Here is a 1,153,433-nt window from a genome sequence, read left to right on the forward strand (position 1 = left end):
TATTATCAACCTCAATTCCGCTTGCTGCACGTAGTCGTTACCGACTCCAAGTCTGTATTATGCTAATCTTCCATCAGAAACATGATCCTTGATCCCAAAAACTGAATTAATCGCTTATTAGCTCTAAGCACCAGTCTTGTCGACTCGTGCCATCGAAGCATTTTGATACTCGCCCAAGACAGGCGAAAATCCTCTAAACTCCTAAACTCGTCCACAGCAGCAGATGCTCCGTTTTCCGGGCAAATAAAATAATACCCCGGTAATTTTCACCAAGCCAAGTCAGCAGCCGTCCATCTTTTGGAAGTTTAACCGAAAGGTAGATAGCAGTTTACGATAAGATTATAGACATCGTTGGCGATACGTGTTGCCAAAGTAGCCGGAGCACATTACCGAGCCTATAAAAAATCAATATCGATAGCGCATAATGACCATCATCATGACCGTCGTTTTGGTTTTGGTCGTCTTGTGGTTGTTTGTTTGGCCTGAGGCTGAGATCGTTGCGTTTAGAAGTCATGTTTCGAATATGACCGGAAGACGAAGGCTATGTTTTGTCGTTTTGCAGGCAGGTGCCGATCAATAGGGAGTTGTTTCTGAAGTAGCTGAATGTTTGTATTTTATGTGCTATGAATAGACTCAAATTTATTCTAGAGGTCTCCATTTCCAGTAGAATTGCTGATTTCGAGAGCTTCCGTGTATAACAATGGAGTGTTATATTACTAAAAAAAACAAAGTCAACAAATCAAACAAACGTTGAACGGAGAAAAACTTTTTTACATATATTGAGATCTGTTGTTTGCATTTTATTTGTCCTCAGTGCATCTTACCAAAAATCGTTTGGAAAATATTTAACAACAAATTGCGACAAGGATTACACAAAACTTGTTGCATAAGCGTAACTTTAGGTTAAATCTAAGGTTCGGGCTTAACCCATCCGATCCAAAGAAATTTTATTCATTGTCCATACTTAACCAATAAGTTTTAAGTTTATAGGGGAGCTAAGAACCCCCTAGCTCTATCCTAGTTACGTTAATGAGCTGTTGCTCTATAAATTTAATTAAAATGTGAGCATTTGTAATGGAAAACTTGAAATCCTTTTTTTTTTTTCAATAAAAAATACACAAATGTCCGTTACTTTTTTTTTCTAGGAAGCATTTTTAATAATAAAATCTTATTTTTGCATGAACAAGTGATTAACTATTGCTTTAGTAGAGATTGAACTATCAGGGCATTTCCAAAAATCCTTTCTTCGATTCTTAAAACATCAAAATTTAAAAGGGGACGGACCTGGTGTAGGGGTTAGAACACACGCCTTTCACGCTGAGGACCTGGGATTGAATCCCATCCCCGAGATAGTCACTAAAAATTTCAGTAGTGATGACTTCTTTCGGAAGGGAAGTAAAGCCGTTGGTCCCAAGATGAACTAGCCCAGGGCTAAAAATGTCGTTAATAAAGAAAAAAAAAATCAAAATTTAAAGAATTCACGAAGATCAACCACGTGGTTTTATCGGATTGGACGGCTGCTTTGGCACATAATAGTGTTTTGGATAGAGCATCTTTAAGGTGTGATTTTCTTCCTGTTCATGTTTTTTTCAATATTTTTCAAAAAATTCTTACTATACATAATTATATGAAAGCTGTGCTTGAAAATTCTCTTATTCTTCAACAATCTCAATTGTGGTGTAAAATCTTTATTGATTTTTCTCGATGAAAAAGGCCGATAGCAATAAACTTGTCGTTACGTGACCTCAGGGCCGCATTTACGGGGGGGCCGAGGGGGGCATGGCCCCGGGACCCCACAAATCTTGACAAATTTATTTATAGTTGAATTTTTACAAATACTTAGAATCAATGAAATTGTACAAAATTTTTGAAATCGTGTGATTTGAAAGATTATTTTTTTAAACAAATCCGGGATAATGAGAAATATATATATGCAAATAAACTTAAATAAAATTACTAAAATCATATAAGACCATTTAGAATGGGTTTTTCTTAATTTCAAGAGAAATGAAAACTCTAAGTAATATTCAAAAAAGATTTGGATAAACAAGTAGAGCGTCATCCTTTTGCTTAAATTTCTAACGTTCTGTAACGTGACTTTTCCAACTGTAACGTAAGCTTTCTCAACACAATTCAAGACTAGATTCGAATGCATAAGTACAGATCAAGTTATAGGACTTCATTATTTAAATATTTTTTTTTGAAAGTGACTCTATCGATCACACTGCAGGGCTGGTAGTGTTTAAGTGCCTTGAATATAGGAACTTTAGAAACCTCTAGCTTAATAAAAGAGACCAGAACGGAACCAATAAGAGACCGAAAATGTACCAAACACGGAACAGAAATACAAAACGTAACCTAAAAGAATCAGAATTTAGTGAGAACTTAAGTATTTTTCCAAAGATTTAGATATTATTGCGAAGGTTTCTCCAAGAGTACATCAAGTGAAAATTTCCCGTGGAATTCCTTCAAGAATTTTCCTAAGAAAACCCTCCAATTGTTTTGTTTCGGATATCTTAAGAATACAACCTAGATTTTTTAGGAATAACCTTAGAATTAAATAAGAGATTTCATCAGTAATTTCTCCAAAAATTCTTTTAGATATTTTACAAGAAAGTCCTTAGTCCTTCAGGATTTTATCCGGTGATTCTTACAACGATTTCCTAATGGTACATCCTTCAAGATTTACGTTTAGAACATCTTCAAACAATCTTTGTAAAACCTTTTAAAGTAACAACTGTAGAATTCAGTTGAAAGATTAGTGAAAAAATATCTAAGTAGTACTAGTAAATTATTTTCAGAAAAATCATGCAGAACGCATAATGCTCAAAACGGACCAATAAACCGTATGATGCGTCAGTATAATGTACATTGCGAATTCATTGGCATTACTATGTCCAAAGAGCAGCTTAAAACACAACTAAAGAACAATAGAAGTAATCCATAGCATGTAAGAAAGTATTGTAATTATTGTATGTAGTCGAAATAAATAAATAAATAAATAAAGTAGTATTCAACCTTGTACCAGTCAGTGGAATCGAGTAACTGACACTGAAGAAGGCTCCAAGTAGTAGTCAAAAAACGCGTATCTTTCAATGATAATATAAAAGGTACAAGGTACTCAAATGTACTTTTTTGATACTCAATTGAAATTTTGCTGAGAGGGTTCGAATACATTAAAAAGAGAAAACCTAAAATATAAATAAAATATTAAAAAAAAAATTTTAGGTACATTAACTTAAATTTAAAATTGGTTGATGTTTATCATGGATTAAAAACATTTTTTAACGTTATAGAATGGTTTGATTTCAAGTAATGAAAAACTTGGCCTAGAACATTAAAAATATATAGTCTATTCTAAAGCATTAAAATTATTTTCTGGAAAGAGGGCCTCCACAAGACAATGGCCCCCGGGCCCCCACATATGTAAATCCGGCTCTGCGTGACCTACTACACTTTTTCAGACGTATCGACGTGTTATTTTCGGACGTATCGAACTGATTTTAACTTAATCCTCTTATCTGACAGAATAAGCCAGTGGTCATCCTAATTTTGTCAAAATGTTTTGTACGAAGTTCTTAGCATTCACAAAAATTAAAACATAATTTTAGATTTCTTTGACGTCTGTAAAACTCGCTACACTAAATTTTGATATCTTACTTCAAAATAGAGTAGGTAAAGCTATATTTTGCTGTAATTAAAACTTCTGTGATAATTGCAATTCAGCGTAGTTCTCAGAAAAGCTTGTGGAAAAGGTGATCACATATTCAAAAATGTGTGTATGGGTTGTAGCATATACACGGTGCTCCAATTACCGTTATTATCAAATAAAATATACCATTCCAACGGCAGTCAGTAGTTGATTCCTGACGTTGTTCTGCACCACTGGGCCGATTTTGAAAAAAATCTTTAGTCAGAATTTTGAGTTACGCCCTTTTGAAGTTTATATGATAGAAATCACATAAAATATGCCATTTTTACTTGTTTAAACAAAGAGATTATACAAAAATATGTAGTTTTTATTTTTTTATCTGGTTTAAGATATTGAAAAAGACATTTTCCTAAAAAAATCTAGACCGACATTTGAAAAGGGCCAATGTTTTGTTTAGTTATTACTTATCAACCAATACACGAACAATTGTGTCTAACAATCTAACGCCCGATAGTGATTTTAGGAAATTGTCCAAAGCATTCAAATATGAATGAATGATTCTTGGACAGGATATGCAGATACACCCTTTTGAAGTGTATGAAAAGAATATTGCATGGTGAATTCTGTTTCATCTATAATCATCGGTTAGTTGCATACATAATCATTACACCTTTGCGGTTGTTCTTATTTCATTAAATTTAGTAAGTTGCATAAAATTTACACGTACACATATTGTCTAGATTGACATTATGAAAGGGTCAAAGTATAATTGAAATATATACACATCAATATAGCTGAACATCAAAGTTGATCGCAACATTCGAACATAACATATCTGTATCTACATAATTCTATATTCTATTAAATTCTTTTCTATTCTAATCTGTTCTATTCTATTCAATTCTACTCAAATTTATTCTATTTTGATCCACCCTACTTGTTCTTATACATATTTTTACAAATGCCAATTTTGTAATCAACAACTGCACGCAAAAGAATTGAACGGTACACTTTCGATGTTTGTTCGACTTTATAGCGCTGACAGGTCTGTGAAACAACTCTATGCACAGACTCGGACGCCAGCTCATTATGTCAGCCTAGTCCTCGACCAGTCGCATTGCAGAAGTCTTTTACATGAAACTTGGTGATATGATATTTCGAAGATTTTGTCAGACTCTGCTCTTCCCAGCCCTCGACAAACTTGTTAAAATTACCTTTAAAACAAGGATCTAGCTCAAATGAAAAGCATTTAATACAAAATGCTTCAGTTCCTTAAAATACATAAAAACTATCATACATAAGCTGAAAACCTTATTTGGACTTATTGTGAAATAATAATTCAAATGTTCATGAGAAGCACGCATTAGGAGTCAGAATCTGTGCATAGCAATTTTTTACAGAGCTGGGAGAGCTAATAAGTTGTTGATTAATACAGTGTCCATTTGTAAAAATATGTATAAGAACAAGTAGGGTGGATCAGAGTAGAATAAATTTAAGTAGAGTAAAATTGAATAGAATAGAACAGATTAGAATAGAAAATAATTAAATAAAATGGAATAGAATACAGATGTATAATATAGATACAGATAAGTGATGTTCGAGTGTTTCAGTCAACATTGATACAGTCATTGTTCAGCTATATTGAAATGTGTATATTTCAATTATACTTTAGTCTTTTTTCAATGTCAGTATAGACAAAATGTGTACGTGTAAATCGTTCATATATTACGTAACGAGGGGGTTCGGTGTTACGGTTCATACATTTTCCATACAAAAGCTGTAACGTGGGGGAGGAAAGGGGGTCTCAAATTGGAAAATTCTGCGTTACATTATATATGAATCATTCCTTCTATGCAACTTGCTAAATTGAATGAAATAAGAACAACCACAAAAGTGTAATGATTATGTATGCACCTAGCTAACCGTTGATTATAGGAGAAGCAGAATCCACCATATTCCATATTTTTTCCATACATTTCAAAAGGGCGTATCTGCATATCCTGTCCAAGAATTTTTCATACAAATTTGAATGCTTTGGACAATTTCCTATAATCACTATCGGGCGTTAGATTGTTAGACATAATTGTTTATGTATTGGTTGATAAGTAATAACTAAACAAATCATTGGCCCTTTTGAAATGTTGGTCTATATTTTTTTAAGGAAAATGTGTTTTTCAATATCTAAAACCAGATAAAAAATCAAAATTACATATTTTTGTATAATCTCTTTGTTTAAACAAGTAAAAATGGCATATTCAATGTGATTTCTATCATATAAACTTCAAAAGGGCGTAACTCAAAACTCTGACTAAGGATTATTTTCGAAATCGGCCCAGAGGTGCAGAACAACGTCAGGAATCAACTGCTGACTGCCGTTTGAATGGTATATTTTATTTGATAATAACGGTAATTGAAGCACCGTGATATATTTTCGTAGGATTTAAAAAATCTCCCTATAAGAATTAATAATTCATCATTGTTCAGAAATAATCGATTTTTTGTATAAGTTACAAACGTCTTCAGCCATCTCCAATAATTAAGAAATAATCCACAGGTCCCTCATGTCAGACAGATTTTTTTTCTTGATACATACATTCTTTTAAAAATGATTGATATTCACAAAACAAATCCGAGCATTTCAAGTCATCTTCACACTATTCCGTATGTCCTCATTATTCTGTTTCTATATTGGCAAATATTTACATGACAATGTAAAACATTTACTCCTATTCACTCGCAGTTCTGAAACACTTTTTGGCTGTTCTCCAACGGTGTCATTTTGATTGATAATATTTTGTGGTTTATATGCTTCCACCAATGATTCAGAAATAACATCTAAATCAGGGTTTCTCAACCGGTGGTCCGCAGACCTCTAGGGGGCCGTGACGACTTTTCAGGGGGTCCGCGAAACCATTGTATAAATATTTCATTTATCACAGCTGGAATTGTTCATTTTTTATGTACACAATTACTGATTTCAAGTTTGAAAACGAACCTTATCTTGTTCCTAGACAGGCATTGCAGAATTCGCTCTCATCCGATTATGAAGCACGATCGAAGCAAAGAAGAAAAGAAGAAGAAAAACATCCCATCTGTTGCGGTCCACGATCGGCAATGTATCGCAAGTTGTAACAAGTCTGATAAATAGAAGCAGCGAACGAGAGCCCCAAAGAGAGAGAGAGCGATGATAAAATCCATTTCTTTCGCTTGTTTACCGTTGGGGGCAGGTATTTTACTTTACTGGTATGATAAACAATCACTCAAATTCCGATAGCAACAGTGTCTCCCAGGTTTGGAGCTTGTTTAGAGAGGTTTTATCACGCACTGCTTTCCCCTCGATCTGATCAAAAATGTAGCAGTATATAATAACCAGTCTCTCATAAGATAATTACAGAGAGCGATACGTGAGAGATTATCTCAATTTTCTCATGATTCAATCCCTGTTCCTAGAGGTATCCATAGGAAATTCGTGACATAATTTTAGCTTAATCATTGGCAGGTTTTTCCAGCTTTCTGTTGATTTTGGCAAGATTCTTCTCAGAAGTTTATTATCGAAATCTTAGAGAGATTTCTGGATTTTTGGATGGCTTCCATAAACTTTCATGCCGAAACCTTCCATTTCAGGGGCCCACGGAATGTTTGTAGAACTTCAAAAGGGGTCGCAGATGCAAAATGGTTGAGAACCACTGATCTAAATTTTCCTTATCGCAGTCCCAACTTCCCTAAATATTCTGCTAGAATCCACCAATGATCAAGAAAGTATCTCAGTATCACATAATATACTTTCCAAAAGTCCCAACCAAGGCTCTAGTAATTAAACTTGGAACATATCATGAATAAGTTTCGCTCTGAAACAATTTCTTGAAGTATTTCAGGACCAATATCAAAAAGGACTTTTCGAGAAATATTTAGAAAAATTCTTTGAAAAGAAGGATCCAATAACTTCCCATGTTCATAAGAAATTTCCATGTTGCTAACAATTCTAAAGGAATTCAATTGTCTAATGAGTAGAAGAGACCTGATTTATTGGAGGAGTGAAATCTGATGGTGGTAGTTTATAGGACTACCTGTTAATTTTTTTATTTTTGCTTTTGAATTTTCCAAATCTATGTTTCATTCATAGGTCATAGGGATAGAGGGAGGTATTGGCCAAAACCACACAGAGCCACGAGAGGAGCCATTGGGGAAGGGGGATCTGAAAAGTAAAAAAAATGACCACGTGGTTTATGGACGACCCCCTTTGAAATTCGATCAAAACATGCCGTAGTAAAAAGTATTTGAAATTTCTTATTCTCTTTGAAAATCTGTGACGAATTCTTTTGTAGTTTCCTGAAATTTCTTTTTAATTTGAATACAAATGGAATAAGCTCATGAATCTCATTCCATGAGAAATTCTGGTAGTAGAAATATTCATTTGAAACATCCAACAATTCCTTAAAGAGAATCTTTTCTCATTCTCTCACTCATTTCATTTTTTTTTTCTAAGCACTACCTGAAGAATTCTTAAGGATTCAATATATTTTATTCTAATTATTTCTCGAAGATTTGCTACAAGGTTATTTTTATGGATTTCCTACATCTTAAATTCATCAAGGTTTATTTTTTATTATCATTCAAAAAGGTTTCATGCTAGCATTTCTTCTGGACTTTTTCAATCATTAACTTCTTTCAAGAGTTCTTTTTTTTCTAGATGTTATGTTTTAGTTTTCTTTGTGAAAACCGAAAATACCCTAAATCATTTGACCCCAAACTATTTGAAGGCACGACCCACCTTGGTGCTAAGCGTCTTTTTTGCGACTCACTCGGGGAAAATAAAAAAAACGATGAGTATTGTAGGTTATTGGTCATATTGTCACACACTTACCCAAATAGTCATATTGTACTTTAATTCGCGTTGCGTGCCAATAAAAAGCTATTATAGAACTAACAATTCTGAAGATACAATAGCTCTATATGCATTCGCTCATAAGACCGGTAGTCCTCTACGGGCATGAAACGTGAACTATGCTCGAGGAGGACTTGCAAGCTTTTGGGGTTTTCGAACGCCGAGTGCTAAGGACGATCTTCGGCGGCGTGTGGCGGCGAAGGATGAACCACGAGCTCGCTCAACTCTACGGTGAACCCAGTATCGTGAAGGTAGCTAAAGCTGGAAGGATACGCTGGGCAGGGCATGTTGCAAGAATGCCGGACAACAACCCTGTAAAGATGGTGTTCGCTACGAATCCGGTCGGAACAAGAAGACGTGGGGAGCAGCGAGCTAGGTGGATATGCGATACCCAAGTAACCAGTAAGCACGATAATGCGGCACGGTAACAGCATTATATGCGCATATAGGGCAATCATTTGATGCATGTCAGTTTTATATACGCATATAATGCTATTATAATGCCAGAAAAGGCGAAATAGCGTGCCATTATAGTGCCAAGATATAACCGTGCTTCTCTGCACCACTAATGCTGATATAAGACCACGTGAGAAACGTCAGTTGTTTTCGCCAGGTTTTTAGGGCGAATATTTTGTACTTTCGCGTACGCAGCCAGAGAGCTTTCGCGTATGCGGCCAAGCAACTGGTACACGAGGTAAATAAATGAATAAATGAAAACGGAAACCTCTAATAGTATGCAAAAAATGTAATAAATTGATACAGATAGTACTTCTCCGTATCAGACATATTCATTTTGGTAGTTTTCATCCTTTTGAGGACTTGCAATTGCCACATTTTGATCCTCGTTATGATGATGAAATTCCTCATTTTGCGTCTCGAACCTGTGACACCCGTATTGTTGAGTTGTTGTCCTGCTCCTTTGGTCCTACGGCCACATAAGATGAATAGTATTGGAAAGAAAAGTGACCAATTTAAACCATCACTTTTCCCCGTCCCCGTGCATTTGTAGTAGTGAGAAGATTTATGATTGACTCCCTCTTACCACTATATGCAAACACAAAGCACGTGGTATATCTGTCAAAACACTGGATGGCATTTAAACATGCCCTGTATTCGAATATAAAGCCAATATAGTGCTTATTTAATGCCTGTATGCATCAGGCTTAGAAGCATTAATGATGCTGTAATAGGGTTTGTATACAGCGGAAGTGCTGTTATAAGGTGTGTAAGCATTTGTGGTGCTATTATAATGCATGTACGCATCTATGATGCTGATTAAGGGCTTATTATTAGTGCATATGGTTACTTGGGTACTAATCGACCACCTTATTAGATACCGTGCACAAATCACGTAACGCTGGAAGGTGACTGAACAAGAAGCTAAGCTTTATGCCTTAAACAGAAATTTGAAGTTTTTTATACCAAAAGCGTCTCTGAAAGGGGAGGAGTCGAAAATTTACAGTTTTAGCGTTACGTAATAAATATACGCTTCTTTACATCCATAACAGCTTTATTGCTCTCTCTAGCTGAAGCAAGCGACACCGAAGAACAAAACAGTATTCTGCAATTTCATTGCTTTTGATGTCTTGGTAAATTAGTCGTTGATCAAAAACTCATTAACAAGTATTAAGACAATTGAGCTCTTAAACGATAAAAATTCACATTGTCTTTTTTTTTTTTGTTGAATCTCGTTACAAAAGACCATTGTGCAATTTTATGGATTTCCAAAGCCGAACTAAATTAGAACTAAAAGCGCTCTTTTTATACCAAACGAGCTCAAAACAGGCGTATGATCCCAAAACTAATCGGGAATTGTCGTGCGCACCTCTCTGTTAGGCGACGAAACCCACTTGAACCGGATGACGTGATGCTCAAGCCGGACTAGTGAATGACCGCACAAAAAATCAATTTCCACCTCTTTGGATACTGCGTTCTCCAAATTGTTCAATTCAGTTCGAGGAAGACAAATTGGTTCCGGGGAAACCTTCAAATTGATTTCCCTCATTCACTGTGATTGAGTACCTATTTTGAATGGGTAGGGAAAAAAGTGCTTTCAATTCAATCAATGCTCAGTTTTCGTGCTGGGTCAGTTGACAGCCACCTTTTAGCCACGGTTTGTTAGCGCGAAATGAGCAGAACTAATCAGATGAAGTGGAAGCTTTACTGCTGATCAGCAGTATATAATTTCCCATTAAACTGAAACCTTACGAAGACTTTTTTACGTTAATTTTCTACGAAGTTCGTAAACTGAGTTAATACGATTCAATGAGCAATTTTGCAAAATTTTGTTAAGTTTAACAAGTTTAATGTGTTTTGTTTTCAACTTTAGCTGTGTATCCTGGTTGAAACGTGCTAAGTCTGCTAAATCTATGATGCATTTATGATACGCCCAACCTCCAGAAAATGTTTACCCAATACCGCCACCTTTTGTCCCATCGGCCAAACATAGTCATTTTAGTATTGGGAAATTGTTTTCTCGCGACTATAATTTTGATAGAGATTTGCTCTACGTTGTGTTACTCTTGTTCTATGTTTGTGTTGCGTCTGTTAGTCTGTGTATCGTTATTTTGTACTTATTGTCCATGAATCTATGCTGAAATGATAATAGTCCTCACAAATCAATCCAAAATTGCTCTAATATATATATATAAAACTAATGTGTGCTCATTTAACAGTCTTAAGGACAACAGAATGATTTGCCAAACCGATTTTAAGTAGCATTGGACAAACAGACTGGTGCTTTTTTTATTTTGTATGATCTGGTAAATATGCGAAATCTTTATCGCACTCGAGGGAACCTTATCTCTGCCGACCAGTCATAACCGATGTGAAAAATGATACCACTTAACTTTAGAACACATTCCAAACCGTCATTTGATCGCCCGCTCGACACCTTTTGCTTGAACGATGCCGGTTGATAATGACTTCATTCCCGCAGACTGTCACCGCCTGAAAGAGATTCGCGCTTACTCGAAGAAACGACAGAACCGCACAATTATTAATTTTCAACACCTCCAGCGCAAATCCTAACTTATTGTTACGGTCAAAATGATAGAAGCGGTGGCCACGGCGGTTGCTCACAGGATCACTTTCTTACGACTAATGGCCAGACTTGCCGGCAACTTCTTCTTCTTGGAATTACGTCTCTACTCGGATAGAGAGCCTATTTCTCAGCAGTGTTCTTATAAGCACTTCCATAGTTATCAACTGAGAGCTTTCTTTGCAAATTGACAAAGATAACCCATACTCTGGGAAGTCAAGATTATTTTCTTTACAAAAAATGCTCAACTAGTGGGATTCGAACCCACGACCCTACGCTTGGTCTTACTGAATGGCGGCGTGTTTACCACTGCGGCTATCTTTGGCCCCAACTTATTGGAGGACGTCAATTAGCATCCATTTCGCAGTTGGTTGGGCAGGTTATTTCGACCACTGCAGAGGATAAACGGGTGCAAATTGGTTGCAATATTTCGCCGGTCATCGGTGGCGAATTCCTGCCGTCAAACGAAAGGGGCCCCCAACACTTTTCTGCGGGTTGTGGACCTCAGTGGGGTAAAACAAAACGTCCGATAATGAATCGGGGTCCATTTCTCATGGCACCCTTGGGCCATTACTGGCGAGGTGCTGCTGCTGCTGATCAGTCGGAAGGGAAGTTGTTTTGAAATTGAGATTCGGCTTAAGCCAAAAATATTTTGTCATTAATTAATGGTTGTGATCGTAGCAGAAGTTTGAAACTGGGGGTTACGATTTCTGTGTGCATTGACCTGTTTGCAAGTTATTGTCATGGATTTCTACTTCACTTTACGAATACTCCAAATTCCATTGGCAATCACCTAGTTACGATCAGAATTCAGATTAAGATCTGTTTATCTCAAATCGACAACCCATATAACCGATTGTTGTGTAGAGTTGTCAATTATAATTCGTACGTTGCAGGGCTGGGAATGGTAACAGTAGTAGGCTTGAATATCCCGAAACTCACGTAGCTCTTCTGACTACAGTAGTTTAAAATCGTGAATCTAATCGAGTAGCCCATGGTGTTGAATATAATTTAATTTATATGGACCAATGCACGTGTTCACTAATTTGACGTTTGAGCGGTGCCGAATTCATTGATTTCCATGGTCACATAAATAACACGGCTCTGCTAAAACCTCAAATAGTGAACCCGTGCATAGGTCCATTGTCTGCCGTGAAGAAGCCTATGTTGGGTGAAGGAGATCGTAGCAAGCTGCGACGGCGAACGGTTGTGTTTTTCAAATTCGGTACGTTTTCATTTCGCGGGTGGATAATAAATTCGGCAGGTCATTTGAAAGAGAGAAATTTTGAGATACATATGGGGATTTTTTTTATTTCCGTACGGGTTTGGGCCGAAAGGTCTCAGATTTTCATTAAACTTTTTCCACAGGCAGGGCTTATCAATATATGAATAAAAAAAATTGAGAAAAATTCAGGGTCGCCTATTTTCCCGGAAACCTCAGTTGGAAATTTTTTGTTTTCCTCCGACACTACTTACTTTGAAACATCATAACTCAAGAACGAAGCATCATAGAAACAAAGTTTTTTTTTCTGAAAATGAAAGCAAATTTTCACAGGAATAAAAATATATTAACTGGAAAAAATATTCCACAAAATTTTCCACCGTTAAGGAAATTTGTGAAGAAAAGCCGGAAAAACTATGCACCACCTCGTGGAAAATTTTCAAAAAAATATTTTTGAGAAGATAATTTTATAAGCTTTAATCGCTAAAATTTTTCAAATGTACTTTTTTTTCGTTTTTGAGTTATAGCCAATTTTGTAAAAAATGTGCAAATGTGCCATTTTGAGCCTTTTAAAATCATAACTCAAGAAAGAAGCATCGTAGAAACAAAGATTATTTTTAGGAAAATGAAAGCAAATTTTCTCAGGATTAAAAAAAAATATTAACTGGAAACAGTTTTCCACAACATTTTCCACCGTTGAGAAAATTCGTAAAGAAAAGCCGGAAAAACTATGTTCCAATTAGTGGAAAACTTTCAAAAATATATTTTTGGCTAGAGATGCTAGTATTAGAAAGTCAGCAGAAAAAATAGATAGTATTAAGATGAAAATGTAAGTTATATACTGAATAACTGAATAAAGAAAATTAAAAAAAATAATAATAATCTTATTTGTTCCATAGAAAAGAGAAAATCCCTCTTCAGTGTAATGAAAAATTGAGGCAGAAACAGTTTTTTTTCAGTTTTTCTTAGCGGTGTAATTTTTCATGAAAAATATCATCCATTCCGACTTATACTTCATTAAAAAAAATCCCATATCTTTTTTTCAGATGTTTTAGAAAATTTGCAATTGCTTTGATAAAAAATCTTTGTTTTCATGAAATTATCTTCTCAAAAATATTTTTTTGAAAATTTTTCACGAGTTGGAGCATAGTTTTTCCGGTTTTCTTTACGAATTTTCTCAACGGTGGAAATTTTTGTGGAAAACTTTTTCCAGTTAATATTTTTTTTTATTCCTGAGAAAATTTGCTTTCATTTTCAGAAAAAAAACTTTGTTTCTACGATGCTTCGTTCTTGAGTTATAATTTTTCAAAGTAGTGTCAGAGGAAAACAAAAAAATTCCAACTGAGTTTTCTGGGAAAATAAGCGACCCTGAATTTTTCTCATTTTTTTTTATTCTTATATTGATGAGCCCTGCCTATGGAAAATGTTTCATGAAAATCTGAGACCCTTCGGCCCACTTTGTACGGAAATAAAAAAAAAATCCCCTTATATTTTTTTCTGGTAGTTTAGTGGTTTGATTAATAAAATTTCCTATTTGCGAGATGAACGTGACAGTGCTAGTGTATAAATAACGAGTTGATCGAAAAGATTATAGAAATTTTAGCATTCGTTTTGCAAGCATGGTGTTATTTTTGCTTTCTACGATTGTTGTTTTTGTATATATGAAAAAGTGAACAGTAACAAAATGGTCCCCTGAACGATTAGTAAAATTGAAACACATCGGCAATGAAAAAAAATCCTCTAGAGTTACGTAAGGAGTGTTCATTTTATAAAGTGGACACTTTGTATATGCTACATCTTTTTTTATTTTTTGATAAAATCGTAATCGGTTTTCTGTGTATCGTTCAATTAATATTCTTTAATGCTATGAAAATATAAGATCTTAGAAAATACTTTTGGTTGAAGAGCTCAATAGGTTTTCCAAAAACTCCTAAGCAAAGCTGTTCGTCAAAGTTTAATTTTATCTTTCGCAAAACAAAAATCCTAATTTTTATGAACAAATTGAACGTTTGTATCCTATACAATTCTACTAAAGGTTTAGCTTTAAAAAATCAATTATACTCCACCATTATCTGACATTAGACAACTTAAGTGGTTTACCCATTTATGGCCAAATTTGCTGATACACCATCCTTTCACTGCCAGCAAAAGAGAAAAGTAAAAAGCGTGTTCAAAACTAGTTTGGATTACTAAAGAAACTACCGTTTTGATTCATATTACGGACACTTAAGGCCTCAGTGAAGCATAACTCACAAAAAAGTAAGTAAAATAAATCACTAAGTATGATTCTTCCGCGTTATCGAACCTTTAAGCCCCTTAACTTTCGAATGGTGAGTGAAGATTTTGATTCCGAAACATGAATAATTTTAAGTAAATAGAAATGTGTGGAATTTACATGATTCTTATTCCGGACGCTTCCCTACTTTTGCCTCATATTCCGGACACTGCGATTCGAATTCCGGACAGGTAAAACAAGTCATGGATAGAAAAGTCAAATCATCAAATGAAATCGTTAATCCACTAGAGAGACGCCTGAGGAAGTTGGGTATCATAAATTTTCATGGATATCTATGGAAAATGCTTGTGTAAACGAGCCTTGTAAGTGAGAACTTTTGAACAGCGAAAATTGAAACATTTCGTGTGAAATGTTTCCCATACAAAGTAGAGTGTCCGGAATTTGAAGCTGTCCGTAATATGAATCAAAACGGTATATTTCTATAAACGAGAGCTAAATCGTCAGTTTCAACCACAGTCTTGAGCATAAATTTCACTGTTTATGGTAGTTTTACCAAAAAGTCTCATACTTTTAAAATCATGTACGCATATTTATCGATCTACAGCAAATTGTAAACGGTTTTCTCCGAATTTTTCAATTGGTAGTCTCAGAATAACATATTATGAAAATAATATGTGGAAAATAAAATCGATTTTATTACAGCAGTGTTGTCTATCTTGATAATTGTCGATGTATTTTGATGGGTCTTCTAAAAATAAAGCAATTGTGTTTCTATTGTGCTTTAAATGTGACGTGGGGACTTAAAAAGTGACTCTATGAAGGCGTAAGCTATTTTTCATATGAATACTATATTAGCACTTCCATCAGGACGTACTTTTAACCAAAATACTCTACTCATATCAGTTCCCTTTGAATTTAAAATACTTAAAAAAATAACCGGTGAAAAAATATTTTATGATATCTGTAAAATTGTTGCTTCAAAAAGAACTTGATATTTTTCAGCATGCTTCTGATTTATGATGCTGTTGAAGAACAAGCCTCACTTGAAAAAAATAAATAAATTGTCCAATTTTCCAGCCAATTTCTAACAATAAGTAATTTTGAAAACCTCCAAAACTGGACCGTTCTTAATGTCGTTTCATATTCGTGTGAAATTTGATTATTTTGGGGATTTGTTATAATCACAACATTGCATTTTCATTGCTAAAATAAAAAGATGCAGCATGCACACGGTGCCCACTTCACGAAATGAACAGTCCTCAGAGACCTTTAATTAAAATAGAGACTTTTAAGATTGTTATCATCTTTATTATCGAGATTTTCAGCCTTTGGCAGTTTCGTCTCCGCGATTTGTTTGGAGAGGGATTCCACGGAGGCATGCAAGTCGATTCTGATCGACCATTTCAAAAATATCTGAAACTTTGCACAGTTTTTCAGTTCCATCTAAATCGTCATTTTCCGATATCAAATCTTCAAGTTGAGTCACGACTAACTTTTCAAAAGGGTGTATGTGAAAATGGTTCAAAAATATTCAAAAAGCTGCACAGCAAAAACGGTTCGTTCGATTGTTAGACAACTAAGGAAACAAAGTTAGACAATTAAATAAAGATTCCAAAAGAAATACACACAGTAAAAAAAAAAATTTTTGCATTAAAAAACATCATTTTTGTCACAAAAACTCAAATATCTCAAAACCCTATCGAAATACCAACGTAATATTTTGAGGGAAAACGGTCCATTATATTAGCTATCTACCATAAAAATTTGATGATGGTAAGCCAATAAACAAAAAAGTTATGACATTTCAAATTTTTCACAAATTTGACACTTAGTGAATTTTTTTTTTTTTTTTATTATTAACCCTCTAATACCCAACCCCGCCTTTAGACGGGGTACACTTTGGATTTTTGTGTATTTTTTCGTAGCTCGGAAATCAAAATGATTTTATTTTTGGCTTAAACCTTGACTCATAACACGCATATGAGAAAAGTTTTTTATGACTTTTGAAACTTTTTTGTATATTTGAAAATTGCTTGAAAAATTGTATTCTTATATAACCTACAAATGCCTGGCCTTGGTGGTATTAAAATAATTCCAAACCTGTGTTTCCGTTAATTACACGGAAAATTAAAATATTTTCAGAAAAATATTTGAAATTTATCATTTTCAAAAGTACCGTGAAAACTTGAATTTTTATTGTTGCCAAAAATCAGTAACTAGAAGAGGCTTCAAGAAAAAAATAAAAAAGGATAGGGATGTTCAAAAATAAAAATTATAAAAATCAAAAACCAAAATTCATAGATTTGCGAATAAAAATAAATCATTGCCCAAAACGTATTTAGAACAATTTTAGATAACTAAAAATGATATTTAGATCGAAAATAAAAATTTGGGTATAGAGGGTTAATTTTTTTTAGGACCGCAGTTTGTTGCTGAATTTTTTGTTAAGGGTACCACATGAGGTTAACAAGTTGTTTTCATGATATTTTATTTAATTATTCATAACTATTATGGCATCTATTAGAAAGTTAGACGCGATCCAGTGTTGTGATCTGAAGTCTTGATAGTGTCATATTTTTTATTGTACGTAACTGAAGAAAAATTCTCTCAATAGTGTTGAAACCTTTTGATAAAAGAAACCTATAAGAAATCTAATATTGAAGACAAAAGCTACAAAAAAAGTTTTCTATACAGGTATACGACTAGTTTACCTGCAAAAAGTTTACCTCGTAGAGAACAAGGCGGGTCTATACCCAGGTGATCTAGTATTCGTAAAGCAGGTCGGTTTTCTCGGCGCTGGTTTTCTCCACAAAGTTAAAATCTGATTACACCTGGGTATAGACCCGCCTTGGTAGAGAAAAGACTTTGTTAATCATATTTGGGAGAAAGCGAGTAACTTCAACAACATCAAAAACATGATAGGTACATACCATGAACATACTCACGAAAAAGCTAAAAATATACTACCACTATGGTTATAAAAGATTTAATTGTAATATTTTTCTTCAGTCAAGCAAATGACACCAAACTAGTCAGTAAAAACTTAAAAGTGATTTTGTTTATTAAAATCTAACGAGCAACATGAGTAGTCGCTTTCTCAACTGTTGCAGGCCGTTTGCAGAAAAAAATTGTTCGAAAGAGCTACGAAATCTCACCGAAAGCACCATAGATAAACTGAAAGCGGCTGGTTATGCTCCAATGTCTACATTGAATACAAATCTACGCATTTGTACGTCCTGCCGTTTAAACGTTGACAAACGGGCAATCTGTACATCATCGGTGGATCAGGTTGCAGGAAGTTCGAAAACAACAACAACTGAGGAATTACTAGATGCACCGACAACAACTGAGGAGTTACCAGAAGTACCAAGTGCAGATAGTCTTGCCACGGTACCATCAGCAACATCTGTTTCAACAAATCAATCAGAAGATGAGTGCATCCAGAAGGTCAAAATCGAACGCTTCAACGAAGGGATAGCTGGAATAAAAGTGACTCCGATTAAATGGACGAAGATGGGTTACGTCAATTATCCCGAGAAAAGATACCGTGAAATCAACGAAGCTGTACGAAGAAACCTCTTCAAATTAGGACCTGAGGATGTGGAAAATACAGACTACGATGAGGTAATTATGAATATGAAGGAAAGGTTCTCGAATCTAGCCACGACAAGGAAAGAAAAATTATTGATTTTGTCGATGCTGCCAAGCTCGTGGTCTATTCAAGACGCCATTGATGAGTTCAAAACCTGTGCACAACACACGAAAACCTGTGTGTGCACAACACACGAAAATATTAACCTAATCTTACATAGTTTGAAAACAATCAATTTATCAAAGGATATTAAAATGTTAACTGGTAGTCTTTTGTGTGAAAATACAACATCAAATTGCTATCTACGATCTTGTTCGGATTGTCCAGATTCTTCATCATTGGAAAATACTTTATTCGCGGAGTTTGAAGAAAATTATATTGATCAGTTATCATTTGAGCAATGGGTGACCACGGATAGGTGTGACCTAGAAACTATTGTAAAACCTGTAGATGAGTTTGTGTCATTTTTTTTGCTTGAAATTAGAAAGTTTAATTCCTCACGACTTTATTAAAACAGAGCAATCCCGCTTTTTAAAAAGTACGAAAAATACATTACAAGATGGTGAATTTTTAGTCATTTGTGATTTTTCTGAAAACTATAGCTTTGTATTGCAAGATGAAGTGCAGTCCCATCACTGGAACGTACAACAAGCTACAATTCATCCATTCGTTATTTATTTCAATGGAAGTACGCAAATTGAACATTTTAGTTTTATTGTAATTTCCGAAGATTTAAGACACGACTCAGTATCTGTAAATTTGTTCATTGCCAAAATGATTAACTTTTTACGCGTTGATAAGGATAAAGAAATGACATGTTTGAAAGGATAAGAAATGACATGTTTGAAATGTCATAACTTTTTTGTTTATTTGTTTACCATCACCAAATTTTTATGGTAGATAGCTAATATAATGGACCGTTTTCCCTCAAAAAATTACGTTGGTATTCCGATAGGGTTTTGAGATATTTGAGTTTTTGTGACAAAAATGATGTTTTTTAATGCAAAAAAAAAAAAATTTTTACTGTGTGTATTTTTTTTTTGGAATCTTTATTTAGTTGTCTAACTTTGTTTCTTTAGTTGTCTAACAATCGAACGAACCGTTTTTGCTGTGCAGCTTTTTGAATATTTTTGAACCATTTTCACATACACCCTTTTGAAAAGTTAGTCGTGACTCAACTTGAAGATTTGATATCGGAAAATGACGATTTAGATGGAACTGGAAAATTGTGCAAAGTTTCAGCTCAATAGAAAAAAATGAATTAAAAAATTTACCAAATTTTGGTGCTGTTGCTTGGAATCACTCTGGAGACTTGCATAAAATAGAGACCAAATTTCTAAAAAGAAGCCTGCTACTGGACCTAAATATTCTAATACTTTTCTGATCATATAAAAATATTGAAAATATGTTTTGGTATGTCGATAAAATTTCATACTCGAAAGGATTCTCATTGAACAGCTCAAATTGCATATTTATAGCGGCACAGCCAATTTATTTGTGAGAACTTTCTGGCAAATGATGGTTGCTCTGGGTATTGACGCAAATACCCTTTGTCCTGAATTACCCTGTTTGTGATCGAAACTTCCTGAGGAGTCCAGGTTTTTTCCTGGTTGAATAAAATTCCCTGAAAATTCTAGGTTTTTCAGGATTTTCCAGGTAGTAGACACCCTGTGCAATTGTGTTTCATTATTATACATATTTACGAAAACAATAAACCTTGGAAGAATAGCCAATGTTCAGAAGAAGGGAAAATATGCTACGAAAACAAACAAACAAATATTATCAATTTTGTTTGTGCATAGAAAGAAAATTACTCTAGTACAAACCACCCTTTGAAAATACAATTAGAAAGAACAGCCAATTTTAAAAGAAGGCAAAATAACTATGAAAACATAAAAATGTTTAATTTTTTCACAGCTTTGGCCAACTTTGCTAATAAAATATAGTATGACTAATGTTATCTAACAGTAGATTATGTCAAACAGTTAAGAAATTGTTAAACAACTTTTAAACAGCGTTTTCTCCTTAAGATTTTGGTCGGGTATATTCATGAACCACCCGTCGATTTATTTTGAATTTTCTCTCCTTTCCCCCTCGTGGTCTTTTGTTCATACCAACGTACAGATGTTTAGATATGAATTTATCGTAAATTTGAGAAGTCTCGAGGACCAATTTATTAGAGTTACAAAATTAACACATCTGTAATTTTATGATATAATATACAATTTTATTTTGTCTTTTGAATGCCGTCAAAAGGTATGTTTTATGTTTGCCCCAATCAGAGATATTCTCAATCCAAGTAGGCATGTTTTTGAGAGTAAAACAACAATAACTCCCAAACGGAAGGAGATAGAGAGTTTCTTCACATACCAAATTACGCATTTTTCAAAGCTCTAAAAGAGCCAGAAAAACAGTTTTGTTCGGACCATCCTATGTCGCTGTAGGAAAAAAGCTCTAAATCGGTCAATTTAAGAGATACAAAAAAAACTTTTTTGACAAAGTTTGTGACCGCTCACTTTTAGGTCACAATAAAATATTTGTTGGTAAGGCCAGTTAGAGGTTTAGTCCCAATATATTGTTATTTATGTCATGTGCCGTTTTAAAACAATTAACTGTCTAAGTGTGGAATAAATATCTGTCTCCACTTTTATTAGTGTTTGAGTAATGTTTATCTCGCAATTAGTAGTGTTTTGGTTGATGTCTTCCACAAAACTATTTATTTCGTTTGTAACCTTACTTCGACCGTAGATTAGATTTATATATTTATTTATTTATTTATTTATTTATTTGTTTATTTATTTATTTATTTATTTATTCATTTATCCTTTTTTATTAGATAACTTTGATTGAATATTTACATTATTAGTTACATAATTTATTTATTTACTCAGATTGTTTATTTACACCAAATTTATTTATATATTTATTTAGAATATTATTTACATATTACTAGATCTATTATATTGTCAAGATTATCAAATTTCGCGGAAACAAGTATTAGGGTCTTCGAATTTTGTTAAGGCAAAGCATGCAGCCAATTTTGTCGGAGTAGGTGTGTAATTTAGTATAGGACATCAACCAAACTCCTTTTAGTGTGTAAGTCTTCGCCGACCGACTGTTATCGTTCGTCCTTCTTCGTGTCCACGTTCGTCATCGTCATCATCGTCTAGACCTTGACCGTGAGTTATGCAATATGATCATAGGCTACTCCAACTAGGGTGGGCTCTTGTTTAATTTTACCGTCCGGAGGAGTGAAATTAGTGTGTCGGTCCGCGGGATAGAACGCTACATTAGCTATCCTTAGTAGTTCCGTATTAGATAACCGATAACCGTTACGCTGAAACGTGTTAAAACTTACAAACTATTGAAAACGTATATATCACAGCTAAAATACCTTAAATTAAAAATACGTTAAATTGCTAATACGGGCCATTGTTAAGTAAAACCACCTACGACTAGAAAATTAAGTGCACCATTTAGTGAAAAAACGTTAATTCTAGTCGCGTTAGTCTAACTTTGGCAAAACCGTTTTAGTAATTGAATCAAGCGAGCTGGTGGTTTGAACAATAGAACTGCAGTGAAAAATTAAGAGTGGTGAGCGGACAGAATAAGAAAAGGTATTGTGCTAAGACTGTGTCTGTCCTGCTCAAAGTGTGGTGCAAGCTCGCTTGATTAAACCACTCAAAAGTTGCGCGCGCGATTTGGTACCACTCCCCGGGCATGGAACAATGGCCTTCGCTATAATGGCCCATACGACACACGAACTGTGGTTCCCTTGTCAAGTGTGGGGACAGTGAAAGAAAGTAAAGAAGAGTCCATGGGAGAAGAAAAGTGAAGAGAGTAGAAGCAGAAAAGAACGAGAAGAAGAGTGGTCATCGATGGAGTTCCTGACCGCATGTTCTTGAATGTCCTGCATGTCGACCAACGAACGGCCGCACCGGTGAGCTCACAAAAATGAAAAACAATAAATTGTAAATTGAAATTTAAACACCCTCTTTCAAAAGTTTTGAATTAAATATGTACGGCCACTAAACCTTAACTGCATCTTCTTAGTTAATCTTTAAAGAAAAATCTTGTTTTCCGCCATTTTGTATTGTATTTGTCCGCCTTGCCACCAAATATCAGTTGAGAAAATAAACCGGGAGCACCATATGGAACGACCCTGAAAAAGTGTGTTGTTAATCCCTGTTTCATTAAATTTCCCTGTGACAGGGGTTCCCACCACGCTTTCTATAAGTATCAAGTTGCTTGAAATTGAGTTGTCTACAGCTTTGCTGAAGCATGTATAATATAATTTCTACAAATAAGAAAGTTAGTTACATAATTTCTATGAAAATGTGGTCCACCCTAATTTCCAATAACACCAAATAAAGGGCCTTACTAATACAAACAACTTTGTAGAAGACCGTTTTTGTCCAATGTTTCATTCTAAAGCTTAAAATGCATCTTTCCGCGTAAAACTGATTCCTGGACTACTATGCATTGGTACCTCGCGTACCTGCAGGAATAAAATAGACCCCTTTATGCGGTCCTTAGAAGGCGAGTACGACCGCTGCCCAAGCCACGACGTCAAGATCATCATAGGAGATTTGAACGATCAGGTTGGCCAGGAGGAGGAGTTCAGACCGACGATTGGAAAGTTCAGTGCCCACCGGCTGACGAACGAGAACGGCCTACGACTGATAGATTTTGCCGCCTCCAAGAATATGGCCATTCGTAGCACCTATTTCCAGCACAGCCTCCCGTAACGGTACACCTGGAGATCACCTCAGCAGACAGAATCGCAAATCGACCACGTTTTTAACGATGGACGACATTACCGACGTCAGATCCAATCGAGGCGCTAACATTGACTCCGACCACTACCTGTAGATGGTGAAACTGCGCCCAAAACTATCCATCATCAACGATGTACGGTACCGATGCCCGCCTCGGTACAATCTAGCACGACTGAAACAACCGGATGTCGCCAATGCGTACGCGCAGCATCTTGAGGCAACGATGCTGGATGACGGCGAGCTCGATAGGGCCCCTCTTGAGGACTGCTGGAGGACAGTCAAAGCAGCCATTGACGACGCTGCCGAAAGCATTGTCGGATATGTAGAACGGAGGTCAAGAAACAATTGGTTCGACGAAGAGTGCCAGGAGGTTTTAGAGGAAAAGAATGCAGCGCGGGCTGCAATGCTGCAGCATGGTACGTGGCAAAACGTGGAACGATACAGACTGAAGCGGAAACAGTAAACCCGTCTATTCTGGATCAAAAAGCGCCGCCTGGAAGAGGTGGAATGCCAAGAGATGAAGTTCTCAAGAAACGCGGAAGTTCTATCAGAAGCTCAACACATCCAGCAAAGGCTTCGTGCCGCGACTCTTTTGGAAATAGACTCAAATTGCAAAACACAGCAGTGAAAAAGGAGTAAAGAGTTTAACTTTGACCAAGAGGATGTCTATTTCTCTAACAGAGCCGTTAGAGTCACGCTGTCTGGTAACATTTCTCCACAGAAAACTCATCGTTTATCCGTTCGTCGAAATCCATACCTCGCAAATTCCTTTTCACTCAACTTAAACAACGGCCGAAAAATATCTGGATCATTATTATTACACTGAAAAGGTGTTAACTAATGCTGTATAAATTACAATCAACATCATAAACCGCGCACGTTATCGCTGGACAAATCTTTTCACTGCTTCGCTTCGTCTTCCATCACTCAGCCAGAGCCGATTGGAGGCTGTCTGCTTACAGATTTCGGAATTTGTTAGTTAAATCTCCCCTCTGTAACCTTTCCCCAACATAGATCTCTACAGTCTCGTTCGAATATTTTGAATCTCATTGAACCGATTTTCACGTAGAGTTATTTTCAAATCAATGTTCTCAAAACGTTTGACCAAGCCTGTGGCTGATTGGGAACCCCCTCCTCAAAAAAGGGGCGGGATCCAGCGAGCCTCGTGCGCTCAAATTTTTAGCGCGAATGCGTCCGCCCATCAAGCGTGCGCTTGGCTTCTTCGGTGCGTTGGGCAGTTAGGTATCACCATTCGAAACACATTTCGGGACGGACGAAACGACGATGGATTGACCGCATTGATTATGGCTTCGGGGCATTTATTCACCGCTGCCGAACTGCTTGAGCTATCTATCTATCTATCGCCCCGGACCGGGTGTTTGTTTTTTGATCTTTGTAGGAATGGAAAACAAATAAATGTCGGCTGTCAAATAGCTTTCCAACTTCAGCGAAGGCAGAGCTGCCCAGCAGTTCGAAAGGTAGTGGTTTCGGGGACGATCGATGATCGGTGAATGATATGCCAGAAAGCGGTCAGTATTTTTGAGATAGGGAGGGCGGTGAAGTTTTAATCTATGACTCGAAAAACATGGTCCCGAGCAGTGTGCGCTTGCTCGAGGTAAGCGATGACTCATGCACTTTATTATAGATCGGGGAAAAGCTACAGAAAAAAGGTGCTAGAAACAAAACGGTCACAAAAAACAACGGCAACCAATTTGGGCCCTCTAAATAGTGTGAAATTTTTATTTAGAAAAATTACCTATTTAACAGGAATGACTGATGATGAGCTGCTGCTGTTCCCTTTGGTCTGATTCTCCAGACCAAGCGTGGCCCAGAAGCAGATCGAGCAAAGTCATTGAGTCTGGTTAGGATGATTCTCGCGAGAGGTGGCGCAGTTCATCACCATGATGATGGTAATGATGAACGGTGTTCAAATTTGGGACTGTTTCTGAGATTGTTCCATGATTCGTCAAGAAACTATTCACATTTGAATCTTGTTTTAGAAAACCGTCCAAGTAATTCCATTTCAACCATGAACCTGCATCATGCAGCGAAACAATAGATTTCAATGCGTGATTAAGCAGCGAAAACAGCTTTTTGGAAGGTCTGTTTCTCGCTCATTAATTGCTGCTGCTGCTGCTGGATGGAGGTGATGAAGCTTCTTCTCGTTTAAGTGACGAACCAATGACGATGGTGGATGAAATTAGTTTCACCCAACGCAACGATAGACTGGATGAGTGTACAGAAATCGGGCGATAATCAACCAGGGATCGTGGTAATGATCCTAGCTCGGATGGATTTGGGATGAATCAAGTTCGGGAGAGTTTTAAACTCCGAGGCCGCATTTTTGGAAAGCATTTTTGCTTTAGCTCAGGCCTGTACGGGTTAAATGATGTGAAGTCTCATTGCGAATCATTTCTTTCAAATTTATCAATGGGTACTCCAATAATTCCACAGTATACTGACAATATACTACTACAGTATAAAACCATAGTATACAATCACAATATACTTATTATGGTATACTTATTACAGTATACTACCACACTATATAACCACAGCATGCTACAGTAATACCTCGATATAACATAACCTCGATATAACGTAACCTCTTTATAACGTAACTCGATATAACGTAACTTTTACCTCGATATAACGTAACTTGTTTTTTGACTCCCATGTATTTTTCCATTTTCATTAAAACATAAATTATAAAGTACCATAAACATTCTCCAAGATTCAAACCCCAACCAATATTAAATCAGAGCAATTCAAGCACTGAATACAGTCATACATCGATATCGAGTGAGATATAAGCTCAATGTGGAAACCAACATTTTGTCATTGCTGTACATTTGTATACATCATTCTTCTTTATTTTTGTTGCATTTACGCTCCCACTGGAACCAAGCCTGCTACATATTTCAATTTTCTATGTAAACTTTGATAATTATTCATTTAGACTTTGCATTCAAAAAGACTAAATCAAACTCGGATTGGACTTGTGTGTTGATGGACCACGCTGCCATCGCCAAACCATTTAACGTATATTTGATATATTCTTTTTTTTTCTAAAAATGCGTTAGGAAATATTTAGCTAGTGCTTTAGGAGTTCCTACAGATATTCTTTAAATGATTTCTTAAAAAAATGATGTTTCTCCTGGAATTTCGTCACGGATTTTAACTAGAATCATTCCGAGAATATCTCCAGAGATTCCTCGAATAATTTCTCCACGGACTCATCTTAAACCCTTCTAATAGTCATGTATCAAACTTGACCCAGACAACCAGAAGTCGCATAAGAATTAACGCAAAAACTCATGTAATTGTACAAATAACATCACACCCGCACAAAACGGCGACAAAAATCGTTTGAGTGACGAATTTCCTCGCATAAAACGCTATTTTCTGAGTTCATCAGTGCATTTTGTTTCGTCCCGTAAACTCGTACAAAGTAAGTCGGATCAATCACACATCACACAAATTAAGTCGCATAAGAGTTCAAATTAGTTCGCAATGAAATCTACACAATCGCATTGCATACTATATTTCATCATATAAAACATGCACATATATCGCCTCCACTTTTGTACGTATAAGGCCTTTTCGCGACATCTTATACGTGAAACTTTGCACATATAAACATCGCATAACGTTAAAGGTGATTTCGTTACACGTACATTCTGGTTGTCTGGGGAAACATTTTGCTTTAATTATTCCGATAGCGATCCCCAAAAATTCCACCAGTTTGCCTCGTGATATTCATGTATAATAGGGTGCCAATGGAATGTATGGGAAAAATTTTGTCATCGAATTTCAAAAAATAGTAGTGCTCAAAAGTTTTGTCTCCTCGAAAAAAGTCCCTATGCAAAATTTGAGCTCAATCGGACTTCATTAAGTGGACCCCCAAAGCGGTCAAAGTTTGGCTTTTTTGACCCATGAAGAATCTCCAAAGGGGGGGGGGGGGGGTACATGAAATTTCCGAAATCGAAATTTTTTTTTGATGCCAGATGCCTTAGAAATGCATGAAACGTCGAGATCTGGTGTTATTTGGAAATTGGGGGAGTAAATTGAATTTGAAATGAACGATTTGAATTCAATTGCTGAGAAATTCAAGGCAATAGTATTGAAACATATCCTATATCATTGTTGGTCACTGAAAGCATATTACATGTGATATTTCATTAGGGTGGTTCATTTACTTTCCAATAAGGTGGTCCTTTTTGCAAAAAAAAATAAAAAAAAAATAAAAAATAGAATTTTAATTGAATATTGAAGACAATAGTATTGGAACATCTCTCACATTATCGTAAGCCATTTTCTACGTTTAATATGTGGTGTGCTTTTAGGGTGGTTCACTTATTTTCCATAAGGGTGGGCCTTTCTGTCGAAAAATCATAATTTGAATGGGATATTAAAAACAATAGTATTTTATCACCTCTTTCTCCATCGTAGGGCATTTCCTTCATTAGATTCGTGATATTTTATTAGGGTGGCTCACTTATTTTCCATTGGTGTTTTTTAGAAAATTTAAAAAAAATCAAGAGATTTTGAATTTGATTCTTTTTTTTAGCACAATAGTATTTTAACACCTCTTTTATAATTGTAGGCCATTGTCTTCATTTTTGTTTAGAGAGGCTTCAAATTCCTCTGAATTCATGTACGTCTAGTTCCATTTGATATGCGACATCATCGTAGGACACTGTTAACATATTTCATTATTGATTTCTTTTGGACCTTTGAAATTTAATTCGGAATATTCTTAGAAATTTCCTTTACAATTTTCTTTGGAATTTCTACAGAGTTTTCTTGAGAATTTCCTTACAAATTTGCTTTGGATATTCCATAGAAAATTCCTTAGATATTTTCTACGAAATTTCCTTTTAACTTCCTTTTTGCATTTGAATTTGCTTCGGGATTTGCATTGGAATTTTCTTTGGAATTTCGTTAGAAATTCCCTTTTGAATATGCTTTGGATATTTTTCAGAATTGTCGTCGGAATGTCCTTTGGAATGTGCTACAGAATTTCTTTTAGAATTTTATTCAGTTTTTTTTTTTCGGGATTTCCCTTATATTTTGAAAATTTTTCATTGGAATTTTCCACGGAATTTTCTTCGGAGTTTCCTTTGGATTTTTTTCGGAATTTCCTTTGGAATTTTCTACGCAATTTTCGTCAGAATTTCCTCTGAAATTCCGTTGGATTTTTTTTAGTTTCCTCCGGAATTAACTTTGGAGTTTCCGTCGAAATTTCCTTAGGAGTATCCTTTAAAATTCCTTTACAGTTTTCTTTGAGGCTACTTATCAAATTTTCTTCAGAATTTCTATTGGAATTTCTTCATTACTTCCTTCAAAATTATCTTTGAAATTTATTTCGGAATTTCGTTTGAAGTTTACTTCCAAATTTGTTATAGAGTTTCCTCGGAATTTCCTTTGGAATAACCTTTGGAATTTCCTATGGAGATTTCGGAATTTTATTTAGAAGTTTTGATTGGAATTTTTTACGGAATTTTCCTTTGGACTGTTCTACGTAATTTTCATTGGAATTTCCGTTGATTTTTCTCGGAATTTACTTTGGAATTTTCTTCGAATTGTTTTTTAGGAATTTTCCTAGGAGTATTCCTTTGTATTCTTCGGAACTTCATATCTCATTTACTTCAGAATTTCCTTTGGAATTTCTTTCACGTTCACTTCAGGAAGTTATTTTGGATTTCTTTGGAATTACTTTCGGAATTTCCTTCTTCAGTTCTTCAAAATTTTCTTCGGCGTTTCCTTTGGAATTTCCTTCGGATTTTCTTCTGGAATTGCCTTCGGAATTTACTTTAAAATTCGCTTCGGAAGTTCCTTTGAAATTTCTTATCGAATTTCCTTTGCAATTTCTTTTAGAGCTGGCTTCGGAATTTGATTTGGAATTTTCTGCGCTATTTTTGTCCGAGTTTTCTTTGGAATTTGCTTCGGAATATCCTTCAAAAATCCATTCGGATTTATTTTTATGGAATTTCCTTTAGAATTTGCTTTGGAATTTCTTTCGGGATTTGCTTTGGAATTTCTTTTGGAGCTACCTTTGGGATTTGATTTGGAACTTTCTACGATATTTTCGTCGAAATTTACTTTGCAATTTGCTTCGGAATTTCTTCTGGAGTTTCCTTCGGAATTCCTTTTGGAGCTTCATACTAAATTTGATTCGAAATCTCATTTGTAATTTCTTTTGAAGCTTTGAAATTATTTCGGAATTTTCTTTGGAATTTTCTTTGAAATTTTCTTCGGAATATCTACAGCATTATCTTGAAAATTTCCCTTGAAATTTGTTTTGGATTTTACCTTCGGAATTTCTCACGGAATTCTTTTTTAATCCCACTTGTACTTTCCTTCGGAGTTTCCTTTGGAATTCGGAAATTTCTATGGAATTTCTTTAGGAACTTCCTTCGGAATTTCTTTTGAAATTTTCATAGGAATTTATTTTGGAATTTCTTCCAAAATGTCCTTCCAAGTTTCCTTCGGATTATCATTTGGAACTACCTTCGAGTTTGTTTTGGAATTTCTTTTGCAGCCCCCTCGGAATTTCCTTAGGATTAAGTTCGGGATTTCATTTGGAATTTTCTTTGAAATTTTCTGAGGAATTTCCTGTGGAACTTCCTTCCAATTTTATATGGAATTTCCTTCTGAATTTTGTGCAGAGTTTTTAATATAATTTATAATTGCAGTTTTCTACGGAATTATCTTCGGCGTTTCCTTTGGAATTTTCTTCGGAAGTTTCTCTATAATTTTCGTTTCCTCTGGAATTTCTTCGGAATTTTCACTGGAATTTCCTTCGGTATTTCCTTCGGAATTGTCTCTGGTATTTCCTTCGGAATATCTTCTGGAATTTCCTTCGGAATTTCCTCTGGAATTTGCTTCGGAATTTCCTCTGGAATTTCCTTCGGAATTTGCTCTGGAATTTCTTTCGAATTTCCTTTGGAATTTCCTTCCGTATTTCCCCTAAAATTTTCTTCGAAATTATCTCTGGAATTTCCTTTGGAATTTCCTCTGAAATTTCTATTGGGATTTTCTCTGGAATTTCCTTCCGAATTTTCTCTGGAATTTCCTTCAGAATTTTTTCTAGAATTTCCTTCGGAATTTCCTCTGGAATTTCCTGAGAAATTTCGTCTGGAATTTTCTTCCGAATTTTCTCTGGAATTTCTTTCGGAATTTCTACTGGAATTTCCATCAGAATTTTCTTTGGAATTTCCTTCGGTATTTCCTCTAGAATTTCCTTCAGAATTTTCTCTGGAATATTCTTCGGAATTTGCAAAACTTAAGCTCAATGCTTGATCTCTGAGATGAGTGCATCTGAAATCACGATGTAGCAAGCGGATTTTGTATGAGACGAGGACTCCGAATTGGTTCAGCTTAGTGGAGTGTTGCATTCCGAATGAAAATCACGCAAAACTTTTCAAAAGGACCTATCTAACAACGAGAGGCTTTCTAGAAAACTCTTTTGTTGTTAACTAAGTTACCTTTACATTTTTCGTCAAACATTACGCAAATATTAAGTAGTAGTCCACACCATAATCTTTCGGTCTGTAGATATTAAGGTTGAAATTTTTACAATGACACCATAATTAAGGAAAGTGGACGAGACTTTTGCGAGAAATCATGGTTTCAAACTATATGAAAAAATGATGTACCCTAATGAAAAATGAGAGAAACTTCCTAATGAAATATGTTAACAGTGTCTTACGATGATGTCGCATATCAAGTGGAACTAGAGGCGCATGAATTCAGAGGCATTTAAAGCCCCTCTGAACAAAAATGAAGACAATGGCCTACGATTATAAAAGAGGTGTTAAAATACTATTGTGCTAAAAAAAGGATCAAATTCAAAATTTCTTGATTTTTTTTAAATTTTCGGCAAACACCAATGGAAAATAAGTGAGCCACCCTAATAAAATATCACGAATCTAATGAAGGAAATGCCCTACGATGGTGAAAGAGGTGATAAAATACTATTGTTTTTAATATCCCATTCAAATTATGATTTTTCGACAGAAAGGCCCACCCTAATGGAAAATAAGTGAACCACTCTAATAGAACACCACATGTTAAATGTAGAAAATGGCTTACGACAATGTGAGAGATGTTCCAATACTATTGTCTTCAATATTCAATTAAAATTCTATTTTTTATTTTTTTTTTTTATTTTTTTTTACAAAAAGGACCTCCTTAATGGAAAGTAAATGAACCACCCTAATGAAATATCACATGTAATATGCTTTCAGTGGCCAACAATGATATAGGATACGTTCAATACTATTGCCTTGAATTTCTCAGCAATTGAATTCAAATCGTTCATTTCAAATTCAATTCACTCCCCCAACTCAAAAATTTACTAAGTCCCAAAAGGTCGATTTTTTCAAAGAAAAAAATTTCCAAATAACACCAGATCTCGACGTTTCATGCATTTCTAAGACATCTGGCATCAAAAAAAAAAATTTCGATTTCGGAAATTTCATGTACACCCCCCCCCCCTCCTTTGGAGATTTTTCATGGGTCAAAAAAGCCACACTTTGACCGCTGTGGGGGTCCACTTAATGAAGTCCGATTGAGCTCAAATTTTGCATAGGGACTTTTTTCGAGGAGACAAAACTTCTGAGCACTACCATTTTTTGAAATTCGAAAAATCGATTTTCATTGGCACCCTAATGTATAAATACTTCTGAGTTTTTCCTCAGAAGTTATTCCAGGGATTCTACCAGATGTTTTTTTAAAGTGACTTCAGGGGTTCCTCCAAGAGTTTTTAGGGACATTAATCAGTAATGACTTAACGAAAAATCAGAAAAATATCATTGAATTCCACCAGTAAATTGTTCAAATATTCCTCCAGAAATTTATATAGAATAAGTCCAAGGAATTGTGATCATTTTGAATTTAATCAAGAATTTCACCAAATAAATTCTCCAAGATATACAGTCGATTTAACTATGAATTTCTCAAAACATTCCGCCTACGATACTTTTTTCCTCCGGAGTCTAGAGGTTCATAAATTATTCCAGCAATTTTTCATCATTTTTTTTTTCCAGCGGCCCTTTTGAAGGACAATCCAATAATATTCTTGGAATGCTTTAAAGTTACTCCAAATAATCGTAAAGGTTTTCGTCTAAAAACCTGAAAAACAATCTTCTCGAAATATCTCGAGCAATTTCATTATGAGTTTCTGCAGATTTTTTTTAAATTTTTATGCAAGAACCATTCTATGTACCACTTGAGTTTCTCCAAGGATTCTATGTGGAACGAAATTCTTCATTGATTCTATCAGGAATATCTTAAGAAAGATCTCAGTTTTTTAGTAGGTTCTCTAAGTAATTCTTAAAGTATTCGTCTAAGATTTTTTCTATGGATTTTTTTATTTCAAAAATATATTCTGGAATTCGTTCAAAAACTTATCAAATACCCCAGATCCCCAACAAAGTTCTTCTAGAATACTGCCGATATTCTCACCATCTGTATTGGTTCAGAAACTTTTCATGGAAAATCCTTCAAGAATAGTTCTTGTTTTTAATGGAGTTTTCTAATGTTCTCTTCGTGAAATCTCTTCTTCCTTTAGGAAATTTGTTCTAGAGTTCTAGATTATTCCTGGAATTAGTTAAGTTTGGAATTGATTAACCTTTAGATGTGTCTCCTCCAAAGGTTATGAGTAATTATCTTCAAATGCTCCCGTGTTCGATTTTCGCCCCCTTTGTGTATTTTTCGCCCCCCAAATTATGTTTTACAAATTTTCGCCCCCTTGAGCCTGAAAATCGCCCCCAGGGGGGCGAATTCGCCCACTTTGGGTATCACTGGTTTAAATTGTGGAATCACCGGTACGCTGAGAATTTTCAACCGCGTAGCATCCTTTTCAATTTCCACTATTCTAGAGCTACTTTGAAGCAATTATTTGTCACGACGTTTAAACGATTTATGTAAACCTAGATTAAATTTTATCATTGGGACTACCATAAGGTCTGTTGATAATAAATAAATAAATTACACCACAAAATATTTTTAGAGATTTCAGAAAGATTTCATTCATGAATTTCATTTAAGGACTCTGAGTGTTCAAGGATTCCTCCAAAGATTTTTCCGGACTACATTTTTTTAAAGGATTACTGCAATAGAGACGTAAAAATAAAAAAAATGAAAATAAGAAGAAAAAATATAAACACGGAAAAATATCGAAAAATGTAAGAGAGAGTGAAAATGCCTGCTAGGTCAATAACATTTTGATGAACTTTTTTTGATATTTAAACTATTTTTTCTTAATTTTATTATTTAGTAAATGTTAACCATTTTTATATTTTGCTGTTTTATCAATTCTTGCCAGATGTGTTGAAAGAATGATAATTACTTTAGAACCTGGCAATACTCAACATATACATTTTTTGGAGCAAACGCGTGATCTCCTTGCGAGATATGCTGGAAAAAATATTATTTCAATCACAAATTTTCCCTTCTTTCGATAAAAGACGATATTTTTCATGTATACTTCCAAAATAAGTATTTATATTGATCCGTTGACAAGTTTTGCCACAAATATTTTCTTTTAAAGATGTGTTGATCATTTGTGCTATGCTGTGAAAAGTTTTTTTTTGCGTTAGAGCCCTAAACATTTTAAACGAAAAATAATCTGCTCTCGTATATAGGCTTTTAAATCGCATTGATAGATCTTTGGATTAGAGCTTTTGATATTTAGCAAATAAAAAAAACCTTCCTTTTATCAAGTAATTTTCATCGAGTGTTACGTCCAGACTGGGACTGAGCTAGATTTGCAGCGAAATATTTTATGAGCGTTCCCTTGATGAATAACTGCGAACTTTTTTTTTGCCTATTTACTGTTTTCAAATATGTATATCGCAACAAGCTCGAAGACATTCTCACATTCTGTTCTGAGATGTAGAGACCCGTCACGAGTTTTATTTAGAAATGCTCTCTAATGTCACAACAATTTTTGTAATTCTTAGCTTGGAAAATCTCTGAACGAACACCACGCTATGGGCTCGGTGGTGTTGATCTCGGTAAAAGGTTAAAAATGCCGATTTTTATTTTAAGTCAATCATTATGCCAAACGACCATTATGCCAACTGACCATTATGCCAAACGGCCATTGTGCCAAACGACCATTATGCCAAACGACTTTATGCCAAACGGCTTTATGCCAAACGGGGTACAATCTAACACGTCAACATTTCCCTCCCATCCCCAAATTGACCTGCATTCGGACGCAGCTGGCGCCGTTATTTTTTAATAAAATAATGAGAGCACAGTTTTTGAGAACCACTGGTTCAGAAGTAAACAAGCCTCCGCGTACTCTGAATTTTTGGATCGTTTTTTTCCGTCGCGTTCGCAAGTAAAATTCGTGCGTCTGCATCCTGGGGAAACCCAAACCCGGTAGCAGTCAGGAGAAGCAGGATGCGGCCACCAGGACGTCTCAAAGGATCATAAACAGAAATGCTACAAAATCTGTCAATACTCTAACCTCAATCCCCAAAGACAGTATGGCAGAGTATGTGAACAAAACACTGACCCATCCTACCAGTGCTTCGAAAAGTCCAACCCGTGTTCGATCTCTGGACAGAATATCGGGTCAATCGATGGCATACGCCAACACTGATGCCTGTACAAGTGAATTGGACTTTACGGAAGGCGATGGTGATACCGTCGCATCACCATTCATATCTCCAAACCAATTTGAACCACTGAGTGACGATGATGAGGGTGAACTTCCGAGTGCAAGTGCGCAATCGAAGAAGCCTTCCAAAGTTAGATTGCCGCCGATTTTCATCATGGATTCCACAATCAGTGATATATTCAAGCTGCTGAAGAACTGTGCCACACCACAGAGTGAGGATTTCCTGTTAAAGCGCAACAAATCTTCGGTGCAACTCTTAACCAAATCAAAGGATGTGTTCGACAAAACCATATCGACATTAAAGAGTAAGAACGTTCCGTTCTTTACGCACGGTACGTCAGATAACGTCCCAGCTAAATTCGTTTTGTCAGGATTGCCACTCGCCGAACTATCGAAACTGAAAGACGAACTAACGAGAGTTAACATTAACCCAAGTGACGTCAAAGTTCTGTCGACCACGAAGACATCTCAAGATACGTATGCACTATACGTACTCTATTTTCCTCGCGGTTCCGTAAAGATACAGGATCTGAGGAAAACGAAAGCACTGTTCAATGTAGCTGTATCGTGGAGATTTTATGAGAAACGTGCAGACGACGCTGCGCAATGCTATCGCTGTCAGCGTTTTGGACATGGCTCTACAAATTGCAACCTTGCACCCAAATGTGTGAAATGTGGTGGAAAACATCTCACCGATGGATGCACACTCCCCAAGAAAGCCAATCTCAGCAGCAAACAAAACGATAGGTCTCTGTTAAAATGTGCGAATTGTGGTGCAAACCACACTGCCAATTTTCGTGGTTGTACAACTAGGAAAGCCTATCTGGAAAACCTTGAGAAGAGAAAGACAAAGCCTGTACAACGCCCGCCTCGTATGACGAACGATGATTTCCCATCCCTAGTCGGCCAAGGTACAGCCCTCCATAGAACTTCTCCTAATGCAAAAGGAAGAGCTACTTATGCGCAAATCTCTGCCAACACACCTCTCGCAACTTCTGCAAACCATTGCGATGAAAATCTATTCACGATTTCTGAATTTTTGTGTCTCGCCAGAGATATGTTTGCCCGGCTCAGTGGTTGCCGAACTAAGGAACAGCAATTCTTCGCTCTGTCTGAGCTGATGATTAAGTACTTATACCATGGGTGATTTAACCAAGCTTAATATTGTCAACTGGAACAGTAGGTCAATCCTACCAAAGAGAATTGAATTTTTCGATTTTCTAAACCAGCACCAAATTGATGTTGCTACCGTAACAGAAACTTGGCTATCACCTAAAAATTCGTTTCACCATCCTGAATATCACTGCATTCGTAGTGACAGGAGATCAAATAACAACGAGCGAGGTGGTGGTGTCCTTATTGCTATCAAAAAAGGCATAAAGTTTTCACAATTGGACCTCACTACAGGAGCAATAGAAACCGTCGGGATAGAAATCCAAAATGCAGCGCAACCGATCCACATTATTGCCGCATATTTTCCAGGTGGACACAGAGGTACAAGTTGGAACACGTTTAGAAGGGACATTAACAACTTAGTGAGACGCCCCGAGCCTTTCTTCGTTGCGGGCGACTTTAATGCACGTCATCGGCAATGGAACTGTTTGAGAGCGAACAAAGCTGGAAACATTTTGGCCTCCCGCGCATCTTCCTCTGATTTCTTCATTCATGCCCCAAGCGCGTTCACATATAATCCTCAAAACGGTCGCAGGCCGTCAACGCTAGATCTGGTTCTTTCCAATAACTTGGTTAATATGTCAACGGTGTCTGTTGTTAACGATTTATCATCGGATCACCTGCCGGGTCGTTTCGACATAGATCTAATCGCACCAGTAATCACTGTTACTTCCACATCACGATGTTACGCACGAGCTAACTGGCAACTGTACAAGCGATTGGTGAATGAGAAAATCGATCTAACTGCCGGTGTGATAAACAACCTCAATTGCTCCGCAGCGATAGACAACTCCATCCTACTTCTGACCACAACTCTCAAGGAAGCAGAAGCAATAGCAGTTCCAAATGTGCCAACGAAGATGTATAAGGATGTCAAGGTCTCAAGTTCTACTCGCCAGTTAATTCAGCTAAGAAACGTCCGTCGTCGACAATGGATTCGTACTCGTGATCCTCTAATGTTGATGATAGTTGAATCACTCAATAACCGGATTAGGGAGGAGTGCATGTCGGAAAGAAATCGTCAATTCTCTAGGACTATCTCCAATCTGGAAAACGGTGCAAAAGATGTCTGGAAAATCAGCAAAGCTCTTCGTAAAACTGTTAAATATAGTCCACCACTGCATCAAATTGACACCAACACTCTAATATCATCTCCTTCTGAAAAGGCAAACCTCCTCGCAGAATGCTTTGCTAGTACTCATCGTAACCCTTTACCAAGCGACGATCAAACAGCCATTGCTGTTGAGGAATCGTGTAATCTCATCGCTAATACGGCAACCGCGATCAACGATGTTCCAATGATTCGTCCCAGAGAGATCGAAAAAATCATTAAATCTATGAAACAGAAGAAAGCACCCGGAAAGGACAAAATCCGGAACGCACTTCTTAAGAATCTTCCTCGAAAAGGATTGGTTATGCTCACTAAAATCATCAACGCATGCTTGAGGAACTCCTACTTTCCAAAAGTTTGGAAACACGCAGTTGTCACTGCAATTCCTAAGCCAGGTAAGGACATAACTCTTCCTGCGAACTATCGTCCTATCAGTTTGCTGCCCAGCATGAGCAAAATACTTGAGCGAGTCATTTTGTCTCGAATCGAAGGACACCTCGAAGGTCACAACATCATTCCTGCGCAACAGTTTGGGTTCAAACGTGGTCACTCCACAAGTCATCAGCTAGTTCGTCTCACCCAGTTCATTAAAACTGCATTCACCAGTGGAAAGTCAGCTGGCATGGTACTTTTGGATGTGGAAAAAGCTTACGATTCCGTTTGGCAAGATGCAATTCTGCACAAAATGAGGACTGCCAACTTTCCAATGTACATCCTGAAGCTTCTACAATCTTTCCTTAAAGAGCGTAGCTTCCAAGTCATCGTCAAGGGAGAGCTGTCTCACGTTCAACAGATACCCTATGGTGTTCCACAAGGTGCTGTGCTGAGCCCGATTTTGTACAATATCTTCACGTCAGACATGGTGATGGTGAACGGAGTCGAATATTTCCTATTCGCTGACGACACTGGCTTTGTGGCTGTCGACAAAAAAGCAGAGGTGGTCATCGAAAAGCTACAGACAGCCCAAAAAGCTATTGAGGATTACCAACGGCAATGGAGAATTAGGATAAACCCGTCGAAAACTCAAGCTATCTTCTTCACTCGACGACGTAATCAACGTTTCCTACCACAAACGCAATTAACAGCAATGCACCATACTGTTCCTTGGTCGGATGAGGCCAAATACCTTGGCCTAGTGATGGATAAAAAGCTTAAGTTTGATAAGCATATTGCAAGCATATTGGGGAAATGTGACAAACTCATTAAAATGCTTTATCCTCTAATTTGCCGTCGATCACGACTCAACAGCGTGAATAAAATACTAATATATAAAATGATATTCCGGCCTATCATCACATACGGCTTTCCAGCTTGGCACAGCTGCGCTCAGTCTCGTCGCATGAAACTTCAAGTCAAGCAGAACAAGATCTTGAAAATGATGCTGGATTTACCATTCAACTGTTCATCTGATGAGCTACAAGAAGTATCACACACTGAACACTTGGGTTCATGGACCACAAAGCTGCTCCAAAAATTCTGGACTGGATGCACAATTTCGGAAAACGATTTGATCGTCAATTTGGTGCCATAATTTGTCTGTGATATAGTTTTAAGTAAATAATCCTTCCTCTTTCTGTCCCATCTCTAAAAGTAATGATTGCAGGTTTTTTGCTAGTATTTTCCTGCAGAGCTGCTCAAACGATATTGTATAAATTACGTCAAATGACAAACTGAATTATGAAATAGTTGTAAGGAAAACCAAAACTCTATTGTTAATCTAATGATCAGGGATTGAATCCTGAGAAAATTGAGAGAATCTCTCACGTATCGCTCTCTGTAACTATCATAACATGCTGCACATTATGAGAGACTGTTTATCGTATACTGCTACAAGTTTGATCAGATTGGGGGGATAGTAGTGCATGATAAAACCCCTCTAAACATGCTCCAAGCCTGGGGGACACTGTTGTTATTGGAAGTTCGTGGATTGTTTATCGTGCCAGTAAAGAAAAACACCTATCCCCAACGGTAAACAAGCGAGAAAAATGGATTTTATCATCGCTCTCTCGTTGGGGCTCTCGCTCGCTGCTTCCATTTATCGGACTTGTTACACCTTGCGATACAATGACGATCGTGGACCGCAACAGATGGGATGTTTTTCTTTGCTTGCTTTGATCGTGCTTCATTCTCAAATGAGAGCGAATTCTGCAACGCCTGCTAATGATACACTTTGTAAACTGACAAAACAACAAATATACATGAATTGAATTGAATTGAATAATGAGAGCACCAGTACTTACTCATTGAGGATGCTACTGATCCCGAGTAGCGTCTGTTGGTTCCCTGTGTAAGTACAGCTGTTCTTGCAATAACGGAGTAGCATCTGCAGGCGGTCAATAATGCTCATGCTCATGCTCAATACCAGTAAGGCAGCATCCATTTATTAAGTAACGCTAAAATTGAAAATTTTGGGCACCTCCCCCCCCCCCTAACGCTTTTTGTATAAAAATTTTCAAATTTTTGTATGAGTCGTAACGCTTAAGCCTATTCCCCCCCCTCCCCTAGAGCGTTACGTAATTTGTGGATGGCGCCCAATGAAATATTGTAAATGGAATACAGGTCGGACTCGATTGTCCGGGATTCAATTGTTCGTAATTTTAGACTCAATTATCCGGAGTATATCTTTTTATATTCTTGTTTTTCAGTTTTAATGCATAAATTTTATATAGTTTAGTATTGCAATATACAATATGAATGGTTTAGCAGTATTGGACGTAGGTACGGAAAGGGGGAGTTTGAAAAATATTTTTTGTGTATGCTGGTCAAAACATTTTTTTCTTGTCATGACCAGTGCTGTAAACATTCGACACTTTGCGCGACGTTCATTTTGTTGCCATGGTCAGCAGTCACAGCACGAGCTTTAGAATGAACGTCGACAAACACGAAAAAATGTCAATTGAATGCCGTCTGACACAATGCCATTTGCATAAATCATAAGTTTAGCAAAGAATTCAGACATCGGATCATAACAACATGAATAGCTTGATCTTGCCTGTTATGACGAATGTGACACACATACAGTGAAAGCAGAACAGAAACAAACAAAACCGTAATGTTTCCTAGCGAAACTGTCGTGGTCAGGGGCATTCAATCAACTTTTTTTTTCGACATTCGTTTGATCGCACGTGTTGTACTTGTTTAAGGGAAGCGCTGCCGAATATCAGCGAAAACATGTCGACTACGGTGATTGCTTACAATGCTACTGTACTTAATTAGTTTACTAATACCAAAGTACACTACTGCTATATTTTCTTAGTATACTAATATAGTATTTTTTACTTACTTACTTACTTATGGGTCCTGGGCACCCATTCTGGTGCATAGGGCCGACGTGAAAGATTCCCATCCTGGGCGATTACCAGCTATCGCCTTGACCTGCGGCCAGGTCAAATTGCCGTCGACTTCTTTGTTGAGGCTGCGCCGCCATGATCCTCTGGGTCTGCCTCTGCTGCGATGTCCTGCTGGATTCCATTCCAGCGCTTGTTTGCAGATTTCGTTTCCGCCCCGACGTAGAGTGTGGCCGACCCACCCCCACTTTCGTTGTCGAACTTCGGTTTGTATCGGTTGCTGGTGGCACCGACGATGGAGGTCAGCATTAGAAATCCAGTTGTGTGGCCACCATGCCCGAATTATATACCGCAGGCATCTGTTGATGAACACCTGCAGCCGTTGAGTGTTCTCCGCTGATACACACCACGTTTCACTGGCGTATAACAGCACAGATTTGACATTGGAATTGAATATTCGAATTTTGGTGCGTTGACTAATCTGACTGTTCTTCCAAATATTTCTTAAGCTCGCAAAAGCAGCCCTCGCCTTCTTGATCCGTGCACCTATGTCGATCTTTGTACCGCCGTCAGACGCCAGTTGGCTACCAAGATATTGGAAGTTTTCGACGTTCTCCACTGTTTGCCCGGCTACTGTGAAGCTGGAAGGGCCGGCCGTGTTTACATCCAACGATTTGGTCTTGTTGACATTGATGTTGAGACCTGCCGCTGAGGAGCGTTCGGCAAGATCGTCTAGCTTACTCTGCATATCAGAGCGCCGTTGAGCTAGTATAGCAATATCATCAGCCAAATCGAGATCATTTAAGCGCTCCATAGTAATAGGCTGCCACAGCAGCCCACGGTTTTGTTCACGGTCAATGGCGCCTATCAGGATCTCGTCAATTACGATGAGGAACAGTAATGGTGATAGTATACATCCTTGCCTCACTCCAGCTACAACCCGGATGGGTTCAGACAAGACCCCGTTGTGCAATACTCTGCACGTAAAGGCCTCGTACTGCGCTTCGATGAGGCCGATGATTTTCTCAGGAACACCCTTGCGTCTCAGGGCACCCCACATATTTTCGTGATTGAGTCGGTCGAAAGCTTTTTCGTAGTCAATGAATACCATATACAGGGACTCTTGGAATTCATTGACTTGCTCCAAGATGATACGGAGCGTGACAATATGGTCCACACAGGATCGTCCGGCACGAAATCCCGCTTGCTGTCGACGGAGAGTCGTATCGATCTTCTCCTGGATCCGGTTTAGGATCACTTTGCATAGAACTTTGAGAACAATACATAGCAACATGATGCCCCGCCAATTATCGCATACAGTGAGGTCACCCTTTTTGGGTACCTTCACTAACACGCCTTGCATCCAGTCGGCCGGAAAAGTCGCGGTGTCCCAGATATTGCGGAATAGTTAACGCGACTAATACGCCGAACCCTAGGCGGATCATGCTGAGGTGTTGGTGGCCGAGTTGACACTTGGAAAAGTTGTTCGAAGTGCTCAAACCAGCGTTTTAGCTGGTCAGTGGAGTCGGTTAACAGTTGTCCAGTCGTGTCTTCCACGGGCATCGTCGTATTCATCTTTGCCCCGCTAAGGCGTCGTGAGATATCGTAGAGGAGACGAATGTCGCCGGTTGCTGCAGCTTTCTCACCTTCGTCAGCAAGGGAGTCCGCCCACGCTCGTTTGTCCCGCCTACATGAGCGCTTAACTTCCCTTTCTAGAGCCGAGTATCGTTGACGGGAAAGTGCCTTGGCTCCTCTGGTTTTCGCCCGCTCTATCGCGGCTTTGGCTTCTCTCCGCTCCTCTATCTTCCTCCAGGTTTCATCGGTAATCCACTGTTTTCTCCGAGTGCGTAGCTCACCCAGATTATTTTCGCTGGTAGTGATGAAGGCATTCTTGATGGCGGTCCATTGCTCTTCTACGCTGCCACCTTCCGAAATATTAGCAGCACGAGTCTCCAGTTCTTCGACGAAGGACCTTTTCACTGTGGCATCTTCCAGTCGGCGTGTGTTAAATCGACGTCCGACTCTTTCCTCCTGTCGACGAATCCGCGCAATGCGCAGACGCACCTCGCCGATGAGGAGGTGATGGTCGGATGCGATGTCAGCGCTACGTTTATTCCGCACATCAAGAAGGCTCCGTTTCCACTTTCGACTGATACAGATGTGGTCAATTTGATTTTCGGTAAAGCCGTCACGGGAGACCCACGTGACCTTGTGAACCGGACGATGGGGGAAGAGCGATCCCCCGATCACCATGTCGTTATTGCCACAAAACTCTGCCAACAGTTCTCCGTTTTCGCTCATTTCTCCGAGACCATGGCGTCCCATGACAGGCTCATAGCTCGAGTTGTCGGATCCGATCTTCGCATTGAAGTCGCCCATGTAGATCTTGATATCACCCTTCGGAATCTTATCCACGACAACATTGAGTTGACTGTAAAAGTTCTCTTTGTCCTGCAATTCGGCAGCATCGGTTGGCGCATAACATTGGACTATGGTAAGGTTTCGGACCCGTGTTCTAAATCTGGCGACAATTATTCTCTCATTTATAGGCTCCCACTGCATAAGCGCGGCGAAAGCTTGGGCGCTGAGCAAAAAGCCAACCCCACGGTGCCGAGGAGCGTGTTCACCTCGCAGGCCAGAATATAGCAGAATCTGTCCCGATGGTATTCTGTGTTCTCCAAAGTTTGGCCAACGGACTTCGCTCAGTCCTAGGATCTCCAGCTTCATGCGACACGCCTCTTTGGCGAGTTGTGCCAGTTTACCCTGCTGGGCTAGGGTTAGTACGTTCCATGTTCCAATTCGTGTCCGTTGTTTCGCGCTAAAAGTCGTTGCCGTTAAATCAGTTCGTAATCTTTCTCTATCGGTTTCTTGAACATTTTTTGATGTTTCGGGGACAGTAGGTTGTTAGCCTAAGGTTCCCTATCCGCCGTGATGGGGCTGCCATCTTAGGTGTAGCTTCCGGGGATGAGCATTTCTTATTCAGCTGCTGGATGCCAGACAGACGCTGTTTGAGCCGCACCTCCTTGGTGAACAGACGCTCGGTGGACGTACCTCCTCAATCTAGCTGAAGTCAGAAGGACTACAGGACCCAGGCAACACTATCAGCTAAGCACGCAACTCTTAGCTGGCGGTCATTTGTCATCCGTCGACCCGTGGAAGCATGAGGTAGGAACTTGTGAGGACTCCGTCGACTCACCATTTTGCAGCCCATATATAGTATACAACCGCAATATACTGTCACTGTATACTTTATAAGAATACTTTATAAGTATAATTTTTAAGTATACTTTCAAAGTGTACTTTATTAGTATACTATCATAGTTTTACTTTACTACTATACTAACATAGTATTCTTTATTGGTATTCCACCATAGTTTACTTTATTGGTATACTATCATAGTATACCTTATTGGTATAGTATCATAGTATACTTTATTGGTATCCTACCATAGTATACTTTATAACTATATTGCCATAGTATACTTTATTAGAATATTTATTATTATCTTTATTATCGAGACTTTCAGCTGGAGGCTGGTTCGTCTCCATATTAGAATACTTGCTTAGTATACACCCACAGTATACTTGCTTAGTATTATAACTACAGTAAGTTTACTTCAGTGCTATTTTTGAGCGGGATTTTTTGTTAAAAATAACGACAGAGATCTTTTGGCGTCAACAGAAAGATTTCAACCTCTACCAAAAAGAGCGATAACATAATTTCTTGACAAAAAATCGCTTGAGCCACTATTTGTACACGTGTTCTAGAAGTTGCGCTAGTGCTCCAGTAGTAGAAGTTCTGGAATGATTCAAGGAATTTTAAACAAAATAGTTAATTTTTACATTGGTTTAAATTTTTTCCTTAAGAACAGCCACTAATATCTTTCGAATGAAGCATAGAGATCATCTCTGAAACTTTTCTTAATTAATATACAGTCAACTCTCCCTAACTCGATATTGAAGGGACTTTCGAGTTAAGGAGGTATTGAGCTATAGAACACAAAACCAGTGCAAATGCAATCCAAGGGACCATCGAGTTAGTCATGAAAACCAACATTCACTATGGTTCTCTTACTCAATATCGAGATACGGAATATCGAGTAAGGCAGAGTTAACTGTACATCCATTTTAAAAACTGCTTCCATCCGTTGATCCACTACTGGAACACAACGGCAACTACTGATGCAAGGGTGCAATTTTTTTTTTGGCAAATTTAATTATTTAAATGACTTTTCAATAAAACAAAAAACTAAAAACAGGCAAATCGACTAAATTAAAAGCAATCTATCCACCAAAAATAATGCATATCCTTTTTATCGAAAAATGTACGTTTTATTCCATAGTCCTATGTCCTTACGCCCCCTGGTATCTTCCAAGTGGTCTCGGACATTAAGGAAAACTAATATGTGTATCAGCCTTATGTAACTCCCCAAAATTATGCCAAGCATTTTGCCAGGGAACTATGAGTTACAGGGGATAGGCAAAATGATTGAGATAGGCAAAATTTTGCCAAAATTCAAATGCTTATAACTTTATGAAAAATGGATGAAATTGGATGCATCTGGAAGCAGTCGACGGCAAATTTGGTCCAGTTTTAGGAACTTCCTTGGCCATGCATATTGGCCACTGGACACCGGAGATGTTCCGGATTTTCTGAGGTCATGTCCAAATGTCATTTTTTCTGTCGCTTGTATTTTTGTGCGGTGTAAAGTTAGATAGATGTTTGCAATTTTCCTAGAAACTAGAACTAATAAAAAGTTGAATGCCACCGGACGCATTAAGATTGGTTGGAAATCTTCAGAAATATGACCATTTCCGTAAAACTGGTTCCGGAAAGCATGGTCAGTCATGTTTGTATATCCAATCATGTAAATATTATCCGGAGCTATATCCAAGCGGACACCAACCTTAAAAACGATGTTTCCTGCAGCGTATTCAGAACCATTAGATGCACAGACCACTCTATAGAACGTTCCAGGTGCCCTGGGGGAAGTGGTCAATTAGGAACATATCCGGAACCATATCAATATGGGCATCAAACTTCATTATTTTCAAAGGTTATGCTTTCCGAAGCATTTCCAGCATCACCGGCTGCCATAACCACTTTATAGTAGGTTCCAGGTGCCCCGGGGGATGTGGCCAATTCGGAACATGTCCGTTCATCTGTTTAGAATCACATTCTACCATAAACAGTAAGATCCATGTGACTTGGAAAATGGCGAGCATTTTCAGAACCACAAGATATAATAATCACTCTATAGTATATTCCAGGGGCTCCTGAGATGTGGCCAACTCGAAACATGACCTCATCCCCCAGGGCCCATGGAACCTACTATACAGTGGTCATATAAATAAGTTGCGCTGTAAATACTTCCATTAGCATCACCTTCGAAAATCTTTGTTTTTACCCATATTGATGTGTTTTCGGACATGTTTTGAATTTGCCACATCCCCGGGGCACCTGGAATCTACTATAAAGTGGTCATGGCAGCCGGTGGTGCTGGAAATGCTTCGGAAAGCATAACCTTTGAAAATCATAAAGTTTGATACCCATATTGATATGGTTCCAGATATGTTCCTAATTGACCACTTCCCCCAAGGCACCTGGAACCTTCTATAGAGTGGTCTGTGCATCTAATGGTTCTGAATACGCTGCAGGAAACATCATTTTTAAGGTTGGTGTCCGCTTGGATATAGCTCCGGATAATATTTACATGATTGGAAATACAAACATGACTGACCATGCTTTCCGGAACCAGTTTTACGGAAATGGTCATATTTCTGAAGATTTCCAACCAATCTTAATGCGTCCGATAGCATTCAACTTCCTATTAGTTCTAGTTTCTAGGAAAATTGCAAACATCTATCTAACTTTACACCACACAAAAATACAAGCGACAGAAAAAATGACATTTGGACATGACCTCAGAAAATCCGGAACATCTCCGGTGTCCAGTGGCCAATATGCATGGCCAAGGAAGTTCCTAAAACTGGACCAAATTTTCCGTCGACTGCTTCCAGATGCATCCAATTTCATCCATTTTTCATAAAGTTATAAGCATTTGAATTTGGGCAAAATTTTGCCTATCTCAATAATTTTGCCTATCCCCTGTATCTCAAAATGTATCTTTTCAAAAATGTTGAACAATACAATAGTCAAAGAGTTTCTACGGCAGTCCTGTTTACTCTGAGATTTCTCCAGAAAATACTCCAGACATTTTTTTCTGTTTGTGTTTAAGTGAATATCCTCCTCCAAGTACTTTTCAGGATTTTTTCCATAAATTGTTCAAAAAAATCCATAAATAAAAACTAGCAATTTGTCTTCATCTTCCAAAAATTTTTTGCAAAGATCCGTTCAAAAGATTTTGGAAATTGTAAATTTGGAAAAATAGATATTCGCCAAGGAATTTTACTAGTTGCACCTTCTGACAATTCTTGAAAGGCTCTCAACAGAAAGTTTCAACTTGGTCGTGCTCGAACTCCGAAACCTGTCATCAGATTTACAAAGAAAATTCTATAGGATTATCAATGCACGTATCGAGGGATCATTGTTCAAATATTCCCTCACACAATCCATCAATCTGTTTTAACATCCCCATAAAACCACGAAAACAATTTCAACCATTTCCACTCACATTATTCCCCAGCTAATGAGTGACAATTTATGACCTGCGCAGTCAAACAGTTCATTTATTTGCATCTTCAGTGGTCGAATCTTAGTTTTGCCAGCTGCAGCAACACCCAGTCGGTAACTCGAAAAAATCGACATGCGGTTCAGTTTTTGCAGAGCAGGTCCCAGTTTTTTTAACGTGTGGAACCTCTCTTCTCCAAATTACCATCACCATCAATCAATCTTTATTGCAAGGCAAACACGTTGCAGTGCAGTGCCGGGTTGCAAAGGCGATCAACAATCTGCTCAATTTTCTGCACACCCAGGGATCCCACCGAAATGGGATGGCAATGCGGCGGATTTTGGGACCGACCTAATTATCTCGTCGTTGTTTGCACTCAGAGCCTGTGGCGCGGAATTCTAGAGGACTGTAAGCGTCCACAAGCGCGTTATCCTTCCCGGGTTGGAGTCGATTGAAGACCGTGCACAGTGGTAGCGTTCATGTCACAAACTGGAAAATATGAGTGCGCAGTACTCTCGTACATCTGACTAACCTGAGTTACCTCAGGGATGTCAAAATCTTTGTTTGCGGATGACACAGGCCTTGCCACCAAAGGACGAAGCATAACGCAATAGGTGATTTCGCTATACGTACATTCTGGTTGTCTGAAAAGTTATCATCGGATGTTTTTCAAGGGAAATTTTTGGTCACTTTGTAAAACACATTGAACCACTGTGCGGTGACGGGGTGTGTGCGGTCATTAAAACAAAATTTAATACTTTATTTGCAATTTTTCATTTTGATTGATTTTAATGGGCAATCAGTTTATGCGCACGCCGGTTCTACTACTCCTTCGAGCCACAGGGTCATGGTTCCCACACCGGCCGACCTTTTTTTTTTATTTTGATGGGCTCTCCTATTTCATCTCGACTCTGGAATGGTTTCGGTTTTATGGTCATACCTACAGCGACCCGGTCGGTTATACCTGATTGTATATTGGCGGCCCAGATAACTTACCGGTAATTGCGCGGCTGTTAAAGAAGATCATACAGAGGGTCGTGGGGTCGAACCCCGCTTCGCAAAGAAATAAAGGATTGGCAAGCACTAAGCAAAGAAGCAGGCTCTGTTCCGGTTAGGACGTAACGCCAGAAATCAGAAGACAACATGGGCGAGGATTGATTGCAAGTGATTTCGCGAATCCTTCCCCATCGTGTTCTCCATCGAGATCTTGTAGTAGTGGCGCGTCCGGGGTCCGGGTGTCCCATGAGTTTGTGCAGCTCCATTAAAGAGCGATTGATTTAGTTGTTAAATTGCACCCGTTTTATGGTCAGTTTTGTGGCAGCTCGGCTGACATCCCCCCAGCAGGATGGCGATTGTGCTGGGGGCCTGTTTCAAACAAGTGAATTTTAGCACGTCTGGCGGAGAGTTACGGTTTGGTAACTTGATCGATTCGTTAAGATTTGAGAGATGTAAAAATGGTTTCAGACTCAAGGTGATAAAAATCATTTGGATGTTAAACGTAAAATTTTCTGTAGAATCAGTTGGGAGAACTTGAGCATAATAATTTTAGAGCATGTTATTCTTTTCTAAAAGTGAGATGGCATTAGCTAGTTTAGTACCAATGAGTTACATAGAATATCCAATGTTGAAACATTGGAACAAATGTCAAATAAAATAATCAGAAATTTCAGGCAAATATTGTTACAATCTTCTATTGCCACGATTAATGCGTTATATGTTTAGGTTAAGTTAGGTTAAGTATATTGAAAACGTTTTTTTTCTCTTATAAGCAGGTGAAATCAACTCACCTGTAAAAAATCTGAACTGCTACGGCAAATGAAATGTAATATGTTGTTAACAAAATGTTAATAAAATCTTAGATTTGTTTTACCAAATTAGGATGATAGTGTTGCCTAATAACACAGAATACCTAGATATAAGAAATAATGAATGTAATGTTTGGAATGATACTAATAAAGAAATTTAAAAAAAAGTAAGAGGTTGTTTCCGAGATACGACCGCCAAGTTGACGTTGGATAACGTAAGCTTCTTCTATTTCCTGATTTAGGACCGTCACGAACTTATGAAAGATTTACCTAGAAATCTAAAAATCTAATCAATTTTCAAACTAGGGAAAGTGTACCAGTTATGGATATAGTGGTTCCCTATTTGGCCATATGTGAAATTTTGATAGCTTTACATTTTAAATATTTTTAAATGTTTTAACATCAAGATATATCTTCAATATAACTACTACAATACACAAAAATTTCCAAAACTTGAAGACATTAAAGTAATCACGTATGGCGAAATAGGGAACCACTATGTCCATAACTGGTACACCTACCCTATTTGTTGCATGTCAATTCTGATCTATTATGGATATTGAGTGTTATTATTTGGTTGGTTCGGTTAACACTTCAACACCGATAGAACCGGTCGATGGAAGAAGAAGCATGGGCGGTAGCTTTTGCTCTCCAAATAAACAGAGAAAGAGTTTTGGGTGATCTGTTTGTAGTATGAAAATGATGTCCGTAATAGGGAATGCATCACAAAACTCGCAACAAATCAATGATGATGACTGCGATAATTGACAAGAAAATTATGAATGAAATGGATCACTTGGGAAATGCGACCGTTCCTTATGAATAATCCCAGAGATAATCATATTCTTTAGTCCTTACATTTAATAGATGGAAATAATATCCTTAGGGGCCATCCATTTATTACATAAAGGTTCATGGGGGGAGGGGGTTTCAGATTTCTCACGCGCCATACAATTTATATTTTAATTTATTTTTATTTCTATACAAAAATCAAAGGGGGCTGTGTACAAGACCCGATTGCATGACGTTAACTACGCTGCGTCCTCGGGAACAGCCTCAAATTGCCGTATTGTCAATTATTCGTAATTAATCAATTATTGTATGATGGAATGAGCTGAATTAAGAGATTATAGCAAGTATGTGGTAAACACATTAGGGAATATTATACAAATAACTCTTTAAAACACATTTGTTGGCTCTGAAAAGGGCCGATTGAATTGTTGAATTTGCGTAACACGGACACATTTTGACGGCGCACTGGTTTCAATCCTCCTCGCCCGATGAGATTTGCGATGCGCATGACGATGTGCGCTTCAACAAGCGGCTTTGGTCGATTTTCTTCAGCCATCTCGTACAACAGCTTGCCTCTGGTGGCGAGGAGCTGAGCAGGTTTGAAGGAGCTCTTACCAGCTCGAAAGCGAAAACAGAATGAAACCAGATTCAACGAAGGTGGGATGCTTTATACCCTTAGAATAGCAGATGATGCTCCTCCTTTCATTTTCTTCGTTTTCTTATCTGGGAAATAGGCTATATGAAACTGATGTCTAGGTAAGGGATGTACAGATTAGCATTATGCTGTTATTGCAACCCGACGGCACTGCAGCAGCATCATCGGAAACAGCTTCAAATTGCCGTATTGTCAATTATTCGTAATTAATCAATTATTGTATGGTGCTATGAGATGAATTAAGAGATTATAGCAAGTATGTGGTAAACACATTAGGGAATATTATACAAATAACTCTTTACAACACATTTGTTGGCTCCGGAAAGGGCCGATTGAATTGTTGAATTTGCGTAACACTGACACATTATGGCGGCTTTAGTCGATTTTCTTCAGCCATCTCGAACAAATTAAAGAATATTACACAATCAACTCTTTAAAACACATTTGTTGGCTCTGAAAAGGGCCGATTGAATTGTTGAATTTGCGTAACACATTCACACTTTGACGGCACACTGGTTGCAATCCTCCTCGCCCGATGAGATTTGCGGTGCGGATGACGATGTGCGCTTCAACAAGCGGCTTTGGTCGATTTTCTTCAGCCATCTCGTACAAATTAGGGAATATTACACGGACGGTGACGGCTGTGCCGCTCGATCTAATGAACCAGAATGACCGCGCTAGCCTCCCGCATGGCAATGACAGCGGAGCACTGGCTGGTAGCGACGATTTCTGGCCGAAAACGATTATGCTGGCTGGTGCACTCAAATGTGCCGCTTCAGTTGCTGCGGCTCCGAAATGCGTGATTCTTCGGTTCTAATGCGTGTTGTATTCGCGTCCTATTGAAAACTGAACTGAGGACGCGAATGACTCTCGAAATTTGCTTGCCGACCGTGTTCACAGTCTGACGGCAAAAAGAAGAATGAGGGAAGAAGCAGGGTGCGGTGCGTTTTTATAGTGGGAAGCGGAACCGAAAAATGTGCTTGAACGTGATTGGTTAGATAAGAAAGGGGTCAACGTTTTACGATATTTCAATAGTTTGTTGCTAATAATCAATAGTGTCCTCCATTTGAATCGACGCGTAGATAAATTTTCAATCGATTCATGGATAAATATTGAAAATCTATCGATAAATGACTGAGTTATTAGCGGTCAAAACCTGACCATTTTTCGTTACATGCTCAATTTTTCGTTTTTCTGAATTGTACTCCCATATTTTGCCGTAAGACGTTATCCAACGTCAAAAAAACAAATGCTTTAAAAAAAATTTAAATCAATGACGGATTTTGCCCCCTCAACCAATGCGCACATCCGAAATTTTGAGACGTTCTAAAGGCACTTACGTAGTTATTAGTTAGGAGCCATTTTGTCAAAGTTTGTAAACCGAGCAATGGATCCAATGCCTTTTGCCATCATATTTGTCGGAAAACCATGCAATATCCTGCATGGACCCAATTCAAATGTTTGATCCAAAAACACCCGTAGACTGGTAAAACAACAAACACATATATTTCCGAACGGAAAACTTGTTAACACGTTCATAGACACTGCAGCGCACTCTCAATCCCATCAAACCTGCATGCTGTGACGAGATGCCATAAAATCCTGATATAATCACACGGTTAGCAGTCTCCCACGGTATCAAACTGGATTAGTTCTGGCTGCGCTCATTGTGTGCCTGCTTATTTCCTCCGGGGCTTCCTAGTAGTAGCGCAGTTTTATGCAACGGTGGCAAAACGGCAGCGGAATTATCTGGCTGCGATGATTGCCCACAGTATGTCCCCGCTCCGAACCAAGGGTAGACAAACAGAAGTTGCAACAGTTGCCCGGTTGCACCATGCAGTAAAACGATTTTGCTCAAGTTTTATGAGTCCCCCGTCGTAAAACGGTACAACTTCCCATCCTGATCTCCGTATAGTTGTTAACTTTGATCAGATTGAATCAGATGTCCGCAAAAAATATGTAGTGCTCGACACGATCGGAGCTGTCATTGAGTTTTAATTCGATTTTACGATTGGAACAAATTAATAAAACATCCAACTTGATGATTGCAGTGGGAGTTGGTGGAATACTTTGTTCAGCCAGTTCGACCGGGATTACATGGTTTTGGCATCGACGAACATGGATCGATCTCTTATCTTGGGGTCACAAATTTTGAAATCACTTCGACTGTCCGAAGCTCCGAACACTCGCCGGTCACATTTTATACGACTGCGCCTAGACAAACAACGAGCAGACCCTAAATAAAGCCATTCGATAGCACCGAAAGCACATAAATTGGAAACGAAAGAAACATGTTTCTTCGCCTTGTTTTAGTATTTTATGGCCGAACATAAACAAAAGCTTAATCAAATCAACAGCCCAGCATCCCGGCTAATGCCAATATATCACACCTTCTTGTTTCGCTGCGTCGATGTCTCCGAACTCCTTTTGAACTGGCGGCGACCGAAAAGTGACCGAAATCAGAAAAACCTGTTAGCCGTTAAGGAATTTCACCCATCTTCGCTCTGCTGTCTCGCTCCAAATAATCCGTCCATTAGAGATCGGTTACGGTGATCACTTAAATAGGGAGGCTGCGTTTTCGTCTTCGTCCTCGTCTTCACTTGTCGCCACTCTCGAGCCGAAGAGAAGCTCCGATCATTTATAACACCATTAAAAGGCACAGTTTTCAACCAGAAACAATTTAATTCAAAATTTATTAGTGAATTAGATGTTTCTCCCGAGCAGGGTTCCCACTTTCGTCTCCTCGCAGGCTGCAGTTTAGACCGGTGCGTTATCGTCGGTTCAAGCAAATGTCGAAGGATCAGAAATCAAAATAAGAAAGAAATAAAGAGTGCACTTCGTTAAGTTCTAGCGAGCGGGTTATTTTTTAGTGTCGCCAGAGTAGGAACTGGTGAGCTCGTTTCATGCTTTTGTCAATGAATTAATTATGGTGGTTCACATAATTATTGGGACAAGGAAAGGGATACCTACTACGTTTATGTATATATTCAACAAACAATGAATAAAAGCGGCCTTCCTTAGCCGAGTGGTGAGAGTCCGCAGCTACAAAGCAAAGCCATGCTGAAGGCGTCTGGGTTCGATTCCCGTTCGGTCCAGGATCTTTTCGTAATGTAAATTTCCTTCACTTCCCTGGGTATAGAGTATCATCGTTCTTGCCACACGATTTACGAATGCGAAAAATGGCAACTTATGCAAAGCAAGCTCTCAGATGATAGCTAGAGAAGTGCTCATAAGAACACAAAGCTGAGAAGCAGGCTCTGTCCCAGTTAGTGCGTAATTCCAAGAAGAAGAAGAATATTTAAGCTGAATTAGTTTTAAATCAGTCAATTTTGCTTATCAGAGATTACTCTCTCTTTTAGACCAACTATTTCGTATTCCTTCGTTCACCACGATGACCAGATATGCAACGTTGATCGGTGTAATCTTCATGAACCACTTTGGTTGTCTGGCTATGTCTGGTAAACATTCCCGCAGCCAACGGTTCCAGAAACGGTCGAGCATGGCTTGAATGCGCTTCCAGTTGGTCCGCAATGCTGCACCTTCGTTTATTGATCAAACTGCTGGATGAACCGCGTCATCGAACTTAGCAAAAGAAAATGGTTCGGTGTCAGAACCTCGCTTTCCTGATTGTCAATTGGCAAATAAATCAAAAACGCGAGTTGACAATGGATTCTACCTCCAATTTAGCCGTCTGCAGGGTTTCTTCATCTGGATTCCTCGTTAAGGCCATGTCTGATAAACCAGACTTGACCGATCGCACCAGCCTCTCCCATACTCTTCTCATATGGGCGCATACGAAGGATTCAGTGTCCATTGAGTTTCCGTATTCGTGGAAACCTGCGCCATGTCTAAGTTTTAAGTCCAAATCTGCTGCTTCAATTCGCTCCCTGGAAGTTCGTCCCTTGAACTGAGTAGATCTCCTGCGGAGCACATCGTCGAAAGATGAAACTGCGTATCGTCATCTTGCAAGACTCCGTGGAAAGCATATGTGCGATTTCTAGATGGATAGCTCATGTACCTAGACAGGTGAAGAGTGCAACCCATCTTTTAACGCTACCACGCCCGAATTACACTGTGCTCGGCGCAAAATAGTCCAAAGCAGTGAACGTGAAAGTTTTCACATATGGTGTAACACAAGCCGCTGGTTATGTCCCCATAGGAGGTACTTGAGGTTTGGACGTGCAAATTTTTCACCAACCGCAGCTATTTATGACCTTCTCAGCCACTGTCCGTAACTCAGAAACACGGAATTCCTGTCGCACTTCATTTACCACGGTTTCATTTTTTGCGTGCTCGTTCTTCCGATGGAACCAGTCGATAACCAGCTGTGTAATATAGTTTTCCTTTGATAGAATCGCAGGGCTTCGTAAGGTACGCATTCGGCTGGTTTGATGCGTGATCTCATTCTCATGACTTCATCGGAATCTAAGAATGGTGATAGTTTGTACAAGGGACTGCACTTGCTAATTACTTCTTGTTGTACTGGCTGCTTCTGTTGATTTTGACGAAGAATTCGTAGTTCTTCTGGAAACCGGCTTATCTGAACTAGCTTAATTATAGCCGATTCTTATTTTCTTCGCTGATCGGAACTGCTACTCTGCATTGCTTCTGTTTGCTTTCAGAACCGTAGAACCATTGTTCGAGTACCATTGCGTAGAATGTACTGTAACGACGAGCTTGACTTATGTCCGGGATGGCCATACAGCAATCAGCCATGTCGGGGACGGACCTGGTGTAGTGGTTAGAACACTCGCCTCTCACGCCGAGGACCTGGGATCGAATCCCATCCCCGACATAGTCACTTATGACGTAAAAAGTTATAGTGACGACTTCCTTCGGAAGGGAAGTAAGCCGTTGGTCCCGAGATGAACTAGCCCAGGGCTAAAAATCTCGTTAATAAAGTCAAACCAACCAACCAATCAGCCTTGTTTTGGCTGCCACAGGTTCATACTCCCGATCTTGTCGCAAGTTCAAAGTTGTCTTCAATCTTGTGTCATTCAGGCCAATCAATATGATCAACATGCAATACCTGTAGCTTCCGATCGGTAGGCCAGTTAGGCAGGGATACTTCGACCTCCGCTCTTCTAAATCGATCGATGATGTGGCAGCTCTAGTCTACCAACGGTTAGTACTTTCCGCAACGTGTAACGCTTTGCAGTAGACGAACCCGATATATTCAGCTCAACTTGCAGGGATTCCTCTTCCACGCGCTTGACACCGTTGGTCCGCAGCATGCACAGAGGAGATGTCGGACCTTGGACGCCTTACTGTTCTGCCAGAGATCTATCCATCAACGTCGAATCGGAGACACCATCCAGAAGGAGCAGACCTGGTGTAGTGGTTAGAACCCATGCCTCTCATGCCGAGGACCTGGGCACTATGGGCGATCAGGTAGCCAATAATCGAAAAAATACTTGTTCTGATAGGTTTTTCTTATACATCATTCCATAGTAAACAGTTCTATTAAGATATTCCTGGAAAATCAGGGCAAGATATTTTATAGTTTAATTGATACAGTATGTCAAAGTTATAGTTTTTAAGAAAATAAAGAATTCAGTACAAAGACAAGGTACACATTGAATACAATATACTGCACAATCGTAATGATTTATACATATCTCTAAAATTTATTTCCAAGGATACTTTGAGATGTAAACTAAAGGATCGTGCACAAATTTGCACTTTTTCAATTTAGATCTGTTTGAATTTTTTAAATATTTTTAACAATTTTCTATTAAAAACAGCTAAAAAATAATTTAGTGAACAGCTGAATATCGCTAAATCATTCATATCACCATTTCTATGTGAGTTCTAATATTTATCATGGTTTGCCCAACGTTAATCGCTTAAATGGCTTATATGCATCATTAGCAACGAAACTTATTATTTCGCTATAGGCTTTATTCAAAAGTAAGTCTCGAAAACTTGTTTTTGAAAATGAAACATCAAATTTTTATCACAATACTCATACATACGACATGAAATTGAAAAAATATTTTTGGCCGCCAGTCTGAAGGAAACCGCCCATAGTGCTGGGATCGAATCCCATCCCCGAGATAGCCACTAAAAATTTCAGTGACGACTTCCTTTGGAAGGGAACTAAAGCCGTTGGTTTCGAGATAAACCAGCCCAGGGCTAAGAATCTCGTTAATAAAAATAGAAAAAAAAAACATCCAGAAAGACGAAAGTTTTGAAAAAGCGTCCATTAGCGTTAAGAACCACTGACAAGATCCGGAAAAGCAAACGATGAAAGCATGAAAGCAGCACAGATTTCGCATTGGAGTTGAATATTCGAATTTTGGAGCGTTGACTAATCTGACTGTTATTCCAGATATTTCTTAAACTCGCAAAAGCAGCCCTCACCTTCTTGATCCGTGCACCTATGTCGATCTTGGTACCGCCGACAGACGCCAATGGACTACCAAGATATTGGGACTTTTCGACATTCTCCACTGTTTGCCCGGCTACTGTAAAGCTGGAAGGGCTGGCCGTGTTTATATCCAACGATTTGGTCTTGTTTTGACGTTGATGTTGAGACCTGCCGCTGAGGAGCGTTTGGCAAGATCGTCGAGCTTACTCTGCATATCAGAATGCCATTGAGCTGGGATAGCAATATCATCAGCCAAATAGAGATCATTTAACTGCTCCACAGCAAAAGGCTGCCACAGCAGCCCCCGGTTTTGTTCACGGTCAATGGCGCCTACCAGGATCTCGTTAACTACGATGAGGAACAGTAGCGGTGACAGTATACATCCTTGCTTCACTCCAGCTACAACCCGGATAGGTTCAGACAAGACCCCGTTGTGCAATATTCAGCACGTATAAGCCTCGTACTGCCTCGGGGCCTTCCTTAGCCGAGTGGTTAAAGTCTGCGGCTACAAAGCAAAGCCATGCTGAAGGTGTCTGGGTTCAATTCCCGGTCGGTCCAGGATCTTTTCGTAATGGAAATTTCCTTGACTTCCCTGGGCATAGAGTATAATCGTACTTGCCACACGATATACGAATGCAAAATGACAACTTTGACAAAGAAAGCTCTCAGTTAATAACTGTGGAAGTGTTCATAAGAACACTAAGCTGAGAAGCAGGCACTGTCTCATTGGGGACGTTAATGCCAAGAAGAAGAATAAGCCTCGTACTGCGCTTCGATGAGGCCGATGTAGTCGTTGTCAATGAATACCATATACAGGGGCTCTTGGAATTCATTGACTTGCTCCAGGATGATACGGAGCGGGACAATATGGTCCACAAAGGATCGTCTGGCACGGAATCCCGCTTGCTACCGACGGAGAGTCGCATCGATCTCCTCCTGAATCCGGTTTAGGATCACTTTGCATATAACTTTAAGAACAGTACATAGCAACATGATGTCCCGCCAATTAACGCATACAGTGAGGTCACACTTTTTGGGTACCTTCAGACCTCACGTAACACGACTTGCATCCAGTCGGCCGGAAAAGTCGCAGTGTCTCAGATATTGCGGAATAGTTGATGCGGGATATGCTTTGAGCATCTTGACTGATATGCGACTTTGTTAGATGTCATACTGTTTCTATCAACTGCAGTGACAGAGCTTTGGTGTTGACGCTACTAATATGCCGAACCCTTGGCGGAGCGTGCTGAAGTGGCGCAGGTCAGAATATAGCAGAATCTGTCCCGATATTCTGTGTTCTCCAAAGTTTGGTTAACGGACTTCGCTCAGTCTTAGGATCTCGAGCTTCATGCGACGCGTCTTATTCTTATTTCTTTTTCAGTCTATTTGGTGAACAGACGCTCGGTGGACGCACCTCCTCAATCTAGCTGAAGTCAGAAGGACAACAGGGCCCAGGCTGCACTACCGGCTAAGCACGCAACTCTTAGCTGGCGGTCATTTGTCATCAGTTGACCCGTGGAAGCATGAAGTAGGAACTTGTGAGGACTCCGTCGACTCACCATTTTGCAACCCTTGCTTGTACAATGCCCAGTCCAATTTGAAGTTGGTTGGGAGTTTTTCGACCAATTCTTCCATCAGGATCGGATTTGCCAGACGTATTTGCTAATCTGTAGCAATTGCTTGTTAACAAAATGAACACAAAGACTACGGACAGCTCAGCAGAAATGTGCCCAATTTGTCTGGTCGGGGAGCTGGAGCTGCACGAACCTCAGCCAACAGAGTGCTGGTAATTGCTTCTGATCGACCAATCAGAATGTTCGACGTTTTTACAATGTTCGGCACGATCGACAGATTAAGAAGAAGACTGCAAAACGCTTTCTCCGCATCCCCTTTCAGACTACGCTGGAGCCGCATATGGTTCTCAGTTTCGTAGACGTCGCGTAGCTACTCCAAAAAGTCGCTGTCCTATCACTATTCACCGTGGGTGGTACTTAGACTGGCCCAGCTCAGTATGGGAGAAAAATAAAGTTGTATAATTCCACGGGGCACCCCCAGGAATTATTCCTTAAGGTTAAAGGAAGACTTCCTGAAAATTTCAACTCATTTGGTCGTTCCATGAGCTTGAATTGAAAGGATTCCCAGCTCAAACATATGGGAAACAGTACATCATCTACTGTTTGGTTCAGGAAAATTGTTGATCGCGTTCAATTCAACCCAGAATGTCAAACACACTACTTGATACCATAGCGAACAACATTGTAAAAGGTTGTATCATGATTAAAATTGATAAAGTTGGTGTTTTAACTATCTGAAGTACCACTGGTACTGAATGGCTGGTACCGAACTCGTGGGTCCGGGTTGCCAATGAAAATGTTTTATTATGGTTCGAATTTATAATTCTATGGACTTAAAACACATAGGGAAAGTGTACCAGTTATGGCCATAGTGGTTCCCTATTTGGCCATATGCAAAATATGGATAACTTTTACATTTTTAATCTTTCTGTATGTTTTAACATCAAGATTTATCCTTTATCTTACTGCTAAAACACAAAAGATTTTTCAAAATGTGAAGGCATTCAAGATATCACGTATGGCGAAATAGGGAACCACTATGGCCATAACTGGTACACCTACCCTATTTACAATATAAGGAAGCTATATTGCGAAAAATATGTGAGTCGAATGTCCTATGTTCCAGATGATTTCGTTATTTTGGGTTATTCAGAAAAGTTGTTCTGGAGGTGGAGCGCTATCTGATGGTACCTCATTTAATTCGGAATTCAACCGCTAGGTGGCACTGATGAGCATGAAACTTTTATTTTTGTTTTTTTAGATATCTCAGGAGCTTGTTCATTCAGAATGACGCCGTATTTGGCAAAGTTGTTCAGTAATTCAAGGGCTATCATTGCTCAAGCTGATTAATTCAAAGTTTTGCCACAAGGCGACGCTAGTGAGCTTTGAATGTTTTGTTTTGTGGATATTTCAGTATCCTGACCACTTAGAAAGATGGCGTATATGGTATATCATTATTTGAGAAAAGAAATTCGATACTTTTCCAGCCGGTGACGATAGTGAGCAAGCAATCATAGGATCTTGACCGCATCTATCTAAGTTGTCAGACTCCTGAGACATTTGCAAAATAAAAGTTTCATGCTCCCTAGCGCGGCTTGACGGCAGCATTTTAAATCAACTAGCTCCAACAGTGGTAGTGCTTGAGCTACTGAACAACTTGGCCGAAGACGCCATCTTTCTGAGGTTTCCTGAGAAATCCGTAAAACAAAAAAATCATGTACACTAGCACCACCTTACAGAAAAATCTCGAAATTCTTGGCTCAATGATATCCCCTGAACTACTGAACAATTTTGCCGAAGACGCCATCTATCAATGTGGTCAGAATACTGAGTTATCCGCAAAACAAAAGATTCATGCTCACTAACGCCACCTCGTGGAAAAAATCTTTGACTTAACTAGTGAAAAATGATAGCCCTTGAGCTACTGAACAACTTTGCCGAAGACGTCATCTTTCTAAGTGGTCAGGTTCCTAATATATTCGTGTTGTCCGTTGGCTAATGTTAGTGATTTTCCTCATTTTCCTCATTTCAGCCTTTGATCGCCATAAAAGCTATGGCGAAGATGATTTTTCTATATCTAATCTAGATCGCGAGTTAGTTCATGTTGAACATGAAAAAAAACAAGGGCGTTAAAAAAATTCGCGCAACGACCGTAAGATAAGGGGTCTATTATGTGAGTCCATGCATTTAAACAAGACGAATTATCTAGAATTATTCTTAAACTGATAGAAAAAAAATCTAGATAAAACTCGTAATAATATTGATATATGGTTTGCCTTGACAACATTTTCAAAATGCGATTGAAATATGAATGATTCTTTTATTTGTGAATGATTTTGGTGCTCTTGATCGTTTCAAGGACTACGAAAATGAAAAATATAAAAATTAATTCACTTCTGAGCTCTTTTTGGCACACTTTTATCGCTCTGTTGATACGTGTGCTATAGGGTGTACGTGCCATTCCCGGTTCATGCTGGAAAGCTTTTCGTTAGTAGTTTTCTTCCGACTGTGCCACTAAGTGTTGTATGCAAGCCCGTCGTTGAGTGTGGTGTTGCAGGGTAATTTGGCCACTTTATAAATTCAAACTAAAAGCTTGATGAAATTCTCCTTACAAATGATGGCTTATTAAAAATGATGAACTACACAGCGTTCTAAGATTTGAAAACTGCAAATATGCAGGTTTTGATCAGTACTGCTAATATACTCATCAGTACAAACATTATTTCATGACAGTAATTAGTAAGCATAGCATAGCATAGACTGACTGTACATGTCAATGGTTGCTACTCCGTGATTGATCGGAACTGGTAAGAATTGCACTACGATCCAAATGAATAAGGGATGGGAGTTTCCGCTTACTCTCGGAGTGCAATTTTAGCAGATCTAATTATTATTGATCAATAACGGCGCCGGCCAAGTCCTTACAGTCAGTTGGGATGGGGAAGGAATGTTAGGGTGTAATGATTGTTGCTTCTAGAGACCGAGAATACCTCTGCATCTCCACAATCACCACGAGAAGGGTGTTTATTAGTGAGGGAGGAAAAGATCTGGGAGTCACCTCTGGTCGATGATGCGATCCATGGACAAGGGGGAAATATACGATTTATATTTAAAGCTTGTTTTATATTTTTATCTCGAGAAGTTTTTGGTAGAAGCTTTAAAAAATACGTCAACATTCACAATGTCGAACAATTCAAAAGATAATTTTTAATAATGTCAAAAAGAGAAAAATATATGTAGGGAAAGTGTACCAGTTATGGCCATAGTGATTCCCTATTTGGCCATTTGTAAAATGTCGATGACTTTCACATTTTTAAACTTTTTGAATGTTTTAACATCAAGTTATATCCTATTTCTTACTGCTAAAACACACAAAACTTTTCAAAATATGGAGACATTCAAGTTATCACGTATGGCGAAATAGGAAACCACTATGGCCATAACTGGTACACCTACCCTATATTGAAATTGTATAAGAAAATAGCATGATGCCGACACTTTAAGTGACGAACCATACAAAGTTTGTTTTAATATTACTTAAAAGTTACGCTTTCAAGAAAAAATGTGTTGTCACAAGCATGAAACGAACTCACCTATCTGACGACGCAAAATCGAACCGTCCTGCTTGGGGTTCACGAAGCAGGAAAAAAATCTCCAGCGACGAAAACACGCGCGAAACCGTGAGCAAAATCTATCGGACGACGCAAAACCGAACTGTCCTGCTTGGGCTTCACGAAGCACTCATTATTTCATGACAGTAATTAGTTCTTGAAAAAGTCGCCCGAAGAATTATACAACTGTTCATTGTTCAGTTATTAAAAAAATAGAAGTTGCTCGAAATTCATGATGATTTTTTGTTTCATACCTTAACACACCGCTTTATACCATCCACCAGAATTTCTGAATATTTTGCTTCGACCTTCATTCACTTCATGAGACATTTCAAACAATGTGGAATTGTGACCCAATAAAACGGTTATACGACAACAAAGCATATAATTCTTACTATGCAGATACAGCATGTAATGTTTACTTTGCAGATACAGAAAAATGCAGAAAATATTGTTTATACATAGTTGTTAAAACAATATAATCAACCTTGAATTCTGGATCACATTTATAAGAATCCAAAAATGTTCATACGGTATTATTTGAAAAAGTTACTTAAAAATGCAATAAATTGAAAATTGACTATATTTTATCGCAAATGTTGATTTCTAGACCGCATTAAAATGTACTATATCCACGTTTCTCAACAGGGGTCCACGGACATCTTGGCTTAAAGTAAGCTTTTCATCAGTGTTTACGAAGGTTGAGAAACAGCGTACTATATCATCATATGATTGCTGGACCAGTCTGAAGCACAATCCACATGCGAGTGGAACGAAACCGCGCCGAGTGTCGGATTCACATGTCCAATCACATACGGAACCGCGTGACCGATCTGCGTGTAAAACAGCCCGTGGATAACCGAGTGGAGCATAAAGAAGACATTATTAAAAAATTTGAATAAATTAGAATAATCGAAGACGACGACGACTGCAACCCGGTCGATACCGTCAAATTGTTCGGATTGGGACCGGCAGTGATTGTGCGAATGGAAAGAAAATCGGTTGGATCCATCAGGGGCATCTGAAGAAGCAGCACGAGAAACTAAAGAGAGAAGGTGGCAGACTGTGGTGGAAATTGAATTAATTTCTGATTTTATACCTCTTAATCTGCACCGAACGGGTTGGACATGCATATGGGAATTCGGAGCCGCTGCCAGGTTCGGGTGATGACAGGCGATGGATCTAGCATTATTGCACGATAAAATATGTGCTATGTGGTCAAGCACACGGATTCGATTATGCTAAGTTTTGTGGTTTGGGTTTTGTGGCTTATTTATTAGTCGACAAACATTATTTTAGACTTGAAATATAGCCCAAGAAACTCAACAATTGTTCAAGTATGTCTTCTTGCGTATGTTGAATCGTTTAGTATCCTAAAGGTTAAGAAAAAAAGCTCTGCAGAGGATTCAAAATAAAGTTTATGGTTCGGAAGCTCTCTCTCTCTGGTATAGTACTAATGATTTATATAGAATATCCATTATTCAAACACTGGATTTTTTTTTTCAATAGAAGTATAAAACAATTTAGACATTTTTTTTTTGCTTTTTTCTTTTGCCACGATTAATTTGTTCCATATTTAGGTTGTAAGAGTTAAACTCTCTTGAAAAAAAATAAACGCAAATGAAATGTGATATGTTGTCAACGAAATATTAATGAAAGCTTGATTTAATTAAAGGATGATAGTATTGCTTAACACGGAATACCTAGATATAATAAATTAATGTAATGTTTTAGATGATACTAATAAAGGATATAAAAAAGAACCATTTGTGTAAAGAATCAGCGAGTTTTCTAACGTAAGGTATTGTGAACAATCTCCGGCGGAGTTCAGATAGTTTAATGAACTTTTAAATGCTCATGATTCGTATTATGAATTGTACAGCTGCTCAGTGTACTGAAAAAGTTAGTTTTTGCACACTACAGTACAAAACCTTAAACTCGCATGGTTGTCCAGTTTTCTTTGAATTAAAATCCCTATGTTCGTCTTTTTCTTTAAAGTTATTTCCACAAGAGTGTTCCAAAAGAAAGAAAAGTTTCTGCTTCATAAAATGATTCATTTCATCGTCAAACTAACCGATCGCGTGTGATTCTGTTCACTCAAGCAGCAAATTGTTTTCCTCTCGTGCTGTTTCACATATTCGAAATCGTTAGCATCGTCACCCCAATCACACATTCTGACCACTCATATGTTCCTACCTGAAACAGACTCCGAAAACCTTTGTCTCAGCCCATTCCGAGCATTTCGAATCCGAATTGGAATATAATGGATTCCACTTACCCAAGGAACAATTGGTAGCTTTTAAGATACTTACGTGCTTAATACAAGCTGCATAGTAGCACTCATTGCTGAACAAATTTTTAGTTGAATCATTAATTGAATAAAATTAGTTTCCGCTTATAAAAAAGCTGTTATTCCACTTGCAGTTTGTGTTTTGAATAAGAGCTGAATAAACCTCCGAAAATGCAAATATAGTAACTTTTGTTCTACAACACATAAGAAGTTTAACAATTGACTGATTAAAAGCTTCTATATGTTATAGCCATCATTTTAGTAGAATATTGAACATTTGATTAACAACAAATCGTACAAAAGTTTCAGTGTCTAATACTTAAAATGTTGACCAGCATGATTAGTAAAACTTATAAACAATGTGAATAACAGTATATGAGTATGCTCTTATTCAAGCAAAACATATTATGTCTTTTTATGTTATTTTCAAATGTTTCAAATGTAATGGACGTAATGACGACGTAATGGAACAACGAGAGTAAAGTTCGAATCACATTGGATTAAAAATATCAAAATTTAAATTTTCCAAATGTAGTGATCATCATCTGCGACGTTATTGATATCGGAAAAAGTTACTAATCATAACATTTTTAATGATAATCGAAGTATAAATAATAATTTGACAATAGTGGTTACCCAACTTACAGTCCAGTGTCACAAATAAACATATACATAGTTAATTATTGTTGAATGATGGTGACAGCTGAAAAAATGCCCTACAAAGAGCTGAGAAGATGGTATTTAGATCCAAATTTAAGTCAATGTTCAACATTTTTCATTGGAATCAATAATAGTAGAATCAACACTTATTAAACTTATGCAAAGCATATCTGCCGACCTGTCAAGATTGTTTTACTAATGAGTTGAACAAGTCATTTTTCCTTCTATTAAAGAGCCAATATTCCAACAAACAAATATAATTGTGTGAACAGATGTACAGGAGACGAACTAACGTTTTGGTTGCTTCGCACTTCAGCTGTTTACATGTTTAACATGAACATGATTAAAATGCTGAATTGGTATTTTATAAAATCCTAATACAACATAGATATATCATCCGAGCAGGTCATCCAAAAAAGTCCAAAATAACGATTACTAAACACATTGTTCAGCAACAAAGTAGCCTTACCAAAGAGGTCACACCATAGCCAAATTTAAAAAAAATGGACAAAATATCTAAAAATTGCGTTGTTTTCCTAATGTTATTATTATTTATTATTATTTATCTTTATTTGAGTGGCTTTTCGCCCTTGGCAAATTCGTCACTAACTTACTAATATATAAAAACATGTTGGATACAATAATAACTGATGCTTTCTCAATACAATATTCAATTATGTTTAGAAAATATTTGGAATCAGTCTTCTGACATAGTATTATTGATTGAAATATATTTTATATTTGTATAATGTTTAATAGATGGAAAAAGTACGACAAATAATTAAAATATTAACATAGTAGAAATATTATACATTTAATAAATGAATGTTAGTATAGTTAGATGAGCAATTCAATTAAAGTTTTAACAAGTTAAAACTTATTATGAAATTCGATTAATCATTTCAGACTGTTTTTACTTTGTGAATAAACTTTATTTTTGACCAGCATTGAAATAAATTTTCTCACTGTGCGCTATAAATAGTCGACTGAGTTCAGCTCGCATCAGTACTGAACAGCAGCAGAAGTTATGCGCTTATTCCGCTTATTCAGTTGTTGATCAGCATAGCATGTGTTGATTAGTTATTGTTGAATAGAAGCTCAAGCATGATCAATAATCAGCTACAAGAGGTTTATATTGAGCACTGGAAGGCTGGTATATGAATTCAAGGATGGCGCAAATGGCAAGGTATACCGCAGACGATGGGAAGGTCTCGAGTTTGAATCCAGTATTCAGGTAATTATTAAAAGTGTGTTTATTAATTCATGGTTAAGGTATACACTGCATTTGATGTATACAGTGTTAACTATTTTTAGTCATTTATTTGTTTTCAATCAATTTTGTGGCAGTTGAATAAAAGCTGAGATGAATGCTTATAAGGCGATTTTGAAGTTGTAGAATAAAGTCAATATACAACGACACGCTTTATAACTTCTCCAAATTTGTGTGAACAACGCCTGAACAAAGGCTTCACTTGAAAATAATTAAAATGTTGTTAAACATGATGCTGAATTAAATTGCAATAATGTATTTTGTTGAACTAGCGTTGTTAAATCATCAATCCTTATTAAGCTAAGTGAAACCTGAATAAACATCATTACAATATATGATTACAGTCACTTAATGATAAGAAGCTTAATAATTTCGCCAGATTTGCTTGAACATTGTGTGCGTAGCAGCTGCAAAGTAATATAATAAAGCAACTATTCAGTATGTAGTTGTGAAAAATTGCTTAATAAATGATTATAAAATAGGCAAATGTTTCTTGGGTAGTTTCCGCTCCTCATCCAAGCCACTGCCATTACTGATCCACCTAAAATTAATCCGAAGTGAGAAAACCGGCGACAAAAGACAAGAGTGCCAAGCTAATCTAAATCGGGATCAGACGGAGCCCCAAATTATTCCAATAAAATGCAACCCGAACGGCTCTTTCGCATGTTGCGCGCTGGAAATATTCAAATTGGTATCGTCGCTTCGCCGGATCGAAGTGAAATGCTTCAAATTCCTTTACTCCCTCGTGCCCGGAAAACATCTTAATTTGATTGTGAAAAATTTGTAACGAGTATGCTTTCGGGTTTTGTGGTAATGTGGGTCATTCTCACTCGGAGATCAACCTCCAATTGGAGCCTAATTGAGTCACAAACCGTGAACTCCATAAATCATCCCACGTGACTTTTAGTGTCGGCAGCACTTTTAGGCGGCGTTATAAGGTGTATTAAAAACTTCACTCATTGCTGTTGACGATTATGACCAGCCGTATTAATAAATGGGGGGCCCAGATAGCCGTAGCGGTAAACACGCAGCTTTTCAGTATGAGGTTCATGGGTTCACATTGGGCTTACCTTACAATGTACAAATGCAAGAATGACCATTTAGCAAAGATAATTCTCAGTTAAAAGCTGTGGAAGTACTCATAACCAAGAACACTAAGCTGAGAAGCAGACTTTGTACCAGGTGGAACATAACGTCATAAAAAAAGAAGAAGATTGATAAAGTGACCCGAAGTGAGAGATTCGAAAGGTGCTTAAATGAAAACTAAAGTACAAATAGGAATAGGAAACAGCCGGCAGAATTACCATCAACCCACTCTTTCACGCCGAAAAAGAAAACTGCTGGCTGCACGCAACGACTATGGTGATGGTCTTTTTTGGATAGGGGAAATGGGTTCGCGTGCGCGCGCTCGCTTCCAAGTGTCACATAGCTGGGCAAGAGAGCGGCAAGAACATGTGTCGTAAACTCTTCTCACCTGAACATTCAGCACCATAATTCATCACTCGAAGGTTGATGCCACTTGCCTCAGCTGCACTGAGAAAAGTTATAGGAAAGAAGTTTACTATAGCTTCAACTCTGTCTGAGTAATAGTAAACAGGAATGCATTTTACATGAATTTTAAGTGCATATTACCATACCATAACATTGAATGTAAAACTCTAAACATTTAGTTATTCATAACATGATAATGAGCTATCTACTCTTATTAAACGGCACTCTATAGGGTACATATCTACACGATGGGCTTTTCAGGTTTACTGCTGGTGGATTCTAACATAAGTTCCTTTCATTTATTTAGTTAACATCTAAACAGATAACACTGAATCTAAAGCAATATTGAAAAACAGGCACGAAAGTCCATCACCTTGTCGTAGCCCCGGAGGGATCCAAATGAACTAGAATATTAGCCTGAAACCGTCACACAATGTTGTACACCTTCCATCGTCGCTTTTATCAGTCTAGTGAGTTTCCCGGGAAAGCTGCTCTCGTCCATGATTTTCCATAGTTCACGGTCGATGCTATCGTATGCCGCCTTGAAATCGATGAACAGGTTATTATTATTATTATTATAATCTTTATTAAGAAGGTTTTCAGCCCAATGGCTGGTTCATCTCCGTATGAAGAGGTGATGAGTTGGGACCTGGTATTCACGACATTTACATGGAGGATTTGCCGTACAGTAAAAATCTGGTCCATTGCCGATCGGTCATCAATGAAGCCGGCTTGATAACTTCCCACGAATTCGATTTTCTACAGGTGACAGACGACGGAAGATGATCTGGGAATTTGGAATAGTGATCGCTCAAAAGTTCTCACAATCTAACTTGTCGACTTTCTTCTTAGATGGGGCATATTACCCCTCCCTTTCAAACCTCCGGTAGCTGTTCTGTTTCCCAGATTGTGCCTATCAGCCGATGCAGACAAATGGCCAGCCTCTCCGGGCCCATCTTTATGAGTTCCACTCCTATATCGTCTCTACCAGCAGTTTTATTGTTTTTTAGCTGGTGAATGGCACCTTTAACCTCCCTCAAAGTGGAGGCTGGTTTCTTCGCCCATAGTACTGACGAAGGCATTTCCTCCGTTTTCCCGTCCTTCATTACCAATGCTCTCAGCGCCCTTCAGGTGTTCGTCGAAGTGTTGCTTCCACCTTTCGATCACCATCCCTGCACATCTCAGCTCGCGTTATGAAGCCGTTGCTACAGCATGACCGCCTGCGTTGCATTCTTCTCCTCCAGAATCTGCCTACATTCCTCATCAAACCGATCGTTCCGTCAACTCCGTCTCACGTAACCGACGTTGTTCTCAGCTGCATTGTTGATGGCTGCTTTCACTGTTCTTCAGCAGTACTCAAAAGGGGCTTTATCCAGCTCACCCTCTTCCGATAACGCAGCCTCGAGGTGCTGCGCGCATGCAGCTGCGACATCCGGTTTCTTAAGCCGCTCTAGGTCATACCGGGGTGGCCGTCGGTACTGTACGTTGTTAGCGACGGAGAGTTTTTGGGCGCAGTTTCACCATCACCAGATAGTGGTCAGAAGTGGTGTACATCAATCAGAACGTGGTCGATTTGTGATTCTGTCTGCTGTGGCGATCTCCAGGTGTATCGGTATGGGAGGCTGACCTGAAAATAGGTGCTACGAATGTTCGTATTCTTGGACGAGGTGAAATAAATTAGTCGTAAGCCCGTTTTGTTCGCCGGCGAGCGCTGAACTTACCAATAATCTGTCTGAACTCCTCCTCCTTGCCAACCTGAGCGTTTAGATCTTCTAAGATGATTCTGACGTCGCGGCTTGGGCAGCTGTCGTACTCGCGTTCCAGCTTGCGCGTAAAAGGAATCTTTATCTTCATCAGTGCTTCTGGAGTGAGGGCTGTGCACGTGTATTATGCTGAAGTTGAAGAACCGGCCTTTGAGCCTCAACTTACACATTCTCTCATTGATCGGCCACCACTCGATCACGCGCCTTGGTTGCCTCTAAACTTTCGCGCCATTAATCCCATCCAACACACTTCCTGCAACGCTACGATGCCGAATCCGCGGTCCTTCAGCACATCGGCGAGTATGTGTGTGCTCCTGATGAATTTGAGAGATTTACAGTTCCACGTATCAACCTTACAATCGCTAGTCCACTGTGGTCTTCGCCGATTGTCCCGGTTCGTATTTTCTCGTTGATTATTCGTTGCTTGGTTTTTTCACAGCGGGCTTGCAGGGCCTGACACCAACCTCCTAGATTTCCAGAGGACCATTCATCCTAAATAAGAGTGTCCATTTCCCGGCCATTTTGCTTGTCACGGGATTAGGGACAAAATTCTAAGCTCTTTTTTTTTGAAACTGTACAAAAAAATTCAACATATACAATGCTTTTTCAATCAAATGAATACATAATTAACTTTTCAAGATAATATGGTTGGTATTCAGACAGACAGACTACATGATTTTTTGAAGTTATAAAGATACTTGAAGGACTCAATCAATTCTGGTTTTTTTTTATGCTATATTGATATTGATGTATCATTAAATTTAGGACGCACTAGTCCAATTCGAAACCAGTCTCAATTAAAAGAAAAAATTTTCGAATGTTTATGTGAGACTGATTTTGCTCTGGAATAAGAGCTCAATAAGTTAAGTAAATGAAGAATAAAAAAGCAGGTGAAATCAACTCACCTGTTAAAAGTCTGATCTGCTACCGCAAATGAAATGTAATATGTTGTTAACAAAATGTTAATAAAATCTTAAATTTGTTTTACCAAATTAGGATGATAGTGTTGTCTAATAACACAGAACACCTAGATATAAGAATACATTTCATTTCATGTTTGGAATGATAGTAATAAAGAAGTTAAAAAAAAAACAAAAATAAAAAAAAAGTTACTGTCAAAAGCTGACTACAAACGCAATGCGAAAACCTCTGCTGACACCTATAAAGATAGGTCGCCAATTGTAGAACAGTCTTATTTTTCACTAAATGTTGAATGCCCAAAAAACTCACGAGCTGTTCAACATTTGGCGAGAAATAAGACCGTTTAACAATTGGCGAATTATCCTACCGCTAGCAGAGTAAAAATGTTCTTTATTCAGCATTTCCTTGAACTTCTGACCCGGTTTTGTCAGCCCCCTTTCCCATAGAAAATTTGGTCTTATGTTTCATTATCGAAATTTTCTCTAAATCTTTTTCAATCCTGTTAAAGTTATTATGAATTTGCATAATTTAGTGAAGAAAGAATTCTGATAATTTGATTTCTTTTTGAAAGAAAACTTCTAAACGTTTTGAAAAAGGGTTGACAAAATCAGGCCATCATTGTACTAAAGAGCTTTATATCAATAATTATTTATCATTTTTTATGAGTAAGCTGAAAAATTTAATCTAAATTAAGCTTTGAAATTTATTACAAATGCATGCTAAATACCGATGGCGATTTTGAATTGATGTTCCGAAAATCGATTTTTCCTGTTCCGATTTATCGATTTTTTGAATCGATGTTAGGAGCACTCAAAATCGAGTGAATCGATTTCTTCATTCGATTTTTTGTTTCGATTCAAATTATGTAATTGATTAAATTTTTTAATGCGTTGGCATAGTTTTGAATCAGCCTTAAAGTGTTTAATAGATAGTTTTTAATTTCAAACGTTATTCAATGGGATTTATTTGGGTTTATTTTGAAAGCTTATTCTTGTAAATTTTCATATGGGCTTGACATTCGAATCAATTCAAAAACATCGATTCAAATGATTCGATTCAATCGTAGAATCGATTCGACTTATTCAATTTGAATCGATTCAAATTTGAATTGATGTTCAGGTCAAATCTGCCCAACGCTAATCCTTGCTGTAGTTCACTATTGTTTTCAATGTCGGACAAACGGCATTCGGTCAAATGACCCTTTCGGCCAATTGGCGTTCGGCCAAATGGCATTCGGTCAAATGGCATTCGGCCAAATGGCATTTGGCCAAATGGCTCAGAACCCTATTTTTCTTAGGAATTTCTCAGGAGGGTATTTCCTTTTTGGTTTACCTGGAGAAGTTCTTGCTAGATGCCAGGATGAATTCGGAAGTAATTCCTTCAAAAAATACAATAGATACAGTGACTCCACGCAGTTGAATCACCCACAATTTATGAATCAGCTGATTTCAAAAGACAAAATTATTATCAAACTTGTCACAAAACATCACAGAATTATTTTTACACATAGTTTCTTATCAGTAAAAATAATTCTGTGATGTTTTGTGACAAGTTTGATAATAATTTTGTCTTTTGAAGTCAGCTGATTCATAAATTGTGGGAGATTCAACTGCGTGGGGTGACTGTATATATTTTGAAGAAATATTGGAAGAACTGTATGAAATCCTTATAACTCGTTTAAAATGGCTAATTTGCAATGGCCAACCATCGAGTCTTTCAACCTATCTTTCAACGAGTTTTTTAAACCATTTAAAATAGCTTTTGAGCATCGAAAATATTCTGAGTTTTGTGGTTAAGCATTACACATGAAATATGAATTCTGTGGTAAATCAAGCAGATAAATTGTCATACATAATGCATGCAAACTGGCTGAAATAGTCAAATTTCGAATTTTTAACAGCCAAATCTCTAAAACGGTTCCGAGCATTTGACCGAATACCATTTGGCCGAATGCCGTTTGGCCGAATGCCGTTTGACCGAACGCCATTTGTCCGAAAGGGTATTTTGGCTCAATGACATTTTTCCGAATGCCGTTTGACCGAACGCCATTTGTCCGAAAGGGTCATTTGGCCGAATGCCATTTGGCCGAAATTGAAAATAATAGTAGACTACAGTTGGTATGCAATGAATTTCAAAGCTGAATTCCAAAGAACAGTTTATTCGTAAGGAAGGACAAATCATCATTGATATACAGCTTCTTAGGAATAGTCAATGCTGAAAGAAGAACATCCTAAATGTAAGCAAATATTCACTTCTCCACTAGTGGTATAGCTGCCAGGCCAGTATAGGTTTTTACATTGCGTTTGAAGTTAGCTGTTGACAGATACTAAAACGGTTTGCGACTTATTTGAAGCTACGATTTGCTTCAATCATTCTGATACTAAGTACCGTAATCCGGGGTAACATTGATCATTTTTTTGGATATTTCTTAAAAATTTCATTTGAAAATGCATATGTTGCAAGTTTTATATTTTTAAAACAAGTACTGGCACCCAATGCTCGTGTCTATATACTGTATTTCGTTATATGAAAGTTTAAAGCATGTTGAACAAAATGTTTTAAGTGCTTTTTTGATTTAGTTGATATGGGGTAACATTGATCACCCATGAAAACAACGTTCGGTAATATTGAAAATGTCATTACTTACTAAAATCATGGTCCCTGAAGCCAAATATGAAGGCCAAACTTTTACAAGTCATTTACATTTTCAGTTATTTCAAAATTAAAAACACCTTGAAATGTGAAATACGCCTAAATGTAGGCAATTTACAGAGAAATTTTCGCATTATTTATAGTTATTCGTAAATTATGCTTAACTGAACATATGTACGAAAATTTTAACAACGGAATCATGTTCAGCGATGTTATTTTTAGTAATAACTGCATTTATTCTGCCATATCGTTTCCAGAACTCATGTGCGACATGATTCTTTGAGCGTGTATCCATAATCATGAAAATCATTGTTTCAAAAAGTTGAAAAATTTACGCTTGAACACAACTCAATTTCTGCAAAAACCTTAACGTTTATTAGCTCATGAATAGTAGAAAGCGAATCACCATTCATGCACTGAAAATATTTCATCGATAAACGTTGAATTGAACTTTTAACGAGGAGGGTCATTGCGATCAATGTTGCCCCGCTGATCAATGTTACCCCGGATTACGGTACTAAGTAAATTAATTAATTTCTATCAACCACAAGTTTCTTCTTCTCACAATAAACGTATTATGAGCCTTGATACTAATAACTATGAAAAATATTCAAATATGAAAGAACAGCCTATGATCAAAGGAAGGAAAAATTTCTTATAAAAATTTAAGCTACTATAATGGAAATAATTGTTTTATCATTATAACCAGAAAGAACTGCCGATGATTTAAAGAAGGTGAAATTCTTAATTTAAATATTGCGTGTGCGTTTGAAATGCAAAAATCAAATGCGGAAACACCAAACGCGGTAAGATTTTCCACAAGCAACCCGATGCCAAAAATAACTTTTCCTTGCTAGGTTGACGGTGATATTAGTAATCGTTGCTAGGAGTCCATTGATTGTTTTGTTTTACCACATTTGGAGCTCATTCAGTTGTGATTTGCATCTCAAATGCAAACAGCAATATAAGATTAATTATTGCCAATAGTTATGAAACCAGTACAAGTTAAAAGAATAGCCTTTAAACAAAGAAGAAAAAATTTCTCGCCCTAGTACACCGTTGGGAGTTCAAAGACGAACCAACCATGATGTGTGAGTCTTGAAACACGTTCACAACTTCGTCCTGAATGAAAGGATAGTTTTAATTATTCCCTTGGAGCGACAAACTTGACGTCCCGCAACATCATAAAGATCAAGAAATTAACTAGCAGATCAGTAATTGTTCGTTTAGTTGAGGAATAGATTCTAGTGCACATTTTCAACGTGGAAAAATAAATACTCACACTTGTTACTTATTGGTTTTGTTAGCTACGACACCATCCAATATATGGAAAACATGGTGGGATAATACTTTGGGGTGACAAAATTATTTAGGTGTGAGTCTATTAGAGGGCAAAATCCTCAATATTGGGCCACACTTATAAATCCTACACATCAGCGTTGAAAAAAAAGATTATTATTTTGTTCGTAATTCGGCCAAATGGCATTCGGCCAAATGGAATTCGGCCAAACGGCATTCGGCCAAATGGCCGGACACTCTAAAAAACTAGATGTGCTATGATAATTTTGAAAACGGCAATGGATTCAGCAACCCTAAATTAAGTAAATAGCGTTTTTTTTTTGGTTTTTGAGACAAAAACGTGGTCCGCAGTGTTATCTTTGACGGAGTGTCAAAAGCTGAAAAGGTACTTTGGTCAGGACATGTTGTAGGAATGCAGGAAAACAACTAGCAAGAATTTTGTTTAGCTTCAAAGGGAACAATGAGGTTTGGAAGGCAGTTGATAACATGGACTGACAGGATGCCCCAGAATTGGGCGAGTGTAGAACGCCATCGACGAAAAAGGATGACAGCTGTGAATCTATTGTAATGGCGTGGATTCGTTGATGAGGTATTATTGTGAATTCAAATAAATATTATAACAGCTATGAATTAATGACGATAATATTGAGAAAATGTATGAAAAATATCACGTTTCTCCTTGCCTTATATAAATTTCATGATCGTTGAGTATCGTCTCTCCTATAAATATGTTACATTGCTCGATGGTAATACTAACTTAACCATATGAAGTTAGTGTGTTATTTTCCTCGATACTTAATATTTCCAATACAGTTCGTGTTTTCCAGTAGTAATTTTCTCCGTGCTAACACCCACTGCTAACAATCCACTCTCCAATCAGTGCAACCAAAATAAAACATCAACTGGACTGAACGAAGCGCATCCACAAACTAAAGGCAAATCCATCCATCCATTCAATTATGACCCACTCTCAACGGTACTTGAGGGACCAGTTGCCGTCCCAAAAAACAAAAACAAATCATCTCATTTGACCATTTGGTACGAGTAGAAAATGGTCATCCCCCATGTCCGCGTTTTCCGTCGTCATCATTGCCATCGTCACCAAACATTGAGCCCACAAAGCTGGAACCGAAACATACCCTCGACTCGAGCCTCGCTGGTTCGGTAGTGCAATTAAGTGCTCTCTAGTGGTCACTCATAAATGGCCCGATTCCGACGAGGTGGACAAAGTGAAACAAATTAATCCATTAGCGAGAGGGCTTGTTCGTTTTTTGGTCCAGTTGATGCCATCGGACCCCGATGTATTCCGGGAAGTGAGTTGACATGATCTTTCAGTTTTAGCGAATGGGAAATTAGATGCTAGGAGAGATATATGCTTCTTCTTCTTCTTCTTTGTTGAATGTGGGCAAATTACCACTGGAAGTTGGTGCAAAATATGGGGAGCTGAAACATGATCACATATTCCCTTCTCCGGGGACCAGCCTCAAATCTGTGCAGAGTTCGAGGGACCATAAAACCTCAACATGTAGGTATTCGCGTCGGCAGTTACCGCACCTTCGAGCGCGCCATCGTCAGCACACTGCAGAAGGTGTTAAAAAATTTAAATAGTGCAGATCGACTGGTGGTGAGTCTCTCAGCCGAACCCTTTCGGGACGGATGGCCCGTATGTTAACTGAGAATTCGGGTTGGATGATTCGTAACATCATTCATAACGTACGAAAATTCGTACGCTGAATGTGTGTAGAAATAAGTCGTCCTGAAAGGGTTAAGGGACCTCGTCGTCGTCGTTCGTCGTCGCAGACCTTGACGTCAGTCGACGAAGATTGATTTCAAGCGCAAGCACTGACTTGACGTTGATTTGGCTTCCATCAGTTTGGTTGGGCTTGCGGCTTTTCCTGGAATCGCTCATTTGTTCTGTTTGCAGATAGATCCGATTCCGAACATGATGTGGACTTGATCAAGAGGTAACGAATAATTAATCAGTGATTTTATGAGGGCCAGATTTAATTACCATCAGCAGAGGGTCAGCTCGGTACTCGACTATCTCGGGTCCTCAGACATCTCTGTTAACGGGGTGAGATTCCAGTTCCAGGGCCTGCGGTTTACGGTGAAAATGGTGGCAAACGGGAGAGAAGAATCGAAGTAGATGGTTGTGTTACAAAACATCTTCGAGATAAGCCTCGGCTATCACTTCGGACTAGTAGGGAGACGACAGCCGGACAAGACCAAAATGTAAGAAGGCACTCATCGCCTCGAGCGCACGATTTAAGATTATTAAACACTAATAGAATTTTTATTGGCTCATTAACGGCCAGCTTACTTCTCCATTCGACGAAAAACGAGCAAACCATCGAATAAACGCATTTGCTGGCTCACTGCGAGAAGGTGAAGATGTCCCTCGTACGATACGAAGACCATTCCGAACCTGGAAAATTCAGACAACTCCAAATGGCTCGAAACGAGACTGAAATTTATACCGGCCGTTCCGTTTCGACGTCGGAAGAATGGAGATGGGGTTGCTTACAACCAGAGAGCTAACCCGAGCTTAAGCTGAGTTTTAGGTTTATTTCTTAATTTTTAATAGGTTTCCCGAGATCAGACCGATGCCTGAGTGCGTTGCAGATGGGGCAAGCTGAGATGGAAAGGAGTGATCGTGGATTACGAAACGGTTTTGTGTTCTTATAAACAATAACATATATTGGATCAGATTAAAAGCTATTTTTGTGGTAAGGATGACAAGCAAGATATGGGAGATTGGCTTTGGACTTTCAATCTCTTTTAAATTTTAAACAGCCCTAATGTTTAGGTCTTTCAAGAATTCAATGTTTATACTTATGATTATAAACCCAAACAAGATTTAACACAAAAATTGTATAACATATTTCCATATACAGAACATGTAAGGTTTCACTATAGTATTTGTATAGAAATGTTATATTTTCTGCAAGAAAACTTTACAAACTTTTAACAATTTACAGCATACTGTAACTTTTTAAATAATTTTCAACAGATGAATAGCTTTTTAAGAGAAAACATTTTTATATTTGTACGACAACATAAATTGGCAGGTTGATTTACCGGCAATGGGAAATTCTCACCAAAAATTTGGCTATTGGCAGTTTAATTAAAATTTCTGAGTGTGTATATTCTTTTTACATGCAATGATGTTGGAGCGCTGACAATAATTCAATCACACTGAACTGGACAGACGCTGGTTTTTAGAGCAGATTGGAAGTCGGAGATTTTGTTGATCAGCTTATACTAGAGCAAATTTATTTATAATTCAATAATTTCACAACATATTATAAGTACTCACAAATCTCAGTGCTTCTTTCCGCTGGGTTTCAAACCGTATATCCAACTGGCCTATCACTAACTACTTAACTCTCATCACCGATCACATATCTTTAACATTCTCCCTGCTCAACTCTTTATAGGGTTATTACAACGTTTTCTATTGATATTATACAATATGTGTGAGGTCTTCATGCTGATTGTGTTGAAATTTGGCAGTCAGTTGGTGGTTGGGTGTACACACGTAGATCGCATTTATTTTGATAAGGACATTTTTAATAACTTGAACATTTTGCGTATTGCATTTTAAATGTTTTTTTATCAAAGGCAAAAAATTAAATACAGCAGAAATTCTTGATCATCCAAAAGCTCCAATGAATTTAGACAACCAAACAATAGGCGTGATGATATTTTTGCACGGTTTTACGAAGCTACTCAAAATTGAGTTCAATTCGCATCATATCAAATTCTTTAGACCTGTTCCCACGGATACGATCCGGTAGTGAATAATTACACGAAGAGAGGTACGTTCGAATTCACAGTTTATTTCTAACTGATTTGATACATAGTATTTCACCCTATATATAGTCCTTCACCCTATTGTACTTGCATAGAATATTCTCGATGTGCATTGTTGTATACAATAATGAGCTGTGTCTAAACTGTTATACAATTGACTGATTGAATATTTTCGAAGTGTCAAACAATGACACAATGCATGATAGATAAACAATCACAATGCAAATTCAATGTTTGGATCTGGAACGATCTGGATGGTGAGTAAATGTCCTAATCAATATTAATTGTCTTCTAATGATTTGTTTTGTTTCAGGTATTCTATGCGTGTATGTATCGGTATGATGTTGCCAGAATGGCATTGAATTTATGCAGTGTTTGTGGTCTCAACATGAGGCATGTTCGTCCACCGGTGTGGTGCGACATGATGCACCCCGGTGGCTTGTTGTTGGCCACAACAAGACCTATACATCATGTTTATAATTTCAATACATTCAGCAAAACTGCCCTTGAATGTGGTTCCTAATCTTTTTCGCAAAATATATGACACATACAGCGTTGTGAAAAACTCAAATTCTTATAACTCACTCCTGATATTTTTCATGCGTGAGTTGTCAACCACGCAACTCAGCAGTCAAACAATCATGGATGAGTTGGCTCATCTGTTTGGTTCATTGCCTCGTATTTTCACTGTTTTCTCACACAAAGCCATTATTTCTTGTAAGTATGGTAGAATTATAATAATCCTTTCTAACGTAAACAACAGCATTCAGTTTTCAAGAGTTTTTGACGGGTTCTATGACTGAATTATTTTTGATGGCTTGAGTGTGATTGAGTGTTTTGCATGAAAATATCAAGCGTGAGTTTTACGAAACAGATCTCTAAGAGCGGTTCCATTTCAATTCGAATGTCGGTTTACTTTTGTATTTTTTGATTTGGATGAAATTTTGCACATGCTTTCTTTATGCCCGAAAATGCCTTTTTGCATCATCGGCTCGCCATTTTGACTCTAGCCTTACTTTTGAGAAGGGCCTAAGAAAAAAATCCTTAATAATTTTCAAAAACTTATAACTTAGAAACGGTTTGTCCGATCAGTTTGGTGCCTTCCGCAAAGTTTTAGGTTATTATTGGGACTATCTGGAAAAAATATATACACTGTAAAAAAAATGTTGTAATATTTTATATATCGAAAATAAAGCTTAAAAATCAATTTTCTCAAAAATCGTATTTATGATTTTTTTTTATTTTTTTATATGTTAAAGTAGACAAAAAATGAAGTCTTTTGCACAGTGGGTCAAGATGGAGAAATCATGGACAAAAAAGTTATGATTTTTTGAAAATAGGTGAATTTTTGAAAATGGTCATAATAAACTTTTTAAATATTTTTCAACTCGATTTTATGAAAGTACGCAAAATTTACAATTATAAAAATACACATACTTACTTGATACTTGATGGGCTACAATTCGCTACGATGAATCTGCGCCGAATGGATGAGTCTTCTCCACTGGGCTCGGTCCTGGGCCAATCGCTTCCAGTCGCCCTGAACGTTAAGTGCCCTTAAGTCCTCCTCAACCGCAAAAAGTCATCGTGTGCGCGGCCTACCACGAAGTCGGCGGCCTCGTCCGGGTTCTCTGTTGAATATTATCTTTGCTTGTCGTTCTTCCGGCATACGGGCAACGTGACCAGCCCAACGCAGCCTGCCGTGTTTTATGCGCTTGACAATATCCACCTCTTTATACACTTGGTACAACTCGTGATTCATGCGACGCCGCCAGATGCCGTTTTCTAGTTTACCGCCGAGTATTGTTCGCAGCACTTTACGTTCAAACACCCCGAAAGCTCTCCGGTCGACTTCCTTCAATGTCCATGATTCATGGCCATAAAGGACAACCGGAAGGATCAGTGTCTTGTATAACGCGAGTTTTGTTTTCGTTTGCAGGCTACGGGACTTCAGCTGGTTACGGAGCCCGTAGAAAGCCCGACTCGCAGCTGCAATACGTCTTTTCACCTCGCGGGTAACATCATTATCGCATGTCACTAGTGTTCCAAGATACACAAATTCTTCCACCACTTCAAACTTATCACCACCTAGCACCATTTCGCTACCACTAACACGTCCGGACCCACGTTGACCACCAGCTATCATGTACTTCGTTTTTGTGGTGTTGATCGTGAGCCCGATTCTCGCTGTCTCCCTCTTGAAAGGCACGAACACCTCTTCCACTGCCCGACGGTCAATCCCGATGATGTCGATATCGTCCGCGAAGCCAAGGAGCATATGAGAACGTGTGATAATGGTACCGCTTCTCTGCACACCGGCTCTCCTGATAGCACCTTCGAGCGCTATGTTAAACAGCAAGTTAGAAAGAGCGTCACCCTGTTTCAATCCATCTAAGGTTACGAACGATGATGAAATCTCGTCCACCACCCGCACACTTGATTTTGATCCATCAAGCGTTGCACGAATCAGTCTAATCAGCTTCGCCGGAAAGCCATGTTCGGACATAATTTGCCACAACTCGTTTCTCTTCACTGAATCGTACGCTGCTTTGAAATCTACAAACAGATGATGAGTCTGCAAGTTGTACTCCCGGAATTTATCTAGGATTTGACGCAGGGTAAACATTTGATCCGTCGTTGATCGGCCCTCTCGAAAACCAGCTTGGTATTCGCCGACAAAGGACTCCTCATACGGTCTCAATCTGTTGAACAGAACTCCAGACATGATTTTGTACGCCGAATTAAGGAGTGTTATCCCTCGGTAATTGGCGCACTCCAGTCGATGCCCTTTCTTGTACAAAGGGGAAATGAGACCTTCCAACCAACTAGTAGGCATTTGTTCTTCCTCCCATATACACATATTTTGGATAAATATTATTGGTATTCCAACAATAAATTTTCTATGATGATTTTCTGCAACAAGCAATGAACGTAGCCTGAACAAGATTCATTACCATAAGGATAAATTTTCAAACACAATTTCACTGAATCAAAGATAGTATTCTCACAGAAAAATAACCGAAAGTTTTTACCGAAACTTGGGCGTGATTCACGCAGAATCCTTGGCATGATTATGAAAAAGACAGACTTTAACAAAATATTGAACCATTTTTTTTTTGTGATTCAAAATTAATAACGGTTCAAAATGAATGAGCAGACCTCTACAAAAGTATCGACCAAGATCTTCACTGGAGACTCTCTAGACATCTTTGATCCAAAGAATTCTTAAAAAAAAATCTCCACAGAAATCAACACAGAGATTTCTAAATAATAATAGTAGCAATAATTCGTAAAGTTCTGGCGTTATTGCACGAGCTTCCAAACGTTTCTATAAAGCGATTCCTCCAATGATTTCTTCAGAAGAAACACCAGGGACACTTTCAGAAACTTGTCTCATCTTGAGGTCTCATCAGCGATTCTCGTAAGGGGTCTTACCCAATATTCTGCGAGTGATTTCTCGAGGGATGTTTGAAGGAATTGTTCATAAGTATGCTCCAAAATATGCTTCACTGGACCATCGCTAATGCTTTCAATAATTTCCACTGGGATAGGCCTTGGACGATTCCAAAAATATCTGCACAGATTCGGACATGCAGAACCTCCACACATGAAAGCACTGCACTTGAAATACAGTGAACAGAGGGATCGTGCAGTTTATGTCGTCGCTGCAAAGGAGATGGCGTGAAGATCAGAGAGCTCTGGGCCGCGTTCGAAGTATTCTAGATCCTCCGCCGGGGTGTAGACCGAGTAGAACGAGCGTAACGTAGTATCGGTAATAAGTCATCGGACGTTAGGGACATCTTCCAACCGGAATTGCAAAACTGACCCCGGCACTTCGCCGACCAACGTCAAGTCGTAGTAGGCTAAGTCCACCGCCGGAGTTTAGCCGAGTAATTCGCGATACAGCACCGGCAAATGGTCGTCGAGACACCTGTGAACCGGAAGCTTTCTTCTACCGAAATCGCAGGACCAACCTCGGCATCTGTACGGATTGCATCGGTTCGGGAGATCTTCAGTCGTCTGAGAAATTTTCGTCGGAGTAGGATAGATCCACCGCTAGGGACTACTTTGAGTAGTACGTAACGTACCATTGGCTTGAGTTATAATGTATCGTTTTATAACGTAACGTAAGGGCCCATTCACAAATTTCATAACGCTAAAGGGGGTGTCTGATAGATGTTACACACACCAAAAAAATCTTAGATTTACACGTAACGTTATTTTAGTTTCAATCATGTAAAGCCATCTCTCATGTATTATTCAATGATAAAACCTATAAACACATCTATCATATACAACATTGTTACCAAATTCCTTAATATTGAACGCGAAACGCCTTCTCTCAAAGAATCTTGCTTGCAAAACGGCTCGATTTACATGATTTTCCCGCTGAAAATTCAATCATAAATAATGCACATGGAATGACACGCCGTCGATCCATCCATGTGCATTATTTTTGGCAGAATATTCAACGTGGAATCATGCAAACTGAGCGATCTTGTTTTCAATTCCACTCTCAAGATGCAAGAAAGCATGCAACATTGGCGAATGTTGGATGCAGGATCATGAAATGTTTCAGTTTCACTCAAGTTTGCAAGCATTCCTGAATGCAATGAGGCAGTTTACATTATTTCTCGATTACTTTTTCAAATCGACGTAAGTAATTTCCATACGGTTTAAAGAAAATTAATTCAGAAGAATCACAACCTGCCTTCTAAAACTGTTTTAAAATGAATCATCTTTTTGACATTTTTTCGCCGTGTACATAGCTTAAATTTTGCATACAATAAGCTCGCATTCAAAACCTAGAGAGTTCCTCTTATTTCCCACAAAAATTTTATTACAAAATGATAAGCCGATTTATTCAGTTACTTTCGACGTTTTTCTACCAGTGTAAAATCGACTCAAGTAGTGTTTTGTTTAGATTCGTGGTTAAGTCACTTTGTCTCTCCATACAGCGGTGCGGCGAAAGTAGTAGTTAGGTAGCGAAAGTTGAAAATCTTACTTTCGTCGTTTTGTAAATCCGGAAAGTAAACGTTTTAAAAGTGAAAAATCGAGTTGGTTTAGAGCAAAATGTGTAGAATTTCGTCTGTGAAACACGTAGAATCGATAAAGCAAGTTTATATACTTTTTTGGCTTGAGTCTGTTTGAATAAGTTTTCGAGATTTATCGTTTAATATCAAATGATAATTCGATTCACATGACAATCATGAAAGTTTACGTGCCATGTAAATTTAAGATTTTTTTGCTGTGCAGCTCATACGAAATTTGGAAAATGGTCATACAAATAGCGTTACGAGGGTGTGGGTGGGTGTCAAAAATGGTCATTTGTAGCGTTATGAAATTTGTGAATGAACCCTAAAGTATCACCGCTGGACCGACCTGGGCATCCAACTGGTCAACCCGGATAGCTCGAAAAGTAACAGCGGAGAAGATTTTGAAGCGAGGCCAGCCCAAGACTAGAGCCGCACAGAAAGCTGTGCAAAGCTCCGGCCAGATTTTCAACCGGCAATTTCCATTAAGCTCCAAAAGCGAACTAATAGATAGGAGTAGAGAAAGTGTTTTAGTGGTTAAGCACGCTTAATGTGAATCCCACACCGTGCCAACACACAACAGGTCAGGCTTTTGAAGCTTATTTGTACCCTACTATAAATAAACAGGGATAGCTCCGAAAACTCTAACTGCATTTCTTCCAGAGTTTCTTCCAGATATCATCGAAAAACTCCTACAGGACGTCCCACAATGGGTATTTGTTTAACGCTACTTATTACAGTATTTTCAGCAGATCCTACCAAAGTTCCTCCAATTGTCTCTAAATCTTCGATACGTTGATTTCAGGTGATTGCTTATACCTATTATCATTTTCATTTATTTAGTTAACATCTACACAGATAACACTGAATCAACAATTTCACACCACAATACTCGGTTCGTGGCCGCATCTCTTCATCCTCGGTTCTGCCCCACGCTCGCCAAATCGATACGCACTTGATCCGCCCACCTAGCTCGCTGCGCTCCACGCCTTCTTGTACCAACCGGATCCGAAGCGAATACCATTTTGCAGGGTTGCTGTTCGGCATTCTTTCAACATGCCCTGCCCATCGTATCCTTCCAGCTTTGGCCACCTTCTGGATACTGGGTTCGCCGTAGAGTTGGGCGAGCTCGTGGTTCATCCTCCGCCGCCACACACCGTTGTCCTACACGCCGCCAAAGATCGTCCTAAGCACCCGACGTTCGAAGACTCCAAGTGCTTGCAGGTCCTCCTCGAGCATCGTCCACGTTTCATGCCCGTAGAGGACTACCGGCCTTATGAGCATTTTGTACGTGGTACATTTTATTGCGGGTGTGAACCTTTTTTGACCGCAGCTTCTTCTGGAGGCCATAGTAGGCCCGACTTCCACTGATGATGCGCTTCCGTATTTCACGGCTAACGTTATTGTCAGCCGTCAGCAAGGATCCAAGGTAGACGAACTCGTCGACCACCTCGAACGTATCCCCGTCTATCGTAACACTGCTACCTAGGCAAGCCCTGTCGCGCTCGACCCCACCAGCTAGCAAGTACTTTGTCTTGGCCGCATTCACCACCAGTCCAACTTTTGCTGCCTCGCGTTTCAGGCGGGTGTACAGGTCTGCCACCTTTTCAAATGTTCGGCCGACGATGTCCATATCATCCGCGAAGCAAACAAATTGACTGGATCTCGTAAAAATCGTACCCCGGCTGTTAAGCCCGGCCCTCCGCATAACACCTTCTAGCGCAATATTGAACAATAGGCACGAAAGTCCATCACCTTGTCGTAGTCCCCGGTGAGATCCAAACGAACTGGAGTGTTCGCCTGAAACCTTCACACAATTTTGGACACCTTCCATCATCGCTCTTATCAGTCTCGTGAGCTTCCCGGGAAAGCCTATTACTGTGAGTTGAATGCCTATACCTATTCTTGTTGGTTAAGTATGTGATCATGAGATAAAGAATGATTTCCCATTGAAATTGGCTCACACGTTTACAACTGGCAGTTCTATTTAGAACTCCTCCAAGAGTTTTTTTTTTCAAAATGTCTCAATGTTTTTTTTTTTTCAATGATCTCTTGTGAGTTTTATACAAGAGTTTACTACGTAGTAGGGGTTTTCCTAGGAAACAAACAAATGATTATTCCTGAAGCTTTCTTATAAATTTTGCGAATGATAACTCGAGTTATTATTTCATAAATTTTTCAAAAATTTATCAAGAGTTTTTTTGAAATTACTACAGAAATTATTATACTACTATTCGTCCGATATTATCACGGGTTGAGTTTGACAACTTTCTTATAGAAGAACATAGAGAAAATGTTCCTAGTTTTCTTTGGGTTTGCAGAGATTCATTCAAAGATCAAGTATTAATGAAAACTTTCATAATCTGAGTGACAGCCGTAATTATTGCATTCCAGCATTCGCTAGTCCCGCACATTCTGCGTATACAAACCTATGCAGGTACTGCCTACAACAACCATTTGTAGACAAAAATTAGGTCAGTTCATTACCCCATGGTTTCTCTTATTCCGATCTGACACATTTGGTGTTAGCCAATGAGTTCATCTACCTTGAGTGAAGTTCTCTCATTCCTACTACCAAACTCAGAGCTTTTTCGCTTTACATGCCTCTGGACTCCGCTGATTGATGGAAGCATTCGACATCTTGTTGTGGCGGATGTTGACCACCACCACCTCAGTCTTATGGTGCGCTAGTCTCAGTATCCCAAACCTCATCCACTCTATCCTTCATAACTACGCCGATAAAGTGCACTGCTGTCAACTCTACTTCCATCGATTCACCATAGAACACTAGGGTGATATCGTCGGCGAAGACAATAATCTTAACACCCGTCGGAAGAGAAGCCTCAGTACATCATCGGTCACAGGATTGAAGTTTTAGGTATTCTCGCGGTAATGCGAACGATTTTCTGCCCCTTATAGTAGAATCCTACTATCAAATTGGTATTCTAAAAGCTTACACAACTGCACAGGTATCTAAATACGGCGAGGCACGAGGGCCAGCTTGAGCGGTTGAACGCACTCTTAACATCCAGAGTGACAACCGAGCAGTAACGGATGTCGCTATCTTTATGCTCGATTGCCACCTCATCTGTCTGAACGTCCAACTGAATAACGATCAGAGTTGATTGATGTTGCATTTAAAACTGACCCACAATTGAAAGGATAAACCCCTACATTTACGCCAGTCATGCGGGGTAAGACATAGGAAATAGATAGGGATACGGTTTCTTGTCGGTCTCTGCTTCTAGCGATACCTATAAACGAATAGTTTAAGTGGGATAGATTAAGAGTGGAAGTTAGAAGCAAGTGAATGATACAACTACAAATTGCGAGGAAAGAAACGGGCCTGAGATTGAAGATTGAAGATTAAGAAGCAGAAGTGGTAGCCAGGAGCCGTCCCACCAACAATGTTAATGATTTCTAAAATTATTTCTCCATAAAGTCCTGAAAAAAATATGTGGAGTTTTCGAAGGAAATAAAACAGAAATTGTTGAAAAGCTAGATCATATTATTGGTACTCTTGATTCACTTCGGCAGTGGGATTTTTAGAAAGCCACTGAACTTTTTGGACCATCCGGCCGGGAGAAACCTACATATCATGCCAAAGTGAATCATAGAGGTGCCCAAGTAGCTCTGCACCACACCAATTATTCCTCCGTTTGTTCCTAAACAAATTTATCCAAAAAATCATCTATAAAATCCACTGCAATAGCAGTAGATATCTTTTCACATGCATAATCAATGTTTCCAGTGAAGCTGAAATTGACATCAATCACATAATGGATCAAATGGACTCGATGATGTAGTCATCTACTGAATTAAGCGGCCTTTTCTAAGACTTGTTGACCACCACAATCTCAGTCTTGTAATTGACATGAGTCAGTTTCCGATACTTCATCCATTCCTGAAAATGAAGATAGAGTGTGCTGTGAGGCATAGATTGCACTGTGTTGGGAAGTGGCAATATAATTGATCGCAGCAAGCAGTCTGATGCATTGAGCATATTCTTTCTGTCACTTGCGAATCGACATTTGCCTGGATAGGTTGTGTATGCATCATGTGGAGGGTGATTCCTCTTCATCGATAATCCAAACTCCACAGCCACGTCCTTGCGAAAGCTGGGGAATGGGAAAGCATGATTGATTGAACACCTACTTAATAAAGATGCAGAGAACTCTACGACCTCTCATAGATGTTACAGGATGTTGTGGAATGTTGATGGAAAGGGTAGTGCCAAAGGATACGTTCGGTAGACGTTCTGGCCGACAAATGGTTGGTATTTACGCATTACGATTAAGCGCTGCTGATCAGATCAAACTCACCAAATTCCATTTTCGAAAATCCTCCGCAGTCTATCGCTCCTCTAAAAATGAACAATAGCTTGAGCCGTAACTTAGCACTTCCCATCAAAATGCACGCACTACAATTCTTAATCCATCCCGAACCGAGCATCCACGAATCACATTCAATTTTTCAATCAGCACGCACGGGTGATAAAAAACGAGTCACGCGAAACGAATTCAATTGATGGTGCCATCACAGAGCACTCTCGAGCAAAACGTAAACAAAACTCCAAATTGGCGATCCTACCAGTTTTCTGCTAATTTGCGGAAAGATACCTGGTTTTCCATATTCGTTTAATGGGAGTAATCACCCTTCAGCGTTGCAAGAGTGAAAATAGTGAGAAAAAAATACAAATGGAAGAATAAATTGATTTGTGTAGAATGAAATTCCCGGCTCCCCGTATGATGTTTGTTTTCTGCTTGTGTGAAAAAAGTGTGACGCAAGTTCCTGCATAATCTGACAAAGTGATCGAAAGCTTACGGTGGCTAGTGAAGTGAATAAAAAGCAGCAGGTTGAAATCGATCTTGTTGTTTTGCCTTGAGCAAATGTCAGATCGAAAAGCTTACAGCGCGTTGTTTGCGGTGGAGAAAGAAAAAGAAGATGGTCTCCCGGCAATGTCTGCTGCCGGAAAGTTCAAGCGAGTTGTTTGACGTGGAAGAAGATGGTCTCCCGGTAATGTCCGCTGCCGGAAAGTTCCAGCGAGTTGGTTGCCGTGGGGGAAGATGATCCCCGGCAATGTCCACTGCCGGAAAGTTTAATCCACGATCTTTTTCTTTTCCGCTCTAAATGCGGGCCGTGTTTACATAAAATGACATCCGGACCAACATCCAGTGAAGGAATGTTCACCGGATGAACATTGAGTAGATGAATGCGAAATCGTTTATTTTTTGCAAACACGGCCCGCAGTAAACGGTTTCATCCCGCTGGAAGTTGCAGCGTGACGTCATCGTAGATAAGTTCATATGGGATATTACATGGTGACAGTTGTTCTGTCAAACACACAAGACTGCGGTGGCGCTATCCATGTTTTTCATACAGGTCATTTTTGTTATAAAATGATCCGTTTCAGGACAAATCATCCGATTTGTACTAGGTCTGTTTTGTTTGGATGTTTTATTTTTTTGTTTTGCAAGGAGGTAAAGAAAACATGGCAAATTAAAAAACAATATAGAATGAGACCTTGGGTATAACTTGATGACAATGTACGCACGAACCAACAAAGGTTTTAATGCTGAGATGTTCACGGCATTGTTTTTATTACATGGTTTTTAAACTTTGAAAAAAAAAATCGTTAAAAAGAACGAAGATCATGGCCAGATTTTTTTTTATCAAGGATATACATATTTAATAAAGTTACAGTGCGTTGAATTCCCTCAAAGTTACATGAGACGAAAATGCATTTGAATGCATCAATATACTCTGCATTTCTACAGTTCGATTTTTACAAACTATGAAAATATTGAAAATGAGAGGTATGAGAGATTTTGTATATCCTGTTCCCTAGACAAGTCTGTAATATTATTTGTACACACTGAATAAAATTCGACGACTTTATTGTAAATGGATTACGGCACATAATAAACAGATTACAAAACAGTAAATATGGAAGTATAACCAGCCTGTAGGACAAAACATTGAGCAATTAATAGAGCTCTCAATCCAAAGCGGAGTGCATCTTAATTAGTAAAATTACGATCTGAGAAGAAAATTTCAGAACAAAATAAAAGTTCAACATAATTGCCTATAAAAAAAAACCTATTTTCAATCAAAAACCTCATGGAGAATTCATGAAAAAATCATAGTTATAGAGTTATTAGATAGAATATTTAAATGCTCTACGTGAGTTTACAGAATTTTCAGTGAAAAGAGTAATTTTAATGACTTATCTTCAAACTATTTTAAAAAAGAAAACCAATTAGGCATTTACGAGTTACGTGGAACGATTCACGGAGTTATTGAGCTTGCCAAAAATGTGCAACGCTTGATAATTTTACATAGTGTACAGTAAATAGGGATAACCAGTTCTAAAAAGAATATTGTAATTGTTTCTAACATTTTTTTGTTTGTTTATCATTAATTGAAAACTAACTTGAATTTCTTTAGAGCAGAGGGAGAATGTGAGGCATAGATTGCACTGTGTTGGGAAGTGGCAATATAATTGATCGCAGCAAGCAGTCTGATGCATTGAGCATATTCTTTCTGTCACTTGAGAATCGACACTTGCCTGGATAAGTTGTGTATGCATCATGTGGAGGGTGATTCCTCTTAATCGATAATCCAAACTCCACATGTGCTGCTGTCAGCTCTTTCTCCATAGATTCGTCACAGACCAGAAAGGTGATTTCATCGGTAATATAACAACCTCAGCAGTCTCAGTACGTCATCGTTAATATATCGCATTCCATAATACCAGACCCAGGATAGAACCTTGACTGAGTAAGTTCCTCAGTAATTTGAACGCTTTTCTGGCACTCCTCTTATACAGTCGACTCTTCACATCTCGATGTTCTACATCTCGATATCTCTCCCTGTGTCGATGATTACATAAGTCCCTTCAGTCTGCATACATTTTCACTCTCCATGTCTCGTGGTTTAGGGACAAAATGTCGAAAGACAAAACGTCGAAATGCAAAACGTCGAATGCCAAAACGTCGAATCCCAAAACGTCGAAAGGGACAAAACGTCGAAGGGACAAAATGTCGAATACAGTAATTTTTCTAACGAAGTTTCTTGGATACCTAGCGTTGCTAAGGAAAAAGTGGTTGCGATGCGAACAGTATTAGAAAAAGCCAAATTTACAATTTTCATCATAGTAAGCATGGAACAAATTCGGAGAAAAGTGTCAAAGAACTATTTATTTCAGATGAGAAAAGAAATACCTAATGCAGCCAGGCTTGATAGAAACTCCTCTGCGAGGCAAAGAGGAGGCGATTTTGCCGTTTTTCTGAGGAGAAAAAAATAAACTCAAAATTTTCAACACAGATCCTCAAGCGATTCGAGTGAGAGTGCAGATAAATGCGAGGATTTTTTCAGACACTCTCTCTCTCTCGTTGCGATGCTCACCATCACTCACACTTCAAACGAACTCTCGAGTCTGCCGCCCGAACAGACAGACCTCGGGGAGTTGTGAGAGCACCCTTTTTTGATGGAATTTAACTCGGCTTTTTTTTATGCTGCATTTTCCTCGCTCATTTTTCGTTGCCCCGCTGCTTAGCATTTTTTGGCTCCCTCGCAAAGAGGCACTGGCAGCACGCTGCTCTAGAGTATGTCACTGAACTCTGATGATGTTGAGGAGAATTATCAAGCCTGAATGCAGCAGTTGAACCAAAATGAAATTCAAGCCTGAGTATGAAAAACTTGAGAACCGAGCGTAGCACGCTGAATGAGAGGAATCCAAACGACAGTGTCGCTGTTTGGTGGTCGATTACAGGAATTTAGTGTTCGAAAAGTTGTTGGCTGTAATTTTCGTTACTGGCATCAACTGCTAGCATTTCAGAACGATGTAAACAGTCGTTACCCGATAAGTGAATTATTTATACTTTAAAAATTCATTCATTCTTTCGTCGAAAAATGCGTTTGATTGAATTGATCGATTTCCTTTTCTAAAACAGATATTCAGGGTTGCATAAATAAAAATCGGGATATCCGGCAAGTTTTTCAATATTTACTATTGGATTGACTTCTTTACCATGATTTATTATTTGTGATTAACACAGACAAACAGACATAACTAGAAAATTATCAATTCAAAACATAGTCAAGCGAACATTATCACCCAATGCTCAAAATACACGGTTTGCCCAAACAGTGACTAAGTGGGGACACTGCGCAAACGTCAAGCTCTAGCAAAAACGAGTCCTTTCAATGTTTGATTCAGCACTCCAATAAGAGACTCATTTTTTTTTACCAGGAGCTTGAAAATATCCTAAGCATTTCCAACCAGTTTTGGCTGTTTTCAATTGGATTTTTTACTATCCTTTCCAGATTTAGCTAAATATTACGATATCCCGGAAATAACATTGAAAAAAATAGTAGTTTACGCAACAAGCTACAGAATGATGATTTTTACAGCACGAGTCGTAACGACCAAGTTGGATAATTATGACGAGTGCTGTGAAACTCGAATTCTGCAACGAGTTGCAAATTTATATGTAATGATTCATTTCGCAACTCAAAACAGTTACGTAATGAAAAAGCGTTGCTTAATATTAATTACGCTAATTGCGCAATGACTATTACCGCACTGCATAATTCAATGCAGGAAAGTAGGCCGTTTCATGAAAAACCGTGATAAAAAACAGCCTAATACAATTTACAAAAAAAAATTCTGCCTTTACTATTTACAATATTGTTTAGTGTTCGAATTTCACGTTATCTTTGGATTGAGTTTTGCAGACATATGCATTATTTTTTTTTCATTTGGACGAATTTTTTCTTCGACATTTTGTCCTTCCGACGTTTTGGTATTTGACGTTTAGCATTCGACATTTTGTCATTCGACATTTTGTCTTACGACGTTTTGTCCTTTCGACATTTTGTCTTTCGACGTTTAGTCTTTTCGACGTTTTGGCATTCGACATTTTGTCTTTCGACGTTTTGTCACCCAACCATGTCTCGTTATCCTCCTTATCTCGATATCTCCATATCTCGATGTGTTTCTGTTGATTTTTTGTTCTCAATTTTCTCTCCGTATGTCGATATGACCAATATCGAAGGTTATTAGACCAAAGTTTTGGGATTCAAAGCAAATTAGGAGCGCAAAATGACGTCTGTTTGTGTATTAATTTCTTGGCAACGGAGTATTTTTTAATCTAGTATTCATCAAAAATTTGTTTTTTTTTTGTCTCGATCTCTCGCTATCTCGATGGTCCCTTCGACTGTGATATAGAATTCTAGCATTGAAATAGGTTTGTAGAAGTTTACACAGCTGCACCTTAAATCTAAGGCAGCGTAGTGCGTTGGCCATCGCTTACTAGCTTGTTATGTTGATAGGTCTATCACTCCCATACATCCGAGATTCTCTGATCGCGGTACTGAACATGTCTGAATCCGCATTGATTGTCACTTTAGAGGAAAGATTTGGTATACCATTGGCCATTGGGTCCCTGTGCCCGATACTTCCTCTTCATCTGCCGCATGTATGCGTATACGGCGCCGGAGGCCATGGGCCACGTGACTCTGGTACTTCTAATTAAACCACCCGCTTCTGGGGCGTCTTTAAACAGCACCTATTGTCTGGATTCGATTCCCGGTCGATTCAGGAGCTTTTTGTAATGTTTCCAATCCTTGATTTCCCTAGGCTCCCTATACTCTATCATCGTGGCTGCTACACGATGTATGAATTCGAAAATGGCAACTATGACAAAACTAGCTCCCAGTTAATAACTGTGGGTTTGCACTTAAAAAACTAAGCTGGGAAGAAGGCTTTGTCCTAGTGGAGACGTTACGCCAAGCAGAAGTAGAAGAATGTTTCCAAAACTATTCCTTTAAGATTCCATAACGCCATCTACGGCCGATCCCCGGCCATGGTCTACACACTCACCCCAAAATCGTAAAAGAAACCCATACTCATTTTCGCCTCCCTCACTCCGTGCTTACATGGCTACATGTTGAACAGCAATCGTTATCAGCATCTAAATAAATATAAAAACGCAAAAGCACCTCTTCAGCGTCCTTTCTTTGTTGGATCGGTTTTCCAGCCAGGTCCGATGCAGTTCCAGTCCCGGTCCGGTGCAGTGTGGGATGCTCTCTTTGCAACGCCGTCTTCTTCTTCTAGCTCATCTTAAACGCAATCGTTGTAGTCTTCGTCATTGGATGGCAGCGGGCACCCAAATGAGTTAAACACATTAGCTTCTTCAGGGAACCTAATTTAGGCGCAGGTAGGAATGACTCACATCTTCGGACGGTCCAGAAGAGTACTGCAGAGCTTGTCGCCCAAACCGAACGTGTGATATTAGGGAGGTGTTGAAATTTAACTTCTTAATTATTTATTTCAGATTCATCTGCTAGGTGGGAAGGCGGGAAGGTCCAAGATGTGGAGTGGTCCGAGGCGGAGTCTGTTGCGTACGAGTCCCAGGAATGCCACCATAAAAAAGGGGACCAGCTAAATCAACAAATTAAGAAATAAAACAGCAATAATCAGGCCTTGGGTCTCTGCATGCTTGTTTCTCTTTCTCGGGCCCTGGAGAGTCGCAGCTTTTTAACTCATTCGATTTGGTTCGTGTGTTGCTGCGTTGCACACAGGAATAGTTTAGGTCAATCATGGCCAAAATTTGGTTGTCCTCTAATTGGTCTTCTTATGCCCTAATGTTAAATGAAAAATGATAATAGCTTAACAAGGATTAATTTCGAAACATTGAAGGACACCAATCCTCATATCAGTAAGTAATTGTAAGTATAAAAAAAACTTATTGATTTCGTTTTTGTAGTACATTTATTGAAATATTGTTACAATAGATTAAAATAAACATGTTTGTATCAAATTGGTGAATTGACTAAATGAAATTATCCAACAGTTTCAGTTTCTGGTTAAAATCCTTATGAATGGAGAATTCGATAAAGTGATATTTTTCTCATTTTTCTAAATGGCAAAATCTCAGCCCTGCAGCGGTGATATTGCCATTTAAATAAATTCCGCTTTGCTTCAACTCATTCCTATCGATCACCTTTTATTCGACACTACGAAGTGATTTGAATCCCACTCTAGAATGTTTTATTTGGTCGATCATGAACGGTTGCGCAAGTCATGATTTTAGGTATTTGATTCGTGATTCCGAGCACTCAGCAACAAACCATAAACGCATGTGTTGCGTTACGGCAATCTGACACATGATATCATGAATCCAACTCATAGTGTATTTTCATTAGATAAAAACACACTGACATCATGATGTCATGAGTCATAATCTTTTTTTAGGTTTCTAATTTCTATCCGTGCAATGGTACATCACACTCAGCCACAAACAAATATGGCCACGAATTCGTTCTATTAACCCCTCTGTGCGTTCGGCTGCGCAGTGCCATGGACCCCAAATCGGGCAATAATTCACTGAAAACAAATAAATTTGCTGCTCCGCAGGTTGGCATTCGTGCTCGTGAGCTTTGGCTTCCCGAAAACATCATCAACCACAGATTATCTAGGAAATTGTTTGTCTTGCTGTCCGGGCAGCGATGAGTCCACGCCAACAGCCGCGAGCGAGAGAAACTTTTCATTACATTTTTATGCTAATTTCTAGCTAAATCAATTAATTAATGCCCAGCGAGCCTCGACACTTGGCCAGTATCGGGATTCGGGTGAAAGAGGCTCGCACATTCTAATCAATTAAGGCCAATATTTCAGTTAATGGTTTGCTGCTCCGAGGCTTGGGAGAAAATCGCGGGAATTTATGCTCAATGCTTTCGTAGCGACTCAAATCGATTGGTTCGTTTTTGCACCATGCTCGCGAGTGCGAGTCAGGAACTTGGTGAGCCTTCGAGGAAAGAGACAGAGACACCCAGTTAAGCCTTTTAAAAGTGGTAATTTTTCTGGCTCTTGGTCGGATCTGTCGAAGCAGCCTCGCGAGCTGGAGCTTTTATGATGATTCTGTTTTCATAAATTTATTGGCGGAATAAAATTTTACGATTTAATTTATGACCGCTGGCAGTGTTTAAATAAAATTAAACATTCTTCTCAGCGCGAATGAGCTTTACAGCACCATCTCGTCTCTCATTGAGGTAAAACGCCATCGGATCGAATCAACGGTTTATGGCGAGCGAGATGGCAACCGTACAAGCGAATGAGTGTTCGAATTCGATGACGGCGAAATTGGAATTTAAAGGTCGCTTGGTGATGTAAATTTTGGGCCGGAATGACTAAATTAGTTTGTATTTTGGTGCCAGCCAACGACTTTGCGATTAACTGTTTGACAATGTTTCGGCCGTGCAGATGGGAAGACCAAAATATTACCAGAGGGAGAGCGTTTCTGAACGAAACCTTATGTCCCTGCCGTTTTGTTTCATATACAGACTACTACATGAAGTTGTGCTCGGTTCTAAAAAAATATTATTCCATTGGTAATGTTCACATTTATTTTTTATTTATACACAGTCTTTTAACTATACGAAGCTTCATTTCAAACAACCATTTCAAGGTAATGAATGAATCTTCTTTATAGTCATGTGTTTCCAGTCTAAGTTTCATTTCCGTTCGTTTCTTAGATTTGCCTATGTTATCCTTGCGCTGGAAGTTGGTTGGTGTATTTTACCGAAGCAATACACCATGCTGTTGAAAAGTATATCACACATCTCCATTACATCTGAAGGTTATACATGATGGTTAGCATAACTAGTCCTATCACCTCTCAATACCGAAAAAAACGCAGGAAATGGTACTTGCATGACGAGTTCATGAAAGTGTATTTTAGAGAATGTCAACAAGTTCAAATGTTTAAAAAGTTTGTCTAATATTAATCACAAAATATTTATGACTTTATTCATAACTGACTTAAGAAAGGAGAAAAGTAATTCTAATTATATTACGATTCATGTATTTTTCTGCTAGTCTATACCAAAGGACTTAGTAAAAAAAGTTGTAGCATAACTGTTCTAATCATGATACACAACATGTTCCTTATTGGTTTTTCCTGTGTTGTTGATGATAAGATCTAGTCATTCAGATTGAAATAGATCTTGGAAGTCAAACCTTACAATTGGGATACTGTAAAATGTAGTGAAGATGATCATTTCTGTTGGGATGCTCGTATTGTCAATCAAATAGTTTTTAACCCGTAACCAATCGATAAATTTAAGAATTGAGAATTACAGAGTAGACCACATTAAACGCATAAATATTGATACTTGAAATTGAATTAATAGCTCTTTTTACAGACTGAACTTGTGGGTATGGAAATGATCAACTTCTCCTTATTATGGGGGGTCTGTAGCCTTGAGGTTACGCTTTCGCTTCATAAGCGGAAGGTCATGGGTTCGATTCCCAGCCCCTCCACAAAAAACCCGTCCAGCCACCAGGTGACGCCTCACGGAGGACCGTGCTTTGGGGAGCACATCCATCCTCCGTCAGTATCAGATGGTGACTGAGACAAACTGACCCTCTTCGCAGGCAGCTAGCCTCATTAATAGCAGAGCTCTCTCCTACCTGCTCGGTGTGAGAGTAAAAGAGTAGGAGAGAGTGAAACTAGATGTAAATATAGATAAGTTGAAAATAGATCTGTATCGATAAAGAAGCTACAGATCAACTGAGTCCGACACAGTAGGCCACGAGCACGCCTATATATAAAAAAAAACTTCTCCGTATTGGTCAACTACGTCACGAATTACGGTATCAAAATAGCCGTAGTGCATAGAGCATTTTCGAATGTGTCACACGATATACTAAGGTTTTGGTACCGGGAGTACCGGTACCGAAAGTACCGGTAATACCGACCATTTTTTGGTACCGAAATACCGGTACTGGAAAGCATTGAGTACCGGTATTTTCGGTACTGATGAATAATCTAATAATCGTTTGAATTAATAAATTTCTTCACAACAAATGATACGTAAGTTTGATAAAGTGAGTTCTTGGTGAACTTCTCAGGTCGACCAAGGAACGAATTACATAAAGACTTATTCTATTTATCATCTTTTCAACCTTAAGGATGGCACCCTCATTGTTTGCATCTTATTTTCGTTAAAAACATGTTTTTAGGACATTTAAATAAACACTAAGGGTTGAGTTTTTGAACGGAAATGAATCTGCAGATCTTATGTTTACCAACAGGATTATCGACTTATCGATTACTCAATGCAAATGGAGCTTTCTAGACAACTAAAGAAAGGTCTTAGGACATTGAAGCATTTTAAAGTGGAATAATACGTGTATTACGAGTTTCTTCAAAGCGAAATATTTGTTAACACTTCACGATGCACGGGCAACAATGGATCATTGACTTCAGGTAGTTTTTGCAAGTGCTCACCGCATCAAAACAAAGGCGCCACTGAATATGGGATTTAACATTGTGACAGCATTGCTGTTCTGTCAAACACACAAGGCTACGGTGGCGCTATCTATGCTTTCCATAGCGGCCGTATTCGTTATTTTAATGATCCATTCGAGCAACTTCCGGATGGACAAGAAAGAGCTTTCTCCGTGTCTGAAAGCTTTGTTGTAAAAATTCGTAAACGCGTGTCAGTGAACACGAACTTGAACTTGAACTTTGAACATGCTTTGCATTTTTAAATCCTACTTTATTAAAGCTAGGTGCTAATTTATTTTTATTTTCTTATAAAACGGTCTGTGGTTAAAGGAAAGATTTGATTAAATGTGGTCCACAACGTCAGACAGAACTTGAATTTCAACACATATTTTTGAGTATTTCATAAGTAATAAAGTTGGAACGGTTTACTCATTATTATTTTAAGCTCATTTCTTTAGTGATATATATTATATTAAGCATCGAAGCGTACTAATTCTACAATGGCTTGCTCAATTTTCACCAGCTAATAAAAACAATTCAATCTTGTCCCTCCCTTGCGACGCCTATCCACCTATTCTTTTCCATCATTTGCAAAAATCTTCGATAGACTCCCTTTACCTTTAAGTCGCATAACTGTTATAGCCATTACAAAATAATATAAAACTATCACGGTCAATACCTTCTCCTATGTTTAGTGTTATAATTCATAAAACTGAAGAATAAGCATCAGCAAACTTGTGTTTATTGACAAATTTGAAAAAGTTGCAAATCGAGTATTGTTTGATCCATTGAATCTGTTGCATGCTCCTTTGTGGGCGATCGACGGAATTCGGATCGTGTTCGGTTCACATAGTAACCGCACTATCGTTATCGATCATCCGTGTATATGTTTTACGTATTCATTTAAAATTATATCTTTATCGTTTACCAAAATGAATCATGTCCCATATCCAAACTCCCAGTGTTGTCTTGTGGAAGTGCAGAGGACTCCTCGGCTTCCATAAAGCAAGTAACACGTCAACATTTCCCTCCCATTCCCAAATTGACCTGCATTCGGACGCAGCCGGCCTTGGTATTGTTTGTTATAATAATGAGAGCACCAGTACTTACATATTGAAGATGCTACTGATCCTGAGTAGCATCTGTTGGTTCCCTGTGTAAGTACAGATGTTCTTGCAATGACGGAGTAGCAACTGCGGGCGGTCAATCATGCTCATGCTCATGCTCATGCTCAAATTTGAAAAAGTTGCAAATGTTTTATATTTTTTTGCAAAAAATCATCCAGTACCGGTATTTTACAGTTACAGTACCGTAGAACCGGTACTCGTCAAAATCGGTCCGTACTAGGAACCCTACGATATAGGGATGTAAAATGATTCGATTGACATTCCAGTGGTGTTTTCGTGGATCAGTTTGGAGCAGGAATGAAAAATATCATGCTCATTATACTCAATCCACTGACATTTATGTCATCAACATAGTAACCGCAACACAACGAATAAGATCGAACCAATGAAGAAGACACAAAAGTAGTCGTTGGTGTGTGAGATCTTTACAAGTCAACAAGTGTCAATTTTGGCAAAATGATGTTCAATAAAATTCATGTAAATAAACATTTATGCTTTGATACGGGGAATTAACAATCTGATGCTCTGACGCGCCTTGAATGTACTTAGTGCGAAAATTACAACTTCCCGAAGCAAAATGCAAAAAAGGCAAACTGGATCGGATGAACTTCATTTTTTTGTTGGTTTAGAATCAGCCGGTTGAAAAGTCTAACTGATAATCTTGTTGCAAACGCTTTTACATTCTGTAGTCAAGGTGCGGATAAAAACAAATAAAAATCAACGTAAATTGTATCCAACAAGTTCCAATACAGGCGAGCGTAAATTGATATTGTCTCTGCTTATAGATGAGTTATACTGCCGTGAATCGCAAGTCAGTCCCATCTGTAAAAAGTAGGCATTTAGAAAATGGGCTGTGAAGTTTCCAAACTTGTTTTTCATACGAATATTCAAAAAACTCCAGAGGATTTGAACATGTTGAAACTTGCAGGATTTGCTACTGACTACGATATCTTTTCGAGAAAAATATAAAGATGATCAAAACATGGTTCATTTTTGTGTTACAGGGTGCAAAAACCTGTAGTGGGACTGATATGCGGTTACTTTTCATGATGGGACAATTTGACTTGCTGTTTTTTTCCTATTTTTTCCGAACACATCATATTATCTTATCGGTGCAGCTGAAAGAGTATTGAAAGGGATGTTGAAAATTGATCTCAACTCAATTTTGTCGAAAATGCAGATGGGACTGACTTGCGATTCACGGCAGTATACCTCACTCAGGCACATAGGCACATAGTGTCCGTATTATGAATCAAAACAGTATTGGTTAGAAGAGAGACAATTCATGGAGAATGTGCGTGGATTATAGAGAGTTGAATAAAATTAAAGACAATTATAAATATTCAATCCCACATCGAAAACATTGTAGAGCAGGCGTTGGAAAATCTGACGATCATTGACACACGAGCCACAATCTTATCTTTTGATGTGCCCGCATTCCTACAACACGCATGACTTTTATCGTTCGTGGAAAATGATGAGTCACGAAAGAGACTTTGGTACCGTTGGGAACCGATCACTCTGTGTCACCACGTATTGCAGTCGCTGACACTCTCTCATTCTGATCAAGAAACATAAGCGCATATATTTCATTTTCTGTAAAATGTAAAACGCCTCAAGAATTAAAGTTTCCTCAATATGGTGATCTGCATAACGTATAGTACTTAACTGTCAAGTGATAACGGTAAGTATTATTTCAGTTTCTTCATATGAATTTTCTCAAAAACTTTTAACAACTCTGAAACAATTTAAAATCCTTTCATTTTTTTTTCATTTCAGAAAACAAGTCTCGTAAAAATGCTGCGAAGAAGCGTCTGCTGCGGCTTTATTCATGAACTGAAACAGGAAAACTCTGACGAGATTTGATACGTCTATCTGCAGAAACATTTCATTGGTGTATCCGCCGAATGCCAGCTCAAATTCGAATCTGTGGCGCTTCGTAAAATCAGTTCGGAACCAGTAATAACTCTCGATGATCTCAAAGCGCTTCAGGAGAACTTCAATAGAGTTCATCAACAAGACTGTAACGATTATTGGTCAGTTGCACGGAAAACAACGGTTCACTACACGAGGTGGTACTGTTGTTTTGCTGATAAACGATCAAAAAAAAAAACGATCAACTGATGGAACATACACTTCGTAGTTGCTACTCCGTGATCAATCAGGATAGTGATATTGCACAGAAAACCACTCAGATGAAGCTTGGGCTTTTAGCTTGTTTGCCATCTTCAATGTACAATAACACTACCCTTGATATTTCTCGATTGATAACGGCGCCGGCCACGTTCTTATGTCCACCGGGGAGAGGAAGGAAGTTAATTAGTTAGCCGTTGTTACTAGAAAACCGGAGAATCTCCTACATTTCCCACAGCTACCTTGGAAGTAGGAGTATTTTTTTTTTAGTGATGGATGAGGTATTCGACCGTATGGATACTACTGTAGTAAGCGGTTAAGTCGATATATTCAATTCTAGCGATAGATAGAACTGATGATCTTTGCGCCATAATGACGCAGAGAGATAGAGAAAGACACCTATTAGGAAGAGTATTACAAATATGTCAAAGAGACGGGCCTGGGATTGAACCCACGACCTTCTGCTTGCAAAGCAGAAGCGATAGCCATTAGACCACCAACCCCGTCACACGAGGTGGTACTGTTGTTTTGCTGATAGTCGATTTTTTTTTCGACCGTCAGTTTCTTGTACAGCACTCATGGACTCTGGAACTGGTCGCAAACTCAATGAGGACGATCAAACGATCTTCTATCAAACCGTTACGGAATGCAAAGCAAAGACTGGAGGAGATGGGAGGAACCAGGAAGTTAGTAGCTCAAAAACGCATCAAATGCTGAACGAACAAGATTATCATGATGAGCCTGATCTGGAAGACGAAGTAGCTGAAACAGTAGGGACTATGGAAATCGTTGATCCGGAGCAGTGTTGGCAGACTGATATTCAAATCTCAATCAATGAGCTCTCCCGCGCGAGGAAACTCATCACAAAATCACTCAATCACACTCAAGTTGTCAAAAATGATTCATTCATAAAACCCGTCAAAAGCTCGTGAAAACAGAATGTTGTTGTTTGTGTTAGAAAGGATTACTATAATTCTACCAGACTATCAAGAAGTCATTGCTTCGTATAAGAAAACTGTGGAAATACGAGACAATGAGTAAAAGAGATGAGCGATTCGTGATTTTTTTACTGTTGAGTTGCGTGAGTGACAACTCATGCATGAAAAATCTCAAGCGCGAGTTATGAGAATTTGAGTTTCTCACAACACTGCTCCGTAGTGATCGGACTTACATGATTGGTTTAAACTGTGCTTATTGATTATTTCTCCAAAACTGGTTTGAATTAATCGACCTATTGCGTTCATCGGTTCGTTTTTGTTTTCTTTCTTTGAACTTAAAATTAATTTCGGTAAATGAATCCTAAAATACTGACATCATGTATTTATCAAATGATTTCTGAATAAGGGATTAAAATATTTTTCAAAATATTCAAATTTGCGTTTTTATACAAATTCCGGTAAAATGGCTATACCTATGTAGTTCAGAAAAGATTCACATTCGGAGGCCACAACATCTGGTGACTACTTTTGATGGTGCGTTTGGCTATCTTTGTAGACTTGGTGATACATATGCAATAGATGTAATGAGTCATTGACTATCACGTCTTCTACCATATCGATTGGCAGTTTCCACATAAATCTTCTTAGATTTTCCATTTCCACGAATTGTGTACATCTGATGAAGCCCATCGTAAGCTTTGCTCAGAAATCCAGTATCTGTACGCCTCGCTACAGCCAATGCAGGAAAAACGTTGGTACCGTAATCCGGGGGATAATTGATCACTTTTTTACAACTTTTTGTTGTCTTGTCCTTCGGAATTCAAATATGATCAAATAAATTTCGTCAAAACCAGTACTCCGTTGATCTTTATCAGTTTATGTAATCTAATTTACGTGAAATAATATTTAACATATCATAAAAATAGTTTAAATATCAAAAAATTAAAATGACACACTGAGGCGAAATTAATCATCATATAACAGAGCAGGTTTAGAAATAAAAAAATTCCTTATTTACTAAATTTGGGTCTCCTAAATCTAAAAATGATGTCAAAATTCTTACAACTTGAGTTTTTGATCATTTTATTGCAAAATTAACTTTTGAAATCTGCCTTATACGCCTAAATGTAGGCAATTTCCTTTGAAATAGGCACATTATTAATAAGAATAAACGGTTTTATGAGCAAAAAACTATACTTGCTATGCTGTTTGATATCAAAAATGAGTTCAGTAGTTCATACTTAAGCTTACACAACATTTTAAACACTTAATGTTGACATGTAGGCATAGCACCAGTGGATTGTTTAGCACCGTCATTTCCAACTGTATTGCTTACAACTTCAAAAAGTGTGAATATTTCTATGCAAAACTGACCCTAATAAAAATGAAATAGTTTAAAATCATCATTAGACATCTATAAACTAGAAAGCATGGAATTTCTGTGGTGCCAACGAAACCTTCGGCATCCTTGGGAAGAAATATTTTTTGGTACCGACCTGATCAAATTCGCCCCAGTATTCAATTTGCCCCCGTCGGTACCGTCGTTGGGGGTGACAATGGGTCAAAAAGGGATATGTGCAATTTATTTTTTGAATAACTATCGCAATTTAACTCCAATAAACTTCAAAATTGGTGTGTATGAACTTTGATGGTACATTAACAACTGTTCAAAAAATTAAAGACAACTATTTATTCACAGCGGCTCCACAAGTGAATGAAAAATGACCCAATCTCACCCCATAGAGGGGGTGACATTGGGTCACTGTAATTGAAATTACTTGTTTTTGAGAATATGATTTCAAAACCATTCACAACTGAAAAATATTGATAAAAAACGATGCAAACAAGACAAAAAGATATCTAAGATGTTTCACAAGTGGTCGGGGTTCTGCTAAACCGCACCAAGTGCCATTTTTTCTCAAATTGAGTTTTTTACACCAGATGACTCAAATAATCATAACCCTTCTACCATAAAAATATCAAGTAATTTGAACAGTCCCTCGTAATCTTAGATCACAAATTTTCTTTGGAAGGACACGTAAAACTGAAATTTAGTTCAGCCAGAGCGAACCATAAACCAACGCACGTCATCAGAGGGAATTCATTTTTCAGATATAAAACTAGATTTTTCCTATTTTTTCAATTCAATTCAATTTCCTTACAATTTATCAATTTCAAGCAACTCATAGAAACAGAGGCCAGTAGAATTAAGCAGCAACTGACTAATTAAAATTTAATATTGTTTCGGTGGCGATGATCTATTTTCTTTGAAATTTTATCCAGCCACACCGCACTAAGTACTATTTTCCTGGAATTCACATTTTGACATGAAGTGAAGACATTAACATGCAATAAATAGTATCATTTGCTTGTTATATAGTATGTTAATCAAACAACATAGAAGCCGTAATGAAATAACAAATTAATTTAATCTGATACTGTGTGAACAACTGAGGTGGACTTGGTGCGCTTTAGTTGTTCTGAAAATTGCATTATCGCCATCAAACCCCGTCAGTCAGAGTGCACATAACTTGTTTCAAGTTTATCCCCATGCATTCAACAAGTGAAGATAACCTAGTGGCAGCACACTAGATTACCACTCAGAAGGCACGAGTTCGAGTCCCGATGAATCTTTTTTTCTGTTCTATCCGATGGTAATGGAAATCAAACAACTTTAAGATTATCTAGTTATTTTCATATTGCAGTAAAACATCAGCAGGTTAATGTACAGCTGAAATTATGGTCGTGCCTGGTGGACACTTCAAGCATTGAACTGTAAACTTGATCAGCAAAAATGCATCAAATGGGAGCAACTTGGTGCACTTTGGCAGAGCAAATTCATGGTTTTCTTCGATCATTAAAATCTATATATGAACACGTGAGGACCTTGATTCAATGCAAACGAATCCTTCCCTATCATAGTACATAAATACTTGTGACATGGATTCAAACAAGCATGGTGATGATAAATATAATTTGTCTACAATTTTACTAGTGTTATTGAAAACTATGAAACACATCCAGCCATACCGAACCAAGAACCATATTTTTCAATTTTTGTTCAGCCAGAGCGAACTGAGTGCTTCATATGTTTTAATAAAATCCAACTACATCGATAATTTATGATGATTAACTTGTATATTTAATTTCGGTTTACTTATTGGACACTGTTAATCGCATGTTAGCGATAAAAAAATTAAATTAATCGTCCGTGATAATCTAGTACACGATAAGACTTTGAAGTAAAATATCTCAGAATAAAGTTTTTGGCACTTGGTGCGGTTTAGCAGAACCCCGACCAAGTATGATAAACCCACTTAAAAGAAAGATTATACTGAAAATTGAAGAGCCATGAGAAAAAATATGTAAACCCAACATTTATCGTCAAGTTTACATCAATTTTCTTGGTGTTTCCCTCAAATTGTCTTCATCCCCATTACTATAAAGCCCATTCAGTTTCCCCAAAGGTGTACTGAAACAGTGATTATTTTAAACCTTCGCAAATAGTTAAATTTTGGTGCGACATTCCACGATCAACAAATTTCAGGCAGAAGTTGACGTCATAATCCCAGTATTTCAGCGATCCAACTCATTTGTACTTCCGTGAGATGTTTCTATAATATGAAAACACTGATAAATAATCAAATTTAGAAAAAAAACACCCTTTTGATAAAAATTTACGATGTTGCTGCGCACGAAACAAAGTTGCTGGTTTGAGAAGTTGTCAAAATGCGTTGTATTGTTATTCAATGCACGGAATACTCAAGTAGACTTGTTTGATGTTTCAGAGATGCTGTATTTAGAAAGAATAAACAAATCTTAATGAAAAAAGAGAACACCCGGCACCGTAAAATGTCAAAAAGTGGACTTGGAATTCCATTTACTATCGTTCTTGCTTGACCCTATCTCACCCCCATTTTCAATGTTTTAGACATCGTACCGAAAAAAATGTTTTTTTCGTGGGAAAATCAAACAGATTCCGGAAAATACCTGTGATGTGTAATGAAAAGACTTTCAACATTCTACTAATACAACGATAGAGGCTAGAGTACATGCGTGATACTTTGTACAGGAGAAATTAAATGTTGTAAATTTTATCTAGTTTCAACATGCAAGTTTATTGATGTAGTAAACAAAAACTACTATTTCTAAAAATGCATATTGTTATGAATTATGTGTAATAATATTTTCCCTAACATATGAATTATTAATTTTAGTAATATCAGCGTTATTAGCTGAAATATTTCACAAAACATATTTTTCCGTTTTGACCCAATCTCACCCCCTAGACCCATTGTCACCCCCATCGACGGTATTTAGTTCGTTTTGTCGCTCTCTGACAGCATTACATTTCAAGTATCCGCGGAAAGCGAACGTTGAAGTGTATAGGCCTCACCTGATCTATTCCATTTTTAAATAATGGTGAGCCATCAATATTGATTTTGATCGAAATACTTTCAGCATCGGTAGGGGTCTGAGAATGCATAACGTAGACAGTTTTCTGTGATTGATATTATACGATAGATTTAAGTTAAAATTGAGTTACGTATACTTAGCGGACAACGACGTTTCCCGCGAAGTGAAAAGACGTGTTGCGGCTGCGAATAGGGCCTTTTACGGACTACGTAACCAGCTTAGGTCCCGCAGCTTGCAAACCGAAACAAAATTCGCCCTGTATAAAACATTGATTCTTCCGGTGGCTCTCTACGGGCACGAAGCGTGGACGTTGAAAGAGTCAGACCGGAAAGCTCTCGGTGTTTTCGAGCGTAAAGTGCTGCAGACAATACTCGGTGGGAAACTCGAAAATGGTGTGTGGCGCAGACGCATGAATCACGAGTTGTATCAAGTGTACAAAGATGCGAATATTATCAATCGTGTAAAATACGGCAGACTTCAGTGGGCTGGTCACTTAGTGCGAATGTCGGAAGAAAGAATTGCGAAAATAATATTCAGCAGGGAACCAGGTAGAGGTCGGCGGCTTCGGGGAAGACCACGAATACGCTGGCTGTACGCAGTGGAAGAGGACCTGGCGACCCTAAACGTTCGGGGCAACTGGAGAAGTTTCGCCCAAGACCGACGAAGATGGAGCTCTACAATACGCCCGGCAATGGCGTGATGCTACGCTGTAGCCATCAAGGTAAGGTAGGTATACTTAGCGGACTTTCGTGGTGTATCTAACAAACGCCACGGGTCTTCTGGCAAGGCAAAAGCTTAAATGCAGTGTAAGATATTTTGTGTCCAGTTTTGGAGAAAAGATGTTAAATATGACTCGACACTGTTAAGAATTACATTTGTATCTTTTAAATCTTCATCTGTAGTAATCTTCAAAGGCAACCTACTTTTCCTCGTCGTCAACTTTTTCCAACTACTTCACCTGACTTCACCACATGGAACTTCAAACGAATCATGCACGTCGTATGTCTTTTTCCAAAACTCCAGTGAAGATACACTTGGTTCAAATTTAACTGTATTAGCTTTCGCTTTATTCGCAGCTTCTGTTGGACATTTATTTTACAATACCTCTCTGTTTTTCTTAAAAATTCTACTGTTAGAACCACTTTTTGTAAGCTTATTCAAGCAAATTTCGGGCAGCTTTTATCCAACTTTAAACAAACAAAAAATCATTCACCATCAATACGCTGACAAAGCGACCTTGGAATAAAAAATTTAATTGCATTGTAGATGCCAGTTAATGACCATCAAGCATGTTAATGGCTGGTAAAGAACAGATATCATATGTCATGCGAACCCGCTGCTAGTATACAGCGAAATTCAATGCTTGGTCCTGTCAGAAGCAGCCATTATCTCGAGAAATCTTTTGCCCGAAAATCCAACCAAGAATTGCTCTAGAAGTTTACCCGGAAAACCATTACCCGGAATGCAATTTACCGGAAAACCATTACCCGGAAGGACCATTTACCGGAAAATTATTTGTCCATTTCTCGACTTTTTTCATTAACGTCCTTTTAATCGTTTTACGGTCATTCAGGTCAGTATGTTGACTTAAAAATATTTAAAATGACAGAGGGTGTTCTTGCTTCAAAAAACATAAGCATCGAAGAGGAGTCTAAGATATCTTCATACTTGATCATGCCAATATGCACCATCTTCATATATTTGAATTTCATAGACAATTCACCCTTCTTTTAAAAATAAGCTGTTCTTTCAACTTATCTTTGCAGCTTGTCCTGGCTGAACTGGCTAAATTTGGCTACAACTATGTAGCTTTACTTATAACATGCGACCGTCGGTTCTCCAAGTGCCCAATAACAAATGTTAAATTTATGTGCTACTTTTCACCATTCAGCCATTCAGAGTTATGACATTCGGGGAAAAATGGCACAATCAAGCAAATTCAAAGGAAAAGTAGATCTATTGAGGTTCAATATTTCGGAATCCAAAGATGGACGTCACAATGGCTCTGCACTGTTTTGATTTTGCATGGGACTTTGACGTTTACTGGCCTTGTTGTTTACAAATTTCACAGAGGAGTGAAAGAGACCGAATGATTTTTGTTTAGAGCCCAATAGTGCCCTACTCTCGATCACTAAAGCACATTTAGGTGCCTATTTTATAAGTCGAGTCGATTACAATGACTGGACTGGAGTCACTGTCGACCAAAACATTCACTCGACACAACTCTGTCACTCGAGTATTTTAATGGTAGTCACTCTATGTGACTTAATTACTATGGAAGTCGACGGGTGACATCTGAAATAGGCATGCTTGCTTTGATGAACAGTGATTGCGGTGGAGTTACATGAAATTGCTCGATTAATAAAATAAACCCCTTAGTTTCAACTTGATTTTTTTTAGCTTTTCTCAAACTATAAAGCTAAAATGAGAATTGCACTGTTGTATGTCGCTTCCCTCGCAAGATCAGTGTTTCTTTATTTTGATACAGTATTAAAATTGGATTCTAAACTGTTTTATCTTTTTGTTTTAACCTTATTTGTTAGGCGATTGTTTCGACTTGTATTAACCTCCTTAATATTTGGCATCAAATATGTATAACAAAAATAATTCTTTTCATTATTTCTATCCTTGCCTGTATTGTTTAGTTTTATTGCCTTAATTTGAAGATATAGATTTCCGATCTATATCAGTCGATTCTTTTCTAATTAAATCTCAAATAAATTACATGGTAAATCAAATTTTGGTATCATAATATTCGTTCATAGCTTAAGGCCTACGTTGCGGCAAAGTGAAACTATTCAGAAAGATCAATCTGAGGTTGGTAGAATTGAATACCGCCGGTTCAAAATTATTTCTGGTTGGCAAATTTGTCGATGTTTCAGATCTAGAGTACTTACATACTTGTCAAACTATGAAGGGATGCAAAAATGGTCGGTTGACATAGGCTCTCAGCAATTAACTGTAGAAATGCTCCTAGAACAGCTGAGAAGCAGGCTTTGTCCCAGTTGAGTCGTAATGTCAGCGAGACGAACAACATATTTGGTCTATAGCTGTTTGGAGATGTCTTTTGAAAAAAGTATTATTATGAAAATTTATTGGCTTTTTTCGGTGAATACAATACCTATACTCAGAGTGAAAAGAAGTAACGCAAGTAATGAAATGACAAGATGGATAAAATCGCAAGCGAGCGACGAGAGAAATGGAAAGAAGTTGAAAATTTGTTTTAACAGAGGGCCTTAGTGTGAACAACAAGCCAATAAATTTTCATAATTATAAAGTCATGCGGTGATTAAACCTCATGGACCGATGCACGAGCTCATTATTTGACGTTTGAGCAGTGCCGTGTTATTTACGTGACCATGGAAACGCGTGAACTTGGCACCGCTCAAACGTCAAATTAGTGAACTCGTGCATTGGTCCATAGCGAAGTATGCACTTCAACAGAAAAGTAATCGCCTATCTCGATGCGTGGGAAATTTCTTGCAAGAAATGCTCAAGAAAAGCATTTTTCTTTGATCGCAGTACGCAGCTGAAAAGAAATGTAAATTCAAATGGAGATCACTGTAGAATTTTTCTTGACCATTTCTTGCGCAGAAATTTTTACTTTCCTTGAGCAGAACAGCATACCTAGCTTATAAATGTAGGATACAATTGGCAAAGGAATGTAACTTCAGTTCGAATATGATCAAATTTTGTAAAAAGTGTTTAATTTGTGCTGAGCGTTATTGAAAGGGGATAAAAATTGTATACAAATGTACTGTCATTAGGAAGTATTTCAAGAAGTTTATTTTATAGTTTCAATAAAAAAAAATCATGGTATTGAGCTATAAGTGACGCGAAACTTCTTGAAAAAACACTCCAGTAACAATGTTCTTATACAATTCAAAACAATAATATACATCATGTCGGCACAAAAAATCCTATTTTCGCTGTTACGTTTCACTATAATCTTCCGATTTGTCTTTTCCACTAATCCGTGCTGCATCGCTAAGTCTCAACCCAAATTGACCTTATCTGCTCGATCCGAGGCGAACCGAAATAGAGCCATCACCATAAAACGGTCCATAAGTGTCAACTCGGGGGAAAACGAATATGCCGATATGATTTTTTTGTTATCTCCATATACGGAATTTCTTTTTCTTCACTTTGGCATACATGGTCTCTATTCTCGTCGTCGTCGTGCATTCGGACATTGGGCGCGCGGTGACACGCGGTCCGAAATCTTTGATGATAATTTAATTTCACACACCCGACGCCCGTCTAATTCAGACACCCACAAGAGCTTTCATCCCTCGCTTGGTCCCTCGATTGCATTTGCTTAGGACAGTGGTTCTCAATAAACTCGCAAATGAAAAAATCGTTCTGAGAGGGTTATCTAAGAGATACTCAAAGTTCAAACCAGTTGGAGACGTCTGTCCGCAGAGTGTCAACCATTTAGCTCTCTGTTATTCTCCTCATTCGTTGTCGTTGTCTATACTTGTGCGGAGATAATCGTCCTCCGGATGACAAAAACCGAACACAAAAACGACGGCCCTCGGATGCTGGGACTCGGAGACTTGCGCGGGAGATGCGGAAAACTGGAATATTCATTATATTAAGTGTGAATGGATCGGAAATCTTCTGCCGACCGGAGATAACGAGTGTCGATCGCGCTGTGCCGAAGTGAGCTCGTCCCAAACAAATGTCCACTAATTCGGTGAATAAATTTGCGAATAATATGCACGCGGACGGCTTCGGTCGCGCGGTTCGGAGGACCGAAACTGCCACGAAATTTGCATAATTAAGTCGTTGCCGATTTATTTTCATATTGGTTTTGTGGTGTGATTTGGGTTGATTGGAGGAATTCCGAAACATTACCGAAATGATCCCCGCGCGCAGGGTACTAAACCGAATGCGAGAGGTACATATGGGGATCGTTGTTTTTGATGCAGCTGAAAGTTAGATTCAGAACGGCTGATGTTGACCGGTTATCCGCTGTTTGAAAGGTAATTTTCACGTTTGAAAACACATTGGTCGTTATGGTGTTAAGAGGCGTTGATCTCGAGATTAAAATGTGTATCGAATCCAGTCAGTTAAATGCGACGGAATGGGGGTTACGTTTTATAGAGCTTGTTTACTTTCATTTTTAACGTTACATATTTTATTCAATATAGTGGGACAAAAATCCAAAATCCCTTCTTTAGAGGGTCCAAGATACGACCGTTATCCTATCTTTTCAAATTTGTACAACGCGAATCGGACACCATTGATCTTGATTTCATCCTGTCCCCAAAGGAGCATGCAACAGAATACAAAAATCATACACCAGAATTTCCCAGATAGCCGTAGCGGTAAACGCGCAGCTATTCAGCAAGACCAAGCTGAGGGTCGTGGGTTTCGAATCCCACCGGTCGAGGATCTTTTCGAGTTGGAAATTTTCTCGACTTCCCAGGGCATAGAGTATCTTCGTACCTGCCACACGATATACGCATGCAAAAATGGTCATTGGCATAGTAAGCTCTCAGTTAATAACTGTGGAAGTGCTCATAAGAACACTAAGCTGAGAAGCAGGCTCTGTCCCAATAGGGACGTAACGCCAGAAAAAAGAAGAAGAATTTCAATTATTCCTTATGCCCATTTTATGATGGAATTAAAAAATCTACGACCTTTTTAATTCAAGATATAGCTTGTGTTAATTCTACATGTTGAATACTGATCCGGTTCCAGTTCGTGCAAGTGCTACATAGAAAAACATGGTCTAAATATATCTTCGCAACTACCAATCTTTATGCTTCATGTTCACCAGTATTGAAAGCAGCATTCTCGATAAATACATTCAGCAAAATCCCCTAGTTGATATCGAAATAACCACACCAAACAGCTTTATTAAATCATCACCGGTAATTTATTGGCTTCGGTATGCCAATTTGATATAATGGCGACCTTCAACGAGTCCCATCCAAGCCGAGATATCAGCTTTCCTTCCGTTGCTCCTTCTTAGGTTGATAGGAGAAAGTGACGCAGTTCGGTCATCTTACACTAATTCCGCATAATTTCCGTTTGCTTATTCAGTTTACGAAGAATATAATGATTTTTCAAAATATGTATTATTTGGGGTTATATGGGTAGTTTTTAGCATTATTTATCCATTTTTCTTTGAGTATAAAATACTGACCTAAGCTTAATAATCTTGTCAGCTTTAGGACTGCATGCTGTTCTGATGAAATTTCAAGAATTTATGCAATTTTCAATGGGTGCTCATTCTACACCATTGGTGAAACTGTCCCGACTACCCCTACCTCAACAAATACCAAGCATATACAAATAAAGCGGATTATCATGTCCTGCGATCTCGAAGTGCAGCCAACCACAGCAGGCCGAAACTGAAGAAAAACACGTATGAAGCTACAAGACAGCAGCCTATTGGTAAAAAGGTGTGAAAAATCAGCGCCAAGTGAGTCGTCGAACCTGTGTAAACTCACCGTGTAATGCCATTATTTATCTAGATTTATGAGTGCGCTCGCCCCAAAGTCCAGTCCAGAAGTGTGAGTATGAGTACCGTAGATTCGGGTGGGATTGATCAAATGATTTTATTTTTTACTAAAGCTAAGTAGGCTGTTTCGCTCAAGAAAAATGAAAAAAATCCTTGACTGAATGGGTCAAGAAACTTCCTTCAGGCAGCCCCCTTTGAAATGACATTTCTTCTCAACTGCGTTCTGCGATCAGAAAGATACGTTTTTCTGGACCATTTCTGGGAAGAAATTTTTCCACGCGATTCCAGATAGGCGATTCTTTTTCATGTCAGTAGCAAACGAGCCTCAAGAGAACATCAATATCAAAGTAAACTGTAGTACATACTTAAAACAAATTACGGATTACGGTGAAATTTCACCGTAATCTCAACAGCTGAATGATCGGTGAATCGTTCGGTGATTTTTCGAATCACAGTACTGTCACCCCACAGTTATGGATCAGCTAAGGGTCATTTTTCAGAACAAAATATGATTAAAAACATGGTGACACTGTACAAAACAAAATTACTTTCCTGACACTAAGAATATAGTTGTTTTTAAGAATACATCTCAAAATTCCCGATTATTTACGAAAAAGTGTCGAATTCGATAGAAATTCCAAACCATGTCCACCCCACAGATGTGGATCAGTGGGGGAGGAGGATCCCTATTATGGATCAAATCGACTCATATTATGGATCAAAGCACTATGACAGCAAATTACCTGCAGGGTAAACGAATGGTGTGATAGTGAAAGCATAGGATAACTGGGGGTAAATTGCGCCCTCTAAGGAAGGAAGCGTTTTAAGCTATGAAGAACATTATTATAAGCCTATTTTTAGTCATCATCTCATAGAAAAACATGTTTTCTATCAAATAGTAGAAACAGCCATCCGTTTTCTTTTTCCTGGGATTAATAAATCAATTTTTATAAAATGCTTGCTTATCTGCATTTTTATTTTTTGCGGGGTAAAACGCGCCACCTGATCTCGGCGTTGATCATTCGCGCGCACGCATGCGCAATCATGCTTGCAAATACGTTGCATACATAAGGGCGTTTGATCAGATGTTATTGTTCGATTATAGTATACATGCTGATTCGAAAAATGTGTATTTGTAAGGTTCAAATTGGCATGTAACTACAGCTTGGCATTACGTTTGCTGGAATTTGAATTCAAACGGTTGTTTTGGTGTTATGAAAAAGGAGTGGCCGTTTTGCCCCACGAGTTGATTAAAATTTAAGTCCTTCAATACGCTTTTTAAGGATAAATTCAACACTTTTTTCGCATGGAATACAACCTATGGGAGTGCACAAGTCGATTCTCGGTGATAGTTTCAAAAGTTTTGTTGTTTATCGGCTTGAAAAATGGCCTAGAAAATAATACAAAATTACTACGAAAACAGCGAAAAACGTTTTTTCGAGTTTTTCACGAATTTTGCCAGGAAAACACTTAAAAATATATATAGAGAAGCATTTTAATACATTTTCCAGTATCTCTGGTGAAAAACAGCGTCCCAAAACACGTCGTTTGTTCAAAACAAGGGTGGCGCATTTTACACCCAGTTCCCCTACGTTTTGGCTTTTGTTTCGGAATCGTCTTATCTTTGATTCATAACTGTGGTATGGGTTTCAATGCCCCACAGTTATGAATCAACGCTTCTGGAAACACGGTTGACATTTTATTTCCTACGAACGGAAAAAAAAATGTCAGAGCATGTTAAATTGATTGCGATGATGTACAGATTTATAGTTCACGTAGGTAAAATGTGTTCTGTGTAATTGCAACTCTATTTGACGAGATATTCCAGTTTTAATCCAACTCTGATCCATATCTGTGTGCTATCCATAACTGTGGGGTAACTGTACCTACTGTAAACATTACCGAACACTCCAGCATATTTTCACAAATTTACTGCGATTTTGTGCTACTCTTGTGGATAGTTTACAGTAAGGGTCGGTGTTTTTTTAGAAATGTACTGTAACTTCCATGTATTTTACCATACGGATATTGTACTTTTTCACGGTAGGGTGCAGAGCTATTTGGGCACTTCCATGATTTACTTTGGCATGGGGGGTTTTTCTCGGCCGAAATGTCTGAAACTTTGCACAAAGAAGCACTTCGATAAAAAGCATATTGTGGCCAAATATGAGATCGATAGCTTTCAAAAAACACCACTGCCGAAGTGAATCAAAAGTGCCAAGAACAGGATCCGGCTTCCTATTTCCGCGATTTTGGATTATCAACGACAATGTAGATTTTGGGTTTTTAAACAAAAGTTTATTAATAGACATTTTAATTACAAATTTTATTTTGTTCTTTTCATTCATCAATGAATAATCTCACCTCGGATTATTCTTATGTTGAACCTTTTATACTCTTAAAATTAGTGGTATTATGCACTTAAATGTGTTTAAAACATCTAGTTAATTAAAGGACATCATTGCATCTAAAACAATACAGTAAAAAGCGTTCAAAATATGTACGTACATTTTAAAACAGCAAAACAAAATTGAGTTGATCGTAATCGACCTAAAACTCACATCACCACTTGTAAAAATTTCGAGCCCGTCGTAGTTAATTGCTCAACGCCAATAACTGCCCCACCTACCGTTTTGATTCATATTACGGACACTTAAGGCCTCAGTGAAGTATAACTCACAAAAAAAACATGTAAAATAAATCACTTCGTATGATTCCTCTGCGTTATCGAACCTTCAAACCCCTTAACTTTCGAATGGTGAGTGAAGGTTTGAATTCCGAAACATGGATAATTTCAAATAAATAAAAATGTGTGGACTTAACATGATTCTTATTCCGGACGCTCCCTTACTTTTGCTTCATATTCCGGACACTTCGATTCGAATTCCGGACAGCTCAAATAAACCATAAATAGAAAAGACAAATCATCAAATGAAATCGTTAAACTACTAGAGAGACGTCTAAGGAAGTTGAGCATTATAAATTTTCATAGATATCTATGGAAAATGCTTGTTAAAACGGGCCTTGAAAGAGAGAACTTTTGAACGGCGAAAATTGAAATATTTCGTGTGAAATGTTTCTCATACAAAGTAGAGTGTCCGGAATTTGAAGCTGTCCGTAATGTGAATCAAAACGGTACAAACAAAAAAAAATGTTTGTCACATGGTGCCGCCGGGACACCGAAAACGTAGAATGATTCGGCGAGAATCGAAAAGGCTGATTTGATGTCATATTAAGAGGAATCACACACAGTTGATCCCCAAACAATCGCGCATTCATTTAAAGCAGTGCTTCCCAAACTTTTTCCACTTTCGCCCCCTTGAAGCCAACATTTATCTGGAATCGCCCCCCTGATATGTGATTTCAATATTTTATGTAATAAGGTGCTGTACGTCAAAAATGTCTTTGACTTGCATGTCCACAGAATCATGATACAGTACATTTAAGAATATTTTCTTAAATATTTGATATCCTAAAATTACTAGGAATGATTTAATATATTGCAATTTATAATAGCAATTTTAACAATATTTTGCGTGCATAGGCTACTGAATCAGTTTTGATACAAGTTCAGCCCAGTTTAAACTATTTGAATGTAATATATGCATAGGCGCCAACTTGTGATGTAGTTGGGGGATGATTCGTTAATGGCGATTACATTCTGATTTATCTTTTATTTATAAAATCACTGCAATAATTTTCAGAAATTGTGAATAATAAATGTTTGACGTTTCTGGGAACGATTTTTTTATTCAATCCAAAAACACTGATCCAATATATGAAAATTCAGAATGTTTTTCAACTCATATTGTGTGCGCAGAAGCTGTACCGTCAATGCAATATATAAAAAGGGTATTTTTTCTAACACCAAAAAATAATTTTCTCTAAAATGATTTGTACCATGAGAAATGATAATAAAAAGTGCAACCAAATCTTCTTTTTTTCTGTAAAAAAGCTGGATGCCAATGAAAGAAGTATTATCTTATTAACCTTAAAGTTCATGCGTAAAAACATCCTTATATAAAATATTGGGAATTTGCAAAAAGTTTTAAAACTTCTCAGATACATGTTCTGTACACCCAAAATATTTTGTGTTTTAAATATTATCTGTGACTAATAATCCGACCTTGAAAATCTCAAATAGTGACCATTCTTAAAACTCCCATGATATTAAAACCCTGAATGCATGTGTTTGACAATTATCAAGTGTATTCTATCATAATTTCAAAATGACCCTGATTGGAGGTCTGTCGATCCAAGGTAAAATATTCCTGGAATTAGTTAAGTTTGGAATTAATCAACATTCAGATGTGTCCCCTAAAACAGTTATGAGTAATTATTTTCAAATGCTCCCGTGTTAGCCTTTTCGCCCCCTTTCTGAATTTTTCGCCCCCCCAAATTCTATTTTACAAATTTTCGCCCCCTTGAGCCTGAAAATCGCCCCGAATTCGCCCACTTTGGGAATCACTGATTTAAAGCATGGAACCCCTCACATACCTAGTGGGCACACTTTTTTCGTCGCCATTCGATGGGAAGTCGTCTAAAGCCTGTTGAAGAATGAGACAAATATATCAGAAGCATGCTCATTTTAGAAACACTCAAAAACCTACATTGATCCACTGCACAATTCCATTCAACGGATTCTTGCGGTTAGCATTTTCTTCGCGGACTCTTTTCGATCCTCGAGATGGGTTTTTCAAGCGAATAATAGAAAGGGCTCGAATGAAATCTAGTACACTGAAAATATATATTGTTTTACATAACGAAATTATTCGTTTAAACTACGAAATTATTCGTTGTTTTCTGCAACGAAACAGTTTCTCGGAGCTGGAGCTGTTCCACTCAAACTGTCCAAGAACATGGACTGTTTTTTAAATGTTTCAATATCCGAAAAAAGTTCTAACTGAAAATGGTTTCTTAGCTCGATTACGTCCTTATTAAGTGCCTGGATATCATGAGTATTTCAAAAATCGAGTACCCGTTCTCCAAATATTCTGCGACATGATGAACGACAGTGTCGCAAATTTTTATGACTTCTGCGATTTTTGACTGGGGTAAGTCAACGTCACTAGAGAGCCGGCAAATGCTCAGGCCAATCAGCTTTCGGATTTCACCTAAATCGATTTTATCCGTCTTACTAAAAGGAACATCCTCTTCCTGCTCCTCAAATTCGAGTTCTTTACTTCGTTCTATGTCGCGTGTATCCTGAGGCGTTCCTATCGGATGCTTTTCGATTATATGTCGTTTGAGGGTAAAGAATTTCCCATAACGAGCATTACATTTAGCGAAAGTACAATCGTAAAATATATCCCAGGATCTGAAATGTTTGGTCCTTATATGGTCAGTTATATGACGATGCAACTCTGTCACATAACCCGGAACTATAGCCCGACAGTAACAATAGATGATTGACTAGAAAAACAAACAAATGGGCTTGAAATGCGTCGGAAAACACTGACCAGCCTATCGTCCTGATTCTTGAGTTGTTCCAGAATTTCTTCTAATTCCGCTGCTTTTCACGGCCACTCTTGTTTCCACAGAACTTTTTTATTACTGCCACTTTTTGTTTTGACAGATTCCTCGATTTCCAATATGGTGTCCTGCCGTTATTACGGTAAAAGAGCAGAAGCATTAACCTAAGAATGCTAATGTCGCTGCTGTTCGTGTTACCAACATCTAGTTTGCGTGAGTACCGGGCCTCAAAGTGTCAGATTGATTTTCAAAACCAAAACAACAACATGGTATTGAACAAACAATGAAAACCCATTATTTAAGATAATAATCATTAAAATCAGTTTTGTGACAACAACGCCACTAGCGTTCTACTACTTATATTTCTATTGGTAAAAGTCACAGTATAATCCTGATTTGCTACTGAAAAGGAATCGCTAAAGAAATTTCTCGCCGATTCCTTGCAGAAATTTTCTACAGCGACTCCCATTTGAATTGACATTTCTTTTCAACTGCGTACTGCGATCATAAAAAAGTGCATTCTTGATCGATTCCTTGCAGAAATTTGCCATGCATCAAGATAGGCCGAGAAATTACTTGTCAGCAGCGAATCAGGCTATACGGTGAAATATTTCCACTCACCGAACATTCTGTAGTTATTATACAGGTATACGTGATTTTTTTATGCGCCGCTGATAGTTCGGTAATTATTTACCAATATACGGTAAATTTCTAGATTTCACGGGAGAACCGGTTAAATGATCTTTTACAGATTTAGTTCGTTATTTTATTTCACCGTAATCTGTATTTTTTTTAAATTGTGTATCAAAGTAACATGTTTGTCTTAACTATTGACCTAAGACAAGACTAGCCAGTTCAAAGAGAGAAAATATAAAATAAAACTAATTGCCTGTTAAAAAAGACTACTTCTCATTGGTCATTTTGTCACACATCGTTGAGTTAAACTGCAACCGGGCACTTTATTAACAACCCAGCCGTGTTGCTAGTTTATAAATTAGAGTTTTCACAATTGTTCATGAAATCATTGTATCTTCAATCTACTTGTGATTGATGTTGGTTAGCCTGATGAGTCCCAACAAATCTTAGATAAATAAGAATATCTGATTGGAAGTAATATAAATTAAATTTTGCTCATTTATTTTCAAAATATTGCTAACTTTAAATATAAATTTAATCCATAAAACAGCATGCACCCACTAATTTAATGAATCGTACTTAAACACAAAATTATGACCCTCGTGATTGAAATTTATTCGCTAGATTTTTTTAAGTAAAAGCACTGCATGCCTCGGCGTCAGGGTAATCGGGTGAAAAAACAACAGGGCAGTCTCAGTTGAGCTATCAAGTCCTACCCTACACGGTAGTTTGCGAATATCTTTTAACCTTTCAGTCGTCGCGCAGTTTGTCATCGTCAAAACCACGACAAGCGAGGTTTTTCCAACTGGGTTGTACAAAATACAACAACGCGACGACTGAAAAAGTAAAGTCACCCATTTCCGCTAGAAGTACCTCTCCATATTTAATAAGTAAAAACGGATATACGTGGTTTCTGCTAATTGATGGGTATTTTTTACCCATTTTGTAAATTAGTAAAAATTAGCCCATCCTGTGAATGACACAAATAAAAAAAAATATCACTTCAGCACAAAAACAACGACCTTTGGAATAAAGTTGTCGAAAAACAAATGATTTTTTATTTCAAAGATCAATGTTTCAAATCCCAAAAAACTTCATTATTGTATTAATCAGTCCTCCATATCTATACAGGTCGGACTCGATTATCCGGGATACGATTATCCGGAATTTTAGACTCGATTATCCGGAATTTGTTTTTTAATGTTTTTGTTTTTCAATTTTTATGCATAAATCTGAGATAATTTGGTATTGCAATATACAATATGAATGGTTTTGCAGTTTTGAACGTATTTAAGAAAAGGGGGGTTTGAAGAAGTGGCTTTTCGTGTATGCTGGTCAATTTTTTTTCTTGTAATGACCCCTACTGTTCCTGGAAAAAATTTCTGGCTACACCACCGCATCATTTAAGTTCTTTTATCGAAGATTTCAATTATTTTCTTAGTGATTCGATTATCCGGAGTGAAAAAAAATCGATAATCCGGATAATCGAGTCCAACCTGTATATACAGAACAGGTCAAATAACATCTGCTGCAGCCTGCAGGATCAACGGAAAAATCTGGAATTATTTCTAAGTGATTATTATAAATAAATTTAAATAATTTCATATCATGCTTTACATACCGCTTCCTTAAAATTGTTTCCAAACATCCATCATCCAAAAAGTGTTTCTATGAAATTATAATCAATTAATTTATTAATTTATTAACAAATATTTGGATTCTCGGACTACGCACAGCACAGCTGCAGGCTGTAAAATTATTCCCATCTATATTTTACCCTTAAGTGGGTTTTGACACACCCATTTTTAATCGGCAGTAGCTTCATTAGGTAGGTATTTATTTACCCGCCCGTTTTGTATTTCTGAATTCAAACGTTTTTTAACAGATCTATATGCTTTTAAAAATGAGTTAATTTTTACACATAAATGAGTTTTTGTAAACAACCGTGTAGCTATTCACGAAATGTGTGCTGTGAAATAAATGAAAACCGAATTAAGTACCATACCATTTAATTCCACTAGAGTTTGTATAACAGATACGGGTATTTCGACCTCAACTGTATGGCCATTTTAAGTGTCGTGTACTAGACTCGACTGTGACGAGTGTGCATGATGAAAAAATGTTAGAAAATATGATTCATTTTAATACAGATTTAGAAAAAAAGTTTCGATTCTTATAATTTAATTTTAATAATATGGAAATACTGGAAACTACTTACGTGGATTTGAAAGTGTAATCGAGATTTGTTCAAAAATGTCAGTACCTTAGCAAATAAAGTTCACCGTAGTAATTGTTTTCCTACCTAAAGTTGTTCGGCATTGTCAACATTATAGAAATTCGTGATAACCGCTTAATTTCACCCAAAACTACGGTAAGTTCGTGCGTGCCTTGCGTTGTTGTCTCGCTGTGTGCAATGGTCCTCAGCGGGGGAGACAGCAGCTGAATGTTTCCCCAAAACTTCTGGCCGAGCTTCGTTTCCCCACGTATAGTTGTTGTGCATGCTTAATTTATTAAATTCCAGAAGCTGACCGCGCACGCTGTTTTTGGTGACTGCCAAAGAGCGTCCAATTTCCGAGTAACTGAACCGGGAGTGCGCTAAAAGGCTTCATCAGCGAAGGCTACCTTGTAAATCTTAAATGGGTATCAGGTATCAGAAGGCCGGCTCCAAAGGCACGTTCCCCACCAGTTGGGAGATTTGTGCCATCGCCATATTTGAGCCTATTTCATCATCTACCCGATGGGAGAGGAAAGGGAAGGGAAAGATGGGAGGAAATAGGAGTGGGGTCCCTTGAAGAGGGAAGATCGCATAAGCGAAATGAGAGCATGTAGCTCCATACCACAATGGGTTCGAACAGCGCCCTAAAAAGGGCACTGCAAAACGCATGAGCGTAAAGAGAGCCTATAGCTCATTACCACAGCGGGTTAAGAATAACAGGATGTCCTGAAGATTCAGGCTTCTGTATTCAGTTTCACTTAATAAGTGTTTACCAAGTAATTGGAATCGCATTTGCGCAAAAACTGGACAGTTACATATCAGGTGATACGAAGTTCCATAATCGGAGTCACAACTATCACACACAAATGAGTCAGCACGCTGAATATTTGCCATGTGATAGTTGAGTCGGCAGTGGCCTGTCAACGCTCTGACCAAGAGACTGCAATTCTGCTTTGACAGATTTGTTAAATACTTTGCCACCTTTGGAGATGGCTCAGTAATATACAATTTTGTTTGACGACACGACTCCAAACTATTCCAATATTGCTTGTGCTGAGTTGCCGCCCAAGAGTTTATCTGAAGCTTCACCCAGAACTTCGAAATTGGAATAGCCGGCTCAGGGCCAATGAAGTCATGCGATGCTCCATCGCGAGCTAGCTCATCAGCCAATTCATTTCCAGCGATGGAAGAATGGCCCGGTACCCATACAAGGTTTACAGAGTTGACTGAATTCAGTTCCTCAATTTGAGTTCGACATGCGATAACAAGCTTCGACCTTGAGTTGGCCGAAGCGAGAGCTTTTATAGCAGCCTGACTATCTGAACAGAAGTATATGACTTTACCCATTACGCGCTGTTGAAGTGCTGATTGCACTCCACACATAAGAGCAAATATTTCCGCCTGAAAAACGGTGCAGTTTCTACCAAGTGAGTAAAACTGATTCAGCCTTAGCTCACGAGAATATACTCCTGCACCAGCTCTACCTTCAAGAAGGGAGCCATCAGTGTAACATACTATATTGTTTGATATACTTCTTTCCAAATAGCCAGACGTCCACTCTTCCCGTAAAGGGAATTGTGTGGTAAATGTCCTGTAAGGAAAGTTACAAGCAATTGTGAGATCACTTGGAGCAAGGACAATTTTGTCCCAATTCACCAAAAGTGGAAACAACGAAGTGTGTGTAGATCTACGATTCACTGGATTTTTCTCCAGTAGATCCAGTACCCATAAACGGTAAGAGCAAGAAAGTGCTTCTTGTTTAAGATATATGTGTAGTGGCGCAACGTCGAAAAGGGCCTCGAGCGCTGCTGTGGGAGTTGTAGAGAACGCACCAGACATCGCCATCAAGCACATCCTTTGGAGATGGCCCAATTTTGATTGGATTGTTCTCACTTCGCCCTTTTGCCACCACACAAGACATCCATATGCCAATATTGGTCGAACAACTGTTGTGTAAATCCATTTGATATATTTGGGTTTGAGGCCCCAAGTTTTACCAAAGGTTCGCCGGCATTGACCGAAGGCCATACAAGCTTTTTTGACTCTGAAATCAATGTGAGCTGTCCATAAAAGTTTGGAATCTAGAATGACTCCGACATACTTTACTTGATCAGTCACATTAATCTCAGTGCCAAAAAGACGTAAAGGTCGAATTCCATCGCGGTTTCGTCTTTCCGAAAAAAGAACAATAGATGTTTTATTCGGGTTAACCGAAAGGCCATATTGGCGACACCAACTCTCGACTACCTGAAGAGCACTTTGCATCAGGTCGAATAGGGTGCTTATGCACATACCAACTATCAGAGTTAGATAGTCGTCGGCAAATCCATATGTTGGAAAACCGCAATTATTGAGTTGCCTCAATAGCGTATCTGCTACGAGATTCCACAAAAGTGGTGACAAGACTCCCCCTTGGGGGCATCCGCAAACACTCAATTTTCGAATCGCTGCTTGACGCAATGTCGAGAAGAGATGCCGGTTTTTGAGCATTTGATGAATCCAATTGGTAATCATTGTAGGTAGCCCATGGTTTCGTGCGGCTTCCAATATGGCATCGAAAGACACGTTATCAAAGGCACCCTCAATATCCAAGAAAACACCCAAGCACGATTGCTTCTGAGCGAATGCTTTCTCGATATCGTATACAACTTTGTGTAAAAGAGTCACAGTGGACTTTCCAGATTGGTAAGCATGTTGATTCTCATGAAGAGGCATGTTTGCCAAATAAACATCACGGATGTGATGATCGATAATGCGTTCCAGACATTTCAGAAGAAAAGAGGTCAGACTGATTGGTCTAAAACTCTTCGCTTCCTCATACGACGCACGTCCTCCTTTTGGGATAAACTTTACAGTAATATCACGCCAGGATTTGGGAATGTACCCGGTAGCAAAACTGCTTACAAGTAGCTTTTTCAAAACATGTTTGATAGACTCAAATCCCTTTTGGAGCAGAACAGGATAAATCCCATCCGCTCCTGGAGATTTGAAAGGGGCAAAACTATTAAGTGCCCATTGAATCGATTCAGTAGTTACGATACTGCGAGCCGAGGCCAGAGACTCGTAACTACATGAAAAGACATTTGGTTCATCCGTAGATGCTATGTCCACACATCCGGGGAAGTGTGTATTGAATAAACATTCTAAAACTTCTTCATCGGAAGAAGTAAAGTCACCATTAGGTAAGCGAATTTCGTTCACTTGGAAATCCTTAGATTTTGCAAGAATTTTGTTAAACCGACTGACTTCACTCAAACTGGAAACATTTGTACAAAGGTTTTTCCAGCCGGATCGTTCAGCAGAACGAAGAGCCTTCTTGTAAGCCTTGCGAGCTGACTTGAACGACTCTGATCCAGCTGAACGGCGTCTGTTCCAACTCCTTCTACATTGTTTCCTGAGTCTAGTCAGAACGGAATTCCACCATGGGGTCCCTCTTGTAGTCTTTACAGACCGCAGAGGACATGCTTCTTCAAAAGCTTCCATAATGTAGGATGTTGTAGTATCAACGGCATCATCCAGATCACTTGGATTTTCAATGGACGGAGAATATCCATGAAATTTGGTCGCAACCAATTCAATGTAGAGTTCCCAGTTTGTTGACCGGGGATTCCTAAAACGCAAAGTCTGCGCAGTTACATTTGAATGTTCAAAGAAGATGTAGCGATGATCAGATAATGATTCCTCATCGGATACATGCCAATTCGTCAACTCGTGACTGATTCTATTCGAGCAGAGCGTTATGTCTAACACTTCTTCTCTATTAGAAACCATGAAGGTTGGGCGATTGCCTATGTTAAGTAATCCAAGGTCTGTACTACTTAAGTATTCCATCAGACTGGAGCCTCTCAAATTGATATCCGAGCTGCCCCAGATGATGTGATGAGCATTGGCATCACTGCCCACAATCAGCGGAAGGCCTTTTGTTACGCAGTGTGCGACAACTCGTTTGAAGTCATCCGTTGGGGATGGTTCATCATGTGGTAAATATACCGAACAATAGACGTATTTCCTGTTGAGGTCACCAACAGAAACATCGATTGTGACAGCACATACATCTCTGGTAGTTAACTCAGAGATGAGTGTAGCAACGATTGCTTTATTAACGAGCACGCATGCGCGGGGCATGGAGCGCGAGTTTGCCATTTCAAGCTTGCTAAAAGTAGCAAAAACTGGGTCCACAAGGTTACCTAGATAGAAGTTCCCTCTACGAAAGTAGGGTTCTTGAACTAGCGCCACTTGGGCTGCACCATTTTGCATGAGTCTGCAAAGATTGATCGTTGCTGTTCTTTTATGCTGAAGATTGATCTGAGCTAACCTAACCGTAGCCACTACCCAAACTAGGCAGGATTAAGCTTTTTGCAATCTCAGCACGAAAAAGACCAGCAACGAAAAAACCAGATCGGTATCTATTTAAAGTCGCCAAAGGCGAAAGAGCACAGAATACACTGTGTAAAACGCATAATGCGAATCCATATAGGTGATAATTTAAATTAAATGTCAACATATTCATAATCCCACCCTTATTAAGCCTCAAGATAGAGACTGAAGAAGGGTAGCCGATTATCTCGGAGAAACACAAGGTCACCTGCACCATTGCTCCGGGTAGCACAGGAAGGACTCAATACTGTGGAGGGCGCCCTGGTACCCCACAGGCTCCGTTTGCGGTTAGGTTTTATTTAGACCCCCCTAACCATTCATTCTTAGGCACGGTACGCATCACACCATAAATTAGGGGTCACCTGTGAGGTGGACTTTTACCACCGGAACAGGCAATCCGTAGTGTTAATTCTTAGCCAGTTGAAACAACCGCTACCGACACTACACGGCTATCTAGGCTGCTCGGGAAAAGGAGGTTAATATTGATGATTAACTCCTGACGTGCCCAAGCAGCTCAAAACCATATGGAAACTACTTACGTCGATTTGAAAGTGTAATCGAGATTTGTTCAAAAATGTCAGTACCTTAGCAAATAAAGTTCACCGTAGTAATTGTTTTCCTACCTAAAGTTGTTCGGCATTGTCAACATTATAGAAATTCGTGATAACCGCTTAATTTCACCCAAAACTACGGTAAGTTCGTGCGTGCCTTGCGTTGTTGTCTCGCTGTGTGCAATGGTCCTCAGCGGGGGAGACAGCAGCTGAATGTTTCCCCAAAACTTCTGGCCGAGCTTCGTTTCCCCACGTATAGTTGTTGTGCATGCTTAATTTATTAAATTCCAGAAGCTGACCGCGCACGCTGTTTTTGGTGACTGCCAAAGAGCGTCCAATTTCCGAGTAACTGAACCGGGAGTGCGCTAAAAGGCTTCATCAGCGAAGGCTACCTTGTAAATCTTAAAGGGGTAAGAAGAAGACTGGTATTCATATCGATCGATGATTTAGTGGCTCCGTGTTCGAATCGGACTTTGGACTTCAGTAAAAATAATTGAGTGATAAATTGAACCGGGTGTGTTTGATTATGATATTCGTATGTTTCATGAGTGCGAACGAAATGTATTGTGTGTAAATTTCGAATAATATAATCTTTCAAAATGGATTAAACAACTGAATCCCCCTAGAAGTAATAACGCCTCTCTCAAACTTTAAGTGTCATTGAAAGGTTGGAGCAGCACAGCAATGAACACCCAAACTTTTGCACGATACATTATACTGAGAGGCGAATCCAAATTTTTGCACGATGACTTGAATGACTATTTCATTAATAATTTTGGCCATACTCTTCAAATAATATACAGTAATCTCTCCCTTACTCGATATTGAAGGGACCATCGAGTGAGAGAGGTATCGAGTTACAGAACACAAAACCAGTGCAACTGCGATCCAAGGGACCATCGAGTTAGCGATGAAAACCAACTTTTACTATGCTGCCCATAACTGCATATTTGTAACATTCGACAAAAGTAGGCATTGAGTGAATGGAATACCAAGTGTGCATTTTATGGCAGTATGAGAGGAAACTAAAATTTCTAAAAATTACCAGGAACTCAAAAGTGCTTATTTGAAGCTGATATTTTGTACAACTTATATCGCATACTAGGAGAATAGTCAGAAATAAATTCTGATAGAAATTTCATTGTTATTACATTTCGAGGCTCATTTATAATCTCAATGTGACTGTTATGCGGTTATAATTACCAATGTGACAAAACAACTTGGTATTTTTTTTCAAAATTTCTAGAACAATATCACAGATTTCAGTAAGTTGATCGAAAGTATTTATCATTTGATGACTCTCCCCGGTATTAACTCCAATTTGTCAAAAATGTCGAATGTGACTGTTATGCAGTTATGGGCAGTATGGTTCTCTAACTCGATATCGAGTAAGGGAGAGTTAACTGTAATATTACGGTTTGATTGGGGCCTTCCTTAGCCGAGTGGTTAGAGTCCGCGGCTACCAAGCAAAGCCATGCTGAAGGTGTCTGGGTTCGAATCCCGATCGGCCCAGGACCTTTTCGTAAAGAAAATTTTCTTGACTTTCCTGGGCATAGAGTATCACCGTACCTGCCACACGATATACGAATGCGAAAATGGCAACTTTGGTAAAGAAAGCTTTCAATTAAGGCTAAGTAGCCCGTTATTCGTTTTGGCAGCCATGTTGATATTGTAGCTCGCAATTTCAAAGTCATAGAACTCAGTCAACAAAAGTAATATTGATTCAGAAAAGTATCACTACTTGTGCTTACATGCAGAAAGTATGCTGATACTTTTTCAGCTATGTCAGTGCGAAACCAAGTGATATTCTTTAATTCGCAATCGTGAGATGAAATAGCCACAATCATCGATGCCCAGTACAAATTTCAATGATGACCTACTTCGCCTTAATAACTGTGGAAGTGCTCATAAGAACACTACGCTGAGAAGCAGGCTCTGTCCCAGTGAGGACGTAAATGACAAGAATAAGAAGTAGATTACGGTGTATATGACGTTCTAATTACATATTTTGGTCGATCCAATGCTGAGAAAATAAGCCAGTGTGTTTTTTGAGAAATGTCAAAAGTTATAGTAATAATTTAGTAAGTTTAGTGAATTCCAGAAAAAATATTTTTACCAACGTACCTAAGAAGTAAGAATAACTCATGGTCTTTCGATAGAACCATAGATAATTTAAACATTACGTGTGATTACAGAGATATGGGCAAAACACAAACGGGGTTGCGGTGAATAGGTGGAATAAAGTTAAGTATTTAGGAATCATGCCAGGTGCAAATTTAACTTTCGAAAATCACATTGAGAGCATTAAGCTAAATTTTACAAATACTTAAAAATACATATCCATCTATGTATCTATTCATTAGCAGAATACTGAAGGTTCTTCTCTAGAACAATTTTTATTGATCTTTAAGTAAATTTTCAGGCCGTTAAAAATAGTAAAAATAAATCTTCTAGGCTACCTCGATGGTCACTTGTCTCGCAGTTACACTAGTTTTGTGTTGTGTAATTAATACCTGCCTAAAAGATCCCTTCAATATCGAGTGATGGAAAGTTGACTGTATGTTTATTCTTTCAGAAATATTCCAACTATAACGAAATTTTTTGTTATAACAAAAATTGCTGCACGTTGCAAAACTCGATTTTATAGCACTAGTCGTTCGGTAGCTATACGACTCGTTGCACAAAACACTATTAAGGTGAAACAGTTTTGAATTCAACTTCCGAGATTGCACTTAAATTTCAAAGGCACTAAACTCGCGAAGGAAGCATCTAACAACAGATGTGTGCCCTACCAGAAAGCTAAAAATAAGAAGAACAGCAACATTTGTCTACTATTTCTCCAGTTTAGTGCCTTTGTAAGCTTGAGTAGGGGCAAAAGTCGGCCATCGTGATGGCCATCTTTGGATTCCGAGATGTTTCACCTTGAATGATTAGGTTTAGCTTTTCGAAAAGCATTTTTGTCTTACAAGAGGCCCGAAATGCAAAAGTAGCTAAATTTAATTTTAACAATTTAATATGAGAGTTTCTCTGATATAGTAAACATTGATATAAGATGTAAAGTTTACAAAAATCAAAATTTGACCTGTTGAGCAATCTATATTTTTGATTGAATGTGTTTTTGACAATTTGACAGTATTTGGTTAGTCCTTGAACTTTAATATTACTTACTTGGAAATTTATTGTTTTTGATTTTATATTGTTCATAAATTAAATTTCAAATTAAACTAAAAATTCTCTAGTGTTCGAATTGAGTACCATGTACCATTTAGTTGAAGCATTAGCTAAAATTATACACAATCCATCTATTGGTTGAACAATGAACTAATTTATGTCATGTGCTCAAAGCTCTACCAGTTTTTTTTTTTTTTGCTCAATAAAGCTTTGGCGTACATAACTTATTCAGCAAACTAATTCGAAGCTTTTCCTTCCGATGTTGCCACATCCCACCACTAGATGGCTTCCGTTCCATCGCCACTAAACGTCTGTTGAGAGGATTGCCCACTTCACTTCAACTGTGGGTGTGGCGCTATCACACACGACCGTACACGATATGAATGAAATTCACAACAGGGCCGATATTTTCGTTCTCTCCCATTCCAAACCGCACTTTGTTTACCCGTCTGTCCTTTTTTGGCTGCCGTTCTTCAGTGTCGTTGAACATTGAATAGGGAGTGTCTGTGGTGGTAATTCTGCACTCTCATTATCTCCTCAATGCTCCCGGCTTTTCAAATTTGTTATGTTCCGGAAAAGTACTGAAATCATTTTCTCGATTTGTCAAGTTTGTGAATAATTTTTCTTATTGTTTTTGATATTACCTCAAACATTGTAATTTTGATTTTATATGAAAATTTGGATTTCTTCTTCTTCTTGGCATTAACGTCCCTACAGGATCAGAGCCGGCTTTTCAGCTTAGTGTTCTTATGAGCACTCCCACAATTATTAACTGAGAGCTTTCTTTACCAAAGTTGCCACTTCGCATTCGTATATCGTGTACGATGATACTCTATGCCCAAGGAAGTCAAGGAAATTTTCATTACGAAAATTCATTGCTTTGTATCCGCGGACTTCAACCACTCGGCTCTCATCCACCAATTCGGTGCAAAACATACGCCGCTTTCGATTCTCGACGTCGTGTCGTGGCAGTCACCCGAGAGCAGCTCCTAATACGTCCCATCCTGTCGACGCCTCTGTGGTTGAGAGTTCCCACAGCTAGCGAATGAACTCCGTGAGTTACCGAATGATCACTCGTGAGCTCCATTACAATGAGTGAACGAACACGTATCGCGACTATCCCACGCGCTTCTACAGTTAACTCTACCTTACTCGATATTCCGTATCTCGATATCGAGTTAGAGAGTAGTAAAAGTTGATTTCTTGCGTAACATTACTAAAGGACCTATCTAACATTGAGAGGCTCTCTTTGTTTACTTTCTCTTTCATTAATAACTGAGTCACATTGATCTCTTCTGTTGCATTTTTTTTTGTATGAAACGCTAGTCAAGGAAATTGACTTTCGATCTATAGTGAAAAACTTCCCAAAATCTTTAGTATTCCACTGTTATAATCAAAAGAGAACGAGAGAGGGGAGAATCTCTCATTTGTACATAGGTCCTTTAGTAATGTTCCGCGAGATTTTCATGGCTACCTCGATGGTCCCTTGGATCGCATTTGCACTGGTTCTGTGTTCTATAACTCGATACCTCCCTAACTCGATGGTCCCTTCAATATCGAGTAAGGGAGAGTTGACTGTATAACATTCCGCGTGCTAATGGAACACGTGGCGATATAAATAAGCGATATCTTCGCCTTGTGGAGTTATTATTGTTTTAACCCGCCGTGTATACACAATGAGTAAAGTGAACAGTAATAGTAAATTGTGCAAAGTGAACAGCAGTGTGCATCCTTGAGTTCGTCACCCTCCTTTTAAAGAATCCGTAAGACTCACCAATGTAAAACAGCTCTTCAACTGAGAAATGGTCATGCAGTGAAACATACGGAAGTTAACACGAGCTAGAAGCGCGGGTGCATCGACCTCGCTATTGGCAACGAAAGTAGATTGTTGGATACTCCACTTCGTTGCAGTGAATCGATTTCTAGAAACAGGCAGAAAGGTTAGTGATTCTTCTGTAGCTCTTCACATTTCTTTTATCACCTTTCTTGAAAACAGGAAATATGAAGGATTGTTTCCACATATCAGGAAAGGCATTCTGCTCGAAAGACGTGTTAAATGTACGAATGACCTCATGAGTATGAACTTTTTAGTTTCCTGGATATCTATTCCGATAGCGTCAGTAGGAAGACGCGATGCAGCAGCACCAACTTCCTGTTGAAAAGCACTACTTGGTGAAAAAACAGATTCTTCCACTGAAGCAGATTAATTTTCATCGAGATAAACATTGTACGGAATGGACGGACTTCTTCGCTTTGAATTCACAAATCCTCAGAAATTTTTAGGTTCCCTACGAATACCAGCTTGAAAACGCGAAACGTGCAACTTATAAGGTAGTATTCATCCGATAATGCGAGTCAGAACCATTTCCGAAGGCTCATTGATTTTCGGCAGATCGATGTCTATGAAGCTTTCTTTATTTGGCATCACGGATCACGCAATTCTGAAGCTCGAAACAGCGTTTCAGTGGATTAGTAGGGTCGGTAGGCAGCTTCCAGACAATGCCGTATTCTTTGTTTTACTCTAGTAAGTGACGTGAGATACCTTTGAGGAGGTGTATATAACAGGTTGCTGCAGCTTTCTCATCTTTATAAAGACTGGAACGCGCAAAAATTGGTCAACTTCAAATTGATGTATTTCTATCGGAAATGCAGGAAAAAAAACCCTAAAATGCTGCATCTAAAAATTGAGTGCATGTAAATTGGTTGCTATGATGAGTTTTTACCTTTTGCCCTCCAGTTTTCAAAATGGCGTCCAGGTAAGATCGGCAGTGTTTCAAAATTTTGCTCGCACAGCAAGAGAATTCGACGTTCTCACATGAAACTTATGTGAAGGCAAATTTCAAACAGCTTCCGAGACAGGAGTTTTATGTCGCATCAGGAAAAGGGAAGGTGGTCGAAATTTTCAAAACTATGAAACTATCAAAATTTCCGAAACAATACCTCGTCCGGCATGCCGTTCAACCACTTTACGCCCACCACGATTTATCAGCTGTCGATCAATTGATCCTAATGAAATTTGGTAAGAAATAAACGCATACTATGCATCAGCCAGCAACGAAACATCAGCTTTACCTGGTTGAAAACAGCTAGGAGCGGTGGGAGGAAATAGAGTGGCAGCGTCTTATCGGAGACCTGACTGTAATTCGCTCAAAGCGCTACCTCTACATTTTTTACCCAAAAACATTTCCATTGCAGAGTGTGTGATACCTACTCTTCAATACCTCATCACACAACCTCGGAACCGCACATCTGCCAACGAGCTCCTTCTGTCCTCTGATTTCCCTCTGGTATCGAGCTCCTCCTAAGTGCCAAAGTCCCCCTAGCCTCGAGCTCCTCCTTATCAGTTGCAACATCCTCTTCTTGATCAACTGCACCTTAATCCAAGCTCCCCCTCGCTATTGAGTTCCTTCAGCTCTTTCGAGCTTGTCCTCCCACAAATCAGTACCCGCATCGCACCATCCTCGTCCTCATCTTGGTCTCCGACTCTTGGATCGTGCGTTCGGACTCCACCTCCCGTGAAGGGTCTACCTCATCAGCGAGATTCTGCCTACTCGTCCATGCCTTGTCTCGTCCTCCCTCGGTTCTGCTCGTGGTCCCTAGTCGAAAACGCCTCAGCGTTCTCCAGCACGTCCTTGGGCCTACAACCTGTTGAAAATAACTACTAAACAAACAGGGAGTCCGTTCTAACCTCAATTTACTGTCATTTGAAAAATGCTGCAGCAAATTTTTCAAATAAAAATAATCAATGAAGAGATGATCGCAGTAGGCCTAACGTCCCATTATGTGGATTATCCAGTCATTTTTGCATCTTCTCGCCGAATGCGACCAACAACGCTGCTGTGTTGGTTCCACCGCTGATGCGCGGAGTGCACGTTTTGAACACCACACCAACAACGTGGTGCCGCTCTGGTGTTTGCATATGGTTCGACCGTATCTCTATGGACAAAATAATAATCCTACGCGCGCACTCGCTTCACGAGAGAAGCAGCAACGGACGACGACACGGCGAGAGAGAGAGGAAAACCAGTCTCCGGAGCCGGAGCCAATACACACGCACGAAGCCAGACGGGACGGGTTGTTCTTTCCCAGCAGGGCCCGGTACGGCTTGCTGTTGTCGTCTGTATTGTTGCAATCAGCAGCAGTCAGGCAGTCGTACGGAAACTCTCCGACAAACGGGTTCACCACACATTGGTCGTTTGTCGTCGGTCGTCGCGCCGCGGTTCGTTGCCTGAGTCACCACGAGCAGCCACGGGACTAGGACACGGGGGTTTACACGGAAGGGTCACCTGCGTGTGTGGTGGGTTCTTTGCGCGAAGCAGCAGTACCAGGCGAGCGTTGTGTTCTTTGCACGGGGTCCCTTCTGTAGTGGCGGGTTCGTGGAGTGTGTTCCGTGGATGGGTTTGAAGTTTTGAATTGTACCGGGTCTGAGTGAGCAAATTGGCCAATTTTCGGGGACAGGGCAGTGTTGCGCTACTCGGTGGACCGCTCTGCGGAGGTCCTCGGTGCGAATTTCCAAGCGGAAAGTGCAGTTGTGATGGGGTTGAGTTGGTTTCCGAGCGAAACGAAAGAGTGAATCCTGAGTGAAGCAATCGCAGCAAGCGGAAGGTGAAATTTTCGAATTTGAATGTCATGGTGATTGAATTTTGGAAGTGCTCTGGAAATGGTCATCGCCTACTGATTTTCTGATTCGGGAGTGGAAGAAGTGGAAGGAATTTGCACACTCTCGCTTTCCAGTGTGACGGAGATTGCATTTTCTCTGTCTGTCTGTGAGAAGAACAAACGAAAACGTGAAGGAAAGATTCGACGGATCCGAATCAGCAGGAGTGCTATGCGTAGAGGCTGGGCTGATGCTGGAGCGGGCACAGTAGGGTGGGTCATTGTGATCAATCTGTAAGAATCTTAAATTACACCAACCAAATTTGTTCATTTGGACCCCCAGAAGCTGCCGTGAAAGTTTGAGTGGAATCCGTTTGTTCTAAACGAGCTTGAAACTTGTACGGAAAAAATCGACTAAATATAAAGAAAAGATTGTTACAACTACATTTATGGCTGACGGGATAAACAGTAGTCGATAAAATTTATTTCGTTAGTGTCATGAAATGGGATCTTCCTTATCCGAGTGGTTAGGTTCGGCGGCTACAAAGCAAAGCCATGCTAAAGATGTCTGGGTTTAATTCCCGGTCAGTTCTGGATATTTTCGTAAAGGTAATTTCCTTGACTTTCCTGGGCACAGAGTATCATCGTATCTGCCACACGATAATCGAATGCAAAAATGACAACTTTGGCAAAGAAAACTCTTGGCTAATAACTGTGAAAGTGCTCGTAAGAACACTAATCTGAGAAGCAGGCTTTGTCCTAGTGAGGCCGTAATGTCAAGAAGAAGAAGTGTCATGACCTTTTTCAATGGATAAGCATTTAGGGGCGGAATTAAAAGGTACAAGGTACTCTATCTACTTTAAATTTTCTCTGTAATAATAGTAGTTTTTTGCATAATATTTGTTTTGAAATGTACAGATATGGAGCATTTAATCAAGATTAAGTTTCATTCGACACGCGAATTTTGAAATTTCATTTTTTCATTGCTCAGTAATGCCTATTTTCTTTCCCAGAAAATTTTAAACCTTCTTTTCGTAAAGAAAGCGCAAAGTAAAGATGCTTATATCACATCATGAAATGATGTTTTTTCAATTGTTGAATAGTTAAAGAATAGTAGAATATACAGTTACAATTACAATTACTGCAGTTTCCATATTGGTGTAGAGTAAGTGGTAAAACAGATAGTGGTATATTAAAACAGTGACTATTCACCAACGCAACCGTGTAAATGATATGGCTACCAGGAAGATAATCCCATAAAAGCGACAACCGATCGCAAAGCTTTGAGCGCTTTACACGAAAAGGATCCACCTTTATATCCCTAGAGAAGCCCAAGTTCAAAGGCCGAAACGTTGGAATTAAAAAAAAGAAGCGTTTTGATTTCTCCATAAGACTGAAAAGCTTTTAATTTCTAAAATCAAACAACAGTCGCATTCTAATTGATACAATTTTAAGAAAAAAATCCATGACAAACAGATGGGACAACATTGTTGTAACCTGTGGCGAAGCTAGGATTTTCGGGGCCCGGTACGGAGTCAGATTCAGGAACCTTTCAAAATAGGAGACTGCCATGTTTCAGTTCCTCGTTTCAATAAGTATTTTTCGGAGAATTCGACAAGACATTTCTGAGCGTCTTTCTTGAAGTTTATGTGGGGTTTCCTTGTGACGTTACGTCAAAAAATGCTACATGTGTTTAATGATTTTCTTTAGAAATTTCATCAGAATGTTATTCAGATATTTGCTTAAAATTCCAGGGTTTCTACTGCACGAAAAAAGCCTGGAACACCTGGAATTATCAGGGAATTTTATTGAACCTAGAAAAAACTGGAATTCTCAGGAAATTTCGACAACAATCAGAGAATTTTTTTTGGCAGTAGTTCATGGTGGAATATGTTCAGGGCATTCGACTTCCTAAGATTTGATTGAATTTAATGGATAACATTTGATTAGTTGTGGATCCACGTATCCTCACACAGGATTTCTTAAATTATTCTAAAAAGAAAAACTGTAAAACTGATTTTGGGAAGGTAATATGGAATTCAAACCAATTTCAATTTAAAATGTCTATACAATTAATTTATAAACTTTATAGCAAGTCTCTCTTTAGAGATTTGGTCTCTGTTTAAATGCAAGTCTCTAAAAAGTAGATAAAGAAATGTCCCCAAAGTTCTGAAATGATCTTTATAGTCTCTTTTTCCCTTATCTTGATTAAAGTGAATTTTAATGCCAAATTATGCTGGGGTTCCAGAGAAATTGTTGCGAGACATTTTGAATATTTTTTTGAAAATATAACATTTCTCGAGAAGAAGCGTCAGGAATTATCCTAGTGGTTTCTCGAGAGATTTCATCTGGAATACTTTTTGGGACTCCTTCAGGGATATCTCCAGAAATTCTTCCAGAGATTCTTTTACCAATTCTCCCAGCGATTTTTCGAAAAATATGAGATTGAGAATGGAGAAAAAATTTCTCCACAATTTGCTGCAGGAAAATTCTCGAGCACTTCAATGTTACAATCTCTAGAAATTAGCTCAGAAATTACTTTGCATTTTTTTTTACAAAAACTATCTAAGGACTTTCTTCAGATATTATTCCATTATTCCTTTACGAAATTTCCAGTTTTCATTCTAGAAGATCTCCGAAGAAAATCTGCTTAAGTTAATTCCAGAGGGTTTGAAAAAAGGGTTCAGGGATTGTTTTTCAAGCAACCCAACAAGAATTTCTATGTCATTTCATCCACGGTTACTCCAAAAAAAAAAATATCAAGAAAATCTAATAAGAACTTTTTAAAGATTTCATCACATTCGACCCTGTGTTAAATCATTGAGTTTCACTTTCTCATTTTTTTCTAGGAATTTCAATAGGATTCCAACGAAAAATTACAACTGCAGTTCTTCCATATATTCCTTGAAAAAAAAAAACAATGAAAAAGACATGAAACCTACAAAAGTTTATTGAAGGTTCTATACTAATTTAATCTGCAACATTTTTCCAGTAAATCTTCCAACACATTTTAAAAGGGATTCTGTCCGATGTTTTCAAAGAAGTTCGTTCAGAAAATGGTGCAAGCAATTATGCAGAGTTTTGATCGATTCGTTTTCTTGTCAATCATCCTAACAATTAAACTAGAAACATCTCTGAAATTTCCTGGAGGGTCTGTGAGCTCTTTCAGTAACTCTTACTCATCAAGGGTGACTCAAAAACTTACACAAGTTTCATTAGAGGTTACTCTAAAAGTGGCTTCAGAAATACCTCTCGAATATTTTCGAACATTCTCTCAAATATCTGAAAAAAATCATTCACATTTCCATGCATAAATGCCTAGAAAAATTCCTGTAATAATACTTCTACAAATCTTTAAAAACATCCATGACAAATACTCAAGAATAACTGTAGAAATGTCTTCATAAATCTTCGAGTTTTTCCTGAAGATATCTTTAGATAAATTCCTGGTTAAAATCTTAAAGAAATTCTGAAAGCCAATTGTTAAGACATCCCTGGTTGAATTTCCGAAGATGATCTAAAAGGAAGTCTTGAATAATATCCTAGGATAATCGATGGAACCACCAAATAAAATCCTGGAGGGCATGGTGCTTTCTTGAAAAAGAGGTGAATGAATCTTCAAAGTAATTCCTAATGATATCTGAGTTAATTTCTGTGGTTATATTTGGAAAAACCCAGGTTGTGTTTTTGAAATATTCTCAACAAAATTCTTTGATGAATTTCTTATGAATATTCTCGAAGGGCTTCCATGGGAAAAAAATCTCTAAATGAGATCCTGCTGAAATTTAAGAGATGATTTGGAATTTTATTCGAAATTTATTCGGAAAATTATTCGGAATAATATCTGAATCTTTTCTTTTTTTTTTTGCATTAGCTGTCTCAAGTAAAAGTGGAAAGTGCGTGTTCTGTTTTCACTTTAAGGATGATAACTGATGAACTTGAAAATTCCGTTCAGTTCACAATGATGATCAAAGCTCTTACAAACGATGTAGAAATGATATAGTCTCATAATCAAATACAATTCAGTCGAATAATCCTTAGGCTTTGATATTGTTCCACCTTGAAATAGCTTCAACATGCATTTAACAAAATCTGGAAGCTTGAAACAGTATTGAATCAAAGTGATTTTGTGATTATTTTTTTATCTATCTGAAATTAGGAACATGGAATCTGAATTTCTTGAACATGGAATAATTTTTTAAAACTTGGAAATATCAGGGAATTGCATGTTTTTAAACGAGTAGACACCCTGAGTTCATTTGTTTGAGTAACCTTGAAAAATTCAACCATTATTTTGTAATGGTATCTTCAGATTTTTTTTTTTCCGATGAACCCTCAAAACACTTCACAAAGAATTTTTACAAGATTTCCCGAGGAATTTGTCCTTGGAAGTGCTGAGATATTTTCTCAGAAACAATTGGTGGGAATTCCTGAAAAAATCAGGTTGATATTCCTAAATGATGTCCTCTACATATCACTGATGAAGTCATGTGTTCTTACGTAAGAGAAGTTTTCAAAAGGTCTTCTTATCTACTCAAATATTGTTTGGAAAATTTACTAAACAAAACCCTGCTTAATTTCCCGCATAGTTTTCTAGGAAAAATCCCTGGGAAATCTCGAGTGGAAATCTTGGAGTAATTAAAAGAACAATTCCAGTAGCATTTTATGGATTTTTTATTTGAAAAAGGAAAAAAAACCGACGCAGGAACTATCGTAGGGTTTCTTGGAAAAATATAGAAACTATGGAATAAATTTTGGTGAAGAACTTCTTTATGATATGTGGTAAATTTCCTAGAAGTAGCTACTGGAAAAATCGGTGAATGAATCAGTGGTAAAACATGTGGAGTAAATCCTGGGACAATCGTAAGGGGTTTTTTTTTTGCAGGGTTATCTGCGTAAAAATTGCTGGAGGTAATAATGTTGCAGTGCTCTATAATTTTCTTGGCAAAATTTGGGAAGAAATTCATTAAAGTATCCCATGAAAAATTAAGTAAATCCCATGAAAAATTAAGTAGTGTAAAGGTATTCTAGAAAAAATCTCTGGAGAAATCACTAGAACACTTGAAAGCATTCCATGAAATTTGTTTCATAACTTGAGGAATAGTCGAACAACATTTGTTTAAATAAATTTGTTTTCAACCAAATTTCATTGGCTCATGAAGGACACCGAACTGCAACTGGGTACTGTACTTGCCTTTACCAACTTTCCAATCTTAAGTTTTACGTCCTGATCTAAACATGTTTTATTTTGGATAAAAAAAAATCGTGAAAAAAATACGGACTAAACATCTCATTACATCTCAAATTTTTGTAATTGAAATGATGAAAAAGCACATATTCTATCTTGTATTACTGATTAAAAATAATTTCCTTGATTATGGCCGAAACTCTGAGTTTCGGGTTCCAGGTTGAATAAAATTCGCTGATAATTTCAGGTTTTTTTCAGGTAGTAAACAGAGATTGTAGAGAAATCTGAAACTCTTAGAGAAATTATTGTTAAAAATATAGGTTGAGCTGCGGAAAACTTATGTGGGATATCGTTGAGGACAAATGGTAATGATTATAATTTCTGCTGTTCATGTTTCAAACAATAATTGACGATTTTTTGATAGACTGTTGAAGGAATCTGAACACTTTGGGAACTTTAGGAAGAACCTCCAAGGGAAAGAGAGAAAAACTGTTGATGAACTCTTTGAAAGTTTTCTTATAAGGATTATTTGCTTGGTGGTCAAGAAAACAATTTTGGTGATACATCTAGATTTTTTTTTGCATTATTTCTTGGAGAAATCATCAGTAATTCCAGAAAATCGTAAACAAATTTTCAAAGAACAACTGAATGAAATTTTAAACAAACAATTGTATTTATATGCACAAAGTACGCAGAGGGTCTTCCTAAAAAGCATGTTTGAAAGAATTTCTAAAGTAATCTGGTGGAGATATTTCAAGAAATTTTCTGGTAAGATCAGAAAGTCTAAAGAAACTTCAGGAAAAAAAGTCTGTTGAATAAGAAAACTAATTCTATGCTGTTTGCTACGACCGATTGGATTGTTTATGAAACCCTCTTTTGTGGCTTTTTTCGGTCAAACGTAGTGAAAGCGGGATATTTATTTAACTTGCAACATTTCGGCTCGTGGTGGGAGCCTTCCTCAGGGAGGTTAAATGTGTACAGCTACACATATAACCTCCCTGAGGAAGGCTCCCACCACGAGCCGAAACGTTGGAAGTTAAATAACTATCCCGCTTTCACTACGTTTGACCGAAAAAAGCCACAAAAGAGCGTTTATAAACTAATTCTATTAATGATTTTCCGTGCAAATCTCAGAAGGAACTCAGTTAAAACTGATAAAGAAATTTTTGGAGAATTCACTGAAAAAGTACAGGAATAATTCAAGATGAAATCTCCGTGCGCAATCTCAGAGGGATCTCTTAGAATGATTGAATATCTTAAAAGTTCGCTGAAGGAATTCTAGAAGGATTTTTTTACTGGATAAAACAAAGATTGAATGTTTTCCGTAAGGAAAAAGGAAACTTACAAACATCACATTACAAATCTATTCAAGTACGAAATTTGTGAAAGTCGTGAATATTGCGACCGATACTATTATAAAAAAAAAAGATTTGCTAGGCCCTCAATCGTTAGTTATGAGAATCTAAATTTTTCTCAAGACTGATTACCACTGGGCTTAACAAGGCCCCATGATGAATGAATTCATGTACGATTATCATGATTTCGCATCATGATTCCAAAAAATAAGCAAGATTCATTATCACCAATTTGATGAGAGCAATAGCTAATTTTATAAATTTGAATTACAATTTCAATTTAAATGGCTCTCGATTTCATGATCACAAATCATGCATATATGTATCACCAACAAATTAATCCGTAACGCATTTGTTGCGTTATAAGTAACAGAATCATGATATCATGATCTTAATCCATGGTGAATGTTCATAAAAAAAGCATACTGAAATTATGGAATCATGAGTCGTTTTCGTGATATCTGACAGCAATGATTCCTGTTCAAGGACACTGAAATTTGGTTTACTTCAGGTTCTTCTTTTTCTTCTTGGCATTACGTCCTCACTGGGACAGCGCCAGCTTCTCAGCTTATTGTTCAATGTGCACTTCCACAGTTATAAACTGAGAGCTTTCTTTGTTAAAGTTGCCATTTTCGCATCCATACATCGTGTGGCAGGTACGATGATGCTCTATGCCCAGGGAAGTCAAGGAAATTTCCATTACGAAAAGATCCTGGACCGATCGGGAGTCGAACCTAGATACCTTCAGCATGGCTTTGCTTTGTAGCCGCGGACTCTAACCACTCGGCTAAGGAAGGCCTCATACTAACTCAGGTTCTCAGGGTCCAAATGAACAAATTTGCGGGTGCAGTGATTTTTACGGCTCGATTTGTTTTTTCACACAAAAATGTGCTACTCTAATTCACAGGAAGAAGAACGAGGAGCAACATCTGTAAGTGTGTATGAGTGCGGTTATCTCCGTTCGTTCGTTCTGTGCTGCAAAGCGGGAGCAGGAAGATGAAAACAAAGTAGAACCCGCGCCGCGATTCTATCATCATCGGCTGCGTTGTCCTTGTCAGGATATTCGCCGAAGCGCATGGGAAGCAGTGTGTGAATGAATTCATATCAAACAGGGGAACGGGGAGCGAAGAAACCAAACAAAAAGTGAGAAAATGTGAATGATAAACGATTGTTATCGGGCAGTGAGTGAAATTTCAAGGCGAAGATTATCGATTTGCAACCGGGGCCCAGTGTCTATAGCTGTATTTCGTGCGAGTGTTTGTATGAGTTTGTGGTGGTGCGTGAGTTATTGAAGGCCCCCCGCCTTTGAGCAGGTGATAAGAGAACGCCTGCCACATTGCTCCTTTTGCTCCTCGGTTGAGGAGGAAGAGAAAGCGCTCTAGTTGCGTTAACAAGTGTTTTATATTGTGGCATCAGAAAATAATAATTCAAATTCAAAATGTGCGACAGTGAGTGTGCGGTCAGTTCCGCTACCGGGGCAGCCAACGGCACCAACGGTGGAACTCCCACAACCAATGGGCTGCTGGTAGAGGCCATCAACCCGGCGATTCACATGGCAAGTTCCCTGTCGGCACCATCGATGCAACAGCAGATTCAACTGCAGCAGCAACAACAACAGCAGAAGCAACAGAACGAATTTCTGTCGGCTCAGGATCTTGCCATGGAGAACCACTGGTTGCGGGAGAAACTGAAGGAGGTGACATCGGATCGGGATCGGTTGCTGTGCGAGGTGGCCAATCTGCGGCTGGAGCTGGATATGGCAGAACTCAAGCGACTTCCGGAAGACAGGTGGGTGATTAGCTATAAAGTTGTTAAGCAGTCATTATTCGAATGGTTTAAAGAGATATGTTATCATATATCTCAAACACAATACTAAGAATATTCCTCACAGGATTCCACTCGGAATTCTCACAAAAATTACATTCGAAATCCTCGCACGATTCCACTCGGAATCCTTGCAAGATTAAACTCGGAATCCTTGCAGGATTCTACTCAGAATACCCACAGGATTCATTTGGAATTTTGTGAGGATTCTTCTCCGAATCCTTCTAGGATTTCACTCGGAATCCTCCTAGGGTTCCCCTAGGAATCGAACTGAAGGAGAATTGTCTTAAATTTTTGACATAAGATTGTGCATAGTTGAATACTAGGAATGATTCAAATTATTTTTAAACGTAAAATTTTAAATTTCAAAAGAAGCCCCAGCGACCCATGGCTGAGTAATCTAATGAACAAACGTTCCCCAGTGTATGCCCACATGACACTCATCGTTGTCAAACTCGTCATCCAGCCAGCATAATAACGTGTCAAATTTCCCAACCTCACAAACCATCCGCCGACATTACTTACACTAACCATCTGGACGTAGACAACCCTTCAACTAAACGTCCAGTCGCTGGCTGTCCAAAAAAATGTTTGTCTACCATTCGCTACCGTTCCAAAACCGTCCTAAACTCTTCCGCAAATTCTCAATTTCTTCTTTGTGTTTTTTGGTAGGTCGCAGTGCCAAACCCGAGAAGCAGCCAAGAACAAACGGCGGCGTGAAACTCGTTATGCTTTGCGGTGGGACTCTTTCTTCGCTTGCTAATGATTCTCCCGACATCATAGTCCGTCCCGCGCGCTGCCACCACTTCACCATGCTTTCGATTTCAAGCAGCATGTTTTTCTATGTTTCTGTTTTTTTTTGTGCGATTCGTGTTTAGAGCTTAGATAGAAGGTACCGACCGAAAGTCACGCGTTGTGGCGAATTTGACTCAGTTTTTACGCTTCTCGTTAGCGGCCCATCGCTTTCCCGTATTTCTTATGGGTAGGGCAAAATAATTCAAAATGTACTTATGAGGTGGAATGGCTCAGTTTACAAGAGACAATTCCGAAGAAGTACCCTGGTGAACTTCGAATCAATTCCGAAAGAATTCGCTCTGGAGCTCAGATGAAATTCTTGTGGAGCTCCCGAGAATTTTTCTGGAAGAACTGCTGAAAAATTCCCGGTGGACCTCCAGAGGATCTTCGGAGGAATTGCGAAGGAATTCCTAGAGAAATTCCCAGAACAACTCTGGAGGATTTCCTGGAGAAAATCTGAAGGAAGTCTCAATGAAACTCCTAGAGGAACTCTGGAAGAATTTCTGGAGGAGCTGCCAAGGAATTGCTGGAATAACCATGAAGAATATCTAAAGGAATTTTTTGAAGTTGCTGCTCCGATGAACATCTTGGAGAAACTCTGAAGGAATTTCTGGAAAAACTCCGAAAGATATGTTGGAGGAACTGCGGAATATATTAAAAAAAACATCATAAGAAATATGGAGGGAATCCTGAAGACACTCTGAATTCTTAGAGAAATTCCGAAAGAATTCCTGGAGGATCTATTGAGGACATCCAAAGAAATTCACGGCAAGAATTTTGAACGAATTTCGGGAGGAATTTGTAGAGGAACTCCAAAGGAGGAGAAACTCTGAAGGAATTAAAAAAAAATCTAGAGGAACTTCGTATGATTCGGTGGGGGAACTCCGGAGCGAAGGAGGAACTTTAAGGTATTTTTTTGAGAAACGCCGGAGAAACCATTTTTTTCAATGAGGGAATGCCTGCAGGAGTGAAAAAAATCTTTTCTCCTAAAATTGAATTGTTGATCAAACCCAGAAGAATTGCTGAAGTAACTCCGGAAGATTTTATGGTAGAACTTCAGAGCAATGGTTGACCTTCAGAAAAAGTTCCGATGAATGAAATCGAGATGAATTGGTGGAGGACCTTAAAAAGAATTCCTGCAGGAACTCCAGGAAGATTCCAGGAAGAAATCCCCGGAGTTGCTTCTGGAAGAAATCCCCTGAGCAATTTCTGGAAGAAAGCCTGAAAGAACTTCTGGATGAAGAAGCCTGAAAGAACTTCTTGGAGGAATTGCTATTGGAAATCTACTGGAATTCCTGGAGAAAATCTCCGGAGGAGTTCTGGGAACCCCTGGGAGCAATTCTTGGAAAAACCTCTGGAAGAAATCACCTTAGAAGTTTCTGGAGGAATCCACGAAATAATTTCTGTTGGAAATACCCGGACCAATTCCTGGAGGGAATCCCCGGAGCAATTCTTGGAGGATATCCCCGGAATAATTTCTAGACGAAATCCCGAGAGGAATTTCTGAAGAAAATCCCCGGAAGAGTTCTAGAGAGAAATCCTTGAAGGGATTCTTGAAAAAAAAACCTCCGGAGAAAATCTTAGGTAGAAGTTTCGGAGGTAATCTCCAGAGCAATTTTTGGAAAAAATCCTGGAGGAAAACCCTGGAACAACTTTTGGACGACATCACGAGGAATTTCTTGAGAAAATCCGCGAAAGAGTTCATGGGATCTATCTCCGAGAGAATCATTGAAATCCCTGGAGGAATTTTAGAGAAAATATCCGGAGAAATTCCTGGGGCAAATCCTGGACAAAATCTAGAGATAAATATCTGAAGGAAATCCCCGAAAGAGTTCTAGAGCGAAAACCTCGAAGTGATTCTTAGAAAAAAATCTCCGGAGGAATTTCTGGAGAAAATTCTAGGCAAGTTTTCGGATAACTTCCTGGAGGAAAGCTCTGGAATAATTTTTGGACGAAATCTTGAGGTATTTCTAGAGAAAATTCACGAATTTTTTAAATCCCCCGAGGAATTTCTAGAGGAAATCTACGAAGAGATTCCTGGAGAAAATCTCCGGATAAATTCACTGTAAAAACCAGAAAGGTTTTTAAAGAAAATCCTGGAAGAATTTGTGGACGAATTTCTCAGAAAAATTCCTGGATAAAATCCACGGAGGAATTGCTATAAGAAATCCCCTGATGAATTTCTGGAAAAATCCCCGGAGCATTTCTTGAGGGATATATGAGGGATAATTCTGGGAATAAATCTGCAGAGGAATTTCTATACAAAATCTCCGGAGGGATTGCCGGTGGAAATCTCCAGAGAAACTTCTGGACGAAATCCCTGGAGGGATTCTTGGAGCAAATCCCCAGAGGGATTGCTGGAGGAAATCTCCAGAGGTGCTTCTAGAGAAAATCTTCAGAGCAATTTCTGGAGGAAATCACCGGAGCAATTCCTGGAGAAAATTCCCGAAGAAATTGGAGGAAATATCTGGACAAAAATCTTTCTGGCAATTTCTGGGTGAAATGTCCAGAGGATTTTCGGCATAAAATCCCCGAAGGAGTTTTCGGGGGATATCTCCGGATGAATTCCTCAAGGAAATATCCGGATAAATTCCTGGTGCAAATCCCCTGATAAATTCCTGGAGGAAATCTCCGGATATATTCTCCGAAAAAATCCTCCGGATTTCAGAAGAAAATTCTGAAGGAAATCCATAGAAGAATTTTTGGATGAAATCCCCAGAAGAATTCCTAGATAAAATCCCCGTAATAGTTCTTGGGGTATATCCCCGGGAGGTCCTTGAAATTCGTCCTTTGGGGAAAATCCTCGGAGTGATTTTTGGGAATAATTTCCGAAAGAATTTCTGTAGAAAAACCCCGGAGGAATTGCTGGTGGAATTCTCCAGAGAAATTCCTGGACGAACTCCCCGATGGAGTTCCTGAATAAAATCCCCGGAGGAGTTGTTGGGGGAAATCCCCGCAGAAATTCTTGGAAAAAACTCTTCGGAGAAATTTTTGGAGAAAATCTCCGGAGGAATTCCTAGAGCAAACTTCTAGGAGGAATTCCTGGGGTAAATCCCTGGCAGAATTTGTGGAGAAATTCCACAAAGAAATTCCTGAAGGCAATTTCCAGAATTCTCTGAAAATATTCCCGAATGAATCTCTGGAGAAAATGTCTGGAGGAATTTCTTAATTAAATCCACGGAGAAATTTGTGATGAAATACCTGTAGTGTTTCCGGGAGGGATTCCTGAACGAAATGCTCGGAGCCAAATCCTGAGGAAAATCCCAGGAGGAATTCCTGGAGTATATCCAAGTAGGAATTCCTGTTGAAAGTCCTGTAAGACACATCGGAGAAACTTCAGTAGAATTTCTGGAAATTTCTGTAGGAGGACTTTGCGGAGGAATCTTCAAATTTATTCCCGAAGAAATTCGTGAAGGAATGCTTGGACGAATTGCTGCAGGAATCTCTAAAGGATTTCTCGGATAAATCACCAGAGATAGGAGATTCTTGGATGTCCTCCGGGGATTTCTTCCAGGATTTGAACCAGAAATTCCTCGGATTTTTTTTAGCAAGATTTGCTCCGGAGTTTTCCATCAAGAACTCCTCCGGGGATTTTCTCCAGCAATTCCTCTGGGCATTTCTTACAGGAATTCCTCAACCTCCACAGACTTCCTCCTTGTCCAGGAATTCCTCAGAAGTTTTCCAAAAGCAATTCTTTCAAGGATTTTGTCCAGGAATTCCTCTGAGAATTTCATGTAGAAATTCCATCTGGCATTTCCTTCAGTAATTATTCCGGGAATTTCAAGGACTCCTCCCAAGATGTCCCCAAGAACTCCTCCGGGCATTATCTCCAGGATTTTTTCAGGGGAATTCCAGTAGCACTACCTCCTGAGATTTTGTTGAGGACTCCGAAATTCCCTCGGAGCTCAGCTTCAAAATTTCTTCGGGAATTTTTTTGGAGTTAATCTAGGTACTCTTTTGAAATTACTTCGGGAATACCTTAAGAGCTCCTCCGGAAATTCCTCAGAAGTTCCTTCAAAAACTCATTCGGAGTTTATCCCGGCGTTCCTCCAGGAATTGCATCGTACTTCCTTCAGGAATTTCCCTGCGAGTTGCTATAAGAATCCCACTGACAGTTCCACCAAGAATTGTACCGAAGTTCGACAGGGTGTCCCCAGTACCTTAAAAAACCTGGAAAACCTTGAATTATCAGGGAATTTTGTTAAACCTGAAAATCTCAGGGAACGATCTTTTCATGTATGTTGGGATTATATCTTGCACACCCCTAAACATAGCTAAATGCTTTCTCTTTGGTGTACGGCCACAGGATCGTTATGTGAGTGAGACGGTAAAAGAGCGTCTAAACGCAGTTTATAATCGAGCGTTGTAAAGAACGGTTACATTTAGATTACGTGAATATAAATGTGAAATTAAAACAACGCGTTGCAAAGTATTCGATATCCGAAGTTCTCATCCGTAAACGCGTATCCTTTCGGGAAAGTGCGATTAATAAGGAAATTTCCCACATGTATGTCATTTTATCGACTTCTGAAGAGATGATTTAGTTTTAGGAATAATATTTGATCAGTAATAAATGTCTTTTTTTTTTAATTATTCGAAATTTGAAAAACTGGATAACTGGTTTGGGAATGTAAGTTGTTCAACTTTCAATTTAATGCGTCGAAACAATCATATTACAATTGTGGGGCTGGTAACAGGTCTCTTTTTAGAGACTTAGTCTCTATTTTATTACAAGTCTCTATCCTTGATGAAAGGTCTCTGATGTCTTTATTTTTCAACCGAAATGGTCTTCAAAGTGTTTTTCTTTTTCCGTATCTTGCTTGCAGTGAATTCTGATGCAAAATTATGTAGGATCCAGAGAAACCTTCAGAGATTGTTACGAGACTATGCAACTAATTCTTTGAAATTTTCGTCATAGATATCTGAAGGAAAAGCTTCAGGAGTGAACCTAGTGATTTCTCCAGAAATGTCATCTGGAATTGTTCCAGGGATTCCTACAGGGATCTCTCCAGAAATTCTTCTAGAGATTCCTCTGCTTTACTCTACCATTTCTGTCGCTTCCTTTAGATATTTTTCCAATAATCTTTCAACCGAATTTTCCAGTTGTTACTCAAGGATTCCTAAAGATTTTTACAGATTTTTTTCCCAAGAAAAACCGCAAAGGCTAATTCCAGAGCTTTTGAAGAAAATTGTTCAGGTTTTTTTTTAAGGAACCTGACAAGAATTTCTACGTAATTTCATCCTGACTTAAAAACAAACACAAGTTTCATCAGAGATTACCTTAATTTTTGTTTTGAACATTTCACAAATTTCTGACATATTTCATTCACATTTGCTGGTGGAATACTTGGACAAATCTTTAAAAGAATTCTTATAGAAATCTCTTGAGAAACTACTGGGATATCCTTGGAAAAAAACCTCATTAAAATCTTAAAGAAATTATGTAGGAGAATTTTTAAGAAACCCCTAAAGGCATCTTTGGAGAAACTTCTGGTTGATTTTTTGAAAAAGTTCTAAACGGAAGTCTTAGGAAAATCGATGGAAGAATCACTGGATAAAATTCTGGAGGAGCTAAGGATTTCTTAAAAAATAACCGAAAGAATCTGTGAAGAAATTCCTGACGATCTCTAAGTTAACTTCTATGGTTATGTTTGGCAAAAATCAGGTTGTATTTTTGAGATATTCTAAACATTTTTATTTTACAAATTCCTTGGAAAAGTTCTAGAAGAATTCGGCGGACATAATTACTGCATGAGCTCCTGAAGAAATTTAAGAGGTAAGCTAAATTCAGGCTGCAAATTTCTCAAATAAAAAAAAACTAACTATCTATCATAGCCTGAGTAAATCTTCAGGGTCCCAGAAAGTATGTGCACGACTTCATCATACTGGTGAAGATATAAATCTGATTTTTACACATTTGATTACTATACCAGATAAGAGTAGATTGCGATTTTTTAATGAATAATTTAATTATCATAATTGGATTTCGGCTTTCAGTCACGAATTAAGCGTTGATTATTTTAAATCATTGCCAACGTTTCGATCCAGTTGCTGGGATCTTCTTCAGGGCCTGTTGTTTATTGTGTAAATTAAAAAAAAGTAGTGTCGTGTTAATTGGGTTGGACTAGCTTACTTCATCACCAGCACCCTATATTGGATGGTGTGTGGGTGGTACGGAACAAGAATTTTACACTAGAAAATTTGGCAAAATACAACACTGTGTCTGTTGTCTATTGCCGTCGGCAAAACACTGTGGGGTATGTATATTCGGTGTATTTTGGTTGGTGGTGTGTGTATGTGTTTGTGAAGTGTCAATATGATTCTGGTTATGTCTGCTGAAGAAGATCCCAACAACTGGATCGAAACGTTGGCAATGATTTAAAATAATCAACAATTCGTGACTGAAAGCCGAAATCCAATTATCATCATCAAAGTCCAGTCAATCTTTGTTAATTTAATTATCAATGTGTTGATTATCAGTCTTGCACAAATCGCGTTATTTTTAGCGACTTTGTTTAACAAAATTTGTTCTATGTCAGAAAGTGCGTATAATAAAAATCTGAAAAAAAAATTATCAATGACGATATGATAGTTGATCGGAATATTACTTATTCAAATTGAAATTTTAAACTTAAGAATGTAAAATTTGTATTGGAACTAAAAATCCGATTCTAGCCATGGTCGATTTGAAAACGGGCAAAAAACATATCCTTATATTTACGTAAAAACATGAATAAATGAAAAAATAAAGTTGCCCATCCAAGAGAACAGAGATGAACCTTTTGTATATATGAAATTTATTATTTTATAACTATTTGGAATGCCTGCAGAGTTATAACTTCGTGATGTTGTCTTATGTGGAGAAAAAATACGAGATTATTTGAATTTTACCATTTTTTTTAAGTGTTCTCCAACAAAGCCGAATAAAATTTCAAACAAAAATGTATGTGATACATCCTTGAACAATGTACTTCAACTCACCACAGTGAAAGATTTTGATAAAAACATATTTTACTACCGTCAAGCTACCATTCACCGTGCATTTAAAAAAGTTTGCACTTCAAAAAATTATATAACTTTTCCAAATAATTTGAAGCGTACTAGAATACCACTACGTAGCGTGAAATTGTATCATAATTCAAGGAAAAATCTAAAACTAGTGATGAAAATCAAAAACTTACTCAAAAATTATGTTTGAAAATTTCATGTTAAGGTCGCCTCGTACCGTTCTATGTCACCATTTACCGTGCACACTAGTGCAATATTCACCGTGCATATAGTTTTCGTCATGATTTATTTCGTATCTTGAAAAAACGTTGTTGATGGAGCAACTATGTTGCTAGCAGAGTTGCACAATATCGGTCATATCAGTTGATGGCTGATGGACAAAAACTATCAATATCAGTTGCGAACTATCAATATCACTTGGATCTGACAACCAACAGCTGTGATGCGACATCGCACTCTAGATCACAATCACAGCAGAATGAGTGATCACGTGGTAATTACCCACGCTATTAATGTTTTTCAGTGACCAACACACAGTTTCAATCCGTCTACAGCACTATCAAGAATATCGTACTGATAAATTGCCAATTTAGATGCTTAATTTAAGGCTAAACTTGGACCATCAGTGATATCCATAGTCTATCGCCATCAATGCACTGGTGATGGAGTAGAGAGCATGACGTTGATGTGATATGGAATGATCCGAATTGTATCGCAGTCGGCCTGTACAAATCAGCAAATTTCGCGCGTTGATAGTGACAGCATGCAACTCTGGTTGCTAGTTGTGTGCGCCCTTATTTTTAAGAGTATTCAAATCTTCATTTCTAATAAAAACCTTAAAAAGTTTAAAAATTGGCTAAATAATTATTTTTTCATTCAAATCGTTATAGGAGGTTTGACTGTATTGTCCAAGTAATTCCATATTCACTCAAAAACTAAATATGAAGTAGTTTAATCACGACATAACAATAAATCTAATATTACCGAAAAATGTCATGCCTTTCACACTAGTGCACGGTAATAGGAAACATATATATTGAAAACAGTCCATTCACCGTGCATTTTGGTTTCGACTGAGACACAATAAAAAATTCTAATTTGCATAAAATCTCATTGCTCATACGATGAAATACATCTTACTAATAGTATCCGCAGTGAAAACTACTTGAAATTTAGAAAAATTTAATACCATATCGTTAAATTGAAAAATGTGATTTCTTGGCGTTTCTACTAAGAGTGTTGAAAAATCTCATCATCAAACAGAATTCACATGATTTTGACTACATAAACAAGATTTTTCAAAATGCTTTGTGACAAAAACTATTTCATTTCATCAGTTTTATCTTATTTTGCTGACAATATAATATTTTGTGAAAATTGTATGAATATTCTGTATGAATTTGTATGTGTGCACGGTGAATGGAGGCCGCACGGTGACTGATGACTTAACGGTAGTTAGTTTTCAAAAAAAAAAAAAAATAAAATATAGGGTCTGTGCTGACCAGATAAGAATTGATTTTCTAGAATCATTTTTTTTATTCAAACGATTATTAATCAAATAAATTTGTTACAGATGCTGGTTGAAATAGCCTATAGAAAAATACAAAAATAAAAAAAAAATATTTCAGTGTTTGGAAAAGTACTATGATTTTTATTATCAAAGTCGTACCCATACTTTCTGGAACACCCTATACTTGAAATAATGTTTGATAAAAATCCTTGAGAAAATAATTGAAAAATTGCTCGTAATGTATTACGACTTGTAAGTTTTATTGTGAAATATTATCTCAAACATCTCTCAATCTATTTTTCTCATGTTTTTCACCCATTTAGACTGTATACAAAATGTTCTTGAACAATTAGATCTAGTCTAGTAACCTTTGATACGGAGAGAAAATCGGGACTTAAAATAAACAAGAAAATAGTATGCAGAATGAAGAAACCAAAGAAATCATTGACATAGGGAGAAATACCGAGATGTATAACAATCGGTACACGAACGCATTACCATTATGAATTATGGGTTCAAGACCAACCGATTACATAATTCTCGCGTTCAATATCATAAATGCGTAACATCAGTGATAGATTTCTCTTCATCAATTTTCTCTTTAGCTATTTACTAAACCGGACGGCTTTATTCGCATGCTATTTTTTACTCAGTATTAAATACTCATCTTCTTTCGTCGTACTACACCGTAAAATGTTACAAAAATCGTTTGAATTTCGTGTAATAATGCAAAGAGAAAATCGACGAGGAGAAATTAATCGCTGCAGATACGCCTGTATAATACTTAACGCAATCAATTTTTTAATATATATTTTTTTCACAATTTAACTTAATGTTGACTAACATATTTGTGTCATCCGGTATTGAATATATGTGTATTCTCCTAGGAGTAAAACTAGCTGACGACAAAAGTCATAATAAATAGTAATACAATAAGAATATTGTAAACTATTGTGATAGGTTACAAATTCCTTGTAAAACTTCGTTATTTCTCTGTTAAATACCTTCGAATATAAGTTGTCATTTCGAACCATCTTCCCCTACAGAGAATCGGGTCTTGTTCCTTCCCGATGAGTGCGGGCAAAATGTGCTGATTTAGTAATTAAATCCATTTTCAACTTTCAACCAGAAACTTCAACCGAACGACGAAGGCGAAGACGAAGACGGTTGTTCTTGTTCATCGAGGAGGTCACCCAGATCCACACGACTTGTTCGTTCGCCGTATCACGATGATGGAGGCTAAAAATATCTCCGTCCGTCCGTACAGCTGTACGTCCGGGAGGGGGGTTTCGATATTCTCGGATTGAATCTGGATGGGCTTTCGAATGGGATGAGCCGTTGCTGCTTGCTGTTCCTATCCCCCTATAAATGGGTGACAACTCGACACAATATGCACACTGACGATGACAACCGGCAGGAAAAGCGGCACTGCTTTAATTGTTTTGCGGCATCAGCCACAGAGCGAAGCGAGAATCAATCCGTTGACCTAGTTTTGGTTTTGTACCTTAAGTGGGTAATCGCAAAAAAAAAAAAACTGGAGCGAACACAACTGGGTTGCATCCCAGGAGGAAGTATACTATACTATAGGCAAGTCATGTCGAGTGCATCGGTGCGATTATCGTTGCTCTTTCGGAATGGGTAGTCATTGTTGAAGGCAAATGGGAGTTGAATGGCAAAAAATGAAGCAGTGAAAAATAGGCAAAATCGCTCATTGGTTTGCTTGATATCAGGTAAAATATGCATTCAGGATCATTTAAATTTAAGTATTTGAAATCATTTGGAGTCGAAAGTTACATTTTACTGTTCATTTTTTTAAGTTGTACTTGCTGAACGATTATACTTATTTGATTCTTGATGCATTAAATAAATACTTCATTCCTGAACTCGGTCCTGCGGTCCAATATAATTATGGACACGAATCAGATTTGTTTTATCTTTTCTGCAATAGCTATCTGATTTGCTGACTGCGGTATACAATTCCAATCTCGTCTCTCCGCCCACCACTAGACACTAGACAGGCCACCACAGCTCCAGTAGCCCGTATCGATTTCCTCTATTCCCATCCATCGCATCGTCCCAGGCAATGGGGCTATCCCATTGATTGAATTTGAATTGCAATTTCTCCACCCAGCTGAACAACCTCTTCTCGGTAGGAAAGTTCCCTCCCGGTGGTGGGTAATAATCACATTCCCAACGATCTTTCTCCAAGCTCGTATGTAATCGTTTGCAGTCAGCCACTTGAACAGCATTTTTCTTCGTCCCCTCGGTGAGGAAGAGTACTCCCTCGTATGATAACCTCTCACCCAACGCAGGGCGGGTGATGTTGCTGGGGCGTACGATGTTCTACTCAGGTATCTACACTTTCTAGAAAAAGTTTGGGGACACTCCCAAAAACATAATAAAGTGGTTTGTCCATATATCTGAATAAAACTCTCATAGGCTGATTCAAAATGCAATGAGTTGGTGTTTAGATCGAAACATTGTTTTAATGCATTCCAATAGTATTTTTAGGTGATTGTCCGTCCAATAGGCAAAATAACATAATTCGAAGAAGATTAGTTTGTTTTTTTTTTTCGTTCCCTTAAAATTGGGATGGGATGAAAGATGGCTTAAAAACTGTATGCTCGTTTTTCTCATAAACATATTTTTGTCACTTACACCTCTTTGCTTCTAACCTCCTAAATTGTGAAATCTTCTAAAATTTAAATTGAAAACATAGTTAATTATTATTATTATCTTTATTTAAGAGATTTTCAGCCCTAGGCTGGCTCATCTCAAACAAAGATATTATTTTTAGCATTGTATCGACCAATATTTTAATTTTGTGTGGTATTAAAAACCTCTGTGGCATCATCTTGTTGGTACCGTAATCCGGGGTATCATTGATCAGCGGGGTAACATTGATCGGAATGACTCATCTCGTAAAATGTTCGTATCATCATGTATTAATGGAACATTCTCAAACCATGAATGGTGCTTCCCTTTCTTACATTAATGAGCTAATGAAAGTGAAGATTTTTGAGAAAATTGCGTTTACTTTAAGCGTAAATTTGTCAACTTTTCGAAACAATGATTTTGATGGGTAAGAATCACACTACCGAAGATTCATGTCTCACATAAGCTCTGCAAACGATATTAGCAAGGAAAATGAGGTTCTTACAAAAAATGGCATCGCCGAAAACGATTCCGTTGTCAAAATTTTTATAAGTATGCTCAATCAGGCAATATTATTGAATTACTGTAAAGAATATAGAATTTCCTTAGGAAATTGCCTACCTTTAGGCGTATTCCGTGGTTCGGAGTATTTTTATTTTTAAAATAACTCAAAAAGTAAATGACTTGTAAGCGTTTGACCTTCATATTCGGCTTTGGGGGCCATGATTTCAGTAAGTAACGATATTTTCAATATTACCGAATGTTGTTTAAATAGGTGATCAATGTTACCCCATATCAGCATAATCAAAAAATCACTTAAAACATTTTTTAAAACATGCTTAAATCTTCCAAAAAACAAAATGCAGTATGTAGTCACGAGCTATGACTGGCAGTACTTGTTTTAAAAATATAAAATTTGCAACATTTGCATTTTCAAACGAAATATTTAAGAAATATTCAAAAAAATGATCAATGTTACCCCGGATTACGGTATTCAATATTTATGTTAAAAAATGTCGAAACATTAAGTAAAAAATCAGTAACAGAAAATAAAAAAATCTAACAGTCAAAATAATTACAAAGTAAGATCCACTCATTGTTATTCGGCTGTTTCTTTTTTTGGTATCCCCAAACATTTACACGTGAGTGTACCTACCCAATGTTTGGAGGTTGGCTGTTTCATTCGGTGTTTGGTGCGACAACGTCAACGACGAACATCGGTTCATCGTTCGAATGGCGTTTATTACCGTTAATGTCATTGCGAAAACCGTTTTCCGCGTCCGGCGTGTTCCGACGATCTTCTCTGGCGTCTTCCGTTTGCTCTCACTACAGTGTGGACAGACAGATAGGGGCTCTTTGCAATGTAGCGCTAGACTAAAGACGGTTGAACGTCTGATGGTTTCAATGCGGGATGCCTTATCTAGAAACTGGATGCACTCTTATGTTGGGAGGTCTTGTGCGGAAACACTTTTGCAAGTCATGTTAGGTGACTCCCGTATGATTGTGATCATTAATTTTACTTGGGCTGAATTTTACATAGCAACGAATGGAAAATGAAACAAAACTATTGCAATCCATAGCGGCTCTGCACTTTTGAGACTTTAGTGCACTGAAAGCTCCTCTAATAGTCTCAAAGATAGCGAGAGTGTTGTTGTTGTAACAGTTCTTACACACTAATTGATATAATTTATACTTCAAAGCTATCTTTCTAGATGGTCAAGTACATACTTTTTCAAATTCTTCTTAAAAGTTGTAATAAATTCACAGTTTTTACACTACTAGGCAAATTGTAATAAATGAGGGGTTCAATCGATAAAAACCTTCTTCTACCTATCTCAGATGCAAAATTTGAAGTAACTATACGGTCTACATTTCGGGTTTCGTACTGATGTATTACGTTATGCAATTCAAAATTGTAATGCCTCTCTTGGATACAAATAATTCTATGGATTACAATAGAGGTTTGATATTCATGTAAAGCATCGATTGAAACTGTATTGTGATTAAAGGATTTTTATAAAATTAGTTATTGGATGTAGAAATAGAAGCCGATATATGGCTTTAGGCAACTATTTTTAATTCAGCTGATTGACATGGGCTATATTTTAATAATCGGAAAGTTTTAAAATATTCAATTGGTGAAATTTTGATATTTTCCACTTTTTAGCCATTTTTCATACTAAATCCCATGAAAATCACGTTTTTGACGCATTTCAGCCCATACAAATGTATGGAAAAAATTTCACCGATAGAATATTTTAAAACCTTCCGATTATGAAAATATAGACCAAATACTGATCTCCAGCAAGATTGTTATAACCGTCTGGTTCAGACATAGCGTGGACACCTATACAGTCCCATTTCTTCCTCGTCTATAGAGCCTTTTGACCACTGTTTCCAATATCTAGGAATATTACGGTATGATCCATGCTTTATCTGTGTCTCATCATATATCCTCTCACAATTGATATGTGATAGATATTGGTTGATGGAGCACTCTATCCCAATAAGGCTTAACTCGTTTTATAAAGTCTATTACCCTATTTCCAAGGGCTCTAATAACTCTTTTCCATATGTTGAAATTCTTTGATGAAGCAATGCTCCGCAGATGCAGAGTAAATCCTCAGCAGTTTCATTTTCAGCTGGCCAAAAACGACATTCAGAGGATTGTTTTTTCCTATCTTTTTAAGATGATGCCTACTTGGACAGTGTTCGGTCATCAGGCCAATTATTACCCTAAGATTTCGTTTATTAAGATTCAGTATAGCCTAGGCTTTTGCTAGACAAGGTTTTATGAATCTTTACGCAACGGATACTTCCAAATCCGTTGCATTCCAATTGAATTCTACAGTGGACATTTTCCAGCTGTTTAGTTTCATCCTAAGAGAACATTGAGGAACACCACAGAATGGCTCGGGGACGACAAAGCTCGAGGCTGTACCCTGTCTTGCTAAGCTGTCCTCAGTGATGCCACATACACATATATATCTGTAATTACACAGATTTTTCCCGTTCTAGCCTACAGATATCTGTGATCACAGATTACTGATTATTTATATAAACAATCTTTTTTATAAGATATTTTATAAGATTAAGATTTTTGGACATAGTACGAGTTATGGATCGGATTTTAGAACATATATGAAATAAATGCCATTCTCTGTTTAGTTTATCTCAAATACTTACTATTTACAAGCAATCAGTTATCATCTTTTGAAGTGACAGGTGCGTTGAAAGATGTGAAGTTTGCTTGTTAGTAAAAATATATTGTTAACATTCCCAGATATGTTTACAAAAGCTTTTGTTAACCTAATTGGTTGGAATTTGAAATTTTAGTGCATCACAGATTATTTCCAAGATTTTTGGAGATTAACTGGAGATAAAAAAGATTTTTTCAACGAAAATCATAGAAGAAAGTCGAAAGATATGTTGCAACACTGGCTGTCGGCGATTTTATTCCCCTCAATACCTCAATGGCCTGGCAGCCAGTATAATGTTACTAGTGACAAATTGCTTCAGAGAAAGAATGCATTGCATACTTTGGTCGGCATGTAAATGTCTTCAAAACATTCAAAACTACTTGATTGTCCGAGAAAATACAAATCTTTGCTACAGAGTGCCATTCACATGATCTATATTGGTAATTACTTTTTATAAAAGCATATTATTTTAATGAAACGTTTCTAGGAAGGGAGTAGGATAGTTTTCTAAGCATGCCACGAATCGGTGCACAAGTTTTGACTAGATGTTTAATTTGTTTTTTTCATGATAGGTTACAATCGAGTATGATACCTAAATGTTTGAAACATTCAACTTCCTCATTCTCCTTGTTCTTAAACACGATCCCTGTATGCCTCTTAGTATCATACATTTAATGTTCATAACATGTAGTGATAGCAGATTGTTTTCTATGTATTCACTTACAATAAGAAGTTACAAGTTATATTATTTATTTATTTATTTACTTGGTGTTACACCAACTAGTTGGATAAAACCTCGTTAACGATGTTACGCCAATTTACTCGGTCCATGGCTGCGTCCCTTCAACTTTTATTTTGGCCCACGCTCCCCAGATTTTGTTGCATCTGAACAAGCCCCCTCGCTCGATGTGCTCCACGCCTTCTTGTACCAATTGGATTTGACGCGAACATCATCTTTGTAGGGTTGTTGTCCGGTAGTCTTGCAACATGCCCTGCCCAGCGCACCCTTCCGGCTTTCGCAACCTTCTGGATACTGGTTTCGCCGTAGAGCCTAGCGAGCTCGTGGTTCATTTCCGCCGCCACACACCACATTTGGTGTAGGGGTGAATCTTTCTCGATCGCAGCTTCTCCTGGAGCCCATAGTAGGCGCGAATTCCACTGATGGTGCGTCTCCGTATTTCACGACTGACATTGTAATCAGTAGTTAACAAGGATCCGAGGAAGACGAACTCATCAACCACCTCGTACTCGGTTCCGCCTATCAGCATGTACTTTGTTCTTGACGCATTCACGACCAAACCGGCTTTTGTCGCTTCACGTTTCAGGTAGATGTACATATCTACCACTGTTTCAAATGTTCTGCCGACAATATCCATATCATCCGCGAAGCAAACAAATTGGCTGGATCTTGTGAAAATCTTACCTCGCTTATTAAACACGGCTCTCCACATTACACCTTCAAGCGCGATGTTGAACAGCAGGTACGAAAGCTCATCATCCTGTCGAAGTCCCCGGCGGGTTTTGAACGAACTGGAGTGTTCGTCAGAAATCTTTACGCAGTTCTGCACACCGTCCATCGTCGCTCTAATCAGCCTTATGAGCTTCCCGGGAAAGCTGTTCTCGTCCATGATTCTCCATAGCTCTATGCGGTCGATACTGTCGTATGCCGCCTGAAAATCAATGGACTGATGAAACGTACGGATCTGATATTCCCGGAATTTTTGAAGGATTTGCCGTTCTGGTCTGGTCCATAGCATAGTCGAGCGACCGTTCAGGAACCGGCTTGATAACTTCCCACGAACTCATTTGCTATTGATGATAGATGACGAAAGATGATCTGGGACCCCTTGCTTCCACTCCTGCGGTAGCTGTTTTGTCTCCCAGATTCTAACTATCGGCCGATGCAGACAAGCGACCAACTTCTTCTGGCCCATCTCAATTAGTTCTGCTCCGATACCATCCTTTCCAGCTGCCTTGCTATTCTTGAGCTGTTGAACGTCATCCTTAACTTCCCTCAAAGTGGGACCTGGTTGATTGCTATTGTCCAACATTCCGACGTAGTAATTTCTTCCGTTGCCTTGAATCTCCGTGCTTGTCCTCTCAACGTCATTCAAGTGTTCATCGTAGTGCTGCTTTCACCTTTCAATCACCGCGCGTTCGTCCGACAAAATGTTCCCGTCTTTATTACTGCACATTTCGGCTCGCGGAACGAAGCCTCTGCGGGATGCGTTAAGTTTTTGATACAGCTTTCACGTTTCTTGAGTGCGGTGCCACAGCTCCATATCTTCGCATTCCGTCTCTCCTGGAGCAGACGGGTCTGCTGCTTCTACTTCTGTCTATAACGTTCCACGTTCGGCCGAGCATATTGCTGCAGCATTACTGCCCGCGCAGCGTTCATCTTCTCCAGAATCATTCTACAATCCTCGTCAAACCAGTCATTCCGTCGACTCCGTTCAACGTACCCAACAATGTTCTCGCCTGCCACGTTGATGATTTCATTGTACTCCAGCAGTCCTCGAGAGGGGTTTCGGCGAGTGAATCCTCTTCCGGCAACGTTAGTTCGAGATGCTGGGCGTATGCTGTGGCGACATCCAGTTGCTTCAGTCACTCATGGTCATACCGAGGTTGCCTTCGATACAGTAGGTTGTTAAATACGGAGAGTTTTGGGCGCAGCTTTACCATTACCAGGTAGTAGTCAGCAAACTATTTTGCTGAATAAAATTCGAACAATGTACTTTCGAGCATACTCCAGCTGAATAAACTGTTATTCAGCTACTAATGTTACTTGGGAATGTCCAGGACCGCGAAGAAATCCGACACTTGTGGAAAACGTTTTCTATTGAAAAACTCATTGGAAATGTAATGATGATTAACGAGTAAAAGAAAAACAATAATAACAAAAAGGGTCCAACATTTCCGGATACTTATGGTTTAAGAACTTTATACGCAAGTGTTGGATTGCTTTGCTGTTCTTCATCGTAAAAATAGATTAACTAGTTCATTTATTTGTGGCTCAATCACGTTTAACGCTTTACGGAGCCGAAGAAAAAAAAGTGTGGAAATTTTTCTTTGCCAAAGTAAGTTTTCCCATAGCAAATCTAATGTAATCTAACCTAACAATAAGTTTTCCCATAGTAAATTCCATATAAACTTCGAATGACTGGCGCAAAATTGTACAGTATGGCCCATAAAAAAAATATTTGAACGTGAATTAATCATCCGAAAGCATTATTTTCGTTGTTTTTGTGAGTGAATGTAATATCTGACTACTCTAGTATATTCTGACATAATCTCGCTATCGAGGACAATTTTTGTCATATTTTTCTATCTGTCTTAAATAATGTAATAAACCAAAACAAATTAAAGGATTTGTCCGCCTCAAGTTAGAAACAGCGTTTGGTTGTCGTATACTCTGGTGATAAACTTTTCACCTTCGAAAATCACACTTCATTGTTAAAAATATTAGTTATTTTGGTATCAGAGGATAAAGGAGTTCTAAGAGAACATTTTTCTCATAATCATAATGGAATATTTGGCCAGGGTCATAGTTTTGAGGGCATTTGCGTTTTATGGGTTTGATGTGCTTTTATTTTTGGGTAAAGTTTAATAAAAAATAAATACAGAGATCTATAACAGTTTTTTTTGAGGAAAAACTGTTTTCCTTCGGTTAGAGACATATTATATCAACTCTAGCTCATAGGTTTTAAGCTAAACAGAGCCGCTTATCACACTTATATGGAGGTTCAACCACGGCTCTCCAAATCGAACCATTTTTTAGAAAATATATTAAAGTCTCCATTGATTAAGGTATGAACCCATTCTATCATTTGATATGGACGAATGCTGGTGATAAGGCCTATGAAGAATTTCACCCCATTGTTGGTATTTCAGAAGCTTTCATCACATATTGAACTCGATAACTGCACGATAAAATTTGAAGGTATACTTCCAATTTCTCTAAACTAAGATAAAAGGAACAGATTAAATTCATGTAAATAGCAAAAACTGAGTCAGAACAGATTAAACAAAACAAATATTGAAAAAATTTTATGTTCCGTTCATATTTTCCTTATAAAAACTACCATAAAACATGATATGACGATTTTCGTATTTTTTATGGGCCATACTGTAGTTTGACCCGTATAGGCCTGAGTGAAAGCAAAAATACTAAAACCCTCACCGCTCAACGAATTCTTAACGGATCCAAATGATTTTTTATTAGTATACTGGCACACGTATCGAGTTTTCTAGAAGTGGCAAAAAGTACTCGGAAACATTCCTGTGGCCGGAGTTATTCCCGTGGGTCACTGGGTCAAGTCGGGTAAAAAAGAGCTATTTTTTTGTACCATGCCAAGTAACCTTTATTTATTTGCAATGACAATCATTCTATTTTGCATAAATCATTAAGATCTGGCATTCAACATGATAAATGAAGAGTTTTTCACCGTTTAAAATATACCGGATGTGGCCACTCGGACTTGATGCCCGGAAGAACCGGCAATAGATTTGTTGAATATTAAACCGTTTCAATTCTCGAAAAGTAAAAATCAAACATAATTGTTCACTAAAATGCGTTCCCATAAGCTTGGCATAGATGCTTATTAAGACACAAATTATCCACTTTATCGTAAATTTTAGGCCTTCCGGGGACTCAATAATAATCATTTGTTATGCAATTCAATCGTTTCTGAAAATGTTTACACTGATGTAATTTCCTTAAAATTCCTTGATATAATGGCCATATTAAAGCTGATTCCGGAAATTATCCGTGACTTGAAATTTGCCTACCTCCAGGGGCACAAACGCACAATACCCTTTTCACTCGTCCTGACCCCGTGACCCACCGGAATAACTCTAGCCGCAGGAATATTTCCGCGTTCCTCTGGCTACTTCTATAAATTAGATATGTGTGCCAATACACTAAAAACAAAAATTTGAATTCATTACGAATTCGATGAGCGGTGCCGGTTTTAGTATTTTTGCTTTCACTCAGGCCTATAGGGGTTAAATTGAATTGTAATTGACTGTTATTTCCAGGTAATTTCATTATATAATTCAGTGAAACATTTTAACCTCATTGCCATACAAAAACCGAGTGTTTGGAATATGGGTCAAAACGGTAGTTCAGATGTTCCAGCACAATTCAGTAAACAGCTACTCCATTTCCGAAAAAAATTAAAAAAATATCTGGCATCAATTAATACCTATGGCATGTACAAATGCCACCAAAAATAGATTGACCCAAAACCGTCAACTTAGAAAATAATTAACCTCCCACATAATGTCAATCACCGCAAAAAAAGAAATGGTTGACACACCTTCTCGTATTTATTATTCAGACCATGGAGGAGGCCCACTTCTTACGGATTTGCTGATGTAGCTCCTCTCTTGGCAGCACGTAACTCGTTAATAGACCAATCAACAAAGTTGTCTCATTGCCTGTCACCTTGCACAAAGTTGTAGTCGGTTCCCTAGGTCCAATCTCGGAACTCGAAACCGAACAAAAAACTTCAACTCCCGTTCCGTTCTGATAGAGTAGGAAAAAGCCCTCGACGAAAGCCCGTTGTTCGAGATAGGAGACAGAATCATGCTCCGGAATAAGCAACGACTCCGTCCATTCTTTTGCTAGGCTTTCTTTTTTTTCTGTTGCAACCGTCCTATATGAAAAAGCCTCTGGGAGCTTTTCCGTAATTAATTTTCTCTTTAAATTGTGCACCTACACGTCTCGGAAACCGGGAAAACAATGTCGACGACCGATGACAACTCAGCCGGCAGCGCCAACGGGGACTGATTCTTGTGTTCTCTGTGTTTTGTGCTGCTGCTGCTGCAACAGAGCGCAGTTCCTGAACAAAGCCTTAGGATGCAAAAAACGACAGTGAGAGAGAGCGAGGCTGGAATGGTGGGTAACAAGTACGGAGACAAAAAAAAAAAACAAGCAAAGCGCATTTCTGCCAACAAGAAGCGGTAATTTAGCTGGAGCTTTTTGCTACTTGGTATTCTGCCTTTGTCCTACTCGGAAAGAAAAGAATGCAAGTAGGTGCTTTGACTGCTCGAAGAGTTGTATTTGCTTTGGTTGGCTGGAGATAGGTAAAAATCTTAAGAAGGCTTTGGAAGTTTTCTTAGGTGTTAACAAGTAACATGCATTCCTCTTAAAAAGTCATCGATAAGGCTAGTAATGGAGTTTTGATTTAATAAAAATTATCACATTATGTAATCAGTTGGCAACCGCTCTTCGTGCGCGATACACGTATCTTTCCGAAGCTCCGTTTAATCAAGTTTTCGTGATTCCTATTGTGACAGAATTGTGTGTCTCGAGCATAATGTCTGCGCATAGGAAGAATACTTTAGTGGTCGATTTCAGTACCTTGCCAAAACGACCGATTTTGGAGCAGGTAGAGGAATTCCTCAAAAAACGTTTAATGCTCGACATGGCCGACGTGAAGAGCATCCAGCTACACCATCTCCAAAACTGCGTGTTCATTGAGATGAACAACGCAAGTGTAGCACCTCGGCTCCAAAAACTTCACCATTTACAACACTCCTTCATATACGAGGGAGTCGATTATTACGTCCCGGTCTACGTGGATGGCCCCAGTACCATCGTGAAGATTCACGATCTGCCTCCACAAATGCCCAACACGGTAATCACTAGCCACATGAAACAATACGGCAAGGTGATTTCTATTCAGAATGACGTTTGGAAGAACTTTTTCCCTGGCGTGCCGAACGGTGTTAGAGTTCTTCGGATGAGAATAGAAAAACCTTTGCCGTCATACATTGTTGTGGACAATCAGCGCAGCTACGTCAGCTATCCGAAAGACGAGGTAAAGCAACAACAACGCAAATCACCAAGCTCAACTGCAAAATCGCCACCGCAACCATGCAGCCGCAACAACGAGAACACAAACGACAACAACCAACTCGACGCACCACCGGTCCATCCCGCCGAGGATTCAAGTAACGATGACGATGATGACGACGACGACAACAACAGCAATAACGAACGTACGATTGAAACTACAGGGAAGAGACGGTTGTCAGCTGAGACTCGCTGCAGAACAACAGAAGATAACGAACCAAAGCGATCGTGCAGTCAGAGTAACCAGAAAGTCGATGGAAGAAATGATACCGAGTGGAAAATATACCAAACACGTTCGAAGAAAAAATGAATGAGATGTATGTTACATTATTTTTATAGACATGAATGCACCGAATGGTGTAAAATGTCTCTAATAAAAAAAAAAAAAAAAAAAAAACATTATGTAATAGAACATCCTAAGAGAGTAAAAAATCTTGTGAAGAGGGTGGTTCTCAATCAAGTTCATGAAGCCGTTAATTCAATAATAGCAAATTTTCAAATAGCTTCGGTGTACCCTTAGTCGAACTAGTGGCTTTTTGCCGACGTTTGCTGTAAATTGTTGCAAAATATTTTTGACATGTCAGGAGCTATTTATCTAAATGTCATTGATTTATAGCTAGTTAAAAAAATGATCGAATTAAAAAGTTTCGGTTACAATTTTGAGCTCCTTTGCACTTATAATGGTCCTATTGTACCTATAACAGTACTACTGAGAGAAACTTTTTTTTATTAAATACATAAATAAAGGAAGAGTTAAGAACTTTTAGAAATAGTACTACTTTAGGCACCTGTGTTCCAGCAACCCGTATAACATAAACCAGAATGTTATCAGCATAGGCGTAACTAGCCATCAGACTTGAGGGGGACCCTTTCTCGTTAGAGGTAGAGGCGTATAATGTTTACTTTACTTTATGAACCGATTATAGTGCCGCACTCGCACTTTCGGTTTGAACTAGAATTTAAGCAGAATTATAGAAGAAGATGAAGATCCAAATATTGGATTGGTTAAATTAAAGTGCAAGATCAATGTGAAATTTTAATTTGTTGAAGTCAAACAGCCAAAACAATTTCCGACAGGTCCCCCTGCCTAGACTTGTGCGCCGAAATATTTCTGATCAGCGGCAGCGGCGTAATCGGCGTGGAAATAAATGGACACCGATATGTTTAAAAATTGTCTTCTTTTTATCGGCCATGCGTTCCTACTGAAACAAAGTCTGCTGCTTAGCTTAGTTTTCTACAAGCACTTCTAAATGTATTGATAAATTGAGAGCTTTCTTAGCCAAAGTTGCAATTTTCGCATTCGTGTCCCGTGTGGCAGGTATGATAATAGCTTATGCCCAAGGAAAGCATGGAATTTTTTTATTATACGAAAACATACTGAACTGGACGGGAATCGAACTCAAATCCAACACACAAGATCATGATGAATATTGTCGCAAATAAAATAATTCTAGCGCATTAATATAAACTAAAATATATACGATCAATGTTAATACATCATCACAATTATTCAATTATTATGGAGATGAATCAGCTACGAGCTAAAAATCTCCCTAGAAAGCTTATAATAATAATATTAATAATAATATTCAAATAATACAGCGATTTAAATTATTGTCCCGTGTTCACTTATCTGGAATAATCTTTGAAGGATCTTGAAAACCTTGAAAATCTCCTGAAAAACAAACTTGGAGAAATTTATGGTGAAATCCTTGCAAGAAAACTCTTGGTAATAAATTCCTGAAATTCTTCCTATTTTTATAAAATTATTTTTGAAAAATGTATTCATTATTTCAATCTGTGCAATCTAAAGATAGTTCCTGGTCGAATCCTTGGGATAATAATGAAGAATCAAGAAAAATACTCGAAGAACCAAAAATGAACTCTCAAGAAATTACCCCAGAAAAATATGTAAGATTAAACGAAAAAAAAGTGTAGGAAGAATCTTTGGAAATTATTTGCTGGAATTTTAAGAGAAATCATCGAATGTTGAATGAATGAAGAAGTTCTCAAAGAAATTCTGAAAAAAAAACTCAAGAACTTTTAAAAATTTTTAGTAGCAATATAGGGGAACTTAGGTATTGTCGGCAGCCTAAGCAGCTGAACTTTTAAGAGGGCAATTTTACGCAACAATAGAGCACAACAATTTGCAGGAGACACCTGAACTACACTTGAGCACTCTTCATTTATTAATTATCATACAGAAAACACTATTTTATTTTCTTAATCTTCTATATTTTCTCACCAAAGTCACGAAGCCCTTGTTCTTTTATCGGCAATGCAATTACTATTGTCGGCAATAAAAATGTTCACTTCGGCAATCCAAAACTGCGCAAAAACAAGTTTATGTGTTGGTAACATTTCATATTTGTTGACAAATCCTGAAATAAAACGTCACTCCTTATGTTCGACTCGTTGAAAGGGCTAATGCAGAAAAATACAGACTACACTGAAAACAGAATTGCAGTTATAAATAAAATAGCAGAGAGTCAAATTGAATACACAACGCCACTAAATTTATGCAGACTAAGGCGCCGTCCGCAAATTACGTAACGCTCTATGGGGAGGGGAAGTAGGCTCAAACGTAACACAAAATTTATTTTTTTATGCAAAGACCGTTGGGGAGGGGAATGGTCGAAAATTGTACATTTTAACGTTATGTCATAAATGGACGCTGCCTTATTTCGTTTTCATTTATTTCATCGAATATTTTTTGTATTCAATCTCACTATGGCAGCATTTCGGCTGTAAAAATTGCCATGTCGTGGTTATAAACTTGCAGCAAATGCGAATCCAACCTAGAAGTTGCAGCGTGACATCATGGTTAATTGATTCATAATATTGTGCTCTGCAAGAAAAATCCACGGAACACGATTATCGGATTACTTGAATTTAAGATTTGCGTTTAAATGGGATACATTCATGCCCCTTTTCGCTACTCACACTACTGTTTATTAGGGTGCGGCTTATTTTTCACAAGCTCCCAAAACCAAAAATTATTTTACTCTTATGAATTCAAATCATACTAGAAGAAAAACCTCAAAGTTTGAGCCAAAAATTTTTAATATTATGGTATAGAGGGGGCGCAAGCGTCTTGAAGGTAAATTTTTAAGTTATGAAAAATGGCCTTAAGTGAAGTCACCATAACTTCGGTAATTTCTAAACAATTTTGAAACTTTCAGCACCCTTATTTTAAAAATAAATTTATGAAAACTTTGTAGCATATCAAATTTGTGTAAAATTAAAACTAGTTCCAATAAAAAGTAGTTCACTTCAAATGTTTCCTCATTTTACTAAAAAAAATATCTTTGTTTGACCATAACTTCATGAATACTCAACCGATTCCAAATCTTTTTGCATGGTTTAGAAGCTTACCTTATTTTATTCAGACTTTTCATACGCCACATTTCACTAAAAAAATGTTATTCAACAAAAACTGCACAAAAACATGATTTTTTAAAGAAAAGAGACAGTTTTTTTTCAGTTAAGTAATATTTTTAAAGCTGAAACTCCTCATTTGTTAAACCTTTGAAAAAAACATTTTTTAAATAATTTTGAAACAATAATATTTTTGCTCATGTTAAAAAATATATGCACTACTAGTGGTCCCGGCAAACTTCGTCTTGCCATCAATTAGGCTGTTTAAAAACGCTTTTGATCGTTCCATATAAAATGACAGTTTCGTTCGCGCTCGTTTTTTCAACTTTCCCGGCGAATATCCTGGAATTTTTATACACACGAACACGTCGGAACCCTTGACAAACAAAACTGAGGAAGAATCATTCAAATCCGTTGACCCGTTCGTAATCCATTTCGTGACATACAAACACCATTCCATTTTTATTTATATAGATTCAACTCGTAATTAAAACAACACACAAGCTTATAGAAAAAATGTGAATGTTTTGACGAAAAAACTTAAATAATCCAAAGAGATTCGATTTTTTCTTTAAAAAATCATGTTTTTGGGTAGTTTTTGTTACAAAACTAAGCCAAAACCATTTTTTTTAAATGTGTTGTATGAAAAGTATGGAAACAACTATTTTTTGCTTCAAAAACATGTTCAGTCGAAGCTCGTCATAACGACCACTTTTATAGCGACAAAAGCTCTCAACAGCGACATATTTCGGTCCCTTGAAAAAGATTTTAATGTTATCACTATTCTCTATAACGACATTTCTCTATTTCAACGGTTCTTTGCGATTGCATTATAATAAGCATCGACTTTACAAATATTTGAAATCGGTTGAGTATTTATGAAGTTATGGTCAAACGAATATGAATTTTTCAGTAAAATGAAGAAAAATTTCGAGAAAACTACTTTTAACAAAAACTGTTTCGACTTAAGACAAATCTGATGTTCAACAAAGTTTTCATAAATTTAATTTTGATTATAATGATGCCAAAAGTTTCAGAATTGGTTAGAAATAACCGAAGTTATGTTGACTTCACTGAAGGCTAAATCTTAATATTTTTGGCTCAAACTTTGAGGTTTCTGTTCTAATATGATTTGAATTCATAAGAGCACACGACTTTTTGGTTTTGAGAACTGTTGAAAAAAAGCTGCACCCTAGTGTCTATGCGCAAAAAAAATGCTAAAAGGTAACGCAAAATTGAAAATTCTACAGGCTTTTTTGTATGAAAAAATCAGAATTAGCCCTTTGCAAATCAATTCACTTATGATTTGACCCAAATACATTATCCTCTGATTGCCTGTACAACAACAGGAGTGTTGCCAAAATAGTTAACCTATTGAAAGACGTATATTGTATATGTTTCTCAGTATATTGAAGTTTATGCGCTACAATCTTCAGATAAGGAAAGTATTGAAAGGCTCAATTATTATCAATGCATGTTTTGTTGCCTAATTCCAATGAATTAATTAGTTGTGTTCGATTTTTTCAATGAATTTAAATTGTGAATAAAAAAACACACCGCAATTGACTAAGGTTTTCTGGCGGGAATACGGGAATAGGTTCCGTAATAAAAAGTGATTGCCGAGGAAAGCAAAGTGCATTAATTTTAATTTGTGATTTTAAGCATAAAAATTCAGTATTTTCAAGTGCTTTATAGACAAATCAAAAGTTCAATAGTGCATGAGTGATTGGTGCGTAGCTTTTGTGGTATTGGAGCGGAAAATTGGTCATTTCAAAGTGGTGAGTTTTTCTTAAGCTGTTTTTGATTTGTTTTATTTGGCAGCTCACAAATGACGATAATTTCGTAAGCATTTATTTCATTCAGTGATAAAACCTATGTTATATAATATTTTTGTGAAAGATGAGGTTTACATGGAAGATTATAGTTCAAGGAATATATTGAGTACATTGAAGGTAACTCTTGTTCCGTAGATAAATATTAGCAAGCACGATAAGTGAGTGCTGCCGAAAATACCCTCAGGGTGCCGAAGCCATCATTTACCCTAAGTGCTAATAAAAATTTGATTGAAAAATGTTCCGGAAATAGCTTTGGATGAACCTCTTCAGAAATTCAAGAAACAATCTTGTGAGCATTATTGTAAGTATTACTGAAGGAGTTCTGGGATGATAAGAGCGTATCTTAGAGGAAATCCCAATGGAAGTTTTAAGGCGAAGCTCTCTGAAACAACTCCTCGAGTATTACCTAAAGATGTTTATTGAAGTATCTTCAAAAATGTTTGAGAAGTTCTTAGAAAGGCTCTTGAACGAATCTGTAGGAAAGCTCTAAAAACAACGGATTTTAATAAATTTTCTGTTAAAAAAGAATAGGAAGGATACTTGGAAAAAGTTCAAGAGAAAGATATAGAACAGATTTTACGTTTTCGGCGAATTAATGTGGGGTATTTCGTGAATTAGGGTGTCATGGTCATTTTTGAACAATTTTACATGCGGTACTATAAATAATTTTTTTCTTATACATATTAAAGGTAAAGAGAACTACAATATGGAAAATCATGGCAAATTTAATAAGGGACTCGATTAAAGAATTTCGGAACAACCCTTAGAGGAATTTCATTTGAAAAAGTTTGAATGAACATTTGACGGAAGTCGAAGAAGTAGCTTTGGTGGTAATCAAGGGGAAGTCGATGGAGGAGACCCATGTAAAAAATTCTGGAGATTCGATTGAGAATGTTCTGAATACATTTCAAGAGTATTTCTTAGAGTATCGCCTACTCATAAATTTGTTGAAGAAATGTAGGTATCATATATCATGCAATCCTATAAGAATTACAAAACAAACCGTTGGCAGAATTCTAGTAAAAATTTATCTAATTTGTACTAAAGGTATTGTTGAAGTGTTTTTTAGATAATTGATAATTGGAATTCGTGCAGAAGCATATCATAAAATCCCGGCAGGATTTTTTTTAAGGTTTATAGAATAATTCCTACATTTTTTAAGAAATCAGTGGATTATCTGATCAGTGGATTGAATGACGGTTTTCAAAAGAGACTGCAGGAGAATCTCTAAAGTAATTTATGATTAATTTATTTATTTTAAAGAACTCCTGCAGATTCTCGAAAAAGAAAATCAAAAATATTCGGAAAGGAATCGAAAAAAAACTCAAACTGAAAGACGAGAATACTTGGAAAAAACTTTTCCGGCACTTCGGCACACACTTGCTTCAATTCTTGGAGGAACATATGGCTCCTATAAAGATTCCTTGGTAGTGTCTTGGAAGAACTGCTGGAGAGATTCCTAATGATATTTATTGAGGAATCGTCTGGGATTCGTAGAGTGGATAATTTCTGGTCTTATATGCATTCTGAAATAATATCTGATGGAATTCGTGCAGGACACTATGAAAGAGTTCAAGGAGGAATCCGTTTAGGTATTCCTGGATACATATCTGAAGGATTTCTGAAAGGATTCAAGATGAAGTTGATAGATATATTTCTAGAGAAAAACAAAGAGGAATTCTGGAGGAGCGTAGTGCTGATCGGGGTATGGCACGCCGCCGATACCCCATTCGTCGTCTGCGTGACGTAAAATAGGTCGCCGGCGGCGCAGAGGTCTACCCTTGTCCCTCTTCTCTATTTGCGCCAATGATTATCATCCATCATTCCATTACCTCGAATCTCATGACTCTTGGGTTATGCCATGGTTATATGCATTTGATGTCATGGATTTAGGGAAAACGATGCATTCGGAGGAAGTGTTTGGGGAAAAATGGTGAAAACTTTTTAACCTCGAACATTATATAGTGAACCGTCAATAAAGTTTACTCATAGCAGTAAAAAAAAAGGTGGATAACAACCATTCCTACATACCCTCATGTAAACTACATTAGATTTTTCAAGAGTGCTTAATATGTGCTAAGCCCGTTTTGATAAAGGCTTAGAAAAGAAATATATCGCTACATAAACTTGTTCAACTGTTCAACCTAACAGCAAAATACGGAATATTTCCTAATCAAAGCAATACTGCCGTTTTCAAGCCAAGCTTTTGAAATGTTTGACGAAAAACCAAACGGGATATTTTTTTGAAGATTTTCGAAAAAAAATATGCCATTTTTCTATTTTGGGCGTATGTTTGTTATTTATATGGAGGTTGTTCAAATAGTGAGTGATTTAAAATTTTAAAACTCTTTGTCAAGCGTGAATTCCAATTTTTAAAACTGCTATTATTTCGTACAATTTCATGTAGTTTGTCACTTTCCGACAGGGGCTCAGAAAGTTTGATCAGTTGTAGTTCTGCGGAGAAAATTTTAGCTCGATTTTAGCTCGGGAGCAAAACTAAAAAAAGGCCAATATTGAGCATTTTGTATGAAAATCGTCATGGACTGCTTTGATTCTGAACAACATTGTAACTTTGGAAGTCATTCGTAGCCTTCTTTACTTTATTCTTTCATTTTATTACTTCGGCCAAACGGCATTCAGACAAATTACATTCGACCAAATGACCCTTTCGGCCAAACGGCATTCCATCAAATGACCCGGAACTTTATCTATATATTAAAGCTTATAAGCCATCGCTGTGGCGTCAATTGACAGAAGACCTGGGATTTTATTTTGATAAAATCCAGCGTGATTTTTAACAACGCCTCATCTTACCAAACAGGGACATGGGGAAAATTACTAAAACGAGATCCAAAAATGTTCGTTACTGCTAAATTACACCTAATTATTGTATCAGCTACCTCTTTGTTACCTATATTTCACATAAAAAGGCAATTTTGTGATCCGAAACATTTTAATAAATATTCTCCATTTATGTTTTCGCCTGTGTGAAAAGCTACGCTAGAAATGCGCACAGTCATCAAACATCAATTTCGCAAAAACTGATGACGATGAATGAAACGGTAAACTTTAATTCCAGGTCTCCTGTCATTTGACCAGCTTCATACAATGGCTCATTATACGGATATTTACGCGATTCCGCTGGTGGTTCGGCCGGTGCTACGTCACCCGGATAAGTTTTCTTTCGTTTGTGATAAGTGTGATTCTAACGTGGAATTGTTGCAGTAATACACACAGTGTAAAGGTGATTTTTTAATCCAAAATCAATTTCAAAGTGTTAACGCACTGATAGATAGCTTTTTAAATTAAAACCGCATGAATCGCATCACTAACCAAGGTGAATCCTGATCATGTAGCTTTTGAACTCCTCCCTCTAACTAAAACTCCTTCCTGTGAAAACCATGGAGATGCAGAGGTGATCTCGGTCTCTAGTAACAATGGGTGTCACACTTACATTCCTTCCCTTCCTCGATGACCGTAAAGACGTGGTCGGAGCCGTTATTGACATAACTAAGTTTGGAGTTCCCGAAATTGTACATTGAGATGGTACGCTACTCCCAAGCTGCATCTGTTGGTTCCCTGTATAATTTTGATTATTCCGGTCAATCACGGCGTGGCAACTTCGAATTTTACGGTCATTAATGCTTATGCTTATGCAAAATCAAATGTAAAGTGTTACTCTTTTTGTCCATATTCAATGACGGCAAAGATGATTAATGCAGCCATGCCGTTGTGTTCTAAGAAAACACGAAATCAAGTACAGTGCGCATCGTACCTTCGTGCTGTGCGTACACGAATTCTCTATCCTCTTGGAAGTTTTCTTAAAAACTACCTAAAGCAATAAAACAGTAATTTTCAGTGCTACAAAAACAGTACTTTTGAGTACTATTTTTCCTACTATTGATCCCTTTACGATCCTTGTTTGGACCCGTGCCTTCGATTTTTCGTTGGACCCGTTGGCGAAAGCTAGCGGTGGTAATCCTTCTTGGACACCGTCTTGGGAAAAAAACCTCTCAGGAGGTCACGTCTTCTTCCGTTTATTAACTTAACATGGTATCAACAACAAACAAAAGGAAGGGTGAATCTCTGAATTCACAACTTTCTTCCAAATAAGTGGGATTTAAAACTGTCACTAAACGTGGCAAGAATGGAAGAAAAGACGTTTCTCCGGAATGCGAACTTTCTTCCAAGGGTGAAATGAATAATTGTATCGAAATGAGCAATCAGTTTGATGCTCTAGACAAATGTTCCGAACACCAAATCGAAGCAGCCTCTAGCCCAGGCTCTTTGATTCAAGTGAGGAAGTGCCGCCTATCGTGGTCAGTTTTCCGAATTTGGGGGATTTAGGCAGGAGATCTTGAACTCCATCAGGGGAATCAAGGTTTCCTTCCAAATCGCAAAGAAAGGAGACTGTCGCGTTTTGCCAGAAACTCTTAAAGATCGCGAACTTCTTCTCAAACATCTTTAAGAGAAGAAGCACACGTTTTTTACATATGACGACAAAACTGAACGTTTGTTCAAAGTTGTCTTGAAAGGTCTCTCAAGTGACTATAAATCACCTAAAGAGATCAAAAATGGATTTTTTTTTAATGCACTCCGTGCTCGTGGCCACTACTGTGCCGGACTCAGTTTGATCTGTAGCTGCTTTATCGATACAGATCTATTTTTAACTTATCTATATTTACATCTAGTTTCACTCTCTCCTACTCTTTTTACTCTCACACCGAGCAGGTAGGAGAGAGATCTGCTATTAGTGAGGCTAGTTACCTACGAAGAGGGTCAGTTTGTCTCAGTCACCATCTGATACTGACGGAGGATGGATGTGCTCCGTGAGGCGTCTTCTGGTGGCTGGACGGGTTTTTTTGTGGAGGGGCTGGGAATCGAACTCATGACCTTCCGCTTATGAAGCGGAAGCGTAACCTCAAGGCTACAGACCCCCCGTAATATGGAATAAATGAGTTACTTGGATTTTCCCCAGTCCAAGTAATCATTATGAAAAAGAGAACCCGATCTGGCATTGTTCGGAAAGGGTTTTCCCAAGAATATTATTTAGTTCACTTTAACAAAAAAGAACTAAATAATATTGAAGCTTTAGAAAAAGCAAAATTATGTTCGATGTCCGTGTGACATGGGAACATTTCCAGAAACCTGGAGGAAATTACCAGAACCCCACTCAGTGCCGTCGGTGCCAAAAGTGGGGTCATAGTACAAAAAATTGTCGCATGGATGCTAAATGCATGATTTGTGGAGGTTCTTCTCACGCCAAGGACGTCTGTCCAGTGAAGGAAGATACCACCAAGTTCATATGCTCTAATTGTGGGGCTAATCATAAGTCCAATTTTTGGAATTGTCCTTCACGCAAAAGAGTCATTCAGGCTCGTGCCAGGCAGATGAAAGATAATATGGTCGGCGTTTAGTCAGAGGGGACCAAGTACAAAACTTGGAAAAATTGGATTATTCTCTCATTAGATGCGAAATTACCTTACCTCCGATTCACCTTGGTCAGATTTTGAATATGCTGTAAACTGCGAGAGATATGTAACAAATCTACTTTGGATGATCAATAAAAATCGATAAAAGGTGCAGTCAGAGTGGACCAAGTACTTATTACCATATCAACGAAAATGATCAGCGCGCTGAGAAATGCGAGGAAATGAAAAACAATTCAAAAGATTTGTCAGATTTCTCGACATGGAATGATTCTTCTACTTATCCATCAATAGAAATTTATAAATATTAGTTAATTCGGTGCATTAGAATTTGATTTTTAATCATTTACCATATTTGGAAGGGTGGTCAGAAGTTGATCCATTTTTTGTGCAGACAGAGTGGACCATGTGTTGAAAAGCAATAAACTGATTGATTATTGCATTTTTTGAGTCAATTTCAGAGTCTGATAGAAGTTTATGGTACTTCTATGGTGTATGCATGGAATGTACTACAACCCGCATATGGGACCAGTATATTTTGGTCGGTACTCAAGGTTTTCACTTGGTCCACTCTGACTGAACACATATTTGAATATTTTTGGCATTCAGTACTCTGACCCTGCAAAACCTTAATTTTCAAGCTGGCACTGATTTCCGTATTGACGCTATGGATTATTGAAGAATTTACGATACTGATGTTGAAAGGTCTTGATAATCTGTTTTTTCTTAGAGATATGCACCCAGTTTGACCTTGCAAACATTGAATGATTGTTATTTTCCTAGAAATTGTTCAGTCATAGTGAACCAAGTACACATAGTCCACCAGAGGTTTGGATTATGATTTTTCATGATAACCACTTCACATTATATTGTTTAAAAGTAACACAAAGATTTGTAGAAATATTGAACCAAATTTTGAACGAGTTCAAAAATTACAGAGCGTTAGACTTATATCCATTTTTCTCAAAATATGAAAAATGTCACTAGGCCCCCTCTGACTTAACGCCGACCATATCCGTTACGGTAACGGTCGTTTCCGGAATTTGCCTGGTAGAGTATCGAACAATGCTCATTTTTTAGTTAACGATCGCTTGATTAGGAATCATACCCATCAGGAAGATCATAATCATGCTCATTCACAAACTAATTTTAATCCATCGGGTAGCCGTTCAAATCTTTCAATTTCGAATGTATCTACCCACGGTAAATCCTTTGCCGATATCGTAGCAGGTAATTTGAACTCTTCCTCTATTCGTACTATGAGTACTCATTTTTCTTGTTTCAAATCAAATGGAAACAAAACCCTGCCGCCACAGGTAACATCTACTCCGCCTCTTCGTCTACCGAAAATTCTAACGGAAAATCTTCAAATGTACCTACTTCAAGTGATATTTCTACCTCTGATTTTAATTTTCTAACTGAACAATTGAATCCAATGATTGATGCAATGTTCAAAGCCACCACTATGACTGAAGCAGTAAAAGTTGGTGTAAAATTTACGAATTAAATTGTTATTGGATTACGTTTTTCTAATGGATCCAAATAATAATTTAAATATTTTAAATTGGAATGCTCGTTCTCTGAATGGTAAAGAGGACGAGCTGTTTAATTTTTTTTTTTTTTTTTTTTTCCCGACCCGAGATGAGCCAGCCTCGGGCAAATCTCGTCAATAAAGATAATAATAATAATTTAATTTTCTTACGGTTAATAACGTGCATATAGGAGTTATTACCGAAACGTATTTAAAACCTGGATCTAAACTCAAAAGAGATCCTAACTTTTTTGTTTATCGTAATGATCGACTTGATGGGGCATGTGGGGGAGTTGCAATCATCATTCATAGGCGTATAAAACATCAACTGTTTTCATCATTTGAAACTAAAGTTTTTGAAACTTTAGGTGTTTCTGTTGAAACACAGTCTGGTAAATATTCTGTCAAAGCTGCCTATTTGTCTTTTCAACGCTCTGGACAGCAAGTTAATTTGCTCCAAACTGACTTGCGAAAATTGACTCGCAATAAGTCAAAATTTTTTGTCATTGGTGACTTTAATGCCAAACATCGGTCATGGAATAATTCTCAAAGTAATTCCAACGGAAAAGTTTTATTTAATGAGTGCTCTTCAGGATATTTCTCAATTCAATACCCTGATAGCCCTACATGTTTTTCCTCTTCTAGAAATCCATCTACGATTGATTTGGTCTTAACCGACTCTAGTCATCTTTGTAGCCAATTAGTTACTCATGCTGATTTTGATTCTGATCATGTCCCTGTTACATTTCAAATATCCCATGAAGCGATTCTCAATCCTATCAGCTCCACTTTCAATTAGTTTCGAGCCGACTGGAATATATATGAAACGTATGTTGACTCTAATCTTGATGTTAACATTTATTTAGAAACTAAACTTGATATTGACAATGCCCTTGAAACTTTAACAAATTCCATTGTTGAAGTCAGGAGCATTGCAATTCCAAAATGTGAAGTAAAATTTGAATCCGTGATTATAGACGATGATCTTAAACTCTTTATCCGTCTTAAAAACGTGAGGAGAAGGCAATTTCAACGCACTCGCGATCCTGCTATGAAAATTATATGGCAGGATTTGCAGAAAGAAATCAAAAAACGTTTTTCTCAATTAAGAAACAAAAATTTTGAAAATAAGATTTCTCAATGGAAACCTGGTTCTAAGCCCTTTTGGAAATTCTCTAAAATCCCAGAAGCCAATACCGGCATTGAAAGAGGAAAACAAATTATTACTAACTAATTACGAAAAAGCTCAAAAACTTGCTATGCAATTTGAAAGTGCGCACAATTTTTATTGGACTTACTAGTCCAATTGAAAATCAAGTTACTCAGGAGTTCGAAAATATTCTCAATCAAGAGAACGTTTTCGAAAATGCCTGGGAGACTGATTTGGAAGAAGTGAGAACTATTATTAAAAAATTCAAAAATATGAAAGCTCCTGGCGATGAGGAATTTTTAACATCCTCATCAAGAAACTTCCAGAAAGTAGCTTATCATTTTTAGTTGATATATTTAACAAATGTTTTCAATTAGCATATTTTCCTGACAAATTGAATAATGCTAAGGTTGTTCTAATTTTGAAACCAGACAAAAATCCTGCAGAAGCTTTTAGCTATCGTCCAATCAGTTTGCTTTCCTCCATCAGTAAACTTTTTGAAAAGGTTATTTTGAACAGAATGATGGCTCACATCAACGAAAATTCAATTTTTGCCAATGAACAGTTCGGATTCCGCCATGGACATTCGACCACTCATCAACTTTTACGTGTGACAAATTTGATCCGTTCCAACAAATCTGAAGGCTATTCTACTAGTCTTGCTCTTCTAGACATAGAAAAAGCATTCGACAGTGTTTGGCATGAAGGTTTGATTGAAAAATTAAAAAACTTTAATTTTCCAACATACATTGTTAGAATAATTCAAAGTTATCTGTCAAATCGTACACTTCAGGTTAATTATCAGAACTCAGATCTGAAAGACTTCCTGTAAGAGCTGGTGTTCCTCAAGGCAGCATTTTGGGACCAATATTATACAATATTTTCACATCTGACTTACCTGAGTTACCTCAGGGATGTCAAAAATCCTTGTTTGCTGATGACACAGGCCTCTCAGCCAAAGGACGAAGTCTGCGTGTCATCTGTAGTAGATTGCAAAAAAGTTTGGATATTTTTTCTTCATACTTGCAAAAATGGAAGATTTCTCCTAATGCTTCCAAAACTCAACTAATAATATTCCCACATAAACCAAAAGCTCTTTATTTGAAACCTTCAAGTAGACATGTTGTCACGATGAGAGGGGTTCCAATAAATTGGTCAGATGAAGTTAAGTATCTAGGGCTCATGCTAGATAAGAATTTAACTTTCAAAAATCACATTGAGGGCATCCAAGCCAAATGTAACAAATATCCCAAGGAACACACATGTTGTAATTGATGCATATTAACTCTTATATGACTAGATTTTGTCATATAAGAGTTAATATGCATCAATTATAACATGTGTGTTACTCGGGATGTGAAATGTCTCTATCCCCTTATTAATAGAAAATCAAAACTTTGTCTTAAGAACAAGCTTTTGATATTCAAACAAATTTTCAGGCCAGCCATGTTGTATGCTGTACCAATATGGACTAGTTGTTGTAATACCAGGAAGAAGACTCTGCAGAGAATTCAAAATAAAATTTTGAAAATGATTTCGAGGCTTCCTCCCTCACGGTGCCCCGACATACCGTTATTATGCAAAAAAATTGTCCATCAAATCTGAGCACAGGGCTCGATTCCTGAGGTCATTCTGCACCTCTGGGCCAATTTTTAAAAAAATCCCTAGGAGGAATCTCGAGAAATGTCGATTTGAAGTTTTTGATCAAAAATTTCAGTATAATCCATATTAAAATTTTTCAATAGCACTGAAAAAAGCTACAAAAATGCTAAAAAAGTTAGCCAAACTGTTCTCAACTAGTATAACATTGTTACCGTTGTTATAATTACAATTAAACAATAATAATGACTTAACTTACCAGAGTGGCTTAAGTATGCTTTTACATGGCGTAAACCAGTAAGCTTAGTTTAATAAAATAAAATCAATAAATAAATTTCATTATACTATTGATGTTACGTTCGATAAACGTGAAACATTCAATGCTGAATATAAATAATAAACAGCTTATTTTTCGACTTTCACACTAAATGACCAGCCCACCAAAGTCTGCCGTATTTATTTTGATTAATAAAAGTTTCTTCTTTGTTCATCTGGTACTACTCTTGATGTATACGTCTAGTTTTCCACTGAGTATTGCCCTCAGCACTTTACGTAAAAATATCCTGTTTAACATTCTCAGCCTCAACAGGATTCTAACTACACGGGAAACATGATTGTCATATGTCACAAGTGTGCGAAGATTGACAAAGTCTTTAACAACTTCAAACAAATCCCCATTAAGTACTACTCATTTTTATAGTTTGCACTAACGTAAGAACTACACGACATTCACGAGATGCGACGAATACAAGACATAACACTTATCGTTCTTACAAATCTAGACAAGACATAACACTTATCGTTCTTACAATAAGTACTACTTAAGTATCAACTTCACTAGGACTTGCACTCTATATACCTGCAACGATTTACTTCGTTTTTTTTTCGAGATTCATCGTCAATCTGTTTATTGATTTCTAGGTCGCGTTCGGCTCAGTAACAAAAATCTAGCTGTTGCAAATACAATCAAGTGTAAGAATTGTAGACGAGGAGCTTTTATTTGTAAATTACATGGAATGAAAAGAGATGAGTTTCCGAATTTACTGTTTAATATAACGTTTTGTCGCTTATACTCAGCGTAGACAATCGTCGCCGTCAAATAGAAAAAGTCGGCGACGAAACTAAAAGAAGCGTTGTCATCGTCACTCAACCAGCATCGGATGACGATTTGCCGCAGAGATCCAGTCACATAGGCTCGGCGCCATGACGAACAAATGCGATTTCTTCGTTCGGGAGCACCAAACCGACTAAAAATATGAATCGTGTCTTCGACAGATTATGAGTATTTTTTGCAAAAATAAACCAAAAACAAAACAACAGAACGCGTCTGGAATCGAACAAACGATCTTTCAATCGTCAACTCCACGCGCTTACCAACAGAACTATTGTAGAATCGCAATTATATGATACCTTTCGTTGTTTGGTGCGTAGCAACCGAATATACAGTAAACGCTTTCTTCATGTATGTAAGGGTAGCAAATGGAATGAAGAAACATTTGCTCGCTGACGATTATGGGTTAAAGTTAGTCGTGCGTTCTTTCGTCGATGACGAGACGACGACCTGCCAGTGTTGTTATACTGGATGACGATGATTTTTTTATTTCGTCGGTGACGAATCTGATGTTTGTCTGTCTTGCTTATATTCCTTGATTTTGAAGACAATTACTTTATTGGAATCGATCGTAGTTTAGTAAAGCAGGGTTTCACTATTTTAAAGATGGACAACTAAGATAAGCTTGTAATACGATTTACTCTACCCGAGCAGAAGAAAAAAACTTCTGAATACCAAACTAAGGTATTCCATACCAGTTAATTTCCAATACTTACTACCTGAACGAGGTATGATTGAGCCCTGCATAAGAGGTAAAATACATCAAATAATATTTCAAGCATTTTCTACGAATACCAAACTGATAATTAGATTAGGTATTGTAATACCTAAATAATACTAGATGGATTTTCATATAAAAGTGAAATTTATCAATAGTAGTTCAATACCTTCAGCAGACCTCAATAACTGTCTAATGAGGTATTTTTAATTGTTTTAAAGTTTTTTTTTTTGTCAATTCCATTATAATACTAAATTGAGGTATTGACAACTGAACAATACCTAATTTTGGTATGATACCTAAATATGGTATTAATAAGTTATTCGGGAGTTATTTGTCCCTCCTCGGGTACCCAAACATATGGTCGCATATAGGGAAAAAACAGGTTCAGATGTGTTGGTACTGAGGCAGTTCTTGATGGAAATGTAATTAAAGTTGTTGAAGAGCCATATAACATTTGTGACGTATGATAATAATGTTTCTCGTGCAGTAAAAACACGTGTTCTAGCTGCGAATATCTTCTTTTATGGATTACGTAACCTTAAGCTTAGGGACCCGCAACTTGCAAATGGAGACGACATTTCTACACTGTTGCTTGATAAAGGCTTATCTGACTTCAAAGATCCATTATTTCGTTAACAATACACCTCGCCACCGCCAATACACCTCGCGGTCCTTTATCGTGAACACTGAAAAGTGTTTCGAAAACTAAAGTAGTTTTTTTAATTATAATGCAAAGAGAGCAACGATTAATGCAAGCTTGCCTAAATGAAACATCATTGTCAATTTGCCCTGTATAAAACGCTTATTATTGGCTCTCTAAGCTCATTTTTTTTTTTTTGAGAACAGGAGCGAAAACTATTGAGCGAATAAAATAGGCAAACTTCAGTGAGCTGGTCATTTAGTACGAATGCCGGAAAAGCTGTAAATATTTCTAATTATAATAACGGTAACAATGTTATACTAGTTGAGAACAGTTTGGTCAACTTTTTTAGCATTTTTGTAGCTTTTTTCAGTGCTATTGAAAAATTTTAATATGGATTATACTGAAATTTTTAGTCAAAAACTTCAAATCGACATTTCTCGAGATTCCTCCTAGGGATTTTTTTAAAAATTGGCCCAGAGGTGCAGAATGACCTCAGGAATCGAGCCCTGTGCTCAGATTTGATGGACAATTTTTTTGCATAATAACGGTATGTCGGGGCACCGTGTCCCTGGTATAGTACCAATGAGTTACATAGAATATCCAATGTTGAAACATTGGAACAAATGTCAAATAAAATAATTAATAATTTCAGGCAAAAATCGTTACAATCTTCTAATGCCACGATTAATGCGTTATATGTTTGGGTTAAGTTAGGTTAAGTATATTAAAAACGTTTTTTTCTCTTATAAGCAGGTGAAATCAACTCACCTGTAAAAAAACTGAACTGCTACGGCAAATAAAATGTAATATGTTGTTAACAAAATGTTAATAAAATCTTAGATTTGTGTTACCAAATTAGGATGATAGTGTTGTCTAATAACACAAAACACCTAGATATAAGAAATGAATGTAATGTTTGGAATGATTCTAATAATGAAATTGAAAAAAAAAAAAACGAAATCAAGTACGAAATTATCTAAATAAACTCGATTCCGATTCCCAACAAAGTGCTGGTTTGTAGAAACCGTCGTCGGAAACACTTCAATGGTCGCGCTTTTGTAGTTCGTACAACTTATGCGGGAAAATTTCTTAGAAAACATCTTTTTTAAGACAAAGCATCAGTTTTAAGCGATATCAAATCGCGTGACATACGAAATCATTTTCGTAGAACGGATTTGGTGAGTTTGTTCCAAATACAGTTCAATGAAACTTGCAGAGGGTAGGGTCAATTTGTTTTCTCGTTTCAGAGAGCGAGCAGTGGCGCTTAAACCAAAGCTCTTGAGCTAGGACACAAAGTGGAAATACCTGTGCCACATCCCTAGAAGACACGTGCATGGAGTGACACTAAAGTTCTTAGCAATGTCACTCCCAACAATTTAAATCCGATTGTATCACTCGCTTATAGTTGATCCTAGACCAATCCCTTCCCTATCATCCAACTGCTTGACATCTATGAGGGCGTCAGTGAGTTGCTGGCTTCTATTTAAGATGGGCGTGGCCTGCAATGGGAATTTTCATGCCTTTTCATTTCTAACTTAGGATTGAATAGCTATTTCATCGAAACTAGTTTTTCACAAGTAAGTGCAATAAAAGTGGTAAAGTGAATAACATGACAGTTTTCAGTATTTAATCTATGAAATACTACGTTACCACGCAATGCAACGCAACGCAAAATATTATTCAAAACAAATAGTTAGCTTTGAAAACCATTCGTAGCATGTAAACATTATTTCGCTTAAGTTTTTATATTCGGCGTAGTGGCATTTAGCCAACTGACCTCTTCGGCCAGATGGCGTTCAGGAAAACGGTATTCGGTTAAATGGCCCAAAGGCCTGTGAACAAAAGGTTTCTCTATATATTTGTGTGAAATTCAAAACTATATCATGGCGATGAACGCCAATTGAAATTGGAAGTAAAACTGTTAGGATACGATCCTGTAACAAAGATCTTGCCTTCCTTGAGCTGTTCTCCATCATCCCAAGTTCGTCTTGATCTGTGTTCACATACGCAAAATTAATCACCTGCGATTTGGCGACGACGACAACGACAGTGGCGTCAAGTTGATGCTATTGTCCTTGAAGGTGTTCAATCGGTATCGGCCGTCCAGTTGCTGTATGGCAAAACTGCTCTAGGAGTGCCTCTCTTTGTTGTCACTCGGTACACTCTCCCGACAGCGACAGTGGAACGACTATGGCGTTCCTTCGCAGTATGTAGAAATAAATCGCTAAACTGCGGAACAACTTTTGCTCTGGCGCATATTCATACATACACAGCAAAAAGTAAATTAATAACGACCGATATAATTTGCGGTTATGTATTCATAATTCGATCAAATCTATGTTATAACCTTATTCCTCTCAAACCGTAATAGGATTCGATCAACGAAAATGCCAAGAAACCCATTTTGAATACCAACACAAAACCTATATTGTCAGCAGTCGTGCCCAAGCAGCACACATATTACATTTGAGTTAAACTAACTGATAAATGACCAAATCTGGTCATATAACAATTACTTTGACTCTAATGTAACATGATGTAACAAGTTTTTTTTTCAAATCTGTTGAAAAGATGTAATTATACATGCAACTGCTAAAATGACGTTGTAGTACAATTCTTTTCACTGTGTATGTGCAAAACCTATTTGATGGTGGTCTCCGTCTGCGGTTGATATCGGTATTAAATTTAAATTACTTTAATGGGCCCAGCTGTTCGCACTGTCACGCTAGCTTTGGAGGAGTGTTCACTGTCATTCCGTTGTCAGTGAAGGATGTTCAAGACTCGAATTGTATTCAAGCATCTCTCTGCTATTTGACTTTCAACAAGAGATATTGTTCCATTGAGAGTTTGGCAGTTTTTTGCTCAAATAATAAAGCTTCCTCGGATGGCAAATGCTTCTCATTACCACTGATATGGCAAACAAAAACGTCTAACAAGCACACCTGCTGATGGATGGCGTTCATTAGCGACTTATTTCGTTAGCTGTTTATTCCGAGCTGCGTTCGGTTACATCACCCTGCTGCCTTCGACCACCACCTCGCTTTGGAACGCCTCGTTGCTGCAGTTGATCAAGTCCGATTGCGAAAACTTTCCTATCGTGTTCCACAGCGCCAACCGGCGATTAAATCTATTAATTTGTAACCTTTTTGTTTCGATCCGTTCGGCTCTTGTCGAGGTGACCTTGGCGCAATCGTTCCCCACTATGGGCAGCTATTAAGATCCTAAAATACCCACGATCATCAATGAATCAAAATCGCGACGAAGACGACGTCTTTTTGCCACTTGGGCCTCTGCTGGAGATCGCAAGGCGATCTTCTTCAGCACCAACCGACATCAATGGAGGCGGTAGCAGACATTTGAATAATTAAATTGTCCATTTTTGGGTGGCCCACTACGAGAAAAGATCCCGGCTGGTCAGTCCCTTTCACAGGTGACTTTAAGGCGGGTGTGAGTTTGAATCACATTTCGAAATCCAATCTCGAACGAGTGACCAAAGTTGACGTTATTGGGTTTTACTTTCGTACTCAGAAACTCCGAACCAACGGTATTTCCACAAAAATTCCTGGCAATTCCGACGATTCAAGTAGAAAGGCAAACCAGAAGCAAGAGCTTGAAAAATATTGGTTTTTATCAAGCTTCTCTACCGAGTTAACCCTCGACTTCCGTTAATCATGCTCTATCTCTCTTAATGTAAAGAAGCACGTGGGCGTACTCGATCTGCATTCCTTCTCACGGAAAGCATCTCTTAGATTCCTACTTATGGTGTTTACTCTTCTTCACGGAGTTCTTCTCCCTTCTGGTCTTACTCCACGTGGTTCCCAGTCTCTTCTTCCGAAACATTTTGAGATAAAATATGTACCATATCAGAGGCTCTTGTCTCGGAAGCTGTAGACGTTATTCTACACCATGTCCCGGTCCCGGTTGTGTAACCATCGAGAGCCCATATAAATTCAGCCTTCTGCTCTCACGTCTTCTGGTTTCAGTCGCGAAGTCTGAATGGGTTGAGCTTTAGGCTTATACTGGGATGTGAGTACATCAGAGAAGGCTTGAACAATCCACTTTGCAGTGTTTTAGTCTTTCTTTCGAATATTTGTACAGCGTATTAATCTTTCAAAAAATAATTTCCACCATATAAATGGCCATTCCCTATAGAAAGTAATAAGAAAAGAACGAAATTCACTATTTTCTGAGATTATATAACTGCCAGCATCCCATCGTGGCATTATGTTCTTTTCAGTCGTCGAAGCTTGTCTCATTCTCAGGTTTCATCCCGCAAGAACATTTGCGCTTGCGAGCCTACGTACGAATGGAACTTCATTAGACGCTCCATTCACGGTTTCCCATCCATTGCAGTCTGAGATGACATAAGGTGAGTAACCGAAGAAGTGCAATGCTTGAATCTCACAACTTGCCTCCAGGCGAAGATAGATAGTACAAGTCATTGAAAAGTGGGTGGATTTAAGCTGCAATTTCAGTGCGATATCATTGCCTGTGCACCATAAAATGGGTGGAAATTTGAGATGGCCATCAACGGTGGAATCGAATCTCCGTTAGGCGGCCACGGTGTCGCGGCATGGCGTTTTTACATCGGTTCACCAAGAAGCAATTATGGTAGGCCTTCCATTTCGACTTACGTCACCAGTTGTTTTGCATTTCGGATGACTTCATGAGGTCCGGTTCGCCATCACGTCGATCTAGGTTGAACTTTTCCTCCTTTTGCTTACCAAATCATAGTAGTTATCTAATCTAAACAAGTTTTATGAAATGCACATGATATTCGATTTCGACTCGATTTCGATTCGATTTCGATTCGATTTCGATTTCGATTCGATTTCGATTCGATTTCGATTCGATTTCGATTCGATTTCGATTCGATTTCGATTCGATTTCGATTCGATTTCGATTCGATTTCGATTCGATTTCGATTCGATTTCGATTCGATTTCGATTCGATTTCGATTCGATTTCGATTCGATTTCGATTCGATTTCGATTCGATTTCGATTCGATTTCGATTCGATTTCGATTCGATTTCGATTCGATTTTCGATTCGATTTCGATTCGATTTCGATTCGATTTCGATTCGATTTCGATTCGATTTCGATTCGATTTCGATTCGATTTCGATTCGATTTCGATTCGATTTCGATTCGATTTCGATTCGATTTTCGATTCGATTTCGATTTCGATTTTCGATTCGATTTCGAATTCGATTTCGTCGATTCGTCGATTTCGATTCGATTTCGATTTCGATTCGATTTCGATTCGATTTCGATTCGATTTCGATTCGATTTCGATTCGATTTCGATTCGATTTCGATTCGATTCGATTCGATTCGATTTCGATTCGATTTCGATTCGATTTCGATTCGATTTCGATTCGATTTCGATTCGATTTCGATTCGATTTCGATTCGATTTCGATTCGATTTCGATTCGATTTCGATTCGATTTCGATTCGATTTCGATTCGATTTCGATTCGATTTCGATTCGATTTCGATTCGATTTCGATTCGATTTCGATTCGATTTCGATTCGATTTCGATTCGATTTCGATTCGATTTCGATTCGATTTCGATTCGATTTCGATCGATTTCGATTCGATTTCGATTCGATTTCGATTCGATTTCGATTCGATTTCGATTCGATTTCGATTCGATTTCGATTCGATTTCGATTCGATTTCGATTCGATTTCGATTCGATTTCGATTCGATTTCGATTCGATTTCGATTCGATTTCGATTCGATTTCGATTCGATTTCGATTCGATTTCGATTCGATTCGATTTCGATTCGATTTCGATTCGATTTCGATTCGATTTCGATTCGATTTTCGATTCGATTTCGATTCGATTTCGATTCGATTTCGATTCGATTTCGATTCGATTTCGATTCGATTTCGATTCGATTTCGATTCGATTTCGATTCGATTTCGATTCGATTTCGATTCGATTCGATTCGATTCGATTCGATTTCGATTCGATTTCGATTCGATTTCGATTCGATTTCGATTCGATTTCGATTCGATTTCGATTCGATTTCGATTCGATTTTCGATTCGATTTCGATTCGATTTCGATTCGATTTCGATTCGATTTCGCTTCGATTCGATTCGATTCGATTTCGATTCGATTTCGATTCGATTTCGATTCGATTTCGATTCGATTTCGATTCGATTTCGATTCGATTTCGATTCGATTTCGATTCGATTTCGATTCGATTCGATTTCGATTCGATTTCGATTCGATTTCGATTCGATTTCGATTCGATTTCGATTCGATTTCGATTCGATTTCGATTCGATTTCGATTCGATTTCGATTCGATTTCGATTCGATTTCGATTCGATTTCGATTCGATTTCGATTCGATTTCGATTCGATTTCGATTCGATTTCGATTCGATTTCGATTCGATTTCGATTCGATTTCGATTCGATTTCGATTCGATTTCGATTCGATTTCGATTCGATTTCGATTCGATTTCGATTCGATTTCGATTCGATTTCGATTCGATTTCGATTCGATTTCGATTCGATTTCGATTCGATTTCGATTCGATTTCGATTCGATTTCGATTCGATTTCGATTCGATTTCGATTCGATTTCGATTCGATTTCGATTCGATTTCGATTCGATTTCGATTCGATTTCGATTCGATTTCGATTCGATTTCGATTCGATTTCGATTCGATTTCGATTCGATTTCGATTCGATTTCGATTCGATTTCGATTCGATTTCGATTCGATTTCGATTCGATTTCGATTCGATTTCGATTCGATTTCGATTCGATTTCGATTCGATTTCGATTCGATTTCGATTCGATTTCGATTCGATTTCGATTCGATTTCGATTCGATTTCGATTCGATTTCGATTCGATTTCGATTCGATTTCGATTCGATTTCGATTCGATTTCGATTCGATTTCGATTCGATTTCGATTCGATTTCGATTCGATTTCGATTCGATTTCGATTCGATTTCGATTCGATTTCGATTCGATTTCGATTCGATTTCGATTCGATTTCGATTCGATTTCGATTCGATTTCGATTCGATTTCGATTCGATTTCGATTCGATTTCGATTCGATTTCGATTCGATTTCGATTCGATTCGATTCGATTCGATTTCGATTCGATTTCGATTCGATTTCGATTCGATTTCGATTCGATTTCGATTCGATTTCGATTCGATTTCGATTCGATTTCGATTCGATTCGATTTCGATTCGATTTCGATTCGATTTCGATTCGATTTCGATTCGATTTCGATTCGATTTCGATTCGATTTCGATTCGATTTCGATTCGATTTCGATTCGATTTCGATTCGATTTCGATTCGATTTCGATTCGATTTCGATTCGATTTCGATTCGATTTCGATTCGATTTCGATTCGATTTCGATTCGATTTCGATTCGATTTCGATTCGATTTCGATTCGATTTCGATTCGATTTCGATTCGATTTCGATTCGATTTCGATTCGATTTCGATTCGATTTCGATTCGATTTCGATTCGATTTCGATTCGATTTCGATTCGATTTCGATTCGATTTCGATTCGATTTCGATTCGATTTCGATTCGATTTCGATTCGATTTCGATTCGATTTCGATTCGATTTCGATTCGATTCGATTTCGATTCGATTTCGATTCGATTTCGATTCGATTTCGATTCGATTTCGATTCGATTTCGATTCGATTTCGATTCGATTTCGATTCGATTTCGATTCGATTTCGATTCGATTTCGATTCGATTTCGATTCGATTTCGATTCGATTTCGATTCGATTTCGATTCGATTTCGATTCGATTTCGATTCGATTTCGATTCGATTTCGATTCGATTTCGATTCGATTTCGATTCGATTTCGATTCGATTTCGATTCGATTTCGATTCGATTTCGATTCGATTTCGATTCGATTTCGATTCGATTTCGATTCGATTTCGATTCGATTTCGATTCGATTTCGATTCGATTTCGATTCGATTTCGATTCGATTTCGATTCGATTTCGATTCGATTTCGATTCGATTTCGATTCGATTTCGATTCGATTTCGATTCGATTTCGATTCGATTTCGATTCGATTTCGATTCGATTTCGATTCGATTTCGATTCGATTTCGATTCGATTTCGATTCGATTCGATTTCGATTCGATTTCGATTCGATTTCGATTCGATTTCGATTCGATTTCGATTCGATTTCGATTCGATTTCGATTCGATTTCGATTCGATTTCGATTCGATTTCGATTCGATTTCGATTCGATTTCGATTCGATTTCGATTCGATTTCGATTCGATTTCGATTCGATTTCGATTCGATTTCGATTCGATTTCGATTCGATTTCGATTCGATTTCGATTCGATTTCGATTCGATTTCGATTCGATTTCGATTCGATTTCGATTCGATTTCGATTCGATTTCGATTCGATTTCGATTCGATTTCGATTCGATTCGATTTCGATTCGATTTCGATTCGATTTCGATTCGATTTCGATTCGATTTCGATTCGATTTCGATTCGATTTCGATTCGATTTCGATTCGATTTCGATTCGATTTCGATTCGATTTCGATTCGATTTCGATTCGATTTCGATTCGATTCGATTTCGATTCGATTTCGATTCGATTTCGATTCGATTTCGATTCGATTCGATTCGATTCGATTTCGATTCGATTTCGATTCGATTTCGATTCGATTTCGATTCGATTTCGATTCGATTTCGATTCGATTTCGATTCGATTTCGATTCGATTTCGATTCGATTTCGATTCGATTTCGATTCGATTTCGATTCGATTTCGATTCGATTTCGATTCGATTTCGATTCGATTTCGATTCGATTTCGATTCGATTTCGATTCGATTCGATTCGATTTCGATTCGATTTCGATTCGATTTCGATTCGATTTCGATTCGATTTCGATTCGATTTCGATTCGATTTCGATTCGATTTCGATTCGATTTCGATTCGATTTCGATTCGATTTCGATTCGATTTCGATTCGATTTCGATTCGATTTCGATTCGATTTCGATTCGATTTCGATTCGATTTCGATTCGATTTCGATTCGATTTCGATTCGATTTCGATTCGATTTCGATTCGATTTCGATTCGATTTCGATTCGATTTCGATTCGATTTCGATTCGATTTCGATTCGATTTCGATTCGATTTCGATTCGATTTCGATTCGATTTCGATTCGATTTCGATTCGATTTCGATTCGATTTCGATTCGATTTCGATTCGATTTCGATTCGATTTCGATTCGATTTCGATTCGATTTCGATTCGATTTCGATTCGATTCGATTTCGATTCGATTTCGATTCGATTTCGATTCGATTTCGATTCGATTTCGATTCGATTTCGATTCGATTTCGATTCGATTTCGATTCGATTTCGATTCGATTTCGATTCGATTTCGATTCGATTTCGATTCGATTTCGATTCGATTTCGATTCGATTTCGATTCGATTTCGATTCGATTTCGATTCGATTTCGATTCGATTTCGATTCGATTTCGATTCGATTTCGATTCGATTTCGATTCGATTTCGATTCGATTTCGATTCGATTTCGATTCGATTTCGATTCGATTTCGATTCGATTTCGATTCGATTTCGATTCGATTTCGATTCGATTTCGATTCGATTTCGATTCGATTTCGATTCGATTTCGATTCGATTTCGATTCGATTTCGATTCGATTTCGATTCGATTTCGATTCGATTTCGATTCGATTTCGATTAGATTTCGATTCGATTTCGATTCGATTTCGATTCGATTTCGATTCGATTTCGATTCGATTTCGATTCGATTTCGATTCGATTTCGATTGGATTTGAAAATTCAAATTCAAAATTCGGAGACCGACTTCTTCCTTCATCGAAATAACAATGACTCATCATAATCATGGACAGTTGTTCAGTGATATCACTGCAGGCAATCGTCTGTGACCGCCCTTTTTCTACGCTATTAAGCGTCAAATATTGCGCTCAACTCGTCACGCTCGAGTTGGCCACCCGTTGCCACCTAAAACGGACTTTACAACTCTAACCATTTCTCGCCCTTCTTACTACTTCCCCAACCCCCCTCAATAGTACTTTGCGTGTACCCCACGTTGTAAAACCTAATCTAATAAACAGCCCGTTTTTGCATCATCAGTAGTGTAGTAGTCGGTCGTCATTCAGTCAAACGAATTGCTTCGAGTGAAAACTGAAAACTCGTTCACTCAAGAGAGATGGAAAAACAACCATACCAAATCGAGAGACTCTCGTCCGGCTCTGGCAGACAAGATCCATTCATGCGAGGGAGATGACGATCAACAGCCATAACGTCTCGAAGAGACGAGGCTGCTGGCTGGAGCAAAAACTAAGAGTTCATAAACATTCCATTCCCTTGTGGTTCGACCGAGCTTTGTTTGTTTTTCATGCTGGAAAATTTGTGAGCTTCAATTGCGCTGCCACTTTACAGAGCGATTGAAGTGGTTCGGGATGGTGCCGAAGCTGGCTTTCACCGCGCCTAACCACCACCATCACCCACCTCGGTTAACCAGCCTCCACTTCAGGTGAGTGAAAAACTAATTTTCACTCCGTTTTTTTTTTTCGAAAGTGCATTCAAAATTTCCGAGCGCGTGCTTGAGATGCTACTTATGGGATTCTTGATGGTGATTTTGCGCGGATTGGATACTTGATGGGGAATGGGCGGACGCTAATTGGAGATGATCACTTTGCGGAGATGCGTTGGTGGCAAAAAACGAAAGAAATCACATCGCGAGTCTATTAATAGGATCCAACAAACGCGTCAGTCAATCATTCTCCCTAGTAAGCATATGTGTAGCCAGAGGGAGTCCTTACCTCTTCCCTGGCCGATGAAAAATAAAACGTTTTTTTAAATATCATTGATAAAAATCTACCCAAAAATTCTTTAAAAGATTCGACAATCTCCTCAAAGAAAGCTACACATATTTTCCCTGGAATTTATAGTGCGATTCCACTTTATATTGCTCTACACATTTTTTCAGTGATTCTTGAAGGAATTTCTTAAATAACTACACCAAGAAATATATCATGAATCGATCCTGGGAGTATCTTCCAGGCTACTAGAACAGACGGCTTAAGCGCCACCACCGAAGAGGACCGTCTGTCGAGTTATGTTTGCCCGGCAAAAAACTCAACCTCAGGGCGGGTTTGTTTTATAAGAGTCCAAATAGCATGTTAGGAAACGATACAGAAAACTCAAAAGGTATGGTGGATCGAGATTTCTCAGATATAGAGGTCGCCTTAAGCAATTCTCAAAAAAAAATGGTTGATGCTGACCGTCGTCCTACCGACACACAAAAACACCACTCACGACGGGGCAGGCAATCATCAGATTCGTCACAGTGCGATGACGAAATAAAAAAAACATCGTCATCCAGTATAATAACTCTCGCAGGTCGTCTTCTCGTCATCGACGAAAGAATGCACGACGAACGTCAATCCAAAATTGTCAACGAACCACTTTGTCTTCATTCTGTTCATTCCCCTTTATCAAATGAAGGAAACGTTTATTGTATATTCGCTTGCTATGCACAAAACGACGAATGGCATCCTAGAATTGCTTGTATTGGCAATTTAACCCGTACTCCTCAAGCTTTAACAATAGCTCTGTTGGTAAGCGCGTGACGTTGGCGATTCAGAGCTCGTTTGTTCAATTCACAATGGACGTTTATTCAAATTTAATAACCTAGATTTTATTCATGTTTGTGTGTTCCTTTCCTCTTCATTCTTCATTCTACTTTCCCTTATGTATGTGCGGATTTTCTAAACTACTTCTATCGACATTTTCTTCTTCGAGCTCGATTAGTTGTGCGGAGTTAAACACATGCGCAGGGTATGTTTGTCTTTGGTTTTTACTCACGGACCCTTCTAGATGCTGCGATGAATGCCGCTGACAAAGCAGAACTGACGGATGAAGAATGAGACAGCAAAGAAGAACTCCAGATTTAGTGCATTGATGATAGTGGTATTGCGGCTATCACTCCAAATACGGCAACGAACTGCGACTTTTGGATTTACCAGATGATGAAGTGTCGCACGCCGGAAATCACATGCGTCGGTGACGCAGTTGATGACGGCGGGGATCTTCGGAGGTTTCACACGAGATCTCCCGACAGAATATGGGGTCAATCATTGGCTCATCTCGTCGTATCACCCACAGGTGAACAATACAGAGAGGGTTAACCCAGAGGTTACGACAGCGATATCGAGGCCTGGATAAAACAGCACAAAGACTGGGCGGAAAATCTTCAATCGATTGCGTTTGCGATTCGAAACGCTCGCTGCACATGAGTCCACCAAGTACACTCCGTTCTTTGTAGTGTTCGGCCGTGAGATGGTTTCGGATGGTGAAGACTACATCTGCGCGAAGCTAGCACCCAAGTACGAACTCGCGTAGTCAGGAAATTTTTAAGAAAACACTGCAGTGTGCACAGCTACGAGCTTGAGGACCTTCAAGGGAAACGGCTTGGCATCTTTAATGGTAATCATCTGAAGAAGATGCACCCAGCGTCTTAGACAACTTTTTGTTCAAGATTTTTTTAGAGAAAAAAACACGCCTACGGATTCATAAATCATCTAGTCACTAAGGTGACCAACGACTTTTTCAAAGCTGTGTAACGTGAGAGACTATGTTCAAAAATACCTTCGAGGAAAAGCCATATGTCACATAGCCGTAGTCGATTAAAGAGTGTCCCTGGGTGGTGATTTATCACTGAAGTAATAAGAATCATCAAGCATAGAAGGAACTGGGCGCCCAGACAACCAAAATGTACGTATAACGATATCACCTGGAGGCTTTGTATGTGCAAAATTTCACTTATAATATGTCGCGAAAAGGCCCTCTACGTACAAAAGTGGAGGCGATATGCGTGCATATATTATGTGATGAATACAATGCGAGTGTATACATATTCTACCGAACTAACCTGTGATTTTTTGCGATATAAGTCAATGATAACAAATGTTGATTTGACAGCTGCTACGGATTGATTCGACTTACTTTGTACGAGTGTACGGGACGAAACAAAATGTACACATGAACTCAGAAAAAAAGTGTTTTATGCGAGGAAACTCATCATTCTGACAAGTTTATCCACGGTGTTTTGCGTGTTAGTATGAATAAACGAGTTATAACCTGAACTTTCATGCGATTTCTGGTTGTCTGGGCAATGCTCTGATAAGGAGTAGTGGGGTATGAGATGAACCAGCCTAGGGCTGAAAGTCTCAATAATAAAAATAATAAAAATAAAAATAAAAAAAAAGTAGTGGCAATACGAAGACTACAGAGAGCCATAGCGATGACTTCCGCTCTTTAGTACTCAGTACTAAGTTAGTACTGATTTTTATGAAGCCTAGGAAGAGGCCCATGTTTGACCTCTGGCCTTAATTGACCATACGGTGGCTCCAAAGCATTCATCACTGTGATTGAGCGCCTGTAATGATGTCATCTCACATGGAAAATTCGATGGACATTGAGAACATAAGTTATGAACACTTCCCCTCGAAGCAACTAAGGCATTTCCATGAAAATCTCCACGAAAACACCTTCAAGGGTTAAGGAATCCAAGAATAAAGGGAGTTGAGACTACGAAACGTAATCCTCCCATATACATATTGTAAATATTAGATTAGTTTGTAAGTACGCGCCTAACGCCATACGGTGATTATATTATTAGTACTTTAAAATTAGATTAATTAGTAAATTGAGTTAACTCACGATTTTTATTAAAATTAGCCCATGTTTTCGTCCTTCAATTTGTCTCCCATTGTAGCTGCTTCTGATTATCGTTTATTTTTCCAGTTCTTCTTTACCGACATTGTTCGAATCCATTCTTCGATAGTGGTTTGTTATAGTTCATCTATCGTCATTTGAGTTATAAATAGACCTTAAGTCCATGTTTTTCGCCATTTTTGCCATCTATGCCTTTCGAAGCAGTTCTATGTTACATTTTTGTGATCAATCGTCATCTATCGCTAGAGCCGTTTCCAATTAGAATTCAAGCCCATGCCATGTTTAATGTTTTACACCGTAGTTGTACTACCTAAACAGAACCGTTCCCGAAACCCAAAAACATTTCGTTTTGCAAAACATCGCACAAAACAGTTACCGAACTTTCAGTAATATTTTTCGTCGTTTAAAGCTTGTTTCCGTCCAGTATAACTGTTTTTCTCGCCAGCTCGTTATTCACTTACACTTTTCTCCATATTTATTACATTTTGTTTTGTTTGTTTTGACGTTCGTGTTCAGTTTTGTTCCGTTAAGTTGGTAGCGCATAAGTGGGTGAGTAACAAGAGAGTGAGTGACGGCTCGTTCCCGGAGTGACCGATCGAGGAGTGATTCATTGTTTGTGATATTGTTCCGAATGAAATATTTATGATGAAGATTTTTAAATTTATGTTGTTTGTGTGTTGTGATATGTGTTCGGACTTAAGTCTAAAGTGGAAAGCGGCTGTGATCGTTTATTTCGGGTAAAATATCTGGAGGGATTTCAGAATCCTGGCTATATATATTTGCAGATTTTTTATGATTTTTGGTGATTACTTAAATGTTTTGATTCAGTTTTATGAGTATCAGCTACACATTAGTGGTCTGCGCATATTTGCCGAAGACACATCTCTTCTAGCTTATCTAGATTTATTTTTTTTAACTAAATTGTTTTAATCAGAGTCAGATAGCCTTCGATCTGCTGAACAACTTAGTCGAAAACGTTAACCATCTAGCTCATCACCACCTCGAGATATAGAAGAATATAAAAAAATGTTACTTGCGCATCCTAGCGGATGGATTCTAAATCTGGTTTGTCACCGCCACATAGCCCTGTAACTGCTGAAAATTTTTGCCGAAGACACTAATCGTCTTGCTTATCAGAATCTCGTGATATAGAATATTGTATAACATTTGTTTTTACTAGCGCCGCCTAGTGGATGAATTCCCAATAAGGTTCTTCACTGTTTGACAGTGCTTGATGTGCCTAAAAACATTGCCGAAGATATCAACCTTCCATCTTATCAGAACATCGAGATACAGAAGATTACAGATTTTTTTTTACTAATGCCACCTGACGGATGAATTATTTTGGCCTTTGAACTATTGAACAACTTCTATCTCATCGGGTTCTTGAGATATCCGTTGAATGGATAATATGGCCAATATTGGTACCAATCCGAAATCCGAAATAACTCCAGAACTAGACCTGTGCGCCGAAATATTTTTAATCGGTGGCGGCGTCAGGGCATTTTTGCACCGGCGGTGGCGGCGTCATCGGCGTCACGCCGTTGACCATTTTCGGCGGCGGCGTACATCGGCGTGGGGGAAATTTAAAAACTACCATTTTTTTCAAATGTTCGGACATTTTGGTAAGAAATCAAGATTTCGTTATAATAAATCTTCGGCTAGGTATTTTATATTTAAATAATTATTCATATGAAAAAAATACATTACCAAACCTTAATACTCAAACTTTTCGAGCTGCTGAATTAATAATTTTATTTTGTACATATTATGTTAAGGGTTTTTGTGTTGGTAGAATTTTACATGTTTTTTGATAGATGGCATTATCGCCTTATCTTTGATTCATTCACAGTGCCAGTTATGAATCACTGTTTCGAGCGGCCAGGATGTCTTCTACGTTGTATTGACTTTACTAGGCCGGATAACGAGAACAAGAAACGAATGGTTTTGGTACAACTAATAATTTATTACAACCGGTAGGGAACGGTAAATGTAGGGCCGTGCAAATATCGATATTATCGATAATATCGATTTTATCGGGCCTATATTATCGATACGATATCCGATATCTCATGACCCGATATTTTCAGATATCGATAAAACAATTGCCGATCCGATAATCAGAATTATTTTCATTAATTATATTGAAGAAATAAAACTGATTCAATGGAATTCTAGATGTCCTCTGAGAATTGCATGTCGTAAGTTGCAATTTTGCTTTTACACCCATCTTTTTAAAATTATCTGATATTGGTTCAATACCAATAATTTCAAATCCGATATATCGCCGATTCCGATATTGAATCAAAATTTTATCGCCGATACCGATAAATGCATATTTTGCACAGCCCTAGGTAAATGTTATACATACAAAATTAAAATTTCAAAACTTTATTTTCTTCGACGGAAAAAATGTATCAAATTCTATTATAACTGATAGCAAAGCACTATGAATTTGAAGCTAACATATGTTAAATGTGTTTAACATTATTTAAGAAGCATAAATGAGTATATATGTATGTATCTTGCCCAGTCCTCAAAATAAATGATGAATATTCATGTATTTCATCAAACATTGATTCATATTTGTGGGCTTTTTATAACTGTAGGGCATGTGTTCTTCAAACGATAGAGGGGATACCTAATAAAATTTAGGGGATAGGGATTACCTAATAAAATTTCATAGGGATTACCTTATAAAATTTCAAAACCATCCTGAAAGAATATTCGGAGAAGTTGTTGATAAAATTCCTGTTAGATTTTTTTCAATTCTGGGAGGATGCCAAAAGTCTGGAGGATTATCTGTCTGAGAACGAACAGTAGTAATTCTTACATGAATCTTTGAAGAAAATCTGGGATAAAGTTTAAACATATTTGTTGAAAAAAAAAAACATGGACGGAACCTGAAGAAATTATCGCTGGAATATGAAGGAATCTTCTAAGGAACCCATGTATTATTAACTAGAAAGATTTCATATGGAATTATTGGTAATTTGTATTTTGTGCAGGAATCCTCAAAGGTACAAGAACACGAATGTTCAAAAATAAAATCCACATGGAACACCCGAATTAATTCAAGAAAACTCTAGCCGGTATATATGGAGAAAACACCCACAGTCTCCCAAGAAAGAACTTGTGCAGAAGTCATCTGAGGAATCCCTGAAAATATTCCTGAGAAATTAGAGAAATGTGTTGAAAAATCCTTATAAAAATGCATAGAGGAATTCTTGAAATGAAGCTTGAATTTAAAAAATCTAGAAAGAATCTTTGGCAGCATTCCTCTAGAAATATGTTAGAGACCTACTTAGAGAATTTAAAAAATATATATAGAGGAAGTTTTACAGAATTTGTTGAAAAAAAACACAATAAGTTTGGGGAGATCTCCTAGTACCGGACACCTAAGCCACTTCGTAATTCAAAAATTAATTATTTTATGCGGTATTGGTGCCTATTTATGATAAATATTATCGTTTCTGTAGCGTACAGATATAAATTTGAAAATATGAGTATGAATTTTGACATTGCATTTTGATGATGTATTTTAGTACCGTAATCCCGGGTAACATTGATCAGTTTTTTGAATATTTATTGAAAATTTCATTTGAAAATGCAAATGTTGCAATTTTTAAACGAGTATTGCCACCTATAGCTAGTGACTGTATACTGTACTTTGTTTTTTGAAAGATTTAAACATGTTAAAAAAATGTTTTCAGCGATGTTTTCAATATAGATAATATGGGGTAAAATTATGTAAACAACGTTCGGTAATATTGAAAATGTCGTTACTTACTTATATCATGACTTCTGAAACCGAATATGAAGGTCAAACGCTTACAAGATATTTACTTTTTGAGTTATTTTAATATTAAAACACCTCGAACCGCAGAATACGCCTAAAAGCAGGCCATTTCCCAAGAAAATATTACATTCTCAACATTAATTCGTTATTGATGCCTGATTGAATATTCTTATGAATGTTTTGAGACTTACTTCGGCAAGGAGTATTTTCGCTACATACACGTTGCATTCCAATAATTTGTGCAAGAAAAACCCCTCCAAATCCAAAACGAATTATGCAGGTGCCCACAAACGATGTTTTCTCACGCATTTGGTAGGCAAAACGGATCGTTGAAGTAATTTCTGCAAGAATTTAAAAAAAAAGGTTCTTAAGGAATTCTAAAAAGAATTCTTACCATAATTTATAGTAATTTTCTTTAAAAATTCGGCTAGTTTCTTGAAAAAATCTTTGAAGAAATTAGCAGCGGAATTCCAAGACTGTTTACGAAGAAATCACTAGAGCAATCCGATAATTAATTCTGGAACAACCTTTGAACGGCTTAACATAGACAACGGTCAATACATGGTGCGGGCAGAGGAGGAATCCTAGATAGAATTCTAAATACCTGAAGAAATATTTGTTAGAATCCTTGGAAAAACTCATTGAAGTTTTTTTTGTAATTTTCTGAAGATTCTAAGAGGTGTCTTATTTCCACATAAATTCTTTGTAGAAGTTAAAGCATCCTTTATTCAAGTCATACTTTAAAAAATCTCTTGAGGAAAAAAAATGGAAAACTTTTGGCAGAATCAATGAAAAGATCCGTTTGAGTATTCCTTTTACTGATTTCTAGATGTATCACTAGAGGCACGTTTGGAGTATTGGAAGAGATTTAGGAGTTAAATGCATGCATTTTTGTTTAGTTGCGTGCATAAATTTATAAAGATATGTCTAAACAAAGTTTTGGAAAGTTTTTGAAGGAATTCCTAGATATTTTTTTGTGAAATGCATGGACAAATTCTAGGAATAATTTTTGGAACGTTTTCAAATCATATATGAAGAAATATCAAAAATAATACTTGAAGAAGATCCGAAAGCATTTCAGAAAAATATGCAGCAATCCTACGATGAGTTCCTTGAAGAGTTCACAGGGGAATCCTTTAAAAATTACTAATTCATGGTAGAACCTGGAAGACAAATTTTTGAAGCAATTAATGAAGTCACTTGAATCAATAAAAAGCATATCAGATAAATTCTGGAAGAGCATGAAATCTCTTAAGTTCATAAATATAGACTCATAGGTGACTAGTGTAACTTATACAGAAGTTTATGGACACATACTTTAACTTTATATTTGAAAACAATTCTGGAAACAATTCTGAACAAACTCACATTTATTGAGGAAATTCTGAAGATACTCCAAAAGATATTATCAGAAGAATTTCTGATTTTCGATGCAATCCATATTAAAATTCATGGAGAATATAATAAATAATTCCCTGAAGAACTTCTTGAAGAAATCCTTTGGCGCATCCTGGAATAATTCCTAAAGTAAGGTCCAAATATTTCCTAGGCCATTTTTTAAATTTATATTTTTCGAGCTGAAATATTAATCGGCGTGAAAATACAAAATCGGCGGCGGGACGCAAACCAGCGTATGGCGCGCCGCCGATATATCAATCGGCGTCGGCGTGACGTAAAATGAATCAGCGGCGGCGGCGTGGCGCGGCGGCGCACAGGTCTATCCGGAACCACCTGGACCATGTTCCCAATTTCTTTGGACAATAAACTTGTCTTTGGGTAAGTTCTGAAAATTTGAATAAATTGCATTGTGGCTAAAAGGAATAGCAGAAGCAACACTTATGAGAAAATCATTGTTGCTTTTTTGGAGTAACTTTTTGAGAAACCCTGGAAGAAATGAATCTCTGTAGGAATTTCATCTGATCTGAGCGGAAGTCTCAGATTCCTGGAGTAGTTTTTTGAGTAAATACTGAAAGAATCTAAAGAGGTGTGTCCGGAAGGATAGCTGGGGAAATTTTTTAAAGAATCTTCTGGAAAATTCTCAACAGATTTGTTAAGTATATGTGTAGTTATGTCACAAGCAATTATTAAATTTTCCATTTTTTTTCCTGAGATTCAATTGTAATTTTTTTTTTTGCGGTTTTATTCAGAAAATTTTCAAAGTTTTTCGAGGAATTCATCAATAGATGGCATTCTTTTAACCATATTAAATTTCTATAGATATTCTTCAAAAACACTCTATCAGGCCTTGTAATTAAGTTCCTCAAAAATTTAAACAAGTATCCAAGAACCGAGAAGTTAATCAGAGATTATTTCAAGAGCTCAAGAGAAGATATAAGATAGAAGATAGAAGATAGAAGATAGAAGATAGAAGATAGAAGATAGAAGATAGAAGATAGAAGATAGAAGATAGAAGATAGAAGATAGAAGATAGAAGATAGAAGATAGAAGATAGAAGATAGTAGCCTCACCCTAAATCCAGTGATAGCAATTTTTTAACAAAACTAAATAAATCGCAGGGGCTCAATGATATATTCTCAGAGATGAATCGGGGAATCATCAGAATGTATCCTAAAATATCATCAGGAGAAATATCAGAAATAATCATACAGGGAGCTCGAATTCTTGCTACGCCCATGCTCGTGGACCATCTGGACGAAGACGACGACGACGACAACGACGTCGATCCGGGTGCAATACATGGGGTGTGAGAACCATGCGTCGGACGATCGGCAAACAAATGATCCAATGCGTACTTCGTCGATGATGCTTTTCATAAAGACAACCGTCCCAAAAAAAGATGGATAAATATTGACTCGCTGCGGCGAACATCTCCTGATCCAAACGTCGACAACCCCATATGGTGCCGGGGAAGAACGCGATGGACGATGGTTGAGATCGATATCTTCGCTTTTTCATTGACGGGATCGAACAGACTTCTTACTTACACGACCGTCGGCGACGAAGACGACGGCCAATGGTAGCTGTTGACTTAGGGTATATGGGCGAGAAAGTGTGAACTCATAGATGAGGCACTTCCGGTTTGAATGTCGGTTTGAAGTGCGATATTTTTGGATTTGCTGGTCAAGGTCTGTGGGCGTGTGAAGGCCAATTAGATGAGGTCAGATTTAATGGTGTTCATCCGGGGAGATTAACTCGTTAGGTGGGAAAAACTAGGTGGTAGGTACTGGAGAGATGATTGTGTATCTTGAATGAAAGATCTTTCGAATTTATAGATCAGAATCGATAATCTCATCAAATAGGAATATGATATCATCATCCTAGTGTTCCTTTCCTAACGATGTTCGGGGAAGAATCTTTCCATGTAGCAATGGTAACAAATGCAATATTTTATTATTGAGATTTTCAGCCCTAGGCTCTTTTTAACGATAATCAATATTAGTTACTAAGCTATTACTAAAGCTTTTTTAACATTACATAGGTGTTGCATTTTTCCTCGAATGCTACTTAGCCTAGATTAGAAAGCAATTCCTCGCGTATACTTAGTGGACAAACTATTTGGGCCTTGCTTAGCCGAGTGGTTAGAGTCCGCGGCTACAAAGCAAAATCATGCTGAAGGTGTCTGGGTTCGATTTCCAATCAGTTCAGGATCTCTTCATAATGGACATACAGTTGTGTTCAGAATAATAGTAGTGAAAGCCGATTTTCATACAAAATGCTCAACTTTGGCATGCTGTAACTTTGTTTCCATATGAGCAATCGGCATGAAATTTTGGCAGTGAACTACAAATATGCTCAATTTCATTATCACGAAATTTGAAAAATTTCACACTACCGGCTAAAAAGTTAAGTACCAGGTGAAATCGCTCAAAATAATAGTAGTTTTAATAATTTAAATATCTGCTGTATTTTGAGTTTTAGAATTTTTCTTTATACATCGTTTCAACCATTTCCACCCAAGCTTTTAATGTATAGACAATACAATTTTTTACTAAATTGTTGCTGAACAAAAATTTACAAAAGAAAAACTACTATTATTTTGAGCGATTTCACCTGGTGCTTAACTTTTTAGCCGGTAGTGTGAAAATTTTCAAATTTTGTGATAATGAAATTGAGCATATTTGTAGTTCACTGCCAAAATTTCATGCCGATTGATCATATGGAAACAAAGTTACAGCATGCCAAAGTTGAGCATTTTGTATGAAAATCGGCTTTCACTACTATTATTCTGAACACAACTGTATTTTTTTGACTTCCCTCGGCATAGAGTATAATCGTACCTGCCACACGATATACGAATGCGGAAATGGCAACTTTGGCAAAGAAAGCTCTCAGTTAATAACTGTGAAAGTGCTCTTAAGAACACTAAGCTGAGAAGCGGGTTCTGTCCCAGTATGGACATAATGTCAAGAACAAGAAGACTGTAAATCTCGCTTTTTGAACATAGCAAATCAGTTTCAATACAGAAACCCATCCATTTAACATTTCGTTATATAATATTCCTTACTTTGGTCAAATCCATTACCATGTCCAAATAATATCCATTATATCGTCAATCTCCCATTCGCTTATGATATCATAATTTATATTGTGCCAAATTTGTATCTCTATCTCTCGCCCAAACTTGCAATCGCACCATCGTAATCGAATCCTAGTCCATAATGTGCCGGTTATTTGCGTGGATCTCAACCAAACAACAAGCGAGCCAAAGAGAGCTGGCTGGCCGACGGCCAATATCCAAACAAAGTCCATTCACTAACGAGCAAATGTTTATCGTATCGGACAAAATAAACTTTCTGCCAATCAAAACCGGTGTGGTTTCAATTTTGCATACCCCTCCAAGTGGTGGCACGTGCCTTACAGTGAGGAAAATTACGGGTTTTAGGGACGAGGCTGCAGATTTATTTGTGTTTTGCGAGAGATTTTTTTGGCGTTCATTCAATTCAATTTGGTTACATAACTGATATGGAGCGTTTCGATGGTAGCGGTCAAAGTTCAATCAGTTTGACCAATCTGTGAAACGATTACAATAGTGCCATAAATATACAATATCAGCACTCGCATCCACATTGTGTGTCATACTCCGGCTCTGAATAATCGAAAAGGATTCTGGAAACGTCGCATTAGAATTTTGGACGTATCGCAGAAGGATTCTGCACAAGTTTTGGATCAACTATGGAAGAACAATATTTCTTATTACGCTTCCAAAATAATCCCTAGTAAACTTTGGATTTATGTTGGAAGGATCAATAGAAACCCACATTCCCAAAACCAGATAGGCTTACAGAAGCTAGTGGTAACGTTCGTAGCGATAAAGCAAATCCATGCTGAAGATGTCTGGGTTCGGTACTTGGTCGGTCTAATATGTTTTCGTTATGGAAATTTCATCGACTTCCATAGACATAGGGTGCTTAGGACCATCTTTGGCGGAGTGCAGGAGAACGGTGTGTGGCGGCGGAGAATGAACCACGAGCTCGCTAGGCTCTACGGCGAACCCTGTATCCAGAAGGTTGCGAAAGCCGGACGGGTGCGCCGGGCAGGGCATGTTGCAAGACTACTGGACAGCAATCCTGCTTCACGTCGAATCCGGTTGGCACAAGAAGGCGGGGAGCACAGCGAGCGAGGTGGCTTGATCAGGTGCAACAAGATCTGGAGAGCGTGGGCCAAAATCGAAGTTGGAGGGACACAGTCATGGACCGAGTAAATTGGCGTAACATCGTAAACAAGGTTTTATCAATTAATGAAACACCAACTAAATAAATAAATAAATAAATAAAGACATAGAGTATCATCGTACCTGCCACATGATAGACGATTGTAAAATGACATCTTTGGCAAAGAAAGCTCTCAGTTAATAACTGTGGAAGAGCTTGATAAAAACTATGTCGAAAAGCAGCCTTTATCCCAGTAGAGACATCATGTCAAGAAAGAGAATAAGTTCCTTGATGAAGTTGGAGAACAATCCAATATTGTTTTTGAAAGAATCATTCCAAAAGAGTTTCGATTTTTACCCTGAATAATTTTCTAAGAGGGATTCTGAAGGAACTCATCTTTTTTGATTGAGCTTTTTCTTTGTTTTTATTTCTTCAATATTCCTAGTAATCATAACAGATGCTTATTTGGAAATTACTCTTGCCTGTTTGTCCGGAATTCTGGAATAAATTTCCCAGCGAATGCTTCCAAAATTATCCCCGTGGTTATTATAAACGAAATTTTGACTCTATGACACTACCCCGAACGCCACTACCCCGAATGCCATTACCCCGAACGCCATTACCCCAAAAGCCATCACCCCGAATGGGTCATTACCCCGAACGCCACTACCCCGAATGGGTCACTACCCCGAACGCCATTACCCCGAATGCATAACATTTTGAGACTAATTCTAATTGTGGGGAGAAAATTGTAAGATTCCTTATGAGTATTGAACAAGTTTGGCTTAACAATCAATTTTTCAAATATTAGTAGATAAAAAAGGAGCTAGATTTGTATAAAACAACTTTTACATACTAAGTTTTGCTTGGGCTCGTCCTCAATTTTTTTAGATGTCGACTACTAGCATTGAGATTTTATAAAAGATTTTGTTTCATAAACGATGGCAAAGGAAGATCACCCTATTATCGCTGCAAGGTTGCTCTTTAGAACCCGTTTAAACACAAACCTGATACACAATCGTTCACACATTCGTCCATGTTAGAAAATCCGCGGCTTCTGATCATCGTTACAGTAAATACTTTCGTTAGTATGTGGGATCTTTCAGCTGAATTTCAATAAGATAACCACAAAAATAGTAGTGTTTGATTCAATACAATGCATAGCTGATCCAACGAAAATTCATAAGAAAGAAGGGGAAATTTCTGGTGAAATGCTTGCCTCTTGAAGTAAAAGTGGCGCCAAAACAGGCAACTACGTTTTCAGTTCTGCGACCCGGATCGTTTTCGGATTTCTACTCCCGTATAGTACCCGAACGGGGAACTCGTTTTATGCTGTTGGACAAATGTTGCCTATGCTGTGGGCAAAACGATAAAACGGAACACAGCTAATCCTTGAAAAAGGCACAATACATGTGTCCGAAACGTCGGATGTAAGCAAAAATCCGTTTTTGAGTTTTATTTAAGACTGAAAGCCATAACCTCAAACATATGTAAATATACTTTTAGCAATTCATCTTAATTTCTTTATGGAATTCTTTCTATGTTTATTTCAAAACATCATCCAGCAGCTACTCCAGGATTACTTGAAACAAATCCCCAATGATCTCGGTAAGAACTCTTTTGGAGAGTTCTTCAGAGTTTGGTTCCGGAATTACTTTAAACGAAAAAAGTACCCCTTTTAGATACAACCATTTATGTATGTAGTCAAATTGCCACAAAAATAATTTTCCTAGAAATCTATTCAGCTTTTCTGCCATTATTGGATTTCATTGTTAGATTCATTCAAAAATGTTTCCATGATTCTTTCAAAAATCCAACAAGGATTCTCCAGGATTTTTTCCGAAAACATCTCTTAAGGCATCTTAAAACCTCCTCCGATGAATCCAAAGAAATTCTTCCAGATGTTTCTCTGCGAACATCTCTAGGAAATCATCAACGATGATATAAAAAATATTCAGAGAATTCCTTGTAGGATACCAATATTTTTCCAGAAAATTCTCTAATGGAGTTCTTCAGTCATTACTCTGAAGCGATTATAACAATTTCTACACAAGACCCTGTTTCAATCCCACTGAAGATTTGTCCTAGGAATTCCTCCAGCCATTCCTCCATTGATTTTTCCATAAGGTCATATACAAATTGCTGCTGGAATCATTTTAAAAAACTCCACCAGAAATTTCTTGAAGAATTCCCTTGAATTCCCTTTTCATGGCTTCCGCATTTATTCATATCACGGACCCTTGAGGTCCTAATGAACTATAACTCATCAAAAAGCATATCATATAATTAGTTCTAGATGAGTTATCAGCATTATCAAACCATTAAAACACTAAACTTACAAATGGTGGATAAATAGAATAACTGGGGGTAAAACGCGGCCTCTAAGGAAGGAAGCGTATTTAGCTATGAAGAACAATATTATAAGCCTTTTTTTATTCATTATCTCATAGACAAACATGTTTTTTTTAATCAAATCCATCCATTTTCTTTTTTTTTTTTTGGTGTTAGTAAATCAATTTTTACAAAATGCTTGCGTATCTGCATTTTTAACGACGCATTTCACACCCAGTCCCCCTGCTCATATTACGGACAGTTTGATTCAATCTCCGAATAACTCATGAGAATCATAATAAGAAAAGTCACATTATTATTTCAACTCATCAATTTTATGATGAGACGTCTAAAGCAGTTTGGCGTTCTCCATTTTCATAGATAACTATGGAAAATGTTTATTTAAATGAGTCTCCCAAGTGAAATTTTTGATTCGTAAATATTGAAACATTTCGTCTGAAATGTTTTCCATACATAATAGAATATCCGGAATTTGAATCAAAACTGTATGTCTTGAACTATTTTTCCACGGATAAATCCATAATTTCCTCTGTTTCTGTAATATGTTCCTTGGTTTCTGTAATATGTTTTCCGATACTTCTTCCAGAAATCTCAACGATACAGCTATCGATGATATTTTTTGTCTGTTCTGTTTTTTTGAATCCCTGAAATAATTTTAAAAACATTTTATGGAAAATGCTCTGCGGGATGGTTCAAAATTTCGACGAGACTTTTACCTGTAAAATATATCCGCAAGAATTTTCAAAAAGAGGGCTGAAAAATGTAATGAAAATCTAAAAGTTCTCTTGGAATCATTCGAAAAAAAGTCGAGAGTAAAGTCTTCGGTGGAGTGCTGGTAAAATCTCAACTTTCCATTTTAGAATCCTTCGGGGTAAATCTATTTAGGGTTAATTCGCCAATTGTTAAAAAGCTAAACTGCTCATTAATTGTCGATCTCGTCGTAAGAAATACGCGAACTGTTCAATAGTAAGTGAGATTCTTAGCCGTTCAACGATAGGTAAATTACCTTAGTTATGGTTAAACTATGGCTACCAAGCATATTTCTAGTATCATACAAACTTGATCTGTCACGCAGTCAAGATTTTTTTTGTCGGTTTTTGGACCAGTGTCCAGTTAATAATAATAGTTGTTGCAACAATATTTCATTATCGTATTTGATTTTTTTTTATTAATGTATCGTTTTTTGATTTCTTATTTCAGGTACAATTCATCATCATTATTCAAAGAAGGCTGTCAGGTGAATTACTCTCTGATGTTTTATAAGTTAACCCGACCAGTTGAGTACAACTTAATTATATCAAGATTTGTTACAAGTAACTATTTTAGTTGGAATGTTCCGCAAAAATATGTAGTTTTGGCAGTTTAACAACTTTGTAAAAGACACAAAAAATGACAAAAATGTTTGAAAAAAGTTATACTTAAATTTCGATTTTTAAGGGTAATATCAAGATAAATTTACATATCTTGTAATCTTATACATTATAATACAACCCAACCTTTTCTTACGACCGTTATCGGGGGGTCGTAAAAAATCAGGTTTATAATTATGTTTTTGAAAAATGCAACGTCTAGATGCGGAAATACTGATACGAGATTTTCGGCAAAGTTGAAGCATGGGTTGAGAACATTCCAAAATGGCCGTTAAAGTTTTCATATTTTGGTAATAAATGGCAACACTGCCCGATTGTTAAAAAAGAGCCAATTTTATGGGGGTGTGATATGCAAATATCAAAACATTTTAAAGATAACGATACCGAATGTTCACTTAAGTTGAAAGAAGTTATGTGTGCCATACAGTCGGCCGAATCACAAATGTTCATGTGGCTGGCAACACTGCTTAAGAAGAATAAAGAAAAGATCAGAACCATAAAACTTGAGCGGAATAGAAAAATAGAATGCTTAGCAACATAGCAATACTCTTCAACTGTAAGCAAGTTTTTTTTGTGAAAGGCATAAAATTTTGTCGTAGCTGGCAACACTGCTTAAGTGAAATTGCGCCACCAGGCAGTACAAGTGTGCATGCAACTTTTGTTTTGCGGATATCTCAGGATCCTGGCCACTTAGAAAGATGGCGTCTTAGGCAAAGTTGTTCAGTAGCTCAAGCGCTATCTTTATAAAAGCTATGCGATTCAAAATTTTGCCACAAGACGGCGCTAGTGAGCGTAAAATTTTTGTTTTGCGAATATCTCAGGATCCTGACCACGGAAGACATGGCGTCTCAACAAGTTTACCGAACACGCCATCTTTCTTAGTGGTCAGGATCCTGAGATAACCGCAAAACAAAAGTTTCATGCTCACTAGCGCCACCCGGTGGCGCTTGAACTACTGGACAACTTGGCCGAAGACGCCATCTTTCTAAGTGGTCAGGATCCGGAGATATCCGCAAAACAAATGTTCTATGCTTACTAACGCCGCCTGGTGGAAAAATTTTGAATCTCATAGCTTTTATAATAATAGCGCTTGAGCTACTGAACAACTTTGTCGAAGACGCCATCTCTCTAAGTGGTCAGGATCCTGAGATATCCACAAAACAAAATTTCGATCCTCACTTGCGCCACCTAGTAGCAGAAATCCGTAATTCAATTACCACCATACGTAAGCCCTTGAACTACTGAACTATTTTGCTGATTATCATGACCCTCTATTTTGAATACTTTATAAGATATTGATCATTTATGAAAACGGTCGTTAATCTGAATTTTGGTCGTAAAAAGTGGTCGTTAAAAGAACTGTCGGTAAAAAAACGGTCGTAAAAAGAGGTTGGAGTGTATATAGAAATTTGGTGTCTTCGACAAGATGTCTTGAATTAACATGTGCTACAACTTTGCTTAAAACACCAATCGTCTGTCTCAAACAGGTAAAAAAAGGTAAAAATCTCACTTTCAAGTGCTTTAATCACCTGGCCACTAGTATCAAAAGAAGCGCTTTTAAAAATCAAGACACTTCTCTGAACAAATTATTTCACTTAAACCAACGGTTCAGACGCTATTCTATATTGATCGTAAAATCGGAAAAAAAAATCACTGTGCAATTGTGTTATTTTCAACTTGAAAACATCAAATCAGTTTTTCGTCGCAGTATTTTTTTTATTTCGAAAATTTAGATTCCGTCGCATTTATCCGATATTTTACAGTCTAAAACACTTATCCTCCCGAATTTAAGCCAATCTTAAGAAATCGCGTTGAAGGTAATTTGGGCAGATGATGAATTAAACAATTGCAATTGACAATCAAAAAATCGCAACAGTGTTGTCAGATAACCGATTTTTAATTGATTTGTCAAAAATAATACCAAAGTAAGAGAGCGTGAAGTAAACTGAAATCTCTTGTAATTTCAAAACATATTTGAATGTATGTATCATTAAAATCTAAATTGTATTATTATTCAAAAATGTCACTCAATTTTTGGTAAAAAAATAGCAAATTTGGAATCATTGCCACCTCATGTTTGGTTAGAGTTGATCTGTTGTCTATCAATTTAACTACTGGATTGAAAAAATAAAACACATGTAAAACATTCACAATTTTTTAGAATATGACACTGTTTTGAACTTCTTCAAATGTGTTTAATTTGTTTAGTTCCACCCAGAATGCCTTATCTTTGCATCGAGCAATGAATTCATCGTCGAAATTCAAGATTGTTTAGGAATTAGGGTGGATCAATGTACTATGGTCCAGAAAGCAGTTTTACGCGAAAAGATGCATTTTGAGCTTTAGAATGAAACATTAGACGAAAACGGTCTTTTACAAAGTTGTTTGTATTAGTCAGGCCCATTGTATGGTGTTATTGAAAATTAGGGTAGACCACATTTTCATAGAAATGGTGTAACTAACTTTCTTATTTGTAGAAATTATATTATACAATGCTTCAGCAAAGTTGTAGACCATTCAATTTTAAGCAACTTTGCCAAAAAAAGGTTTTTTGTATCTCTTAAATTGACCGATTTAGAGCTTTTTTTCCTACGGCGACATAGAGTGGTCCGACCAAAACTGGTTTTCTGGCTCTAGCGTTTTCAATTCAAATATCTCATTAAAGTAGTCTATGAAACACTTTTAGAGCTTTGAAAAATACGTAATTTGGTGACTGAAGAAACTCGCTACCCGAGCAGGTGAAAAAAGCTCAGCAATAGCTAATTTTGATATGGACATCTAAAAGTGATATTAACTTGATAGATATAAGAGATAAAAGATCTGAAAATGATATCTAAAATTTACTCCTAGAATATCATTAGCATATCATATTTAGCTTTTGTAAGATCTAACCAATATCAGCGAGCTATTCATTTGATCTGCAAACATCAAATTTTGATATGGCTTAGAAGTTCCAGGAATAAAATTTAGATGTTATCTTCAGATCTTTTATCTCTTATGTCAATCAAATCAATATCTCAATTTGATGGTCAGAACTTCGCTTCTGCTCGGGTATCTCCTTCCGTTTGGGAGTTATTGTCGTTTTTCTCACAAAAACATGCCTATTTTGATTGTGAATATCTCTGATTGGGACAAACATAAAAAATATCTTTTGACGGCATTCAAAAGACAAAATAAAATTGTATATTATATCAAAAAATTACAGATGGGTTATTTTTGTAACTCTAATAAAAGGCCTACAAAAAACTTTGTAGAAGACTGTTTTTGTTTAATGTTTCATTCCAAAGCTCAAAATGCATCTTTCCATGAAAAACTGCTTTCTGGACCACTGTGCAATGCAATGGGACGAGGGTAGGTCCGATTGGCATATAAATTTGGTTTGTAGCATGTTTTAAGTGAATAAAATTTTGACCAAAATTTGGATGAAATCGCAGTTGGTCGATTACACGTTTGTTGATTTTTTTATGAACATATGGTATAAAATGATTACAGCTTTGGTTTAAAAAAAAACAAAACTACTTCTTTAATAGAAGTTTGTCTAGTATGCAGCCATGAGTGTAGCCTCAAGATAACTCATTCAACTTCCTGGATTGCCTCTTGAAATGGCCATTTATGTTTTGTACGAGACGCAACCAACTAGTCACGAGTGAGTTGACAAATTGCAGCGTGCATCGAGGTATTTTTTTTTCTGTTTCTAATTAGTCGAGTCTCGAGGAATTAAGATGCAATATTACATAGAGATAGATATAGACGTTTTACCTTTGCACAAGGTATATAAGCTAAAAACTCCGAAAAAATCATGTGATTTTACGTCTTTTGGATGCACATAAAAGAAGCGAGCCAAATAACGTGAATTTATGTCACATTTCAAACACCATAGCGTCTGATTCGGGAAATGCCGATCATAGTGCCATCGTTTTCGTGTCCATTAACGTGTATAATTACATTTTTTGTTCAATACATCTTCAAGGACATATTTTTGTGTCGTTTTATCATTTTCATCATGTGTCATTCAGTCATACTATGAATTACGTCCACAGTAATTTCCATTATTTTTAAAAGTGGGGGTAATTAGGAATCAAAAGCTTTATTTCGACCCAACAGAAGTGTAACGAAAATCGGTAAATCAAGTTATTTGTTCCGAGAGAATAAAGTTCAGTTGTCATTCCGAGAATAACCGGTGTTAAAATGTTTCAATCTGAGTGAAGACACACATTTCCACTTAACAACCTTCCGAATATGTTTTTTCGTTCCAATGATGTATTTTTAATTTATTGTATTAAAATTATTGCATTATGAGAGACTTCTTGAAGAATACTCGCTGTCCACTACGACTCCTCAAAAATTCACTGTAAATCTTATAAGACATCCAACAACAAAAATTGTCTCAAAGCTCCACAAGTTTCTGGCAAAAAATCATAGTTTTAGTTCGAATGGATTGACCGGGATGTCCAGTTTTTCAGAGGTCATTTGATTTTTAGGAAATGTTCTCCGGTTCGGAGTTATTCCGGTAATCAACTTACACCCAGCTAATTGGTATGAATCTGACTCCAATTCAATATGTTTTCAAAGTTTTGACTACGGTTGTCATGCGCGAGCCAAATTTGACAATGGTATTAATTTTGGCCTTGGGTATATTTAGGTTATTTATGAATTCTCCGTGGAACCGGCTTTATATGGATCTTTTTTTTTCTAAACTAGTAAATTTTGGCGTTATACTTCATCATTTTGAAAAACCTGATCAAACGAAAGCATTTTAAGAATATTTACCACCTAGAAATAGATGAATAGTTGACAATATTTCTTGAATTCGATTTTTCCCCACTGTCATCCAGGTGGTCAATAATCTTCAAATGAATCCCCACCATCTGTTCCATGGTAAAAATTCCACGAAAATCAACAAAAATTCTTGTATAAAGAGCTCTAGAGTTGTACCAGGCATTCTTCCACAAATAGTGTTAGGTTGCACTAAAGATGTTTATCCGCGAATCTCCAAAGAAAGCCCTTACAATAATTGGTTCAAGGTTATGCAACTCTTAGAATTTTACCTCACTAGCTAGCTATTCAATAGGAAAGTGAATATTATCACAGGAAGAGTGTCCTTTATGATACAATTCACTGTTCAAGAATGCTGCCCTCGGAATTATCAAGCCCTCCTAAATCTTCAGAGCGTTATTTATATCATTAAATCTCATCTTCACTACCACCTCAGCTTCACCACTAAAAGTACCCTTCGTCAAACCTGAAAAATAGCGCTGCACAAAGTTGGCCCTTTGGACCGATCCCATCGAGACCATCTATCGCTCTCGTTACCCTTTCCGACTATGGAGGAACATAACCGAGAATGAACACGGACCGGGACGGGGTAAACGTTATCACCAGGTTTTCCGCTACATGGAGCAATTAAAATTAATTGGAAATTCAAATTTTCTGGCGCGAACGTCTGCTGCGCCATGCAAGAGCTAGTACCGGTTTGTGTGAGGAGCATTTGTAAAAGTCTGGCAAAAGTTGGACTGGGATGTGTAGATCTGTGGAAGCAGTTACAGAAGACGACGACGACGACGACGCGATGCCGGCTCCGATGAAAAGTGTTCCACGAAAATATTCCGTCGACTTCGGTCCATCCAGTGTACTTCATAAATAGCTCCCTTGAGAGCGCCAAGTTGATAATTGCGCGCTTTTCAAAAATTAAACTCCACCATAGAGCGTGGTTTTGCTATAGCATAAAAGCATGTGAATATTTGAATAGGATACTTGTAAATTAGCTCTCCGGGATTCGGAACATCCCGTGGAAAGAGCAGCATCCTAATTTGGAATTGTCCCTTGGCGGTGGCAGCCGTGTACTGTTTCGGATTCTAACTTTTCATATGCAAAACGGCGGTGTCGTGATGGTTGCATGTTCCCATATTAGAGCATTAGTGAAATACCAGCGTACCCCTTTCTTCAGCGATACTCTCTGAACAAAGAGCGCTCTTGCTATACACGGTGCCCGCTAGGCCGTTATGATAATGATAAAAAAATTGTCCATTCGTCAGGTCATTCTGCACCTCTCAGCTGATTTGTTAAAAAAATAAATACACACATATTGAGCTGTACGATAATCCAATCCGCATGGTAGTTTAATTAATTAATTCATTACGTGTGGTAAAAATGGATAAACTATGAAAAACAATCCATGTGCTCAGGTGGGATTCGAACCCACGACTCTTGTATGCTGGACGAGTGCTTTACCAACTAAGCTACTAAGTCTTTTAACCTTGCTACCCTCTGACTTATTGGGTCACCAAGTGGCTCAGTAGTTTAGTTTATAAAGCACTCATCTAGTAAACAAGAGTAGTGTGTTCGAATCCCACCTGAGTACGTGGATTTTTTTAATCCCACTCCATCCATCTCTACAATGCGTAATAAGTTTATTAATTTAGGACACTAAGGTTTGTTCTATCAATTGCTAAGGTTAAAACTTTATTGAGATCCCTCCTAGGGATTTTTTTGAAAATTGACTCAGAGGTTCAAAATAATCTCAGGAATCGAGCCCCATACTTGATGATTTTTTTGTTAATAACAACGTTCTACCGGGACACCGTGCATACCGAGGGTGTGCGAGCAAGTGCAGGCAATAAGCGGTGCGAAGCATTTACACCTCATTCTCGCGTTCTTTCCCAAGAGGAGTTGGTTTGTTTTTGTTCGGCACTGCCTGGCTGCTGTTGATGAACATTGGACTTGCAACTTGCATGTGCGCAAAAGCGTGCCTCTATGCCTGTGCAGTGTGCATGCGACGATGACAGCGAAAAGTGCATTTCCGAACAACATCACGCTAAACATCGCCGGTACCACATTGTCAGGCACGCAGATAAAGAGTGAACTTTGTTCTCTGTTGTTTAGTTGTTGTCCTTTTGTGACTGGCTGCGAACCGCGAGGATCGGTGAGGTCGAGGGGGATCAGGGGGAGACATTTAAATAATGACTTTTTAAGCGCTGTTCGCGTACCACCTTTTGATCCCGCAGAGTTGATAAGAGACAATTCCGCTTAACAGTGGCAATTGTTGGCGGTGGAGAAATTATGCAAAAATGCAAATTGTGATTCGGAATCGAGTTGCGAGTGACCGACCCTAAGCGCGGGTGGAAGCGTGAAAGCGTGCTCAAGCAGGGCAAGCGGAGCGATCCAGTCTCGGGGGTGATGAACTTGTGAATGAGTCATTTATGTTAAAAACAGTTTATTTCCAATTGTTCTGAATCATGTTTTCTTTTTTCTCATTGGAAATGCAGATTGAATTTAATTTATACCGAAGTAGTTTGAATCATTCGATTTCGACATACTCTTTGGTATGATTGATTTGTTTTTTTTTTTGTTTGTTTGATACATAACGCTAACCATTATTATTTTTTCTCTCTGTTGTAAAATTTGCATAATTAAGTTTAGACCGCGACCAAACTAAGGCAGATAAAGATTCAAGGATTGCAAAATATTGTAAACAAAGTGCATACAATCAGGTCTCCTATAAGACGCTGCCGTACAGTGGGTGGCTGCCAACACAATATCTAAGCTGTCTTTCAATTGATTCGAGTGAAATTTGGTAGGTGATAAGTTCATGTTATACACAAACCGAAATACTGTTTCATCCGATTGAAAACAGCTGTGGAATTGTGGTGGGAGGAAAAAGGGTGGTAGCTTTTTTTTTGGATAGCTGACTATACCTAGCTCAGAAGTTTTAATTTCCTAGCGGAGCTAGAATTTGTCTAGTGGGACTTAGACCCCCTTAGCCTCCCACCACCATACCATAGTAACTCCTGTGGATTCTAGATTATTGTTTTAGACCATTCTAAAGTATACTAAATAGAGTAGGATGCTTTCGACTGTTACAAGTTGAGCCGGGGATTTTCTCAACGGCTTTCAGTCTCAACTGCATTCAGAACTACAAGATTTATTGTACGCCCAACTAAATGAATTGGCGATTTCGTTGACCGAAGGCTTCAATCAGGTTAGATCAAATCCAACCGTGCTATATATAAAGCGCAAAAATACTAAGGCAAACGTCTCTAGTAATATTGAAGACAGCCTTGCAGTTGAGGTTGAAATACGCGTATCTGTCAAAGGATATAAATTCTATTTGCAATTAAATGGTATAGCACAAAATTCGTTTTTTATTTACTTTAGGCTATTTCACTAAATAGTTTATAAATATAAAGTGGATCTTTCCATACCAACTGTGGAGGTTTATCCAGGCAATCTACAACAATTCACCCAGAAACTACCATGATAAATTTTTGTGAAAGTTTTTCAAATGTTATAGCATTTACATCCCCAGAAATTCTTTTAGAAGTTCTTTCAGAAATAAAACAAGATAGTTCATCGAAGCACGTAAACATTTAACTACGCGAAGACTTTAAGTATTTTCAGTATAGTTGTAGAGATTCCAATTTCATCAAAGTTACGCAGAAATTACTCTTGATGATTTGACTGGGATTCTGCCACACATTCCACAAATAATACTCCCAAAGATCCTTTTCCTAGGGTATATTTCTAGAGATTATAGTAGAAATACAGCTTGATATGCCTTCAGATCCAGAATAACCTCTGAGGACATCACCGCAGTTCTTCCAGGCATTTTCTCCTCCTCCGATTCTCAGATTATCCTGTAATTTAAATCCACGAATCCATCCAACATTGCTGATCGGAAAAAGTCCTCTGACCATAGCTCTTATCGAGACATCAACACATCGTTTGCTTTATGTCAAATTATTCATCCTTTGTAGCCCCTTGAACAGATTTATCTCATCCCTCAATAATTTCATTAATTGGTTTCCACCTCATAACCCGCTGCATCTCCACATTGATCGCTACACTGATAAAAATCCATACCTTAGATCTGTGTGTTTAAAATAATAAATCGATTCATGAACGTCAATATCGATTTGCAGTGGGTCTCTTGTAAGCTTCGTATTTGTTACACATTATTTTTTTTGTTTTGCTTAAAGGACTGATTCATTTCTTTCACATAAGATCATGTTTACTTACAGCTTTGCGTAATAAAAAAAAACTATAGGCTAAGGAGTGGTAGTCAAATGTATTTCGTTATTGCCCTAACGTTATTATTACATTTGTGTTAACATTAGATTGTCATGTGAAGCAAAATATGAGCGTCTAAAGTTTACATGATGGAAACCGACTGCTGGTTATCGATTTTATCATAACACTCTTATTGCGCAAACCAATCTGAATCTTAAGGGGAACGCTACATGATCTTCTTCTTCTTCTACTCGGCATTTACGTACGTAAGACGCTTTCTGCACGTAAGAGCTTTCTGTACCAAACTTGCCATTTTTGCATTAGTGTATCGTGTGGCAGGTACGATGATACTCAATGCCCGGGGAAGTTAAGGAAATTTCCATCATGAAAAGATCCTGGACAGACCGGGAATCGAACCCAGACACCTTCAGCATGGCTTTGCTTTGCTTTGTAGCCGCGGACTTTAACCACTCGGCTAAGGAAGGCCCCTTCTCGAACATCAGCAGTCAAATTGGCTTTAGGACATTTCGTCGAATGACATTTGGTCGAATTTATTTGGAACATTTATTTTGGTTGAATGACGTTTAGTTGAACGGAAATTTGTTTGAAAGCATATTTTCAAATGGTTTATTGAAAGATCATTTGATGATTATGCCAAAATCTAGGATTTCGATGATTATTTAAATGAAGTTTTTGAAAGTAGTTTTTTTGTACCATGCCCACACAGTTACGGATCACCCACAGTGACGGATCACTTTGGCGTGCAACATCGGATAACTCACTCAAAACGTAAACGTTGACGGAAAACATATTTTTCCCATGTTATATTATTTGTCTTCTACCATTTGTAATGTTAAGCGCAACAGCTAAATAACGGTGTATTTGACAAATGTTCAGTTGGTACCACACAGCTATCATTATATGGCCGTTTTCTGTAAGAAGTGCCATCAGCATTCATAAGCTACCACAGGTGATAAAATTCAAATGTTATAACATAAAACATGATCGTTCGCTTCGATTTAGTATGAATTCATTTTTGGCAAACATTTTTCTTGATTGTTGATTCTAAATACCGAATACTATCACTTCTAACTAGTGATCCATAATATGGACCAGGAAATGATTGTTTACCACGGTTATGGATCACTTCCAAAGAATGTAGATTTCTGCCCTTTTAAGCATTGGATTCGACATTTTCAGACAATAGCACTAAGGATAAAACTAATAAAACATCAAGGTTTGTAAATTTCGTTTTTCATCAGACAAAAATGGGTGGAAAACTCGGTGTGGAGCAAAAACAGTACATGTCGCAGTTACTGCAATGTAGTGTCACAAAAAATGACATTTTACCCTTTATTTCCAGCTCTAACACTGCTATTTTTTGCAGTAATATGTGTCACATAGTTAACTTTCACCAAAACATGCAATACAGATGCATTGAGTTGAAAATCTCTTGATTTTGCGTACTGATCCGTAATATGTCACAATTTGATCCATAATATGAAAATTGATCCATAATATGGTTTTCAGGAACCGACACAATTTTTAATTTTCATGCAATCCTATGTAACTATTACACTCTAAACAGTTTACTAACCGAAGTTCCAATTTGAAACGATTCAATTCATGCTTTGAAATTACAGTTTTAGGTTTTCCATGTCGTTTTATTGAATTCTATAGGTTGGAATCCACACTATTTGATCCATAACTGTGGGTCCATGGTACATTGACTGAAATATTTAGTTCTAGTGAATTTATTATTCTTTGAAAATATCTTCATTCTTCGACTACTCAACAAGCTTTTATTTTACTACTCATCATGTGAACATAATGTGTTTATTATTTATTACCGTAATCCGGGGTAACATTGATCATTTTTGTGAATGTTTCTTAAATTTTTCGTTTGAAAATGTAAATATTGCAAATTTTATATCTTTAAAACAAGTGCTGCCGCCCATAGCTCATGACTGTATACTGTATTTTGTTTTTCTAAAGATTTGAGCATGTTTAAAAATAACGTTTTCAGCGAATTTTTGATTTAGCTGATATGGGGTAACATTGATCATCTTTGTGAACAACGTTCGGTAATATTGAAAATATTGTTACTAACTTCAATCATGGCCCCTGAAGCCAAATATGAAGGCCAAACGCTTACAAGTCATTTACTTTTTGAGTTATTCTAAAATTAAAAACTCCTCGAACCACGGTATACGCCTAAAGGTAGGCAATTTCATAAGGGAATTCTCTATTCTTAATAGTAATTCGTCGTTGTTGCCCAATTAAGCATACTTATGAAAATTTTGACAACGGAATCGTTTTCGGCGATGCCATTTTTAGTAAGAATAGCATTTTCTTAGCCCATATCGTTTGCAGAATTTATGTGAGACATGAGTGTTCGTCAGTGTTATACCGTTTTGATTCATATTACGGACACTTAAGGCCTCAGTGAAGTGTTACCCATCGAAAAGCATATAAAATAAATCAGTTTGTATGATTCCTCCGCGTCATCGAGCCTTAAAACCCCTTAGCTTTCGAATGGTGGGTGAAGATTTTGATTCCGCAACATGAATAATTTAAAATAAATGAAAATGTTTAGACTTCCCATGATTCTTATTCCGGACGCTTCCTTACTTTTGCCTTGATTTCCGGACACTTTGATTCCAATTCCGGACAGCTCATGAAAATCATAAATAGAGAATTCAAATGATCGATTGAAATCGCTAAACCACTAAACTGACGTCTAAGGCAAATGGGCATTCTAGATTTTCATAGATATTTATGAAAAATGTTTATTAAAATAAACTTCGAAAGTGCGAACTTTTGAACGGCAAAAATTGAAACATTTCGTGTGAAATGTTTTCCATACAAAGAAGAGTGTCCGGAATTAAAAGCTGTCCGTAATATGAATCAAAACGGTACTTAACCATTGGAATCATTGTTTCGAAAAATTGACATATGTACACATAAGGTTAACACATTTTTTGCAAAAATCTTCACTTTTATTAGCTCATGAAAATAAGAAAGAGAAGCACCATTTAAGATTTGGAAATGTTTTTACGAGATGAGTCATTCCGATCAATGTTACCCCGCTGATCAATGATACCCTGGATTACGCCAGGAAAAATTCTTTAAGGAAAACCTTTATGACGAAGGGAACTCTAGGTGTCAGTAACTCTACTTATGGCCAATTGGCTTATTGTGACTTCCAGCTCAATAACTTTCCTCAAGCAAATATGTATATGGATTTGCTGGCAGTGTTGTTGACCTCGGGTAAAAAACAGAGTTTGTTGTAGAAGCTATGAATTATTAAAAATGAAAAATTGTGCTAATTCAATGTATCGGGTAAGTGACGACGAGTTGATTGAGGAGACAAAAGTCGGCTTGCTTCCATTTAAGATCAGCTCCTCTCGAATCGCAAAACATGCCTGAACGAGAAAGCAACATGAATCATTAAAACCCCAAGAGCTTGATCAATCTGTAGGCAGAGCGTCCATCATATTGAATACACAATGTTATTAATCGCATAGAGATTGTTGGTAAAATAGCTGATACTTTTTCGATTATTCAATACCTCTTGTATTAGCGACAAAATTCTACTCTCGAAATATTTTATGCTTTCTGTTGCAACTAAATCTTTTCGACCAAATGTCCATTTGACGAAATGTCTGTTCGATCAAATGTACTTTCGACCAAACGTCATCCGACTAAATGTCATTCGACCAAATGTCTTTCGACCAATGTCATAGATTCAGTCAAATTACGTGTTTGTCTGTTTACATTTATGCGCTGCTCAATCCTCCATAGATTCACACCTAGAGACTTTTTAAAATCTTTTTGGAAACGTTTTTTACAACGCTGCGAACATCTCTTGTCAGTGTGACTATTGTCGCCAGCCCCATTATCTTTGGCAGCTTTCCCATAAGAGCTGCAGGCGAATCTGTTCAGCAGCTCCAAATCAATCGTGTTTTGAGGCGTGATCATTTGAATTGATGACATCTCTGGCGAAATTGTTTGTTCCGTCTCGAAAATTTCGTCAGCGCGAAGCTGATAGAACAATGAATCATCTGAATGTTTTCATTGGTGTGTTCTGATAAAAAAATCTGTGTAATTAGCGTTTGAAATTTGGTTGCCGATAATAGTCGAATGGTGCCGAATCCGTAAGTCTCCCTACTGAGAGCCACCTGTTATATAGGACTGTTTGATCTCACCATCGGCTTCGGGCTCTACCCAATTTTGAATACCCCAATTGCATTAAGAAATGCCCCCCGACAAACGTGATCCACATTACACATACCAATTTTGTACGCACACTCTTCCACCACACATTGACCATATACTCTTTACGATAGTAAATACGGTTTATTGTAAATAGTACGTATAGATAAGAGATAGAAATCAATTATATTTTTGTACTCTTTAATGAATGTTCGAATCCTCTGAGCAGAATCTCAAATAGAGAAACTTTAAAGTAGATGGAGTACCGTGTACATTTTAATTCCGCTCCTAAATGCTTATCTTTGACAGATACGCGTATTTCGACTACCACTTGCAGTCTTCTTTAGTGTCAGTTACTCGTATCCACTTCATGCTATAGTAGGTGCCAGGTGTGGTAGCTGGGGATGCCTCACCACCGACGGCACACTAAAATCAGACCATGCACTGTAAGTGGTGTACCGAATGCACAGACATTACCCTTGGTCTCATACCCTTTTCTTTTGAGTTGACTTGGCACCGATCAAACGTCCAATTAGTGAATTCAGCCGGTTCACATTCGCACTTTTTTTACTTCTTACATACGACTTTTCCACAACTTTGCATTCAAGCGCCTTTCTAACCACATTAATATACATACCTTCATACGGCTCCACTTTGCTAAATGCCCCATGAGTCTTAATATGGACCCTCAACATAGGCTTTACAATACACATTTTCCATTTTCGGTTGATGTTTTAACGTCAAAGCTTCCATCAAGAGCAGCGTGATTGGTCAAAATCGGTCTGCTACAGTTAGTGGGACTCTTATGCATAGAAATTCCCCCAAATACTCGGTATTTCTAGGCATAATTGTCCCACTTTTAATTTCATAGCAAAATTCATATTTTTTCGTTCGAACCAACTCTTGGCTCTGAAGAACGCCCATTTTCTCATATTATCGTGACGAAATTTTTTAAAATTTATCATAAGCTCTCTCAATACGGAGCATAAATGTGCCAAAATCGCGGTTTATGGACAAAAGATCGAAAGACAATACGTCGACCTTCTGTCCTTTCGACATTTTGTCTTTCGACCTTTCGATCATTTCGTATTGAATCGTACAGATATGAGAATTATGTTATTTATTTTCTCCATTATAAGTAATAAAGTTTTCAACATCTTCCTTGGGCCGCATTTTTCAATGTTCACAAAATCGTCCCTGGGCCGCACTTTGGTGATCACTGTCTTAAAGCTTCATTGGTTTTGTTGCTACCATTGGATCTCGTCCAACTATAACTCGTACTGGTGAATTTGAGTCGGTCCTGAGCTAATCGCTGCCTGTTTTTCTAGATGTTAAATTCTTCAAAACGCCACTATACGTCCAAAGATGGTCAATGCATGGCCATATATTTGAAATACTGCAGAGTTCTACAAAAAATGTACGAAAATCTTGTTCTTGCAAGATCACTTCAACCACGGCCGCATATCTTCAAGAACGTCACATTTGGACGACAGCATCCAATCATTATGCAAACGTTCCGTCTCGACCAAACAGCTGCATAAATTTCGGTCTCTCGATCCATAGTCTGATAGATGACGCATTACCAGACACTGCAAGTGGTGCAAAGCAACATTGACTTTGACAGGCACGAGCGTAGAGCTCACGCACCCGGCTTGACACGGATTCCTCGTGATACGGTAGCAAATTCGGTTTCCCTGTTTCCCTAAAAACAAAGTTTCACAAATTAGTCAGTTGGCTCAAAACAGAGCGAAACCCGCCTTGTCCCACTGTCAACAAATCGTGAACCGCACACAGAGAAAATCCCCTTCTCGGTAAAAAAGGTAAACAAAACCTAATTCCATCACAACTCAGAATATAGAGCCATTAAATTTATGAGACTCTTACGGATCTTTTGACCATAACGCCATAAAGCCGACAGCCGCGGCGACGAAGATTGGCGCCTAAACCGCGCTTCATACGTCGCCGTGTCGAACTTCCTCGCTAACGTTTCGAACCATGATGGTGATTCCTGCACTGCAGCAGAACCCGAACAGAAGAAAAGTGCTGTAGAATACCAAATTGAGGTATTTTACCTCTTCTATCTCATACGTGTCTTATTCAGGTGGTAAGCATAGAAAACTATCTGGTACGAGAATACCCTAGCTTGGTATTCTGCTGCAATTTTCTTCTGCTCGGGTAAGAACGAGATATTCGTTCCTGCTCGGCACGTCAGTCAGCTCCGATATGGGTGTGTGCATTTTCCACGTGTGAGCTCGGTTGCATCATTCCTCTCCGCAGCCCATGGCCTTCATCCACCAGTTAGTGTCGTCGTCATTCGTGTGTATCGATTTTTATGGATTTTCTGTGCGTTGAATGCAACTGTGGACCATTACAGGGTAGATAGTTCTAGTATTCACCACCCTAGAATATAAACCGTTTCACGGTACAAAAAAAAAAGATGTGCCTACATCCTTAAATCCTAAAAAAATCGCTTAAAAAATAATAAAAATTATTATGTTTCAGCTCACTTACATCTTATTTGGTCATGGTGTTCCTAAATATGCTGCCTTCCATAAGACATGTAGATAACTGGTAGAAAAAACTGGCTCGAGAACGCGTCAATGGATTCAACTAAGTCTGTTACTGTTGCTGTCCAGGACTCCGACGTGTTTGGATGAAGACAAAGTTTGGGAAAACCTCTAGCATAATTGGCAAAATGACAGAAAACTAATATGTCATATGGTATGGAATGCTCCAATCAACGCTGATTGGCAAGAAAAAGAAGGGCAACGAGTTTGTTAAATCAAACCTCTGGTTTTGACCATTTGCTTATATATTTTCCTGCTTAACAAGGATCAAAAACTTTCGATCAACATGTTAACAGTATTCAAAAGACTTTTGATTAATTTGTAAATAAATAGTTTTCCTTAGAGTAACGAATATTGAGACACCTACCCTACGAGTGCAGCAAAAGGGTGTGATATTTCGTTCTAATCGCTCAGTGGCGACAATTGCAGGCAGGCAGAGAACCGTATGTTCAATGCAACTCATCGTACTGTTGCGATTCGATAACGGTGCAACAGCAACAGCAAAGTTTCCGCGCGAATTGATCTACGTGACAAACGTGGCTGTTCGTGAATGGAATTAAATTTTTCGCTTCAAACTTTAATCAACTCGAGGTTCTGACTTGTGTGAGGCACATTTGCGATACTGCAGTTGAGATGCTTTGCTGCAGCTGATGAAAAATATATCGACAACTCGGTTCGCTTATAGCTATTGAACTCACCTGCGAACATTTATAAACGAATTGAAGTCGAATCGAAATCGAATCGAAATCGAATCGAAATCGAATCGAAATCGAATCGAAATCGAATCGAAATCGAATCGAAATCGAATCGAAATCGAATCGAAATCGAATCGAAATCGAATCGAAATCGAATCGAAATCGAATCGAAATCGAATCGAAATCGAATCGAAATCGAATCGAAATCGAATCGAAATCGAATCGAAATCGAATCGAAATCGAATCGAAATCGAATCGAAATCGAATCGAAATCGAATCGAAATCGAATCGAAATCGAATCGAAATCGAATCGAAATCGAATCGAAATCGAATCGAAATCGAATCGAAATCGAATCGAAATCGAATCGAAATCGAATCGAAATCGAATCGAAATCGAATCGAAATCGAATCGAAATCGAATCGAAATCGAATCGAAATCGAATCGAAATCGAATCGAAATCGAATCGAAATCGAATCGAAATCGAATCGAAATCGAATCGAAATCGAATCGAAATCGAATCGAAATCGAATCGAAATCGAATCGAAATCGAATCGAAATCGAATCGAAATCGAATCGAAATCGAATCGAAATCGAATCGAAATCGAATCGAAATCGAATCGAAATCGAATCGAAATCGAATCGAAATCGAATCGAAATCGAATCGAAATCGAATCGAAATCGAATCGAAATCGAATCGAAATCGAATCGAAATCGAATCGAAATCGAATCGAAATCGAATCGAAATCGAATCGAAATCGAATCGAAATCGAATCGAAATCGAATCGAAATCGAATCGAAATCGAATCGAAATCGAATCGAAATCGAATCGAAATCGAATCGAAATCGAATCGAAATCGAATCGAAATCGAATCGAAATCGAATCGAAATCGAATCGAAATCGAATCGAAATCGAATCGAAATCGAATCGAAATCGAATCGAAATCGAATCGAAATCGAATCGAAATCGAATCGAAATCGAATCGAAATCGAATCGAAATCGAATCGAAATCGAATCGAAATCGAATCGAAATCGAATCGAAATCGAATCGAAATCGAATCGAAATCGAATCGAAATCGAATCGAAATCGAATCGAAATCGAATCGAAATCGAATCGAAATCGAATCGAAATCGAATCGAAATCGAATCGAAATCGAATCGAAATCGAATCGAAATCGAATCGAAATCGAATCGAAATCGAATCGAAATCGAATCGAAATCGAATCGAAATCGAATCGAAATCGAATCGAAATCGAATCGAAATCGAATCGAAATCGAATCGAAATCGAATCGAAATCGAATCGAAATCGAATCGAAATCGAATCGAAATCGAATCGAAATCGAAATCGAATCGAAATCGAATCGAAATCGAATCGAAATCGAATCGAAATCGAATCGAAATCGAATCGAAATCGAATCGAAATCGAATCGAAATCGAATCGAAATCGAATCGAAATCGAATCGAAATCGAATCGAAATCGAATCGAAATCGAATCGAAATCGAATCGAAATCGAATCGAAATCGAATCGAAATCGAATCGAAATCGAATCGAAATCGAATCGAAATCGAATCGAAATCGAATCGAAATCGAATCGAAATCGAATCGAAATCGAATCGAAATCGAATCGAAATCGAATCGAAATCGAATCGAAATCGAATCGAATCGAAATCGAATCGAAATCGAATCGAAATCGAATCGAAATCGAATCGAAATCGAATCGAAATCGAATCGAAATCGAATCGAAATCGAATCGAAATCGAATCGAAATCGAATCGAAATCGAATCGAAATCGAATCGAAATCGAATCGAAATCGAATCGAAATCGAATCGAAATCGAATTGAAATCGAATTGAAATCGAATCGAAATCGAATCGAAATCGAATCGAAATCGAATCGAAATCGAATCGAAATCGAATCGAAATCGAATCGAAATCGAATCGAAATCGAATCGAAATCGAAATCGAATCGAAATCGAATTGAAATTTTATTCAAAATTGAATTTAAGGATTTCGAAAAAAAATCATTCTTGTGATAAATATTCAATAAACTACAATTATCTTCATGTGTCATTGGAACAGGCGCTAGTACTCATTGACAACCGTAACATATCAGTTTCAAATCGCTCGTTCATTTATATTTCATTTCAGAAAAACTTAACCAATCAATTCCTGATTATACAATAGCAACTTGACTGTGCGCAAAAACTGCTTCAATGAGAGATCAAAAGAACTATTCGCCGCTGCCAGTCAATCGGTACTGTCCAATGCCTAGCCTCCGGCAAACAACTACAATGGCACCATCTAATCAAGTGTATTATATGCTTCTCTTGTTTGATTAAAACCGGTATCGAGTACAGTCAGTTTGGGGAAGCAAAATCTAGTTACCGACCAGAGAGACATCCAACTCAAAAAAATGTGCGACTTATTGAATCGATTCGGTCGGATTCCAAATCGAATTTGTTTGAGTTTACTGAAGCGATTGCTATCAGTTCGTCAGTGTTTGCTCACTTGCTGGCGGCCGAAATGCTATGTTTGTCCAAGTTTAAGAAAATCATTGGTCTTCAATCGACGGTCAGATCTGCTGAGTCAGAAGTTTGAGAGCAGCTTATTGGTCACTTCTCTTTTGGTTTTATGGCTTGTTTTGAGTTCTAGAGTGGAACAATATTTACTTCTTGATTGCTGCTATTTCTGCTTCCGGTGAAACCTCAAAACTGAAAGTGCAATAAAACGATTCCACAGGCGACAGATGATTATGATTCCAGAATCTAGCACGGCTTCATCGAAAAAGTCGACTTCTACGTGGGATTGTGAACTTCTCGTGCTTCCTCTCCCGTATAAGTTAGCAATAAAACCAAATTGCCATCGTCTATTGCTTTGACACGCGAGTCAAACAGTCAAATCACGTCGGAAAACGAAACGACAAACAAATTGAATTGAATGATACTGAGGTTTTATGGTTGGTAGGAGTGAGGAGCAATCCCAAGCAACATTTTGACAGCAGTTTGACGTTCGTATGGTTTTATCAATGTTTTATTACGGTCACAAGAATATTTAGATAGTAACATGACGCAGTTGCCAAAAGATGCTTCTTCTTTCTGGCGTTACGTTCCAACTGGGACAGAGCCTGCTTCTCAACGAATTTAATTCTACACCGGCGGGATTCGAACACACCGCTTACCAGATATTTGGTCTTTAGCTCCCTAGTAGACATTTTTAAACCCAAATTGATAGTTGGGATATAGTCGAATATAAAAATTGTGGAATTACATTTTTCGCAGTATTTCCCACCGTAAAGACACATTGTCGGATTCGACTGAATCTCGCCGAAGACTAACATGCCTTTAAGTGATACAACCCAGAGCAAAACACCATCGCAAACTGTTTACTTTAAACCTCGAGGTAATCTCCCACGGAGAAGTGCATTTCGCTTATGTTTTTCCAAGGAAAACTAATTCTGGGTTAGTTTACAGTAGAGTAACGCATCATTCCAGCAAAGTAGTTCGTAGACGTGCTGTTTGACGAAAACATAAATGTTCCACATTTGGTAAATGCCGGAGCTGCAACCACTTTTTCGTTCGCTGGAAGCCAGAAGGTGGTTCGTGCGAGAAAAGGTATCGGATTTCCGAGCTGTAGCCCCCGCACCCCCCGCGGTAAACTAAACTAAACAACCAAGTGAGGAAATTTTAAACTTCCTGAGCGGGAATACGTGGGATGGCTATGTTGCACTAATGCATTAGGTGGGGATTATTCGGTAAGCAGCTTTGTGGTTTCTCCATGATTGGTTGGAGGTTTTTTTTTGTATCGTTCCGGTAGGATGTAGTAGTTCCGATACTGAGACTATGTAGAAAGCATTTTATGCATTAGTTGGTGTATTGAAATACTACTCATTTACAGGACAAGCTATTATCCGATAGAGAGCTAGGGAACTTATATGGATTCAAATGGATGCTACTGGAGCTAAACTCAAGCTTAACCAATTACCAATATTTTTGTTAAATCATTAGCATTTTGAACAACATGACACAAATCGTTATTTCTTATTGTTATTGTACAATTTTCAATGGAATTATTATAACCTATTCGCTTAGAAAATAGAATTTTGTAAACTTAGAAAATGCAACCTTAATACCACAATATTTCACTTATTTCAACCAACTGTATTCTCTCGATGTTTTGATGTTTTTACAACCTGTGTTGTAAGTGTATGCGACACAGCTCAATATACGCAACATAAAAAAATAAGAAATGAGCAATATAATAAATAAGATTTCATAGCTCTTCAATGTAGCTTCCAAAAAATTATTAAAGTCTTCAAAAAGTTTCAAACCACCCCTTACCCGAAGTTCCCAAGGTTACATAAGACGTTCTAAAATATTCTCAGGGATTCATGATGGCTTCGACGTGCAGTAATACTATAGAAAGTCAAATTTTAACGCTAGAAACCACAAGGGTTTTCTTGAGAAAATCTTAAAACGCTTAAGAATTTTTGAACACACTGTGATGGTTTCTAGAACTTCTGAGAAACTTGAAAACCCCGATTGGAAATCCAGGAAATTGTTAGGAGCCTGGTTACCCCTGAAAACCTCTCCAAATTTTGATGGGAGATTCTTTGAAATCACCCACACGAATCCTTCTTGGAAACCTCTGGGAACATCTGTGTCCGCTTAAGGGGGGTGTAATTATTGATACGCCCTGAAAACCTCTTAGGTACTCCTTGGAGTCCCTTGAAGGACACTGGTAGCCTCTGGAAACCACTTACCAGTGTCCTTCGAAGGATTTCACTGAGCATAAAAGGAAACACTGGTTAAAAAAAACTCTTAAACCCCCTCACCTATAGCAGCCCCTTGTAATCCTTTCAAAAACCATTGCAACCCTCATGAAAACCGAAAAGCCATCCCCATGGCTTATACAATCTCTTGTAAGGACCCTGTGGAACGAAAATAACGAAGAACTTTCAGAAGATATATAATATGGTTTTCGATTTCCAAAATTCCAAATCATACATATTTCAAAATTGAAGTAAATGCTACTTCAAAATACCTACTACTACATTTTAGCTACTCCATAGATGCACCACAGACAAACAGAGGCAACACTCATATTATTTTCTTCATACAGCGAAGCAGCGTACAATTCTTCTATTCAGGCATTGAGCGCTATTTTTCGCGTTACGTCTGTTTGTATATGGATCCACGTTTATGTCAGTAATAGTCGATGCACAGGACTTTTTTTTCCAAGTATGGAACAATTTTACACATACATTTCAAGCATTGAGAGCAAACAATTAAACATTCAACAGCTTTAGTTGTTTGTAATAGGGCATTAAAAATAAATGGAATTGGTCTGAGTTTTAATAGGTTTTTTTTAATCATTTTAAGTGGTTGAACATAACTTACAACATAAATAAAAAAAATCATTTTTTTCTGGATAATAAAGACTTAAGTCCTATCACATTTTGTGTAATTTCATCACTAGGTCATAGTGAAGAGTCTTAGGGCTCTATTTTAAAAATCTAGCAGATTCTTGTGCATCATTTGCAGCCACTCAAATTAGTGTCACATAGAGTGACACTTATCGAACAATTTTTTTAACGAAAGTCAATCGATAAAATTACAAAGACTATTAATTGGAAGATTTATTTTTAAATCAATTGTTAACAAATTAATTCAATATTTCGCGAAATTCCCTTTTGTTAGATCTAAATTTTGGTGAAACTTTTACTGTTTCTCGAAACGAAACGAAATAGGAAAATAAAAAATTTCGCCTCATTCGAATCCCAGGAATTTCCGCGGTATTTCGTTTCACATAGATTTTGACGGAATCGTCCGAAATACTTTGTTTTGCTATTACACTTTTCATTTAATTAATAAAATTTCTAGCATAAGATAACGCTTCGCGAAGCATTCAAATTGACAGGGTCTTATGAAAATCTTATCCAGCTTCCAACACGACTTTTCTACCGTTGTTTATCTTTGCTATGTAAAACTTGTAATATAAGGGATTCAGTGAACCTCGTGGAAATCTGCGCCTTGAAGCAATTCTGTGCTGAAGGAAGGGTTCCATCCTTAGTTTTCTGATTCCCCTTAGTAAAACTGGTTTAACTCGAAACCGCTCTGAGTGTCCTCCCATTTTTTAAGCTCATTGGGATAAAAACATACTATAAAACCATCCCTTCAGAGTCTATATTGAAATAATTACCAATACCAATAAAGGCATTCAATGAGTCAAGTTTTTCACCCATTTGCCCTTGAAGTTTAGTATTATGCTATTACTGTTGAATAAGTTAATCAGCTGTAATACCTTCGAACATCGCTTTCAAAATAGACGATGAAAGTTTTCTCGAAAATGACATCACGCTTCTTTAAGCCAATGTGGTCCTGAGTCACATTGCTTGACTCAGGTACAGTATTGGACAAAACATATGAAACTTTATCTATTTTCCATACAAAATGATCAACTTTGAAGGATCATATCTCAGTTATTTGTGAGCCAATTTAAATGAAATTTTCACAGCACGTCAGATATAACATGAATTTTAACATATATTTTTGAGAAGTTTTCCCAATCACGAGTTCAAAAGTAATAACGGTTCAACTAAAGTGAAATTTTTACGGAAAATTATAAACGATTTATCTGAAAATAGGGAAGTTTTACACATAAACTGCCTTCAGCAGTCTTGTTCATATTACCTAAATCTACAACTTTGGTGAAGACATCATAATAATATTCCTTCAGCTCTTTAAGATGGATAAATTATAAAAAAAATGTGAAAAAAATCACTTTAGTCAAATTGTTATTGCTGTTGAACTCGTGATTGGAAAAATCTCTCAAAAATATATGTTCAAATTCAAGTTATATCTGACGCTGTAAAAATTTCATTCAAATTGGCCCACAAATAACTGAGATATGATCCTTCAAAATTGACCATTTTATATAGAAAATCGAAAAAGTTTCAAATATGTTGTCGAATACAGTAGCTCTCGAAGTAAAAATAATTTTCCCAAGGGACAACTTCTCCGGCGGAGGAACTATTTCAGAATCGCTATTCTGCGAACGTGAGTACAATCACAGATCAATTAAGATGTATCTGTGGACATTTCAGCGTCTAGTTTGACTTTGATGAGGAACTTAGACCGATAACTGCAAAGTTCAACTCCTATCGGTTGACAAACGAGATACGACTTATATGGCATGGCATTTCTGTCGAAATGCATACAAATCCGGAAAGATTTGTTCAAATTGTTAAAAACTATAATAATTTTTTCTCTATAGAGTTTTGTCAAATTTCCAGTAGTTTTGGGATTGAAATGTGGCTCCAGTGCTGCAAACATTCAATATTTCTTGCGATATTTAGCTTCCATGGTAAGCAGTCAGATTATTGTTCCACACTCATCCGCTACCGTTCCGTCTCAAAAACAGAACGAACGGTAGAAACACAAAAACTGTGGAATATATGTCGTCTGACACAATGACATTTTCATGTATTATGAATTTGGCATAGATTTCACAAAAGTTTACTCATGAACAACAAGAATATTTTAATCTTGCTTGTAATGCCGAATGTGACACACATACAGCAGCTCTTAAGGGGGCAGGATCCAACAGACTAGTACCGTATACGGAGAGTGTGGACGGCCTGTCCAACAACCAGTTTGGATTCAGAAAAGGTAAATCTACTCTGGACGCCATCCAGTCGGTCGTTCAAACAGCTGAGGTGGCAATCGAGCATAAAAGGAGCGGCATCCGTTACTGCGCGGTTGTCACTCTGGATGTGAAGAATGCGTTCAACAGCGCAAGCTGGGAAGCAATAGCACACGCGCTTCACCGCCTCAAGGTACCGGTGCAGTTGTGTAAGCTTCTAGAAAGCTATTTTGATGGTAGGATTCTACTGTATGACACAGAGGAGGGGCAGAAAAGCGTTCGAATTACCGCGGGAGTACCTCAAGGTTCAATCCTGGGCCCGCTGTTATGGAATGCGATGTACGATGACGTACTGAGGCTGCGCCTTCCGACGGGTGTTAAGATTGTTGGCTTCGCCGACGATATCACCCTAGTGGTCTATGGTGAATCGATGGAGGAAGTAGAGTTGACAGCAGCGCACTCTATTTCCCTGGTTGAGGAATGGATGAAGTCTAGGAAACTAGGACTGGCCCGTCACAAGACTGAGGTGGTGGTGGTCAACAACCGCAAGTCCGAGCAACGGGCGCTTATCTCGGTAGGTGATTGCACCATAGAGTCCAAGCGATCCCTTAGGCATCTTGGGGTAATGATCGATGACAAGCTGAGCTTCGCTAGCCACGTTGAATATGCCTGTAAAAGGGCATCTACGGCTATAGCGGCGCTTTCGAGGATGATGTCTAACAGCTCTGCTGTAATTGCCAGCAAACGCAAGCTGCTGGCAAGCGTGGCGTTATCCATACTAAGGTATGGAGGACCAATCTGGTCAAAAGCGCTTAGAACGAACAGAAACCTAAAGCGGTTGGAAAGCACGTACAGGATAATGTGCTTAAGAGTAGCAAGTGCATACCGGACGGTATCTAAAGAGGCCGTGTGCATCATAGCCGGGATGACGCCCATCGGGCTCATCATCAAGGAAGATGTTCAATGCTTCAACCAAAGGGGTACCAGAGGAGTCCGCGACACGTGTAAAGAGGAAACGCTCAGAAGCTGGCAGCAGGAATGGGATAACTCCACTAAGGGTAGATGGACCCATCGGCTAATACCAAATGTGTCAGATTGGTATGGTAGAAGCCATGGGGAAGTGAACTTCCACCTGACGCAGTTTCTGTCAGGACATGGTTGCTATAGACAGTACCTGCATAGGTTCGGGCACTCAGAATCTCCTGCGTGCCCCAATTGTGCTGGTGTAGAGGAAACAGCGGAGCATGTCGTGTTCGATTGCCCCCGTTTCATTGTTGTGAGAGGTCGCATGCTCACTACATGCGGAGGGGACACGTCCCCCGACAATATTATAGAGAGAATGTGTGCGGATGCCGAGTGCTGGAATGCAGTAACTACGGCTGTCACTCACATTATGTTAGAATTGCAGCGTCTATGGCGCGCCGACCAAGAGTTGGCTGCAGAGGATTAGCCCTGCCGAGGCTGGTCCCTTGTAACATTGTTTAAGTCGGCTAGGAGAAGCAGTTTGCCTAGGCTACTTCTGCTACACGTGTTGTGCTATATGCACTGGTCCCTTCCCGAAGAAATACCGTAAGGTGGTTCCGGGGAGATGAGGGTCTGAGTCCAAGGGTCATGTCGATGCACTGTTCACCACTTGAGCAATTCTAAATGAATTGCTCATGCACAGTGCATAGGCTGGTTTTAGCGGGTCGTCGTTGGTGCGTCATCCCCGCATTCCCTGAGTTATCTTCTCAGGGGATCTGTTTGCAGATTTCCCCCTTGTAAAAAACAAAAAAAAAAAGGGGGCAGGATCCGTCATTGATTTCGAAATTTTCAAAAGCAGTTTTTTCGTTCAAAAACAAGAAAATTTACAGGAAAATGTGTTCACTGTATTCTTTTCTCCAACCGAAACACAGTGAGCACATTTTCATCGAATAATTTTGAATTTTAAACAGACCAAACTATTTATTAAATTTAAACTATTTTTGAAGTTTCGATGATTACGATGACGGAGCGTTGAACGTTTATATGAAAAATGGTAGTTAAACGAAACCCTTTCGTTTTATGGGGACGCTATGGTGGTTATCTGCATTCCATTGTCAATTTTCTTTCGTACGTTTCTTTGACTGCTCGTGTTGTGAAAGCTGAAGGCGAAGACTATCGAATGTCAACTAAAACGTGTCGACTACCTGTAGTAACCGAATTTCGATCAACTCTACGCGTTCGAAGCGCTGAATTAAATTCCATCACGCGCAAACGGAATGAACTACCACTGCTTTTATGACTGAATATCTAGTCCTTTTCTCGACCGCAAGCCACCCAGATAGTCTCCTTTCTCTTTCTCGCACCTATCATTTGGATTCTTTTTCATTCATCTACCATTCCCTAATGCCCTTCACGGGAATCATTCGTATGCAGAATATATTGACACACACACAACTACAAACATTCGATGGGGTGGGACATTTCGCTTAAAGACGTTTCGCATAAGGAAGATTCGCATACGGACGTTTGGCATAATGGACATTTGGCAAAATGAGTCTTTAAAATGCTACCTATTCTTGTATAAAACCGCTTTATGCGAAACGTCCTTATGCGAAATGGGTCGCCCCCCTTGCATCTACCAAACTGTGCACGCTCAATGAATTTCAACAACTCTCGCATAACTTCTGATCGCGCCCTAAAAGTGTGTAGTTTGCAGTTACTGAATAACCGAATGGATTTACACGATATTTGACAAGGCAACGATGAAGAGTAGATCCTCTTCTAACTCTCAGTGATAATAATTTTTACCTTGGTCCATTAATTTGCTTAAAAACAATGAGCTACACACTCGATTAACAATGGCTTTTAGGGCGATATCATAAGTTGTTCGAGAACTTATATAGCTCATTCACTACACCACCTTGATGACTAACAACACTGGATGACACAAAGACTTTGAATGTTCACATAAAACAATGGGAAAACAGAAAAGAATTATATCCATGTTTATATTTGCTCTAAGTTAATAACCGTGGAAGTGCTCATAAGAACACTTAGCTAAAATACAGGCTCTGTCCCAGTGCGGACATTAATGCCAATAATCTCTTCTTCTTAACAACTACCGAAAAGCTAAACATTACATATAATTTGCAATTGGATTAGATGGACAAATTGATGTGAAGATTTGCGAAAAAGTTACACGTCTTCTCAGTGAGAATCGAACTCACGACTCCCCGATCTCTAGTTGGGGCGCGTTAACCACTACGCCATGAGAGGACTCATGAACGCAGAAGTTAACCTGAATTCGATTTCATGAGTCCTCTCATGGCGTAGTGGTTAACGCGCCCCAACTAGAGATCGGGGAGTCGTGAGTTCGATTCTCACTGAGAAGACGTGTAACTTTTTCGCAAATCTTCACATCAATTTGTCCATCTAATCCAATTGCAAATTATATGTAATGTTTAGCTTTTCGGTAGTTGTTAAACTTCCACTCGGTTGGTTGGCCGTAAACCACGATTCATAATTAAAACAAGTACTCTTCTTCTTATTTTTTAATGTTTATGTTTATGAAAATTGTAGCCCCTTTTTATTTTTCAAGAAAATTTCTGAAGAAACAAATCCATTTTGAGTAAATTTTGTTTAAAGCTAAATAACAGTTAAATAGAAATATGAATATCACTTTCTCATTCGTCGGCTTGATTCTGCAGGAACTTCATTTATTGGTTTGAATAATGAGTTTTCACTTGGAGATAACTGGCTTTAACTCTAATTTAAGTAATAAAACTATTTTTTCATAAAAAATGTGGTAAAAATGATATAAAATATTAAATTTACAACTTTTTTTGTTTAACTCATCCCAATGTGCATACTCTTCCCGCCAGAAGTATGGAAGTTGGTATTGCAACACCTCATGAGAGTTAAGTGATGATTTTACAACAGCAAGTTACGCGTACCGATGAGTCCAAACTTTTGAGGTTTTGCAACATTGAAAACGAGTGTTGCAATACTCGGTGAAACAATTCCATACTTTTGGCGGGTAGTGAAAACGATAACAATGACATGTATAGTGTTGGACAGAATAAAGTAAGCATTGGCTATATTTCCACACAAAATTGTCAAATTTGGAGGCTACGAGCTCGGTTTCTTTTGCTCTGATTGACCTGACATTTTTCCCGCATTTTAAAATAACTTAAAAGATGCTAAGCTGGAAACTTACAGCATTTCATTAACAAACTTTTTAGCTATCGCAATACTCAATTTTTTACAAAAATGATAAAATTTAGAATTAGAAATATATTTTGAATGGAACAATGTGCTCTTCTGCAAAAATGTTGAATATGTTACCACAAAAATGTCTGTAGAATACCTTTTTTCAGTAATTTGGACTGTTTAAAAAAAAAATAAAAAAATGTGCAATTTCCAAAATGCAAATGCAAAATGCAATAACTTGAAGGATTATGTGTGAAATATTTTCAATGTTGTACTCATATAAAAAAGTGCAAATTATGTACAGTACTGTAATTATGGAATGGTGGAAGCAGTACTACGACCAGCAAGCTGACTGCGTTGAAAACACAAGCAGTGGTGGTTGAGAGTACGAAGAAGACATATATCAAAGCTGTAGACAATAGAGAATAGAATATCCTGTAGTGTTACATTTCTCTGAATGTCGTTTCCTCGAACGCCAATTCCCCGAATGCCACTTTACCAAATATTCCGTTTCTCCGAAACGGAACTTGAATTTCAATAAATATTTTGCACGATTTTCCCAATCACGAGCTCGTAAGTAATAACGGATTGATTTAAGTGAAATTTTTGACGAAATATTATAAAGGATTTAAAATCGAAAAACGCTACATATAAACTGTCTTGAGCAAATTTGTTTATCTTTCCCAATCTACAACTTTACTGAAAATGCCATAGAGTTATTCAGTCAAATTATAAAGTTACCCTTATTTTTTAATTTTGTTGGAAAATTCATTTTAATAAAACCGTTATTGCTTTTGAACTCGTGATAGGCAAAATCAATCAAAAACATATGATGAAATTCGAGTTATGTCTAACATGCTGTGAAATTTTCATTCAAATTGGTCTATAAACAACTGAAATCTAAAGATACCCATTTTGTATGGAGAATCGATAAAGTTGCCAATTTATTGTCCAATACTGTGTTCTTTTCCTAACTGGCTTTCGCATTATGCAATAACATTTTGATCCAAAATATGTAAAATCAGAGCAGCAACTTATTTACAGATCAAATATGCTTCAAAACAAGGATAAAATCATGGTTGAATGGTCATAGCAGATTTTTTCAAAAGTGTAAACTATCTGGAAAGTTCTTTCTGATATTATTTATTTGTTTATTCCTAATCCCTCTACTACTGCCCACTAAAATACAGATTGAGGCAAACATGAAAAATATATTTTGAAGGCATTCAAAAGACAAAATAAAATTGTATATTAAATAAAAAAAAATTACAGATGTATTATTTTTGTGACTCTTATAACACACGGTGTCTTTTACATGTAACTTTATAACAAAAAAATCGGTATTTTTCAAATTTGGACCAATGAAAGACAAGACCTTTCTCTTTCATTTGCTGCTAAAATGAAAATAATCCATCGAGGGATCAAGTGCAATTCTTTTGTTTTTGAAAATTTTGTTGTTTGTAATATCATTTTAATTGCACCGTAAATTAATAAATTTTGTTGAGGTGAACTGTTGAAACGGATTTAGATGAAAATGTTCTAAAAATCTAGTGTCAATATCTAGACAGCTCAAGACCTAAAAATTTACAGGCCGAGGCCAAAATTTAAAATTTCAATTTGCCTCTCTTTTGCTTTCATCCATTGTTGAAATTTGCATTGCTTTTAAAACTAAGTATGTCAAACAACATGTTTTCAATTTTTATTGGTAACTCGAGAGCAATATTTATCTTTCTGTTCAAGAACAAGCGATCGAAAGACAAAAGTTTATTACAATTTGATGAGAACTTTTCATCTGCATCTAAAATTTTAGGAAGTCGTCACAAATCCTCTCTCAAAGACAACAACATTGAGCTACCCATTCTGTATCGGTTGTACTTGGTCAGCTTAAACCCTCTGACTGCTTTCCAAAACTTCAATCCCCACTTGAACTTGAAGCTAGTTCTTCAAGATCGACCAAATGTCGACACTTGCTATTCCACCACAACGATGACCATCCAGCAGCTAGCCAAAAGCATTGCAACTGTCGAGAGCTGTCCACTGGGCGATGATGATGCCGGGAATGGGGCGCCAGGTGTCTTTCGGTAGCACCCACGCAAAGCGGGCCGTTTCTTCGCGTTTGACGCATGACACTCTATAGCGACAGCAGGCAACATTATGGGCAGTTTCTATAGAGACTGGCGGCCAAAACTGTATTTACCGTCGTATGTCACATTTACTACGTTTATGCTACAAATATGATGTATTATTTTCAAAAAAAAAAAAACTTGTTTAGGAGACAAAGTTTTGAACAGGTCCTTGTATTTGCATTAAATTCTTTATTTTTATTGAGAACTCTTACTTTGGCAGAATGTCATTTTTTCGATTTTTGGCCACCTGATTGCCCATAGTGCGACTGGTGCGTTCGATGGACCAAGAAAACTAGGACACACACCACACTGGACAGTTTGAGGAAAGCGGGGAACTGGTCGGAACTGCGGAGGTGATCGACCACTTGATCGAGCCGAATGGTTTTTGTATGCACGCGCGCAGGTATCGGATTAATTTAATTGCTTTGCTGCTAGCGGGTGTAAGGCCTGGGCGGACGCCGAGTTTTTAGCTAAAAAGTGGTCACAGTTTGAATAGCCATCGAAAGCCATATGGGTGGTTAATATGGGAACCTTGAAAACAGTTCCAAATGGAGTGGCCAAGGCTGGAAAGTCCTCTTTTTATGTGAAGCGATATGTATTTGGATAATTGATTCTCAGAAAACTACAAGAGGACTTCAATTCTCGCGTAACTTTTCAAATAGGTCCTATCTAACATTGAGAGGGTCTCTTCGTTTACTTTCTCTTTAATCAATAACTGAGCCACAATCAACTCTACTGTTGCGTATGCGTATGACACGCTAGCTAAGGACTTTGTCTTTCGAGCTATAGTGAAAAACTTCTCAAAAGCTTTACTATTGCACCGTAATGATCGAAAGAGTGCGAGAGTGTTAAGAATCTCAACCCTACGCTGATTTATTTTATATCTGAGTCTTCGTCCATCCATCGTTGGTGAGCCCGTTTTACAATTTTATTTTGTACTTTCTAATCAATTTTTATTATTTCTGCCTACTGAATTTTCAAAAAAACGAATAAAAGGACAGACAGTCATTACCAGCTCAATGCAAACCGCTTAAGTATTCTTAATGCTTCTTTATTAATTGAAGACAATAATCCCTTATCTGACTCAGCTTCCGTTTAATCAGACACCACATAAAGGTCACCAGTTAGGAACATTGTTCCAAATAAATTGAATTCCAAAGCTGGCCCATCAATGAATTAAATTCCACTTTGCATTGTCATCAAAATGAAAAAGGCGTCCCGACGTGACGATAGCTCGTTCCCCTTCAAACATCCTCTTTATAGAAATTCAGTGGGAAGCACGCTTCTATTCCACGAACTTCATCATCGAGGACAATCTAAAATGACAACCCGGCTCATTCTAAACATATCAAACCGATCGGAAGCGGTCGGATCGTCGTTTGATACCTTCAATCATCGGTTGTCACAAGAGGGAAACGAGGCGGTAAGGCATCAGAACACGTGCCCAAGGGACGTAGAACGGGGGAGGGAATCGATACAAATCGATCCAAATTTGAATTGAAATGTGTGCTTGCCGCTGACTCGTGACCTGTCGGATTCCTATTCGGGCGTCGTCGTCGGAGCTCTTTTGTTCCGAAATACAAACATTCGGTGTAAAGGCGTCCATTGTGTCTGCGCTTTTGACTGCCACCGACGACAACGACGACAGCTCGGCAGTGGGGCTCTGTTTGATCTCCGACAATTGGGTTTTTCTGAATTAACTCCGCTACCAACATCCAACTGCAAATATTGGAAGTTTTGTTGATTTTAATGGGATTTTTCCTTCTTTGTCCTTCTCCTTTCAGGTACGCGGATCGATTTCGACTCCCCCCGGGAATGTGGAATCATATTCGACGGTGGCATAGTGGGGAAAAATGGACCCAAAACGGTATCTAATTCATGCGACTAAAAATCCAATCTCCCATATGCTCCTCACAATCTTTATCATAAATTGTACCTGACCCAAAGAAAAAAAGGTTTGTGTGGAAATTACTATGGAAAAATTTCGTATAATATTCCGGAATCGTTGGTACTGTAATGTAAGTATAAATTTATGATCTCATAGTCAACATAGATTCTTCAAACCATGGAAATCGAAGTTGCTGCAGAGAGCGATTTTATCCGATTATGGAGGAAAGATATATTGTTGTTGTTGTTGATTGAGAGGGACTTTAAAAAAGATGTATGAATCAATGAGATTGCTCTTGTTTAGCTCAGTGAACTTCTGCAATAACCTCAAACAAAATTTGCTCAAAATAATGTTGTTTCTTCAGTAAAGCTGAGACAAATGTTAATTCACTTGTATGTCACCACTCCCCCAGAAAATTCGAAACTATTGAAAGGAAAAATAAAACAAATTAATTTGTTTTCCTTCCCCCTATTAGCTTTTTTTTCAATGTTTTCAATGGTTTTGAACCCCGTAGAACGACGTTACCTTTTAACATTATTTTGTTACATTTTTAAAATAATTTTGAATGCAAAATTGTAAAACTGCACACTTTTGTTCATATCTTTTGACTCAATTGAACAATTCTCATTTTTTTTCTATTTTGTGCAGGGTATTAGCTACACCTCCAAATGCATCCACAAAGATTTAGATACCGGTAGCCAATTTGGACACAAGGCCAGCATAGTAGTGTATTCCAATTTTACAAGTCAAGCATGATTTTTCAAATCGGCGTATCTAACACTCGGATGGTTTCGAGAAAAATGCGATGCAAAATATTGTAAAGCATTTTAAATCCTGTTTAAAATGTTTTGCATTTTTTCTATTGCGATGTCTACTTTAAGTTGAAAAAAAGAACACTGTTTCTAACCACTATTAAACAAATCCGATTTGTTTTGAATTTAATTGAAAAACAGGTAAAATTAGAGAATAAACCCTTTTGCTTTGTGCTGCTCACATACACCATGGATGATTCGTCGATACCATACCTTGATTGATACATACACCTTGCTTGATGCGTCGGTTTGACAGTTCGTTTTGCACATCCGTCACGTCATATACACCAGTATTGTTTTGAAGTTGCACATACACCGGTTTGCAAATTCCCATAAAACTTATTAAACTTAGTCAATTCGTCAGTTTCAACTTTCAACGACAACGAATATTAGTTTCCGAATGTTTCCAATTTCAACTCGACTAAGAGGAGCACCGGACGGAGCCGTAAATAACAAAAGCAGGAGGAGAACAGTTCTTGTGCGAAATTTGGTGAGAAATATTGTCTTAAACCGAATATTGATGATGTTCCACATCAGTTTGCCGATCCGTCAGCTCGCTCAACTGTGGAAATCTAATTCTCTCGATTTCCAACATGTTTAGTGATTTGGAAACAGTATGACGTATCTGGTGTTCGAAATTTTATGTTTTGATTCTACATATAGGTCGCTTTACTATGAGCATATGTACGGTGTATGTGCTAGCATGAAAAATGTTGACAGTTGAGTCGCTTTGCAAACGAAGGGTGTATGTAGCCAAATTAAAAACACTGAGTAAAGTGCACATAGGGCATAATTTTAATTTATTTCTAAAAATCAAAAAATGGATGTAGGAATACTTTTATAGACACAATAGGTAGATTATGCGTTTGTCAAGCCCATGCAAAGCAAATCTCGATTTGTTTATTTTTGTAGATACGTCGGATTGAAAAGTTTGGCTTGAAGTGATTCTTAGTAATAGTTCAATTTATTTCGAATGAAGGTATATGGTAGTATGAATTAAGTCTTGCAAGCTCACGTGAAACATTTTTGAACTTGGTCATTAGAAATGTTCAGATACAAGAGACCGGAAGTCTTAGTATACGATCCAAGAGTTGATTTCCATACTGTGTCATAATAAATAATATTTACTCGACAAGAGATGACGATCAGGAGTCGTTCTGATCATTTTTAATACAGGTGACCATTTTGAGTCTAATTGCAGAATCCAGTTTTTGGACGCAAAAGTCCGAATTTTGTTATAAGTATAGAATTCAATCAATCTTTATTTTTGAAATTCCTGTTATAATGGGAGGGTCCTTGTGGAAATCCTCAATCCTTAAGATTCCTGAAAGGCTCCTGATGAAAACCCTGAAGGAAGCCAATGGAAATCCTGAATGTATTCTGCTAAGAATCCCATAGAACTTCTTACGAAATTCCTGGAAGCTGTTCTCTGCAAGGTTTCTGATGGAAGGTTTCTGATAAGAATCCTGGAAAAAGTGTGATGAGAATGCTGATTTCATATGAGATCTCTGCAATGTTCCTGATGGGAATATTAGAGAGTTTAGATAGGAATCGTAGAGCTATTTGATATGAATCCCAGAATGATAATGATGAAAATCAAAGAAAAATTATGTTTAAAATCCAGAAAGAATTCTGATGAAAATCCAAGATCAATTCTAATTATTATCCAGGAAGCATTCTATCCAGAATACTGGAAGGATTCCGATGAGAATCCTGAAGAGATTTCGGTAAGAACCCTGAAATGGTTTTGATTAGAATTCTCAAAGTCTTTTGATGCAAATCTTGGAATGATTTGGATAAGAATCCTGAAAAGGTTTGGATAAGAGTCCTGGAAGGATTCTGTTGCGGATACTGATGTGAATCGTGGGATGAATTCTGATAAGAATCCTAGAAAGACTGTGTTGATTCTGGAAGGACTCTGTTGAACATCCAAGAAGGAATCTGCGGAGAATCATGGAAACATTCTGCGGAGAATCTTGGATTGATTCTGAAGAAAACCGTGGAAGTATGCTGAAGAGAAATTTGGATGAGTTTCAATGAGAATCCTGGAACGTGAGTATACTGGAAGGATTTTTATGAGAATCCTGAGAGGATACTGATGATAACTTTGAAAAGATTCGGATGAGTATCGTGGTAAGATTTTTGATGCAAATCTCACCAAGGTTCTTACGAGCATTTCAAATGATTTCTGATTAGAATTCTGAGAGGATTCTGATAAGATTCCTGTTTTTTTTTAGATAACTAAAAATAAATACTTAACTTGAAACAAGTCTGATGTGAATTCTGAGAAGGTGCTGATAAAATAACTATGATGATTTGCAAGAATCTTTGAAGGATTCTGATGAGAATTTGAATTTTAAAAGGATTCTGATGAGAACTGAGAGGATTTTGTTGAGAATCATTGTATTTTATAAAGAATTTTTATAGAATTCTAATAAAATCAGTCTGATGTGAATTCTGATGATGGACGCTGATGAAATACCTAAGATGATTTTAAAAAGAATCCCTAAAGGATTCTGATAAGAATCCTGAAAGGATTTCAATGTGAATTTTAAAAGGATTCTGACGAGAGTTCTGAGAGGATTCCGATGAAAATTCTAAGAGAACCCTGTTAGACATTCTTAGAGAGTATTTATTAGAATCCTCGAATTAAAAACATTTTTGGAGAATTCTTTTGAAAAACAAGGAACGAGTCTGATGTGAAGTCTGGGAGGATGCGAACTAAATACCTCCGAATATTTTGAAGAGAATTCCTAAAGGATTCTGATGGGAATCCTGAGATGATTCTGATGCGAATCCTAAGAGTGTTGGCAGAAAGCATCGGTTACCCCCATTTAGCCATTCCATGAAAAACCGGTCTAGTGGGTCACCGAATTCCGTGAAAATTTGCTATTTTGTTCCTTATCCGAAATAAGGATACACGTGTTTTTGGATTTTTTGATTAGGGTGACCAGAAAAACCGCGACTTTGCAAACAAATTTATTTTATAACAAATCATTACTTTTGAACTGCTTGACCGATTTTCATTTCTTTTGGACGGAATTATTTTGACTTTCCAAGAAAAAAAATAAAATTAAAAAAAAATAACATTTTTGCTTGAAAGTTACGTTTCCTGTCAATGTTTCAGCGATGTATGTTTTTTAGTTTTTGGCACACACTGTAGGTCTCAGCGCATTACATATTTAATTTTTTTCTTAAATCATAACTTTTGAACAGCTAAACTGATTTCCAATCTTTTTTTATGGAATGAAAGCTTAAGATTTCAACTTTTAAGGAAAAATTAAAATCGGTCAAGCGGTTCAAAAATTATGATTTAAAACAATTATGATTTTGAAATGTCGCGATTTTTTGGTCATCCTATTTCGGAAATTGTGACCCAAATAAAAAAAACAAAAACACGTGTGTTCTTATTTAGGATAAGGAATAAAATAGCAAATTTTCACGGAATTCGGTATCCCACTAGATCGATTTTTCATGGAATGGCTGTATTATGACTCATAATTTATGAGTAGTTTGCCGAACCTCTTTGCCAATTAGTTAAGCCGGCATCACTGTCGAGTTTGACATTTATAGTTTATGTAAGAATAACAACAACAAGAATTAAGTATGTTTATTTTATTATAGTTTACAACAATATACGTCTGTGTCCGACACGTTCGAGTTTTTCCTCCCGTGATATTTTCCTAATTTTCCGGTAGTTTTTTCGAGTTCGTACGTGGTTCCGCTGCGCTCCTGTTCACTTCGTTCAATAGATTATCAGCCCAGTCGTTGTTTCGCGAAAAATAGTGGTATACTGTGGTATAGAGTCGGGAAATCGGATGAGAAAGTTCCGTCGCGTGTGTTGTTTTGTGCCAGCAGATTAGAGCAACAATGTAGGCACTCAATAAGTTTGTCCGGTTGAACAACTACAACTGGCAAACTTGGAAGTTCCGTATGGAGATGCTCCTTACGAGAGAGGATTTATAGTACGTCGTGGAAACTCTGAAGCCGGAAATGCTATCCAGTGGGAGAAGGACGATAAGAAGGCCCGAGCAACTATGGGACACTGTATAGAGAGGAACCAATACGGTTTGACAAAATCGACAGCGACTGATACATAGATGATCTGCTTGTCGGATGCTAGTCGTGGAGGAGGTAGCTAGAGTGTACGAGGAACTTCGCAAAAAGTTTAAAATTTGCTGGCTATGTGATGCGAAGTAATTTCTTGGGTTGGAGTTGCAAAAGGAAGACGACGGATTCTACAGCATGAGTGTCAAGGCTTACATTGAGAAGCTGATCGGAAAGCTAAGACTGAAAGATGCGAGAGTTGCAAAGCCGTCGATGGATCAAGGGTATGTGAAAGACAAGACAGCAAGCGAGAACCTGAAGGCTGTATCCCAGTACCCGATCATGGTTGGTGCTGTGATGTGATGTGATGTGATGTGATGCACGTCCTGATATTGCCGCAGCGGCCTCCATATTAGAAAGTAAGTTCAGTGCCCTAACAGAAATTGACTGGACTACAGAAGAACGTGTAGTGTGCTATCTCAAGGCAACAAAGGATTGGAAGTTGAAGTTGGGTTGCGAAGGCGGCAAGCTGTTGGAAGCATATATGTACTCTGACTGAGCAGGTGGTCCGGACACACGCAAGTCTACGACTGGCTTCGCAGTGTTCTACGCAGGAGGAACCGTGTCATGGGCTAGTAGGCGCCAAGATTGCGAGAGTTCATGGAGGCTGAGTATGTAGCATTGGGTGAGACTTAACAAAATGTGCTAGGGTTGCTTGTGTTTTGTCAGGTGGACAAGTAAGAGGACCAAGCATATCGAGACGAAGGAGAGTTTCACCAAGGATCTCTGCGATCGTGGTATAGTGAAACTACAATACAGTCCCACAGGTTATATGATGAAATGAAGTCAGATATTTTAACGAAAGCGCTTGGAAATGTAAAGCACGACCTCTTCAACGAACTACTAGGGTTTGTTAAGGGCTAAGGGTAAACCGTTGAGGAAGAGTATTGGCGGAAAGCAACGGTTACCAATATTATGAGTTTGCCTAACCCCTTTACCAATTAGTTAAGCCGGTATCACTGGCGAGTTTGACATTTATGTTTTATGTAAGAATAAAAACAACAAGAATTATGTATGTTTATGTTGTTTATAGTTAACAACAATTAACGTCTGTGTTAGGCACGTTTGATTTTTCCCTCTCGTGATATTTTCCTAATTTCCCGATAGTTTTTCCGAGTTCGTACGTGGTTCCGCTGCGCTCAGGTTCACTTCGTTTAACACTGACGAGAATCCTGAGAGAAGGCCTGATAGAATTTTGATTAGATCCCTGTGAAGAATCTGATGTGAATACTGCAAAGAATCCAATGCGAGCCCTACAATGATTCTGATGGGAATCCTGAGAGAAATATAACGTGAATCTTACGAAGATTCCTATGAGTATACTGAACGAGCTCTGATGTGAATTTTGAAAGGGTTCTGATAAGAGTTATATTAGGATTCTGATGAGAACTTTGAAGATAATCCTAAGAGAATCTGATGAGGTTCTTGATTTATAAAGATATTTTTTAAAGAATTCTTTTTACAAACTTGAGACGAGTCTGATGAGATTTCTTAGAGGACTCAAATAAATTTCCTTAGATGATTTTAAAGAGAATCTTCAAAGGAGTCTGATTAAAATCCTGAGAGGATTCTGTGTGAATCTTATCAGAATTCTGATAAAAAATCTGAGAGGATTTTGAAGAGAATTCTGAAAAAAAAAATGTTGGGAATACTGTGAGGAGTCTTATGCGAATCCGGCAATGATTTCGAGAAGATTGAGAGGGATTCTAAGTGAAGCCTGCGAAGATTCTTATGCTTCAATTTATTTTAAATTTTCGTTCAAACAATCTCACCATGGAGTGGAGGGGGGATTAAAAATCCTGAAAATTATCTTACGTAATTATAGACATTGTGTGAATCCTGGAAGAAATTCAATGACAATCTAGCAAGAATACTGATGAGATTTTTTAGAGGATTATGTGAGATTCCTGAGAGGATTCATCAGAAAATATCTTGGATTCTCATCCTTCTTCCCAAGATTCTCAATGGAATCAAAACTTCAAAAATTAATCATTGAAACTTTGTTAATAATCCTAAGCTTCAACCCAATGATCGAATGTATCTTAAATACTCAAATTTAGCTTCTGATAGTTCTACCTTCACAAAACCGTTGGATTTTATATTTCTAAAAAAAAGTTTGTTTATAGCAGCACTTTTGGGTGCTGCTGACATCAAACGTCACTTTTGCTGAGAAGTCAGCAAACGAACTTTAAACGAGATTAGTGCAGCTGAGTTATAACAATTCTTTCTTTCTTGAAAATATTTTTTTTGTAAAACAGTCTTGTACTCACGATCTCGGTGAATGAAACTGTCACTATGCGATTTGTTTTTCACGATACAGCTGATTTTTGAGATTCACAATCAGCTGCATGAATAAGGTTCCATTTTGAGTTCATTTCTCCCCACTGTGGTTCCAGATGATAATGCTCTTTCAATTGCGCAAAGGCAATGATTTGAGACTGACTGACACGTTTTTCGTGTCAAAGCGAATTCAACAATGAGACGAGAAAGGGATTTTGCATCGGTGACAGCCCAGAACTGATGCGACGAACCAGCAGTGATTCATGATCTGGTCTGGACCGTACTGCTGATGATGACGGATATCGGACCATGTGAGGGCATATGCAGCAAATCCCGGCACGAAAGAGTGAACACTGACAATGAAATTAACCTTTTGCTACAATTACTGCTCCCCTGCGATCCGTGCTGTCCCTGTCTCTCGTTCCGTGCATTGTTGAATGCTATTTTTTTGTTTTGTTTCTGGAGCAGAAGAGATTCGAAGTAAAACACGACCGTCAACTTTAATCATTTTTCACAGTTTGTTGAACACAACACCCACGCGGTTGTAGGACAAAAGGTCGAAGGACAGAAGGTCGAATGACAAAAGGTCGAAGGACAAAAGGTCGAATGGACAAAAGGTCGAAGGGACAAAAGGTCGAATGGACAAAAGGTCGAATGGACAAAACGTCGAATGGACAAAACGTCGAATGGGCAAAAGGTCGAATGGACAAAAGGTCGAATGGACAAAAGGTCGAATGGACGAAAGGTCCAAATTGTACCGTTGAAAGGATTATCGTACACTCAGTTGCTAACATTTTAATCACAAATTCCTCCCTTCTCATCTGAAGTTTTTCCTTCTTTTAAACGAAAGCTGTTCTTCAGAACTATCGTTTGAAGCAATAATTTGTATTAATGCTATTATTTCCAAACAAAAGATTTATTTTCTGAATGTCAGTTGTTATTATTTTGATACTCCAAAGCATAAAGTAATTATTATTAGCTTTTTATTTGATACATTTTCAATAGAGATTTGTCCTTCTTTGAAACATTGGCTGTTCTTCTGGAGTTATACATTATAGTGATTTTTTACTGTTGTAGACACTTGTATCGACGATTATTCCTTCTTTTATACATCGACTGTTCTTCATAGATTTCACTTTTACATCTTGCCTGTTTTTTTTTTCAAATGAAATGTTGCCTTCTTATAAATATCGGCTGTTCTTCATGCTTAACAGTGTTTATGAGCATTTCAATTGCATTTCTAACAAAGGAATTTCCTTCTTTTGAAGTTTTGCTGTTTTAGGGCTATGCATTAGAGTTTTATCTGACTGTTGGTTTCGTCTGATTTAAATTAGCATCAGGGAAAAATAATCATCTTTTTTCTGGAAATAGGTCCCAACTAGGGTAGAGTTTGCCTTTCTCAGATACACTAGCATTTACTGAGAGCTTTTCTGATAATTTGATTATTTTTGTATTTGTGCATCATGCTTTTTATTAGAAGATGATCTGCAACCCGTTAGAAGATAGTTCAAGGAATGCAGGTGTGATGTCGCACCACCGACGATCTGAAATCTACCCATGCTCTGAATGGAGGTTTACAGAAACACACACATTACTCTTGGACTCTATTTCAGAGGGCACTTTAACATATGCAGCAGAAAAAGCCTAGGCAAACTGCTTCTCCTAGCCGCCTTGAACAATGTTACAGGGAGCCAGCCTCCGCATAGCGAACCCTCTGCTCTGCAGTCAACTCATGGCGGCACGCCATAGATGCTATAATTCCAGTATAATCTGAATGACAGACGCAGTGCATTCCAGCACTCGGCATCCCAACACATAGCACATAGAGTGGCATGCACCTCGATGCACTTAGAGTTACATAATTACCAGGAGAACATAAATGAACTAACGAGTCCAAACCGCTTTTCAACGCATCAAAATCATAGTGTGCTGCGCTAGGTTCACAAAAATTCTGGAAGCGCGCGCTAGGGGAGATTCAACGCATGCGCTGCTCGGTGCTACGCTCGCCATCGGTATCCAAGTTGTAAAACAACTGCACGGTAACGAAGAGTCTCTACAGCTATTTTTACCTTATTATGCAAGTGTCTAGATGGTCTACATGATACGGTCGAAGACGCGCGATCCGGAAGCTCCAATCTCGATTCTCGTTTCAAAATTTTGTCTTTACATCTATTATTGTACTGTTTTTGAACACCGCGAGTGACGATGCACATGAGACGCATTGAGAAATTACCCTAAAAAAAGCGAGGAACACCAACATAGGTCTCAAACTGTACAGTGCACGGGTGAGCATGAAAGGAATGTGACTCTTGCACATAAGGCTACAGCACGTACACAGTAGCTCTGGATGCACTACGCCCTGAAAAGTCTAACACAATTTGACCCCGAAAAGATCGTTGTCCAGCTGAAAACTCCCTCAGTATGGTCTTTCTGAAAATATGCGAGTTTTCTTCGCGTCTGTTTTAGCTGTAGCGCTTGTGATAACTTGCTTTTTTATCTAAAGAGTATAGCTTTTGGTTCTTCCTAAATTGTTGTCCATTCGACCTTTTGTCCATTCGACCTTTTTTGTCATTCGACCTTTTATCCATTCGACCTTTTGTCCATTCGACCTTTTGTCCATTCGACCTTTTGTCCATTCGATCTTTTGTCCATTCGACCTTTTGTCCATTCGACCTTTTGTCCCTTCGACCTTTTGTCCATTCGACCTTCTGTCATTCGACCTTTTGTCATTCGACCTTTTGTCCTTCGACCTTTTGTCATAGATTCCACCCACGCTGCACAGCGCACTGTGATGGTATGTGTGGTGAGCAGCGATGGTGCGATGGACCATTGTTTGGCGGTAATCTCTTTGACAATGGAAGATAAGCCGCTCAAAAGAAGAGGGTAATTTTCAAAAAATCGTATATGGACATAGATTAAACGACTTTGATTGCCGAATTCATCAGAAGAGTGAGTCTTATTCATCTTATTTTTGGCTTAATGTTCTCTTTTAGCCAGCGCCTTCTCAGCTAATAATTTGTTTTTCTCTTTCAATGTTTCTGGCTCCAGAGGTTTTTTAAAATTTTTAGATTATTTCCAAAAGGGCCTAGAGTCACGGTTCAATTGATAAATTATATGCTCAAAAATTTTGTTTCTTAATTGCGGAAAAAGTTTTTTCAATTCTATTTTGCAGATCTTGCCATATCATTTGCATAGCAGGATCGCGAGTGCATTGAAATTGCTTTCTCATCACGTTTTTAAAACGGAACAAAATTTTAAGATCATCGTCTATAATCACGGATTTGAATATTACTTCACATTTGGGTATTGCAATTGTATTTGTAAAAGTGTCGAGAGAATGGTCAATATCAAGTTATGTTTGCAAAGAAATGTTAACATCAAGATTAATATCGATTTATGTTTCATAAATAATTAAAAGTGCAGCTGATAGGGTTGAGAATCGCTTCATGGGATATTTGAAATGTAACAGGGACATAATCAGAATCAAAATCAGCATGAGTAACCAGTTGGCTACAAAGGTGACTAGAGTCGGTTAAGACAAAACAATCGAAGAAGGGTTTCTAGAAGAGGAAAAACAAGTAGGACTATCAGGGTATTGAATTGAGAAATATCCTGAAGAGCACTCCTCAAATAAAATCCTGATGTTGGAATCGCTTTGCGGATTATTCCATGAGCGATGTTTTGTATTAAAGTTACCAATGACAAGAAAAATTTGACTTATTACGAGTCAATTTTCGTAAGTCCGTTTGGAGAACATTAACTTGCTGCCCAGAGCATTTAAAAGATATATAGCAAGCTGTGTTTCAACAGAAACACGTAAAGGTTCAAATACTTTAGTTTCAAATGACGAGAAAAGTTGATGTCTTATACGCATATGAATGATGATTGTATCTCCCCCACATGTCCCATCAAGTCGATCATTACGATAAACAAAAAAAAAGTTTGGATCTCTTTTGAGTTGGCTCCAGGCTTCAAAAAAGTTTCAATAATAATATTATTTTGATCCTCCACTGATACCATCAGAAGCTGAGAAATTCTAGAAAAAGCGTTAGATTGGGACCCAGCAGTTTATCGCAATTGAAGCAGACCCAGTTACACTTACGGTTTCACCAAAGATGATTAGAAGGACAAAGATAACCGACTCCCGTATTTTTAAGGAGACATGAAAAGCGCAGCTCTGGTGAGTCAAAAGCATACTAATACGTAACGTTCTCCTAGTGTCCACCAGATGACTAAGTGTTCGTTTATGACATTCACGCTCAAAAAAAGTTACACAACTAACACGGGGTTGTTCGATATTGTCAATCAGTTGCCCTGAAATGTAAGAAAAAGAATGAGAAATCAGCCAGGAGCCATTTTTTTAGCATATGTAAAAATAACACAAACTTTGTGTTGGTTCATAAGAGCCTGATTTTGTGTAAGTCGTTCTAAATTGTGAGTGACTCTTTTTAAGCATGTTTGTTTTGATTTCTTCCTCTTTTATCATCGTTTTTTAATTGCACGATGATTTAAAAGTAGCCGAAAATAATGTTCACGTGCTTTTCGCTCAACAGATGGCAGTAGTGTTTCTTGAACACCGTGTCGCCGGTAAAATATATGGCAAAATGAAGAGTCGTTTATCTTTTTCCTTTTAACCATCTTTGGTTTCACTGAAGGGAAGTTTCCGTTGACAATTTTTAAATGATTTATCCTTAAATTAGCTTATCTTGTCAAAACCTCAATTTTTTTTGAAGCTGTTCCTCCTAATCTGAATTTTTTGACAAAATTTTATAGTTGATGATAAAATCGTGATCGATGATTAGATCGATCCTATCAAATATTCTGAAACTCTGAAATATGTATCACAATATAGATCCCTACAAATTTTCAAAAGTCTGACAAATTTCCAACCTAAGGGATCCATACCTTTGCTTAACTTTCGCACAAATTACCTCTATGCTAAGGAAGGTTCTCAACAATTAAAATGGAATTCTCATGAAATTCAAATTAAACGAGCTCTGAAAGTGTAATTTAGGAAAGTTTTCTTTTCACCAACGAAACACTTTGTATAAGCACAAGCATCCAACCCCTTCGAAGGAATTTCTCGGATTTTGCACCCTCGAAAATTTTCATGAACAACACGCGCAACCAACCGCACAATAGTGAACAAATTGCCGTCTCAGAACACGCGCTACCGCTCTTAAGCGAGCGAAATTTTTCTTCCGCGAATCCGGAGAGAAGGTCGAAGGAATGCTGTTGTTTTCTCCAGTATGAATTTGCCTCTTCTTCTGGTTCGTCGTCGTTTCATCACGTAAGTATTGCCTCAGATGAAAACAATGCGAATTCTTGGCTCCAAATGCCAACCTGGAAAGGTATTACCTCATCAAAGAACGCTTTTCTCATGACGATGATGACGATGGCAACGTCTTAAAGTTGGGCAGCATCTTTACGAGCGTTCGATTAGCTCGAAGCCAAGTTGCTGGTTCGAGGGTAATCAATCATAAATTAATATCTCTCGCTGCTCCTGAAGAAGATAGGTAATGAGCAGGTTTCGTTTTGCCAAAATATAAATTGCGCGTAAAAATGGCATCATCCCGCTTATATGTTATCAGAAGCAATTTTGCGATATTATTGACTCGTTGCAGCTGCTCGTCTTGCATTGCGTCTGAGAGAAGTTGTTATGGCGGTTGTGGTTGCACATGTTGGGCCGGTCACCACCTCCCGGAACAAATGAAGTGGCTCCTTCTTCGGTGGCAGTAGCAGCTGCAATTGCCATTTCGTCCTTTTCTTGAATCATTCTGACGATGAAAGGGCATCCAGCATCGTCATCTTTGCTGCCACTGCCTTGCCACACAGAGTATGGATACGGAGCAATGCTGCACACAGAGAAATACATTATGAACCCCTACAAAATTGGAATATATTTGAATAGTATTAATTAACCGATTGTTCAGTTTGATGATGATGATGATGAAGATGAAATAGACGACATTTTCGCTTCTTTTGTCTTAACAAGTAATTAACACTCAATGGAAAGAATATTCTAAATCCGGAATGCAACCAAGTATTTTGATGTTTCGTAAAAGCTCTATTTTTCTGCGTGTATAAGTAGCTGCTCCAGGACCGGTTAATGTGTGTCAGGCCAATTTAGTCGAACAGGGATGCTGGGAAGCAACGTTGTAGAACCGATTACGTACTGTTGTAGGTACCAATTTACGCCAATGTGGGAAGTGAAGAGGTCATGCAACCTTCTGGTTTCATGATCAAGTGCCACTCGGCTGCCGATGAAATCTGGAATTGAATTTCACGTCCGTCTTGTTTCAGAAGAAAATCGATGCTTTTGAGAGTGTTATTCTAAGGAAAATGTTCAGAAGCGCATATTGAGGGTAAGAAAATTTAAACTTCCAACTGAAGTGATTCGTTAATCTATACATCATTAACCACCGAGTCTTCTCCAGCATTCGATGTCGTAAATCTCAAACGAAAATGAGCTTTCCGGTCATGCTGACTGTGTTTCTGATTCGTTACGGTGCTATTATCGTAAAACATCTGTATCGTTATCGTATGTGAGAATATTGAAAAAGTCAAAATGTCTATCCCTGCAGGGAAGCAATCGATAAAATGATTGTTCGCCCAACCTAAAATCAAGCATAACGACTGAAGAGACTCAATCAAATTCATAAGTAGCCCCGCAATTCTAACCCACATTGACCTGATTTGAAGCCGATCTACCGAACGACAGTCGGCGGCAGCAGTGGGCTGAAATGGGCACCAATCACCGCCATATCACGTCCGATCGTTATCTTTATGGATTTCGTTAGCGGCTCTCGGATGATGTGTTTGGGATACAACCCGAAAAAGGCAGCCATAATACCGTTAGCTGTGCGATGCTGGTGATGATGATGTAGGTTTGGATCAACAGGTTGGTGACGTCTACTGAACTGTATCAAAATTGAGATGAACTGAGATGGGCAGAAACAAAGAAAGCACACGAAACATAGTTTTCGTATATTATGAAAAAATCACGAACTCAGTAATAACATAGTTAATCACTAAACCAAATGTAGCAAATAAGGGAAATTTTGGTATGTTCTTGAAATTCTACAAAAAAGTCGCAGATTAGAATTTCCTAATTTTCCTTAAATATTTCACAAGAAAATTATTTCAAAAGAATGCTTTAAAAAATCATCTTTAAAAAAAATATTTCTAAATATTCTTCTAACGATAAATAAATTATATGTTGTCACGCGAATTTTCACAAAAATAACTTCAAAACATATCAAGAGTTATTTAGGATACTCAATGTATTCGTATAGCTATTCCATTGAAGGTAGATTGAAAAACTTCCATCTTATTTTATAGATTCTTCCTATGTCAATAATTTTATAATACCTAATACGTTTATATAAAGACCCTCTCAAATAAGAGTTTATGATAAAAAAATCAAAAGATAAATCGTTGAAATAATGGAAGAAGATCGAAGGCAAAAGGTCGAAAGGACAAAGCATTATTGCAATAATTATTCCAAGGGTTCTTTTAGAAATCATCAATTCATTACTCCAGGGAAGATATGTAAGTATTTCCGTTGGACTTCTGGAGTTTTTGCGCTACTTTAAGTATATATTCGTTATGTACATTTTTCAAGATTGTTTTTTAGAAAAATATTATTCAACGAGATATTTCCAAATTATTCCAATACCATTGGAAATTAGTCCACTGTCTAATGATTTATTTGACGAACAAGAAAATCTCTAAGAACAGAAAATTCTACCGGTGATTTCTACAGAATTTTCAATTACAAATTCATCACGAATTTCTTGATAATTCCTATAAGAATTCTCTCAGGATTTATTGCAGAAATTCCTTCATTATTTATTCTTCCAGCACAATCGAGCACGATCGCAGACTTCTCAATCAGACACTATTGGTATTGAAAAATAAGTTAAAGTATAGTTATTGGTTTGAAGTTGCTATGGAGGTTGTAGATTCATTAAAGTAAAGATAAAAGGATTACGGACAAAAGGTCGAAAGGACATAAGGTCTAAAACAATTTGCATGGTGAGAAATATTTCCTTCTTCCTTTCTTCTTTTTTTCCTTTTTGTCATAGATTTTTTTATGCTAAGTACTTCTCCTGCGATACCTTGACAGATTCCACTTGTGTCTGAACCAGGACTTTGTAAAAATCGAATGTACATCGGATGTATTCTCACTAGAGACAAGTATTTGATCCATATTTTCATAAACGGAAGGTTTGAGAATATTCTATAGGTAAAATTTTGAATGTTTTCACTTTATAATTACAGTCGACTCTCACCATCTTGATATCGAAGAGACCATCGAGATAGGGAGATATGGAGACAAAGAACATATTTTGTATGAATACTAGATTGAAAACCGCTCCGTTGTAAGGAAAGTTGGAAAAATAATAAAAAATCAGACGTCATTTCGTGTTCCTATATTAATCAGAATCGTGCAAATCTGGTATCCTTTGATATTAGGCATATCGAAATAAAGAGAGAAAATCGGGAATGAAAATCAGATCGAGATATGGAGATATCGCGACAAAGACTATATCAAGATAAGGAGAGGGAAATTTTATGCAGAACTAAGGGACTAAATAAATCAAAGACATAGGGAGAGATATTGATATGTAGAATATCGAAATGTTGAGAGTCGACAGTAGTTTCATATTGAAATCTATGGAAATCCCGTAATGTGATTCATTTCTGCTCATATAAAATGTATGAAAATCACCGATAGAATTTTTTAAAACCTTTCGATTATGAAAATATGGACCGAAAACTGATCTCTAGCGAGAAGTTATCCAATGTTCATTCAATTTTCATAATCTGCTGCTTCAGACATACCGTCAAACGGGGCTTTTTTTTGACATTATTTTCACATTCTTCAACTTTGAGGATTTGTAGCTCTAAGAATTATTGATAGATTTCAATAATTCTTGCATATATTTAAGTTTTATATGTTCATAATAAATGTGCAAAATATGAAGCAAATCCATCAAAAAATAAAAAAAAATTGCTTGTATAGCGACACTTTTAGAAAGCAATACTATTTGATAAAAAATGATTATTTTCGCATAAATTTTGAGCTGATTCTACAGATTATCGTCAATTATGATGGTCTTGGACGTTTCTCGTTGATAAACATAATTAAGAAAATTGTAAAGTGCGAAAAATACACATACCTATATAACTCTTTTCTGCAAAATATGATACTAATTGCTTTTATTTTTCAGTACTAAACTTCAAGTTTACATCCTTTTAAATTAAACTGTGCCCTACGCATGCTTGATTGTTTAAAGTTAATACAAACGAATGATGTAACTATCAAGTACTGTGACGATTGATAAGGTCTGAACAAGAATAATGTTTCACAAGATCGTAAATAATTTACTTTTGATAAAATTATGTTAGTTCCTAATAGTTTTGAGATGATGTAAGGGTAGTTTATTTTTAGCAGATGAAAGATACAATAGCTTTCTACTGCGGATTCATGTAAAATATGACTGAGAATTATGTTTCTAAGGATTATGTTGTGAGTTTACTATTTACAAGTATTGAAATGTGTAAGTTTCATAATTATTAACTTTTCCGAATCCATGGTTTATTTTTTTTGTGTTGTATGCAAACCAACACTTCAATATAAAATATAAGTCGTAAAATTAACACCTTTGATCAATATTTTTTGTAAAACAACATTTTTTGACATAAAATGATCCAAAATTTCCATGGAACATGGCGATTTGATGGTTTCGTGACGATCCTAATAACTTTCCACGATATGTGAACAATTTGAACACTGTTTACATGGCAAATGTTTTGTACCCTGTGAATATGTGGGCTTAGTAGCCTTGCGGTTAGTGGCGTCAGTTGTCTAGGCGTATTGTGCCACGAAGTGTGGGTTCGATTCCCGCTCCAGTCGTTGAAAACTTTTCGTCAAACGAAAAACTCATCACTGGGCTACTGGGTGTTTCGTGTTGTCCGTTGCCTAATGTCAGTGATCGTTCAGTCTGTGCAGCCTATGTGCTGAAGACGGTGTAAATTGTCTTTTTTTTATGTGTTCGGATTTTTTATAGAGCATACATGAGTTAATAAAAGTGCTGAAAATACAAAATGGCTCAGATTAATATTTTTGCTGCAAATAAATCTAAAACGTGAGTGTCCATAGAAGCCCCCGGAATCAAAAGAAGCCCCGTCTGACGGTACCGTGGATTCTTTTAGGAATTTTTTCATGGGTTTCTTAATGGATTATTCCAGAATATCCTAAATTAATTCTTGCATATAACAACTTTTACAAGAAAAAACCGAACTTAGTACTATACCATTTAATTCCACTAGAGTTTGTGTCCTTTGACAGATACGCGTATTACTAGACATTTCCCGGGACATTTCCCAGTGTCGTGTACTAGTCATTACCCGGGAAATCTTCCCGGTATTGGAAACTCTAATCTTGAAGATAAAAATATCGCAAGCCATGTTTCATAACTAACCCATCAGTAAATCCAGAAAACTGTTAATATGTGAGAAAAGCTTAAAATTGTTTTTTGTATATCCAGTAATTCATAAAATGTTGAAGACTGATTTGTCGCAAGAATCGGAATTTGATAATAAATCTCTGAACTGTTTAGTGGAATACCTATAAATAAATGGAAACCATGTTTAGCACTAAACATTTTATCCCACTAGACTTTGTATTCTTGGACAGATACGCATAGTTCGACCAGGGATGGGGTCAAATCTCTTTTGGTACTACACGAGACAGCACCTTAATTTTTTTCTACAGTGTTCAAAGTACCTTAATGCACAGGTACCGGATTTCCGCAAACGCACATGTATTACTGAGAAAAGAAAAAAAAACAGCAAAAATGTAATGTTTTAAAGTAGTAGTTTTCTTCAAATTACATTACAATTTTTCAATTAGTTTTTAAAGAGTTTGGACTTTGTTATAATATAATTACATTATTTTCTTCGTTATCCACACCATAAAATTGGATAAAATAAGTTTAAAGTAAATTTTACGTGAGCTGGTTTTTGCTTCAAACGCAAGATTATCAATTTTTAAGAGAAGGCTGGCAACACGAAGGCTGGCAACACTAGCCAAGTATAGATAACAAGTTGATAGCTCATTAATTCTTGTTAATTTTAGTTAGAAATGGTGTACTTAAAATGTTTTGCCACCGTGCCATTATTTGATAACGGTGATTAGTTTTGAGTGCAATTGAGAAAAATATTGTGAAGTGTTGATTATTGAAGTTAAGTGGAATTAATGTTGCTGACAATTAGTGTGCTTCAAACATGGCTGCTCGTAGCTCATCGGAGTTTACTCAAGGGAGTATTTTCCTATCAAGTATCAAGCTCATTAATTATTTCAACACGTTTAGGTAGGAGTGAATCAATTTAGAAAGAAATTTCTTTAGTAGTGGTGCAAGTATTGCAATGTTTGTTTGTTTTAGAACAACTGTAGAATCATTTTGAGTGCCTCGAAAGAGCCCGAGCAAACGAGTTGGTTTGGGGTTTGGTTTTTCCTCGATTTGCGCGTGATTAGTCGGGCAGAGTCTCGATAGGGCCCGAGCACACAAATCAGTTTGGTGTCTTCCCTTCATTTAGCGCGCGATTTGCCGGTAGTGCGGTACAAAGGTTCAAGCGCTCAAGTTCGCTTCCGAGCGTCCGGTGTGAGTTTGTTTTCTTGGTTTGCGCTCAGTTCGATTCCGAGCGATGTCTGTATGCTGTAAGTAGAGCTGAAAGTGGATTGTGGCTGCTCAACCAAGGATAAAGAATCAATTGATGAGCTCGTTTTATACTTTTATTTCAAATCTTTAACCTTTCAGTCGTCGCGCGATTCGCCACCGTCAAAAACATTGCGCCGCTGATGTGAACGAATAGCGAGATTTTGTTCAGCAGTGTTATACAAAATAAACAGCGCGACGACTGAAGTGTTATATTTGTATGACTGCACATTTAATCCTTACAACGCACAGTGGGACGAAATCAAATAAAGTGGGACATGTGACATTGTGCTGAAACTATTGGGTTTAGTGTTTTAACATGTTCTACATAGTTTCATAATTTATTGAGTACTTCATTTAAACAGTGAAAAAAAAATTCACTTAAGATGATATACACTGAGAAAATAAAACTTGTTTATTTATTGTCAAAATTGAAAACAGTCTAAGGAAGTATTGTAGGCGACATCATCCCATCAAAGTTTGTCGAAGACGAAAAAGCTTACACTGACGAAGTTAGGGAGTAAAAATGATGGGTACCCCCTAAAAACTCATATTTCGTCAATAACTTCTAAATTTGAATTTCTACATTTTTACAATGTTCTACAATGTTTATGGTGCTGTAAAAATACACTTTTTTGCTAAAAAAAACTGAAGCGCTAGCTTTTCAGAGATCTTTTTGATCCTTCGACCTTGACGCTTGCTCCTGGGCAGTGCGTCATGAAAGCCCGAGCAGTCGTCAGTTTTTTCCCCCACGGGTCGCGCGCCGTTTTTCTCTGAGTGCTTTTATATAGCCGAGCAAACGAATGAAGCTGAAAGTGGATTGTTGATGCTCAAGGATGACGGATCAATTGGTGAGCTCGTTTCATGCTACTATTTCTAATATATAAAATATGTATGACTGCACCTTTAATCGTTACAACGGTGAGACGTAAATATTACTTTTCAACACACTTTGAAAGGTTCGTCACTGTGAGTGTTGAAATAAACTCTGATTAATAAATTATTTATGTCTATTTTTTTTTTTCAAAACTCCTTTTTCTTTTTACCTTTATTAATGTAATTAAAAAACTTTGAATGGTTCGACACTACAAGACTTGTAGTGTAGTGTAGACTTGCGAAAGGTTCACTTTATTCAACAAACTTTGAAAGGTTCGTCACCTCAAGTGTCGGCATAATTTTTCTCTACATAGATATTGTGAAGTATGAAAATATTATATTTACATATAAGCATGTTTATATCTTACCAATAATTATTTATCATGGTCTAATCGCTTATCAAAGTGAATCCTGTGACCCAACGATCCTCCCCATTAACAAACATCCCTCCCAGTAACCTTTGTGGAGATGCAGAGGCAAACACGGTCTCCAAATAGCAAAGGTTACACACAAAAATTCCTTTCCCGAATTCCACCTGACTGCAAGGACGTGGCCGGCGCCGTTATTGACCATGTTTAAATAGAGGCACTGAATTATGCACACTGAAGAAGATTATGGCCAATTCCAGCCGAACTTCTTGTTGATTCTTTGTGCATTTTCACTGACTTCGATCAATCACGGAATAGCAACCATTGATATGTGTAGTCAGTCTAAGCTAAGCTAAGCTAAAAAACTGAAGCACTAGCTCCTCATTTTGAAGATTTACGAACGATTTTCTGATGTTTTGACATCAAATTGAAGTGTGCATATCTTGTGAAGCTGCAAGTAGTAGCAGCTTATTTTAGTATCATGCTGTTCCTCAACCTATACCCTTTAAAAATATACACAATTAATTGCGAGGTATAGCGGGGTTCATACCAGTTTGTTTATTGAAATTTGCATTTCCTATAAATAAATATACTTTTTTGTATTTTTTTATTTATATGGTATAATTTTTTAGTTTCGTTTTTATTTTACTATGAAACTTTTAATATTTGCCCATTTTTAACGATTATAAAATGTTATATTTTACAGTTTTAGTCGAAATTTGAACAGCATTAATTTATAAAGAAAATTTTATATTTCCGTGTATCTGACAACATTTTTATAAGGTTCTTCTTCTTGGCATTACGTCCTCTCTGGGACAGAGCCTGCTTCTCAGCTTAATGTTAACTGACAGCTTTCTTTGCCAAAGTTGTCATTTTCGCATTCGTATATCGTGTGGCAGGTACGATGATACACTATACCCAGAGAAGTCAAGGAAATTTCCATTACGAAAAGATCCTGGACCGACCGGGAATCGAACCCAGACACATACAACATGGCTTTGCTTTGTAGCCGCGGACTCCAACCACTCGGCTAAGGAAGGTCCCACAAGCTTGCACTAAAGAGATTGAAAGAGTAGAGATTGTGCTTTGCTTTGTGTCACACAAAAGCAAATTGTCTCCTGCACCTTTCTTTAGGTTTACTCGCAAAGAATGAGTGACGCACAATCAATTCCACTTCGAAACGCATGTTCCAGACATGTATGAGTTTTCAGACATTTCCTGATTTCGACTTCAACTGTAAGGCCGTTTTCAGTGTCTTGTACTAGAGTCGACTTCTCGAAGTCTTGGATTACTAAATTACTGAATTCGGTTTTGATTTTTTAAAAAGAAATTTTTAAAAATTTGATATGTCTTGGGATCAGTACCGTAGCTACGGGAGTGCATCTGATCCATGTCCCAGATTTCTTGGGGGGCAAAATCGTGTTCAAAATTCTTTCTATAAAATTACGGTAACCACCGAACTAACATGGAAACCATTTAACCCAAAATCCGGTACACAAGAGGCCTGATTTGACAATTTGTAGGAACCCATTGATCAACTATGTGCTATGAGTCCGTGTGCTTCAATTTCGATTTTATTTACGCAAAAATGTATTTTGAATCACCTTTGCTGCAAAAAATCACTATTCTGGGTGCATAGTTATTATCCATATATTATTCTGTAATCCAAAAAATATATACTTGAATTGAACTGATACCAATATTCATTTTTCTTTATGTCAACCTCCCCCCTTTAAAAAGTCAAAAAATTGGCAGGGGAGAATAAAAAATCCCTTATTTTCTGGATTTAGGTATTTAAATTTTTAAATAAAAAAAAAAAGGAAAAATTGCAATTCAGAAGACGATTAAAAAATGTGCAAGGATGAACGTTAAAATAGAATAAACATAAATCTCTTTCATTTATTTTTGTTTTGGTCCTTATTTATTTTTATGACCCCCCAACCTTCCTGCGTACCTTCCGAGCGGTCTCGGACATAAAAGAAATTTTTTATTTGTATCAGCTTTATTGCTTTTTTATCCCATAAATCAATGTTTACTTGTTTAATTGTGTAAAAAACTTGATCTAATTACAAAAATAATTGAAACATATGCGAGTATAGTTTTAGAACTTCTTTAAGAATTTATTGGCAAATTTCACTGAAAGTACCACGGAGAAGCTCAAGCTTTAATTATGATGTAAAAACCACATTTATCACTCCATCTAAAAAAAAAGTAGAACGAGATCTATTATTCAGAATACTTATTTGAGGATTTCCGAAAGGGTTATTGTTTAAATAGGTAGAGGAAAATCTGCAGAAACTAATCAACTTTCAAACTCATTTTTAATTTGAGCAATTCTTGCTGAAACCAGGCCGCAAATCGTTCGAATCCCAATTTTACTTTACTGATTGCTAATATGCATATGCTGAAACTAAAGAGCCCTCGTACGCAAGCTAGCTAAACAGTTTGTCAGGAAAACCGTTGTTTCACCATTAGTGCACCGCTTGATTCGAATTCTGAGACCATCTCAAGAAAGCTGAGGAAAAACTGAGTAAGATAGGCTACAACAATAAGGTGAGCAATGATATTTACCCAATGAATTGAACGATTTTTTAAATCATGTTCTACGATTTTGTCGTATATGGCGAGTACAATCAATAAGAGCATCATTTTTTCTACCATAAAGAAAACCACAAGTGCTTCCCAGGTCAATATCTAAAAATGGCTATATGTATAAGTATATGTTTGTTATTCAGATTTTCAAGTACCTATTTTGAAACTTTGTCAGCTAGCAAAATTTATCAAATTTTTGAGACATTGAAGTATCGAATCATACCATCTCGGATATTCCATCGTGCTTGCCACACGATATACATATGCAACTGGCACAAAAAGCTCTCAGTAAATAACTGTGGAAGTGCTGATAAGAAAACTAAGCTGAGAAGCAGGCACTGTTGCAGTTGGAACGTAACACCAGAAAAAAGAAGTCTACTGTGTTATAACACAATATTGCTTCATGTTCAGAGATGTCTAAGAACTTCCTAGCCGTAAAGATCAGGAAATTGATCCCAGACAACTTCATTGTGGCTTCATAGCTGCGGGCGTTACAATTTAAACAAAATTACCTCCAATAAATTTGTCTCCAATAAAGAATTACTCTAACAAAGGTTCTCAATTTTGCTTAATCTATGAGTATGGCATCCAATTTCGTTTTTTATGATGACAATAACCGATCGTAAATTCTTTTTCGTTTACACTTCAACGATTATCATGCTCTGTCCCAGGACGATGAGATGATACATATGATACAATACAGGGGCCTTCCTTAGGCCAGTGATAACTTCTATAGCTATGATGCAAAGCCATGTTCCCGGACAGTCCAAGATCTTTTCGTAATGAGAAAATATTTAACCCTTGTTGATACAATACGCGAAAGGCCGAACGGGCAACATGGGCAAGACGAAGCTCTTAGTTACTAACTGTAGAAGTGCTCTTAGCTGCAAGCTGCAAAGCAGGCACTGTCCCAACAAGGCCGTAACGGCACGCAGAAGGAAAAGAATACAATACTCTCGATACTTTGGTAAAGTGATAACGGCTCCCAACATCCTGAGAAGCCATAAAACTAGCTTAATGTTAATATCTCCATTCGAGCGGAAACATACAACAATCCACCACAATTTCCCTTTAACCCTCTAATACCCAAATTTATATTTTCGATCTAAATATCATATTCAGTTATTCGTTCTAAACAAGTTTTGGACAATGATTTATTTTTATTCGCAAATCTATGAATTTTGGTTTTTGATTTTTATATTTTTCATTTTTGAACATCCCTATCCTTTTTAATTTTTTCTTGAAGCCTCTTCTAGTTACTGATTTTAAGCAATAATATAAATTCAAATTTTTACGATACTTTAAAAAACATTATTTTTTTTTAATTTTTTCTGGATTAATTTTTATTTTCCGTGTAATTAACGGAAAATTAGGTTTTAAATTATTTTAATACCACCAAGTTCGTCTTTTATGATAGGTTGATCGTAGAAAAATATAAAAGGTACGATTTTTTACATTACAAGTCAAATGAACCCCGAGCATTTATAGGTTATATAAAAATACAATTTTTTAAACAATTTTCAAAAATACAATGAAGTTTCAAAAGTCATAAATAACTTTTCTTATATGCATGTTATGAGTCAATGTTTAAGCCAAAAATAAAATCATTTTGATTTCTGAGCTACGAAAAAATACACAAAATTCCAAAGTGAACCCCGTCTAAAGGCGGGGTTGGGTATTAGAGGGTTAACCATGTTTAACATCACAGCAACGGATAATTGCCTCGGCCTCCCGTCCGTCCTAATAGGAGCCAGTTTTTCCATTTCAATAAACCCGCAAAGTGACGAGTCTCGCACACCAGATGGAGCAACTAGTTTGACGACTACCCAAGAGGAGAAGCATTGCTACCAAAGCGCAGTCATTCCATTTTTATGGATCAACTATAGGTCCTTCAGAATATATCCGAATTCAGGGTATGAATCCTGAGAAAAATTGAGAATAGCGCTCTCTCTTTGGGGCTCTCATTCACTGTTGTTATTTATCAAGTTTGTTACAACTTGCTAAACAACGCACTATGGGACAGGGACGCAATCTGGCGGGACAAAATTAATAACTCGGTAACGAAGCGTTTCCGGTATTAGGTGTCTTCGGCAAAATTTTTTGTTACAACGAGGACCATCTACTGACATAAACGGATAGTTCGTAAATCGTCCGCATAGGTGGCGTCACAATCTAACTTTTTACTGTGACGTTCTAGAGACTTGGCATGTTCGGCAAAGTTGTTCATTTTGATGAAATAAACAACTCTCTCGAAGACGTCAAAATTCCACAGCCTACTGTTTTCGAGTTATTGGCGAAATTAAAGAAAATTAGTAAAAAAACGATTTTTTCACCGAATTTGACATTTTTCCTAAGAACCATGTTATATAATATTTTTTGCTGATAAATATATAACAAACGCAAGCTCTGGTGAAAAAAATAATAATAATACGACGCATAAAACCTAAGAAATTATGAAAAAACTTGAAAAATAGAGCAATTTTAAACCCTAATATCTCCAAAAGCGCAAAAAATCGCAAACTCAAATTTTCAGGCAACAAAGAGCAATACTTGATGAAACGGATGTCAAAATTCCAGAGAGGTATATTTTGGTGTTTTTGAGATCTATCATTTTTTTTACAATAATTATATTTCTCTAATACAGTTAATTTCCATGAGGAATCTGAAGGGACGATCGACTTCAAGAAATAACGAGTCGTGGAACAAAAACTTTCAGAAAACTGTTTAAAAAAGCCATGAAATTCAGTTTAAGAACAGTTCCTTGAGTTGATATCGAGTAATGTAGATGAAAGTGTAGATTAAAACTGGGTACATAATTGTTTTTCTTCAATAATTCAAATGATATAATATGCCGTGATCATGTGTCAGTTAATTGTTGTCATCATGGTTCGAGGTGAGCAATTTATTTTGTGAATGTGTTACTTTTAACACGGAAAATCAAATTTTAGAGCATATTCATGTCGATATCTCTAAATACTAAAATTTCAGAGCGCACGATCTCTTGTCCAGAGCTTGTAGATTTATTTTAAAGCGGAAAGAGCGTCGATTCTTGGATGTTTCGAAACAGAGGATACAGATCAAAGGTGTCAATTTAGAGATTCCTTCGATTTTGAGAAATGTTAGGTTGTTTAACCTTAAATATGTGTTTAATCATCGGATTTGCTTAAAGTTTGAGCTTCCGGAAAACTGTGACAACGAATTCGAGATGAAATCCAAAACCAGCTTGTACTGTGAGCAGATATAATAATTTCATGAAATAATAAAATATATTTTTTCCGATAATTCAAACATACACTTAAATATTTGCCATGACAATATTAATCACGTAATGGAAAGAAAACCGTAAAAAAATTAAAAAATCTCAAAAACACCAAAATTCACCTCTCTGGAATTTTGACATCCGTTTTATCAAGTATTGTTCTATGTTGCCTGAAAATTTGAGCTTGCGATTTTCTGCGCTTGTGGAGATATTAAGGTTTGAAAATTGCTCTATTTTTCAAGTTTTTTCATAATTTCTTAGGTTTTATGCGTCGTATTATTATTTTTTTCCACCAGAGCTTGCGTTCGTTGTATTATTATTATTTTTACACCAGAGCTTGCGTTCGTTGTATCAGCAAAAAATATTATATAACATGGTTCTTAGGAAATATGTCAAATTCGGTGAAAAAAACTTTTTTCACTAATTTTCTTTAATTTCACCAATAACTCGAAAACAGTAGGCTGTGGAATTTTGACGTCTTCGAGAGAGTTGTTTATTTTATCAAAATGAACAACTTTGCCGAACATGCCAAGTCTCTAGAACGTCACAGTAAAAAGTTAGATTGTGGCGCCACCTATGCGGACGATTTACGAACTATTCGTTTATGTCAGTAGATGGTCCTCGTTGTTACAAAAAACTTTGCCGAAGACACCAAATACCGGAAACGCTTCGTTACCGAGTTATTAATTTTGTCCCGCCAGATTGCGTCCCTGGCCCATAGTGCAACGGCTACTAAGCAAAGCCATGCTGAAGGTGTCTGGGTTCAATTCCTGCACAGTTCGAACGAAACGTGTAAATTTCTGAGACATATAATGCACATAATTGGAGCATAGAATATCATGGATATTTACATGATATGTCATGTAAACTTCAATTATATGTCATGTAATCTAGCAGGATCCTGAGTGATTAAATGACATATAACACATTTTAACATGATTTCAAAATTAAATATACATGACGCCATGTTTACATGGCATAAATGAAGTTTACATGACGTGTAATCTTCATTATTTTTAACTGTGTGGTCGGTCCAGAATCTTTTAATAATTGAAATTTTCTTGACTTCCCTAAGTATAGAGTATCATCGTACCTGCCACGTGATATATGAATGCGAAAATGGCAACTTCGGCAAAAAATAGCTTTCAGTTAATTACTGAGGAAGTGCTCACTTAACAATAAGCTGAGAAGGAGATTCTGTCCCAGTGTGGACGTAATACCAAGAAGAAGGAGATGAAATTATTTGTCGCGTAATTGCAAAGCCATTCGATCACACATTTTGTGTTTTATCCATCACTGATCCATAACTGTGGTGTAACTGTAGATGAGCTTACAAGCGCCACCACTTCTAGCTCTACTTTACTCACCACCCGTTTTGCTAAAACTTGACATAATTTGCGGTCCATTAGCCATCCAAGGCATCAGAGAGATAGCTATCTCTGCTCGACCGGATGATGATGATGCTGCTGCTGCTGATGACGACGATGGCAATCGAAAGAAGAGCGAAAGTATTTCCCGGCTAGATCACTATACTTATAGACGACTGTGGATGGCTAATGGACTTTCACTTGGGCGGGTGATTTTCACCGCACTTGGAATACTTAGTTTGCCGGCGTCGACTTTGTCGTTGTCGTCGGATGTCGTCAGTCGAGATGTGATTTGTTTGATCAACACCCCAAACCGACACTTTTGAAGTCGAAACAACAGGTGTCAAATTGAACCCGAAATAAAAAAAAACTGAAACCAAAACTGATGCGGTCAGATCAAATGTCGTGCCCTGACTGACCGGACGGTTAGTTTCTTACAAAAAGGTCGATTGAGCAGCTAACCTCAGATGTGAGGTGGAAGGAGGTGACGATGATGACGACGATGACGATAAGCTTAACGTGTCGTTGAAAGGTTGTTTGGCGATAGCCAGAATGGCACTTTGCGGTTTTACGATTAGACGCGATTCGATACGGCCGTGGTTTGGTTGTATCGGCAATTGTGACGGCGGTGTGAAGTCTAATGACCATGGGAAATTTTATTCCGCTTTTGTGATGGCAATTCGAGTAAAGTTTTCGTTTAGCATATGGAAATCGATGAAATCTCAATCGTTTAGGTAAAAATTAATGTTAGATAATGTTCATGAGTTCTTCTTCTTTTTGGCATTATGTCCTCACTAGGACAGAGCCTGCTTATCACCTTAGTGTTCAATTAGCACTTCCACAGTTAATAACTGAGAGCGCTCTTGTCAAAATTGTCATTTTCGCATTTGTATATCGTGTGGCAGGTACGATGATACTCTATGCCCAGTGAAGTCAAGGAAATCTCCATTAGGAAAAGATCATGGACCAACCGGGTATCGAACTCAGACACCTTCAGCATGGCTTTGCTTTATAGCCGCGAACTCTAACCACTCGGCTAAGGAAGGCTCCCTATTTCTTAGAAAACAACTATATCACAAGTTTCCCCAAAATGCTGTGCACCAATCTTTCGTCCTTGATTTTATAGTGCGAAATATAGAAGCCGAAACAAAACAACCCATCCATCCTGAAAGAGTTAAATCACTTTTTTCCACCACCCTTTTGGATTAGCCGCTTGCAAAAATTTTCTTATCTCTGGGTGGAGTGAATGCATCCTTTGGAGCAACATGTTTTCCACCCACCCGCACACCAACACTGACACATTGAAGTGCATTTACGGAGAATTGTTCTCCCATTTCACCGATTCCGGTCATGTGAGCAGAAGGACATCAAAGTGCGCAGAATCGCTCCGCACTCATGCACCCCAAATTGGTAGTGGTGTTGTTTGGGTTCTGCAAACCCATTCCCTATGAAGCACTACTGAGTGGTTGTGTGCCACAGATACCGAAATGTGTGATAGTAGGTGGAAGGTACAGCGATGGGGGTGGAACATAAAGGAGGTCACTATCGACACCGGATATGCACGACATGAAGAAAAAGGGGAGCTATGACTTTGCACCGGTTAGCGACATCAAGGGTCAAACAGTCATCCGTGCATGGGGAGGAACGAGAGAAGTAGACTGGTTCAAGAATTGTAATTATCGGTTCAAAACCTGAACAAAATTCTGTTCGAATCGTGAGCTGTTTTTCGTTTGAATCCATAATAGTATTTCGCTTGAATTGTGGAAAAAAATCCGTTCGTATCCTGAACAGGAATGCTTTCAAATCCTGAAAAAGATATTGTTCAAATCAGTAGAACCATGTTAGAATCCTGTTCAGGATTCTGTGAGAATCTTATTCAAGATTCTGTGAGAATCCTGTTTAGGATTTTGTGACAATCCTAATCAGGATTCTGTGACGATCCTATCCAGGGTTCTGTGAGAATCTTGTTCAGAATTTGGTGAGAATCTTGTTTAGGCTTCTGTGAGAATCTTGTTCAGGATTCTGAGAGAATCCTGTTCAGAATTCTGAGAAAATCGTGTTCAGAGTTCTGAGAAAATCCTTTTCAGGATTCTGGGAGAATCCAGTTCAGGATTTTGAGAGAATCATGTTTAGGATTCTGAGCTAATCCTGTTTAGGGTTCTGAGAGAATCCTGTTTAGGATTCTGAGAGAATCCTGTTCAGGATTCTGAGAGAATCCTGTTCAGGATTCTGAGAGAATCCTGTTCAGGATTCTGAGAGAATCCTGTTCAGGATTCTGAGAGAATCCTGTTCAGGATTCTGAGAGAATCCTGTTCAGGATTCTGAGAGAATCCTGTTCAGGATTCTGTGAGAATCCTGTTCAGGATTCTGAGATAATCCTGTTCAGGATTCTGTGAGAATCCTGTTCAGGATTCTGTGAGAATCCTGTTCAGGATTCTGAGAGAATCCTGTTCAGGATTCTGAGAGAATCCTTTTCAGGATTCTGAGAGAATCCTGTTCAGGATTCTGAGAGAATCCTGTTCAGGATTCTGAGAGAATCCTGTTCAGGATTCTGAGAGAATCCTGTTCAGGATTCTGAGAGAATCCTGTTCAGGATTCTGAGATAATCCTGTTCATGATTCTGGGAGAATCCTATTCAAGATTCTGAGAAAATCGTGTTCAGAATTTTGTGAGAATCCTGTTCAGGCTTCTGTGATAATCCTGCTCAGGATTCTGTGAGTATACTATTCAGCATTATGTGTGAATCCCATTCAGGATTCTGTGGGAATCCTATTCCTTCAAAGAAGTGTCTAGTATGATACGTATAATCAAAAATGATACCATTCTTATAACATTAAAAAGTCTGTTTTGAGTACAGTAACGATCAACAATCTTCGTTTCTCATCTGGGACGTTCGTCTTTATGCAATTGCTGAAGCAAACCCAAAAGAAACCCCCAACCCCAGTAGCGACTCGCCTATTGAAGCAGCACAGGGGTTAAAGGTAAACACATTCCGAAGAAAACTGACGGACGAGCCCCTCTTTTTACCAGTAGTCGACTGCAGTGTCGTAATCATGCGGGATCTGTTGCCGTAGTCCCTGACGGCCGTGGCTTTGTGGGCTAGGGAGCATAATCCCGCATAACGTGTCTGGCTTCGGGCAACTTTGGGTTTCATTACGCCGCCCGATGAAAAGATCCAGATAGCTCTGGCGACCCTTTGAAATCGGTTCAACTACCCCAAAGCCAGTTGCTGTAGCGGTTAGCTTGGCTATAATCGGAAGCAATTTCATCTTTGCCGGTGTTGGGGCTTTGAAAGGAAATTTGTTTGAGAATGTGCGCTGAAAACAAGGAGGCAGCCATGGGGAATGACCTACGGTTGGGATTAAGGTTGAAAATTTTAAGGAAGTGTAAACGGTTGACACTTCGATGATCCCCTAAGGAAACAATTTACTTCAAAGATAGGGATGAGTCACACTATGATTCGTTCTTTTTGGTAATGAATAAAACAAATAATAACGACTTGTTAATTTCCAGCAAAGTATCTGCAAATTGATGGTTACTATCCCACAATGAATTCCATGAATGATGGCTTCTGTCGTTGAAATTAAAAGCCAGAGTTTCGAGTGCCAAACGCAATTAAGTCATGTTATGTTGAGTGCTCAAAGAGCGTGACCGTTTTTTCGGCGATCTTGTCGAGTTTAAAAGACTCGGAGTTGTGTTTTAAGCCACCGATTGAATTCAAGAAGAAGCCCCATTGTTTGCGTGTCTGGTTTTCTACATCAGTGACGACAGCCATAAAATTCAGCGGCCGTTGTGCGAAGCAAAAAGGTGCAAAACTTGATGTCATCCCGGTCTACGTGAAAACGTTTCGAGTTTGTAGTTTAATATCGTGAAGATAGCATCTGACGTATTTCTAAGCGTTTCACGGTCTGCCTTGAATTCTAAACACCATCAATGAGATTACTTAGTTTGAAATTTTACGACCATTTAAAGTCTTCAATCGTTTCATGGATGAACACAATCAGCTGTTAATTTATCCGCCACAGGAAGACATTCAAAGCTAAATTTAATTTAAGATCGATTTGTAATAATCAGGTCGATCAACTGTCCGCTAATCGAAGCTAACATGCGTAAATGAACTCAAATGAACGTGACGTTAACGGCCATAAATTCTAATGATTGTTCGTTGTTCTGCGAAGGAATCAGGCGATGAGGTAGATGAGGACAAATAACAGAATAACCGTTTCGAATACCGTTGCAAATCGCGCCAGGGGTGTCGCCTTGAAATGAAGTGAAAAAAATTTCGCTTTTTTGTCTGGTTCTGAACAGTGGCATTGTATTGACTTCTGGACAAACACACCCTTGTGTCTAAGAAGCTTTAAGTGACTTTACGCAATAATTCATGATAAACCTATGATGGAAGATTCGGAAGAATGCTATCGACTGAGAGAACTGGCAGTAATCTGTTATTGGCGTTGCAGTCAGTGTAAATCAAAAGCTGATTCGTTCCAATTGTCCGACGTTTCGATGTATTTAACACCTTTTTCAAGGATTCTAAAATATAAACATTTAGGTACATAAATATCATTTGATCAAGGAATTTTACAAGTCTTACAGAAACAATAGCTTTTTCGTCAGGTGGCTCTAACTGTCGAGCAGTGGTCATTACACATTTAAACATTCAAACAAAACTTCCTACAAACATTACAGAAAACATTAATCATTTATACTAAGTCAAAATATTATTAATTAATATAATTACTGGCACAATAAACTCTTAGTTGTAAAACACTGATTCTAATTTAGTTTTCTTTGTCTTAAATCTACTTGTCCAGCTGTCGTTTCGTTCTTAATTAACTATGTTGTATGCAAGCTGGCTTTCAAGTTTGGTTGTGTGTTGGTTGTTCTCGTTCTATCTTCACAGTATGCTGGTGTCTTACACACAATCAAAACCCAAAGAAGAGAACACAACGACACAGAGAGAGATGAATGCCATTTGCTCGCAGAAGAACGAGAACAACCAACACACAACCAAACTTGAAAGCCAGCTTGCATACAACATAGTATAGTTAATTAAGAACGAAACGACAGTTGGACAAGTAGATTTACGACAAAGAAAACTAAATTAGAATCAGTGTTTTACAACTAAGAGTTTATTGTGCCAGTAATTATATTAATTAATAATATTTTGACTTAGTATAAATGATTAATGTTTTCTGTAATGTTTGTAGGAAGTTTTGTTTGAATGTTTAAATGTGTAATGACCACTGCTCGACAGTTAGAGCCACCTGACGAAAAAGCTATTGTTTCTGTAAGACTTGTAAAATTCCTTGACCAAATGATATTTATGTACCTAAATGTTTATATTTTAGAATCCTTGAAAAAGGTGTTAAATACATCGAAACGTCGGACAATTGAAACGAATCAGCTTTTGATTTACGCTGACTGCAACGCCAATAACAGATTACTACTCCTATGATGGAAGTATTTGAAATGAAATTTGAGATATTTGAAGTGTCAACCTACTTCTTGTGCACTTTTAGGGCTTGTCTCCTTTTTGTGCAATAGATTTGTTTGCTAAGCTTTGAAGACGTTTTAATTGTTTATTTTTTTTTCCGGCACACGTCCCAAAATAAAATTGCTTCATTAAGGTGAAACATCTCGGAATGCAAAGATGGCCGTCACAATGGCCGACTTCTCCACCTACTCACGTTTTCAAAGGCACAAAACTGGAGGAATAGTTGGCAAATGATCCTGATCTTCTTATTTTAAGCTTTCTACTAGTGCACAAAGCCAAAATAAAAAGTGCACTGTTGTGGGATGCTTTCTTTGCGAGATTTGTGCCTCTGAAGTTTTAGTGCTTTAGTTTTTGCTTTAGTTGATTCCAAACTGTTTCACCTTAACGACTTTTTGGAAATCAACTGAAATGTTCGGTAATGTCAAATATTAATAAAAATTCATTCATAGATTTCACCAAAAATCACCATGGATATTACTATGGGTCCGTTTCATTTCAGTCATTAATCAGTCCAAGCTGCTGAAAAAGATCTTGATGGCAAAAATACGAACGATTCTCTCATAAATCTCTTCGAAACTACCAAAAAATATTTCCCCAGGAACACTTTTAGCTCTTATTTTTTAGATTTATCCGCATATTTTTTCTTAAATTATGCTAGAAATTTCACCCTATAACCTTCAAGAAGTATTACAATAAATAATCTACGAGTTTCACCCATCCTATCAGAAATTTTCTCATGAATCTTTTCAAGAGTTCTACTCGAAATGCATTCATATATTTTTCCAAAGGGTTTTGAAAACAAGGCATCAATTTTTTTTAAAGAACGAATAACCTCCGGGTTAAAATCTCTCAAAACAATCAAGAAAAAGAAGAAGTGTACCGAACATATGACGAGGAAATTCAGCAAAAGTTCATGGAATTCTTGAATAATTGCATGCAAAAATATCTTTAAAATTTTTAAATACTACTCGACCACCTTTTTCAGATATTCCTGTGAAATTTTCAGTAACTTCTCAAAATATGTTCGTCTGACAATTTTACTCATGGAGCCTTTTTGAATTCCCCTAGAAGTTCTATGGCACGGGTTTTCAGCCTGTTTGGCTCGTGGAGCACTTTTTGAAAAAAAAATTGTTGTGCGGAGCACCTGTTCTTCATCATCACTCCGTTTTAAATCTCTATTTTTACACGCTGAAAACGACCCTAGAATTCCTACACGAAAATCGTAAAATAAGATATATATTGGTCAGCCTCTTATCAAAATTTTGATTTTATTTATAAATTTTAATACTTAGCACACAAATCATTTTATTATTTTATTTTATTGAGCTTTTTTTATTTCAAGGATAAACTGTGACAATTAGGCATCTATATGAATCTTGATTTGGGTTTTATCAAATATCTGAAAATTCTTTGCCTAAAAACGGCAGAATTTATATCGTTAGGAATTTTTTCAGTTTTGTTGTTAGTTCGATCGACTGAGCGAGTTTCTGTAACAAAATATTTTTTTTTTAGGCCTTCAATAATATGTCTGAATTGGTTACCCATTTTAATAAAACTCGCGAAATATCCCTAATTCGGTATCACTGTGTCAAAAGTTCGATTATTCGATGTTGCAAGTATTTTAGATTTTTTAATATTATGTCGAGGAAAATTAGTTTTCTTCAACTTTAAAGGTTGTTTTAGGATAATTTGCACCGACAATAACAAATTCTTTGCAAAAAATAATTTAAGGTTTTCGTAAAGAAAATATCCAATGTACATGAAAAAGCAATTTCGATGAAGATTTCGACACCGTGTGTATGAAACTCTTAAAAACTGAGTTTCATCATCCTCCATAGAGTAAGGTGGGGCAAAAGTTCGACCTTAGTGGTATAATCAAAGTTTCCAGGAAAATAATAGCAGATGAAACAAAACAAATACCATACAGCGAACCTTCAACATATTGGCTATAACTTTGCTGAACAAACTTGTGTCAAAATATTTACCCATTTTTAGTTATAACAGTTTCAAAATTGATTGTCTTAAACGAACTTTTGCCCCACCGGTGGGGCAAAAGTTCGAATCTAGTGTGGGGCAAAAGTTCGTTGGCTAAAACACAAAATATCAGTACTTTTATGTCAGGCATACTTTATACCAGCCGTAAACTTATGTTTGCCGAAAAATACACACTAAATTTTCATCAAAAAATGCCCAAAACAGGGTTAATTATAATACACCCAAAAAATAGCAGTTTTTCGCAAAACTAAGTGAAAATGTAAAATTTTTGTGACATTTTTCGCACGATCAGGCAAATTTCGCTAAATTTGAAGATAATATGTAGATTTCAGGAAATTTGAAAAATTTTCCGTGGGTTTATACATGGGTCGAACTTTTGCCCCGCAGATTTGAACTTTTGCCCCGCAATGGGCCAAAAATTGATTCCAACTATTTATGGAAAAACTAATACACGTCAAAGCATCCTTATGATAGGCCTAGAAACGCCCTTACATAAAATTTTGAAAAATATGTTATCTTCATTTGGTTCCATGCATCGAAAGTTTGACCAAATATTACAATATTTACGTCGAAAAACAACAAATAGCCATAACTTTTCCAAATCTCGATCGATTTTTATGATATTTGGAGTGAAAGTCTCTTACTTGAATAGCATCCGAACCACCATGACATATCTAAGTTTTGATTTGATTTGAGCGAGAAATCTCAAAAAAAAACTCTTACCCCACTCGAACTTTTGCCCCACTTTACTCTAAGGTCGAACATATCATAAGCTGAGTTATACTTGAAAATACCTGAAGGTCGTAGACATAAAAGTCAATTTGGACAAATTGAGATGTAAAATTGTGAAAAATCAATAGAATCGTTCTGGTGGGCTTCGATCCCACGACTCCAAATACGCTAGACTGGGCGCGTTAACCAACTACGCTACAGAACGGGTAACGATTGGCCAACCTTTGAAATTCATTGACTAACCATTTCGCCAGTTAACGAGTGCGGGATTCGTCGGTCGAATGATTTCTCGCATTTCTTTTTTCGGCATGTGAATCTTCGGGAATCCACTGTCTTCTGAATCAGTTTCCACTTCCTGTTTTTCTAATTTTATTCAGATATGTAAATGTTTCATTAATTTTACAGCCACCTATTTCCGAAATTGTTAAATATGTTTTGGATATTTTTCATCTTTATTTGAGTGGCTTTTTGCCCTTGGTGAGTTTGCTATATTTATAACTGTTTCAGCATCCTGTGGACACTTTTTCATCTTTTCTAGGGGCATATGTCATAGATCGAGTCGATCAAAATGACTCACTGTCGACCGAGAAACTCGCTCGACTCGTCTCTGTCACTCGAGTTTTTCGACAGTTGTCACTCTATGTGACTGGATTACTATGGGAGTCGACGATTCCAAATCATTTTATCACTTTTTTTCACTGCAACACGAGCTGAAAGAGGTGATTTTTTTTCTCAAATTCAGAAGAGCTCAGATTTTTCCTTCCGTTTTTTAGAAATGAGTAGTGTCGATAAAGTTGTACGTGAAAAATCGAATACCAACAATAAAAATTTCCCTGTAAGAAGACCACAAATATATATATTTTGTTTCACCTATAGTTTAACTTTGCAAAACAAACATTTGTAACAATAAATTACCCAGATCATCGGAAACTCTTAGAGATGGTACACAAATTTTGTCTCGATAATTTTCGACCCCCCATCCTTGTCACCTTTTTGTATGAGTCCGAATGACTCCGAACCGGGAGTTAGTTCTGTTTGATCTTTCGACCTTGACACTTGCTTTTGCCGGGGCGAGCGACGAGGGCAGGATCAAACATGTCGCGCGTCGGTCTCGTAAGTGAAAAAGTGCCGCGATCGGTTAGTTCTGTTTGATCTTTCGACCTTGACACTTGCTTTTCCCGGGGCAAGCGACGAGGGCAGGATCAAACATGTCGCGCGTCGGTCTCGTAAGTGAAAAAGTGGCGTGATCGGTGAGTTCGGTTGGAGTAACTGAAAAAGTGCCGCGATCGGTTAGTTCTGTTTGATCCTTCGACCTTGACGCTTGCTCCTGGGCAGTGCGTCAAGAAAGCCCGAACAGTTTTTTTTTATTCTTTTTGGGTCGCGCGCTTATTTTTTTTCCTGAGTGCTTTTTTATAGCCGAGCAAACGAGTGAAGCCGAAAGTGGATTGTGGCTGCTCAGTCAAGGATAACGGATCAATTGGTGAGCTCGTTTCATGCTACTATTTCTAATCTATAAAATATATGATTTATCAACAAACTATGGATGGTTCGTCACTGTGAGTGTCGACACAAACTCTGATTCATGATTTATTTATGTTTAACATTTTTTTTTTTCAGAACACCTTTTATATACCTTTATTTTTGTAATTAAAAAAAACTTTGAATGGTTCGACACTACAAGTGTAGACTTGCGAAAGGTTCACTTTATTCAACAAACTTTGGATGGTTCGCCACTGTAAGTGTCGGCATAATAATAAGAGTGTTCTATGATGTCCCAACCAATCGAGTTTTTTGTTTCTTTTCAAATGAGTAAAATATAATAACACATGCTTTCGTCCTGACAGCTGTAGGAATGTTACATTTAGGTATTTGTTCAACAAACTTTGAATGGTTCGTCACCTCAAGTGTCGGCATTATTTTCCTCTACATAGAAATTGTTCATATCAAATGAAAATATTATATTTACGTATAAGTATGTATATATCTCACAAATCATTGTTTATCATGGTCTAATCGCTTATCAAAGTGAATCCTATGACCCAACGATCCTCCCCATTAACAAACATCCCTCCCAGTAGCCTTTGTGGAGATGCAGAGGCAAACACGGTCTCCAAAAAGCAAAGGTTACACACTAACATTCCTTCCCCCAATCCCACCTGACTGCAAGGACGTGGCCGGCGCCGTTATTGACCCTGTATAAATAGAGGCACTGAATTATGCACACTGAAGAAGATTATGGCCAATCCCAGCCGAACTTCTAGTTGATTCTTTGTGCATTTTCACTGACTTCGGTCAATCACGGAATAGCAACCATTGATATGTGTAGTCAGTCTAAGCTAAGCTAAGCTAAGTCCGAATGACTCCGAACCGGATTTTCCGAACGGTTCAGTGACTCAGCGGATTGCAAAAGAAGAGCGAACTGAACCGAGCGAACGGAAAAAGAGCGGTTCACTCCTTGTTACGCGACATACGTCGTTCCTTTCGTATCTTTCTCTCTCTCATTCTTCGTACATTCTTCCCCAAAAGCTCACTCTACACTCGGCCTATTTCCCCTTTCCTTAAGGTGATTATAAAACGAAGCCAAACTTTGAATTTTTACGTGCACAAGACTGGAGAATCTGACAACAGTTCACGTTGAAAACCAATCAAATTGCTTGCTTGGTGGTGGTGTCCAATGGGATAAATTTTCAACGCGGAGCGCTGTTTGGTTCCCAAGTCTTGTGCTCTTGAAAATTTGAGATTTGGCTTCGTTCCATAATCACCTTAAGGCCCAAACGCAATGATTGCGGAACGGCAACGGAAAGCGGAACCGGTTCGCCAGCATGAACTATAGCATGCTTGTCGACTGTGATTTGGATCACTTTCGTTCGTTGACGGCACAGTAAGGACGATGGCGAATCGGTTCCGCTTTCCGTTGCCGTTCCGCTATCATTGCGTTTGGGCCTCTAAGGAAAAAGCAAAAAAATGTGCTTGCCATTCCAGTGGGCACTTTTTCTCTCTATCTCTATCTTCCTGTGTACTGGGCGGGGCAAATTTGTCTGTCTATGCTGAGGGCGCAGAGAGCACGGTGCACCAGAAAACACTTTGCTTACGGGTGGGGCGTGGCGCGCAAAGCAATGTACGTGCCAAGCGTTATAATAAAGCCGAGAAACGAACGAAGTAGAATAGAGGAAAAAAAATGGTTCGTTCTTTTCCGGGTCACTTTTTATCTGATCCGTGCTGATTAAATGAATTCCAATAAAAAGAGTATATTTTACTACGACTCATAATGTTGTTTTCAATTTTTCACACACAAGAACTTTTGCTCCCCTTCTGATTTTCTAGCTGACCCCCCCCCCCCCCGCGTTTCAGTAGTTCGCTATATTTTGGTCAAAAATGAGCATTTTAACTTTCAAAATACCCTACTGTCGAAGTGAATCAAAAGTGCCAAGAATAGGATGCGACACCCTACCCAAGTAGCACAGTTTGTTTCAACTCAAAAATAAAATTATCTCTTGAAACTAATCAGAGTTGTCAATTATTGCAAATATGACTTGCAATTGCACTGAACAGCAACGCAAAAAGCGCAAGAGCCGGAGTCTGTTTGTAACATATTTAAGTCATATCAAAATTGTTCATTTGTTGCAAAATACTTAAAAGAAAAAAATTAAAACAAAAATATAAACGAGAATCGAACTTTTGACCTCAAGATCACCAATCTTCTTCTCTACTCACTACTCCACCAGTTCTTCGAACAATTGCTTCGCAAATGCACTATAAAAGCGACCACGTGGCCCATTAATCAAAGCTTGTTGCTTATAACTTTACTGCACCCTTCGGAATACAAGTTCATTACTGGCGGAATTAGGCCACGCCTGAAATAATCTAAACTTTTCGCAAAAACTTCCGTGCAACACATGAGAAACATTTTTTAAACAAACTGTTGCTAGACCAAGTTTTCCTTGTTAGATGATACGTAAAGTGCAACTGGATTGAAATAAACAAACTTCCATCTGTCATACACGAAGTTCAGTGCAACTTTCTCGCAACTGGGATGAATCTTCTTGAGTTGTGGGTATGGGAACGGAAATGAAATGCAAGTTGCGAAAGCTTTAAATGAAAGTAATGTGAAACATAACATTAAAACTGGCATTTTGGAAGAAGTTCCAAGAGTTTGTTTGAAAAGTTGCTGGAAACATCTTGATAAATTTGATTTTATTGCTATTTGCAAAGGATATTTGCAGCAAATCTTATCGTTTCAAAAATGTTGAACGTCATACAAGGAGTGAAATGTATGTTCATTGGAACGGCAATGAAACTTTATGAGTCTTGATATTGATATGCAACCAAACTAGAACCAGGTAAGTTACAGATGCTTTTCTTGATACGCAATTGAAACCAATTTTGAAAAGCATATCTCTGGAAGATGTTACGCGTGCTACTTGGGTATAGTACAACTTATCAAAATGTTTACAAAGCTTAGTTTGGAACAATTTTTCAATTCATCGAGTATTGTTCCAAAAAACTACTGCAGTCTCTATAAATGGGGTCGTCCGTTACCACATGTTCATTTATAGGGAAGGGCCAATGACCACAATCCATACAAATTTAAAAAAAATTGTGTTTGTTCATAGAGCGGTTCCATTTGAATTCGAATGTCGGTTTACTTTTGTATTTTTTGATTTGGATGAAATTTTGCACATGCTTTCTTTATGCCCAAAAATGCCTTTTTGCACCATCGGCTCGCCATTTTGACTCTAGCTTTACTTTTGAGAAGGGCCTAAGAAAATAATCCTTAATAATTTTCAAAAATCATAACTTTGAAACGGTTTGTCCGATCAGTTTGGTGCCTTCCGCAAAGTTTTAGGTTATTGTTGGGACTATCTGGAAAAAATATGCACTGTAAAAAAAATGTTGTAATTTTTTATATATCGAAAATAAAGCTTAAAAATCATTTTTCTCAAAAATCGTATTTATGATTTATTTTTATTTTTTTATATGTTAAAGTAGACAAAAAATGAAGTCTTTTGCACAGTGGGTCAAGATGAAGAAATCATGGACAAAAAAGTTATGATTTTTTGAAAATAGGTGAATTTTTGAAAATGATCATAATAAACTTTTGAAATATTTTTCAACTCGATTTTATGAAAGAACGAAAAATTTACAACAAAAAAGGTATACGAAAAAATCAGGCTAACTTTTACCGTTTTAAAGATACAGCGATTTTAATACAAAATTATGATATAATTTTCAATTATTGGTCATTATAATGTAACTTAGAAACGGTTTGTCCGATCAGTTTGGTGTCTTCCGCAAAGTTTTAGGTTATTATTGGGACTATCTGGAAAAAAATATACACTGTAAAAAAAATGTTGTAATTTTTTATACATCGAAAATAACGCTTAAAAATCAATTTTCTCAAAAATCGTATTTATGATTTTTTTATATGTTAAAGTAGACAAAAAATGAAGTCTTTTGCACAGTGGGTCAAGATGGAGAAATTATGGACAAAAAAGTTATGATTTTTAATAAAAAAGGTGAATTTGTTGAAAATGGTCATAATAAACTTTTCAAATGTTTCGGTAGCAGTTAGCAAAATTTTCTCATATACCTTTTTTGTTGAAAATTTTGCGTACTTTCATAAAATCGGGTCGAAAAGCATTCAAAAAGTTTATTTAGACCATATTGAAAAATCAACCTTTTTTAAAAAAATCATAACTTAACATAACAAAAGTCCATGATTTCTCCATCTTGACCCACTGTGCAAAATATTTCATTTTTTGTCTACATTAACATATAAAAAAAAATATAAATACGATTTTTGAGAAAATTGATTTTTAAGCGTTATTTTCGATACATATAAAAAATTACAACATTTTTTTTTACAGTGTATATTTTTTTTCCAGATAGTCCCAACAATAACTTAAAACTTTGCGGAAGACTCCAAACTGATCGGACAAACCGTTTCTAAGTTATATTATAATGACCGAAAATTGAAAATTATATCATAATTTTGTATTAAAATCGCTGTATCCTTAAAACGGTAAAAGTAAGCCTGATTTTTCTGTATAACTTTTTTGTTGTAAATTTTGCGTACTTTCATAAAATCGAGTTTAAAAATATTTAAAAAGTTTATTATGACCATTTTCAAAAATTCACCTATTTTCAAAAAATCATAACTTTTTTGTCCATGATTTCTCCATCTTGACCCACTGTGCAAAAGACTTCATTTTTTGTCTACTTTAACATATAAAAAAATAAAAAAAATAAAAAAAATAAAAAATACGATTTTTGAGAAAATTGATTTTTAAGCTTTATTTTCGATATATAAAAAAATACAACATTTTTTTTACAGTGTATGTTTTTTTACAGATAGTCCCAACAATAACCTAAAACTTTGCGCAAGGCACCAAACTGATCGGACAAACCGTTTCTAAGTTATATTTTTTTGAAAATTATTAAGGATTTTTTTTCTTAGGCCTTTCTCAAAAGTAAGGCTAGAGTCAAAATGGCGAGCCGATGATGCAAAAAGGCATTTTTGGGCATAAAGAAAGCATGTGCAAAATTTCATCCAAATCAAAAAATATAAAAATGAAATTTGGGAAAAAAGTCGTCATTTTCTGTGGAACCGCTCCATACGAAAATTTTAAAATGTTTGTATTGACTGTGAGCGACCACGAGGGAGGAGGGGGGCTCTAAGTATTTTTGATTGAAATCCATCAAAATTCACTTTAATTCTTGTTTTTTTTTTAGGTTTTTTACGGATGTCTCTGCTAAGATTTCTACAGTAATTATTTCTGATTTTCCTCCAGGATGTGTTTATTTGGTATAAACCTGAACAGAATTCTGACTGAATCCTGAATGGGATTTGGTTGGAATCCTGTACAAAATTCTTATCGAATCCGTTGCTGGATTATGATCAATGTTGGCTCAAAAATCTTACCGAATCAATGTCATGCAATTTTCTGGGTTTTCTTGTGAATTTTTCTTATTTTGAGTGAATGTGTATGAGAGATTTTTTAAAAGGTAAATGGCGTTTTATTGGAGCCAATATAATGAATGATACAGTGAAGATGTGAAATGTCGAGTTGTATCATTACGTACTTACAGTACGGGTCTTTCTAAGCCGAGTGATTAGAGTACGCGGCTATTATACAAAGCCATGCTGAAGGTGTCTGGGTTCGATTCCTGGTCGGTCTTTTTGTAAAAATAAAGTTCCTTATCATTCCTGGGCATAGAGTATCATTCTACTTGACACACTGTATACAAATGCGAAAATGGCAACTTTGGCAAAGAAAGCTCTCAATTAATAACGCTGGAAGTGCTCCTTGAACACTAAGCTGAGAAGCAGGCTCTGTCCCAGTGGGAACATAATGCAAATAATCCTGGTGCATAGAAGTCAAGGAAATTTATATTACGAAAAGATCCTGACCCGACCGGGAATCGAGCACAGATACCTCCAGCCTGGCTTTACTATGAAGCCGGGGACTCTAAATACATGGCTAAGGATGACTCCAAATATGCTTATTTCAAATATGACGACATTATTTATTATCACTTTTATTAAACATGTTTTTTTTTCTACTTCCAGGTATGCACCAACGCAAGATGCACTGCTTTTTGAACTGATTGGATTTGGATTGACATTTTTCCGTATGTAACAATTAAATTTATGCGAATACCTACTACCCACCCAATTTGTACATACCGAGCGAGATGAGCCATCCTCGGGCTGCAAATCTCGTTAATAAAGATATTAATAATAATAATAACAAATCCAATCCGTACATTTTAAATAGTTTTGGTCCAATCTCAACAATAATCTTTCACATTTTAAGGGAAATTCATCCAGTAGGACTCATTGTAATTCAACCATAAGGTTTCATGCAAAAGTTCTTGAATCACTTCAAAAGATCATCACAACCATTTTATTGCCACGATTTGGCAAATCCCATTCCAAATATAAGCCAAAAAGTTAGCAAAACTCTCGCCTTCTAACTCAATTTCCATCACTTCCCTATTTCTACGGGGGCACACGTTCCATTTCTAGCTCATTATAGAACACAGACACAGATTCACAAAAAAAAAACAAACCTGACTGCGGCACAACCAAAGAGTTCAACCACACGTCGCAAAAATCCACCCTTATACCTACAACTTCGTCATACCGAAAACCGACAAAACTTTTCTGTAATAAAATTACGTAAACATTTCCTAGTCGTTCCATGATCCCGATTCACGCCGTACTCCACCCATCTCCACTTTCCGCTCAATCATCTAAATCGGTCGAATCGGAATCGCAAAACGGTGAAAAGTCGCATTCCACACAGACACACTGGACGGGAGGTTGCAATATTGAAAAAGGCAGTCGATGACGACGACATAACCATGCCATGCAAAATGGAGAAAATATGCCCGAGGAAATGCAGTGCTCGGTTCTACGTACACTGTAGTGACTCGAAGAAGTGGGAAGGGAAATTGGGGTGGCAATTTTTCCGACTCACGTTCTATTGCCCTGCTTGAGACGGACCAAGACGAGGTAGACTTGTTGTCGTCACCGTATAGCTGACTCTACTGTCGTCTGATTCCGAGCTTATGGTGGTTGCCAATGGAAGTTGGATTCGAGGAAAGTGTTGTAAAGTGACGTCGGATTACTTGAGCAAGTGTTTGAAAGAATTTTTGGATCTTCTAGACTTCTTGGAATCGAAACGTAACTTGTCACGTGAAAGCGAAAGGATACGGAGCTTTTCGGAATATGTTTACGTATCTATGCATGTATGTTCGATTTAGACTTCTTGAATGCAAACATAAGATATCCACTAGGATATCCAGATGGAAATTACTTTGGCAGTATTGATGCACTTTCATCCAATTATTGTGTGCCACAGTAGACTTTAAACGTATATCTCAGAGACCTTATTTTGTTCAGCTATAAAAAAACTGTTATTCACTATTTGCCTACCCGTTCCTACATTATGATATTGAACTCACCCTCATATCCTGATTCTTGTTTTAAATATGACTGAATCCCCCGCTCAATATGGCGCATCAAAGAACGACGATGATCCAAAATAGCCTCCTTCCACTATGTAGATACTCCAAACCTGAATACTAACACTAAAGCAATCGAAAAGCAGAATCAAAAACTCCAAGTGCACGAGTATCAATCTGCTTTGTTACCGTAATCGTCACCAGTCCACTGTCTTTGCTTCGTGTCGATATAGGTCTATCTACATATGAACTAGGGTGTTACCAAATTGCTTATGCAATCAAAACACTTGTTTTTGATTTGCTTGTATCGACGTAATAAGCTTAACCCGAATATCATGTCTCGCTAGTAGTTTCATAACGGCTTATCTGCAATGATGACACTAGGATTGTTCCTATCTGACATTTCGGAAGGTACACAGAAGACATAATTCACCCCAAACCTGAGTTGTGACATTAACTCAAAAAAATGACATATTTTGGACCTTAACCAATACAACACATAATAAAACCAAGTAAACGTGTATCTTAAGAAGTGCTCTTAAGAATATTAAGCTGTAAAGAAATCTCTGTCTTAGTGGGGACATAACGAAAGAAAGAAGAGACTGTTCTATTTCCGTCATTCACAACCACATTACCTGCGATTGAATCACACGCAGAGTGATTTCACCGGAATTATAACGGGTTTCCAATTCCGGTACACCCTAGCAATCAAACATCTACAACCAGCCCTAGCCTAGAGCGACAAGACCTAGTTCAGAAATAGTACTAGCAACCGTCGTCGTCCTTTCGGTCGTCCTTTTTGCCCCGCCTGAGTGTGTTTTTATTTTCGCAGCCCCATCAATCCCCATAGCTTCCGAACCTATCTTGGCCCCCCTCTCCCCACCTCTTTCTACCTTCAACCCCATTCCATTGAGATTTGTTTTTTCACTCATTGCTGTTAATGCGGAAGCCCTCAACCCACCGCAGTTCGTTATCCTGCTCGCTGGCTGGCCACCAGTAGGGTAATTTTCCCAGTATTGCGGTAGTCGGTATTAAAATTAAAATTAATATTAAATTTAATTGCAAGCAACATTTTTTTATATTATTAACACTTGGAGCTCCGCGATAAAAAAAAAGTAACCCGAAGCCGCGAGTTCAAAATCATTAAAATGGAATGGAATGGATAGGATCTCATGTCCATATCCTCAAGTTTTGTACGGTTCGAAAAAAAAAAAGTTAATGGAGATGTTCAAATTTTCCCTGGAACAATTAAACCAATACAATTTATTTTTTGTTAACTGAAACTGCATGAGAATCTTGTAATTTATTACCGAAAAAGTTGTTATTCGTTATTAGTTGTTGCACAGATTCGAATAATCGTGAATAATGAAAAAAATAATACAATGACAGTCGACTCTCCACAACTCGATATTCAATAACTCAATGGATTGTTCAGTCCTTTCAAATATCCTTATATCGTGCTCTCCAAACATCAATATTTCTATAACTCGATAACTCCACTAGTCGATGTCACCTGAGATGTAAATTTCTCTCCAAAACTCGATTTTTTTTAAATCTTTCTTATAAGTTGAAAAACATAAACATAAAATAATATATTGTCAGTAAAAATAACGTGATTTTCCAAATAAAATACCATCGACAAAATAATATTACTGTAAGAAAGCAAGTGAGCATATATGTATTGAAAATAAAGAAACACATTCCTGCAATTTTATGTTTTTTGTGTCGATATATTTAACTTTAACTCGATAATTATATAAGTCAATGGTCCCTTGAATATCGAGTTACAGAGAGTCAACTTATTTTGAAAACATATTTGGAGCATCCCCAAGGAGACATATATAGGAAGGTCGCTTATTCCGACACATAAAACCTCTAGTGCTATGGATATGCATGTTCGTGGTTGGGAATTTTCGACTTAGTACTTTAGAATAATTCACACTACATTTCGTTAGTTTTGGTATTGATCTAGATAACTTGTAACTGATCTAGACCAGTTTTCTCTCGTTAAATTTTTAACTTGTTTGCATATGAATCAAACAGCAAAGTGATAACATGCAGTTTTTTGGCTTAAACTGGAGTTTACGAGTTCAGTGAGCATGTTTGAGCAGAAATATAAATATTTGATCACATTCAAAACTTTTTCTATTGTAAAACCTACAAGAAACTTTAAATTTTCATGCCGTTTGCTTCAATAATAACGTTCAAATAGGGTAAATCACCAAATGGTGAACGGTTAAGATAGATGTTTTTTTGTTATTTGATTTTCATAGAAATTCTAATAGAAAGGTTGCTAAGAAAGCATTCTACGCCATAAACGATTGTTTAACATAATTTCTGTTACATTTTTGGCACAGTAATGTCCATTTTCAATTGAAAAAATATATATTTAAAAAGATAGTTCTATACCCAATTGTTGAACACGTACATAACCCATCTTATCCTAATGTTGAACGATTGTCGCTAAATGTTGACCGTTTTACTCCCGCATTCATTCAACTTGCAAGTTCGCGCTCCTCGTCGGTTGTGAGGGCAGGGTTAGGTCCGCGAAGCACTTTCCCTGACCACTCTAGGCTGAAACGGAAGTGAATCGTCCCCTTCGGCACTCCATAGACTTTAGCGGCTTCTCCTAATGTACATTATTTTCGACATTACACCATCAATCGCGAGATTGATGTTATACTCCGGATAAATCGGCAGCCGATGCGTAATTTCAATCATGATGTAAACAAACAAACGGTGATGGCATTGATGCCATAGTAAAGATAGTAAAATTCGAAAAAAGAATCAGAATACAGCCAGGGATGCAATTAATTATACTTTACTGAATCGCGTTTTTCACCATTGCAACAGACACCATTATAGGATTTTTTATAATAATTATTCAACAGATATTTAAACAATAAATAATACTATATTGTGTAATGCGATATTCCTTTTCCATATAGGTGTTTGGTACGAAAATAAAAAATCTGGCAATACTGTTGATGCAACCAAGACTTTCATGTTATGCTAGTGTTCAACAAATGAAAAATGTACGTGAAAGGAATGTGCAATTGAAAATGATTTAATGTAATTAATAGGTACGAGTAAATTGTACGGATGTTTAGAATATAACTAAAGTAGACTTTTACTGATATCGTGAATAGGTGCTTAACCCAATATACGTAGTATGTTTTACCACACAGCTTTTTTCATAGCAGCCCCAGCTTAAGTTATTTTTTAAGAGAATTGAAATTTTCGTTCCACCTACCGATAAAAATTTTCAATAAATATTTCGTTTCAGAAATTAATGTGCTAATTACATTTATTGTGTCCAATAGTACAGCTAACTTACAAAATAATCTGTATAATTTATTGAAACTGTTTGAAAATGGTTCAATTTCCTGTTTTAACATGGTTTCTACAGATCGTTCAACATTTGGGTAGCGTTCAACAATTAGCGTATTACTCTATGTAATTTTACGACTTGATTTTTTTTTTTGTGAAATCCTAGTAAATATTTGGGCAGAATTAATAATTTTTGAATACACCGGAATTCAAAAGTTTAAATTCGAAAAAATGTTTTCGGGGAAGTGGTTCATTTGAGAAAACGTCATTCGGGGAAATTGAAAAAAAAAAATATGTAAAACATAAAAAGTTTATACATAGGAGTTTATGCCGACACTTATTGTGACGAACTATTCATAGTTTGTTGAAAAATCATATTTTCGTCTCACCGCTGAACGATTAAATATGGAGTCTTACAAATTTTACAGATTTGAAAAAAAAACATAAAACGAGCTCACCAATTAATTCTTAAGCCTTGACTGAGCAACCACATCACTTAACACAACAGTCAGGCGACGCAACGAAAAAAAAACATTCTTGCTCGTGCTCTTCGACCCACACTGCCTCGCAAACGCGAAAACCAAGAAAAAAACATGACCCAGGTCTAACCTGTACTTTATTTTTGATAAAATCACTTGTAATAGCCATACAATGTTTTAACGACAAATCACAAAAATTGAAAAAAAAAATTTCATGCCTAAATTGCGTTCAAAAACTAAGAAACAGTGTGATCGCAAATAAACAATATCTTGAATTGACATCGTATCAGTGAAAGATGGTTGAAAATTTAAGTATTAGGTCAACGAATTTACTTCTTGTTTAGCGACCAACAGTCCAACATGTGTGGTACTGAATAAACATTGTCATAGATCTTGTCTTCCAACCCTGTTATGATGGCTTATAATCAAAAGCCTGTTGAAATAACTACGAGATTGTAGCTTTGGATCGGACATCAAACGATCTAGTAGGCATGGCACAACTTTGACGCCTCACTCCTACAGTAACGTCAGAATGGAATGAAAGGTTCTTCGTGGGGCTCCCGCTTGCCAACAATGATTCTAAACCCCACACAACACTAGTCCAAAAGTAAACATTGGGTCGTATAAACCCCTTTCGAACATATAGTAGGTACTTCTTCCGAACATGAACTTTTATTGCATTTGTGTTGCAGAGAAATATCGGGTCGTTCGGGTAAAAAATACGGTTCATAAAAGAAGATCCCTGTTTTTTGTTGTGAGATTCTTGCCATTTCGAGAATTTCACTGAATATCCTGATCTTTTGATGCGAATCTTTCGGATTTTTGTGAAAACCTTCAAAATGCTGATAAATATTCTAACGATTACGATGACGAGAATCCTGGAATTTACTAGATGCTGAATGTTGAATGTTGAGACTTTGATGGGAACTGTAGTGACTTCTGATGGTAATCGTTAGAATTCAGTGAATATCCTTTCCAAATCCCCAGGATTTTTACTGAAACTTCAAAAATTTCATTGAAATATCGAAGAAATTTGCTGGTATTCGAAAGATTCTAACCAGAACCACCGATTTTCCTCTAAATCCCAAAGAATATTATAATTTCAAGAAAAAAATACTAGTACTACAAGATTGTCATCGGAATCACAAAGGCTCCTCACAGATGAAAGGGGTCCTATCGAAATTTCGAATATACCCAATAAAATTCTGAAGATTCCTAGAACTCCTAAAATCCTCACAGGAGCACAGAACAACATAACAGACAACCTATACATTCCAACCCTAATCCAAAAATATTTCTCTGAAATCCATGAATATCTTACCGGATTCCTACAATTCCAACAAGAATTGTCACTGATATTTTGGAATGGGTATCAGAATCCCACAACTCCTACATGGCTTCCAGAAATCCGAAAAAAAATCTCATACATTCCGTAGGAAATTGCAAACTTCTCACCGTAGTCCCAATATTTCTTACAAAATCACAAAATAATTATTTCGAGGCCAGAATTCTAACGAAAATTCAGTACTTTTACTAATATATGCTTATATGCTCAACAGCATCTTAGTATTCTTTTCGGAGTCTCAGAATACCATTCCACATCCATTTCTACAATTTTTACTCAAACGCAAAAATATCATTCGACTCTGTTGATCCGTTCTCGAATCGTGAGATACAGTCATCAATTCATTTTTTGTACAGATATAACCAATGTCACACAAACTGACATATAGATAGTTTGTATATTTGTTTCATTTGGCTTGAATGCCTTCAATAAGATTTTTCAAAGGTAAAGTTTTATTTAACATGAGCCCGAGACACTCAATTTCAACTGACCAGTTTACTGGAACCTCTCTCATTGTGTCCACTGGATGGTTTCAAATGAAGTGCTTTTGGTTTATGTGGGAATATGATAAATTGAGTTTTGAAAGCCTTAGGAAAAATCTTCCATTTTCGCAAGTATGAAGAAAAAATATCCAAACTTTTTTGCAATCTACTACAGATGACACTGATCTTTCTTTAGAAAACAAATATTTTTGATATCCCTGAGGTAGCTTAGGTAAATCAGATGTGAAAATATTGGTCCCATAATGCTGCCTTAAGGAACACCAGCTCTTCCAGATAATCTTTCAGACCTGGAGTTCTGATAATTAACCTGAAGTGTAAGATCCTAGATAACTTTGGATTATTCTAACGATTTATTTCATTTCATTTTCATTTTGCAGCGTTTGGTGGGGCAATGAGAGCGCAAGTCAGTCCAAAGCCGGGGTAAGGGATAGGTAATGGCCGTAATAGTCTATGCGGACCACTTGAACACCATCGGAAAGGATAAGAAGGGTTGGGGTAGGGTATAGGGAATGGAGAAGACTTGACACAGTAATGCGATTAATGCTGCAAAATGTAAATGTGCTGAAAGCAATTTAATTTGAGTTTTGAAGTTTGATTTGACTTATTAAAATTCCAAATAGATCGGCCATTGTACAAGTAAGAAAGAATATGCTGATCGCTTTCTAGAAATTTTATAAACAACAAAATAATAACAATATGAGAGTGATGCTAAGGGCTGCTGATGGCACAATGCGACGCTTTAGGAGATTTTGATACTGAATGAACATTACTATACAGAGCGCAATTTAATCGATGGTGATAACTTTACAAACTTTATCTGTTTTTACACTGATTGACGATGCTGATTTATATAAAAATATTTAAAAAATATTTGATATTAGTTCATTTGTTTGTGTGATCTAGGTGTTAATAATGGAAAAATTTTACATACCCTTGATGAAATACTTCCCTGACCAGAAATATTATATTTTGAGCGCCCTTTTCGAAGCTATTCTATCCAGGTATCCATGTACTGCTTTCAATCCTGAAATTATTCTTATTGTGCATGCTCATGCATTATATTAGTGATGCTCATAATCATGCAACAGATAAGAAGGAGAGAAAAAGAGAATATAGGAACAGTGATTAGTAATGAGTTAATTATGTAGTTTTGTTAGAATTATAAACAATTAAACAGCAGTAATGAAAATAAAAAATAACTTATAAAATTACTTTGCAGCATAGCTGAGCCTTTCGGAACGTAAGACCGATGTATAAAAATAATTTGTTTCGAAATTGTCCGCGTGGTCTTCTAGTGCCCCTATTAGATCAGAATCAGTCATAGACATACATATCGAATGCTCGCCATGACCCTATGACCAACATTTGTATATGTATAGACTTAGCTGATGTGACTTTTCTAATAGGTAGTTCTTTCACTCATTGATTGTCTTCAAAACCTTGTCAAGTATAGAAAATTGATTTTATTTCATTTATTACTACATTAAAGCTACATTGTACTTATTAAGTATTAGGTATTATTTTATGTTTTTATCACTATTGATATTATCAAGGCCAGAATTCCCAGTGAGTGAAGAATTTTATAGTACTAGAACACCATAGAAGATCGCTTAACATTACCTAATCATGGAACGGCTTTTTGCTCTATTATTTTAGGTAGATGCTATTGATCTCCCTTTGCTCCTATCCGCAACCCGGTGCACGCGCCCTGTTGGTTTTCGAAAACCTCGTAGAAGATTACAAACCGTCAATGGCATTCCCAATTACTACCCCACATTGCACATTCAAGGGTCTGACTGTGCTCCTAACCCACCCTCAGTTTGTAATCTTCTCGCCAGTTTGAAATTATATTTTCCCGAAGTGAAAGTAATTTTGATGAGTGATAGCGTAGTGCAGCCCAACTGCATAGTACAGTAGTTTAACCAGAATCTTTAGGTCAGAAGATAAAATCTAAATTTTGTAATAAAAAGGTTGCCATTGCTTTGAAATTTACCCAACATCTAATCAAAACTACTAACAACAGCGATCAATTATCAAAATTCATCGCTCCCTGGAAAATATAATCCCAAGCCCAGGGAACTTTGGATTATTCTAACGATTTATGTTTGAAAATTAAAGCCTTCATGCCAAACACTGCTGAATGCTTTTTCTATGTCTAGAAGAACAAGACCAGTAGAATAGCCTTCAGTTTCGTTGGAACGAATCGAATTTGTTACACGTGATGAGTGGTCGAATTTCTATGTCGGAATCCGAACTGTTCATTGGCGAATATTGAATTTTCGTTGATGTCGACCATAATTCTGTTCTAAATGAGGCTTTCAAGAAGTGTTCTGATAGAGGAAAGCAAGCTGATTGGAAGAAAGCTAGAAGCTTCTGTAGGATTTTTGTTTGGTTCTAAAATTAGTCAACCTTGGAATTTTTCCATTTGTTAAATATTCCAAATGAAAACATTTGTTGAATCAACCAAAAATAAAAAGCTACTCTCAGGAAGTTTCTTGACGAGGATGTGCAAAATTCCATCATCGCCAGGGGCTTTCATATTTTTGAATTTTTAATAATATTTCTCACTTCTTCTAAATCAATCCCCAAGGAATATTCTAGAATTTTCTCTTGATTGAAAATGCTTTCGAAATCCTTAGTAACATAATTTCTAATTGGACTATTGAGTCCTAAATTAAGCTACATAGAAAGTTTTTGAGCTTTTTTTGCAATTAGTTAGTTATAATTTGTTCTCCTTTTTCAATGCCGGAATTTGCTTTAAAGGTTTCACTTTGGATTTGGCACATCACGTACCAAAATCGAACATTTTTTTTGGTTTAAGCTCTTACGATTTGGATTTCAGGTTCTCCATACTAGGACGCATACCCTAGGTACCGATCCTTATTTTTTTATTCCGTCGAAATCCACGAGCAGGACGACGGAAAATAGGAAAGTCGAAAATAGGACCCAGCCGAGCTCGAACTTAAACTCGTCGAATGCGAGTTCGCTTTCCGGCCTCCGCATCGGCAGTCAGTCGGCAGTGGCATTTCGGAACTCGCCAGTTTTGCATCTCACGCGCCCGCCCGGTGGAGCGCATTGTCGTCACGCGATTCCGGCTTCGGTGTGGTTCGATTTTTTTTCTTTTCGGTTTCGGTTACACAGTGTGTAGGCATTCCATTGTTCGAGTATCGAATTGATTTCTAGGTGAAGGTGTTGAGTGTCTTAGGCCAGAAGTGGTTCACATTGATCTCAGCGGCCAATTTTAACGGAGCCAATGTCATAAAATCCAACTTGCTGTTCGATTGCGGGTTGTGGAATTTTCGGCGGAGCGCGGCCATGTCTCCGAGTGGATTTGTCCAAATAAGGACCTCCGGAGGTCACGCGCTTGCAAAGTGCTTCTCGTTGAGACGCACGGTTTAGTCGTATGAGCAGTTTGCGAGTGGAATACCCGGCGCCACCATTGACGACGACGACGCACGCTGGCTGGTCCTCTCACTTTACGTACTTTTTCGGACGCAGGCATCGGCCGAGTTCGCTCTCGCTCTTCGTCGTAAAATCGATACTCAGTGTCTGATGTTGTAAGGGGGTCGTGATTGCTATCGTACACTCATAGCTACGTCTAGGTCGTCGTTTGAGCGGTGGTGACCCCTTGAGCAGTGAATGTGGAGTACAGCTAGCCACACTATACGTAGGCAGTGGAATCAAGTGCAATCGTCCGGTCGCGTGTGGTGAATTATCAATATAGCACCGGAGAAGTACAACCTTACCTAGAGGGAGGGGGTAATAATGCGTCACTGTTTCGACACCGAGTCCATCCGGCGACAGAGTGCCGAATGGCGCAAGGAGACCGTCTACCGGCAGTCGCAGTACCAGCACCGTCAGGAGCGGGAACGCCGGGGAGGACATGGGCAGCACGGAAGCAAGTACAACACGCTGGTCGAGGAAGGAGCTGCCCGCTGGCGGCAACATCACGAGCTTCCGGTCGAGGTGATCCGGATGACGGTGGTGCGGCAGTGGAGGTGGGTTTCGAATCCTTTGTAATCCTTTACCTGGGCGGGCGGGCATTCTGTTCAAATGGACATTTATGAATACTACAGTTAACTCTCCCTTACTCGATGTTTCGTATCTCGATATCGAGTTAGAGAACCATAGTAAAAGTTGGTTTTCATGGCTAACTCGATGGTCCCTTGAAACGCAGTTGCACTGGATTTGTGTTCTGTAACTCGATACCTCCCTAACTCGATGGTCCCTTCAATATCGAGTAAGGGAGAGTTAACTGTAGTTATAATTTATTATACTGTTCTGATGGAATATGGAGGGGTCTTTAGCAGCCTAAAAATGGTAATTAAATGGTTCCATTCCAATGACATGGATTTTGAAAACAGTGCTACTGTTAGTTGCTTCTTTATGAATCATGAGAGACATTAACGAAGGCATATTATACTGAAATAACCTTGTGTTTGAGGGAAAGCAAACATCTTCAAATTTGTGATATTTGCAAAAATGTGACACGTGCTCTCAGTAAGAATTGCACTCACGACTCCCAACTTACTAGTCAGGCGCATTACCAACTGCTCTACGAGTGGACAAACATAAGCCACTGATCAATAGAACTCGCTAAACACCAAACAGAATGAGAGCACTTGAAACATCCTTTGTTATGGCTCGCTTGGTACTTTACCGCAACAAAAAAAAAAGTTGCACTGTTTCTGCTATACCTTCTAAACCATCTCATTCAATTTCTCTCTACCTTTCTTTACAGTACAATTCCATCTAGTTTTAATTGTTTTTTTTTTCTACACGTTCCCTTCCACTTCGAGAAAAAGACCGATTTGCCGTAAAACAAAAAATTGAATATAACTATATCATTGTCGATTTTTTTTATTAGTATCATTCCAAACGTTACATCAATAACTCATATCTAGATGTGCTGTGTTAGACAACACTATCAACTTAATTTGATAAAACAAATTTAAGATTTTATTATCATTTTGTTAACAACATATTACATTTCATTTGCCGTAGCAGTTCAGGTTTTTTTACAGGTGAGTTGTTTTCACCTGCTTATAAGAGAAAAAACACGTTTTCAATTTACTTAACCTAACCTTACCTAAATATAGAACGCATTATTCGTGGCAATAGAAGATCGTAACGATTTTTGCCTAAAATTATTGATTATTTTATTTGACATTTGTTCCAATGTTTCAACATTGAATATTCTATGTAACTCATTGGTACTATACCAGGGAGGAAGCTTCTGAATCATTTAAAAAAAAATATTTTGAATTCTCTGCAGAGCTTTCTTCCTGGTATTACAACAGTTAGTCCATATTGGTACAGCATACAGCATGGCTGGCCTGAAAATTTGAAAGCTTGTTCTCAAGACAAAATTTTGATTTTCTATTAACCCCTATACCGGCAGCTTAATTTTTTACCGCAAAATTCAAATTCAAATCGTTATAACTTTTTTTGTTTTTCAATATTTTTGCACCATTTTTTCAAAAGTTCTCAAACAACTCTTCTAGTTTAGGAATCCGTGTTGATATTCATTATTGGTGATCTGGTTTTAAAGTTATTCCGATGTTCCTTGGGGGACCGACATTTTCCATATAAAATGTCTTTGGCGGCCATTTGGTTTTGATCAATTTATCAAAAAATAAAATATGGGCTATATAATGCCAGGTAATAAGGAGCTTCTCTGAAAAAATCATACAAATCGGTTCAGTATTCTTGGAGATATCAGAAAATTACGATATGATGTTTTTTGAAGTTTTTAAGATCTTTATTTGGCCAGCGTGGTTCCAGAAACTTAAATGGTCATTACTTAAAGACGGCTGCACGAAATTGCTTCATTTTTTCACAACATACTCTCATTAATGTATTGTTTCGAAAAGTGAATATCCGAATACGATTAAAATTCTGTAGCCTGAGCAATTAACGGGGGGTTCTAGTTACGGGTCGGTCCCCCAAGGAATTTTGGAATATCTTCAAAACCAGATGACCAATGATCAATATCGACACAGATCCTAAAACTAGAAGAGTTTTTTGAGAACTTGTGAAAAAATGGTGCAAAAATATTGAAAAACAAAAAAGTTATAACGATTTGAATTTGAATTTTGCGGGAAAAAATGAAGCTGCCGGTAGAGGGGTTAATAAGGGGATAGATACATTTTACATATTTATTACATTTGGCTTGAATGCCCTCAATGTGATTTTTGAAAGTTCATTGTCGATACACGTTGTCTAATGGGCTGTGTAATTTTATGTTAACAAAAAGCAACAAAAAACAATTGCTCCATAACAAACAATCTTGTAGTGATTATGTTAGAACTTTTCCATTTATTTCACGATCATCATTTCAAACTATATTGTTAGAGATCAACTATAGACTTTCTTCACAAAAAAAATCTACCAAGATTTCTGGCACTGAGTCAATCATTTTCATGAAATTACACCACAAAAAAATTAAATCTATGTCATTTTCTCCGAAAAAAAAAATCGAAATTTGCGAGGATAGAATATGTCGTTTTTGCGAAATTGTTTCCAGTCAAAAAAATTTTCGGCTGTACCGCTGTCCAAACGTTAATGTCGGGGACGGACCTGGTGTAGGGATGAGAACTCTTGCCTCTCATACCGATGACGTTGGATCGAATACCATCCCCGAGATAGTCATTAATGACGTAAAAGTTATAGTGACGACATCCTTCCGAAGGGAAGTAAAGCCGGTGGGTCGAGCTGAACTAGCGCCGGGCGAAAAAATTCGTTTACAGAGCCATAAAAAAAATTGAGTCGAAATGTTCAGTCTTTTTAACGATTTTTGTTTTTTCAGCATAAAACATGTTTAGAAAAGGAAGCAGAACTTAAGATTTCCAAGCTGGTAAAAGCAAATTACGACAGGTACAAAAAAAAAGTACATTTCTAAAGAAAGTACATATTTTAGAGTCTTGGCCACAATTTTAATGCAAATCTCTATTGTTGGTTAAGGTCTCTAAAATCTTTTTTTTAAGATTAAAGGGTCGCCAAAGTCCCTTTTTTAATCTGCTTGCAGTGAATCCTAATTCGAAATTTAGAAGACTCCAGAGAAACCTTCAGAGATCATTGCGCGATGATTCCAAAAGTGCTTAAGATATTTTTCTCTCCGAAGAATGTTTCATCAATTCTATTAATTGTCCAGTGATTTCTTCTGGAATACTTCCAGGAATGCTACCAGCGAATTTTCAATGGATGCTTGAGCACTCTAGTGCTTTCGCAAACAAAAATATATTCCAGGGTTTATATATTTTAAATTTTCGCAGATATTACCCTGAAAACAAATCCTAGCAATTATTACAGGATTTCCTCCAGATGTTTTTCCACTGATTCCTTCACCGATTTCTCAAGTTGCTCTAGAACATTTCCCACATAACCTACAGGAACTTTTCCAAGAACTCTGGAAGTTTTAAAAAAAATCGTTTCAACATTTATCCAAGAAATTCTGCAATAATTTCTGCGCCTATTTTATCATCTGTTTCAAGCATTTTCTTAAAGATTATTTTTCAAAATTCATCCATGATTACTTTTTAATCACTCTGCTGCAAAAAAATCCTTCAGACATTGTTCGATGAAATTTATTTTAAAAAATTCCAAAAATTCTTTCATTTATTTTATCAGTGATTCCTCAATAAATTCCTCCAAAAAATTATTACTGCGGTTGAAACATTTCACTAATAGTTTTTCCAATAAAAATTCCTTATTTCCATTTTTTAAAACTTTATTCAAGGTTACACGTTAATACTATTTATGACAATAACAGATTTTTTTTTTCAAGTATTCAACCCAAGTTTTTTCAAGGAAGAGGATAGTAGGACGGGGCCCAGATAGCCGTAGCGGTAAACGCGCAGCTATTCAGCAAGACCAAGCTGAGGGTCGTGGGTTTGAATCCCACCGGTCGAGGATCTTTTCGGGTTGGAAATTTTCTCGACTTCCCAGGGCATAGACTATCTTCGTACCTGCCACACGATATACGCATGCAAAAATGGTCAATTGGCATAGAAAGCTCTCAGTTAATAACTGTGGAAGTGCTCATAAGAACACTAAGCTGAGAAGCAGGCTTTGTCCCAGTTGGGACGTAACGCCAGAACGAAGAAGAAGATAATAGGACATAATTCAAAGTAGGACATAATTCAGGAATTGTAATATATATTTTTAATCCATCTCAAGACAATTCTGGGAAGAATTTCATCAAAAATATAGAAGTTCTTTCAGAGATCCATATGAAAAAAACATATTAAGAACTCACACAAGTTGTATCGGTGCCCGACCATTTGGCCGAATGCCATTTGATCGAATTCCATTTAACCGAATGCCATTTGGCCGAATTGCATTTGGCCGAATGGTTCGTTTGGACGAATCAAAAAATAAATCTTTTTTTTCAACGCTGATGTGTAGGATTCATTAATGTGGCCCAATAACTGATCTGCTACAGTCGAACCTCCATGAGTCAATATCTGAAGGGACCATCGACTCATGGAAATATCGAGTAATGGAGCATAAATTACTTGGAAAGCTGTTTGAAGGGACTATCATAGCAACCATAAAATTTTGATTCTATTATGGTTCCATGAATCGATATCGAGTCATGGAGGTTTCACTGTAGTTAACTTGTTGATCTTAATGATGTTGATGTGGCGGGACGTCATGTTTGTCGCTATATAAATGCTTCAAAAGAATAACTATATAAACGGATAGTTCATTAGGACGAAGGACGAAGTTGTGAACTCTCGTCTAGACTCTAAACTCATGGTTGGTTCGTTTCTGTGCTACCAATGGTGTGCTAAGGTTTAAAATGTTTTTGATAATTTCATAAGGAAGTTCTCCTTCTTTTAAACATAAGCTATTTTTTCAACTTGTACTGGTCTCATTACTTATATTTATATTTTAATTTTTTAATTTTTTTAACTTGGAATTGTTGGATTTTGCCAAAATGGCTTCGAGATAAACATGTTCAAGATGTTTTGCCTAAAATTGGAATTATTAGATTTCTGGAAAAGTAGCGACTAAATTTATATATTTTATTACACATTTATTTGGGAAAAGTTTGAATCTATCGCTTATTAGTTTTACAACCACTTCAGGATTTTCTCCAGGATTTCTAAAAACTTAGTTTCAGGTATAGAAGAAAGTCTTCAGAGACAACTTTTCTACCATTTGATTGGTTTTTGACAAAGTTCCATGCTGGAATTCAAAAGTTCAAAGAAAATCGTGCTGTTTGTAAATAGATGGGAATTAAAAATAGTTGCGTAAGTCTTTTGAATTTCATTTTTTTATTTTTTTTACACAAAAATTAGCGCTCAATTTTAAAGTTGAGATTTAAACAAAGCTTGAATCAAATCGGTAATTTTTTTAAATGTTTTTGAATTTTCAGGAAGAGAACTTTGAATAATATCTTAGAATTACACCGTGAGATGGTATTTCACCATATTAGTGTAGACAGATTTATACTAATTAGTTCGGCATACGGAGACGAAAATGAAAGTGGGGGCCATCTGACATACTAATCCATCGAAATGGCTCTGAACTGGAAGACATTTGCAAAAACCTGTAAAATCTTGGTGAAACAAGCTATCCATCCGTTTGCAGTGGAGTTTGAATGCAGGAAATCTATCGGACATTGAAAAAATTGTAGCATATGGAATCAATTCTTTTTACTAGGCGGATACGATTAAAGATTCGTCATAGAATTCTCTTCGATTAAGTAAGATAGTGTGTAATTCATTTTCAATATTACCTTAAACGTTTAATATTCCATCTAGCGATGGATGTCTGCAATGGGATTGTTTCTCAAAAATGATTTCCAACAATCTGAAAAACGCTCAGAACAGTGCCTACCTACAATAATTTGACTCAAAAATTGTCCATGGACCAAGAAAAAAAAATAAAAGGAAAGATAATTTATGCAATATTTTCAGCATGTTCAGTAGTGTGTTAGTAGTGTTTGACCCGCTGATTCTGTTGCAGGTTTCTTTTGCTAGGCCAAGTTTTTTTTGCGTGTTTTTTTTTTCTGGATAATGATATAGTGATCTATTATTGTTGTTAATTTAGATTTTGTTTATAACCAATGTTGAAATTGAAGGTGATTGCAAACTGTCCTGTTGACGATGCATTATTAAATGGTGAGCTCGTTCCATTGTTCTGTTTCGAATGAGAAAACTATGTAAACTATGAAGCATTACTGTAATAGCTATAAATACAACGTTTCGGTGAAGTTATCAGTTTTCAGATATTTTAATTGATCTCATGCTTGTTTTCTACAAACTAAAAAAACCAAAACCATAAACTTCGGTTGAAGGCGGTTTCTGTAATGTTCCCACTGAATTTCATACTCCACAGATCCTTGCTCCAAATCGATGCATAATTTTTCCTCACAACCCAAATGCTTCCATTATGCGGCGACGACTTCGCCGACGACGGTGCACTACTTGCCCTATTCTATTTTGCTCACTCATGCCTGCAGGCAATAAATTAGCCGACCATAAATACCCAACCTCGAAAGAAATTCCCTGCATTTCAACCCAACAGAAAGCTCCACCCTGCTCAGCCATAGTCAGTGGCACGGAAATAACTCACTGACGTTGCCTGTTTGGTGGGTGCCGAAACTGACTTTTGACTGGTGGCGAAACTCCCTCCCAAGGAAATTTAGAGCTTCGAATCAACACACCCCGATGTTTTTTTTGCCCCTAGGACATGCAATGTTGGTCCACCCAGTGTAGGCACTATGGGCGGTCAGATGGACAAAAATACTCGTAATTTTTTCAGCGTGACTTTATTCATCCTTTTTTTTGTCCCAGGCTAAAATTTGTTTTTAATTTTAGTTTTATATTTAAACTAATTAATCTTCAATAAGTTACACATATTAGCACTTTTTCTGTGGCTTTTCACAAAACTTTTTTGATAATTTTCCTTTCAATAGCCGAAAATTACGAAATGAGTGCGAAAGGTTAACTCTCCATAACTCGATATTGAAGGGACCATCGAGTAAGGGAGGATCGAGTTTAAGAACACAAAACCAGTGCAAATGCGAGGGATCGTCGAGTTAGCCATGAAAACAAATTGTCATTATCGAGATACGCGACATCGAGTGAGAGAGAGTTGGCTGTAATATTGTGCATAATTGTTTTCAAACAAGTGGCCTATATGCATCATTAACAACTAAATTGGTTATTTCATTGTAGGTCACATTCAAAAAGATGGCTCAAAAACTTAATTTTTGAAAACCAAGCAACAAATTTATATTTTGGTCGTTAGACTTTGTGCAAACTGCCCATAGTGAGAGGTGGAACCGAGCTGCATGTATTGAACAAATATGTAGCATTATAACAGACACTGACTGCCCTGACGGACCGATAATAATAGCCTTATTCCCAGTGAATAGAATGGCACAGCGAACGATGCCGATCGCATGAAGAGTCAGTATCCTTGGAAAGGGATATGCTATACCTAGTGCCGTTAGAAAGCGGCCACAGTCAGGACGAGGCACATGATAGTAAATCCGAAGCATTGTGCATAGTTGTAACCCAACCCATGTCGTTTAGGAATTGTTGCTGGAAAGTACCTACTACGTTACTCAGCTGCGGGATGCTGAGGGAAGTTACAATGTTGGAGGAACAATGTTTCCATGGGACATCGTCGGTAGAGTTGACTGACTGTGGAATGCACACCTACTCCTCCGGGGGTACTCCGCCTTCTATGCAATGAACTGGAATTTGCATGATGTTACGTACTGTTGTAAAATGATGTAAACTAGCTCAACTAGGAGAAATAACAAATAAATGTCGTATGTTTCGACGGAGAGCTATCATGTTCGGATAGGGTAGCATGATTCATGGTTGTTACTTATAACTTGTTAACATGCGAAGATTGTGCACCTTCATAACTGCCCATAAATGCATAACAGTCACATTCGACATTTTTGACAAATTGGATTTAATACTATGGAGAGTCATCAAATGATTAATACTTTCGATCTACTAACTGAAATCAGTGAAGTTGTTCTAAAAAAATCGAAAAAAATACCAAGTTGTTTTGTCACATTAGTAATTATAACCGCATAACAGTCACATTGAGATAATAAATGAGCCTCGTAATGTAATAGCAATTGAATTTTTATCAGAATTATTTTCTGACCATTCACCTAGTATGTGATATGAGTTGTACAAAATATCAGCCTCAAATAATCACTTTTGAGTTCCTGGTAATTTTTTGAAATTTTAGTTTCCTCTCATACTGCCAAAAAATGCACACTTGGTATTCAATTTACTCAATGCCTATTTTTGTTGAATGTTACAGATATGCAGTTATGGGCAGAGAAGCTACTGTGAAATCTTGAGCGGTATCCGTCAATTGTAAGCGAGAGGCGGAAAACTCGTAAAGTGGTATGAGAAGTTTCTAGAACATCCATAGAGAATTATTAGAAGATTACTGCAGAATCTTTGAATGAAGTAATAAATTAATCTTATACCAGTCTCATCGTATTATACACAGCACGAGTGTGAAGGTGCTAGCGCTTTCAGAATAGGTAATCACTCTTGATATAATCTATGGAAGCATTGCTTGATGATTTTCAGAGCAATTCCTATAGAACTCCCACAGCACATTTTTTATAAGTTCTTCACTGATTCAGAATGCCTGTAGATATTTCTGGAAGTAGTTTTTAGTTTTTTTTTTTACTTAATTCTTTATTTAAAAGGCTCAACCGCCCGAAGGCATTACGGAGCCGAAATCTAAATAATTATACAAATAAGATAAATTATTTGATAATCAGGAGTTACTGCTTGCGTGCGTTCTTCTTGGGCTTTCCACCGGAAGAACTTGGTGTTGTAGAGACAGGTTGCGATTATGCTTCTCCTGGCGACTTTTTCTCTTCGCTTCACACTTCTCACAGTGCTCTTTTTGTTCTCTTTCTCGTTCCCGTAAACTTTCCTGGTACCGCCGCTGCTTTGATTTCTCATTTCTCCGATATTCCTCTTGCCGCCTACGCTTCTCCGTTTCGTACTTCTTCCAGTTTTCTGCCAAATTCTTCTCATATTCGCTTCGATAAACTTCAGTGTCCGTCGCTCCTACTACTCCTTGATCTTGACTTCGCTCAATTTCCGTTGAAGGAACCTCCAACTGTACTGCTTCGATTACTTCCTCGTCCACAACTTCAATTATTTCCTGTTCGATGACTGAACTCTCACCCTGGATAACCGCACCAGCATAGGTGCTAAATACTTTTTCCGCATACTTTCTGCTCTCTTGTTGGCTCCGTGGTACACGTTGTGGGCAGGCGTTCTTACGGTGGCCTTCCTGTTGGCACGAAAAACATTTGTTTTTCAGTTCCTCATAAAAAACTTTCCCTTTCCATTGAAGAATATTCAATGTTGGAGGAATATCCTTTTCAATGTACATGTACAAGCCTCGTACACCAGGTTCGGTGGAAACTTCTCCCGAGTCACTCGTTGAATTTTTCCGTACGATCCTAGTACTGGTTCCGGGTCATTTGGCCGAATGCCGTTTGGCCGAACGCCATTTGGCCGAAAGGGTCATTTGGCCGAACGCCATTTGGCCAAATGCCGATTGGCCGAAATTGAAAACCAAAGTGAACTACAGTTAGCATGGATTAATAATGAATTTCAAAGAACTTACTCAGCTTTCATAAAAAAAGGATACATCATCATTGATATACATAAGCTTTTTAGTGTTAGTTGAAGAAACAGACAGAGCTGAAAGAAGAACATCTTAAATGCAGGCAGTTGTTCAATTCTATGTTAGCGTTAATAGCCACCAGCAGATGTTTTGGCATCGCGTTTGAAGTTAGTTTTTGACAGTAACTAAAACAGTTTAAAATTTATTCGTCCTTCTGCTGGATTGGCTTGCTTCGATCCCTCATAGTCATAGTTCTGAGCACGGCATAAAATTAACAAGGCTGGCTCTTTACTCATGTAAATATCAAGTTTGATTGTGAACATGTAACGTCACTCCTATCGTACCATATACCTTCCGGAGCACTAGATCATTTTTATCGCAAATTTGTTTGAGTTGGATAGGAATGACGTCGTCAAGTAGCTGTCAGTTTTCGAAATATATCACCTTCTTAATATAATACACCGTGAGTTCTGACATCTACAATTCTTGGCTTCTTCTTTTCACAACGGAGAAACAGTGTGCTTCTTTGACGTTAGTGTTCACCGTGTCGTTTATTGCTATACTCAAGCAAAGGTGCAGTCTTCAGTTCTGATGTTGTAATCTTAATCTTGGAGGAAAATTATTTCTCATCTAAATTAACCCTTGAGCTTAAAATTCTTTTGAATAAAACGTATTATAAGCTTTAATTCCAATAACTATGAAAAATATTTCTCTCTTAAAAGAACAGCCTATGATCAAAAGAAGGAAAAACCTCTTATGAAAATTTAAACAAGTGCAATGCATATAATCATTTCACCAGTACAACTACAAAGAACTGCCGATGATTTGAAGAAGAAAAAATTTCCAATTAAAATATAAGCTTCAATATTGCAGATAGTAATGGAACCAGTATAACTAGACAGAATAGCCTATGTTTAAAAGAAGGAAAAATTTCTGATGAGATCATTAAAAACACTTCAAACCTTATTACACCGTTGGTAATCCAGTGGCGAATCAATCATCACCTCAGAGTCTTGACGTAAAGTGTGGAGTTCACAACTTCGTCCGGAATTAAAGGATTGATGTTACCATTCCCTTGGAGCTCTTATATTGTGACAAACATGACTTCCCGTCACATCATAAAAATCAACAAATCAATTAGCTTATCATTTATTGGGTCACACTTGTAAATCCTACACATCGCGTTGTAGCAATTTGAATTTTTTGTTCATGATTCGGCCAAACGACATTCGGCCAAATGGCGTTCGGCCAAACGGCATTCGGCCAAACGGCATTCGGCCAAATGGCCGGACACCCCTAGTACTAACGATAGATCCTCGTCAGACACCTCCGGAGGAACGTCAAAAATCCGCACGTAGAGGGTTCCAGCGGGCGACACATATACATCGACCGTTTTCCCATTGGAATAATTAAACTTGATTGTTTCCAAGTTCGACCGTAGAGCTTCCTCCATTGCGGCTGTGTTTTTGAACTTAATACACAGACTCCTATATCCTCCCCCATCTTGTAGACGGTCTCCATCTCCATGATATCGGAGTCCAGGCACTTCGAAAATGCTGCGATTTCGACCCATGTTGGTCGCGGTGCCGATGTTGGGAATCGAAATTTAACCGTATTCTGAATCATGCTGCTTTTGTGTTGCGATATGGCAAGAAGAAACGAACGTATACCGAAACGAAATCCAAAGCACACTACTGCTTAACAAAAGGCGAAAAAAAACTACCGTGGGCTATTCATTAGCACTCCTGCTGCTGCGTCTGGATGCGACGAGAGCAAAATAACAACTGAGTGGTTTTTAGTTGATTCAAAAAAAAAAAATCCTACTGATATATTGTGGCCTTCATTCATGAAATAAAACAGATTATGACGATTTTTTAAAAGTTTTTGCACAATTGTTGAAAAATTTCCAGCGACATATTCGATGGAGTTTCAACTTGATAAAACATTTTTCAAGCATTTTCAGAGTCTCCTGAATCTTTTGCGATTGGCCGAATTTATGATGTTTATTTATTAGTTACCAAGAAATAGATGTGAAATTAGAGCACCATCACTGGTTGTGAAGTTTGGCCTGTTTTTGTCAAAATTGTTTTAAAAATAATATAAATATGTTTAAACGATATTAATGTTGGGTTTTAAATTTAAGTTACAAAAATGGTTGGAAACCTCTATTAAAATGAATTGTATCAAACAAAGCAATAGAATAAAGCAGTTTACGTTGAGCATTGCAGCAGATGAGAAGTCGATTCTGCTCCGCATAATTCAAGTCGAGATGTGTTTTCGTGCGCTATAGTCCGAAAAGATGTTCAGCTTGTGCAATAGAAATAGGATCCCAACATTAATGTTTTTTGTATATGACTGATAGCAAAAGTTAATCCAATAAATGATCCTAAAGAAAGGACTAGTAGAAGGTTTCTTTTGAGAGACTTGGTCTCTATTTTAATGCAAACCTCTAAAAAGTCTCTATTTTTAATGAAAGATCTCTTAAGCATCTATCCGGGTATCCTTCTAGAGATGTTTCAAACGATACTTATTAGAATTTCTCTTAAATTTCCTCCAGGAAATTCCTGAGTACTCCAAAGCTACCACCTCCAATAATTTCCACAGGTCGAAGTTATCATTTTTTTAATATTCGAGAATTTCCTCCAGATTTTTTTACTAATTCTTCAACCGGATTCTTCAGTTGTTACTCTAGAAAATATTCCAAAATTTATTACAGAATTTCTTCCGAGAAAATCCACAAAGGTTCATTCCAGATATTTTGAAATAAAAAGCTTAAGGGCTTTTTCAAGAAACACTGAAAAAATGTCTCCTCCTGTTTATGTGAATTCCTTCAAAAAATCATCCACGTTTTTCCTCAGGAATCCAATATACTTTGAGGGATTATTGGATTTTTTTTTTTCTGAGAACTTATTCAACATTTCATCCAAGTATTATAGGGTTTCTCAAAAAAATCCCATGCAATCTTCAAGAGTTTATTTAAGTTTTCACTCCAGTCTCCTGATGGTAATACTATAGTACTATAGTAAATTTTCTAATATTTTTTCAAGCATTCCTACATAAATTTCTAACCAATGTTTTTCGAGGAAATGCTTTAGCAAATCCTGTGGATTACTATCGGATTCGATTTTTTTTCGATTACCTCAAGCAATTATTGGAAAATGTTCTGAACCCCCCCAAGAGCCTGGGGATTGGTTTAGAGATCATTGTTTATAAAGGATGACTTTTGAACTTACACAACTTTTACTAGAGGATATTTTCGGATTTTCTTTAGAAAAACCTCACGGGTTTATCTTACATGAACAATTTCTTTGGGATTTGCTTGGAGACATCCCTGGAAGAATTCCTGAAAAAAAATTAAATGCTTACTTGAAAAAATCTCATAGAATGACTGGAGTGATTTCTGCAGAAATCATAGAAGGAATCTCTGGAACATTTGACGAAGGTATTTTTCGAGATATTCCTAGTTGAAATCGTGTACAAATTCTGAAAGACAATTTAATAGGAAATCTCTGGAATTTTCTGGAGAAGTTATTGGTTGAATTTCAATAGACGTTTTAACCCCAAGTTTTCCGGGAGTATGTCGATTTGGTTTTTTTTTTTTAGGCAAGAGGCCTTTTATTGATTTGTTTATAGGTATCCAGTTTTTTACCTGTTCTGATTCTACGTTAAAAGTGTGCCTTGTATCTATTTTTAAACATTTTTCAAGATAGTATGGAAATCACTTTCGAGTGCACTCCACGACAAATTTTAACAATGAATGAGATGTCATTGTCATTGAGTATACAGATTGAAATCTTTATTTTTCATTTATAATGTCAAAAATAAGATATTCAAGCATAACACGGAGAAAAATGTGCTCTTTTGATCAAGCTACGAAAAACTATCTTACGAAAAACTAACTGTTTAATCGCTTAACAACTCAATTTCCTTAGTCGCTACCAGCCCTGTAATAAGAAAAACTTCTTACTGTAATTACTGGCATGAGAATGAAGGGGTTAAAAGTTTAATGTCATGCAGAAATCAAACACCGGACTTTCACTATTCACTTGATTTATTACGATGGTTAAGTTTGTTAGTTATAAAGATTAAACTCGGAAAAAATGTGACACTTTGTTTTGGATATAACTTTTTATCTCGTGAGTAAAAATTAATGAATGTTTGGGTGATACTAATTTAGAGTGTAATGTTTATGTGTGCAAAATCGCGATTTGTCAAGTAGTTTTCAAGATGCATTTGGAACAAGAAAAGCTACGCCAGCAAATCTTGGGCACGATGAACGATGAATGTCGCACAGATTGATCAATAAAATACTTGGAATCCACCATTATATTATGTCCCGCATTGTGAAAATGTTCAAGAAGACGAAGACTATCAAAAGGCGCGCGGGAAGCAGCCAAAACCCGAAAACGGAATACCCAGAGAGCGAGCGAAAGATAAGGATGCTTTAAGAATAACCCGAACCTTTCCACCCGAGACGTGACCAAAAAGGTCAATTCGTCGAAATGGTTCGTCCAGCAACCATGAAGTGGTACGTGTTTTTATGGTCAGGAAAACGCCAAACCGGACTGATAAGCAAAACACGGTGACCAAATTGCTTGCGCGGAACCTGTACCGTGAGTGGTTGGTCAAGCCAAGCAGTCTCGTCGTGGACGACGAGACATACATCAAGGCGGACACCAATTCAATCCCCAGCGTCGAGTTTTTCGTCGGTACGTCCCGCATGGAGGTTCCGGGAAAGTTCCGGAAGAGGGAGGAAGATGGACAAATTTGCGAAGATGCACCAATTGTAGGCGATCTGCATCTGAATTTTTGGTGATCATTTTTGTGTGTCTCATTTTTTCCAGTCTTAATGTACCTACTTAGATAACACGGTCGATCGGTAAAAGAAACCGATCATGGGGACGCATGGTTTTACAAGGCACAACAAAAGGCATTGTTTCACAATCTATTGATTGGAAGCATAGAGGGAAAGCCATTATGGAATCGACGTGGCCGACTGGATTGCTGTTCAGGGAATTCGAACACCGTGAATCTTGCTGGGAACCGTGAATTATTTGCAATTGTGCATTGAAATGTGTTGTTTCACTATGTTGAAGTTCATTTGTTGTGTAGCTCTTGTTTAAATGTTTAGGATTATGCTTGATGTTTACACGATTATGTTGTTATATAGTATTAAGTTATTAGGGTCATTGGGGCTAAATCAGCCTGTTGATCAGTACCAAATAAATAAATAAATAAATAAATAAATATTGAGTGTGCGGGAACAATCTATGTTCAAGGTCATTTTTTTTTCTTTATTAGTATCATTTCAAACATTACATTCATTTCTTATATCTAGGTGTTCTGTGTTATTAGACAACACTATCATCCTAATTTGGTAAAACAAATTTAAGATTTAATTAACATTTTGTTAACAACATATTAACATATGTTCAAGGTCATAATTACTTCTATACACTACTACTATTGCTAAATTACTATAGTATATGGTTTATGGGTTCTGCAATGCTAATAGGGTTCACAACAAGAAGCAAAGGGGTGTCAGTGACTAACACCTAGTTTTGAGAAAATCTACTTTGAAATTCTTCCATTATTTTTTATTCTGTAAAATTGTATGAGGGTCAGATTAGCAAGCTAGTTTTTCAAGAACTATGTTTTTTTTTCTCTGTTGAGCGGAAAAATCACCTGGGAATATCGTTAGAAAGCATGGGAACAGTAAAAATCTCTCATCTCAACTCAAAACCGACCACAATGTCACTTACATCCTCTTACGTGAAAGCCCCTAAAATATTGTAACAATCAGTTTCTAGTCTAGAATTCCATAGGGTTCAATTTTTTCTTAGCTTCACAGTGTACAAACCCTTGCCAAAGTTTGTAATACCCATGGTTTTGAACGTGGATATGCCTCTGCTATCAATAAAACCATTTCCTTTAGTTGGATGCTTTCGACTGTTATGAGTTACACCGGGGATTTTCTTAGCGGCTTTCAGTCTCAACGGCAATCAGACTAAGATATTTCTAAGATATTAACGTTGTCCAATTTGTTCCTTTAGAACCCTTGAAAAAGATTGAAAATACAATCGAAACGTTGGGCCTAGAAGAAATATCTTAGTTCTGATTGCCGTTGAGACTGAAAGCCTCTAAGAAAATCCCCGGTGTTTAAACCATTTCCTTCAGCTTATCAATTGGTCGGCGTTAAGTCAGAGTGGACCAAGCGACATTTTTCATATTTTGAGAAAAACAGGCCCAAAGTCTAACGCTTTATATTTTTTTATCTCAATAAAATTTTGGTTCAACATTTCTACCCATCCTTGTGTTACTTTCAAACAATATAATGTGAAGTGATAAACATGAAAAATCACAATCCGAAACTCTGATAGAACGATTTTTTGATGGACTATGTGCACTTGGTTCACTCTGACTGAACAATTTCAAGAAAAAGAACAATCATTTAATGTTTGCGTGGTCAAACTGGGTGCATATCTTTAAGATGAACATATTATCAAGACCCTTCGACATCAGTATCGTAAATTCTTCAATAATCCATATATTCAATCTCAAAATCAGTGGCATTACGATACCTTGGAAATTAAGGTTTTGAAGGGTCAGGGCGTTGAAGATCAGAAATATTCAAATATGCGTTCAGTCAGAGTGGACCAAGTGAAAATCTTGAGTACTGACCAAAATATACTGGTCCAATAAGCGGGTTCCAGGACAGTCCATACATACACCATAGAACTACCATAAACTTCTATCGAACTCTGAAATCGACTCAAAAAATGCAATAATCAATCAGTTTATTGCTTTTTGACACTTGGTCCACTCTGTCTGCACATAAATTGTTGCAATTTCTGATCACCTACTCAAATACGGTAAATGGCCAGATATCAAAATAAGATCCATCGAATTATGACATGTTTATGAGTTTCTATTGATGGATGGGAAGAAGAATCATTCCATGTCGAAAAATCTGGAAAATAACTTGAAATATCTTGCATTTTCTAGACTTTCTCAGCGCATCGATCGTTTTCGTTGTTATGGTAAAAAGCACTTGGTCCACTCTGACTGCATACTTTTATTGATTTTTATTGATCATCCAGAGTAAATTTGTTACATATCTCTCCCAGTTTTCAACATTCATCAAATCTGATCAAAGTGAAATGGAGATAACGTTATTTTGCATCTAATGGCAGAATAATCCAATTTTCCCAAGTTTTGTACTTGGTCCACTCTGACTTAACGCCGACCAATTAGAATCGTTATTTACTGAGGCGCCAACTTCATGGGAATATTGAGGGGAAAAGTTTTATCAGCCGAGATCAAGAAAAAGGTTTTTTGTCGTAGTCGATTTCCAACAAATTTTGAAGATGATGTTTGTAGGAAAACTTGATTGGATTGCTAATATTTACACAAATTTAGGTAACGCAATAACATCAACAGACTCCTTTTCGACCCCAATAATTACTCCAACTGACGAAGTAGCATTAATGTCTATTTCCGCAAGATTCTTAATTTTTGCAACATCAGTTGGAAATATTCGCAGAATGGTGTAAACAGGATGTCCCTAAATGTGTCCAAGTGCTTAGTGATTTCATTTGGCCGTTTAATTATGATTTGGCTGGTGTTGAACTGTAACGTGTAACTACGGTGAAGGACTTAGGCGTTCTATTCGACACTAAGCTGACGTTTAAGGATCATGTTGCTTACATCGTCTCGAAAGCTTCTGCGCAGCTGGGTTTTCTGTTTCGCTTCAGCAAAAAGTTCACCGATGTGTATTGCCTGAAAGCTTAATACTATGCTCAATTGTACGCCCTATCCTGGAATACTCATCGAATGTATGGTCACCATTCTACAGGAACGAGATTCAACGAATTGAGGCCGTTCAACGCAAATTCGTGCGCTTCGCCCTTTGCCGACTTAGGTGGAGAGATCCACTGAACTTGCCAAGCTATGAAAGCCGCTGCAAACTTATTGATCTGGACCTTCTTGAACCTAGACGCAATGTAGCAAAGGCGTGCTTCATCTCTGACCTTTTCCAAGGATCAATAGATTGCCCTCTACTGCTCAGTTCATTGGACATCAACACTCGTCACCGAAATCTCCGGTTTCATCCATTTCTGAACATTCCTTCCGCAAGAACAAATTATGGCCTTCACGAACCAATGCGTAGCATGTTCCGTGTGTTCAATAGTTGTTATCATGTGTTTAATTTTAATGTATCGCGTGGAACAAATAAGAGTAATTTTAGACAATTTTTATGTTAATTCATGTGAAATGTTTGTTTCGATTTTTTGTGCTTTTAGACTTAAGATCAATTGTCATTGTGGTGGGAACTTCACTTGTTGACTAAAGCAATAAATAAATAAATAAATAAATATTCGGTTATCATTTGACTCTTGCACTCAAATTCAAAGTTTCATATTATTGAACGATAATACATAAATTAACAATATTTTATGTTTTGAACTAGGCTACTTATGGTAAAGTTTTACATTCAACTCTTCATAACTCAATATTGAAGGGACCATTGAGTTAGAGATGTATCGGGTTACAGAACACAAAACTATAGTGCAAATACGATTCAAGAAACCATCGAGGTAGCCATGAAAACCAAGTTTCTTAATAGTACTCGAACTTGATATCGAGATAGGAAATATCGAGTAAAGGATTCAAAATTAATGAGGGGGAGGGGGCAACCTAACATCATAACCAGTTCGAGCTCATTTATCAACAATTGTCTTAAATAATCCTATAGTAGACGGGGAAACTTCGATTTTAATAGTTGTTTCGCCCTGTTTACACGTTAGTCTTGTTTGAGACAGCCTACATGATATCATCACAATTGGAATTTTTGTTACAGGCGCTAGAGGCCAATAACAAATTTCCTGAAACATGCAAACACCCCAATCTTGGTTAAAGATTATCCTTATACGATATATTTATGATAATTACTAGACTGGACGTTTCTAGTGGGGCCCAGATAGTCGTAGCAGTAAACGCGCAGTAAATCGATAAACATCAAAATGAAGTGTTCCACGGGTTTTCGGGGGTGTAAACGTTTGCCACCACCCATCTCCCCAAGCGAGTAGGGGGAAAATTTACGACCAACAGAAGAATGAGTCATCATCTGACGACCACATTCGGAAATAAGGGTGCAAGTGCTGGAAAACGAATTAATCTTCCTGCTAGCTTACCCTCCCCATACACTCCTTTGTGTCAGACTGACGAAAACGAGACGATGACGGTCAAGGTGAACCCTCTGATACAGTGATCACCAAACTATGGCCCTCAAGTAGGTTAACATTTGTTTATTCGAGGAGCCATGTTTTTTTTTAGAAAGTCGGTTAGTATAATCCTGGAAAATTTGTCTGAATTTCTTCGTGTTGGACATTTGAGTGATTAACAGAAATTACTGGGGTATTTTCTATGTTTCAAATTGGTAGATCATATTGATTTTGTCTCCAATATAAGGGAATTTTTTAAATCCTTACTTATTTTGCGGCCCACGCCATATTTTTAAAGCAATGATTTTTCTTTTTTTTTTTCTGCCTAACGTTCCAATTTGAACCGAGTCTGCTTCTTACCTAAAGTCGAGAAAATTTCCAACCAGGTAAGATGCTCGACCGGCAAGATTCCAGTCGATGACCCTCAAACTTAGTCTTGCTGAATAGCTGCGCGTTTACCGGTACGGCTATTTGGACCCTATTGCAAGCATTTATATGGCCTTCATAATCTGTTAGGCTGAGAACCACTGCTCTGGAATGAGCAGACCATAACCCATTTGGGTGTCCGCCAGACCGAGTTTTTGGCCCAGTGCCAAAATCGTGGCGTGAAAATGGTCCACATGGTGTCCCAGCAGATGCTCTGCTAAGGTGTTACGTAATTCGGTGAAGGCGCTCTGCATCCAAAACCAGACACGGTCGTCCGAACAACAGGGTCAAGGTTTCAGGCTGGAGCGATTCGCCCGCCCAAGTCCATTAGGGCGGCGGACAAACGAGCCAGCCAATGCGATTCGGTCAGATTTTCCGAGAATCTATAAAGAAACGCTGTTTATTGCAAAATTGGAAGGTGTGGGCGTTCGATGGACGTCAGTCTTCTATAAAGTTGGTTTGGGTTCGGACAGCGCACTCCAAAGCCGGTTGTTTATTTTAGTGAAACCGTGGCACAGTGATGCAAGGCGGTACAAAAGATCAGATATTGAAGTTTTTTAAATTACCTGGTATTATTTTACAGATTATAAAGCTTCTGAATGATGTTTCCCCTAAATTACAGATTATTCTTTTTTCGGTTTTAGGTGCAAGGACAATTATCGTTTTCAATAGATCTGGTGGAGCCCTTTGGTGGTTTTGTCCGACCTCTGTTTGGAAGACGTGCCACTGTGCGTGGATTAAAACGACTGCTCGTGGTAATGTGCAATCAATTTAGCGTACGTGTGCTCTGTTATTTTACTTGGTGAACTCGTTCTGGTTTGGTGCACCGAGATAAAGAGTTCATTCATAGAGCAATGACGCGTAAGCAGGAAGCAATGTGTGACACTGTCATTAATGCCCGTCGTAGGTTGACGTGTCAACTTTATTTTTGTCACGGTAATCCTACTGGAGCAGGTGTGTCAATAAAGCTGTCATCCCATTCAGCGGACAAATTGGGTGTCAGCTTTATGTAGAGTGGGAACTTGATGCATTAGTTGTCTGGTGGAACACAACAGATCCAAAAGCTGTGAATTGTGCGACAATTTGATTCGCCAAATCGCAATCTGTACAATAAGATTATTAGGAATAGGCTGTAAGACCGATTTCTGTTCATTCGAATGCTGTTTGGTCGGAACGTCGAACGAGTCATAACGCGAAAACATCAGCTGTAATGCTAAGAAGAACGTTATCCTATTACCAGAGCAGAACAGTTGGCACAATAAGGTCATTTGAATTAATGGATTATCTAATAAAGCATAAGCAAAGCATTGATGACCTACAATTCGTAGTTGCTATTCCGTGATTGTCCGGAATAATCAAAATTGTACAGGGAACTACACCTGGATGTAGCATACCAAGGAATATTAATGTGACATCCATTGTTACTAGAGGAAGGAGTTTTGTTAGTGGGGAAGGATCATAGCTGCATGATCAGGATTCACCTTGGTAAGTGATGCAATTCATGCAACCTCAGTTCAAAAAAATTCATTGATAGGTGACAATGATTCAAAGACAACATGAATATACGGTAAGTCGACACTTTAAGCGTCGAGACATTCAAATGTTTTTTTTTCTATAATGATAAAAATAAGGTAAAAGGAAAGGTATGGGGTATCCACTGTTAAGTAACACATGTACAAAAGTTTATGTCGACACCCATAGTGACGAACCGTTCATATTTTGTTAAATAAATTCAAATAAGCTTTGTTGTCAAGACAAAAATACGTTTCAAAATATATTGTACATTGAAATTAAAAGCATGAAACGAGCTCACCAAATTGATCATCCATCCTTGACTGAACAGCCGCAATCCACTTTAATCAGCATGCTCATTGCACAAAATCATCAATCCGGCGATGCAAAAACCCGAACTCGATTGTTTGAGTCATCGAGAAGCACTAAAAAAAATAAACAAACTTTTGGCTAAGTGCTTGGGCAGTAGAACACGTGTAAACTGGCGGCAACGAAGCACAGCCCAGCAGAACACGAGCAAACTGACTTGAACTGATGGATGATCTAATAAGATCATAACTAAGTTGCTGGTAAGGCACTAAGGCACGGTAAATGGCTGAGCATGGCGTACCATTGCACTATGGTCCAGGAATCAGTTTTACGCGGAAAGATGCATTTTGAGCTTTAGAATGAAACATTAGACAAAAACGGTCTTCTACAAAGTTGTTTGTATTAGTTGAGCCCTTTGTTTGGTTTTATTGAAAATTAGGGTGGACCACATTTTCATAGAAATTGTGTAACTAACTTTCTTATTTGTAGAAATTATATTATACATGCTTCAGCAAAATTGTAGACCATTCAATTTCAAGCAACTTTGCCTAAAAAAGTTTTTTTGTATCTCTTAAATTGACCGATTTAGAGCTTTTTTCCTACGGTGACATAGGGTGGTCCGAACAAAACTGGTTTTCTGGCTCTAGAGTTTTCAATTCAAATTTCTCATCAAAGTAGTCTATGAAACACTTTTAGAGCTTTGAAAAATGCGTAATTTTGTGAGTGGAGAAACTCGCTATCTCCTTCCGTTCAGGAGTTATTGTTGTTTTCAAGACGTTTTATTAGAGTTACAAAAATAACACATCTGTAATTTTTTGATATAATATACAATTTTGTTTTGTCTTTTGAATGCCGTCAAAAGATATTTTTTTTGTTTGCCCCAATCAGAGATATTCACAATCAAAGTAGGCATGTTTTTGAGAGAACGAGTCAACGAGAGAATACGGACGGGAACAATCGGCAAAGACGGAAATGGACTAGCGATTGGAAACTCGGTACGTGGAACTGCAAATCTATCAACTTCACCGGAAGCACTCGCATACTCTCCAATGTACTGAAGATCAGCGGTTTCGACATCGTAGCGCTGCAGGAGGTAACAAAAAAAATATCAATGTTATACCAATAAATATATGTCACTAAGTTGCTGGGCAAATACTTCAGGAATTCCACCAGGGATTCCTCCAAGAATACCTCCAACAATGCTTCCAGGGATATTTCTGGGAATAGCACCAGAGATTCCTCCATGACTGTCATCAGGGATTCTTCCAGAAATTATATCAATGATCATTCCAAGTATTCCACTACATGTTTCTTCAGAAATTCTACCAGGAGCTCCACCAAAGATTCTTCAGGAATTCCAACAAAGATTTCACCAGGAATGCTACCAATATTTCTTCCAGGAATACAATAAGGGATTCTTCTAGGAATAGGAAAGTTCACCTCAAATCGATATTCATCCAGCAATAGCACCAGGGATTCAGCAATTTGAGCAGTGATTAATCCAGGAGCTCTACTGGAAATTTATTCAGTAATTCCACCAGGTGTGCTACCAGGGATCAATCCATGAGTTTCTTCAGGAATTCTAACAGGATTTTTCTCAGGAATTCCACTAAAAAATTCTCCAGAAATTCCAGCGAAGTATTCGCCAAAAAGTATTCATGGAAATCCACCAAGGAGCGGTTCCACGCCGTTTCGCAAACCCGATTATTTTTGTATATTTTGAATCGCCTGAAAATTAGCATACAGATTCTTTATGATCAAAAATGCCATTATGCACTTTCAGACCGCCATTTTGAACCTCGCCTTATTTTTGAGAAGGGCGTATCGGAAAATGCATGGCAAATTTTTCAAAAACTGTTACTCGAAAACGGTTTGTCCGATCGATTTGAAATCTTCTACAAAGTTGTAGGTATTGCTTAGGACTATATGGAGAAAAATTTGCACGGTAAAAAAACTTAAAGATTATTTTTTATTTTAAAAACAAAATTTCAAAATCGATTTTCTCCAGAAACGCAGTTTTGATTTTTTTTATTTATGGATATGTTTTAGGGAATAATTTATGTGATTTATTGCACAATGTTTCAAAATGGAAGAATTATGGACAAAAAAGTTATGATATTTTAAAAAATTACAGATTTTGAAAAAAATCGAAATAGAGGAAAACAATATTTTTTGTGTGATTATTTGAAAGTACAGACAAATTGCAATCGAAAAGTACTTAAGTAAATTTTTTCTAGGTTGCATCAGTTTCGAGATATACTCATAATTATATAAAATTTTCAAATAAAAACAGTAAAATAGGCCCTTTTCAAACATATTTCGTGTTTCACCATTCCAGAAATATTTTAATTTGATTGAGTGAATCGTAGCTGAATTGTTTATTGTTTGATCAAAACCTATATACTAAAGTATTTAAAAAAGTATGCACGGTAAAAAATATAAACGATATTTTCAAATGAAAATTTGAAGCTAATAGTTCTTAAAAACCGCAACATTGATGTTTTTAATTTTTGGATATATTTTGCAGCTGTTGTTTAGGACTGTTAAGAAAAAATATGCACGGTAAAAAATAATGACAGATTTTTGAAATAAAAAAAATAAAATCGATTTTCTATGAAAATGCATCTGTGATTTTTATTATTTTTGGACATGTTTTAGGGGACAACTTATGTGATGTATTGCACAATGTTTTATAATGGAAGAATTATGGACAAAAAAGTTATAATTTAATAAAGTATTACAAATTTTGAAAAAAATCGAAATAAAGGAAAACAATATTTTATTATGTGTTTATTTGATAGTACAGAAAATGCATTGGAGGAGTACATAAGTAAAATTTTTCTAGGTTGCATCAATTTCGAGATATACTCTTATTTATATAAAATTTTCAAATAAAAAAAGAATAATAGGCCCTTTTCCAACATATTTCGTGTTTTTCCATTCCGGAAAATTTTATTTTGATTCAACAACACAAACAAAAAAAAAAACAAACTCCTTCTCCATGGTTGCCGCGATGAGAGGGCTTTACTCATTAGCCGGGCTTAGCCCTGAGGACCAAAGGTACACCGTTGTGATAGAATCACATTTTTAATGCCACGTTTAGATTTACCTTGTATATATCGGAAGTGATGCATCTCAACTAAATTTTACTTGAGTATTTTTCGATAGAAATTTTTCATATATAAAAATATATAGTTATTTTTCTGTACTTAAAAACGCACCAAAAATATCGTTTAACATAAATTCGTTTTATTTATTTTTTTAAATAATTTATTTTTTATCCAAAAATTTTCCGTTTTGAGGCATTGTGCAAGAAATTACAAGCAATATGCTGCAAAACATATCCAAAAATTAAAAACATCAATGTTGCGGTTTTTCAGAACTATTAGCTTCAAATTTTCATTTGAAAATATCGTTTATATTTTTTACCGTGCAAACTTTTTACTTTAGTAACGTAACTTTGGGTTAAATTGATCATTTTTCTCGGTTTTTCTAGTGTGTTTTCTAAAATGTTAACAATGCCAAACAACTAAATGCAGGAAAACAAGTAAGCCTCATCGATTCATGTACCGAAATCTTCTAACAAATGTCATTTTAGTGTTAACAAATATCTCAAAAATAAAAAACCAGGGGATCTCATTTCGGGGTGAAATTGATCACTTGTCAATGCCATTATTGTTTGTTTTCAAAACAACTATACATGATAAAATTAAGCTCCCTGAATCCGAATATGCTTGTCAAATTCTTAACAATGCAATATTTATATAAATAACGAATAGCTAAATTTACAGAATTTCGCGGAAAACGCCTAAATGTATGCAATTTCCTAAGAAATTCAATGATATCTAACAGAAATTCAATTATTTCAACCATTTGAACTAATTGGTACGAGTTTTGGTGATGAAATCTGGTTAAGGGATATATCTCAAGCATCCTCACAAACTTTCAGGTTTATTCCATGTTCAAATCCTTGCTTAGAAATAGAAGTTTAAAGGTGTTTGTCAATATTGCACCGTGCATGATTTTAAAATTTTGCATTATTTTCATAGTAATAAACATTCTTCAACTCAAAAAACTTCACAACACACAATTTGACAATAGTTACGACAAAAAACATTCAATTACTGCAGCTTACATTGATATTTATGCTCCATTACGAATAAATAAAATCGTGTGATACGATGATCAATTTCACCCTTTTGATCAATTACACCTGATTTTACGGTAGGGTAGGTGTACCAGTTATGGACATAATGGTTCCCTATTTCGCCATACGGGATAATTTGATTATCTTCGAATTTTTAATCATTCTGTGTGTTTAAGTTATTTGATATCAAATATATCTTGATGTAGAAACATTCAAAAATATTCAAAATGTGTAAGTTTTCCAGAAAACACATATGGCCAAATAGGGAACCACTATAGCCATAACTGGTACACTTTCCCTATATAGGTTTTGATCGAACAATAAACAATTCAGCTACGATTCACTCAATCAAAATAAAATATTTCTGGAATGGAGAAACACGAAATATGTTTGAAAAGGGCCTATTTTACTTATTTTATTTGAAAAATTTATATAAATATGAGTATATCTCGAAATTGATGCAACCTAGAAAAAATTTACTCAAGTACTATTCGATTGCAATTTGTCTGTACTTTCAAATAATCACATACAAAATATTGTTTTCCTCTATTTCGATTTTTTTTCAAAATCTGTAATTTTATAAAAAATCACAACTTTTTTGTCCATAATTCTTCCATTTTGAAACATTGTGCAATAAATCACATGAGTTGTCCCCTAAAACATATCCAAAAGTGAAAAAAAATCAAAACTGCGTTTCTGGAGAAAATCGATTTTGAAATTTTGTTTTTGGAATAAAAAATAATCTTTAACTTTTTTTTTACCGTGCATATTTTTCTCCATATAGTCCTAAGCAAAACTTACAACTTTGTAGAAGATCTCAAATCGATCGGACAAACCGTTTTCGAGTTACAGTTTTTTAAAGATTTGCTATGCATTTTCCGAAACGCCCTTCTCAAAAATAAGGCGAGGTTCAAAATGGCGGTCGGAAGGTGCAAAATGGCATTTTTGGTCATAAAGAATCTGTATGCAAATTTTCAGGCGATTCAAAATATACAAAAATTAAATTTAAAAAAAAATCGTCATGTTCGGTGGAATTGCTCCAAGATTACTTCTGAAATTCCACCAGGGATTCCTCCAGAAATATGACCAAGGATTTCTCCAGGAATTCCACTAAAGATTCCTGAAGGAATTCCATTAGTTATTGCACCAGGGTTTCCTTCAAAAAATCACCAAGGATCCTACACGATCCTATCAGGGATTCCTACAGAAATCCCATCGATGATTTCTCCAGAAATTTCACCAGGGATTCTACACTTCTACACTTGTGGAAGTCAAGTCTAGTACACGACACTGAAGACGGCCTTACAGTTGAGGTCGAAATACGCGTATCTGTCAAAGGATACAAACTCTAGTGGAATTAAATGGTATAGTACTAAATTCGTTTTTTTTTTTCATCTACTTATAGGTATTCTACTAAACAGCTCGAAGATTTATTATCATCGTTGTATAGTGTTAAGTTGCAGTCTGTGCAGCTAAATGGCAGAAGACGGTGTCCGTGTAAAAAAAAACCGTAAGGGTTAAGGGACACATCTTTTTGTTTCATTTGTTTCTACTACTGCAATATGCTTCTGTGGAATGTGATTGGTGTGGAACTGGCCTGGTTTTTGAATGACTGTAGGAAAAAACATGACGATATTAAAACAAAAATTTTATTGGTATTCAAATGGAACATGTCGAAAAGTCAAATGAAACCTTAGGGCAAAAATTCAAAAAAGACTACATAATACAAATTTGGTCCAGTTTTAAAGTCAATAAGAAACAAACCATAACGACTATGAAAAAAAATCATTTTTATTTCAAGGCCCAGCATCAAAGCAAATAAAATCAATAAATTGTAAGAAAAACCGAAATTTACGTTTAAATATGGAAACAATATCTAGAAATATGAGCAACCTATTGCGAAGTGCAAAGAAGTTCATTAAAAGCAGCGCGAATATTTGTTTAATTCATTGCCGAAGGAAAACAACAAGGCAATTGAACCAAATATTCACATTTGGCTGAATCCAATTTCTGTATATTTTAAAAGTTTTCTCAAAATTTATAGGCTATTGCGATATACACACTCTCCAACGACACGAAATATACCTATGCTGCTTTTGAATAATTTTACACCCACCCAGTTATTGCTTTAATTTCTACTCACGTCCGATCATTTGAGATCAACAGTGCACACGAAATTTCTTGCAAAAATTTATGAACCGCAAACATGTCTTCAATTAAAATCAACTTCGTGACTCGTTATTAAATGAGTCATTTTGGGAAAACAGCAATTGGAGGTGTGCCGGTTTGTTCTCGTTTCAATGAATCAAATGATTTTTGAATAATTCATAGTCTAGACTAAAGAACATAAAGCGACAACATTTGTTTGGAGCCAGTCACGCAACCCATATGCTCTATTAGGCAAAAATAAATATGACCAGATTCGGTGTCTGATAATTGTTTTAATTCAAGTCAACGTACTCTTTCAGAGATCCATTCCAACAGGTGGATGAACTCCAAAACATGGTTTCCGTCATGTGTTCATCATATCTACTTACTTGGTAAACTGGAAGAAATCAGAATCCCAGAGATTTGAAATGTCAATATCAACCAAATCGTCGCCTCGTTAGAGAAAGCGTAACTCTGATAAGACCATTCAGTTCGAGCATAGCACCCCTTAACGTAAAAGATAACCTTACTCAAGTCTGGAAGCATAACGGAGCAACTGTTGCTTATCTCTCGCAAGGGCGCACCTCACTCTTACGAGCAATGACTCATCCCATCGCTTCCCAATCAACAATGAACCTGATTCTTCCAGATTGTGCGACACTTGTTCCCCCGATCCTCATGGGTGTCGCTTTCAAGTGCGAACATGCCGCGGTATCTACAAAGTATTCTGCTGGTCCGACTAGCGAAAACTATCAAAATTATAACTTGCTGTGTTATTTAGTTACAGCCATTTGATATAACAATAGTTGTTATAAATTGGATTTTTGTTAAAATAACGAAAATCTTGCACTACAGCATATCAAAATTGTAACATTTTGTTTCAAAATCTTTTGTTTGCGAATTTTGTTTACTCATTTTTGTGTGAATAAAAGAAATAAAAAAAAAATTAAACGTTTTAGAAAATCTGGGTCTTTACCGAGACATTTACCATGGTAGTTCGGACCAGTTAACTAAATATGAGTGAATATATTTTTCTTAGCTTTGAGTTGAAAGAATTTAATTTTGCGTTGAATCAACCCAAATTTAAGTTAATTTTTCTTACCGATTCAAAGGCAAACAACCTAATACGAAATTTAGCCAAAATAAAGTTGTTGGGTTCATCTACGGTTTTGTGTTGAAACAACTCAGGTTTGAGTAGATTCGAGTATGCTTGTTTGATATAATTTTGTTAAAATGATAAACGAACTAAACATTTTGTTCCACTTTTTTATCATGATGCAATAATATATTTATGGTATAATTTCAACATCGTGTGCTAGTCGGGGTACAATCGCAACGGTGTTGAACAAGTGGCTCACTTAGGTTCAGGTTTACCGGCGATTATGGATGCAACAACGGCTCGATTAGATTGGGTTACGATCCGTGCGATGCAAAAAAAAAATGTATGCAAATCTTTCTGATCGCACTTAAACCGATTACAAGACTTGCGGGTCCCGAGTAAGTGGCGTTTCTGGTTTGGAAGATTTTTATTGTGCGCGTGCTCGTGGTGTTGACTTACGGTGTGTTGTTTATGCAAATTCGTAATCTCATAGTTTACGTCGGACCATATAGTTGCGGGTAGTAAAGTGAGCACAAGAGCAAGCGACAAGTTCACATTAGGCCATAGAAGGACACAATCCCCAAGCAAAGCTTGAGATCATATTGAAAACTAATTTTGATGTTGTGATGTCATAGATTTTGATAACTCAGTTTGTTGTCATTTTGGTCGTTTTAACGGTTAAAATATCAAAACTGAGAGCAGAAAAATATTCCCATGAAATCAAATTGATAACTATTTTTGCTATCATGGACAGCAAATTGAGAACTCACTGAGATATACATGTTTTCGTTTGATAAAGAAACGAGTCTGCGTCAAAATGGTTGCTTTATTTTTATATTCTCATATCGTTTATACATGTAACTGGAATAAATTTATAATTTATTAAAATTATAACTTTAACAAAAATTTAAAATGATAGCAGAATGAAAACAAATTATGACATCGAATAAATCAATGATAAACTGATATCAAATTATGATATCAACTTGATGCTGAAAACAAGATATGTTTTCGACTTGCTTTCATTTTGATGTTGGACTTTGCTCGGGTCTCCATACATTTTAGGAGAGAAGTTTGTTAAAGCCTAGGCCACTAAGATAGGCTTCTTAGATAACGATAATTGTCGGTAAATCTTGATAAGCGCAGTCGCAGTCGAGCTATTAGCTGGATTTCGCAACAGGTCGACTTTTATGGAAATGTAGGGTGAATTGTTGGCACGATGGAGACATTAATGTGTCATAATACAAGGCGTCGGAAACCCCTGATTAGTCGTTGGGAATCAATAGGAATTATCTGAAAGTATTGATTGTCTCGGAAACGTACGATACTCCTTGGTAATTTCTAAAAACTTGCGAAACCTACAATCTTCGGAATAATATTTGGGAGATTTTCATTATCTTCATAGTTTGTCTCACGAAATAATTCCATTCCTACACTTACTCAACTCCGCATCTAATTTGTTATCCACTGCATAGCACATTAAATACCCGAGTGACCTACTCTCCATAGTGCCCATAACAAGACCAGAGTTGCTACGCATAACTTTCATAACCATCATCATCATCACTGGCGTCGTCCCTCGTCTCGTCGTGACTCGCGATCATAGTCATTCAACAAATCCAAATCACGATACGAGATAGTGTGTATTGGTCAATCAGAAATACCCGCCCAGCGTGATTAGTACCAATTAGTGTTAAATTTGCAGTGAAATTGCTTCGGCTCGACTCGCGGGAGAAATCCACCATGGATATGCTACTGCGCAGCGCCCACTGTTAGTGCAGCTGCAGCTTCGGATCGACTAGTGAGACTTGAATCACGCGTGCTAATTATAGGAACCCTCAAGTCGCCCAAGTCTTCTGTATACCTATCATAAAGGCACCCAATCGAACGATGCGTGATTATGTGGAGCCCTTTCAATCGACCACGAGTGCGTATGTAAGACCTGTGGCGAAACTAATCGAGTTATGATTAGATTTCCCTCGCACCTAGATTGATTGGTACAGGGGGAGACCCCCAGTATCGGACAGCACCCAATACCGGACATAGTCAGACAATTTAGAAATCTTGATCCATTCAAGATTCTTGATTAGAATAAAAGTTAGCTATTTCGAGAAGTAATGTTTGCCTGGAATAGCACCTCCTTGAATTGTTCATTATTAAAAATGCAATGTTTATTCTTCAAAAAAAAACGTCGGCCCAAATCAGCCGTACAGCTCAACTTGATCACGATGCTCTGACAAGAGCGCTGGGCGGCACTGACGTCCATCTTCCGGATACAATTCCGGAACCTCGTGGTCAACTATTTCTTATCCTTGGTCCGCCAACTATTGTTGTACACTGGGGCACTGAGCATGTCGACAAAATCCTTAATGAGACATTGGTCGGGTTCCTTTCTTGCTGCACGAATGGTAAAACCGTACAAAACGCTCGCGGAGGGCTTGATGTATCGACGCCATCTTCGATTGAACTGACAACACCCGAGCGAAAAGAAACATGTCACTCATTTTTGGGGAGTCCTAAGAGCAATTCTCGTGGAGACAAGGAAAAAACGTTCTTTTCATTTTTGGTATAATTGGAGTATTACGATAACTTATAAATATGTTTTAGGAAGCTGTGAATTTCTAGTTCGGTAAATTTCAAATTGTTTTAAATCTGCGAAAATTTCAAGTCAAACGGAGCACTACAAGTGGAGATCCATGTCTCCAAACTTAACAGTTTTATTTGAAAAAAAAATCAGTGGGGGTTGTGTACAAGACACGACCGCATGACGTTAACTACGACATGTAATTTGCTGCATTTGTATTATAGTCAAATGTCATAATTGCAACCTTCCTTTAATTATAATCCAGAATGTAATGGTTTGCGAATTTAGAAAAGATATATGTTTGTAGTTTTGTTTCTTTGTTTAAAGCAATTTATCAATGCTTAATAACTCTTTTTGAAAAATTCGGTGGCTCTGAAAAGGGCCGTTTGTTTGATTAACACTGTAGCACCAAAAGAATCAGTCGGTGAAAGAAGAAACAAGAATAATAACTCTTGTTTTCCACCCGAATATTGCGCGTGAAGGTCATGTCGACACAAGAACGAACCGCTGAGATTGGTTGGCTTAGAGGGATCCGAACAAGTTTGAGTTTCAGGTACTTCTCCATGAAATCCACAAACTCTATATTTTCCTGGTTGGTAAGATCGATGTTTAAATTTCCTGTCACGATCATTGGTCTGTTCTCCTTCTGATACTCGAATAAATTCCGCGTCATGAAGAACTTCTTTTGCTTCGTTGTGGTATTCGGCTGAATAAACACGCAAAACAGAATCGTTCTCTGGCCCATTATAGTTATCTCTACAGCGCAGATATCACCATAATGGTCTGAACGGCCCAGCTCCACATCATGACTGGTACAAACTTGCCGGATCGTGTGAGGTAAGGCCAAGGTAGATGCAGAGTTGTTTTGATGTATTACTACACCGGCAACTCTTTTATTACGTGGGGAAAGAAGGGGAACCAAAGCTGTCAAATTTTGCGTTACGTAATATTTGAATCATTCCTTAACAATAGAAAATATATTGCATCCCAACGGCACAACAGCAGCGTCCTCGGAAACATCCTCAAATTGCCGTATTGTCAATTATTCGTAATAAATCAATTATTGTATGATGCTATGAGATGAATTAAGAGATTATAGCAAATATGTGGTAAACACATTAGAGAATATTACACAAATAACTCTTTAGAACACATTTGTTGGCTCTGAAAAGGGCTGATTGAATTGTTGAATTTACGTAACACGGACACATTTTGACGGCGCACTGGTTGAAATCCTCCTCGCCCGATGAGATTTGCGGTGCGGATGACGAAATGCGCTTCAACAAACGGCTTTGGTCGATTTTCTTCAGACATCTCGTACAAAATTGCCTTTGCGCCCCGATTCCTGCAGGGCCAATTCTGGAAGCGCGAGTCCATTAGGAAATCTTGAGCGATTTCACTGGTCCGGATTGCTGGTGTTTTGCCACCACTTGATGATCAACAGCTTGCCTCTGGTAGCGAGGAGCTGACGGCGCACTGGTAGAAACCCTTCTCGCCCGATGATGTATGCGGTGGCGATGGCGATGGGCGCTTCAACAAGCGGCTTCAGTCGCGGTGGCGTGTTGTTGTTCCATTCGCGTCCCATTGAAAACTGAGCTGAGAATGCGAAAGGCACTCGAGACTTACTCGCCAACCTTGTTCACAGTCTGACGGCAAAAGAAGAATGAGCGAAGAAGTAGAAATCGGCCTGCTTTTATAGTGCGAAGCGGAACGCAAAAGAAGCGTGGAAAACTGCTTGCCCGTGATTGGTTGCGTAAGAAAGGGGTCGACATTTTCCAAATTTTCAATACAGTCGCCTCTCCACATCTCGATATCGAAGGGACCATCGAGATAGGGAGAGATCGAGACAAAGAACAAATTTTTGATGAAAACTAGATTGAAAAACACTCCGTTGCCAAGAAAGTAATACACAAACAGACGTCATTTAGCGCTTCTAATTTGTTTTGAATCCCAAAACTTTGGTCTAGTAACCTTCGATATTGGTCATATCGACATACGGAGAGAAAATTGAGAACGAAAAATCAACAGAAACACATCGAGATATGGAGATATCGAGATAAGGAGGATATCGAGATATAGAGAGTGAAAATGTATGCAGACTGAAGGGACTTATGAATTCATCGACATAGGGAGAGATATCGAGATGTAGAACATCGAGATGTGGAGAGTCGACTGTAGTTTATTGTCGATATTCAATAGTTTTCTCCATTCGAGGAAATTGTTGTATACATTTCAGACCGATTGGTGGGAAAATATTGAAAATCTATCGATAAATGACTGAGTTATTAGCGTTCAAAATCTTACATGATTTCGTGACAAAAAAAAATTGACACCCAGTATATTGCCGTAAGACATAGATAACGTCAAAAACATGCAATGAGTACCTACTTTAAGGAGAAACAGTTTTGAATCAACTTCTAAGATTGCACTAAAACTTCAAAGGCACAAATCTCGCAAAGAAAGCATCCAACAACCGTGCACTTTTTATTTTGGCTTTGTGCACTAGCAGAAAGCTTAAAATAAGAAGATCAGACACGTTTGCCAACTATTTCTCCAGTTTTGTGCCATTGAAATCGTGAGTAGGGGCACAAGTCGGCCATTGTGCCGGCCATCTTTGGATTCTGAGATGTTTCACCTTAATTTGTCTGGTACCTACTATAAAACTTGCAGCCAAAGCGGTAACTGATGGTCGGTACTGGAGGACCTCCCCTGTTTAATCGATTGATACAACGTGTGAAACTCTCCGCGATTTACCGCCGGAGGTAATGAGGGAACTAATCGCATCGATAACAGAGGAGTGGTCGCTTCGGTGAGATTAGCTGATTTATAGCTTAATTTCGCGCGTGCCTCCACTGACTACGTCGCGGAATGGATGTTGATTATACGATGGTTAATCGAAAGTTGAAAACCAGAACTGTCACTGCGCTGCCGGTGGTCATTTTGACGTTTGACGAAGCGTAACCATCAGAGCCATCAGAACCAGATTCGAACGAGGGAACAGAGCAGCCAACCGAGACGGGTTCAGTTCAGTCCGGTGAACCTGTTATTTAGACTCCCGGGGCTGCTGGTGACAAAGGAATCACATGAGAATTTTGGTTCGAATGAGAGTTTGAGGACAAACACTGCTTTGATTGGGACTGTGTGGCATGAAATTGCGAACAATGGGTAATTGGAGAGAATATATTTTTTTTCATTATATGGGTGTAATTTGATGGTTTACTGATTTTTTGGGTTCCCCAACAGATTCGTTCTCTTTCAAAAAGCATGTTTTATATCTACTTTGTAATAAAATACAGTTCAATTTTCAGCGATTGAGCATGAGCACTAAGGACCACATACTGAAATGTTGCATGATTGACTAGAACAATCGATTTGACAGAAAACTAAAAACAAGCTTTTCAAAGTTTGTATTAGAATTACTTTGGGAAAAGCATGGTTTGAGCTACTCTGATTACAAACTATTTATTTTTATTCAGTTGGTGTTACATCAATTAATTTGATAAAACCTCGTTAACGATGTTACGCCAATTTACTTGGTCCATGGCTGTTTCTTCCAACTTCGATTTTGGCCCACGTTTTCCAGATCTTGTTGCACCTGAGCAAGCCATCTCGCTCGCTGTGCTCCCCGCCTTCTTATGCCAACCGGATTTGACGCGAACACCACCTTTGCAGGATTGTTGTCCGGTAGTCTTGCAATAAGCCCTGCCCAGCGCACCCTTCCGGCTTTTGCAACCTTCTGGATACTGGGTTCGCCGTAGAGCCTAGCGAGCTCGTGGTTCATTCTCCGCCGCCACACACCGTTCTCCTGCACTCTGCCAAAGATCATCCTAAGCACCCTGCGTTCGAACACTCCAAGTGCTTGCAGGTCCTCTTCCAGCATGGTCCATGCTTCATGTCCATAGAGGACCACCGGTCTTATAAGCGTGTTGTACATGGTACATTTGGTGCGGGGGTGAATCCTCCTCGACCGCAGCTTCTTCTGGAGCCCATAGTAGGCGCGACATCCATTGATAATGCGTCTCAGTATTTCACGACTAACGTTGTTATCAGCCGTTAACAAGGATCCGAGGTAGACGAACTCATCAACCACCTCAAAAGTATCCCCGTCTATCGTAACGCTCGGTTCCGCCTATCAGCATGTACTTTGTTTTTGACGCTTTCACCACCAGACCGACTTTTGTCGCTTCACGTTTCTGGCGGGTGCACAGGTCTGCCACCGTTCCAAATGTTCTGACGACAATATATCATCCGCGAAGCAAACAAATTGGCTGGGTTTTGTAAAAATCGTACCTCGATTATTGAACCCGGCTCTCCGCATGACACTTTCTAACGCGATGTTGAACAGCAGGCACGAAAGTCCATCACGCTGTCGAAGTCTCTGGCGGGATTCGAACGAACTGGAATGTTCGCCCGAAATCTTCACGTTATTCTGCACACCGTCTTTCGTTGCTGTTATTACTCTTGTGAGCTTACCGGGAAAGCTGTACTCATCCATAATTTTCCATAGCTCTACGCGGTCGATGCTATCATAAGCCGCTTTAAAGTCGATGAATAGGTGATGCGTTGGGACTTGGTATTCATGGCATTTCTGGAGGATTTGCCGTACAGTGAATATTTGGCCGAGCGGCCGTTGGTGAAACCAGTTTGACAACTTCCAACAAACTCATTTGCTATTGGTGATACACGACGGAAGATAGTCTGGGATAGCACCTTGTAGGCAGCATTCAGGATAGTGATCGCACGATAGTTTTCATTTCAGTTAGTCGCCCTTCTTGTAGATGGAGCAATGGGTCATATCATTGCTTTCACTCCTCCGGCAGCTGTACCGTTTCCCAGATTCTGACAATCAGCCGGTGCAGAAAGATGGCCAACCTCTTCGGACCCATTTTGATGAGTTCAGCTCCAATACCATTCTTACCAGCGAACTTGTTTTTCTTTAGATGGTTGATGGCATCCTTAACTTCCCTCAATGTGGGGACAGGTTGGTCTCCTTCATCCGCCGTTTTGACGTAGTCGCTTCCTCCGATATAGTGACCCTCTGGGCCTGTGTTCTCCATGCCATTCAGATGTTCATCGTAGTATTGCTTCCACCTTTCAATCACCTCACGTCCGTCCGTCAAGATGCTTCCGTCCTTATCCCTACACATTTCGGCTCGCGGCACATAGTCTTTTCAGGATGCGTTAAGCTTCTCATAGAACTTTCGCGTTTCTTGTGAACGATGAAGCTGCTAATGAACCCCTTTAAGATTAGCAAGTGGTGGAATTTACCTTGGTAACATTTCTACAACGCTGCGGAACTTTTTCTATGGGAAGGGCATATTGCCCGGTTTGTTTTGAAACATCAAGACTTGGACAGTTTCCAGAAAACGTCTTGTACTCTTTTATGAAGCTATCTGGCAAGAGAAGTTATGTACAGAGCATGACCAACTAAGTAAATAACAATTTGATACCGAAAACTATAGAAGTAATGTATTTACTGCTGCGATAGAGCAGTTTTCTTAGGGGGAGGGGCGTATTAAGCTGTTTACCCTAGTGGTGGATTCGCTTTTCTTCCGCTCTCGCTGTCCTGTATTGTCGCTCTCTGTTCTGTCGTGTGCTGGCCACAAACATACGGTTTCTGGCGACATTCTTCACGTCAGTCACTCTCTGGCATTCTTCATCGAACCAGTCGTTTCGTCTCCATCGTTCATCTTCATGGATTCGTTGATTCTTTCCATCTGCTCGTCTAGCTGCTGGCGGTACTGTGCAGCCACCTCATCCGTCAACAATCGTTGGGTATTTAAGCGCATCGTTCTGTGATTTCCGGAACTCATGACGCTGGAAAACCGCGACTGAATTTTAGCAACAACGAGATAATGATTCGAGTAACATCTGAGAAACTTTCTGCACCAAATAAATCTGCTGCTTACAATGAATCAGCTTATATTCCGCATAGAAGCTAGAAATGGTATACAAAATACAGGATCTTGGCGGATTTCCCAAGAACAACGCTAAATTTCTTGTCGGCTCGACTCCCCGATCGAGCTGTTCTTCAAATTCCTAAAAATATTTAAACATACATGACATAGTTACACAATTGCTCTTAAGCGCGTCAGACCGCGTGAACATAGCGGTCTTACCCGATAAAGACATATAGATAAACGAAAAGCCACACATAATCTCATTAACCGGAACGGATTTGTATTGTCTACTTCTTGGCAACGGAGGTATGTCTCTGTACTTTCCGGAAAACAATTAGTAACCGCGAGCCTGTTAAACGAATTAAAAACATTTCACGACGTCAATTAACGCGTGGTCTCATCTTTCCCTGCTGATATGGTCAACACAATCTTGTCTGCAATGGCACCACTCCCATACATGTCGGAAGATCGGATGATTGCGTGGACCCAGGCTGGGAATCAAGTTACTCTGAAACCGACTGAATGAACTTGCTTATGATCGGTGTGGGGCCTATCTTAGCCGAGTGGTTACTCCGCGGCTCCAAAGCAAAGCCATGCTGAAGGTGTCTGGGTTCAATTCCAGGTCGGTCCAGGAGCTTTTCGTAATGCGAATTTCCTTGAGTTCCCTGAGTATATTTTATTATCGTACCTGCCACTCGATGCACGAATGTGAAAAACGGCAACTTTGGCAAAGATAGCTCTCAGTTAGTAACTGTGGAAGTGCTTATAAGAAAACTTAACAGAGAAGCAGGCAGTGTCTCAGTGAAGACGTATTTCCAAAAAATAAGAACAAGAAGATGATCGGTGTTTTGGTAGTTATGACCATTTCGAGTCGTCGTAAGGCGCACTCACGAGATGGCTCGTTAAATGAAATTAACATATTCCCCCTCTAGTTGGAAATTTTTATGCGCTCCGAGGCTCGAGTTTAATGTGATGTAATAACAGAAGACTAGTAGCGGGAGCGGTCCGTTCAAGATGAAGACGAAGACGATGACGGTCAGGCTTGCTTGAACAATAGAACTTGGCTCGGCGAAGTCGAAGGGATTATCCAAAATCCGAATGTGAGCAGCTAGCTCGCAACAAACAGTGAATGTGATTCACTGTGGGAGCGAACCTCTAATCGCCCCGTGCCGTCTTCGTAGTTCGTTTGGTTAGAAAGAATAATATCTTATTCGTCGCTAGGAAGATTGAGTGGGGAAGCACGATTAATGATCATGGGAGAAGAGGAGAATAGGTTCGGGTTGGAATGTGAACTGGTATTATTTAGCTGAGTGGCAGTAAATTTTTCAATTACATAACGCTGTGGTTGTCGAGACTAATTCACACAAATTTACGGTCGTTTATTGGGAAAGGAATGGATGGTAGGAAGTTGAGAATCTTCAGCTTCTAATAAGAAGCCAACTTAAAGCAGAGGTCAAACCTTACACGATTTTCAATGATACAAGCAAATCCATGGGTGTATTAAGGATTTCCACGACCTCGAAGATGTGAAACCGGTGAAAGTTTCTCAGAAAAAGAAACTTTTTGACATATCCCGTACCCTATAAAGGAAGTAAACTATTTTCCTCTTTTTAAAGTGGACAAAATGGAGTCCTCCGAAATGCAGCTTAATTGAATTTCTTAACAAGGTAACGGACTCAGTTAGGTAATGGTTTTGGTTCAGAATTGCTCAGGATTTAAACTTAAAATTCTCATGGAGAATTCTCCAGGATTTATTTTTTTTTTTCAGATATGCCTCCATGAGTTTGAGACTCTACGAGTAACAAAATTTTTCAAAAAGAACCAACGTATGCTATTTGGGATTACTCGCACACTCAATGTTATTTTTTTTATTTAGTTGGTGTTACATCAATTAATTTGATAAAACCTCGTTAACGATGTTACGCCAATTTACTCGGTCCAAGGCTGTGTCTCTCCAACCACGATTTTGGCCCACGTTCTCCAGATCTTGTTGCACCTGATCAAGCCACCTCGCTCGCTGTGCTCCCCGCCTTCTTGTGCCAACCGGATTCGACGCGAACACCACCTTTGCAGGATTGTTGTCCGGTAGTCTTGCAACATGCCCTGCCCAGCGCACCTCAATGTGCAAGTATTGGAGTTCACACTCTTTGAACTGAGCAATACCGGTGCGGGCTGCGTCAGAATGCAGGTCTATTTGGGATGTAACTACTTTTACGCAAGCCATTGAGTCTCTCAAAATATACACACTTAGGCAGCGTCCATTTAATACGTAACGCTAAAATTGGAAATTTTTGTCCCCATGTCACCCCCCACCTCCTCCGTAAAGCTTCTTGTATGAAAAATTTAAAATTTTTGTTTATGCCGTAACGCTTGATCATACTCCCCCCTCTCCCTAGAGCGTTACGTAATTTTTGGATGCCGCCTGATACGTTATGCACAACTTGAACTAAAGTTTATTCCAGCAGTAACCGACTATTTACTGTTTATTGAACACATACACAAACGTGTCTCGAAAATGATGTTGATAATGTTTAATAAAAACATGAAACGAGCTCACCAGTTGATAATCCTCGACTGTTCAACAAGAGCAATAACCTTTTGATAGATTATTTGACATATCAAACGCTTATTCTTCCTGCATGAATTTAGTTTAAGTAACCAACAGTATTGCTGGTCAGATCCTTGACATAAATTTTAGGGTATTTTATATTCATAACCTCTGATAGATTCCTTGGAAGATCCATTGTAGACCCCTGTTTCTCAATGGCTACGCCCATGAGCAAACTCCTATCCTTATTATGAATTCTGCCAGTGCTTTGTGATTCTGGATATCTGATGCATGTCCTTTTACCACCAAACATGTAAGGTTAGTGAAAGGAAACCTCGCACCGTATTCCCTCCGTAAAAGGCATCCGCCTTTCTCTACAGCAGATCCCTTCGCTCCTTACAAGAGTAAATGCCATCTGAGGATAAAGTAACGTGGACCCGCAGTCATCGCACCCCCACCTTCGGATAAGTTTACCACGTATACTCGAAAGGTACGAATCGATTGAAGGAAAACGCAAGGGAAATCGGGTGCAGCACTTACCAGCAATGTAGGAGGGAAGTTTTTGGCACACGTGGAATATTCATGAGAGCCGCATGCACGCGTTCGTTGTCGTCGTTTCGACCCGACCATGACCCTTTCCACGGAAGGCAACAAACTGTTCAATTTTGTTCGTTCCACTATGGACCGAAAATAAAAACTTCCAACAAAAGTCCAAAAACTTTATTTTATGAAATAAATGATTTTCATATATTTAAAGTATTTTGAGAAAGATCACACTGTGTTTTACTAAATGCATGTTTGTAAATTGTCTAGGTATTTCTGTATTTCGTATTAACGAAAAAGTTAGATATTTAAAAAAAAAACTTATAAATATTACAATAATTGTTTTTGTTCTAAAATGCATAAGCCAAATAATTGTTCAAAGTAGATTTAACAATCAAACACGACTTTTTGTTGATTATGAAAGTGTTTGCAATTTCGTCGCGAAATTTTTATTTCTGGCCCATAATGCGTTCCATGACTGCAAATGAAATGCAGGTTTTTCTCCCTAGTTTAACTCCAAAGATTCAAAGTAACTTGGATGGAAACTACGCGAACCCTAACAAGCGGTTCCGTCCAGGTTCGCCCAGGGAAAAGTAACTACACGTGTATTGCATTATCTGCATCTGTGTCCGCCCTGTAGATATCGATCCGATCGATCCCAAATTGGGTATAAATATTTAATCAATAATGTTTCGCTCGGAATCATAGCAAAGAGCAGGAGGATGCTTTAACTCAAACATCTTGCAAAAATTGGCAAGGAAAGCCAAATTCGTATATATTTATGGTCCCATTCCCAGTTTCGCATCGACGTGGCAGAACGGGGGACAAAAGGCTGAGTCATCGTGCTTTGGATTATGAATAAACGCTGCAGAAGCAAGTCATTTATGTTAAGCGAAAGAATAAACTAATTCTATCAATGGGACAACCTTAGCTTTATCATAATAACTAAGAACTAAGAAATCATTTAATTCAGAGGCTCTGCACCTCAGTGGTCAATAGGTCGATACGAAACTATGCTGAATAGATAAGCTAACGCAATAGGAAAATTTTCCATTTTTTTTTTTCAAATGTTTGCCTTCATCCAATGTGATGCAAATTTCTTATTTTTTAAATACACCTCACAGTCACCCTAGTTCGTGGAGTGCGGCTCCATGCTTACCGAACCTAAGAGGCTAGCGGGTTCAAACAATAACGCATTACGCGTTTTACGCAGTGTTTTCTGTGCTATTTCACCATTGACCTCTTTTTATGGAAGTTGTTGCCCGTGCGAAGGCTTAAGTAAGCAGTCTGGGTAGTGACTACGGTTAGGTTAGGTAAGATCAATCTTCAACATAAAATAAAAGACTTTGTTCTTTTTGTTTACAAATATATTTTCAAGAAAATTTGCAACGTGACAAAATAAATGCTCACACGTCAGTTTAGATGGTAGTTTAGCATATGCACTCACCGTGCATTCGATTCACAATTCCCAAGCAGCACACAAATACAAATAAGCCCAAGCAACGATTGCTTAACATATTCGATAATCATAAAGGATACACTGTTACATGGAAAAATACTGCTGGGTAACCGAAAAAGCGCAAAAAGTCGAGCCTTATGTAACTTGTTGGTCGTTACATAAGAAGTTAACTAGCGACTGCTATGCAATTTGTTGGTTACGCATATTTTTTTCTGCGACAAAACAATAGAAACGGCGCTGGACTGATTGTTTTATTCTGACAGTTTTGAAACCGAACAACAATTTTAGAATCTAATTTCAGCAAAAGTTATACATATGATCTTTGAACGCGTATTTTTTCACAACAACAGCTTAAATTAAACTTGCAGATTTGAGTTTGTGGTGAACTTTATTATTTTACTTACTCAAAATTAACACGCTCAAGAAATAACGAATTATTAGTAACAGAATTGTATTTCAATATCAGTAAAGATTTTTATTCAGAAATCACGTATTTTTTTTTTTTTTGCAAATCATGAATTGAACAATTTTAATACTTCACTGAATAAATAATCTACGAAAGCAATAACAAATCATTGATGGGTAAAGTTCTAAAATCAAAATGCACAATGTATATGAAAACGTTTGACATCTACTGTTGACAACTGTCTGCAAGTGACTCGTGTGTTACACATCAGTTACCATCAGTCTTACGTTATTTTGTAACTGATATGTAACTATACTAAACATTAGGGTGCGTCTTATTTTTCAAAAGTTCTCAAAACCAAAAATTCGTTTGCTCTTCTGAATTCAAATCTCATGAAATGAGAAACTTTAAAATTTGAACCTTGAAAGTGAATTTTAAAGTTATAATAAATGACCTTTATTTTAGTAAACATAACTTTGTTGTTTTTCAACCAATTTTGAAACTTTTAGCATAATCCTCTTCAATATTAAATCAATGAAAACTTTGTAGAACACCAAATGTGCCAAAAATCAAAACTAGTTTTATTTAAAAGAAGTTTACTCCAAATTTTTTCTCATTTTAATAAAAATTTCATCTATGTTCGAGTACTCTACCGATTCCAAATCTTTTACCATGATTTTGAAGCTAATTTACTTTTTCTCAAACCGTTCATAGTACATATTTAACTAAAAATTTGTGTTGACCAAGTTATTCAACAAAACCATGATTTTTTAACGAAACATTTTTCGTTAAAAAATCATGGTGTTGTTGAATAATTTGGTCAACACAAATTTGTTTTTTTTTTCAAATTTTTGCCAGGTTAACATTATTTTCAAAGCTGAAAGTGAGGTTTCTCCTTTGGAGGGGGGTCCTATGAGAAGGACTTTGCTACAATATTTAAATAACTTTGAAACAAAAATATTTTTGCACGGGCCACAAAATATATGCATTATTCAACTCGTAATTGAAACAAGATGCTTTATGAACTAAAGTTTTAAAGAAAAAATGCAATGTCCGGCGAAAAAACTCAAATATTCCAAAGAAATTTGATTTTTTCATTAAAAATCATGTTTTTGGGTAAATTTTGTAGAATAACTAAGTCAAAACCATTTTTTAGAAAAATGTGTTGTATCAACCGTTTGAAAACAACTAAGTATTCTTCAATAGCATGTAAACAGATTTGGAATCGATTGAGTATTAATGAAGTTATGATCAAACAGAGATGATTTATTTTAGTAATATGATGAAAATTATGAAGAGAACTATTTTAAACTAAGATTAATTTCGATTTCAGACAAATTTGAAGTTCCACAAAGTTTTCTTTAATTTAATTTTGAAGACAATTGTTATTGAAGGTACTAAATTGGATAAAAAATAACGAACTTATGGTGATTGATCTGAAGGCCATTTTTTATAACTTGAAAAATCACTGTTTGTGCAAACGTCCAATAAATGTACTTACCTTACCATGATTCCAACACATGTATGAAAATAATATACAAATATAACCACTGTGCAATCAATCATCTTTAAGACGCTTGCGCCACCTCTAAATCTTGATATTTTTTGCCCAAACTTCGAGGATTCTCTTTTAATGTGATTTGAATTCATTAGAGCACGCGAATTTTTGGTTTCGAGAACTTTTAAAAACTAAGCCGCAACCTATTAAATATGTAATTAAATACAATGCTGTCAATATGATACAAACAGAAATTTCATGCCGTTACACGCATGTGACTTTGTAATCTATATGTAACCTAGTTTGTTATTTGTTTCTGTGCAACCAAAAATTCACCTGCAATGTAACTAATTTATTTTGACAGCTCCATGCTATTTTACATACGAGGCAAAATGCGACACCTATGCAATGCTAACAAAGCTTCAGTTACAATGTAATAGCTTAGTGAACAAAATAGACAATCGTTAATAAGATATGCTACAAACTGTCTAAAATGCAACGGCAATATAATTGATTTTTTTTATATATTTTTCTAAAATATTGCAAATGTTACCAGTGCTACTTGGATTCGACAATATGCGTTACATGCTGGTTTTGTTAGCCACGACGCCATCCAAAATATGGCAAACATGGTGGGACCAAATTATTCAGGTATGAGCCTATTGGAGGGCAAAATCCTCAATACTTTCATAAGGGAAATTCTATCTAGGTAACCCTGTAGACCTAGTTTTTGCTACTTTCGGCAAACATGAAATGGCAAGGTCACGTGCTACTTCTCCTTCATGCATGCTCGATAATAATGCAATCACTGCAACTTTCCACCCGAAGGAAGTCGTCACTAACGTTATAAAAGTGACTATCTCCGGAATGGGATTTGATCCCAAGTCCTCAACGTGAGAAACGTGTGTTCTTGCCACTATACCGGATTCAACACCTTCGCATAGCCTTCACGACATCTGCTTTTAAAGAAATGTAAGAAATAACGCTCAGCTTGAACAGAATAAGTCAACAGTTGACACATTTGTATGTATCAGATAATGAACCATTATCTGACTATTGCTACTTGAGCATAACTTCGCAAGCTTTGAATTTTATTAATCAGAGTCGTTCAAGTCGACTTGCAAGGCTTACAAGAAGGCTCTTCGGTCTGCTGATCGAGCCAGTTGGTTGATGGCATTTCATAGTTTTGCTCCTTTTAAATCTCCAGGAACAAATGGCATTTATCTTGTTCTGCTTCATAATGGATCTGCTGAGTTCACCAAACATGTTCTGAAAACACTACTTGTTAGCAGCAGTTTTGCTGCTGAATTTATTCCCAGATCCTGGAGTGATATTACTATGAATTTGAAGTTTGATAGGAGGTTGTTTTCAGAGTTGCAGGCTTTCCTTACGTCTTTGCTGTATACAGAGCTTAAATTCAGTTCAAAACGATGATAATAAATTTTTATCAAAGAAATTTTGTTATACATATGTACACGACAAAATAAGTGTCAAATGTACAAATTGAAATTGAAAATGCGAAATGAAACCACGTGCTCCGGTGGGGATCGAACCCACGATTCCTATTCGAGGAAATTTTGTTTGAAGCTGTCATAAGTGCCATCTCGACGCATCAATCATATAACAAGTTCCGCCGTCAAATGGCGGTGTCTTCATTTGCCTAACACCGCTTTGCAATTATCATCACTCCTCGTTCACGCAATGAAATTTTCCACTTTGATACCCCTGCCCTTACTTTCCAATTGGTACTTAACGCCAAGGCCCTCCACTCACTCAAAGTCATCCAGATGGTCTCTTACTGGCTGACGACTTGGACCTGATTCGCAGCATAATCCGATTTGCATATCGCACTTTGATCTCACTTGGAGCTGTTAGTTCCCCACTTCTCCGGCTGCCGGTGCTTTATATAAGTGCGTTCGAGCAACATAATCCGCGTAGGAAACTTTTCAATTGACTCGGATTGTGGTCGCCACAGAGCAGGCTGTGTGAAAGTTCAAATGGCACTGTGAAAAAAAGTTCAACTGATGGCATTTAATCCACAGCACAGTGGAAAGTAACTGTTTTTTTTTATCACCGTGTGTTCAGCACCCAAATAAACAACCGAAATGCAAAACACATAAATACTAAACCAGATTATCAGACTCTGGGCACCAACCGACCGACCAAGTGGAAAACCAGTGGCAATAACAATTCATAAAAGCGCACCATCTCTATTAAATAATTGAATCTTATACGAGTTTAAAGATCATGCTTTCGGAACCACGCTGCGGTCGGTCGGTTGGTTGGACGGTCTGCTCTGCAGTGATATAATTTGATCTTGCCGGTTCTTCTCTCGCTCGGCGACTAAGGAAGCTCAATAAATGTGTGTACTTAAGCGGTACCGTGAAATGGCGTATCTTTGATGATTCGTGCAGCTTTATATGTATTGCATGAATCATGGAAGGCCTATTCATGGTCAAAAACATTTTTTTATCATCTTTTTATGTTAACCGTTATATCCTAGTGGCGCAATAAAATAAATCTCGTTTTGTTCCCGCTATACCCATAATTGATATTGTAGCCAGAATTGGTACGTCTACCCTAAGTCCATTCAGAATGAATGGTTATGCAATCTTTCGATTGCAATCAATTACGTAAGTACCAGTACTTGTTTAAGAATTATGAAATAGAAATCTTTAAGAAAGAATGCAGAATCAATAAGATGTCCTTCCACAAAACTATCAAAGTAACCCCGCTCTACGGTACTGTAAAAACCGCGGCAAATAAAATGCACTCTCGCTCATCGCCGTGCAAGTGCAGGAAGCTGTGTGCAAGAACGAGTCGTCGTGTTTGTTTATTCGATTGCGTTGCAGTTTCGTGGGTTGGCTTGCTGTGGGGTGCTCAATCACCACTTGGTTTTCCTCATTCTTCACGGAAACGGGCGACTGCTGATGATGGCGGGGAGTGGCTTCACAATATTCTTCTGAGAGATTCATTTTATTTATTTTGCTGATTTATTTGCTTCGGACAAACGACTCAACGGTTTTTCGGGAAATAATAGTGGGTTTACTGCTGAGTAAACGAGGGGCCCAGGTAGCTGTAGCGGTAAACGCGCAGCTATCCACCAAGACCAACTTGAGGGTCGTGGGTTCGAATTCCGCCAGTCGATTATTTTTTTCGTTCTGGAAATTTTCTGGACTTCTCAGGGCAAAGAGTATCTTCGTACCTGCCACATGCAAAAATGGTTGATTGACAACAGAGCTCTCAGTTAATAACTTTTGAGTTGAAAAGTAGGCTCTGTCCTAATAGAGACGTAACGCCAGAAAAAAAAAGAAAACAGGCAATTCAATCCACGAATGAATGCGACGAAAAGATTAAAATGAGGTGCCGAGCGCTGCCGCAAAGCAAATCTAAAGGAATTAGGCTGGTATTATTTCATCGAAGTTTATTGCGGTTTGTGAGGGAGTGGCTTTGCTTGTACTGTAAGGATACAGAAAATTTACTGGAATTTTTATCACCCAGTTATTCGTTGTTTTTTTTTTCATGCCTCCAAAAATGCACTACACCTGCACTTAATTGGTATTGGTGCAAAAGAGTACGATTTTGACGGGATTCCTGATCTAATGGCTACTACTTCAAACAAAAACAAACAACCGTTTCCCCACGCTTCCATTATTCCATCATTAAAGCACGCCGTTCCATACGGCTGATACAAAGGCAGTCTGCAAATCAAACAGCAAGCCTCTCTGCCATACAAATTATACCAGCCCTACACCTTCCCTCATGAACTGGCGTAGATGCAGGGGTATATCCGGTGGAAGCCAGTTTAATGCATCATCAATTCCTCCCCTTTCCCCTCATTGGTATGCATTCTGAAGTGGCAGATGCCATTGTTGCCTAAAAATAAAAGACCATCAGCACTTTGTTACGTTTAGTTTATGTGAGCTAAGGATTATTAGATATTATCATGAGAATAAACACTATGTAATGCAACATCTGAAATATAGAGGTCGCAGTGTGCCTCCCATTAGCACACCCCTGAACGAAAAGCCTTTTTCGCACACGCACATACCATCGCATCAATCGATAACTAGCAAAACACCGACTGAAATGTTCGTGCAAACCAACATTGCACACACACAGAGGTGCATGAGCGATCGCAAAATCTGCACCACACCGCAGCTAGGAGACAGAAACCGTTTGGCCGGAAAGTGGAAAAGTCGCCATTGTTCGCTCGTCGCGAAAAAGTGAAAAATCAAAAAGTGGGCAGTCGCCTGTAACAAATTTCCGGGATTCCGCACCTGTAGCGACAGCCAGCAATAAGGGTAGCTGCGATCGGTTGAGCCCTTCGATTCCAGAAACGCTGTGTGTAGATTTTTCTCGCTCGAAGGCGCACGAATTGAAGGTGAGTGCTTTGTGGAAGCCACGTGGATTTAACCAAAAAACCTCACACGGACTGACGTGCCATTTCAATCCTCTAATAGGCCGCATTTTCGGAACAAACAATTGGGGCTGAAGCCGAAAGAAACTTCCGACGCACGATTTGGGAGGAAAAGCCAGCCCAAGCGATCGCTCCCAATCTACGCTCCGTTGGTGAACCGAATCCCGTGAGCAACGACGGACATTCGGTCGTACACGAAGAAGACAACAGACCCCTTAAAGGGTGAGTTTCATTGTAAGAGTTCAAAATCGGCCAAACGCTGATGGCAACGATGCGCAGGGTTTTTATTTGTACTTATAGACTGTTTCGTCCGGTCGCTAGAGGGATTGCCTCGGAGAAAGGAGAGCCACCGGCGCGCTTCGGTGTGAACTATCATTCCGGCATCGTGTTCGGAAGACAAACGGTGTGGTCGGGCCAGAGGAAGCGGCTGCAAGGAACACCGAGTGACGAGGAGCAGCGTCGATACCATTCAGGCCGATCAGTGGAAGGGGACCGGGGTGGTGTCCCACGGGAGCAACACGTCCGAAGGTCGAAGTCGTCACCAGTCACCCACGGTGGTCAGAATCAGCATAGTTCCCGAATCAGGTGTGCGATGTGCTCGTGCGTTGTGCGACCGAGGAATGCATTGAAGATGGTGCGATGCAGTAGGTCAGGTAGTCACTTATAGGACGGGCCCGTAAGTAAAGAAAGATAATTAGCTTGTAAGAACATGATTTAGTCAGGCCTTGATGCAAAAGGGGGTCGATAGGAGCTAGGAAGGTGGGAGAAAGCTCGATGGGTGTAATAAAGTCTTTGTAAAATGTAAGCTTTATGAGTTGGTGCATTTTGCCTTTGAGTGTTGATTGCCGAAATACTTCCGCATATGATAGTTCTGCTCTACCGCTACCGGGGAACTTGCAACACTGGCGCCCAACTGAAAATCCACAAAATTTAGTACTACCGTTAGCGAATTTTTGGTTTGTGATTTAGCAAATTTGGTTTTGTGCTTTTGATTATCCGGCCTTGATAATCAACAAAATTTTAGCCCTTACGCATAAGTTAAGATATGGATTACACACATTTGACGGACGAAGAGGTCACGTATGAGTTGGCCCTACGTCATGTAGTTAATTTAGGACCTACCACTCATAGAGGCAAAGTCTTACGTCTCAAGGCACTCATGCAAGAGGAGTCCTTGCGAGATAACCAGCCCACGAGCTCATGCCATGTAATGAGTTCACAGTCAAACATTGAGCACTGTGAAACTCAAATACAACAGTTGCACATCAGCACGGAAGCGGCTATTCGCACTAACGATAGTGCATCCTTGAATAAAATCCGGACACGTCTTAACCATTATCGCGACCGTTTGCAATTGATCCGCCCTCCTGTCGAGCTGAAGGAAACACATGCTATGTTGTGCATGCATGTTAACGTGTTGTTAAGCAAAGTGGACGGTACAAGTGTAGTGAATGGTGTACAAATGGGTGAAAATGCGGTGAGAAACAGAACATCAACTGGCGCTGTGAGGAGGAACGACAACGACTCGGAAGGAGCTGTTGGAGGAATAGCGGAAGCCACAATCCCAGTTGGAAGCACCTCTATTCAAGACAATTCACCACCCCCAGCACCGCAACCACCTCTGATGTCATCGTTTTCGTGTGGACAAGGAAGAGGACTATTGTTTTCTAGTTCTTTCCAAGCAGACCACGAAGACAGACGACAAGCGGAATCAAGACGGCAAAGCAGTTCACCACCCCCTCCCTACCTGGCCAGGGAGTATGCAGGATGGAATCAACAGGCAAGAGAAACCCCATCACAAGAAGCGCTGGAAGTGAGAATCAGACAGATGCAGGAGAGAGAAGAGCGGATGCGAGAAGAATGCCACAGGATGCGAGAAGAACTGGAGCGGTTGATCCGGCGAGAACGACCAGCACTGGAGCGAGTAGACGAGAGAAGGATGCAGAAAGCGGTGCATAACTGGCCGTTCAAGTTCCGAGGCGAGAAGGACACAACCTCACTGAACGTTTTCCTGGATCGTGTGGAGACGTTTGCAAGGTCGGAAGGCATGAGCGATGCCACACTTCTGAGCTCCATCAAGCACTTGCTGCAAGAGGATGCCATTGATTGGTACGCACGAGCAACCTCTCAGCAACTACTGCGTACCTGGGACGACTTTAAGAGAGAGATTCGAAGAGAGTTCTTGCCTAGCGGCTACTCGCAAATTCTGCGTTTGGAGGCCAGCTTCAGATTTCAAGGAAGAGAGGAATCATTTGCGAAATACTATCGCGACATTTCGGCGCTCTTTCGCTTTGTAGATCCACCGATTCCAGCCGATGAAAAGTTCTTCCTAGTGAAAAAGAACATGAACGAAAACTATGCGGCTATCGTAACTGCAGCAAGGCCACGCTCATTGGAAGAAATGGTCGAGGTTTGCACCGGATACGACGAAACAAGAATGCTCCTGAGCAGGCAGCGCCGGATTCCGATTCCACACAGTGCGCTACTGGAACCAAACTTCGCTACACCCGTGTCGACCAACAGGCCGGTTCTGATGCAGCAGCAACAGCCTCATCGTTTCGGCAGAGTGCAAGCGGTGGAAATACAAGGAAGCGTTCCGGATCAAGAAATGGTAGAGGATCAAGCGGAAGACAACTGGCAGCACACCATCGACGAGCTGGTGGAGCAAGTCAACGCGTTGAAGATGAGCATGGAGCGGAGAACTACGCGGCCTGATTTCACGTCAAGGAATGAAGGGCAGTCTAGATTCCCGAATAGGGTCGGCCGAACTGAGGGGGATACTGCGCAAACAGGGTGGCAGCAGATAAGAGACGCACGCTCACCCACACAACAACAAAGACCGCTGCAAGTCGCTTCGTATCAGCCACGACAAACAGAGCAGCAGCAAGATCAGTCGCGAATGGTTCAGAATTGGCCAGCGCGACAGCGGATATCCGGCTCGGTAGAAGAGGCGCACAACATCAACCGGTCAGGCAGCTATCTTCAACAAGAGCCGATGAGAGTCGTCGATCGTCGATTTGAAGAGCAGCAAGAAGCAGCAACCCGTCAGCAACTGGCCTTGGTTTGCTGGAATTGCGACGAGGAAGGCCATAGATTCACGGACTGTCCAAAACCGCAAGCGATCCTGTTCTGCTACCGGTGTGGACGCAAAGGCTACTCGTTACGCAGTTGTTTCACTTGCCGCACAGCCGCGGGAAACTACCCAGCGGAGAACCAGCAGTAGAGGGGAGCAGCTCTCCGCACATTCTCGGAGACCCCTCCGACATCCCAGAATTTAAAAACATAAACTCCATCATTATAAACCCCGGAAGCGACAATCGACCGCACGCCGTCATTTCAGTGCTCGGAAAAGAGCTCACTGCTTTGCTGGACAGCGGAGCAAACTGCTCTCTACTAGGAGGCGCAGTAGTAGGATTAGCAGAGGAATATGGCCTGCAGAAAGGTACCGTCTGTGGCGGAATAAAAACGGCAGACGGCACAAAACATAGAATAACAAATTTCGTCTATCTTCCCATCGTATACAACAACCGCAACGAAGTTCTTCCAGTGCTACTGGTGCCCTCCATTCCGGACTGCATCATTCTCGGAATGAACTTCTGGGAAAAGTTTGGAGTTAAAGCGGTGTGTTGCACAGTCGAATCCCAGCAGGAAGAGGAAGAAGGCAGCGAAGAACAAGAGATGAAGCAGCTGAATCCCGAGCAGAAGAGACGTCTAGAGCAGGCGATCCAAAAGCTCCCGAAAGCGGTTGAAGGCAAGCTAGGACGTACCAGGCTGTACGAGCACCGAATAGACGTAGGAAACGCACCGCCACGGAAGCAACGGCATTACCCCATGTCGCCGTATGTTCTGCAGGAGGTGAATAGAGAGATCGACCGGATGATAGCGCTGGACGTGATCGAAGAGGCGCAGTTCTCGCCATGGAACAACCCGCTGGTCGCCGTCAAGAAGAAGACTGGGCAGTATCGCGTTTGCTTGGACGCTAGACACCTCAACTCCATCATGGTGAACGAGGGCTACCCGATTCCCCAGATCGCGGCGATTACCAACAACCTCCGAAGCAGCAAGTATATCTCGTCCATCGATCTCAAGGATGCCTTCTGGCAACTACCTCTCCATTCCGGTTCGAGGCCGCTAACAGCATTCACCGTCCCATCCAGAGGCCACTTCCAGTTCAAGGTGGTGCCATTCGGACTATGTACAGCTAGCCAAGCTCTGGCGCGACTTATGACACACCTGTTCGCCGACTTAGAACCGCTGGTATTTCATTACCTCGATGACATCATCATCTGCTCCGAGACCTTCGAAGAACACGTAGCACTTCTTGAAGAAGTTGCCCGCCGGCTATGCCAAGCAAATCTCACGATTTCGGCGGAAAAATCCAAGTTCTGCAGGAAGAGCATGAAGTACCTCGGCTACGTGATTGACGAGCAAGGCTGGCGTGTAGATGATGAGAAGATCCAAGCGATCGTGCAGTTTCCAACTCCAACGACAAGGAAAGAAGTACAGCGTTTTCTCGGTGTCTGCAATTGGTACCGACGCTTTATCGCCGGATTCTCGCAACTGGCGGCTCCGTTAACGAACTTGACGTCAGGCAAGGCCAAGTTCCGCTGGAATCCGATCGCCGAAGAAGCGTTCCTCAAACTAAAAGCAGCCCTAGTTTCGGCGCCGGTGCTAGCGATGCCCGACTACAGCAAGCCATTCGCCATAGCGTGCGATGCCAGTGATACTGCAATTGGAGCGGTGCTAACGCAGGAGATTAACGACGAGGAGCACCCAATCAGCTACTTCTCGCAGAAGCTGTCAGCGTCGGAAAGAAAATACTCGGTCACAGAGCGGGAGTGTCTCGCTGTGATCCGAGCAATCGAGAAGTTCAGGGCGTATGTGGAAGGAATCCGGTTCATCGTGTACTGCGATCATGCGGCGCTCAGCTACCTAAAGTCCATGAAGAACCCGACGGCGCTGATGAGTCGTTGGCTGTTGCGTCTGAACGCGTTCGACTTTGAGATCCGATACAGGAAGGGATCTATCAACGTTGTTCCAGATGCTCTTTCGAGAACGGTAGCAGAAGTGGTGTTTACCGTAGATCAGGTGCAAGATCCGTGGTACAGAAAGCTGGTGGAGAAGGTGAAAAGCGAAGGAGATCAGTTCCCGGACTTTCGCATAGCAAACGACACGCTGTTCAAAAACTGCCGCTGTAAGAACGAAGTCGGAGCAGTCTGCCACAAGTGGAAGCAAGTCATCCCGAAAGAAGAAAGATTCCAGCTGATCCGAAGATTTCACGACGAACCGGCAGCTGCGCATCTTGGCTTCTACAAGACCTGGCACAAAATACAAGCCCACTATTACTGGCCGCAGATGCAGCAGGAGATTAGTGATTATGTCAGGAACTGTGCGACCTGCAAAGCATGCAAAGCACCGGGGAGTAGAATGACGCCGCAGATGGGAAACCCGAAGCCGGCGAAAACACCATGGGAGATGATATCAGTGGACTTTATTGGTCCACTCACACGTTCCAAACGAGGAAACACAGTGCTATTGGTGGTAGTAGATTGGGTCAGCAAATACGTGATCGCCAAGCCAATGCGCGCAGCGGATTCAAAGAAAATGGTGGAGTTCCTGGAAGAAGAGGTGTGCCTGAAGTTCTCGCGTCCACGGCTAATATTGTCCGACAATGGGAAGCAGTTCGAATCGATGGTCTTCAAGTCCTGGCTGGCGAAGAACAAGATCGGCCACATGAAGACGGCTTTCTACTGCCCACAGGTCAACAACGCGGAGCGCGTTAACCGCGTCGTAGTCACCTGCATCCGAGCGTTGCTAGACGGCGATCATCGAGAGTGGGACGAGAAGCTACCGGCAATCACGGCAGCAATCAACGCGGCCAGGCATGAGGCAACGGGTGTGAGTCCGCACGAAGCGAATTTCGGACGAAACCTACTGCTACACACGGACCTCTACACGCAGCAAGAACTGAACACGCCGGAAGATCCTAAAGTTGCGCAAGATCTACGGCTATCAACGATTCGCCGAATACAGAAGCTGATCATCGATCGCATCAAAAACAGCCACCAGCGTGCGAAACAGCGATACAACCTCCGCACAAGATTAGTGGCGTTCAAAGTCGGAGATCTGGTGTGGCGTCGAACGTTCATCCTCTCATCGAAAGCGGACCAGATCAACAGCAAGCTGGAGCCGAAATTCGTTCCGGCAATAGTGAAGGAGATCCTCGGGACGAACTTGTACCTGCTGGAGGACGTGATGAGTGGGAAGAAAGGCAGATTCCATGCGAAGGACATTAAAGCGGATTAAGCGTAAAGTGTAAAGCTATGTACGCAGGCAGTGCCTGTCAACCAAGAAGCGAAAGCTGACAAAAACACCAAATGGGAGCAGTGACAACGAGCAGAGGCGAGCACAGTATCCACAATTCCGCTTCGCCTCAGCTAGACCGATTAGGAGATTTCTGTAAGGATTTCCGTTCACCTGAACGAGGTTCCGAAACCATCAAACTATGTACACAGGCGGTGCCTGTTAACCATAATTAGTAGCAGTCGGAAACACCAATCACCGGGATGTTTGACCACGAATGCTGAGAGAGAGAACTTGCTACAACAATGCTCCACTTCAGCAATATCGAGCAAGACGAAGACAAGGATTTCCGTTCATCCGAGCGAGGTTCCACAATGCTAAAGCTATGTCCACAGGCACAGCCTGTCAACCATTAGTACCATACTTCAAAACACGTACCAAGCGGGAAAATGGCAAAAGTCAGGTGTGATGAGCAACAACTTCTTAACGACTACCTCTCCACCTCGACGATTCGTCAGTTTCGTTGTAGAACACGATCTTCGCCAAAAGATTGAACACGATTTGCGACCACGTCAAGCAGAGAAGAGAACCAACATGCGGTACAAAAACACTTCCATCGCGCCAGGAGGTGTACCGTGCGCCGTTCGCGAAACGGGAGAAATCGCACCCTACGTCACTGGAAACGGGGAGTAGGGATCTCGGCAATGCACCAGATGCATTCTCTGATAGGAGGAGTGGAGACCCGGAGATCGACGACCAAAAATCGGTTCGACGCGGAGTTGAAGCTTACGGCCACTATCGGGCGCAGTGAGACAGCAGCTGGAGGGCATTGAGAGGAGGAGGACGTAACTGGAGCCTACGAAGGGCACGGGAGATTGGAACCCTGAAAACCATCGTGAGTAGGGAGGCTCCAAAGACCATCACGAAGAAGCAGAAAAGCAAGCAGCCTACGGAAGGCACGGGAGATTGGAACCCTGAAAACAGCCGGGAGTAGGGAGGCTCCAAATACCAGTTCGAAGAAACGCAAACGTAAGCAGCCTACGGAAGGCACGGGAGATTGGAACCCTGAAAACAATCGTGAGTAGGGTGGCTCCAAATACCATCATGATGAAGCGGAAGAACAAGCAGCCTACGGAAGGCACGGGAGATTGGGACCCTGAAAACCATTGTGAGTAAGGAGGCTCCAAATACCATCAGATAGAGCGGAAGAAGCACGTAGCCTACGTCAGGCATGGGAGACTGGGACCCCGAAGTCCACAATAGGGAGACTCCAGATACCAGAAAGTGAAGCGCACCGTAGACCGCGATCAAACGCAAGCAACATCATCAAGCTATGTCCGCAGCGAGCTGCCAACCAAGTATAGGAAACCCCACATCAAAACACACCAAGTGGTCATGCCGTTCGCCGAACGAGATAAATCGAGCCCACCATCAAGATTCGACCACCCACTACACTACAAGACTGGATAAGTGCACACAAACCCTCAAGTGTTTCCAGTCAATTCAAATGCGTGGCCAAGGGTTAAAGATCTGGGGGTCGTCATGAAATCTTCATCCCAAGGTAACGCGACCAGGGGCGCGGTAAAACCCCATTTTTGGGCTCATGACGATTTAGTCGCGGAAATGCTTCTTTTCTCAGTTTTAAGCACAAACCAAAACAAACGAATTCAGTCCTTGTAAAATTCTGTAAATATAGCTTCTTCGTTTAGTGTGCGATTCAGCCTATTCTAGTCAATACAATAGGCTAGAATCCGATTTGAATGTTTTGCCGTAGTTTGAGCGGGTTGGTGGAAGCTGGACAAGGACTTTGGTCAGAGACGATTTGAGAGGTCGAAGATTCTGCCAGGCGCAGCTGGCGTAGTATCAAGTCTAGAATTAGGATATGATGTTTAGACGATAGTGGAGATTTGATTTGGCAAGCAACCAAGGCTTGCGGATAGGAGTTTATTTATTGAAAGAATCAGAAATAACTTGAGGTCTGCTCAAGGGTTTAGTTGACCGACTTGTCTCTGACCATCATCCTAGGAGGATGATCGAAGATTTGTGAATTTTTCATAAATCGTTTGATCATCGATTTATGAAAAATTCTTCCGCTACGGTAGAGTTGTGTTACGTTTAGTTTATGTGAGCTAAGGATTATTAGATATTATCATGAGAATAAACACTATGTAATGCAACATCTGAAATATAGAGGTCGCAGTGTGCCTCCCATTAGCACACCCCTGAACGAAAAGCCTTTTTCGCACACGCACATACCATCGCATCAATCGATAACTAGCAAAACACCGACTGAAATGTTCGTGCAAACCAACATTGCACACACACAGAGGTGCATGAGCGATCGCAAAATCTGCACCACACCGCAGCTAGGAGACAGAAACCGTTTGGCCGGAAAGTGGAAAAGTCGCCATTGTTCGCTCGTCGCGAAAAAGTGAAAAATCAAAAAGTGGGCAGTCGCCTGTAACAAATTTCCGGGATTCCGCACCTGTAGCGACAGCCAGCAATAAGGGTAGCTGCGATCGGTTGAGCCCTTCGATTCCAGAAACGCTGTGTGTAGATTTTTCTCGCTCGAAGGCGCACGAATTGAAGGTGAGTGCTTTGTGGAAGCCACGTGGATTTAACCAAAAAACCTCACACGGACTGACGTGCCATTTCAATCCTCTAATAGGCCGCATTTTCGGAACAAACAATTGGGGCTGAAGCCGAAAGAAACTTCCGACGCACGATTTGGGAGGAAAAGCCAGCCCAAGCGATCGCTCCCAATCTACGCTCCGTTGGTGAACCGAATCCCGTGAGCAACGACGGACATTCGGTCGTACACGAAGAAGACAACAGACCCCTTAAAGGGTGAGTTTCATTGTAAGAGTTCAAAATCGGCCAAACGCTGATGGCAACGATGCGCAGGGTTTTTATTTGTACTTATAGACTGTTTCGTCCGGTCGCTAGAGGGATTGCCTCGGAGAAAGGAGAGCCACCGGCGCGCTTCGGTGTGAACTATCATTCCGGCATCGTGTTCGGAAGACAAACGGTGTGGTCGGGCCAGAGGAAGCGGCTGCAAGGAACACCGAGTGACGAGGAGCAGCGTCGATACCATTCAGGCCGATCAGTGGAAGGGGACCGGGGTGGTGTCCCACGGGAGCAACACGTCCGAAGGTCGAAGTCGTCACCAGTCACCCACGGTGGTCAGAATCAGCATAGTTCCCGAATCAGGTGTGCGATGTGCTCGTGCGTTGTGCGACCGAGGAATGCATTGAAGATGGTGCGATGCAGTAGGTCAGGTAGTCACTTATAGGACGGGCCCGTAAGTAAAGAAAGATAATTAGCTTGTAAGAACATGATTTAGTCAGGCCTTGATGCAAAAGGGGGTCGATAGGAGCTAGGAAGGTGGGAGAAAGCTCGATGGGTGTAATAAAGTCTTTGTAAAATGTAAGCTTTATGAGTTGGTGCATTTTGCCTTTGAGTGTTGATTGCCGAAATACTTCCGCATATGATAGTTCTGCTCTACCGCTACCGGGGAACTTGCAACAACTTATACACTGAGGGTGTCTGTTGGCACTTCATCTGGTTGGTTCCTTGTGTAAGTGCAGCTGATCTGGCGATACTAGAGTAGTGCAACCACGGGCGGCCAATCAAGCTCAAGCTAACAGTCGTTTCAGTCATGCAACCGTTTTAACATAACGGCCCTCTCGGAATAACGACCTTAACGGCCTTATATCTCTCTAAAACGAATAAATAATATCCTTGACATACTTCTATAATGCAATAATTTTCTTAGAAACGGACTCCAAAAGGCAACATCATTTTAAAACCATAGCTTTTTTGTATCACAAACTGATTGAACTTAACGAATCCCGATTTATAGCGTTAGCGTTAGCGTAGTTAACTTAACGAATCCCGATTTATGTAGTAAAATTTTAATCTTTTTGCAAACATTACAAAAAAATATATTGAAGGAAATTGATACCAAAAATCATTAAAACAAATTAAAAAAGAGATAGAATTTACATAGTTTACTATTATTCAAGATATAACTACCCAAGTAGCACACAAAACATCTTCAAAAGAGATGCTTTTCAAAAATGGTTTCAATCGCGTATTCATAAAAGCATCTGTTACTTACTTGGTTCTAGTTTGGTTGCATATCAATATCAAGGCTCATGAAGTTTCATTTCCGTTCCAATGAACATGCATTTCACTTCTTGTTTGACGTTCAACATTTTTGAAACGACAAGATTTGCTGCAAATGTCGTTCGCAAACAGCAATGAAGTCAAGTTTATCAAGATGTTTTGAGCAACTTTTCAAACAAACTCTTGAAACTTCTCCCAAAACGCCGGTTTTAATGTTATGTTTCAAATCACTTTTATTTAAAGCATCCGCAACTTGCATTCAATTTTCGTTCCCATACCCACAACTCAAGAAGATTCATCTCAGTTGCGAGAAGGTTGCACTAAACTACGTGTATGATAGCTAGAAGTTTGTTTGTTTCAATCCAGTTGCAATATGGTTGAGTTGCATCTTATGTATCATCTAACAACGAAAACATGGTCTAGCAACAGTTTGTTTGTTTAAATGGTGTTTCTTATGCGTTGCGCGGAATGTACTTGTATTCCGAAGGGTGCAGTAAAGTTATAAGCAACAAGCTTTGATTAATGGGCCATGTAGTCGCTTTTATAGTGCATTGGCGAAGCAATTGTTCGAAGAGCTGGTGGAGTAGTGAGTAAAGGAGAAGATTGGTGATCTTGAGGTCGGAAGTTTGATTCTCGTTCATATTTTTGTTTTCATTTCCACCTCTTGCGCTTTTTGCGTTGCTATTCAGTGCAATTGTAAGTCATATTTTCAACCATTGACAACTTGGATTAGTTTCAAGGGATTATTTTCTTCTTGAGTTGAAACAAACTGTGCTGCTTGGGTATACAACTATTTCGTAAATTCGCGTGTTTGCACTTATAATGCTGCTATATGGCTAATATGGGGCATGTTAGCATGCATCTCGAATTTAAGTGCTTCTTACTTAGGATTTTCTTTTGTACGGATTTAGGATATCCTCCAAGCATTTCTTCCTATTTCTGGTGTTCCCAATCGCGTGCAAAAGAGAATCCTCTCAGGATTTTGAGGAGAATCAGGCTTTTAGGATTATGAGGAGGATCCTACTCAGGATTATGACGAGAATCTTGCTCAGATTTCTGAGACGAATTATGCATAAGATTGTTAGGAGGATCCTGCTCAGGATTACGAAAAGAATCCTCTCAGGATTCTGAGGAGAATTCTCTCAGTATTCCGCGGAGAATCCTGTTTAGGATTCTGAACAGAATCCTCTCACAATTCTGTGAAGAATCCTCTCAGGATTCTAAGGAAAATTCTATCAGGATTCTGAGGAAAATTCTCTCAGAATTCTGAGGAGAATCCTGCTCAGAATTCTTAGGATAATCCTGCTCATAATTGTGAGAAGAATCATGCTCAGGATTCTGATGCAAATCCTGCTCTGGATTCTGAGGAGAATCCTCTTCGGTTTCTGAGGAAAATTCTCTCGGGATTCTGTGGAGAACTCTCTCAGGATTTTGAGGAAAATGCTCTTCGGATTCTGAGGAGAATCCTCTCAGGAAACTGAAGAGAATCCTCTCAGGATTCTGAGGAGTATTCTATCAGTATTCTGCGAAGAATCCTGTTCAGGATTCCGAGTAGAATCTTGTTCAGGGTTCCTGTCCTGTTTAGGAATCCGAGGAGAATCCTGTTCAAGATTCCGAAAGGAATCCTGTTCAGGATTCCGAAGAGAAGCCTGTTCAGGATTCCGAAGAGAAGCCTGTTCAGGATTCCGAGGATGATCCTGTTTAGGATTCCGAGGAGTATTCTGATTAGTATTCCTGAGAGAATCCTTTTCAGGAATCCAAGCAGAAGCCTGTGCGGGATTCTGAGGAGAATTCCGTTAAGGATCCTGTTCGGAATTCCGAGAAGTGCAGGATTCCGAGGAAAATCCTCTCAGAATTCTGAAGAGAATTTCCTCGGTATTCCAAAGAGAATAATTTTCAGGATTCCGAGCAGAATCTTGTTCCGAATTCCGAAGAGAACCCTGTCTAAGATTCTGAAGAGAATCTTTTCAGAATTCTGAGGCAAATGCTCTCAGGATTCTGAAGAAGATTCTCTCAGGAGTATCCTGCTTTGGATTCTGAGGAGAATCCTGCTCAGAATTCTGAGGAGAATCCTCTCAGAATTTAAAGGAGAATTCTCTCAAGATTCTGACAAGAATCCTGCCCAGGGTTCTGAGAAGAATTCTGCTCAGGGTTCTGAGGAGACTCCTGCTCAAAATTTTAAGGAGACTCCTGCTCAAAATTTTAAGGAGAATCCTGCCCAGCATTCTGAGGAAAACCCTTTTAGGATACTGAGGAGAGTTTTTCAGGAATCTGAAGAGAATCCTTCAGGATTCTGAGGAGAATCCTTCAGGATTCTGAGGAGAATCCTTCAGGATTCTGAAGAGAATCCTTCAGGATTCTGAAGAGAATCCTTCAGGATTCTGAGGAGAATCCTTCAGGGTTCTGAGGAGAATCTTGCTCAGGATTCTGAGGAGAATCCTGCTCAGGATTCTGAGGAGAATCCTGCTCAGGATTCTGAGGAGAATCCTGCTCAGGATTCTGAGGAGAATCCTGCTCAGGATTCTGAGGAGAATCCTGCTCAGGATTCTGAGGAGAATCCTGCTCAGGATTCTGAGGAGAATCCTGCTCAGGATTCTGAGGAGAATCCTGTTCAGGATTCTGAGGAGAATCCTGTTCAGGATTCTGAGGAGAATCCTGTTCAGGATTCTGAGGAGAATCCTGTTCAGGATTCTGAGGAGAATCCTGTTCAGGATTCTGAGGAGAATCCTGCTCAGGATTCTGAGGAGGATCCTGCTCAGGATTCTGGGAGAATCCTGCTCAGGGTTCTGAGGAGACTCGTGCTCAAAATTTTAAGGAGAATTATGAGGAAAACCCTCTTAGGATTCTGAGGAGAATCCTCTCAGGATTCTGAGGAGAATGCTGCCCATGATTCTGGAGAGAATCTTGCTCAGGATTCTAAGAAGAGTCTTGCCCAGGATTCTGAGGAGAATCCTGCTCACGAGGAGAATCCCGCTCAGAATTATGAGGAGAACCTACTCAGATTTCTTAGGAGAACCCTGCTCAAGATTCTGACGAGAATCCTGCACAGGATTCTGAGGAGAAACCTGTTCAGGATTCTGAGGAGAATCCTGCTAAGGATTCTGAGGAGAATCTTGCTCTGGATTCTAAGGAGAATCTTGCTCAGGATTCTGAGGAGAGTCCTGCTCAGAATTCTGACGAGTATCCTGCTTAGGATTCTGAGGAGCATCCTGCTCAGGATTCTTAGTTGAATTCTGCTCATGATTCTGAGGAAAATCTTGCCCAGGATTCTGAGCGGAATCTTGCCCAAGATTCTGAGGAGAATCTTGCGCATGATTCTGAGGAAAGTCCTGTTCAGGATTCTGAGGAAAACCATGTTCAGATTTCTGAGGACAATGCTCTCATGATTCTGAAGATAATCTTGCTCTGGATCCTGAGGAGAATCCTTTCAGGATATTGAGGAGAATCCTCTCAGTATACTGCGGAGAACCTTGCTCAGGATTCTTCCTCGGAATTGATTCTGATTGAATTCTGATTTCTGAATTGATTCCCCCTTGATTCTGAGAAGAATCCTTTCAAGATTCTGAGGAGAATCCCTTCAGGTTTCTGAGGAGAATCCTTTCAGGATTCAGAGGAGAATCCTTTCAGGATTCTGAGGAGAATCCTTCCAGGATTCTGAGGAGGATCCTCTCAGGATTCTGAGGAGGATCCTCTCAGGATTTTGAGGAGGATCCTCTCAGGATTATGAGGAGGATCCTGTCAGGATTCTGAGGAGAATCCTCTCATGATTCTGAGGAGAATCCTCTCAGGATTCTGAGGAGAATCCTCTCAGGATTCTGAGGATAATCCTCTCAGGATTCTGAGGAGAATCCTCTCAGGATTCTGAGGAGAATCCTCTCAGGATTCTGAGGAGAATCCTTTCATGATTCTGTGAAAAATTTTCCAGGATTCTGAGAAAAATTCACTCAGTATTCTGAAGAGAATCCCCTCAGGAATATCAGGAATTCTGAGGAGAATCCTGCCCAGAATTCTGAGGAAAATCCTGCCCAGGATTCTTAGGATAATCCTGCTCAGGATTCTTAGATTAATCCTGCTCAGGATTCTTAGGGGCATCATGCTCAGGAATGTGAGGAGTTTCCTGCTTAGGATTCTGAAGAAAATCTTGCTCAGGATTCTAAGGAGAATCCTCTCAGGATTATGAGAAGAATCCTTTTCAGGATTATAAGGAGAATCCAGTTTAGGATTTTGAAGAGAATCCTGCCCAGGATTCTTTGGGGAATCATGCTCAGAATTCTTAAGAGAATCGTGCTCAGCATTCTGAGGAGAATCGTGCCAGGATTCTGTGGAGAATCCTGCTTAGGATTCTGAGGGGAACTCTCTCGGGATTCTGAGGGGAACCCTCTCAGGATTCTGAGGAGAATCCTCTCAGGATTTTGAGGAGAATCCTGCTCAGGATTCTGAGGACAATGCTCTCATAATTTTGAGAAAAATCCTCTCAGAATTCTAAGGAGAATCCTTTCAGGATTATAAGCAAAATCTTCTCATGGTTTTGTGAAGAATCCTCTCAGGATTCAGAGGAAAATTCTCATAGGATTCTGAAGAGAATTTGCTCAGAATTCTGAAGAGAATCTCCTCAGGATTCTAAGGAGAATCCTGTTGCGGATTTTGAGGAAAATCCTGCTCAGGATTCCGAGGAGAATTCAACAATTAGCACATAAAGTTTTTAGTTAATAACTGAGGAAATTTTCATAGTACACTATGCTGAGCAGCAGACTCTGTTCAAGTTAGAACGTAATGTCAGTAATAAGAAGAATAACATTTAATTACCTGACTTACACCATCATTTCATGAAAACAAGAATGAAAAAATTCTGCCTAGGCTTCTGAGAATGACAAATCACATACTCTCAAACTTGTTGAATACTTTTCCCCAATTCTAGCCGATAGAAAAACTTACCCAAACCCAATTTTCTGCTCCATTTTAGTTACAGCTAAGTAGATAAATCTCCCAGCAAAGAAATCGACTGAAATGGGCTCCCATTTGTGGGACATTTCTTTCTCCATTTACCATTCTAGTAATGGCCGAGAGCATTTTTCACTCCGAATATCGGACAACTTCTTTTAGTTTCCCGTTCGGAATTGGTAGCCTAGAATGCAGCAGCCGTATCACGTGGCCATCGTCGTCGTCGTCGTCGTCGTCGTCGTCTTCATGTCGCGTTCCCAAGAAACCGTATTGGCGGCGCGTGTTCAGGAAAAATTACCCCCCATTCAAGAGTCATTTTCTGCGATGTCTTTCATCTCTGATGGGGGCTACTTTTCTCGTGTTGCCGTTTTATGTTTGAATCACAGACAAGCAGACGTAACATTGATGAAGTTTCAATTGACCGCAAATTCGACGATCATTTCAAAGGAATTGTTCTAAGTGCTACGTCTGTTTTTTTAGCTCTGAGCGTAAGCAGCAAAAAAACAGACGTTCATTCTCATGCGCGGAACGAGCTGCGAGGCGATGCCACCAAAGAACGCAAGAAGCCGGAAGAGTTCTGAAGAAGTTGCCTGAAGTAGCTACTAATTATGTTGACGGTTTGCGTGCTTGTTGAAGGTGGGCATTTTGCCGAGTGCAACGGAAAGTAAAACGGTACCTGTGGGGGGAAAATTCTAGCTAGAGTTGGACGCTGCTTGGGCAGAAGTGGTTGCGGAATTAAGTTTAATTTATTACGTAAATTAATGCTCCCACAATGGAAAGTGCATCTCCGAGGCGGAGAATGCATTCGCGGCTTTCTCCATGAGCGTAGCCAGAGAGGAGGCGATCTGCTTCAGGTGAAGATGCAATTGTGCTGAAAATTTGAGGTTTGGCTTCGATTCATCTTCACCTTCAGACCTTGAAGAATATCCTCCAAAAATCTGTGAATAGGTTTATGTCAGCAAAACTACTAGTAATCTTAAACTGTAATAGTTTATCCGTTGATTCTGTTGCTTGATCATGTGGGGCGAGTGTCGAAATCCGGATCAATCGTGTCCGGTTCGGTGCCGTTAAAAAGCATCGGTAGTGCTTATAAATTAATTTTAAATAAAATTTATATTATTTAGCCAGACGAACCTGCAAACAAACAACACTTTCCCATATCCAAATTCCCCGTTTTTTCTTGTGGAAGTGCAGAGGATTCAACGGCTTCCTCAAAACAAGAAACACGTCGATATTTCTCTCCCATCCCCAAATTGACCTGCATTCAAACGCAGCCGGCGCCGTTATTGTTTGTTATAATAATGAGAACACCAATACTCACACATTAAGGATGCTACTGATCCCGAGAAGCGTCTGAGATATATGAAACATTTTTATGGTCGTTTGGCCCTAACTTATAATGGGCAACCTGGCTACGCCCATGACTTTAGTTGAATGGGATGCAATTTTCTCCTATGAATGCGTGGGTGATGGGAAGAGTGATGGCTTCACTGGGATTGTTGAGGTTAAACGTGTCAGATTGGTAATGTAGGGTTGTATGCAAGAAGTTTGATTCATAGAAAGATGAGGAAATGTTACTGCCAATCGTATTGGACAGTACTTTAAGATATAAGACGTCCACCGATGCACTGCGTTCTCACTTCCCTCAAGTTCATAGCATAAGCATTAAATGAATCCAATTTAAGCTAGATGGATGCGGACTAGCGCATTAAATCGCTCATAAATCTTGGCTCTTTCGCACCATCGAGCACCGAGTAATCCGAACAGCGCCAGAATCCGTCCATATGGACGCACGTGATTTGGTCAGCTCACTCACGCTTCGTTGAGCCGTAGTCGTGAATGGTGAAGTTACCAACCGCACCGAGTCCTTGTGGCGGCGGAATTCCATGAAATTGACCTCTCTTCCCATTAGGGATCTGCGATAAATCATCTCTGCGGCGATTAGTCTGCCATCCATTTGATCCCCATGAAACTAACTGTATGTTTTTTTTTCTTTTCTTCTCGTTTCCAGGTAAGCACCAGAAATGCAACCGCAGGAATTCCGGCTAATCCAAATATTGACCCATTGTCCGACTGATCCGGACAATTCTCAAGGCTCTTCAATCTTTAGCTTTTACTTTCGTTCAACAGGACCTTCTGGTAAGCGCGATTTGAATCAAAACGAAATGATTTTTTATGTAGACTACCTCAGCGGCTACCAATTTGCTCTTTTGTTTCCATAGTTGAAAGCCGAAGAGCATGATTCTCCATTTTTTTCCTTGTTTTTGCAGCCGAAATGTACAAACAAACAAAAAACGCGCTACAATTTGAATTTCCACTTAGGTTCACTTTTTATTTTGGGCCCTTCAGTTGAGATGATGAAAGCTTTTTCTTTGGGATTGTACTCGTGGATTCAAGTGCAGAAGATGCTTGAGTTGATACCAAAGTGAGCTATTGCCGAAAGGTTGCTGCCAGTAAAAATGGTTGGAATTGTGATAAATTTGAAAACGGAATTGATGTTTTAGACTACCCACACATGAAAAAAAAAATAAGCCCACTCCAGAAAATTCAAACTTTAAAGGTCAATATACACATTCAGTGCTGGATAAGAAGGGGACTGGTCATATCTCATAAAAGCGGTCCTTAATACAAAATTCAACGCGTTTTCCATTCACGTATTTCATTTGAATTTCAAATGGGATGTTTGAACCTAATATAAGAAATTGCATCCTTTTTACTCTTCTCGTTCCGACCTCTTCCCAAAGCTCGTTTCCAGACAGCAAGATAAAGCTTAGGGTCGTGTGATCGAATCCCAGCGGTCGAGGATCTTTTTAAGGCTTTGGAAAATGTAATGACCATTGACACATGAACCATAGTTTTTCCCGCCTACATTCACACAACACGCATGACTTTTATAGCTCGTAGAAAATAACGAGTCACGAACGAGAAAGAGAAAAGACACACACCAGCCTCCTTTTGGGGCCAATCACTGTGTGTTACCAATCGTAACATACGCTGACACTATCACATATTGATCAAGAAACAGAAATTTCTAAGGGTTGCATTATCAGAAAATATTGAATTTATTACCAATTTCAAGCAAAACATAAATCATCCGATTGACTCGATATCGTCTGTGAGAGTTGCTCTCTGAACTTTCTCTCTCTCGTCACGTACGAAGCGAGAGAGTAAATATCAACATTCACAGGGCTCTCTGAATAAGATGTGCCATGAATTGCTATGGCTTACGAATCGTTATACTCTCTGAATATGGTTCGATCGTCTTGTTAGGATCAAAATCCAAAGACTTATAAGGAAATTTTCTGGCACCCTGTGCGCTCAAATTCGGACCTGAAACATGTATTGTTCTTAAGATGAAGATGAATCGAAGCCAAACCTCAAATTTTCAAGAGCACGAATCTGAAGAACCAAACATCCGTTTAAGCTGAAAACCTAATCGATTGATCACTCGTTGGTGGTGACCAATCGATTAAGTTTTCAGCTCAAACGGATGTTTGGTTCTCCAGATTTGTGCTCTTGAAAATTTGAGGTTTGGCTTCGATTCATATTCACCTTAATGCGAAAAAATTTTCAATCTTTGGCTCAGTGTCATCCCTCGATGAGTCAATTTTCATACATTTACAAATCTATCTGTCTAATTTGAATGAGTTTTGCTCAATATTTACCCACGAATAGATTCCTTGTAGTGTGTAAAAATATTAATAATGATGACAATATTTCAATAATAATAAGAAAATTATAAGAAGTAACTATTCAAAACTTTACTTGCACATTTGCGTTTTTAAACTGTTCTTATCAAATGTTTAGTAGCTTCTATTTGATGTCAAAGTGGACATGGTTCAACAAAATATAAAAATTAATCAAGTGCTCCTGGAGGAAGTATTTCAAAATTCCTAAAAATTCTCCCAAATAATCTGCGAAAAATTCTTTCCGAAAATTAGATATCTCCAGAATCTCAAGGATTATTTTTGATCCATTTCGGATATCCATCACGGATGACTGCAGGAATTATCGGGATTCCTCGAGAGGTCCTCGCATGATTCCTCAAGAAATCCTCGGAGGTTTCTTCTAGAACTTCTTGCAAGATTCTGTCGAAAATCCTCGCAGGCTTATTTTAGATTTTCCTGGAGGAATCATCCAAAAGTAATCGAGCGCAGATTCTTATATATTTTGGAGAATTCTTCCAGGAAATTCTCGGTAAATTTTTTCGCGAATCTTATAAAGAATTCTTAAGTAATCCTTGAGAGATTTTTCTTGAAATCCTCTGAGGAACCTCTAAAAATCCTCTTAGAATTCTTTCAGAAATCCATCGTTGATGCATTTTTCAAACTTCCAGAAATGCTCAGATGATTAATCCAGAAATCCTCTGAGAACTCTTCCAGGAATTCTTCGAGGATTATTCAAAAAAGCTCTAAAAATTCTTTCTGAAATCCTCTGAGGGTTTTTCTAGAAAATATTTACTTCTTGAATTCTTCTGAAAAATGTTCCACAAATCCACAAATTTTTCTAGGGTTCTTCAAGAAATCCTTTGAAGATTCTTTCACAAATCTACTGAGGGTTTATTCAGAAATCTTTCGAGGGCTCTTCCGAAAATCCTCTACGGTTTTTTATGAGATTCTTCGAGTAGTTTTCCAGAAATCAATTAACAATTCTTTCACAAATCATTTGAGATTATTTTAGAAATGTTTTGAGGATTCCTCCGAAAATTCTCTGATAATCCCTCGAGAAGAAGATTGTACCATCAATCCTCTGAGGGTTTTCAGAGAGTTTCTAGAAATCATCTGAGGTTTGTTGCAGCATCGGAGGATTCTTCTACAAAAACTCTGAGCCTGAAGATTGTTCCAAAAGCTATTACCAAAATGGATTCTTCCGAAAATCCTCTGAGAGTTTTCTTAAAAAAAAAACTTTTAATATTTTTCCAGAAACCTCTTGATGTGAAGGATTCTTCGAGGAATCCTCCTTAGATTCTTCAAGAAATCCTCTGAAGAATCTTCCAAAAAATATCTGAGGATTGTTCCAGAAATCACCCAAAAGATCCGCAGAGCATTCTTTTAGAAATCTTTCAATAATCTGCAAAAGTTGTTTGAAAATTTTCCAAAAACTTTTCCAGAAATTTGCCGAAGATTGATCCAAATTTTTTTAAATTGGATTCTGACAGAAATATTCTGAGAATTCTTTCAGCGTTGTTTTGTGGATTCTCCTTCCAGGAATCCTTGAGAAATTCTTATAGAAATTCTCCAAAAAAAAATTCTACAAATCTTCTAAAGAACCGTCTAGAAATTAAATGAGAATCTGCGTTAAAGTCCTTCAGAAATCCTTTGATAATGATTGCAGCAATTCAACGAAAATTATTCAATAATTTGTTTCAGGAACCAAGAAATTAGAAAATTATCTAAAGATTCATCAAGATATCCGCAAAGAATTTTATTAGAAATCTTTTGGCGATTCTTTCAGAAATCGTTTTTAGATTTTTTTTTTCAAATCTAGGAATTCCTTCAAAAATCCTCTGAAGATTTCAACAGAAATGTTCCAAGGATTCTAACAGAACACTCCAAGGATTCCTTCAGATATCCAATGATGATTTTTCCAGAAATCCGACGAGGAATCCTCTAAAGTTTATTTAGAACCCCTCCAATAATTCGTTTGGAATTTATCCGAGGATTTTTAACTATTTTCTAAAAAAAAATATTTCAGAAATCCATCGAAGAATCAATCTGAAATCTCTGAAGATTCTTTTAGAAATATACTTAGGATTCCTTTAGAAACATTTCAAGGATTAATCCAGAAATTATCCGAAGATTCTTTCAGAAATTATCTGAAGGTTCTTCCAAAAATCTGACTAATTTCAATTGGCCTTCAAATATTCTTTCAAACACTCTTTGAGGACAATTCAATTTTTTAGGGTTTTATCAGAAATGATCTAAATATTCTTTCATAAATCCTCTGAGATTCACTTCATAAATCTCCAAGGTTTCATACAGAGAATCCTCTGAGAATCACCTCATAAATCTTCATACAGAAATCCTCTGAAATTCTTCCAAGAGTCCTTCAAGGGTTCTTTCAGAAATTTTCTGTAGAAGCTTCCAGAAATTCTACGAAAATCCAATGATTCTTTCAAAAATTCTGCAAATCTTGCTTCAAAAACCTCTGAGCATTTTAACAATTTTGTTTTTTTGAATATTATTTGAGAAATCCTCTGAGAATTCTAACAGAAATATTGTAAGGATTCTAACAGAACACTCGAAAGATTATTTCAGATTTCCAACGTCTTCCAAGGTCTTCCTTAGCCGAGTGGTCAGAATCCGCGGCTACAAAGCTAAGCCATGTTGAAGGTGTCTGGGTTTATTCCCGGTCGGTCCGGGATCTTTTTGTACTGGAAATTTCCTTGACGCCCACAAATTCAAAGGAAATCAGTGATTTTCAAACGTGTTTTCGCTTACCGTGATTGTCAGAAGAAAAATAACATCAAAAATTGACTCCAAGTTGGATTGTTCAGTGATTTGTAATCGTTGGGTGTAGTTTTAATCACAAAAACGATCAAATTTAGAGTTACGCCATTTTTCAGGCGTAACCATTAGAATTTAGTCATAAAAACCGAACGGACATTGCTATATTCAAAATTTAAAGGCCTCGAAAATTACACCTAAGTGATAAACTTTTGGCATCAAAACATCAAACAAGAATTTCTTCAAAATGCTTCCTAATTATGAATTTAAAAAATACACACTCTGAAAAAATCATGTGATTTTACGTCATTTGGATGCACATAAGAGAAGCGAGCCAAATGACGTGAATTTGTGTCACATTTTAAATACGATGGTGTCTGATTCGGGAAATGTAAATCATAGTGACATCGTTTTCATGTCCTTCATCATGTAAAATTACATTTTTCGTTCAATACATCTTTCAGAACACATTTTCACGTCATTTCATCACTTACATCACATGTCATTCAGTCATAATGTGAATTACGTCCGCAGTGATTTTTATTACTTTTAAGAGTGTAGGTATGTAGATTGGTCCACCCACACAACATCGAAAATTGATCGTTTAAAAATTGTTTGGCTGCATATGTATGTATGGGTGAGCATGTGTGCTCATGTATGTGTATATATTCACTTACAGAACTTTATTTGAAAGGTGTTTTAAATGTTAAAAACTGATCGTATAGTTACAAACAGCTCGTACAAGATTTTCAACTTGAATATAGGCTAACATACTACAAAGTAGAGAGTTCAACATAATAAAGACTGGGAAAAAATATGACTCACTAAGTACGATTTTTTTTATGTTTGACGTTAACAGTCATAACGACTGGCGTTTCTTAACATGACATGCAGAGTGTGTAACTGGTTGAAATGGTTCATGGTAGACCAGCATACCAACCACTATGCGTTTTTCAGAAACTTAAACTGAAATTACACAGAATTCATTATAAGCTTTTCTATATCAAATTATAGCCATTGTATCTCGAACAATCTAATGACTTGTTTTAATCTATGCTGATTTTGAAATATCTGTTGTGAGCAAAATTGATAAAGCATGAAAAATCAATCACTGCAAGTCTCACAGTTTTGAATTGAAAATGAAAAATATGAGAAAACAAAAATAACAACATAACATGGGATTACCTCAACTTTTCATAAGCATCTTTCAAGTTTTGCTAACTTCTCTTCATTCAGTTTTCGTTCACACACACCCTCAAACTGAAATTACATTGACCAATAGTGTACTGTGCAACAAAAGTAGACTAGGTCAAAAAGATTGATAGCAGAAAAAAAGATGCAGCAAAGAAGGACGGACATCAGTACATAATTGTAAGGTAGAGTTTCTCGAATAATCATCGAAGTAAAGTGAATTTAATAAAATGTTCAATGTGAGTGTTCAAGTTTATCTAGTTATCCAGATTATTCCGCTTCAAAAATTATTCCACGTTTTATAAAAAATAACATTGGCTCCGTAATGCTTTACAGCACTTGAGCCAATGATAATTTGATTATTTGTGAAACATTCTTGCGAAATGTGTCAGCAGTTTGTGGTAAACAACTTTTGAACATGATAAAGATACAAGAATGCTTATGTAATCTATTTAAATTTAAAAAGGGCGTAATTCTGGATTTGGTCCGCCTTCGCCCAGAGGATACAAATCACTAGACAAACAAATTTTGAACCTAGTTTTGATGATATTTTTTACTGATGATCACGGTAAATGAAATACCGTTTGAATATCTTTGCTTTCCTTTGAATTTGGGGACTTATTTCTTCAAAAGGGCGTAACTTTGAAACGGGCACTTATTTTTTTTAAAATTTCGGCCAGACTCGCAGCTTAGTCATATCCAGCCTGATTCGGAAAATGCCGATCATAGTGACATCGTGCCAAGAAGAAGAAGCAGAACATTAGATAACTCCTTTCTTCCGTTATAAATGTGACGTATTTGATGAATGACCCCTAGTTGAGTTATTTTTTGACATTTGCATTTTCAAACAATCAAATGTAGGTTATTATGGAGTAAGTTAAGAAGAAGGGCAAACTCGGAAGTTAACGCTTTATAATTTCAATAATTTTTAATAAGCTGGAATAGATAAATTTAAACACGTTTGTGCCAGTTATAAGTATTGAAGTTTCTACAAAAAAAATCCAACATTTAATCATAAGCCATTGGTAGTAGGATTCAAGCAAATATCCTTCAATTACTCTTATTGAAAAATTGCAATATCTATTGCACAAGTCCTTCAAACAATTATTAGAAATCATCTTCGTTACCCTTCAAGGATTCTTCAAGATTCATTCAAAAATTCTTTTCAAATTTAGGAGTCAAGATCTATAACCTCTGAAAGTTCCTAGAGATATTTTCCCATAAATTTTGCCGAAAATTTCAGGAAAAGATTTCGAAGGATTTTTCATAATCCACCACAGAATCAGAGGGGTTGGTGATTACAGAAATCTCGAATCATTTGTCATCGATTTGTCCAAAAATCTTCCAAATATTCGTTCAGATATTGTCTGAGGGTTCTTCCAGAATTCTTTTTAGAATATCGTCAGAATGCGTCTGGGGACTCCTTCATATATGACTTGGAAAATATTTCAAAAATCTTTTCTGGATTCTTGCAGAAATCCTCTGAAGTTTCTTCAAATAAATCATTTAAAGATCCTCCTAAAGTCCTCTGAAGATTTTTTCAGAATGTCAAAGAATACTCTTTTAAAAATCCAGATATCTTGGGAAAATTCGCATTCGGTCTTGAACATTTTCACAAAAATCCTATGAGGATTCATCTAGAAATCCTCTAAAAACTCAGTAAATTGGCTGAGAATTCTCCCTGAAATTCTTCGAGGATTGTTTAAGAAATTCTCAAAAGAATTTTTCGACAAACTTCGGGAGATTAGTCCTAGTAGCATTCTCCCAGAAACTCTCGTAGAAGTATCGCACAAACCCCAAGAAAAGTTTTTAAGAAATCATCAGCGTATTCAATCAGAAGATTCTCTTAGAAATCACTTGAGAAATCCTCTCGGGATTTGTTAAGAAGTCCTCTCAGTAAACTTTTTGAAAGTCCTCCAAAAATCCTCTATGGAGGGGGGGGGTTCAATCAGAAATCCTCTCAGGATTCTTTCAGAAATCTTCTGAGGTTTCTCCAAATAATTTCTAAAGATTCATTCTTCTAATTCTGAAATAATCTTAATTTGTTCAGGCATCCTTTGACGATTCTTTTAAAAATCCTCTAAAAATTCCTCCAGAAATCCTTTCATAATTCTTTCAAGAATCCTCTGATGAATATTAAAGTAGCTTCTCAAGGATTATTTCAGAAATCATTTGAGAATTCATTAAAAAATCGGTAACGATCTGTCCAGGAATTCCACGAAGAATTTTAGGGACCTGTTACAAGGATTCTTTTAACCGTTATCGTATATATAAAAACATCGTCTATCTATACCGTCAACCGTTTTTTTTTTTATTCCTATTCGATAGCCCCATATACGATATACTAGTGTTTAACATAGAGCTCGACCTTGTATTCCTTTACCGTCGCTATTATTGTATAAATTAATGGAGCATGTGAGCCCCATCACGCAACGTACAATGTATTACAAAGTTTATCGATTGCCACCTCCCAGGGATGCAGATGGTTGTCATAAATTATCTCGCATTCAACGAGTTCGGCGTCCACTGGACGAGCGCGAGGACGATCGATTTCATCAATTGCGATTAATGGGTTATTTATAAACTTGAACCACATTAATGCACGCATGTGTTGCGTTGGAACTGTCAGACGATGTTTACACCCCATAAATTGATGGTTCGTCACCGAATGAAATTTTATTCTGATGCACAGATGAGAATTCAACTGGACATTCTTCAATTTGGAAAGATCTGGTTTCATTAGCATAGAGTCGGAGGCGGGACGCATTTTCCCCGTGTAACTATTCGGGCTGTGAAATGGTGAGCTGACAATTAGGAAGGAGCGTCCAACATAGCTCTGGTCCTCACAAGCCCCTACCTCACGCTTCCACGGGTCAAATGATGACAAAGACCGCCAGCTAAGGGTTGCGTACTTAGCTGGTAGTGCAGCCTGGGCACTGTTGTCCTTCTGACATCAGCTAGAGTGAGGAGGTGCGTCTCGAGCGTCTGTCCACCAAGGAGGTGCGGCTCAAACAGCGTCTGTTCTGGCATCCAGCGGCTGAGTATGAAATGCTGTATCACGTCAGCTACACCTAAGGTGGCAGCCCCACCATCGTGATGTAGGTATCGCGACCCTGGTAAGGTAGCATATCGAATTTCTTACCTACCACGAAAAATGGAGAAAGGAGAAATAACGAACGATATTTTCGGCAACCGACCTGGCAACGAAATAAGGACTATGATTGGAAACTCGGAACCTGGAATGTCAGGACGTTAAATGAACCCGGACGAGTGAGCCTTTTGGCTCGTGAATTGCAGAAGGTTGGAGTGAGTGTGGCTGCTATTCAGGAAGTAAGATGGCCTAGAACTGGAGAACGTGAATTCAGGGCGGTGGATCCCGTCGCCAACACAGCTTTCAAATACAACATCTACCATAGTGGCAGCGATAAGGCAGAGCATGGCGTCGGATTCATAGTGATCGGGAAGCAGATGAAGCGTGTTATGAGGTGGAAACCAATTAATGAACGAATCTGCGTATTGAGGATACGGGGCAAATTCTTCAACTACAGTCTGATCAACATCTATGCGCCGACAAACGATAAACCCGACGACACGAAGGATGCGTTTTATGATTGTCTCGACAAAATCTACGGAGAGTGCCCAAAACATGACGTAAAAGTTGTTATCGGGGATGCTAACGCTCAGGTCGGAAGAGAGGATTTTTTCCGCCCAATAATTGGTACGGAGAGCCTTCACTCCGCCACCAATGACAACGGCCTAAGGCTAATAACTTTTGCTGCAGCTAGAGGGATGGCCATCAGCAGCACCTACTTTGCACGCAAAGACATCCGAAAGCACACCTGGATGCACCCAAATGGCGAGCTCTGCAACCAAATAGACCACGTTTTGGTGGACGGTCGGCATTTCTCGGATGTCATCGATGTGAGGACCTTTAGAGGCCCAAACATCGACTCTGATCACTATCTCGTTGTTAGTAAAATTCGTGCACGGTTGTCTACCGTGGCGAACACAAGAACACAGCGACCGTTGCGTTTCAATATCCAGCGCTTATCAACAGAAGGTGTAGCAGACGAGTACCGCCGGAAGCTTGATGAGCGGATAAGGGGATACAACGTAGGCGACAACCTCAACAATCTGTGGGAGTCTATCCACGGTGCGATGAGCACAGCAGCGCGAGAGGTGATAGGTACTGCTCGGAGACGGCCCAGAAACGGTTGGTTTGATGAGGAGTGCCAGAATGTGACGGATGAGAAGAATGTTGCCAGAAGCCGGATGTTAGTGTCTGGTACCCGGCAAAATAGAGAGCGGTACAAGGAAGCTAGAGCAGCCGAGAAACGAATTCACCGCAGAAAGAAAAGGCAGTATGAAGAAGGCATAATTACTGAGGCGCAAAACAGCATCGAACAAAACGATATGCGGAGATTTTACGAAACTGTCAATGGCGTACGGAGAAAAACCGCGCCGTCTCCCGTCATGTGCAATGACCGCGACGGAAACTTGCTGACAGACAAAATCTTGGTGGCTGCCAGGTGGAAAGAACACTTCGAGCAATTGTTGAATGGAGAGATCGCGAGCGCGTCTGAGAACAGACTAAATATCAGCAACGATGGACAAGCTGTGGAGCCCCCGACGCTAGATGAGGTTAGAAGAGCGATTAAGGAGTTGAAGAACTGTAAGGCTGCTGGAAAAGACGAGCTCCCGGCCGAACTTTTCAAGCACGGTAGTGAGCAGCTGTACGAAATACTGCACCGTACTCTGTTAAGGATATGGGAGGAAGAAGAACTGCCTGCTAGCTGGCTGGAGGGCCTCATCTGCCCTCTGTATAAGAAGGGCCACAGATTGGAGTGCGCCAATTACCGAGGAATAACGCTCCTCAATTCGGCGTACAAAATAATGTCGCGTGTTCTGTTCAACAGATTGAGACCGCTGGAGGAGTCCTTCGTCGGCGAATACCAAGCTGGTTTTCGTGAGGGCCGATCAACGACGGATCAAATGTTTACCTTGCGACAAATCCTTGATAAGTTCCGGGAATACAACTTGCAGACTCACCATCTGTTCATTGATTTCAAGGCGGCGTACGATTCAGTAAAGAGAAATGAGTTATGGCAGATAATGATAGAACACGGTTTTCCGGCGAAACTGATTAGACTGATTCGTGCAACGTTGGATGGATCGAAATCAAGTGTGCGGGTTGCGGATGAGACTTCAACCTCCTTCGTAACCTTAGATGGATTGAAGCAAGGAGATGCGCTTTCGAACCTTTTGTTCAACATTGCTCTCGAAGGAGCTATAAGGAGAGCGGGCGTGCAAAGAAGCGGTACCATCGTCACCCGGTCGCATATGCTCCTGGGTTTTGCGGACGATATCGATATAATCGGAATTGATCGTCGAGCCGTAGAAGAGGCATTCGTGCCTTTTCAAAGGGAGACAGCGAGGATTGGACTTACCGTCAACACCAGCAAAACTAAGTACATGATCGCTGGTAGACAGCGTGGTTCCAATCGTGACGTTGGTAGTGAAGTGGTGCTGGGTGGTGAAAAATTTGAAGTAGTGGAAGAATTTGTTATCTTGGTACTTTAGTGACTTGCGATAATGATGTTACCCGCGAGGTGAAAAGGCGTCTTGCAGCTGCGAATAGGGCTTTTTACGGGCTCCGTAACCAGCTTAAGTCCCGTAGCCTGCAGACGAAAACAAAATTCGCGTTATATAAGACTCTTATCCTTCCGGTTGCTCTATACGGCTATGAATCCTGGACGTTGAAAGAGGTCGACCGGAAAGCGTTTGGAGTTTTTGAGCGTAAAGTGCTGCGAACAATACTCGGCGGTAAACAAGAAAATGGCATCTGGCGGCGTCGCATGAATCATGAGTTGTACCAAGTATATAAAGAAGTGGATATTATCAAGCTCATAAAACACGGCAGGCTGCGTTGGGCTGGTCACGTGGTACGAATGCCGGAAGAACGACAAGCAAAAATAATATTTAGTAGAGAACCCGGACGAGGCCAACGGCTTCGTGGTAGGCCGCGCACACGTTGGCTTTTTGCAGTTGAAGAGGACTTAGGGGCACTTAACGTTCAGGGCGACTGGAAGCGATTGGCTCAGGACCGAGCCCAGTGGAGAAGAATTATCCATTCGGCGTAGATTCAACGTAGCGGATTGTAGCCCATCAAGTATCAAGTAAGTAACTATTCGATCGATTCAATTTGGAGAATGATGGTCACTAAGGTGGCCCATTTTTATATAAAAAAATAATCTGGACAGAAACCAAAAATAGCAAATTTAAGAACCTATTATTCATTTATAAGTATTATTTAAAACGTTACATTAATTTATTACATCTTGGTGTTTTGTGTAGGGCAAGCTTCGACAAGATTTTTGTACGGTTTTAAAATTGGTACATTTTTCCATTTGTCAGGAAAACATGCCAACTGATAAAATTTGTTAAATAAATGAACCAAGAATAATGAGCTACTCACAGGAAGAACACCCTAAGGCCACATTAGAAATATTCCTAGCCGGAATATTCAAACGACGAGCGCTTACCAATTCACATTTTTTCGGTGTCCGATTCAGATTTGTGTGCGTTCCGGAGTATCATGTCGAATTGATCGGCGACGCCGATGGACACGGTTTGGTGACAGCCGAAAACATTCGTCGATTATCGAGAAGGTGCCCGTGCTCGTGCTCAGGCTTATCGAGAAATTCGGTGGAGCAGGGCGGGCGTGATGTCTGAAGTGTGGTTAATCAATCATTCCGGAGCGTTGACGTCGTCCGTTTCGATGGGATCCGATTGGTAATGGTCATTTACGGTTCGGCTAAGCGTATCATTTCGATGATGGGGTACTTTGTTGTGTGTTTGGAAGATGATATTGGAAGGCGATAATGGTGATTTGATAGATGCTTGACTAATTAATTCCAGAATAGAAACTGAATTGCGCCAATTAGGTTTTGGACATGGGAGGTTTAATTATAACAAGATTTGGGTTTGGGATGATCGGAAATGGAATCGATCATAATGTTTCTTTAGTTGTTCCTAACAATTTTCAATAATTGGATTCATCAAACATTCCTGTTGTAATCTCCAAGAAGTCCAACCTTCCATATTAACCGCGAAGCAAACAAATTGACTGGATCTCGTAAAAATCTAACTACTTAGTACTAACTAACGTAATAATCAACTTGAATTTAAAAAATACATAGTCAGGATACCCAAAAAGTTCGTCTAGTTTTGAGATTTATTCAACTTTACAGGGATCTCCATAGAGGCATGTGCATATCCAGGGAGCGCTAGGGGTCATCCCCTCATGACCGACGATAAAAAAAAAAAATTTAAATTAAATAGTACACAATTCTAACAATATTTTCAGCATTCACATTTACAAAAAAAATGCCTCGTAATAAACTTTTAAGACAATTCTTAGAGTCCAATTATAAATCAGACTTCTGTCAATGACTTTTCATATAATTTGGCGTTATCTAGCAAACCGCAATGTATGTTAAGAATAAGCTAGGCCGATATCTATTATGGAAGCCAAATGTTTTATGCCAAGGATCAGCCAAGTTATTTTAATACACATTTATTTAGGAATGTTCCAATAGTTCATTTTTTGGGAATGCTAGTTTGAAATTCTGCCACAACTTTCTTCAAACACTCAAGGAATTGCTTCATGAATTGTTTCAAGAGTTCTAACATAGAGCTTCAGAGGCACTGGACCGTTGTAAATTTTGTCCAATTTTTAGCAATCGTTAGTAATTCCTCAAAATATTCTTAAAAACATATTTGTTCAGCGATATTTTGAGAACTCTTTCAAAAGTTCTAATAATTTTGCAAGAATTAAATTCCGGCTCAATTCTTCATGAACATTATGAGCAGCTCTACCAGAAACTGCAAGGATTATCGAAGTTTGCCTACAGAAATCATTTCGGTAGTTTTTCAAGAATTCGAATAGGAATTGCACTACCAATCCACAAATCTTAAAGCATTGCTTCAGGCAGAAATTCCGCAAGAAACTGGTAAAAAAATTCTTATCTATAATTTGCTAGATTTCTTGTGTATTTCTCAAGCAATACCTTATTAGCTTCTTCAAAGAAACATGCAGATTAACTCCGATAATTGGAATTTGTGCAAACATTTCTCCTGTATAGAATTTCATACTTTTCTTCCCAGATTATTCTAGGAATTATTTCAGGTAATACAAAAAAGATTATATAATGATCCCTTCAGAAGTTTCTTCAGGCAGCTCTTTGGGATTCCATCTGGATCTCCTTGGAAGTTTTTACAAACCCTTCTTCAAAAGATTCAATAAAATTCATATAGACATTTTAGAAACCTTCAAGAGATTTTTGGGATAAATAATTTAAGAATTTAACTGGAGTGATATAGTTTGATTTCCTACAGGACTCATATCTAAACCGTATCGTGAGAAATTCTGTCATGTATGCATTAGAAACTATTTCTAACTTTGTTTCTGGAATTCATCTAATGCTTTTATTATCTATGAATTCCTTTAAGAATACTAACAATATATCTGTAGATTTCAAAGTAATCCACTGCACCTGTAGCATCTTGGATTGAACAAGGTTTTTGCAAGGGGCGTTTGTAGCAAAAACCTTGGACTAATCCATCCCAAGCAACATGAAGGAGTGCCTGATAGTTTTTCCTAGAGTATTTCTAAATTAAATTCTACATATAGGATTCGTGTAAGAGCGAAAAAAGCCGAACAAGTAAGAAGTGTGTGGTCTTTTGGTTATGTTGCATGCTCAAATGATAATCATTTTGAGTCCAGGACGGATTATCCACTGGTGAGCTCGTTTCATGCTTATGATAACACATATATATATATATATATATATATATATATATATATATATATATATATATATATATATATATATATATATGAGAACACGTTTATATAACATCACTGCAGTTGTTGACATAAACCCTTATTCCTGTTTATATAGTTTCAACACACGTATACTTTTTTTTGTCTGTACTGAATCAACCTTTGAATAGTTTGAAGTTGGCAATCAGACGTACTTTCTTTATATAATCTTCAACCAATATTTTGTTTTTTTTTTCATCTCAATACAACAGCTCAAAACTCAAAGCTCAAGGAAAACGTAATATTTTTGCTCTTCATCCCGGTCTATTTCGTCCTTCAGTAATAAAAACCCTTCCCATGGCGATTGTGGAGATGCAGAGGTTTTCTCGGTCTCATAAAAGAGACACCTCAAAGTTTGAGCCAAAAATATTAAGATTAAGGTCAAGCGATTTGAAAATGAATTTTCAAGTTATGAAATATAATCTTCAGTGAAGTCTTCATAACATTGTTATTTTCAAATCAATTTCAAAGAATTAAGCATCCTTCCTTGCGAAACTAAATTTTTGAAATGTTTATGGAACATAAAATTGTTTAAAATAAAAACTAGTCTAAGTTTAAAGAAGTTTTCTCCAAATTATTCATTATTTCAGTGGAAAAACAACATTTTTTTACAAAAACTCATCCGATTCCAAATTTTATAACTCATTGTATACAACACATTTAATAAAAACAAGTTTCGACTAAGTTATTTAAGCAAAAACAAGCCAAAACTGTTAAATTTTCATGAAAAATACAATTTTTTTGCCAGTTAAACGTTAATAATAATGTTGAAACTGATTATTCTCATTGCCTTAGCAACAATTTTTAAATAAATTTATGGCAACAGTATTTATGTGTTCTTTAGAAAATATGTAGCTATATCAAGATGCTTTATTAAATTCAGCTTAATAGTGAAAATTTTACTTGCAGTTAATAATTTTGAACAATCCGAAGATTGTTTTTTCATGAAAATATAATGTTTTTGGAAGTTATTCTTGAATATCCATTTTGTAAATAAAGGGTGTTGTATACCTACATAGTTTAGAAACCAATTATTTGGCTTCGAAATCATGTTTGCAATCGGTTAAGTATTCATGAAGTTTCAATCAAACAAAAATGATTTTTTACTGAAATGAGGAAACATTTGGGGAAAACTACTTTTAATTAAAATTTGTTTTGAGTTGAGACAAATTCGACATTCAACAAACTTTCAACAAATTCAATTTTGATGCTAAACGCTTCAAATTTGGTTAGAAAACAAAAAAAAGTTAGTAAGGCTTTACTGAAGGTCATATAAAAAATAACATGAAAAATCACCTTCACGTCGCTTGCACCACCTCTAAATCTTAATATGTTTGGCTCAAACCTTGAGGTTCCTTTTTTTGTGTGATTAAAATTCAGATGAGCTAACGAATTTTTAGTTTTAAGAGATTTAAGGAAAAATAGCTGCACCCTAATGTACAGTCAGTCTATGTTATGCTAGTATGTCTAAATTGAATTCTATAGTATATTCTTGAAAAAAATGTAGGATCTCTGGATGAAATTTTGCCACAATTAATTGAAATTCTACTTGAACAAGGTTTGGGAAGAGCTCCTGTGATATGTATTCTTACTATTTCGGAGGAATTTCTAAAGAAATCCATGGAGAAATTCTTATATGAATCTCTGTAGAAATATTGGTGCCATGGAAGATAATTGGTGTAAATTGTAAAAGAATCCTTAAAGATATGCCATGAAGAATTTCTTTGGCAAATATTTTAAGAATTTTTTGAGTTTTTTCTCTGAAAATAAGGTTAAAATCCTTGTATGAATTTCTTTAGGAATCTTCAAAGATGTTCCCCAGGAAGAGATTTATGGAATAACATTAGACGGAATTCATGGAAAATTAAGAATAGAGTTCCAGAAAAAAATACCAGGAATACTGGTTCCATCTTGGGAATATCTAATGAAAAATGTTAGATCAGGCCTGCCCAACCTATTTGGCTCATTTTCGACATAAACCGTTGTTGTGTTTACAATAATTTTCCGATCTGAGAAATTTACTCCCCAAATGAAGGCTTAGTATCTAATGAATCCATGTATACAAAATCGACTTGATATCAAAATCTTCGCAAGTGATGAAGTTAAGTCAAAAAATTGGTGCGGTCCGCCAGCCAGACTGATTTTCGCCTTTGATTGCATACCTAGCAATATCGAGCTTTCATTTGAGGTAAAATTTCTTTGACCGTATGATTATTGCAATTGCACCATTCCATGTCGAAAAAGAGCCAAAAAGGATAGGCAGGCCTGTGCTAGATGAAACTTGAAAAAAATTGTAAAAAAAAATCTTAAATTGAATCCAGAAAAAACGGCATCCTTGAATCAATCCTCAAAGCGATTCCTAGCAAAAATCCTGAAGAAAATCATGAGGAAGTATTCGGAAGCATCTGTCGAGAAATTGGATGAAAAAACTTGCTGGAATCTATTAGAAATCATTGGAGTAGTTTACGGAATAATCTCTGCAACAATCGATAGTGTAAATCTCATAAAATCATGCCTTGTTTCCTTAAAGCAATAAATTTTATAGAAAGCCTTAAAGCGTTTATAGAAGATCTCCTTGAAGAATGAAAATAACCGGGAGGGGGAATCATAATAACAAATTTTAGAAAATTTCTGGAGGAATCCCTAGAGAACTACTGGTAAAAAGCCTGGAAAAATTCGAAAGCTTTTATTGTAAAAAAAGGAAGTGGAATCTATTGTTGCAAATTCTTCTTTGCACTGTATGGAATCCTATTAAAGTCGTTTCAATAACTTGCTGGGTTGTGGGTCATTGGTCACTAATCACTATCAATCGATCAATCTTCAGACTTTTTCCAATCTGAAATTTTCCAAGGTGTAAAATGCTCAGCTAACAAATTTTACCAATACGGTTACGGACTTCACTTCGATCACTGTGGAAGAAAAATGTCGTGGATGTCCTTCATAGTTTAATGTTTCTTGCAAAATTAGTTCAGAGGTTGTGTGCAATGATCGTTTTGTGTGCAATTCGAATATGAACTTTCGTGAATCTCCAAAGTATTTACACATAGGACTTCGCCAAATTTCTACAAATATCTCTCTGGAGACGGCTCAAAGTTCTCTATAAAAGTTCCAAGGAGGTCTGCGCAGAGGTACACAGTGGAGACAATGTTCGCATCCCGATGCACCTCACGAGTGGTAACCAACGCAAAAGAATCATGACAGACTCGCGAACAGGCTTTTTGTGAGTAAGTTCACACCCGCCTGCTCGGGATAATATACCAAAAGCAATAGATAAAAATCATGAACATGTACTCGCGATTAACGGCGAGAAACGAATTTATTACGGTTTTGACAGACACATCAGTTTGTAGTCAAAAACCCTTGAAAACCAGAATTCTCGGAGGGTAAATCCAAGGATAAAAAAAATCAGCTCTAACGACAAACAACACGGTATTTGAATGGTCCAAGAGGGCCATCGCTCTTGCACCAACATGATTTCAGCACCTCACCACGCGCGCTAATCATAGATATATCGAGCATCCGATAAACTGTTTGTCGTAGGACAAAGGGTTTGTCGGATATTGTAACAAGTTGCGATTAATGCGAATCAATTTAAAATTCACGGATAAACTTTTTCACATACCATGCACGATAGACTTTCAGATCAAAAACGAAAAGCTAGGAGACAAATCGTGGAGTGCAATCAGAAAAATCCTCTAAAATTAGGACTTTGATTAGCGAAGAATTGATCGTCAACTCACAGGCCGGGCGATTCTTTTCTCGTGGAGCGGAGTTTGTTATGATGGCTTGACGACTAAGGGTTTATCGTTGTTGCTATGATCGCATGATAAAGAACAACTACGATGCATCATTTGTTTTATCATGATCACTAGATTTCCATCCTTGTAAATAGCTTTTTTTTTCAGAAGCGCAATTTATTCTGAACAGCTTCGAACATGCTCACGAATCACTTTAGCTTAGTTTACTCGCGAGCACTCTGGTTTTGTTTTTATTCCGGTTCAGCAGACATGTTCGCCAAATTCCATCACTGGAGTTGCAATCACTATAGATTTTTTCACAAGGGTCTCAACATTTATCTCCAGAAAGGTCTTTCCAATGTCATAACAGCATTCTTTGCAGCGATAAAATGAATTTCCACTGAATTCTCAACTCATTATCTACAAAAGTCTACACCACATAGGTCTATCCAAGATTCCCCACGGAAGCCTACACAGCGCACTGAAAATTCAAAGCACTCCAATCAACTACTATTTGTGAATGATCAACAAAATTAATCCTACCATGGAAAAGTCAAAAAGATAAACATTAGTACCAGGGATTGAATTCTTGAAAAATTGAGAATATTTCTCACTTATCGCTCTCTGTAACTATCATGATCTGGAACGCATCGTGAGAGTCTGTTGAACAACTTCTGTCACTGCTCTGATTTGATCGGGGAAAATAACAGTGTATTATAAAACCCATGTAAACAAGCTCCAAATCTGGAGGTATTATTGCCATAGGATGTTCAAGAAATATTTATCGTGTCAGTAAAATAAAACACATACATCCAATGGTAAATAAATGAGAAAACGGGATTTATCATCGCACTCTTTTTGAGACTCTAATTTTCTGCTGCAAATTATCAATTTGTTACAACATTGCGAAACAAGACGATCATGGACCGATACAGATAGAATGTTTTTCATCGTTTGCTTTGATCGTGCTTAAATATCAAATGAGAACGAATTCCACAATGCCTGCTTGGTACACATCGTGCAGCACCTTTAGTCACGCTAAACTTTCTCACCTTTTCGTCCTCATGTCATATCAGCTCTTGATAACTTTATTTGTTTACATAATCTACCGGAAGAACGGAGAAGCGGAAAACCGTGAAGGTTCAAAATACAGGTTTTGAAGTTCATTAACCTGTGACAACAATCGATAAGAAGTTCATGGTAGAAACCCCTCTTACCTACATCAAACAAAATTTGATGAATTGTATTTAAAAACAAATCAGCACTGCAGAATCAAGCAATTAGTTTCATTGATCGATTTGAATCGTCATCTTTCCAACCTCAACTTGCTGCCATCGCTATCCAGATTCGACACACTTTTTTCTTCCCTTACACGTCTTCGTCATGCAAGTTGCCTGTTATTTAAGGGATACCGCGATGCACCATCGATATAAACACGATTCGTGTGCCAAATACGCTACACCGCATTCAGCCGGGATGAAACATTGCCCACCAGAATAAGTGGGCAATAAAAATTATTTATAATAACATTTTTACCATGCAGCGTGGTACAATGTTGCATCCAGGGTATACAGTACAAGTGAGTAGTGAGACAAGTCAGTGGGAAAAAACGAAAAGAAAAAATCAATTCAATCGAAAATCAAAGTTCTACTCGGATTCGAGCAGAAGATCGAATGCTCAGCAAAACTGACATCACTGCTGTGGGAGTTCTCAAATTTTACTCGGGACATGCACCACTAGACTATGTAGTTGTTGTAAAGCATCATATGAGGTGAAATGTGACGAATTTGAAGATTCGAGTAGTTTGAATTCGAGCAGAACTAAAGTTTAATAATTAATTTACAAGTAGATGAAAAACCGAATTTTGTACTATACCATTTAATTCCGCTACAGTTTGTATCTTTTGACAGATACGCGTATTTCGACCTCAACTGTAAGGCCGATTTCAGTGTCGTGTACTAAAGTCGACTTTGAAGTCGATGAATTAAGTGGTATAGTACTGTGTTTGGTTTTTCATCTACTTATATACTTATGACACACCTGTGGTATACGTACCATTGTACAATTATCTTGAAATGGGTTCCATACTGATAATTGTGTTCATTAAAGATAGTCTTGGAATAATTTTCTTGACAACTTGTACCATGGTATATGTATCAGATGTCTGTCCATGGTAATAGATATTCCACTAAACAGCTCGAAGATTTATTATTATTTATCAATAAATTTACTATTTTCGCGATAGTTCATACCGAATCAAGCAATTGTTCATGGATATTTAAGTTCAAATCCACGCAATTGGGTCCTAAAATTTGTAATGAAATCTTGTTTTTATTTGATAGCACGAAAAAGCATGTTACTGTAATTACTTTAGCAATTTTTCCCGCTCAAATAATGGCTATATCTTGTTTAAACTTTAATTTAAAAATTTGGTCCATAAATGAACCTTGACACTTTTGATCATGTTTGACGTTCGCTTATTCGACAAAAACACCACAGGGGTTTTAGTTCGAACACTGGGGTTGTGCCTATCTGACCTTTCGTAAGAGACACGGAAAACAAAATACACCCACAATTTGAGTTTAAGCCAAAGGATGTGAAAAAATCTAATAAAAATGTTTTTGGGCTTAAACCAATTGAAAACATTAGAAAATTGAGTAAACATGTGTGTTTGGCCTAAACTTAAGCGTTTGGCACTAAAATTGGGACAGGGCTTTAGGACCCAATTATTGTCAAGCAATTAGATTTGTCGACACAATTAAAACATAAAATACTACTTGTTCGGTCTTATTTCGATTACTACTTGCAGCCTTCTTTACTGGCACTAACTCGCATTCACTCTATTTGTCTGTAGAAGATCGAGAACAAAAGTTTACTTCATTCCAACGGCAACACAAACCGAACAAAAATCGAATCATGAACTCACCATTCACATTCACCAACTTACCTTCACCATCATGGAAGCTTTTCTGACGCAACGAGATATCATAACCATTGCTCAAATCGTTCGCCATGGTTAAATTGTATTCACCACGATTCCCATACCATAAGCTTGTTCTCATTGCTGGTGGCGCCATGACGAGGAAAGGTAGAAATTCACCCCGTTTAGCAGTTGCACAAACCTGTTCTCAGTAGTTGTTTGATTCGTGCAACTTCTATTCGAGTACGTGAGCAAGTTGTGAGCTTGGAGAGGTAATTAAATGATTGGTACCACCCAGTGAACTCAATTTAATTATATTACAAAATTTATTCAATTTTTAACTTTACTACAAGCTGTGTTAATCAAATTGTGATTGAATTTTAAACTGTGCTTTACAATGTTGACTTGAAACACATCGAATCATAATGATTTCAATTGTCTTTAATGATTATGCTCAAATACGCAGTTATCGGCAGTTAGCTGCACATTTGTCACATTCGACATTTTTGACAATTTCGAGTTAATACTTTAAACATTGTAATATTGATCAAACGTATAAGAGAAAATTCTCTATTCTCATGCTAAGTTTGAATAACTTGTGAACTCCAGTTTTATTCAAACGAGCTCTAACTTAGGTACAACACCCTTATGGTTATGATCGTGCTTGCATATACACATATCCAACCATTCTAATTCAAGGCTTAGTTTTATAAGCTTACCTCATAATACATCATATGCTAGGTACCTATGATACCATAGGAAGAATCTGAATTTTCAGCTTGAGACGATTTCAAATTTCCTTAGCCGAGGTGTTAGAGTCCGCGGCTACAAAGTAAAGCCATGCTGAAGGTGTCTGGGTTCGATTCCCGACATAGAGTATCATTGTACCTGCTACACGATATACGAATGCGGTAAGTTGGCAACTTTGGCCTAGAAAGCTCTCAGTTAATAACTGTGGAAGTGCTCATAATAACACTATGCTGAGAAGCAGGTTCTATCCCAGTAGGGGCGTAATGCCAAGAAGGAAAGACAAGGAACGATATCAAACTTTACCTAAAATTCAAGAAGGACAAATTTGTCGTAACAGCGCTAATCGCTTTGCATTTTGATCAAGATATGAAATTGATTTCTCAAATTCTAACAGAAAATTTCGAAAGAAACTTCTTCCTCGATTCCATCAAACAACGTCAATGCCTCTACAATTTGTCTATTTCAGCCGAGCTAATCCATTTGACTCCAACTGGTTGACGCTTGCAACAGTCAAGGTCACTGTCGAAATCAAAAACCGTTCAAACACCCACCTGCTAAGTTGTTAATGATCCTCAAATGTTCGAAACGACTCAGAAAAAATCGATTCCCAGTTTAAATCCGTATTCGCTAAGCAGAGATATGGATACCCACCCGTATTCAAATGACCACGCCAAATTTAGCCGATCGCAATGTCATCATCATTTGTTACTCTGGGATCTTAATTCCAATGAGGCTTAACATTCAAACATTATCGAATTTGAACGTGGGTGCAGAATAGGCGTCGTCGTCATCAAAAAGATTGCCACTTGGAGTCAGCTGATCTGTCTTGATCAATCGAGATGTGGTAAATGATTGAAGTTGGATCGTGGTTTGTTGGTTGTCGACTATCGTTTTGATTATTTTTGGGGCGTTTCGAAGCAAATTACTTCCATCATCTAGAGAAGTGTTGCAATCAATACCAGGGCGATCGTGTTGACTAACTTCCTCTTGGAAATGGAGGTAATTTAAAAACTCGGCTTGTATAGTTTACTTTTAATTAATTGGGACGCTTATGACTAAGTCATAAATTATGAGTCACTTGGATGAGAAGAGAATGGCATGGCTGGTCCATACCTGAAATATTTGCAAGTTGTGCAATTTTCCATTGAACTTTTTCAAACAAATATATTTTAACCTCTTTTGAGCATGAGCTTGATTAACCGCCCGTTGTTGCTACTTCAGTATCCCCAGACCAGCTGCACACACACAAGGAACCAACCAGATGATTGCTTTGGACTAACATAAAAGTGTAAGTGTTGGTGATCTCCTATTTCTAGGCAACAATGGCGCCTGCCACGACCAGTGGATAGGGGAGGAATTAATTGTGCATTTAGGACTGGCTCCCACAGTAGATCGGATATACCCCTGCATCTAAGCCAGTTCATGCGGGAAGGTGTAGGGGTGGTAGTTTCATGGCAGAGAGACTTGCTTGTTGGATAGCAGGCTGCCTATGTATCAGGCGTAAGGAAAGGCGTGCTATAATGATGGAAGAATCGAAGCGTAGGAAAACGGTTTTGTTTGTCCGTGTCTGGTTCTAGCGAATGCTATGAACAAATAGATCAACTGTGTTATGTTAAGTGTGGAAGATAGAAGCAAGTGAAATATACAACTACAAAGTACGAGAAAAGGGACGAGCCTGGGATTGAACCTATGATCTTCTGATTATGAACCAGAAGCGGTAACCCTCAGACCACCAATGCCGTCTACAAATATACTTTAACCTCTTTTAAATTTGAAGGAAAATCTAAAGGCTGTTGAAAAAAAATCTTCCAAAAAATCAAAAGTAATCTATCATAATACAATATGTTTGATTCAGAGCTGTGCATCTCCTCAGTGCAAACAGGAAAACACAAAAAGTTTGCACTTTGTGTTTATCATGAATGTGAGTGCAATGCGACACCTACACTTTCTCACTGGTTCTTACCTCTTTGATGCCTCGTTGTGTTTCTGCTCTTAATGCAATGCATTTTTCGACACAAAATGTTGACGGAAAATAATGAACACACACTTTTTGAGTGATTCATTGAGAGCCGACTTGTAGATGCCATTTTGGAATCCAAGATGGCGACTTCTCGTTTGTGATAATCAATGCACAAAATAACGTTCCAAAACTACCCATATTGCGTGGGTTAATATTCATTTTTACAAACCGGAAGTAGCCATTTTAGATTTCAAAATGGCGTCAGACATAAATTTCTGTCATCTAATCGTCGGTCCCGTTCTGAAAATACCCATGTAACATGGGCCATGTTAAAAGGCAAAAAGAGCCAAATTGCGTACACTTCGAATATGTTTCGCCAACACACTTCGTCAGCATCACTCTTTGCGTAATCGCTTACACTCTCTTTCCTACTGCGCGCCCTCTTTAATTTCGTGTCGTTACACTTAGCGCGCGACTGTCTCCTCTGTGTGCAGTGGTTTAATTGTGCTCTTTGCTCGCATTGTGCGAGTTAATGCTAGCCCTGGTCCGCAACACATCTCTAACAGGAACATTTAGTTGTTCATCTCGGGTCGCAAGGATTTCCAATAGTTGCACTCTGGATGCGCTTATCCGGGCATTGCCAAACTACGTGATGGATGTCATCATAACCGGAACCACACCTATCACATATATTGCTCACCGCGAGGTTAATCCTGTGCAAATGTGCATCTAGCGAGTAATGATTACACAATGGTCGGAAAAAATGAAGTTTGGCCAAAACTAGGGTTATCGCCTTAATCAATGAAATATGTAATCCGAATATGTTATTTGGCGATTTTATTGTTTCAGAAGAAATTAATAACATATCACGCATTTTTTTTAATAATTTTATAAAAAATTTTTTTTTGATTAGAAATCAAACTTGGCTTAAAATATAAATTTTGTTTGTATTGGACCCAGTTTCATCAAAACGTGTTTGAACAGTGGATAAATCTGTTTTAAAAAAAAACTTTGTGTGAAAAATATCTTCAAAATATATGTAATATATTGAATTAATTAAATATCTCTAACTTGAGCAATAGCAATTTTTTGCAAAAAATGTGAACGGTTTTGTAAGCTCTAAGGATGCTTATTGATGTGCAATATTCGAAATGGCGGCAACATGACGCGACAAGAGTTGTTTTTCATGTTCAAAATCATCAAAATTTCTAAAGTGTAATATTGCATAGTACTAAAACTTCAACCACATGTTTTTTCCATCTTGATGCTCCATAAAAGTGTTGAACCATAAGCTTTCAGATAGTGCGTAACTTTGGGAAAATATTGCATTCCTAATATATGAATTTTGTACATTATTTTAAAATAACATTTTAAATTTTTTTTGACTTAAGCCAATCTGACGTCATAAAAGTCATTTCATTCAAGGACCATAGTAAAATAATACATGAGGTATATTTCAAAATGATAAAAAAAAATAAAAAATGATTTTGATCGTTGGATAAACAGTTTTAAATGATGTATCAAAAAAGCCTCTAACCAGTCCCTTTATATATGGAACCGTTTTCATAAGCGCGAATTTTAAAGTTTAGATCCAACACAATTATATGCAGTGGGTATATCAGTTCAGGATGGATGTAGTTACATGATAGATATTGAATTTTGAATAAAAATTCTATACTTTTGATAGAAAGCATATACCGCAAAATAGGATAATAAAAATAGCTTCTTGCCTATTATTGCGGTATCTGTAAATCACATTTAAAAATACAAAATTTCAATATTTGTTTCAAATGTAATTGCTAGAAACATGCATTATATTATAAAAATACTATGTTGTGATATTATTTTGTGTCATTTATATATTTATTTATTTAAACAAATGATTTTCGTTTATCTTCGCCCTGTACGTTCTCTTATTTACAAATTTATCTATCCATGTAAATAAAAATGGAATGGTGTTTGTATGTCACGAAATGGCTTACGAACGGGTCAATGGATTTGAATGATTCTTTCTCATTTTTCTTCGTCGAGGGTTCCAACGTGTTTGTGTGCATAAAAAGCCCAGGATAGTCACCGGGAAAGTTTAAAAAACGAGCGCGAACAAAACTGTCATTTTGTTTGGGACGATCAATAGCGTTCTTCAACAGCCTACTTGAAGGCAAGACGGAGTTTGCCGGGACCACTAGTTGCACATAGTGCTACACATGCTTAAAATGCGTTGAACAACTAAGATACAAGATGATAGCAGGGAAGCAGTCTTTTAAAATTGCATTGGATTAGTGAAAGTTAGTGGAAAATCTATTAAAAAACACCGAAATTGTAAGGTATACTTAAGTTGACAAATTTCTTATTTAGCGACTAGTGGTCTCAGATGGAAGAACCTTGTTTACTTACATCAACATTACCCACGGAATTGTATATGTACTTGTGGAGACAAAACATGCAGGAAAAAATTCAATTCTGTTGATTTGTTTTCGAAACGTGACATAAAGTAATGAATTAGTTTTCTTCTAAGAAGCGCTTATTCTCTTTCGAACTGTCAATGAAAAGCACGCTCAAAAGATTCATGTCAAATACACTCCCGTGCATAAGTTTGGGTTCACTCCCTAAAAAACATGCAAAAGTGTTCAGTCCATATCTCTGTGATTACACGTCCAATTCAAACTCTTTAAGCCGCATTCTAAAGGCAAAGAGTTATTCTTACTTCGTATGTATTTTTCCAAAAATATTCTTTGAACTTTGTATACTGAATATGTACTTAAAATTGTGACATTTTTCAAAAAACACACTGAAAAAACATTACTAATTTCCTCAGCATTGGATTGACCAAAATTTTAAAACAAGGTGTCTTTAGAATCACAATGTTATGTTCTTTGAATAGACTCTACGGAATTTTGGCGGAAAAATCTGAAAACTATTCAAAATCAATTAAACAGTCAGTCAAGTCATCGTGCAAAAGTTTGGGTTCACCTGAACTTACTTAAATCTGTGAAATCTCAAACGAATCATGTACCCGCCATTATTTGCGCTCAAAAAAGCTTTAAACTGTTAAAATCGGTTGAAAAATGACAGAGATATTGACAAAAATGATGTGCGTGTGGCTCAGATGAACCCAAACTTTTGCACGCTTTGCATCATACTGAGGGGTGAACCCAAACTTTTGCACGATGACTTGACTGACTGTTTCATTGATTTTGAATACTTTCCAGATTTTTCCGCCAAAATTTCGTGGTGTCTCATCAAAGAATATAAGATTACGATTCTAATGACACTTTGATTTAAAATTTTGGTCGACCCAATGCTGAGGAAATAAGATATGATTTTTCAGTGTGTTTTTTGAAAAATGTTACAACTTTAAGTGAAAATTTAGTATACAAAATTAAAAAAATGTTTTTGGAAAAATACATACAAAGCAAGAATAACTCTTTGCCTTTCGAATGCGGTTTAAAGAGTTTGAATTGGACTTGTAATCACGGAGATATGGACAGAACACTTTTGTATGTTTTTGAGGGGGTGAACCCAAACTTTTGCACGGGAGTGTATATTGTACACTTACAAAAAATCTTACACACGGAAATAAATACATGAAATTATAATGTTTTATCTTCACATACATATATTCTTAACATATCAATTCTAGCTACCAAAGTTCTGGAGAAATTTTTCAATGGTGACATAATTGAAAGGCACAATTTGCAAAATATCCTCAGATTTACTAACAAATAGTCATTTTTAACAATATTGTTATTATTTAAATAATTTTCGGTTCTAATTCCTGGGAAGAATTTGACTCGGAGTACTTGAAAAAAGACTTAAAAAAATGTTATCTATTATATCGTCAATCAATTGTAGACTGCACGTTTGCTTATTCTTTGTTGTATTAGAACTAAGCCAACATGTCGTCTATCATTAGTGGAATTGCAAGATGAATATTGGGAAGTATTGTTGATAAAATCGTAAAACATTTCTAAGCAATGTTTGCATACACTATTGGATTGCTTCATGAGAAACAATGTTTGTGTCTCAGAACTTTTAGTGAAGTTATTAAATAAATTCCTTATGGAATTTTTGAAAACATCTCATACCATTTTTTGGAAAAACTGGGGGACTGACCTGGTGTAAGGGTTAGAACACACGCCTCTCACGCCGAGGACCTGGGATCGAATCCCATCCCCGAGATAGTCACTAAAAATTTCAGTAGTGACGACTTCCTTCGGAAGGGAAGTAAAGCCGTTGGTCCCGGAAAGATAGAAAAAAAAAAACATTTTTTTTGGAAAAACTCTCATTATTCCCTAAAAACATAAAGAAAAATCAATAGGAACTCTTGGAAAAAGGATTGAAATCTGAAGAAAAAAACCTTTGGAGGAATATCTATAGGACCCCTTGAAAGATTTCGTGATGAATCCATAGTCCATCCTTCCTAAATGGATTTTTTTTCAAGTTACTTATAGTTTTGCTGACAAGATTCTTGGCAAAATTCTCGAAAATACTGGAGATTTCATAATACTAATATAATTTAACAGATTCCTTGCAAGGTCAGTTGTAAATTCTCAACGAAATAATTCCTATATGGTTTCACGTACAATCTTCGAGAAAAGCCTTATTTTTGTTTCGATGTCAATGAATCTCAATGAACATCAAAATTATCATCATCTCTATAACAATTAAAGCTCCTTTGAATGATAGTTTTCGTATCTATAGGCGTACTCAGAGATCTTTCTGAGATTTATAAATAAAGTACGAACTCAAGTAGATTCAAACAAACATATTCCATCAAATTTGCATCCCAACGGATTTCTGAAGAAATCTAATTAAAAAAAAACTCAGTAGAACCTGACTATATGAGCCTGTATGTATTATTTTAGTTTGCAAGGGTATGAAATGCCTGTAGATCTAATGCTCTGTGCTCTTATAGTTATATAAGTTTGTATAGGTATAATCCTTGTTCCTAATCCTCCTAAAGATCACTGGAAAGGCTTGGTGATCTGAAGGCTTGTACCCACAGAAGTTCTTACATAATCTTAACCGGTCGTTGAACTCAAAACTTGACATTTGATCTTGAGTTTATTTGTGTATGAATGTTGTTTATAAGCTTTAACGAGATCACTAGTTGCGCTCGTAGGTCTGAAGACCTGTACTTAAAAGAGGTTTTGGATAACCTTAAACAGTCGTTGAACTCAAAACTTGCTACAGCCTAATTATAAGATTATGGATATTATTCAACTTTTCAAGATTCTGAAAGGTTACTTGTTACGCTAGTAAATCTGATGACCTGTACTCCAAGTAGTTCTTTGGTAACCTTAAATAGTCGTTTAACTTACATCCTGGTATTTAATGAGCCTGCATAGGTTTGTTCCTAATCGTTCGGAAGATCACTTTACGCTGTGGTCATGTCCAAATTGCATTTTCTCTGTCGCTTCCCTAGTAACACACATGTTATGATTGAAGCAAAATAACTCTTATACGACCAGATCTGGTCAAATAAGTGTTATTCTGCCTCAATTATAACATGTGTGCTACTCGGGTTGTATTTTTGTGTGGTGTCAAGTTGTATTTGTGTTTACAATTTTTCTAGAAACCAGAACTAATAAGAAGTTGAATGTCACTTCGAATCGTTAAAGACTTAGAGTTGAAATGCCATTACGATTCGTTTAAAATCTTCAGAAATATGACCATTTCCGTAAAACTGGTTCCGGAAAACATGGTCAGTCATGTTTATATTTCCAATACTGTAAATATAATCCGGAGCTACATATATCAAAAAGGGCCCCAAACTTCAAAATGATGCTTCCAGAAGGACGAATCTTAATCCGTCCGCCGGCATTCAACTTCATATTAGTTCTAGTTTCTAGGAAAATTGTAAACATACAAGTACACAGCGAACAAAATTACAAGCGATAGATTTGGATATGACCTCGGTAAATTCGCAACATCTCCGGTGTCCGGTGACCAATATACATGACAAATCAAAATCCTGAAACCAGACCGTTGACTACTTCCCAGGACGTCCCTGGATCTTAATCTATATAAATAAAAATGGAGTGGTGTTTGTATGTCACGAAATGGCTTGAGAACGGGTCAACGGATTGACGCAAGTTTTTCACTGTTGCATTCCACAAGGCATGCGACGTGTTCGTGCGAGGAAAAAGTTCGGGAAAGTCTCCAGAATAATCGGGAAAACGGGAGAAGGCTATGGTTTCATTTTGTATGGGGGATTTCTTGACGTTTTCCAACAGCCTACTTGATGGCAAGACGAAGTTTGCCGGGACCACTAGTGATTAATACAAATTTAAATGATTGTCACTGAAAATAAATATTGAAATCCGTTAAGCATTTGCTGAGCCGTGAGGATTTTAGCATTTTTGCTTTCACTCAGGCCTATACGGGTTAATAAATATTCACTAGTTACGCTTTTAGATCTAAAGGCCTGATTTCCACAGAGTTCTTGACTGATCTAGAATACCATTGAAAATAAGGATATAGCTGACTAGCTTTGCACATACTTTTTCAATAAGTTTTGCTTGTAGTCTATTTGATATGAATTTGAAAAAATCATTTAATCTAAATTTCGTGCGTTAGAATTTCGTTAACGTAAAATAAATTGAATTTGCGTAACAATTCTATTAACGTATCCCAACCCAATACGTAAAAAGAAGTCTCGGTGTATTCATTGCCAGTGTTGTGCTGATTGGTCACGTACTTCTCAGAATCGTACGGTCCAATGAACTCCCATCAAACCATTGTTGCCCCAAGCAGATGTCCCAAAGACCCACAATCGACACCAATTTCTCCATTTGACCCACAAACCTGTGCCAAAGACATTATCACTCGCTAAATGTCGCACAGTGGGGCACCTCCACCCTTTCCTAAGCCCCCACCGTCAAAACGTAATTACATAATGCCATCGCTTGAATGCCGCATCCAATTAAACAGTCCGATCCGAGGCAGCTCCCTAACCGCGGTGACCGTTTATACCATGTTGGGCTCGTAAAATTCAATTCAACGACCACACACACACAAACCGCCCGACCCCAACAGAACCCGATGGGGGAGCACCGTATTTGAAGGTGCCCTGCCCGGTATGGTAAATGTTTGCATTTGACGAATCCCGGGGCTCTTCTAAGAGACCCCCAGCTGATCGCGATGACAGGCAAAGAGCACCAGTAGTGTGACCAGACGAGATCACCAATACCTGTGGACAAACAAACAATTACGATCGCGTGCTCGCTCACGAAGCTGATCGGTGCTGAGGTGCTGGAGTGAGGCGGGGGAATTGTCGCCTTTTATGGTTGAAAAGCATACCTGCTGCTCCAGTGCAGCACACTGCCGCCATTCATTCACATACTGCGCCTGACTTGGTTTGCATAACCTCGAATGCCGAAGCTGAGGCGGCTGATGACGACCACGACGACGACGACGACAAAGGGGATGCTGTCGTGAATACGACGCAAAGAGGATTATGGTCTGGGGCTTGCAAAGTCGTCATAAGATGGATTTGGTGGTCGTGATTTCGTCACTTGCGGTATGAAAATAGGATCTTTTGGAAGAGAATCCGCTTCCAAAGGAACAGTTGATTCGTTTATTGCTACTAATGACATGGAAACTGAAAAATTTTACTTTAACCCATATCCGCCCAGCGTCCTATAAATAGGACAGTACTTGTAGTGCAAATATCTTGAAAATAAAGAAGTTTAGGAGAAAACTGTATTTTGCAAAGTTAGTTGTTCACAGGACTGCTGACTTCCACTTGGTAACTATTTTAATTCAGAATTAACTCACCAGGTGGCGCACAGACGCCAACAAATGTCGCATTTATAAGCAACATATGAAACAACTTTCCAGAGTACAAATATTTGCTTCGTTTATATCTCAGTCCAGCGGTGAGATACAAAAATGGTGTCTTCGACAAAGTTGAACAACTAAATAATACCTATTCGCATAGAACCTTATAAATTCGGAAAACACTCCCAAGATGACACTAGGCCAAAACTTTATTTGCTTATATCTTAGTTCAGTTATGAGATACAAAATTGGTGTCTTCGATAAAGTTGATCAACTAAATGAGACATATTCGCTCAAAACCTTTTAGGTTCGTAATACACTCAAAAGATGACGCTAGCGATCGAACGGCTCCATCCCATTACCCCGAACGCCATTACCCCGAACGCCACTACCCCGAACGCCACTACCCCGAATGGGTCACTACCCCGAAAGCCATTACCCCGAATGGGTCATTACCCCGAACGCCACTACCCCGAATGAGCCATTACCCCGAATAGTATAAGATTCAATGCAGTATCTTGTTTTGCGGGCAAAATGCGTCTCTAATGAAAACTGGTAATTAATGGCGCGTAAAATTCGTCTGTAAAATGTTCATCATATATTTTCCCTTCTTTCATATGACAGCTATTTTTTCGAAACATCTTGTTGGCAACTATCTTCTGCATTCTTCCTTAGATAGTGACTGTTTATCAGCTCAGTGGGTACTTTCGCAGTTCAGGGGTTCATTCACAAATTTCATAACGCCAAAAATAGCCATTTTCGACACCTAACCTCCCCGTCGTACCATTTTTTGTATGGAAATTCTACATATTTTGAATGGGCTGTAACATTTTGAGGACAACCACCTACAACATTTTTTACCCCCTTCAGCGTTACAAAAATTTAGGAATGGGCTTTTAATAAAATAAGCCTTTTGTTGACTGTGAGTTTTCCTTGTCAATTTACCATTCTTGTACATGTGCCTCTATGCCCAGGAACATCAAGGAAATGTTCAATGCATAAGATCCGCCACCGGAGGAATTCAAACTCATAACCCTCAATATGGTCTTGCTGAACAGCTGCGTGATCACCGGTATTTGGACTTCTTTGTGGTGTTCACATTTCAATTTAGTTTTTAAGCAAACATTTTCCATTCTTATGAATATAGGTTGTGTCATAGTATCACGTTGCTACAGTGATCATTCACGTCATAGCTGCAAACATTTCACCAAAAATTTGCCCTTCTTTCTTAAATAGGCTGTTCTTTTGATTAAAACAGGCAGGTCTCTTATGGATTTGCTCATCACTTTTCTGCCATCATCATTTCTTCATTGTCTTGAATAAAAAAAATTCTTTCGTGGTTATCTCACCGAAATTCATATTAATGATACCATAAACCAACGAGTTTTTACTGTAGCGGTAATCAGAGGCCGCCGTTTTTCTAACATGTACAAGTGTACAAGTGCTATAACGGAATGGTTGTCTATCAGGTTGGTCTTTGAGCGGGTTCCATAGAACAACATTTGCAGTGACAATCTCAAGGTGACCTTCCATTACCGTCGTTTACGAAACAAAATCTTTAAGAAGATCTTAAAGCTAGTTGCCCGACACCAACAAAAGTGAGTAAAGGAAGTGGGTATACCGACATCCAATAAGAGACTTTACTACATCCTAGTTTTGTGCATATCATAGCTATCCTTTCCAAAATAAATTCACCCTTCTTTTTGAAATAGGCTGTTCTTCAGAGCATTGCAATGTGGCTGTGTGAATCTCACCAATATTAGAGGGCAAATCCAAAAAATATGAAGTATGTAAAACTTATTTGCTGAAAAACTAGCTGCTTTTTTATCTTCTAAAATTTGAAAAACACATTGTTGAGCCAAACTTGTTAAATACTCATAAGGAATCGTACAATTATCTCCCAACTCTCTAACTAGAATAAGTCTCAAAGTGTTATGCATTCGGGGTAATGGCGTTCGGGGTAGTGACCCATTCGGGGTAGTGGCGTTCGGGGTAATGACCCATTCGGGGTAATGGCTTTCGGGGTAATGGCGTTCGGGGTAGTGTCATAGAATCGATCGAACATTTTGATTGTTTATATCTCAGTGCAGTGATGAGATACAACATTGGTGTCTTCGACAAATGTGTTCAACTGAATGAGATCTATTCGCCCGAAAACTTATTAGTTCGGAAAACATTCACTAGATTGCGCTAGTGGGCAAATATTGTATATGCTTGCATCTAAGTTCTGTTATGAGATACAAAATTGTTGTCTTCGACAATGTTGAACAACTAAATGATACTTAGTCACATAAAACCTTATAACACTCACAAGATGGCGCTAGTGGGCAAAGATTTTATATGCCAAGTGATTAGATACAAAGTTTGTGTCATGGACAATGTTGAACAACTAAATGAATCCTATTCGCCTAAAACCATATTAGTTCGGAAAAAACTCACAAGGTGGCGCTAGTGGTCAAAAATTTTATTTTTTTTTTATATCAGTTCAGCGATGAGACTGAAAAAAATCGAACTCTCGAAATTGGTATCTTCGACAAAAGTGTTCAACTAAATGGGATCTATTCGCCCTGAAACATAGTAGTTTGGAAAATTCTCCCAAGGTGGCGTTAGTAGACAAACATATTACCGTTTTGATTCATTTTACGGACAGCTTCAAATTCCGGACACTCTCATTTGTATGGGAAACATTTCACACGAAATGTTTCAATTTTCGTTGTCCAAAAGTTCTCATTTTCGAGGCTCGTTTTATTAGGTTTTTACCATAAATATCATTGCAAATTTATAATGCCCAACTACCTTAGACGTATCTTAAGTGGTTGGACGATTTCAATTGATGATTTGACTGTTCCATTAATGATTATCATGAGCTGTCCGTAATTCGAATCAAAGCGTCCGGAATATGAGGCAAAAGTGAGGGAGCGTCCGGAATAAGAATCATGAAAAGGCCACACGTTTTGACTTATTTAAAATTATTCAAGTTGCGGACGCGTATTCTTTACCCACCATCCGAAAGTTAAAGGCTTCCGACGCTCGATAACGCTAAAAAATCATAAAGAATGATTTATTTTGTATGGTCCAAGCTGGGTTATACTTCACTGAGGCCTTAAGTGTCCGTAATATGAATCAAAACGGTATTTGCTTTTATCTCAATCTAGAGATTGGATACGAAGTTAGTGTTTTTGACAAAGTTGGAGAACTGAATGAGACCTATTTGCCTGGAAACTTATTACTTCGGAAATCACCTAAATGGCACTACTGGGCACACATTTTATTCGCTTATATATCAGTCCACTGATTAAATCCAAAGAAAACTATTCGCCTAAAACCTTCTTAGTTATTCTTTATTTGTTTATTAACACGGAAGTCATTCTCATAATTGAAGTCCAGTGATAAAAAATTTGGTACCTTCGAAAACGATGATCAACTAAAGGAGATATTTTCGCAAAAAACATATTAGCTGGGAATTGTTATTATGTGCGAAACATCAAGGAAACAACCAATAAGAAATTGGTATGCCTAGATCAAAACAATGGATACTTACTATCGATTCGAGCAACAATCGCTTATTTCGGATACAATGCTCCTTACATTTTTAGATGAACCATGACACCATTTAGATCTTTTGATCTTTTGAAGGGAGTGAAGAACGAAAAAAACGACAAATTGACTTATCCATCCATGAACTGAACTCCAAGGGTGAAGGGCGGCTGTCAAATGAGAGTAAAATTGAATAGCCGCCAACCTAAGTCCAGAACCGTAATCAGGGGGCAAATTGATCGCTGGGGTAAATTTGATCAGGTCGGTACCAAATAGCATTTCCTTTCAAGGATGCTTAATACATCGCTGCCTTCACATACATTCCATATTTTCTAGTTTATAGATGTCTAATGTTGATTTTAAAGTATATCATTTCTATTAAGTTCAGTTTTGTATAGAAATATTCACAGTTTTTGAAGGTGTTAGCAATGCTGTTGGAAATTTCGGTACAGCCTGCATGTAAACTTTGAGTGTTAAACATGTTGTGTATGCTTCAGTTTGAACTGCTGAACTCATATTTGAAATCGCACAGCATTACATGAATAGTTTTTTGCTCATAAAACCGTTTATTGTTGAATAACACAGCGTAACAAAATAGTTATTTATGCAACAAGTTGCAAAATGATGATTTTTTCAGCACGAGTTTTTTTTTTTTTTTTTTGTGTGGTATTCAGTTGGAGCTGCCTGACAGCTTAACTTGTCAAGGCTGAACCCTCGGTCTGGCTTTTGCCAAGTTTCCCCTCTACCAGGACCAATACTCAGACGGACTAGGCAATGGCGCCCACATGAACACTGTTTTTTTATTAGTATTGTGACGTGGTAGTTTTTGAAAAGTGCCCATATTCCCTTGCTTCTAAGAAAAGGAAGCATTGTGAAAATCAGCAGCTCCATCAGAATTTGTTTGAAATAGTTGTGTAGTAGTGTCATTACTAATACTGTCTAGTCGAAATGGTTTTGAATAATTTGTCATTCAAGTGCTATTCTGATTACTCCTGTCTTTTACGTAAGATTAGAGTCTTAAATGTCAATTGTCGTCAAGTTTTAACAAAATTAGGCTGTTTAGTAGTAGTTCTAGTTAATTTTATTTTTTGTTGTTAAAAGTGTATATTGGTCATTACGTTCATATATCCTTAAAGAAAAAAGTCGCTTTCCTTGTCTGTTCAACAATTTTTCGAAACTAGCAAGTGAACCCTAATGATCGATCTCAGCGTTTTACTTTCCATAGTCATTTTTATAGTGAATATTGAAGAGTAAAGTTACCTTAGGCTTCTATTACAGTCTCCTACATGATTCACTTTTCGGTGGCAAATGCAATGCTTCACAACGCCTACTTTCTACTTGTAAATTTTGCGAAAATGAAGCTGGAATTAGATTATTTATACCGCTGTTACAAAAGAGGTATTTCTTATTATGGCAATGTAAAAACCATATTAAAATAAGATTGTCGCCACTTATTTCTACTCAGTGAATCTACTAGTCATTTTCCTATGAGTTCCTATGTATTCCCTACGTCGTATATGATAAAGATGTATCTAACTAGCTAATAGTAAGAGTGGCTACGGATCATTCTGGTTAGCAAAAGGCAAACTGAACGTCACCAATAGTATTAATGTCCACTTCGAATAGATTAATTATTTGAAATGGGCATCAATTCTATCAATGACGCAGAATGTCCGTTGGATCACATCCGAGATATTATTGCGTCTATGCCATATGAATTATGACGCGGCTTTAAGCAAAAAGTGCCAAAATGTGATACCACCACTACAGGTTACGCCTTTGGTTTCCATCATATGGGCTAATGGATTATGCCCTCCCATCGCGGCAAGGTCGCATAACCAAGGGGAGGGGATGATTTTTTCAGCACGAGTTGTACATTTATCCAACGAGGCTCGCCGCATGTAATAGTTGGAGTCCAATATTTGACTGTTATTGGACTGAAGGACTAACTTTTGATCAGCACTAACGAAATTGTGATATTGCCAAATATATATTTCGATCACTGTCAGATCCGAGTCACATTGTATACTAATAACTTGACCCAGAAACAATATTTTGTTAGTTATGTTTCCATTATCAGCTGGCAAGTTTTATATAATCTTTTTGAAGACTATTCTGAAATATCTGTAGGTTTTTTTTCCAAATCAAAATATTTGATGTAAAATTTTATTTTGTTTTGGTATAAATGGTTTAAGTGTGCATAATTTTACATGTACATGTATGGAAATGTATGTATGTCTGTATCTTACTTACGTGGTAGAGCAGAAAATTGAATTGAAGTCACTAAATGATTTAGTTCTAGCATGCACCTTTCGCCTCTGAAATTTTTATTCTTAATGTTGCAATGTCTTTATCAGGGTACGTCCATAAATTACGTCACGCAAAGTTTTCATCGTCCTCAATTTTCCTCTGTCTCACACTTTTTGTATGGATTCCAATATTTATATTGGTAGTCACGTTTCATTGTAACCCCCTCCTTTCTCTTCTGTACGTGACGTAATTTATGAATTACCCCTCACCAGCAGTTTGTTTACAACTTGTTTACATTGTAATGGGTCGAACTGCATGAAAATATATTTGATTAATCTCGAAAATAAACTTATAGAACAACTAGAACTAGAACCAGGGACCCAGATAGCCGTAGCGGTAAACGCGCAGCTATTCAGCAAGACCAAGCTGAGGGTCGTGGGTTCGAATCCCACCGGTCGAGGATCTTTTCGGGTTGGAAATTTTCTCGACTTCCCAGGGCATAGAGTATCTTCGTACCTGCCACACGATATACGTATGCAAAAATGGTCATGGCATAGTAAGCTCTCAGTTAATAACTGTGGAAGTGCTCATAAGAACACTAAGCTGAGAAGCAGGCTCTGTCCCAGTGGGGACGTAACGCCAGGAAGAAGAAGAAGAAGAACAACTAGATATGGACGACACACTTTCAAGAATTTTTTTGGATCCCCTCCATAGACTTCGATTTTTTTGGTAAAATAAGGTTTAATTAATGGGAATACGACTATGAATAACAAAAACGGAGCTGAATTCCAATTGTGAGATACCTTGGGCGTTAACGGGTTATTGTAAGCAGGATGGGCCATGTTCAAATACCTTTCAAAATTCGGTTCAAATATCTTTAAAGATTCTATTCGAATATCTCCAGAGATTCTGTTTAAATCTCCTGAAAGATTCAGTTAAAATATTTTTGAAGATTCTACTGGAATATATATAGAGATTCTATTGGAATCTTTTCAGAGATTCTGTTGGAATCTCTTTAGAGATCCTGTAGAACAAAATTGAAAGGAAATTGTGCGCAGAATCTACTCCTAATCTATCAATAACTCTGCTAAATACATTACTATTCGTTAAATCATGGTTGCAGAATCCGATGCCGTTTACAAAAATATCATTTCGGCTGAAGAAAGATTTTTTTTTTGATGATTGATTTTGCCTTATAAAAGAAACGATGCATTTAGTATGGAGACTGCAAGTATGCAGGAAAAGTTATAACCGAAATGAAAATTGAAGTCCCATGTTGATTGCTTAAAGGATTAGGTCACTAATAAGCTAGATCAATCATAGTTTAAATTTTTGTGAACATCAGGACAACTAGTGTTTTATATAACTTTGGCTAACTGTAGCCAAAGATTGTGACGTGCTGGAACTGTATATTTTCTGTTTTGATTCGTTCTGCGTATCATCAAAAATTATAAAAACAAAACATCAACTATTCTAGGATTCAATGTTCTATATTTCACAATCGGAGACGCATGCATCATATTTATTTTGTGTTTAACGTTCTACACTAGCAACGGTTTCTATAGGCTTTACCGTACATAATCTTGTTTCGTGCAATCTGGTCACCAGATAGTGATTGTGTAAAATGGAATTTTAAAGGAAAATTTGTTCTAAGCGTAACGTCAGTGGTTTTAACATTCAAGAATATTACACTTGTTAGGCAATGATGAAATTACACCTAGCTGACTTTGAATCCGTCTCACCAGGTCAGTGCAATTTCAACGAAACCTGATGATTATGATCAAGAAGAAGATAATGATGATGGCACCAATTGAACTCACTTAGCCCATGGTGGTATGGTGGCGCTATGTCAGGGCGCTGTGGGCCACCGCGCTACGTGCCATTTAGTGCCTAGTGGCAGTTTGACCGATGAACATCCATATGATGTACGGCACTGGTTGGGCCCATCGCACAGTGATGGGCCCAACCTGTGCGAAAGATGTGTAACGCTTAGTCTCCAGCGCGGAGGGTAGCAATTTTTGCAACGATCGCTTGATTGAACGATTACCCACCAATGTTTCGGACCGCACATTAAAGCATCCTCCCTGGGCCGGGGAGAAGCCCAAGGCCCTTGCCTAGCCTCCAATGGGCAGCGCGCCTAGCAAGGTGCCAAAATATGAATTGATTGATAGGTTCGAATTACGCATTTGTTGAAGGGATGATCCAATAGACTTTGAGGTTAATTTTGGTTTTGGAATTTGGAAACACGATTCGCGGTTGCAAATTCGGTTGTAGGTAATGGAACGGGTCAAAGTGATTAGTTGTTTCATAATGTATGGACCTTGACTCGGTAAGCGCATTACAAATTTTTGATGATGAGTTGAAAACGAAAGCGTCTCTACTTCAATGGGCGAAAGTCCGACAGGAAATTTTAGCTGATGCAACTTTAGGTGACATTAGGAAGCATAACGATGTCAACGACCATCACCGATTGCGGTTCGTGAAGTGTACGCTTGAATAGACCTCTAAATAATAATTTTGAGAAACGTAATGCGGTATTATGGTTCCACGCATAGGCATAAATCAACGGCTGGAGTGGGCCATTAAGTCGCGAAATGAATGAAAGCGGAAAATTATGGACTATGGCAGCATAAACGAGAGATTATGTGTGATGCCAATTTTACAACGCAATTTTAAAACGTTTATTGTTTCATTGGGTGTATATCATTCCATTATTTAATGGAAATTTAGCGTAACCTATCATATATCTATTGGGTGTCCCAGAAAAATTCATTGTTTAAAAAGCATGATGCTCAATTGTAACATAATAGATATGTTCATATAAATCATCTCCATAGAAAACTTTCTGCAGAATTATATGGAAGCTCCACCTGATAGATTTTTACTATTCAACTCGTAATTAAAATAAAATGCTTTATAAACGATTCTATGACTCTACCCCGAACGCCATTACCTCGAAAGCCATTACCCCGAATGGGTCATTACCCCGAACGCCACTACCCCGAATGGGTCACTACCCCGAACGCCATTACCCCGAATGGATAACATTTTGAGACATATTCTAGTTAGAGAGTGGGGAGATAATTGTACGATTCCTTTTGAGTATTTCACGAGTTTGGGTCAAAAATGTATTTTTCAAATATTAGAAGATAAAAAAGCAGCTAGTTGTTCAGCAAATAATTTTTACACACTAAGTTTTGTCCTCTAATTTTGGAAAGATTCACACAGCCACATTGCAATGCTCTGAAGAACAGCCTATTTCGAATAGAAGGGTGAATTTATTATGAGAAGGATAGCTATAATATGCATAAAATTAGGATGTAGTAAAGTCTCTTATTGGGCGTCGGTAGCCACTTCCTTTACTCATTTTTATAGGTGTCGGGCATTAAGATTAAGATCTTCTTAAAGATTTTGTTTCATAAACGATGGTAATGGAAGTTCACCCTGAGATAGTAGCTGCAAGTGTTGTTCTATGGAACCCGCTTAAAAACCAACCTAATAAAAGACCGTTCCGCTATCGCACTTGTACACTTGTACATGTTAGAAAAATCGGCGGCCTCTGATTGACGCTACGGTAAGAACTTTTGTTGATTTGTGAGATCATTAATTTGAATTTCTGTGAGATAACCAGAAAAAAAATATTTTTTTTATTCAAGATAATGAAGAAATGATGATGGCAGAAAAGTGGTGAGTAAATCCATAAGAGACCTGTCTGTTTTAATACAAGAAGATAAAAGAAAGGGAAAAATTCCGATTAGAATTATAGCAGGAATCACTTTAGTGAATGCCTTCAAGATATATTCGTTAATAAAAAGCTATTCTATGTGGAAATATTAGTGACTAGCTTATCCAACAAAATCGTGAAAGAACAGCCTATTTAAAAAAGAAGGGCAAATTTCTGGTGAAATGTTTGCAGCTATGACGTGAATGATGACTGTAACAACGTGATGCTATGACACAACCTATATGCATAAGAAAGAAAATTATTTGTTTAAAAACAAAATTGAAATATGAACACCACCAAATACCGGTGATTACGCATCTGTCAAGCAACACCATATTGAGGGTTATGGATTCGAATTCCTTTCAGTCAATAAAAGGCTTATTTTATTAAAGCCCATTCACAAACTCGTAACGCTGAAGGGAGCAAAAAAGTTTGTGGGTGGTTGTCCTCAAAATGTTACAGCCCATTCACAATATGTAGAATTTACATACAAAAAAAAAGTACGAGGGGGTGGGTAGGTGTTAAAAATGGCAATTTTTGGCGAAATGAAATTTGTGAATGAACCCTTGAATTGCGAAGGTGCCCACCGAGCTGATAAACAGGCACTGTCTCAGAAAGAATGAGAAGAATATAGTTGCCATCAAGATATTTCGAAAGAATAGCTGGCATGTAAAAGAAGGGAAAATATATGATGAACATTTTACCGACGAATTTTACGTGCCATTAATTCCCATCCTTCATTACAGACGCATATTTGCACGCAAAACAAGATACTGTACTGTATCTCATACTATTCGGGGTAATGGCTCATTCGGGGTAGTGGCGTTCGGGGTAATGACCCATTCGGGGTAATGGCTTTCGGAGTAGTGACCCATTCGGGGTAGTGGCGTTCGGGGTAGTGGCGTTCGGGGTAATGGGATGGAGCCTTATAAACACAAGTTTTATAGGAAAATGTAATTTTTGGCGAAAAAACTTAAATAATCCAAAGAAATTCGATTTTCTCTTTAAAAAATCATGTTTTTGGGTAGTTTTTGTTACAAAAATAATCCAATCCATTTTATTTTAGGAAAATGTGTTGTATGAACAGTATGGAAACAACTATTTTTGCTTCAAAAATATGTACGTACAAATATTTGAAATAGGTTGAGTATTTATGAAGTTTTGGTCAAACAAATATGAATTTTCAAGTAAAATGAAGAAAAATTTCGAGAAAACTACTTTTAACAAAGACTTGTTTCGATTTAAGACAAATTTGATAATCTACAAAGTTTTCATAAATTAAATTTTGAAATTAATGATGCTAAAAGTTTCAAAATTGGTTAGTAATAACCGAAGTTATGGTGACTTCACTGAAGGCCATTTTTTATAACTTGAAAATTCACCTTCAAGACCCCTAAATCTTAATATTTTTGGCTCAAACTTTGAGGTTTCTCTTCTAATATGATTCGAATTCATAAAAGTACAAGAATTTTCGGTTTTGAGAGCTTAAATCTTAATATTTTTGGCTTAAACTTTGAGATTTCTCTCCTAGTATAATTTGAATTCATAAGAGTACACGAATTTTTGGTTTTGAGAACTTTTGGAAAATAAGCCGCACCCTAGTGTCTATGCGCAAAAAATCGCTAAAAGGTAACGCGAAATGGAAAATTCTACAGGCCATTTTTACATTTTTTTTACGTTCATATTATTCTCAGTGTATGAGAAAATCAGAATAGGCCCTTTGCAAATCAATGCACTTATGACTTGACACAAAAACATCAACCTCTGATTGCCTGTATAACAACTGGAGTGTTGCCAAAATAGTTAAGCTATTGAAAGGCGTATATTTTATATGTTTCTCAGTATATTGAAGTTAATGCGCTACAATCTTTAGATAAGGAAAGTATTGAAAGGCTCAATTATTACCGATGCATGCGTTGTTGCCTGATTCCAATGAATTAATTAGTTGTGTTCGATTTTTCAATGAATGAATAAAAAATACACCGCAATTGAATATGGTTTTCTGGCAACCTATTACCGTAATAAAAAGTGATTGCCGAGGAAGCAAAGTGCATTAATTTTAAATTGGAGCGGAGAATTGGACCTTTCAAAGTGGTGAGTTTTTCTTAAGCTGTTCTTGTGTTGTTTTATTCGGCAGCTCACGAATGACGATAATTTCGTAAGCATTTATTTCATTCAATGATAAATCCCATGTTATATAATATTTTTGTGGCTTCTTAGCCGTGCGGTTAGTGTCACCGAGGCATTTAGCCGCATCGTGCTAAGGAGCATGGGTTCGATTCCCGCCTCAGGCCGAAAACTTTTCGAGAGGAATGTTTTCTGACTGTGCCACTGGGCGTTGCATGCTAGTCCGTTGTCTAGTGTGGTGCTTCCTTCAAAGGGCAAATAGCCCACTGGAAGCATTAACGTGTAGTGTCTTTTTTTTTAAGATGAGATTTACATGGAAGATTATAGTTCAAGGAATATATTGAGTACATTGAAGGTAACTCTTGTTCCGTAGATAAATTTTAACAAGGACGATAGTTAGTGCTGCCGAAAATACCCTCAGGATGCCGAAGCCATCATTTACCCTACTTACCGTAACAACTCAAAAGTCTGATTGATACTTGAAACACTTTGATTTTCCTCGCTCCGTGCTCCTGAGAGCAATAGCTTACTTATAGGGCGCAGAGCTGTTATTGTTCTTCAGTTTTTCTTGGCCGTATTGTCTTAAACTTTGCAATAAGAAGCGCCGCATCGTCGCATATTGTGGCAAAATATGAGCTCAGTGGCTTTCAAAAAAAAAAACACTGCCGAAGTGAATCAAAGTGCCAAGAATAGGATCCGGCACCCTATTCCTCAATTTGTGTTAAAAGTTTTTATGTTTGGAATTTATATTGTTTGGATATTCATTCGCTTGCTTCATCCACGTATTCTACAATTTTAAAACACTCAAAAAGTGAACACACTGTCGCAAATGTTGCAAAACATTTTTATGCGTTAGAAAAACCATATACCGTTTTGACTCGAAATTCAGACACCTAAGCAGAAAGGTAACATGAATGTGAGATTTTACTAACAAATTTATGGATGAAGGTAAAATAATTTCATGAAGCTTTAAGTTTGACGTGTCTCATTGACGATTTTTCACATAAAATATCAATTTATGCCATGAAAAACGTGTAAATAAGTAAAAATAATCCATGTCTCTTGCTTCGAAATCCGGACACTAATTTAAGATTACTTCAAATTCCGGACACATTTGCTTCGAATTTCCGGACACTTCAGTATTTATGAATTTACCTTTATTTTATACATAAACATGCCCAAAACTAAGTTAACTTCAAAAACTATTATATTCTTTCCGTTAAGAACTATACAAATGATTCAAATTGACAATGCTGAAGGAACGAGCGACAACAATTTTACTCACCCGCTTATCAAACACTTCTTCAGATTACAGGTGAGTAGTATTTAAATCATTCTCGCTCCCAATTGTTCTATTCAACGCTGGAAATGATTAAATAGTTTGACCCGAAGATGGAATCGAGGAATTGTAAATTACAAAACTACCGGGAGAGGTTAACGTCGGAACAATAATAATTTTTGCAAAGGTCCAGCTTTTGAGTCAACCAATTTGTATGCCCCAAAATCCGGACACAGAGATTTATTCAATTATAAAGATAGTTTTGCACACATTTTAGTCACTTCAATTCTTCTTGAACACAAACCAACACCAAACTATATATTGACAACATAAAAAATAGCACAGACACACTTTACTTATTGAAAACACAAATAATGCCTCAGTTGTTGTTCTTAAAGCCTGATTCGCTGCTGAAGCTAAGTATGCTGTTTCGCTCAAGAAAAGTAAAGAAATTCCTTGACTGAAAGGGTCAAGAAATTTCCTACAGAGAGCCCCCTTTAAAGTGACATTTCTTCTCAGCTGCGTACTGCGATCAGAAAAAAGTGATTTTCTTGACCATATCTTGGGAGAAATTTTCCACGCATCGAGATAGGCGATTCCTTTTCTTGTCAGTAGCTTCTCGGCCTATCTTGATGCATGGAAAATTTCTGCAAGGAATCGATCAAGAATGCGATTTTTTCTGATCGCAGTACGCAGTTGAAAAGAACTGTCAGTTCAGTTGTCAGTTGTTCAGTTGTTCAGTGTCAGAGTCGCTGTAGAAAATTCCTGTAAGAAATCGGCGAGAAATTTCTTTAGCGATTCCTTTTCAGTAGCAAATCAGGCTTAAGATAGGCCTTTGTTGCGAAGGAAATTTGCCCTGCAGGTGACACGAAGTTTAATTTTATTGATTAGATTTTTAATTTCCAGGCTACTTTGATGCTGTTAACTTCTAAATGAGCCCAATAACCTAAATTTTAATCTACGTAGAACAGTTATAATAAAACGCACATTAAATCTACTAAAATACAATAATTCCTCAAGAGTGTCCGGCAATTCGAAGCAATACGGTAGGACGCAATTTAACAGCAACAATGAATATAATAAATGCACTACAATTGACCGTTCAATTCGAATGCATACTGATGGCAACTTTTTCCGTCTGTGAGAAGCAAGGGAAGAGAGGAGAAAACTGTCAAAAAAGGTAAACAAAACACGCATGGTGTGAGAAATGCTTATAATTTTGGTCAAAGAACATATTTCCACTACAAAATTTAATCAACTTGTCTGTCTTATTAGCCACCCAATAAGACAGAAAAGTTTATTTGAGAGGGTGCTTTAGCTCAAGGAGTTCAAGTGGGTGGCGACCTTGGTGGCAACATTATGTTGTACGTACAACTTTCACTTTAAAGTGCTGTGATATTGTCGTTTGAGTAAATGAGAAAAATATTCAAGTTTTCCAATTTTTGTATTTACCAACATTTTAGCCCTGAATATGCCTTTTATGATGCATTATATACTAATAGTAATGACATACTTGTCATTCGGAAAATTTATATTTTATAGTTAATAAATGGTCGATGCAAAATCTAGTAATATTTACAAAAGGAATGTGATTTGATCTCTTAGACACGCAAAATAGTTATTTACGCAACAAGTTGCAAAAAGATGATTTTTTCAGCTCGAGTTGTACATTTATCCAACGAGACTCGTAGACTTGGATAAATACAACGAGTTCTGATAAAAAAACGAGTTTTGGAAAAAGTTTATACAACGTTTTTTGCTATTGCGAAAAATGTCGTTTTATTAAACTATTTCCAACAGCACAATCATAGTTTAAAAGCATCTACATTGCCTTCCATGCGGCTCATCAACTCAGTAGTTTTCAATCAAGTAGGCATTGACAAAGCGGTCTGATCTTATGTGTGTCAATCACAATTTTTCATGCTGCAATTGATATTATAATATATTATATTATATTGAAATAAATACCAAATACCAAACTGCCTACACGAACCGTAAAGGAACGTGAAGTTAGGTTCCGGATATTTTGTGATTTACTCTTCAGCAACATTTATGTACAGTGAGAAACCAGATCCTTAATCAGAATGGCTCACAGGGCTCACATTAGTTAAACATGAATCACCCAATGGTAGCAGAAGTAGAAGCATGGTCAGGAAACTAGTTATACAGCGCAATTCAATAAATGGCATATGAAGAGACACATATATTTAGTTGATGCAAAAACAGAACTAAAAGCAAGGGTTGTATCACTCTTGATGCATTGGATGTATCGAGCAATTTGGATGCATTAAAATGCATTTAAATGTACAATTTCAGCAAACTTACAAATCATGGTTTGCTCAAACGTTTGGGTGTTATCCTTGTCAAAGTGTCAAACTTGTAATTCCCAAAATTTGAAAGAGCTGTTTTGTTTTCCATGAGTTGATTAACAACTTCCAAATTATAGATGTTTGTGAATTGAAATCGAATACCTGTGAAATATAAATATAAATATAAATATAAATATAAATATGGTTTGAACCAAATACTTTCGAAGAGGAAGAGTGAGCATCTACTTTGAAAAATGAAATAGTTCTCCGCGTTATTCCAGATTGCGTCAATGCTTAATTTAAGAGTCACCGCCTGTTATGATCTGTAATGAGTGTATATCTTAGGTTTAAAACCGAACAAGGTATATTCTTCTCACGGGATCAAACGTAAATAATCAGCGCACGTTTCCCAATCGGGGGCTCGCGGATCTTCGACCTAGTTGAAATTGTGAGACCAGAGGCAGGTGATGAAGTGGAATTGCGCCGTTCGGATGAACAAAATATCACATCCAGCAGACCAACTGAATAAAGGAAAAAGAAAAACATTAATTTCAAGTGACCTTCGTACTTTCAACCACGTACTAGCAAAAAAAAATAATTATGGTATCAATATACATCTATTTTTTCTCGATAACATCAAGTGGATGTTTGTTCCATAGCTCGATCAGAACAGCAGATCTTGGTAGACCAGGTTTTGTCGCTGTCGTCCGAATTTAGTTAGGACAATTAATTTCAATAAGAAAGAACGAACCTTTTTCAAACATTTAAAATAAACAACTATGCGTTGCTATACGTTGGTTAGTTGGTGTTGTTCAAGTGATCCACCCCTTTACTAAAAGTCATACTTTCCAGCTCCAAAAGAAAGCACTTTTCAGCATTGTTTTTTGTTGTTGAGAAAAGTAGGCCGTTTTGTTTCTTTGCATGCATCCAAATTTACAAAATTATTAATTAAGGACAATGCTGTCCACAACTGCATATTTATCGTTTGAGCTACAAAAAAAGAATAGACGCTGGGAATAGTAGTTTTCGCAATAAAGGTGCAGAATGAATGTTTTACAGCACGAGTCGTACGTTTATCGTTATTTATAATGACGACGAGTGCTGTAAAATTCGAGTTCTGTACCGAGTTGCGTACAATATTTTTTTGCAATTTCATGAAAGGTTACTTAAGGAGTAATACCAGAACTATTTTTCATCAATTTACACATTGCCGCACGTAGCTATGTTTAAAAAATTCTGATCATAGTAGGATGTACTGAGCAATTGTCACAATTTTTCAAAACATCTTCCGGATGGAATCATTATTCAAAACAATAGGCCTTTTCATGTGACAAGCCCGTTTATGCATTTGTTTACATCGGTGAAGGACCGGTGCATACACGAAGCTGTCATTTTCATAGACGAACTGTCAAAGATCTTCTCGATCAGCTGTTTTGGAACGTCACGTGAAAAAGTCTATGAGCGATTCCGATTCTCATTGATATTGGGTTGGTTGCGGAAAAGGCTTTGGTTGGTCTCCTACCGGGGACATCTAAGGCAAGATACTAAGAAGCTTTCAAGCATTCAAATAAGTGTATCAAAAACAAGAGTGGCTTGATTAGGAGAAATTAAGGCTCTCCCAAATCAAGGCGATTTTTTACGGCGATAGCGACAAACAATCGCTGTGATTTCGCTGATGTTTCGCTGCATGCACGGTTTTATGAGCGTGCCCAAGCCACAAAGGCGTGATTTCGCTGCGATTTTCGTTCAGATAGTATCATATAAGAGTGCTTGCAGCGACACAACGGCAGAATCACGGTGATTGTTCGTCGCTGTCGCTGAAAAAAATCGCGTTGATTTGGGGGAGCCTTTACACTACAGCGTTGATGTTCCAACATTTGCGCCCAGTACCTCGCTCGTCGTCTGTTCCGAGTTCAGTGCAAATAACGACAGGAGAGGTTATTGAATTTCCAGCTGAAGATTTCAGGGCCACAGTAGGAAGACCAACTTATTGAACTCTCTTGAAGTCTCCATTTTGTCTTAATAATGATAATTACATAAATCTTAAGAGCACCTCTCCGTTTTTTCCAAGAATAATAGTTATATAAATTACATGTATCTACTTCATTACGTTACTGAAACGTTGCGTAATGAACCATTACGTAACTAAAATGCGTCGCGTAATGATTCATTACTAAAAGCCAGTACCGTAGCTAGGGGGGTGCGGTCCGCACCGGGCCCCAAGTTCATAGGGGCCCCCGAATGCTGATATGAATTTCATTTAATATTATGAATTTGATTTCGAGAAAACTAACACGTTAACAAGCAGATAAAAATTCAGTTTGAAAGTGACCATGATCGGCAATGTGTAGGGGCTCCATGATCAATGGTATAGTGATTATAGTAGCCTTAATACATATTCAAAAATTCATTCTCGATAAAATAATATGCTGGGCCCATAATCGTATCTGGAACTGATTAGGTATGCTACAGAAAATGTTATTAAACTACCCGATTTTCATTTCAGTTATATTATCCGAGACTGGTTAGATCTATTTTTAGATAATTAGTCTCTATTTTAAAGCAAGTCTCTATTTTTAACGGAAGGTCTTAAAAGTCTATTTTAACCAAAATGGTCTCTAAAGTAACTTTTTCTGAATCCAGCTTTAAGAGATTCCAGGGAGATTTTGAGGGACTATAACGCAATATTTTCACAGATTCTGCAGGAATTTATTTTCAGATTTCTCGAGGAAAAGCTTTAGGAATTCTTCTAGTGATTTCTATAAAAATCTCTTTAGGTATACTTTGGGGATCTCCTTCAGAAATTTTTATTTTGTTTTACCACCTTTTTTTTCAAAAAAAAATCAACCAGCGTTGTTTCAAGGGATAGTTAGTGGATTTTTTTTTTGTAATTTGCTCCAGGAAATCCATGAGCAGTACAACACTTTTCTAGATCATTTTGAATTCCCCAGTTGTAACTTTAGGAAATCTTCCAAAGTTTCCTACAGGAGTTCTTTGAAGAAAAAAAATCTACATTTCTTGAAGAAATTCATTTGAGGATTTTCCCAGGAAGATCAACGATTACGATGAGAAATTTCAAAAATATTTCATTATTATCATGGAAAATTCATAAATAAAACTCATATTTTAATTCATACAAAAATCCCATTTTAATATATTATCCATAAAATCGTGATAGAAAACAGATATTTGGGACAAAGTTTCATGATTGAGAAATTTTTGGTCAATAAATAGCAAATTTTGGTCCAAATAAATACGTTTTGTTGATACAATAGGCATCTTGAAATTATGCTAATCTATAATGATTGGAAGTGCTCATAAAACGTAAGCTTTGAAGCAAGCTCTTTCCCAGATGGGACGTGATGGCAGAAAGAAAAAGAAGATACGACATAAGGAGTTTGCAACTCAGTGTAGGCGATCTATTGAATCCATTTCTGTAATCTTGATCCAACTCCTATATTGCATTGAATACATACTTAGCAAATTGAATGACAACTTCTTAAAACAAAGTTGCATCCGTCTTAGGGAATTTGTTACTTATAATAATGCCTCCATCGAAGTCATTCGATCACAAAGAGCTAATTCCCTTCTCCGGAATCCAACCGTCAAATTCCAATGCATAAAATTCAATTTACCACATCGTTGCATACCGCACCAATTTGGACAGATGTGTGAAGTAAGAGGTTGTGGCTGCTGCTGGCTTGTTTCCCGGTAATCAAGCATTTAAAATCTTTCACTTCAGGTGCCAATGGGTTCCGCATTGCCTCCACATAATGGACCCCCCGCCCTGTGATGGAACCGTAAGATGGAAGCGAATTGTTTCACAACGTAAAGGCATGTGAAGGGGGTAAGCGTGTTTCGGATGAATGGGCCGGATGGATGTGCACGGTGACGGATGCAGATTGAACTTCACCATTAGCAGAAACCACGTCAACCTCATCCATGGTGTGAATTTGCACACGCGCGAGCTCGGGATGCACTATGGACGATCAGGTGGTCAAAAATCGAGAAAAAAAAGAATTGTTCATAATTCCATGGTGATTATATCTATTAGGATTTTCCTGAAATATCGAAGCATGACTGTCTTCCACAAAAACATGCTCCTTACCAACACAAGCAACTTTGCTGAACATTATAGCATTGTAGCTCGTTATACATGACAATCATATAAGTTCACTTGCCATGTAAATTTAAGATCTTTTTGTTGTGTACCTATATAAATTCCAACAAGTATTTGGTTTTCGTAACATTGATTGCACAAGTGGTCCATATGTATCATTAAAACAAAATCCATTATTTCACCATAGGCCCTATTCACAAGTTTGTTTAAAAAAATATATCAAACATATTTTTGGCCGCCAGACCGTATGGTAACTGCCCGTAGTGGAACGACAGTGACTCGCGCTGAAGACACACGGTAGCCGCCTCCCGAGTCGACAGTAAAGTCGAGTTAGTAAACTGTAACTATTAATTTTCCCTTTTGTTTTCACTTTCGGTTCAGTTCTGGTTTGTTATTGCTTTTCGGTTTCTCGGACTGAGGGAGCACCATTGTAATTGTGTGATGCGAAAGGCTTTTACTACCGTGTGGCGGGTGATGTTTTTCCCCTCGGCTGCAGCGTCACAAGGCGCGGTTTAGTCACACAGCTTTTAATGGAATTGTGAGACAATTGGAAATTTTGAGCCATGGTCTTAGGTATGGGGGGTGGTGATTTTACGGAGAGAAATGAGCAATTTTTTCTACGATCACTTTCTATGATGATTGCTGTGCACTAATTGCGCAGGAGTGTCATGAGCAATTTTTTTTTATTTTGATTTTTTTGAGTTCAATGCCCTTGCACAAAGTTAGAAATCTCACAGTCACCCAATTATACACAGCGGTTTTCAAATCGTGTTGGCTTTCGAGGTTTTTTTTTGGTTCTTAATAATTTCCAAAAGGCCTTAGAGCCAAGCTTCATAATTGAGCAGAATGTTGTTTAATTTCTTTTTGCAGATCCTGCCATATTACTTTCATAGTAGGATCACGAGTGCGCGAAAATGGCCTCCTCGTCACGTTTTCAAGACAGATCATGAGTTTAAGATCGTCGTCTATAATAACTGTTTCAAATTTTACTTCACATTTTGGAATTGTAACGCCCCTGGCTTCAACATAGGAATTTGTTAAAGCTTCGAGAGCAATGTCAATATAAAGTTTTGTTTGCAAAGAAATGCTAACATCAAGATTACTGTCCATGTATGTTTCATATGTATTTCACTCGACTCGTAAATAATTGAAAGTGGACTAAGAGGATTAAAAATTCGTGTGCTCTAATGAATTTCAATCACATTGCAAAAGAAACCTAAAAGTTTGAGCTAAAAATATTAAGACTTAGATGTGGCGCAAGTGTCTTGAAGGTGAATTTCCAAGCTATGAAAAATGGCCTTCAGGGAAATCACTATAACTTCGTTAAAAAAATATTTCAAAATAGTTTTCTCCAATTTTTTTTCCTTATTTTACTTGAAAGTTCAATGGTCCTCCGGAAATCTAGGGGGTTGGTGTCAGGCCCTGCAAGCCAACCATAAAACACATCAGCACAGGAACGTCAACGAGAGAATACGGACCGGAAAAATCGGCAAAGACCACAGCAACGAAAAAGGACTAGCGATTGGAAACTCGGTACGTGGAACTGCAAATCTCTCAACTTCATTGGAAGTACTCGCATACTCTCCGATGTACTGAAGACCCGCGGTTTCGACATCGTAGCGCTGCAGGAGGTGTGCTGAACAGGAGCATTGGTGCGAACGTTTAGAGGTAATCATACCATCTACCAGAGCAGCGGCAACACACGCGAGCTGGGAACAGCTTTCATGGGTGATATGTAAAGGCCGGTGGTGGCCGATCAATGAACGAATGTGCAAGTTAAGAATCAAAGGCCGATTCTTTAACTTCAGCATAATCAACGTGCATAGCCCACACTCCGGAAGCACTGATGATGACAAGGACGCATTTTACGCGCAGCTCGAACGCGAGTACGACCGCTGCCCAAGCCACGACGTCAAGATCATCATAGGAGATTTGAATGCTCAGGTCGGCCAGGAGGAGGAGTTCAGACCGACGATTGGAAAGTTCAGCGCCCACCGGCTTACGAACGAGAACGGCCTACGACTGATAGATTTTGCCGCCTCCAAGAATATGGCCATTTGTAGCACCTATTTCTAGCACAGCCTCCCGTATCGGTACACCTGGAGATCACCTCAGCAGACAGAATCGCAAATCGACCACGTTTTGATCGATGGACGGCACTTCTCCGACATAACCGACGTCAGAACCTATCGTGGCGCTAACATTGACTCCGACCACTACCTGGTGATGGTGAAACTGCGCCCAAAACTATACGTCATCAACAATGTACGGTACCGACGCCCGCCCCGGTACAATCTCGAGCGGCTGAAACAACCGGATGACGCCAATGCGTACGCGCAGCATCTTGAGGCAGCGTTGCCGGATGAGGGCGAGCTCGATAGGGCCCCTCTTGAGGACTGTTGGAGGACAGTCAAAGCAGCCATTAATGACGCTGCCGAAAGCATTGTCGGATATGTGGAACGGAGCTCAAGAAACGATTGGTTCGACGAGGAGTGTCAGGAGGTTTTAGAGGAGAAGAATGCAGCGTGGGCTGCAATGCTGCAGCATGGTACGCGCCAAACGTGGAACGATACAGACTGAAGCGGAAACAGCAAACCCGCATATTCCGGGACAAAAAGCGCCGCCTGGAAGAGGTAGAATGCCAAGAGATGGAGTTGCTGTACCGTTCTCAAGAAACGCGGAAGTTCTATCAGAAGCTCAACACATCCCGCAAAGGCTGAGATGTGCCGGGACAGCGGAAACCAACCAGCATCCACGATGGGGGAAGTTAAGGATGCCATTCAACAGCTCAAGAACAACAAGGCCGCTGGCAAGGATGGTATCGGAGCCGAACTCATCAAGATGGGCCCGGACAGGTCGTCCGCTTGTCTGCATCGATTGATAGTCAGAATCTGGGAAACGGAACAACTACCGGAGGAGTAGAAGCAAGGCGTTATTTGCCCTATCTACAAAAAGGGCGACAAACTGGAGTGTGAAAATTATCGTGCAATCACCATCCTAAACGCCGCCTACAAAGTGCTATCCCAGATTCACTTCCGTCATCTATCACCTATAGCAAACGAGTTCGTGGGAAGTTATCAAGCAGGTTTCATCGACGGCCGCTCGACAACGGACCAGATCTTTTCCGTGCGGCAAATCCTCCAGAAATGCAATGAGTACCATGTCCCTACGCACCATTTGTTCACCGATTTCAAGGCGGCATACGATAGTATCGACCGCGTAGAGCTATGGAAAATCATGGACGAGAACAGCTTTCCCGGGAAGCTCACAAGATTGATCAGAGCAACGATGGACGGTGTGCAAAACTGCGTGAAGATCTCGGGCGAACACTCCAGTTCGTTCGAGTCTCGGCGGGGACTACGACAGGGCGATGGACTTTCGTGCCTGTTGTTCAATATTGCGCTTGAAGGTGTTATGCGGAGAGCCGGACTTAACAGTCGAGGCACGATTTTCACGAGATCCGGACAATTTGTTTGCTTCGCGGACGACATGGATATTATTGGGAGAAAATTTGAAACGGTGGCAGATTTGTTCACCCGCCTAAAACGCGAAGCAACAAGAGTCGGGCTAATGGTGAATGCGTCGAAAACAAAGTACATGCTGGTTGGCGGAACTGAACGCGACAGGACCCGCCTAGGAAGCAGTGTTACGATAGACGGAGATACCTTCGAGGTGGTGGACGAGTTCGTCTACCTCGGATCCTTGTTGACGGCTGACAACAATGTTAGTCAGGAAATACGAAGGCGCATCATTAGCGGAAGTCGTGCCTACTATGGGCTCCAGAAAAAACTGCGGTCAAGAAAGATTCACCCCCGCACCAAATGTACGATGTACAAAACGCTCATAAGACCGGTAGTCCTCTATGGGCATGAGGCGTGGACTATGCTCAAGGAGGACTTGCAAGCTCTTGGGGGTTTTGAACGCCGAGTGCTAAGGACGATCTTCGGCAGCGTACAGGAGAACGGCGTGTGGCGGCGAAGGATGAACCACGAGCTCGCTCAACTCTACGGCGAACCCAGTATCGTGAAGGTAGCTAAAGCTGGAAGGATACGCTGGGCAGGGCATGTTGCAAGAATGCCGGACAACAACCCTGTAAAGATGGTGTTCGCTACGAATCCGGTCGGAACAAGAAGGCGTGGGGCGCAGCGAGCTAGGTGGATTGATCAGGTGCACCAGGACCTGGAGAGCGTGGGTCACAGTCGAGGATGGAGAGAAGCGGCCATGAACCGAGTGAATTGGCGAATTATTGTTGGCGAGGCTTTATCAAGATAATTGATGTAAAGCCAAATAAGTAAGTAAAGTACTAGAGAGTTCAACTGTGTTTGACCATTACTTCATAAATATTCAATCGATTCCCAATCTTTTTACACCAAAGCTTTTTACTTCACCTAACTAATTGCATACCTTTTTCTCTAGTAGGTGGCAATATAATACACCTAATGGTTATATTGATCACATAAACAGACGAAAAATTTAAATTTTCAACACGTTTTTCCAGGAGTTTGAATGACACAAACATTTTCCACGGCTGTTTCACTGTTCTTTCGAGTAACGCTTAGCATCAAGAATGTTACCTTTATACTTTTTTTATGGTTTCGCATTGTAGTGAATGGGCGGTATTGGCGATCAAAATTGAGGTCTCTCCAGGGATTCAATTTTATTAGTGAAGAATTTCTCCCAGTTATTCATCCAGGGATTCCTCAAAACATAAGGTTTCATTCAGAGATTTATCCAAGAATTTCTACAGGATTTCCATAAAAAAAAATCCGCTCGGGAATTTTCCAGAAATAAGTTTATTCAGAAATCATTCCTGGGCTTCCTCCAAACGTGTCTCCAAGGGTTTTTACATAAACTCCGGCAGGATTTCCTCCACTGATTAACTCGGAATTTTAAACAGGGATTCAAAATGTTTACAGAAAATCTTCCGGGATGATTTAGAAATCCCACTTTTTTCCAGTAACTACTCCAGGGATTTTTCGCAAAAAAATGCTCTAGGGTTTGCTTTAGGAATCGCTTAAAAAAAGTTCCAAAAATTCCTGTAGAGATTCTTTCAGAAATAAATCCAGGGTTTAGAATTTTCTTCAGCTATCCTTTCAGAATAACTTCCAAGGTTCTCCTAAAACTTCCTGCGGAATTTCATTCAGGAATGCCTCTTAGGGGTAAGCCGGGGTTTCTCAGGAAATTCCTTTAGAGATCGTATCACGAACTACTTCAGAAATTTGTACAATTAGACTACAGCATTTCTTTAGGAATTTTTGGAGGATTTCCTCTGAAAATTCTTCTAAGGGTTTTTCCAGCAATTCCTCCTAGTATTATTATTGGAATTCCTACTCCGTATGGAAATTCCTCCATGAAAACCGCAAGAAATTCATCTACAAAATCTTTCAGATAATGCTCCAGAAAAATTTGCAGGGATTTCTTATGGTGTTCTTGAAGAAATTCCTTCAGAGAAGTATCTCAAGGGATTCCTCAAAGAATATCTTCAAGTAATTCCTTAGGCCTTACTTTAGCAATTCATCATATTCCTAGAACAACCGCACGATGGAATCTCACAGAAATTCTTCCGGGAAAGTTTTTATGAGAAATTCCTGATGAAATCTTTGGAGGAATTCCGGTAGAAATACCTAGAGAAATTCGTTATGGAATTCTTAAATAAATTAATTTGAGTAAATCGAAAAATTAAAACACGAAGTAATTCATAGAGGAATTTCTTAAAATCGCTGGAAAATTTCATAAAAGATTTTCTGGATGATTTATTGAAGGAATTCTGGGGGAAAGTTCTGGAAGGATCCCTGAAGGAACTGAAGTATCACTTTAAGAATGTCATGAAAAACATATAGGGAAATACCTGAAAAAAATTGCTTAAGAAATTTTTGCAAGTATTCTGGAAGGAATCTCTGAACCAATCTGTGATGTAAATTCTGGAAGGCTTTGAAATACCTTGATACAATCCTGAGAAATTCCTGGCAGTGATATACCTGGAGGAATCTCTTGGTGAGTTTTTTTAAGATGTTTCAGGAGAAACGCCTCAAAAAATTCATGAACAAAATTTTGTAGATACTACTGAAAGAGTACATGGCAAAATGCTTGCAGGGTTCTTTGAAGAAAAGTGATGATTTCCTTGCTGAAACTATGCAGTATTTACTGGAGGAATCAGGAGGCATTCATATTCCAGGAGAAACACCTGGAGGATTCTATAATGAAAAAAAAATCATGAGGAATAACTGGAAGAATTTCTCAAATAATTTTGGAATAATGCTTCAAAGAAAATTCCTGGAAGAATACCTGAAGAAACTCCTGTAGAAATCATTGCAAATATTACGAGAGGAGTCTCTGGAGGAATTTATGTGCGACTCTGAAATCCCTTGATGCATTTCCGGAGTAATTCCTGACGGTGGTATATCTGGAGAAATCGTAGGAAGAAATCCAAGAGGGAATTCTGAACGTACCTCCAGAAGAAATCCATGGAGAATATCTGGAATAATTTCGGAGTAATCGCAGGAAAAATTTATGTAGTAATATCCGGTGAAAATCATGAAGTAATTGTTGGTCAATTTCCAGAAAAAAAAATCATGAAAAAAATCCAGGATGATTCTCTGGGGAAATATTTGGAGAAATTTCTGAAGCAACCCATTGAACAATTTTGCTGATAAGTAGTTCTTAGAATGAATAAACTATTATTCAGTTACTTATGTTACATGGGAATTCTTGTAGATATTTCTAAATAATTTATCAAGAATTTTTTTGAAGGATTTCCTTAAAAAATTCTAGAAATAGTTACAGATCGAATACCGAAAGAATACTGACGAAATCAATGAAGAAACTTCTAAGAAAATTCCTGGAAATTTCCGGTGGTAGCTTTGAAGTAATTTCTGGAGTAACGATTGTAAAATTTCAGAAGCAATCTCTGAAGGAATAAATATAGAAGTTTCCGAAGTACCTTCTGGAAATAATTCTAGACGTATTTCTAGTGGAATTTTTGTAAAACCCCTGCAGTAATTCATACAGAAATTTCTAAAGCAAATTATAGAGACTCTTATGGAAAATAACCTGAAAGAATTAGTTATAAATATTCTAGAGATATTATATGATAAATTATTAGAGGAACTGCTGGATAAAATCTATGAGGAAATTCTGTAAAAATCTCTGGTGAATTTGAACGAATCTTAGAGGAATCTCTGTAAAAACATTTGAAGGGCTCATGTGCATAAATTTCTGAAAAAAAAACTTAGAAGAATTCCTGGAAGAATTTCTAGTGGATTTCCTGCAGATTTTTTTTAGAGAAATTCTTAAATAAATGCCAGGAAGAATTTCTGGATACATTCCCAGATGAATTTTAGAATGAAGTCGTGGAGGAGTTTCTGGAGGAATATGTCAAGAAATTTGATGGAGAATACTTTAAAAAGTCAGAAGTAGGCTCTATATTATATTATGAAGAAGCTCTATAGTCAATTCATAAATATTTTTGTGGATTAATATCTAATGTTAAACTTTGGAAGAAATTCTGAAGTAATCTTTAAAAGAATCTCTGGAGAAGTTTTTGAAGGAGAACTGGATTTTTTGTATGAAATATAAGTGAAATTTCTGAAGGAATCTCTTATGGTTACTTGTTCTGGAATTCCTGGTGTGATTTCTGCAGAAAATTGTGAATGAATCACTGAAGAAATTTATGAAGAAATCTGAAATATTTCCAGAAGTAATCTCTGAAGGATTGTGTTTAAGTGGAATCTCTAAAGGAACCACGCTTGAAATAGGGAAGGTGTATCGGTATTCGCCATGCACCAGTTATTCGCCACCCCGGATTATATACCGTTTTACGACATATATGGCTGCCAAAGGTTTAGTGTTCGCTAAATTGCTTTAAGATGATACGGAAACATTCTTGGAAACCGCAAAATTTGCTCAGAAAAAAATAGAAAAAAAAACATTTTCCATAAATTTTTTGCTCCTTTGCACCTATTTTTTGCCATGGTGTTCCTGATTCGCCACCCTCCATAAGAAATCAACGTAGGTGGCGAATACAGGAACCTACACTAAAAACGTGGCGAATACTGGTACGTGGTCCAGTTTTCGCCACCCTTATGTTGAATACAAAAACAAAGTTTCTGATTGGTTTTTATATTTTCCCTGCTGAGTATCAATTAAAAGCTTTCGTTTAATGTATTGACAGTAATCAATGGTCTTTTGATTTATGTATAAACAATATTTTTCCTTAGGGTGGCCAAAACTGGTACACCTTCCCCAATTAAGGAAGGAATTCCTGGAAGATTTGTCAGGAAGAACTCCTGAAAAAGGAATACATTAAGGAATTTGTTGAAGAAAATTTAAAAAGATTTTTACAATGTTTGGAGAATTTCCGGAAGAAATCCCTGGAAAATTTGCTTAAAGAATCTCAAAAGGGATTTTCTAAAAGTTTATCTGACAGAAATGCTGGATGATATTCTTGAGGAAATCATGGTAGAATTTGTGAATGCATCTGGGATAAATTCTTAGAGTCTCTGATGATGCAACTTCCTCGGAAATTTCTGGCGTAATTTCGGAATGAATTTGTGAAAGAATTCGTGGTTGATTTTTTCGGTAAATTAATAAAATAGGAAATTTTTAGGAATTTTTAAAAAGAATTTGTGAGGGAATTTCCTATATTTATTTATGGTGGATTATTTTAAGGAACGCCTAGAAAATTTTGCAAGCTCCCTGAAGGATTTTCTGCTAGAATCTCAGAAAGAATTTCAGGAGGTATCCCGTATTATAAGAAGAATTTATGGAGGATTTCCTGAAGAACTTTTCAGCAGTAATCCTGGTGCAGTCGCTTGTTGATTTTCTGGAATAATTCTTGGAAGATTATTTTAAAGAAGTCTTATACCTCATGTAGTAGTCCCTAGTGGGATTTCTGGATGAATCGCTGAAGGAATTCCTGAAGGTTTTTTCCGGACGAATTTCTGGTGGAATTTTTAACAGATTTTGTATAGGAGGAATAATTTTAATAATTTGGTGGGAATTTTTTGTAGAAACTTCCGGATAAATTTCTGATGTAAATATCTAGAGAATTTCTGGTGATATTTCTTAAGTAATTCCTGCTTCCCTTTTAAATATTGAATCCTAGTACATATGTTTCCATTGTATAAATACCAATGGACAATGATTATCTAAAATTCCGCACTAATAACATTTTTAGTTAGTTTGTCTTGATTCTTCATAAATTACTTATCGATTTTTGTTTCATCCGATCGGAAGCAATTTCTAGATTTTTGGCATTCACAGGAACAACAGTCAATCAAAAATCAACGGTTGAAAATATTCTCCATCTTGGTCACATTAATGTTGGTGCAACAAGTTTTTTCAGTTCAAATTAATTGAAAAACATAAATTGGTTTGACTAACTGGAGGGCAGAGCCAATGTTGGTCAAACAGACTGAGCGTCTGTGGGCTGCATGATAGTGTCACATTTGTTGGGTGAAATCTGTTTTGGCCATGAATCTCTAAAGGTAATATATTTTTAATGAATACAATTTTACTGATCAAGAGTTAAAATGTTGCACCAAAATGGATCCTAAAAGGTCAACTAGAACGAAAAACTTTCAACATTTTCACCCCTTAGTCCCAGTCACTATCTAATCTCATGGCAATCCGCTAGGGTCAATGTGTCAACGAGCCCGGCGGTCACCTCGTGACCAACGTCAGCAGCGTTCACTTTCAATCTTGCTATTTCTGCACTCCAATTTGTCTGCGCTTTTGCTGCTGCTGTTGCTGCACTGCTGCAGTCATTGATCCCCCCGAGCAATGTTGCAGCAGTTCCTATCATAACCAGACGAGGTCACTGCAAAAGATCATCCGGTGCCGATCGAACAATTAGGTATGCCACCACCCATCACACCGTCCCAAACCGTTCGGGTCCGGTTGTTTCAACAGCTATCTACTGTAACCTATAGTCGCAGAAGATGGAGCTTTGCGATCGAACCGCTCTATTAGCCCACAAACATTAGGCCAGCTAGCAAAGTATCAATGCACAGTGGTTCAAATTGAGAAAAAGGTTCGACAAAACAAAAGTCTTTTCGAGAGCGAACCCAGGACAAATTGCTTCTGTGAATAGTACATCTTACAAACAACCTAAAGACTGTTGTTTGTCCACGAATCCTTTCAAGACCACTGTGCAACTAGTACTCGGACCCCTTCTGGTACAACGAGATTTATTGCTTCACTTCCGCCCGACGCCAACGGTCGAAGCTCGACCGGCTCAACAGCTGACATTTCGCCCCATTGGACGCCCGATTTCAGCACACGCGAAGCGTAATTTGGTCACCTCATTTGCGGTGCTAAACGACGCGTCAACGGCACCTACCGGCGTTGAATTATTCATCGGTTCGATGATCTAACTGAGCTTTTGGGTGAGATTTGCGTGATTTCTTCGTGGTTGAGCTGGGTTCGTTTCCTCCGTGGTAAGTTTGTTTTCATTCAGGACGACGACCGATTGCCCGACGGTCGGAAGAAAGCGCGGCGCGCAATCCGTCGCGACATTGCTTTGGGGTGTTGCAGCAATTGAGGAAATGTAGAGCAATTGCCGAAAACGGCCAACTGCCCCAAAAACTGCACGGGGGTGGTTGATATAAAGACTATCGTTCCGCTCCGATAGGTTATCAGTAGTGGCTTGTGTTTCAGCGGTGCAGACTAAGTGTCCATTGGGTTGGCACTGTTTTGAATATGTTACTTAGACTGGTGAGTTGTGAGGTTTAGGACTTGGAGTGTTCTAGATGTTAAGAATTTCTGTGTTTTCTTGCTTTTAGACTATTTTGGCTTGTCTGGCAATTAGCAGTGCCACAGCAGAGCCTCATCTAGAACATGCCGCTGCGTATGGATACGGAGCACACCTGTTCGGTGGGATCAACCCCGAACTGTACACATCTGCCAGAGCGATGGCCCCGGTGCAGTATGCCTCCAGTGTGCCAATGGTGTACGCAAATCAGCTGATGGCAAGCCCGCTGCACAGGGCCATCAAACCGGCGGTGGTCAGTGCTCCGCTGCAGTACGCAGCCTCCCTACCGGTAAGCTACGCTGCCCCTCAGGCTTCCTTAGCTTACAGCAGCCCGTATGCCTCCCATCCCCATGCTCATCTGGCTTACGGAGTGCAGACTCCGCTAACGGCTAGCTACGCGGCTGCTGCAGCTGCGCCCTCGACCCAATTTCACACACCTACCCAATACGCTTCGTACGCAGCCGCTCCTGTACAATCCGGACACGCAGCCTTTCTGGGATCCGCCTCTGCAGCCACACCATCATCACTCAATTACGCCGCTGCTCTCGCCAACGCTCAAGCTTACGGAGCAAGTTCTGCCTACGCACAGCTTCAGCGACAGCATCAGCAGCAGCAGCAGCAGCAACAGCATCATCAACAGTCACACTATCCCTTTCAACAACAATTTCTTCACCAGCAGCAGCAGCAACAGCAATCCTATCAGCAACAGCTGGACGCCGCTTTTGGGCGGTCTGCCGCTGAGCTCTACGGTCGAGGAGTACCATTTGCATATTCCGGTGAGCAAGTGGCGTCCAGCAGTGCGGGCTCGGAGATTGCTCGCCAAATGGCCGTTCAACTTTCTGCGGGTTACCACCAACAACAGGCGGCATCGGCTTACGGGGACGCACGCGCGCAAGCTCGGACAGATAGTGAGTAGGATCCGCTGGCTGGAGAAGTACCTGCACGTGGTGCACTTCCGTCGGAGGCACTAGACCTGCGGGCGAACCGTGGGTTCAGCTGCCTGCCTGGTCAGTCTTAGTCGTATGAGTATGTGCGAGAATGTGTGATACCGTGTAATTATTTATTTTGCTCTAAAATAAATCTTTATAGCTAGTTTAGAAAGACATATTATAGCATGAGTACAAGTGTAAGGATAACCGAAATAAGAAAAGAACACTTTGTTATGCTTTGATTCGAAATATTCATTAAACTCTTATAAAGCTGACAAGGCAGCGTCCATTAATGACGTAGCATTTTTAGGGCAATTTTTGACACCCTCCTCCCCCATCGTAGCCTATTTTCCCATACCTAATACATGGTTCGTAGCAAAATCGTAGACTCCCCCCTCCCCCCTAAAATGCTACGTCATTTATGGACGGTCCCCAACAATTTTAGTAATAATCTAGGAAGCAATACTTCCGAGAGTTCTTTGGATAACTATGTCTATGAGATGATGAAGAGATCTCTCAAACTCTTTCACTAACTTTACTTTTGATGGCGCTACGTCTTTCAAGGCATGACCTGCGCCACAACGTTACGCCAACTAACTCGATCCATGGCTGCTAACCTCCAGTTTCACGGGCACACTTCCAAGATCCTGCTCCACTTGTTCAAACCACCCAGGTATCAGGTATCAGAAGGCCGGCTCCAAAGGCACGTTCCCCACCAGTTGGGAGATTTGTGCCATCGCCATATTTGAGCCTATTTCATCATCTAACCGATGGGAGAGGAAAAGGAAGGGAAAGATGGGAGCAAATAGGAGTGGGATCCCTTGAAGAGGGAAGATCGCTTAAGCGAAATGAGAGCATGTAGCTCCATACCACAATGTTGTACCATGTTAGTACCAGCCGGTTTCAAGGTGAACACCATTTTTGCGGGATTGTTGTCCGACATTCTCACAACGTGTCCCACCCATCGTTCCCATCCAGCTTTGGCGACTTTCTGGATACTGGGTTCGCCGCGCAAGCTCGTGGTTCATTCTTTTCCTCCATACGCCGTTCTCACATACTCCGCCAAAGATGGTCCTAAGCACACGTCTTTCAAAAACTCCTAGCGCTTGTAGGTCCTCTTCGAGCATTGTCCACATCTCATGCCCGTAGAGGACTGCCGGTCTTATCGGCGTCTTGTACATGGTGCACTTAGTACGGAAGTGAAGTTTACCAGACCGCAATATTGAACAGGAGGCAGGAAAGATCATCGCCTTGTCGAAGACCTTTGCTTGTTTCAAACAGGTCTGATAATGCACCCAATATCTTCACACCGCACTGTACACTATCCATCGTTGCCTTGATCAGTCTAGTCAGTTTCCCGAGAAAACCATTCTCGTCCATAATCTTCCATAGCTCTTCGCGGTCGATGGTATCATAGGCCGCTTTGAAATCGATCAAAAGGTGGTGCGTAGGGACTTGATATTCGCGACACTTTTGGAGGATCTGCCGCAACATAAAGATTTGGTCTGTCGTCGATCGCCCGTCCACAAAACCGGCTTGATAACTTCCCACAAATATGCTTGCCAGTGGCGATAGACGGCGGAAGATGATCTGGGAAAGCACTTTATAGGCTGCATTAAGAATGGTGATCGCTCGATAATTCTCACATTCTAACTTGTCACCCTTTTTGTATATTGGGTATATTATTCCCTTCTTCCACTCCTCCGGTAGCTGTTCTGTATCCTAGATCCTGGCTATCAATCGGTGCAGACAAGTGGCCAACCTGTCCGGACCCATTTTAATAAGTTCCGTTCCAATACCATCCTTTCCACCTGCTTCGTTGTTCTTGACCTGTTTGATAGCATCCTTAACTTCACGTATTGTGGACGTCTCCTTCATCCGCCGTACTGATGTAGCCATTCCGCCTGCTGCTTTGGTCTACCTCCTTTACGTCATTTTGGTGTTCATCGTAATGCTGCTTCCACCTTTCAATCACCTCACGTTCGTCCGTCAAGATACTTCCATTCTTATCCCGGCACATTTCGGCTCGCGACACAAAGCCTTTGCGGGATGCATTGAGTTTCTTGTAGAACATACGCGTTTCTTGAGAACGATACAGCTGCTCCATCTCTTCGCACTCCAACTCTTCCAAGCGGCAATTTTTATCCCGGAATAGATGCTGTGTTCGCTTCTGTTTGTATCGTTCCACGTTTTGACGGGTGCCTTGCTGCAGCCCACGCTGCATTCTTCTCGTCCAAAACCGCCTGAAACTCCTCTTCGAATCAACCGTTCTGTCGATCTCCTTCCACGAACCCAATGGTCACACTACTCAAGCAGTCCTCAAGGGGGGCTTCGGTGTGCTCTCCACTTCCGGCAACGCTGCTTCAAGGCTTTACGCGTAATCAGAGGCGACCCCTGTCTCCGGAGGATCATCGTGCACAGCACTGCACTGTTTAGAGTCCACGCTGGCACTAGGACGATGACCAGCCGCTCCTTACATGGAGAACAGACGTTGTTTTAAGCCGCCCCTAACATGGAGAACAGATGTTCTGATAAGTTACACTCTCAGAAGAGAGGACCCGATGTGTTGGTGTCCCAGGCGACACCACGAGGAGGTAGGGATAGGAGTTACTGGACAAGAAGCTAAGGACCACAAATGGGGTCTATTTTATACCTGCAGGTACGCGAAGTACCGATGGTACGCATTGTCCAATCTTTACCACCCTCAAACTCTATCAGTTATTCATCAATCATTCTAATCTATTCTTCAGCTGTTGCTACCAACATTTGGGAAATAGGTCCAACATTTCTATGAGCCTGATCTTTGTCTCAAATCAGAAGGAAAAAGGCAACCCTTGAACAGGTGTCTCACTTCGAATTTGCAAACCAAGTTTAGCGACTTTTGAATTGAAGCTTATGTAAGAGCACTTAAATATTTCTTGTTTTTGGACAGTATTCTGAAGTGTTCAAAAAGCATAGAATGTTGAACAATACTCCTTTACAGGAATACCTAAGATCAGTTGTTGAGTACATATGTCGATATTAGGATCTACACTCTGAAAAGGTTTCTGATGATTAGCAATTAAAAAGCATCGAAAATGGAAGTGCCATATATTACGGTTGTTAAGAAAATTTTCCTTCGAAGGCTTCGAAATATTGAAGCAAACAATTCAATCATAGTATGCTTGAAAAAGAAAGCGCTATGAAAAACACCAACAAACAACAATCATCAAGACGGTATCCAAGGTATCATTGAAGCCTACTGATGATTTACCAGTGCAAATCAGTGATGTGACAGCTGCGGTAGCTTTCCGTTGAACCGTAAAACGGAAAGTTTTCTCTGAAATTGCAATACTAAAGACAAGACTCGGAAAAAATGAGACACATAAAAATGATCACCAAAAATTCATTTTAAATCGAATACTTTTCAAATTTTCGGAGATTAACTATGTTTTGGCATAATTTATTTATTGAATTTCCTCCTCCAAGATGAATGCTCGTACATTTCTCTTAACACTGCTCATGAGATCTTGGGCGAGGCTTTGCCCATCTTTCTTACACAATTACTCCCAGTTTTTCTTCAAAGCTTCATCGGTTTTGAACGTTATTCCGCTTTTCTTCAACTTCTTCGGAACCACATTAACGCCCTTCGCTTCGTACCAATCCATTACAACCTTGGCGTAATGGCACGAAGCGAGAACCGACCAGAACAGCGTGGAACCACGGTGGGAGTGGAGGAAGGGCAGCAAAGCGCTTCTGCAAGCATTCCTCTCGATAAATCTGCCCGTTTATGGTGCCGGTCGTAACGGACGGCTCGCTGTACCGCCCGCACTCACAGATCGAATTTCTCCATCATTCTCTTCCGGAGCATCTTCTGAAGGCCGGAGATTTGTTTGGCGTCGGCTTTGATGTTTGTCTCGTCGTCCATAACGAGAGACAGCCTGGTTTGACCAGCCACACACGGTACAGCTTCCGCGCACGCAATTTGGCTACCATGTTTTGCTTGTCAGACCGGTTTGGCACCTTCCTGACCTTAAAAACACGTAGCCCAGCCCGTTTCATGCTGGACGAACCACTTCGTCGAATTGACCTTTTTGGCCTCGTCTCGGGTGGAAAGGTTCGAGTTATTCTCAGAGTACTGCCTTATCTTCCGCGCCTTCTCTGCGTATTCCGTTTTCGGTTTTGGTCCGCTTCCAGTGCGTCGTCTCCTGGAATATCGTCACAATGCAGGACACGGTGGAATGGTGGATTCCAAACCTTTTGCCGATCCATCTGTGCGACTGACCAGGATTATCGATCACCGCGCCCAAGATTTGCTGACGTAGCTCTTCTTGTTTGAAAACTGCTTGACAGATCTCGATAAACATTACACTCTAAACTAGTATTACCCAAAATTTCATTAATTTTTACCCACGCGATAAAAATTTACACCCAAATCAAAGTGTCGCATTTTTTTTTCGAGTACAATTTTTGTATTCAAATACCAAATACATATGCATTCAAATGTCAATTAAGGTGAAACAGCTTGGAATCATAATTCAAAAATGTGCCAAAACTTTGAAGGCACAAATCTTGCGAAAGAAGCACCAAACTACAGTGCAATTTGTATTTTAGCTTCGTGCACTAGCAGAAAGCTTAAAATAAGAAGATGAACTTTGTACGTTTATTATTTCAGCAAATTTGTGCCTTTGAAATCAAAGAGTAGGGATACAAGCCGGCCATTGTACCTGCCATGTTTGGATTTCAAGATGTTTCACCTTAAAGGAATTGAAAATTAAGTGAGATGGAGATGGAGATGGAGATGAAGATGAAGATGGAGATGGAGATGGAGATGGAGATGGAGATGGAGATGGAGATGGAGATGGAGATGGAGATGGGATGGAGATGGAGATGGAGATGGAGATGGAGATGGAGATGGAGATGGAGATGAGAGATGGAGATGGAGATGGAGATGGAGATGGAGATGGAGATGGAGATGGAGTCCAATCCAAATCCAAATCCAAATCCCAAATCCAATCCAAATCCAATCCAAATCCAATCCAAATCCAATCCAAATCCAATCCAAATCCAATCCAAATCCAATCCAAATCCAATCCAAATCCAATCCAAATCCAATCCAAATCCAATCCAAATCCAATCCAAATCCAATCCAAATCCAATCCAAATCCAATCCAAATCCAATCCAAATCCAATCCAAATCCAAATCCAAATCCAATCCAATCCAAATCCAATCCAAATCCAATCCAAATCCAATCCAAATCCAATCCAAATCCAATCCAAATCCAATCCAAATCCAATCCAAATCCAATCCAAATCCAATCCAAATCCAATCCAAATCCAATCCAAATCCAATCCAAAATCCAATCCAAATCCAATCCAAATCCAATCCAAATCCAATCCAAATCCAATCCAAATCCAATCCAAATCCAATCCAAATCCAATCCAAATCCAATCCAAATCCAATCCAAATCCAATCCAAATCCAATCCAAATCCAATCCAAATCCAATCCAAATCCAATCCAAATCCAATCCAAATCCAATCCAAATCCAATCCAAATCCAATCCAAATCCAATCCAATCCAATCCAAATCCAATCCAAATCCAATCCAATCCAAATCCAATCCAAATCCAATCCAAATCCAATCCAAAATCCAATCCAAATCCAATCCAAATCCAATCCAAATCCAAATCCAAATCCAATCCAAATCCAATCCAAATCCAATCCAATCCAAATCCAATCCAAATCCAATCCAAATCCAATCCAAAATCCAATCCAATCCAAATCCAATCCAAATCCAATCCAATCCAATCCAAATCCAATCCAAATCCAATCCAAATCCAATCCAAATCCAATCCAATCCAACATCCAAATCCAAATCCAAATCCAATCCAAATCCAATCCAAATCCCAATCCAAATCCAATCCAAATCCAATCCAAATCCAATCCAAATCCAATCCAAATCCAATCCAAATCCAATCCAAATCCAATCCAAATCCAATCCAAATCCAATCCAAATCCAATCCAAATCCAATCCAAATCCAATCCAAATCCAATCCAAATCCAATCCAAATCCAATCCAAATCCAATCCAAATCCAATCCAAATCCAATCCAAATCCAATCCAAATCCAATCCAAATCCAATCCAAATCCAATCCAAATCCAATCCAAATCCAATCCAAATCCAATCCAAATCCAATCCAAATCCAATCCAAATCCAATCCAAATCCAATCCAAATCCAATCCAAATCCAATCCAAATCCAATCCAAATCCAATCCAAATCCAATCCAAATCCAATCAATCCAAATCCAAATCCAATAAATCCAATCCAAATCCAATCCAAATCCAATCCAAATCCCAATCCAAATCCAATCCAAATCCAATCCAAATCCAATCCAAATCCAATCCAAATCCAATCCAAATCCAATCCAAATCCAATCCAAATCCAATCCAAATTCCAATCCAAATCCAATCCAAATCCAATCCAAATCCAATCCAAATCCCAATCCAAATCCAATCCAAATCCAATCCCAAATCCAATCCAAATCCCAATCCAAATCCAATCCAAATCCAATCCAAATCCAATCCAAATCCCAATCCAAATCCAATCCAAATCCAATCCAAATCCCAATCCAAATCCAATCCAAATCCAATCCAAATCCAATCCAAATCCAATCCAAATCCAATCCAAATCCAATCCAAATCCAATCCAAATCCAATCCAAATCCAATCCAAATCCAATCCAAATCCAATCCAAATCCAATCCAAATCCAATCCAAATCCAATCCAAATCCAATCCAAATCCAATCCAAATCCAATCCAAATCCAATCCAAATCCAATCCAAATCCAATCCAAATCCAATCCAAATCCAATCCAAATCCAATCCAAATCCAATCCAAATCCAATCCAAATCCAATCCAAATCCAATCCAATCCAATCCAAATTCCAATCCAATCCAAATCCAATCCAAATCCAATCCAAATCCAATCCAAATCCAATCCAATCCAATCCAAATCCAATCCAAATCCAATCCAAATCCAATCCAAATCCAATCCAAATCCAATCCAAATCCAATCCAAATCCAATCAAATCCCAATCCAAATCCAATCCAAATCCATCCAAATCCAATCCAAATCCAATCCAAATCCAATCCAAATCCAATCCAAATCCAATCCAAATCCAATCCAAATCCAATCCAAATCCAATCCAAATCCAATTCCAAATCCAAAATCCAATCAAATCCAATCCAATCCAAATCCAATCCAATCCAATCCAATCCAAATCCAATCAAATCCAATCCAAATCCAATCCAAATCCAATCCAAATCCAATCCAAATCCAATCCAAATCCAATCCAAATCCAATCCAAATCCAATCCAAATCCAATCCAAATCCAATCCAAATCCAATCCAATCCAATCCAAATCCAATCCAAATCCAATCCAAATCCAATCCAAATCCAATCCAAATCCAATCCAAATCCAATCCAAATCCAATCCAAATCCAATCCAAATCCAATCCAAATCCAATCCAATCCAATCAATCCAATCCAAATCCAATCCAAATCCTGATACGGAAAGAAAAACCTAGATAAAAACATACTCTCAAAAAGCCAACTAAGTCATTTTCACTTATTATTGAAAGTCAAGTATTTGTGAATGAACATTTGATAGCTCGTCGAAAGAGCCTTTTTCTGTTCGTTCCGGGAAATCGCTCTCAATGGACCAATGCACTCGTACGAACACCGTATTACAGCGCCACAATCTCTATTTTCTCTTATCAAGACAGCCGTACATTCCCAAGACGCCACTCGTTTGTCTCATCAATCACCGAGAATCGGACATCCAGTATACCCTCCTAATCGCGCTGCTCCAGCAAGTTAAAACAAGCGCATCTGTCATCGTTTTTTTTTTCCTGCATTTCCCCATCCGACAATCCAATCCGAAACCAACAATTACGGTCGAACAACGGTTTGATAAGGTACCCCCGCAAATGCATCGGTGCATGGCAGCTCACTGCAGCGGGAAATGTGACAAATGCGATTGCTACCATCGAACGTCATCATTGGAATCGAATCTAGCACCGCGTTCGGCCAACCAACCAGCGATTGGAAGTGAAAGTTATGTCTCAACCCGGACCAATATATCGCGCACATGGCATGGCTATTTAAGGCCTTAAGGGTATGCAATAATCAGAATGATTCGTTAAAAATTGCGTGGAATCCAATAGGGCGAAGTTCATGTTTCGTTTGGTTTCGTTAAAATAAAAGTTGATCTTCGATCTATTTGCTGAACAAAAATATGTCAAAATTTTAACCTATTACTAGTTATGCGGGGAGGGCTGCACAGTACCGCCAGCAGCTAGACGAGCAGTTGGGAGGAATTAACGTTTCTGGAGATTTCGACGGCCTATGGGACCCTATCCATGAATCTGTGACCACGAAGGCGCGGGATGTGATAGGCACTGGTCAACGACGAAGGTGAAACAACAGGTTCGATGAAGAGTGCCACAGAGTGACAGACGTGGAGAATGTCATCAGAAACCGTATGCTTGTATGATCGGTACTCAACAGAACAAAGCGCAGTACAGGGCAGCGAGAGCCGAAGGAAAGCGTATTCAGCGTACAAAGAAAAGGCAACACGAAGAAAGTGTGGTAGCTGAAGCTCAAGATAGCATGAAGCGGTATAATATGCGGAGATTTTATGCAATTATCAACGGCGCGCAAAAAACGGCGATAAAAACGGCAGTGGTTGCCAGGTGGAAGAAGCACTCTCAGCAATTGTTGACGGTGAAAATGAAAAGGTAGCGAGAAACAGGATGAAAATTGATGAAGACGATCAAGCTGTGGACTCATAGGAGAAAGTAAAAAGGCTATCAGCGATCTGAAGAACTGTAAGGCTGCAGGGAAATTCCGGTCGAGCTTCTCAAGTACGAGCAATGAGCAGTTGTACCAATTGATCCACCGAGTACATCTGAAGGTATGGAAGGATGAAGAAATGCCTACCGGTTGGTTGGATGTTGGTTGGCCCAATCTACAAGAAAGGGAATTACCTTGCTGGATTCTGCGTGCGAAATACTGTCACGTATCCTGTTTAACAGACTGAGACCGCTCGAGGAGTCCTTCATCGGCGAATACCAGGCTAGTCTTCGAAAGGGCCGATCGACAACGCGAAAGATATTTGCCTAACATCTAGCTTCCAAAACATTTTCATACAATCAGCTCTCTCTCTCTGACTTGATATTTCGTATTTCGATATCGAATTAGAGAACGATAGTAAAAGTTGGTTATCATGCATAACTCGATTTCCCTTGGATCGCAGTTGCCCTGGTTTTGTGTTCTGTAACTTGATATCTTCTTAATTCTATAGCCATTCAATTTGGAATTAAAGAAATGCAAGAAATACTAATTTCTCGTTTTGAATCGTCATAAAAAATGCATATCGCATACCCATACGGGACTGCAGGCAACAACGGCAGCATAATCACAACTGAAAACCAAAATCGAATGCAATCCAGCCGTAACCGAGTGCACTTTTCCTTTTGTAGTACTCCATGTCTTGTGAAGGCTGCTGCCAGCCAATTTCATATTGTTACAACCAAAAGATCTCTGGGTTTAGTTGAAATGAAAATTAATGGTTTTGGCTATGCTGAGTTAAAGGGGCGAAAACAGTACTTTAGGTGTGCGATACCCAATCGGATCGGTTTAATGATCGGTGTGTAATCCGATCTCGTTCCAGATTACCATTGCCACAGCCGCTTGAACTAAAATTTCCGAGCGACGAGATGGAACTACTACTACCGTTGCTGCTGCTGCTGCTGCTGCTGTCTTGCGCCACCGAGATAAATTAAGCATTCTGGGTTCGATTTGATGAAGTCATAAATCCGAACGAGACAATTTTGCGAGTGAAATCTCCGAGACGCAATTATGACTTATGTAATGAGCAATGGGGAAGGCTAAAAACGACGACAACTCCGACAAAGATGATGCTGTGTTGGAGCCCTACCTTCTCCTTCGAAGGGGAATTATAAGGTACACATAGATGCCATCACGATCTGTTGTGGTGAGATTATGACGACGACGTCGACTAACGACAGAAATATTCACAGGACCGTGAAATTGCAAATTAGATGCTCACGGGCAAATTTCTTCAACTAACTACTCGATGTGAAGATGCGATTCATTGTGGCGTTCCGAGGCTGAGTGCTTCCATCATGGGGGTATTGCCTAATGTGATGTGACACATGCGAGCTGGGTTTGTCGTGCTTGTTTGTTCGGAATGAGTGAATAATAATCTAAAGATTTTCATATGGGTTAGACTGACATATAACGATAGTGTAAAAAGCGAATCCTGAGCAATATTCTGTCGGAATCATAAACAAGATTATTTTGGATTTGTCGGAATCCTGAACAGAATTCTGTTGGAATCCTGAACAGGACTCTGTCAGAATCCTTAACAGGACTCTGCCGGAATCCTGAGCAGGTTCTGTCGGAATCGTGAACATGATTCTGTCAGAATTCTGAACAGGATTCTTTTGGGAAAAAGAAAATTCTGTCGTAATCCTGAAGAGAATTCTGTCGGCGGAACCTTAAAAGGATCCTGTCGGAATCTTGAAGAGGATTCTGTCGCCATCCTGAAGAGAATTCTCTTAGAATTCTGAAGAAGGTTTTGTCGGAATCCTGAACAGGATTCTGTTGAAATCCTGAACAGGATTCCGTTCAAATCCTAAACCAGAGTCTGTCAGAATCCTGAACAGGATTCTGTCAGAACGACATCTTATACGGAATCTTTGCACATATGAGCATTGTATTACGCAAAAGGCTAAACGTACATTCCAGTTGCCTGGGTAAGCATCTCATCCAAACAATTAACTCTTCGTTTTCCGAATTATGACACTCGGAATCCTATTCCAACGTAATAAATCTTTATTTCGGCGTTCACAGCTGATTTCCCACGGCGACACTGCATAAGCCAGTCAACAATCCGAATCAATCAGCAAATTTGCGCATTTCTTTCAACTTCTGTTAGATAATGTGTGTCACTCTCGGCCAACGGTCCAAATTATGGAACGATTTCCTGAAGGTAGACTTTGTTGAATAATACGCCGCAGCAACCGCGGCTCCATAATTTATGCCTCGAAAATCTACTTAAAAATTCATGACATGCATCCTGTCACTGTGTCAACCTCTTCGTTCGTTCGTTTGTTCGGTATGGTGAACTATATCGCATCGCGTAACTAACCTGCAAACTGATAGTATACTTTATGGATGGGCTTCCAAAACGTAGTTTTAGAGCTTTAAACTAGGAAAAGGAAGAAGAAGGTGGAAACCTGTCAACCTTTGTCAGTGTCAATGGGATGAACGAAACGAAACCAGCTTTATTCGTTGACTGTTTATTGTTTTTTTTTGCTGGAGATCATTATATAAGCGAGATTATCGAAGACGGTGTCGTCGGGTTTCCGACGGGAAGGTTTGCAAATATGGTCCATATAGGTGATACCTACTGAAATTCATTATTTAACAGCATAAATACATATGCTGGACTTGAATTGTATAGGTGTTTGTAGAGTATACCCTATTAGGCGTATGTATATACGTATGGCATAAGGACGTTAGGCATAATGTACGTTAGATGTAAATACATTAAACATCCAGCATTTGGCATGCTTCATTTTTAATAGAACCAAGCCTGGTTATCAGTTCAGTGTTCTGAGAGCAATTCCAGAGTTAGTTACTGCGATTATTTATTGATTATATGTCAACAAAAAACTAGAAATAACGGCCTTTGATAAAGAAGGCAAAATTATTGATGACATTTATTAAGCTAGAATGCCAATAATTATAGGAACATAGCATGTTGAATGAAGAAAACGGAGTATCCTATTGAAATATAAACAATTTTATCGTCAATCATACACGCTATGAACTAGACTATCGAAATTTATACATTTTGCCTTATGAAAGGTGGAACGATTATTGCAATACGAATGCTTTATGTATCGTTTTAGCATCGTCTTACATCGAGGCGTCGATAGGCGCGTGGTGTACGTACGGGCCTATCGATTGCAAGGTCCTTGATTCGATTCCAGGTTGCAGCGAAAACCTTTTTTTGTTTCCAAAAAATGTGTTTCGATAGTCCATTTGCCTGAGTGTATATCGACCGCCTAACATTAAAAATCATCCTTTTATTTAAAGAAAAGAAAACCTCTGAAGAAAATATTATTAATTATATGTGTATTACCACACTTGAAAAAGGACCGGCAAGATTGCCTGCATCTTCTATGATATTCATATTTATTAGATCTTTCATCATTGATCCACATCTCTCACAAAGTCATAGTTTCGTGAAACGTTATAATGGTAATTTAGTAATGTAGAGCATCACCAATCTTGCTTATTATATTTTCTTATTAAGATTCAGTGTTTCGCAGAAAAAAAAAACAAGATAAGAAGCCTACTTTTTTCACACGATCTATCGCTAGTATAATTTCGAGTCAATTTCAAAAATTATGCCTATCGTGTATTATGCCAATCGTCTGTTATGCCTAACGTATATTATGCCTATCGAACTTATGCCTAACGTTTGCATGCCTAACGTATTTATGTCTAACGTCGTGCGCCCGTTTTGGTATTGGCTTTGGAACGCAATTTGGATTGAAATTTGTATTGAATTGTATTGGATTGCTATTGCGATACAAATTAGGATTGCGGTTTGAATTGAAATTTAGATTTTAAATTGGATTGTAATTTAGATAATTCTGGTGGAACCAGAATGTTTTCTAAATAATTCTTTCAACAATTGAGGGGCCCAAACACAAAGGGGTGTAAGTGACGATTTGATCGGTTTTGAGTTTTATTTACTATCTCTACCGTATCTACAGTTTTCAAGCTTTCCAATGGTATTTTCAGGTGATTTTTCCGTTTAACATGAAAAACAACATAACTTGTAGAAGATTGGCTTGTTTCTCTGACTCCCATACAATTTATTTGAAATGAAAAATTTATGAAAAAACTTCAAAATCTATTTTCTTCTAGGTTTTGTCACTTCATTCGTTTGCTACTAACCCCTCAAATTTTCCAAGAACTCATCCGGGAATGTTTCTAAAGTTTCTTTCAAAAATTTCTTCAGAGGTTTGCACAAGAATGACTGCATAGATTTTTTTAAGGATATTTGCCAAGAATTCATCAGGCATTACTACAAGCATTTCTTTGAGAATTCTTCCAAAGATTATGTCAGGTAATCCTACATGGTTCTTCAAAAATACTTTGAACCAGTAATATTTTAAAGATTGTACCAGTAGTCTCCACAGAATATTTCTTTAGGTGTTACTGTTTCAATGCCGTTCCATATTCTATTATGAATTAAAACAGAAATAATATTGTGAATATAATATTTTGAAAATAATCTCGTATTATAAAATTTATAAGGAATTCTTCCTGGATTGTTTCGAAAACGTTCCATAGTTTTATCCGTCATATTTTTTTAGATTGTGCTTCCAAAAATTGAACAATTTCAAGAATTGTGTCAGAAACTTGAAAACGTTTTAAAGCATACCTAATAATAAGATTTTTTTGTGTTTAACAAATAAACTTGGGTAAACATTTTGTATAAGCTCAAAAGAACAGAAGTTTAAATTTTATTTTTTACTTCAACAATTGGGTAACCACCCCCCTTCACTCTCCGTTCGGAAAGCATGCATTAATTTCGCCCGAAAATTTTAAAGAAGCTTAGATTAGGCTTGAACTTTAATTAAGCTTGAAAGAGTTTTTTTCAGCAACGTGAAATAGCTTTTCACTTAAGCTTATTAAGTCTTCTTCCTAAAACCTGGTACCTAGCTTATCCATGAATTTTCAAAAGCTGCAGTAGCATAATAAAATAACTGTTAGAATTCTTTTTCAACCGCGAAGAAGTTTGTATCAGATGTTTTGCTAAACATATTTTTAAGCTTAAGGGACGGACCTGGTGTAGTGGTTAGAACACACGCCTCTCACGCCGAGGAGCTGGGATCGAATCCCATCCCCGAGATAGTCACTAAAAATTTTCAGTGACGACTTCCTTCGGAAGGGAAGTAAAGCCGTTGGTCCCGAGATGAACTAGCCCAGGGCTAAAAATCTCGTTAATAAAGATAGAAAAAAAATTCTTAAGCTTGAAAAACCTGTTTTAATCCCGATATTTTGTAATGGTTCTTCCACTAGTTTTCCCATAAACTTTCAATATCTCTTCCCAAATGTAGTATCAAAAGCAGTAGCGTAGCTTGGTGGTCCGCACCGGGCTCCGAAATCATAATTCCCATGCTTTTTATTATGGATGTGTGTATTCCAGTGATTACTACGCGACTATTCCAAAAGTTTACACATTCCTCAAGGAAAAGCTTCATGAATTCTTCTACACAACAAAAAAATCTTAAATAACCATGGCACGTAAACTTTAATGGCTAAATATTCAACGATAAATAATGTAAACTGCCTCATTGCATTCGGGAATGCTTACAATCTTGAGTGAAACTGAAACATATCACGATCTTGCATCCAATTTTCGACAATATTGCATGCTTTCTTGCATCTGATCTTCGAGATTGCAAAAGAGAATGTTCGGTTAACACGATTGTACGCTGAAACATCTGTCAAAAATAATGCACGTGAATGGATTGACGGCTCGGTCATTCCATGTGCATTATTTTTGATTGAATATTCAGCGTAAAGCCATGTAAACCGAGCAGTTTCGCTTGCTACATTCTTTGAGAGAAGACGTTTTGCGCACAATTTTTAGGGCTTTTGTTAGCAATGTTGAATATAATAGCAGTGTTTCTAGGATTCACATTAAAAATGACTTTACATTATTGAAACTAACATTACGTGACGTGTGAATCTACGGTGTGTAGTGATTCGTCTTGAGCTTCGTTCAGAAATACGTACACAGACTCCTCCAGGAATCCCTCCAGAAATTATTTTTAAGATGCTCCTAGGAATTTGATTCGAAAATTCCTTCTTTCTTTCCTTGTAAGCTTCTCTACGAAATTTTTCTACTGAATTATTCTTTTATTACTATCTCAGAGTAAGATCTGGAGAAATTCTCGAGTAATAAAGAATACTTCGAAAAGCTTTCATTTCAATTTTGTCAATAATATACTGTGGAATTTCTAGAACTTTAGAAGAAATACTTCAAAGATTATCTCAGGAATTGCTCCATAAATTCTTACCGGAATTATTTTATTTTTTTAGGAAGTACTCCAGGAATTTTACGATAAACTCAAGCGGGGCTTCCTCATAAATTTTGATTTCTTTTGAAGATAACATGACTAACCCCTCTACCGACAGCTTCATTTTTTACGGCAATGAAAATATTCAAACCTTGATAACTTTTTTGTTTCTCGATATTTTTGCACCATTTTTTCACAAGTTCTCAAAAAAGTTTTTCAGTTTAATAATCCGTGTCGATATCTGTTATTGGTAATCTAGTTTTAAAGATATTTCGATGTTCCTTGGGGACCAACATTCTCCATATAAAATGGCGGCCATTTTGTTTTACGTCAATTTATCAAAAAAAAAATAAAATGTGGGCTATACAGAGCTAGGTTATAAGGAGCTGCTCTGAAAAAAATCATACAAATCGGTTAAGTATTCTAGGATATACCTAAAAATTACGATGAGAAGTGTTTTTGAAGTTTTTAAGATATTTATTTGGCCAGCGTGGTACCAGACATATAAATGCTCATTACTCAAAGACGGCTGCAACAAATTGCTTCATTTTTTCACAACATACTCTCATTCATGTTTTGTTCCGAAAAGTGAATATCCGCATACGATAAAAAAAGCTGTAGCCTGAGATATTAACATGGGTTATAGCTACGCGTCGGTCCCCCAAGGAATTTCGGAATATCTCAAGATTCAGATTACCAATCACGCTATGTCTGAACCAGCAGATTATGCAAATCGAATGTGCCTCGGATTTTTTTTGCTAGAGTTCAGCAATTGGGTTATATTTTCATGATCGGTATGTCTTAAAACATTCCATCGGTGAGATTTTGATTTTTTCCACTTTTTAGCTATTTTTTCATATACAGGATCAATGAAAATCACGTTTTCCTTTACATTTCAGCCCATATAAAATGTATTAGAAAAATTTCACCGATATAATATTTTGTAACCTTAATTTAACAGCTAATTTAGGGTTAATGACCACAAACTGCTACAGCAACTATTTTCATAAATTCTTTGAGATTTTCTAGGGATTTCGTAGAAAAAATCCTGCAAGAAATTATATTTTCCAATATTTATTTTATATTTTTTCCTGGAGATTCATCCAAGACTATCTCAAGAATCCAGAAGAAATCCGGAACGCATCTCTTTTGTATGAATGCATCCTTTATTGTTTTTATTTCAGGAATTTTCACCAATTATTTCTGAAAATAAATCCTTACCATCTCCTTAAAAACGTTCATTTTTCTCTAAGAAATCTCTCAAGGTGTTTTAAGCTATCTGAACAAGTCTAAACAAAAATAATAGAAAATCCGAAACAAACCCCCAAGGAATCTCTTGAGTTATAACTGAATTCTTTGGAAGAATCGCTGGATGCATTTCAAGAAAGTTCACTTCCTTGAAAAACTAATCCTTAAAGAAATAATTTTTGACGGTATCTTTGAAATAAAATTCTAGATAAATTTCTCAAGATATCTTGAACGAAAATCTGGGAGGAATTTCTTGGGAAGTTTGTGAAGGAATTACTTGGTTCTTGGCGAAATCATGGAATCAATAACTCAAAGTTTGATAATACTTAAATTGCATTCTCAGAAAATCATTAAAAACATATAGTAATATTTAGCATAACGTCACGAGTAATTAACAATCAGCTGTTACTTCAGTATTAAATATTTTAGGCCTTGTTTTCAAGCTGGAGAATCCCAAAAACCTTACTGGTATAATTTGTACAAGATCCCTCTAAACAATCTATGTATTGATCATACCAGTGTATGCGAAGGATATTTGAGAATTTGAAATCGGAATCTCTGCCACCCGTATAGCCCGAGACTAGATTATGGTTGAAAATATTGAATTCCTTAACCGATCACTACGAAGTTCATAAGAGCATTTTTCAGTTTTCATTTTCTGCTGATCTATGAAATGCATAATTATTTTCGTCAGTTTCGTAAAGTATCAGTCTGAAATATAAATTGGTTTCTTGTGGCTAAAATTCATAAGGCATTTTAGTGATTTTCGCTAGTACAGTTTCCTCAGTGATGGTCCTTGTTCTGCCTCTTTTTGGTCAAGTTTTCCAGGCATGAGGTCTGTAAAGTTCATATTCAAGGCACTCAGCCACTACCAGGTCGTATTGGCATATTTTTCTTCACTAAATGACATCTTGATTTCTGAATAAAAAATTAAAAACGACTTCAACGATCAACTAAAGTTCCATTATTTTCAATTAGAAATGGTAATGTTGATCAGTGTCCTAAGAATTCAACCGAATGCTAGCACGAAGCCAATTTGACTATGAGAGCGACGAGAAAGAGAGTGGGTGCAACACACGCACTCATTCAGTTTCACCCACTGCATTATGGGGGATTAGGCGGTCATAAATCTAAAAAGTTTTATGTCCTAAATCAATTTTGGTTATTTTTGTGTTAAAACTAACATATTTATTGAGAAAAATCCAAAATTTGAAGAGCCTACTTGCTTTTGTTTCTGAGATATACACTATTAAAGTCAGCAATATATGCTATATTTACAGTTTTTGGCTAAAACAAATCCTTGTTTTTCAAATTCATCAAACAATTACATTTTTGATTAATGCTCTTCATCCAAACGTTCTCATGAAGGTTTTTGCATAAGCTTTCTGCTGGACTATTAAAATAATGTCATATCACTAACAGGAAAAATAAACAGGAAATTTTTGAAAATAATGTCAAATTTGAATTTTGATGGCCAAGAACTTTTTTTTCTCGTATTTCCCCACACTTCTGTTTAGATAGAAATCAAGCTTAAAACTTCAACAAACATGTGCCGCAGAAAAATCTTGCAACAAATTACAACTCTGGAAGTTATTTCATTATTAATTTTTTTGTCATTTGAATTTTTTTACCGTGCATGCTTAGAATGAGATTTCTTCCACATTAACAAAGTTAACAGATGGTCAAAATCTCTTTATTTTTAGTTGACCTACAAATATAGTGATTTATGTCGAATTTTTTCCCCTTAGGGCAGCCATCTTCAAAATAGGATGGCCAGAAAACATGATTTTAGGAAATATAAATTGAAGCGATTTTCAATCTGTTATTTTCAAACCAAAGGTAGTGAATTCGTGATTTGTTTTACTTTTTTATTCATAACACCACCACCGCCACCATGAGTTTCGGAAAAATATTTCTCCATCAGGTCTCTATAGTAAACATCAATCGATCTTTGTCGAACACAAACAAAAATATGCTTTTTCGATTTCTTTGACATCAGTTAGTACCTTGGTATAGTTAGTATACTGGCAATTGAATTTTGTATATGAGTAGAGTATTAAACTGTCAGTGCTTCTAAAAATGATACTATTGTTGAAAAACTAGAAACAATGTAAGCACCAGCAAAAACAGTGATAAGTGAAGATATGGACAATCACGATGTGATTTCTCTTTTTGATATAAAATTAAATCAAATGGAGAATGTTGAAAATGCTTTCAAACATATTTGGATCAGTAGAAGAAGTTTACGATAACTTAAAAGATTTTTCTCGTGATTCTGATATTTTACAAATTTAGATCATATCTTGCTGGAAACAAAAAAAAAAACGCAATGAAACTAAAAAAAATGGACCGCCTGGTTGTACGGGGATCCTCTATAGTGCCCTGTTGTTGTCATTTCAATATTCAATTTGACGCTGAACGAAATCTCCCGTCCTTAATTGAATGATTTGTAATTCACATGGCTTCAAATCTCCATATTCCTTATATTTGAATTGTGAAAACAAAAATGAATACCATCCAACTTATGGAGGATTTTAATTTCTTCCATATACCGAATAGAAAATCATTCAATTCTTGTACAAAATATCACATGGAAAGCTAATGACATCGAATGTTACTCTTTATGATATTAAAATAAAAATATATCCTTACTTTGTAGCATGCGCCATACTATACAAGGCTGGATTCGACGGATATTAACCACAAATCGCGTACATCGATGGGTTTTATAATCACTAGCATTCACTATGAACGCCTTTAGGCAGACACCATTTCCGGCAGATGAGAATGATTATTTTCTATACATGTGTTTTCTTGACAATAAAAGTGCACGGTTATTCAGGAAATCAACGTTTAGAGATTATTTATTTTCAATTTGAAGTCTTCTCAATTCATAACTAGCATGCAAAGAAAGTTGTTGACGTTGATAAATGATGATCATTCAATTTGAAACATATTGTTGCTGCCAACACTGCTAAAGCTAAAAGATGTTTGTGTGTGATGGGTAAAGCAAAATGATAGGAGAAAAGAGATTTGTGAACCACAGTACTAAGCAGTGTAGTGAATAGTCATGCAGGTGTGATTTCTCGCGAAACATTTCTAAAGGACCTATGTACAAATGAGAGATTCTCTCCTCTCTCATTCTCTTTCGATTATAACAGTGGAATACTAAAAATTTTGGGAAGCTTTTCACTATAGATCGAAAGTCAATTTCCTTGACTAGCGTTTCATACGAAAAACGCAACAGAAGAGGTTAATGTGACACAGTTATTAATGAAAGAGAAAGTAAACAAAGAGAGCCTCTCAATGTTAGATAGGTCCTTTAGTAATGTTTCGCGAGGTTTATTTGCAGCTATCAATTGAGTTAGTTGCTAAAATCCTTAAACTATTTACAGCTACCAGTAGTATTTACATGCACAATGAATTAAATGAAGTTATAGTTAATATCACAGAAATCATCACAGTAAGTTATTAGACAATCACAAAATTTATTATTCTAACCTTAATCTACTATCACAGGTATGAGAATAAATGAAAGTCATCCTGATTCTGTCTGAAAAAGTATATGGGGCTCGGATGAGGCAAAAATCATTCTATATAGGTGGGAGATTTCGTTCACTGTAAAAGCACTGAGTTGAGAACTGAATATAAAAAATACGAATGTATTTTATATAATTGGTGTAAGAAAACGATAGTTTGATGCTTTCATTTGGTGAATCATGATTGTCTTTGAAGAACAAAGTACAACTTTTGCAATTTGCGGATGTTTTTGTGGGGGTATTTTGATGAAAATGATCTCTTCACAGGTGAAATTGAATTTGCTGCCACTGAATGTCAGTAGGTGGATGAGAGTCAGTGTAGAAAAAATAATTGAAAAACTGACTGCACGCTCTATCAAATCAAAAAAAAAAACATTCACACAAAGAAGAAATCAACAATGACGGATCCTACTAAGGGTCGGCGTTGTTGACTGTACGTTTAAATATGCAGACACTGATGTTGATGGAAAGGATTTTATGATTTTGATTACTTGATTAGTCACATGCTAATTGTATGTTAGTTTAGCAGCACATATCTTCATTTCAAAGAGCCCCTGAACATGACTCCGCACCAGGCCCCGAAAACCCTAGCTACACCACTGATCAAAAGTACAGTTAACTCTCCCTTACTCGATATTCCGTATCTCGATATCGAGTTAGAGAACCATAGTAAAATTTGGTTTTCATGGCTAACTCGATGGTCCCTTGGAACGCAGTTGCACTGCTTTTGTGTTCTGTAACTCGATACCTCCATAACACGATGGTCCCTTTACCATCGAGTAAGGGAGAGATGACTGTATTAAAATCTGTTACAAAAACAAAATTTTCTCAAAAATTACATGGTTTGCATAGAGTAATAGCTTATTTTAATGAAAACAGCATCTTCGATTCCCTACAAATATCATTTATTCAACATTATTAATTCTCCTCTATTGTTTCATTCACAGGTATGTCACCATAAAAAAGGCACCAAAGTCTACAAATTGAAGTAGTAACCGTAAGTTTTATATACACGTCGGGTGCATGTAAGCCATTGCATTTCCAAAAAGAAAGCTTGACTCGATTTTGATGACAATTAAGTGAACTACATTGCTAAGCTTTAAATACAATCATACCGAAAACAAACACCAAACCTTTTCCATCACCCCATTTTAATATAAAAATTAAAAACAAAAACGTGCATCTGATCAAATTTTGCACAAGTCACGCACACTCCCAAACGTGACCACCGGCTGTAGCCGCAGCCTACTTTGATTATTTTACAAGGTAGTAAACGAACGACCAAATGCGTTGCAATCGATCAAGGCAACGCGAAACGCTCCGACACAAAGCCAGAGCGCATGCAAACTTGTCACCAGTGCAAAGTCAGCCATATTTGTGTAGGGTAGAAGCAGCGGTTTTGATCAGCCTGAGAGACAATCGCGTTTCAATCGATATTATGCATGAAAAATATTGGAACTGAGCTTAACCCGATACTCATCGACTCATGGAAATATCGAGTCATAATCATGCCGGTGCTTCTACCCTATGTGTTTTATCAAAGCCGTCTACGTTCGTGATGTGACGCAACCGCGCGACCGTCTCAAAGCAAGTGATCAGTCGCGATTGATTTGCGCGAATCAGCAAAGTCAACAGGCCGCACCGCACCATTCTAAAACCTTTCCGTCGTATCGTAGGCATAAAGGTACCTATATTTGTGTTCCATGATGCGTGCCGTCGTTATGGTGACGAAGACGAATCTCGAACATGTCAAATTTGGAAAAATTTTAGGCAACCACGTAAACCGACGGCTGCTTTCGGTTTACCAAAGGGAAGGTTCGTCGCTGGTTGCCAAAAATGTCGCACAATTGCACACGGCATTGGACGGTGGCTGTTTTGCTTTCCTTGCGATGGATTGATTATGAAAACAATTCCAATTGACAGCAATATTAAATGGTTTCAGTTGAGCCATTGTTATTATGTTTAGGGCCGGAAACGTGACGAATCGTCAATTTTTGACCGGACTGTTTCTAGGAATCGTTTTCGAGTTGTAAACTGATTCAGTTCGGAAAATAAACACCTTGGCGCTTTACAGGTAACTGACAGACCGCTTAGTTACCATTCGATCAGTCAGGCCATGGGACGGCGCCTACTGATAGTCAGCTTTGTAAAACGTGACATTGTGGTTATGCTCAACAAATTATCAGAAAAATCCCACGATAGTCACGTTCCTTTCAGCTACTTTTGATAGTGAAGGCTTCGGTTGGACAAATTACAAAAACCATGGCTGACCAGGAACAAAGAAGACTCTCGAAACACTCACCTGAGCACTGATTCCCAGTTTTTCGTCGTTCGGTGTGATTTCATGCTAGGTAGGGCTTGGTTGAGCTTCGAGTTTAACAAAAAATGAGAACATTTTAGTAATCAGCGAGACCAACAACGACAAAAATAGAAATCCTTTTAAATGCTTTGTTGAAACCAGGGTTGCCAACAAAAAATGTTATCTTTCAAGACGGTAAACTTGATGCAATGGCAATCCTGATTTAGATATCTCCTGTGTTTGTAGCAAACACTGAAGCGTGGCAAAAGTTTGTTTATATGTTCCGGGGTTCAGAGACGAGTTGTTCTCTGTCTGAGGCGAGAGCTGCTAGAACCTAGCTCGTGTGAAAAATTACGTCAACCATTTGTATTGTGTATTTGCCGCCAGGTTAATGTAATTTATCGGACGGAATTAGTCACGGTGTTTTGTTGTTGAATCTGAATGATGATTAAAGATGATACTTGGAAGGAAACCTGGGTCAATTGTAGGATTATAGAAGTACTGGAACGATGTAGGAAATGAATGGATTTTTAAATGAAATTCATAAAATTGTATTTATAATTTCAAAACACAAATAAGTAATTCATAAAAAAAAGAATTCAAATTACTACTTTACTACGCAACTTTCCAAAGTGGTAAATTTTATTTGGATCAGTAATAAAAATAGATCAAATTGTCTCTCAGCGTGAAAACCACAGCGAACCTAAAACATCGAGAAAATGGAAAACAGAGTAAAAATAGCAACATGGAAAACAGTTTCTCCCATACATGAGCACATGCCAGCAGCGCCACAAGCGGGGGAGCGATGATCATAAATATAAAAGAAGCAATAAAAACAAATCTACTGTGAACTACCATTTACACGCGATTGGGAGTCTGAGAGAAAAAAATGCACCTACCGGGGGGGGGGGGGGGGGGGGGGGTCAGAAATGCATCCAAATCGCGGAATCGCGGAGAAGACCCTGCTAACAGCTGTCTTCCCGTTGCATCGGTCGGTCGGTCCGTCGGTGAGTGCTTTGCGTGGTCACATGACGAAGCTGCGGGCATGCAATAATACGCGGCGAACAGCGAGAGCAAAGCTGATACGCGTGGCGAAAGAGATTCGGAGGAGAGTGAAAATATGCTCGCTCTCTCAGTGCTGAACGCCTACAGCACGCTAAAAATGTTTCACATTATCTTAGGATTACTTCAATTTTCTAAGAATCTTGCTCAATAAACGGTAGAAACTGAGCACCACGTTCTCCATATTCGCTCCCAGTGGATGAATTGGAGAGGAAGCAAACAAAACAAACACATTTATTAACATTACACATTGAATTGATTGAGCTTGAACTGAGTTTGATGAACCGCCCGTGGTTGCTCCTCTAGTATCGCCAGATCAATTGTACATACACTAGGAACGAGCTAAATGATTACTTAGGATTAACAATAATGTTCTAATTTTAAACATCAATTTTGTTATATTAAAATGCAGGTCAATGGGGGAAGAGAATGAATTTCATTGAATTTTATCGACACTTATTTCCATAAGATCTTTGGATAATTTCACCTAGAATTATTACAGAGATTACTGTTCGAGTACAACCAGCAATATCTCAGGGGTTTTACTGGCTCCATAGAAATTAGTTCAGCAGTTATCCCGATTCATTTGAAAAGTCATTTATTCAGGATTGGATAGTGCATATTGGACGAAGTGAACTTAAGGATCCAAACAGACGTCCAAAATTAATCTATTTATCATAAAAAGCTATAAATGGAAATAATGTTTAAACTAAGAATTTAAGACTCATTCTTTTACATAATCGGTGTAGCACTCTTCATGGATTAAATAGAACTTCTTAGAAAGATCATATTGCCTCTTGTCTTAGGAGCACAAATTAAACGTCGTTCTGTGGAATATATCAGCCAAAAAAGTTGCCCACTGTTTTCTGCGAGTGCACAAGCAGGTCTGCGTGGGATCAGTGTAACCATGTTCTCAAGGTAGTTTTTAGAGTCTTCTTTAATAGGTTTCATAGCAAAATCTTACAGACATTCCTAAAAGATATTTTCAAGCATACTACCTTAGAAATTCCTCCTAGAAAAACTGCTAATATATTTAATTAATTTCATAAACGATAGCCATCTTTAAGAACGGCAGAAAGTAGTCAAAAAAATCAGGACGAGCTTCAACAAAGTTTTTTTTTTTTTTTAAGAATGTCCAAGACCATGCCTTATATAAGTGATTGATAATTTCAGAATATAGTTCTATTCTTCGGACACGACTCACAGGCTCAGTTTTACCTTCTTCTAACATCAATTGAATAACGTGAGGGTTCAAGAGACATTTATAGGTTTTGAGTTGTACAAAGAAATCTTCATCTTCAATTATCTAGCTAATCAACAAAGATTTTTTTTTATTAACAGGAAAAATCTAACAAAAATGATCAGAAACTTACTTGTTCTTTTGGCTTGTTCTATCAAATATAACTGAAACCGCAGTATATCCGATTAACGCATATGAGCTAAAAGCTTTCAAAAAACATAAAAGATTATCAAAAAAGGAAAAGAAAATGAAGAAAGAAAGTTTTGACAAATGAAATGTTTAAAAGTTAATGCAAATATACTGAAATGTTAAAACATCGAGAATCATTGAGAAAAAGATTGATAATCAATAAATCTTTTAGTTTGAAACCACTGATAATAAATGAGTTTTCTTATTTTCATTGTAGGAACCAATTATTCTGATTTTTTTAGGATTTTTCTTCTCATGAAATCTTGGGTAGCATTCGCTTCTCACTTCACTTTCTATTACAGGATACTCTAGAGCAGTAGTTTTCAAGTCGTGCTCCCAGGAGCACTTGGTGTTCCTTGAAGCCTTACCATGTGCTCCGCGACTCTTCTATAACTTTATACTGATACTTTTAAGTATATGAACTTTAAGCTTTGGATTTGCTTGAAATTTGATTTTATCTCTACCTTAAGATGTTGATGATAAAACAGCCAAATATATAAAATAAATAATTAAAACCCACTGAATTTTAAAAATATGGATTAACTAACTCGTATTTGAGGATAGTTGTTGAGACAAATAATTGATCAATGTATCTGTGTAGGCTTTTCTTCAAATGAAACGCGCTGATACCTTTAATTATTTGGGTTTCTTCTGCTGCTTATATCTAAAGTATTTTCCTACTCTTTTTCATTTCGCTTGTAAAAGCGTTCCATTCAAATTCTCAACAGAATTTAATGCAAAATAAAGGGTATGTCGCCACAAAATTCTCGCTCAGTTTACCGAAACAAAAATAAAAGCTAGCATTTTTCTAAGACAAGAGTTATACGTTTGCACCATAATATTTCGAAATATTTGGTGGAAATCCTAATAAAATTCAATTCGGTATGTTTCAATTTGAACCTTGAATGGCCTGAACAAAGAAAACTTACCGTTTCAGATTAGATTAAACTGCTTGCAAATTAAATTTAACTTTGAAAAGACATTACAAACAGAATATTAACTTTCCGATTTTTATTTTGATTGTTGGATCGAATTACGCGTGTCTAAATTCCGATTGCTTACGGAATCACGATAATGAGCAGATGCTTCGCGCAACAAAATAATTCTAAAAGGTACTCCGCGAGCCAAAATGTCCGATAACCCCTGCTCAAGAGGTATCTGAGAACTTGAATCGTTGACTGAATTCAATCTCGAACGCTTAAATATGCTAAAGATTTTGAATTCCATCCTCTTTTTTTTTTCACAGTGGACAATATAACAAAGCTTTGTTCGATTTCCATTCGCAAAAGTCTGAAGGATGGATTGATGTCAGTTCCGTTGACCGACACAGCCAGTTAAAGTTTTATGATCATCTTAAATTTCTTTTTTCACATATATGTTAACGCATACAGTGTCGTATTCTTACTTAAAACTAAGATGAAACTAGTTGTCTCTAGTAAATTATTTGAGAATAATTGAGGAATATTAGAGGGACTACTATAGAATGTATTGGAAGAAGTAATATAACAATTCTTTAAACAATATTGAAGGAATCTCTGAATGGTTGCCGGAGCAATATGTATCTACAAAACTTCACATCTACAAAATTCTTAAAACATCCCCTGTTAAAATTTGGAAAATTCAAGGAGGAATACCAGTAGACTCATGAAGAATTTTAACTCAATTATGGTAAACAGCATCCTCCTACAGTTTGAAAAGATGTAAAAAAAAATTGACTGTCCACGTGCCATTTGAAGTTAATGTATAAATTACTATGGAAAAACCCTATATTTTGTTTTCAACCCTCTATCTTTTCGTTATTATATAACAGTGGGACACATTTGAATATCATGAACAAATGTGAAATTTCCTCGTGAATTTTTGTTTTAGTCATTTTAGCAGAATATGAGAGCATCTAATTACACCAACGAATAGGGTCCCCGTACACGCCTTTTCACTACGGAATGGTTATGTTTTGGTAATGTTTCATAAAGTCATTAATCTATATAGTAAACTCAACTTGATTTCCCAATTTTTTTCTTCAGGCATCCTTACAATGAATGCAGCTCACCATGCACGGGAAAATTTACTCACTCACCCGAACGCCACCGATAAAAAATATCAAAACAACTGCTGCTACCGAATATTCAGTGATAGCTGAACCGTACTGGGTGGAGTGTAGCATGAAAGCGTCGAAACCGATTATGTAAAAGCGAGAATCGGAAGGAACATGAAGAGAAGTGAATACCAATACACTTGTATCTGCGAGGCATGAGAGAACGCATTTAGCATCCATTCGCCGAATGCATTGAACTGACTGAGTGGATTCTCACTCACTGAATCATTCTGTGGTCTGGATTGCAAGTCAGTGAACGCTCATCAGCACTCAAACCCGAATGTCACTCGAACAAAATCAGAATGTAAACAAATATTCGGTATTGCATTCGGCTGCTTTCGGCTTTCAGAATCGGTAGCGATTCAATCAGTTGCCGTTTTTTGTTTCGCTTAGTGCTCGCCGAAGAAGCATAATGGGCACTGTAAATTGAAACATTCGGCTTGGTTATAGAAACGGCTGTCTCGCTCCCAACTGTGCGTGGAAGCGAGTGAGGGAAACGCAATAACCGAGTGAGAGTTTCCCATGCTTGCAGCCCACTCTATAGATTCGTAGCATAGTCTTTTCCTATAAAAATCTGCCTTGAAATGGACTGTTTAGAAGTCTGGTCATCAAAGGATGGCATAACAAGATCTTAATGATATGCTTGAAACAAACCCAATTTAAAAAAAGGTTTTGATTCTGGCACGGTTTGGTTTTTTGGCAACTGAAAATTTCGACCTCGTTGACAAAAACAGAATCCCACTTTATATAGAAATGTCCTCAAACTCTCCTTAAGTGTAATCTTTCCAGCTAGAATAAAACATAGTACTTCAGATTTCTATGTTCTACTGAAAAATAGCAATGTTGCTCTGGGAGTGTCTGAATGATCAATTGGTTTAGACTTTGGAATGAATAATAACAAATAATCTAGATATTCTATAAAAAATGTGGTCTTGGCAAAGCTGTAGCTGAAAAGACTTCACTTAAAAAGAGTAAGTTCACTTTTGCATAAAATATTATGATGATCTTCCAACTGAGATTGAACACAAAATATTGGCTTTTCCATAGTAATTTTCATATGAACTGCAAATATGTGCACATGCACAGTTAATTTTCTTCTTGATCATTTCATACCTTTGGAGGGTGTCCGGCCAAATGCCATTCGGCCAAATGACCCTGAACCCTTTAAAGAATGATTTTTTATCATGATGGACATATTTAAGGATAAGGAAACAAATCTTTAAAATTGGCATCAGTCTATTGCATTAAATGGTTAATAGAGAAAATCAGAGCATAGTTGGGATAATACCTTTAAAAATGTCAGGATCACCTTAACATTGCTTGCTTAATTGCCGAATAAAAAATATCTGCAGGGAGTTAAGGTGAAACAACTCGGAATCCAAAGATGGCCGGCACAATGACCGACTTCTCCCCCTACTCACGTTTTCAAAAGCACAAAACTGGAGAAATAGTTGGCAAACGATCCTAATCTTTTCATTTTAAGCTTTCTGCTAGTGCACAAAGCCAAAATAAAAAGTGCACTGTTGTGGGATGCTTCATTCGCAAGATTTGTGCCTTTGAAGTTTCAGTGCAATCTTAGAAGTTGATTCCAAACTGTTTCACCTTTAGATCGATTTGAAAATAAACACTCCGATCATCTTCCACGAGCTTCAAGCGATCACTCTGGAAGTTCCTAACTCACTTAGTTGACATTCAGCTTCCTCTGTAAATTCCTATCTTCTTCATAATATATCTCGCATTAAGTTTCTTAAGGGCGTAACTGCAGAAACCTATTTCTCTTAATCATTTTTTTCTTAAGTTAATCACTATTTTTAATTCCATTAAGAGTTCTTATCGTTCTTCGTTAAACTGCATCGAAGTACGTTACGTAAATAGTTTGAATTTCGCGTAATAAACTGACAAATCCGAAGAGAAAATCGACGAAAAGATAGGAGTATCATTGAAGATACGCCTGTATGATACTAAATGAGAGATATATATATGTTGAAGCTTAACTAGTAATGATTGATTTTTTTCAAAATCCTTCGATGTGTTGAGTTCAAGTACATTGTATCTAAGAAGTTCCACAAGATTGTTGTTTAAAATTGTATTGGGTTTTGCTAGAAAACATTTGACAAAACGGTAAAATTCTCAAAAATTGCTAGATTTTCTCTCCACATACGATAATTTCACGAAATCATAGCTTTTCAGGTATTTAAAATTATTTCATTTCAAATTTACTTATGTCAAATGTCTATACTTTTGGAAAGGCAACAAAAATTTAAGATTTTTACATGTTTTATTGGATATACACGGACTTGGTTTTGACCCTTTCAAAAATCTATTCCCATTTCATATACTTAAGTTTATAATTTCCAATAAAATAAGCGACAGTTTGATTGTTTATCATATCGGCAATGATAAATATATTTTATCAGATTTTATTGTACATACTTCATCACCCGGCACAAATTTCACACACAAAAAAACGCCCATAAATAACGCAATTTGTGTAAAACTGAAAAGAAGAGCTTCCAGAAATGTAACACCATCAACGAACATCAAATCTACAAATCTACTCTTAAAAGTAAAAGAATAAAATGTGTGTAAATCAAATTTTTATCTGCATTAGTTTTGAAATGGTAGTATGGTAAAGTCGTGCCCATACTTTCTGGGACACCCTATACGTTTCATGAAATCATGACCATTATTTGAGAATTTGTATGCGCTGGACGTTACACTAATTAGCTATCACTTTTTTCATCTAAGTCAAGGCGTGGACCCAGGGACGATCTACCAATTTAGTTGATTTTTGAAATAACATTTTGCTTTCCAACCTAACCACTGAGTTTTTGCATTCATGCTAGATGTGGTACTTGTTAGATTGACAGTTTTGAAATTTTCGCATAGTATTATACCGAAACTATCGGCACAAAAGCCGAAACGACTTCAATATTTGTGCTACTTGTTCACCTGTGACAAATGTAAATATAATCTCTATTGAAAAATGTTTCATTTTATGAAATAAGTTCATGATTCCATATCCTGCTTCATGATTTCATGACTCAATTTGCCGCTTTTGATCACCAACATTGAAATTAAAATGAATTAATAAATTCATAAATTAATGAAAAATGCTTATGTTTTCACGAACTGTAATCATGATATAATATCAAAAATGGGAAGCACAAATGACAGATACATTTAATCCATGAGTGATGCTTATGCTTTCATGAATTTTATTCATTGCCGCATTTTTTCCCGTGTATTCATAATGCACTGCAGTCTCTTCCGAGAATATATATGTTCAAAAAATCTTGAAGCAAAAAAAAAACCGGAAAAAAACGAATGAAGTCATAAAAACTCTTCCATTTCTTAATTATGAGTAATTCTCGCTGAGACCGGCCCACTATTTACACTTGATTTTTCAAAATGTTCAAATTTTCGCAAAAATGCAGTGGCTGCAAAAACCACTAAAATTCAATGTTCTGAAAAAAAAAACCCAATATGGCGGTCAAATTCAATATTTATGGTCGCCAAATACAGTCAACGCTCAATATTGAATGGACCATCGAGTTGGGGAGGTATCGAGTTATGGAACACAACATCAGTGCAACTGTGTTTCATGGGACCATCAAGGTAGCCATGGAAACCAACTTTTACTATGGACCGATGCACGCGTTCACTATTTGACGTTTGAGCGGTGCCGTGTTATTTAGGTTCCCATGGCAACAAGTGAATTCAGCACCGCTCAAATGTCAAATTAGTGAACTAATGTATTGGTCCATGGTTCTCTAACTCGATATCGAGATACAGAAGGGAGAGATGACTGTACTTATTTTTTTTTAAATGAAGCTACTATGTGTTCTCTTTTTCCAAAATCATGTTATTGTGAAGGGGTTGTTCAATAAATTTCTTAGTTATGGCAGTTTGAGTGAGCCAAGAATTGTCAAAAATCGAGAGGTCCTCATAAACTCAAAAGAGGTCTATCAATTTGATCAACCGACTGCAGTTCCTTCATTTATGCGACAGGAGCTTTCGAATGAGCATAAATTTGAACATTTTGATTGACCAAATAGTGGGCCAGACCCAGCGAGTATTATTCTCTATCAGAAATCAAAGGGGAAATAAGAATAACCTCATCAGTTTTTTGAGGGTCTGCTTTATTTGGTCTTTTGTACACACGGTTTTAGATGCATACATATTTTTTAATAATAGATACGACTTTGTGTTATTTAACTGCCAATGTAAATTTTAAATTAAGCGTGTTTATCCACGCGCTCACCTCTCCCACGCTTCGCGCGTGAACGCCGAATTCTCCCGCTCTCTCACCATTCCGCGCTCTCTCACGCGCTCCACCTTTCAACAGCTCGACCCAAAGGGGGACCATGCACGCCACCCTAGCGCAACAACGCCAGTTAGTCAAACTCGAAATACGAACTCGCTTGGATCGCGTCGCTGCTAGACGATCCGTCCTCCGTCAATATACGCGCCGCGGTTTAAAGTTTTTAGATTGGTGAAGGTTGTTTTGTTTCGAGCGCGAGTGTGTCCCCTTGTCGACCCTCATTGGCCCTTCCTCTTGGTCCTCTGAGCGGACGAAGTGGTCATGTGCTACGAACTGCAGTTGCAACTGCTGCATCGATGAGGGACCCAACAACTGTTACCATTAATTCGAAATTTCCGTTTTTCGCTCGCGAACCGTAAAAAGGTGTAATTTTGAAATGGGGTATCGCGGGAAGCCGTGTATGAAGGGCCGAATGCGCTCAGGCGTAGCCTACGTTGACACTGTGGTTGCCGTTTGACAGGCGACTTGCATTGTGAAGTCGAATCCGCCTACTTCTGTTGGGCGCTTGTGTGGAATTGCTGTGAATGTCTAAGCAAATGGTGGGTGTATCGTACGGAATCGAGTGCATCATTTGCATCAACCGCGTGAAACGTGCCGCTAATAAATCCACAAAGGATTAAGAGTGAAACGGAAGAAAAGGTGGAAGTGCGGATCAAATTTGAATGATTTTTTTTATTTCATTGACGACCAAGTGCGCTGTAGTTGTGTAGTGTCTGCGTGGAATAGAAAAGGGGGAGTTGAAGGAAGCGCAAATTAACGAGTTGTCAACCTCTCCACGGAAAAGTACATCGATCGACTCAGGGACGGTGTGTGACGGTATAGTGAAACAGTTGAAAGCAACCGGAAGAGTAGCAGCAGCAAGCAAATTAGAAAACAAAAGGCACACGAAGATCATCAAAGCGGTGTTGGATAGCAGATCGCGACTAAAGTAAGTGCGTGTTGTATTGGGAAATTGCTTTGGAGCGAAATCGAGAAGCGCAAGCCAGCAACAACAAGTTCGAGGAGGCGGCAACGGGAAGGAGTGTGTATTTGTGCGTGGTTTGCTGACAGCGTTGAAGCGATCCAGTACAGTGTTCGGGTGCGATGAAAGTTATTAGGCGAAAACTAAAAAGAAACGCGCTAGTCGGTGTGGTGATTGGTGTGACACGACGAGTGACGAATGATGATGGGTGGAAATGAGTTTGGCTAATTTGGAGAGAATCGTTCGGGTAGAATACCAAGTAGGCGGCGGAAAATACTGGAACAAATTCGCTGGTGGGATTCGTGGCGAAGATTGTGGTGATAGTGATTCGCGTGAAGGTTGTCCAGAACGGGTGGAAAAAAGTGGCTTTCTGTGTCAAACAGCCGGTTAGAGTGGTTCGCGATGTGGCGGGTTGGCGCCCAACAAACCAGACACGGTGTCAATCGAAATGGAGAAAAACTAGATGCCGACGACAGGAAGGCATAAAACTGCAAACCGCAAAGTCATAAACACACTGAGATGAGTTGGAGTCGGGTGCAATGATGTGATATGCATTGAGACGAACCAGTAGAGGGAAATGCCGGTTCCGGCGAGAGCACTGATAGAGATTTGATGCAAAATGGGCGGATCGGGGGCGGTTAGATTATAGATACTTGTGTCTATGGATACAGCAGCGAAGGCTAATGATACAGTTATCAGCATCTTAGCAATGTATTATACTAGCGAGGAAGCTTCAGGATCATTTTAAAATGTTTATTTTGAATTCTCTCCAGGGCTTTCTTTCTGGTATTACAACAACTAGTTCATATTGGTACAGCATACAACATGGCTGGCCTGAAAATTTGTTTGAATTTCAAAAGATTGTTCTTAAGGCGAAGTAGGCCGTCATTGAAATTTGTACGCGTCGTTGATGATTGTTGTTAATTCGTATCAGAATTTCGAATCAAAGAAAATCAGTTGGTTTTGCGCTGACACAGCTGAAAAAGTATCAGCATACTTTATGCATGTTAGCGCGTACAGTGATACTTTTTCAAGTCAATATAAACTATCGAGACTGAGTTTTATCACTTTGAAATGCAAGCTGAAAAGTCGTCATTGTTGTCAAAACGAATGACGGGCTACTTAGCCTTAAGATAATGTTTCGATTTTCTGTTAATAAGTGGATAAATGCATTTTATATACTTGTTATATTTGACTAGAATGCCCTCAATATAATTTTTTAAATTCAATTTTTATCTAGCATGAACCCTAGGTACTTAACTTCATCTGATCAATTTATTGGAAGCTCTCTCAACGTGACAAAATGCATACTTAAAGGTTTATGTGAGAATATTATAAGTTGAATCCTGGAAATATTAGAAGACATCTTCCATTTCTGCAAGTATGAAGAAGAAATATTCAAACTTTTTTGCAGGCTTCTTCCTTTGACGGAGAGACCTGTGTCATCCGCAAACAAAGATTTTTGACACCCCTGAGATAACTCAAGCAAGTCAGATGTGGAAGTATAGTATAATATTGGTACCAAAATGCTGCCTTGAGGAACACCAGTCTTTCAGATTTGAAGGTCCGCTCAGATTAAAAGTGCGAAATCTCGGAGGGGTGTCGTCTTAATTGCGGTTTCTGCACGGTTACCATGCATCATTGATCCGTCCCCTATCTGCGAAACAATGGAACATTTATAAGTTAGAATTAAAACTACAGGAAGAAACATTATAGTTGGAATACTGTACCTTCCACCAAACCGAAAATCAAACTGTATGAACATAAAATCTCATGTACGTTTGGTTGCTTCCACATTGAAGTCTTCAGACATTTTTCTTCAATTTGGCAACTATAACCATTCCGGCATCGTGTGGTCCACGCACTTATGCAATTATCCCTTAATCGATGCTCAAAAATCCAACGTCAACGAACCTTGCTCAATTCTTTTGGATGGTTTTAGTTTACAAGGATTGACACAAATCAACATGGTAATCAATCGCAATGGAAAACTACTTGACCTGGTGCTAACCGATGAACCAGGTTTAGAAATCTGTTCTGTTTCTGAAACCATTGAACCACTGGTTGGATGAACAGGTTATAATGATAAGGTTGCTCCTGGTTATAATGATAAGATAATTAAGTCAAAACTGTTTAAAGGACTATTAGGAACTTTTTGACGAGTCTGTTGAGGATTTCAATTGCTCTGTGGCGTCATTCAGGACCTTTCTTGGCAAAGCAATGCTGAAGGTGTCTAGGTTCTATTTCCAGTCGGATCAGGATCATTTCGCAATGGAAATTTTCTTGCCTTCACTGGGCATAGAGGTACGATGATACTCTCGCCACACGATATACGAATGCGAAAATGGCAGTTAATAACTGTGAAAGTGCTCATTGATCACTAAGCTGAGAAGCAGGCTCTGTCCCAGTGAGGACGTAATGCCAAGAAGAAGAAGAAGAACACTACCAAAAATAGATCTGCAGAATCCAAAGTAAATTTCTTTAGATATTTTTTTTTTTATTCCATTTATTTCTGCAAGGAATATTCTTAGAAAAGATCTCGGATAATTCCTTGGAGGACTTCCTGTTTTTAGAAGAAATACCTGAAAAACATTCTAGATGGAATTTCAAGAAATTCATTCGTGGATAAAATCCTGGAGCCGTCTTTCAAATTAGGTTCAAAAAAATGTTAAGAAGAGCTCATGAGAAATAATTGTTAGGAGTTACTTAAGAAATCCACAGAGTAATTCTTATATAAATATCTGTAGGAATTTTAGTGATCTATGAGTGATTCTTGATCCTTGGAGTAGCTGTTTGTGCTTATTATCAAAGAATTCTAGAAATAGTTTCTAAGAAAATATAAAAAAAATGTTAACAGTTAAGATATTTTTAAAATAATTATGGAGAAATCCTTCGATATTTGCAGTAAAAATCTCTAAGGGAATTCATTCAAAGAGTTCGCCAAAGCTTGATTCATAATCTCTGGATCTGGTTTAGAAATAATTTTAAACTGACTCTAGATCAATTCTCAGGATAAATAATTAAACATTAATAAAACTTGTGATATTGCAAGAACTTTTGAAAACTACTTGAGTAAATTTTATTCAATCCTTCATAATACTGATCATGTATAACTTAAATTCTGTGAGTTCTTTTGAAAATCTCTTGGCTAATTCTTCCGAAAATCAACGAAGAATTATTATTTCAGTACTACAGAATATTTCACCATAAACTGCTTTGTAGATTTACCAAAAACCTTCAGCAAATTCTCCAGAAATTTGCTGTTCCAAAGGAGTTGGTAGAAGCGTTACTGAATTACTGAACCTTAAATTTTTGGTTTACCTTTCATCATAAGTACAAATGCAATTTCATACAGATTTATACCAAAACTACTTTTGTATATGTTTTCGGATTTTCTACCAGGTGTATCTTTTGAAATTATTTAATTTAATTCTTCTCTAAACATTCATGGAGTCCCTTTAGGAATTGATTTAGGAATAATTCTAAAGATTCCACAAACAGTATTCTCAATCTCACTGAGTAAATATACGAGGTTGTTGAACAAAACTTTCAATCATTTTCTTCAGGAAACCTTGAAAATCTTTTGCGGGACTTTCAATTACAAATTTTATAATAATTGCTTGGAAATCTTAAGGCCTAAATCGAGCATGTATGGAAGACTCAATTCTTAGATGAATTATTGAAAGTTGTTCTTTGAACGATTCTGAAAAATGAGTATGACAGATCTCCTGAAAATAAAAGTCGAACTAGAACTACAGTGAACCCTCTTTTACTTAATATTTTAATTATATAAATCTATTTTTTCCTTCAGTCGATGGTTCCTTCAATTTCGAGTTCGAAAGCAACTGTGTTTCAAAACCTTCTCCAACCATTGCAGTATAATTTTCTCTTCAATATCAAAAAACTAAGTTTTTAAACTTGACAGCAATTGATTTCACTGGCATAACAATTTTGTTCTACCGAAATAGTGGAAAATAATTCTAAAGGTGCTCCCTCTGGAAGTTTTGGTAATATTTGTGTGAATAATGCTGAACAAACTTTTGATGAAGTGCATTGACAAGTGTCTTGAAAAACTTTGAGTTACTGTTCCGGACGACACTGCTGGAGGATATACAAGCCCCTGAAGCAACTTAAGAGAAAACTCTGCGAAAACGTCTGGAAAAAACGTTCTCGTGAAATAGCAGCAGAAGCTCATGAAGTATCATCTGCCTTGTGTAGTGACGTCATATTTTGACTGGAAGCTGTGGAAGATGAGAAAGCATGACAAATTCCATTGCCGGGCATGCTACTCTTCTCCCTAACGGTTATATGAAATCAACTTAATGTGAGGCCAGTGACTGGGCGTAGTCAGCATTTTCGTCTGAGTAGGGCAAGCGACCTTAAAAGTTCTAAGATATTTTTCAAGAGTTCTTTTAAGGATATGTTTGAGAAGAACTGTATAAATTAGTGTAATATTTTTTCAAATATTTTTTGGCATACTTTCTACGATTATTTTAGAATAAACATCATATTCCAAGAATCAAGAATTAGAATTAATTTAATTAATTAAAATTATAATTTTAGAATTTTTTTCTATCTAACTACGAGATTTTTAGCCCTGGGCTAGTTCATCTGGGGGCCAACGGCTTTACTTCCCTTCCGAAGCAAGTCGGCACTCTAACTTTTTACATCAGAAGTGACTATCTCGGGGATGGGATTCGATCCCAGGTACCCGGCGTGAGAGACGTGTGTTCTAACCACTACACCAGGTCCAGCCCTCACCAAAATCTATACAGAGGTTTATGTAAAAGATTCTCTGCTGGTTTTTCAGGAGCTCTTCTAATCATTCCTATGAGCATAATTTGGAACATTTCTTGGAAAATTTTATCAATAGAATTCTATATAAATTCTCCCACGAATTCCCGAAAAAATGCGTGCAGGAGTTTCTTCAGAAATTTCTTATAAAATATTTCAGGAATTCTCGGAAAGTCATCCAAGGATTTATCCAGGATATTTTCTAAAAATAAAATTGAAGCATTGGATGAAGTCCTGAAAAAATCTCTGAATTATTTCCTCATGTATATTTAAAAAAACCTGATGTATTTATAGGAATTAAAAAAAAATACAGAGGAGCCACAGTATTAATTTATGGAGAAGTCAATGTGAAATGTTTGCTACATAAATTTTCCGAAAATATCTTTTATAACACTTTAAAATTCCTTCGGAAACTCTTCTCATTATTTTTAACAGGTTTTTTTCAAAGAATATTCCTTGCAGAAATTTATGGAATCCAAGAAGTAATATCTTAAGAAACTTCTTTGTGATTATCTAGATTAGTTTTTGGTAGTGATATTAAAGACATTCATGAAAAAAATAAATCCCGAATGAAGTATTGGATGTACTTCTAAAAACCTTTGAACTATTTGCAATCCATTCTTGAAAAAAAAAACCTATATAAATATTTGAAGGAATTCTGAGAAAAAACATTCTAAGGAAATTTCTAAATCCATTCCTGTGTAATACCTGGAAGATATCACAATATAACACTTTAGGTCCTTCTTTTCAAATTCCTGGAACTCTTCGGAATTTGCAAGTTTCTTAAGATATTTTGAAATTACCTCCAGGGAGTAGCCCAATCAATATTGCTGGTGTAATTCCTAGGATAATAGCTCAAAATTACTCACAGTAAATCACTGGAAAAGTCCTTGGAGTTATTTCTAGGAAATTTTTCTCTGTTGAATTTCTGATTTGGTATAAATTCTGTATTCTTTCCATAAAGAAAATGCAAAAAAAAATGTTTTTTTTTTTTTTGGTAAGTCACCTGTTGCATCAAGGATTTCCAAAGAAATTTAAAACAAATGAATTTTTGAAGGAATTTTTGGAGTCGTTGGAAGCAAAATCTCGAGAGAGTTATCAGTATGTTTTTTTGAAGAAATATTTTGGGGGATTACTAAAGATATAAGAAGAAAAAAACTGAACCAAAAAAATATTTCTGAAGTGTAACTGTGGATTTAATTTTCAATCAAATTCAAATTAAAATGCATGAAGAAATTAAGAAAAAAAAAAAATGGATTCACGAAGGTGACATCGTAGACTAATGCATGGAAAATATTCCCAGTATTTTCATTGCTAGAATCTCCGAAGCAAATCATGATGCAGTTCCTTGTACAATGAAAAAATGTGGTGTAAATTTCAACTATTGTTCTCTAGTTAGCCAGTACAGGACCATGGTACATGGTGCACTCAGAGAGTTTCTCATGAGATGTTTTGATGAAATTTTTGAAGAACATCCAAAAATCAATGTTATAGGGAAATTACTGAATGACGTCTTAAAAATACATCTGGATGGGAAAGTACAATTATTTCTAAATAATTTCATCGAACCAACATTTCTCAAACAAAATATTTTGCGCTCATGAGGTTGTTTTTCTCATAGCCAATTTTTATAAAACTGCACATCGAATAAGTCCTCCAGCTTTTGAATTCTCTTTAGAATGTGCTCTCGAGAGTTCCTAGAAGGTAGTTTCAGAAATTGGTACAAAAATCTTACCATGGTTTGACACCACTTTTTTTCGAAATTTCAATTGATATGCACGAAAACCCTTTTCGTCTTCTGGAATTCTTGACGTATTCTAGGAAATACTTGAAGAGTAGCAGTAGCAGGAACATTCCAATTTTTGAATCATTCAAAAAAGTATAGTTGCACGACTTTCAGAATGAACTTTGATTCTGATTGATAAGACAATTGTAAAAACTGATTTGCTAAAACTCCTGAATCTCTGAATTTCTGGAATAATCTCAGATAAAACTTGTGATGCAAATTTTGAAGAATCATTTCTTCTGAGACAATTCCGGAACGAAATCTAGAGGTCTTTCATGAACCTCTTGACGAGTTCATGGAGGATTTTGATTGTAGCATGATGTGATTCGTATTCCGTGACTGCTGCATCGTATTCAATGCTTACACTTCCATAAACCACATTGCACCTTCCATCGTGCTAATTAACAATGCCCATCGCGCAAGGGTGAAAGTCCGGTCCTCGCAGATGCACGACGACTCGAAGGACGCCCGTTGTTGACCAACTTTTGCGATCCGGTCACGTTTGTTTCGGGAATAAAAACCTTAAAACTAGATCACGTCGTGAGTCGCACAGCAAATAAGGCTTCGCACTCCTAATGATGCGTGACGTGCTTAAAACACTTTGCGCGCCTTCGGATGCCTTTCGCAACTACTCATAAATTCACGTTATTTAGCATTGATTTTTCCTTCACCCCGAGAGGAGATGAGGCTCTTGGAAACTGGTTCTGCATGCTCTGGGTCCATGTGGGATGACGACTTCAGTCGCGCGATTCCCTAGATGGCAACTTGTCGCTTCGGCTTCGTTATTGTGACTTTTCTACCAAGGTGAGCGTGACGAAAAGCGCAACTGATGCCTTCCAGCAAATTGTACGATCGCCGTTGGGGCGTCTTTGGGCAGATTGGATTTCAGTAAACAAACAAACAAGCTGGTGGTTGTGGAAAAATAAGTTGGTCAGTGAAGGCGTGCAACGCATTTTGCTCGCTGTCCATTTGTGTATGCTTGAGAGGATGCTGATTTTGCGGTTGAAGCTGGGTTAATGGCTGCTAATCAGCTGTGCGCTTGTTTGAGATGAGAATGTCATTTTTTATGCTTGTAGAGATGCTGGTAATCGGATTTGACAGCTGATTAAGGCCATCTGAAGATTATGTAACGCAGTAGTAACGGAGTGTTACTGAATATATTAATTGTTGAATGAAGTCTATTTATAATGCTTTCAATTGTTTATGTAACGCAGTTGGCAAGGAGCGTTACTTAGCATACTATATTCTCGAAAATCTCTGTTTAATTCTGTCCAATCATATTTATAAAACCCTTATCTTTTGTCAATCAAATTAAACTGATCTGAACCCATAATCATGCATTACCAGCACCATTCAGAGGTGCGACAGGTATCATAACAGCGCCACCAAAAATTATGTAGCTAAGTGGCCTCACCCATTCAATTAGCAATTGGCGCTGACAAAGCACAAAGCTTCGGGAAAATCCCACCCATTAGCGTAATAGCCGTCTCATCCAACTGCTCCCCCATCGGTAGGGAGCCCAATTTAATGGATCCCCAAGAAGCCACGAAAACGTCAACCGAAGACAAACCTTAACGAATCGCTAACCATAACAACTCCGTGCCATTAAATAACTATGACAAGGGAAAAAAACGCCCATTCGTCTGTCTGTGACGCCACCAGGGTCCAATTAGAATAGCCCGAAACCACGTTCGGATTGAAACCGATCCAGCGCCGAATCAATGAAACATCAAATAATAGCGCATAATTGTTGCGAACAATCGAGTTGAAGTTCTTTCACTTTCGTTGGAACCTGCTGAGAGGGAAAAAACAGCCACTGGCGAAAAAAGTGCCCAAACTGTGTGTAATCAAAGTGAAAAATCAAATAATCAACGAGAAAGAAGCAAAATGCCGACCACCAAACTTCAAGCGTTTTAGTGCGCAGATACCAGACAGGTGAAAATGGAAGAGCCGAAGACGAAATCACGTGCGCGCGCCACAATCAAAGCACGTCCTCGGTGTACCTCAGACTGTTATTATCAGCGAAAATCTACCGCCAAAACTCGGTTCAAAGTAAAATTTGAGTGGAGCTTAGAAAATGCGGATGCTCAAGTTCACCAGTCTATCCAGATTAGCTATTTTTATGAATTATTTATTTTGGCTCCGTAATGCCGTTTAGCGCTTGAGCCTTTTAAAACAAAAACCCATAGTGGCATGTAATAACGGTTTGCCAATGTTACATTTAAACACGATTCACAGAATTTAAGTTTCATTATACTGTTTAAAATTTATGCTTTTCACGATTAAGCTTCAAAAAGGGCGTAATTGAAAAAAGAAAAAAAGAACTTTGAAGAAATTTCAATTTTTAGAATTTGTAAACTTGATCATCAATGGGAGTAACTTTTCGGGTCCTACGATTTTTTTCAAAACTGGTGGGCACAAACCTAATAGAGATTTTCCACTGATAATAATGGTCCAAGGAGTACCGCGGCATCGCAATTGGATTAAATAGCTGAATTGCTTCATCGCGTGCGCGCGCTCGTTCACCACACGGCAAGCCACCTAAACGCACCAAATGCCCGCCCGTTGCCGTTTTCGTCGTCTAAGTGTCGAACACTTGCTGCGTTGGCTTGCGCTTTTTGTAAGTAGCCTTTTTTTCTCCTATCTCTAAACTCCATTCACAGCAGCTGTTTTGAAAGTCATTTCTGGTGGGGTACCGTGGCGAATTCGAAAACAATCGAAATCAATCGATTTGAGAGAAGGTTGTGTTTTTTTTAGCTGATTGTCATGTTATGGGGCATAATCCGAAAATTAGGCATAATTCGTGCGCTATGTGCGCTATAACGCTGCGTTACATCTGAGCATAATGGCGTTGTTTTTCAATTAAAACCACATAGAAATGGTGCGGAATTTGAATGATCGCGACCGACTCGAAACATGTTTGGTCAATCACAAATTTGTGTGTCACTTCGAATGAGATTTTTTTGTTACAGATTAATACCCGAGCAAAGTTGAAAAACAAAAAGATAACACGTTGAGTAACTCGATAACATGCATTTTATAACCCGTTTCGTTTTGGTTGAATGAGCAGACAACTTAAAAATATTACAACAAAAATTTATACTCACGAATATCTTAATACGTTATCATTTGAAGCAGGTAGTTAACCAGTTCTGTTACAAATCCAATTTCTTCCATTAATAACTCATCATGTTGTCAATTAGTTATCACAATCGGATTAGGATAACCGATTTTCGAGGTCATTTAATGTTACGATGGAATCCTCAGTCTGACAGCTTTAAGTTGGTTGAGTCTTTTCTTTGATAAAGAAAATAATTATATTAATGATAATAAATTTTTTTATTACTATGTTTGTTCTTCCCAGTTGGTCCAGTATTGCGCCACCATCAAGGTAGGGTGGTGGTTGCAACATTCAATTGCATCCATTATGTAGCGTCGTAGTCACCCGTCTATTGTTTTTACGTTTTTGTCGCCACCAATAGGACTTTTCGGTACCTATCGGCGTGACGAATGTCTTTGTTTTCGACGCGACCATTTGACTCTCGGCAAGAGTCACATAATGTAATTAAGTGGAGCATTCATCGTTTGGTTCAAACTTGGAGCCGTTGTTTGAATAACATGTATGTGAGTGTGGAGGTAACAGTGTTGCAATACAATTGATTTCCTTGTTTGGTAAATGACGCACTGATGTTCAGCCCTCTTTTCGGTTACATGCTCGGATTGGGGAATTTCCATAGGTTGGCATCAAGTCATTTTGAAGAATTTGTAATGTCAGCGGTGTTTGTAGAGAAGGTGAAAACTTATAAGGCATGATATTAAAAAAACCTGAATCAAACTAAAAAATAATTTTTAATATATGTTAATAAATCTTCTAGCTAGTTGAATACATGAACGTAAATTTAAACCGAATTAAGTCCTTTGACAGATACGCGTATTTTGACCTCAAATATTTTTGGTTTCTTGGGACCTTCCTTAGCCGAGCGGTTAGAGTCCGCGGCTACAAAGCAAAGCCATGCTGAAGGTGTCTGGGTTCGATTCCCTGTCGGTCCAGGATCTTTTCGTAAAGGAAATTTCCTTGACTTCCCTGGGCATAAAGTATCATTGTACCTGCCATACGATATACGATTGCGAAAATGGCAACTTTGGCAAAGATAGCTCTCAGTTAATAACAGTGGAAGTGCTCATAAGAACACTAAGCTGAGAAGCAGGCTTTGTCCCTGTGAGGACGTAAGAAGAAGAAGTATTTCTGGTAAGATGGCATTTTGGTATTCAATCGTTTTAAAATCATGGGAAGGCCTTATTTCACCATTGATGTAACGCAAAAGACTCGTTCTACTTCGTATTTTATGAACAGTGTTCTCTGTGCTTTTAAGTTGACGTATATCAATCAATACAGGACCGGGATCTCCACTGTTATTCTCTCATAGAAAAAAGTTATATTTGACAGCTTTCGCACAGTTTTTCTGCGAAGTAACGTAACCACTTTCCAAGTCGCTTCCAATACCAAATCCATTCGTTACAATGCACCGCGCCAAGTCCACAGTGCACTAATTGGCACCGTGCGCGCACATTTCACTTGCAATCAAACGGCCTGTCTGTGATTCGCATTCCTACACCATTTTCAAGGCTAAAGCCGTTAAACCTGATATCCCTGCCGGTTATCATCGGAACTTCCCCTCTCAAATAACGAACGCTTCGTCATAAATGCAATGCGATCACCACTGCACGGTGCGCATTGCAGTGCAGGCATTGATCAGGCACATGCGTTCCTTCGCCAGTTCATCGCCAAGGAAACCAGAATCCGGCAGCGATCTCGCGGAACTGTTGCGGCAGTGAGTGAGAGAGACATTAGCCTACTTTCCGCCTACTACCATGTGGTGACTCTCGCTTTTCAAGCGCGTGCGCATACTCACTCAAATCAAGCTGACTACTGTTCCAGTTTAGGTTCGAGTTTTTCCAGCTGTCGTCGACAGGGACTAACCGCTACCAGTTGTAGTGCAGAGCAGTCCAGGCGGCTAATTTTGATGCATGGGCGTAGCCAAAGGGTGGCAGAGGGAAGGCATTGTTACCACTCTCCTGATCAATGGGAAAATTTTCGCTTGATTCCCAGTGTTTAAAGTGTTCGAATTTTGACTGCATGAATCTTCATAAGCGTAACATCCAGAGTGATCAGTGCATCTACTTGTTCGTATCGATCACATATAATCCAAATCGACTAAGTAGTTGTGTAAAAGAGTGCGTGACTTGTTTGAATCCTGTTTTGGCTTTTTGTTTTTCATTTTCTCGATCATAAATGGCTGCACGAGCATTTGATTCATAATTCTGAGCAATCAGCACCAGTGTTACAGCAGTCTAATTCATGATATCATGATTCCATCATGGTGTATATTCATGAGATGAAAGCACACTGGAATCATGATATCATGAATCATAATCATAGTTTTAATATTCTGATTTCTTCACGTTCTTTTCTTTTTTTTCTGGCGTTACGTCCCCACTGGGGCAGAGCCTGCTTCTCAGATTAGTGTTCTTATGAGCACTTCCGCAGTTGTTAACTGAGAGCTTACTATGCCAATGGCCATTTTTGCATGTGTATATCGTGTGGCAGGTACGAAGATACTCTATGCCCTGAGAAGTCGAGAAAATTTGCAGTCCGAAAAGATCCTCGACCGGTGGGATTCGAACCCACGACCCTCAGCTTGGTCTTGCTAAATAACTGCGCGTTTACCGCTACGGCTATCTGGGCCCCTGATTTCTTCACGTGTATTGGTAGAATAATTGCGTCAAAATAGGTTACTTGGAGTACTTTTTGAGTTCATCAAACAATCATGTTCCTGAAGAAGATCTTACATGTAATTGTTTGAAAGCTTTATCACCAGTTCGCAATTGATATTGCTAGTAAACTACCATTTCTCTGCTATGAACCACAAATGATTTCTGCGAAAGATATTGACTGCATTTAAATAAATTTTAGCTAGGAATTCTTCGAAATATCCGACAAGGAATATTTTTAAAGAAAGCTCCAGAATTCCTCCTGGGATTCCAGTTTATTTCATTGTAGATATTTTTCCCGAGATTCTTCATAGAGTTTCTCAAATAACCTCTCCGAGATTATTCTTTGAATATTTCCTAGGTGTTTTTGGAAATGCCACTAAATATTCGTTCGTAAGTTTATCCATTGAGACACCTTCGAACAATAATTAATGGAACGATGAAGGATCTTTTTCCAAAAAAAAAAAAACTTTCGAAATACCTGTTAGTACATGAAAAAGAATGAAAAGCCATTCAATTTCAATTGAATTTTGCGTACTTTGACATATTTGTGTATTTAGACCTCAACTGCCATCAGTGTCGAAATTCTGACAGAGTACTCCGACAGGATTTTGATGTCATTTTTTTCTTAAAAAAATTACCAGGACTTTCGCTAAGAACTGCTAAAAGCATTGCATTGGAATTCTCCAAGAGGTTCCTACAAAAAAATTCAAGCAATTCTTTTGGAGATCCGCCAGAAAGTACTACAGGAATTCTTCCAGTTATTTGTCTTAAGTTTATTTCAGGTATTATCCTAAGCATTTCTCACGGAATGCTTTCTGGACTAGTTCCAGGAAGGTTTCAGAATACCTCAGATAATTAGAGTTTTAGGAATGTTCTAAATACTTTACACCAGTGCTTCCCCAACTATTTTAACTTTTGCCCCCTTGAGTTAAATATACTGATATTATACTTGATATGTAATTTATATTCTTGTATTAAATAGGTGCTAAACTGTGTTTGGATTCTGTTCTTCATATTATCATAAGCGTAAAAAAATTGATCAAACTATTAAATTTACTGGTGGAGAACTTTAAATGTGGTGAAAATGTTGATCATTTTTTATTTTTAAGCATATATGGTAAGTGTTCAGAAAGACTAGACTAGGAGATATTTTGACCTTGTAAAGAAAAATCAAAGACTTTATTAATTCTAATCTTTCTGATGTCTTATATAAATTTGTTATCGTTTCATTTTCAATCACCTGTTATTTCTAACATTGTTGAAATAAGTTTCCGAAGTTTTGAATATTTTTTATTTCTATTTGAGTGGCTTTTCGCCCTTGACGAGTTCGTCACTATTGATCAGTCACTTGAGTTGTCACTTTGATGAAAATCCATAAAATTGTATCATACAGGTGCAACATAAGGTAAAAGAGGTGATATTTTTTTCTTAAACTCAGGAGAGTCTAGATTTCTCCATCCTTTTTACAAAAAAAAAATCTAGTAGTGTCGATTAAGTTGTGCGTGAAAAACCGAGCACCAACAATAAAATTTTCCTATATGTAATCAAAACTTTTTTGAACGAATTTTAAACGTTATATTTTAGGAAACTCTCGGTTGCCGATACGTTTTTTAGAAGCCACATAGGATATAAAAAACTCAATGCATTACATAAACATTTTGGTCTTGAAAATCTGGTTCCGGGTCATTTGGCCGAATGCCATTTGGCCGAATGCCGTTTGGCCGAAATTGAAACAATATGGAAATACGGTTAGAATGCAATTGTAATGAATTCAAAGCTGAATTTCAAAGAACAGTTTATTCTTAAAGAAGGATAAACCGTCATTGATATTTAGAATTAGTTCAAGAATTAGTCAATGCTGAAAGATGAACATCCTGAATGTAAGCAATTATTCGCTTTATTCACTTATCTGCTAGCGGTAATAGCTGCCAGCAGAGGTTTTCGCATTGCGTTTGTAGCCTTTGACAGTAGCTAAAACGGTTTACGACTTATTCGTCCTTCTGTAGCATCGGTTTGCTTCAAATCGTACTAAATACATTTATTCATAACTCTAGCAACCACGAATTTCGGCTTCTTTTTTTCAAAACGGAGAAACAGTGAGTCTATTTGACGCAAGTGTTCACCAGATCGTTCGATTTACTGATATACGCAAGCAACGGTACAGAGTTAATCTTGGATGAGAATGACATCCCATCTAAGTTAACTCTTGTGCTAAAAATATGTTTTAATTAGACTCTTTATGGGCGTATAATTCCAATAAATTATGAAAAATATTCAAAGATGAAAGAAAAGCCTATGATCAAAAGAAGGAAAAACCTCTTATAAAAATTTAAGCAAGTGTAATGCAAATAATTGTTAAATCAGTATACTACAAACAGCTGCCAATGAATTAAAGAAGATAAAATTTCCAATTAAAATATAAGCTTAATTTTTGCCAATAGTTATGGAACCAGTACTAACCTAAAGAATAGCCTATATCTAAAAGAAGGAAAAAATATCTGATGAAAATTACTCTAAACCCTCGCATACCGTTAGTAACCCAGAAACGAAACAGCCATCAGCTTGGAGTTTTGACGCGAGTTCGCAACTTCGTCCTGAATTAACGGATCGTTTTATTCATTTTCTTGGAGCACTAATGATAGCGACACACATGGCGTTTCGCCACGTCATAGCAATCAACAAATTAATTAGCTGATCAGTTAGGTGGAACTGTGGCCAAACAGATGAATTCTACTCATCAGCGTTGAAGCAATTTGAATATTTCTTTTGTTCGTAATTCGGCCAAACGGCACATTCGGCTAAATGGCATTCGGCTTTGATGAATTACAAACACCTGAAAATCTTCAAGTTTTGCCTAACATGTTTTGAAAACGGCATGCTTAGAGATGTGGAAGATGTTTAAATAGAGATGTGGAATAAATAATTCTTCAAACACACTTAAACGGTTTCGCCGAGAACCCAACAGCTGATATCTCGGTAATAATTTGACGATTCTCGGTAAAACTTTTACCGAGATCTCGGTAAACGTTTACCGAATCTCGGTAACGTTCGCCGAGATCTCGGCAAAAAATTCGGATTGCCGAAATCTCGGTAAAATAAGTACCGAGATTCGGCGTTAAAATTTACCGAGCTCTCAGCTGTTGGGTTCTTGGCGATGAAATAATTTAAGTGTGAAGAGCATAATATTCCTTCATAATGAGTGTCTTCTACAACGACTCATAATGTTGTTTTCAATTTCTCTCATACCAGCACTTCCGCCTCCCTTCTGGCCTTTTCGCCACCCAAAATCAGTTTTACAAATTTTCGACCCCTGGACATGAAAATCGCCCACAGGTAGGCGGATTCGCCCACTTTGGGAATCACTGCTTTACATGAACAACAGAACTACAGCGATTTCAAATAGATTTTCAACGGAACATTTTGTGGGATTTCACTGGATATTTTACCAAGAAGTTAATCTAGGAATTCACCTTCGAGTAATCTCAAAGTCTTGTTTATGAGTGTCTCAAAAATTCTTGCAAAAGTTTTTGTTAGGTGCATCGGGGTAAGTTGAAACGGGTAAGGCAAGATGAAATGCTGAGTTTCATTGCTATTTAATCTTACTCCAGTCCAGCAAGTTGGAACTTGCCCCCGGTGTACCTTAATTTCTCCGGTATTTGATCCAGGAAATTAACCAGAAGCACATTTTCTGGTATGCTTTCAAGGGTTATGGTATGATTTCTGCTAGGAATTTTAGCAATTTTTAACTGAAACATGTCGCAGCTATTTATCCCAGTATCAATCCTACGACTTTTTATAATATTCAAACAGAAATTCTTTCAAGGATAGAGATTTTTTTCAAAACATCATTCAATGCTTCCTTGAGGTTCAGCTGTAATTTTTAACATGAATACCCCTTATAATATAAAAAAAAACTAAACTATATACAATGTAATTTTCTGAAAGCATTACTACTTGCATTTCATCTTCTATGTCGGAATGTAAACATTGAATCACTTTGACATGTATCATCCGATTGACTTGGTTAGGCATAATTTGGAAACTTCAATTCAATACAATTTTAACTCAATTAGCATATATTTGAAAATATTATGATCAAGCTGGTGCCTTCTATCGGCATTAATAAGCAAAAATGACACATTTCAAGACTAGAAAATCTACACCATAAGTGACTGTTTGAACGAAAAAATTCCTTGGACCATATTTTTTCAAACAGTACGAAACAGTCGATGAAAATCGATATCCTTAGATGTTGGCTTATTATATCTGTCATCCAATTCGTAAAAAAGGTCTTGGCAGTTACTGGTTTCAATAAGACGGCGCTTTGTGTCTCACTGTAAAACAAACTGTCCAGTTTCTGCAAAAAAAAATCCCCTGGACCTCTAACGTAAAAAAGATAAAAAATCTTTACTTTCACTGATTTCATTCTGTGGAGCTTTTTCAGAAGCAAAGTGTATGTCTGCGAATCTGGGACTATTGACGATCTAAAGGCAAACACTCGTGCCGAAATTATCGTAAAACCTCCCTAAAATCTAAAAAAAGTAATGACAAAAAGAACTTATTTAGCTGCAGTTATTTTAATTAAATTGTTCTAATGTATTGTAAAGAGCCACATTCAATAAAAAATCTTCAAACATAGAAATTGATTACTTTTTAACAAAGTCATTCAATCTTCAAATACCGACGTGAAAGGATGGTGCACTCTGCATTTTTGAAAAAATCAAGGCCACGTGTTTATTGAGCTGAAATCGAATTCAGGTTAACTTCTACGTCCATGAGTCCTCTCGTGTTATGGGGGTAACGGGCCCTATCTAGTGAACAGAAGGTCATATGTTTGATTCTCACCGAGAAAACGCGTATTTTTTTTTGTGCAAATTTCACACCAATTTGTCCATTTAATCCAATTGCAAAGTAAATTTAATGTTTAATTTTTCGGAAGTCGTTAAAACTTCCTATTAAGACGGGGTTGGTGGTCTGATGGCTACCGCTTCTGCTTCATATGCAGAAGGTCATGGGTTCAATCCCAGGCCCGTCCCTTTCCTCGTACTTTGTAGTTGTATATCTCTCACTTGCTTCTATCTTCCATTCTACAGGGTGATTACTATTTCCTGTCAGTAAAATCAGTATTCATAGAAAAAAGATGGTTGTATGAATTTTAATTACCAGTGCATATCCAGTTTTGGACATCTTTAACATTTGTCTTCACTGTGCATAGATAACATATTTATTTTTTTACCTTAATTTCCAGCCACATACATTTTTTCAGAAGCATTACATTTAACACGAACGTTATTCAGAAACATATATTTCAACCAAAAAAGCCATATTTGTTTCGCTTAAATTTTCCATAATCAAACTTATTCTATTCCCTAGTAAGTCTGAAAGATTGTGGTAACATACTGTTTTTATCAGGCAAATTTTACAGCGGAGTTTAGTCAAAAATACATATCTGTGGAAAACGTGCGTGCCAGGTGTTATGCCTTTAAAACAACACATATGACTAAAAACTAAGGTAAATGAGAAAAGATTTAATCTTCACTTCGTCAAAACAAACTTTATAGATGATAAAAACCGAATGTACACTGGAAATTAAAATTCATACATACATCTTTTATCTAGGATCAGTTACTTTACTGACAGGAATTAGTAATCACCCTGTATATATATCACACTCAAACTATTCGTTCATAGCAAACGTTGGAACCAGAGACGGACAAGAAACCGTTTCCCTAACGCTTCCTACTTCCACGCGCATGCCTTTCTTATGCCTGATACATAGGCAGTCTGCTAACCACAAAAGCAAACCTCTCTGCCATGCCTTTCCCCAATCCATACACTCCCGCATGAACTGACGTGGATGCAGTGGAATATACGGTCTACGTGGGAGTCAGTTCAATGCATCATCAATTCCTTCCCCTTCCTCTCATTGGTCTGCATTCTGACGTGGCAGGTGCCATTGTTGCCTAAAAATAGAAGATCACCAGCACTTATACACTGAGGATGCCTGTTAGTCCCAAGCAGTCATTCGGTTGGTTCCTTGTGTAAGTGCAGCTGATCAGGCGATACTGGAGTGCATCCACGGGCGGCCAATCAAGCTCTCAAGCTCAAGCTCAAGTCGTTAAAACTTCCTATCGGCTGCTTAGTCGTAAATGATAAACCGTAATTAAAAAAACTGACTGAAAAAAGCTCTGAAATAATTCCTTAAAAAATAGATTACTTTTTTTCGGAAAATTTATATAGAATACTCTGGATGAGTTTTTAAACAGTTCTTTTGAACTTTGATTTGATGAATTACATTCAAATTTTCTAGAGAGATGAGTTTTGCGATTTTGGGTGTGGTGTTGAAGAAATTCTTTGAGAAATTTAAAATAATCTTTGTAGAAATTCCAAAGACTGGAGAGAAATTTTCTGATTCTTAGAGTAGTTTTTGGTATTAATTCTGAAAGAATTACGTAAAGCATGGTCGATATGGTTTCTGGGGGAAATCCTCAGAGATATATCAGAGATTTTCTCACAAAAATCTCTAAAAGTAATTTTTGACAAATTCGTGTATGCATTTCATTAATCGTTTCTAGATAAATCCCACAAAACGAGTCCAATGAAGAAATCTTTGATGGAATTCATGGAATAATTATGGCGGAGTTTCAGAAATAAACCAGCAGTAATGTTTGGAGATGTAACTTGAGTATAACACGACAAAAACAAAACCTCTAGTAAAAAAAATATTAAAAAAAAAAAAATATGGTTAGTATATCTAAATAATCCCAAACAATGATTAATGGGTGTTATTTTCTAAGGATTTCAAGAGAAAGTATTTGAAGGTATCTGTAGAGAGATTCTCGTATATATCATAAGTGGAATTTTTGGAGAAAAAATACAACTTGAGAGCTATGACTTTTGCTTTGGAACCAATAGAATTGAAAGAATATGTACGTCGAAAAAATATATTGTTTTTTTTTCAAGCTAGTGAAGTACAGAACAAAGTAGGTAGGAAGTATAGAACATACAAGGATGCCTAAGAAAATTTCCAAAAGAATTTCGATCATGTGAAACTCAGAATTTATTCTGAGTACTGATGGAATATTTCTTAGAGATTTCTTGGAGAAAGTATATCAAAATATTACATAATCTAACGACATGTGTAGGGTAAAATGAACACCTTAAGGATATAATCCTGTTTCTGATAGAAAAACGAGGAATTTGTACAGTTCTTTCGCACAACATCCAAAATAGGGATGTTATCTATAGCAGCGACACGCATTCAGACTAAAATAGTCAAGTTTTATCACAAGCAAAAACTGATGCAAATGTCCATTTGTCCTGCACTATGTGGGTAAAATGAACAGCTGATGGTGGTAAAATGAACATCATGCAAAAAACGTAAAAAAAACAAATACTTTTGTCAATTTTCATTGCATATCCTAAAATATGCATATCTATTTAGGATTGTAACCCATTCAAAAAGAAATTTAAACGTATCAAATTTTAAATCATATCATACCGATATTCACCAGTCCTCCGAGCTTAAAGTTACGTCAGTTCTAATTTTCGAACGTGGTTTTCTAAAATCTCAGTTTTTGCTGACATTCTCACTTCAATTGACCTCTGTATTAACCCGAACACTCCGATTTAAGCTCTAATTCGCCGTGCGTGATAAAAAATCATTGAAATGTGGTTTTCGTTCGTATAAGGCGCGGTGTTCATTTTACCACCACTTCCCTTATCAGAGGGGCTCATGATGATGTCGTGTCTGTAACAGACCAGGACAAAAATACCATTCAGTGGGACCGCATCTGATAGAATTTTCAGGGTTTGCTCAATCTTGAATTCTCCAAGCCGTTGCAGGAATCCGTAACTCAGCCTACATATTGAACCAGGGATCAAGCATGGGAAACACTCAGTTATTGCGTTTCCCTCACTCGCTTCCACGCACAGTCGGGATGGACCGATCATGAACCGCTACAGATGGGATGTTTTTCTTCGCTTGCTTTGATGCAGAACGAATGTGGTAGTGTACAGTATACAATGATCATTTTTGCGTGATATTCGCAAATGATCATTTAAGTTCGCTCGCTCTCCCCTTATGGAAATCCTGGTTACTCCCATGGGGAGCTGTTGTCCCCTTTTCGAAGCAGAAAATCGTTCGGTGACTACCCGATCGCGATGAGTAGGAGGGTGACGATGATTGTTTTCAATCAATTTTAATCAAAACCGTTTTATTATCATCACTGGATGTGTTCGCATGGGCACTGTCGTGTTTATCGTTGAATATCTGATGATAGCTCCAAGGTTTGTATGTTATTGATCGTGGAACGAAGGGCGCCAGCACTCACTGAGACATTAATCTGAATCATTAGAGAGTGTGATATTGGCTTGAAAAGTTGCTTTGGCACAAAAATATTTCACAAATGCAAGGCCTCTGGATTGAAATCTGCCCTCATTCTCTGTGTTGCGAGTGATTTCAATGAGCAGTTCGCATACTCAATTTTTAGATGTGATGAGAATTGATGGGTGATGAAACCCGGATGATTATAGCATGCTTCTGGCAGATGCAGGGAATTGGTGCTTCACTTCCCAAGACTAGAATTCAGCTGGACCGTGAAATGAGCTGTTTTACAATTTAATGATTTCACTCGGAGTAGGTACGACTTGGAAAAAGTAGAGCAGAATAATCTACTTCGATGGACTGCATTTCAATCACAGAAAGACATTTTCCAGTCTCTCTCTCCGTTTTGACAATGTCACTCAATCGAATCGGACAATCGGCACCGGAGATGGCCACTTACCGTGCACTCAACTTTGATTCATTTCCACTTCATTTGTCTTTTGTTCAAGATCACTTCATTTACACCCACCGATCATGACGGAGGAGAGTACGCTCTTCAGAGCGCAGCCAAGTGTCGTTCAACTCACGCGGAGTCTCGTCGGTCGATCCTAATTAACAACAAACTCTTGAACCGTCCCCATCAAGATCGGGCGATCTACGATCATAATGCGCACACGTCTAGTGGATTCTAGTGCGGTTCCGTAGAGCTCTGCGCGCTTCTTTCGGGAGCTCCAATATGGTCATCCACTTGGAACCAAGTACCGTACTGAAGCGCGGAGCGCGATGGCGCATGGGGGAAGTTAGCTGTAATTAAAAGCGCTACTAGCAGTACCTACCTCCAGCGATCTGCGTGGAGGAACGCTACCGTTCTTGAGCGCCAGTCTTATTCGGTCGAACGATAAAGTTTAGTTTCATTAGGGAAATAATGCTCTGCAGAAGACACCGTGGAATGACTGACAGTCAAGTCTGCTCTTCCTGATCAAGTGGGTGTTCACTGGAGCGTTCGGAGCAGGAAGGCAGGGCGCTCCTTCGGAGTGGGTTGAGTAGCTGTTTTTTTGTTGTTGAAGTTGATGTTTTCTAATTCGGTTTTTGTTGAAGTGAACATGGAGGGGAAAGGTAATTGCATGAGAGGGCTTGATGATTCACTTTTAGGATGCGAGATGAATCATAGATGGATTTGTGGATAGAAAAAAAAAACTTTATTTGCGATTCCTCTTTCAAAATTTCAAAAATTATGTCTGTGTATTCCTTATCAAAACAGAAGAGTGTTTCATAAAAGTGTTCAAAGAAGGAATTTTGTTGGCTGTATGCCTGATGGTCTCAATTGATCTAATAGTAGACTGGAAGAAGAAATGTCACCAAAATTTCGTCTAGACTTTATGACGAGATACTTGACATTTTATTATTGAGACTTTCAGCCGTTGACTGATTCGTCTCCGAACGCAGTTAAGTATGATAAATTGTGTGGATTTCCAAAATCGGAGCTGTAGAAAGTTTTAGAAAAAAAGACATTTATGACATATTTGCAGTATAATCTTCCAATTAGAAGCTGGAATTGAAACTCAAGATATGTGAGATAGGGAGTCCTCGTGGGATCAAAACAAATCCGTTACGAGAAGTCAGTGATTCATGATTCTTGATCCAAAACGGTAAACTTGATTGCATTCTATTCAATTGATGAAATTTACATGTAGTTCCAATAAATCTTATTAACAAGCAACAAATAAGTTCACGTACTTAATACACGTTCCGCGTATAACTCTGTCAAATGCATCCTGAATATCAATTCCGATTGCATTGAACAAGTTCAAGAGCTAATGGTCCGAATCAAACCGATTCTCGCAGCTCATAAACCACCACCAGAACACGACAACATCGACAGTGCACAATGAACCGTTCAATCACCCCCCCAATCAATCAGTCAGTTCATTCCAATTAGCGCCACTCTGGGACCGGGCAGCGCACATTAGTGCAAAAATAATCAATTCTTCAACGCGAGGACCATCACTCAGCCCCTTCTGGCAAAGTGCCCCCTCCTTTCCACACTTTATATCGCATAACGACCCCCTGCTGCCGGTATTGCTGACCGTGTCGGATTCGCCTCGGCCCCAACATTGAGAACGATTTGCCGAGAAATACATTTTTACAGCAGTCGTCGTCATCAGTTTCCGTGTTCGTGTTCGTGTGTGCGAGCGGCGAGCTCTCAATCAAACGATTCGCTGGAATAATGGACGAAACTAGAACAAGAGCAGTTCACGTTGTTAAGGCCTCATAAATGCAGCCTAGATCAGCAATAATTTTAGTACTTTTGCGGACCGTTTTGTTCTACTATAGACAAATAAACGCAGCACTGATGAAATCTGGCACAAATCTCCCAATTGGTGGGGAACGTGCCTTTGGAGCCGGCCTTCTGAAGTGTTAAGTCTGTTTGTCTATCGGTCAGTTGCTACGTTAGGCGGTTTTGGTACACGAGCAACGAGCCTTTGGAATGAAAGTTGATAACTTAACATGGCGATTCGTTGAGGGGATATCATAAAATTTATGACGCTGTGATTTATTGATACTTAGTGCTGAATAATATATTTAAGTAATTGAATTGAAACAAAATTCTGAAATTGTAATAATTTGAATAAGTAGGGTTAAATAATTGTCGGCGTTAACCACATTTTTATATATTTTTCATGTAATATTTTTTTTTTCAGAATTTTATAAATTTTTTTTCTGAAAAGGTGATATTTTTAGCTTTCATTCCATAAAAAAGGTTTGGAAATCGGCTGAGCTGTTAAAAAATTATGGTTTTTTATGAATAAAAAATCTAATGCGCTGAGACCTACAGTGTATGCCGATAAAAATGACTGATTTTTATTTTCAAAAGAAATATATCTCAAAAACTAAAAAACATACATCGCTGATAATCTATATAAATAAAAATGGAATGGTGTTTGTATGTCACGAAATGGCTTGAGAACGAGCTGTCGGATATTGAAAATTCTTCCATAGTTACGTTCCTTAAGTGTTCCGACGTGTTTGTGTACATAAAAAGCTAAGGATATTGAACGGAAAAGTCAGAAAAACGGGAGTGAAAAAAACAGTCATTTTGTACGGAACGTTTCATGACGTTTTACAACAGCCTACTTGATGGCAAGACGAAGTTTGCCGGGACCACTAGTTTGACATAAAACGTAAAATTTTCTGAACTTTCAAGAAAAAATAAGAACAGCGATAGCCCATTTTGTCCCGAGGCCTTTAAAACACGAAAAACGGATTTTTTTATTTATTTTTTTCATGTAAAATAAAAACATTTTTTGTGAAAAATATAAAATTCTTGAAAAGTCAAAATCTTTAGCTTTCACTTCGTCCAAGAAAATTGAAAATCGGTCAAGCGGTTCAAAAGTTATGATTTTTTTTAATAAAAATTTTGCGGCGTCTCGATTTTTTTTAGTCACTTTATTTTGGAAATGGTCACCCTTAGAGATGGGTAAAACGGTTCTTTTTAGTGAAGGGATCCGATCCGAATCAATCATTTTAGTGAACCGGATCTTTTGAACGATTCAGTGGCTCAGCAGCTCGCAGACGAAGAGCGAACTGAACCGAGCGATCGGTCAAGAGCGGTTCACTCTTTGTTGCGCGACATGCGTGGTACCTTTCGCTCTCTCATTCTTCGTACATTCTTCAACAGAAACTCACGATTTCCCCTACCCGAACCAAAAGGAAGAAACGAAATGTACTTTGCCTTTCAAGTGAGCACATTTTCTCTCTAACTTACATCTGCCTGCATGCAAGTGGGCGAGGCAAATTAATTTTTTGGCTATGTATGGTGAGAGTGCGGAGCTGTCGTGGCGCGCAAAGCAAGGCACGTGTCAAGCGTTATAATAAATCCGAGAAACGAGCGAAAGAGAATAGGGGAAGAGAATCGGTTTGCTCTCGGTTTTCAATTAGGCATTTCACGGCGAAATTCTCTCTTTTTCGCTCTTCAACAAAACTTGAAAACAGTGGTGTCAGTACCTGTCAACTTTGACAGGTATTGGCCCCGTTGTTTTCAAATTTTCCGAAGGAGGGAAAGAGAGCGATTTTCTGATGACGTCACCGTGCAATGGGCAATTTATGTCTTATCCGTGCTGATCAAATGAACCGACTCTCGCCAAAAAAGATGCATGGGTCACTCGTTCTTCTGAGTGATCCGGATCTTTTGAACGGCTCCGATTCTTTTTGCCCATCTTTAATGGGAATGGCTATAGACATTTAAAAAAATATTATATCCAGAATCCTTTAATGGTTCCTATTAGCTATTCTACATTGGAGTTTTTTCTGAAATCCATGGGATTTTACCAGAAATTTTGTCAATAATGTCTTTAAAAATATCTACAGATTCAATCAGAAATTTCTCCTGATAAAATCCTTAAGGCATTCCTTCAGTAATTTATCCTGGCATTCGTCCAGAGATTTTTTCAAAATTTTTCCGCAAATTTTTTAGGATTTTCTCTACTGATTCCTTCAACGATCACTCCAAAACAATCTTCAAGTGGAAAAAAATAAACGAAAACCCAAATTTAGCACTCTACCATTCAATTCTGCTAGAGTTTGTATTCTTTGACAGATACGCGTATGTTGACCTCAACTGTAAGGCCGCTCAGGGTCGTGTAATAGACTCGACAAGGTATTCCAATAAACAGCTCGAAGATTTATTAAAATCCTCAAGTGATTCCTTCAGTGATTTTTCAAGGCTTTTGGATAAGCCTTTGGGGCAGCCTCCAAGAGTTCCTCCAAAGATTGATATAACAATTTCTCCAAAGATTCTTTCAGGACTTCCACAAGAAGTTAGTTATAAGGATTCCATCTCGCATTACCTATGGATTACATCGAAAATACTTTGAAAAACTTGTCCAGGGATTCTTCACAATATTTATTACCTAAAATTCCCCCAGGGCTTTCACCAAGACTTTTGTCAGGGCTTCCTCTTAGGATTCCTTCAGGAGTTTACCAGAAATTCCACAAGGAATATCTTTAGCGATTCTTTCTAGTAAATATTCTACACATTCCACCGGAGATTTATTCAACAACTCTCTAAGAATTTTCTTCAGTGATTCTTCTATTGCTTCCTTCAAAGATTGCATCTAAAAATCCTCCTAAAATATATTTAAAAATTCTTCCATCGAAACTTCAGGAATTCCTAAACAAATTGATTGATTCTTGAAGAGATTGCTCAAGGAATCTTTCCCAAGAAATTACTACAGGGATTCCATCAATAAATCTACCAAGAATTCCTCCTATCAAAAATCTTCCAATGAGTCTTCCAGTGTTTTCTCCAGTAAATCCTCCACAGTTTTCTACAGAAAATCCTTCAGCGATTAATCCTTACATTCTTCCAGGAATAGCTTCAGGGATTCCTACACGATTTTTTCCAGCAATTACCAAAACTCTTACATAAATACTTGCAGAGATTTCCAGGAATTCTTACAGTGATTCTACCTAGAATCTCTCCAAGGATTCATTATGGAATTCCTCCAGAGATTCCACCATTACTTATTTTTCAAGGATTTCATCAAAACGCCGTCGGGGATTTCACAAGAAATACTTCAAAAGAATTCACCAAAACTTCCTCCCCGGGATTCCATCAAGAATTTTTTAAATATTCCGCTTCTATTTTTTTTTCAAAAAGGATCGTCCAAGTTATCCCCCGGGGATTCTTCCAGGGTATCTTCAATAAACTATTTTATAAATTTCTCCAGTGTTGACTTCAATGATTCTTCCTGGTATCCCTGCAGAGACCCTACGTGGCATTTGTCCTAGGATTTATTCAGGAATTACTTCAACAACTCCTTCTGGTTTCTATTCCTCCGAGGATTTCTAGAGATATCTTTTTCTTGGCATTACGTCATCACTGGAACAAAGCCTGCTTCTCAGCGTAGTGTTCTTATGAGCACTTCCACAGTTATTATCTGAGAGCTTTCTTTGCCAAAGTTGCCGCATGGTTATTAAATTAAATCACTACGCGTGGCAAAGATGGATAAATTATTTGTGAAATCATGAAAAAAAATCCACGTGCTCGGCTGAGAATCGAACCCGGGACTCTTGTATGCTAGCCGAGCGCTTTGCCATCTAACCTACCAAGCCATTTGGTGACCCAATAACACAAAGGTTACAAGTTTCAGGGATTGCTTTAAGTTCTTCCAGAGACATATTAAAGAATTTCACCAAGGAGTTCTCTGGGAAATTCTCCAGTGATTTCTTTGGTGATTCCTTCAAGGATTGTTCAGAGAATTGCTTCATGGATTTTTCTAGAAAATTTCCTAAAAATGTTTCAAGCTACTTCAGGGTTTCAACCTGGAGGCATTCAGATAAAATCTTTCGAGTAAATATCAGTGTAATCCCTGGAATTTTGTAGACGCTTTTTGAAGGAATATTTAGAGTATTGAAAGGAAGAATTTCTATTTCTTCACGGAATTCCTTGTAGATTCTATCGTGGAAATAAGGTGGTTGGAAATTGTTTGATTAAATCTCTGGAGGAATTTCTGATAATCCTGAATACATTCTAAGTGGAGTTTTTGCAACAATTTCTAGTGGAATCCCCATAAAAATATCAGCTCAAATCCTTGGAGACTATCGTAATGGAAATCCAGGAGAATCCCTGGTGGAATCTTTAGAGAGGGAGGAACCCCTGGTGGAATCTTTAGAGAGATACTTGGAGAATTTATGTACGAGATTTTTATGAAGGAGTTTTAGATATTTTTGAAGCAATTTCTGGTGCATTTACTGAAAGATTATACCCGATTCTTGTTTTGCACGGGGGATGCGTACAGTGTAAAAAAAAGTGCAAAAAAACGTGTTATTTCGAGAAACCGTGCAAAAAAAAAATACATGTGAAAAAATTCCGTGCAAAAATAGAGTTGAGCGCACTTAGAGGATTCCCCAAATGAATCCCAGGAGGAACTCTTGATAGATTCACTGGAGTCACTGGAATCCACCAGTATATCTCCCTAATTACTGGTAAAATTTTTATAAGAAATTTGCGGTAAATCCTTGTAGGAATTCCTGATAACTACACGAATTCCTGGAGATATTCCGCGAGAAATTCCTTTAAAAATTCCAGGAGGAATCCTTTGAGGCATTCCGGAATAGATTCCCTAAGAAATTTTAAAAGGAATCCCTTGATGAATTCCGCAAGGAATCCCTTGAAAGATTTCAGGTGGTGCTATCCTAATAAAAAAAATTTTGGTAAAATACCTGGAGGAATTCCTCTAATAATATTCTTCGGAAATATTTCGAGATATTCTGGGAGGAATTTCGAGATAATTACTTGAGAAATTTCCGGTGGCATCCCTTGATTAATTCCGGGAGGAATCCCATAAGGAATTCCGAGAGGAATTCCTTAAGGAATTCCGGGAAGGCTCTATTGAAGGAGGAATCTCTTGAATAGTTCCCTAGAGAGGAGCTTTTGATGCTTGCCTGATGGAATCCTTACGGAAACTCTTGATAGAGTTCCTGTAGTAATTTCAGGTAGAACCTCTGAAGCAACATCTTCTGGGATTCCTGGATGAACGCCTGATAAAATCTCTAGGAGAAATCCTATCGGAATCCCTAGAAGAACACCTGCTGTAGTCCCTAAAAGAATTTTTGAATACCTGGAGGAACTTTTAATGGAATCTCTGGAAGAACTCTTGACGGGATCCCTATTGGAACTCCTGATAATTCTCTCTGAATTCCTGATAAAATGCCTGGCGGAACTCCTTGAAATATCTCAAGAAGAAACCTTGATGGAATTCCTTGAGGGACTCCTGATATTATCTCCGAAGGAATTCCAGGTGAAATCTCCAAAGGAACTACTTATCCTTATCCCTAAACTTCAAGAAGAACCCCTGCAAGAGTTCCAGGAGGAATCTCTGAAGGAACTCCTGATGAAATCTCCAGAATAACTCTGAAAGAAGACCTACAGGTACTCCAGATAGAATCCCTGGAGGAACTCCTGATGGAATCCTTGGAGGAATTTCTAAATATATTCTTGAAGGAACCCCTAATGGAATCAATGGAGGATCTTCTTATGTAATTCCTAAAAAAAATCTCCTAATGGAATCTCTAGAGGAACTCCTCATCTCTAGATGAATTCCAGGTAGAATCTCTGAAGGAACTCCTGACAAAATCCCCAGAAAAACTCTAATGGAAGCCCTAAAACTACTCGTGATAGAATCTCTATAGGAAGTCCAGAAGGAATTCTTGGAGGAATTCCTAAAGATATTCTTGAAAGAACTCCTAATGGAATCCTTATGTTATCCCTAGAAGATCTCCTGATGAAATTCTAAGAGGAATTCCTGTTAGAATCCTCTCATAGAGTACCAGGTGGAACCTCTGAAGGAACTTCTGATGGAATGTTTGAGAAACTTCTGATGGAATTGCTAGAAGAACTCCTGGAATCCCCAGAGAAGTTCTAGGTAGAATCCATGAAGGAATTTTTGATGAAATCCCTGGAGGAATTTTTGATGAAATCCTTGAAAGAACTTCTGATAGAATCTTTAGAAGAACTTCTGGTGAAATCTAGTGGAATCCTTACAACTACTTCTGTCGGAAACTTTTGAGGTACTCCTGTTGAAATCCCTGATTTAAACTTTTAAAGGGATCCGTAGAGGAACTTCTGATGGAATCCCATGAGGAATTCCAGGTGAACTTTCGAAAAGAATTCTCACAGAAAGTCCTAACTAAATCACTGGACAAAATCTTGAAGAATACCCGGTGGAATCATGGAAGGATTACCAATGAAATCCATGAATGAATTTCGGTAGATTCCCGAAACTCATTTGAATTTGGCCGACCGATTCGTCAACCGTTTCATAAACTATCAAATTGGTTCGTCAATCAGCATCACACACGGTCAAACATAGCACCAACATGACAATCAACCTGGGGGCGGAGTGATTGTTGGTCAAACGCTCTGACCGTCTGTGGGCTGCATAAAGGGTAAAGTTATATATGCTTCTGTTCAGATTAGGATGATGTTATCGAAGCTTTTGCCTCGACCAACTCAAGGTCGAGGTTAGTTATCGAATGTCGAAACTAAATTGAAGAACAGAATTCCAGCCATCTCTGTGGCTTGGCTGTTGAGTTAGCTCGCAATGGAAGATCGCATAACATAATTGGCCCAAAGCTAGCTATTCTAATTAAGAAAAGCATGATGAAGATTCAGATCAATTCGTGGGCGGCAACTGAGCACAAACAATACTGGAATAGTTAAAAGTCGTGTTTTCGAACCAAAATGAACTGCGTAGCATCTGATATGTAACTGTCCTGTTTTTGCGCATTTGCGATTCCAAGTATTTGACAAATATGTTAATAATCTGTAGGCTTTCTGTCGTGCCGTTTTATGGAAATCCCTCAGAGTACTAATCGGTATTGTACACAAAAATGCCTTTCATTTAAAGACCCTTGTTTAATTCAATTAAAAAGCTTAAAAAGCCACCGCGAGAGCTAATCTCCACACAACAGCTACTTTAAGCCGCAAATCAACAGAAGAAGCCGCTCCCCGTAGTCGTCGCTGATGATCCACTCTTCTTTCCATTGTGAGTTGCAATCTGCATGGTTGGCGTTTTTTTTCTGTATCCATTATTTTTATGGTAATTTAATGTAGCCATTTCCAACCATCACACTCTCTTCTCGGTTGATGTTTGGCAGCTTGCTTCCTGCCTCGTGCTTCGAGTCTACTCTACTGGCAGCCAGTTCCGCACTCGTCATTCCGCTGTGTAAGCATCTCTGCATCGACTTGCTCATTATTGCGCTGGTTGGTATGTAGATACGGGAGCAGGTACTCATTGTTCATGGTGGAGGTCCCCTGCCCCAACACCCCCCCCCCCCTTACACCTGCCCCTCACCTGTTCGCGACTCTTTCGGTGCAATACGGGATGTGGCCTAGACTTAATCGCTTCGAGGGACCCCCTCTGTTGCGCTACCGCCTGCGTACTTCGTGAAACAATGGACCTGCTCTCGACTTTGCTTTGAAAAAACTTTAGTTGGAGAGCCAGTGGGTTCCATTCATCACACCAGTGCGCAGAGAGATCGGAAAAGAATCATCTCTGCTATGAAAGGGATGGACGGAAACGGCGCTTTTCACCGCAATTTGCTTGAAGAAGAGGAACTGCGCTTGGTGAGTTTTCGATGGACCTTCTTGAAGGGTATTTTTCGTTGTCAGTGTAAAAGTTCTGCTGAAAATCCAAGCAAAATCTCTGTTTGCATTACAAATGGCATTCTATTAAATTCTCAAAGGGGATTCTGTTAGATTAGAACTCTAGAAGGGATTCTGTTCGAATCCCAAACAGGCTTCTGATATATCGCAAACGTTGTTCGAACACTAAATGGGATCAAAATTCCCAAGAGAAATTCTGTTCGAATCCTAAGAGATTCTGTTCTAATCCCAAAAGGGATTCTGTTCGAATCCCAAGAAGGATTCTGTTCGGATCCCGAGAAGGATTCTGTTCGAATCCCAAGAGGGATTCTTTTCGAATCCCAAAAGGAGTTCTGTTCGAATCCCAAGAAGGATTCTGTTCGAATCCCAAGAGGTATTCTTTTCGAATCCCAAGAGAGATTCTGTTCGAATCCAAAGAGGGATCGTTTTTGAATCCCAAGAGAGATTCTGTTTAAATCCCAAGAGGAATTCTGTTCGAATCCCAAGAGCAGTTCTGCTCGAATCCCAAGAGCAATTCTGTTCGAATTCCAATAGGAATTCTATTTGAATCCCACGAGGGATTCTGTTTGAATCCCTTGAGGGATTCTGTTCGATTTTCACGAGTGATTCTGGTCGAATCCCATGTGAAATGCTGCCAAGAAGGATTCTGTTCTGTGTCTCAAGAGGGATACTGTTCAAATCCCAAGAAGCATTCTGTTCAAATCTCAAGAGGGATTCTGTTCAAATCCCAAGAAGGATTCTGTTCGAATCCTAAAAGGGATTCTGTTCGAATCCTAAGAGAGATTCTGCTCGAATCACAAGAAAGATTCTGTTCGAATCCTGAGAGGGATACTGGATACCAAAGAGGGATCGTTTTTGAATCCCAAGACGGATTCTGTTTGAATCTCAAGAGGAGTTCTGTTCGAATCTCTAGAGAAATTCTGTTCGAATCCCAAGAGCAATTATGTCCGAATCCCAAGAGCGATTTTGTTTGAATTCCAAGAGGGATTCTGTTCGAATTCCAAGAGGGTTTCTGTTCGAATCCCAAGAGGGATTCTGTTCGAATCCCAAGAGGGATTCTGTTCGAATCCCAAGAGGGATTCTGTTCGAATCCCAAGAAGGATTCTGTTCGAATTCCAAGAGGGATTCTGTTCGAACCCCAAGAGGGATTCTGTTCGAATTCCAAGAGAGATTCTGTTCGAATCCCAAGAGGGATTCTGATCGAATCCCAAGAGGGATTCTGTTCGAATCACAAGAGGGATTCTGTTCGAATCCCAAGAGCGATTCTGTTCTAATCACAAAAGGGATTCTGTTCGAATCCCAAGAGAGATTCTGTTCTAATCCCAAAAGCGAGTCTGTTCGAATTCCAAGAAGAATTCTGTTCGATTTCCAAAAGCGATTCTGTTAGCATCCTAAGAGAAATGCTGTTCGAATCCCAAGAAGGATTCTGTTCGAATCCAAAGAGGGATCGTTTTTTAATCCCAAGACGGATTCTGTTTGAATCTCAAGAGAAGGAGAAGGATTCTGTTCGAATCCCAAGAGGGATTCTTTTCGAATCCCAAGAGGAGTTCTGTTCAATTCCAATAGACATTCTGTTCGTATTCCAATAGGAATTCTATTTGAATCCCACGAGGGATTCTGTTCGTATTCCAATAATTCTATTTGAATCCCACGAGGGATTCTGTTTGAATCCCTTGAGGGATTCTGTTCGATTTTCACGAGTGATTCTGATCGAATCCCATGCGAAATGCTGCCAAGAAGGATTCTGTTCTGTGTCTCAAGAGGGATACTGTTCAAATCCCAAGAAGCATTCTGTTCAAATCTCAAGAAGGATTCTGTTCGAATCCCGAGAGGGATACTGTTCGAATCTCGAGAGGGATTCTGTTCGAATCCCGAGAGGGATTCTGTTCGAATCCCGAGAGGGTTTCTGTTCGAATCCCGAGAGGGATTTTTTCGAATCCCAAGAGGGGTTCTTTTCGAATCCAAAAGGAGTTCTGTTCGAATCCAAAAGGAGTTCTGTTCGAATCCAAAGAGGGATCCTGTTCGAATCCCAAGAGGGATTCTGATCCAATCCCAAGAGGTATTCTTTTCGAATCCCAAGAGAGATTCTGTTCGAATCCAAAGAGGGATCGTTTTTGAATTCCTAGACGGATTCTGTTTGAATCTCAAAAGGAGTTCTGTTCGAATCTCTAGAGAAATTCTGTTCGAATCCCAAGAGCAATTATGTCCGAATCCCAAGAGCGATTTTGTTCGAATTCCAAGAGGGATTCTGTTCGAATCCCAAGAGGGATTCTGTTCGAATCCCAAGAGCGATTCTGTTCTAATCACAAAAGGGATTCTGTTCGAATCCCAAGAGAGATTCTGTTCTAATCCCAAAAGCGAGTCTGTTCGAATTCCAAGAAGGATTCTGTTCGATTTCCAAAAGCGATTCTGTTAGCATCCCAAGAGAAATTCTGTTCGAATCCCAAGAAGGATTCTGTTCGAATCCAAAGAGGGATCGTTTTTTAATCCAAGACGGATTCTGTTTGAATCTCAAGAGAAGGAGAAGGATTCTGTTCGAATCCCAAGAGGGATTCTTTTCGAATCCCAAGAGGAGTTCTGTTCGAATCCCAAGAGGGATTCTGTTCGAATCCCAGAGAGATTCTGTTCGAATCCCAAGAGGGATTCTGTTCGAATTCCAATAGACATTCTGTTCGTATTCCAATAGGAGTTCTATTGGAATCCCACGAGGGATTCTGTTTGAATCCCTTGAGGGATTCTGTTTGATTTTCACGAGTGATTCTGGTCGAATCCCATGCGAAATGCTGCCAAGAAGGATTCTGTTCTGTGTCTCAAGAGGGATACTATTCAAATCACAAGAAGCATTCTGTTCAAATCTCAAGAAGGATTCTGTTCGAATCCCGAGAAGGATTTTTTTCGAATCCAAAGAGGGGTTCTTTTCGAATCCAAAAGGAGTTCTGTTCGAATCCAAAAGGAGTTCTGTTCGAATCCCAAGAGGGATTCTGATCCAATCCCAAGAGGTATTCTTTTCGAATCCCAAGAGAGATTCTGTTCGAATCCAAAGAGGGATCGTTTTTTAATTCCTAGACGGATTCTGTTTGAATCTCAAAAGGAGTTCTGTTCGAATCTCTAGAGAAATTCTGTTCGAATCCCAAGAGCAATTATGTCCGAATCCCAAGAGCGATTTTGTTCGAATTCCAAGAGGGATTCTGTTCGAATCCCAAGAGGGATTCTGTTCGAATCCCAAGAGGGATTCTGTTTGAATCCCAAGAGGGATTCTGTTCTTATCACAAGAGGGATTCTGTTCGAATCCCAAGAGGGGTTCTTTTCAAATCCCAGGACTGATTTTGATCAAATCTAAAGAGGGATTCTGTTCGAATCCCAAGAGAGATTCTGTTCTAATCCCAAAAGCGAGTCTGTTCGAATTCCAAGAAGGATTCTGTTCGAATCCCAAGAGGAATTCGGTTCGAAGTCCAAATGGAATTCTGTTCGACTTCCAAAAGCGAATCTGTTCGCGTTCCAAGAGAGATTCTTTTAGAGTCCTAAGAGGGATTCTGTTTCAATAACAATAGAAACCTTAAAGAAATTCTGTTCGAAAACCAAGAGAAAATCTGTTCTAATTTCTAGAGGATGCAAAAATCCCAAGAGGCATTCTGTCCAATTCTTGAGTAGGCTTCTGTCCAAATTCAGTTGCAACCTGAAAACTGATGATAAACTAACCCTTTCAGTCATTTGGTGTATTTTTTTTTTTTTTTTTTTCAAGATGTATGGGATTCTAGACTCTGGACCATATGTAAAATTATCACAATCAGTAGCCCATCCCTTCTGTTGATCGTACCCACCACAATTTTGGTTCAGAGTACAAACCGGTATGCCATAGCCATGTTCAGTTCATACTTTTGGGCAGCTGATCTGGAATGCCTGTCCCGCCGTGGTCACCGCGTCCAACTTATGGAAAGCCATCTGCCGTGCGCGCTTTTACAACCATCAATTAAATGGACGAACGCATGTACCTCTTCTGTAAACCGAACGGATGGATGGACATTGTACGCGTACCGACTAAACGACCAGTTTGTCCCAATTTTGGACACGTTCATAACGGCAACGCATATGGCCTCCGCTCGCGGATAATTGCACTCTCCATGACAACAATGGCGCAGTGGATGTCGTTGTCGTTGTCGGTCATACACCGGTGATGACCCCTCGCGCAGTCAGTGTGGTTGCGACGAGCGAGGTTGAGGTGGCTTTTCAGTTTCCACGCGAGTCAAGGGCCGAACGAAAACGCGGTCAAAGGGTCCGATTGTTCGGCGGACTTTTATTACCCCAAACGTTGATTGTCGTTCAAGAGTCATAACATAAAAACCCTCAATCCGAAACATGTGAAAACGGGCAGCAATTGTCGCTCGAATGACCACAGAAATGTGGGGGTGTCCCGTTTCATTGTAGCGCATTGTACAGTACTCAACCCATAAAGCGACAATGCGATCTGCATGATTTAGTACCTACGCGCCCCCTTTCAATTGATTGTACATTCCGCCCTCCCAAGGGAGGGGTCTCAGACGCAAATGTCAACTGCGAGGAAAGTTTGTGGCGACATTCGGGCCATTAGCTCAGAAACGTCATTTCAATTGAAACAAAAGGGAGAAATCGGACCCCATTCCCAGAAACTCCGTGGCGCAATGACTGCGAAGCGTCAACTAGATACGACAACGTATGATGGGGCTTATCTCCCTTCCAGTTGCGAGCAAAAAGGTATTAATTATTTAAAATTTCGCGTCGGTGCGGTTGCAGTCGGAATCAGACACCCACCTTAGACACGGACCGAGATAGAGTTGTTTGGTGTTGAATTTTTAAATATTAATTTCCTAGCTCGAGTCGCTCTTTGCAGGTTTGTTTATGTCTGACGGTTTCCGGAATTAATTGGCGGTTTTGTTCTACTTGATTGGAGATCGGAGAATAGCGTAGGTGCGAGGTTATCAAATGAAATGGAAACTCTTTAAAGCTTAATTAGCGGTGGAATGGTCTTGCCGAACAAGAACTTAAACCATTGAATCATATGACTACAGGATATTCTCGGGGGATATGATTTGAATTGCTCTTGAATCATAAATGATATCTCTTACAAAATTAAGAAAGAAACTTAATGAGAAATCACATGGACATTATTGAGATCTTCACTGATTGGTTTACAGCTCAAAACATAATATTTCAATTTCGAAGTAACTCTCCTCTGAGCTTCTTTCCCAAACCTTATTACGGCGAATTTGTCCGTGTTAAAACACTTGTTATGTCAGATTCCTCAAAATATTTATTTGTTGAATCCTTAATTTTCCCTTATAACCAACAAATCGCACGCACCACCAAATCAAACGCTAATCATAACTCCCAAATGGTGCCAATTCGTGCCGAATTAATTAATCTAGCCTCAATATTTACAAAGTATGAGAGTTATTCAACGTTCCCACTGCCGTACAACTAATTTCTCAATTTCCTCGTCCAAACCACACACAATCCGCCAGTCAATCACTCGATCGATGCCACCTTAAACCAAAACCGTCAAACGAAGCCCCAGTGATCTACCGACCGAATGACTTATACCCACTACTGCCACGATACGCCAATCAAATTGCTTCATGTCTTCCACCTCATTGGTCACATAATCGACCAACCACCTGAGCAAAATCGATCCCCGTCGAAGCGATCTGCTCGAAGCGTGCAGGCACGTTCGACGATGAAAAATTTCACCCAGTTTCAACCAGCATATGCATTTAATATTCCTTCGATTCGATCTCCATCCCACGTCGCCTGCCTCACCATAGAGTTAAAACCTATGATCATCACCAGCACCAAAGCGAGCGAGCATGATATCGATCGAATACACTATCGATCAAATTTCTCCATCACTGCACAGTGGTCCAGCCATGATCAAAAAACGGAAAAATAAGTCGTCGTGTTGACCATTCCCTTAACTTTCCATATATCAATTATGATCTGAAGGATTTAGAAACGTATATTTGATAAACGAATTTGTTGGATACTTTTGGTAATTCGAATGATTTCTGTATTCTGTTCATTGTCCCTGTAAACCAAAATCAATTATATTTTCATAAATCGTGTAGTACAGTCACCTCTCCCTTACGCGATATTGAAGAGACCATCGAGTTAGGGAGGTATCGAGTTACATAACACAGAAGCAGTGCAACTGCGTTCCAAGGGACCATCGAGTTAGCCATGAAAACCAAGTTTTACTATGGTTCTCTAACTCGATATCGAGATACGGAATATCGAGTAAGGGAGAGTTAACTGTATAAAGAAGTAAACATATAAATATGATCACTTAACTGCCCATAGTCTGCGTGATCGATATAACCACCAGCACTATAATAATTGGAAAAAAAAATCTGCAGCATTTCTACATTGGATTAATTCTCGCTGAAACCGGCTCACTATTTACGCTTCGTCTTTCAAAATGTTAAAAATTTTATTCTTTCGAAAGCTGCTGTCGAGTAAGTAAAGAAACTGCGTTCGGTTGGTCGAATTGCTGGACCCCTCGATAGTTAAAATTAAAACAGTTTTTGAGGACCCCGCGATTTTTGACAATTTTTGACTCGCTCAAACTGCCATAACTCAGAAATTTCTTCAACAACCCCTTCACAATAACATGGTTTTGGAAAGAGAAAACATAAGTGCTTCATTTACAAAAAAACAAAAATATTTGGCAGCCATATTGAATTTAGCAGCCATATTGGATTTTATCAGAAAAACTAAAATTTCATGGTGTTCGCAACCACCAATTTCGAAAGTTTTTGCATCATTAGGGTCATCCAATTATGACGTCCATAATTGGGAGGGTCAATGAAAGTCTTACAGTGCAAATGTAGTTTTCTCTCACAGGTTCACTCATTTCGGTATCGGGCACACATACTTTGTTGTTCGCTGTCTAGATACTTCATAGGGGCCACACGCAAATCATATCACGCCCCAGGGATCCTCGCTCCTTCAGGTAATATCGAATGCTAATTACCTTGAGCGAATTTTATCACTTCTTCAACTGAGTCTAATAAAGCCACGGACCTTCTAAGATTTTTTAACGCTTGTCACTCTCTGCCTAACCTTTTCCAGTCCTTGGAGCGTAACACGATTTACTTGTGTCCCCTATGAAGTATCTAGACAGAGAACAACAAAGTATGTGTGCTTGATACCATATTTTTATTTTTGCAAATAAAGCTCCTATGTTTCGCTTTCCAAAACCATGTTATTGTGAAGAGGTTGTTGAAGAAATTTCTGAATTATGGCAGTTTGAGTGTCAAAAATCGAGGTGTCCTCAAAAACTGTTTTAATTATAACTATCGAGAATGCCATCAATTTGACCAACTGAACGAAGTTTCTTTACTTACTCGACAGCAGCTTTCGAAAGAGCACAAATTTTAACATTTTGATAAACCAAGTGTAAATAGTGCCGGTCTCAGCGAGAATTGCTCATTTTTAACCATTTCTGCCAAATTTTCTGTGGATTTCATAGAAATTGAAGTTTAAAAGTTGGCTGGATAAGATTTTTTGATTCATTCCGTAGTAATATCGTTTAAAAAGGCATACATCACTTTATGCTACTAAATAGTTACTTTATTGAACGATTGTATGCAAAAGCTTGGCAAAACATATGTTTGTTCAGATAAGTTGGTATACTTACTCAAGTCAACTTGTAAAACCCCAATGACTCAAATATTTTCGAACAAATAAGATTTCACGTGTCCAACTATTTTATTATTGTATGAAGAATGCATAGCAGTGGAAACATGCATGTTGGTCATATTGGCGCTTACGTCGACTTTGCGAAAATGGACTATAAATAACTACGTTCCTTCAATAGGCATAGGTTTTTGAATATGTTCTTAAACACATTTAACCAAACCATAGTCTGTAAATGGTCATGTTTGAATAGAAGAATGAACCTGTTAAGATAATAGTTGCAAATATTTGTGAACATGTTTGTAGCGCGCCTTCATAGCTGTTAGTTTTTCTCAGAGAGGCCACAATAAAAAATATTCATAAAAATTAACGTATATCAATTTTTGAAAAGCTAATCGAACGACATCCTTAAACAAAATTAATGGCTCTGTACTACTGCTACATAAGTCAAGAAATTAATCCGTCTGCGAGCAATGCAACTGCGAGCAAGTTGCTTTCCAAATCTCTCCAACTCCATTGCAGATTTTGATCTGACCATGAGGCGAGAAACCCATGGAATTCTAGATCTGCTCCGCTCGGAGTTCATACCACTAATTTTTGCAAACAAGTTCGGCCAGGTCAGCAGTGACAGAGCGTCTTATACTGACGGGTCGGAAACAAATGATTTCACTGGATTTGGCCGCCCACAAACTTTAGAACCCTTGTTCAGTATACGTCGCAGAATTAGCGGCTATTCACTATGCATTAGAGCGAATCGACTCTCTTCCCTCTGATCGATATTTCAATTCTACGTTCTACGTTCTACGTTCGTTATATACGTTCAATGAGACCGGTAAACTACTCCCCGTATTTCCTCCTTGAAATACGATCTAAATTGAGTCCATTGTCGAATCATACCATCACCTTGGATTGGGTCCCCTCACATTGCTATATTCCGGGTAATGAGAAAGCGGACGCGCTTGCCAATGTGGGTGCTATGGAAGACGATATTTATGATCGCCTTAGAAGAATTTTTCACAATTGTCTGTCAGCAGACCTTGTTCAAATGGAAAGGTGATTTGGGCAGGGTGTTACATTCCATTCTCCCGCAGGTGTCAAAGAAGTCGTGGTTTTAAGGGATGAATATGAGTCGTGACTTTATCAAGATAATGTGTGGGCGGATGTCCAATCACTACCCGTTAGGCTCACATTTCCGTCGAATAGGGCTAGCAGATAGTAATCGATGTGATTGTGGCGCAGGCTATGAAGACATTCTTCTTGGCCCGAATAAAACCAGATAAGGAAAACATTAGAGATGTGTTGGCTAGACCAGACTTTGTTCCTTGTCTACATGTTCCTTGTTTACAAGTTTTTAAAGCAAAATGACGTCTTTGCTTTGTGGTTCCACATGTCCGCTCGTATACCCCCTCCTTTTTGTTGGTTGTCCACTTTGTTCCCTTCGAAACCCGTTTGTTTGTACCATTACAGGTTGTCGACATGTCTACTATACGTTGAGCAGCAGCAATGACGCAATAGGAGTATGCTGCTGATGAATATCCACGGATAGACTCTGAACTCCCATCTCCTCGAATAATGATTTTAATGCCCAAACCGCGAGTTTTACGGTTCCCCAAAACTAACACAGTTCAATAAGAAGCAAATATTATGTTGTTAATTAAATTCTTTTCGGCTCCGTAATGCCTAAGGGCGCTTGAGCCTGTTGAATATATTTTTTAAATTAAAAAAAAAGTTGTAATTAAAAAAAAATCAATGAACTGATCAACCGTATGACGTACAATGCTCTCATAAGAGCGCTGGACGTCACTGGCGTCCATCTTCCGGGTTCTCGTGGTGAACTGCCTCGTATCCATGGCCCGCTAATTGTTTTTGTACACTAGGGCACTGACGGAGCAGAAAAACTTCTCAATGGGTCGGCACCTGGGCAAGTTAGCCGGGTTCCTTTTTTTTCGGCACGTACAGCTTTTCGAAAAACCGTACACACGCTCGCGGAGTGCTTTCGGTTTTGACGCCATCTTCGATTAACTGACAGCACCCGAGCGAAAAGCAATGAGTCCAGAGAGCAATTCTCTTAGAGAGAGAAAAAATACAAAAAGCGTATTACTTCAATTACAGAAAAGTATCGAAATCGTTCTCATTTTTTACTGAACACCCATTATATATTTCAAGGTTAATATAACATTCTATCCTAATTTGACTAATAGCGCAGACACAAACAAGTTCAACTAATTATTTTTATTATTCTATAAAGCGCCGTGACTCCTAAAGACAGCATTTTCGTAACGTGTGCTTTACTTCTGATTTTTTTATTATTTTTTTCTTCTATTTTACTTGCCTTTCATCCAATACATGTATCTATCGCCTACAGTGGTACCAATTGCCTTCAACTTGTGTGCAAGTTCTGCCACCTTGCTTGCAAGCAGTGTCGTAAAAATTCAGCCGAATGATTCCCGATCAGTGCGAAAACGAACAAAAACAAACTCCGCTAGCACGAAGTCAATCTGACTATGAGAGCGAATGCGACGAGAAGGAGAGTAGGTGCAACACACGCACACATTCAGTTTCACCTAGAGGCATTGATAATTGAATATAAAACATTACAAATTAATTTTATATTACTGGTGTAAGAAACCCGCAATGTGATGCCTCCAGTTGATGTTTTGTTTTTGATTGTCTCTTAAGGGAAAAGTATAACTTTTGTAATTTGCGGATGTTTTTGTAGGACATTCTGACGAAAATGATTTTTTTTTACTTGCGGATTTGAATTTGCTGCCACTGAATGTCAGTAGGTGGATGAGAACCAGTGTAGAAAAAATAATTGAAAAACTGAATGCACACTCTAGCAGATTCGTGCATGTATTGTCAAAGCAACATTCGAACAAAGAAGAAATCTTCGTTGGATGACGGACCCTACTGTGGGTCGGCGTTGTTGACTGTATATTGAAATATGCAGACACTGCTCGCAAGCATTATAAATAGAGTGACAGATAGATGGATAGGCAGACAAAACAGATAGATCACGGCATTTATATATATTGCGATTTTTTTACCTCTTAGACTTTGATGATCTGAATTTCGTCTTTCTCAGATTTCGCCTTCGATTTCGCTGCATCTTTTCGATCACCGCCGCCCATGCAATTATCCTGATGTTCATGACAGTTTACTCCGGCCGGCTCAGTGTTTACCATTTTCTCTTTGTTCTCGGCTCACCAGCTGGTCTCGTTTACATAACAAAACCAGCTGGTTTTCCGATGTTTACAGTCATCGTCATTGCTCTAATCTCCAGCTGGTGTGTCGAAACTAGCTGCTTGTGACATAAATCAAGGATGAAAGGTAAATGGTGTTTGAAAATGTACCATCAGTACATTATTGGCAGCTTCTCAATTTCGTCATAAAAGTCTAATCATTCGTGAAAATTACAATAGTATTATGACATGATTTCGCAATGTACGGGTGTAATCATGTGATTAATCATTAATGATTTAAATATAAAAAAAATATTCAGCTGAGTCACATTGAGTGACATGTTCTTTAACTAACTTTAATTGAGAGTTAATGTAGAATTGATATCATCAATTATCTATTGTACGTTGGCGTAATGAAGAAATAGTTCTCTTTCTCTCATACAGAAAAATTAGAAAACGACTCTCGCGTAGCAATTCAAGGGCCAATCCTCAGATCGTTGATTTGAATATTGTTCACCACATTTTAATTCCCATAGGATGCATTGCTTAGTATTCAAATTAATTAATGTGATTTCTTGCTCATTGAGTGACGATTTTGTATTACTCCACGTTAACAATCAATTTTATTCTGAAAACTGCCATGAAATGTGATAAAAAAGAGGTTAAATGAGTTTATATGCCCCTTGATTTTTTTTAGCGTGTCTTGACCCAAGGCTCGGCCCTTTTGGTTTTCAACGAATGAGCAAGAGAGAGGCTTCTCATCATGCTAAGGCCAAAAGCAGTTTGCAAAATTTTCCGATTGTAGGCCCTCTTGATGGAGAGAGATCCGATCATAGGCCGTTTCTAGCAGGGGGCAATGAATGAATTGGAAAAAACCGATTATTGGCCATTTTGAAAATCAAATTTAAAACGGTAAATTTTATGATTATGTTAACAATGTTTGCATAGTTTGTGGGAGTTGGGAGCTGAGACGAGACTCGCGAAGACGGTCTTCTTGTTCTGTGATTGCTGTTTTTTTTTCTTATTCCCCTTTTTTTTTTACCAATTATGCGCAAGCCGTTCAAACCCTCACATGTACCTCTCAGAAGAAAATGATTGAGTTTGCATCACATCGAATCATAAATAGCCGTTTAAGTGAAATTTCATGCCAGCAAACGTAGTAGACATTAGAAATAATTAATCTTCTGCTTAGATTTATCAGCAACTTTGGAAAAAACTGCTCCGCTGACTGAGGTTTTTAATAATAGTTTACTTTGAACACAATACTTTTCACTTTTTCAGCCATAAAAACGGTGGGCTGCATTTGACGTTTCGTGAGAGGGGAATCTGGGCTGCATATGACGTTGATATATTTCCTCTTCGCGAGTCTCTCTCAGGTTGGGAGATGCTAACGAATGGTATCAAAACCCGATTTGTTTACAAGTTGACCATTGGCCCTCTATAATTGTTCTAGTTGTTTCTAGTTTTTATGAAGAGCGGAGAGCACCGGTATTGGTAAAAGCAGCCACAGTAGACACAGCTTCACAATACAAAACATCATAAATTATTTTGTGTTAAGTACACCACATTCACATGATATAGCTATATCCATTCAATCGTCCAAATATGTTATAAACGTAAAGGCGGCATCCACAAATTACGTATCGCTCTAGGGGGAATGGGGAGTAAGCTCAAGCGTTACAACTCATACAAAAAATTACAATTGTTCATACAAAAAGCGTTACGGAGGGGGGAGGGGGTCAAAAATTTCAAATTTTAGCGTTACGTAATAAATGGACGCTGTCTAATTCATTTTCCTTCTAATTTTAACTTCTATACACCTGATTTCGCCAGCGTATTCCTATTTGGCCACTCTCATAAGAAATTAGGCGTTTGGTCAATTCAGGAACAATTTCGCCAAATTTATGCTTAAAGTAAATGAGGCAAAAGTTCGACCTGCGTGCTATAATCAAAATTTCAATAGAAACAATGACAGTTGAAAAGAAATAAATACCACTCAGTGAACCGTCAACATATTGTCTTTCGCTGAACAAATTAGTGTCAAAATATTTACCCATTTTTAGTTATTACAGTTTCCAAATAGATTATCTTAAAGTAACTTTTGCCCCACCGGTGGGGCATAAACATAAACTTATGTTTACAGATAAATAAACACTAAATTTTCATCAAATTTTGCTCAAAACAAAGTTAAGTGTAATATACCCAACAATAGCAGTTTTTCACAAAACTAAGTTAAAATGTCAAATTTTGATGACTTTTATCGTACGATCAGGTATATTTCTCTTAAATTGAAGGTAATATGTAAATTTGGAGCAATTGGTAGTTTTTCCGCGAGTTTATATATGGATCAAACTCCCGTTGTTTATGTAGAAGTTAAAGCCCCTCAAAGCATCCTTATGATAGGCCCAGAAACGCCCTTAATGAAAATTTGATCCAAATATACAATTTTTACGTCGAAAGACAACAAAAAGCCATAACTTTACCAAAACTCAATGGATTCTTTTGATATTTGCTGTTAAAGTCTTTTACATGAAAAGCATTTATAAGTTTTGTTTTAAATTGATCTAGAAATCTTAAAAAGAAACTCTTGCCCCTCTGATCAAATTCGCGACAGTGATCAATTTGACTCCGGATTACGATGTGTGAAGCAACTCTGATCTTATTCAATGGACATTAATAATCCCAATTTCATGGGGCTTTCCAATAAATAGTTCAGTAACCCAGCGAAACAAATATGACAATGACAATCTGGTGCAGTTCTCAGAAATTTTCCACCACATCACAATTTTGGGCTACAGGTCGCCAATACTGATTTCATTATGCCCTTTAAAAAACATTTTAATGATCTAATCCACCAAGGATGTCAAATAGGACTTTTATTAGGTTTTATTTAAGATATAATTTGTTTTAAGTTTGATGATTAAGTTTAGAATAAATCGACTTTTTTGACATGCTAGAAGTCTGCTCACAAAATTCTTCGTTTTTCTTATATGGCAGGATTCAATGCTCTTCTAAATCATCAGAAAACAATTTTTCGGCATCGTAAGTATTATGTACATTGTTGATAAGTATTGTTTAACATATGAAGTTTGAATTCTGTTGCAAATAAATGGTCTTACAAGCTGACAAACTTGTATGCAAGTTAGCAAAAATCGTCAAATTCGGCATTTTTGAGAGCAAATATCTCAAAAACTAGACGTGCTACTATATATTTGAAAACGGCAATGGATTTAGCAACCCAAAATTAAGTGAATAGTGGTATGTTGATGCTTGAGACAAAAAATGTTCCACAGTGTAATTTAGTGTGTTTTGAAAACGAAAAATAGCTACTTCTTTCGTATATTTTTATTTTGTAAAATTGTCTTCACTTTATGTGAAGAAATCCTCAGTTAAAATTTTTGAAGGGACATTAGTGTCTCGAGAGCTCTCAATAGTCAAAACATAATAAAATTGTAAACTCCTGATGGTGCTTTTCATCAATATATGTTACCATACACTAAGATGAATAATGACCGCTTCGCAGAACAAATGGAACCACTGTGCCATCGATAAGTGCTTTTCATTTCTTTTCAATTGAATCACTGCTCGCGGTTACTGCTGCTCGTAGACACCGGCTCAACTAAGATTACGAAATTACCGCCGATCGTCGCCGATCATGAAACCACCCCCAAAAGCGGCAGAAGTAGTTACAACTCGACGAACGTCATCCAGCACTCTGGGAACGGATCGAAACCGGATTATGATCGCGATTCCGATTTCGTTGGATAAGCGTGTGTCGATCGCATCGGTAGTCTGATCGATGGAAGTCTCCTATGTGCGCAAGTGGTCACCACAGCCGAAGGGAAGCTGACTGAGATTGAAATTATGCAAAACCGATCCGTATCGCAAAGGTTTTACGCAACGCTGAGTTTGACCGCGTTCGGTTGAGATTCTGCGATGGTTCTAAGTGGAGGAAGGTAATTTTGCGATTTCCTTGAGCTACTGCTCAGATGATCGGAGATACGGTTGAAAAAAGTAATCTTGAAATATGGATGGTGGATGTGCCAATGCTATAGAAGTGGTTTTCCGTTGACTGCTGGATGACTGCGAAATTGTGGTGATTGGATGCTGGGAAGTGAGACAAAATTTAATGATAGAATTATTGTTATTGCTCCAAATGGATTTATTTTTCAATTTTGAGAAGAACGTCTATTGGGAATCAGGCAGGTACGATTATATGCCCAGTGAAGTACATAACAAAAAGATCCTGAACCGACCGGGAATCGAACCCAGACACCTTCAGCATTGCTTTGCTTTGTAGCCGCGGAGTATTCACGAAATTCAAGTTGAAACATGACATCTTGAAATAAGTGCACCATGCGCACAATATTCCTTCAAGAATTTCCTTTAACATTCCTTAACACTTCAGTCGTCGCGCTGTTGTATTTTGTACAACACTGCTGGAAAAACCTCGCTTTGCGTTCACAACATCAGCGCGGTGGTTTTGGCGGTGGCACACCGCGCGACGACTGGAAGGTTAAGGATTCTTGATATTATTTAAAACAAATCATCATCATCAGGCTATCTCTTGACCCTATCCAGAAAATAATCCTTGATGTACCAATGTTAATGTGGTGGTAATTTACTTGAATTCCGAAGAAAATTTTCCGAATTCCTCAAATAATTCTCTGCGAACTCAATTTCCATCCAAACAAAACTCACTTTCTAGGACACTGATCCAAACCATCTCGGAAGTCTATAATCTGGCATCATAAGCGCGTAATCACCACACCACCAATCGCAATAAATCATCATTGATTGTAGGTTGTCCACGCCGAGCTGCCTGTATAGACAATCCAAGTTGTAAACTTCATACCGCGATAGGAAGCATCCGTACCGCCAACTTTTACAAGCCTTTCTAATTACCATATTGAGGTCTCCCATGCGATGATCACTACTGTTGAGACCGCCTAATGCGTGTTCCATCGCATGATAGAGCTGATACTTACTTGCAATACATATACTTATGGAGGCAGATAGCACCCACTCATCCAACGCATCATTAACAACACTACACTGCCAACCCTGATATGATGCGAGAAACAGACCCCGTGCCGTTCGTATAAGGATGATAAAAAACCGGAATCGCGTCATGGAATGCAACCAACAGCTCTCCCGATTGCTTTTCAATATAGCTAGGCTCAAGCAGATGGGGCACAGTGTACTGTTTTGAGAGAAAAGATGGACGCAATTCATCCGCGAAATCAATGAGTCTAAGGCCGTAAAAAGTAAAACCCCTGTGGCCCGTTGGATGTGACAAAATCTCGAAATCAAAATTGATAGTATGTAATAGTAATTGTTTCTTGGATTCAAACAACCGAAAAACATTCAAGAATTGAGTATAAATGTGTTTCTAGTCTAAACTTACGCGTTTGGAACAAACATTGGCACTGAAACGGGAAAGTGGGTCCTAAACAATTGCGTCCGTTTTTCTCCCGTTTTTGCCCCACTACGTATTGGTGGGCACAACCTGCTTCGTTTATGCAAAACAGCTTCACAAGGTGCACTGCGGAACGATTCCTACGACTAAGCTCGGCGCAAGCTGAGCGTGTTGGTGAGCGGGCTGTAAATTTATACACCCCTTCAACACCTACAATCGCCCGTCGGTTAATAATACGCTGCATCGCCCCGCGCGATACCCGTGATAATTTATAAAGCTAGTTGTATGTTGTACATGGTCCCCGGGTTTCACCTAGAGATCGCTTGCACCGTCGGATTTGGGTTAGTATGTGAACCTTTTTTCCAAACCACTTTCGTTCTTGTGGGATGAAATGGTAAGTGAGCAGAAGAGCATACATTAAAGCACCGATTAACTAAGATGGAACAGCGAAAGCCTTCTGGATGATTCGGTGGATTTTCGTCGAGTGGTGATGGGTAATTGTTGCTTCGACGGTTGATTGCTTTCCCATTCCGGTAATGCGCCAAAAGTTACATCATCATCGTCGTAGTCGATCGATTTCTCTGAGCTGAGAATAGGACTTTTAAAAAGCCCTCGAAAGAAGCCGTGTAATGGACCCCGGACCCCGATGATGCAAAGCATATTTGTTTTCGAAGGAAGTGTGCTTTCTGTGGTTGAGTGACTTAATTGCCCTTCGGTTTGCGAGCGGAGAAATTCGATCCCAGAAAATGCACCGGCTTCGGAGATACGTCGTAGACACGGGTTTGACCATTTGTGAAAGCGTTTACCGAAGGGAGGATTCACTTTACGAGTTCCATTTGGTGGTGTATCGCGTCGCCAGCGGGCAAACCTATTATTATGAGCTTTTTAGTGAAATCATTTACCACCATCAACCAGTTGAGATGAGATGAGTGATGATGTGATGTGGGCACGGGTGATGGAACGTGTGTGTGCCTTGGATTCGAAAATGGCGTTGTCGATAGCACAGATTATATGATCGAAAATTGGAAAAAGGTGTTGCATATTCGTTTACACATAACTACGTCCAGCCAACATATGGCCACCCCTGGCATTTATAGCATCATTTACGATTGTTTATAGCTCGGCTCACAGTCGATGTTGGAAGCTGTTTTTCCAGAGACATATTCCGCTCTAATTTGAAGATTTTTGTCATTGTCATACTTTACTTTGATACCTCGATAGCTACAGCGTTATAGAGCTTCATCCGTCTTGAGCAATACTTTTCCAGTTATCGCAAATGTTCAAGTCCCAGTCAAACACTACCATAGCACTAAAACGACTATGCTTCTATCTCTTTTTGCAACCATGTTCTTCATTAAGGTGAAGTTCATGGTCAAAGCTATTCTCGCTTCTCTCTCTATCCAGAGGCACGAAGGCCTCATAAACTTCTCTGCAATCGGTTCTATTGAGGTCGACATCGTCCGCAAAGCCAACAAGCATAAACGTCAAATCTCTCAACAGCACCCTCTAGTGTAATGCTGTCCTGCTTCGATCCGTCTAAAGTCACAAACGAGGATGTCTCCCCATTTGCAATCCTAGCACTTGATTTCAAGTCATTCGCGTTGCCCGTATTAGTCAAAATTGTTTCGCCGGTAAACCATGTTAAATCGCTATCTGCCAAAGCTCATTTATTTTCATAAAATCGTACGCTGCTTTGGAACCAATAAACAGATGCCTGAGAAGTCTGAGAATTATACTCTCCGAACTTATCTAGAATCATTCGCAAAGTTTTCATCGACGAAGGACTCTTTGTGCGATCTTATCTGATACACAGGATGAACGTCAGTATTTTGTACGCCGAATTCAGTAAGGTAATTCCTCTTTAATTGGTGCATTCCAGTTGGGGAACAGTCGGTCACTCTCTGGCACTCTTTATTGAACCAGTAATTTCGTCTCCTTTGTTGACTAGGGCCCATAACATCCCGTGCAGTTGTGGTCACAGCTCTTATGAGCTATTAACATCTCCAGGAACGTTGATGTTTCGCAATTACGTCTAACTGTTGGCGGTATTGTGAAGCTATCCTATTTATTGACGATCGTTGTATATTGAAGCGCATCGTTATGATACTTCTGGAGCTCGTGAAGCTTGATGACCACTTCAGAATTCTAGCTACAACGTGGATCATTATCCGAGTCGATATTAGGATTTTGAACGGTTCTGACCGTGAAGTAGATGCTGCTTATTGCCATCCCTCTAGCAACAGTAATGGTTACAAGCCGCAGGCCATTATTGTAATAGAAGCAGGGCCAGAAGCAGTTTTTTTATACCAGTGCATTTTTACCGCCGTTGACCAGAGGCGCATCCACATTTAAAATCATGGGTAGGACAAACGTGAGCAAAATCTTTATATCCAAGGAAGTGCAGAAAATTTTCAAATTTATGGAATCCTTGTCAGAAAATTGAAAGTGAATGTTTTCATTTCGGTCATTATTACAACACTGAGTAAGCTTCAAGATCATATACAGTACAGGGCAGAATAAAGTACGCATTGGCCGTTTTCCCATACAAAATGGGCAAGTTTGGAGGCTTATATCTCGGTTTCTGGATGTTCGATTGACCTGATATTTTCACCGCAGCTTGAAAGTAACCTCAAATTTGCTAGGTACAAACTTTTAAGTAATCGCAAATCTCAAATTTTGATAAAAATGACAAATGAAATAGAAACATTTTTTTAAATGGAAATATTTAGAGCAATATGTCCTTCTGCAAAAATTTGCAATTTGATAAGACACAAGTTTGCAGAACATCATTTTTCGATAAAACTGATCTTTTTCAGAATATTTCCAAAATAAAATTACGCAAATTTTTGCAAATTGAGAGATTTTCAATAATTCAAAAGATTGTGTTTCCAATACAGTGATATTTCAATTGAATAAAATCTATGTTATATCTAGGCTGTGGTGAAAATTTCAGATCAATCGGAAGCTGAGATTCAGATCTCCAAACTTGACCATTTTGTATGGAAAAAATGGCCAATGCGTACTTTATTCTGTCCAGTTTTGTATAAGTGATTTGTTATCAGTGTCTGAATATTTCAATATACAGTCAAAAACGCCGACCCTCAGTAGGATCCGTCATTGTCGATTTCTTCTTTATGTGGATGATGTTTTGACAATATATGCACGGATCTGATAAAGTATGCATTCAGTTTTTCAATTACTTTTTCAACACTGAAATGCGATGGCAGCAAATTCAATTTAGCCTGTGAAAAAAATCATTTTTGCAATACTCATACTTTTTTCTTAAAAGACAATCATGATTCATCAACTGGAGACATCACATTTCCACACAAATTCATCTATTTATCATATTCAATTCTCAATTTCAGTGCATTTGGGAGAAATTTAATATTGAAATGACACCGAATGTGTGCGTGTGTTGCCCCCACTCTCTTTCTCATCACATTGGCTCTCATAGTCAAATTATCTTCGTGCTAGCGGGGTTTATGGACAAAAGGTCGAAAGACAAAACGTCGAAAGGACAAAAGGTCGAAAGACAAAATGTCGAAGGGACAAAAGGTCGAAAAAGTTTTGCTTGATGGAAATGTTTTCCTTCTTTGAAAAAAGATTTTCGAACTTTTGTCCCTTCTTTTTTGTTCTTCGACCTTTTGTCCTTTCGACCTTTTGTCTTTCGACCTTTTGTCATAGATTCATTTTTATATTCTTTTTCGGACCAGTTAACTTAAGAAAACTTGACATAAACTAGAACAAACTGTGAAAATCAACAGCCAGTAATATTATTCTATAATTTTCTTATTAAAGCATCAAAACGCTGTGCATCTGTTTTTCTTTATTTGTGTTCTTCGCAGAATTTTGAAATATACATTCCTGAGGTATTCAAACGGAGCTTGCAGCGGTGCTTATAGCAAACCTGATTTTTTGAGATTTTTTTTTTAATACAAGCCCCTGAAAAGTCTCCATTTATGACGGAAAGTCGCTAAAGTCTGTATTTTAACAAAAATGGTATCTAAAGTCACATTTTCCCTTATTCACAAGTTGTTCAGAAATTTCTGTTCATGGGCTTACCTTCAAAGATCCCTTCAGAAATTAGTCTTCAGATTCCCTTACAATTCTCCAAACAAATCTTGCAGCGGTGTTTCAAGGGATGCTTACAAGAATTATATCAGAATTTGCTGCAGGAAATCCTTGAACACTTCGATGCTTCAGTAATTTCCACAAGGATTATTTATTTTATCTTTATTAAGGAGACTTTCAGCCAGTGACAAGGATTATGGTGAAAGTAATTCGCAGTAATACATCCAGATATTTTTGACTAACTCCTTCGTGGAATGCCCCAGTTGTTACTTTAAGAGACTTTCCGAAGATTCCTACACGATTTTTTTTCCAAGATTAGCCGAGTTTTTGAAGAATTTTGTTTAGAGATCTTTCGTGGAATATCTTCAAGAAATCCAACGCCAATTTCGCCAGTTATGCTTCCTGGTAGTTTTGTATAAATTTTTACAAAAATTCATCCACATTTACCCATGAATTGCTGTAATTTACTCATGGTTTAATCCAGCAGTTCTTTCAAACAATTTCTCAAGAAAAGCTAAGTGAATATTTTGAAAATTCATTCAAAATTTTACAACAGTTAATACTTCAGTAATCATTCCAATCATTCCTTCGATCTCTCCTATACAAATATCTTCAAGGAATCCATCTGATAGTTTTCTGTTGGATAGCAATTAGCAATTTGTATAGAAAATTCTTCAAGATATCCCGAAGTTCTTTTACACTACCTTGTGGAAGTTAATCAAGGATTACTTTAGAACTCAATCAGATTTCATCAGATGTTCCGTAAGGATTTATTTTTGAAATTCAATTCGAATTATATATAATAATCTTCTTCTTCTTTCTGGCGTTACGTCCCCACTGGGACAGAGCCTGCTTCTCAGCTTAGTGTTCTTATGAGCATTTCCACAGTTATTAACTGAGAGCTTACTATGCCAATGACCATTTTTGCATGCGTATATCGTGTGGCAGGTACGAAGATACTCTATGCCCTGGGAAGTCGAGAAAATTTCCAAACCGAAAAGATCCTCGACCGGTGGGATTCGAACCCACGACCCTCAGCTTGGTCTTGCTGAATAGCTGCGCGTTTACCGCTACGGCTATTTGGGCCCCTAATAATAATCTATAATTTCTGAAAAAAAATCCATGTCATCTTCCTGAAGATGATCTTGAAAAAAAAACAGCAGGAAAAATATATTGAAGATTTGGGAAAATTTCTCACAAGTTTCCTGGAAGAGTTCCTGGAGGAATCTTAAAAAAAAATGAACAAAAGTTTCTGGAAATCCTAGAAAATACCTGGAGAAAATACTGGTTGAATTCTTGCAAATGTTCTTAACGAGAATCTTGCAGAAAGCTGTAGGAAAAAGTATGCAAGAATCATTTGATAAATTCTTGCATGACTAAAGACTTTCTTGGAAAATAATCAGAAAGTATCTTTGGAGGAATTCCTGATGCAACATTTGAGGTAATTTTTGCAAACTATCCTTAGTGGATTTCCTGTTTCCTAAAATGAAACTTCCGGTAGGATCCCTCAGAAAGTCCGTAGAAACTCCTGAAGGAATCTTAGTAGAAAACTCGTAGGACAAATACCTTTATCAATTTCTAGAGGAAATAAAGTAGAAATTCATACAGAAATACGATTAGTAATACTTGTCGTAATGTCATGAGGAATTCCCATAAAAATATCTTTCAAATATTCTGAGAAAAATGTCTGGTAACAATCTTATCTCCTGGTTTTTTTTTGTTATCTTTGTTCCTCATTGATCGCTTTTTGTTTTTTTTTTTCATTCTTTCCTGATTGCTCTTAGGTCTCTTTTTTCAGGAGACCGGTCTCTAAAATTCCTATTTTTAACCCTCTAATACCCAAATTTTTATTTTCGATTTAAACATTATTTTTCGTTATCTAAAATCGTTCTAAACACGTTCTGGGCAATTATTTATTTTTATTCACAAATTTTTGAATTTCGGTTTTTGATTTTTATAATTTTTATTTTTGAACATCCCTAACTTTTTTCATTTTTTCTTGAAGCCTTTTGTGGTTGTTGATTTTTGGCAATAATAAAAATTTAAATTTTTGTGGTACTTTTAAAAATATTACATTTTTAATTTTTTTTCGGAGCGTATTTTATTTTCCGTGTAACTAACGGAAAAACAGGTTTGAAATTATTTTGATACCACCTGGCTCTTCTTTTGTGATAGGTCGATCGTATAAAAATATAAAAGATACGATTTTTTATATTACACGTTAAATTAACCCGGGCATTTATAGGTTATATAAGAATACAATTTTTCAAACAATTTTCAAAAATACAAAAAAGTTTCAAAAGTCATAAAAAACTTTTCTTATATGCGTGAGTCAAGGTTTAAGCCAAAAATAAAATAATTTTGATTTCCGAGCTACGAAAAAATACACAAAATTCCAAAGTGTACCCCGTCTAAAGGCGGGGTTGGGTATTAGAGGGTTAAGACACTTAGTCGGTTTGTGTGAGAGTGCAAACAAATGCGAGGATTTTTCTGGTATTCTCTCTTTCTCTTGTTACGATGCTCACTTTTACTCACGTTGCAAAAGAACTCTTGAGGGTTCCGCCCGAACAAGACAGTGCTCGGGGAGTTGTGATCGCACTCTGTTTAGATGGAATTTTATTCAGTTGTGTTTTGTGCTGCATCTTCCTCGCTCATTTTCCGTTGCCTCTCTGCTTAGCATTTTTCGCTCCCTCGCAAGAGACAAAGGCAGCACGCTGCTCTAGAGTGTGTCACCGAACCCTGACGATGTTGAGGAATATTACTAAGCCTGGTATAAAGTAGGCATTGAAAGATGGTAGTTCCTTAAATATTTATTTCTTTAGCAAATTATAAAATAATCGTTTTAAAAAACTTACATGCTATAGAGCAAATCCTACACCACCATCTACCTGTTTACTTCTGTTTTTATCAATCATTCGTTTTGTGTTGTGAGTATGCTAGTGTTTTGTACATTTTGTTTTCCTACTTTCAACTTATCTATCAGACCATTGTATGCGGACCTGAACTTGATGGAGTCTCTTTGTAAATTAACAGTATTCCCTTCTCCTTTAATTTTAATGTAGAATGTTTCCGCTATTAATCGTGTGTCTGTTCTCGGTATTTCGTTTAGTATTTTGGTCCTATCAAAATTGAAGCAATGTCCTTCGTTAATTGTATGTTGAACTAATCCAGTGCTTCCTATTTTTTTTTTTTTTTTTTTTTTTAATTAAAGGAGAAGGGAATACTGTTAATTTACAAAGAGACTCCATCAAGTTCAGGTCCGCATACAATGGTCTGATAGATAAGTTGAAAGTAGGAAAACAAAATGTACAAAACACTAGCATACTCACAACACAAAACGAATGATTGATAAAAACAGAAGTAAACAGGTAGATGGTGGTGTAGGATTTGCTCTATAGCATGTAAGTTTTTTAAAACGATTATTTTATAATTTGCTAAAGAAATAAATATTTAAGGAACCGCTGAGGATGACCGAATCCATAAGTAGGTCGAAACGTTCGGTAAATGCTAAATGTTAACTTTAATTTCACCGAAAAAAGCCGATGAAAACATCTACAAAATCTCAAAAGCGGTGATGAAACTGACGTAACAACTGCAACAATCGGTAGAAAATCTCTACGAGAACAGATCACAACATGTTCTTCGTTAAAGTATTGGGTAGACGGTATGGCTGCTGTTTGGAAACAATACTGCGCCAGTATATGAAAATACGATTAAAGGCAGCCCGCCTTAGGAATCGCCGTATTTTCCTTCTTAACTGTCGTAGAACTAAACTTGTTCCGAATTGCTTAAATTTCGAGTTGTCATTGGATGTAGAAAACCATGAATCAAGTGAGAAACTAGAAAAAATCGTTAAAAAGTTTAAACTAAAAGTGGTCAGTGTGTTGATAGCCGATTGCCAACGTAGTCTACAGAAGATTAAAACAGCATCACTCTCGTTACGGAGACGAATTGACCACACGCTCACGCAGGAAGATAATGTGTTTGTCGATAGCTGTATAAAACGAAAAGAGGAATCGCTGTACCAACGATGCAGCGCAAAAGGAATAAATAAATTGGAACGCTTAAAAACAACAACAATCCACAATCTTCGAAAACAGGAATCATGGGTCGTTAACTACTCGAATTCGGAGCTTCCAGATTTCCTGATTCGCACTCTGCAACTAGGAGGGAACTTCAACATTCCGGACCGAAGAAACGCACCATACGTACGGATGTTGTCTGAAATCGAGAACTGTATCCAATGGGACCCACAAGCAGAAACGATTCGAAACGGGTTGTGTAACGCGTTCATAAACCATATAAACTATACCAAACAGCCGTTTAGTGATGAGAACGCATGGATAAGGAAAGAGATGGAGATGAGCAAAAAGTTTCTGAATGAACGCACGGATTTGGTAGTAACGAGAGCCGATAAGGGGAAACAAGTCGTCGTTATCACAAGAGAGGAATACAACCGAAAGATGAATGAACTAGTCAATGATGAGGATACGTACGAGAAGATCAATAGGGACCCAACGATGAAAACGCTAAGAAAAATCAACACAATGTTGGATGAGTGGAGCAGAGAAGATTGGATCGATGTAGCAACTAAACGCCGACTCAAAGTTTACCATTGCAACCCTCCACGCATATATGGACTTCCGAAAACCCACAAGGAAGATAGACCGCTTCGAATAATTTGTTCCACGATTGGCACGGTTACATACAACTGTGCGAAATATGTCTCGTCAATCTTGAACAACATTGTTGGGAAATCTGCGTGTCACATCGTCAATAGCTTCGACTTTGTGACAGAAATGCGAAACGTATCAATGACAAGCGAATCTATTTTAGTATCACTGGATGTTGTATCTCTCTTTACAAACATTCCTGTTGACTTTGCCGTGGAAAGTGTCATGCTAAGATGGGAAGAAGTTCAGGAATTTACGAATATTCCGAAGGAACATTTCGAACGAATGCTAGTGTTATTGCTGTCGTCAACGTTCTTTCAACTTCAAAACCAGTTCTTCAACCAAAAGTTCGGAGTACCGATGGGATCACCGCTTTCACCAGTGGTAGCAAACATCACGTTAGAACGAATCGAAACCAACGCGCTAATGCGGCTTACACACGAAAACATATCACCGATTTTTTTCAAAAGATACGCGGACGACTGTCTATTGGGTATACGACGTCAAGACATCGATAGAGTTGTCGAAGTGTTCAACAGCTACCATCCTCGACTTCAATTTACAGTGGAGATTGAAGAAAATGGCCGCTTGAAATTTTTGGACACAATTGTACGAAGGACCGAAGAAGGACTAACATTAGAATGGACTCCTAAAGACATAAAAGGAAGATACCTTGATTTTAAATCAGTGAGTCCTTTCACGCACAAAAAGAACACTGTTATTGCACTAGTAGATAGGGCTATTAAACATAGTGACTCACTATACAGACCTGACTCCCTTGATACGGTTAGACAAATTTTAAATAACAATAACTACCCAAAAGCATTAGTTGAAAGGACAATCAAAGAGAGAACTCATAATATGTACAACTCATTGCAGAAAGTAGACGTAACTCTAGAATACAAATTCATATCAACACCTTATGTACCAGGACTAGGAGAAAAAATAGCTAAATATTTAAGACAATTTAACATTACACTTGCTTTTAAACCTATAGATAAAATTAAAGACCATGTATTTACCAAACTAAAAGACAAAATTGATAAACAAAAACGAACAAATGTAGTATATGAAATCCCTTGTGGAGTGTGAGAATACAAAACATACATTGGTCAAACAAGTCAATTTTTAAGTAAACGATTAGAACAACACAAAAATGATGTTAAAACTAAAAAAATAGGAAGCACTGGATTAGTTCAACATACAATTAACGAAGGACATTGCTTCAATTTTGATAGGACCAAAATACTAAACGAAATACCGAGAACAGACACACGATTAATAGCGGAAACATTCTACATTAAAATTAAAGGAGAAGGGAATACTGTTAATTTACAAAGAGACTCCATCAAGTTCAGGTCCGCATACAATGGTCTGATAGATAAGTTGAAAGTAGGAAAACAAAATGTACAAAACACTAGCATACTCACAACACAAAACGAATGATTGATAAAAACAGAAGTAAACAGGTAGATGGTGGTGTAGGATTTGCTCTATAGCATGTAAGTTTTTTAAAACGATTATTTTATAATTTGCTAAAGAAATAAATATTTAAGGAACCGCTGAGGATGACCGAATCCATAAGTAGGTCGAAACGTTCGGTAAATGCTAAATGTTAACTTTAATTTCACCGAAAAAAGCCGATGAAAACATCTACAAAATCTCAAAAGCGGTGATGAAACTGACGTAACAATCGTTTGTTGACACATATATGCTGATTAGGTTGTAGTTGAAGAACTATAGAAGGACTAGCCATTTATTCTCAACACAAAGAATAGGTCGCTTGCCGGTTTCCACCGAATAACTCGCTTCATATGCTTCATAATTGTTATACAGCTAACTCTGTCGCCGCCACTGTAGTACTACTTCGTCACAAGCGCTATTATTCGTCGTATCAAGCTTAAAATGTTCCACTGCCGCTTTCTCAAACTCACCTTTAATATAGATTATCTTTCCAGATGCAATTTTGTGAATTCAAAAAACAGAAACTACATGGACGAAGACGTACCGAGCGGAACGCAATGGATTTATCAGTTACCGTTGCCTATATCCGTTGTATCTATTTTCATTTTGGTGACTATCAGCTTTGATTCGTCTCATAACCAACGGTTCACTGTGATATAGTGTATATACAACACTTCAACATTATCACAAAATGTTTTACTAGAAAATCTAGAACTACGGGTATCTTCTTCAGTTCAGCAGAATGAAATATATAGATTTCCTTAACAATTCATTGACGCCATCAAAAAAACAACCCAAACAGAGATGTACATAACATGTAAGCATAATTAGTTTTGAACAAACAATCATGACAACTGCTCAAAATGCAGCGGAAACACCACAATCAAAGGAACCTTTTTTCTACGTCAAACATCATTAGTTCGTACAAATTTTTGTATGTCCGAACGGATGAAAAACCTTGTTCACGTCCTCAATTATATGCGGTCGTTGAGGGTATATCTTAAAATTTCGTGAATTATAGAAGTTTTGCGGCGTGTGATTGGTATAAAATCCTTCAGTGAAGATGTACAAAGATTTCCCATAGTATAAATAAGTACACGGTGAAGTAAGTCATACAGGGTGGAGGGAAGAAATTTGAATCAAATGTGGCGTGGCTCAGTCGATTTCGCTTGGTACGTCTTCGTCCATGCAATTACGACGAAAAAAGTGCAAAGTGGATAAATGAACTGAATTTATTTAGCAAAATACAGTAGTTTTATTGCAACTTTGATGATCGAATCATAGAAGCATTCACAAAATTACACTTGAAAAATGAATCTATTTTGCCGATGAGTTTGAATATCTGCCGTAGTAGAACATTTTAAGTTTGATATGACGAATAATAGCGCTTAAGACGTAGTATATTGAAACCTTATTCCATATAGATCCTCTATAGACTGGCCTGTAACGTTTTTGATTAAGCCATTTATGTTCTCAGGCTTGTAGACTCGCATTAGGGTTCCAAAATTTGCTTCAGTGTCTACTACTTCATACGAGTTCCACCATCATATCGTGAATTCTAGACAACGGGAATGATTTGCGCAACCTATCTCTTTTCAACTGCTTCTCTCGAAGCTTATGTTCTTTTTCCTAAACTTTCAAAAGAATACATAACAATGATCCATTATACCATTTATTATGTTTACAGATATTAAGGTGAAACATCTCGGAATCCGAAGATGGCCGGCAATATGGCCGACTTGTACCCCTACTCACGATTTCAAGGGCACAAAACTAGATAAATAGTTGGCAAACGTTTCTGATCTTCTTATTTTAAGCTTTCTGCTAGTGCATAAAGCCAAAATAAAAAGTACATTGTTGTTGGATGCTTTCTTCGCGAGATTTGTGCCTTTGAAGTTTTAGAGCAATCTTAGAAGTTGATTCCAAACTGTTGCAACTTTCACCTGTTGACCTCAAGACTCATATAAAGTTAAATTTCGCAGAACATGCTTGACTATGTAATGCACTTAGTTGTAGATTACTTAGCACGCTCGTAGGATGACCCAGAATCTCTCTTTAACCATTTTAGCTCTCAGTTTAGCCCTATAAGTCTCCTGAATAGAAACTGTATTTGAACATAACAAAAAATCATTGATAAAGCTTGTATGTCTTATGAATTTATTCCAGATAATTCTAGAACAAAATTCAATTGCACACTTTACGCGTAGATTTGAACGTATCCAAATGGAATGCTGTATGAATTTCAAACAAAATAATATCAGAATACCAAAGTTTTTAAATTTAGAAGTCCTTTCAACTCTTAGGAATAGGGATTTCCAGTCTTCCAGCTTCTTAGAGAGAAACCCTAGCCTCAAAGCAGTAGCCAAGAATTAACAATGCACCCTTTTATTTGCATGGGCAGCAAAAATACCACACAGAGTTAATTGCATTTGCACTCACTCATTTTTTGCTCCCTTCTAGGCAGTTAGGTTGTACCCAGCAAGCGCCACGTAAGCGTCTGGGGGCCCCCACTGGAACGCCCAGAAATTCACGGGAATAAAAACAACCAACCGCATTCACACACAGTGACTGCAGTTTTTAAAAACCGTAACTCATTTCAGCTGCTGTGTAATCACTTTACACAGGCAGCGAAGGTGGCAGCTTTGCAACCGATTGAAAACTAATTAGTCGCAAAGCTACTGCGCGTGGATGGGTCAGGTTTGAGTGAGGGTTTTTTTTTTGTCCCAGAAGCAATTACGTTGGGGTGCACTCCGGTGGCTTTTTCGCTGATGTGAATTCACTCCAGTAAGCTTCGAGGTATTCAAACTATTGGGTTTTTTTTTCGAGTGGTGGTCGTCGAAGAAAATGATGGGTTTTCAGGCACCTTATGCCTTAAATTACCCCCCGGATTAATAGGCTTCGCTTCGTTATCCAATGGTCCACCAGCGCGTAGATGACGGTCCAGTGGAGCAGTTGATTTGCCGTGCAAATCGGATTATGTAAATGTGTATGTGTACTGATTTTTTTTCTATCAAAGCAGTAATGCACCTGTCCTCCTCTGTCGCTGATGGTGATGGTGGCAGCAGCAATGAAGAAATTCCCGGAAAACACGTATTAGTTCCAGTCCAAAAAGCATTTGTCCGTGTTCAGCACCTCCCCCGAATGTGACTCACTTGCATCAAGCTTTTCCCGAACCTAATTTAGAGAGCTTGATGGAGCTGTCACATCTGAAACGACACTCCATTTGGTTCTGACTTGAATGCTTATTTTTCGGCTTCAAATTTGATTGGTAAAATAGGTGGAGTAGCTTGAAAAACCGGAAAACTAGAGCGCATCAAAGATCTTTTACCGAGCCCCCCCTGCCCGGGTGGCATTAAACCTGCGCTGACTCCACTCAGATGAAACAGTGTAAGGGGAGAAAAAACGAGGCCGACACAAAAGTGCCATCCAAATTGAAAAGCGACAGCTAATTGGAAAATAATTGGCTCTTTCGAAAGGAGGCCCTCTTCCTGCAGCCACCGACCGGTGCGTTGAGTGCTGCGTTCAGGTTCATTAAAAATGTAACACAATTTATGGAGCACGTCGTCGGAGGTCCATTTTGGAGCTTTGCGTCGAAATATGCAGTTCTAATGTAACACGCGAAATTCGGTAATGGGTATCAAAAGGCCGACTCCAGAGGCACGCCAATTGGAAGATTTATATCATAGGTTTTGTAGAGCCTATTTCATCATCTACTCGATAGGAGTAGTAAAGTATGACAGTCAACACTGTGACCAGAAGACTGCAATTCTGCTATGACAGATTGTCACCCCTAGAGATGGCTCAGTAATGTATAATTTGGTTTGACGACACGACTCCAAACTATTCCAGTATTGTTTGTGCTAGATTTCTACCCAAAAATTGATCTGGAACAACATCCAGCATTTCAAAATGTGTGCATCTTCTCTGCAAAATGTTTGACAGTTGAATTTCGCTATCTTTAAGAGTTTCCGGCAAAACGCGACAGTCCTTTTTCTTTGCGATTAGTAAGGAAACTTTGGTTCAAAATTTTCTGCCTAAATCCGGAAATATATAGAAGAAGGTTTCGACCGTGATTGTTTTAAATTATTATTGTTTTATGGCTATATCGGTCATGCGACTCAAAGGTAAAGGGAGTCTATAGAAGTAAATGATGGAAACGAATAGGTGCATAGTCGTCGCAAGGGAGCGACAAGATTGAAATTTAATTAGGTGGTGAAAATTGAGCAAGCCATTTTAAAGTCAGTAAGCATCGAAGCGTCCTGTATTTTGCCTAGTTTCTCTACTGGAAAAGGGTTGGCTCAAAGCTGTATTTTGCCTGTGTTGGTAGCAAAGCTCAAAGCTTTGAGCCAACCCTTTTCCAGTAGAGAAGCTAGGCAAAATACAGGACGCTTCGATGCTTACTGACTTTAAAATGGCTTGCTCAATTTTCACCACCTAATTAAATTTCAATCTTGTCGCTCCCTTGCGACGCCTATGCACCTATTCGTTTCCATCATTTACTTCTATAGACTCCCTTTACCTTTGAGTCGCATGACCGATATAGCCATAAAACAATAATAATTTAATCCGGAAATAGTGACCATGGTTGGTGACACCTTTTGCTTTCTCACTTGAATCGAAGAGCGTGGGCTTAGAGGCTGCTTTAACTGCTGCCTGGGCTAGCAATAATCAACATTAACCATTTCATCCTTGGAAGAAAACGCGCATTTCAGAGAAAAGTCCGATTCCTGAGGCAACCATAGCATGCGACTCATCAATCTTCAAGATTTTTCGCTAGGAGTATAATACAACAGTAAATTGGAAAGTGCATCTCTCTGTTTTAATTCGTTTAACATCACAAACGAGGTTGACACCTCGTCTGCTAACCGAACACTTGATTTCGAACTATTCAGCGTAGCTATATCAGCCAAAATAGTTTCACTGGAAAACCATGTTCAGACATTATCTTCCACAGCTCATTTCTTTTAACTGAATGGTACGCCGCCTTGAAATCAATAAACAGGTGGTAAGTCTGCTAGTTATACTTCCGGAATTTATCTAGGATCATTCGCAAGGTAAACATTTGGTCCATTGTCGAGTGGCACTCACGAAAACCAGCTTGGTATTCGCCGACGAAGGACTCCTCGAGCGGTCTCAGTCTGTTAAACAGGATGCGTGACAGAATTTTGTTCAACGAATTCAGCAGGGTACTTTCTCTGTAATTGGCACACACCTTTCTTGTAGATTGGGTGTATAAGGCCATCCAACACGGTCCAAGCCGGTTGCCATTTCTTCGTCCTCCCATGCCTTCAGAAGTACTCGGTGGCAGGGATGGGAAATGTACTGTAGCAAACATTTACCACCTCGACATTCACATTTTTCTACACGACCATCAAAATCCAAATCAAACCATGACCGTTCAAAACAAAAAAATGTCACGGCTCTTCAAAACTATAATCTTCTTCCTAACGTTTTTTTAAACCCGAATGCGAAATGACTGTGTTAAAAAGTGGTCACAGTTCCCAAGCCTGCTCGGTGGATCGACTGGTAAAGCTGCTCACTGCCGTGCTTAAGAAGCTTGAACGGGATCTCGTCCTTCCCAGCAGTCTTAAAGTTTTTCGTCCAGGTGATAGCCTTATTAACCTCTCCTATAGTCGATGGGTCCACAGCTTGATCATCATCATCAATGTTCATTCTGTTTTTGCTACATTTCCATTTTCACCGTCTATCAATTACTGGAAGTGCTTTTTCTACCTGGTGGCCACCACCGTTTTGTCGATAATTGTATATGGCGGACATTGGTACGGTATTGTACCGCACGCCATTGACCGTTGCATAAAATCTCCGCATATTGTTCCGGTTCATGCTACCTTGAGCTTCGGCTACCACACTTTCTTCGTACTGCCTTTTCTTTCTGCGGTGGATTCGCTTTTTTTCGGCTCTCGCTACCTTGTACCGCTCTCTGTTCTGTCGGGTATCGGTCATAAGCATACGGCATCTGGTGACATTCTTCGTGTCTGTCACGCTCTGGCACTCTTCATCAAACCGGTCGTTTCGTATTCGTTGTTGACCAGTGCCAATCACTTCCCACGCCGTTGTTGTAACAACTTCGTGGATAGGCTGTTGACGTCTCCAGAAACGTTGATTCTTCCCAACTGCTTGCCTAGTTGCTGACGGTACTGTGCAGCTACCTCATCAGTCGTTGGATATTGAGTGCAGTGTTCTGTTAGTTCGGGATCTCGTGACGCTGGATAACCGTACCCGAATTTCAGCTACAACAAGATAATGATCCGAGTCGATATCAAGGCCTCGGAAGGTCTTGACATCCATGACTGTGAGGTGTACACAGAGCTGAACACGTTTAATGTCCTTCCCCTCACAAGCAACACTAGCAGAACCATACATTGCAAATGTATGCGTGTGCTGCGTTCGTAGTGTGGCTGTGTTTGCCATGACGGTGAGTGCATGGACCGACGCTTGGTGTTGACTCGCCAGTAGTACTGCATTAGTTTCTTGGTGAGGTAAATCGTGTCACCTTGGTACCGTCCGGCCAGCGTTCCAAGTGATTCTTCCGCAGGGAATACATATGGCTGCGAATTTATGAACGAGAGTCATACAATATTTACAATGACATCTGAGAAATGTCGCCCATCTACCATCTACGTAGTCCGGTCTATTTGGGACTCGCCAGGTGTGTTTGCGAATAAGTAGGTACTGTTGGTTGCTATCCCTTTCGCTCTGTAACGTGAAAGCAGTGGAGGGGTGTCCACTAGAAGGTGTACTGTCACCACTTCTCTGGTCGCTAGTGGTAGATGAACTACTGATAAATCTAGGATAGGATAAATAAAAAAATAATAGAATTTGTTGAAAATATTGTTATAATAGTCCGAAATAAATATGATTCTGTCATTACTACATGACTCCATGGTGTTTACCGAAGAAATGGCCGTAAACCATCCTAAAAGCACACTACAGGGTGTCCAATAAGTTCGAGTAGGCTTTAAAAATGTGTTTAAAATGGAAGTACACAATATTCTTTTCTAAGTCAATTTCAATTGAAGCAATGTCCATTAAGAACCTTCAGGGCATTTTAGCTGGGAGAACCCCTCCTTTGTGCTTTATGATGAGCTTGAGACATTTCTAAAAGAATCGCATGCGACACGCACCTGGTCCATGGGCATCTCGTTTCAGATCTTGGAAATGAGCTTCTTAAATTGGTCCATAGTGCTCACTTGATGTTCGCTCTGCTTGGCCAGCATGTACGACCATACATAAAAGTCCAGGGGATTAAGGTCCGAGAAGCTGGTAGGCCACGAAGTCTTATCGAAAAATTCAGTCAAATTCTCTCGACACCACGCTAGGACGATATTCGCCAGGTGCGTTGAAAGACGTAATGTTCCTTCTCGTAGAGGTTCCGGAGTTCCGGGGCCACAACCTTTTCCACAACCTCGGTATAAGCCATTTTATGAGACGTTTCGAATAATATGTTTTTTGTTTGTTTACCAGCTTTGAAACTTGCTGGCGGGCCCATTTATTTACGTTTCTTCTAGCGCCACATTTGGGAAGAGCTCATTCATGAATGGCGTGCAACGAGCTTTTCAATCTTCCCCAGTAAAATTAAAATCTGCAGGCAGGGAAGAATTTATTTTATTTACTGGTAACATCAGACGATTGTGCTACTTTTCCCCGAATGTCGGTTCCCTGAACGCCAGTTCCCCGAATGAACTGGGATTTGGGGAACCGGCGTTCGGGGAAACGACATTCGGGGAAAAGTAGCACAACATCAAACATGTAACCACGTAGAAAAATAGCCAGAAAGGGAACGAAAATGTCATCACCAACAAAAACGTTACCAGCGCCATTCATATATCATGCTAGTATTTAAAACAATAACAATGAGCGGCCCGCCAGAAAACGTCAACCGACTGTCTCGTAAAATGGCTTAAAATAAAACGCGGTGTTGTTTCTCACGTTTTTCTCGATAAACACCAGTGGGAGCTTCCTAGGCCTGGATACCGCCAAACCATAACTGACTTGGCGCTTTGGAAATACAGGATGTTTATGAGAGACGTGCGGGTGTTGTAAAACAAAGAGTTTCTCATCAGAAAACTCAAACTCCTGACCTGCGTCTCGCGAAAGTATCTTTTTGGCTTTGTCCAGCTTCCGTGAACCTTATGTTTCTTGTACGGCTTGTATCCCAGGCCCTTCACCATGATGGTGTAAGCAGTCCCGATCGACACATTCAGGACAGCAGCGGTCTTCCGGATCGAGCGGTTCATTTTTCGGCAAAACCAGTCCCCAAACACGGCTGCCTGGATCTCACACAGTCCCTGGTGGTATAAATGAAATTCCTCTTCACCCCGTAGGATTTCAACCTCCGAAATATGGGTCGCTCACCTCTTGCAAACAACTTTACTACGACGTCGCGGTACTCTCTCATCGTGCGTGGTAAACAAACAGCTGATGACAGAAAGTTGACAACATGCGCGTCGATTAGCCTATATACGAGGCTAAAGCTGACACCAATACACAGAATGCAAATGGTGCAAACTACTAAGGTGTGAAAGAAGAAGCAATGGTTATGTATTAGTGAAGAGAAAAAAACAAAAATAACTACGTCATTAATTTACAGGGCTTCTTAGGGAGTTCGCTCGCATGTAGTTGTGAAACATTTTGCACCGCAGACGGATGTCACGCACACTAAATGTCTTCTTCCCCACCTCGGTACATATTCTAATTGGGTGCAAACCTACACAACGATGAAAAGTTGTATTCGAACTTATTAAACACTCTGTATTCCGTTCAACAAAAGAAGAAAATTGGTAATTTCTGGACTTCATACGAGAGTATTTTTAATGACACTTTCTACAGAAGTTAAGTATCTATGAATTATTTAAGATTCTAATTTTTTTTTTTTTTTATGTTGCTAGCGTACGGCTAGCATGAATACTGTCCCAAGCTCTAAACTAGACTTTAGATAGGAAAGAGGACGTAATCCTTCTGAAGCAGTTCACCAGACGTACACGGAAAGATGGCTTCCAAGAAGACACTGTTGCGATCTGTCTCAGAAGGTTACGGTAGAAGGTGGGAAACGTTCTTTTCACACTATCACTTCACTTGATAACTAATAGATTACTTCATAGCACTATTCACTGGTATTGATATCACCATCTTCATTATCAACAGAATTTCTACTAACAGCGTCACCATTATCTATACAAATTTTATTATTAACATCACATCTATAACCCAGCCACAACACAATACTACTGCTTCATCAAGTTCAAAGTATAAAACTTCATATTCAAAAAAAAAAAATCATTGTAATAAATAAATCATATCAACAGACAATATTATTATCTTCATTAAAATAAATGTAGGATTCTTGTAGCTTATATCACTAATATTCACAATATCACCAACTATCATCGCTCTAATAATCACTATCTAGCTTACTATCATTATTCACACAAACTTATTCGATACAATAACGTCATCTCACTATATTATCACATTATCACTATTTTCTTAGTAACATGATCAAAACCAGCGATGGAATTATTCATATATCTTCTTAAGGTGATCCCGCCGAGGGGCTTAAGGCCGCAATAATAATGAGAACAATGTCCTGCAACAATGAAACGCATCGCACAGCAATCACAAGTACAGGTTATACTAATCACTTACACTGGGCTACTTGTTTTCACTAAACGAGAAAAATCCAACCTCGGCGAATAAACTGTTTCTAATTTTTACCGCGCCGATAATATGTCATTGCTAGGATCTGTTATAAAAAGAAATTTGTTCTTGACGTTGTTTGAAAACTCTAACCGACACTATCAGATTATTAAAATTGTAGTAATCTCTGATAAAGTTGTGCCTTTGTAGACGTGGATATGGTAATGGAACAGGGTATGTGCTTACCTTTTCAGTGTTGGGGGTGTTAGTGATTAGTTCCTACTCTCTTATATCCTAGTTTTTTCTCATGTGTTACTATTCCTATTTGCGGTTACGAGTACCTATAAATAGAGATAGCGATTAATCACAAGTTTTTTGCAATGCTATAATGAAAAATGTAATCCTGAGATGACGCTATCTGACAGGAAGAGAGGGATATATTTAGTAAATTAGTAAATAGTGACATTATTAGTAACGGATTTGATAAGATTCTGTTGTTTCCTTGTACGGCCATGCGTGTTCCTGTTCAGCACGATTTCTTCAATGTTAGGAGGTTTTGATGCACATTAAAACAAATAAAATAATGCTCCGGATGAGTGTCTGGAAGTATAAATAAAATACGTATAGAAAAAAACAAACAAGGGCCGCTTCATCATAGACCATGTAAAGTATCGGTTCACGGCGATGTCAATCAATAGTGTTCATTAGAAAACACTTTTGATTATTATCACCATTGGCACCACTAGTGTGCATCTTTCTCTTCAGAGTAAAGATACATTTAAGCCCCGAAACCTGACAGCAATCAAGCTGATCACAAGGTTGTGCCTTTGCCCAGGGAATTATTTAAGATTCTAAATTAAACTGGTATTCACAAATAAAACAAATCAGATAATGAAAACCATACACTGTAGTTACGTGTTTTTGGTAATAAATGAGGTCTGAGGCTGATTATGATTCACTGGATATATACGACCATCATTAAACCCAGAATAACATATGCTTCTTAAGTGTCGTGGGCCAACACTATAGACTATAGAAAAACTTCAAAAACCAGCAACAAAGTATACAACAGTCGCAATTCGCAGCTCACACACAAAAACTTTAGATTCGATTCTAAATCTTCTTTCACTACCTCAGTTTATTCAAAAAGAAGCCGAAAAAAATGCTCTTATGCCAAAAAATAATCCATTAGTTACCGTCAACAATGACTGGATGGGAATACAATTCAATTTCAATCGTATGTTCAATGTGATAGATTCAGATCGTACTGATTGGACCTTGGGGAGACCACAAACTCGATCAGAATCTACCATTTTTACACTGATGGTTGAAAACAAAATGGTCAAGTAAGAGCTTGTGTAACAAACACTGGTTTTAACTATCAGTTTCAACGAGAAGATGGCCAACCGTCTTCCAGGCAGAAATACATGCAATTATGGAATATGTTTATATTTATTTAAACAGGAAATATGAACATTCTAACATATGTATATTCTCTGATAGTCAGGCAGCTTTATCTTCTTAGAAGTCGTATACGTGCACCTTGGGAATGTTTCCTCTTTCTCCAACAACGTTGTACCAATAATACGGTAAATATTTACTGGGATTACTAGGATATATGGAATCGACGGCAATAAAGGCTGATAAATTAACCAGGATTGCATCAACCGAAAACCATTTTGTGGAGTTTCAACATGCTCCGCAAAAATGGAAATCAGGAACTGGAAACGGATCATAATTATTACAAACTGGAATAAAACTGCTATGGCTCGGCAGTCCAAACAGTTCCTAACGCCACATGCTTCAAACACACAATAGCTATTACTTTTGTCATGAGAGTTTTGAATCCCCTGAACATTTATTATTTAGGGTGTGAACTGTTTCACCGATTCGTTTAACTTCTAGTTAAAATTTGACAGCTGGATAGTTATTTCCCCTTGATTAAAAATAACTCTGCTCTAGAGCAGGGCCCCCCCCTGCTATAACTATCGAAATGTCAAATTTTTACTAATAGTTAAACGAATTGGTGAAACGGTTCAAAGCCTTAGTTGTGATGCTCTTTTCCAAAGAAGAGTAACATTTTTTGACAAGGGTGTTATAAGCTCTTTAAAATATGGTCTCTGCCTTCCGGAAAGGTTGCGCGTTTTTTAAGTCGCATTTAACCCCATTGGGATAATACCTAACTCATGCGTGGATAAATACTTTTTATATTAATTTATCATTTTGACAAGGTATGGGTTGTGAATCACAATGTAGACTTGTATTCATTTTCTTTAATAATGTATCAGGTATCAGGTATCAGAAGGCCGGCTCCAAAGGCACGTTCCCCGCCATTTGGGAGATTTGTGTCATCGCCATATTTCAGCCTATTTCATCATCTACCCGATGGGAGAGGAAAGGGAAGGGAAAGATGGGAGGAAATAGGAGTGGGGTCCCTTGAAGAGGGAAGATCGCATAAGCGAATTGAGAGCATGTAGCTCCATACCACTATGGGTTCGAACAGTGCCCTTAAAAGAGCACTGCAAAACGCATGAGCGTAAAGAGAGCCTATAGCTCATTACCACAGCGGGTTAAGAATAACAGAATGTCCTGAAGATTCAGGCTTCTGAATTCAGTTTCACTTAATAAGTGTTTACCAAGTAATTGGAATCGCATTTGCGCAAAAACTGGACAGTTGCATATCAGGTGATACGAAGTTCCATAATCGGAGTCACAACTATCACACACAAATGAGCCAACACGCTGAATATTTGCCATGTGATAGTTGAGTCGGCAGTGGCCTGTCAACGCTCTGACCAAGAGACTGCAATTCTGCTTTGACAGATTTGTTAAATACTTCGCCACCCTTGGAGATGGCTCAGTAATGTACAATTTTGTTTGACGACATGACTCCAAACTATTCCAATATTGCTTGTGCTGAGTTGCCGCCCAAGAGTTTATCTGAAGCTTCACCCAGCACTTCGAAATTGGAATAGCCGGCTCAGGGCCAATGAAGTCATGCGATGCTCCATCACGAGCTAACTCATCAACCAATTCATTTCCAGCGATGGAAGAATGGCCAGGTACCCATACAAGGTTTACAGAGTTGACTGAATTCAGTTCCTCAATTTGAGTTCGACATGCGATAACAAGCTTCGACCTTGAGTTGGCCAAAGCAAGAGCTTTTATAGCAGCCTGACTATCAGACATACTTTACAAACAGCCAGACGTCCCCTTCTCCTGTAAAGAGAGTTGTGTAGAAAATTTACCTATAAGCAAAGTGACAAGCAATTATGAGATCACTCGAAGCAAGGACAATTGTGTCCCAACTCACCGGAAGAGGAAACATCCGAAATACTAGGATTTCCAATGGACGGAGAGAATCCATGGAATTTGGTCACAACCAATTCCCAGTTTATGTAGCGATGATCAGATAATGATTCATCATTTGATACATGCCAATTCGTCAACTTGTGACTGATTCTGTTCGAGCAGAGCATCATGTCTAACACTTCTTCTCTAGCAGGTACCATGAAGGTTGGGCGATTCCCTAAAATAAGTAATCCAAGACTTGAACTACTTAAGCACTTTATCAGACTGGAGCTTCTCAAATTGATAGCTGAACTGCTCCAGATGATGTAATGAGTATCAACATCATTGCCCACAAGGAGCAGAAGGCCTTTTCATAGGCAGTGAACGACAACTCGTTTGAAATGTGGTAAATACACCTCATAACGAAAGACGTATTTCCTATTGAGGTCACCAACAGAAATATCAATTGTGACAGCACATACATCTCTGGTTGTTAACTCAGAAATGAGTGTAGCAACGATAGCACTATTTACGAGCACGCATGCACGAGACATGGTATGCGAGTTTGCCATTTCATGTTTCTGAAAGTAGCAAAAACTGGGTCCACAAGGTTACCTAGATAAAAGTTCACAAAAGTAAGGTTTTTGAACAAGCGCCATTTGAGCTGTAGCATTTGCATGAGTCTACAAAGATTGATCATTGCTGATATTTTATGCTGAAGATTGGTCTAACAAAGCTATCCTAACCGTAGCCACTACCCAAACTAGGCAGGATTAAGCTTTTCGCAATCTCAGAACGAAAAAGACCAGCAGCGAAAAAAACATATCGGTATCTCTTAAAAGTCGCCAAAGGCAAAAAGCACAGAACACACTGTGTAATACGCATAATGCGAAACCAAAGAGGTGAAAATTTAAACTAAGTTTCAACGTATTAATAATCCCACCCTTATTTAGCCTCAGGCTTGAGACTGAAGAAGGGCAGCCGATTATCTCGGAGAAACACAAGGTCACCTGCACCATTGCTCCGGGTAGCACAGGAAGGGCATAATACTGTAGAGGGCGCCCTGGTACTCCACAGGCTCCGTTTGCGGTTAGGTTTTATTTAGACCCCCCTAACCATTCATTCTTAGGCACGGTAAGCTTAAAGCCACATGAATTAGGGGTCACCTGTTAGGTGGACTTTTACCACCGGAACAGGCAGTCCGTAGTGTTAATTCTTAGCCAATTGAAACAACCGCTACCGACACTACGCGGCTATCTAGGCTGATCAGGAAAAGGAAGTTAACATTGATGATTAACTCCTGACGTGCCCAAACAGCCCGTAAAATTAATTAAATTTGACAGCTGGATAGTTATTTCCCCTTGGTTAAAAATAACTCTGCTCTAGAGCAGGGGGGGAATAACTATCGAAATGTCAAATTTTCACTAATAGTTAAACGAATTAGTGAAACGGTTCAAAGCCTTAGTTGTGATGCTCTTCTCCAAAGAAGAGTAAAATTTTTTGACAAGGGTGTTATAAGCTTTTTAAAATATGGTCTCTGCCTTCCGGTAAGGTTGCGTTTTTTAAGTCGCATTTAACCCCATTGGGATAATACCTAACTCATGCGTGGATAAATACTTTTATATTAATTTATCATTTTGACATGGTATGGGTTGTGAATCACAATGTAGACTTGTATTCATTTTCTTTAATAATGTAGCACAATTTATGGAGCACGTCGTCTGGGGTTGGTTTCAGAGCTTTGCGAAATTCTGTATCACTTTACCACTGGAGAAAAAATCGCACTCGCAATCCAACAAATTGAAGTGACCTCCAGCGCAAAGCATCGTAAATTGAGTGTCACAAACAATCACTGCCCATCAGCCTCAATATGTGCGCGTCGTGAAAATGCGTACAAACCGTGTCAATAACATGGAAGAGCAAAGCTCTTCCACACGGTTCTTCCTGTAAGAATTTAACTTTCAAAAATCACATTGAGGGCATTCAAGCCAAATGTAATAAATATGTAAAATGTCTCTATCCCCTTATTAATAGAAAATCAAAACTTTGTCTTAAGAACAAGCTTTTGATATTCAAACAAATTTTCAGGCCAGCCATGTTGTATGCTGTACCAATATGGACTAGCTGTTGTAATACCAGGAAGAAAGCTCTGCAGAGAATTCAAAATAAAATTTTGAAAATGATTCTGAGGCTTCCTCCCTGGTATAGTACCAATGAGTTACATAGAATATCCAATGTTGAAACATTGGAACAAATGTCAAATACAATCATTAATAATTTCAGGCAAAAATCGTTACAATCTTCTATTGCCTCGATTAATGCGTTATATGTTTAGGTTAAGTTAGGTTAAGTATATTAAAAACGTTTTTTTTTTTCTCTTATAAGCAGGTGAAATCAACTCACCTGTAAAAAAACTGAACTGCTACGGCAAATGAAATGTAATATGTTGTTAACAAAATGTTAATGAAATCTTAAATTTGTTTTACCAAATTAGGATGATAGTGTTGTCTAATAACACAGAACACCTAGATATAAGAAATGAATGTAATGTTTGGAATGATACTAATAAAGACATTAAAAAAAAAAAAAAAAAAAAAAAAAAAACGGTTCTTCCTGACTCAGGAACAAACATTCGATCCACGCGAAGTGTATGCGCATAAGTACCTACCGAACTCCCGTCATCAATATTCAGGTTGCGTCCTCTCGGGTCGTCGTTAGGCAGCAGAAGTTGAAAACCCCGCTCCAAGTACACTCCAAACTGTTATTTTGTCGCTGGTGGGAAGTGATCTTCCGCAAGTCGCGATCAACGTATGCAAACACAAGTACCTCAAGTCAGTGGGAGACGGACTGCGAGAGTTACTGAATGCACACTTGACGAATCGATTAATTATTCAATGACATCACTTTACATTTTGCTCGATGGAGAACTTGAATGCAGCTAAGTTTGTTGATTTGTACGGAATGACGAGGGTGGTGGTGGTGGTGTTTGTAACCTTGCTCGCGGTCGGCACTTTGTCTTTCAGAGTGTTTCAAAGCATTCCGAATGCGGGGGTTGATAACGGATCTTGTCGAATCAGAGATATGCATCGAGACAATTGTTCGGCGATATCAAACGAGAATGGGTGCATGAGTGTCAGTTAGATTTGGATAGAATTTAAGATGAAACAGCTTTAAATCAACATCAATATTGTTGAGGAAGAGATTCATGACCATAGCTTTAAGATTACGATTTTAAAGTCGATTTTATAATGTATTGTCAAAACGATGTATACAGATTGCATTGCATACAGGTCATTGTTTCATGACCTTTACTCATGATGTATTTTCATAACATAAAACACAAGCTGATTCTGAAATCATAACCACTTTTTCTGTTCTGAATCTCCTGCATTTCCAACACCGGTTTAGGCAAAAGAAACCCCTCGAGCAATCAGTTACCCAGAGCATCGATGACATCAATACCCACCGGTTCTCGGCGGATCGATTTTGGCAGCTACACGCTAATTAAGCAATAAACTCGATATTTCTCAGCCACAAAACGTCGCACTCCAGTGCTACAAGTTTAATCGGAGTCAATCCGAAACGATTCCTCCCACATGGGATCGAACAATCCCCCTCCGGCACCGGGAGTCAGTTTCCCTAGATGGACGGTTCGATCCAGCTTCTACATACTTGAGAAACAATAACGGATTCCTGCCGTATAGAATACGGATCCAGCCGATGAGGGGCTCGCCTCCTACACAAACTTCAACGACCAGACAAACACAGAAAAAAGCGGTGCCTCTGCTGCGCTCCAATTGGGCTGTTTTTGTTGTGTTCCAATCGATGCGCGGAGCGTTGCTCCGAGGGAGATGTGTCTGTAATTGCTTCCTGAGTTCATTGAGCTTCGGCCGAGTTTCTGCGAAAAAGGGATAGGCGCTCGCTCACCTACCTACTGAACACTACTTAGTGGGCGGCAGTGGGTGGTGGTTGATTTAGGCAGCCTTTTTGATGCACCAATGGAATAATGAAAATTATGGAAAATCTAAATAGTTTCAAAAAACAACATAAATTTAAAAATATGCTTTATAAGGAACACAAAATTTACACTTTTATTATGAAGCAATGTTCCATATTACACAAAAACTGTGCAAATGCAATATAATTTTCTATTTAAATTTAATCTGCAATCCCGGTAGCCCAAAAACTCAACATGTTGAATGTTTACTGGGTGAAAGACTCATCCTACTACTTAAAATCAAACTGGCATAAAAATCCAAAAATAAATAAGAATTTTTTGCAGTTTAACCTGTGTAACTGAGATTCTGTTTGAAGCATTTATGAGACATATTATAAATTGTAATGGTAAATAGCTTCATGTATCATCGAGCAGTTTTCAATTTTCTACGTTGCATTTTTATTTTACCATTCTCGCAAAAAATCTTTTGCCGTTGATTTATTCGGTAAACAAAAACGAATCAAACGGCTCTCGGTGGTGCCTTCCTTCGACACTATACTTTTCTGTAAAGGCGTGGGTACCATCCGGAACGAGGACGCTTTTCCACTGTAGGTAGATATTGGCCGCGACGAGAGATGCAGTTGCAGTTCGTGGTTGCATTTGCATGTTTGGTCCGAATTCAGTCATGCATACAGAAGTAGGCAAAGTATGATTGCGATTTGCGCGCTGCCCCTCTTATCGATGGGGGGACGGGTGGTTATTTAACCATAAGAGCGGTTCGGGTGAAGCAATGCGGCACCGCCAGGTTCGGACGTGAACTAGAGCTGGCTGCGAGAGCCGGCTGTTTGGAATACAGCTGGCGGTCTTCAGGCGGATATCTAGAGCACGGAAAGCTTAGGCATCCCTTGAGCAGTAGGGCATACTCGCCGGAGATTGTTAGAGAATTCCTCTACATGATTGGTTGAACACGCAAGTTACAATTATAGCCTTCGGCTGGCACAGAATTCGAAGGATTGCGGGAAGGTTTCAACTCGACGATTTAGATCAGTGCAAGTCAAGCGATTCTGTCATCACCCCGGAAGAACAGTCACCGTGTAAACCGATACTTGGTTTCCCAATTCCTCGTCAAATACTTGGAATTTCTCACCACACAGTAATCCAATTCTAACTAAAATTTGCGGGAACTTCACGATCACCCCGAAAAAAAAAACATGTCTAACCCAGGAGCGTGTTGGCTGCGGCGCGTCGGTCATGTTGTCCCACTTCCTACACATTTCACCATAAACGAACGCAAATTGGAAAACGCGAACGGAGCTGACTTGTGGGTATTTTGTAGTTTTTGCTGCTGACACCAAGAACGAACCGGAGGCACACAGGGGTAATTTGGATCAAATCATGACAAAATCATTTACTGTTCACGATAATCTTATGACATAATTTTGATAAAAAAACACTTATTTAGGATTGATTTCGATCTGTTGTAGAACATTTAGCCATCTATCAATGAGTAAATGTATCAAAAAACATGCCTTTTTAAGCAAACAGCTTTTGAGTTCATTATTGATGACCGTTCGTAAGAATGTTCTTACAATAAACGAAAGTTATTTTATTTAGCATAAATTTGTGAGCTCATAGCTCGCTAAAAAGCCAGAAAATAATGAAGAATTAGAATTTTCCAAATTTTTGAATATTTTAACTCGAACTTTTGATTCGTAAGCAGGCTTTATTTTCTATGCGAGGTGAATAGTGCTTCCTCTGTTCTTGTCGTGACAAAAAATGATAGATTCTTTAATCCAAAAACATGAAACATATAAGTAGATGAAAAACCCTAATATAGTACTATACCATTTAATTCCACTACAGTTTGTATCCTTTGACAGTACCCGTACTAGACTCGACTTCACGAATACACGACACTGAAGACGGCTTTACAGTTAAGGTCGAAATACGCGTATCTGTCAAAGGATACAAACTCCAGTGGAATTAAATTGTATAGTATCAAATTCGTTTTTTTCATCTACTTAGGTATTAAACTAAACAGCTCGAAGATTTATTATGAACAAAGGGAGACTTACGGCTTCGGCACCATTCGACTGTTATCGGCAATCAAATTTCAAATATTTTTCTTTCAAAATACATCAGTGGAAACATTCAGATGATTCTTTGTTCTGCCCGCTTCCCGCTGGCGAGATTTCAGAGACTAAACAAACAATACCGCCAGAGATGTCATCGATTCAAATGAGCACGCCTCAAAATGCGACTGATTTGGAGCTGCCGAAGAGATTCACCAGCAGTTGTTATGGGAAAGTTGCCGAAGAGAGTGAGGCTGCCGACAATAGTCACACTGACAAGGGATGTTCGCAGCGTTGTAAAAACGTTTCCAAAAGCATGTTGACAAGTCTGTCGGTGTGAATCGATAGAGGATTGAGAAACGCATACATAAATAGACAAACACGGAATTTGTCTGCTGATGTCCGAGAAAATTACAAAAGAAGCACGGCATCGGCTTAAGCTGCCGAGAATACGTAAGTTCCCCTATCTAAATTGCGAATGAATAATCAATTCAAGAAAACTTTTTCAAACAACCGTAAGCCTGAATTAAACGAACTTAGTAGTTCGTCGCAGACTAAATTCTACACGTTCCACTCTGAACGACGATTTTCACATTTCTAACGTCCAATTTTCGGAATCGCAAAATTACGATTTTAAGTAAGATTTTCAACTTTCTCAAATTAACCACTACTTTCAGAGTTCTGTTTGATCTTTCGACCTTGACACTTGCTTTTCCCGGGGCAAGCGACGAGGGCAGGATCAAACATGTCGCGCGTCGGTCTCGTAAGTGAAAAAGTGGCGTGATCGGTGAGTTCGGTTGAAGAAAGTGAAAAAGTGCCGCGATCGGTTAGTTCTGTTTGATCTTTCGACCTTGACACTTGCTTTTGCCGGGGCGAGCGACGAGGGCAGGATCAAACATGTCGCGCGTCGGTCTCGTAAGTGAAAAAGTGGCGTGATCGGTGAGTTCGGTTGAAGAAAGTGAAAAAGTGCCGCGATCGGTTAGTTCTGTTTGATCTTTCGACCTTGACACTTGCTTTTCCCGGGGCAAGCGACGAGGGCAGGATCAAACATGTCGCGCGTCGGTCTCGTAAGTGAAAAAGTGGCGTGATCGGCGAGTTCGGTTGAAGAAAGTGAAAAAGTGCCGCGATCGGTTAGTTCTGTTTGATCTTTCGACCTTGACACTTGCTTTTGCCGGGGCGAGCGACGAGGGCAGGATCAAACATGTCGCGCTTCGGTCTCGTAAGTGAAAAAGTGGCGTGATCGGTGAGTTCGGTTGGAGTAACTGAAAAAGTGCCGCGATCGGTTAGTTCTGTTTGATCCTTCGACCTTGACGCTTGCTCCTGGGCAGTGCGTCAAGAAAGCCCGAACAGTTTTTTTTTATTCTTTTTGGGTCGCGCGCTTATTTTGTTTTTCCCTGAGTGCTTTTTTATAGCCGAGCAAACGAGTGAAGCCGAAAGTGGATTGTGGCTGCTCAGTCAAGGATAACGGATCAATTGGTGAGCTCGTTTCATGCTACTATTTCTAATCTATAAAATATGTATGACTGCACATTCAATCGTTACAATGGTGGGATGTAAATATGATTTTTCAATAAACTATGGATGGTTCGTCACTGTGAGTGTCGACACAAACTCTGATTCATGATTTATTTATGTTTAACATTTTTTTTTCAGAACACCTCTTATATACCTTTATTTTTGCAATTAAAAAAACTTTGAATGGTTCGACACTACAAGTGTAGACTTGCGAAAGGTTCACTTTATTCAACAAACTTTGGATGGTTCGCCACTGTAAGTGTCGGCATAAGAATAAGAGTGTTCTATGATGTCCCAACCAATCGAATTTTTTGTTTCTTTTCAAATGAGTAAAATATAATAACACATGCTTTCGTCCTGACAGCTGTAGGAATGTTACATTTAGGTATTTGTTCAACAAACTTTGAATGGTTCGTCACCTCAAGTGTCGGCATAATTTTCCTCTACATAGAAATTGTTCATATCAAATGAAAATATTATATTTACGTATAAGCATGTATATATCTCACAAATCATTGTTTATCATGGTCTAATCGCTTATCAAAGTGAATCCTATGACCCAACGATCCTCCCCATTAACAAACATCCCTCCCAGTAACCTTTGTGGAGATGCAGAGGCAAACACGGTCTCCAAAAAGCAAAGGTTACACACTAACATTCCTTCCCCCAATCCCACCTGACTGCAAGGACGTGGCCGGCGCCGTTATTGACCCTGTATAAATAGAGGCACTGAATTATGCACACTGAAGAAGATTATGGCCAATCCCAGCCGAACTTCTAGTTGATTCTTTGTGCATTTTCACTGACTTCGGTCAATCACGGAATAGCAACCATTGATATGTGTAGTCAGTCTAAGCTAAGCTAAGCTAAGCTTTCTCAAATTAACCACTACTTTCACTGCTCTGTTTTATGGAGAGACAAGTGACTTAAACACAAATCAAAGCAAAACACTGCCTGGGTCAATCTTACAGTGGTAGAAACATGTGAGTAATTGAACAATGCGATGTATCATTTTGTCATTAAGTTTTTAGGGAAAAATCAAAAATTTTGGTCGTGTGCTGCTTGCATGTAAAGTTGTCAAAATGTAGATCTATTTAAAACAGATTAGGAAATAAGGTTTGAATTCTACCTATTTGTCCCCTCCAAACCGTGTGAAAGTTACTTACGTCGATTCGAAAAAATAATCGAGAATTCAAAATATCACTTCAATATCGAATTATGAAGAGCAGACTGTATTTCTAAAGAAATGCACTAAAACATGGCAAGTGGGATTCTTAAAATAGAATTTCTGATTCAACGGAATGATAACATTGACTTGTATGTTTTATCTAAAATGTTTTGTTCCATTATGTTGGAATAATTTGTATCACTAATTGTAATCTCATTGGATAAAAAATCTGACCCATAAATTTCAATACATTACCAGACAACCTGAAGTTGCATAAGAATTAACGCCAGAACTCGGAATCATAGCCGTACAAAACGGTGACGGAAATCGTTTAAGTGGCGAATTTCCGTTCATAAAGCGCTATTTTCATAGTTAATCAGTGCATTGTACTTTGTGCCGTACACATATACCAAGTAAGTCGAATCAATCTAAAGCAGCTGTCCAATTAAGTCGCATAAGATTTCAGAATATACACTCACTTTGCATGCCAACTTTCACACCATATAAAATATGCACATATATCGCCTCCACTTTTGTACTTACAGTATTGGAAAAAACATTTGCAACTTTTTACTTCGATTTTCCATATAAAATGATTTCAGAAGGTTATATCTGAGTCATATTTAGAATTTGATTTGAATTAAATTTTCACAGTTCTTCAGAAATAATTCCCAAACGAACATCAAACACGTTGGGTACTGGAGTTTTCGTACTCGCTTCGAACCCTGTCCTCGTGTTCAAACCGAAACCACGAAGCAGCTCACGAACCAGTACCTAAACCTAAACTTATGTTTGGAATACCAAAGTTCAAACCGATATTTAGAAACCGGCGAAATTTTCAATATATATATGATTTTTCCAACCACTAGTTCAGAGTAGTAATGATTTGACTAAAGTGAGCTTTTTGACGATTTTTTTTATAATTGACATATCTAAACATATTCAAGAAATAGTTTCATGGTACCGTAAATTCGGGTGAAATTGATCACCGTATCACAATATTCTATTCCTTCCTAATGGAGCATAAATTTCAATGTAACCTGCAGTCAATGAACGTTGTTTGTCACAACTATTGTCAAATTGTCTGTTGTGAAGCATTTTTGCTTTAAAGAATCTGCTTGGCAATCTGCTCATATGGTTGAAATCATTGAATTTTTTGTTGGATATCAAGGAATTCCTTAGGTAATTGCATACATTTAGGCGTTTTGCGCGTATTTCCTGAAATTGAAATGAATAGATACGTTATTGATATAAATATTGTATTGTTAAAAATTTAACAAGCATATTCGGATTCAGGGAGCTCAAATTTATTATGTAGAGTTGCTTTCAAAACTAACAACAATCGCATTTACAAGTGATCAATTTCACCCCGAAATGAGTTCCCCTGATTTTTTTATTTTAGGGATATTTGTTAGCACTAAAATGACATTTGTTAGAAAATTTCGGTACATGAGCCGATGAGGCTCACCTTCGTACTTGTTTTCCTGCATTTAGTTGTATGGCATTGTCAACATTATAGAAAACAGACAATAAAAACCGTCAAAAAAATCAATTTCACCCGAAACTACGCTATCTTTAGCAAAGTTGTAGATTTTCAGGAGATGAACAAGTTTGCTGAAGATAGTTTTTGTGTAGGACTATCATATTTTGAGATAAAAAGTTTTGAATTTTTCGCCGACAATTTTACTTTAGTTCAATCGTTATTTCTTTCAAACTCGTGATTAGAAAAAATATTCAAAAATATATGTTAATCTTCAAGTTTTGTCTGATGTTTTGGGAAAATATGAATTTTGAATTTTGAATTTGAATCGGTTCATAAATAACAAAGAACTAGCTTACAAAAGTTGGTCTTTTTGTACGGAAATTCAAAAAAGTTGCAAATGTTTTGTCCAATACTGTGTAAGGCCTTTTGACGACATCTTGTACGGCAACATTGGACATATAAGCATTGCATAATGCAAAAGATGATTTCGTTACATGTACATTCTGGTTGACTGAGTTGACATTGATTAAATGTGAATCACGTCAATTAAACATAGAATGCAAAAATAGGCTGCACTGTACGTCAACATGTCTAGCTGAATTCTTAATAAGGTACATTTTATTTATCTAGAACACCTCCTAATCCAAAAAATATGAAACCATGTAACTTCTGCACATAGTTTAATGTATATTTTCATAAAAGCTTCAAGCTCATTAAACACCATCAAGGCCAAGACACTTCTGGAGGTTGACAGCAAAACTCTCAAAGAACAGAAACATTTTAGACCAAATTTAAATAGCAATAAAAATTTGGTCATTAGCAAAATGATTGAAAATTATTTCTATCTTTTTGACAATTGATCAACCTAAACTACTATTGAGAAACTTACCTATAGCAGTAGTCTCAAAATGCAATATGTTGAGTGCTAACAAGATGAAACACTCATTCTAGTACTCAAAATGGCAATAGAATCCAAGATGGCTGCCACATTTTTTCCTTTCTAAATGATAGTCTGTTCATAAAAAATTACTTTTTTGAAAACGGTTCAGCTAAGCTGGTGTAACAGGAGTCCGCTAATTTAAGATACCGTAAAACGCGGTATCTTTGATAATGCGGGGCCCAAAACATACTAAACGAAATATCATAGTTTCTGTTAATAAGTCAAGCAAAACGAATGTTAAAGTTACGAGAGTAAATATTATATTTCGTTGGAATCTAAAACATTCGAGGCTTTATATTCGAATAATCACAGTAAACGCAATATTAGCATTTTAAAAACGCTCACGACCATGCTGTTCTATGATCACTATGTGATGGATTTTTAAAGATTTCATCACTTATCCTTGACAACCTAGTTGTAGTAGAACATTAATTCGGTCTCAAAACACTTAGCGAAAAACATTTTTTTTTATAAATTGGAACCATTATTGTAATCAAGGTCAGAAATTTCCATATAATGTTAAAAGCCTAGATGCATGATAGATAATTTTACAGAAATCCTTCAAGACTTATACTGGTGTTTGTCATGTTTGTTTAAATTAAAAACTCTTTTGTGGATTTGATATAAATTTTGTACTTTAATGGACGAAATCGAGGATGTGACATTTCGTATAAAGACGTTTCGCATACAGACGTTTGGCATAACGGACAGTTGGCATAATGAGGATTATATGCCTTCTTTAAAATTCTACCTGTTCTTGTATGAAAATTCTTTATGCGGAACGTCCCATTAAATCTAATCCAGGTTCTCGATTGCCTTTTTAACGAGAAACTTGCGACGATCAACGCGCCTTCATCATTCATATTACGTAGAGTATAAGAACTAAGTTTCTTCCTATATGCGAAATCATCACCTTCAAACACTGGCGATTTTGCGGTGGAATGATAGTGTTTGATCATGAATTAAGGTGTGGCCCACATAGAATGGGAACTCATATGTTTGGATATTTCAACGACTCTAGTAATCAAATTTAGAAGCCGTCTATGTGTGCTATAGAACAATAATGACATCAGAGAAATTCAACAGGGAAGTAGAAAGAAAGAGGAAAATAATTGTGCACAAAATTTTGGAAAACTCAATTTGTTTTTTTTTTCTGGTTCATATCGGCTCTTCCAGTCTTTAAACAGCTAATACGATTTTTGCTTCAACTTTCCGACGTTTCGGCGTATATTTCGCCTTCTTCAAGGATTTAGAGGCTGCGAAAGCTCAATCGTTAACCTTTTTAGTGCCGAAAAATTAAAAAAAAAACTGTGATGGTCACAAATAGCAGACAATCTCAATTCGGATCAGACACTAATAAATAAAAAATTGCGAAAGTGCTAGATTTTCCAAGAAATACTGTGTGGAATGTACTCAATAAGTATGAAGAAACTATTTCGACGGATCGCAAGCCACAAAGCAAATGTCAGGCAGTTACTGTGCTCTCACAGCTGCTGATTCAAGTTATCAGAACCAATGCGTGAAATCCAAACATCACGAACCGTGATTTGGCCAAAAAGTTCGGTGCAGCACGTAGTATTTTCCAATGGATTCGTCGCCAGATATTGAAGCCTTCGATAATACCTGCAGACAACCAAATGGGAAACAAAAGCAGATAAACGTGGTCAGATTCCGTACCAGGAAGCGGTATGATCAAATATTGACAAAAAATAAAGGGTCCAAATCAAGTTCCAACTGCAATGATGACAAATAATAGTTTGGCTGTGGGTTTCTATGTATTTATGTACCCATTAGCAAAGTAACCTAAAAATCTAAAATCGACTCTAGATTTTATGAAAATTTTAAGGTACATTCAAAATTTATCGTAATGCAATCTTTCCATTGCGATCGATGACTAAGTACTTGGTTCGAAAGTTTTTAAAACAACGACTCATAACATTTTTAGAAGACACTCATTTAAATAGAAGACCTTATACATTTGAATATATATAAATTTGATATAATCAATATTTCAAAATCGTAAAAAAATTAAATTTAAATAACTTTTTCAAAAGGAAATTGTAAGATCAGGCATCCTTAACTTCAGGAATAGCAGTTGATGGAGCATGGAACATTAACGAGTCTATATGAGATTTTAAATGTGGATTAAACAGTTTCGATGGTCATCGTGGTTCTATCCCGTTAGGCTGATCGTCGTTAGGCCGATGGCCATTAGGCCGAATAGCGTTAGGCCGAAAGGGCTGTTAGGCCGAAAGGATCGTTAGACCGAAAGTGTCATTAGGCCGAAAATGAGCGATACTTCTAATGCACCATACGGCCGAAAGGGAAACCAACAGGGTAGGTCAGGATAATTTGCAATACCTATATCTACCTGTGAAACGTAACAAGAAAGAACAGCCTTTGATTAAAAGAACGCTGATGAATGTGTTAGCCATTTGAAACAATAGTAAATGATGATCAACGGCATTCGGCCTAATGACATTCGGCCTAACGGCATTCGGCTAACCGACCTGCACCCGGTCAAAATTGATTCAAAAGCCAGTAATGAACGCAATACAAATGAACATTTGCAATAAGAAATTTCTATAAATTGCGATAAATAGTTATCAACTATTGTTTTTTTAGAGAAATATGTCGGAAACTTTTGTTGATCAAATAAAATAAATATAAACGATAGATTTGTTAATACTAAAAAGTTAATTAATATGATAGCCATTCCATTGTTCGTGCATATCGTCGAGGATATTTGACGTACCGTCGATGGGGGTGACAATGGGTCTAGGGGGTGAGATTGGGTCGAAATGGAAAATTATGATTTTTGTATTATATCAGCTAATAACGCTGATATCGCTAGAAATAATCATTCGAATCTATGACAAAAGGTCGAAAGACAAAAGGTCGAAAGGACAGAAGGTCGAAAGACAAAAGGTCGAAAGGACAAAAGGTCGAAGAACAAAAAAGAAGGGACAAAAGGTCGAAAATCTTTTTTCAAAGAAGGAAAAATTTCCCACCAAGCAAATCAGTTTCGACCTTTTGTCGTTTCGACCTTTTGTCTTTCGACCTTTTGTTCTTTCGACGTTTTGTCTTTCGACCTTTTGTCCATAAACCGTCTAAAATATTGAAAATGGGGGTGAGAATGAGTCAAGCAAGAACAATAGTAAATGAAATTGCAAAACAACTTTTTTGACATTTTACGGTGCCGGGTGTTCTCATTCCTCATTAAGATGTGTTTTTTCTTTCTAAATACAGCATCTCTGAAACATCAAACATGTCTACTTGAGGATTCCGTGCGTGGAATATCAAAGCAACGCATTTTGACAACTTCTCAAACCAGCAACTGTGTTTCGTGGGCAACAACATCTTAAAATGTTATCAATTGTTTTGTTTTTATAAATTTAATTATTTATTAGTGTTTTAATATTACAAAAACATCTCACGAAAGTACGAATGAGTTGGATTGCTGAAATACCGGTACTATGACGTCAAAATCTGCCTGAAATATATTGATCGTGGAATGTCGCACCGAAATATAACTATTTGCGAGGGTTTAAAATAATCACTGTTTCAGTACACCTCTAGGAAAACTGAATAGGCTCTATGGCAATAGGGATAAGACTTTGAAGATAATTTGAGGGAAACAAACAAGTAAATTTATGTAAACTTGACGATAAATGTTGGATCTCATAAATTTTCTCAAAACTCTTCAAATTTTTGGTATAATCGTTCTTTTAAGTGAGTTCTTCATACTTGTGAAACATCTTAGATATCTGTTCGTCTTGTTTGCATCGTATTTCATCAATATTTTGGAGCTGTTAATGGTTTTGCAATCATATTCTCAAAAATAAGTTATTTCAAAAATAGTGACCCAATGTCACCCCCTCTATGGGGTGAGATTGGGTCATTTTTCATTCACTTGTAGTGCCACTGTGAATAAATATTTTTCAATATTTTTTTAACAGTTGTTAATGTACCATCAAAGTGCATACACACCAAATTTGAAGTTTATTGGAGCTAAATTGCGATAGTTATTCAATAAACAAATCGTACATATGCCTTTTTAACCCATTGTCACCCCCAACGACGGTACCTATCTTAGTAAATTTAGGTAAACGTAACAACAATCATTTATAACAACAAGATACTTGCATTTTTCCCTATGGTGTTTCAACTTACCCATATGATAGAACATCTATATCAAGTGAGCATCAAAAAGATCAGAATCAATGGCATCCTTGACTTATCTTAATATGGTCAGAATATCCCCTAGTTCAGTTCACCAACCATGTATGCTTCAAAATCAAAAACGGTTAACATTTTCATCACATATAAAATATTCCACCTGTAAATTTGAAAATTTGTTCAATTTTTGTTACACTATAGCGGTTAAATAATTAAAAAATATAAACGACATCAGTGTTTGGAAACACTGGTCTACATAATTATGCATTGAAAAAAAGGCCAAAATTCTGTAAAAAAATGTTTTTAATGTTTTTTTTCTATTTTAATAAAATGTGTGGAAGAGTTTTATAATTGATCGTTTTGTTCAGAAGCTATTCATAAACAAAAAGTGTAGAAAGTCAATCTTCATACTATTAGCTATATTTTGACAGAACCAAAAACTTCACATTCGAAACTATGTCCACAAATTCCCTCTAGTTACTCCTCCGTGCATCGATATCAAGTGGCGGCGTCAAGCGTGCGTTAGGTTCGCACGCTCACGCGCTTGCAGCAACTACCAAACTGAACCAGTTTCCATCCAGTTCAGCAAATGAAGAAACTAGACCGTGCGCTGGCTGCCTGAAAAAGTAAGCAAACAAACCGCACCGTGATCGAAATAATTGTAGCAACTACTAGGCTTGAGAGAGTGCTTACGCGGATGGATTGGGGCTTTTCGCGACAACAATTTGCAGAACGCTGCTGTTGAGTCGAATCTAGAGCTCGCGGTGGAAGCCATTACGTAAGATTGGTCGTCGCCGCCGCCGGCCTTAAACATTCCCTTCTATAAGTGAGCGAAATGTGTTCATCGTGGAATTTCGTAAGAGTATAAATTCAATACACTAGAAGTCAAAAGATTTTTATAGCTTTCCGCTCGAGCGAAGGAACGATCCATGTTGATTCGTTGTTAACAGGGAATTCATCTTTGTGTCTTTCGATCCCGATCGGGAGGAAGTAGCAAGCCTAAAACAATCACGTACCAAATTAAGGTATAATAGCTCGACTTGTTTTTGATCAGTAATTATAAGGATAAGTATGGAGCCATATTATGCTATCATTACAGAATTAGCTATTCATAAATTATTTATTTTTTGATTTTTTTGAGAAAAATATGATTAGGAGTGACGATGTTTCAAAAATTTGCGAAACTTTGTTTGTTAATGAGTATCTCCTGCTATTATTTTTTTAAATACCTACTCAATAACTTATTAAGCTTTTGGAAACTTTCAACAAAGTATTGTTATGCGTTAAGTATTAAAATAATCAATTTTTTTGCTGTGTCGGTGTTATTGACAACCATATATGGTTTTGTTTTTTGTATTTTAACTCTTATTACCATGAGGATGATCATTATTATGAAGCGCATACCATAGTACGCTTATACGCAAAGATACGATGTTTGTTTCTCTGCTCGGGATTTTCCATCGTGAGATGCGACTGCACTCTCACTCACACAAGACGCCCACTGTAGTCACTGCACCTATCCTAGCGAGAACATCAGCCGCCACAAACAGTGGAATCTACTTTGAAATTGATTTTATGGCAGCAGTTGGCCGTAAAAATCGTTCAAATTAAGTTAAATGGGGAGTTTGATGGTGTCTCCTTTTCCGTCATCATCTGCAGTCGAAAGTGTGGGAAATGAGAGCGTGAGATGGATCTGATGAGAAGACGGCGCTACGGGGATGGCGGTGACCCCTTGCTGACAACACTGTCGTGGCTGTGGTGTTGAACGCCGTCCCTAGGTGGGGTACGAGCAGCTGCAATTGGGTGATTTACTCGAGATTCGCAACCGAGTGGATCTGTTTGGCGTCATTGTGACGCACAAAGTAATTTACTGCATGTTTGCAATAAATGGAGCAGTAATTTTTGACCTGCAGGGATTTGGTGTCATTTTTTTTTGTACGGTCGTACAGTGTAGACATAAATGCAATAGATTTTGATACATTCATAATCGATAAATTGGAAATTTATGTTTTAAAACTCATAAAAATCATTATCATTAATTTTTCCTCTATTTTTCGATCAATTTTGATAATCTATGGCTTTTCTAATAGTGCACAGTGGGGAGTGCATAATTGATTTGAGATTTCACGGAATTAACATGTTTTAAGTAAGTTCTAGTGGTCATTATCCCTTGTAATTCGAAGGATTTTCAAAACAATCCAACAAAATCAATTTGAATCGCATTGCTCCCAAACTGCCAATTCCACTTTACTCATTACGAAATCGCTTTCCTATCCGTCCGAAAACTCACTTAACCCGGATGTCACCACTTTCCATGCATCTACGGCTCTTATCGGTTACTTCCACGCCAGCTGCAGTACATAATCGTTACGCAAGATGTCCGTCCATTTCCAGTAAGGGTCTTTACAACACACCACTGCTGCTGCTGCTGCTGTAGTTGGTGACACTGTCGCCTAATTTGTGTACCGACGACTGATGCAATCGTTTAATGTAAACGCAACTTGGGGCTGTCATTGTACGTGACCCTTGCCAATCAACACGTTCCTTTTCATTACGTTCGGTTCCCGAGTGCGATAAGTCACCGCACATAACCATATCCCGGTAATGGGCGCGAATAATGAATCGCTTTTTTCAATTAAACTTCCCCAGATTCCGGTTGATCGCCAAAGGCCTTTTGGCCACCGAAATTTACCCGAGTATCAAAACTATTAATCACACATTTAAGGGGACCGGTATTACGTCCACATGGATGTGGCCGTTTCGACCCTCGTGGTCCACCCAAAACCAAGTGTTGTTTGTACGGCTGATTGGCGGTTTGGGCCGATCTGCGGTCATAATCCGTTTATTTTTTTCGGTGAGACGCGTTAAGACCTTATTATCGGTCTTTTTCTTCAGCTTTGCTTCATCTCAGCGCGCTGTTCGAAGAAGACGATGATGATATCGGGAGAAGCGATCGATGTCAAGACATAATCGCTTTATGAACGGTTTCGTTGCCGACACTGGGGAGCTACATCGTATGTGTGAAAGGTGTGTGTAATCAAATTAGTTTGTCAAATCCGTGATTGGTATTATGTAGCGTGGAGAGTTAGCGGAACAAAAAGACCCGATCATTAAGTTTCATATTGTCGGCCGCGTGTGTGGCGCAATCATTTGATCCGATTCACGTGCTGATCCGGATTAGCCGGAGTTTGAAGGGAAATTTCAATCGACGATCGCGTGTGGTTCGTCGGAAATTTGCATCCCACGGTCTGGCCCAGAACTTGGGAACTTCCCAAACCAACAACGAGACAAAGATGAAGAGATCCCACCGTCTTCTCATTTACATAATAGCAGACAGGCCCCTTCAACGCCGAGCCACACTTTCGCTTTCAACACCCGAGCCAACCGTCGACGTCGTCGTTGGAATCAAAGTTCTTCAGTTGGAATCTCTTTCGTGTGTATCAACTTCCTTCCTGTACAATTCCGCGCAGCTCTCAGTTTCTCAGCTGGTGCGTGACTTCAACCTCTGCTGCGAGTTTTCCCACACCCTCAGTGGAACAGTTGCAACGTTGTTGTTGCTGAAGAGCAGTGGTTTTCAACCAGACACCAAGATCACCTCTGCATCTCCATGGTCATCATTGGAAGGAGTTTTTATTAATGGGGAGGGTTCAAAAGCTAAATGACCAGGATTCACCTTGGTAAGTGATGCGATTCATGCAACCTCGATTCAAAAAGTAATCTACCAATCTCTGACACTTGAAGTAACAATACACTATGACAAATACTTGACTTGAATTTGTCAGTATTGAAACCAATGTTTGTGTGTTGTTTTATTTATAGCCAAATATTTGCACATTTGGCAAATCGCGTGCTGATAGCTTTTGAGTATCTGTTGGTACGTGTATTTGGTAGTCTAAATACACGTACTGTCAAACGATAAGCAATAAGGGCAGAATTCAAAGGTATAATACTCAAATCTTCTTTTCTTAATTCTGAATTGTCAGTCAATTTGATTTTTTGAAAAAATAAAACAAGAAATATCTTTTATTCGTATTTAACTCGAGTTAGTCGAAAATAGCTATATTTGAAAATTCACAAAATATCAGTATAACTCATTGGTAATATTTCTTGAATTATATGTCAATTCTCTCATGCGACCTTTAGGGGGAATTCTCCCGGTTGAAAACCACTGCTTTAGAGGTCTTGTTTGCATCCACAATCAGTGAAATTGCAAGTTTGGGCGCGAGTCAGTGCTCTGGTAGGGAAGAGATTCAACGTCCAAAATTGGCCAATTATTGCCAATTGCGAGCACTACACTGGCAGAGCTGAGGGGGTTTTCTTTCTCACCGCGGGATTTGGTAACGAATGGGAAACGGCAAACTCAACACCGCTGACTGTGAGCACGGAGTGTGGTGGTAAAGGGCGAGAGTAATCCGGCATTGATTTGATAGTTTAAACGCGATTTCCGAGTGATGATCCGCAATAAATGCCGGCGATCGGCGAGTTTGCTTGGGAAACTGGAAGGGAAATTTCGATGCAGATCGATTTTTAATTCGATTAATTAGGCGGTGGAGAAATATCGATTGATTGATGGTGAGCATTACTTTGCGTTAGTAACGGAGAATTTTTTCGGGTGGAGGCTGATGGTTGTGGGTGCGACCAGAGTAGGAAGGAAATCAACATAGTTTCTTTGAAAACTGTGCAATATTCCAATGGATTGACAGATTACCGACTGGATGTTTTGTAGGATCATCTGGATATGCAATAATAGCAAATTTAGTAAAGAAAAAAAGTAGAAAAGAGATCCTTTATAATCCCTCTACCAGCATATTCATTTGTTTTCACCGCAAAAAAAAAATTTGAATCGCGATAACATTCTCGTTTCGCGATATTTTTGCACCATTTTTCCACAAGTTCCCAAAGTTATCTTCTAATTTCAGAGTCTACGTCGATATTGATCATTGGTCATCAGGTTTGAGGTTATTCCGATGTTCCTTGGGTTACCGACATTCCCAATATAAAATTTCTTTGACCACAATTTTATTTTTGGCCAATTTTTCAGAAAACTAGAATTAGGGCTATACAATGCCAGGTAATAAGGAGCTCTTCTGAAAAAATCATAGAAAGCGGTTGAGTTATCTCCGAGAAATCTTAAAATTAGAATATGAGGGTTTTTACAAGTTTTGAAGATGCTCCTACAGCCAGAGTAGCACTACAAACATTAAACATTAAAAATCCGGTCGTAATTCATGCGCTTGACGATATTCACCTTTTTATACATTTGGTAAGTAGACTTGTTTGAGAAGTTTTACCGCCGAGTATTGTTCGCAGTACTTTACGCTCAAACACCCCGAAAGCTCTCCGGTCGACTTCCCCCAATGTCCATATGATTCAAGGTCATATACGATAACCGGAAGGATCAGTGTCTTGCATAACGCGAATTTTGTTTTTATTTGCAGGCTACGGGACTTCAGCTGGTTACAGAGCCCGTAGAAAGCCCGACTCGCAGCTGCAATACGTCTTTTCACTTCGTGGGTAACGTCATTATCGCACGTCGCAAGTGTTCCTGTTCCAAGATACAGATATGTTAAACAGCAAGTTAGAAAGAGCGTGTTTCAAGCTAAGGTTACGAACGATGATGAAATCACGTCCACAACCCGCACACATGATTTCAATCCATCAAGCGTTTCACGAATCAGTCTAATCAGCTTCGCCGGAAAGTCATGGTCGAACATAATTTGCCATAACTCGTTTCTCATCACTGAATCGTACGCTGCTTTGAAATCTACAAAGAGATGATAAGCCTGCAAGTGGTACTTCCAAAATTTATCTAGGATTTGACGCAGAGTAAACATTTGGTCCGTCGTTGATCAGCCCTTTCGAAAACCAGTTTGATATTTGCCGACAAACGACTCCTTTTGCGGTCTCAATCTGTTGAACAGGGTTGCCCCATCCAACCATCTAGAAGACATTTTTTCTCCCTCCCATATCCTCGAAATGATACGGTGAAGGGTTTCGTGCAACTACTCACTTCCTTGTTTGAGAAGTTTGTTAATAGCTTTCTTGACCTAATTTAGCGTTGGAGGTTCTACAGCCTGTCTATCGCGATCGATTTGGATTTTGCTACCAGATCCACTTCCGTAATCTTCATTCAACAATGACTCGAAGTAATCTTTCCCCCTGGCGGCCACCATTCTTTTATCCGTCAGCAAGTTTCCTCAGCGGTCGTTGCATATGGCGGGAGACGACGCTGTTTTTCTCCGCACACCATTGACAGATTCTTAGAACCGTCGCATGTCGTTCTGTTTCATAGCTTCGTGCGCCTGAGCAATTACTGCCTCTTCATGCTCCTTTTTCTTCATGTGATGGATCCGTTTTTCGGCTGCCCTTGCTTTTGTACCGCTCTCTGCTCTGACAGGTATCAGACACCAGAATCCGTCTTCTAGCCACGATCTTCTCGTCCGTCATTCTTTGGCACTCCTTGTCGAACCAATCGTTGCTTGATCTTCGTTGAGCAGAACCTACCACTTCTCGCGCTACTGTGCTCACCGCTCCATGAACTGACTTCCGTAAGTAGCTGAGGTTGATGCTCTTAGTGATTTCACTAATCCGCTCGTCGAGCTTTTGATGTTAGTCCGCTGCTACACCATTGAGCGATGCCCGGAGCCACGCTATTCAAGTGCTCATAATATGCGTCCATCGTGTGTGCCGTTCAGAAGGAGAAAGAGGAGTCATGACCTACTGCTCGTTAGTTTGCGTTTACCATCACGAATGACATATGAGTTCATTCATACATCAAACACGCTAAAGGAAGGTTACTCATCGAGCTGCATACACCAAACAGCCATCACAACCATGGATATTGAAACGCAACAATTGACGATTTTTAAAACTCGAAACAATTGAAATCCGCGCTCGAATTTTGCTTTTACGAGATAGTGGTCTGAGTCGATATTAGGACCCCTAAAAGATCTAACATCGATGATATCGGAAAAATGTCAGCCGTCTACTAGAACATGGTCGATTTGGTTGCAAAGCTCGTCATCTGGGTGTCGCCAGGTGTGCTTACGGATATCCTTACAAAGTAGATGTTACTGATGGCCACAACAGACGCTTACCAAAATATTTTTATGAAAACTTAACCAAAAATTTAGTCTACTTAAAGTTCGGGACAGTGGCGGATTTCTGTCAAGCAATTTAGATAACTTGATTCCATCAAACAAAAAAATACTACAATGAGTTCTATAATTTTTGCTGATCAATCATTAATGATCTACAAAAGTTATAGGAAGTGTTGAAAGCGATTCACACTTCTTCTTCTTCTTGGCATTTCGTCCCAACTAGGACAGAGCCTCCTTCTCAGCTTAGTATTCTCATGATCCATTCTACAGTTATTAGCTGAGAGCTGCCTTTGACGAAGCTGCCCTTTTTGCATTCGTATATCGTGTGGCAGGTTTAATGATACTCTATGCCCAGGGAAGCCAAGGAAATGTCCATTACCAAAAGATTACTGATGGTAAAGGGTTATCGTTGTTATTCAACACGTTCTTAGATATTCTCAAAGAATGGCTCTCCCCTTTTATTGATCCTTTCAATGTACAGATGAAAGTCACATACGTCCCCAGAAGTATCATCAGGGGTATATTAAAAAAAACTCACTTAAATAGCTGGGTTAGATCTGAACACAATGCAAAACACAATCCTTCTCATTATTTACCTGAGGCCGTTTTTTGAATGACAATTTAATTTTGGCATTTCACAGTAAAGATAAAACACTCCATAACTTGATATTGAAGGGAGCATCGAAATAGGGAATAATTGAGTTACAGGACACATAACCGATGCAATTGTGATCCAAGGAACAATCAAGTTAGCCATGAAAACGAACTTTTACTATGATTCTCCAACTTTTTCGAGTAAGGAAGAGTTGACTGTTATGAAGGACCATCGTTCAATTTCGCTATATATATATTTTTTTTTTCACTATAGAAGTTGTTGTTATAACGATCTTATTCAATTGGCATTGCAACACTTTCCAATCCATATAACTTTCACACCTTCTGATCGTACCACTTTGGAACCAAGAAATACAATCAAACTTGTTTCTCGATATCATTATCACCTGCCAATACATACAACCAGTTTGTTATTCATCGCTCCAGCCAGTCACGGAACCAAAAAAAAAATCAAACAAAGTTCAAAAGCAACGACAAGCAGCAATGACGTGTTCTGTGATGACTTTAAAATTTCGAGTTCTTCGAATATGCCTCATCCGAGAGCGAAGTCGTAAACAAGCCCGCGGATGGACAACGCTTATTCAGCCCTATCCGCAATCACAACATCCGGGAATTACCGAAATCCACTCTTTTTCTCGGTAAAATAATAATGGTAACTGTTCATTTCGTTGGTTGGAATATAGGGGTTCCTGGGGTAATATGCACCACTTAAGGAAGATGTGCCGAAATGGACTGGACACTAAACAACATGTATGTAGTGTTTTAATACACGAATCTAATTGGTTTGGGTTCACTCTACATGGTGTTGAGCAAATTTTCATCATAATTACACTAGATTGTTGGAAAATTTAACTTTTCTCAAACACTACTTTTGCGTGAATTCAGATTGATGCGGGGCACGATGCACCATTTTTTGGGGCAGAACACACTACAACATTGAGGCAAGACGCACCTAAACAAAGGGGCATGATGCATCACAACAATGAGGCAAGATGCACCATCGTGTTTTAAACATAATTTTATTTATCGTAAAAACACGAGTTTTGGATGATTTTCGTCAGTGCTGGGAATGGTAATAGTAGTAGGCTTGAATTTCGCGAAAATCACTTGGCTCTCTCACTACAGTAGTTTAAAATCGTGAATCTCATCAAGTAGCCTATATTGGGTACATGAATTTCTCTAAATCAGTAGTGTTATTGAAAGCTCTAAATGCGGGAAATGCAGCGGGAAATAGAACATTTTTCTACAGTAATTTTGCGTTGCCCTTAGCAACGGGTTTTTTGCAATTTTCAAGTCTTTTTGCCTACAGCAGCGATAGGCGTGAGTTTCACTGGCTTCGCTGACTGTGATTGGCTTTGCTTGGCTACTGATTTTCGTCTACAAAATGATACAATTGTGCATAAAAACGGTACTAAAGACTTCAAATGACATAATTTTTATGATTGTAGTTAATTTTGGAATGGATCATTCTGCCCCGTCCGATGGAGTGCATGTTGCCCCAACCGGGTGCTTAACAGAAAATGTTATGAAAAATAGAAATCGTTGTCTTATTTCGCCAAATCATCTCTTCAACAACTAGCCCAGTCTCTAATCATCTCTTTTATGGTTAAAGGTTGTAAAAATCTCAACCCATCGCTTTCAAAACAACAAGTGAAATGATCGGGAAAGTTACATCAGAATCGTGTTTTTCGATTTCCATGCTCTATCTCCCTGTTAAGTTTTTTAAAATGTTTCAAATTCCCAGGGTGTCAACAATTTGCAATGTTTCATCAATCCGCATAGGATTTTTCTCTCAAAACTCGTTTATTTCAGAGAAATTGACAAGGTGCGTTTTGCCCCGGCAGTGCATATTACCCCAGGAGCCTCTACTTTTGTCTCGGCAGTGAATGATCAGACGAAATCGACGAGGCTTCTCAATTGCGTGGGATACTTTGAGCAGGCCAATTTCGTTGACCTTCTCAATTGTTTGTGATTAGTCACCACCGCCGGGCGCCCGCCCGGTTTAATTGGATTGTGCTGAATCGATTGGGTGTTTGTGTTTGCGATCATCTGTTGTTGTGATCACAATTTGTTTTATGTATCCATAGGTTCAATCAGGTTACTATGAAGAAAGTAAACCACTTAGTCATCAATCGAATAAATAAGGCCATCATAAATCGTAAACAGGGAGATCCAGATATTCGTAGCGATAAATGCGCAGCTATTCAGCGAGACCAAGCTGAGGATCGTGGTTGCGAATCCCACCGGCCGAGGATTTTTTTCGGGTTGAAATTTTTCTCGACATCCCCGGGCATAGATCAATTAGCAAAGTAAGCTCTCAGTTAATAAGTGTGGAAGGGCTCTTAGGAACACTAAGTTGATAAACAGGCTCTGTCCCAGTGAGAACGTAACGACACAAAGAACAAGAAGAATAAATCGTAAACAACGATGATTCACATTTGTATTGAATCGTTCGTCGTCTCACTAAAGACATTCAAGGTACCCCACGCCATACATGGAAGGCATAGAACAGCAAGTGTGTCCCAGTCAACATTAAGTCCAAATAAGGGAAGCCTTCTTACAGCAGAGGGAGACCTTCTACCTTGACAAGGCTCTTCGTGTCGAGCGATCTCACGCCACCATCCACCATCCGGAGAGAACGATCGACGAATCGTATGATCCAATGTCCAGGTCCACTGTAGTAGTCAAAATAGCGCCGAAAAAGCAAACAAACGAAAGTGAAACTCAACGGTAGAGTTCACCTCCACGCATCGCTAAACCGGTTCGAACGCAGCGGAAAGCGAAAAAAACTGCCTTTTGTCGGAATCAATTGTGTCCCATTATGGCCTTCCCTATAGTTCGGCTCCCCAATACCGAGACAGCAACCGATCGATTTGACATTGAAATTTGTCTGCGCATTGATCGTCGGTTTTTGCTGCTGTCGTCCGATCTTTCATCGATCGGAGGAATTGACACGATACTGAAATCCTCGGGAAGAAGCGGTCCTTCGGCCATGCAAATTTAATTATTATTTATACTCACTTTATGGAACCCGTGCGTCGTATTGTGTCGACGGTCGCCATTGTGAGCAAGTTCTCGATTGATGCTGAGTAAAATTTTCAGTTCAAAAGATAGCGGCTTTTTTGATTGTTAAGAATTTGACGTCTATTGTTATCCTTACGTGAGTCCGATTGCTCTCGGTATCAAGGGGAAATGTCTCCATCCACTGTAGATCCGTTTGTTGATACAAATATCTTGATAACGACAACGTTTCAATTCTGTTCGTGAAAGCTGCTAGTTATGATAGTGGATGACAGGGGCTTAGATAGTTATAGCGGTAAATTCGCAGCGATTCAGCACGACGAAGCTGAGGTTAGTGTGTTCGAATCCCACCGGTCGAGTATGTTTTTCGTAAAGTAAATTTTCTCGACTTCCCAGGGCATAAAGTATCACGTACCTGCCACACGATATACTCACGCAAAAAATAATCAATCAGCAAAGAAAGCTTTCAGATAATAACTGTTGAAGTGCTCGTAAGAACTGAACTGACCTGAGAAGCATGTTCTGTCGCAGTTGTGATGTAACACCAGAAAAAAGAAGAAGAATATAGATGGACATGGATAATTTGCATTAGGGTAAACATATGATTATCCCACATTGATAAGTTCGGTTGATACGATAAGATTTCCTGACCAGATTGGCTGACTGACTGACCTAGAAGGGATTTTGCATCAATAACCATGTAGTTTTATCAATTGATTTTTTTCTCTGATATCTTCGGAAGAAGTCATCTAATTTTTGTAGTCCAGATTTTTGATGTATTCATTTCGGACTGTTGTTGGAGTTTTTTTTCGATTTTTTTGAAAAATGACTTACCAAATCTTAGACTTCTGTGGCCAACTTATGGTGATTTCTTGGTGGTTTCCTTGGCAATTTTCTCTTGGGCCTCCTGATGATGTAACTTTTGTATAAGTGTTGTCGAATCTCAAAGGAAATTATTTGTATTTGTATTTGTATTTATTTATTTCATCTGACCCTTTTAGTCTAAATGAAAAAGGTTGGATGGGGAAAAGCTTCCTTGAGTCAGCCACATTATGCCGGAAACAAGAAAGCGTAAAAACCCCATATCTTTTCAAAAAATAACAGAGAACTTAAGCTCATGAATAGTAAACAGCAGAAAACAAACGAAAACAATTTAAAACTTATCTCTAAAATAGATGAACTTAAAAACATTTTCGGGAAGTCGGGGTTTGATCCAGTTGATACTCGATGTTTGTAGCGGGTCGGTTGGAATCCATGAAATAAAGACAAGGGTATAGCACAAAACTACTGAGTACAGGACTTGGACAGAGACTCACCTGTTCAAATTAGTAGATGTTCATATGATTATATTGGAATATTACGCTGTCGATCGACCAATTCACGTTGTATTCGCCGACAAAATGTTGTTGAGGTGTCGTGAAAGTCGAAGATCGAGTAAAATTCGTTGAACCGCGTGGACATGAAACGTATCGGATCATGCATGCCATAGTTTGATGATCGGCTACCGAGGTGCAAAAAGTTTCTTGAGCGAAGATTCCGTTCGGGAACATAAATGCCAATTTGGCCTATTATTTCGGGGCTGTCAATTTCTCCGGTAAACAGTTTTGCTACAAAAACCGCCTGTGCGGTCGTACGCCTATGTTCGAGGGTTTCTATACCCAATAATTGGCAACGTTCTTCGTAGGGCGGAAGGTTCGATGGATCGTTCCATGGTAGATACCGAAGGGCATAGCGAACAAATCTTCTTTGGATGGCCTCAATTCTCGCTATCCTGGTTGCGTGATATGGACACCAAATGACTGATCCGAATTCTAAAATCGAACGTACAAGCGCACAGTATAACGCTTTGAGGCACAGAGGATCGTGGAATTCGTCGGCAATCTTGAATATAAAAACAAGTTGTCTGTTTGCTTTAGCAATCATATCCGAGTAGTGTTGGTTGAACGTTAAGCGGGCATCCAGTGAGATTCCAAGATCACGAATATTGTTGACGCGTTGGAGACTCTGGCCGTTCATCTTATAATCGTGCAAAATAGGGCTCTTACTGCGATGAAATGTGATTACATTGCATTTGTGAACACTCAGAGTTAGACAATTGTCTGAACACCACGTTTCGAAGCTGTGAATTAGGCTCTGTAGTTGAAAACAGTCTCTGAAGCAACGAACAATGATATACAGTTTAACATCATCTGCGTAAAATGAACGGCATTCTGGTGGGAGGATCAGTCCAACATCATTGATGAAAATCGTAAACAGCAATGGTCCTAAGTTGCTGCCCTGTGGAACGCCTGAAGGGTTGGTGAAGTAATATGATTCAGCTGTACCAATTTTTACACAAAGAAGTCGGTCAGTAAGATAAGAATTGAACCAGCGTATCATTGCTCCTGACACACCAAGCTTATTGAGCTTTGCCAGTAGAATACCGTGGTCTACACGGTCGAACGCAGCTTTGAGATCCGTGTAAACGACGTCGACTTGCGCACCAGTTTCCATAGTCATCAAGCACATCGAAGTAAATGGTACAAGGTTGGGACATATTGATCTCTTTGGAAAGAACCCGTTTTGATCAGTAGATATATAACTCTTGCAAGCAGAGAATAAGGCATCGTTGACAATAAGTTCGAATATTTTCGAGCAGGCACACAGAGACGTTATCCCTCGATAGTTTTCGATGTTTCGTTTGTCTCCTTTTTTGTGAACTGGAAACATGTAGGATGCTTTCCATCGCTTAGGAAACACACCTTGTTCAAAAGAAAGCTTAAAAATTTTTGCTAGTGGTTCGATGAGCTCAGTAGAACATTTTTTAAGTAGGCAGGAGGGAATTCCATTTGGACCAGCTGCATAAGACGATTTTAACTTCGATATGGCCGTTCCAATTAATTCCGGAGTAATCGCAATTATATCGAGGCTGAGAATATCGCTTGGAGTATGTTCTATTGCCTTGTGTACCAGAACTGAAGAAGCTGAGGAGCTACTAAAGACTTGTTTGAAGTGGTCTGCCAGTAGGTTGCTTTTGTCTGCCGATGTACGAGCTTGGCGGTCTCCAAGGAATATTTCAACAGGTAAGCCTTCTTCATTCTTTTTGGATTTTACAAAGGACCAGAATTGTGATGGATTTAGGCGGAGATTTTCCTGAGTTTGTCTCGTATATCGCCGATACAAAAAACGGTTGTATATACGGTAGTCAATACTGGCTTCTATGAAAATGCGTTTGGTTGATGAGTTACGATATTGGCAGTACCTCCTTAAAGCAGCAGATCTTGACCGTTTCAAATAACGAAGTCGAGCTTTTCCCCAAATGGGTTTGGGGTGCGGCCTGCGAAGTGGCACGTTTCCGATAATCGCTTGATTAACTATTTGAGTAAAATGGTCAACGGCTTCGTCTACATTACATGCGGTATCAAGACAGTGCCAATCAGTTTGAGCAAGTATTTGTTTAAGCGCAGTTATATTCGCATTGCGAAAATCAAGTCCTTCTACGTCATCGGTGCTTTCGAAAGTAATAGGTGACGACATGTTAACGCATGTTTCCAGAGCAGGATGATCAGAATCAAGATCTATCAAAGGGTCAATAGATTCATGCACGGAGCAATCAGAGAGTGCGATGTCGTTAACCCAAAGGAGATCAAGTAAACGAGAGTTTGTGTTCAATACAGTATTTATTTGAACTAGGCCGTGTAGACTAAACCCGTCCAGAAGAGCTGAGCATGATGCAGATATGCTAGATCGAAGAATGTCGATTGTTGGGGGTTTATTTTCTTGCTAGATCCACACCAGGTTAGATTGATTATAATCGCAAAAAATCAGCGCCAGGTCTTTTAAGGCTAGTTGACCGAGTACATTACCAATCGAGTTTACGTGATTGTGAATACATTCCAAATCAGAGTTCCTATCCGGAGGCAAATATAGAACACCAAGGCTCAATGATCTATATTGCCCTTTGATCTTGACCCTAATCTGCTCGAGGGAAGAACTGATTGGGGAAGAATCAAGGCTGCAACACAAGCGCCTATTGATTGCTATCAGTACACCGCCGCCACGTGATTTGGTACTGTTTTCTTGATTGCGATCGTTGCGGAATACGGTGTATTGACTGCCAAATAACTGTGCCGAATATATCCGCTCGTCCAACCACGTTTCAGTGAGAACTATGACATCAAATTTAGACTCGGCGGTAGCCAAATAAAAATCATCGATCTTAGTCCGTAAGCCGCGAACATTTTGATAATATATGAGCAAGTTGTTGCTCGAAGAACATTGGAGTGCATTGACGGCTGTAGGCTGTACTCGCCATGAAGGTGCATGCTGCAACGGAGAAGATTCATTGAAGGGTATTTCCATGGAACACTTCTTGGAAGATTCAATTGTAATATATCTTCAAGAATTTAAGGTAGAACAAGCATAAATGACTGTATACATGTCTTAATTCCAAACAGCGATGGACCCTAGAATCATCTGACGTCAGAAATATAATATAGCTGTAGATACTACGGAAACTAACTGCTACCGAGAAATTGATGCATTGATGGAACCTTGACTTTCGCCATGGCAACTCGATAAGCGTCCCTCCAGGCGTTGGCGTCAGCTGCTTGGCACAGCTCCTTGTAGCTAGCACTCAGACTTGCTCAGCGTTATCTCGCGTTTGAAAGCAGCTCTGGCTGTTTGCTCTCTTGTAACGCCTCCTGGCCTTAAGGCAAGCAGCGCGGAGGTCGTTGAGTGCCTCGTTCTACCAGTATGCGGGACTTCGATCTTTGCGGGTCTTCCGTTTTCATCGATCAACTCCTCCAACGCCCGACTAAATTCTTCGAGCGTACATCTTGGAGGCGCGTAGCAGCTGCAAAAATGGATTCCGTCGATTTTGGCGATCATGAACCCTACCCGTCATCTGTATCACCGCTGCACCTATGCTATCCGCCACCCAATTGGCGTTAATAAGTGGTACTCGATACGGTTCAACCATTATCGCAACGTCGCACTTAGTTGCTGTTGTCAACTGCCACAACAGCTGCTGTGCGGTGTCGCAGTGATTCAGGTTGGTCTGATCCGTTGCCAGTTGCCTCCATTACTGTTGGACTTTGGGCGATCTCCTTTAGGTACGCACGACAACTGAACCTGCCCGTCGAATGGGTGTTTCCTTCCTCCGGTGAGCAGAGCAAGCACCTTGATCGATTCTTGCAATCTTTCCCAAAGTGACCTCTCTCTCCACATTTCCTGTGCAGTTCGGTTCTGCCTGGACGCATCGGTTACCTATCTGCTCGTGTGACGAGTCTCAGTGGACATATCGACCAGCCAATTATCATCTTTCCCTTCTCCACTAAACGGATAGAAATCAGAATCCGAAAATCACGATTATGCACCCGGATATCATGATTCCAGTGTGTTTTCTTCTTATGAAAATACACCATGATTTGGACTCACGATATCATGAGTCAGATTGTCGTAACGCGACACAAGTTGCAGCTAAGTGCTCGAAATCATGCATCGAATGCTCGAAAATCATGATTCGCGCATCCATTTCGGATTTATTTATATTTCTGTCAGTCAATTCGATAAAATGAAAACAAAAATTAAACAAATTCGCTAGAACAAGATTCCAACCAAGAACCTTCTGATTGAGAGCCACGTACTTTACCACAGTACCAATCTAACGTGATAAGTGGTGGGTGATCGATGCGAATGACTTGAAGCAAAGTGCACCGCTTTGTGTTGTCGCTCTTGATGTTACGTTTATGAAGAATCATGATTATGACTCCAGGATCCATGATTTGTCGTCCTGATATCACGGCCTAACCAATTCATAAATTTCATGACTTGTAAATCATGGTGTGGGAATCAGTGTTTTATCCGTGCAGTTTGTTCGCCGTGTCAGCTGGTAGCCGAATCGTCGCTGACAATGCGCCGTCGTAAGAATTTCTCAGACAAATTGCCATGACCTCCTCTCCAAGGCTGCATTGCATACACAGCTCCTCACTCACGTCGTCCACCGTTGTTATGTCGTTCAAATATCTGCACTCAACAACTGCTTCGTTCGCCAAAGATTTCGCGACTAGCTTCTGATAGAGTTCTTGATCGCTTGGTCACTCTTCAGCTCAAACATATTCAACATCAGCATTCCCTTTCTTAGTACGCCGCATTCTAACCACATTTTCTCCGAGGTCCTTCAGGTTCGGATCGTCCTTAACTCTACGAAGGATTTCTGCGTACGCTGTTTGGTCGTTTTGGCATCACGTGGCTTTCTTCTTCCCGTACTTTTTCTTCTCCACCTTTTCTCTCTGTTCTTTTTTGTATCTTCGGCGTCAACGACGGTTTGCCATCCGTCGTCGTTCCTGTCTTTTTCCGGCACACCTTCACCTTGCTCGTTGCGCTGCTTTTTTTTGTCTTCCTCTTCTCCTGGTGACTCTCTGTCTTCGTAGGTTTGTCGCCTCGTACCTCGGTGGCCTAAGCTTATCAGCCGCTGCTTGCTTCGTAACACATTTTTAAGTACCGGCAAGCTCTCCTCTCATGCTCAGCGCGCTCTGCACGTTAATGGCATCGTTCACAGAGGATTTGATGCTCGTCAGCCTGCTCCTTGAGCAGCGTTGTTGCTCGATTTCGGTTTGTACACTTTACTGTGAATTCCTAATCCTCCTTGAAGTCCTTGTGATTTACATTGCTTCGAGCTACTGCTATAAGTCGGTAGATTCTCCATGGCATGCAACGATGATCGTCCTCGACTCCTACTGATGTTTGCAATCAGTGATGCCATGCTAGGGTTGACCCAGCCCTTATGAGGTGCTAAGTTCAGAGCCAGATCAGCGCAAGTCAGGAAAGGTTCAACTGAGCCTACTTCCACCAGCTAAGGTGGCCAACTCGACGGGTTGTGTCATCCATGCTTTCTAAGGGTGTAGAATAGCACGGCTGTCAGCTACGTAGCGTGGTTCATGTGTGACCCGTAGTCGTGTCCATGTTCTTATGCTGCCAGTCTTCCATAATCAGGATCTCGCTGACGTGGAACCTAATCCTGGTGATGGGCTAAAGTACTTTGCGGTTCAGGTCGCATGCACGGATACGTGCTTGCGGACCAGTGGGTTTTTATAAGAGTTCAACAGAGCCCCTCTTGGGCTGACTGGAAACTGGTTAACCGGATCCAGGACCCGTTCAAGCCAACTGGTGGTTTATCATTGGTGCTAGGGGACAAGTCCCTAGCTCCCACCGGACCCTACACCGAGAAGTCCTCTGCATCTTCACAAGTATCGTACTGCATCGAATTTCTAGACACTTCAAAAGCTGTGCGTTCTCTTTTGATTGATTGGATTGGATTGAAAGCTTTCGCTTAACGTATTGACAGTATTCAAAATCGTACATATGGACTGATTTATAAAAAAAAAATTCCCTTAGGAGACGAATACTGATACACCTCCCCAGTGTAGTAAAACAGACATTAAAACAAAAAATCTCGATTACTTTTTCAAATCGCCGTAAGTAACTTTCAAACGAGTTTGAGAAAGTTAGTTGTGACGAACCACAACATGTCTTCTAAAACTGTTTTAAAATTAATCCCCTTTTAACATTTTTTACCGTGTACACCGCTAAAATTTTGCAAAGAATCAGATCGCGTTACACAGCTAAAAATATGTTGAAAATTTAAGTTTATTTTCATGCACATATTTGGAGCATCAAAATAAACTGAAATGTCAACGATAAATCGCTTATTTTTCAATCGAATGCACTTTAAATTTACACGATCATGTAGCATTTAAGCATCTTTGGTTGAAAACTAAGCGAAATGCCGTAACAATAGATGAATTTGGTTTATTTTTACTCTATGCCTGAGTTTACACTACATTGGAATTTCAATATTTTTATCTGTGTACAACACTAGAAAATTCCTATCGTTTCCCACAAAAAATTAAAAAAAATAACGTTCTAAAAGTGAAAAATCGAGTTGGTTTAGAGTGGAACGTGAGAATTTCGTTTGCGAAACACATAGGATTGATAAAGGATTGTTAACTTTTCTGAATTGAGTCTGTTTGAATAAGTTTTCCAGCAATCTTGAAAATGTCTATGCTACACCAATATCCAGACCTAACAATAATCACGTTGACAGATAACACAATGAATAGCATTGAGAGATGCAATCATAAAGACGCTAAAGTGCTTATTTGATGCTAGTATGCATGCTTCATATTGGCAATAATGATGCAGTATTTCTATGTGGTTTCTATGTGTAGTTTCTATGTGCAAAAAAAATCCCGTTATCAGGCGTGTCTACATTTTCAATGCCATTTTAACGCATATATGCATTATTGTAGCTATAGAGCTAGTTATCAGTACTAATGGGATACAGAAAGCATAACGACTTTGGGATACAAAATGGCAAATTGTTCAGCTCGTTCAAAATGTCCAGTGACAACCAGCCACATCGCCATCACACCGAACCAGAAATGACTTTCAGGAAGTATCAAACCGAATCGATTCGCAACCAATCGATCCGATCTACGATTTTTACGCAAACAAAACTTCACCTTCAATATTCTTTTCTTCCATTTCCCACCTCTAGCAACAGCCGTTATCCATCTTCCAAACGAAAGTGCAAGTTGCGGGCTCGGAAACGTGTTTGTGTTCACATAATCCCGTGAGTGCGCGCGCGCGTTCAACCCGACGAAACAAAATAGCAACGACCAAAAATAATCACCAAATCAGCCAAACCAATCGAAATTTCTTCTCGCCCAAAGCAGCGTCCGATTTCATTTCGAAGGAAAACTCTTCAACGAATAAATTCGAACTAATTTTAATCGAACCCCACTCCCAACGTTCAACCCAGAGGCAAAACGAGTTTCGGGTGCATTGTTTTGAAAGTTCCCCCTCGCAGAGGAAAATATAACCAAAACGAGCTAAAATGACTAATAGTGCTTTGTGCGGAGGCAAAGAAAATGATCGCAACAAAGGAAAGTGATATTAAAAGTGAAATTAACGGGCGCGAGCATAGCAGTGGCAGCAACATCAGAAACTAGCTTACCTTAGTCGGAAAAGCGACCGTAATTAATTAAACAATAAACGACGACGACGACCGCGGGTAACCATGTTCCTCAATTGCTCCAAGCACCCTCCACTTCCAGCGTAGTTTGTCTGAAGGTGAAATTGATCGACAAGAGAAAACCGCGTAACGCCGACTATACGCAAAGATTTAAGTAACGTAACGCCATGCTGGAACCGGAGTTGTACGGTGGAAATGGAGTGTCCGATCACCACCATCACTTCAAGAACCACCATCGGCACTACCACAACCACCACCATCATCATCATCCGCATGAACGGGGATCCTCGTCCGGAGATAGGAAGTCCTCGTCTTCTTCGCGGAGTTCTCCAAGGGGACATCTGCATCACAGCAGCAGCCCCGGTGAGAAGCTCAAGTACCAAAACGCGTTCAGCGCGGCAGCGGCGGCAAACGAGAGAGGATCTTCCGAAGGATACTTCCGGTACTATCCCCACCAGCACAGCAGCTATTACGATCTGAGTGAGAAGCTGGACAGTTTGAATGGCAAGTCGGAGAGTGGGAGCGAATCGAGGAAGAATGATAGCAATAACAACAACAATAATAGTAACGCCCACAATGGTGCCGGAAGTGCATTGAGTAATGGGACGAGTGAGGGAGGGGGAAGTGGTGGAAGTCGCAAGAAGACGACGGTGGTTTACGTGGGGGATGGGAGAAGTCGGGTGCGGAGGGTGGTGCGAACGCAGACCCGGCACATTACGGTGGTGAGCTACTCGGGCCGGAAGAAGGACACGGAAACGCACACGACGCACCATGCGACGGTTTTGAGGTGAGTTTTGGTGGTTACGGATGATTGTGATTGCTTGCTATTTTCAACACCGTTCTGAATAGCATTTTCTAAAGAACTAGTTTGATGATCAGTTGAAATGATGAGAAAGGTCACATCAGACAAATATTCTTGAATATCAAAGAGATAAAAGATTATAACTATCAAAAACAAATATGGAGAAGTGTTGAACAATTTATTGTTAAGATATTATAATATCAAAATGCCTCACAGTGGGATGAGAGAGGAAATCAGAAATTCTTTGCTGTCTAAGGCTATTTGTTGCTCCTGCTGTGTCCCGACGCACAGAGTTCAGTCGCGTATTTATGCTGATGGATGTGTTTCACATCAAAGAACTTATTTCGATTTTTTGTACATATTTCCAGATGCTGAAAAATGCTTATTTTCATCAATCAAAACTTTCACATGTAACTTTTATCAATTAAAGCCTATCGGGCTGATGTCAGTAAAAACTAATTTCGTATTACATCAAACTGCCCTTCAACAGAGCTATTACAGCGCTAGCAATGTTTCAATCAAAATGTTCATTAGTCTGACATTGAACCAAGTTCATGTTCCATCCACATCCAAACCGAATCGGACCCATCTCCAGAAAAACGATTCAGAGCGCAGCCGGCGCCACTTTCAACGCTTGTAAGCTTGTTTGTTTTCCATCACATTTGATGGACGGGCTGCAAGCATTTTTCCATAGAAAAAAATCACATTGCAATGTATATTAATTTCAACCAATTGCTGGAAGGAGGGTGCTGAATTTTAACCAACACATCACATCGCTTGGCAGCACAAGAAGCTTTAAAACACGTTCCATGTTGTTGATATTTGAAATTTGAACGAAAGCAGTTTTCACTTGTTTAACTTGTCGGCCGGATTCGCCAGACTTGCTTGATAATGACGATGATGACGGCAGTTTGGCTTGGATGTGATGATGTTGGCGAGACAACAACTCACATGCGGCGAACCACCAGAGAGCCCCCGTAAAGCGTCGAACCGCGAAAAGGTCAAGTTTACTCTGTCAGCGGTTTTATGCATTTATGCTCTTCGGCGCCGTCGTCGTCGTCATCGGCGTCATCGTATGGAACACTAGAGTGGTGCAAATTAAAAAAAGTTTGAAAGTCTTCCTTACAATCCTAATGATAAAAATAGTGTTCTGTGTAATTTTTAGAATATTCAGTGACAATTTAAAAGTAGTTCAAGTTGATATAGGTTTATGTGGGAATTACTATGAGAAATTTTGGAAAATGTTCCAAATACATTATAACTCTAAACAAATTTATCACCGTAAAGTGAAAACTTATTCTTTACAGCATAATAAATATTATTTTTAAAGGGAGCATTTCAATCCAACCGAGAGGGAAGAGATAACGTCTGTTTCACTTCGAATGTATCTTCATCCGCCATTTGTTCAAGAATGTATCTAAATCTGACGGCGTTTCTACTATTTTGACTTATTTTTTAGATTAACGCTCAATTGCCCAAAATTTCACGATCGGTTGGATATGTGGACAATTTGGAGAAAGCTTTTCGGACTAAACTTTATATTATTCTGCTAATACCATTCTATCAAAACTGTAATTGCAGCTGGGCTAAGTCGGGACCTGGCATTGCAGAGTTCGTTCTCAATTGATTTCACAGCACGATCAAAGCAAGCGAAGGAAAAACATCTGTCCATGATCGGCAATGTTTCACAAGCCGTAACAAACTTAATAAAAAGCAGCAGCGAAGGAGAGCCCAAAGAGAGAGCAATGATAAAGCCCAGTTTTTCTCGCTTATTTGCCATTGGGGGTACTTTACTGGCATGATAAAAATCCCCGAACATCCTATCACAATAGGTCTCCTTAGGTTTGGAGCTTGTTTAGATGTGTTTTATTGTGCACTATTTTCCTCTGATATAATCAGAACTGTAGTAGTAGAAACAGACTCTCATGATGTGTTGCGGATCATGATTCTTAAAGAGAGCGATAAGTGAGAGATACTCTCATTTTTCTCAGAATTAAACTCCTGGTCTAGACAGAACTTCACGGGACCATTGCAAGATTCAATAAATGGAAAACAAATTCTGAAGACACTTTTCTTTGTAAACTTGTTCATTTATATTTGTCCTAGTGATAAAACCAGTGATGTTTTTCTTCCAAAACCGCATATAGCTTGTCAAATCATCAACTTGTGAGTGAATTTATCTGCACAAACCTATATTTCTTTTTTCAAATATGACCACCAATAATATTTCGTATACAGGAGAATTTAAATGAGGGTTAAAAGGTCTGGTAACAGGAATGTAAATAAATGAGTAGGAATTTATTTCATCACAATTGATATTATGGATATCATGAACAATATATACGACTTTTCATAAAGATTTGACCACTTTGAGAAAAGAAATATTAAATGGCCATATTTTTCATTTGAAAAAACACACGCACAAACACACAAAATTAGCAAAATTTTAGCAAAACGACTCAAAACAACATATATTGATGACTGATGAGAAAATCATATTGTAGAGATAACTTTGTTGAGAATATATTAGGAAAAAAATTGAAGATTGTCAGGGCCGCATTTACGTAAAAAAAAAGAACAATAGATGAAATTTATGCAAACAAACTGAAATAAAATAATTGAAACAAAACAATAGAACATTCAATAGAATCGTTTTTTTTTTCACGAGAAGCAATTCAAAATCGTTTTGGATAAACACGAAGAGTGCCATCTTTTTGCTTAGGTTCCTAACGATTTTCTTACTTGACTATCCAACTGTAACGAATGCTGCTCAACGAAGTTTAACACTGAGAAAAAAACAGACCAAAATAGACCAGATAGGAACCAAGAATGAACCAAAAATGGATCACACAGGAAACAACCCAATAAAACTAATAGGAATCAGAAGATAATAATTTGATTTTTCATCATTAGTTCAGACCAGGCTCTCCTTTTTCTGTTATTCCTCGTAAAATTCGTAATACTGTATTTTTACATGATTTCTTAAGAAATTTAGTGAGGAATTTTTGTATTTTCTCAAAGATTCAGAGACTATTCCGAAGATTCTTGTAGAAGTTCATTAAGTAATTATTTGCTTTGGAATTCCTCCAAGAATTTTCCTAATGAATTCCTCCAAGAATTTTGTTTCGAATATCTTATGAATACAATCTGGATTTTCCCAAGGATAACCACAGGAATAACTCCAAAGCTTCTTTTAGGAAATCTTTATATGATTTCCTAGAGTAACAACTGGAGAATTGGTTTGAAGGATAAGTAAAAATATCAATGTCTGGAACACATCTAGTACATTCTTTGTAAAATAATCGGGAGGGAATTAGGCTGATACAAATATTATTTTTCTTCTATGTCACCCACCCCTTCAAAAACCGAAAATTTGGAAGAAGAGAAAAAAAAGTTTCATCATTTTTATGACATCAGTTTGGATTTTTTTTATTTATGAAGTAAAAAATAGGTAAAATAATGATCCAAATGACGATTGAAAAAAGTTTGACAAGTATCGTTAAAAATAAAAATTCGTTAAAATAACTTTTTTTTTCATTTTTATTTTTCTTGTTCCTTATTTATTTTTTTTGAAAATTTTCAAGAGAGATTCCTGTTTTGCTCCTGCAAGTATTCCAGATGAAATCTTTAGACAAATCCCTAGAAAATTTCTTGAAGCACGTCCTCGAGACATGTGAGACGCAATCCTTGAAGAACCTGCTGAATAGCTGCGCTAAAATTTTTGATTTTTCTCTGGAGTCTGTAGTATTTTGCATAAGGATTCACTACAATCACAATAAAGAAAATAGACTTTAGATACCATTTTGATTTAAATAGAGGCCTCTATTTCATTGAAAATAGATACTTTTAAGAGACTTGTATTGAAATAGAGCCTAAGTCTCTAGAAAAAGATCTGCTACCAGCCCTACACTTATTTTTCCAACTCAAAATTTTCAAGTAAATCTGTGTATTCCACAACTTGAATATTGAGATATGAATGAAATCTGTATGATTTCAATTAAGTTACCAATAAGAGGAGATTATCTAACAAAATGTGGTTGGCGAAGCATCCTCATAAAAATTGCATTCGACATAAAAAAATTATAATGATGTGTAGAACATTAGGAAAAACACTAGTTAAATTAATTAAAATTGGTTAACGTTCACAAAGCAAAATATTTTTTCAACGCTATGAAATAGTTCGATTTCTCACAATGAAAACCTTGCAAAAAACATTGAAAATATCTAGTCTATTCTAAAGCTTCGAAATGTTCTGGGAAAAGGGCTCCCACAAGACAATGGCTCTAGGGCCTCCACGTTTGTAAATCTGGCCCTGATTGTAAGAAAATTTTGCGAATTTTCATTATACAACAATATGAATTAAATAGGTTTAAACTTTTATTAATTTTGCGCTAAAATGAAATTAATACAAAAGAACAATATTATCAATCAGCCATTCCATGAAAAACCGATCTAGTGGGTGTCCGAATTCCGTGAAAATTTGCTATTTTGTTCCTTATCCGGATACACGTATTTTTGGATTTTTTGATTAGGGTGACCATTTCCAAAATTTTTATTTTTAAAAATATTATAACTTTTGAACCGTTCGACCGATTTTCAATCTTTTTGGACGAAATGAAGGCTAAAGATTTTGACTTTTCAGGAAAAATATAAAATTTCACAAAAATTGTGTTTTTTTACATGAAAAAACTCAATAGTTTCCGTTTTTTCGTGTTTTGAAGGCCTCGGGACCAAAAAAGTTGAAAGTTCAGAAAATTTTACGTATACTGTCAATTTTTTAGCGATGTATGTTTTTTAGTTTTTGAGATATATTTTTTTTAAAATAAAAATCAGTCATTTTTTATCGGCACATAATGTAGGTCTCAGCGCATTAGATTTGTAATGTTTAAAAAAATTATAACTTTTGAACAGCTTAACCGATTTCCAATCTTCTTGTATGGAATGAAAGCTTAAAATTTCAACTATTCAGACAAAATTGAAAAATCTGATATAAATATGTTTAAATGTGAAAAAATATAAAAATTTCTAGTTTTTTAGAAATGTTCATATATTTTAATGTGAAATTTTTTTTTTCAAAGTTTTCTATTTTTTTTCTATTTTTTCTGAAAAATTGAGACCTTAAGCTTTCATTCCATCAAAAAAGATTGGAAATTGGTTGAGCTGTTCAAAAGTTATGATTTTTTTAAACATTACAAATCTAATGCGCTGAGATCTACAGTGTGTGCCGATGAAGAATGACTGATTTTTTATTTTCAAAAAAATATATCTCAAAAACTAAAAAACATACATCGCTGAAAATTTGACAGTTTACGTAAAACTTTCTGAACTTTTAAGAAAAAATGAGAGCAGTAATAGCCCCTTTGGTCCCGAGGCCTTCAAAACACGAAAAAACGGAAACTATTGAGTTTTTTCATGTAAAAAACACAATTTTTGTGAAATTTTATATTTTTCTCGAAAAGTCAATATCTTTAGCCTTCATTTCGTCCAAAAAGATTGAAAATCGGTCGAACGGTTCAAAAGTTATAATATTTTTAAAAATAAAAATTTTGCAAAATCGCGATTTTTCTGGTCACCCTATTTCGGAAATGGTCACGCTAATCAAAAAATCTAAAAATACGTGTATCCTTATTTCGGATAAGGAACAAAATAGCAAATTTGCACGGAATTCGGAGACCCACTAGATCGGTTTTTCATGGAATGGCTGCAATAATATCAACGATATATTGGATGAATTGATTTCCTTCTCGTCGTCATATTGATAAACTGCAGCTCATAATACTATGTATCATGGACGATATTATCGTAGTTGTTGAAAATTGTATCATTGAATATGATACGTACGTCTATCATTTTGCAACCGTATTTACGTATACCATGGATATTATTCCAATATAAATTCTACTGATTTGAACAACGTGATTTATTTTGTGTGTTCAAAATACTACGATTATTTTGCTTGATTACAGTTTAATAGCATTTTAGCAGAGAAACTTATCGAAAACTTGCTAAACATTATTTTATACGTGTTTAAACTCAATCTTAATGTCTTTAATATACCCCAGACAACCAGAATGTACGTATAACCAAATCACCTTTTGCGTTATGCGATGCTTATATGTGCAAAGATGTCGCGAAAAGGCCTTATACGTACAAATGTGGAGGCGATATACGTGTATATTTTATATGATGAAACATATCATGCAATGCGAGGGTGTAGATTTTCTTGCGAATTATTCTGTACTCTTATGCGACTTAATTTATGACAACAGAATTTATTTGACAGCTGCTATGGATTGATCCGATTTATTTTGTACAAGTATACGGGATGAAATTAAATGTACATATGAACTCATAAAATAGCGTTTTATGCGAGGAAACTCATCGATTAAACGATTTCATCCACCATGTAGTGCGGGAGTGATGAAGTTTGTACAAACAAACGACTTTGTTCGTTTACTACTATGCGACTTCTGGTTGTCTGGGACGTATCAGAGATAAGGTAGTCTAAACATTTTTTACACGTTACTCTCCATAAATTTAAGAAAATTTTACTAATTTTGTGAATTTATATATTTATATTTCATAACAATGATTTTACTTAACTATCTGGCAACACTGCTTCGTTCCTATTAGAATCATAATCAACAAATCTCGAAAACTTATTCAAACAGACTCAAGTCAAACAAGTATACAAACTTACTTTATCGATCCTACGTGTTTTGCACACGAAATTCTACACATTTTGCTCTAAACCAACTCGATTTTTCACTTTTAGAACGTTTACTTTCCGGAATTACAAAACGACGAAAGTAAGATTTTCAACTTTCGCTACCTAACCACTACTTTCGCCGCTCCACTGTATGGAGAGACAAAGTGACTTAACCACGAATCAAAACAAAACACTACTTGAGCCGATTTTACACTGGTACAAAAACGTCGAAAGTAACTGAATAAATCGGCTTATCATTTTGTAATAAATTTTTTGTGGGAAATAACAGGAACTCCCTAGTTTTTGAATGCGAGCTATTTGTATGCAAAATTTAAGCAATGTACACGGCGAAAACATGTGAAAAAGGTGATTCATTTTAAAACAGTTTTAGAAGACAGGTTGTGATTCTTCTGAATTAATTTTCTCAAAACTGTATGGAAGTTACTAACGTCGATTTGAAAAAGTAATCGAGAAATATCAATAAATTTCAACAGGGAACTATCATGGCTGTTTCTAGATCTATACTGAACTTTGAAAGTTATCAATCGTTTAGAGCTGTTTTATTTAACTAACAATTTTGCGTAGGTGGTCATAAAATTTTTAGGAACTCATATTTCAAGGCTTATATTCCGAACACTCTGATATTGTGTGGAGATATTGTTGAAACATTTTACTGACACCTGACATGAATTTTACGAAGAAACGATGATCAATTGGTCGCCGTTAAGTCAGAGGGGACCAAGTACAAAACTTGGTAAAAATGGATTATTCTCTCATTAGATGCAAAATTACCTTACCTCCGTTACACTTTGATCAGAATTGAAAAATGCTGTGAACTGCGAGAGATATGTAATAAATTTACTTTGGATGATCAACAAATATCGATAAAAGTGTGCAGTCAGAATGGACCAAGTGCTTATTACCATAACAGCGAAAATGATCAGCGCGCTGAGGAATGCGAGGAAATGAAAAACATTTCAGGAGGTTTGGCAGATTTTTCGACATGAAATCATTCTTCTACTTATCCATCCATAGAAATTTATATATATTACCTGATTCGATGCATTTGATTTTGATTTTTGACCATTTACCATATTCGGATGGGTGATCAGAAATTGCAACAAATACTGTGCAGACAGAGCGGACCAACTGTTGAAAAGCAATAAAATGATTGATCACTGCATTTTTTAAGTCAATTTCCAAGTCCGATAGAAGTTTACGGTAGTTCTATGGTGTATGTATGGCATGTCCTAGGACCCGCTTATAGGATCAGCATATTTTGGCCGGTACTCAAGATTTTCACTTGGTCCACTCTGACTGAACGCATATTTGAATATTTCTGGTCTTCAATGCCCTGACCCTGCGAAAGCTTAATTTTCAAGCTATCGTAATGCCACTGATTCTGATGTTTACTATATGAATTATTTAAGAATTTACGATACTGGTGTCGAAGGGTCTTGATAATCTGTTTATCTTAGAGATATGCACCCAATTTGACCATTAAATGATTGTTATTTTTCAAGAAATTGTTCAGTCAGAGTGAACCAACTCACTGAACGATGATCTTTAGTTCAGTCAGAGTGGACCAAGTACACATAGTCAATCAAAAAATCGTTCTATCAGAGGTTTGGATTATGATTTTTCATGATTATCACTTCACATTATATTGTTTGAAAGTAACATAAAGACGTGTAGAAATATTGAACCAAAATTTTAACGAGTTCAAAAATTACAGAGCGTTTGACTTTAAACCCATTTTTCTCGAAATATCAAAAATGTCACTTGGTCCACTCTGACTTAATGCCGACCAATTGCTTTTCAAAAATAATGCTCTTGACACTATTTTAGAAATTGGAAGTTGTAATGATCCTTACATTCAAGATCAGTAAAGGGAGCTCAGGTGGATTTATTTTGATCCTTTTAATTCATGCTAGGGGTATTTACGTATTCTCGGCAGTCTAAGCAGCTGAACTTTTTTAACATGCAATTATTCACAATATAAAGCACAAAAAATAGCGAAAGGCACTTGAAATACATTTGAACACTTTTTATTTGATAATTATTATACGCAAAAGAACATATTATTCTCAAAATAATCGGTATTTTCTAACGAAAGTCATGAGGCACTTGTTCTTCTATCAGCAATGCAATTACTATTGTTGGCAACAAAAATGTTCATTTCGGCATTCCAAAACTGCGCAAAAAATAGTTCATGTATTGGTAACATTTCGGATTTGATGACAATTCCTGTTGTGGCCAACAACAAGCCATCGGGGCGCATCATGCCGCACCACACGAACATGCCTCATTAGGGCGGTTCAAAATTTAAAAATGTTCGAAAATCCAATCTCCCATATGCTCCTTACCATCCTTACCATAAAAATAGTGTTCTGTGAAATTTTCAGCTTTCTAGGTGGTTCTTCAAACCATAATGAAGAAATTTGCTGAAAAGAGAAATTCAATCCGAAGGATAGCAGAAGAGATATCCATGAGTTTGTTTGCTATTATTTAGCTTAATATAGGATTATAGCCCTGCAAACATGTACAAAAATCCCAAACAAAATTAGCTCAAAAGGGATTTGATTCTTCAGCAACATCCTTCATTAAGGTTTGAAGAACGAGTTTTCAATATAGGATGATAAGTTTGTACTTACATTACAGTACTAGAGTGTTTGGAACATTTCTCTAAATTTCTCCATAGTAATTTCCATATAAACCTATATTGTCTTTGGGCCACCTTTAAATCACCACCTAGAAAGCTGAAAACTTCACAGAACACTATTGTTATGGTAAGGATGGTAAGGAGCATATGGGAGATTGGATTTTCAAACATTTTTAAAATTTGAATTGCCCTAATGCCTCATGTTGGGGCCACAAACACTCCATAAATTCACTGTCATTCTGGCAACACTTTACTCACCTGTACATCATACCGATGTAATCACGCATAGAACATACCTGAAATCATTAATGTCTATTAATATTTATTAGAACATTTACTCACCATTGAGATCATTCCAGATCCAAACATTGAATTTGCATTGTTATTGTTTACCTTTCTTGCATTGTATCATTGTCTGACAGTTCCAAGAGATTCAATCTATCAATTGTAGAACAGTTACCTTTCAACACATTATTGTATACAACAATACACTTCTGGAAAATTCTATACAAGTTCAATGGGGAAGAGCGGAGTATGAATATGACACCATTTCGTTGTACAAATCAGTTAGAAATAAACCGTGAATTCGAACGTATCTCTCTGTATGAATTATTCCCTACCAGATCGTATCCGCGCGAACAATTCCTATTTGGAATCTGAATCAAAGTGTTCGGAATATGAGACAGAATGAGCACATTGTTCGACATTAGAAACAAAAATTTGCTTCATATTTTCCGTAAACAGTAATAGTTAAAATTGCTAAACTCTTGCTTTCACGCTTAAAATATTTCATAGTTTTGCAAGGAAAAATATGATTTGATCACAAATATCAGCTAATGTATGTCTAACACAAGGATTTGAAGGCACTGGAGTGTTCGGAATATTAATAAAAACGGTATGGTAAATTAAAATTTACATTCGTGGACTCTAATTCCATAACTAGTTATGTGATTCGAAATACTTCACTTGTATGCTCCTGTATACAAAAAATTAAATTGTAGAACACTTTTTTGTCTCAAGCACCAATATGCTGCTATTCAATAGGGCGATATTCAAATCTGAAAAGGCAATAGATGGCTCTTTTTCATTGGTAGTAAAAACGAAACCCTGAAGCAAAGAAAGCACCACGGGAGATGAACTAAACAAAAAAAGTTATGTATTCACTCTACACTTGATTTCTAATCACTACTTTTTTGATCCAGTTTCCTAATTGCAAGTAATTTACGTTTTTCATTATTTTCTATACACTTTGACAGTTCTCTGACTACCATTCTTCCATGCACTTGTGTTGAAAGTTTGAGAAAGTTGAGAATCCAGCGTAGCGCGATCAGTGGGAGAAATACAAACAACAGTGTCGTCGCTCGGCGGCCAGTGAAAGAAGCTGAATGTCCGAAAGGTTGTTGCCTGTACTTTTTGCCGCTGGCGCCAACTGTTAGCGTTTCAGAACGAAATAAACAGTCGTTACCCTATTCATTAAGGATTGCTGAATTCATTGTCGTTTACAAAAATATCATAGTACTGCTTGTGTTTCGCATGTTGACTATTGAAAATGTATGATTCAAGATGAATGATTCTTGCATGCAAGTTTATCATCTTGTACCGTGTTGATTCGAAGTGTTCGGTTGCTTGGAAACCCGGACACCGTCCTAAAATCAGCAAAAAAATATTTTTTGGACAACTTTTATGCATGGAGAATGTAGAAGATATCTTATTCATGGTGAAAAAAACGAAATTTGGTCCAAAAACACCGTAAAAAGTCCAGTGTCCGACTTTCGAAGCGTTCGGCAGTCCGATGCAGCACAGTGTGTCAATTTATTTGCTGAATTCTTCACAGAATTCAAACTTCATTTGTGAAACAATACTTATCAACAAATATAACAATTTTCTACGGTGCTCAAAAGTTAATTTTAATGCTTTAGAAATATATTGCATCTTGCCATATTAAAGACGAAGTATTTCATATGGAGATTTTTCAAGCTTTATCTTTGATAATTTTTGAACACATGTATGATTCTTCTTGATATTTTTAACCATTAAATAAACAATTCTTTCGGATTGAATAGCGTTAAAAAGTTTCTTCTATGAAAGCAATAGGCACCACAGTTACTATGTATAAAAATCACTGTGTGTCGTCATGTCTTTCTATCTATTTGTGTGTCACTCTGTCTGTAATGCTTCGCAAGCGAGCTTACAAGCAAGTTTGTATATAAGTTGATGGTGCGTAATATACCTGTAGGCGATAATACTGGATGGAAGGCAAGGAAAGAAAAAACGAAGTAATAAGAAAAATCAAATGTTAAGCACGCACTACAAAAATGTAGTTTTTGAGCGCCATTTACATACCAATTCGTTATTAATAAGAAGTGATCAATTTCTAAGTGTCTCATTGGAAAATACTTTATCCATATTTTTTACTTGTATGTTGTACCATGTGGATGTGTTTCATGTCCCATGTCTAGTGAACTTCTGCAAAAATTCGAAACAAAATTAGCTCACAATGAGCTTGTTAATTCAGAATTCACCGAATTAGGGCACTTGTAAAGAAGGCAAAATAATTCATACTAGCAGTTACATGGATATGATAGTATAACTAGTGTCTAGTCGAGGATGGATTACCAAGCGGTGAGCTCATTTCATGCTTATAATAACAATTTTTCATTGTGAAAACGTTACGTTTTTGTACCAACTATTGATGAACCCTTATTCCTGTTTTATATAATTTTAATATGCACGTATCTTTCTCTTTTCATCATAACTAGAAATAATTTTGGAATATTTCGACCAAAGGTGGCTTCCAGATTGTTTTCCCCCCGCGCTAATCAACACCCTTACCGTGGTGATTGTGCAGATGCAGAGGTATTCTCGGTCTCTAGAAGCAACAATCACACAATAACATTCTTTTTCCATTCGAACAGACTGTAAGGACTTGGCCGGCGCCGTTATTGATAATAAATATGAGATCAGCTAAAATGCGCTCTTCGAGAGTATGCGAAGTATGACAATTTTACGTGTCTCAAGAATTAAATTATGTGCCTCTAATAGATTTGCGGTCGCTAAATCTTATGCCGTTTTCAGAAATGTCCCTGCACGTCACAATTTTTAGCTGCAGGTCGCCAAAGTTGTATAAAACACTGGTTGAATTGATGTTTACATGAAATTTAAGATATGATTCATCAAACTTTTTTGTGATCTAATCCAACATGCATGCGAAATAGGACTTCAACTTTCTTTTCAGATATAAATTGGTTGAAATTACACGATAAAATTTTGATATAATCGATTTTTTCAGCATGCTTGCAGTCTCCATACAAAACTCTTCGTTTTTCTTATATGGCAAAAAAACATTACTTTTCTAAAACACCAAAAAATAACGTTTGAGCATCGATAGTATTAAGAACTTTGCTGATAAATATTGTTATACACATAAAGTTTGAATTCTGTGGCAAATTAAGCAAATAAATTGCCTTACAAGCTCGCAAACCTGCATGCAAGTTGCCTGATATAGTAAAATTTTGCATTTTCAACAGTCAATTTCTCAAAAACTAGATGTGCTATGATATTTTTGAAAACGACAATGGATTCAGCAAACCATAATTAAGTAAATAGCGGTATTTTGATACATGAGAAAAAATCGTGTTCCGCGGTGTTAGTATTCTTACCAGTTCACATAAACCGTCATTGTCTTTGGGCCACCTTTAAATCTTCACCAAAACGACTGACAGTTTGGCGAAGCTCTATTCATATCATAAATATTGTTAAAAATAAATATGAAGGAAAGAATTTTCGAACTTTTGTTAGATTTGAACCACTCTAATAAAACAGTGATTAAATTGTTCCCCATGTGAGAGGTACCGAATCGACCCCAGTCAAGGATGCTGGGGTCCAATTGAATCGCAATCAGTTGTGTGATTGTGCACCATAAATTTGATTGTAAATCTGGATGCTAAAGTTAAGGTACTAAAGGGTGAGCTTGTTTTATTATCGGTATGAGGGACACAATGATGATGTGAGTTAACTAGTGGACGACCATGGCAGTGAAGTCTCTGGGACAACGACGGTATGATTGGTTTATACCGGTCGTTTTGCCGGTCGCTAGTTGATTGGAAGCACACGCTCGACTGGTTCACCTTGCGGAAGGCATAAAATGTTAGTAGTTTGTCTTTTCAACGCTGAATAATAGGCTGCGAGTGCATCTTGCTTGAGCAGAATGGATGCATTTTTATCTCAATTTAAAAATCAAATTAAAACAAATAAATTAATCACAATTTCATAGAAGGGAGCCGGGACATATTCTTGGCACTTTTGATGAACTTGAATCACCTTAGCGCATATTCGTCCACAATATGCGTTTTATTGAAGTGCTTCTCAATACAAAGCTTCAGACAATTCAATGTTCAAATTGCAAACGTCTCACTTCCAGAAGTTACGCAAACTTACAGAACACACCAACCTCTTACAAATTATTGTTTTTTGTTGAATTGAAAAGTCCCTCGATTACTTACTTTTACCTTTGAACAACACTCCGAAACTCTTTGGTTGGAATATTATAAATTCACTACAGATAAAACAAACTATTGGTAGTTTGTCATTCATATTTCAGCCAATTCGGGCTAGCAGAAGCTGAGATACAGATTTCCAAACTTGGGCGTTTTGTATGGAAAAACTGCATTTGGTTACTAACTTTTGTCACTGACTGTAGTCTTATGCAAATGTCTTGCATACAGTGTTGGACTTTTGATATTAATTTAAAAATGTGTTGTAAGATGGTCTTACACAGAAAAAAATATTTAAATTCCAATGTAGTGTAAATTGAAGACTACTGTAAAAATAAATCAAATTCGTGTATTGTTACAGCATCATGTAAACTTAAATGAATATCAACTCAATTTTCAACCAAAAATACTTGAATGTCACATGATCGTGTAAATTTAAATGTAATTTGATTGAAAAATACAGGATCGGTCGTTTAAATTTAGGTTTATTTTGATGCTCCAAATATGTGCATGAAAATAAACTTAAATTTACAACATTTTTTTAGCTGTGTAGGTTTCCAAAGTATATACGGGTCCAAATTATATTGATTACCCTACTTCGATACCTTCAAAAACAACACAACCAATCCCCAAAGGCAATCGTTCCCAAGCGTGGGATAAATCAGCAAAAATTTGCTCACGAGGGCGTGTCGTAACTAATAGCTTTAGATCGTTCTTTCCGGAGCACGTGAAGTTCATAACCTTCCCTACGGTGGAGATTTCAAATACAGTGCAGGCTAACTGCACCGTTATATCGTCGTCACTGAGTCATGTTCGTTCATTCCATGAGGAGGCAGGGTAACCGCTTCTTAGAGCTACCGACCATATCCTTCCAAAGGCTGTGCAAAGGCAGCTCATTCTAAAAAATCACGTAGCTAAGTGACCTTTTCGAAGAATTACTGCTACTGCTGCCAGCAGTACTTAGGGATCTAGTTCGCCAATGCCTGCAATGTAGTAGTCAAGTTGCAACACTAGCACCTGCATCCGCAACCCCCTATCGCGTGAGAACCGTGTCGAGTGGAATCTATTTTTAGACCCAGGTACTAATCTCCACCACTATCCAGCTATTTTATATCCCTTCTCTATAGTACAACAGTGTGCATATTAGTATGGAGTGGCTGTAAGTGCTTGCTACTGCTTGTTGCAACACCCGACAAGAGTTTATCTGCTTATTTTTTCTCTCTAACAACCAGGCTTGGCAAGGTAAGGTTGTAGTGCCAATTGTGGTGGACCAGACACTCCGGTCGCCGACGAGTCACTTGTGGGTTTTGCACTGGGAAAACAAACATGACAAGCAGTTCTGTGCAGTGCACAGATATGCACGTTTAAATTTTATTACACAAGCTATATATTAAAGTTGCAAACTTTTCTTTTCCTCTTTTGTTAGCCCAAAGTCATTTCAATCATTTTTAGGCTCTTGTAGTTCAAGGTATCACATATTCATGTGCAAAATATTGACCCACCAGTGCCCTCTTGTTTTTTTTCACAAAACTGTTCAACTTTAACTGTAACTTTAAAATAAAATATCTGTGTAACAATATTTAAGTGTGTGGCGAGTGCAAAGATGATGATGATCATAACGACGGCAACGACGAACTGCGAACGAGACAAGCCTTGCCCGCCATTATTGCTACAGATTGATAAATAGTGAGAAATTTATTGTTTCGCCTCGAAATGGGCTGTTTGCCAATTGGTGCGGCCGGTCGTCAGTTTTATTTTCGATACCTGAATGAAATTCAGTAGGGCAGGTGATAATGGTGGGAACTATTGAATAATGGATCGTTTTTCTCCGCCGCGCTCTGGAGCTCTGAGACTTTGGTGCCTATCGTTTGTGAAACTGTGTTTTGTTCTTCAAATTATATTGGGAATGTTTCGAACTAATAAGGTTTTTTTCTATTTGATTATCTTTTCAGGTGAGCTATGATTTTCCAATCCATTTCATTGTTTGGATGTGATGCAGATTTCCAAATGGCAGAAATTGGTGAGATATTTCATGTAGAAGTAGTAAGGCTAAGAAGAGTATTCAAATATAATTATAGCAATTAAGCATCTTCAAAGTTTTTCTAACAATTGGGAAAAAGCCGAAAAGTATAAGTCCGAAAGTTATATTTCAGCACTTTCGTTTGATGAGTCACTATGTGGTTTTGCATTTTATTGGTTACACTTCTGTTCTTTCTCCCTCAATGATTTTGAAAGTATCGAGAATAGACATGAATAATTATTTAAAGTGGTCATCGATTAATTTGGTTTAGCTACCTAACTCATATTTAAAAGTCCTAGAATCAGCTTTGGACGTTTCAAATGGAAGAAAAAGAAGAAGAAGTAAATATAAATTTCAAATCACTACCTCCATAAGGCACAAACCCTTTTAATATCTCTGTTTATTAGACAGATAATTTCCATGTAATAGCCGTTTCCCAACGCGTTAGAAGCAAAACTCATACACACTATCCCGGGCTACCGTTTATTGAGACACGGGCTGCTGACTCATCATCACCGTGTTGTGTTGTTAGAGCTAACCTTGACTTCCACACCTCCACCGCTGCTACTGCTGCTGCTGCTGTAATAGTCATCACCTCACGTCGCTCTATCTAGACGCTTCCCGGTAGCAGCAGTTCGGCAGCGGTCAGCAGTGTTTCCAAACGTGCACTTGTGAGTTGCTGCATTGTTCCTAAATAGATTCGTGTACGTACGTAACTACAGTCAGCATAAAACAACTCTCCGACAATAGAATTCGAGCCTCTTCCTGTATGTAAATGGTTAGGTGCAAACCGCACCGGTTCACTACATGTATACTGTGTTGTGTTTAACCGAAGCTGTTTCAATCCTAGCTTAAAAGGTTGGATTCATCCACTTGTGATGTGGTTGTATTTATCTATACAGAACTGGGGATTTTTTTTTATTTCCGTACAAAGTGGGCCGAAGGGTCTCAGATTTTCATGAAACTTTTTCCACAGGCAGGGCTTATCAATATATGAATAAAACAAATTGAGAAAAATTCAGGGTCGCTTATTTTCCCGGAAAACTCAGTTGGATTTTTTTTTGTTTACCTCTGACACTACTTACTTTGAAAAATCATAACTCAAGAACGAAGCATCGTAGAAACAAAGTTTTTTTTATGAAAATGAAAGCAAATTTTCTCAGGAATAATAAAAAATATTAACTGGAAAAAGTTTTCCACAAAATTTTCCACCGTTGAGAAAATTCGTAAAGAAAAGCCGGAAAAACTATGCTCCAACTCTTGGAAAATTTTCAAAAAAATACTTTTGAAGAGATAATTTCATAAGCTTTAAACGCTGAAATTTTTGAAATGTACTTTTTTTCGTTTTTGAGTTATGGCCAATTTTGTGGAAAATGACCATATAAGCCTTTTCTTTGAAAACCCATATTTCAATCGAAGCATCGAAAAAACAAAGATTTTTCATCAAAGCAATTGCAAATTTTCTAAAACATCTGAAAAAAAGATATGGGATTGATTTTAATGGAGTATAAGTCGAAATGGATGATATTTTTCATGAAAAATTACACCGCTAAGAAAAACTGAAAAAAAAACTGTCTCTGCCTCAATTTTTCATTACTCTGAAAAGGGAGGAATGCGAGGAAATGAAAAACATTTCAGGAGGTTTGGCAGATTTTTCGACATGAAATCATTCTTCTACTTATCCATCCATAGAAATTTATATATATTACCTGATTCGATGCATTTGATTTTGATTTTTGACCATTTACCATATTCGGATGGGTGATCAGAAATTGCAACAAATACTGTGCAGACAGAGCGGACCAACTGTTGAAAAGCAATAAAATGATTGATCACTGCATTTTTTAAGTCAATTTCCAAGTCCGATAGAAGTTTACGGTAGTTCTATGGTGTATGTATGGCATGTCCTAGGACCCGCTTATAGGATCAGCATATTTTGGCCGGTACTCAAGATTTTCACTTGGTCCACTCTGACTGAACGCATATTTGAATATTTCTGGTCTTCAATGCCCTGACCCTGCGAAAGCTTAATTTTCAAGCTATCGTAATGCCACTGATTCTGATGTTTACTATATGAATTATTTAAGAATTTACGATACTGGTGTCGAAGGGTCTTGATAATCTGTTTATCTTAGAGATATGCACCCAATTTGACCATTAAATGATTGTTATTTTTCAAGAAATTGTTCAGTCAGAGTGAACCAACTCACTGAACGATGATCTTTAGTTCAGTCAGAGTGGACCAAGTACACATAGTCAATCAAAAAATCGTTCTATCAGAGGTTTGGATTATGATTTTTCATGATTATCACTTCACATTATATTGTTTGAAAGTAACATAAAGACGTGTAGAAATATTGAACCAAAATTTTAACGAGTTCAAAAATTACAGAGCGTTTGACTTTAAACCCATTTTTCTCGAAATATCAAAAATGTCACTTGGTCCACTCTGACTTAATGCCGACCAATTGCTTTTCAAAAATAATGCTCTTGACACTATTTTAGAAATTGGAAGTTGTAATGATCCTTACATTCAAGATCAGTAAAGGGAGCTCAGGTGGATTTATTTTGATCCTTTTAATTCATGCTAGGGGTATTTACGTATTCTCGGCAGTCTAAGCAGCTGAACTTTTTTAACATGCAATTATTCACAATATAAAGCACAAAAAATAGCGAAAGGCACTTGAAATACATTTGAACACTTTTTATTTGATAATTATTATACGCAAAAGAACATATTATTCTCAAAATAATCGGTATTTTCTAACGAAAGTCATGAGGCACTTGTTCTTCTATCAGCAATGCAATTACTATTGTTGGCAACAAAAATGTTCATTTCGGCATTCCAAAACTGCGCAAAAAATAGTTCATGTATTGGTAACATTTCGGATTTGATGACAATTCCTGTTGTGGCCAACAACAAGCCATCGGGGCGCATCATGCCGCACCACACGAACATGCCTCATTAGGGCGGTTCAAAATTTAAAAATGTTCGAAAATCCAATCTCCCATATGCTCCTTACCATCCTTACCATAAAAATAGTGTTCTGTGAAATTTTCAGCTTTCTAGGTGGTTCTTCAAACCATAATGAAGAAATTTGCTGAAAAGAGAAATTCAATCCGAAGGATAGCAGAAGAGATATCCATGAGTTTGTTTGCTATTATTTAGCTTAATATAGGATTATAGCCCTGCAAACATGTACAAAAATCCCAAACAAAATTAGCTCAAAAGGGATTTGATTCTTCAGCAACATCCTTCATTAAGGTTTGAAGAACGAGTTTTCAATATAGGATGATAAGTTTGTACTTACATTACAGTACTAGAGTGTTTGGAACATTTCTCTAAATTTCTCCATAGTAATTTCCATATAAACCTATATTGTCTTTGGGCCACCTTTAAATCACCACCTAGAAAGCTGAAAACTTCACAGAACACTATTGTTATGGTAAGGATGGTAAGGAGCATATGGGAGATTGGATTTTCAAACATTTTTAAAATTTGAATTGCCCTAATGCCTCATGTTGGGGCCACAAACACTCCATAAATTCACTGTCATTCTGGCAACACTTTACTCACCTGTACATCATACCGATGTAATCACGCATAGAACATACCTGAAATCATTAATGTCTATTAATATTTATTAGAACATTTACTCACCATTGAGATCATTCCAGATCCAAACATTGAATTTGCATTGTTATTGTTTACCTTTCTTGCATTGTATCATTGTCTGACAGTTCCAAGAGATTCAATCTATCAATTGTAGAACAGTTACCTTTCAACACATTATTGTATACAACAATACACTTCTGGAAAATTCTATACAAGTTCAATGGGGAAGAGCGGAGTATGAATATGACACCATTTCGTTGTACAAATCAGTTAGAAATAAACCGTGAATTCGAACGTATCTCTCTGTATGAATTATTCCCTACCAGATCGTATCCGCGCGAACAATTCCTATTTGGAATCTGAATCAAAGTGTTCGGAATATGAGACAGAATGAGCACATTGTTCGACATTAGAAACAAAAATTTGCTTCATATTTTCCGTAAACAGTAATAGTTAAAATTGCTAAACTCTTGCTTTCACGCTTAAAATATTTCATAGTTTTGCAAGGAAAAATATGATTTGATCACAAATATCAGCTAATGTATGTCTAACACAAGGATTTGAAGGCACTGGAGTGTTCGGAATATTAATAAAAACGGTATGGTAAATTAAAATTTACATTCGTGGACTCTAATTCCATAACTAGTTATGTGATTCGAAATACTTCACTTGTATGCTCCTGTATACAAAAAATTAAATTGTAGAACACTTTTTTGTCTCAAGCACCAATATGCTGCTATTCAATAGGGCGATATTCAAATCTGAAAAGGCAATAGATGGCTCTTTTTCATTGGTAGTAAAAACGAAACCCTGAAGCAAAGAAAGCACCACGGGAGATGAACTAAACAAAAAAAGTTATGTATTCACTCTACACTTGATTTCTAATCACTACTTTTTTGATCCAGTTTCCTAATTGCAAGTAATTTACGTTTTTCATTATTTTCTATACACTTTGACAGTTCTCTGACTACCATTCTTCCATGCACTTGTGTTGAAAGTTTGAGAAAGTTGAGAATCCAGCGTAGCGCGATCAGTGGGAGAAATACAAACAACAGTGTCGTCGCTCGGCGGCCAGTGAAAGAAGCTGAATGTCCGAAAGGTTGTTGCCTGTACTTTTTGCCGCTGGCGCCAACTGTTAGCGTTTCAGAACGAAATAAACAGTCGTTACCCTATTCATTAAGGATTGCTGAATTCATTGTCGTTTACAAAAATATCATAGTACTGCTTGTGTTTCGCATGTTGACTATTGAAAATGTATGATTCAAGATGAATGATTCTTGCATGCAAGTTTATCATCTTGTACCGTGTTGATTCGAAGTGTTCGGTTGCTTGGAAACCCGGACACCGTCCTAAAATCAGCAAAAAAATATTTTTTGGACAACTTTTATGCATGGAGAATGTAGAAGATATCTTATTCATGGTGAAAAAAACGAAATTTGGTCCAAAAACACCGTAAAAAGTCCAGTGTCCGACTTTCGAAGCGTTCGGCAGTCCGATGCAGCACAGTGTGTCAATTTATTTGCTGAATTCTTCACAGAATTCAAACTTCATTTGTGAAACAATACTTATCAACAAATATAACAATTTTCTACGGTGCTCAAAAGTTAATTTTAATGCTTTAGAAATATATTGCATCTTGCCATATTAAAGACGAAGTATTTCATATGGAGATTTTTCAAGCTTTATCTTTGATAATTTTTGAACACATGTATGATTCTTCTTGATATTTTTAACCATTAAATAAACAATTCTTTCGGATTGAATAGCGTTAAAAAGTTTCTTCTATGAAAGCAATAGGCACCACAGTTACTATGTATAAAAATCACTGTGTGTCGTCATGTCTTTCTATCTATTTGTGTGTCACTCTGTCTGTAATGCTTCGCAAGCGAGCTTACAAGCAAGTTTGTATATAAGTTGATGGTGCGTAATATACCTGTAGGCGATAATACTGGATGGAAGGCAAGGAAAGAAAAAACGAAGTAATAAGAAAAATCAAATGTTAAGCACGCACTACAAAAATGTAGTTTTTGAGCGCCATTTACATACCAATTCGTTATTAATAAGAAGTGATCAATTTCTAAGTGTCTCATTGGAAAATACTTTATCCATATTTTTTACTTGTATGTTGTACCATGTGGATGTGTTTCATGTCCCATGTCTAGTGAACTTCTGCAAAAATTCGAAACAAAATTAGCTCACAATGAGCTTGTTAATTCAGAATTCACCGAATTAGGGCACTTGTAAAGAAGGCAAAATAATTCATACTAGCAGTTACATGGATATGATAGTATAACTAGTGTCTAGTCGAGGATGGATTACCAAGCGGTGAGCTCATTTCATGCTTATAATAACAATTTTTCATTGTGAAAACGTTACGTTTTTGTACCAACTATTGATGAACCCTTATTCCTGTTTTATATAATTTTAATATGCACGTATCTTTCTCTTTTCATCATAACTAGAAATAATTTTGGAATATTTCGACCAAAGGTGGCTTCCAGATTGTTTTCCCCCCGCGCTAATCAACACCCTTACCGTGGTGATTGTGCAGATGCAGAGGTATTCTCGGTCTCTAGAAGCAACAATCACACAATAACATTCTTTTTCCATTCGAACAGACTGTAAGGACTTGGCCGGCGCCGTTATTGATAATAAATATGAGATCAGCTAAAATGCGCTCTTCGAGAGTATGCGAAGTATGACAATTTTACGTGTCTCAAGAATTAAATTATGTGCCTCTAATAGATTTGCGGTCGCTAAATCTTATGCCGTTTTCAGAAATGTCCCTGCACGTCACAATTTTTAGCTGCAGGTCGCCAAAGTTGTATAAAACACTGGTTGAATTGATGTTTACATGAAATTTAAGATATGATTCATCAAACTTTTTTGTGATCTAATCCAACATGCATGCGAAATAGGACTTCAACTTTCTTTTCAGATATAAATTGGTTGAAATTACACGATAAAATTTTGATATAATCGATTTTTTCAGCATGCTTGCAGTCTCCATACAAAACTCTTCGTTTTTCTTATATGGCAAAAAAACATTACTTTTCTAAAACACCAAAAAATAACGTTTGAGCATCGATAGTATTAAGAACTTTGCTGATAAATATTGTTATACACATAAAGTTTGAATTCTGTGGCAAATTAAGCAAATAAATTGCCTTACAAGCTCGCAAACCTGCATGCAAGTTGCCTGATATAGTAAAATTTTGCATTTTCAACAGTCAATTTCTCAAAAACTAGATGTGCTATGATATTTTTGAAAACGACAATGGATTCAGCAAACCATAATTAAGTAAATAGCGGTATTTTGATACATGAGAAAAAATCGTGTTCCGCGGTGTTAGTATTCTTACCAGTTCACATAAACCGTCATTGTCTTTGGGCCACCTTTAAATCTTCACCAAAACGACTGACAGTTTGGCGAAGCTCTATTCATATCATAAATATTGTTAAAAATAAATATGAAGGAAAGAATTTTCGAACTTTTGTTAGATTTGAACCACTCTAATAAAACAGTGATTAAATTGTTCCCCATGTGAGAGGTACCGAATCGACCCCAGTCAAGGATGCTGGGGTCCAATTGAATCGCAATCAGTTGTGTGATTGTGCACCATAAATTTGATTGTAAATCTGGATGCTAAAGTTAAGGTACTAAAGGGTGAGCTTGTTTTATTATCGGTATGAGGGACACAATGATGATGTGAGTTAACTAGTGGACGACCATGGCAGTGAAGTCTCTGGGACAACGACGGTATGATTGGTTTATACCGGTCGTTTTGCCGGTCGCTAGTTGATTGGAAGCACACGCTCGACTGGTTCACCTTGCGGAAGGCATAAAATGTTAGTAGTTTGTCTTTTCAACGCTGAATAATAGGCTGCGAGTGCATCTTGCTTGAGCAGAATGGATGCATTTTTATCTCAATTTAAAAATCAAATTAAAACAAATAAATTAATCACAATTTCATAGAAGGGAGCCGGGACATATTCTTGGCACTTTTGATGAACTTGAATCACCTTAGCGCATATTCGTCCACAATATGCGTTTTATTGAAGTGCTTCTCAATACAAAGCTTCAGACAATTCAATGTTCAAATTGCAAACGTCTCACTTCCAGAAGTTACGCAAACTTACAGAACACACCAACCTCTTACAAATTATTGTTTTTTGTTGAATTGAAAAGTCCCTCGATTACTTACTTTTACCTTTGAACAACACTCCGAAACTCTTTGGTTGGAATATTATAAATTCACTACAGATAAAACAAACTATTGGTAGTTTGTCATTCATATTTCAGCCAATTCGGGCTAGCAGAAGCTGAGATACAGATTTCCAAACTTGGGCGTTTTGTATGGAAAAACTGCATTTGGTTACTAACTTTTGTCACTGACTGTAGTCTTATGCAAATGTCTTGCATACAGTGTTGGACTTTTGATATTAATTTAAAAATGTGTTGTAAGATGGTCTTACACAGAAAAAAATATTTAAATTCCAATGTAGTGTAAATTGAAGACTACTGTAAAAATAAATCAAATTCGTGTATTGTTACAGCATCATGTAAACTTAAATGAATATCAACTCAATTTTCAACCAAAAATACTTGAATGTCACATGATCGTGTAAATTTAAATGTAATTTGATTGAAAAATACAGGATCGGTCGTTTAAATTTAGGTTTATTTTGATGCTCCAAATATGTGCATGAAAATAAACTTAAATTTACAACATTTTTTTAGCTGTGTAGGTTTCCAAAGTATATACGGGTCCAAATTATATTGATTACCCTACTTCGATACCTTCAAAAACAACACAACCAATCCCCAAAGGCAATCGTTCCCAAGCGTGGGATAAATCAGCAAAAATTTGCTCACGAGGGCGTGTCGTAACTAATAGCTTTAGATCGTTCTTTCCGGAGCACGTGAAGTTCATAACCTTCCCTACGGTGGAGATTTCAAATACAGTGCAGGCTAACTGCACCGTTATATCGTCGTCACTGAGTCATGTTCGTTCATTCCATGAGGAGGCAGGGTAACCGCTTCTTAGAGCTACCGACCATATCCTTCCAAAGGCTGTGCAAAGGCAGCTCATTCTAAAAAATCACGTAGCTAAGTGACCTTTTCGAAGAATTACTGCTACTGCTGCCAGCAGTACTTAGGGATCTAGTTCGCCAATGCCTGCAATGTAGTAGTCAAGTTGCAACACTAGCACCTGCATCCGCAACCCCCTATCGCGTGAGAACCGTGTCGAGTGGAATCTATTTTTAGACCCAGGTACTAATCTCCACCACTATCCAGCTATTTTATATCCCTTCTCTATAGTACAACAGTGTGCATATTAGTATGGAGTGGCTGTAAGTGCTTGCTACTGCTTGTTGCAACACCCGACAAGAGTTTATCTGCTTATTTTTTCTCTCTAACAACCAGGCTTGGCAAGGTAAGGTTGTAGTGCCAATTGTGGTGGACCAGACACTCCGGTCGCCGACGAGTCACTTGTGGGTTTTGCACTGGGAAAACAAACATGACAAGCAGTTCTGTGCAGTGCACAGATATGCACGTTTAAATTTTATTACACAAGCTATATATTAAAGTTGCAAACTTTTCTTTTCCTCTTTTGTTAGCCCAAAGTCATTTCAATCATTTTTAGGCTCTTGTAGTTCAAGGTATCACATATTCATGTGCAAAATATTGACCCACCAGTGCCCTCTTGTTTTTTTTCACAAAACTGTTCAACTTTAACTGTAACTTTAAAATAAAATATCTGTGTAACAATATTTAAGTGTGTGGCGAGTGCAAAGATGATGATGATCATAACGACGGCAACGACGAACTGCGAACGAGACAAGCCTTGCCCGCCATTATTGCTACAGATTGATAAATAGTGAGAAATTTATTGTTTCGCCTCGAAATGGGCTGTTTGCCAATTGGTGCGGCCGGTCGTCAGTTTTATTTTCGATACCTGAATGAAATTCAGTAGGGCAGGTGATAATGGTGGGAACTATTGAATAATGGATCGTTTTTCTCCGCCGCGCTCTGGAGCTCTGAGACTTTGGTGCCTATCGTTTGTGAAACTGTGTTTTGTTCTTCAAATTATATTGGGAATGTTTCGAACTAATAAGGTTTTTTTCTATTTGATTATCTTTTCAGGTGAGCTATGATTTTCCAATCCATTTCATTGTTTGGATGTGATGCAGATTTCCAAATGGCAGAAATTGGTGAGATATTTCATGTAGAAGTAGTAAGGCTAAGAAGAGTATTCAAATATAATTATAGCAATTAAGCATCTTCAAAGTTTTTCTAACAATTGGAAAAAAGCCGAAAAGTATAAGTCCGAAAGTTATATTTCAGCACTTTCGTTTGATGAGTCACTATGTGGTTTTGCATTTTATTGGTTACACTTCTGTTCTTTCTCCCTCAATGATTTTGAAAGTATCGAGAATAGACATGAATAATTATTTAAAGTGGTCATCGATTAATTTGGTTTAGCTACCTAACTCATATTTAAAAGTCCTAGAATCAGCTTTGGACGTTTCAAATGGAAGAAAAAGAAGAAGAAGTAAATATAAATTTCAAATCACTACCTCCATAAGGCACAAACCCTTTTAATATCTCTGTTTATTAGACAGATAATTTCCATGTAATAGCCGTTTCCCAACGCGTTAGAAGCAAAACTCATACACACTATCCCGGGCTACCGTTTATTGAGACACGGGCTGCTGACTCATCATCACCGTGTTGTGTTGTTAGAGCTAACCTTGACTTCCACACCTCCACCGCTGCTACTGCTGCTGCTGCTGTAATAGTCATCACCTCACGTCGCTCTATCTAGACGCTTCCCGGTAGCAGCAGTTCGGCAGCGGTCAGCAGTGTTTCCAAACGTGCACTTGTGAGTTGCTGCATTGTTCCTAAATAGATTCGTGTACGTACGTAACTACAGTCAGCATAAAACAACTCTCCGACAATAGAATTCGAGCCTCTTCCTGTATGTAAATGGTTAGGTGCAAACCGCACCGGTTCACTACATGTATACTGTGTTGTGTTTAACCGAAGCTGTTTCAATCCTAGCTTAAAAGGTTGGATTCATCCACTTGTGATGTGGTTGTATTTATCTATACAGAACTGGGGATTTTTTTTTATTTCCGTACAAAGTGGGCCGAAGGGTCTCAGATTTTCATGAAACTTTTTCCACAGGCAGGGCTTATCAATATATGAATAAAACAAATTGAGAAAAATTCAGGGTCGCTTATTTTCCCGGAAAACTCAGTTGGATTTTTTTTTGTTTACCTCTGACACTACTTACTTTGAAAAATCATAACTCAAGAACGAAGCATCGTAGAAACAAAGTTTTTTTTATGAAAATGAAAGCAAATTTTCTCAGGAATAATAAAAAATATTAACTGGAAAAAGTTTTCCACAAAATTTTCCACCGTTGAGAAAATTCGTAAAGAAAAGCCGGAAAAACTATGCTCCAACTCTTGGAAAATTTTCAAAAAAATACTTTTGAAGAGATAATTTCATAAGCTTTAAACGCTGAAATTTTTGAAATGTACTTTTTTTCGTTTTTGAGTTATGGCCAATTTTGTGGAAAATGACCATATAAGCCTTTTCTTTGAAAACCCATATTTCAATCGAAGCATCGAAAAAACAAAGATTTTTCATCAAAGCAATTGCAAATTTTCTAAAACATCTGAAAAAAAGATATGGGATTGATTTTAATGGAGTATAAGTCGAAATGGATGATATTTTTCATGAAAAATTACACCGCTAAGAAAAACTGAAAAAAAAACTGTCTCTGCCTCAATTTTTCATTACTCTGAAAAGGGATTCTTTCTTTTCTATGGAACAAATAAGATTATTATTATTTTTTTAATTTTATTTATTGAATTATTCAGTATATAACTTACACTTTCATCTTAATACTATCTATTTTTTCAACCGGGAAGATTGTCTTTGGTTGCTAACACCAGAAGATTTTCGTTTCTTTGTATTATTAAGAACAAAGCATGCTGTATTTTCTTGGTTGTCATGTGCATCTGAGAATTCACTAGCAAAAATGCTTCGTTCGTCTTAGAGTTTTCAAATTTCCCGGGATTTGATTTCCCGGGAAACGGGAAATAAAATTGTCATTTACCGGGAATTCCCGGGATCCCGGAAAATTCTCAAAAACATGAAAATAAATCAAATTCAATAGATTTTTTTTAATAAATCTTCGAGCTGTTTAGTAGAATACCTATAAGTAGATGAAAAAACCGAATTTAGTACTATACCATTTAATTCCACTAGAGTTTGGTCGAAATACGCGTATCTGTCAAAGGATACAAACTCTAGGAGATTTTTTTTGATTATTCGCATTTTATGTATGTTACATGTTATGCCAGTACATATGTATGGTAGTTTCTCTTTTTTGAGTAATGTATTCATGTTACTCAAAAAATATTTTGGTTTCGTTTTGAACGCTAGGCTTCAAAGCAGAAAAGTGTATTCTTCTTCTTGGCATTAACGTCCCCACTGAGACAGAGCCTGCTTCTCTGCTTAGTGTTCTTATGAGCACTTCCACAGTTAATAATTGAGAGCTTTCTTTGCCAAATTTGCCATTTTCGCATTCGTGTATCGTGTGGCAGGTACTATAATACTCTATGACCAGGGAAGTCAAGGAAATTTCCATTACAAAAAGATCTTGGACCGACCGCGAATCGAACCCAGACATCTTCAGCATGGCTTTGCTTTGTAGCCGCGGACTCTAACCACTCGGCTAAGGATGGTCCCAAAAAAAAAAGTGTGTAACATTGAGCAATAGTCCATGTGTAGCTCATTCTTAAAAAATATTTGCTAACATTCAACCAATCTTTCCAAGCACTAGAATGAAATCGACTACAGTTTTTCGTTAAAAATTATGACTGTTATATCGAACAAAATTAATGAGAAACTTTATGATCCTACTTAATTCATAAAAATGATTCTTCGTAAGAGCTTTTATTTTGTATGGCATATAATCTTTCTTGGCAAAATATATCGTCGAAACGATACGCATTTTATCAATAATTATTTGATTACGAAAAACATCAACATGTTATCCAGTGAGGAAATTGGTTGGCATGATAGGAAAAGTAAATTGTGTTATAAATGCGGGAATCCCGGGAAACAGAAAATCGTTTCCCGGGAAACGGGAATCCCGGGAAATCTCATTTCCCGGGAAATGTTCCCGGGATTGCAAACTCTAGTTCGTCTTTTGGTATAAATGAATGATATTTTTTGTTCCAGGAATTGGGACAAGGTTAGAAAATCTTTCCTGAACAAATTTGTCAGCCTCTGAATAGTCATCTTCAGTTGCATAGATAAATTCCCAATCTTTTTTAAATTGGTCTTTCACCTTTTGCGACACAGCCCAGTCGAAAAATTGTTTGGCGATATTAATTTCTGCTGACTTTCTAATACTAGCATCTCTAGCCATTCGCTTAATGTCAAATTTCAAAAATGTATGCAGCCATGAAAATGATTTTAAAATTAAAGCAGAACGGAACTTTTTCCCAACCTCACATGGAAAAGGTCCTTGTGATGGTATCGGTGGCAACATTCCACTTATACTTCAATAAAATCCATTCCGACTTATACTTCATTAAAATCAATCCCATATTTTTTTTTTTTCAGATGTTTTAGAAAATTTGCAATTACTTTGATAAAAAATCTTTGTTTTTCCGATGCTTTGATTGACTTATGGGGTTTCAAAGAAAAGGCTTATATGGTCATTTTCCACAAAATTGGCCATAACTCAAAAACGAAAAAAAATGTACATTTCAAAAATTTCAGCGATTAAAGCATATGGAATTACCTTCTCAAAAATATATTTTTGAAAGTTTTCCAATAATTGGAACATAGTTTTTCCGGCTTTTCTTTACGAATTTTCTCAACGGTGGAAAATTTTGTGGAAAACTGTTTCCAGTTAATATTTTTTTTTGTTCCTGAGAAAATTTGCTTTCATTTTCATTAAAAAACTTTGTTTTTTTGTGTTAAATTAAAAAAATAATAATAATCTTATTTGTTCCATAGAAAAGAAAGAATCCCTTTTCAGTGTAATGAAAAATTGAGGCAGAAACAGTTTTTTTTTTCAGTTTTTCTTAGCGGTGTAATTTTTCATGAAAAATATCATCCATTCCGACTTATACTTCATTAAAATCAATCCCATATCTTTTTTTCAGATGTTTTAGAAAATTTGCAATTGCTTTGATAAAAAATCTTTGTTTTTCCGATGCTTCGATTGACTTATGGGGTTTCAAAGAAAAGGCTTATATGGTCATTTTCCACAAAATTGGCCATAACTCAAAAAGGAAAAAAAGTTCATTTCAAATTTCAGCGATTAAAGCATATGGAATTACCTTCTCAAAAATGATTGAAAGTTTTCCACTAATTGGAACATAGTTTTTCCGGCTTTTCTTTACGAATTTTCTCAACGGTGGAAAATTTTGTGGAAAACTGTTTCCAGTTAATTTTTTTTTTTGTTCCTGAGAAAATTTGCTTTCATTTTCATAAAAAAAAAACTTTGTTTTTCCGATGCTTCTTTCTTGAGTTATGATTTTTCAAAGAAAAGGCTCAAAATGGCACATTTGCACATTTTTTGCAAAATTGGCCATAACTCAAAAACTAAAAAAAAAGTACATTTCAAAAATTTCAGCGATTGAAGCTTAAGAATTTATCTTCTCAAAAATACTTTTTTGAAAATTTTCCACGAGTTGGAGCATAGTTTTTCCGGCTTTTCTCTACGAATTTTCTCAACGGTTGAAAATTTTGTGGAAAACTTTTTCCAGTTAATATTTTTTTTTATTCCTGAGAAAATTTGCTCTCATTTTCATAAAAAAAAACTTTGTTTCTATAATGCTTCGTTCTTGAGTTATGATTTTTCAAAATAAGTAGTGTCAGGGGAAAACAAACAATTTCCAACTGAGTTTTCCGGGAAAATAGGCGACCCTGAATTTTTCTCAATTTGTTTTATTCATATATTGATGAGCCCTGCCTGTGGAAAAAGTTTCATGAAAATCTGAGACCTTTCGGCCCAAACCAGTACGGAAATAAAAAAAAATCCCCAGTTCTCTACAGAATACCATCAGCTGTCACTTTTTAGCCGCATCAAGGCTTTCCCTGTTTTTTAAATTCTATTATTAGTGTCATTTCAAACATTACATTTATTTCTGATATCTAGGTGGTCAGTATTAGACAACACTATCATCATAATTTGGTAAAACTAAATTAAACTTTTATAAACATTTTGTAAACAACATTTCACATTTCATTTGCCGTAGCAGTTCAAAATTTTTACAGGTGGGTTGATTTCAACTGCTAATGAGAGAAAAAAAACGCTTTCAATTTACTTAACATTACTTAAGCTAAATATATAACGCATAAGTCGTGGAAAACAAGATTGCAACGAATTTTGTCTAAAATTATCAATAATTTTATTCCAACATTAGCTGTTCTATGTGACTCATTTGTACTACACCAGGAAGGGAGCTTCGGAATTATTTCTAGTCCATACTGGTACAGCATACAACATGGCTGGCCTGAACATTTGTTTGAAGATCAAAAGCTTGTTCTTAAGAAAAAAAAAATTGATTTTTGAAAGTTAAATTTTTATCTAGCATGAGCCCTAGATACTTAACCTCGAAAGCAGAGGTGATTTAGAAGAACTTGTAAGAACGCTAAGCTGAGAAGCAGACTCTGTCCCAATGAGGACGTAATGCCAAGAAAAAGAACAAGAATTATTATTTTTGTAGCACTGCGAAGAAACTTCAACAGAAATAACACTGCGGAACACGGTTTTGTCTCAAGCACCAAAATACCACTGTTTACAAAATTAAGGGTTGCTGAGTATATTCCCGTTATCAGAAATACCATGGCACGTCTAGTTTTTGAGATATCGACTGTTGAAAATGCAAAATTTGACTGTTTCAGCCAACTTGCATGCAAACTTGAACGGCAATTTATTCGCTCAATTTGTCACAGAATTCAAACTTCATGTATAAAACGATAATTATCAACAAAGTTCATAATATTTTCGATGGTAAAATGTTATTTTTTGATGGTTCAGAAAAATATTGTATTATGCCATATGAGAGATACGAAGAATTTTATATGAAGACTACAAGCATGTTGAAAAAAATCGATTTAAACTAAATTTTATCGTGAATTTTCAACTGAATTGTATCTAAATTGAAATTTCAAGTCCTTTTTAGCATGTTTGGTAGATTATATCACAAAAAAGTTTGATAAATCATACTTTAAATTTCATGTAAACATCAATAAAACCAGTGTTTTATACAACTTTGGCGACCTGTAGTTAAAAATTGTGACGTGCTGGAACATTTCTGAGAAAGGCATCAGATTCAGCGACCCAAAATCTACTAGAGATACATAATTTGATCCTTGAGACACGCAAAAGTGTTATTTTTGTTACGCTGTGTAATTTGTGTACGCACAGAACGAAGGTTCGATGCGTCCCAGTCGTTAGTTCCAAGATGAACAAGCTTAAAGCTTAATATCTTGGGAGAAGGTTTCGACCGTGATTGTTTTGTATTATTTTTGTTTTATGGCTGTAGCGGTCATGCAACTCAGAGGTAAAGGGAGTCTATAGAAGCAAATGATGGAAACGAGTAGGTGCATAGGCGACGCAATTTAAATTGAAATTTAATTAGGTGGTGAAAATTGAGCAAGCCATTTTAAAGTCAGTAAGCATCGAAGCATTCTGTATTTTGCCTAGCTTCTCTACTGGAAAAGGGTTGGCTCAAGGCTTTGAGCTTTGCAACCAACACAGGCAAAATACAGGAGGCTTCAATGTGCTCTTATACTGACGGCAATCAACCGAACGGTTCTATCGATCGATGGCTGATATTGGGAATTCACACGCAGTCAGAGATGGTTTATCTCTATCATGTGTGCTCTTCCCGCCAGTCACCACATGATCCTGTTAGAACTGCATTTTTTTATTAGCCAAATTTCATATACATTTACTGACTTTAAAATGGCTTGCCCAATTTTCACCACCTAAATAAATTTCAATCTTGTCGCTCCCTTGCGACGCCTATGCTCCTATTCGTTTCCATCATTTAAAGGGACAGGATCCGTCATTGATTTCGGAATTTTCAAAAGCAGTTTTTTCGTTCAAAATCAACAAAATTTTCATGAAAATGTGGTCACTGTATTCTTTTCTCCAACCGAAACGCAGTGAACACATTTTCATTGAATAATTTTTAGTTTTGAACAGAAAAACTGCTTTTGAAGTTTCGATGATGACGATGATTACGATGACGGATCGTTGAGCGTTAAGGCAATCCATGAGACAGATGCGATCAGCTATTTTTTTGTTTACCATGCGTGCTTTTGACGTTTCGCGATCGGAGTGACTTTCGATTACCATTGGCGTAGGAACAGGGGGGGCCAGGGGGGCCTGGCCCCCTCCAGAATCATCCAGGCCCCCCCAGAATTTTTTATGATAATAAAAAAAAATTAACATGAAGCAAAATCTTCTAAAACAATGTAAATGACTCTTGTTATTAACAAAAATCTCTTCAGAAGTTACGTTATTTTATATTCTACTCCTATAGTGAGAAAACCTCGCTTGTCTTACACAGCATCAGCGTGGTGGTTCTGTCTTCGGTGAATCGCGCTACAACCGAAAGCTAAACCGTCCTTTGGTTACTGTTAGAAATGGCTTCTTGTAGTGTGTGATTAGCGCAACTTTTCGACATCTCCGTTACAAAAAATACCGTGTACAAATAAGTGCCAATATCCAGGAAGTTTGATTCCCAAAATTATTTTTTTAATAATCCAAATAATGCTATTTCAGCATAAAACAGCATATTCACAGCATTCTGATTTATCATGTTTTTGAAGGAAACCCTGCTCGAAGTGCCCGGTGATGATGATTTCCCTTATGAGAATTCACTTATGAAATCCATACATTAACTTAAACTCGTATAACATAAGAATATATAATTGAAAAAAAAACAGACAAAATTACTAAAGGAATTTCTTAGATAATAAATAGTGGAAATTTTTGTCGAAAAATCAGGCTTAACATTCAACTTTGGCATGGCCAAGTCTTTTGTAAAGATGAATGTCAGAAATTTAACCTGGTGTGAAAAAATGTATCAAAATCGACCGTAATGCTTTATTTCAGCAATAAATTCTCGCTTTAATTTTGATTCATTTTTTGAAGTATTTTTGTATGAATAAATTTATTGCTTAAGCTTTATTTTTACAATGAAACTTATTATTTCATAAATTATTTGAGTAATATCCAACAGATTTGTAGCAGATTTTTCAAAAAACGTTTCCATATTCTGGTATTTTTAAATTCTAGTATAATCAAATTCCTCAAGGAATATTGAAGGGTAGCTTCGGAAGTTTTGCAAATCTCTTGGAAATTAGGAAATAAGGAAATAATATTGTGGGACTTGCTCATACTTTTGCAGCGAATTCCTCCTGGTAAACATAAATTCCTTCTATGTCTACTTTTTATTAGCAAATTGATTCCGGAAGATGTTCCCGGATTTACCTAAAAAATGTTACTTACATGCATCAAAAGTTCAGTTTTCACACGCAATTCCTCCAAAAAAATAATTGATTCTGCCAAATCTAATACTGAGATCTGTGAATTTATTAAAATAGTTTTTTCCAAAAATGTTACTAATTTTTTTCCGCAAAGTTTAACAAAAGACCTTAATAAATATTTCCAAAACACTTCACAAATTGTATCAAAAACTCTTCTATGTTTTGTTTTTTTTCTAGAAATTATTCTTCAAATCCCCGGATTATTCAAGAATTGGAAAGAATATTGTTTTTGAAATATCTTTTGCCTTTGAATGTTCAGAGGAAATTTGTTGAAACTCAACTCATTTGTAATTTCATTAGGGAGGTTTTAAATATCTTGTAAATTATCGTTAGAGAAAAGATTATAAATTATCTTTTATTGTACCGTTGCTCATCTATTTTTCTACCTGCTTCAACATTTTGTTGTTTCTCCTTCCTTCGCATGACGTTTTGAGGAACTTCGTACAAAAATCTTTTCATACTCCAAAAAGCAACATTTCCATGATTCTAAATAAAGGTAAATTGAAAGAATTTTGAAAAATTGCAGAATTTTTATACGTATAGTTCCAGATTCTTAAAAGTCTATCAGGAATTCCTTAAAAAAATTTCAGAGTAATGCAAAAGTTTCCCATATGATTCAAATTCATTAAAATCTTGATCAAGAATTTTACCACAATAGATCTTCGGTAACGTTCTTAAAAATACCGGCAATATTTTTGCGTTCAACTCCTACAATACTACAAAATATTCGATGATCTACAAATTTGGAATTTCAAATGGTAAGAAAAATGAGTTCTGCATCAATATGTTCAACATAGTATCATGAAACTTCGGAGTTCATATTATTTAAGATTTTAGTTACAAATACTTTCAGTGAAAATTCTATCCATCCAAATGATTGGTGTTAAAAATAATTTTCTATTATAAATGACACAGAAAAAAGAACAAGAATTTTTGTAGTAAATCCTACAAGGACCACCTAAGACTTTCTGTGAGGTACATGGTCAACAAGCTTCAGAAATTCTACGATTTGTTTCTTAAATTTGACGACAGGAATACAGTATTTTTTTTTTTTTTCAAATTATACTTACGCTGCAATTTAAAAAAAAATACCGACAAGGTTCTTTTTTGTATGTGTTTAAATTTTCAAAAGAGTCAATCAATTTTTCAAATCTGATATGGGGTGATTCGTAGAGGAATTGGTGAAGCAATCTCCTTAACAATATTGAGATATTCCAGGAGTAGTTTTGAACCTAAAACTGTAGAGTGGATAAATTTTTGAATTTTATTTATGAAAGAATCCTGAGATTCCCATTCGCAAAAAAATTGGATTATTTTTAAAACCTTAAACAATACTTGATGTAACTCCTAAAGAAAGTTCAGGAATAAATTGCAAAATCTTAGTAAATCTGGTGAAAATTTTCTTCAAATAAATCCCAAAAGGAACGTTAGTGCGGTTCAAAGAAAAAAAAAATCTCTGGAAAATACTTAGATGAATCTCCGGTAAATTTTTCGGAAGAAAATGAGGGAAACAATCATATAATTCTCTAAGAAACCCCTCAACGAATTACTCGGTAAATCTTTGAGTATTTTCGCGGAAGAGTTTTTAAAAGAACAGTTGAATGTATTATGCTAGAAACTTTATTGAAATATTTTTTGAACATTAATCATGAATGAGAAATCATGAATGACATATTTTTAATTGAAATAATTTTAATTGCTCATGAAATTCTTGTGGAATATTACGAGGAATTCTTACAGCAACACATGGAACAGCCAATCTTTTTTTTTTAATTTGGATAATTTTTGCTGTGACTTTATCAAACAATCCTGTAGATATATTTTAGGATGAACTTCACAAGCAAAGTTGGAAAAACTATTGGCAAACTCTCTGAACAATTCGTGGAATGAATCCTTGCTTGGTGATCTTGAAGACATTTTTGGTGAGACTCCTAGAATTTTTTGTACTATAAAAAAACATATCCTCAGCAATTCCAGAAAATCCTAAACAAATTGTTAATGAACACAGGTGGATTCTTTAAACTAACAATTGGAATTATATAATAACTACGTAGAAGACCTTTCAGGATAAACGATTGTAAGAATGCATTATCTAGCGGAATCCTTCAAACGATTTTTTTAACCAATTCGTTAGAGATTCGTCGAGATTTTTTTTTTGGTGAAATCAGAATGTCTGGGAATGATTTTGCGTGGCAAATCCAGGACGAAGTCAGTGAAAACTGGTACAGAAGATCTTGGATAAAGCACTGAAAGGTACGAAAATAATTCATGAAGGAATTCCCGTATGATTTCTCAGAGGAGAGGAGAGGAGAGGAGAAGAATCTCTTCATATCACATGGTTGAATACCTTAAAAATTTCGTGGAAGAATCACAAAGGATATTGTGAGTTTTTTCGATAAATTTTTGACAGAATTACAAAAAGAATGCATTCTATTTCGTAGCGAAAATTAAAATTTACAAATATCACGGATGTGCCACGAAATGAGACTAGATAACAAGTTAATAAAATCAATGCAAATCTGATAACACTACGAAATCTGTAAAACAAGTATTTCGTAGGCCCCCCCTAGGCCCCCTCCAGCAAAAAATCCTAGCTACGCCAATGTCGATTACAAAGGAAAATGTAAAGCTCCGATAACACTCGCATGATTTGTTTACTCTTTCATTTCGATTGCATTCACACTTTTAGCTATCACGAAAAGTTCTCATGGATAGCCTTATAGACTCCCTTTACCTTTGAGTCGCATGACCGCTACAGTCATAAAACAAAAATGATGCTTAATATCTTGTTCTTCTTCTTCTTCTTCTGCTTCTTCTTCTTCTTCTTCTTCTTCTTCTTCTTCTTCTTCTTCTTCTTCTTCTTCTTCTTCTTCTTCTTCTTCTTCTTGGCATTACGTACTCACTGGGACAGAGCCTGCTTCTCAATGTTATTATGAGTTCCACAGTTATTATAGTTTTCTTTGCCTGAGTTGTCATTTTCGCATTCGTTTATCGTGTGGCAGGTACGATGATACTCTATGCCCAGGGAAGCCAAGGAAATTTCCATTATGAAAAGATCCTGGACCGACCGGGAATCGAACCCAGATACCTTCAGCATGGCTTTGCTTTGTAGCCGCGGACTTATACCACTCGGCTAAGGAAGGCCCCTAAAAATCTTGTTAATAAATATAAAAAGAAACTATAATAAATATGAGCCGATGCTTATATTTGTTTATTGCATATCCGTATTAAGGTACCGTGGAACAAGTGGGTAATGGAATTCGCATATTCGAGATTCTTCAAATTCTAGAGACTTTAAATTGAAACAAATGAGGTGGTATATATTTTTTAGCTTGACTCCCACCAAATATAAGCAGCATGCTAAAATTGATTTTTATGAAAAATTGAAGAAAAAAATACAGAAAAAGTTTTTGAAAAATGTCTCCTTTCTTTTCACTTGTGCCAAAAGTGGGGCAAGTGAAAAGTTTACCGATTTGAACAATAAATTCAAAAATAAACAGTTATATTCACGATTACTATTAGTTTTAACATTTGTTAATGCTTCCCAATGAACAATAACATAAGTAACATGTAAACAAAGAACCTGTTATTCTTTTCACTTGAATTTTTTTCTGTTCAGTTATGTTAGTTGAAATGATTCGACAACATTATAACTGCAACATTTCCAATGTTAGTTCTTACATTATAGGACAGCAATTGCATTTCTACTTTGTAGAATTTCCACCGCTCGTTATTTGTTTTTGAGAAAGTCGGATATGACGTCGGATAACTCTTCGGGAGAAATCAAACGGAATCCTTCAATAACGTATTTATAATCTTTTTTATGTGGATAGACCTATACCCCATTTTTATGTTTTGAACTAGCTTTACATAGACATTCCACGAGATTTCCGTGTGTTCTCTAATATTGCAAATTTTCTGTCAAAGTCTTCTTTTAATTGGCTGCCCGAAGTAGACATATTAATATTGTAATGTTTGGCAACATATTTTAGAGAAGTTCCATGATTTCTAATAGCTTTTAACGCTTGAGTATAGAGTAAAGTGGGGTAAAAGTTCGAGTGGGGTAAGAGTTTCTTTTTAAGATTTCTAGCTCAATTTAAAACAAATCTTATAAATGTCATGGTGGTTCGAATGCTATTCAAGTAAGAGTCATTCAATCCAAATATCATAGAAATCGATTGAGATTTGGAAAAGTTATAGGTATTTGTTGTTTTTCGACGTGAATATTGTAATTTTTAGTCAAACTTTCGTTGCATTGAACCAATTGAAAATAAAATCTTTCTCAATATTTTATGTAAGGGCGTTTCTAGGCCTATCATAAGGTTGCTTTGAGGTGTATTAGTTTTTGCATAAATGCTTGAAAACAATTTTTTGCTCATAGTGGGGCAAAAGTTCGAATCAGCGGGGCAAAAGTTCGACCCATGCATAAACTCACGTAAAAATTTGCAAATTACCTAAAATCCACATATTATCTTCAAATTTAGTTAAATTTGTCTGATCGTGTGAAGATTGTCACCAAAATTTTATATTTCCACTAAGTTTTGCGAAAAACTGCTATTTTTTAGTATATTACAATTAACCCGGTTTTGGGCAATTTTTCGATGGAAATTTAGTATGTATTTTTCGTCAAACTTAAGTTTACGGCTGGTGTAAAGTATGCCTGTCATAAAAGGATTGATATTTTGTGTTTTAGCCAGCGAACTTTTGCCCCACACTAGATTCGAACTCTTGCCCCACCGGTGGGGCAAAAGTTCGAATAAGACAATCAATTTTGAAACTGTTATAACTAAAAATGAGTAAATATTTTGACACAAGTTTGTTCAACAAAATTATAGCCAATATGTTGGAGGTTCACTGTATGGTATTTGTTTTGTTTTAACTGTTATTGTTTTCCTGGAAACTTTGATTATACCACTAAGGTCGAACTTTTGCCCCACCTTACTCTAGTGTTTCTTGAATTATCAGCACGTTATGTTTTTCTATGATAATTGCGAATAATGTTTACTTATGGCTTCTTAAAGAGAAAACACAAATTCTATCTCTAATGATAAACTTTTCACTTGCCCCACCTGATAAGAGAATTGACGGTGTTTAAATTTAGTTATTTTTAAGTCTACGTCGAATTAATTCTAAAACTTTTTTTATTGCAGTTTGAAACTGTCACAGAGGACAACTAAGAAGTGGTACAGGAAATTATTTTCCGCAACTTTTTTCCACTGAAAATATTAAAATAAGATTGTACGCCGCCAACTTGTTACGGAGTAACAGTTGACAGGTTAACAATTTTTCGCTCTATTATGCAATAATGGCTGAAAAATCTCAGAAATTTCTTACCTATCGTAATGTTCTCAATTGCCTCGAAGGTTTACGCATGAGTTTAAAACGTTAATTTACATATTCAGTAAAATGTATCAATTGTTTTCACTTACCCCATTTACCCACTTGCCCCGCGGTACCTTATATAAAATAACAATACCTTTCCCATTCCGTACGATTTAAACCGGTTCGAGTCATCTCCGATAATCACAATCACGCTCTCTCCCGCAGCCCGTTCCGCTCGATACTGCCTTCGCCTTTCGATTCAACTTTGCGGCAGCAGATAGTTCAGAAGAGTGATTATCATCATCAGTGATCCAAACGATATTGAATGCCGTTTGAAACGTTTACCGCCACCGCCAGTTAACTGGCTAGCAAAACGTCCCGGGCCGGGCGCAACTTATTGAAATTGACCATTAACGTTAATTGGGCTGTCTGTGGGGGGAAAGGAGGAAAAGTCAGTCAGTGGCAATCGATAACAAACGCAACCGCGGTTAAAATGTCAAAAATTAAAACGGTAATTGTGGATGAGATTGCGTTCCAGGAATGAATCACTAATGATTGGTTCATTCGCGGAAAATAACAGGGAATTTAATTGAAAACATTGGAAGGATTGGGAAATGGGTATTTTTGTTCATATGTTTCAAACGAGCGTCCGAAAAGGTCGACGGATGAATTAAACTCGTACGAGCAATAACCGAGCTCATTAGGAGCAGTAACAAGCGTGTGGAAACATCACCGTGTGCAGTTTTTTTTTTATGACTGCGTAACGAACCGCCTTAGCAAAGTACACACAACAAACGCCACGCCGAAATGATTGCTTTTGTGCAACATCAGCGTGAGAAATTAATTTTTGGCCCCAAATCACGTCGCTCAGGTTGCTGATAAAGTGCTAGGTAGAGCAGTGAGCCGTTGCCTTCTAGGTAAATATAATTCGGTATGTAAAAACTTAATTATATGTTTACAAGAAAATATTCCGGGTAATTGTAGGCAATATTTGAGATATTTCTAAAAAAAAAATACAGAAATACGTCTATAGTTTTCAACAAAGAATTTTCCCATGAATTCTTCTGCAGATTTCTTTCGATGATACCTCTTGAAATCTATTCATAGATTACTTCAAGAATCCCTCCAAAATACCTTGCTGACACTTTTTAGAAATTTAAACTTGTTTGATTATTCCAAATAAGTAAATACCGGATGAAATTTTCTATCGATGTATTAATTTAAGTATATTTCAATTGAAGTATACGTTGAATTGCGCAGATGACAATTATATTTATAATTGTCGGCGCTCAGATCTAGTGCTAGCAGCTCATAAACAAGCCCGAACACCTGACTCCCCGACACTGCTGCTGACGGTGATGGCAATACCTAAATAGCCTTGCCGTCGATTAAACATGTTTTGTCATTGCTTGATTGCCCAGTGTGGTCGCCTAAAGGTAGTAGAAAAAAAATCTCCGCCATATTAACGGCCGGGGGATCCTTGAACATGCGAGTGAACGAATCGTGCTAGCTAGTGCAAACATGCGATACGAACAGAACGAATCGCCACTTCCGTTTGTGGTTGTTTGCTTGCGTCCCTTTAAGCCTCCACTTTTAGGTCTTACCAATAAACGTAATCGATCTTTCTCAGCCTCCAGCTTGTGTGATTTGAAACAGATAGATCTACGAAGCGAGAAGCTTAGATGGCTCTAGCGGTAAAGGCGCAGCCACTCGGCAGCAGGGTCGTGGGTTCGAATCCCATCAACTGACCATCTTTACGGAAAAAAAGCTCTCAGTTAATAACTGTAGAAGTGCTCATAAGAACACTAAGCTGAGAAACAGTATCTGTCCAAGTTAGGACGTAACGCCAGATAGAAGAAAATATCAACAGAGTTTTGGTCGACTCAACTGGATGCTCGGTAGATCAATTGGCAGCTTACGGAGATACGGCGTTAATTGTTTTGACGGTACGTGAGCGGGACACGGATCGGCGACGCCCCAGTTCTCAGAATAGACCCGCAGCTTCAATCGGATCGTTTGGTTGATTGGTACAATACATCAAGTGGCAACTTATAGGTTGCGAGGTGTGGAGCGTGTTTTACCCAAGACCGGATCCTGCCTGGCAAGACTATTGAACAATTCAAAAGCAAACACGTTAATTAACAAATACAGCTCTGTAAGTCTAGCACTTGATACAGCATGATATTTTGAAAAGGGGTGCTTGGAATTAGAATTATAAATATGAGTTCTAAAATTATGAATTTAGAATTTTAGAAAGACATGTTTACTCCTATCAAAGTACCAGAACCAAACGTTCAAATAGACAACAGATCACTAAGCATAAATGATTGTTGTTTCCTATCTTGAGCAAATGAATAAATGTTTTTTTTTTTTATTTATTTATTAGTATCATTCAGAACAAACATTTATTTTGAATTCTCTGCAGAGCTTTGTTCCTGGAATTACAACAGCTAGTCCAGATTGGTACAGCATACAACATGGCTGGCCTGAAAATTTGTTTGAATATCAAAAGCTTGTTCGCAGTTTTGATTTTCTATTAACAAGATAGAAAGATTTTCTATTAACAGGATAGAGACATTTTACATATTTGTTACATTTGGCTTGAATGCCCTTCATGTGATTTTTTAAAGTTAAATTCTTATCTAGCATGAGCCCTAGATACTTAACATCATCTGACCAATTTATTGGAACCCTTCTCATCGTGACAACATGTCTACTTGAAGGTTTCAAATGAAGAGCTTTTGGTTTATGTGGGAATATTATTAGTTGAGTTTTGGAAGCATAAGGAGAAATCTTCCATTTTTGCAAGTATGAAGAAAAAATATCCAAACTTTTTTGCAATCGACTACAGATGACACGCAGGCTTCGCACGCTATGTCTGAACTAGCAGATATGAAAATTTAATGTACATCGGATTTTTTCTCGCTAAAGATCAGTATTCGGTCCATATTTTCATAATTGGAAGGTTTCAAAATATTCTATCGGTGAAATTATTTCCATACATTTAGTATGGGCAGATTTGGGTCACGAAACGGGATATCAATATATTTTAGTATGAAAAATAGCTAAAAAGTGGAAAAAATCAAACTTTTAACGATAGAATATTTTAAAACCTTCTGATTATGGAAACGTAGACCAAATACTAATCTCTAGCGAGAAAAAATCCGATGTACATTCGATGTTGATAATCTCCTGGTTCAGACATAGCTGAGAGGCCTGTGTCATCCGCAAACAAAGATTTTTGACATCTCTGAGGTAACTCAGGTAAGTCAGGTGTGAAAATATTGTATAATATTGGTCCCAAAATGCTGCCTTGGGGAACACCAGCTCTTACAGGAAGTCTTTCAGATCTGAAGTTCTGATAATTAACCTGAAGTGTACGATTTGACAGATAACTTTGAATTATTCTAACAATGTATGTTGGAAAATTAAAGTTTTTCAATTTTACAATCAAACCTTCATGCCAAACACTGTCGAATGCTTTTTCTATATCTAGAAGAAAAAGACCAGTAGAAAAGCCTTCAGATTTGTTGGAACGGATCATATTTGTTACACGTACAAGTTGATGAGTGGTCGAATGTCCATGGCGGAATCCGAACTGTTCATTGGCAAAAATAGAATTTTCGTTGATGTGGGCCATCATTCTGTTCAAAATGACCTTTTCAAAAAGTTTACTGATGGAGGAAAGCAAACTGATTCGACGATAGCTAGAAGCTTCTGCAGGTTTTTTGTCTGGTTTTAAAATTGGAACAACCTTAGCAGTTTTCCATTTGTCAGGAAAATATGCTATTTGAAAACATCTGTTGAATATATCAACTAAAAATGATAAACTACTTTCTGGAAGTTTCTTGATGAGGATGTAGAAAATTCCATCATCGCCAGGAGCTTTTATAGTTTTGAATTTTTTTAATAATAGTTCTCACTTCTTCCAAATCAGTCTCCCAGGCATTTTCGAAAACGTTCTCTTGATTAAGAATATTTTCGAAGTCCTGAGTAACTTGATTTTCAATTGGACTAGTAAGTCCTAAATTAAAAATGTGCGCACTTTCAAACTGCATAGCAGGTTTTTGAGCTTTTTCGCAATTAGTTAGTAATAATTTGTTTTCCTCTTTCAATGTCGGTATTGGCTTCTGAGGCTTTTTCAAAATTTTAGATAATTTCCAAAAGGGCTTACAGACAGGGTCCACTTTAGAAACTTTATTTTAAAAAATTTTTGTTTCTTAATTGGGTAAAACGTTTCTTGATTTCTTTCTGCAAATCCTGCCATATAATTTTCATAGCAGGATCGCGAGTGCGTTGAAATTGCCTTCTTCTCACGTTTTCAAGACGGATCAAGAGTTTAAGATCACATTTTCACATTTTGGAATTCCAATGCTCCTAGCTTCAACAATGGAATATGTTAAAATTTCAAGGGTATTGTCAATATCATGTTTTGTTTGTAAAGAAATGTTAACATCAAGATAAGAGTCGATATATGTTTCATATATATTCCAGTCGGCTCGAAAATAATTGAAAGTGGAGCTGATAGGATTGAGAATCGCTTCATGGAATATTTGAAACGTAACAGGGACATGATCAGAATCAAAATCAGCATGAGTAACTAATTGGCTACAAAGATGACTAGAGTCGGTTAAGACCAAGTCAATCGTAGATGGATTTCTAGAAGAGGAAAAACATGTAGGGCTATCAGGGTATTGAATTGAGAAATATCCTGAAGAGCACTCATCAAAGAAAATTCTGCCGCTGGCATTACAAAAAATTTTGACTTACTGCGAGTCGATTTTTGCAAGTCAGTTTGGAGCAAATTAACTTGCTGTCCAGAGCATTGAAAAAGCAAATAGGCAGCTATGAAAGTATATTTACCAAGCTGTGTTTCAACAGAAACACCCAAAGTTTCAAAAATTTTAGTTCCAAATGACGAAAACAGTTGATGTTTTATGCGCCTATAAATGATGGATTGCAACTCCCCCACATGCCCCATCAAGTCGATCATTACGATAAACAAAAAAGTTAGGATCTTTTTTTAGTTCGGATTCAGGTTTTAAATATGTTTCAGTAATAACTGCTATATGCACGTTATTAGCTGTAAGAAAATAAACAGCTCGCTCTCTTTACCATTCAAAGAACGAGCATTGCAATGTAAAATATTTAATTTATTATTTATTGGATCCATCAGAAAAACGTTATCAAATAACAATTTGAATAGTAAATTTTACACCGACTTGGACTGCTTCAGTCATAGTGGTGGCTTAGAACATTGCATCAATCATAAGATTCAATTGTTCAGTTACAAAATTAAAATCCGAGGCAGACATATCACTTGAAGTGAGTACATTATCTGATGATTTCTCGTTAGAATTTTCGGTAGACGAAGAGGCGAAGTAGATGTTACCTGTGGCGGCAGGGTTTTTTTTTCATTTGTTTTGAAACAAGAAAAATGGGTACTCATAGTACGAATAGGGAAGGAGTTCAAATTACCTGCTACGATATCGGCAAAGGATTTTCCTTGGGTAGATACATTCGAAATTGAAAGATTCGAACGGCTACCCGACGGATTAAAATTAGTTTGTGAATGAGCATGGGTATGATTCCTAATCAAGCGATCGTTAACTGAAAAATGAGTATTGTTCGATGCTCTACCAGGGAAATTCCGGAAACGACCGTTATCGTAACGGTGTTTTTTTTTTTCTCTGTTCGGATGCGCCACTAACGGATATACTGTTCATCTACCTGGCACGAGCCTCGACGACTCGCCTACGCGAAGGGCAAGCCCAAAATTTGACTTATGATTGCCCCCGCAATTCGAGCATATAAACGTGGTGGTATCTTCCTTCACTGGACAGACGTCCTTGGCGTGAGAAGAACCTCCGCAAATCATGCATGTAGCATCCATGCGGAAATTTGTTGTACCATGACCCCACTTTTGGCACCGACGGCACTGAGTGGGGTTCTAGAAATTTCCTCCAGATTTTTGGAATTCGCCCCATGTAACACGGACACCGGGGCCCAGATAGCCGTAGCGGTAAACGCGCAGCTATTCAGCAAGACCAAGCTGAGGGTCGTGGGTTCGAATCCCACCGGTCGAGAATCTTTTCGGGTTGGAAATTTTCTCGACTTCCCAGGGCATAAAGTATCTTCGTACCTGCCACACGATATACGCATGCAAAAATAGTCATTGGCACAGTAAACTCTCAGTTAATAACTGTGGAAGTGCTCATAAGAAGCTGAGAAGCAGGCTCTGTCCCAGTAGGGACGTAATGCCAGAAAGAAGAAGAAGAAGAACACGGACATCGAACATAAGTCTAGCTTTTTCTAAAGCTTCAATATTATTTAGACCTTTTTTGTTAAAGTGAACTAAATAATATTCTTGAGAAAGCCCTTTCCGAACAATGCCAGATTGGGTTCTTTTTTTCATAATGATCACAGCTAAAAATATGTTGTAAATTTAAGTTTATTTTCATGCACATATTTGGAGCATCAAAATAAACCTAAATTTCAACGACCAATCCATTACTTTTCAATCGAATTCACTTTAAATTTACACGAGCATGTAATATTCAACCATTTATAGTTGGAAATTGAATGTATATCCATTTAAATTTACATGATGCTGTAACAACACACGAATTTAATTTATTTTTACAGTAGACTTCAGTTTACATCACATTGAAAATTAAATATTTTTTTCTGTGATTACTTGGACTGGGGAAAATCCAAGTAAATAATTTATTCCATTTTTGATCTCTTCAGGTGACTTATAGTCACTTGAGAGATCTTTCAAGACGACTTTGATCAAACGTTCAGTTATGTCGTTATAAGTAAAAAAATTGTGCTTCTTCTCTTTAAGTTGTTTGAGAGTTTCCGGCAAAACCCGACAGTTTTCTTTCTTTGCGATTTGGAAGGAGACCTTGATTCCCCTAATGGAGTTCAAGATCTCCTGTCTAAATCCCCCAAATTCGGAACAACTGACCACGATAGGCGGCACTCTTTGCTTCCTCACTTTAATCAAAGAGCCTAGGCTAGAGGCTGCTTCGCTATAGGGGGGAGGGGGGCAACGCAGCACAATTAAACATTGACCTCCTAAATCTGGAGGCTACGGGACCATTTGCATCATTCTACTGACCAATCAGCATATACTTGAAATAACATCATTAAACATAAAGCATGGAAGCATTGATGACCGTACAAATTCGTGATTGACCGGAATAATCGGAATTGTACTGGGAATCAAGGGATATATATTTTGACTAAGCATCATTGAGTACTAACTACTAACTAAATTCAAAACCGCAACAATCATCCCATATTGCACTTTCCAAAATTGATGAATCACTCTTCCTAATTGAAACGCCAACGTCACCCCCCACCCCACTGCCAATGATGGCAGCTAATTGATAACGGAACCGCTCCATCCAGTCACGAATTGATCGCAAACAACAACGACTGCTTCAGAGCTCGTGAAATCCGCGACATCACGATCGACTCATTTCAGCTCATTGTCATGCATCACTTCCACACTGGAAATTAGCATTTTAATGTGGATTAAGTTCATGGCAAATCTACCGCTCGATTATGGTGTCGTGATGCTTCTGAATAAATACTCAACTGGTGTTGGCAAAAAGAACTCACGCCAAGGTCACAAGAGCACTACAGACACTTGGTGGCGCTTCCCATGCAAATTGAATTTCAGTGAAAACGTGAATCTTCGTGCCCATCTTCAATGCGCATTCATTGCTGCTTTCGGTCGGTTCATTCATCGATCGATCGCAGCTGATTGATCTTCGATCACAAATTCGGAACGAATCGATCAGGGCGGCGAACAGGTTTTTTTTTTGCTGCGTGCACCGACCGATGAATCTGACCCTGTAATCATCGATACGGTTGGCGGCAACGATTAGGTGTTCGGGCAAACTTTTGATACAGGTGAGAGTAAGGGTATGCGATATGTTTTTTGCATGGTGATTCGGAAAAGAAATACGTACAATCAGCTCAAAAATGATTAGAAAGAAGTTATTTGCACTTCTATCTTACTAATTATAGAAATCAGTAAACTTATGGTAATATTGATAAACCATCAACTTACTATTGATATTCAGTCAAAAATTGGGAAGTGATGTAGGAATAAATGAGTAAAACTTTAAAATATATGTATAAGCATAAGCATTGTTGACCGCACAACTTGTAGTTGCTACTCCGTGATTGATTGGAATAATCAAAATTGCACAAGGAAGCAACAGAAATAACGAATTCCATTTTTAATGTTCTGAGGACTCCAAATTTAGTAATGTCAACAACGGATCCGGCCACGTCCTTACGGTCATCCAGGAAGGGAAACAATGTTAGTGTAACGTCCATTGCTACTAGAGACCGATTAAAAAAAAATGTAATATTGCCACTAAACAATTTATGTTATCACAAGCATGAAACGAGTTCACCACTTCGTAATCCACCCTCGACTGAAGTCACAATCTCGGTATAAACACGCAACTGCTAGGGTTTAACCTTAAAATATATTATCAAAAACACAAAAATAAACTACACAGTTCGAACGAAACGTGTAAATTTCTGAGACATATAATGCACATAATTGGAGCGTGGAGTATCATGGATATTTACATGATATGTCATGTAAACTTCAATTATATGTGATGTAATCCAGCAGGATCCTCTGTGGTTACATGACATATAACACATTTTTACATGATTTCAGACTTAAATTTACATGACATCATGTTTACATCGCATAAATGAAGTTAACATGACGTGTAATCTTCATAATTTTTAACTGTGTATAAAATCAATCAATCAAGCTCAACGTCATCAAATGTTGAGGCGCTGCAGTACCACAAACGGGATTTTCTTTTTTGGGTAAAAGAACCACGGGGCTGGAATTACTGTTCCACTTACACTTTATTTCACTTCACTCAATACTATTTTACACCACATCCTGCTCTATTTTACGGCGATTGCGAGCACGCGCGTCACTCATGAGTGATTGTTGACATCAGTGAGTGACCGCACACTACTGCTGGCTTCGGTGATGATGTTGCTCCCGCATTTGACGTTTCTCCTCACGCTCCTTTCTGTAGGGGCCAGTGGGGTAATTTAACGACCAAGCGCGAACATACTCCCCCCGGGCTGGCAAGAATTCGTATCGAATCACTGTCATACTGGTGTCAATTGTCTTCTCTGGATTCCGATTGGTCGTAGCAGAGTCTTTCTGCCTTCGTCGTTTGATGGACAGAAATCGGTACAGGGTTGGTTCCGACGGTGGACGATTCCCCATCGACCAGTCGGAGATCTCCAATTGGATTCGTTGAGCTACACACCAGGTTTGTCCATTTTCGAGCTGATGCAAGAATCGCCACGGCTCACTCTGTGGCTGAACAACATAACACAACTGGTCCATTCGATGCATGTTGTAGGACGTCCTCTGCACGATGAAATGTAGCTGGATACTACTCCGAAACTTCTCGGTATTCGACGCTAAATAACACGTTACTATGTGTCCTTTAGCCGGTCGTCTTGATGGCGGGCTTCCTGCGTTGGTGTCCTTCTCGTCAGTTGGACTCATCTGCTTGGAAGAAGTCGTAGGGTAAGTGTTCCCTTAGTTGTGGGTGTTTCTAGAGTTGTGGTAGTGTTATTTTCACTGATTTTATTACATTATTCATAGAACTGACACTGCCAATCGACGTATTGGCTTGTTGATTCACAGAATAGTTGAAAAGAGCGTTCAAATTGTTTTAGAACTGATGAAATATCACTAAAATTGCTAAAACTTTATTTACTTGTACCAATAGTTGCGGTGAGGACTGTTCATTTAAGAAAGTGGACACCTAAATAATAGCATTTTGGTGTAAAAATTCCATAAAAACAAATAAAATTTTGTTTCAGTGTGATCTCAAGTGTTTATTTTGACAGCAGACAAAAGTTGACATAAAAAAATTATAAATTCTAAACGATGGGTCGAATTGACATGGCGACTCTCAATTTTTTTCTGCACAAATGGTGTACAGAAAAACTGCCGTTCCGAGATTTGGCTTAAATCGCAAAGTGTCCAAATTGAATTTTTTCAACGCTGTGGCCAAAACAGATATTCTTGACGACGTACGATACATCCCAACAGAAAATTTTAGGAAAAATGATGTGGTATGGCAAGCAATTTGCTCCTGCGGTATGAAAGTACTACATATTCCACGACGGGTTCAATCAACGGCGAAAATTACAGAACTGAATGCATTAAAAAATGGCTTCTGCCCATCTACTGAAAGCATACCATGCCTCCATTGTTTTTGCCAGACCTAGCATCGGCTCACTATGCTTCAGCTACTTTGGAGATGCTCAAGAAGGAATAAGTCGAATTTGTAGAAAAATGATCGAATCCATCAAATTGCTCAGAACTACGCCTCATTGAAACATATTGGGCAATAATCAAATGGCATCTTAAGAAGGATGGAAGAGAAGCAAGCTCCATCGATTTTTTCAAGAAAATGTGGTCAGCAGTTCAAAAATCAGTTCGAAAAGTTACGAAAAAAGTTGTGCAGAATTTTATGGGAGGTATCAAAAGAAAAGTAAGAGCATTCTCCAGCAATGCTCAATAAATGTTCAAATTTATGTGAATTTGATCGAAATTACGTTGATTTCCATGTATTTTAGGTAAACTCATGAATTTGTTCGAAAATAAACAGTTTACTGTAAAAAACACGTGTCCACTTTCTTAAATGAACAGTCCTTAGTGGAGGTATTATTTTTCACTGGCATGCCGTGGATTACTGTGATGAAATCATTTTTCTCATTCTCGGTCGTTACTTTCCGTTACAACATTAACATGTACATTAATTGCGCTTCTTGAATTCAGGCGGTTAAAAGGTAAAAAAAAGTACCTCCATTATTAGTACATCTACCCTATGTTTTTTTCAGTAGACTTAGTCCAAACAGCAGGTTGCTTCACTGCTTAACCGGTTCAGGGAGACACAGGTTGAGACATACCTCTTGTTTGTTATCCTACATTAGCCAGTTGAACACTCCAGTGTGCTCTACAGATCACGGATGGCTCGCATATGTCAGATGTTGTGGTTTGGCTGCTTTTTAGTGAAATTTCTACGTTGTCAAGCGTTGCGATTCCTTTACAGAAACGCAACAGATTTGGAAGTGTCGTAATCAAACTCAACATATTCCGAACTAGGGCACTCTTTTCCGGTTTGACAAGCACGAGCTACTACTTCACTTATCGAGTTAGTGAAGAGCCTTAAGGCTTGACTTATTGAAAATAGTTCGCTGTTGCTCAGAGGGGTACCTCTGGGCGAGCTCCGATTGGTTGATAACTGTCGTAACACCCAATGGCTTTACAAATGACAGTCTGCCGGGCTCCTCTTTGCTTGTGCCATCTCTCAGACTAGATGCCAGGTAACATTTTTCGGTTGTACAGAAGATGTCACCTCGTGAAGAAGCTGGGTCGAACAGGACTGATCAGAGAGTTCCTTCTGCACGGACTCTGATTCCTCCTTGGCAGCCGGAGACTCGTTGGTAACCACATCGGGATACATTGACACCGTTTCGTACTGCTTGGTTCTGGTGTACTTTCTCAGAGTGAAATCAAGTTCATCGACGGAATTCGCAGTGTGGTGTGGTTCACACTGGACGGACCAGAGAGCTCCACCAAAGTGGACTCTGGATACATCAAGGTTGCAACTATCGCAGTCTCAGCAGCTGAACGGAGTGACTGCTCTCCACTAGAGTGTGCGGACTGCTCCTTGGTTGCGGTCAGCACATGTCACTCTAAGAATCGATGGCTCCACAGCTGGTTGCATAGACGGCTCCTCTTGAACCGACTCCTGACGGTGTTCCGGGCAATCATTTCGCTGATGTTCCATTATTGCTGGCATGTTGGACATCACAGAGCGTTTTGTTGACTACACGCTGGGTGAATCAGAGAAAACATTCTTCGATTGGATGTCAGTCGAAATGCGTCCATACTGCACGATTCGGATACCTCTTAAGTGCGCTCTGGAAAAGGATGAATCCGAAAAGCCTATGAAAGTCGGTACACTTTGCTAGCATGAGACTTGGCTGCTCGAGCAGGTGTCGCTGATTTACTCGGTGCCTTCGCGTAAGACGGGTTGGAGTATCGTCTTCGAGTAGACTCCATCTGGTACCAATTCCGGATCCTATCCGAAAATCGATCTTCGATAGCTCGATTATTCTCCGACAGGGCGGGTTTCGCAGCAATGTACGGTGTCCTTGCTCTTGGTGTGTCAGAGAGCTCTCTCTAAGCGGACTCTGACAGCAGTCTAACTCACTATTCTGCTGGTGGCTTACAAGGGATTCTAGTGCGGTAGGGTTGCTTTCCGCTGAACGGATGAGAGTGCTTGGACTCTAATTGTTTTTCGGTTGTCGCAAAGTGATGTGGCATTTCCACGCCGGGCGTGTCAGAGCGTTTCTCATGACCGTACTCTGACCGCTGCCTATTTTGGAAGCCTTCCAAAACTATGCGTCCACTCTCACCCATTGCCAAGTTACCAGCCTGGCTCGCAATTAGCTACTCGATCCTCAGCAGAGCTTCAGTATGAACCTTAGATGCTGCTCATTATGCTCTTCGTACTCCGTCGTTGGAACCATTTTCAGGATATCCCGATGAAGACTGGTGTACTCGCGATAGTGCAAATCCAGCTTCTTCTCGTAGGCTCGCAGCAGTGATGATATCGTCTTGGATAGGTCATGTTTCGCCTCCTCCAGGTTACGACTTTCGGATGACTTAGTCACGTAGATGGATAAGCTTCTGTATCTCCTCCATGCGGGGTATCACAGCTCACGGCTAGTGGTAGCTCACAGGGTAGATCGACAGGAATTCCTCAAACTAGTCGGCTTGCTGACTAGCCGGACTTTCTCGAATGGTACTGCACACCTCTTTGACCAGGCGAAACGAGGTTTGCTTCTAATGATACCCTCGTTGATCAGCATAACGCTTCACTGTTACCGATCGCCTCGCAAACCGGTAGCTGATTCTCTCTCATTTGGTATCCTTGCCAGCGGCAAGTATGCCGCGCTTCGTACCGACCTCGCTAATCGACGAATTTTATTCGACTGATCGCCTCTTTAACCAGTACAGAGCTGCGATACTACCAATCGACTCGTTAATCGGCCGGATATTCTCGACTGGTCACCTCGTTGACCAGAGAAAATGAATGCTTCTACTATGCGCCTCGTTGACCAGTAAATGATACCGATCTTCTCGCGGAGTGCTGTGACAGAGATTCCACAATGTATAGTGTTCTTGCCGGCGGCAAGAATGTCACCGTTGGCACCAATCGTTGATCGCACATTGATCGGCGGGGATTCCTTGGTTGGTCGCCTCGATGACCAGGGAAGAGCAGCAATAATACCGATCGACTCCTTGCACTGCGTTATATTTCGTCGATTTCATGCGCTTTTTGAATAGCGCCCAAACCGTTGATTTTAGCGATATAGTTTGTTCGGAGAAGTTTCTTGGTATGTTAAAGCGCATCTTCTGATGAAAAAAGTTTTGTGATTAAAGCAGTGAGATAGAAAACTATTTTTTCGAAACATTTAGATAGACATATGGTGTCTTCGGCAAAGTTGTAGAATTGGCAATTTGAAACAACTTTGTCGAAGACATGATTTTTCTATCTCTTTTACTTTTTGAGATATATGCGATTGTATATTTTTTTTTTTTTATCTTTATTCACGAGATTTTTAGCCCTGGGCAATTTTATCTCGGGACCAACGGCTTTACTTCCCTTCCGAAGGTATTCGTCACTATAACTTTTTTGCCAGTGACTATCTCGGGATGGGATTTGATCCCAGGTCCTCGGCGTGAGAGGCGTGTGTTCTAACCACTACATCAGGTCCGTTCCCGGTTGTATATGAATGGCCCCTAAAATCATATTTTTATTCATAACTTTTTTCCAGGAATTTTGATATTCTTTGTGTTTTCTACAAAGTATTTGGTCATGAAAAAACCCGTGTTTTTGCTAAAGATATCATCAAGCTATCTTTAAAAGAAACAAAATTATTCATGAATTACTCTTTTTTTAAGCGGTAGTTTAGGCCCCTATAACTGCCATTCGGCGCAAAATGGCGCAGACAACCCTTACATATCATGAAAGAACCATATCTTCCCTTTCGGCAGATGATAAAAACATTTGTCTATAAGCGTCTTTTCATGGGTTCTAACTATTGAACAAATAAGCCTTATTAAAACGATTTCTACCGATAATTCCTTTACTTTAAGAAATAGGGGCAGAAGAGAGGGGAGATGTTCAGCAAAAACGCGCATTTTAAGATATCTAACAACTTTGAAGAAGACATAAAAAATGTTAAAAATCTTAGTAAAAGGTTATGAACAATAATGGTTTTGAGCGATTTTTTTCATACGACTTTGTGTACATTCTGTTGAAAAAATCGTGTCCCTTTTACAAGATTTTTAACATTTTTTATGTCTTCTACAAAGTTGTTAGATATCTTAAAATGCGTGTTTTTGCTGAACATCGTAACCCTATTTTGCGAGGTAAGGCTGTCGCTGAAGCTTCTTCATGTGTCATAAACTTTTCGAAAAAGCAAGAAAAATCAACAAAGGAACAGTTTTACAGAATGTGTAGATATTACACACATGATGTGTTGGCCCATAAGAGCTTGATTTTGTGCAAATTGTTCTCAACATTGTTTAACTTTGTTCAAGCGTTTAGGGTAAAATAACTAACAGTAGCTATACAATATTTGCTAGTTTTAATAATGAAAACATTTTCCGAATTTGAGCTAGTCTACGACTATAAAGGGTGTCGAAAAGTTGATTAAAAATGAAGGTGATCCAAAATGACCGAATGGATGAGACGGAACGTCATTTAGAATGTAAAACAGAGAGTCAGCAACAAAGCTTCTCCATGAGTTTGCTCTGTTGCGTGGAAACGCTTGTATGTTAATAAAATAATCGGAAAACTTCCAACTCATTCAACAAAGTGATAATTTTTTGAATTATACTAGAAAATTTAAGAAAAATCCATGAATTTATCTTTAGCTTGTAGCGGTAACTCTTTGGTAAACATATTTAACCATCGTTTGACAGAGAATACGAAATTAATCATTTTAGGAATGATTTCATAAGTCGAACCAAAAAAAACCCATCAGTACTTTTTGGGCCATGTTCTACTACTGTTGATCAAACGGAAGCGAGTCGAAAGTCATCCTACAATCTAAGGCCTATGAATTAAACGCTAAATACTATAATGTTGAGCCAGAAAAAAAAACACAGTGTACAGTGTACAGCAAAAGATGAGTAAAAGAAGACAAATCTGTTAACACAAGATGAGGAATAAGTATCTCCTATTTAAGTTATAAATATCCTATCAAGGATTAATATGTACTACAAACATAACTCTCCATAACTAGATATTGAAGGGACCATCGAGTTAGAGAGGTATCAAGTTACAGAACACAAAACATGTGCAATCGTGATTCAAGGCACCATCGAGGTAGCCATGAAAATCAACTTACTATGGCTCTCCAACATGATATCGTGATACGAAATATCGAGTAAGGTAGAGTTGATTGTATGTGGAATTTGAGGTGAAACTAACGGTACAATATGTATGAAGTGAAACTAACGGTACAATATGTATGATTTATGAGCTCTCTTATTCTTCAAGTCTCCTTCTCAACACAGGCCTCTAAGCATTTATTTTTAAAGGGTTTTTTGAAATACTGTTACACTAAGTTTTTTTTTCAACCTTAGTAAGGACCTTGGGTCTTTTTCGACCCATTTCAAAATTCAAATCAATGTAACTTTTGATTGAAATAACCTAGCAATTTGAAACTTCCTGACAATTTTTTTTTTGTGGGAAATTTTAATTTTGCGGAAACAAAAGTTTTGAATGACCCCTAGGGGAGTTTCCATAAAAAAAAGTTACAAATTGTGACTTAGGGTCGTTTTAGACCCGAAAATTCAAACAGCTCGCAAAAATCAGTGTGTTGACCGAAATTAGTTCTATTGGGCCTAAATAAAGAGCACACATGTCTAGTTTCAGAAACCCTTCCAAATATCCGGATTTGGCCACTGTGGCCACCAGGAACCTGCTACATCTGAAAAAAAAATCCCTCTAGAGACCCTTACTTTTATGTCCTGTAGTTTTGTAACTAAACAAGTAATCTGAATCGTCTTCATATTGTTGAATAGGTCTTGAATAGGTATCCAGCTGAACTGTGAATAGAGATTCTCAAATCACTTAGTTATTCATACCCGGTTCCGAAAACCCGGAACATCCGAAAAGTAAGTTTCCATCGCAGTTTTGTATATGTAATTCACATCGGTACTAATCGGTTGATGGATATTTTGGCATAATTTTTTTCTGTAATATGAAACCAATTACCGGCGCACATTCTCTGAAAAAAATCGTTCCAGTATGGTCCATGCGGTTCCTGGAGTCCCCCCCCTGGGAGGTGGCCGATAAAATTAATCAGATGTTTACGCCAAAACCAATTGAATTGTGTCCAATTCTTTACGATTTTTTATGTTTGGATGTATTTTGCCAAAAAAAATGAATGGATGGTTATTCTGGTCATTTTGGAGTACCGGAATGGCCACCGGGAAACCCGTAATATGGGACCACAAAGCTCTAGCACCAAAAGTAGGCATGCGATAGCTCAATCTTCATGATTTTGAATCCCTGTAACTCTTCTAGTTCAATTATTGATGAATGACCACTTTGGTTCTTCTACTGCGCAAAAAAAACGTGCTTATTCTGAAATCCTTGAAAATAGGAAAAAAAATCCGTGTTAATTCCGAAATCCGTGTAAATAAGAAAAAAAGCCGTGTTAATTCCGAAATCTTTGCAAAAAAAATACCGAGTAAAATCCGGAAGCTTTGCAAAAATAAATCTTGGAAAAACGTGTTAAAAAACTATAGTGTATTTGAGTGAAGATTTGAAAATCATCTTTGTATATGGGAAAGTGTTTTGAATTAATTTATGGTGAACTGGAAATTCGGGAAGCTTCGGTTTATTTCGTTATTTTGCAAAAAAAAAATCGCCCAAATATTTTCAACTTTGCGAAACTAAACGAAATTGGGAAATTGAAATTTCGCCTCATTTTTTCGTTAAATCCCGCGAAAGCATAATTGACGGAATCAATCGAAATATCGCGTACCCGCAGATGAGAGTACGATCACTACGCAACCGAGCAGCTGCTCATTTTTTGTCGTTGCTCTTTTTGGAGGTCAATGACGGTACAGGCTGGCGAACGAGTGGCGTGTGCTAAAATTTCGACCCTCAAGAAGGTCGATTAGTTTTATGCGACTACTGATGCTGAAGCGGCACATTAAATCGTTAAACAAAACCGTTGAGGCGTTGGAATTAGTTAGGGTAGCGCCGGCGTCTGTGGCCTTGTGTCATTTGCGAGACGCGCCGAGTTGACGTTGGTGCTTGATGCAATTAACTTTGTGCTAGAGGTCCCTGGCGGTTAATGGTTGCACCAGTTGCACGTGCCGAAGACAAGTGAGACTAAATGGTTAGGTACTTTAAGTACTGAGGAGTAATTTACTGGGGCTGAATCAACAGGTACACCAGAACGAGTGCTATTGTGCAATGGAAACGAGATGCTGTGGTTTTTTGTTCAGCTACAGGGTGAGCTGCAACGCTGCAGTGAATGTGATTATCTTTTTAAATGGTTTCATGATCTATTCTACATTAGCATATGTATGACAAAGTCGGGAAAAAGCGTTGTAGTACAAGGTACGTGTCACAGTTTTAATGAGTTTGAACAACTCTAATGAGCTCATTTGACTCATATGACAAATTGTATGCTGGTTTCTGAAGTAAAATTACACATAATTTGTCACTGTAGGCTAATTTGTATTTAATTGATACAAATAAGAAATCATACGTCTCGAGGACTAATGTAGTTGACTACTTGTTTGCTTTCTGAGTGCATGATCATTGGTTTGATTCTAAAGTAATCCAAACCAACAACTCTTATCAAGTCATGGGGGATACTGCATCGAAGTCGATACTTTGTCTCCATACCAACAACAGAACCGAAAAGTGATGTAGTGCATGTCGAACAACATTACCATAATGTTCAACTTAACTAACGTCCCAAATGCATACCAGCTGATTATTTCTCGGGTTATCTATCCCATCCAAATACTTACGCAAATTTTCGCCTAAAAAGGCCAGCATCACCAAGGATTAACCTCCGCCTGTAAGTTCTCGACAAAAATAACCAACCTAATCAACATAATGACAGCGACGACGTGCCCTATGCTGACTTCTATCCACCTAAGGCGGCATCCACAAATTACGTAACGCTCTAGGGGGAGGGGGGGAGTAGGCTACAGCGTTACGGCTCATACAAAAATTTGAAATTTTTCATACAAAAAGCGTTACGGAGGGGGGGGGGAGGGGGTCAAGAATTTCCAATTTTAGCGTTACGTAATAAATGGATGCCGCCTAATGGATACCAGTGAGTGCGATGATGGGAACGATAATGATGATGCCCCGGCTTAAAACCACATTTGCATAAAAACTGCCAAGCCTGCCGAGTCGAGTAGTACCACTTAGACCACACTATTCCAATAGGGAAGAAGTACCAGTATTCGCTCATTGTGACAACCATGTTTGGGGTCTAACATTTTTCACCCTCATTAACACTGAACTTTTCTGTTTAATTCTATCATAAAACGGTATATAGTCTGTGTTAGCGAATATTGGTACTATGGCGAACACCGGTGCATCTACCCTAGTGCTGTTGTTGTTGAATCAGCTGTGTGTGCAGATTTCCACGCGGTCTGGTGCAGATCGCGCCCATGAGCCGACATTGTACCTGGCGAGGCGAGCCGTAGATTGCTGACACGATTGCTTCTGTGGTCTGAACACCACCACCCTGCCGCTGGCTGCTGGACTGCACACTCGACGATGAAGAAGATACGGCACGGCTCTGCACACGCTCTCGCAAATCCGAAGAGTCAAAAATAACAAACCGGTAGCCTCATCATCGCGAATCATCATCAGCTCAGCTCAGCTCAGCACAGCCCGAGTGCTAATTGCACTTCTGACCTGAATAAGGGTTCGCGCGTGAACTGAACTGACCAAAGTACTGAAGAGACTACCGTCGATCGAGGTGAGATTGGGCCAAAAAGGCGTGTGTTTTGAATTATTTATAATGTTTTTTTTTTTTCGTAATTTGGCTCGAAGTGCTCTTCTGAATGAGCAGTCAAATATCAATTGTTGTACAACAAAGAAACAAGTTTTCAAACGTTGGTGTTTTCTTTGAGTCAAGTGAAGAATAAGAGTATTATTTTTAGTCAAAAAATTTGTCGGCCATCTTGGAAATTGACGCCATCTTTGTTTTAAGCAGTTGAATGAGTATTATATGTGAAATTTTTATTTTTTTTTTTATTTATGCACCATCTTTGGCTACGCCGCACAGACTAATGGAACATTGAAGGTGACCATTTGAAAAGGCCTTTTTATGCTTTTATCAATCATTGATTGAAAACCGACTGCTAGCTCTTTGTTTTTTATGGTAACTGTTGGGAAATGCTAGGAATACATCATTATTTTTTTATATTTCAGATTTAACTTTAGACCAATGTCACCCCCGACGACGGTACAAAAAAAACTTTCAATTTTTTGCCACGACCGTGCCAATTATATGTTAGATTTTTGTGTTGAGATAGCTGAAGCACTTCGACAGTGATGAAGACGAGACGGTGCGACCATTATTGTCGATTGATAGTCGTGTCGGTTGCTAATCATGTACTGATGCTAATGAATAACCCCCCTTTTCCTTCCCCCTCTCAACCACGGTATGATGCTAATGAGACTGATCATCCTTTCTTTCTCTTTCTTACCATTTACAGGTGAGACCATATTACACAGTATGATGGAGGCTGCATAGGATTACACTTTGTAAGGTGCCTATTCTGATGGGGTCAATCCGAATGGAAAAAAAGTCACGCTGAGGGCTTTGTTGGTAAGGTGTCTGATTGATAGAGGCGATTCAAATTGATCGGTTTGAAATGGTGTAATCGATTTGATTTGCATGTTGGGTGTTATGATTGCGCTGTGGAGTTGTTGCCCAATGGAAATGAATCGTGGACTTATCGATTGAAATGTTCCATAATAGATTTAAGGGCCTAATAGCCGTAGCGGCAAACGTCGTGTGAGAATCCCGCCGGTTTCTTCGAGCTTAAGGTGAAGATAAATCGAAGCCAAACATCAAATTTTCAAGAGCACGAATCTGGAGAACCAAACATCCGTTTAAGCTGAAAACCTTATCGATTGGTCACTCGCTGGTGGTGACCAATCGATTAAGTTTTCGGCTCAAACGGATGTTCTGTTCTCCAGATTTGTGCTATTGAAAATTTGAAGTTTGGCTTCGATTCATCTTCACCTTAATTAGTCTAGATGATTGATTAGTTACCAATGCGTTGCAATGGATTGAAAACTATTATCGAAGATTAAGAGGGATTTAGCTCAAATATTTTAACGAAATCATTTAATCGTGAGCAAACTTAAATTTTACAATCCCAAACTCTACAATAAATTTGGTATTTCTAGAGATTTCTCCAAGAGTTTATCTATGCATTCCAAAGGAGATTCCTGAAAAAAAACTTTAAAGAATTATTGAAGTAAACCTTACATCTGTTCTCAGAAGGATCACTAGAAGTATTCCTAGCATGGATGATTTCCTGAAAATCTATAGAGAAATTTATGGATGGAATCCATCGCCAATCAATTATCACCAAGCAGAACTCAGCATTCTTCAGGAAACACAGCTAATTTCTCCCTACATTTTCCAAGAGATCCTGGAATCTCCAGCATTTTTAGATAATCTTAGTTTCTTCCAACAATCTTCCAAGCTTCCTTCTCGTATTCTTGTATTTCCTTGGAAACCATCAATTTCCTTGTACAATTCTTAACTTAGTCTTAATAACACAGAGTATCAAAAATGAGATTTTTGCGTGTCTCAAGAATAAAATTATGTCCTTGTTCTTCTTTCTGGCATCACGCCCCCACTGGGACAGAGCCTGCTTCTCAGCTTAGTGTTCTTCTGAGCACTTCCACAGTTATTAACTGTGAGCTTACTATGCCAATGACCATTTTTGCATGCGTATATCGTGTGGCAGGTACGAAGATACTCTATGCCCTGGGAAGTCGAGAAAATTTCCAACCCGAAGAGATCCTCGACCAGTGGGATTCGAACCCACGACCCTCAGCTTGATCTTGTTGAATTGCTGCGTGTTTACCGCTACGGCTATCTTGGCCCCAATCAAATTATGTGCCTCTGAGGGATTCCATGGAGGCATGCAAGTCGATTCTGATCGACCATTTCAAAAATATCTGAAACTTTGCACAGTTTTTCAGTTCCATCTAAATCGTCATTTTCCGATATCAAATCTTCAAGTTGAGTCACGACTAACTTTTCAAAAGGGTGTATGTGAAGATGGTTCACAGCAAAAACGGTTCGTTCGATTGTTAGACAACTAAAGAAACAAAGTTAGACAACTAAATAAAGATTCCAAAAAAAAAATACACACAGTAAAAAAATCATTTTTGTCACAAAAACTCAAATATCTCAAAACCCTATCGGAATACCAACGTAATTTTTTGAGGGAAAACGGTCCATTATATTAGCTATCTACCATAAAAATTTGGTGATGGTAAGCCAATAAACAGAAAAGTTATGACATTTCAAATATTTCACAAATTTGACACTTAGTGAAATTTTTTTTTTTTTTTCGTTGTTAATTTTTTTTAGGACCGCAGTTTGTTGCTGAATTTTTTGTTAAGGGTACCACATGAGGTTAACAAGTTGTTTTCATGATATTTTATTTAATTATTCATAACTATTATAGCATCTATTAGAAAGTTAGACGCGATCCAGTGTTGTGATCTAAAGTCTTGATAGTGTCATATTTTTTATTGTACGTAATTGAAGAAAAATTCTCTCAATTATGTTGAAACCTTTTGATAAAAGAAACCTATAAGAAATCTAATATTGAAGACAAAAGCTACAAAAAAAGTTTTCTATACAGGTATACGACTAGTTTACCTGCAAAAAGTTTACCTCGTAGAGAACAAGGCGGGTCTATACCCAGGTGATCTAGTATACGTAAAGCAGGTCGGTTTTCTCGGCGCTGGTTTTCTCCACAAAGTTAAAATCTGATTACACCTGGGTATAGACCCGCCTTGGTAGAGAATAGACTTTGTTAATCATATTTGGGAGAAAGCGAGTAACTTCAACAACATCAAAAACACGATAGGTACATACCATGAACATACTCACGAAAAAGCTAAAAATATACTACCACTATGGTTATAAAAGATTTAATTGTAAAATTTTTCTTCAGTCAAGCAAACGACACCAAACTAGTCAGTAAAAACTTAAAAGTGATTTTGTTTATTAAAATCTAACGAGCAACATGAGTAGTCGCTTTTTCAACTGTTGCAGGCCGTTTGCAAAAAAAAGTGTTCGAAAGAGCTACGAAATCTCACCGAAAGCACCATAGATAAACTGAAAGCGGCTGGTTATGCTCCAATGTCTACATTGAATACAAATTTACGCATTTGTACGTCCTGCCGTTTAAACGTTGACAAACGGGCAATCTGTACATAATCGGTGGATCAGGTTGCAGGAAGTTCGAAAACAACAACAACTGAGGAATTACTAGATGCACCGACAACAACTGAGGAGTTACCAGAAGTACCAAGTGCAGATAGTCTTGCCACGGTACCATCAGCGACATCTGTTTCAACAAATCAATCAGAAGATGAGTGCATCCAGATGGTCAACGTCGAACGCTTCAACGAAGGGATAGCTGGAATAAAAGTGACTCCGATTAAATGGACGAAGATGGGTTACGTCAATTATCCCGAGAAAAAATACCGTGAAATCAACGAAGCTGTACGAAGAAACCTCTTCAAATTAGGACCTGAGGATGTGGAAAATACAGACTACGATGAGGTAATTATGAATATGAAGGAAAGGTTCTCGAATCTAGCCACGACAAGGAAAGAAAAATTATTGATTTTGTCGATGCTGCCAAGCTCGTGGTCTATTCAAGACGCCATTGATGAGTTCAAAACCAATAGAAATACAGCAAAAGAGGCAAAACAATTCAAAAATAACTGTCTTGCAACCAAAAATGCTAGGTCAAGTACTTCATTAACAGATGAGACAAAAGAAAAAATAATTCAATATTTTGAAGACGATAAAGTAAGTAGAGCTATGCCTGGCCAAAAAGATTATGTATCTGTAAAAAAAGATGGAAAGCGTCAAGCAATCCAAAAACGATTAATGATGACTACTTTGAAAGAAGCGTATACACGCTTCAAGGAAATTAACGAAAATATTAAGGTAGGTTTTTCCTCATTTGCAAGCCTTCGTCCAAGGCAATGCAAGCTTCTATCCAATTCAGGAACACATAATGTTTGTGTGTGCACAACACACGAAAATATTAACCTAATCTTACATAGTTTGAAAAGAATCAATTTATCAAAGGATATTTAAATGTTAACTGGTAGTCTTTTGTGTGAAAATACAACATCAAATTGCTATCTACGATCTTGTTCGGATTGTCTAGATTCTTCATCATTGGAAAATACTTTATTCGCTGAGTTTGAAGAAAATTATATTGATCAGTTATCATTTGAGCAATGGGTGACCACGGATAGGTGTGACCTAGAAACTATTGTAAAACCTGTAGATGAGTTTGTGTCATTTTTTTGCTTGAAATTAGAAAGTTTAATTCCTCACGACTTTATTAAAACAGAGCAATCCCGCTTTTTAAAAAATACGAAAAATACATTACAAGATGGTGAATTTTTAGTCATTTGTGATTTTTCTGAAAACTATAGCTTTGTATTGCAAGATGAAGTGCAGTCCCATCACTGGAACGTACAACAAGCTACAATTCATCCATTCGTTATTTATTTCAATGGAAGTACGCAAATTGAACATTTTAGTTTTATTGTAATTTCCGAAGATTTAAGACACGACTCAGTATCTGTAAATTTGTTCATTGCCAAAATGATTAACTTTTTACGCGTTGATAAGGATAAAGAAATCAGAAAGATATATTTCATGTCTGATGGAGCAGCATCGCAGTACAAAAACCGTAAGAATTTTTCGAGCCTATGTCAATTTAAATCAAAGTACGGAATTGATGCAGAATGGCATTTCTTTGCTACGTCACATGGCAAAGGTCCTTGTGATGCTATTGGAGGAACCATAAAGCGCATGGCCACAAGAGCAAGTTTAGCCAAAGAACGTGAGCATCCAATTAAAACTGCAAAAGAACTATTTGATTGGGCGAATCGCAGAAAAGAAGAAGATTTAACAAAATTATCATTTTGTTTTACTACTACTGAAGAGTACGAATTAACGGCATCAGAGCTCAGCGAGCAATATAATAACGCGAAAACGATCCAAGGAACCCAAAAATTTCACTGTTTCATTCCATTGTCAGAAAATAAAATTAAAGCAAAACTATACTCGAACTGTACTGATAATGATGCAAATGTGTTCGATATTGTAAAAAAATTGAATAACAATAAATAAATAAATAAGTATTAATAAAATGTTTTCATGATCTCATAACGCATACCCAAATCCAAAACTTTTAAAGTTTATATATAACATTTAGAAACTCATCAATCATACTCTAAAAAAAATATCCTGGTAAAAAAAAAATTATTTTCGTGTAATCTGTTAATTCATTTTAATTTATACATATATACATATACATATAATATTTATACATATACATAATATTTATACATATAATATACATAAAACTAATGAATATATGAAAAGACTTGTTTAATTCACGCAAGGCCCTTAACAATAAAATCAGCAACAAACTGCGGTTCCCGTAATAATTTACACCGAAAAAAAATTTTTTTTTTCTACTAAATGTGAAAATTTTGACATGTTTGAAATGTCATAACTTTTTTGTTTATTGGTTTACCATCACCAAATATAATGGACCGTTTTCCCTCAAAAAATTACGTTGGTATTCCGATAGGGTTTTGAGATGTTTGAGTTTTTGTGTCAAAAATTATGTTTTTTAATGCAAAAAAATATTTTTTTTTTTCTGTGTGTATTTTTTTTGGAATCTTTATTTAGTTGTCTAACTTTGTTTCTTTAGTTGTCTAACAATCGAACGAACCGTTTTTGCTGTGCAGCTTTTTGAATATTTTTGAACCATTTTCACATACACCCTTTTGAAAAGTTAGTCGTGACTCAACTTGAAGATTTGATATCGGAAAATGACGATTTAGATGCAACTGGAAAACTGTGCAAAGTTTCAGCTCAATAGAAAAAAATGAATTAAAAAATTTACCAAATTTTGGTGCTGTTGCTTGGAATCACTCCTCTAGTAAATTTGGGGTTGCTGTGTGCGCCGCTGCGCCACGGGGAAAATAATTTTGAACGCACTTCTTCAAGCTCATAATCTACAAAGCACCTAAATAAGTTGTAGAAAGTGGTTATGGTTGATGATATTGCCATTGTACAGCTATAATTTTGGACAAATAAACATCAAACATCAATGATTTAATTTATTGAAGAAACAGTCTGCTCTGCTACACTATGCTTCTTAGAAATGTTTCACTTTTCTTAGCAATGTAACAAAACATTTTATAACCTTTTTTTTCTTTTGATGGGCTTGAATTTTTCTATAACTTATCTGACTTGAAGTTTCGAATCAGAGTTTCAAAACTTTTTGCAGAAAGTTCTCCAGCGTATTGGATTCAAAAAAATCCTTTAGTTAATGAATAATAGATCAATATATCTGAATATTATAGAAAACTAAGACTAAATATTGAAGAAATGAGTTGATATACATGCTTTACATGTGTGGCTTTGTCTCATCCATACCTCAAACTTATTTGCATTAGCGAACTCTAAATTTTTTGGAGAACAAAAACGAAATATTAGGAATTGTATATATCTAATTAGAGTAGTCAGATGCACAAAAGGAACATATTGTTGATAAATGTGAGCTTGGCAACTTTTAAAACAAATTCCTGTCGAAGTAAATGACAAAAACCTAGTTTTAAGAAATTCGATATTTAAGTTCTTTCCCCAAATTTCCAGGAGTTTCTTTTCAAAGATATCACTAGGGAGCATCTAATGATTTTTTCCATGAATTGCTTCATTAATACCCGAGGAGGAAAGAATAACTCGCAATAACTTATGCATACCATATTTTGGTATCATACCATAATTAGGTATTGTTCAGTTGTCAATACCTCATTTTAGTATTATAATGGTAGTCGGAAAAAATGTTTAAAACAATTAAAAAGGTATTGAACTATTATTTAAAAATATACTTTTATATGAAAATCCATCACGTATTATTTAGGTACTACAATACCTGATCTAATTATCAGCTTGGTATTTGTAGAACATGCAGAAGGTATTATTTGAGGTATTTTACCTCTTATGCAGGCAGGCCTGGATTTGGGGGGGTTCTAAGGGCAAATGCCCCGGGCCCCCCGAGGAACCAAAATTTAAAACAAAAAACATTTTGAAATACCTTACAATATGTTCTCCTTAGACATTTGAACAACAATTTTCTAATATTTAAGTATTTGTTTTACCTCTTATCTGAATCTCACAGTATGTTATGTTAAATGATTATCCTTCAATATACAGTCGACTCTCCACAACTCGATATTCTAAAATTCGATATACTCTATAACTCGATGGATTTTTCGGTCCCTTCAAATTTCCATACATCGTGCTCTCCATAAGTTGATATTTCTATAACTCGATATCTCCACTAGTCGATGTCACATGAGGGGGGAATTTCTCTCCATAACTCGATATCCATTTTTAAATCCTTCTTATTCGGGAAAACTTGAACTAATGCTTGTTTGGAAGTGAATAAATACTTGCAAATTGTAATAAATGTTGAAAAAAATAAAAATAAAAAAAAAATATTGTCAGTAAAAATAATGAGATTTTTGGAGCATTTCGAAAAAAGTTGTCTAATAAAAGTTTGGTTAATAATATCAACAATATATTATTGCTTTCTTACACAAGAAATCATATATGTATTGGAAGTACATAAATTTGTTCTTTCGATTTTTGGATTTTTTGCGTCGGTATGTTCTATAACTCGATAATTCTATAAGTCGATGGTCCCTTGAATATCGAGTTATGGAGAGTCGACTTTATTACAAGAAAACATGAATTTTAAGCAAAAATCTTCAAAATTCTTCTCTTCTCTTAAAAAAATATTGAAATTAAAAATGCCCTTAATGTTTTTGCAGGATCCAAAAAATACGGCTGAACCTGTGAAGCACTGCTCAATTCAAAGATTAAAAATTCCTATCAGAGCTATAAACTTACACATATTTTCAATTCTATCAGAAACTTGAAGTATAAAGAAATTCTTTTGTGATGTGGTAGTCAGTATTTTTAAATACTTCTTTTTTTCGTATGCCATAGTAGATGAAGTATTCTTTGAATTCAGTATAGGCTTAGCTTTGAATATAATTCATATAATATACAGTACAGGCAAGAAAAAAGTACTGTCGAATATCTTCTAATGAATCGATTGATCTGAAATTGGAAACTTGTAGTAAATAGAATCAAAAGGAGCTTTGGAGAAAAACGGCTTTGAAGGTTTTCAGCAATTTTATCTATATAAATTGTATAGAAGCCAGAAACGAGCCAATCTTCTACGAATTGTTTTATTTTTCCCATTGGACGGAAAAACCACCTAAAAATACTATTGGAAAGCTTGAAAACAATTGATTTTTTCAATTTATATTTCTCACAGCCGAAAATGTCACTTACACCACTTTGCATATGGGCCCCTCATATTTTTGGACCGACCAGGACTCAAATTTAATACGTTGGTTTGTGGAGTCCTCAAACGTGCTGAATTTTGTAAAAGGGCCCCCTTTATGAGATCTGACCCGGGCCCCCCGAAGCCCAAATTCGGCACTGTATGCAGGGCTCATTAATACCTCATTCAGGTTGTAAGTATTGGAAATTATCTGGTATGGAATACCTCAATTTGGTATTTAGTAGTTATTTTCTTCTGCTCGGGTATGTGGGCTTCGTGGCCGTGCGGTTAGCGGCGTCAGTCGTTTAGGCGTATTGTGCCACGAAGCGTGGGTTCGATTCCCGCTCCAGTCGGTGGAAACTTTTCGTCAAACGAAAAATGCACCACTGGGCTACTGGGTGTTTCGTGTTGTCCGTTACCTAATGATCGTGATTGTTCAGTTTGTGCAGCCTTTGGCTGAAGGCGGTGTAAATTGTCTTTTCAAAGAAGTGCATTTCCAGAATCACTCAAATATTTTTTCCAGAATTTTAAAAGGACCGCACTATGATTTTTTAAGGAATTTTTTTTTTAAAAAAAAGCCATAGGCTGCACAGACTGAACATAACTAACATTATACTACGGACACACGGAATGACCAATGGACCAGTGATGAATTTTTCGTTTGACGAAAATTTTTCTCCGACTGAGGCGGTAATCAAACCCACACTCCATAGCACAATACGCCTAAACGACTGACACCGCTAAACGCACGACTTCGAAGCCCATTTCATAACGTAAGGTAACGTAAGACCTTTTCCAAAATAACGACCGACATTTTTCCATAGATCACTTCATGAAATACTTTATAGGTTATTCCATGATTTCTTCCAGTGGTCCCTCCAATGAATCTATTAATTATTTCTTGAAATCCGGGATTGCTAAAAAGTTCTTGTCATGATTCCTCCTGAACTTAAAAAAAACCTTAAGAGATTAATGCAGAAGTTTATCTAAAATTTCTCCAAGAACTTTTTACAGAACAAGAACTACTTTATTTATTATTTTAAACGTTTTTCTGAAGATTCTTACACAAGTTTATCTAGAAAATCATTTGAGTATTCATCCTGGGATTCCTTCAGAAAACTTTGCAGTGATTTTGCCAAGAGTTCAACAGGGATTTCTTTTGGCATTTCTATGGAAAATGCCCCAGGATTTCAATTAGGATTCTTGTGGGTTAAATTCTATTTTTTAGATTCAATTTCAACAGTCAACAAACTGCAGCTCGCGAACAGTTTTTGACTACACAATAAAAACAAATGAGATTCAACGTCCGATAGATGCACATAAAATAAGCACCCCGAATAATTAAAATCTATAGCAGATGAATGCAATAGCATCTTATTTGAGGAATTTGAATAATTATGGCATCGTTTTAACATATCCTTTGAATGTAAAATTGTAAGCAATGTAAATGACGTTCACAGCAATTTTTCATTATTTTGAAGAGTATGTTTATGCCAAGTAGTCCTCAAGTAGTGAATTTGTGGTGATACGGTTTGAATTCTTCTGTTCTTGAAACCGACTATAAAAATCACGGTAAATTCGTCTGCTTCCCTATGTATTCAGCAATTGAATGACTAACCGATCAGTGTATTACAACAAAATTATGACCCAATTACAGTGGGAATCCGTTTTTGGCAACAAAGTTGAAATTTTCAGTTGCCAAAAACGGAACCCATATTTTAAATTTCATTTTTCAACTACTGGTTTTGAAAATATCATTAGAATATTAATACATTATCTTTATGGGATCATAAGGCATCGAGACTTCGGAAAGGTTCACTTTGAAGCATTTTTCGTGGGGTTATACTATGCTATGAATCTATAGCCCCGTGATGTTAATTCTTGCAAACGTTCCACATACTTTTTACGCCTCAACGTCGTGATTTTTTAGAAGCTTAATGTACACTTTTCGTATAAGTGGGCCATGTAGAATCAATAATCGCATAAGTGACCTTTATTCAAGAACTGGACATTTTCTGTTTTTTTTTACAAAGACGTGTTCACGAAACAAAAGCGCTGGGTATTGTAAAACGACATGAGCTATTTTCTAATGTAATGAACTTTTGGACTTCAGCGTTATATTTGATAAAATTCGGTAAGTTGCTCCTTTAATTTATGTTTCTGATAAAGTAAAGTAATTCATAATGGTAATGAATGCAATCAAAAGGGCAAACATAAACATGAGATGATTCATAAATGCGACTTGAAATTTTGTAGAATTTAGTTTTTGCTTGAAATAATTTTCAATTGAGCTTGATATGTGTTTAACATCTACCTTCTGAAATCAACGGAAATTAACAGGATCCTGTTATGGAACCTCAAGAGCCTGATAGAAATCTTAAGGGATCTTTATTAAAACGCTAGGACTCTGAAGTAACTTGCCAGACATTCGTAGGATCTCGCCTAGAATTCTCGGGATCTTGTTAAGGATTTTGCTAGGAATTAACATCTTGGGATTCCGCTGCGATATTGCTGAAAATTCTCAAGTCTCCGATGAAAATTTTCACTGGCACACATCAAATTACTCTGGAAACCTTTCCAAAAACCTCAAACTTCCTCCGCAAATACTCAAAATACCACTAGAAATTCCTCTTATCCCGCTTAAAATTTACAGGACACCCTAGATATCTTAAGAGTTTATCAGGAATACAGGATTTTGGACATAATCCTCCATAACCCATTCTTAGGATCCCTCAAAAAACCCTCAGTGTCCACTTTAAATTTACAGACATCCTCATGAATCCGTTTAAATTTCTGAAAAGTCCCCTAAGAATCAAGAATCTCCTAAGGATTCTCCAGGTTACAATTAGGAAACTCATAGACTTAGCTTGTAAGGAACATTTTGTTTATGTTGAACCCGTATCCTTGATTTACAATCTTGTACTGAATTCATGAATGATTTGTTCAAACAAGCTATTCCAAATCTGGAGAAAAGGGTTTTTTTGTGTATCGCCTACTGGCAGACTCAAGTGGGCTGGTCACTCAATATGAATGCCTAAGAAAAAAGATTGGTCTCTAGTTGAGATACTGGGGGAGTTTATTGTCCTCATGAAACGTTGCGAATGCATGACCAATGACCAGCCTGAAGTAAATAAGCGAGTGCGCGTGTCCTTAGTAGGTGGTGAGATTTGGTGGAATATCGACGAAAATGGAGCTCTGGAATGTAATCAGTGTGGAGTTGACATGCTATTCAAATGACTAAAGCAGCAGGCACGATAATATTTACAAACATTTATAAATTTTAATGGTATTGAAAAATGTTGCCAAAAACGGATCCATTCCATTTTGGCAATAAAATCGGGGGGTGCCAAAAATGGAGCATGCCAAAAACGGAGAATGCCAAAATCGGAATCCCACTGTATATCAAGATTTGTTACAAATAACAAATTTTGTTTTATTCTTATTAGGAGCACTTTGAGTTGATGGAGGAAAGGCTGTTTCAAATTTGTTTCAATTCAAAACATAATTATAACACAATTATTGCAATTTGTAATAAAAAATGGAGATCAATTGTTTATAACATATTTTGATATAATTCTGTTATGGAGAATAACAGAATGAGTTATATTATTGTTTGATTTGAAATATAATAAGTAACATTTTTGTTTAAATTATAACATTTTTTGTTTAGTGTAGAGGAAATTGTGTTATAACTGTTTGTTATTTTAACTACTAACTAGCCAAAATTATAACATATTTTGTTAGAAAAAATGCGCTAACTGAGTAACAAAAACTGTTACAACTCTGTTGTAATCCACTGGTCAGGTATCAGGATTTAAAAAGTGGATTGTAGTTATCAGCTAGCAAAAGCTCGAATTTTGTCTAAAATCCTAAGGTTCCTCAAATTTTGCAACTATTTTGTGTCAAAAAAGAAAGCATCAAAAGGCTGAAGGGTTGAAAAATGTCATCAGATTCATAAAAAATGTCTTCACTTCGCGGTAAATGAGTCCTAGTCTTCAAGAGAGTGTAGCTATTAGTGTTTAAGTTGTAAATTTGTTGATAATATTAAACCATTTCCCAAGTTCAAATAGTCATTGAAATCCTTGTGAATCCAGATGCTTGCGCTTCATTAATCGTTGGGATCTTGACGTTCCTTGCGCAGAGCTTTGAACAGCCTAGAAACTTTATCCTAGTGTTTTAAAAAGCACTTTGTTATCCCTTAGAAAGTCGTTAAAAACAATCCTCACAAAAATTACGTTCAACGTCATGTTTTGAAAGCAATGAAGTGGCCCACTTAATCAGTTAAACTGAGGAGCACTGTTCTACTACAATTTTCTTCAATAATTGTATGTGGAAACAAATCCTTCAGGAAGTTCCTTAGGAAAATCATTTAGTGACTCACCAAGGAATTTCAACAGATACGTTAAATGAAAGTTCCACAAAGGTTCCTTCAAGGAGCTGTTCAAGTATTTGTCTAGAGATTTTTCTAAAAATTCGGTCAGTTATTCTTCCAGGAACTTTTCAAAGGAAAAACCTTCACGTTTTTCAGAGACTTTTCAAAGAATTTCTCGAATGACACTTCCGAGAATTTGATCGTGACTTTTCCAAAGTTTTGAAGCGATTTGTTCATATGAGGCTGGCCATTAATTATGTAGACAATTTAGGCAGTTTTTCGATCCCACCATGGTAGGACTTCTTGTATCAAAATTAAAAACTATTTGTATAACGCGTAAGAAATCTCACATCCCCTCTGCATCCATAAACTCTTAGGTTATCAATAGACGACCTCTGTATTGCTGCTAGAGATTTTCCAGTACTTCTTGAATTTCATTGTCGATTCCATCGGGAAATTCTTCGAACATTCTTTAAGAATTGAGTTTGTTTCAGATAGTAGTAGTATACCGTAAGCATTCCTCCAGCTGTGGTTTGAAAATTTTCTACACAGATTCCTTTAAAAATCCCTACAATTATTTCAGCAAAGATAACTCCTGGTTTTCCATTACTTTTCCAACGAACTTTCTGTTTCTACATTTTGACAAGGAATTATTGAAGGAATTATCCAAGAGTTTATAAAAAATGTATCTTGAATTGTGTTTGGCTCGGATTTTTTTTAGTAATATTTCCCTTGGTTTCATCCATAATAACTCATCGATAAACTCCCTAGGTTCTTCACCACTTATTTCCATAAGATTCTTTTTTTAAGATTTGCTACAACATTTCTTTGAAAGGTTTTCGAGAATTCCAGATATGTTAAGTTAGGATGTTGTTAGAAATTCGAAAAAAAATCCTCCATGGATTTCTTGAGGAATAATTCAATATAAACAAAAACAGGTCAGCGTATTCCATCTCTGTTACTTTTTAAAGTATTTTTCATTTGAAATAGTCAATGTTTTTTGTGACTAGAGGCGACTAATTGCTTTGCGATTGTAGCCTCCGAAGTTTTTGATTCTCTCAGTCATATTAACAAACAAACAAAAACTATATTGAATTTCCTCCACGCCGATGTACGCCGCCGCTTCAGTTTGTTCCAGCACGTCACAATTTGTAGCTACAGACCAAAGTTGCATAAAACTTTAAAGTATGATTTATCAAACTTTTTTGTGATCTATCCCACCAAGCATGCAAAATAGGACTTTAACTTTTATTTCAGATATAATTTGGTTGAAATTGCAGGGTTTAATTTAAATAAAATCGATTTTTTGAACGTGCTTGCAGTCTCATTTCTCTTGCATAGCAAACTAAAATACTTTTCTAAACCATCAAAAAATAACTTTTGAACGACGAAAGTACTATGAACTTTGATGATAAATATTGATCTACTCATCAGGTTTGTATTCTGTGGTAAAATAGGCAAAAAAATTGCCATACAAGCTGACAAACTTGCATGCAAGTTGGTTGAAATAGTCAAATATTGCATTTTCAATAGCAAATATTGCAAAAACTAGACGTGCTACGAAAAGCTTTGAAAACGGCAATGGGATTGGGATTATGACTCGGTTGAGCTTCAAGCAGACTGTGATCTCTGTGAACTGTGATCAACAAGCATTTTTTTCCTAATCAAAAGTCAAGATATTTGAACAGCCATTCATGTCAAATCAAATTATGTACTATTTATGTATGTATGTACTATAAATTATTACCAAACAATTAAGTACTCCACTGCCAGATACCATCAAAGTTCCCTTCACTACACTTGAAATAATAAAACTTATTTCCCACTCGATTTCCTTCCGAAACCATGTCTCCGGTTTATGAAATGCACAAAACTACTCCAAATGAGCGCGTCCAATCACCGCCCATTAGAGCCTCTAATAAAAGTCACCGCTCCGGACAACAATCAGTCCCAGATTGGCCCCGGAACCGACACGAACAACAACTCCGACGACAACCGGAATCTCTCCAATTTCTCCCTCATCTCTTCGGCTTAATCTCAACCAACGTACAAGTGAACGAAATTAGACTCAATATCCACCACGTCAACATACCACACAATAGTGAGAGGTATGCCATCACCTTACAGCATCATTTTCGTTCATCTCACTTTCGTTTGAATTCGGGGATTCGAAAGATAAAATGTGGAAGTGAGGAAGGGAATCAAGATGAAAAAGAAAAACGCGATGCAATAAGATTTGTGGTTTCGCTTTCAGTATGACCGAACAAAGCCAATAATGTTTACACGGACCATTGCTGGACCAGACACACATATGCTGAAAAAGCGTAGCAATTTTCGGGGCTCTCGGTAACGGAGTTCGTGTTTTTTTGGGGATCGCTGTAGTCAACCTCCGTGGAATGAAGAAAGTGAGAAAAACTGAATAAATGAAGGTATCTATTAATTAGGCATTAAAAAATCTGGAAATTAATCAAGGTGGAATCTCATGTCACTACACTGACTTTTTACACACCTACTGTTTGTGAATTCTCATTAATGTGTTTTACCACCAGATAGCCCTTGATCGGCTGAACATCTTTCCCGAAGATTTCAACCTTCTAGCTGAAAAGGTTCTTGAGATATAGAAGAATAAAGAAAATGTGTTACTTGCGCCACCTAGCGAATGAATTCCCAATCGTACTATTCGCCGCCAGATAGTTCTTCTTCCAGAGACGAATGAAGAAAATTTGATACTAGCACCATCTAGCGAATGAATTCCCAATCAGACTCTTCACCGCGGGATAACTCTTAAGCTGCAGAACAGCTTTGCCGAAGACACCTGCCTTGTAACTGATCAGGATCTTTAAATACAGATGATTGAGTAAAATTTGCTTCTGGTGCCACATAGCGGCTGAATTCTCAATTAATTGTTTCCTTTTGCGCTCGATTTGCTGAACAATTTTACCGAAGACTTGAATTGATGATAATGCCAATCGTAGACACCTCGTGTTCACGTTTTTTCCTTTACCCAGAGAAAAAGGGCAAGGGTCAAGGGTTTAAGGATTTTAAGACCAACTAATCGCATTTGCTTAAGAATTGATTTCAATGGAGTCGAAAGAACAGCTCGTGCGTGATAAAATCTTGCGCATTCATCACGAGAACAAGGATCTCTCGCATCGTTCCATCGCTAAAACGTTGGGAATCGGGAATTCCACGGTGTCGCGAGTGATTAAGCGGTTCGAGGAACGATTGATCACCGATAAGAAGCCCAGAAGTAAAGGAAAAAGTATTCCGTACAACACCAAAATCACAACCGCGTAGTTGGGGTCTTCAACCGAAACCCAACACTCCGGAGCTCCGCCCCATGGAGAAGTACTGGGCTATTATGAAGCAGCACCTTCTGAAACGACCTAAGGTAGTGAAGACAGTCGAAGAACTGAAGAAAGTATGGGTTTACATGCAAAGAACGGTTGATTCACAGGTTGTGCAGAATCTTATGGCCAGGGTTAAGGCCAAGGTGCAGGCATTTTCGTATGGACTGTAAATAAAATACAAGTAAAATGGTAAAATGAAGTTTAATGATTAGTTTTCAATCCCTGAAAATTTGATGGCAACCGGATGAAAACTCGATTTTTGCGAATCAATTTTGTGTGTGGCAATTTCATCGTGGACACCCTTTAGTCGACAAAAACGCCACAGGAGTTTTATTTTTAAGCACTGGGGTTGTTCATATATGAAATTTCAGAAGGAACACGGAAAACAAACTAAACCCAAAACTTCAGTTTCAAGCAAGGGGTCTCAAAATCTCAAAAACCGAAAAACATGTTTTTTGGATTCAAACCAACCATATCATAAGGAGTTCCTCAAGAGATTCTATCAGGAGTGCCATCATGAATCTTATCAGGATTTCCTCCAGTGATTTCATCAAGAGTTCCTATAGGAATTCCATCAGGTATTCCTCTAGAGATTCCATCTGAAGTTCCTTCAGAATACCACCTGGAATTCATTCAGAGATTTTATCAGGAGTTCCTCAAAGAAATGCATCAGGATTTCCTTAAGGGATTTCATAAGGAGTTCCTCTAGGGATTCCATCAGGATTTTTTCAAGAATCTAATCAGCTATTTCTTCAGAAATTTCAACAGGAGTTCCTCTAGAGATAACATCAGGGATTCCTCTGTAGATTACATCAGAAGTTTATGCAGAGATTCCACCTGGAACTTCTCCGGGGATTAAATCAGAAGTTCTTCTAGTTTTTCTAGAGTTTTTCTGGGGATTTCATCTGGAGTTCCTTTAGGGATTTCATCAGGAGTTCCTTCGAGGATTTCATAAGCGTTTTCTTTAGTTATTCCACCTGGAATTCCGCCAGGGAGTCACTTAGAAGTTTCTGTCAGGAGTTCCCCTGAGTCTTTCAACAGGAGTTTTTATTGGGATTCCACCAGGTGTTCCTATAGGGATTCAATTAGGAATTCTTACATAAGTTCTTGTAGGGATTCTATAAGGAGTTCTTTCAGAGATTCCACCTAGAATTCCTATAGGGGTTCTTCTAGAAGTTTCTCTAAGGATTCCATCAGGAGTTCCTTCGGAGATTGTACATGGAAGTTCTCTAGAGATTATATCAGGGGTTCCTCAAGGAATTCCATCAGGATTTCCTCTTGGGGTTTTCTAAGGAGTTCCGCTAGGCATATTATTAGGAATCCCTCCAGGGATTTTATCAGAAGTACCCAAAGGGATCCCGTCAGGGGTTCCTTTAGAGATTCCATTGGGAGTTCCTCCAGAGATTAAATCAGATGTTCTTCTAGGGATTACAGCAGAAGTTCCTCCAGGGATTCCATCTGGAGTTCTTCTATGGATTTTATCAATCTCTAGGGTTATTCTGGGTTCCTTCAAGCTAATTTTTACGGACTCCTCCCAAAATTTATTAAAAGATTCTTCAAGGGATTCCTCCCGGAATTTCCGAAGGGATTTCTTAAAGAATTTTTAAAGGTATTTCTCCCATAATTAATCAAGAGATGCCTCCCGAAATTTTTCATGGATTTAATCCTTAAGGATCTCTAAAGATTCTCGAGGGTTATTTCTCCAGGGATTTTACTAGAAATTTATTATAAGGACCGGAATTAATCAAGAGATTTCTTCCAGAATTTCTCAAAGGATTTATCGTGGAATTCAGCAAGGGAGTCCTACCGGAAATCCTCAAGAGATTCATCCGGATTTTTTCAAGGAATTTTTCGCGGAATATTTCCAGGAATTTTTAAGGGTTTTCAGGAATTCCGCCAGTGATTTTATCAGAAATTTCTTATAAGGAGTTATGTGTTTTGGGAATTCACCAGTATATCATCCAGGTACTCTATCAGGAGTTCCTCCTGAGATTCAAAACAGGAATCCCTGGAGGAGTTCCTAAATGATTCTCTTAGATAATATCTGGTGGATTGCTTGAAAAAAAATACATACTGTACCTTCAAGACATACTGGAAAGAATAGATAGATAAATTCCTTTGGGAATCCTTGGAAATATTTCTTGCAGATTCTTGAAGTAAGTCCTGCAGAAAACCCAGAACGAATGCCTCGAAGAATCCCTTCGGAGAACACTGGTGGAATTTATGAAATAATTTATCGAAGATTCCCTAGAAGAATATCGGAAAATAACCTAGGGAAAACTCTCAAAATATTGCAACTGGAATCTCTAAAGGAATTCCTGGTGATGTCCCGTGTAGGAAGTTTTGATTAATCCTTCTGCAGTATTTCTCGTGGAATCCCTGAAGGCTGCCTGGTGGGTTCCTTGGAAGGTTTCTTGTGGGAATTTCTATAGGAACTCCTTGATGAATCATTGGAGAAATTCTGTGTAGAATCATTTTAAGAGTTCATGGAGAATTTCTCTGCATATATTTCTGTAGGATTTTCTAGGGAAATCACTAGAAGAATCACTGAAAGATTTTTGACAGGAGCAATTCCTGGTTGAAATTCTTGGTGCAATTTTAGATGGAATTCCTGTATTAATATCTTGGAAGGATTTTCAAGCAATCTCGTTAAGATTTTCTAAAGGATTTCCTGGTGGAATCGCAGAAAAAAAAAATCTGATAGAATCTGTTTAGAAATTCCCGTAGTTTTGCTGGGGGAATTCTTAAATAAATCTTTGGAAGATTTTTTGGTGCAATTCTTGAAGGAAGCTTCTTTGGGAAGCTTTTGTATCCCTATTGGAATCTGTAGAAAAAAAAACTAGAAAGAATCGCTGAATAAATTCCTGGTGTAAATTCCAAAACCACTCCTTGTGAAATTTAAAATGGAAGCCCTGAAAAAAGTCCTGCTGAAATTTTTGGGGGAATTTCTGGTGATATTTTTTTTTTTGAAGAATACCTTGAGAAGTATCTGAAAGAATTCATGATGTGATTCCTGGGTAATGCGTGATGGAATCCTTGGAATCAACTTCTAAAGGAATTCCTTATGAAATCTTTGAAGAAATTGTTATAGCAATCGCTGGATGAATTTTCGGAGGCAGCCTTGGAGTAAGCTCTTAAGAATTATTAAAGAAATCACTTTGAAGGAATCAGTAGAGGAAATCCTGAATAATTTGTAGAGTAATCTTCGAAGGAATCTCTGGAAGTATGCCTAAAGGATTTTCCCCGGAAGAGTTTCTAGTTGAATCTGTGTATAAAAGTCTAAAAGAATTATTGATAAAATTTCGGTAGACTCCCAGGAAGAATTTTTAGTGGAATCCCTAGTATAGCCCATAGATTCCTGGTAAAACTTCGAAGTAGAATAATTGGCGGAAACTGTTACGGATTGATTCGACTCAATCTGTACGTACATACGAATCGAAACTAAATGTACTGATGAACACAAAAATAGCGTTTAAAGCAAGGGAATTCGATTTTCTTTACCGTGTTGTGCGGGTGTGATGTAATTCGTACAAGTAAACCAATTACTTCTAGTTGTATTCAACCTTTTTGTTTAACCCCTGTAGATGATAAGTTTCCAAATAAAACGCTCTTTGCGTTCTAAGCTGTCCAGCATTATTGTCTTATATTTACTACAACGAAGAAAATTATCGTGACCAATAATTATGGTTTCATGCTTTCTCGACTTTTAACTCTCATTACGGAACTTTTTATGGCACAACTCTTCAGAAACAATCGAAATATAAAAACAAATCTATGCGTTACTAAATCAGCTGATTGCTAATTCTGCCTTCTGTTTTCTTTTCTGCCTCTTCACACGCATAATCACACGAAAAAGCACACGCATTTTCGGCTCCGACGCGTCGGACTCCGACAGCAGTGATTTAATGATTCTCTTCGTCTGTGAGTCTGTTGCAGTTCACATGTGATCGCCATTTCTTTCGGAAATATTTCAACTCATTTATGACCATTTTCATGCGTTCGGCTGTCAATCCAACATTCGCCGTCTCTCGCGGCAATCCATCCAAATTGTCGGCGGCAGCTTAGTGAAAGTAATACACATGCACAATCCATACTCCGGACGAATGACTGATTGATGATGGGATATAATGCCAGAGATTGAAAGATTGCCAATTGATTGCTGAGTGCAGCAGAGGACAGAGTTGAAAGCGGGTTGTGGGAATTTGGGTAATCGGTTGCGCAATGTTTTGGAATTTTTCTTCTCGTTGCATTATCAATACGCAATCAAATGGAGACCGGTGTGCATCGTAATGTATCTGGAGCACCGAGTGGAAGACGACGGTGCCTTGTACGGTAATTTGCTAATGGGAGGGCATTTGAGCGGTTACAGAAGGCTTTGTGTAAAGAAAAATTAGTGATATAAAAACCGATTGTGACACAACCAGACGGAGTATGATGAACATGGCTATGAGATTGATAACTGATCTTCGTATGATTCGAATCTTTACATTTCATCTGCATTAAAAAAAAAACAAATTCAAGAGAGAATCCCTGTCAACATTCAGAATCACCAAATACAAAAAGTTATACATACTCTCTCAGGATGGTGTAATAGATAGTATAAAACGAGCTCACCAACCAATCTTGAAACTCCTCATTTTCCCTAATGGTATTCATTTTGCTCTTTAATTGATATTGAGATTGGAAAATATTATTAAATATGAAAAAATGAGTAAACGGTTATCAAAGCCAAAGAAGAATCTTATTGGCACTGCATCCAGCTGAAACAGAACCTGTTAATAGTTAAGCTCACTGCCAAAGTTCTTAACTTAGCAATCGCAGAGTCCGAATTATCAAAAAAAAATTAACTTTTGCTCACAAGATTAAAAAAAACTTCTGACTTCTATCACGTTGAATGGAAAACAAATAGATCGCACAAATAACTTGTACTAAAAGAGGTAGAACTAATTAACTTTAATCACAATGCAAAGGTTCCAAATTAAGAATCACTTCATTTAATTAAACGCACTTTCCCAGACGCTGCACTTCTTGCAGCTAAATAAACAAACAATACATATAATCCAACTGCAATGCAACACAAAAGCTTCTACCATCAGTGCCTTTGAATGATACACTAACCGCATGCAAACTCTCTGCAATCATCATCTGCACACACACATAGCTATACATCACCTGACCTAATCCACCCAAGCCAACCCATCCGATCTCGCCCATTTGCATTCTCATTAGAGATTCTCACCGTTCTGTACAAAGTAAATAGACGCTCGCCATTCGTAAAAACCAGTATTCAGCACCCATCGCCATCACCATCAGTCCATAGAGATACCTACCAGTCAGTCCCAACAGCGTGTCGTCTTCTGCGCAAACACAACCCCATTCACGGGTCCAACTGAGTCCAGTTGAGTCTTACTTCACCGACTCGACCCGACACAAGTCGACACAACTAGCTATGGCAAAAAGTTATTCATAAATTCGCAAACAAGTGCTGTGCCACCTTCCCACCCCCAATTGCAAACACAAACTACAAAGTAGATAAGTGGCCAATATTAGTCATCATCGCATTCAGCAGGCATCGTATACCGGGTCTGGTCTGGCCCAATCCCATCGCATCGGTTTGGGTTGTCTGTGATGTACCAACAATCACATCTCTTCGTTCAATGGGGCTTGCTTAGGGGGAGTAGTGCAAAATGTGGTGGAGCGTTATTTGATTCTACGGATAAAATTGTAGGGTCCAAAACAAAATCTAACACAAAAAATATATAATATCGTAGTATATACAGAAAACATAAGGTTTACAGGAAATTTATGATATTAATACAAATGCTTTTTGCACCATACCTTACATTTCCTGTATATACTATGATGTCATACAATAATTATAATGTTTTTATAAAAAGCTAGGTTAGATAATATTTGAAAAATAATGAATTTTCTCTAACTTGATCAATTTATACTTATGTTAACTCCTAATACCCAAACCTGCCTCTAGGTGGGATACGATTTAGGTCTTTTTTTTTATATTTCGATTCAAAATACTTTCATTTTTGTCTAATAAATTTGACCATTATAAGCACAAAACGAAAAAAAAATCGATTTCCAAATCATATTTGTATTTCCTTAGCTTAAAAGTGCCACACTCTCATTTAGCGTGTAATACAAAAACACAATCAACAAATAGAAACGACCATAGAAGAAAAGTTTGCAATAAGAACAAATTATAATATTTTTAAGTTATTTTAGAGATAACCTGGCAGACAGCTACAGGAACCGTTACGAGACCCGAAATTCTGCTGTCACGAACTTTCAGTGTGAGCCACCTTCTAAAATCAAAGCATATTTTTGCATTGCACAAAAAAAGATAAGATTTAGATTCTACACATCCAAAAGCAATGTCACAATAGCACTTTTATTTGGATTGAAAAATAGTAGTGAAACACGCATCTTCTCACTCTTTTCCGATAGAAATTAAAATTAAATGCATTTAGAAATATGACCCTTTTTCAAAGCTTGTCCAAAAAGATCGAAGATACACAACAAAAAGAAATCAGTGATTGTCACCAGGCCTGCCTTGATTGTCGTCAGCAGGCTGGAATTATCTTGAAGTTTGAAAAAGTGGATTTTATCTAAATTTAATGATGCAATTTAAACCAAATTGTATTCAAAATGAAAGTTAAAGTCCTATTTTGCATGTTTGGCTAATCCACCATCCAGCATCGCTAAAAAGTTTGATAAATAATACTTTAAATTTCGTTTGAACATAAAAAAAACTTTGGCGATCTATAGCTCAAAACTGTGATGTGTAGGAACATCTCTGAGAATGGCATTAGATTCAGCAACCCCAAATTTCGGTAGAGATACATTATTTGATCCTTGAGATACGCGAAAATGTTATTTTTTACGCTGCACAATGGTCGAAAAAAATGAAGTTTGGCCAAAACTAGTTTTATTGCATTAATTGTTGTAATATGTAATCTGAATATGTTAATTGTCGTTGTTATTGTTTCAGAAGGGGTTATTCACATATTATGCAACTAAAAAAAAACTGTGTATCAAAACTATTGTCAACATGTATGTAAAAAATATTGAATTATTCTAATAACTCAAACTTGCAAATCAGCAAATTTCTGCCAAAAATTTAAACGTTTTTTGTAGGATCTAAGGATGCTTTCAATTGTGCAATATTCGAAATGGCGGTGACACATGACGCAACAAGAGTTGTTTTTCATGTTCAAAATCATCAAAGTTACTAAAGTGTAATATTGAATAGTATTAACACTACAACCAAATTTTTCTTTCCATGCTTATGCTCGACAAAAGTGTTGAACCATAAGCTTTCAGATAGTACGTAACTTTTGGGAAATATTGCATTCCTAATTTATAAATTTTGTGCTTTATTTTATTGTTACACTTTTCAATTTTTTATCTTCAGTCGATTTGACATCACAAAAAAAAAAATTCAAATTTTAGTTCAATTACAATTAAGGATAATAATATAATAATTCATGAGATATGTTTTAAAATAATAAAAAAAAAACATAAAAATCTCAAATAAGTTTTTGGTAGTTTAGGCCACCCCTTTATATAGGGCACATTGGGGCAGATCACTGTCTTCGACAAAATGTGCTGTTATTGCGCGCTGTGTAATTCTTGTGTAGTATCAGTGCTTTCCTCCCAGGAGATAAGTATAAATATCAAATCCTCTGACTTTATATTGTCAAATTTAACTGCGCTGTATAGTTGTTCATAACTATATTTTTGATTCAATTTACAAACGTTAAACGTCAAAATTCAAATTGAATATTCCCAGCATATTTTTATTGAGAATAATTTTGTCTTAACCTTGATTTTACTAAAAATATAAGGAAGCTAATAAAAAAAACAAAATAAAACAAAAAAAAACGAATACAAATTAAAAATAGCTCAAAACAAGCTCATATAGATTTTGAATCGCAAGAAATGATATAATATAAATTATATTGTTATAAATTTGGATATTGAAGAGTTAGAAGTGAAACTCAAAAATAATAAATCTGAAATTCTCGTATTCAAAAAAGGTGAATTTGATCATTATGGCTTTAGCTATATTTCACTAAGAAGGCTGAATTTGAGCACAATTTTTTTTAAGATTGATATTAAATACATAAAAAACACTCGATTGAGTCATTTTATTTCCCTTGCGCCTATACACATGGTGTAAGTTCGTTGGCGACGGGGATTGAGCTTTTTCCTCCTCGTCTTTATTCACCACAAACGAAAACGATCACGCGGTGTAAAGCTTCAGGCATAAGCTTCGACGAGTCCGCGCATGAATGAATTTCGACCAAAGTGTGTTTGTCCCGAACGACGGTGTAAGTCCAACAGAGCGGCAGATGTGGTGAAAGCATTCTGAAAAACGATTACTGAACTCAAATGTAGAGGCGCTCTAGTTGGTTGTGAGATGCATTTTTTGTTTTATGTCGCTTCTATGGTGAATAATAATCAGTGGTTCACCAGGTGTTCCAATAATATCTTGTAGCACAGACATTTGTTGTCTAATTTCGTGGAAAACGAAAGAATGCGAACAATTTTTGTACACAGTCCCATCGTGATGGTCTCTAGAGATCTAGTCTTTTCAATATCGACTCGTGAACGGTCGACTGATTTGTTTTTTTTTAAATTCCAGTGGCGTTTGTACTAAAAAATAGATGGAGTATCATGTTTGTTGGAAACATTAGTATATGAGCAAATAATTTAATACCTCCACAAAACCTTTTGAACAAACCTTAAATTAATCTCAAATCATTCAAGAACTCTAGACGAAGTATAAGATAAAGTATGACGCGTATATATTTTGAACATTTCAAAAACAATATTCGCAAAATATCCAATGAAAAGTAAAGTGGGGTAAAAGTTTCTTTTTAAGATTTCTAGCTCAATTCAAACCAAGTTTCATGAATATCATAGCTGTTCGAATACTATTTAAGTAAGAGACTTCCACTCCAAATATTATGGAAATCGATAGAGATTGGGAAAAGTTATGGTGGTTATGGCTATTTGTTGTTTTTGGACGTGAAAATTGAAACTTCTGGTCGAAGTTTCATTGAATGGAACAATATTAAAATATAATCGTATTCGAGTTTTTATGTATGGGCGTTTCTAAACTTTTCATAAGTATGCTTTGAGCTGTATTTGTTTTTACATAAATGCTTTGAAACCGTTTTTGGCCCATAGCGAAGCAAAAGTTTGAGCCATATATTATATCGCGGAAAAAAATGCAAATTGCTCAAAATCCACATATTATCTTTAAATTTAGTGAAATTGAGCTAACCGTGCGAAAAAAGTCACAAAAATTTACGTTCTCACATACTTTTTCGAAAAACTGCTATTTTGGGTGTATTACAAATCACTCTGTTTCGGGAAACTTTTTGAAGAAAATTCAATGTGTATTATTCAGAAAACAGAAGTTAATGGCTGCTAAAAAATATGTCTACCATAAAAGTATCGATAGCCAGTGAACTTTTGTCCCACACTTGATTCGAACTCTAGTTCCACCAGTGGAGCAAAAGTTCATTTAAGACAATAAATTTGATTACTAAAATAGGGTAAAGATGTTAACACAAGTTTATTCAGCAAAATTGTAGCCAATATGTTGAAGTAGCACTGGGTGGTATTTATTTCTTTTCAAATTTTATGGTTTTTATGAAAATATTGATCATTTCACTAAGGTCGAACTTTTGCCCAACCTTAGTCTATGCATGGCCATATTTACGTGAGGCCGAGAGGGATATGGCCCTCAGGCGCCCACATTTTGGGAAACTCCACAAAACATGACAATAATATTTACAGTTGAACTTTTAGGAAAAACAATACGCATTGTATTTACACCTAGTTTTCACATGAAATAATATGAAACATTTTGGGTGAATCGAAAATTAAGCTATAATTCAAAACAATACACAAAATAAAGAACAGTCAACTCTCTCGAACTCTATATTGTGTTTGAGACCATAGTAAAAGTTGGTTTTCATGGCTTCCTCGATGGTCCCTTGAAACGCAATTGCACTTATTTTGATAACTTGATACCTCCATTACTCGATGGTCTCTTCGATTTTGAGTAATGGAGAGTTGACGGTACAAGCAAAATATTGAATCAATACATGCAGATTCCATGAATGCGATTCAGTTGACTGTATGACTTTCAAAAGGACATCTTCTTTTTCTTCTTTTTTTCTCAGAATTTTCTTCTCCGTCTTCTTCTTTTTCTTCTCTTTGTCATATTTGCCTTTTATTGTGGATCTCACACTAAACAATTTCCTAAGAAAAATACACACTGTTTTTGTGGATATCAAAAATAATAATTTAAACCTGTTTACGGTCTAAGTATCAAATTTAGTTCTCACATGACGTCCGCAGTCAAAATTTGACGTCGGCAGCAATTCGAACTTTTTTTTCCATTTGCTGGGCGGATACGGATTAAGGTAAAACTGAAAAATTTGTTTATTGTAGTATGTCAAATTATTTTTGTAACATAGATAGTTAATTTAAAAAATCTATTACATTATTTACTAGCACTATTACAATATTTCAATATAAAAGTTAAAACACTAGTTCGAAAAGGGGTTTAAATTATTATTTTTATTATTATCCACCAGAACAGTCCAAAACATCTCTAAAAACTAGAATCTTCCAGGACTTTCCCGAAATTCGTCCAGATTTTACAAATTTCTCAAGTATTTTTCAAATACTGTCAACTTTCTTCGGATTCATCATCTGACATTTTCTTCTTGGTTTCTAGCAAAATTTACTCCAGATAATAAACACATCGAAGAATCCATCCAGCGATTAAATTACTGTAGCCACGTTTCTTCCTAGAATACTAAGTACTCCATCAATCCAATGTGCACGCTATGTCTAAACTAGCAGATTATAAAAATCGAATGTACCTCGGATTTTCCCCGCTAAATATCAGTATTTGGTCTATATTTTCATAATCGAAAGGTTTCAAAACATTCTATCGGTGAAATTTTTCCCATATACTTTGTATGGGCTGAAATGTGTAGGAAAACGTGATTTTCATTGATTGAACTCCATAACCTGCTAGTTTAGACATAGCGTGAGGCGTACCATATTCTGTCCAGTACTGTAATATACAAATTGTATATAAACGTACAATGCTAGGGAGGTTGGATTGTGATCGAAAGTGTTAGAATAACATATTATGCAAAAATACATTGAAAATAAATTCGATTTAATCACAGCAGCGTTGCCAGTTTTGATGATTGTCATTGTGCTTTGAAAGGCCTTCTGAAAATAAAGCATTTGTGTTTCTAATGTACTTTAAATGTGACGTGGAGACTAAATAAGCAACTCTATAAAGGCATAGGTTATAAATAAAATAAATTAATACTATATTGGTACTTCCGTAAGAACGTACTTTGGAGCTAAAAATTATACTCATATCAGTTACCGTTAAATTTAAAATATTTTTCTTCTCAAAAATCGGTGAAAAATTATTTTATGATATCTGCTAAAATGTTGCTCCAAAAATAACATGATATTTTTCAGCAGGTGATTGATTGATGATGCTTTCGAAGATCATTCCGACAGAAATAAGGACAAACATTGTTTTTAATATTTTTTTTCTCAATCTCCAAGCGTCGCGACTAATATTTGAATAGTGTGCTGTGTTCATAAGCATCGTAGGAATGCAGCGCCACACATGTCATTATGACAGTAATGTCGGGAAAGAGTCACACGTCGCGTGTCCCACACGCGCGTTCCGATTTAGTGGGCGCGCGACAATAATTTGGTAGCTTTATTATTACAGTCGATTCTCCACATCTCGATGTCTTTCCCTATGTCGATGATTTTTTTGGTCCCTTCATTCTGCATACATTTTCTCTCTCCATATCTCATATCCTCCTTATCTAGTTATCTCCATATCTCGATGTGTTCCTGTTATTTTTTTCCCTCAAATGTCTCTTCATATGTCGATATGACCATTTTATGTTTGTTTATTATTTTCTTGGTAACGGAGAGGTTTTCAATCTAGTATTCATTTAAAATTAGTTCTTTGTCTTGATGGTTCCTATCTCGATGGTCCCTTCGATATCGAGATGTGGAGAGGCGACTGTATAAAAATATTATACAGCATTAGTCGAACGATGTACAGAAAACCGATTGCGATTACATTGATAAATTAAAAGGAATTGCATGTACAAGGTGTGCACTTTATAAAATGAAGAGTCCTTACTAGTTTTTAAGTTTTTGAGATGCTAATCAGATATATTCAGAATTTTACTTGTTATACTAGCAGTCCATAATTATACTCACAATAATTTTGATTATCCAGTTCAGATAATTCGAACCATCCGATACAAGATACAAGTGGAAAATAAACATTTTTTTCGCTTAATTTCACACTTATTTATGGCATCAAAACATGACGGCATAAGTCATTCAGAAAATTCCATGCGTAATTAATAAATCAATCAACAAACATATAACGTTCATCGACAATCATCTCTAACCCAGCTGTTACTCCCAAATAAGACCACTCATTATGTTAAATGTGCCAAAATCGTCCTCCTAAGGACCAAGGTGCAGAAACGGATACCCAAATTGACTGATCGATTTCAAAGAATTCTCCGACGAAAACATTTGGCGCACGCCAAACTGTTTTCTTTTTTCTGTATTCCTAATTTTTTCGCATCATCACTGCAAATGATGACTCCCAGTTTGACCAAATTTGCCATTAGCAGCACGACGTTCATCCTACTTTCGTTAGTTTGTGACGTGACGTGATCGCGTGGCTCCAACCTGTCAAGCAAACCCTTTTCCGCGTAAAATTAAAATGTGTGCGCATCGGAACGATGGAAAAACATCTTGCCCCGTATTCGTGACTCGAATCTCCAATTGTCGAGGAAAAAGACTCAACCAGCATCGAACGTGGATCAAGATGGGGGCCTACCATTTGTCTTCGGGGTTTGACCATCATGGCAGAGTTCGGTCACCAGAGACGTCATATACAATTTATAATCGCTTTTCAGGGATTAAAGTTGCACCTGCTCTCGCGCTCGCTCTGTATTCGGTTATTTTCCACTGAATCGCCGATTGCCTGGGGCCCGAAAAGTCCCCCCACGTGCACGCTCGCCTCATGTGTCCTTGTTAGGGTGTACCATAAATGCGCATTGTCAGAAAACGCCAAATGGAAGACAAGGATGTTACAAACAAACTTTTTTTTTCACTAATGGAAACATTTTTTTTTTATAATTTGAATGCTTATCCTTTGAACGGTAAAAAGGACGAGCTGTTTAATTTTTTTACAGCTAATAATATACATTGAGCAGTTGTTACTGAAACTCATTTGAAACCTGAATCCAAACTCAATAGAGATCCAATCTTTTTGTTTATAAGTTTTACCAAACTAGGATGATAGTGTTATCTAACACAGAACTTCTAAATATGAGAAATTATTATAATATTTGAAATGATACTAACAAAGCAATTATACGAAATGCTTATTTACTATTGGGAGGTTAACTCCAAAGTTTTCGGACAATGTGCAATTTTGAGAAACCCTAATCCTCACGGTCCCGTCCCAAAACTCGAGCGCTTCAATCATACATAATTATCATTTCTGAATTTAATTTACAAGGCTCTCCGCTCGCTTCCCCAATGCACACAAGCGGCAAGGTTCAGGATGGTCGCGTGTTTTACGATGCACGAAATGTGGGCTCAAGTTGTGGCAGCGAGTTGGATATTTTGATTTGCGTTGCGTCTCCTTCGTCGCTTCTTGCTCCTCCGAACAGAGAATCATTGCTGCTTGATCCTGATTATGATTGCAGAGTGCACCACGCGGTAGGACGGTCAGTCTGATATTATAGCAGAGCTTGTTTTTTGTTTACTTCGTGAGTGAGTTTTAAAAATAAGGGCCAGGTGTTTTTGGAACGAGGCGGTACAGTCTGATGCAATGCACTGACTCGTTGAGCAGTCTGTCGGTGCAACGAAGTTCTTTGTTGTGACTACCAACAATATATCTGTTTAAAGTAGCAGAAGTTGTACAATATCATAGACTAAAATAAAAAAAAATTACAATATCATAGACAATCAAAACAGAATCTAAAGAAGAATATTTTGTTCAAAAAATTCCATCATATGTGCACACCTTTATTTATTTGTTTTTATTGATTTTTGTTTAAACCTATGTTTCTAGTTTTCTAGTTTTCTAGTTTTTTAGTTTTCTAGTTTTCTAGTTTTCTTGTTTTCTAGTTTTCTAGTTTTCTAGTTTTCTAGTTTTCTAGTTTTCTAGTTTTCTAGTTTTCTAGTTTTCTAGTTTTCTAGTTTTTTAGTTTTCTAGTTTTCTAGTTTTCTTGTTTTCTAGTTTTCTAGGTTTCTAGTTTTCTAGTTTTCTAGTTTTCCAGTTTTCTAGTTTTCTAGTTTTCTAGTTTTCTAGTTTTCTAGTTTTCTAGTTTTCTAGTTTTCTAGTTTTCTAGTTTTCTAGTTTTCTAGTTTTCTATTTTTCTATTTTTCTAGTTTTCTAGTTTTCTAGTTTTCTAGTTTTCTAGTTTTCTAGTTTTCTAGTTTTCTAGTTTTCTAGTTTTCTAGTTTCTAGTTTTCTAGTTTTCTAGTTTTCTAGTTTTCTAGTTTTCTAGTTTTCTAGTTTTCTAGTTTTCTAGTTTTCTAGTTTTCTAGTTTTCTAGTTTTCTAGTTTTCTAGTTTTCTAGTTTTCTAGTTTTCTAGTTTTCTAGTTTTCTAGTTTTCTAGTTTTCTAGTTTTCTAGTTTTCTAGTTTTCTAGTTTTCTAGTTTTCTAGTTTTCTAGTTTTCTAGTTTTCTAGTTTTCTAGTTTTCTAGTTTTCTAGTTTTCTAGTTTTATAGTTTTCTAGTTTTATAGTTTTCTAGTTTTTTAATTTTCTAGTTTTCTAGTTTTCTAGTTTTCTAGTTTTCTAGTTTTCTAGTTTTCTAGTTTTCTGGTTTTCTAGTTTTCTAGTTTTCTAATTGATTCTTGATGAACACATTTAAGATCTTCTTTATGATATTTTAAGGAGTAAATAATTATTTAAACAATATAACCTTCCTAATCAGCATCGATTCACTTTTTACAAAATTATAAAGTTATCAATATATGAAAATTCTAACATTTATTTATTTGTCTTCTTTCAGGTATGTTTTTACGTTATTCACATCGATTTCTGGTAAAGTAAAATATCAATCGAAACCAATACCACTCACCACGATTGCTCAATCCTAACTCTTTCCAACCTACTTCATTCATATTCTTGAGATGTTCAAGCTACTCTTCAACCAGAAGAGCAACTGCTTCGAAAAGATCCATCAAAAACCACCTTCTTGAAACAAGTGATCAACGCTTCCTTCCGGAAAGCGTTTCAACAAGTTCTCTTCTCAAGAAAGCAAACACACGCGCCCCTCTTTTTGATTTACTATACCGTTCCAACCATGAAGAGTTTTGCTTTTTTTACTTAAAATAAATATTAGCAAGAACCTGCCGAAAATATCTTGGATTTCCACAAAGCATCGTTCTGCACATGCAGATCTTGACTGCCGCTCGATGATGGCGAAGGTGGTGTAAGCAAGTACGTTCCACCAAATAAAAAGCAAAATCCAAAAAGCGAAAAAATAATCTTTTCGAACAAAGAACCTCACCAGAAGACCATCCAGTCCAAGGCAAGCACCTGGCGTTTCTGGTCCTATTCAAAATCAATACGCCGTCCTTTTTCTTCACATTTACGAGCAGATCAAACCAACCAAACGAACGGAACGAAGATTTTCCTCTGTTTTTGGGTTTCCATTAGACGAAATTTTGAGGGAACTTGAACCCACACCCGCTCGTACATCTCTGCGTGACTCGACTCGGTCGACTTACAGCGAGAACACAAGAAGACAAGAGCAATTGCAGCTGCCGTTTTTTTTTCAAACGAGCTTTATAAAAAAAAATAGGACCCAGACCATGTTGTTGGCCTCTGACTGGACGATGCCATGTGTTTCGCTGTTATCACACGTTTTAGAAAATAATAGCTAGGAACTGCGCCAACGGCTATATCAATCGACACTTTTCATAATTAAGATCCAACTTTGGTACGCCAGGGTGGCGAACAGGAACAGTTGAGCCAGAAAGTTCTCACTAAGCGTTATTTGGCGAATCTTTATGGTCAAAAGTTATTTTTAAAATTCGCTTAGCTTTATTCAATACCATTTTCAATTTTATTGTGCTCTAGTATAAGTTTTTGATAATTATACCGATAACTCCAAACACTCCACCGAAACTGCTTGAAGTCTCTTCAAGATTGTTATTTGACCGAAGGACCCTTTCTTGAGGAGGTTTCCTATTCCATTTTATGAACAATAATAAAACTGAATTGAAACTTAGTCGAAGGCTTTTCCACACTCTATAAGAAATTTTAAAAGTTTAAAAGAAAAACAAACCTTTCAAATTGTGTTTCTTTACTTCTTTACAGGGCGTTTTTATATTTTCTCAATATCATTAGTGAGTGAAAAATTTGATACAAAAAAGTAGTGCTACTTTTCCCCGAACGCCAGTACCCCGAATATCACGATCTCCAAGTTTTGGTTCTAATAATTGTCCCAAATTTTTACATTTCTAGGTTATAAACTAAGCGGTCATCGTATATGTATTCTTCTTTATTTTATCGGCGATCTTCAAGTTTTACCGTCTTCAAAATTTTTGTTAATATCGGGTACCCTCGTTGGTTTGACCACTTTTAATCTGAACACTTTTTAATTTGTACACCGCTAAGTTGCGCATCGTTCAAATTAAAAATGCTTAATTTAGCTCATGGAATGGAGTGAAGTGAAATGGAACATTGTGAAACGAATCGCAGAATCAACACAAAACTGCCAAAGAGGTAACCAGAAGTACGGTTTTCAGTGGTTCATAGGGTAACCAGATGTTCAAATTAAAAATGAACCCCGATGGTTCAGGCGTTCAAATTAGCGGGGGTTCATGGTATGTGTTTAGCAGAGAATGACCAAATATCTCCGATTTTGCTCCTTGCGGTTCAGCACAACTTTTTGAATAACTACGCTAACGCTTGCACTGCCCATGTTTGCATTTTCGACGTAAGCGCCAATATGACCAACATGCATTTTTTCATTGATTTGAATTATTTACTTTATAATACACTCGTTAGACATGCGAACCGCTTCTTTTTGTTCTGCAAAATTTGAATTTTAAGAGGAAAACGGAATGGCATGAGCACACACCCAAACTTATCTGAAGAACCACCCGCTTTGCCTACTGTTTATTCGGATAGTTTAGCGTATAAACCAGGTTTCTATGACAGTGACCTGGTGTTTACGTCAGTTCATCCATCAAACTCACTGATTGGACGGATGAAATGATGTATGCGTTTGCAGATAACAAAAATATGGAATTATACAAAAGTCTTTTCCAGTCAATTTTTGAATTTCAATCTTAAGCAAATGCACAGTTGGTTTGACCGAAATTGTTGGAAAATTCAAAAATGCAGCTGGGAATACAAAAATGCATTTTCCTAGATGATAGTGCTGGTGGTCACTTTTCGGAGAAACGAATCATTCGAGGAAAATGTCATTCGGAGAATAGTAGCCCAATCGAGCTGAACACCTGCATGGGTGAAATTTCATTGTGAATAATTAGATTTCAGGGTTCAATGGCATAACTTTGTGAGTGGAAAGTTAAAGAAAAAAATCCACCAATTTCAATACGCTTCTGTAGGCAGTTAAAGGGCACACAAATCATTTTTTTTTTTAATTAAGTAGTGTATTATTGTATTCCTTTCATTCCTTTTGCTGGAAAGTAGCACGGAAAATCCAAAATGATTAACCCGTATAGGCCTGAGTGAAAGCAAAAATTCTGAAACCTTCACCGCTCAGCGAATTCTTAATGGATTCAAATGATTTTTTATCAGTAGACTGGCACACATATCTAGTTTCTAGAAGTGGACAGAGGAACTCGGAAATATTCTTGTGGCCGGAGTTATTCCGGTGGATCACTGGGTCAGGTCGAGTAAGAAGGGTACTGTGCGTTTTTGCCCCTGAAGGTAGGCAAATTTCAAGTCACAGATAATTTCCGGTGGTGGGTAGTGAATGTACATTTGAGCGGCGTCGTGTTAACGTGACCTTGAAAACAAAAAAGCATGACATGATCCAAACGACATTAAGTTTCATGTAACGGAAAATTACGTCATATGGAGCCAGAACACTTTTGATTCACTTCAGCAGTGGTTATTTTTTGAAAGCTACTGAACTCATATTTGGAAACAAAATATGCGTCGTATTGAAGTGCTTCTTATTGCAAATTTTCAGACGATTCGGCCAAGAAAACTCCAGATGCCAAAGTGAATCATGGAAGTGCCCAAGTAGCACTGAGCAATTCTCGCTGAAACCAGGCCGCCATCGGCACCCATCGTTAGAATTCCAATTTTATGTCACTGATCGCTAGTTTTCGATAAAACTTAAGGGTGGCCCTTTCTGTTTTCTCAAATTGGTGGACCCCTCGTACGCCAGCTAGCTGAACAGTTTGCGAAAAAGCCCATTTTTCGATAAATCTTGGGTATTTCTTCACTGGATATGTCTCATATTTCGCTTGGAACACAAAACAAACTTAGTGGCATCGTATAGAGAAAAGATATAACTTTCATTTAAACTCGAAGAAATTTTGGCGGCCATTTTGAATTTGGCCGCCATCTTGAATTTTGTTAGAAAAATCGATTTTTCACCATTAGCGCACCGCTAGTTTTGAATTCTGAGATCACCATCAGAAAGCTGAGGAAAAATTGCGTAAGATAGGCTACAGAAACTAGGTGAGCAATGGTATTTACCCTATGATATGAACGATTTCCTAAATCATGTTTTACTATTTTGACGTATATGGCGAGTGCAATCAATGCAAACATCATTTTTTTTGTACTACAATGAAACAAGTTTTCAATCGTTGGTGAATTATTTGAGACAGATGAAGAATAGGAGTATTATTTTGAGTGAAAAAATCTGGCGGCCATCTTGGATTTGACGCCATCTTGTTTTTAAGTAGTAGAATGAGTTTTCACCTTGATAGCACTCAACATGTTGAATTTTAATGCTACCGTTACACTTATTCTTCTTCTTGTTCTTCTTTTTCCTGATGTTACGTCCCTACTGGAACAGAGCCAGCCCCTCAGCTTAACTAGCTTTTACAACAAATTATCAAATATGATTTTTTAACGCTTATTTGCTACCTTAATGATTCTTCTGCATATCTTCGAGTTGAAAATAGCATTGTTTCTTTCATTTATTTGGTCTAAAACCATTGGTAGAAATGAACAATCAGTTGAACAGCTGAGATAAGATAAGAAAAATAGAATCTGATTGTTTTTTTAACGGAGTCCTCATAATTTAACATGATGAGCACTGAGATGGTAAGAAATCATTCAACTGCTAAAAACCAAGATGGCGTCGAAATCCAAGATGGCCGCCAGATTTTACAACCTCAAAATAATACACCTACGTTTCGGCATTACGTCCACATTAGAACAAAACCTGCTTCTCATCTTTCAATCTCGCTATATTTCACATGCATGTTGGGCGGTACTCAAAACGATACTTTATGGCTCAGAAAATCAAGGATGTTGTTTTTGCTTCAAAATTTAAGATTTCCATTCTGTATTAATGCACTTTTGTCAATGTTTTACGTTAAAACTACAGATATTACCACAAGACTTACTAATGTCCCGAAGCGCAATCTATAAACTTCATTCAATGAACAACAATGCATATGGTAAAAAAAATGTTTGTTTAATACAATCAATGTTTTTGGACGGTTTTCATTTATTGAATTTATTTATTCATTATTACTGAATTCAAAGATATGTCGAAGAATTATTCTGTTGTCAGAAATCGCATTATAAAAGAAAATTCCTATTACTAACCTGGATTCATGACCAATAAAGCTGAGTATCTGGCTCGGTTAAAGTAGGGACGTAACGTCAGGAAAATTAAGAATAAAAAGAAGAGTATACGTAACCTTTTTTATTGATAACCTCTAATTTCAACATGCTGAGTGCTATCAAGGTGAAGAAATTATTCTTCTACCTAAAATCAAGATGGCGTCAAATCCAAGATGGCCGCCAGATTTTTTCACTCAAAATAATATTCTTATTCTTCACTCGACTCGAATAAAACACCAAAGGTTGAAAACTTGTTTCTTTGTAGTACAAAAATAGATTTTTATATTGATTGAACTCGCCATATACGTCAAAATCGTATAACATAATTTAGAAAATCGTTCATTTGATAGGGTAAATACCATTGCTCACCTAGTTTCTGTAGCCTATCTTACGCAATTTTTCCTCTGCTTTCTGATGGTGATCTCAGAATTCAAAACTAGCGGTGCGCTAATGGTAAAAAATCGTTTTTTCTAACAAAATTCAAGATGGTGGCCAAATTCAAAATGGCCGCCAAAATTTTTTCGAGTTCAAATGAAAGCTATATCTTTTCTCTATACGATGCCACTAAGTTTGCTTTGTGTTCCAAGCGAAATATGAGACATATCCCGTGAAGAAACACCCAAGATTTATCGAAAAATGGGTTTTTTCGCAAACTGTTCAGCTAGCTGGCCTATGAGGGGTCCACCAATTTGAGAAAACAGAAAGGACCACCCTTAAGTTTTATCGAGAACTAGTGATCAGTGACATCAAATTGGAATTCTAACAATGGGTGCCGATGGCGGCCTGGTTTCAGCGAGAATTGCTCACTGCACCCTATGTGCCTAAAATTTAGTCATTTACATTTTGAAGGGACCGCACCTAGGCACCTACACTACCCACCATAAGTATGGAATCGTTGCAATACTGAGTATTGCAGCACTTTTAAGTTTAGCATCACCCAAAATCCAGTGATAAAAGTTTTTTCAACAAAAATAAAAAATCGCAGGGGCTCAAAGACGTATTTTTTAAGATGACCTCAAACATAGTTTTTACCAGAGACTTATAGCAAGCATTTCTAGAATACTAATTAAGAAGAAAAATCCCACGAATCATAAAATATCCATTTTAACCCTAAAACCACAGAGAGCAGACGTTCATCTTTAATCGTCAGCGTGTGTAAAGCTTTGTACTGGTCATTTCAAAGTATGTCGTTATCCTCCTGTTACGCGGCGCTGTCATCATAATATACCTAGGGGCTTCAATTTTGCCGCTTCTTACACTTTGGCGCTAGTGTCACCTTCAAAAATCGTCACTTGTCGCTACCGGTGCTTAGTGTGCCAATGTATGTTGACGTTCACTAGTGGCATCGTGTGGTCGAAACGCGTTTGTATGTCGCGCCATCTGCGTTGGCGGCGCTGATGATTGACTCTAACCTTTACACATGAGTTTGATGGAATTTTGTTCGAGCCTCCATGTCTGTTCTCTGTGCTAAAACGTCGTTTTAGAGATACCCCTAATCGAAATCAAAAAATAAGTAATTAGGGCGGAATTGAAAGGTACAATATTTAAATCTACTCATCTTCAAAAACTTTAGTTTAAAACATGTTGAATAAAAGGTAAAACATTCGATAAAGTAATCCAGCTTTTTCAAAGCGCTAATGGCTGCCACAAACAGGCTCGCTTTCTGGTAGGGACCGTCTGATTTGATGTTTGGCTTGGGTCGTTTTATTAAACGGTCCCAAGCCAAACGTCAAATCGACCGATCCCTACCAGAAAGCGAGCCTGCTTGCGGCAGCTAGAGTGGTTATCACGCTCAATTCGTGACTACGAAGCTGCTGATGTTTTTTTTTCGGTTTTCTGTGAGAAAAACAAGGAGAGAGATATTTTTTGCTTTTTTTCACGCACGCTATGACAGTTCCTTACGAGGTTTTCCGTTGGTACGAGTGCTTTGTGGAATCTCTTTTTGCTTCGTAGTCGCGAATGGTGTGAATGATCTAGTGTAGATGTAGTTGTGAAACTCAGAGGAAAATAGTATGCACTCTGTCTACAATCTGGGTAAAAAAATTCAAATTGGGTAATATTTCCATATGCACTTTGATGAGTCTGGAAAGCGTGTGCAAATTTCGTTGAGGAAAACAAAAACAAACTGTGTATGGTGAGCGTATGCAAGTGTTCGTGTGTTCAACTGATACTAAGCTCTATAGAGACAATGTCCTATAGTACAGGTCCGGTTCGTAGTATGTGTTTGCTTGTATTAGTCACGAAAAAGATGTGAACAAAACGATCAGCTGATGTGACGAAAATTTTGTTCGCAGCTTGCCAACATGACGTCATCTTCGGCAACTGCCTTGAGCTTTCGGCTTGCCGAAGTTGGCATTGCACAACAACCACTTCAAAACTGAAGTTATCACAAATACTAATTTGATGCTTCGACCACACCTCTAAATACCCCACAACGCTATAGAGGTCTACAACTATCCAAACTACCACGAATACTAACGCACGATCAATCTTACACAACTCGATTTCCACGGAATGAAAGCGTATCGATGTATTGTATGACGTTATTTGTATGAGTTTTCTGTCAACGTCAGATTAACAAGGCAGTGAATGCTCGGCAGCCATTCTGTTTATGTTTGCTTTCTCACAGCAAACAAAGAAAATTTTGTCAATATTGCGCTACTTCACAGGCTATTGGATTGGTCTATTAGCGCTCGTAAAAATCGGGATATGATAAAGCTTTTAACCTTTACAGTACAGGGGCCGACATTAAAGTTTCAAAATTCTGTATCTTCGCAATCGTTCGATCAATTTTGATGAAATTTTTCAAGAAAAATCACAAATGAATTGTGTTTTTATTAAATTTATTTTGAATCCGATGATGATTCAAGATTTAAGTTCATTTACGTTTTAAAACAGAAATTGTAGAGAAAATGCAAGAAACTTCATCACACAATTTCAAAAAATCATCAAACATTGATCTATTTGATAGAAAATATTACATGTTTCATTTTTAAAAATATTGTGGTCATCCCGGGAACATGGTCAACGGATATCGATTCCGGTAGGGGCTCTGAAAGGACGCTTTCAGAGAACAGTCAACCTTCCCTAACCCGATATTGAAGGGTGGTCAAGTTAGGGAAATATTGAGAAACAGAACACATATTTTTTAAGTTTAAACTTTTCATTATTTTGACGTAATACATTGAAAATAGTCATTTTAACGTGAAAAATAATAAAAAAATAATACATTACCTATGTGACACTTTTTCAACGGTCTGCAAAAATTGAAAATTTCATCACCCTGAAATGGGTGGTAAACCATAATTTCACTTCCGATCTAGTCATAGTATTCAAATTCATAAAATTTAGTAACATTTGGAGCACATTTGGAACTTTTCATGAAAATATCGAGTTAAAGAGGTAAACTCACATGGGAAACTAAAACAGATAGCATCGAGTTAAGGAACATCGAGTTGGAGAGATATCGACTTACAGAGGTATCAAAGCATGCTAGATTGAAGTGACCGCGCATTCCATCGAGTTAGGGGAAATATCGAGATACAGAATATTGAGTAAGGGAGAGGACTGTATTATGAACTTCTACCTTCCGACATCTCAAAATCGTTTATGATTTTTCACCCAGAAGTGATTGAATATTGTGTCATGAATTATGATATGGTTCTGATCATTTTTAGACACTCATTGACAGGTTCCAATTGGGCATTAAATAACCAATTTGGAAACCTCTTATCCTGCCTCTCCAGACCAAAGCTTGTTTCTCAGCTTGCTATTTGACGAGCACTTTCACATTAATGGCCTGAGATTTTTTTTTGCAATTTGACCATTTTTTACATTTATATGCAATGGCCTCCAAATTAAAACATTCTGTACATTTTTTGCATTTTCACATCATTTTAGCTTAACCCTCTAATACCCAAATTTTTATTTTTGATTTAAATATTGTATTTCGTTATCTAAAATCGTTCTAAACACGTTCTGGACAATTATTTATTTTTATTTGTGAATTTTTGAATTTTGGTTTATGATTTTTATAATTTTTATTTTTGTACATCCCTAGCTTTTTTCATTTTTTCTTGAAGCCTTTTCTGGTTGTTGATTTTTGGCAATAATATAAATTTAAATTTTTGCGGTACTTTTGAAAATATTAAATTTTCATTATGTTTTCGGAGCGTATTTTATTTTCCGTGTAACTAACGGAAAAACAGGTTTGAAATTATTTTGATAGCACCAGGCTTTTCTTTTGTGATAGGTCGATCGTAGAAAAATACAAAAGGTATGATTTTTTATATTACACGTTAAATTAGTCACGGGCATTTATAGGTTATATAATAATACAATTTTACAAACAATTTTCAAAAATACAACGAAGTTTCAAAAGTCATAAAAACTTCTCTCATATGCGTGTTATGAGTCAAAGTTTAAGCCAAAAATAAAATAATTTTGATTTCCGAGCTACGAAAAAATACACAAAATTCCAAAGCGTACCCCGTCTAAAGGCGGGGTTGGGTATTAGAGGGTTAAAAATACTCTAAGTACTTGAATAAATTTTTATCTAAGTCTGAAAACGAATTCAAAAATCTTAAAGCATACATCAAAAGTCTAAAACGTCTATGATTTTTCCTGATAATCTCATCCAAATCGATCGAACAATGGCAGAGAAACAGAATTTTGAAACTTCGATGTCGGCACCCAGATACAAAGGTTAAACAACCTGACATGTAATAACAAAAGCTTCATCAGTTTTTGTTTTAACCCTCTGATGCTCAACCCCGTCTTTATAATTTTGTGTATGTTTTCGTAGCTCGGAAATCAAAATTATTGTATTTTGGTGGTTTATGAACAAAAGGTCGAAAGACAAAACGTCGAAAGGACAAAATGTCGAAAGAGAAAAGGTCGAAAGGACAAAAGATCGAAAACGATTTGCTTGGTGGGAATTTTTTCCTTCTTTGAAACAAAATTTTCGACCTTTTGTCCCTTTTTTTGTCTTTCGACCTTTTGTCTTTCGAACTTTTGTCATAGATTCATTTTTGGTTTCAACCTTGGACCGTAACATGCATTAAAAAAAAAGTTTTAAAAAAAATTGAAACTTTTTTGATTTTTTTTTTAAGTTTTAAAATTGTATTTTTCAAAACCTACAAATGCCTGGGGTTCATTTAATGGGCAATGCAAAAAAATCATACCTAGTATAATTTTCTACAATCTACCTGTCACAAAAGAAGTGCCTGGTGGTATTGAAATAATTTCAAACCAGTTTTTCCGTTAATTACACGGAAATTGAAAATGGTTCCAGAAAAAAATGTTTTCGAAGGTATCGAAAAAACTGATTTTTTTTATTGCCAAAAATCAGTAACCAGAAGTGGCTTCAAAAAAATTGAAGAAGAATAGGGATGTTTGAACAATAAAAATGATAAACATCAAATACCAACATTCATAAATTCGTAAATTCATAAAATTAATCATTCCCCGAAACGTATTCAGAGCGATTTTAGATAACACAAAATGATATTTAGATCGAAAATAAAAATGTGAGTATTATATGATGTACTAGTTATGGCAATTGTGGTTCCCTTTTTGACCATATGTGAATTCTCGAAAAATTTAACATTTTGAATATTTTTAAATGTTTTAAGATCACAAAAAAATAATTAAAAACTGTGAACCAATTATATTTTCATGTATGGCGAAATAGGGAACCATTATGTCCATAACTGGGACACCTAGCCTAGTCAATTTTATAAGTTTAAGGCCCAAGTAAAAATGGATCAAACGTCAAAAGTGAAAAAGCAGTTTTCTCCGTCAAAATCGACAGATCGAAAAAAATAAAAACACAGCTGTTTTGTTTTCAAAATAAAAAGGCTGTGTGTTTTTATTTTTTTTTTCGATTTTTTGATTTCAAGGGCGAAAACTGCTTTTTTTATTTTTGACATTTGCATCATTTTTACTTTTTTAGAACATGGCCATTCGCAGCACCTACTTCCAGCACAGCCTCCCGTATCGATACACCTGGAGATCACCACTGCAGACGGAATCACAAATCGACCACGTTTTGATCGATGGACGGCACTTCTCCGATATTACCGACGTCAGAACCTATCGTGGCGCTAACATCGACTCTGATCACTATCTAGTGATGGTGAAACTGCGCCAAAAACTATCCGTCATCAACAATGTACGGTATCGACGCCCGCCTCGGTATAACCTAGCGCGACTGGCCCAACCGAACGTCGCTGCCGCATACGCGCAGCATCTCGAGGTAGCGTTGCCGGAAGAGGGCGAGCTTGACGAAGCCCCTCTTGAGGACTGCTGGAGCAACATAAAAGCAGCCATCAACAACGCAGCCGAGAGCATCGTCGGGTACGTGGAAAGGAGGACATGTAACGATTGGTTCGACGAAGAATGCAGGCAGGTTTTGGAGGAGAAGGATGCAGCGCGGGCTGCAATGCTGCAGCAAGGAACGCGACAAAACGTGGAGCGATATAAAAGAAAGCGGAAGCAGCAAACCCGACTATTCCGGGACAAAAAGCGCCGCCTGGAAGAAGCGGAATGTGAAGAAATGGAACAGCTGCATCGTTCTCAAGAAACGCGAAAGTTCTACGAGAAGCTCAACGCATCCCGAAAAGGCTTCGTGCCGCGAGCCGAAATGTGTAGGGATAAGGACGGAAGCATCTTGACGGACGAACGTGAGGTGATTGAAAGGTGGAAGCAGCACTACGATGAACACCTGAATGGCACGGAGAACACAGGCGACGAGGGTCACGACAGCGGAGGAAGTGACTACGTCAGCACGGCGGATGAAGGAAACCAACCTGCCCCCACATTGAGGGAAGTTAAGGATGCCATCAGCCAGCTCAAGAATAATAAGGCCGCTGGTAAAGATGGTATTGGAGCTGAACTCATCAAAATGGGCCCGGAGAGGTTGGCCGCCTGTCTGCACCGGCTGATTGTCAAAATCTGGGAAACCGAACAGCTGCCGGAGGAGTGGAAGCAAGGGGTCATATGCCCCATCTACAAGAAGGGCGACAAACTGGAATGTGAAAACTATCGTGCGATCACTATCCTGAATGCCGCCTACAAAGTGCTATCCCAGATTATCTTCCGTCGTCTATCACCAATAACAAATGAGTTTGTGGGAAGTTATCAAGCTGGTTTCATCAACGGCCGCTCGACAACGGACCAAATCTTCACTGTACGGCAAATCCTCCAGAAATGCCGTGAATACCAAGTCCCAACGCATCACCTGTTCATCGATTTCAAAGCGGCTTATGATAGCATCGACCGCGAAGAGCTATGGAAAATCATGGACGAGTACAGCTTTCCCGGGAAGCTCACAAGACTAATAAGAGCAACGATGGACGGTGTGCAGAATAGCGTGAAGATTTCGGGCGAACATTCCAGTTCGTTCGAATCCCGCCGGGGACTTCGACAGGGTGATGGACTTTCGTGCCTGCTGTTCAACATCGCGCTAGAAGGTGTCATGCGGAGAGCCGGGTTCAATAACCGAGGTACGATTTTCACAAGATCCAGCCAATTTGTTTGCTTCGCGGATGATATGGATGTTGTCGGCAGAACATTTGGAACGGTGACAGACCTCTACACCCGCCTGAAACGTGAAGCAACAAAAGTCGGCCTGGTGGTGAATGCGTCAAAAACAAAGTACATGCTGATAGGCGGAACCGAGCGCGACAGAGCCCGCCTGGGAAGCAGTGTTACGATAGACGGGGATACTTTTGAGGTGGTTGATGAGTTCGTCTACCTCGGATCCTTGTTAACGGCTGATAACAACGTTAGTCGTGAAATACGGAGACGCATCATCAGTGGAAGTCGCGCCTACTATGGGCTCCAGAAGAAGCTGCGGTCGAGAAAGATTCACCCCCGCACCAAATGTACCATGTACAAAACGCTTATAAGACCGGTGGTCCTCTATGGACATGAAGCATGGACCATGCTGGAAGAGGACCTGCAAGCACTTGGAGTGTTCGAACGAAGGGTGCTTAGAACGATCTTTGGCGGAGTGCAGGAGGACGGTGTGTGGCGGCGGAGAATGAACCACGAGCTCGCTAGGCTCTACGGCGAACCAAGTATCCAGAAGGTTGCTAAAGCCGGAAGGGTGCGCTGGGCAGGGCATGTTGCAAGACTACCGGACAACAATCCTGCAAAGATGGTGTTCGCGTCGAATCCGGTTGGCACAAGAAGGCGGGGAGCACAGCGAGCGAGGTGGCTTGATCAGGTGCAACAAGATCTGGAGAACGTGGGCCAAAATCGAGGTTGGAGAGACACAGCCTTGGACCGAGTAAATTGGCGTAACATCGTTAACGAGGTTTTATCAAATTAATTGATGTAACACCAACTAAATAAATAATAAATAATCATTTTTACTTGCACCTTAATATAACGGTTTACGGTACCGGAGATTCGTATTATATGTGTAAGTCACCATGATATATCTTAATGCTGCTCAAAACGTGCTTCGCATACTAATTGAACATAAAAAATGCGAAAAAAATGTCTCGAAATACTTTTGGCCAGTAGATGTTCGAAATAACCCTTAGTGTGGCGGCCGAGCAGTGTCATAATTAAGAACAGATTAGAACAATAAATAAACTATCACATGTTTGCGCCGAACCCGCTGCCACAAGCGGAAGGGCACCAAATTTCCCGCGCCTTTTTCGATTAGTCTGGTCTTTTGTGGGTGAAAATTCCCATTTGGAGACTGGACAGCACGGCCAGCCGAAGGCGATGACGCCTGCCTTCTCCAGAGAGTTTGTTTTTCATTTTGGGGGATTCCGTCGCGACTGGCTGAGCTGCAAACGTGTTTTTTCGACTTTAATTATGTTTAAGAGCAGTTGGGCGATATGTTACATTTGAAGAATCCGGTTTCTTCTAGCTAGAAGAATATGGGATAGTCGAAAGAAATATGTGTGAACAGAAACGGAGTTCTACCGGAAATGCCGATCATTTCTCGTGGGTAATCGACGGGAACTTAACAGAAACAAAAGGATCGGCTATTTTAACAAACAAATTTTAATCGTATTCGATTAGATGCAAAGTTGTACTATTCCCCTCAAGAATCTATGAGTAATCAATGAGGAGCCCACATAGTCGTAATGGTAAACGCGCAGCTATTCAGCAATAGCATGTTGAGGGTCGCTGGTTTGACTCCAGGTCGAGGATCTTTTCGAGTTGAAAATTTTCTCGACTTCCCAAGTGCTCATGAGAACACTCAGCTAAGAAGCAAGCTCTGTCCGTAAATATGAAGTTCAAATAAGCTATGTACTCCTACAATGTATCATGTACACACTTATTTACCAAGCCCTAATAACACCTGCCTTCAAACATTCCTTCAAAACAAAAAAACTACTCCGCCAGTAACTTTCCTCTTATCCTGGTGGATAATCCTCTCGCCGCTGCTTGCACATGTCGTCATTTGCTTTCTCATCCTTCGCTTTTTCACTGGCTTCGCCCTCAGTCCGCTCTCGTTCTTTCCTCTGGTTCCGTTCCGCGTCTTCTACCGCGCTACCGACGAATTCTAAATCCGTCCTCGCACTCTTAAGGAGAAAAAGTGTCACATTTTTCAGAGATTTTCCATCCACACCTTGCTCGTCGTCGTCATAAAGACGACGACTATAAAAACACACCATAATAACAACATACCCAGCTTCTTCTCCCAGTTTTGGCCTGATCGATCGTCTTTTCCTCTCCGTTTCATTCTTGTGGGTCCATTATTTTGGAAGCGCAGTTAAGATGATGATGATGACGATGTAGAAGGTACTCGCTCTCTCCAAGTATATAGTAGGAACGCATAAAGCAGAACAAAAACAGACGACAGCTGTTTTCATCCATCCCAGCAGAAGCGCTTCCTGTCTATGGATGGATGTTCTTCACTTAGGTTTTTTAGGTTCTGTTCTGTCCCGACTGTAGTACAGCAGATTTATCCTGCGAGTTTCACCGCCACTGCACTGACTGGTTCATAATAATTAATTGCCACCATTTGCAGCATCTCTTCCCTTGGATCAAAACGGTACGAAGAAGCCATTCAAGTCACGTGTCACTTGACTGGATTCGTGTTTTTCGCAACTACTTTGGGATTTAATGAGACGTTTTCAAAAACGACGCTTCCACTTTCTCTGCCGGTTACCATATCGAATCGTTCGGCTCGTAAACCGAAAACCGTTTCGGCGTCGTTTGTTTGAACATGTGACATCTAGCGTTTGACCTCGTAACCCTTTAATACGAACGGAAGCAGTTTGTTCTGGCCGTGGTTCTTTCGGCATACAAAAGTTGAGGAGACAGTTTCGAATTCTGTTACCTAAGTCAATGCAAGCCGATACTTTCTACGGGAGGCTACGGCGGCACACGTACTCCAGTTTTAAGCATTTTCCTTTCTCTAATTTTATTACCAATTGTTGATGTAAGGCTCCGACCGGGATAGTCGTGACTGAAAGGGGTCATGACTTCGACAGGAACGGGAATAACGTTTGTTTACGACTTCGGCGACATTGTCATGCATGAGTAGCTGAGATTTCCTCCGCGCCGCATAAATGTCAAACGATACACTGGAAGCACGTGTCGCGAAGGCATTTCCTCGAAATTCCATAAATATGTTTACTACTTTTTCTTGGCCTCACATCTAAACTAAGACTGAGCCTGCTTCTCTGCTTCATGACTTAAGAACCAATTAAATAATGGTTTCTATAAATACTTAATCGTTTCAAAATTGACATCATAAGTTTCATAAGTGAGATCCATGAATTATTTGAGAAGCACGTTTTGAGATAGCAATTCATAGCAATCATTAGAGAAACTTCTGCGTTATCGAACATGGGTGCAAGTTCAGCGATAAAGACGTTTCGCTTAAAGACGTTTTGCATAATGAACGTTTCACATATAGCAGTTTCATATAAGAGCAGGTAGAATTTTAAAGAAGGCATGCTAAACGTCCTTTGCAGAACGTCTCAATGCGACCTTCTTGACCCTTCTTCTCCCACCTTCTTGACAACTATTTAGTAATGTGAATTCCATGGAATTTTGTTTGAGAGATTCAGAAAATGAGTTATGGAATTTAGTAATAGAAACTTCCCACAAAAATCATAAGTAAAACTTACAAGTCCCAACAATAACCATTGTGGTGTCAAATCACAATTGTTTTTTTTTTATAATTGCAAAGTATTTTTGCCTCAGTGAACTTTCACAAAGCTTCTTTTTCCATGGGCGTAGACAGAAAGGCGTTGCCACTCTCCCATTATTTGTAAAACTTTTCAAGTTTCTACCAAAAAATACAATTTTCTCAAAACTATCAGTTAACTCAAAATAATGAAACCTCTTCACAAACTCTTCTAGCAGTTGCTCGAAGCATTTCACTTTAGTATTTCTCCAATTTTTATTGACTAAGATTATTCCAGAAATTTATGCTCGAATTACTCCAGGGATTTATTCCTTCAGAAATTCCACCCATAAAAGCATATTTTGTTTTGTACATATTTTCATGATTTTGCCCATAGCCATAGTGTTTTTACAGAAACAAAAAATCATAAAGAAGTACTTCGAAGGCTTCTCAGAGCATTTTTTTTTTAAATTGCATCAAAAGTACAAAAACTCACTTCATAAACTATCTAAGGAGTTTTTTTAACCACGAATACTTAGAGAGTTAATAAAACAGGATTCTTAAAAGCATTCGAATAAGAATTTTTCAACTTCAGAAATTTGTTTATACATTTTTCAGGTAATTTTATCAGGTATTCATTCTCGGACTCGTTCAGAAAGTTCGTCTGCTTATTTTCTGTTGGATTATCTTTTGATTTTCATTGAATCATTTCAAGATTTTTTTCCGGAAGCAAGATATTCTCATTAATCACTTAGCATTTTTTAGCAATAAATGCTCATGAACATTTTTCTTAGATTCAGTTATTTTTCTTGATGATCCAGTATCCCATATAGATTCCAGAAATTCAACTATCAAACATTATACTAGAAATATTTTTAATAGAAGTAATCCAAGATATTCATCAGGAAATGAATTTGTGAAACATTTTTGGCAGTATTCCTTTTTAATATTCCAGGTATTTTTTCATGGAATTGCTCCGAGAATTATTCCTCTAGAAACATCAGCAGTCATATTTAGACTTCGTTTCCGAATTTTAAATTATTGCACCCATTGTCATAGAAGAAACAAGAAGTGATTATTAACAGATCACCAGAACATTTTCAAGAAATTTTTGCAAGGATGTTTGAACGTATTTTTAACAAGCACGAAGCAGACATCCGTTGGGGAGTATTGCCACACTTTTGCCAGATAATTATGCAAAGAGTTTTTTTTTTGAGACTTTCCTAATCTACTAAAATCAATGTCTTCATAAACTCCAATTTAAAGTTTCCTAAAAATTTCGCTAAAAGATCTACTTTGAATTTTGTTTTCGTTCAAACCATACTTCCAAAGAATTTCATAGATTATAATTATGAGATAATACTTTTATTTCATACTATTGATAATCTTTCGGAAAATCATAAAAAATATACTTTAACTGCTTTAAATATTTAACAAAGGTTCGTCCAGACAAATTTCCATAACTTCATAAAGGGATTTATTTAAGTGTTCTTCCAATGTCCAGACTGTTTTTATCAGAAAAATATGTGCTTACCACTCGTTCCCTAAACTGACTCGTTGGCTAAGCTACAGTATCGGCCATATAAAATGCACCAAAGCCGTTTTCCCATATAAAATGGTCAACTTCAGAGAGCTATATATCTACTGTTTCTTAACCGATTCTTTTCAGTTTTTCTGTGATGAACTACAAATTTCTTCAATGTTCGAAAACTTTCGGAAAATTTGTGTGAAAACTATTGATTCAAAAGTTACAGATAGGTTGAATTTTGACATAAAAAATGCACCAAGATATAAAGTGATGTAGCCGAAAAACTACGCGTCGTAGCATCTTGGTGTCTTCAGCGCATTTGTTCATTGAGTGATAAGGACCAAATGCGCTGAAGACACCGAAAGGATACGATGCATAGTTTGTCTGACACATCGCTTTTCATCTTGGTGCATTTTTAAGTCAAAATTCAACCTATCTGTAACTTTTAAATCAATAGTTTTCACATAACTTTTTCAATAGTTTTTAAAAATTGAGGTAATTTGTAGTTCGTCACCGAAAAAATGAGAATAATCTGAAGTTGACAATTTTGTACGGGAAAACGGCTTTGGTGCATTTGATATATTCGATACTGTAAATGTTTTGGCAAAATTTTAGAAAAATCAGTCCTACGAGGTTACGTTTTGAGGTTACGCTTTTTTATTTCCAGAAATTCAAAGGAGATTTAATTAAACGTATTTTTTATTGCGATGACTATCAGATGAAACAAACCAACCAAAATTGGTTTTCAAATGATTCGTTTAAAAAAAAAAATAACTGAAGAGCGGAGTTTTGAACAAAAAGATCAATAAAATTCGAGTTGTGCTCTTTTTGTGGCGCAACCATTAAAACCATTAAAGTTTGTCATGTTGAAATGTTGTCAACGACCAATCATGATTAAATTTTGAGTTTTTCTCAAATAACTGATTTTACATAGGCCCATGCGCTATAAGGTATTACGAAGCCAATTACATGGATACATGAACTCAAGTTTAAATAAATTTTACATGCAACTCTTACACTGCGGAACACATTTTTCTCTCAAGCACCAAAATACCGCTATTTACCCGATTAACGGTTGCTAAATTCATTGCCGTTTTTCAAAATATCATAGCACGTCTAGTTTTTGAGATATTGACTTTTTAAAATGCAAAATTTGACTATTTCAGCCAACTTGCATGCACGTTTACCAGCTTGTATGGCAATTTATTTGCTTAATTTGCAAAAGAATTCAAACTTCATGTGTAAAACAATATAGGCAACAAAGCTCATAATATTATCGATGGTGAAATGTGATTTTTGGTGGTTCAGAAAATTATTGGATTTTGCCATATAAGTGAAATGAAGAATTTTGTATGAAGACTGCAGCATATTAAAAAAATCGATTAAATCTACATTTTATCGTGAAATTTCAACTAAATTATGTCTAAATTGAAAGTTCAAGTTCTATTTTGCATGCTTGGTGGATTAGATCACAGAAAAGTTTGATAAGTTATACTTTAAATTTCATGTGAACATCAATGAAACCAGTGTTTTATACAACCTTGACGACCTGTAGCTAAGAATTGTGACGTGCTGGAACATTTCTGAGCATCAGATTCAGCGACCCAAAATCTTCTAGAGACACATAGTTTGACTCTTGAGACACGCAAAAATGTCATTTTTGTTACGCTATGTTATTATATTGTATCTTCTCTTCGGTTTTGAGTTTTTGATGGAGTACTATATAGTCTTATAGTAATATCATATTTTGTTTCCGTTAAAAAAAAACAGTGAAAGTTGTGTATGAAATAAAAGAAAATTAATGACATATAAAGCAGCGGTACAAAATGGAAGAAAATAGTCCATCAGGGTGCGGCTTATTTTTCAAAAGTTCTCAAAACCAAAAATTCGTGTCCTCTTATGAATTTAAATCACATTAATAGGGAAACCTCAAAGTTTGATCTAAAAATATTAAGATTTAGAAGTGGCGCAAGCGTCTTGAAGGTGAATTTTCAAGTTATAAAAAAGGGCATTAGTCACCTTAACTTCGTTATTTTCTAACCAATTTTGAAACTTCTAGCACCATTATCTTTAAAATTAAATTTATAAAAACTTTGTGGGACATCAAATTTGTCTACAATCAAAACTAGTTTAGGTTAAAAATAGTTTTCTCCAAATTTTTTCCTCATTTTACTAAAAAAATCATCTTTGCATCATTGCAAATCTTTTTACATGTTTTTGAAGCAAATTTAGTTGTTTTCAAACTGTTCATACACATTTTTCAAAGAAATGTTTTTGGGTAGTTATTTAACAAAAACTACCCAAAAACATCATTTTTTAATAAAAATGTCAAATTTCTTTAGTTTATTTAAGTTTGTTTTTACCGAAAATTTACTTTTTTCTATGACACTTAAGTTTAAAAAGCATCATTTTTAAATTACGAGTTGAATAGTGCATATACTTTTCAAGATGTACCACAATATTTTTGTTTCAAAATTATTTAAAAATTGTTGCAAAGCCCTTTTCAAACGTTAAACAAATGAGAAAAATAAGTTTCAAGCATAAACAATTATGCTTAACTGGCAAAAATTTGAAAAAAATGGTGTCTTTCGTCAAAAAACATGTTTCTATGCAGTTTCTGTTGAATAAGTTGGTCAAAACATTTTTTTAGTTGAATGTATTGTAAGAACAGTTTGAAAAAAAATTAGCTTCAAAATCATGTAAAAAGATTTGGAATCGACTGAGTTTTCATCAAGTTATGGTCAAATAAAAATGGAATTTTCCGTAACAATAATTAGGGAAAATTTGGAGTGCACTACTTTTAAACAAACTAGTTTTGATTTTAGACAAATTTGGTGTTCTACTAAGTTTGTATTAAGTTAATTTTGATGCTGAAGTTGAAGTTATGAATACTTTACTGGAGGTTATTTTTTATAACATGAAAATTCACCTTCAAGTCGCTTGCGCCACCTCTAAGTGTTGATATTTTTGGCTCAAAGTTTGAGATTTCTCTTTTTATACGATTTAAAGAGCACACGATTTTTTTGATTTGAGGACTTTTAAAAAAACAACCCGCACCCTGTCACTGACACTGTCCATCGATCCAGGAAATCCGGGAAAAGCTGGAGAAACCAGAGAGTTTCAACTGCCCGGAAAAAATACGAGAAATACCCGGAAATTTGGAGAAAACTCTGGTAAAATATGTACACCAAACATAAGACTTTCAAGAACTGTGGGCGAAACAAGAAAATTTTTCATGACTAACTTTTGATGAGTTGGCAGAGAGATAGGTAACGATTAAGATCTTTGAAACATTTCTATTGAGGAATTCGTGGAATGATACTTGGCGAGATGCTTGCTACATTTCCTTTTATATTCATGAAAAATGTTTAATGAGATCTAGGCTGTAATCCGAACGGAAAATTGATAATTAACGGATACGGGTCGTTAGGCCGAATTTCATTAGGCCGAATGCCGTTAGGCCGAATGCCGTTAGGCCGAATGAGTTAGACCTAAAAGGTTGTTAGGCCAAAATCACATTCGATCTTCAGTGTTTTATTCTTCTTTTAATCAAAGGCCGTTCTTTCTAGTTGTATTTCACAGCAGATATTGTGGGCTTCTATGTAATCAAAATTATCCTGATCTAACAACTACAAACCATTCGACCTGAAAATTCATTCGGTGGCTTCTAGATAATGCAAATTATCCTGATCTATCCCTGTTAGTTACCCATTCGACCTTGCGGTTCATTAAAACGATCGGCCACTCGGCCTAACGACCCTTTCGGTCTAACGACTCTTTCGGCCTAATGGCCTTCGACCTAACCTTTTCAATCAAGTCAAATTGAAAACAGTTCAAATATCTCTATTTTCTTTAGAATTTCTGTACAAATACCATCGGAAGGGCGTAACCTTGATGGAAATTTTTTGCTGATAATAACAATCTGGGGAGCACCGTGAATGTATCATTCACCGATTTCGTAGAATCAAACACCTTTTGAAAATGTCTTGAGGAGTCCTGATTTTTTAAGAAATCATTGAAAGAATGGAATTCTTATAATTTTCTATGGAAATTTTCCGGGTTAAATTGTGAAGGAGTTCCTGATTAATCTCCGACAGATATTAAGTTGGCACCGTCAGTATTATTATATAAGTTAAATATTATTTTGGTTTAAAATAATAAAAATTTGATATCAAGTCCCTGGAACATGGAAGTATTTCTATTGAGGAAGTCATAGTCTAACAATCTCTGAAGAAATTTCTGAAAATCTCTGTGGACTCTTAGAATAAATCCTGCATGCAATTCTTGAAATAATTTTCAAAAAAAAACTCTTGGCCAAATACTTAAAAAAAACACGAAGAATTTAATGAAATATCTATAAGAATCTCTAGAAGTTTTCTGAGATAGTTTCACAAAAAAAATTACAATATAAACAGTTTTGACCAAAGACTCACAAACTGCGCGAAAACTACCAATTCCTGGAAAAATTCTTGGAGAAGTTTCTATAACAATATTCTGGGCATCAAATTGGAAGACAAAAAATAGTATTTTCAAGAGTTTCTAAAGACATCTTTGGAGAAATTCGCCAATAGATTACTGAAGGAATTTTGGTGATATTTAAGCAGCAGCCAATGTTAATACTAGAAAAAAATCTCAGCAAGTATACCTGGAATGATTTTTCGAGAAAATCCTGAAACAATGCTTAAATGAGTTCTTAAAGCTATCTCTTTATGGGAATTTTGAAGACATCGTTCTTTGCGGTTCAATGGGATCCGTAAATCATCGTGATACATTTTCATAGAGGTATTGTTCGAGAAATTTTTGAAACAATTCGTGGTAGAATCTTGAGAATATCTAATAGTGCATGGTAGAATGCCAGAATTTCTAATGTGTAAATATGTTTGGGAAACCTCAAGTGGAAAATTTAATAAATTTCATTAGAAATTGTCCAAAAAATGTTTGGAAATACCTTTGAAACAATCCCTTGTAAAATTCCGAGTATATTTTCTTAGAGAAAGCGAGAGAGAATGCCTAAAGTAATTTACTGAACAATTTGTCCCTAAAAATCCTGGAGTAGTTTATAGAGGAATCTTGCTAATCTTTTTGAATCATCCTAAAATACCGTTGTGTGGGATGACATTACGTCATAAGGGTGATTTTTGGTCTCTACTTCTACAATAAACTAATAGAGTAAGGTGGGACAAAAGTTCGAACTTAGTGGAATTATCAATATTTGTAGAAAACTATAACAGTTGAGAATAAATGAATACCACACATATTGGCTACAATGTTTATGAACAAACTTGTGTCAAAATTATACCAATTTACCTATAACAGTTTTAAAAATGATTGTCTTAAACGAACTTTTGAGGCAAATTTCGCTGTTTGAAACAAAAATTACCTATACTTTCATGACACAGAAAAAATCACAGCAAACATCAATAAAAAAAATGCTCAAAACAGAGTAAACTGTAATATACCAAAACTGGTTTAAAAGCCTTTATGCAAAATACAACTCAAAGCATTCAGAAACGCCCTTGCACAGAGAATCAAAAAAATTTTTTTTTTGTTTCATGCAATGGAAGTTCAAGCAACAATTCCAAAGCCATATCGCTTCAAAACCTTAATCAATTTCTAAATATTTGCAGTGAAAATCCCTTACTTGAGTAGCTTTTGAACCACCGTGATAGCAATCTTCAAAATTACCTTAGGTCGTGGATTAAAAACCTTGAAGAAATCTTGGAGGAATCTTCACACAAGAAAATTTAGAAAAATTTAGACAAGATTCTTTATCATACTGGGAATTGAACACAGATATTTTCAGCTACTGTCACTGCATAAGTTACATATGAACTTAGGAATGCCGCCTGTTGGGAATTTACCTCTTCGAAAGGCAACCCATATCATATATCCAGTCTCCTATTGCTGATCCCCATCATCCTGTTAGCGCAAACTAGCTCACTGAACATGTCACATAATCGTTACAGACAAAAAACTACCCCAACTGTAATCCCACCCTGGGAACCAAGAATAGGAAGCCAAAATCACTTACATTCTCCAGTTGCAATGGATGGGATGTCACTGGCAAGCGAAAAAAAATCCCGGAAAGTGAATCCTTCTGCTCATCTCTTCATTGTTTGTGTTCATCATCCCGTCTACGTCCACCATATGCGAAGCGAATGGGAAAAACTTGAGCTTCATCTCCATCTTAACAGGGCTATGAAGTTATGCCGATGGAACTACTTCTCCCCCGGCACGCTGATGGGAACGAATTTGGTCGTAAAATTTCCTAGCTCCTTGCTGCAACTCTCGTTATCTGCGCGGGAAGAACCCTACTTAATAGTGCTGAAGCAGCCCATAAAACCAAACCACCCACATTAGTCAAACCGCAAAAGCCCGGAGAAAAAAGGACCGTCCGTCGTCTCCGTCGGTTGGCGACACTGCACTGCTGCTCTCAAGTGAAATCAACGAAGGATATTAGATTAAATCCAATTTCGGGCCGAAATACTGGGGGCGTGACATTGTGAAAGGAGTTTTTCCCGAAGGAGCGAAGAAAGCCGCACGAAAGGATAAGAAATGGCCGCCGCAGTCGTAAAGTCAGTGAAATATTATCAGGCAATTCATTGACGGGAGGAAGTAGGATTAAGGGAGTCGTTTACGAGTCGAGTTACGTATAGTTTTAGGAGAGGCTGCTAATTTGTTTGATTGGGAAATCCACATTTCGTTAAATCCTCATTTTCACATACTTCCAGAAACATGAAGTCTCTAAACATTGATACTTTACTAAATTAAGTTCTACAAGTTGAAGTAGCCACTCTGTGGGAATATCGAAACACCTTAGAAAAAACTAATGCGTCCTAAATCCTTTTGTGTGCTCTTTAATAGCCATTGATTTTTTTTTTATTTGTTATACATTTCAGAGCAAGTCTCAGCTATTTTGCTTTGAAATCCTGTAAATACACGAATTCTGTATGGAAACCTTCAAATATAATAAACTGTTTTCATACACTGTGCATTTTGTGTTGATTATAAACGAAGAATCATTTCTCAAAATAAATTAAATTCAAGACGCAGCTATTCCTTGCCTCGGTTAACGTCCTTCTACCTGCTCGAGAAAATCAATCAACAAATCCGTATCAGTAAATAAATTTGTCACAGTTGCTCTGTGCCTACATTCTTCATCCCACGCATCGTTTCCCATTCATGTTCAGGGTAAGCGTTGAAGAGATTATACACAATGTGAACCGAATGAATCTAATCAATTTTTGCCTGTGGATTTATCCTCACGAATGTGTCCTTGAAAGCAGCCATCTTCGGGGAGATTTTAATCTGCACTGAGAGAAATTTAGAAAATTTCTTTTGACCATAAAAAACAACTAAACAGTTGCATGAAATGCGTAAAAGTAGAAGCAAAATGATCAGCAAGTTAAGATTTCCGATTCTTTCTCATTTCAGTTTCCAGAAACATAGCCTTCAGCGTGTAAACAAATGAGTTCCAATTTTCGGGTCTTCGATTCGCCCGAATTGTATTGTGTTACGCTTTACAATTCGGTCAAACTTCAAAGGGCCCATAGAACATCGAGTTGAAGTGCATCCTAAACGAAGGTGAACGAAAAATTCAAATATTTGAATCTGAAGAACATTTGTTTCGCCATATAAAGGAATTCCTGTCGATTTGATCCGCAGAAACAAGAGCTGGTTTCGAATCAATGTAATGAACCCAACCCAGTTAGGAAACAGTTTGACGAAAGGATTATTGGTGTCAGTCTCCTGAAATCGCTTGTTTTCGTTCCTCGTAGAAAGGAGTTTCACGCTCCATCTCCCATTCAACTCGAACAAATTCAATTAGGTCTTGCTCTCTTGCAAGGATTTCCTACTTTGGGTGAAAAACGTATCCTTTTCAGCATTCGTTCCTTGCGTTCTTTCTTTCTATCGCTGGAATTTTCTTTGATATTGCGCCCAGCAAATAAATCGCAGTTTACTCTTGATTCAGCTGTCTCCCACCTTGTCAATCGTAAAAAAAACGACCCAGTTAGAGCCATTGTACGATTTGATATGCAAATATTTGACCCCACTTGAACGCTCGATGGCTTATCTAGGGAACAACATACCGACGTCGAAGCCGACGACCGACGGGAAGAGATGGACGCAATGCGTTCCACATGTCACAGTTCACATGTTTTTTTTTACAGAACTATGCAACGCTACGATGATAAATTGTGTCTCGTCGCTTCGGACTGGAGGCGGCACTTTGGATATGGGTAACTCCGGCCCACCAACAAACAAAAATGTAAACAAATACCTATCTGCGACTGAGGAATACTATCCCGAGCAGTGAAATACGGAAAAATTAAAAAACTTTTTTCAAAATTTGTTACAAATAAAATATTTTTCAAAATTTGTTACAAATAAAATATTTTTTTATTTGTTGTAAGGGCACTCTGAGTTTGTAGCTTAGCTTAGCTTAGCTTAGACTGACTACACATATCAATGGTTGCTATTCCGTGATTGACCGAAGTCAGTGAAAATGCACAAAGAATCAACTAGAAGTTCGGCTGGGATTGGCCATAATCTTCTTCAGTGTGCATAATTCAGTGCCTCTATTTATACAGGGTCAATAACGGCGCCGGCCACGTCCTTGCAGTCAGGTGGGATTGGGGGAAGGAATGTTAGTGTGTAACCTTTGCTATTTGGAGACCGTGTTTGCCTCTGCATCTCCACAAAGGTTACTGGGAGGGATGTTTGTTAATGGGGAGGATCGTTGGGTCATAGGATTCACTTTGATAAGCGATTAGACCATGATAAACAATGATTTGTGAGATATATACATGCTTATACGTAAATATAATATTTTCATTTGATATGAACAATTTCTATGTAGAGGAAAATTATGCCGACACTTGAGGTGACGAACCATTCAAAGTTTGTTGAACAAATACCTAAATGTAACATTCCTACAGCTGTCAGGACGAAAGCATGTGTTATTATATTTTACTCATTTGAAAAGAAACAAAAAGCTCGATTGGCTGGGACATCATAGAACACTCTTATTCTTATGCCGACACTTACAGTGGCGAACCATCCAAAGTTTGTTGAATAAAGTGAACCTTTCGCAAGTCTACACTTGTAGTGTCGAACCATTCAAAGTTTTTTTTAATTACAAAAATAAAGGTATATAAGAGGTGTTCTGAAAAAAAAGTTAAACATAAATAAATTATGAATCAGAGTTTGTGTCGACACTCACAGTGACGAACCATCCATAGTTTGTTGAAAAATCATATTTACATCCCACCATTGTAACGATTGAATGTGCAGTCATACATATTTTATAGATTAGAAATAGTAGCATGAAACGAGCTCACCAATTGATCCGTTATCCTTGACTGAGCAGCCAAAATCCACTTTCGGCTTCACTCGTTTGCTCGGCTATAAAAAAGCACTCAGAAAAAAAAAATAAGCGCGCGACTCAAAAAGAATAAAAAAACTGTTCGGGCTTTCTTGACGCACTGCCCAGGAGCAAGCGTCAAGGTCGAAGGATCAAACAGAACTAACCGATCGCGGCACTTTTTCAGTTACTCCAACTGAACTCACCGATCACGCCACTTTTTCATTTACTAGACCAACGCGCGACATGTTTGATCCTGCCCTCGTCGCTCGCCCCGGCAAAAGCAAGTGTCAAGGTCGAAAGATCAAACAGAACTAACCGATCGCGGCACTTTTTCACTTTCTTCAACCGAACTCACCGATCACGCCATTTTTTTACTTACGAGACCGACGCGCGACATGTTTGATCCTGCCCTCGTCGTTCGCCCCGGCAAAAGCAAGTGTCAAGGTCAAAAGATCAAACAGAACTAACCGATAGCGGCACTTTTTCACTTTCTTCAACCGAACTCACCGATCACGCCACTTTTTTACTTACGAGACCGACGCGCGACATGTTTGATCCTGCCCTCGTCGTTCGCCCCGGCAAAAGCAAGTGTCAAGGTCAAAAGATCAAACAGAACTAACCGATAGCGGCACTTTTTCAGTAACTCCAACTGAACTCACCGATCACGCCACTTTTTCATTTACTAGACCAACGCGCGACATGTTTGATCCTGCCCTCGTCGCTCGCCCCGGCAAAAGCAAGTGTCAAGGTCGAAAGATCAAACAGAACTAACCGATCGCGGCACTTTTTCACTTTCTTCAACCGAACTCACCGATCACGCCATTTTTTTACTTACGAGACCGACGCGCGACATGTTTGATCCTGCCCTCGTCGCTCGCCCCGGCAAAAGCAAGTGTCAAGGTCGAAAGATCAAACAGAACTAACCGATCGCGGCACTTTTTCACTTTCTTCAACCGAACTCACCGATCACGCCACTTTTTTACTTACGAGACCGACGCGCGACATGTTTGATCCTGCCCTCGTCGTTCGCCCCGGCAAAAGCAAGTGTCAAGGTCAAAAGATCAAACAGAACTAACCGATAGTGGCACTTTTTCAGTTACTCCAACTGAACTCACCGATCACGCCACTTTTTCATTTACTAGACCAACGCGCGACATGTTTGATCCTGCCCTCGTCGCTCGCCCCGGCAAAAGCAAGTGTCAAGGTCGAAAGATCAAACAGAACTAACCGATCGCGGCACTTTTTCACTTTCTTCAACCGAACTCACCGATCACGCCATTTTTTTACTTACGAGACCGACGCGCGACATGTTTGATCCTGCCCTCGTCGCTCGCCCCGGCAAAAGCAAGTGTCAAGGTCGAAAGATCAAACAGAACTAACCGATAGCGGCACTTTTTCAGTTACTCCAACTGAACTCACCGATCACGCCACTTTTTCATTTACTAGACCAACGCGCGACATGTTTGATCCTGCCCTCGTCGCTCGCCCCGGCAAAAGCAAGTGTCAAGGTCGAAAGATCAAACAGAACTAACCGATCGCGGCACTTTTTCACTTTCTTCAACCGAACTCACCGATCACGCCATTTTTTTACTTACGAGACCGACGCGCGACATGTTTGATCCTGCCCTCGTCGCTCGCCCCGGCAAAAGCAAGTGTCAAGGTCGAAAGATCAAACAGAACTAACCGATAGCGGCACTTTTTCAGTTACTCCAACTGAACTCACCGATCACGCCACTTTTTCATTTACTAGACCAACGCGCGACATGTTTGATCCTGCCCTCGTCGCTCGCCCCGGCAAAAGCAAGTGTCAAGGTCGAAAGATCAAACAGAACTAACCGATCGCGGCACTTTTTCACTTTCTTCAACCGAACTCACCGATCACGCCACTTTTTTACTTACGAGACCGACGCGCGACATGTTTGATCCTGCCCTCGTCGTTCGCCCCGGCAAAAGCAAGTGTCAAGGTCAAAAGATCAAACAGAACTAACCGATAGCGGCACTTTTTCAGTAACTCCAACTGAACTCACCGATCACGCCACTTTTTCATTTACTAGACCAACGCGCGACATGTTTGATCCTGCCCTCGTCGCTCGCCCCGGCAAAAGCAAGTGTCAAGGTCGAAAGATCAAACAGAACTAACCGATCGCGGCACTTTTTCACTTTCTTCAACCGAACTCACCGATCACGCCATTTTTTTACTTACGAGACCGACGCGCGACATGTTTGATCCTCTGTAAGGGCACTCTGAGTTTGTAACACAAAAAATCGATTATAATAAAGACTGTTCTAAATTTGTTTTAGTCGAAAACATAGATAAACCACAATTTTATATTAACAATTAAAGAGCAATTGCTTTTAACATGGGTCAATCTACAAAAATATTGGGGGACGGACCTGGTGTAGTGGTTAGAACACTCGCCTCTCACGCCGAGGACCTGGGATCGAATCCCATCCCCGACATAGTCACTTATGACGTAAAAAGTTATAGTGACGACTTCCTTCGGAAGGAAAGTAAAGCCGTTGGTCCCGAGATGAACTAGCCCAGGGCTAAAAATCTCGTTAATAAAGTCAAACCAACCAACAAAAATATTCGATTATGCCCGATTTTTATTTATTTGTTTATTTACCCCTAGAAGCTACTGTGAAGGTTTGAGTAGAATCCGTAAAATTTATGAGTAAAAGTGCTACAACTACCTTTTTTTAAAGGCGCCGACACTGGGTGGCCTTGGTGGAGAGATTTAGAATGTTTTTTAAAAAACTGTAGTAGTTTTATGTAAATTCAACTTTCTTAACTCTAAATCTAAACTAGTTGTTCAAATCGTAGAAAAGGAAATTGCTGAAGAAAGTAAGTTGATCGGAGGGATAGAAGGAGAGTTAATTTAATTTTGTGTTACTTCTTAGTCCAATATAGGGATACAATTTAGAAAACTTCTATAACAGCACTTCCACCGCAAAAAAAAACTTTATTTGCTGCATCATTAATGCTCCTAAATAAGCCTGATGCGTACATGTTTGTATGCTGTACCAATATAGACTGGCTGTTGCAATACCTGGAAGAAAGTTCTGCAGAGAATTCAGAATAAAATTTTGAAAATGATTCTGAAGCTTCCTCCCTGGTATAGTACCAATGAGTTACATAGAGTATCCAATGTTGAAACATTGGAACAAATGTCAAATAAAATAATTAATAATTTCAGACAAAAATCGTTACAATCTTCTATTGCCACGGTTAATGCGTTATATCTTTAGGTTAAGTTAGGTTACGTAAATTCAAAGCGATTTTTTCTCTTATAAGCGGGTGAAATCAACTCACCTGTAAAAAATCTGAACTGCTACCGCAAATGAAATGTAATATGTTATTAAGAAAATGTTAATAAAATCTTAAATTTATTTTACCATTGTTGTTGATGGTGCTGTCTAATAACACAGAACACCTAGATATAAGAAATGAATGTAATGTTTGGAATGGTACTAATAAAGAAATTAAAAAAAATATTACTGTATTTTATGTTTATAGTATTAATCAGTTTAATGTAAATAGCTTTGAATACAATCGGAAAAATTCTTCAAATAAAGCCGACTTTATTGTGTTATGCTCAATGGTATATTATGTGGTAAAATATATCAAGGCAATGCATAAACTCCCCATAGAGGGTAAATCAATTTCCCCGAGAGGGTAAAGCAATTGCCTCGAGAGGGTAAAGTAATTCCCCCGAGAGAGTAAAGTAATTCCCCCGGAAGGGTAAAGTAATTCCCCCGAGAGAGTAAAGTAATTCCCCCGAGTGGGTAAAGCGATTTCCCCGAGAGGGTAAAGCATTTCCCCTGAGAGGTAAAGTAATTCCCCCGAGAGAGTAAAGCAATTCCTCTGAGAGAGTAAAGTAATTCCCCCGAGTGGGTAAAGCGATTTCCCCGAGAGGGTAAAGCATTTCCCCTGAAAGGTAAAGTAATTCCCCCCCAAGTGGGTATAACAATTTTCCCTGAGAGAGGAATGAGGAGTGAGGAATGAAAAAGGTGTTAGGAATGAGAAATTAGAAGCATGGAATGAAGAATGAGGAGTGAGGAATGAGGAATGAAGAGTGAAGGTGAGGATTGAGCAGCGAAGAGTGAGGAATGACGAATGAGCAATAAGGAGTGATGAGTGAGGACTAAGAAGTAAAGGAATGAGAAATGAGTAGTAAGGAATGGGGAATGCGGAATGAGCAGTAAGGAATGAGAAGTGAGGAGTAAGAAGTGAGAAATGAGGAATGAGGAACGAGGAATGAAGAATGAGGAATGATGATGATGATGATGATACAATGGTCTTGTGGTTTGCTTATTTTGAGGCGAAGTGGAAGAGAAAGAATGTTTTTTGTTCAGGGCTTTATAATGTTGTTTATAGCTGTAGACATAATCATATCGCATAAAAACTGTTAAAAATCATTCGAAAAATTAACGAAACAAATAAAATGTTTAGGTTAAATTAGGATAAAGTAAGACCTATCCTTCAAAAACTAGATTTGTACGTAGCACGATTTTATTAAAAAAATATATCAACGATAAATCATTGATTAGATTCAGGCCCTTGTAGAATTGAAGCAAGTGTCAAATCTAGAAAAGCAGTTTTCTCCCTAATTAATGATTAATCGATAAAACTCAAAACACACAGCTATTTTATTTCGAGAATAAAACGACTATGTGTTTGTATTTCTATTTTTTTTCTATTTGTCGATTAATGAGAAGAGAAGCTTTTCCCGTTTTGACATTACCTCCAATTTTACTAGGGCCTCAAACAGGCTTTTGATGTTTGTTTTTCTTTCCTAATAAAAATATCAAAAGCTTGAAACTAAAAAGAACCTCAAGTTTCCGGGAAAATGTAGATAATATTTAGAAAAATGCTCAAGTTTATCGTAAAAAATCTGAAAAAAAGCTGGGGTTTGAAAATTTTACCAAGACTGTCTCTAGGGATTCCTTCTGAAGTTCCTCCATAGATCCCTCATCAGCTTCCCCAGGAGTTCATCCAGGGATTTCTCCAGTAGATCCAGCAGAGATTCCTTCAAAGGCTCCTCTAGGTATTCCTTTAGGTGTTCCTCTATGAGTTTTTTAGGAATTCTTCCAGAAGTTACCTCTTGAAGTTCCTCATGGGATTCCTCCAGGAGTTTCCCCAGGGATTTCTTAAGATTTGTTCAGGGATTCCTTAAGGAATTCTTCCAGGCATTCCATGAGGCATTCTTTCATGGATTCCTTCAGGAGTTCCTCTTGAAGTTCCTAATGGGATTCCTCCAGGAGTTTCCCCAGGAGTTCTTTAATATTTTGTTCAGGGATTCCTTAAGGAATTCTTCCAGGCATTCCATGAGGCATTATTTCAGGGATTCCTTCAGGAGCCTCTCTTGAAGTTCCTAATGGGATTCCTCCAGGAGTTTCCCCAGGGATTGCTTCAGATTTTGTTCAGGGATTCCTTAAGGAATTCTTCCAGGCATTCTATGAGGCGTTCTTTCAGGGATTCCTTCAGGAGTTCCTCTAGAAGTTACTCCAAGAGTTCCTTATATAATTTGCAAAAATTCCTTCAGGAGTTCCTCCAAGTGTGTCTCCAGGAATTCCTCCAGGAAATATTTCAGGACTTCCTCCAGGAAATCCTTCAGGAATTCTCTCAGAAGTTCTTTCAGGAATTCCTCCAAATATTCCTTCAGGAATTCTCCCAGGAGTTCATTCAGGAATTCCTTCAAGAGTTCTCTTCAGGGATGCCTCCTTAAGTACTCTGAATAGATTCCTCCAGGAGTGCCTTTAGGAATTCCTCCAGGAGTTCCTTTAGACATTCCTTGAAGAGTTCGCTTCAGAGATTCCTCCATAAGTTCTCTGAAGGAACCCTCCTGGGATTCCTTCAGGAGTTCCTCCATTCCTCCTGGAGAAGCTATTGGAGGAATCTTTGGAAGCATAAGTGAAAAAATCCCTAGACGAATAACTGGAAACCCCCAAGAGGAATTCCCGAAGGACTCCTTGGAAGAATTCTTGAAGCAATGCCTGGCAAAAATTCTAAAAGAAACACTTAGATAAATTACTGGGAAAACTTCTGAAGTAATCACTGGATGAACTTCCGCATGAATCCATGAATTAATTCTCGAAAGAATACCTTCAGCAAGCCTGGAATATCCTAGAGGAATCCCTAGAGTAGGAAATCCCTGAAGAATATGCGGTAGGAGTTTCTTGAGGTATTCCTGGAGAGGAAAATCTTTGGATAATACTCTGGAGGAATCGTGGAAGAAATTCCAACAAGTGGTCGTCCATAAACCACATGTTCATTTTGGGGGGTGTCGGAGTAATGTCCACGGTCCATACAAAATTTAAAATTTTTGTATATACAAATGACCACGAGGGGGATGCCCCCTGTGTCTGGAATCCCAAAAATCATGTCCACGTGGTGAATGGACAGCCCCAAGATTACTTGGATAAATTACTGCAAAAATTCCTGGAAAATTCTTTAAGAGTTTTCAGAATCCTTGAAAGAAATCCTGGAAACATCCCTGAAGGAAATACCTGCAGGTGCAATACTAGAGAATTTCCTGGAGAATATTCTGGTGGATTTCCTGGATGATATCCTGAAGGATGTCCTGAAGGAATCCCTGGAGAAACTTCTGGAAATCCCTGAAGGAGCTCAACTCCAGGAGGAACCGCGGAAGAAATAATTCTCGGAGGAATCCCCAGAGTATCTAGATATATTCCCGAAAAAATCTTCGTAGGAATCCTTTGAATCTCGTTGAATTTCCTGAACGAATTCCCGGATGAATCCACTAAGAAAATGTTAAAAAGATCTCTGTATAAATCCCTTGTTTCATCTCTACCGGCAATCATGTATTTCGTTTTGATAGAACTAATGTATGTATTTCGTTTTGATAAACTAACTCGCTATTTCCCTCTTCAGAGGTACGAAGGACTCCTCCACTGACCTGCGATCCATTCCAATAAGGTCGATATCGTCCACAAGGACAAGCATCATATGCAAACATGTGATGATAGTGCCATTTTTCTGCATGCTAGATCTCCTAAAAGCCCCCTCGAGTGCAACGTTGAACAGTAAATTCGGAAGTGCATCTCCTTGCTTCAATCCGAGGTTGACACCTCATCTGCAATCCGAACACTTAATTTCGAACCATCCAGCGACCACCAGCCTAATTAGTTTCGCTGGGAAACCATGTTTAGACATTATCTGCCACAGCTCATTTATTTTCTCTGCTCTCTTAAATTGCTGTCATTATGCCGCATTATCGTGTTTGCTGGTTACTTAGATATGAACCGTCAATGTCTTTGGGCCACTTTGAAATCCTCATCAGAATGGCTGACAATTGACCGGACTCTAGTATCATCATTAAGATAATTAGGATGAAATGGGAGATAAAATTTCCAAACTTCCATGTTATTCAAACCACCTTAACCGACACGTCTATGCTTCCAGCGGACGATTTGCCTTTTGATGGAAGCATCACACTATAAAAACGAATTTAATTAATGATAATTCTGTTATCAAGAATAACATACTGAGTTATATTTTTTTCTTTAAATAATTTCATATGGTGTTTGTTACAATTTTGTTCAAAGAGTGGAAATTTTATTAAAATTTTTATTTGTATTACTAGTGAACAAAAATTATAACTTATTTCGTGCTCACTAAGTAACAAAATCTGTTACTTATTATGTTGCACTCAACTGCTCGGGAAGCCAGTGAATGTATGACAATCACTGCCGCTTTCGGCAGCCAGCAGTCAGACGTCAGTTTGATGACCCCCTCGGAGAGAATATTGTCAGCTCGCATCTAGGAAGTCTATGCGGGAAGTAAAGAAGGAAGTGGCTATCGGATGGCACAAACGTTCGTTCGTTTGACAGGGCCAGATTGTGGCACTTTCTTGGGTTGTCGCTTTGGCTTTGGAGTGAGTATATTGTAATGTAGATAGATTTCTTATTCTTGGGTGCACATTTGTTTGTCTCGTCGTCCGAGCTACTAAAGTGGATTATGAACGGGGGCTTATACTCGAGAAATATACATTGTTTCTGTCTACTTCGGAAACGTACTCCATCGATATGTCTACTGTGAAAGCTTGAAGGTTTTTTGTTAAGCAATCATAAGTTACACAACCTAGCTGCCCGTTAAAAGCTGAACTATTTGAAATAAATTCGAACTGATGCATCTTACTCAAGACACAGGAATGAGGTTCTATTGAATCTTAATGCATACTGGCAAGGCTTCGTTTTAAGAATCGATTCTTGCAGGAGTAAGAATAGAAGAATCTGAATCGACAAAAATGGGTTGATTGAAAGATGGAAGCAGCATTTCGTCGAACACTTGTGAATTATGTGATTTTTAGTTCATACTACACATAGGTATTGAGCAAAATAATAGCTGGACGGTTTAATTTCTCGAAGAAAGAAGCTGAATATGCATTAATATGTAGAAAACCCAATCATGTGATATATAAAGTTGCGTTTATTTTATGACATTATAAATGGTCAGCTAATATTTTGCATCAGCCTACATTATTGGCTTCCTGTTTTGAAAGAGATAGCCTACAGTGTTGGCTTCAGATGTAGGACAACTAAATTAAATCAGGCTTTCCGGTAATAAAAGCTAACATATCGCAAACTTAGTGTCGAACTCGCCTCGCGAAAAACCACTCGAAAAAAGGCAAATAATAATAATAATATCTCAACCTTGAGGTACAACATTGTTTTTAGACCATCAATCATCACACTTTCTAAACTGATGTTGTGTTGAAGTAAAGAAAAAAATATCTTTACGAATGTTTTACTCAATTTTCCCTTTAGCCGATAACATCCTTGAAAGCGTCCCGGGCAATCTAAATTACGACACATTCGTAACACTCTTCACTGGAAATAATCACCAACGTGTATCCTTCAGCAAGGAATCTGCAACCAATCCCAGCCGCAGACACATTTTCGTCTCCCACCCGACCCAGGACTCAACAATCACCGGAAACAGGCCCGATTCGCAGCATTCTATGGCCGATTTAATGAACCGACCAGCAGAGGCGACGAAACCTAGACAGCTCACCGTCAAAGAGGACGACAAGCAGCGATGGGCGGCTAATTGCAGCCTGGTCTTTTGAAAAGAGCTAGATTACCACCAGCGTGCCGCAACCAGAGGTCCAACCAGCAGCAGCAGCAACAACACAGGTCAAAATATTTGCTAGAGAATGCCGAAAATTGCGTCTCCTGCCGAGGATCCTGCTGACTTTGTCGGGACAGCCTTTGGGTTAGCTATGTGGACTGGCGGCACAGATTTTTGCATAAATAAGCCATAACGCACTGCTGGCTGGTGGCATCTCTCTGCTGCCGGCTGGAACCGATATGATGAGAGTGAAGGTCTCGCCCAAGCTCCCAGCATGAAGTGCAGCATAATTAACTCACAATCCAGCGCGTGATACAAGTTTCATTTCGAGCAAGGCTTTTTATGATCGTCTATAAACTTTGCCGAGCAAGTGGGAAGCAATAACATTCAAAAAGGCCCACGAATGTAACGGTTGACCCCAAGTCTCTGAGTTTTGCTGCGGTCCAACCGCGACGTGGGTGGTCCTGAAACGGCGATCACCCAAAGTCGAGCTCAAGTTAATAGAGTGATAAATGTTTCGGTGAAGAGGAATTGAAAAATAAAACGTACGATCGCATAATGATTTGCCGAAGAATGATTAAATCGATTCATACAAGAGTGAGATTGAATCATCTCAATATCAATCATCGAGTACATATATCACTCGACATAAAGGGTAATAAAAAGCGCCAAACAATTACTGAACGCACCACCACAATGTGAACGATTCATAAATCTCATGAGTATTCACAGACAAGGGGATGTTGCATGCTTCAGAAGAAAATTATCTCTACGATTGATTTGGTCTTAACCGACTCTTGTCTTGTGTTACATCCTCATACCTCTGAAGCAATTCCCGCCGGAGCTCCAACGGACTTAGAGAACCGTCCTCGCTATTCCGACCTATGGCCCGACGATTTGGGTGGTCTTCGACGATGGGCAGTCATCCGAAGAAGCAGCATGATGAGCGTTAATCGTTGGTTGCTTCTTTGTTTCGGTATGCGCCCACCGTCTTCTAAGCCGAGCTTACCTTCTGTAATGGCTTTTGGAGGTAGGGCTACCAGCTGCTCTTTTTATAGTACATGTAGTCTTTTTTCCTTAAAAACTGTGCACTATTCATTTTACTGATCGCGTACTCTTTTCCAGATATTACTGACATTGCCGAATTTCCGAGTAACCTAGGAACCAGATTATCCTCTTTCCCATGATAACATTGTTTCGAGTTAATAAGAAACAAAAATAGTCAATTCAACAGAATTATGACAAATACATTAGTAATAAGTGCATTTACAATTCTAAGGCAAGGCTAGGTACACTGTTTCTTATTGATAGGGATTGAATTTTTAGAAAAATTGAGAGTATCTCTCATTTACCGCTGTCTGCAACAATCATGATCCGCAACACATCATGAAAGCCTGTTTATCATCTTTTGCTATAACTATGATTAGGTCAGGGAGATAACAGTGCATCTAAACAAGCTCCAAGCCTGGGGGATATTATTGCTGTCAAGTTTTCGGGGAGTATTTATTATCCCAGTAAAATAAAACACCTACCCTCATGAGCAAATAAGAGGGAGAAATGGGTTTTATCATCGCTCTCTCTTTGGGGCTCGGCTGCTGCTGTTTATGAAGCTTGTTACAACAGGTTACAACTTACAAAACATGCTCGATCATTTGCCGATACAGGTGCGATGTTTTTCTTCGCTTGTTTTGATCGAGCTTCGATGTTAATTGAGAAAGAATTTTGCAATTCCTGAGTAAGACCAAACATGGCAACCCTAATTGGAGGCCGTCGAGAGTGATCTTCATCTTGACGCGCGGTGACGCGCGCATGAGCCTGGATTAGATTCCGATTGTTTCGTTTGTCTTGTTTTTTTTTTTTCATATGTGATCGGTTCTCAGCAGGCGACTGATGACGATCTGGAAAACAATGAAAACATAGACGACGACCATCAGCCCGGATAATTATGATAGTGAGAGCGCGATCAATGTTGCTTCTACACACGGATGAAATAAAGATGGTAACTGAAACGACAAGATCGTAGGAGGCGATTATTGGGCGATTAGATTGGGAATTAATGGGTGGTTCTTCTTTTTCCGGGAGAAAATACGGGGTATTATGTGGTTGCTGTGGTTTAATGATGATCCTGGACCGTCCTTTTTCATGTCAGGTTGAAGTCCTTTAGAGATAAGGATATGTCAGAATATGGTTGTTAACGAGAAGATGAATTGACGGACTAATAGGTTTCGAAAGACGATCTAGCCAGTCATCATAGTCTTAATCATTTTACAATACTACAAGTCATTTTTTTTTTCAAGGATATTTTCTACGATCGACTCTCTTCAGTTATTCGGCATTACATGGCCTAGTGCTCAGCTCAATATTCTATGCGCACTTCCACAGTTAATAACTGAGAACTAGCTTTGCTTAATTACCATTTTTACATTCCAACTCAAAAATATCCTCGATCGGCAAGGATAAAACTCACCACCCTTCGCGTACTTTTGGTAATAATCATAGATTTGTTCATCTGAGTTATTTGGGATTGAGATGAGCCATAGTTCTCTCAAGATGATACAATTTGTTAATATGCGCAAGTCGTTAATACAATGCTTTCTTTTTAATTTCAGGTATGGACAATATCCGCACGGATCAAGAATTACACCTATCGAAACATTCAAGTGGTAAATATAACAGGAGCAAAATGGAACTTCTCGACACTATGTTTAATAACCCGTAAAGGTAAATGGATAATTAATGGAGTTTAAATAAGGTTAAGGTGAAGATAGATCGAAGCCAAGCCTCAAATTTTCAAAAGTACAAATCTGATGAATCTGACAACTGTTCAGGTTGAAAATTTGATCGATTGACCAGCGGATGACGAATTTATCAAGTTTTCAGCTTAAACGGTCTTCTGGTTCTCCAGATTTGTGCTTAGGAAATTTCGAAGTGTGGCTTCAATGCATCTTCACCTTAACCGATTATCTTATTACTCCTAAGTAATAAGTCGTCAAAGCTGAATTTCCTATTCCATCCCGAGTAGCACACATGTTAAAATCGTGCATTATCAACTGATATATGACTAAATCAGGTCATATATAGTTTTAAAATACTCTATTATAACATCTGTGTTGCTCGGGATGTTTTGATGATTCACTCTACAAGTCTTTGCATTTGCAACATGTATCGAAAATTTTTATGATTGTTACAAAATCTAATTTTCAACAAAAGGTTCGGAGGTCAGCGTAGTTGTGACAACCTTGCTATTTAAGGTGAAGATGCATCGAAGCCAAACCTCACATTTTCAAGAGCACAAGTCTAGAGAACCAGACAGTTGTATGAGCTAAAAATTTAATCAATTGGTCACACGCTGGTGGTGACCAATCGATTAAATTTTCAGCGCAAATTGCTGTCTGGTTCTCTAGATTTGTGCTCTTGAAAAGTTTGAGGTTGGGCTTCGATGCATCTTCACCCTTATTAAAGCTTCTCAAGAAAAATTGAAAACCCCAGGAAAGAGAACATCGTCTTATTTTACTCAAAATAAAATTATTTGAATAGCGAATACTTTTTGTTTCGATGTATTTTCACAATTTGAACACAGTTGTGTGAAACTATTTCTTGTTGAGTTGATGAAAAAGAAACCAAATATTGAACAAGCCTCGATAATACATTCAGAACTAATTTGATTTAAATATGTTAAAATTTTGAAATGCATTTGGTCTCACTTCAAACTTCCAAGCCAGTTCAAGTGTAAATCAATTCTGTAACTTCGATGTTAAGAAAAAAATTCCCAAGCTATATAGAAGACAAAACTAATGCAACAGCGGTTCACATGACCATAAAGATAGTAGAGTAAGATGGACAAAAATTTGGCCTTAACAAAGTAATCAATATTTCCGGAAAAACTATAAACAAATATGGGGAAATTCACCGAACGCTACCGATAAAAAATAGCAAAGTACCTGCTGCAACTGAATGCTACTGGACCAATCCACAAGTAACTGGGAAACACGAACGAACCTGTTCAGCATTAAATCACTAAATGTATGCAGATGAGGGGATTTTTTTTATTTCCGTATAAAAAAAAATTGAGAAAAATTCAGGGTCGCTTATTTACCCGGAAAACTCAGTTGGATTTTTTTTTTCTGACACTACTTACTTTGAAAAATCATAACTCAATAACAAAGCATCGTAGAAACAAAGTTTTTATGAAAATGAAAGCAAATTTTCTCAGTAATAAAAAAAATATTAACTGGAAAAAGTTTCCACAAAATTTTCCACCGTTGAGAAAATTCGTAAAGAAAAGCCGGAAAAACTATGCTCCGACTCGTGAAAAATTTTCAAAAAAATATTTTTGAGAAGATAATTTTATAAGCTTTAATCGCTGAAATTTTTGAAGCGGTATTTTTTTTTTGTTTTGGGATTATGGCCAATTTTGTAAAAAATGTGCAAATGTGCCATTTTGAGCCTTTTCTTTGAAAAATCATAACTCAAGAAAGAAGCTTCGTAGGAACAAAGTTTTTTTTTTATGAAAATGAAAGCAAATTTTCTCAGGAATAAAAAAAATATTAACTGGAAACAGTTACTCAACTAGGGTTGTCATGTCTATTACGGCTTAACCAGCCGACGGTGTTTTGAAAATACCTGAAGGTCGTAGACACGAATTGACTGGACAAATTGACTTTTGTGTCTACGACCTTCAGGTATTTTTGGAAACAGTTTTCCACAAAATTTTCCACTGTCGAGAAAATTCGTAAAGAAAAGCCGGGAAAACTATGTTCAAATTAGTGGAAAACTTTCAAAAATATATTTTTGAAAAGGTAATTTCATGAGCTTTACTCGCTGAAATTTTTGAAATGTACTTTTTTTCATTTTTGAGTTATGGCCAATTTTGTGGAGAATGACTATATAAGCCTTTTCTTTGAAAACCCATATTTCAATCGAAGCATCGGAAAACAAAGCTTTTTTATCAAAGCAATTGCAAATTTTCTAAAACATCTGAAAAAAAGATATGGGATTGGTTTTAATGAAGTATAAGTCGGAATGGATGATATTTTTCATGAAAAATTACACCGCTAAGAAAAACTGAAAAAAACTGTTTCTGCCTCAATTTTTCATTACACTGAAAAGGGATTCTTTCTTTTCTATGGAACAAATAAGATTATTATTATTATTTTTTTAATTTTATTTATTCAACTATTCAGTATATAACTTACATTTCTGGTTAATCATAATCATGCACTTCATGCAGATTTTCACCTTTTCCGTAATCCACCGAACTCCATTCGAATGAAACTTGGTCATGAGACCATGGCTAATCGAGCGTAAATTTGTCCTTACTGATTTGTGACCGTCCAGTCCGAAGGGGTTACAGCATAGCGAATAGTATTCGTAATATTCGGTAATAACGAGTAATATACAGCTGCTCTTTGTTAGTTTTTTGGTAAACTTATGATTCTCAAGCCATTTCAACGCTTAAAACCAGAATTGGTAAATACCTAATTGCCATTGATTTAACTGATTTAACTGTCAACTTTTTAGTTACCTAGCAGGTAGCTGGAAAAAATGCCTACATTATGATTGAAGAAATCTTTGTTTCTATGCTGTTTCGTTCTTAAGTAGTTTTGTTTATAAACTTATAAATTTGAAAATAACCTTTAAAAACTTATAAATATATAAATTTGTGAACAGCTCATCTTGGCAATATTTGATCAAAACAAAAAATGAGCGTGTTTAAAAAATGTTTAGGATTGGATCTTATTGATCGCTCTTTTCAAATATACTTTGTTTGTAAGCTGGAATAGCTAATCGGGTTATCATTATTTATTTTCCTTAACGATGAAAAATGTCCTGGAAAACTTATTCCATTTCAAAAAATTCAAAAAAAAAGTTTTGAGAAAATTTGATTCCGATTTGATTAAAAAAAATGTTTCTGTGACGCTTTTATCTTCAGTTATGATTTTCGAACGAAAAGACTTGTACGAGAAATCTGGGCATTTTTCACAAAACTATGACCAAACGCAGGAATTAAAAAGTAGTACATCTTAAAAATTTCAGTGATTGGAATTTATAAAATTGCTTATGAAATCATTTGTAAGATAAATACTGATTAGAATGCTTCAGAAAGCTCAATAAAGACGATCATGTTTGTGGAACTTTTTTTCCGGTAAAACATACGGTTTTCTTATTATGGAATTTGTTTCAAGTTTCAAGAAGGCCCATTCAACGGGCCGTCTATAAATCACGTGGTCATTTAGGGTCTGGCCTAACACCACGGACCATAGAAATTTTATTTTATTTTATTTTATTTATTTTATTTTATTTTATTTTATTTTATTTTATTTTATTTTATTTTATTTTATTTTATTTTATTTTATTTTATTTTATTTTATTTTATTTTATTTTATTTATTTTATTTTATTTTATTTTATTTTATTTTATTTTATTTTATTTTATTTTATTTTATTTTATTTTATTTTATTTTATTTTATTTTATTTTATTTTATTTTATTTTATTTTATTTTATTTTATTTTATTTTATTTTATTTTATTTTATTTTATTTTATTTTATTTTATTTTATTTTATTTTATTTTATTTTATTTTATTTTATTTTATTTTATTTTATTTTATTTTATTTTATTTATTTTATTTTATTTTATTTTATTTTATTTTATTTTATTTTATTTTATTTTATTTTATTTTATTTTATTTTATTTTATTTTATTTTATTTTATTTATTTTATTTTATTTTATTTTATTTTATTTTATTTTATTTTATTTTATTTTATTTTATTTTATTTTATTTTATTTTATTTTATTTTATTTTATTTTATTTTATTTTATTTTATTTTATTTTATTTTATTTTATTTTATTTTATTTTATTTTATTTTATTTTATTTTATTTTATTTTATTTTATTTTATTTTATTTTATTTTATTTTATTTTATTTTATTTTATTTTATTTTATTTTATTTTATTTTATTTTATTTTATTTTATTTTATTTTATTTATTTTATTTTATTTTATTTTATTTTATTTTATTTTATTTTATTTTATTTTATTTTATTTTATTTTATTTTATTTTATTTTATTTTATTTTATTTTATTTTATTTTATTTTATTTTATTTATTTTTTTTGTGAGGACAAAAGACCACGAGGGAGGTTCTGAATATCCGTAAAAATTATCATGGAAGGCCCCTAAAACACTTGCGCATATTGCTCCATGTATTATTAGGATTCCTCTAAAAACTTGTGGTTTTATTTACCAAAAAAAATGCACGAAGTTCGAAAAGTTTTTGGTGATAACCTTGGCAAGATTTCTCGAAAAATCTTATATAGGATCTTCCAAACATTCTATTGGGAATCTACCAATGACCTCATCGAATTACTGGCGAATATTTTTCTAGAAATCTCTCAGAAATCTTTCTCAATGAGATTCCAATAAAATTTAAAAATTACAGATATATCTCCCAGAGAAACATAAAAAATTTTCTACAAGGTAAATTTTCAGCATTTTACCAGAACCTGCAATGAAGAAATTATTGTCGTACTTTACAATTCCAGAGTGCATAATTTGACAGGGTGTCTACTATCTGGATAACCTGGAATTCTCAGGGGATTCTGGCCACAATCAGAAAAAATATTTTTATGTCCTTTTTACGACATTTTCAAACAAACGCTACTTGCGATGTTTAGTCCGTTAATTTTTTTTATCAGTTTTATTTATTCAGTATCAAACATGTTTATATAATGCAGTAGAAATTTAGATCGCCAAATTTATAAAGACAAGTACAGTTCACAATTCCAGTTGAGTTCATGAGCATGGTTGAGAACAAACTTTTTTTTTTTCAAAAATGTTCTTTCGTCTATTCTACACAAATAATATACTTGGGGACGGACCTGGTGTAGTGGTTAGAACACACGCCTCTCACGCCGAGGACCTGGGATCGAATCCCATCCCCGAGATAGTCACTAAAAAATTCAGTGACGATTTCCTTCGGAAGGGAAGTAAAGCCGTTGGTCCCGAGATGAACTAGCCCAGGGCTAAAAATCTCGTTAATAAAGATAGAAAAAAAAAATTAAAAATAAACTTTGTAGGGAAAGAGCAGAAATTACAACAGGTACGAAAAATAGTAAGCAGATCTGTTGTCAGGTAAGCACGTCTGTTGTTAGAGCCTTGGTCACTGTTTTAATGCAAGTCTCTAAAAGGTCTATTTTTTATGTTAGGTCTCTAAGGTATCTATTTTAATCAAAATGGTTTCTAGAATCATTTTAAGCCTTAATATGCTTGTCGTTAATTCTGGTACAACATTCTAGAGGCTCTAGAAAAGCCTTCAGAGACTATTACGCGACTACTCCACAAGTTCTTAATGAGATTTTTCTCAGATCTCGAGGAATGCTGCAGGAATTCTAGTGATTTCTCCAATTATACCCGAGGAGGAAAGAATAACTCGCAATAACTTATGCATACCATATTTTGGTATCATACTATAATAAGGTATTGTTCTGTTGTCAATACCTCTTTTTGGTATTAAAATGGTATTTAAAAAAATGTTTAAAACAATCAAAAATACTTCATTTTGGTATTCGATAGCTATTTAGGACTGCTGGAGGTATTGAAAAATTTCACTCTTATATGAAAATTCATCAAGTATTATTTAGGTATTACAATACCTGATCTATTTATCAGCTTGGTATTTGTAGAATATGCATAAGGTATTATTTGAGGTATTTTACCTCTTATGCAGGGCTCATGCACACCTCATTCAGGTTGTAAGTATTGGAAATACTCTGGTATGGAATACCTCAATTTAGTATTCAGTAGTTATTTTCTTCTGCTCGGGTAGCTTCTGGAATGCTTTCAAGTACATCTTCAAGAAAATTACCAGTGATTTCACAAGGGATGCTTAAAGAAATTTCCTCAAAATTTGGTCCTAGAGCACTCCAACGCTACAGCCTTCAGTAATTTTCACAGAGATTACTCTGAAGGCTGGGCTGAAAATCTCAATAATTGAGAAAAAAAATACTCTGAAGTAATCCTAGCGATTATCCCAGAATTTCCTCCAGATATTTTATTCACTGGTTAATCACCGATTTTTCCATTTATTACTTGTAGGAGATTTTCCATAGATCCTACATGAGTTCTTCCACAAATGTGTATTCCAGAGTTTTTGAAAACGAAGACTTTTTGTATTTATTCCACTTTCATTAGGATTATTTTGAAAATTAATCGCAGATAAACTCTCAGGAATTGCTTTAAAAATTGCTTCAGACATTAAACCATTCCAAAAGTTCCTCAATAAATTCTACTTGGTATTCCCCTTTAAGTTTCTCAACAAACTTCTCCAGAATTTCATTCAAACATTATTGATGTGGTTCAAACATTTCCCGAATCTTCTTCTTCTTCTCTTTCTTGGCATTAACGTCCTCACTGGGACAGAGCCTGCTTCTCAGCGTAGTGTTCTTATGAGCACTTCCACAGTTATTAACTGAGAACTTTCTTTGCCAAATCCTTTTTGTAAATAAAATTTCCAAACGTCCATGAATGCTTCACAAGTTCACCGAAGGATTCACACCAATTAATACTACAATAATAATTCAGAATTTAAGCAAGTATTTAGGTTTTTTTTGTCTGATATCATCGTAGGAATCCATCAAGGAATACTTAGAACACACACAAGATTAATCAGAGAGTACCTATAAGTATCTTTAAAAAGTTCTCGTGTTTTTTTTTTTCAAAATTTTGTTCAAAAAAGTCTGTAAAAATCATCACTTATCATTTCCCTAGATACATCTCTTGATGAATGATTGGAAAAAAAATCTTCGAAGACTTCTTTTGAGACTAAAAAAAGGAAGGATTCATGAAGGAACTGTGAATTCTTAAAAATGCTCTAAACGGAAATGTTGCAGAAAATCCTAGGAAATATTCTTAAAGAAATGTCTGTTCAAGCAAGGAATTAAACTCTCATGTCGTGGTTCCTGTTAGGTTTTTTTTGCCTTAGTTTGGCCTCTTAAGTTATTATTACCAGCCCTGATTTTCCTAAGTTATCATCCGACTGGACCATTTTCTTCATATCTGACTTTGATGATTATAGGCTCTTTCAGATAATTTGATAAGTATTCTTGGTTTTCGTGGAAATTATAAAAAAATCAACAATTATATAATACTTTGCAATTATCGATAGCTTTTTTGTCTAAGATTTTTGAAGCCGAACTCTTTTCTTTGAAAATAAATTTTTAGTCATCTACAATGAAAAAAAAAGTCAATTATTATGTATTATGGAGAACTTTTTCTTTAACCTGAGAGAACCTGGAAATATCAAGGAATTTAATTTCTGTAAATGAGTGGACACTTTGTTTGAGTCTCGAGTATCTTGAGATTCTTTATGGAATTTAACAGAAACATTTAATTGTGATCGTGGGAAAAACATTTCTGCAAGAAATATTGCAAAAATAACTTAACTTCTAATCGAAATATTATTCAACTTCAACAAAACTTTTTCAAAACATCTCAGAAACTTTTGCAATTTTCCCTGTTATAATGAAATCAACTAGATTTGGGAAATTATTTCATGAAGTTCCACTTTAATTTCTTCTCTGATTTTGGCCATAAAACCTTTCGATCATGAAAACTTTTAAGTCGTTCGAACTTGTGTTCGGAAAGTGTTTGTAATTCAGAAATCAATTCTTTACATATTTCTTTTTTCCTTTCTTTCTTTGTTCGATATCTCTTTATTTTTTTTTTCTGTATAGCTTGATTCTTCCATTGAGAGTAGTGTTGATTCTGTTGGATGCTCTGTTCATGCTGGCGATGGAATCAAGATCAATCGTGTCCAGTTTGCGTTATGCGTAAAAATATTCGTGTTAAGGTGAAGATGCATCGAAGCCAAAGCACAAATATTCAAGAGCACGGATCTGGAGAACCAAACATCCGTTTGAGTTGAAAACCTAATCGATTGGTCACCACCAGCTAGTGACCAATCGATTAAGTTTTCAGCTTGAACGGATTTTTGGTTCTCCAGAATCGTGCTCTTGAAAATTTGAAGTTTGGCTTCGATTTATCTTCACCTTAAGTTAACGATGGGTTGCCAACTGGTGAGCTCGTTTCATGCTTATGCTTCACGCATCACCGACTTCCAAATCTTTTTCCTCCTAATAGACATCATTCCCGTGGACATTGTGGAGATGCAGAGGTATTCTCGGTCTCTAGAAGCAACATTTCTTCCTCATCCCATCTGACTGTAAGGACTTGACCGGCGCCGTTATTGATCAATAATATAAGAACTGCTAAAATGTGCACTTCGAGAATAAGAGAAAAATCCAATCTCTAAGTGTAATTCTTACCAGTTCTGATCAATCACGGAGTAGAAAACATCAACATGTATAGTCAGTCTATGCTATGCTATTCTTCCATTGATCCTATTTGACTGTCATAAAAAATCCTTCGTAAAATTAATCACAGATGTCTTGTTAAGCATCTATAGGTAAAACAGGAGCTTGCAGCTACTTCCAGTATTGAAAATCACACATGTTTCATGGAGCTGTCTTTAGCCTAGTGGTAACGACCGAGGGTACGAAGCAAAGCCATGTTGAATGAGGTTTGGTTCGATTCCTTTTAGCTCCAGAATGTTTTCGTGATAAGAATTACCTTGAGTTCCATAGGCATGGAGTATCATCGTGCCTGCCGCACGATATAAGAATGCGATAATGGTAATTTTGGCTCAGGAAGCTCTCAGTCAATGACTTGTGGAAGAGCTCTATGAACTGAAAAGCAGGCTTCGGCCCAATCGAAAAGTAATGCCAAGACGAAGAAATATGTTTCACTGATTGATCAAAGATGTTTTTCTAATATTCATTTGAAAAATGGTTTATTATCTTAGTCAAAATCTATCAAAATGGTGAACAGGTAGCTTGTCATACGATACGACCTGGACTGTACTACAGAAACTGTTCAAAAGTTGTTCACTGTTGCTCGAGTGAAAGTAATAAGTTCCATTCAAAACTCAAAGACCACATACTTATATGAGTGACCAAATTTACAACGCTTTTCCAAAAAAGTTTTCCACAGTCGCCATTCGGTCTGTTTCAAGTCCCATTTGAAGCAAACTTAAGAAGCCAAAACTGTATGAACAGTAAAGTAAACAGTTTTATGTTGACTGCGTTTGCTCGCTCTCCATTTTAGCCGCCCTTTTTCTTTTCTTTATTTGCTGAGCCCCAGGTTAACTTCTCGGGGAGGTGTATGCCAGAACGATTTTCTTCTCCTTATGCTTTATCAGCGTTATCATTTAACAACGTTGCAACTTTTCGAATAAAGTTGCTTACTTTTGTGGATTCTGTGAGGGGAAATGCTTTCATCGAACCGGTCCGTGGGGCTCAATAAAAACTTAACCTAATCCCCGAAGGGGAAATCGCCATTTTACAATATTCATCGCCAGAGCCACATGTGTCCTGAAAGCGTCGCAAAAGCTTTAAAGATTTAAAGTGCCTCCGGAATGTCAACCCAAACCTACAACCTCCGGGGGTAAATTGTACCAGACGTTCGTCCTGATTTTCTGGCTTCTTTGTCGTCGTCGCCGCCGTCGTCTTCGTCAAGACGTGCACCCCGGGATCACTTTCATTAACCACCCACTGGCACCCGACCCGCAGGGGCTTGGCTATGGGGGGGGCACTTGCTACAGGACTTTCGGCGTCCATCATGTCGTTTCTGCTTTTCGCAATTTTGAGAAGCAGAATTGCGCGTCCATAGAGCGCGCGGTGTTGAAAAGGGGGAAGTCGAGTGGAGAAAATGTTTTGGGAGCGAGACGCGGTACTGAAGAAGGAATCATTAACCTTTTCCGCTTGCTCAAAGTTGTTTCACTCGAGGAAACCTAAATTGCACGGATCATTAGACCATGATGTGCGATGGAAATTTTCGGGGGAGATGGTTGTATCATGTTTCCCCTCGAAGCATTGCTGCAATTGGGGCAGGAAAACTACCGGTGAAGATAATTGCAATTAGCATAAATTAATTAAGTGATCAAAGGATCAAAGAAGCTTATCATGAATTGAATTTTCATGAACTTAAGGAGTGAAGTAGTGAATGCATTATTTCGTGGAAAAAAAAACTTAGCTCTGTATTTATCTTATGCATCCAATCATAAATCGATTAAACTTCTGTACTAGGAGCGTTTCTAATTCGGAAATCAATTGTTCTTCTTCTTGGCATTACGTCCTCACTGGAACAAAGCCTGCTTCTCAGCTTAGTATTCAATTAGCACTTCCATAGCTATTAACTGAGCGCTTTCTCTCCCACAGTTGCCATTTTCGCACTCGTATATCGTGTGGCAGATACGATGATACTTTATTTATGGATTTATGCCCAGGGAAGTCAAGGAAATTTCTATTACGAAAAGATCCTGGACCAACCGAGAATCGAACCCAGACAACTTTGGCATGGCTTTGATTTGTGGCCGCGGACTCTAACCACTCGTCTAAGGAGGGCCCCAATCAATTATATACAAATTTCATTTTTCTTCTTCCTTTATTTTCATACCTTTTCCTTTCTTTACATCTTCCTTTTATAATGTCCTTCATTCTTATGAAAAACTTGCTTTCCTTGTATTCATTTTTTTCTTTCTTTCTTTGTATGTTTTTTTTTCCTTTTTTTTATTTCTTTCTTTCTTTCCTTTGCTCTTTCCCTTTCAAGTTTTTTTTTTTGTATTTCCTTCCTTCTTGTGAAAAACCTGCTCTCCTTTCATTCTATTATCATTTTGCTACAGCTCGATTGCAATTAAATACGCCTGCGGTGGCAAACTCATGCTGAAATTTCGCTCTCTAAGTGAAACCGAGTGGAGATTATATTTATTATCTTTTTTCCTCCGACGACAACGACCATGATGAGGGTGCCGGCAACCATGCATACTCAAATATATTTAGGAACAAATTAAACTTGGCTCCGTCGTACGAGACACTGCCCAGCTACTGTGTAAAAGGCAAAGAACGCAGTTGACATACGGCATGTTGATCCGCAAAGTAAATATTGTTTTACGAGTGCCATAAGCGTGTCATTTTCGGTACGTTGATTGTATGCAAAGGATTTGCCTTTTGACGAAACGACCACCAAAGTGGTAAGCAAGTGTGGATGTCTCGATGTTATGACGAATTTGGATCTGTTATGGATCCAATATAGAAACAAATTTTCTGATCCACAAACATTTTTCCTACGTTCTACGAATCCCCTCAAAATAGAGCAAAATTATCACAACATTGTTGCAGTCTATTTTGAGGGAAGCTGTCGAGTGGAATCAATATTTATACGCGCACGCAAAAGTTGCTCCCTTCGGACGGAGGGAGGTATTTATAAGCACAAAAGTTCGCCCACACAGCATCATTCCACCCTCAAACCAATGTCGAGGTGAAGCAAGCAAAAATCTCGCCAAACCGGCTTCCGACCACGTCTATGGATTCCTTCACATACTCCCTGTGTAGAACATCGCCATCGCTATTAGAAGGTGGAATACTCTCCTTCAGTGCCAAAAATACCAAGGGGAGCTCTGCCACTTTCCCATCATTTAACAGAAGGGTCGGCCGGACGACGATTTTCATGTTCGAGTACCGTAAAATGGAGTTACAATGAGTAAAAGAAAAAAAGTCAAGGTTACAAAAAATCAGGTTTTTGCAAAAATTGCCTTCATATTCTGAAGCCATAATTTTAGTACGTGGGTGATCAATGTTGCCCCAAAAAAACTAAATAAAAAAATCGATTAAATCAATAAGCTTTTTGAAAACTAAATACAGCATATAGTTACGAGCGATGATTGCCAGTACTTGTTTAAAAAAACAAAACATGGAACATTTCAATAAAGTGAGGTAAGAAATTGATCAATATTACACCGCTCTACGGTAAGATAGAACGATAGTGAGCAGACGAGTGAAATTTTCTGCACAGTTTGTTTCCATCATCCCTGTTTAAACCTCTCTCTGAGAGATTTGATGGTGGTAAACTCTTCTTCTGGTACAATTAAGAAACGTGTGTGAGTTCCACAATCATAGGAGAACAGAAATTGCTATTGTCCCATTTCGTGTAATTGTTGAGTGCCTTACCGCCCATTTCAATTACCAAGTGTAGAAAAAAAGTCGTTACTCCTAGCCCATTACGGCCACTATTATACTCTCAAAATCCTGGATGCACTTGGGAGCGAGAGAACGCGAAAGGAAACACATCATCATTACCGCGCACCGCCAGACACCGACCGACGGCAACAACCGAAGACGGTATCGTCGTTATGGTGCCACTGCCCTTCTTACCTACCTTCTTAGCACAAGGTATGGCAGTAGCGACATTGCGTCTTCTGTTTTTGAAATTCTTCCCCTTCGTCTGCTCATTCGTAATACCTACTGGTGGTATTATTGCCTTCGACTATAGGTATGTTGTTCCTATTCAACAGTCCCACAACCTTGTCTCACACTTTATTCCTTTCTCATGTGTATCGAACTACCTATCGTTTTGCGTCTTTTACGAGTATTCTCTATTTTTACTGTTCTTACGAAGGTCAGCGATCGATGAGTGGGTTATTATCACTCGAATTTGTAATATAAAAAATGGTCCACATGATTTCCGCCCTTTTATTCCATCAAACAGGGATGATAGCCTAATTAATATCGCTTCTACTCTGCAAGCAGAACGTTATGGGTTCAATCTCTGACTCGCCCTTCTTATACTTAGCAATATACTTTGTTTTCAAGCTGCGCATGCTCATATCAATCGCTAGAATTAAAAACGGACAAGATATAGATCTGTTGCATTTCATCACCCGAAGAGTAGCAAAGATACATCATTTTCATCATCAGAATAAAAAAAACTCATTATGCGAGAACTGTGATTTCCGATCCAACCAAGTTCTGCCTTTAGTGGAACATTAACAGCTTTTTCCACAACCTGAGCAATGTAGAGCTTTTGACACACGTCAGTCCCCCTGGTTTCTTGCTCTGCAGGAGGCCCTCAGCGTCTAGCTGAGTGTCCCTTTCGAGATGATAGAAATCGACAGTAACTTACCCGTTGTAGCTGTTCGATTAGTTGAAAGTTTAAGGCTAACTATCATCAACTGCTACCATCCTTGCGGCTCCTTCCCCGAAATCAAAGAGAAAATCTTAAACATAATCAGTACTACTCCAGAGCCCCGACTGCTCCATGGAGATTTCAATCCAATCTGGGGTGGTGATAGGACAGATCCACGCGGAACAGCTATCCTTGACGCTCTAGAAGATTCTATCCTTAAATGACGGTTCACCCACCTTCTACAACAGCCATCCACCTTCTACAACAGCCGACTTGCATGGTAGCGACCATTATTCGATTTAGGTTTCTGCAGCAGTCACATCCCCATCAATCACCAGACGTCCCAAGTGGTGGTACGATCGGGCGGACAGCATTGGCAAGTCTACCAATCAAACATCACCTTCTCGATGTAGAAAAACCAGCTTCTTCAACCAGCTTTTCCAATGTTATTACAAAGGCAGCTACCTCGGCCATCCGAAAAAGCAGCAGCAAACCAGGAAAGAAAGCGCTTCGCTGGTGGTCTGATAACGCCCGCTCGATTTCTAAAGCACCCTGGAAAACCGTGAGACTTTCAGGGCCTGAGAGCACTTAAAAGGCTCCTCAACGACCATCCGGGGAAAGAAGATAAACTCAGGATTTACCGAGCCGTCAACATAAAATGTCGTTCCACCATTAGGACAGCAAAGCTATTATCATGGGAAGAATTTGTCGATTCCATGAATCCTTCCCAAACCTCGGCAAATGTATGGGGGAAGATTAACGCTCTAAGCGGTAAAAGAAAAATCATGCCGATTCCCCTGGACATCCAAGGGTCAACGATCACCGAGCCTTCTGTGGTTGTCGAAGCCCTAGGAAACTACTTTGGTAATCTAGTCAGCTTCGATGCATACGATCGAGTGTGCCGCGGAAAAATCTCTAACAACCAATAATTCACCTTATCCAATTTCTTGATTCCGGAGGACCATGGCCCCTCTCAGTTGAATTGCTCCTTCAACTTTGAGCTCGGATCTAGTTCCGGTAAATCCACCGGCCCTGATGGCATCGGCTACTCTCTCCTCCCCCTCAGAGGTAATGCAAAACTGTTAGAGCTAATTAATAGTATGTGGCACCAGCGCTCATTTCTCTGGGAACCTGATCGGCTTCCTTAAAAACTTTCTAATACATCGATATTAGAAAGTTTTTTAGAAACTTTCAGGGTTGGAATATTGATTGACCGTAATCTGCAATTTAAGGAGAATATCAATGCTGTCAGGACAAACTGTCGTTCCCGTCTGAACATCATTAAAACGATTTCCAAGCCACATAGGTCCAACAATCGATACGTGTGCACTATCTCCAATAACGGGTACGTGTGCACTATCTTCGGTTTACTTCCATCAGTTCCGCTATCGAGTGCCCGCAGCCATCTTCCGCAAAACGAACTTCAAAACTAACGCTTCAAAAACAGCTAGCTGGAAACGATAGGGTCGCTCTTTTTGATTAAGCAGATAGAATCTTCCACGAGATTGCCAATTCCAGTCTTCCCCTATGGCTAGCAGTTGGCAGCTACCCTCTCTAAACATAGACGTTCTGATAAAACAGATCTTGTGGCGATGACTCTATGGTGCAGATACGGAACATACTGGAGCTTCTGCGGACCAAAAACCCAGAACATATACACCGTTACAGTGTGGCTCTCTTTACCAGCGTAGAGTTGGTATCGGCATCTCGCGCGCTGATGTGACACTCTGTCAAAGTCTTCCAACTGAGTGTTCGGATTTCTCTGCCGAAGCAAGGGCTATCTTCTATGCAGAAATTGGATTACCGATTCCGCAAGCGTTCTATCAGCCTTACAGTCAAAGGGACAGGCCATCCGTGGATACAGAGTAATCGAGCCCATACTCCTGCAACAGTCACCTGTACCTGGACATTGCGGTATCCAAGGAAATGTGGCTGCAGCTTTTTTAGCTGATACGGGACACCAAATGTCTCGCTTTACCCTCTTCGTTCCGCCCCCAGACTTAAAACGCTGGGTTACTTAATCCGTCAGCGTCCGCGCAAATGACATCGCTTCATTGGAGGCCCTAATTTGCATTCTTAACGAAGCCAGACTCTGCTCACATACGTGACGACTCTACAACCTGAGACCCAACTCCATCCACTTCAGAGAATGTCTTGGATTGCACGACCGGTGGGCTTCCAGAAGACCCGTCCTTCGGGGGTAAGCCATCCAACTAACGTAACTTCATACGCAACCGCACCATCGTTTAAACCAACCTGCAAGAATCTTCACGACTACACGACCGGTGGGCTCCAACGTTAAAAACCCACAATGGTGAGACCCCATAGTTGGGGTCAAAAGTTGGTCCCTCGGACCATCCTTTACTCCTTTTTCGTGAGATGTCCATCTGGCATTCCCAGTCAGGTAAAGAACTAGCCATAGGTAAATGTGCTAAAATTCACCTTAATAAAGAGCTAAAAAAAATTGGAGGCATGCTAAAATGAATCACTTACCCTCATTTAGCTATGCAATCCCCCTTACACTAGCGTAGTAGTTGTACTGTCTGAAAATTCAACAAATATATATATTCATACACTGTCCTCTCACTGCTAACGTGTCCGAAGTCAGTGCTATCATTGCACTATGGGACAGGGACGCAATCTGGCGGGACAAAATTAATAACTCGGTAACGAAGCGTTTCCGGTATTTGGTGTCTTCGGAAAAGTTTTTTGTTACAACGAGGACCATCTACTGGCATAAACGGATAGTTCGTAAATCGTCCGCATAGGTGGCGCCACAATCTAACTTTTTACTGTGATGTTCTAGAGACTTGGCATGTTCTGCAAAGTTGTTCATTTTGATAAAATAAACAACTCTCTCAAAGACGTCAAAATTCTACAGCCTACTGTTTTCGAGTTATTGGCGAAATTAGAGAAAATTAGTGAAAAAACGATTTTTTTCACCGAATTTGACATTTTTCCTAAGAACCATGTCATATAATATTTTTTGCTGTTTAATATATAACAAACGCAAGCTCTGGTGGAAAAATTTTAATAATACGACGCATAAAAATTAAGAAATTATGGAAAAACCTGAAAAATAAAGCATTTTTTGAACCTTAATATCTCCAAAAGCGCAAAAAATCGCAATCTCAAATTTTCAGACAACATAGAGCAATACTTGATGAAAAGGATGTCAAAATTCCAGAGAGGTATATTTTGGTGTTTTTGAGATCTATCATTTTTTTTACAATGATTATATTTCTCCAATACTGTTTATTTTCATGAGGAATCTGAAGGGACGATCGACTTCAAGAAATAACGAGTCGTGGAACAAAAACTTTCATAAAACCGTTTAAAAAAGCCATCATAGTAGCCATGAAATTCAGTTTAATAGCAGTTCCTTGAGTTGATATCGAGTAATGTAGATGAAAGTGTAGATTAAAACTGGGTACATAATTGTTTTTTTTTTTTTTCAATAATTCAAATGATATAGTATGCCATGAAAGACTTGGTCATGTGTCAGTTAATTGTTGTCATCATGCTTCGAGATGAGCAACTTATTTTGTGAATGTGTTACTTTTAACACGGAAAATCAAATTTTAGAACATATTCATGTCGATATCTCTTAATACTAAAATTTCAGAGCGCACGATCTCTTGTCCGGAGCTTGTAGATTTGTTTTAAAGCGGAAAGAGCGTTGATTCTTGGATGTTTCGAAACAGAGGATACAGATCAAAGGTATCAATTTGCAGATTCCTTCAATTTTGAGAACTGTTAGGTTGTTTAACCTTAAATATGTGTTTAATCACCGGATTTGCTTAAATTTTGAGCTTTCGGAAAACTGTGACAACGAATTCAAGATGCAATCCAAAGCCAGCTTGTACTGTGAGCAGATATAATAATTTTATGAAATAATAAAATATATTTTTCTGATAATTTTAACATACACTTAAATATTTGCCATGACAATATTAGTCGCGTAATGGAAAGAAAACCGTAAAAAAATTAAAAAAATCTCAATAACACCAAAATATACCTCTCTGGAATTTTGACATCCTTTTCATCAAGTATTGCTCTATGTTGCCTGAAAATTTGAGCTTACGATTTTTTGCGCTTTTGGAGATATTAAGGTTTAAAAATTGCTCTATTTTTTCAAGTTTTTTCATAATTTCTTAGGTTTTATGCGTCGTATTATTATTTTTTTTTCCACCAGAGCTTGCGTTCGTTGTATATTTATCAGCAAAAAATATAAGATGACATGGTTCTTAGGAAAAATGTCAAATTCGGTGAAAAAAATCGTTTTTTCACTAATTTTCTCTAATTTCGCCAATAACTCGAAAACAGTAGGCTGTGGAATTTTGATGTCTTCGAGAGAGTTGTTTATTTTATCAAAATGAACAACTTTGCCGAACATGCCAAGTCTCTAGAACGTCAAAGTAAAAAGTTAGATTGTGGCGCCACCTATGCGGACGATTTACGAACTATCCGTTTATGTCAGTAGATGGTCCTCGTTGTTACAAAAAATTTTGCCGAAGACACCAAATACCGGAAACGCTTCGTTACCGAGTTATTAATTTTGTCCCGCCAGATTGCGTCCGTGGCCCATAGTGCATTGTGGGTCAGAAGATTCTCTCCGCTGGTGCCCTTTGAAAACTAACTGTCTTGTCCCCAGTGATCGACATGTTCTACTCCGACTGGGAATTTCCCAACTAAGAATAATCTTTCCGAACCTGATTCTTCTTTTGTCACCTCGACATCCTCCACATTTCGTTGCCGACTCACCAGTACATCCTCAAATAACTGTTGAACGCAATGTTAAGGTGAAGGTTCATTGAGCACGTAAACATAATGTTGCCACCCACTCGAGCCACCCGCTAAACCACCCTCTCGAGCCACCCAACAAGGCGGAGCACAATGTTATGTGCGTCGGCCAAAAATAAATCATCATGTTTCATGTATACCTCCACCAACAAAATTATGTAGGTAGTGTTACTTGCACACGTTTCATATTGTTGTTTATTTCATATTATTGTCGATATGAATTCATCAACAACTTCATAAAAACTCAAAATCACAACTTTTTTCATTTGGAAGTGAAAACATGTTTTTTGACCAAAATTATAAGCATTTTTTTTCTCCCCTCTTCTCTCGCTTCTCACGGACGGAGAAAGTTGCCATAAGTATGCATTTGAATTCTACAGTCAATTGTACTGTATAATATCTTATATTCATTTTTGCTGTTAATTTGCGTCGTACATTGTTTTTCTCACGTACAAAAATGTTTTGCTACACTTGTGACATTGTACACCTTTTGAATATTATGAAATTGTAAAATACGTGGTTGTAGCAAGTGTATGAATATCCAAACCATTCTAATTTCAAACATAAAAACTGGCATCACTTCCAATCAGTGAGAACGGCGCATCCGAATCATAAACAATGTTGGCTCAGTGAATTCGCGTTCCGGTGCTGTTTTCGAGCACAAATTGACTAATATAAGTGATTTATTGCTCCCAGGAGCATCGTGCGTGAATAGTCAAAGTATTTCAAGTATCGCATTAGATTATTGAATTGCTACGGTGAGTAGAAATACGATTAAAAGTGAGTTTTAGAACGGGCACCGAAAAGCCAGCAAACAATATCTCGGTGCGTGAAGAAGAAGTGATTCGGAAGTGCGTGGTATTTTACAACAAATCAAAGCCAAAACTACGTATTTGCATTCAAAAACTGGTGATTTGTGAAAAACATATTATGGAATGCTTTCAGTTAAGAAACCACCGCTCTACAATAAGGTTAGTAACTTCAAATAATCATTTTTTATGATCGCTCTCCAAAACACTGTGAGGAGTGTGGGAGGAGGGAGCGGAAAGCGAAGGGGGAAGTAAGGTGCCATACTAGAGGCCATTTTGGTACTCATGGGGATATGTCCTTAACGTCGATTGAAGTTCAAAATACTCAAGTCTAAGGACTTCGACGAATGCGTCCTTCTTCAAGATAGTCGTTTCTGTGGAGTTTAGATAATCACCGGGAAAGGAATGACCCTCCACGCGATGCTAATACAACTTACCCAGGCAAATGTCGGATGCCAACCAGCTTGCTGTGATCAATTCTATTGTCACTCTCCAACGTAGTGGATTCTATGTCTCACATTCTCCCTCTGCTCCAAAGAAAATGTAGTCAAATTTCGAAAAAAAACCATTATGAATGGACAATGTTTTCGGAACATATTTCAAAATTAAAAACATCCATTTGTTTTGTTCATCTTTATCGCCTTTTTTTCGTTCTTTAGCAGTATTCATCTATTCGCGATCTTTACGACATAGGTACGACACACCAATCCTCGGATAGTTAGACTCGGTGCAAAATGTTAGTTTTAAAAAATCTCTTCTTATTAATTATTTTACTTACACATTGAAAAAAAACAATTCTTTTAAATATGGCTATTGTTGGTCTACAGGCTTCTTATATCATAAACTATGCGTTTTTCATTTGGCATAGAGTTGTTTAACCTCCTAATACCCAACCCCGCCTTTAGTTTGTGTTGTGGGCTTCGTAGCCATGCGGTTAGCGGCGTCAGTCGGTTAGGCATATTGTGCAACGGAGTGTGGGTTCGATTCCCGCCCCAGTCGGAGAAAACTTTTCGTCAAACGAAAAATTCTTCATTGGTCCACTGGTCGTTCCGTGTGTCCGTTGTCTAATGTTAGTCATGTTCAATCTGTGCAGCCTCTGGCTGAAGATGGTGTAAATTGTCTTTTTTAGACGGGGTATACTTTGGAATTTTGTTTATTTTTTCGTAGCTCGGAAATCAAAATGATTTTATTTTTGGCTAAAACCTTGACTCATAACACGCATATAAGAAAAGTTTTTTATGACTTTTGAAACTTTTTTGTATTGTTGAAAATTGTTTGAAAAATTGTATTCTTATATAACCTACAAATAACCGGGGTTCATTTAACGTGTGATATAAAAAATCGTACCTTTTATATTTTTCTACGATCAACCTATCACAAAAGAAGAGCTTGGTTCAAATAATTTTAAACCTGTTTTTCCGTTAAATACACGGAAAATAAAAATTTTTCCAAAAAAATATTAAAAATTTAATTTTTTTAAAATTAGCGTAAAAATTTGAATTTTTATTATTGCCAAAAATCAGTAACTAGAAGAGGCTTGAAAAAATGAAAAAGGGTAAGGATGTTCAAAAATAAAAATTATAAAAATCAAAAACCGACATCCATAGATTTGCGAATAAAAATAAATTATTGCCCAAAACGTGTTTAGAAAGATTTTAGATAACTAAAAATGATATTCAGATCGAAAATAAAAATTTGGGTATTAGAGAGTTAAGATAGGAACTGGTATATGATACATACAGCTATTTGGTATCCAGTCATGAGATCTAATAAACCATTGAAACAGTTTTACCGTCTCGTCATTTTTATTTGGTTTTTATGAAAAATGTCAATCTATTGCGAGACAGTTCCTTCACGGTAAATAATACGCTATAATCGTCCGACCTGACATTTGCACCAAGCAAAACAACAAGATCGTCGAAATTTCGGTTCTCGACCGGGGCGCTTCTTTCCTCACGGAAAACGACATGCTATAATCGTCCGATCTGACTTTTGCCCTGAGCAAAACAACAAGATCGACTAATTGTCGCTTCACGGCAGCGGACATTGCTGGGGTTCGTCTTCCCCCCTCGGCAAACAACACGCTGTGAGCGACCGATCTGACATTTGCACCAAGCAAAACAACAAGATCGTCTAAATTTCGAACAGCGGACATAACCGGGGTTAGTCTTACCTCACGGTAAACAACACGCTATAATCGTTCGGTCTGACATTTGCCATAAGCAAAACAACAAAATCAGCGAATTGTCGCTTCTCGGCAGCGGACATTGGGCTCATATTCACCTTCGGCAAACAACACACTGTAAGCGTCCGCATACCACTACTTCTCTGGTTTTCTCTTCAGCATTCACTTTTTTTTCACGAGCGTAAAACGAATCTGACATGGGGGTCAGAAATGTTCACTAGACGAACATTAAACTGCAGTCTGCACTTCTGATTTCTGCTTTTTCGCTTTAGAATCGCTGCAGGGTGATTCCTCCCATTGATAAAATATGAAATAAATACCAGGCATCTTTCTGCAAATTAGTAGAAAGCTAGTAGGATCGCCAATGTGGAGTTTAGATAATCACCGGGAAAGGTATCACCCTCCACGCGATGCTTATACAACTTACCCAGGCAAGTGTCGGATGCCAACCAGCTTGCTGTGATCAATTCTATTGCCACTCTCCAACGTAGTGGATTCTATGTCAATCTGTTATTCGCAAAGTTCTGATTCTACCCTGCCACCAATGCAGAACCAGCTCACTTAATGATCGTTGACGGTTTACTCCTCTTTCTCCTTCTGTCGGGTGTGAGATCACTGCGTCCATTTTTTAGAACTATTGTGATACACCCTTTTGCTTTTACAAAGACACTCAGTGGCGAGAACGCCACCGGAATACTTTGCGCGGTGACTGAACTTCTAGCCATCTGCCATTGATGGGCAGAAGTCCTAAGTTGCAGCATTGTGAATCCCCCAATCTGGTACGATCAGCCTGATAAAGCCGACCACTTCCCTGGGAGATGCGTTCCAAACATCGGCCGGCTCCAAAAAGGGTTTGCCAAATATTTTGAGTCTTCGTTGTATATGTGCACTGCAGGAGCAGAGGTGTTGAGAGGTTTCGCAAGTTTCACTACAGAAACGGCAATTTGGGTTTTGGATGGCTCCGATCATTTGTAAATGGTATCTGCTGGGGCAGTGTCCAGTTATTAGACCGGTGTAGGTGCTGAGGTCCCTTTTGTTGAGACCAATGAGTTTTTGTGTTTGTTTTGAATTGATTGTGACGAATCTTTTGGACTGATTCGCATTGGAAACTGTTTTCCAATTGGATATAATTTGACTGGACAACCAGCTGTTCAGTTCAATATTTAGTGAGCAGTTTGATATGCCAAAGAATGGCTCAGGACCAATGAATGTATTGGCCGATCCATTCCTGGCCAGCTCATCGGCAATTTCATTACCCTCTAGGGTAAGGGCTAGGGCTTTTAGAGCAAGAACACATCCCCACACTAATTTTGAGTTAAAATTGTAAGCTTTCAGAGCATGAAGAGCTGCTTGGCTGTCGGAGAAAATACAGATTGTGGCATTTCTGTAATTCCTCTTTACGCTGAGCTGCACACATTCAATGATAGCATACATTTCAGCCTGAAAAACTGTAGGCCAAGGTTTTTATAATGACAGGTTTACTGATCTAAGCAGTCAGTGGGTGCGCGGTGTGGTTAGCTGCGGGGAAGGTGGAAGTGACAGCTGGCGAGCTGGTTAGCTGGCAGGTTTGTGTACTCTGTTCTTCAATCTACCGTTTCTATGGAATTGATAGGGGTTGTTTACTGCTAGTAACAGCAGTTGAGTGAAATTTTTCTCGCGCGTCCATGAGCCTTTTTGTCGCGGCTTGAACTTCAACCAGAACAAAGTCGCCAGCTGTCACTAATTGTTTCAAAATGGCGGAATGAAGAATCTGGCAGATTGGATTACCTCCCTTCTAGATACCTTGCTGTAGGCCACTATCCGAGAGGGACAGAGATTTTAGTTCTTGGTCCGTGCACTCCAGATCCAGAACGATTGTTCATTCTCGATCCATAAGTGTAGAATTTGATTGAGCCTGGAGGAGTACTTGGTCCACCTTCTTGCCACTCTTGGCGAGAAGGAATGAACACCGTATATGGTATATCATAATTCACAACCATTTCCATCCAGCCACTGCATTTTTCTACAATTGGTTTTATAGAAAATTCGTTTAGTATGCTTAGGTAATCGGTTAAATCACCTGGCAGAAGGTTTACTCCTCTTACACTCTCCAGTCCATATTTCTTGCTAGCCCAGGACTGTTGAAGGTGGAATTAATGATAGACTATCTTCTTTCCCAAACTTCGATGGCAAGATAAGCATTGAGATTTGCTAAGGCTTCCAACGGACAACAGTCTGTTGCGAGGGTTTGGCGATTCCCCCTTTCGATAGAAGTCGTCGGCCATGACGACTGGTCTACTATCTATAAGCTCTTCCGTTGTTAACCTGTCTAGCCTACGGTTGAAATGTTTTAACGGTCATCGAGAAGGTGTTTAGGAGAACGTCACTCAATCCACACTGCTACTTTATGGGCAACCTCAGTTCTTCCTCATTTATTTCAGTTTACATTGGAGGGGAGCAAGGCTTTTACTTCAACCTAATCTCCCATGGTTTTTTTCGGTTAACTCTTTACAGCTTATCCTCTTTAGCTCAAGGAGCATCTGACCATTACGCAGGTTTTCGCCTAGCTACTTGACTCCAGGATTTGTTCACCTAGTGCGTAAATCCTCCATGTTAGAATTGTCGTTTGGTCTAACCTTGGGTCTAACTATGAGCGCTTCGCCCTTGTTTCATCCTGTGATGAATTTACGTTTTTAGGATAGATACTTCCAAACGCACACTGTATTGTTGCAGTGGCTACAAAAGATATGCTTGCTGCTCCTGCTCGTGTAGCTTGTGTAGAACATAATCGTCAACCACCATACGTAGTCACCTTTCGGTTATCTATACAAGTAAGGACGCCATGCAAGGGTCCTCACGATCCCTTCCTTTGATCGTGTTTAGAGCCGGCGGCATAAGTCGGGAAGGGGTCATCCGAGCCTACTACTCCAGAGACCTACTCGCTACTACGAGTGCTGAAGTCGGCCCAGCTAGTCCGAGTTGAGGATGACTTTCTGTTCACTGGCACCCGAATACTCAGAACCGTAATGAGATTCAAATGGAGGGTAACATAGGGTGCACCAGTGCCTCGCCGACCATTTTCCGATGCTACAGTAATGCGAACTATTCGGAGTAGTCTCCGAATTGACCCTAGTCTACACCAGATAATTTCTACGACGACGAACGTTCCTCCGATATGCTAGCTATACTACTGTACGGTGGTGCTAAGTAACCGTCAGGTGTCAAGATCAGTCTTGTGATTTCGGATGAATTCTACATGACTACCGTTCTACTCGGTGTAGTCAGTGGTTATAGTCTATACAAATCATCCAGATTATATCTGGTCTTCACGTTATCTCCTCTGCAGCAACGAGCTAACGCTTCCTCACAACATGTCTAATCGTAGTTTCCTCAATCTAGGAAATCCGAGAAACATGTGCAATATGCGCCGTGTGGGACTCTACGTGTCCAAATCTATTAAGATGCTTCCAGAAGAATCTATAAAATAATCTGAAAAATATATTTAGTAGGTTGTAAAACAAGTGTAATTCCATACTTTCACGTGGATTACTCTTCCCTACACTCCCAACGCACTAAACTTTCCACTTTCTACCTACAAACAATTTCGTCCTTCTGTTGCCTTCTGCTGCGAAACGCTATTATCCATGGAAGGGTATCCTAGCGGCAGTCAGTACTTTATCTCTCGGTGCCATGTAATGGCAGGAGTAAGCCAACGCACGCGTAATCACGAGATGACGACGGCAATGATGGTGTGGTGATGATGATGGTAGTGGTAGTATGTAGTACCCAGTGGGAAGCAAGCATTGAACTTCCCCCCCAAAATACATCATCCAGAGGTGGTTGTTCACTAGTATTATCATCTCGAAGAGCACTTCTTTGGGCCAAAACGTATACGAACAGCAACAGTAAAACTCTGAATAATGTGATTACTTTGAACCCTCTGTTGGATGAACAATGACAATTACTTGACTTTCTAAGAATCTTTTGGATATGGACAAGTCATGAATTACGTGAAAGTAGAAAAATTTGTTATGCAATATTTCAGTTCGTTAGATAATAGCAACTATTTGTCGCATAGGTTTTCAAAAAGACCTATGTACCAATGAGAGATTTCTTCAATTCTCGTACACTTTCGATTATAACAATGCCATATGATAAAACTTTTGGGAAGTTTTCCACTATGGATCGAAAGACAATGTCCTTGGCTAGCGTTTCACACCAAAAACGCCACAGAAGACGTTTATGTGGCTCAGTGATTGATCAAAGAGAAAGTAAACAAAGATAACCTCCCAATATTCCTTTCGAAAAGTTACGCGAGAATTTTTTGAAGAATTGCAAGAATTTTTTCAAACCACGCATTTTGGATAAGCATCATTCGGAACAAAACTGCCTGCAGAGGTAGCGAATGCTTAGGCACAGCCAACTTGCAACCCGTGGTTGATTTCCAGAGTTGTAAAAGCATCGTAAACCGAATCCATGTTTGTCTAGTGCAGGGCTGCCCAACGTACGACCCGCGGATCGCATCTGGCCCGCCGTTTTTATTTTGTCCGACACCGCGAAACGTTTGACAAAGGCTGGTTGATAGTTGGAAACACCAAGGCTAATCATTTCAAACCAATCAAAATCTTATCAACAACTTTCAAAAATTGTTGTGCAGCTCTTTTTTAAAGTATTAGTAATGAGATAGATAAAGTGAAAAGCTTTTTATTAATTGGGTCAACCTTATCGGGGTTATATGAACCATTTTTCCCACCAACGTATCATTCTTGGTTGATATATTTTATAAATGTTTCCAGTTGGCATATTTTCGTGGTAAATGGAAAAATGCCAAGGTGGAAACCAATTTGGAAACCGGACAGAAATCCTGTCGAAGCTTCAAGCTATCGTGCAATCAGCTTGCTTTCTCCGTCAGTGAACTTTTTGAAAAAAATCATTTTGAAGAATCATGGTCCAGAACTGAAAATTCATTTTTTCAACCACTCATCAACTTTTACATGTAACGAATTTGATTCGTTTCAACAAGTTTGAAGGTTATTCTACTGGTCTTGCTCTTCTAGACATATCGGAATTCCAAATCTGAAAGATTCCTTGTAAGATTTTTTTGTTCCTCAAGGCAGTATTCTGGAACCAATATTATTCAATATTTTCACATCTGACTAACATGAGTTACCTCAGGGATTGAACTGCTACGGCAAATGAAATGTAATATGGTGGCTTAATTTAGTTTTATCAAATAAGGATAATAGTATTGCCTAACATAGAACACTATATATTCGAATTGTTACTAACAAAGGAAATTGTTTTTACAATTTGGCCCGTGGTTCAAAAAGTTTGAGCAGACCTGGTCTAGTAGCAAACGAGCAGTAGCAACACGCAGCAAGCCAGGCACGGGAAAATCGGAGTTTCCACCATAACAAAACCCACCGACCGGAGAGAGCGTGGTTCGGAGTCGCAAAAGAGCGAGCGGAGCGAGCAGAGAGAAAAACCAAAATGCAATGCATGCAAAGGCGGCGGCGGCACGGCAACCGAACCGAACGGAGCCACAAGAAGAACAAAAGCAAACTCGACCGCCCGGACTCGGCTCAGTCAACCGAAGGATGTCGCCGAACGCGGACGAACGCAAAACCCGATCGCAGTGTGCCGTGTAACGAACTAAACGAACGAATCTCCACCCCTCGCGAAAGGATACTCAACGACGCTGCTCTTTCCATTGTTTGCTTCGATGGCGGAATGGGGTGTGGAAAATTGTATGTAGCCTCGTGGTGAGAACAGTGGGTAGATCTCGCATGTGATTTGTGATTTATTCTACACTGGAAGAAACCGAGCCGAGCAGGACTTTTTCTGCCACCATCTCTTAAAGCTCACCAAGAGGGCGACGTGATAAGTGAATCAAGTGTACGAGAACGGAAGTGCTCCCCATTTGGGAGAGGAAACAGCATAGCGGGGGCGCACAGCGTAGACGTAGTGAAGCGTGTGCGTGTTTTTAAGAGCTTATTGATTTTTCGTCCACTACCCCGAAACTCGTTCCGTCTCGCTCCCCCTGTCTCCACGGGAAGGAAGCTACACATAAGTGTAAAGTGTGTGATTTGCCAACCGTCGCGTACCAGATATCTATACCAACGTAAACCCAGATGACGGTGTAGTTTTGCAATCCTTTTTTTCCGCGACGACCAACGTGTGAGTGTGTGTTAGTTAATGACGTCGAACGAACGGGTTGTGAACTTCAAGTGATGAAACTAGTGAAACCTGCTTACAGACTAGAACGCGAGGAAAAATCAAATTATCAAGTTCGTCCATCCATGCAACAAGGATAATCGCGCAAGGGTGGAAACTAGTGTGCATATGTGTTTGAGTAGTGGTGGCGATTACTATCTCGGGAGGAGCCACCAAAGCCGTAACAGTGAACCACCAGAAAGCCGGCAGCAGCCAGAACCGGGCGAAAATGCTACTGTTTCAGATCCTAAAGTATTGATTTTCAAGAGAACCGTTATCGCACTCGCTTGTGTATTTCTCATTCAAAAAACTCATAGTCGTAATTTTGTGCTTTTTTTTTGCGCTCCTCTGCCTCCCCTATTGGATCACCCCGATTCCTTTCGAGTGTGTCTGTGTGTGTGCTGATTTTTTTGTTTATGTTTATGCTACCGAAGCCGCTTGCATAGAATCTATAGATAGATAGACGTGATAGACACGCAGGTTTGCTCTCATTCAAATGCGATTGCATCGAGATCCGGCCTCCGAACAAAGCTAATTGGCAAGAGCATGAATTGATGGACCCCCATGCGAAAATGTGGCGCTGCGAACGATTCCGGGGCCATTTACTGTGATACTACTGCCCCTCTTTTTTGTGTGATTTAGTTTCTGTTATGGTTTGTGCTTGAGTCGGACTTTGAACGGTGAATCCAGATTCGGGTAGATCGAGTGTTCGGAATTGGCTTGAACTTTGTGGAAATCGCAGCCGGACGACCCGACTGTTTGTAACGCAACACGCAAGATGATTATTTGTATCTCTGGATTCATCATTGGTGGAAGGTAGAGTTTTATTTTCGTTATGCTTAAGTTAGTATTTAAGTATATTTTAGTTATGGTTTCAGTATATTTTCTAAATATTTTTTTGTTAAATCCTAGTAAACTATACCAAACATCGTATTCAGTAGAATTCTTCAATCGAAATGAATGAATAAAACTTAAATTCCTCGCGGAAGTTTACCAAAGGATTCATGCAGCAATGAGAGAAATTCTCAGAGAGATTCTCTCCTCTCTTGCTATCTTTTTATTATAACAGTCGAATACTAAAACTTTTGGGAAGGTATCTTTGGTTAGCGTTTCATAAAAAAAAACGGAACAGGAATGGTTAATGTGGCTTAGTTATTGATTAAAGAGAAAGTAAACAAAAGGAGCCATACGCAATTGATGGATTCAGGTTTTCAGCAATTGATGGACTTTTCATTTTTTTTGCAATTTCGAAAGAAAGCAGGAAACTAAGCAAAGTTCCGATTTAAAACGGTTCGATTTAAGTTTTTATAATATAATTGTATACTTTCGGTGCTGTTTAATTGAATTCAATAGGTTGGATTCGACACTAATTGATCCATAACATAGGCGTGATGTTACATTTGATACAAATTAAAAACAAACAGAAGTATGAATAACACGAATATTTAACACGGTTTGCTAAAAACAAGTTTTGCTGAACAATTTGCTTAGTGTCATTTTGCATATTAGATTATGTATTCATGAAGCATCCTAAGATATATTCTTTATTCCTTGCAAAAAAATACTTCAGGAGTTATTTTTGCATTTTTTCGGGCTCATTTTCTTAGTTAGATCTCAGGAGCTCCAGTAAAAGTTAACCTACAATTTATTCTGTAAATCCTTGAAAACTTCTTCCAGTAGAATCTGTCGAAAAATAAACTTTTGAATGTATGCGGTAACATTTCAGGACAATCACTGCTAGAATTGTTTGATGAGTTCCCGAAAATACTCCTATACCTAGTAGAGCCACTAAGTTGCCAAGCAAGCTCCTAAAGGAGTTTGAGAGGAAACTGTATGTGAACTATTCGAGCATCTTTTGAGGAGTCTGAGTAGAAGCTTGGAACAAAAATACAGGATTGAACAGAGCATTTGCCGTTTTTAGGACAAAATAGTCAAATTTAAAGGCTTGGATATTTTTCTTGGTGTTTCGCGGACTCCAGGTCTAATTTTGGACGGATTTTGAAAGAAATCTCGAATCTCGATGGAAACATTCCTGGTAATATGTAAAGTTCACGATTGAACAATTCTTCGTTAATTCTCAACGATAACTATGTCTGGTTTTCTGACATCTTTAGAACATAACCTCAATCATAGTGGATCTTTGTAGCCCCTTAGGAAGACCCATAACGAATACCTTTTCGATTCAAGAAGTCCGTGAATTGCATTTAGAGCAGAGACTTGGACACTTCAGACGAACGAAAGGAATCATGGAAACTTTGGAAAAGAAAGCTCTCGGTTATTGATTGTGGAATTGCTCTTAGAGAACTAAGCTAAGAAGCAGCTTCCAGTATAAATGTAATGCCAATAAAGAGGTAGCAGTACTAGCAGTTTACTTAAATATTTTTTTTCCGTTGTAAAAATAAGAGAAAAAAATATGAGCATTACTGGTGCTTATCTGTATGCGAGCTGCATCCGACTGAACTATACGTCCAGGACACAAAATTAGGACCGTTACGTGTCGCACCGCTGTCTCGCACTTGTCAAAGTTCCCTAATAAATCCTGACACAGCTTTCACACTCACTTGGGACAATCTGGAGAATGTAAAGCTCGCACATTCCAGCGCAGTCTTCCGGGAGGTGGGAAGGTTGGCTTTGGCATCCCAAAAAATGAGAAGGGATGCCTTCGAACAAAGGGAATTTGTTTCCGTCGCGTCGTCTTCTTCATGAAAATGGACTCGGTCTTGCGTCACAAGCGTTAAAAGGATGTTGGCTGCTCCAAACAGCCATCAACGTTGATAAATGATCATCAGTTTGTTTTTCCCCAGTTCATAGATTACGAATTTCAATGGAACCTTCCACATCCCATGTATAGTGGAAGTGAACTCAGGAAGGGACGACCTCAAAATGGAGATTATCAATATCACCTGCCAGCTCCAGTCGCTTTTATCCGTCGATAGCGTCAGCTATTACCCACATTGGGGATGTTTCCCAGCTGGTTCAATAAATCGCAAGTCATCGACATGCTCGTCGGATATTTGTTGTACTATAAGCTAGCAAGAAAGCAAGCAAGCAATGCTTTCACCATATCCGCTCGAGCTGAAAGTTATGCTTAAGAACCGCATTTGAATTTTGCTCGCCATACCATCATCATCGTTTTCATCGCCTTCATCTAGTACAGGGAGGTTTCGATTTTGACAACATGGATACATTTGTTAAGAACTCTCTCAGAATGGAGAAGTTTTCCAATTCTATTATTTTCCTTTCAATTGAGGTGATCGGTTAGTTGTGTTTGATCCTTCGACCTGTCGCGTGTTGTTCGCGTAGTGAAATGAAACAGCACCATGGATCGTTAGCAGTGTTTGATCTATTGATCGCGTTGCTTGCTCCTGCGTTGGCGAGTGATGAACACTTGTTCGGCGTACAATGCGATTATCGAATTATTTCGCGATACCGATTAGGCGTGATTATATCATGGATCGCATCACCAACCATTGGTGACTCCCAGATCTTTACCTTATCCCACTAACCCAATATCCTATCCATGACAGCTGTGGAGATGCAGAGGTATACTCGGTCTTTAGTAACAACGGTTGTCTAACTAATATTCCTTCCCTTCCCTGATGACCATAAGAACGTGGCCGGCGCCGTTATTGACTTTTAATATTTGAGCTCTCGATTTGTACACATTGAAGAATGGTAAGCTAATCCCAAGCCCCATTCATCAATTCCCTGTGCAACTTCGATTGTTTTGGTCAATCATGGAGTAGCAACTACGAATTGTACGGTCATCTATGCTCATGCTCATGCTCTATTATTTTCCCTTCAATTGACTTTTGTGACAAAGGAAACGATTGAACGTCACATGAATTTGAATATGTTTCAAACGGGGCCAAAAAACGTAACCAACCTGTACCGGCATCATCGGAGTAGTTCAATAAATATTCCGACAACTGTTCGCCTAGAGATAGAGCGTGTAAGAGAGCCACTTTCCTCTACACATCGGCACTGATGGGGAAATTTGACAGGAAATGGTTTTCCTACAACGGAGGAGCACAAGGAATCGACGGAATGTGTTGGTGGCGTGAATGGGGTTATTCCCCGGTCGGAGCCAACCCGTCAGGATGTCCTGATGGGAAAGTGGAAAATTATTAAAATGAAGTTGCCGTTTAGCTCTCCGGTGGTTGAAATGAAATATTTCAATCGTCGTCGTCTTCGCCTTAGAGATAAAGAGATATGACGATGAAGGTAAAAAAAACGAATGTCATGCTGCTTGACGATAGTATAATCTTTAGATCACCTTTGCATAAGTAACATTCGTGACCGTTTTCGAAAGGGAAGTTTAAGAAAACTTCTAAGAATGAATGTTTTTAAATGTTTTTCATGACTCTCTTTGTGTAGAATTTTATAATGTGTCTATTTATTAAATTTCAACAAAAGTTCTTCCAGAGAGCTTTGTAAGTTTTGTTTCAGTAAATTGTATAATTATTGCAAGAGGAACTTCTTAAATCAAACTTCGCAGAGTAGTTTTTGTATGAAATTTGACAAGTATTTGAATGACAGATTCATCGTTATTCATCCACTTCTCCTAGCCTATTATAATGCCGTGCCCGAAACAAAAGGAAGCAGCATTCAAGTAGGCACTGTATGCAACGGAGCGGTTTGGCTGTGTCTGCTCTGAAAGAGCGGAGCTGCATGTGTGCCGTGGCGCGCAAAGCAAGGTACGTGTCAAATGTTATAATAACACCGAGAAACGAACAAAGGAGTATAGAGGAATCGGTTCGTACTTTCAATAGATTCAAGAAATCTTGAGAAATTTTTAAAGATGTTTGTGGGGAAATTTCAGAAGAACTTTTAATTGATAAATCTCGTAGACAACTTTGAAATATTTTCTGGGTTATAATGGATTATATCCGTCAGGAATATAGGATATACTTAAAAATTACTTAAAAGTGTGTCTTGAAACCAACTCTAGTAGCTCTTAAACATTTTTCGAGAAGAATTTTTAGAAAAAAAAATCCTGGAAACTTTACGGAAGTCGATTATAAAAATAGGCATTTTGAATAAAATCGGATTGAGAATGGAATTCTGAGGAAACATCCGGGCATTCCTGGAGTTTTCAGCTCTTTCAATGAATTAGTCGTAGAATTTTTAAATTTATAGAGTGCTGGGAACCGTCATCGTTGGCGCAATAAACCAAATCTTGAAAGCAGCTCTAGTGCTAGCAGCTTCAATGCTGAAATTTATTATTATTATATCACTATTTTATAACATTATACATACATACATGTTGGTGTTTATTTCTAACATGCAGCCTCCCAACACTTCGTGTTTATACTTTCCACTTCTAATTTCAGTCTCTCTCCGTGTTGCCAGTTTCACATATACTTCCACCACAACATAGGGAATTCAATAATTTATTTAATTTCCATAATTTCACGATAAACAATTCTCAAATTTCTAATAGCTCAAAAAGCTTATCTAGAGTGCTCTCTAAAGTATCTCCAGGAACATATACAAAAACTCTCTGCATAAATTTCATCACGAGTATGAGTCTTTAGAAGAGGTTAATTGGTTTACTGTTGGAGCATCGTTCAAGGAACTTTTGGAACTATGATATTCACGTCAATGAAAAAAACTCTACAAATCCGAACCTAAAGTTACATCAGTTCTAATTTTTGAACGTAATTTTCTAAGATTTTGGTTTTCGTTGATGTTTTACCTTCAATTTTCCTCCGTATCAACATAAACATACTAATTTATTCTCTAAATCATTCGTGCGTGATAAAAAGTTATGGAAGTTTGTTTTTCTACCGTAATAAGCACGATATTCATTTTACCACCCCTGTCCATTTTTCCTCTAACTTTGAACGTGCCTTTGAAGAAATTCCTAAATAATTTCTTAGAGGAATGTCTGCTGGAGTTCTTGAGAGTTTTGTCTATTTTTTCTTAAATTTTCCTGGAATCCATGAATTTAATCAATTTCTATAGTATAAGCATTATTTAAATCTAAAAACACCATCTCGCGGATCCTTAGTATGGATTCGCTTGAAATTAATATTTTTCGGAGGTCTCAGGATGATTAACCAGATATACTGGCCAGTCACAGCCTAAAACTCACGTCTGTCATTCACCACAGTTAGAGATAATGGAAGAATTTAGCTGTGATCGCTTGGATGAGGCCATCAAGCAGTGAGCTAGAAGTCTACCAAGTATCATTCCTAGAGTCCGATAAAATGATCTCGAAGGGAAGATAACCACTTGGACACCTAGATGTTTCGCTTAGGAGAGTTTTCTCAGTCTAAAAATCGTCAGGAAAAGCTTTTCAGGAGACAAATTTTTGTGAAATGTGAGCCAAGTAGCTTTGTCAATTACCACTGCCAATATAAATCTAAAGTGTCGGGAATAAGATACTTCTCCCTATTTGGGAGCATTCCAACAAAAAATCCCGCCAGCAATTTGTCAAAAATATTCCCAGGAGTTAATTGAAGATATTCTCAAACGATTTTACCAGAAATCCGAGAAGATCCTGCAACTTTAAATACAAGATATTATCAGATATTCACCAAGCACTGAAGGCTGTTAAATATTATAAACTACTTGATATCAAGCCAATTATCGGCGTAGTGAAGAATTTGCAAAAAAAAATATTAGAAACCTTCCGAAAACCTTGTTAGATATCCGAGAAAAATTTTCGTCGTATATAAGTCGAAATCTCTACCAAAAATCCTAAAGATTTGAGTGAAAACCGACTATAATGTTATGTTGTATTCAAACGTCAATAATCGCCAAGATCCCGAGTATTTCTTCTAAGAACTTGTGAGGAAGGTTATAAACCACAAATATGTCAAAAATTACCTATTGATACCTATGGAATGATCAGAGTTTCAATTTAAGCTCGCATTGAATAAAATTAGAGCGGATGTGCATTAAGTAACCCTGACTTTGAATGCCTTATTTGAGAAATAATATTAGTTAATAATCATAGTTAGGTAAGAAATTCCTGACAATTAATCATCAATCACGACCAAATGATCCTCATTCTAAATGGCTACGCAAACCCCCTAAAAAGTTGTTACGAACATCCGCGGACCACCGGTTGGGAAGCTCTGTTTTAAACAATTCAAAAATCTATATAAAATTTGTCCTAGCTTGCAGTTTAAGGACGTGTTGGCATAAACTTTCGCTGAAGTCTGCTTGTTAGGTTAAATTGGATAAAAATTTTATTATAAATTGAGTAAAAGTGTTTATAATATTTCCAAATTATAAATTATACTATGTCCAATTTGTCATAAAAACGTATAGAATTCTATCCAGAAACAAAAATAGTAATTATGCTGTTTTGTAGTTTTCTCTCATAAACTTGAAATCATTCTGAAAATGCAAAAATTCAACCGATTCGACTCAAATTTTATGATTTTTGTTTTATTTTTTATATGATTTTACCATTTTTCAAAGGTTCTTGCTCAGAAAAGTTTTGAATATTGATACAAAATTACTGTTTAATATAAACTATCTCTGAACAGACATGAGATCAAGTCATAAACATTGGTATTTTTTGAGGTCTTCTTTTTCGAAAAATTAATCTTTTAAAAATGACTGAGTTATCCCTACGCAAAAAAAAAACATTTGTTTAAGTAATTTTTCAAATGTGTTTTCCAATCCAACACGCCTTAAAGATGGTCTTGTTTACTGTACCAATTGAGCCGGAGAAGCTTTTAAAAAACCAACCTTATGATAACTCAAAAATGTTGAGAATATTCGACGTGTAACGTCCATTTATCTATGTTATTGCACCCACCACTCTGGCTAATGAATATTCGAAAAATGCAGGGCGTCAACTACATGGCGACCGTCGATCATCCGTCAAATCGCTGCGAAAGGCGCGTGTCTAGTCACACGCCTTCAGCCTCAGCGCCACTCAAATTGCCGATGAAGTGGTGTCCTTCGTGGAAACGATACCTTTTTGACCATCTGCCTTCGACAGACACAAACGCACGCACTCATCCTAGGGTAGGGGTGTCAGTTGTCTGTCTGATTGTAGGAAAATCTCGCGCGCAAGGGTCATCTCTCGCTGCAGTAGAAGACAGAGAAAGACGAAAATAGAAACAAGGGAAAGGGAGTAACTGCCCGAAAGGTTTTGTTTACGCCATACTGAAGTGATCATCTGCGCAAGATGTTTACCGTGTGGGCAGAGTTAGGACTTTATGGAAAGCCCCAAAAATAAAACACATGTCGCCGTCGTCGACAGTATTAGATGTCGGAGTCAGTGTTTCGTTGGGCTGTGCACATGTTCGAAATCACCCGAAAATAAATCATGTTAACTCTTTCGCATGTGTTGGTGTGCTTTCAGAAGTTCAAAAGTAGTTGAACTCCCTTGAAGATTAGAGGAAATTAGGCGCACTGACTGTAACATATTAATCCGCACCGGAATCATCGGTTCCCCACCGCACACACGGCACGACAGATAAATGGAACCCGCTAAGAAGGGAAACTTGCCAACAACGTCTTTCTGGGTGCACTTAGCTATGTGTGGATCTGCTTGATCAACCAAGCTTGAAGTTAATAAATATAGAATTTTTAATTAAACAAAATTATCTGTCCGCCCCGCACCGGTTTTGGCCGTGAGACCGGTCGCCATCATTGTCGCACAGTGGTTGAACTCCGTACAAATTTTGGTCAAAAGTTCGGATCTGCCTCAAATCGTTTGAAAATCCTAATTCAAAGGAATCTCAAGGAGTTCTTACGCCGATTTGTTTCAGTTATTTTTCTCGTGATTTAGGGTTTATTTCAGAAGTTATCCCAAAATTCTTCCAGGCATTATTCCTGGAAACCTATTAAAAACTTTTCCAGGAATAGGACGATATCCAAAATTGAAAAGGCAATAGGTGGATCTTTTTCAGTGGTAGTAAAAACGAACTCATGAAGCAAAGAAAGCGCCATGGAACATGAACTGAACACAAAAAGTTATGTATTCACATTACGCTTCATTTCTAATCACTACTTTTTCGATCCAGTTTCCTAATTGCTTGTAAATCACGTTTTTCATTATTTTCCATACATTTTGACAGTTCTCGACTACCATTCTTCCATGCGCTTGTGTTGGAAGTTTGAGAAATTTGAGAATCCAGCGTAGCGCGATCACTGAGTGGAATACAAACATCAGTGTCGCCGCTCGACGACCAGTGAGAGAAACTGAATGTTCGAAAGGTTGTTGTCTGTACTTTTTGCCGCAGGTGCCAACTGTTAGCGTTTAGAAACGAAATAAACAGTCGTTAGCCCATTCTTCGATAAACTCAGTTAGTGATTCATTTATAAGTTTCTTCAAAAACTTCTTCAATTTTTCATCCACGAATTACTCCTGCACTTATTCTAAACAATTCTCGAGTAATGCCATTGGAAAAAATAGCTAACTTCAATATTTGACTTTCGGCCATCTTTGGACCACTGTCCTGTTTTCTACAGGGACGCACCTAGATTTTTTAGCGCGCCGCCTTAGTTATAGTGGCGAAACGTGACAACAGTCAGCCTTTATAGTAGAGTAGTGCTCTGGTGCCCGCCACGTGATGACGTTCCTAGCCTTTTATCTGTTTTATAATTATATCCCGGTAGGGTACGGGAAATTGGAATGCGCGAAAGTGCAGCTCGAATAATGAAGACAGTGCCCCTACCCCAGATAAAACAAAAGCATACGCGGAACGCAGCCCCTGGTCTTGGTTGCCGGCATAACAGTGTGTTCATTTTATTGCCGGTTGCCCCCGGAATGGGTTTGTTGATCTTGGACTTGGTGTTAGTGCCATTTGTGGCTAGGAGGTGACTCATCGCCCGTGGTGAAAATTTTATTCAACTAGAATTTCATCGCGATAATTTGTTATAAACTGTAACTGTCCAACTTTATACGAGTTTTAGATTGCTTTGCAGATTATTCCATGAGCGATGTTTTGCTTTATAGTCTTGAAAGACAAATTTTTTTAACTTATTGTGAGTCAATTTCCGCAAGTCAGTTTGCAACAAGTTAACTCACTGCCCATTTATAATAAGTAAAAAGTATATTCACCAAGCTGTATTTCAACAGAATCACCAAAAATATCAATTTTTTTGGTTTCAAATAACGAAAAAAAATGAAGTTTTGTACGCTTATAATGATGATAGCAGCTCCACTTCATTCTCCATCTATAAACGATGAAGTTTGGATCTTCGTTTGAGTTTTTGATTATCGTCAACGTGTGGTTATCGCAAAATTTGTTTTGTTCTCCTTATTTCTTATGTTGTATTTATTCATGGGACTCAAAGTACTCAGTGCTAGATTTGAAGTCTACTACACCACATTCTCTACTTTCAAAATTTTGATACAAATCGTATTCACGTTCTATGCCTATACCTCTCCCATTTACTGCCTGCGGGTTGCCACTTTCGGTATTCGAACAGATGTCCCTTTTTGTAGCCACACGAATCCATCCGACGATCATTCGCTTCGGGCCAACAACGATAGACGAAGAAGCACCGCTCATTCCCATTCAAAGCAAAACCAGATTTTTTTCTCGTTCATAATTGCATTCATGTATCAGTTTTCATTTTTTCATTTTACTTGCGCTCTCCTTTGCCTCCAGCCTTCGGGTTTTCTTTGCGACGTTGTATCGTGTGGTAGTAGCTATACTCGGTAGAAGAAAGGCATCCTTTTCAGCGAGAAACATCTGCTCCTGTTTTGTCGTTCTCGCGTGTTCTCGAAATCATGGCCATCAAGTTTTAATCATCCTCCCTTTCTCCATCTCTTCTCTCATTTCGTAGTTTTCCACAAAAGATCGATCGTCCATCCCAGATTTACTCGACACATCATCATCATCCCGGTAGCGGCAGTGGTGCCAGTGCCAGTATCCTAGCCAGTGGTGCCAGCAGTAGCAATGCAAGCAGCCTCTGCGGGGGATCGACCGGTGGTAGCAGCGGGGCCTTGGCCACTGCCACCGGGGGCTATGTGTACCTGCCGCAGACGACGGCCCAGACCCAGCACCAGCATTACGTGTCGCCCCAGCAGCTTGCCTACCACCATCATCACCAGCAGCCCAACAGTTACCACCATAGCCATCAGCTGGGAGGTCACCAGACGATCGCCACCCCAACGCTGCACAAGAAGGGCTCGATCCGCAGCAACGGCGAGGTGCTCAAGAGGACCCGGGTGCAGAATGCGTAAGTACCCACAGACAGACAGTTTCGCTGTTCACGCCTCATTAGCCGGACCCGCATACATATTGGTACCGTCGAACGGGGTAACATTGAGCAGCGGGGTAACATTAATAGGAACGTCTCTCCTAGTAAGAAATTCGAATCAACATTTATCGATGGAATGTTTTCAATGGTGAATTCTCTCCCTTAAATTCAAGATATGAAAAAATTAAGATTTTTGTAAGAAGTTTTAAAGAATGCAAAATTTCCTTAGGAAATTACCCAGTTGCGATTCCCTAACCTCAAATCTACCTGTTCCACGATTAAAAATTCTTGACTTTCAGCAACAAATTTGCATCTAGCAAGTAGAGCTTTGTTAGAAAGGAAGATTCCAACCATTTACTTTGTGCTTCATAATCTAACTTCGCCGAATTAGTCATTTTTAGATTCGTAGAACAGGTAAAAAGTGAGGTTACGAGTCGCCTACCTTTAGGCGTATTCCGCGGTTCAAAGTGGTTTTAGTTTCAAAATAACTCAGAGATTAAATGACTTGTAACAATTTCAAATATTACCGACCATTGTTTACACAATTTTAAAGAAATATAAGAAAACTGACCAATGTAACCCCGTTTTACAGTTCATAACACGCACGGACCTTTTAATGAAGAAAGTCACTCAGACACTCAGTCAGCACCGTTCTTATTCAACCCTTGAATAGTGACATAACTCGTCTTTCAAGGCGGCTTTTACACCTGCCAAGCTGACTCTCTAACTGAAGGCAGTCGTGCGGGCTCAACCCGTTCGGCAGTAGGTAATCTAATATATTGACAGCTCATTCAACCGCGAGAATCGATATGAAACGTTCCCAGCTACATATATCCATGTCTTACAATTATTACTCATTTCACCACACTTTCATGGGTTACCTCCTTGTCTAGTTAGTCAGCCAACTGTTGGCTTTTCTTCCTTATGCGGTTTAAATATGAAGACATGAGTGAGACTTGAAGTCTAAGCTCAATCAATATCGTTTAAAAGGATGAGACTATTTTTATGGTTCTCTGCAAAAGCCGATGTATAATTGGTACGTTTTGCTAGTCCGTGTTTAGTCCTATGATATTTTCTGCGACTGTAAAGCAATCAGGGGTAGTACAGTGGAATCTACCGTAGCCAATCTCTCGATGAAAATTCTGACTGCCCTGATGAATTTCTCCACATTAAATTCGTAAAATTGCCCTTCTCAAATTACATACTCCTCTCTGTAACAATCATGATCCGCAACACATCATGAAAGTCTGTTTATCGTCTACTTACTGATATCTAAACAAGCTCCAAACCTGAGGGACATTATTACTGCAGGATGCTCGGGGACTGTTTATCATAACACCTACCCCCAATAGTAAACCATGATCCGCGAGAAAAATGGGTTTTATCATCGCTCTATCCTTGGGACTCTCTTTTGCAGTTGCTATCTATCAAACTTGCTACAACTTGCGACTCATTGTCGATCATAAATCGATACATTCGCGATATTTTAAAGAGCACAAACATGGAGAACCAAGCATTAATATTAACTGAGAACTTGATCGATTAGTCTGGTGGTGAACAGATCAAGTTTTCGGCTCAAATGGATGTTTGGTTCCCCAGATTTGTGGTCTTGTAAACTTCAGGTATGGCTTCGATTTATCTTTGCATTAACGGAGTCCCCACATTCTTGGTCAGTTTATGGTAAACATTTTCAAGTATCAAGAATCCTAAGGGATTTTGAAGAGACCTTTGGTAGGTTCCCTTCAAAATCCTGGTGATTTTTAACTAAATTCTCAGTGAATTTCCAGTTCGCGGTTGTTGAAGTTTTTGTAAGTTGCTAAACAGATAATTTAATTACTGTTGCAAGAACAAGTTCTCACCCATAACAAGCTTTACTGTTCTATAGACATTAGTGATTTTCTATCACTAATGTATAGTTGTATCGAAGCTAGATATAATGGGATCTCAGGAGTCTTCTACAAGACCTAGATGGTTACTTCAACTTTAAAACTTGAAGAAGACACTGCCGCAAAGAAACCAAATACCGCTTGTTACTTTATTAAGGGTTGCTGAATACATTTTCATTTTCAAAAATATCATAGCACATCTAGTTATTGAGATATTAGCTGTTGAAAATGAAAAATTTGAATATTTCAATCAACTTGCGTGCAAGTTTACCAGCTTGTATGACAATTGATTTGCTTATTTGCCACAGTATTCACACTTCATGCGTAAAACTATATTTATCAATAAAGCAATCATGGTAAAAAAGTAAATTATTCTTAATTCAATCGTTCTATTTAAAAAATATATATCTTAAAAGAAATTTTATTTCCTCTTTTGAATGCTTGGTAGATTAGATCTCTGAAAGGTTTAATAAATCATACCTAAATTTCAGTGTTTTATACAACTTTGTTGACCTGTAGCTCAAAATTGCGACGTGCTGGAATATTTCAGATAACGGCATCAGATTCAACAACCCTAAATCAACTAGGGACTCATTATCTTTGGTAGGTTCATCCCGAAATCTTGTCAATTTTTAACTAGGTTCATAGGGGATTTCCAATTAGACGTTGTTGAAGTTTTTATAGGTTGCCTGACAGATTCCTCATCAGACCCTTAAGAGCTTTTTTTTTGTAACCCTTTAGAACTCTGCCGTGATCTTTTATGGTTTCCATTGGAAATTTTGATCCTTTATGAGATTTTTGATATATGTATTCCAGAAGAATGTCATGTCGAAATCATAACTGAATTATTGCAATACTTTTGGGATTGTTCTTGGCACATTTCTATTTACGTGGATTGAAATCGTGTTTTCCACTTTGTGGCCTGACGTCCTATGTAGGACAGAGCCTGCTTTGCAGCTTAATCTTTGATTACACAGTGCGAATCCGATAGGGCTCCAGGAGCACCTTCAGCAATTCCTCCAGAAATTCTGCCTGGAATTCCTCCAAGGATTCTTTCAGGGATTTCTCCAAGGAATGTTCCAGGGATTCCTCTACAGATTTCGCAACGAGTTTCTTAAATAGTTATAACAGGAATACCTCCAGTGATTTGTTCATAGAATCCTTCGATAAGAATTTTAATATGATTCCTCCAGGATTTTTTCCAAGAATTCCTCCATGAACTTTATCCTGGATTGGTCTAGGGATTCCTACTGAGATTCTTCCAGGCATTATTCAAGCTATTCCTCATGATATTTCTTCAGAGATTTCTTCAGAAATTCTTCCAGAGCATTCGCTCAGAAAAAAATATCTACTGGGATTCTTGCAGAGATGTCTCCAATGATTTCTTCATTGATTCCTCCAGGGGTTACACTAGGACAACTTCTTTTAGGATTACTCCAGATATTTCCAGAAATTCATTCGAGGATGAATTCAGTGTATTCCACAGGTGCTTGCCACACGTTGGGATTTGCTTTAATCATCCGCTTCACCTTTCCCTCCGTCTTTTTGTTCTCCGATCCCATTTTTCTTCCAGCTCCTTTGCCGTGGTTCAACGTCAACCGCTCCTGGAACCGCTGCAACACTCTGGAGACGGTTGATTGGTGAATGTTCAACATTTTTCCCAACTGCCGGTGCGACAGGTCAGGAAATTCCAGGTGTTTGGCAAGAATTAGTTCTCTCGACACGAGTTGGTTCGTTGAATCGAAAAACACGACTTCGAGTTTGACAGCATGTAAACATGAGAAAGTGTGCAAAATTTAGTTGATTTTTACCCAATGGTAGAAACATTATGCCCTGTTGAGTGTGTCGCAATAATTCCGTGTTCGCCCTTCAATTTAACTATACCATACTACACAACACTGGTAGATTGAGCGAGCCCTGCTAGCTTTGCTAGCTCTTCAGCAAATGCATGACAGTTTTCTGAAAAAATTCTCATTATGTTCCTGAGATTCAAAGAGATCTTGATCGCGATCTTTAGCAGATTCGAGACTTTTCGTAGTTCACTGAAGTTGTTCGGTAGCTTCCAATTGTTGTTTAGAGATTATTGGCGGTTTCTCTATTTCAACCTAAGCGAATCCGTTGTAAAAATCTTAAATCGATTCGTTGAATTTTCTAGTGTATACGAGTACAAAAATGGCTACTTTGCTGAATAAATCTTACAGGTACAAACTGTAAAAAATTGCACACAACACTAACCTGAGAAGCAGGTAGCCAACTACGAGGAGATTTTGCTTCAGCTTTCGACTTGACTGGCAAATTTTTTAGAGAAATTCTCGAAAGACTTTCTGAATAGGGTTTCTTGGTAAAGTATCTGATGGGATACTACGATGAATTTCTGGAATAGTTCTTGTAGATTCTATCAGGTACTGTTACCGGTACTAAGATGAATGCTCTCTAAAAAGTAAAATCCAATTGAAGCTAATCGATACTTCACAAAGTCCCAGTAGATAGTCCTCCAGTAACCCTTCCAGTAACACATTTAAGTCTTCTATCACATATAGGAGCCTCTCTTAGAACTGCTTCAGAAATTTCTCTAGAATACCATGAGTAAATTTGTCCAATCAAGCTGCATTTTCATAAATTTATCGTCCCAAAATTCTTCCAATATTTTCACCAGATTTATCTGACATGCGCTGTTATTATTCCGAACAGAACTGTTTACATCTATCTATCTAACCAAATCATTCCCTTTTCCAAAGTGGCTATGAAAAATGCAGAGGTTTCCTTGGTTTTATAGTATCTAAGGCTGTTGAAAAATCGCTATGCTCCCATCTACAATGAAAATAACAACGTGGCCGAGCTACTGTGGAAGTATTGGTAAAAAATGACTGTCTTCTTCTTCATATTGGCATTACGTCCTCACTGGGATAAAGCCTGCTTCTCAGATTAGTGTTCTTATGAGCACTTCCACAGTTATTAACTGAAAGTTTTTTTTTGCCAAAGTTGCCATTTTCGCATTCGTATATCGTGTGGCAGGTACGATGATACTCTATGCCCAGGGAAGTCAAGAAAATTTCCATTACGAAAAGAACCTGGACCGACTGGGATTCGAACCCAGACACCTTCAGCATGGCTTTGCTTTGAAGCCGCGGACTCTAACCACTCGGCTAAGGAAGGCCTGAAAAATAACTGTATTATCATCAAATTTTATACCAAAGTCAACCCAGAGTAAAGACACGAGCTAGTCGTTTTGTTATGACTCCATGTAATGTAACATAATATTTTTAAACATGTAACGTGTCGGACACAGTCTGCTGTTTCAGCCCAAAGGGGTGTGCTAAACGTCGCACTGTGCCTGACACTTTGATTGCACCACACCGAAACAATTCAGCTGATCCACTTGAGACGAAAAGTGACACCTTTATTGTGCAAATTTCACACCATCTGAAACGGAACACCATCACTCATAAAGAACACATGGAGTGGAATCAAAACAGCAGTCGGTGCAATTTACGACCGCAAGCCGTAAATTAAACCATCAGACGCGTGGGCAACAAAATTGAAGAAACGAAAAGCTGCTGTGATTCTTCACATATGGTGGTTGGTTCGCAGTGCAAATGTGGGCTCTTATCAGTTCTTTCTTCCGACTTCGATTTTGCGACGACAGCTGGTGGTCGTACACCTTTTCGAGGTCGAAACTGAATCCATCGTCCGTCGATACGCGAATCGGGATCTTCATTGGCTTGACACCGTTATTTTTTTATCATCATTTCGCGCTTGACGGAGAAGATACCTTTGACTCATCCATCCTATTAGACGCAATTCATCTCCTTATCAATGAGAATCTTAAACGAAATGACCGCTTTTTCGGAGCAAAACAAACCTTCTCTGTTTAGATTCAAACCTGATAGGGTACCTACGTCTACACAGGAGGGAAAGCCGCGTTGTTGACAGTCTTCGCCGTAGTCTTTCGCAAGCTCACCGCCAGACTTCGCGAACCGTATTTTTTTTTGCTCCGGCTGTGAGCGTCATTTTTGTGTAAACAAGTGCGGTTGGCTCCACTCGCGCTGCTGCTGCTGATAACGAGCGAGATGAAGCGGGCTCCTCCACATGTACACTCGCAGCAGGGCTGTCCAACGTACGGCCCGCGGGCCACATCCAGCCCACGATTTAATTTTGTGCGGCCCGTGAAGAGTCTTATGACTTTATTCATATCTTGCTCGCTAACGAGTAGTGTGTGGTCTTTTTATTCCGTTGCATACTTAGTGTTCAGTCGAGGATGGATTGCCAACTGGTGAGCTCGTTTCATGTTTATGATTTTCATCATGGCAACGTTATGTTTATGTAATTTTCAAACAAACAATGGATGTTTCATCACCATATGTATCGGCATAAACCCTTATTCCTGTTTCATATAATTTTGATATACACATACTTTTCTATTTTCGTTATTACTAAATATAAGCTTTGAATAGTTCAACATTAGGAACATCGACATACTTTTTTAATCTTCTACTAATATCAACCAATATATTTCCATCACGAGAGGAAAATTCCAAAATAGCTTTAAGTAAGTTGTTTTTTTTTCTTCCATTTTCTCGACCCATGGATAGGTCGCTTCACAGACCAAAGGTAATTCCCTGATCTTTTTCCTCTCTCACCAATCAACACCCTTCCCGTTAATATCGATAATTGTTCGTGGGCCGCACAAAACCTCCTCAAGGGCCACATGCGGCCCGCGAGTCGCAGTTTGGTGATCACTGCTGGTAGGGTCTGGTCGGAGATGTTCCCGCAGGCTGTTTTGCTATTTTCGAATTTGAACTATCGTCGATACCGCCACGATCACGATGCTACCATAACTGATAACAGAGACTCGTTTCGCGAATTCGCCGCCGAGGCCTACACTTCTCAGTTGAATCTTCGCCGCGAATCGAACCACATATAGTCACAAACTCGACGACTGTCCTAGATCTGTCGAACGAACTTTTAAAGTACCTCGGTTTAACTCGCGATAATTGCCGCGGTAGTTAATTGAAAGAAGTGCAGCAAGCAGATGGTTCCTCGAGGCACCGGTTAATTGAAGGTAATTGAAAGTGAATTCCCTTTTGCAACGAACTCTGGTGAGATGCGACATCACACATCTGACGTGGTCCCAGCAGCTGATCTCGTGTCTCACCCATGGGGCCATGATAAACGATTGCGGGGGCGTAATATGTGGCACCACTTGAAACGCCACAAACAATAGATCAAGTGTCGCATCAATTTGCCGCCCACCATTAGGGTTTCTCAACGAGTGAATTTCCATAGATTAGCCAACAGCTCAGCCATCGTAGGGGTTCCATGATGGACAAAGGATTTCGAAAGATCGCCGACTGAGATGTGCGAGGAATAGTAAAAATAAACCCGAGCAGATTTCTGATCAAGAGAGATAACGTCTTTCTCGGTTTCCGACACCGCGTCGTATTCCCACGGTATACGCCGTCTCGAGCTAAAATTTATTGGGCCTACCCTAAATATAAGCCCGAGAGCTTGTGATGTGACAGCTAGTGGCTAAAAAGACATCTCTATCAAATCCAGAACCGTGTGTCGTTTCACGTGTCATTAACCCTTGTGGTACCACAACCCGGAAAACCCATCGCCTTCTGCCACTCGGAGGTGCAAAATTAATTTTGGTTTATCCACCACCACACCCGCCTTCTGATTCGCATGCTTGGACGTGATATGCCGGATATTGGGATCCAGCACCTACTGCGATGCCACACTTGGAAATTACTCGACTAAGCTACCACATCGCCCTGCTATCAGAACTTCTGCGTTTCATCTTGTCGTCATCGTAGCAACTAGCAAGGCAGCTGCTGCTTCGATGCAATGACTCGACAAGAACGACGCGGCGGAGGATGTTTACGGAAAACGCTGGAGAAATGATTTTCGTCTTCATCAAGCAGCGTGAGTTTGCGGCCTACTACTACGATACGATGGGGAGCGGGTATGGATGAACTGAGATTTTATGAAGTGATCTATTGCACCCCCGGTTCCACGGTCGTCCCGTCCGTCGGTGTTGTTGTACATTTAATTTGACGATGGAACTTATACGGTCGAAGTGATGTAAACAGAGCACTTTTGATGGTAAAAGTACGGTTTATAGTTTATATGGGTTTAATTTATGGTCGATTCTTGCCGCTTTTTGTCTAGTCTCTTCAAGTGCATTCTCGTTCGATATTTGTGTGTGCAATGACCATGTTCATAAAAACAGGAATGTCATAGACAAAAAGACGTAAAACTGATGATCTTGCAATGACCAAGTATTATGAATTACATTTTTCGCTGATTTAGGTTACCGAGTTTCGGTGAAAGTTCAACAAATTCAGAAACTGAAGATTTCGAGAGAATGCTGTTGCATCTGAGCTTTCCGGAAAATATATGATGATCACTTATGGCAGTAGCTGATGAAATCAGGGATTTCAATCAAATGAATTTCCAGAGATTCATTTAGAAGATTCCAAACAATATGTTTATAGAAATTAATCTGGGAACATTCCACAATTTTTTCCACAAATTGGTTCAAATAATTCTTTTGAAATTCTCCAAAACAAATCTATGGTTTCTTCTACATATATTCCTCCTGACATTTATCTAGACTGATTCTTCCAGGACACTTTAAGGGATTTGTTCTAGATTCCATCTGGGGATTCTTCAAAGATTTGTATAGAAATCTTTGGAATTGCTCAAGCGATTCGCCCAAGATTTCACTCAACAATTTTACAGTTTGGGTTTTCTTATCCGGAAATTGAATTATTCGAGGGCTCAGTTACCTATGATTTCTATATCGTCGTGAATCTCTAAAGGATGCTAGGACTCTTCTGTTTTCTGGACTTACTTAAAAATTTCATCTACCATTTTTTACAGATTCCACAAGGGATTCCTCAAGGGATTTTAGGAGATATCAATTTTTTCTTGATTTTTTTCAGGAATTCCTACTGAATTTCCTCCAGGCATTTTTCCAGATAGTCCTGCAAAAACTCAACTAGTCCGTCCTGCAAAAGTTTATCTGTGATATGACTGTTTACAGGCACTCCTGCAGAGATGAATATCTCTTTTATGACTTCGTCCGGAGATTCATCCATAAACTCTTTCAACATATAATCCATAAACTCTATAGTTCCCGGGATTTTATCAGGAAAAATCTTAACCAAATATCCCAAAAATTTGTCCGAAAATTCATCCAAAGATTTTCGTAAAATGTAATTTAAGGATTCCTCCAAATGTTCCTCTTCATGACTGTCATTAACGATGACTTCTCACAAGATGTTTAAGTTTTCCCTGGATATCATTAAAAGCTTGCTTCAAGAAAGCCTCCAGGGACACTCAGCACACAGATCAAGGGCTATTTGACGGTAAAGAGTCTAGTTGGAAATTAATCCTGGAGGAGCTGGTAGAAATAAATCTTCAATCATCTTTACCTCAAGATCCTTATCTTCGGAAGTTTGTCTCTTCGGCAAAGAAATTCAACAGATTGGGGGTTATCTGGAGCTAAAAAATATAATCGAGAATTTATCCGCTAGGTGGCACTAGTAACATGTTGTTTTGAATTGTCTGTATCTCAAGTTCCTTATTATTTAGAAGGATGGTAACTTCGGCAAAGCTGTTCAGCAGAATAAGGACAATCTGGCGGTGAAGAGTCAGAATGAGAATCTATCCCCTCCCCCAAGCTCCATGCTCGTACATTTCTCTTAACACTGCTCATGAGATCTTGGGTGAGTCTTTGCCCATCTTTCTTACACAATTTTTCCCAGTTTTTCTTCAAACCTTCATCGGTTTTGAGTGTTTTCCGCTTTTCTTCAACTTCTTCTTAATTATCGCCCAAAATTTTTCGATCGGACGAAGTTCTGGTATATCTGGCGGGTTGACAAGGACCATATTAACGCCTTTTGCTTCGTACCAATCCATTACGGGCTTGGCGTAATGGCACAAAGCGGCATCCGGCCAGAACAGCGTGACACCACGGTTAGAGCGGAGGAAGGACAGCAAGTGCTTCTGCAAGCATTCCTCTCGATAAATCTGCCCGTTTAGGGTGCCGGTTCTAACGAACGGCTTTCTGTACCGTTCGCACTCGCTGATCGCCTGCCACAACAGGTACTTCTTCGCGAATTGGTCCATCTTTCTCCTTCAGAACTGTTCCGTAACCTGCATGGGGAACGTACCGACAAAAAACTCAAGGTCGGGGTTTTTTTTTGGTGTCCGCCTTGATGTATGTCTCATCGTCCCTGAGAAGACAGTCTGGCTTGACCAGCCACTCATGGTACAGCTTCCGCGCACGCAATTTGACCACCGTGTTTTGCTTGTCAGTCCGATTTGGCGCCTTCCTGATTTGCTGGCGTAGCTCTTCTTGTTTCGAATGCATCTTGAAAACTAGAATTTTGCTCACATAAACATAACACTCTAAACTAGTATTACCTAAAATTTCATTAATTTTTACCCACGCGATAAAAAATTACACGCAATACAAAGAGTCGCTTTTTTTTTCAGAGTCCGAACTTTAGTAACATGTTTTCTTCAATGGTCTGTATCTTAAGATCCTTATTTCAACTGAATGTTTGGTGTCTTCGACAAAGCTATTCAGCAGATCAAGGGCAATCTGGTGGTGATAAATCTGATTGGAAATTCATCCGCTATGTAAATCCCCAGTTAAAAGAAATCTTCAGTCTTCTCTTTCTCAAGATCCTCATCAGCTAGAAGGTTGATGCCTTCGGCAAATATATTCAGCTCTTGATCAGCTGATTAGGATTTTGAAGTACAAAAGATTGTATAAAATTTGTTACTAGCGCGACCTAGTGGATTTGTTTTCTACCAGATTTTCCATCACAAGATAGCTCTTATTCTTTTGAACGCCTTGGCCGAAGACACCAAACTTCTAGCTAATAAGAATCTTGAAGTAGAGAAGATTGAAGATTTCTTTTTACTAGCACCACCTAGCGAATGAATTTCAAATCAGGCTATTTACCGCCAGATAGTCCTTGATCTGCTGAACAGCTTTGCCGAAGACAACAACCTCTTAGCAGATAAGGATAAATTCTCTATTAGATTTTTTACCTCCAGATAGCCCTCAATCTGCTGAATATGTTTGCCGAAGACTTTGCCGAAGGATCTTGAAGTTGTGAAGATTTCTTTTCACTAGTGCCACCTAGCTGATGCATTTTCAATCAAACCTTTCTCTTTACCGCCAGATAGCCTTCAATATGCTGAACAGCTTTACCAAATACACCAATCTTGTAGGTGATAAGGATCGTGAGATACAGACGATAAAAAAAATGGTCACTAGCGCCACCTAGCTGTAAATTTATCAATCAAACTATTCACCGATAGATAGTCCTTGATCTGCCAAGGATTGTAAGACTATGATATACTGGTCTCCGAATTGCGGCCCTTTTAAAATTCAAGGTTCGTCTCGGGATTTTATAGGCTAAGAATCTACCGAAAATTTCGCCAATCCTGCGAATAATCCACCGGAATTCATCTAAAAATTTCAATAAGTATTTATATTTGGGTTTTTTGGAACATAAATGTGAATTAGAGTTCGGATTATATTTCGAAAGTTCTCAAAACCAAAAAATCGTGTTCTCTCCTAAATTCAAATCCCATAAAAAGGGAAACCCCAAATTTTGAGCTCGAAATATTAAAATTCAGAAGTGGCGCAAGAGACTTGAAGGTGAATTTTCAAGTTATGAAAAATGACGTTCTATGAAGTAAAGTTTCTCTTTGAATTTTTTTTTATCTTTATTAACGAGATTTTTAGCCCTGGGCTAGTTCATCTCGGGACCAACGGCTTTACTTCCCTTCCGAAGGAAGTCGTCACTGGATGGGATTCGAGCCCAGGTCCTCGGCGTGAGAGGCGTGTGTTCTAACCACTACATCAGGTCCGCCCCCCTCTTTGAATTTTTTATTTTTGAAAAGTTTGTAGAATATCAAATTTGTTTAAAAATCAAAACTAGTCTTAGTTAAAAGTAGTTTTCTCTAATTTTTTCCTCTTTTTACTAAAAAAACATTTTTGTTTGACCATAACTTCATGAATACTCATCCGATTACAGATCTTTTTACATTTTTTTGAAGCTAATTTTATTATTTTTAAACTGTGTAATATATATATAATGCATATATATTTTTTTTTTAATTCAAGAATATTTTTATCATAATTATTTATAAAAAAGTTGCTTTTTAGACCTTTCAGAAGCTTTAACAAATGAGAAAACCCAGTTTAAGCTTAAGTTTTAACGTTTACCTAAAAAAAAAATAAAAAATAAGGTATTTTCATTGAAAATTTATGTTTTTGGTCAGTTTTTGTTAGATAACTATTTCAAAACTCTTTTTAAATTTACTTGTGGTACCTACAGTTTGAGAACTATTAAGTTTGCTTCAAAAGCATGTAAAAATATTTGAATTCGGGTAAGTATTCATGAAGTTATGATAAAACAGAGATATTTTTAGTAAAAAGAGAAAAAAGTCGGAGAAAACTACTCTTAATTTTAACCAGTATTGATTTTAGCCAAATTTGACATTCTACTAACTTTTCATGAATTTAATTTTGAAGAGAATGATACTAAGAGCTTTAAAATTGATTAGAAAATAACAAAATTATGACCCAGACAAACAAAAATCGCATAACAATTTACGTAAAAAGTCGTTTTTTTTTTGCAAATTATATCACACCCGCACAACATGGTGAATGAAATCGTTTGATTGATGAATTTCATCGCATAGAACGCTAATTTCTGATTTCATCAGTGCATTTTGTTTCGTTCCATATAAACGTACAAAGGAAGCCAAGTCAATCCTTAGCAGCTGTCAAATCAACTTAGTTATCATAAACTAAGTCGTATAAGGTAACAGATTAATTCGTAATAAAATCTGCACACTCGCATTATAAGTCAATTTTCATCATATAAATTATGCACATATATCGCCTCCACTTTTGTACGCATAAGGCTGTTTGACGACATCTTATACGGAGTCTTCGCTTATATAAACATCGCATAACGCAAGATTCGTGATAAAAATCCTTTCAATCCACCTAATGATTGTTGGGAGATTTCCTACGAAATCTCGTGACAATATTGTAAGAGATTTCAAAAGAAACTATTCGCTATCAATGATTACTAAAATCCTCGATGTATGTATGGGGGAAACAAGTGTTGAAATCCGTAACAGAGTTATGACAAGATTTCTAGCAAGCTTTGGCGTCATTCTTCGTATTTGAAGAATAGACTTAGTGGATTTTTGGAAAGACATTTGTGTAGATCCCTGTTTTGGTGCAATTCTGGATGATGCTTCGCGATAAGCTTGACTAATAACTGACTCCAGATTTGATAGTTCCAAACGTTTTTACTTGACGCGAGTATTTTCATGGGACTGGTATGTCTTAATCAGGAACTGAATCATGAGTAAATTGAGAGAATCTATTACTTTTCGCTCTCTGCAACGATTTGCAGCACTTAATGAGAGCCTGTTTCTCGTATACTGCTACAGCTCTGATTAGATCACGGGTGGATATCAATGCATGATAAAACCTAACTAAACAAGCTCCGAACCTGGGGAACACTATTGCTATCGGATGTTCGGGGATTGTTTATTGTGGCAATAAAGTGAAACATCTACCCTCAATGATTCACGAGCGAGAAAAATGGATTTTATCATAGTTCTCTCTTTGAGCCTCTCGTTCGTTTCTGTTATTTATCAAGCTTGTTACAACTTGCGAAACAATGCCAATCATAGACCGATACAGGTGAAATTCTTTTCTACGATTACTTTCATCAAGCTTTAAAATCAAATGAGAACGAATTCTGCAATGCGTAATGACAATAATAATACTTATTTCGTGGTTTCATAATCCATTTAATGTTTATTGCAAGGATTTCCAACAAAATTCCTTCAGAAGCTCTGCTAGAAATTTTTCAAAGTTATCCCGAAGATCGCTAAGATAATGTCAGGAATATCATTAAATGTACACTTGCTTTTTTTTTCGGAAATGTATTTATATTAAGCTGATCTTCCATACCTATTTTCTAAAGCATAGTGTTGAGAGATTGAATACACCGTGTCCAATATATTCTCATACACTTTTTCTTTTCTTTGGTATAACTTTACTGAATGTAGGATAATCCAATGTTGTAGTATTTCATTGTTATCTGGTAGTATTATACTAACGTAGAATAGCTTGTTTTATGAATAAGAAAAAATAATTGCTATGATAAGTGAAGTCGTGTTTTGCACTAAAAATGAATTTTTGTTTATATTGGTCTGCTTTACAAAGTGAAAATCAGAGCATTCACAAAAAAGTTTCAGAAACTTTAAGTTAATCATATTGCGTTTTGAATAGATAAATATTGATACAATTTGATAAATATATGTGCGATAACTGCAGATTGAAATTGGGCTCTGCTTATGAGCGTGCCGCTGGAAATATTTTTCGTAAACTCTTAAGTTGATTAAATAAGTTTATAATTGAAATATTTCCAAAATATTTCCTGTAGTGAATCAGTATTATGATCACTTTCAAAAAATATTATCACCAATGATGTCAGTCAGAATGGTTCTTGGTGAATTAAATACGCCTAGTGAAATTCCGACTACTGGTCCAAACTGACTCCTGAGGTTTAGGCTCATCAACTTATGGCAAGATTCTTGACAAATCTGTTCGGAATTTCTCGACAGATTCAGAACAAAATTTTTGGTGAATTCCTTCTGAGCTCTCTCAAGAAGCTTAACATTCTCGAATTGTCGGCTTTGTGAAGACAGTTGTATATTTGTTTCCTAGTCTAAGAGAGTAATTTCTCACAATTTCAAACATTGCTTGAAGCTACAAACTACCGAAAGCTATGCAATAACGGTAGCCTACTGCAATCAAACACCTTCTCCCACAAGCTCGCCTTGGTCTCTCAGCACGATGCATCAACGAATAATCCACATTTCTCTCGTCCATCCGCGCTGACCATCGAGCAGCCAATTGAGAGATAGAGTAGGCCGTGTGTGTGGCCGTGATGAGCTTATAACTCTTCGCGCTGCAACTCCCATTCGGATAACGACACCGCCGCTGCAGCACCAATTGCAATTGCCCGCCTCAGTAGTGGCTTATTAGCGGGTGTATAATGGAGCGATAGCGCACCCGCGCCCGAGTATGTACCGATGCCGATACAGAGGCGTTAGTAGAAGAGCACCACACACGCGACTCATCATCGGCTGAAATGTTTGAGGGACCAATCGACCGAGTTTGTGCTTGGTGCTCCGTCAGCCAGCCAGAGCGGTCCAGTCTGTCACAACGGTTTTGCGCATCGCGTCGAGCAGCGGTCCGGTCCGTCCGTCCGTGCGCGCGAGTTTGCTTCTTCGTAGAGTCGGGCAGCGTGTCGATATCACGGCGTCACGGATCGTTGAATCAGGCCGCACCGGTAAACCACCTTCTTCCGTCGCTTCCGCAATAGACACGGCGACGCACAGCTTTATCGGAGCGAAGGAATTTAATAATTGCTCACTGTCGGTCGGGGTTTAATTATACAATAGCGACGCTAAAATGTGTGCATAAATGCGATCGTCGTGTAAGCTGTAGAAGAAAACAAGGTTGGCTCAGTGTACGAAGGAAAAGTGGAATCGATCGAAGGAGTTTAAGTCGATGTGTGCGCGTGAGGGAAACAATCGCAACCCAGTGCCGGTCCTTTGTGTGTCCGATTGGAATTTATGTCTTCCTTGATCCGCACCAGTTGCGGATGTTGTGTTCCATTTCGTGAATCGCCTTCGGGGTCCTTGGCGTGGTGGTGTGCTGATCCCGACAATAATGGACGACGATCTCACTCGTCGTCGCATCGCAACCAGGACAAAGAAGAAAGGGTCCAGCAGAACCGGAAGTATTGCTTCCTCCTTGCGACGGAACTAATTGTATTGTAATTTGTACGTCTGAGTCGTCTCGCAGCATCAAGCATCAGTGAGTGGTCCCTGCATCGGAAGTGGGAAATGTGGACAAGTGGGACGAGAAGAAAAAGTTCCCACAGAGCACAGAAAACACCTTACCGAAAACGATGTGAAAAGTGTGTGTGTGTGGTAGAAAAACGAGCGAAACATCGACCATACCTAACATATCAAAGCCACGAACGGAACGAAGAACGGCTGTCTTGCGTGAGAAGAAAGATCCTCAATCAGATGAAATGTGCACGTCGGGATGAATCCATCTAAAGTGGCGATGGTGACTTTCTGGTGCCAGAAATAACTTATTGTTAACAGGTTTCTTTTTAGAGATTTGGTCACTATTTTTACGTTTCAATTGAACATCTCTAATGTCTTTTTTTTAACCATTATGATCTCTAAATTCACCTTGTAGTGAATCCTGTGTCAGGGGTTTTACGCGATTGTTTCACAGGTTATGAATTTCTTATTCTATTCCTTGAGAAAAGCCTTTTGGAATCCGTCTTGTGATTTCTCTAGAGATTTCTTCTGGGACACATTCAGGGACTCCTCCAGGAATATCGCTAATCATTACTCACCAATCCTCCCAGGAATTCGTCCAAAAATTCCTCCAAAGATTTTACAATAGAAAGTCCAACGTAACTATCTTTAGCAATATTCACTGAGACTATTTCAGAATTTCCTCCAACAAATTTTCCAGGAATTCTTCCGCCGATTTCACCTTTATTTTCACTGGCAGATCTTCCAGATTCCTACGAATGTTCTTTTAAGAACATTCTCGAACGTATATTACCGAGTTTTTGAAGAAATTTCTATAGAGATTCTTACAGTAAAATATACACGAAACCCTCTCGGAGTTCCTACGCGGATTTTTTCGGTAACTTTTCCATCAATTTTCATTCCACGGTTTGAAATATAAATTCTTCAGGGGATCATTCCAGGAAATCTGTAACGAATTCTCCAGGAATTCTTTAGTAAATTCAAACAGAGATCCTTCATTATGTTTCTCCAGGGATTGCTCAAGGAATTTATACATCAGGCCTGCCCAACGTACTCTGGTCAACCAGGTTAACCATGTCGTTATGTTTGGCCAGCGAAACTTTTTGCAAATCTTTCTTATATCTGGCTCTAATGCTGCTCTACCAACTTGATGTTTGAACATCACAAGGCTTATTATTACAAAATTGGCCTATCCAATTTAAGGTTGTTTTATTTAGAAGATTGTTAATAATATATACTTCATTCTTCTGAATTTGCTTGATTTCTTGGATGATTGAACGTTTCATTCAAAAAATCTAGATTTTGAAATTTCTCCAATAACTTTCTTTAACCTTCGGGCTGTCACGCTATTGTACTTTGTACAACAATTGTGATTTATATGCTACTATTTTGCAACAAAGATATTCAAGAATATTCTTAAGAACAATACTCGACAGTTTTTGTTTTTATTCAAGATTTGAAACCATTATTCCCTCTGATCATTCCTAAACAACTTTCTTCAGGGATTCCTTCCGATGTTTTTCATAAATTTCGTTACTATGATCTTCCTGGATAGTTCAGGGATTCGATGGACTACTTTCATAATAATTATTTCAGCAATTCATATAGGAAATCCACCAAAAATTCCAGGAATTCTTTCAAAGTTACTTACAGGAGTTCATCAAGAATTGCTATAGAATTTCATTCGAGATCCTTTTAGACAGGGAAAGTCTGAAAACTCAGTGCTGTGCCAAAAACAAGCGTGCCACTCCGAAATTATTTGTGCGTCTTCCATTATTTGCGGGTAAACTCAAAGCAAGGTGCAGGAGACAATTTGTTTGTGTGCGAGACAAAGCAAAGCACAATCTCTACTCTTTCAATCTCTTTCGAGCCAGCACAAAAATTCACTCTAGGAAAATTTCAGCAAGGTATGCTTTGAAGGTGGACAAGCTTAAAAAAGGGCTTTGCAAAAACATATAGATGTGGATCTTAATGTATTTTGTGAAGTCAAAAAACATAAGGTGGTGATGAATTATATTCATCGTGTTTAAGAGTTTTGACAGTCACATATTAATGACATAAATTTAAGTGGAAGTTTTGACGCGTGTACGGAACTCAAAGATTGAGAATGAGACAACTAGATACCACGCAGCCAAAAGCACGTTGCGAGTCAGCACTGCCAGGGTCCAGTACAGAATAATTACTCAAGCACGCCTCCTTCGAATTTCAGGAACTGTCTCGCATCAGTGCGTGTAGCACAGTAAAAGATTTGAGTCGCACCCGATCCCGATTCGATCGGATTTTTTTCTACAATTCCTAAAAAATGTCCTTGGAAATTCCCTGGAGATCATGGAGTAAATTCTCGGATAAATTCTTTGAGAACTTTCTTAGGAAATTTCTTAGAGTATTCTAGAAATCTTCCTGAAGGAATCTTAGGAGAAATCTTTAAAGTAATTCCGTAAGGTACCAGTGCAAAACCAAATTGACAATTTCGCGTGTCTCCGATAAATATGGAGCTGCTAAATGCAATACCGCTCTCAGATATGTTCCAAAACGATTTCATGATTTCGAGCTATAGGTCTCCAAAGTTGTATGATATACCGATTTTATTGAATTGGAGTCAATTTTATAACTATGTACTTATGATTTTTTGGATAGTATGTGGATCGAGCATGCAAAAAGGACCTATACTTTTATAAGAGATATGATTTGGTTAGAATATATGTATTTAAAAAATACAATGTATTACAATAACGAGCATTAGGCAACGGACAACACGAAACACCCAGTATCCCAGTGATGAATTGCAAATCTGAATATTGTTCGGATCACAAAAATGTTCTGTCACATTGGACGTATTCATAAGCTCAAATACCATCAAGTTTACCTCATTTCATTTTTTACATAGAGTATTTTGTTTGCCATGAAATTTCCGGAATTCTTTAGTACATGGAAACTGATTTATGTAGTAAGCTAATTACATAAGCTGGCAAATTTGCATGCATATTGACCTAAATCGATATATATGGAATTTTTAACAGCAAATATCTTAAAAAAACTGACGTTCTATGATATTTTTGAAAAACGAGATGAATTCTGCAACCCATACAATAGGCAAATAATGGTAGTTTGATGTTAGAGACAAAAAATATTGCGCTATGTGTCGAAATTCCTGGTGGAAATCTTAAAGTCCCAAGCGATATTTTTGGAGGATATCATAAGAAATAAGTGGAAGCTTCTTTGGAAAAATCACTGTGGTCTGAATCAAGTAAGATATCCTCAACGGAAATATTGCATGAACTCCTAACGATATCAATGAAAAAATCACTGGATGAATACCCGAAAGACTTATCTCGAGAAATTTGTGAAAAAAATGTCTACATGGATTTCTGAAATAAATGCTGGTTATCTGAGGTTATCCTTAGAGAAAATTAAAAATCATTGAGTTACTTGAACAACATTCTTAGAGAAATTCTATAGGAAGTACGTGAAAGAATCACTGAACCTAAGTAACCACTAGCCCGCTAATTCGCCTTTTTGGCCTTCTATGGCTATTGTACGGCTAATATAGCGCATATAAGCTGTGTTATAGCACAATATTGGCACGCAGGGCGAATTAAAGTGCTATTTGGTTACTTGGGAATGAACTGCTGAAGAAACCGTCTATGTAATATCTAAAGGAAACTTCGGGCACATACTTGAATTTGTTTCCGATTAAATTGATGAAAAAAAAACATTAAAAAACACATATAGTTACACAATCAGAAATGCTTCTCTTACTGTCAAAAAAATCTTAAATATCCTTAGAGAAGTGTCAGGTTGGATCTTCTAAAAAATCCTTATGAAAACTCTAATCTCTCTGTTTCTGTTAGGATTCTTAATGCTTTCTTGGTTCCTATGTGTTCTTTTATTGATTTGCGTTTATTTTTTTTTAGATTTGATATCTTTAAAATATCTATTTTTGAAATACTGCCAGCCCTGTATTATGGATATGGTTCAATAAATTTAGTGCATTACGATCTGTAAACATACAAGCTATATCAATTTTTAATACAAACATTTTGAATGCCATGCGTGCATTATGCCTCAACTTGGATTTGTCATATTAGTGACATCTCTTGCGAATCTTTGATTTACCTATAGCGACCAACAGATGGCAGCAGTGTTTAATTATGATTCGAATTTGACAAAAACGGTTGAAAAAAATGAGATGTATGGACCAAAATCAAGTTATTTATACATAAAAGCATACAGACAGATATTCTTCTGACATTAACCCAGCTAAAGTGAAAATATAACCTTTCAAGCCAAAAATCTACAAAAGTTGAACAAAAGACAAGCATGTGAATCAACAAATGACGTCAGTAGGATCGGATCGTCCAAAGCCGAGGGTTGTTGAATGTGATGTAAACAAAGAAAACACTACAGATGAGCCGAATAGTGGCGGCTGCAGCAGCCGCAGCAAAAACTAAAGAGCAATGCTTAAAAGATCATTAGTTTTCACGGAAAGAGCAAACGCAAAATAGAGCACTCGGAGGTCGTTTCTTAACGAGAAGACCGCGACTGACGACGACGCCCTTTTCTCTCGCCACCACAAGATGTGATGTGATGTTTTGTTGGGTTGTAAAACGATGCAGTCGTACCTACTCTAAACAAGAGTTGGAGCACCGACCGAGTGTAGCGAGCATAAAGAACGAATGTTTTAATTAAAATTTGATGATGTGCAATCCTTTTTGACGGTTTCCCGCACGCGGTGCGGTAGCTTATCCAACATGCTCGGGAGTTGAATCGAAATTGACATAATTAGAGGCAAATTAATGCCGCGATCTGATTTATACGAAGCAGCGAAAAAGCGGGGGGCGAGAAGGAGTGGGATTCAATCTCTACACGCTCCAATTAGCGTTCGTTGAGAATGATTAAGTTCCTCGCAGCTCGCACAGATTGCTTGGATGAGATTAAGATTTTACGAATGCTCTTGAAGGAGGGAGCATATCTGGACGCGGATGCTTCCCTGAACAATCGGTGTGATATGCGGCACTTCGGTGAGGCCATATCTTATCTCTTGGTGGCTCCGCCAAACGATGTTTGGCTGCTAATGTAACTTTTTTGTAGCGTGAACCGGTTAGTAAAACAAAATTGAATGTTGTTTGCGATCGATGACGTATCGCGATGATAACAGTTGCAAACCTATACCCAGTAATCTACTTTCTGTTTGCGGATATTTAGGTTTTAGTGGAATAATAGGACTTTCCTGTGATTTTTTACAAAGCTTGATAAAAAAAATGGGATACTTCTTTTGCGATCTTTAGTTTCCACATGGTCTTTTATTTACTTTTTGATGAGATTATTTTTCCTTTCAGTATTTATTCATTTATTTTATTATTCCAAACTTGTATTATACTGCATCATCATCTGACCTTTATTTTCAATTGATATCTCTCACATACGACATTGACATATGACGCAAAGTTTACGATAGTGTAAATGGTATTACATCCACGAGAGTTCATTTGGATTACATATAAAAAAAAGAGACTTGATTATTTTTGGCACAACTTGACTTTGGTTAGCGAGCTGCCAGTTTATCATACTTGTCTTCTTATACGTGCTATTGTGTTTAAAGACCGAATGCAAGTATTTATATACATTTTGGAAATACATAAAATTGTCTTAAGGCATTTATTTTTTGCAATCAAATGTGATTTCTGAAACTTTGTGGAAGCTTGCTTAAATTAAAAACAATCACGGAAACGCCTATATCATTGCGAAAAAACGGTCTTGTTTACATGACAGCATATTGCCCCTTATCAGCTCGCAGCGTGACAGGTGCGGGTCTGGCTGTCCTCAGCCTTTAATCAAATTCAGCAAACTCCTGGCATTTATCGTTCGACGATAACGATGATCATATCAGCGAGCGATTTTTTACACCATGCATTCGATATGACGACGCGACGATATTGCGTCTAGTCTAGTTTGGCCTGTTGTTCAGGTCACGTACCTTACCGTGCGTGGTTCGGCTTCTTCTCCGAATCACCCCAGATGTGACGATTGGAAATCGTTTCGGATTACTTCTTCCGATCCGATTCCGGGGTTCACAGAAAACAGGAATTCTTACAAGTTCAAGTGTGATGGTAGATTGATTTCGGGTCCTATTCTCAAAGTGACGTCTGCAGGGTGAGGACGCGTCGATGTTTGCGCGACGCGTAGCGCGCGTGCGGTAGCATTAAATATCAAAAATATGTTCTCTGTGTGTGCTCAGGAGGAATCAATTTCCCTTGGTGCTCCCTGCGTGTTTCCCTAACAACGATATTCATAGGAATTCTGGCGAACATGATTTTCAAGTGAGCTACTTTGATGCGGTAGGGAAAAGCGCAAGAGAAGAACAAGGGCGTCCAACGCGATTCGTAGTGACGACGGCATAACGCTCCCTATTCGAATATTGACAAAACTAAAATTAATGCTCGTTTGGACGTCGTCGGAAGTGGTAGTGTGGCACCGAAACCAGTGATTGCGATCCCGCGCGGTACATTGTGATACAACAAACGGCATCAGCAACAATTTGGACGGCGGCATGGTGCTGGCATCATTACTATTCAGAGCCGGTAGCGAAACGAAAGTGCGAATTCCAAACAACCGTAGCCAAAAATGTACAATAGCAACAATACCGCCGTAACCGTCGATGGTGATTCATATGGTGGCAGTGTCAGTGACGGGGCCGCAGCCAACAATGGCGGCCGCAGTGACAATAATAATCAACCGGAATTCCAGTGTGATTGTGTGTGCTCGTGCTGTTGTCAATGCTACGAAATTAAACCACCGCCAACGACGACGACGAAGACTACGGAGATCACACCCATGGCCGCGAAGGTGAACAATAACATTGCAATCGACAATACTCACAAAGCAAGCTCTCAGGATCTCGTTGTTCATCGAAGGCGGCGCCGCCGGAAACGCCGTGCCAAATCCGGTAACTTCGAACAACTGCTCAGTTTGAGCGAAAACCCAACCAAAACATCTAGTCGGCCGATCAGCAGCAGCGGGTCGCATCTGAGCCGCCGAAATTCGGCCTACTGCATCTGCAAGCTCCAGATCAAATTCGTATGGTAATTAATCACGTTCTCTACACAGACAGCACTCATATTCCTATGACACGTTCGTTTTTTGGCGGACATTTCAAACGGATCTAATTCAATTTTGACGCATGGCCGTCTTCCTTAGACTAGCGACAACGTTTCTATATATAGCACCATCTAGTGAGCTACGGTTTTGAGGTTTTCGTTGATACTAACTGCATTTTCTTATTAATTTCATCGCCTACTTCGAAAGGTACGATACGTACGTACATAAGTCACCCACAAGAGCACACATGTGGAGCGTACCATCAATTTAGAGAGCGCTCGTAAGGTCAACGAATCGTAATTCCACTCAAATTCACTTATGTCGGTAGTGCTCTTCAGAAGACGAGTACTTATACCTCTCGGTATCAGGTTTGGCGACATTATAAGCAAGATCACTAGACCAGAACATTTGTTATTTCCCTTCGGCTGTTTGCCTACTACTGGATGGATGGTCTCTGTCTTGAGCAATCAGTTTCTTTACGGCAAGCGCTCCCTAATTGACGATTATTGTTCTTGGGCTTTTATCTGCGTCAGCTCTGGGATTTTACCGGTTTTGGATTGCATTGTCAATCATTTTTTCAACCAGAAGTCTAGTACACACATATAGGTAATTTCGAACATTTTCTTCATTAATCTCACCAAAACGACATCGAGTGGCGTCTACATTCAATATATTCCACCATGGGCGTAGCCAGAAGGGGAGGGGCAGAGGTCATTCGAATGGATCTTGCAAGGATTCTGTCTAAAATCGGAAATCCTGTTTATATTCAACAAAGTTTTTATTTTATGATTCTTCATAGTATTTCTTCAATATTCATGGTTTATTCCAAATATCGTTGCTAATAGTACCTGAAATTTCGCGAGCGAATTTTTGGAATGTTCACTAATTTAAAAAAAATAACTCATTAAATCTTCAGAGAACTTTTATAAAATCTCTACAAAAAATGCACAAAATTTTTTTCTTCGCAACACATCTATGGTTTTATCTATAGAAACCCGACAGAATTTTTTTTCAAAACTCATGAGCTGTTTTTGAAGTTTTAGCAAATAACGTATTGAAAAGTGTGTAAGGTTTCCTTTATTTGTATAAAACGACACCTTTGTAAATTATTCCGCAGTTAAAAAAAACATCTTGTATTTCCTCTCAAACATGCTTAAATTGAGTACGATTCGCACTAAATAGAGCTTTTCTGCATCAACACATCAGCTGTGTAATTTTCACAAAAGTTAAAAAAAATTGCTCTTGGGTTGATTTATTCTTCTCTTTTTTTTCAAAGTAGAAAAGTGAGGAGCTTCTTCACCAATACTGAACATCTCTGTGCGTCGTACAGTTTGAGAAAATGAAGCAGAAATTAGCACAAAATTGATTTCCCAGCATGTGTGAATGTACCACAAATGTGTTGGCCCAGAAGAGTCCGATTCTTTGTGACTTTATTTTAAGTAGTCTGTCAGTCAGAAACTACACACAAAATCCGCTTTAGAATCACTTCAGTAAATGTTTGTTAATCACGATTCCAAAGGCACTGAACTGCAGAAATAATGAACGTACGAAGTCGTTTTTCTTAATTTTGAGCTTTCTACTAGTGCAAGTCTGCCGTACGGCCCGCAGCTTCATTTTGTGCGGCCCGCGAAGAATTTGAAGATTCGTCCCATATCTGGCCCGTTGGTTGTTCTACAGAAAAAAAAATTGAAGTTGGAGTATGCCAAGTCCAATTGTCCCTTCCCTTCAATTCTATATTATTTTCAAGCTGAACTTTTACTAAAATTTGTAATTTTGAAAACGAGCGAATGTTCAGTAGCTGGATTCTATGCATATTTTTAAGAATTTGATTAACAGTTAAAACTGTCATCTATAAAAAAATAGCTTGAGTTTGAAGCTTTGGAATTAATAACGAGAAAGCTCATTCTTCATTACTTGATAGAAAAATAAACTGAAATTCTATCGAATTAAAAATTGTAGGCCAATTTGGTCAAACCAAATCTCAAAGAATTCTAACGGGGCGTTGATTTCGCATAATTCTGAAAAGGGTTGAAGCAAAATCCTGGGCAAGATTATCTAAAATAGGAAATCTATTAAGATTTTTCGAAAAATCTTTGGCATGATTTTCACAAGATCATTTTACATAACTTTTATTAAAACCTTAGGCAAGATTGTCACGAGTGTTGGGCAGGATTCTTTCAGAAGTATCCTCGATAAAATAAACATTGAATCTGGATAATAATTATCACAAAATCATGGGCAGGGCATTTATATAATCCTAGGTGGGATTCTAACAGAGTTCTGAGCAAGATTATTAATAAAAAACTAGACAGCAATTTCACTGATTCCTGGACAGGATAACAAAACAAATTTTAAGCAAGATTCTTTTATAGTGCTATACAAAATTTTCACAAAATCGTGCGTATGGTTCTCATTTAATAATAGGCAAAATTTTCAAAAACAGAAAAAAATGAGTAGATTTCTTATTATAAGATGTTCTCCATTCTCATAAAATTTAGGGAAAGATGCTTAGATGTCCTACAAAAATGTTGGCCCGGCATCAAATTTTGTTGCTGAGATTTGGCCCGCGGTTCGAAAAGGTTGGGCAGGCCTGTACTGTGCATAAAGCCGAAATAGAAATTGTACTGTCGTTTGTTCCAAGCTGTTTCAGGAATATTTTAATATTCCTTTATGAATTTATCTTGATCTTTCAGAATTATGTCATGAAAAAATACATAAAGTCCGAAAATCTCTTTTTCTAATATTGTCTGAACATTCTTGAAGAAATGCAACCTGAGAATATAAAAATCCTCAAATTCCACTAATTTTCGTGGTGAAATTCTCAAAAATGTATTCCAAAACGATTTTTTTACAGATCATACTGAGTAACTCTATCATATACCGTAATTCGGGGTGTAGTTGATCAGCGAGAGAAGTTGATCATTCCTGTACCCACATGTATAGGCTGTCAAGGAAGCTATAATTCGATTTCAATTATAATTTTTGAACTGTCGCATTGTCTGATAGCTGTTTTTGATTTCCCTAAATTTGGTTGGAGAGGGAAATTAACTATACCTTAGAAACACATGTTTTTAAGAGAATGTTTGATGAACTGTTGAACGGTTTTCAAAATTTCGTGCGTATAATTCGATAAACATCCTACCAGTACAGGTTTAAAAAATATACATCGTCTAAGAAGGCCTACATCGTCTTTAGGCTACCTTTAAATCATCACCGAAAAAGCTGAAAATTTCAATTATACTAGGGCAAACGCTCCCTTAGTGGAGGTAGCTCCAATAGTAGAGGTAGTGTGTTTTGGCATGTTTCGCGCTAATAAATGATTATGTGATATTTTTGTATTATGTACGATGCGAAAATGATACAAGTAATCAAATAATATTCATGAAATTAAACCGTTAAACTATTTAAAACAATTATTTTGCTTAATTTTTTTGCTCCTTTGCACCTATAGTGGTGCATCAGTACCCATAGTGGAGGGTCCCATAAGAAATCAATGGTTTGCGCCACTAAAGGAACCATCCTTAAAATATACCTCCACTGAAGGAACAGTGTTCCTATTATTGGTGCAAGGCTTTTTGCAGGGAAATTTCATGATCAAAAGTGTCAAGGTTCAAATTTAAATGAAGTTCAAATATGATAGAGTCGTTATTTGAGCGGGAAAATTTGTCAAAGTAGTAGCAAGGAAAGGCTATGTGGTGTTATTTAATAAAAATAAGATTGTATCAAAAAATTTAGCCCTATTGTTTCTGGAGTTCTAGCAAAGAACGTAGATATGTCTCAAAGAACTCGTCTAAAATAACATCTTCGAAAATTCTTCTGCATATTTATCCAGAAATATATCCACGCACTTACTCTAGAACTTGATAAGAAATTACATCCGGAATTCTGCTTTAGATATTTTTGGTATGTTCTCTTCAGACATCTTCAGTTAAGGCTGGTTTGCTGTTGAAAGGAAAAAAAATCGCCAATCTCGATGCATGGGATTTTTTTTCAGAAATAGTCAAGAAATCACATTTGGAAAAAAATGTCAGTTCAAACGGGGCGCTTCGTAAAAATATCTTACCCGTTCAGTCAAGGAATTTATTCCCTGATTGATAACTCTTTCGGAACTTAGCCATACATAACTCTACAAACTCCCTCAAAAATGCCTTTTCCTAAAATTCTTTATGGAATTTTTTGATGAATTGTAACTCAAGAACAACAAATAAAAGTTTTCAGAGATATCCCTGATAACCCCTCCAAGAACAATGTTATATTTTAAAATTCTACTAATTTTTATTCTTAAATTCTTGAATAGTTTACACCAAACTGAACTCTTTGAGATCATTATACATCACTGGGCAGAATAAAGTGCGCAATGGCCGTTTTCCATACAAAATGGCCAAGTTTGAAAGCTTTTATATCGGTTTCTAGATGTCCGATTGACCTCAAATTTTCACCGCTGCTTGAAAGTAACCTCAGATTTAAAGCAATATGCCCTTCTGCAAAAAAATGGAATTTGATAATACATACGAGTTTGCAGAACATCATTTTTCGGTAAAACTAATTGTTTTCAAAATATTTCCATAATAAAATTGTGCCATTTTTTGCAAATTGGGAGATTTTCAATAATTCAAAAGATTGTGTTTCAAATACAGTGATATTTCAGTTCAGTAAAATCAATATTATATCTGAGTTATGGTGAAAATTTCATATCAATCGGATCACTAGAAGCTGATATTCAGAGCTCCAAACTGACCATTTTGTATGGAAAAATGGCCAATGCGTACTTTATTCTGTCCAGTACTGTATGTTACTTTATAACGAACTGCTTATAGCAGGATTTTTTTTATGATTCGACCGAGAATTTCACTAAGAACATATTTAAGCAATGCTATTAGATTAGGCAAGCGTACTCCAAGAAATTACTTCAGAGATTCTTCCAGTGATTTCAGGTACTATCCTAGTTATAGCTCCAGCAATGTTATTCTAGTTTCTTCAAGTAAATTACTTCTGGTATTACATAAACAAAAAAGTTCCTATAGCTATCCCAGCAATTTCTTCAGGCAATAGGGTTCTAAAGCCCTATCCCAATTTTAGTACCGAACACTTAAGTTTAAGCCAAAAACAATTTTTAAATATTTTTCGTTAGTTTAAGTCCAAAAAACATTTCTTTAAGTTTTATTTTGTAGATTTTGTTTTAATCTTAAATTTTGATTTAAACTCAAATCTTGGGTATATTCAGAATACAGAATACAAGAATTCATTAAACATTTTAGGACCCGATTTTCAGAGATTTCACCTGAGAATTTAATCCATAAATTTTCCCTGGACTTCCCCTTCTTCCTCAAAGTTCATCAAAACCTAACTGTCTCAATTGGAAAAGAGCCTACTTCTCAGCTTAGTATTCTTCAAGTGTTATATTTAAGTTTTGTCCAGAAATTATAGAAAAGTTTATTTCAAACATTGCGTAAAGTTCATCTGAATATCTCGCATGGACTATATTCAACAATTCTTTCAGGTTCCACATACTATAATGGGTTGGTGCTCAGACAGACCGGACTAGATGATATTTTTGCCTTGTAGAGATAATTTAAGGAATCCTACGATTCTGACCTTTCCGGTGCAATTTCGATACAGATGTTTCATTAAAATATTGCAATACTTGGAGTACGTTTTCCTGAGCTTACCAAGAAGCATTTGGTCCAGTCTGATCAGGCATTGCAGCATTAGTTCTGCAAGCATTTCGAAGCAGGATCAAAGCAAGCGAAGAAAAACATCGCATCTGTATCGACAATGAATCGCAAGTTTTAATATGTTTGATAAATATGTAGCAGCTGCGAAAAAGAGCCCCAAAGAGAGAGCGATGATAAGCCCATTTTTTCTCGCTAGTTTACCATTGGGGGTAGGTGCTTTACTTTTGTAGCTTGCTTATATTGGTTTTGTCATGCACTGTTATTCCCCCAATATTATCAGAGCTGTAGCAGTATACAATAACTAGACTCTCATGATGCTTGCGGATCATAATTGTTGCAGAGAATGATAAGTGAGAGATACTCTCAATTTTCTCAGAATCCAATCTGCAAGTTTCTAAGTCGTTGAATAAATCTTACTACCTTTTGGAGTCACTCATCCTAGCCCCCTAATGGGTAACCTTGCTACGCCCACATCTACCACTCAAGTGATACTCAAATAAAGCGAGATGTGGCTTTAATTAACCAGGAACAATTTTCCAACCTCACCGTCGCCGCGACCATTCCTAAATTCATCCCACTCGAAAAACCGAAACCAGCACCGCATTTTGCGCATCCCCTCCCCCAAGCTCTTCGCGCATGGGAGCGTGAAAATCCGGAAAATCAAAACAAATCATCACGCTGACAGGCGGAAGAGTTGTCTTTCGGTATACAGACGTGGTGCGATGAGAGTGCTCTTTTCCCATCCTTTTCGCTGTCCGCTTGAGTGTTGTTTGTGGTACTGTAGGTATGCAGTAGAAGACCTACATTCAAACTGATGGCAGTTTTCCTCTTTCTTTCACTCTGCGTTACATTTCACAGTTTGGGAAAGTTTCGTTTTTCCCCGTTGTATGGCTAAATAGGATAGAATTTTACATCATTTGTCATGTAAAACTACGAAGTACATCCTGTCATCTGTCAAATTGGGTAAATTTAACTATTTGTATAAATGATCACTTGGGCAAACCTAACAAATGTAGATTTTTGATAGTTGATTTGAAATGCGTGCGCATAATTTCCAAAACTCCTGGATCAGTAATCAACATTAAAGATGAAAATCCAAAATGGAAGTCAGATGCAACAAAATAAATTGACTGACCTTTCGAATATTAATGCCTGCACCAAGCTTCAAAAGAAAATTCCTGAATTGTAATGAAAATTCTTCCCGAGCATATACGAACGTCGTCATTTGACGCCCAACGGAATTCCCAGCTTAGCGTGACGTCTAATCTTCTCCATACATCCTATGGTTGACTTCGTCTTCTTAATTAATCATGTTTTTGGCTTAATTTCCACCTACACGTGCGACGATGTTTTTATGTATGCCTTCGGCTTGAGTTATTGGCCTCTAGAGCTTCTAAAAGCATACCCATTTCACCCGAATGCGATTTATTTCAACTTTCTAACATTTTCTTCCATTTTTCCCCCTTCTCCGCAGGTATGAGCTGTCGCAGGATCTGTTGGACAAGCAGATCGAACTGTTGGAGCGCAAGTACGGCGGTGTGAAGGCGCGCAACGCGGCCCTCACCATCCAGAGGGCGTTCCGGCACTACACCATGGTGAAGAAGTTCGCCTCGATCACGGCCATGGCCAAGGCGGAGAAGCGGATGAGCCGCCGGGTGCAGCACCAGCACCAGCAACAGCAGGCGGAACTGGAACTGATGCAGCAGCAGCTGCACCAGAGCCACCTCGGCGAGGACGGCCAACAGCAACTGTACGAGGACGGAGGTCTGGGCGGAGGGCAGCGCGTTTGTGCCACGTGAGTAATAGTTATTAAAGTTTGATTTGGTTTAAAACTATGGACACGATATTTAAAATTGTCAAATAGAGTAATTGATTGAAGCTTATTAAAATATTGGACCGGAAATATGAGTTATATTTTCATCTAATTTCCGTGTGAAGCTTGCAAATCAAAAGGACTGTATTGGAAATAAGAAAAATTTGCCTCACACATATGTCCCCTTCTTAGCACAGGGTGTCTACTACCTGAAAAAAACCTAGAAAACCTGGAATTAACAGGGAATTTTATTAAACTTGGAAAAAAAACTGGTAAACTGATTTTGGGAAAGTAATCTGGAATTCAAACAACTTTCAATTTAACATGACGAAATAATCATTTTATAAATTTTAGGGCTGGTAGCAGGTTCTTTTTGGAGACTTGGTCTCTATTTTAATGCAAGTCTCTAAAAAGTTTCTATTTTTGATGAAAGGTCTCTACAGTCTTTATTTTTGTAATCAAAATTGTCTCTAAAGTTACTTTTATCCGTATCTTGCTTACAGTGAATTCTGATGCAAAATTATGCAAGCTCCAGAGAAACCTTCACAGACTGTTACGAGGCTTTTCAACTAATTCTTTAAATATTTCATCGTATTTCTAGAGGGAAAGCTTCAGGAATTGTCCTAGTGGTTTCTTCAGAGATTTCATCTGGAATAGTTTCAGGGACTCCTACAGAGACCACTCCAGAAATTATTCTCTAAGATTCCTCTCCCAATTCTCCCAGATATTTCAGTGCTTTTTCAAAGAATATCTCAACAAATTTCTATAAAATTTGCTTGAGGAAATTTTCGAACGCCTCTAAGTTACTGTTTCCAGTCATTTGCTCGAGGATGACTTTGAAAATTTTTGCGAACGCTTTTTTAGGCCTTCCCCCAGATATTTTTTCCACTAATCCTTCAACCTTATTTTCCAATTGTTATTCTTGAAGAACTTCCAAAGACTTCAGAGATTTTTTTTCCAAGAAAATCCGCAATGTTAAATCCAGAGTGCTTTAAACAAAATTCAAGGATTTTTATTCCAAGACATCCGACAAGTATTTTAACGTCATTTCATCCACGCTAACTCCAGAGAATTTCTCCAAAAAATCTTGGAGTTGTTATTCAAGAAAATATATTAGGATCTTTTCAAAGAATTTCAAAATTCGAGCCTGTGTTTCAGAATTTCGTCGAGGAATTACAACTGCAGTTCGTCCAAACATTTCTTAACAAAATCCATGGAATCTACAAAAGTTTATTCAACGTTCTAATACTAAAGAACACTGCAGCATTCATCTAGAAAATCTTCCTACAACTTTTTAAAGTGGATTCTGCCCTTAGTGTCGAAACCTTTAACATCGGAAATAATCTTACACTTTTCAATCAGAGGATACTCTAAAATCTGCTTTAGAAATACCTCGCGATTTTTGTTTGAACTTTTTTCCCAATTTCTGAAAAACTTAATCAACATTTCCATGGAGAAATGCCTGGAAAAATACCTACTTGGATACATCTTCTAAGACATCTTCAAAGCCATCCTTGAGAAATCTTAAAGAATTACTGTAGGAATTTCTAAAGTAATCTCTGAGCAATTCTTGGAGATATCCTTAGAGAAAGTCAATCCAGTTAAAATCATAAACAAATTCTAAAGGACAATTTCAAAGAAATCCCTAATGTCCCCCCTGATGGAAGAAATTCTGGTTAAATTTAGAAGAAGTTCATAACGGATGTCTTGGAGGATGTCCTAGGAAAATGAATGGACGAATCACCGGATAAAACCCTGGAGGACTTAGGGTTTGGCAAATCCCAGATTGTGTTCTTGAGCTATCCAACACAAAATTCTTTGATGAACTCCTTTGGAATATTATTGAAGTGGTTTCAGAGGAAATGTTTTAAAAAAACTCCTGAAGAAACTTAAGATATGAGCTAGTCTCGGGCTGAAAATCTTTCAGATATAGAAATCCTAATATCCATCAAACCTGAGCAAATCTTCGGAATAATTTCTGAATCTTTGGGCAAATAACTGAAACATTTTCTTATGAAATTCCTTGAGAAAACCATTGAAAAATGCAAGTGAGCAGTTTTTGTTGTAATGTTACGAGGAATCAAAAAAGTAAGAGGTTGTTTCCGAGATACGACCGCCAAGTTGACGTTGGATAACGTTAGCTTCTTCTATTTCCTGATATAGGACCGTCACGAACTTATGAAAGATTTCTAGGTACTGACAAAAAATCAGTGGGGTTGTGTACAAGACACGACCGCATGACGTTAACTACGCCATTTAATTTGCTGCATTTGTATTATAGTCAAATGTCATAATTGCAATCTTCTTTTAGTTATCATCCAGAATGTAATGGTTTGTGAATTAAGAAAAGATATATGTTTAAAATAAAATTTTGCGTTAGGTAATATTTGAATCATTCCTTAACAATAGAAAATATATTGCATCCCAACGGCACAGCAGCAGCGTCCTCGGAAACATCCTCAAATTGCCGTATTGTCAATTATTCGTAATAAATCAATTGTTGTATGCTGCTATGAGATGAATTAAGAAATTATAGCAAGTATGTGGTAAACACATTAGGGAATATTACACAATTAACTCTTTAAAACACATTTGTTGGCTCTGGAAAGGGCCGATTGAATTGTTGAATTTGCGTAACACGGACACATTTTGGCGGCTTTGGTCGATTTTCTTCAGCCATCTCGAACAAATTAAGGAATATTACACAAACAACTCTTTAACACACATTTGTTGGCTCTGAAAAAGGGCCGAATGAATTGTTGAATTTGCGTAACACGGACACATTTTGACGGCGCACTGGTTTCAATCCTCCTCGCCCGATGAGATTTGCGATGCGCATGACGATGTGCGCTTCAACAAGCGGCTTTGGTCGATTTTCTTCAGCCATCTCGTACAACAGCTTGCCTCTGGTAGCGAGGAGCTCTTACCAGCTCGAAAGCGAAAACAGAATGAGACCAGATTCAATAAAGGAGGGACGCTTTATACCCTTAGAATAGCAGATGATGCTCCTCCTTTCATATTCTTCGTTTTCTTATCTGGGAAATAGGCTATATGAAACTGATGTCTGGGTAAGGGATGTACAGATTAGCATTATGCTGTTATTGCAACCCAACGGCACTGCAGCAGCATCCTCGGAAACAGCTTCAAATTGCCGTATTGTCAATTATTCGTAATAAATCAATTATTGTATGATGCTATGAGATGAATTAAGAGATTGTAGCAAGTATGTGGTAAACACATTAGGGAATATTATACAAATAACTCTTTAAAACACATTTGTTGGCTCTCAAAAGGGCCGATTGAATTGTTGAATTTGCGTAACACGGACACATTTTGACGGCGCACTGGTTTCAATCCTCCTCGCCCGATGAGATTTGCGGTGCGGATGACGATGTGCGCTTCAACAAGCGGCTTTGGTCGATTTTCTTCAGCCATCTCGAACAAATTAGGGAATATTACACAATCAACTCTTTAAAACACATTTGTAGGCTCTCAAAAGGGCCGATTGAATTTGCGTAACACGGACACATTTTGACGGCGCACTGGTTTCAATCCTCCTTGCCCGATGAGATTTGCGGTGCGGATGACGATGTGCGCTTCAACAAGCGGCTTTGGTCGATTTTCTTCAGCCATCTCGTACAACAGCTTGCCTCTGGTGGCGAGGAGCTGAGCAGGTTTGGAGGAGCTCTTACCAGCTCGAAAGCGAAAACAGAATGAAACCAGATTCAACGAAGGAGGGATGCTTTATACCCTTAGAATAGCAGATGATGCTCCTCCTTTCATATTCTTCGTTTTCTTATCTGGGAAATAGGCTATATGAAACTGATGTCTGGGTAAGGGATGTACAGATTAGCATTATGCTGTTATTGCAACCCGACGGCACTGCAGCAGCATCCTCGGAAACAGCTTCAAATTGCCGTATTGTCAATTATTCGTAATAAATCAATTATTGTATGATGCTATGAGATGAATTAAGAGATTATAGCAAGTATGTGGTAAACACATTAGGGAATATTATACAAATAACTCTTTAAAACACATTTGCTGGCTCTCAAAAGGGCCGATTGAGTTGTTGAATTTGCGTAACACGGACACATTTTGACGGCGCACTGGTTTCAATCCTCCTCGCCCGATGAGATTTGCGGTGCGGATGACGATGTGCGCTTCAACAAGCGGCTTTGGTCGATTTTCTTCAGCCATCTCGTACAACAGCTTGCCTCTGGTGGCGAGGAGCTGAGCAGGTTTGGAGGAGCTCTTACCAGCTCGAAAGCGAAAACAGAATGAGACCAGATTCAACGAAGGAGGGATGCTTTATACCCTTAGATTAGCAGATGATGCTCCTCCTTTCATATTCTTCGTTTTCTTATCTGGGAAATAGGCTATATGAAACTGATGTCTGTGTAAGGGATGTACAGATTAGCATTATGCTGTTATTGCAACCCGACGGCACTGCAGCAGCATCCTCGGAAACAGCTTCAAATTGCCGTATTGTCAATTATTCGTAATAAATCAATTATTGTATGATGCTATGAGATGAATTAAGAGATTATAGCAAGTATGTGGTAAACACATTAGGGAATATTATACAAATAACTCTTTAAAACACATTTGTTGGCTCTGAAAAGTGCCGATTGAGTTGTTGAATTTGCGTAACACGGACACATTTTGACGGCGCACTGGTTTCAATCTGCCTCGCCCGATGAGATTTGCGGTGCGGATGACGATGTGCGCTTCAACAAGCGGCTTTGGTCGATTTTCTTCAGCCATATCGTACAAATTAGGGAATATTACACGGACGGTGACGGCTGTGCCGCTCGATCTAATGAACCAGAATGACCGCGCTAGCCTCCCGCATGGCAATGACAGCGGAGCACTGGCTGGTAGCGACGATTTCTGGCCGAAAACGATTATGCTGGCTGGTGCACTCAAATGAGCGGCTTCAGTTGCTGCGGCTCCGAAATGCGTGGTTCTTCGGTTCTAATGCGTGTTGTATTCGCGTCCTATTGAAAACTGAACTGAGGACGCGAATGACTCTCGAAATTTGCTCGCCGACCGTGTTCACAGTCTGACGGCAAAAAGAAGAATGAGGGAAGAAGCAGGGTGCGGTGCGCTTTTATAGTGGGAAGCGGAACCGAAAAATGTGCTTGAACGTGATTGGTTAGATAAGAAAGGGGTCAACGTTTTACGATATTTCAATAGTTTGTTGCTAATAATCAATAGTGTCCTCCATTTGGATCGACGCGTAGATAAATTTCCAATCGATTCATGGATAAATATTGAAAATCTATCGATAAATGACTGAGTTATTAGCGGTCAAAACCTGACCATTTTTCGTTACATGCTCAATTTTTCGTTTTTCTGAATTGTACCCCCATATGTTGCCGTAAGACGTTATCCAACGTCAAAAAAAATCATGCGGTAGAGAGGGTTATTTCAGCGGTACTCGATTTTTGAGTTTTCGCTCTTTGTGCTTGCAAGAAAAATTCTACCCAAAATGATTCATAATTGAATGTGATCCCAAATTGTGGCAGAAAGGTATCGGGTAGAAAGTTCTAATCTGTCAAAATTATAAAAACATGGGCAGTTTCCATCAAGTCCGTAACGCTTGTAGTTTGTTTTGTTATAAATTTCACAAATTCTATGTAAAAGTGTTGTTATTTAATATATTTTGTATTAGTTAGGTAAACTATCTCAATATTCACAACATGGAATCAAAGTCTAATCAATCGTTCGTTTCATCGTCCCACAGAATCTCCGCAACCCCACCGGGAACGCTTCACCACCGGATGACGCCGGCCCGTTCGATGTCCCTCCGGGAGCGCCGCCTCGACAGCAGTCCGATTCCACGCAGCCAGTCCGGAAACGCTTCGCCGGCCCCACCTGCCGCCAACAGCTCCTGGTCCCAAAGTCCGATGCCGGCGGCCGTTGTCTCCGGGTCCCCCCAACAACAACAGCAGCAGCAGTACTCGCACCCCCATGTAAATATCCTGCACCAACAGCAGCAGCACTACTACAGTACCGGAGGAATTCCGTCGTCCTCGCCCCACCAACAGCTGCAACAGTACCAAAGCCAATACGGGTCCCAGGATCTGAACGTCAGCGGCGGAAGTTCCGTCCTGGACTCGACCATTTCGTCGATGAATCTGTCCTGGAACAGTGCTTCCGGAGCGGCCATCGTTGCCACGGCCGGCAGCGTACACCAAAGTCCCTACACGCCACACTACACCGCAGCGCAGATCTACATGCGCCCCCGCGGAATTGGCATCGGAAGCTCCGGTGGCAGTTCCGGATCAGCCGCCAGCAGCAGCAGTGCCAGTCGCAAAGTGCCACCGGAAGTACCAAAGAGAACATCTAGTATAACGTCCCAGCACACACCCAATCGCTCCCTCAGGCCAAACGGTCTCTGCAAAACGGCGGAAAATGGTTCCCTTAGCTCGGTGCAATCGTCCGGAAGCGATTCCTCGGCATCGGCCGAACGGATACAGGGTGTCGGAGAAATAGGCTCGGATCGGTCCAGCTCGCCCCAGTGGAAACGGAAAGGACCGGGCAGTAGTAGTGGAAGTGCCACCGGTATCGTCGTAATGACCGCTCAAAGCCCGGACCACATGATGGGACCGGCGGCCGGTTCCGGAGCCCAGAGCGGCAGCAGTGCCAACGTTACCATCAGCAGCATGGAGAACGAATGCCTCAGCTCGCATACCAGCGCCGCACAGTATTCGATGGAGCAGCATGATCACATTGTGCAGACACCCACCAGCTACAAGGTTTCGGAGACCATTCGGAAGCGACAGTACCGCGTTGGGTTGAATCTGTTCAACAAGAAGCCCGAGCGAGGTAAGAGCGATTTACGGAGTGTCTGAAACCGTTTTTAACGAAAGATATGGTATCTTAGCTGAAAGGGTTGGTAGCAGGTTTCTTTTAGAGAATTGGTCCCTATTTTAATGCAAATCTCTAAAAGGTCTCTTTTTTAAAGGAAGGTCTCTAAAGTCTATAGTTTTACCAACATGGTTTATAAAAAAGCTTTTTTTCCTTATTCTGCTAGCAATTTAACAGGTTCTATAAAAATCTTCAGATACTATATCGCGACTATTGAACAGTTTCTTCTTCTCAGATTCCTCGAGGAAAAGCTTCAGAAATTAAACAAGTTCTAGAAATATTTTTAGGAACTTTAAGAAGTAAGCTATGAATCTTTACCAATCTGCCCAGAAATTCTTCCAGTGAGTTTTCAAAGGATGCTTAGCCTATCAGCGCTACTATCTCCAGTAATTTGCCCAGGGATAATTTTGAATTTATTCCAGAGATTATCCTAAGATTCCTCCATACATTTTCCATTTACACTTAACCGAAGAATTCCTAGGATTTATACAGAATTTTTTCCAAGAAAGTTCAAAAAGGTTTGTTCCTGAGTGTTTGACAAAATTCGTTCAAGGATTTCTACAAGAAACCGTACAATACAAGAATTCATTAACGGTTACTACCAGGAATTGCTTCAGAAATTATTCGAGGAAATATTATGACCTTTTCTGGGAATTTCCTCCTCGAGCTCAAATTCATGATAAAGTTCCTCTATACATTTTTCTAGGATTTCCTTCAGCATTTCATCCGAAGATTACTCATGAAGTTCTTCCAAAAAATGTTTAAAAAATATTCCCTTGGAATCTTCAAAAGTTGATTTAAAGTTTTCGTGTTCATGCTAATTGTCGTATTGTTGTAATTCTCTACTAAACATTGCATTGTGATTGCTTTATAATTATAAAACCAGAAATCAATTTCAATTAGGGTGCAGAGCTACATGGGCACTTCCATGATTCACTTTGGCATAGGGGGTTTTTCTCGGCCGAATTATCTGAAACTTTGCAACAAGAAGCGCTTTAGTACGGCCAAATATGAGCTCTGTAGTTTACAAAAAACCCCACTGCCGAAGTGTATCAAAAGTGCCAAGAATAGGATCCGGCTCCCTATGTTCGTTGCGACTTTGTAAAAAAAAAAATAGGATTGAGAGTGCATTTGAGTGAATTCACTGGAAAGCGCACACAGTAAAATAGGTGGCCAGAATAATTAAATGATTTGTGATTGGGGAACTTGTCGCCAGTTCTCTTTGCGAAACCAGTTTGGAATCAATTTCGAAAATTACACTAAAACTTCAAATCGCGAAGAAAGCATCCAACAACAGTGCACTTTTTAGTTTGGTTTTGTGCACTAGCAGAAAGCTTTAAATAGGAAGATCTTTGGATTCCGAGATGTTTTACCTCATAAAGAGTAGGTAGCTACAACTCAGTCTGAAACGTTGCCATTTAGCAAAAGAAAATTGATCATAAATAATCTAAATCGCCTGTCTCGAAAGGGTCAGGTTCCAATTAGCACTACAGCAATTTTTCCGCCAATCTTTTGTGTAAACATTTTTTCAAGGATTCAGTTCGACGTTTTCAAGGAATTCCTTCAGAAAATCCTACAAGATATTCCTCAAGAGTCGATTGTTTTTTTTTTCAGGCCTAACAATCTATCTAAGAAACGTTTTATGAAAATTCCTCAAGAGTCTAGAACTTCTTTTAGAGATCCTTGTTCATCAAGAGTTACTGTAGAACATACAAAAATTACATCAGAGGTTAGATTTGTTTTAGCAATACCTCTCGAAATGTTAACAAATATTTCTTTAATATTATCTGAAAAAAACCTTAACATTTGCAAGGAGACATCTCTCGAAGAACTTCTGGAGGAAAGGTTAGGCAAATGTTTTAAGACTTTTTGTGAAGCTATTTTACAGAATTATGACATCCTGAGTTTACTTTAGTTTTACTTTAGTTTAATTCTTGAGTTATCCAAAATAGAATTGTCGGAGGAAATACTCTGGAAAATTAATAGAGGCGTCTCTTGAGAAATGATCACAGGACTGGTAGCGAATCTCTATTTAAGTCACTTGATCACTTTTAAGCATGTACTAAATAGTCTCTTTTTAAGACATTTCTACAATTGTCACTTTTTTCGACAAAAAGTCACCTTTTCGAACTTTTTTGACCAGAAATACCGAGACGGACTTTTTTGCTTGATGTTAGTTCAAGTTTAAATTAGATCAGCCCCACATCATGTAGTATAAATGATCCCCAATCCATACAACAACATAGCAGTATCAAAATATTTGACGATGGAACATTTACCTTCTATTGCGGAAGAATACTAGAGATGTACAAAATATTCGGCCGGCCGAATAGCTCGTTTATTTTGATTTTGCCGAATATACGGTCTGCCGAATAATGAAATTCATTATTCGGCCGAATAGTGACCGAATAGTTAAAAATAAACTACATTGTGATAAAACAATACGTTTCACACGAAGAAATAAAAAAAAGTCAAATAATTTATTCGATTAATGATCGAATTTTCTTTTTTATGGATTCCATGGTTGCAGTTTTATGCCAAATATTTAAAAATATGAGGCTTGGCTAGTTTGATGCGTTTGGAAATTTATTTATTTATTTTACGCCACGGTTTGTTCCAGAGTTTCTTGGGTTTTTGAAGAAATTTGTTTTGGGATTTTTCCAATAAAAACCAACAAGATTTTCTATAAGGTACCGTGGGGCAAGTGGGTAATGGAATTCGCATAGTTGAGATTCTTCAAATTCTGGAGACTTTAAATTGAAACAAATGAGGTCGTGTATATTTTTTAGCTTGACTCCCACCAAATATAAGCAGCATGCTGAAATTGATTTTTGTGAAAAATTGAAGAAAAAAATACAGAAAAAGTTTTTGAAACAGGGTGTCCATCCATCCGGGAAATCCGGGAAAACCGGGAAAAACCCGGGAATTACAAATGACCGGGAAAAATACGGGAAATACCCGGGAATTTGGTGAACACCCCGGGAAAACATGTATTTCAAACATAAGACTTATTTATTTATTTTAAATTTCAAGTACTATGGGGTAAAACTAGATTTTTTAACAAGAGGTGGAACACCGACTGTAATTCGTACTTCGCATTATGATTATTTTTTGGTGAGGTGATAAAGAGATACTTAACGATTAGGATCTTTGAAACATTTCTAGAGGATTTCTGACAATATTCTTGGTGAGATGCTTGTTCGATTTCCATTTGAAATCATGGCAAATTTTATATGAAATCTTTGCTGGAATCCTAACGAAAATCGAACCGATATTCGACCAGTATTTAAAAATTCTTTCTGAGAGTTCACTGAAATGGTTATTAGCAGATTGCTGATAAGATTTTCAGAAGATTCTAGAAAAGGTCCTTGGTTGATTTTGCTTCAAATTCTTAGAAGTTAATGTCCCTCTGACATTTGGATAAAATATATTTTTTAATATTATTCGTTCAAATTTTTTTCTAACGGGAGCTCTTTTTACTCAAAATTTCAATCACAAACCACATAGTGTTCAATGCAAACGACATACATGTTGATACAATGTTCATTCAAACGGCATACATGTTGATACATATTTTTTAAATAGCAGTTTCCTGAAAAAAATCATATTAATTCAATGTGAATTTAAGAAAAAAAAACAAACGAATTTATATGATTTAAAATTGTTTTATTGAAAATTTACACTAAGATATTTTCTTGAGGAATGCGCAGAAAATTAATGACATATTTTTGATTTTCCTCGGTGGATTTTTAGCGAGATCTTTGAAAAAATATCGTAGGGATGAACAATCGGTGAAATTTTTGAAATTCAAAATTCTTCACTTATTGCATCCAAATCCTTGGCGCAACTCGCATACAGTTAACTGAATTTCTATTTGATTTCTTGTGAGATTTTAACATATTCCTGCAGTAGTACTTCTTGAGAAGATTCTTGTAGGTTATCTGACTAGCTTTTCTGACAGTTCCAGGCGAAATTCCATGGGATACCATGGGATGTATACAATGGGCTATGAAACCTATTAGAAAGTGTCTTGAAATATTCACAAAAGCCGCCAAAGTTGATGCTTGCTATATTCCTTACAATATCTTCGGAAAATTGCCTGGCAAAAATATCTTCACGGGAACCTTTCAAGACGATTTTTGGGGAAATCTTTAACGCTAATCCCTAGCCATCAAATTGATCGTGAGATTATTTGTTGGAGTTTTCGCAAGAGCTTATACTGCAAGAGTTTTGTAGAATTTGAGCAATATTCTTTAGAGATGTTTCTTAGATACTAGTTTCTTGTTATTTTCACTGTAGATCCATACAGAAAGCCATAGAATATAATATTCATGGAACGCAGACGTGATCTCTGTGAGACCCTGTCAAGGATATCTATTGATAAATGTATAATTTTTCGAAGGATTTCCCTAAACCGCTAATTAGGTTGCCAAGGTGGAAATCACGAAGCATCTCACGCGTGTAAACCAACGCAAAACAAACACCACAGACTTGCGAACAAACTTGATGAGAGTAGGTTTGCACCCGCCTGCACGGGAGAACATACCAGAACAAATATTAAAATGTTCGTGAACATTTACTCGCGTGCAACTAAACAAGGTGAGATTTATTATGGTTTTGACTGACAAATCAAGTGTACATCCATCAAATCGACAGTAAACTACAAATTTGTAATAAAAATCCCCTTAAGTCTAGAGAACTCACAGGCCTTTTTTTACCAAAAGCCCAATTGACTTCGAACAGCTCCGAATACGTACACGAAAAGATTTATCATCGACAGATTACAGCACTCTTATACTCGCGAGTATTTTGCTTCTTTTTGTTCTGGTTCAGCAGACATGTTCACCACCTTCATCGCTGGTTCATTGATAGTTTTTTTTTTTTCAATGTCATTGATCATAGACAATTTTTTTGTGAGATCTAGATGCTGGGAAAAACGAGAAAAAATATGTGTTTGTAATTGTAGTTAATTGAATCTGATCTGCATTTAATTCACCTTATACTAAAAAACAATCAAATCTTTTTCATTCATTTAACAAAAAAAAAAAGATTTCTGCAATTTTTGTTTGCAGGGGTCCGCGGGATATTTGAAGAACTTGAAAGGGGCCACAGCTCCAAAAAGGTTGGGAACCACTGGCCTAGATGGTTCTTATGAGGCCTCTGACGAGATTTTGTATAGATTTCTGCAGATTGACAACGAATTCTTTCAATAATCCAAAATAAATGTCATGGCTAGTTCTTTGATAAATAAATAAATAAAAAGGTCCTTTTGGCATTCTCGGTAAGATTTTTGTAAAGTGTTTGACTAGATTATTGATATGTTCATTAAATCTTTTGAAGATTACTTGGAAGATGCAATATTGGATTCATGTCAAAAGTTTAAGCCAGCTTCACAGGAGAACAATAACATGTATTTGGAAATATTGTTTCTGTTAAAAGATCTTTTCTTGGATCCAACATGAGATTCATCACAGATCAATCATTTCTCCATAAATCAGGCATAAGCCATGCCTAACGCATAATTCTTAAGGCATTCTCAGAAGGTAATAGGTTGGCTATTGAACTTTGCCCTTTTGTGAAAGTTTAGATGCACAAAGCAGGCATTTATATTATTCCATAATTTCTCTGAACTTCCTACGAATTCCAGGGGGTAACGGTGTTTTAGATATTTCAGCAAATCAGCATTGTTTTTCCATAAGGGCCTATCTGCATTCATCGATTTCTCTTCATCGTTGTACTCTTTGCGTTATTGCAGAAAACTGATGGGGATTTTTTTTTATTATCGGACAATTTGGGCCGGAGGTTCTCCGATTTGCATGAAATTTTCACCAGAGGTAGAACTCGTGGATACATGACCAAAAGTGAAATTCAAAAAAATTATAGTGGCCTATTTTCCCGGAAAACTTTAGATAAATTTTCACAATTTCTCTATATACCTCAAACTTTGAAAATTCATATCTCCTGAACTAAGCATCGTAGAACAAAAGTTTTTTAGTGAAAATTATTAAAAATTAACTATTAAAAATATAAAAAGAAAAACATTTCTCGAAAAATTTTTCACCATGGAGAAAATTGTCGGAAAAATAGCGAAAAAACTATCGTCTGTATCATGAAAATTTTTCAAAAAAATATGTTTTGTTTCATCAATCCATACTCTAACTTTCGTCCATAGACGCCAAAGTGGTATCTTTTACCGTTTAGGCGACAGAACTGAAAAACCGATGACCACCCGCACGCTTCCCATAGGAAAATGTGTTCTATTGTGGGCCTCGTAACCGTGCGCTAACGGCGGCAGTAATTTACACGCATTGTAAGTGTAACGCAGTAAACCATCCTTTCCTTTCCAGTCAGAAGAAGCTTTTCGTCAATCGGAGCACTCTCCTTTGGTCTGTTGGGTGTTTTGTATGTCCTTTATTCGTAACCTTTACTATTGAGACCAACAGTCTTTAATTGAAAACGATCCTAACATTTAATAATATAGGTAATAGACCCTCAGCAAGCATGGGAAAATTCACTCACTCACCCGAACGCAACCGATGAAAAATAGCAAAAAATCTGCTGCTATCGAACATTCAGTGATAGCTGAACCGTCCTAGGCGGAGTGTAGCATGAAAGCGTCGAAACCGATTGTGTAAAAGCGACAATTGGAAGGAACGCGAAGAGAAGTGAATACCAATACACTTGTATCTGCGAGACACGAGTTAATGCACTTAGTATCCATTCGTCGAATGGATTGAACTGACTGAGAGGATTCCTACTCACTGAATCATTCCGTGGTGTGGATCATTCCGTCATGTATCCACGAGCTTCATGGAAAATTTCATGCAAATCGGAGAACCTCCGGCCCAAATCTGTCCGATAATTTAAAAAAATGCCCTGATTCTGTTGTCGTAGGATGAAGAATCACTAAATCTTCTTCAATAATAAGAAATATTGCATATTTATCTAATTTAGCCAAGTTATTAGCGGAAGAGAGGATCGATGAAGATGTGCAGAAATATTTTAAATCTTTTTTTCCAAAACCCTTTTAAAATGTAAACCGTTTTTTTAATTGTATTAAAAATAATTCATAAATAAATTAGATCCTGTCCTCCAAATTTGTCCATATCGTATAAAAAAAATATTTATATATCAAAACGCAGGATTTTTTTGCTATCTGTTTTTCAATTTCTTGGACACCCGGGAAACATCCGGGAATTGGAAAACTGATTTTGAATGGACACCCTGTTGAAAAATGTCTCTTTACTTTTACCGTTTTGAACAATAATTTCAAAAACAAACAGTTAAATTCACGATTTCTATTAGCTTTAACATTTGTTAAGGCTTCCCAATGAACAATAACATAAGTAACATGTAAACAAAGAAAATGTTATTCTTTTCACTTCAATTTTCTTCTGATCAGTTATGTTAGTTGAAATGATTCGACAACATTATAACCAGGTCCGTCACACTCGGGCTCAGATTGTGTACCACTTCTAGTACTGCATTTGGTCCCTCGGTAGTACAAAAGGTACCCAAGTTTGACAGATCGCAATACACTTTTCACGGCATTCTAGATTACCTTATGAGCCATAAAATTTTAGGCAACTGCAAGGGACATGGGGGTCTTTAATTTGTCTTTGTTATAACTGCAACATTTTCAATGTTAGTTCTTACATTATAGGACAGCAAATGCATTTCTGCTCGGTAGAATTTCCAACACTCGTTATTTGTTTTTGAGAAAGTCGAATATGACGTCGGATAACTCTTCGGGAGAAATCAAACGGAATCCTTCAATAACGTAGTTAGAATCTTTTTTTATGTGGATAGACCAATACCCCATTTTTATGTTTTGAACTAGCTTACATAGACATTCCACGAGATTTCCGTGTGTTCTCTAATATTGCAACTTTTCAGTCAACGTCTTCCTTTGAATTGGCTACCCGAAGTAGACATATTAATATTGTAATGTTAAGCAACATCTTTTAGAGAAGTTCCATGATTTCTAATAGCTTTTAACGCTTGAGTATAGTGTTTTTTGAATTATCAGCACGTTATGGTTTTCTATGATAATTGCGAACCATGTTTACTTATGGCTACTTAAAGAGAAAACTCAAATTCAATCTCTAATGATAAACTTTTCACTTCCCCCACCTGATAAGAAAATTGACGGTGTTTAAATTTAGTTATTTTTAGGTCTACGTCGAATTAATTCTAAAACTTTTTTTTATTACAGTTTGAAACTGTCACAGAGGACAACTAAGAAGTGGTACAGGAAATTATTTTCCGCAACTATTTTCCACTGAAAATATTAGAATAAGATTGTGCGCCGCCAACTTGTTACGGAGTAACAGTTGACAGGTTACCAATTTTTCGCTCTATTATGCAAAAATGGTTGAAAAATCTCAGAAATCTGTTACCTGTCGTAATGTTCTCAATGGCCTCAAAGGTTTACGCATGAATTTAAAACGTTAATTCACATATTCAGTAAAATATATCAATTGTTTTTACTTACCCCATTTACCTACTTACCCCGCGGTACCTTACCGACTTTTTCAGTTATTCCATAATTTTCATATGGGTTTTTTCACGGTTGCTCCCAAGAATTGCTACAAAAATACGTGGCTGGCGCCGTTATTAACCCTGTATTAATAGAAACACTGAAAAAGATTTTTGCCAAACCCTGTCGAACTTCTAGTTGATTCTTTGTACATCTTCACTGACTTCGGTCAATCATGAAATGGATATGTGTAGTTTGTCTAAGCTAAGCTAAGGATACAGAAAGTTAAGCAACAATATGTACTAATGGTAAAAAAAACTTCTGATTTCCTCTCTGTGAGTTACCGAAATGCAGCTTATCTTAAGGTGTCAAATTTATCACAAACATCCCTAACATCTCTAACACATTTCTAATGGTGGTGTTATGAGCATTTTTTTCGTTAATAACGGTTTCAAACATATCGTGATTTTACTATTAGGGTTAAAATAATGATTTCTCAACAATTTATTTTATTCGCCAACAGGTATCACGTACCTCATCCGCAAGGGCTTCCTGGAGAACACACCGCAAGGCGTGGCCCGGTTCCTCATATCGCGAAAGGGTCTTTCCCGGCAGATGATTGGCGAGTACCTGGGCAATCTGCAGAACCAATTCAACATGGCGGTGCTGGACTGCTTTGCCGGCGAGCTGGATCTCTCCGGAATGCAGGTGGACGTTGCCCTGCGCAAGTTCCAAGGCTACTTCCGAATGCCTGGCGAGGCCCAAAAGATCGAACGACTGATGGAAGTGTTCTCGGCGCGGTACTGCCTGTGCAATGCGGACATTGTGGCACGACTCCGTTCCAACGATACCGTGTTCGTGCTGGCCTTTGCCATCATCATGCTCAATACGGATCTGCACACGCCAAATCTGAAGCCGGAGCGGCGGATGCGCTGTGACGATTTCATCAAAAATCTGCGCGGAATCGACGACTGTCACGACATCGACCGGGACATGCTGACCGGCATCTACGAGAGGGTGAAGGCGAACGAGTTCAAACCGGGATCGGACCACGTGACGCAGGTCATGAAGGTGCAGGCCACGATCGTGGGGAAGAAACCGAACCTGGCCCTGCCGCATCGGCGATTGGTGTGCTACTGCCGGCTGTACGAAATTCCGGATATTAATAAGAAGGAGCGTCCGGGGGTTCATCAACGGGAGGTGTTCCTGTTCAATGATCTGCTAGTGATTACCAAGATCTTCAGCAAGAAGAAGAGCTCGGTTACGTATACCTTCCGGAATAGTTATCCGCTGTGCGGGATGGTGGTGACGCTGCTGGATGTGCCGAGTAAGTAACGTTATGAACATGTTTTCTATCACATCATATTAAAGCTAGTTTCTAAAATGCCAAATGCGACTATTTTATAGGTTCTTCAGGATTTTTTCTCAGATTTCTCGGAAATGGCTTCAGGAAGCCTATAAAAAATGCTTCTAGCATACTTTCAGAGTCCTCCCGAGAATTTGTTTAGGGAATTTACCAGGAAGATTTACAACAACCGCTACCCAAATTTTCCAGGCATTTTCACATGTATACTTATTCCCGCTTTCTCTCAATTCTCCTCCGCAGACTACCCCTACTGTATCCGCCTATCACAGAAGGTCGACAACAAGGTGCTGGTCACGTTCAACGCGCGCAACGAGCACGACCGGTGCAAGTTTGCCGAGGACCTCCGCGAGTCCATCAGCGAGATGGACGAAATGGAAACCCTACGCATCGAGGCCGAGCTGGAGCGGCAAAAGTCGGCCCGCGGACAGCGTGGCGGCAGCAACAGCGAGAACCGGGACTCGGGCGTGGCAGACGTCGAGGTTTGCGCTGGCCAGTACCACCATCACCATCAAGGTAGTGGCCCGATCGGCGGCGGCGTTTCACCTAGCGAATGCGGAATTGCACATACACATAGCGAAGCACAGTTGAAGCGAAGCGCTCTTAGCAATTCACTCTTAGATATGCACGAACAATGTAAGTCATTCTAGTGGTTTTCTCTTCATATTAGTGTTGGTTTCTTATAGTTTTGGTTCGGAAAATCCAACAGGAGCAAGCAAGCTTTGTTCTGTTATTTTTTTGATATATTATTTCTATTTGTTATACGGCTTGTTCTTGATAGGGATTCGAGGGAAGGCTCTACAAGGTCCTGAGGAGGACGGCCTTCCGTTGGATCCAGATTTTTCGTGCTTGATTCGAAACCATGTGATAAATAGTTGTTTAAATAAATGCGAATGTTATACTCACTGATTTTTGTTTCTATTCTTTCTGTTTCGTCTCATCTCGCCAAATCACACACAATGGACGAACAATGGCTGTCTTGATCCGCCATGGTCTTCATTCATCAAATCATCATCTTGCACCCACCGATTGATCGACTAAAATGGCATCGTGCGACCTTAACCATCCATCCATCATGAAAAACCATCCACGTGCGCACCCACACTCACACACCTGCCATGGGTTAATTGCCCTATCACAATGAACTTTTGTTTAACGGGTCGTATTGTAGTTGGAAATGAGAAGCCTCAACGGCGTGGTAGTGTTGGCTCGCTAGATAGTGGAATGTCGATCTCATTTCAATCCACCTCCGCAAGTACGGGCTCACGTAGTGACATTAAGGTGCGAATGCTGCCTCATAGCAACACATCCGGCCAGATCATAATGCATGCCGGCCAGCATGCAACCGCCCTGATGGGTGCCATCTATCATCAACAAATCGTACAACAACACGTGCCGCCCGCAGCAACAGCGCCACCAACGACGCAGCCACTCAACGGACAAATTTCGCAGCCACAGCAGTTATTGCCGACGCAGCCAAATCAACTGACTGCGGTACCGTCGCAGCCAATGACGCGACGGGAGCGGAAACTCTCTCGATCCGAGGACAGTGCCACAATAGCTGCGGCCAACGGAAGTGCCTCAGGGGCAGCCGCCGCAGGTCCCAACTATGGACGCTCAACTGAAGTCTAAACCTTCAGAGCAATGAACAGAAATCTGTACCGAAAACAATGTGTAAATATATTTACTGTGCATCAATCGCAAGAAACACAAACCAAATCTGTTTCCTAGAGTTTAGTAGATGTTTTTCCTTGTTCGCGCAAACCACGAAGCTACCGATAATAATGCGAAAATGTGACCATACTTGGGCCACTTTCCTTCGAACAATAGCCAACCAATTCACATACATACATCAGGTTACATAAATATAGGTGTTATGATTCAAACCAGCTCCATAAGCAATAGCAATACCGCGGCAAGAACGCAGCCAAAATTTGATTTTCAAACTCGTTTCACATATAGGTGTCTTGAAGTTTCTCCTCTCGGATAGCAGCAACCCATACAAAACGACAGGAATTGTGCATGTATATAGTTAGGATCGATGTTTCCATTGCCCAGCTCATCCCCATCGCTCCCCCATAAGACTTAACCTATACCCGTAGTAGCTAATGTAATTCCGCGCAGTTTGATGGTTATCGATAAAAAGATAGAAGCAAACATTAATCTATTTGTGAGAGCATATAAAACAATACACAATAAAAAACTTCTAAAACCCAAAACAATAATATATTAACTTAATTTAACAATCGTAGAAGCATCGCGCAAGCGCCAATTTTGAACACGTGAAAGTAACGCGCCGGAGACTCTACTCGTAGCGATGGTGGATTTATTTTTGTATCATATTAACCTTAATAAACGAAACAGAACGCGTTTACCAATTACAAAAGGATATAAAACAAAAAAAACTCTGTATATCATTCTTTATTTTGTAAGCCTATGATGACCTATATTAGTCAGTAGCAACGTGTGAAAGCAAGGTGCGAGAATCTTGAGGACATTGTCGAGCGACTTGCGCTCCGGAATGAAACGGCACCCAGATCCGATTTGAACAGGCGTGTTTTCATTGTTTTATTAATTTGTAACTGACCGTTGAAAAAGAGGACGGAAAAGGAGTGGAATTGAAGGCGCATGGCTAAATTGTACGATTTTCTTTCCGCCCTATACGAATATCATCAATAAGTACAGTATAAGGTGTAGGCTAGCGTCAAAGTGTGTGAACACAGGAAAAGTTATGGGCGAGAAACGAACGAACCACGTGGAGGGTATACAAAAAATGAAGAAAAAGTAAAAATAATCTAGTCCCGTTCGATAAACGTAGTAACTTTGATTATTGAAAACAGTAAAATAATTGACAAAAAAAATATGATGGGAATTAATTGTACTCGTAATTACAAAAATACAAAAAAGAATATAACACAAAACCAACCACATTCGATAATATTTTGTGTAGGATTACTAAAATACAATAGTTCTCAAACTACGAAACAAAAAAGAAGAGTTACAAATTCAAGCAACAAAGTTAAATTCTCACTCTGTCAGATCCCTCCCATTTCATAATCATGATATAGACACAAAAAAATCGTTACAAAACTCGATGGAATAGTAACTTTATCTACAAATTAATCGGTAAAGCTAAGTAAGGAAAGGTAAACAGGACACATTCAACAACCACACCCATCCGGTATATGATTCCCATGAAACCAATCTAACAAGAAGAACAATAAATATTCGAAAAATGCGAATTCTGTGGGATTTCTTTATGATGCACAGATATCACAGTTCCATGACCTGGCGAAGTGCTTAAACTATCAGGCAAACAAACCATACGTTTATCGAAGATGTCGCTATCATGTACTTTGTCTTCGATACATTAATGTCCAGTCCAATTTCTCTGTCGTCTAGCTCTGGCTAGCAACCTTCAGTCGGTAGTACATTTCCACCATCGTTTCGAAGTTATGTGTATGATGTTTTGAGGATCATACACCCGTAGTTGCAATAGTTCATCAAGTTCTGAGAAGAAAATGAAAAATAAACAGCGTGTAGCAAACGTGTCGCTGGTTGATCTCGTCCGAAATATAACCGCAGATCATCCTTTATTCATTCCACGGATACCGCGCACCAATTGCCAATATTGTCAGCGAAATCAGTCATTTGGATGCCCTTCCTGAAGTTCTTGCCATCTGTGTCTATATATTCCACGCTCTACTCATCACACCCTCTGTAGCAATGTTGAACAGCAAACACGAAAAACTATTAGCATGCCAGAACTGATACTCGAACTACTTGGTCTTGATCAATCGCAACACCTGGCGGTTATATTGTTCGCCTATAAATTCTGCTTGATATTGCCCTTCAAATTCTCTTGCGATTACAAGAAAGTTCTTCGGACTACCATTTGCAAGCTGTTTACGAAATCTGCAAAACCATAAAACGTTCACAGCCACAACCCATCTTCTCACTTCACGACAAACGTTATTGTCACATTTTACGAGTGTTTCAAGTTTAACAAATTCTTCAACAACTTCAAGCATATCTCCATCAAATACTACCTCAATACCAATACCACTAGATCTGTAACTTCTCTTCAACTGAGGGCTAGTACGAACATCGAAGATATGGAGCAGATGCTTGGGCCAAGAAGTTGTGCGCCTATCTTCTGGAGCATTTGTATCTAGCCCCACTACTTCTATTATGGCTGAAACCGGCTGTCTAGCTTTCCGCCTTGCAATGATTCTACAACTTGCGAAACTATCCGTACGACTTCTAGAGAAAGATCTGATATCGTCCAAATACCCAGTGGTCTCAAGGGCAAGGGATATCCTCCAGCAAACAGACCACTCCCTACCGAACATTTGCATTACCCTTAGAAACATCGACCGAGAATGGTACACCCTTCCTCCACGCATTGATAATTTTTTTTAGAAATAGCGTTAAAGCTGGCACGAATATTAGAATCGTGAAGAAGCCCATGCTCTGCTTACTGCTTTGTCTAAAGTAAATGTAAATCACAGCACCATCATCTTCACTGACTCGGTGGCTACGAGGTGGCCGCTCCAAACACCCATGAATTCAATCTGTTGAAAAATTATCAAAGAGCAGGAACATCAGCTTCTGTTGTATCCCAGGTCACTGTGGTATTACAGGGAACGAACGAGCAGACTGCCTAGCTAAATTAGCGCCAAATAAGCACAAGTTCAGCACTCCTGTACCCTCTCAAGACGTGAAAATGGCTCTGAACCGCAGTGTATGGTCCACATGGGAATTTGAATGGCGTCAAGTCCAGTCATAATTAGGCTAATCAAGTGTTCTTCAGTTAAATATCCAGACTGTAACAATACTACGAACAACAACGAACTCTGACAAGGCTTCGTATAGGGCACACTCGTCTCACCCATTCACATCTTATCGACAAAAGTTTACCACCTATTATAGGTGTGTCGCTTTTGTGGAACCCAAAAACAATACCACACATCCTGATTGACTGCAGAGGATATTCTAAAAAACGGATCAGATGCGAAACCACCGGATCACTTACTGAAATACTGGCGCACGATGCAAAAAGAGTGCTTTGCGAAGGCTCAAGCTGTACGATTCATTTTCGCGCGCTCGGAGTGTATTTTTGCTGGCTTCGTTCGTTTGCCATGTGTTTTGCGGAGGCCAGAGCAGTCCGATTCATTTTCCCGCGCTCGGAGTGTGTTTTCGGTGGCTTCGTTCGTTTGCCCAGTGCTTTGCAAAGGCCAGAGCAGAGTGCGTGGTCTTTTGATTTGGTTGCGTGTTCCGATGGAACGCGTGACGGAATCAAAACAAATCGTGTTCGGTTCGTGTCGATCAAGTGCGAAAAGCTTCACGTTCAGCCGAGGACAGGCATTGCAGAATTTGCTCTCATTTGAGTATGAAGAACGATCAAAGCAAGCAAAGAAAAACATCCCATCTGTTGCGGTCCACGATCGTCATTGTATCGCAAGGTGTAACAAGTCTGATAAATGGAAGCAGCGAGCGAGAGCCCCAAAGAGAGAGAGCGATGATAAAATCCATTTTTCTCGCTTGTTTCCCATTGGGGATAGGTGTTTTGCTTTACTGGCACGATAAACAATCGCCGAGCTTCCGATAGCAATAGTGTCCCCCAGGCTTGGAGCATGTTTAGAGGGGTTTTACCATGCACTACTATCCCCCCAATCTGATCAAAGTTGTAGCAGTATACGATAAACAGTCTCTCATAATGTACAGCATGTTATGATAGTTACAGAGAGCGATACGTGAGAGATTCTCTCAATTTTTTCAGTATTCAATCCCTGGCCGAGGATGAAGTACTGGTGAGATCGTTTCATGCTTATGATAATTGATTTTTATCGTTGCTATAAGTAGCTTTTATTTTATTTTCAAACAAGCTATGAATGGTTCGTCACTACAAGTGATGACTTTTTCGCGTTTCATTTAAACTTAATATACCATTATGTTTTCGTCGTTGATCAAAATAACCTGTGAACAGTCCGACATTATGAATGTCGCCGTAAGACATTTTTTTTGTTGCAACGTAACTTTGTTTTAATTTTATTTTAATTTTCAAACATACATACTTTAAATGGTTCGTCATTACATGTGTCGACAATACCTTTATTTCTGTTACATACACTTTTAAAATACATAATCCTTTCTGTCTTCATCATTACTAAAATTACCTTTGAATTTATCGATATTATGAATGTCGACTTTCTTATAATTTCTTTCAATATATTTCTACTGCGATACAAAAATGCAACACTAGTTTTAAGTTTCGTATTTTCCCTCCTAATCCATGGATCGCATCACCAATCAAAGGTGACTCCCAGCTCTTTTTCCTCCCTCACTAACCACACCTGTCCCGTGATGATTGTGGAGATGCAGAGGTATTCTCGGTCTTTAGAAGCAACGATCATTACACAATAGCGTTCCTTACCCTTCCCAACTGACTGTAAGGACTTGGCCGGCGCCGTTATTGATCAATAATATGAGAGCTGCTAAAATTGCACTTCGAGAATATACGGAAAATCCCATCCCTTATTCATTTGGATCGAAGTGCAATTCTTACCGGTTCGGATCAATCACGGAGTACCAACCATTGACATGTACAGTCAGTCTATGCTATGCTATGCTATGCTACTAGCGCACGATGCAAAAAGAGAAGCGAACATTTTGCAATTGGGTCCTAAAATTTTTAATGAAATCTTGTTTTCATCAAATAACACGAAAGAGCATCTCACTGCAACTACTTTAGCAATTTTTTCCGCTCAAATAACGGCTATATAATGTTTAAACTTTAATTTAAAAATTGGGTCCATAAATGAACCTTGACACTTAAGATCATGTTTGACGTTCGCTTAGTCGACAAAAACATCATGGGGGTTTTAGTTTTAACACTGGGGTTGATCCTATCTGACATTTCGGAAGGGACACGGAAAACAAAATGCACCCAAAATTTGAGTTTAAGCCAAGGGGTGTGACAAAATCTAAAAAAATGTTTTTTGGACTCAAACCAACGGAAAACATTAGAAAATTGAGTAAACATGTGTTATTGGCCTAAACTTAAGCGTTTGGCACTAAAATTGGGACAGGGCTTTAGGACCCCATTTTATTTAGTTCACTTTAATAAAAAAGATCTAAATAATTTTAAAGCTTTAGAACACGTGTGACATGGGAACATTTCCAAAAACCTGGAGGAAATTTCCCAAACCTCACTCAGTGCCGTCGGTGCCAAAAGTGGGGTCATGGAACAAAAAATTGCCGCATGGATGCTAAATGCATGATTTGCGAAGGTTCTTCTCACGCTAAGGACGTATGTCCAGTGAAGGAAGATACCACCAAGTTTATATGCTCGAATTGCGGGGGCAATCAAAGTCGCGTAGGCGAGGTGTCGAGGCTCGTGCCAGGCAGATGAAAGATAATATCCGTTACGATAACGGTCGTTTCCGGAATTCCCCTGGTAGAGTATCGAATAATGCTCATTTTTCAGTTAACGATCGCTTGAATAGGAATCATACCTATCAGGTGGATTATAATCATGCTCATTTACAATCTTTTATCTCTTTAATCTCGAATCTTTTAATTTCCAATTAATCTACCCAAGGAAAATCCTTTGCCGTTATCGTAGCAGGTAATTTGAACTCCTCTTCTTTACATACTATGAGTACCCGTTCTAATTGTTACATTTCAAATATCCCATGAAGCGATTCTCAATCCTATCAGCTTCACTATCAATTATTTTCGAGTCGACTGGAATATATATGAAAACATACATTGACTCTTATCTTGATGTTTACATTTCTTTATACAAACAAAACTTGATATTGACAATGCTATTGAAAATTTAACAAATTCCATTGTTGAAGCCAGGAGCATTGCAATTCCAAAATGTGAAAATAATCTTCTATTGCCACGATTAATGCGTTATATGTTTAGGTTAAGTAAATTGAAAGCGTGTTTTTCTCTGAAATCAACTCAAATGAAATGTTATATGTTGTTAACAAAATGTTAATAAAATCTTAAATATGTTTTACCAAATTAGAATGACAGTGTTGTATAATAACACAGAACACCTAGATATAAGAAATGAATGTAATGTTTGGAATCATACTAATAAAGAAATTAAAAAAAAAATCATACTCGAATTCGATTTTCGTTTCGGCCATAATTCATGTTTTTTTTTTTATCTATAAGTGAAACGACATTTCATCGCTGATGAATTAATACTTTTGGCAGCAATCGCAATTTTGGGACCAGTTCAAATGGGGCTCCAGTAAATCCTTCAGGAAAACCTCCAGAGATTCCTTACAAAATTCATCTCGAAATATCGCTAGAAACTCGCCCAGAGATTTCTCCAGGAATTTTTTCGAAGGTTATTTCGAGGAATTTACTAGAAACCTCCAAGCTAATCTCTACTCTAATCCATACAGCGATTTCTCCAACGATTCAACCAGGGATTTCGCCAGAGATTCCTGCAGGAAAAACTTTTTACGCCATGACACATTTTAGACCGGTTCTGTAGCGCTTCAGGAACACCTTCAGCAATTTTTCCAGGGATTTCTTCAAGGGTTCTTGCCATAAAATAACCACGGGGCTTTTTCTAGAGATTTGACAAGGAGTTCCTGCAGGAATTTCTCCAGTGATTTCTTCATAGATTCCTACAGTAAAATATTACTGGGATTCTTTCAGAAAGATTTACATCCTCCAGGATCTTTTTCAGGAATTCTTCTAGGAACACTTCGAAATTTGCACCAGTGATTTTTCGAGCGATTTAGGGGTCTATTTTGCAAATCGAGCAGATTCATGTGACTCGTCTGAGGTCACTGTCGATCAAAGTAAGCATGCGTATTTCAGATGTCGCCCATCGACTGCCATAGTAATCCAGTCACATAGAGTGACAACTGTCGAAAAACTCGAGTGACAGAGCCGTGTCGAGCGAAATTTTTGGTCGACAGTGACTCCAGTCGAGTCATTTTGATCGACTCAACTTATAAAATAGATCCCTTAATCAGAGATTCCTCTAGAAAATCATTCATAGACTTCTTAGAGGATTCCTCCAGGAAAATCTCTACATGGATTCTTGCAGAGATATCTTCAAGGCTTTCTTCCTCCAAAAGTTACACTAGGACAATCTCCTCACGGATTACTTCAGATATTTATCTAGTGGTTTCTCCAGAATTACCTCCGAACAGTCAAAGAATTATCCTACCCACGATTTAACAAAAAAAATAAATATCAAGATGAGCAGAAAGCAGCTAAATTAAATAATTTACCATCTGTTCACTATACACACTTGATTAACGTCGTACTTATTCATATGAAGGATGGAAGATACGATACGATTTTTCATGGTATTCTCATGCCCCCCAAAAGTTCTGGCTCTTGAGAAGAACAATTTAGAATATATGTAGTGAAAATCCTGGGAAACTAGCTGTAATAATTACCTATTATAAGAAACTTGAAAATTTTAGCAATCCTCTATGGCATTTGTGAATGAGTCTATGGATTGTATCTTAAAAATATCTATTGTTATGGCACAATTGTCGTGAACATTCCTGGAAATAATTCACAAAAAGTTTCTGAAACACCCATAGAGAATTATCAGAAGATTATTGAAGAATATTTGAATGAATCAATAAATTTTTCTAATACCGGTCTCCATCGTGTAATACACGATGTGATGGTGCTAGCGATTTCTGAACGTCCGATCACTGCATTGCTGAATCTCTTGACGATTTTCAGAGCAATTCTTATAGAACTCCCACAACACACTCTCTAGAAATTCTTGACTGATTCCGTAAAAATTTCTAAAAGTAGTTTTTAGTAAATTTCTGAACAATGATTTGATTAAATTCCTACTGATATTTCGTGGGATCATTCATAAACATATTTAAAGCGGATTATTACGATATTTGGGAAGATCGTTTTTTTAGATTTGTTGGAGAAATAACAGTGAAAATTTGACGAGGTTTCTACTCAATGATACATTTTCAAATATCTTCAGTTTCTACTGAAAACTTTTGCGATTGGTCGAGTCATTTCGTTGCAAAGAAAAAAAAGTACACAAATTCACAGAATGTTTGCTGTTCATCCATGTTAGGTGAGGAAAATAGAACAACCTCACTGTTTGTCAAATTTGGTTAATAAAATTGATTTAAAAAGGATATCAATATTTTCCAATAGTTGATCCAATGAATGATTCAAGGCAAGACCGATAAAAGGTTTCTTTATAAAGACTTGGTCTCTATTTTAACGCTAGTCTCTAAAATGGTCTCTAATGTATTTTATTTACTTATCCTGCTTGCATTGAATCCTGATGCAAAATTGTAAAGGCTCCAAAAAAACCTTCAGAGACCATAACGGGTTCAACAGGCACTTGAAGAATTTCATCTCAGATTCCCCGAGGGAAAGCTTCATGAATTATCATAGTGATTTAATTTAGAATACGTTCAGGGACTCCTACATAGATCTTTCCTGAAATTACTCTACCATTTCTACCAGAAATTCTTCCAGCGATTTTTCAACGAATACGAATTTCACCAGAATTTGCTCCAAGAAATTCTTGAGAACTCCAAAGCTCCTACCTCCAGTAATTTCCTCAGGTATTACTTTGATTTTTTTTTTTTTCAAAACAATCTTCCGCTGGATATTTTTTTGCTAATCCTTCTACCGGATTCTCCAGTTGTTACCCTAGAAGATCTTCTAAAGATTTCTACAGAATTTCTTCTGAGTAAGAGGGTTGAGGATTTTTTTTAAATAACTCTGCAAGAATTTCTTTATCTGTTAACGTGGATTCCTTCAAAAATGTTCTACCTTTCCTTACAGAGCCATAATTATCCAAGTTTTACCGAACATTTATTTAAAAGTTTCTCGAAAAATGAACATACAATCTTAAAAAGGTTTTTAAGTTTTCACTACAGTTCATACTACAGAAATTTTTTCAATCATTCCTACATAAATTTCTAAGAAATTCTGTCCAATGTTTTTCGAGAAATTTCTTTAGAAAATCCTGCGAAATGCTATCCCGAGATTTGATTGATTTGTTTTCGATTGTCTTAGCAAACTATCTAAAAAATCTTCTAAAGCTTCAGAGTGACTTTGAAACTTACCCAAGTTTCATCAGAGGTTACTCTAGGATTTTCCTTAGAAAAACCTCACGGATTTATATTTCAGAAAAAATTTCCTTGGTGTTTCCATGGTGATATTCTTAGCAGAATTCGTGACTAAAAACTTCCAAGCCTTACTTTAAAAAAACTAAAAGTATTACTGTAGGAATTTCTGTAGAAATCTTAGGAGGAATCTCTCAGGCAATTGGTCCCAGAGAAATCGATGGATGAATCACTTAGATAAAATTTTAAAGGAGTTTGTCTGATGGAAATAAATAGGTGCATAGGCGTCGCAAGGGAGCGACAAGATTGCCTATGCACCTATTTGTTTCCATCGTTTGCTTCTATAGACTACCTTTACCTTTGAGTCGCATGACCGCTACAGCCATAAAACAGAAATAAATTAAGGGGTCTATTTTGTAAATCGAGCAGATTCATGTGACTCGTCTGTAATCAATGTCGATCAAAGTAAGCAGGCATATTTCAGATGTCACACGTCGACTGCCATAGTAATCCAGTCACATAGAGTGACAACTGTTGAGAAACTCGAGTGACAGAGCCGTGTCGAGCGATTTTTTTGGTCGACAGTGACTCCAGTCGAGTCATTTTGATCGACTCGACTTATAAAATAGGGCCCTAAAGCCCTCAGTACACTGTTTGTCAAGTGTGCAAATTTTTCCGTACGCATAAACCAACATGCAAACATCGGTCTCAACAATGACAAAACATCTGAAGTGTCAAGTGGATATTGAAGTGTTAGTTTATGCGTATGGAAAAATTTGCACACTTGGCAAAGAGTGTACTGAGGGCTTAAGACTTAAAGCCTGAAGCACAGACAAACAGACGTCACCCTCTCATCATTGTCCATCGACCACCTTTTTAACGGTTGATTCGAAAATATGGTAGGTAACCAATCCGCCATCCGCAGCGCTCGGAGATTGGTGTAATTTCCCTAAGCCTTATGTAGATTCTCATAGAACTGATCCTCCATGACAACGGCCTTATCGTTCGTTGCTGTATATGTAGATCAGACTGTAGTTTTCTTATCTCATCACACAGATGACCCATAAGGGTCACTTTATTAACATTTCTTTCTACCCTCCACTGCACTTAGCAGTCAGACTTGATAAGTGCGGAATTGCGAATAAAATAACACGATTGCCCCGTATCCGAAGGTGTTTTCAGAGAACTTACAATGTGATTTTCGACGAATGCGATAAATATGAGTATTCCAAGAGATACGGGAAAAGTTCTGGTGAAATTCATGGAGACCATTTATAAGTTCATATTGAAAGGTTGTCATCGGAATAAACTTTGAAAGCTTACTGACAGATTGTACTTTTTAATTAAAATATATGCTTTTACAGTTTCATTTTAGGATTGTATAGTAAACTGTTTACAAAAAGTTAGAACTTACGATAAAGTTTGTAACAGAGGTATATACAAAAATTGTTCACTTATCCGATCGTTCTATCTATTATATTAATTTTATAGATATAATTTGCAATCGTCCAATACCTAAACAGACTTGACATAAAGATAGAATTTGTAGCACAAAAAAACTTAAAGAAGCCAAATAGTCAATTACTGTAAAATAGCAAAGACATAAAAATGAAACGAAGCAACTGAAATCAAATAAAACCGACGGAAAAACAAATTTGATTGTTAGCAATAGTTATGGGTTACACAAACTAATATTCCGTAAAAAAGCGCGCACATTCCTCATGCAACATCATGAACTTATCTTGGGGGGAAGTACTAGTCGCATCAAAACGCTCATCTTACAACATTATCCTTAACCTACAAGATCCCTTCCCACTCGTCCTCCTACGTAACCGTAACGCTATTTTCCTGTAGATATTTGAGCACACACCGCTTCCGGTGGATCTTGAGCCCGGCGTACAGCTTGAATGCCGCCGGACAGAGATCGCATTTGAACGGCCGTTCGTTGGAGTGCAACTTGCGATGTGTGATTAGATTCGACGGGTGAACGAATGCGCTCGAGCACATATCACACTTGTGCCGTCGTTCGCCGGTATGCGTCCGGATGTGGATCAGCAGGTAGTCCTTCCGCTTGAATCGCTTATGGCACTCGGTACACTTGTAGGGCCGATCGGCCGATGGCACAAAGGCGACCGCTTCATTGTTCTTGAAGTGGGTCATTACGTGCTGCTCCAGCTTGTAGGAACAGTCGAAGCTGAGGGCGCAAATCTCGCACTTGCGTTCCGTTGTGGCAGATGAGTTTCCGCCTTCGGCCGTCGTTGCGGTGTCAACCGATTCGCCTTGCGATTGATTACCTGCATCGTTGCTACTGCTGTCCGGCGACTGTGGCTTATCTTCCTCAACGGCCTCAACCGGAGGCTGCGGTTCCTGTTCTGGCTGTTCGCTAACAAAACTAGCATACTCGTGATGTTTCTTCATGTGTGAGACCAGATTTAGCTCGCACTTGAACGTTTTGAAGCAAACCTTGCAGCTTCGAGCTTTTGTAAAGTCCTGGTCCATTTTGTGGGTTTCAATGTGAACCCTAAGCAGTTCTTCGGTGCGGAAGGCCTTGTCGCACTTGGGACAGTCGTGCTCTGGGAGTGGTGCATTTGCTAGCTCAGCTACGTCGGCGTCGATCGATGGGTGACGTGGTTTCTTCGCAGGAGGCGGAGCGGCATCCGCCGGTTTTACTCCAGCTTTGGGCCCGTTGTGAATCTTCATGTGCACTCGCAGCTCGTACAGGTACTTGAAGATCTTCATGCAGTAGTCACATCGGAATAGAATTACCGGAGGGGATTCCTGTTTAGTTGTAAAAGAAGGAAATGGATCAGATCTTCAATATGAGAAAAAAAAACCTAATAACAGGGTGGCCACTTATTTTGGAAAATCAAATTCTCGGTTTTACCCGGTTCTCCAACATACTTTTGTGATTCAGAACACTAAGCTGCGACACAGACTTTAAGATACAGAGGATGTGCCGCCAAGGAGAAAAAGCTTTGCACCAATTGATTATGGAACCATTAAGTATTTCCAAATATGGGATCATCCAAAAATGACGTCCATCATAAGGGGGAGGGGGGGGGTGTGTCTACGAAAGTGTGACAGTACGTGTAGAACGTATTGGAAAAAAAAATTGACAGAGGGGGGAGTGGGGGGGGGTTCTAGAAATCTCAAAAAACGATGGACGTCATATTTGAATTGTCCCTATGTTTTCATAATTTACTTCGACAAGACTATGTTGAGGATCGGCCGATGATCTTTTCGTAATGGAAATTTTCTCGACCTCCCAGGAGATGGAGTACCGTTTTGACTCATATTCCGAACACTTAAGGCCAACAGTGACTTCAAATGCATCTGATGGGCATTAGAGTGATGCAAATTTTGAAATTTTAGCTCCCCTATGCTTAAACGATTTTAATTATGGTAAATAGCATCCTCCCAAAGTTTAAAGTGATTCAGATGAAATTTGACTGTGCACACGCCATTTGAAGTTTATATGGAGATTACTATGGAAAACGCCAATCTTTTGTGTTCAGCCGTCTATCTCTTCGTCATAATATTTTATGGAAAAGTGAACACACTCATCTCATGTGAAAACTTCCTAGCTACAACTTTGCCAAAGACCACATTTTGATTCGACGTCAGGATAAATTGTTATTCATCATCATAAAGTTGGTTTGCATGTAGCATGCTTCATCAACTGTTCGGCAGGCAACAGTGGTGCTCCTGGCGTGAAGAATAGATCAAAGTAATCCAGGCTACTATGTTCTACAGCAAAAAAGCAGTGTTGCTCTGAAAGTAATTGAATGATCATCTCAGCATGATAAAGACTTTGTTATCAATAATAACAAATTATCCTTACATCCCATCAAAATGTGGTCTTCAGCAAAGTTGTAGCTGGGAAGATTTCACATGAGATGAGTGTGTACACTTTTTCTTAAAATATTATGACGAAGAGATAGAGGGCTGGACACAAAAGATTGGCGTTTTCCATAGTAATCTCCATATAAACTTCAAATGGCGTGTGCACAGTCAAATTTCTTCCGAATCACTTCAAATTTTGGGAGGATCATTTTCATCATAATTGACATCGTTTAAGCATAGGGGAGCAAAAACTTCAAAATTTGCATCAGTCTAATGGGCATATATTAGCTGACATTTGTGAAAATTTTAATTTCTTCGCTGTTAGCTGTTAAGTGTACTGATAAAAATGTTTATTTAAACTTATATAGTATTGTTTATAAGTAAAAGTATGGAACAACATTTTGATTCAAATGCCGAACACTGTGTTCATTCTGTCTCATATTCCGAACACCTTGATTCAAATTCCGAACAGCACGAATAAATCGTATTTAAATGAATAATTTCGCAAATAAATTTATCTGAGCTAGTTTTACTGGTCTCGAACTAGAGAATCATCACTACTCCCGAGGTATAAAATAGATAGAACGATGATTAAATTAAATTGTAATTGACCACCATTTCCTGGTAATTTGATGATATATTTCAGCGAATCATTTCAACCTCATCGCCATACAAAAAGCAAGTGTTCGGAATATGAGTCTGTTCGGAATTTGAGACAAAACGATATTTTTCGGCAGCACGATATGCAAACTCAAAAAAAAACAATTTGCAGAAAAGCTCTCGGTTAATACCTATGGAAGTGACCATAAGACCACTATGCGGGACGTAAGACCAGAAGAAGAAAAATATATTTCTTATGGTAGAAGTCTTAATATTTTCAAAACATCCAATCTTTGAAACAGTCGACAACTCAGAGGGACAGACGAAGATATTCCATCTTTACCATGCGTAATTTATTTAAAACGATGCGAATGTGATTACCGAACAACTCAATATATCTTCTTCACCTTATTGGTATTTACGTCCTCACTGGGACAGAGCCTGCTTCTCAGCTTAGTGTTCTTATGAGCACTTCCACAGTTATTCACTGAGAGCTTTCCTTGCCAAAGTTGCCATTTTCGCATTCGTATCAGAGTTGCACAATATGGAGATTTTTTTTATTATCGGACAATTGTGGCCGGAGGTTCTCCGATTTGCATGAAATTTTCACCAGAGGTAGAGCTCGTGGATACATGACTAAAAGTGAAATTCAAAAAAATTATAGTGGCCTATTTTCCCGGAAAATTCTAGATGAATTTTCACGATTTATCTATATACCTCAAACTTTGAAAATTCATATCTCCTGAACTATGCATCGTAAAACAAAAGTTTTTTAGTGAAATCGAAAGGAAATTTTCTCAGCAATTTATATTCTCAAGCAATTAAAAATATAAAAAGAAAAATATTTCTCGGAAAATTTTTCACCATGGAGAAAATTGTCGGAAAAATAGCGAAAAAACTATCGTCTGTATCATGAAAAATTTTCAAAAAAATTTTTTTTTGTTCCATCAATCCATACTCTAACCCTCTAACTTTCGTCCATAGACGCCAAAGTGGTATCTTTTACCGTTTAGGCGACAGAACTGAAAAACCGATGAACATCCGCACGCTTCCCATAGAAAAATGTGTTCTACACTGAAACCTCCATGAGTCGATATTGAAGGGACCATCGACTCATGGAAATATCGAGTCATGGAACAGCAATCCTTTGGAAAGCTGCTTCTAGGGACCATCATAGTAACCATGAAATTTTGTTTTTAGTATGGTTCCATGAGTCGATATCGAGTCATGGAACATCGACACATAGAGGTACAGGTCGGACTCGATTATCCGGAGACTCGATTATCCGGGGACTCGATTATCCGGGATTCGATTATCCGGAATTTTAGACTCGATTATCCGGAATTTGTTTTTTGTGGTTCTTGTTTTTAAATTTTTATGTATAAATGTGAGATAATTTGGTATTGCAATATACAATATGAATGGTTTTGCAGTTTAGAACGTATTTAAGAAAAGGGGGGTTTGAAAAAGTGAGATTTATGTGTACGTTGGTCAATTTTTTTTTTCTTGCAAAGACCCCACTGTCCCTAGAAAAAAATTCTGGCTATGCCACCACATCATATAAATAAAATAACGAAAAAAGATAATATTTAAGTTCTTCTGTCAAAGATTTCATTTTTTTCTTAGTGATTCGTTTATCCGGAGGATTCGATTATCCGGAGTGAAAAAAAAATCGATACTCCGGATAATCGAGTCCGACCTGTATCACTGTATTGTGGGCCTCATAACCGTGCGCTAACGGCGGCAGTAATTTACACGCATTGCAAGTGTAACACAGTAAACCATTCTTTCCTTTCCAGTCAGAAGAAGCTTTTCGTCAATCGGACCACTCTCCTTTGGTCTGTTGGGTGTTTTGTGTGCCCTTCATCAGCAACGTTATTTAGTATTAAAGCTAACAGCCTCTATGAAAGCCGCACGGGAAGTTCTTGTTACAATCAATCATTATGGTAACGTTTGAAGGATCAAATCTCTTCTTTGAAAACTTATGAATATATTGTTAATATGTTGTTTCGGCCAGGACGTCTTTCCTACGTTGTGTCTTTTACGGACGGCAAATCAAGCGAACGGCTTCACTTTAACAGATTTATTACCACTGAGAGGCAGCATTCCTACTCGGTGGAGAAACGAAAGAAACTACATTCTTACAAATTCAATGGGTACGCCTTATATAGGCGCACGAAACGGCCAGACAAAACATACAATAATTATTCATTATGCGCGTACGCTTCTCAATACAGTTTGGCGCGCTGTTGGGTTGGCGCCAACTGTAGAGGCTGCACGCTGACTGGCAGTGGAATATTCCACAGCAGCCATCAATGGAACAATAGATAGCGTCCCTGAGTGTTATACAGTTGATTGATATTATATACATGCAAAATAGGCCACTATATTTTTTTTGAATTTCACTTTTGGTCATGTATCCACGAGCTCTACCTCTAGTGAAAATTTCATGCAAATCGGAGAACCTCCGGCCCAAACCTGTCCGATAATTTAAAAAAATGCCCATATCAGTCATTTCAACTGATGACTGATGGCCTAAAATTATCAATATCACTATCGCTATTTTTTCGGTGATCACCAAAAAGAAGTCATCTATTCACAGCACTGTCAAAAATATCGTACAGATAGGTTGCCGTTTTATTAGCTTAATTTAATACTCAACTTAGCCTTTCAGTGATATCCATAAACTATCACCATCAGTGCACTGGTGATGGAATAACCAGAATGATGTTGATGGTATACAGAATGATCTAAGTTGTATCGCAGTCGGCCAGTCGAAATCAGCAAATTTAAAGCATTGATAGTGACAGCGAGCAGCTCTGATTCGTATATCGTGTAGCAGGTACGATTACTCTATGCCCAGGGAAGTCAAGGAAATTTCCATTACGAAAAAATCCAGGACCGACCGGGAATCGAAACCAGACACATTCAGCATGGCTTTGCTTTGAAGTCGCGGACTCTAACCACTCGGCTAAGGAACTCAATATATGTGTCAATATAATAATTGAAGGTTCTATGTCGAAACATAATTTATGTTGGAAATCGGATTCTCGGTTGTTTTCCGATTGTTCGCTATTCCTGGTTTTCCTGATTAAGTGGCCACCCTGTAATAACCTAGTCTTACCTCTTCGGTTGCTGGAATTAACGCCGTCAACTGCTGCGTCACTGTCAGACCTTGCGTGCCGCCAGGACTTCCAACTAAGGCACCAAGAGTTTCCTCATCGACTGGTTCTTGTTTGATTGCAATGTCATCCAAATCAGGTACCTCCTCTTTAATTTTAATTCCGTCGATACTACTACTGTGACTAACGGAAGCAGCACTCGCTGCGGCCGCGGATGGTGCAGCAATCAACGGAGGAGGTCGCGGTGCCGTTTCAGACCCAGATTCATCACTTTCAGTGTGCATGCCTGCTACTATCGCTGACGACAGCGTAGTTTCGTCAGCTTCCATTTCGATTTTCAAGAAATCGCCGGCCGCAAACGATTCCTCTGAGTGCTTGGCATAGTCTTCCAATCGTACATCAGCATGCTTGGTCGCAATGTGATCCGACAGTGCTTGGTAGGTACTGGTCGTCTCTACACAGAACTTGCACTCGAACACTTTTAGCTTCCGATGAGCTCGCAAGTGATACTTCAGAGTCGATGGGGAAATGAAAGTTTTAAAACAAACTGCGCATCGGAGAAGATTGTCTCCTGTGTGGGCTCGGAGGTGGATCTTCCAATTTGACCGATCGTTGAACTTCTTGTTGCAATACTCACATGTAAACAAATTTTCCTCCGTGTGTAGATTCATGTGACGTCGAAGGGTGTAGGAATTACGGAAGGGGCGGGAGCATATCGTGCACTCCAGGCGTCCATCTGCGTTCAAATTAGCCGTAGCGGGAGTAGTGTTATCCGCTTCCTTCGGAGCAGAGGATTCACCCGGATCGGAAATGGTAGGCTCAGGTATTGCTGTATTGGGATTTGCCGCCAGAATAGATAGCGGTTTTACACTGATAGTGGGTTTAACGATCGGAGTGGTTGCGGTTTCAGGAGCCGGCGATTTACTTACTGCCGGGGATTCCGTCTCAGCTGGTTCAGAAGTACTAGTACTTGCGACGGGATCAACTGGTGCACTTGAGGTAACGCTGGTGATCTTCGGCAGCGGAGTAAGAGCCCCCGTCGTCGCATCCGAACCGGCAAATTCGCTCTGGCTGAGGGTATTCTCATCTGAGGATCCATACAACTGTAGCTGTAGATCTTTGATCTCGCTCGACTCATGAAACTCCAGCGGACGAATGTCCGCGATTGGGATTTCCTCCGTTTCAGTGGGTTCCGGTTCCGGTGGACTGACCTGTACGTCTTCTTCAATGCACTCCACGTCCTTCTCCTGCTCGTCGAGAATGCTGCGTAGCAGTTCATCATTTTCGATGCACCTATCGCGGAATCGGCTGTACTCCTTCAGCTTAGTGTCGCATATTGCACAAATGGCCGCTGGGTAGCTATCTTTCAGCATAACCTGTGTTGGGGAAAATGGAAAGGAGAAAAAATAATTATTATTTATTGGAACGAGAAGCACTTAAGGATTGTACCAAACACGGCAGTATTTGTAAGGAATCCTAGAAACATTAAGTTCAAGATACACATTATGATGGCAGTATTATTTGCTACGTTGCTTGAGTTTGAACTGTAGCTGAGAAGGGTAATTCAGTTGCTACAAGCAACGACGACTCACTAAAACCTGCCCATGCATTGTAGGTAATCAATTCTTGCTGGATTGCTCAAATGGTGTAGAAAAAGCACAGATATTACCCTTGGCCTCATACTCTTTTCTCCCCGGAACCACCCTACGGTATTACATCTGGGAGGGGCCAGTGTGTATAGCATTTAATATATGTAACAGAAGTAGCCTAGGAAAACTGCTTCTCCTAGCCAACTGAAACAATTGGGTTTATTCTACTGTAACGTTCATTTCGAATGTCTTCAAATTTTGAGCAAATTAATTATGAGCCACTTATTCGCATACGCCCTTTGTCAAAATAAATGACAGTACTCAGCAGTCGTACCAAAACGAAACAACAAAACTTCTTCCGCTTGAGCCAACAAAGGAAAAAAGGAAGGAGCCATTCGGCAGAAAGCAAGTGTCGACGGAGCCGTTCAGTGCCATTTTGTGGTGCCTCCAGTCTTGGGGAATAAAAATCAAAAGTGTGTGCGCGAGCAGGATCGGAGAAAGCAAATCGCATCGCTGTAAGTTCCTGTGAAGGGCGGAATTGTGTACGAAGCAGACGACGGAACGGTCCATTTCGTTGGCCATTCGGACACGCGCAACCTTCCGGCTGTAAAGAGCCACAATCACCGCCAGCCCTCAAGACCACGGACGCAAATCAACAAAAGCAAATAGGCGAGGAAAACGGCCGGTAAGTTCCAACGGATTAGATCGAATGTTCGGACACTCATGAAGCTTCTTTCTTAGTCGATACCGGCTTCCGGCAGTAGAAACGCTGGCCTACGATTGAATAGCGGCGTGAAATCACCTACACAAAAGGTAAGAACCTCTAATTGACGCCGAAAGCAAGAGTGTTAAACCCTCCCTGCAATAAATAGACAATCCAGAGGCGAAGTTGGCAAGGGCACCGACAAGCACGAGCTGAGATAGAATAACAAAGAAAGGCGTCTCTACTACAGGGTGAGTTACCCAAAAAAAGTGCAAGCCTATGGAGTGAGGCTAATGTGGAGCCCATACAGGGCGCCTTTTTTTTATTTCCCCCTCTTCGCATTAGGCAGACGAATTCCTAGCTGGTGGATGAACGGTGAACTCCGCTCCAATACCGGATTGAGACAGTTCCCGCGAAGCCCAAGAGAGTGCTGAACGTCACCGAACGGCAGGGTGTGACGAGCGCTGGAGCTCAATTCGCTGGTAATCCAGTCAAACTCAAGCGACGGGAAGAAAGGAAGCAACCGGTCTGAGGCCGGAAATCCACCACGAAAAGAACGGCGGAGCGACTACCTGTCCGCGGCTGAGAGGAAGGAGCTAATGCCTAGCGATCGGCCGAGTGGCTCAACTACAGCGAGAGTTGCAGAGCGTAGGCGGTCCGTGAGTACTAAAAACATGGTGACTGTGGTCACAGAAGACTAGCCCAAGGGCTGAAGAAGGTAGTGTGCCATCAGGCAGCAATGACTGCTCGACAGATAGAGTAGAAGCTTAGCCCTGGGGGCGTGGGTGTGCAATTGGCAAAACGAATATATGATGTGGCTCAAATGAATTAGTGGCTCTTTTCTTTCATTTTGGCTTGAGGAAAACCTTATACTACGACTGGCGTGAAGTGACAATTGTCGGTTTCGTATAGCGAGGTGACAATTCTCGACTCGAGTGAAGTGACTCGCCGTGTAAATCAAATGGAGAGTCACTTCACTCGAGTCGAGAATTGTCACCTCGCTATACGAGAACGACAATTGTCATCTCACGCCAGTCGTAGAATAAACCCGAATGTTACAGGAGATCAGCCTCGACATGGCTAATCCTCTGCAGCCGACTCTTGGTCGACGCGCCATAGGCTCTGTAATTTTAGCATAATGTGAACGACAGTCGTAGTTACTGCATTCCAATACTCGGCATCCGCATACATTATCAGGATTATATCCGGTGTCCTCAGTGTGTAGCAAACATGCGATTTCTCACAACAATGAAATGCGGGTAATCGAACACGACATGTTCCGCTGTTTCCTCCACACCAGCACAATTGGGGCAAGCAGGAGATTATGAGTGACCGAAGAGATGCAGGTACTGTCTATAGCATCATTAACATAAACTGCGTCAAGTTCCTCATGGTTTCTTTTATACCAATCTGACACATTTGGTATTAGCCGATGGGTCCATCTACCTTTAATTGAGTTATTTCATTCCTGCTGCCATCCTCTAAGCGTTGTCTCTTTACACGCGCTTGCTACTTTCAAACACATGATCCTATACGTGCTTTCCACCGCTTTAGGTTTCTGATCGTTCTAAGCGCTTTTGATCAGATTGGTCCTCCATACCTCATTATAGATAGTGCCACGCCTAGTAGGAGCTTGCGTTTGCGGGCAATTACAGTAGAGCTGTATGCTCGAAAGCGCCGCTATTGCCGTACATGCCTTTTTACTGGCATGTTCAATGTAGCTAGCGAAGCTGAGCTTGTCATTGATCATAACCCCTAGATGCCTAAGTGATCGCTTGCACTCTATGGTGCAATCACCTACCGAGATAAGCGCCCGTTGCTAGGACTTGTGATTATTGACCGACCACCACCACTTCAGTCTTGTGATGGGATAGTTCTAGTTTACTACACCTCATCCATTCCTCAATTATGGAGATAGAGTGCGCTGCTGTCAACTCTACATCCTCCATCGATTCGCCATAGATCACTAGAGTGATGTCGTCGGAAAAGTCAACAATCGTAACACCCGTCGGAAGGAACAGTCTATGTACGTCATTGTACATCGCACTCCAGAACATCGGGCCCAGGAGCTTACATAACTGCACCGGTAACTTGAGGCGGTGAAGCGCGTGTGCTATTGCTTCCCAGCTTGCGCTGTTGAACGCATTCTTTACATCCAGAGTGACAACCGCTCAGTAACGGATGCCGCTCTTTTTATGCTCGATTGCCACCTCAGCTGTCTGAATGACCGACTGGATAGCGTCCAGAGTAGATTTACCTTTCCTGAATACGAACTGGTTGTTGGACAGGTCGTCCGCACTCTCCGTATACGATACTAGTCTGTTGAGAATCAACCTCTCCAATAACTTGTCCGTCGTATCTAGTAGACAGATAGGTCAATACGCCGACGGGTCACCTGGTGGTTTCCCCGTCTTTGATAGTAGCACCAATTCCTGTCGCTTCCATACATCCGGGAAGATTCCTTGATCAATGCAGCGTTGCATCGTGGTTCTGAATATGTCCGGATCCGCATTCAATGCCGCTTTTAAGGCAACATTCGGGATACCATCGGGTCACGGTGCCTTGTTGGACGCGAATGATTTCGCGACTTCTGCCAGCTCTTCGTTCGTCACTCTCGCCACTTCTTCTCCTTCATCTGCCGCATACGACGCTGGGGGCCATGGGCTTGTGGGATGGTGCGGGAAGAGTGCATCGATTATCGATCACAGCAACTTGGGCGACTTCTCTTGGGACGCTATGGTACCTTTGGTCTTAGCCATTACCACTCTGTAGGCGTCACCCCATGGACTCAAATTGCCACTCTCGCATAGACTATCAAAGCATTCCCGTTCTCGACTTTTGATTTCATTTTTGAGAGCCAACTTTGCCTATCTAAATGCTGCACCGCATTCTTCTCTGTGTTTCTGTGCATGTGCGTTGCATTCTTCGTCTAACCCGAAGGCAGATTGCTCGAAGATTTGCAATTTATTCACACCACCAGTACACCGGCGACCTGTTCTCTCTAGGAGGGGCTTTTCTCGGCATGGAAGCATCACACATTCGTGATATCACAGAAATTAGTTGTTTTCCAGTCTCGGACTTGGGCCGAGTTACATCGCACTGCCACTCGCCTGCCTGGTATTATACTACAACGAATTGATTGATAATCGCTCTGCGTATCGATCCCCCCTGAAACTACATCAGGCAACTTCATCGGGGGAGATCTGTGCTCATGCACATCGTCAATCTCAGCCTCTAGCTGTTCTGCTAGTTCGCTGTTGGAGCTTAATATCGTCAATAACGCTGCACACTACGACATTTCTACGGTGTCTCTGCGACTACTCGTTTTATCCAATTGGCGGTTGAAGATCTCGACGGGGCTTTGGATAGCTTTCTCTGCACCGACGCATACTTCCCTTGGGCTGTCTTCGCGTCAGAGCCCTGTTGAACTTCTACTGGACGCGCATGTGCAATTTGTTGCTCTACGACGACTCGTTCTCTGCTGCTGCTGTTTGAGCTCTCCTGGTTGATCAGTTGGATGCTGGTTTATAATGCGAACGTGTAGTTTGTACGATGTTTGCCAGTCAAGTAGTAAGCTCTACAATAGCTCGAAATCTCGAAACTTCATATTCATCGTTTTCGATTCCAAGTTTGTGCGTTGTTCTATTGGCCAGGAGTGTACTCATATACTATTTCTTGCTGAAACGAGACTAAGCGTTATTTATACATCACTTCTTTTAAAACTCACCTTCACGGTAGTGCATTCATAGATCCTTTGTAGCAGATCATCATCCGGACCGCCAGCATTCTCAAACGGCCTCGTCAACCGAACATCCTTGCCCAAACAGAGCCGGCAGATTTTCTTCGAGTTGCTGTAAAGAAACATAAAATAGACATGAGACTTTGTTGGGTTGGTTGCTCAGAAACGATTGTTGAAATGAAACTGCAGAAACCAGTTTCTAAAAGCATCAGAAAATGAATACAAAGATGAACCAACATCATTGATCCTGCCTTGCAACATCGACGTCAGAGGCGACAACAATAAAACACAATTCAGGCCTCAATCGCGAACATTCCATCTGCACTGGCTCGTCATTGAAAACTTGCTCTACGACGAACGAAAATGGCCATTGTTCTGCAAGCTCGATTTTAGCCTGGGATGTAGATACTTTATACCCAACAACATACAGGTTCTACTCGTCGCTATGGCTGACGTAGATTCGTTTCGCCACTAGCTACGCTGCATGCAATCGTTCGATTCAAACCAAGGAGAACAATAGATGGTCGTTTTTTGTTCTGTCCTCTCTGTCGCACCAGTGCCGAATTGAATTACCATTGCGATGCGCTACTCTTGCCCACAAGCTGTACTGGCTAGCTCGAATGAGGAAACTCATAAAAAATAGCCATTCGTTCAACAGCACAACACTCGTTCTTTCGTCGTTGATGATATACGTACGTACATCATCGTACGAGGAGGTAGTTGGGCACCAGCACTAAACAGCAGGAGAAAAACAAACACAATCACGCACGCACACCAACGGCAACGGTTCCATTCTGCTCGGCGGCAGTCGCGGACTTCTGACCGACCGAAGGCATGGGAGATTCAGAGGGAACGGCGGAGATTGGGGAGGCACGACCGGGTCTGCGATGCGAAAGACAACAACGACGAGCTGGTGGAACATTCATCCATCCATCCATGTATATGTACGTGCACGCAGCTATAAGCTTATAGTGGAGATAGTGTGTGGCGACAGCACAGGAATGACTCGAGTTTCAGTACTACCCAATTATCAAGCTGTAATTGGATTCCTATAAGCTACTATCCCTTCCAGAATAGGGTACCCACTTTTTGCAATCAGGCTAATTAATAAAAATCGCATTACGAAACGAGAAATTTTGTCGTTTATTTTTTTTGCATTTTACGGTAAACAAATCTTGCATAGTTTATAATAACACCCTAAAAGCCATCGATAACCAATTCTTGGCCTATAGTTGGATTAACACAATATTTGACAACAATACGATAAAGAGAAGATTATCCTTTATCTTCCATTTCCTAACAGTTAATAACATACATATCGCAATTATCACTGAAACCTTTCGAAACTTAGATCTAAAATCAAAAGAGATCACGCCACTAGTAAAATGAGCGAATTCCTAGCATAATTTGAAACTGCCGCTCAAGGTTATCTAAGAATTAATAATTAATAAGTGTCTCGGATTTTGCAAGAATTTTGCGCAGGATTCTAAGGAAATCGTCCCAAGAATTTCATCGGAATCGTATTTAAAAGTCCTGTACTAGAATACAGAATAGTTTATCATGCTAAGAACTCGGTTAGAAATTCACTAAGGGCTTTGTGGGAATCTTTTCTAGAATAATGTCCCGAATTCGGTGATAATCATGGCTGGAGTACTACTAAGAATTCTGTGACAATTTTGCCCAACATTGCACAATTTTTCCATGTTTCGGTTACCAATGGCTTTCAGGGCGAGATCATAAATTAAGCGAGAATTCTCATAAAATATAATAAAACAGTGAAGCCGATGAAAATCGTTCGCAATAAAATTGAGCTCGCCCTGTACTGGCTGACCATGCTGCTTGTTTGCTTGACTGCCTATACCTTCCTCGCTTCTACCAAGCACCGATATCGAACGAGAAGCAGATCTCTTGCCGACAATGTGTGTAGAGGAGAGCAGGCAAACAACGAAGCAATAACCAACCCAACAACAACAACAACAACAAGAAGAAGTAGAACTTCGACCGCCTTTGTGTGTTGTCTTTTGTGTTTTGTATCTTCTCTCAATCGACCCCGCGTGCTAGTTCCCTCGGCCCCCCGCGCTGCCTGCCCTCATCCATTACTTAGTTCCTTCACAAAACATACCACGAACCAATACCATTACCATATCAATACAGGCCTCTGCTGGTTGGGAGGTACGTTCTATTGCTGCTGCTACTAGGTGCCATGCTATCGCTCCATCGACGAATGTGTTTGGCATCAATGAGGTAATCTATGCACGATGGGGATTGAATTTATTGTGGAGAAAAAAAAAGGAAGAAGCTACCCTCCGGCGGCGATCGCTCCGTTCCACACATTGACCTATCACTCATGGTAGAGACTTTTGTACGATCGAAACTTATTTATTTTTTAACTTGAAAGTTTGAAAGAGGATAAAACTCCTTTGAGTGATTTCTTTCTGAAATCTTTCCCAAAAAGGCACAAAATCTTTTTATCTTTTCTAAACACATTACACAATGAACAACATTAATGATAAAAGCCTCAAACGACAACGATTCATGCTTAGTAGGGTATTGAAACAGTCGAAAGGATTTTAAGTAGGTACTCACTTTGCCAGATTTTTTCTAACTGCTTCTGATTTCACAACCATGCTGGATTATTTTTTCTTGAAGCAATAGGACTCCAGCAAGCTACACTAATTACTATATTCACTGTTTCTCAGGATACTATTATTTACATGCTTATAATGACGAGGAATAATAATTCCCAGCAATCAGAGGAGCATTCAAAAATTTTACCCCGAAAAAAACGCTCAATGATCTCTATGCTGGTGAATGATTTGCTGCTGCTGCTGCGAACAACTTTTGAATGGAAATGGATTCATCTCTTGTGTTGCAGGTTTTTCTGATCTCTATTTAGCTCTAGTTGGCCATGTGTTGGTATCACACACTACAGGCTTCCAAACACCAGTGCAGAACAGCAAGCAAACAACCGCGATTCGAATGTGTTGGTTTCTCGACGGACGACACATGCATGCCATGAATTGATTCAGCTCAGCAGGCCTCGAACCGAACAACATCCATCACCGACCGACCACTGACAGCAAGCACACAATGAATCGAATGCCTCCAGGAGTTTTCATGCTTTTAGTGAGACGTAGCGAAAGCGTTGATCAAGCATTAGTTTTCATGCTTTTAGTGAGACGAATGAAGTGTTTCACAAGAACAATTTTGTATGGATCAATCAAAAATCCATTTAGGGTAAGCAGTATAATCTGAACTCCTATAGGGAAGGCACAGGCGAAGGTGTAACAGTATTCGCCGCCGTTTGCAAACCAAACGGCCTTTGATTACTGTCAACCTGTAATGGGTAGTATCCATTTCGTAAGCACCGTGCAAAAGGATAGGACAAGTACACTGAAACGAATTTTATTGTTGAAATTACTGAATCCATGGTAAAATTAAGAACTACACCAATAGCATTAGTTATCACGGCATCTTTAGAACATAAATCGGAAATTTTACCAGAGAAGCTATGGCGGAACCTGTCCCAGGTGCATTGAAACCGAAATTATCTTTCGTTCATTGACATGTTCTATCGAATGAAATTAGAGTAGCCAAATCAGTTGATAATAAACTGATTCTTCATTTATTACCGAGTTTCCTTGAATTCATGAAGATTGAGAAATCGCACGGTATGTTTTGGACATGAAACGGAAATGTCCCCAAAGGGGCCCTGGCGGAACCGAGTACGGTGTTCCGGTATGGTGCACTAGTTCAAATTATGTTTAAATAATGACAATCGATCATTATCTTACGTTTTACATCAAATAAAATCAGTGTTGAACCGTAAACGAAAAAATAATCACATTTTCAAAATTTAGCACCACCGTGACCACAGTTCAACTCGAAATATCTCCGATATGATTCCGAATTCAGCGTTGTCTATTATTGATAAATAACTATAAGCTTTTTAAAGTTAACTGATAGTGGTTTCAAAAGAACCGAATGGAAATTGACGAAATGGCAGCTATTTGAAAATGCCAAAATGCCGGAGCTCGGTAACGTAAATGTTAATAATCAGTGTTAGTATCTCCATGAATCTGCCTAACGGGAATTCGTAATGAAGTATTTTCAGCCAGGAATTAACAATACTTGTGCGTAAACCAGCCGAACAACTCTCCAGGAAAGCAAAGATTTTGCTAGAAACTATTAGAAATTATTAACTATCTCTCTAGAGTAGTTTGATCCCTTGGTCGCGTCACTTGCTCCTGCAGGTGCGGGTGATGTGATCAGGATTAATCGTGTTGCGCATCGCTTGCGCAGCACGGGGGTTTGATGTCGCGGATCGCGTTAGTAGTGTTTGATCTTTTGATTGTATCGCTTGCCCTCGAAAGGCGAGCGTTGAACATTTCTTTGGCGTACAATACGTTTATCGAATAATATCGCGAATCCGGTTAGGCGTAAACATATCATGGATCGCATCACCAACATAAGGTGACTCCCAATTTTTTCTTCCCATGACAACTGTGGATTCGATCAAAAGTTGGATACGCCGTGAACAAGAATGAGAGCGATTGATTTTCAAATTTTTAACTCTTGATTTGTGCACATTGAGAATGGTAGGCCATTATCAAATTAACCCGTATAGGCCTGAGTTAAGGCAAAAATACTGAAACCCTCACCGCTCAGCGAATTCTTAATGGATTCAAATGATTTTTTGTCAGTTTACTGCCACACATATCTAGTTTCTAGAAGTGGACAGAGGAACGCGGAAATATTCTTGTGGTCAGAGTTATTCCGGTGGATCACTGGGTCAAGTCGGATGACAAGGGTACTGTGCGTTTGTGCCCCTCAAGGTAGGCAAATTTCAAGTCACACATAATTTCCGGAATCGGCTATAATGTGGCCACCACATGACGGAATTTTAAGAAAATCGCATCAGTGTAAACCTTTTGAGAAACGATTTAATTGGATAACTATGAGTTTTGCATTTGATTAATCCTACAAATCTCGATTACTTTTTCAAATCGACGTAAGTAATTTTCATACGGTTTTTGAGAAAGTTAATTCAGAAGAATCACAACCTTTCTTCCAAAATTGTTTTAAAATGAATCCCTTTTTCAACATTTTTTTACCGTGTACATCGCTTAAATTTAGCATGCAATCAACTCGCGTTATAACACTAGGTAGTTCCTATCATTTCCCACAAAAATTGTATGACAAAATGATAAGCCGTTTCAATCAGTTACTTACGACGTTTTTGTACCAGTGTAAAATCGACTCAAGTAGTGTTTTGTTTTGATTCGTGGTTAAGTCACTTTGTCTCCCATACAACGGAGCGGCGAAAGTAGCGGTTAGGTTGCGAAAGTGGAGAATCTTACTTTCGTCGTTTTGTAAATCCGGAAATTAAACGTTCTAAAAGTGAAAAATCGAGTTGGTTTAGAGCGGAACGAGTAGAATTTCGTCTGCGGAACACGTAGGATTGATAAAGTAAGTTTGTTAACTTTTCTGACTTGAGTCTGTTTGAATAAGTCTTCGAGAAATGATCATTTTCGAGTCCCGGGGCGCCTCAAACTTATGATAAAGTGGCCAATTTGTATCTGAACATCTGTGCCAAGCTTTTGGAAATGCATTTTAGAGCAAAATTATGTTTGATTTCTACTTTTCGAGGATTGAAACGGTTTAGTATCTAACAAATCTATAGCCGGTTCTTCCGGGCATTACGTCCGAATGGCCACATCCGGTATATTTTAAACAGTGCAAAACACTTCATTTATAATGTTGAATATTAGATCTTAATCATTTATGCAAATTAAAATTATTGCCATTGCAAATAAATAAAGGTTACTTGGCATGTCCCAAAAAATAGTTCTTTTTTACCCGACTTGACCCAGTAACTCACCGGAATAACTCCGGCCACAGGAATATTTTCGAGTTCCTCTGGCCATTTCTAGAAACTAGATATGTGGGCCAGTGAACTGACAAAAAATCATTTGAATCCGTTAAGAATTCACTGAGCGGTGAGGGTTTCAGTATTTTTGCCTTAACTCAGGCCTATACGGGTTAAATCTTTGTGCAACTTCGATTGCTCTGGTCAATCACGGAATAGTAACTACGAATAGTCCGGTCATCTATTCTCTATGCTCATGCTCAAATTATTAACTATCTGTCTAACAACTCACCAAAAATGAGTCATGTTGTAAAATGCCAATTATCAGGCAGTCGTATATCCTTTGGTAACATTTGATTGTTTTGCTCATACGTTTATCTGGTGCATTTTAGCATTTTCCGGATATTTTTCCCGGTCATTTGAAATTCCCAGGTAACAACTGGAGATATCTGTGGAAATAATAATGAAAAAATATATGAAAGAGATCCAGAGATAGTTTTGTGAGAATATTTCCACGGTAATCCTTGTAGAAATTACAGGAAATAGAAGCATTGAAGAGCTCAAGGAGTTTCTAATACAAATTTAAAAAAAAAACCTTTAAACACCACGGGAATGATTTGTATGAATCTTGGTCGAGGAATTTGTAGAGGTATCTCTGAAGTAGTCCCTGCAATTAGCCTAGGATTAATTTTGTAATAACCACTAGAAAAATTTTCGCGTAACATTTCTAAAGGGTCAATGATGAAAATGTAAACAAATCTCGATTACTTTTTCAAAATCGACGTAAGTAACTTTCATACGGTTTTGAGAAAATCAATCTAGAAGAATCAAAACCATTGTTCAAAAACTGTTTAAAAATAAATTCTTTTTTAACACTTTTTCATCGTTGACATCGCAAATTTTGCAAGCAATTAGCTCGCGTTAAAAAAATTGATGACAAGATGATACATCGTTTTATTTAATTATGACGTTTTTGTACCAATGTAAGATTAACTCAAGTATTTTTTTTTATTTTGGTTCGTGATAAAATCACTTTGTCATCCATATCACAGAGGGGTTAAAGTAGTGATAAGGTATAGAAAGTCGAAAATCTGACTTGAGTCATTTTGTAAATCTTGAAACGTTTTCAAAGTATTTTTACTTTTACCGAGCAGGTTCCGAGTGGAAATTTGTAGAATTTTGTATGAGGAATACAATGTAAATTCGTTCACTATTCGGAGATAAGGCTGTTTGAATGCTTTTTCCAAGAATCCGGATTATAGTACCGTTCGATAGCATCCCTGAACACCAAATATTTGTGTAAACATTGTTACTAAATTGTTATGGCTCCTAACAACAACACATTATCAGTTTATAGAAAATCACAAACTTGATCATTCTACAATCACACTCCGTTCAGATAACATCTTAATAAACATAGCTTTTCGTTTTTCTGCCATATGTGTCTATTTTTTGAAGTTAGCCATTATTTCCTTCAAGAAATATACATATTATAAAGATTCTTGGCAATTCTTTGTGCGATATTTTTAAAAAATTATGTTTTGTACAAAAAAAAAAATAATATGTTGCCTCTCAAAGTCAGTGCACAGTCAGGCTGTGATAGTGGGTTGAAGAAAATCAGTGTAGAGCTCGGGAGTACCATCTTCCGTGTATATTTTTATCAGCTTCGAATATTCGAATACTAAATCGATAACGGCACCGGGCACGTCTTTACGATCATCGGGGAAGAGAAGGAATGTTTATGTGGCATTAAGACCGATTATACCTCTGCATCTTCATGGTTGTCACGGGAAGGATTCAGAAGCAACACAATCTGGATTCAGCTTGTAAAGTGATGCGATCCATGTAACCTCAATTTGAAAAGTCATCTATTTGCGTAGTTTTCTTCTACTCTATTGAACACAAAATATGTCGACAATTCTGGTGGCGAACCATTCTAAGAGTTTATAAATAGAATATAGGTTGGTAAGTGAATCGATTCATGGAACATAGTCTTCTAGCAGTCTATGAAGTAAACATCGACATTACTTGTGTCGATCCATTTAAAGTTTTTCGGTAATTACCAAAACTGAAAAAAAGGTATGTGTCTTTCAATATGTATTATGTAAAATATGACCTATATTACGCCTACACTTGGAGTGTGAAACCAAAAGTTTTATTTTAAATAAGTACAAAATGGCAACATTCATACCGTTTTCATGATAAAGATGTGTTAAACATATTTCACTATTGAGTGAATCAAAACCGAATTTGGTGCTATGCCTATGATATAATTCTACAAGAGAAGCATGAAACGAGCTCACCAATTGATAATTCATTGTCGACGGGGCAGTGAAAATTAAAAACGACATCCGAATATCAAAATAATGAAATGAGTACATTTTCAATTACTGTTTTTTTCATTCAACATCATGCGTGTCTGTTATCTAATTTAGAAATAAATATTTCATTATCGTATTTTAAATGTTTTCCAACATTTGCAAATGCAAATGCACCTCCGACGACGACATGTATTTAAAACAATCGTTTACGATCTGCACAGCATAATTAGTTGTAGGGTAGAAGCACCGGTTATGATACGCAAGTTGTAGTCATACACTCAGGCAAATAGACTATCGAAATACATAAGAACCCCTTATGAAAATTCGCCACAAGGAACCGTGTTGAAATTCATAATTGAAAATTAAATTTGAAAACAAAAAACATTTACGCGGCAACTTGGAATCAAATCAAGAACCTTGCGATCGATAGGCCCGTGCGTAAACCACGCGCCTATTGACGCCGCGATAAGGGGTGATGCTGGAACGGTACTTCAAGCGCTCGCATTGCAATAATTGTTCCACCTTTCATAAGGCAAAATATATGAATTTCGATAGTCCAGTTCGATGCGTGTAGTGGATTATACACCGTTTTACATTGCCAATCAGCATGAAACCTTTTGTGTTCAGTACATTACATTCATATGATAAAAACTTTATTTAGTTGCTCGTCTGAATGTATTCAAAACATAAGAAAACAGTGCATTTTCCTTAAAATTTTAATATCCACACCAGTGTACTCCCACCCAATTTGGCCACTCTCATCAGAAATTAATGTCATTGGCCAAGGAACTGAAGTTAAATCTCTGGCAAAAATTAATCCGGGGGCCTATATAGATTAACAATATTTTCAAAGCGAAAAAAATGGTTTCAGCTCAGTTTCGATACTTTACATCTATCTATCTATCTATATAAATAAAAATGGAATGGTGTTTGTATGTCACGAAATAACTTACGAATGGGTGTACGGATTTGGGTGATTCCTTCTCCGCTTCGTTCGACAAGGATTCCGACGTGTTTGTGTGTATCAAAATCCAAGGATATTCACCAGAAATGTCGAAAAAACGAGAATGAACGGAACTGTAATTTTGTATGAGGTGATTCAAATCGTTTTCCAACAGTCTACTTCAAGGTTTTTTTAGATACCTTGGTCTACTTGATGGCAAGACGAAGTTTGCCGGGACCACTAGTACATAATATCAATTGAAAGTTTGCATTTGATATATTTACTTTTAAAACCTAGGTAATTGTTATTTTCTAAAAGTTGAAATATCAAGTGTTGTTTCTTTGACCTGACAAATGGTATAACCGACAGGCTTACGTTAAGTTTAAATGAAATAAATACTAAATACTTCGTAGTATAAATACGCCTTCCCATAATTTTTATTGACGTTCTCTCTTAGGCTTGGTAAAACCGGAGCTTTTGCCCTAATGCATATGCAGCATGTTTCTCATTAGCAGAAATTTTGAAGTAATTTTGAAATGCTCCGTCGAAAGTTTTCCTACAAGTCCCCAACTGACTGAAAGAATTACCTATGACCATTGTACGTTCAGAAAAAGTACTTACGTTCTAATTAGATTTTCCTGCGATTCCCGCTGCTGTGCTGATTTGGTCTTTGGAATCGGAGGATCCGTACTCGGAGCCAGCAGCAGGGAACCCAGAATGCTGCCCAAACCAGCAGCAGGCGCAACTGCGGTAACTTTAACAGCAGTCTTCGCTGCTGCTTTCTTTCGCCCTTCGCCATTTAACTCCAACGACGGAACCCAATCGACATTATCTGATTCATGCAACTGAGATGGTCTTCCGGAAACAAAGTGCTTGTCGCAAACCACCGCCAGGTCCCAATCGACATTTTTCTTTCCCACGGCCCGGATCCATGCAGTCCTCCGTTCAATCGATGCCTCACGGTTCTCATCCGAGCGGATCACCGGAAAGCGATAGAACGAAATTGTCCCTCGGAACGAATTCGATGGACACAAATTTACACAACATTCGATCATTTTGATTTTCCGATTTACGCGTTTTTACATGCACAGAACAGTCACAGACTCATTTTAGTCTAAAACAACACTTTTTGCTCCCGAAAGATCGACTTTTCCGACGGAAAATGCTGACGCGAAAACCTGAACAACACGCTCTGGAGTAGAAAAATGTGAATGCTGCTAGGCTGGGACCGCAGACAGACAGCACAAACGCACACCACTGATGTGTGCGGGTAAATAATAAAAATGCTGTCAGAAGTTATTTATCAGAAAGGTGGGGCGAAACTGTGCAGGGCTGTGCTGAGCGAATTTGAACTCTCGTGCTACAATACAAAAGGGCTTATCCTCGTAACGCTTTTCGTATGGATGTTCTACAAATTTTGTATGAGCTGTAACCACTAAAATCAGTCTACCCCCCAGCTGTAACACGCTAAAATCAGTCTACCCAAATATGGGTAAAGTTTACCCATAATCACTCATTTTATGGGTAAAGTAGGCTTCACCCATAAATAGGTAAACTGCCAGTACCCATATATGAGTATTCGAGCGCAAAATAAATTATTCAAAATATACGCAAATATGAGTAATTTATTTATGTTTTGTAGTTGCATCTTTCATAATTATTAAATTATTTTTTTTTTGAATAAGATAAAAATTCAAAGTTTGTTAATGATTCAACCATGATGGGCAGAGTAATATCCCCGCATAATCATGAACCATATGTGTACTGTTTCCTAAATGACCACAACAATTTGCAACAATACCAGACCCATTTCGTATAACATGCAAAAAAACAATAAATGTACAGTACCAGTAACGGTATTGACAGTTTGATAAATGGTAATTGGAAAAAATACAATATGGGGAATAGGCGGTTAAGTTATGTTACCATAAAAAATCGACGATTTTCCCGAACAAATTTTTTGGCTTACAGTTTGCTGAATGGTAGATTTACTATCCATTTCTTGACAAATCTACTGTTCATCAAATAAGATGGGAATGGTTGAACTATTAAAAATCATTGAAAACAAATACTGTATGTGTAATTATTGGTGTACGGTGTTTTATTGTATTTTAACCCTATGCTGAATTGTACCCTTACGTTCATACTATTTCAAAGATTCGGGGGAAAATGAGTCAAACAACATTAGATTTCATATTGGTTTTTATAATATTTATTTAATCTGTTTTATTTTTATTTTGCTTCGATCGTTATTTATTCTTTCAAGTGGATCTTTCTCTCAAATGTTGCCCCGGCTGCAGAATGGCGGATCAGCTGACGTCGTTGGATATCTGTATTATTTAACATCTCAGTATAGCGCATATTTACCATAGTTGATTTAGGGCAGTAAAGTGGATTTTGCGGAATAAAGCATATCATCGTCGCATCAGCTTCTCCGAAAAAACGCACTGATTCTTCAAACATTTGGTTCTTTCTGAAACATGAAAAAAATACATTGATAATACATATATCGAGACCCAAACACTTCTGCTTACCATCAAGACGAGAATGCCATCGGGTGGAATTGATTCCATTCAATCCGCCCGGATAACTATGAACCATACCAGTAAAGTTTCCCGTATTATCCATAACCATTCATGACAATATATGAACAGTTTCCTTTAGCACCCAAAATAACAATAAGACTACAGTTCCATGAACGGTTTTGACAGTTTGGGAAATGGTAATTGGGAAAAGTACAATGTGGGGAATAGGCGGTTAAGTTATGTAACCATTTAAAAACGCCAATTTTCCCGAACATTTTTTTTTCGTTCACTGTTTGCTAAATAGTTGATATACTATCCATTTTTTTGCACAATTGACTGTTAAGCAAACTGTTAGAAAACAGTTTAACCATTACGTTGGAATAAAAATGAATAATGTACGTGAAACTGTTGGTTTATTGTGTTTAATGGTAATGTAACCCTATACTGTACTGTACTGTTGTATTTACACCATATGAAAAGCTGGGATATTATAGCTCAATAGGAAAAAAAAACAAATAATTAAGTGTATTAAAACTTTACTTTAATTAAAACATGTAAAGTTTAATATTATATGTGTACTGGATACTGGATACTGGAAAGAACCGGAACAAGCTGGGAAACATTCCCCGCTCAAGTGCTAATTCTTGGACCGAGTGCACTCAGTTCACCATTGTCCATAGTCCGGCAGTCCTGCTTTTTCTCCACGTGTTGCTGGTCCTCCGCAGACGTTTCAACGTTTGATTGCAGCTTGGATTTACGTTCCGAAAAAACAGAAAGCACACTTCTTCCAGCAAATCCTCACCTCGACGCACCCGACGTAGAAGAAAACCTCCTGTTCGCGACACCGCTCAGCCGGTTTGCGAATGTGTGGTCCAGAGAATTATCCTGTCCGATTCTGTGGATAAATCCATGTGGGGGATATCGTTGTCTTCTCGATGATTAGTGTTGGAAAATAACACCCGCTGAGGATTTGGCCATTTTTCGTAAACTGGTGGATGCTTATTCCGATACGGGTGTTTTCGTTGTTTCACTTTGTGTCAAAACAAACATAACATCATGCAAGTAAAAAACTCACAAATACATATGCGTGCAACTGCTTGCCAAACTGTTCATTTTAGGTAACATACAGTAAAATGCCAAAGTGTGAGTGCGTAACGCAAATTTTAATTGAAACCATTTTGTGAACGGTGGCGATATATTTCCACTGTTTCCACAGGTTTCCATGCTCATAACATTCAAAAGTATCCGAACACTGCAACATACTGTTACTATTCGGAATGAGTCACTTAAACAGTTCATTATAGTCTAATACTCTATGCATCATATTATTTAACTACAAAGCTACAGTTTGTGACACGGTAACCGTATCAGTTAAATGGAATTTACTGTTTTGAGTGTACGACAAAATGTATTTTTCTATGCGGGCGGATCTTAAGTTCAGCCCTTCAGCTTTAAAATTGTTTCACTATGGTTTGGCACTACGCACAAAGTCCATTTCCTTTTCGGATTCCTCTAGTTCCGCGTGCATTTCTTGACTTTTAGTTTTGTGCTGTTGCCACATAATGTTTTGTTCATGAAGACGTCGCGTCCGATGAAATTGCACTACAGGTAAATGTACATTTGCAGCTGAATAACTCCACGAAAAATAAAAACACCGACACTAATCCGTGATAAAACCATGAATTATTTTAATTTTCACTTTTTGAAAACAAAACATATGACAGCTTCGCCAATATAATGAAAATTGGCAAGCACCCAACCATCACCAATACCAATAAATGCTACTGTTTTCCAAATTGTTAAACAAATGTAATTAATGGTGAAATACACACATGTGTTAGTGTGTTGTGCAAACAATTTGAGAAAGGGTTACGGTACGATGCTACCATTTATCTCAAATTTTCATGCTCGTATGGTGTAACTGTTTGTGCACAGTACAATAAATTGTCACTGTTTGGTTTAGATTGAAGAATCAGTTTTTTATTGTCTAGAGCAATGATTTTCATATTGTTCAACAAAAAATCAACTGTTTTGAATACACTAACCTTTTTAGATAGAATAGATTTACTGTTCTGAACATTAGACAAACTGTGTTTTTCTATGCGGGTCATTTTACAATCATTATATTTCATTTTAAACTAGATGAAACCTGCTATCTCCAGAGCAACTCTGTTCCATTTTTCTACTAAAATTGATCATCACTGAAGAACATCCAGAACTGGAAATTATACGGCCATCATCTGTTGATCAAGTTCAAACTGGAAACAGAAAATAGTTACAATTGTAGAGACTTGATTCTGTTGATATATGATTGCGCTGAAAACATAATGATGACTAAATTTACTTACCTTTTCAGACTTCTCAGAATTCAGAGTAATATGGGTGTTCGGATCAAGTTGACGGCACAAACAATTTCTGTGAATCAGCCCGTTTTATTTCAGGCAGATCAAACTGCAATTTTAAATAATAAATTTTCATTTTAGTATTTACACAAATTCACGACATAACATTTAGGATAAATAAGCCCACTTACAATTTTAGTTTGCCTTCACAATCAGGCTTCCTTTCTTCCTTTCCGAACAATGTCCTTCGCACAAATTCCTACCAAATTATAATTATGTAATATAGTATTTTCTGGTCCACCCTAATCACTAACCACTTACAGTTTTCCGGTGGTACTATCCACTTAACCGGCTGTCGTTTGTGGTCAACGTCTTTCGTCCTTTATCTGTTATAAAATTAACAATCTCACTAATTTTATTTATTTATTCCTAATCTATGTTTTACCTGATAGTCCCGTGGTATGTAGGTTAACTCGTATCGTTCTTGTCTTTCTAACGTCCGAAAGTCTAACCCTCAAGTCGACGTCTCACTAAACGGGGGATATGCAAGTTTTGTTTCGTATGTTCTATTTCTATCCTGTCTATTACTTACAGTTGAAATCTATCCGTTTTGATTATTGTAGAAATCGTCTAACACTTCTCGGCGAACTATTTCGGTACAACTAATCTTCAGGATATTGTCGCGCGCCCACCAAATCGGAACGCGCGTGTGGGACACGCGACGTGTGACTCGTTCCCGACATAACTGTCATAATGACATGTGTGGCGCTGCATTCTAACGATGTTTATGAACACAGCGCACTATTTAAATATTAGTCGCGACGCTTGAAAATTGAGAAAAAATATATTAAAAAAAAAAGTTTGTCCTTATTTATGTCGGATCCATAATACTTATTTCCAAAAGCAAATCTTCGCGCTCAAGAATTTTTCGCACCTTTAATTTCCTTTCACTACTTCTGATTTTTGTGTTATTTTTATTTACTTATGCTATCGATCCGATGACAGTCCTACCATCTGTCATCTCTCTTTCTCCTTCTATCTCACCTCTTACTGTCAACGGGCGCTCACATCTCACGTCTCATCGGGGCGGCAGGGCTGCCAGAACATTCCCCGGCCCGTAACTCTGTCCCGGAAGCCACATCCGGCTCAGGGTTACCATCCTCTATCTCCATTCTGGCCAGCTTCACTGTCGCTCGCTTGTACCGCCCGGTACTGGTACGTACCCACGCTTGACGGACCCTTCCGTCGCCAGACTTGATGGCTTCCTCCACTACTCCGCGGACCCAGCACTTCCGGTTGGCACCCTCGACTACGTATACCAAATCTCCTGCTCGTAACGGTCTTACTTCGCCGAACCATTTCGTCCTCTGGTTCAACGAAGGCACATACTCTTTTATCCACCTTTCCCACATCACGCTAGCCAACTGTTGCGAACGCTGGAACGCGTCCCGCAAGGCCACCGCTGGATGGGGAGGTGGTAGCGCCACGCATGGCTGGTTCGGTGTAACACCCCTCAGAAAGTGATTCGGAGTGAGTGCTTCAGCTTCGTCGGACTGCTGCGACACGTACGTCAGCGGACGGGAGTTGATGATGTCCTCCGCTTCAACGATGGCCGTCTGCAGAATCTCGTCTGTCAACCGTCTTCCATCGTCGAGCGCCCGAAGCGCTTCCTTCACTGAGCGGACCAACCGCTCCCAGACGCCTCCCATGTGCGGTGCGGCCGGAGGGTTGAACGTCCATTTCGTTCTCGCGTTCGTTAATAGGTCTGCGCAGTCATCTCTGATGCCCTGCGCAGCCTCCACTACTTCCTTGCTGGCTCCTCGCAGATTCGTCCCGTTGTCCGAGAAGAACTCGATCGGCCAGCCCCGACGGCCGATGAACCGGTGTATCGCCATCAAACACGACTGCGTAGTCAGCCCGTGCGCCACCTCCAAATGTACCGCGCGTGTCACCATGCAGGTAAACAGCGCGATCCACTTCTTTTCCGTCCTACGTCCTACTGTCACATCGTACGGTCCCAGGTAATCTACGCCAACGTAGCTGAATGCACGTAGATTTGGCGTTACTCGCTGCACTGGAAGCGGGGCCATCCTCGGAGCTTCAGGACGACAACGATGCACCTTGCACCACATGCAGGATGCCGACACCTTCCTTACCACCGCGTCTACATGGGGAATGTAGTACAGCTGTCGCAGCTCGTTCTTCACCGCCTGGCGGTATCCGTGGCCGCTCCTCTCGTGGTAATGCTGAACTATCAGCCTCGTGATCCGGTGGTCATCCGGAAGAATCACCGGAAACCGCAAGTCGAACGGTAGAAACTCCGCACGCTCCACTCGCCCTTCCATTCGAATCAGGCCATGCTCGTCAACTAGAGGAGTCAGCTTGTACAGCGGACTGGACTTCTCGATCGTCATCCACTGGCTCGCCGGTCGAATTTTGTTCCTCGACAACACCTTCAGTTCGTCGACGAAACTCTCCGACTGCGCAATCCTCAGCAAGCAGCGCTCCGCCTTCTCATACTCGTCTTGTTTCAGCGGCAGTCGAACTGACGCTCCCGCGTTCGGTATCAGCACCTTCAGCTGACTTCTCGTTGCTCGCAGCGTCTCAATCGGCAGCCTCTCCCTTTTCCGCCTGCAATTCGAAACGAATCGGATCACACACGCCATCGTTCGAACCAGGATCGTCCACTTCGAGAATCTGTTCGCGTCCACTAGTGCCGCTGGAACCTTCACATCATGCAGCAGTAGGTGAACCCGCAACTCCTCCATTGTGTTCGCCGGTGGCAAACTCTTCTTCGGCCATTCCTCCTCCCTCTCGTACAGGAACTGCTGTCCTCGTACCCACGCGCTGTTCGGGTCTATTTCCGGGTTCCTACCCCACTTCGTCAGCTGGTCCGCCACGTTCAACTTCGTCGGCACCCATCGCCAGTCTGCCAGCCTTGTTAGGCTCAGGATCTCTCCGATACGAAAACCGACGAACTGCTTGTAGCGGCGCTGATCGGACCGAATCCACGACAACACCACCTCTGCATCGATCCAAAAGACCACCTTCGTAATGTGGAAATTGTGGTTTTCGTACACCGTCTGTGACATCCGTGCGCCGAGCACGGCTGCCAGAAGTTCCAGGCGCGGAATCGATAGCTGCTTCAACGGTGCCACCTTCGCTCGGCTCATCACGAGCGCACACATCACCTCACCGCGTACTACGGCTCGAAAATACGCCACGCATCCATACGCCGTCTCGCTCGCATCCGCAAATATATGCAACTGCACATCCTGGACCTCTTCCGATCGCGCACTGCCGAAATAGCTGCGTGGCAGCTTGAAAGCTCGAACGTCTGCCAGAATGTCCGTCCACCGTTTCCACTTGCCGAACGATGCTTCATCCACAACTTCGTCCCATTGACACCCTGTCCGCCAGAGGTCCTGAATCAGCATCTTTCCTAGGATGGTGACTGGCGCTAGGTACCCCACCGGATCAAACTGCGCCATCACGATGCTAAGCACGATTCGCTTCGTCGGACGTTTATCACCGCTGAGGACTTCAGCGTACTCCGACTTCGATGCGCTGGCGAAGCAGAAAACATCTTCAACCGTATCCCATACGATCCCCAGCACACGCTCGTACTCGGTGCTCTTGTCCAGGCTGAAATGCACCGACGACTCGCTACTCAGCTCTCCAAGGTTCTCCAGGAACACGCCTGAATTGGACACCCAGTTCCTGATATGGAAACCTCCGCGGGAGTGGATATATTTCACCTCGTTCGCTCGCTGAACCGCTTCTTCCACTGTGTCCACGCTGTCATAGTAGTCATCGACGTAATGCCGCTTGACGATCGCTACCGTAGCCTCCGGGTACTGATCCGAAAATTGCTCGGCGTTTAAGTTCTTCACGAACTGTGCTGAACTGGGCGAGCACGTGGAGCCGAAAGTCGCTACGTCCATAACGTACACCTGTGGAGCATCGTCGCTGTTGCCTCGGAAAATAAATCGCTGCGCCTGCTTATCCTCCGTTCTGATGCGGATTTGGTGGTACATTTCCTGTATGTCCCCACCAAAGGCGACCGGACGCTCTCGGAAATTGCAAATTACCCGCGGAAGGGGAACTAGCATATCCGGACCCTTGAGCAACTCCGAATTTAGGGAGATACCATTCACCGACGCTGCAGCATCCCAGACCAGGCGTACCTTGCCCGGTTTCCGTGGATTAACCACAACATTCAGCGGCAGATACCACACAGCAGCTTGTGGCGTCTCCGTTAACTCAGCGTCGGTTGCTTTGTGTGCGTACCCCTTCATCTGGTACTCCTCAATTTGCCGACACACGTTCTCCTTCAGCGCTGGACTGCGTTCCAATTTACGGTCGAGGGCTTTCATCCGTCGAACGGCCATTGGGTAGCTGTCGGGAAATCTTCTTTCATCCTGGCGCCACAGCAATCCCGTTTCAAAACGATCGCCTATCCGCTTTGTCGTCGTCTCAAGGATTTCTCGAGCCCGCTTCTCTTCCGCCGGTTCTGGAACGGCGAACGACGAACATGCTGTTTCGTCCAACACGTACTGGTGCCGCATCAGGTCGTGAAGCTCCTGGTTGCTCACCGGTGCGACGGAGTGCAGATTCAAATACGTCTGCACCGTGGGCTTTCGCTTCTCGGAGCCGTAGATCGTCCAGCCCATCTTCGATCGTACAGCGATTGGTTCGTTCGGTTTCCCGACACGCGATTCCAACGGAGCGAACAAATGAAGGTTGTCCAAACCGATGAGAATCGTTGGTACCCCGTACGGAAAGTCCTTTGTCGGCACCCCTGCGAGATGTTTGTATCGCTGCACCACTTCTGCGTACCGAACATTCTGCTTCGGAAGCTGCAGCTCAGACACCGTTCGTGTGTTGAACAGCGGAAACTTCTCCCTCGAACCCTTCGCCGACATCATCATTTCGACACTCCGAGACTCGTTCTCAAACCGGTTGATGTTGCCGGTCCACGTGACGATCAACGGCTCGAGTGTCCCTTCTGCCTTCAGCCGTTTTGCGACCACGTCGTCCACCAAAGTCGCCGACGATCCTTCGTCCAGGAATGCGACGGTATCGTACTGTCGCTTGCCGACGTAGAGCGTCACCGGCATCATCCGGAAAATCACCGTGCAGTCCGATTTCGCTTTCTGCAGCTGCACTGATTCTTCTACCCGGTGCAGCAGAGGATGATGAGCTCCCTGACAATTCCGCATCACACACCGAATTTTGGATGGACAGCGATTTCCATTGTGCTTGTTGAGGCAGACTCCACAGAGTTTCTGCCTCTCGACTTCTCGTAGCCGCTCTGCGATATTCATTCGCCTGAATTCCTCGCAGTTCCTAATCAGATGATCCGTTCGCCTGCAAATCCAGCAAGGTCGGCTGGCCACCTCGCTACGATTGACTTCGCTTCGCTTCGGCTCGGACTCGTGCACATGCACGAACTCCTTCTTCCGACTGTTCTCCTTCCCAGGCCGCACCCGGTCGTTCATCGACAATGTGGTGAATTCCGCCACTTCGGAGACGTCGGACACAATGTCGGTCGCGAAGTTCGTGAACATCCTCAGCGGACTGTCCACTCTGCCCCGCTTGTACCGGACCCAGTCCAGCTTGTAGCTTGGCGGCAGCTTGTCGACTAACTCCTGCACCAGCATCGGGTTACTGAGGTGGTCGGTCAGTCGTGCAGCTTCTAAATGGTCGCACAGTTGCTTCACCGTGATACCAAAATTTATAAACGTCTCCAGCCGATCAGCTCTCGGCGCTGGAGTGCTCCTCACCTTCGTCAGCATCGTCTTCAATAGCTTCTCGGGCTTCCCGAACAGGCTTCGAAGGTCCCGAATAACATCCGGAACTGAATCGGGCAGAACTAATCGGCTCCTAACTGCCTCGAGCGCGTCTCCTTGCAGACAGTCCTGTAGCCGCTTCAGATTCTCCAAATTTGTGAATCCACACGCCGCTGTGGTGTGTTCGAAGCTGCTGATGAATAGCGGCCAAACTTCCGCTTCTCCACGAAACTTCGGAAGGTGCTGCGACACCGCTTTTCGAGCGGCCAGCTGCTCTCTCGTAATTCGGCCGACGGCTCGCTCCGACCTATCGCCAACTTCGCTACATCTCGAGCTTCGACCAACGCTTCGCCCCGGCCCGTTGCCGGCTTTGTTGCTATGACGGCTACTTTTCACTCGATCCTCCGACGAATCGCTGCTTTCTTCTTCGTCGCTTGATTCCGAATCGGTCTCGACCACTTCCCGCACCTTCTTCATCAGTTTCGGCTTCTCGACTTTCTTTGACTCCGCTCGCAGCGGATCGCCTTTGGCATACGCTCCCCGCCACTCGTGCACTTTCTGCTTCGGATTGTCTGCCGAAGCTCCACCAACAGCGCCTTCTTGGTCCTTCAACGCGTTGACCCTATTAACGCTGCTAGCAAACTGCTTCCGGATCGCATCCCGCTTCCTCACAAAATCCCTCTCCGCAGCCAGTTGAGCATCTAGCATCTCTTGCTCGTGCTGCAACTGTTGCTCCTCCATCTCGCGTTGAACCTGGAGTTCCAGCTCACGCATCTCCCGTTCTTGCTTCAGCTGCTCTTCCTTCCACGCCTTCTGCCGAGCGAGTAACTTCTTCCGCGCCGCCATCTGCTTCGCGAAGGCCTTCTCCTTGGCTAGTTGTTCCTCTTCCAACTGCTTCTCAACTGGATCAACGTCGGAACCAACTCCCTGATCGGACCCTCCATCGCTTTTCTTGCCGGACTTCTTACTCCTCTTCTTGTCGGTCGCATCAGGAACTCTCAGCTGCTGAACACTACTAGGGACACACTGTGGGCAAAGCCAATGACTATTGACAATCCCTTGGTCAACACCAGCGCACGAAAAATGTGCCCAGTGTTTACATTTCCCACATTGGACCCAGTCAACGTCCTCAGACATTGACTCCGACATCGAGCAGAACAAACCTAGCTCGTTCTTGGAAGGTGAGGAAGCCATCTCGAAGAATCCGATCTAAAATTTTTGATTTTGTTCGGATCAAGTTGACGGCACAAACAATTTCTGTGAATCAGCCCGTTTTATTTCAGGCAGATCAAACTGCAATTTTAAATAATAAATTTTCATTTTAGTATTTACACAAATTCACGACATAACATTTAGGATAAATAAGCCCACTTACAATTTTAGTTTGCCTTCACAATCAGGCTTCCTTTCTTCCTTTCCGAACAATGTCCTTCGCACAAATTCCTACCAAATTATAATTATGTAATATAGTATTTTCTGGTCCACCCTAATCACTAACCACTTACAGTTTTCCGGTGGTACTATCCACTTAACCGGCTGTCGTTTGTGGTCAACGTCTTTCGTCCTTTATCTGTTATAAAATTAACAATCTCACTAATTTTATTTATTTATTCCTAATCTATGTTTTACCTGATAGTCCCGTGGTATGTAGGTTAACTCGTATCGTTCTTGTCTTTCTAACGTCCGAAAGTCTAACCCTCAAGTCGACGTCTCACTAAACGGGGGATATGCAAGTTTTGTTTCGTATGTTCTATTTCTATCCTGTCTATTACTTACAGTTGAAATCTATCCGTTTTGATTATTGTAGAAATCGTCTAACACTTCTCGGCGAACTATTTCGGTACAACTAATCTTCAGGATACTTATTTCCAAAAGCAAATCTTCGCGCTCAAGAATTTTTCGCACCTTTAATTTCCTTTCACTACTTCTGATTTTTGTGTTATTTTTATTTACTTATGCTATCGATCCGATGACAGTCCTACCATCTGTCATCTCTCTTTCTCCTTCTATCTCACCTCTTACTGTCAACGGGCGCTCACATCTCACGTCTCATCGGGGCGGCAGGGCTGCCAGAACAATGGGTTAATCAACTAAACTAATAATATGGGTAAAGTTTACCAATTTTCATCGACAAATTTTACTCATATTATGCGTAACACAAGATTATTTAGCGAACAACATTGTAGAAGGCTGTATTGGGATTAATATTAAGAAAGATGGTGTTTTGATTCTCTGAAGTAGATTTGCAATACTTCTTAGTATTTCTTCAACATAGCTGGGTGGTAGCGAGATTTAGTCAAACTTTTACAAATCATTTCTCGCATAACTTGTGATCTCGCCCTAAAAGCCATTGGTAACCGAGTGTGTAGCTCCTTGTTTCTAAGCAAATGAAGGGCCCAGGATGAAAACTATCACCACTGGAAGATAGAGAAGAAGCTTCTCTTCATCGTAACATTGTTGAATAACGTGTAAATTTATTCGTTTGCTCTGTAACAACAAGCTACACAGTCGGTTACCAATGGCTTTTACGGCGAGATCACAGGTTTCAAATCTCGCATAACTTATGATCTCGCCCTAAAAGCCATTGGTAACCACGTGTGTAGCTCGGTGTTTTCGAGCATTTGAATGGATTTTCACATTATTTAACAACTTTATACTGAAGAAAGGATCATTCTCGATCTGCTAGTGGTGTTGGTTTGGTTGCTTATTCATTCATTTGTCCAGAAACAAAGAGCTACACACGTAGTTACCAATGGCTTTTAGGGCGTTATCCCAGATTATGCGAGAAATGTGCACAAATTTCAAGCTATTTCCTAGTGGCGGTAGAAATTTCAGATCAGCCGGAGCTCTAGGAGTCAAGATCCAAGTTTCCAAACTTGACCATTTTGTATGAAAAACGACAAAATGATTTGGTGACTGTAGCTTAAAGCATGGACTTATTAACTTATTTAATTACGCTATAGGTGGTGGGTAGTATTGTGCATCCCGATAAAATTCAGAAAAAGAACTTCGCTCAATTTCCTCTTCTTTATCAACGAACTTAAGGTAACACATGATAGACTCATCGTGGCATCCATGAACAATCTATGTTCAAACTATCGTTGAAAAGAAAATATTTCTGTTTTATATCATATCGATCATTCGGTGATCTATCCGGATCATACGCTTGCTAACAACAGGCATGTTGATACATTTTTAGTTCATCTATGTCCGGTAGAACCGATATCACATCCCCAAAACTACAAAATTGATCATCATTTATGGATAGCAAACAGTTGCACCTTAAGCGCCGCCAACACATTTTTAATCGGAAGGATTTTGGCGCGCTCGAACTGACAAATCCTCCGTTGTGGTGAAACTTCTTCCGTCGACGTAATGTTGGACAGTTTTCTAAAACAGTCGAGATAAAAGCCGAGCTGGCAGAGCAATGACAGTTAGTTCGTTCAAAACTTTGCTTCGGAAGTCCAACCGGCGAACTCCAGATTGGTGCTGCGAAGTCAATAGTGATCCTTTATAGAGAGATAAGCGGAAGTAAAATGGAATGGTTTGGCAACAGACCAGCAGTGCTGATTTTGCTCGGCGTCGAGAATAATATTGTAACACGGACATGACTTCTTCATTGCTAAAAGTGTATTTTGTTTCGTTATAGATCTATGAGCTACATATCCAAACTAATGAACAGTCGAAAAGATCAACAACTAAAAATCGCATTGACAAAAATTGTATAAAGAAAAATATTTCATTTATTTTGCTTCATGCAAAATTACTTTTACCGAAATAATTTCAAGCGGATTACAGAAGAAGAAGACAAGTTCAAAACAAACATAACGCATGTTTGTTTGGCTCACACTTTGACAGCTCTTGCTGCTCGATTGGCTCACACTTTGACAGAAATGTCAGCTTCCGCGAATCTCTCTTATAAAGGATTACTAGTGGGTAGGTGTTTTTAATGTCGTTTTTCTTTATTTGCACCGCCTGCACCGTTTTCCCACCGGTGTAGCAAAAGTTGCACCCAAACCGTTCTTTTATTCCGCAGGTAGCACACCGTTTTTGCACTCGATCGCAAACGGTGCAGAAATTTCTACACCCTGATCGAGCTGGGTGTAGCAGGTAATGCACTCTTTTTACCAATCCATGTATGGTTCTTAGCTGTCAGTGGCATTCTTGTTTTGGTCGTTTTGTTTGGTTTTGTTGTGTTCGGTAACGGACAAGCAAGACTCTTTATTTTCGTTTATTTCCGACTGCGCAGATAAAATGGATTTATTTCAAAAAGAATTCTTTTAGAATGGAAGAAATTTTTTTAGCATTTATAAATGAACAACACTACAATCAAAAAAGATTACATACATATAATAGGGGATACTATGATGTATGAGTATGTTGTATCAGTATGTATCTTTATCCAGATATTTGGATTACATGTATACCAGTATACACACTTAATCCCAGAATTTCATTTCGGTAAAGTATACCACATAAAAAAAATAATTTTTTGGACAAATTTCAGAAAATTCGACTGAAAAGAACATTTGCCAACAAAAAGGAATCAGCAGTTCCTTTTCCTTTTGTTCCCATATGCATCCCAAAATCCCTGATTATTTATTTTTCAAAAACAGATGACATTGATTTTTTATTGGGTTCTAAGGCAGTGATCGATTATTCTTTTTTGCATTATTACAAAAAAATAGCTGATTTTCCTTGTGCATCGTGAGCTAGATTCATTGCGCAAATATGAACTTTGATGAAGTTATTATACAGAGAGAGAGAGGATCGATGAAATCCTTACAGTGTTGAAATATGAAAATTCTGAATCTATATATATATATGGTTTCTATGGTCACATAAATAACACGGCACCGCTAAAACGCCAAATAACGAACTCGTGCATTGGTCCATAGGGCTCTGCACAAAAATCATTCCTTCTCACTCACTTTTCCATAAAATTAGTAAACAAAAAGGCCAGTAAACGTCAAAATCCCATACTAAATCAAAACAATGCAGAGCCCCATAGAGGAGGTATTATTTTTCACTGACATGCCGTGGATTACTGCGATGAAACATTTTTTCTCATTAAGTCAATGGTCGTTACTTCCCGTTACAACATTAACATGTACATAAATTGCGCTTCTTGAATTTAGGCGATTAAATGAAGTTCAATAGTGCTTAGTACCTCCACTATTGGTACATCTACCCTACATCAGGAGTTTTCATTCAGTGTATTTAATGTCGTTTTCGATTATTCCCGACGGTGCACCGCGCGAGTGTAACAATTGCAGGGGGGGTATACGCAACGAGGTTCGCCTACCGTTCATGTTTTGTGGGTGTATTCGTTTGGCTCACAACGCTGCTAGGCATCCCGCTGTTTGAGTGTTGAAATGCATCAGCATTTGCTGTCTGGCATGGCCTGCGTTTCGACCTGTGCTGTTTGGGTCGGCCCGCGTGAGAGATGATGCTGTTTGGGACGGCCCGCCCGAGAGATGATTGTTAGGCGAGCTTTGTTTGTAGTTGACAGCCGTACACCCACCCTGAACAATTGACACCGGAAAATAGAACGGTTTCGGTGCAATATTTTGACAGCGAATGATAGTATTAGTGAAGGCGTCAATCAAAACAAAATGTCATTCTTCAAACAGATAGAACAGCTGTTTCTGTTATTCTTAATTAGCTGTAAGGGATTCGGAACCATTAGATTCGTTCGTGTTTTGTATAGTTTGTTAATGGTGTTTACAGCACTGGCTGAATATAAAATGTTTAAATAAATTCAGAATTTTCATATTTCAATACTGTAAGAACTTGTTTAATTTCATCCAATCTTTCGGGCTAATAATTTCGTCAAAACTCATACTTCCGCAATATTTCTAGCTCACGATGCAAAAGGTGAATCTTTTTTTTGCAATAAGGCGAAGAGAGCAATGGAAATCAATCATTGCATTAGAATAGAATTCTAATGGAAAATCAATATCGATCACTCGTCAATATTTTTAAAAATATGCATCCATGAGCAAATTTCGGAAAATTTGACTGAACTCAAGTGTTTTTAATATAGTACTTACTTAGTATACATGCAATCCAAACATCTGAGAGAATTCCTTTTTTTAATATAAGCCGTAAAAGCTACTAATGATGAAACATACTCAGTATTCTTTATTATTCTTATAAGCCTGTATTTATTGTAGCATTAATAAATGCTTAGAACATTTCTTCTTTTACTGAATAAAAAAAACAATTCCGAAACAAATCAATTTTATCCACGCAGTCGAAAATGAGCGCAAATGAAGATCTTGCTTGTTCGTTACCGAAAACAACAAAATCTGCCAAAAGGATCAAAACCATAACGCCACTGACAGTTAAGAACCATATATTATGGATCCGACAGAAATAAGGACAAACTTTTTTTTTAAATATATTTTTTCTCAATTTTCAAGCGTCGCGACTAATATTTAAATAGTGCGCTGTGTTCATAAACATCGTTACAATGCAGCGCCACACATGTCATTATGACAGTTATGTCGGGAACGAGTCACACGTCGCGTGTCCCACACGCGCGTTCCGATTTGGTGGGCGCGCGACAATAAAAAGAGTGCAATACCTGCTACACCCAGCTCGATCAGGGTGTACACTCTGGAAAAAAAATCTAAACCAAGAAGTTTAAATGTCACACTAAAGCGCTATTCGCCTGGTTGACCCCAGGCTCCGTATTCCGGCTGGCAAAACTGACTTAGTATAACTTTATTTTATCAGAAACATTGTATAGCTTAGGAGTATGAGCGTCAAGATTAACATATTTTGATTGAGTAATTGTGTATTTACCCTCGGATTTATTTTTCGCTACACAACATAAAACATGAATCATGTACGTTTATTGATTCCTTAACCATTTTCAACAGAGCTTTTAATTCATATCTCGCATAATCTGGGATAACGCCCTAAAAGCCATTGGTAACTACGTGTGTAGCTCTTTGTTTCTGGACAAATGAATGAATAAGCAACCAAACCAACACCACTAGCAGATCGAGAATGATCCTTTCTTCAGTATAAAGTTGTTAAATAATGTGAAAATCCATTCAAATGCTCGAAAACACCGAGCTACACACGTGGTTACCAATGGCTTTTAGGGCGAGATCATAAGTTATGCGAGATATCACAACACTTTTTATAATCTATGCTGTTTCGGCACTTCTTAGGAGTAACAGGTTGTTCCAAGGGTTGACAGTGATCCTCGCATAGCTCATCCTGTGCTCCAAACGGCGCTTCCGGAGCCAGCAATGCCATTAGGTTACAGGAGTTCCTCATTTCCCCAGCTCTCACTGATCTGAACATCTGAGAATAAGTATCAATGGAATTAAGTACAACGTTCGTTCGATGAGAATTCTGCTCTTGTTGAAACTTTTTTTTTCTGTTCGGAACATAAACCACTGCGACCAATATTTATTTATTTATTTATTTATTTATTTATTTATTTATTTATTATCGTCAATCAAAGTAGACTACATGTTAACACTTAAATCTATATACTGTTATATCTTACAGAGTTAAAGTATATTCTTAGGTTACTACGCGACATTGTTAAGTCTATTGTTTCGCAATGTTGATTATATAAACTCATCATTCGGTTTAGAGGAGAAAATTTTGCATAATTAGTACGACGGTGATTAATAAAAAACAAGTTACGATTCCTCAATTGCCGGGAAGGAGTATAAAAACTTAAACTGTTTAATAGGTTAGGAGAATCAATACGATGCGAAACAATATCGTTCACGAATGAAACCATAGCGAATTCGCGGCGCTTTTTCAATGTCTGAATATCAATGAGCATGCATCTTGATTCATAAGATGGAAGAGGGAAGGATGTCCAGCCCAATTTACGAAGAGCATATAACAGAAATTGCTTTTGAACTGATTCAAGACGTTCTTCATGCGTCTTCATAAAAGGAGACCATACAATACTACAATACTCTAATATAGACCTCACGTAAGCGACGTACAAAGTTTTAATAGTGTATGGATCATTAAAGTTAGAACCAAAGCGTTTGATAAAACCAAGCATATTTGTTGCTTTATGTATAATGGTGTTGTAATGATCGATAAAAGTGAGTTTTGAGTCTAAAATTACGCCTAAATCTCTGACCCTATCGCATTTTTCAACGATTTGATTTCCTAAAACTACAGTTGTTTCTTCTGTGTTTCGCTTTCTGCTAAAAGTAATTAAATTACATTTTTTAACATTTAACTGAAGTAGGCTTTTACTACACCATTCATCAAAAATAGATATTTCACTCAGATAGATGTCAATGTCGTTAGCATACTTGATTTCCATGAATAACTTCATATCGTCGGCATAGATAAGAATATTTATATGCTTAAGAATGTAGGAAATATCATTTACATATAATATGAAAAGAAGAGGTCCTAGATGTGAGCCTTGAGGAACTCCTGATGTAACTTGGATAGGATTCGATTTTTTACCATTATATCTCACTATTTGTTGCCGATTTGTTAAATATGATTGTATCCAGTTTAAAGATGGTTTATCAAATCCTATTTTTTCTAACTTGAAGAGTAACATAGAGATATCAATGCGGTCAAATGCTTTGCTGAAATCAGTATACAGAGCCTCTACATAGTTACCATTGTCCATAGCATTCAAAGTATAATTGGTGAATTCTAGTAAATTTGTAGAAGTGGAACGGCCTTTAAAAAATCCATGTTGTGCATTTGTAATTCTGTTCCTTAATTGCCCAAACAATTTTCTATTAACAATGGATTCAAAGAGCTTTGGAATACAGGAAATTATAGCAATTCCACGATAATTACGAATATCAGTTTTCTTCCCTGATTTGTAAATAGGTACTAAGAATGATTTCTTCCAGATTTTAGGAAATTTGCCGGATTTTAGTGACATATTGAACAGCCAAAACAAAGGAGATGTTAATTCAACAGCAAGCTTCTTCATAAATACTGGAGGGATTTCATCAGGTCCTGCACTTTTTGTGGCATCCAATCCTTTCAAGCCTGATAAGATGTCTTGTACACTTATCTGGTGCACACTAATGTCATTTGAGGGGGCAGGGAAGAATGAAAAATAATTTTGGTCCCGATCCTCTTCTGAAAATGTCGTATAGATTTCTTGGAAAAACGTTGAAAAGAGGTGGCAAATTTCTTCCGGGTTGTTAGCGTCTTTATCGTCAAGTTGCATTTTTGATGGTAGATTGTTTGATTTTAATTTTGTTTTAGTATAATTAAAGAAACTTCTTGGGCATGACTTTATATCGCTCTCAATTTTTCTATTATACTCTTCAAGTGCAGAATTTATAGCAATGTTCAACTGTTCACATAAGTCCAGGTATTTCTGCATATTATCATCACTTCCATGTTTTTTATAAATTTTGTGAGCCTTTTGCTTTCGATTTTTTAAATTCCTGATATTTCTATTGAACCAGATGGGATTTTTTGAATTACCAAAAAGTTTTTTCCTTTTCAGAGGTACCTCTTCACGAATAATTTCCATTAGTAAACTGTAAAATATATCAACAGCTTTTTCGACATTATTTTCTTCTCTGATCAGTGATTGCCAGTCAATTAAGTTTATTCTATTTTTTATGTTTTCATAATTTGCATTATCGTATTCATAGATATCCTCATATTCGCACACTGTGGGTCTGCAGTTATTGTGAATAAATAATGAGTATTCCAGTGCTGTATGAAATGCTTCATTTTTCCACAAGGGTGCAATACTTTCAGTAACGTAGAAATCTTCTTGGATGTTTGTCAATAGAAAGTCAAGGTAACAATTTTGCCGATTTTTTACATGATTAATTTGGTTCAAGCCCAAAATTGCAATTTTGTCGAAAATTAATTGTAACGTTTCATTTTCCCCGACCACTGGAAGCATGATGCCCTCATTTTCAAAATCAGGAATGAAGTCAGCATTGCGTTGGTTGAAGTCACCATATATGTGTACTTTCACCTCAGGGGGAAGACCAGATATGATATCTTCAGCATTTTTGAAAAAGGAGTCGTAAGCATGTTTGTTGGCATGATCAGGTGGAAAGTACACTGATGCAAATACATGTTTTTCGTTTTCTATATTTACTTTCACCCAAACATGTTCAAACTCTTTGAATTTCGAAGAACAAATAATTTCAGAATTAAATTTTGAAGAGACTGCAATGAGGACCCCTCCTCCTGATTTTCTTTGTGACATAAGAAAATCGCGATCGTCTCTAAAAACGTTATAATCACATCCGAAAACTTCTTCGCTTTTATAGATTCGTCCCAACTTGTTTCTGTGCCTAATATGATCGAAAAAGATGACGCTAATATGTTTTTATGGATTTGCTTGATTTTTGAAGATCCTCTCATACGATTGAAATTCTGACAATAAACAAGAGCCTCGGAAGCTTTTGGAAGGTCTACATCATGCCTTGCATTATCAGATTCATTTAAGTGTTCATCAATTAAATTTATACAATTCCTATCACAACTCGAATGGTTGCCGCAGTCATTTGAGCCTTCGTCATAGCCTAAATTATTAGCAATACATTCATTGCGTGTTAAGATACTAATATTACCTTCCTCTGTGAAGTGCGTCAATTCTGGCAAAAACACTGGCAGGAGCACCTTCCATTCAAACGTGCTGGTGCGGCATTTGTTCGGTGTGGCGTATTCGGTTGTCTGTCGCTAGGGTACGGGTTCAGCACTTCTCCTCTCTGGAATGCTATGGTTGGACGATACGAAGTGGGAGGTGGTCTCGAAAATCTTTCCTTCGCTGCTGCTAGTAATTCTCTGTCTAGAATAGGAGTATTTGTTCTGAAGTCAATATCTCCTGCGGCATTAGTATTGCTACGGTTGTAACAGTTCCTACTGGTATTTCTCTGATGGATGATGGAACATCTGTTGTAGCTCGGCTCATTGTAGTTTCTTCCATTAACGGTGGTTGGACGCGGGTGACTTTTATTCATATATTTACTCCTTGCGGGTTGTTGTGTGTTTTGTGGCAATCTGTTCCGCCTTTTACGTTTTTGCTTGGCCTTTTCAGCCAGTTTTTGCTGCCGCTCGCGATGCATTTTGCGCGCATCATATGAAGTCCAATCGGCCTTCCATATTTTTTTGTCACCTAATAAACGCCATCCTGAAGTATCTTCGGACTTTTCCATTTCAACTTCTAAACTAGGATACGCCTCATGTGTCAACGGTTCAATGCTTTTTGTAGACAACATGTTTGCTGACCATGCTTTCAGCTCGTCGACAATATCCACAAATAAATTTGGGTTCATACTTGCAGACGTTGTGGCGGCCATGTCCAATTGCAGCTGATTTATTTGACATAGATCGTCATTTATGTTCCGCAGCTCAGTGGATACATCGGACTTAAATGATGTTAACGTATTTGTCAAATAATCATTGTTTTTCTGGGCAACTATGTCAAGAACCGTCGTTATATGATTTTTTTATAGTTGCAACGCTTCCAGCCAAGCTACTTGACTTGTTAATAATAGCCAGCTCATTTTTTATTGCAGACATCAGAATCTCAAGTCCTTCAAAAGCTTCGTTGATTATGCTTGGTTTTTCATTATTTAAATTGAAGCGATGCAACACTTCTGTATTAGCATGGAGCTGCTCTGTTAGAAGTTTATGCTCTTCATTCAGCTTTTTTATGTCCAATTTTGCTTGTACGAGTTCTTGGCAAGACTCACAGCAAGGCAAAACATATGAGGTGAAGTCAATCAATTTTCTATCTTTCCTCCTCAATGAACTCCGCTGCACCGTAACACCGATACACGCGGCGTGGAATTTACGTGGACACCCCGCACATGTCCACAATACCGAGTCGGCAGAAGCGTCCAAAGCACAAATTTCGCAGTTCATGACGTACGCAAAAAATAGAATAATTAAAACAAAATCGAGTCGCGCGCGGGTTTCAGCGAATAAAAAACACGTCTACTTTGATTGACGATTAAAATGCATTTGATCTATTGTAGTATATCCCGTGTCCTTTGTGTAGTGCATGTCGTGTTACTTTGTCACTATCGAGAAGTGATAAAGTATTCGGTTTTTTTTACAGTTGTCATTCCTAACTTGATCACAGGAAAGGATTCTAATTGAAAGGTTCCGCTTTTTAAACCTTTTGAAGGGTGTGGTGGGTACACTCTCCACAGGCACGCCCCTTTATCAGTCAAAATCGGATCCCTTGATAAAGTCGGGAAGTGACACCGATATTGTCCATGCATCAGAATCCTAGTCCTTACTTCCTCGAACTAGAGAACAATAAATAAAAGATTAGAAAACAACTTGTTGATTTCGACTCATTTTTATCCTTGTTTCAAGGTCATTCTCGGCTACTGGAAAACCGAGACTTGTCACTTTTAACAAGGTTTAAAATGTAACAAGGACTAATAGTGTTCCTTTGATTACTATAGCATCCTGTTCTTTTCGTTTGAAGCAGTCAGGACTAGGGTTCATTGGTAGATCTTTACCCCATAACGCACCACGAAAAGGTGATCTACCCGCGTTATGGGTGGTGTTGAAACTTACCATCGCTATTACCGTAAATCGTTGATGAAAGTACTTAGGTTCCGTCCGTAGTACCAACGAAAAAAGCATCCCGTTCCGTTGGGATTTGGGTTCCTGTAGCTTTTAATAGCGGTTAAGTGGACGCTGCTTGGATAGGTTTTTACAGGCGGGATCTTGAAATCACTTTTTGGCGCCGTTAACAATGGGTTTTCTCCATGAATTTGCAAACACCGTGTATTACCGGTCACAAGAAAAAAAATTCTCCTCGCTAAAATGGCGGCAAACATAAACATTTCTGACGACGAATGAATATACTGATAAGATTATCATCACACCAAACTAACTTAGTTTAAGATATGAAACAAAAACAGTTTATGTCTTAAACTGAAGCATGTATAAATTTCGCAAAAGACAAAAAATATTAAATTTTAAACCAATTACGTTTAACATTATTTCAGAGTGTAGGATTTTCTGCACCGGTGGCAATCGGGTGTATAGAAACGGTGTGCTACCTGCGGAATAAAAGAACGGTTTGGGTGCAACTTTTGCTACACCGGTGGGAAAACGGTGCAGGCGGTGCAAATAAAGAAAAACGACATAAATCACCCCTGCTGCTTTTTCGCCGCTGTCTCGACGGCGCTGTCAAACTCGCAACTTTTGACAGCCCCTTTGCACATTCATTTCAGCAGCAGCGCCTCCCGCACAACTCCAGCCAGCGAACGACTCGCGAAAAAATTATTGCGTGCCAGCAGCAGTTCTTTCTCGCAAATTAACCCGGAAAAAAGTGCGAATCCAGCTCGAAATCGATTGCCGACGGCAGTGCCCGCCGGAAGAAAGCAACGGAACCAGTTGCTGGTGTTCAAATCCGACTGCAGACGAGTGGAAAATTGTATTTTCAAAGGCAGTGTTCAAACTTAGTGCAAAAGCAGAGCTGCTGTCTGTTCTAGAACAAACTCGACATCTCCTCCGAGGGGTTTGTCGTAGTGGTTGTGCGCCGAGAGGAAGAAGCATTCGTGTGTCGGTGAGCGAGGTTTCCACAGTTTGAAGCAGCTGGTTGGAGCAGACGGAAGGATTAAGCGTTCGAGTGTAAGAATAGCTTTGGAAACAGGAAGTTCGGAACTAAAGAAACCTACTTGGATCGATCGGAACAAGGTAGGATGTGATTCCGGCGGAATTTGGATTAGAGTGGTCCTCCCAAAAGTCTGCTGATGCGTGATGATGACGGAGTGTTTGTTTTGGTGGTTTGTATGTGACGGTTCTTGAATGGAGAGAGAAAGGGTGACTAATCGTCTAAAATAGGAAATTGGTTGGAAATTTGTGTAGGAGAACAGCGGCAGGAAAGTCTGATAATGGAGTGTGACGTAAACATTCCCGTTTTCTTTTGCGGATCAGTGATACGTCCTCTGCGGTCTGTGATAATTGATCGATATGAGCAATTAGTTTGATGTTTTGGACAAATTTTCCGAGCATCAAAGCGAAGCAGCCTCCAGCCCAGGCTCTTTTATTCATGTGAGGAAGTATAGAGTGCCGCGAACCGTGGTCAATTGTTCCGGATTAGGAGGATTTAGGCAGGAGATCTTGAACTACATTAGGGAAATCAAGGTTTCCTTTCAAATCCCAAAGAAAGTGGAGTGCCGCGTTTTGTCGGAAACTCTTAAGGACTGTTCGTTCATGTTATAAAGTAAGTAGACGCCTTGTGCATGCTGCATATCTCGTTTACTTTTTCAAATCGACTTAAGTAACTTTCATACGGTTTTAAGAAAATTAATTAGGAAGAATCACAAGCTGTCTTCTAAAACGTTTTTAAATTAACAACCTTTTTAACATTTTTCGCCGTGTTTATTGTTTGAATTTTGCTCGGGTTCCAAAACTAGGTAGTTACTATTATTTTCTACAAAAGTTTTATGACAAAATGATAAGTCGTTTTGTTCAAATAGTGTTTTGTTTTGATCCGTGGTTAAGTCACTTTGTCTCTCCATACAAAGTTTGGAGTAGTAGCGGTGAAATTAGCGGTTAGGTTGCGAAAGTTGCAAATCTTACTTGCGTCGTTTTGTAAATTCGGAAATCAACTAAAAGTGAAAAATCGAGTTGGTTTGGAGCAAAAATGTGTAGAATTTCGTTCGCGAAACACTTAGGATCGATCAAGTAAGTTTGTTCATTAATTGACGCTTATATTGAGCTGTTAGGTAATCCAATCCGCATGGTTATTAAACTAATTAACTTATTACGCGTGGTAAAGATGGACAAATGAAAAAAATCCACGTGCTCGGCTGGGATTTGAACCCAGGACTCTTGTACGCTAGACGAGCGCTTTTCCAACCAAGCTACCGAGCCACTTGGTGCACGCTATGCCCAAACCAGCAGATTATAAAGATCGAATGTACCTCGGATTTTTTCCCTCCAGATATCAGTATTTCATAATCGGAAGGTTTCAAAATATTCTATCGGTGAAACTTTTCCCATACATTTTGTATGGGCTGAAATGTGTATAGGAAAACGTGATTTTCGTTGATTTTCATAGGCTGTATATGAAAAAATAGCTAAAACATGGAAAAATCAAAATTTCACCGATGGAATATTTTAAAACTTTCTGATTATGAAAGAATAACCTAATTAGTGAACTTTAGCGAAAAGACAATCCAAGGTACATTCGATCTGCTGGTTCAGACATAGCGTGTGGTGACCCAATAACTGAGTTGGGTACAGGTTTTAGAATTCAAATCCCCACAGACCACGCAGACCCAGGGGCCCAAATAGCCGTAGCGGTAAACGCGCAAGCTATTCAGCAAGACCAAGCTGATGGTCGTGGATTCGAATCCCACCGGTCGAGGATCTTTTCGGGTTGGAAATTTTCTCGACTTCCCAGGGCATAGAGTATTTTCGTACCTGCCACACGATATACGCATCCAAAAATGGTCTTTGGCACAGTAAGCTCTCAGTTAATAACTGTGGAAGTGCTTATAAGAACACTAAGCTGAGAAGCAGGCTCTGTCCCAGTGGGGACATAATGCCTGAAAGAAGAAGAATCACGCAGACCCCTTTCATAACCCAAAACAATCTTGTACAAGTCTATGGAAAAAACGTCTCTTGTGTCGAACTATTCAAAGTTATTTTTTTAAATTGCAAACAGAGGTAAATGTGTGTATCCTAAAATATGTATTATGTAGAATATGAATTTTAGTACGCTGATACTTGAAGTGTCGTACCAATCATTATTGAATGAACAAATAAATAAATGCAACATTCATTCCGTTTGTACGATAAACATGTAAAATAGAAGCACGGAACGAGCTCACCGATTGATGATCCATCGTTGACAGGGGAGCTCCAACGCACTTCATTTTCGTTACCAGCACGCCTTAAGGGTGTCCATCCATTCTGGAAAAGTGAGAAAAATCCGGAGATTTCAAATGACCGGGAAATAACCGGTAATTTTTAGAATTCACCGGGAGAAATATGTGTTTCAAACATAAAAATACCGGTATGCTAGATTATTTTTCAAGGAGGTGCATGGCTGCCTCACAATATCCACTTTGCAACATGATTAACTATTAGTGAGGTAAGGTTCCGCGGGGCAAGTGGGTAAATGGGGTAAGTGAAAATAATTGGTATATTGAACTGAATATGTGAATTGACGTTTTAAACTCATACGTAAACCTTTAAGGCCATTGAGAACATTACGATAGGTAAGAGATTTCTGAGATTTTCAGCCATTATTGCATAATAGAGCGAAAGATTGTTAACCTGTCAACTATCACTCCGTTACAAGTTGGCGACGTGCAATTTTATTTTAATATTTTCAGCGGAAAAAAGTTGCGGAAAATAATTTTCTGTACCACTTTTAAGTTGTCCCCTCTGACAGTTTTAAACTGCAATAAAAAAGTTTTAAAATTAATTCGACATAGACCTAAAAATAACCTAATCGAAACACCGTCAATTTTTTAATCACGTGGGGCAAGTGAAAAGTTTCTTATTAGAGAATGGATTTGTGTTTTCTTTTTAGATAGCTATAAGTATACACAGAGGCGTCGCGTGGTCTAATTATCAACCTGTGCACTTATAATTTAGTGTCATTTTATGTTTGTCATTATTAGGTACCTTGGGTTCGAACCATTTTTTTAGTTAATAAACCAGTGGCTACTGACCGTTTTTTTTAAAATACAATTTTCTTCTGATCTTTCAGTAGATTCAAAATATTTAAGACTAATCGAGTTGTTTAGTTTAATTTATCAACTCAATCAACATTTTTTTCAATTTTAAGGATAAGTCATCATTATGGTAAAATTGTAAAATTAAGTATGAAAATAATTCTAGGTATGCGGGTCATAAGTGACGATTTGCACTGGATTCTAGCTAATATTGCTGTAATCATAGCTTACATATCTTTACATAGAATTAAAAGATCGGTAGCATCGTGTTCTGAGGGCACGCATCATGAAACATGCTCGCTTTTTAAACAGACCACAAGCGTCAAGATGCTGGCGATGATGGAGGGTACAATTGCTCTTGAGTTAATTTTCAGGTTGTCATCCGATTGACTATCGCTTGCAAGTACCACCGTGCTAATATTGTATGTTAAAAGCGAGGTTTTTAACCAGTATTGTACAGAAAATAGCAGCGCGAGTACAGAGTGCCAAGCTTGAAAAAAAAACATCCTACCGACTGCCGCCTGACAAATCGCACCTGACCTGCTTTCATACCCCAAGCGTGGTAATGCTGAAGGCGCTAGGGTAATAAAGAGCACGCGTAGATTGATTTTTCTCTTATCTCTCTCATCCGCACGCTTGCACTGATCGAGTTGGTTGATGTGACAAGACTGTGCACCGGCCAGAGTTTACGCTTTGGCTACTTACACACTCGCATTTGCAGTTCAAAATTCTTTCCACCACATAGACCGAACTGCGTGTACGATACAAGGCAGCGCGTTTCCCGATGAGAGTGCACGCGTTGGTTTTCAACGTCACAGCAACAAAGTGTAGCGTGCATCGCGATGAGCGCGAAGAAAAACTTAGGTCCCAGATCGTGCGTTGCACGAAACAGCTTTTTCATTTAATTTGCATAGCAAAAATTTAACAACAGATATTTTGCTAGATGACAATTCCGTTGCAAGCTATAAATGAGAGATAATTGAAAAGAAATAAATTTAATTTTATTGAGAAAATTATCGAATTGCACTTTAAAAGTAGTACATACTGGTAGGTGTCTAGGATGAACGAGCTCCCACCTGTGCAGTGCACATGTTGCACATGTGGACGCGACGCCTCTGAGTATACAGCTATTCAGCATGACCATGCTGAGGGTCTTGGGTTCGAATCCCACTGGTCGAGGATCTTTTCGTAAAGGAAATTTTCTCGGTTCCCAGGGCATATACTATCTTCGTACCTGCCACACGATATACACATGCAAAAATGGTCAATCGGCATAGAGAGCTCTCAGTTAATAACTGTGGAAGTGCTCATAAGAACACTAATCTGAGAAGCAGGCTTTGTGCCAGTTGGGACGTAACGCCAGAAAGAAGAAGAAGAAGTATACAAGGTTCATCATAGAACAACAGAACGTGCTGATAATTCAAGAAATACTATACCCAAAGCGTAAAAAAACTATTATCATGGCCAAATCATGGAACTTCTCTAAAAAAAGGTTGCCAAACATTTCGATATTAATTTGTTTACTTCGGACAGCCGATCAAAAGGAAGACGTTGATTGAAAAGTTCCAATATAAGAGAACGCAAGGAAATCTCGTGGAATGTCTATGTATCCCCAAGTGTTGTGCGACGTCATATCCGATTTTCTTAACAAATAACAAGCGGCGTAAATTCTACAGAGCAGAAATGTAATTGCTGTCTCATGATGTAAGAACTAACATTGGAAATGATGCAGTTATAATGTTGTCGAATCATTTCAATAAACATAACTGAACAGAAAAAAATGCAAATAACAAGAATATTTCTTTTACATGTTACTTATGTTATTGTTCATTGGCACGCCTTAACAAATGTTAAAGGTATAAAAAGTCGTGAATATAACTGTTAGTTTTTGAATTTATTGTTCAAAACGACAAATTTTCACTTGCCCCACTTGTGAGGCAAGTGAAATGTAAGGAGACATATTTCAAAAACTTTATCTGTACTTTTTTCTTCAATTTTCCATAAAAATAAATTTCAGCACACTGCATACATTTGACGGGAGTCAAGCTAAAAAATATACACGACCTCTTTTGTTTAAATTTAAAGTCTCTAGGATTTAAAGAATCCCAACTATGCGAAATCCATTACCCACTTGCCCCACGGTACCTTACTAGAGATATACAGTTGTGTTCAGAATAATAGTAGTGAAAGCCGATTTTCATACAAAATGCTCAACTTTGGCATGCTGTTACTTTGTTTCCATATTAGCAATCGGCATGAAATTTTGGCAGTGAACTACAAATATACTCAATTTCATTATCACAAGATTTGAAAATTTTCACACTACCGGCAAAAAAGTTAAGCACCAGGTGAAATCGCTCAAAATTAGAGTAGTTTTAACAATTTAAATATCTTCTGTATTTTGAGTTTTATTTTCATGATACTTTGTCCCAAACATCTGTATACTATCAAGATTCTATGGTAAAAATTTAAAAAATAATAAAAATGGAGTATTTGTGTAATTGAAAATTTAAGTTCTATTTTTGAATTTTGTCATGGAAAAACATAAAATGTTTCTTCAGTGTATATTTTTTTCTTGTAGGCCAAACGGTTTACTACAACTTCTTCATAGATCATTTTTCTCTAGAATAAACAGTTTCGGAGTTAAAGTTTTTCAAATAAGTTGCGTTTTTGCACGTATAGGCCATTTTCATAAGTTATTCTCGAGTCAAAATGATCGATTTTTTACCCCTAAAGTACGTCGGAGTCATTCTAGATTCCAAACTTTTTCGGACACCTCACATTGATTTCAGAGTCAAGAAAGCTTGTTCGGCCAATACTGGCATATGAATGTCTTGTATGGTGGCAAAAGGGCGAAGTGAGAATTCTCGAGAACATTTCAATCAAAATTGGGCCATCTCCAAAGGATGTGCTTAATGGCGAAGTCTGGCGCGTTCACTACGACTCTCACGACAGCGCTCAAGACTCTTTTCAACATTGCACTACTATAGTATACGCAAACAACAAGCACTTTCTTCTTGCTCTTACCGTTTATGGGTACTGGTCCAGTACTACTGGATTTACTTGTGAATTTGTTGTTTCCACTTTTGGCGAATTGTCCTTGCTCCAATTGATCTCACAATCATTTTCCTGTCATTTTCCTTATAGAACATTTACCACACAATTCCCTTCACCGGAAGAATGGACGTCTGATAATTTGTAACGAAGTACATCAAATAATATAGTATGTTGCACTGATGGTTACCTTCATGAAGGTAGAGCTGGTGCTGGTGTATATTTTTGTGAGCTAAGACTTGATAAATTCTTCTCACATAGTAGACACTGCACCGTTTTTCAGGCGGAAATACTTGCTCTTAAGTGTGAAGTGCAATAAGCATTTCAAAAGCACGTAATGGGTAAAGTCATATACTTTTACTTTATTTAGATAGTCAAGATTTCATAAAAGCTTTTGCTTCGGTCAACACAAGGTCGAGGCTCGTTATCGCTTGTCAAACTCAAATTAAGAAACTGAGTTCAGTCAACTCTGTAAGCCTTGTATGGGTACCTGATCATTCTACAATCGTTGGAATTGAATTGGCTGATGAGTTAGTTCGCAATGAAGCATTGTTAATCCTATTATGGAACTACTTATCATCTGATATGTAACTGTGCCGGTTTCGCACGACTGCGATTTGGTAAACACTTATAAGTGAAAATGATATCAGAAGCCTGAATCTTCCAGACATTCTGTTATTCTTAACCAGTTGTGGCAATGAACTATAGGCTCTCTCTACGCTCATGCGTTTTGCAGTGCTTTTTTTGATACGCTGTTTCCCTCTTCAAGGAATCTCACAATTATTTCCTTCCATCTCTTCCTGTGCGATGGCACACATATACCAATTGACGGGGGACGTGCCTCTGGAGTCGGCCTTCTGATTCCACGACGGTATTTGAATGAAGAGAAAGCGTGATTAGTCGTCTAAACTAGGAAATTGGTTGGAAATTTGTGTGGGAGAACAAGAAAGTCTTTGATGAAGGTCTGTGATGTAATCGTTCCCGTTTTCTTTTGCAGATCAGTGATACGATGTCTCAACAGGAAAAACAATCTCAGCCTACGGTGCGGCACATTCCGATATTTGTCGAGGGACGATCGGAGCCATTGGTGAACAAGATACCGGAAACTCAACCCAGTAACAACTCTTCGTCCAGTTCGATTCCGGAGATGCCAGGAATGGATATGCCACGAATGGGAATGCCATCGCATAACAATGACTTCTTCAAGCCGTCTCTTTTTGAACGAACGCGTGACTTCCCGGTGCGGAGTTTCCCAAACTCGTCTATTTTCAACAAGACCAGTCCGGCTCGGGAAGCATCACCAGCTAGACAAGTTCCTGTCTTCACAGAATCTTCAGCCACAGTGCCTCCGACACAACAGCAACAACAGCAGCCCCAGCAGCAAACCCAAACCCCTCGGGGGTCGTCTGTGCCACGGCAAACTCCTTCGCCTCCGACTGCACAGCAGCAGCAACAGCAATACCAACAAGAGCAAGCCAAGCGGTACCAACAATACCAGCAGGAACAGCAACAGGCTGCTGCCCATGATCAGACAGATTCGCAGCCGAAGAAAGCTACTCCTCCACCTCCCCCCACAGCTAACGATCCGATTAGTAAGATCCAAAAGATTCAGCGGGACGTTTTGCAAATCTTCGATCAGGTGGAAAAGTTTGAGGGCAACAAGGAAGGTAAAAAGGACAAGACGTACGTCTACTTGGACGAGATGTTGACGCAGAACTTGTTAAAGTTGGATTCCATCGATGCCGAAGACCAACCCCAAATCAAATCCGCCCGAAAGGAAGCTATCAAGAGCATAAACCATTGCATTGCCGTACTGGAGGCCAAAGCGGAAGCCGCCGCAGCATCGGCAAAAGATTCCAGTGCGCCTTCGAATAGCGATCAAAATCAGCAGGTGCCTAACGGGACGACTGACCGGACCGGTTCCGGTGCTTCCCTATCGCATTCTTCGTCCAATTCTTCTAGTCAACAGCAGATGCAGTCGGATCAGACGCAGTAAGATTTACCCTTCCTTCTACCAAGATCCTCTTCATAATCCAAAACCAATCAAACATGTTCTTTAACCTTTCAACCCAATTAGTGGACCTACCACAACACACAGCTAGGGTAGATGTATTAATCTTCGCCCCCTCCCTAGTTTTCGCCCCCCTGGTAGAACATTAGCTTGTTCTAGATTGTAATAAAATAAAAATGTTTTACTTTTTAACTTATATAAAAGATTGGAATAAAATATACTTAGTTTCCAAATGTTACTAATTAAAGTAATCTTCTAAACCGCCAAATAATCACATATAAAAATGTGGAAAAAATGATACGCTATTTTTTGCGTTCATTGAGAAAAGCGTCTATTTTAAAAGGCAAGGAAAACATATTAAGATAACTATTTCATCTTTAAAAAATGAATAGTTCTGATAAGACATGCATCAGCAAGAGACACGAATAGATTTTTTCAACTATTCCAGCAATTATAACCAGTTTTAAACTATTTTTTCAGGGTGGCGAAAACTAAAGCACGTTTTTGTACGATTCTAATCTTCGCCCCTGGCGAAACTACCTGTAACGTTCTTTCAGTGGTGCGTGCATTAATTTTCGCCCCTCCTCGAAATTGTTCGAAAAACAAAACAAACTCATTGATTTATTAACTGTTTACAGGAGGTTACAGGAAGTTTAAAGGATTTTCTAAATGTACCGAATAGTTCCTTCTTCTTCGTATTACGTTTCACTGGGACAGAGCCTGTTCTTAGCTATTTATTCTCAGCAGTATTCATATGAGCACTTGCACAGTTATTAGCTGAGAGGTTTCTTTGCATAAGCTGCCATTTTCGTATCCTTTTATTCTGTGGTAAGCACAAAAACACTTTATGCCTAACGAAGTCAATATTATTCCCGTTAAGAATAGATCTTCGACCGACCAGGAATTGAACTCAGACACCTTCAGCATGGCTTTACTTTGTAGACGCGGACGTTACCACTAGAATTAGGTGGGATTAAGAACTTCATCAACGTTTTTCAACCGACTACTAAAATCTGTTTAGTTTACCATAATCTGGTAAAAATCCTGTGCAGTAAATGTGACCATTTCCATAGTAGCATTAACTACAAAGCATTTAAATCCGTGACACCTACCGTACAGCACAGTGTGGTTCAAATCAAGTTTATTTCTAGTCATAAATATTGCAATTCTGGTTAAATAAATAAATTTTCTTGTGTATTGATGTTGACTACACTTCAAAAAAGTTAACAGATTTATGTAGTCTTGAAAATTGTTGGTGTAGTTCTTAGTTTTACCATGCATTCAGTAGTTTCTACAATAAAATTCATTTCAGTGTATGATATTTGTTGCTCATCATTATACTGATAGTCTGTGACGAAGAACAAATTGAACTTATTATTGTCAATCAAATAACCCACCATATTCAGCAAGAATGGAATAGAAACGAAATATGATCAACCGATTTTTAATATTAAATATTATTTTTACCACTACATGAGTTAATGGGTTTACCGCAGTACTTTTTTTCCGCATTCAGTTTTTGGCACTGCTAACATTATTGAAAACGCTGAATATGATAAATTTCTCCCGAAATAACGGTACTTGATATAATTATTTAAAAAATATTGGAGAACTTTAATGTATGACACATCGGGGTTGATTTCGATATTCTGACATTGGATTATTTCATGTTGGGAAATTTCTCGACTTCCTGGGAATAATAACATATATCCAGGCTTCCGAATTCTCACTCACTCTCACGATAATGGATCTATCCCTCACAGCAATTTTCAGCGATTAGCTGCCTTGCGATTTTATCCGTCCACAAAATAAAGCGAAAACAGATAATTGCACAGCTGTGAGAAGTTTGTTTCCTCTTTCTCCGATCCATGGAGAACTTTTCCTGTATCCATCGCCACAAGCAGCAGTTGCTTTTATGCACCAAATTAACCACTCCTTTCGTCAAGTTGGGGTGGTAGCATGGTTAGCGTGCACGCATCGCGGTTGTTTTTAGCAATGTACTAGGTTCGAATCCCGTCGCCGGCACTAGTTTTTTTTTATCCACATAGTGATAATTCTCGGGAGCAGTTGGTGAGCGAAAATATGATGGAGTGAAAAATAAATTATCCCCGGAGTGGAGTGGTTTTCGGTTATCCACCATCGTAGCTCCAGGGAAAATTAGTGTGAGCGATAAAAGATGTTCACGTGAGGAAGCGAAAAAAGCACTCTCCTTACGTGAGAAAAATCGTAGATTTCGCATCATTGATACGAAAATTCAGAACCCTGCATATATCACATAAATGCTACAAGAGCATAAATAATTACTTTGCAATAAATAAAAACAATACATAGTGGAAATCAGGACCTTCCATAGCCTTCGTTAGTAGGCGGCTACAAAGCAAATCCATGCTGAAGGTGTCTGAGTTCGATTACCTATCGGTTCAGGATATTTTTGTAATGGAATTTTTATTTGAGTTCCTTGTCCATGAAGTGTCATCGTGCCTGCCACACGGTACGACTGTAGAAATGGCAACTTATGTAAAGAAACCATTTAGTTATGAACTAAGTACTCTTTGAAAATTAAGCTGAGAATCAGGCTCTGTCCTAGTGTGGACGTAATGCCAAAAAGAAAAAGACATAGTGGAAATAGGCAGGATAAGTACCAGTGAAGATGAAAAGTGAGAAGATAATAAGTACTTGATTAAACTATCGAAAACCTGTACTTCAATTAATGGGGGCGAAGATTAGAGCATGGGTGGGGCGAAGATTGAATTTGGGGGGACGAAAATTAAAGCACACCATCAATCCAAAAATTATACTTTTTTCAATAGTAAAACTTTGTTTTGGATAACTTTGCAGCTTGATCATCCTAAAATAATAGATGAATAGTTGAATAAACCCAATAACATTATTTGATATTGATTAATAGAGTCAGAAATTTATTATTCCTGCGATTACATGGTTTAGGGGGGCGAAATCTAGTGCTTCTACCCTATTAGATACAAGAAAATTGCTACACTTTGCTGCTATTTGCCGATTGTAATGGCTCCTATATATTCTTACGGTTCTTACAACGTGTTCTTTGAATGAAGATATATTTCAGCAAGGATTGCGAACATTGACCGCTAGACGACGAACTCTTTTTCTACTAGGAATTTTTGTATTGATTAAAGGTTTTTAGAAAGCAACTGTGTAGATAACGAGCAAACCTGACTAACCAAATTTAAAAACGTTTTTTTAGTTTGCGGTAATTTTTGTTTAATGTAATTCATTCACCACCAAGCGGGTAGCTTTTGCAATTCGCATTCTTATATTTGTTTCAATCGTTTTAACCGTCCTCTCGCACGCTTCTTACGGGACATCTTAGACTTTTTGTATAATTCGCTTGATTGCAACACACACTCACTGTTAATCACGTTTAGGCACTTTCGAGCTATCATCAGCTGTTGTAGTAATTTGCTTTATAGAGCGATCTCTATTAGATAATTTTCATCCAGTGATGCCATCGTACATCCACGCGAGCGCCAACATGACGGGCGTTTTTCGATCGCCGGATTTTACCATTAATTCATTGCACACATTGTCGTGCGCCACTAGCTCCCCCTCATTTCGCACGTAACTTCACAGTTTTTCAGGTCGCGAAGGCCAGCCAGATCCTAAAACATGCAGTATAGAAATCGCCCGACTCCAAAAAATGTTTACAAGAGTTTTATTTATTTGTTTATATTTTGCTTTATGTTTTTTATGTTTCCTGTAGTAATAAACACTAATTTAAATGATGCATAATTTCTTAGAAGAGTAATAAGAACAGAAAATACTGAAACGAAGCGTATAAAACATGAAATCGGAAGAGTTGATGATACATGTGTAAGGAGTAAAATACTATATATGGTATAGTTTATATTTAAAGATTAAACTTGTTTAGAGTCGAGAGAGTAAATTAATACAACAAATATAATCCAATTAATTAAAATCGCAAGAAGAAGCAGCGAAACCCAGAATAATAAAAACTCACACAAACACACACACATTTCAGTTTTAGTGGACAACTCAAGTGTTTTTGGCAATTGTTGAAGTAGAATTCTTCGAAACTTCCTAGTTTACTTGTTTAGCTGATTGTTGCGACCTCGAGGCATAGATACAGGTCTACTAAATACATACGACGATGAAAAATTAGAAATATATTCTGAAATGTGGCAAGTGCATAAAAATGGTCATTGTTGAGTAGCACACTTACACACTCAATCTGTTCGGTAAAAATAACTGGGTTTTGGAACTACCGAAAAAGTCAGTAAATTAAAAAAAAATGTCAAAAATCGAAAAACAGAGTTTTTTTACTGAAATTTTGTAGAGAGCTTTCTTTTTATATCATATAGGGTGCCGCTACCAATGGTTGTAATGTACCAGTAGATTGGACTATGGAATAAAACGTACATTTGTCGATAAAAACGACATGTGCTATTTTTGGTGGATAGATCGCCTCTAGTTTAGTCGATTTGTCAAATTTCAGCTTTTTATCTTATCAAAAAGTCATATAAATAATTAAGTTTACGTAAAAAATTGGCTCCATTGCACCAGCCGTCGTGTTCCAGTAGTGGATCAACGGTTGGAAGCAGTTTTTAAAATGGATGTATACAAAAGATATTATAGTACAAGATAGAGATTGTCGCTGTCGGCAACATGCCGGGGCGTTAACTGTCAAACGATTTGTACTTTCACGCTAAACTTGCTCCACTCAAGAATGAGTACCGAGAGCACATTTTTATGTTACTGCTAAACATCTGAAAAATTACAATTGGAACTTTTTCAAAGATGTTTAATTCGAATAACCAAAGCAGAAGCAAATGGAGAAAAGCTTTCGCATTTGCGGCCAACTTCCCGCTTTTTGTCAGAAAAAAAATCCGAAAAACTCTTCATCCTACCTATGACCAGTTGTTTGCTGCCAGGCAATGGACATGCCCTATATCAACTGCAGCGATTTGCAGTAGACAGGATGTCCCGGGCCCGATCTATCTGACAAGCCAATCGAGCCCTCTGTCACCATAGAAGATGGTGTCTCTATCATGTCGATAGCCTGTTTGCTGCCGAGCGGGAGATAACTGATCACTGACAATTCGATCCACGCACATTCAATGGCTACCCGAGCAAAGCTTGAGATCATATTGACAACTAATTTTGATGTTGTGATGTCACGGATTTTTATAACTCAGTTTGTTGTCAATTTGGTCGTTTTAACGGTTAAAATATCAAAATAGAGAGCAGAAAAATGTACCCATGAAATCAAAATGAAAACTCTTTTTGCTGTCAGTGAAAGCAAATTGAAAACAGTTTCTGCTGTCATTGAGAGCAAATTGATAACTCGCTGAGATATACATATTTTCGATTGACATTGAAACATGACTGCGACTAGATAAATGCAGTATTTTTATATTCTCATAGTATTTAAACATGTAGCACGCATAAATTTATAATTAAATAAACAGAAAATATAAACAAAACCTTAAAATGATAGCAGAACGAAAACAAAATATGATATCGAATATTTCATTGATAAATTGATATCAAATTATGATATCAACTTGATGCTGAAAACAATATATGTTTTCAATTTGCTTTTATTTTGATGTTGGACTTTGCTCGGGTAACACGTCGGCAACTCACAAAATGAGTGCGACTTTTACAGAATTTTCACTCGTTCGGTCAGTTCTTACTGTCTCATTCTGTGTAGTTCGAACACATGCGCTGCGTGGATCTTGTAAAGCGTGTTTGAAATAGAGTAGCAAAACACGGGACAACTCCGCTGCCGCCTTTAAGGTCAAAGTGTGTAGAGTCCAAAAGTTTACACTGCCACTGCTGTTAGCCGTTTTCAAGAACACAAATCGTCACAAAAATAGCAATATATAGAGTTTATTTGTTTTCTTTCTATAAGTAAATTGTTTTTTAAGTAATTAAAATTAAAATCAAAAGCATATTTTCAATAACGATTGAGATTTGTGTCGTATACATGAGCGGAAGTGGAGTTTCATAGTAATTGCTGTCGAGTAACAACATGTTTGGCCTTAACACATTCGCTTTTGAACTTGACAGTTATGTACCCACCAGGTGCTAGGATGATCCGACAAGGCAAACAATGGGAACACTAGCGACAATCTCTATCTTGTACTATAATATCTTTTATGTATACAAATGAAGAAAAGCCCTAGAGATGATCTTCATGCTTCATTCGAAAGATATTAATTGCTGTTCCGAGGGAAAAATGTTAAACCTATGTAAAAATTTACCATTTTGTTTAAAATTCCTTGTATCATTCCCGAACGTCTACTACTGGAGCACTAGCACAACTACTGGAACACGTGTACCAATAGTGGCTCAAGCGATTTTATGTTAAAAAACAGTTTTATCACTCTTTTTATATTTTTCCCATATAGTAGAGGTTGAAATCTTTCTGTTAACGCCAAAAGATCTCTGTTAGGGCTTTTCGTTATTTTGTTATGATTTTTTATAGCTTAGGTAGTCCACTAATGGCACTGGCACCCTATCGATAAAAAATAAAACTTGGTGAAATTTGCTTTTCAATTACGCGTGGCGACAGTTTTCATTTTACTGACTTTTTCGGTAGTTCCAAAACCCAGTAAAATTTTACCGACCCCAGTAATTTAATCTAAGTGTGTAGGTCATGTAAAGCGACTGTCGGAAGATAAAATTGTAAAAATAATGATACAGTAAGAACTTTGGGTTTTTTTCGACCTATTTCAAAATTCAGATCTATGTAACCTTTGATTGGAATAACCCACCAATTTAAAATTTCCGACAATAATTTTTCTGTGCGAAATTCCATTCTCGCTGAAACTTCCACGGGCCAAACGATGACAAAGACCGCCAGCTAAGGGTTGCGTACTTAGCTGGTAGTGCAGCCTAGGCACTGTTGTCCTTCTGACATCAGCTAGATTGAGGAGGTACGTCTCGAGCGTCTGTTCACCAGGAGGTGCGGCTCAAACAGCGTCTGTTCTGGTATCCGGCAGCTGAGCAAGAAATGCTGAATCGCGCACAGCTAAATCTAAGGTGGTAGCCCCATCAGCGCGATCGTCCTAGTGTTAGTTGAGACGTTAAACAGAGCTGGCACGATTGCGCTCCGGCGAGACAGGAGTGTTGGCTTAGGCCCAATAAGCCACCCGTAAAAAAAACTTATTGCGAAAACATAGGAGATAATACGACCCGGAACAATCGGCAAAAACCCACGCGACGAAATAAGGATTACGATTGGAAACTTGGAACATGGAACTGCAAGTCACTTGGTTTCGCAGGTTGCGACAGGATAAACATCCCCGTAACTTCGATATCGTAGCGCTGCAGGAATTTTGTTGGATTGGACAGAAGGTGTGGAAAAGCGGGTATCGAGCGCCTACCTACTACCAAAGCTTTGGCACCACAAATGAGCTAGGAACTAGCTTCATAGTGTTGCGACAACAGATATATGACGGATGCTTGCCGCGTGACGTGAAAATCGTTGTTGGCGACTTGAACGCACAACTAGGACGAGAGGAAATGTACAGACCGGTGATCGGGCGGAACAGCCTGCACGTCGTATCTAACGACGATGCGTGTACTTTGCAGCCTCTCGTGGTATCTCGGATCACTAGGGAAGGCGGGGCAGTATGGTCATACGGGGTAAAATGGGCCACCTTTTATTTGAGCTTAAAACACAGATTTTGATCTCAATAACCTTAGGACCTTATAAAGTATGCTTCAATTAGTCACCACCGTGAAAACTAGGCAAAAAACTGATTTGGAACTTCATATATCGATAAAAATCTGAAATGTTGATGCTACTACGAAAATCTTATAAGATTTTGGATGTAAAAATAAGCTTTGCATAAAGTTTTGTTTATTGACTTCAATTTTTTTTCACAGCAGTTCGTTCTTTCATTATTCATAGGCATTATGTGCACAAAATTGTATAGATTCTAAAATAAATTTTCAATAAAATATAATTTATATGAAACATCTAGGAACGGGGCAATATGGTCATAGCCGGTCAAAGCTATCTTATCACAAAAATAGATAACCAAAAATGGCATGTCATTTTAGCAGTTTAATTGCAATATTGTTATCGCACGTGATTTCAATTAAAACTAGAATTTTTACCTGGTTAAACTTATTTGAACGACTATGTTTGAAAACTGAAGCTCTTAGAACCATGATTTATTGAACTGTCAGCAAAACATACCATTTCATGATACAAATCAGACTTCAACCCAGTTTTTGTACTAAACTCTATCATACATTATTGTCTTCTTCTAAATTATGCCTTGCAAATGGTTTTCCAATTAAAATAATAAGATTTAGTATGATGGCTCATATTGCCCCGTAGGGGGGACCATTTCGCCCCGTATAGTGTAGAGTCACACACAAAATAGTGTTTTCAAAAATGTTCCCAAAAAATTCTAAGTAATCTTTTACCAGAATACAACTGTGGTATGAAAGGAGATGCTTCAAACTACAAATTAAGCTTATGGATCGATTAAATTGTATTGTTTTTCTATGCTTTTCAAGAACTTTTGCTTAGGTGGACCATACTGCCCCTATTGACCCTACCTAGTTGCTGTATGTATGCACTCAAAACTTTCGACGGTGACCAACTCGCGTCGAAGCCGAACGCCACCGTTTAATATCGAGCGGCTACGGGACTCAGAAGTAGCCCAAGAACACGCGCAGCAGTTGGAAGTGGCCCTACCAATGGAAGAGCAGCTTAGCGCGCCACTCTTGAAGATGGCTGGAGGCACATAAGATCCGCCATAGGTAGCACCGCAACAGCAGCACTAGGTTTAGCGGCCCCGAATCAGAGAAACGACTGGTACGACGGTGAATGCAAGTAGTTGAAGAATGAGAAGAATGCAGCATGGTCGAGAATGCTGCAAAACCGCACAAGAGCGAACGAGGCACGGAGCAGACAAAACTCTATTTTCCGGAGAAAAAAGCGCCATCAAGAAGAACGAGATCGCGAAGCGATGGAAAAGCTGCTCCGCGCTGAAGACACACGGAAGTTCTACGAGAAGCTTAACCGTTCCCGTAAAGGCTTTGTGCCACAAGCCGACATGTGCAGAGACTGTGACGGAAATCTTCTCATGAACGAACGTGACGTGGTCGAAAGGTGGCGGCAGCACTACGACGAGCACTTAATTGGGAGCACGCGCGGACGACGAAAGACTTCCGCCTTCAGATCTCCAAGAGGTAGAAACGGATATTAGACGGTTGAAAAATAACAAAGCCGCTGGAGTGGACCAACTACCGAGCGAGTTGCTTAAATACAGTGGTGATGCACTGGGTTATTTCCAAGATTTGGGAGGAGGAAGTATTGCCGGAGGAGTGGCTGGAAGTTGTGTGTCCCATCTACAAAAAGGGCGATAAGTTGGATTGCGCCAATTATCGTGCGATCACAATTTTGAGCGCCGCCTACAAGGTACTCTCGCAAATTCTATGCCGCCGTCTATCATCAATTGCTAGAGAATTCGTTGGACAATATCAGGCAGGATTTATGGGCGAACGAGCAACAATGGACCAGATATTCGCCATCCGCATCGTTGTTGGAAATCGTGCCTACTTTAGACTACGCAGAACGCTCCGATCGAGCAAAGTTCGCCATCGCACGAAGTCAACCACCTACACGACGCTGATTAGACCGGTATTCCTCTGTGGGCACGAAACATGGACCCTACGTGCAGAACGGAAGGTGTTGCGGATCATCTACGATGGAGTGCAGATGGAAGACGGAACGTGGAGAATGCGGGTGAACCAAAAAAAAATTGCACCAGCTGTTGGGAGAACCAACCAACGTCCACCTAGCAAAAGGGAGGTTGCGGTGGGCCGAGCATTTCACCAGAATGTCGGATAACAACCCAGTGGAAATGGTTCTCGAAATCAACCCGACCGGCACAAGAAGACGTGGTGCGCAGCGAGCAAGATGGATCGATAGTTGAGGACGATCTGCGGACCCTTTGCAGAATGCGTGGCTGGCGACGGGCGGAGTCGAATGGAGACGTCTCCTACGTATAGCAGATGCCACCCAGGCCTTAGCCTGACTGGTAAGGTAGGTACGAATTGCGACTTATGTGCTTTTTCTGCGCAGCGTGTGAAATGAGCTGACAATTCAGCTCGAAAAAACTAGACTGTTGACCGATTTTTGTTCTGTTGAACTTAAATGAATGGACATGAAACACACATGTCTAGTTTCAGAAACCCTACAGAAGATCCGAAGTTGGTCATTGTGACCACCGGGAACCTGCTACCTTTAGAAACCCTTACTTTGACGATCTGTAGTTTCGTAACCAAACAAGTAATTTTGGACCGTCCATATATGGTAGAATAAGTATTCACGTGGACTGTAAATGGTGGATTCCCAAATCATGTCCGCATTCAATCCGGTTCCGAAAACCCGATAATTCTCATCCCGGAATTTACATGTCTCGCATGAACTGTGATCTTGCCCTAAAAGCCATTGGTAACCATTGGTAACGAAGTGTGTGGCTTGTTGTTGTTGAACAACAGAATGGATTTACACGGTATTTGGCAATCCTACGATGAAGAGAAGACCCTCCTCTATTTCCCAGTAATGAAAGTTCTTAGCTTGGTCCATTCATTTGCTTAAAATCAACGAGCTACACACTTGGTTACCAATGGCTTTTAGGGCAAGATCACAAGTAATGCGACATGTGGGCTACGTGGCCGTGCGGTTAGTGTTACCAAGCATTTAGCCACATCGAGTCAAGGGGTGCGGGTTCGATTCCAGCTTCAGCCGGAAAAACTTCTCGTCAGGGAGGTTTTTCGACTGTGCCACTGGGCGTTGCATGTTAGTCCGTTGTCTAGTGTGGTGCTTCTTTCAAAGGGCAAATCGTCCACTGGAGTATTAACGTGTAGTGTATCTGTTTTACTATTCGGTTGATGGATATTTTGGCATAAAAATTCACTGCAATAAGAAAAAAGTTACCGGAACACATCTCTTAAAAATGACGGTCCTATATGGTCCATGCGGAACCGGTCTCTGGAGTCCCGGAAGGTGGCCAATCTGGACAGTTCAATGAAATTTATCGGATTTATGCCACAAAACCAAATTAATGGCGTCCATGGAGTTTATGTTTGGATGTTCCCTGCCAAAAGGATGGATGGATGGATGGTTATTCTCGTCCTTTTGGAACACCGGGAAATCCGTAGTATAGGACCACTAAGTTACAGCACAAAAACAAGGCGTACGACGGCGCAATTTTCATGATTTTTGAATACATGTGACTAGAAGTTCAATTATAGAAGATGTTTTGTGAAGTTTTGTTTGCGTTTTGCTCGAGAGTGCTCTGTGATGGCACCACCAATTGAATTCGTTTCGCGTGACTCGTTTTTTATCCCCCGTGCGTGTTGATTCAAAAATTGAATGTCATTCGTGGATGCTCGGTTCGGGATGGATTAAGAATTGCAGTGCGTGCATTTTGATGGGCAGTGCTAAATTACGGCTCAAGCTATTGTTCATTATTAGAGGAGCGATAGACTGCGGAGGATTTTCGAAAATGGAATTTGGTGAGTTTGTTCTGATTAGCAGCGCATAATCACAATGCGTAAATACCGTAAATACTAACCATTTGTCGGCCAGAACGTCTACCGAACGTATTCTTTCGCACTACCTTTTCTATCAACATTCCACAACATCCCGTAACACCTATGAGAGGTCGTAGAGTGCTCTGCATCTTTCTTAAGTAGGTGTTCAATCAATCATCCTTTCCCATTCCCCAGCTTTCGCAAGGACGTGGCCAGGACAGCTTTTGATTATTGGAGGATGCGTCAATCTTGTCTAAGAGTTAGAGGTTAGTCCCAAATCTCTGACTTTGGTAACGGACGGGAAGGAGGCTACCCTCATACAATTGTCTAGGACTGTACCACGTACGAATTTGTGCGAAATGCTTAATGCTACTGCTAATGTGACTCTTCTAGTTCAATTATAGTTGAATGACTACCGAAATAGTCCAGAAATGAACACCGGAGATACCCGTATTGTGGGACATTTCCATGTACCAAAGTGGTTTACTCAATATTGTGTGATCTGGTCACATGCTCTAAAAACCAGGATTGAACTGTCGCATGCCTAATTTTGGTACAAAAACTGAAATGTCCCATAACACGGGTATCTCCGGTCATTTCGGTGGTTATGAAAAACCAAAGTGGACATTAACCCGTATAGGCCTGAGTGAAAGCAAAAATACTAAATCCCTCACCGCTCAGCGAATACTAAACGGATTCAAATAATATTTTGTCAGTACACTGGCCCACATATCTAGTTCCTTAAAGTGGCCAAGGGATCTCGGGAATGTTCCTGTGATCGGAGATATTCTTGTGGATCACTGGGTCAAGTCGGGTAAAAAAGGGCTATTTTTTGGGACACGCCAAGATGTCTTTATTTATTTGCAATGGCAATCATTTTCATTTGCATAAATCATTAAGATCTGATATTGAACATTATAAATGAAGAGGTAAGCACCGTTAAGAATGTACTGGATGTGACCACTCGGGCTTAATGCCCTAAAGAACCGGCTATAGATTTGTTGGATACTTAACCATTTCAATTCTCTAACAATAGAGATTAAACATAATAATTTACTGAAATACGTTCCCATGGGCTTGACACATATGTTTAGATACAAATTGGCCAGTTTGTCATAAATTTGAGGCATCCTGGGAATCCAAAATTGTTATTTCAAGGGTCAAACAAATGCAGGACACAAGGTTATCCGATTCAATCGTTTCTCTACAGGTTTAGGCTGATGCGTTTTTCTTAAAATTCCTTGATATAGTGGCCACATTATAGCCGATTCAGGAAATTATCTGTAACTTGAAATTTGCCTACCTCCAGGGGCACAGAAGTACAGCACCCTTTTCAGTCGACCTGACCCAGTAACCCACCTGAATAACTCCGGACACATGAGCATTCCCGAAATCCTTTGGCCACTTTTAGAAACTAGATATGTGTGCCAGTATACTGACAAAAAAATATTTAAATCAGTTAAGTCCTCGCTGAGCGGTGAGAGTTTTAGTAATTTTTCTTTCACTCAGGCCTATACGGGTTAATCTATACTTGAACTAGAAGAGTCAAAGGTGCTCAAAATCATAAACATTGAGCCGTCGGAAGCCTAGTGTTGGTGCTGAAACTTCTCCTTCTTTTTCTTGGCATTACATCCTCTCTGGGAGATACTGCTTCTAAGTTTAGTGTTCTTATGACACATCCACAATTACCATCTCAGAGTTTTCTTTGCCAAATTTGCCATTTTCACATTCGTACATCGTGTGGCAGGTACGTGAGGCAAATTTTAAAATTTTGGCTCCCCTATGCTTAAACGAATTTTGTTATGGTAAATAGCACCCTCCCAAAGTCTGAAGTGATTCGGAAAAAAATTTGACTATGAACACACCATTTGAAGTTCACATGGAGATTACTATGGATAATAGACGATTTGAGATGAATGTATGTTTTACAGGTACTTTAATGAACAGAAATCAATTTTATGAGGTCAAAATCATCTCTAATCGGCATACAGTGTTCTCCAAAGTTGTAAAGTACTAATAATACGTTCAACTAGTGGTGTTTATTTTGAGTTTCGTTTTTACAAATTCTCGTTAGAATTTTTTGAATGTAAAAAATAGCAAAAAACACAAATTCGACTTGAGGCACCTCCTAATCTTCTCCAAATTGGATGAAAATTTGTCTAGTAGTTTGTTTTAGTATTGCAATTAGGATTGGGGGTGACTGGTTGAATCCCAGACATTTCGATTTTTGTGATATGGTCTAATGGATAACGAAAACTTTTTGTGTTCAGCCCGCCATCTCTTCGTCATAATACATTATGGAAAAGTGAACGAACTCTTCTCATGTAAAATCCTTCTAGCTACAATTATACCGAAGTCCACATTTTGATTGGACGTCAGGATAAATTGCTATTCACAATTCTCGCATACTCTGAGATAACGCCCTAAAAGCCATTGGTAGCCACGTGTGTAGCTCGTTGTTTCTGAGCAAATGAAAGAATAAGCATCCAAACCAACATCACGGACAGGTAGATAATGATCGTTTCTTCCACATAGTGTTGTTAAATAACATGAAAATCCATTCAAATGTTCAGTAACAACGAGCTACACACATGGTTACCAATGGCTTTTAGGGCGAGATAAGAAGTTATGCGAGAATTATAAAGTGGGTTTGCATGTAGCATGCTTCATCAACTGTTCGGCAAGCAACAGTGGTGCTCCTGGCGGCAAGAATAGATCAAAGTAGTACAGGCTATTATGATAGGGCTTATTTCCAAAAATCTTTTCGTAGTCAGGATTTACAAAGTGGAAAATGATCATTGGTCCCAAAATAACATCCTGTGAAAAAATGAGAAATTTTGGTGAAGGTTTAGAGGTGGCGCAAAGGGCGTAAGTGCAGTTTTCCCATTTTAGTGAACTCTGAAAAATTTTGGTATACTTTCCAACTTGTTTTGGTGATTTTGGGGTCTATTTTATAAGTCGAGTCGATCGAAATGACTCGACTGGAGTCACTGTCGACTAAAAAAATTGCTCGACTCGGCTCTGTCACTCGAGTTTATCGACAGTTGTCACTCTATGTGACTGTATTACTATGGGAGTCGACGGATGACATCTGAAATATGCATGCTTACTTTGATCGTCAGTGATTACAGACGAGTCACATGAATCTGCTCAAAATCAAAAAAACCTCAAAATTGCGATATCTCCACTCCTAGATGATATTTGACGAAATATATTTATACATGCGGTTTTTGGCCCTTGAATAGGTTACGCTGTCTGATTACTATGAACCCGAATAAGCATATGAATAGCTGAGGAGGATTCCTATGCTAGTAGAATCGAACAAAGAGCAAAGAAGAATGAGAGAAAGAACAAAGAACACAGAAGAATGTAAGGTGGGGTGTGTTAAACAGGTGGGCGGGTGAAACTAGTGATTTCTTGAGTGTAACTGAGGAATCTTAAAAAATCTCGATCTTACGCAATGGAGAAAAGTTTCAGTAGAAAACGATGATTATATTCACTTCTATTTAATATTACCTACTTCAGAAATATTTCGAAACATTTTTTTTTCTTTAAGTAGGGGAAGAGCGCCAATTTTTGACCCATCTCTAGTTTTCGACCCATGCATACGATTGTGGATTACTTTTTATGGAAAAATTGCAGTAACGGCTAAATGTCCTCAACTCCATGCGAAGCTTCAACATTATCCCCCTGGTAGATATAGATAAAGCATGTCCTTAAATACACTTTAATGCTATAGTTCAATAATCGTTCGGTTGTTGTTTTTTTCCTTAATGTTGATAGAAATTTATCGAAAGGGACCGTTGCAAAATATACATCCTGGAAATTTAGCCGCACGCAGTATTTATTAAATTCATAACAAATTTATATAAGCATTTAAATATGCATTGGACATCCTGTGAAAATTCCTTCATGTAGCTCTGTCGCAATTCCTTAAAAACATGTTTCAGAACTGTGAAGACTTAATTTTATTCAGTTTTATTCGAAAGTTTTTCAACCTGAAGTGCTTTATCTCTTACACCCTATAGAAGCTCGTGCAAAAATTTAAATTTTGACTACCGATGTTTTCCTTCTGCTGCTGTTTATATACATCGATTTCAAATACAGGTGTAGAATGTTGTATTGAACTTCTACTGCATTTTCTATGGTCCGAAGTTATGTTGAAGGTGTTATGGCGAAAGTGAAGTATTGGAAGCCCAAACGTAATTAATTGCTGAAATGGCATCATAATCCAGAAATTCCTGTGGGAATTCTAAGAGGAAGTGTTATTGCTAGAGAGCAGACATCGTTTACGGGTTTACCTAATAATAAGGATATGCGGGATCAAAATCCTTACACCTAGGAAATGAATCTAAACTCTTCCACTTCATATAAAACGCCTTCTATTTGTATGAAGTGTACGGATTTTGAGCCTGTATGAATTTAGGCCCCATCTGTAATTTCTTTCAGATTATAAAAGCAATTGCTGGAGTTATATCAAACGGACATTCTTAAATACTTAATTAGTGTTAAACTTGCATATAATCACACCTCATACATAAAACCGAGATATCTTCACGGTTCCGCAGTTCATTCTAATATAATATCATCAGTTACACTCTCCCACCTGTTTAACCCACCCCACCTTACATTCTTCTGCATTCATTGTTATTTCTCTCATTCTTCTTTGCTCTTTGTTCAATTTTACTAGCATAGGAATCCTCTTCAGCTATTCATATGCTTATTCGGGTTCATAGTACTCAGTCAGCGTAACCTATTCAAGGGCCAAAAATCTCATGCATTAAATATATTTCGTCAAATTTCATCTAAAGCAGTGGAGGTATCGCAATTTTGAGATGATTTTTTGCCCTTAAGGGTCCTAAAGCTAAAATCACCAAAACAAGCTGAAAACTATACCAAAATTTTTCAGAGTTCACTAAAATGGGAAGACTGCACTTACGCTCTTTGCGCCACTTCTAAACCTTCACCAAAAATACTCATTTTTTCACATGATGTTATTTTGGGACCGATGATCATTTTCCACTTTGTAAATCCTGACTACGGAAGATTTTTGGAAATAAGCCCCACCCTAGTATTATGTTCTACAGCAAAAAAGCAGTGTTGCTCTGAAAGTAATTGAATGATCATCTGAGCATGATTTCCACTTTGTTATCAATGATAACAAATTATCCTTACGTCCAATCAAAATGTGGACTTCGGCAAAGTTGTGGCTGGGAAGAATTCACATGAGAAGAGTATGTTCACTTTTCCATAGATTATTATTACGAGCAGTTAGAGAACTGAACACAAAAGGTATGCCTTTTTCATAGTAAATAAACTTCAAATGGCGTGTGCACAATCACATTTCTTCCAAATCACTTCAAGAATGTCATCTTGTTATCCTTTTGGCAAAAAAAATCTAAACATAAAAAATCGAGTAGTGTTTGATCCTTTGGTCGCGTTGCTTGCTCCTGCGGGGGCGGGTGATGCGGGCAGGATCAATCGTGTTTAGTGTTAGTAGTGTTTGATCCTTTGGTCGCGTTGCTTGCTCTTGCGAGGGCGAACGATGAACACTTGTTCGGCATACAATTCATTTTTCGAATAATATCGCGAATCCGGTCAGGCGTGAATATATCAAGGATCGCATCATCAACTAAAGATAACCTTTAGATCCTTACCTTATCCCACTAACCCAATATCCTTTCCATGACAACTATGGAGATGCAGAAGATTCTTCGGTTTCAAAAACCAATGGTTGTCTAACTAACATTCCTTCCTTTCCCCAATGACCGTAAGGACGTGGCCGGCGCCGTTATTGACTTCTAAAGTTTGAGCTCTCGATTTGTGCACATTGAAGAATGGTAAGCTAATCCCAAGCCCCATTCACTAAATCCCTGTGCAACTTCGATTGCTCTGGTCAATCATGGAGTAGCAACTACGAATTGTACGGTCATGTATGCTCATGCTCATGCTCAAGAAATCAAAACATAAAAATCATGTACGTCATTCATTTGGTTTTGGAGAAAAGGTAACTTTTTCGAAAATTTTACTTCAATTTGTCCATTCAATCCAATTGCATTGTTAATAGTCAAAGTGGCGCGGGAAGTGACTTTGCTGGCGTAAACGGGAATGCAGAAAAGTTTTCGATCGATTTTTGTTTTCTTTATTTAGGTGTTTTTTTCGCATACGGCTAGTTCATCAACAAATTTTTGATCGATAGATCATTCAAAAGTAAACAAGAATAGGAATAATTGTTTGAATTTTCTTGAATAGGTGATCTTAACATGTTGGTATGTTCTATAACTCGACAATTCTAAAAGTCGATGGTTCCCCGATGGTTTAGAGCTGAGAGAGACTCGCGAAGAGGAAAAATATCAACGTCATATGCAGCCCAGATTCCCCTCTCACGTAACGTCAAATGCAGCCCACCGTTTTTATGGCTGAAAAAGTGAAAAGTATTGTGTTCAAAGTAAACTGTTATTGAAAACTTCAGTCGGCAGTGCAGTTTTTTCCAAAGTTGCTGATAAATATAAGCAGAAGATTAATTGTTTCTAATGTCTGCTACGTTTGCTGGCATGAATTTTCACTCAAACGGCTATTTATGATTTGATGTTATGCAAACTCAATCATTTTTTGCTGAGAGGTTCATGTGAGGATTTGAACAGCATGCGCATAATTGGTATAAACACAAAGTGGAATAACAAAAAAACTCAGCAATCACAGAAAAAGAAGACCGTCTTCGCGAGTCTCGTCTCAGGTTTAGAGCTATGGAGCTGTGGAGTCGACCTAACTTGTTTCTTCCAGTGAGATCAGTTAAGCTTCCTCGACAATCTTTTTTTCACAATTTTGCGAACAATATAACTAGTTGTTAAATTTCGCAGTTTGTTTTAGTTTTTGTCAAATCTTATAAAAAAAGTGTTTTGTAAAATTTTTAGCTTTTTGGGTGAAGATTTAAAGGTGGCCCAAAGACAATGTTGGTTTATATGGAAATTACTATGGAGAAATTTTGAAAAATGTTCCAAACACGCTAGTACTGGAATGTAAGCACAAACTTATCATATTAAAGTGAAAACTCATTCTTCAAATCCTAATGAAGGATGTTGCTGAAGAAACAAATTTCTTTTGAGCTTATTTGGTATGGGATTTTTGAAGATGTTTGCATGGATATAATCCCATATGAAGCTAAATAATAGCAAGCAAACTCATGAGTATCACTTCTCCTATATCGGATTTGCTCTCTTCTACAAATTTTCTTTATTATGATTTGAAGAATGGGGTGTCGATAAGTTGTTACAGTTCATACAAAATTTGAAAAATATTCATACAAAATGCGTTATGAGGGGGTTTTTTTTCTATCTTTATTAACGAGATTTTTAGCCCTGGGCTAGCTCATCTCGGGACCAACGGGTTTACTTCCCTTCCGAAGGAAGTCGTCACTGAAATTTTTAGTGACTATCTCGGGGATGGGATTCGATCCCAGGTCCTCGGCGTGAGAGGCGTGTTTTCAAACCACTACACCGGGTCCGTCCCCGTTATGAGGGGGTGGGTAGGTGTCAAAAATGGTCATTTTTGGCGTTATGAAATTTGTGAATTCGCCCTAACAGGGCTACCTTGCATAGAGTAGCATTGTTTTATCACTATTTCGATGATATTATAACTTTTGAAATTACCTTTCATTAAAGAAAGTGGACACCTGATTGTTAACATTTTGGTGTGAAAATTCCAAGGAAAAAATTCAAATTTGGTTTCAGTGTGTACTTAAGTGTTTATTTTGACAGCAGAAGAAAGTTGACATCGAACAGTTGTAACCCCATTAAACATTTGACAGTTCAACAGCCGACTAAATTGGTTGAAAAATCGGTCGATTGTTGCACCGGCGCTTTTGGAAGATTAACACAGGGATCAACCAAATATCACCCGATTTAATAGGGTGGGCCGACGCAATCCTACTAAATAGGTGGATAAATCGGTGTTTTAAGTAAAATTCAAGCAAGTTGACCTACTAAACGTCAGATTTCCTCGGTCACCCGATTTAATCTTGCGATTAGTCAGTTGATCGTTGGGTTAAACTTCCATAAGCGTCGGTGCAACAAACGACCGATTTTTCAACCAATTTAGTCGGCTGTTGAACTGTCAAATGTTTAATGGGGAAAATCCAAGCGATAGGTCAGTTTAAGGTGGGGATTGCTCATCAAACCTTCCGGTCCGCCTCATAGTTACGTACTATTTGGTGCTGGGTGTAGTTCTTGTTTTTCCAGCTGTATTGAAAAGCATGAGCCATAGTCTTTGGCATACAATTGGATCTTTCTTTAGCAGAAAAGAACCGAAATGTCTATCGACGACCGGTGATTGCTAGCAGATATAGTGGAGAGCTTGTCTTGATACGTTCATCGCTTCAAGCTAGTTGAAAAACTGAATACACTGATTGCCTGTCGATCAGAGCCGAACTAGGCATAGATCGTATACATACATCTGAATCTACATGTCTCCGATGTATTACATCGTTCCAGGCGGGAGTTATCTGATATGTGAATATGGTACCATAACAGAATTTTCCATCTGAATGAAGTAATAAATCATAATATTCCGCAAACTGTATCACACATCTACAGAATGTATTGCGTGAAGTTAAGACACAGCAGAGTATTGGGTACACAGGACCAAGTCCCTGCCGGGTAGCGCGAAACTGATGAGCGATAGACAATAGAATCAACAACACTGCCATAAGGGATAGTAAGCATGTGACTATTGTCGAAACTATGATTAGGAGGCAAATCAACATCCCAAGATCAATTTTTTGTTACAACCCAATGTAGGTATTATTAAATTAGGCTGTAGAAAATGATAAATATCTGATCACTTAGGAATGTGTTGCAAGGTAATAAATGCTCGTAGTCTGTTTTCTTCGAATACATATGTATAAATTGTTAAAATTGCCAAAGCATACGCGGAATTTATTAAACGGATTATGAAATTAGGACTGAAATCATAATGATGATAGATTATCAACTTTCCTTTCGTCGTGCTATTTGTTACCGTTAGAATCACCAAACTGATTGGTTTCCCACTACATACACCAATACAACAGCACGAAAATTGAAGTATTATAATCGCGCGTTGAAACTTATTCAATATCCATATATTACATTAATAAATTCTTGTATACAGCTGGTATAAATAACAGAATCATCAACAGGAAAACAGGATGCTTGTTTTATTAAACATACTCAATCTGCACCTAAAATCTCGGATCCAAATAGTTTTCTAAATAAAAATTGTGTCTAAATAAAACGTGTAGGCCAACAAAACATAATTGAGTAGGAGTTTACAAGTTACTTAGGGACTTGAAAGCACACGAAAAGCAGTTTAAATTTATCTATTAGTAGATCAACACTAATGCTCACATTTTTATATTCTCATTTCATCATGGTCCTCATTGCTCGAGCGGAGATGAACACCCTGGAGATGGAAAAAATCGACAGCGCTACGATAAGGAAACTTAACAGATGAGAAACTATCGATACATTTATCAATTATAAAACCCCGTTTTAATGTTAACACTTTGATTCTGTTTTTTTCGTTTCAGCAATCAAACAACCGAACCAACTCTACTATCTTTTCATTTCTTCTTCGTTATACTTATAGTCCCTCTGGCACTGAACCGAGTGGTGCGCCTTCCGCTTTTATTAGCGCTGTCTTTGCTGTACGTTGAGCATGGTGTCGGGGGTGGTGTGCTCTGTAGAACATCTGATGTGCTACACGGCACGCCACTTCCGGCATTTTGTTTGGCGTGCGGGATGGGCAGTGCTGGTGATGAGGTGGAGGGCGCTATTCGGTTTAGTGCCAGAGGGACTATATCTATTTAATGTATCTGAAACTCGTGGGACCGCTTTAATTCCGGCGCCTGCTTGTGGAAGAACCCGGTGTGCTAAACGGTATAGGACATGCTAACGGGGGAGGCTTGGTAGGTCCTCACCCAGCCCGTGTCTAGATTGGCGGACAATTGTCTGCCAGGGTGTGGATTGAGCAATTACAATTACAAAATCCAAGCGATAGGTCAGTTTAACATGGCGACACGCAGATTTATTCTGCACAAATGGTGTTCAGAAAAGCTGTCGTTCCGAGGTTTGGCTTAAATCGCGAAGTGTCCAAATTCCAATTTTTTAACACTGTATCGAAAACAGATGCTTATGACGACGTGCAATACATCCGAACAGAAAAAATTGGGAAAAAAGTTTTTTTATGGCAAGCAATTTGCTCCTGCGGTATGAAAAGTACTACATTTTTCACAACGGGTTCAATCAACGGCGAAAATTACAGAACTGAATGCATTTAAAAACGTCTTCTGCCCATCTACCGAAAGTATAACAAGCCTCCATTGTTTTGGCCAGGGCTGGCATCGGCTCACTATGCTTCAGCTACTTTGGAGATGTTCAAAAGGAAAAAGTCGAATTTGTTAAAACATGGCAGATTCTACCGAATTGCCCATAACTATGCCCCATTTGGAAATATTGGGCAATAATCAAACAACATCTTAAGAAAGATGGAAGATAAGCAAGTTCCATGGAATTTTTCAAGAAAATGTGGTAAGCAACACAAAGAAAAGTTACGAAGAAAGTTGTGCAGGATTCGATGGGAGGCATCAAGAGAAAAGTCAGATCATTATCCAGGAATGATTGATTTCCATATATTTCAAAACAACTCATGAATTTGTTCGAAAATAAACAGTTTGCTTTAAAAAATACGTGTCCACTTTCTTAAATGAACAGTCCTTAACAACAACTGTACAGATATTCTAATTAAATATTGTTATTTTTTAGTTAGATGACCAGTTTACTCTATCGATGAGTAGTCCAGTTCCAAATGACACGAACAGTTATGTAGCATTTTCGCGAAAGTAAGCCACCTCCTGGCTCACCGACCAAACACCCCCTCACATACAACCATAGAAACATACACACTCACACAGCAGAGCATCCTCCTTGCGATAATGGACGAGAGCGAGAGAGCAAGAGCATAAGTGCGGTGATATTGTGTGCTGCGTTGCAAATTGCGATTGTGCGCTGATGGTGTGTAGGTGCGATTACGTTGTGTACATCATCCACCAACAAACAGCAGTCAGTCAGTAACCAGCAAAGCGCATTGGGTCGTCGTCGTCGTTAACTCGTCGGTTCACGATAGTGTTGTAGTATTTCAGCAAACGCAACAGAAGGAAGAGAACCCCAGTTCGAGATTTGCTGGGAAAAGTGCAAAATTTGTCCCGTTTATCAGCGTTTTTCGCGTCCCAAATCGCGATGGAGGTGGAAAGCAACGTCATCAAGGACGATTCCTCCCGGTAAGTAGGTCGGAGGGGACGATATTTCTCGTTTGAAATTTGCTTGCTGCGAAAAAATGGATGACAGAAGGAAGAATCCGAAGGAGAGATTTTTTTTCCTTTGCTCTGTAACACTGCTTCGATCTTTTTTTGCCTTCCACTGCTGCTGTGTAGTGTAGGGTACTTTGCTCTACTCTCACTTTGTTGTTTTTGCTAATGTATGAGGGGCCATAATAACGATGCACAGAGTTGTATATGGACGGATAGACGACGTGATGAGTGATATCAAAATACCATCACTTGTTTGGGGATTGCATGTCTGTGTCTGAGCCCCAGTTGGGGGACAGGGCCGCAGTGCTACCAGTTTGACCTACCGATGAGGCTTTCAGTCTGGAAGCCAATGATAGCCCTCGAGTTATCACTATCATCAACTCATTCAGTCTTCAGAAAAGCTTAGGAGATACCAATAGTAAGATACTATTATGGAGCTTCATACAATTTGAAATTTTGAACCATTTTTCTACTAATTGTACTAACATATCAATTCAATATCCCATCGATCAAGGCTTGTAAAAGCTCAGTTTGCATGTATTGTGCATATTAGGGTGGTTCAAAATACCATCGAATCCTCTCACAATTTTAGCCCATTTGGATGAAAACTAACTGAAAAAACACTATGAAGTTTGAATGACAATTATTGTGAGAAAAACTAGTGATTCGCCTAATCTGCTATATGGTGTTTAAGAAGAGAGTTAGAACTATGCCTATACTCACGGCATAAAAAAATAACAAGGCAGGCTCTTCACTGATGTAAACATCAAGTTTGGTTGAAAACATGTGACGTCACTCCTATCGTACCATATACCATCCGGACCACTAGATCAATTTTTTTGAAAATTTGTTCAAGGTGGATAGGAATGACGTCGTCAAGTAGCTGTCAGTTTTCGGAATATATCACCTTCTTAAATATAGTACACCGTGGCCTATACTGTTAGATTTATTCATCAGTCACAAGTTTGTGGAAGCAAAATCTTAGGATAAAATAATTAGCATATATGCAGTGAAACATAGTAGCCATGATTTATGTATGCTATCTTTCGCGCCAGATGCAGCAATGTTGCCTGTTTAGAAGATGAATGACCACTGTTCAAGATGCTTCGTTTGGACAGAAATCGATAACTTATTACTGAGAAGTCCAATTTGAAAACTCCTTCGACGAAAATTTAGGTCATAAATGTATCAACAGTATCAGCTTAGTAATAACTCTCAAGGGCATATGGAGAACACTACAGCTGATTGAACAACTTTCCTGCTTTTCTCATAGTAATTGCCATACGAAAATTGAAAGGCTTGTGTCATCTCATTTTCTATCCAAATCAGCTCAAATTTTGAGACTGCGCTTGGAATTTGACCTAGAATCGAATGGACGGTGTGGAGTAAAAACGATATTTTGAACCACCCTAGTGCATATAAATAACTGAAACACAAGTGTTAGAAGCAACCTCGTTTTGTGCATTAAGTACATGTTTGCAATTTGAACGAGCGCTCGAATTGCTGCGGGTATTAGTACTGACTATGAAGACAGGGTTCAGCGCGAAGCTGAAAACAAACTTGGACGAAAAAGCGTCAATCCGTCGCGATTGTTCCAGCTTGTAATGTATAGGACACATACAATAGGTATATGCGTCTTGAAAACCGAGCTCAATCCCCACTGGCCCGCGAAACTGATGTTTTTCTTTTCTTCGCTTGTTTTCGTCCACAGAGGCAGAATCAGAGGTGTTGCTGGTCAGCACCACCATAAAGGTGGTACCAAGAGCCACCATGCGAGCAATGTCAACACTGGCAATACCGTCACGGTCAAAGTTGGTCTGAATATGAACATCTGCAGACTGTGCCTGACGGAGGGTACGGTCAATTCACGATTGCAACCGGTTTACTACACTAAGGATACCGCGGACGAGCCACTGCTGCAGAAGATTCTGGATCTCACCACGATACAGGTATTTGTTTTATCTAGTCATATATTTATACATTTCCAATGGTTAATTCACTGTAAAAGAATCTAATCCATTATGATGCAAAACGACTTATATGCTTACACTGATGTACTTAACGTTTCCTACGTTAAAATCATAAGTGCATGGAATTCTATCTATCAAATTCACAACTGGTAACATGCTGCGTGTTGTTATGTTTGACACTGGTTTGGTTCTTTAGTATTATAGCCTTTATATGATAGCAAAAGCTTCTTCACCAACAAGATATAAATTTTAATATTTATCGATTGTTTTTGATATCATTGTCTACACATTGAAAATCTAAACTGGACACTCCGCAAATGAATAAAAGTTTTTATGAGAAAGGCTGACAAAATAAATGGCAAAATGCTTCGGTTTCACCTTTTCAACCTTCAGGAAGCACTGAAGTCGATGAAGTTGGCCTATATTAGTCCCAAGCAGTCATTTGATTGATTCCTTCAGTAGGTATAGGTACATCAGATCTGGCAGTACCAAAGCAGCAAACGCAGTTTTCCATTCAATCAAGATCAAGCAAGCCTAAACTCTAGGGAGCCGACGAATTAACTCGTTTGTGAAATGTAAAATCTAAAAGTGATTTGGAAGTATCAGTGAAAAACTGAAGCATTTTTTTGTGGATTCTACGTCACTTGCTCAAAAATCCCTTACCCAAATACCAGTAGCCCGAATGATAGATATTGTCTATTTTTCGGAAAAATATATTTTGAATTTTACCTATGATTTGTATTGCTTTTAATAATTTCAAAACTTATCACCTAAAAGACTTTTGGAACCATGAGCAACTGAACAATCAGCAGAAATTGTTCCTTCTTTTAAACACATGCCGTCCTCTCGTGTTATATTACTGCAATAAGTAGTGGAAAAAAAAGTTGGTCATATTGGCGCCGACTATGCGAATATGGGCAGTAAAGCAGCGATTGGTAACAATTGCAAATTTGAGCAAGTAATATTTTACTGCTCTAAACTGAAATTCATTTATTGAAATTGTGTTCACTGTTAATTGGTTGGATCAGGTGAAGAATCATCCATATGTCAATGTGCTAAAATGTTAATCGTTTGGAGATCGAAGCAAGCCGCGCGCGCGAGCAGACGTGTTTCAAACCAACTGTTACGTTTTTTCTCCTCTCCGCGTATAATTTCAATTCGGCTGACAAGGTTGTGAAACGGCTGGTACAAGAACAAATTTTCAATGGATTTAACTAATATTTCCACAATTATAGCTAACGCTGCACCAGTGTTATAACTGATCAATTAGTGTGTCGTGAAAAAAGTGGTGGAAGTAAAAATCCAAATTAGTACTTATTTTCAAATGAGGAAAAACTGTGAATTGCTATTCAAATGGTGCCACTGGTGAAGGAAAATGGAAGTCACCCCTTTGGATAACAAAATCGACTTGGATAATTTGATGAGTTTGTTCCGATATATTCTTTAAAGGTGTTTTATCGAGAGCAGGAGTTGATTAATTTGTTGTTGTTTATTCAAAAGTAATGCGTTATGGGTGGGTCTTCACATATTTCCAGTGAGCTAGAAAAGGCGCTTAAGCCAAGGCTTTTGAGCCAGGGCACTAGGGAGAAAACCTTTTGTCCCATCCCAAGAAAAGAAGAACCAACACATGGGGTGTGCATTAACATTCTTAGCAACGCCTGTCCCAACGATTATATCACTGAAATGAAACGGTTGGTACGGTTGTCCCCGTTTCTTCAATTAAAAAAAAAAACAAATATTTGCGTTTATCACGTTATTTATACGTGGATAATTTGCTAGCCGTATTGTTTTTGAATTATCTTCAAACAAGTCTGCACAGTGGGCCTGGCCTTTTTATTATTAAGGCCCAAACGCAATGATAGCGGAACGGAGCAGAACGGAAAGCGGAACCGGTTCGCCATCATGAACTATAGCATGCTTGTCGACTCAGACTTGGTTCACTTCCGTTCGTTGGCAGCTCAGTCAGGACGGTGTGATTCATGCTGGCGAACCGGTTCCGCTTTCCGTTGCCGTTCCGCTATCATTGCGTTTGGGCATTTACGGTTGTTAAGAAAATTTTCCAGTTTGCGGTAGCCGCAGAGTTCTACCGCAGCTGTCAAAGTTCTACCGCAGGCTTCGAAATCATTCCATCATTGAAGCAAAAATACAATCATAGTATGTTTGAAAGAGAAAACGCAATGAAAAACAGCAACAAACAACAATCATCAAAACGGTATCCAAAGTATCATACAAGCCTACTGATAATTTACCAGTGCAAATCAGTGATGTAACAGCTGCGGTAGCTTTTCGTTGAACCGTAAAACGGAAAGTTTTCCCTAAAATTGCAATATCTGTACCATATTACGGACATGCTGCAAATATTAATGTTGGCAAGAAATACTGTGAGAAATTTCAGTATTTCCAGAATGCTTTTCAATATTGGCTGTGCAAGCAGTTAGAATAGAATAGAATAGAATAGAAGAAAAAATGTTAATCGGTTTGAGAATAGAATACAATGTACACATTTTCATCAACACGATTTAAGGGGGCAGGATCCGTCATTGATTTCGGAATTTTCAAAAGCAGTTTTTTCGTTCAAAATCCAGAAAATTTACATGAAAATGTGTTCACTGTATTCTATTCTCCAGCCGAAACACAGTGAACACATTTTCATCGAATAATTTTTAGATTTGGACAGAAAAACTGCTTTTGAAGTTTCGACAATGACGATGATTACGATGACGGAGCGTTGAGCGTTAAAAAATGCTTTTGAAAGTTCTAAAAACAATCGGTCTGATTTGCGTTTAGTAGTACATGAGACATTCGATCGGAGATTTTTCAGGAGCTAACATGTGCATGATCTCCACTGATGATGCGTATCCGTGTTTAGTGCCGTTGTTACCTGGTGTTAAGGTAGACACTTTCATTCACCTTGACTAAAATCGTAACTCGCTTGTTTAACCTGATTTTCCTATCTAGAGCGATGAAGAGCTGCAGCTATGAAAGTCCATCACCTTGCCTTAATCCCTTGTACGATTTGAATTACTGGATCCTTCGTCAGAGATCTTCTCGCAATTCTGAACACCGCTTAAGTTTTGCTCTAATCACCTTTGGTAGCATTTCAGGAAATTTATATGTGATTGCTCGATAGTTCTTTGACTTTTCGACCTTTTTTGTAGATAGGGCAAATGAATCACCAGCTACTCTGGGCCTAGTTTCGATAAAATACGCTCCGTTACCAGTTATAGTGATCTCGTTGTTCTTGAGCAGCTGAATGGAATACTTCCACTGATAAGTTGCTATACTAATCAGGGATGTGAAAAACTCAATTTCTCATAACTCACGCTTGAGATTTTTCATTCGTGAGTTGTCAATCACGCAGCTGAGCAGTCAAAAAATCATGGATGAGTTTCACCTTTTTGACTCATTGTCTCGTATTTCCACAGTTTACTCACACACGGCAATAATTTCTTGTTAGTCTGGTAAAATTATAGTAACCCTTTCTAACGTAAGCAACAACATTCAGGTTTCAAGAGTTTTTGACGGGTTTTGCGATTGAATCATTTTGTACGGTTTGAGTTGATTGAGTGATTTTGCATCAAAATCACAAGCGTGAGATTTACGAAGCAGATCTATAATGAGTTTGGTCTCACGGGAGAGCGTATTGATTGAGATTTGAGTGTGAGTCTATCAACACTGATACTAATGCAAATTACGAAGTTCGAGATCCTCTACACTTATAAACGCTACTCAGGGTCAATATCGTCTTCCCATCTCATCGTGATTATGATTAAAAGGGCTCGGTCCCCTCTGACGGAGTGAACCTTTGTCAAATCTGATAAAAGTTAAATTGACCTAAGCAATTTTACACAGAATTATGTTCTTTAAAGTTTTGTTCTTCGTCCCCTCTGACTTAACGCCGACCACATGCTACATGCAAGAAGACGCGTATGATGTTATGACCAATGCGGTATGATCCACATGCTAAACGATCGTTATGCCCAATGACTGTTACACCAAATGACGTTGAATAAATGTGTTTAACCAGATTTCAATCTAAATCTTTTTAGGTAACATACGCAACGGATTTTCCTTCGTCTGTATGTATTAACTGCAAGGCAAAACTGGAGGAGTACAGTCACTTCCGCCGACAGTGCATAGAAAATGATGAACTCCTACGGATGAAGTATTACGAAATCAAAGCTGCTGAAGATTACCACCTTCAACAACAGCAGCAGCAGCAACAGCAACAACAGCAGCTACACCAGAATCAACCAATCGAACACGAAATCGTAGAGGAAGTCAAAGCTGAGGAATACATCGACGATACCGACGATATCACGCTGGCCATCGATGAATCGGCCGATGCAGATGAAGAATTTCAAGAAGATAGCGATGAACAACACCAGCAGCAACAGGGGCAAGTGGTTGAACAACAAACGATCCAGTACGTGGCGGCTGATGGCACTATGACCGAGTATGTTGAATCGGGCGATGTTAGGACAGTTTCCAGCTCTTCGCAGCAACAACAAATTCACATCAGTGGATACAGCGAAGGAGAGACTATACAAGCTGGCGAGGCACACGAAATTTACTACACTGATGGCAACGACACCTACGCAATTCAAACGACGGCCGAGGGCTACGTGAATGCTGCTAACTATGTTCCCCAGGGGTATGATAATCAAACTGAAATCGAGTGCACGACCATTGAACACCTCCCGGAAGAGGAAGTTTATATGGAAGAGGGAGGTGAAGCTGGAGTTGGAAGCGCTATCACTCCACGGGGAGTTCACGATCGACCATTTGTGTGCAAACACTGCAAAACTAGCTTCAAATACGAGTACAACTATGAGAGACACATGAAGAATCATGCGAAAGTTCTTTACAGGTGCGGCAAATGCTCAAAAACATTCACCAAGCAGAGAAAGTGTCAACAGCACTTCCTGAAGGCCCATTCCTCTCAGCGGTACGAGTGCGATATCTGCTTCAGGACATACAGTCTACCAACACGTTTGGAGAATCACGTCATCGAAATGCACTCGGAAAATGGAATCTACAAATGCGATCGATGTACAGAGACCTTCACCTCCTATCTAGATTTCAAATCTCACCGCAACAGCCATCACAGTATTAACGGGTCCAATGCCGCAACTGTGATTGCCCAGACCGTGGAACAACAACGACCGCAAACCATTCAGCAGATTCAATCTCCTCAGCCTCACATAGCGCCTCATACGACCACGTCCGTCAGTACACGCTCCTCGGTGTCGGATAACTGCGATTTCGAAGTTATGATCGACGAAACCAAGATCCCCAAACCGGCGACCGGAGCCGATTCTGGTGACGAAAAACGACCACTTGTGGTGAACGCTAGCAGTTCCACCCAGGATCAGGATATCATTCTGATTGACGATGAAGCAGCGTCCGCCAGTGCGGCGAACAACAACAACATCAACAAGCTCCCTACAGCAACGGTAGTAGTCTCCACAAGTACCAACAGTGTCATCAGTGGGGGGAAAATAGTGACCACAACCAGTGCTGGTACCGTCGTAACCAATGCACTGGCCGCAGCGCAGCCAATCGTCAGTAGTGTGCAACAACCGCCGCCAGCGACGACGGCCACGACGGTCATTACGAATGGTATCGATAAGAATAGCATGCATCGGCAGTTGCTGCAGCAGATCGAGGAAAGTGAAGCCAACTCGACGGGGCCCAAAATCTACAAGTGTGACAGCTGTACGAAGAATTTCGTACACTTGAACAACCTGAAGGCGCACATCTACGCGGAACATGACAACGACAAACCTTTCAAGTGCAAACTGTGCCCCATCTCGTTCAAGACGAAGGAGATCCTAGTGATGCATATGGTGAGTACTGTATCTAAGAACATCTTTTATTTTATGAGAAAATTGATCAGTGAGTACTTCAGGAATTCGAAGGGTACACTACTTGCTTACCCGACAAAATTATGGAATACCTTAGGACAAAAGCGCTTTTCAGCTAAGTGCAGGTCTAGTTTTAAGCTGAATGCTTCCTTTGTCAAGTGACAATTTTTACATTTATGTGGTACTAGGAATGTATTGTATGGTATTCAAGTATTATGTTATGGAAGAATACAGAGTGAAGCGGTAACAGCAAACCACCCCCTATTCCGAGACAAAAAGCGCTACTTCGAAGAGGTGGAATGCAGAGGCGACTCGTAACCTCACTTTTTACCTGTTCTACGAATCTAAAAATGGATAATTCGGCAAATATAGTTTATAGAACACAAAGTAAATGGTTGTATTCTTCCTTTCTAACAAAGCTCTATTTGTTAGATGCTAATTTGTTGCTGAAAATCCAGAATTTGTAATCGTGGAACAGGTAGATTTGAGGTTAGGGAATCGCCACTGGTGGAATGCTAAGAGATGAAGTTGCTGTACCATTCTCAAGAAACGCGGAAGTTCTATCAGACTCAGCACATCCCGCAAAAGCTTCGTGCTGCGAGCTGAAATGTGCAGGGATAAGAATGGGAGCATCTTGACGAACAGGCACGAGTCGATCGAAAGGTGGAAGCAGCACTTCGATGAGCACCTCAATGGCGCAAAGAACACAGGCACATAAGATAAGGACTGCGAAGGTGATGGCTACGTCAGCACAGCGGACAGTGGAAACCATCCCGCTCCCACGATGGGGGAAGTTAAGGATGCCATTCAACAGCTCAAGAACAACAAGGCCGTTGGCAAGAATGGTATCCGAACCGAACTCATCAAGATGGGCCCAAAGAGGTCCCTTGTATGCATTGGCTGATAGTCAGAATCTGGGAAACGGAACAGCTACCAGAGCAAGGCGTTATATGCTCTATCTACAAAAAGGTCGACAAATTGGAATGTGAAAATTGTCGTGCAATCACTATCCTAAACGCCGCCTACAAAGTGCTATCCCAGATTATCTTCCGTCGTCTATCACCTATAGGAAACGAGTTCGTGGGAAGTTATTAGCAGGTTTAGCATCGACGGCCGCTCGACAACGAACCAGATTGTTTCCGTGGCGCAAATCCTCCAGAAATGCCATGATTACTAGGTCCATACGCATAACCTGTTCGATTTCAAGGCGGCATACGGCAGTATTGATCGATATTCAGCAAGACCAAGATATTTTCGTAAAGAAAATTTTCTCGACTTCTCAGGGCATGAACTATCTTCATATCTACCACACGATATACACATGCTAAAATGTTTGCTTTGAAAATATTCTGTGGAAGTGTTCAAATGAATCTTAAGCTGATGAGAAGACTCTGTCTCAATGAGGACGTAAAGCGGGCCGTAGATTTGAGCATCACTCATTCAGTCTAAATCAATTGGAATTTAAAACGAACGCAAAATACATCCTCACATACACAACCTTACAATCTTCGTATTTTCCCAATCTTTCACAGGTATTACATTCTCAGCACAACACGGCAACTTAAGATTGTGCGGACTGCGCTTAAGCTGTGCATCAACAATCCAAGATGTTTTTAAAACTAAGGAATGCAAACCAACAATGTTATTTAAACAAATCTCACAAGGAAAATTTTCTAACCCTTAAAAGGAATTTTTCTCCTTCCTATCTAAATATATGTAGCAAATGAACAAAATTAAAACTATTACAAACACCCACACATGTAATACAAAAACCCAATCGTAATACAATATATTACAGACGCATAGAATGCTTTCAAATAGAAACAAAAATCACAAGGAAAAAACAAAACAGGATAGCGAACTAAAATTATAACTTCTGTATAAAAAAGTGAAAATAACTATTAGTAGTTAGTAAGAAAGTACTAGAAAAAGTGACGATGATTTCCTTGTTTCAGTTTTTTTTTTCATAGAAACTTTAATATATTTTTATTTATGCGAAATTTCATGTTTTCTACGTTTAAGTTTGTCCTCGAATAAAATCGAAAAAAAAATCAAAAAACGGCTCGCTTGCAATAGTAGTTGCTCATAGGATTATTTTCGTAACGTTAGTATTGTTCTCGTAAATAGATAAGTGATCCCTTCCCTAGAACGTAAGTTTAAAACTTGCTTCGGATGGTGCTTTCTCCTCCCGAGATCCCTTTTATCATACACGATTCATGAATCGCTAATCTCGCTCTCATGTAAGTAGTCCTTTTTTAATGATAAAACAGAAGATTTTCCTATAGTTGGAGGTAAGACGAGTTTGAGTTAAGATGGTGTGTGAAATGTAATCACAACTGAGTTGTTAATTAAACGAGGGACACAATTTTGATTTCCTTAAAAGTATGTTGCAGTTTTGGAGCCAAGTGTGAATGTGTATAAAAATGTTTGGAATCGGTTCTTCCAAAATAAAACTAAAATACCTATCGAAATGCTTGATTCAATGCGTGTAAAGAGAGATAAGTACTTTCTTTTAAATTCGTTAGATTGCAAACAAATGTGAATCAAAAAATCCCTTCTGTAATGTGATCGATGTGATCTGGCTATAGTTTAGGAATGTTAATTTTGTATATGATTTTAAATATTGAATGCGACAGTTTTCCAAGCAGAACAAACAAGTTATTTTTAATTAAAACTACAAGATCACTAGAAACTGTTCTGTTGCAATAGCTGTGAGAAAGAGAGTGTGAGAATAAACTACGAAATATATGTAAGTGAAGACCGTGCGAAAGGGAGTTGATTTTCGATATATTTTATTGTCACTGTTAGGTGAAGAGATTGGAGTGTCTGATGCGAGTTTCATAGTGAGTAAAAAAAATGCGGAACTTACTTCGCTAAAAAGTAGCAAACCGACTACATTTCGTTACGTTAATGTTGCTTTTTATTTTTCGCCCCATTTTTTGGATCATTTCGTTTATCATCATCGTTGAATGCATAAAGAACAAAACATTATTTAGGTAGACTTGCGCACTGAGTTTGCTAGTGCTTAGAAAATTATTAACCGTCGAGTGACGAGGGTTAATTTATGACACAAAACCAGAATGAAACTGATTAAAATAGGAAAATTGAAACTAAATTATGAGAATTCTCGAAGTTCTTGAATGTCGCCATGAAATATGAATATAAAGTGTTCCAAAAATACTGGTTGTGAAATGAATCCTTCTTTATGCCGAAATCTATCCTTGAATGGTCGCCAAGAATCTGGTTGGGTACACGGGAAAAAATTCTGTGGTAAAAACTACTATTTTAGCTGACTACGCCCATTCTTGAAACTACCATGCAATTTCAGACCAATTTACTATGTTTACGGTACATCCTACCACATTAGTGGTACATTTGACAGAAATAATTTACAACAATCTGGTTTCGACTACAAACATGGTAAAATCAAGCGCATTTCTGGTCTGCTGAAAATTGCCGGTGCGAGCGCTTAAGTTAACCCCCTGAAATGGTAGTTTTTACCACACAATTTTTTTGTGTGTACTACCTACACGTCAAAAACGTCTCTTAGAATTCCAACTTCGTTGCTTGTTTAGAGTCAATAATTTGGTACAGATAACTATGAAGCAAAGCCATAATGAATATACCTATCTGAGTTCAATTCCGTTACGATTCAGGGCTTTGTTGGGCCGAAAATTTCATTGGATTATCCGGTTCTAAATTATTGTCTAATCTGCAACAAGATATCGCGGTTGAGAAATTTCAAGTGCTTTATTTGTATGTATCAGGGGTTGAATCACAAGGACTCTCACTAATTGCTTTCTGTAACAATCATGATCCACTGCACGTCATGTAAGTCTGTTTATCCACTATTGCTGCAGCTCCGATTATATCGGGGGGAAAACCGTGCAAGATAGAACCCATCTAAACAAGCTCCAAACCTGGAGGGCACTATTGCTATAGAATGTTCGGGGATTGTTTATCATACCAGTAAAGTAAAAGAGTAAATGGTAAAAGAGCGAGAAAACGGGTTTTATCATCGCTCTCTCTTTGGGGTTCTTCTTTGCTGCTGCTGTTTATCAAGCTTTTGGCAATATGCGAAACATTACTGATCATGGACCGATACATAAGTTCTACTCCAACACTCAAAGTGAGTCGCTTAGATGGATGGTACGGATGTGAATGCCACGAAGATGAAGAAAAATAATACTGTTGATATAAATGCACAATCATGAAAAATGTTAGTTTCAACATTGAGCGTATAGCTAATTAGCTAGTTAGTGGTCTATGACGGTATTCGGTGATATGTAGTAAATGCTGGTATTGCTTTAGAATAATATGGCTTGACAGTTGAAATCTAAAAATATGTGGTTTAGTTCAAAATCACGTAACTAATTTAAACTGTTAAAAAATGGAAGTAAAAAATAAGTTACGACAGTTCTTATCGAAACGTCAAACCGATCACATCGTCTCTCCTATACGACGGTAACTTTCGATTAGTTTTCATAAGAAGTACACCGTTAATCCGAAATCCTGGGTAAAGGCGAGATGGGCCAACCCTGGTCTTAGCCAGTCGTAGTGACAAAAGCAAAGAAAAAAAAAATCCTGAGTAAGCACGCTTCGAGTAGTGCTCCAGATGTCGCGAATCCGAAAAGTGGCTCGAATGACTCGCCCGCTATAGTAATCCGTAGGAACTACGATAAAAACAAAATTCGCATAACCTCCTCGCAATAAATGATAAATGCGATTCGCTGTGTGCTGCTGTCGTCATGATGATGGTTGACGAGAGCAATGTCAAACTCATTCATGGTTTCAAAACATTCGGAACAAAATATTTATTTTCACCGCTTAAGTGAAATAATGTATGAAATAGAATGAAATTCAATGGTAGAGAATTTATTTCTCTACCCAATGGTATTTTTAGAGGCAGCGGGCAATGTTTCGAAACGTGTTTTATTCAAGTGCAAAAATCGCTCAGGCGAAAGTTCCAATGAAACTAACCTCACATATTCTGGTTTTCCAACCTCAAACTAGTGCTCCTACCAGCCGGATCTCAATTTTTATGAAAGTAGCGCAATAATACAAAAAATAAACGTATGTAGAACATAGAGAATGGATATTCCTACCTTTTCCGCCTAACTGTTTCACTGTGAACCGTCTTATATCAGGAAAATAAAACATTTTTCCCCACAGCGGCATGTGATGGATGCGTGAAAAATCAAATCTCTCATCATCTGACTAGTTGCGCTATCAAAGTATAGATAGCTAACAGTATGTTGCGTTTCGCGATTGGAGGCGTATGGTCGATAAAAAAAAATTGTTGTTCTCTAACCATCATTAGGATCGCCAGCGTAGCAGCTCAGTAAACAGCGGTGATCACTCCAGTGCTCAGTGTACAAGAACTTTGTTCAGACCGTTCCATCTTTCATAAGGCAAAATGTATGAATTTCGATAGTCCAGTTCGCTGCGTGTATATATCAGTTAACCCAAATTTGGGTTATCCCACGGAAGAGCCGAATTGCGTCAAAAGAAGTCAAAGTTGGGTTGATTTGCGGCTCCGTGAAGACGACAATTCGTCCGCTGGGGTGTGCTGCTGTCGTCATGATGATGAATTCGCTCCCAAAACAACAATCGCGAAACGCAACATACTGTTAGCCATCTATAGGGGTAGTCGGGGCGGTTTGGCCAATGGAGTGGAATGAACACCCCTTGAAAACGGCATAAATTGTTGAAATTTCATCTAAAATAAGATGCAACCCCAAAGCTGACAAGGAAATTAAGCAAAATACATGCTACAAGTCAGTGTTCCAAATTTAAAGAAAAATAAATAAATTAAGTTTGAAAATACTGCTCATATTGCCCCGAATGGCTCTTTCAAATTTCATCATTTTAGAATGATATTTGACTGCTAGAACGTTTTTAAAAATTAAATCTTTTTGTTCGGAGTGTTTATATATATATATATACTAATAACTTTCATTCATAATAAATAAATTAGTTTGTACAGCTGCTAGCCTGACATTCGTCACGCCTAAGAAATTCGAAGAAATCCCATTACAAAATTGGAACAAATTTATCAGATTCTTAGGGCGTATTTTTATCAGAGAAATGTTTGTATGTACTTTTTCCATTCTCACCTTATTCATCCTTGTCGTCGTCCTCCTGGGTAAACTCCTGTATAGCTGCCACCTTCAGCACCTCATGTTCATCCTCGGAGTCATCGTCCCTACCGGGTGGTCCCTTCCGTTTCTCTTCCTTCTTTTCCCCCTTTTCCTTCTTACCAGCTCCGGAGGCCGCTTCCAACCCGCTGGCCCAGGTTCCCCGCGGTATATCCGAATATGAGGCCGGATCCATCGGATCAAGTGCTCCCGACGATTTTCCTCCCCGTCTGTCACTGCCACCCCGATCACGGTCACGGTCTCGATCCCGATCTCGTCTGTCGTCCCGACGATCGCCACCTCGCCTATCTCGACGGTCACGATCCCGATCCCGGTCGCGATCTCGCTCCCGATCACGATCTCTCTCGTGATCCCTGTCGCCACGATCCGGACGACCTCCCGTCATGCGTGGTCGCTTATCCTCGTCCCGGTACGACTGATACTTCTGGTTCGGATGTGGCCGTTTCGGCGGATTCACCACCGGAGGTTTGAGAGTTTCACCAACAGGTCCGACCATCGGTTCACGATTTAACTGTAGGTTTGGTGCCTTCGGCTGAGGTGGATAGCTTTCTACGATGACCGCCTTCGGTGGCCCGTCTCCGGCGTTCTCTTGATTCTTGGAACTTTCCATCAATTCCTTCCGGAGTACTTTGGCGCTCTTCGTCATTTTGGCGTCCGGATGGGTAGGTGGCAACCAGGAAACGATTCTCGTTTCCTTGTTATAGAAATAGAAAGCTTTACAACCGATGTCATATTCCTTCCGCCAATGCCGAGGAAGAGGATACCGTTCCAGCAGGCGCTTTACCCTCTTCTCGTACTCCTTCTCGATTTCAAACTCCACTTCACCGTAACGCTTCACGCAATACATCGAGCAATGATGATAAATGTTGTACTTGTTCTGACATCCGTCCACCGACTGGAACCCATACCTCTTTATCATCTTCTGCTTGATCTTCTCCGTCCAGTCGACGGCCGTCGGGGCCTTCTTTTTCTGCAGCGGATACTCGAACGCATCCGGGTTTATCTGCTGCTGATCTTCCTCGTCGTAATCTTCGGCGATGATTTCCTCGTTGTTCATATCGGCATCGCCGCCCCGATGGTCCTCCATGGATTCATCGTCGTCACTCCCGGAGGATGAATCTGACTGCCGACCGGATTGGGACGACTGTTGTTGTTGATTCACTTGGCCATCGCTCTGGATGATTCCCCGCTTGGCCAGGCGCTTTAGCAGCGCTTCGGGAAGCATTTTGTCTAATTTGAGATGGGGAACTTTTATTTCACCAGAACAAAAATTACATTTAAATTCCGCACCACCATCGATTCCGCACAACTCCACTTTGACAACTGAATGTTTTGTTAGGCTACACGGTGATCAAAAATTGACCGAGATAGAGTAAAATATGTGCTGTTGGGGCTGTATAATTGACGTAAATATGTTTGACATAAAGGTAATTTTGCCTAATAGATTGTTTGACATAATGGACAGCATATCAGAAACAATAAAAAAAACCTAAACTCTCGTGCAAAAGCTTTTTTTTTTTTCTTTGGATTGTCGTACTCGACAGGCTAAGACCATTGGTTGGTCCATCTCGCCGCCGTCGTCATATTTGGACTTTCGTAGTGGTCAGTTGTACCGTTGTTGGATATTTTGTTTCCATTTAAATGTGAATCTTATTTTCTTTCAGGAATTTTACTATTTGTTTCATCTCTTCTTCACATTTTTCTGATAGTATAGTTTCGAGTGGTTTCATATACTCTAGTGATGGGTATTCAACTCTGCTCTGGTTGTACCGTGGGCAGTCGTATAGTATATGGTGTAGGTCCTCGGTTGTTTCACACCATTCGCACAGTTCGTCATCTTCCCATTTCCATTTGGCTTTTCTATCCTTGGTTAAGCAATGACCGGTTCTGATTCTGCTAATGATTTTGACTTCCTCCGAGTTCAATGTCATGTTTTTGTTCCAAATCCTCCTGCATGGCTTTTCTAGTATTTGGAAGTGCCATTTGCCCTTGTCATCGGAAAGCTTTTTGTACTTTTTAGTCCAGCTGTCCCAGACTTCGTTGTTGCTAAGGATGATTGCGTCACTCATGGTGATCCCATTGAAGAATGTTTGACGTTCTCTTGTTTTATTTACCGCTTCTTGATCCACCTTTTCGTTGCCATCTATTCCCTTGTGGCTTGGAATCCACTGGATTTGAACTGATCTTCCTTTCATGTCGTAGAACTCCTTGTAGATTTCCGCAAGCAGATAATTTTCTTCAAAGGTACTAGCGTTGAGCAGCATTTCACATGCGCTTCTCGAGTCCGTGAGAATAACCGTCTTTTTGTACCCCCTGTTTTTAGCTAGCTCCACCGCTTTTAGAATGCCTAAAAGCTCAGCGTTTGTTATGGAAAAATTATTATTTATCCCCTCGCTGATAACATGCGAATCCGTTTCGTCAAATACGGCAAAAGCCGTACCCGTGGTCGTTTTAGAGGCGTCCGTATATAGTTTATTGTGGTGTTTGTATTTTGTTTCCATTGCTTCCCTGAAGAGTGTTTGCCACACAATTGAGTTTGCAGTTTCCTTTTTCGGCTGGTCCTCAGACAGAATTGTTTTTACAATCCTGTGGAAATCTATCGTCATGAAATATCTCATTCTCATCAGAAAGGGTATCTCCCGATCGGCAGGATGAACTTGGTATAGTAGATCGATGTTCTTATCGGTTGTCTCCGTGAGATGCGACTCGTTACCCATTTCTCTGTTCAGCGTACTGTTTATGAACTTCGATAGAGGTGTTTTGTACCACGTGGCTCTAATGAGTTCTCTTTTGGTTAGCGAGTCAATCCGCTGTTCCATGGGGATTTGTCCTGATTCGGCTAGCATCACGTGCACAGGGGTACTGTTGAGGTAATTCATCGCGCTGCGTATATATGCGTTCTGAAGAACTTGAAGCTTATTCAGGTTCGTTGCTGCTGCGTTTCCAAATATGGAGGCCCCATACTCCATGCGACTTCGGATCAATGCGTTACCTATCTTCAGAAGAGTTTCCGGACTTGCTCCACTGGATCTCCTGGACAGCATTTTCATCAGTCCGAGCTTCTTCCCTGCTTTGTCTGTAACCGATTCGATATGCTTCCTGTGTGCCAGATTTCTGTCCAAAACGTAACCCAAATATGGATGTGTGTTGGCAAGTTCTATCCGTTCGCCATGTAGCCTAATTCTCACATGGTCAGTGCGTTTCCTGGTGAAAGGGATTATTGCAGATTTTTGTGGACTTACCCTCAGGTTCAGTGCTATCAAACTGGCATGTATTTCGGCTAAGAAAGCGTTACACCGTTCACCGGCTTCCTCGACTGTGTTTGCGGTCACTATTGCCGCAAAGTCGTCGGCGAACTGCACTATGTGCAAAAGCTTTGTCACTTCTTGAAAAACATAAATAACCTGGTTCTAATGATTATACTAAACGACCTTTATACCAAATTACTTTATGTCAAATGTATTTTTTCGTTCCTCGAAGCTGTCATCAGCGAATTTCGCTCATTCGCCACCAGACGGCATCGTAGTTTGTTTTGAATTTGTATGCACCCGTCGATGCACTCTCGTCTGTTGTCCGATGCACTTTTGTTCGCGACCGACCGTTTGTACACCTCGTCATCTTCAACGGAAATGTTCGTCGTTCGTCATTAGAAAATTTATAATTTAATCGAGTTAAAATAACAAGAGAAAATGATTCCGGAGCTTCAGGACGCGATTAGCGTCGCACAGGAAAACCTCTACCGTGGCTTCATATCTTCGAAGAGAAGTGGCATCGATTGGCTGAATGTGAGTAATGGAAATATTGATTGGTGGCCGGTATCTTATTAGATTTGTAATGAATTCGTTCCAGACTGTCTGCGGAGATTTTTACAAACTGTTCCGAGTTCTGCACAAGTTCCTGGCGTTTGAAGTGGGCGATAATGTGGCGGTTATGGAAATGGCCTTTCTCTGCCTGTCGCAAATCGTGGTTTGCATTAGAAGCCTGGAAAGAACTTTAACGATCGAACAGGATCAGAAGTGTGTTTTGGCGGTAAGTATTCAGGTCTCTATCTTAATCCAAGTCCAAAGTCTCAAAAATCCCAAATACTATTCCAGGATTAAATCCTATTTTCCTTGACCTGATATACAGTATGACTTCCAGGCTAACGTAATGAATAAAACAGGAAATAAATTTCTCCAAAAATGTTTCCATTAATTCTTCCAGCAGTTATGCTTGAAGATCTTCCAAAGAATTCTAGAAAAGCTCATAAAAAAATCTCTAAAAGGATATTCCAGAATTTTATCTCTAAATTTGCTCCAAAATTCGTCCTGGTATTCTTCCAGTAAGTTTATTTAGAACTCTTAAGGAATTCCTCAATAAATTTATCCAAGATTTATCATAAGGTTCCTCCTGAAATTTAGCAAGAATTTTCTCCAACATTTCATCCACGAATTACTACTGCAGTTCTTTTAAACAATTATCGAGTAACTTTTCAAGTTAAATCTCCACGGATTATTCAAAACTCAATTCGAGTTTTCACGCCAACAAATAATACAGTACTGCAATCATTCCGCACAAGTTTTATTTTTCGAAAGTTTTATTCAAAGTTTTTTTTTGAGGTATGGCATTTTATTAGAGATATTTAGCAAATGATTATTTTTTCAATAATTATCTTAGCAATTCATCTAGAAACACCTCCAAAAAATACTCATATGCTGTGAGTTTAACTATTCATAAGATATGGTTAAGCAATACTTTTTTTGGGATTTCACCAAAACCATTTCTAAAAAGTATTGACATTTCCCTGGAAAAAAATCCTGGATAAATTCTTTGAGAGCTTTCTTGGAAAATTTGTGGAATTTCTTCTTTAAGCTAAGTATGCTGTTTCGCTCAAGAAAAGTAAAGAAATTCCTTGACTGAAAGGGTCAAGAAATTTCCTACAGAGAGTATCAAGAAAAAAGTGATGTTCTTGACCATTTCTTGGGAGAAATTTTCCACGCATCGAGATAGGCGATTCCTTTTCTTGTCAGTAGCAAACCGGCCTTTACGAAGAAATTATAGGAAAAATCTCTGGAGTAATTTCTTAAAGTATTCTCAGAGACATTTTTGCTAAAATCTTAAAGAAAATTCTGAAAGTAATCCTAGGAAATTAGTTGAGACATCTCTGTAAAATTTATGATTCTTGAGATATACTAAACGAAAATATTAAACTGAAATCCTAGCGAAATCAATAGAATAATCACTGGAGGATTTAGCATTTTCTTATGAAATTTGTGAAAGAATATTTTAGGAATTCCTGAAAAAAATTATGGTAGAGACACTGGAGTAATTTCTGGGGTTATCCTTGAAAAATTTCAGGTTCAATTCTCGAAGGTATCTTGAACTCAATTAGATTTGGTCAAATTCTTGTGGTACCTGAATCAGTTTCTGCTAAAATTGCTGCAAACAGCAACCCAAGCAGTAATACTAGTAATTCTCAAAAATTAGGAATAAAAATATTCATACATTCGTTCGGATTGTACATTGTTCGGATTATTTTTGTTTTCTTGGTTCCAGTTCGGTCTCAATTTTCAAGCATAAAGACTCTGAAAGTCCTATTTAAAAGGCATTCAGTCGCTACCAGCACTGTATTAAGCATGCAGGGTTATTACAACTGAATCAGATTCCTATTTTATTGGTTAGTTGGTCGGTGTTTAGTCAGACCGGACCATGTGCTTTTTAACGATTTTAGGAAAACGTATTCCAAGCATTCAAAATGACAAAATATTTGCATTATTTGTCGTAGTGTTCTTACTTACTTATTTGATGGAACATCTGTATCGAAATTACATCGAAACAGAGTCTCTATTTTTAAAATCTTGGGACTGGGAATCCGGAGTTGATGGATTTTACGATACAGAGCGCTCTGTTGACTGAATATACTTAGCAAAGTGATGGAACTGTGGTCCCGAAGCTGCTTCTTTTCAGAGCTATATAAATTATTAGAAGGAGTTCCTCATGGAGACCAAATGTCCATTCGACGAAATGTCCGTACTTTCGACTAAATGTCATTCGACTAAATGTCTTTCGACCAAATGTCATAGATTCTTCCTCACGACATCTAGGATTGACATGTTTGGGCGTTTCTTGAACTTTGCACCACTTTCCTGGCCATTTTCTTGTCCATTGGACCACTTTTACGACCACTACCTTCCTTCCTTTGAGCACTCAGACGCTCCTTGAAGGTTCTTATGATACGAGACACAGTTGAATTCGGAAATCCTAGCTTTTCAGCGATCCATCGGTGGGACGCATCTGGATTTTGATTAAAAGTGCACAAAATTTTTTCACGGACACTTTCTTGATTCGACGACATGGCCAGAACTAATGTATGAATAACTTTGACAGATGTAAACAATACAACATTAACAAGAAAGATGTTCAGAGCTCTCATATGAGCGCTTAAAATCTTGCAAACCTTGCGGTCCATGGCATGTTGTGAGAACATCATGTTGAGTCATGTGAAATGTTGTGCCATTTTCATCATCATCATCATCATTGAAACGGTTCCCAAAGTCACGTTTTATAAAATGTGCTGAAGGCTAAGTAGCTCGTCATTCGATTTAACAACAATGATTACTTTTCAGCTTGCTTTTCAAAGTGATAAAACTCAGTCTTGATAGTTTATATGGACTTGAAAAAGTATCACTGTACGCGCTAACATGCATAAAGTATGCTGATACTTTTTCAGCTGTGTCAGTGCAAAACCAACTGATTTTCTTTGATTTCAAATCGTCAGATGAATTAGCAACAATCATCAACGACAAATTATTGAGGTTTGAAAATTTTATACGAAAACTAGTGAATAAGATATCTACTAAAGCAATTCATTTCGAACTTTCAGAAGGAATCTCTGTGCATTTACATTGTCAAATATAAAAAAGGGTCCGATAAAGTGCATTGAAAGGTTTATTTGGACAATTTTTTGAAAGTAGAGTCATGTATTAGTTAGCTGTACTTTTTACTGGATAAGATTTATAGAGTCAGCCTTATTTTACTCAGTAGCCCTGGCAAGTTTGAAATCATTACATACATTTCTATATCGGCTGTTTAGATGAGATATGAGTTTATAAATCAGGATCTTATCGAAAGAAAGCTAAATGATAGTACTCAGGTTTTAGTTGACGTATAAGTGCAATACTTTTTTCAAAGAAAAGTTGAGAGGATATTTTTCTTTCACAGAATATTAACTTTCACACACAATCTACACACTATCCAATACGATTTTTTCTCATTACAGTCCACTCGTCAATGTTTCCTGGATCGGATCATCTGGTGCATAACCAAGATCAAATCATTTGCTGACGATGAGTCCTCGTTTGCACAAGATTGTACATCGGAATCCAATTTCGTCAGTTTTCTTGACTTGGCCCTGAATTTGGTTGGTCCACTGACGGTTGCGTTTGAAGATTCCGGACAGAACCAGGCACAGCAGGATGCAGATACGATGATGGAGTGTGCAAGAATTAGATCGGTTGTTGAAGCACTTATAACCCAATCGTTCGCTTTCGGGAATGTTTTGGATGATGAGGATAAAACTCGGCTGACCAATGTGTGCCAGAGAGTGCTCAAGGAATGTATAGGGCTGGAAAAGGAATCGGCTCTCGTGGAAGGAGCAGGGCGTCCCGATGGTCAAAACAGACGCTTGAAAGCTAGCGTCTTAGAGAGTGCTATTTATCAGTTGGAAACACAGGTGAATGATTGTCTTTTGAAGATAGTGTTTGAAACGTTTGCCGAAATGGACCGTAAATTGATTGGGCGCTTGAGAAAAATGGTCAAGGAAGGGGCGAGCGATGAAGAAATCGATAATATGACCAACAGGATTGATACCATGGTGGATCGAATTATGCAAATTGGACTGTTTGCAATTTCTTATGCTGATAACTACAAAGGTAGGTGCCACGTTTTTCTCCCGATCTACGTCATACTTACTTTGTCTAAGCAGTTTTCATCAAGGACGGTTTTAAAGGTTCAATTAATATAAAAATCTTTGATTCAAATGATTGGATATTGAATGTCAACTAAGCAAAATTATTCTGCGTAATTAATATGAATCTTATCTTATGAGTCGTGTCAACACTTTTATCAACTCTCTCTTAAGGTGACCAAAGTGCTCCCTTCCATCTACGCGGTACCGCCCTGAATCGATGAAAAGCTGTTTGACCTAACATGTTAATTCTTTTCCAGCTGCTTCCGATATCCGTAGCTGCTTGGCATCTGTGGAAGCTCTTGATTCCTACTTGATCCCTTCTTTCTACGTAAACTGCGAACACCACTCGAAACTGCTCGAAGATCATTGGTTAGAGGAATCGGCCCTCCTTCGATGCCATGTTCAAAGGATTATCGACAGCAATGCCTTCGCACTGTGTTTGATCGAAATCCTCGAGGCTGGCATCGATCGTCTGGTTGAATCGTTCAACTCAATGGATGCCGAAAATCTTGTTCGCAAAGCGAATGTGTTCAAACAGCACATAGAAATCAATGCCGGGGATTTGAACCTACATCAGACCGAAACGTTGAAAATCCACTTTGAGGATTTTAAAATGATGACGCTAGAATGCAAAGCCATAGTTAAGTGCTTCGAAGAAGATCCTTTGATTGAGACAGACAGAATTTTGAAAAGATTCCGTGTACTGCTGAGCAAGCTAAGGAAAGTTCAGCTCTCGATTAGCGCTGGCAAAGTAAGTCAGCCAAGCAAAGGAGCGGCTGTAGATTTATTACCACGAAATGTAGCTCAAACCGACGAAGAGAAGGAAGTCGATCAAAGTGTAAAAGATTTTTTCAGCAACAGCGTTCAGAAGCCATCCACTGGCAGTATTTTATATCGCAGTACAAGGGGAGAAAAATCCCGTCGTGATTCAACGGTTTCTCTGCTGGAACTGAAAAGCTTTTCCGACATAACGGCCCAGTTGCGGAAGCGAGCAGAAACTACGCCGGATAGGAACATCGCCAAGGGATTATCGGCTGCACATTCCAGCAGGAAGAAGTTGATCAAGCGAAACAGTTTGCGGGTGGTGCTGTTTAAGCGCCAACAGAGCAAACAGACGGCAGAGTATTTCGAGAGCTTCAAAAGCGACATCGATCTGCAAATCACTGGTAGGTAGTCATAATGTAATGAAACCGGAAGGAGTTTTAAAATGCGTTCTTTATAGATATTCTAGATCAATTGACTGATTTATCGAGCACTTTTACAAGACCCCCGCAGGAACTACAGATAAACGAGACCTCGTTGGAGAAGCAAGTGGAAGAAGTGGCTCTAACGGAAACGGAAATTCGATCGAAAACAAGGAAGTCTATCACCAAGGAGGAGATAGCGATTCACGAAGACAACAGAATTAGTATAAATATCACTACTGATATTTGAGTTTAGAAATTGTTTCTATAATCATTGTGTACTTAAAGTTTAACTATTTTAATTTACTTATTTCTGCATGCTCATGTCAAACGAAAATATAAAACCAAACTAAAATATACACTGTAGCTTGAACTGCAATTCTTCGAACATTCGAATTGCCACAGGCGTGGCTTCCATTGAAGTGCCTTCGTAGCTCACAGCTAACGTGCATTTTTTTAATGAACAAAAGACCACGAGTCTTAAAGTCCGAAAACAAATGATCACTTGGTTGGACAAACAAACTTTCAAATTTGTGTATGGTCAAAAGAACATAATAACAGCCCCTTATTGAATTGTAATTTTAAATGACCACCAGCAATATCTGTAAAATAGTTCATGAAAAAATATGTATAAATCCGTGGAGAAATTACTCGGAAAATTCATAATAAAACCTGGAAATTTTCTAATGGAAAGAATGTTTCTTTTTAAATTGCTGTAAGAACTTTTTGTGGAATATATTGAGAAAGTTCTGATGAAATCCATGTAAAATCTTCAAAAACATCTATGGAGAATGTCCTGAAAAAAATTAGACAAAGAATCTTTGAAAATATACCTGGTGGTATTTCTGAAGGAATGCTTAAAAGTATTCATAGAGGTTAGAGACAAATGCCCCTTCTGGGTAAAGTCTCTCTAAAAAAAAAAGTTCATAGAGGAATTAGGAGGAGTACCCAGTACCGGACAGCACCCAATGCAGGGCAAAAATTATACTTCGATAAAAAAAACGACGTGTCGCAATATAGTTGTACTTGATGAACGAGGCTTTTGAATACGAACAAAATAATTTTAAATACACAAGGGAGATAAAAACCGCTCATATTTTTATTCTGAAAATATTTATCCTTTACAGTACTAGGTGCCGACATCAAAGTTTCAAATTTCTCAAAACTTTCAAAATCAATGGAACAATGATCTATTTGATACAACAGGGGAACATCCCTCGGTACCGGACAGCACCCAATACCGAACATCGTCGAAAAATGGTGAAATCATGGTTTAATCAGCATGGAGTATTAGAAGAAAAGAAAGCTATTATAGAGAGCAGAAGAACACGTTCTTTGTAATATGGTTTTGTTCTACTTCGTCGTAAGCGCTATTATTCGTCGTATCAAACATAAAATGTTCCACTACGGCGGATATTCAAACTTACCTGCAACATAGATTCATTTTCCAAGTGTAAATTTGTGAAAGCAGTTGTGGTTCGTACACTGGTACACCAAAAAAGCAATAAAACTACTGTACAGTCAACTTTCGTTCGTTGCACTAAACCTGTAGCCCACTTATGTCGTTTTCGTTTTTAGAAACTGAGTCGGTGATCAACACATAAATAAACTAACGTCAAGCAAAATGTGGTTCGGTCGAACCTGAACCGGGTTGGGGTTGAAACTGTGATTCAGAACGGGTTGCGCCAGTTCCAACCTAGGTTCAAAAACGAATTCGACATTAGTGAAAGACTTTCACTAATAGGCCTTTCATGTGACAGGTCCGTCTATGCATTTGTTTACATCGGTGGAGGACCGGTGCTAACACGAGGCTGTCATTTCCATAGAAGAACTGTCACAGAGCTTCCCGATCAGCTGATTTGGAACGTCATGTGAAAAGGCCCATCGGGCTGAGTTTCGAGCTGTCAAATAACACACACGGAGCCGCAAATTAACCCAGCTTTGACTTCCCCGTTAAACATTTGACAGTTCAACAGCCGACTAAATTGGTTGAAAAATCGGTCGATTGTTGCACCGACGCTTATGGAAGATTAACACAGGGATTAATCTTCCATTTTTGCAAGTATGAAGAAAAAATATCCAAACTTTGTTTGCATTCGACTACAAATGACACGCAGGCTTCGTCCTTTGGCGGAGAGGCCTGTGTCATCCGCAAACAAGGATTTTTGACATCCCTGAGGTAGCTCAGGTAAGTCAGATGTGAAAATATTGTATGATATTGGTCCCACAATGCTGCCTTGAGGAACACCAGCTCTTACAGGAAGTCTTTCAGATCTGGAGTTCTGGTAATTAACCTGAAGTGTACGATTTGACAGATAACTTTGAATTATTCTAACAATGTATGTTGGAAAATTAATGTTTTTTAATTTTACAATCAAACCTTCATGCCAAACACTGTCGAATGCTTTTTCTATGTCTAGAAAAGCAAGACCAGTAGAATAGCGTTCAGATTTGTTGGAACGGATCAAATTTGTTACACGTAAAAGTTGATGAGTGGTCGAATGCCCATGGCGGAATCCGAACTGTTCATTGGCAAACATTGAATTTTCGTTGATGTGGGCCATCATTCTGTTCAAAATAACCTTTTCAAATAGTTTACTGATGGAGGAAAGCAAACTGATTGGACGATAGCTAGAAGCTTCTGCAGGATTGTCTGGTTTTAAAATTGGAACAACCTTAGCATTTTTCCATTTATCAGGAAAATATGCTAATTGAAAAAAAAATATTGAATATATCAACTAAAAATAATAAGCTACTTTGTAGAAGTTTCTTGATGAGGATGTAGAAAATACCATCATCGCCAGGAGCTTTCATATTTTTGAATTTTTTAATAATAGCTCTCTAAAGGGGGGTCCGTAGCCTTGAGGTTACGCTTTCGCTTCATAAGCGGAAGGTCATGGATTCAATTCCCAGCCCCTCAAAAAAAAAAAAAAAATAACCCGTCCAGCCACCAGAAGACGCCGCACGGAGGACCGTGCATAGTGGAGCACATCCATCCTCCGTCAGTATCAGATGGTGACTGAGACAAATTGACCCACTTCGCAGGCAGCTAGCCTCAAACAACTCAGGAACACGGCAAAACGAACCACCGCAAGAGCAATGGACTATGGCTTATGGAAATCGATTGGACCAACAGCAGAGCACTCTCCTACCTGCTCGGTGTGAGAGCAAAAGAGCAGAAGAGAGTGGAAGCAGATGTAAATATAGATTAGTTAAAAATAGAACTGTATCGGTAAGGAAGATACAGATTAAACTGTTTCCGGCACAGCAGTGGCCACGAGCACGGAGTGCCTTAATAAAAAAAAAAAAAAAAAAAAAAAAAAAAAATAGCTCTCACTTCTTCCAAATCAGTCTCCCAGGAATTTTCGAATACGTTCTCTTGATTGAGAATATTTTCGAAGTCCTGAGTATCTTGATTTTCAATTGGACTAGTAGGGGTGATCGGGGCAATATGGGCCGCCTAAGGAAAACGTCATAGAATGCATAGAAAAACAGCAAAAAATATGGTTTAAATGCAAGTGACTCGCACTATAAAATGTTATCTTCCATGTTACGTCGATAATTAATGTTAACATTAACTTGCAAATTATTTCAGCAACTTTTTGAAAAACCATGTTTATCTACGTAGTCACCAACCATATGGGGTATTATGAGCCACCCTACGGGGCAGTATGAGCCACCTCATTCAATCGAATGATTTTTATTTAAAACAGTATAGAGAAGTATAGAGTACTCAGACCATGGTATACTAGTACTAAATTGCGATACTTGGTTCAACGTATTTTCTAGCAAAGTGTTCCACTTGTAATGGTGCATAGAGATGACTATGCAGTAAAAAAATAATCTGGTATATTTAGGCAATGCATTTTTATGTTCAAAACATCGTTTGAGGCGAGATGGACCACCCTTGGTCTTAGCCTGAAATCAGCAAATAAAAAAAAAACATCGTTTGTTTTGCTTAAATCTAGGTGGCTCATTTTGCCCCGCCCCTTCATCTTGAATAAAATATATTATTTTTCAATAATTTTGTTTACGAACAAAACTAATTTTGCTCACGAACTGTTCATTATGATCAGAAGTTTCAATGGATTGATAAAATTCACCAGAATTATAAATATAATTGACTTAAAGGCTTAATTAAAAACTGCCAAAGTTATAAGCTTTTCAATAAAAAAAATTTCATGACGAAGGACAAATGTGTACATTTTTGTAAATATCTTGAGTGTTCAAACGAATATTCTTACGGTTTTTATTGTGGTGGCTATTTGAGGCATCCTTTAGCAGATCCTAATGACACTAGACATTAAAACACTGTTTTTGAGGTCAAAACCGGGGTGGCTCATACTGCCCCGTATGTTCATATTGTCCCCATTGCCCCTAAGCCCTAAATTAAAATTGTGCGCACTTTCAAACTGCATAGCAAGTTTTTGAGCTTTTTTCGCAATTAGTTAGTAATAATTTGTTTTCCTTTTGCAATGCCAGTACACACGATTCTGTTTTTGCACGGGGGATGCGTACCGTGCAAAAAAAGTTTTCAGTTCAAAATTTCAAAAACCGTGCAAAAAAAGTAACACCATTTCTCGACGTTTCATGCAAAAATAAGGTTTTGGTAGAAAAAAAAAAATGCATGGAAACTTTGGGGATGAACCTGCCTACGGCAGAAAATCCCTTCAATAAAAAAGTAATTCAATTCAATTCAATTCATGCATCAAAACTTTTTTGCACGGCCGTGTAAAAAAAAATCCGTGCAAAAACAGAATCGGATGTATTGGCTTCTGAGATTATTTCATGATTTTAGATAATTTCCAAAAGGGCTCAGAGCCAGGGTCCATTTGAGAAATCTTATTTTCAAAATTTTTGTTTGTTAATTGTGCAAAACGTTTTGTTCGGGAGTGAACTGCCCTCCCAGCTACGTCTAGATGTTACGGCCTTATGAGTGACTGGTTCACACACAATCATAGATACAAATTGTAAACTCTCTATTTCAAAATATGAGCGAGAAAGAGCAAGGCATGTTTATTAGGATTTCAGTTGAAATATAGTCCATCTGCAGACTTCAGGCAGTCGCAGTTAAGCTACTGGTTGCACTAGGATGGAATCGTTTTTTAAAACCCAATATGTAATCTATAATAATAACTTGTTCTGGAAATATATCTGGTTAACGTTAAACTAATAAATGTGAGTTTGTGCTATGTGCTAATTGCTGTGTTCTTGTGGTCAATTGGGGAAGATGGAGGCTCAGATCATGCCATGGATACCCCCCCCCCTTTCGCTAAGAGATTGTGACTACTAGACAACCCATTCGTGTTGGAGTAATGGCACAAGTTATCGAAGGCCTGCAACGACGTTACCCCAACACGTTTCTTGATTTCTTTCTGCAAATTCTGCCATATAATTTTCATAGCAGGATCGCGAGTGCGTTGAAATTGCCCTCTCACGTTTTTAAGATGGATCAAGAGTTTAAGATCATCGTCTATAATCACGGATTCAAATTTTCACATTTTGGAATTGCAATGCACCTGGCTTCAACAATGGAATTTGTGAAAATTTCAAGAGCTTTGTCAATATCAAGTTTGATTTGTAAAGAAATGTTAACATCAAAATTAGAGTCAAAAAAAGTTCCATATAAAATCCAGTCGGCTCGAAAATAATTGAAAGTGGAGCTGATAGGATTGAGAATGTAACAGGGACATGATCAGAATCAAAATCAGCATGAGTAATCAGTTGGCTACAAAGATGACTAGAGTCGGTTAAGACCAAATCAATCGTAGAAGGATTTCTAGAAGAGGAAAAACATGTAGGGCTATCAGGGGATTGAATTGAGAAATATCCTGAAGAGCACTCATCAAATAAAATTCTGCCGTTGGAATTACTTTGAGAATTATTCCATGACCGATGTTTGGCATTAAAGTCACCAATGACAAACAATTTTGACTTATTGCGAGTCAATTTTTGCTAGTCAGTTTGGAGCAAATTAACATGCTGTCCAGAGCATTGAAAAGGCAAATATGGCAGCTATGAAAGTATATTTACAAAGATGTGTTTCAACTGAAACACCTAAAGTTTCAAAAACTTTAGTTTCAAATGACGAAAACAGTTGATGTTTTATACGCCTATGAATGATGATTGCAACTCCCCCAAATGCCCCATCAAGTCGATCATTACGATAAACAAAAAAGTTATGATCTCTTTTGAGTTTAGATCCAGGTTTCAAATACGTTTCATTAATAACTGCTATATGCACGTTATTAGCTGTAAGAAAATTATACAGCTCGTCCTCTTTACCGTTCAGAGAACGAGCATTCCAATTTAGAATATTTAAATTATTATTTGGATCCATTAGAAAAACGTAATCCAATAACAATTTGATTTGTAAATTTTACACCTACTTGGACTGCTTCAGTCATAGTGGTGGCTTTGAACATTGCATCAATCATGGGATTCAATTGTTCAGTTAGAAAATTAAAATCAAAGTCAGAGTCACTTAAAATGGGTACATTTGATGATTTTCCGTTAGAATTTTCGGTAGACGAAAAGGCGGAGTAGATGTTACTTGTGGCAGTAGGGTTTTTTTTTGGCATTTGATTTGAATCAAGAAGAATGGGTACTCATAGTACGAATAGGGGAGGAGTTCAAATTACCTGCTACGATATCGGCAAAGGATTTACCGTGGGTTGATACGTTCGAAATTAAAAGATTCGAACGGCTACCCGACGGATTAAAATTAGTTTGTGAATGAACATGATTATGATTTTCCTGATGGGTATGATTCCTAATCAAGCGATCGTTAACTAAAAAATGAGTATTGTTCGATACTCTACCAGGCAAATTCCGGAACCGACCGTTATCGTAACGGATATTTTCTTTTATCTGCCTGCACGAGCCTCAATGACTCTCTTGCGTGAAGGGCAATCCCGAAAATTTGACTTATGATTCGCCCCGCAATTAGAGCATATAAACGGCGGTATCTTCCTTCACTGGACGCTAAGGACGTCTTAGCGTGAGAAGAACCTCCGCAAATCATGCATTTAGCATCCATGCGGCATTTTTATGTTCCATGACCCCACTTTTGGCACCGATGGCACTGAGTGGGGTTCTGGTTATTTCCTCCAGGTTTCTGGAAATGTTCCTACGTCACACGGACATCGAACATAAGTTTAGCTTTTTCTAAAGCTTTAATATTATTTAGTTCTATTTTGTTAAAGTGAACTAAACAATATTCTTGAGAAAGCCCTTTCCGAACAATGCCAGATTGGGTTCTCTTTTTGATAATGATTACTTGGACTGGGGAAAATCCAAGTAAATAATTTATTCCATTTTTTATCTCTTCAGGTGACTTATAGTCACTTGAGAGACCTTTCAAGACGACTTTGACCAAACGTTCAGTTTTGTCGTCATAAGCAGTGTTGCTCAGACTCATTTCCCCGAAAATAACATTTTCCGAACTACGAAGCCACGAACTACTACAACCATGCTCTATCCTCCTAAGATAGAAAAGCAGATGGTTAAGCTTGAGTACTGCACACAAAATCGATCAATTTTGATCCCAGAGAGCCACAATTCAAGTTTCGGTGAAATGAAATGGGTGAGTGAGTGAGTGCGAATCATTTCACCGAAACTTGAATTGCGGCCCACCTAGATCGAAACTGTCGGATCCCATGTGCAACACTCAAGCCCAACCACCTCCCCATCCATCTCAGGAATACAACGCACAGTTATAACAGTTCATGGCTTCACAATTTGAATTTCGGGGAAATGAGTCTGGTCAACACTGGTCATAAGTAAAAAACTATGCTTCTTCTCTTCAATATGTTTGAGAAGAAGTTCGCGATCTTTAAGAGTTCCCGGCAAAACGCGACAGTCTTCTTTCTTTGCGATTTGGAAGGAAACCTTGATTCCCTTAATGTAGTTCAAGATCTCCTGCCTAAATCCCCCAAATTAGGAACAACTGACCACGATAGGCGACACTCTTTGCTTCCGCACTTGAATCAAAGATCCTGGGCTAGAGGCTGCTTCGATTTGGTAAGATCCTGGGCTAGAAGCTGCTTCGATTTGGTGTTCGGAATATTGTCTAGACTCTAGAGCATCGAACTGAATGCCAACCAGGTGCTAGGCAGCCATGTTTTTGTGGTGAGCATCAAACTCAAGAGCAACAACGTACATTGGCCTAATTATATTTGGGAAATTTTCCTTCAATACTAAAATGTGTTTCTAGCTAACCACATCAACCAAAATTGACTTGCTGTACTGCAATCTAATAGTTTGCAACCGTTTGTTTGTTCGAATTTATGTTGTTATGCAAGAAAAGAAATTTTTCGGAGAAAACGATTTCGCCATCATCGATTGTTAGACCTTAAACGGATATTTGTTGAGCTGTCAGTGGGAACCACTTCCCAGTGGGAACCAGAGATGTTTGCTCGTTATTTTTCAATGGGGTTGTATGGGCGGTGTCAGGAGGCTGCTGAATGCTCATTTCGATGCAATAATCAACTATTTTAACCTTGGAAGAAAGTTTGCATTCCAGAGAAACGTCCTTTCTTCCATTCTTGCCACGTTTAGTGGCAGTTTTAAATCCCACTTTTTTGGAAGGAAGTTGGGAATTCAGAGATTCACCCTTTCTTTTGTTTGTTGTTGATACCATGTTTAGTGAATAAACGAAAGAAGACGTGCCCTCGAGAGGTTTTTTTTCCCAAGACGGTGTCCAAGAAGGATTACCACCGCTAGCTTTCGCCAACGGGTCCAACCAACCCGGGAGCATCATGACAGCTGCAGTACAACGTCAATGTACCGAAAAATTTTGGTCCGTGGTACTGTCAAACTCAATGAAATCATGGAGTGTTCTCAAAATAGGGCGTAAACTAGAATTATGCTTGATGGACATAAAAAAAGTTTTACAGTTTTTGTTTGGCATTTGTTACATCATTATAAACGAGTGATCACCAAATAGCGATTCTCTAAAAGGATTTGTACGGTCATCGGGAAGATTTTGTATGGCCCACGAGCGAGTTTTGAATAGTGGTGTGATGTGGTCCGCATGCTGTAAGTTGCTTATAGTAACCGTTCCTTTGTTTACGAAATTATTTTTTGACCACTTGGCAATTCAAAGCAAGACAAATTAGTTGGGGATCGTTCAAATATTACGTTCAAACACAACAAGGAGTGGTAAGGGATATTTTGTAGTGTTTCGGTCCATACAATAAATTGAAATTTTCCATATAAAACCTGTTACTTCAGGGAAGGAGGGGGTTTAAATTGGCAAATTTCTTCGTTACATAATATTTGAATCATCCCTTAGATATTTACGATAATCATTAATTTATAGGAAATTGTAGTTATAAGCTTGAAATCAATCTGAGATTATATCAACTCGTAGTACATTTTCTTTTGCGGATTTGAACACTTTTTTTCTCATACTCACCACCAGATGTCTAAGTTTCAATCAGATAACACAGACAAACAGACGTAACACTTAGAACAAATCTCGATCCAAATCATAGTCACGAGGACATGTACGCCCAATGCTAAAAGTAGTGTAATTGGCCGACGGGCCAACAGATGGCGGTAGTGTGGTAACGTCAAACGAGAACAAAAACGAAGCGAGCGCTGCGGGTGGCGGATTGGCCACCTAACATATTTTTGAATCGACCGTTAAAAAGGTGGTCGATGGACAACGATGAGAGTGTGACGTCTGTTTGTCTGTGCAGATAAGCTTATTGGATGAAGTATCCCGCTTTTACGAACGCTAATATCACCAAAAATTAGCCCACTTTTACAAAAAGGGATCTAGTGATCTGGCGTTTGACTTGGGTCGCTTGATATGGACTTATCCACCGGTGCACTAAATTTACTCAGTCCAAGAATTTTTACACTTGACCGAAACACGTGGGAAGCATCTACGTGACCCGCTTAAACGTCAAAATTCTTTAACCGAGTGAATTTATCACACCGGTGGACAAGTCAATAGGCTAATATTTTCAAAGCTGAACGATCACTTCGACATCTGGTGACTAGTAGGAGAACCGTCATAAAAGAGGTTGAGTTGAGACCGCACCGTGTGCAGCATAGGAAAGAGCAAACATATTACACTTTTTCTCGGAACAGTTATGTTGTAGACGATCAGAGAGCATTGAAAAACCTGATAAACTTTTTTTCCTTCGAAAATGTACAGATCCTTCAGTGCTCATGTACGATTAGTGGGATAAAATTGGAAAATTGGTATTTGGCTTCATAGGTTATAAACCTCCGGATTCTTTGTTTGTGGTTAAATTTGTTATGAAATCACGCGTATCGCAAGAATAAAGGGTCGAAATGATTATGCCAATGGAAAATAGTTAAATAATTAATTGATTATTTTTGGGTAAAAAAATTGAATTTTGGACGTAAACAAACATTTTCAATGACATTTCTCTCCTTCTTTCCTAGCGACCTCTATGATGGTGGCGCATTAAATTTGCCTATTGACCGGAACAAAGTCAAACGTCAATATGTTGGATCCCTACCAGAAAGTAAGCTAACTTTTGGCGGCCATTACCGCTTTTAAAAAGCTGGATAGTTCAGCCAATGGACTTATCCACGGTCTACTTTTCTTGTTGATTTTTTCCGATCTAAATATGTTTACATAAAATGACATCCACGCCAACACGAATGTTCATCGGATGAACAATGCGTGGATGAATGTGCAACGAAATCATTTATTTTTCTGTATACATCGCCCGCTGTAAAGGTTTTCTTCACGCTGAAAGTTGCAGCGTGACGTCATCGTATATTAGTTCATAGGCTTATTTGATTGAAACTTAGACCTCTGGTGGTGAGTATGAGAAAAAGTGTTCTAATCCGCATAGAAAAAAAACTGCAAATAAAAAAAATATCACTTTTCGACTTGATTCGATTTCGAATAAAAAGATAAGGACACCGTCTTCAGCCATTTAGCTGCACGGAATGTAACTTAACACTAGACAATGGATAAGGATGCTCCAGTGGCACAGTTGAGAAACATTCCTGACGAAAAGTTTCAATGACTGAAGCGGGAATCGAACCCACACCCAATGACACGATGCGCTTAAATGCCTAACGACACTAACCGCACGGCCACGAGGCCCACAATATTTTATTTTATTTTATTTTACGGCCAGCGCTTTCTTTTCGCTTCTTAAAAGCGATCCACAAATCAGTTAGGCTGTATTTTAAGTAATTTCTTATAGAATACTTTTCCGCAAAACAAAGCACTAACACGTCATTTAATCTTTTCATCGAACGAATTGGTGCGCTCTTAAGTTCATTTGGTGCTTAAACTTGGTGATTTTATTAAATTTATTTCCATTGGCAGACGAAAATATCAGACTCGCCCTTATTTCATTTCATTCCATTCGTTGTTTTGCACCCGTCAACAACGAAACAAAATTCCGATCTGCCATAGTGAAAAATTGTGCCGGCAGCGGTGGATGGCCCCATTGTTTACGTTGAAAGTAGGTACGTGAAAATTGCATTATCTGTCACTTCGCGGGGGGGTTGGGTCCAACGAAAAATCGAAGGCACGGGTCGAAACAAGGATCGTAAAGGGATCAATAGTAGAAAAAATAGTACTGAAAAGTACTGTTTTAGTAGCACTGAAAAGTACCGTTTTTAATTTTAGCACTGAAAAGTACTGTTTTATTGCTTTAGGTAGCTTTTAAGAAAACTTCCAAGAGCAGAGAGAATTCGTGTACGCACAGCACGAAGGTACGATGCGCACTTTAAGATTGGTCAAGCACCACTCAAATCAGTGCTGTTAAATGTCAAAAATTTCCAAATTTCCAAATAAGTATTCTATTATAGCACCCTCTTAAGCGAAATATCGCATCAGCAAGTATTGCCAACCGATAGTAATTCGAAAAAAATCCCCGGGAAAAACTCAAATACATCATTAAAATTCAATTTCAAAATTCTTATTTATATTTTAAAACTATTTTTTGCACGTTACAAGAATGATATTATTTATCATAAATAGGTAATAAGATCGCCCATCCGATTCGGTACTTGGAGATCTCTCACTATATCACCTGTTTTAGTTTGGACACCAGTGGTCATTTCTGGTACATGGTTACCGGATATCATTTCCACTGGGGCCCTAAAGGGACACTTCCAGAATACCTTTCGATGGCTCAAAACTCATGATTTTTAACCTAGAATGTTTTTTTTTGTGTGTGTTTTTAGAATGTGATTTTTTTTCGAATTAAAGCTGTATATCAAAGATGTTGTTTCCAAACAATATATGCAAATTTTAATATTATTTTTCTTAGAGATCGACTACACCTTATTGATTGCGTTCTTGTAAAGTATCGTTAACATTTCTGACAGCGTGAATGTGTTGAAAATATTTTGGTTTTTTATTTGATATATCTCCACTCAACTCATCTCACTTAAATGATCCATATCGAAACTAAAAAACAAGAATACAGCAAAAACAATAGTCTTGTTCTATAAGTATTTAACATGATAGCCCTGAAAAAAATATCACGATTTCGTTGAAGCTGAATTTTTGGATTTATGACCTATGGGGGAACCTCTGTGAAGTGGGACCTAAAAAAGCTATAGTCGCCCTTCTTGTAGATGGGGCATATTACCCCTTCTTTCCACTCCTCCGGTAGTTGGAGCAGTCCGGTTGCTGTGCTTATCAACCAGTGCACACTGGTCCAGGAAGCTAATTTAGGCGGACATGAGGTTTTCGTCAAGATTTATTGATTTTAGAGCAATAGTTTATTCTGAGAATATGTTCAGAATTTTCAGTACTACAAAATGTACGGAACAAAATTTTTTTTACGGTGATCGCAAGAGTGACGCATATGCCAACTTTTTTATTTAAACGAATCGTAAGTTGGTATGTTCAGCAAAGTTGTAGCAAATGATCATAGAAACAACTTTGCCGAACAAACTTTTTCTCGGTTTTGCTTCTGAGCCGAGATAATTAAGTATTTTTTAATAAAAAATCGGTTTTTTGCTCTTAAGTGTTTTATTTTTTAGTTTTATTGGGCTACTATGTTCTACAAAGTTTTTATACTTATCATTTGCTACAACTTTGCTGAACATACCAAAGTTGTATTTCTTATGGTTTTCATGTTATTTGAGTTTTTCATCTTAAAATTAGCTATTTTGTATGCCTTGTAACTGAACTATGAGCATCTCAAAAAAATATATCTTTCCACCAAATGATTTTGCAGTCTCTCAAGTACTTGTGTGCAAAATTTGGAGAAGATGATATTTTTCTATCTCGTTTAAAATCGATTTTACTAATAGACGATATAAGATAAATCCATATTTATTGAATATTCATACATGTTCAACTCACAAAAGTCATGGCTACCTAAGCGTATCAAACCAAAGGTAACACGTGTATTTATATAGAAATATAAAGTACATCGTTTTTCAATTGTTTTTGATTAACTTGGAAGCTTCTGCAAGAAGTTCATCGTCTTTTCCTCTACCTGTATTTAATCTATTCCTAAGCAAGATCACCGGGTTGGAAGTCAACATAAGCCGTATAAAATACATATACAAAATTTCGTAAAAGACAATTTACACCGTCTTCAGCCAAAGGCTGCACAGACTGAACGATTACAAACATTAGGCAACGGACAACACACAGAAACACCCAGTAGCCCAGTGATGAATTTTTCGTTCGAAGAAAAGTTTCCACCGACTGGAGCGGGAATCGAACCCGCACCCCATGGCACAATACGCCTAAACGACTGACGCCCGTAACCGCACGGCCACGAAGCCCACAGTCCGATTGAATTCTGTGGCATGTTTTTCCCAGAATCTTCTGATGGATTCAACGTTTCATATTTTCTTTGGTAATACGCCATGCCGGACAACACCACTTCCGTGCAATAGTTGTAGACGTATTAGTAAGTGTAACAGCATTCTAAAGGATCGCCACGAAAAGCCCTCGAAGGAAGGTTAGGGCTGAGACTGTACGAACCTCTTCCAGCTGGTAGGAACTCAAATGGTCGTAACACGGCATGCCGCTTTTTACGGGAAGTAGATATTGTGTATTTCTTTTACTACTGAACTGCGAAGTCCGAAAGTGTGAATAAAAGTGAGGGATTGCATTGAATCCTGTTGGTGTCTTCAGAGCACTTATTCTTCGATTTACGAAGAATAAGTCCCCCGAACACACCTACCCGATTTGATTCAATTGCGCACTTTTGTTAGCGTTTCCGCACTTGTAATAACTTCTTTTCACGGATCTCAATCATTTTAAAAGTGGTCAACTTTAATCGGAAGATTAACGAGGAGGCATTTGAACAGTTTTTGTCAGAAACGTACTGTTATTATCGCCAGTTCTACGATTGGTATGTACTCTCTCCAACGGTGCAAAAACTACTTTCGCATGGAGTGATGTTGTCCGGCATGCCGCCGAGGAAGCATAAAAAATGCGGAATAAATCCATCAGAAGATTCTGTGAAAATCATGCCACAGAATTCAATCGGACTGTAAATTTTATATAAGTATTTTATACTGCTTATGTTGACTTCCAACCCGGTGATCTTGCTTAGGAATAGATTAAATACAGGTAGAGGAAAAGACGATGAATTTCTTGCAGAAGCTTCCAAGTTAATCGAAAACAATTGAAAAACGATGTACTTTATATTCCTATATAAATACACGTTTTACTTTTGGTTTGATATGCTTAGGTAGCCATGACTTTTGTTAGCTGAACATGTATGAATATTCAATAAATATGGATTTATCTCATATCGTCTATTAGTAAAATCGATTTTAAACGAGATAGAAAAATATCATCTTCTCCAAATTTTGCTCATAGGTACTTAAAAGACTGCAAAATCATTTGGTGGAAAGATATATTTTTTTGAGGTGCTCATAGTTGAGATACAAGGCATACAAAACAGCTAATTTTACAATTATTATTACAAATTACATGAAAACCATAAGAAATACAACTTTGGTATGTTCAGCAAAGTTGTAGCAAATGATAAGTATAAAAACTTTGTAGAACATAGTAGGCCAATAAAACTAAAAAATAAAATACTTAAGAGCAAAAAACGATTTTTTATTAAAAATACTTAATTATCTCGGCTCAGAAGCAAAACCGAGAAAAAGTTTGTTCGGCAAAGTTGTTTCTATGATCATTTGCTACAACTTTGCTGAACATACCAACTTACGATTCGTTAAAATAAAAAAGTTGGCGTATGCGTCACTCTTGCGATCACCGTAAAAAAATTTTTGTTCCGTACATTTTGTAGTACTGAAAATTCTGAACATATTCTCAGAATAAACTATTGCTCTAAAATCAACAAATCTTGACGAAAAAAATGTCCGCCTAAATTAGCTTCCTGGACCAGTGTGCAGTGCAGACAAATGGCCAGCCTGTCCGGGCCCTTCTTTATTAGTTCAGCTCCGTTACCACCCTTACCAGCAGCTCTATGTTCTAGTATTCCAAAAACAAAAACGCTGGATGAATTTCAACACATTTTCTGTCGTAAAAGTATATGATAAACACAGAATTAGAAACATAAATTTGGAATTTATCAATTTAAAACTAACGTTGGCAATCTTTAATCAGAATTATCATATAAAAATCAACATAAGACATTTGGTGTCACGGGCCAAAACTGCCCGTTGACAGTGCATTTATGTACTGTGCTGTGTCATAAACAAACATAGTTCAATATTTGAGGTCGCGGGTGACTATGATTAATATGGTAGACAATTTTCCAACAGATTACCGTGGTGAATCAAAATCCGGACGGTACCAATATCCGGACACTCTGGTAAAATACATTAGTTAATGATGAAATTTAGTATTATAGTGGTATTTTTTTCATAATATCTCATATTTCATTCTTGCTGATCATTTTGCAATCATTCGTTATCTAGTTACCATTGCCTATTAATTGGCAATAATCAAAACAAAAAAGTCTTTCGTGTTGGACGTGTTATTTTTCTGCATTGTGAATCATTTCGGTAGAAGTGGCGAAAAAAGTGGGTTTACATTAAGTTGGTAGTCATGTGTTTAAATGACATTATTTACAACTTATTTTGAATATGACAGTGAAATAAACATAAATGTATGTATTCGGAAGCACTACAATCGTGAAGTTCGTGTAAATATGCATATAACGGTTTAAAAGAGACTGTCCGGATTTGTCAGCAGATGGTTTTAAATCCGGACACCATTTGAAAGCATTGTGTTTTACTTCTGTGAGGGAATATGGGAAGAATATACCTGAAATAAATCTTACAAACGATATCAATCAAGTGTTAAGAATGATTAGAATGCAGTTTTATGCTCTGAAAAGCAGTGTGATTCAAATATTTCAGAGATTCTAAGGACAAGCGCTTAACCCCATATGTATGGATGCAGTTGTGGTAATTGAATCAAAAATTTACAACCATTTCATTAACATAAGCATTTTAAATCATATTCCTGATTTAATATTTATAAATGAGACATTACATTCAATGAATGTACACTTTTTATGGATTTCGATGTAATATTCCATATTGCAAGAGCACTGTCCGGATTTTGATTCACAAGTTCCAGGATTTATAAACAAGTAATGCTTCTGGTGTCCGGATTTAAGCACAAGACAAGCTTGATTGTTTCGATGATTTTCATGGTATATTTATAACTTTTATCATAAAATTTAATTTTCTTATCAAATTTGATGTAAAACTATATGTAGTTATAATGAAATTAAATCTTATTCGATGAAAAATGGTTTAAAACGGAGTTTGAACAAGTGTATCAGCTTAACTGTCCGGGTATTGATGCATCACGGTGCCCTGGATTTTCCAGGAATCAAAATTTTTCTTGCAACGCGTACCTAATAGGTTGAATTGATAACATGCGCGGCGGCACTCCAAAATTAAATCTTGTCAATCAAGGCTTCACTCAAATGGAACATGCAACCGACCGTAACAGTGTCGAAAAGAGACTATGGTGAGTCCACGTGTCACACGCGAAGACGAAGCGCGCGAGGATGCAATGACTTCTACGACCAAATAAGATAGAAACCTATCATCCCCTTGACAACAGCGTGCCAAGTTGTTGGATCGATTGCATAGTAAAACACTTTCGCTTGGTTTGGTTTATATGCATCTGCTTGAAGTGGTTTCCCAAAATACAAATATACAGTAAACAATTAGCGGAAAATGTTTAAGTTGAAAAACAAGCTGAAGAATAAATTCAAATCTTCCAAAATCGACTGCCATCCGGATGATTTCAGTGTGCTATCGTTCGATTTTAGTCCCGAAACATCACCAGCACCACCGCCAACTGCATCGGAACAGTCGGAGAGTAACAGTTCCTCCGGATGTGGCCACTCATCGAACCATGACGGATGTGATCTACCTCCGGCAAGTGCTGAAGAAAGCGGTCCCGGGTCATCGCTGAACTACAGTTGCTGTTACAATTACAATTTCAACATCAACTACAATTTCTCCCCACCGCCACATGGATGCAACATAGGCCGAGAATCGCCAAAGTGGTGCGATGAGGAAATTTGCGAGGAACTTCACCTGTTCGATAGTGATAGCAATTTGGCTGTGGAGATTCCTACTGACCCGATCAAAAAGAGTAAATCCAGTAAGAAAGTTCGACCGACATCAACAGATCGAAGCAAAAGAAGTTTCTCGAGTATGTCTTCCAAGGTTACGCCCGGTAATCCACGGGCAATGAAGGCATCTATGAAAGCATCGCGATGTTTGTCCACGAGTGATTTGTCGACATACAAAGGCAGTGGCTATAGCGACAACAGTTACGACTATAACAACATTTGCAATCGATTGCACTCGATGAAGATTACGGAAATGCTGGATCAGAAAGGGACGAATCTCACCGATCATGACCGACGGATTCTGCATTGCATGGTCCTGAAACGCATCAAGGAGATTGAGCGACTTGAAGAATCCGTTGTGGCAAAACAGTGCTGGGAGCAGGAAAAGGCCTATCGAAAGTCTTTGCTCGACGAACAGGAGCGCAACTATAAGAAAGCTATTCGCCAGAAGCGAAACATTGAGAAAATTGAGATTCGTAATCGCAAACAGCGATTGGAACGTTTAGAGCAACAGCAGATCGAAAAGATTCAAAATGAAATCACCGAAAAAGACATACGATCTAGCAGTTTGCGTAAAACATTGGAAATCCAAAAAGGTATTAAGGAGTGTGAGAAAAAGAATCGTGAGCTAAAGCGCATCGAAGATACTACAATCAACCAGGAGGAGAAAACTTTGGACAAGGACATCTGGCGACAGGCACTGGTCGACCATTTGGAGGAGCGAGTTCAACGAGCGGACGTACTGAGACATCGGGTCCTAGACGTGTACAAGCGCCGAGTAAAGATCGACAATCAGCTGGAGAAGAAGATGCATGACCACAATCTCAAGCAGACGCTCGAGCAGGAGCGTTACAAACTGATGAAGCTGCAGGAGCGGATCATGATGCGGGAGAGTCGCTTCCAGCGGTTCAAGGACAGCAAAAAGCGTATCTTCGATCAGTTGAAGAGCCGTGCCAAGACGACAGCCGCCCTGCGGGATATGGTGAAGCATTCGATTAGTCCCGATACCTGTGCGAAGACGATTGCCGGCAACCAGCAGCGGGTGATCAATGTGGTGCAGGTGAAGTGAAGTGATGTATATTGAGCTTATTTAATGGCCAATTTCTTCACCTTCGTTTAAGCCGTAAACCAGGTTTACCCATATAGTTAAACTGGGTTTAAGGCTTAAGCGATGGTGAAGAAACCGCTTATAAGTGTGAATAATGTATCTGTACATAATTTCGAAGTGCGTGTGTTTGGAATTTTAAAAATAAATACTATTTTGATGCGAGACGTATGATTAGTGGAACGTTTTTATTCTGATAATCATTGAATTTTTTCTGGAGGGGGGTCAGCAATTTTGTGTATTACAGAAGTAATGTCGATCGTATTAATCACAGTTTTTATAAATATCGCAGTTTGCATAGATTTGTATTGAATTTATTGGTTTGTGGTTTTGTCTCATATCGCTGCACATCTGTGATATTTATAAATTTAAATTTTCAATACGGAAAATATTTATTCTTCGTCTAATCCGGTGGAAAAGTCCTTCAAGAATGCTTTCAAAGATTTTACGAGGGAAATCCTTTGTAATTCTTCCTCGAACGTATCAGGTATTGACCTATGCACTTTCAAGAGATTCCTCTGAGTATTTCCATATGAATTTCTTCATGAATTATAGGGTGTCCCAGAAAGTATGGGCACGATTTTATCACATTGCAATTTATAGACTAGTACATCCGATTCTGTTTTTGCACGGGGGATGCGTAATGTGCAAAAAAAAATTTCAGTTAAAAATTTCAAAAACTGCATTAAAAGCAACACCATTTCCCGACGTTTTACGCAAAAATAAGGTTTTGGCGAAAAAAACAATGTATGGAAACTTTTTTTACACTGCCGTGTATAAAAAATCCGTGCAAAAACAGAATCGGGTGTACAGATAACAATTTGATTTTCACACAATTTATTCTTGCACTTACCAAGAACAGACTTTGAATTTTTAGCGATTTTTTCCGCTATTGTTGATGGTGTTACATTTCAAGAAGCTCCTCTTATCAGTTTAGCACAAATCGCATGATTTCTGAGCGACTTTGTTGAACGCAATTTGTGCTAGGACAAAATGTACGTACAATAAAAATCGGAAAAAATATATTTATCATTGCCGACACGATTGATGATCAAACTACAGTCGACTCTCCATAACTCGATATTCAAGGGTCCATCGACTTATAGGATTATCGTGTTATAGAACATACCGATAGCAAAAATTCTAAAATCAAAGGTTCAAATTTCTATATTTCCAATACTTTTATGACCACTTCTGTAAGCAAACAATACTATTGTATTGATAGCATTTTGAAAAAATATCTTTGGGAACTTATTTCAAAATGCTCGAGAAACCCCTTCTTTCACTAAACTTTGTTTTTTATTTTTATGTTTTTTAACTTTTATTACATCTTGCAAGTCCTTTATTCACTGCCAAACCAGAAATGGTCCATGTTTCCCTGTATAAAAAAGCGTTTTTAGAAAGATATCGAGTTATGGAGGGAAATTTTCCTCCCACGTGATTTCGACTAGTGGAGATATCGAGTTATAGAAATATCGACTTATGGAGAGGATGAAGTGTGGGAACTTGAAGGGACCGCAAAATCCATCGAGTTATAGAATATATCGAGTTATAGAACATCGAGTTGTGGAGAGTCGACTGTATTACTTATTTTGATGAAAATTATAACCCTAAGTATATACAATTTAAATAGAAATTGTAAAATCCGTTTTTAGCTTTAGCTTTAGTATATATGTTAAAACATGGAAAAATCTAAAATTTTTACTTGTTTTTAATTATGAATCGTGGTTTACGGCTAACCAGCCGAGTGGAAGTTTAACAACTACCGAAAAGCTAAATATTACATATAATTTGCAATTGGATTAGATGGACAAATTGATGTGAAGATTTGCGAAAAAGTTACACGTCTTCTCAGTGAGAATCGAACTCGGGGAGTCGTGACTTCGATTCTCACTGAGAAGACGTGTAACTTTTTCGCAAATCTTCACATCAATTTGTCCATCTAATCCAATTGCAAATTATATGTAATGTTTAGCTTTTCGGTAGTTGCTAAAATTTTTGTTGCCTATCCAAAAGTATAGTTGTTTGACATAAGTAGATCCGAAAAGAATTATTTTTAGTGATTTGTGATTTTTAAGAATTTTACCATTTTGTCAAATGTTTTTTAGCAAAGCCAAAATGAAATTTCGAATAAAATTTAGTGTGGAACATCTTAGATACAATGAACTAGAACTCATCACATCGAAGGACTTTGCTAAATAGATTCATTTTTAGTTAAGTTCTAACAAAACTGAAAAGTAGTGTTTGTGCTGGCTAGATAAGAATCAAAACTTTCAATGTGAAAAGTTATTTTATCTAACAAAATGTTTACAGGCTTAAATGCTGCCCCAAGGAAAAATACGAAAATATAAAAATATTTGTTTATTTGAAAAAATATGTTTCTCATATATGTTGTCATTTGGGCATGACCATACTATCTGGGACACCCTTTAAGTGCTTTCTCCAAGACATCCTTTACCAGTTTTTCTGAGTTCGTCCTGCAATTGCAACAAAAAATCATTCTCGGAATCAGTATTTATTATTCAACAGATTTTTCCTGAAGTTCCTTTAGGCTTCTTCTTCTTTCTGGCGTTACGTCCCCACTGGGACAGAGCCTGCTTCTCAGCTTAGTGTTCTTATGAGCACTTCCACAGTTATTAACTGAGAGCTTACTATGCCAATGACCATTTTTGCATGCGTATATCGTGTGGCAGGTACGAAGATACTCTATGCCCTGGGAAGTCGAGAAAATTTCCAACCCGAAAAGATCTTCGACCGGTGGGATTCGAACCCACGACCCTCAGCTTGGTCATGCTGAATAGCTGCGCGTTTACCGCTACGGCTATTTGGGCCCCTTTAGGCTATTTTGATCTGAAATTATTTTAAACATTTCCTAAGCAAAATCTTCTACGTGCTTATTGCATGTAATTTCAAATTGTTAGTTTTACATATCTTTCAGTTGTTCCTTCTTAATTTGTTAGGGATTGTCTGGAAGCTTTGAATGTTTCTCAAAGCAATATATTAAGAAATTCTCGGAGTCTCACCGAAACTCATCCTTTCCACAAATTCTTCAGTGAGTTCATCAACAGTTTTTACAACTTTGCTTTTGAGGTTCTTCCTAAAATTTCTCTTCAGCTTCCTTCGACAAATCTTTCTGAAAATCATTCGAAAATTCTTCAAGAATTGCTTTAAAATCTCGCAGCAGAAAATATCCAAGACATCCTGTAATAGAACAGTAATTGATTCTTCCAGGAGTAACTGTAAGGATTCCACCTAATATCCCACAAGATTTTCATAAGCACTTGAACAGGATTCAATTGACAATGTAACAAAATGACGTTACGAACTGTACGTTGGGCAGCCCACTACTTTCAACTGTTCTTCCAAAACCTCTGCCGCAAAAAAAAAAAAATCCCTAGCAACTTGAACGTAAATCCTTGAACAAGGATTTCTTCGGAAAACTATATCATCGTTTCTCCTAGGATGTCGTTCTAAGATTCTTCCTAAAAATTCATCAAGTATTTTCCAAAACAGCACTAGCGATTTTCTTGGGTATTCAAAGAAATTTTTCAACAGATTCACTGCAGGATTCTGCAATTCTTTCTTCCAAAATCCATCAGGCATTCTTTTAGATTCTAGAAAGCCTTCCACTCTCCATTTTTTGTCCAAAAATTACTACAGAAATAACTCAATATTTTTGTTTGAGATTTCTTTGCCAATTACTCTACGAACCACTCAATATCCAATTTATATAAGATTCCTAGAGTAACACATATAAAATAAAATTTCAATAACTCATAAAGAAATTTTTTGATAACAAAAAAATGAGCTTGAATTGAACACGGAAAAAATTACTAATTCTTGTCGGAAAATTCAAGAACTCACCATTTCAAAACTTGAAACTTTTTGACGAAATTCCTGACTATATACCTCACAGAAAAGCTAAAGTGGTTTTGGTAGGTGTGGGATATAGAATCCACTGCGTTGAAAAGTGGCAAGAGGATTGATCACAGCAAACGGTTTCAAACTACACTGCCCATAACTGCATTTTTGACAATTTCGAGTTAATACCGGGGAGAGTCATCAAATGACAAATACTTTCGATCCACTTACTAAAATCTGTGAGATTGTTCTAGAAAAAAAAATACCAAGTTGTTTTGTCACATTGGCAATTGTAACCGCATTACAGTCACATTGAGATTATACATGAGCCTCATAATGCAGTGGCAACGAAATTTATTTCAGATTTTTTTTCTGACTATGCACCCAATAAGCGATATGAGTTGTACAAAATTTCAGCCTCAAATAAGCACTTTTGAATTCTTAGTGATTTTTTGAAATATCAGTTCCCTCCCATACTGCAATAGAATGCAAACTTGGTATCACATTCACTCAATGCCTACTTTTGTCGAATGTTACAAATATGCAGTTATGGGCAGTACACTGCCCCTCTTTGCACAAAAGTCCCATGTTGGAAAACGACAAACTGAGAAAAAGACGATTGAAATGTGGAAACAATTTCGTTCCATTTTGAATCTCTATTTGGCCTGAAATGTGTTGAATTTCTACATATCACTGTTTGTTGAGTACACGAACAAACCTAATAAATTTCTTTTGAATTCAAGTTGAAAATTTGGCTTAAAATGCAGAAAAATCGTACCGAGACTGTTATGCGATTATATACAATATAATATACCAATGTATTGGCATATCAGTCCCATCATGTTCATCAGCTCGTTCGACAGCTACTAAAACACTCATTGTTCAACTAGGGTTGTCATGTCTATTACGGCTTAACCAGCCGACGGTGTTTTGAAAATACCTGAAGGTCGTAGACACAAAAGTCAATTTGAACAAATTTCATTTGCTATTCATGTTCTTTGGCCGTAAAAAATAGTTATTATAGTACAGTCAACTCTCCGTAACTCGATGTTAAGGCGACTATCGAGTTAGGGAAATATCGTGTTAAATAACACAAAATCAGGGTAACTTTGGTTAAAGGGACCATCGAGGTATCCATGAAAACTCACATTTACTACACGTTCTATAACGCGATATCGAGATACGGAATAGCGAGTTACGGATAGTTTACTGTATGTCCATGGATGAATCAAAAATGTAGAATGAACTTTATTTTATTTTTATTTTTTGTTCCACATTTATTTTTATTCCCCTCGTACGACTCAAAAGGTAAAGTACGGACATAAAATAAAATTAATATTTATATAAGCCTTATCTAAAATGAAAATCTGTAATGCATCGTAATTGAAAATTTGTAATTATGTGTGATATTAGGGCGGTTCAAAATTTAAAAATGTTTGAGAATCCAATCTCCCATATGTTTCTTACCATCCTTACCATAAAAATAGCATTCTGTGAAATTTTTAGCATTCTAGGTGGTGATTTAAAGGTGGCCCAAAGACAATGTAGGATTATATGGAAATTACTATGGGGAAATTTTGAGAAATTTTCCAAACACGCTAGTACTGTTATGTAAGTACAAACTTATTATCCCATTGTGAAAACTTATTCTTCAAACCATAACGAAGAAATTTGCTGAAGAGAGAAATTCAATCCGACGGATAGCAGAAGAGATATTCATGAGTTTGTTTGCTATTATTAAGCTAAATATGGGATTATAGCCCTGCAAACATGTACAAAAATCCCAAACAAAATTAGCTCAAAAAGGATTTGTTTCTTCAGCAACATCCTTCATTAAGGCTTTAAGGTTGAGTTTTCAATATGGGATGATAAGTTTGCACTTACATTACAGTGCTAGCGTGTTTGGAACATTTCTCAAAATTTCTCCATAGTAATTTCCATATAAACCAACATTGTCTTTGGGCCATCTTTAAATCACCACCTAGAAAGCTAAAACTTTCACAGAACACTATTTTTATGGTAAGGATAGTATGGAGCAAATGGGAGATGGGATTTTGAAACATTTTTTAAATTTAAATCGCCCTAGTGTGATATCCACTAATTTAAAAATATTTTCGAAACGACGTGAATACATGACATTTACAATGCCGTAAGCAAGTGTGCATTAAATACAGTCAAACCTCCATGAGTCGATATCTGAAGGGACCATAGACTCATGGAAACATCGAGTCAAGAAACAGAAATGCTTTGGATTGCTGTTTGAGCGAATCATCATAGTTACCATGACATTTTATTTCACTGTATAATTGATTTCCCTTTACTTCGTTACACATAAGTGAATAACTAGTAGTACCGAGAGACCGTATGTAGTACTAGAAGTGGTGCCCCCTTCTGAGCCCGGCCACTATACGGACTTTGATGTGACTGTTATGAATATTTTCAAGATGGGACAACACAAATGGGGTTTGGTTTTGTACAAATTAGGAACAAAGGCTACTTTTTTAGCAGTTTTTATCGTTCTTCTGACGATGTTGAGTAGATTTATGCAAAATATGCAAATCGGTCAAAAGTCGACATGGGACTATTATGGGATTATGGGCAGTACAGTCGTTTGCATTCTAGGTGCATTCATACTCTGACTCACTTGCGAACCGACACTTGGCTGGGTTTACTTCAATAATTCTTGTTCTATTTCCTTCGTATTTTCGGATAGATTATGATTGGCTTTAAAACGGATGGAATTTTTTTACTGAAGCTATTCGTTTTTTAACATCTTAGAAATTGTTTTTCATGACCCACGAATTTCATGATATTATGTAGAACAGATTGATGTGGAAACCAATTTTTCCCTACTTGCAGTAATCCCAAACAAACTTTTTGGAGGGTCTTTTTTTTAATTATTGTACTAAGAACTATGGAAGTTGAACGCAAAAATTTTGTCGGTATTTTTTAAGAACGTTACCAAAGTTGTCTTATGATAAAGGTCGTAACGTAAGTTTCTACTAAATTCAAATCACTGAGAAAATTTTCGCATTACTTTGAAAATTTGTTGAGGAATTCCAGACAGATATTCAGAAATCAACAGCCATACCTACTATAAGAATTAGGGGAAAGTGGGGCAGTTTGGCCACCTTAAGAAAAAGTCGATAAAAGTGATGAAAATATTATGGAAACTTTGGATTTTTGCATGATTTCCAACATTTCTTAGATCAATACACTAGATCTGTATGAATTCCGTTGTCTTATAAAATTCCCAAATGAATGAAAGATTTTTCAAAATTTATCATATTTTGAGTCGATTTTTTACCGATAGGGTGAAGTGAGCGCCCTATTTTTGGTTGTAAAATTATTTCATATAATCTAAAACATTTATTATATTTTTCACTACACTTGAGAGTTATTACTATTTATAAACACTCCGTGCAAAAAGATTAAATTAAAAAAAATTCTAACAGTCAAATTTCATCATTCTAAAATGATGAAATTTAAAAGAGCCATTCGGGGCAATATGGGCAGTTTTTTTAACTTCATTTTTTTCTTTTTCTTTGAGTTTAGAATACTGACGTGCCTATTATTTAATTTCCTTGTCAGCTTTAAGGTTGCATGTTATTTCAGATGAAATTTCAAGAATTTATGCAGTTTTCAAGGGGTGCTCAACAAGACAACAAGAAATAAACAATCGTTTGCAGCAATCAAATGCATCACTGAACAAATTATGCTCATCAACAAACTAATGTTCTTCCTACTAATGCTGGGGCGGGTAATCGCTCGAATTTTGACGATTCGAACAGAGATGTATATGCCAAATGCTCTGCAGGTACGAATGATTTCAATTCCACCCCTTTCCTAACGATTAAATCCGAAATTTTGATTTCTCATCTAGCTTTAGGATCCTGTTTTCGGAGACTAAGACAAAATTTAACGTAACATAATTTGTGTACCTCCCCAAATGGCCATTCGGAATGTATTAAATATTGAAACAATCACTCTTAATTGATTTACATTTATTTAGAATCTTATATTGATAAAAACGAAAAAAATACTCATAACTTGGAGGGAGGATGATTCGCGAATAAAAAGCTTAAATCTCAACCAATTTTTCCCACGAAAAATTTCTCGGAATTAGGTTTTGATTGCCATATTTTTTCATGGGCATAAACAAGTTTTGACGATTTTTGCTTTATAGTCGCAAAGAAAGTTTGCAAGCACGATATGCAGGAAGTAAAGTAAAATAATGTACGTACAAGGTAAAGTAAATAAAAAGATAAATCTATTCAACACATATGGCAATCAAATGCATCATTTGAGCAATAAACTATAACTATTCATACAAAGTATTTTTATGGTGTACGGATAAGTAAATGCCAGAGTGTGACAAAACAAACTAAAATTTCGTTTTTACTACCGAATTGCTTCTAAAGATTGCTAAAAATTTCATTTAAAACCACATCATTTCTCGAATCAGGTCTAAACTCTCACGATTGCGATCTTACATTGCCTAAGTGTATAAGTTTCGTTTACATAGTAATGCTTTGTAAAATTTAAAAATTTGTTCGTCTTTTCATTTCCCAATTTTGTTAAAAAAATTGTATCACACTCAATTCTGTAATGTCTTTATCGCTTACAATCTAGTTGAACTTATGTAAAATAGTAGAATACTTAAGTATGTAATAAAAGCGGGGAGGTACGCGATGGTCGTTCGCGTCTGAGAGAATGGGAGTATTGTATGACGTATCAGGCATCGAAATCTGTTTGTTGGCACCTAAATGAATGTGCTAATCACTGCAATCTATAACAGCAAACTAATTCAATACGGCAGTGTAGAAGATGTACATCAACATATAGTAGATCGAAGTTAGCACCGATCGAGTAACTCCCCGGGACATTAGTCAGATAAGGAACGATCCGTTAGCGGGACGACCTCGGATAGGGGACTCAAAACTGATGGTAAGTCGGTTGCGATCTGGTTGGTACAATCTTAGGTAGTAGAGGTAACCTTCATCGTCGATGGTGAAAAATTTGTTGAAATCTCTGTTGATCATCAGTTTTTTGGCCGAACCGATCAGTTTAATGCACGATAGTAGTTGGGACTTGCTGGACGGTCCTACTTTGCTGAGCCACTGCAGGCTGGCCTCGTCTATGTCAAAGGTAAACGATCCGTTTCGAGCAGGGCTACCAGCTAACGGTGATGATAGTCCTGACGATCGACTTCCGAACGATGAGCGGATGTCCATGGCTGGTGATGTGATAGAAGGTCGTGATTTGTAGCGATTGGAGCGTCTTTTGAAGTCATTCGAGTCCAGCCGGGGATTGTTGATCACGTAGTCCAGGTTCCAAAACACGATCTGCTCTCCAATGCTAACCAGAATATGAGGGCTGTTGGGGTCCTGCCAGGGGCTGAAGTACAGCGATGCCACTTCGTATTTGTGTGATTCAAGCGTAGCGATCAACTTACGTTCTTCTGTGTTATACACTTCTATGGCACCTCGCTTATAGCCGATCGAGAGCAGTTCACCTTGCGCTGACAGTGCACAGCTGGAAATTCTTCCCCACTTTGATGGGGTGTTATCCGTGCGACCGAAGATGTGCAAAATCTGTATTGCTAGGCGATCGTCTTCACCCAAGTTGAATCCCAATTGCTCGATAATACCTTCGCTTGTACAGATGATTAAGCATTGCTCGTTGAAGGCCGACGCACAAAAGGTTTGTCTTTGGACGAACGTGGTCTCGACGTCTTTACTTTGCACATTGAATATCTGGGGGATATACGTAGGGAGCATAGGAACGTGTTAGAATTATACATGATGAATTATCAGAAGTCGAACATATCTTCAAGATCAGAAGAGTGTTAATCGAAGATCGCGCCTCGAATTTCTGAAAGTACAAATCGAAGGAACCAAAACTTTGTTCAAGCTGTAAACTATGCGGAGGAAAAAGGACGAACATTCAACAAGCAATTCACACTGGAAATGTATATACACCTATATATAACCTTCGAGAGAAGGTTCTCCACCTCTGCGAGATCTTTTTGATCGTGTCGCAAGCTGAGATGTGCAAGGATCATTACTACATCTTGGCAGGATGTTTATGCTGTATTTGATTACAAAAGACTTAATATTTTCAATTCTAATTGACTGCGAAAAAATATTAAATTATTATTTATAGAGAATCAAAATCCTCCCGAAATCAATCATTCGAACCAACCAAATCATTCTTATGTGGAGAAGGCTTATTCTAATTAAAATTGTTATCCAAATGGGGTTAAATTAATTGTTGATGCTCCATACAAACATATTTTGTATTTTTTTTTTAATTTTAATTGGTGCTGATTACTCTTGAATTTCACCTAAATTCCTTTGAGATTGTTCTGGAAGTCTTAGGATTATTTCTGATATCTCTCTAAGTTCTTCTGGAAACCCCAGTATTTTTAAATATATCGCTCTGAGATTCGTCCCAAGAATTTTATAGATCCCTTCCGGTGTTATTTCTAGGATTCTTCTAGATATTCCTCTGTGATTCTACTGAACATATATTTGGGTTCTTGCAGAGAGCCCTCTGTGATTTTTGTGTGTATCTTCTCGGAATTTATTTTAATATCCTGGAAATTTAATTCTTAGATTTTTATTCGGAAATATTCGGAAATCCTGATGCTATTCTTGCGATTTTTTTAACGGATTTTTCAAAGATATCCTAGGGTTCTAATAAAAATTCTTCTTGAATTCCTCCGAACTCTGAGATTCTGATTTTTTTCTAAGATTATTCCGATTACTCCTGGGATTCTTACGAGAATGTCTCTGGATTCTAAGGAAAATCATCTGAGACGTTTTTGGAAATCCTTTTAGAATACTTTCGAGGATACTTTCGAAAATCCTTCTGGAGTTCTTCTAAAATGCCTCTGTTGTTCCTACACGGGAAAAAATTCTGTGGTAAAAATAACTATTTTAGCTGACTACGCCCATTCTTAAAACTACCATGGAAATTCAGACCAATTTACTATGTTTACGGTACACCCCACTGCATTACTGGTACATTTGACAGAAATAATTTACAACAATCTGATTCCAACTACAGACGTGGTAAAATCAAGCGCATTTCTGGTCTGCTGAAAATTGCCGGTGCGAGCGCTTAAGTTAACCCCCTAAAATGGTAGCTTGTACCGCACAATTTTTTTGCGTGTAACTGAAGGGACACGGAAAACAAAATATACCCAAAATTTGAGTTTAAGCCAAGGGGTGTGACAAAGTCTACACGCAAAAAAAATGTGCGGTAGAAACTACCATTTTAGGGGGTTAACTTAAGCGCTCGCACCGGCAATTTTCAGCAGACCAGAAATGCGCTTAATTTTACTATGTCTGTTGCCGAAATTAGATTGTTGTAAATTATTTCTGTCAAATGTGCCAGTAATGTGGTGTGATGTACTGTAAACATAGTAAATTGGTCCGAAATTCCATGGTAGTTTCAAGAATGGGCGTAGTCAGCTAAAATAGTAATTGTTACCACAATATTTTTTCCAGTGTAAAGAAACGTAAAAAAAATGTTTTTAGGACATAAACCAACGAAAAACAATAAAAAATTAAGCAAACATATGTTTTTGGCCTAAACTTAAGCGTTTGGCACTAAAATTGGGACAGGGCTTTAGGACCCTATTGTATTTTGATGGTTATTTAAACAGTGCTAAGATGACATGCTGTACTTATGAAGATGAGCCCGGAGAAGGTAATTATTTGTCTATTTCTTCGGCTAATAGCTGGAATCTATGAAATAGGTGAGCTACCAGATCCGGAAACTGTTGATGATAAGGAGGATTTTTCAAAAGTACGAAAGCTGCCCAAGGGACCACTTAAAAACCACCAAAGGAAATCTAAACGCCTGATTGGCCAGGAGTAGGAACACAAACCGATTATTAAATTTGTTATTTTTTATCTAATTTTGAAACTTTTTGCATCATTCCCTTCAAAATTAAATTTATGAAAACTTTGTATAACATCAAATTTGTCTAAAATTAAAACTAGTTTAAATTAAAAGTAGTTTACTGACAATATTTTCCTTACTTCACTAAAAATTCAAACTATTTTCGACCATTACTTCATGAATATTCAACCGATTCTAAATATTTTACATGCTTTTGAAGCTAATTTAATAGTTCATGCAACACATTGCACTGACAAATTGTTTTGACCAAGTTCAAAAACTGAAAAAAAAAACATGATTTTCTAATGAAAACTGCCAGTTCTTTTCAAACTTTTGCCAGGTAAACATTATGTCTAGAGCTGAAACTGGTTTTTCTCATTTGTTAAACCTTCGAAATGGATTCTTCTCAGGTGTTGTTTGATCAGGCCAAAAACAAACTCGATGGGATTGAAAAAAGGGCAGTACGCCGGCAGGAATATCGGGATAATACCAATGGAACGGAAGTATCTTATTAGATATATTGGCATCGCAGTGAATGCGAGCTCCATCTAAAATCCAGACAGAATGGAATCCAGGGTACCGTTGAACATGGGGATTATTCAAAGCAAAGGTTCTACAACAGTTGAAAAACTTTTGCCTGTTGAATGTCCCTTCGGTCCAAAAACTGTCCAGCATGCCGTTCAATCCAAGAAAACACAAGAAAGATACCCTAGGCTTCCTGCAGAACTCTCCTCGGTAAATAAGCTTCTGGCCAACTACTCCGTAACCTTTCTTACGTAATATATCCTTGTTGTCGAAGCTGACATCATCTAAGAAAACCAGGTTGTAAATATCCCATGGTACTGACAATATTTCCTTCACAAATCGGATTATCTCATCCTCCCGGATTTGAATAGCCCTTCGCTCGATGGTCTTCCAGGACAATCCAGAATCGTGCAATTTTGTACAAATCGATGATACATTGATTGATAACTGGAACTGTTGCTGAAAACGTTGCTTCGCTTCGTCCAAGAATAAGAAAGGTTCAATCTGGTACAAATGGACCAACCACGCATGATGGTGTTAAATTTCTTGAAAACCTGCTCACGTTGCTTCCTTCGATAAAATCCGTTTTTCTCGTATTTTGAGAACCACTCGAATATTGTCGACCTAGATTTCCCATAAATTACGGCAAGATCTTTCTTTGCTATTCCGAGGAAAAAATGACCGTAGAGAGCATGATAAACGGTGTTACTGCTGGCGTGCTGCCGATGAACATTAAGAATGATTAAGGTAGGTTCCATGCTAATTTTGTTGAGGCCTCAGTTTTGACTAGTGAAGATATTTTTAATTAATATTTACCATCAACGTTCTGGGATAAAAAAAAACGTAAATCAATAAATATTTACCTACTATTTATCAATAAATATTTACCTACTATTTACCATCTAAACAAACTTATGGATTCCTTCACCGATGACAGAACGTTGACATTACAAAACAAAACGTCAAAACCCATCGTCGCGTGTGGATGTTGCGTCGCGAGTCGCGCTGGCGCGATCCGGTTTAGTGGCGGCCCGATAATATTAAAATAAGATGCTTTATTAACGTTCAACGCTCCGTCATCGTAATCATCGTCATCATCGATACTTCAAAAGCAGTTTTTCTGTTCAAAACTAAACATTAATCGATGAAAATGTGTTCACCGTGTTATGATTTGAAAATAGAATACAGTGAACACATTTTCCTGTAAATTTTCTTAATTTTGAACGAAAAAACTGCTTTTGAAAATTCCGAAATCAATGACGGATCCTGCCCCCTTAACTTAAGTTTAATAGAAAAAAAATGCAATTTCCGAGAAAAAACTAAAAAATCTCACGAAATTTATTTTTTTCATTTAAAGATTATATTTTTGAATATTTTTTGTTGAATTACGAAGCTAAATCCATTTTTTTTTCGCAAAATGTGTTGTATGAACAGTTTGGAAACAACTAAATTTGCTTCAAAAACATGTGAAAAGATTTGGAATTGGTTGAGTTGTTATGAAGTTATGGTCAAACATATATGATGTTTTTTTGTAAAATGAGTTAAAATTTGAAGAATCCTATTGACTGTTTAACGATAAACTTGCGACGATCGACGCGCCACCATATTTCATATAACGGAGGGTATTAGAACTAACTTGGAGGTGATGATTTGGAGGTTATTTGGCAATTTGGAGGTTAAAATCCCCTCCAAACACTAGCGATTTTGCGGTGGGATGTTGACGTTTGATGACGAATTTTTAACTACGATTTGTTTCGATTTAAGATAATAAGGTTGCTGAAAGTTTCAAAATTGTTGAAATAATAACAAAATTATGATGACTTTGAGGTTTCTCTTTCAATGTGAATTGAATGCATTAGAGCACAAGCATTATTGGTTTTTAAAACGTTTGAAAAATGAGCCGCACCCTACTTTACACCACAGCGATAGAATCGCAAATCGACCTCATAACGAACCGAATTGCGAGAAGATGATGCATTTGTGCCTGTCTCAAGAAACGCGGAAGTTCTATCACGAGGTCAACGCTTTTCGCAATGGTTTCGTGCCGCGAGCAGAGCGTGACGTGATCAAAAGGTGGAAGCAGCACTTCGGTGAACATGTTCGAATCAGTACTGCGGACGATGGAAACTAATCAGACCACACTTTGAGGGAAGTTCAGGATGCCATTCAATAGCTAAAAACTAAAATAAAGCATATGGTAAGGATGCCAGTGGAGTATACTCATTAATATGGACCCGACGAAGCTGGATTGACTGATAGGCACAATGTGGGAAACAGAACACCTACCGGAGGAGTAGGATGAAGCGATGATATGACCAATATACAAGAAAGGCCACAGATTGGAGTGTGAGAACTTCCAAGCGACAAAATCAAACGTAGAACAGCGTTATGGTCTACGTCTAACCCACCGATGTACTAAATTCAATCGCTCTGAGACTTGAGCGGGGCACGCTTCCATATGCTCCCCACGTGTTCTGGATTTTAGTACACCAAGCAAAAAAAATGTTATTTTCTATCGTAGCAAAACTACATATTTATACAAATTAGTTACCCCAAACATTCTTACCGTTTCCCGCGAAAGCACTGACATCAGCGAACACAATAACTAAGTCGGTGAGGTTAGTAAATTACAGCCAATGACAAAAGTTAGTAACGAAATGCTGTGTTTCCATTCAAAATGCCCTAGCTATTCAGCTTCTGGCAGTCTGAATCGGATAACTAACTGCAAATAATCTGATTTTTTGTGTATACTGAGCTCATTACATTTCAGTAAATTTCCAAAGAGTTTTAGAGGGTTGTTCACTCCATCTGAAACTCTTTGGAAAAAGGCTGACATTTAATAATATCAGTATACATAAAACATTAGGTTATTAGTATGTAGTTCTTTATCCAAATTTCAGCCAATTCGGCTTACCAGAAACTGGGATACAGATCTTCAAACTTTGGCATTTTGTATGTAAAAACAGCATATTGTTACTAACTTTTGTCACTGACTGTATATCTTCTCCTTCAAAGCCCTTCCAACACTCACCTCAACGGTGCAGTTTTCGTAGATTAGCACCAGGTAGTGCTCCGAGTACATGTAGCATTCGCAAATTTCGCCTCCGATCTGGTGTTCCGTGATGCCTTCGATGACGATCACGCATCTGCTCACTGTAGCAGCTACCAACAGTTGGACGTCGTCGTAATACTTTAGCAAGCTGACTGGCTCGCCCAAACGGAGCAAAGTTTCCGGTCGAGGATCACTTTTCGGGATGCACCAATCCGGCAAGCGTAGTACATCGCCGTCTTCCAGTCCAATGTAGAATCCGGAACGACATTGAACCAGCTGTTGAACTTCGCTTGCAAGGGGGGAATTCTCGATAGTTGGTGAAAGCTTGTTGAAGTCATCGCGCCCTTGAACGGTAGAGAACTGTAGCTCTTGAATGACGCGCTTGCGATCGACCGTCTTCACCCGTACCGGCTCGTTATCCAGATCAACCAGGAAGTTAGTGTTACCTTGCAGTTGATATTGGTTACTGACCAGTTGATTGTTTGCAGTTACCATCAAGGAGTACATATTGATGACGTTCCCGCTTTCCTCAGACGAGGATATTAAGATGTAACGATAGCGATCGTCATCCAGCGAGTAGATGTCCACGTCTAGGATGTTGTGGCTGATGTTGGTTCGGAGGACCTCCACGTGATCACGGATGCTGAATATGGAGATTCCCTGGGTGGTACCCAAAACTATGTACTGGTAGTCATCCGAGATAGCGCTACAGGTATTCTGATGATGTGTTGGTGTTTCATAGATTATTTCCAGTTTTTCAGTTTTTAACTGATTACGGTTATTCAGACAAAACGTTCGTAAACGGATTTGGTTTGGACAAACAGAAACGAGCCCGTTTCGTACATTGTGGATGTTGACCACCTGGGGTTCTTCGAATCGGCACTCTATGCTAGTCGAAGTTAGATTAAAAATGCAGCCAAGGTTGTCTTCTGTTAGAAATAACAGTTTAGGAATCGAACTTGCACCCATCAATGGTTTGATCATGTAAGTGTTCTTGATCGATGTAAGGTGACGATTGATCAGCGTGAATGTACTCAGACCATTATAAAAGTATAGCACTCCGTCCCTAGTGATGGCAAAAAGGTCCGATTGAGCATTTCCTTTATCGACATTGCAAAAACTCACAAAAGGATCTTTTTCATGTGATCGTAGGCTTTGAGCTTTTTTGCGAATATTCCCGTCGCTCTCGTGCTGTCTAGCGTTTCGGTCTTGAGGGATATTCTTCATAGACCATATGGTAAGTGTTCCTTTATCATCTAACGCAATGAGGACATTGTTGATCATCTGCATGTCCCTCACTCGACCTTGATTCCCGTCAAATATGGTTGCTGGAGCCGAATACCATGGTGAGAGATCAACCAAGGAGATTTGATTATTATCCAGGCTAACCAACGCCGAGGACGTGTCTTGGAAACGTACTTTGTGCGGTGCGCTCCGTACCTGTACCAACTGATGCTGATGGGTGTGATCGCTATAAATATAGAACATGTTTTTGATCAAGAGTAAAACAAAAAACTTATAATACTCACATGTCGCAAAACCAAACTCGGTTGTTGTACTGGCTTGCTTGTATTTTTGCTTCTTCCGCAATCATTCCGGTGCAGTTCAAAGCAAGCTGCAGGAGGCATGTATCTGCCGATTTGGACAGCAGCACTTCCGCTCCCATGAGAAATTCGGTCAGCAACTCGGCGTAGAACTCAGGATCCCTCATGCGAGTAAAGATGCGTTCCTGAAAAAGCCTCAGATCGCCAACCGTATTTGGAAGTCCAGTGTAGCGCACTTTCTGCTCCAGGAAACCAAAGTCCGTGAACAGGTCCGGAAAGAGATCATACGATCTCGATTGCTCCAAGTGGATGGCGATGTAGAAGTGGAAGTAGTGGTCATTCGGGAAGAAGTTCAAAAGATCCAGCTCGGTACGGTTACGGAATGCATCGGAAATACTGCGGAAAAACGGGGTAGATATTTACTGTTCGGGTGTCGAAAAGAATTTGGAGGTATTATGTTAGAGAGGTTATTGAGTTCAGTGTGGTTAAACTGTGCTATCATAAATACTTGCGGTTTGACTCATTTTTCAAACAGAAATTTTAGCTGCAAAAGACGTGAACAGAATTCAGTATTTGGTGCAAATTACCTATAGCTTTCGACCAATCGACGATGGAGGTTAGCATATGTTTCACCTGGCTTTTCTTTTAGTAGGAAGCTATAACATACGTAATGTAGTACAAAGAAGTCTTGTTGATTGGAGACTCGCTTATCCAATAGGCCCTTGTTGATAAGCTTGGAGGTGAGAGACTCCGTTTCCTCTGCCGTCAGGTACCAATACCGTTGCAGGACCTGGAACAATGAGAATATAATGAATGACGTTTCTCCACTGAATGTTGTTAGTTTTAGGTTTTAATACGATTTAATTTTAATACCGACGAAGTACTCGAACCGATTCATTGTTTTACATGTTATCTATAGAGATAACTTTTGACATGAAAACAATATAATTTGTCAAAACATCTCTAAACCTTCCATCTAAACAAAATCAGCATTCCATGATTATTATAACGTGCCTTGATATCCGACATAGTAATAAACACACAGCAAAATCACACTGAAGATAAAGAATCCATGATTTTTTTTTTCTCTCGGTTTGATGGCTCAGACCTTTTGATCCATAAAGCCAAGGGTTGTGAAAATAGTAGTGGTGTTGAAACTTTAATCGAATAGGTCGCGCGAAACTGAAGCCCCTCTGGTATTTTTACTGTTTGATACTCTTGACATAATTACATCCTTTACTTAATTTTTCTCAAACATACTTGTTGATCTTTTTCAGGTATTTCACTATCTGTGTGTACTCCCCGGGATTATTATTGATTAATATATTTACTATAGGCGTTTTATTATTTAGTATAGATATGTTTTTACGAACTGATTCGTATTTGGGACAATAATGTAGAATGTGTGTTAGGTCTTCATTATCACCACTAGTGATCGCATCGGGAATTAGCGACAAGATTCCAATTCGCTAGTTTGTTTTTAGTCACTACATGACCAGTTCTTATTCGTCCAATTTGTATCGTCTCTATTGTTGATAAGTTCAGTCCTTTAAACCATGGTCTGTTGTCGATAATTTTCGAGTGCTCGTAATGGAATTTTCCTTTGTCTATGGAAATTTGTTCGTATTGGTCCTGCCATTGTTTATTAACTTCATTCTTAAATAAGTTAAACATGTCTTCGAGTGTATAGCCTAAAGTTTCTTCTACATTCCTTGTTGTGCCCATTTTGGCTGCGTGGTCCGCTCTATCATTTCCTGTCAATCCTATATGGCTTGGTATCCATTGTACATAAATTCTTTGTATATCAGATTGATTGATATCGTTCAACAATTTTATTATTAAGCTGTTTTCTGTTTGGAATGGTTTTGCAAGAAGTGTGCATGTGTGTTTAGAGTCTGTAAATATTACTAATTCATTTATATTTTTTCTATTGGCATAGTCTATTGCTTTGATAATGGCCACTATTTCTGCACTCAAAATTGTGTATCCTGTTTTTAATTTGCAACTATATGATACAGTGAAACCTCCATGAGTCGATATTGAAGGGACCATCGACTCATGGAAATATCGAGTCATGGAAAGCAATCCTTTGGAAAGCTGCTTGTAGGGACCATCATAGTAACCATGAAATTTTGTTTTTAGTATGGTTCCATGAGTTGATATCGAGTCATGGAACATCGACTCATGGAGGTATCACTGTAATTTCTCTTGAGCATCATAGTACCCGCACCCTACTAAAGAATTTAAAATAGAACCGTCTGTGTATAGCTAGCTTAGCTTAGCTTAGCTTAGACTGACTACACATATCAATGGTTGCTATTCCGTGATTGACCGAAGTCAGTGAAAATGCACAAAGAATCAACTAGAAGTTTGACTGGGATTGGCCATAATCTTCTTCAGTGTGCATAATTCAGTGCCTCTATTTATACAGGGTCAATAACGGCGCCGGCCACGTCCTTGCAGTCAGGTGGGATTGAGGGAAGGAATGTTAGTGTGTAACCTTTGCTATTTGGAGACCGTGTTTGCCTCTGCATCTCCACAAAGGTTACTGGGAGGGATGTTTGTTAATGGGGAGGATCGTTGGGTCACAGGATTCACTTTGATAAGCAATTAGACCATGATAAATAATTATTTGTGAGATATAAACATGATTATGCCGACACTTGGGGTGACGAACCATTCAAAGTTTGTTGAACAAATACCTAAATGAAACATTCCTAACACTCCTATTCTTATGCCGACACTTACAGTGACGAACCATCCAAAGTTTGTTGAATAAAGTGAACCTTTCGGAAGTCTACACTTGTAGTGTCCAACCATTCAAAGTTTTTTTTATTACAAAAATAAAGGTAAAAAGAAAGGGGTGTTTTGCATAGCATAGCATAGCATAGCATAAACTGACTGTACATGTCAATGGTTGCTACTCCGTGATTGATCGGAACTGGTAAGAATTGCACTACGATCCAAATGAATAAGGGATGGGAGTTTCCGCTTACTCTCGAAGTGCAATTTTAGCAGATCTAATATTATTGATCAATAACGGCGCCGGCCAAGTCCTTACAGTCAGTTGGGATGGGGAAGGAATGTTAGGGTGTAATGATTGTTGCTTCTAGAGACCGAGAATACCTCTGCATCTCCACAATCACCACGGGAAGGGTGTTTATTAGTGAGGAAGGAAAAGATCTGGGAGTCACCTCTGGTCGGTGATGCGATCCATGGACAAGGGGGAAATATACGACTTGTATTTAAAGCTAGTTTTGTATTTTTGTCTCGAGAAGTTTTTGGAAAAATTACGTCAACATCTATAATGTCGAACAATTCAAAAGACGTTTTTATTAATGACGAAAACTGAAAATTACATGTATATATTTTAACTTATATGAAACAGGAATAATGCCGACACTTGTAGTGACGAACCATACATAGTTTGTTTGAAAATTACATATGAGTATTACTGTGCATTTTGTCTCAATATGGTAGAAGTTTTAGAAAATACGTCAACATTCACAATGTCGAACAATTCAAAGGATAATTTTTAATAATGTCAAAAAGAGAAAAATATATGTATATTCAAATTGTATAAGAAAAAAGCATAATGCCGACACCTATAGTGACAAACCATACAAAGTTTGTTTTAATATTACATAAAAGTTACGCTTTCAAGAAAATATGTGTTATCATAAGCATGAAACGAACTCACCAGTTGGCCATCCATTCTCGACTGAACACAAAACTGACACTGACAGCAAAACTTCTTGGCGTCCCGAAAATAAACCGTCTTGCTTGGGCCTTCCCAAATACGTACCCAGCAAGACGCTCCAAAACAAAGGGAAAAAAAAAAAATCTCCGGCGACGAAAACACGCGCGAAACCGTCAACAAACTCTATCGGACGACGCAAAACCGAACCGTCCTGCTTGGGCTTCTCGAAGCACTACCCAGCAAGACGCTCCAAAACAGGGGGAAAAAATTCTCCGGCAACGAAAACGCGCGAATCCGTCAGCTAAATCAATCGGACGACGCAAAACCGAACTGTCCTGCTTGGGCTTCACAAAGCACTACCCAGCAAGACGCTCCAAAACAGGGGGAAAAAAATTCTCCGGCAACGAAAACGCGCGAATCCGTCAGCTAAATCAATCGGACGACGCAAAACCGAACTGTCCTGCTTGGGCTTCACAAAGCACTACCCAGCAAGACGCTCCAAAACAGGGGGAAAAAAATTCTCCGGCAACGAAAACGCGCGAATCCGTCAGCTAAATCAATCGGACGACGCAAAACCGAACTGTCCTGCTTGGGCTTCACAAAGCACTACCCAGCAAGACGCTCCAAAACAGGGGGAAAAAAATTCTCCGGCAACGAAAACGCGCGAATCCGTCAGCTAAATCAATCGGACGACGCAAAACCGAACTGTCCTGCTTGGGCTTCACAAAGCACTACCCAGCAAGACGCTCCAAAACAGGGGGAAAAAAATTCTCCGGCAACGAAAACGCGCGAATCCGTCAGCTAAATCAATCGGACGACGCAAAACCGAACTGTCCTGCTTGGGCTTCACAAAGCACTACCCAGCAAGACGCTCCAAAACAGGGGGAAAAAAATTCTCCGGCAACGAAAACGCGCGAATCCGTCAGCTAAATCAATCGGACGACGCAAAACCGAACTGTCCTGCTTGGGCTTCTCGAAGCACTACCCAGCAAGACGCTCCAAAACAGGGGGAAAAAATTCTCCGGCAACGAAAACGCGCGAATCCGTCAGCTAAATCAATCGGACGACGCAAAACCGAACTGTCCTGCTTGGGCTTCACAAAGCACTACCCAGCAAGACGCTCCAAAACAGGGGGAAAAAAATTCTCCGGCAACGAAAACGCGCGAATCCGTCAGCTAAATCAATCGGACGACGCAAAACCGAACTGTCCTGCTTGGGCTTCTCGAAGCACTACCCAGCAAGACGCTCCAAAACAGGGGGAAAAAATTCTCCGGCAACGAAAACGCGCGAATCCGTCAGCTAAATCAATCGGACGACGCAAAACCGAACTGTCCTGCTTGGGCTTCTCGAAGCACTACCCAGCAAGACGCTCCAAAACAGGGGGAAAAAATTCTCCGGCAACGAAAACGCGCGAATCCGTCAGCTAAATCAATCGGACGACGCAAAACCGAACTGTCCTGCTTGGGCTTCACAAAGCACTACCCAGCAAGACGCTCCAAAACAGGGGGAAAAAAAATTCTCCGGCAACGAAAACGCGCGAATCCGTCAGCTAAATCAATCGGACGACGCAAAACCGAACTGTCCTGCTTGGGCTTCTCGAAGCACTACCCAGCAAGACGCTCCAAAACAGGGGGAAAAAATTCTCCGGCAACGAAAACGCGCGAATCCGTCAGCTAAATCAATCGGACGACGCAAAACCGAACTGTCCTGCTTGGGCTTCTCGAAGCACTACCCAGCAAGACGCTCCAAAACAGGGGGAAAAAATTCTCCGGCAACGAAAACGCGCGAATCCGTCAGCTAAATCAATCGGACGACGCAAAACCGAACTGTCCTGCTTGGGCTTCACAAAGCACTCTTAAAATAGAACCGTCTGTGTATATTTGATAAACTCCCTTATACTTTTCTTCTATTAATTGTAATACCATTTGTTTTTGAGTAATACTGTTTAATTTTTTCTTTTTGAGATGTTTTATTGCATTTGGTACTGTAAATTTATTGTGGATTGTAGTGTTGTAGTTTTGTATTAATCTTGGGATGAGTTGATAAAATAAGTAATTATTCAATGAAGCTGTTCTTTCTAAGTATAAAGTGTGTTTTGGGAGATAATCTGAACTCATAATGTTCTGCAAATTATTTTCTATCAGGCTATTATTGTAAAAAAAGGTTTTTGCTATTTCTTTTAAAGTTAATAATTCAGCCCTACTTTTGAGTTGGATTTCTCCAGATTCATATAATACAACATGATTGGGTGTGGAATTTAATTGCCTAAGACAGGTTCTGATGGCTAGATGCTGCACTGTTTCTAGTTTCTTAAATGTTGTTATTGGTACTGAGCCTATAATTGTTAAACCATATTCTAGATGAGGCCTTACTATTGCTTTGTAAATTTTTATCATTTGGTTTGAATGAGCTCCACTACGTTTTTTACTAATCATTTTGAGAATATTTATTTTTTTTCTTTGCTTTAGTTATACTGTTGTTAATATGTGATTTGAATGATAACTTGTGATCTACTTGAATCCCTAAAATTTTATGGTTTTCTACTACTGGAATACGTGAATTGTTTAACTTTATCGAAATGGTAGGATCATACTTATTTTTAAATATTATTGTTGCTGATTTGTTTGGGTTGATTTGCATACCTAAATTTTTGAACTGTAATGACAACCTTGTAAGAAAGTTGTTCATTTTTTCTGCTACTGTTGCTGTACTGAAACATTACAATTGCTGTAAAATCGTCGGCAAACTGTATGAGAATTTCACCTTCTTTAGCTATATTGTGGATCAAACTTGTATAAATGTTGAAAAGAACTGGGGATAATGGACATCCTTGTGGTAGGTCTTTATTTGAAATTTGGATAATTTTAGTGCCATCATTTAGTTCTAAGATCATTTTTCTTTCTTTTAGGTATGAAAAAAAAACCCAATTAATAATTTCTGACGGAATTTTTAGTTGCTCCATTATTTTCAAGAGTTTGTTGATGTCAACATTATCGAAAGCTTTGGTTAAATCTAAAAAAGTGGCTGCTAGTATCATACCTTCTCTTTTTGCTTCATTAACCTTTACTATTAGAGTGTTTACACAATTTATTGCGGATGTGTGTTTTTTAAAACCATATGAATTTTTAGGAATTATTTCATGTTCATGTATATAATTATTCAGTCTATTTTTAATTACATTGTTGATAAGTTTTGGGTGTAAGTTAGGTGGTGATATATTTGAAGTAGTTGAAGAATTTGTGTACCTTGGAACTCTAGTGACTTGCGATAATGATGTTACCCGCGAGGTTAAAAGGCGTATTGCAGCTGCGAGCCGGGTTTTTTACGGACTTCGTAACCAGCTAAAGTCCCGCAGCTTACAGACGAAGACCAAACTCGCGTTGTACAAGACTCTAATTCTTCCGGTAGCTCTGTACGGCCACAAATCTTGGACGTTGAAAGAGGTCGACCGGAGAGCTTTTGGGGTCTTTGAACGTAAAGTGCTGCGAACAATACTCGGCGGTAAATTGGACAATGGCATCTGGCGGCGTCGCATGAATCACGAGTTATACCAAGTCTATAATTAAATGGATATTGTTAAGCGTATTAAACACGGCAGGCTGCGGTGGGCTGGGCATGTAGCTCGCATGTCGGAGGAACGTCAAGCTAAACAAATATTCAGCAGGGAACCAGGGAGAGGCCGTCGCCTCCGTGGAAGGCTTTTTGCAGTTGAGGAGGATTTAAGGTCGCTTAACGTTCAGGGCGACTGGAAGCGATTGGCCCAGGACCGGGTCCAATAATGGAGAAGGCTTCTTCATTCGGCGTAGATTCAACGCAATAGCAAGGAATTGTTGCCCATCAAGTATCAAGTATCAAGTAAGTGTTGATAAGTTTGATTAAAACATTTAACATAGCTAATGGCCTGTAAGATTGTACATTACCTGGATCTTTGTTTGGTTTGAGCAATGGTATTATTTTAATTGTTCTCCAGTCGTTGGGTATTTGTCCTGTGTTAAGAACTTCGTTCATTAGTTCTGTGAATCGGATGATTAAATTTGAATTTAGATGTTTTAATATATAAAATGATAAATTATCTATCCCAGGAGTTGAATGATCTTTTTTCGACTTGATAATCTTAATAATTTCTAAGTGATCAATTTTTATTAAATTGTCTGATATGGGTGGGTTATTTATATTGTCTGTGATTGGTGGAAAATTCTGATTAATGAACTGCTGAGCTAGTGGTTTGTTATTTAAAAGATTCAAATTGTTTTTCTCTGGACGACCTCCACTGACCATTTTAACTGTGTTCCAAAGTGTTTTAGCATTCATATTTTCATCGATTGAATCTATTAGTTCCTTCCAACAATTTCTTTTTTCTCTTCGTATTTCTCTTTTCAAAACGGCTCTACTTCGCTTAAAGTCTGTGTAATTTTCATCTGTTTGGTTTCTAAGAAATTCCTTTAATTTATCGTTTTTTATTTTCAATAATTCTTTAATTTTCTCCATCCACCATTTCTTTGGGTTCCTGTTTTTATTATTGCTGATGGTGTACGTACATTCGTTGAATTTCTCTTTAATTATTTCCGTTATATCATCTGTATGGAAAGCATGCGGTTGTAGCATGTTCAGTTTATCTATGGCTTGTTTTTTATTGAAATAATCCTTGTTGTAATCGTGTTTACGTGCTGTATTGTCTATATCAAATTCAATTATTCTATGATTACTAAAAAAATCTTCATCAAGTACTTTCCAATTTATTTTACTAGCTATCTCTGGTGATGCGAACGTTAGATCTATGGCAGACGGAGTAGTGTTAGGTGATTTTATCAGAGTACTTGAACCATCGTTCAATAGTACTAGTTCTTGATTATCTAGTAAGTGCTCTATCAATTCTCCTCGTGAACAATTTTCATGAAATGGATTCCAGAGTCGATTGTGGGCGTTGAAGTCTCCTGCTAATATTACTGATCCGTGGAAAGTATCTATTGTTTCAAATAATTTCTTCAAAGGTTCTCTGATATCATTATTAACCGGTAGAGGTGGAATATAAATGGAAATAAACAATATTTTAGGTAGTGTGTTTTGTGTGACTATAGCTATTGATTCTATTGGCTGTAAATTAGGTAGTTTAAATTGTTTGAATTCTATTTCATTCTTGACCAGAAACCCAACACCTCCATAACCGGCGGATATGGTTTCTGTCAACAGTTTATAGCCCGTAAAGTTATAGGTTTCTTCCGGTTTTAGCCAAATTTTGCTTAGCATTACTATATCAGTGTTGTGCTGTAAAAGGAAGTTTTGAATGGACTCTCTTGTATCTATTGGTCGTAAGCTTGTGACATTGTTTTGTAATATTGTAAGTTTCCTGAAATTGTCTTGCATTTCAACAGTTTTTGGTATTACTTTAATTCTGTGGTAGCTACTTCCGGGTTAACTATTTTATTTAATTCTTCGCTGATGTTTATAAGTAACAAATCTTGTTCTATTGTATCTGTTTTATTTGTGCTTTGGATTATGGTTTTTTGTATAGCTTTGATTTTTTCGAACATATTGTTTAGGTTGAACTGACGAATTAGGTCTTCTTTGATCATTTGTGTTATTTTTTCTATTTCAGAGGTTTTGTATGGATTTGTTAGAAATTCGTGTTTTGTGTCTTGTCTGTTAAAATCGTTTTGGGGTGTTATGAAATGTGGTGTTTGGTTAACCGGTCGTCTGGTTTTTTGTCTCACGTACATCGTATTGTTTTGTCTGTTGTTGTCTTCCAGTCGTGGGAAGTCGCGTAATGAATCCAGTCTATTTTGTAGGTTACTTTTGGTCTGTTTTGGGTATTTGTCTGATGCTTCAAAATATGATGATTTATTTACTGCCATGTCTTGTCTGATTAAGTCCTGTCGCTGTCTTTCCGGGCATTCCTTGTTCGAAGCCTTATGGTTTCCTGAGCAATTTACACATTTAGGTTCGGGTGTATCACAATTCTGTTCATTATGGAATTGCCCACAATTACAACATCTGGTTTCCTTGGATTTACAAAACTTTTCTCGATGACCAAATCGCCAACACCTAAAACAAATCTTCAGTGGGAATACGTATGGTTCGACAAATCGATGCGTGCACATAGATCTCAATGGACTTTGGTAGAATCTCGCCTTTAACATCAATTTTGATTGAATGTGTAGGTTGAAATTTATCTTCTCCTACTCTCTTCTTGATCCTTTCCACTTTGTAAATTTTAAGGTTGTTTTCACAGCTGCTGTTTTCAATTACTTCTTCATCTGTTATGGATGGAGGTACATCCCCTACCACCCCTATGCTCTCCTTGAACCTGGTAGGTACAAAAATTGAGAAACCAAAACTGTCTGTTAGAAGTTTGGAGTTGAACAATTGCTCTGCATCTCTTGGTTTTTCGAAGCTAATCTGAAATTTGCCTCTACCTACACTTTTCATTGTGTTGTATTTCGTCACGCCTATGTTTTTCAGCATTTTTGCCACTTCCATCGGGTGCGGGTACTTTACATTGTTGTTCTGTTCCTTGTCCTTTATTTCTTTGTGGATAATAAATGTCTTGTAGTTGGGATTTTTAATCCAGCCGTCATTGTAAATTCCATCGGTGTTGTCCTTGTTTTGTCTTCTTGTTGTGAATTGGTCAGTTTTGCGTTTAGTACCGGTGTTCGATTGAGATTTGTGTGTGCCATTGTCTTGATTTTCATTGTTTGTGTTAGAGTCTCCATTTTGTATTGAGTTTACGTCATTTAGATTGTCGTCGTCGTCGTCAGTCAAAACCCGAGTCGCATGGTATTTGTCTTTTTTCAGTTTTGTTTCGTTGTGTTTGTTTCGTTTTGTCTTCCTGTCGCAGTCACTGTCATTCTCATCGTCTCTGTCTTTGTGCTTAGCCTTAGACTTCCGTGCCAGCACGTGTGTCCAATCATTGTCCTCCATCTTGTCACTAATTCCCTCCGCCATCATGTTCCCATAATTGCTTTCCCTTCCCCTCCCTCTTTTGTACAAAATATCCCCGAAAAGCACACCAAATAGTTAACACCCTATAAAATCAACTTAATGGAGAATACTTACAATATCTTAGATGTAATCTTATCACTAATATATACAGTTACACTAGAGGTTAGTCAGTCTATTTTACACTTTTCTGAAACGTTCGCGGAAAAATAAAATTCACAACACTCGTCAAGGATCGTCTGAACTGGTCGACTAGCTTGGAGAGAATGAAGAATCCATGATGTTCTCAGGTTTGGATTGTCATGACTTACGAAAATACAAAAAATGACCATTGGCTAAAAAGTTTTGAATAATTTTGTAATGAACACTTAAATACTGATTTGATTAGGGGTCGTCCATAAATGACGTAGCTTTTTAGGGGGGCTTCACGAATCTGTGACGATGTGTGACGAGGGGGAGGGAGGGGTCCTAGCTAGTGGACGTAGCATTTTGAATCACGTCGGTAAAATAAGGGGCGCTGAAAAAATGACATACAATTATTTTTTTATCAAACTTCTTTTTTCATTGTTTGACTTATAAAGTTGGGTTCTAAAGTGATGATTCAGCTTCAAAACATTCATATGACAAGATTGGAAAAAATGTAAGAAATTTTATATTTTCTGTAGTGTCATCAGATTTTTTGATGCTTTAAATAATTTTGTGAACATTATATTCATGTAATAATAAATTTATTTATAAATAAAGAATAAAGATAGATAAATTAATTTAAAATCAAGGCTTTAACGACTTGGAAAACATTGTTTGTTTTGTTCATATTTTCTGTTAGCGCATATTTCTTTAAAAAACATATGTTCGTTTTGGCAAATATTATATTAAAACAAGATATTCATTCCGTGAATTATGCTCTCAATGTTGCAGAAGATCTCCACCCAATCAACTCATCGATTTGTTTTGATATATCAATGCTCTTGATGGAATAGCCTGAATAAAATTTGATGGAAAAGCCTCGACAACAGATTCGATTGTTATCGAAATTGTTCTTTTTCTTAATAACTCGGTAATTTGAAGAAAGATTATTTTTAGTATTTATTTGTTTCGTTGTAGTTTGTGTAAGATTATTTCAGTATAGGGAACGATAATAAAGTTAAGCTGAAATATCAATAAAGTTGAATAACTTGTACAATAATCGCTAAGATTTTCTGAATATTTCAAATATTACAAGTTTAATCTTTTCTACATCTGGCATCTGATTGCTAAATGGATTTGAATTTGGATGATAATGACAAATATCCATTTTAAATCAAATATATCTTATCTTAATCATTTTCATTGAAATCTATTTCCTAACAACGAATAATTAAAAAAACAATTCTCTAATATAACTAAATTTCTTTTCCACATATTATACAATCTATTGTACCCTAACTCGTTACTGTTAGCTTCATGAATCCAACCAAAGATTTTTCCTTTTTTCTATATTTTCAGCTGTAAACTAATATTTTATGGTAACAACAGCAAAAGTAATACAATTTAGCCAACAACTTAAACAGGAAAGTTCATTTAAAACTGTTTTTCAAATTACTTTCGAGCGCTAGTGCAAATCAAACATTTATTCGTTAGATTATCCTTACGTTTCAGTCAGTAGTTAAAGACATATAGGAAGGAATCCCTGTCATGGCAGTGAAGATGGCTTCCTCACATATACAAACAGATTTCTGGAAGTCCACGTTATTTATCAAAATATTTCACTTACCTACACTAAATCCACTACCAAATTGCTAACGAGACATCAGAACGCTATTACCTTACAATTTCCGAAGTTTGAACACTAGTAGCAGGTGGAAATTTCATAAACCGTGCTAATTTTCAACACGGACCTTTAACTTTGCTACAATTGTTTACACTTATCCGCCTGCGAACGAAGAACACTTTTCGCCAAAGTTTACCACTTTCTCTAAACGTAGAACCTCCAACACAGTTTACTTTCACTACTTGTTAATTTAAGAACAATTACTGGTTGATTTCTGATGAAAACAACTTAAAATTTCACCAAACCGTGCTTAAAACAATCACTCGATCACAGCATTTCGCTTTTTTTATTTTTCTAATTTTACGCCGGCTGCTCGCATGCAGGGCTGTCAGATATGTTGATGGTTACGTACAACATCAAGCAATCTTATTTAGTCAAAGGGGAAAAGACACAAATTGAAGTAGCGATTACTGGCAACAACGTCTTATCAATTATTATTTCACTATTACCAACAAATAGGAGAATATTTTTTTGTGTACCACTACTTTTATACAGTAATTAGTGGATTCAAAGGAGTTTCACCTTAATATCAAAATCTGTATTGAACTTTTGAATTCCAATTTTTTGTTTTAACCCTGAGGAAAACAAATAAAAAAATATAGGGGGGGGGGGGGGGGGATTTGCTTGAAATGCTACGTATTTTCCAAGGGGGGGGGGGGGGTATCAACATTTGTGACGAAATGCTACGAGGGGGGAGGGGGTGTAAAAAATCAGTGAAAAAATGCTACGTCATTTATGGACGGCCCCTTAAAGAATTCCACGCTGCTTGTACATTTGTGTACGAAGTGCTGCATTGTTTCCATGTATTTCTCCAATAAATCTACAAGGAATTACAGCAGACATTGCTCTAGAAGATTTAAGGTGGGATTTTTCCTCTAATTTGTAGAGTCCTGCAGAAATGCTTTCAGGGTTTGCTCCAGGAACTTTTCAAATAATTCGGCCAGTATTTGTTGTAAGGATATTTCACACGAATCGGTATCATTGAATATCAGATCAGAAGACGTTCCCCGCCAATTGGGAGATTTGTGCCATTGCCATATTTGAGCCTATTTCGCCAACTACCGAATGGGAAAGGAAAAGAAAGGGAAAGGTGAGAGCAAATGGGGGTGGGCTCAATTGAAGAGAGAAAATCGCTTTAGCGAAATGAAAGCATGTAGATCCATACCACAATGGGTTCAAACAATAATAAGGGTACTGCAAAATGTATGAACGTAAAGGAGCCTATATCTCGTTACCACAGTGGGTTAAGAATAACAGAATGTCCTAAGGATTCAGGCTATTGCAATCATTCTCACTTAAAAAATGCTTGTCAATACGAAGTTCCATAATCGGAATCGAAACTATCACACACAAAAGCGTCAGCACGTTGAATATTTGCCATGTGATAGTTGAGTCGGCAGTCGACAGTCAACGCTCTGACCAAGTGACTGCAGTTCTGCTTTAAATTGTGTGTTCGGGATGATAGACACCGTTTTTTTTAACTAATTAAGATGACCAAGATGAGCGTTTGGTTCTTCGTAAGTATGATAAGTAGATTTTCCTGGAGTTTTAATTAAAGAGCTGTATTTTAGGATGGATTTTGATGTTTCGTTGTGGGATACAATTACCAATTCACATTTCGGATTACAACGTCCTATCAAGCACATTCGGAAACATGTAGTAATCCTGCCCATACGTACAGTATTGGACAAAACATTTGCAACTTTTTCGATTTTCCATACAAAATGACCACCTATGGTAAGCTAGATCTCAGTTGTTTATGGACCGATTTGAATGAAATTTTCACAGAACATCAGATATAACTTGAATTTTAATATATATTTTTGTATAATTTTTCCAATCACGAGTTTATAAGTTATAACGGTTTAGCTAAAGTGTAATTTTCGACGAAAAATTGAAAACAATTTATCTCAAAATCTAATACTTCCACACACAAATTGTCTTCAGTAAACTTGTTCATCTCGTTAACAGCTACAACTTTGCTGAAGATACCACGAAGCTATTCCTTCAAAATGTTTAGTTATGTCATTTATAAAAAATCGTCAAAAAAATCACTTTAGTCAAACCGTTACTGCTTTTGACATTGTGATTGGAAAAATCACTCAAAAATATATGTTAAAATTCAAGTTATGTCTGATGTTTTGCCAAAATTTCATTCAAATCGGTCCATAATTAGCTGAGATATAGCTTACCAAAGTTGGTCATTTTGTATGGAAAATCGAAAAATTTGCAAATGTTTTGTCCAATACTGTATATTTATTGTACTTCTGAACTTCTGACGGTAGAATAGTGTACTGAATGTCCATTATTTTATACACGAAGTGAACACGAGAAACCAAAATAAATGAATATCATCAATATGAATTTGTTTATTTATCTTTTTTAAATCATCTGGAATGAAATACCAACTGCCTGCTGATATTAACAATACGTTCGGTAATTAATTTTACAATCTGCTCGGTAATCGATAATGAACAGTTTGTAATATTTTGACAGCTGTGTTTTGATTTATATTACTGATCGTTCGGTAATTCTTAACTTTACCGAAAGCATTACTGAGCGCTCAGCGGTTTATATTTAGGTAAAAAAATTACCGGAGTCGCACAGTGGGACGAAATCAAAAAAAGTGGGACATGTGTGTTTGTACTGAAACCATTGGGTTTAGCGTTTCGACATGTTCTACAAAGTTTCATCATTTGTTGAGTACTTAATTTAGACACTGAAAAAATTTCACTTGAAGTGATATGCACTGAGAAAAAAAAATAACTTTTTTAATTATTGTCAAAATTGAAAACTGTCTAAGGAAGTATTGTAGGCGACATCATTTCATGAAAGTTTGTCGAAGACAGGAAAGCTCTATCTTCTACTCTGACGAAGTTAGGGGGTAAAAATGATGGGTACCCCCTTAAAACTCATATTTTCTCCATAACTTCTAAATTTGAATTTTTAAATTTTTACAATGTTCTACAATGTTTAGGGTGCTGTAAAAATACACATTTTTGCCAAAGACACTGAAGCGCTAGCTCTCCATTTTGAAGATTTACGAACGATTTTCTGATTTTTTCACATCAAATTTAAGTGTGAATATCTTGTAAAGTTGCAAGTAGTAGCAGCTAATTTTAGCATCATGCTGTTCTTCAACCTATACCCTTTTAATATATGTACGAATAATTGCGGGGTCACGCGGGGCGAGGTACGAAGATACTCTATGCCCTGAAAAGTCGAGAAAATTTCCAACCCGAAAAGATCCTCGGCCTTTTCAAAGCACAATGGGTCATTTTGCCTTAGGGTGCAAATTATCCCAGATTCCCTTAGGGGCTTGTCCATTAACCACGTGGTCATTTTTTTACCGAATTACAACCCCCTCCCTCTCTCTCGTGGTCATTTGTACATACAAAAAATTTAAAATTTGTATAAACCGTGGTCATTATTTAGACCCCCCCTCCCCCCATAAATGTCCACGTGGTTTGTGGACGACCCCTTACTAGATTTTTCTTCGCAAAACAATGGGTTACATACCCTGATTCGCTACTCACCACATAGTAACGAACTTGCGCTAGTGTCTATGCACGAAAAATCGCGTAACGCGTTAAATATTTGTATGGCGAAATGCATCTAACAATACATTTCTTGAACGATTTAAGAAAAAAAAAATTGTTACCGGTTGTACGTCATGATAATGACTATCACGCCTATCAAATATTTTTTCGATTACCGTAAAATGGGGCGAATAGAAACACTTTTCGTCATATTTGAATATGTACAACTTAAACCGTGTGGATAAACACCAATTTTCTTAGCCTCAAATATGGGTCGCGTCTTCCTTTGCTAAGACCCCAATTGCTGTTATAAAATAAAAATTATATCGTACAAAGATTTATGAAAATGTTGTATGTTTCTATCCACCCCACAATGGGGTGAAAAGACACAGTGTTCAGTAAATATCAATACTATTTTCATTTTAATGAAAAAATGAACACATTTTCAAGTGCATCTTGAAGAAATATAAAAATGTATTTACTTAGTGAAGAAAAATATTAAAATTTTTACAATTATGTTCCTTTTTCGACCATTTTTCAAATTAGCCAAAATGGCGGATGTTTCAAGCTATCAAAAATAATTGAGATTTCAATATTTTCTTCTAAATTTTTTATGAGAAATGTAGCAAAATTTTTAATTTGAAAATAGTCTAGCGATACTCTGCACAGTGGTTCCATTTGTTCTACAAAGCGGTCATAAATCATTTTACTCAATATCAGGTGGCAAATACCATGAGAAATTGCCAAATTAATTATTTTTGACTGTTAAAACTCCGTCGAAGTTGATGTCGTAGTTCATATCACTTCAAAAATTTTGATTAGGATGCGGAGATCATAATGCGAAGGCTCTGTTATATGAATGATAGTATGTGCATAAAACCGACTTTGCAATTATCTCCTTTTCCGTGTCCAAAATTAACTAAAGTATTTAACACCTTGAAAAGGACCATGCAATCTATACATTGAAAGCAATATATCAGGATTATTTTTTTCCAACTTGAGAAGATTCCCTGCTCAGAGTTGCTTCACATGCTCAAAAGCCTACTTTTTAGTATGTGGATGTAAAAAGCTATTGGGCACTTTTCTGAGTGCCGGAGATGTATATTCTAAATAAATACTTGAAATATTTATGTGATAAGGCCAATTTCACATAAAATTCCTACCAAAACCAAATAACGAACATGTCACCTAATGTAATTAACTTCATGTTTCAAATACTTACAACTAAGAAAAAATGCATGAATTATTTGTTAATATATTGATGCTTCTTAATATACTTTTTATTCTCACAATTTTATTTTTTTAGCGCTGGATCTATAGATAATGGAATTTCGTTGAAGATCTTGTTTTGATGTACAAAATAAATAACATTTTCATGCTGTTCCTCCTGTTGGGAAGTCATGTCATACATATTAGAATGGCTGTTGCACCATTACCTATATACAAGGATTTTATTGTCTCAGCGCCCTCACTAAAACTACTTATTAAATTAAAGTACAATATTGCAAGTGTATTCATAATGATTTGAAGTATTAGTAGTGAAAATTTTATTATTTTGTGCATTCATTCCAGTTAGCTACAATTATACTGGTATGTAATAAATTCTATGAATATTTTTATCATTGCCTTTATTGGTAAAAACTTACAACTTTGAAGGCACGCTGCTAACTTATTTGCAAATATTTGCAGCTAGAACCTACACAAGTTCATTTTTCTACTCAAACATGATCATGTGATGGCAGAAGTTTGATTAAATGTGATTAAGAACATATTCAAAAACGTATTTCAAAAAAAGTGATGTAGTTACCAAGTGAGTATATTTCAATCCTCATTACTCACATCAATACTGACTCTTAGATGTCACATATTACACTAAAATGTATTGGAAGTGATAGATATACATCTGTACTAAGGTTCTGTAATCTAAACTGATTGAAAAATTAGTTGATTTTGGTTTGCGAAGGCAATAAACAAAGTGCTGAAATCACTCAATTTTCAACGTATTTTAAACACATGAAAAATACACTCCATCATTCATAGCCCTACTATGAATATTATACAGGAATGCCATTAATGTTTCTATTTTTACAATCTTGAGTTCATAATTGATCCATGAAAAGGTAAAGGAGTGACATACAAGATATTTTGTTTTTTGATTTATGACCTATGGGCGGTACCACTGTGCTCTGTTGTTATTGAACTAATGAAAAACAAATATTTCAGTAGGTTTTTAAAGTTTTACATTACATAATAGTTAAAACTTGTCGGTTGGTCGCTCCCTGTTGGTGAAATATGGGGTCTTGCACAAATTACGTCACGTTCCAAGGGGGGAGAGGGTCAAGCCAAGCGTGACAAGCCTTACCATTTTTTCGAAGGACTCATACCAAAAACGTGACAAATCGGGGAGGGGGTCGAAAAAGTCGAAATTTAGCTTGAAATAATTTGTGTACCATCCCTATAAACAATTGATCAAGTTAAAATCAAAATTGAAGATTTGAGACGGGGCATCGAGTCATCTTCACCTTAACATAACAGTAAATGTTTGAATCAATACCGATACTATTTCTCATAACTATCCAGAATTAATACTCACGCTGTGCGGGATCTTGACGTTGTCTCGAAAGATGACCAAACTGCGGAAGGCTTTCTGTTCGCTGTCGCTCAGCTGATCCAATATCGACCGAATGGTGGAGTTTTCTATCGTGATCGAGTGTTTGCTCAAATCGATGGCCAACTTCTGCCAAACTCTAATCACGTGCGCATTCGATGGGGTGTTGTACAAATTCGCGTACTCGGACATCTTTCGCGCGATCAATTTCACCACGAACGGGTTTCCCTTGCACATCTGATAGATTTGGTGCGCTTCGGGAGGTAGACAACCAGACTTCAAAAGCAAAGCCTTCCCGAAGAGCTCCATGCTTTCATCCTCGGTGAATCCGGGCTTCAGCCTGACCACAAAGCGCTCATTCTCGTTCACTTTGTTGATGACTTCGGTGCTGCTGGTGACAACCAGTGTCTTGCATTTCAGGTCAAACTTCTCGATCAAGGTTGGATCACGGACGTGCGATAAGATTAGTAAACTATGTTTGAAGCTATTTTCAAAAACCTGGATAAGACGTTTCTTCCGAAGGTAAATTTCGTTGGTGGGATATCGTCCATTATAGGTGATGTCTTCGTTTTTGAAATCCGATTCTATTTGTAGACTGAGGTTTTCGAGTTGTTCGAGAATTTGGACATCTGACGTGCAGTTAGCCAAGCTTAGGTAAAATATGTGGAAGCCCATATGTTGTACGATGGAGAAAAAATCGCATGCTTGGCTAACTAAAGTCCACTTGCCAGTACCGAACCCGCCATATACGAACAGATATCGCTGACCATTTATACCATGTCTTAGTTGTTTTAGATGTTTTCGGATATTCCAGATTTGTTCTCTACGATATACGTTTAGTTTGTCGATAATTGGCACTGTTGTATTGTTACGATAAGACTCGTAGCGCACCATTGGACGGGATTTGTCCTTATCAACTTCTGCGTAACGCTCTGCGATCCAACTGTAGTCGGTCTGGAGAGCGCCAAGGAATTGCTGGACTATTCGGGCTTGTCCATTGTGAAGTTTCTGCTCAAACAAAGTAAAAATGAGAAGCAAACGAAGCTCTTCGTTCGGTTCTTCTAGAATTTCATCTAATTCTGCGCTGCTGAAGACAGGAGGAGAATCTGGTGTTTCTTTTCTTAGCAATTTTTCCTTGATGTCTTCGATGTCTAGATCGCGCAATTCGTCGCGCAGTAACTGCAACAACAGGAGAGGTTCGTTGATTACCATTTTGTGCGTTCAGTGCTTCTGTAAATCAAAGATAAAATACTTTCGTTACTATTCGATCAACTAAATGTGTCACTTATTCAATTATTAATAAATTATGATCATATCGATAGGTAGAAACGTTTATCACCTCAACTCAACCGACCAGAGAAACAAATAAGCCAAGCTCGGCGACACCCTCAACCGCAAACCCGTAGATATCATGTTACAATAATTGCAACCATTTAAATTGCAGCTTGGTATCAGATTTCCCACACCACAAGTCAGTGCACCGTACTGTGCCTTCATGGCGACAATGCTCACAGTAACACCCTATAATTTAGTTTTCCCCATCACAAATGCTTCATATCTCTATCCGATTTTTTGCGCCAATTAGCTACGAATTAGTCAGAAAAAAATCACCACACATCAAACGCGAGGTGGAAAACCATTTTTTGTGGAAATAGAGTCTCACCTGTTGATCATCATCGCTGGCTGTCGAACGCTTTGCATGTCATTAGCCGTGCCTTATGCAGTTTATTACAACAAAGCGTACAGTACATGCATCGATAGCTGTTCTACTAGACGTAGTCAGGAGCAAAAAAAAAACAAAGGAATATTTACATTATGATACATCGTCTCGAGCCGCGTGTATCGGACCGAACGTCTACAAGCAGCGACTAGTCCAGTGGTCCTCAGCCTAATGGGCTGTGCGGGCCACTTCGATAGTATCAGAACATGGCGTGGGCCGGAAATATGAAAGAAAATTGGCAGATCTCCAGACGTGTTTGAGCATAATTGAATGTGGAGGTGATAGGATCAGTGTAACCATAAGTTGGCTACAAAGGTGACTAGTCGGTTAAGACCAAATAAACACTAAAAGGGTTTCCAGAAGAGGAAAAACAAGTATCAGGGTATTGCATTGAGAAATATCCTGAAGAGCACTCATCAAATAAAATTTTGCCTTTGGAATTACTTTGTGAATTATTCCACGAGTGATGTTCGCAATGAAGTCAATTTTCGCTGGTCAGTTTAAAGCAAATTAACTTGCTCTCCGGAGCATTGAAAAGTCAAATAGGCAGTTATGAAAGTATATTAACCAAGCCGTATTTCAACAGAACCACCCAAAGTTTCAACAATTTTAGATTCAAATGACGAACAAAGTTGATGGTTCAAGCGCCTATGAATGATGATTGCAGCTCCATCACATGCTCCATCTTGTCGATCATTACGATAAATAAAACATCGTTTTTTCACCATTAGCGCACCGCTCGTTTTGAATTCTGAGATCCCCATCAGAAAGTTGAGGAAAAATTGCGTAAATAGGCTACCAAAACTAGGTGAGCAATGGTATTTACCCTATGAAATGTACGATTTTCTAAATCATGTTAGAGGGCTGCCCAACGTACGACTTGTGACCCAATTTTGTGCGGCCCGCAGAGGGTTTGAAGATTCTTTTCATATTTGGCTCATTGACTATTGCACCATTCCGAAGTTAGAACATACCGAAATTATTTAATTTTCAATTTAGTTTCAACCTAATATTTTAGCTTGGGAATTATTAAAACAGCATTGTTTTTTAAATCTTTTTTTAAGATACTTAATTTTATGAATGATTCCAACTATAAATCTCAAATTCTGGGTGTTTCGACAATGTTTCTACCATGACTTCCATTAACACTCAAAAACTGCAGCCTGAACAAAACATGAGGACAAAAGGCTAAATTTTCATACATAATTTCACTGAATCATAGTCTAATGTTCTCACAGAATCTTGGAAATAAGTTTTACCAACACCTGGGCATAATTCACGCAGAATCCTTGACAGGATTATAGAGAAAGACAGGCTTTTAACAAAATGTTGAATAGAATTTGTTTAAAATTCTGCAAACGACATTCGAGGACAACATTGGCAAAAGTAGATAAAAAAAAAAACAAATTTAATACTATACCATTTAATTCCACTAGAGTTTGTATTCTTTGACAGATACGCGTATTTCGATCTCAACTGTAAGGCCGTCTTCAGTGTCGTGTACTAGACTAGGCTTGAAGAAAACCATTGTATGCAAATATTATACACGACACTAAAGACGGCCTTACAGTTGGGGTCGATATACGAATATCTGTCAAAGAATACAAACTCTAGAGGAATTAAATGGTATAGTACTGAATTCGTTTTTTTTATCTACTTATGGATATTCCACTAAACAGCTCGAAGGTTTATTAACATTGGTAAGATTCTCTCTTGTCTTTTGAATTTTGATCAGAAAACTTCGAGTCACAATTTTCATTGCATTCAATACAAAATTTTCATTTTTTTTCCAAAGACCTAGTGGAATTCAAGATCTTCTGCCTAAATTCTCCATAATTGAAGTTCACATGATATAAAATTGAAGTTTACATCATAAAATCACAATATAAGAGCCTCATCGCACCTATATCAAATATAGACTCGCTGGCCGCACAATACCATGCATAAAGCTATATGCGGCCCACGGGCCTCTGTTAGGCGACCACTGAACTAACCGGAGCTCTATATATTGGTTGTTTGAGCCAAAGCCTCATGAAAAGCCGTTGGCCAGTTCCCATCATTGCATGATCGGCGGTGTGCCTTGCACGCGTGGATTGTGACTCATGCTTTTTTGGAGTGAAAAAGAAAAACGGCAATTCTGCAATTACAGAAGGGCGAAAGAGCACTTTTCCTATCTTAATTTTGTCTTTCAACCTAGCCCCTAGGTTACAAGGCTCAATCGTATCCATTGGTATCTCTCATGTTTGCTGCGATCAACAGTTGCTTAAGATGGAAAAGATCACGTCCAATGGCTGAATGAATCATCAGCAGGGGCGTATGAAATTATTTTTTTTGGATCACTTATAATTTGCTGCTGTTAGAAGATTGGACAAATTGTACTTTTTCAATATTAATAAAATTCATTGAAATCCTTTCAAAAATTACTCTTATTTTTAATATCTAGGTGTCCTTTGTTAGGCAACAATATCATCCTAATTTGGTATAACTAAATTAATCTATTATTAACGGTTCCGGGTCATTTGGCCGAATGCCGTTAGGCCGAACACCATTTGGCCGAAAGGGTCATTTGGCCGAATGCCATGTGGCAGAATGCTGTTTGGCCGAAATTGAAAACAATAGTGAACTACAGTTAGCAGTAATTTGTAATGAATTTCAAAGAACTTATTCTAATAATTCGTGAAGAAAGATAAATCATCATTGATATACAAATAATTAGCTCTTTACTGTTATTTCAAGAAACAGTCAATGCTGAAAGAAGAACGTCCTGAATGTAAGCAATCATTCACATCTCTGCTAAGGATGACAGCTGTTAGCAGACGTTTTCGCATCGCGTTTGAAGCCTTGTAGGCTTCTGACAGTAACTAAAACGTTTTAAAACTTAATCGTCCTTCTTCTAGATCGGGTTTTTTCGATCTCTCGGTTCTCTGAGTTGTTCGGTTTACTGTTTAACGCAAGCAACGGTGCAGAGTTCAGTTCACACGTTGCAATTCGAATAAATAAATTTCACCTAAGTTAACCGTTGTGATTAAAAATATGTTTTGAAAAAGACTTTTTATGAACATGTTTAAATTCCAATAACTATGAAAAATACTTCACTCTTAAAAGAACAGCCTATGATCAAAAGAAGGAAAAATATCTTATGAAAATTTAGGCAAGTGTGATGCAAATATAAGTTTTATCAGTACAACTACAAAGAACTGCCGATGATTTAAAGAAGGTAAAATTCCTAAAGAAAACATAAGCTAAATTATTGCCGATATGAATGAACCAGTTTAACTCCGAAGAAAAGCCTATGTTTGAAAGAAGGACACATTTATAATTAAAACACTAAAGACACCTGAAACCTTAGAACCCAGATAACCCAGAGACAAATCAACCATCAACCAGCTTAGAGTCTTGCACAGTCTACAACTTCGTCCTGAATAGACGATTTAATTTTATCATATGCCACATCATGAAAATCAACAATTAAAGCGTTTTTGCAATTTGATTTTTCGTAATTCAGCCAAACGGCATTCGGCCAAACGACCCGTTCGGCCAAATGGCGTTCGGCCAAACGGCATTTGGCCAAACGGCGTTCGGCCAAATGGCCGGACACCATTATTAACATTTGGTAAACAACATATTACGTTGCATTTGCCGTAGCAGTCCAGAATTTTCAAAGGTGATTTGAATAACTTGCTTATAATAGGAAAAAATCGCTTAACCTGACTTGACCAGGGAAAATTATATTAGTTCTGCGTCATTCGTGGCGTAGTGTGTCGTTCGATCTTTCGATATTCCGTCTTTATCGTTATAAATCGTAAGTCAACTCAAAATATGATTTTAAACATATTTTATTTTATGGCACAAGGTTCTTTGTAAGATCTTCATCAATATAGAAGAGCGCATTTATCAGTAAGTTCTACTGCATGGAAACGGAAACGCATGTACGATTTAGCTAGAGAGGTGGAATACTATCCTTAATGTTCCTCTCGTAATCTTTTGCAACGAAAAATCCAAACTATTTTTGAACAGCAAATCTTTGAGGGATCTTTTTACTAATTCTTCAAGAATCGTCTTACAGATTATTTGGAAGATTTTTTCAGCAATTCATTCAAGGTTTTCTCCAGAAAAAAGCCCTCCAATACTTTTTTCAGAGATTTCTTTAGAAATATATTCCACATTCGATTAAAATTTACTTTGAAATTGAAACAAAATATGAAGCTTGTTTATAATTAAAAATAAAACAAGCCTCAGTATTATTCTGCATTCCCATAAGTAACCTCTGATTGTTAATTTATAAGTTTTGGCAATGTAAAGCCAGGGCATCCAGCTTTTTACGATGGCTATAAAATAACAGGGGGTGATTCGATTTTGACATTTCTCTCCTACGGGTTTTATAGTTAAGTCTTATTAGGCACTGATTTTGATTGAACTGTCAATAATTTTCACCACATTTGTTATTCATTCTGTAGTATTATTTTACATTTATCAAATTTGTTTTATAAACTTATATTCTTTTCTATAATTATAGGTGTTCGAATTGAAATTATTATTGATTAATAAATAATGAATAGAATAAGCATTTGTTTTGCAAATCCATGGAATATAACTACATGTTTTTGTGTTACCGATGAGCATCGATTCATATTCAAATCATTCAGTCGTTGTTTCATGCCAGGTCAATGGAGTTGATTCACTTGAGAATTGTTGACAAGAAAGCGTTATAAGTATGTTTACTGATTGGTTCTACTTTTAATGTGCATTAAATAATGGATTTATTTATCACTATCCGTCGGATGGAAAACATCCTGTGGACGCCCTATTTAAAACTCATTATTCGCCTGAACGGTTAATGTTGCTTACCCTGCAGTCTTCTCAAATTCCAAAGCCAATTAAGCGTTTGATAAATCGATAGTCAATTCCTGTGGAGTTTTTACTTAGGTTTAAACCAATTGAAACTGAACAGACATCAAATTATTACCGAAATAATGCCAGAAGAACCTGTAGGTCGAAAACTTGGTTCACCTTGAAGTAATCTGAGGTGAACCAAGTTTTTGACCTCCAGGTTCTCCTGGCATTATTTCGGTAATATTTTGATATACAACATGAAACCAAAATTATATATGAAATCAGATCTTGGAACATAATATTATTTACAGAGAACACTCAATGAAAGATTTATAGACAAAGAAAACTGTTGCGGAAAGAATGGTGTTCTGCTATACCGAAAGGAATCAGTCACATTTTGAGTATGATCGTGAATTTGTAATTCACAATTTGGCATAATTATTTTCTGCAACAAGCTTGATTGTTAAGCAGTGTTTGACGTGATACCTCCAAGTGGTAATTTTTTGTTCAAAATTATTTCAATGAAAGCATCTCAGATTGTTGCTAAGGTTAATGCCAAGAAAAAGATTGTTGCTAACCTGATTATCCATGAACTAAATATTATGTAGCGCAACTTGTTCACATAAAAAAGATAGGATAAGTATTAAGTATTAGAAATTTCTTCCACTTTCTTTACTGTAGGATGTATTCCACCAGCATTTTTTTTTTAAACTACCTACAGGTATCCCTTGACATTCGCAACGTTCCTGTTTTCTTTTACGCCTTCCTAAGTACAGTTTAACAAACACTCCTACATAAACTACTCCAAGGTTTTGTTAAGGATTTTTTCAAAGATTTCAAAGAAACCAACATTGCAATAAACATTGAAATTACTGAAAATATCGGAAACTTTACAGAACACTATTTTCAAGTACGGATTGAAAGTTAGATATTGGAGATTGGTTTTAAAAAATTGTTTTGTATTTTGAACGCTCAGTTGCACAATAGGAAGACATTCTCCTCACGAAAAGATTAGCGGACCGAAGCTGGTTTCGAACACACGCTTCTTGATTGATGCCTGTCTTACCGCACGGCCATGTAGTCCACAAATTTTATTGGTATAAAATGAGATCCAGATAGCCGTAGCGGTAAACGTTTGAAGCTTGGTTTGCCCTTTGAAGGAAGCATCAGCAAAAGAAGATCCCTTCAGCTGGATTTTGGATCAGTGCGAGAAAAAAAAAGAACAAAAGAAGTTACACAAAAATATTTTGTAAATCTCAATCCCATTTCCAGCCCTACTGGAATCCGGAATTCTTCCCCTGAAAAGTACCCTAAACGGCCCTGGAACGCAATTTCGGCTCGTTGGACACTCTTACATCCTACATTCGGTAGACTGTTCCCAATCATAAAAGCATTATACCACAATGTTTTTAGTTTTTTTATATCTAGCTTATAATAAATTTGATCATAATTTCTCTATGAAACTATGTTGATTGTATCTCATTATGTTATAAACATTAAAGAAAGCTTTCTTAATCTCTAATAATTGTGATACAAGTGGAATAAATTTTATTAAATATTTTTTTGTTAACAACTTATAAAATAATTAAAAAACACATTATGATATAAACAGCTTTTAAATAAGTATCTCAAGCGGTTATAATTTGGTTAAATACTAATGACTGGGTATGGCATGCAACACCTTCTTTAACATTGGTAAACATTCGATATCGCACCCTATGCCTGAATCAGGAAATTAATCAGTTTATTAATTTATAATTTAAAATTTCATCAAAAAATTCATTCGTTGAATTTTTTTTTCACTTTTAAACTATTTTCAATACCGTTTTGACTCATATTCCGTACACTTCAGGCCAACAGCAATCTTCCCATGAACAGAACCGAAGTGCAATTTTGGTTTGAACCTAGCAACTTGAGTTGAACAGCAAACGCGCTTCGTCTCTGTACTAGAGTATCAAACCGAACTCGGTACATGTGTACTTCGGTTCAAACTTGGGTTCAATTAATGGCACAAAGCAGACAGACAGGGAACGGTTGAAATCCACGCGGATAGATTTTTACGATTATATATGGAACTACAGCCGATTCTGTTTTTGCACTGATTTTTTTTTACACGGCCGTGCAAAACAAACTTTCCATACATTGTTTTAGACCAAAACCTTATTTATGCATGAAACGTCGCGGTCGCGTGCAAAAACAGAATCGGGTGTATTTGGTTCAAATCGCAAGATCAACTAAGATCAATACTATAAATTACATTTAGCTGTAACTTAATGAGAAAAACACTATATAATACTATATCATACAACAAGACACGATAAGTAGAAATTGATAAGCGTGGATATCAACTGTTTTCTGTCTGTCTGAACCTCGGATGCAACCGAAGATTTGCGTCAAAATTTGAACTGCGGATGCAATCGAGGTACAAATGGACCGGTTCTCGAACCAGCGTTTGTACCGATGTTCACTTTACACATGTTTGGGTTTAGGTTCAGTTTCGAGCGTTTCGGTTTGCTCACGACAACAAGGAAAGTACAAAACCGCCTGAGCTAATGTGTTTGGTGTTAGTTTGAAAAGACTGGCCAACAGTGACTTCCAATGATTCTGATAGAAATAATTTAACTGATATTCGTGAAAAATGCAATTTCTTCGCAAAATCTAACTGTTTGCTGTTGCATGTACCGATAAAAATGGTTATATAAACTTATTTAGTACTGTTTTTACGTAAAAGTATGGAACAACAATTTCCTTCTAATGCCGAACACTGCCTTCATTCTGTCTCATATTCCGAACACTTTGATTCAAATTCCGAACATCACGAATAAATCGTATTCAAATGCATAATTTCTCAAATAAATTAATCTGAGCTAGTTTTACTGACCTTGAACTAGCGAAGCATCACTGCTTCCGAAGTATAAAATATAATAAAATACGTAATAATTGAACTACAATTAACTGTCATTTCCTGCTATTTTGATGGCATATTTCAACGAAACATTCCAACAAAATCGCCATATAAAACCCGAGTGTTTGGAGTATGAGACAAAACGATGCTAAAATGTTTGCTTTTACAAAATATATGAAAAAAAAATTACCGATAGAATATTTTAAAATTTTCCGATTATGAAAATACCAATACATATATGGAAAAAAAAAATCACCGATAGAATATTTTAAATCTTTCCGATTATTAAAATATAGACCGAATGCTGATGTTCAGCGAGAAGAAATTCGATGTACATTCAAATTTTTATACGTACATACCAAAAATAATCTTAAATTTACATGTCATGTATTTTTAGATTCAATTTTGTAAACCCATTAGTAATTCAACGATAAATCCTTCAAACACAACTATTGATTATAATAGTTGTGTTTGAAGGATTTATCGTTGAATTTGCCAACATTCCAAACAAAATCCTATGCATTGAACGCAAGAATGTTGCAAGTGAAAACGGTCCGTTTACACGATAATTAAACTGAAATAATGCACATGAAAATGACCGAGCTGTCGATCCATTCATGTGCATTAGTTTATGATAGAATACTCAACGTATAATCATGTAAACAGAGCATTCTCGTTTGCAATTTCGCTTTCAACATGCAAGAAAGCATGCAATATTAGTGAATGTTGGATGCAAGATCATGAATTGTTCCAATTTCACTCAAGATTGCAAGCATTCAAGAATGCAATGAGGCAGTTTCAAGTTTACGTGCTATGTAAGTTTAACATTTTTTGCTGTGTAGTTTAGACATGCAATTTTATCTTCTATGATGTGACGGGGTTGGTGGTCTAATGGCTACCGCTCCTGCTTCATAAGCAGAAGTTCAAGGTTTCAATTCCTGGCCCGTCCCTTGCCTCGTACTTTGTAGTTATATCTCTTACTTGCTTCTATTTTCTATTCTTAATCTATCACACTCGAACTATTCGCTAGAATCAGAGACGGACAAGAAACCGTTTCCCTAACCGCTTCCATTCTTCCATCATTATAGCACGCCTTTCTTTACGCCTGATACGTAGGCAGTCTGCTAACCACAAAAGCAAACCGCTCTGTCATGCCTGCGTAGGTGCAGTCGGACCAAAGGGTGGTAGGTCATTTGGCATAAAGTCGTTTGGCATAAACTCGTTTGGCATAATGGTCATTTGGTATAAAGTCGTTTGGCATAATGGTCGTTTGGCATAATAGTCGTTTGGCATAATGAGTCTGAAACCAAGAATTTCTCAATTTTTCGTTTATACGTTTATATTGAATCTTTCTGATGACATCAGGCTTGTTTTGGAGTCAATTGATACAAAATGTCACTCTATTCAACAATTATTCGCTCTTGAATAAATTTGAGCATATTAGGAAAGTTATTTCCAATAGTATTTTATTATTTATCCAGAAATTACCCTTTTTACAAATATTAATTCTCCTTTTGAGTTTCGCTATTGGAACAAATTTTTGCACTGAAGATTTTTATATATTTAGCACAAATTTACCCTTCTTTGAATTGTTCTATTTTTTTTCTAAATATGATGTAATCATAATTATAAGTATGAAAACTGTTGATCTAAAATTTCAATAAATTTCTCCTTCTTTTATGCGTAGGCTGTTCTTTGGAGCTATATTTTATAAGTATTTTTTTGTTTCCAACTGACAAAACGGCGGCAATCGATAACATTGATCTGCTCAAATTATCAGCAAAAATACAACTGTGATTACTGCAGTTACTTCGATGGGTTGTGCTACTCTTACCCGAATGTCGTTTCCCTCGAATGCCAGTTCCCCGAATGCCAGTTCCCCGAATATCTCGTTTCCCCGACTAGCCCACTTCCCCGAAAAGTTTTAAGCACTCATAATTGTCGTAACTTCATACATTTCAGGGTGGTGAACGACTGACCATCTAATATGCACTCTTCTTTATTAAATTGGCGGTTCTTCCTAGTTTTACCCAATATGTGTATAGCCGAGAATTACAGAATACTTCCTTCTTTTGGCTGTTTATCGTTCTTTCTCGTCACCACTTTTCGGGGAAATGGCATTCGGGGAAAAGTATCACAATCACTTCGATGATTCTGAACGCACTTTTTCATGTCTTTTCGTTTTATTATGCCGCAATAATTTTTGGCGTCCATTATTCTATTGGTTTAATTATAATTTTTACCTTCTTTTAAAAATATACTGTTCTTTATATTTATACAGTTTTAAATTTTATTATTTAGTAAAGCTACATGTTAACCATTTTTATAATTTGGTGTTTTATCAATTCTTGCGAGATGTGTTGTTGAAATGATAATTACTTTAGAATCTGCCAATATTCAACAGATACTTTTTTTGGGGCAAACGCGTGATCTTCTTCCGAGATATGCTGAAAAAAGTATTATTTCAATCACAAATTTTCCCTTCTCTCGATAATATACGGTGTTTTTGATGTACCCTTAAAAAATTTGAATTTATATTGAACCGTTAAAAAGATTTGCTACAAATATTTTCGTTTAAAGATGTGTTGTTCATTTGAGCTATGCTGCGAAAAGATCTTTTTGCGTTAGAGCCTTAAACATTTTAAAATCATTTTTATCAAGTAATTTTCAGTGTTACGTTCAAACTGGGACAGAGCTTGATCTGAAACGAAATATTCTATGAGCGTTCCCTTGATGAAAAACTGCGAAAATTCTTTGCCAATTTACTGTTTTCAAATCAACACCAAACCAAAATGTATTCCTCAAGAATCTTCTTAAGAACTATACTCAACAGTGTTTGTTTACAGTATGGCCCTTCACAATGCTGTAAAATCAACAAATGTGCATAGAAGTAAGTAATATAAGCATAATAATGAATAGACCACAATTTGAACTCGGTATATCTCAACATTCAGATAATTTTGAAACATGGGGTCTTCAGTTTTGGAGGTAAAACGCTGTCTGATGGTACCTCATTTAATTCGGAATTTTACCGCTAGTGCCACGACTTTTATTTTTGTTCTGCAGACATTTCAAGATCCTGGCCATTTAGAAGGATGGCATCTTCGGTAATTCAGTAAGTTAAGGACAATCATTATTTGAGCTAGTCGATTCAAAATTTTGCCACCAGGCGGCGCTATTGAACATGAATCTTTTGTTTTGCAGGATTCTAACCTTTTAGAAAGATGGCATCTCCGGCAAAGTTGATGCGTAGCTCGAAGGCTATCATTATTTTAGCTGATCTCAAACTTCATGGATTAAACAAAGAAAGCATTTGAGCTACTGAACAACTTTGCCGAAGATGTCATCTTTCTAACCGGTCAAGATCTTGAGATCTGTAAAATAAATGTTTCATGCCCACTAGCGTCACCTAGTGGCAAAATGAAAAATTAACTAACTCGATCAATGATAACTAGGGACAATGGAAATTCGCGGCAAAATTTTTGAAATTTCGCGGGTGACCCAGGCGTAAAAATCAAAATTTCGCGGCTTTGTCGCGGTCCCATCGTTTTGACCATATTTAACATGAAAATGCATGTTTACAGTGAAAATATTCTTTATATGTGTAAATTTAACGGAATTTCATTACAAGTTTTTCTTCGTTTTTCAAATTTAGATGATAAGTTTAATATAATATTGTCGATGCAAAATTTAAAACACAACAAAAAACCAGAAAACCATCCAACTTGAAAATAAACGATTAGAACATTTCTGATGGAACCTCAAATTAAAAATGAATTACTCATTTTCATAAGAAAATATCCTAAATCTACTGGGATTGTTACATAAATTCTATAAATTTAACAAATTTCGCGGCATTACGCGGAATTTTCGCAATTTCGCGGCCAAGGCCAAATTTCGCGGATTTCGCGGCTTCCGCGAAATCGCGAATTTCCATTGTCCCTAATGATAACCCTTGGGCTACTGAACAACTATGCCGAAAACGCCATCTTTCTGAGTAGTCACGCTCCTGGGATATTCGCAAAATCAACGGTGTTGTACAAAGTACAACGCGACTACTCGCGTTACTAAAATTCGCGCAACAACCGAAAGGATAATAACGAGCAGTCTCGTTCGCAATTTCACGTTCAAGATGTAAGAAAGCATGCAATACTGCCGAATGTTGGATGCAACATCATTGAATGTTTCAGTTTCACGCAATATTGCAAGCATACAAGATTGCAATGAGGCAGTTTACATTATTTATCGTTGAATAATTAGTTATTACGCGTTTGACATGACAATCACAAAAGTATACGTGTCTTGTTAATTTAAGAATGTTTACTGTGTAGGGTGCATTGTTTTCTAAAAAAAAAATCATGAAGTAAAATATTAGATTTACACGTAACAGAGTTTTAGCTTCAATCATACAAAGATATTTCTCATGTAATATTCAATGATGAAACCTGCAAACACATCTATTATATCCAACATTGTTACCAAAATTCCTTAGTACAGCGGGGATTCGCTGGTTGGAACACGACTGCCTTCCATCTAGCGAATCCGATCCGTTAGCTGGAACTGACAGCTGGTGAAAATGCTCCACACTAACGCATCTTGTGAGCAAATCGTCACGAAACGCACATATACATACGCATTTGTTCTATATATGGAGACTGCAATGCGACGGTACTCAGACGTCAAAGTCAGTTTGACATTTTCTGATGACATTTGAGTGCTTTTTAGTTGGAATATTTTCCAACCAGCGAACATCCAACTATCGAGTCATTCCATGTAGCGGAGCCCCAACGAGCGAATCCCCACTGTATTGAACGCGAAACAACTTCTCTCAAAGAATGTTGGTTGCAAAACGGCTCGGTTTACATGATTTTCACACTGAAAATTCAATAATAAATAATGCACATGAAATGACAAGCCGTCGATCCATCCATGTGCATTATTTTTTTTAATATTCAGCGGAGAATCGTGTAAACCGAGCAATTTCACTCAAGATTGTAAGCATTTTCAAATGCAATGAGACAGTTTACATTATTTATCGTTGAATATTCAATTATAACTCGTTATGCATGACAATCATAAAAATATTTTGTTTTGGATAACTGAATTCTTTCTTGATGAATGTATTTAACACAGTTTTTTTTTAACTAACCTTATTTCATTTTACTGTATTGCATCATCCTTCCCTATATCGCTTTTACTTGCAGGCGATCTTTGTTTTCGGTGCCTTTTCCGCTCATCTGATACCTATACGTGCGCAGAGGGCTCGGGTAGATGAGTCATGCATTATGATAGCATGATATAAATAAAGAAATTGCCATTCGAATTTTCCACTGGTGTGCGAAAAAAATTTCAGAAAAAATTCAATTCGAATAATCAAAATCCTATAGCAGGATTTTGTATCACATTATGCAACAACGAATACGCAGCGGGCTTAACCAACATGATCGGTTAGTTTTAATATTTATTCGCTGATAACTTTGTAAAATCAAATTCAGTTAAATATATCGCAAAAATGGTCCCAAAAGTTAATCAGTTTTTGTAATAACATCTACGAAGAAGAGAAATCGATCTTTGAAGAAAATTCGAAATATTTTCCCAACATTGTAAATATACAATTTTATATGTGTAGGTACATATGTTATGAACATTGATTACGTTCGATACATTCTATGTCACATAAATTACTATTTAAAAAAAAAAAAAAGTGTGATGAAATGATACTAAAAATAAACATGTTGTCATTGCAAATCGCTCTAATTGCGATCGTTATCGACGCTTTCTGAAAATATAAAATAAATAATACTACGCACTTTGAATGCACTTGACACAGTTCGAATTGATATCCGCCAAACGCACGGGTTGATCTGATACCGGTTTATGATTCTTGTCTCCTCCACTCTCGACCTCCAACGATGGTTAAATCAGCTGGATTCACAAACCGCAAACCGCAGCTAATTGCGATAAGCGAACAGACAACGAACTTTCTTGTTCTTGGCCGAGCTCTTTTACACGTCGATGTGACGATCGTCGTGACGTGCCTGCGACACTATGTCTGACGGAAACCGGATTTCACTATCGCTATGCGGGTGTTATTTATAGATTAGCCCGCTAGATTGGATTTTATAATTTTTTCACTTGAAAGTAGTATAAAACTTCACTCTTATCACTGTAGGATTTCGGGGATACTCACTGAATATCTACTGCATTGTATTCGTGTTCACTCGAATGATTGATTGTTAAGTAGAAAGTTCACTGCCAGCAGTTCTCTTCTGAATCGGTTTGGATTTTACGCAAAACCATCATAATGTCCAAATATGGAAATTTGAATGCTCTGCTCACACTGCGACACTCTCGGCGACCACTTTCGTTTGCGAATGTCCAGAAAACTATCTAAGCTAAGCTACGGTCCGTTTCACGCGGCTGTCGAATCTAAACTGAACCGATTTGAGGAACGAACGACGGACAACGGATGGACGGTACCTGCAGCAACCTGCAGCACACGTTTTCCGCCTGTCGTTGTGCTTGTGAATAAAGGATTGCACGATAGTGCGCGAGGCTCGATCGTATGATCCAACGTTTGCCGGTTTGCAGAATGCATCGTGTATACATACATGCTGCATTCAACACCACGGTGCACAGTGGTTCGATCTGGAACGAATGTCGGCCGAAACCTCAAACTGTGATTTGAATAATGTTGTATTTTTGTGTAACTAACATACACTAAAAATGTATTTCATTTTATATAAACAATTCGTTCGTCTGAACCACAAAATCATTCGGTTTTTTAATTCCTATTAGTATCATTTTAAACATTACACTCATTTCTTATACCTAGGTGTTCTGTGTTAGACAACAATATCATCCTAATTTCGAAAAACTAAATTCACCTTCTATTCACACTTGGTTAACAATATATTAAATTTCATGTGCCGTAGCAGTTCATTTGCTTATAAGAGAAAAAAAAGCTTTTAATTAAGTTAACCTAAATATATAACGGATTTACGGCGGTAATAGAAGATTGCAACGAATTTTGTCTGATATTATTAATAATTTTATTAAACATTTGTTCCAATGATTCAACATTGGATACTCTATGTAACTCAGGGAGTATTACAACAGCTAGTTCATATTGGCATTGTCGTAGCTAGGTTTTTTTTTTCTGAAGAGGAACTGGGGGTGCCTAGCAAATTTTTATTTTTTAAGAATAATTCTTCTTGATATTACGTCCTCACTGGGACAGAGCCTGCTTCTCAGCTTAGTGTTCTTATAAGCACTTCCACAGTTATTAACTGAGAGCTTTCTTTGCCAAATTTGCCATTTTCGCATTCGTATATCGTGTGGCAGGTAAGATGATATTTTATGCCCAGGGAAGTCAAGGAAATTTTCATTACGAAAAGATCCTAGACCGACCGGGGATCGAACCCAGACACCTTCAGCATGGCTTTGCTTTGTAGCCGCGGACTCTAACCACTCGGCTAAGGAAGGCCCCGTTTTTAGGAATAATAGCGGTCGCAATAGTCACGTTTTTCACAAATTTCGTAGTTGAATAGACTTGTGTTGTTATATTTGTAAATTTCAATTTTTATTACGGAAAATATTCATTCTTTGTCTATTCCAGTAAAAATTCTTCCCAAATTCCTCCAGAGAACTCACGAAGTATATCCCTTTGGATTCTTCCACGAACTTTAAAGGTTTTCAATCATGTGCTTTTAAGAGATTCCTCTAAGAATCTCCCACGGAGATTTCTTCATGGATTGTTTCCGTACTTTTTCAGTGAATTCTCCAAGAACTCCTTTACCAGTTTTCACTGAGTTCCTCCTGGGATTCCCACGGAAAATCATTCCTGAAATTAGTATTTATCATTCAACCTATCTTTTCTGAAGTTTCTTCAGGCTTTTTCAGGAAAATTTCTCGAGGAATCTCTATGGAATAGAAATTATTTTAAACATTTCTTCAGGAAGGTCCTCTACGTATTTTGTACATATCAATACAATTGTTAGTTTAAAATTTCATTGGAAATTTGTTCACTATTTTTGGGAATTATTAATGGTTCCATCAAGAAAAAGTACAAATAATTCTAGGAGTATAACCAAAATTATTTCTATGATTCCTGTCCAGAAAATTTTCAATGACATTTCTTTCCATCTTTCCTTCAGAGGTTTTTCCTAAAGCTTCTGTTCAGATTCCTTCAACAAATCTCTCAGATAATCAGATTGCTTAAAAAATCCATATAGGGAAAGTGTACCAGTTATGGACATAGTGGTTCCCTATTTGCCCATATGCGAAATTCGGATAACTTTCACATTTTTAATCTTTCTGAATGTTTTAACATCAAGATATATCGTTAATCTTACTGCTAAAACACAAAAAAACTTAAAAATGTTGAGACATTCAAATTATCACGCATGGCGAAATAGGGAACCACTATGGCCATAACTGGTACACTTACCCTATAATGGTAAAATATTCTTAACCTTAACGTTCTTAAGGTTTTTCACAGATCAATCTGCCTTCTTAACAGAAAATTCTCTAAGAAGTTTAGATTACTCTTCAAACCTATTTGAATTTGAACTTTTAAATCACTTCGGTAATGTCCACTAAGAAAAATTAGAAAAAAAATCAAACAATCCAGAACAGTTTTTGACGGAATATTTTCAACTTTTCTTTCAAAAGCTTTTCCGCGAAAACACTCAAAAACGTCCCAAGCGATTTGTTAAGGAATTTCTTCATATAATTATATTATTGATTCTTCTGAGATGTTGTCCTAGAATTCTTCCGGAAATATCACCAGAAATTCGTCCATTTTCCAGACATGTTTTTCTTTGAACAACACTAGCGATGCTTCGGTGGATTAAAAAAAAAATCTTAAAGCTTCTACAATTCATTCTTGACAACTTCTAAAACTTTTTGACGAATTTTTTGGCGATAAACCCCACATATAAGCTTAAGTGGTTTTTGTAGGATTTACTACATAAATTCTTGTCCCTTTTCTTCTCTAATAACCGAAAATGATTGGCGAAAAACAGATCGAATTTTAACTGCAGTTTTTTTTTATCTAACATCTTAGAAAATGTTTTGTATGGATTTCGTATTTTTATCATACTATGGTGGTCCAGGATCTTTTCGTAATGTAAATTTCCTTGACTTCCCTGGGCATAAAGTATCATCGTACATGTCACACGATATAAGAATGCGAAAATGGCAACTTTGGCAAAGAAAGCACTCAGTTAATAACTGTGGAAGTGCTCATAAGAACACTAATCTGAGAAGCAGTGTGGACGTTGATGCCAAGAAGAAGATATTGTGTGGCAGGTACGATGATACTCTATGCCCATGGAAGTCAAGGAAATTTCCATTACGAAAAGATCCTGGACCGACCGGGAATCGAGCTCAACATGGCTTTGCTTAGTAGCCGCGGACTCTACCCAAGTAACTATTAAAACTGAACAGCAAGAGTAATATCTGAACATTGGCTGATTAATGGTGTACAAGGCTGAACACCGTGACAGCTGAACAATAATTTTAAGAAAAAGCTTATATATAACTCTCTTATTCAGCAGTACATTCAAAGCTGAATATCAAGTTGAACAAACTATTTTCCATCTACAGTTTTCACTTTTATTCAGCCTATCTGAATGACATTGATTAAAGGTTATTTAAAGCTTTAATTAAACCAACATCCACTGTCGATAAATATTCCCGCCGTAGGTTCACAAAAATATACATACCACAGTTTAGGTCATACAAGAAATTAATGGTTATTTAAAAACTGTTTCATTGAACTCATCGAACTATAAATCTCCTCATTACGAAGCATGCTTTAAACGACAACAATTAAACAGCAGCAATCAAAGATTATCGAGGATTCTACTTTAAAACAAAAATCAAAACACGCTTATGACAGCTAACTTAATTGTTTTCGCATAGCAGTGGTATCAGTTCTCCAGTCTCAATGCAACCTTTAACATAGCCCTTATTCAGACAAGTGGATAAGTTATTCCCGTGCTTTCAATGATATTCACACAGCCTCATGTGGAGCAGATGTCAAGGTAAGTGGTTATGAATCAGTGAATCCCAGTTCAATTCCCAATTTTCATATTAACTTATCTTCATCTTTAAATTCCAGCACAATTCCCCACTACGTGTTTGAATTGTTAGTAGCGATCATAAACCCAAAAATATGTAAATTTTTTTTGGGTTATTGTTGAATAATTGGTGAATAAGCGATTGGTAAGCTTTCGAAGGTTGCCATCTGTCCCAAAAATTAGAAATGACGTTTTTGAAAGGGACTTGAATAAGCGCATGTTAGACCTTTTTCAGCATTGTATATAGCTTAATTAAGCCTTAGGCTGAATAAAATCGCCAGAATTAGATGTTTAATAGCTGAAGAAGAGTGTGTGGAGGCCATGAACAGCTTCTATTCAAACGTAGGCTGATTTGAATTAGTTGCGTTTGAGCAGCTTCAAATTGTTACCTGGGCAACCACTCGGCTAAGGAAGGCCCCACCGTCAATCTGTTTATTGATTTCTAAGTCGCGTTCGACACAATTACGAAAATCTAGCTGGCCTGTTTTTTGTAAAATTACTTTGAATGAAAAGAGATGAGTTTCTGAATTAACTGTTCAATATTGCGTTTGGTCGCATATACTCCTTGATTTTGCAAATGATGATTTTATTGGAATCGATCGCAGTGCAATAATGCAGGGTTTCACTATTTTAAAGATGGATAACTAGGATGAGCTTGTAATGACATTTCTCTACTCAAACGCATATCGTTGCATGTTGAGAAAGAAGCAGGTTCAGATGTATTGGTGCTGAAGTAGTTCTTGATGGAGTTGTAGATGAATTTGTTGAAGAGCCATTAAATACATGTGACATATGATAATAATGTTTCCCGTGTAGTAAAAACACGTGTTCTGACTGCAAATATCACCTTTTACGGATTACGTAACCAGCTTACTGCCCATAACTGCATATTTGTAACATTCGACAAAAGTAGGCATTGAGTAAATGGAATACCAAGTGTGCATTTTATGGCAGTATGGGAGGAAACTAAAATTTCTAAAAATTACCAGGAACTCAAAAGTGCTTATTTGAGATTGATATTTTGTACAACTCATATCGCATACTAGGTGAATTGTCAGAAAATAATTCTGATACAAATTTCATTGTCATTACTTTACGAGGCTCATTCATAATCTCAATGTGACTGTTATGCGATTATTATTACCAATGTGACAAAACAACTTGGTATTTTTTTCGAATTTTCTAGAACAATCTCACAGATTTTAGTAAGTGGATCGAAAGTATTTATCATTTGAAGACTCTCCATGGTATTAACTCCGATTTGTCAAAAATGTCGAATGTGACTGTTTTGCAGTTATGGGCAGCTTAGGCATCCGCAACTTTTTAAGGGAAACGATATTTCCATACTCTGGCTTGATAAAGGCTTATCTGACTTCCTAGATCCATTTTCCGTTAACAACTTCGTCAAAACACCTTTATTGTACAACACTGGAAAGTGTTTCGAAAACTAAATCGATCCTCAATAATAATACAAATAGAGCAACGATGAATGCAAGCATGCCTAAATGAAACGTCATTGTCAATTTGCCCTGTATTAAAAGCTTATTCTTGGCTCTCTAAGCACATTAATTTGAAAACATGAGCGAGTAAAATAGGCAAACTTCAATTAGCTGGTCATACAGTGCGGATGCCGGAAGAAAAAGTTGCATCAATCAAATGGATGTCAGTGGCTCCGTGGAAGACATTCGCGTATGTTCATTCTGATATTAACGTGAGCGTACCAGACCAACATAAAAAACAACAATCAATTAAATTTAATCCAGTAAACTATTAAGAATAAAACATATTTTAGCCACTCTGGTAAGTGAAGTCAGTTGTAAATTTTTTTTATTGAAATTTCTTTAAAATTTGAAACATAATAGGTCCAGTCGAAAAAAAAATGCAGTTTAAGCAATAAGTTTATATTTTCAAAATTATTCAAAAGATTTAAGGCGAAATTAAAGAAAGAATTTATTGCTGGAATAGGAAACTATGGTTGATTTTGTTAAACTTTTCCACACCAGGGTAAATTTCGGTCATCCATATGAAGAAGCCTTGTTTTTCGCAAAAATATCTTTAATTATTTTGCCGCAGTAAATATGGTGCTTCATAGTAAAAACATTTTTTTTTTAAATTTAAATTTGGGTAATCGTATTTTTAGGATATTGACCCTGTTTTGTACGGAAATGAATATAAAAAAAATCTGAGCTTATCGCACACAACAACAAGCTGATTCTAGCGGTACCCTTTCGAGTTCGAGCGACAGCTGAACGGTCAACCTTTTGGTTGTCGCGCAATTCACCGAAGTCAGAGTCTCCACGCTGATGCTGTGTAAGATAAGTGAAAATTTTCCACTATTGTTGTACAACATAAAAGAACGTAACCTATTAAAGAGTATTTTTCAGTTATGTTTTTGTCAAGTCATGTAATTGATTCAGATTATTTTTCTTCACGTTAGAATCAGGTAATTTGTTTATTTTTTTTAATTTTATTATTTACAAACATCTAAAATTCTAGGGGGGCCTAGATGGCTCTGAGGGGGCCTGGCCCAACAATGTATGTTGGTAAATTAAAGTTTTTCAATTTTTACAATCGAGCCTCCATGCCAAAGACTGTAGAATATTTCTTATTTGTCTAGAAAGAAAAGTTGATTAGTAATCGAATGTCCATTTCGGAATCTAAACTGTTCATCAGTGAAAATGAATTTTCGTTGTCGTGAACCATCATTCTGTTCAAAATGACGTTTTCAAAATGATTACTAATGGAGGAAAGCAAGCTGATTGGACGATGGATAGAAGCTTCTGCAGGTTTTCTCTCTGGTTTTAAATTGGAACAACTTTGATATTTTTTTCCATTTATCAAGAAAATATGCCAACTGAAAACATTTGTTAAATATATCAACCAAGAATAATAAGCTACTCTCTGGAAGTTTCTTGATGAGGATATAAAAAATTCCATCGTCACCAGGGGCTTCCTTATTTTATATAAATAATAATCTTCACTTCTTCCAAATTAGTCTCCCAGGAGTTTTCGAAAACGATCTCTTGATTGAGAATGCTTACGAAGTTCTGACTAACTTGATTTCCAACTGGACTAGATAGTCCTAAATTAAAATTGTGCGCGCTTTCAAACTGCATAACATGCCGTTAGGCCGAATGTCGTTAGGCGAATGCCGTTAGGCCGAAAGGGTTGTTAGGCCGAAATAACATTTGATCATTCACTACTATGTCAAATGGCTAACACATTCATCAGTGTTTTCTCCTTCTTTTAATGTAAATCTATTATTTCCAGGTATATTTCACTTTGGATATTGTAGGCTGCTAGGTAATACAAATTATCCTGGTCTAACAACTATCAATCCTATTGACCTAAAAATTCATTCGGCGGCTTCTGGGTAATGCAAATTATCCTGACCTAGCTCTGTTAGTTACCCATCCGACCTTACGGTCCATCCAAACTATCTCGGCTTAATGGGATAGAACCAGCAAGTTTTTGTGCTTTTTCGAAATTAGTCGGTTATCATTTGTTTTCCTCTTTCAATGCCGGAATCGGTTTGTGAGGTTTGAATTTTGAGGCTTTGGTCGCCTTCGAACCACTATGCAGTTGGCAGGTTGTATCGAGCGTGGACGAATGAACGGATGAGTAGGTATGTGCGGTTATGGTCATTAATCAGTTTGGGATTTTGAACCCGTATACCGTATACTTAGTTAGTCGATGAGAAGCATGTGTTTGTACTTAACATACATTTTTTTTACAACATATGTACATTGAGTCCCACCGGTCAATGTGTAGGAATCAAGAATAGGGGGATTCCTTCGAGTGGTGAAAAAGCCTGTATTTACTTAGTTAAGGAAGAAGAGAACTAAGATGCCTTCACTGATACCGACATGCGTAAGGTACTAAGTGGATTGTCCACATTACAATGTTCCATCATGTGATAGTGAGCTGCTGCTACCATAGTATAAGTATGGATAACGGTACCGTGGAAGATATCTATGCCTTGTTTGTTTAGGTAGTATTCTGGTGAAGTGGGGAGCTTTTATTTGGAAGGAGCGATGAGTAACATGGTTGAACATGTTGTAAACTCTTAGGGTAATTGCGTCTTATGATAAGTGAACGGTGTACATCAAGGTGGCTCAAAAAATCGTTCCACATATCGGATGTTTTTTCTTCATTCAATTTTAAGTCCATTCAAACTTATTTAATTTAATTTTGTACAACCAACGAATAGTCATAAAAATAATGTTTTCAGGTGTTTTTCAGATCATTGATCGATTGATTGTTACAAGTCACCTTCTATGCAATTTTGAAAAGTCTGACACGTGAAAAAAAACAAGAAAAATGGTAAAGGGTGCATGACCGCACAATGTTCCACACTCAGCATCATACATAACTAACCTTAGCTAAGTCTCTGAAGAGATCGTTAGTGGATTCAGTGGATTTTCTGCAGTTTCCGGTAGAAAATGTGGCCTGTTTCCTTTCTTTGTATATTTTTCTACAAGTTTTAATGATTTATTTTTAGTTGATTGCTGGTGGTGATATCCAGCTTTTTACGCTAGCCTGCCATAATATTTGAACCACCCCCTTCTGACATTTCTTGCATACGCTATAATTTTCATAGCTCAATCTTAGTACACGGTGTCTATGTGGAGCAACTTTATTACAAAAAAATAGGTAAGTCTGAAATTTCAAACTAAAAACAATTAGACTTTGCTCTTTCATTTGAGACCAAAATCAAAAAAATCGGTCGGGGGGTCCAGAACATTTTTTTTTTATTTTGTGTAAAGTATTTATGGATATGTGTTTTTGCACCGACGCACATTGCGTTGAACGTATGGAGATACGGGACAAAATGCAAGATTAAACCATTTGCATACCTTGGCATGGAAATTAAAGTTGTTGTTGGGCTGTAAAAAGCATACATGACATATGATATACGCATAATCGCAAAACTGTCTCAAGCATCATTTTAAATATTTCCTACAAAAACCCTTGAAAATCGTACTTAAATTGGTCATAATGATGTAAGAAGTTATTAGGAAATATTTCTTGTATAACTTATGATCTCGTCCTAAGGTGAAGATGCATCGAAATCAAACCTCGACTTTTCAAGAGCACAAATCTAAAGAACCTGACAACCTTGTGCGTTGAACATTTTATTGATTGGTCGCTACCAGCGAGTGACCTGTGAGCTACCGGTTGTTTGCTTCTCTAGACTTGTGCTTTTGAAAATTCGAGGTTGGGCTTCTATGTATCTTCACTCTAAAAACCATAGGTAACCGAGGGTGTAGCTCGTTGTTATTAAGCGGATAAATGGACCAAAATAAAAACTGTCACCGCTGGGAGACAGAGGAGGATCTTCTCTTCATTTTAGCATTGTGAAATAAAGTGTAAATCCATTCGTTTGCTCAGTAATAACAAGTTACACACTTGGTTACCTATGGCTTTTAGGACGAGATTATAAATTATGCGAGATTTCTTTTTTTACTCGGTGATACAAAAGTGAAATACCAGAATCTTTTCAAATTTATTACATACTTGACCATAAATTACAAATCTTGATAATTTGATTTAATTTAATTTAAATAGTTGTTTTATTTTTTATTATAATAGGTGGATACTAATAGATGGATAACAGTTTTATAAAATTACCGGTCGCATTTGAAAAAAACATAGCACTGAAATCTCGACTAATATCCATTCTCCAGTATTTCTAGTATACTTAAATATTTACTTACAGATATACATACGTACATTCATTTATATATACATTCAAACATATGTACATTAGGACGATTCAAACTTTAAAATTGTTAGAAAATCCAATCTCCCCTATGCTCCTTAGCATGCTTACCATAAAAATAGTGTTCTGGTGGTGGTGGTGATTTGAAGGTGGCCCAAAGACAATGTAGGTTTATATGGAAATTACTATGGAGAAATTTTGAGAAATGTTCCAAATACGCTAGTACTGTAATGTAAGTAGAAACTTATCATCACATATTGAAAAATCATTCTTCAAACCTTAATGAAAGATGTTGCTGAAGAAACAAATCCCTTTGAGCTATTTTTTTTGTGATTTTTGTACATGTTTGCAGGGCTATAATCCCATATAAATCTAAATAATTGCAAACAAACTCATGAATATCTCTTCTGCTATCCGTCGGATTGAACTTCTCTCTTCAGCAAGTTTCTTTATTATAGTTTGAAAAATGAGTTTTTACAATGGGATAATAAGTTTGTACTTACAGTACAAGCATGTTTGTACATTTCAGTACAAGCGTGTTTGGAACATATCTCAAAATTTCTTCATAGTAATTTCCACGCAAACCTACATTGTCTTTGGGCCTTTAAATCACCTTTAAATCACCTCGTAGAAAGCTGAAAATTTCACAGAACACTATTGTTATAGTAAGGATGGCAAGGAACAAATGGGAGAATGGATTCTCAAACATTTTTAAATTTTGACCCGAGATATACGCAAATACAAACATATGTGCAAGTCCCTCGAAATCAATAAAAAAAAATTACTCTAGACCCCCCGACCGATTTTTTTGGTTTTTGCAGCAAATGAACGCGAGAGACCTAGACTTTATTGTGGAAAAGTTTCAGACTTACCTATTTTTTTTGTAATAAATTTGTTCTACGAAACACACCGTGAGTAACCTTGTTGAGTTTTTCCAATCTAATTTTCTGAAGGCCAAGATTACTATATTTTTCGCAATTTTACTAATGTTTTTTCTATTTACCGTCAAGCCACCATTCACCGTGCATTTAAAAAAAATCTGCACTTCCAAAAGTTTTACAATTTTTCCAAATTATTCAAAGCGAACTAAATCACCACTAGGAAGCGTGCAATTATACCAGAATTCTGGGAAAAATCTAAAATTAGTGATGTATAACAAATAATTATTCAAAAACTGTTTTTACAAATGCCGTGATAAGGTCGCCTCGTACCATTCTATGGCACCATTTACCGTGCACGTTGGTGAACCATTTACCGTGCGTATAGATTTCGTCCTGATTGATTTTGGTATATTGAAAAAAAAACGTTGTTGGTGAAGCAACTATGTTACTAGTACATAGTGTGCGCACTCATTTTTAAGGGTATTCAAATCTTATTTTATAATAAAAACCATAGAAAGTTGAAAAAGTAGCTAAATCATTTTTTTTTCATTAAAATATATTATAGGAGGTTTGACTGTATTGTCCAAACCATTTCATATTCGCTCAAAAACTAAATATAAAGTAGTTAAATCACGACAGAATAATAAATCCAATATTACCCTATAATGTCAAGCCTTTTACACTAATGCGCGGTAATAGGAACCATACATATTGAAAAGGGTCCATCCACCGTGCATTTGTGTTTCAACTGAAACACAATTAAAAATATAATTTGCTTGAAATCTTATGGTTTATAAGATGAAATACATCTTACTTGAAGTATCTACAGCAAAAACTTGTTGAATTTATGAAAAATTTGATAACTCTAACGTTAAAATGAAAAATGTGATTTTTTGGAGTTTCTACTAAAAGTGTTAAAAAATCCCATTATTAAACAGAATTCACATTATTTTGATTACATAAACTAGGTTTTTCAAAATGCTTTGTGACGCGAACAACTTGATTTTATCAGTGTTATCTCATTTTGCTGACAAAAAAATAGTTTGTGAAAATTGTTTTCATATTTTGTTGGAATCTGTATACCGGGTACCCCCGTTGGTTTGACCACATTTAACCTAAACACTTTTTAATTTGTACCCCGCTAATTTGCACATCGTTCAGATTAAAAATGGTTCAAACGTCATTTAGCTCATGGAACGGAGTAAAGTGAAATGAAACGCTGTGGAACGGAACGCAGAATGAAAACAAAACAGTGAAAGAGGTAACTAGAATCACCAGATGTTCAAATTATAAATGGTTCGCATGAGCTACCGTTCAAATTAGCGAGGGTGCACGGTATGTGCACGGCGAATGGAGGCCGCACGGTGACTGGAGACGTAACGGTATTTTAGGCTAAAATGAATCGGGAATAGATGCCTGATAAATTATGCTATTATCAACAACGACTTAAAATGGATTTATATAAACACAAATTTAGTAATTCAATTTAATTAAAGATGTCGCTCGACAGTAGACCGCTCAGCAATTCAATGCAAAGCTAGTCACATTTTGGGCCAACTCTGATGGATGAAATGTTGTAAATTAATGATTGATGCTACAAATCAAAGATGAAAATTTGATTAAGATTCGTGAAGTTACAATTCCTTTCAAATATCTCAAATAGTCTTAATCTTCGCGATAGCCGATTCATTAAGTAACCAGAATAAACCTGCCAAAGGTTCTGAAATCGCGATACGAATTTTCGAAGAATATTGTCGGCTGGGTAAATAATTTGAGTGCATGAGCCATTCTGCTTTTCAACATTTTCGTAAAACTACATAATCTGGAATTATGTAGAAGTTCAGCACAAGATTCTGTGAGATCTTGTCAAAAAAAAATGTTTTTTGAGTTTTGTTGCTACCAAGACTTTTGCTCTATGTTGTTATAGAATTCTGCTTATGTTCGCGTAAAAACCCTGTCCAAGACATTGCACAGTGGTCCAGGAATCAGTTTTACGCTGAAAGATGCATTTTGAGCTTTAGAATGAAACATTAGACAAAAACGATCTTCTACAAAGTTGTTTGTATTAGTTGAGCCCTTTGTTTGGTTTAATTGAAAATTATGGTGGACCACATTTTCATAGAAATTGTGTAACTAACTTTCTTATTTGTAGGAATTATATTATACATGCTTCAGCAAAGTTGTAGACCATTCAATTTCAAGCAACTTTGCCAAAAAAAGTTTTTTTGTATCTCTTAAATTGACCGATTAAGAGCTTTTTTTTCCTGCAGTGACATAGGGTGGTCCGAACAAAACTGGTTTTCTGGCTCTAGAGTTTTCAATTCAAATTTTTCATCAAAGTTGTCTATGAAACACTTTTACAGCTTTGAAAAATGCGTAATTTGGTGAGTGAAGAAACTCGTTATCTCCTTCCGTTTAGGAGTTATTGTTGTTTTCCTCTCAAAAACATGCCTACTTTGATTGTGAATATCTCTGATTGGGGCAAACATAAAACATATCTTTTGACGGCGTTCAAAAGACAAAATAAAATTGTATATTATATCAAAAAATTACAGATGTGTTATTTTTGTAACTCTAATAAACTGCCTTGAAAAACAAAGGATTTTAAGCAGAAAAACTTTTATAACTTTTGAACTAAAATAGATATCATCAATATTTTTGCATGAAAATTTGCGTTTTGTTAAGTTCTTAAAGTCAATTAAATTTTGATCAACTTTGCCAAAACAAGTTTTTCTGTAGCTCAAAATTTGACCAATCTAGAGCATTTTTTCCTAATCATCGCAGGGTGGTCCAACAAAAGTAAGTTTTTCTACTCTATTTATTTTAATATTATTTTCTCGTCAAAGTCGTCTATGAACGACTTTTAGAACTAAACAAAACGTAAATTTGCATGCAAAAAGATTGTTGATATCTATTTTAGTTCAAAAGTTATTAAAGTTTTTGGAATAAAAAATATTTGACTTTCAAGACGTTTTATTAGAGTTACAAAAATAACACATCTGTAATTTTTTGATATAATATACAATTTTATTTTGTCTTTTGAACGCCGTCAAAAGATATTTTTTTATGTTTACCCCAATCAGAGATATTCACAATCAAAGTAGGCATGTTTTTGAGAGAAAAACAACGATAACTCCTAAACGGAAGGAGATAGCGAGTTTCTTCACTCACCAAATTACGCATTTTTCAAAGCTGTAAAAGTGTCTCATAGACTACTTTGATTAGAAATTTGAATTGAAAACTCTAGAGCCAAAAAAACAGTTTTGTTCGGACCACCCTATGTCACCGTAGAAAAAAAAGCTCTAAATTGGTCAATTTAAGAGATACAAAAAACCTTTTTTTGGCAAAGTTGCTTGAAATTAAATGGTCTACAACTTTGCTGAAGCATGTATAATATAATTTCTACAAATAAGAAAGTTAGTTACACAATTTCTATGAAAATGTGGTCCACCATAATTTTCAATTAAACCAAACAAAGGGCTCAACTAATACAAACAACTTTGTAGAAGATCGTTTTTGTCTAATGTTTCATTCTAAAGCTCAAAATGCATCTTTCCGCGTAAAACTGATTCCTGGACCATAGTGCATTGTCAGATTTCTTTCAAGGATTCCTCTCAGTATTGAGGTAGGTTCATGCTCAGGATTCTATGAATTCTATCCACATCAACGAGAGATGTCAGTGAGTCAATATTTCTTTTTTTGACAACATTTTTTTTAAAGCTTGATTAAAAAGCTGTTTTGTCTGATCGAGTTTCAACTCATTTATTTTTTTGACGTAGAAGTACGTCTTTCTTCTCTATACAGGAGTGAAATTGGAATTTCAAAACCAAGAGCGTTACGTTGGCATGAAATATTTTAAACGTTTATAACTTTGCGCTGGCTTAACGAAATTTCTTGATTAGCACCTCAATCGAAAGCCAAGACATCAAAGCTTCATGTCGTTTACTTACTGAATCCCACATACCTGTCCAAATAGTTTAATAACTGTTTTAAAAGAGAACGTTGATTTCAAGCAAATCTATAAATAGGGGTGGCTAGAGAAAATTTGACGTCATTTGCTTTTCACTCTCCGATTGGCTCGTATCTCAACAGGCGACAGATCGGCTTGCTCTGACTGGACGTGCTTTTCAGGCACAGACATCGATAGCGAAGGACGCCCCCGTTTGTCTTGCTTCGCTCAAATCAAACTGTCGAGCGAGCGAGAGAAGATGCCGTCCGAAGCTAAAACCATCACCGTTGCCGCCGCCTAGAAGAAGAAGAGGAAGCAGTCCACAGGAGAAATTGCGGTCGAACTGTGAACACGGTCGGGCGAGTCATTCTCGCTTTGTAGTTCACCGCTTGTTTGCGTTCACCCAGCCATCGTCATCGCCGTCGCAAATTTCATCGGCCGAGAAGCTGTTGACCCGCGCTTCAAAATTTCAACTCGTGATGAAATCATCATTGGTGGTCAAGAAGCAATCCCGTTAGAAGCAAATACCAGAAGCCCCCTGAGTTTTGCTGGTCCGAGCAGTGTTAGTTATCCGTAACAACATCGAAGCTAACAAAGCCATCGGTTCTTTTCAGAGCCATCAAATTTGTGGAAAAGAGTTAAAAGAGAAATATTTCCGATTTTATTTATAACTTCTAATATTCCTAAATCAATTTCACGGCCTCATACAAAATTTCATTTGTCACGAATAATTTATGACTCAACCATTTGAGATTGTACTCGCGGACGCTGCTGCAGTGCCGTCGGGGTGAGTGCTCAACATTTCACAACGATTGCAAAATAGAGTGGCTTTTCCAACAGCGCCTTTTATGTTCCATATTTTATGGGAACACTTTGATTAGGAAAATTATCCCATGTGACAAAATTGCGACATATTTAGAATGCTTTTGAAAAGACATTCTCATTGAACAATTGTAATAATTTTGGCACCCATGGATCAGAAATTTACCGTCATAATAAAGAAAACTATTAATTATCAATAGCTCGTATTGAATATTTAGGGAATGCCAATCATTCTTACAATTCATGTTCGACCAATTTCTCACGTAATAGTATTCTCCGCAATTTTCAAGTAATTCCAAGCCCAACACATTATTGGCACATACCCATTTCTCAGATTGGTCGTTCAGAAAGCGAAGAGCACAAAAGGGAGGAGCATCATCTGCTATTCCAAGGTTATAAAACATGCTGGCTTCGTTGGATTCAGTTTTATTCCATTTCCGCTTTCGAGCTGGTAAGAGCTCCTCCGAACTTGCTTAGCGAGAAGTACCTCGCTGCTAGAAGCTTGCTGAGCTGTTAATCCAGAATCTGGTTTGTAAAATCGCTCAAGATTTCAAGATTGAGCTACGTTTCCAGATTTCAACTAAATCCCTGTGATCCGCTACCCTATTTCTGTTGTGCACCCATGAATTATTCAGCTGGTTTGTTGAATAAACAGAGAACTTGTTCACATCTTCTTCTTCTTGGCATAACGTCCTCACTGGAACAGAGCCTGCTTCTCAGCTTAGTGTTCTTATGACACTTCCACAGTTATTAACTGAGAGCTTTCTTTGCCAAAGTTTCCATTTTTGCATTCGTATATCGTGTGACAGGTACGATTATACTCTATGCCAAGGGAAGTCAAGAAAATTTCCATTCCGAAAAGATCCTGAACCGACCGGGAATCGAACCAAGACACCTTCAGCATGGCTTTGCTTTGTAGCCGCGGACACTAACCACTCGGCTAAGGAAGGCCCCAACTTATTCGCATGGATTTGCAACTTTTTCGATTTTCCATACAAAATGACCAACTTTGGTAAGTTAGATCTCAGTTATTATGGAAATATTTTCGAATGAAACTTTCACAGAACATCAGATGTAATTTGAATTTTAACATATATTTTTGAATAATTTTTCCAATCACAAGTTTATAAGTAATAACGGTTTGACTAAACTGTAATTTTCGACGAAAAATTCAAAACTTTTTATCTTAAAATTTCATAGCCTTACACAAAAACTGTCTTCAGCAAACTTATTTATCTCGTCAAAGTCTACAACTTTGCTGAAGATACCATGAAGCTATTCCTTCAATATGTTTAGTTATGTCAATCATAAAAAATCGTCAAAATATTCACTTTAGTCAAACCGTAACTGCTTTTCAACATGTGATTGGAAAAATCACTCAAAAACATATGTTAAAATTTAAGTTATGTCTGATATTCTGTGAAAATTTCATTCAAATCGGTCCATAAATAACTGAGATATAGTTTATCAAAGTTGGTCATTTTGCATGAAAAATCAATAGAGTTGCCTTTTTTTCTCAGCGAAGAATTACACCATCAACGAAAATAGCGCGAAAGCAATAACCAATCGCGTGCGAGTAACAAACGGAGTGACGAAACAACCAAGCGAGAACCCCACCACTCGCCATCGGTGAACGGAGCTCGAGCAAATAAAGCCACTGGTTGTTCTGCTCCCAGCTCATTCACGAATCGAACGGCATAATGAACGGATCAAGCAGCGGAGCAGCAAAGAAGAGCGCGTGAAAGCCACAACATTGTGCGAGTAGTGAACGGAACCAGAGATCAACGAAGCGAAAGCAACAACTGAAAATCATTCAGTGGACGGATTAGTAGTCAGCGCGAACCGGCGACCTGTTGGAAAGTAACGCCAGCGAAATATACACCATCTGCCTCTCCTTACCATTCATATTCTTGTACATGATAAATTCAATGAAATGGTTTGGTTTGGCGATGAAGCAAAGAGTTATTAAGGATGATTTTACTTAACAAAGAGTTGTTGATCAATATTCCAATCAATAAGAGTTGTTTTGAAAAAGTTCACTTCTATCAGAATTTTCCTCGGAAAATTTCTGCTTTACCAAAGAGTTGTTAATGAAATTCCTGCAGCAAAGGGTCGAGTTTCTCCCCACGAATATTTCCAGCCAGGACCAGTCATGGAGGACAATCCATCCAGAGCATCACGGCCCCCGCTTCCAAAATTCTCGAGTACGGAAATTGGAAAATGTATTAAAATTGCGACATTAAAATCAATAAATTGTTTCTTGACCAATTGTAATCAGCAACTATTGATCTGAATTGATTTTTCTACATGTTGTCTATTGCGTTAATCTGAGAAATAGGCTATATGAAATTGATTTCTTGGCAAGGGATGTACAAGATGAGCATTATGCTGTTATTGCATCCCGACGGCACTGCAGCAGCGTTCTTGGAACATCCTCAAATTGTCGTATTGTCGATTATTCGTGATAAATCAGATATTGTATGATGCTACGAAATGAATTAAGAGATTATAGCAAGTTTTTGGTAAGCACATTAAGAAATATTACTAGCTATATTATCACGAGAAGTTCTCACTAGCTCGAAAGTGTAAATGAAATGAACCGAATCCTGTTGTTGTTACAGAGGGATTTTAATTCGAAGGTCATTCGTCCCTTAAATGAACCGAATCTGTCAAAGACAGTATGTTTTACATAATTTGAATTGCAGACGATGCTCCTCCCTTTCGTATTCTTCGCCTTCTTCTGATTGACCTATCTAGGATAAGGTACATGAAGTTGATGTCTTGGTTAGGGATTTACATATCTTGGAAAATTCACATGCGCGTTCGTATGGACAGTAAAAATATCAACATTATTTTAATAGCTTACAATAAATTAAAATCACGCATTATATTCAATAGTTTTCTTTATTATGACGGTAAATTTCTGATCCATGGGTGCCAAAGTTATTACAATTGTTCAATGAGAATGTCTATTCAAATGCATTCTTAAAATGTCGCAATTTTGTTACATGTGATAATTTTGCTAATCAAAGTGTTCCCACAAAATATGGAACATCAAAGACGCTGTTGGAAATGCCACTCTATTTTACAATTGTTGTGGAATTTTTTAGCACTCACCCCGACGGCACTGCAGCAGCGTCCGCGATTACAGTCTCAAAATGTTTAGTCATAAATTATTCATGACAAATGAAATTTTGTATGAAGCTGTGAAATTGATTTAGGAATATAAGAAGTCATATATAAAGTCGGAAATATTTCTCTTTTAACTCTTTTCCACCAATTTGATGGCCCTGAAAAGGGCCGATGGCTTTGTTAGCTTTGATGCTCTTACAGATAAATAACACTGCGGGATGTTATCAGTTGATTGCCATGGTCAAACGGGGAATCCTCAACTCAAATGTATAAATTTGAGCAAGTTATTTGCTTATACGACGAACCGAAAGATTCGTGGCGTGGATGACGCACAACAATAACAGGTAGTGGATCACCGGGCTTAAGTTGAAATCTGATGATGGCGGCGATGACGATGGCTGGGTGAAAGCAAACAAGCGGTGAAGCACAAAGCCAGAATGACTTGCTCGACCATGTTCACAGTTCGATCGCAAATTTTCCTGTGGACTGCTTCCTCTTCTTCTTCTTCTTCTTGGCGGCGGCAGCGGCGATGACTTTGGCTTCGGACGGCATCTTCTCTCGCTCGCTCGACAGTTTGATTTGAGCGAAGCAAGACAAACGGGGAAGTCCTTCGCTATCGATGTCTGTGCCTGAGAAGCACGCCCGGTCAGAGCAAGACGATCTGTTGCCTGCTGAGATGCGATCCAAGCGGAGAATGGAAAGCAAATGACGTCAAATTTTCTCTAGCCACCCCTATTTATAGATTTGCTTGAAATCAACGTTCTCTTCTAAAACAGTTATTAAACTATTTAGACAGTTATGTGGGATTCAGTAAGTAAACGACATGACCCTTTGATGTCTTGTCTTTCAATTGAGGTGCCATTCAAGGAATTTCGTTAAACCAGAAAACAGTTATAAGAGTTCAAAATATTTCATGCCAACGAAAGGCTCTTGGTTTTGAAACTCCAATTTCACTCCTGTATAGAGAATTTTTATTTTACTTTCAAACTGTGCGGCATAATCAAATGCAAACGCATTCAGTTCCCGATGGTTAGCGCCTGTGCTTTTACTGTTTATAAGTCGCAAGGTGGAACTGTCCCCGAGGTCGTGTACGACTATGACAAAAGCCAGGATCAGCAAATGGTATATGTTGGTTTGTCGCGGGTTACTTCACTGCAAGGACTATTTTTGACAAACTCTTCCAATTTTTTGACGTTGGATAACGTCTTACGGCAACATACTGGGGTACAATTACGAAAAACGAAAAATCGCTCGCGTCACGAAAAGTTGTTAGATTTTGACTGTTAATAACTTACTAACGCCCGGATAGATTTTCAAGATTCTTGCACCAATCGATTGGAAATCTTTCGAATCTACTCCAACAATGAAAACTATTGATTATCATGACTAAACTATTGAAAAATTGGAAAATATCGCAGCATGTCTTATTTTTCATAGAAAAGCACATTTTTCTTGTGTATTCCTGGCACAGACATCATTGCGCGATATTTTAGCCACTTTCGTCATTCAAAGGGAAACGCCCCTTTCGGTCTTCTTTTTACTTCTCTTTATTATCTCGTGTTCAGTCGAAGCCAACCAAACTCGACTTCACGCGCGCATCAGTCAATCGTTGACCAGCAACCGGAGAAGGACTCATATCGGAATAAAATTTACACGTTCGTCGCTGCTGCTGCTGTTTATTCCCAAGCTAAAAGCTGCGGGTTCCGTGTAATCGCTCATCATGGCCCTTGGCATCCAGCTAGCCCATCGAATTCGTGGAGAATGCGTCCAGAAACCTTGATAATTACCGTCGGAGGAGTGAGCAAACCATCGAATACAAGGATGGACAAGAGAGCACAAAATTACCGACCGCATTTTAATTTAATCGTTTTCGGTGATCTTTTGGTGTGTTTCTGTCTAACAATGGAATGAAAACCCAGTTTGATCGACGGTGACTACCACCAACCGTCCTTTTCAGGACGACAATTTCATTTTAAAAGAGTTGTGAGAATTTTCCACCGTGAAGAGCGACATTACTGATGATTGAATGTGATTGATTCAGATTTTGATCAGCCATTTGCACGCAACCATAAATGGGAAATAAATTTCCCATTGTGCGCGCGCGGGGCGATCCTCGACAGTGTGTGCATGAGTCGGATAAATTGCGAACGGCACTTGAATGAAGAATTCCTCCCGGTTTGTTTCGCATTTAGAGATGATCGCATAATGCCGTTGTCGCCGTCGCTACCTAAATGATACTAGAGCGATCAGTATCAACTCGTCGAACACAGAGCTAAAACTTATAAGCAACCGCTTTGTTGACGTTTCGATTTGGTAAGACATTGTCGAACGAATGGAAATACGCACACAGAAAAGACTGCTACCGCCGCCCGACCCGAACGACGGGAACCTATGTTAAACTTTGTTTGCCATTTATCTCTGTTGAAAACTAATCATCCGAAACTATAATTGATAACTAAATAAATTATTGAATCAATTGTGGCCCTGAAAAGGGCAGTTGTTTGAAATTGTGCTTCAATGCAATTTCAGCACGTTCGCCACGGATACGACGAGTATCGAAAGGCTTCGGAACCCACTTAAGCAATCAATCTTAGTGGATCATGCGTGGACCTTCAAGCGGAATATTTGTTTGTTGAGCAAAAGTTATCGCTCATGCTTCTTCTTCCATCGACCGGTTGAAGAGTTAATCGAACCAACCAAATAATAACACAAAATGTTCATAATAGGTCAACAATGGCATGCAACAAATAGTGTGAAAATTGATTAGAAGAGCACTTATTTTCGACCTACAAGAATTCTGTGCCAATTTTCGGATTTTAATACAAAGTAGGCCAAAACCGTATCGAAAATCGGTCGAAAGTTAGTGTTGGGTCGAAAATTGGTGCTGTTCTCTCAGAAATCTTTCATAAGTTCGTGACGGTCTCAAGCCAGGAAATAGAAGATGCTAATGTTATCCAACGTCACTTTGGCGGTCGTATCTCTGAAACAACCTCTTACTTTTTAAGTTCAATCACGCCAAAGGCAGCAATTCTACCAAGAGGGTTGACTTGAGGAATGAGCTGCAGCGCTTAGGCAATCATCGATTAGTGACGCTTTGAGACGAACTGCGTGAAATACTGGATCATAGCGGCCAAGCCTGCATATTGATGAGTATCAATGTACAGAGCCTAAATGCTCATGCAATGGATATTGCTACAGACCAAAGCACTGGACCGATTCTATCGATTATCACGATCGAAGCACCCGAGCTATCAAACATTTAATCTACTGGAGGAGTTTGGCGAAACCGGCCAGAAACCGATCACCCAACCAAGCAACACAAGGAAGCAACGACCAAACAAACAAATTCAATCATCTGGCATTATTCCTGGAACACCAAACACTGGTTCTCGGAACCACAGAACGACAAATGGTTCTTTTCAGGACTACCAAAATAAGTCCAAAAAGAGTTAACTTCTGAAAACTTCATCCGATCAATAACAACACAAAACTAGTACACTTACAAATTCATACACTTGACAAATCAAATTATTAATCATCGTAGTTCTACGTCAACCCCGCGGTAATGTAATAGACATTACCCACCCCAATTTTTGACGAAGCACTTCATTGACCCGATAATAAATTATTAATCCGCTGGGTTTGTGCAATAATGGTAGGTACATATTGAAAGTTTTATTGCTGCATGAAACATTTGCCATATTATTATGCACAGTGATCATGAGGAATAAGTTTAGCTGAACTAGCTAACCCCTAGCTAAACCCCTCGCTCCCCCTTGTCACGCTCTGAAAATTTTGTAAGACTCGTCAGGCTTACGTTGAACCTTCCCCCCCCCCCTTGGAGCGTGACATAATTTGTGCATGACCCCTAAGTGCATTCATACTTTATCAGCAATAAAACACTAATTCTGATGGCTTTGTCAAATTATTCTTCGATAAAACCGCTTATCACCATATGGTCTAATCATGATAACATATTTCCCAGAATTCGGAATGACTCACCTCCGTAGCTCGTACACGGCGCGCGTTACTTATGCCACACTGCCACAAATCAGAAGACACACCTGTGTGTAGAACCATCTATGAACACATCCACTATCGAAAACTATTACATATCGATGTCGCCACACATGCGTCACTTTTCCCCCGGCTCAACAGTTGCGCAAAAGACGAACCCAAATCGCGGGTACCTACGCCTCCTTGTCCAAACAAACACCACGGCGACGTCAATAAACTTCTTCAAGGCTAAATCTCATGCGTCTATCCGGTTTCCATTTGCATCCCGTTGGTCGTTGCGACCAGCTGATGAACGTTGCTTTCTTATTTATTTTTGGTTATGTTTGTTTATCGTTGAGATTATTTTTTTTCGTTCGTCGCATATCACTCTAAATCTCTGCTCCGTAACGCTCGCTTTGTTCGGTAATTTAGAGTTCTAAGCATGGTAGGCCCTAAGATGCTAGCCATAAAAACTTGATCGATAGTATAGGGTGTTCCAAATTTGCACTTTGTCACAAAACTTGGGGGATCAACTAACAAAAGATAGTAGATTATGTTGTAAACAAGCATTTGTATGGGGAAAGTTCTGAGAAAGCAAGTTTATAGGTTGTCCCGTTGAAAACATCCGATTTGTCTGATCTATGACGATAATTCGAGGTTTTGTGCTAACAGCGTTATTATATTGTAAAAACATTTGTGTATATCTAGTGAGTACAAAGTGTGTATAGACAGGAATCGTTTATCTGCATAGGTTGAACCCATCGGCCAAATTATGAACCCAATCCATGACACAACCTTAACAACAATGTTATTCCAAAATTAAAGCATCACCTTCATTTTTCATTTTCTTTAATTTATACATTGGATCACATTTTTATTATATTCAGTAAATAATTCCAAGAAAGAAACATTGCCACCTTTAGTAAATTCTGAATAACAGTAAAACGCTCAAAATTAGGAATAAGATGTCCTCGGCAAATTTTTTTAATCAATTAGTTTTATTTATATGTACACCGTGCATAGATTCTCTATAATAGAACATATATCCGACAGTGAACATTTTTCTTTCAGATAGTTTGTCAAGAGTTTCCTCGGTACAAATGTTTGTTTGTCACATCTTAGCACGGAGATAACGGGAAACCCACATTGGAGTATTTTTTAGCTTACTTTTGAGTTATTTTCTCCCTAATTCATTTATTCCTTGTATTGTTGTCAGAGAGCGAAGAGCAAAATAACCCAAAAACTGAACCTTAGTTGATGACCTCAAACTTGACTATATTTTTGCATGGATGCAAATGGAAACTACTTCAACCTCATTAACTCAAAATTAGTTTATTAACGATGAAGAGCAATTTTGGGACACCCTTATCGGCAGTCAACTTCACATAAAAAATACACAGTAGGGATCGAACTTGCTTCGAATCGAATCTTAAAGCGCACTTTGAGTAGAACTTTTCGCCATATTTAGCTCATTCCAAGGTCTGAAAAAACTAGAATCATGTTAAGTTGACTGGAGTATATTATGATGCGGTGCCTACTTTGATCAAGGCCAATACGGCACACTAGTAGGCCACTGTGTTTTTTTTTCGCTTGGATTTCAAACATAAAGAGCTTTGCGCAAATCCACTTGAACCGACCAACTTAGATGCTCAATTGGCTAATGCACTGTACGATCGAAAACACATATGTGTTTATTTATGTATGAACACCGTGGACACGAGACGGATTTATCAACTGGAATCATCAACTGTACACCAGCAACTTCGGCGGCGGCGGCTTGTTTTCTTCATTTCCAATTCACTTTAGTCGCCATAAATTAAAATGAAATCTACAATAATTAGTCTTATATGTCATACACACGTTGCTGGAAGGGTGCACTTTTTTGTATGTTTGCACTGTGAAAAAATATACAATAATTTTACCTCATGTCACTGAATTCTAATGTTTTACTACAATTTTTATTATTATTTCGTTAACGTAATTCAAAGTTTCTTTTTTTAATTTAAATTCGAATCTTACAAAAAGTTTTTCGAATCCGGAAAAGACACAAATCACATTGCTCAACCTGCCGACTTAGCAACGTAATGATATGAGATGATTCCTTCCGAACGGTACGACTGTTGAACGAGAAATGGCAATACTGAAGGAGACTAGCCGGTTAATGTATCGTTAGTGAAGCCAGTTTACCATAGCGTGTCCTACGGTTTTTACGGGCTGCTCGACGACTGAGAAGATGGGGGTGGTCGACACCGGAGGCGCATGGTGGAATAACAAGTAATGTGTGTCAGTCCTGCTCGGCAGTGTGCTGGGCAGTGCGGTGGACGGCATTTTTGTACTGTTCGGATTCATTCGTCGCGATTCAGCTTTTGGATAAGGAACGGCTGAAGGTGTCCGGAAGGGGAATCTGCATATTCGGATGTTTCCCGTGTGTGACGTCAGAATCGGGAGAGATTTCTCGTCTTCGCGCGAATCGGAATTCGTTGTGCGTGGTGTCTTTTTGTGAATGTTTCAATTGAAATAAACGTGAATCGGATGCTGCTCAGACGGCATTGAAAGACGAGCGACTTTTAAATTTTTGAGGAATGCTCAAAAATGCAAGACTTGCATAGCTCTGCCGATTACTACATTTCAGAAAATCTTGTAAAAAGTATTTGAAATTTAATAATTTATTTTCATGATTTGAAATAGCTTGTCCAAGTTCGAAAGACGTTTCGATTTTCTATCAATACATTATTAGGTTTGATCGAAATTTAATAACGTTGTTAATGGCGTCCTTCAAATATTACTACGTATATGGATATTGTAAAATATTCATACAAAAAGAGTTTGGGAGTGTAGGTTTCGAATAAGGGAATTTCCTACGTTATGAAATTTGTGGCTGAGCCTTTATCACATAGCGATATTTTAGACAATTGCGCCCTAATTGCTTATTGACAGATACGCGTATTTCGACTAACACTTGCAACTTCTTCAGTGTCAGTTACTCGCACCATCTAAAGAAATCATCGCATCTTCCTACCTAACACCAACTAAGCACCAATAGAATAAATATACTTTTAGAGTTTCAAGAGATAGTTGGTTTCAGTACTTAAGGTATGGAGATGGAAGAAAGGACGTTCAGCTAGATGCTTTAGACGAATTTTCCGAACATCAAATCGAAGCAGCCTTTAGCCCAGGCTCAAATAGTGCCAGTTGTTCCGAATCTGGAGGATTTAGGCAGGAGATGTTGGACTCCATTAGGGGAGTAAATCCTTTAAAATCGCAAAATCAGGAGACTGTCGCGGAACGTGCATGATCCCTTTCCAGAAACCTGGAGCAAAGGAGATTGGACAAAATTGTATGGAGTTTGATCCCGGAATGTACACAAATAACCCATACATCATTTGAAAGATCTAGATGAGACCAGAAAAAGTTGGTATGGGGTCAAGAATATTCGTCATGGGAGAAAAAAAGTTATGTGTGCTGAAACGATGTAAGGAAGGGCATTTTTAGAGCAGTTTTCAATTTAATTGTATTTTCTTGTCAAAGCGTGCTCAAGTACGTTTATATTTTTGTTATAAACTATATTACCTGTTCTGATGTGCTAGCAATATGATACCTGAAGGGACCAGCGACTCATGGAAATATCAAGTCATGAAACAGACATGCTTTGGAAAGCTGTAAAGGTATCATCATGGTAACCATGCAATTTTATTTCTAGTATGGTTTCATTAGTCGATATCGAGTCAAGAAACATCGACTCATGGAGGTTTCACTATACAAACAAGTGGTTTGCTCAAGAATAAATTCCCACATTCTATCATTTGCTTTGTAGTTTGCGCAGCACTGGTAGAAGAACCTCGCTAGTCATACACAGCATTAGCGTGCTGCTTCTAGAGGTAGAAAACCACGCGACAGTCACCTCATTATTTTTATTTTCGGTTAAGAAAAAGGGATCAACATTATAAACCAAAAGTTACTGTTGTGTTTGTTGTGAACTAACTTCAATAATCCAAAATTGAACTATTACAGTTTGCTTTTAGGTAGTTTCAGCTCCATTGATCGCGCAAGAAAACTTGTGCCCTTACAAATGCCTCGCTAAGATCACTAAGCGTGCATTAGGAATAACATGACCTAACGCAGCCAATAATTGGTTAACACGCATGAAAAAAATTAAACTTAGGTAATCAAAAATGGGTTTCAGATGTTAATTGCTGGTACAATTGAATGTATTTCTAATGAGGCATTTTTCCTGCTTCTTTGCTACAAAACACACTGCTCTTGTACGCGTCAGAATCTATCGTGATGTTATCATCGACTCTGACCACTACCTAGTAATGATAAAACTTCGCCTAAAACTCCCTGTTGTTAAAAACCAACTGTACCGACGCCCGGCTTGGTATAACTTACAGCGATTGAAGTAGACGAATGTCACCAAAGCATACGCCCGGTGTAAACGTTACCAGAAAAGGATTTGCTTGCTAAAGCCCTTCTTGAGGGCTGTTAGATTACTGTCATAACGACCATCAACATTGCAGGCAGGAGCATTGTACATTATTGAACGGATACTGCGGAACGAATGGTTCAACCAAGGATGTCGAATTATTCTGGAAGAGAAGAACGTGGAACTTTATAGACAGAAGCGGAAGAAGCAGATTTGTCTGTTCCAAAAGAAAAAATAAACGTAGCAGTTTGAAGGGTGAGTATGAAGAAATTAAACTGCTGTACCATACCTGAGAAGCAGGAAAGTTGTACCAAAAACTCAATGCAATCCGCAAGCCTACATACCGCGAGCCGAAAATAAAAGAAGATAGAAGTAAAATACAAACAAAAATAGAAGAGATAGGAGTATTTCTTCGGACGGAAACAAGGTGATTGAAAAGTGGAAGCAGCACCACGACGAACATTTGAATGTTGCTGAGGGCACAGGTACGGAGTTGTAAGGCATCGGAGGTAATGACTACCTCGGAATGTTGGACAATAGCAACCAACCAGCTTCCGCTTTGAGGGAAGTAAAGTGTGCCGTTCAACAGCTCAATAATAATAAGACAGTTGTAAAGGATGGTACATGAGCGGAACTCATCAAGATGGGCCTGGTAACTTGTCAACATAGGCTGATAGTCAGAATCTGGGAGACATAGCAGCTGCCGGAGACGTGGAGCCAAGGAGTTATATGCCCTATCTGCAATAAGGGCGAGTGTCTATCTATCTATCTACTTTTCCTATATCTACAATACTTGCATAAAGGATATCAAGGGCTTGTAGACAAGATGGAAAGAAAGAGAAAGGAGATTATAAAAGATTACAAAATTAGTGTTGTTGGACCGGCTCGTAAAATTATAATGAATGACATTTTTTTTAATCTAAGACCAGTTGGATAATAAAGGAGAACATGCGACACTAAATAATGACGTATGCAGTATATAGCGTAAGCGGGATGATTCCAAACTACGTTTATGTTACTGATTGGTTCAAATGGCCAGTTCAATTCACATTTGTACTTATCATGTTGTTCATAGAGATTAAGCTGATGGCTTCATTGAACCCTTTGTAAAATCCCTTCTGGAGTAATATGTACTTTAGCAAAATCAGTTACAGTCAGTTCTCTTATTGGACACCATTCACTTTTCTGCAACCGCAGTTTCTCAGTTGTTTCTCATAGAATGAAGCTGATTTTTTTTAGGTTGAAGTTTAATCATCATATACTCTCAAAAAATACCCAATAAATCGGTTACAAAATAGTTGAGCGATTTTAATTCATGCAAAGTAGGTACAATTCTGGGATTGTACCCCGTTTAGCATAAGGCCGTTTGGCATAAATCCGTTTGGCATAACGTCGTTTGGCATAATGGTCGTTTGGCGTAATGGCCATTTGGCATAATGATTGACTTAGAATGAATATCGACATTTTGGAAGCTTTTATCGAGATCAACACTATCGAGCCCATAGCAAAAATGTTTCGTAGATTCTCAATAAGCGAGGTGGTTATTCAGAGATATTTAAAGCCATGAATGTGAAAAATTGTAGTGAAATTAGAGAGCATAACTAAATAAAAATCGTGGCGGGTCTGGTGGAAGATCTTTTCGGAATAATAATTTTCCCCACATCCCAGAACACAGAGTATCTTTGAGCATGTTACGATACCCATATTTCAAAAAAGTAAATGGGCAAAGAAAGTTCACAGTTATTAATAAAGGGAACGCTCATAGAATATTTCGCTGAAGATCAAGCTCTGTCTCAGTTTGGGCGGAACACTCGATGAAAATTACTTGGTAAAAGAAGGGAAAATTTATATGCAAAATATTACAAGCTCTTATACAAAGATCTATTATTGCAGCGTTATGCAAAAATAGCCTATATACGAGAGCAGATTATTTTTCGTTTGAAATGATTGAGCCTCTAACGCAAACAAATCTTCTCACAGCATAACTCAAATGAAAAACACATCACATTTATAAAATCCCAGAGTTGTCTGTCTGTCAGTAACTTTTCGATGAAAAAAGTTTCGTTGAGTACTACAACATCAATTTAAGAGCACTACAACAGTACATTTTAATATTGGAACATTACAATTGGAAATTGTGGAGTACTACAAAAGCTCTTTGGCAGAATATTCTGGAGTTTTCTGGAACTTTGTTCATTCCAATTCGTAGAATATTCTCGAACATTTCATCATTGTCGTCTGATTTGAAATTTGGTTGGTGATCAAAACGTCAATAAATCAACTTCAAGCAAATTGCAGTTCAGTCGAACTTGAATCGGATGTGAGTTGAAAATTTGAAACGGTTTCTCCAGTTGCATCTCAGGTTCAAAAACGAGTTCGACATATGCAAAAGCAGGATAAACATAAATGAGATGATTGTGCGCCAAATATTCGAGTTATATTAATTTACATTGAAACCTCCAATAGTCGATGCTCAATGACTCAATATCGACTCATGGATGCAAGTTTAATACAAAATTTTATGCTTGCTATGATGATTGCTTAAAACATTCCTGTTCCATGACATGGTAGGGTGCAGAACCACTTCGGCACTTCCAAGATTCACTTTGGCATGGGGGTTTTTTCTCAGCCGAATTTTCTGAAATTTTGTAATAAGAAGCGCTTCAGTACGACACACATTGTGCCCAAATAAGAGCTCTGTAGCTTTTAAAAAAACCCACTGCCGAAGTGAATTAAAAGTGCCAAGAATAGGGTCCGGCTCCCTATTTCTCTGAGTCGACAGTTTTCACAACTGTAATTTTGAAAAATGACAATGAATCATACTACACTACAGCAGCTATTGGGGAGGATATGCTAGATTTTTTGGTACGATTCTACTCTTCAATTTATAGAATCTTCTGGAACTTTTGAAATATTTCACAACACAAGAAACACTACAACAGCATATAAGACCATAATTATTTCAGATTAGAACACTACAGCAGTATTGAGGCCACGTGCTCGATGGAGTATTGCCTGAGCATAAATTTGGGCGATTTTGAGGTATTCAGTATCATGCGATTTGCAAGATTATAGGTAGCTTTTCGCTTTAGGCTGTGAACCGACATTTGACATTTCGATAGTTATTTTCCCTCAAATGGTTAAATTGAACTTCGCGGTCAACTCATTTGAGCTTTGACAGTCGAGTAGTTATTTCTGAACAAAGTTGACAGAGGATTAGTTATTCTCAAATTCTCTGGAGCGGAAAATAACTTTCGAACTGCCAAGTTTAATCATGCTTCAGAGCAGGGTTACTTTCAACCGGAGGGGAAATAACTATCGAGCTGTCAAATTTTAAATAAATGCTAAACGAATCGGTGAAACGGCTCACACCCTTAAGATATCGTTGCAACGTGGCTAGCCACGTCGGGTAAGCTAGTTTTTGAAAGAAAATATTTGTGGTAAAACTTTTGAACTATTCAATATTAATTTTAATTTTGGAAGTGTACATCAAAACATATCGAAAGAAGGGAAACATTTTTGATTGATATAGTATTTTTTCCAGCATATCTCGAAAGGAAAATTTGTTGAATATTTTCAGGTTCTAAAGTAATTATCATTTCAGCAGAACGTCTTGCAATAATTGATAAAACAGCCAAATATAAAAATGGTTTACATTTAACTTAACTAAATAATACCATTTAAAACAGTATTAATATAAAGAAAAGCCTATTTTTAAAAGAAGGCAAAATTTATTATTAAACCAATAGAAGGTTGGACGCCAAAAATTATTGCGGCATAATAAGACGAAGACATCAAAAATGGCGTTCAGAATCATCGAAGTGATTATGCTAAAAGAAAGAACGATAAGCAATCAATAGAAGGAGGTATTCTGACGTTCTCGGCTATACACATGTTGGCAAAAATGCTGAGGACAGTAAAACTCGAAAGAACCGCCAATTAAATAAAGAAGGGTGCATATCAGATGACCAGTTCGTTCACCACCCTGAAATGTATAAAGTTACGACAATTATGAGTACCAAAAACTAGGACAGGATACAAAAAAGAAATATTTAAATACATTTAAATACATACAAGATAGCTTCAGAGAACAGCCTGTATATAAAAGAAGGTGAAATTTATTTAAATTTTAAATCAACATTTTTTATACCTATGATTATGGTTACATCATATTTAGATTAAAAAAACATAGAATGTTTGAAAGAAGGGTAAATTTAAGCTTAATATATCAAAATCTTCAGTGGAAAAAAATGTTCCAATAGCGGAACTCAAAAGAAGTATTATTTATCTTTATTTGAGTGGCTTTTCGCCCTTGGCGAGTTCGCCAATCTCAAAAGAAGATTTAATATGTGAAAGAAGGGTAATTCTGGAAAAATAATAAAATACTATTGGCAATATTATGCTCAAGAGCATAAGATTGTTGAATAAAGTGAGATTTTGTATCAATTGACTTCATAACAAGCCTGATGTCATCAGAAAGATTCAATAGAAACGTAAAAACGAATGTCTTCTTAAGAAATTCTTGGTTGCAGACTCATTATGCCAAACGACTATTATGCCAAACGACCATTATGCCAAACGACTTTATGCCAACTGACCATTATGCCAAACGACTTTATGCCAAATGACCTACCACCCAATTCTGGTAGGAAACTTACCTGAATATGTATTTTTTTAGATTTCTTGATATATTGCCGTCTAGCTTCACTGTGCAATGCATCTTTAAATCAAAGTCTAAATTTACTGTATTAAAACATAAAGCTTTTTATCAATATAAAGGTGTAGAATTAAATATAGTTTTTTTCTTAATTAACCAGGAAAAAAAATCAAATATATCAAAAATCCATCTCAAACCATGCTATTCCCCCACGACGGATATTTTTTTCTAATCTCATTTAGATCTTTCAAATGATGAAATGATGTATGGGTCCCAGATTTACCCAATCTCCATTCCAGAAACCAACTTAGTGCCGTCGATGTCTCAAGTGGAGTCATGGTACCAAATATTGCCGCATGGATGCTTAATGCATGATTCGCGGAGGTTCTTCTCACACTAAATACGTCTGTCCAGTGAAGGAAGATACCAAAAAGTTTGTTTGCGCAAATTGCGGGGGCAACCATAAGTCTAACTTTAGGGATTGCCTTTCGCTCAAACGAATCGTTGTGGCTCGTACCAGGTAGATGAACGGCAATGTTTTTTTTGTAGCAGGAATTCCTCAGGCAGAATCTCCAAAAATTATCATTTTTCAATTAACGAGTGCTTGATCTTTTGTTTTCGAATGGATCCCTATGCCAATATTGTCACAGGTATGTTTAGTTCCTCTCCTTCAAATTGTATTCCTACTGGAAAATTTTTAACACATACTCATCAAAAAATGTACCTACTTCTAGTAACATGTCTCTCTCTAGGGCGATTCAAATTTTGAAAATGTTTGAAAATCCAATCTCCCATATGATTCTTACCATCCTTACCCATAAAAATAGTGTTTTGTGAAATTTTCAGCTTTCTAGGTGGTGATTTAAAGGTGGCCCAAAGACAATATAGGTTTATATGGAAATTACTATGGAGAAATTTTGAGAAATGTTCCAAACACGCTAGTACTGTAATGTACGTACAAACTTTTTAACCCATATTGAGAAATCATTCTTTAAACCTTAATGAAGGATGTTGCTGAAGAAACAAATCCCTTTTGAACTAATTTTGTTTGGGAATTTTGTACATGTTTGCAGGGCTATAATCCCATATTAGGCTAAATAATAGCAAACAAATTCATCAATATCTCTTCTGCTATCCGTCGGATTGAATTTCTCTTTTCAGCAAATATCTTTATTATGGTTTGAAGAATAAGTTTTTACTATGGAATAATAAGTTTGTATTTACATTACAGTACTTGCGTGTTTGGAACGTATCTCAAAAATTCTCCATAGTAATTCCCACATAAACCTACATTGTCTTTGGGCCACCTTTAAATCACCACCTAGAAAGCTGAAAATTTCACAGAACAATATTTTTATGGTAATGATGGTAAGGAACATATGGGAGATTGGATTCTGAAACATTTTTAAATTTTGAACCGCCCTAGTCTCTCTCCGATTTCGATTTTTTAATTCAATAATTGAATCAAATGACTGATGCAATATTCAAAACCACTGAAGCAGTTCAAGTTGGTGTAAAATTTAAAGTTTTTTTCTTTCAAATATGTTTGATGTTTTGAATTAGATTGCTCATTCTATGAATGGTAAAGATGACGAGCTGTTTAGTTCTCTAACAGCTAATAACATACATTTTCTTCTTTTTCTTGGCATGACGTCCACACTGAAACAGAGCCTGCTTCTTAGCTTAGTGTTTTTATTTTTTTCTCAATTCAATACTCTGATACCACTACTTGTTTTTTTCTTTTCTAGAAACCCTTCTATGATGGATTTGGTCTTAACCGACTCTAATCAGCTTTGTAGTCAATTGAAACTCACGCTGATTTTGATTCTGATCATGTTTCTGTTACATATTAAATATCCCATGAAGCGATTCTCTATCATATCAACCCAAATTTTAATACTTACGACTGGAATACATATGAAACATACATTGATGATAATCTTGATATTCACATTTCTTAGCAAACAAAACTTGATATTGACAATGCTCTCGAAACTTTAGCTAATCTCATATTTGAAGCAAGGGGCATTGCAACATCAAATGTGATGTGAAATTCAAATCCGTGATTAAAGACCATCTTGAACTCTTGATCCGTATTAAAAATGTGAGGAGAAAGCAATTTCAACGCACTCGCGATCTTGCTATGAATATTATATGGCAGGATCTGCAGCAAGAAATTAAAAAACGATTTTCACAATAAAGAAATCAAAATTTTGAAACTAAAATTTCTCAATTGGACTTTTGCTTTAAGCCTGTTTGGAAATTATCTAAAATTTTGAAAAAAATCTCAGAAGCAAATTCCGGTATTGAAAGAGGAAAACAAATTATTACTAACTAATTTCGAAAAAGCTCAAAACGTGCTATGGATTTTGAAGGCACACACACAATTTTAATTTAGGACTTACTAGTCCAATAGAAAATCAAGTTACTAAGGACTTCATTCTCAATCAAGAGAAAGTTTTCTAAAATTCCTGAAAGACTGATTTGGAAGAAGTGAGAATTATTATGAAAAAAAATCAAAAATATGAAAGCCCCTGGCGATCATGGAATTTCTTACCAAGAAACCTTAAAAAGTTGCTTATTATTCTTTGTTTATATATTTAACAAATGTTTTCAGTTGACATACTTTCCTGACAAATGGAAAAATGCTAAGGCTGTACTAATTGTGAAACCAGCCAAAAATCCTGCAAAACCTATCATATCATCCAATCAATTTGCTTTCCTCTATCAGTAAACGTTTTGAAAAGGTCATTTAAACAGATTGTTCATTGGCAAATTCATTTTTTTTGCCAATGAACAGTTCGGATTCTGACATGGACATTCTACTATTCTACTGGTCTTGCTCTTCTAGACATAGAAAAAGTAATCGACAGTGTTTGGCATGTAGGCTTGATCGAAAAATTAAAAACTTCAAGTTTCCAACATAAATTGTTAGAATAATCAAAAGTTATCTGTCAAATCGTACACTTCAGGTTAATTATCTGAGCTCCAAGTCTAAAAGACTTCCTGTACGAGCTGGTGTTCCTCAAGGCAGCATTTTGGGGCCAATATACAATATTATCACATCTGACTTACCTGAGTTGCCACATGAATATCAAAAATCATTGATTGCTGTATAATATATTTCCACCCACATATCGGTAGTTTAATTGCAGTTCAAACATTTAGAAGTTGCGTCAGTGGAGCAAGCCACTGCTCAAAGCTTGTCAGCAGTAAGTGGCAGAAGGTGTAAATTTGCATTCGATAAACAACCGAAGTCGCATTCGAACCGGCCAGACCTACCCCAACAAGACGACGGTTCCAGTCAATGCACTTTGTATAACTCGGAAGCCACACGCTTACCAAACGTATGAGTTAGTCTAGCGGTATGCCCGCAGTGTGTGATTCATTCCGGAACCGCCTGACTGAACCGTGAAGAGGTACTAATCAAAATTCGATTAGCAATATTATGACAATCAAATGCACCGCCTCAGTTTGCCCTTGTTTGTCATCAAAAGGTTGACGCCCGCTGAGTGGAATGCAATTTTCACTCCAGTTGGCGCCGTAAATTCTTTTCCCACGTTACCTTCTTGTAGTAAATATGTACCTAACCCAACGCGAATTTTCCCACCGTCGCGTCGCGTCATATCCGCTCTGCATCGTCATCATAGCTGGTATTGTTTGACCTCGCTTTGTGACCGCGCTCGGCACAGATATTGCCCACTGTCAAGGCCACCAACAGCTGCGCATTGGGCGTCGTCGTCGTGATGTCTCGGATGCGGTTCGCTCTTTATGTATTCGCGAAGTGAGACTTTACCGTTATGTCACCACCCGGATGGAGCGAGGGGATCTTTTTCTAAAGTGGTATCTGGTAAAATCGAGTTCCTTACTTAATTGGTTGAGGCATCAACATTTCATTTGGAGTACAGTGTGTTAGAAGCAATTCACTTATTATCAATATAGAAAACATTAGTTCAATTCCAAGTTGCACCCCTCGTTAACAGTAGTATGGTGCACTATGATAGCTAGAAATCTACTAGTGTTGAACCATACCGTCACATGACTAGCGTAGGTACAGGGGCGTACCCACAGGCAGGCTTGATAATTCTCCTCAACATCATCAGAGTTCGGTGACATACTCTAGAGCAGCGTGCTGCCAGTGCCTCTTTGCGAGGGAGCCAAAAAATGCTAAGCAGCGAGGCAACGAAAAATGAGCGAGGAAGATGCAGCACAAAAAAAAACCGAGTTATATTCCATCAAAAAAGGGTGCTCTCACAACTCCCCGAGGACTGTATGTTCGGGCGGCAGACTCGAGAGTTCGTTTGAAGTGTGAGTGATGGTGAGCATCGCAACGAGAGAGAGAGAGTGTCTGAAAAAATCCTCGCATTTTTCTGCACTCTCACTCGAATCGCTTGAGGATCTGTGTTGAAAATTTTGAGTTTATTTTTTTCTCCTCAGAAAAACGGAAAAATCGCCTCCTCTTTGCCTCGCAGAGGAGTTTCTATCAAGCCTGCCCACAGGTGAGCCATTACTCCTCTTTGGCCGACGGGAAATAAATAGTTCTTCTTTTTGGCAATATGGGACAAAGCCTTCTTCTCAGATTAGTGAGCATTTCTCAGATCACTCTTATGTTACTAATGCATTATCTTGTGTTTTAAGGCATAGAGAAGTAATGAGGAGATATGGAAAGTGTTGGCAGCTGTTTGTATTCCATTGAATACCTATTGCAAGGTAGGTAGCGATCAGCCTGCAAAATAATTGTGACTTTAGTGACCAAAATGATCAAAATAGCGACCAAATAGCGACCTAAAAGTGACTTCAAATCTACAAGTTACGAGATCTACATTACCTTGATATAGGTTACTATTTTAAAATTCAAATTTCCGTAGAAAAAAAAAAACAAAGAACATCAAATACATGAACTCCGGAAAACAATCTCGTGATAGAATTTCTAGCAAAATTCCTGATCATGAGGAATTTACTGGGAATTAATCATTGAAGATTTTGACGTGGAGACACAAATTAACCGAAATACTTGAAACATTTCTTAATAAATCTGTAGAATCAATCGAAGAAAATTGTTAGTTGTAGACAAAATTGTGACGAAAATCGTGAACGAATTACAAAATATTCTGAAAAAAATCTTGTCAGAGTTCAAAATTCTAAAACTAACAAAAATAAAAACTCAGTTTAAATTTGTGGTTATTGATTTCCAATTGATTACTGACGAACGCGAGACAAACGTGAATCTTGTGCACAAGCAATAAAAAAAATGATTCCATGCATTCTTGAAATATCCATATTTCAACCTACCGTTTCAATAAATGAATTATTGAAAAGAATCATATTACTCTGTGGCGACTAGAAATCCCACGTTTTGTCTGATAGACAACCCTGAGAATTACTAATTTTGCATACTTAAATTTTGAAGCAAACAGTAAATGAACAAGTGGATTCACTATTAATAAATTATTATCGTCAAACAATGTTCAATCACTTAAGAAACGTGTTTTGTATAGAAATAGTTGACAACGTCGTGTAAAAAAAGTGTCAAGGGCAAATCAATGGAAAAATGTATAGTTTATTTGTTGGAATTGCTAATGCAATTTCTGAAGTGATTTTTAGCAAAATTAGGCATCGTTTCTGGACGTCCTGGACGAGTTACAGACAAACTCTTTGAATTTATTTGGTTGTTATTCCTAATGCTTATCTTCCGGAGCAGTTTAGATAATGTTCTTTCAGAAGGAAAGTTTAGGATTCCTTCCTTCCTTACTGCAGAAAGTTTATTAGTATTTTTTTTAAGAAGGTTTGTCAGTATTAGTCCTTGTTTTCAACAAAATTTATTAAACTGTTTCGGTCAAAAAAAAAACATCAAATTCGCTTTCCAAGTTATGCCAGAATCTTCTCCAAAACTTTTACCAGAAATTTTTCACATTCTCCGTTTGTAATAACTACGAAATATTCATCTGAATTCTTTCAGAAAGTTAGCCGGGAGTCCGTTTTTTTGAGTCAAGAATTTAGACACTTTGATTTCCGAATCACACTTTGATTGTCTTTTTAATAACAAATATCTATTTCTTGCTGTTTGTATTTTAAAAGCTAACCCAGCCTTATTTTTTCATCATCAGATCACGAAAATAATGACTTAAGTGGTCATTTTTCTGAAAAAAAACTGACTTTAGTGACTTGTTGTTGGAAATAGTGACTTTTTAGTGGCCAGGTTGAAAAAAGTGACCATGTCACTAAAAAGTAACTTGCTACCAGCCCTGCTATTAACTCAATACGCGTGGTAAAGATGGATCAATAATGAGTGAAATTATGAAAAAATTCACGTGCTTGGCTGGGATTCGAACCCAGAACTTTTGTATGCTAGACGAGCGCTTTACCAACTAAGCTACCGACAAATACTGGAGAAATTAAAGAGAAATATTGGAAAGTCGACAAAAGTCGACAAAACTTTGATAGATTTTTTTTGCATAATTTACTAATAGAGAATAGAAAAAAGGCTAATGTAGGGAATAATGTTTATCACGAAAAATAATGTTTTTTTTTTCATAAAATAGGATCAACTACAGTTGTCCAGTTAGACGTGTAACCTGATGTACGTCTTGCTGTCCGTATGCCAAGTCCGTATTTGGTATAACGCCGTTTGGCATAATGGGCATTTGGCATAATCAGAATAATGGCCCTTTTGAAATATGGCTGATTTTGATGAAACAATCCTTTGCCAATTGTCAATTATGCCAAATGACTGTTATGCTAAATGTCCTTTATTCCAATAGGCGTTCTACGAATTGGCTTTATACCAAATGACCCAGACCCTTTATATATTGGATCAAACAAAAATTTAAGTCAATTGTATTATTACTAACCCTCTCGTACTCGATATTTTTTATCTCGATATCGAGTTAGTGAGCCATAGTAAAATTTGGTTTAAATGGCTACCTTGATGGTCCCTTGGGCCGCATTTGTACTGATTTTGTGTTCTGTAACTCGATATCTCCCTAACTCAATGGTCCCTTGAATATCGAGTTATGGGGAGTTGACTGTATTATTATATTCTCTGAAGAGCAGTTGCAAAATTTTAGCATAAAGTCTGAAAACTATTTAAAATTAATAAAAAGCCATCGTGCAAAAGATTCACTGCGTCACGCTATTAGAGAAAGGGTTCAGCAATTTTTTATTTGGTCTTTGTATAATTCTTCTGGGAATTTGTTTCGAATTTTTTCATAAATTTCTCTAGAATCCCTTTCCTAGTAAATTTCTCCAAAAAATTGCGATGAAGTGCAACGTGCACGCTATTAGAGGTTCAGCAAAGTGTGCCATCCATACCAATGTTCAAATCGCATAAAAAGTGTGAATAAATCGTCAAAGGGGTCAAACACAGTCAATTCTTACGTGACGTACTTAATGGACACTTTTTAAGAAGTCCTTCATAATATATTTCAACAAAATCTTTTGACAAGAATTGCTGGGAAAAAAATCGTGATCCTTAGGTATAAACCACATGATACCAAATAACAATCTTCTGGCAGTTCATATTAGGGCAACTCTTAAATTTGTCTGAGCCATTTCCCAGCAAACTTCTACAGAAATTTTGAAAATCAGTAATTGTTTTGAGTCTTGGAATTATATATAATCTTAGAAAATTTGACCAGGCATCCATGACCCATCTAAGCATTTCTCTGCGCAGGGATATTTCAAGAAATTCTATCAAGTTTTTTTTTAATGTTTGCTTCATTCTTCCAAGAAAAAAAAAAAAAAAATGCTTCCAGCAATTCGCTTGCAATATGTTTGGGTAATTCCCCAGAAATTTATTCTGGATTTTTCCTGCCATGCTCCTCAGGAAGATTACATAATTTCTTAAGGAACGTCGCTCGAGTATTTTTCCAATAGTAACTTTTTAAATGTTTTTCGGAATAACTCAATGCATAAAATCGAAGACTTCTTTCAGGAATTTCCACCATGGAATTCTCGACAATTGTACAAAAGTCTCTTCTAAGATTTTTGTTTAAGTTTTACCAAGGAATTAAGAAGTTGTTTAAGAATTTGTTACGGGGATTTCAAGAATTTGTTCCATCAAAATTTCCCCAATGTTTATTTGTGAAGTTGCTGTGTAAAACTATCAACATAAACTATTAACATTTTTTTCAGCAATCAATTCGGCGATTTCCCATTGTTTTAGATACATTGGAAAATTATGTAGATACATCACTGAATTAATTTCTGATGGAATTATGGAGGTTTGCATGGAAATATTCCAAGAAGAGCTTTTGACAAACTAAATTTTAGTATTTTGGATGAGTTTTAAATTTATGGTTCTCAAATTAATTTTTAGGCGAATATCAGAGGTTTGAGAGAAGTATCGGATTGCTGAATTGATGTGGTTGATATTTTGAATGAATCCAAGGAAGATGAATTATAAAAAAAAGAATTCATGAAGGCGTTCTCAAAGGTATCTTCGGACAAACGTTTGGATAAATCTTGATAAAAATGATAAGGGAATAGGTGGTAAAATGAACACCGTGCTTTTTACCTAAAAAAAAACTAATTTCGATGAACTTTTATCACGCACGGACGATTTAGAGCATAAATCGGAGTGTTTGGGTTGATACGGAAGTCAATTGAAGTGAAAATATCAACGAAAACAAATATTATCGAAAACTACGTTTGAAAATTGTAACCGACGTAACTTTTAGCTCGGAAGACTTGAGGTTTGTCAGTGAGGTGATTATCGGTATGATGTCAAATCTGATACCTTTAGAATTCTTTTTAAATGAGTTACAATCATTAATGGATTTATTTTCAATTATGCAATGAAAATTTTCAGAAATATTTTGATTTGCTCACGTTTTTGCATGATGTTCATTTTACCACCGATAGCTGTTCATTTTACCCACATAGTGCAGGTAAAATGAGCATTTGCATCGTTTTTTGCTAGCGATAAAAATATGTGAAAATTTAGCTATTTTAGTTTGAATTCGTGTCGCTGCTATAGATAACATTCATATATTTGATGTTGTTCGATAGAGCTATACAAATTCCTCGTTTTTCTATCAGAAACAAGATGATATCCTTAAGGTGTTCATTTTACCACCCCTGCCCCTACACATTTTTAGAATCTCAGAGGTGAGATCCGATGAGGTATTTACGGAGTGATTCATAACAAAATTTGGAAAGAATTATCAGGAGTAATGTATTAAGAAGTATCCTGAGCTTATCTCACAGTTTTTTCGCAGATATGATTGAGAAAACCTTTCAGTATGGCCCATAAAAAATGCGAAAATCGTCATATCATGTTTTATGGTAATTTTTATATGAACAATATGAGCGAAACAAAAACGTTATTCATTATTCGTGTTGTTTAATCTGTTTAGACTCTGATTTTTGATTTGGACATGATTTTTATCTGTTACTTTCACCTTACCAGAAAGGAATTGGAAGAATACCTGCAATTTTTATCATGCAGTGATCGAGGTTAATATCTTTGTGATGAAAGCTTCCAAAACATCAACGATAGGGTAAGATTCTGCACATGCCTTGTCTTCATCATTCGCCCATATCAAATTATAGAATGGATTCTTACCTGGAACATTGGAGACTTAAATATATTTTAGAAAAAAAAACGACTCATTCTGAAGAGCCATGATCGAACCTTCATATGAGTTTGATAAGCGGCTTTGTTTTGCTCAAAACCTTCGAGCTAGCATGTATATAAGTTGTATCTAACCGAAGAAACAAATTTCTTCCTTAAAAAACTGTTATAGACCTCAATATTTATTTTTATTAAACATTAACAAAAAAATAAAGGCATGTCAAACCAATAAGACGTAAATGACCCTAAAACTATGACCCTGGCAAAATATTTTATTGTGACGATTAAACACTTTTTATAAGAACTCCTCCATCCTCTGATACCAAACATACTATTATTTCCAACGATAAAGTGGGATTTTCGAAGATGGAAAGTTTATCATCAGAGTATACGACACTCAGACGCTGTTTCTAACTTTAAGCGGATAAAACCTTTAAACTTCTTTGCTTTATTATAATATTTAGGATGAGCATCGATGATAGCTTCCTAATTGCACTCCGTAATTGGTCAGAAAAACCAAAACTGCACAGAGATTAAATGAATTAGCTTGGATTTAGCTAGCTCAGTGTGTACAAACCGAGATTTCAAAATTTCAAAGCCAATAACGGCACCGACCACATCCATACGGTCATCAGGGTTGGAAAGGGATGTTATTTAGACAGGTAGGTCTAGGTACCGAACATACCTCTGCATATCGACAATTTTCATGGATAGAAGACTGGGTTAGTAAGATAAGGCAAGGATCTGGGAGACACTTTAAACACATTGCATACTAAATGAGTGAGATCCAGACTCCATCTCCACAAGTTCAAGTAACAGATTCGAAGGTCCAACACTACCTCAAATGAAATAGAATGAGGAGGGTTTACTTTCTTCATAGTTTTATGTTTCTTGCAGAAGTTTAGAATATTGGAAGCGTCGTAATTTGTTATTTGTGAGTAATTGGTAAATAATGTTTTTGTGGTCTCCCCTCCTGATCTTATGCTTAGATGATCTTAGCTACGTCCATGCTGGCGTACCGCACACTCGAACAATGGGGAACAAAGGACGCTCTAGCCATGTACTTACGTACAATCCATTGACTGGCCGAACGGTTGGCTCTAGTTGTACTATCTCGAGTTTACGCTCGGGTATATAGCGTTCGTTTAGTAGACATGTGTCTACATCTATGCCACCACCGTTCGCCGCCGGAACCGAGCACATGGAAGATGCCACCACATCATACTGGAAAAGGCGGAAAAATCTCGTCTTTGTGTAGCGCGCATGCTAGGAACTACAAACCACCACTACGGTCGCGTGGAGCGAGCATGTGAGGTCACTGCAGGTTGAACTGAGAATTCAAGGAAAATCCCACTTGATGATATTATTTTTTCCCATAAGCCACTCTATTGTGTCACTGGAAGTTTATTTGATGGAAAAACTACGGTTTTGGGGTAGGTCGCTGACTTTTGCCCAATTTTTCCGTCTAATGTATATCGTCTGCAACGTCGGGAAAAAGGAAACCTTCTCGCCGGGGCTGACCCTGACTGAGAAAGTTGCAGTTGGTGAATGGCCAGTGCCCTCTGGTTGGAACATTATGCTTTGTGAATCGCAAGGACGTTCTAATATTTCAAATTGTTTTTTGTTCACGGCAGACAGAAGATCTCGTTCAGCGACCTCGGTCAATGTTGGCGTAATTCCGTTACGCTGTGTGAACTCGAGCGTTTGAAAGAACCTACCTCAACGCTGCTGTTGGCTGACAGTTGCGTCTAATCTACGACCGCAAGGCAACAGCTCAATGTTCGGTTTTTATGGGTTTGGTGATGATTAATCACCAGTTTGTATGTTTGAACTTAACCGGTGCCGCGTTGGTGTTGCGCTTCTGGGTTGAGTTCAAATTGGGATAGGTCAGTGCTTGGCGATGATGAAGACCGATGGACGAGCGTTGCTTCGTTGTAGTCATGTAGTTTGGCTATTTTTTATTCTACCTCAATATTCTATATGTGCCTTCCTGCAAATATTATGATTGATCCGAAATCAAGAATTTGTATAATGAAGCAAATGTAAATAAAACAATGAAAAAGGTTGCCTGAAACGGTTCTCATTTCATACGTTTAAGATTTTATAAACATTATGTTAACAACATATTACATTTTATTTTGCCGTAGCAGTTCAGATTTTTTTACAGATGAGTTGATTTCGCTTATAAAAGAAAAAAAACCCTTTCAATTTACTTAATTTAAATATATAACGTATTATTCATAAGAATAGACGATTGTAACGATTTTTGCCTGAATTTATTAGTTATTTTATTTGACATTTGTTCCAATGTTTCAACATTGGATATTCTATGTAACTCATTGGTACTAAACCAGGGAGGAAGCTTCAGAATCATTTTCAAAATTTTATTTTGAATTCTCTGCAGAGCTTTCCTCCTGGTATTACAACAGCTAGTCCATATTTGCTTGAAAATTGATTTAAAGCTTGTTTTTGAAACAATGTTTCCATTTTTTGTGTTTATGAGGGGATACATACATTTTATATATTTGTTACATTTGACTTGAATGCCCTCAATGTGATTTTTGAAAGTTATATTCTTATCTAGCATGAGTCCTAGATACTTAACTTCATCTGACCAATTTATTGGGACCCCTCTCATCGTGGCAACATGTCTACTTGATGGTTTCAAATACAAAAACTGTTGGTTTATGTGGGAATTATTAGTTGAGTTTTGAGTTGAGTGGGAACTATTAGTTGAGTTTTGGAAGAATTAGGAGAAATCTTCCATTTTTGCAAGTATGAAGAAAAAATATCCAAACTTTTTTTGCAATCGACTACAGATGTCACGCAGACTTCGTCCTTTGGCGGAGAGGCCTGTGTCATCCGCAAACAAAGATTTTTGACATCCCTGAGGTAACTCAGGTAAGTCAGATGTGAAAATATTGTTTAATATTGCTCCCAAAATGCTGCCTTGAGGAACACTTGCTCTTACAGGAAGTCTTTCAGACCTGGAGTTCTGATAATTAACCTAAAGTGTACGGTTTGACAGATAACTTTGAAATATTCTAACAATGTGTGTTGAAAAATTAAAGTTCTTTAATTTTACTATCAAACCTTCATGCCAAACACTGTCGAATGCTTTTTATATGACTAGAAGAGCAAGACCAGCACAATAGCCTTCAGATTTGTTGGAACGGATCAAATTTGTTACACGTAGGAGTTGATGGTTGGTAAATGGCTGGGCATGGCGTACCATTGGTACCTCGCGTACCTGAAAGAATAAAATAGACCCCTTTGTGCGGTCCTTAGCCTCTTGCCCAGCAACTCCTATCCCTACCTCCTCGCGGTACTGGCCGGGGTACGAGTAACCTTAGGGAAGATCGGGTAACCAACCCCCGGTGGGAACTTCGGTCGTATGCTGACAGGGAAGGGGGGGTTTGCTTTTGCTTTTGCTTATGCAAACCTTGAGCGTCTGTACTCCATGTTAGGAGCGGCTCACAACAGCGTCTGTTCCCCATGTCAGGGGCGGCTGATCATCGTCCGAGTGCCAGAGAAGGACTCTAAGCTAAACTGCGCACTATGGTCCTCCGAACATTTAGGGGGAATGGTCCTCCGGAAATCTAGGGGGTTGGTGTCAGGCCCTGCAAGCCAGCCGTAAAAACATCAAGCAACGAATAATCAACGAGAGAATACGAACCGGGACAATCGGCGAAGACCACAGCGACGTAAAGGGACTAGCGATTGGAAGCTCGGTACGTGGAACTGTAAGTCTCTCAACTTCATCGGGAGCACACGCATACTCGCCGACGTGCTGAAGGACCGTGGATTCGGCATCGTAGCGTTGCAGGAAGTGTGTTGGAAGGGATCAATGGTGCGAACGTTTAGAGGTAACCATACCATCTATCAGAGCTGCGGCAATACACATGAGCTGGGAACAGCTTTTATAGTGATGGGTGATATGCAGAGGCGCGTGATCGGGTGGTGGCCGATCAATGAGAGAATGTGCAAGTTGAGGATCAAAGGCCGGTTCTTCAACTTCAGCATAATAAACGTGCACAGCCCACACTCCGGAAGCACTGATGATGATAAAGACGCTTTTTACGCGCAGCTCGAACGCGAGTACGACAGCTGCCCAAGCCACGACGTCAAAATCATCATAGGAGATCTAAACGCTCAGGTTGGCCAGGAGGAGGAGTTCAGACCGACGATTGGAAAGTTCAGCGCCCACCGGCTGACGAACGAAAACGGCCTACGACTAATTGATTTTGCCGCCTCCAAAAATATGGCCATTCGTAGCACCTACTTCCAGCACAGCCTTCCGTACCGATACACCTGGAGATCACCACAGCAGACAGAATCGCAAATCGACCACGTTCTGATTGATGGTCGGCACTTCTCCGACATTATCGACGTCAGGACCTATCGTGGCGCTAACATCGACTCTGACCACTATCTGGTGATGGTCAAACTGCGCCCAAAACTCTCCGTCGTTAACAACGTACGGTACCGACGGCCGCCCCGGTATGACCTAGAGCGGCTCAAGCAACCGGATGTCGCAGCGGCATACGCGCAGCAACTCGAGGCTGCATTACCGGAAGAGGGTGAGCTGGACGAAGCCCCTCTTGAAGACTGCTGGAGAACAGTAAAAGCAGCCATCAACGATGCAGCTGAGAGCAACGTCGGGTACGTGGGACGGAGTCGACGGAACGATTGGTTCGACGAGGAGTGCCAGGAGGTTTTGGAGGAGAAGAATGCAGCGCGGGCGGTCATGCTGCAGCAAGGGACCCGGCAGAACGTGGAACGCTATAAATGGAAACGGCAACAGCAGACCCGCCTCTTTCGGGAGAAAAAACGCCGCCTGGAGGAGACGGAGTGCGAGGAGATGGAACAGCTGTGCCGGTCTCAGGAAACGCGTAGGTTCTATCAGAAGCTCAACGCATCCCGCAACGGCTTCGTGCCGCGAGCCGAGATGTGCAGGGATAAGGATGGGAACATTCTGACGGACGAGCGTGAGGTGATCGAAAGGTGGAAGCAGCACTTCGACGAGCACCTGAATGGTGCTGAGAGCACAGGCAATGAAGGACGGGACAACGGAGGAAATGCCTTCGTCAGTACTGCGGAAGATGGAAACCAACCAGCCCCCACTTTGAGGGAGGTTAAGGATGCCATTCACCAGCTCAAGAACAATAAAGCTGCTGGTAAGGATGGTATCGGAGCTGAACTCATAAAGATGGGTCCGGAAAGGCTGGCCATTTGTCTGCACCGGCTGATAGGCACAATCTGGGAAACAGAACAGCTACCGGAGGAGTGGAAGGAAGGGGTAATCTGCCCTATCTACAAGAAAGGCGACAAGTTAGATTGTGAGAACTTTCGAGCGATCACCATTCTAAATGCGGCCTACAAAGTACTATCCCAGATCATCTTCCGTCGTCTGTCACCTGTAGTAAACGAGTTCGTGGGAAGTTATCAAGCCGGCTTCGTTGATGGCCGATCGACAACGGACCAGATCTTTACTGTACGGCAAATCCTCCAAAAATGTCGTGAATACCAGGTCCCAACGCATCACCTTTTCATTGATTTCAAGGCGGCATACGACAGTATCGACCGCGTAGAGCTATGGAAAATCATGGACGAGAACAGCTTTCCCGGGAAGCTCACGAGACTGATAAGAGCAACGATGGAAGGTGTGCAAAATTGTGTGAAGGTTTCAGGCGAACACTCCAGTTCGTTTGGATCCCACCGGGGACTACGACAAGGTGATGGACTTTCGTGCCTGTTGTTCAATATTGCGCTAGAAGGTGTTATGCGGAGAGCCGGGCTTAACAGCCGGGGTACGATTTTTACGAGATCCAGTCAATTTGTTTGCTTCGCGGATGATATGGACATCGTCGGCCGAACATTTGAAAAGGTGGCAGACCTGTACACCCGCCTGAAACGCGAGGCAGCAAAAGTTGGACTGGTGGTGAATGCGGCCAAGACAAAGTACATGCTAGCTGGTGGGGCCGAGCGCGACAGGGCTCGCCTAGGTAGCAGTGTTACGATAGACGGGGATACGTTCGAGGTGGTCGACGAGTTCGTCTACCTTGGATCCTTGCTGACGGCTGACAATAACGTTAGCCGTGAAATACGGAGGCGCATCATCAGTGGAAGTCGGGCCTACTATGGCCTCCAGAAGAAGCTGCGGTCAAAAAAGATTCACGCCCGCACCAAATGTACCATGTACAAAACGCTCATAAGGCCGGTAGTCCTCTACGGGCATGAAACGTGGACGATGCTCGAGGAGGACTTGCAAGCACTTGGAGTTTTCGAACGTCGGGTGCTTAGGACGATCTTCGGCGGTGTGCAGGAGAACGGTGTGTGGCGGCGAAGGATGAACCACGAGCTCGCCCAACTCTACGGCGAACCCAGTATCCAGAAGGTGGCCAAAGCTGGAAGGATACGATGGGCAGGGCATGTTGCAAGAATGCCGGACAGCAACCCTGCAAAGATGGTATTCGCTTCGGATCCGGTTGGTACAAGAAGGCGTGGAGCGCAGCGAGCTAGGTGGGCGGATCAAGTGCGTATCGATTTGGCGAGCGTGGGGCAGAACCGAGGATGGAGAGATGCGGCCACGAACCGAGTATTGTGGCGTGAAATTGTTGATTCAGTGTTATCTGTGTAGATGTTAACTAAATAAATGAAATGAAATGAGGAGTTGATGAGTGGCGAATGTCCATGGCGGAATCCAATCTGTTAATTGGCAAAAATTGAATTTTCGTTGAGTTTACTGATGGAGGAAAGCAAACTGATTAGACGATAGCTAGAAACTTCTGCAGGATTTTTGTCTGGTTTTAGGTACAACCTTAGCATTTTTCCCTTTGTTAGGAAAATATGCTATTGTTAAATATATCATCTAAGACTGATAAGCTACTTTCTGGAAGTTTCTTGATGAAAAGGTGGAAAATTCCATCATTGGCAGGAACTTTCATTTTTTTTTTAATAATAGTTCTCACTTTTTCCAAATCAGTCTCCCAGGAATTTTCGAACACGTTCTCTTGATTGAGATTTTTTTTCGAATTCCTGAGTAACTTGATTTTTAATTGGACTAGTAAGTCCTAAATTAAAATTGTGCGCGCTTTCAGACTGCATAGCAAGTTTTTGAGCTTTTTTTGCAATTAGTTAGTAATAATTTGTTTTCCTCTTTCAATGCCGGTATTGGCTTCTGAGGTTTTTTTTTAAATGTTAGATAATTTCCAAAAGGGCTTAGAGCCAGAGTTCAATTGAGATTTTTTTTCAATTTTTTTATTATAGTGAAAAACATTTCTTGATTTCTTTCTGCAAATCCTGCTCTATAATTTTCATAGCAGGATCGCGAATGCATTGAAATTGCCTTCTCCTCACGGTTTTAAGACGGATCAAGAGTTTAAGATCTTCGTATATAATCACGGATTCAAATTTTACTTCACATTTTGAAATTGCAATGCTCCTGGCTTCAACAATGGAATTTGTTAAAGTTTCAAGAGCATTGTCAATATCAAGTTGTGTTTGTAAAGAAATGTTAACATCAAGATTAGAGTCAATATATGTTTCATATATTCCAGTTGGCCCGAAAATAATTGAATGTGGAGCTGATAGGATTGAGAATCGCTTCATGGGATTTGAAACGTAACAGGGACATGATCAAAATCAAAATGAGTAATAAGTTGGCTACAAGGGTATCTAGAGTCTATTAAGACCAAATCCATCGTAGATGGATTTCTAGAAGAGAAAAAAAAAAACATTATTAAAGTCACCAATGACAAAACATTTTGACTTATTGCGAGTCAATTTTCACAAGTCACTTTGGTGCAAATTAACTTGCTGTCCAGAGTATTGAAAGGGCAAATAGGCAGCTATGAAAGTATATTTACCAAGCTGTGTTTCAACAGAAACACATAAAGTTTCAAAAACTCTAGTTTCAAATGACGAAAACAGTTGATGTTTTATACGCCTATGAATGATGATTGTAACTCCCCCACATGCCCCATCAAGTCGATCATTACGATAAACAAAAAAGTTAGGATCTATTTTGAGTTGAGATTCAGGTTTCAAATACGTTTCAGGAATAATTGCTATATGCACGTTATTAGCTGTAAGAAAATTAAACAGCTCGTTCTCTTTACCATTCAGAGAACGAGCATTCCAATTTAAAATATTTAAATTATTATTTGAATCCATTAGAAAAACGTAATCCTATAACAATTTGATTTGTTAATTTTACACCTACTTGGGCTACTTCAGTCATAGTGGTGGCTTTGAACATAAAAATTTCTTATTGATTATCTCATTCTATAGCCACTAAATGCAAACGCTTTTTTAACCAAGTTTCCTCTTTATAAAATGAAAGATCGTAAGTTTTATTGCTGCTGAAACTAAGTATTTCCGTTGTTTTGACAGAAAACAAACGAAAAGTTGAGAAAGCCAATGATTGCTGAGGGCATAATTTTAGTTCAGTGTAATTTTATAGCAATCAATTACGCAAGCTGTGCCATGAGGTGCGCTAACACTGTGCCAAAGCTGTGCCAGGCACATTGCGCTGAGTAACCACCCCCTGAATTATGTTTACTAAGTCACAACCATAGTTGGGGGAAAACACTAATTTTCGACCAGTGCGCATCGTACCTTCGTGCTGTGCGTACACGAATTCTCTCTGCTCTTGGAAGTTTTCTTAAAAACTACCTAAAGCAATAAAACGGTACTTTTCAGTGCTACTAAAACAGTACTTTTCAGTACTATTTTTTCTACTATTGATCCCTTTACGATCCTTGTTTGGACCCGTGCCTTCGATTTTTCGTTGGACCCGTTGGCGAAAGCTAGCGGTGGTAATCCTTCTTGGACACCGTCTTGGGAAAAAACCTTTCGAAGGTCACGTCTTCTTTCGTTTATTAATTAAACATGGTATCAACAACAAACAAAAGGAAGGGTGAATCTCTGAATTCACTACTTCCTTCCAAAAAAGTGGGTTTTAAAACTGTCACTACACGTGGCAAGAATGGAAGAAAGGACGCTTCCCCGGAATGCGAAGTTTCTTCCAAGGGTGAAATGAATAATTGTATCGAAATGAGCAATCAGTTCGATGCTCTAGACAAATTTTCCGAACACCAAATCGAAGCAGCCTCTGGCCCAGGCTCTTTGATTCAAGTGAGGAAGCAAAGAGTGCCGCCAATCGTGGTCAGTTGTTCCGAATTTGCGGGATTTAGGCAGGAGATCTTGAACTCCATTAGGGGAATCAAGGTTTCCTTCCAAATCGCAAAGAAAGGAGACTGTCGCGTTTTGCCGGAAACTCTTAAAGATCGTGAGCTTCTTCTCAAACATCTTGAAGAGAAGAAGCACAAATTTTTTACTTATGACGACAAAACTGAACGTTTGTTCAAAGTTGTCTTGAAAGGTCTCTCAAGTGACTATAAATCACCTGAAGAGATCAAAAATGGAATAAATGATTTACTTGGATTTTCCCCAGTCCAAGTAATCATTATGAAAAAGAGAACCCAATCTGGCATTGTTCGGATAGGGCTTTCTCAAGAATTTTATTTAGTTCACTTTAACAAAAAAGAACTAAATAATATTAAAGCTTTAGAAAAAGCAAAACTTTTGTTTGATGTCCGTGTGACATGGGAACATTTCCAGAAACCTGGAGGAAATTACCAGAACCCCACTCAGTGCCGTCGGTGCCAAAAGTGGGGTCATGGTACAAAAAATTGTCGCATGGATGCTAAATGCATGATTTGCGGAGGTTCTTCTCACGCCAAAGACGTCTGTCCAGTGAAGGAAGATACCACCAAATTCATATGTTGTAATTGCGGGGCTAACCATAAGTCCAATTTTTGGAATTGTCCTTCACGCAAAAAGGTCATTGAGGCTCGTGCCAGGCAGATGAAAGATAATATCCGTTACGATAACGGTCGTTTCCGGAATTTGCCTGGTAGAGTATCGAACAATGCTCATTTTTCAGTTAACGATCGCTTGATCATGAATCATACCCATCAGGAAGATCATAATCATGCTCAGTCACAAACTAATTTTAATCCGTCGGGTAGCCGTTCGAATCTTTCTATTTCGAATGTATCTACCCACGGTAAATCCTTTGCCGATATCGTAGCAGGAAATTCGGACTCCTCCCCTGTTCGATCCATGGGTACCCATTCTACTAGTTTCAAATCAAATGGAAAAAGCCCTACCGCCACAGGTAACTCCGCTTCTTCGTCTACCGAAAATTCCAATGGGAAATCACATGACATGTCTGCCTCTGATTTTAATTTTCTAACTGAACAATTGAATCTAATGATTGATGCAATGTTCAAAGCCACCACTATGACTGAAGCAGTCCAAGTAGGTGTAAAATTTACAAATCAAATTGTTATTGGATTACGTTTTTCTAATGGATCCAAATAATAATTTAAATATTTTAAATTGGAATGCTCGTTCTCTGAATGGTAAAGAGGACGAGCTGTTTAATTTTCTTACGGTTAATAACGTGCATATAGCAGTTATTACCGAAACGTATTTAAAACCTGGATCTAAACTCAAAAGAGATCCTAACTTTTTTGTTTATCGTAATGATCGACTTGATGGGGCATGTGGGGGAGTTGCAATCATCATTCATAGGCGTATAAAACATCAACTGTTTTCATCATTTGAAACTAAAGTTTTTGAAACTTTAGGTGTTTCTGTTGAAACACAGTTTGGTAAATATACTTTCATAGCTGCCTATTTGCCTTTTCAATGCTCTGGGCAGCAAGTTAATTTGCTCCAAACTGACTTGCGTAAATTGACTCGCAATAAGTCAAGATTTTTTGTCATTGGTGACTTTAATGCCAAACATCGGTCATGGAATAATTCTCAAAGTAATTCCAACGGCAGAATTTTATTTGATGAGTGCTCTTCAGGATATTTCTCAATTCAATACCCTGATAGTCCCACATGTTTTTCCTCTTCTAGAAATCCATCTACGATTGATTTGGTCTTAACCGACTCTAGTCATCTTTGTAGCCAACCGATTACTCATGCTGATTTTGATTCTGATCATGTCCCTGTTACATTTCAAATATCCCAAGAAGCGATTCTCAATCCTATCAGCTCCACTTTCAATTATTTACGAGCCGACTGGAATATATATAAAACGTATGTTGACTCCAATCTTGATGTTAACATTTCTTTAGAAACTAAACTTGATATTGACAATGCTCTTGAAACTTTAACAAATTCCATTGTTGAAGCCCGGAGCATTGCAATTCCAAAATGTGAAGTAAAATTTGAATCCGTGATTATAGACGATGATCTTAAACTCTTGATCCGTCTTAAAAACGTGAGGAGAAGGCAATTTCAACGCACTCGCGATCCTGCTATGAAAATTATATGGCAGGATTTGCAGAAAGAAATCAAGAAACGTTTTGCTCAATTAAGAAACAAAAATTTTGAAAATAAAATTTCTCAATTGGACCCTGGCTCTAAGCCCTTTTGGAAATTATCGAAAATCTTGAAAAAACCTCAGAAGCCAATACCGGCATTGAAAGAGGAAAACAAATTATTACTAACTAATTGCGAAAAAGCTCAAAAACTTGCTATGCAGTTTGAAAGCGCGCACAATTTTAATTTAGGACTTACTAGTCCAATTGAAAATGAAGTTACTCAGGAGTTCGAAAATATTCTCAATCAAGAGAACGTTTTCGAAAATGCCTGGGAGACTGATTTGGAAGAAGTGAGAACTATTATTAAAAAATTCAAAAACATGAAAGCTCCTGGCGATGATGGAATTTTCTACATCCTCATCAAGAAACTTCCAGAAAGTAGCTTATCATTTTTAGTTGATATATTTAACAAATGTTTTCAATTAGCATATTTTCCTGACAAATGGAAAAATGCTAAGGTTGTTCCAATTTTAAAACCAGACAAAAATCCTGCAGAAGCTTCTAGCTATCGTCCAATCAGTTTGCTTTCCTCCATCAGTAAACTTTTTGAAAAGGTTATTTTGAACAGACTGATGGCCCACATCGACGAAAATTCAATTTTTGCCAATGAACAGTTCGGATTCCGCCATGGACATTCGACCACTCATCAACTTTTACGTGTAACAAATTTGATCCGTTCCAACAAATCTGAAGGCTATTCTACTGGTCTTGCTCTTCTAGACATAGAAAAAGCATTCGACAGTGTTTGGCATGAAGGTTTGATTGTAAAATTAAAAAACTTTAATTTTCCAACATACATTGTTAGAATAATTCAAAGTTATCTGTCAAATCGTACACTTCAGGTTAATTATCAGAACTCCAGATCTGAAAGACTTCCTGTAAGAGCTGGTGTTCCTCAAGGCAGCATTTTGGGACCAATATTATACAATATTTTCACATCTGACTTACCTGAGCTACCTCAGGGATGTCAAAAATCTTTGTTTGCGGATGACACAGGCCTCTCCGCCAAAGGACGAAGCCTGCGTGTCATCTGTAGTCGATTGCAAAAAAGTTTGGATGTTTTTTCTTCATACTTGCAAAAATGGAAGATTTCTCCTAATGCTTCCAAAACTCAACTAATAATATTCCCACATAAACCAAAAGCTCTTTATTTGAAACCTTCAAGTAGACATGTTGTCACGATGAGAGGGGTTCCAATAAATTGGTCAGATGAAGTTAAGTATCTAGGGCTCATGCTAGATAAGAATTTAACTTTCAAAAATCACATTGAGGGCATTCAAGCCAAATGTAATAAATATGTAAAATGTCTCTATCCCCTTATTAATAGAAAATCAAAACTTTGTCTTAAGAACAAACTTTTGATATTCAAACAAATTTTCAGGCCAGCCATGTTGTATGCTGTACCAATATGGACTAGCTGTTGTAATACCAGGAAGAAAGCTCTGCAGAGAATTCAAAATAAAATTTTGAAAATGATTCTGAGGCTTCCTCCCTGGTATAGTACCAATGAGTTACATAGAATATCCAATGTTGAAACATTGGAACAAATGTCAATTACAATCATTAATAATTTCAGGCAAAAATCGTTACAATCTTCTATTGCCACGATTAATGCGTTATATGTTTAGGTTAAGTTAGGTTAAGTATATTAAAAACATTTTTTTTTCTCTTATAAGCAGGTGAAATCAACTCACCTGTAAAAAAAAAAACTGAACTGCTACGGCAAATGGAATGTAATATGTTGTTAACAAAATGTTAATAAAATCTTAGATTTGTTTTACCAAATTAGGATGATAGTGTTGTCTAATAACACAGAACACCTAGATATAAGAAATGAATGTAATGTTTGGAATGATACTAATAAAGAAATTAAAAAAAAAAAAAAAAAAAAAAAAAAAAAAAAAAAAAAAAAAAAAAAAAAAAAAAAAAAAAAAAAAAAAAAAAAAAAAATGTATGTCGAAAATTAGTGCTTTTCCCCTATGTTCTAGGAAGAATTAAACAAATCGAAATTATTTACTGCTTCCAGAAAATCTTTCTCAGAAATCTTTTGAATCTATCATTGAGTTTTTTAGTAAAATTTTCGACCGATATTTGTCACAGTGATTTTGGTAGATTTTTTCGAAGATTCAAAATAGATATTTGACAAGGTGACGAAGATTTCATAGTAATATTTTTTACAAAATGGCTTCTAAAAAAGCAATTGCCAAGCCTCTTAAAACATTCAATGTGGAGCTGATAATATGTGATTTAAACGTTGTGAAATACCTTGATTAAATCCTCAGGTTACTCCTGGAAACTTTTTGGACGAAATGCTAGAGGGATTTGGAATGTTCCCATATTGGGGTTTGTGTCAACTTCGGCAGGGTTTTTAAGCACTTTTTTGGCTACAATATGCATCGTTTTAAAGTGCTAAGTATTGAAAAGATTCAGACAATTCGTCAGAGCAAAATCTTCAGCGTAAAAGTGAATCGTAAAAGTTCTCAAGTTGTTTTTTTTCTCTGTTTTAAAACCATTCATGCGGTCTCAGTCATTTGTATGGGTAAACACCCCAATGTTAACCCTCACTTTCCAACGACTTCAATCGACTTCTTCTTTACAAAAATTGTTAAAAGTGTTTGAAATGTTGTAAATGGGCTAAATAAGTCGAAGTCAGTTTATTGTTTTTCCATAGTAAGTTGAATGTTAATCAGTAGTTTTACTTTTGAAACAGTTGAAACAGTTTACTTTTGGAAACTATTGGGTTCATCCGATGAGTGTGGAATGATATTATATTAACTATTACATAATATTCACCTAAATCGATTTGTCTCAAGTTCGTCGATCGACCAATGGAGCTCTGGAGCTATCATGGGAAAGAGAGGGTTAAAGTGGATGCGACTGGGGCAGTAGTTTATCCTGCTTGATGTTATCAAAAACATTTAAGGAAGTTTCTTGACGTACGACGAAACGACCTAAAGGGTACATCATTCTGAGAGATTTAGTAGGCACCTACAAACCATTTTGTCTCAAATTCCGAAAATGACTAATATTCCAAACGGTGGCGATTTCTAAGATAAATTGATATTTTCAAAACTTTGTAAACGCAGAGGACTTGAATAATAGAAGAATTGATCATTATGCTAAGAAATTAGAATGATTTTCTTGAACATCGCTTTGAACTTCGAATGTTCGGTATTTGAATAATATTCAGAAAACGGAACATTGATTTCAAGCACATCCAACTTTAGGAGTCCGCGAGATATTTGTTAAGATTCAAAAAGGGTCGCGACTTCGGTAAGGTTGGGAGCCACTGATCTATGCCTAGGGCTGTCAAGAAAATTTCAATTACGTAAAGATCCTGAACCTACTGGGAATCCAACCCGGACACCTTCAGCATGAGTTTGCTTTGTAGTCGCCGCCGTTACCACAAGGCAAAGGCTAAGTCTCTTTTAGTTTCTATACGGTTTAAGGCCTGAGTGAAAGAAAAAAAAAACAAACCAAAACTCCCACCGCTCAGCGAATACTTAACTAACTTCAATAAATTTGTGTCAGTATACTCGTACATATATCTGGTTTCTGAAAATAGCCAAAGGAACTCGGAAATGTTTCTGTAGCCGGAGTTATTCCAGTTGGTCACTGGGTCAGGTCGGGTGAAAGGGGTTCTATACTTTTGTAGTTTTGTAGGTAAGCAAATTTCAAGTGGGCACTATAGCTAAAGAAATTTAAGGAAAACGCAACAGTGTGAACCTGAACCATTCGAGAAAGATTGAATGGGATAATCACGCTTCCTGCATTTGATTGATCCTACAAATTACCATTTTCGGGTTACCCGGGACAGATAATTTGGCCTGTCCCAAAAAATAGCTCTTTTTTCTCGAACTGACCCAATGACTCACCGAAATAACTAAAGCCAAAGGAACATTCCCGAGTTCCTCTGGCATCTTTTAGAAACTAGATATGTGTACAAGTATACTGACAAAATATTATTGAAATCCGTTACTTTACTAAGCAATGCAAATTTAAGTATTTTTGATTTCACTCAGACCTATACGGGTTGAATGGACACAGGTCTTTCATAAGGGCTTATCTGACTTGATCTATTTCGCTTATAAATTTGTCAAAATAAATCAATCTGCAATGTGTACAATGTTTTAGTGATCCTCTTCCTACAATACAGAAAAATTAAATAAGTTTTGTTTGATAACGCGAAGAAAGTGACATTAAAGAGAAATCCATCATTACAAGTAAGCATTGTATAAATACTCATAAAGAACAAAGCTGATAAGCAGGCTCACTCCCAGTGGGGACGTAATGCCAACAAGAATAAGATGACTGCACGTATGTATTTTAGCAGTATTCACTGCCATACCCGTGAACAAAGAACGTAGCTCATAACACACATCACCATTTCTTCACCAACCTGCCCCTTCACCAACCGCTACGCTTGCCGTTCAAGTCGTAAGATGCGTCACATGGAAGGAACTGGCTTGGCGCTGCTTCCTTCTTGCTCTGTTGTAGACGTCTTTATGCGCCGCTCTGTCGTGTATTGCAATGCGAATTGCTCGGCTAGTTATTTTGCTGTTCTGCAAGTGCAACTGGTGCACGTTGGTCGATGTTGCACACCATCATGAATGCACACATACATATCAAATCAAGTGCTTCGCCGTTGTTGCCGTTGCATGAAGGCTGATTCTGCACTGGAGTAAGGAAATCGTTCTCCCTAGCAAACGGTTCTGCTGCATCCGGGAGAAGCATTCCAGTGTTATGGGGTTGCGAATCGTGAAAAAAGACACGACTCGGCGGCACTGTGCCTTTCGATAGTTATGGAGATATGCGGCAACCAAGTGCGAAGCAGACCTTGACAGTGCACTCTGTTCGTGCGACCGACGTTGATCTCTCCGGGCTTGGCCCTCACGGCGAAATATATGTGCCGAGACGACTAGAGAGATGTTTTGCACCCGGGTTTTATGTAACCCGTGCCATTGTTATTATTGCGATAAATGAGTTGGGATCAAGTTATAATGCATTTTTAATACTTTGAATGGCAAAAAGTTCCACAATTTCGATGAAGGACATGGACGAAGTATTGAATCTATTGATAAATGGATTTAATTTCGTAGGTGATGAGTTACTGTATACAACCCTGAACTAAGTTGAATAACAACCGCATAACATCGCAATAACAAATCTTATTATCATGAATTCAATTTTTAATCAGTAGTAAGACTCTTGTTATCAATGATTGTTAAGCTGTCAGATCGAGGTTGTTATCGACGGGTGAATGACGTGAAATGCATGATCACAATAGATCGATCTTTATAATTAATTGGTAACATAATGAGTTTTCAATAGAAGAAACTTAATTTATAACAAAACTGAATATAATTATTCCAGCCATTACATCAGAACTTCTATTATTAATTATTCCATCTAAAACTTCAGAACTTCTACAGGCATCCTGTTAAGAAGTTCATCAGGAATTCATCAAGATTTTATCACGAGAAGTAGATATTCCTCAAGAAATTCTTCCAGATATCCCTCCAGAAATTGACACTCTTCTAGAGCCAAAATTTACTAGTAATTCCAACGAAAATTTTGATATTAAAAGAACGTAAAATGGCTTCAAAAGCTTTGCATTATTCTTAATTTTCCGGCAACGCAGTCTTTATTAAAGTAAAACGAGGTGCTTATTTGCCCGACGTTTCGACACGGGTATTGTGTCTTCCTCAGGGGGTAAATATAGTTTTCGTTCTTTACGTTCTTATATTTACCCCCTGAGGAAGACACAATACCCGTGTCGAAACGTCGGGAAAATAAGCACCTCGTTTTACTTTAATAAAGACTGCGTTGCCGGAAAATTAAGATTAAAACATACAGTCGATACTCCACAAATTAAATCAAGCTTTGCATTATTTTAATAAAAAAAAATCCGCACTAAAATTCTTAAAGGATTAGACCAGGACTTTGCCATGGTTTGCACAAACTATGAATTTGACTTTTGCATAGGGCTGGCAGCGAAAAGTGGTGCCGAAAATAGTTATTTTAGGGACTACCCGGATAAAAACGTACCATTCAGTGAATAGAATAAACCATTAGTGTACAATATGACATATTGGATACAATATAGCGTATTATAATTGAATGTCGAAGCAACATTATTCTTGTTTGAATATACAATTCAAAAACAATTCAATATATTGTAACAGAGCACTGTATTGTTTCTTATTGGTTTTATACCTTACATTTTTTGTCAAATTCCTATTTTCGCGTGGCTTGGCTGAAAGAAGTAAACAATACAAGTTCAGAAAGCAAAAAATGTTGGGTGAAAAATATTCAAAAAGTAAAAATAAGTAGTTTCGTAGAAATCACTTGAACTGTGACGACGAATGCAACGATAATTAATATCTTTACTTCTATAGGACTTAAAATTCTTTTGCTAACGTTGGCACGAATATTCGGTAAGTTGGGGGACAATCCGTACAAAATACAAATTCTATACTTCTCATCACCAACTGAAATACAGTTCGTTGAATTGTTTTTGTATTGTACAACAATACACCAATTGCTCATCAAGACAATACATTTACAATATATCGTATTGTGTTTTCAAAATGTGTGTAAGAGAAAATGTCTATATTTGTATTGTTACGATACTTAACAACCCAAACAATATATTGGAAAAATCTCATATACCATACAGTGAACTGTTCAAAATAATATATTGTACTGTAATTGTATTGTCATTTTACAATATACTGTATTGTATTTCCAATATTTTGAATGGTACTGTTACAATACGTTATATTGTTTTTGTATTGTATTTTTTATGTGGGCAGATTAGAGAAATAAGCAACTTCCAATCCTCAAAAAATCGACTAAAAGTGATTTGAAAATCAAAACGTAATGTACATGTAAGACCAATGTAAGACATATGTAAGACCTAAGACAAGACGTGACAGGTCAAAGTACCAAAACGAAACCAAATGCCTGTCAAAAAAGACCACTTTTAATTGGTCGTTTTGGCAAAAGCTTACTTTTACATCATTGAGTTGGATTGGAACAACGCAGTGGAAGAGGACCTGGCGACCCTAAACGTTCGGGGCAACTGGAGAAGTTTCGCCCAAGACCGACGAAGATGGAGCTCTACAATACGCCCGGCAATGGCGTGATGCTACGCTGTAGCCATCAAGGTAAGGTAAGGTAAGGTGAGTTGGATTGCAACAGGGCACTTTGTTGCTTGCCCGGCCGTGTTGCTAGTTCATAAATTAGAGTTTTTATCGAAAGTTTGGAAATGTTTCATAAAACTTCTTGGTTTCAAATCTAGTTATATTCGATGTTAAGTTAATCGCATTACAATGCTGAAATAAATTTAGATTTAGAGCAATGTAGTGGAAATGTAGTGGAAATTGTGCTTATTTTCTCTAAAATTAACGGCGGTTTCGAATATAAAGCTGGTTTTGAAAAAAGCTGGCATCATCATTGCACTAATTGAACAAAACGTGCAAGGAACAACCAAATTATAAGCCTTGATATTTGAATTTGTTCACAAGATATGCTTAAAAAAGATACTGGCTTTTGCATCGTCAAGGTTATGGATTAAAAACAACGGGGCAGTCTTAGTTGAGCTGTCACGTCCTGTCCTAGTGTAAGACCAATTCTGGAATACTGTCACCTAGTATGGAACCCGTACCATGTCGTACACGAAGAACGCATGGAATCAGTACAGAAGCCTTTTATACGCCCTTCGGAAATTGAATTGGACTGTACTGCCATTTCCGTCGTATGAAGCACGCTGTATGCTGATCAACTTGGAAACACTTAAGCAACGCCGGGAATTCGCAATGATTCTCTTTATAAACAACATTATTTCGAACCGTGTAGACTCTGATGTACTTCTCGCTCAATTAAACTTCTAAAACTCGGCATTTAAGAACAAGAAAATTATTTTCAGAAAAATCATGCAGAACGCATTATGCTCAAAACGGACCAATAAACCGTATGATGCGTCAGTATAATGTACATGGCGAATTCATTGGCATTACTATGTCCAAAGAGTATTGTATTGTATGTAGTCTACCTATGCTTGACGGAAAGAATAAATCGAGAGGAATTCGCGATAAGGGCCTATCTGACAAATCAATAACAATGAGAAAATAACCAAAGAAATTCTCATGTGCAATTTTTAATCCCAATTGGAGAAAATATTGTCAAACTTTAACCTTACCACTTTGATACACATTTCATAAACCTAGTTTTAAAATCCTCATCAATACCACACACATCTCCTACAATTTCCCAAGCTATTTCATATTAAAAAAATATTATAAGGTTTCGCCTTAAACGCACTCAAGGATGCCAGTATCGCCCAATGTTATGAGCCTGTAATCGATATTATTTTCAGTGTCGCCTATTACTTTTGCGCCGTGTTTACATTCTGGTTTCAATTAAGCCCGCCATGTACGCCTTGTTTATTTTTTGTTTGCAGTGTCGCCGTTTACTCTCGCCGTGTTTTGATTTAGATTTCAGATGCGCCCATCACTTTGATAAACAAAAACACAGGCGTAATCAATAAAGTGTGTGGTTTGGCATGAGGTGAAGTTTCGTCTTCTACAAATTTGCGCTTTTTGAATAGTTAAATTATCAATAGGGGAAAAGTTTAAGTGCAGTGAATAGACAATCGAGCTACAATTTCAACGCTATATTTTCTTCAATTGTGTACATTTTGTCAGTTTCGCCTGATTCGCGAATCTTTCTAGAGATGTTTTCAGTGTGTCAGCACAAACGGTTGTCAGGTTGTCAGTATCATACAGGCGTATCAGCGATGATAGATTTCTTTTCGTCGACTTTCTTTTTGAATTAGTACACGAAACCCAATCGATTTTGGTAACTTATTACGGTAACTTATTACTTATTATCTTTCACGTTCTTTGAATACCAGCATTGATCAATGTTTGAAGAGTTAGTATATTCAGACATCAAGTCAATGTTAAGTAGATAATGTTAAGTAATTGAGGTTCAAATCAGATCCTGCTATCGGTTACTACGACTATATACTGCAAACCCTTATGTTACCAGAACGATAATAATAGGATGATTCTAGGGTTCGATTCGGCAGATCTTACCTCGTAACGCACCTCGAAAAGGTGATCTATCTGCGATATGGGTAGTTTGGTTTATTAAACGAATTTCAAAGACAAATAAAATAATTAGGAAGCGTATTTTAAAACATGGTGTTCGACAACAAAAGATAAACATCCAATTATCCACCACGAAATATATAATTTTTGTTTCATAAGAATGCAGGTTGAAGCTCGAGCCAACCTAATAATCGAGATAAGTAAAAACATAACACAGAGATATTCAAAAAAGGATATTTAATATTTTAACCTTTACTTTACCTTTAACAATGAGCTTACACCATACTAACTTAGATACTTTTACAAATTACGTAGAATTCTATGAATTTTTTTTTTTTTACAAGACTACCTTTTTCACTTCATGAATTTCACTATGAATTCCTTATCGGATCCTTTTCCTGAGGTATTTTTCCAAGAAATAAATAATTGAACTACATTCATGTATTTATCCTAACGTACTTATGAAAACACTATTGATTTTTCATTCAGGCTTTTCATTTTTTAGGTTTAGCATCGACAATAACTCCAGTAATCTAGAAATGGTTCTTATATCGCTGAAATTTCTTCAAATATTCATCCAAGAGTTGCTCCAATGGTAGCAGCAATGAAACAGTAAAAATATTTTGCCATATTTTTTTGCCAGCACAATATTTTTGCATGAAAAATTGAAAAATGGTGCACGCTTAAAAAAAGTCACACAGAATTAAGTACGACTTACAAAAAACTCGACTCTTCTAAACCAACTCAAAATTTGTGTTATTTCTACATATGCTAGAAATCGCTTTTGCGATTGTTTTTCTCTCTTTTTTCTTAAATTTTATGACACATATCTCAATACGCAATTTTTAGCATGTGTAAAATTTACACACATTTTGTGTTGATCTAGAAGAGCCCGAATTTTTGTGAGTCGTACTCTGTTATGTGTATTTTTTTCGCAATTCCGTTGTATATTAGCCTATTTTTATCAACAGAATGAACAACATAACGGCTTCATTCTTTTCTCACCAACAAAAACACTTCTCTACTTTTCAGCACGGTTACACAACTGTGCTGAAAAGTAATAGTTAATTTTTTGGAGTTGGAAAATTAATATCTGAGTGTCTCTATCGAATTGCCCTTGATATCTCAATGACTTAGTCGACTAATTTCTGATTTTATTTTCATCGAACGATCCCAATTCGATGCAGGTAAGGGTTTCTAAGTGACAATAGGATCGATGTTTTTAGAAATAATGCAATTATTATAACAATTTTCGACAATTGCAAAAAAAATTGTGTGCAACTCGTTACAAAACTTATTTTTTTCACGAGAATTTAAAAAAATTCAGATTCTAGTTCAATTTTTGAATCCGAATATCTTCTTCTTCTTCTTCTTCTTCTTCTTCTTGGCATTAACGTCCTCTCTGGGACAGAGCCTGCTTCTCAGCTTAGTGTTCTTATGAGTACTTCCACAGTTATTAACTGAGAGCTTTCTTTGCCAATGTTGCCATTTTCGCATTTGTATATCGTGTGGCAGGTACGATGATACTCTATGCCCAGGGAAGTCAAGGAAATTTCCATTACGAAAAAATCCTGGACCGACCGGGAATCGAACCCACATACATTCAGCATGGCTTTGCTTTGTAGCCGTGGACTCTAACCACTCGGCTAAGGAAAGCCCCTAATATATAAAATCCAATTCTCAGACGAGCATGAACAATCTTTTGAAAGAATATGTTAAGGAGATGCCATAAGTACAATTACTTGACAAATACTTGGGCAAATAGCTAAGCAAATTTAAATGTGTGAAAAAAAAAACTAGAAACATGCATGAACATATATTCATTGGCCATCGTTTCTAAATGGATTTATTTTGAATTAATTTGCAAATTTACCCTTTGCAATTAAGGGACTGTTCATTTATTACGTAAGGCATTTTTTTTGTATTTTTCAATAACCTATGTTAAGATCGTTTGTATAAAAATAAACAATAAATTGTATGGCGCGTAAGAAATCTCAAACCCCCTCCTCCATAAACCTTTACGTAATTAATGGACGGCTCCTAACCAGTTCATTATTTCCCATAGGCCAAGAATTTGATTTCGATTAGATTGAATAAATGATAAGTAATAAATAAAAAGGAAAAATACAATAGAAATAGTACTTACTCTTTCGGGTTGATGGTTTGATGTGGCTTTGTTTCTGTTTGCTATAAATGTTAATATCAAATCAGACTTTGTATACGTTGTGCGTTACTATGCATTAGCTACTTCATATTAGCTATTTATCGACATTTTTATTCTTATTCACTACACTGCACACCTTTTATTTGATTATAAATTTACGACATATTTTTGTTTAAGTGAACACTTTCAGTTGAATTAATATTATTCCCCTGTTATCATTTTCTCTTCACGGCATTCAATGTAGTGTTATTATTATACAAAAGCAGCACCTTCTCGATTCGAAATACAAACTGTATGAATGTAGGTAGATTGAGCAGGACGACTCAAAACACGAACAGAATGAATGCACTCAACAATCACTCGACACAGGCAAACCCACACATTGCGCTACGAAAACGTAAACCTTAACCGTGACCGCACTCACACTTGGTGAACCGAGCTCCTCGCAATGACTATCGTGAGCAAAAAGGAACGACTATAAACACAACCATTTGAAAACGACATCACACTAATTATAGAGGGTCCTCCATTTACTTCTACACAGCGTTTATTCACTTGCTATTTTTACCATTTCAAAGAGATTAATCCTAATTTGTGCGTTTCTTAGCCCATTGAAGAGATTTTCGACTATCAGATGCTACACTAATAATGGAGATTCATCAAATATTATCTACGCCAACGGAAAAAGGGTGTGTTGATGTAATACATCCTCTCGACGGAAAGCAACACACAATGCACGCCTCGAAGAGAGCGAAGCTTGAACTGGACTGTTCAGTGAGTTGTACATTAGGTACACAGATCGCTAGTCGAAGGAACATGCATGCAGCACCGCAGGAGATAGAGCACCACTCCACGTTGGTATGTGGTAACGAAGGAGAATGAAAAATGGTTTGGTTCAACTACTACACGACCTGAATGGATGTTACTGTGCCAAACGAGGCAAGATTTGAAAACATCGCGATTATTGTATGCGTGATGCTCATTCGGAAAACCATGGTAACGAAAATGCTGCACTTGGAGTTAGGATGTATGTAATCAAAAGATTTTTTTCTGAGTGTATATGAGTTTGAAGATTTTGTTTATAAAAGGCTTTCTTTGAAAGGAATGAAAATTTACATAACTTTAACTGTTTATTCATGAAACACTTAAATTATAATTTCATGTTTTGTTTATTTCTTATCGCTCGATTTGATACAAGGAAACGCTTTCACTAATACCATGATACATACATTGATTATCGCACCTCGAACTCTAATTTCCAATCGATGTCTGTAGATTCCGTAACGTAAGTTTTTCAGGTTATACTGATTAGTTTGATTATCGAGGTGAAAATTAACGTGTTTCACATTATACAGTATAATTTATTGCGTTTAAATTATTTGTTTCGTAATATTTGGACGGATTTGACCCATGCCAATCATCAGATAGAGGATTGACTGTTTAACGAGAAACTTGCGACGATCGACGCGCCATCATAATTCATATAACGGAGGGTATTAGAACTAACTTGGAGGTGATGTTTTTCCAATTTGGAGGTTAAAATCACCTCCAAACACTAGCGATTTTGCGGTGGGATGTTGACGTTTGATCACGAATACAATTCAGCAACATCGACCATAATGGTTTGCGTCTTTACTAGACGAGTGGCCCCCTAGATCTCGATGTCTTGTTTTTCAAATTGACTATCAGAGGCTCACATAGAATCGTTTTTTTTTACTCAGACTTGTGCAGTGAGATTAAACAGATTCAAAGAAAAAGTTTAAATTTAACAAATTTTGGGGATTTTTCTCAACTATATTTGAACAGAAAAATAAGTATTTTTCTCTTGTGTTTGTGTTCTTAAAACAGCTGACATTTTTATTGATGACGGGTAATTTAAAATCGAAAAAACGGTCCTGAGATATGCTACCCATAACTGCATATTTGTCACATTCGACATTTTTGACAATTTGGAGTTAATACCGTGGAGAGTCATCAAATGATGAACACTTTCGATCAACTTATTGAAATTTGTGGTATTGTTCTTGAAAATTCGAAATAAATACCAAGTTGTTTTGTAATTGTATCCGCATAACAGTCACATTTAGATTTTACATGAGCCTCGTAATGTAGTAGCAATGACATTTCCATCAGAAATGTTTTCTGTCTAATCACCCAATATGCAATATGAGCTGTACACAATTTCAGCCACAAATAAGCACTTTTGAACTTTTGACAATTTTTAGAAATTTTAGTTTTTTTCCCATACTGCCATTAAATGCACACTTGAAATTCCATTTACTCAATGCCTTCTTTTGTCGAATGTTAAAAATATGCAGTTATGGGCATTATGCTACTTCAGCCGTTTAGAGCAATAAATCATTGTCTGCAGTAGTATGGACGCTTTTGACTTGTTCACAATTTATCATTGGTTTGGCACAGTTATGTTTATGTCTATGCTATGAGATGGGCGTTTCAATTTTAAAACATCATTTTTATCAATTCCACTATTACATAATTTAGATTATAAAGGCTTAGCCAAACAAGCCGTTTTAATTTAAAAGACTGAGAAAGCCATAAAACTACAACTATCCTCCCAGTCGCAACACCATCACTATTATATAATAACAAATATTCCTCAACTAGAGTGAGTACAAAAAGTATTTTCTAGCTCTTGGGCACACAATGAACTTGATTAAGATAAACTGAACGCCATGAAGAATTTGATAGAGTTTACTCGTTTTGTTCAAAGTTGGACATTTTAATGTTTGTTTATTTATATTTTTTTTATTAAATTTTCTATCAAGAGTTCTTACATTTGTTCGAGATTATTAAAAAAGCTGCAAAAGCCTGGCCTGTGCTTCAGATAGCCAAAACATCTATCGTATAAATTTTGATCATAAGGTTATATATTTACAGTTTTGTTCGCCGTGATATCAACTAGCGTTTTTTTACAATCTGCGTTCGATTGAATTCGATCAACACATTTTTTGAACAAAACAGTGAATGATCAATGGATTATTGAAGGTAATTTTTGTCAGTGCTTACCGCATCAAAACAAAGGCGCCACTGTATATGGGATTTAACATTATACACACAAGGTTACGGTGGCGCTTTCCATAGCGACCGTTTTGGTTATTTTGATGATCCATTGTTTTCCATATGTTTGAACTGAAAATCCCATACTAACTTCAATATAAGTTGAACTTTCAGAAGGTCTTCTTTTAACCTCAAAGCACAGACAAACAGACGTCACACTTGGGACAAATTCCATTATAACACATCGGTGAGCTTGTTGCACAAAACACTGTTTTGTGCAGCAAGACTTGCAGATAGTGTGTCGATGTAGTGTGAAACGTCAAACACGAAGGAAAACGATGCGCGTGCCTCTGGGTGTATGGTTTGTAACATAGCAAATTTGAAATGATCATTAAATGAGTGGTCGTTGGAAATTTCTTCAATGTTACGTCTGTTTGTCTGTGCTTAAAGCACAATCCTGAGGGTGCTCCGTGGAATTCAACAGCTTTATTTATTTAGTTCAATCTTGTCTCGAAACATTTCATGTTGCTAAAGTCGAAACGTGCCAAAATCCAATGGTATTTATTCATCATAAATTTACCTGATATAATAAGCCTTAAAAAGGCTCATAAAATTAACAGGTCAAATGACTGAACCATGATCCATTTTTTTGTTTATATACCGGGTACCCCCGTTGGTTTGACCACATTTAATCTGAACACTTTTTAATCTGTACCCCGTTAATTTGCACATCGTTCAGATTAAAAATGGTTCAAACGTCATTTAGCTCATGGAACGGAGTGAAGCGAGATGGAACGCTGTGGAACGGAACGCAGAATCAAAACAAAACAGTGAAAAAGGTAACCAGAAACACGTTTCTAGGGTGACTAGAAGTTCAAATTAAAAATTAACCACGATGGCTTGCATGAGGTACCGTTCAAATTAGGGGGGTGCACGGTATTTACGTGGTCTCGAATGATCATTTATTTATATTGAACAAATTTAACTAATCGCAATACAAGATAGATTGTTTACAAGAAAAACTTCGGAAGAAAAAAACAATTATTGCCAAAATCGAACGGTTGGAAAAATATAATCTGCCTAAGGACTTTATTAAGGTTATGTCTAGACTATTGTCGAATAATTACAGATCTGAGACCCACCCTAAGTGCATTTGTTTGAGTGATACTAATCTTTGAGACTGTGGTGAAGGATGTGAAGGTATAGAACTTATTGTTTGGGGTTGTTTAAAATATGAAGAAAAGAAAAAATGAATTAATTGATTACCTTCCAGTTTGTGGAGACCCAGTTCACGATGCACTGTTTTCTTGCAATCCAAAATTCCTAAATTTATTATAAAAGTTCCTAAAATGTATTGACTTTTTCTCTTAGCTAAACCTATTATTTTTGTCTTCAACATAGAAATACTATTGCCGGTCACTTGCGGCCATATCAAATCGATATCGTTTTCTCAAGCCACCACTCTAAACTGCACGTCTTTGATAAGACCACTCAACTGATCATCACCATCTCATCCGAGCTGTTTCTTGAATCATTTGAGGATATGGAGTAACAAGAGAACCGTCCCACAATGCATCCCAAGTTCCGAGTTTAGATCTTCTAACGCATCGTGAAGGTAGGACTAAATGTTGAAGCTAATTCAAAACATTAAAAAACATGATTAATAACTGTTGAATTGGCTCCAAATACCTAATGGTAAGGGCCTGAATTAGGCCTGTCCAAACTTTTTAACCGCGGGCCATATCTCAAAGATAATAATGCGCGTCGGGCCAAACAAAATTTTGTTTGGAAAATAGACAAGATAATTGTTTTTGAGCATCCTAATAAGGATTCAGTTGGAATTTCAATAAGTATTATATAATGATTTGGTGTAGGAATTGTGTTCAAAATTGTGTTGCTTGATTTGGTGTAGGAATTGTGTTCAAAATTGTGTTGCTTGCCCTTGTGAGGAAAAGCGATGCAAAAAGGTAAGGATCAGCCGGGTCAGGTTCTCGTAGCGCGAAGAAAAAGCGGCGTGATCGAGTCAGTAGTGTTTGGTCCATCAGTTGTGTCGCTTGCTCCTGTGGGAGCGAGCTATTGGACTAGAAGCACATTCGTTTGGCATGCAATGCGTGTTCGAATAATATCGCGAGTCCGGTTGAGTGTGATTTTATCATGGATTCTGTAAATACTTAACAATCACAAATTGGGAGACTGTCTGCCATGTTATAACACTGTGGAAGAATCACCCGGAATGCGACTTATTTCATTTTTACCTTATCACACTAACCCAATATCCTTTCCATGGCAACTGTGAAGATGCAGAGGTATATTCGGTCTCTAGTAACAATGGTTGTCTAACTTATATTCCATTCCTACTCCGATGATCGCATTGGGCATGGCCGGCACCGTTATTGACTTTCAAACTTTGAACTTTCGATTTGTGCACATTGAGAATGGTTGGCTAATCCCAGCTAATTTGATCCGTCGTTGATCGGCCCTCTCGAAAACCAGCTTGGTATTCGCCAAAATGCGGTCTTAAACTGTTGAACAGAATTCCAGACATGATTTTGGAGTGTTATCCGTCGGTTATTGGCGCACTCCAGTCGATGCCCTTTCTTGTACAAAGGGCAAATGAGAACATCCAACCAATAAGTAGGCATTTGTTCTTCTTCCCATATCCTCGAAATGATACGGTGAAGGAGTTCGTGCGGCTGCTCACTTCCGTGTTTGGGAATCCATTCTGGTATCGTCAAGGATACCGATTTTATACGAATTTGGTTGAGAATTAAGTCAGAAATCTGTTGTACCAGATAGAGTATCAGTAAGAGAATTTTGTGAGAATTTGATTTTGAGGATTCTGGTTAAGAATTTTGGTTAAGTTGTCCTTAAGGTGAAGATGGATAGAAGCCAAAGTTCAAATTTTCAAGAGCACGGATTTGGAGAACCAAACACCCGTTTGAGCTGAAAACCTAATCGATTGATCACCACCAGCTAGTGATCAATCGATTAAGTTTTCAGCTTGAACGGATGCTTGGTTCTCCAGATCCGTGCTCTTGAAAATTTAAACTTTGGCTTCGATTCATCTTCACCTTAAAATTATGTAAAGGATTTAGTAAGAATCAAGCCTTCGCGGCGATATTCTTTTCGACTAACTTGGCCTTTTCTAATCATATTTTATTGCAGCTTGATTGAAGTTTAGTTTTTCCTATCAAATAATGAAGAAATCCTTTAGATAATCCTTGCAATCCTAATTGAATTATTATAATTATTATTATTTGAAAGCCTGTTTTCTTCTCATGTACCTGAAATTGACTCTCGCAAGCTAGATTTATGTGTAGAATAAATTCAACCCTTAACTTCAAAGAAGAGTGCTGTCAAATTTCTATTTAAAACTAGAACATTTTGAGTGATTCAAATAATAGTGAATTAGACAGAATTGAAAACTAATATAGTGAATCATTATATTGAAATATTAGTTTTGATAATGATCCTGCGCTTTAGCGTATAAACCAGTTTGTTATGACAGTTACCTGGTATTTACATCAATTCTTCCATATAAAATCGTTCATCAAACTGACTGTTTCGTCGGATAAAATGACGTATTCGACAAAACAAAAAAAAAAAAAGACACAAAAAATCTTTCCCGGTCAACTTTTGAATTTTAATCTTCAGCAAATGCGTAGATTATAATTATTTGATTGAAATTGTCAACATATGCAAGTATGCAGCCGGGAACACAAAAATGCATTTTCTCAACAATGGTAGTGCTGGGCCAGTCTAATCGTCTGAATATTGATTTTACTGTGGTGTTAGACGAGTTCGTGTTTCATGCTTTACCACCACATCGCCGAAGTTGGTTCACAAAATATAGCGTTTAACAAATTCAAGTGCTTGTAAGTCCTCCTCCAGCAGAATCCAAGGTCTATGTCCGTAAACGTATAGAGCCACCGTCTTCAATAGCGTTTTGTACACTGCAGATTTGATTGAATCTTTTTTTTTTACTGGGTTTTAATTTGATTGAATTAGGTTCGGTGTTCCCTTAGTAGATAGTCCCCTATAGTCGCACTAGTGGCTTTTTACGGCCGTTTTGCCATAAATCGTTTCAATATATTTTTTGACATGAAGGTCAGGAGCTATTTATGTACGTCTATCTATTGATTTTGTTCATAAAATGATCGAAATAATTAGTTTTGCCTAAAATTTGAGCTCCCTTGCGCCTATAGTAAACTTATTGTTCCTATAGTAGCACTACTGAGAGAAACTATTTTTTGTTTTACGAAATTATTGTTGAATCAAGAACTTTTTTACATCAAATGAAAGCTTTTGATCCACACTTTAAAGGAAAAATATAAAAGTTTTGTAAAAATATGGTTTTGATTTGTATTTTGCCAACGCCGTGATGCTTGTGCTACTATAGGAACAGAAATTAGAAATAGTGCTACTATAGGCACATGTATTCCTTTAGTGGCACAAGCGATAATAAATACAAACATATGAGTTTTCGTAGTTTTCATATTTTTCCTACAAAACCAAGATGAAAAGTTTTCAGATGATGTAAAAATATTGACGCTAGCGTTATATTTCGATTTTATACGAATATTTGTTCTTAGCTACGCGGCTATTGGTACATCGACCCTACTATTTTTTATCCGCGTAGTTCGAAGTCACGCATCTTGAAATATTTTCCTGTCTCTCAAAATTTCTTCAAAAGTTTACCTTTTTTCACCCAAGAATTTCAATGGAAACTCTACGAAAGAATTAATCTCAAGATACTTCCAATAACTTTGGCATTTTTCAAGGCGGATGCGTATCGTGCAAACAAGTTTACACTTTAAAATTTCAAAAACCGTGTTCTAAAAAATAACGAATATTTGTGAATTTATAAGAATTACAAGAATTCAACCAGAATTGAAAAACGGGCTTGTATATAGATTTTCTCCAGATATCATAACAAAATTTATCTGAAACATCTTTAAATAATATTTTCATTCGTGATTCTTGTGACTTCCTTGCATATTTGTTCCCAAAATTCCTCCTCATATTGAAACAGGAATTTTTCAAAACGCATCGTTTAGGTGTGCGAAATTTTTTCAAGACTTCATCCAATGCTTCCTACGGGTTTTCTTTTGATGTTTTCAGAAAAAAATCTTGATAAATCCTTGAAAGACTTCCTGAAAGGATCTGTAAATATAAGAAATTCTTAAAAGAACTCTTGGATGGGGTTTTCAGGAATTATTAAAAAAAAATTAGTCTCTGGGTCAAATTCTGGAGGAATCTTTATAATAATGCTCAGATGAATACTTAAAAAAGCACCTGAGAAAAAAAAAATTGTTAAAAAGTCCACAGAGAAGCTCTTCTATTAACCTCTGTATGTTGGTAGTTTTGATTTTAGGAGTATTTGTTGGTGTTTATTTTAGAATAATACTTTAAAGTAAGGTACCGTGGGGCAAGTGGGTAATGGAATTCGCATAGTTGAGATTCTTCAAATTCTAGAGACTTTCAATTGAAACAAATGAGGTCGTGTATATTTTTTAGCTTGACTCCTACCAAATATAAGCAGCATGCTGAAATTGATTTTTATGGAAAATTGGAGAAAAAAATACAGAAAAAGTTTTTGAAAAATGTCTCTTTACTTTTCACTTGCCCCAAAAGTGGGGCAAGTGAAAAGTTTACCGTTTTGAACAATAATTTCAAAAACAAACAGTTATATTCACGATTTCTATTAGCTTTAACATTTGTTAAGGCTTCCCAATGAACAATAACATAAGTAACATGTAAACAAAGAAAATGTTATTCTTTTCACTTGAATTTTCTTCTGTTCAGTTATGTTAGTGGAAATGATTCGACAACAAAATAACTGCAACATTTCCAATGTTAGTTCTTACATTATAGGACAGCAAATGCATTTCTGCTCGGTAGAATTTCCACCGCTCGTTATTTGTTTTTGAGAAAGTCGAATATGCCGTCGGATAACTCTTCGGGAGAAATCAAACGGAATCCTTCAATAACGTAGTTAGAATCTTTTTTATGTGGATAGACCTATACCCCATTTTTATGTTTTGAGCTAGCTTACATAGACATTCCACGGGATTTCCGTGTGTTCTCTAATATTGCAACTTTTCAGTCAACGTCTTCCTTTTAATTGGCTGCCCAAAGTAGACATATTAATATTGTAATGTTTAGCAACATCTTTTAGAGAAGTTCCATGATTTCTAATAGCTTTTAACGCTTGAGTGTAGTATTTCTTGAATTATCAGCACGTTATGTTTTTCTATGATAATTGCGAACCATGTTTACTTATGGCTACTTAAAGAGAAAACTCAAATTCAATCTCTAATGATAAACTTTTCACTTGCCCCACCTGATAAGAAAATTGACGGTGTTTAAATTTAGTTATTTTTAGGTCTACGTCGAATTAATTCTAAAACTTTTTTTATTGCAGTTTGAAACTGTCACAGAGGACAACTAAGAAGTGGTACAGGAAATTATTTTCCGCAACTTTTTTCCACTGAAAATATTAAAATAAGATTGTGCGCCGCCAACTTGTAACGGAGTGATAGTTGACAGGTTAACAATTTTTCGCTCTATTATGCAAAAATGGCTGAAAATCTCAGAAATCTGTTACCTATCGTAATGTTCTCAATGGCCTCAAAGGTTTACGCATGAGTTTAAAACGTTAATTCACATATTCAGTAAAATATATCAATTGTTTTCACTTACCCCATTTATCCACTTACCCCGCGGTACCTTATGCCAGAAAGAGTTTCTGAAAAATGAAGTTAAAAATTTTCAATAGTTTTTCTCTGAGATATCTATGAAAGAACTTTTAAAGAAATCCTTGAATGCATTATGGATCTTTGAATGCATAGAAATCTCTGACGAAAAACCTACAAAGTGATCGATTCTACATAGAACTTGTATAACAGAGCTCCAGAAACATCCAAAGAAATGAAAATATATTAAATATAAAAGAAATTTCTCAATTTTCTCAACATTGATAGTATTCTTGAAACACTCCTTACAAGAATTCTGAGTGTAATTCAAGAGGAAATATTCGATTAGTTGTATCATTAGTGAAACTGTTAAAAAAAGGCCATGAAAATTACAGACATCCAGGGAAAGCAAGAATAGAAGAAAAATTACTTGAAACCTCTTTGGAGTAGTTTACGAAACAATTTTCGAAAGTTTTAATAATATACTTTTGATGGAATACATAAACCGGAATTAAAGCTGAAACCAACTCCTGGAAAAATCTAAAGGAATCTATAAACACTTTCTGGGGGAAGTTTTTACCGTTTTCCTAGAGGAATACTTCGAAAAACTATTTTAAGGATGCCTGCGGAAACTCGGGAGTTATTTCTGGAAGGAATGTTGGTGGAATGTATCATGTGGATCCATGGAGAAACTGTATGAACTTTCTGTATTGCGTGTCAGTAACTGGTCAATGAAAACTACTGGTCAGCTGGAAAACAAATTGAACGGAGACGTGTATTGGACTTCATTTTGCACACTGTGCATGGTTAAGAAGGATTTATGTGCTGCTACCAGTGGCGCAACCAAGGGGTGGGGGGGTTGGGGGTCAAACCCCTACCACAGCAGAAAAAATCCTATGAGACTTAAAATAAATAATTTAAGAATTCAACACTGTAATCTACAAGCACCGTAGTAGTAGGATGTACCTGTTGTAGTAATTAAAATTGTGCCTTGTATGTGCTTTTTTTTAGAACCTCAAAAAGTTCCATAGAAACATAAATTTCTAATTTTCACTGATAAATATACTGCCTGCTTTGAACGATATGTTTGTCAAACATACATACATGTATATTGGGACATTTTTAACAGTTGATTGATGTATTGTTCAACTCTTCTAAGTCTTTTAGTTAGTTCAGCATAAAGCCGAATTTTACGACATTCAAGGCTCGTAAATTCTTGGAGAAGCAATTCTATAGTTTTCTTTAATTACGAATAAAATCCTAAAAAAGATTAAAGGGATGGTGGTTCCGTTCCTATTATGAAAAATTACAAATATTCGTCTATAAGCTGGGAATATTTCGAAATCAGCAATGCCAATTTCTTTTCAACCAACTGCTTTTGATACTCACAACGCTTCCTACTGCAACTTAATGCGCTGATAAATAATTTTTCTCGTTTTAAAACCTGAAAAAATATTTAAGGGCAAAATAGGCAAAAAGTTATTGAATAAAATTATTATTAAAGAGAATGACGAACTTCCTATTTCACAAAGGATGAAGATTTGAATCGCTATCAGTTTTTTTTTATTTTTCTTATGGACCGTTACTATTTGAAAACAAAAATCTATTCTTATTTTTGATGCATCCAACACAAATTTAGACTTTTTCACATTCACCGCCGTTTTATCTCTCAAAACCCCCCTAAAGCTAAATCCTGGTTGCGCAACTGGCTGCAACTACATAGTTAACGTCCCATGCAAAAGAATGCAAAGGTTGTGTATGAGGTTCCGGGTCATTTGGCTGATTGCCATTTGGCCGAACGCCATTTGGTCGAAAGGGTTATTTGACCGAATGCCTAACACCTTCTAGCGCAATATTGAACAAAAGGTTCGAAATTTTACAAACCCCATTCAACGAATTTCTATTCGACCCAATGTGCATTCGACTGAATGCTCTTTCGACTTAATTTCATGTGCTTCCTATATCAATTTTATGATTTTGACCAAATGTTCATTTGAAGAGATGTCCGTTCGGTCAGATGTACTTTCGGCTTACCAACATTCGACCAAATGTTATTTACTTGTTTAAGACCTTTTAGTTGCCTTCAAAACACTCAAAAATTTCGAATGGATCAGTCTAAAACTGCCTCTCGCATACCTAGGTGGTGATTCATCTATTGAATCGCACTTCAAATAAAACTTCACGTTTGTGATACCCTTCATCACGTGACTGTCCAGAAGCGCAACGCAAACCACTCTTTCCAATGACTAGGTATAGCAATTGGTATAGCGAATGATACACATCATCGACCGGGGCGTGAGCAAAACTCAAAAAGACCCGCCGAAAAACAACCAGACATCAGAAGCGAGGCGCGCAGGTTGGTTTCAATTTGCCAATCTCACAAACGGCCAGTATTGAGACGGGGAGGTACCCCATCAATGAACCAGCAGGAGATAAAAAGCTATAGAGAGGAAACAAGTACTACATAATAAGAAAAACATGACATGCGGATAGTAGCAATGCGAATCAGTATCCGCAAAAAATGGCGCAAGGCTGAATCGCGAAACGGTCGTCGTCCGTGGTCCGGCTTAAGAAGAAAAAAAAATGAGAACCTGAATTGTATTTAATGACTGGTTGAAGGCCGCTACCAATTCTTGTTTTTGCGATCGATTTCGGTCATGAACTGGAGCGTGAAATTGAGGGCTGTGATATCATTCCCGGGATGTTTGAATAGTTTGAGCTTTGGTTTTGTCTAATGTGTTTTTTATATTTTACAATCGAAAGATTGTCCTCAGGATGGCAAATTCTTTCCCACAGGAAGGAAGGAACATTTGAGGACAACTCTGCTGGGGTGAGTTACTTATACAAAACAACAGTCTAATAAATAGGACGTTTCGTTTGGGGAATGGGAAGGGGGTTTCTGAGGGAAATGTGTACAAAATCTGTTACAAAGGGGAACTTGGGGCGTTGGTTAGTGACTCAGTGATGAACGATTTACCAGCCATAATGGGCATGAGTTCCGTCGTAGCTGACATGGGCAACCTCCACAGCTGGAGAGTAGGTCAGGGTCTTGGTGGCGTGGGCGGAAACAACTGGAGCAGCATGGGCATAGGTGGCCACAGCTGGGGCAGCATGGGCGTAGGTCTGGACAGCTGGGGCAGCATAGCTAACCTGCTTGGCAACGGCAACTGGAGCATGGGCATAGGTCTGGATAGCTGGAGCAGCATGGGCGTAGGTCTGGATAGCTGGGGCGGCATAGCTGACCTGCTTGGTGACGACTGGGGCGGCATGGGCGTAGGTCTGATAAGCTGGGGCAGCATGGGAGTAGGTCTGGTAAGCTGGGGCAGCATGGGCGTAGGTCTGGATGGCTGGGGCGGCATGGGCGTAGGTCTGGTAAGCTGGGGCAGCATAGCTCACCTGCTTAGCGACGGCAACTGGGGCAGCATAGGAAGTGTGGACAGCTGGGGCGGCGTAGGAAGCATAGGCCAGCTTGGGGGCTTCGTTGGTGATGCGGGTGTCAGACTTGCGGACGCTGGAGAAGGCAGTGTCGATGGCCTTGGACTGGTGGGAGATGGTGGCATCATGGCTGCGGATGGTGCTCTCGTGGGTGGATCCTACGGCAGGGCTGGAGTAGGCGTAGGTCTTAGCAACTGGAGCGGCATAGGTGGCAACTGGAGCAGCATGAGCATAGGTAGCGTGGACAGCTGGGGCAGCATAGGCCACAGTCTTGGCCACAGCTGGAGCAGCCTGAGAGATGGTGCTGTAGCTCACAGACGAAGCTGGAGAGTAGTGGGCTACGGGGGCACCATACGACACTGGGGCTTCCAGGTATCCAGCGCTGGCAACGGCCAACGAAGCCAGGAATACGACGAACTAAAAATCACCAGAAAAATTTTAAAAATTAATATCACTTGGCACATATGTTATCACTTAATCCATTTCAAATAATTGAACACTTAATATCGAATTTCGCACCTTGAATGCCATTATGCTGAAGCTGGAAAAGGGGTATGTATTTCTACACTGAAGTCACTGTGATCAATGATACTTCTCGGTTGGCGTCGTCCAATATTTATATCGAAAGCTTTTACACGGCCTAAAACCTTCGTTTTGCGAAAACAATCCAACCTCGGGGTTGGAATCTTTTTTTTTACTCGCAATCGGGGAGGACAACGCCAAAGAGAACACTCGATCCCCGCACATTGATCCGCATACGTGTTTCGAGAAGGTGCGACAATTCGCGAAGTCAGCCTCCAAAAGGAGGAAGCACGACGAAGTAAGGCTTCGCCGTACGATGGGAGCAAAAAAATCTATTTTAGCGTAAACGAGAGCGAGAGGGATTCCGAATAGTCCGGTGTAACCGCAAGAGACAAACCCCCTGTCGTCGTCGTTTTCGTCATACCACTTTCGCTTTCGTTTTAGCGAATTAAGTGCCAGGAGTAAGGAGTAGGTTATGTCGAACTTTGCAAATCAACCCCGGGTTAAGTTGCGCGAACAATAATGATTATCACACACGTAGCACACGAGGGCCAGTCAGTGGAGGGAGTGGAACGAACGGGTTATTGGTTTGGAGAGAATCCACCGTGTCCACCAAGAACCTGATTAAATTTTGTTGACACATGAGACCGGCTTCGGTTCGTGAGGCAGGGTCGCGTCACAAAAGAGTTGCAAAGTTGGGGTCGCAAATTTTGAACTAGCGCTATGCGGTTGAAGAGACCCGAGTGGTGTGGGAAGTAGGGTTAGCCGTTGTTGTTTGATTGATTTTCTCTTCGAGAAAAGATTTGCGACTTAGAAATGGCACGGATCGAAGTCTCGGTGTCATAATTGATCCAAATGTGTGACTGGAAGGATCGTTGGTGTGTTATTATTGGTTGAAGCCGAGTTAAAGTTATATTTTATGACAGTGCTCGATTGGTGAAAAATTTGACTGTTGAAGTTTTTTTTTTTTAATTTATTTGATGTTTTACTTAATATTTGTTTTAATATTTAGCAATGAAAAAAATTATAATGCTTCGGCACCATTAATTGGAAGTGTTCGTCAGTAGTTAACTAATGATTAAATAAAGAGTATATCGAAATAAAGAGATGTCTATTTTTATTCAAAATGATCAACTTTGCCATGCTCTTGTTGTGTTCCATTTCAAGCAAACGAGCTTTCAATTATCTCTAAGCCCTTGCCTAAAAGGGAGATATTAGGTGAATTTTTTTAAAAGAATTGTACAATTTCAAAAATTTTCTTTTTCAAATATATTCAATTGTTTTAGTTTGGGTGTACGTTTGTTAATCAGGTGGATTAGGATATCAAATAGCAAGGGATATAAAACGTAGTAATGCAATGTAAAGCAAGAATTCCAATTTAAAAAACTGCTATTATTTCGAACAATTTTATCTCGTAAGTAGGATGGCACCTTTGGTTCATTTTGACAGGGTTTTTAAAGCTACCGAGCTTATATATTGCCACAATTTGCGGCGTATTACAGTGCTTCTTTATGCAAAGTTTCAGACGATTCGGCCGAGAAAACCCACCTATGACAAAGTGAATCATGAAAGTGCCCAAGTAGTACCCTCTTTCATTTTCCGGCAGGGGCCTTAAAAAATTGGATTTATGTGATGAACATGTTAGCAGTTGTGATCAATAATATTCAGTACGATTCCTTGAAAGGAAACAAAACTAAAGCACGACAAAGTTGGGCATTTTGTAAAAAAAAAACCACATGCGCTGCTTTTATTGAGGACAGCTCTATGAGTATTTGAGATTGAGAGCAAAATTTCAAAGTAGTGCAAAACCACTTTGCACGTCACATTTCGTGAAAACTTGACATTATTGCTGGTTGTTAGAAACATCTCGGACTGGTCTTCTATGACGTTGTTAAAGTTAGCTCTTTTAGTTAGTTAGTAAAACATAGATGATACTATAAGACTTTAAGTTGTGGTTGCTTTAAATAAAGCCTTCATAAATCAATCACAGAGCACTGTTCTGAGATTAAACGGCTTATGAAAGATATGTAATCTTATAAAAATTATAAACAACTAAGTGATACCTACCCCTTAACTCCTGTACAGTATCGTTGTGAAATTTATCTTCAATTTTTTTAAATCATATCAACGAGATTTTTTTCAATATTTATGGCTTATGTACAAAAGGTCGAATGAGCATTTGGTGTTAATTTGTATACTGACCATTAGGTGATAGCTGAAGTACTGAATGTTTCATTCAGATCTCCTATAGGTACATTGGAAGTTACCAGTTTATTTTTTTGCAACGAAAGAGAAGTAAAAAAATAGTCCGGATTAAATTTTTTAATGTTCTGGAAATTGACGATTTGACGCCTTTTTTTTATTAAGTACTATCATGATCATCTCTTTTTTCATTCCACCTATATGCACCCTATATGAAAATGCTCTATCAAACCTACATAAAAGTTCGATGAGACATTCCAAATGCTTTCTAGCTTGTATGTTGAAGTCTGAAGAGTCGACTGAGCGCTAAACACTACCTGAAACACTCATATCCAATTTTTCATATGTGAGCAATTCTCGCTGAAACCAGGCCGCCATCGGCACCCATCGTTAGAATTCCAATTTTATGTCACTGATAGCTAGTTTTCGATAAAACTTAAGGGTGGTCCTTTCGTTTTTTTTTCAAATTGGTGGACCCCTCGTACGCCAGCTTGTTAAACAGTTTGCGAAAAAGCCCATTTTTTGATAAATCTTGGGAAATTCTTCATGTGATATGTCTCATATTTTCCATGGAACACATAGCAAACTTAGTGGCATCGTATAGAGAAAAGATATAGCTCTCATTTGAAGTCCCAGACAACCAGAAATCGCATGAAAGTTCACGTTATAACTCGTTTATTCATACAAATTACATCAAACCCGCAAAACACCGTGGATAAACTCGTCAGATTGATGAGTTTCCTCGCATAAAATACTTTTTTTCTGAGTTCATTTGTACATTTTGTTTCGTCCCGTACACTCGTACAAAGTAAGTCGGATCAATCCGTAGCAGCTGTCAAATCAACATTTGTTATCATAAGTTAAGTCGCATAAGATTACAGGTTAGTTCGGGAGAATATTTATACACTCGCATTGTATGCTATTAATCATCACATAATATATGCACGCATATCGCCTCCACTTTTGTACGTAGAAGGCCTTTTCGCGACATCTTATAAGTGAAATTTTGCACGTACAAAGCCTCCAGGTGATTTCGTTATGCGTACATTTTGGTTGTCTGGGGTTAAAAACATGTTAGCGGCCATTTTAAATTTGGCCGCCATCTTGAATTTTGTTAGAAAAATAGTTTTTTCACCATTTGCGCACCGCTAGTTTTTAATTCTGAGATCACCATCAGAAAGCTGAGGAAAAATTGCGTAAGATAGGGTACAGAAACTAGGCGAGCAAAGGTATTTACCTTATGATATGAACGATTTTCTAAATCATGTTCTACTATTTTAACGTATATGGCGTGTGCAATCGATGCAAACATCATATTTTGTACAACATAGAAACAAGTTTTCAAACGTTGATGTATAATTCGAGTCGAGTGAAGCATAAGAATATTATTTTGAGTGATAAAATCTGGCGGCTATCTTAGATTTTGACGCCATCTTGATTTTAAGTAGTAAAATGAATTTTTCACCTTGATATCACTCAGCATGTTGATTTTAGAGGCTACCAAGAAAAACAAAGTTACGTATACTCTTTTCCCTATTATTATTATTCATTTTCCTGATGTTACGTTCCTACCGGAATCGAGCCTGATACTCAGCTTTATTATAGGAATTAAAGAATTTTTTTTTGTAATGCAATTTTTGATAACAAAATAATTCTCCGACATATCTTTGAATTCAGGAATAATGATTAAACAAATTCAATAAATGAAAACATTGATTGAAATGAACAAACTTTTTTACCATATTTAATGTGGTAAATAGCATCCTCCCAAAGTTTGAAGTGATTCGGAAGAAATTTGACTGTGCACACGCCGTTTGAAGTTAATTCGGAGATTACTATGGAAAACGCCAATCTTATGTGTTCAGCTCTCTACCTCTTCGTCTTAATATGTTATGGAAAAGTGAACAAACTCTTCTAATGTGAAATCCTTCCAGCTACAACTTTGCCGAAGGCCACTTTTCGATTGGACGTCAGGATAAATTGTTATTCATCATAATAAAGTTGGTTTGCATGTAGCATGCTTCACCAACTGTTCGGCAGGCAACAGTGGTGCTCCAGGCGGGAAGAATAGATCAAAGTAATCCAGGCTACTATGTTCTACAATAAAAAAGCAGTGTTGCTCTGAAAGTAATTCAATGACCATCTCAGCATGATTTAGACTTTGTTATCAAAAATAACAAATTATCCTTACGTCCAATCAAAATATGGTCTTCGGCAAAGTTGTAGCTGGGAAGTTTTCACATGAGATGAGTGTGTTCACTTTTCTATAGAATATTATGATGAGCAGTTAGAGGACTGAACACAAAAGGTTTGCCTCTTCCATAGTATTTTCCATATAAACTTCAAATAGCGTGTGCACAACCAAATTTCTGCCGAATCACTTCAAGTTTTGGGAGGATCTTTTCCATCATAATTGACATCGTTTAAGCAAAGGGGAGCAAAAACTTCCAAATTTGCATCAGTCTATTGCCTATGTATTAAATGTAAGGCAGCGTCCGTTTATTACGTAACGCTAAATTTGGAAATATTCGACCCCCTCCCCCCGTCCATAACGCTTTTTGTATGAAAAATTTCAAAATTTTATATGAGCCGTAACGCTTAAGCCTACTCCCCCCCTCCCCCTAGAGCTTTACGTAATTTGTGGACGCCCCCTAAGGAAAGGCGTGCTATAAGGATAGAAGAATGGAAGCGTAAGGAAACGTTTTCTTGCTTGTCTCTGATTCTAGCTATTGCTATGAACAAATAGTTTAAGTGTGATAGATTAAGAGTGGAAGATATAAGCAAGTGAAAGAACTACAAAGTACGAGGAAAGGAACGGGCCTGGGATTGAACACATGGCCTTCTGCTTAGGAAGCAGAAGTGGTAGCCATTAGACTACCACCCCCGGCAGGTAACATTAGCAGATGAATAGTACAGTCGAAGCTCGTTATAACGACAACTTTTATAGTGACAAAAGCTCTCTATAGCGACATTTTTTGGTCCCTTGAAAAATATGTCAATGCTATAATTATTCTCTATAGCGACTTTTCTCTATTACGATGGTCCCTTGCGATGTCGTTATAACAAGCTTCGACTGTAGTTTATTCAGCTGAAAATAGTCAGTAAAACCGCATTTAGCTGAATAAACCGTTAATCAGCTATCAATGTTACTTGGGCCGTCAAACCCCTATAGATATAAAAAATAACTAGGAAGATATGTTCAACAACACAGCTTAACAAAAATGACATTTTTGTGTATCTCAAGGATCAAATTATTAGATTTGAGGTTACTGAATCTGATGCCTCAAAAATGTTCCAGCACGTCATAATTTTTAGCTATACAGAGTGTGCCAGAGTTCCATTCTGGTCATTTTCTATCGTCTATATTCTAATTGTTTAATATACTAGGAAATCAATCTAGCACTCAAAAGCCTTCCTATTGATTTCTCAAACATTAAGAAATTAGCTAGAAAGGGTTTGGAATGCTGCTACCAGTTGGTTGGTTGGTATTTTAAATACAGAAAAAAAAAAAGTGAAAAGGCTTTCCCAACATAAAAGTTTTCAATTTGATACGTATCAATTCAACAATATTCACACTTGGTAACGAATGTAGAAAAAGTTTAGAATATTTTTTTAACTTTTTTATGTTGTTACAAAATACACCTTAGGGTATTTTATTTAGAATTTGCGTTAAGTATACAACAAATATCCAGTTTTAAAAAGAGCTTGGAACAGGGTCAATGATTTTGAAGGGTTCAATTAAGATGATTTTATAATATTAAATATATCGTCGTATGATGCATCGCATTTTCTTGTCATTATTTTTGGTGTTACATATCCATCGAAATATTGTTATTTGAAAATATTTTTTATGGATTTAGTGTCAAGTGGAGCATATTTGATCACTTAGGGTATAATTTAAATTTAAACCCTCTACCAGTAGCTTCATTTTTCACCACAAGAAAAAATCAAATCATGATAACTTTTTTGTTTCTCAATATTTTGCACCATTTCTTCGCAAGTTCTCAAAAACCCTGCTAGTTTAAGAATCCGTGTCTATATTGAAAAAATATGGAAAAACAAAAAAGTTATCGTGGCTTGAATATTTTTATTTTGATAAAATATGAAGCTGCTAGTGGAGAGATTAATAACATCGGATCAATTGATTCCCGATAATAATAATTTCTAGAAACAAACATTAAATTGGACAGAACGTAACCCTTTATCGCATCCCACTGGATCAAGGTCGCCAAAGTTTTCGCCCTAGTAACCACCTGCAGCGTATTTAAATCGATTACCCAACATACGGATCATGCGTATGTTTACAAATAACGCGAACCGCCAAAAATGGGTATCGGTCTGAAAACTCGAACCCAACACATTACGGCGGCACCTATACCAGAACCAGTTTTGTTAAATTTCACCCAAAGTGTGTCGCAATTTTTATGAAGGAATTGCCCTCTTGGTGATTGCGGAGCAACAGTGATTCAATTTCGTTTTCTGCTAGCACGCGCACGTAAGGGTGTGTCAGTTTTTCGACTAATGTTAGTTATCATTGTCTATTTTGTGCATAATCCAATGCTTCAAATTGCTTATTGATATTGATTCAGTGTTCGAAACTAAGCCCAGTAAAACTCAAATATATGTTTTCATTGAATTTTGAACTTGAAACATATGAATTGAAAGTCGTATTGAATGGATAAAATACTATATCAATCTTACATGGTTTAAGAACTAATATGCACTAACATACACATGAATTAAGTTCTAAAAATAGCCCTCCCAGCTTTGGGGTTATCAAATATAGTTGTTTTTCGAGATCTGACAAACCCTAACGAAACACTCTTGGATTGGCTGCCGGATTTGCCCGCACATATAGTATTCATTTTGTTGGTAGGTTATTTGAAGCACTGGAATAGTTTGAAAACACAACCAAGTTTATGACAAGCCGTGTGCCGATCCGTGGCGGTTGAGATTTCAGAGTGATTCCACATCGTAGCTGAAGCGTGCCGGATTGGAAAATTGATGCACTTTGTTGCACAGCGTTGGAAGTGACGGTTTTAGACAAAATGAAAGGAATTTTGAACGTTTGTCAAATTGTTGGTCCTTGGGGAAGAAATACAAACTGTGGCTCTAGTGATCATATCGCGGATACATTCAACAAGTTTTTTCAATTTATTTATCAGTACCATTTCAAACATTACAAATTTTGTTTTATGTTTGTTTAAGGTTATGTGTCAAGAGACACAATCAGCCTGATTTGATAAAACGAAATTAAGCTATTAATAACCATTTGTTAACAACATATTACAACTATCGAAAAACTAAATATATGCTTTGCAATTGTATTGAATAGACAAACTTCATGATGAGAAATTTGAGAAAAAGTTACACCTCTTTTTGTTGATAACCGAACTCTCGTCTCCCAATTAACAAGACAGGGCGCGTTACCGCTATGCCACGCGAGGACCCATGAATGCAGAACTTAACCTGGTTAACGTGGTCCTCTTTCGCAAAGCGCACTTTTTTTTTTCGGAAAAATTAGATGCCCTTCCAAACACAATGCTCTCTATTGTATATGCAATGCCTAAGCGTGAGTACAGTATTGGTCCCATGGTGCTGCCACGAAGGACAACAGCTCTTTGAGGAAGTCTGCCACACTTCTTCTTTCTGGCGTTACGTCCCAACTGAGACAAGGCTTGCTTCTCAGATTAGTGTTCTTATGAGCACTTCCACAGTTATTAACTGAGAGCTTTCTTTGCCGATTGACCATTTTTGCATATGTATATCGTGTGGCAGGTACGAAGATACTCTATGCCCTGGGAATCGAGAAAATTTCCTTTACGAAAAGATCCTCGACCAGCGGGATTGGAACCCACGACCCTCAGCATGGTCATGCTGAATAGCTGTGCGTTTACCACTACGGCTATCTGGGCCCTCGTCTGCCACACTTGGAGTTCTAATAATTAAGCTGAGAGACAATTTCCGCAAGAAAGTTTGAAGCTGATAAATTTGCTGTCCAGCATATTGGAAAGGCAAAATAGGAGTTATCAAAGTAAGTTTTCCATGCCTATAACTAATGATACCAATTTTCACCAAATGTTCCTTCGAGAGAATCATATTGATAAACGAAAAGTTTGGATCTTTTCTGAGCTTTGATCTAGATTTCAAATAAGGTTAATCGATAACTACATAAAATAATACAATTTTCTTCACGTCGATCATGCAAGCATAAGACTTCCATCAAGTCATATGCTTGCATGATCAGCCTTGAACAGTTCAGTAAGTATAATTACCATTGTCTATTGGATGAATTCGGTTTCAATAATTGTGCAATACATTTTTACAATTTTATTTCAACTTTGCCGAACGCCACCCCTTTCGCTGCTATAATTGACCATTAACACGTTTTTTTTTGTCTTTCAGAGAATGCCGAAAAGGGCTGCTCTGGGCGGTAGTCAGCTTAAGAAGTTGTTATACACGCTGACCCAAGTTGTAATTGAATGCAACAAAACGTGACGGGGAAATAGGCACTGCACTGCACTACAACAACCGACGACCGACGTCCCGACAACGACCTCGCATGCACTGTTTTGCCGGTTTTCTTCGGGGTGGAAAGGCTCAAGTTTTGGGGAGTCGGTAGCCGGTTGGGCTCCTTCTACGAACCAATCATTCTACCACGGTTGGCTGCTGAAGGTCAGCACAAAGGTTTCGATTTCGTTGGCAGAAGTGTTCACTGATACACTAAAACCACATTTTAAGAAGTGGAAATTATGTATAGTAATGATGAGTTTCATTTGTATTTAATCTACGAAGTATCATAACAAATTGTTGCTCCATGGAATATAATCTCGTGACCTATAAGCGTGATCTTTTAAGGTGAAACAGTTTGGAATCTATCTTCTAAGATTGCACTAATACTTATAAGGCACTATCTCGCTAAGCAGCCATCCAACAATAGTGCACTTTCCATTTTGGCTTTGTGTAGTAGCAGAAAGCTTAAAAGAAGAAGATGATCAGGATCGTTTACGTACTATTTCTGCAGCTGAATGCCTTTGAAAACGCGAGTAGGGTAACAAGTCAACCATCCTTGGATTCCAAGATATTTCACCTTAATAGGGCGATATTCAAAACTGAAATGGTTCTTTTTCAGTGGTATTTAAAACGAAGCAAAGAAAGCTCCATAGAACATGAGCTGAGCACAAAAAGTTATGTATTCACATTACGCTTGATTTCTTATCATAACTTTTTTTTTATCCAGTTTACTAATTGCTTGCATTTCACGTTTTTCCAGGCTATCGACATGATGGAGACACCATCTTCTATGGTGACAGAGGGCTCGATTGGCTTGTCAGATAGATCGGGCCCGGGACATCCTGTCTACTGCAAATCGCTGCAGTTGGTATAGGGCATGTCCATTGCCAGCGTTTTTCATTATTTTCCATGCATTTTGACAATTCTCGACTACCATTCTTCCATGCGTTTGTGTTGGAAGTTTGAGAAATTTGAGAATCCAGCGTCGCGTGGTCAGTGAGTAGAATAAAAACATCAGTGTCGCCGCTCGGCGACCAGTGAGAGAAACTGCTAAGGTTGTTGTCTGTACTTTATGCCGCTGGCGCGTTGAAAAACGAAATAAACAGTCGTTACTCTATTGACTGTTTAACGAGAAACTTGCGACGATCAACGCGCCACCATAATTTATATAACGGAAGGTATTCATATAACGGAAGGTTAGTACTAAGTTGTTGACGTTTGATCACGAATTAAAATTGATTTTCTGAGATCGCTTGCAATCTTGTAAACGCATGGTCTTAACTGATCCCACATGAAACATCTGCTGATGCTCAGTGCATTGCATGTAGGCAACCGAATGTGGCCGAAGCCAAGGTGGTCCAGTGTGATGGATGTCACCGCTGGTACCACTTTTCGCGTATCGTAGCTATCAGTGCGCGCTTTGCGACCGAGGAGTCCTCATGCGCCGTTATCGGAAAAATCCACAGTATCGACCAGTGCAAGTGCAAGAGAGGCAAGGTTGCAACTGGAAATGCAGCATCTGGTCGAAGAAAAGGAGCTTAAAGCCAAGTTGATGGCTAAACACGCTGAACAAGAACGGGAAATGCAGGAGAAGGCTCTGCAGATGAAAACCGAAAGGAAGGCAAAAATGATGGACGATCGATCTGATGAAACTGGAAAAGGAGTTTTTGGACCATAAGTTCCAGTTACTTCACGCCCAGCTGGATGAGGACGCGACGACGAGCTCGAGAGGGAGTGTACACAGCGGAGTCAGTGCAGCTGGAAGTGCCGATAAAGTTCAGAGCTGCATCGACAACCACCAGCTGATTCTGAGTGCCAATTCTGGAATAGGGAATCTCGACCGCCACTTCGTCCTCCTGTAGTGAGTGTGTTGAGTTATCAAACACTCATACCAGCTGTACAAAATCCGCAGCTGCTGACAGACCGCCATGTGATTCCCAAGGACCTTCCGTTAAAGCAGTGAGCAGTTTTCTCCTTCATCCGGCGAACGTTCCTGAGATAATCAACACGTTGCGGATTCTATATGGACGCCTTGAAGCGGTAATCAGTTCTTTGCTGGCTGGAAGGCACACAACCCCAACACAGCGACCAGAAAAACTGGGAACGATAATCAATTTCGGCTTAGCTGTTTGGAAGTTCTGTACGCATCTAGTTTTCACTGGACAACAGGTGCATTTGGCTAACAGGATTTTGATCGAGGAGCTAGTAGATAAACTGCCGGCCAACATCAAGCTAGATTGGGCGATACATAAGCAGCGAGTGCAGAACGTAGCTCTGAGACCCTTTGCGGACTACATGAACGTGATCGTGACAGCAGCCAATAGTGTAACACCAACTATCGTCAAACAGAAAGGAAAAGCCGAAATTCACACGGTGAATATCCAGAACGAGAAACCAGAACCATCCAGCGAAACTTTTTACTCTAACAACTACCGAAAAGCTAAATATTACATACCTATTAGCTTTTCGGTAGATGTTAAACTTCCATTCGGCTGGTTAGCCGTAAACCACGATTCATAATTAAAAACAAGTATTTTTTTCCTCTAGACGAACCAGCGAAGGGCTGAAAGTCTCGTTAATAAAGACAATAATAATAAGACATCTAGCGAGACGAGGACAGAGCGCCCTTGTATGGTTTGTCAGAAAACCCGGACAAAACCAAAAGAATTGCAGTAGCTTCAAGTCGAAGACCTTGGAAGACAAGTGGAAGGTGGCCCAAGAAGTGAGCCTATATAGACGCTGCTTGTACCCGCATGGTAAATGGCCGTGCAGAGCCTCGAACTGCAGAGTAAATGGCTGCCAACAACGACATCATTGATTGCATCACCCAGAAGATCCACGAGAAACAAGACCAGAAGGATCGTATCAGATTTCCAGCGTAATCTCCGTTCATCGGCAGCAACAGGAAATCCACATAATTCCGGTTATCCTTAGCAAAGTTACAACGACGCAGTTCCAGGTATCCTGATAGGCTTGAACAACGCTAAATTGAAGACTACGTTAAAATTGCGAGAGAGCCGAGAACACGAGCTGTTTGTAGCCAAAACTAGGCTAGGCTACGTTCTTTACGGCCGATCTGGTAACAACGTTCGAAGGTCGTCACAGCTGGTTCTGCATATTTGCACCAAATCGTGCGACGACGAATTGCACGAATTGGTGAAAAGTTTTTTCTTCATGGAAAGCGTAGGCATATCGGTAACTCAGGCGAAGGAATCAGCAGATGAAAAGTGGTCTCAAGAGATTCTTTAAGCAACCACGAACAGGACTGATACCGTCAGATTAGAAACCGGTCTCTTGTGGAGATTCGACAACGTTGAAATTCTCAAGCAGGACTATGGCTGAACGGAGACTAAAATGCTTGGAACGTCATCTTCATAAATCACCAGCATTATATGCCAACGTTAGACAGCACCAAGGGATCATACACACACAAAGCCATTCCTCGCGAACTGGAAACAATGGATGCGAAACTTACGTGGTTTTTAACCTTGGGTATCGTGGTGAACCCTTAAAAGCCCGAGAAAGTCAGGGTTGTCTGGGATGCCGCCGCATCGGTAGTTAAAGCGTATCGTTAAACTCCGTTCTCCTAAAAGGACCTGATCTGCTTACCTCTCTGTAAACTGTCTTGTGCCGTTACCGACAGAAAGCAATCGCCATCAGTGACGATATAATGGAAATATTCCATCAAGTGCATGATCGTACAACTCTGGGCTCAGTTATTGATGTGGCGAGAAAGTCCATCCGATACGTCATGGACGTCAAGGAATTCCACAAGAAGGGCAGGATTTCTCATTCGGCACTGGATGTCCAACTTCCCAGAGATGCTGACACTAATTGAAGGACAGAACACGGAGTCAGTGAAGAGTTTTACTGTCGACAAGGGCAGCAACCTGGAACGAGTCTTAGGGTGGTGTGGTGACCATAAGAGGATGTCTCTCCGAGAAGATTGGCAACGTCTACTGGATAATTCCGTTGTGCCAATCAAGCGTCAGCTACTGAGCCTCGTCATGAGCGTTTTCGATCCATTAGGTATGGTTGCTCCTTTCGTGGAACATGGCAAGCCGAAGACGTTCAGGAAGTGTGAAGATCCGGAATTAGCTGAGACGAGCCACTACCTGAGGATGTCGTACACCGATAGGAGCAGTATGCCAAATTGGAGTTGGAACGATGCATGCGGTGAAACTAATTAGATGCTATTTTCCCGGATTCAATCCTCAAGCTTACAATTCGCTTGAACTACACGTGGAAGAGTACGCTGCAGCTTGGTATCTGCCAGAACCAAAGTAGCGCCGATCAAATTGCTGTCAGTTTTACGGCTGGAGCTGCATGCCACCGTGATCGGAGCACGCCTCGCAAACTCTGTCATTTCAAAGCACTCTTCGAAAATCAAGCGAAAAATTTTGTGGAACAGTGCTGAACTGGCTACGATCTGATCCATGGTAGTTCAAGCAGTTTGTAGCGTTTCGGATAACAGAGATCCTGGAGAAAACAGAAGTCACCGAATGCAGGAAAGTCCCAACGAAGATGAACGTAGCTGATGAAGCCACCAAGTGGGAACATGGGCCATGCTTTGATGAACAGAGCAGGTGATACAAGGGCCCAGAACTTCTATATAAGCCGGAGTTTGATTGGCCAGAGGAAGCAATCTAGCCTTCTTCCGCTGTAATGGGAAGAACTACGAGTGGTTTATGTTCACCATTCAACTACCGACTGAACCGATCATCGAGTTTGAACGTTTTTCGAAGTGGGAAAGGCTAACCTGCTCAGTGGCGTTCGTTCTACGCTTAGGCTGCAAGATGATGCGGCGAAACGGATTGAAAAACGAGCTGAGTCGGCTCTTTTCAAGCTGATTCAAGCGAACGAGTATCCAGAGGAATGAAGTATTCTTCATAGAAACCTAACGTTCGGGCCAGATGAACGTAAAAGACTTCAGAAGAGCAGCCAAGTGTTCAAATTATCTTCGTTATTGGACATCGCCGAAGTTTGCACATTTCTGATTTGAGGAAAGCCGTCACGAAAGTGGCAAACGTTTGTAACTGGTGCTGAGTTTACATGTCCGGGCCTTAACCTAAACCTGGGTAGTACGTTCAGTCAAGTCAGGTTTAGCGTGCAAGGAGTTGCCGAGGATTTCGGAAGAGGAGACGTTCATGACGGCCCTTGCGGAGCTGGAATCTACGGTGAACTCATGATCTCTAACTTACCTTCCGTTGAAAAGTGAGGAATCTACCGCCTTAACGCCGAACCACTTCCTATTGCTGAGTTCCAGCGGAGTCGTCCAACCATCTGTCCGGCCAACTGGAGAGAGCGCGGTCGAACTGGAAACTTGCTCAGGTTATGTTGGACCGATTCTGGCTGAGATGGATCTGAGAATATCTCCTGGTAAGTGCTCGACGGCCGAAGTGGTTTGGAGTGGTGGAGCTCGCTTAAAGATGAATGAAAAAGCGATCTGACGAACGGCTGGTGTGCCGCGAAAACCGAGTTTTGGAAGCTATGGGTTAAGGGAATCAACGCCGGTGATCTGGTCATCGTCGTAAAGGATGGAGTGCGAAACAGCTGGATCAGAGGAAAGTTCGCTGCCCTGGATGTAGCCAGGAAAGCTGGTACAGCTTAAAGACACTTGAAGCAACACGGGTGGGGGCGTGTTGGCAACACGGATCAGCGCGTTCAACACCGGCCTCACAAAGACACCACAGGGGAGCGCAGATTGAGTGAAATGTGCATGCGATTGCTCCAACAGAAAGTTTTTCATCAAAGAATTTCCTGGATTATAGGTCATAAAATCTACGTACGTTATAAGTGACATATTGATGATTGATAAATGCAATACATGCTTCTAGTAATTCACTAATGTTAACTTCATAAAATCTAGATACATGTAAAAACTGTTTGGATCAACTTTGTAGTTTGTGATTTTTCTTACAAATAAACTCCAAAAGACATAACCTTGTTTTACAAACTGATTAAATTCACGAACCCCGACCTAGTCCTTAAATTAAGGTTCTACTGTACTGGATCGATACATGTCGACCGTTCGACTTAGAAGATCTGAGCCGGCAATGAACAATCTGGTGGACTTGCTATCTATCTTACATGCTCATGAACCACGCCGGCCGTTCGGGCGACAGATTGGGTGGATACTTTCCGATGTGATGAAATGGTTTGCATTGTGCTCGAGTTCGTGATATGTTTGTGCCTGGTAAACCATGCAGTGGCAACGCAACGGCGGCGTCGACAGGTCTCTGATGCTGAAGTTGCCCGATGAATGTTTCGATCGATTTTGTTTCTGCTACGTTAGCCGACCGCCGTTCAGTGGCCTCAGTAAGTTCTTTATGTGTGACTAGGGAAAACCATCGCTGTAATTAATTTGTTTCTTCAATTACCGTGAAGTTTGATGATGACGTTTGGTTTTTTGGTTTGCTCTTTTGAGTTGAATGAAACCTTCGGAGGCAGACTGTGGAATGTAAATTGCAAATAACTAACGTTTTTATACACACATATTCCACTGGGACTGCGCGTCCTGGAGGAACTACAGTGATTACTCTCCATACAAAAGACGGAAAAGAGTCTTCAATCGAAGATCTTTTACTCTTATTAACCTGATTGTTGCTTATTTTGGACTTATCATCTTTGTCTTCGACACTCCGATGAGAGCAAAATAGATGCAGTATGGAAGTTCTTACATTGCAAACATGAAACCGAATATATAAAAAACGCAATATATTGTTAAAACTAACAATGTTAATGATCACCTTCTCGTTCTACGAATTAATAAGAATTTATCAAATGCTGTCCGAAGAATGTTGAGAAGGTCATGGTCTATAAAATAAGATTTATACAGCATCTCCGCCCCTTAAGGCTGACTCATACATACCGACCACAAATTAAAGCATTTTTCAAGGCACCCTTGTCCGGTCAGCACCGTTTAAGATATGCATAAAGAAGCACATATTAAGCTCATACCTTCCAGCAATCCATCACTCATCAGTTCAATCCTCCTGCAATGGTTTGGCCTGGTTGTGTCCGGCCGATCAGAGCCCATTTGTCGCCTTGCATATTTACCTACTCGACTTTTGCATCAATTCGTCGCTACATCCCTGCTGCAAAAATAACATTTATGACAAACTACATCACCTATAAAAGCAAGTATAGAACTGATCGCCGAAAGCCAAACCGCCTCCAGTTTGACGTGATCTAACCTTCAAATATCGGTTGGATTCAAAGACGTTCAGCAATATGGGTGTTCGACTTTGGGTGCTCTAAGCAGATTGTTTATAATGGGATATCATTTTTTGGGGGTCGTGGCTTTTTTGCACGGCCAGACAAATGAGACCTCATATTTTTTTCCATTGATTGGTTTTGACAAATATTCAATCATAGATTTTTGGGCGATTACTAGACTGTCGCAAATTTTTATGTTTTGGCACCCTTTAGCTTAAAGGATGTGAGAGTAAGGTGCAGAGTTGCACAATATCGGTCATATCAGCTGATGGCTGATGGAGTAAAACTATCAATATCAGTTGCGAACTATCAATATCATTTCGGTGTGACAACCAACAGCTGTGATGCGATAACGCACTCTAGATCACAATCACTGCAGAATGAGTGATCACGTGGTAATTTCCCACGCTATTAATGTTTTTCAGTGACCAACACACAGTTTTAATCCGTCTGCAGCACCATCTAAAATATCGCACTGATAAATTGCAATTTTATTTGCTTAATTTAAGGCTAAACTTGAGCCATCAGTGATATCCATAGTCTATCGCCATCAATGCACTGGTGATGGAATAGAGAGCATGATGTTGATGTGATATGGAATGATCCGAATTGTATCGCAGTCGGCCTGTACAAATCAGCAAATTTCAAGCGTTGATAGTGACAGCAAGCAACTCTGGTAAGGTGGGGCCAAAGTTTTTTTTTAGGATTCCTAGCTCAACTCAAAGCAAATTTTTGAAATGTAAAGGGTGTTCTAATGCTGTTGAAGTAAGAGACTTCCACTCCAAATATATGGTCGGCGTTAAGTTAGAGGGGACCAAGTGCAAAACTTGGGAAAATTGGATTATTCTCTCATTAGATGCGAAATTACCTTACCTCCGTTTCACTTTGACCAGACTGGATGAATGCTGTAAATTGCGAGAGATATGTATCAAGTTTACTTTGTATGATCAATAAAAATCAATAAAAGTGTGCAGTCAGAGAGGACCGAGTGCTTATTACCATAACAGCAAAAATGATCAGCGCGCTGAGGAATGAGAGGAAATGAAAAACGTTTCAAGAGATTTGTCAGATTTTTCGACATCGAATGATTCTTCTACTTATCCATCAATAGAAATTTATAAATATTACTTAATTCGATGCAGTTGATTTTGATTTTTGACCATTTACCATATTTGGATGGGTGAAATTGGAACAATTTCTGTGCAGACAGAGCGGACCAAGTGTTGAAAAGCACCAAACTGATTGATTATTGCATTTTTTGAGTCAAATTCAGAGTCCGATAGAAGTTTATGGTAGTTCTATGGTGTATGCATGGAATGTGGTAGAACCCGCTTATTGGATCAGTATATTTTGGTCGGTATTCAAGATTTTCACTTGGTCCACTCTGACTGAACACATATTTGAATATTTCTGTTCTTCAATGCAATGACCCTGCAATACCTTAATTTTCAAGCTATCGTAATGCCACTGATTTCGGTATTGACGATATGGATTATTGAAGAATTTACGATACTGGTGTCGAAGGGTCTTGATAATCTGCTTATCTTAGAGATATGCACCCAGTTTGGTCATTAAAGCATTGTATGATTATTATTTTCCTAGAAATTGTTCAGTCAGAGTGAACCAACTCACTGAACGGTGATTAATTCAGTCAGAGTGGACCAAGTACACATAGTCCATAAAAAAATCGTTCTATCAGAGGTTTGGATTATGATTTTTCATGACCACGTCACATTGTATTGTTTGAAAGTAACATAAAGATGTGTAGAAATATTGAACCAAAATTTAAACGAGATTAAAAATTACAGAGCTTTAGACTTTAAGTCCATTTTTTCTCAAAATATGAAAAATGTCACTTGGTCCATTCTGACTTACGCCGACCATATAGAAGTCGATTGAGATTTGTAAAAAATATGGCTATTTGTTGTTTTTTGTCTAGGAAATTGTAATTTTCAAACAAAGTGTGTTTATTTGTATATGCGTAGTGAAGCATATAATGGAACATGATTTTTGCGTAAAAAATATTGGTTCGGAAATCTATATAGAACAGTCATGCAATAAAGCAGTATTTTCTTTAAAGTACCTAATTGAATGACCATCAATTAGACTTTGAAATTCATTATGATAAATAAAACCAATTAAACAGACTTTCAATCAATATGTAGTCTTCGGCAAAGTTTAAGCAAAAAAATGTCACTTGAGTAGAGTTTGTGAAATTTTTTGTACGATATTATGACAAATAGTTAGAGGGATGAACATTAAAGGTGAACCTTTTTCATAGTAATTTCCAGTCAAGCTTTGAGTGTAGTGTGTAGAGCCAAATTTTATCCAAATCATTTCAAACTGTGAGGTTAAGATATGTACCATAATTAACATCATTCAAGCATAGGGCCAAAACAAGAAAATTTGCACCTGTCTATGATTGTGCTCGTAAGACAGTTCATATCAATACGACCTCCTTTTTTAGCGTTCGTCATCCCACCAACCAAAAAGGCAATAATTTGAGTATACTTATTTCAAGTACGACGTAAGCAGCTGAAAATTAAATCTCAGACTAATTTCAATATTCCCACAGCCTTGCCCAGTTTGGTGGAACGGTCAATAAAAATATTTTCGCAAAATTCCTTTTGCCCCCTGCAGCCAGCGGTCAGTCAGCTGGGCTTGAGGCGAACACTTGCGTGGTGACTTGCGTAATCTTTGGAACCAGATCCTTACGCGTTCAGTTCAGTTGGTTGATTCACTTATTGGCTGCCGTCTTAGCTGGTTATTGGGATGATGGATTTGCCATCCCCACTTCTCTAGGCTGTGCTGTAACGTTTGCCAACGCGGGGGTGCGTGAACTATTTCCTCTGCTGCTGATCGAGCAGAATGTCAATGCTACGCTTGATAATGTCAATAACTTTTAATTTCTAGTTTTTTATAGGCTCTTGGTTTGAAGCAGTGTTTCCCAAACTTTTTAGTCTTTCGTCTCTTGATTATCAATTTGAAATATAACAAAGTTCTAAAACGTTAGTTAAATGGTCAATCAATTTTTACCAACCAACGACTATAGTAAATATTCAGATTTTTTTAATAATTAGTATTTGAAATTATTAGATAACTATATTTTATCCAACACAAACCTTAAAAAAAAACAAAATCTACAAAAAATTTTAATGTACTTTTCTGTGAGAAATGAAGGTATAGATTATAAAATAATCATTAGGTAAAAATATCAGGTTTCAATATCATTTTTAAATTGAAAACACTCAACTAGTTCATTTTCTTGAGAATGGGCAAAACAAGGGGTTGTTTCGATCCTGACATGATACTCGTAAGATTTTATTGGTTTTTATTTTAAAATTATTGACTTTGTTTTATTTTAGATTCACGCAAGCTTACCAAAAGGATGTTCCAGAAAAAATGGACATTTTTCTATACTGGGCTTGAAAATGCTATTGAAAAATACATATAATTTAATCATTTGTTCGAGAAACTACTTAAATCGATTACAACACTTAGGTTAACGTAATCAACATTGAGGAAAAAATTTTGTCTTTAGAAATGCAAAGAGTTTTGATCTGTGATTTCTTGAACAAACGAAAACTGTATTTTGATAAAATAAAATAAAAAAAAATTATCATATATTCGAGAAACTACTTAAATCCATTAAGAAAAGTTCTAAGGAAGTAGAAAACGTGTTACTGTACACAACAAATCTTAATTGTGGACTAGCTTAAGGCACAAGATACTTCATTAAGAGACAAATAATAAAAAACCAAGGGGAGGACAGCTTTAGAGTCACAAATCAACCCAACTTCAACTTCTTTTGATGAAATTCGGCTCTTTCGTGGGACAATCCAAATTTGGGTTAACTGTCATATAACTCGCATTAGGTAGTCTTTGTTTGACAACAACTTAGTGCAAAAAAAATCTTCCCAGCGTTAAGTGGGTTAAAACAACTTAAAGTTTGGTAAACTCGAAAGAACCCAAATTTGGCTTATTCCATTGAACTTCGACGATGGGTCGGTGCGTCTATCTCTGTTTTTGACCACATTGCTTTTGCCAACAAAACAACCCAATCGTGGGTAAAAACTAAATGCAGTTCACTCACATTTGAGTTTAAAGAACTTATTTTTGGGTAGTCTGATTACTCCGTGTACGATACATAAATGTAATGAGAAAAATTGCCCTGAAGAGAATCGCTTTAAACGAGCTTTGCGTCCTCCGCGTTATACGTTGCACCTATACCAAAGTATCTTAATACACAGGTACTGGATTCTCGCAAATGTTTATGTATCACTGAGAAAACAAAAAGGAAAAATAGGAAAGAACTTTTTTCATATTGGATGAACAACACGTGGATACGCACCAATGTGTGAAAAAACAAAAACTTTCGAAGCGATTCACTAACAAAAAAGCTACAGCCCTTCAAAGTTCTCTGGGTCATATTGACCCCAAAAAACAGACAGAGGGTTAAACAAGTAGTTTTAACATGATTATAGTAAAATTACATTGTCCGATCGCAGCAAGCTGTGCGCAGGGTTGTCTGCTTTTCGTTTTCTGTCACAATTTTGCTCGTTCTCTGCTAATTTTAAATCAGCTGATCGACGTAAGAAAAATCGGGTTGCGTACAAGCATGAAGTTGTAGTGAAGTTGTTAGTTAGTTAGTTTCTCTAGTAAAATGTGGTCTTCGTCTGTAGAAATGGTGAATTAAGAAGTTATTTTCAAATTTGCGGAAAATTTCTTTTTTAGGAAGTGTTTATTGCAATGAGCGATAGAAGTTGGAAGGAAAGCATGTGAATTTCCTGTCCTCAAACACTAGTAAGCATAATTTTGAAGCTGACTTTCCTGACTTACGAAGACTCGCGGTTGCAATTCCTAGGAGACTTTGAATTTAGTGTTGAAGCTAACGACAGAGGTGACGAAATAATCAAGAAACGTTCAGCTGCTGGTGCTGCAGTTTAAGGTGATTATAAAACGAAGCCAAACTTTGAATTTCCAATTGCACAAGACGAGAGAATCTGTCAACAGTTCGTGTTGAAAACCAATCAAATTGCTTGCTTGCTGGTGGTGATCAATGGGTTAGATTTTCAACGCGGAGCGCTGTTTGGTTCTCAAGTCTTGCGCTCTTGAAATATTGGGGTGTGGCTTCGTTATATAATCACCTTAAACTACATCAGAAGGCTTCGGTAGCTGCATCAATGTCTTCAGATTGTGGAAGCTAATCAAGGAACTTGGTGAGAGATTTCCTTTTAAACTTTGTTTGTTATTCTAAAAATTGTTTTGCAAATTTGTTTTAATTTATGGAAAACAGTTTCAAATTCTGTATAACGCGAAAGGGGCAAAATAAATTTTAATTTCATTTCAGAGAGCGAGCAAAGGCGCTTAAACCAAGGCTCTAGGGCCAGGACATGAGGAAATGCCTATGTCCCAGCCTAGGAGAACAACAATGGAGTGTGCATTAACTTTCTTAGCAACGCCACTCCCAACGATTTTACCTATAACCCGAATTGAAAATATTTTGGCTATCAGTTTATTCATACGCAAATAAACTGATCGTCATGATTTTTTCAATTATCTTCAACCCCAAAGTCTGCACAGTGGGTCTGGCCATTTTAATATTTGTATCATATCGCTGATATTCTGCAAATATTAATGCTGACAATATAATACCTGAATAAATTTAGGTATTTCCAGAATGCTTTTCAATATTGGCTGTGCAAGCGCTTATATTAGATTAGATTATAGAAAAATTACATTGTTCTCTTCATTATCAACACCATCAAACTGGATAAAAATAAGTTTGAAATTAATTTCAAGTGAGGTGGTTTTTGCTTGAAACCAGTTCCTAATTTTTACATGTAAATAATAGTTTTTATTTATATATTTTTTAAAGGCACTTTGTGCTCGTGGCCACTACTGTGCCGGAATCAGTTTTATCTGTATCTTCTTTACGGATACAGATCTATTTTTAACTAATCTATGTTTACATCTACTTTCGCTCTCTTCTACTCTTTCAATCTCACACCGAGCAGATAGGAGAGTACTTTGCTGTTAGGCCAATCGATTTCCATAAGCCATTAGTCCATTGCTCTTGCGGTGGTTTATTTTTGCCGTGTTCCTAAGTCGTTTGCCGCTAGTTGCCTGCGAAGAGGGTCAGTTTGTCTCAGCCACCATCTGATACTGACGGAGGATGGATGTGCTCCCCAAAGCACAGTCCTCCGTGCGGCGTCTTCTGGTGGCTAGACGGGTTTTTTGTGGAGGGGCTGGGAGTTGAACCCATGATCTTCCGCTTATGAAGCGAAAACGTAACCTCAAGGCTACAGACCCCCCTATGAATCTATGAATTTTGATTTTTGATTTTTATAATTTTTATTTATGAACATCCCTATATTTTTTCATTTATTCTTGCAGCCTCTTCTAGTTACTGATTTTTGGCAATAATAAAAATTCAAGTTTTTACGGTACTTTTAAAAACAATAAACTTTTAATATTTTTCAGGAAATATTTTTATTTTCCGTGTAATTGACGGAAAAACAGGTTTGAATTATTTTAATACCACCAAGCTCTTCTTCTGTTTTAGGTTGATAGTAGAAACATATAAAAGGTACGATTTTTTATATTACACGTTAAATAAACCCTAGGCATTTGTAGATTATATAAGAATACTATTTTTCAAATAATTTTCAAAAATACAAAAAAGTTTCAAAAGTCATAAAAAACATTTCTCATAACCTTGACTCATAAGGTTTAAGGCAAAAATAAAATCATTTTGATTTCCGAGCTACGAAAAAATACACAAATTGTACCCCGTTTAAAGGCGGGGTTGGGTATTAGAGGGTTAATGAGCCATTTTTCGGGGATCCAGAACTTGTGTATTAAATTACTGGGACTAAACAGAAGGAAAAAAGAAGAATGAGCGAAGAAGCAGGAATCTGTTTGAAGAGACTAAAATATAAAGAGACGAAATCTGATCATTTTAAAAATAAATCAGCTAGCAACAATGCCAAATCTACTACGCAGCACTACTGGTGGAAAAATATTGGAATTCTACTGATAAATGGTTGAGTCATTAGCGTTCAAAACATAACATAATTTCGTGACGGTCGCAAAATTTTAGATTTCCATTTGACACCCGTAAGCTTTAGTTAATGTCAAAAAAGATTGGAAATTTCAAAAAATGTATCAAAAGCTGATAACATATCATCATTTTGAATTACAAACTTTTACATTCCCATTCAAGAGAATCTATCGAAAAAGTACAGGTGAAATTCAATATTCTATGCATTTGGATAAGGGGGACATTTTCAGCCCAAAGGAGGACGGGAGGACTTATGATCAAAAAGGACATTTTCTTTCAAAGGATACCATCTGGTAAGCCCAGATTTACGTAACCTTCACAAAACCGTCAATATCGCGTTAGGTGAAACAAATAACTTCGTAGACGCATTACTAGTTACAAAAAAGGTTAGTTTGATTTTTTTTTTCACAAATAAGATTGGTTAGTAAGATTGTCAACTGCAATAAGGTGAAGTATCTCCATATGTCATTATATTTATTCTTGATCATATTTTCATTCAGCTGTTCCGCCCATCAAATTTGGTGTTATATAAATTTGCCATTATTATTTATTTAGTTGGTATTACATCAATTAATTTGATAAAACCTCGTTAACCATGTTACGCCAATTTACTCGGTCCATGGCTGTGTCTCTCCAACTTCGATTTTGGCCCACGTTCTCCAGATCTTGTTGCACCTGATCAAGCCACCTCGCTCGCTGTGCTCCTCGCCTTCTTGTGCCAACCGGATTCGACGCGAACACCATCTTTGCAGGATTGTTGTCCGGTAGTCTTGCAACATGCCCAGCGCACCCTTCCGGCTTTCGCAACCTTCTGGATACTGGGTTCGCCGAAGAGCCTAGCGAGCTCGTGGTTCATTTTCCGCCGCCACACACCGTTTTCCTGTACTCCGCCAAAGATCGTCCTAAGCACCCTTCGTTCGAACACTCCAAGTGCCTGCAGGTCCTCTTCCAGCATGGTCCATGCTTCATGCCCATAGAGGACCATCGGTCTTATAAGCGTTTTGTACATGGTACATTTGGTGCGAGGGTGAATCTTTCTCGACCGCAGCTTCTTCTGGAGCCCATAGTAGGCGCGACTTCCACTGATGATGCGTCTCCGTATTTCACGGCTAACGTTGTTATCAGCCGTTAACAAGGATCCGAGGTAGACGAACTCATCAACCACCTCAAAAGTATCCCCGTCTATCGTAACATTGCTTCCCAGGCGGGCTCTGTCGCGCTCGGTTCCGCCTATCAGCATGTACTTTGTTTTTGACGCATTCACCATCAGGCCGACTTATGTCGCTTCACGTTTCAGGAGGGTGTACAGGTCTGCCACCGTTCCAAATGTTCTGCCGACAATATCCATATCATCCGCGAAGCAAACAAATTGGCTGGATCTTGTGAAAATCGTACCTCGGTTATTGAACCCGGCTTTCCGCATGACACCTTCTAGCGCGATGTTGAACAGCAGGCACGAAAGTCCATCACCCTGTCGAAGTCCCCGGCAGGATTCGAACGAACTGGAATGTTCGCCCGAAATCTTCACGCTATTCTGCAAACCGTCCACCGTTGCTCTTATTAGTCTTGTGAGCTTCCCGGGAAAGCTGTACTCGTCCATGATTTTCCATAGCTCTTCGCGGTCGATGCTATCATAAGCCGCTTTGAAATCGATGAACAAGTGATGCGTTGGGACTTGGTATTCACGGCATTTCTGGAGGATTTGCCGTACAGTGAAGATTTGGTCCGTTGTCGAGCGGCCGTTAATGAAACCAGCTTGATAACTTCCCACAAACTCATTTGTTATTGGTGATAGACGATGGAAGACAATCTGGGATAGCACTTTGTAGGCGGCATTCAGGATAGTGATCGCACGATAGTTTTCACATTCCAGTTTGTCGCCCTTCTTGTAGATAGGGCATATGACCCCTTGCTTCCACTCCTCCGGCAGCTGTTCCGTTTCCCTGATTCTGACAATCAGCCGGTGCAGACAGGCTGCCAACCTCTCCGGGCCCATTTTGATGAGTTCAGCTCCAATACCATCCTTACCAGCGGCCTTGTTATTCTTGAGCTGGTTGATGGCATCCTTAACTTCCCTTAATGTGGGGGCAGGTTGGTTTCCTTCATCCGCCGTGCTGATGTAGCCACTTCCTCCACTGTCGTGACCCTCGGCGCCTGTGTTTTCCGTGCCATTCAGGTGTTCATCGTAGTGCTGCCTCCACCTTTCAATCACCTCACGTCCGTCCGTCAAGATGGTTCCGTCCTTATCCCTACACATTTCGGCTCGCGGCACGAAGCCTTTTCGGGATGCGTTAAGCTTCTCGTAGAACTTTCGCGTTTCTTGTGAACGATGCAGCTGTTCCATTTCTTCACATTCCGCTTCTTCCAGGCGGCGCTTTTTGTCCCGGAATAGGCGGGTTTGCTGCTTTCGTTTTCTTTTAAATTAATTAGGGTGATGTGCTAGTATCCATCGTATTAAGCATTGATCAGTGAAAACTGCAATTTTCCCAGTATTGCAGTGAATGATGCTGATACAAACCGATGCCAAACAATTCTTTCTCAAAACGGCTTTAGCATTGTACAATAACATTTTGATAAATCTTGATCTGTTTTTGGAAATAATGCAAAGAAAATGCATTTTATCGTATTCTCAATCCGTCGTATCGTTTTCAACTCCGTCGCAATCAGTTTCCAGATTCGTCTCACAACTTATGGCTCACTGTGATGTATTCAGTGGTTAAAACACAATATATCAACGCTATAATAAAATTTTTCACTAGATTATATAAATCTACGGGCATCTCCCTCCATTCCTTTAGCATGTTGGAATATACTAATTTCCTTTAAAATTAATTGTTCGTCATCAAAATTCAGCCCAAACATATGAACACAATTCTTTTTGACCGTACAATTATGGCATTTGCTCACAGTACAGCGAAAACAACACAATCAAAGGAACCGTATTTTTACGTTGAGCGTCGCGCACACATTGATGCGCACAAGCTTTTTTTTCTCAGTACGACGGATAGAACTTTGTTTACATTCTCAATTATACGCGGCGGTTGAGGAAATTTCGTAAAATTTGGTGATTTATTGTAGTTTTACGGCGTGTGATTGGAATGAGATCCTTCAGTGAAGAAGTACGAAGGTTTTCCATAGTAAAAATAAGTGCCTGGCGAAGTAAGTCACCCACGGGAGCAGGAAGAAACTTGTGTTGGAAAGTGGTGTGACTGATGTCGATCTCTAAGCATTTCTCTCAAATCGTGTTCGTCCATGCGATTTCGGTGAAAAAGTGTAAAGTGGATAATTGAACTGAAGTTATTTATCGAAATACATTAGTTTCATTGCATTTTTGGTGTACAGGTGGACGAATCATAAAAGCTTTCACAGAACTACATTTGGAAAATGAATCTATGTTGCAGGTAAGTTGGAATATCCGCCGTAGTGGAACATTTTGAGTTTGATACGACGAATAGTAGCTCTTACGACGAAGTAGAACGAAACCCTAATTTGCCATCTTTATCCTTAAAATTGCCCCCATGCACAATGATTCCTCTCCGTACGTGGTGGAAAAATCCTTGAAATAGATTTCTCGTGTTCAAATATAGATCCCTTATGCTGATTTACCAGATTCATCCAATTATAGTGAAATCCTGGATAATACAAAATACAAAAAGAATTTTAAAATTTAAAGTGCAAGTTTTTTTTACATATCTCTACCTTGTTGGCATCACTGTGCCAAGGGGTTAATTTGCCCACTTTGGAAAACACTGGTTTAAAACATGTTACGGTGGAAAGTGCCCTTCATTATGCGAGCATGACATCATTCGCAATAAAATAAAGAGTCCGATATGCCCTTACCATGGGAAACTAGATAGCTTGCTCCCGTATTGCTAAATCTCGTCAACAATTACATTTTGTTTCAAAATGTCAAATAATCAAACGATGGTAAACGCCCCTAGCTTACTGCATTCGCTTGTCACAATCTCAACCTTTCAAAAAGGATATCAATTAAGTAGCATGCATTCGTCGGAATATTTTTGAGGTGCGATACCGTTCACCGAAACGATGCAGATATATTTTTCGGTTTTTATCACTTATTTGTGTCGGTGAAACGAACCCCCATTAAATTACCATAATCCAATTCGCAGATACAGAACACTAAACTTATGGACACAGTGTTCAAAATGCGCCCGATTCTGTCACAGTCGGTAACGTTGTATGATTATCGAAATGGCTGTGACCTTGATGGCGACAATTATTCATGCTTTCGAATGTCTCATTTTGGCTCGAGGTAAGACCGCGAAAACAAAAAAAAAAACAAAATGTCCAAACTGGTTACACCGGGCGGCCAAAAATAAAATCCCACGCAACCGGTTATTAAATTGGATCATGCGTACGGATTTTGTACTTTAGTTGCGGGCTTTGATTGAACATATGATTGCCGTGGAGGTGCGGTTTTTTAAACTGGATTTATGAGCCGTTTCGAACAGCTGCAAAAAAAGTTATTATGTGATTTTGATAGGTTCTTTTGGATTTCCTATGAATAAATTCGTGAGCATAATATTGATGTGAGCAACAGATACGTTGAAACAAATGTGTCATAAATTTAAAACTTTTCACTAGCCGTAGCAGTTCAGAATTTTTACAGATTTCACCTGTGTATAAGCGAATAAAACGCTTTCAATTAACTTAACCTGACTTAATCTAAACATTGCAACGATTTTCGTTCAAAATTTTTAATAATTTTATTCGACATTTGTTGCAATGTTTCAACATTGGATATTCTATGTAACGCATTTGTACTATACCAAGGAGGAAGATTCAGAATCATTTTCAAAATTTTATTTTGAGTCCTCTGCTCAGTTCCTGGTTTACAACAGCTAGTCCATACTGGTAGAGCATATAACATAGATGAACTGAAAATTTGTTTGAAGATCAAAACCTTGTTCTTAAGACAAAGTTTTGATTTTTTATTAATAAGGGGATGAAGACATTCTACATATTTGTTACATTTGGCTTGAATGCTCTAAATGAGATTTATTGGAACCCCTCTCATCGTAACAACATGTCTACTTGAAGGTTTCAAATAAAGAGCTTTTGGTTTTGTGTGGGAATATTATTAGTTGAGCTTTGGAAGGATTTTGATGCACTTGGATGCAAATGATTCCTAGATTGACAATAAACGATATTGATACACGAAACGATATATATTTCCAGTGAGGCAAAGTAGTAAAAGGCATTTACCTATTGAATTTAGTTGGCTTAGCCTCAGATGACGTGGCCACTCGAACCATCAAAGCTTTAATTCTTCTGTAGATGTGAATCAGTTCCTAAATTTGATTGTTTTTTGTTCTCCACCGTGAAATTTATCTTAGATTTATAATTACACATTTGACCGAGCAATTCGCGATTACAAAAGAGCAAAAACCCGGAAGCTAATTAAATTAATCTGCAGTTGTTCTCGTTAATTACAAATTCGCCAAGTATGCTTGCTTCCTCTATGAATTAGTGCTCATAAAATTGCCACACGGGATCCACCATTACCCGTGGCTTACCCTTCTGAGGCAACCCAGGTGGTGTCTGTTATTTTTGTGGCACCTCGCACCAAGAGTTCATTACAACTGTTTAGGCTGGTCCGGAAAAATGCGGAAACCTCCCCGAAGAAATCAAGCAATCTAGATCGTGAGCAATTCTGTTTGACCTTTGCTTAGTACCGGTCTAAGCAGCGTTCGCGCGCGCGCGCCAAACATTAAAGCTGTATCCAAACAACGTAGCAGTCAACGAGGTGACGGTAGGTATACAATTTGGATAGATTAATCATAAAAACTCTTGCGTGTCAGAGTGTTTTTGCTTCGCGCTTCACACTTCAGTCCAAAGCGATTTGTGTGGTGTCCCCAAACATGACACACGGTGAGCGCACGAACCAACGCACAGTGGTTCCCCCATAGGTCACAAATCCAAAAAAAACAAATTCAATATCATCACAATATTTGTTCACCGATGTCTTGTAAAACAAGGTTCCATAACTATTTTTGAATTCTTGCCTTTACTTTTCGATATGGACCATGTAAGTTGGAATAGTTGACTAGGCTTCGCATGTAAACTCAAACACATAACATCAAATAGCATGAACTTACGAACGAGTAATTTATCGAATTATGCCCGCCCTTCTATGTACCAGAAACCACTGTGCAACGGACTGTTTCGCATGTAGGGGGTAATATGCGGTGCTTTTAAACAGCCAGGTTGAACCGTTTCGGTGCAGCATGTCTTATTATCGGCAGCTGTAATAACTTTGACAACCGTGAAAATCAAAAATTGAGGAAAATCACTTTATGAATAATAAGCTACGAACCGCTGATTGCAGGATTAGCTTGCCTTGGCTAGTGGAAAAAATGTTACTTGGGGCTATTGTGGAATGCTTGCTAACATTTATATCTTCAGTGGATACTTTATGTTCTCTTCAGAAAGGTAAAAAAATCCCTTGAGATAATCCCCCTCAGCACAATTGATAACTGTAAAAATCTTGATTCGGAATTTCGGATTTATTGTCTTTGAGGCTCTACCTCATTTGGCATAAAGCCATTTGGCATAATGCCGTTTGGCGTAATGCCATTTGGCATAATGGCCATTTGGCATAAAGCCATTTGGCATAACGGCCATTTGGCATAATTTGAAACAATATATTACTTGTGCTTCATATTTCAAAGCGTTCATTTTAATACTTGAGATGTTTGTCTAAGACGAGTAAAGTTAAAGGGAAAATATTGACCATGTTAGTCCAAACAAGTTAATGTGAAGTACAAGGGATCACTTCAAAATAGATTCGTTGATTTTTTGAAAAGTGGATTACAGGGATATTCCAAATTAATATATTCTTGCATTGAAAAAAGTTTCAAAGCATATATTTGAGGCATACCGTAAAGTCACATGTGAGGTTGATCATATCGCTGAAGAGGTATCGTGTAGATGAAGATCTAATCATATAGAATAACTTGTTTAAATACAGTATCATAAGCAAGCTTTGAAGCATATTAATTACTTTCGATTAGTAAATTTCGTCTTCTTTCAAACATGAGCTGTTCTTTTGAGTTTACCGTTTTGCGAATCCTAACTTTTATACCAAAATGCTGGACACTTCGAAAGCCGGGCAGTGGCCTATTTCACGGTGGTTTTTTGGACTTACATCCGACTTTTTTCGTAGCGGTGTCGCTGGATATTTGTAAGAGTGATTGCCTCTCACCTCAGTCGGTTGGGTATCTATGCCCGTCGACGCCGTCGTGATCTTCTAAGACATAAAATTCCGGATCCCGTCTTTCTTTGGAAGGGAAGTAAAACCGTTGGTCCTGGCCCATGAGTTGATGAAATGGCATGAGGTGATAATTGTCGGTCTCGTTTAACGAGGAGTCAAAATTCGACTCGAGTGAAGTGACTCGCCGTGTAAATCAAATGGAGAGTCATTTCATTCAAGTCGAAAATTGTCATCTCACTATAGGAAACCGACGATTCTCACCTCACGCCACTCGTAGAATAAACCCAAATGCTAGTAGGCCAGGAAAAAAAATATGAAGAAGACTTGTTAGTCTAAAGTCCATAATTTTGACGTCCTCTACATTCTCCATGCAGAAATGTAATTGAAAAAAAAAATTGGGTGAATTATGTCCAGGAAATTCTTATCAATTCGATATCAAGACAACCCGATGTGAATAAACATCGATCTTGGCGTGCCTATGATTCGTTACGTTGCAAACTAAAAAGAACAGCTTATTTTTGGAAGAAAGTAGAATTTATAGTAAAGTAATTCGTCAATTTGTGAGTGCCTAAAATGCTTGCTAATTGTACAACACGTCATTAGGAATACACGTACACACTCCGAAAAAATCATGCGATTTTACGTCTTTTGGATGCACATAAAAGAAGCGAGCCAAATGACGTGAATTTGTGTCACATTTTAAATACGATAGTGTCTGATTCGGGAAATGTCAATCATACCGGCATCGTTCTCATGTCCTTCATCATGTAAAATTACATTTTTCTTCCAATACATCTTTCAGAACCCATTTTTAAGTCATTTCATCACTTACATCATGTGTCATTCAGTCATAATGTGAATTACGTCCGGAGTGTTTTTCATTATTTTTAAGAGTGTACTGTTCAACAATAGGCGAATCACCTTACTGAACTAATAACAGTGTAATAACTGGTTTGTATAGCGTTTGAGGCAAAGCATATCTTTTGAGACTTTCCCCAGTCAACATTTTGGTTGGTATAACTTTTGTTATACATCATTCTTTATGAACCAATTCAATCGTATAGAATGCATGAAAAGGCTATATACATACCAAAGTGGAGGCTATATGCGTACTTGGCACGACTTTATCAGACTTTCTGCGATCAGATATACGATGCCACAATATTTGGATGTAAATAAAAAAAAAGTTTCCAGCGAGTCTCAATCGCGGGACCTTTGGATCAGGAATCGGACACATCACCACTGTGCCGCTAAGGGTTACACACAAGACGGGTGATTATTTGCCAATATTTGCCAATGTTTCATGTACAGCGACACATACTTTGTTGTTCTTTGAGGCCCATCGTCAGCAGATACAAAGTTTGGGTGGCAGTTTTTGCTAAGTAATTGCGATTTCATACGATGCTTTCTGGATTGATATATGATCTGTCAGTTTATAAAACATAACGCGATTCTATGTTGCTTTATTTACGACATGTTTTGTTGTCAACACAGATTGTCGTTTATGAATCGTATTGGGGATTTATATACAACTTGTATTAACATTGATAACGCTTTGTCTGGCATCTTGCGTGATTTTGATTTTGGACGCATGAATATGTGATTTTAGATGCACATTCTTATACGATACGTGGTTCACTGGGTCCTTCTTCAGAACATTGAATGTTCTTCATATTTAATTTCTGTGCCCTCATAAATAAAAATAAATAAATTTCAATTTAATTTTAAGGCTAGACTAAACGTTTTCATGTGACTGTGTTTTCAACTACTAAAAAATCGTGACACCCAAGCCACGGTCAAAAAGAAAAATCATTAAATTGCTTAAAGCGAGCTCACTCAATGGTGCCAAATTTTATACTTCTCATATTACTCTTTCATTAAACGATACGAATAAGTACTCACAGCTATAAGTGTGTCTTGGAAGGCACCGGTCGGAATTTGCAAGAGATTCAATTATATTGTTAAGAGACGAAGATGACATACATTGCATTTATCGAGTTCAAAGTTGAGGAAATGTATTCTTCAAATTATTCCAAATGATCGTTATGCCAAATGGCCATTATGCCAAATGACCATTATGCCAAACGGCATTATGCCAAATGGCATTATGCCAAATGGGGTAGAGCCGTCTTTGTCAATATGCACACTGGAACCTCTAGTTATGCAACATCTATTTGCGCAATTTCATTCACGTTATATTATGTAAATGGAATTTGTGTTTGTGTATTTGAGGGTTCGTTAAATATGTTTAGCACATACTTAAGAACATATTGTTGATTCGGAACACTGAAGTTTATGCTAAACCAAACGACGTTTCAAAGGTGACTGATCAAAGATGTTTATTATCGAACTCACGAATTTTATGGAATATAGGTGTGCAGATTAAAGATTTATAAAAGTAACCAGCGGTTATCGGACGCTTTATCGCTGTCATTCATACTCACGTAGGCTCAAACAACTGTGAACTATTATGTTTTGAGTTCATCCCCTGTCTATGGTTATCCAAGTATTCATTTGAATATAGGATACGCTTATACGCGATCCTTACTTTACTTTACTTTTGACATGACCTTCGCCACAATGTTACGCCAACAAACTTGGTTCATGGCTGCTTGCTTCCAGTTTCTCGATCGCCCGATACTTCCAAGATCCTGCTTCACTTGGTCAAACCACCTAGCTCTTTGCGCCGATCTTCGTCTTGTACCAGCCGGATTTGAGGTGAAAACCATTTTTGCGGGATTGTTGTCTCACAACGTGACCCGCCCATCGTAGACTTGCGCAAGCTCGTGGTTCATTCTTCCCCTCCAAACGCTGATCTCACATACTCCGCCAAAAATCGCCCTAAGCACGTGCCTTTCAAGAACTCCTAGCGCTTGCAGGTCCTCTTCGAGCATTGTCCACGTCTCATGCCCGTAGATGACTACCGGTCTTATGTACAAGCCATGATACATTTAGAATGGAGGTGAAGTTTACCAGACTGCAAGGTCTTGTGGAGTCCGTAGTAAGCACGACTGCCGGCAATGATACGTCTTCGAATTTCTCTGATGCAGTTGTTATCCGACGTTACCAATGATCCGAGGTAGACAAACTCATCCACCAAATGGAACTCATTTCCGTCGATCATCACGCATCTGCCAATGCGAGCTCTATCACGCTCTATTCATCCAGCAAGCAGATATTTCGTCTTTGACGTATTTACCTTCAGCAATCACCTGGAACGACCTTCCAATAATATTCACGTCGTCAACGAAACAGATGAACTGGCTTGATTTATTGAAGATTCCAGCCCGCCCGTTTCATAACACCTTCTAGCGCAATATTGAACAGGAGATAGGAAGAACCATCGCCTTCTCGAAGTCCCTTGCGTGTTTCAAACCGATCAGAAAACACACCTGATATCTTCAAACAGCACTGCACACTATCCATCGTTACCTCGTTGTTAATCGGTGAACGGCTTCCACCTTTCAATCACTTCACGTTCGTCCGTCCAGATACTTCCATTTTTATCCCAGCACATTTCGGCTCGCGCCACAAAGCCTTTGTGGGATGCATTCTTGTACAACTTACGCATTACATGAGAATAATACAGCTGCTCGATCTCTTGGCATTCAAACTTTTCCAGGCGGCACTTCTAATCCCGGAATAAATGGGTTTGCTGTCTTTGCTTCGGTTTGTATCGTTCCACATTTTGACGGGTACCTTGCTGCAGCATCATCGTCCGCGCTGCAATCTTCTAGTCCAAGACCGTATAACACTCCTCGTCGAACCAACCGTTTCGTCGACATCCTTCCACAAATCCATGGCACTTCCGCTGCGTTGTTAATGGTTGCTTTCACACTATTTCAGCAGTCATCAAGAGGGGTTCGTTGAGCTCTCTCTCATCTGGCAACACTGCTTCAAGGTTTTGCGCGTAATCAGTTGCGACTTCGTGTAGTTTGAGTCGTTCCAGATTATACTATGGCGGGCGTCGGTACCAAAAGTTGTTCATGACGGAAAGTCTTTGGCGCACTTTAAACATCACAAAGTAGTGGTCCGAATCGATGTTCGCACCGCGATAGGATTTGACGTCAATTATGTCCGAGAATTGTCTTCCATCAATCAAACCGTAATCGTTTTGCGATTACCGATACGGGAGACTGTGGTGGAAGGAGGTACTACGTATGGCCATGTTCTCGGAGGCGGCGGCGAAATCAATGAGCGCTGAACACCCTATCATTGGTCTCAATTCCAACCATTGCCTTGTAGAAGCCAATAAATAAGAACCCAAACACCCAAACAGGCATAATAAAATATGTCATATAATGTATAGAGTTCAACGATTGCACGTGGCTACCCAAAGGCTGCTTTAGAAAAGGCCTCGGAAACTGCAGATGTAATCAAAGATCTCCAGGAAAATATGGCATACACTCATGTGGGCTTACAAAACTATTAAGTGGATTAAGTTTTGGTTTCAGGTTATCATTTAGTTCTTTGAGGAAAGGCTTTCAGATCTACAAGCGTAAAAGGTGATTAGTTTAAGGTTAACGAGTACGGATTATACCCAAACAGGCATAATAACATATTTTCTACTTATATTTGTGTCCAAAAAATGGATTAGGTTATCCAAGACTCATCGACTCTGATCACTATCTGGTGATGGTCAAACTGCGCCCAAAACTCTCCGTCGTTAACAACGTACGGTACCGACGGACGCCCCGGTATGACCAAGAGCGGCTTAAGCAACCGGATGTCACAGCTGCATACGTGCAGCACCTCGAGGCTACATGGACGAGAACAGCTTTCCCGGGAAGCTCACGAGACTGATAAGCGCGACGATGGAAGGTGTGCAAAATTGAGTGAAGGTTTCAGGCGAACACCCCAGTTCGTTTGGATCCCACTGGGGACTACGACAAGGTTATGAAGGTGATGGACTTTCGTGCCTGTTGTTCAATATTGCGCTAGAAGGTGTTGTGCGGAGAGCCGGGCTTAACAGCCGGGGTACGATTTTTACGAGATCCAGTCAATGTGTTTGCTTCGCGGATGATATGGACATCGTCGGCCGAACATTTGAAAAGGTGGCAGACCTGCACACCTGCCTGGAACGCGAGGCAGCAAAAGTAGGACTGGTGGTGAATGCGGCCAAGACAAAGTACATGCTAGCTGGTGGGGCCGAGCGCGACAGGGCTCGTCTAGGTAGCAGTGTTACGATAGACGGGGATACGTTCGAGGTGGTCGACGAGTTCGTCTACCTTGGATCCTTGCAGACGGCTGACAATAACGTTAGCCGTGAAATACGGAGGCGCATCATCAGTGGAAGTCGGGCCTACTATGGACTCCAGAAGAAGCTACGGTCAAAAAAGATTAACGCCCGCACCAAATGTACCATGTACAAAACGCTCATAAGGCCGGTAGTCCTCAACGGGCATGAAACGTGGACGATGCTCGAGGAGGACCTGCAAGCACTTGGAGTCTTCGAACGTCGGGTGCGTAGGACGATCTTCGGCGGTGTGCAGGAAAACGGTGTGTGGCGGCGAAGGATGAACCACGAGCTCTCCCAACTCTGTGGCGAACCCAGTCTCCAGAAGGTGGTCAAAGAATTCTGGACATCAACCCTGCAAAGATGGTGTCCGCTTCGGATCCGGTTGCTACAAGAAGGCGTGGATCGCAGTGAGCTAGGTGGGCTGGTGGAAGATGGAGAGATACGGCCACGAACCGAGTATTGTGGCGTGAAATTGTTGATTCAGTGTTATCTGTCTAGATGCTAACTAAATAAATGAAATGTTATCCAAGAACTTTATTTTAGATCTGATGACCTGTATTCCAAGTAGTTGTTGGATAACCTTAAACAGTCGTTGTATTTAAATCTTCACTTCCATTAACTTTCCACTAATTACATTTACTTCAAATTATTTTTACGTACTCCCGACTCATTACGTTAACCGAGTTTTCATTGTAATTACCATGAAGAAGAAGACATTCGCTTAAGGACTTTATTCACCCTCGCTCTCGTAGACCGTTATGCATACAGGTCAGACCCCCCTTAATTTATCTAACTAAATATTTTATCAAACACCACCTAGACGGAACGTTATGCTCCTCCATCCCCCAATCAGTTTTCTTCAAGAAATTACCCTACCTGACAACCGTATGATCCGTTCAAGCAAGGTCCACGAGTCGTAGCAAACAGTTGGCAGAAATCCAGTTTTGGGAATCGATCACTTAATCTGTTCGAATTTTGGTCAATCAGTGCAGCAGACCGCAAACCAGAAAACACCCATTTGTCTGTCCACTTGACCAGGGTGGCCCGAAGCATGGCGTGGGCATGTACCACCAATCTGCGTTATGTACAACCTTTCTCTTTTACGTAGGTACATACAAGAAATGCGGTGATCTCCGCGAGATACTCCTTATAAAGCAACGAGAGTAATAACGTGACGTTGCTGTGTGCAAGCAGCCTCGTGACAACAATACCAATGATCCGGAGAGCATGATTACATAACCTTAACCTTGGACAACAAAACCGCTCCGGATGAATTCAGGTGACGTTGTATGCCATGTATAGGGAAAGGTGGGGCAAAAGTTCGTCCTTAGTGGGATATCCATATTTTCACGTGATCAACCACACTTCTCAAAGCTTAAGGGTAAAAATTTTAGGTCATTTAAAAGTTTTTCCATTATATATTGGGGCGGTCCATTAATTACGTAAGACAATTTTGCCAGTTTTTAGACCCCCTTCTCCCCCCATGGTAAGATTTTTTGTATGAAAATTGTAAATAGTTTGTATGCTGCGTAAGAAATCTCAAAGAAAATGACGATGGTCGTGTCGATGGGATTGACGATGACGATCATTTGCAAGGTCAACTGCTTCACCGGTTCGTACCTACATGGTTCACGAGCCCCCGGGATTGATTTAGTAGCTCTGATAAGTAGTTCATTTGCTGATGCACGGAAAAATAAGATTTATTTCTGATACACTCATGTGATCTTTATTGGATTGGTCTCGAACTCGTTATTCTATAAGGGACGATGTTTTGACTGTTACGACAATAAATACAAGACTGCTCAAAGCTATTTTTAATTTCACTTTACAGTTTTTACGAACTTTATAATGATATGACGAGTTTCATTTGTAAATTCATTGTATAGTATTCTATATGTAGGGAAAACTGGGTAGACTAAATACCTTTTTCTTAATGCGATTGCAACTCATTAAGAATTGTAACTCATAAAGAATTAACCCGTATCCGACCAGGTTACGATTATTTTTTGAAAATGTTACTGTGGACGTTCAATTCAACTAACGGAAAACGGAAATTATGTACCCTCGGGTAATATTGTGATTTCCTGAAGCAGCCGTTTGCGGTCAAGCTCACTTTATGGCCCTCTGGAAGATCCGTAACATCCGTACAAGTGGACATATTCTAAAAGTTTACCTACAGAGCAAACGACGTGTAGTGATGAGCTTCAAATCAGTATACCATCGTTGGCTCGTTATCATCTCGAATGGCCATTTTTCGGTCCTCCGGAAGATCCGGAACAACCGTAGAAACAGACATATTCTGAAAATTGACCTAGAGAGCTGGTATTCTTTTCAAACGACGCGCAGTGTAGAGACTTCAATACCATCGTTTAGTCAATATGATCTCATTTGCAAAAGCGCAGGAGGTGGAGCCAATATGCAACATGTGAAGCCAATTTTATTAAGTCACTCTTGAGTCGTAGTGGCCCAATTTGCTACAACTGTGTAACAGAACGAGCGCCAGTTTTAGAAGGTGGTAAATTGCATTTACGAACTAACCCAGCGTTTCACGTTCGATATGGAGGCTAGTCATATCGAATTGGTCCATCGTGCTCCAGAGTGTCAGCTTCAGACTGCCTTTTGACATTACTTCATGGGGGAGGCTATTGTGCTAACCGCTGCACTGCTCCTCGCTTTCTGCGTGTGACTCACGTGCATCTTGCACTCCTGTACTTCCCTTGCTCTCTTCGTACTGCTGACATCGCGCCATGGGCCATGTTTCTACTGCTGCTTCTGTGAATGCTACGCTTCGTTGCTCTGCTGCGACGTGTTTGGGGCTGGCCCTGCGCAACTTTTGCGCCTGCTGCTAAACCGCCGATTCTCGAGCTCCTTCACTGGCGCCCCAATGACCCAAAACTGGTGGTTGTCATGATCGCTACTCGGCATAGTCCCCGACGGTGGAGCTAGCCTACTCCAGCGGAGAGTTCTCGACGTAGGAATAGCTCTGGAAACCGTTAACGTTACGTGTTTGTTCCCGCTTCATTACTGCTGACCGGTGAAGTGCCGAGGTCCATCCAGCGATGCCGGTTGGAGGATGGCTTCTGATTCACTGGTGCCCCGACGACTTAAGCCGGTGACTCGCTACGGACTACTCAGAATAGTCCCCGATGGTGGATCTATCCTACTCCGACGAAGATTTCCCCGACGGTGGAAGATCTCCCGAACCGATGCTTTCCGGACTGATGAAACTTCCGGTTCACAGGCGTCCCAACGACCATTTGCCGGTGCTGTTTCGCGATCTACTCGGTCTAGTCCCCGGCGAAAGGACATAGCCTACTCCAACGCAATGTTGGTCGGTAAGTGCCGAGGTCGGTCCTGCTATTCCGGTTTGAGGATGTCTTCCGGTTTGCAGGCACCTCGTCGACTTATTACTATGCTACGCTCGCTCTACTCGTTCCAGTCCCGGCGGAGGATCTAGCCTACTCCGGTCGCGCCCGTTGGTCTCCTTCATATGCCCGCTTCAATAGGTTGACTTGTCAAGTGCCAAGGTCGGTCCGACGATTCTGGCTGTCCCAACGAATCAGAGCCATGTGCTGTCCGCTGTGTTGAGTACCGCTGCTCCTCTCGCCATCTTTGTTGTAAAAGAAACATCATCCGGACGATTGTCCTGTTTACCGCGTCCCATTTCTCTTCGTCAGCACATATTTGTTGGACGATATTGTGCTCAATAACGCCATTGCTGACGACGGATGTCATCTCGGCTCGCTTATGCTCGAAGTGCGGATATTCGAAAACCACGTGCTCAGGGGTTTCGTCAACATCGCTGCACCCGGTGCATAACGGCGATCTTGCGTGTCCAAACCTATTCAGGTATTTCTTGAAGCAGCCATGACCAGACAAAAACTGCGTCAAGTGGAAATTCACTTCCGTGTTTTCTGTTTACCCACACCGACAGCTGCACGGAATTAGTCGGTAGGTACATCTGCCGTTCTCGGTTTATGGACAAAAGGTCGAAAGACAAAAAGTCGAAAGGACAAAAGGTCGAAAATGATTTGCTTGGTGGGAAATTTTTCCTTCTTTGAAAAAAGATTTTCGACCTTTTGTCCCTTCTTTTTTGTTCTTCGACCTTTTGTCCTTTCGACCTTTTGTCTTTCGACCTTCTGTCCTTTCGGCCTTTTGTCTTTCGACCTTTTGTCATAGATTCGTGCCTCGGTCCCTGTAGCACTCGCTGTCCTCTTCGAGTTGAAGGCTTATAGGGATCAATCCTGCAATCGCAAAGACTGTCTCCGATAATATCGTACGATACGTGCTCGCCACACGCATGGCCATTAGTCTAAACGTACTGTTCAGCCGGGAGCGGTTCCTCTTCGTCTGCAGTGCTGTCACCCACACGGGGCCAGCGTATTTGAGTATCGACGTCGACACGCACGCCAGTAGTCACTTCTTGCTGCTGCTGTTGATCGCTGAGTTGTTGGGCATGATCCGGGATAGAGCTGATATCACCTTCACGGCCCTCTCACATGCATAATCGACATGGCCGTTGAAGCTCAGCCGATCATCGATCATCACTCCCAGGTGTCTGACTTCCCGCTTTGAGTCGAAGGTACATTGGTACTGCCTTTCGGTTGCTTATCATCACAACTTCGGTTTTGTGATGGGCTAACACAAGCTTCGCATCCTCGCATCCATCCTTCCACGGCGTCTACTGCTTCAGTAGCAAGTATCTCTACTTCCTCTAGTGATTCGCCGATGACTACGAGCACCACGTCATCCGCGAAGCCGACAATCTTTATATCCCGGGGGAAGCTCAGCCTCAACACTCCGTCCAGAGGGTTGGGCCAAGAATAGAACCCTGTGGGACGCCCGCCGTGACTGTTGTGCACCTTTTCCCAGCGTCTGTTTCGTAGATCAGTGAACGATTTTGAAAGTGGCTCCTCAAAATCTTACAAAGATACTCGGGGACCTTCAATCTGTGCAGCTATTCGGCGATCTCAGCCCAACTGGCACTGTTGAAGGCATTTTTACGTCCAGAGTGACCACACCGCAGTACCGATTTCCTCTCCTCTTTTGCTTCCACGTCGTGTCCATAGCTTCCACGACTGTTCGGATGGCATCAACGGTGAATCTACCTTTCCGAAAGCTGAACTGCATGTCGCACATGCCGTTTTCTCCCTCCGTGTATTTCATAATCCTGTTCAGGATTACTCTCTCCAGCACTCTGCCAACTGTGTCCAGCAGACATATCGGTCTATATGCTGAAGGATCTCCAGGAGGCTTGCCTGGTTTAGGCAGCAGCACCAGCTTATGTCGCTTCCACATGTGAGGGATGTTACCCTCCTTGATGCATTTTTGCAGCACGATCCTGAACATATCCGGGTTTTCTTGGATTGCTACTTTCAGAGCTACGTTGGGGACACCGTCTGGTCCCGGAGCCTTCCTGGTTTTTAAGGCTTTCACCACCGCGATCAGCTCATCGTTCGTTACCTGGGCTTCTTCTTCGTCGTCATCTCGAGCTTCGTAAGGTGTGGACGGCCAGCTCGTCATTTCGTGCCGGGGGAATAGCGCTTCAATGATGGTACTTGTCTTTTCCGCACACCTAGCGCCAAAGAGTTGCGTTTTCCTCCAAGCGTGGAACATCCTGAAAAGTAAACATTTCCTGAAAGTTTAGCTAGAGAGCTGCAATTTATTCCAAACAATTTGCATTCGTTGTTTTCGTATCGTATTAATGTCATTGCCATTCTTAATAGTCACTGCATGGTCCTGCGAAGTATCTGGTACATTAGTTGAGATTTCCACAATACACATTCGATATTTCCAAATGATTTGTAGTGACGAGCGCCGAGTGGTTATACCATCGTTACCTCTGTATAATCTTGAATGATTACATATTGGTCGAAGATCCGGAACATCCGTAGATATGGGCATAACTTGACAATTAACCTTCAGACCTGCAATTTCATCTAAAAAATTGGATTCGTGGTTCCAGAATCGAATCAATGTCGCCACCGTCATCTGGTTTTGAATGGTCACATCGAGGTTCTTCTGAAGATCAGCAAATTCCGCTTGGAAGAAATCACAGCTTTGTTGGTCAACTGTCAAGATTTGTCCATTCTTACGGATGTTCCGGATCTTCCGAACGACCAAAAAAATGGCCATTTGAGGACCTTACCGAGGAATCGATGGAATGCTTATCTGAAGCTTATGGTAAGTCGTTTGAAATAAAAAACCAGCTCTCTATGTAAACTTTTAGGATATGTCCACTTTTACGGATGTTCCTGATCTTCCAGAGGACCAAGAAAAGGCTATTCGAAAGCATACCGTGGCAACGATGGTATGCTAATTTGAAGCTCATTACTGAGCTCACATTGAATAAAAAAAAAACTGATTTCTAGGTCAACTTTCAAGATATGTCGAAAATACTTATTGTGGTCCATTTTCGCAAGGCGCGGATGGCGTTTAAGCAAAGACTGAAACTGAGCAGAAGTATACAAATATTGTGCTTTGCAGCAAAAATTATTTCTATTCCTACACTGTGCCTAAACACCATTTGTATGTAATGTGTTTCTCCCTCTAAAATCTGTAAGTGTCTGTCTGTCTATTGTCTATATTATTTCGGTTTACGTTCGAATAAAGCCGCTAAACGCAAAGTGCAAAGCCGCGGTTAATTATTGTAATTATTATTATTATTATTATTTACATATATATATATATATATATATATATATATATATATATATATATATATATATATATATATATATATATATTTTTTTTTTTTTTTTTTTTTGTTCCAGTTTGTTCCAGTGTGATACTTTTTCTTTTGTGAGCCTTCCGGATCGTTTTTGTCCGCGTCGTGGAACTTTCTTTAACGGAAAATGTTATTTTCGGAGTTTGATAATTATGTTCAGATTGCGCATTCTGTCCGGGCGGGCGTTACGCGACTAACAATCGGTTATTTTATACAATCCGATGACCCTGGAGGGATCGGTTTTGCTTTTTACTGGTTATTGAGCAAAAATATTTCTGCACAATCGACACTATAAATAAGCTATTGTTTTCTCTTTTGATTGCCGGCATTCAAAAGATTAATTTGAAAACGCTTAAACAACAAATATTTATGGTCTCGCCAGCTTTTTTTTTTTTTTTTTTTTTTTTTTTTTTTTTTTTTTTTTTTTTTTTTTTTTTTTTTTTTTTTTTTTTTTTTTTTTTTTTTTTTTGCAATCCGGTTTTGCTTTTTACTGGTTATTGTGCAAAAATATTACTGCACAATCGACAAGCATTTCGCGAAATACTATTTATACTATAAATAAGCTATTGTTTTCTCTTTTGATTGCCGGCATTCAAAAGATTAATTTGAAAACGCTTAAACAACAAATATTTATGGTCTATCGCCAGCTTTCTAGGCGAATCCTGACAATATACCTTCCCCAACCTCCAACTCCGTAGCACTTATGAGAGTGTCGCTGAGTCGGTGGCCTCTCATTAAGTAAGTGCTACATCAACATTTCCTTCCCCTATCCCAAGTTACGGTAAAGATGGGCGTGGCCGGGAATAGCGATATTCATGCTTTTAGTATTCTTGTTTATGATTTGAACAAGGTATACTCCCCTGCCTTGTTCTTGAAAGTAGTCAGGATGAGATTATTAAAAAGAAACATGAATGTTGCTAGTATCCAATCTACGAAGTATACCGTAACTACGCTAACGCTAACGCTAACGCTAACTTTCAAGATATGTCCACCTTTACGGAAGTTCCGGATTTTCCAGAGGATTAAGAATTGGCTATACGAGATCATAATTTGTACCTATCACTGCAATTCGTTTTAAAAAAATCCTAGCTCTCAAGAACAACTTTTAGAATATATCCACTTTTACGGATGTTCCGGATCTTACAGAGGCCCATAAAGTGACCTTGACCGCAATTGGTTGCCCCACGATATTACAATATACATAAAATCCATTTTCTTTTACTTTTGAGGTGTTTAAACACCATTTAGTATGCTTAAACTATTTAGAAAAGGAAGTTGATCGAATTTTTACCTGAGCTGACTCAGGAGGACACCAGAATAACTTTATTTTTTTTCAGGTAGCAGTAGCAGGTAGTAAACGCGCAGTTATTCAGCACGACCAAGCTGAGAGAAAAAGGTAATTTGGGGAAGGGGTATTTGGGGAAAGGAAGCACAATTAGGACAGATAATTATTCCAATTATGGGTTTGAAACATTTTAGATTTTTAGAAGTGTTAAATTGATTGATGACCAGTAATAAATCCGGAGTTCTTCTAGTAATCTATTTGTTTCCTTGCGACAGGCCTGCAAAACCTTTTTAAACAGCGGGCCAAATCTCAGATGCAATATTGTGCTACAGACCAAATTTTTTGTGCAGCAACTTCAAATTTTTTGGTAAAATCAAATGAAAGTGATGAAAAAATATTTTGGAGGGATCTATAATACATATTTGTGAAAACTGAGCTCAGGTATTCGTCAGAACCAAGCTTAGGGTTTGAATTCTGTCCTGAAGTATATTGTTCATGATTTTATAAAAATCCTGCTTTCTTTAGTCGGATTCACACCTAGTAGTATTTGAACATCCTGCCCAGAGCTTTCTTAGAATTAAGTCCCGGATTTTGCCAGAATTCGGCGCAGCATCCTATGAAAACTGTGCTTAGAATTCCGCTGGAGTCAGAACCCCACATAGACTCATTCTAGAATCTGAAGAAGTTTATCCTGCTCAGAATTATGTAAGCAATTCCCTCAAATTGTTTGGAAACCTTTCCTAAGATAATGTCCCGGGTTTAGTGAGTTTGGGATTCTCTGAAATTTTACTACGGATTTTGTGACAATCTTGCCCAATATTTTGTGAGGATTCTGCATAAGCTTTTCATGAAGTTCATGTAAGAATCCTGTCTTAAATTGTATAAGCAATTAATCTGTTACTAGATCTGTCTAATATTTGTTAAATTCTTTTTCAGGTATGAAATTCATTTCTAGAAGCCTGCGAGAATTTATCTTTTTATTCAGTTAGATTTTATTTGGCACTTAACTTTTTGTCGACAATATATGTTCGAGCTTAATATATGTAAATTAAGTTTTGGCTATTAATTAATGGAGAAAGTTATTGGATAAATTTCATTATTCTTATAACATAAGGCTTTTTTGAAAATTAAATATTTAAATGACAAAAAGTTATATCACACAAATTTAGGAGGATTAAATATATGTAAAAAATCTTCAAATTGAAAACCTCAAAATTAAGAAATCTGAACTTGTTATTATTGACCTTGCAATGTTCAATAATCAAGTTGGTAGACCAGTCAAAGGACTAGGTATGAGGAGGATCATTGGTATATGCATTGATATGATGATACATTCTGGTCCCTTTAAAGCAACATCGGGTATTCCACCGGTAATTCCTCTTAACATTCAATCAAACATTCTTAGAATTCAATTAAAAAATCCGAACAATCCTCCTCAAATTTCTTGAGGTTTTCTTCTTTGGAAGTATTGTTCCAAAACCTAAAGAGGTATGCCATGGCCTATTTAATAAATTTTCCGAAGATTCCTCGATAAACTACTCCGTGGAATCATATCAATGATTTTTATAAATCCTTTAAATATTTTTAATGAAGTAACACCCATAGTTTCTGTAAAGATTTTTTTTTGAAATCCTGGACATCTGGAAAGATGTCCAAAGAATCACTGTAATATTTTTTTCATGACATAGGCTTTAAGATATATTTTTGGACATAACTGTTGTATCCATTTCGAAATGTATCCAATTAGAAATGTATCCATTTAGAAATTTACTTCATCCCTAAGAAATTTCTCCACGGATTCTCGGAGAGACAAGAAATCATGCAGGAATATCTCCAGCTATCTTTCTTCAATTTCTGGGTGATTTGCTGTAGATAAAACCACGGAGAAAAAATGTAAATGAAATAATTGTTGCATTAACTACAGTGACCCCACGCAGTTGAATCACCCACAATTTATGAATCAGCTGATTTCAAAAGACAAAATTATTATCAAACTTGTCACAAAACATCACAGAATTATTTTTACACATAGTTTCTTATCAGTAAAAATAATTCTGTGATGTTTTGTGACAAATTTGATAATAATTTTGTCTTTTGAAGTCAGCTGATTCATAAATTGTGGGTGATTCAACTGCGTGGGGTGACTGTATTGAAGAAAATTTAGATTAATTTACGACAACAACATGAAACGCCTTCATTAAAGTTGAGAGTTTTCTTTGGAGTTATTGAGGGAATTAAGGTGAAGATGAATCGAACCCATACCTAAAATTTTCAAGAGCACAAATGTTGGGAACCGAACACCCGATTGGGCTGAAAACTTAATCGATTGGTCACCACCAGCTAGTAACCAATCGATTAAGTTTTCAGCTCAAATGAAAATATGATGTGTGGCTTCGATTCATCTTCACCTTAATGAAAAAAAAAAGACGTTCAGGTAGAGTTCGCAAAGAAATCTTTGTAGGAGCTCCTGCCAGAACTTCTACAAACTTAGATTATTGTGACATCTTTACAACTGAACAGCTCAAGTGTGAAATCGAAGGATGATAGAAAGATATCCACGGTTATTAGGATATTAATTTCATGTTCAATGCATAAATCAGTGCACATAACAAATTAAAATCACCAGATGAATTTGTCAAAAATTGGTTCAATGTTTCGTACAAAGTTCGTACCAAATGCGATGCAAATTTGTAAAAAATAGAACTAAGCATGTATTGTGTCTTTGATTGCAATTCAACTCAAAAACCAACAACTGTTCCCACATTAGCAGCACTAACCCGTCGAAGGTAAATCAAGCATATTGAAAGCAGTTTTTACCTCATCTTCGTCAATCCACCAATCAAACTCAATTGTCACTACATGCTGCTACCGTTCCGTCCCGACCCGTTTCGCACTAATTAGTCGTAATTCAACGAACAGAGCGACTCGAATCAACCGTTTACAGCCCGTTCGGTTGCCATGCTTAAAGACACAAACTTGTCACGGATTGCTCCGCACGGATCCACCACCTTTAACCGAAAGATCATGGCAATCGGTTCTAGACCTTGAGTGGCGCAAGTGAATGCGCTGGTCCGTTTCCGAAACAAGTTCTGCATCCTGAGAAGCGGTTCCGCACCGAGAGTTGACGGTCTACTTTCACACGCTTCTGCAGGGAGTTGTCTATAATATCGTTTGCGGGGCATGATGCTCGGATTGGATGTGGATTTTTTCGCTTTATTTAATTTTGGAAGGAGCACTTTTATCTCCTTGTGCTCTGCGTTGTATTATGTATGTACTGTGTAAAGACAAGTTTATAGGTTATAGTATGTATTGCATATTCTCGTCTCCTCCCTTAAGACTATACGCGACTAGCTTGGGCGTGTGTCTCATACTGTTTCGCAGACTATTTTTTGTTTTCCTTCATTTCGCATTGTCCGTTTTATCCCGTGCGATTAAGTTTCACTATAAATTGGAGTCCTGTCCAGAGTAAGGTATCATTGATCACAGTGACTTCAGCAGCAACGCACCAACCACCAACTCCAAACCAGCATAATGGCATTCAAGGTAAAATTGAAACCCAGTTTGAAAAGTGTCCTTAAACAATTTCAAGTGCCGTGGAAAAAGTGACCTAACATTGTGCATCCGTTCTCTGTTTTGTAGTTTGTCGTCTTCCTTGCTTCTCTGGCCGTCGCCAGCGCTGGATACCTGGAAGCCCCAGCAGTGTCGTACGCCGCTCCAGTGGCCCACTACTCGCCAGCCTCCTCGGTGAGCTACAGCAGCCTGTCGCACGCCACTCCTCTGGCCTATGCCGCTCCAGTTGCCAAGACTGTTGCCTACTCGAGCCCAGCCGTTGGAGCCACCCATGAGAGCACCATCCGTGGACATGATGCCACCATCTCCCATCAATCCAAGGCCATCGATACCGCTTTCTCCAGTGTCCGCAAGTCTGACACCCGCATCACCAACGAAGCCCCCAAGTTGGCCTATGCTTCCTACGCCGCCCCAGCTGTCCACACCTCCTATGCTGCGCCAGCTGTTGCCACCTATGCCCATGCCGCTCCAGCTGTGGCCACTTATGCTGCCCCAGTTGCCGTCGCTAAGCAAGTGAGCTATGCTGCCCCAGCTTACCAGACCTACGCTCATGCTGCCCCAGCTGTGGCCACCTATGCCCATGCTGCCCCAGTTGTTGCCGCCCACGCCACCAAGACCCTGACCTACTCGCCAGCTGTGGAGGTCGCCCATGTCAGCTACGACGGAACTCATGCCCATTATGGCTGGTAAATTGCACTGCCTACGGAAACCACAAATGATACAATGATCAATCGTCGTTGTGTCTATATTTATTAAAACCAACCGTTGTTGTTATGTTTTGACAGCACGCTCCGGACGTCATCTTGGAGTGTGTTTTTAATAAATTGGATACAATCAAAGTTAAGTTGTTTTAATTTGGGGATGATGGATGAAATAATGTTGCATTTTTCGTTAAAACCAGTGTCATATATTGAAGCAGAGTCGTTATGAGGCAGCATCCATTCATTACGTACCGCTAAAAATCGAAATTTTTGCCCCTCTCTCTTCGTAACGCTTTTCAAAATTTTGTTTGAGTCATAACATTGAAGCTTACCCCCTTCAAGGATTGCGTAATTTTTGGAAGGCGCCTTAAGAGATATCTCGATTACTTCTTCAAATCGACGTTTAGGTAAAAACCAGGAATTTGATCCGAATGAGCCGATCGAACCATATTCAGAGAGTGTAACAGTTCGTGACCCATAACACTTCGTGGCACATTGCAGGTCGTGAGCCCTATGAAAGCTGATATTCACTCACTCGTTTAATAAGTGACGAGAGAGCCTTCAAGAGCAGCAACTCTTACAGACTACAACGGTGTCAAACCATTCCGGTGAGTTATATTTTGCATAAAATTGGTAATAACTTTCATATTTTCTAGTATCGCAACTTCAATCAATTAACTTATAATTTATTGGGTCATCCTTGGTTGCCTTTGGTTGCAAACGTAGTACAGAAAATGAAAAATATTCGCCTCTGTTTCTTGATCAGAATACGCCAGGAAAAGTGACTAACCTAGAACGAATGTAAAGCATAGAAAAAGTAGATTTTGTATGAAAATTGAACGGCCTATGATAGTTAGCAAATGTTACAAGTGGTGACACACAGTGATCGGTGCCAAACAGTGGTTGGTGCGTGTATGTCTTTTTTGTTTTGTGGCTCCTTATCTTCAACGAAAAATAAATGTTATGCGGCAGGCGGATAAATGGAATAACATTATCGCTCGTGTGTTAAATTTTCCAAGTCTGGTAAAAACTAATTGAGAAGAATTTAAATCGTTTTTTAAAATTCAATTTCAAATAAATAATTACATCTTTTTTCTTTCACAGTTAGCAGAGTGGCAAAGTCTTTTTTTACGCATCCTCAATTTAAGTCACTTTATTTTACGAAGTAAACTCAATTTACGCCACTTTTTTACGCAATGCGTGAATTGAGTTTAGGAAATAATGTAATGGATTGACCTCCGGTTGGGGAAAACCGTAATAAAACCATGCAATATGGGTATTTTCGGAACGGGCATGACAAGATGGCGATCTCTGGTTTGTGAAATCGTTGGAAAACCTTGCAATATGGGTATTTTAGGAACGGGTATGACGAGGGAATGATGAAAATCAATGTCAGACGTTATTTTGGAATCAAATATGGCGATCTCTGTTACGGGGAAATCGTTGCAGTATTGGTATTATTGGAACGAGCACAACGAGTTAATGACGAAAATCGATGTACGACGCCATTTTGAAATCTAATCTAACGACGTGCGGTTTGGGAAAATTGTTGAGAATAAATAAATGTTTTTTTAGATCTTATGCATATGCAATGAAATTCAGAGCAATTTGCTGCTTTGATTGGCCTATATTCGATAAAGTCCTATGAAGACCTAGGACATCGCTATAAATTATAACATTACTCATTTTACTGCTATGAATAGATACGGGCCTGAGCCATGTCAAAAAATCATCTATTGATAATTGGTTACACTTGTAGATCCTAAGGCCTATATTCGATAGAGATCTTGTAGGACCCAGGACATCCGAACAAATTCTGACAATACACCATTTACTCACATTAATGGTAAGGGACCTTTGGAGTATCTGAAAACTAACCTTTAATCGCATATTATGGTCGTAGTATTTGATCGAGTTTGATCAAAATGTGTATAAATAGTGGTTAAATATATTTTAAATAAACTTTGTATGAAAAATATCGTCAAAATATATGTAAAATATTGAGTTATTCAAATAGCTCTAACTTGCAAATCAGCAAATTTCTGCAAAAATTTCAAAGGTTTTTTGTAAGATCTAAGGATGCTTTTTGATGTGCAATATTCGAAATGGCGGCGACATGACGCGACAAGAGTTGTTTTTCATGTTCAAAATCATCAACATTACTGAAGTGTAATTTTGAATAGTATTGAAACTTCAATCAAATATTTTTTTCCATCCTCATGCTCGATATTGAACCATAAGCTTTCAGATAGTGGGTAACTTTGGGGAAATATTGTATTCCTAAATTATAAATTTCGTGCTTTATTTTATTGTTAAATTTTTCAATTTTTTGACTTCAGCCGATTTGCCGTCATAAAAGTCATAGAAATTTAAATTTTAGTTCAATTTCAATTAAGGATCATAATAACATAACACATGAGGTATATTTAAAAATTTAAAAAATCATAAAAATCTTAAAAAAGTTTTTGGTAGTTTTGGCCGCCCCTTTATATGGAGCCCGACCATTGTGCAGTGGTGCGATATAACACCCGCATTCCTTGAATTATCTTCTCACAGTTCGGGTTGCAGATCATCTCCTAATGAAAAGCATGATGCACAAATGCAAAAATGATCAAATGATTGGAAAAACTCTCAGCAAATGCTTGAGTAGCTTAGAAGCAGACCAAATCCTAGTTGAGACGTTATTCAAGCAAAGGAGGATAATTAGTCCCTGATGCTAATTGAAATCAGTCGAAACCAAGTCAGATAAAACTCTAATGCATAGCCCTAAAAACAGCAAAACTTTAAAAGAAGGAAAATCCTTTGGAAAAAAAAAAGAATTGAAATGCCCATAAACACTAAAGAATAAAGAACAGCCAATATTTATATGAAGGCAACATTTCAATTGAAAAAAAAACAGGCTAGATGCAAATGTGAAATCTATGAATAACAGCCGATGTTTTAAAGAAGGAATAATACAAGTGTCTACAACAGTAAAAAATCACTTTAATGTATAACCCCAAAAGAACAGCCAATGTTTAAAAGAAGGACAAATCCTTATTGAAAATGTATCAAATAAAAAGCTATTAATAATTACTCTATGCTTTATTATTATGATAATAAAAACCAACGTTCAGAAAATGAATCTTTTGTTCGAAGAATGCTAGCCTAAATACAAATTATAGCTTCAAATGGTAGTTCCAAAGAACAGCTACCATTTAAAAGAAGGAAAAACTTCAGATGAGAAGGGAGAAATTTGTGGTTAAAATGTTAGCAACTGAGTGTACGATAATCTTTTCAACGGTGCAATCTGGACCTTTCGTCCATACGAAAACATTCGACCTTTTGTCCATTCGACCTTTTTTCCATTCGGCCTTTTGTCCATTTTGCCCCCCCCCGTCTTGAAACGTGACGTAATTTGTGCATGACCCCCACTACATGGAATGACTCGATGGTTGGATATTCGCTGGTTGGAATAAAATCCAACTATAAAGCACTCGAATGTCAAGAGTAAATACCGTTTTGAATCATATTACGGACAGCTTCAAATTCCGGACACTCTAGTTTGTATGGGAAACATTTCAGATGAAATGTTTCAATTTTTGCTGTGCAAAAGTTCTCACTTTCAAGGCTTGTTTTAATAAGCTTTTTCCATAGAAATCTATGCAAACTGATAGTATCTGACTGCCTTAGACGTCTCTTTAGCGGCTTGACGGCTTATCCTGATGGTTTGACTTTTCTAATAATGATTTCCATGAGCTGTCCGGAATTCGAATCAAAGTGTCCGGAATATGAGGCCAAAGTGAGGAAGCGTCCGGAAAAAGAATCATGAAAAGGCCACACATTTAGATTTATTTAAAATAATTGAAGTTGCAGAAGCGTATTCTTTACCCACCATTAGGAAGTTAAGGGTTTCCGACGCTCGATAGCGCTGAGAAATCATACAGAATGATTTATTTTGTATGCTCTATGCTGAGTTATACTTCACTAAGGCCTTAAGTGTCCGTAATATGAATCAAAACGGTAGTTGTCAAACTGACTTTGACGTCTGAGCACCATCGGCCTTTTCATGTGACAGGTCCCTCTATGCGTTTGTTTACATCGGTGAAGGATCGGTGCATATACGAGGCCGACATTTCCATAGAAGAACTTTCAATGAGCTTTCCGATCAGCTGATTTGGAACGTCTTGTGAATAGGCCTATTTATTTAAGTCTCCATAAATAAAACAAATGTACATGCATATATGCATTTTGTGACGATTTGCTCTTCAGGTGCGTGAGTCTGGAATATTTTCAGCAGCTGTCAGTTGAACCAATTTACGGGTTGGATTCGCTACTTGGAAGGCAATCGTGTTTCAACGAATCGTTATCAGATTTTTTTTAGAATGCTCGATACATTACAGGAGAAATTACAACCATGGGAGGAACTCTGTAAGCTCCTTCAAGCTGAAAAGGTTTTTCTGGGTATATTTCTACGATTGTATCCCAAAAATAAATAACTTAGAAGATTTACATTCGCAAAGTCTTGGGAAATCTCTGCCTAAGACGATGCAATATTTGGCGATGAGCCTAGTAAACTCCTGTTCGAATACTTAAAAAAATCCAGGAATGATTCCTGCAGCAATTTGCCGATAATCTTAGGTTGAATTACTCAGAATGATGATAAAAAAATTATCCTACACTTTTACTTTGGAGGTATTATTAGAGTATGTGTACAAAGAAAAGATCGTTTCACGCTTATGATAATTCCTTTATCATTACAAAGCTACTTTTATGTTATCTTCAAACAAGCTTTGAATGTTTCGTCACTACTTCGTTTTTAATTGTCGACTTGTTCGTTTTTAATTGAATTTTTATATACTTTCCTGTTTTCGCCATTGCTAAAATAACCTTTGAATAGTTCGACATTATGAATGTCGATATAAAATATTTTTTCGTTGCAGCGTTTATTTTTTTTTTTTAATTTCAAACATACTTTTAATGGTTCGTCATTACATGTGTCGACAATACCCTTATTTATGTTTCATACATTTTTAAAATACACAAACCTTTCTGTTTTCGTCATTGCTAAAAATAACCTTTGAATAGTTCGATATTATGAATGTCGATTTTTTTATAATTTCTTTTCATATATTTTTACCACGATACAAAAATGCAAACCTAGTTTTAAGTAAGAGTCGTATTTTCCCTCCTTATACATGGATCGCATCACTGACCAAATGTGACTCATAGATCTTTTTCCTCCCTAACTAATCACACCTTCCCCGTGATGATTGTGGATCTCCAGAGGTATTCTCGGTGCCTACAAGCAACAATCATTACACAATAAAGTTCCATCATCTTCCTAACTGACTTAAGGACTCGGCCGGCGCCGTTATTGATCAATAATATGAGAGATGCTAAAACTGCACTTCGAGAATATGTGAAAAATCCCATCATTTATTTATTTTGATCGGAGTACAATTCTTACCAGTTCGGATCAATCACGGAGTTGCAACCATTGACATGAACAGTCAGTCTATGCTATTCTATGCTATTATTAGAGTATGTGTAGAAAAAAAAAACTAATTGGAAAATAACACTCCATTTTGTAGGCAGGCGAGCAATACAAGAAGAAGGATGAATTTGTATAGATTTATCGCACAATATCAAAAATAGGGATGTTTTCTGTAAACGATTTAGACTCAGATAGCGAAATATTCACATATTTTTATCGTATATATATATATATATATATATATATATATATATATATATATATATATATATAAATATATATATATATATATATATATATAATATATATATATATATATATATATATATATATATATATATATATATATATATATATATATATATATATATATATATATATATATATATATATATATATATATATATATATATATATATATATATATATATATATATATATAAATCATTACATTTGCGAAAATATATTCATAAACAATTGTATCCCATTGAAAAAAATCTAAAGTTATCAGATATCACATCATATCATAACGATTTTGACCTCACTAAAAAACCTCAAGCCCAGTTCTAATTTTCAAACGTGGTTTTCAAAGTCTTAGTTTTTGTTGATATTTTCACTTCGACCTCCGCATCGAGGACTGTTCGATTTTGCGTCGTCAGATAGGTTTTGCTCACGGTTTCGCGCGTGTTTTCGTTGCCGGAGATTTTTTTTTCCTGTTTCGGAGCGTCTTGCTGGGTAGTGCTTCGTGAAGCCCAACCAGGACAGTTCGGTTTTGCGTCGTCCGATAGATTTTGCTCACGATTTCGCGCGTGTTTGCGTCGCTGGAGATTTTTTTTTTTTCTGTTTTGGAGAGTCTTGCTGGGTAGTGCTTCGTGAAGCCCAAGCAGGACAGTTCGGTTTTGCGTCGTCTGATAGATTTTGCTCACGGTTTCGTGCGTGTCGCCGAAGATTTTTTTTTCCTGTTTCGGAGCGTCTTGTTGGGTTGTGCTTCGTGAAGCCCAAGCAGGACAGTTCGGTTTTGCGTCGTCCGATAGATTTTGCTCACGGTTTTGCACGTGTTTTCGTCACCGGAGATTTTTTTCTTGTTTCGGAGCGTTTTACTGGGTAGTGCTTCGTGAAGCCCAAGCAGGACAGTTCGGTTTTGCGTCGTCTGATAGATTTTGTTCACGGTTTCGCGCGTGTCGCCGGAGATTTTTTTTCCTGTTTCGGAGCGTCTTGCTGGGTAGTGCTTCGTGAAGCCCAAGCTTTTTTTTTCTTTCAGAGCGTCTTGCTGGGTAGTGCTTCGTGAAGCCCAAGCAGGACAGTTCGGTTTTGCGTCGTCCAATAGATTTAGCTCACGGTTTCGCGCGTGTTTTCGTCGCTGGAGATTTTTTTCATGTTTTGGAGCGTATTGCTGGGTAGTGCTTCGTGAAGCCCAAGCAGGACAGTTCGGTTTTGCGTCGTCCGATAGATTTTGCTCACGGTTTCGCACGTGTACAAAAACGCCGGAGATTTTTTTTTTAGATTTTTTTTGAGTCGGTGGCCTCTCATTAAATAAGTACTACATCAACATTTCCTTCCCCTATCCCAAGTTACGGTAAAGATGGGCGTGGCCGGGAATAGTGATATTCATGCTTTTAGTATTCTTGTTTATGATTTGAACAAGTTATACTCCCCTGCCTTGTTTCTGAAAGTAGTCAGGATAAGATTATTAAAAAGAAACATGAATGTTGCTAGTACCCAATCTACGAAGTATACCGTAACTACGATAACGCTAACGCTAACGTTATATTTTCACTTCTACCTCCGCATCAACCTGAAAACTTCAATTTATGCTCTAAATCGTTCATGCATGACAAAAATGTATTGAGATTTGTTTTTCCTCTGCAAAAGGCTATTATATTCATTTTTTCATCGATCAGAATTGGAAACTATGAATCTGAAAAGATCCAGTACCGTACAACATTAATATCCCCCATGAAGAAGACCGCAACTTCGAATTGAAACGATGGTTCAATAATGTATTTCGCTTATAACTTCATGAAAAACTACGTTGCCATTAAAATCAAGAGATAGGTTCGAATATAATAGCTCTGTAGGAAAATAATAATTTGACAGGATTTTCATACAGGCTCTCAAGTAAACATGCTTTGCAAGATCATTTTCAACGAAATGGTTCTTAATTGCATATGAAGTACTCAAAATTTTGCTTATCATTACATGTCTTATGAAGCAGTGGAAACGTTAGATGACACTTGATTTCTTTTTGAACGAATGTACTTGAATAACGGCTATCAAATTCAGCATGTGCTACTGGATCATGCTTGTTGGCTAGTGTTTAGTTACAGTCTGTGCAGCTAAATGGCTGAAGATGGTGTCCGTGTCTGTAAAAATGTAGTATAAATATGTTTTTATATCATTCAAGCCTCAAAATCAATACTCCTGTTTGAAAATGTAAGATTCTCAAAAATTTTCTAGTAAATATTATTTATTATAATTTGGAGAGACTTGACCGCTCTTTTTTGCTCTATGCACAAGGAACCAAGCGAAGCTTTTATTTTACAATACATTTGTTCGCCAGAAATATCACAATTCTAAGAAATTAAAAGTTTCCTAATGATGTTTTACTGCATCATGAATATAATATCTATAATATATTAGTTGAGGGATAGCTTATATCTCTTAAATAAAATTATACCAAACAGAAACATATCTAAAATAAATGAATTATAATTTATGCTTTTGATCTTACTTTTTTTAAACCCCTAATTTTTGAAAATTGGAGGCGTTTTGATAAAATAGACGCAATGTTGTATGGATTTTTTTTTAAAGTCGCTCTAAAGGTATTCGTTGGGTTTTATTGAGTTGCTCTCAATGGTGATGACAATGGGATGGGTCATGAGTCACGAGTCTAAAGCTACCATCAACAGAATAGACAAGTAGTTTGTTTTGAGAAATAATCGAAAAGAGTTCAAAAATAACCTTTTTTAAAAACTGTCCATTTTAGGGTGTCATAGTGCTTTACACTTTTAGAAGGACTAACACTATTTCAAAATTTTATATAAATGTGTAACGTCCAACAAAGATCATTGTTATTGGTAAGTTGTATCTAACTTGAATAAAGAACAATTCTACTTTTATAGTGATGAAAACATCCTTTTAAGCTGTAAACTTAATCGATTGATCCCTAGCTGGTGGTGACCAATCGGTTAAGTTTAAAACTCAAGCTTGTGTTCGGCTATGATTCATCTTCACCTTAACTAATGCGAACAAATTCCAGTTTCTTTGGTTCAATGGCAATGGGGTGAGAATGGGTCAATTTTCATACTTTTTAGAACAGAACAGTGTTTAATTTCTGTCTGAAATTTGAAATGCCAATAATACAATTTCTACCGGAATCAAAAACATATTGAAAAATACTATGCAGAAATCCGATTGTTAGATGGACATTACCACTGTCGCATGACGATGAATGTTTTTGGAAATTTTAAACGAATAGAACAAAACCTCGAAAATAGTCAACTTGAAAATTTTCCTCTGCAACGTTTCCTTTTTCACCTTGATGATGAATGTATTCCTTTACATTCTTTGTTTATTTTTGGTAGGCTCGGAACTTGCTGAATGTGTTGAAGAGGTGAATCAACCCTTGCGAAAAGTCTTTAGTGTGCGTAGAAACCCGCACCATATCTTACCATCAATCGACTCAATCTTGTCGTCCGGTGTCGGTTCCGAATCACCGCCTCGGGATTTTATGCGATTTACTACTCACTAACTTTGTGTGATAGTTTTTTCCTTCATTTTTCCACTCCTTAGCGCTCAGGCTTAGCCGGGTCGTCGTCGGCTTACCGGTAGGGAAGGTCAGCCTCTCTTCTTCTCGTTTCGCGAGTCTCGTCATCAAATCCAACGCTCGAAATCAGTTGATCAGTGCCGAACTAAATCCAGAGAGAGATCATCCAAAGTGTTTGGTTTTTCAATATAAATAACGGACGCGGCCAGTAGAATTGTATCATTGCTTCAGTTACCTTTAGATCGACTAAATCGTTTCATCTGCCCCGTGCAAATACGCATCAACATTATGGCGTTTAAGGTGAGGTTCAAGTGGATTAAGTGATTGTGAAATTATAAGTGTTAGCGAAAAATTAATCATGAACTGGACTGTTATACATCAAGGCACTTGTGCACAAATGATTGTGATAAATTTGAAGTGTCCGAATATCAGTATTACTAGTTACCAGTGTGATTCAAATTCGATCGAATATTTTAATTCTTTAAAAAATTAAAAATCATTCGTGTTCTATTGAAGTGATGTTAATGAAAAACAACAAATTTGTAATATTGAAATCGTCAAATTTTTCGCCCAACAGATGGTTGTACTGTTCGCCACTCTGGCTTGTGCCAGCGCTGGCTATCTGGAAGCTGATCACCACCATGCGGCTCACTATTCGCCAGCCCCTGCTGTTAGTTACAGCTCCATCACTCGTGAGCACCACCCAGCAAAGGTTGCCAAGACTGTAACCTACGCTGAACCGGCTGTCCACTACGCCGCTCCAGTTGCCAAGACTGTTTATGCTGAACCCGCCGTGCACTATGCTGCTCCAGTCACCAAGACGTTGACCTATGCTCAACCAGCTGTGCACTACGCCGCTCCAGTTGCCACCAAGACCGTTGCCTACAGCCAGCCCCAATATGTCCATGAGCCAGCCTACACCAAGACCATCGTTGCCGAGCCAGCTTACACCAAGACCGTTGTTGCTGAACCAACTTACGCTAAGACTCTGGCTTACCATGCCCCAGCCACCAACGCTGCCCCAGCTGTCGTCAAGAACGTTGCCTACAGTGCTCCAGTTGCCAAGACCTACGTATCTGAGCCAGTGTACTCCAAGACCCTCATCTCTGAACCAGTCTATGCTAAGGCCTATGCTCCAGCTCCAGTCTACGCCAAGACCGTTGTCTCCGAGCCTGTCTACAGCAAGACCATTGTTCAGCAGCCAGCCTACCTGAAGACCGTTGCCGCCCAGCCCGTGTACGCTCATGCTGCCCCAGAATCCACTGTTTCCCATGTAAGCTATCAGGATGCTAGCGCCCACTACGGTTGGTAAACTGATGAGAAGACATTTCTCATCCTGGCAATACTCAGGTAGAAAAAAAGACAACGTGATCGATATGTACATAACCATGAAACGCCGAAATGTTGAACGATTTTGTTGAATAAATTAAGAATCAATGCCAATGAAATAACTACATTTTATATTATCATGAATCCTATCAACTCCAGCAACTAATCATCATTCATATTATTTCGAAATAGCTTCTTCGGATGTGATGTATCATGGTAGGCACCACCAGGTTAAGTAATGATAAGGAGGCGCTAGAGTGGTGTATGTTCGACGGGAACTACCCATAGAGCATGAGTATGATTGACCGTCTGCAGTTGCTAGTCCGCTATTGCGCAAGAACAGCTGTTGGCTACTCAGAAAACCAACATACACTATTCTATTCGGGATTCGTAGAATCCTCAATGTGTCAGTACTGGTGCTCTTATCATTATAACGAACAATAACGGCACAGGCTGCGTTTGAATGCAGGTCAGTTTGGGAAAAGGAAGGAATTGTTCACGTGTTATTTGAAAGCCGTTGAGGAGACTGCACTACCTGTTACTGTGCATTGATCGATTACATGCCATATAAAAGTGCCATGTTGAAAAAATCGATATTATATAAATTTGATCGAGCAGTTCAAACCAAATTATATCTCACATGAAAGTTTAAGTCCTTTTTTGCATGTTTGGTAGAATGGATTTCTAAAAAGTTCGATAAATCATAGTTTAACTTTCATGTGAACATCAATAAAACCAGTGTTTTATACAACTTTGACGATCTGTAGCTCAAAGTTGTAACGTTCAGTAACATTTCTAAGAACGGCATCAGATTCAGGAACCCTTAATTTAGTTGAGACACATCATATGAAGCTTGAGACACGCAAAAAGGTTATTTTTGTTATCCTGTGTTATTTATCACGAAAATATTTTTGAAAACCTCTAAAAATACTTGTAGATCGTCGCAGGTAGTTCAAATCATTGTGGTGTTTTCCGCGCGATTATTCCTGATGGTCCAAGGAATGACTGCGCAGATGACACTAACATCATTAGAAGTAATTGCGATAATCCACCTATAAGGTTTTTTTTTATAAAGATCATCGGTGCGATTTTTTTTTGTTTCACGCCGGTCACTCGGTATTCTCCTTCCTCCTTACGATTTTATTTTTCAAAAACAGAGAGAGCTGCATCTACCCAATGGGAGTCCTTTGACCCAATAAGACAAATTTGAGTTATTCTAACTTTTCTTATCCTAGGGTTGAAAAAACTAAACACTAAATCAATTCAAAATTGCGTGAATTTTTCTTATAGAATTAAAGGCAAGCACCTAGTGAGGACCTTGGAAATTTAACCAAAACCGAGAAATTGGGCTCAACTACAGATTTGCGTTGAAACAACTAAAAATTGAGAGGAACCGCGTCTCCGTGTACGATTTAGTGAAGAGAAATGATGTATGGCAGTAAATGATGGTTTTTCGACAAAACTGTTGGAGGCTTAGTAGCCCGTGAATCGTTTTGACAGCCATGTTGATTTTGCAGCCGGTGGTAGGCATAAAGCCGTTCGGCATAACGTTGATTGGCCTAATGATTATTTGATATAAGGGTCGTTTGGCATAATGTTCGCTGGGCATAATAGTCGTTTGACATAATGAGTCTGAAACAAGGGGTGGATCACTTGTTCAATGCACATCAGATGTGCATTGAATTGCATTAAATGCATTTTTTAAACTTCTACATCAACTTAGCCCTGACTACAATCGTATCGTGTTATAGCAACGCGTCATTGTTTGTTGTTAGAGTTACGAGTTTGTTCTACAGATCAATATCTATGTTTTATAACTAATCAGAAACGTTATTTATTTCAGCTTACCAAGCTTGTAAATTAACCAGCAAAGCTAGCAAATATAAGAACGACCTTCATTTGTGGTACATGCACTGCGGACGGGGCGTTGATGGCCTGATAGAAGCAAATAGTTCGTATTCCCGTACGGGAGTTACTAATGGAGCTGGTTGTTGACAACAGTATTTACTGGTGGCGGACTGAATAATCCCCACTCTACTGACGACACCTTAACTTGATCGGGTGGATATAAATTAGATTAAAAACAGCTAAAAAATTATGTATCAAACTTGTTTTATTTGCTTTAATGTTGGTTGTGGGCTTGTATGGAAAAATGAAAATTGATGTTGATTAAGTATTTTACCTTCAATGGGATATTTTCATCGAAGCCTTGCCTTGTACCCCCCGAGGTACCCCCAACAATGATATCCTTTACTGCTGTTTGTAAGCCACGGAACGGAGCTGTTCCAAAACTCCTTTTTGAATAAAGTATCCCAGACTCCGATCGTGTAAAAATTATCTCAAATGTCCATGTTGCCTATGAACTGCTCTTAGGGCATATATTAATTCCACTCCATCCATTGTTGGATAGCATTTAAAGCAGCTTCGAAAAACGAAACAACTGTTCCTGGATATTCATCTTCCTAGGTAGGTATAATCTGCACATACTTTATTTTTAATAATACCCTTCGGACCAACTTATGCAGATTATGTCAGATAAGCAAACGGATATTTTGATATTTTTTTTTAACTTAGAAACGACGCCGCCATCGCCTTTAGATACCGGGAATGCTTCTACGTTGAGCTTTTCTACATGCCACCTTTTTGATGAGACAGAATCCATGCTCCAACCCGTGGCACGTCCAGTCTATCGGTTTCCGAAGCTATAACATATAAAATATTATTATCCGGAAGAACGCTAATTATATTTGTGATATTCTCAGGAACTGAAACTTATGAGATCACAATGATATGGTGAAGCAGTGCATGATACTGCCATTCTTCATCTCCAATAATTTGCCAGCACGAAGAAATTTACAACCTTTTGCTCGTTACGTTTTGGAAAAGGAAGATACTTCTGTGAAATTGGTCGAGAAAAATTTCAAACTGACACTTTGAAAACGACAACAGAGAATAGTTCGAGCAAGCCATGAATTATTGCGCAATTTCAGAAATGTGCATTTAAATGCATTTAATTTTGTTGTTGCATCAGATGCATCAGAAGTGATCCACCCCTTGGTCTGAAACCAAGGATTTCTTAATGTGATATTCGTTTTTTTTTAATTTCACTGACATCAGGCTTGTTTTGGAAATAATTGATATGTATTATTCTTTTTTATGTCTATAGCGTACATGCGACTCAAAGGTAAAAGGATTAGATTTGAAATAAAATAAATGTTACTTTATTTTAAATATTGGCTGTTCTTTGGATATTGTTTTGATAATTATTGGGTTTAAAGCTGGTACATAACGTCCCACTGAAATAAGGGTAACAAACGAATACACTGATCTGCCTAAAGCTGTGATTACACAGTGCGCGCAATGCACGAACATTTGTGCAAATTGCACGAACGTTCGCGCGAACTGTGTAATATGTGCACGAACTACAAACGAACATTTTGTAGAAACATTCGTGCCTTGAATCATGTTGGTTCGTAGAACTTGCGTTGCATAGCAACCATAGAAAGTTATGTAGTATGAAGGAAAACCCTTGATCAGATTGATAAATAAAAATATTGGTGAAGGAATAGGATTCATCCAGGTTTTGTTACAAAGATTTCTCCAGAGATTCTACCAGAAATTTCTTCAAGATAATCTCTACAGTGATCCATACAGCGATTTTTCCAAGGATTACACAAGGGATTTTGTCAGAGAAACCTCCAAGATGAATTTTCAATCGCAACCAGATTCTTTCAGAACGGGTCCAGGAGTAACTTTGGCAATTTCTCTGGAAATTCTACTAGGAGTTCTTCCAGGATTTCACCAAGGATTATTCCAAAGATTCCTCCAGGAAGCTCTAGAGAGGAGGATTTCCTACAGTAATTCCTCCATAGATTACTACGGCAATGTTTTTAATGAAATTCCTCCAAGAATTCCGCCAACAGCTGACATAGACATTTTCTCCATAGTTTCTTCCAGGAATTTTTCAGATTTCACCTGAAATTCTTTTGGCGACAACTCGAAGGATTCTTCTAGAAAAATCTCAACAGGGATTTTTGCAGAGTTACCACCAATGATTTCTCTAGAAATTGCTCCAAGGTTACTTGCAGGGTTTTATGGGATTAATTTATGGGATAAATTGTTGAAGGAATCCTCGGAGGCATCTGTGGAGGCAATTCCATTATTTTTTTGTTTCACTGTAGAGACCATTATTTAGGTATTCCTAGGAAAATTCCTGGAATAAACATTGGAGAAATGACCAAATTTCTGGAGAAACAACTGTAAAAGTCTCTGAATGAAGACCTGTAGAAAGTATTCTGGAAGCCTCTGGAAGAATTCCTGGAGAAATCTTTGAAGGAATCCCTAGGGATGTCTCTAGAGAAATTCCTGGAGTATTGAATGGAATTCTATCGGAACTGCTTTCAACAATACGATTGTAATTGCAAGTTCTTCATAATGAAATTCATGGAGAAATTACTGGTATAATTATTTCAGGAATCTTTGGAATATCCGTACTGTAGAAATTTGGAAGAATTTATGAAAAAATAAACTCCTGAAGAAATCTCTGAATGAACCCTTGAAAATCCCTGGAGACATTATTCAAGAAATCCCTGAGGAGTTTAAGAATAATTTCCTGGAGAATTTTTCAAAGGAATCTCTGTAGTAATTTGTGAAGAAATTTTTGGAGATATGTCGTTCCTGATGCATTAGGTTAGAAGACGTTTACAAAGTGTTTGTTGGAATGGAAAACCCTGATGACATTGTGAATGATATTTATGGAAGAATTTCAGAAAAAAAATCCGCAATAATTGGAACTGAAACCCCAGCCGAAATTTTCATTTTTCCATTAATCGCTCTTGTCAAGTATTGTTAATCATATAGATATTAACAGTTCAACTAATACAAGAGAATATTGATAACTTATTCGTAAGAAATTAAATGAGTTATTTTTATATTATTAAATGAGGTGTTAATCTTCAAGGTTCTATATCTATACTGAACATTTCTACCAAGGATTAATAAATTATCACTCTATTGATTATTAGGATATCACTATTGTACCCCCATGTGGCAAAAAGTCGTTTGGCATAAGGCCATTTGGCATAATGGATTAAAAAATGATCAGTTCGAAATACAGCGTATTACTGGGTCCTTTTATTTGTTTGAATTACAATGTTGCATCTTAAATATTCTGATAATATGTGCAAAATTCAGCTGCGACATTTTTAAAATGGTGCTACTGTTTTTGTAAACCACACGTTGTTGTGGAGCGTATGATGATTATAGGACGAAGCCACACCCCGAATTTTCAAGTGCACGGGTCTTGAGAACCAGACAGCGCTCCGCGTTGTAAATTTATCCGATTGGTCACCACCAGCAAGCAAGCAATTTGATCAATTTTCAATGCGAACGGTTGTCAGATTCTCCAGACTTATGCACTTGAAAATTCAAAGTTTGAAGTTTGACAAACAGAGCGTTAATGATTAACGGGTCGCAATGATTAATTAAATGATTATTGATTAAATTCAATTTTATCTTGATCAATGATTATGATTCATGATTAAAATTTTTGTAGTCATGATTAATGATTGTGATTGATGATTAACCCAAGTATGATTAATGAATATGAATAATGATTAAATAAAAATTTTAGATGATTAATGATTAAACTCAGTATGAAAAATGATTATGATTAACCCATACGTGCCTAATGTCAAATTTGATCAAAATGATAAATTTTAAAATAAAAAAAAAAGCGCTCTCGGCTACTAGGCATTCAACAATAGAAAGTGTTGTATTTGGATGAGCATCTCATTCTTCCGAAAGAGGTTCACTTCACGAAAGAGGATCACGTGATTATTGAGTTGAAATCGAATTCAGGTTAACTTCTCAGTCAATGAGTCCTCTCGTGGTGTAGTGGTAACGCGCCCTATCTAGTGAACAGGGAGTCGTGAGTTCGATTCTCACCGAGAAGACATGTAACTTCATCGCAAATTTCACATCAATTTTCCCATTTAATTCAATTGAGAAATATATGTAATGTTTAGTTTTACGACAGTTGTTCAAAATTATGTTATTCAGTCATCATCTAACGAAATTCCGTAAATATCTGTCTTGCTGTCTGTCTTTAGAACTACGGGTATCGATTAGAAAATTACGATGGTTGCGGATTCAATTGTTTATTATTTTATAATTGTTTTGCTGACCGAGTCTAAAGAAGGATGGTTTTCAAGAGCAGAGCATTAAATTTATCATGATTGAAAAATTGATGATTGAACAAAAAATCATGCTGAGAGCTATTTGATTCAGATTTTCCAATCAATTTTCAAGAGTGTGATGCATTCGTTGCATACTTAAAGGTGTTTAGGGCGGTTCCGGGTCATTTGGCCGAACGCCGTTTGGCCGAACGCCATTTGGCCGAAAGGGTCATTTTGCCGAATGCCATTTGGCCGAATGTCGTTTGACCGAATGTCGTTTCGCCGAGTTTGAAAAAAATAGTGAACTACAATTACCATGCATTTTTTTATTAATTTCAAAGCTGAATTTCAAAGAACAGTTTAGAGGAATATCCTAGATGTAAGCAATTTTTCACTTCTTTGCTTGCGGAAATAGCTGCCAGCATAGGTTTTCGCATTGCATTTGTAGTCAGTCAGCTTTTGACAGTTACTAAAACGGTTTACAACTTATTCGTCCTTCTGTAGCACTAGTTTGCTTCAATCATTCTGATCGTACTTAGTAAAATCAATTAATTTTTAGCAACCACAACTTTGGTTTCTTCTCCACAACTGTGAAACAGTTAGCTTATTTGATGTAAGTATTTTCCGACTCGTCCGGTTTACTGATATACGCAATCAACGGTGCAGAGTTCAGTTAACACTTTGTAATATTAATCTTGGTGGAGAATGACATCACATCATCTCTTGTGTTGAAAATTATATGTTTTCAATAAAACTCTGCTTAGACTGAATTCCAATAACTATGAAAAATATTCAAATATGAAAGAACAGCATATGATCAAAAGAAGGAAAAATCTCTTATAAATTTTAAGCAAGTGTAACGCAAATATTTGTTATATCAGTATAACTACAAAAAACTGCCGATGATTTAAAGAAGGTAAAATTCCCTTTGAAAATATAAGCTAAATTATTTCCAATAATAATGAAACCAGTACAAATCGATAGAAAAGCCTATGTTTGAAAGAAGGAAAACATTTTGATGAAAATATAAAAAAAAAACTTCAAACCCTCGCCAGGGAATGTCTGAAAACTCAGTGCAGTGCCAAAAACAAGCGTGCCACTCAGAAATTGATTGTGCGTCTCCCATTCTTTGCGAGTAAACTCAAAGCAAGGCGCAGGAGACAATTTGTTTTTGTGCGAGACAAAGCAAAGCACAATCTCTACTCTTTCAGTCTCTTTCGTGAAAGCACAAAATCCACTCTAGAATATTTTCAACAAAGTATGCTTTGAAAGCGGACAAGCTTTAAATGACCTTTGCAAAAATTTATAGTTGTGGATCTTGACATACTTGGTAAAGTCAGAAACATAAGGTGGTGACGAATTATGTTCAACGTGTTTAAGAGTTTTGACAGGCACATATTAATGAAATGAATTCAAGTGAATTTGTTTACACGTGTACGGAACGCAAAGAGTGTAAATGAGACAACTCGATACCATGCATCCCAAAACACATTGCGAGTCAGCACTGCCAGGGTGCAGTCCAGAAAAAATGCTCCTGCACGTCTCTTTCGAATTTTGGGTGCTATCTCGCAGCAGCGCGTGTAGCACCGAAAGAGATTTGAGTCGCACCCCATCCCTGACCCTCGCACACCGTTGGTAATCTATAGCTTAGAGTCTTGACACGAGCTCACAACTTCGTCCGGAATGAACGGATCGTATTGATTATGCTCTTGGAGCACTTATATATCGACGAACATGATATCCCGCCTCATGTCAAGATCAACAAATTAATTAGTTGATCAATTATTGGGCCACACTTATGATAATGCTACACATCAGTGTTGAAAAAAAATAGATATATTTTTGTTCGTTATTCGGCCAAATGACCCGTTCGGCCAAATGGCGTTCGGCCAAACGGCATTCGGCCAAATGGCCGGACACCGTTTAGGGCATCACACATCATTTAATTATTGTTTATTTTTATTACTTTTTGATTAGAGTAAGGTGGGGCAAAAGTTCGACCTTAGTGATATAATCAAAGTTTCCAGGAAAACAATAGCAGTTAAAACAAAACAAATACCATACTGCGAACCTTCAACATATTAGCTATAATTTTGCTGAACAAACTTGTGTCCAAATATTTACCCATTTTTAGTTATAACAGTTTCAAAATTTATTGTCTTATTCGAACTTTTGCCCCACCGGTGGGGCAAGAGTTCGAATCTAGTGTGGGGCAAAAGTTTGCTGGCTAAAATACTAAATATCGATCCTTTTATGACAGGCATATTTTACACCAGCCGTAAACTTAAGTTTGCCGAAAACCACACACTAAATTTTTATCAAAAAATTGCCCAAAACCGGGTTAATTGTAATATACTAAAAAATAGCAGTTTTTCGCAAAACTAAGTGAAAATGTAAAATTTTGGTGACAGTTTTCACACGATCAGACAAATTTAACTAAATCTGAAGATACTATGTGGATTTTAGGCAATTTGAAAATTTTTCCGTGATTTTATACATGGGTCAAACTTTTGCCCCGCTGATTCGAACTTTTGCCCCACTATGGGCCAAAAATTGTTTTCAAGCATTTATGCAAAATCTAATACACGTCAAAGCAACCTTATGATAGGCCTAGAAACGCCCTTACATAAAATATTGAAAAAGATTTTATCTTCAATTGGTTTCATGCAACGAAAATTTAACCAAAAATTACAATATTCACGTCGAAAAACAACAAATAGCCATAACTTTTCCAAATCTCAATCGATTTTTATGATATTTGGAGTAAAAGTCTCTTACTCGAATAGCATTTGAACCACAATGACATTTATAAGATTTGTTTTGAATTGAGCTAGAAATCTTAAAAAGAAACTCTTACCCCACTCGAACTTTTGCCCCACTTTACTCTAATCATTTATTAACTATTTGGCGAATATATTGGCTTTGTGAAGCGTAGCTCGCGACACATCGTTTTAAACTGATGTTTCAAGCGTTTTTGATAAACCGATATGTAAGGTTTGTCGATTTCCCGGGGAAAGTATATTTTTAATTGGTAAAAAGCTAGTTGGATTTCAAAACTTCTCTTTATAAAAAAAGAACAGTTTAGAATTAGTAAGGCGAGCAAACCCCGGTAAAATCTAATATGTTGCTTATCTTGTGATAATAGGTTTATTGTACATATAAAAAATTAATGGCATTTGATTGTCTTTCTATTGATTTTCTGTATATTCTTTGAGAAATGTTGGGCGAAATCAGTTTGAACATTTGGTAGAAATTTTCTAACGAGATCTTTATAAAAGACTAGAAAACATATTTTTCAAACAATGTTCCAAAGGAATTTCCGCCCTTCCTTGATTTAAATTTAGATATCATTGAAAACGGTTTGAGATTAAAAATTGGCTGTAACGAAACTCAAACGATTTTTATATCAGATTTATTGGCTTTCATGGTTAAACAGTTACTGTCAAGAACTGTTATATATATGGCCGGTGTTCAGACAGTTCGGACTGCATACTATGTTGGCCGTGTAAATATAAATCAAGAACTCAAATAATTGTAATCTTTGCAATGCAATTTAGATACAGATGTTGAATCAAATAGATAAGCTCCAATATTTCGGCAAATAATGGAAATATTATGTTATTCCGAACGCTTGGTGTACGTTTTACTGACATCATTAAAAGGCTCAAGGTCCAGTCTAACTAAACACCGACCATATATGTTCCATACTACATAACAGTCCCTTGTATATAGCAAATACCATAAAAATGGGACTGTTATTATGCGAGTAAGCAAGTGCAAATTTGAAAGAAGGAAAATTTTGAAATTCGAAATTTATAATATTGGCACTTTGCAACAGAATAACTCAAAAGAAGGGGGAAAATCTGATTCGAACATCATCAGCGACAATGCGAAATATATCATTGACTCAAAAGAATAGCCTATGTTTTCAAGAATATTTTGAATATTATCAGTTTCAACATATTGTAGATGTAAAGATGCCTCGAACATCCTATTATATAAGGAATGTTAGTGATTAGTATGTCAGAAGTTTTAAAACCAAGATTGATATTAACAGGAAATTAAAAAAAAACACACTTCCAGTTTAAGGAAGTTAATTCTCTGATTAAAAATAAAATAATAATTACAACAAATGCAGTGATTATAAATTAAAACAATTCGTAGATAAATCCTAGGCGAAATCTTTGGAAATATTCATCTAATACGTGCCAAAAACCTTTGGAATTCTCCAAAAACAATTAAAGAAATATAATGAAGTATTGTATAGAACAATTGGTTTAGGAGTGGCTGGAAGTAGGGAAAGTGTACCAGTTATGGCCATAGTGGTTCCCTATTTGGCCATTGGTGAAATTTTGATAACTTTCACAATTTAAATCTTTTTGAATGTTTTAACATCAAGATATATCTTTAATCTAACTAGGGGGAGATCCCCCAGTGCCGGACAGCACCCAATACCGGACAAAGTTGAAACATTGAGAAATCATGGTCCAATCAAGATGGTGTATTAGTAGAAAAGAAAGCTATTATGTAGACTAATGTTTGCGTAGAATAACACATCCTTGAAAAATGCATGCCTTTTCAAAAAAGTAGAAAAGTTGAAAATTTTTAAAAAATTGACGTATTTTCTTAATTTTGAGCCTATTTAGTAATTATTTTGATATGAAAAAATACTTTGGATCACGTAAGCATGATCGAACATAATCCTAATTTGATAGTATGAATGTAAATTGTACCATAATTGAACTAAATATGGACAAATTACAATTTTTGTTAAGCACCTCCTGTCCCTCAGTTTCGGACAGCTTGAATTGTTAGATGGTACCTTTGTAATTATTGCGTCAGTGTCTCAAAATACTTTCATTTTTCATGGGTTCCGTCGATCATGGTACTAAACATGCAATAAAATTAAGAAGACTGAACATTCAGAACAACATCGTAAAATGTGCTATTTTTCAGCATATATGGAAGAGGTTTTTGATAGGCATCTCGCATACTAAGGAAAACTCAAATTATTCTTGTAAATGTTTCAAATGCATTGAATTGGTAATTATAAGCTATTCCTAGAGTGTACACATTCAATGATGTTCAAATTTGCAGTATTCGAGGCATTTCCAGATCGTGTCCGGTATTGGGTGCCACCTTTCAAGATCGATCAATTTCGTACTAAAATACATCGACAAAATGCATTGTCAAAATTCATATTTATATTTTCAAATTTATTTTTGTACACTATAAAAGTTATAATATTTATCATAAATGGGTAACAAGAGCCCATAAAATTAATAGTTTTCGAATTATGAATATAGTGGCTTAAGTGTCCGGTACTGGGGGAACTCCCCCTACTATGACGCACAAAAATTTTCAAAATTTGATGACATTAAAGTAATCACGTATGGCGAAATAAGGAATCACTATGTCCATAACTGGTTGTTCTGTAGGCTTCCAGTAAACAATGCTGCTGCTGCCTCACGCCATTAGGATCACCAATCGTTACCAGAAGAACTGCGTAAGCCACTGACCCCATCGTAGACTCACTAAGAGCGCCACGAAGTAAAAAACCAATTCATGCTCGAATAAACCGTTTGCCATTGAGTATAATGTTATGGTTAGGTTCCCATACTCCGAAAGCTCTCCCTCGTCAGCACGCCCTGAGACCCGGAATCAAAAAAAAAAAAGACTTGAGAGCCCACAATAGAAATATTAGTAGTAGAACGCTAATGGCGTAGTTGTCACAAAACTGTTTTCAATTTTTATTACCTTAAATTATGGTTTTTCATTGTATGTTCTATACCATGATGTTGTTTTGGTTCTTAAAATTAATCTGACACTTTGAGGCCCGGTACTCAAGCTGTCAGTTCGTGGCAAACTAGATGTTGGTAACACGAACAGCAGCGACATTAGCATTCTAAGGCTAATGCTTCTACTGAGCCCACCCCAGAGGCTGCCGTTGACTCAAAACCAACAGCCTGGGGTTTTCGTCAATTCCCGTATGGAGCTTGGCTACTAGATTCCGGGGCTATGTTGTTATGAATGCTTCAAAATGTTTTGAATTAATGCCTGAAAGCAAAGAAAGATTAGTTTAAAGAAATCGTTTATAAATAAAATACTTTAAATACAGCAACAACAACCAAATGAAATGACATTTTGACGAACAATCAATTAACCACACATGATTGCTACGACCATCAGTCGTAGAACCAAATCCGTCTTTGCTCGAACCGTGTAATATATAGACGAACAGTTCGTTCTTACAGAAGCTCGAACAGTTCGCGCGAACTCTGAACGTATTTTTTCGAGCGAACGTTCGTGCATTGCGCGCACTGTGTAATCAAGGCTTAAGTTATCAGCAATAAGAAAAATCAATAAAGAGAAATCGATTGCTGCCGTTACTCCGATGAACGCAGTTTTAATTATTCTTACGTTTTAATATGTTGTAATTGTAATACTGCCACAGAACAGTACTTTGTAGAGCCTTTTTTTGTTTTGCTATTTGATTCATTCTTTCAAGCCTTGCTGTTAGAATAATCATTGCTTTGAATCTTTTCAATATTTTATCACACATTTTTTTTATACAAGTACCGTAAAATCGGGTGTAATTGATCAGAAGGGTGAAATTGATCATCGTATCGCACGATTTTATTTATTCGTAATGGAGCACAAATATGAATGTAAGCTGCAGTAAATGAACTTTGTTTGACGTAACTATTGTCGCATTGTGTGTTGTGAAGTTTTATGCATTGAAGAATTTTTATTACTATGAAAATAATGTAAAATTTCAAAATCATGCATGGTGCAGTATTGACAAACACCTATAAACTTCTATTTCTAAGCAAGGATTTGAACATAGTATAAGCCTGAAAGTTTGTGAGGATGCTTGAGATATATCTGCAAACCAGATTTCATCACCAAAACTCGTACCAATTAGCTCAAATGGATGAAATAATTGAATGAATGAAATAATTGAATAGTCATTGAATTCCTTAGAGAATTGCATACATTTAGGCGTTTTTCGCGTTATTCTTGAAATTTAACTATTCGTTATATATATATAAATATTGCATTGTTAAGATTTTGATAAGCATATTCGGATTCAGGGAGCTACAATTTATCATGTAGAGTTGTTTTGAAAACTAACAATAATGGCATTGACAAGTGATCAATTTCACCCCGAAGTGAGATCCCCTGATGTTTTATTTTAGATATGTTTGTTAATACTAAAATGACATTTTCGGTACATGAGTCGATGAGGCACTCCTTCGTACTTGTTTTCCAGCATTTAGTTGTTTGGCATTGTCAACATTATAGAAAACAAACTAGAAAAACCGTGAAAAATGATCAATTTCACCCGAATTTACGGTACTGGATGTTGTTTCGAGATATGCTCGAAAAATCAAGCGAAAAATATAGTATTTAATTGCAAATTTTGCCTTCTTTCAAAAATAGGTGGTTATTTTGATTGACACTTCCAAAACTAAAATTTTAATTGGATCGTTCGAATGTTTTGCCAGAGATATTTACTTATAAAAATGTGTTGTTTGTTCAAATTATGCAGTGCTAAGATTTTTTGGCATTAGAGCTTTAAATATTTCAAACAAAAATATCTGCTTTCATACGAAGGATATGTTTGAATAATGCTGCAATAATAAGTCTTTGGAACAAGATTTGGATTTTACGCATTTAAATTTCTCTTACCAAGTTTGTCATCATTAAGTGTTATGTACTTTCATTATGTAAGGATTTTTAATTAAAAATGAAAACCTGTTCGTCAATATTTCAGTCATACATAAATCTGCTTTCAATCAAATTGTTTCTAATGAATATTTGATAATACAACGATTATTGATAACCACTCTGGATAATATAATTAAAAACTCTACTCAGGATTCCATTTTTTTAAATTGACTATTTCTAAAACTTTTTTTTAATGTGGAACATTACGATGTAAATAAAAACTAAATTGCATTTGGAATTTTTTTTCACTGCTTTGCGCTCTGCTGAAAAATTTCTTCTATGTGCTCGGTAAAAAAAAACACTTCGAAAAATGCCGATATTCAAGGAAAATAATGAGTTTATCAATTACCAAAGGTGCAGAAGAAATCACTTGTTATGAATGATATATTTTGTTTGAATCTTCTAATTTCAAATCCTTTATTGTGTCAAATGGCTTTATGTCAAATGACCTTATGTCAAAAGTGATATAATAATCTAAGCCATGTGTGCGGTACGGATTACGGACGAAATCAGTACCTGAAGAATAAACATAATGTTTTTAATGAAATATACTAGATTCGTTGATTTTTGTTTTGCTATTTGTCTGAATAAATTCTCATTTTTATTGAACACTCGTTGATGCGATTTAGACTCTGTGGTTTTCACTCAACGGTCTATTACGAATGCAGGTCTCGACTCTGACACAGAGAAAAAAAACTACTTTGTACCACGCCAGCTTTATTTGACTTGGACTACTAGTCCGATGTCCCCCATGAACTACCTTATGGTATGTATTACTTCAGGGAGCTGAAGGCTTGTTGGTGTCTCCTCGTCTTTTCGTCACCTCTTCACGCTAAGCCTGCTCAACGTAGCGCATGTGTTAAAACTACACAGAATGAGGCAAACAATGCAGGACTCTCTGGCTGAGTGAAAATTCTGTGTAAGTCGCACTCATGCTATGTGTAACCGATGTGTTGGCCATTGGCTGTGCGCGGATCGATGGAAATGGAACTGTCAGTCATCTCCCGCGCGGCAGCAAACAGTTGGCCGTTGGTAAGATGGGGAGTTTTCAGGGGTTTTTTCCAGCGAAAAGCCGGAAGATGGTCGCAAATGAGAAAGTTTTTCCCGCATTTGCTTCCGCTTCGGCTATTCGAATGAAAAAATCTCTGAAAAACTTTAAAATCGGAATGTTTTTTTAATGTTTTCAGAAGCAAAACAAACATGGAAGCGAATTCCGCATTCCAAGCGTTCCTCCTCTGTGCGCATTTCACTCATTCGGTTTGTTTACCACCGTTTGCACAAAACTGTGTACAGCCCCCTTTGCACAGAATCTGTGCTGCATGAAGAGAGGCCGATTTTATGTACTAGGCACTCATTTCTGAGCGGATGAAGTTTAGCGTGTACTTGCATTTTGCGGCCGGCCACATCCCTGCTTGTTGGTTCTCTGGACTTCACTGCGCTGCTCGTCATGCTCTTCGGCGGGTTTGGTTGCATACCGAGGTTGGTCTTGCGATTCCGGTTGCGAAGTGACTTCCGAAACTTGAGCACCCCGACGACCCAAAGCCGGAGGTTCGTCGTGATCGATACTACTCGACGTAGTTCCCGACAATGAAGCTAACTTACTTCGATGGAAAGTTCCGCGCCGGAATAATATCGCCCGTTACGCGTTGTTGTTACTTCGTTGTTGGCCGGTAGAGTACCGAATTCGATTCAGCGATTCCGGTTGGAGGATAGCTTCCGGTTCACTCGCCTTCCATCGACTCAAGCCTCAAGTGATACGCTACGTACTACTCGGAATTGTCCCCTGCGGTGGATCTATCTTACTCCGATGAAGATTTCCCCGGCGGCGGAATATCTTTCGAACCGATGCTATCCGATCAAATGCCGTGGTCGGTCCTGCGATTCCGGCGGAGGAAAACTTACAGTTCACACACTGAAAATAATCCAGACGTTCGATACACATCCTTTTCAACTTTAGTTGGATGCTTTCGACTGTTATAAGTTGCACCGGGGATTTTCTTAGTGGCTTTCAGTCTCAACGGCAATCAGAACTAAAATATTTCTTCTACGCTCAACGTTTCGATTGTACTTAAAAAAAAAATAGAAGAAAAATATTGAAAATACAATCGAAACGTTGGGCATAGAAGAAATATTTTGGTTTTGATTTCCGTAGAGGCTGAAAGCCACGTAGAACATCCCCGGTGCATTCTTTTCAACGTGAATCTGTCGTGTCGATCAGCAAGGTAAAATGACGTGTAAAACCTGTAAGTCTGTTAAGGGTTGACTTTGGTTCGATGGCAAAGTCTTTTACAATGATTTGAACGTGTTTCACAATGGTGATATCTGAAGTGGCGAATTCGCCAAGGGCGAAAAGTCACTCAAGTAAAGATAAATAATAATAATATGATGATATCCATGACAAGGATCATATTTGCCTCTCACGCGTGACATGTAAAATAGCATATTACATATTTTTGGGCAATCTGAGCGCTCACAATGGGTAATACATTTCACAGAAACGTTTTCGATTATTTGTCCATTAACGTGTTTTACATTTGAGTTTGAATTGTTGATAGCGACTGGTTTTACACGTCCGATTGACATGTTTTACAATTAGTGAAAATCTACGTGTGAAACACGTTAACGCGTTAATAGAACATGTAGAATATTTTCAGTGCAGGCGTCCCAACGACCATTTGCCGGTCCAAATCGCGTTCTAATCAACTAGTCCCTGACGGCGGACCTAGGTTACCCCGACCGTTAACTCGATGCAGGTTGATTTGGTGCCAAGGTCAGTCCTGCGATTCTAATTTTGTCAATTTTGTGCCGCACTTCCGCGAATCATGGGCAGTCAAAAACTTCATGCTCGATGTTTGAGCGTTCTGGGCAGTGTGGTTACTATGGAGATACTTTCTGAAACATCCGTGACCTGATAGGGCTGTGTCCAGGTCGGCAGGTTTGGGATATGCCGGTGGGTCCATCATATTTTCTCAGAGCAGTCCCACTCATGTTGTCACCTCGCCTGAGATCCGTCTCTGACCATCTTCCGCACGCTTCTGACGTCTCCTCGTTATCCTTCGACAAAGTGATGCAAAATGGGGATAATACCGGCTATTACATACGGCATCTGTCGTAATTTTCGGAATCCGGATAGTCTCCGGAACATTATTCCGTTTCCCTCTCATCGTCATTCTGATTTTGAATATATACTGCCGTGAATCGCATGTCAGTCCCATCTGCATTTTCTTCAAATTTGAGTTGAGTTCAGTTTTCAACATATCTTCCAATGTTCTTTCAGCTGCCCTAATGAGATAATATGTTTTGTTCGGAAAAAGTAGAAAAAACAGCAAGTCAAATTGTCCCATAATGAAAAGTAACCGCATATCAGTCCCACTACAGATTTCCACACCGTGTAACACAAAAATGAACCTAATTTTGATCATTTTAATATTTTTCTCGGAAAGATACCGTAGTCAAAAGCAAATTGTGAAAGTTTCATTAAGATTTGAACATGTTCCATTCTTGGAAACTTCACACCCCAATATACAAATATTATAGACGGGTGGAAAATAGGAAGACAGTTCGTCGGCTAGATGGAGAAAGTCGTTGATACCAGGTCAAATCACCAGACGGAAATCTTGATATTAATTAGGAGGAACCGTGTGACATGGCAAGTCCTCACTGGTGATGACTTTTAGTCACAATGCAACAGAAATAAAAAGAGTCTCTTTGCCCGTTGTGTGAATGTCCGAATATCGAAGCGCAAATTAAATTTTGAACTTGGACAAGACCATCAACTTCGTGGTAAACCGCACACACGTTACTTTATAGAGTTAAGGAAGACTTGAGGACCCTTTACGTTCAAGGCGACTGGACTGGCTCATCACCGAGTCCAGTAGAGGAGTAGAACCATTATTTTGGCGTAGATTCCACATAGCGCATAGTATTTTATCAATTATCATGGAGACTTTATGGGATTCCAGAAAATTATAGCACTCACAATTAACAAAACGTATTTGATTCATTGGCATTGATTCTTAATTTATTCAACAAAATCGTTCAACATTTCGGCGTTTCATGGTTATGTACATATCGATCACGTTGTCTTTTTTTCTACCTGAGTATCACCAGGATGAGAAATGTCTTCTTATCAGTTTACCAACCATAGTGAGCGCTGGCATCCTGGTAGCTGACATGGGACACAGTGGATTCTGGGGCGTAGCTGACGGTCTTGGCGGCAACAACTGGAGCAGCATGAGCGTACACGGGCTGGGCGGCAACGGTCTTCAGGTAGGCTGGCTGCTGAACAATGGTCTTGCTGTAGACAGGCTCGGAGACAACGGTCTTGGCGTAGACTGGAGCTGGAGCATAGGCCTTAGCATAGACTGGTTCAGAGACGAGGGTCTTGGAGTACACTGGCTCGGACACGTAGGTCTTGGCAACTGGAGCACTGTATGCAACGTTCTTGACGACAGCTGGGGCAGCGTAGGTGGCTGGGGCATGGTAAGCCAGAGTCTTAGCGTATGTTGGTTCAGCAACAACGGTCTTGGTGTAAGCTGGCTCCTCAACGATGGTCTTGGTGTAGGTAGGCTCTGGGACATATTGGGGCCGGCTGTAGGCAATGGTCTTGGTGGCAACTGGAGCAGCGTAGTGCACAGCAGGTTGAGCATAGGTCAACGTCTTGGTGACTGGAGCGGCATAGTGCACGGCGGGCTCAGCATAGGCAACAGTTTTGGCTACTGGAGCGGCGTAATGAACAGCCGGTTCAGCGTAGGTTACAGTCTTGGCAACCTTTGCTGGGTAGTGCTCACGGGTGATGGAGCTGTAACTAACAGCAGGGGCTGGCGAATAGTGAGCCGCATGGTGGTGATCAGCTTCCAAATAGCCAGCGCTGGCACAAGCCAGAGTGGCGAACAGTACAACCATCTGTTGGGCGAAAAATTTGACGATTTCAATATTACAAATTTGTTGTTTTTCTTGAACATCACTTCTATGAAACACGAATGATTTTCATTTTTTCAAAAATAAAAAAAAAATTCAATTATTCAATCGAATATGAATCCCACTGATATTTCTACACTTCACAATTTATTTGTGCACAAGTGCCTCAATGTATAACAACAGTCCAGTTCGTGTTTTACAATATTTTTCGCTAACACTTATAATTTCACAATCACTTAATCCACATGAACCTCACCTTAAACGCCATAATGTTGATGCGTGTTTGCACGGGGGCAGATGAAACGATTTAGTCGATCTAAAGGTAACTGAAGCAATGATACAGTTCTACTGGCCGCGTCCGTTATTTATATTGAAAAACTAAGCACTTGGGATGATCTCTCTCTGGATTTAGTTCGGCACCGATCAACCGATTCCGAACGATGGACCTGATGACGAGATTCGCGAAACGAGAAGAAGAGAGGCTGACCTTCCCCACCGGTAAACCGACTGAGACCCGGCTTAGTCAGAGCGTTAAGGAGCAGAAAACTGAAACGAAAAAAACTATCACACAAAGATAGTGAGTAGCTAAAACGCATAGCTCCCGAGTTTGGCAATTCGGAACCGACACCGGACGACAGAATTGGTCGGAGGTTGATGAGATTTGGTTCGGAATTTTTCAGCTCCCGCTTCTTGTTTTTCGCAGGGGTTGATTAACCTCTGAAATATGGTTTGTGCGGTAGCGAGTTGGAAGAGGAACAGGTGTAGGGGAAAAAACGACGAATCGCGCGAACGGTAAGGTGTCGGTGGGCTCGTAACGCAATTTTATTCTGTCTGTTACCGAATGCGTGAACAGTTGCGCAGCTAGTGTAATGTGGTGATGAGACTCATGTACCTACAGATCCGAAAAACATTGGTGCATGCTTGATTTGTGTAGAATTATTGTGTTTTTTTTTCGATTTTTTTAACTTTATAGATATGTTTGATAATTGCAGCTATAAATATTTCCTAGTTTGTATAAATGTGTGCTACAATTACGTTTTCCATAGTTAGTGGTGAAATAGATGATATATTTCTTTCGTGTTTTAAAGGTTCCCCAATCAAAAAAGAAACGTAGCAATAAACAGAAAGTATGAATATAACTATTTCCTTAGGAGTTGTCCATTTCATTCCGAGGGAATGGTCATTTTAAATTTATTACAGTTACCTCTCCGTTGATCGGGAAATTTTAAAATCAAAAACGAAAGATGTTCATCAACAACAGTGAATGCTATGGCCAAAATTGTAATTTGAACTGTCTTTTCCAAATATTTGAAGTTTAAAGTTGAAGCTCGATGAGCTCTTCCCTCCCCCTTAGACTTGTTGGATTTCGGTGAAACTTCAATAGATGACATTCCACAGAATGACGTTTCCCAGAATGGGACATTTCTCAGGATCGGGTTTTATTCAATTCCAAGTTACGAAAATACTAAATAAATTTGGATTTGGTTCGTATTTTTTATTGTCGTTTAAAATGTACCGTGTTGATTCGAATTGCCACACGCTTCGAATCCCGGAAACTGGCCCTAATTCACCCAATAAATACAAGCTCACCAAATCATTATTTGATCCCAACTAAAAACAATAAAAAATTGAGTACAAAAATACCATTAAAAAGGTGAGTATTTGCTTTTCATGTCTCGGTTTAGTCTAAATTGATACGATTTCATAAATGCTGTCTTGCAATCCTTTTTCAGCTCTTTGTTTAAGTTTTTATCTCCATCGTATTTGATGAAATAGTAAAGTTTATTGAGGAAGCCTTCTATTGTGGAATGAGACAATTTATCTAAGAGGACGTCCACAAACCATATGAACATCTATGGAGGGAGGATGAGAGGTCTAGCCAAAGACCACGGTCCATGGCAATTTGTATGAAATGAATGAAATTTGTATGTTTGTATGAACAAAAATATCCCATGGACAGTCCCTAATGTACTCTGACACACTGACCAAAAATTTAGACGGGAAAAGCTGTTTAAAAACTGTTTAATAATTTACAACTGTTGAACATAAGCTAATGTTACATATTCCGAACACTCGGTTTTTGTATGGCGGTTTGGTTGAAACGTTTTACTGAAATATGTCATCAAATTGCAAGGAAATAGCAGTCAATTGCAATTCAATTTTAACGTCTTCCAATCTATTTTATGCCTCGGGAGTAGTCATGATTCTCTAGTTCGAGACCAGTAGAACCAATTTATTTATTTGTGAAATTATTCATTTGGATAGAATTTATTCGTGCTGTTCGGAATTTGAATCAAGGTGTTCGGAATATGAGTCAGAATGAACACAGTGTTCGGCATTTGAATCAAAATGTTGTTCCATACTTTTACGTAAAACAATATTGAACAAGTTAAAACAATTTTATCTGCACACCCAACAGCTAACAGTAAGCCTTTTTAAAATTAAAATGTTCACATATTTCAGTTTATTTACGCCAATCAGATGCATTTGAAGTCACTGTTGGACTTAAGTATTCGGAATATGAGTCAAAACGGTACTTTGTTCATTATCAACCTTGGCCCAAGATGTTGAAAACATACATATTTTATTATTTTCATGGGTTATTCTGCCTTCTTTTAAAAATTTGCAGTGCTCTCTAAATGTATTTTGAAAAAAGTGTTTTTTTTTCTTGTATTATACGCTTTATATTCTCAAAATAAATCGATGTAGTCAGGCCCGGATTTGGGGGGGTGCCAAGGGGGCAAATGCCCCGGGCCTCCCGATGAAGGGGGCCCCCGAGGAATTAAAATTAATAACAAAAAACATTCTGAAACACCTTACAGTATTTTTTCTTTAGACATTTTAATATATAATTCTAACCTAAAGTTTACCTTCTAATTTTTAGTTTTAGAGTTTTCTTGTTTGCATAATCTCACAGTATGGTTTGGTCAATTATCTTGCTTCAGTATCTTACAAAAATATGAATATTATACCAAAATCTTCTAAATTCTACTCTAAATAGTTTACAAAAAATATTGGAATTTAAAATGCGCTTAACGTTTTTGCAGGATCTGAAGAAAAACGGCTAAATCTGTAAAGCACTGCTCCATTCAAAGAACTTATCTGGTTCCTATCAGAACCTTAAAATTTAACATATATGCAATTCTATCAGAAACTTGAAGCGTAAAGGAGATTCTTATTTTTATATTTTTTTTTCTTGTATTTCGTAGTTGATGAAGTTTCCATTGAATTCAGTAAAGGCTTATAGTAAAATTTGAATATAATTAATAGAATATACAGTACTGCCATGAATAAAGTACATAAAGATCGATTTTCATACAAAAATGGTCAAGTTTAGGGAACTGTATAACAGCTTCTAATATGAACTACTTCTCATAAATAACTTGAAATTCGATTTAAAGAAAATTAATAAAATTATATTCAAGAGTTTGGAAGCTTTCTTCTTAGCTTCTTAGCTTAGACTGACTACACATATCAATGGTTGCTATTCCGTGATTGACCGAAGTCAGTGAAAATGCACAAAGAATCAACTAGAAGTTCGGCTGGGATTGGCCATAATCTTCTTCAGTGTGCATAATTCAGTGCCTCTATTTATACAGGGTCAATAACGGCGCCGGCCACGTCCTTGCAGTCAGGTGGGATTGGGGGAAGGAATGTTAGTATGTAACCTTTGCTATTTGGAGACCGTGTTTGCCTCTGCATCTCCACAAAGGTTACTGGGAGGGATGTTTGTTAATGGGAAGGATCGTTGGGTCACAGGATTCACTTTGATAAGCGATTAGACCATAATAAATAATTATTTGTGAGATATAAACATGCTTATATGTAAATATAATATTTTCATTTGATATGAACAATATCTATGTAGAGAAAAATTATGCCGACACTTGAGGTGACGAACCTTTCAAAGTTTGTTGAATAAAGTGAACCTTTCGGAAGTCTACACTTGAAGTGTCGAACCATTCAAAGTTTTATTTTTGATTCCAAAAATAAAGGTAAAAAGAAGAAGGTGTATTGAATTAAAAAAATTTAGACATAAATAATCTATGAATCAGAGTTTATGTCGACACTCACAGTGACGAACCATTCATATTTTTTTGAAACATCATATTTACATCTCACCGTTGTAACGATTAACGGTTCAGTCATACATATTTTATAGAATAGGAACAGTAGCATGAAACGAGCTCACCAATTGATCCGTCATCCTTGAGCAGCAACAATCCTCTTTCAGCTTCAGTCGTTTGCTCGGCTATATAAAAGCACTCAGAGAAAATAGGCGCGCGACCCGTGATGGAAAACAACTGACGACTACTCGGGTTTTCTTGAAGCACTGCCCAGGAGCAAGCGTCAATGTTGGAAGATCATAAAGAACTAATCGAAAGCGGCACTTTCTCACTTTACTCGATCGACGCGCGACATGTTTGATCCTGCCTCCATCGCTGGCCCCCGCAGGAGCAAGCGTCAAGGTCGAAGAATCAAACACAACTCTATATTCAAGAGTTTGGAAGCTGATAAAAAAATATTATTTTGAGAAAAATGACAAAATTTCCAAACTGGAATATTTTTTAAATTTGAACATTTAGGAAAAGGCATGTTTTTTTTTGTTTGCAAAATATCTAAGTTCACTTTCGTTCAAAGTGTATCCCTCCCATGTTTGCAAGTAAATTCGGGCATGTCAGCGAGAGCCGACAGTTCTTCACTGATGGGTCAAAAATGGATGATATCACTGGTTTCGGTGTTTACAACGTTTCTCATAGCGCCTCCTTCATGCTTCAAAAACCATGCTCTGTATATGTTGCTGAACTAGCAGCTATACATTACACCTTAGAGTACATCAGTTCTCTCCCACCCGAGCACTTCTTCATTTTTTCCGACAGTTTAAGTTCTCTGGAAGCTGTTCGGTCAATGAAGCCGGTGAAGCACTCAGCGTACTTCCTGAATAGAATACGCCAGGCATTGAGTGCTTTGTCAATTCGCTCTTACACTATTACCCTAGCTTGGGTCCCTTCGCATTGCTCCATTCCTGGCAATGAGAAAGCGGACTCTCTGGCTAAGGTAGGCGCTAAAGAAGGCGATGTTTACGAGCGTCAAATCGCCTTCGAAGAATTTTTTGCATTGGCCCGTCGGGAGACCTTGATCAGCTGGCAACATAAATGGAGAGACGGAGAAATGGGTAGATGGCTGCATTCCATATTTCCACAGGTGTCGAAAAAGCCATGGTTTAAGGGGTTGGGCATCACTATTCGTTAAGCGCGCATACCCACCGTATTGAGCTCTCAGAAAGCAATCTCTGTGTTTGCGGCGTGGCTTACCAGGATATCGAACATGTTGTGTGGGGATGCGTTGAGCATCGTGGCGTCAGATCTGAGCTGACTGAAACTCTCCGGATCCGAGGAAAACAGCAGAAACCTGTCAGGGAGGTGTTGGCGGGCCTTGATTTAGAATATATGAATTTAATCCATCTGTTTTTGAAGCGTATCAATATCCGGGTTTGATTGTGTTCGTTCCCTGTCTTTCTTTTTCCCATTCAAATTGTCCTCTTCTCGTCGTGTCTCCCACAAACCGTTTCTGTTTAGTTTCATTACAGATCTGGACATCCTGTCCCTTCAAGCTTCATCAGCTTAGTAGTCTAAGTAGCTTAAGAAATTCCAAAAAATCCTTTCCTTCCCTGTTTCAAATGTATCCACTAACCTTAAAACTTCCGCAAACTAACATAGTTTTTAAAATAAGTTCAAATTTCAAAATGTAAATAATGTAAAAAAAAAGAAAAGATTTCGGCTCTGTTATGCCCTACGGCGCCTGAGCCTGCCAAATAAACGAGATAAGTAAAAAATAAAAAAAAAAAAAAATGTCTAAGTATCAAAATTTTGACATTTTTGTCAAAATGTGTGGAGTTTAAATACTTAGACATATTTGCATAGAATTTGATGATGTATTTGAAGCTACAGTTAACTCACCCTTACTAGATATCGAGTTAGAGAAACCATAGTAAAAGTTGGTTTTTATGGCTAATTCGATGGTCCCGAAGATCGCAGGTGCACTGGTTTGGTGTTCTGTAACTCGATACCTCCCTAACTCGATGGTCCCTTCAATATCGAAATAGGGAGAGTTGACTGTATTTCCAACATGCAGTTCAAATTTCAGGTCAATCGGCCTTGTGTACTTTATTTTTGCTAGTAGAGTAAAAGCACTTATTTTTGACCTACAAGAAGTCTGTGCCAAATTTTGGACTTTCATTAAAAGTAGGCCAAAATCGTATGAATGGGCCGAAAATTGGTGCTTAATCCCTACTGTAAATACTTTATTTATTTATTTATTTTCAGAGATTGCGGCAATCAGAGAAAAACTGGAAACTTGTTCTGAATAGAATCAAAAGGAGCTTTGGAAAAAACGGCTTTGAAGATTTTAGGAGATTTTTAACTCCATACAAATTATATAGAAGCCAATTTCCTAAGAATTATTATATTTTTTCCCTTGCACGCAAAAATGACATCAAAACATTATTGGAAAGCTTAAAAACAGTCGAATTTTTCAATGTATATAGTTAACAAACGGAAATGTCACTTACACTACTTTGAATTTGGGCCCCTCATATGTTTGGACCGACCATCTCGTTCAAAGCTCAAAATCAATGCATTAGTTTGCGGAATCCCAAAACGTGCCGAATTCTGTGTAAAGGGGCCCCCTTCATGAGATCTGACCCGGGCCCCCGAGACCCAAATCCGGCATTGGATGTAGTTTGTTTTGTTGCTTTCATAGCACCCTTCCTTTTCTTAAACATTAATTGTTCTTCCTAGGTTAATTTTCTTCTTTTTATGAAGAATAATGAAACACAATTACACAAGAGAAGTCCGCTTCTAATTTATAATTTTCTATAGAACACTAACAACAAAATAAAAAAGCTAGAAAATATCAAAGCCTAGGCTGCACTAGGGTGGCCCATATTAATCGGATTATAAATATCCTGAATCTCCAAATTTGTTAAGCTTCTGGGGGTGAAAGAAGCTACTTTGAAAATTTGATCAGATTCCATCTCTATCCAATTCTAACGAACTTGAGTTGATGGGTTCTACTCATAAATATTCACAGTGACTTTTGGGGGTGCAAATGAACCTATTTTGGGTGCTATTTGACATTTTTACAAGTTGATTTTTTCATATAAAAATGGACCAACTTGCCCATTGGTGGACTTCGTGGCCGTGCGGTTAGGGCCGTCGGGCATATGGCCACATCGTGTTATCGATTCCCACTTCAGTCGCTTCATTCGAAAAATTTTTCGTAAGGAAGGATTTCCGACTGCACCACTGGGCGTTGCACTATGCGGGGCTTCATATAAAATGGTGACCAAATTTTTGTTTTGTTTTTCCGCATGTTTTGATAGTATTCTAGTAAGCTTAGCACGAAAGCTGGATTGTCGTTCTGCAGATAGTATAGACCCTAAACTAAACTGCGGTGGTGGTCTTTTGAGGCTGCTCGACCCTGCTCGTTAGATATAGTCCTAATTAAGCAAAAAAGACATTTATTTCAATAATTGCCCATTTTTAACTTCTTTTAACTTACCGTGAAAACTCAACAATGTACCGATTTTAGAGTTTAGACAATTACCTTCACAACGTTGTATTAAATTTTAAATTTAAACCGTTATTCGCTCGGAAAATAACATTTTTTTGAATGCATTTTTTCTACAATATTCACAGCTTTCCTCTTTCTGATGACGCAATGAGTTTTCATCACAGAGGGCTGACATTTTGGGATTCCAGGTTTGAACTATCTGGCTATCAAATAGTATACAAGGCACGTCATTAAAAGTAATCCAATTTTTCGAGTTTTGGCCACCATATTCCCCAAAGTGCGTTGCATGCTAGTCCGTTACTTAGTGTGGTGCTTCCTTCAGAGGACATTACCGTCCACTGAAAATATTAACGTGTTGGTGTTTTGGTGGTTTGTAAAAATCAAACATTATTATGGTCTTGTATTAATTTCAGTTAAAAGCTGTTGTGTGCTGTCGGTGTCCATTTATGTGGATTTTAGCAACCCCATTTTTATTCTGGGGGAGGTTCCATTCTGAGAAATGGCTTTCTGTGGAACGTCCTATTCTGGGGAAAGGGTTTCTGGGAATTGTCATACAATCGACAGATACGCGTATTTCAACTACCACTTGTGTTATTCATTGTCAGTTACTCGCATCAATTGAAGAAATTGACGTATATCTCTAAAATGAGTACTAACACCAACCAAGGACCAAAATATGAGCAATACTATCCAAAGTTGAGCAACAATGCACAATTAGTGTCCAACCATTTTAAATAGTAAACGGAATAATGTTAAGAGTTGTACAAATGTTTTAGGTCCTTCAATAACTCCATGGAATACATATTGTATAACCTACAAGCGTAACACTTTGTCTACTGATGATTTCAAAATGTATCACAGGCCCTCAATTATTTGGTTTCTATAGAGGGCATTCCAAAGAGAACTCCGTAGAAGTCTGCACAGATAATTTCACAGCGATCTCTACGGGCGGCGGTTTCCACAAAGGTCATCACAAAGACCTTCACAAAGGGTTCCAAAAGTTTTCACAGAGGTATCCGTGGTGGTCTCGGTGGAGATCTTCACTTTTACAGAGGTCATCGCAAATGTCTCACAGATGTCTCCGTTTTAGATAATGTTTCGATACTTCATCGGACCCCTTCCAAACCGTTTTCATATTTAATGTCATAGAAGTTGTAGACTATTTAACTACCGTCGTTGAGGGTGACAAAATAATAATCTGAAATATCCCAGAAAATATTCTGAATATTGCTTGCAATTAGGTATCTACAGCTAGAATTGAAAATTTTACATCAGGAGCAATGAGTTAGTTCTGAGTTAAACAAATTTTCACCAATGTAAAGAGAATGAAAGGTAGATGTGTACCTGGGAGGGAGAAACCAATACGAAATTTATGTACGTCAAGGTGAGCCGAGATTCTGCTGTCACGAACTGTCACTGTGAGCTCATATCTAAAACAATGGACAAACATGATAAAAGCGCGTAATTTATTAAAACGTATTTTTGCATTTTATCAAATGTGACAAAAAATCAATTGAAAAGTTATCCATGCTTATTCAAAAGTAATGTCACAATAGCATCTTTTATACAGATTGAATATAAAGTGTTCAAATACGCATTATTTTACTTTTTCCAATAAAAACGTAAATTAAATGTACAGAAAACTTTGGCCCTTTTTCCATGTTTGTCCAGAACGATCGAAGGAACACAACAAAAGAAAACTAGCGATTTTCATCAAGTCTGCCTTGATTGTCGTTGGTCAGCTGGAGTTTTCTTGCAATTCGAAATAACTTTGTGTCATATTTCTTGTGTAATATCGGTGCCTCCTGTGTTCCTATGGACTTATCCACGGTCTTCTTTTATCCTCGACTTTCTTTTTCTTTTCTGCTCTTAATGCGGGCAATGTTTACACATTAAATGACATCCGGACCAACATCCGGACAATGAATGTTCACCGGATAAACACGATGTGGATGAATGCACAACGAAATCGTTCATTTTTTGTAAACACGGCCCGCAGTAAAGGTTTTCTTCCCGCTGGAAGTTGCAGCGTGACGTCATCGCAGATTAGTTCATAAGTAATTTTTCGCTGATAATGAACCAATGCAGATGTGATGTTTTTTTTTCGCTTGCTTTGATCGTGCTGCAATTCCTGAACCTGACGTTTAATACTTTTCCATTCTTTCTGGTATGAAAAAACGCAGCTGTGAAATTATACGTAACACAAATACATATCAGTTAGATTTATGGTGGATTTACTATGCTCTTAAAATGGTCATGAAAACGTCTTAAACGTCTTTTGGTTAGAAAGCAATCTTATAGCGGTTGTTGTTGTTGATAGGGCAATTTAATTTATTTGAATTTTAAAAAATTGGTCACGGCGGTTGTCATAGTGCATCAAAATAATTAAAATGTCGCTTGTGCACCAAACCCAATTGGAATAAAATTATTTTAAACGTATTGGAAAAGTCTTCATAAAAACCTTTCGCGAGCCTTTGTTGAAGGTCAATGATCCTTTGAAAGTCTACGCATTCTGTATAACAGCAAAGAGGTACAGTTGTGCTCAGAATGATAGTTGTGGAAGCCAATTTTCATGCCAAAGTTGAACATTTGGCTATCGGAATGAAATTTTGGCAGAGAGCTACAAATGTATTCAATTTCATTATCACAAAATATTAAATTTTTCACACTACCGGTTTAAAAGTTGAAAACCAGGTGAAATCGCTCAAAATAATATTAGTTTCAATAATCTAATATCTGCTGTATTTTGAGTTTTTGAATTCTTCCTTAATCATCGTTTTTTAATTTCTGCTCAAGCTATAAATGTATTAAAAAACATTTTTTTGCAAAATTGTTGCTTAACAAAAATTTACAGACGAAAAAAATGTACGATAGTAAACGAGAGACTTGGGCTTTCTAGATGTCTCTCGAATTAACAAGATTATATTTGTATCTTTATATGATTATTCATCAATTGTTATTCCTGTAGCACATTGCATCTTTGTGGCTGTCCCAGTTAGTTATTAACTGAGAGCTTTATTTGCCTTTCGATTATTTTTGATTGTTCATATCGTAGGTACGAAGATACTTTTTTCTCAAGGCAGTGGAGAAAATTTCTTCTACGAAAAGATCCTCAACCAGCGGGATTCGAACCCGCGGCCTTTAGCTTGATCTTGCTGAGTAACTGCGCAGTTACCGGCTATCTGGGCCCCTAAATCGCCATTGCATATGGCTTTGAAATATTTATTTTGAAAATTTGACGCCACTAGAAGATTATGGGAGGGTTAAAGATTTATAATTAATAGGGTGAATAAGGAAGATAACATATCCTGGAACATACCGGAAATTTAATTGACGTCATGGCTCTTTATAGCCGCGAACGTTACCGTAGTGTTGTGTAAGCCAACCAAAAATATAATATGTAATAATGAAAGATGGTGTTCCTGGCAAAGATGTATTTCCAGGGCTAATTTGTGATAGATCAATTCTTTTGGACAAACTTATCCATATTGATATGAGTTATTCTTCAAAAGGATACAAGTTATTCTACTAAGAAAAAATTAAGACTGATAAATTCATTGACATTAGTAAATTTATTCAACAAAAATCGTTCAACATTCACGGCAGTTTTAGGTTATGTACATATCACTTTCATTCTAATCACAGATCTGTAGAATTTTACCAAGCATAATGAGAGCTAGCATCCTGGAAGCTTACATGGGACACAGAGGCTTCTGGGGCGTAGCTGACGGTCTTGGCGGCAACGGCTGGAGCAGCATGAGCGTACACTGGCTGGGCGGCAACGGTCTTCAGGTAGGCTGGCTGCTGAACAATGGTCTTGCTATAGACGGGCTCGGAGACAACGGTCTTGGCATAGACTGGAGCTGGAGCGTAGGCCTTAGCATAGACTGGTTCAGAGACGAGGGTCTTGGAGTACACTGGCTCGGATACGTAGGTTTTGGCAACTGGAGCACTGTAGATTGGTTCAGCAGCAACAGTCTTGACAACCGTGGGCTGGTGCACGTAGGTCTTGGCGTAGGCTGGCTCGGCAACGATGGTTTTGGTGTAAGATGGTTCGTGGACTTCGTATCCCTTGCTGACGTATTGGACTGATGGTTGAGCATAGGCAACAGTCTTGGTGGCAACTGGAGCAGCGTAGTGCACAGCAGGTTGAGCATAGGTCAAAGTCTTGGCGACTGGGGCGGCATAATGCACGGCAGGCTCAGCATAAGCCACAGTCTTGGCAACTGGAGCAGCGTAGTGAACAGCCGGTTCAGCGTAGGTTACAGTCTTGGCAACCTTTGCTGGGTGGTGTTCACGGGTGATGGAGCTATAACTGACAGCAGGGGCTGATGAATAGTGAGCCGAATGGTGATCAGCTTCCAGATAGCCAGCGCTGGCACAAGCCAGAGTGGCGAACAGTACAACCATCTGGAGAACAGAGAACATCGTCAGGATATTGAATTCATTATTTAATTTATAGATGTTTATAGTTTTAGTTATCGAAAATTTCATGAGGTGAATTTTACACAATATTGATTGCACAATTTTCGTTCTTCTATCTCTTCCGCACGTTTTTGTTGAGTTTTTATACATTGCTATAGCAATAATATATCACTCATTTCTCTTATCTATATTATATGCTACAACATCACTTCAAGCAATACACAGTCCATATCAATATTCCTTATATGATCTTCAACCACAAATCACTAATTCTGCAATAAACACATTTTTGCCTGTTTCACGGCACCACACTCTCACCTTAAACGCCATAATGTCGATGCGAGCTTGCACTCTCGTACGTGTGCAGGTTAAACGATTTAGTCGAATTAAAGGTAACTGAAGCAATGATACAGTACTGCCAGTCGCGTCCAATATTTATATGAAAAATCTAAACTCATGGGATGACCACTTTTCGGGTTCGGCTGCGATTCACCACCAGGCGACGAACGACGACGATCACCCATCCGCAAGGACACGAGAAGCGAAACGAGCAGAAGAGAAGCCGACCTTCCTGTTCTGGTCGGTAGAGGTACGTTGACTGATGGCGGAGGAGCATTGCCTACGCTGGGGTCCACATCGCACAGTGGTCCAGATTTCAGAAATTACGCTTCGTAATATTTTACAAGTTTCAATCATAGTTGTTGTGGAACATATTTTAGGATTGCAAATTCTGTTTTGGACATAGTGAACAATGTTTTGTTTTTATAGAACAACATTGTTGTTTTTTTCATAATTTTTTAAGTAAACGAATGTTTAATCAAGAGGATTGTTCTCTAATCGATTCTTTAGACTTGAAAGAGCATTTGAACAAGATATCTACGCGGGAAGCGACGATTTGCATGTGCCAAAAATGAAGAATAACTATTATCTGTTAACATTTTTGTATATATTCTCAATCATCTGATATAGTATATGATATTTGAATGTGTTTTCAACCAAAAAAACATGTTGGGAAAATGGGTTTTAGCAAGCTTTTCAGAAAACTGAACTTGTTTGCATGCGCGAGGCACTTAAATCGAATAAAAAACTATCACACAATGTTAGCAAGTAATAAATCAGCGATCGGCGGAGTCGGAACTGCAACTCGAGTTCCGAAGAGTCAGGGTGCGAACGCATTGGCGAGCATTTGGCGCTGATGGATGTGATTCAAAATTTTTCCCGCTGATTATATTTCAGAGGGTTGATCAACCGGAGATGATGCGAGACGGGTATTATTCTTCAAGAGTTCACATGCGTGCGTTTGTTCACATTCGAAACGGAACACTTACGTCATAGCTTAGCTGGTTCGAACATTCATTCGTCGGTTCCCAGGTGGGTTTCAAGCATGGTTTCAAACAAAAAACATGCATCAGTTTTTAGAGAAACTATCGGGAAACATTAAAAGAATAACTTGTTGGAAAATATCAGGAAATATAACTTGTGTTTCATTGTTGAACAGAACAGAAAGAAACATTTCATGAAGTAACTCCTTATAATTTTGAAAAACCTTGAAGAGCTAGTGGGAGAAACTCGAAAAGCATTGATAAAATAATACATAGTTGGAAGAATTTGTGTAGGGTTTAAAAAAAAAAAACTTCCGAAAAATTTCCTCACGAAGGTTTATTTATTATATATGTTCTTTTTTTATATGATTAGTTTTCCTAGATTTTAAAGAAGTTCTATGAAGTTTTCTAGTGGAATTCTTAGAACAGTAGTATGATATTCTTATATTATTAATTGATTCGATAGATGTTGGCCATCATACTGGCTTTGGTAAAGTCAAACACAGACTTTTCACACAGATATTTAAAGTACCGTAATCCGGGGTAACATTGATCATTTATTTTTAGTTTTTCTTAAATTTTTCATTTCACAATACAAATGTTACAAGTTTCATATTTTTAAAACAAGTACTGACACCCACCGCTCCTAGCTATGTACTTTATTTTGTTTTTCGAAAGATTTAAATATGTTTAAATAAATGTTTTAAATGATTTTTTGATTCAGCTGATATGGGGTAACATTGATCACCCAAGTAAACAACGTTCGCTAATATTGGAAATGTCGTTACTTACTAAAATCAGGGCCCCTGAAGACGAATATGAAGACCAAACTCTTACAAGTCATTTAATTTTTGAGTTATTTCAAAATAAATAACACCTTGAACCGCGTAATACGCCTAAAACTAGGCAATTTCCTCAGGAAATTCTACATTCGTAATAGTATTTAGTTAATGTTGCCTAAATGAATAAACTTATGAAAGATTTGGTAACGGAATCGTTTTCGGCGATGCCATTTTTAGTAACACCCGCATTTTTCTCGTCTGCAGAACTCATGTGAGACATGAATTTTCGGTAGTGTCAGTGAAAACGATAGAAATCATTGTTTCAAAAAGTTGACAAATTTGCGCATGAACTAAACGCAATTTTGGCAAAAACCTTAATTATCATTAGCTTATGAATATACGAAAGAGAGGCACCATTCATGGTTCGAAAATGCTTCATCAATAAATCTTTATTTGAACGTTTAACAAGATGAGTCATCCCGATCAATATTACCCCGCTGATCAATGTTACCCCGGATTACGGTACAGTGGTCGACATTCACTTAGTTTGGCTCATTTCTTTTCTCAAATAGATCAGAAAACTTTTGAAATGTCTTGTTGGCAGTTATCTTTGTCTTCTTCTTCTTCTTCTTCTTCTTCTTCTTCTTCTTCTTCTTCTTCTTCTTCTTCTGAGCCTCATCAGTGCCTGTTTCTCAGCTTCTCAGTGCCCACGGTTTCGCAGTTCAAAGGTTCATTCACAAATTTCAAAACGCAAAAAAAAAAAAAAATTCTGGAACCCACCTACTCCCTCGCAGCACTTTTTGTATGGAAATTCTACATATTGTGTATGGGTTGTTACATTTTGAGAACAATCACCCACAAAATTTTGTGCCCTCTTAAGCGTCATGAAATTTGTGAATGAGCTTTTAATAAAATAAGCCTTTAATTGACTAAGAGCTTTCCTTGTCAATTTACAATTGTTGAACATGTGCCTACGAAACACAATCTGTGTGAAAATCTCAGTGCTAGTAGACCGACCTATAAAAAAAAAAATGAGTGAAGAGAGTGGGTGCCAGCTTCTGATAGGAGACTTTCCTGCCGTTATACGCATAATTGTCGCATGTTCCGAAATATGCAATCGAGAAAAACGTGTTTAAAGATTTTAACACATTTAGACCTCGCTTTGACCAGGTTTGTGATAAATTAAATTGAAATGTTTGTAATAGTATAAAGAATAGCGTGTTCATTAGAATCAAGAGTTTGTATTATTGGGAAAAAATAAGTTTAGCTACGAAATTCAAAGTGGGACTGTTATGCCTAGAAATACGGGATTCTTGGTGAATTTCTACGCATAACAGTCCCACTGATAGTAGTGACCAATTATGTACTAAGCATACTGCTGTAGATGACCGTTCTTGCGATATATTGTACCGAATGTAGATGATGTATATCCTTGAGTCTTTGTTGAAGGCTCAAGTGACTCAAGTGTGGATGAGTAAGTTAGAGAGTTTATAAGATTTAATAAATTCCTATATCGACTCTTCCAGCTGCAGGCTTGGTAGAAACTCATCTGTGAATTCAAGGTTATTCTACGGAGAAAATATTTAACTCAGAAATTCATGTAGTTTGATGTGGTATATAGGTTTCAGAACCGCCAATTCAGTGGCCATTTCCCCTAGGAAACTGGATATCCGGAACAATCCGATATGTTGTCAAGTCATTCAAATACATTTGATCCAGCTTTAGACTTGATTTTCAAGTTCATGAAGTTTGATATTTCGTAAGCCAGGTTTCAGATTCACCAATATAATGGCCACTTCCACCAGTAAACCGGTATTCGGAACAACCCAGCATGTGGCCAAGTAATCAAAAAACATTTGAACTATTTTTATTAAGACTTGGTTCGCTCAATCATGAAGTTGATTTGTCGCAAGCCATGGACTCGAAATTGAAGTGGTTACTGTTTCTTTAGGTGAGGTTACCCTAGTACTCCCCGTGATAAATCCGAAATTACGGTAAATTTCGAATCGATCACTCTGGTTCTAAAAACTAAAAAAATGTTGTGATCGACTCTGAAAATTCAACTGAAATTCGTTGAAAAACGGATGACAAATAATATTTTGATATTGAAAATTTCAATCAAATTTGACGTCAGACACGCATGAATGATTAATGTACCTCATTAATTTAAATACAAAAAAAAAAAAAAAAACAGGTTGTGTTCAACATGGGATGTAAAGCCAACATGAGAATATATTCAAAACGATTTTCCAAAAGAACAGCCAAATAAAAACTGCGTACTACACATTTTGTTCTAGATCAGCTATACGAATTGCATAGTGTGACTGTTATGCGTAGAAATACAGTAGTGGGACAGTTATGCGTGTAAATTCAACAATGGATCAATGCATCAGTGAACTCGTTGACGTTTGAGCGGTGCCGTGTTATTTAGGTGACCATGGAAACGAGTGAATTTGGCACCGCTCAAACGTCAAATTATTGAACTCATGCATTGGTCCATGAAACAAATAGACTTGGCATGCTTTTCAATAAATTCCGGAACAAAGTTAATTTTTGGTAAATGTTTTCTAAAACTATACGTAAAAATAAACTGTTTGATGACAAAAAGTCAAAATGCACAAAAAGTAACATGGGACAATTGTGCGTATAACGGCAGTTTAGCAAATTCTAATTTGGTGCATATTATAGATATCCTTTTCATAATAAATTCACCCTTCTTTTCGAAACCGATAGAGCATTCAAGTAAAACTGGCTCACCAAAATTAGAGGACAAATGTAAACAAAATTTAGAATGTATAAATTATTTGCTGAAAAACTAGCTCCTTTTTCATCTTCTAATACTTAAAAAATACTTTGTTGAGCCAAACTCATTTAATACTCATAAGGAATCGTGCAATTATCTTTCCCTTTTCTTATTAGAATTAGTCTTAACATGTTATTCATTCGGGGTAATAGCGTTCGGTGTAGTTACCATTTCGAGGTAGTGGCTCCTGGGATAATGACCCATTCAGGGTAATGGAATTCGGGGTAGTGGCGTTCGGGATAGTGTCATAGAGTCGTTGCAAGTATATACTTTTCGAGGTGATGAATGAGTCGGTCATCTCATATATACTCTTCTCAATTTAATTGGCTTTTCTTTTCGATTTTTACCGTGCTCGGCGTTTTTGGCAATGTGTGTTCAGTAAACTATGTCTAAATACCTCCTTATTTTGATTGTTTATCGATCTTTCCAGCAAGCATGGGAAAATTCACTCACTCACCCGAACGCTACCGATAAAATATCTGCAAAGTATCTGCTGCCACCGAATAGGCCAGGAGAAGTGGATGAACTTCTCATTCATTTTTCTGTCAAATCTCATACAAAATATACTTTTTCTCTGACAGAAATTCACTCTAGGTGAACCACTTCCCCTGGCCTATGTTCAATGACTGCCGAACGCTACTAGGGTGAGCGCAATCCCGACGAATCGTAAACGATTGTGATAAACCGAAAACGAAAAGATATACGGAGCGGAGAGAGCACCTATCCTCTCTTAAATTGGAGACACGAAAGAACGCGTACGCCATTCGATCACTGAAAGCTTCCTGCGAAATGTACAGATTTTGCGTTCACTGAAACATTTCGCCTTGTGTATTACCAGTCAGTGAACGCTCTTCAGCTCTCAAATACGAATGCCACTCGTGCGGAATCGGAATGTAAAGAATCATTCGCTACAGCAATCGGATGCCTTCGGCACAAGGAGTCGGTAGTGAATCATTCTGTTGCCGTTTTTGTCTAACTTGTCGCTCGGCGAACAAGAAGAAAGCGCATTGGAAATTGAAACACTCAGCTTGGTCGGAGAAACGGCAATCTCGCTCTTGACCGCTTGTGGATGTGAGCGAGAGAAATGCAATATTTGAGTGAATGTTTCCCATGCTTGCTTTCCAGTTCACTACCCTGTCACTGAAGATTATCCTTGATCTGAATCTTTTTTGCGAGGAAATGGGTCATACGGAAAAATGTCATTCCGGAAAAAGGTCATTCGTGGAACTGGCGTTCGGGAAAAGACATTCGGGGAAAAATAGCACAATCGTGTTTAGACGAGAATGATCAAATATCTCATTCTACCGATTGCTTATCGTTCTTTTAAGTTCACTACCCTGTCACTGAAGAATATTCTTTTTTTTTAACTGCATAACTTTTCGAGGAAATGCGTTATTCGGGGAAATTACCTTCGAGAAAAACAGAGTCACTCAAGGAACTCGGGGGAAAAGTAGCACAATCATCACTATTAGCGATGTTTAGTCTTCCTTAGCCTGCAGGGCTGCTAGCGCACAATTGTCCAGTTTTCTAAAAAGTTGGCAAAAACTCAATTTCCAACCATGTCTCTAGTTGAAAAACCAAGTTAAACATTCATCTGCAATATCGAATAGTTTCAAACACATACAAACATTTCAAAAGAAAATTGTTTTTCTGCGTGTTCCGACCCTTACCTGTCCAAAAACCTTAAGGCTCAAGTTTTTCATCAAAACTTGCGAAATTATAGTTTTCATCATAAGTTATTCTTGCCGGTATCTCATTTTACCCAGATTCAAATTTCCCTTATGCAAAATTATTTCCGTCAGTCGTCAATTCCATTAAATTCACAGCTGTTATTGTAGGTACTTGCCCCATTCCCCGTGGAGATATCTTGCCCAAATGCTCTTTCGAGTCGATGTGACTCATGTGTCTAAAACATTTGAATAGTGAAAAAAACCTGAAGTTCGTAGACACAAAAGTCAATTTGGACAAATTGATATGTAAAATTGTGAAAAATAATAGAATCGTTCTGGTGGGCTTCGATCCCACGACTCCCAATACGCTAGACTGGGCACGTTGACTAACTACGCCAAAGAACGGGATTCTGCAGCGCAATCGGCCAACCTGTAGTCAAAGTCCGTCACGCCCCATTTTCTCCTTCAAAACCCTACACGTCTCTACGGTTCTCTTAAATGCCCAATTCGACTCTCCTAAGCGTGCCTACGAACAACAGTGAGAGATTTTATTTTTAGCGTCGCACTGTTGCCTCTTGAAAATGAATCGAAGCCAAATCTAAAATTTTCCAAAGCACAAATCTGAAGAACCAGAAACCTGTTCTCGCCGAAAATTTGATCGATTGCCCACCACCAGCCAATGATCAATCGATCAAGTTTTTAGCTTGAACGGCTATCTTGCTCTTCAGATTTGAGCTCTTGGAAATTAGAGGCGGGTCCTCGATTCACCTTCATTTGAAAAGTGTGTGGTGCCCTGCATTATTAACGTAACTCACGAACATGTGTAAACCTTGAGATATATCGCAGTACCTTGAAATATATACACACCTTGGCACTGAGGTTGGAATCACACTAAAATGATCAGTTACAGATAAGTGACCACATCCAAGTGTCCGAGAATTCCGGAATTGCGGTGTTCGAAAGAGGGAGCGTAGACCGTGGTTGGGAGTACCACAAAGTGCATTCAAAGATACAACTTGGTGTGCTGGCGTTCGGGAGTAGTGGATTTGGTTTTGACTTCACAAGCTTTTTTAAAAACTGCCCAGACAACCAGAAGTTGAATTAAAATTCACGTTAAAACTCGTTTACTTGCATAAATAACATCACTCCCACACAAAATGGTGGCAGAAATCGTTAAAGTGATGAATTTTCTCGCATAAAAGTTTTCTTCCGATAGGGAATGAAATATCAATGCTAACTCGATTAATTTACCTGGCTAACAATCGATCAAAGATTGAATCCTGAGATTCAATCCTCTCATACACGTGGCATGGTTCATTGCATGCCTGGATTTGAACAAAAGATGCGCGCGGAATTAATCTTGCTCTGATGGTTTTCGATCTAAGAAGCTCTTGGAGTGGGATTTTTTGAAGACTGATTCAGACAAATAGAATTATAAGTACTAGAACGCTAGTGGCGCTGTTATCACAAAATATAATCATTTTATTATTACTTACTGTTGAAGTTTTTGATTGCTTGTTTAGTATCATGTTGTAGAGAATGTTTTATTTTGGTCAAAAAATTGATTTGACACTTATAGACCCGGTACTCAAGCTGTCAGAGCGCGGCAAACTAGATGTTGGTCACACGAACAGTCACGACATTAGCGTTCTACGGCTAATGCTTCTACTTTCAGACACATCCAATTTAACCTATTTTTCAAAAAGTGATAACCTTTTGAATTTGGTCAAAACAAAGTCTATCTTAATCATTTTGCCTATCCCCATTATAACGAACTCCCCCCCCCCATACTTACGAACTTAACGATTTTTTATTTTTTACTTGCGTTTTGACGCAGTTCATTAAAGTGCAATAAAAAAAGTGTCACACCCTAGTACCGTGCTGCATCGATTTTTCAGACGCTTCGAAAGCCGGAAACTGGCCTTTTTGCAATTCTTTTGGACTGAATTCCGATTTGTTTCGCCTAGAATCCATAATTAAGATGTCTTATACCTACATTTTCCATGCATAAAGTATCGGGGCACTTCGAATCAACACGGTACCTTTAGAATCACCTTGAATGTTTCCTCTGCAGCATTTAAGAATTAGTAGAAGTAATTAAAACACAGTTTTGCTCTGATTAGCAGTTATAGATATATTCAACAAAATGGTTCAACATATTCGGCGGTTTGGATGCACCATCGATGACTTCGGTTTCCTCTGTCTTCCTGAGTATTCTGTTGGTCATTAGCTGCTTGGGCACGTCAGGAGTTAATCATCAATATTAACCTCCTTTTCCCGAGCAGCCTAGATAGCCGCGTAGTGTCGGTAGCGCTTGTTTCAACTGGCTAAGAATTAACACTACGGACTGCCTGTTCCGGTGGTAAAAGTCCACCTCACAGGTGACCCCTAATTTATGGTGTGATGCATACCGTGCCTAAGAATGAATGGTTAGGGGGGTCTAAATAAAACCTAACCGCAAACGGAGCCTGTGGGGTACCAGGGCGCCCTCCACAGTATTGAGTCCTTCCTGTGCTACCCGGAGCAATGGTGCAGGTGACCTTGTGTTTCTCCGAGATAATCGGCTGTCCTTCTTCAGTCTCTATCCTGAGGCTTAATAAGGGTGGGATTATGAATATGTTGACATTTAATTTAAATTATCACCTATATGGATTCGCATTATGCGTTTTACACAGTGTATTCTGTGCTCTTTCGCCTTTGGCGACTTTAAATAGATACCGATCTGGTTTTTTCGTTGCTGGTCTTTTTCGTGCTGAGATTGCAAAAAGCTTAATCCTGCCTAGTTTGGGTAGTGGCTACGGTTAGGTTAGCTCAGATCAATCTTCAGCATAAAAGAACAGCAACGATCAATCTTTGCAGACTTATGCAAAATGGTGCAGCCCAAGTGGCGCTAGTTCAAGAACCCTACTTTCGTAGAGGAAACTTCTATCTAGGTAACCTTGTGGACCCAGTTTTTGCTACTTTTAGCAAGCTTGAAATGGCAAACTCGCGCTCCATGCCCCGCGCATGCGTGCTCGTTAATAAAGCAATCGTTGCTACACTCATTTCTGAGTTAACTACCAGAGATGTATGTGCTGTCACAATCGATGTTTCTGTTGGTGACCTCAACAGGAAATACGTCTATTGTTCGGTATATTTACCACATGATGAACCATCCCCAACGGATGACTTCAAACGAGTTGTCGTACACTGCGTAACAAAAGGCCTTCCGCTGATTGTGGGCAGTGATGCCAATGCTCATCACATCATCTGGGGCAGCTCGGATATCAATTTGAGAGGCTCCAGTCTGATGGAATACTTAAGTAGTACAGACCTTGGATTACTTAACATAGGCAATCGCCCAACCTTCATGGTTTCTAATAGAGAAGAAGTGTTAGACATAACGCTCTGCTCGAATAGAATCAGTCACGAGTTGACGAATTGGCATGTATCAGATGAGGAATCATTATCTGATCATCGCTACATCTTCTTTGAACATTCAAATGTAACTGCGCAGACTTTGCGTTTTAGGAATCCCCGGTCAACAAACTGGGAACTCTACATTGAATTGGTTGCGACCAAATTTCATGGATATTCTCCGTCCATTGAAAATCCAAGTGATCTGGATGATGCCGTTGATACTACAACATCCTACATTATGGAAGCTTTTGAAGAAGCATGTCCTCTGCGGTCTGTAAAGACTACAAGAGGGACCCCATGGTGGAATTCCGATCTGACTAGACTCAGGAAACAATGTAGAAGGAGTTGGAACAGACGCTGTTCAGCTGGATCAGAGTCGTTCAAGTCAGCTCGCAAGGCTTACAAGAAGGCTCTTCGTTCTGCTGAACGATCCGGCTGGAAAAACCTTTGTACAAATGTTTCCAGTTTGAGTGAAGTCAGTCGGTTGAACAAAATTCTTGCAAAATCTAAGGATTTCCAAGTGAACGAAATTCGCTTACCTAATGGTGACTTTACTTCTTCCGATGAAGAAGTTTTAGAATGTTTATTCAATACACACTTCCCCGGATGTGTGGACATAGCATCTACGGATGAACCAAATGTCTTTTCATGTAGTTACGAGTCTCTGGCCTCGGCTCGCAGTATCGTAACTACTGACTCGATTCAATGGGCACTTAATAGTTTTGCTCCTTTCAAATCTCCAGGAGCGGATGGGATTTATCCTGTTCTGCTCCAAAAGGGATTTGAGTTTATCAAACATGTTTTGAAAAAGCTACTTGTAAGCAGTTTTGCTACCGGGTACATTCCCAAATCCTGGCGTGATATTACTGTAAAGTTTATCCCAAAAGGAGGACGTGCGTCGTATGAGGAAGCGAAGAGTTTTAGACCAATCAGTCTGACCTCTTTTCTTCTGAAATGTCTGGAACGGATTATCGATCATCACATCCGTGATGTTTATTTGGCAAACATGCCTCTTCATGTGAATCAACATGCTTACCAATCTGGAAAGTCCACTGTGACTCTTTTACACAAAGTTGTATACGATATCGAGAAAGCATTCGCTCAGAAGCAATCGTGCTTGGGTGTTTTCTTGGATATTGAGGGTGCCTTTGATAACGTGTCTTTCGATGCCATATTGGAAGCCGCACGAAACCATGGGCTACCTACAATGATTACCAATTGGATTCATCAAATGCTCAAAAACCGACATCTCTTCTCGACATTGCGTCAAGCAGCGATTCGAAAATTGAGTGTTTGCGGATGCCCCCAAGGGGGAGTCTTGTCACCACTTTTGTGGAATCTCGTAGCAGATACGCTATTGAGGCAACTCAATAATAGCGGTTTTCCAACATATGGATTTGCCGACGACTATCTAGCTCTGATAGTTGGTATGTGCATAAGCACCCTATTCGACCTGATGCAAAGTGCTCTTCAGGTAGTCGAGAGTTGGTGTCGCCAATATGGCCTTTCGGTTAACCCGAATAAAACATCTATTGTTCTGTTTATGGAAAGACAAAACCGCGATGGAATTCGACCTTTACGTCTTTTTGGCACTGAGATTAATGTGACTGATCAAGTAAAGTATGTCGGAGTCATTCTAGATTCCAAACTTTCATGGACACCTCACATTGATTTCAGAGTCAAAAAAGCTTGCATGGCCTTCGGTCAATGTCGGCGAACCTTTGGTAAAACTTGGGGCCTCAAACCCAAATATATCAAATGGATTTACACAACAGTTGTTCGACCAATATTGGCATATGGATGTCTTGTGTGGTGGCAAAAGGGCGAAGTGAGAACAATCCAATCAAAATTGGGCCATCTCCAAAGGATGTGCTTGATGGCGATGTCTGGTGCGTTCTCTACAACTCCCACAGCAGCGCTCGAGGCCCTTTTCGACGTTGCGCCACTACACATATATCTTAAACAAGAAGCACTTTCTTGCTCTTACCGTTTATGGGTACTGGATCTACTGGAGAAAAATTCAGTGAATCGTAGATCTACACACACTTAGTTGTTTCCACTTTTGGTGAATTGGGACAAAATTGTCCTTGCTCCAAGTGATCTCACAATTGCTTGTAACTTTCCTTACAGGACATTTATCACACAATTCCCTTCACGGGAAGAGTGGACGTCTGGCTATTTGGAAAGAAGTATATCAAACAATATAGTATGTTACACTGATGGCTCCCTTCTTGAAGGTAGAGCTGGTGCAGGAGTATATTCTCGTGAGCTAAGGCTGAATCAGTTTTACTCACTTGGTAGAAACTGCACCGTTTTTCAGGCGGAAATATTTGCTCTTATGTGTGGAGTGCAATCAGCACTTCAACAGCGCGTAATGGGTAAAGTCATATACTTCTGTTCAGATAGTCAGGCTGCTATAAAAGCTCTCGCTTCGGCCAACTCAAGGTCGAAGCTTGTTATCGCATGTCGAACTCAAATTGAGGAACTGAATTCAGTCAACTCTGTAAACCTTGTATGGGTACCTGGCCATTCTTCCATCGCTGGAAATGAATTGGCTGATGAGCTAGCTCGCGATGGAGCATCGCATGACTTCATTGGCCCTGAGCCGGCTATTCCAATTTCGAAGTGCTGGGTGAAGCTTCAGATAAACTCTTGGGCGGCAACTCAGCACAAGCAATATTGGAATAGTTTGGAGTCGTGTCGTCAAACAAAATTGTATATTACTGAGCCATCTCCAAAGGTGGCGAAGTATTTAACAAATCTGTCAAAGCAGAATTGCAGTCTCTTGGTCAGAGCGTTGACAGGCCACTGCCGACTCAACTATCACATGGCAAATATTCAGCGTGCTGACTCATTTGTGTGTGATAGTTGTGACTCCGATTATGGAACTTCGTATCACCTGATATGTAACTGTCCAGTTTTTGCGCAAATGCGATTCCAATTACTTGGTAAACACTTATTAAGTGAAACTGAATACAGAAGCCTGAATCTTCAGGACATCCTGTTATTCTTAACCCGCTGTGGTAATGAGCTATAGGCTCTCTTTACGCTCATGCGTTTTGCAGTGCCCTTTTTAGGGCGCTGTTCGAACCCATTGTGGTATGGAGCTACATGCTCTCATTTCGCTTATGCGATCTTCCCTCTTCAAGGGACCCCACTCCTATTTCCTCCCATCTTTCCCTTCCCTTTCCTCTCCCATCGGGTAGATGATGAAATAGGCTCAAATATGGCGATGGCACAAATCTCCCAACTGGTGGGGAATGTGCCTTTGGAGCCGGCCTTCTGATACCTGATACCTCTGCAGCATTTAAGAATTAGTAGAAGTAATTAAAACACAGTTTTGCTCTGATTAGCAGTTATAGATATATTCAACAAAATGGTTCAACATATTCGGCGGTTTGGATGCACCATCGATGACTTCGGTTTCCTCTGTCTTCCTGAGTATTCTGTTGGTACGTTGTGTGGAGAATGGTGTTTTCTCCGAAATCTTCTTACCAAGCGTAGTGGGAGCTAGCATCCTGGAAGCTCACGTGCGATACTTGGGCTTCGGGAGCAGCATATGTCAAGGTTTTGGCAGCATAGACTGGGGCGGCATGGGCGTACACAGGCTGGGCAGCGAGGGTCTTCAGGTAGGTTGGCTGCTGAACGACGGTCTTGGTGTACACAGGCTCGGAGACGACGGTCTTGGCAAGCAGTGGTTGAGCAACAAGGGTCTTGGTAACTGGAGCAGCATAAGACACCGGAGCTGGGTGGTGTACGAAGGACTTGGCATACGTGGTTGGCTCAGCAAGGACGGTCTTGGTGTAGGTTGGCTCATGTACGTATTGAACCGAGGGCTGGGATACGGCGACAGCGTGTGTGGCGACTGGAGCCGAGTAGTGCACAGCTGGCTGAGCGTAGGTTAGAGTCTTGGCAACAGGAGCGGCATAGTGTTGAGAGTAGGCCACGGTCTTGGCTACTGGGGCTGCATAAGTAACAGCAGGCTGAGAGTAGGCCAGAGTCTTGGCTACTGGGGCAGCGTAGGTGACAGCGGGCTGGGAGTATGCAAGTGTCTTGGTGACTGGGGCGGCATAGTGCACGGTTGGTTCAGCGTACGTCAAAGTCTTGGCCACCGGAGCAGCGTAGTGGACAGCGGGTTGGGCATAGGTCAAGGTTTTGGCGACGGGGGCCGCATAGTGGACAGCGGGTTCAGCGTAGTGCACGGCGGGTTCGGCATAGGCCAAAGTTTTGGTCAGCTTGGCTGGTTCGCTGCGGGTGATCGAGCTGTAGCTGACGGCTGAGGCTGGCGAGTAGTGAGCCGTATGGTGATCAGCTTCAAGGAAGGCTGCCCTGGCGCAGGCCAGAGCGGCGAAGAGTACAACCATCTGATTTAGGAAGAGGGAGAAAAATGCAAATTTATTTAAAAAAATAGTTTCGAGGATTTCAAATAGAAAAATAATAGAAACAAACTCATGTTCCTTTACATAATATTTTTGTGATTTTGTTTGATTATCTAATTATTGAAATAATATGCACAGTAGTGTTCAGTATACTAAAAGTAAAAGCCGATTTTCATGCAAAATACTCAACTTTCGCATGCTGTAACTTTGTTTCCGTTTGAGTAATCAGCATAAAATTTTAAATTGACGCTTATATTGAGCTGTTCGGTAATCCAATCTGCATGATTATTAAATTATTTACGTCATTACGCGTGGTAAAGATGGACCGAAATTATCCCAGCCGAGCACATAAAATTTTGCCTGTGGACTACAAATAGAGATTGATTTTTCATAAGGGCTTACTTGCAATGATCGAGTTCTCTTCATCGTTACACTCTTCTTATCAATGCAGTTAACTGATTTACTTTTCGAAAAACTTTTTAGTGATGTTAGATAAAGGATTGCCGTATCTTGCTTATTAAGACATTGTGGGAATTTTTGTTTTAGCGAAGTTTTTAGCTAAAGAGAGGATCGATGAAGTCATATAAGCCTTTATGAAGCAACAGTATAGAAATATGCTCATTTTCGTCGTTATAAAAAATGAAAAATTTCAAAAAGGTTGAAACCGCTTAAAATAATATCCAGCAGGTTTTGTTTTGTTTCGAAGATTATTGTTTCGCAACAGTTTTGTAATGAATGGCATTTGTATATACATTTGTGAGCAATTGTGTCAATGATGAGTAAAGAAATATATTAAAACTCAAAATACAGCAGCAATTTAATACTATTATTTTGAGTGATTTAACTTGATGCTTAACTAGTTAACAAGTTTTTGAATTTGAAAATTTAAATCATGTGATAATGAAGTTGAAAATATTTGTGCTCTCAGTCATAATTTCATGCCGATTTCTCATGGAGAAATATGATTACAGCATGGCTAAATTGAGTATTTTATATGAAAATCGGCTTTCACTATTATTATTCTGAACACAACTGCACAACATTTGAAAGTATGTATTAAATCGTTATAAAAAGCTCTGTGTTTTTCGAAATGATACTCTACAAAATTTTTTCCAATTATTGCGTTTATTATTATTATTATTATAAGATATCATATTCAAACCTATTGTCTTTAATATCAATTTGTCACTTGCTGTAAATAGCAAATGTATATTTTAAAATTTAAAAGTGTTTTATTTAACTTATTCACTTGTCCAACTTATCCACATTTGTCGTTAACGTATCTAATTGCCACGCACTCTTCCGGACATTGTAACAGTGATCTGAATGTAAATATAACTCAGAAGCTTTTGTCCAAGCATCGTTCTAGTTACACTAAAACTGTATAAAACACTATGTTTCCGTGCCCACATGTTTCACACCCTATTATCCAATTTTTTCGATCAATCCATTTATAAATATATCCCAAACACATTTACTTCACTCTTCTAATCCCCTCAACGATCAATCACCGTAGCCACTGCTCTCACCTTAAACGCCATTATGTTGCTGCGAACTTGCACTGTTGATGCGTGCGACGAACCGATTTAGTCGAATTAAAGTTAACTGAAGCAATGACAATGTTCTGCCCGGTGAGCCTAATATTTATATGTAAAATCGGAAACCCTTTTCTCTGGTGGAGCCCTTAGAAACCGCCGGCACGTGGCTACCCGGGCCATGAAGAGAGGATGACCTTCCCGTTTGGTGTGTTTTTTTTCTCGGCCTAACGGTGGAAGCTAGAGGAGGAAAACAGAAGCAGGAAAATCAAACCCCGAAAACGGCTTCTATACACAGGTTACAACAAATCTTACTTCTTATGGGGGGTGATTTGATTTAAATTGGAGTATAATGAAGGTAGGGGTGATACAGTTTAAGCCGTCTGAGAATCGAAACCGATTATTAGACCATTTTATCTTCGTTGATCTGGTAGGTGTCAAAGAAACTTGTATTGGGTTTTCTATGTTTCCAACATCCCTATTGTAGTTCCGTGATTTTGGTGGTTCAATTTTCGTTTATTTCTCTAGCATTAGATGTAAACACGGACCGACTGGTGGTGGGGTTTAATGTTAATCGCAAGCAACCGAGCGAGAGTCATTTGATATATCAACCAGTTTCTGTAACGATGTAATGGGACAATAAATATTTGCTTCACGAAGGCGTACTGCTGAGAACGTGATTCTGTGAGTGGGATGCGTGTTGTAAAAAATAAGAAGGGGAACCGGAGAGAGGGTATCAGATGGTGTTTCTTCATTTTTTTTAGGAAAACGTATTAAGTATAGATATTGAAAGGTCATTTGCCCTAGGCATTGACTGTGACATAAATACTGTGGTTCACTATTACCAAAACTATTTACCGGAAAACCAAATCTTACATTTTCGATGATATTTCTCGTTAAATTCACGTTCACTATATTTGTATAAACTCTTGGGGAGGTATAAAAAAATGCATTAAAAACTTCAAAATCGCAAATCTCACGCAGAAAACGACGTTCAACAGTGCAATGTTTAGCTATGTGATTAACGAAAAGCCTCAAAAGAGAACGTTAATTCACTTTTTCATGAGTAGAATGCTTGGTAATTCAGAGTACGGGTCAATTCTAGAGGTTCAACATAAATAGATCAACGTTTTCCCTGGAACTTCGTCTAATGATGCTACTTTTCCTCTAATATCATTTCTCTGAACGTCCGTTCCCCGAATGACTTGTTTTCCCGGAAAGTAATTCAGTTCAGAATTTGGATGAAAAAGCTATTGGCTACCAAAGGCATTTGTTCTTTTTTGACTATTGCCAAACTATCAAGATCGGTGTAATTTGTAAGAACCACTAATCAAATAAAGAGGATGCATCAAATGACAGCTCGAAGATTTATTATAATCAGATGACTGGTTTGTTCACCACCTTGGAATGTATAAAGTTACTATGATGACTGCCAAAAACTTTTCGGAGAAAAGAAGTATTTGAGTTACACTATTTGAAATAGTGACGTTCGGGGAAACGACATTCGAGTAACAGACAATCGAAAGATAAACATTCGGGAAAAATTAACACAACCAATCATATTGGCAACCCAAATCATTATTTATTTATTCACATTCGGACATTCTGAGAATCGACGAAAATAAGAGCTCCACAATTGTAGTCAATTAGTAACCGCTGTATAATTGTAGTGATAAGTTGTAAATCTCAACGGGGCCTCTAGATATGTGCCTTAGGGTAAGAAGAATGCTATCCCAAAATTTTGACTCGACTGGTTACTTCACCAGCTGGCGCATTCAAGTCAAAGTTTGTATGGGATATTTGTTTCAAATACAGTCGACTCTCCACATCTCGATGATCTATATCTCGATATCTCTCCCTATGTCGATGATTGCTTCGGTCCCTTCTTTCTGCATACGATTTCTCTCTCCATAACTCGATATCCTCCTTATCTCGATATCTCCATATCTCGATGTATTCCTGTTGATTTTTTGTTCCCAATTTTCTCTCTGTATTTCCATATGAACATTATCAAAGGTTACTAGACCAGATTTAAGCGATTCAGAACAATTTGGAAACTCGCAATGAAGTTTGTTTGTTTATTATTTTCATAGTAACGGAGTGATTTTCAATCTAGTGTTCATTTAAATAACATTCTTTGTCTCGATCTCTCCCTATCTCGATGGTCCCTTCGATATCGAGATGTATGAGGCGATTGTATATTGAAAATTTACCCTATTTTACTGTTTCGTTCCGTTAGATGATAGCGTTCAATTTAGCCCGGATTGACAAGTTTACTAGTTAATACTCTAATGAACATAATTGCAGAAGGACCTAATCTCATTTTTCTTATCATTTCAGTTGTTGAAAGTTAGGTTTAGATCGGTACTTCCGTACAATCACATATATGCATATGCCTTGTGCAGCCAGCTCGCCCAGCGTCATAGGTAGCTATGTTGAAGAAATACAAAGCAATACCTATTGCATGAAATTAACAAATCTTCTTCAGATAGTTAAAACAACAACTTCATTAAATTTAATCATGATAGCACCTTCTACAACATTGTTCGCTATGGTATCAAGTAGTGTTTTTGACACTCTGGATACAATTGGACGCAATCAACAATTTGCCTGGATCGAACAGTAAATGTTGTGCTGTTTCCCATATGTTTGAGCTTGAAATCCCATATTCACTGCAATTCAAATGCGCCAGCTGGAACGACCAAATGAGCCGAAGTTTTCAGGAAGTCTTCCTCTAACTCTAAGGTGCCCATAGAATTATACAACTTTATTTTTCTCCCATACTGAGCTGGGCTAGTCTAATGCTTACGTAATTTAAAGGAAGAACCTTAGCTTTCCACTTTTACAAGAATATGAAGAGATTAGACAGCGTTGTAGAAAAAAAATCCGATGAATGATCCTTCCGGTAAAGGTTCTTTTCGGCAAATGTTCTTCTGGTTAATTGCGTTCCAGGGAATGGTTTTCTGAGTGTTGAAGTCTCGATTTACTGATTCAACAGAATAGGGCGATATTCAAAACTGAAAAGGCAATAGATGGCTCTTTTTCAGTGGTAGTAAAAACTAAATCCTGAAGCAAAGAAAACACCACGGAAGATGAACTAAACACAAAAAGTTATGTATTCACTTTGCACTTGATTTCTAATCATTACATTTTTGATCCAGTTTCTTAATTACAAGTAATTTACGTTTTTCATTATTTTCCATACGTTTTGACAGTTCTCCGACTACCATTCTTCCATGCGCTTGTGTTGAAAGTTTGAGAAATTTGAGAATCCAGCGTAGCGCGATCAATGGGAGGAATACAAACAACAGTGTCGTCGCTCGGCGGCCGGTGAAAGAAACTGAATGTTCGAAAGGTTGTTGCCTGTATTTTTGCCGCTGGCGCCAACTGTTAGCGGTTCTGAACGGCGCCAGCGGCAAAAAGGCAACAACCTTTCGAACATTCAGTTTCTTTCACCGGCCGCCGAGCGACGACACTGTTGTTTGTATTCCTCCCACTGATCGCGCTACGCTGGATTCTCAAATTTCTCAAACTTTCAACACAAGCGCATGGAAGAATGGTAGTCGGAGAACTGTCAAAACGTATGGAAAATAATGAAAAACGTAAATTACTTGTAATTAAGAAACTGGATCAAAAATGTAATGATTAGAAATCAAGTGCAAAGTGAATACATAACTTTTTGTGTTTAGTTCATCTTCCGTGGTGTTTTCTTTGCTTCAGGATTTAGTTTTTACTACCACTGAAAAAGAGCCATCTATTGCCTTTTCAGTTTTGAATATCGCCCTATTGTTGAACGCTGAAAATGGAAATATAGCGCGAAATAGGGTGAACATTGATGACAACGTTCGAGCTGTAGACAATGCCGTCCCTTATTTTTCGAAAATTCGAAATGTTATAAGTTTGTCATTGCAAAGTGCTCTTTTCGTTAAGAAAAACTCAGGTACAAATTTGAAGTCCATACGTGGAAAGGCCTTGAAAGTACCAGGTGTAGATGACCCCCGTGCGCAAATAGAGCTCGCTTCTCTAGTGCATGCAAAATGAGTACGAAAAACCATTAGTAACTAAATCTTCTGCGTGCGTTGATGGTCATATTAGAAGTTTATTTTCTTTGTACCGTAATTTCGGGTAAAATTGTTAATTTTTCACGGTTTTTTAGATATGGTTTCAATAAAAAATACATTCATTGTAAATGTTGATTGACTTACCCAAAACTTTTCTTTAACTTGAGATTTTCCTTCGTACTCTTTCCGGCTTAGTTGCTAATTTTAACCATTATTTCAATAATTGATTACAGATTTTCTGCACCATTTCCTATGATCATCGAAAAGGACCTGCAAACGATAATTTTGATTAATGTATTTTTTCAGGATACATCAGTAATACACAATTGCAGGAAGCCGTCGATAACATTTAGTATAAACAACATTGTCATTGTATTTTTTTTCAGGTTAGTTGGAACAATATGTTAATATGTAATTAATATTATTCATCTTTCATTCAACGATTCTAGGTCAAATAATCGAGTTTTTGTATGATTTCTTATATGTAAAATTAATGTATTTAATTTTATTACATAACAATCATTTAATTGAATCATATAACATGGGTGATATTGGGAGGGTGCATCAGGGCATCATTGAAGTTACAGCTGGACAATGGAGTGGAGCGCCAGCCGGAGTCAAGGGTTGAAGTAACCGTAACATCCTTGCAGATGAGTTCTTCTATCCCAACAGTTGTAATGGATTTGACGCGCCCTTCTTATAACAAACCATCCCGTGGATAACTTGACAGATATTGCAAATTTCATTATGATTTCCATTGGATCATATTATTCGAAGGAGATTCTCTATTTCCCACAGGTTTCGCGTAAGTGTCTCTGCTTACGGGTCCGCCACACCCCATTTTGGCCCTTCATACAATGGTATGTTGAATTCAGATTGATAATGAAAATTGACAGTACTGTTAAGTGGAACCGCATGCAGAGCAAGACTCAAGCTAGGATGGTGGCTACCTACATACATACATACATACATACATACAATTATTGTGATGGTAGAGAACAGAATTGACATTGATGTATGTTTAATATGTATTTTTCCAGGCCATAGGCGCAATCGGGATGGGTTTCTTGTTGGTATGCTATTTCAATAAAACCAAATTTGTTTTGGTGTCCAGATTCCATGTTAGTTACGCCAATGGCATTAAAATACATTACAAACATACTTTAATGTCAATTCTGTTCATTACTATCGTAATAAATACTGAGAAAAATCGTTTTAACAAATTTTCAATTGACTCTACAAAATAGATCCTTTCTGAGCCCCTCCTAGCTACACCACTGGTCCATCACCCGAAAGGCTTTGGGGTTTTTCATATTTCGACAAGTAGAATCTAACAAAAATAGTCCGGTTGAAAACCCCGTGTTACACCATCGTGACCTTCCCTTGTTAGATAGATTCAGAATTTCATTAATGATTGTAGAAGAACTTGAACACGTTTATCACTTCGATTTATTACAGTCCGGTTCAAGTCAATCACTGGAATATGGCTTTCATTTAAATACCGTTGACAATTTGGGGAGTTGGTGATGAATTTTAGAAATATTTCAGGAGGAATTTATCAATATGTGAAAAAAATGGAATTTTTAGAAGGAACAATAATAGTAATTTCTAGTTAAATTTAGGATATAAAACATAGGAGTTTTATGTTCATTCCTATAGAAAAATCGTCTCAAAGGAATTTTGATGCAATACTTGTGGTTGCATTACCTGAGGTATTCTTGATCAAATCATTTTTTTTTTTTCACTATTTTCATAAACTCTCATTAAACAGAAACCCAGCTATTCAGCACGATGAAGTTGGGTTCAAATACCACCAGTCGAGCATCTTTTCGTAATGGAAATTTTCTCGACTTCCCAGGGCATAGAGTATCATCGACCATGCCGCACGATTACGCATGCAAAAATAGTTAGTTGGCAAAGAACGCTTCCAGATAATATCTGTGGAACTGTGAGAACACCAAGCTGAGTAGCAGGCTCTGTTCTAGTTGGGACGTACTGTCAGAAAGAAGAAGATGAATGATTTTTTTTGGAGAATTATATGAAATGCTGGAAGTTCAATCAACGGAGTAGTTTTTTCATGTAGTATATGACAAATTGAAAAAAATAAACTTCTGACTTACGGAAGCATAAAAAAAAACAATTCTCAGAGTAATCATTCTTCTGAAATTCATGGATTTCAGCATGGATTCAACACATAATAAGATTCCTTCGATATATGTAATTGAAGACAGCTGGTAGTATTGCCATTAGTTTCTTTTTCATTTCGCTTCTCATACACAGCTACTTTCTTTCTTTTACACAGCTGAATATTCGATAAAGTTTTCAGCGTAAACAAATACACGGTTGTCCAGATTTGAGCACTTGAAAAATCTAGGTATGACTTCCAATATTCTTCACCTTATAGGGTGTCTCAGAAAGTATGGACACGACTTCTCCATACTGCCATTTCGAGACTAATGCAGATAAAAATCTGATTTTTACATATTATATTCTCTTACTTATCAAGAGTAGATTTTGAATTTTTAACGATTTTTCTCGCTACCTGTTTGTTAAAGCTGTTCCATTTCTGGAAGCTGTTCTCATCAGTTTTACTCAAATCGCATTATTTCTGAGTCACTTTTTTTTACAAAATTTGTGCTGGGACATAAATTACGTACAATAAAAATCTGAAAAATATATTTATCATTGCTGATACGATAAATGATCAGACTATCTCTTACTTTATTGGAAATTATAAACTTAAGCATATGAAATGTGAATAGAAACTGAAAATCTGATATCTGCTGTGGTCGATTTTTGAAATGGGCAAAACCAAGTCCATGTATATCCAATAGAACATGCCTATCCAAAAGTATTGATATTTGTCATAATTAAATATGAAATGAAATTATTCATTCATATTGAAAATACCTGTAGAATTATGATTTCGTTCAATTATCGTATGTAGAGAGAGAAACATGCAAATTTTTAAAAATTTAACATTTTGTCAAAGGTTTTCTAGAAAAAGCCAAATTACTTTCTAAATAAAAATTTTTGTGGAACATCTTAGATACAAGAAATGATTTTCTAAAATCTAAAATTTCAATGTAAAAGTTTATTTATTCGAACAATATTTCCACTTGCAGCGTTTATAATGCCCCAAGGAAAAAAAAAAATAAAAATAATTATTTGTTTGAAAAAATATTGTGATTCTCGTTATCAAAGTCGTGCCCATACTTTATGGGACACCCTATACAATTAGATTTATGATTTACAAATAATGAAAAACCGCTATTCAAACTTTCGTCTGTCAGTTGAATTTGATTTCTTCTTTGATAAATTCAAATATCGCCGACCACTTGTAATATCATTACCCTGAGCCGTAAAAGGACTTCAAGGGCTTTAAGGGCCTTAGCATGAGGTGACAATGAGTGGTAACTTCACTGACAAGTGGCAGCCGTCTCGCTGGATGCGTGATCAATGATGTTGACGGCATGAAAGGTCAACCTGAATGTTTGACCGTTATTCAGCAGTTCAGTCAGTTCTACGAATGGGTAGGCCCCAGCAACACGCCTCGATTAGACACGGTCGCGTTTCGTTGTGAAACTCTTTTCGGCTGTTTTGGGTTGTGTGTGAACATGAGGCGAGAATCCTTTCCCAGTGCCTTCAGAATTGATTGGAATCGGTCTCCATTTCCTGCCTTCCGTCATAGAAGTGTTGAATTGGAAACGCCCAATTACCACGGGTAAATTGTTTTAAGTCGACGGTCTTAAAACCAATTATCACTGTACCCCGAAATTTCTGATGCATCCGAACAAATATTGAAAACAATAAAACCTTAACCAGCGATGGCTCGATGACACGAACAATCAACCATAGAATTAACGATTCTCAAACTCAAAACTCCCATAATCATCGGAAGTACCATAGATTGGCCAATTAAGTAGATCTTTGTCGCACACTGGGGCAAAATCGAAAAAAAAACATAGAAATTAAAATAATTTTGGACAACGATATTTAGTATATTTTGTCATTAGAACAAGTTAATAAAATGGTTGGTTGAAATTTGAAAACAATGAACATGAATTCTATGGCACTTCATAAGTGGTTGACGATCGAAACAACTGCTCCGACTTGTCCGATCCTTGACCCATACACAAAAGTCAGACTTGCGGAATGTCAGTAAATCGCATAGCCCTATATATTATTTTAAAATATCGGCCTTAATTGAAGGACCATCTTCGCTAAGATACCAGATGTCTATCTCGTCATTATAGCGAGCCGTTTAATCCGAGTTTTCTTCAATTCTGCCTCAGTGTGCATCGGCGGTTTTATATTGACACTGATCCTATCCGCCATCAAGATGGTCAGCTCAGTTCGGTCAAAATACCACGTTCAATTTCCTCCGCCATTCATGCTCACAGCTCGTAGTTCCCTTGGCCAAGGTCGTTCATCGCCGCGTAGGAAACAAAACTGCGGTCATAAATATTGGCTAGCTTTTGTTCCTCATTCGTTTCAAACCGGGGAGAGGCAAGCAATCTCGGACTGCCCGCAAACAAATCATTAATTTTTGGTGCACCCATAAAACATCTCGCCAACGAACGACATCAGCATCTGGTCTTCGGCTGTGAGTCGTGAATCATGTGAATCTATCAGGCGTTTTTTGTGAGTGGGTCTGTCTGATGTTGTCACAAGGTACCAACAGGCGACCGCTCAGCGGGCTACTCATTTCCACCCAGGGCAAAACATCGGCGACAACAGTGCGGAAGGTAATTAACCTCCAATATGTTAGAGGCATGCACTTTGATCTTAAGTAGCTAAGCTGTTGTAGAGATGGCTGTGTAGTTACAAAGCTGATGTTGAATAGTGATACATAATTTGCATTTTATGATCGAACATTATTGACAGATTTAGAGTCTAACATCTTAAAATCAATTAACTAAATATATTATTCTTGTGCATTTCACGGCTTGTATACTCAAAAAGTTCATTTAAAAAACAATCATCGCCATATCTTATACTATTCAAAACATTTGTGTTTCAGCTATATTCCACATGGAAATGGTGTTCGAGATGCAATTTTTATCAGTTTTCTCAATGTTCTGATCTAAATTGATTAAATTAAAAAAAAAAAAAATAATTAAATTAAATTAAACTTTATTTCAGTACATAAATCTGAAGAAAACGAACCTGAAACAATCATTTAAAATTGATGGATACAGATCAGTGGCTAATCCACCACTGAGATGCTTTGGAAGGCCTGGATCAGATCTCTTGACGGAGGTCCTTGGTACAAAATGTTACGTTCGTATAGTACATTTGCTTAGTTATCGTCTTCTCAGTGCTTATTATCACCGCGATCATGATTGTTATGTGTCCGACCGATACCGACCACCACAGACGCTATTATGTGTGACTACATAAAATGCTCATTGATAGTACTGTACTACTGACTGACTGATTTTTCTTTGCAATATCTTTTGCACGCATTGGAGCCGTTTGCAACGGTAGATGAAGTGGCGGTCATGACAAAAGCAACATCTGGGTGGGACGATTTATCCTTCAGTTGACGGTGATACAGAAACGGTTTGTACTGGTTCGGGACTGTCTTATCGAACTTGTCTCTCTTCTGCGATGAATAACAATTGCTGGATCTGTTGAAGTCGATTCTGCCCCATTACCCCGAATCTCATTACCCCGAATGCCATTAAATCGAACGCCATTACCCCGAATTCAAAAACCCCGAACGACCCATCACCCCGAATGATATTACCCCGAATTCCAATATCATGGGGAAATGTCATCAATATCATCATGTCAAGATAATTGGAAATTCGAGGAAATAGCATTCGGGGTGATGGAATTCGAGGTAATGGTACATTCGGGGTAATGGATTTCGGGGTGATGGTATTCGGGGAAATGGCATTCGGGGTAATGGGGTAGAATCGTTGAAGTCGTATGCCAAGAGGAACTCTGCCCAGTAATGTGTTCCATCGACATAAGCTCGTGAATGGTACGGAGTTTCAAAATGCAAATGTGTATTCGCTGCTGTACCTGTTCAAGAGCCTTTGCTGATTCGAACATATTTTTGTTATTTTTTCTGGTGCGCAACTTGATGTGGTATTTCCATTCTAGCAGCGATTCGATTATCGCCTCAATGAGCTAATTTGATCCGAACTAATCGAATTATGAAATTGGCGTGAACAATAAATTTCAGTCATATTTGGGATTAAGTCGTAAGAAAATTAAATGCGATAGGATTTACGTCACCAGTGAATCTCATTATTTTCAAAAGTGTAGAGCAGAAAGTTACCCCTTTAATTGCAATATGAAAGCAACTCATTTTGTCTTTCGAATGCCCTTAAAATATATTACGTATTTCTCAAAGTACTACTTTGATGAGATATTAGAATGGAAAACGCTGGAGTTAGGAACCCAGTTTTCTATGGATAACCCTATGTGAACATAAGAAAAAAGTTTTAAATGGCTTATATTTATTTGAAAGTTTGTTTACTCTTAATTACGGTTGTTTGAAAAAGAATTCGTGAATTTTCATCCATTACGAGAAGCGTAAGTGAAAGACAAACACAAAAAAATACGGAAGCGCACATCTACAAATTGTTTATCGTGCGTCTTACGAATATTTCATAAAGTCACTGAATCGAGAAATTCTGTCAAGTACAAATAATTCGTATAAAGAATGAAAATAGCGTTATATGTACGAAATCTTGTTTAACGAATTAGATTTTGGATAAAATACGAAAAGATTTTTTAGGGTATGTGACCATATCTGTTCATGTATCAGTTGACACGCCTGAATTACAACATGTGTGTTTTTGGGGACATGCGGGGTAAAGTAACATAACCTCATACAACACCTTACTCTTCTTGGCCTTATCTGATATGTACCCTTCCTAACTTGATTAGCGGTTCTTTCGAGTTTCAGCGTCCTCTAGGTTTTGATCAACATGTGTTTAGTCGAAAATGACCAAATATCTCCATCTTCGGATTGCTTGTCGTTTTTTTTTTTGAGTTCACACTCCTGCCACTGAAGGAGGCCATCAGGGGCCCAGATAGCCGTAGCGGTAAACGCGCAGCTATTCAGCATGGCCATGCTGAGGGTCGTGGGTTCGAATCCCACTGGTCGACGGACTTTTCGTAAAGGAAATTTTCGCGATTCCCAGGGCAGAGAGCATCTTCGTACCTGCCACACGATATACACATGCAAAAATGGTCAATCGGCAAAGAAAGCTCTCAGTTTACAGCTGTGGAAGTGCTCATAAGAACACTAATCTGAGAATCACGCTTTGTCTCGGTTGGGACGTAACACCAGAATGAAGAAGAAGCCACTGAAGACTGCAACACTTTCCGTGGAAACGGGTCATTCAGGGAACTGGCGTTCGGCGAAATGACATTCGGGGAAAAGTAGAACAAGCAACCATTATTCGGTGAAAATAACTGGGAAATCGCGGTGATTTTTTGAAAAGCTTTTCACAAAATTAAACAATTTTCCACAAAAAAATTCTTCAATAAATTTAATGACTCTTTTAGTCATTTGTTCAATTCCCGTACACCCTCGTTAATTTGAACGGTACCTCATGCAAACCATCGGGATTCATTTTTAATTTGAACATCTTCCTTCTTCTTCTTTCTGGCGTTACGTCCCCACTGGGACAGAGCCAGCTTCTCAGCTTAGTGTTCTTATGAGCACTTCCACAGTTATTAACTGAGAGCTTACTATGCATATGACCATTTTTGCATGCGTATATCGTGTGGCAGGTACGAAGATACTCTATGCCCTGGGAAGTCGAGGAAATTTCCAACCCGAAAAGATCCTCGACTGGTGGGATTCGAACCCACGACCACGAATTTGAACATCTAGTCACCCTAGAAACGTGTTTCTGGTTACCTCTTTTACTATTTTGTTTTAATTCTGCGCTCCGTTCCACAACGTTCCATTTCAATTTACTCCGTTCCATGAGCTGAATGACGTTTGAACCATTTTTAATCTGAAAGATGTGCAAATTAGCGGGGTACAAATTAAAAGGTTTTCAGATTAAATATGGTCAAAGCAACGGGGGTACCCGGTACAACCATGTTCAAAAGCTTTTAAAAATTATGAAAAATATAATTCGAACACAATAATAATAATGCGGTGCAGTTTCATTGCCATGATGCAAAATTACACAGCGTTACAAAAATAACATTTTTTGATGTCTCAAGAATCAAATGATGTGTCTCTAGTATATTTAGGGTAGCTGAATCTGAAGTTGCTTACAGAAATGTTCCAGTACGCCACAATTTTGAGCCACAGATCTCCAAATTTGTTGAAAACGCTGGATTTATTATGGATTAAATACATCCATATCAATTTTCAGTGACCTAATCCACCAAGCATTATAAATAGGACTTCAACTTTAATGTAGCCGTTAAAATGCACGATCACATTTCGTTTGATTTGATTTTTCAACATGTTCCTCTTACGAAATTTTTTGTTTAAATACAACATATATTTATATTACAAATTTACACTCTTTAACATAAGATTCACCGATAAAAATATAATCGCTAAAAACTTTGATTTATTAGTAGATGAAATAACCGAATTAAATACTATACCATTTAATTCCACTATAGTTTGAATCTTTTGACAGATACGTATTTCGACCTCAACTGTAAGGCCGTTTTCAGTGTAGTGCACTAGACTCGACTTGAATTCGACGGAAGTTGAGTCTAGTACACGACACTGAAGACGACCTTACAGTTGAGGTATACGCGTATCTGTCAAAAGATACAAACTATAGTGGAATCAAATGGTATAGTACATAATTCGGTTTTTTCATATATTTATAGGTATTCCACTAAACAGCTCGTAGATTTATCATTATCGTTGATTTATTAGTTTTCTATAACTACAGTTAAACACACTGTTTAAAAAATATTGCTGTTTGCATTTGAGATGCAAATCTTGACTAAACGTTTTCCGAATGCGGCAACACAAAACTATCAAAGGACACCTAGCAACGATTACATAAATCACCGCCGCCCTAGCAAGAAAAATCTAGCTTTGACAACGCATTTCTTGTGAAAAATCTTACCGCGTTTGGTGTTCCCGCATTTGAAATTTGCAATTCAAACGCACACAGCAATAAAATCGCGAGGAAGTGCTTATACATTTTCTATTTCGATATCACTTCTACAAAATGTAAACATTCACGACGGCGACTGCTTGCTATCGTGTTGATTTGAAGTATTGGTGGCTTTCTTAGTAGCGACAGTTTGGTTTTTTAATTATATTAATGATATGCTTTCTCCCTCACGAACATTATCACTGTTTGAAAAAAGTGGTTGTTTAACAAATACTTATGCAGCAGTCTATATGGTTTCCTTTTATAATGTCCTTAATATGATACTTGATTTCATAGATACATTTGAACGCGTTTTGTTCCAAGGTTGTGCTAACCTGAGAGAGAGGAGACAGATGGCTTAGATTGTGAGCTCCCAAAAGTCAAGGGAACCTGTCACCAACTGTCACTGGAAAACCAACACATTCGGAGAA

At 38.1% G+C, this 1,153,433-nt stretch overlaps 15 protein-coding genes and 4 long non-coding RNA genes across 41 annotated transcripts; 12 read left to right on the plus strand and 7 right to left on the minus strand.

Annotated features, from left to right (window-relative positions):
- The first annotated feature begins 133,104 nt into the window (after positions 1-133,104).
- On the plus strand, positions 133,105-778,578 carry LOC5567245 (IQ motif and SEC7 domain-containing protein 1). 12 transcript variants are annotated; one of them, XM_021855196.1, is made up of 9 exons: positions 133,189-133,940; positions 141,097-141,120; positions 141,248-141,977; positions 727,807-728,202; positions 758,280-758,600; positions 764,368-765,452; positions 774,497-775,300; positions 775,580-775,972; positions 776,508-778,578. In XM_021855196.1, exons 3-9 carry the CDS (start codon positions 141,628-141,630, stop codon positions 776,966-776,968), a joined length of 3,810 nt encoding a protein of 1,269 aa, XP_021710888.1. In that variant the 5' UTR covers positions 133,189-133,940; positions 141,097-141,120; positions 141,248-141,627; the 3' UTR covers positions 776,969-778,578. The 12 variants fall into 12 exon arrangements, with proteins under 12 accessions (XP_021710887.1, XP_021710888.1, XP_021710889.1 ...); XM_021855197.1 differs by having other exon boundaries at positions 133,189-133,919; XM_021855195.1 differs by having other exon boundaries at positions 133,105-133,919; positions 141,097-141,977.
- Positions 342,220-343,540, plus strand: LOC110679683. Its single transcript, XR_002502706.1, has 2 exons — positions 342,220-342,699; positions 342,779-343,540. It is a non-coding gene; the product is annotated as an uncharacterized LOC110679683 (long non-coding RNA).
- Positions 351,068-352,468, plus strand: LOC110679682. Its single transcript, XR_002502705.1, has 2 exons — positions 351,068-351,627; positions 351,707-352,468. It is a non-coding gene; the product is annotated as an uncharacterized LOC110679682 (long non-coding RNA).
- Positions 421,669-423,014, plus strand: LOC110679681. The gene is made up of 3 exons (XM_021855206.1): positions 421,669-421,836; positions 421,905-422,162; positions 422,335-423,014. Exons 1-3 carry the CDS (start codon positions 421,822-421,824, stop codon positions 422,842-422,844), a joined length of 783 nt encoding a protein of 260 aa, XP_021710898.1. The 5' UTR covers positions 421,669-421,821; the 3' UTR covers positions 422,845-423,014.
- On the plus strand, positions 586,181-620,675 carry LOC110679684. Its single transcript, XR_002502707.1, has 3 exons — positions 586,181-586,612; positions 586,708-586,775; positions 620,354-620,675. It is a non-coding gene; the product is annotated as an uncharacterized LOC110679684 (long non-coding RNA).
- Positions 778,579-787,763: 9,185 nt separating the features above from the next.
- On the minus strand, positions 787,764-810,411 carry LOC5567244 (zinc finger protein 26). Of its 5 annotated transcripts, none has more exons than XM_021848781.1 (4): positions 809,795-810,411; positions 800,029-800,152; positions 794,012-795,385; positions 787,764-789,222 (listed from the first exon to the last, which is right to left on the minus strand). In XM_021848781.1, exons 1-4 carry the CDS (start codon positions 810,226-810,228, stop codon positions 788,269-788,271), a joined length of 2,886 nt encoding a protein of 961 aa, XP_021704473.1. In that variant the 5' UTR covers positions 810,229-810,411; the 3' UTR covers positions 787,764-788,268. The 5 variants fall into 5 exon arrangements, with proteins under 5 accessions (XP_021704473.1, XP_021704474.1, XP_021704476.1 ...); XM_021848782.1 differs by lacking the exon at positions 809,795-810,411 and adding an exon at positions 802,627-802,903; XM_021848784.1 differs by lacking the exon at positions 809,795-810,411 and adding an exon at positions 800,741-801,140.
- On the plus strand, positions 795,896-797,220 carry LOC110677695. Its single transcript, XR_002501137.1, has 3 exons — positions 795,896-796,283; positions 796,340-796,411; positions 796,471-797,220. It is a non-coding gene; the product is annotated as an uncharacterized LOC110677695 (long non-coding RNA).
- A 22,603-nt stretch (positions 810,412-833,014) lies between the features above and the next one.
- LOC5567242 (BAG domain-containing protein Samui) lies at positions 833,015-845,591 on the plus strand. The gene is made up of 3 exons (XM_001651623.2): positions 833,015-833,497; positions 840,545-841,645; positions 844,530-845,591. Exon 2 carries the CDS (start codon positions 840,557-840,559, stop codon positions 841,541-841,543), a length of 987 nt encoding a protein of 328 aa, XP_001651673.1. The 5' UTR covers positions 833,015-833,497; positions 840,545-840,556; the 3' UTR covers positions 841,544-841,645; positions 844,530-845,591.
- Positions 845,592-864,206: 18,615 nt separating this feature from the next.
- Positions 864,207-875,481, plus strand: LOC5567241 (zinc finger protein 236). Of its 2 annotated transcripts, none has more exons than XM_001651621.2 (4): positions 864,207-864,434; positions 866,176-866,413; positions 870,484-872,283; positions 873,834-875,481. In XM_001651621.2, exons 1-4 carry the CDS (start codon positions 864,394-864,396, stop codon positions 873,864-873,866), a joined length of 2,112 nt encoding a protein of 703 aa, XP_001651671.2. In that variant the 5' UTR covers positions 864,207-864,393; the 3' UTR covers positions 873,867-875,481. The 2 variants fall into 2 exon arrangements, with proteins under 2 accessions (XP_001651671.2, XP_021704402.1); XM_021848710.1 differs by lacking the exon at positions 864,207-864,434 and adding an exon at positions 865,973-866,090.
- Positions 875,482-878,352: 2,871 nt separating this feature from the next.
- LOC5567240 (pre-mRNA-splicing factor cwc25) lies at positions 878,353-879,856 on the minus strand. Its single transcript, XM_001651620.2, has 2 exons — positions 879,750-879,856; positions 878,353-879,689 (listed from the first exon to the last, which is right to left on the minus strand). The coding sequence occupies exon 2, from the start codon at positions 879,682-879,684 to the stop codon at positions 878,419-878,421; it is 1,266 nt and encodes a 421-aa protein (XP_001651670.2). The 5' UTR covers positions 879,685-879,689; positions 879,750-879,856; the 3' UTR covers positions 878,353-878,418.
- A 240-nt stretch (positions 879,857-880,096) lies between these two features.
- On the minus strand, positions 880,097-880,723 carry LOC110678195. The gene has a single exon (XM_021850822.1). It carries the CDS (start codon positions 880,721-880,723, stop codon positions 880,097-880,099), a length of 627 nt encoding a protein of 208 aa, XP_021706514.1.
- A 1,217-nt stretch (positions 880,724-881,940) lies between these two features.
- Positions 881,941-887,950, plus strand: LOC5567239 (serendipity locus protein alpha). The gene is made up of 5 exons (XM_021851988.1): positions 881,941-882,244; positions 882,309-882,488; positions 885,718-886,369; positions 886,665-887,573; positions 887,630-887,950. The coding sequence occupies exons 1-5, from the start codon at positions 882,149-882,151 to the stop codon at positions 887,839-887,841; spliced, it is 2,049 nt and encodes a 682-aa protein (XP_021707680.1). The 5' UTR covers positions 881,941-882,148; the 3' UTR covers positions 887,842-887,950.
- A 16,713-nt stretch (positions 887,951-904,663) lies between these two features.
- On the plus strand, positions 904,664-906,414 carry LOC5567238. The gene has a single exon (XM_001651618.2). The coding sequence runs from the start codon at positions 904,746-904,748 to the stop codon at positions 906,216-906,218; it is 1,473 nt and encodes a 490-aa protein (XP_001651668.2). The 5' UTR covers positions 904,664-904,745; the 3' UTR covers positions 906,219-906,414.
- Positions 906,415-914,102: 7,688 nt separating this feature from the next.
- LOC5567237 lies at positions 914,103-1,022,108 on the minus strand. 5 transcript variants are annotated; one of them, XM_021854413.1, is made up of 7 exons: positions 981,805-981,919; positions 979,792-980,318; positions 941,726-942,970; positions 923,735-923,937; positions 923,133-923,543; positions 921,583-923,074; positions 914,264-915,871 (listed from the first exon to the last, which is right to left on the minus strand). In XM_021854413.1, exons 3-7 carry the CDS (start codon positions 942,950-942,952, stop codon positions 915,005-915,007), a joined length of 4,200 nt encoding a protein of 1,399 aa, XP_021710105.1. In that variant the 5' UTR covers positions 942,953-942,970; positions 979,792-980,318; positions 981,805-981,919; the 3' UTR covers positions 914,264-915,004. The 5 variants fall into 5 exon arrangements, with proteins under 5 accessions (XP_021710103.1, XP_021710105.1, XP_021710106.1 ...); XM_021854411.1 differs by lacking the exons at positions 979,792-980,318; positions 981,805-981,919 and adding an exon at positions 1,021,107-1,022,108 and having other exon boundaries at positions 914,103-915,871; XM_021854414.1 differs by lacking the exons at positions 979,792-980,318; positions 981,805-981,919 and adding an exon at positions 957,389-957,636.
- Positions 1,022,109-1,033,557: 11,449 nt separating this feature from the next.
- On the minus strand, positions 1,033,558-1,034,946 carry LOC5567235 (larval/pupal cuticle protein H1C). Its single transcript, XM_001651615.2, has 2 exons — positions 1,034,792-1,034,946; positions 1,033,558-1,034,689 (listed from the first exon to the last, which is right to left on the minus strand). Exons 1-2 carry the CDS (start codon positions 1,034,801-1,034,803, stop codon positions 1,033,811-1,033,813), a joined length of 891 nt encoding a protein of 296 aa, XP_001651665.2. The 5' UTR covers positions 1,034,804-1,034,946; the 3' UTR covers positions 1,033,558-1,033,810.
- Positions 1,034,947-1,081,663: 46,717 nt separating this feature from the next.
- LOC5567234 (larval/pupal cuticle protein H1C) lies at positions 1,081,664-1,082,684 on the plus strand. Its single transcript, XM_001651614.2, has 2 exons — positions 1,081,664-1,081,818; positions 1,081,915-1,082,684. Exons 1-2 carry the CDS (start codon positions 1,081,807-1,081,809, stop codon positions 1,082,533-1,082,535), a joined length of 633 nt encoding a protein of 210 aa, XP_001651664.1. The 5' UTR covers positions 1,081,664-1,081,806; the 3' UTR covers positions 1,082,536-1,082,684.
- A 9,315-nt stretch (positions 1,082,685-1,091,999) lies between these two features.
- Positions 1,092,000-1,093,236, plus strand: LOC5567233 (cuticle protein). The gene is made up of 2 exons (XM_001651613.2): positions 1,092,000-1,092,088; positions 1,092,366-1,093,236. Exons 1-2 carry the CDS (start codon positions 1,092,077-1,092,079, stop codon positions 1,093,098-1,093,100), a joined length of 747 nt encoding a protein of 248 aa, XP_001651663.2. The 5' UTR covers positions 1,092,000-1,092,076; the 3' UTR covers positions 1,093,101-1,093,236.
- A 17,782-nt stretch (positions 1,093,237-1,111,018) lies between these two features.
- Positions 1,111,019-1,124,399, minus strand: LOC5567232 (cuticle protein). 2 transcript variants are annotated; one of them, XM_001651611.2, is made up of 3 exons: positions 1,124,263-1,124,399; positions 1,123,464-1,123,929; positions 1,111,019-1,111,445 (listed from the first exon to the last, which is right to left on the minus strand). In XM_001651611.2, exons 1-3 carry the CDS (start codon positions 1,124,272-1,124,274, stop codon positions 1,111,159-1,111,161), a joined length of 765 nt encoding a protein of 254 aa, XP_001651661.2. In that variant the 5' UTR covers positions 1,124,275-1,124,399; the 3' UTR covers positions 1,111,019-1,111,158. The 2 variants fall into 2 exon arrangements, with proteins under 2 accessions (XP_001651661.2, XP_001651662.2); XM_001651612.2 differs by lacking the exons at positions 1,123,464-1,123,929; positions 1,124,263-1,124,399 and adding an exon at positions 1,112,201-1,112,317 and having other exon boundaries at positions 1,111,019-1,111,929.
- An 8,234-nt stretch (positions 1,124,400-1,132,633) lies between these two features.
- Positions 1,132,634-1,139,925, minus strand: LOC5567230 (cuticle protein). 2 transcript variants are annotated; one of them, XM_021850537.1, is made up of 3 exons: positions 1,139,829-1,139,925; positions 1,137,373-1,138,284; positions 1,132,634-1,132,743 (listed from the first exon to the last, which is right to left on the minus strand). In XM_021850537.1, exons 1-2 carry the CDS (start codon positions 1,139,838-1,139,840, stop codon positions 1,137,412-1,137,414), a joined length of 885 nt encoding a protein of 294 aa, XP_021706229.1. In that variant the 5' UTR covers positions 1,139,841-1,139,925; the 3' UTR covers positions 1,132,634-1,132,743; positions 1,137,373-1,137,411. The 2 variants fall into 2 exon arrangements, with proteins under 2 accessions (XP_021706229.1, XP_001651660.1); XM_001651610.2 differs by lacking the exon at positions 1,132,634-1,132,743 and having other exon boundaries at positions 1,137,259-1,138,284.
- Positions 1,139,926-1,153,433: the final 13,508 nt, after the last annotated feature.

Source organism: Aedes aegypti, chromosome 3 (assembly GCF_002204515.2).
Source record: "Aedes aegypti strain LVP_AGWG chromosome 3, AaegL5.0 Primary Assembly, whole genome shotgun sequence".
Taxonomy (NCBI): Eukaryota; Metazoa; Arthropoda; class Insecta; order Diptera; family Culicidae; genus Aedes; species Aedes aegypti.

What these genes read in the sequence shown, in the direction of transcription:
- LOC5567242 (XM_001651623.2), top strand. Translation starts at nt 840,557, where the DNA reads ATGTCTCAACAGGAAAAACAATCTCAGCCTACGGTGCGGCACATTCCG.
- LOC5567241 (XM_001651621.2), top strand. Translation starts at nt 864,394, where the DNA reads ATGGAGGTGGAAAGCAACGTCATCAAGGACGATTCCTCCCG. An exon ending in ATCAAGGACGATTCCTCCCG is followed by an intron (nt 864,435 to 866,175) that starts GTAAGTAGGTCG and finishes TTTCGTCCACAG; the next exon opens with AGGCAGAATCAGAGGTGTTG. An exon ending in AGATCCTAGTGATGCATATG is followed by an intron (nt 872,284 to 873,833) that starts GTGAGTACTGTA and finishes AATCTTTCACAG; the next exon opens with GTATTACATTCTCAGCACAA.
- LOC110679681 (XM_021855206.1), top strand. An exon ending in AGTACGCAGCCTCCCTACCG is followed by an intron (nt 422,163 to 422,334) that starts GTAAGCTACGCT and finishes CTTCGTACGCAG; the next exon opens with CCGCTCCTGTACAATCCGGA.
- LOC5567239 (XM_021851988.1), top strand. Translation starts at nt 882,149, where the DNA reads ATGATTCCGGAGCTTCAGGACGCGATTAGCGTCGCACAGGAAAACCTC. An exon ending in GTGGCATCGATTGGCTGAAT is followed by an intron (nt 882,245 to 882,308) that starts GTGAGTAATGGA and finishes AATTCGTTCCAG; the next exon opens with ACTGTCTGCGGAGATTTTTA. An exon ending in CATCGATCTGCAAATCACTG is followed by an intron (nt 887,574 to 887,629) that starts GTAGGTAGTCAT and finishes CGTTCTTTATAG; the next exon opens with ATATTCTAGATCAATTGACT.
- LOC110678195 (XM_021850822.1), bottom strand. Translation starts at nt 880,723, where the DNA reads ATGCTGCTCAACGCTAGTACCTTTGAAGAAAATTATCTGCTTGCGGAA.
- LOC5567237 (XM_021854411.1), bottom strand. Translation starts at nt 942,952, where the DNA reads ATGGTAATCAACGAACCTCTCCTGTTGTTGCAGTTACTGCGCGACGAA. An exon ending in ACGTCAAGATCCCGCACAGC is followed by an intron (nt 923,938 to 941,725) that starts GTGAGTATTAAT and finishes TCATTGTTCCAG; the next exon opens with GTCCTGCAACGGTATTGGTA. An exon ending in CGAGTTTGGTTTTGCGACAT is followed by an intron (nt 923,075 to 923,132) that starts GTGAGTATTATA and finishes CTATATTTATAG; the next exon opens with CGATCACACCCATCAGCATC.
- LOC5567240 (XM_001651620.2), bottom strand. Translation starts at nt 879,684, where the DNA reads ATGCTTCCCGAAGCGCTGCTAAAGCGCCTGGCCAAGCGGGGAATCATC.
- LOC5567238 (XM_001651618.2), top strand. Translation starts at nt 904,746, where the DNA reads ATGTTTAAGTTGAAAAACAAGCTGAAGAATAAATTCAAATCTTCCAAA.
- LOC5567244 (XM_021848781.1), bottom strand. Translation starts at nt 810,228, where the DNA reads ATGATCGAATGTTGTGTAAATTTGTGTCCATCGAATTCGTTCCGAGGG. An exon ending in CAGGAAAATCTAATTAGAAC is followed by an intron (nt 800,153 to 809,794) that starts GTAAGTACTTTT and finishes GTTTCTTTACAG; the next exon opens with CAACTCGAAGAAAATCTGCC. An exon ending in ATGAATGCACTACCGTGAAG is followed by an intron (nt 795,386 to 800,028) that starts GTGAGTTTTAAA and finishes TCCCCAACACAG; the next exon opens with GTTATGCTGAAAGATAGCTA.
- LOC5567245 (XM_021855193.1), top strand. Translation starts at nt 560,425, where the DNA reads ATGCTGGAACCGGAGTTGTACGGTGGAAATGGAGTGTCCGATCACCAC. An exon ending in GGGCAGCGCGTTTGTGCCAC is followed by an intron (nt 758,601 to 764,367) that starts GTGAGTAATAGT and finishes ATCGTCCCACAG; the next exon opens with AATCTCCGCAACCCCACCGG. An exon ending in CAACAAGAAGCCCGAGCGAG is followed by an intron (nt 765,453 to 774,496) that starts GTAAGAGCGATT and finishes ATTCGCCAACAG; the next exon opens with GTATCACGTACCTCATCCGC.